Source organism: Podarcis tiliguerta, assembly GCF_965153285.1.
Source record: "Podarcis tiliguerta genome assembly, chromosome: 6".
NCBI classification, from domain to species: domain Eukaryota; kingdom Metazoa; phylum Chordata; class Lepidosauria; order Squamata; family Lacertidae; genus Podarcis; species Podarcis tiliguerta.
In genome coordinates this window covers 95,299,189-96,452,621 of record NC_139539.1, presented here as the reverse complement: position 1 = coordinate 96,452,621, position 1,153,433 = coordinate 95,299,189, and the positions used below count along the sequence as shown (strand labels likewise).

The 1,153,433-nt window shown below is 44.3% G+C and overlaps 18 protein-coding genes and 6 long non-coding RNA genes across 54 annotated transcripts; 10 read left to right on the top strand and 14 right to left on the bottom strand.

Moving 5' to 3' along the window:
- Window positions 1-44,339: 44,339 nt before the first annotated feature.
- Window positions 44,340-48,613, bottom strand: FASLG (Fas ligand). Its single transcript, XM_083446588.1, has 4 exons — window positions 47,978-48,613; window positions 47,760-47,805; window positions 46,514-46,567; window positions 44,340-45,627 (listed from the first exon to the last, which is right to left on the bottom strand). The coding sequence occupies exons 1-4, from the start codon at window positions 48,284-48,286 to the stop codon at window positions 45,233-45,235; spliced, it is 804 nt and encodes a 267-aa protein (XP_083302714.1). The 5' UTR covers window positions 48,287-48,613; the 3' UTR covers window positions 44,340-45,232.
- Window positions 48,614-56,064: 7,451 nt separating this feature from the next.
- On the bottom strand, window positions 56,065-97,473 carry SUCO (SUN domain containing ossification factor). 2 transcript variants are annotated; one of them, XM_083446477.1, is made up of 24 exons: window positions 97,217-97,367; window positions 95,204-95,312; window positions 93,790-93,894; window positions 90,770-90,915; window positions 89,270-89,410; window positions 88,140-88,284; window positions 86,260-86,371; window positions 81,247-81,371; window positions 79,702-79,769; window positions 78,652-78,759; window positions 78,110-78,215; window positions 72,069-72,089; window positions 71,802-71,857; window positions 71,336-71,427; window positions 69,779-69,844; window positions 67,758-67,832; window positions 65,951-66,035; window positions 64,249-65,382; window positions 63,010-63,097; window positions 61,690-61,794; window positions 60,961-61,115; window positions 58,961-59,052; window positions 58,127-58,182; window positions 56,065-57,909 (listed from the first exon to the last, which is right to left on the bottom strand). In XM_083446477.1, the coding sequence occupies exons 1-24, from the start codon at window positions 97,282-97,284 to the stop codon at window positions 57,463-57,465; spliced, it is 3,705 nt and encodes a 1,234-aa protein (XP_083302603.1). In that variant the 5' UTR covers window positions 97,285-97,367; the 3' UTR covers window positions 56,065-57,462. The 2 variants fall into 2 exon arrangements, with proteins under 2 accessions (XP_083302603.1, XP_083302602.1); XM_083446476.1 differs by lacking the exon at window positions 72,069-72,089 and having other exon boundaries at window positions 97,217-97,473.
- A 2,007-nt stretch (window positions 97,474-99,480) lies between these two features.
- Window positions 99,481-101,235, bottom strand: LOC310680219. The gene is made up of 2 exons (XR_014512700.1): window positions 101,178-101,235; window positions 99,481-99,850 (listed from the first exon to the last, which is right to left on the bottom strand). It is a non-coding gene; the product is annotated as an uncharacterized lncRNA (long non-coding RNA).
- PIGC (phosphatidylinositol glycan anchor biosynthesis class C) lies at window positions 100,410-103,919 on the top strand. 2 transcript variants are annotated; one of them, XM_083446545.1, is made up of 2 exons: window positions 100,410-100,566; window positions 102,140-103,919. In XM_083446545.1, exon 2 carries the CDS (start codon window positions 102,243-102,245, stop codon window positions 103,134-103,136), a length of 894 nt encoding a protein of 297 aa, XP_083302671.1. In that variant the 5' UTR covers window positions 100,410-100,566; window positions 102,140-102,242; the 3' UTR covers window positions 103,137-103,919. The 2 variants fall into 2 exon arrangements, with proteins under 2 accessions (XP_083302671.1, XP_083302672.1); XM_083446546.1 differs by lacking the exon at window positions 100,410-100,566 and adding an exon at window positions 101,324-101,718.
- Window positions 103,920-155,214: 51,295 nt separating this feature from the next.
- On the bottom strand, window positions 155,215-163,222 carry LOC310680214. Its single transcript, XR_014512696.1, has 2 exons — window positions 159,606-163,222; window positions 155,215-155,464 (listed from the first exon to the last, which is right to left on the bottom strand). It is a non-coding gene; the product is annotated as an uncharacterized lncRNA (long non-coding RNA).
- Window positions 163,223-164,254: 1,032 nt separating this feature from the next.
- UHMK1 (U2AF homology motif kinase 1) lies at window positions 164,255-192,439 on the bottom strand. Of its 3 annotated transcripts, none has more exons than XR_014512668.1 (9): window positions 192,189-192,439; window positions 189,762-190,054; window positions 183,241-183,432; window positions 181,272-181,366; window positions 176,826-176,902; window positions 176,208-176,306; window positions 168,346-168,434; window positions 165,559-167,655; window positions 164,255-165,197 (listed from the first exon to the last, which is right to left on the bottom strand). XR_014512668.1 is itself a non-coding variant. In XM_083446538.1 (8 exons), the coding sequence occupies exons 1-8, from the start codon at window positions 192,427-192,429 to the stop codon at window positions 167,509-167,511; spliced, it is 1,233 nt and encodes a 410-aa protein (XP_083302664.1). In that variant the 5' UTR covers window positions 192,430-192,439; the 3' UTR covers window positions 164,255-167,508. The 3 variants fall into 3 exon arrangements, 1 of the variants encoding a protein (XP_083302664.1); XR_014512669.1 differs by having other exon boundaries at window positions 164,255-166,574; window positions 166,606-167,655; XM_083446538.1 differs by having other exon boundaries at window positions 164,255-167,655.
- Window positions 192,440-209,360: 16,921 nt separating this feature from the next.
- Window positions 209,361-223,357, bottom strand: LOC310680218. The gene is made up of 2 exons (XR_014512699.1): window positions 219,467-223,357; window positions 209,361-209,553 (listed from the first exon to the last, which is right to left on the bottom strand). It is a non-coding gene; the product is annotated as an uncharacterized lncRNA (long non-coding RNA).
- Window positions 223,358-228,419: 5,062 nt separating this feature from the next.
- LOC310680196 (uncharacterized protein C1orf21) lies at window positions 228,420-372,635 on the bottom strand. The gene is made up of 6 exons (XM_083446579.1): window positions 372,054-372,635; window positions 314,633-314,853; window positions 296,637-296,731; window positions 247,743-247,819; window positions 241,270-241,330; window positions 228,420-231,207 (listed from the first exon to the last, which is right to left on the bottom strand). The coding sequence occupies exons 2-6, from the start codon at window positions 314,724-314,726 to the stop codon at window positions 231,169-231,171; spliced, it is 366 nt and encodes a 121-aa protein (XP_083302705.1). The 5' UTR covers window positions 314,727-314,853; window positions 372,054-372,635; the 3' UTR covers window positions 228,420-231,168.
- A 69,761-nt stretch (window positions 372,636-442,396) lies between these two features.
- LOC310680202 lies at window positions 442,397-468,335 on the top strand. 4 transcript variants are annotated; one of them, XR_014512677.1, is made up of 4 exons: window positions 442,397-442,577; window positions 444,057-444,195; window positions 458,958-459,005; window positions 461,886-468,335. It is a non-coding gene; the product is annotated as an uncharacterized lncRNA (long non-coding RNA). The 4 variants fall into 4 exon arrangements; XR_014512678.1 differs by having other exon boundaries at window positions 458,958-468,335; XR_014512679.1 differs by lacking the exons at window positions 442,397-442,577; window positions 444,057-444,195 and adding an exon at window positions 449,980-450,461.
- Window positions 462,975-493,562, bottom strand: TSEN15 (tRNA splicing endonuclease subunit 15). 5 transcript variants are annotated; one of them, XM_083446573.1, is made up of 8 exons: window positions 493,398-493,542; window positions 489,576-489,657; window positions 487,893-488,028; window positions 480,893-481,687; window positions 479,461-479,587; window positions 478,764-478,871; window positions 478,163-478,663; window positions 462,975-468,309 (listed from the first exon to the last, which is right to left on the bottom strand). In XM_083446573.1, the coding sequence occupies exons 1-4, from the start codon at window positions 493,497-493,499 to the stop codon at window positions 481,480-481,482; spliced, it is 528 nt and encodes a 175-aa protein (XP_083302699.1). In that variant the 5' UTR covers window positions 493,500-493,542; the 3' UTR covers window positions 462,975-468,309; window positions 478,163-478,663; window positions 478,764-478,871; window positions 479,461-479,587; window positions 480,893-481,479. The 5 variants fall into 5 exon arrangements, with proteins under 5 accessions (XP_083302699.1, XP_083302696.1, XP_083302698.1 ...); XM_083446570.1 differs by lacking the exon at window positions 479,461-479,587 and having other exon boundaries at window positions 493,398-493,562; XM_083446572.1 differs by lacking the exon at window positions 479,461-479,587 and having other exon boundaries at window positions 478,163-478,277; window positions 493,398-493,543.
- A 3,299-nt stretch (window positions 493,563-496,861) lies between these two features.
- Window positions 496,862-555,972, top strand: COLGALT2 (collagen beta(1-O)galactosyltransferase 2). Of its 3 annotated transcripts, none has more exons than XM_083446488.1 (12): window positions 496,862-497,381; window positions 529,268-529,378; window positions 529,911-530,028; window positions 531,421-531,555; window positions 536,025-536,229; window positions 541,433-541,552; window positions 543,030-543,106; window positions 547,426-547,532; window positions 548,792-548,924; window positions 549,395-549,522; window positions 551,110-551,316; window positions 553,952-555,972. In XM_083446488.1, the coding sequence occupies exons 1-12, from the start codon at window positions 497,125-497,127 to the stop codon at window positions 554,226-554,228; spliced, it is 1,875 nt and encodes a 624-aa protein (XP_083302614.1). In that variant the 5' UTR covers window positions 496,862-497,124; the 3' UTR covers window positions 554,229-555,972. The 3 variants fall into 3 exon arrangements, with proteins under 3 accessions (XP_083302614.1, XP_083302615.1, XP_083302616.1); XM_083446489.1 differs by having other exon boundaries at window positions 497,026-497,720; XM_083446490.1 differs by lacking the exon at window positions 496,862-497,381 and adding an exon at window positions 522,373-522,502.
- A 2,870-nt stretch (window positions 555,973-558,842) lies between these two features.
- On the bottom strand, window positions 558,843-699,452 carry RGL1 (ral guanine nucleotide dissociation stimulator like 1). 8 transcript variants are annotated; one of them, XM_083446508.1, is made up of 21 exons: window positions 697,772-699,452; window positions 694,069-694,932; window positions 670,389-671,106; window positions 669,359-670,340; window positions 652,947-653,057; window positions 607,058-607,266; window positions 599,262-599,339; window positions 588,498-588,682; window positions 584,502-584,614; window positions 581,140-581,355; window positions 580,207-580,310; window positions 579,356-579,440; window positions 577,058-577,147; window positions 575,960-576,046; window positions 574,313-574,345; window positions 573,200-573,321; window positions 571,745-571,834; window positions 569,768-569,954; window positions 567,074-567,328; window positions 562,938-563,052; window positions 558,843-561,586 (listed from the first exon to the last, which is right to left on the bottom strand). In XM_083446508.1, exons 4-21 carry the CDS (start codon window positions 669,407-669,409, stop codon window positions 561,399-561,401), a joined length of 2,319 nt encoding a protein of 772 aa, XP_083302634.1. In that variant the 5' UTR covers window positions 669,410-670,340; window positions 670,389-671,106; window positions 694,069-694,932; window positions 697,772-699,452; the 3' UTR covers window positions 558,843-561,398. The 8 variants fall into 8 exon arrangements, with proteins under 8 accessions (XP_083302634.1, XP_083302635.1, XP_083302636.1 ...); XM_083446509.1 differs by lacking the exons at window positions 670,389-671,106; window positions 694,069-694,932; window positions 697,772-699,452 and adding an exon at window positions 683,277-683,444 and having other exon boundaries at window positions 669,359-669,519; XM_083446510.1 differs by lacking the exons at window positions 669,359-670,340; window positions 670,389-671,106; window positions 694,069-694,932; window positions 697,772-699,452 and adding an exon at window positions 654,017-654,360.
- Window positions 600,356-602,564, top strand: LOC310680217. Its single transcript, XR_014512698.1, has 2 exons — window positions 600,356-600,941; window positions 601,053-602,564. It is a non-coding gene; the product is annotated as an uncharacterized lncRNA (long non-coding RNA).
- APOBEC4 (apolipoprotein B mRNA editing enzyme catalytic polypeptide like 4) lies at window positions 692,475-697,602 on the top strand. The gene is made up of 2 exons (XM_083446542.1): window positions 692,475-693,222; window positions 696,068-697,602. The coding sequence occupies exon 2, from the start codon at window positions 696,105-696,107 to the stop codon at window positions 697,152-697,154; it is 1,050 nt and encodes a 349-aa protein (XP_083302668.1). The 5' UTR covers window positions 692,475-693,222; window positions 696,068-696,104; the 3' UTR covers window positions 697,155-697,602.
- A 109-nt stretch (window positions 699,453-699,561) lies between the features above and the next one.
- On the top strand, window positions 699,562-707,857 carry ARPC5 (actin related protein 2/3 complex subunit 5). 2 transcript variants are annotated; one of them, XM_083446557.1, is made up of 4 exons: window positions 699,562-700,094; window positions 702,769-702,841; window positions 704,730-704,906; window positions 706,505-707,857. In XM_083446557.1, exons 1-4 carry the CDS (start codon window positions 699,817-699,819, stop codon window positions 706,565-706,567), a joined length of 591 nt encoding a protein of 196 aa, XP_083302683.1. In that variant the 5' UTR covers window positions 699,562-699,816; the 3' UTR covers window positions 706,568-707,857. The 2 variants fall into 2 exon arrangements, with proteins under 2 accessions (XP_083302683.1, XP_083302684.1); XM_083446558.1 differs by lacking the exon at window positions 702,769-702,841 and having other exon boundaries at window positions 699,702-700,053.
- Window positions 707,858-714,798: 6,941 nt separating this feature from the next.
- Window positions 714,799-735,221, top strand: NCF2 (neutrophil cytosolic factor 2). Of its 2 annotated transcripts, XM_083446526.1 has the most exons (15): window positions 714,799-715,363; window positions 716,589-716,671; window positions 719,369-719,477; window positions 720,266-720,400; window positions 721,023-721,130; window positions 722,349-722,408; window positions 723,042-723,085; window positions 723,894-724,035; window positions 725,167-725,226; window positions 726,256-726,334; window positions 726,678-726,697; window positions 728,666-728,811; window positions 728,909-729,023; window positions 731,577-731,739; window positions 734,326-735,221. In XM_083446526.1, exons 1-15 carry the CDS (start codon window positions 715,190-715,192, stop codon window positions 734,433-734,435), a joined length of 1,548 nt encoding a protein of 515 aa, XP_083302652.1. In that variant the 5' UTR covers window positions 714,799-715,189; the 3' UTR covers window positions 734,436-735,221. The 2 variants fall into 2 exon arrangements, with proteins under 2 accessions (XP_083302652.1, XP_083302651.1); XM_083446525.1 differs by lacking the exons at window positions 714,799-715,363; window positions 716,589-716,671 and adding an exon at window positions 716,696-717,353.
- Window positions 735,222-735,634: 413 nt separating this feature from the next.
- Window positions 735,635-794,772, bottom strand: SMG7 (SMG7 nonsense mediated mRNA decay factor). 2 transcript variants are annotated; one of them, XM_083446478.1, is made up of 23 exons: window positions 794,587-794,772; window positions 777,479-777,510; window positions 776,636-776,753; window positions 776,092-776,224; window positions 775,104-775,275; window positions 774,765-774,836; window positions 773,908-774,058; window positions 771,694-771,829; window positions 769,868-770,030; window positions 768,172-768,328; window positions 763,398-763,468; window positions 759,862-759,922; window positions 758,420-758,539; window positions 756,827-757,259; window positions 752,753-752,897; window positions 751,513-751,910; window positions 750,018-750,392; window positions 747,347-747,496; window positions 742,982-743,062; window positions 740,939-741,098; window positions 739,477-739,647; window positions 739,249-739,397; window positions 735,635-737,884 (listed from the first exon to the last, which is right to left on the bottom strand). In XM_083446478.1, exons 1-23 carry the CDS (start codon window positions 794,613-794,615, stop codon window positions 737,771-737,773), a joined length of 3,591 nt encoding a protein of 1,196 aa, XP_083302604.1. In that variant the 5' UTR covers window positions 794,616-794,772; the 3' UTR covers window positions 735,635-737,770. The 2 variants fall into 2 exon arrangements, with proteins under 2 accessions (XP_083302604.1, XP_083302605.1); XM_083446479.1 differs by lacking the exon at window positions 747,347-747,496.
- Window positions 794,773-795,195: 423 nt separating this feature from the next.
- Window positions 795,196-809,184, top strand: LOC310680207. 3 transcript variants are annotated; one of them, XR_014512685.1, is made up of 4 exons: window positions 795,196-795,392; window positions 798,657-798,877; window positions 807,711-807,838; window positions 808,285-809,184. It is a non-coding gene; the product is annotated as an uncharacterized lncRNA (long non-coding RNA). The 3 variants fall into 3 exon arrangements; XR_014512686.1 differs by lacking the exons at window positions 795,196-795,392; window positions 798,657-798,877 and adding an exon at window positions 806,736-807,630; XR_014512687.1 differs by lacking the exons at window positions 795,196-795,392; window positions 798,657-798,877 and having other exon boundaries at window positions 806,736-807,838.
- A 7,319-nt stretch (window positions 809,185-816,503) lies between these two features.
- NMNAT2 (nicotinamide nucleotide adenylyltransferase 2) lies at window positions 816,504-883,463 on the top strand. Its single transcript, XM_083446544.1, has 11 exons — window positions 816,504-816,654; window positions 855,119-855,207; window positions 856,600-856,667; window positions 864,072-864,150; window positions 867,009-867,135; window positions 868,875-868,955; window positions 871,551-871,595; window positions 873,230-873,306; window positions 877,059-877,160; window positions 877,649-877,716; window positions 880,034-883,463. The coding sequence occupies exons 1-11, from the start codon at window positions 816,570-816,572 to the stop codon at window positions 880,134-880,136; spliced, it is 924 nt and encodes a 307-aa protein (XP_083302670.1). The 5' UTR covers window positions 816,504-816,569; the 3' UTR covers window positions 880,137-883,463.
- Window positions 883,464-884,335: 872 nt separating this feature from the next.
- Window positions 884,336-930,101, bottom strand: LAMC2 (laminin subunit gamma 2). The gene is made up of 23 exons (XM_083446480.1): window positions 929,784-930,101; window positions 920,101-920,289; window positions 917,649-917,784; window positions 917,454-917,546; window positions 915,042-915,178; window positions 913,740-913,859; window positions 909,620-909,809; window positions 907,622-907,731; window positions 906,991-907,212; window positions 905,231-905,401; window positions 903,584-903,787; window positions 902,638-902,774; window positions 901,449-901,605; window positions 899,643-899,848; window positions 899,173-899,252; window positions 898,279-898,416; window positions 895,362-895,506; window positions 894,918-895,067; window positions 894,209-894,323; window positions 890,775-890,974; window positions 889,374-889,532; window positions 889,171-889,270; window positions 884,336-885,987 (listed from the first exon to the last, which is right to left on the bottom strand). The coding sequence occupies exons 1-23, from the start codon at window positions 929,866-929,868 to the stop codon at window positions 885,737-885,739; spliced, it is 3,495 nt and encodes a 1,164-aa protein (XP_083302606.1). The 5' UTR covers window positions 929,869-930,101; the 3' UTR covers window positions 884,336-885,736.
- Window positions 930,102-936,079: 5,978 nt separating this feature from the next.
- Window positions 936,080-1,056,356, bottom strand: LAMC1 (laminin subunit gamma 1). Of its 2 annotated transcripts, XR_014512667.1 has the most exons (29): window positions 1,055,775-1,056,353; window positions 987,069-987,373; window positions 981,906-982,036; window positions 979,631-979,797; window positions 974,892-975,080; window positions 971,631-971,748; window positions 971,265-971,363; window positions 970,154-970,290; window positions 969,783-969,905; window positions 969,484-969,673; window positions 967,419-967,531; window positions 964,305-964,526; window positions 963,331-963,519; window positions 958,761-959,006; window positions 958,183-958,336; window positions 957,344-957,486; window positions 955,040-955,218; window positions 953,596-953,752; window positions 952,097-952,302; window positions 951,670-951,749; window positions 949,042-949,179; window positions 946,982-947,126; window positions 945,968-946,117; window positions 944,621-944,735; window positions 943,594-943,793; window positions 942,349-942,507; window positions 940,854-940,953; window positions 938,075-939,413; window positions 936,080-938,034 (listed from the first exon to the last, which is right to left on the bottom strand). XR_014512667.1 is itself a non-coding variant. In XM_083446470.1 (28 exons), the coding sequence occupies exons 1-28, from the start codon at window positions 1,056,172-1,056,174 to the stop codon at window positions 939,157-939,159; spliced, it is 4,812 nt and encodes a 1,603-aa protein (XP_083302596.1). In that variant the 5' UTR covers window positions 1,056,175-1,056,356; the 3' UTR covers window positions 936,080-939,156. The 2 variants fall into 2 exon arrangements, 1 of the variants encoding a protein (XP_083302596.1); XM_083446470.1 differs by having other exon boundaries at window positions 936,080-939,413; window positions 1,055,775-1,056,356.
- A 20,001-nt stretch (window positions 1,056,357-1,076,357) lies between these two features.
- On the top strand, window positions 1,076,358-1,093,781 carry SHCBP1L (SHC binding and spindle associated 1 like). Its single transcript, XM_083446522.1, has 10 exons — window positions 1,076,358-1,076,617; window positions 1,077,614-1,077,763; window positions 1,083,310-1,083,524; window positions 1,086,287-1,086,373; window positions 1,086,944-1,087,162; window positions 1,089,522-1,089,627; window positions 1,090,549-1,090,702; window positions 1,092,017-1,092,267; window positions 1,092,694-1,092,816; window positions 1,092,950-1,093,781. The coding sequence occupies exons 1-10, from the start codon at window positions 1,076,387-1,076,389 to the stop codon at window positions 1,093,184-1,093,186; spliced, it is 1,773 nt and encodes a 590-aa protein (XP_083302648.1). The 5' UTR covers window positions 1,076,358-1,076,386; the 3' UTR covers window positions 1,093,187-1,093,781.
- An 849-nt stretch (window positions 1,093,782-1,094,630) lies between these two features.
- On the bottom strand, window positions 1,094,631-1,124,200 carry DHX9 (DExH-box helicase 9). 3 transcript variants are annotated; one of them, XM_083446471.1, is made up of 28 exons: window positions 1,124,077-1,124,200; window positions 1,122,352-1,122,493; window positions 1,121,717-1,121,857; window positions 1,120,874-1,120,991; window positions 1,120,598-1,120,710; window positions 1,119,959-1,120,107; window positions 1,115,911-1,115,957; window positions 1,114,209-1,114,345; window positions 1,113,612-1,113,701; window positions 1,113,347-1,113,508; window positions 1,113,121-1,113,198; window positions 1,112,308-1,112,499; window positions 1,109,077-1,109,218; window positions 1,108,581-1,108,663; window positions 1,107,371-1,107,527; window positions 1,106,579-1,106,679; window positions 1,104,983-1,105,196; window positions 1,104,674-1,104,768; window positions 1,104,509-1,104,582; window positions 1,103,124-1,103,276; window positions 1,102,385-1,102,545; window positions 1,100,756-1,100,867; window positions 1,100,221-1,100,382; window positions 1,099,938-1,100,065; window positions 1,099,005-1,099,234; window positions 1,097,977-1,098,092; window positions 1,097,305-1,097,505; window positions 1,094,631-1,095,098 (listed from the first exon to the last, which is right to left on the bottom strand). In XM_083446471.1, the coding sequence occupies exons 2-28, from the start codon at window positions 1,122,460-1,122,462 to the stop codon at window positions 1,094,837-1,094,839; spliced, it is 3,729 nt and encodes a 1,242-aa protein (XP_083302597.1). In that variant the 5' UTR covers window positions 1,122,463-1,122,493; window positions 1,124,077-1,124,200; the 3' UTR covers window positions 1,094,631-1,094,836. The 3 variants fall into 3 exon arrangements, with proteins under 3 accessions (XP_083302597.1, XP_083302598.1, XP_083302599.1); XM_083446472.1 differs by having other exon boundaries at window positions 1,122,352-1,122,490; window positions 1,124,077-1,124,182; XM_083446473.1 differs by lacking the exons at window positions 1,119,959-1,120,107; window positions 1,120,598-1,120,710; window positions 1,120,874-1,120,991; ... (1 more) ...; window positions 1,122,352-1,122,493; window positions 1,124,077-1,124,200 and adding an exon at window positions 1,117,015-1,117,151.
- Window positions 1,124,201-1,130,990: 6,790 nt separating this feature from the next.
- NPL (N-acetylneuraminate pyruvate lyase) lies at window positions 1,130,991-1,152,896 on the bottom strand. Of its 3 annotated transcripts, XM_083446539.1 has the most exons (14): window positions 1,152,742-1,152,896; window positions 1,150,953-1,151,150; window positions 1,150,577-1,150,716; window positions 1,148,162-1,148,235; window positions 1,145,861-1,145,948; window positions 1,143,667-1,143,724; window positions 1,142,684-1,142,759; window positions 1,141,390-1,141,482; window positions 1,139,419-1,139,567; window positions 1,138,238-1,138,284; window positions 1,136,665-1,136,749; window positions 1,135,896-1,135,935; window positions 1,132,942-1,134,155; window positions 1,130,991-1,131,175 (listed from the first exon to the last, which is right to left on the bottom strand). In XM_083446539.1, the coding sequence occupies exons 2-13, from the start codon at window positions 1,151,085-1,151,087 to the stop codon at window positions 1,134,004-1,134,006; spliced, it is 1,137 nt and encodes a 378-aa protein (XP_083302665.1). In that variant the 5' UTR covers window positions 1,151,088-1,151,150; window positions 1,152,742-1,152,896; the 3' UTR covers window positions 1,130,991-1,131,175; window positions 1,132,942-1,134,003. The 3 variants fall into 3 exon arrangements, with proteins under 3 accessions (XP_083302665.1, XP_083302666.1, XP_083302667.1); XM_083446540.1 differs by lacking the exon at window positions 1,150,953-1,151,150 and having other exon boundaries at window positions 1,150,615-1,150,716; window positions 1,152,742-1,152,895; XM_083446541.1 differs by lacking the exons at window positions 1,148,162-1,148,235; window positions 1,150,577-1,150,716; window positions 1,150,953-1,151,150; window positions 1,152,742-1,152,896 and adding an exon at window positions 1,146,960-1,147,113.
- Between the last annotated feature and the right edge of the window lie 537 nt (window positions 1,152,897-1,153,433).

Sequence of the window (1,153,433 nt, the reverse complement as noted above, 5' to 3'; positions counted from 1 at the left end):
TTCCTGAGTGAAAACTATCTACAGTATCCCTGCTGGCCCAGGGTGAGAACTTCAGTACATAACACTATCAATCCTAGTAAGAAAGTTTCTGGGTTTTTAACAAAAGTTATTTTAAACATTTTCTTCAACTCATTATAGAACATTTCCCAGAAGCTTTTAATAACCTTGCTGTAATGGTTCTAGGGGTTGCTCGTGCTTAAGTTGCCATTACTCCTAGCTAGGTTGCCTGGTTGAACCCTTTCTGTCTGGACAGCCTCAAGTTCCCTGGCTGCCTCAGTCACTGGCAGAATCCGTCAGTGGGCGTTTCTTGAACCTCTTCCAGCATAGAAGCTGTTTGACGCCCAGTCTCCTCCTACTTTGCCTGCGCGGAAGTCTTCTGCGCAAAGTGGGTGTGGGCAACGGAGTACTCGTGCCCTCTCTGCTGGTCTCCGGCGAAGAATCCTGGAGACACCTCTCCGATTCCCCCATCTGCCCCCCCCTTCTCCACTGGTGTTACGCTGATTTCCTTCCCCAGCGGATGGGCTACCTCTCTCCCTACAGGGACCCTCTCCGCCATCCCTCTGGAGCCTCCTCTCCGCCTCCAGCTCCGATGGCAGTTCCCTGACATCCACCTCCCCCCCCCAGGACCCCCTCCACCCCCGGCCTGACCTTCTGACCCAACCTCGTCCCTATCCTCGGCTGACGATGCGGGGAATCCCGTGAAGGAGCTGTCGCCATCCTCCGAGGATTCAAAACCCGCTTCCCACCCACTCCGATACCTTCCCGCGGGGTGAGCCTCCCAGTCTGCGTCTTCTTCCTCAGACACCTCCTCTCCCTCCTCTTCGGAGGCAGGAAAACCCACGAAGTCCTCTTCGTCGTCTGTGGTACCAAACTCTTCCTCCCAGAATCCCACTAGTGGTTTTGGTTTACCTGGGAACAGGCTGTGGAATTCTTCCACTAGATACCCGTCCTTGACCGCCTCAGCAGGGACCCACGTGTTTTCTGACTCGGGTTCTCCCTCCCAAGCTACCAAGTACTCCACCTGGTGCCCTCGCCACCTTGAATCGAGTATTTCCGTGGCTTGGTTGTGGTGTTCCCTCTCCTCTACCTGCGGGTGGGTGGTGACTCCTCCCTCCCGCTCCGGAAACTCCCGCCCCTCCCTGTACGGTGAGAGTAGGGACCTATGGAACACCAGATGTATCTTCATGCTGTTAGGCAATTTGAGCTTGAATGCCACAGGGTTCACCTGCTGTGTTACCTCAAAAGGTCCCAGCCTCCTCTGGTTGAGTACTCGCGCGGTCCTCCAGTATTCTAAGTTCTTATGATCAGTACAAACCTGGATCTTGTGCTGCGCCCCTATTAACAGATGTTTCCATTGGTGAAACGCCGCATAGATCGCAAGCAGTTCACGGTCATACACGGTATAGTTTTGCTCCGACTTGCTCAGCTTCCTCGAGAAAAAGGCACACGGCCTCCAACCCTGCTTGGCTCCTGCCTGCAAAAGAAGCACAGCCCCAATGGCTCGGTCGGACGCGTATGAGCCAGCTCATCCCCAATATTATTGGAGGTCCTGCCAGTGTGGCCACGTGAAAGGCAATGGTCTCCGTGTGCCTGGAAACCCTCATTCGCATTGGCGGGGTCTGGTGTGTCACTTCCCCTCCCAGAAGTTCCCTGCCATCTATGGTGGTCACTTGCAAGGGAAAATCCAGGGGTAGTAGGTGGAGTTGGTGCTCCAGAGCGAAGTCCCTGCTGAAGAAATTGCAGGAGCTGCCTGAGTCCAGCAGCCCCTCAACCTTGACTGGGTGCCCATTCGGGAGTTCTAGCACCACTTCTATGGCTATAGCTGCCCTGGGAGGATCAGGCTGGGACACTTTTATTGGTGGCTGGCCTGGCTGCTGACCCCGCTGGTTGGCAGCCAGGCATTCTCGTTTCCCTGCGCCTGTCCTTCCTCCCCCTTGTCCTCACAGCCGGCAGCCCCCACCATCCCTTGCCAGTCCTTTCTTTGAAGGCAGACCTGGCAAAATGTCCTGGCCGTTGGCAGAGGAAACACTTCTTGGTTGTTTTCCAATCCTTCCCCTCCCTCTTGCGACCTTCACTGGACTTTGAAACCCCGCTGGCGCACGCACCATCAACTTCCATTGGTTCAGCCGCCTGGGAAAGCTGTTTTGGTATTTCAGGAATGCTGTAGTCAAGGCAACGTTCCCCTCTCCCCTCGCGTTTCTCCTGAGCCCGCGCTTCCTGCCGTACTCCAATCGCAAGCACAGCCTTGGTCAGCTGATCCATCGACTGTGGGCGCGGTGCGCGGGACAGCTCGTCCTTCACAGTAGGGGACAATCCCTCCTCAAACAGCATTTGAATCGGTTCAGAGTCCAGATCCCACCCGAGCCGGTGGACCAACATGGCAAAGCGTAACCAGTAGTCTCTAACTGATTGGCTCCCCTGCTTGCACCCCATCAGCTCTCGTCGAGTCACACTTTGTGCCACTTCACTGGAATACATCGCATCCATTGCCTGGAAGAATTTCTTAAGGTCCTTCAGGGCAGTATTCTGCGTCGCCATGAGGGGCCTGATCCATTCACGTGCCCCCCCCTGCAGATGCCCCACCACGTAGGCTACCCTTTCCCCATCGTTCTCAAAGTCATTATGCTGCAGTTCCAAAGTGTACTCTATTTCCGTTCGGAACGCACTGTCGTCCTGGGGTTCCCCCCCAAACTTGTGTACCAGCCCTGGTACTTTCCTTGCGATGGGGGTGGGTCTGACCTGTGCATCCTGAGCCCGCCTTTCATCCAGCTGCGCCGTCAGTAGAGCTACATGCTGTTCCAAGTCTCGGTTTCTCTCTACCAGACTTTGCCCTCCAGCTGCTTGCTCCTCCTTTTCTCCGGCTCCCCTGGTATGGCTCATGGTGCTGCCTCTCCGAAGCTGCGCACAAGCAACGTAGGTGACCAACGGATTGCTGTAATGGTTCTAGGGGTTGCTCGTGCGTAAGTTGCCATTACTCCTGGCTAGGTTGCCTGGTTGAACCCTTTCTGTCTGGACAGCCTCAAGTTCCCTGGCTGCCTCAGTCACTGGCAGAATCCGTCAGTGGGCGTTTCTTGAACCTCTTCCAGCATAGAAGCTGTTTGACGCCCAGTCTCCTCCTACTTTGCCTGCGCGGAAGTCTTCTGCGCAAAGTGGGTGTGGGCAACGGAGTACTCGTGCCCTCTCCGCTGGTCTCCTGCGAAGAGTCCTGGAGACCCCTCTCCGATTCCCCCATCTGCCCCCCCTTCTCCACTGGTGTTACGCTGATTTCCTTCCCCAGCGGATGGGCTACCTCTCTCCTTACTGGGACCCTCTCCGCCATCCCTCTGGAGCCTCCTCTCCGCCTCCAGCTCCGATGGCAGTTCCCTGACACTTACATTCCCACCACATATGATAGAACGTACTGTTGGGATACTGCCAGGGAGACAAAGGCCATCATGCCCCCACACCGTCTCTGGATGATCCATCAACCTCCCGTAGAAACACAGTATCAGTCAATTAGCGACACAAGCCTCAGAAACATCTTTCCACATTCCAAGGACTGTGCACGCCCTTTGCAGAGTTCACACAACGAAAGATGCACTCAGGAGAGCATTATTTACAACTTTATTCAGCATTGGTCAGAACAAAGAAAAAAACATGACTGCCTGCTTCGATGTCCAGGCACAGAGAGAGGAAACAAAAGCTATATACAAAAACAGAAACATCCTGTGAACAGGAAATATGCAGGCTGTGACACAACAACCTGCTCCCTTCTTAAGGTGGAACGGAAATATCCTAACATCCTCCCCCTTTCCGTGTAACCTGTAGTACCTGTGGTTCAACCCAATTGCAACCTCTGTACGTAAACCTTAAGTTGTTCTCTGTTAACAACCTTAGACAACAGATCAGCAGGAATTTCATTTCCTGGCATGTAGGACACCTGAATGAGTCCTTTCTGAATACACTCTCTTGCACGATGTAGCTTAATCTGCAAGTACTTGGTTCTTTGCTTGCAACTCTCTGAGTTCAGCAATGTCAAACAGGATCTATTGTCTTGATACACTTGTATAGGACAGTTCACAGAAACTCTGATGTCCTTAAACAGTTCCATCAACCATTCACAATCCATGAGTGAAAATGACAGAGCATTGAGTTCTGCTTCACAGGAACTTAGGCTTACTGTCGTTTGCTTCTTGCACAGCCAGTCAAACAGACAGTGGTTGTACATGTAGCATACTCCAGAAGTACTTGTACCATCCGTGGTGTCACTTCCAAAACTAGCATCTGCAAAGATTTCAAGACCTCCAGTCTTCTGACTGGTGAATCTCAGCCTGTAGTGCAAAGTCCCTTTCAAACAGCAGGCTATGCGCTTCAGAGCTTTCCAATCCTGAACAGTAGGATTGTTAGCATGTCTGCTAAGCAGGTTAGTGCTTACAGCTATGTCAGGTCTTGAACATCTAGCAATGAAATTCAGCTTGCCTAGAATGCATCTGTACAGCGTAGTGTCAGAAAAACGCTTTAGCAGTACTATCTACCTGGTAACCTGTCACCATCGGTGTGTCTGCTGGATTTGCATCAACCAAATTCAACCTGGTTAATACATCAGCAATTTTATGTGTTTGGTGTACCAGAAAATTACCTGCTTGGTCCCTCTCCACCTGCAGAGAAAGATAGTTGGATACCTCACCAAGATCCTTCATGTCAAAGTGCTCCTTCAGCTGAGCTAGGGTGCTTTGGTACAAAGCCTGATTCTTCCAAAACATCAGAAGATCATCAACAAAACATAAACAATACAGTTTGTTTTGCCCCTCCTCCTTGACAAACACACATGGATCAGCTTTGCCCTGGTGAAAACCTAGAGAAAGCAATGTCTCAGTGAGTTTTGTGTTCCAACACCTGGCACTCTGCTTGAGACCATATAAGGATTTCCGAAGTTTACAGACCATTCCCTTCTGTATCTGCATCCCGTCAGGTGGAAGCATATACAGCTCCTCCCCCAAAACCCCGTACAAAAAAGCTGTATTAATGTCATGATGGGAAACGTGCAGTTTCTCCTCTGCAGCAATCTTGAGCATTAGCCGAATGCTCTCATACTCGACGGTGGGTGAGTAGGTCTCGTGGTAATCCTGTCCTGGTATCTGTGAAAAACCTCTGGTAACCAATCTGGCTTTGTGTCTGACAACCTTGCCATTCTGGTCTGTCTTGGCCTTGAAGACCCATTTGCTGCCAACCAGTATCATTCCTGGGACTACCGGTACCAGCTCCCAAGTTTGGTTCCTATGCAAGGAATCAACTTCAGCCTTCATGGCATTAAGCCAAGGCTCAGCATCTTTAGAGGTTAACTCCTGAACCTCTTTGAAGCTTGAAGGTTCCCATACCTTCTCTGAGCTACTAAGAACAGCAGTTGCCATCTTAGCAAACTCATCAGCAAATCTCTTTGGAGGTTTGCCTTTGGTGGCCCTTTCAGATCTGCGTACTATACACAAGTCTTCTTCACTCATCTCCTCCTTCTTAGGAGAAAAGTGACCAATGGTGAACAGTGGTTATTCCAGTTCATTGTCAGACGCATCAGATGGTCTGACTGAGGCCTTTGCACTCTTGTAGTCTGCTGAGTCATCACTGTCGCTGACACCAGCAGCAGCGCCGCCCACTGAGCTGGAATCCGAACTCTGATCATCATCATTATCATCATCATCATCCTCAGCTTCCTCTTCTACCTGAACATCATCTGCTTTTTTCTTTTTTAAAATAATATTTATTACTTTTCCAACAATTTAAACACTACGCAAAAAAGAAAAAAGAAACAATACAAAAAGCAAAAAATAAAAAGAATGCAATACAATACAAAGACACTACATAACACTAACACATTAAACTAACAAAACCAAACAAAGACAATTTAAAACACCTCAAACATTTTCAATATCTTATCTTTCATTCACTTATTTCAATGACCTCCTCACACCTCCCTGTTTGTATTCCACTTCTTTTAATTGTTTCAGCAATTCCTTTCCATCTTCCTCTGTTTTCTATCCTATAATTATCTTAACACACTCTAACCTTATTTCCCCCCTTTAATATTCTATTAATCTATTTATACTTAATTCCTTATAACATTTCTACTAAAGCCATATAACTTCATTCCAACATTTTTCTAACATTCATTAATTTTACAGTATTTCTGTAAATAATCTTTAAACTTTTTCCAGTTTTCTACCACCAACTCTTCTCCCCGGTCTCGGATTCTGCCAGTCATTTCTGCCAGTTCCATATAATCCATCAACTTCATCTGCCATTCTTCCCGGGTGGGTAAAATCTTCTGTCCGATGCTCTTTGCTCTAGTCCTCTATCTGATGATCTTCTATCCGGTGCTCTTAGCTCTTCTAGGTTCTTCTGATAATGCCAACCCAAAATTCTCTCTCTCTCTTCTTTAGTTCGAAGGGTGATCAAGTAATCTCTTATTCTATTCTTCTCTTTTTCCCCTCCTCTTCCAAATCTGAAGGCCCTCACAATTCTAAACTCTTCTTGACCCAAGTCCAAGTTCCATAAGTCAGCAAATTCCTGTATAGGAAAGTCTATCAAACTTTCCTTCTCCAATTCAGGTAGGGCTCTAATCCTCGAATTCTTCTGTTTTTCTTTAAGTTCAATCATGGCAAGCGTCAACTTATGTTCATCATATTGCCTCTGTAGGACTGGGACTCTCCTCTCCAGTTGTGTTACTTTGCATTCAGCAGCAACGGTTTTCTCCCTAGCTTCCTCCACAGTTTGCCGTATCAAAGTAGATTCCTGTATCGATTTCTGGATGGTTTCTGTATTGGTATTTACCTTTTGTCCCAAATTATTTATACTTTCTGTAATTAAGTCGATTTTAATAGTTGTAGCATCAACTTTCGCATTTATCACGTCTATTTTCTTGTTAAGCTGTTCCAGTGAATCATTTATCTTCTTTAGTGCAAACACTAAGGCCTCTTCTGTCGACATTCCTCTTGGTTTTGAGTGTACTGGTGCAGAAGCAGCAGCAGAAGAAGCAGGGGGCCCTGATGTTGAGCGTCTCCTGGATTGCTGCCAAGTCCTCCCAAACCTTAGTGTTTTTTCAGCAGTTGACTGGTCTGTTTTTTCCTTTCCATTTACCATAACACCTAAAAGATTCAAGGTCAATCCCAACGTCTCACAGTCTTTTATCTTGGAAATTCCCCTAGCCCAGCTCAGTAAAGCAACCAGTTTCAAAGTTTCAAAGGCTTCCACTAGGGGGAAACAGTTTCTATTTATCTTAGTCAGTAATGTCCTCTTTTAAACACAGTTCAAACGATACAAAGTTAGTTTCAATTTTCAGTTACTTTTACTCCTTTTTAAAAGCATCCGGAGACAGTAGAAACAATGTATTTCTCTTATTTAGCTAGCTGTCAATGAACGTTCTAAACACTGTCAATAAGCATTCCAAAAGACGTCAGTCCTGCTAGCAGTCCTTTTCCAGGGTCAGAGCGGCAGTATTTTAGCTCTCTTCACTCTCTCCTGCAGGCATACTCAATCCACAACTTTCCCCCCTCTTCTCCTGCCTCCAAGGGGTGTTTAATGTTCTTTACCGATGGAGATTTAGTCTTTTACAAAAGGCTTTCCGACTTCAGCTTGCAGCCTCATTGCTTCAATCTATTTACAAAAGGGGAAGGCGGACTTCCTGTATTGAACCTCCCCCGTTTCGATGCCAAATTAAATGTTTAAAAATCCAATTCTCCCGATTCAGCTCTACTCACGAGTAGTTACTTTGAAGTCAAATTGTCCACAGGAAAAAGTCAGTGCTCTCCGGCAACAGCTATGCGGCTTCGCTCCGTGGAAGAAGCAGACGATTCGAAGCACCGCGCCGCTCACCCCACGTCGCTCCGGACCCCCGAAACTGGGTTTCCCCGTGAGTAGGGGAGGCGCAAAAGGTGCCCGCCGAATCCCACGCTCCCAGGCTTCTCCCGCCTGTAATTTTTTGCGGGTCTCCGTCTTCGCCGTGGCGGCCAGACCCAAATTCCCACGGGGCAAATTCCTCCCAATCAGAGGAATTCAGCCATTACCAGAGGCACCAACCCGGAAGTCCATCAACTGCTTTTTTCACATCACCTTGATCTTCCTCTGGGTAACTGGAAAATTCCCACATTCCCCCCCCCCACTTAGGATTGTACTCAACACTCTTTGTGAACTTAATGGACTTAGAGTCAGTCATCCATACCCTGTATGCATCTTTTTCCTACCCCATGAACAAACCATGTGCCCCACGCTTCCCAAGCTTGTTGCTCTGTGGGGTGTGTACCCACATGTCAGAACCAAAGATTTTCATGTGCTTGACGTAAGCTTTCTTACCAATCATCTTCTCATAGGGAGTACAACCAATAGGTGATGACAGTCTCCTGTTAAAAGTATAAACAAATGTGTTCAAAGCCTCCCCCCAAAACTTCTCAGGGAGATTGGCATCATGCAACAAGGTTTTTAGGCCTTGAAGCAAAGTCTGGTTTGCTCGCTCAGCAAGTCCATTCATCCATGGCGATCTAGGCGTTGAGAGGTCATGCTGGATTCCCTTCTCAGTCAGGAAAGCTTCAAACTGCTGAGAAGTGAACTCCCCACCCCGATCAGTAAAGAGACAGCTGATACGTTTACTGGGAGCATTCTCCAACCAAGCACAGAATGCCTTGAACCTAGGAAATGCTTGCAATTTCTGCTCGAGCATAAACACATGAATGTACCTGGAAAAAGAATCAATAAGAACCATGAAGTACCTTGCTCCACCCAAAGAGGGTGCAAGTGGACCAACCAGGTCTGTGTGGACTAGCTGGTAGGGTTTGGAAGCCTGCCTGCTAGGCTCCTTGCCTTTTGGAGCAACCTTCACCTTGTTCTCTGCACAAGATACACATTTCATGTGAAACTTACAGGGCTTGATGTTCAAACCCTGAACCAATCCAGGCATCTTGGCCAGCGCCTGCCGAGACATGTGACCAAATCTTCGGTGCGCCTCATGAATACACCCTGCATGAAGAACTTTGTTAGTTTGTGCAACACAACAAGAATCAACATTAGACACAGTTGCACCATTGTCATCATAAGTTATACAGAACAAACCATCTATAAACTTTGCATGCAAAATGTCCTCTTTGCCTTTCCTGATGACACAGACGCTCTTCTTGAAGGAAATCTCAAAGCCACGTCCAGTCAGCTGTGGGACACTGAGCAAATTGTCTGCAGAATCTGGAACATACAGTACATCTCTGATGGTAGTGTGCAGACTTGCCAGTCTCACATTCCCGACTCCTGCAATTCGCAACGTCTTTCCATCAGCCTGGTGGATCTCTCCATCTTGAGGCATGAAGGAGATAAATAGATGTTTATCTTTTGCCAAATGGCGGGTAGCTCCAGAGTCAACAATAAATCTGGCTTTGGCCTTTGGAGCAGCAGTGCCAGCTAACAGAACCTTGTTTTCCACTGGCTTGGGCTCCTGCTTCTTGCCCCCCTGCTCCTGGCCATCAAACTTGCCTTTAGCCTTTGGTGAAGCTGTGCCAGCAAACAAAACCTTGTTTTCCACCGGCATGGGCTTTCCACCCCCCCTTTCTGCTTTGGGCCATCTGCTGGTTTCTGTCTCTGTTTACTTCTGGCCTTCCGGCCTATGCAAAGATGACCATGGCTCTTATGGGAATCAGAGCTCTCAGCTGCCGACTCCTTGGCTCCCCCTGGAGGCTGGAATGCTGCCTGGGATGACATTACAGTCAACTCCCCCTGCAGCTTGCAACCGGTGCCCTCGGCATCCCTGCAATCACTCTCATTCTGGGAAACAGCCAGGACCTCCGATGCAGTCAAACTCTGGGCTGGGATGACCGGCAGATGGGCTACTTTCAAAGCATTCCACATCTGACGTGCTGTCATGTTGCCAGCCAGTGTTGATATTTCCTCCAGAGAGACGGATAAGACTATTACGTCTATGGCCCGTGAATCTTGGGCCCTCCATCTATCTGTCAGACGAACTGGAGGGGCTTCACACACAGTGTGCCACACTCCAAACTGTCGTAGTAGACTCTCACACCATCTTGCCCAGGTCTCATAATTGTGCCGATTTAACTTTGGGCACTGAGTGCCATCATCTGAGGCTTGTAAAAACTCCATTCCAGGGTTTTACTTGAGCCGTGAGCCTTTATGCCTTCAAAAACTCCTTATCTCGGCAGCTCATAAATCATAGAATCATAGAATCATAGAGTTGGAATAGGCCACAAGGGCCATCGAGTCCAACCCCCTGCCAAGCAGGAAACACCATCAGAGCACTCCTGACATATGGTTGTCAAGCCTCTGCTTAAAGACCTCCAAAGAAGGAGACTCCACCACACTCCTTGGCTTCCTAATGTTTAGGTGGAATCTTCTTTCTTGTAGTTTGGATCCATTGCTCCGTGTCCGCTTCTCTGGAGCAGCAGAAAACAACCTTTCTCCCTCCTCTATGTGACATCCTTTTATATATTTGAACATGGCTATCATATCACCCCTTAACCTCCTCTTCTCCAGGCTAAACATGCCCAGCTCCCTTAGCCGTTCCTCATAAGGCATCGTTTCCAGGCCTTTGACCATTTGGGTTGCCCTCCTCTGGACACCTTCCAGTTTGTCAGTGTCCTTCTTGAACTGTGGTGCCCAGAACTGGACACAGTACTCCAGGTGAGGTCTGACCAGAGCAGAATACAGTGGCACTATTACTTCCCTTGATCTAGATGCTATACTCCTATTGATGCAGCCCAGAATTGCATTGGCTTTTTTAACTGCCGCGTCACACTGTTGGCTCATGTCAAGTTTGTGGTCAACCAAGACTCCTAGATCCTTTTCACATGTACTGCTCTCAAGCCAGGTGTCAGCCATCTTGTATTTGTGCCTCTCATTTCTTTTGCCCAAGTGCAATACTTTACATTTCTCCCTGTTAAAGTTCATCTTGTTTGTTTTGGCCCAGTTCTCTAATTTGTCAAGGTCGTTTTGAAGTGTGATACTGTCCTCTGGGGTGTTAGCCACCCCTCCCAGCTTGGTATCATCTGCAAATTTGATCAGGATGCCCTTGAGTCCATCATCCAAGTCGTTGATAAAGATGTTGAATAAGACAGAACCCTGTGGCACCCCACTAGTCACTCTTCTCCAGGATGAAGAGGAACCATTGATGAGCACCCTTTGGGTTTGGTCAGTCAGCCAGTTACAAATCCACTGAGTGGTAGCATAGTCAAGACCGCATTTTATCAGCTTCTTTACAAGAATATCATGGGGCACCTTGTCAAATGCCTTGCTGAAATCAAGGTAGGCTACATCCACTGCGTTCCCTTCATCTACCAGGCTTGTAATTCTGTCAAAAAACGAGATCAGGTTCGTCTGACATGACTTATTTTTCAGAAATCCATGCTGACTATTGGTGATCACAGCATTCCTTTCTAGGTGCTCACAGACTGTTTGCTTAATGATCTGCTCCAGAATCTTCCCTGGTATTGATGTCAGACTGACTGGGCGATAATTATTTGGGTCCTCTCTTTCCCCCTTTTTGAAAATAGGGACAACATTTGCCCTCCTCCAGTCTGCCGGGACTTCGCCTGTTCTCCAGGAATTCTCAAAGATGACTGTCAGTGGTTCTGAGATCACATCTGCCAGTTCTTTTAATACTCTTGGATGCAGTTCATCTGGCCCTGGAGACTTGAATACATCTAAACTAGCCAAGTATTCTTGTACTATCTCCTTAGTTATTCTGGGCTCTGTTTCCTCTGCTGAATCATTTGCTCCAAATTCTTCAGGTCGGGCATTATTTTCTTTATCGGAGAAGACTGAGGCAAAGAAGGCACTGAGGAGTTTAGCCCTTTCTGTGTCCCCTGTTTGCATTTCACCATCTTCTCCTCTGAGTGACCCCACTGTTTCTTTGTTCTTCCTTTTGCTACGGACATACCCATAAAAGCCTTTTTTGTTGCTTTTAACCTCTGTAGCAAGCCTGAATTCATTCTGTGCTTTAGCTTTTCTGACTTTGTGTCTACATGTGCTGGCTATTTGTTTGAATTCCTCTTTGGTGGTTTTCCCCCCCTTTCCATTTTTTGTACACATCCTTTTTTAATCTTAACTCAGTTAAAAGTTCTTTAGATAGTCACCCTGGCTTCTTTAGGCACCTTCCATGTTTCAGTCTCATTGGTATTGCCTGAAGTTGTGCTTTTACTATCTCCCTCTTAACAAGCTCCCAGCCATCATGAACTCCCTTTCCTTTTAGTGTTACTGTCCATGGGATCTCACCCAGCACTTCCCTAAGTTTTATGAAGTCGGCTTTCCTAAAGTCAAGAAATTGAGTTCTAGTATGCTTGGCCCATTACCCCTTCATGGATCACTGCCTTGCCGTGGCGAAGGGGCTTGAAGAACTCAGAGAAGCTATGAACTATGCCGAGCAGGGCACCGAAGATGAACAGGTCATAGTGGAGAGTTTTGACCAAACGTGATCCACCTGGAGGAGGAACTGGCAAGCCACTCCAGTATCCCTGCCAAGAAAACTCCATGGACAAAGACAACAGGCATATAAAAGTTATGACGCAGGAAGATGAGCCCCTCAGGTCAGAAGGCATCCAACATGCTACTGAGGAAGAGCGGAGGATAAGTACAAGTAGATTCAGAGCTGATGAAGCGGCTGGGCCAAAGCCGAAAGGTCGCTCAGTTGCAGATATGCCTGGAAGCGAAAGGAAAGTCCAATGCTGTAAAGAAAAATATTGCATAGGAACCTGGAATGTAAGAACCATGAACCTGGGTAAGTTGGATGTGGTCAAAAATGAGATGGCAAGAATAAATATTGACATCCTGGGCATCAGTGAACTAAAATGGACGGGAATGGGTGAATTCAGTTCAGATGACCATCATATCTACTACTGTGGGCAAGAAACCCGTAAAAGAAATGGAGTGGTCCTCATAGTCAACAAAAGAGTGGCGAAAGCTGTACTGGGATGCAATCTCAAAAATGATAGAATGATCTCGATACAAATCCAAGGCAGACCTTTTAACATCACAGTAATCCAAGTTTATGCACCAACCACTGGTGCTGAAGAAACTGAAATTGACCAATTCTATGAAGACTTACAAGACCTTATAGATGTGACACCAAAGAAGGATGTTCTTCTCATTATAGGGGATTGGAATGCTAAAGTAGGGAGTCAAGAGATAAAAGGAACAACTGGCAAGTTTGGCCTTGGAGATCAAAATGAAGCAGGGCAAAGGCTAATAGAGTTCTGTCAAGAGAACAAGCTGGTCATCACAAATACTCTTTTCCAACAACACAAGAGACGACTCTACACATGGACATCACCAGATGGGCAGCATCGAAATCAGATTGATTATATTCTCTGCAGCCAAAGATGGAGAAGCTCTATACAGTCAGCAAAAACAAGACCTGGAGCTGACTGTGGATCAGATCATCAGCTTCTTATAGCAAAATTCAAGCTTAAACTGAAGAAAGTAGGAAAAACCACTGGGCTGGTAAGATACAATCTAAGTCAAATCCCTTATGAATACACAGTGGAAGTGAGGAACAGGTTTAAGTGTTTAGATTTGGTGGACAGAGTGCCTGAAGTACTATGGATGGAGGCTCGTAACATTATACAGGAGGCAGCAACGAAAACCATCCCAATGAAAAGGAAATGCAAGAAAGCAAAGTGGCTGTCCAATGAGGCCTTACAAATAGCAGGGGAGAGAAGGCAAGCAAAATGCGAGGGAGATAGTGAAAGATATAGGAAATTGAATGCAGATTTCCAAAGAATAGCAAGGAGAGACAAGAAAACCTTCTTAAACAAGCAATGCAAAGAAATAGAGGAAAGCAATAGGATGGGAAGAACCAGTGATCTGTTCAAGAAAATTGGAGATATGAAAGGGACATTTCATACAAAGATTTTCATAATAAAGGACAAAAGTGGAAAGGACCTAACAGAAGCAGAAGACATCAAGAAGAGGTGGCAAGAATACACAGAGGAATTATACCAGAAAGAAATGGATGTCTCGTATACCTCAGGTAGTGTGGTTGCTGACCTTGAGCCAGACATCCTGGAGAGTGAAATCAAATGGGCCTTAGAAAGCACTGCAAATAACAAGGCCAGTGGAAGTGATGGTATTCCAGCTGAACTATTTAAAATTTTAAAAGATGATGCTGTTAAGGTGCTACACTCAATAAGCCAGCATGTTTGGAAAACTCAGCAGTGGCCAGAAGATTGGAGAAGATCAGTCTACATCCCAATCCCAAAGAAGGGCAGTGCCAAAGAATGCTCCAACTACCACACAATTGCTCTCATTTCATACGCTATCAAGGTTATGCTTAAAATTCTACAAGGAAGGCTCAAGCAGTATGTGGACCGAGAACTCCCAGAAGTTCAAGCTGGATTTAGAAGAGGCAGAGGAACCAGAGACCAAATTGCAAACATGCGCTGGATTATGGAGAAAGCTAGAGAGTTCCAGAAAGACATCTACTTCTGCTTCATTGAATATGCAAAAGCCTTTGACTGTGTCGACCACAGCAAACTATGGCAAGTTCTTAAAGAAATGGGAGTGCCTGATCACCTCATCTGTCTCCTGAGAAATCTCCATTTGGGACAAGAAGCTACAGTTAGAACAACTGATTGGTTCAAAATTGGGAAAGGAGTACGGCAAGGCTGTATTTTGTCTCCCTGCTTATTTAACTTATATGCAGAATTCATCATGCGAAAGGCTGGGCTGTATGAATCCCAAGACGGAATTAAGATTGCCGGAAGAAATATCAACTTCAGATATGCAGATGACACAACCTTGATGGCAGAAAGTGAGGAGGAATTAAAAAACCTTTTAATAAGGGTGAAAGAGGAGAGCGCAAAATGTGGTCTGAAGCTCAACATCAAAAAAACGAAGGTCGTGGCCACTGGGCCCATCACCTCCTGGCAAATAGAAGGGGAAGAAATGGAGGCAGTGAGAGATTTTACTTTCTTGGGCTCCATGATCACTGCAGATGGTGACAGCAGCCACGAAATTAAAAGACGCCTGCTTCTTGGGAGAAGGGCAATGACAGGCCTAGACAGCATCTTGAGAAGTAGAGACATCACCTTGCCAACAAAAGTTCATATAGTTAAAGCTATGGTTTTCCCAGTAGTGATGTATGGAAGTGAGAGCTGGACCATAAAGAAGGCTGATCGCCGAAGAATTGATGCTTTTGAATTATGGTGCTGGAGGAGACTCTTGAGAGTCCCATGGACTGCAAGAAGATCAAACCTCTCCATTCTGAAGGAAATCAGCCCTGAGTGCTCACTGGAAGGACAGATCGTGAAGCTGAGGCTCCAGTACTTTGGCCACCTCATGAGAAAAGAAGACTCCCTGGAGAAGACCCTGATGTTGGGAAAGATGGAGGGCACAAGGAGAAGGGGGTGACAGAGGACAAGATGGTTGGATAGTGTTTTCGAGGTTACCAGCATGAGTTTGACCAAACTGAGGGAGGCAGTGGAGGACAGAGGTGCCTGGCGTTCTCTGGTCCATGGGGTCATGAAGAGTCGGACACGACTAAAAGACTAAACAACAACAACAATAATACTTGGCTGCTCCTTTCCGCTGTATAGTAAACTTCAGAAGAGCATGATCACTCGCGCCTAATGATCCTTCCACTTCTACCCCACTAACCAGGTCATCAACATTGGTTAGGACCAGATCTAAAATGGCTGTTCCTCTTGTTGCTTCTCCCACTTTCTGGACAATGAAGTTGTCTGCAAGGCCAGTGAGGAATCTGTTTGACCTTATGCTCTTGACTGAGTTTGACATCCAACAAATATCCGGGTAATTGAAGTCCCCCATTACTACTATCTCCCTTCCTTTTGCATGCTTGGCCATCTGTTCCAGGAAGGCATCATCTATGTCCTCCGTTTGGCTTGGGGATCTATAGTAAACTCCCACAATGAGGTCTCTGTTATTCTTCTCTCCGAAGCCTCTGGCGTGGCTCCCAGGCTAATTAGCCAGCCGGACATCAAAGTCTCTGCCGCGGCAACAGAAAAGCCTTACTTTCGCTTTTCCCCACATACCTCACAGCAGTCTGTTGCAGTCTTACTCTCCTGTAAGTGCCGTGAATCTGGGCCCGAAACCTGTTGTTGGGATACTGCCAGGGAGACAAAGGCCATCATGCCCCCACGCCGTCTCCGGACGATCCATCAACCTCCCGTAGAAACGCAGTATCAGTCAATTAGCGACACAAGCCTCAGAAACATCTTTCCACATTCCAAGGACTGTGCACGCCCTTTGCAGAGTTCGCACAATGAAAGATGCACTCAGGAGAGCATTATTTACAACTTTATTCAGTGTTGGTCAGAACAAAGAAAAAAACATGACTGCCTGCTTCGATGTCCAGGCACAGAGAGAGGAAACAAAAGCTATATACAAAAACAGAAACATCCTGTGAACAGGAAATATGCAGGCTGTGACACAACAACCTGCTCCCTTCTTAAGGTGGAACGGAAATATCCTAACATGTACCCTCCTTTTCTCTACATTTCCAGCACTTATTAGAACTTGTTCTGTACATTTTAGCAAGTTTTACTGGAGTTAGGTACCATTGGTACATCATTTTCATATGGTTCTTTTTAAGTGTGAAACATGCAGTAAATTTCAAATCCGTCCTCCAAAGCCTTTCTCAGTCACTCATGTCCCACATCCTTTGCCCATTTTATCATTACACACTTAACACCTTCCCCTTTGGTTTCCCATTCCAACAGGAATTTATACATTTTTGACAGTAATTTTGTATTATCTTCTACAATTTCTCTTTGAAATCTTGATATTGTGTGGCTAAATCCTTTCTTTTTATCATTTTATTTTTTTTCTTTGTTTGAAAATAATGTAACCAATTTATTGCCTTCTCTCTAATTTCCTCAGATTCTTTTAACTTTAATTGGTTGTCCACTTCTGTTAACAGCTCTCTATATGTTGGCCATTTAGTCCTCATATTTACCTTTTTTAAAGATACTGCTTCTACTAGGGATATCCACCATGGCGTTTTTTGTTCTATTAAATCTTTATATCTCTCCCATACCTTAAAAACCACATTTCTTATTATATGGTTATGAAATCCTTTGTGGACTTTTGCCTTCTGATACCATAAATACACATGGCAACCAAATATATTATCATGCCCTTCCAAGTCTAACAGGTCTGTATTCTCTAATTTAATCCAATCCCGAATCCAGAAAATGCCTACTGCTTCAAAGTATAATTTTAAATCTGGTAAAGAGAAACCTCATCTATCTTTGGCATCAGTAAGAAGTTTATATTTTATTTTCAGTTTCTTCCCTTTCCAGATAGATCTTGTAATATCCTTTTGCTATTCCTTGAACCATGTGCTTAAATGGTCTGTGTGTTATGTACTGAAGCTCTCACCCTGGGCCTGCAGGGGGATACTGTAGATAGTTCAGGTCCACATATGCTAATAAGGGATCAAAAGTGACATTCAGTGATTAGATAGTTACAGAAAGTTGTTACAATTACGTTGTACTGGAGCTCTGTATATGAGGAGATTTCACCCCTCCCATACCCAAGAATCTCCTGAGCAGTCTGCTGATTCTGCAGAGAGAGAGAGAGTCGGTCAGTGAGTGAGTCGGTCAGTGAGAGAGTCAGTGAGTGAGTCAGTCAGGGAGAGAAAAAGACTGAGTGTTATCTCTGTGTAGATAAGGTCGCTGCCGAAAGCAGCTGTAAGACTCAGTGCAGTCCAGCATCTCCATTTGTATATAGTTTGTATAGTACTGTAGCTGTTAGTGAATAAAAGAAGATATTCTTCAGCGCTGTCGTCCGAGTGATTTATGCTCTGCTGTACTCTGCTGTACAACGACTGTCTTCTTGTTGGAGTGAGTTGCGGTGCTCACAGCTCTGAGTTGTGAGTCCACGGCACTTGGACCTGTTCCTGTGAGGAAGGTGGTCTCTGGAAGTGCTATCCAGCTCGCCTAGCCCAGTCGGGGCTGAGGTGGATGAGTCCAGTTGGTGACACTGGCTCAAGGGCGATGCTGACAGTATAAGCAGGCTGGCTGAACCCTTGAGTTCAGTTCTGTTCTGGCCTGTGAATAAACAAGAGCTGTTTGAAGAATTGCTGTGTTGTCTGATATGTTCACCCACAACTTAACACTGTGTCTGAGCATTCCCAACCCCCACAAATTCCCCCCATGAAAACCTGTTCTTTAAAGCTGAATCAGAGGAAATGTCCATTCAGTTTTCTGCACATTGACATTTGCTCCGATTGAGCTTTAAAGAGCAGGAATGCTCTGGAGGAGAAAGGGGGGGGGCTTTAAATTGCAGACATGTCTGTAAAGATATGTGTAGATAAGCCCTTAGTTAAACGCACAAGGCACTTTAATGTCTACAAAGTGCTTTGCACAAATATTTCAGTAATCATAACATCGTCTTTGCAAAACAGATGACAATTATAATTCCCCTATATAAGAGTAAAAATGTATATTAGTCATTCAAAAATCCTTTCTATTCTTTTTAAAAAAATCAAAAATCAAAGCACAAATGCCATTAATAAATTTAGTTCAAAATTCCAGATATCAAAGAAGACAGAGGGACGAAAAATCAGTACATTACAAAATACTGATCAAATGTTTCACATCGGTTGAAGAGTATGTTTGTTTTGCCAGAAAGCAACTAAATATTTCAGAAAATGTTATTAGGCTTTGTCTTCCTTTCTTTAGCTTTATGGATTTTGGGAAATAACAGTAGACAACAGACAGACAGACAGACAGACAGACAGACAGAGGGTTTATCTTGTCACTCAATGAAAGAGGGTCTGATCATTGCTTGTTTTCAGTGTAGTGCTAAGTAAGCGTCTCATCAGCACAAGGATTTCTCTTTGCCCAAGGGATGCCTCCTTGTGCCTCCTAAATGTGTTGGGGGGGGGGGCTTAACCCTCCAGAGCAGATTTGGGGTGGGTGTGGGGCACACGGGGGAGGAGAGGGGATGAAGTCCTCTTGCACAAGCAGAAGTTCTTCAGCTGATGAATGGAGGGCATTGGATGCTCCCCAGTGATTTCTAATATTTTGTGGAATATAAACTCATAACAATGATAATTTCACATTGATTTAGAGGCAGTTTTGAAGTATATCTTAACCAAATCTAGTCTTTCATGAGCAAGTTTTTCTGTTGTCTCTCCCTCTCCCCCCCCATCTCCAATTACTAAAATCCAATATAAACCACATTTTATCAATCTCAAATTACAATTCAAATTCAAATATATCTCAATTTTATATATTTGAGCCAATTATACATTTTGTGTGGCCTCCCGTGTGGGTTGGGTGGCGATGTTTCTATTATGCTTAATGTATGTAGAGTTTGGTGCCAGCGTTGCTTGTGCTGTTCACTTGTGTTCCTTTGGTGGTGAACGAGGTTGGGATTGACCTAGGGTGTGATTGTTTGTTTGTGATTGGCTGTGATGATCTTTGTTTTCGTGTGTGAGTGAGGTGGGTGGGTGTTTTGGATCAGGTTAGCCATATTGATTTGTATGCTGTTGGTGGATTATTGTCATTGTCTTGTTGGGCTGTGTATGTGATAAAGGGGAGCCACACCGGGGTGAAGGCGTCTTCTGTTTGTCCCCGTGTCAGTTTCAGTTTATTAGTTAATTTTTCTAGTAGGGCTGTTTCCCATACTATTTGGTACCATTGGTCCATGCTTACTCCTGACAGGTCTCTCCAGTGTCTGGTTATGGTGTTTCTGGCTGCTGAAAGTAGGTGGGTTATGAGTGCTCTGTGGTGTAAATGGGCACTGTGGTCTTGGAAGATGTTTAGCTGCAATTCAGAGTGACAGAGGACAAAACCAGAGGGATGTATTTCATCTTCTGAGGAGAAGTAGTCTATACAGATTTGGATACACTTCACAGGAACGGTCACTCAGCTCATGATAATAGACTTGATCAATTGCTAATGGATCAGCTGGGGAAAATTAAAGCAGTTATAAATGCAGAGACATGGGGCAATGAAACAACTGCTGGGGGAAGAGCTCTCTGGCATTAGATAGCAGCTAGACATTAGCCTAATACAATTTTCATCTGCATTTGCACTTAAAGAAAAAATATTACCAGATGTTCAATAAAAATATTACCACACATTAAATGTTGTAGGCAGTTCTAGATCTAGATCTCACCCCCAACTTAACATGCATTTTTTCCTCCTCCACCTCTTCACAGTGAAACTTTAATAATATTTAGTACTAGCTTGATGCTGCCTGGGAATTTTTGAAACAAAAAAAAATTGTGATTTTTAAATGGATAGTTGACCCATCATACCCAAAATTGGGTGAAGTCACTCCAAAGTCATGTCGTGGTCCTCCACATTGATTTAAAATGGCACTTAGAATCATAGAATCATAGAATAGAATCATAGAGTTGGAAGAGACCACAAGGGCCATCGAGTCCAACCCCCTGCCAAGCAGGAAACACCATCAGAGCACTCCTGACATATGGTTGTCAAGCCTCTGCTTAAAGACCTCCAAAGAAGGAGACTCCACCACACTCCTTGGCAGCAAATTCCACTGTCGAACAGCTCTTACTGTCAGGAAGTTCTTCCTAATGTTTAGGTGGAATCTTCTTTCTTGTAGTTTGGATCCATTGCTCCGTGTCCGCTTCTCTGGAGCAGCAGAAAACAACCTTTCTCCCTCCTCTATGTGACATCCTTTTATATATTTGAACATGGCTATCATATCACCCCTTAACCTCCTCTTCTCCAGGCTAAACATGCCCAGCTCCCTTAGCCGTTCCTCATAAGGCATCGTTTCCAGGCCTTTGACCATTTGGGTTGCCCTCCTCTGGACACGTTCCAGTTTGTCAGTGTCCTTCTTGAACTGTGGTGCCCAGAACTGGACGCAGTACTCCAGGTGAGGTCTGACCAGAGCAGAATACAGTGGCACTATAACTTCCCTTGATCTAGATGCTATACTCCTATTGATGCAGCCCAGAATTGCATTGGCTTTTTTAGCTGCCGCATCACACTGTTGGCTCATGTCAAGTTTGTGGTCAACCAAGACTCCTAGATCCTTTTCACATGTACTGCTCTCAAGCCAGGTGTCACCCATCTTGTATTTGTGCCTCTCATTTTTTTTGCCCAAGTGCAATACTTTACATTTCTCCCTGTTAAAATTCATCTTGTTTGTTTTGGCCCAGTTCTCTAATCTGTCAAGGTCATTTTGAAGTGTGATCCTGTCCTCTGGGGTGTTAGCCACCCCTCCCAGTTTGGTGTCATCTGCAAATTTGATCAGGATGCCCATGAGTCCATCATCCAAGTCGTTGATAAAGATGTTGAATAAGACTGGGCCCAAGACAGAACCCTGCGGCACCCCACTAGTCACTCTTCTCCAGGATGAAGAGGAACCATTGATGAGCACCCTTTGGGTCCGGTCAGTCAGCCAGTTACAAATCCACTGAGTGGTAGCAGAGTCAAGACCGCATTTTACCAGCTTCTTTACAAGAATATCATGGGGCACCTTGTCAAATGCCTTGCTGAAATCAAGGTAGACTACATCCACTGCGTTCCCTTCATCTACCAGGCTTGTAATTCTGTCAAAAAATGAGATCAGGTTCGTCTGACATGACTTATTTTTCAGAAATCCATGCTGACTATTGGTGATCACAGCATTCCTTTCTAGGTGCTCACAGACTGTTTGCTTAATGATCTGCTCCAGAATCTTCCCTGGTATTGATGTCAGACTGACTGGGCGATAATTATTTGGGTCCTCTCTTTCCCCCTTTTTGAAAATAGGGACAACATTTGCCCTCCTCCAGTCTGCCGGGACTTCGCCTGTTCTCCAGGAATTCTCAAAGATGACTGTCAGTGGTTCTGAGATCACATCTGCCAGTTCTTTTAATACTCTTGGATGCAGTTCATCTGGCCCTGGAGACTTGAATACATCTAAACTAGCCAAGTATTCTTGTACTATCTCCTTAGTTATTCTGGGCTGTGTTTTCTCTGCTGAATCATTTGCTCCAAATTCTTCAGGTCGGGCATTGTTTTCTTTATCGGAGAAGACTGAGGCAAAGAAGGCATTGAGGAGTTCAGCCCTTTCTGTGTCCCCTGTTTGCATTTCACCATCTTCTCCTCTGAGTGACCCCACTGTTTCTTTGTTCTTCCTTTTGCTACGAACATACCCATAGAAGCCTTTTTTGTTGCTTTTAACCTCTCTAGCAAGCCTGAGTTCATTCTGTGCTTTAGCTTTTCTGACTTTGTGTCTACACGTGCTGGCTATTTGTTTGAATTCCTCTTTGGTGGTTTCCCCCCTTTTCCATCCAGACATCAACCAAGACTGCAGGCCCCCTCCCCCAGGAAACCTCATGCTGAGTTTGGCCAGTATACTTCAAGAGGAAACAACCCATGCCAAAAATGGGCAAAATTATGCCAAAATCATGTTTTGGTCCACCATCTTGAATCAAAATGGTGTTCAGCAACCAAACATCTACCCCCACCTCAGAAACCCTTGTGCCAAGTTTGCAATGATATCTCAAGAGGCGGCCAAACCTATGCCAAATAATTGGTAAAGTCATGCCAAAGTGACGTTTTGGTCTGCCATCTTGATTCAAAATAGGAGTTGCATCCAAACATAAACAGAAATCGCCACCCCCACCTTTGTGCTGAGTTTGGTGGTGATATTTTGAGAGGCATCTGAAAGCATAAAAAGGAAATAAAAGGGGCAAACCATTTTACAAAATATGTAGTAGACATTTCCTGTTCTTTGTATTGGTAAGATGAAGGCTCGGTGACTAAGAGGTTCACACCAAATACTAGCTGCAATTTTCACTAGAAGATTTCCAACCAAGTGAGCTTAGATGCAACTCAGCATCACTCATTTCCCTCCAATATTAAACCAAGAGAAGAGCAAAAGCCACACTGACAGGAGTTTCCATCTGACTCAGGCGACCCTCTTTCTGAGGCTAGACACTTTCTGTTCTCTCTACTGCCTCCCACCCCAGTCTAAGTAAATCTGTTTTTTCCCTTCTTTCCTTCCTTCCTTCCTTCTTTCCTTCCTTCCTTCCTTCCTTCCTTCCTTCCTTCCTTTGTTTCTTTCCCCCTTTCACTACCTTTTCTTCTTTCCAAACAATGTGTATCCATGTGGCCCCACCTACACCTGGAATGCTGCCTTTAGCAGCTTTCCACCCAAGCCATCTGGTCCTCAGAAAGGTTCCATACCCGTTTGAGGAGAAATGATTACCATCTCTGGTGGCATTTATTATCTCATTGCAGATGCAGCAAATAATCTCCACCATAATCTAGAAAGGAGAAAGTATGGATTTTCAGAATGATTGAAACTCCTTGGTATTTTGAGACTGAGCCATATTAGTCAGAGGGGTCACCACAGCACTGAAACTGGAAGAAATGGTTTCTGAGCCACACAAATGAAATAGAGTCCAAAATCTTTGGACTTCCCACCTTCCCCTCCATAGGTTCTGTTGTTAAACCTTTTCTACTGCATCTATATCTTTAACCCATCTTTTTATTATTCCATTGTCTCCACAGTTCTCATTACATTACAAGTGTTATTGCAATCCTGCTAACGTTTTCAACTGCTTACAGTTATAATTTTTTCCCATTCCTTATTGAAGTTTGGTCTTCTTGGTTCCTGAGCTTTCCAGTCAATTTTTTTCCAATTCATTATATATCATTTCCCAGAATTCTTTTATTACCTTGCAAGACCACCACATGTGATAAAAGTTGCCTTTTTTATATTTACATTTCCAGCAGCTATTTGTACCTGTCTTATACATTTTTCCTAACTTGCTAGGAGTCAGATACCAACGGTCCATAATTTTCATATAGTTTTCTTTCAATGTACAGCATGCCAAAAATTTCAAATCAGTTTTCCAAAACCTTTCCCAAGATGAAAGTTGAATATTATTGTCAGGGGTTCAGGAGCAGAGGCACAGGAGAGGGAGGAAATGGAGAGCGAAGGGGAGGAGTCCGAAGGAAATGTCAGCGATGACAGCGATCCGAGGTCTCTGAGTCTGTCCAGTGAATCAGAGGATTCACAAAAAGGGGCTCCCATGGTCAGGGCAAGGGGAGTACCCAGGGGGGCACTTCAGGGAGAAGGGGCCAGAGGGGACTCAGAGAGCAGCAGCTGGAAATCTGGACCAGCGTCCACACCAGAGGGAAGTAGGGGGGAGGAGTCCCAGGCATCGGGATCAGGCGGCGCGCTACCAGCGGGAGAACATGAGGCAGGATTGACCACGCCTCCGTCAGGGAGCGAGGAAACGGTTAAGAGGAAGGTTAAACGCGCGCGAGCGCCAAGTTCAAATGTACAGGAAGGCGGCACAGTTGGCAGCCCGGGTAGGGAGCCAAGTCCTAAAGCCCGCCGAAGAGAGCGGGAGGAGTCAGGAGGGTCAACGTCTGCGTCAGAGGAGTCCAGGAGGGAGGAGACCCCGGGGGGCAGCAGGACCCAGAGGAGAAAGGAGAGAAGGGAGAGGTGGAGTAAGATTAGAGTCTTAAACTGGTGTACAGGGGGCGGAGATTCAGACGGAGCTTCGCCGGTCTAGACTCTAGACGTAGAGCTGGGACGCTGAGGCTTGGAAATGGAAACTATTCTTCAATAAAGACTTTGATACTTTACTACCGGCTAGCGTTGGTCCTTTGTGAGCTGGGACCAGGAGCCAGCTCTGACAATTATGTTCCAAATCCCCTGCCCAGTGTATCATTACAGATTTAACCTGTTCATCCTTTGTATGCCACTCCAAAACTAATCTATACATTTCCGAGAGTAATTTTACATTATTTTCTAACAAATATTTTTCAAACCTTGAGATTTCATGGCTGAAACCCCTCTTTTAAAAATGTCATTTAATTGATGAAATTGTAACCAATCAGTTAATAAGTCCCTTATTTCCTCAAAATCCTTCAGTTTCAACTGATGTTCTCAAACCCTGATACTATAACAAAACCCCAGAGTGATGTACAACACCTCAGTCCCCCCCCCCTGCCCCCACCTCAGCACAACAGACAATGCAGGGAGCGGCTAAGGAGGAAATCCATGTATGCTCTCTGTAGTCCCATAGGCGAAACATTGCACTGAGGCTCATCAGCCGGGCTCCTTGGTGCAGGCTAGCAGGTTATGGCACTCTTCCAGAATCAGCGACTTCAGCATGCACACGAAGAGCTGCTTAAGGAGAGCAGGGAATGCCTTTCAGGTTCCAATTAGAGCAATGAAAGTGTCCCAGAATATATCTGTGCTGCTGGCGTATGGGTCATGCAGTTGGATCAGCAATGTCACAACACAAATTGTGTTGGCCTAGAACTTAATCTACCTGCACCCACATTTGGCCCAAATCCATATGGGAATGGGAAAAGGTATCTGGGACCAGTAGACATTGTCCTCGCTCTGTATTGCCTTATGAAGCATTTGTGCCTCATTGTATTTTGAGAGAAATCATCCTGTGAGTTCACCTTCTTTGCTGCCTGTCTTGCTCTGCACATGTTTTAGTCTTGCTGTCTCTCTGTCAAAACACTAGAGAGCCCCACTGCAGTTGTGCAGCTGGGAGAAGGCACTTCTCGCCACTCAGGCGGCCTGAGCTTCCACGGAGAAGCTGCTCCTCCGCCCGCCCTCTGAGCCATCCTCTGCCACACCAGCACCCGCTTGGGAAGGCAGGACGATCCAGGGTAAATAACTTAAAATGTCATCTTCAGAATTTTAAACTTTCTGTACCTGTGACAATATTTATTGGCTCAGTATGAAATTTGGCACCTTATCAAATGGTTCATGCATGCCGAAGTTCAAGCTATTAGCCCAGTATATGTCTGTTTGGATGTTTGTTTATTATTGCCCTGAGACCTGTGGGTACAGAGCGGTATATAAATTCAATAAAATAAAATAAATAATAATAATAATAATAATAATAATAATAATAATAAATGTTGTGGGTACCTTACAAGTTTTTTATTGCATTTTATTTTTGTTGGAAGCTGTGCTTCTATTTTTATTTTAGCCTCTTCTGAGAAAACATTGTATTTGCGGTAAGGAGCCTTCCATATTTATTAATTCAGTGTCCCAACTACAAGGAGGTAAACACAAACCATTTTCCTTTTAACTTTCATCTCTGGTCTAAATAAATTAAAATGTTGAATATTTTTTACTGTCAAACATGAAGAGATAAAATACTAAACATGCACAAAACTGATGTGTGGCGGGACCCTGGCCAGGGGTGCCCTGCGGGGAGCCAGCCAAGGGAGTCGTGGAGTGAATTGCAGGCGCCCAGCAACCTGGTTAGGCAGGGGGAGGAGAGGGGGCTCTGGCACTCAGGTTCTGCTTGTGGGCTCCCCCTAGGGGCTTGTTGGAGCACTGCATTTGACAGGCCAATGGTCTGATCCTTCACGGCTGTTCTCATGCTCACATAGTCCTGTGGGTGAGAGCTAGCAAGGCGGTTCTTAAAGGTTAATGTTAAGGTGAGAATTTGCAGAACCAGATGGTGAACCCCCAAGCCAAGCAGCAAACACACTCCTATGCAAATGCAAACTAGCCAAGCATAGAGAAGAACCCTCCTTGCTGAAGCAGAAGCAGTCCTGGAATAAGAATCATAGAATCATAGAGTTGGAAGAGACCACAAGGGCCATCGAGTCCAACCCCCTGCCAAGCAGGAAACATCATCAGACCACTCCTGACATATGGTTGTCAAGCCTCTGCTTAAAGACCTCCAAAGAAGGAGACTCCACCACACTCCTTGGCAGCAAATTCCACTGTCGAACAGCTCTTACTGTCAGGAAGTTCTTCCTAATGTTGAGGTGGAATCTTCTTTCTTGTAGTTTGGATCCATTGCTCCGTGTCCGCTTCTCTGGAGCAGCAGAAAACAACCTTTCTCCCTCCTCTATGTGACATCCTTTTATATATTTGAACATGGCTATCATATCACCCCTTAACCTCCTCTTCTCCAGGCTAAACATGCCCAGCTCCCTTAGCCGTTCCTCATAAGGCATCATTTCCAGGCCTTTGACCATTTTACTATTACTTCCCTTGATCTAGATGCTATACTCCTATTGATGTAGCCCAGAATTGCATTGGCTTTTTTAGCTGCCGCGTCACACTGTTGGCTCATGTCACCCATCTTGTATTTGTGCCTCTCATTTTTTTTGCCCAAGTGCAATACTTTACATTTCTCCCTGTTAAAATTCATCTTGTTTGTTTTGGCCCAGTTCTCTAATCTGTCAAGGTCGTTTTGAAGTGTGATCGTGTCCTCTGGGGTGTTAGCCACCCCTCCCAGTTTGGTGTCATCTGCAAATTTGATCAGGATGCCCTTGAGTCCATCATCCAAGTCGTTGATAAAGATGTTGAATAAGACAGAACTCTGTGGCACCCCACTAGTCACTCTTCTCCAGGATGAAGAGGAACCATTGATGAGCACCCTTTGGGTCCGGTCAGTCAGCCAGTTACAAATCCACTGAGTGGTAGCATAGTCAAGACCGCATTTTACCAGCTTCTTTACAAGAATATCATGGGGCACCTTGTCAAATGCCTTGCTGAAATCAAGGTAGGCTACATCCACTGCGTTCCCTTCATCTACCAGGCTTGTAATTCTGTCAAAAAACGAGATCAGGTTCGTCTGACATGACTTATTTTTCAGAAATCCATGCTGACTATTGGTGATCACAGCATTCCTTTCTAGGTGCTCACAGACTGTTTGCTTAATGATCTGCTCCAGAATCTTCCCTGGTATTGATGTCAGACTGACTGGGCGATAATTATTTGGGTCCTCTCTTTCCCCCTTTTTGAAAATAGGGACAACATTTGCCCTCCTCCAGTCTGCCGGGACTTCGCCTGTTCTCCAGGAATTCTCAAAGATGACTGCCAGTGGTTCTGAGATCACACCTGCCAGTTCTTTTAATACTCTTGGATGCAGTTAGATGCAGTTAGAGGCGTGGTCCTCTTGTGGATCAGGAACTGGTTAAGAAGCAGGAAGCAGAGGGTGGGAATAAGTGGAAAGTTCTCCAAAGGGAGAGATGGGGAGTCCCCCCAGGGTCAGTTTGGGGACCTGTGCTTTTAAACCTGCTCATTAATGATCTAGAGCTGGGGTGAGCTTTGAGGTGGCCAGGTTTGCTGCTGATACTAAATTGTTCAGGGTGTTTAAACCAAAAAGGGATTGCAAAGAGCTCCAAAAGACCTCTCCAAACTTACTGAATGGGAAGTTAAATTGCAAATGCAGTTTAATTTAAAATGTGCAAAGTGATGCACAATGGGGCAAAAAAATCTTAATTTCATATACAGTGGTACCTCGGGTTACATACGCTTCAGGTTACATACGCTTCAGGTTACAGACTCCGCTAACCCAGAAATATTGCTTCAGGTTAATAACTTTGCTTCAGGATAAGAACAGAAATTGTGCTCCGGCGGCGCAGCAGCAGCAGGAGGCTCCATTAGTTAAAGTGGTGCTTCAGGTTAAGAACAGTTTCAGGCTAAGTACAGACCTCCAAACGAATTAAGTACTTAACCCGAGGTACCACTGTATTCATAGGATATGAAGTGGCAATGACTGACCAGGAATGAGACCTTCAGTTCCTAGCTGATAGCTTGAAGAAGAAGTCAAATCAGTGAGTAGCACCTGTTAAAAGGGCAAATTCTGTGCTAGGGATCTTCAGGAAAGGAATTGAAAATAAAACTGCCCATCTCAAAATGCCATTATACAAATCTATGATGTGGGCACACTGGGGAAACTCTGGTGGCCCAACCTCAGAAAGGAGAAAACAGAGCTGGAAGAGTTTCAGAAAAGGGCAATCCTGTTGGGATACTGCCGGGAAGGCGGGGGCATCAGGCAGGCATCGGGCAGCCCCCCAGCTGGCTCCAGCCACCGGCCGGCAGCCAGTCTCACTTGGAACAGCATCAAACAGTGACACGAGCCTCAGCTACATTTAGAGACCCGTGCACGCTCTGTCAGCAGAATGTGTAAATCAAAACACAGCAGATTAGGCAGACAGAGAGATGTGCAAGCATAATGTACAACATTTTATTCAGCATAGTTCAGGAACAAAGGAAAACATGTCTGCTTTCCTTTGTCTCCAGCAAAACAGCAGTGTAGCAAAAGCAACATACAACGGAAGTTCCCAGCAAGTGCTGGAAGTAATCAGGCATGTGACACACAATGGCCTGTTCCCTTTTAAGGTGGAACAGAACTATATCCTAACAAATCCAAGTGACCAGAGGGTGGAGCAACTTCCCCATGACAAAAGCTTACAGCATTTGGGGATCTTTTGTTTAGAGAAAAAGCAAATAATAAGAGGCAACATGATCAAAGTTTGTGGAAAAATTATGCACGGTGCAGAGAAAAGTGGATGGAGTTTCTTATTGCAGTAGACATCCTGAGCATCCACGAAAGCTGAATGTTGGAAGACGCAGAGCAGACAAAAGCCATTCAGCTCCCACATGACGAAGGCCTTCAGCTGGAATGGCTTCGAAAGATGGCTGTCAGCATCCACTAACCCCCATGGTTCTGCTCTTAGCTCCACTGTCGGAGGCAGGAAGCTTCCAAATACCCTCTTGCGCTCTGGTCCTGCTTGCAGGCTTCTCAGGCCTCTGGCTGGCCACTGCTGGACTCGAGGGGCTGCTCATCTCATCCACAGGCTCATCTCGTGCTCTTATGCTTCGGGAAGTTCAATCAGTTTCAAAATCAAAAGCCATTTGCCATGGGATTTAGGTTGGGGGCAGGGCAGAACCCAGCTATCTGTGATGCATTTGATCATTTGACCTAAACATTAGGAAGAACTTCCTGACAGTAAGAGCTGTTTGACAGTGGAATTTGCTGCCAAGGAGTGTGGTGGAGTCTCCTTCTTTGGAGGTCTTTAAGCAGAGGCTTGACAACCATATGTCAGGAGTGCTCTGATGGTGTTTCCTGCTTGGCAGGGGGTTGGACTCGATGGCCCCTGTGGTCTCTTCCAACTCTATGATTCTATGATTTATTTATTCATTGACTTGATGGGGGGCAGCCACTGCCTCCCCTGTACCCCCCCCCCCCGGCTACGTCCATGGGAGGGCTGATGTTCAAGAGGCGCAGGCTTCTTTGGGAACATGGAACAAATAATGTGGTTCTTTAGATTCCACCTTGTACTTCTACTGTAATTATGACCTATAATGACTTTGATCATGATGCTGATGGTAATCTAGACTTCTCTCCCACTTAATTTCATTTGTGAAATTTTTGTATGTTCAGGCAGCAAGAAAAGAGGGGGGAATTCCATTCTCCTAATGCCTGTGATATCAGATCAAGGTCTGCCGTGTGGTTTCTGTAAGGGCCCTCACTGATTATTTTAGAAACTCATCAGTGTTCTAGTTATTACTCACTTAAATTCTAGCCAGCAAAGGCTTCTGTTTGATGCAGCAGCGGTTTGAAACGGCCAAACCGGAGAGCTCAGGAATTCTCTAGAACATGGACACTCAGCTTAGAGGGTCCAGGGTGTCCTAATCGCAATTTGTATTTCTTTGGCAGTGTTCTGTGAAGGTGGTTCTGAAAGCATCACATTGTCTTCATCATCTCACACTTTGATCCAAAAAATCCTTTCTGCAATGGCATCAGTGGCATAGGAATTCCTCACCAATGAAAACCTTGGCTCTCAGAGCGCTACCAGTTGCGATGCCTTTTAAACTAAGCAAAGCTGTATGCAGTTCACTGAAGGACCATGAGAAAGACGGAGTTCAAACTCACTTCTGTTGAAAACTAAAAAGAAGGGGCTATGTGGAGCCTGGTAATAAGCATGAAGATCAGAGAAGATGATCCATATTTCTGTTTTCGAAACCATTTTTGTCCTCTGAGATATTTGTCCTCTGAACTATTCATTAAGACACACTAAGGGGGAAGAGTCGTCGTCGTCCCCCGCCCCCCCGCTGCTGTTATGCTAGGGTTGCCATGTGTCTGGAATTTCCCGGACATAGCTGGCAATTGGCCATCAGAACCGTGTCCAGGCGGAATTCGATGAAACATCCAGGAAAATCCGGTCATATGGCAACCCATGTTGACAGTGTCGTTTTTGGTGATTTCCCTCAAAATTAGCTCATAATTATATCCAGGGCATTTTTTTCAGCCGGAACTCACTGCAACTCAATTATATTGTATAATCTCATGTAACAATGTCATTATATAGTTGTCATTACATCACAGTAATTCCTGTTTGAGAAAGACAATAATGTTCACATTTTCATGGGGACTTAATTCACACTTACGCCAACAGCTATCTGTCAAAATGTACGTTTCTCTGAATTTTGTGATGTAATCTTTTGACCAAATAAGATGTACAGTGGTACCTCGGGTTACATATGCTTCAGGTTACAGATGCTTCAGGTTACAGACTCCGCTAACCCAGAAATAGTACCTCAGGTTAAGAACTTTGCTTCAGGATGAGAACAGAAATCGTGCTCCGGTGGTGCAGCAGCAGCAGGAGGCCCCATTAGCTAAAGTGGTGCTTCAGGTTAAGAACAGTTTCAGGTTAAGAACGGACCTCCGGAACGAATTAAGTACTTAACCTGAGGTACCACTGTATATTTCAGAAAATGTGTGTATATATTTGGTAAAATGACATAAAATCTCTAGAAAGAAATGTGCATATTGGGAAAGAGTCACACTAAGATGCTGATGAACTTTCATGAGGACTTTATTATTTTTAAAGTCACAAATGGATGTGGAAATGTGAAGGATCAAATCTGAGCTTAGAAAACCAGGAAACACCAGGGTGGATGGATTCATCCATCCCTAGACGAGAGAACATATGTATCAGGCAGGGCAGGTGTGCAGGGGCGATATTTTCAGATGGAAGCAGTTGGGCTCCCGTGCGTGGCAGCCCCCCAGCACTTTGCCCAGGGTCAGTGCCCTGCTGTGCCATTGCATGCTGGTGGATTTTGTGGCACGGGCAGCCAATGTGCCTGGAGTGTGGGAGCTGAGTTCCTTTTATTCACAGCCCCAGCTGATGGTGCAAAATACCTGCCGGCTGAGGAAGCGCCCGAGGCCCGCAAGCCAGGGCAAAGCGATTCAAGCAGCAGCAGTCAGCAGAGACAGCAGAGACAAGCACAGGTCTACAGCACAGATCAATTCAGTTCCAATAATAGTCAGAAGATTTTAATTATTGTTTTTTAAATTAAAAAGTTTGCATCATTTGGACTTCAGCCTTTGCTTTAGGGGATATGTGTTGTTCTTGGTACTCTTGAATGGGGTGAGTAAACAGCCTTAGAAATGGTTGCAAAAAGAAGTGATCTTTTGTGTAAAAAAATAACAACCCTACAAGCTCCATTCATTCCTGGTACTCAGAACAAATATCCCTGGGTTTAGCATTCCTTAACTCTAAGTAAAAACAGCAAAGAGTCAGTCACGTGGCACTTTAAAAACTAAGCAATTTATTACTGCATAAATTTTCATAGGCTCAAGCCCATTTTGTTAGATATATGGGGGCAATTCTAAGTGTGTGTCATTTTGCTTTGGTTGGTGGATTCTGGGGTTCTAGCTGGTTGGTGAGTTCTAGTGAAAAACAGTAAATTCTTCAAACCTGCCGTCTGTCCACTCCTGCATCAAGCGGTGGCAGTTCAGATCCAATTGTTCCATGTTGGGAATAAGTTCAATGGAGGAGGACAGGTTAGCTGTTAGGCACTTTGCAGGTAGAAGAACTTTGCAGGTAACCAGCATGGCAAATGCAGGCAACTTGGGTTTGGACTTGGTTTGTTGTGACTGGGACTGTGGCATGAGACTAAGTTACACTGCTCAGTTTTGTACTGTTCACAGATCTCTTTTAAAAGGTAATTATTGAAATTCAAATGTTTATATTTTTCTTTGCCAGTGGTGGGGTTGCTATGTCAGTCAACATTTGTTTTAGTTTGAAGGAATGGGCCAGGAGGGGGGAGGGGGCCACCAAAACCTGGCCCTGGCCCTGGCAGCAATAATGTTGAAAAGGGCCAGCTCATCCGTCTTGCATCTGAAAAGCTGCCCCCCCCCCAGTGTGAAAAAGTTCGCAATGTCAGAGCAGTTTGTTCAGCTGGGGGAGCACATTGCAAGTAGTCCTCAAAAACACAGCGTTTTGCTCTCAGTTGTCATGCCAAGGTGGTGCAAGAAGTGATCTCAGCATAGGCTCCATATCTTCCTGGAAAATAAAAATAATTGTTTAATATTAATATTAATATTAATATTAATAATAATAATAATAATAATAATAATTTATTTATACCCCGCCCTCCCCAGCCAAGGCTGGGCTCAGAGCGGCTTACAAGCAATAATAAAAACAAGATGAATGATTACAACTTAAAAGTAAAATACAACATTAAAATAATGGAACATTAAAATATTAAAATGTAGCCTCATCGCAGGAGGAGAAGGAAAAGAAAAAAGAAAGAAAGGGAGGGAGGGAATCAAATTGGCTCCAAGCCAAAGGCCAGGCGGAACAACTCTGTCTTACAGGCCCTGCGGAAAGAAATCAGATCCTGCAGGGCCCTGGTCTCATGAGGCAGAGCATTCCACCAGACCGGAGCCAGAGTTGAAAAGGCCCTGGCTCTGGTTGAAGCCAGTCTAACTTCCTTAGGGCCTGGGACCACTAGGGTGTTGTTATTTATGGACCTTGAGGCTCTCCGTGGGGCATACCAGGAGAGGCGGTCCCGTAGGTACGAGGGTCCTAGGCCGTGAAGGGCTTTAAAGGTCAAAAGCAGCACCTTAAACCTGACCCTGTACTCCACCGGGAGCCAGTGCAGCTTGAAAAGCACTGGGTGAATATGCTCCCATGGCAGAGACCCCGTGAGGAGCCTCGCTGCAGCATTCTGTACCCGCTGGAGTTTCTGGGACAGCTTCAAGGGCAGCCCCGCGTAGAGCGAATTACAGTAGTCAAGCCTGGAGATGACCGTCGCATGGATCACTGTGGCCAGGTCGGGGCGGGAAAGGTAAGGGACCAACTGCTTGATGCGGCGAAGGTGGAAAAATGTCGCCTTGGCTGTTGCTGTAACTTGCGCCTCCATGGAAAGGGAGGCGTCAAGGATTACACCCAAACTCTTAACAGAAGGCAATGGCGCTAATTGGGCCCCCGCAAGAGAAGGGAGTTGGTCCCTCATCCCCATGCCATCCCGACCCAGCCATAGGACCTCTGTCTTCGAAGGATTTAGTTTCAATCGGCTCCCACGAAACCATCCAGCCACAGCTTCCAAACATCTGGTCAGTGTGTTCGGGGCCGAGTCAGTGTGGCCATCCATCAACAGATAGAGCTGAGTGTCATCAGCATATTGGTGACAGCCCAGCCCAAAGCTCCGGATAATCTGGGCAAGGGGGCGCGTAAAGATGTTAAAAAGCACCGGGGAGAGAATTGCGCCCTGCTGCACTCCCCACACCAAGGAGTGGCGCGACGACATTTCCCTCCCCAGTGCCACCCTCTGTCCCCGACCAGTGATAAAAGAGCACAGCCATTTACGGGCTATGCCCTGTATCCCCACGTCTGCGAGGCGGTGGTCCAGAAGATCATGATCGACCATGTCAAAGGCTGCTGACAAATCTAAAAGGATCAGCAGCCCTGACCCGCCTCGATCTAGTTGTCTACGGAGATCATCTGTTAGGGCAACCAGAGCAGTCTCCGTCCCAAAACCAGACTGAAATGGATCTAATGCAGATGTTTCCTCCAGAAACCTATCAAGCTGTTCAGCAACCGCTCTCTCAATTACCTTACCCAGGTATGGAAGATTTGAAACTGGGCGGTAATTGGATAGCTCTAAGGGATCTAATGAATCAGTTCCCCTGGGTCAACTGTTAATTTCAATAGTTCCATAGCAAATGCCACCGGAATTTCAACAGTTTTACACAGAGTTCCATTGCTGCCTTCCAGTCTTTCTAAGTTAGAAACCAGAGTGTCTGGAGGCCCTGTGTATATTGTTTTGAAGACCTGATACCACCACACAAAATCCCACACTCCCACATCCTCCATGTTCATTGAAATTATTGTGGAGATCCCCTCCAGAATATCTCAAATGACCTCTGCATGGTGTCTGGGTGTTCAACTGCATGCAAATCAGCACCTCACCACAAGAAAAACAGAGTTTCGAATCTCAAGGAGAGAGTTGTACATGTCTGGACATGCAGACACCCAACTGAATACATCTGTCTGTACCTGAAGGCAGAGCTAAGACCATAAAAATGTAAGAAGTGCCCCTGGAACAGTCCAAGGCTCCATGCAGTCCAGCTTCCGACTTCTCCCAGCGGGCAGCCCAACAACCAGCATGTGAGGCAACCATTCTCTTTTGTCTGTCTCCAGAAATAGTACAGTGGTGCCTCGGGTTACATATGCTTCAGGTTACAGACTCCGCTAACCCAGAAATAGTGCTTCAGGTTAAGCACTTTGCTTCAGGATGAGAACAGAAATTGTGCTCCGGTGGCGTGGCAGCAGCGGGAGGCCCCATTAGCTAAAGTGGTGCTTCAGGTTAAGCACAGTTTCAGGTTAAGAACGGACCTCCAGAACGAATTAAGTACTTAACCCGAGGTACCACTGTAGTTCAGAGAATCAGAGTTATTCTGTGCCTGAGTTAGCATTTCCATTAGCTGTTATGGCTAAGAGCACCCTTGACAGTCCTCTGCACCGTGAGCGCGGCTAATCCCCTCTCTAAGGCAGTGGGCACCACATCTATAGAAGTTCCAGAAGACAACAATAAGCGTTGGTGATTGATGTGAAGAACTTTGGATATTTGAAGCTGTCTTCTAAGGAGCCAGAACTTCTCATGATCTGGTTACATCCTAAATAATGACATTATCCTACACAATAATACACTTTAAGCAGATTGTAGAACATTTTTTATTTTTTTAGCAAAAAGCAGCAGTACCCCTGGGCTTTCTGGCTTTTGTCATAAACAGACTTAACATTTGAAAAGGTCCCATGACACCACAAACCCACATCACAGCAAGTTGCTTCCCTTGTCAGGAGTGACAAGCTGCAGAAACCCTTCTTAAAATACAGCTATAGTTGGGGGAAATATCAGATAAAGCCTCTCTGATGCAAAGGCTCTGATGCAAACAATGCCTTGTTTACCGAGGCTGTCGTCCGTTGAGACACCGCTGAAATATCTCAGGGCTCTTTGCTTCTAAGCTTAGATACTTTCACATGGAACCGAGAGCATGGAGTCAAATTTTCCTTCCACCCAAAGGACTTTGGAGTGCTGATCCCCCACACCTTGGTTTGGGCTCCCATCTCATGCCAGCTGTTGCCACATCTGTACACCCTTACTTCACTGTCATCTACTGGCTCCTTGGTGAAAATGAAAATAAATAAATCCTTAATCTGAAAAAATTAAAATATGGGATTCAGCAAACTCCTAAACAAGGATGTTTATAATAAAACCTACAGAGAAGCTGGGAGGCTGCAGTTGTAAACATATTTAGCAAGAGTAAACAACATTGAACATAATGGGATTTACTTCTGAGTAAGCGCCATATTGACCTGAATACAGGCAGCCCCCAAATACAGGCCACACTGCTAAAATGAGATTTCTTTGAAAGGAAAAAATATATAGGCATATACTGAAAAATAATTACAGGAACACACAAACACACTTGTGAGAGTTTTTCAATTCCCAAAGAGATGTTTTATTCATTTTAATAATCACTGCTCCCCCTCCATTTCTTTCAGTTCAAAGAAAGATGCTTTAGCCAGTTTAGTCATCACGGCGTTCTTCATCTTTGTCACTTTCATTGTTGTTCTCTTCTTCCTGATCTTACCACAATATGTCATCTTCATTACCACCCGTTGCAATGGGAAGGCAGCATTTTCTGAAGTCACTGGCAACAGATTCAGATTATATTCTTTCTCTTTCCATTGAAAACAACTTACAGCAGGTCCAGTAGCTTCTTAATTTTTTGGCTTGGTGAGAGGACATATTTTCTGAGCAAAAGTCAATCAGGGAACTGCATTTGGAGGTTGTCCTGGAAGGGCTTGTTCACAACTCCCTTGAGGACTTGTAGCTGTAATGTCATTCCACCAGAGACAAAGCTGGATCTGGAAGCCCCCCCCCCTCCCCGAATGCACACCTGTTCCCTTGGGGATGGGCAGTTGGCCAAACTCTTGGATGTGGGAAGCATGTACCCAACATGCCTCCATCTGGCTGGGATTCAAGTTCCTCACCCATCCCACCACCACACCCAAGAATCATAACAGGAAGGTAGACCCTGATAGCCCCCATATGCATGTTGGCGTGCTGTGGAAATACGAAATGCTGCTCTCTTGAGGGATGGCTCTTGTCCAGGTCCAGGAAGCCTCACTGCAGCTGCATCTTCAGCACTGACATCAGGATGCACATCTGTCATCAAAGGGGGGAGGGAGGATGGGGCAAGTTTCCTTGGAGCCTCTGCAACTTGCACAAGGTCCTACTGGCTCACATTCACAAAGATGCTTCGTCAGCAGCAATGCCCCTTGACTGCAAAAGGTGCCTATCAGGGAACATTAAAATGAAAACAGCATTCCTCTCCCCATTCTGTCGGTCAGAGGCACTCTCCTGAGATTTCTGGATTACTGAAAGTCACAACACAAGGGACACCATCTTTTTGTTTTTTGCAGAGATGTATGCCAGCGATAGCCATGACAACACCTGCCTGTTTCCAAATGACCCGCAGCCTTACTGCCTGGCCTTCTCAGAAGTTTTCCAAAGCTGCTTCATTGTATCACAATATAGTGGGGTACCAGCATCCCTAGCAGGCAACACTCCTATCTCATAATGATTTGAATTAAAATAATTATCTATTTATTAAATGTGTCTATCTCAGGGTGGTCCACAGCATAAAGATACAAGAAAAAAAACACCAAAAGACATAAAAACCCAAGAACAACAAAACACACACCCCAATTTTAAAAGCAGAATAGTAAGTTCCATCTGCTCAGAAATGCTAACCTGGTTCATTTGGGCAGCATTTTCCCTGCTGTGCTTCATTGAGAGCAGCACTGGATTTCTTCTAGATGCAAAGAAAATGGGTGGCTCATGCAGATGCAGAGATATCTTTGAGCCAAGATCTGGTGGCCAATTGTTCAAAACCAAGTGCCTTCTTTTGTGGCACTCTTACTATGATAAACCGCTAATTATCTTTATGATTGTGGAGAAAGGCACATTAGGGGGCTGGAGACATTTCACACAGAGAGAAAGAGACAGAGGCAGAGAGAAAGCAGACTCTCCAGGACAGGTGGGGGCCCGTGGACTCCAGAGGTTGTTGGACTCCAACTCCCATCAGCCTCAGAAAGCCTAGTCAATGGTGAGGGATGAGAAGACTTGAGAGCCCCCATTCCGGCTCTAAGAAAAGACAGGTCTTGTTTTGCATCCCCCACCTAGAAACGCACAAACAGGGAGGGAAGGAGGAAGGAGCTGAAAAAGGATCTTTCACATGCATTTGTGGCCTTTGCACATTGCTGACTGCAAAAAAACAAACTGTGGGTCATTTTCTTTGAAAAGTTAGTTAACAGTCCCTTTCCTATTGAAATTTGTATGAAATTTTCTCAGGGTGAAAAAATGTGCCATGTTTGCCCAGTGTCAAAAATGTGTCACTGCTGCCATCCAGTGGCTGCACACAGGAACTGCTGGGCCTTTTTCCTGGCAGTAGGCTGTGAGGTTTCTAGGGCACAGAGAAGAATTTCAAGTTAGCCTGGAGTCAGGTCTGTGGTGGGAAGACTCATTCAAACTCCGTCATGCAACCCTTTTGCCAAGGAAGGAACTAGAAAAAGCAAGAGAGAAGGTAGCTGCAAGGTGCTCTTGCTGACAGTTCCCTGCCTAGAGCACCAGGATGGCAAGTCAGTCTAGCAGGATGGAGCCTCACCAAGGAATGGCAGAACTGAGGCCTCCGTCTTTGGGGGAAAGAGGTGTGGCTGCAGGCAGAAGCTCCCAGGTACAATCCTTGACATCTCCAACTAGGCCGGGGGGAGGGGGGAGTCCTTTATGAAACCCCAGAGAGCCACTCAGGGAAGGCAGTACTGAGCCAGAGGGAGCAACGGTTGGACTCTGTATTAGGCAAACAAACAGAGGCAGTCTCTCTCTCTCCCTCTCTCTCTCTCAGAAGTAAGAAAAGGACCAAGTCACAGGAGCCCAATTAAGAGAGCGATTCAACCATGCACATGAACCTACCTACATTCTGATCAACATAATGGCCACTTATACCACCATCTTGATAACAGATTGTCTCTCTCTTGTAGAGCCTCTTGCCATGGAATCTTAGAATCATAGAGTTGGAAGGGACCCCCAAGGGTCATCTAGTCCAACCCCCTGCAATGCGGGAATCTCAACTGAAGCATCCATGGCAGATGGTCACCCAACCTCCGCTTACAAACTTCCAGTGAAGGAGAGTCCACAAGCTCCCAAGGGAAACCGTTCCACTGCTGAACAGCTCTTACTGTCAGTAAGTGTTTCCAAACGTTTAGTCGGAATCTCCTTTCTCGTACTTTGAAGCCATTACCTCGAGTCCTACCCTCTGGAGCAGGAGAAAACAAGCTTGCTCCGTCTTCCAAGCCTTTTTGTCTGGGTTCCTGTGACTTTTCTCAGCTGAATGCAAGGCACCTTTTTAAATGCCCATGAAAGACCACATGGGGCGGGAGGCCAGGGCACAGGCCGGCTGTGTTGCTGCAACCCCTCATGCATTTCTCAAGTAGGAAAGCAGGGAGGGGTAAATTCACACACACACACACACACACACACACACACACACACACACACCCATCATCAAGAGGCCAAGACAGGCATCCTCTTCACTCCCCCTTCTCCAGCTCAGGGATGGGGAACTTGTGGCGCTTCAGAGTTTACAGATTTTCCATCACTGGAAAACTTTTGCTGCGGCTGAGGAGAGTCCAGAAACCTCTGGAGAACCACAGCTGCCCCTTCCTTGCGCCAGTGAGGGTTTACTTCCAATAAGAGAAAAATGGACCTTGAAAGAGAAAGAAAGAAAGAAAGAAAGAAAGAAAGAAAGAAAGAAAGAAAGAAAGAAAGAGAATTGGAGAGGCTGTCTGTGTGTTTGAGTGAAGCACGGCTTAACGTGTAAAAACAAGGACCAGGCTTTGTGTTTTTGCAGGGTCCAGGTGATGTCTTGGCACAGGCGACGGGTTCCGCCCATTGCAGCTGCGGAATATTGAGGGGGCCTGGACCCTCCTTGAAAATTTTGGGGTCCTCAGCCCCCTGGCCCCCCTAGATGGCGCCCCTGCCTCTTGGAATCAAAATGCCAGGCTTTACCCCTCGTTTCCATGTAATCCAGATTTTCCCTTTCTGGGGAAAATCCAGTAAGTATGCAAAGCTGTTTCCAACGTGGCTTTCAAAATCCCAGTGACCCGTTTGCCGTATTAAGTCCCTACCTGGAAGCCCAGAGCAAACCTACCAGCCCATGGCAGCCCACTTCCCGGCTTGCGCCCTGACTTTTCGTTTTATGCTGTGCAGCGGCTGAAGCACGACTCGCTTCCATGGAGCAGAGCTGGCTGGAGCTGGGAGCAGCTGGGCCTGGGACAACTTAGCAAGAGCCATGTCTGCTGAAACCTGGCAATTCAGGTTGGGTTTGCTGTTGATGTAAATCTGAAGCAGATGCTGGCAGACAGTGAGCAGGAGGGTGTTGCGGACAAAGTGGGGAGGGGTCCCCCATTCGAATCACAGGAGCCTGAGTGGGTCAAGCTGAGCGTTAAGCTGCAGGGACTGGCAGCAGAGCAGTGCTGAAGCGAAAAGGCAAACAAGAACGGGCCCACACCACGGCAGCAACTACTGACATCAATATCCCCAAACACCTGCCAGAATACGGCAGGAAACCTCCATTTTCCTTTGTTTGAAGGAACCATCCTGTTTGACAGCAAGCCTGTTAACCTTCAAATCCCGCTTAGGAAAGAGCAGCCCCTCCAGGGGACATGGAGTAGGAGCAGGCAGGATGCGCACCACCCAGGCAGAGCTTGCTGCAAAGAGCTCAGTATCGCCTCTCTCTAAGGCACACCCGCCCCAAGGGAAACCTCCACTTCAGCCTGTTCTGCATGCGGAAGGGCACGGGAATTCGCATTTTTTAAAAAAGACAATTGCTTTTACTGGGCTCCAACGAAAAAAAGTTATTATACAGTGAGATAGGGGAGGGGACCTGAGTCGTGACATGGGCAGAACAGAGGAGACATAATCCCTGGACTGTAGCCCCCTACACAGGACCACCATCCTGGCAGCCATCTTGAACAAGAGTGCACATCTTATGCACCCTTGACATTTCCTTTCATTACCCGACCTTCTTGTATTGTAGTGATCGGCTCTGTTGCGGCATGGATATCAATAATTTATTGGGTTACTTTACAGACATCCTGCTATAAGAGCCATAGCAGTACTCTCTCGTTTTTAACTGACGTGTAGGATAGTATCACAAATGCCACTTCCTGGGCAGCTTGTGAGATGAGTGCAGGGTGCGGCCCTCCAGCTCTGCCCTTCGAGGCTCCTCCGTGGGGTGATCCACAGTCTCCCCACTTTGGGGGTAGGTTTGCAGAATCTTCCAGCAACTGGGAAATTCATTCTCTGGTGCCAAAAGAGAGATGCAAGGGGCTTGATAAATAGCACATGAAGGATGTAATTCTGTTTCTGACTTCTTTTGCCCGCAAGTATGAAAGCAGGGGCTCTTTCCCCCACAGAGGAGCGTAACAAGATCTATTTGATGTGGCAGAGTTTCCTATCGAGAGGTGTGAAGTGTGTCATGCAGGCCACAAAGCTCCCTCTGGCTTAGACTTGCCTACTTAGGGTGTGAGGCAGTTTCCGGAAGTGCAAACTGCAGCGGGGGGGGGGGTGTGCTTAACCCTTTCTTTTCTGGGGCAAAGAGTTCCTGCACAAAACATGGGGCAGAAGGCTTCCCTCCTGCTTGCAACATTAGGGTGGGACTTGGGCATGAGAGGGTGGAAATCCTTGCCTTGGTTGCATCTCATCTCAGATCTTCCTCCTTGTCAGTCTAGAGCTGTAGAGTCAGTCTCAAAGTCTGGTGGCTCCTCAAAGTCTTGTCGGCTGCCTGCGTTTGTATAAGAGACCAGTGCGCTAGCTAAATGTGATCTCCCATCCTCTAATAAAGGGCTCCAGACCCAACTCTCTGAAATGCTAGGCAAGGGATGCTGTGCAATGCCTTGTTTTCTTTTTGGGGAGGCAGATGTGCTTCCTGGAAAAGCATCCCATAAGCTATAAAGATATTGTTGTGAGTTTGGGGTGTGCCGGAGTCCCTTCTAATCCCTGGATCCAGCAAGGATTCAATTGCTGGAATAGCCAGGCCAGCTTCTTGGTATTGACCCTCTAACTATATGTCATTAAGCTAACAAAGGAAGTGGCTCTGTGCCAGAGATCAAGTAGGTGCCCTGCCCCCCAACTAGCTTATAGTTAGAAGGACAAAACGCCAGAGTTGTGTGCGAGAGCTAGAAGCAGGCTGCAGACTGAGGCCTAAGAGGGAGAGACAGGCTTGATTTCTGCCTGAATCCAAGGCTGTGGCTATGGGAAAAGCACAGCCTTCTGGGGTGTTAATGCTGTGAGCCCCTCCATCATAGGCCCAGCTTGTGGATATGTATAAATAAATTGTATATCCTAAAGACACCACAGTCTCCGCTGTCCCTTATTTCAGGGAAACCAATCCTTGGGAAAGCACCTGCAACCCCCGGCATCTGGCTCCACTCAGATATTTTTCTTTTTGTGTGGGGGCAAAAATATATTCACCCCAGACTGCAGCCACAGGTGAAATGTTCAAGGGCTAGTTGACATGGCTAACAGAATGAGGTGATGTGATGCCGCTTCAGGCCACAGGGGAAAGTTGCAGCCCCCCCCCCAGCAACTCTTTCCTAGTGCAAGTCAAAGCAGAAGAAAAGTCTAGCACATCAGGCACAGAGGTCAGCCTTTTCCTTTCCCTTAGAGGGAGGTAGTCGTGGCAGACTGAAATGGTGCAGCTCAGTCTGCCGTCAGCTCTGCTTCCCCAGATGCTTGAAGGGGCTGCAAAGTGGTGGTGGCGTGTTTTCTCTCTCTCTCTCTCTCTCTCTCTCAGCATTCGGAACTACTCTTTTGACTAAAATTAGCCCTTTCAAGTCAGATTCTCATTGACACTAAGGTTACATCATGTCTTTTGCCACATCAAAAGATACTACTTGTAATGGTTTGTACTTTAACAAATTTGGGCTTAGGTGTTTGAAACAGCCGACTTGGCATCAGAAAGTGAGCTGGCCGTGCTCAGTCAGAGAGTTAATTTCTCTCTCAATAATTTCACAGCCTGGTTAAGGGTTGTCCTGTTGTGACCGATTCATAATTAAAGTTTACCTCACACAGCACCAAAGTCTACAAGGAAGATCTGGCTAAAATGCTTACATATTCCAAGAAGAGCTGCTTTTACTAAATGGGCAAGAAAGCCAAATTTAGAAGAGAAACATTTAATCTCCAGGTCCAAGGCTATAGTCCAACCGCCAGATTTCCTTCAAACCAGCTCGAGAATAAGTCCCAGCCAGGGCTTTCAAGTGGGCATTTCTTTCTTATTAATGCTTCCAATCCACCTAGACCAGACGATGAAATGCAAATACAGTGGTACCTCAGGTTAAGAACTTAATTTGTTCCGGAGGTCTGCTCTTAACCCGAAACTGTTCTTAACCCAAAGCAGCACTTTAGCTAATGGGGCCTCCTGCTGCCGCCGTGCCGCTGCTGCATGATTTCTGTTCTCATCCTGAAGCAAAGTTCTTAACCCGAGGTAATATTTCTGAGTTAGCTGAGTCTGTAACCTGAAGCGTATGTAACCTGAAGCGTCTGTAACCCAAGGTACCACTGTATGTACAGCGTTGTGGTGCACTTCTCAGCAGACGGAAAGTTCTGCAACAGAAGGAAAGGTCTCCTGACCAAAGGCCCCATTTCCTGAGAAACCAAGCTTACTGAGAAACTAAACCAGAGTGAGCCGATTCTTGCAGACTGAGGTCAGAAACTGGCATCTCTCTGCTGTCATTCAAAGAAATGCAATTCCCAGAAGCAAGCAAAAGGCTAGTTCCTGCACAGTGAAGCCCTGGGCCCTCGCCTGGGTGGTGTCCACAGTTTTCCATTCATGAGCCAGGCCTTGCAGAGGCACAGCCCTCCCCTCCCTTTCCCAGACACAGTTGGCTATTAAATGAGCCTTCAGTCCAATTTGTTTGTGGGGAGGCTAGATGATATTGCATCAAAACAATTGTTATTCCACACATTCCACTACATTTGCTTGTCACTCTGCTTAATGTGCGCCATAATTTAAAATATTTTGAGGAAGCAGGGTTGTTGTGCAAGAGCTCCTAATCAACTATAGCTGTGCAACCTGAATTTGCCAGTATGTGACTGAATCCCAGCCAAAAACAGTGATAGTCTCAAACTACCCCAAGTTCCCCACATATTCATCTCCATGTTACTTTCTGGGTTGTGAAGAATGCCCCCCTCCAGCCTGAAGAGATCCCAAAACATTGAGAGTATTCACCTGCCAGAATATTTTAACTTCTTTAATTTCTCTCCAAACAAAAATCATTCTAAATTTTCCCACAGTTGAAGAAAATGCATAGGAATTAGTCTCATTTGAAGTTTCATGACCACGCTCATCTGAAAGTGCTTCATCTTACATCACATTCACAAGACTGTCGGAACTGCTCAGGCGGTGCTGGGAATCGGGGATGCTGAGGATGGTGCCAGTGATCCACAGGGCTTTGTGGGGCTCAAGGAGCTGCCTCTTCGCCGGCCTCCGAGCACAGAGAGAGAGAAGTGGGAAAGTGGGTTTTGTTTTTTCGTTGAGAGTTGGCTACCTCTAGAGCCAAAGAGGTAGGCTGAAAAAGAGTGGCTTACATTTCTGGCACTGGGGCAGTTTTAAAAGTGTGACTGATGAATGACAGCCACCCAATAGGCCTCCACTGGGAAGCTGCAGCACAGGACATAAACGCTGGATGGAACCAGACTAGCAGCTAGGCGGTCACACACTAGGAACTAACAGGAAACATTTCTGCTCCCTTCACACCAAAGAACATCTCTTTAAATATGGATCCAAATTTGGCTGTTACATTTGGTCAATAGGGACAGGTTTTTATGCGGCAAAATCCCTCCTTTTCCCCAAATGGAGGATTTCCTGGCACTCTTTGGCAAGTCGTGTGTGGTTCAAGGCTGTTTGTCTCTGAAGGAATCCAGCAGGAAAAGTCGACCCTCAGTTTAAATCTGTGGAGATCCACTTCAGGCCTTTTTTGAACTTCTCAGTGTAAAAAGTGAAATCATGGAGTCTGATGGGCTTTCTAGGGAAGCAACCTTTGCAGTCCATCAGCTGTCCCAGACCATTTTCATGTTGCTCAGAATTTTCACATAGCCTGTATGATGAATGCTAATCTTCCACCCACCCCTAAAGCATATATAAGCCAAAGAAGGTTTTTGACTCCTCAGGATTCACCAGTGTGACTTCTGAGACACTCACATACAGGCTGTCCTGCCTGGAAAGGTTGAACAAAGCACCCAAATAGCTGCTTCTGCCCCACATGTGCCGGGCCACACAGTAGCTCATCTTTCGGTCCTCCATCAGCACCTGGATATCAGGATAAGATGGGTTTCTTTTGAAAACCACATGATCAAGAGGCTGGGGGGTGCAGGCCCCACCCCGGAAGAACACTTTGGAGTACACGAAGTAGAGACCAGCTTCATCGATCACCAAACCCCTGTTTTCATACTGAACACCAGAAATGAAGGCGTGTCCATAGGTACTCTCCCATTCCAGTGGGAGCGATCGCTGGTTTGCTTTGCCTAGAAACATGGAATGTCATGGTGAAAATAAGACAACAAGCAGTTTCTCAGACCCCACTATATTGCAAGGTTTCCTAATATTTTTGAACACAGCAAAATCTGAAGAGCACTGAAGGATGCTACTCCATACCATTTGCTGGTTTGCTCTTTGCAGTGTGGACGTCAGTTGTTCTCACTGCTGACTGAGAACCTGGAACCTGGAACCATTGCTGCTCATCTTCTCTGCTCAAGGCAACGCCACACACCGGAAGCAATGGGGCAGGCAGGGTGTTGCCTCTCGTGCTTCTGCCACCTGAGGTGGTTGCTTCACGCTGCCTCATGACTGGGCTGGCTCTCTTCCAATGCTACAAACAGGCGACGGCAGCAGGAGAGCAGCAAATGGAAGATTGCAACTACCCACCCCAGTTAAAGAATGACCAATGTCATGCTTGGTAAAACTTGTGCTTCTGTGCAGCTCTTAAGAGTACAGGATATGTAGCTTGAGGGCCGAGTGCTCTCATCTGGATGAGGACATCAGCCCAGAGCCAGAGAATCTTATCTCTTCCAAACATCGCAAAAGCAGTGGGAGAGAAATGTGTGATTTGGTGCAAAGAGAAATGCTTAAGCATCTCCCAGTCTTCCACTTCTCCCCCTGTAGTCCCTTTTCCAGACATTTTGCCCAGTCCAAGATGGGAGAAAAATTCTGGGGGAGAAGGGGCAGAGAGGGTTAAGTCAGGCACTTTCCTTGACCTGTTCCCATTAGTTTTGAGAGACAGCAAAGTATCTGATTTGGTTATGAAAACCAGTTTCCCAAGTACAATTCAGCCAGTTCCTTAGTTTCCTCAGCTACAGCTCTTTTTTGCCCTCGCTGTTTGCAGGATCATTTGCTATGCGCTTTGCTGCCCACCTGTCAAGTGTGCTCTCCTCTTGACTTCCTTTTCCGCTGTTCCATTCAGAAATCCTACATTGCAATAGAGAATAAGGCAAGTAACGCGTTATACCTTTCCAACAGAGAGAAGAAATGGAAAGGGGAAGCAATGAGGTCAGCTCTGAAGAAATTGAGAGGTGTGATCCAGCCAAAGTTAAGCACATTTTGGTCACATCCATTTCAATGAGAATTATGCCACCGTGTGCCATAGTAGGCTTTACCCCCCAGGCCTTTGGCACTGAAATCAATGGGATCGCAAGTGCTAAACTTGCCTCTTTCAGAGGCAATTGTGCTTTAGGGGGGGCAGCCCTTGAGGGGAGGGATGAGCGCCTTAACATTTCATTTCCCTCAGCAGACCAGTTTATGGACTGGATTCTGTTTCCCACACAGCCACCTATGACTGAACTTATTCCTGAGTCCCCTCCCATGAGGGCACAGAAGCAACATTTTCCATTGATCATGCCCAATGTTTTTCTCAAACTTCTCAGCTCTCTGGTTTTCAGATTGGTTTGGGACAATGGCACATCTCCAAATCCACTGTGGATCCCCGAGGGCTTTCTTGCAGTGCTTTTAAATGCACCCACCTGCAGGTCTTAGCTGGTTGGAAGAAGAAGTCCCCATCTCCCTAGAGCTGAATGCTCTCCACCTCCCACACAAGAGCTGGACTTCAAACACAGGCCGATGGCGCCCAGCACCACCAGCAGACCACATATTTTTCTGATGAAACCATTTTGAAATCAATACATTTCTGTTTAAAAGCTTGTGAACAGCAACAAACAGTTCTGTATCAAAATATTCTATGCCAGACAGTAAGAGAAATGGCTCTCACGTGTGCTATAATCACTCTCTGTATCATCTGCCCGATGCAGATGAAACAGACCTGTCCAGAAATCCCCAAAGCAGCAAAAGCTCTGGGGATACAGAAATAACAGAAAGAGAGAAGTCCATCTGCAACTAGCATGGACTGGGACTTCAATGCAGCCATTTCATTCAACATTTCACTGTTCAGGTAATGAGCCAAGATATCCAAAGTGGCCCAAGTTTCTTTAAGTCAGTGGCAAGAACAATAAGCTCTAGAAATAGGCAATTGTGATTCCAGATGAAAGAAACTTTATAAGAACTGCAAATGCAGGCAGGGCAGCCCAGGCACAACCACTCATTTGGCTCTGCTCTCTCTCCCCCCCCCCCCCCGCCCCCCAGCCATCCCTGGACAAGGACTTCTCACCTTTGAGCATCTCAGGAGATTGAGGCACCTGCCCGGAGCAGGAAAGCTGTGGAGGTAAAAGGCAGACGTTCACACTTGGGAATAAAAATCACCCTGTGCCCCTTTCAGTGGAGGGCCCCATCTTCAGGAGCTGCCAATCCAGGGACCCAGGGTGCCCTTCCCCCAGGTGGCGTGTGCCACTTGCAGGTCTCCTCTGGTATTTCTGTGCCTCCATTTACCTCTCTCAGAGCATCTAGTTCCTGCTGCAGATGGAAGATCTGAAACATTGCAAGCCCAACCCCAGCGAGGGCCAGAAGGGTCAGCAGAGAAACCACCAGGAAACACAGGCATGTGCCATCCTTTTTGTTCTGCTTTTTCCTTTTGGTCTCTGGCACAGGCAGAGCAGGGCGAATGTCCTGGTGGGGCGCAAACCTGATGGGACACAGTCCTGAAGGGGCACACTCAGAGTTGGAAACTCCACTGCTGCTTGTCCAGAAGACCTGGGGATAAATGCAGTGCTGGTTCTGCTGCATGGCGGGGAGAGCCATGTCTCTGGAGTCCTCACTTGCTCCCGCCAGCCAAGCTCAGATGCTGCGTCAGAGAAGGGTTCTCTTCCTGTGCTGTGTCCCCAGACGTCACCTGCGCCCACCACTGAAAAGCCTCTTGGGCTGACACCAGAAAACCTCAGAGAGCTTCCACCCACTGCTTAGATGCAAGATACCTGACGCCTGCCTGCCTGCACAGAGCAGAGCAGGGAGCAGAAGCAGTTCTCATGCAAAATGTACCCAAACATGATATGAGACAAACACTGTAAACATGGACCTTTGGAGCAAAAAGCAAAATACAGTTTTGCTTCCTATTCATTTTTTGTTCAAATTCTGTCTCTTACTTGGTAGACCTTTGTTTTCGGTTTCCCACCTTAAAACTTGAATGTTTCTTCAGACTTCTGCTGCCTGCATTTTCCTCCTAGCTTTTCCTGGCAGACTGATTTATTTATTTTGGAAGCCCAGACTGCAATCCTTCCCATCCTCTTTGCTCCTTCTGGGTTCTCCTCCTCTTTATTTACTTCTGACCTCCAAAGTGCAAATATGAAATGCGCTTCCTCTTGCAATTTGTTTGCTTCTACTCACTCTTATTACAAACCAAACCACATCTAGGCCTTTCTCGTCTCTTTGATGTCTCCTAGATAAGGGAACACCCCCTGACTTTTGTATTGCATGATGATTCATGGGAGAGGCAACAACTTTTGTCCTATCCAGCTGTTTTCTTATTTGCTCTAGTGAGAGCCTAAATGCTTTTGAAATTTTTGCTGAAGTGCCTAATACATGGGCAGAGATATCCTTTGCTGCTGCAGACATTGCTTATCTTAGTGTAACGCCAGCACACTCTTGTTGGGATCCTCTGCACTTCTAGCAACAAAGATGTCAGAAAAACAATACCACTGTAAAGTGGAAATAACACGGTAAACGATCAAGTGTACCCCCAGCACTGATGGCAACACTGATGGCCACTCCAACAATCATGGCAGCGCAATGCAGAGTGTGACGACCATCCACATTTATAGCAGAACACTTCCATGACACAAAACACCACCATATACAGAAAGCACTGCCTCTTAGACACAAGCATCATGGACTCCCACCTGGGGCAGCCTCCCCACAGCCAGCACAAGTTCCAGGAATCCCCTGAATGGGTGTTCGCGTCTCCATCTACCCCCAGCTATGCCCCCCCCCCCTTGACAGGCAACCTCAGCATTGCGCCTCTGCCAGGCATGACTCCCTTGAGGCAGGGAACATGCATGAAGAGGCTGTGGCCTCCCTGGAAAAGGGTTCAAGCTCTACTGGGAGAACACTTTTTACAATGGGGAGTTTGCACAAAGCAGGCTGTGAGGCTCCCAATAAGTCAGCATGCTGAGATAGCAAACTGGAGAGAGGTGCTTGAGTGAGCAAAGGCTGGCCAGCAACCATCACATCGGAGGCACGGAAGGGAGCAGGCAGGACCAGGCCACGTTCCATAGAGCAGGTCTCTCACTATACAGCCACAAGAGGAGTGGGCAGGAAAAGCAGACCTCGTGGGGCATCGGAAATCATCCAGAGCACAGGCTGCCAGCCACCTCTCAGGACCAAGCGGGGTGGTAATCTGAGCTCTAGTCTGGCAGCACAGCACAGATTCATGTAGCTGCAGGTCCTAGCTTTGAACCCTGGGTGTGGTCTCCTGGCTCAAAGGGCAGGGAGGGGACACCCTGTCCCAGCAGCACACACACAGGGTGGTGCCAGAGCCAGGAGGACTGGGGAGTGGACTAAGGGCCCCACGAGCTCCGGGCCTGTCTCTAGATGCCTCAGGAGGACTCAGCTGAGCCCTCTGCAAGGAGGCTACCTGCACCCCCCCCCCAATAATCCAGTGCTTGTTAGCCACTTGAAGTCTTTTAGCAAAAAAGCAACCAATTAATTAAAAAGTAGCTACAAAATAAAATCTCTTGTGCCTGTTGCTTATTGTGCCAGAAGGACTTAATTTGCTACTCGTCTTGCTGCATAGCTTAGTATGGCATGAGCAACCAGGAAAGCTCGTGAGGTGTGAGGATCCAGCTATTCTGCCCATGCTGGAACTCAGGTGGAAGGGCAATAGCTAAGATGCATGGGAGCCCAAACTCTATGGAAGTAGCACCAAGGCCCTCTTCCTGGGGATGGTTGCCATCTTGAACACAAGATGAGCACCAAGGAGGACGGCGGGTGCTGCCCAAACGTTTATTGAACAGTATCAGCAAAAGGGCAATTCTTAAACATCTGTTGATGGATGGCCACCCTGACTCGGCCCCAGACACACTGACCAGATGCTTGGAAGCTGTGGCTGGATGGTTACGTGGGAGCCGGTTGAAGTTAAATCCTTCGAAGACAGAGGTCCTCTGGCTGGGACGGGACGATATGGGATTGAGGGGGCAACTCCCATCTCTAGCGGGGGTGCAATTAGTGCCAGCACCGTCCGTTAAGAGTTTGGGTGTAATCTTCGACACCTCCCTCTCCATGGAGGCGCAGATTGCAGCTATAACAAAGGCGGCATTTTTTCATCTCCGCCAAGCTAAGCAGTTGGCTCCTTACCTCTCTCGCCCTGACCTAGCCACTGTGATCCATGCGACGGTCACCTCCAGACTGGATTATTGTAACTCGCTCTACGTGGGGCTGCCCTTGAGACTGACCCAGAAACTCCAGAGGGTGCAGAATGCCGCAGCGAGACTCCTTACAGGGTCTTCACTGCGAGATCACATTCATCCGGTGCTATACCAGCTGCACTGGCTCCCGGTGGAGTACAGGATCAGGTTTAAGGTGCTGGTTTTAACCTTTAAAGCCCTATACGGCCTAGGACCCTCGTACCTACGGGACCGCCTCTCCTGGTATGCCCCACAGAGAAACCTACGCTCGTCAAATAAAAACATCCTGAAGGTTCCAGGCCTCAGAGAGGTTAGGCTGGCCTCAACTAGAGCCAGGGCTTTCTCAGCTGCGGCTCCAATCTGGTGGAACGCTCTGTCACAAGAGACTAGGGCCCTGCGGGACCTGACATCTTTCCGCAGAGCCTGCAAGACAGAGTTGTTCCACCAGGCCTTTGGTCAGGTCCCAGCCTGACTCCCTCCTCTGGCAACCTGCACAGAATTTTGCTCAACGGTTGCCATTAATTTGACTTTAATTAATTTTTATAATGGAATGTTTTTAGAATGTTTGATTATTTGATTGTTTGATTATTTAATTGTTGTTAGCCGCCCTGAGCCCGGCTTCGGCTGGGGAGGGCGGGATATAAATAAAATTTATTATTATTATTATTATTATTATTAAAATAGGAGCTGGTAGGATGGCAGGATAGGCATTCAGAGCTCTGAGAAGATGTTGGCTATTTTGACTTGGTTTTCCACCACCAAGTCCCTCCCCCACTTGCAGGCTCTGCCTTCTCTACGGAGGAGACTCGTGTCACCACATGCTGCAAAGCCTGAGATGCATGTTTCCTGCCTGTGGTTTACATGCTGCTGGAGAGCCTCTCTTGCTATAGGTTTCCTGCCAGGGCTCTGTGAATAGCAGGAACCCATGGGCTGCTTTGAGGCTGGGCTGGGCCAGGCCTTGGACTGGAGAAGAGTGCTGACAGCCGAATGATGTGTTTCCATAAGGCAGTAATGCAGTGGACCTTCGTAAACCACCCTGAGACCTGCAGGTATAGGGTGGTATACAAATGTAATAAATGAATGAATGAATGAATGAAAAGAACTGAAAGGAGCTGTTGGCCCCAACCACCACTGATGTGTGGTCTTGGAAGGTTTCTCAGAAAGGAATGCTGAATAAAGTTCCCCACTTCTGCATTAGCAGAACATCTTTGCAGGCTCAGAGATCAGGGGTGGGACAAGGTGGCCTGGGCCTGTTCCCTGCTCTAACAGTGGCTTATGCCGGACTCTGTCCTCCCTTGTGGCTGTGCAGGCAAAGCAGAAATAGATGGGAGGCCGTGTTGCTTTGGCTCTCCATGGGCTTCTTTTAAAAATATAATCAAACAATGTTACACCATTGCTGGAGTGAGCTCCGAGGGAATGTATAGTGGCTCAGTGATGCCCTGCTGACGCCTAACACTCTGCCAGTGCAGTTTGCTGTTTTTGGTCCTTGAGTTAGAGAAGATGCCCCAATGCTGAGTTTATGACAGCATAATCATGGTGCTATACAAGCAGAGATCCCCATCAAAATCTGGTGCATGATTTACCATCCTTTATCCATCCAGCCAGAATGGTGCAGCGAGTGCAGGATCATTACAAGGTTTGTAGGGTATATAAAAATAATTCCCTCCTTTTCTCTCTCAACATATTGACTAGGACTAGAGTCAGGCCTGCAGTTGTCGCTGGAAGTGGACAGAGAAAGGCAACCACAATATCTGTCATCTCTGATCAAGGATGATAGCAGAGCATGCAAATGTTATTTTCGCAGAGGCAACCGTGGGATGAGCGGCAATCCCTTTCAAACCACCTCTCTCGAAAACATGGTCTGTCTCAAACCCAATGAGTGAGGCATATGCCTTCCACAAAGGCAAGTTACGCCCACCAGTGACATGCCAAACACACTAAGCTGAGCAAGGCTGATTGCCATCTGGAAAGACTGAGTTTCTTCTGCCTACGGCACTTTGTGGTTGGGTCTGTGTGCTTCAGGAGTTCCATGAGAAGTGGAACAATTTGACCATTCATCTAAAGTTATTCCATAGCATTCTGCCTTCAAGTACCTTCCGTTTACTACTAGAATTTTCATATAGAACTATGATGTTCTCTCCCATCAGATATACTGTGTCTTTAAAGCTTTAACGAAAACGAGCTAGTAGAAGCCTTCTGCCAACATTTTGGTTGGCACATACTCTGGTCTCTCCTTTTCCTCCCCTGCAAGCTGACTGTTCCTCGCCCCTTCCTGTTCCCACAATCCTCTGTGGCACACCTGTCTGTCTTCCTGTTTATCAGTGTCTCCCCTCTCCCTGCAGGCGGAAGGGCACAGAGACCAGTTCACAGGGCTAGTAACCCTCTGGGTGCCATGGCTGCTGCTTTTCCCCCTTGGGGTGCAGGCTTTGGGCTGTCAGTCAAGCCCAGAAGATGCTCCAGTGTCTGCTGCCTCCAAACCCATACAGACACCCAGGCCGGTTGGACACTCGGACACTGTTTTGCCAGCTTTGCCCAACAGCAGGCCAAGCAGTAATAAAAAATAATAATAATTTTTTATTTATACCCCGCCCTCCATGGCCAAGACCGGGCTCAGGGCTGCTAACACTGAATATAAATACAGTAAAAACATTTTTTTAAAACAAAAAAACCCCAGTTGATTAAAATATGTTAGAATACAGTTTAAAATGCAGCTTAAAATGCAGCCTCGTTTTAGTGGTAGCCTATAGATCAAAGCCATAAGGGGAGAAAACGTAAAATATTCACCAGGGCTGGATGGTTCCCATTGCCGCGGCAAGCAAAAGCGGAAGTAAAAGTTCATGAGAGATCTTAGACTCTGTCGAAGGCTGCACCCCAATGCCCAAGACCATCCCAAAGTGGGGATCAAGTCTTCCGTGTGATGAAATTGTTAGATTTGACCCTGCTGATAGCTAACAGCCTGTGTCAAGAAGAAAGAATATGTGAAACCAAATGTGGAACTTTTCTCAGCAGCAATAGCAGCCTTAAACAAAATATCTCCGCCGCCCCCCCCGCCCCCGCCCATGGAAGTATATTCAGTGTTGCCTCTACATCCAGACAAGCCTTCTCCACAGACTTTGGATTAGTTAGTCTAGATACGGGCAGAGATTTGCTGTCTGCGCTGGGCTATTACAATCACACACTTTGGTGATAACTTTTTCTCAGATAAAGAGCCCAGCACACAAGGTACTTAAAAGAGCTCAAATTTGTTTAGAATTCTTTAGGTGCCAGAGATTTGAATGTGCTTTGCACCTCTATCTTTCTTGGGAACAAGGAAAACCATGGATCAGAGTCCTTCATCAACCTTGGGGCAGGAGAGACTCTGACTTAACCCTTGGTTTGCCCTTTGGGGATACAGCCAGAACTTGGCAGCCTATGAAAACAATTCCCCCGTGAGACTGAAGCTTGTGAACCTTCCTCCCACTGGACCCTGTGGGAGGGACATGAGTCATCCCCACTTTCTATATGCAGGTGGCACTTAGAACTGCTGATAAAGGAGTGCTTTGGGTTCTAATCCCCTTGCGACGAGACACACAGCATTGGACTATCACACTGAGCAGTGAAGCAGAACCCGGTCATTTGGAGCAGCTTGGCAGAGAAGCCTCCTGCAGTTGGAGTCTCTTAAGAGCAACAAAGGAAAACTGCCCTGGATTGCCAGGCCTCAGGTGGAGAGTCCACCTCGACAGGCAGGGGCTCTCCCCTAGATAAGACACAGACAACCTTCCAGTCCTGCTGTCTGAAATTCTTTAACTGCAGATGCTGGGGGTTGACTCTGTACCACTAAGGTATTTCTCACAAATCTCCAGCGTTAGAATTGGGAGCTAGGGAAAGAGGGTAACATCAGCAGCATCTGATTCCACCAGGACAAAGTTAAAAACTGGTTCACCCCTGTCCTTGATGATCATAAATTAGGGCTTCAAAAGGTTCATATATTTGGACTGTCACAAAATATCCAGAGGATGTGTAGATAAAACTTGCTGATACTCTAGGAGTCAAATCAATATTGTATTCCATTCCTGGAAGAAACAAGGCAGATACTTAGATGCAGGTCAGCATGAATGCGCCTCCAAGGGAAAGGACTCCGATTTGGGAATCAGAAGCAAGAGGTTAAAAAAGGAACCTGGGATATGAAGCTTCACCAGCTGTTGAAGCTTATTTTCCTACATGTTACTAGCTAAAAAAATTATGCATGGCTTAAATCCAGTAATTTTAATCTTAAAATTTCTGCCAGCTCGTAGTGTCTGTGATTCTAAGCAGAGCATTTTCACTACTTCCAGGTTTAGTGGTTTGCATAATTAGGTATGACCACCACCTGCCTTTCCTAGGACTTGTCCAAAGTCCTGTGGACCTGATCTTGCCCTACTAACTGACCTGCACTCCCTTATTGCGAGACAAGTCTCACTTCAAGTCAGTTACATCTAAGGCCTCCTTAGTGTGCTGTTTCTTCAGGCCAAAATGGATGCAGTGATCATGCCCAGAATTTGATCCTAGTTTGATGCAATGGTTTGGATGGAATTCAGTATCATAGCCAGAATTTCCTGGTTTGGACACAGTAGGAAACTTTGATTTAAAGCAACTATGATATGAGGAGAGCTGGTGCAAACGGTGAGCCCGGACAAGTGTGAGCCCCGATGCTTGTTCCTGACTTAGTAAGCCATGGTTCTGCATGGATCGCCTATTCTTTCCAAGCCCTCTGGGATCCTCTTGTCCTTGGGCCCTCTCTATCTCCCTCATTTGCCATTCCTTTCTTTTGTTTTTAAATTGTTCCATCAGTCTAAAAAAAGTATGTTTATATCTATCTATCTATCTATCTATCTATCTATCTTGTGATGCCAAAAGGTTTGACACACAAACAAACCTGGCGTGTAATTCATCCTTTAGAAAAATAAAATAAAACTGACCACAAGCAAGTTTCCTTCCCCCACAGCCAAGTTGCCGTTGTGGCTGTGGAGGACCGAACAGGGTCCGTGTAGCCCTTGGCCCCAAGAGCCCTCCCCACCCCAAAGCTCCTAGAATGCTGCTTGGTGATGCCTGGGTGGGGAGACAGGGCATCGCAAGGTCTCATCAACAGAATGGCTGAAACCAAGATTACCCAGTGAAGAAGCTCAACTGCAGAATAATTAGTGAAAAGAAAAATACATAATGTATTTTAAAGACAAGTGTTCAGATTTATTTGGAAATTCACAGTTTCTACTGGCACTACAAATCCGTAGTTACTTATTACAAGTTCTAGTGCCTCAACTTTGTATTCTTCACGCAAACAGTATCACCGTTATGATTGCCATTCTGGTTTGGACCCATTTCTTAATCCTTGTTATTAAACAAACAAACAAACAAACAAACAAACAAACCCAAACCCAAAACCAGGTCCACTTCTTTGACTGGCTAGCTGTGCATACTTAAGTTCATCACTGTAAAAAAGTACTCAAACATGGAATTTTCAAAACAGGCTTTAAATAAGTCACATTACGAATGATATTTGGGAAAAGACGTTAGCTCTTTCAAGAAAAGAAAACAAAGGAGGATCTACTAAAAGTGCTTAATAAGTTAACTTATACAACAACCTCTAAACTCTCAAAATGGACCTTCTATCACATTCACTCTCATGTACTCACATTCCAAATATGAATTTTTTTAAAAAAAACAAAACCCCCACAAGAGAAAGTACAAATGCACACTGGCACACACACAAAGAACATATGGTCATTCAATACAAAAAGCAAACTTTATAAACATACTTTCTGAAACAGAAAATAGAACGTGAAGCTTGACAAACTCACTGGTGCATTTCTACTGATTGGCAGTGTGCATAAATGGTGCATAAACTGGCATAGATGGTTCTTTCCTCCCAATTTATTAGCGCAGGAAGACAACTAAAGGTCATAATGTTAATTATCTCTGTTAATCAAGTCAGTTGGGCTACAAAACATGTTTTGAGTAATACATCCAAGCAGGGATACTGTACCATCAAAGATGTATCAGCCACAAGTGAGTTTGCAAAGTGGATCTCAAAGAGAAAGTCCACCCGGCGGCATTTCCACAGTATCCCAGTCACATTACTTAACCTCACTGGAAGCCAGCATCTTCTTCCCTAGCACTGTAGTGTTGTATTTCCATAAAATTTGAAGGTACAAATAAAATAGTTCTCCCTTCCAGTGGTATTATAAATAGACAAAAAGGCACATAAATATGGGAAGGTGCTAGAAACAGGGGGACGGCAATATGGGAAACATTTATGCTTTAACTCTGCTCCACCCAAAATGAGTTTCAAGACCTCACCGTCAGCAATTGTGAAAAACACTGTATAAAATGAGTCCCCACCCTGCCATCTCCACCCATCCCAAAGTCATCCACATAGAAAATCAGCCTTGAAAAAGCGGAGGCTTGAAAAAGGGTGGTTGCTGCCACGGTCCTATCTATTTGCAAAAGAACCAACGTACCTTCTAAATGTTTCCCAATTAGCCAACCCCTCCTTCCCTGTCAACCCAAATACTACAAGATTTGTCGTACAAAAAGCTCCCATTAGGAAGAGTTCAATTAGTTTTAAAGGTGCCCAGAAACAGCTGTGACACCGAGTGTTCCCACGGTTAAATCCTTGTTTCCTTTGATGATATCGTGCAGACTTGGCAAGGATCCCGTCTTAGTCTGTATTAATGTTTTTAGGAGCTTCTCCTGCTCTGGGGCTTTAGACCGCCTTCGTTTGAGAGCCCTCTTCTCAGTTTTTGTCTTTTGGATTTGTCCGTTACACAAACCTGCACACGCCGAAATGCCACAGAAGTAGGACTCCTCAGACTGTGATGAGGTTTCTGAACTCCCTTCCGACGGGGGACCTTTGTATGAAGAGTGATACACATCGCCAATATTAGAGAAGTCTCTCTGATTGGTAAAGGGCTTCTTGCTTTTTATTTCGCCATTAGCTACCTGCTGCACTGGTTCTGCTACTGGCCTGACGGTTTCGATCTTTTCACTTTTATATTTACAACGTTTCTTCTAAAAAAAGAAAAACAGAATTGGTAAGTAAAGGCCCTCAGTTCAGAGGCAGGATTTTCCAGGTCCACTTCCAATACTTTCTGAAAATTCTTTTATGTGCAATGTAGCAGCAGCAGCAGCGCACTCTAGCCATTTCTTTAAAAAGCATGATTCACTTTAAATGCAGACATGCACGCACACACAGTGAGTTTAGAACAAATGCCTTTCTACGATGTACCTTTTTTTCTGGGGAAAACTTCAGTGGTTCTACAATGTACAAGTCCTCTGGATCCACTAAAAGATAAGGGACAAAAATCAGACTATAAAGGGACACCACCAGCCTCACACAGAACTGTTATTCTCCCTTTATTAATACAAGGTTGAATAGAGCCAAAATATTTTTGAAGGTCCAGCAAAGGGCTCTGAGAGGAAATCAAGAGACCAAGAAAACAAGCTCCTCCTATTCCCGATACAGAAGTCAAAGTCGGCCTTCCCAGCCCTGGCAGAGGGGTCTTCCTCCATCTCAGAGGGAAAACTCCTGCTACCTGCTTTCTCCTGGGCAATCTGAATTTAAATCAGCTTTGGTGGATGAGAGAACTCCTTTGAATTAGAGAGAACTCATAGCATTAGGTTGTGCAATTTGGAATTGCAAAAGCAGTGGGGGGAGGATACATGTACCAATAGACAGGGCCTTCTCGGTGGTGGTGCCCTCCTGGTGGAACACCCCGCCCCCCTTCAGATGTCAAGGAGATAAAGAACTTTACAACTTTGAGAAGACATCTGAACGCAGCCCTGTATCAGGAGGTTTTTAATGTTTGACGTTTTATTATGCTTTTATATGTGTTGGAAACCGCCCGGAGTGGCTGAGGAAACCCAGTCAAATGGGTCGGGTATAAATAATGAAATCTAGTGGAGGGAGGGCTTTAACTGCCCATACTTTTACCAAGTTGCTTCTAAATTAAACCAACATGAGATCTTTCTCCATTACAAAACAGATATTGTTCTGTATTTGACACTGCACAGATTTTACAATACACCCAGAGACAGGTAGTTGAACCTGTGACATTCCTACCTTCCTTACTATTCAGCTGAAAAGACTGAGACCTGGTGAGTGGAAAGGAAGTTCTTCTTTTCAAACTCATATCATCATAGGAAGAAACACATCTGTGGATGAAAATACACAGCAACTTCAGATCCAGATGGGAAATAATTATTTCATTTCTTTCTGTCATTCCTTAGGAGTTCCTTGTCCGAAACCCAACTTCAAGACTTCCAACCCAGAGAATTCCCAGAACTCTGTCCTTTCAACTTCAAGTTGAAAGAGCTTAAAGAGCTTAAAAGCTACCAAGAGCACAGGTTCCATGAAGCATCAGTACTGGGGAAAACTGATGTGGATTAAATAGCCATCAGCATATTTGTAGCTTTATGGTAAGCTAGTCATTGAATCTGGAATATCTATCAAGCATGCCTTTCCAAATAATCTTCGCTGGACATAATATGCAAATCACACCACGGATGGCATTTTCACAGGCATTATCTGTGAAAGGAAATTTTCTTGCCATAAGTTCTTATTGGCCGACTCCCAGAGGGAGGGTTCAATCAAGAGGTAAATGAACCAAATAATATTTTAAAAAGTGCAAAAAACAAAAGATCCAAATGTCATTCTAACCAGTGCCTCCCGCCCACTGCCCCTGCATGGCAAAGCCTGTCTCCCTAGAGGGGTGGTGGTCAGGAATTTTGCCTGTCCCATCCGAAGGCAGGAGCCACCCCAGACTAAGGACAGCCCTCCAGGAACCTCTGGGTAATAAAAACATTTTTTTAAAAGGTGCAACTGGTGCCAAACATGAAGAAAACCTTCCATGCCTTCCTGCTCGCAGGAGACAGGCAGGAGTCAAGCTGACAGTCCACGACTACCACCCCAGGCGAATAGTGAGGCGAAGGCCTGCGAAGAGGACCGTGGTCCACCAAAGTACAAAGAATGTGAACTGGCAGTAAGAAAGGCCCCTTTTCTCATGTGGCTCCAGGAGAAAATTCCAGAAACTTTGGGATATATAAAGCAGTGCCTTTCCTGGATGGGCCTACCAGAATCAAGGCACTTAGACCCTTTGCTCCATCCATCTGCAGTGTCTGCAGAAGATAAAACATCAACGTTGTTGTATTTTGCAAAGTATGCTGGGAGGCCAAGGAGCCACCTTGCAAATTTCCTCCAAGGAAATATTGTCCTGAAAGGCTGCCGTGGTGGCTGCCCCTTGCAGAGAGAATATCTGGTCATCCCTGCAGGAGATGATCTTCCAGGACACAGGGAAGCAAGAATTAGGCACCCTCTCCGCCACTCTCTTTTCAAGGTCAACCTTAACCAGTGTGCACACAGAAGTCCTGGAGCCCAAGTCTCCCATCCATATATAAAATCACACATGCGAAAACAGAATAAGTGGCAGAAGCCCAAGAGGCAACTGCATCCGTCTCAAAACTATGGTGTAAGGACCCTTCTACCCTCACAGGACAGACACAGCTTATGGTAGCAAATGCTGAGAAAACAGATGATTGGGGAGGGTCAAGAAATGAAAGGTCACTACCCCCCTTCTTTCTCCTCAACCTCACAGTGTCTATGACAACAGGGTCTCACACCAAATGTAACTGACTTATAGAAAGGGCTCTGGGCATTGAAAGCCCACATTGTGTGTATCCTTGTGGTCTATGAAAACCAAAAGAAAATAGAAAGGTGGGGGGGGGACATTAAAAACAATCAAACATTGATAGAATTAAAGCTATATAAACGAACAGCAACACAAAATCTATTAAAACCATAAAAATAATTACAATAAAGCAGCATGGCTCCAGCCCTTTCCCGAAAAGCAGCCAGTTCCCAACAGCCTGTTGGAACAAGGTGGTCCCTCACCTGCTGATGGAAGGACCACAAGGAGGGAGCCAGTCTGGCTTCCCGAGGGAAAAAGTTTCCAAAGCTGTCTGGCAGCAGACACCACCAAGAAGACTGACAGTGTCAAATAACACTCTCATATCCACGTTCTTCCTTAGAATTAAAAAGTCAAAAGTAAAGTGGAAACATGTTACCTTTTCGGACTAGGATAGTGATTACTTTTGGGAACTTTTGAGAAGTAGTCATAATTTAACTCTGATTTATTTTTGCAACGCTGAAGAAAGAGCATCAAACCCAAGATGGCACAGAGTATCAAGGAAATCACAAGATAGCTGTGGCGATCAGAGACCTAAACAAGGACAGATTTTAAAGGGTTAAATGTGAAATACATACATGTAGCTGAGCGGCTGAAGCAGGCATGATATGCTGGCCTGGATGAAGTGCTAGCACATTTCTATCAACAAAAGTATGAGATCCATAGAGCAACTGCTGAGAAAGGCCTACCACCTCCACAAATTTCTCATTATCTGGAAATATACTGGGGTCTCTCAATATTCTAAGGCCTTTGGGCATTACTTTGTTTTTACAACAGTCTCCAAGAGGTCCAGTCTTGTGGTCTTAGTGCTCAAGGCAACCAACCTTCCCCAAACGCTTAGATCTGAACCCCTGAGTGACCATCCCAGGGCTTCTGGAACCAGCACACCACCTCCAGGAGCCCCGGAATGCTCTCACGAGGCCACCGGAGTCCCTGTGAGCATCCCAGCACCCGGGGAGAGGAGAGCTTAAAAACTCTTTTTGCTTCAAATTTATCTGTAAGCAATCTGTTTTACTCAAATACAGAACTATTTACACGGCAATCTACAGTTGGAGTTCTAGGTTTAGCATTCCATTTGCAAAACATTGTTCCACATTCAGATTTTTACCTGTCTTTTTAGCTCAGTCACAGTTAGCGACAGATTGGAGACTAGCTGTGTCATGTTGGTCAGCTGAGCCTGCAGCAGCTGGATGGCCTCAGTCTGCTTCAAATCCTAGGCAAAGAAGAGAAGTCAAGCATTCTTTCCTTTCATTCTAGCTTTCCATACAAGATAAGGCACGCCCTTGTTTAAAATACTAATGAGGACACAAGTCCAAGGCTTAAAGAACAAGATGAGGGAATAAGAAATACCTAGAACATGTGAACAAATAAACTAGGGGTTCCTTCTTCACAGTCTTTAGATTGCCCTTAATTTTTTGCTTAGCAGACCAAATGTCTGGTGCATAGGAAAATTCTGCACTGAGAACAATGTTCAAGATCTCAGCTCTATTCCCCACCTTTGTGGGGTTCTTTAAAGCTTCTCTGTTGTTATAGCACTCAGGTCACTCCAGTTCACAAGATGCTGCAGACAGAAAATGTAGTTTGACCCAAAGTGTGTCTTTGGCTTCATGAGCTAAGCAGCAGTTCTGAATATTCTGCTTCAGAAGAAGTCCACTAAGTGGAAGGGGAAAGCATCAACTACAGGAAATACAGAAAAAATGGCCTTAGCTACAAACTAAAACCAAATAAAGCTGTTTACTCCGCAGCCACCATTTAAAATTACAGAAGGGTACTAACAGGAATCCATCTACAAAAAACATGACCTGTCAGCTTTTTAAAACTTGCACATACACACAGGGCCGACTTTCTGAAGGCTCGCTATGTGAAAATTCACTTATCCGAAAGTAAGGACATAGTACTATGCACACTGCAGATTCAAAACAAGAGAACATTTTTTCACTTCCTCGTTTGCCTTTTGCAGTTTGGTTGAGAAGCTGTAGTGATGAGCCAGCTCAGCCCAGCGGTTCCATCGACCAAAGCATTGCTTAGATCCCCTAATTGCTTCCAGCGGTTTGAGACCCGTGGGCGCTGCCTGGCTTTTTTTTTTTTTTAAAAAAAAAAAGAAGAAGCTGTAGTGATCCGTACTTTAGTAAAGCCCCAGAGGGTTGTCCTTGGCTTTTTCATCATTTTGGAGGCAAACTTCCGTAGTTTAGAAAATTTCCCATAGGAACCAATGGCAAGAGTCAATTCACTATGCGGACCTTCAACTAATGGACTATTTCCAGGAAAAATGAGACCCACGAGTACTTAAGAGGCAAATAAAGTGAAACCTGAGTCTGCTCTGCACATTTTAATAATAATAAATATTACTTTATTTCGCTTTTATTTCATGGTTAGGCCCCTTTTTGCGCTACTACAAGAGAAACAAGGGTGCACCCAGTAGACATACCTGCTGTTCGGCTATGTGTGAAGTATTCTGAAGTTTTATTATAGTTTTATTAAAAGCCTTCTGCATTTCTTCCATTTGTTTGCGATATCTACAAAGTGAGTTAAACAGAAAGGTTAACCTTTTGAATTAGTACTTTTCTGTGTATAAGACTAGGTTTTTTCCCTTAAAATTCATGCTAAAAAGTGGGGGTCATCTTATACATGGGTAGTGCATAGGGTGGACATTTGATTGGTTGCTGCTGCGGCTGTCAGCAGCTATTGTGTGTGTTATTGGTTGTTGTGTCAATGGGTGGTATTGATTGGCCAACGCTGTGGCAATTGGGCAGCGATTGGCAGCTTCTGCCGGCAAGGTGACAGACGGGAGACGGATTTTGCGACGTGTGCAGGTGAGCGATTTTTGGCATCCCCCCCCCCCAAAGAAGCTCAACAACTTTTTGCCGTCTCCCCCCATGTTCTGAAATTTCAGTCCCCCCAAATAGGAGGTGTCTTATGGACGGAAAAGTACGGTAGTTGCTTATGTTGCTGCTGCACCCTGACACTTACAATGATATTCAGTGTTACCTCGGGTTACATACGCTTCAGGTTACATACGCTTCAGGTTACGGACTCCGTTAACCCAGAAATAGTACCTCAGGTTAAGAACTTTGCTTCAGGATGAGAACAGAAATTGTGCTCTGGCGGCGCGGAGGCAGCAGGAGGCCCCATTAGCTAAAGTGGTGCTTCAGGTTAAGAACAGTTTCAGGTTAAGAACAGAACTCCAGAACGAATTAAGTACTTAACCCGAGGTACCACTGTATACAGTTTTCTCTATACCCCTTGAAAGGATACTTTCGTAAGCATCTAGTTTAAATCATTTTTCTAAATGTGCACAAGGGCCCTTTGCACCTTGAAGCAAAATGTGACGTTTGGGACACGCAGAAGAAATCTTGCCCTGTGCAGTTAAGCTGCACTTCCTGGCCCTCATGCTTCCCTAAGAACACTTGATGTGTATCACTCTTAAACCACTGAACGTACTTTAGCTAACAGAAAGTTCCTCAACTGTCTTAGTAAGGAAACAGGAGCACCCCTCAAAAGAAGCTTAGAGAACCACCTCCCTAGGAACGTGAGTGATCTCGAGCTTTTGGAGCTGCTCAGCTCATACTCAGGGTGCAAGCAGTTAATTTAGTCCCACCGATTTTCTTCATCAACTTTTAAAACGTCTCAGAAGTGAAAATACAAGGCTATGGAGAGCTAGACCCACCTTTGACTCAGTTCTTCCAAGTAGCGGCTGCTGAGAGACATATTCACTTCCAGGGCTTTAATGCGGTTATTGAGCCTCATAAACACAGACTCTTTTTGATTTGATCCGTGAACAAGATTCCCATTTCCATAACCCAAGTCTGTGGAATTCTGCAATTCGGCATAAAAATCTGTAGCTGTCCGTGGCAATCCAGAAACAGGAATAGCAAGAAATGCTTCCTCAGCTGTCTGCTCATCGTCCTTTATTTCTAAAGATGATGTTTCCACAAGAGACACCACTTGCTTTTCCGCATCTGAAGAACTAATTTTTGCTTCGCCCTCATAGCTTTCTGCAGCTACTGTACATTCAGACTGTGGAATAGTCTCTGTCGGTTTTGAAATAATTTCAGTTGAGGTTTTTTCATCTGTGTTCATGTCACTGAATTCAATTACAATGCTGGTTGCAGATGGATTCTCTGCAGCAGACCCAACAACTCCGTCTTCTTCAGTAGGACTTTCCTCTTGTGAAGGGGCCTCTGGGGTTTCAGATACGGCTTCAAGTTTTGTAGGTTCCAAGGATGCCTCAACTGTGGGCAGGGACTCAGCTCCTGTGGTAGCATCCAAGAGAATGGACTGAGACACAGTTTGTGGGTGACTGGGCTCCAGTTCAAAAGTGCCCTCCGTCTGATTGATCACGGCCCCATTCAAGATGCTACTTAAGACACTGACAACAGTTTCAGATGGCTCTGCAATTAAGGTGTCCAATTTCTCTGAAGGATGTTCATGCACCAAAACTGGCAACGATTTGGTTGGAACCAGCTGGGCCTGCCAAGTAGCAGCTGAGTAGTATTTTTCCCAACTGGTGTCACTTTTGCTACGGTAACGGTGAAGTGTCGCTACCACTGAACACCACTTGTACAGATACTCTGAGAAACTGGAAATGCAACAGACTGTCAATAGTTCGTAGCAATAGATTTGTGTTTCAGACTCAAACCATGGTATGTCTTCTTCCTGCTCATCACTGGGCAGTAAGGTCACTGTGGACTGAATTGCTTCCTCTTCATATTCATGGACTAACTGAACAATCGGGCTCTCTCTTGTTGCATCTAAGACTAGCAGCTCTTTATCCATTTGTAGGATCTCTGAAGTAACAAGCCTATAAACAGAAGTTCAGAAGTACACATCAAGATGCAGTTTAGCAGATCCCTAAAACCTCTGCCAACTCGAAAGTTACTGCCATTCTCCTAACCTACCCCTAAAGAGTCTGGCTTCAGAGATCTGCCCTGCAATTCCATATATGGCCAGAGTTTCATATCAAGGTCTTGTATACTACAGGATCACTGAGGGTCAGGAAGTTATTTTTGGACCAAATACATTTTAAATGTGACTGCAACTGTTCTGGGAAATGGGTCGAGAGTTGAGAGAGAATGGAGCTCCCCCTCCATACAAGGCACTAGGTGAAGATTTAAACTATTCCAAGGCAGAGCTGGATTGCAGGGCCCAGGAAAGGCTGACTAAGGGCTGAGGTCATGTTGGGAATACAAGCCAGGGAAGGATGATCAAGCCAAGAGTAATGGACGTGGGTGAGGACAGAGATGGGGAAGCATGGGGGCTCTGATCTTAATGGTACTTTGGATTGTACAGTACTTATATTATTTGCAATCTGCTAAAAAAGACTCTGGGTCTGGGCAGCTTCAAGTCCAACACATAAGCAAATCACTTACTCTAAGGAGGGAATGGTAGTGGGCTCCGGCAGTTTAGGTTCTGGCCAGGAAGTGGCAGTTGTATTTTCAGAGACACTTTTATTTCCTATCAAAGAGACATGCAGATTTATAAGACACCACATTCCATATAAGACTGTTAAATACAGAGAATAAAAATAAAAACTAATGGCCTGTGAAATGGACTTGTGATTTTTTTAAAAAAATCCTCCTCTGTAACCAGGCAGGGCTGTTGGTTGAAAGTTTAATGCAAAGGGACAGCCATCCTCCTTTACCTCCCAAAACCAAGCCCAGAATCTTGAAAGGAAATGCCCCATTCCTAACTATAATAAGAACCATAGCAGAAAAACAGAAGAACAAGGACAGGGAAGGAGGGCCTTGAAATACACTTCCAAACCAGTGTGTTTATACAGCCCTCAAGTCTAGTCTCTGCTGCCCCTACATTGCCGTTGGCTGCCAGGTCAAACACTCCCTGTGAGCAAGGTCATAATGCAGAGATGCAGCATACGCTTTTATCATCTAATGGTCAGGGGCTCAATCCCAACATCTTCAGGCAGGTCTGGGATTGAAAGACTCTTCTCTGCAAACTCAGACAGCCACTGTTGGTTTGACCAGGCAATACTGAACTAGACAGCTAGCCCTGGAACAAATGGACCCAGCCGTAAACCTATGGAAAGAACAACATTTCTCAAACTCTGAGAAAACTGCATTTCCATGTAGAAGGCTGTTTTCAGCAGGCAACTCGTAAGAGTATACAGAGCCATAGCTGAGAAATGGAGTTTTGAGAGAGCATTCAGAGCAGTGTTCAGATCCCATGTAGAGAACTGGAGAACTATGGAGAGGACTGAGAAAAGCTGCTTGCCTTAGAAGTCTCCATCCATACAGATGTAGTTAGGCATTTCTCTAGCATCAGCCCGGACAGTGAGGTCCAGCTCCGAGGCTCTTCTGGTGGTTCCCTCACTGCGAGAAGTGAGGTTACAGGGAACCAGGCAGAGGTTTTAGAAGACATCTGAAGGCAGCCCTATATCAGGAAGTTTTTGATGTCTGACATCTTATTACGTTTTTATATGTGTTGGAAGCCGCCCAGAGTGGCTGACACAACCCACTCAAGATGGGCAGTATATAAATATTAAATTGCTGCTGCTGCTGCTGCTGCTATCATTATGTCATCCAGGTTAGGGTAGTCCGGCACCCTAGACACAGGTGTGCTAAAACAAACCATGACAATTACAAACAAAATGGGACTGTGTAGTACTGAAAGGGTCTGCCTGCGAAACTGAAGCATAAGAAGCTCCTCTGCCTCTGCAACTGGCAGATTGGTAGCCCACTAATGGCAGAAGTTCTCATCAGCAGTGCACTAACGGGGGTCTTAGAGATGCCATCCAAGAGTGACATCTGATGAGGGGACGTAGGATTGCGCACACATTTCAGATTTTTTGGGAGGAGTCTGTTTAAGCAGCCACAGACCAGGCTCCCTGAGGGGTCCCCAAAAAAACGACACAACAACCCCACCCTGAGGAGACTCAGCTTGTGGGTAAGTAGATCAACCAATAAAATGGTGCATTGGCCATAGGAGGACACAGCGCAGAAGGAAAGTGGTTTGCATGCTGCATGGATCTCTGGAAGGCTACTGCCATCCAGAGCCAGAACTGCTTAGCACAGCTACTGGTGCATCTACCAGTGGCTTAGATAACCGGGGGAAAGTCTTCACGATGGAGAAGTGGAAAGAAAATCCAGCTGGAGCCGGAAAAAACCAACCCCACATCTATTTAAAAAGGTCACTTCACTTTAACAAGTTGCAATAATTTACCTTGGTCAGTTGAGTCTTCTTCAGTTTTTGCTCCAAGTATATTAGCAGCAATATTCACCATATTCAAAATGGCATCTAAAAAAATAAAAGGATCTGTCAGGGGTTCAGGAGCAGAGGCACAGGAGAGGGAGGAAATAGAGAGCGAGGGGGAGGAGTCCGAAGGAAATGTCAGCGATGACAGCAGTCCGAGGTCTCTGAGTCTTTCCAGTGAATCGGAAGATTCACAGAAAGAGGCCCCCATGGTCAGGGCAAGGGGGGTGCCGAGGGGGACACCCCAGGAAGAAGGGGCCAGGGGGGACTCAGAGAGCAGCAGTTGGAAATCCGGACCAGCGTCCACACCAGAGTGCAGTAGAGGGGAGGAGTCCCAGGCATCGGGATCAGGCAGCGCGCTGCCAGCGGGAGGACATGAGGCAGGAGTGGCCACGCCTCCATCGGAGAGCGAGGAAACGGTCGAGAGGAAGGTGGAAGGCTGCGCGCGCGCGCCAAGTTCAAATGTACAGGAGGGTGCAGCAGTTGGCAGCCCGGATAGGGAGCCAGGTCCTAAAGCCCGCCGAAGAGAGAGGGAGGAGTCAGGGGGGTCCACGTCTGCGTCGGAGGAATCCAGGAAGGAAGGGACCCCGGGGGGTAGCAGGACCCAGAGGAGAAAGGAGAGACGGAAGAGGTGGAGTAAGGCGAGAGTCTTAAACTGGTGTACAGGGGGCGGGGATTCAGATGGAGCTTCGCCGGTCTAGACCCTAGACGTAGAGCTGGGGCGCTGAGGCTTGGAAATGGAAACTATACTTCAATAAAGACTTTGATACATTACTACCGGCTAGCGTTGGTCCTCTGTGAGCTGGGACTAGGAGCCAGCTCTGACAGGATCAAATAGACAAATTTTAAAAATCACAAGAAAGCCTACAGAAAACCAGTCTTTTCAAAGCTGCTCCTTCCCACATGCGTTTCACTGTCTGGTGTGTTGGTGCAGTTTCTGGGTAGCACAACTGCGCACCCCAAATGTAGTGCTGAGTCCCCCAGGTGTGGCCAAGGCTCAGTTCACCCAAGCACAGCCTCCGTGGCTGAGCAGCATCCGCCCTGCAGAGAAAAGTGCTGGGGGAAGGTCCATGTACTTGCATTTAACAGCCCATGTCAAGCAAGATCACCCTTCAAACAAACCATTTGCCTGTGTTTCTCAGAACTGAGAAAGTAGTTATCTTTGGACTCAGCTATTCAGTGGTACCTCAAGTTAGAGATGTTTCAGGTTACAGACTCCGCTAACCCAGAAATAGTACCTCAGGTACTATTTTTGCTTCAGGATGAGAACAGAAATCGTGCTCCAGCGGCACAGCAGCAGTGGGAGGCCCCATTAGCTAAAGTAGGTAAGAACAGTTTCAGGTTAAGAATGGACCTCCAGAACGAATTAAATTCTTAACCCGAGGTACCACTGTATTAGTAAAAATAAAACATTATAAATGCATTATAACACTGTGACACCAGATGGCGCTTTAGAGCTGAAATCGGAATGAAATTTTCCACTGTGAGCTTTAAAACGGTTTTTCCCAAGCATTTTCAGAGTGTTCTAAATAGCTGTGTAGATGTAGCCTTTGTTAGACAGCAGGAAACTCTTGCTGCACTGAGTTCCAGAGAGTCAACCCAAACCAAAACTGAACCAAGTTGCTTGATTGGTCTTAGCCACTTGCCCCATTGTTAGTATCTGAGGGGAGGGGGAAGAGGAAGGAATTCTTCCATCTGCCCAAACAGATGGTTACACAAGTCCAGCTCTCAGCCTAAGGTGAGCCAGGTCTCCCCAGCCCCAGACCAGCCACTACACAACGAGATAACGCGCAAGTGGAAATCACGGAAATCTTTACAAGCAATGCTGCTTCTGTTAGAGAAATTGCCAACTTTTCCATACAGCTGGCAAATGTCTGTCTCTGCCCTTTATGCATTTCAAGCTAAATTTCTGGACTCTTTCCTACATGGATTCTAAGAATGTGTAGAGTACCTTAGCTCCCCCTCAAAAACACATCCCTGTAATTACTCACTTGTGGCAGAGCCAAGAAGATTTTTTGAAGATTTCTCTTCTCCTGCATTGTAGTCCAAAGGATAATCTGTTTACAATAGAAGAAAACACTTAATTGCAAATCGCACACCTTTTTACCTCAAGAGCACTTCATAAAGTGACTAGAATAGATGGTGCTAAAATTTTGGTATGCCATCTTTCTATTAAAATACTCCCAAGACAAAATATTAACTTCTTCATGTCAAATCCAGGTCAAAAGCTCTCTGCCCCTTGAGAGCCCTTGGGCAGGAAGGCTGTGCGCTTGCCTCTTCTTAGCCCATCTCTCTCCCCTGCCCTCTGCCACCCCAAGGAAAGCCGCCTGCCACTGCAAAGGGAAACAGACAAAGGGGAAGCTGCGGCCGGACGCAGGAGCCCATCCAGAGGTGTCCAGCTGAGGATGTCTCTCCCTGCAATTTGTAAAATGAAGCCGACCCCCCCCCCCCACCTTCCCCAGTGCCTTGTGGGTCTCACCCTGACCTCATCAAGTTCCGGCTGAGACTCAAAAACTGCCCCTAGGTATGGCTTTTGCCATCATAGAGTTGTGGTGATGGGAAAATCTGCATTGGGCTAAACTGCCTTTTTAACGAAACTTATGGAGACAAGGTTCTAGACACAAGGAGGCATAGTTCTGTCAAAATATATTCCAGCCTCCTAGCCAAATTTTCATGTCTCCAGTCATCTTACTTGTGGGGGCAGAGGGAAAAACATGCAATCAGTATTCTGCCCAACTGACTGTGAAACTAAATCTCTTGCCTTAAAATGCTATGAACAATGAATGCAAACATGAGGCGGCTAACTTACAAGGAACAAGAGCCTTCTTTTTAATTTTGATTCAATTTTATTAATATTTAGTAAAACTGAAGCACTTTAACAAATCTAGCAATTTACAATCTTGCGGCTCTGCCACTGTTTGCTGGACTTTGGGCCCCTTTGAAAAATGTTCCTGGATATGGGTCTTTTTAAAGGTGTAGACCTTTGAAGGGAAAGCCCATGGCTCATGGAAGGATACTAAAAAAAAAAAATCAGGAATTGTAAGCCTAGGGAAGGTGAATCTGACAGAATCTGTGCAATTTGCACCATTTATTCTGCATAATTAATTCCATTTCTGCGTGATCTTTCAAGAAATTAAAGGTTTTTGTAAGGCATTAAATCCCGTTCTCTGACTGCAGTCTTATTCAGCCACTTCTCTTACTGAAATTTCACCAGGTTTAGGAAATGCACTTTCTGGCCCTTATAGTTTGCAAAGGTCTGCTTGAAATTTGCTTCAATTAATCCCTCAGCCCGAGTTTTCACAGCTATAGTTTTAGATCAATATCACAATGATCTCACAGGTAATTGCAATATAGAAAAAGCTCACCTCACCATTTCTAATCCTTCACCATGGCTGGTCTTTGTCAGGCTCCCTCCCTGCCCAACTTAGTCTCCTCAGTACTTCTTTTAGCCCCCTTGCCTGCCCAGCATTCTGGGTTCGCTTATTATTTAGAAATGATTAGCAAAAAATTCAAGCTAATCTTAAATTGTGACCAGCCTGCTTCCTTACCATAGTCTTCATCAAAAAGCTCTTGCCTTTCAGACTGGTACTGTGAATCAGCTATTTCTTCATATTCTTCAACCATGCTAGTTCCAAACACCCTGTAAAAAAACGTGTTTAATTAAAATGGAAACGGAGGCAGTTTTCATCTCCTCAGAGGGAGTTTGTCTACCTGGTATCCTGTGTAAAACTGAGATGCATAGCAGATGAAAGCTCCCACTGTTTCAAGACTTCACATGTTTCACAACTTTATAGATAAAGCCAATTAGTTCTCAAGATATCTGTTACAATGAGTGTTATCAAGTCTTTCTATATAAATGGCTTTTGCAAACACCAATGTGTTTTTGAAACTCAGTGGCTGGGGGTATTAGTTATTTGGGGAGTGGAGTGGAGTGGGGGGAGGGGCAGCACCAGAAAAATATGTTTCACGGTGACAGGAGACTAGAAGCATCTGCTCAATTTCATCAACTATTACCTTATAAGGCTTAAAGGACAAAAGTGTTCTGATCCAAAATGTGATACCAACTCCACCTAAAGAATAATAAAAAAGCATTTAATAATGAATGGCCTGCAGGTGCACCAAGTAACAGTTTTCATAATGAAACAGAAAAAGAATGTTTATATTAGCCATGCGGTAACAGAAAAGATCTTGCCCGACTCTAATTCTTGCCATGCATTAGTGTGCTGAGCCACAGAATACACTCGTGTTCTAGGCACCCAACGTTACGAAGAGGTTGCTAACCTTTAAGTACTTGATGAACATCTGAAGCAAGAGAAAAGGGGGAAAAGAAGTGTCAATAGACTGTATGCATGCCACAGGCAACAATATTAGCGACTTAAGGAATTACGGAACATGACCACTGTGTGCTACCCTTCCTTCCCTCTTTGCCTCCCGCCCCAAATAATCGCTACAAAGGATACATTTGCAAAGGAAGGGAAGATGCACATTAATGTCTACAATAACATGCAGAGTAAAATTGCAGCTTCTTGTTATATGATCAAAACTTTGACATGCATAAAAATTACAGTACCGACTGTATACCAAGGAAAAAAACACTGCTATCAGATGTTTTCATTTGTTAACTGTGTAATATAAAATTAGTTTCTACTTCCTAAATCTGTTACTTTTGGATTTCTTCTAACTGCACTACAGCAGAAGAAATAAACCTACAGGTAGTTTTTGGAAGACAACTAAAAAAAACCTAAGGTTGCCTCTTGCAAATATCAGTTACTGATCTGCCAAAATATAATGGCTTCTCTATTTTAAGATATTAGGTTAGAACAGAGCTTTCCAAACTTGTCATCTTAGCGACACCCTTTTTAGAAATGGATTATTTCGTGACACATTAATTCAGTTTTTCTAGCAAACCGGAAGTTAAACTAACCCCTTTCCAGCCCCGGGAGGAGCACGCGGAGCATTCACACACTGCAGCTGACACACTAACGTGTTGCTACATAGTTTGCATAGCTCTGGCTTAAAAAATCAAACATAAATCACGTTACGTACAGTCCCATTAAGGTAAAAATTATGAATATGAATGAAGAAGCTTCGCAGTTTTATGTTTCATTCCTACCTTTGTGTATATTTTTTAAAAATCTAACCAAGGCAGGAACACAGCACATACTATTTTACTTGGGGTATTATATTTACTTTTAAAAGGCTGGCTGTTCATGTTCAGGAATTGTTAAACTCCTATGTTTGCATGCAAATCCAAAGATTTTGTTTATGTTCCTATAATCTGTATTTTAATTCTCCTTATCTGATGTTTTGATGACTAGGAGTGGCCGAGATCACATAGCACTGGTCCTGAAGGATCTTCACTGGAAACACTGGTATGTTTCCGAGCACAATTCAAAGTGTTGGTGCTGACCTTTAAAGCCCTAAACGGCCTCGGTCCTGTATACCTGAAGGAGTGCCTCCACCCCCATCGTTCAGCCTGGACACTGAGATCCAGCACCGAGGGCCTTCTGGCGGTTCCCTCACTGTGAGAAGCCAAGTTACAGGGAACCAGGCAGAGGGCCTTCTCGGTAGTGGCGCCCGCCCTGTGGAACGCCCTCCCACCAGATGTCAAGGAGATAAAGAATTACACAACTTTTGGAAGACATGTGAAGGCAGCCCTGTATAGGGAAGCTTTTTAAACCCTATACTGGTTTTCTTATTTCAAATGATCCCAATTCTGGCGGCCTCAAAAAATGGTAACAAGAAATATCTAAATTTATATGGGAGGGCAGGAGACCCAGGATTAAACATCAAATTTTAATAGATATAAAAGATAGAGGTGGCTTTGCCCTGCCCGATTTGAAATTGTATTATGAGGCAGCCTGCCTCATGTGGATGAAGGATTGGTGCAATTTGAAAGATATGGATATGCTGAACTTGGAGGGACATAATAACTGTTGGGGTTGGCACGCTTATTTAATATATGGAAAGGCAAAAATACACAGAGATTTCTCAAATCACATCATAAGGACATCACTTCTTAAAGTTTGGGAGAAATATAAAGACCGGTTGGATCTTTGGGAGGGGTGGCTAACACCCCAGAGGACAGGATCACACTTCAAAACGACCTTGACAGATTAGAGAACTGGGCCAAAACAGACAAGATGAATTTTAACAGGGAGAAATGTAAAGTATTGCACTTGGGCAAAAAAAATGAGAGGCACAAATACAAGATGGGTGACACCTGGCTTGAGAGCAGTACATGTGAAAAGGATCTAGGAGTCTTGGTTGACCACAAACTTGACATGAGCCAACAGTGTGACGCAGCAGCTAAAAAAGCCAGTGCAATTCTGGGCTGCATCAATAGGAGTATAGCATCTAGATCAAGGGAAGTTATAGTGCCACTGTATTCTGCTCTGGTCAGACCTCACCTGGAGTACTGTGTCCAGTTCTGGGCACCACAGTTCAATAAGGACACTGACAAACTGGAACGTGTCCAGGCAACCAAAATGGCCAAAGGCCTGGAAACGATGCCTTATGAGGAACGGCTAAGGGAGCTGGGCATGTTTAGCCTGGAGAAGAGGAGGTTAAGGGGGGATATGATAGCCATGTTCAAATATATAAAAGGATGTCACATAGAGGAGGGAGAAAGGTTGTTTTCTGCTGCTCCAGAGAAGCAGACACGGAGCAATGGATCCAAACTACAAGAAAGAAGATACCTCAACATTAGGAAGAACTTCCTGACAGTAAGAGCTGTTCGACAGTGGAATTTGCTGCCAAGGAGTGTGGTGGAGTCTCCTTCTTTGGAGGTCTTTAAGCAGAGGCTTGACAACCATATGTCAGGAGTGCTCTGATGGTGTTTCCTGCTTGGCAGGGGGTTGGACTCGATGGCCCTTGTGGTCTCTTTCAACTCTATGATTCTATGATTCTATGATTCAAAATCCCGTGGTGGGCCTCTCCAGTAGAGGCCACAGTGATGAAGAAAAAAAAATGTTGGAAAATTGGTCTACCTATAAAACACTTTTGAAAGAAGAAGAGAAGCAACTGAAACTTAAGAGCTTTGAGGAATTAAGAGATGTCATTACAGATTGGTTCCAATATTATCAAATATTCGAAAGATTTAAAGTAGATAAACAAAAAGGATTTGCCAAGGAAACCTTGAGATTTGAATCTGACGTAATAAATTCAAAAAGTAAAACCCTCTCTAAAGCTTATCGCCTCCTCCTTGACTGGGAAGTTGAGGAGGAGGAAGTTACATCAGCCATGATAAAGTGGTCTCAAGACTTTGGGTATGTTATAACAATTTACCAATGAGAAAACCTATGGAAGAATAGTTGGAAATTTACTACGTGATATGCCATAAAGGAAAACTTGTTAAAAATGCAACACCGGTGGTATTTAACTCAATGGAAATTAGCCAAAATATAGTAAGGAGCAAAAATTAATTGTTGGAGATGTGGAGACCAAACAGGCTCACTGTACCATACATGGTGGTAATGTAGCAAAATAAAGAAATATTGGGAGGAAATCCACTTTGAACTAGAAAAAATGTTAAGAATCTCATTTATTAGGAAACCAGAGGCATATCTGTTGGGCATTACTGATTCAGATATTCCTAAAAAAATTAAAGACCTTTTTTGTATTCAACAGTGGCAGCGAGAGTTCTTACAGCTACAAGGTGGAAGAGCGACATAATTCCTTCTAGACAATAGTGGATACAAAAATTGATTGAATATGCTGAATTAGATAGTCTATCTGAAAAAATAAAAAATAAACCGAGAATTGAATCTGTATCAAAATGAGAGGCCTTCAGAACATATCTTAAACAAAATTATACCTTGTTAAAATCTGTAGCAGTTTTTGAGTGATGCCAGCAGTTTTCATTAATTGCTTATATAAACATTTATAAATTGTAAAAATATTAATATGAAAATAGTATTTTGATATGGCATTAAATTTATGTAAAATGAATTAAGGAATAAATGGGAGGTCGGGTATAAATGATAATGAGATTTTTATTTTTATTGTAACATGAAATTGTGTAAATTTCATTTTCTTTCCTTTTCCCTCCCCTCTTAAGTTGTAGCCCTTTTCGGTATTGTCCCCCCCCCCCCCCCCCGTACGTAATAAGCATGGAAATAAGCAGGGGGGGGGCGGGGAAGAATTACACAACTTTTAGAAGACATGTGAAGGCAGCCCTATACAGGGAAGCTTTTTAAGGTTTAATGTTTTACTGTGTTTTTATATATGCTGGAATATATATGCAGTGTCATTGGTTCCCAAATGAACCAAGAGGAAGGGGTATTTGTCAGTGGGTTTTATGATTCCTTGCAGTCGTTCAGTTACGTCTTGGATCTTAGCCCCGGGGAGACAGCACACTTCCCGAGACATCTTGTCAGGCCCACAGATCACTGCTTCTGTTCCCCTCAGTAGGGAATCCCCTATCACCACTACACGCCTCCTCTTAGGTTTGGTCGGGGTTCTTCCGTGAGCGGTCCGTTCCAAGGTCGCCTGCACATTCCCTGAGGACTGACTTTGCTGCTCATCTTCATATACCTGATCGACTGTAATGAGGGAGAGATCCTCAAATGGAGTCTGCTCTTCGTCTTCCATGCTAGGGGAGAGGACCTGAAAGCGATTGTGTATTTCTAAACAATCAGAGCGAACCCTGGGCCTCCTACTTCTTTGAGTCACGTTTCTCCACATATCGGGCTCCTGTGTTGGTGAACTAGCCTCCTTCTCAGGGGAGTCCCCTGTCTCCTCCTTGGTGGAGACGGTGTGCTCTGCTGCTTCCAAGAAGAGCTCCAGCTCTCTAATTCTTTGGAGCGTAGCTACACGTTCCTCCAGTTGCTGGACTTTGTCTTTTAGGAGGGCAATCAACATGCAATTGCTGCAGGTAAAGCTGCCTGCAACCTTTGGCAAGATGGCAAACATTGCGCAGGAACCGCAGGCGACTGCAGCTGTTCCCTCCCCCTCCATCTTGAGAACGTGTCGTTGCATCATAAAAAGCGTGAAGACAGGACAAATAACTCCCCCCCCCAAAAAAAACCTAGGTCTCCCCCAACAAACGTTTGAGACTAGCTCCCCTAAATCTAAAGATGGATCAAACTGCGCGCGCCACAAAGAATCACACACAGGAGAAAACCCTTTTGGCTCCTTCTTCAGCCGCTGGCCTGCAAGCTCTGATAAGCTCCTCCCACAGCTAATCACCTGCCTCAACAGAAACCCTGCCCCCTCTGACCTTTGCACAGGGAGAGCAGCTAATCAGCCACAAAGAATCACACACAGGAGAAAACCCTTTTGGCTCCTTCTTCAGCCGCTGCCCTGCAAGCTCTGATAAGCTCCTCCCACAGCTAATCACCTGCCTCAACAGAAACCCTGCCCCCTCTGACCTTTGCACAGGGAGAGCAGCTAATCAGCCACAAAGAATCACACACAAGAAAACCTTGAGTACAAACTTGAGTACAAACTTGAATAAAATACTGAGGGCCCAGACAAGACCCACCCTGCATAATGACGCGGCCACCCCACCCCCATTTGAATGGCAATGCCAATCTACTTTGAAGTGACCCAGCCCCGTCAAATATTTTATGGGGGGGGGGCAAAGCCCCCTTAGACCCTAGGAGTTGGCTCCTATGGTTGTACTCACTTTTAAAAGGACAAACACCCATTTTCCTTCCCCTTGAGGGGCAGCATTTAAGTTGCCCAGCAGTTCTATTTCATTCTCTATTTATTTCTACTTTTTAAAAATGGATTTGGACTGAACACAATAATGAGAGTTAGTGAAGAGCATATTCTGTCTTGAAACAAGGGCGGCCAACTTGTAGCTCATCTTTGGGGGTGGGGCACAACATGCTGGCTGGGGCTGGTGGTAGTTAAGAGTACAACAACATCTGACGGGGCACATACAAAGTGCCCTACCAGTATTCCTTGCTTGTTTTCACCTGCAGTTGAAGCTGCAAATGCGAAAGTGTAGAGAACAGGCAGCAGCAGGGAGCATTCTCTCTTTGCCAACAGCACCGGCCAAGAGAGGACTTAAAGGAGGTCCTCCAGCTGCAGGTATCTGTCATGACTGTCCAAACTTGCAGTTGTCCAAGATTAGGTACTGAGAAGTATTCACATACACTTGTGATTCATACAGACTTGGTTGGATCCTCCTATGGCACTGCTGGCATGGAATCACAGAACTGTAGGGTTGGACTGGACAACAAAGGCCAGGCACTTTGAGGGGTCTTTGCAATCAAGCAGTGTATACATCGCCATACACTCTGGTAGGTATGTGAAGTGGCATGACAACAATCAACGGAACAAGTGAGAAACTTGTAGTAACTGCAGAATCTTACCTTTACATATTTGGCATACATCTGTTCATCCAAAGGGAAGCTCTGGACATTTCTCTCATCTCTGGCATGGAAAGTGCCTAGCTTGACCCACTTATTTGTTGGATACCTAGAACACAACACCCACCAAAAAGATGTTACACACACAGTAACCTCTCAGAAACCAACGAATTCAGAACCGCCCTTATAATACACAAAAATCACTGTTACTGCAATGGGCATCACAAATACTCTATTGCAGGTACAAGGTTACGATGGACAACGCTTAAGCCACCTAGTGCAGATGACGAGTAAAGGATTTCAGTGGTAACCTCAGTACATTTTGGCTTTAAATGCTGGCCATTTTAAAGCTGTGGACTATCAAGACCATATTCTGCTTACCAATTTGCCCACCTGCCCACCCCCCGGCTGGCATGACAGACTGACAAATCAAATAGGTGTCCCAACGGCTGGTAATGATGTGCCCATCCCAAATAATGAAACTTAAGCAGCTGTTGCAGTGAAAGAAAGAAACCTTACATTCACCTTCATGTCCCGAGACATACCTGTCGCTGATAGACACCAGGAAATCCTTGGGAGTAGATGAGAATAACTCGTGGTTGGCAATGTCCAGCTGCTTCACTTGAATTGGCTCACACAGTTCAACGACAAACCTGGCAGGAGGGGAGAAAGTCCAGCTGAACTGAGTAGGGAGAATTCACCATGGAAACATGCTTCAAAGGGCCCTTCATGTGCATTTTCACATATAGATAGCATCAGCAATCCGTAAAAGTCCCTTCCTGCTCAGGCAAGTGCTGAGTGAGGCACAGACTTTATGCAGAGCAGGGCTGCAGATTTCCTTCCATTTCTTTGATGAATTCCTAGCACAGTTTATTAGAAGTTTACATTTGAAAACCAAGTTGGAAATGGTTAATAATTCTGTGTAAGAATTTAGTTGATCTTTAGAAAACCAAAGGTGCATTACAGTGGGCAGACAAGCCTTCCTTAAGCCAAAGCCTAGCGAGGGGTCAATTTCCAGTCAGAGGCAGTTGGAAGTTAGTCAAATTAAAACCTTTTGAACCATTCTGAAGATAGGATTTTACATGCAGAAAATCAGGTTTTATTATGAGTACTGGGCGGGGGGTATAGGTTTTCATGATGCTACAGGACTGCTTCTTAAAAGTTCTTGAAAAATGTTTGTAAGAAACATTCTTAGGAATAAAAATAGGTACTTCACTGGCCAAACTCCATGTTTTCCCTACATTTTGGATTTTGTTATGATTTTGTTTGATATGAAAATATTTGGACCTTAACAAAATTATTTACTTGCATATGGAAAAAAACTAGAAAGAAAAACCATGAAGCTGTGCAATTAATATATTTAAAAGTCAAAGCCATTTTATATCTTTAATAATTATTTCTTATGTATAACTTCCCTCTGATGAAACCAGTATCTTCTTTGAAAATGCTTTATAAATTTTTGCAATAACTTGATGCAATCACATTTCACACGAGGCTAGTAGCATACAATGCTTGGCTACCAAGGCCTGCCAGAAACTGTAGACAATTCAGTGGCATAACAGATATTTATTTCACTTAGCTGTATAACTACTTACCAGATTTTAGTACTGCATGGATTCAGCATGTAGAGATCCATATTCTCCATTAGTATTGCTGATGTACTCTATAAAGAAGGAAAATAACACTTCAGTAAGTGTTAATAACACTTAAAAGAATCCTGGCCTCTTTTTTACTGCTGGTATTTTTAGAAATCTCAACATGCCTTTGGTTTAATTTACAGTATTATTTGTGTGTCCCTTTTCAGTTAAAACACGGACAACAACCCTGAAGACAGGTCATGTTGTCTGAAAGTATTTAACTGCAACACAGCAATTTGGAAGGGACATAGCTCAACGGCAGGAGACCACCTTTTGTGTGCAGAAGGTCCCAGATTTGAAATACAGTATCTCCAGGTAAGGCCTGGAAAGACTTGTCTGAAACCCTAGAGAGCCACAGCCAGCAAGACAGACGGGACCAAGGCTTGATTCAGCAGAGAAAGCATCTTCTTATGTTCGTAACACTGTGTTACTCTGCTAATCCTGGAGAAGAAAGTGTTGGCTTTCTAAAGAAGTGTTAACAGAAATACTCAGGCACATTTTGAACAAGACAATTTATGCTCCAATATGAAGACCAAGATGATCAATAAACAGTGCAGGCATTAATTTGTGGAGAGCTAAGTTTAAGAAACATCTCATCCAAAGATTCACAGCTAGATCTCTAAGGCTGGGTTAGATGACATCCCATGCACTTTTAAAATGTGTTTGAGGGGTACTGGGTTGTTTTTGTTTTGATTATGTTTTTTGTGGTTTTATATTGTGATTTTGTCTTGTGAACCGCCCTGAGACCTGTGGGTATAGGGTGGTATACATTAATAATAATACGTTACCTAGCCTGACAAGATTCTAGAGCACTTAAGGAGTGCTGCTTAAGTTATGTAAAAATTAGAGCTGAAACTTCAGTTCATCAACGCTATCATAAGAACCTTAGTCTCCCACTGAACTTTACTTCCCCAATACCAATTCATTGGTGGGGCCATTTGGAGTGGGACTTTTGAAGAGCCCCTTGCCATCTAGGCTGCCATTAAATGCTGCCGTCTTTTCTTTCTTTCTTGAGATGAAGTGCTATGGTACCTTAAAGATAAACAAGTTTATTCTAGCATAAATTTATGGAATAGAGTTGTTCTAGCTCATCCTTCTCCAACCTGTAGCCCTCCAGATGTTCTGGACTACAACTCCCAGCCCCCCTAAACCTTGGCCACACTGCCTGCAGCTGGCGGGAATTGTAGTCCAAAACGTCTGGAACTTCACCTTCATGGGCTGGCATGGCCACTTCTCGTTGGTGCCAACACTGCCAGTTGTCTCTTCAGCTCTTTCCCTCTCAAGGGGCCAGCTGACTGGCAGAAAGAGTTTTCCATCCAAGCCAGCAGCAGTGGGAATCCTCTCAGTGTATTCTCTGGGGAGAACTGAACCAAGAAGGCTCCAGCTTTGAAACAGTGTCACAAGAAACCAATTTATTTGTTATATTTGTTATATTTAACTGTTATATTTATATCAATATTATTGCCACGTCCACCAACATGGCCTTTGAGGTGGTATACTTACCTTTGCTTCTGGGTTAGCTGCCAGTATTTTGGCACCACACTCAACTGAAGCATAATTATTCCTATTTTTCTGGACCTTTTTTGTGAGATGCTGACCTCCATTGGAGGATGGGTGCATTGACTGACCTGCATACGAAAGGAAGCATACCAACGAAAGATCACTATGCCGTTACTTCCAAGCTTCTAAGCTAAAGTGATTTATATACAAGGCAGCAGTATTTAATACTTACATGAAGTTAACAGTAATATTTGTAATTGCTCAGATTTAGAATACACTGGTACCTCGGGATGCGAACGCGATCCGTTCCAGAGCCCCATTCGCATCCTGAACGAAACGTAAGACGCAAAAGCACATCTGCGCGTGCCGCCGCTTCCACGTATGACGTCATTTTGACCGTCTGCGCATGCGCGAGTGGCGAAACCCGGAAGTACTGTGCTCCGTTACTTCTTGGTCGCGGTGGAGTGCAACCCAAAAGCGCTCAACCTGAAGCATATTTATCTTGAGGTATGACTGTACTTGCATTTAACAAATAATCTGCCCTGCTCTTTAGCCAAAACAACCTGCTTCCAGAGAAGACTATATACCATTGTAAACAACACAGTCCCCTACCCTCAGGCTTACAATTTAAAAATATACATCACAATGGGGAAACGGATTGGGAGGAGTAACCAACACATTAATTTATTAACCTGCTGAGCTGGAAAGGTTTAAGGATGAGGAGTCCAAAGCTACTGGTCTCTTGGCTGATAAGCGCAGCTGTGCATCCCTTCTCTCCCCAAATGTAAAAGTAATCATTTTTCTTACACAAGTGGAGATGCGGGGGGGGGGGGGGGGAATCATTAAGATGTGGTAGCCCAATGCAAAAATCCTGAGAATCCATGTGGATCTGTGCTTTGTAACCACATTTTTGAGCCATTGTGGCCCCAGGCAACAGTGGGTGCGTGATTTTTTTGGTGCAGGCTGTAGCCATGGACAGGCTATGTGATCTGATGGTGAATTTGGGGTGACCCAATGCAAAGATCCTGAGGATTCATGTGGATCTGTGCTTTGTAACCACGTTTTAAGTGGGGAGGGAATGAAAATCACTGAAGGGACAAAGAGCACACATGGGGTGTGTGGAGAAGGAGGCTGCTAACAATGCAGGAGAGGGGTTTAAGGGGAGGGAAGGAAAAACACTGAAGGAACAGAGTTCCCCCTCTTCATGCTGTTGAAAAGCTAGTGAGCAGGCAGACACGCTGCGCAGCGCTTGCTTTAAAGAGAGCTGAGGAGAGTGTCAGCAGCTGTTGCCGGCTTTCCAGGGAGCCGGAAGAAGAGGGGTTCCTTTCCTTCTCCCCCCTCGCCAAAAAGCCAGCAAGAGCAGCTTCTCCCGCCTGCATTCGCTCCATAAGACGCACACACAGTTCCCTTTTAGGAGGAAAAAAGGGCGGTAAGTATTAGGAATCTCTTGGGACGCAAAAAATATTTTAATCACTCAAAATGTCTAGTAAGAAGGAAGAAGGAAAAGTAATTCCTGTCTATTCCACAGATTAAGGCATTTTAATCCCATACAGTTACCAGGAAGCAAGCTCCCATTAAACAGAGTGGTTCTTACGTCTGACTAAACAAAGAAGTACTCTGTAAATTTCATAAATATGGCAAATAGTATGCGTTAAGTGACTCCTTTTATGTTGTTGAAGCAGCAAATAAGTTTAGGTTTGATGTGTACTCCATATATTTTTAACCCCCCCCCCCCAAAAAAACCAGGCAAAATTCTATGTTATACTTTCTCTTATAAATCTGACTAAAAAAACCAAACGCATTAACACGGGAAGCAGAATCCCTCTAAATCAAGACAGATAGGCTCACACAAATAATAAACCTACTGCCTTAGTTAAAGAACATAAATTCCTGGTCTATATATGAATCAGGACGTGACAGAATGGATAGTACAACTTCAGACAATACAGTGGTGCCCCGCAAGACGAATGCCTCGCAAGACGGAAAACCCGCTAGACGAAAGGGTTTTCCGTTTTGGAGGTGCTTCGCAGGACGAATTTGATATGGGCTTGCTTCGCAAGACGAAAATGCCTTGCGATTCCTGGGGGTTTTTTTTCGCTCCCCACCCACTTTTCCTAAGGCACTAAGCTGCTAATAGCCTTTTAGCAGCTAATCCGCTAATCCCTTAAGCCTTTAATAGCCGCTAAACCACTAATAGCGCTAATCCGCTAATGGGCTTGCTTTGCAAGACGAAAAAACCGCTAGACGAAGAGACTCACGGAACGGATTCTTTTCGTCTTGTGAGGCACCACTGTATATGGATAAACATTTTCATTGCTTCCCTTGGTAAAAATGCTCCCACCAAGTTGGTGCTAGAAACTCAAACAGTGCTTTTTTTCTAAAAAAAAGTTTAGAGGTGCAGTCATACCTTGGGCTGAAGTAGCTTCGGCTTGAGCGTTTTCGGGTTGCGCTCCACGGCGACCCGGAAGTAACGGATCGTGTTACTTCTGGCTTTTGCCGCTCGCGCATATGCTCAAAATGACGTGACGCGCATGCACAGAAGTGACGAATCACAACCTGTGCACGCAGAGACATGGGTTGCGTTCACTTCAGGATGTGAACGGGGCTCTGGAATGGATGCCGTTTGCATCCAGAGGTACCACTGTACTCTCATTTTGACTCAAGAAAATCACCATTTTATAGTTCAAATCGGGGGGAATAAATACAGTAAATTAACAAAAGTACAAACGTTTACAAAATGTTTAGGGGTATCTGTACCCCTGCATCCCCCAGAAAAAAAAGCATTGAACTCAGGTATGTAAGCTAGGTGCCAAACAACACACTGAAATCTAGGTTGTGGTCGCCACAACAGAATGTCTGTTCACCAGTGGGTTGGACTAAATGACCCCTGGGGTCCCTTCCAATGCTACAATTCCATGGTTTCAGCTACACTGCTTGACTGTGGCTTGCTCTTACAGCAATTCACTTGTCCCAGTAGGCTAGGAGAAACACACACAGTTGAAACTGAAATGGTTACAGTGGTACCTCGGGTTACATAGGCTTCATGTTACAGACTCCGCTAACCCAGAAATATTGCTTCAGGTTAAGAACTTTGCTTCAGGTTGAGAACAGAAATTGTGCTCTGGCGGCGCAGCAGCAGCAGGAGGCCCCATTAGCTAAAGTGGTGCTTCAGGTTAAGAACAGTTTCAGGTTAAGTACGGACCTCCAGAATGAATTACGTACTTAACCCGAGGTACCACTGTATTAACTATGGACTAAGACAGAGGTTTGCCAACTGTGATCGCCAACTTAGCGCCCAGAGATCTCCACATGCTCGCAGTTGGAGCCCTGCCAGTAGCAAAATGTGCATGGTTAATTTTGAACACTGCACCAAGTAGAAACTAGAAGATTAGGGAGATGAGTCAAGTGGGGTTTTAATCTCAAGCAGGTGTGCGTATGAGAAAATTCACAGCAAAGTACAAAAGAGAACTAAGAATACGTGATTCGGTTACTTGCACTAATGCTGGAATAGGGGATTGTGTCAAAGGCAGCACGGAGAAGGTGGGCTTGGGTCAGTGATTTGGGGAGGAAGAGAGGCAGCACCCCATGAGCCAAGGTGGCCTGGACGCAGCACAGGAGCATGGCTTGCACCCGGCCTGCACACCCCACCCAGTTCAGCCTGTCCCATTAGACAGCCACAGGCTGGCTCTGCAGCCCTTCCACATGGGAAGCCCAATTTCTGTAGGCCAGAATGTCCTAGTTTTATTCAACAAAGTAAATAACTAAAGGGGGTGCCCAAATTCTTATTTCTGATATCGCAATGTGGGAAAATGAAACAAGGGTCCTTAAAAAACAAATTAGGGAACACGTCTGTCATATCAAAAATAAAAACTGGGCACCCTTTGGTTTGTTCTTTTACGGTACAAAATACTTAATCAGTTGCATTTAGACAACCATTTCAGCCCTTGCTTAATGGGAGATCTATCTAACAGAAACTGCTATGACTAAAGGCTGTGTTGTAAAAACAGAGCACCCCTTACATCTCCCTTCTGTAGGGCTGGGATACTTATGATGTCTTAGTGAGCTGGTTATTATGCCAGCAGACCAAGGACACGGAAGGCAAGACCACAGTTCCAGGGGGGGAACTGATCTCTGCACAGCTGATTACACTACAGCCGTATGTTTATCTAGATCAGGGGTTCTCTATCTTTCTTCCCATGGACTGAAAATTACTGGCCACCCCTGACCCCAGTCACAAAACGGTGGTGAAAAAGTTCCTTAGCTCAGTGCTCCTCAAGCTAAGTACAGGACCTGGCTCAGGAAACACCGTGGCTCAGTCTCTCCATTGGAGGCAGAATTTCCTGATCCAGAGTCTCTACGTGGAAAAGACTTTTTATAAATATATTTCCCCTCGCCATGCCTCTCATCCTGGCATTTCTTCTCCCATTCTCCTTTCACTTGCACCTTAATCCTCCACTCACCCACAACATGCCAGTTTCCTTCCTCCCTGGTCCTTTAACATTCACTTTTTCCTCCTCTCTTCCCCGCTTCACAATCTTTTATCTTGCTTTCCGATTTCCTTCCTCTCAAAGCAGAGAGGCTTTCCTTTTCCTGCTGCTTCCCAGCCACCTTCACTCAGCACGCAAGGAGTGGATGGAGCTGGCCCTGGTCCAGCCCAAAGGCTACAGCTGGGCTAGCAGGAAGAGGAGGCAGGTGAAGAGGCCCTGCGCAGGCTGGGGCACTGCAGCCCACGGCCCCCAAGTGGTGTTGGGCCCCTGATTAAAATAGACTGGTTAGAGAAAGACAAGCGCTGCATCGCAAAAGGACATTTGTTAACAAAACTCGTGAACAAAACAAAAAATACAGTTATACATAAAACCAGAGTCTCTCCCCCTCTTTGGGAAGGGTTTTGAAAGTTTCTTTTTAAATAAAAAAAGAGTCAGTGCTAAATACTTGATTTTTAAGGGATAAGTCTGTTCAAAGTTTTCAAGAACAACCCAACAACCTCCCCCCCCCAAAAAAAACCCCTGAACTCACTCTTTTCTTTTTCCACTTCCATAACCTGCTTTTTCCATTCATCAAAAGTGGGAATATCTCCTGGATCCTTTGGGCTTATTACAGAAGTTGGGTCAATTTCTCCTACTTTTCTCTGCAAGGTTTTCAGATATTAACAAAAAACAACAAGACAGGCAATAAGGCAAGCAATCAAAACAGTGCAAGGCTTCAAGAACCAAACATTAAAAGGCAAGTTATGCCCAGCAGGCTGCATGATAAGCTGACCATTCTATTGCATAGCAGTGCTTTTACAATTTTTCTTATTGTTATTTTGCAAAACATAGCTTGTGTTTGGGGGGAATGTGATGTGGAAAATGTGCTGGTTAGAGAAAGGAATGAAATGTGTGCCCTACTATACTTTTGAGACCTTAAGGCACTCAGTAGTACTCAGGCTATCATGAAGGGAATAAATAACCCAATCACTTACAAGGTTGTAGATACCAAAACAGAGAATCTAGTACAGCCTTCCCCAGCCCGTTGCCTCTAGATGTTCTGGATTGCAAATCCTATCAGAACCAGCTGAGATGGTCAGAGCTTATGGGAGCTGTAATCTAAAACATTTAGAAAGCACCAGTTTGCTGAAAGCTACTACATATTTACAGTAAGAAAGGAGTGGAGTTTTATGCTTTTCGCAATGCCATTGACTTTTCTGCTTTTTCTGTTTTTCCTTTAAAATCATAAAAAGGATAAGCCATGAACTCTGTATGTTTCAGAGTGAATTTCTGTAATGCCTGCATTGTTCATCTTCAACTGAGAAGAAATATGTTGATTTAACAATGGTTTTCTATGTTCACTCAAGTTCCAAAATGCTGGGAAACTACAGTTGTTAAGGACCAACCTTTTACAAATGTTTTATTTAGGTCGTTTTTTAAAAAAATGGTATGGTATCCTATCTTGTGGTTAGTTTCAGTTTTGCCACCACTTTGCAGCTAGATGACTGTCCAAGCAGAGCAGTGGAGCCAAGTTCCAGGTGGGTCTGTTGACCGGAACAGTCACACAAGAACCTGTCCATGCAACTGTAGCTCTTCCTGTATACAACCAAATCTGGAAGGAGTCTGCCCTCCAGTTCCAAGGTAGGGATGAAGATGGAACGAAGCAGCTGATTCCAACAAGCATTTCAAGTTTAGTGTCTGGGGTGGTGCATTTTATCTGCTGGTCTCAGCACTGTTTTTGCTGTAGTTACTGTATTTTGAATGTGCTTTCACATGAAAGCAGGAGAGTAATGTTAAAATAAAATCAACAGTAAGGTAAAGGGACCCCTGACCATTAGGTCCAGTCGTGGCCGACTCTGGGGTTGCGGCGCTCATCTCGCTTTATTGGCCAAGGGAGCCGGTGTACAGCTTCCGGGTCATGTGGCCAGCATGACTAAGCCGCTTCTGGCGAACCAGAGAAGAACACGGAAACGCTGTTTACCTTCCCGCCGAAGCGCTGCCTATTTATCTATTTGCACTTTGAGGTGCTTTCAAACTGCTATGTTGGCAGGAGCAGGGAGTGAGCAACGGGAGCTCACCCCGTTGAAGGGATTCAAACCGCCGACTTTCTGATCGGCAAGTCCTAGGCTCTGTGGTTTAACCCACAGCGCCAGCTGCGTCCCATAAAATCAATAGTAGTGCTTGGCATTTTCCACATTTGAAATATGAGCATCATCTGCTAGTGGACGAAAGTAAGCTGCAACAGAAGCAGCGCGTTAAGTACCTGCCCATTTAAAGTAAGCACTGAGAAGCAATACTGTAGAAAGTATAAAGCTGAGAAATGTCAAACCACAAAGGGAGCAAAATGTTCTTTGAGATTTAGTGTGAGAGATAAACATTTACTTGAACCATTTGTATCCCTACAGGGTGTTTGGGGTTATTATCACCTACCTCCCCTCTTATGTTACCCGAAGCATTCAGTGCAGATTTTGGAGTGGTCTTTTGCTCAGTTGCAGGAACTTTGGGTTCGAATTCTGATTTAGTTATCTTTCCCTTTCCATGTGAAGATATATTTTCTATATGTTGACCTACAAGGCTGAAAATACAGCAACATCAGAAACATCTGACTCAAAATATTTTTACATATCAATACATAGAATACAGACAGCACAGAATTCTCACCGAGAACCAGTCAGTTGCTATTGAACTTGATAAAGTAAGTGTTTTAGTGAAGAGCAGCAATATTCCAAGTATGGTCTCAACTGTGAAAAAAGTCTGTCCTCCAACACGGACAGGCAATGCAAGCCAGAGGAAGCCTGCTTAGCCAAGGATGCTGGTAAAACTTTTGCTTCTGACATGTGGTCAGAAGTATTTCAAGTACAGTAATGCTGCCCCTCATTAACCTTATTGAAGGGGCAGAAAAAGAAAATCAAACCTGCAAGGTCAGGCAATAAAAAGCTGTTCTGAGTCACTGACTTTGATTATCTAGAAATACATTGTTAGTCAAGGATAGCGTTAGATTATTTACTTGAGCATATACTGGGGGGGGGGGTCTTTAAGGACTAGGTTTGTTTTTATTTTTTATCTATTACTATCTGTTAGTCACAGGGCCGGATTTACGTTTGATGAGGCCCTAAGCTACTGAAGGTAATGGGGCCCTTTATATGTCCAGCTGTCCTTTGTCAACAACAAATTGTTGCTGGTTTTTTTGTGTTGAATATATGCTATATGGTAATTTACGGACCTAATAGGTATCTCAAGCCATTTGCACATAACAAAATATGTATTTTATCAAAGTAATTGTTGAACTGAAATACAATTAAGAAGCATATAAATAGTGAGATAATTACTATTACATCCAGGGTTTTTCCCCCCTTTAAGTTTTTTGGGGGCCCCCAAGAGAGTGGGGCCTTACGCTACAGCTTGCTTAGCTTACACATAAATCCGCCACTGGTTGGTCACCTTGCATCTCTTTGAATAGACATGAAAATTAAAAGAAGAAGAAGAAGAAGAAGAAGAAGAAGAAGAAGAAGAATGAAATCAATGGAACAGCCTATGGCAGCAGTTATTTTAATACTCACCCCTCTGGAGAAGTATCAAGAGACGAAGAGTCACCCTGAGGCTGGCCCTCAAGTGCCCCACCCAGGTCACAGTCAGGCTCTGAGTGCTCTGCTTCAGCAGAGCTAGCTACAGGGATATCAGCACTGGAGTTTTCTATTGCACTGAAGGAAAAGAAAACAAACATGCTTTTTACTCCTATGAAATAACTAATATTTTTGCTAGAATTTCTAATACCTTGACACATCAAAGCACCCTTGTATTAAAGCAGTTGCCTGGTAACCACAGAAGACAAAGAACTGCATATAGCCCAATATATGAAACGAGGCAGTGAGGGAACATCTTTTATACGTTTTTACATTTTTGCATATATTTGTATATACTGCCTTGAGTCCCAGTCTGCGAGAAAGGAGGGATAATAATATTAATAAATAATGCATCCAACCCTCAATTAGTCTGTTGAGAGGAAGAGTACTCTTCTACTCAAATGACTTATTCTATTATTTCTTGCAGAAAGTGTGCAATTGTAGGGAATTTGTTTAGGGAAGCTTTTAATGTTTAATAGGTTATTGTATTTTAGTGTTCTGTTGGAAGCCGCCCAGAGTGGGTGGGGTATAAATAAATTATTATTATTATTATTATTATTATTATTATTATTATTATTATTTCACTGGCATTATTAGAAATGTCAATAGTGAATCTTTAGCTATGGAGCAATACTACCCCTGTCAATATAATTCAACTTAAAACAAATGCAGTTTCCTAACTTTAATGTGGTATCAGTTGCTGCCATGAATGAATCAAGTCAGAGAGTCAACAGTTGATAACCTCGTGTAGTTTCCTTAAAGTGCATATATATAATACATAATGCAGTGTGTTGGCTACCTATGTCAGGCTTCGAGGAATAGGATCCCTCCCCTGGTGGCAGTAAATAAGCAGATCAAATGAAAGGAGAATTCTTACCATTTGTTTCTTTAATAATCACAGCGAGAGACAAAGGAATGCATATCTCTCTAGGAATGGCATTGCTCCCAGTAAAGGTTCACCCCCTCCGTACCCATTAATCTACATCACTCCTACGTCAGGTAATCTGAGCTTGTTGCCACTGTGCTTTCTGTTCTATCACTCTCAAAGCCAGTCTAGTCTTAGGCAAAGGGGGGTCAGGAATGCTTTCTAAAGACAGTGAATCTGCCAGCTGTCTCTCTCCTGGTATTTCCTCTTCTAGCTGTTCCTCACTCACTATTTCCCAGCTTTCCCCCTCAGCACTAGGCCCCTCTGCAAACCACTGTTCTAAATCAATGGGAAGGTTGCGGGGGGGGGGGGGGGCTGCCACCATTTCTCAATCCAGTCCCTGACAATATCTTACAGGTTCACACTTCTTTCAGTTTCTGTTTAGAACAGATGAAAGGTTAATTTTTTAATAGAAAAATTATAAACTGCTTGATCAGAAAGTATCTCCAGCAGGTGAAATGCCTCTTGATGTAATACTATGCAGAAATAGCCAAAAAAATTGAATAGCTTACTTGGGCTGAGAGACTGGTGAGATCTCCGAGGTAGATATGCTGAAAGTACTATCAGGGATATCAGCTACACTAAAAGAACCTTCATTGGAATCCACTGAAGACTGTGCCTCAACTTCAGGTGTCCTCAATTCCTCCATCTCCATGTTCTGTTCAAAAATGTCAATATACACTTTAGAATCAGTTCCAACATCTGCCCAATTTGCAGAATTTATTTTAACTACTCAAAGCATAAAAAGAATAGTGAAGCCTACAAGGCTGCTATTTCACAGGGTAAGCCAACCACAAGCAAGCTGGGACAAGTAAAAACTAACCTTTGAGCCTTAATACAATTCACCATGATAGTCAAGTGGTTCTTCTTACTAAAACTACATATATGAAATGCTGCTATCAGGACCTATTTGTTGGGACGGGGGCAGCACTCAACTGCATTAGCCTAGCAAATACTTAAGGTTCCTTGTGGAAAATTCAAGTGCTTCTTATTCTCATAGTGCCAGTAGACTTGGCAGCGCAGTCCACAAAGGAAATGAGCATTCCTCAAATCTTTACATCCCATCTAGAAATCTGCATTTCCCTAACTAATTTTACACTTGGACTGCAAGCAGATTAAAGACATTTGAAGCCATCAATTTACATGTGACAGATAAGCGACTTCTTCATATTGCCAGTAAGGGTTGTTGTTTTTTTAATAGCATCAGTATCGCTTGCCTGTGACCATAGGTCTTTCAACTGTCATTGCTCACAGGTTCTGAAACCTGCATAGAGCAATGTTCAGAACCTTCTAGAGGTGGGTGAGAAAATGCTTTTTGGCAAGAGGATTACCCCCAGTCCTCCAGGAGGGGTGTGGCCCCTGCCTATTCACTCGGTTGCTAATAAGACTGCTGCAGCACGTAAGAAGAAAGCTAGAGAAAGAGAAAGCAGCTCAGAGGATACAAGGACTGTGGGGAAGGAGGACCACTTAAGCTACAGGAGAGCAAGCTACCTTTCTTCTCCAAGGTCCCTGTGCAGGAGCACGTAAGGGAGAAGAGCAAGTTCTCCTGCTGAGAGCCGGGGCAAGTGGCTTAGGGAACCAGAGAGCTCAGGCAGCCCAAAGGAGGCACCTGTTCACACCCAAACATCCTGTGCCCGGTGCTAAACAAAGGCAGCCCTGCAGCTCAGCAACCGTACTGCACTTAGTACTCTCAACAAGAATAAAAATCATGTTATAATTTATACCCCACCCATCTGGCTGGGTTCCCCAGTCACTCCTTGAGAAAAGCCTCTATACAACGACTGCCCTAAACAGGATTAGCAGCCAAACCAGCTCTACCTAGTTCAATGGTGGAAAAGACCCACTGCAGAAATGTTGCTGATGCTGACTTTCCCTTGAGGGCTCTCACAGCAGAGAGATGCCAGGGTTGGAGCTGAGCAGCCACAAAGGCCAGTTGGTCAAAGGGCTTTGCTGGTATTTATTGTTTAATTCCTTTTTAAACCTCTGTGAGGGCACTCATTTGATATACCCATTTTATGAAGTAAATAACGGGGTGAAAACAGTATACAGTGGTACCTCAGGTTAAATACTTAATTCATTCCGGAGGTCCGTACTTAACCTAAAACACCACTTTAGCTAATGGGGGCCTCCTGCTGCTGCTGCGTGCCGGAGCCCGATTTCTGTTCTTATCCTGAAGCAAAGTTCTTAGCCTGAAGCACTATTTCTGGGTTAGCAGAGCCTGTAACCTGAAGCGTCTGTAACCTGTATGTAACCACTGTAGCTTCCACAGAGGTGGTGCCCGAAAGGAAGATAAAAGGCTAAATAAATCCTTCAAACCCTTCAGCCAATAGGAGCAAAACAACCTTTAAACTGTATGATGAATCAGCCTCCTTCCCACCTCCCACAGTGGCAGCTCCTTCACACCCGACACTCAGACAGGCTCTCTGAGGTGCAGATTTACTCCAGAATAAAAACCTTTCACACACACCCCATGGCTCCCTCTCCCCTTTGCTCTTTCTCAGTCTCCTCCCTCGTGTAGAGAAGCACAAGCACAGCTGAGCCACAGAGACACACACACACCAGTCTCTTCAGCACCCCAACCCCACAACATTCCCTCCAGCCTCTCTCCCCTCATCCCTGGTGGTGGAAAGGACCCTCTGTGTGGATCTTCCCCTCCCCCCATGCAATGGGGGGAGGGAAGGGGAGAGGGGAGAGAGAGTGGGAGGGAGGGAGAAGTCAAAAAATGTAAAGGACCCCTGGACGGTTAAGTCCAGTCAAAGGTGACTATGGAGCTGAGGTGCTCATCTCACTTTTTAGGCCAAAGGAGTCGGCATTTGACCACAGACAGCTTTTCCAGGTCATGTGGCCAGCATTACTAAACAGCTTCTGCCGCAACTGAACACTGTGACGAGTGCCAGAGTGCACGAAAACGCCGTTTACCTTCCTGTCACAGCGGGACTTATTTATCTACTTGCACTGGTATGCTTCCAAATTGCTAGGTTGGCAGGAGCTGGGACAGAGCAACAGGAGCTCACCCCAGCATGTGGATTCAAGTCACCGACCTTCCGATCAGCAAGCCCAAGGGGCTCAGTGGTTTAGACCACACATGTGAGGCACTTTTCCAATAGCTACCTAGGGGAAAGTTCCCCCCAAATCCCGTCCTCCCTCCCTCCCTCTCACAGCAGCAGATGAAGGAGAGAAGGAAGCCCAGCTGAAGCAAACCAGGTAGGGCAGGCGCAGCCACATGGAGGAGGGGAAGCATCTAGAGTCATGCAGGGAGGCATTCAACTTCTGTGACTGCAGGGCCTACCAGCTGACCCACACAGCAGAGCAAGCAGTGGCAGATCACTCAGGCAGCAGGCAGAAAATTGTATCTCAAGTTTTATCAGACACAGCACAGCGCGACAAGACTTCTGAAACTGCTTGCCCACGGGCCATTCCCTATAGCGGAACATGTCTAGCGCCAGGGGAGTTTCAAGCGCTGCTATGACCGCTCCAAAGCTCAGAGGCATGGATCATGGCTGAAAGAATAGGCATATCCCCAAAGACTTGCCTCTTTTTGCTTTGTGCAGTCAACTAAACATTCCTCAGGATGGGTGTTTATACTGGAGTCAATGTGTTCCAAAGACAATGTTCCAATGGATCCATGGGTCTCCTCCTAGTGGAAAGATACAGAAATATATTTAGATAGATGCAGCTGCCAAGCTTTGCTGGGAAACTTCGGCTCTGAGGAGGTACTTTTAATCCTAAAAGACATTTTTTAGTCTAATCTTTCACCATTTTGCATGCACCAAAGAGTGTCTTCAATTGTTTAAGACCTTACAATGACTGACATTTAGCAAACACAAAGAGACCTCTGGCATCTTAAAAAACAAAAACATTATGGCCAAAGTTGATGCAGACTGATGCCATAGGCCAGGTGTCAGCAACCTTTTTCAGCAGGGGGCCGGTCCACTGTTCCTCAGACAGTTCCTATGCCCCACAAATAACCCAGAGATGCATTTTAAATAAAAACACATATTCCACTCATGTAAAAACACCAGGCAGGCCCCACAAATAACCCAGAGATGCACATTCTACTCATGTGAAAATACGCTGATTCCCAGGCCATCCGCGGGCCAGATTTAGAAGGCAATTGGGCCGGATCTGTCCCCCAGGCCTTAGTTTGCCTACCCATGCAATAGGCAGTGTTTCTCAAACTTGGGTCCCCAGCTGTTGTTGGGAGTACAACTCCCATCAGGGAACTGTAGTCCAGCAACAGCTGGAGACCCAAGTTTGAGAAACACTGTCATAGGGTGACATCTAATGGAGTTAGCTGGCCTACAGGGTTATTCCTGCTGCATGAGGAGGACTTCTCTTCCTCTTCTACCCCATTCAGTTCCTACCAAATTCACTCTGGAGAGTCCAATCGCATGACATTGGATAACATACATAATATATGTAATTAAAATAGTTATTCTTCAAGGGGTCACAAGGCCTGTTGCAACAAAAACAATCAAGGCCACCCTTGTGTAAATCTTTAACAACGGCTGCACCTGCAGAAGAAGAATTCCCAACTACCCACAGTGGTGACATCAAATCCATTCTGAGAGATGCTCGAAAGGCCTAGCCTGGGGGATTGTCTGATTTTATCTTCTCAGATACACGTGGCAAAGATCCTGCTGTCACCACCAGAAGAGGCTTTTGGGAGGGCCATTTCACAGAAGCTACTTTGGATGTAACTCAAGAGAGATGGCCAAGGAACCTTAAGACACAGATAAGCTTGTTTTAGAAAATCATTAGGTTTCAATAATTTAGGTTCCATGATGTATAGAAAAAGAAAGCCATTCTGAGTTGTTGTTTCAAATTTAAACATTTCCTCTCAATTTAAAGCAGCATATAAATAATCCTGCAAGGACGACATTTTTCATGTCATATTCTGCATGCAAGTCCCCAATAAAGCTGTTCAGTTTCTTCCAGGCAGTTACCTTTTCCTGCATGTTCTTGTCCATGTCTGCCAAGGGACAGTTCTCATTTGGTAAATGCAAAGAGCCAGAGGAAGGACTCTCTTTACAAAAGACATGCCAGCTGGGTAATCTGTTAAAAGAACAAAACCACACTTACACAGACAGTACAGTTACATCATAGCTGATGCCAGGAGAAGGCGAGGCAAGGATGATGAAATATGCCCTAGCCGCAAAAAAAAAAAAAAAAAAGTTACCTACTCAACTCCTGTTTTGCCCCAAAAGGGCATTGGATGCACCCTCACAAATACAGCCTGAAAAGTGAGGGGTCAGAGTATGAGCATTCCTGGAGAATGGCCTGCATGCGAGGACGAGACAAGCAAATGTTGTACTAATCTTCAAAATGGTGAAAGAGGAAGACCCAAAAAACCTAAATACTGGATAGTCTAACTCTGACATAAGGGAATAAACTAGAACATATTATAAACGAGTCAATCTGCAAATATCTTTATAATATAGTGATTTGTAGGAGTTAGCATGGATTTGTGAAGAATAAATCCTACTAGACTCCAAGCTTAAAGAATTGCTGCCAGAATACATGCTTAAATCAAGTTGGAAGGGCCCTGAGGGTCATCTAGTCCAACCCCCTGCAATGCAGGAATCTCAACTAAAGCATCTATGACATATGGCTACCCAACCTCTGCTTAAAAACCTCCAATGAAAGTTTTCACTTCCCAAGGGAGACTGTTCCACTGTCGAAGAAGCTTACTGTCAGAAAGTTATTCCTAATATTTAGTCACAAACTCCTTTGTTGTAACTTGAATCCATGGGTATTAAGTCTCACCCTCCAGGCGAAAACATTCCTCTTCAACAAGGCCCTTTTAAATGTTTGGGGGGGGATTATTGGTTTATGGGCTTTTTGTTGTTCTTTTTATTATGTATTTTGTGTTTTTATCTTGTATTTTTATGTTGTGAACTGCCCTGAGATCCATGGATGAAGGGTGGTATACAAATGTAATTAATTAATCAGTTATTCATAAATAATGAAAGGATTAAGCCCCCAAATATCTGCTGAATAAGCTGCTTATGTGAGCAGATTATCTGGAAGCAAAGGGGGATTCAGATTGGCGCAAGTCATAATGAATCATAAGAATACATACTTGTATCCAGCCTTGCCAATAAAATAAATATACGCCAGCCTACAAACATACTGTTAGTGCATATGGTTGTATGTACCTAAGTGTCACAGAACAGCTTTTGTAGCATATCTGGCTTGCTACTCTCCTCCTGAAGATGGAGATCTGTGACTTCATGTTGAAGCTCCACTTATTTCCATCAGAAATTGCCAGTGTTGTGCTTTAGCTACATCTTTGCTCTGCTTTCAAAGCACTCTTACATGCCCGTGGGAGAAAACACATTGATAACAAAGAAGAGCACGTTATTTTTCAAGGCCCACTTCCCCCTCTGACTTTTCTTGTTTAGAATGGTAGTTTAACTAGTTAACATCTATTGCAGGAATGCAGTCCCTCGACAGAAAGCACAATCCTACATGCTAGTTGTTCACTACATTTACAGGGTTATTATGCCAAACACAGATTAACAGCCCCCAAGGTGTACCGCAGGGAAGCCTCCCAGGCTGAAGCAGAACTGGGGAGCAGAAGCTCAAGGGAGTGCCGTGACCCAACATCCCTGCTATGGAGCACGAAGAACCCCAGTCTGTCCTTGCCTGACCCACCGGGCTGAGCTCGCCAAACCCGCTCAGGGGGCTCCTCTGCTCCCCCCGCCAGGAACCCGGGGACCCAGGAACCAGAACTCTTTCCCCGACTCCGCTCCTGCTCTCCCAGGAGCGAACCACGACGGGAAGCCCACGAGCGGAAGCGGAGCAGGATGAGTCCCGCCTCCCGGACCGGCCCAGGCTTTTCCAGCGACTGATCTCAGCTGACAGCCCGCGAAGGCGGAGGAGCCCCAGCAGCGGCCCTCTGGCCTGAGCCCCTGGCCCGGCTGGGACCCCCGTCCCCGGGCGCCGAGGAGACTCACCCGGCCAGGCAGCCCAGGAGGAAGCAGGAGGAAGCCAGGAGCAGCAGCCGGCGGGGAGGCTCCTTCATGGTCTCCGCCGTCTGCCTCGTGGGGGGGCCCGCGGCCGGCGGCGCATCCTCCCGAGGGCCGGGGCGGGCGAGGGGTCCGGCAGCCGCGTCCGCCGCCCGCGCTGGATCCGCGACGCGCTGAGCTGGAATGTGACGCGTCACCGCGAGCGGAGCGGGGGGGGGGGCCGCGCCTGCGCACCAGGACGCTTCCCCTCCGGTTCGAAAGACAACGGCCCAGAGAGGCCGCCGCCAGCCAATCGACAGCGCCCTTTTCTCCAAGGCGGCCGCTGATTGGGCAGCTTTCCCTTTCCCCTCTCCGCCCGCGGACGGGCTGCGCGCTCCCCCGCCCTAAAGCCATGGCGGGGAGGGATAGGCGTCCTGCGGGAACGCCGGAGCGCTCGTGGTTCGCTCTGAAACTGCCTCGGATGTTGCAGGCGGGGTGGGGATGGGGGTGTAGTAGCCAAGGCGCTGCTTTCCTTAAGAGAACTTACGCGCCGTGACCACGAACCGACAAGAGCCTTAAATCGCTTTCGTCGATCAGGCATTCTCTTCGGCAGCTTGCAGCAAGGGCCGCGCGGGGGCGGGGGCTTTTTATAGTCTTCGAGGCCCCCGGCGGCGATGTGACGCAGAGCCTCAAGATCAGGTTATAGAGGCGCACTGAGCGCCCAATTGGCGGGTTCCTCTTGCACTAGGACGCGGGTGGCGCTGTGGGTTAAACCACAGAGCCTAGGACTTGCCGATCAGAAGGACGCCCGTTCGAATCCCGGCGATGACGGGGTGAGCTCCCGTTGCTCGGTCCCTGCTCCTGCCAACCTAGCAGTTCGACAGCACGTCAAAGTGCAAGTAGATACAGTAAATAGGTACCACTCCGGCGGGAAGGTAAACGGCGTTTCCGTGCACTGCTCTGGTTCGCCAGAAGCGGCTTAGTCATGCTGGCCACATGACCGGGAAGCTGGACGCCGGCTCCCTCGGCCAATAAAGCGAGATGAGCGCCGCAACCCCAGAGTCGGTCACGACTGGACCTAATGGTCAGGGGTCCCTTGACCTTTACCTTGTACGATTCTTGGGACTGGGCCCCAGCCTTTACCTGCGGTTGTGACATTGCAAGGGCTGCCCTAGGCTGGTCCTTGGCCAGCACACCTGAGCTCACCGCGTCGGGATGATGGACAGCACTGCTCTATACCTTTTCACAGAAATGCACGCAAAGGCCATACTCACTCACTCATTCATTTCATAAAATCTATACACCGTTTGATTGCAAAAAAATCCACAACCCAACCACATGTAACAACCACATAATCATGAAGGAGACGCTCCATATTTTAATCATTTTAAAAATCAATTGTAACAACTTGAACTAAAGCATTTTTAGTTGCATAATCGTTTTACCATTTTTTTAAAAAGTAGGCTAAAAAGATCAACCCAATATTAAGATGCCAAATGGACAGGCAGTCCATGTTTTTTAAAAGTAAATGTTAACATTTTTATTTTTTAAAAAAATCATTTAAACACAGTATAAGATTGCTAGTTTCCTTCCTCATGGGTCCCAAGTGCCCTCAAAGCCCCAGCAGGTCTTTCATGTTCAGAGTCACAGATCTTTAAAAAACAAAACAAAATAAAAGAGTTCCTTCTAAGGCTACTTAGAAGGAAGATTTCACCAATGTTTCATTCTTTCTCTAAAAAGAGGGTTGCATTTTGAAAAAAGATTGAAGAATTGTAGATGGGGGAAACAGGAGAACAAATTTGATCATGATGTCACATAACAAGTGAACAAAATGCAGTTATTGCATAAACACTTAGTACATAAACACCCACTGTTTTGATGTTTTTGTTATTTGTACTTTCAAAACCTGATCCCATGGTTCTATGAAAATTAACCAAAAATGGCTTCCAGAATAAATAATTTAAATTTTGGAACTAGAAGCTTTAATTTTGAAATTTTGCATTTCAAATTGTGTGAATTCATTACCCATTCCCTTCTATCGCCTTCTGTTGACTTGTCCCTGTTTTCTTTTGTTTTCCACAATCTAGCTCTGTGTATGAAGAAATTCACTTCATCTCCTATCACAAATTCTCACAATGGAAATTTCCCAGTTGGCAGACTTTGGGAATTAAGCTGCATGGATCCTGAGTGTATATATATGTCTTCTCACTCAGGAAGGGAGCATTCCGTGCTGCTAACACAGTGACTGACTTCACGCCTAGAGGCGCACTCCATTGTCTCTCAAGACAGACGGATGCCAACCAACAAGCTGAAGGGACTCCAGCAAGTTCAGTCTCTCTCCACTTCCCTCACTTAGGCCACTGCATGGCAAGACTTTGGAGCCTGCACTTTGGGCACATGGGCCTTCTCAGCTTTGAGGCAAGGGGGCTTGTTTTGTTACCTACAAGCCAGCCTGTTTTGATTCCAATTTGCTATATGAAACATTTTTATGGCCCTGGGAGAGAAATCTGGAAAGGCATCAGAAGCTATTGCAAGATGGGAGGCGGAGCAACCTAAAATCCCAAATGTCCCATAGGGTCTCCAGCTAGGAATCTCTAGTTTTGAAATCAGAGACCACTATTGCCACGCTGTCCCCAGCTACACCTGCATCATCATCATGTGATCATCATGTGAGGTGCAGGTAGTGGACCTTATCCAGCAAGAACAGGAGTTACCTAAGCGTCATTCAAAACCAGTTTGCTGAGTGGGCTTCATTTACTATCACCAAAATGACCTTTGCACGTATACTTGTGCTGCTGACGCTGCAATCTTACATATGCTTCCTAGAACGTGAACCACACTGAACTTTGGGAGAGCTTAATTATGAGTAAATATATTTAGTACAAGCCTGATTATATCTGATGCTTCTGTCTGTTGAGAAAATCGGGTTCAGTAGCATCATATGGAACCTTTTTCATCAATTTGCCCACTCCCACTGCCTGTGTGTTCTGGGAGCCCTATTCCTCCCACAGCCATTTTTAGGAGGCCCACTCATCACCCTCACAAGATACTTGGAAGGAAAAGCTGACACTTCTTAGCACTTTCCCAGACGGATGTGCACACCAAGAACACTGGGTTCCCCTGCTCTTCTCAGCGGATCTGAATGCATTGATCAGAACCTTTTCTCCTGCGGGATTTCCTGTAATCTGAGGTTACTGAGGATAAGGGCTGGTTTGAATTTGATTTAACTTCCACTGAAAACATCAGCACTGACAAAAAAAGATTATTGCCAAAAGGTGCCCTGCTGGAGGGTGACAGCTTACAGGCACACAGGCCACCTGGTGACAACGATGCCAAAGTCCGTTTGCTCTAGCTAGCAGGTAAAGCTACTGAATCAGATGATGGCAGCATATTTGACCCATGACATAATACAATTGGTAGCCAACAGAGGCGTATGTCATAGGACAGAACCCTGCCCTATGTCCGGTGGTCATGCTTGACCCAGAAACCTATGCACAGGTGAAAGGACTTTTTTTCTCTGAGCATGCAAATGTGTCAAATTGAGTCAAAATGTCCATTTAGTACATGCACAAGGCTTCACCCCCCCCCCCCAATATTTTACCCCAAAATGCCAACCACTTGAAACTTGAGTTTGCAGGTGTCTGAATTTATGGCAGGAATTCCTCCTAGGGTTAGGCAGGTACTATCTGTCTTTACACCTGAGCCAAGTGGGATGAATGGGCACTATCCCCGGGTCAATAAACCTATTTACAACAAATATAAACCCCGGGACACGCGGTCTGATCCTATATTTACTTATAGCACTGCATTCCAGGGGGCTCACTCCCTAGTGTGTGTTCAGTGAGTTCTCTTATGTCGCTGAAAATCTGGGGGGGGGGGATTATTATTTTAAAGTTCCACAATATTTTAGCCATTCTTACTTAAGAAACGGGTTTCCTGGATGTGAACCTAAACCAGCCAGTAAACGTACCAACTTCTCACCGGGGCCGACCAGATGCGTCGGTGGGAACCCCTTCCTTGAGCCCGGCCCAGCCCGGCTGTCCTGTGGGAGGGAGTTCCCCAGCTCCCCTGGACCAGCGCCTGCCCGGGAGAAGCCTCGCCTCTCCTTCCCGGGGCGCCTGCGCGTCCGGATGCGCTGCTCGCCCGGGAGGGGAGAGGAGCCGCCTTGGCGCACGAGAAAGGGAGGCGGGGAGCCGCCACCGGCCTCCTTCTCGGCCTCCCCCGCCAGGCACCCGGGCGTCCCTCCTCCCCGCCCCGGGCGCGCGCCTGCCAGCCCGCGCTCTCGCCGGCTTGGGCTGCCAGCTGCGTTGTGCGCCGATCCGGGAGCCGCCGCCGCCGCCGCGGCCTGGCCGGCTGGGGCCCCGAGGGATCGGCGGCCCGTGGGAATCCCGGGGATCCCTGGCTTGGGAAACGGAGGGATCTCCAGCCCCGCAAGTCGGTTCCAGGCAGCTGGCGGAGGGACGCTGGCACTGGATCAAGAGGCGGAAGTGAACGGAAATGGCACCATAAAGGTATTTTCATGCTGGGAGCTAAACACACACACGTGTAAGGTACCTCCTCCCCCTTTCGGTTTCCCCCGAACAACTTTCACGTGTGTGCCCAGCTTGCACAAGAGGAGGCCAGAGATTTTGGGGTGCTATATATGAAAGAACACATGGAGCCTAAATACCAAATCCTTGGCGTGTTTGCTCCCAAGTAAAGCCAACAGATTTTGTTGACTTCTGGTTACTGATGATAATGAAGGGCAGGAGGAAGGAGAAGCCAAGCAATGTGACTGCCTAGGAGGAGCCAAGATAGTGGGCCCTGTTTCCGAAACAGTCGGGTGGTGGGGTCCCCAAGTGTTGTAGTACAGCTTCTCTCTGTGGCCATGGGAACTGACTGCTGTGCTTTTAACCTGCAGATCTTGGCTTGATGGACTTGTTTTCTTTCTAGGTGCCAGCAGTGACCTAGAAAACCAGGGACAAGTCTGGGCATGGGTTTCATCATCCATTGATGTTGTAAGGAAGAGCCGTGAGACAGGGACTTGGCCGGAATCATGCTGCCTGCTCAGCTGGGACCAAACACACGGCCGCGCTGGCAGAAAGTGTTGTATAAAAGGCAGCCCTTTCCTGATAACTATGTGGACCAGAGTTTCCTAGAGAAGCTACGCAAGAACATCCATGCCCGCAAGTACCAGTACTGGGCGGTGGTGTTTGAGTCCGGAGTGGTCATACAGCAGCTGTGCAGCGTCTGCGTCTTTGTCGTCATCTGGCGGTACATGGATGTGGGGCTGCTGGCTCCCCAGTGGTTATTTGGCGCTGGCTTGGTGACTTCCTTGATAGGTTACGTCCTTTTTGATGTATTGGACTCGGGAATGGGGAGAAACCAGAGCGGCCAGACGCGTTGGGCAGATCTGAAAAACACGGTGGTGTTTGTGGCCTTCACCTACGGCTTCTCCCCAGTGTTGAAAACACTGACTGAGTCCATCAGCACAGACACAATTTATGCCATGTCTTCTCTCATGCTCCTAGGACATCTGATCTTCTATGACTACGGCGCCAATGCTGCCATTGTGTCCAGCACTCTGTCCCTTAACATGGCCATCTTTGCCTCGGTCTGCTTGGCCTCGCGGTTGCCTCGCTCCTTGCACGCCTTCGTCATGGTGACATTCGCTATCCAGATCTTTGCCCTGTGGCCCATGCTGCAAAAGAAGCTCAAAGCCCGGACTCCCCGCTGCTATGTGGTCGCCACTTTGCTCTTTGCTCTGTCTGCCTTGGTGGGCCTGCTGACCATCTCCAGCGTTGGCATGGTTCTCTTTGCCCTTCTTCTCGTCTCCATCTCCTGCCTGTGTCCTTACTGCCTCATCAAGCTGCAGCTCTTCAAAGACAACATCCACGGGCCTTGGGATGAAGCTGAAATCAAGGAAGACCTCTCCAAGTTCCTCATGTGAAGCAGGCGAGGCCCTAAGAAAGGCAGCTGCTGATGCCAAAACAAAAATAAAACTGCATCTCCGCTGAGATACCGGGGCCTTGTGAGTAGGTGTGGGTCAATCTGAACTTCATTCTATCATTTATTACTGCAGATCATGGCAGAAGTATCAAAGGTTGACATAGCCTAAAAGGACAAGAGTGACCCTGCTACCAGTCTGATCCCAGCCTTGTGTCCTGAAAGGCATTCAGGTCTATGCTGACTTCCTCACACCCTGCATAAAGGCCAGCACATGCTGATTTCGTTACCAGGTACAGTCTGTTCATCCCCTGAATGGAGACCATCAAAATAATGTCAGGGTAATTTGAAGGCAGAGACAAGAGGGAACCAGCTCAGTCACAGCCAGCTAGAAGGAGAGTCTTCCAAGCTCTTAATTTGCAAGATGGTGAGGTGATAAATGGGCATGAACTCTGGGGGAAATACCTTGGGAACTCTGGGAGTTGCTCACCTCAAAGCCTCCTCCCTTCTCCATGAAGGAAAAGGGTAGAAAGGAACCCTAAAATGTGTAGCCAGTGGCTCTCCTAGCTCCCACAAGGACCTTCATTCAGCACCCAAGGAACCAACATGCACGTGCTGAAGGACAGATATACTCTTCCTCCCCGACTCTCCATTTCATCTCTCTTTAGATCAAGGTGTGTGCATTGCAGGATTTGCTGCCTGCTTACATTGCAATTTTGCTGTCTGAAGCAGCACTTATATATAATGCATGTCTCTTCCATGTCATATAATAAGCCAACTTTCTCTATTCCTTTGGTGTGAAAACTTAACATTTCTAAGAGAGCAAAGAAGTTTTGTCTCCTATCAAGCATAACTTTTTTGCCCAGATGTGGGAGGAAAATACCAAAAGTATCCACTTCCTTTTGAAAAGAGATGTCTTTCTACTGAGTTTGTTTACTTGTGAGTAAATAAAATAGCAAGAGGTGTGCATGCATGCCATGAGACCAGTGCGATGTAGCCGCAAGCCCTTTCTTCTGAGTTGTGGTCTCCCTGGTCAGAGCTTAGACACAGCAGCACAAAACCTACAGGAACTGCAAAGACCTTCTGCTCTGTTGAGTTCCCGGCCAATCTGAACCATCCAAGGCACACCTGAAATACTCTAGAGACCCTGATGGAAGAAGCTCAGCATCTGAGGTCTGCCCCCACAGGAGTCCCATTAGTGCTTAGCAGCATCCCTCAAGGATTAGGACCCCCCCCCCCCAATCCTGTACACAGGACCCCCCCCCCCTTTTGCACTCATCTCATATTAAGGGAAACATAATCACCTAGAGTGGGAAAGTTAGATCCCATGGTATGCACTTTTAGATTCCTATGTAAACCCCTCCTCAAGGCGTCCAAACTAAGGGATATGAATATATTTGGGTTCAAATTCTGTGGGGAGGACAGGGAAGATCATACATGTCAGAGAACGGCCGGTGGCGTTATCGCCATGTTCCTTATTTCTCCTACCACCCAATGTTCTATTTTAGATAATGTTTTTTCAAAAAGAAAGAAAGAAACATAACCACAATTGGAGGCAAAGTCACATTCCAATGTTATTTCTTGATTTAAATTCTCTTTCAAAAATGTATATAATGCCCATTGGGATCTGATAGTTTATCCATGGTTTTCACAAGAATTTTATGTCTAACCTTACGTGATAGGCTTGGGGACTGCTAGGGTCTGCTAGACTCGTCTGTTCAAAAAAGAATTTATAAAGAATTTTCCTATTTTCTTAGCTGTGTTTCTTGTATAATTTCATTATTGGTTATGTTGCTCCAAGTGTCCAAGTGGAAGAATTTAGTATAAATCTTGAACAACATTACCAGTTCCTGAATGGCTGAGCTGAAGGGTTTTAATCACTTCTTAATTGCTTTTTTCCTTAAAAAAGATTGCAAAGATTATGTTTTTTTTAAAAAGCCCAATAATGTTCCTGCAGAACAATTCACATTGGGGCTGCTCTGCAATCCACCATCCAAGAATTTGGATGGACCATGAACTAGATGAGGTTATTTTTAGGATTACTGTTAAGAACAGGTAGCTGTACAGTGGATATATGAGCAGCTCTGGAGGGTGGGAGTGTGTGTGTGTGTGTGAGAGAGAGAGAGAGAGAGAGAGAGAGAGAGAGAGAGAGAGAAAGGCCCCACTTTTGTAGTAACTGTTCCTTCAACTTCCAATGCACTGAAGTAACAGCAGCAGGGGGAGCTCCAATATCCTTCAAAGTGACTGGCTGAATGAAATGGAAATAAAGCTGGAGTGGAATGTGCCTGTTTTGGCAAGAGACAGCCCCCTCCCCAATTCACGAGCCTCCGGCCATTTATCAGGGAGAAGAGAGAGCGGCTCTCTCTTGAGACCTTGAAACCCTCTGAAAAATTACTTGGAGGGCACGGAAAACTTCCAGGCACATCTAGCAACCAGAGGGAAACTCGGAAGTTTTCCTGAGACTAGTTCTCTGATGGGTCTGCTGGACTTTTACTTCAGAAGCAAAGACCAGAACATTTGTAACGTTTCCACACAAGTTGGCCGTTTGTGTGAAACTGCCACCCTTTGTTCATTCATTAATAGCAGAGAATCCGAGGGACTTTGCTGCCGGTCCTCTGCATTGCAGAGTTTAATGTGTTGTCTTCTTTACACATGGCATAGTGTATTTAAAATACAGAAATTCAGTTGTATGCCAGCATATCCAATGTGGACGGGCAAAGGGCTTTTGAGGCTGAGGGGACGGGACACCATGTCTTTTAACTGGCAGCCTTCTCCCTGTAGCTGTCACCCTTGGTTCTCATCCCTGTTGAGCATGGCAGCAACATTACTAATAAATAGTCTCTCAGTTATTTCCCAATTGATCAGTTCCTTTTCCTTGCTGGGCAGCTTCAGTAGTTTATTTCCTTGTTATTATTTGTCCTTTATATTTATTAATTAAAAATAATGTCACATTTTCTTTCCATTTTTTCCCAAAACGAGGCCCATAGTGGTGACATAAAATGTATTAAACAGCCATAAAATTTGTAATAATTTGTGCAATTTGTAATCACCTTGCTGGGACGTGGGTGGCGCTGTGGGTTAAACCACAGAGCCTAGGGCTCGCCGATCAGAAGGTCGGCGGTTCGAATCCTTGCCACAGGGTGACCTCCCGTTGCTCGGTCCCTGCTCCTGCCAACCTAGCAGTTTGAAAGCACGTCAAAGTGCAAGTAGATAAATAGGTACCACTCCGGCGGGAAGGTAAACGGCGTTTCCGTGCGCTGCTCTGGTTCGCCAAAAGCGGCTTAGTCATGCTGGCCACATGCTGGCTGTATTCCGGCTCCCGCGGCCAATAAAGCGAGATGAGCGCCGCAACCCCAGAGTCAGCCACGACTGGACCTAATAGTCAGGGGTCCCTTTACCTTTAAACACCTTGCTTAAAAAAAAATAGTGGTAGTATGAGGGATGAAGACAACAACTGTTTTGGGGGTGGTTTTTTTTGTAATATAGCTTTGTCAGAACTTTAGCAAGAGAAAACTCCTTCAAGTAATTGTTGGTCTGGGGACAGACGTCCTCCAAAATTTCATTCCACATCAGCAAGGTAATTCCTCCCAACTAAGGCATGGGCAGGAATACTTGAAGACGCAGCAGCTGCAAAGTGCAGCACATAAGCACAGGTTCTGGTCCACAAGCAGCTGTCCTTGGCAGATGGCGAGGGGAGGCCCTCCCCAGGTGAGTGGCGCCCCCTGTGGGCAGAGGCAGGGTAACCTGGGAGCCTGGCTGCTGCCTGCCCATCTTTTGTGCCTCTGTTCTCACTCCCTGGGCTGCGAGGGCAGCATGACAGGACCCCAAACAGGTTTTGCAAACAGATGTGGCAATGTGGAGAACTGAACATAAGGCAGGGACCCTGTGGCACCATCGGTCAGTGCGCCTTGTTGTGGACCAGAATGTTGGTTCGAGTCCAGTGAGGGATGGCTTTGGGCAGGATTCCTTCCCTGCAGCAGGGTGGTCCCTTCCAACTCTATGAAGGGAGAAATGGAACTGGACGGATTTGCCATCCCTCTCTCCAAGCAGGGCTATTTGGCCAAGGGGAACGCGCATGCTTCACTCATGCTCTGGGGTCACAAGCAGCACCAGTACGCCCAGGAGGGGCCACAGCCTGTGGAAGAGCCCGGCGACCTCGGAAGCCTAGCCCAGAGCAGGGCTTTTTGTGTGGCTGCCCCTGTTCTGTGAAACAGCCATGCTGTCAAGATATGGCCATTCCGGAAACAGGTGAAGAAGCCTCCCCAGCTAGAGAAACGGGTCTTTAGTAGGATCCTATGCAATCATAGGACTTTTCTCATTCCAGCAATGAGAAATTATGTTCTCCCTGTGTGGCTTCTGAAAGTACGTGGAAAAAAACAATAAAAAATAGGTGTCAGAAGGAAAACACGCCACCAAACCCAAACAGAGCGCTGCAGAAACGTTTAAAAAACGAAGGAAAAAGCAGTTTCAGAAAGAGTGGGAGATAAGATGGTCCTGTTCCAATTCTAACCAACTAAAGGAAAGTTTATATAAAAACAACCACTTGGTTAGTGACTCATAAGGAAAGAATTTATCCTTTTTCTTAAGGGAAGCCCTTGGAAATAACATGACTAATAAGAGGATTGATCTTGTCTAACTGGCCACAAGTTAAATTTGACAGCAATTTCATCTTAAAATATATACATAATATGCCTGATAAAAGCTAGCTGTAACCCAAAAGTTCAGGTCAATAAATAAGCCAGGAACGAACTGCTTGTTACATGCAAATATGTGTAACAGAGCCCCAGTGCCTTGGGAAAAAATAGCTTGGGGAAGGAGACATTAACTCTCAACCTGCTGTTTCTCTGCTCAAATCACACCCCAAGTCTCAACAGAGAAAAATGGGAAGGCAAAATGATATACATATGCTTCTATGATCTACATTATGTTCATTCAAACCTTTCCTTTTAAAAAAAATACACCCTTGCATTTAATATGTAGTTAAGCAGTTCATAGAATTACAGAATTCTAGAGTTGGAAGGGACCCCAAGGGTCATCTAGTCCACCCCCTGCAATGCAGGGATTATAGCAAAATCATCCATGACGGAGGGCCATTTAACCTCTGCTTAGAAACCTCCAAGGAAGGAGAGTCCACAACCTCTCCAGGGAAACTCTTCCACTGCTGAGCAGCCCTTACTGTCAGAAAGTTCTTCCTGATTTCAGTGGAATCTCCTTTCTTGTAACTTGAAGCCACTGGTTCAAGTCCTACCCCATGGAGCCGAAAACAAGCCTTGCTCCATCTTCCAAAGTTCAAAATCTAAATACAATATTGCAATAAAGAATACATATAATATCACTGCAACACAAGGCTAAACAATTAACAGTTCATGTAACATACACCAACATTTAAATAAGCCCACAGCTTGTCATTTGTAGACTACTATTTCGAATTAAGATGGCAAGCAAAAACGCCGCTTTGGGATGTGAACAGATTGTGCTTCACTCAGTGTTTTGCCCCTGCACCAGGAAACATCAGAGGGACTTCTTGGTGCTTTAAAAAAAAATGCTTGTCACCCATCCCAGAGTGTTTCATGAAACATTTTTGCATTAGTTCAACCAAGTATTAGTTTTGCAGTAGTTTGTTTGACTATCCGACATCTGTAAACTGCAATGCAGAAAACATTCTCCAAACAGATCATCCTTTAACACATCAGCTTTTTAAAAAAAATTGAAATCATTACAGAGCATTTGCTCATATTTAGTCTGAGTGATATTAGAAATAAATACAATGTTTTGGGATTGGATATTATAATGGTCTAAAAGTAAGGATACTTCACAGAAAACTTTAACTACAATGCAATGAAACTTACTATGGTAGGGTTTTGTTTTTTTACTGTACATCAAAGCTAATATAAATGAAGAGCTATAAAAACCCAGCACTGAAGTTTTAAATAAGAATTGCCAACCTTGCAGGCACCAAGTTGAATTAGATCAGCCTGCTGGCTTTGAAGGTGCATTCAATTAGATGGTGGAGGGCGGGGCCACCATTTGCCTTGGCCTCTGCATCCGTTCTGTGTTCCAGCTGGACTGCAGAAGACGGGTGTGGGCTGAAGAGGGGGAGAACTGAAACACACAGTGGAAGCGGAGGGAACTCATGAGCAAACTCCAAAAGAGGACTCTTACAAGTGTGGAGCTTGATAAACGGGAAGTTGGTGGGTTCTAGGAGTCAGGCCGCAAACGCTTCCTCAGGTACCCCAACAGAAGAACTTCCGCTGGGCTTTTTTCAACCTAGTGCCTGAACACTGTCATGTGCATTTGATGTTTCGTCCACTTCCACCATATTTTCTCAAAATGTGGAGGACCCCAAGACACAGCAGAAGGAGATGGATGGGAGAGCTCTCTGGCCGGAGTTGGCTTCTCAATCAGCTCCTTTGGGAGCAGAATAGTGGGATATATGTATTTGTATCATCCCACTTTTTACAACACATTTGCTTGAGGGCAAACACAATAGTAAATCAAAGACCCGCATTAAGGACACCCAAGGATGGCTCTCCAGGCAGCTCCTCCTCCATCCTCCTCCAGCTCTTTCAGCTGCTCTGCACAGGACTTGGTCTCCAGACCCCACAACATCCTGGGGGCTGGTGGGGTGAGGCAGAATGGATAGAGGGGGTGGGGGTGAGGACTCTTCCCTGCTGGCCAGGATGAACCCCTGACACCAGATCCTCTCATTCCCCCTCACCCTTCCATGAGATGAAGGTGTTTTCAAGGTGAGGCAATATTGGTCACTTCCATTCTTGGCAGAATTAGACTTTCAGTGGACAGCAGGACAGCTGGCGTCCCCCATTCCTCCTAGGGCTTGTCTCTGTGGAAGTTTTGCAATCTGTTCAGGAAAGTACCATCACTGACAAGTGTGGACTACCAAGCACACAGCAAGCAATTGTCCCTCCCAAGAAGGTAGGCTGCATTTAATTACACTTACATTTGGCTGCAATATTTAATTTGCTTACTCTGCTATCCCTCATGAGCTCAGGTGGTTGAGCATTGCAACTTCTGCCTTACCAATGTTTATAAAGATGTTAGCAAAGCTCAGAGTTAACACTCAGTTGATAAGATGTGATTAAACCCCAATTTTCAGGGAAAGAATCAGCTCTCAGCACCATGGGACGAGTGCGGAGGTACACCTCCGTCTCAGCCAGCCTCTCTCCCTGGGCTGCACCCGTCTCACCTGCTCTACTGGGGCAAACACCCCTTCCCCACCTGGAACGTGCCCTTGAACGCGGACAAGGTCTCTCCCGTCCCCAGATGGAGCACAGAGAGGGGGTGTGCAGAAACAAGCCTAGTACACAAAGGTAAAATTCACATTCGTGGCTCAGCCTGTTGTAGTCCCTGGCCATGCGCAGCACTCAGAATTATGTCCACAAGGGAATGTGGCCTTCAATTGGGGGGAAAGGCTGCCCCCCGCCGGGCTGTATGCCAGCATGAATGAGGGCATCTCTTGTTTGGCTTTGTTTTCTCTCAATGATATCACCGCATAGCCAAATCTGGTTAGCTTTATGACAACACTACAGTACCTTAAGAAGCAGCACACCCATTTTAGAAAAGAAAGCATCTGCCCAAGACTCTAAAGAGGCTCTGCTATGGCGCTGCCTGAGCAGCAGAGATGGAAAAGGCAACATAAGCCTAGGTTGAAGGTGCATTGGAGAAGCCCGAACGATCTGCTGCACTGCCAATACTTTCACCCTTTTTCAAATACATTTCCTAGGAGTCAGATATGTTCATGAAAAACATGTTCTTCCCTTCACATTTTGGCCCAGTCCTAGCTGTTACGACTGAATAACATTTGTGCATAAAACCCCAAATCCTCATGATGCACGCATATTTTGAATGCACCCCTCTGTAAATGATCAGAGCACCTTATGGAGCCGAGATTATTGTGTGCTCCTGACTTGTGTAGACACCTTGCATGAGGCAGCGAGTCATTCTGGTGGTCCAAGGAGGAAAAGAGCCTTCAGACAGTCCTACAATTAAAAAGAAGAATTAAAAAGAGGTTGATCACAGCAGCTTCTCCTGCACATCTGAAAAAGGGCTTATACTTCTGAGCTGCTTTTGACCACTGCCACAGTAATCCAGTTCATAATACTTTTTGCAGCAATGTCTGTCACACTGGAACTGACTGCTGTCCAAGAGCTCTTAAAGGAGAACGCAGGACAATAGATGGGGCCTGAGACTGGCTTGTGGGCAGGTCAACCAGGAGCAGCTCAAGGTATTGTTACACGCTGCCCCAATGCCGAGATGAAGCAAGATTCCAGGGGCTGGTGCTCCTTTGGCGTGAGGCCCAGTGGAGATGGCAGTGCCTCTAAGAAATAGGATTTAGTCACACATATTTCCTCCTGGCTTTGATGGGGAGGCTGCCTCTTGCTGCTCATAGCTTCAGCAAGCTTGGGTCGAGAACAGAATCCAGCCATGCTTCCCCGTCTCTGGGTGCAGCCTCTCCCAGCCAGCCCTGCATGTAAAAGGGGCATCTTCCTCTGCTCCCCCCATCATGACACCCCTGTAACCCTGGCAACCTCCCCTTCCCAACTCTGCTAGGGTCTTTTGCTAACTCACACCTGGGGGAGAAACTCTGCCCCCTTCTTACCTTTGGTCAGGGCAACTCTGCCGCCACCTGTCTTGCTCTGTGATAGCACCTCTCTAAGCCAGGCTCCTGAGGAACTTCACATTTAGCAATTTCAGAAATTACGGGGAGAACCTGGAACCCAGGAATTTCAGGGGACCCTTGCCCCCTGCAAACCCATAACAACATTTTCCTGTCTGAAGCAGGGCAGCAAATGTGCTCCCTTCCCCAAGCCAGGATGCACAGCACGCAAGAGCGGCCAAAAGTTACTGTGACAGCTGAGGCAGAAAATCCCACAGGCACCTTTCCTCTCTGCCCTTAAGAGCACAACAGCACCACCACAAGAAATTACAATTTCCTACCCTTTCATGACACATAAAAGCAGCCGCCTGAGGCAGCCCCCTCCCTCTGGCTAAATGGCAGGACCAAGGCTGAAATCATTGCTGTAGCTTGAGGAGGAGGGAGGAAAATACTTTTGCTTCCACACTTTCTAAACCTCCCTTTTTGGTGCTTTGAGTTTCCATCTCATTTGTTACACATGAAAATGTATTCCTGTGCACATTTACTCTGAAAAAGTCCTCCTGAATTCATGAGCTTACTCCAGGGAAGAGTGTACAGGTTTGCAGTCTACCATTTTCTGGTTAACTGTCGTTATTTTTATCCTTCTAGTATTCACATTTGTTTTTTTCAGTTAATCAACAATCTATTATTATGTAGATCAATTAAATGAAAAGCAAGGATCAAATACGTCCATGGATCAGATCATTTCAAGTCTCCTTCTCAAGCACGCAATAAATCCCAGTTTGAAATGTTTAGTCAGTTCAAGGCCTGGTGCTCAGGGAGCCTCTTTCTTCAAATGTCCGTGCAAGGCCTTCATTTTCCTTTTATATCTCATTCACATTCTCAATTCCCCAGCACCACCACCTATATGACTTGCAGAGTCTCTTTTTCTTTTCTTTTTCCAAATAACTACTTGCAAACTCAAATCCTTGGCATGGCTTTTGGAATCTTATTCAATCCTTGAAGCTCCACTTCCTATGTCCTTACCGTTTTCACAGCTATTTCTATTAAACCAACAGTCTCAAACTGTGTTATTCAGAAACGCACAAAAATACATTGCGAAGTCCCATTATTCCATAGTACTACCATGTTTGATTCCCTGTCTCAGACACACGCACAGCGGTGTACATCCCAATAGTCAGTCCCCTTTGTGTGCCATGCCAAGCACTTTTGCCACGTATACACTAAGCACATGGACTGGATGTGGCTGTGAGACCCGTTGCTCTGATACTGAAGGAGCAGAACCAGATCTCCCTCCGAATTTCTCTGGCCGTGAGCTGTGAGCCTGTCTTGGTCCTGTGTTACTCCAGGATGCCCTGACCTTGTCGGAAGACATGGGGGGGGGGCAGGGCTGGGAAGAGTCCTGCCACTTCACCTGGTCACCTTCTATGCTTAATCTGCTGGAGTTAGTGTGTTTCAGGAGGGCTGTCTAGTGGTAGTAATAAAGGTACCATTTTAAAAATAAAATGTTCTGAAAACGGAAGGAATGGCACTGGTGAGTGCCACTGCTTGTCATCTGTGATGCCACAAGCACTATCTAGAAAGAACTTGAGGCACTCCTAATGGACAAATATTGCAGTTGGACTGCTTGGGGTGTGCAGTTTGTATGCAACGTGTTACCTCAAGGAAAATTACCAGGATCCCACAGCATAACAATGTAACACACTAGCTCACAGCAACAGCCCAATGCATTTTGCTTGAAGCAAGGAATCCATCTTGTTTTACCCATGGTGTTAAACATGCAATAATAATTTCAGTAACTGACCATTTGCTGCCCTTCAATGAGGCTTAATGGACAGGCTCAGTTAACTGACTGCTCAGTTGTTGTGCAAAGCATCCAAATTCAGCACCAGACTTTTGAGGATAACCTGTCCAAGACTAGCTGAGTGGAGCCTAAGGCTCATGAACAACACAGACAACAAGCAAGGGCTCATGGAAAACAGATCATGGGACAGGTAGTCTATTCCAGCAGTTCCCAAACTGAGAACCAAGGAAAAGGTTGACAAGACAAAGGAAATTCCTGCCTATTCTCTGCCAGTTCAGCCTAGTTTATTTTTTGCACAGAAAATGATTTCTTTAAAAAATGATACAGAGGAGGAGCCTTGGGGTGATGTTTTACACATGCATATTTGGATCTGGTCCCGTTTTTCCCTTTACATATTCCTCTAGCTGTTTTCATTTGTTCCACATGTTCATATGTTTGTGAAATTAATTGTGTGCATTTGCAGCCCTGGAACAAATCTCTGCCCCAGCGCAGCACCAAAAGAACATTGTAGAAGTTATCAGATAGTTTGCAAATATGTTTCTCTTTTGACGTTAGAAAGAATAAGCACAGCTATTGTCACTGAGACTAATGCAATCTATAATAAACAGAGCAAGAGTGCTCACAGGAGAATTGTACAAAGCATGTAAGATGCTAAATCTTGTTCAGCTGAAAAAAACAGAAGCAAACAGAAGTGCAAGCAAGCGCAGACAGCCCACATTCTTTGGCACTCTAGAAATAATTTCTAACACTGTAGCAGTAGAATACAGACATATATTATCCACTGCCTTGTGATTATCTATGACAGCCATTCTTAAGCCATTTATAGGACAATCTGGAAAGAGTATTGCTGAAGAAAACAAAATGTCTTAGGAAAACAGAGGCCACTTCCCGCTTTTGAGGCCCCCACAGAAGGCAGACCTCCCCCTATTCAACAATCCAAGATTGCTTCCTTGCTTGCTTCACACTTAGAGCAAGAAATAAAAATGATCCACATGAAAGCAAGTCTGAAAACTAAGCACACCTATGGAAGAGGAGAAATGTGCACAATGGAAACTCCTTGGATTCTCAGAGATTTAGGCTGCAATTGTAATCACACTTATCTGGAAGTAAGCTCTGAATGTGAATTCAATAGAGCGTATGTCTGAACAGACATGGTTAGGCTTGCACTGCAAACTGCTGTGCAAATTGTATTTTTAAAGTATGGTTTTTGGAGGCAGGGCTTTTATTTAAAAGGAAAACTAAAGGTAATACAACTACCTACCTGTATGTAATAATAATTCACATGCAAAGTACACACTTCTCTAACACACCTCTGCATTTTTCTTGTACATGCATCCAATCCTACGCAGAGTGAGATACAATCCTTAGGACCAGGACTTTTAACAGAGCCAATGCACAGCAGTGCTATAGTCAAGCTTCAAGTAAGAGGCATCTCCTGAAATAGGCTAACTATATTTGCAAGGGAAGTTGGGAAGAAGAAGAAGAAGAAGAAGAAGAAGAAGAAGAAGAAGAAGAAGAAGAAGAAGCCACAGAAGCTCAAACATTGTACAATGTGTCTCTGCTCAAACCCTTCTTAGTACACACAGAGACTACAACAGTTTGTGAAACAACCCCTGGTTACACCACTGAAAGAAATCATGGTCCAACATAGAATGACTGTCATCTCCAACAGAGCGGGAAAAGAAAAGAGGCCAGTATATGAAATGGTACAAATAATGACATTCCACCCCCGTGGTATCATTAGCAACAGTAATGAGGATGTAAATTGTTATGTACTGAAGTTCTCACCCTGGGCCAGCAGGGGGATACTGTAAATAGTTATGCAAATAAGGGATTGAAAGTGACGTTCAGTGATTGGATAGTTTTAGAAAATTGTTACATTTACATTGTACTGGAGCTCTATATAAGCAGGCTGGCTGAACCCTTCAGTTCAGTTCAGTTCTGGCCTGTGAATAAACAAGAGCTGTTTGAAGAATCGCTGTGTCGTCTGATATGTTCACCCACAACTTAACATAAATAATGAGGGTTTAAGCCTGCACCTCAACAACTTGGGATCAGTCCCTGGACCCTGCTGTGGGGCAAGCAGCTGGAAAAATCCTGGTGAGAATGATGCTTCTGCACTGGACTTCCCACCCCAAAACAGTACCTGCTGTAGGCCAGGGAGCAAGCACCTCCTCCCTTTCCACAGGAACACACATTCGACTGAGGCCCACCTCAAGCAGCTGTTTCTTCCCTTCCAAAAAGGCCAGCCACCACATAAGCATATTCAAGATGTCCTTCAAGCAGCTGCCTGCTGCTTCACATGGCTGGCAGGCAGCAATGCAAATTCAAGAGCCCCTGAGCTTGCTTTTCAAGGGGATGCTTGATGTGGCCAGCAGGCAGCAAAACAAATACATCAACACACCAGTTGATTCCCTGTACTTCTTCTTCCCACTGCATTTCCCAAACACTCATCCATGGCCAGACCAGCTGCCACCACAACAAGCCAAAGGTGCCTGGCCCCAGCACTTCTCCTCCCTCCTCTCGCAATTTCAAAAAGCCCTTACATATGCAGCAAACCTTCTCTCCCAATTCCCCCTGCCCTGAGTTTCTTCAACCCTCATGCAATCAAAGCAGTAGGACTAAGTTTCTGTTTACCAAGAAAATGATTTTCACTGAGAACCATGTCAGCATTTCTGGTTTCTATTCTGCTGGGTTAGTTTGGTTTCCATTCTTGGTCACTGCCCCTACCTGGTCCTCAAAAGGACATCCAGGTCCAGCAGCATTCCCAGGCTTCTCATCTGACCACAGAAGGCACCACAAGTCCTTTCCTTATATTATCATTGCACTTCTAGCACTTCCAAATCTTTGTACATTTGCAGAAGCAGCATTTGATCACAGGAAGCAGCATTCATCTGAGCTGCCTCCAAAAAAGCTCAGAGAGTCGGAATCTGGCAGCCATTCTCGATAGGAGAAGACTTGGAGATCTCTTTAAACCTCTTGCTGACTAGCTGGATGTGCACATGTCTGTGTACATTAAAATAAATAAATGCATTTACGACATCTGAGGTGGGTCTGAGATGGGTCAACCATGCTTGACATTGTTTCTCAGTGAAGGAATTTGCTTCTCTTGAAGACTTGCCAAAGGCTGCTCGTGGCCTTCCTGAAGTGCTGTGAAATTGGCTCCCCTGAGTGGACAACCTACTGTATGTCTGGACTGAACCATTTCTGACCACAGAGGGGGCTTTGCATAGCTTATCTGGTACTGAGAAGTGAACAAGTCCCTGTTGGTTCACTCCATCGTGGTTTTCATTGCTTGTTGTAGCATAAGAGCTACAGATGTTGAGAGTGAGCTAGAACTTTTGAAAATGGCACATATATATTATAATATACAGTGGCACCTTGGTTGTCGAACTTAATCCATTTCGGAAGTCCTTTCAACTCCCGGAACCATTCAAAAACCAAGGCATGGCTTCCAATTGGCTGCAGGAGCTTCCTGTACTCAATCGGAAGCCGCGGAAGCCATGTCGGACGTTCGGCTTCCAAACAACGTTCGCAAACCAGAACACTCAGTTCCAGGTTTGCAGTGTTCAGGAGCCGATTTGTTTGGGAGCCAAGCCATTCGAGAACCAAGGTACCACTGTATCAAACAAATTTAAGTTTGTAAATGTGCATCCACATAACAGGTTCTGCTTGTAGGAAGCTCCTGCAGCCAATCAGAAGCTGCGGAAGCCCCGTCGAATGTTCAGGTTCCAAAAGAACGTTCACAGACCAGAGCAACCACTCCCAGGTTTGTGCCGTTCGGGAGCCAAAACATCCGCGTTCCAGGGCATTCAGGATCCAAGGTATGTGAAATATACTCAGAGTCGCAAAGTGATTTCATGCTCTTTATTCAGCTGATAGTGGTGAGGAGGAATGAATGAATGTCCCCTCAAAGTATCTGCCTTATATACATTATTTACACAATGGGCTGCACATGATTGGCTAATTCCGGAATTCTACTGTAAGCCAATCAGGTTGTGGATTCACTTCTATCTGGAGCATGATTGGGTGGTTCCTGCCAACCAATCATACTGCTGCATTGTTTTAGGACCAATCAGACTGCTGCATTCTGAATCCTATTGTTCTAGGACCAATCAGACTGCTGCCTTTTGGATCCTATTGTTCTAGGACCAATCAGACTGCTGCAGTTTGGATCCTATTCAACTCAGTACATAACACCCCTCCCCTCTAAGTTCCAGTCCTGCCCGGGAGGTCGCATTCATAGTCCTCAAAGTACGCCGGCGGCCTACGTGTGCGTTGTGGCCTGGGGTGTTCCCTGATCCGGGGTTCTGGTTCTGGCTCGTGTTCCAAGGATGCTGGCTGTGATGGGGCTGTTTGGTCTGGCGCAACCGGCTCGCTCAGTCGTGGTTCTGGTGTCCTTTCGGCCTCACGGGTCCTCTCTGTATTTACTGATTCTGCCTCTCCTGCTGGCCCCTGCTGCTCTATGGGCCTCACTGCCCCACTGTTCCCTTGGGACTCCTCTGACCTGTCCGCCTCCTCCTGGTTTTCTCCCGGAAATCGTCGCCGTATCTGGTCGCAGTGGCGGCGCCAGCATTGCCCCCCATCTGTTAGCACCTCGTACGACACGCGGCCAGTGACCCTGGTGACTGTGGCGGGTACCCATGCAGGGCCTGCCCCAAAATTCTTTGCGTACACTGGGTCCTGGGCCTCGAAGGTCCGGGGGTTCCTGCCTTCCCCCACCACTACCTCATCCTGAGCTCTATCGGGGTGAAGGCGGTCCAATCTGATTGCAAGGCACCGACCCACTAGTAGTTCAGCGGGGCTCCGGCCAGTCGTTGAGCTGGGGGTGCTGTGCTGTGCTAGAAGGAATGTGGCAAGGCGGTACTCCCAATCCCCTTGCGTCATGCGGCGAAGGGTGTCCTTGGTGGTCCGCACCATGCGTTCTGCTTGGCCGTTGGTGGCAGGGTGGAATGGCGCCGAACGGATGTGGCAGATGGCGTTCTGCGCTGTGAAGGTTTGGAATTCTCCTGACATAAATGCAGTCCCGTTGTCTGAGACAAGAGTGTCAGGGAGCCCGTGGGTTGCAAACAGCCTGCGTAGTATCCGGATGGCTGCGGACGTGGAAGTGGATGGTACCAATGCGACTTCCAGCCATTTGGTGTAGGAGTCCAGCACTATGAAGAATGTTTTCCCCTGAAAGGGGCCAGCGAAGTCCACATGCAGGCGTGACCATGGTGCTCGGGCGGACTCCCAGGACTGGACTGGGGCCGTTGGGGGATCTGGGTGGGATTCTTGGCAGGCCTGGCAGTGTTTGACCCAGGCCTCTATCTCTCTGTCGATCCCCGGCCACCACACATAACTCCTGGCAAGGGCCTTCATTCTTACTACCCCTGGGTGTGTCTCATGTAGGGCTGTGAGGACCCTTTTGCGGAGGGGCTGGGGAACAACGACCCTGCTTCCCCATAACAGGCACCCCTTGTGGGCTGACAGTTCATGTTTGCGGGTTGTGTATCCGGCAAATTCTGGCCCGGGGCTGCTGCTGGGCCATCCCCTCCACACCCAGTCCAGGACCCGGGAGATGACCCTATCTTTCTTGGAATGGTGTGCAACTTCTTGTGCCTGAATGGGGCGGTCGGGAAGCAACTCCAGGCTCATAACCTCTTGTGCAGGTGCTGGGTCGGGGCCTGTTTCCGGTAGTGGTAGCCTGCTGAGGGCGTCCGCATGGCCCATCGCCTTCCCAGGGCGGTGAATCAGTGCATACTGGTAGCTGGCAAGGAAAATTGACCACCTGAGGACACGAGGAGACAGCACTTGGGGGGTCTGCTTTTCGGGGGCAAACAAGCCAAGCAACAGCTTGTGGTCAGTCACCACGGTGAAGGGCCGCCTGTACAAGAAATCATGGAATTTTTTTACTCCCTTCACGATTGCCAGACCCTCCTTGTCGATTTGCGAGTAGTTCCGCTCGGTTGCGTTGAGTGTCTGGGAAAAGTATGCCACCGGTACCTCTCTTCCATCCGGGAGTTGGTGTCCCAGGACAGCGCCAATGCCATAGGGCGAGGCGTCGCATGCTAGCACCACCGGCAGCCTCTCGTCGAAGTGTGCCAAGACCGAGTTTGAGACAAGCAAGTCCTTGACTGCCTGGAATGCGGCCTCCTGGCACTGGCCCCACACCCAAGGGGCCCGCTTGTCCAGGAGTCTGTGTAGGGGCTCTGCTACCGCTGCCTTTTGGGGAAGGAAGGAATGGTAAAAGTTCAATAGTCCCAAGAAGGCCTGAAGTTCAGTCTTGTTCTTGGGCGCTGGGGCATCACAAATGGCCCGTACCTTGTCCCCAGTTGGGTGGACCCCTTCTGCGTCCACCATAAATCCCAGAAAGTCCACCTGAGGCACTCCTAGTAGACATTTTTCCCGTTTCACCTTGAGACCCGCCGTCTGGAAACGGTGCAGAACGGTGCGGAGGCGGTCCTCAAACTCCTCTGGTGTGGGCCCAGCAATCAACACATCATCGAAGAAGGGGGTGACGCCAGGAATTCCTTTAAGGAATTCCTGGCGTCACCCCCTAATTCCACTAATTCCATTAGATTCTGGAATATGCCTGGTGCCACGCTGACACCGAATTGCAGCCACTTTACCCTGAACGCTCCTCTGTGCGTCACAATCGTCTGTGCCTCTGCTGTGGCCTCATCTACTGGTAGCTGTTGATATGCTTGGGCCAAGTCCAGCTTGCCAAAATTTTTCGACCCAGCCAGGGTGGCAAGGACATGGCTGACCACTGGCACTGGGTATGCATGGGCCGTGAGGGCCTTGTTTATGGTACATTTGTAGTCTGCGCAGATGCGGACTGAACCATTAGGCTTGACGGGTGTGACGATTGGGGTTTCCCAGGGGGCATTAGGCACCGGCTCCAGCACTCCTTGCTCCACGAGCCGGTCCAATTCCTCGTCTATACGGGGTTTCAGGGCGAACGGGACCCGGCGGGCCTTGAGCCTGACTGGTCGTACTGCAGGGTCCAGCTGTAGAGCAATGGGGGGGGGGGCGTATACTGTCCCAATTTCCCATCAAAACCCCCCGGAAATTCCTTGCATATGGCGTCCACGTCCACTTGTAAGCTAGTGTGGTTCACCCCGGTGACGGCTAGCCCCAGTGGTCCAAACCATGCCAATCCCAGTAAGCTAATGTAGGGGCCCTTGACCACAAGCAAGTCCAGTTGCCACGGCCGCCCTCGGTATTGCACCCTGAAGGTCCCCACCCCCATTGTGGGGACCTTACGTTTCTGGAAGTCCCGGAGGGTGAATGGGGCCGGCCTGAGTTTGGGACCCCCAGTAGGACACAGTTTCCTTAAGGTCCTTGCCGAGATTATGGATAGAGTTGAACCCGTGTCAAGCTCCATGCGGCATGGGGCCCCCTCTATCTGTACCTCTACATAAATTTTCTCTACGTTGGGGTGGGGCAACTGGTATACCTGGAAGTCTGTGAGCTCCGTTGAGTTGCCTTGGTGCGTTGGGCCCCGGGACCTGGGGCTCTTGGATTGGTCATCTGATGCCTGGCGTCGGGTGGGCCGAGCCCGACACACCCAGGCGATGTGTCCCGATTTTCTGCACTGCCTGCACTCTGCGTTGCGGAAACGGCAGGTCCTCCTCTCATGACTTTCTCCACAGCTTGCGCAGTTCCCTCCTTCTCATCGAGGCAGCTGTGGTATGTGGGCTGCTTGAGTGCGCTGCTGTACTCGGTGCACCTCCTCCCTGTTGGATCCTGAGTCGTCGGTGAGGTCTTCGTGGTGGACCCTCGGTTGGGACGGCTGGCTCGACCGTGCCTCTTGCGTCGACCTCTCGGCAGCTTCCGTTGCCAGGGCCTCCTCCAGAGCGACCTGGAACGTTAGGTTCTTCTTGGCATAGAGGCGTCGTTGCAGCTTCTCATCCCTCAGGCCACCGACGAGGTGGTCACGAAGCATGTTCTCCAGCTCTGAGAAGTTGCAGAACCGGGCGGCTTGGCGGAGAGAGGTCACAAACCCAGTTATGGTTTCCCCAGGGGCTTGCTGCTTTGCGTAGAAGGCATTTCGACGAGCCACCACTGAGGGCTGTGGCGAAAAGTGCCCCTTCAGCTGTTCCATTATTGTTTTGTATGGAACTGTAGCAACGTCTTCAGGCACAAGGAGAGCCCGGGCGATTTCAAACGTCTCCTCTCTGCAGACGCTGAAGAATATTGCCCTCTTCTTGGCGTCTTCTTCATCGGTGACCCCTTTGGCTTCTAGGAGGAAGGTGAAACGGGAGGCGTACGCTTCCCAGTCTCCAGATGCTGGGTTGAATGGCGAGAAGCTGCTGTTGGTTGCCATTCTGAGTTCCTTGTGTCCCGGAGCTGAAGCCTGGATACACGGTGCGAGGCAGCGGTGCGGCAGGTGGCGGTGCTGCGGTGCTGTGTGTGGCAGTCAGTTCAGCGGGATCCCATCCTTGTCGCCAGTGAAATATACTCAGAGTCGCAAAGTGATTTCATGCTCTTTATTCAGCTCATAGTGGTGAGGAGGAATGAATGAATGTCCCCTCAAAGTATCTGCCTTATATACATTATTTACACAATGGGCTGCACATGATTGGCTAATTCCGGAATTCTACTGTAAGCCAATCAGGTTGTGGATTCACTTCTATCTGGAGCATGATTGGGTGGTTCCTGCCAACCAATCATACTGCTGCATTGTTCTAGGACCAATCAGACTGCTGCATTCTGAATCCTATTGTTCTAGGACCAATCAGACTGCTGCCTTTTGGATCCTATTGTTCTAGGACCAATCAGACTGCTGCAGTTTGGATCCTATTCAACTCAGTACATAACAGTATGACTGTACATTCTTATGCCCAACTGGGAGCACTGAAAACATCCCTAAGATAGAAGTCACTTTCCCCACTGGATCTTCCCAAATACAAACCCAACCTGCCAGATCACCTCTCTCCTCTCCCCTCCATCACTGATCTGCAGTGGCCCCTATCAACTAGATAAACCAGCAGAGGAATAGAACAGCCTGAAGACCAGGGCCCAGCTGGATTCTTCTCATTTTGGGGGCGTTTTTATCTGCTAAATCAAATTCCTCCAGTGCTTCCAGTACACAGGTAAGCTTGAAGGGTGGGAATAACCTATAGGCTGGTGCTTTGGGAAGAGAAGTAGAAAGAGATACGCGAGGCCCTCTCTTCACCCTCCCTTAGTAAGCAATGGCTGGAAGGGGGGGCACACACAAAAGGAGGGTCCTTTGTTGCTCGCCTTGAGCAGGTGCGGGTGCGGGTCCTCTTTAATCTTACCCCGATAAGAATGACATTTCTGTCACTAAATGTGCTTTAAAAGAGATCAAACTCAGTGGTTTTATGCATTTAAAATATTATTTTTAATCATTATTTAAAATGTCTATACCACTTTTCTATAAAAATGCAATAGAAAAAGCTGAGAAGGCAAGTGTGCTGTATTTCTGCTGGAAATCGTTATTATTAATTATTATTATTATTATTATTATTAAAAAACCAATTGCATTATTTATTCTCTTGCCCTTGACTAAAGGGATGTGAGAATTATTTCATGCCCTTTTACCTTCAGTTTGCAATACAGTCCCTGACATGAAGTGAGTCCCGACGAGGTCAGTGATGATTTCAGCCAGATAAGTGATTACAGGGTTTTTGGTGGGTGGTGTGCCCCTGGGCCCTGGGAGGGCCCCCTGGCATGGCTCTTCCCTTGCCGCTTCTGCTGTCAGAGGTGGGGCTGCAAGGCAAGAGCAAAACCCTCTCTCAGGGCCTTCCTCTCCACTGTTACCAGCTCCTCTGATGCCCTGGCCGAAAATGGCCGGCCAGGGAAGGTGGCTGTCAGGGGCATTTGGGGAAGTGGCTTGGATAGTTGTCCAGGTCCCCAGACGCACGGCTCAAACTGCGCTCTTGAGCACAGCCATATCTCCATCCCTTTCCCCTCCCACTGTTTCCAAACCAGCCTCAGAACAGACTGAGGAATGCAGAGTGTTTCTCCGCTCGGCTTCCATGCTGCTGGCCTGAGCCCAGGAGAGCCCAGAGGAGCCCAGCAGAAGGCGGTTCAACACAGGCACTCGAGGGTCTGAAAGAAGGAATCTCTCTCTGGAATACAATTTTGAGAGTCATTATCATGAACACGTTTGCTGGCATAATTAAAATCCACTGTATTCTTATGTTCAATCTCCATAAATAATTTGTCTTCCTCCTTTGCAGCAGCTCACAATATAATACAGGAAAAGCAGAATGAAAAACAGATGTTGCATAGCAAAATGGATGGGGCAGGGTCTGCAAGTGTTTTCCTTATTTATGCAATATTTCATAGCAAGCCACTAAAAATCTCTTAACACAAGTCATGAGTAAGGGCAAGGCTTAATTTTCAGAGTTTTATCAAGAGAATGCCTTGGGAAAATGCTTATTTTTTATTAACATCTATTGAATTTTCCTGAAATAGTTAAAACATTTCCCCCTCTGCTCAGTCAACTCCCTGAGTAGCCAATCCCTGAACCCCTGCAATCCCAAACAAGGAGACAATAGGAGACAAGTCAAAAGATAGAGAAGAAAATAAAAAAGGGGCGAGTGTAGGTGAATCACTTGCTCAGCCAGTCTGTAACAGAGTGCACCACAGACCGAGCCTTAATGTGTCATGAGACTGGCACCTTCCAGTTAAGAACAACCAAGTGCTTATTCCGTGTGGCTGCCCTCAGAAGCCAAAGTCAGTCTCCCCAGATTGCCCCAGCATCAGACAAAGGGCTGCAAAGTTTATGTCTCACAACTACAGACCCAATTCTATTGAACAATTATTCTGCTGTAGCTCACCAGTTGCGAGAAATAAAGCTGTGCAAAACTGGGAGCATAAAAGCTATGTGCTGCATGCGCAACTCTATTTCCAAAGCATCAGGGCAATGTCAGGATTGGAAATATGGCCAGAAAGCTGGTGTGGGAAATTCCCCAATGGTATACTGAGAACTGAAATTGTTTTGCGATCCCTGCTCTACTCCAGGAATTCCAATGAAATGACTAATTACCAGTTCCAGTACCTGGATTCTTCCATACCCTCCTTGTAGCCATAATCATAGAATCATAGAATCATAGAGTTGGAAGAGACCACAAGGGTCATCGAGTCCAACCCCCTGCCAAGCAGGAAACACCATCAGAGCACTCCTGACATATGGTTGTCAAGCCTCTGCTTAAAGACCTCCAAAGAAGGAGACTCCACCACACTCCTTGGCAGCAAATTCCACTGTCGAACAGCTCTTACTGTCAGGAAGTTCTTCCTAATGTTTAGGTGGAATCTTCTTTCTTGTAGTTTGTATCCATTGCTCCGTGTCCGCTTCTCTGGAGCAGCAGAAAACAACCTTTCTCCCTCCTCTATGTGACATCCTTTTATATATTTGAACATGGCTATCATATCACCCCTTAACCTCCTCTTCTCCAGGCTAAACATGCCCAGCTCCCTTAGCCGTTCCTCATAAGGCATTGTTTCCAGGCCTTTGACCATTTTGGTTGCCCTCCTCTGTACACGTTCTAGTTTGTCAGTGTCCTTCTTGAACTGTGGTGCCCAGAACTGGACACAGTACTCCAGGTGAGGTCTGACCAGAGCAGAATACAGTGGCACTATAACTTCCCTTGATCTAGATGCTATACTCCTATTGATGCAGCCCAGAATTGCATTGGCTTTTTTAGCTGCCGCGTCACACTGTTGGCTCATGTTAAGTTTGTGGTCAACCAAGACTCCTAGATCCTTTTCACATGTACTGCTCTCAAGCCAGGTGTCACCCATCTTGTATTTGTGCCTCTCATTTTTTTTGCCCAAGTGCAATACTTTACATTTCTCCCTGTTAAAATTCATCTTGTTTGTTTTGGCCCAGTTCTCTAATCTGTCAAGGTCGTTTTGAAGTGTGATCCTGTCTTCTGGGGTGTTAGCCACCCCTCCCAGTTTGGTGTCATCTGCAAATTTGATCAGGATGCCCTTGAGTCCATCATCCAAGTCGTTGATAAAGATGTTGAATAAGACCGGGCCCAAGACAGAACCCTGTGGCACCCCACTAGTCACTCTTCTCCAGGATGAAGAGGAACCATTGATGAGCACCCTTTGGGTCCGGTCAGTCAGCCAGTTACAAATCCACTGAGTGGTAGCATAGTCAAGACCACATTTTACCAGCTTCTTTACAAGAATATCATGGGGCACCTTGTCAAATGCCTTGCTGAAATCAAGGTAGGCTACATCCACTGCGTTCCCTTCATCTACCAGGCTTGTAATTCTGTCAAAAAACGAGATCAGGTTAGTCTGACATGACTTATTTTTCAGAAATCCATGCTGACTATTGGTGATCACAGCATTCCTTTCTAGGTGCTCACAGATTGTTTGCTTAATGATCTGCTCCAGAATCTTCCCTGGTATTGATGTTAGACTGACTGGGCGGTAATTATTTGGGTCCTCTCTTTTCCCCTTTTTGAAAATAGGGACAACATTTGCCCTCCTCCAGTCTGCCGGGACTTCGCCTGTTCTCCAGGAATTCTCAAAGATGACTGCCAGTGGTTCTGAGATCACATCTGCCAGTTCTTTTAATACTCTTGGATGCAGTTCATCTGGCCCTGGAGACTTGAATACATCTAAACTAGCCAAGTATTCTTGTACTATCTCCTTAGTTATTCTGGGCTGTGTTTCCTCTGCTGAATCATTTCCTCCAAATTCTTCAGGTCGGGCATTGTTTTCTTTATCGGAGAAGACTGAGGCAAAGAAGGCATTGAGGAGTTCAGCCCTTTCTGTGTCCCCTGTTTGCATTTCACCATCTTCTCCTCTGAGTGACCCCACTGTTTCTTTGTTCTTCCTTTTGCTACGAACATACCCATAGAAGCCTTTTTTGTTGCTTTTAACCTCTCTAGCAAGCCTGAGTTCATTCTGTGCTTTAGCTTTTCTGACTTTGTGTCTACACGTGCTGGCTATTTGTTTGAATTCCTCTTTGGTGGTTTCCCCCCTTTTCCATTTTTTGTACACATCCTTTTTTAATCTTAACTCAGTTAAAAGTTCTTTAGATAGCCACCCTGGCTTCTTTAGGCACCTTCCATGTTTCCGTCTCATTGGTATTGCCTGAAGTTGTGCTTTTACTATCTCCCTCTTAACAAACTCCCAGCCATCATGAACTCCCTTTCCTTTTAGTATTACTGTCCATGGGATCTCACCCAGCACTTCCCTAAGTTTTATGAAGTCGGCTTTCTTAAAGTCAAGAAATTGAGTCCTAGTATGCTTGGCTGCTCCTTTCCGTTGTATAGTAAACTTCAGAAGAGCATGATCACTTGCGCCTAATGATCCTTCCACTTCTACCCCATTAACCAGGTCATCGACATTGGTTAGGACCAGATCTAAAATGGCTGTTCCTCTTGTTGCTTCTCCCACTTTCTGGACAATGAAGTTGTCTGCAAGGCCAGTGAGGAATCTGTTTGACCTTATGCTCTTGGCTGAGTTTGACATCCAACAAATATCCGGGTAATTGAAGTCCCCCATTACTACTATCTCCCTTCCTTTTGCATGCTTGGCCATCTGTTCCAGGAAGGCATCATCTATGTCCTCCGTTTGGCTTGGGGATCTATAGTAAACTCCCACAATGAGGTCACTATTATTCTTCTCTCCCTTAATTTTGACCCAAATGCTCTCACTTTGGCTTTGAGGTTCTAAATCTTGGATCTCTTCACAGGTATACACATCCCTGACATATAACGCCACTCCTCCTCCTTTCTTGTCTGGTCTGTTTCTCTGAAATAGATTGTATCCCTCCATTTTTACATTCCAATCGTGGGACTTATCCCACCAGGTTTCAGTGATGCCTATTATGTCATATTTAGATGACCCTCGGGGTCCCTACAGCTCAATGATTCTACACTGAGTTATGCATTCCATAGTTGTGGCATCCCATTTTTTTGTACCACCTATCCTGTGACAATTCTGCAACATTCTTCCAGAACCCTTTGAATGTCCCACAAAAATGCACAAACATGAATCTGTTGCTATATAAACTCTCCAGCAGGTGGCTAATTTGAGTGCATTGTGAATATTTCATGCAACTAGAGGCAGCAGGAACAGTGTATTCCAGCCACTTGGGTAGCTGCAGAAACGGCAGACCCACACAATCCCCTTAAAACATATTCAAGGTACATTTAAAGCACACTACAGTAAGCTGCCCCTTCATGGATCACTGGCTTGCCGTGGCGAAGGGGCTTGAATAACTCAGAGAAGCTATGAACTATGCCATGCAGGGCCACCCAAGATGGACAGGTCATAGTGGAGAGTTTTGACCAAACGTGATCCCCCTGGAGGAGGAACCGGCAAGCCACTCCAGTATCCCTGCCAAGAAAACTCCATGGACAAAGGCAACAGGCATATAGAAGTTATGACGCTGGAAGATGAGCCCCTCAGGTCGGAAGGCGTCCAACATGCTACTGGGGAAGAGCGGAGGACAAGGACAAGTAGATTCAGAGCTGATGAAGCGGCTGGGCTAAAGCCGAAAGGACGTTCAGTTGCGGATATGCCTGGAAGCGAAAGGAAAGTCCAATGCTGTAAAGAAAAATATTGCATAGGAACCTGGAATGTAAGAACCATGAACCTTGGTAAGTTGGATGTGGTCAAAAATGAGATGGCAAGAATAAATATTGGCATCCTGGGCATCAGTGAACTAAAACGTATGGGAATGGGCGAATTCAGTTCAGATGACCATCATATCTACTACTGTGGGCAAGAAACCCGCAAAAGAAATGGAGTGGCCCTCATAGTCAACAAAACAGTGGCGAAAGCTGTACTGGGATGCAATCTCAAAAATGATAGAATGATCTCGATACGATTCCAAGGCAGACCTTTTAACATCACAGTAATCCAAGTTTATGCACCAACCACTGGTGCTCAAGAAACTGAAATTGACCAATTCTATGAAGATTTACAACACCTTATAGAAATGACACCAAAGAAGGATGTTCTTCTCATTATAGGGGATTGGAATGCTAAAGTAGGGAATCAAGAGATAAAAGGAACAACTGGCAAGTTTGGCCTTGGAATTCAAAATGAAGCAGGGCAAAGGCTAATAGAGTTCTGCCAAGAGAACAAGCTGGTCATCACAAATACTCTTTTCCAACAACACAAGAGATGACTCTACACATGGACATCACCAGATGGGCAGCATCAAAATCAGATTGATTATATTCTCTGCAGCCAAAGATGGAGAAGCTCTATACAGTCAGCAAAAACAAAACCTGGAGCTGACTATGGCTCAGATCTTCTTATAGCAAAATTCAAGCTTAAACTGAAGGAAGTAGGAAAAACCACTGGGCTGGTAAGATACAATCTAAACCAAATTCCTTATGAATACACAGTGGAAGTGAGGAACAGGTTTAAGGATTTAGGTTTGCTGGACAGAGTGCCTGAAGAACTATGGATGGAGGCTCGTAACATTATACAGGATCATAGAATCATAGAATCATAGAATCATAGAGTTGGAAGAGACCACAAGGGTCATCGAGTCCAACCCCCTGCCAAGCAGGAAACACCATCAGAGCACTCCTGACATATGGTTGTCAAGCCTCTGCTTAAAGACCTCCAAAGAAGGAGACTCCACCACACTCCTTGGCAGCAAATTCCACTGTCGAACAGCTCTTACTGTCAGGAAGTTCTTCCTAATGTTTAGGTGGAATCTTCTTTCTTGTAGTTTGTATCCATTGCTCCGTGTCCGCTTCTCTGGAGCAGCAGAAAACAACCTTTCTCCCTCCTCTATGTGACATCCTTTTATATATTTGAACATGGCTATCATATCACCCCTTAACCTCCTCTTCTCCAGGCTAAACATGCCCAGCTCCCTTAGCCGATCCTCATAAGGCATTGTTTCCAGGCCTTTGACCATTTTGGTTGCCCTCCTCTGTACACGTTCTAGTTTGTCAGTGTCCTTCTTGAACTGTGGTGCCCAGAACTGGACACAGTACTCCAGGTGAGGTCTGACCAGAGCAGAATACAGTGGCACTATAACTTCCCTTGATCTAGATGCTATACTCCTATTGATGCAGCCCAGAATTGCATTGGCTTTTTTAGCTGCCGCGTCACACTGTTGGCTCATGTTAAGTTTGTGGTCAACCAAGACTCCTAGATCCTTTTCACATGTACTGCTCTCAAGCCAGGTGTCACCCATCTTGTATTTGTGCCTCTCATTTTTTTTGCCCAAGTGCAATACTTTACATTTCTCCCTGTTAAAATTCATCTTGTTTGTTTTGGCCCAGTTCTCTAATCTGTCAAGGTCGTTTTGAAGTGTGATCCTGTCTTCTGGGGTGTTAGCCACCCCTCCCAGTTTGGTGTCATCTGCAAATTTGATCAGGATGCCCTTGAGTCCATCCTCCAAGTCGTTGAGGAGGCAGCAACTAAAACCATCCCAATGAAAAGGAAATGCAAGAAAGCAAAGTGGCTGTCCAATGAGGCCTTACAAATAGTGGGGGAGAGAAGGCAAGCAAAATGCAAGGGAGATAGTCAAAGATACAGGAAATTGAATGCAGATTTCCAAAAAATAGCAAGGAGAGACAAGAAGGTCTTCTTAAACGAGCAATGCAAAGAAATAGAGGAAAACAACAGAATGGGAAGAACCAGAGATCTGTTCAAGAAATTGGAGATATGAAAGGAACATTTCACAAGAAGATTACCACAATAAAAGACAAGAGTGGTAAGGACCTAACAGAAGCAGAAGACATCAAGAAGAGGTGGCAAGAATACACATAGGAATTATACCAGAAAGAAATGGATGGCTCGTACACCCCAGGTAGTGTGGTTGCTGACCTTGAGCCAGACATCCTGGAGAGTGAAGTCAAATGGGCCTTAGAAAGCATTGCTAATAAAAAGGCCAGTGGAAGTGATGATATTCCAGCTGAACTATTTAAAATTTTAAACGATGATGCTGTTAAGGTGCTACACTCAATATGCCAGCAAATTTGGAAAACTCAGCAGTGGCCAGAGGATTGGAGAAGATCAGTCTACATCCCAAACCCAAAGAAAGGCAGTGCCAAAGAGTGCTCCAACTACCGCACAATTGCACTCATTTCACACGCTAGCAAGGTTATGCTTAAAATTCTGCAAGGCAGGCTTAAGCAGTATGTGGACCAAGAACTCCCAGAAGTGCAAGCTGGATTTCGAAGGGGCAGAGGAACCAGGGTTCAAGAAAGACATGTGCTGGATTATGGAGAAAGCTAGAGAGTTCCAGAAAGACATCTACTTCTGCTTCATTGACTATGCAGAAGCCTTTGACTGTGTCAACCACAGCAAACTATGGCAAGTTCTTAAAGAAATGGGAGTGCCTGATCACCTCATCTGTCTCCTGAGAAATCTCTATGTGGGACAAGAATCTACAGTTAGAACTGGATATGGAAGAACTGATTGGTTCAAAATTGGGAAAGGAGTACGGCAAGGCTGTATTTTGTCTCACTGCTTATTTAATTTATATGCAGAATTCATCATGTGAAAGGCTGGGCTGGATGAATCCCTAGCCGGAATTAAGATTGCCGTAAGAAATATCAACAACCTCAGATATGCAGATGACACAACCTTGATGGCAGAAAGTGAGGAGGAATTAAAGAACCTTTTAATAAGGGTGAAAGAGGAGAGCGCAAAATATGGTCTGAAGCTCAACATCAAAAAAATGAAGGTTGTGGCCACTGGGCCCATCACCTCCTGGCAAATAGAAGGGAAAGAAATGGAGGCAGTGAGAGATTTTACTTTCTTGGGCTCCATGATCACTGCAGATGGTGACAGCAGTCACGAAATTAAAAGACACCTGCTCCTTGGGAGAAAGGCGATGACAAACCTAGACAGCATCTTCAAAAGCAGAGACATCACCTTGCCAACAAAGATCCGTATAGTTAAAGCTATGGTTTTCCCAGTAGTGATGTATGGAAGTGAAAGCTGGACAATAAGAAGGCTGATCGCTGAAGAATTGATGCTTTTGAATTACGGTGCTGGAGGAGACTCTTGAGAGTCCCATGGACTGCAAGAAGATCAAACGTATCCATTCTTCAGGAAATCAGCCCTGGAAGGACAGATCGTGAAGCTGAGGCTCCAATACTTTGGCCACCTCAGGAGAAGAGAAGACTCCCTGGAAAACACTCTGATGCTGGGAAAGATGGAGGGCACAAGGAGAAGGGGACGACAGAGGATGAGATGTTTGGACAGTGTTCTCGAAGCTACCAGCATGAGTTTGACCAAACTGCGGGAGGCAGTGGAAGACAGGAGTGCCTGGCGTGCTCTGGTCCATGGGGTCACGAAGAGTCGGACACGACTAAATGACTAAACAACAACAACACAGTAAGCTGGCCACTTGCTAAAGCCAAAATGGCCTATAGTCAAAACACACTGAGTTCAATGGTGGGTAGGATTGCCAAGATCTTTTTTCTGGACATCCACCTGCTCTCTATCTAGCCAAGCGCATAAAGCTGAATGTGCACAAGTTAAATGTGCATCAGTTGCGGGCTTTCTGTATTTCTCCCAAAGTATCTTGGGAACTTTAGGCAGATCAGGGGTTGGTCTAAAAAGCTCAGCCGGTCCCTATTCTCAATGCTCTCCTCCTTGGTTTTGCTGTGTTGCAGTCTTCTCTGACTAGACGAAGAGTCCCAGTATTGTCATCACCTTTTGCAGGCTCTCGAGAGGGAAAGAGGAGCTGGTCGCCCAGCTGCAGACCTTACAGGCTTCCTTATGCTTCTTCATTACTTGCTGCAACCTTCCAGTTTGCTCTAGAGCTGCCCAAAGTCCTTTCAGAGCTAAGGAAGAGAAGGAAGCATGGGCCTTTCCCTTAGAGATTCTGGTGGAATTCCTGTGTGCTTGTTAAGAGAAATATCAAAACTAAAAACAGATTGTGCAAATAAATGCAAATGTATGTTCAAACTATTTCAAATACTTAGGCTTTGGGGAAAACCAAACCCTGAAAGCAAAATCTTTTCTGATCGACTTCTTGAAGTTTACAAAGAATTTCTCTAACTTAGAAATATTAATTACTGCCTGGCAGGAAATACCATCTCCAAGAGGAACTAAATCTTGTCAAACCTTCATGGCAACAGCAGAACTCTTGGCACCGGTTCAGAATTCATGGAACTTCTACATGCCAGTTTGTAGCATACAGTGCATGCAAATATAATGCCCCGGGTATCCCTGGGCAGTAATAATAAGCATGGAACCAAATGGTAATTTACTTCTTGCATGAACTTATGGGAATTTATTTATGAACACTTATTGGTATAGATAATATTTTTTTTTCAACAAAATCGCATTATTTCAGACATTTCAGACATTGTTCCAAAAATAACCCATGTTCATGTGTCCATTTACACACTTTATCCCCTATCTTTGTATAACAGCCTTACAGAAGGAAGGAAGGAAGGCTGCCCTTGCTGAAGAGTGTTGGGAACTTTAGCTGGTTCAGAATATGGGAGCAGTTCCTACCAGGCACATTGTCACTGAGTGGAATGGACTATGCTGGTTTCTTCTCCTTTTTGTCCCCCACTCCTAAGGGCTGCATTTGACTTAAGCCCTTAAACCAGGAGCAGATAACCTGCGGCCTTCAAGTCCCCTTAGCTCCAGGCCAAGGGACAGAGATGGTGGGAGCTGTCCTCTGGCAGCATCTGGAGGGCACCGCTCAGCCATCCCTGCCTGGCATGATCTGGCCCCTGGGGAACTGCAGGGCACTCCTTGGCCAATGCAAAGCTGCACCATCACTTAGATTGGGGGTGGGGGGAATTGGGGGCCTGGCAGGCAATGGGATGATTGACATGTGGCTTGCCCATGTCAGTTGCCCAGCCCTTCCCAAGGGTCCCACAGCAAGCTGGTTGTGGGACCCTTGGAAACCACAGTTCAAGGGACCTTGACAGCCCCTGCTGCTCAAACTGTCAAGCACAGGACTGGCAAAGCGACTGTCTGCAGGAGGCGGCTGTGCATTTCAGTTCCCCATGGGGAACTTGGCTACACAGCTAAACTGGCAGGACTACGCTCAAGGCCGGCTGGTGATGGGTAGTGCTTTCTGCAGGGCTCAGCTGCATGACCGAGTTCCCCGCAGGGAATGCAGCAGCCCAGCTGCTCCAGGTGTGGGGCAGGGGGGCATTCTTTGGGGGAAACAGCCTCACAATCCAAACTGGGACTTGTGCTGCGCCAGATTCAGCCCACAGGCCAGAGGTCTCCTGCTCCCCAACTTGGGTCCTCACTTTGCTCTGCGCCTTGGGTGGGTGGCAGCCAGAGACAAGACTCTTTCTGTCGGTGGGGCTGCACCTTTGGAACAGCCTCTTTGGAGATCTTGGCTTAGCACCCATATAGCTGTAGCCTAGGTGCCACATGAAAACTATTTCATGCTCTTGGGTGTTTATTTCATTTTTGCTCACCTATATTTTCTGCTGCTGCTTTTAGTATTTGTAATTAAAATGGTTTTGCCTAATTTTGTTTTCATGTTAAGGTTGAATCTTTGTCAACAAGTTAAGGTTGAATCTTAAAATTACAGAGCAGGAAGTAGAAGGGGCCATACAGAATATGCAGTTGGGCAAATCTCCAGGACCGGATGGACTGACTTCAAGATATTATAGAACTTTGAAAGAATGGTTAATACAACCTTTAAAAGAAGTGTGTAATGAAATATTGGACAGGAAAAAGGCGCCGGAGTCGTGGAAAGAGGCTTATATCACACTTATACCAAAAACAGAGACTGAAAAGACACAACTTAAGAACTACCGCCCCATATCACTGCTTAATGTGGATTACAAAATATTTGCAGACATATTGGCTAAAAGACTAAAAAAGGTACTAGCAGAGGTAATTCATCAAGATCAAGTGGGCTTTCTCCCAGGCAGACATTTGAAGGACAACACGAGGAACATAATTAACACTATTGAAAAATTACAGGAGAATATAAATACTAAAGCAGTTCTGATATTTGTGGATGCGGAGAAAGCCTTTGACAATATTTCTTGGAGTTTTATGAAAAAGAACTTACAGGGGATGGGGGTTGGTGAAAGTTTTGGAAATGGTATAGCTGCAATTTATACAGAACAGAAGGCCAAATTAATTGTGAACAATGTGGTGACGGAAGAATTTAAGATTGAGAAAGGAACGCGACAAGGGTGCCCAATCTCTCCATTGCTCTTTATATTGGTCCTGGAGGTTTTGCTGAATAGGATAAGAAGGGACCAGCAGGTTGAAGGGATACAGGTGGGGGCTAAACAGTACAAATTGAAAGCATTTGCTGATGACTTGGTATTAACTTTACAGGAGCCTGAGACTAGTACTAAAAGAGCACTGAAATTAATCCAAGATTTTGGTCAGGTAGCAGGTTTTAAGTTAAATAAAATGAAAACAAAAGTGCTGGGGGAAAAATTAACTGCAATGGAGAGAGATAAGTTCCAGAAGGAGACAGGACTATCATTGGTTAAGAAAGTGAAATATTTGGGGGTTAACATGACTTCTAAGAATGTGAACTTATTTAAAGGTAACTATGAAAAATGCTGGTCTGAAGTGAAAAAGGATTTAGAAATATGGTCAAATTTGAAACTATCATTGCTAGGCTGAATCGCTGTTATAAAGATGAATGTATTGCCAAGGATGCTGTTTTTGTTCCAAACATTGCAAATTTTGGACAAAATGGACTGTTTCGAGAAGTGGCAGAGAGATATCTCTAAATTCGTCTGGCAGGGCAAGAAGCCTCGAATAAAATTTAAGATATTAACAGATGCTAAAGAAAGAGGTGGATTTGCCCTGCCAGACCTTAAACTTTATTATGAATCAGCCGCCTTTTGCTGGCTGAAAGAATGGATGCTTCTTGAAAACACTGATGTTCTGGATTTGGAAGGTTTCAATAATGTATTTGGTTGGCATGCATATCTGTGGTATGATAAGGTCAAGGTCCATAGGGCCTTCAAGAACCATATTGTTAGGAAAGCACTGTTTAATGTTTGGATAAGGTACAAGGATCTGCTAGAAAGTAAAACCCCAAGATGGTTGTCACCAATGGAAGCGAAAGCATTGAAAAAACTCAATATGGAGGCCAAGTGGCCTAAATATTGGGAAATCTTGGAGCAAGAGGGATACAGGCTAAAACTGCAGAGTTTTGAAAAATTAAAAAATAGAGTGAGAGATTGGCTCCATTATTATCAAATAATGGAGGCATATAAATTGGACAAAAAATTAGGCTTCCAGGTGGAAAAATCAAAGCTGGAAACAGAATTGTTAGAACCCAAAGTTAAAAATTTGTCAAGAATGTATAACTTGCTGTTGAAATGGAATACTCAAGATGAAATGGTGAAATCTGCTATGATTAAATGGGCACAGGATGTCGGACACAACATTATGATGGTTGACTGGGAACAGTTATGGACCACCAGTATGAAATTTACGGCATGGGGGCTTCTGGGTTGAGCGCGCCTGGCAATGGCAGATTTCCTCCGTCTCGGAGGGAACCGCTCACCGAAAGAAGGGTCTGACCGCCTACGGCGAGGCGGAGACCCGCAAAAAAACACGGTCGGAGGAAGACCGTGGGCTTGGGATCCGGCCTGTGCCATTAGCGCCTCCCCTACTCGTGGGGAGACCCGGTTTCGGGGCTCCGGAGCGACGTGGGGTGAGTGGCGCGGCACTTTGGATCGATCGCTGTTTTCGGGGAGCGAAGCCACATAGCTGCTGTCAGGAAGCGCCAACTTTTCCTGTGGACATTTGGACAAAAAGAAACTTTTGTAAGTAACGGAAATTGGATTACAAATTACTGGAATTTGGTAGTAGATGGAAGGTTAAAACAGGAAGCCCACCTTCCACTTTGTAGAAAGATCAAGGCAAAAGTGAGAAAACTGGAGCCTCTAAAAAGTACTTTGTAAAGAAATAAATCTGTCATCTAAGCCCTTTAAACCCCCCCTCAGAAGCAGGGGAAGAGGGAGAGATTGTTTCAACAGTTTATAGCCCTGCAGAGCAGGGTAATTTGACTTTATTTTCTACCGTCTCGAGCCCGGGACCGGGCTGCCAAAAGGAGAAAAAGAATTCTTATAACTAGAAAACAACTATCAAGAAGGAACGGATTAAGGGAGAATTGAATTTTTTTTGTCCCTCTTTTTTTGGAAAGGAAAAAGGGAGGTGAACTATATGTTATTGAAAGGTGGATGAAAAACAACTAAAGGAAACTGTAACAGACTGTTGTGGACTGCTACAGAAACGCATATTGGATTGTTATATTGTTAATACTTTTGGATGGAAATCCCCACACAGGCTGCAATCCTGCAGACGGAATACAACTAACTGACCTTGACAACAAGATAACATTGAAAGAACAGTCTTGGGAACATGGCAGAAAAAATAACAGCTCTGTTTGAACAATTTCAAAAAAAACCTGTCTATTCTGGAATTTGGTATCTCCGATTTGAAGGAAAACGTACACAGCTTGGCTCAACAAGCAAAAAAATTAGTAAACCCGGCTCAAGAAACGGAATTAACTCAACAAGGATGGATATCTGAGAAGAATATGGATCAAACAGAACAGGCTCTGTCTCTGCAAGAGAAACCATCTGTGGAAATTACAGTAATAGAGCCTCAAATTGATGGACAAAAAATGGACTATGAGAGTAAAGAGCTTAAAGGACAGATTTGGAAAAGTAGTGCCACATATGGACTGAGTGATTCAGGTTGGATAAGGTACATTTTGGAGAATGGCACTTTGAGAAAGTTTGAAGAAGTGAAATTTAGTAACTTCAAAGAGAGTGTGGAGCAAGCTTTGGACAATTTTCTGGTCTACAAGAGGAATTATAGAGTCTGGACAAGCTTGTCCAAGAAGGTTAAAGGAGACGTTGAGGGGAAAGTGTTTTGGGACTTAATTTTAGGCTTGAAAAAGACTCTGCAGACAGGCCAGGAAGATGATTTAAAGGCCTCGGATATAAGACAACTTGGCTGATTGATTGACTTTATGGATTGGAAAGACTCTAAAAATTGTAAAAAGGACTGGCAGTACCCGAAACCGGGGGGAAGAGATGGTGGGATAAATTGGAATTTTTTTAAGTAAATTTAATGTAACATGGTTTGAATAAGTATTTTTGGGGGATGATGGAAGGAATCTATTTGGTTCCAGGGATTAAGATAAGGAAGAGGAAACATTAGGATTTAAGGGTATATTATTATAGGGTATAAGATTAGAAGATTTAAGGTTAATTTTCTTTTTCTATTATTATTTCTCTTTTTAAAAGGGTGAAAAATAAGTAAATAAGTGAAAAAGCAGTAAAAGCTGGAGGGAATTTGCCGACTAGATTAAAAACTGGTATACAAAGAGGGAGGTGGGAGGAGGTCGAGGAAACAAGTCAAAAAAGAAGAAATTTGAAACTTTGTGCTGTTTGGGTGTTTTTGTGTTTGTTTTTTGGGAAAGGGGGAGGAGGGTCTCTTCTTTGTTGGTTTTTTTGTTCTTTTTTTTCTTTTTTATTCTTTTTTTCTTTCTCTTTTTTGTGGATTTGCTCTTGTTTTGGTGTTATGTTATTGGAAAATCAATAAATATTATTTTTTAAAAAAAATATATGAAATTTACGGCATGTAATGCCTTAAAGGAGAATTTAATGAAAATGATGTACAGGTGGTACTTAACACCAGTCAAGCTTGCAAAAATCTATCATTTGCCCGACAATAAATGCTGGAAATGTAAAGAAGTGGAAGGTACTTTCTTTCATCTTTGGTGGACGTGCCCAAGGATTAAGACCTTCTGGGAAATGATATATAACGAAATGAAAAAGGTATTTAAATATACCTTTCTGAAGAAACCAGAGGCCTTTCTTCTGGGCATGGTCGGCCAATTGGTGTTAAAGAAAGATAGAACCTTTTTCATGTATGCTACAACAGCAGCAGGAATACTTATTGCAAAGTACTGGAAGACACAAGAACTACCCACTCGGGAAGAATGGCAGATGAAATTGATGGACTACATGGAAATGGCGGAAATGACCGGCAGAATCCGAGACCAGGGAGAAGAGTCGATGGAAGAAGATTGGAAAAAATTTAAAGTATATTTACAGAAATACTGCAAAATTAATGAATGCTAGAAGTATATTGGAATGAAGTTATATGGTTTTAGCAGAAGGGTTATTAAGAATTATATGAACATTAAGTGTTAATGTGTTAAATTGGGAAATTGAAAGTTAAATTGTGTTTGATAAATTACAGACCAAATTGAAGAAGAGGGAAAGGATTTGTTGAACCAGATAATTTGAACCAGAATACAAAGAAGGGAGGTGCGAGGAAGTCGAGGAAATAAGCTAATGAAAGATTTGGATACAAAAATTTGGATTTGTGTTTTTGTATTTTTTTTTCTTATGTTGTATTGTATTTTCTTCTTTTTTTATTTATTTTTGTTGTTGATGTATTGTTTGTTGAATTTGTGTACTGTTTTTCTTCTACTGTTTTTCTTTTATAAGTATAAAATATCTAATAAATTTTATTAAAACAAAAACAAAAACAAAGCACCGCCAAAGGACGGGTGCGGTTGCAATTCCACCTCTGAAAAAAACAATTTGTTTTCATGCTTTATTTTAAATATTATAAGCTACTTTGAACATCACCATGGAAAAGTTTTTATCTTGTAAGCTGTTTTTGAGAGGGTTTTACTTTTAAGGTGGCCTATAAATAAAAATTAATGATGACATTGTTAAATATTTTAAATGAGTGAAGGTTATTTTGAATCTTTTGGGGGGCTTCTAGGCCCTTAAACTTGCCCAGCTAATTTTAATAATCCGTATTCTTTCAGCAACTACTAATTGTACTATACATGAAATGGTGGAAGAAATTGCTCTGTAGCCATTCATGATCATCTTTCTTGTACAAATTCTCCTCTGTCTTTATGAAGTTTTCAAAAAATGCATCTGGGAATTACAAATCCCAGCCTTGTTGGATAGGAAAGAAAAGAAAATGTGTTGACAAGAGGTCACATGTTGCTGAATCACCACTAGCCTGTCCACTTCCCCCCACCCCCACCCCAGCCCCGCATGCTAATACATCGGAAGAGGTTTATTGTGATTCAACATGACATATTCAGAACAAGAAAGGCACTCCCCTTACTGGGACTGCTAAGGGTTGGGAGTGAACTTCCAAGTTACACAAAACTTTTCCCCAAGCTTAATACTTGAGGATGAGATTAGCAACAGGTTGACTTTTTCAAGCCAAGATGCAAACGCTGCTTAAAGGTTGATTCACACAGGATGTGGGAGGCCGTCTCCCTGCCCAATCCACAGCAAAGGCATGGCCCAAGGGGTGTGGATCCAAGGAAGACGTTTCTGCACTGCAGGGGGTTGGACTAGAGGACCTTGCGGGCCCTTCCAACATGTCCCTTCTGTCATGCTGCATTGCTGGTGGGTCACATGCTTAGGGCCTTAGGAGGACAGACTAAGCACAGCTGCCTCCACGCAACCAGGGGCAACCAGGAATCTGAGCCCAGGCCTAGAGATCAGCTGAATGCCAGGGGAGGTGGGCAGTTGGCCTCACTCTGCTCCACTGAATCAGCTCCAGCCACTTTTGCAGGCTGGCCCAGTGCCTCCCCAGCTGCTGGTGAGCTTGGCAAGAGGTTTGAAACACTGCTGCAGGTGTGCCCGCATTGGGAGTCTGCAACAAGGTAAGAGAATCCTGTTCCAGGGACTATATGTCACTTGCTGCTTCTGTTACAGTGGTACCTCAGGTTACAGACGCTTCAGGTTACAGATGCTTCAGGTTATGTATGCTTCAGGTTACAGACACTTCAGGTTACAGACTCCGCTAACCCAGAAATAGTACCTAGGGTTAAGAACTTTGCTTCATGATGAGAACAGAAATCATGCTGCAGCAGCGCTGCGGCAGCGGGAGGCCCCATTAGCTAAAGTAGTGCTTCAGGTTAAGAACAGTTTCAGGTTAAAAACAGACCTCCGGAACAAATTAAGTTCTTAACCCAAGGTACCACTGTATAGTACTGCTTCCGATTTGCTCCAGCAAATCTTGCAAGAGCTGGGCAATCCCTCAAGATGTAGGGCAGTAAGACCGCGCAAGAATCCTCAAAGAATAATCTACAAAATAGCCTCGTCCTCATCCCCTCCTGTGCTAATAGGCTGGCATCCTATGGAGTCTCCATCCTCCCACCCAGGGCTTGGCCTTTGATCTCCATTTCCTTAACAGTTGTTCCTTTTTTTTTTTAATATATTTTTATTCCATTTTTTCCCATAAATATTAACAATCTGCATATTTCCGATTAACATATTTACAATTTTACAGACTTCCCTCAGCTTCTCTGACAATCATCCGTTTTTAAAATTTTTCTTCGCATTTCTCAATTATCATATCACCTTTAAATAAGCAAATATATAAGAAAGTAAGTAGCTAAATAAATAATAAAATTAAATAGATAAATAGATATCTTAGCTAATTTGTTTACATTTTTGCAATATTCCTTATTTTTTTCACAAAGCTTCTTTAAAGCCCACTAGCGTTGTTTGTTCATCACATACGCTCTTCAAATATTCCGAAAAATTTTCCCAGTCCTCAATGAATTTATGATCTTTCTGATGTCTGATTTTCCCTGTTAACTTGTCCAGTTCTGTGTAATCCGTTAACTTCAATCTCCACTCCTCTACAGTCGGTAGATCTTCTTGTTTCCATTTTTGGGCCACTAAAGTTCGCGCTGCTGGTATTGCATATTGGAAGAATTTGCGATCTTTTTTATTAATTTCATTTCTCGTTATACCTAGAAGGAAAGTTTCTGGTCTTTTCACAAAACTGTATTTTAATATCTTTTTTAACTCATTATAAATCAACTCCCAGAACCCCTTCATTTTTTTGCATTCCCACCACATGTGAATAAAGGATCCTTCTTTCTCTTTGCATTTCCAACATTTGTTATTGGTTTTAAACATTTTTGCTAATTTAACTGGTGTAATATACCACCTATATACCATTTTCATCGTGTTTTCTTTTAATGTGGTGCATGCTGTAAACTTCAAGTTATCATTCCATATTTTCGCCCATTCTTCCAAATATATATTGTACCCAAAATCCTTAGCCCAGTGAATCATTACCGACTTGACTTCCTCGTCCATCGTACACCATTCCAATAACATTTTATACATTTTTGAAATAATTTTGCTGTCATTATTTATTATTTCCTTTTGAAATCTTGAATCTTTTTCTGTAAAGCCTTTCTCTTTCAAATCTTTTTTAAACATTTCGTTTATTTGGTAATAGTTAAACCAATCATATACGTATTCCTTTACTTGTTCGTATGGCTTCAATTTCCATTTACCTTCATCTTTAACCACTAAATCTCCATAAGTAATCCAACTGCCTTTCATATTGATTTTTTTAACACACGTAACCTCCAATGGTGACAACCAATGTGGGACCCCTGATTCCAGCAAATTTTTATACCTCTCCCATACTTCCTTTAGTGATTTCCGGACGATGTGGTCTTCAAAACTTTTGTGGCCCTTCTTATTCTCCCACCAAAGATACGCGTGCCACCCAAATCTGTTATCGAATCCCTCCAGATCTAACAATTTGGTGTTCTTTAATTTTATCCAGTCTTTTATCCAACAGAGGCACGAGGCCTCGTAATATAATTTCAAATCTGGCAAAGCAAAACCTCCCCTTTCTTTCGCATCCGTTAGCAATTTATATTGAATCCTCGGCTTTTTGCCTTGCCAGATGTATCTTGAGATACATCTCTGCCACTCTTTAAATATCCTCGTCCCTCTCAGTATTGGGATCATTTGGAATAAAAATAACATCTTTGGGAGCACATACATCTTGATCGATGAGATTCTGCCCCAAAATGATAGATTCAATCTACCCCACCCCTCCAGATCTTTTTTAATTCCGTTCCACACTGGTATATAATTATTCTGAAACAAAGCAATATTTTTGGGGGTTATCCATATTCCCAGATACTTTACTTTTTTCACGACTTCAATGCCAGTTTGTTGTTGCAAACCTTCTATCCGTGTTTGCTCCATATTTTTTGCTATAATTTTAGTTTTTTTCTTATTTAGTATGAAACCTGCCACTTTGCCGAATTGTTCAATTTCTTCTATCACTTCGGTTGCACTCTCCATCGGGTCCTCCATCATTAATACCAGATCATCCGCAAAAGCCTTCACTTTATATTCATTTTGCCCCACTGACACCCCTTTTATCACCTCATTTTTCCTAATTGAGTTTAAAAAGACCTCCAGAACCGTTATAAACAACAAAGGCGAGAGCGGACATCCCTGCCTTGTACCTTTCGATATTTTTACCTCCTCCGTCATTACATTATTCACCATCAATTTTGCTCTTTGTTCCGTGTAAATTGCCTTTATTCCGTTGAAAAAATCCTTCCCAATCTCCATATATTCTAAGTTTTTTAACATAAAGTCCCATGAAATATTATCGAATGCCTTTTCGGCATCCACAAACATCATAATTGCCTGCTTCTCATTCCTGGCTGTCAGATACTCTAGAATATTAATTAGGTTCCTTACATTATCCCTCATCTGCCTGCCTGGAAGAAAGCCTGCTTGGTCATCATGGATAACTTCTTGTAGTAACTTTTTCAACCTGCTCGCCAATACTCCCGCAAATATTTTATAATCTGTATTCAGCAAGGAAATTGGCCTATAGTTCTTTACTTGTGTTGGGTCTGCCTCTTGTTTAGGAATAAAAGTTATAAAGGCTTCTTTCCACGTCTCCGGTATTTCTTTTTCTTTCAAAATATTATTCATTACTTCTTTCAATGGTGTCAACAGGGTCTGTCTTAGCTCTTTATAATAGCTTGCTGTAAATCCATCTGGTCCTGGGGCTTTCCCTTTTTTCAACTCTTTTATAATCTCTGCTATTTCCTCATTTTCTATTGGGGTGTTCAGCTTGTCTTTCATATCTGTCGGGATCTTTTGCACCTCTTTTTCTCTTAAGTATCTCTCTATTTTCCTCATGTTATTTTTTTCGTTGCTTTTGTACAGTTGTCTGTAAAAGTCCAAGAATCCTTTTCTAATTCCTTTCGGGTTGGTTATCTCTTCCCCATCTACTATAATTTTAGTTATTGTACTTTGTTCTTTCCTTTTCTTAATTTGCCAAGCAAGCCACTTTCCAGATTTATTAGCAAATTCAAAATTTCTCTGTCTTAACCTTTTGATGTTCCACTCCACTTCTTTGTTTATTATCATGGCAAATTGTGTTTGGAGCACCTTTATACTTTGCTTAATCTTGGAGTTATTTGGTTTTTTAATTAATTTTTGCTCATTGTCCATTATTTGTTTTAGGATTTCTCTCTTTTCTTTCTCTCTATTTTTCTTTTTGATTGAATTCTGTTGTAAAAAGAACCCTCTCATCACTGCCTTGCTTGCGTCCCACACTGTATTCAGTTGTTCCTTGGGTGGTTTGAGAGTGCAGAAGAGATGTCTTGGACATATGGAACACGAGACCATGTTGAAGCATCAAAGCAGGAATATCTGAGAGGTGGGGGGGGGGGGACACGAGAGTGAAAGGACTGGGCTTCAGAGGGAGAGCTGGGTGGCACCAGCACGCAGAAGGTACTGAAAGCTAAAGGAGGTGATGAGGCAACCCAGGAGCAGAGGAAACAGTCCTAGGACAGAGCTTGGAGGAGACCCTCAGGGACGGAAAGCAGAGATGGCAAGATGGAGTGTCCCGCTCTTGAGACACTCGGCAGCAGCAGCAGCAGAGGACAGACTCACAAAGACATAGGGCAGGGGTCAGCAAACCTTTTCAGCAGGGGACCGGTCTGCTGCCCTCAGACCTTGTGGGGGGCCAGACTATATTTTGAAGGGGGAAATGCCCCACAAATAACCCAGAGATACATTTTAAATAAAAGCACACATTCTACTCATGTAAAAACACGCTGATTCCCGGACTCTTGGCGGGCTGGATTGAGAAGGCGACTGGGCCAGATCCGGCCCCTAGGCCTTAGTTTGCCTACCCGTGGCATAGGGCATAAAGGGAACTGAGCAGCAGAGAGATCAAGGAAGACAAAGACTGAGCAGAGAGCCGCAGGTGGGGCAGCCCCCGCCCTGGAAATGCAACAAGTTTTGAGCTGGCTTAACTCCCACAAGGTCCTCCATTAAACATAGAAACATGGAATTGTAGAGTTGGAAGGGACCCCAAAGGTCATCTAGCAAAGAAGACGAAGACGAAGAAGAAGAAGAGGTGCGGCAGTGGTAAATAAAGCATGATTAGCTCAGTTGGTAAAGCATTAGACTCTTAATCTCAGGGTCCTGGGCAAAAGATTCCTGTAGTGTAGAGGGTTGGACTGTGCCCCAGTTTGAGTCTGCAGAATAAGCTCTGTGCCAGGCTACTTGCTATTTTTTGTAGCACTGACTTCAGTCTCCTTTTGTGTGCACCTTGAAGAATGCATTCAACTAGGGAAGTATAAATGTGCACATGAAAGACCCCTGGAGGTTACTGTTATTGGACCAAACTCATGAGCCACACAGAATGAAATGCTGCCTTGCCATTATGGGAAAGCTTGCAGAATAAAATATATGGAAGGCAGCTGATATAATGAAAGCAGTGTGTAGGTTGTCAGTATTTAATTGGAAAAACCTTTCACACACTTGGAGGCACTGCCAAGAACAACCTTCTGTGAAAGGCATCTGCTTTCTTAGCAACAGCTAAGCTGGACCCAGCCAGGGAGGTGATGCTCCCAAAACTCCTCTGGCATGGCAAAGACATGCATGCAGGTACTTCCCACACAGAGTGGGTGCTCATGGCAGAGGCAGCGAGAAGAATGGGAACGGTGATTCACCCAAATGCTAAAGAAGAACACAAGGGCAGTGGAGAGTTCAGAAGGGAATGGCCTGGTTTGCACCTAATGCCAAACCATGGTCTGAATGTGCAAACCCAGCCCAGGAGATTTACCATGCATTGTTATCTCCCAACAAACCACAATGGGAAGACATGGTTGGTTGCTGGCTTACAAACCATGGTTTGTTCTAACTATGATTTGATATTGTTTCCAAAACCAACAGTCTTGCTGAACCATGGTTTCTTTGTCCACCTGACCCCAGACATTTGCTAAGCTACAAAGGCAGAAGGCAAGAACAGTCGGAAAGCAAAACAAACATGGGTTGTGGTTTGTTGAAGAAGCCATGGCTTCTGGATGAGCACAGGCCATGTGGGGTAGGGGAAGCATGGTATCCTAATAGCAGGGGTGGCTAACCTTTTTCAGTCCAAGGGGTAAGTTGATGATTGGCTGCACCTCCAAGACCTCATGGCCAACATGCGCTTGCAGATGCCCACAGAAATACCACGCCTATGGCACACATGCACAGACGGACAGGCATGGGACACATTCAGCAGAAGTGGGATGCACAGGCAAGCAGGCAGACCCTTGTCAGATGAGCAGGGGGAGGGGGAAGTCAGCTCCCCATCATCCTGCTGGTCTGACAGAGAGGTGGACACCTCTCTGCTTACTCCACTTACACCAGCATGACAAGGGGAGTCAGCAGCATCAGCTACTGCTTAGAAATTACAATTTATTTAACAAAACAAAGCAAAACCCAACACAGCAGCCAAATTGTTGAGGGGCTCAGTGCTGGATATGAGTTTGCCTCCCCTGCTTTCCACTGGGCTGGGGATAATAACCCCCTTAAGGTCACTGTGACTCAGCGGCTCCAAAGCTTAGGCTTGCAGTTCCGAGACGAGTCTTCATTCAGTCTCCCTCCTAGCTTCATAAGGTGGCAAACTAAGGTGCCTTGGGACTCAGCTAAGTAAAGGTAAAGGTACCCCTGCCCGTATGGGCCAGTCTTGCCAGACTCTAGGGTTGTGTGCCCATCTCACTCAAGAGGCCGGGGGCCAGGGCTGTCCGAAGACATTTCCGGGTCACGTGGCCAGCGTGACATCGCTGCTCTGGCGAGCCAGAGCCACACACGGAAACGCCGTTTACCTTCCCGCTAGTAAGCGATCCCTATTTATCTACTTGCACCCGGGAATGCTTTCGAACTGCTAGGTTGGCAGGCGCTGGGACCGAACAACGGGAGCGCACCCCGCCGCAGGGATTCGAACCGCCGACCTTTCGATCGGAAAGCCCCAGGCACTGAGGCTTTTACCCACAGCGCCACCCGCGTCCCTTGGGACTCAGCTACATTAGTTTTAAAAAAGAAGCAGCATTTTGAATGTGTTATAAACATGCAACACCAGATGGCACTGGAGAGCAAAAAATAATAATTCTTAGTGATTTTCTATAGTGGTTTTTTTCTTTTGTTATAATGATTTAATTTCTGACTTATTTATAGCGTGTTTTTTCCTGTGTGTAGATCCACCCTTGGTATGAATTCCCCCCTGGAAAGGGAGAGTTGGGTGGGGCCGAGCAACTGGAGCGGAATCAGGCTTTGACAGAGGTAAGTCTGTCTTTGCAAATGGAAAGCCAACATTGGGCCTTCCCACTGGCGGAGGAAGAGGAGTGCAGGGGGAGTGCACTGCCCCCGACAGTGTGATCCTGGTGGCTGCCCCCCCCCCCCCGTGCTGGGCACCACGCCCCTGCAGGTGGCGCGCCATGCCCCTGGGATGCGTGCCAGCCCCGCCCCCGCCTGCTCTCCGCCCCCCGGCATTAAGCTCCGCCACTGGGCCTTCCCATGTTGTTGAGCTGCAGCTCCCATCAGCCTCACTGTGGCCAGCAGGGGCAATGGTTAGGGATTACTCTCCCCAATGCCACTGTTGGTTTCTAACCCCAGTTGGACTAGCTCATATTTGGCTCCCCCTGCCGCTGGCGGGGGTCATAAGGGGTGAGGGACATACTGGAAGCAGGTTGCAATGGAGGCTGGCATTACTGTAGGCAGGTCACCTTGGACACCAAGCCATGTCTCTTATTGATTTTTAATGGAGCCAATGCTGACCTTACTTCTCCAAAATTAATTCTGTATCTGTTGGTTGCCGCTCATCTAGTGATCTCTCAAGGGTGGAAGCCTGCATCCTATTAGTCTATGGATCTAGGGTTTAAAAAAGTCATATTCATTGCCATTTCTGAAATAATGACTCATAAAATATGTTCCACCACGGTGATGCTGACACCTCCAACTTTGCTTCTGCTTGGGGGCTTGTTTGTGATTTATATGACCAAACCATCTCATGGTTGGCACATTCTCTAAAGATGACATTATTTGGCAACAATCATGAAGATTTGGTATGTTTGGGACAAATGTGAGCCTTGTATTCAACCTTGTAATGTATATTTACCCATTTTTTTAAAGCTTTCTATGATGATGATGATGATGATGATTTTATTATCTTGTAATTTTATTCTTCCAATGTTTATGACTGTATTTAGTACAGATAGGATGAACCTACAGAATCAACCTCTTGCCGCAATCAACCCTTTGGAACTTTCTACTCCATTAGGGTTGGTGCTGTGATGCTTTTATGGTAATGATCTCTGTGTGATCTTTTGTTTGTATACATTTTAATTCTACTAATGCTTAATTGTGTTTGTGTGTTTTTCTGTGTATACGTCATCGTGAAAATTCATCAGCATTTTATTATGCATTTCCCCTAATATACAAAGATGTGCATGTAATTTTGCCTAATACACACATTTTTGCAATCACCCCCCCCCCATAATACATTTTTTATCTTATTTTCACTAATATATGCATTATTATCCACCTTTTGGGGTTAGGGGACTGAATCACAAAATTCAGAAAAGTGTGAATTTGGAAGAATAGCTGTGTTTCAGTTTGCCTATTGTACATTATCATTAAAATCAGAACCAAACTGAACTTCTGCCTGTTCTCAGGCAGCTCCAAACTAAGTTAGGGTTGCCATATTTCAGAACACCAAAGTTGTTGAGCTTTATTTGGCAATCCCAGACATACAGCGATTTTGCACCCGGACGCTGTTTACAAGGGGCGAATACCAGCTATATCTGGGAAATTCCAGACATATGGCAACCCTTAACCAAGTACCAATTGAATTATGAGTGTCACTCTGACCTCCCGGTATTCTGTGTGGATCACATAGTGAGGCAAACAAGGACATGATCCATGGCAAGGCATTTTCCAAGCCGGCTTAGAACCTCCTGTGTGCTAAAAGCAAAACAGAGAAGGTTGACTCTTGAATGACCAGTCCAAACGCCACATGGGGAGAAAACTCTCCGTTTTACCCAGAGTGCACGGGGGGCCTCTATACAAGGACCAGGGAAGAGCACTTCCTCTCTTGCTAAACTCTGGGTTGACATTTTTGCTGAGCATGTTGATTTGTTATATGGTTATAGTTACCCTCTTTTCTTTTTAAAAAAATGTTGCTGTCGTTCTGTAGTTGCTTTTGATGCACACATTGACAGATATGGTGACTCAGTAATAATTTTGTTAACCTGAAAACGGAATACCTACCTTTGTCACAGGATGGTTCAGGATAAAAATTCAAACTGATTTTTTTGCCGTCTGTCTATCAACTATATTTATGATGCAAAGGTCTTTTAATTAATTATGCAGCTAATAGTGAGTTTATAATTATGTATTATTATTTTTAGCTGTTATGAATGTAATTATAGCATCAATAATGTTTATTTGCGATACTGATTGCAACACTGATTAATTATTGTTGTGTTTTACATCACCCAGACACACTGACCAGGTGTTTGGAAGCTGTGGCTGGATGGTTATGTGGGAGCCGGTTGAAGTTAAATCCTTTGAAGACAGAGGTCCTCTGGCTGGGACGGGACAATATGGGATTGGGGGGGGGGCAACTCCCATCTCTTGCAGGGGTGCAATTAGTGCCAGCATCGTCCGTTAAGAGTTTAGGTGTAATCTTCGATACCTCCCTCTCTATGGAGGCGCAGATTACAGCTATAACAAAGGCGGCATTTTTTCATCTCCGCCAAGCTAAGCAGTTGGCCCCTTATCTCTCTCGCCCTGACCTAGCCACTGTGATCCACGCGACGGTCACCTCCAGACTGGATTATTGTAACTCGCTCTACGTGGGGCTGCCCTTGAGTCTGACCCAGAAACTCCAGCGGGTGCAGAATGCCACGGCGAGACTCCTTATGGGGTCTTCGCTGCGAGATCACATTCATCCAGTACTATACCAGCCGCACTGGCTCCCAGTGGCGTACAGGATCAGGTTTAAGGTGCTAGTTTTAACCTTTAAAGCCCTATACGGCCTAGGACCCTCGTACCTACGGGACCGCCTCTCCTGGTATGCCCCACAGAGGAACCTACGGTCTGCAAATAAAAACATCCTGAAGGTCCCAGGCCACAGAGAGGTTAGGCTGGCCTCAACTAGAGCCAGGGCTTTTTCGGCTGCGCTCCAATCAGCTCTGTCACAAGAGACTAGGGCCCTGCGGGACCTGACATCTTTCCGCAGGGCCTGCAAGACAGAGTTGTTCCACCAGGCCTTTGGTCAGGGCGCAGCCTGACTCCCTCCTCTGGCAACCTGCACAGAATTTTGCTTAATGGTTGCCATCAATTTGATTTTAATTAATTTTTATAATGAAATGTTTTTAGAATGTTTGATTATTTGATTGTTGTTAGCCGCCCTGAGCCCGGCTTCGGCTGGGGAGGGCGGGATATAAATAAAATTTTTATTATTATTATTATTATTATTAATAAAGGCATTGTTATTTATTTTGAGATCGTTTTATCACTGTGACTTTTTTAATTTTTACATTATTTTTGTAATTGGTCTCCTCCCTGCCCTATTTTCTTTTTTGTGTCCCTGTTGCTAAACAGGCAGCCCACTAAATGTTTGTAATTTCTTGACATTATTTAAATGTTCTAACCAAATGCCTGTGAAATCTTATCAGATGCAGTCCACTTGTTTGTTAAAGAGGTGGGTTTTTTTTGGGGGGGGGTTATGTTGGTGTTGTATTTTGCAGAACGTGGGATTCACCTAAAATCAGTTTGGAGTCTGGGTGTGATTTGTTTGTTTTTAAGTTTGTTCAAAACTTTCAGGAAGAAGGGCAGGATATAAACAGAATGACTTAAAGGTATGTATGAATAAAATAAGTTAGTAATTGCATTTAAAGACAATTGCTGTCCCAAAGCAGCACAAGAACCAACACGCCCCCCCCCCGGGCCCTCCAGGCTCTTCCCATCAGCAAGGAGAATTGTCTGATGCCCACAAGGGCAGAGAAGAACAGGAAAGAGAAAGCAAGGGGACGTTCACGGGGGGGGGGGGGGGGGAATGAAAAGGACAGCTCCAAGAAGCACCAATAAAAACAAAATGGGTTCTGAAGGGCGGCTGGCAAAAAACTGATACCCAGGCTGATGGCACTGATAGCACCAAGAAAATTAATTTTGACACCATAAATTGTTGCTGGGCAAACGCTTGGAGTGAAAAGCTTAGAGCTAGGCTTGAGCTCCAGCAATGTCTCAAGTCAGCCCAAATAGCTGGAGGAAAATATGAAGAGCACATGTGGAACTAATTACTTATGTAGACTCTCTGACAAAGAACATTTCTGCAGACTTTTCATGGGGGCTTCACTTTCAGGAAGTGGCTGTAATTACTGTGCTAGTCCAAAGCAGCCTGTTTGTGACTTGACTGTTCCAAGAGAGAGAGAGAAAACCAGATCCTTTTCTGAGTCCAAAAGACCAACAAGTAAAATAAAAGGAAGCTCAGCTGAAAGAATCAGAAAGTTTAGATTATTATTTCCCTTAATGACCAGTTCGTGAAAGTGAGTTTTGTTTTGTTTTTTAGATTTATTTTAATTCACTCTGAACTGAACTTGCTGCAGCAAAACTGTACTTCTCGAGTTTTTACAGCTTTTCCATAGTGGGGCCCATTTCCTGCCCAGTTGAAGAAAAAAACCTGGCCTCAAGATGAAATGACTGCTTAACATTACACTAAAACATCTGGTACCATTTTATACACAGACCCATGTCTGAGAGCAGGCAATTCCAGCGGTCTCACCATCGGCACAGTGCATACCCAAACCTCCCTAGGGTGACATCATCCCATATATGGATGCTCAGACCCGGCCCTCCCCCTTCTCCTGGTCCTAAATTCATTGCCAGATCCAGAGTCTACTGCAAATGTGCCACGTCAAGGCTAGAAATCGCAGCACTTCAGCGCATTTCAAGGAGTGTTGCAGGGCTTGGAGCAAAGAGGAGAACAGAGCCTGATGCGGGAAGGGGATTTCCCCCCCACAGACTAAAGGAGGATTATTGTTAATCTCACCCTATCCTGCTCCGTCGCCCCAGTGTTCAGACTACCTGTTCAGGACAATGCTGTTGTACAGTAGTCTGCACATTGGTTAGACTGGGCAAGGGAACGCAGCGGCCTGGACACCCGAGAACATCGCGCACAGAAGAGCAGGACGGCTCCTTTCAGAACTGACCTAGAGTCTTTTTCTTCACAGGTTTTGCATGCTAGGAAATAGGGACACTGTCCAGGCACACGGGAAGAGGACTTGTCTGAGTAATGCACGGAAGACATTCCGGTAAGGCCACTTCAGAAGAGCGTCCGACCTACGATCTGGAAATAGGGGACACTCCGTACCCTGCTGTGTCAGGCAAGAAAACTGGACCTCTCCTGGTGAGCTAGTACACAAGCAAGAAAAACAAAAGGTATAGCTTGGACCCATAAGGGGCATAGGAGAATGAATGCTGCCATTGCCACTGGCAAAAGTACGGCAATTTTAAAATGCCATATTTTTTTAAAAAATTACTAATACCATTTATGCATTACCTGCAGAATACTAATAATAATTAAATTGTGGAAGTGTGGAAAAAAATTGAGTAGGTGTCTTCAGCACTACTGGTATTATTTAATATTTATACATTTCAGATTTTAAATTCAGTTTAAGAATATTATTTCTATTTATACAAATGAAATTATTGATTATCTTAACCCCAAATCTGAAAAATACTTGTTTACAAAGAGCCCGATACACTTCTTTCCTGATCCTGTACACAATATGTGGACAAATATTCCTCCGAAATCAATGGAGCCTATTCCCACCTAATAGCCCCCTTCCCCCAGTCAAGCGACGCTCATCTACACAAAAGTGCTGGAGTGTCTGAGTATTTTGCGTGTAGGAGCTGCGAGAGGCAGAAACACAGATCATGCCCTAGTGCTGAAGCAAAGACCCACACATTGCGGAGGTCAGAGCTAACTGCTTGCCTGAATTGTCTTCCGTTCCCTGTGCATTTTGAGGCACAGCAGCCAGTTGTTTCTCCCCATCTCCCCACACAGTGCTCTGCCTTTCCCCTTGCAGCCCATTTCTCCCTGGGATTTGCTCCCACCCCTGCATGGGCCACCCAGCGGCCTCTCCACGTGGAATAAGGAATCACTTGCATTCAAATTATTGTGTTTAGGATCAGAATGCCAAATCAGAAACATCTTTAAAGACATCTGTTAAAATAGTGGACCTGTGCAATTCATTATCACAAAGAAGAGCAATCAAAACTAGGTGCAATCACAGATGATTTGCAACAGGTAGCCAAGGCAGACCTCTTCATCAAAATCAATAAAGATCTTGTGGCACAGGTATCATGCCACAAGTTTTCACCAGATGCAGGAAGTTTTATTCTGAAGATAACTTTTGTTCCTCTAAACGTCTATGCCTTGCTGATGGAAGCCCAGGATTCCTTAAGACTTCGAGGCCACAGAGCCTACAGACTAAGTTCCTGGACCATGAATCCCACTGATAAAAGTGGAATTTGTAAAAAGATGAAAATGTTTCCTTTGGTGCATTTTCAACTATCCTATTACGGTGGTGGGGAAGGGGTAGAACTTGGTACTGAATGAAAGTCTTCATGGAAGGAACGGCAGGGGGGGGGGGATGGAAATCTGTGCTGTAATTCGATACCCTCTTAACTTCAAAGGACATTTCTTTAAGCTTTAAGCTTGGTATTGGTTAAAAAAGAATATTCTCAAGCTTTGAATGAAGATTTTAAGTTAAATACACTGCAAGCACAGATACGTGTGTTATAATTGCAAACAAAATTATATATGCACATTATTATAATTTACATTCCTGCACCCCCTCTCCTCACCCCACCCCTCTTGCAGTCTCAAAGAATTCACTACAAGTTTCACTGTGGGCTAAACTAGACAGTATATTAAATGTGCATATATCTTTAAAATGTCTTACAAATAGCAGACACAGGAGGGGAGGGAATCAGGATGGTGGGGGGGGCAGCAATTATTTCACTCTGTGCTACAATCCTGGTAAAAAAAAAATACCCGCCACCCCCACCCCCCTCCAAAAAAAACCAAGAAGCTGATACCCCACTCAGGAGAGAAGCTGCCATCAAGTGCCAAGGACAGCTGCCCTCCTGGGGCAAAGAGCAACCTTTGTGCTTGGAGAAAGGATGGGCATTTTTTTTGCCAGGAGAGCAATGCAACAAATTTAGGGTAGAAAAACAACCCCCCTCCCCCACCACACGCCAGGTTCCCAAGTGGGCATAGACCAACTCTTATTTTTAAATTAAAAAGTGGATGTATTAAATGGATACATGCACATAGTAAGTGGTCTCATATGACCCTCTCTCTGGTCCCCAAAATGCTCCAAGTGTCCGTAGGTCTTGCAATCCTCGTGCCAGGGACATAGGACTGGGTGTCAGTCATCCCCTCTGCTGCCGCCTCATTCTACACATAGTTACTCTGCTTTTATGGACTTACTCTCAGGTTAACAGGACTGCAGTCTTAGACTTGTTTCAAGCCATCGTATCTATGTTTGTACCAGACTTTTATCATGTTAAAGCCTGTCATTTGTTGCTGTTGTTTTAACAAATAGCAAGCACAAAGTTGCAGCTGCAAATTCAAAGGAGCCGAATGTCATGAAAAGAGAAACGTAAAATGTTAACAATTTTTAAATTATTGCTTTGATCTTTCACTTGATTTTATAACTAGACAGCACAGTGGCAAACTTTTGTGGCATATAAGGAGGGGTCAATTAAGGTGGAGGGACCAAAAATATTTTCAAAGGATGGGTGAACAGGCTGGCTATCATGCAAGTAGCAATACAGATTTGGGGTCAGTACGTTTAAAAAATATTAATTTGTTTCCTGTATTTTATTAATAAGAATCAAGACAAAAAAGGAAATATTCTAGTTCTAAATGTCTTCTTACTGTACAACTACAACAACTGGAGTGAAATCCCCCTGGAATTCACATTCTGCTGTCTAGGAACAAGCCGTGGGTAGAAATTGTCTGCATTTCCTCTCACGTGTATCTCTCATTTTCATTTGCCAGACGGTAGAGGGGAAACGGCAAAAGTGCAGACAAAGAGAGGGAGAACCAGCAAAGGCCAGAGAAAGAAAAAATCTACATGGCTAGGCAAGGATCTTAAATACTGTCTTTGGGGAACACTGATTTGTAGGAAGTCAACAAACACAAAGATCCAATAATGTTTTTGTGTGTCTCTTGATTTGAGATTTGTAGGAATTTGGTGATAAAACCAAGGGTTTGAAGATGCAGTTCAACATGTTATTCTTAATTTATAAAGCTTATTCAAGAATGAGGCTGAAATGAGAAAGTTTGTTTAGTGGAAAATGCAAAGCAGAATTAGGTCCCGTAGTTCATTGCTACATGGTCACTACATGTTGTGGTGAATGAGGAAGATAGTATTCTTGCAGAGCCAGCATATGAAACTCTTTAAAATCCTTAAAGTATTAAGCAATCCCATTTTTTTTATGCTGTGCTTGCAGCATGCTCTGTTTTTCCATTTTACCACATAGAGCAAAACCCGAGGAAAAAGCTCTCTAAATTAAGTAGTTGCAGTTTGAGATTAGAAAGAAAAAGTTTAAGACAGCCACCATTTCCTTTAGTGAGGCAGAAAATACAGCTGAGGTGAAGGATGATTTCAGTTATCTACAGAATGATTTCCAGCAGCCATCCCAATCGAGACAATGCAGCTGATGACAAGATTTACTCCCTACATTTCTGCTTCTTTCCACCCCCATGTTAGGCAACCCTTGCATTTCGAGAATCTCTTCCTCTCTAACAAAGAAATGTCTGCAGACCACCCAAGGATCCTTGTCCTGAGGAAATTCTGTAAACAAAATTAAACTCCATTAGCCAAGCATTTTTAACAATGATAAAAGAAATAAAAATTGACCAATCAGGTTTATACAGGACTATAGGTGCAATAAAACTTTACATTACCTGCAGTATCTAAAATAGTTTCTCATACTTGCACATCCCCATATTTCTATGTTTGCTTTTACTTTCACAAAACTAAAATAAAAACTGGCAAGGGATGGGGTCAAACAGGAAATGGGAGAAATAGTCGTCTATCATCATCATCCATCATCATTTCTATACCACTTTATTTTTTTTGGGGGGGGGGGTGTCTCAAAGCGGGTTAGACCAAAGGAAGGAGATAAGAGAAGTATTTTTACATAGCATCTAACAGCACCTCCCCAAAAAAAAACAAAGCAGCATTTGCAGAAGGTAAATTTGCATTTGCAAAAATTACGAAACAACATTTCAACACAACTCTGCATTTTCTATAAGAGCCAGTGTGGTGTAGTGATTAAGAGTGGTAGTCTCGTAATCTGGGGAACCGGGTTCGCGTCTCCGCTCCTCCACATGCAGCTGCTGGGTGACCTTGGGCTAGTCACACTTCTTTGAAGTCTCTCAGCCCCACTCACCTCACAGAGTGTTTGTTGTGGGGGAGGAAGGGAAAGGAGAATGTTAGCCGCTTTGAGACTCCTGAAGGGGAGTGAAAGGCGGGATATCAAATCCAAACTCTTCTTCTTCTTCTATAAAATCTTAAATCTTGGGGAGAACTAGCTGTGAATGCTGTATCTGAGTATGTTTTGGCTATTAGTTGTATCTTTTTCAAAATCAATACAATCGGGACAATGGAATTCTAATAATGTGCTGAAAGTAGAGTCTTCAACATTTTAAAATATATGTCTTGAATATTACTAACCTGTAGCAGCAGCATGTGAGAGACACAGTTATAGAGTGAATGTAAAACATACATTTCCCCATATGACTAGAAAGCATTTAAATAGCGTGACACGTCTTGTAACAGCCCCCGCAGCCTTCAAGCTTTCAGTTCAGCCAGTGCTTTATTGTTAGTTGTCAATATTCCTTTATTGCACACTTACTGTTCTTTGAAGATTGAATTTTGGCAAACCACAACATACTTCACACCAAATTAAAAGAGCAAAGTATATCACGAACTTTTAATGGAGTTTTCTAAAAAAAATATTATATGCATATCATAATAAGATTCTCTCCCCCCCCCCCCAGCCACCAAAATGAAATACTAATTAAACTCTCCTTCCTTGGAGGTTTTTAAAGAGAGGTTGGATGGTCATCTGTCATGGCTGCTTAAGTTGAGATTCCTGCAGGAAGTTGGACTGGATGACCCTTGGAGTCTCTTCCAACTCTAAGACTCTGTGATTCTATGAATATGGTGGTGTATTCTGTTTCCATGTAACACTGCTGGGGTGCAGGAGGACAAATTGCTATTCTGAAGTATCAAGTTCATAAGGATCTGACGCGTGTTCTGTTTCTGCATTTTTGATGCACAAATCACACTTTTGAGAACTGACTTTATACTGGCGTTTATAACATTGCTTTTTAAAAAAAAATTGGGTGCAATATAATTCATGTGGCAAATCAAATGTGAATTGTGTATAAAAGTTCTTACACACTGTGAGCTTTTAGGCCAACAGCCGTCAGCTGGACCATTTTGGAAATGGCAATTTCCACCAACAGGACAATGTTTTATGCATATTTTGAAAACCCAAACACATATTGGGTAAATACTGTATTTTTCGCTCTATAAGACACACCAGACCACAAGACGCACCTAGTTTTTGGAGGAGGAAAACAAGAAGAAAAAAATCTGAATCTCAGAAGCCGGAACAGCAAGAGGGATCACTGCAGAGCGAAAGCAGCAATTCCTCTTGCTGTTCTGGCTTCTGTGATAGCTGTGCAGTCTGCATTCGCTCCAAAAGACGCACACACATTTCCCCTTACTTTTTAGGAGGGAAAAAGTGAGTCTTATAGAGCAAAAAATATGGTATATCCTTAATTTTAAAACCCAGTAATGCTTTCTTTGCACATATTTTTACATCCACCCACCCACCATGAATGCAGACTTTTTGAAATGAATTAAGATTTGTTCTGGGCGCATGTCTTGCTTCAATCTCCGTCTTGTGTATGTCAAGAAAAAAAAACAATAATGTAAAGAACAGCGCAAGTTTTCTAAATAAAGTAAACGTCTTCTTTGTTTGAGAGCTCCCCAATGTGTAAAGTTTGCTTGTGTACCGTGCCTTCGCCCTCCTTCTGCCGTGAAGTCAGGCTGCTAAGCCCAGAGCAGAGCATCCCTGCTGGAGCAATGGGCTGGCCGGCCAGAGTTGCCATGTGTCTGCCTGTCTACACTTGCTGTGCAGAACATGCACTCACCTGTACAGCAGGCACAGACAGGCAGTCACATGACAACCCAGCCTGAAAGACAACCAGCCAATGAGAGAGCCTCTCTGGCGAGAGCATCTTCACCACGTCACTTCTGGATCTCATTCTGTTGGTTCAAGAACTAAAATCATGTATACAGTTTATTGCCAGTTTGTACAAAACTTTTGAAGGAAGCCAACGATTAACAGTACCTACAAAATGCAATAAAACCCACTGCTGAAATTTTTTTTTTACTGTGCTTTTTATAGTCCTCTTTTCCTACTGATTCTGACTAGCTCACTCTGAAATGCAGCACACACGGCAGAAGGGGATGGCTGTCATTTTTAGGACTGTCTCCTCCCATTACTGGAACTGCAGCAGTGCAACACCAACAATACTCTGTTGTTTCTTTTCACCATTTGAGGTACAAATTTAGTGGGCACAACAAACATGCAAGTTGAGCTGGAAAATATTTGCAAATTGCAATCCTATCTGCATCAGCTCAGAAGTAAGTCACATTGAGTTCAAAGGGACTTACATCCCACGTAAGTGAGCACAGAGTAGCTGTCTTTTAAGCTGCCTTTAAGTAGGGAGAATGCAGTTGACTACCTTGCCTGTTTTCTCATTTGTGGAACACACAAAAATAATCTGGGAATGCAGTTTAAACAGGATTTGCCTAGATAAAATGCCATTATTTCTCCTATTGTTAGAATTAAAATGATTCCCAATTGCACTTTAGGGTGCAAAAGGTTAACGTACCAATTCCAACTGCATAGAGTTTTATATAGGGCAAACTAGTAAGCTTTTATGCAAGAGTCTAAATAGACACAGGTCCAACATTAAAAAGAAACTGGTGTGCAGAATCCTCTGAAAAGCTCTAGTATACCTTAAAGCTGCCGTATTGAGTCAAGGGAGGAGATTAAAAAATTTAAAAGGTGAGTCCAAGAGGAAGCTATGGACGTAATGAAACTTGGATTCAGTCCACCACAGAAAATAGTTGTCCCTCTTTAGCTGTTTGTTCTCCAGTGGCCGCCCCTCAGGAGGTGTTCTGTCAGGGGCCTCACTGGCATATTTGGAAATCTGAGGAGGTTTTGTGGACACCATCCCAGAATGGCTGCCATGGGAGTGTGGACAGCCACAAAATGGTGGCCTTAGGGTGTAGCCATTTCAAAATTTACTACTGCAATTAGACATCCATTTCACAAAAAGCAAAATGGTGAGGTTAAAAGATGAGCAACTTGCCAAAGAATCTGCATTTGAGGCAAAAGGTGGGGTCTGATTCTCAGGGCACAAAACCACTTCTTTGAACTACAACAGAATGCCCATTTAAGCTGGCGGCTAATTAATTTCCTCCAAATCACCTTGAATTAAATCCCTCTAATATTATTTCTCCAAATTAGTTCAGAAATCACTCCAAATCAATTTATCCCACATTCATCACCCATATCTATCGTGTCCAATTAACTCTCAGGCCACTCGTTTCCCCTCTGCAACCCCCCAATATTTCTTGTCACAGAGCCATCGCATTAGTCGGGCAGGAAATGGAAGAAATAGCAAAAAAAGAAGGGAAGGGGGAAAGCCCCTTGCACCTCTCTCTTCCCTAGGAGCTCCATCCAAAACACACACACACACACACTTTTATATTATATATGTGTCTGCTGCCCATAATGCAGAGTTCTCTGGGAGGCTTAGAATTAAACAAAAAACTTCTGGTGAAATAAAGCTTAAGGCCCCCACACCAAAACTGAACAGAACAAAAACAGCTATCAAAATCTCACCCCTTAAATTTAACACGCAAGATTCGCACCGGAGATGCCCAGGAAGCTGTTTTGAAGAACTCCGGGAAGAGAAAGGTCCCCCCGGCAGGAGCACCAGGAGCACCACAAGGGGACCTGGGGAGAAGCCTCTCCTGGGGGGTCCTCTCTTCTGCTGCCCCCTCAGGAGTTAAACAAAATGTACCCCCCCCCCGTGCCACCCTCCAGGTTTCTCTGTCTCTCTTTGAGCTCCACTCTCTCACACCAGGGTCAGCTCACTTTCTTTCTTTTCCTTCCTTCCTTCCTTCCTTCCTTCCTTCCTTCCTTCTCTCCCTCTCGTTTGCTTGCACCCTTTCCCTGCAGCTCTTGCCTGGAGCCTCTTCCCGCTCTCTGCTCTGCTCTCCCAGAGGTCACAACAGCAGCAAGCCCTTTCCCTCCCATGCTCTTGCAACGGAGCCATGCTCGCAGCAGCAGCAGGCGCCAAGGAGCACAGAGCCACTCGGTGGCGCACACTGCTGGGGCCGGAGAGGAAGCAGCAGCGAAGAAGCCCCAGAGGATCTTTCCGCCTGCCCTCCATAGAAAGTTCCTTGGTGGTTGGTTTTTCAAAAAAACAAAACAAAACTTTAGTGTTTCCTCTCCTTGACAGACGGGGCTGGGATCTACTGTCAGTGGATTTTATGGCTGGCTAAGAAGAAAAGATGGACTGAGGTTTCTCAGGCATTGCATACCCTACAACATTTTTCAGATGAAAACAGGGATGTCCTATTCAATAATGATAGTAGTAGTAGCAGCGGTGGTGGTAGTAGTAGTAGTAGTAATAATAATAATAATAATAATATTTTTATAAACATGAAACATTAAAAAACTTCCCTATACAGAGCTGCCTTCAGACGGCTTGGGGGTTCTCATAACTCCATACCCTCCAACATTTCTCCAATGAAAATAGGGATGTCCTAAGGAAAAGCAGGATGTTCCAGGATCAAATCAGAAACCAGGAGGGCTTCTGTAAATCCGGGACACTTGGAGGGTCTGTCATTGGAAATGTGTCCTTGTGGGTGACAGGAGAAAATGGAGTGTGGCTTGGGATATTTGGGGGCTTCAGAATCTTGGCAGGGCTACAAGAGGGGCTCATAAGCAACTACAAAGGGCAGAGCCACACTCACCTGACTTTTAAGGCTGCTTTTGTTCCGCCTCCAAACACCCCCCCCCCCGCCATTGCTTCTCTGTTCTCTCCCACCCCATCCCTCTTTGCTTTCTCTCCCCTGATATGCAAGCCTTCCCTGGGCCTTCTGCTCCCAGCAGTTCTTTTCTCTGGGGCGTCCACCGCCTTCCCTCCCTGTTTCCCACACTCCTCTTAGGTCAGATCCTTTTGGTCTCACCCTCATGATGACCAGGATAATCCTTTGAATGCTTCCAGTCTCCCTCCCGCAACTCATCTTGAACTTGGCAGAAGATCTTTCCCTGCGGTTTTATCTTTTTAAAGTTTTGGCAAATTGGTAAATATATATATATATATTTCAGCAAGTCTATATGATGGGTTTCAATCTGACACCTACTCAGTCTTTACTGTCATAGCGAGGACCCACAAATGGCTTCCCCACAGATCCATGGTTCGCAGTATCATATTTTCCAAAACTCCATTATTGTATTGTTCTTTGGCTGTGCCATAAAAATGGACAAATAAACATTGATCAATATTTAAATCTTAACATATTATTTCGGGCAAGGTAGGAGAACCATCACCTGAAACACCACAGAAAGGCAATAGCTTTATGAAAACCAACAAAAATGTCACAAAATAGTAAACTCGTTTCTAAATTCTTAAGTTCAGGAACTCTGAAGAGCTCAACACCTGGCTCATTATTTCCTGACATATCACCTGGCTCTTCTTGTGGATCTCCCTGCTCCCTGCCTTGCTTTTTGACAATGGTGAGCAGCCTCGTAACCACAGAGGAGGAACCCGCAGAACTTGCTCACTTTAGAAGCATCTCAGCTGCAGGGCATGAAGAGGAAGTTCCAGGCTGGGGGGGGGGGGGGGAGTCTGTGCCCCGGCTCATGACATTGAGAGGCAGCACCCTGTTTTGCTCATCTGATGGAGGAGGCCAACCGGAGCATCCTCTGGAATGTGCTTGGAAAAATCTGTCCTTTTGTAAAGAACGAGTTTGTTTGTTTTTTAGCTGCAGCAACTCTGTCAGAAAGCAAGTTTGGAATCAGAAGCAAAAGGCAAAGAGAGAGAGTGCTAGCCTGAGAGTTTGTTGAAAGAGAGAGCCACGAAGGACTTCCTTAACTTCTGAAATTAGCTTCAGGCCTGGACAGCAAGCGACTACCGACCGACCGGCTTTGGCCCAGCCGCATTAGATTTCCATCTAGTGATCACCTATAGAATGGTCTAGAGCATCCTAGGTAAATAAAGTCAGTGAAACCCAAATGGTACACTATTACCTAATGGTTGGAGAAGAATCAACCGTCTAAATGCAAAGTCTACCTTCAGCTGGTGAGAAAGCATCTTTCTCTGGTTGTAGATCCTGCTTCAGATAACTAGATTCAGTATTGTTTCATAAGCATACAAAGCAATACAATGCAAAGATAGTCATGATAGTCCTTTAGGGGGAAACCTCCCAAACCCACCACTGGGCAATACACTTATAAGGGCCAACCAGACCATCACTCAAATGTGGCAAGTTTGTCCAGAAGTCCTAATCACACAGGGGGGCGGGGGATAGAAGAGGGAGAATCTAGCTTATGCTGGCCTCTTCCACACACTCAGCTCCAAGGCAGCAGAGATTGCAGGTTGTTGCTCCTTTATCCCAACATCTTAAGTGTGTAATCTGATATTTGCCTAGCAGCAGGGAGGGACTTGCTGAGATATTCATGGAACTAGAAAATGTGTATGTTTAACTTATGAAATAGTGGCTTGTAATTTTATTGAAAACTTTGGAGTATTTGATTTGATTTTGTATATTTTATGATTAAAAGAACAACCTTGAAACCAATGCCAGACCAGACACCATAACTCCCGTTAAAATATTCTAGCAGACCCACTGAAATCAGTGGGTGTCAGTCAGTCCCGGGGCTGCCAAGAGTGTGATAGAAGCTGAAAGGGGTACCAGTTCTTACCCACCCAGGCTGCCTGTAGCTTGAAATCTGAACATCAGAGGCTGTGTGAGCAGTGCACCCCGCCCCGGTCAAGACAATATTCACATTGTTTCCAGAAAGCAATATGGGGAGGGGGCTGAATTCTTTAGAAAAAGCCATTCTTAGGTGCAAATTCTAAACTTTTCTGGAAGCTCCATTGCCAGTTAAAGGCATTCCCCCCCCCCCAAAAAATAAATACATTCTACCCCCCAGTTTGATGGAACTTCACTGTGCTGGTTGATCTAGTCACCTACATGCAGTGCTGAATACATCACTTGAATCCATCTTTATTTTTAGCAGGTGTGTGATTCCCTGATGGAGATCAGTGGGGAAGCTCAAAGGCCAAACAAAACGTGAAAGAGCAGCTCTTCCCTTCTGTGTTTTCCACAGTGGATGTGGGAACACAAGGAAGAGCTAATGCCCATGTCTCACAATTCTGATCAGATATCCAAGTGGTTGCTATTTAATGCTAAAGAAATGAGGGGGAAAACCAGAAACTGCAAGTGACTAATAATAATAATAATAATAATAATAATATCTTTATTGTCATTGCCCCCTTCGGGGACAACGAAATTACTTGACTGCTCCATAAAAACACTAATTAAACAATACAGTATACTACAGCAAGGGAGATTAGATGACTTTCAAAGTCCGGGCTTCCCATTCAGGGCCAAGATCGCTCTGGAGAAGAAGCTGTTCTTAAGACGGCTCGTTCTTGTCTTCATCGTCCTGTATCTCCGTCCCGACGGCAAAAGCTCGAAGAGACAGTGACCAGGATGCGATGGATCTTTTACTATGTCCAGTGCCTTCCTATGGCACCTTGTGGCATACATCTGCTCTAAGGTGGAGAGTGGGCAGCCAACAATGCTCTCTGCTGCCTTAACAACCCTGCACAACCCCATCCTGTCCTGGGTAGTACAGCTTCCGTACCACACACATAAGCCATAAGTGAGCACGCTCTCAATGGCACAGTGATAGAAGGCAAGCAGCAGTTTCTGTGGAATATGTTTTTTCCTTAGTATTCTCAAAAAGTACAGTCTCTGCTGCGCCTTCTTCACAAGCCCCCTTGTGTTGACACTCCAGGACAGATCCTCTTGTAATTCAATGCCCAAAAATCTGAACGTTGTTACCCTCTCCACACAGACCCCATCAATCAAAAGTGGCTGGACGTTGCTCTTCTGTCCACCACAACTTCCTTTGTCTTCCTTGTATTTATGAGCAAGTTGTTAGCTCTGCACTATTAACAGCACTATAGTTTTGCCCCCAATGAAGCTTTATCCAGAGCATCCAAGTCGGGGGAATGAACTCACAGATTCTGTCACCAACAGATGCTGGACAGCAAGACTCTGGTTTCCGCTGCATGTTCACATATGCGAAGTGATTTGAATACTTAAAAGCACAACATACATGCTAGGATCATTTTTGAAAAACTGTGGGGCACAGATTAGGGCCTGGGTTCCCTCTACCAATAATCTCCAATGCAGTTTGGAAGTCCAATTTCCCTCTCACAAATCAGCCCGTAATAAAAGGTAGCTTGGTTAACATCAGAACAAATCTACTTTATTTTTCAATTAAATTTGTACATTCATCTTTTGAGCTGCTGAGCAATGGTGCATAGAGCACATGATCTCCTTAAATAATCTGAGTAGAAGACGTATGTTTACAGAACAGTTTGCAAAGGAATCATGTCAACGCTCTTGAACAGTCAAGTCCAGCCAGACAGGCAGTGCTATTGTCTTTCTTGGGGCAGAGAGATGGAGGCAGGCCAGAACCAAAAATGGACTCCAGGTCAGATGTGTTGAAAGCTACGAACGGGTCTTTGGACAGAGCCCCTGTCCTTGCCCACAAGCCCCATGACCTTCAAGTTCTCGTGCAGTTCTGGCTTAAAATGTGCTCAAAATAGATGCCCCCTCAGCTAAGAGAGGAGCAGCTCAGCAACATTTCCCTGCCAAGCCCAAGCTCAGGCAGTAAAGCATGGGGGGGGGGGTGACAGTAGACATTTTGGACATTCATTCTACTTAACCAAGTCACGAAGACTGAAAGGACCACTGAAACCCAGGTGAATTATGGAGGTGAGAGGACAAGACTGCAGAAACTCTTCATAGAAGACTTGAGGTACTTGGAGGCTGTGGGTGCAGTTCGCTTCCCCACCCAGAATCAGGAATGTCACTCTCCCAAAATCTATATCAGATACACTACATAGGACAAACAAACTCAACAATATCAGTATAATTGTCAGTGCAGACAATATCCCGTCTTAAATAATTCATAGCTCAGAAAGGCAAGGAGGCAAACCCAGGAATAAATTTGCCACGAGAGAATCCTAATTATTTATGCATACACCCCCACCCCCTTCTAAAATGCTAGCTTCTGAAGACATTACAAAAAAATTCAAGTATTTTCTAAAAGGAGTGGGTGAGACGTTTAAAACGTCTCTTTCTTGTTTTCCTACCATTGCCCAAGTCAACTCTGTCAGAAATGCTGCATAACTTTTGAGAAACCAAGAAGTGAAGGATCCTCATGCAGGGAAGAGAGGCTGCCGGGGTCAAGGTGGACTAAGAGCAAGGCAAACTGGGGTGCCCTCCATTCTCGGTAGCAGCAGTGAAAGCTGAGGGAAGCATGCATAAGATGCTGGGAATTGGGAAGCCTCGAGAGGGCAGGACCAGTAGTCAAATTTCAGAAGTTTCAAGCATTTCTAGCAGAACAAAGACTCTTCTCTTAAAAACATGTTTAAAACTGGCTCAGGAAAGTAACTCTACAGAAAGCCTCCCAGGAAGAATCTGGTTGGACAACACCCCATAATATCATTATGCGAGCAGAATTAAATCCTTTCTGTAGGCACCTGCCTAAGTATTAGCAGATGATGCTGGGAAGACACAAACAGGCAATTTCTCAGAGACTGTAAAACAAAACAAACCCACCTCCCCACAAGTCTCTTACTAGATAGAGAGAAGGCTCATAGCTCAACGAGCCCTATCACAGGAGCTGAAATTGATCAGGACCTGAAATATCCACTTGAGTGTACACAAACCAGGATTTACTTGAAAATGAGGGCTCTTTCTAATGCAGCATTTTAGAGATAATGTCTACTTTTCTATTTGGACTTACACGTAGGGAGCCAAAAGGTGCCTTCACTGGTTCTCGCCTTCTTCCGGAGAGAAAGGCTTCATTGTATTACAAAGGAATGGCTAGATGCCACAAGTGCAACCTTCCTGTCTATTGTCTAGCTTCAACTTCTATATAGCCAAATCATCTGGGTGACCCTACCTTGCCTCAGATCCCCTATTTTTAGGGCAGCAATCCTGTTCTGTGGCTGAGGATGTTCCTTTAAGTCTCTGCAGATACAGCCTAACATGTTCAGTCCTAGGGTGTGAAGGCTTTGAAAGCTGGCTGGGATTTTGTGTTTTGGGTGCTCCCATTGTGGTTCTTCCATTATAAGATACAAGTGACATTGCAGTTGGCCAGTTGACATTGCAGTTGACACTAGATGTGTCAGGCTTTGTGCTCTTTTGGGTGTGTAGATCTTGTTATGTTCCATCCCGAGGGCGGGCGGTGTTGTTCCTTTGCCTTTCCCTGTCCTCACCAGTGGCCACCAACCCTTCTCCTAACATTCTGAGGTGCTTGCATCTCTGTGCCATTTTAGCACATCACTTTCTGTGGGTTTTTTCTACCGTTTTCTAAATAGCACAATTGCAAAGTTTTTGAAAAAGTAGTTGCTTTTAAAAAGAGTTCCTGTAGCACAGGGCAAGAGGTTTGCAGCTAAGCTTACTTCTGAATAAACACAGCTACAGATTGGACTGAAAGTCCTGTGGACTTTGCTTGAAAATGCCCCCTCTGCAGATTAACCAGTTTCACAATCTGATCTTTATCAAACAGCCAGTTTCACAACCAGGCTAGAGAGCTTGCCAGCTTGATTTCTCCTGCTTGTTACTTTCACTATTTGGCCATAGTAAAATTGTGAAAAGAAGAGCAGCGCTTGCAGCACACAGCTAGAAGGTGGCAGCCTTACAGGACTATAGCTAGAAACATTTCTACATTAAAGCAAGTGCTACTGTTTCCAGTGTAACTTATTGATTAAATAGCCAACTGAAGGGTTTGGGTTGGGAAAACCTCTTTCCAAGAAGCAATTAATTAAGGTGGAGAGCCCTCAGATCAAGGGAAGGGACTCGGAAAGTCTCTGAAACTGGAAACAATAGAGAAAGGAGGAACGCCTCAAAATGGCACCCATTGCCGCCTCCACTCCTGTTCCACTTTCCCCTCCTTCACAGACTTTCTGAGGTAAGAAGACAAGGAGGAGAAAGTGCTGGGGAAACACGGGAGGAGTACAATGGGCTGACAATGTTCTCTGTTCTCCCCATAAAATTGTTTGAAGGCAGATTAAAAGCCTCATCTGGATGCATGTCCTCCATGGCACATTCTGCTGCTTCTCTGCTTGTGGCACAAGGCACTCCGGAGTTGCTTCACGGACTCTTTCAGACACCATTCAATGCTTGGCATCTCTCAGTTCGGTGCCATAACCCCCAGCGCTGGCTTGTGCCTCTATTTCTTTCCCACTGAATTCTTCTTCACCTTCAATCTCCAACATCCATTTCACAGCATTTTGGTTACTGTAGAGTAAATCAAAGGCAAGAAGGAGGCTGATTTCATTGCAACAAAACAGAAACACCTGGGCCTTTTTCTTGCCAACCACAGAATGAGAAAGGAGGAGTACAGATGGAGTTCGTCTCTGGAAAATACTTTGGCAAAGCAAGGCAGCTTTGGATACGTGCGTCTCTCCTGACCGCTGCGCAGACTAAAGCATGGTTTGGTAAAGATACCCTCGCTTATAGGCACTCAGTGGGTAAAATGTCGCCACAACAAACTTGCCGTCAAAACTCTTCCCAGTCAGGGCTCGTTGGGCAGCTTTTGAATCCGCAGCATTTGCATACTCAACAAAGACCTGAAAAGAAGCAGGAGGAATGTCAATCTCCTTTGCCCCTTTGCGCTCTTCCTTTCCAGGACAGGCAAGACACCTCCCAGAAACTGGTAGATTACCTTTGTTAAATACTGAGAAAAATACATTAAAATGGTATACATTTATTTGATAAGAAAAGATTGTAAAATGATTTAATTCTGCAAAATGTAAGTGTGGTACACTACAGTAGTGTGATTTTTAAAAGACAAAATATAACTCTAGAAGATGTTACCAGAATCTCTGGATAAAGTATAGAAGGTAATATTGAAAAACTTAAATGGAGGTGCATTTCTATTGTTTTATAGTCTTAATAGTGTGGCATTTCAGAGGCATACTGCATTAATAGATAATGCTATTAAAATCCTGTCTCCAAGTCTGAAATGCAATAGTATACAATTTTATTTTAGAGATATATACAAGCAGTAAAGTATTCCAAGATTCCCAGAGAGACAAATGCAAACACACACACAAAATCTGATTTTTTTTTAAAAAAAATTCTGCTTCCATTTATAAGAGAATCATTCTCTCTATGCAAGATAGAAGACAGGAGTTGTATCAGGAAGCCTCCGCATGTGCCTCACTCAGCTGTCATTGTAAAAGGAGAGGTCAGTGCAGCCTTAGACCAGAATCTCAAAGATGAAACATACACACAAATCTTGACTGCCAAGTACTTACATGGCCTTTGCCTGGATTTTCCTTCGGAACAAACAGGGACACGACCCGTCCATATTTGCAACATTCTTCTCTTATGTCATCCACGATATCTGTGGAATTGAGAAGACAACTGAAAATAAATAGCAAAGACCCAGCGTAGCATATTGGATAGACTGGCACAGAAGGACCCAGGAATCCTGTTTGCAGAATGCCTGCTTGCCTCCAGAGCAACTGCTGCACAAGGTTCTTGCAAGACTAAGCCACTTACCTAAGCTGCTTGAAGGAAGGGGAATAAACAAACAAACAAACATAATCAATAACATATTTTTTTGCCACAAATTGCATGTTTCATAACATATAGGGGTCAACAAGTTATGTCCAGGCTTGACATAGAACACAAGGAAATAGATAAAGCAAATGATCCAGCATTGTGCACAAAAAAATGGACACCTGAGATCGCAATTGCAGTTGAGAATAGATTGAATTCAGAAACTGCAATTAAGATCAATTATAATAAACAATTTATCAATAGACTCCTCCCTGACGGCTTACAAAAATCTCATTGAGTCCTTGCAGGATGTGGTCTCTGTCAACATAAACTCATCTGGCAAGCCCCGCACTGCTAAAGGGCGCTGTTGGTTTGACCAAGAGTGCCATACAAAGAAGGAAGCCTTAAGGAACACTTATTTGGCCTATAGAAATGCTGGACTAAATTACTTACCTCCATCTTATTTCAAAATTAAAAAAGAGTATAAAGCCCTTTTGGCCTCAAAAAAAGGCAGTCCAAACAAAATTCCTGGTCCCTGCTATTGTGAATGCCTCACTAAACAATGAAACTAGACTCTTTTGGCAACTGGTCTCCGACTCAATGAAAAATAGTTCTTCAGCCCCCAGCTGTGCCATTCCAGCTCAGGTTTGGGAGAACCACTTCAGAAATATATTTATGGAAAATCCAAACCTCCCTTCCAGCTTCCAGGATGATGACAGGGCAGAATTGTCACTGCTCCCTCAGCGGAGGCCGGTTACTGTGCAGGAAGTCTATACATTAATTGGGAATCTAAAGAGCAGAAAGACTCCAGGGAAAGTCTTTATCCCCGGAATTGATCACATCAAACCAACACTGGTGGGCTCCGCTTCTGGCAGCACTTTTTACAGTAGTAAATCACTCGGGTAAGGTACCATATAGCCAGAAACATGCTATAGTAGTCCCAATCTTTAAGAGAGGCCACCCAACGTACCCTCAAATTATAGGCCAATTAGCCTGCTTTCAATAATTGGGAAGCTGTATGCCCAATTTCTCAGTAACAAACTGACAACTTTTCTAAATGAACACAATATACTATCTGAAGCCCAGGCAGCCTTTCGTGAGAACCATTCAACAACAGACCACTTTCTAATGCTGTCCTTCCTAGCCGAGAAGTATACCAGGCCTCTACAGGGTAAGCTCTTTGTGGCCTTTATGGATCTGAAATCAGCGTTTGACTCCGTTCCCAGATCCCAGCTATGGTCCAAATTAAGTCTGATTTTGCAGGACAAATGACTCCTCTTTCTTATAAAAGCCCTGTACAATGGAATCAACCTGCAGGTCCGATGTGGTCGGCAGGGACAGTTATCAAACAGTATTGAGATGACATGGGGGGGTTGAGACAGGGATGCATTTTGGCCCCCACACTAGGAGAGGGCTTAATGGACCCAGATGGACACCTTCCAAAAATAGGAATGAGAAGGACCCCCTTTGTTGTTATATGTGGATGACACAACCATCATCTCACGTTCCAGAGCAGGGTTGAAGTATCTGCTGAGGAAGTTTTCTTATTACTGTTCTTGAAATGGTTTATCCATTAATTATGAAAAATCTAAAATTTTAGTATTCAAAAGAAGCTTCTCCCGGTCTAAATGGGTGCTGGATGGCCATAACCTTGAACAGATTAAATACTTCAGTTATCTAGGGCTCACATTCCATCATACAGGATCTTGGAAGCACCACTGGCAAACCTCCCTTCAAAAGGCGGAGATCACAAAGCTAGCCATACTCAGATTCTTTTTCACAAAGGGCGGCAAATATGTTCCAGCAGCCTTAAGGGTTTTCAATGCAAAATCCGTTTCCCAACTCCTGTATGCAGCAAATGTCTGGCATAATGGGGACCTGCCAAAGCTAGATGGCTTTCAGGCAAATTTTCTATGATCTCTGCTGTAGGTACCCAACTGTGCCCCCAACTCCATACTTCTGTTAGACGCTGGTGAATGCCCAATTTCAACTAAAGCATGGTGGGCTGCCCTAAAACATTGGCTCAGGATTTCAGTATTTGATCTAGGGAAAGGGTTTGTACCAACACCTGACCAATGAGGAGTTTCTCAGCAAATGGCAGAAAGCCATGCATAGAAAAGCCACCTCTATTGGTCTGTCACCCGCCCCCAACTTTATTACCTGGGTTATGAAGGCACCCTAAAGATGCTAAAGCTTCTTGGCCTTTTGGCTAAGATCAAGTGTAGTGTAAAGATGCTAAAGCAAAGATTATGGGATAATGCACATAGTGACTTGCAATCTCGATCACACGTACTCTGTAGTCTGCTGGCAGTAGTACAATATGGGCATGTCTTTAAGTTAACGCCTTACATTAAAAACCTGACAGTACCAAATTATCGAAGGTTATTCACCAAAGCCAGAATAAACGTCTTTCCTTCTGCAGTGTTGGATGGCAGGTGGAGGAGCTCCCTACCAGGACAGACTTTGCTCATGTGCCCAAGACATTGATTCTATAAAACATATTTTGCTGCACTGTGCGAAATATGAGCAAGCCAGGGCTGAACTGATATTACCCTTGCTGGTACCTTTCCCAGGAAAATCAGAGGCTCATTATGTCAGGTTCCTATTGGAAGACCGGACAAATGCTAGAACATTAGCAGTGGCAAAGTTTTTATCGGTGGTTGCAAGAACCAATGATCCCTATCTTTAAGTCTGAGCAAAATGCTTGTTTAACCTGGAGGTAGGCTGTCTGAATTGTGCATTGCTTTGTAACGATTTGTTGGGTCTCAGGACCGTAATAAAGATTGATCGATTGAACTATCTATGTGAGTCAGCCAGAATATCATTAAACTGCCCAAGTCCATATTCTAAGCAAGTACAACCTGCTCTTCCATGCAGCATGGAGGAGAAGGGCTTATTGCACTAGTGGGGTAAGCCTGAGTGCCTGGATATCTGTCTTAAATGCTACCCCAGCACCTAGTAAGTATTCTAGACCTTAGGGCAGGCAGACCTCAGCTTTGTGCTTTTACTAGAATCCAGAGATCCATCCACCAGAGTAAGGCCCCAAATGGTGGCACAGGCGGCCAATTGCCATGAGCTGCACACTCGAGAAACTTACTACAAGACAAGCAGAAATCTAACCAGGAAATCTGAGGCTGACACCACCACCCTGCCCACAATGGCCAGCAGAGCTGGACAAAGACCTAATCAAGGACAGGCAATTAAAACTCTTATTTCCTGGCTTCTGGTTCTGGTCTGCCTTAATGAAGAAAGCTCCCACGACAGCAAGCGATCGTTGGCGAAGAAAAAACAAGGATGATTGAGGTTAATTATCCCTTGCAAATTCTCCCCAGGGACTGGGGGGGGATGGGCTTCACTCACAGTTCGTCTTGGTACCTGGCTCTCGCTCCAGCATGGATTGTGGGAGGCAGGAGGTGCTGAGTGCAAAAGCACTTTGCCTACTGATAACCCCCCTACGCTGCCATTAAGAAGCAGAGGTTGTCCTGTTAATCAGAGTTTAATCTGGACTAATGTAGAGATGTGTGCTAGAAGAAATGAGATAATAAACTGTGGAATCGAAGCAGCTGCAAGGTTGTTAAAGTTTGAACTCGAAAGAAGACTTCATTTGGTATAAAAGACGGTGTGGGGGGAGGGAAGCCCGTGGTTTCTTTATATAAAGTGTTATTCTCTACATACAGTGGTACCTCGCAAGACAAATGCCTCGGAAGACGCAAAACTCGCAAGACGAAAGAGTTTTCCGTTTTCTGAGTTGCTTTGCAAGACGGATTTCCCTATGGGCTTGCTTCGCAAGACGGAACGTCTTGCGCCTTTTTTTTAAAGCCGCCAATGCATTCCTATGGGAAACCGTCAATACACAGCGGTGCTTCGCAAGACAAAAAAACTCGTAGAACGAAAAAACTCGCAGAACGAATTAATTTCGTCTTGCGAGGCACCACTGTATATGATTTGGCAACCCTCCCTTGAAATGGTAGTTTAAATTATGGATATTCAGATGATGAGGGTGAAAAATGGATTGCAGATATGGAATATAACATCAAATGGAATTGTGTGTGTAAAACAAAAACGAAAAATTGGGAAAAGGGAGAGTTCTATTTTGCAAAAGGTTTATGATGGAAACTCAGAGCTGATTCTTCCCAACTCCCTATTATCCTTAGACTGTACTGAATAATGCTAAAGGGGCTTGGAATTAAATTTACCGTATTTTTCGCTCTATAGGACGCACTTTTTCCCCTTCAAAAATGAAGGGAAAATGTGTGTGCGTCCTATGGAGCGAAGACGCTATAGCCCCATGACCCTCTCCCGGCTGGAGAGGTGACACGCAGCTATGGCAGGAGCCTCTATAGTCGCGTGTCACCTCTCCAGCCGGGAGAGCACTCGCGGGGCTAAAGCAGCCCCCCCCCCCGCAACCCTCTCCCGGCTGGAGAAGTGACGTGTGCCTATGGCAGGAGCCTCTATAGCTGCGCGTCACCTCTCCAGTTGGGAGAGCGCGCGCGGGGCTAAAGCGGGCTTTTGCGAGAGGTGAGGGAATTCCCCCACCTCCCAGGAAAGCCAAGAGAAGCCGTGCAGCCCTTTTAAAGTGCGCGCGGCTTCTGCCGGTTTTGCGGGAGGTGGGGGAATTCCCCCACCTCCCAGGAAAGCCAAGAGAAGCCGTGCAGCCCTTTTAAAGTGCGCGCGGCTTCTGCCGGTTTTGCGAGAGGTGGGGGAATTCCCCCACTTCCCAGGAAAGCCAGGAGAAGCCGCGATCTCTTTAAAGGGGTTGCGCGGCTTCTGCGGGCTTTTGGGAGAGTTGAGGGAATCCCCCCACCTCCCAGTAAAGCCAGGAAAGCCCTGCGCAGCGTCTCCCGGCAAGGAGGGGTTGCGCTGGGCTAAAGAGGAAGCCAAAACAGCGAGCGGGATCCATCCTGCTCTCTGCCTTGGCTTCCTCCATAGCCGCGCGCAGCCCCTCCGGCAGGGAGAGGTTGTGCGCAGCCTGTACGCTGCTCTTTGGGGCTGTTGGGGGGGAAATATTTTTTTTCTTGATTTCCCCCCCTAAAAACTGGGTGCGCCCTATGGTCCGGTGCGCCCTATGGTGTGAAAAATACGGTTACTGGAAGCGTAATCGCTTATCTTCTGCTGGACGGAGGGATGAGAGAAAACTGCAAGCTTGCCAAGGGTTGAAAAGGTTCATTACTGAGTTATTTGAAGTTTGACAGCTTGCTCTCCTTCCCAGCCTTAGAGAAATTTATTGGGAAAGTGTGACTTTTGTAGCTGCAAAACAATGAACCAGGGACAGAACAATGGAGAACTTCTGAAACAACAATGGGACATTAGCGCCACCCAAGGCATGCTGGAGAACAGCAACGATTGACAAAAGATAGACCTAATATATTACAAGGACAAGAAGAAGCACTCTGGACAGAATAATTGCCACACACAGGAAGGATGCTTCACCTGTAGGTGTAGAAATCATTTAATGTGTCAATACGAATGGAAGCTGTTAAAACTGCAGTTGCGATATAAGGGATTGGTATTTTGACTGGAGTGTAACTGAAATTTATAAAATTTTGGAATGAAGAAACAAAATAAACCATCAAACCATCAATTCTAGTATGCAGGAGGCAGGGGGGCACCTAAATTGTATAATTTGGCATCTCAATGACTGGTATTATTAATTGTATTATAATTTGGCATTGTTATAATGAGGCTATTATTGGATAGTTGAAACTGAAAACTAATAAAAATTATTATTGAAAAATACTCTTATTTCCCAAGCGAGGTCCATGGCGCCGCAGAGAGAAGCTCCAAGTTAGTCACTGGGTCAATCAGTTCCGGGTTCAGTGGCAATTTTTAAGGGGCAGCATGCTGTGTCAGCATTCCTGATCAGCATCCTGGTCCCACTTTAGAGCTAGGGAACCCTGAGGCACCAAGGAAAACACTTTTTCAAGGCCAAGAATTGTGCCTAGGCTTGCTTTTGAGCATTCTCAGGCTTGCCACTTCAGGATGAAAACTCAGATGAGCAGCTCCCTCCTATGCATTTTTGCTCAGTTGCTCAAGTGACCGGAACATAATGGTGGTCTTAGAAGTTAAACAAAACAAACAGAGTCACTGTGTGGGGCCTAGACGCTGTCACAAGCACCACATGTCCCCTTCCCTTATTCTGCTGAAAATGACTAGCTGTGGAGACTTTTAAAAAAACCGCACAAACAGCAGTTGGTTTAGTCTTCAAAATGGTTTAGGGGAGGGGCAGGGAACCTTCTGGACTCTGTGCACCAGGTCCTTATCAGGGCCAAATTGTGATGCCACATGACTGACATGCGCATGGGGCCCCCTGCCTGTCAAAGTCCCTTGCATTTTGCAAGTCTCCCTGCACTGGCATTTAAGTCCCCAACCTTGAAGGTTTTAAAAAGGGAGCACAAGGAGAAAGCGCTTCCAGCTCTCCCCATGCTTCCCCTTTAAGCTTCCAATATCAAGATCACAGGAACCGTTTGAAAGCCTCTGCAAAAGCCTCTCTGAAGCAGCCTGCAGGTGCAAGCTATTGCACAGCCTGCTTTTGCACAGGGCTTCAGTCCCTGCTCTGCTGACACACAGGGATTAAATCCTGCTGCCTTGGCTGCATGATCGTGTGCACTGCTGGGTACAGGATCACAGAGTGACATCAGCTGGTGGGTGGGGGAAAGGACCTTGCAGGTCACACTGGAACTCCAAGACTGTCCCACATGCCAGAGGTTCTCCGCTCTTTCTGTAACAGAAGTCAGTAATATGTAGAGCGGATCACGCCCCCCCCCCCCAATAAATGTAGACAACACAGAAGGGTTATGGGAACCAACGGTAGTTATCTCTCTTTCAGTTTGTCTCTTGTACTCAGTATTTTCTGCTACTGACACAAAAGGAGCCACAATTTTTCCAAGCACAACAGTGGTTTGGGTGGGAGTAGGAAGGTGCTTAGCCTTCTGGCATCTACTGATTCTCCCTTACAAGCCCCCTTCAAGGTAATTCATCCTTCACCCGCTTCCTCAGGCTCCAGAGCTACAGAGGGGAGAATCTGCAGGTGGGGAGGATGTCAGTACACACAGGGCTCCCTCTCTTCCGTGCAACTGCAGGAAACCAGGCAGAGGGCCTTCTCGGTAGTGGTACCCGCCCTGTGGAAAGCCTTCCCATCAGATGTCAAACAGAGAAGTATCAGGAAGTTTTTAATGTGGAATGTTTTTCTGTGTTGTTTTTATGTTGGAAGCCACCCAGAGTGGCTGGGGCAACCATGTCAGACAGGCAGGGTATAAGTAAGTAAGTAAGTAAGTAAGTAAGTAAGTAAGTAAATAATAACAACAACAAGGTGGGGTGGGAATCTGTAACATCAACCTGCAAGCGCTGCTCTTCTAGAGATCATTTTATTCAAAATATTGCACACATATTTACTTTTGTTATGCAATAATTCTTTAAACATTTTTGCTTGGAGGTTACTGGCTCTGCCTAAATTTGGATCACGCCTAGCTTGAAGCAGGATAATTTTCTTCCTCTCTCTGCCCAGGGCAGCTATCGGAAATAGTTGCCTTTCCCAGTTCCAGTGCATCTCAAGCCATCCCCCTTCCTAGTAGGTTCTGTAGCTGAAGGATAAGGAGCTACATCAAGATGTACCAACCTTCAAATTCTTCTTCATTTTGGAGAGAGGTATCGCTCAAAATATTTAGCAGTCTTAGCACTGGAGTTGGAAGCATCACCAGATCTTCAATATGGGGGGCTGTTAAAGCAATGTAAGGTAATCATTATATCAAAGAGAAATTAGAAATGGTTGGATGCAAGTTGCTACAACCTACTCAATCCTATTCTCAAAGAGAGTTAAAAAGTTTATCTTTCTTTACCTTGCCTTATCACATACAATGCCTCTTTACCTTGTATTTTTACCTTGTGAACCGCTCTGAGATCCTGAAGGGCAACATATAAATCTAATAAATAAAAATGATTAAAAAAACCCTCCTTGTAATGTTGGGTTCAGACATCCGTGAAATGGGGCTAAGCCCGATTCAGACATTTAAAATGGCACACGCGAGAAGTGTGAAAGGAGGAAAACATACCCTTAGGAGTCCACAAGATGCCCAGAGGGTCCCTCTTAAGGACAAATGTTGTTTTTAAGATGTTAACCAGCTTAAACTTGATGCAGAGAATGGATAGAAATTCTCAAAAGGAAATGAACAGAGTCAGGGCCAGTTAGGCAAGCGTTATTTGTGGCCAGAGAAATGAAATACGTTATACACCCTACCAAAGGGAATGCTGAAGAAGGGGCTGCACAAGGCCTTTGCTGCAGTGGCTCTTTCCCGTGGGTCCTCGCGAAGCATGCTGGAAAGCAAAAAGGAGTCTTTGTTGTACAAGCAAGTTCCAGAGATGCTCCCCAAGCTGCATCCAAGCTGGTTTCTAGAAGAATAGCAAAAGCCCACCAGGTTCTGGAGAAAGCATGACACCACAGCTTTCATTGTTCCAATTCTATGGCTTTATGGTGATGCTGATTTTATAAACCTTATTACGTATTTCAGTGGTCATTTGCTAGTAATTTTATTTTGGCTGCACTGCAGGTTCCCTTGAGTGCCATTCTGTGGAAGTGTGCTACTGGAACAAAAAACAACATATACATTTCTCCTGCCTCTTTCTTTTGAAGATGAATGGCCATGCCACTGGTTCTCCCCAGGACGTGGATTCTCCATACTGAGTTATGCCAAGGAGAATGAATAATCATGATCTCCCCCACCTGCAAATTAGGTAACTTACTACATGTTGCTGGAAAGAAAGCTCATCTTTAGTATTTTATTTCCCATAAATATTATTACCAAAATAGTCTCAAAAAACCAAACAAGCAGACTGCAAATTCACAGCTCCACCAAACACAATTTGGTCTCATTAATCAATCTACTGGTGAAACCTTCTAGCTAGTCCTATTCACACAAGGATGACTGTTCCATGAATCTATTGCACAATTTCCTGATTTGTGTGGGGCTTTTACCCCTGGTTACTTTTTTAAACCTTCATCTTACTTATTTAGAGGGAGGAATGGCGGTGGGGCTACATATCTCTATCGGCGAAGGGTTTCGAGATGCAGTGATCTTCGAACCCCTTCCAATCTACGCCCCATCCCAAGGGATGAGGGTAGGGAGAGCAAGGATTACCCACCTCCATCATTGGTGCTGTGCAATGCCAGGTCCATAGGGAACAAAACCGCCACCATGCGTGACTTTTTTGTCTCGAAGGGGACTGACCTGGCTTGCGTGACGGAGACCTGGGTACGGGAAGGCGAAGTAGTCTCCCTACATGAGATAACACCCCCAGATTTCTCTGTCCTCCATCAATCGCGGACTGTGGGTCGGGGGGGGAGGAGTAGCGTTGTTAATCCGGGAGGATTGCTCTTTCAGAGCTCTGCCATCACCAGCGATCTCTGGCATTGAATGTGTTGGTCTCGTGTGGGGCACCAAGGAGAGCTTGGCTGTCTGGCTGGTGTACCGACTACCCAGCACACCTGCAGCCACCCTGTCAGACCTGCTGGAGGTGGTGGCAGGCTGGGCCTTGGAGTTCCCAAACCTACTGGTTTTGGGAGACTTCAATGTCCATGCCGATGCCGCTCCCTCCTCACAGGCTCTGGACCTAGTGACTTCCATGGCAACACTAGGGGTCTCCCAGTTTATTTTGGGCCCCACTCATCAAGCAGGCCACACGCTGGATCTGATCTTTGGGGCTGGCATAGATGTGATCATGCTCCCCCCTGTGGAAGTGCCATGGTCTGATCACTACGCTCTGAAAGCCAAGATTGACTTCCCGCTCCTCCCTGGCTCGTGTGGCGAACCTATTTGGGCTCGTCCTCGAAAACTGATGGATCCTGATAGATTCCGACAAGCCTTGCGGGACCCTGCTCCTCCTGGCGACTCATTAGATGACCTTGTTGAGGACTGGAATAACCGGCTCTTGGCAGCCATTGATGAGATCGTGCCTAAGCGCCCTCTGCGACCCCGTCGAAACCTGGCCCCTTGGTTTACTGAGGAGCTCCGGAAAATGAAGCGGGATCTCAGACGGCTAGAGCGAGTATGGCGACGGACTCGTGACAGAGCCTCAAGAACATCTTATAGGACACTTATGAAAGCCTATGAGATGGCTATGAAAGCTGCTAAGAAATCTTACTTTGCAGCTTCCATTGCATCCCCTAGCTCACCCGGCACAACTTTTTAGAATAATTAGGTCAATAACGTCCTTAGGAGGACAACCAAATTTAAGCACAAATTCGACCCACAGCTGTGAGGCATTCACGAGCTTTTTTGCGGAGAAAGTCCTGTTGCTCCGCCGTGACCTCCTTGCCAATTTAGATACAGTGACTGAACTGGAGGCCCCTCGACTGACTTCAGGTCCAGTGCTGGACCATTTCGATCAAATACTCCCTGCTGATGTGGATAGATTCCTCCAAGTTAGTAGGCCCACCACCTGCCTCCTTGATCCGTGCCCGTCTTGGCTGATTAGGAAGTGTCCAGATGTTGCGCGGACCCCCCTGGTTGAAATTATCAATTTGTCCCTTGACACAGGGACATTCCCAGGGGAACTGAAGGAAGCAGTAGTGTGTCCACTCTTAAAGAAAACTTCATTAGATCCCTTAGACCTATCCAATTACCGCCCAGTTTCAAATCTTCCATATCTGGGTAAGGTAATCAAGAGAGCGGTTGCTGAAGAGCTTGGTAGGTTTCTGGAGGAAACATCGGCTTTAGATGCATTTCAGTCTGGTTTCCGTCCTGGTTTTGGGACCGAGACAGCTCTGGTTGCCCTCACAGATGATCTCCGTAGACAACTGGATCGAGGCGGGTCAAGACTGCTGATCCTTTTAGATTTGTCAGCAGCCTTTGACATGGTCGATCATGATCTTCTGGACCACCGCCTCGCAGACGTGGGGATACAGGGCATAGCCCTTAACTGGCTGTGCTCTTTTATCTCTGATCGGGGACAGAGGGTGGCACTAGGGAGGGAAATGTCGTCGCGCCACTCCTTGGTGTGTGGAGTGCCACAGGGCGCAATTCTCTCCCTGATGCTTTTTAACATCTTTAGGCGCCCCCTTGCCCAGATTATCCAGAGCTTTGGGCTGGGCTGTCACCAATATGCTGATGACACTCAGCTCTATCTGTTGATGGATGGCCACACCGACTCGGCCCCGAACACACTGACCAGATGTTTGGAAGCTGTGGCTGGATGGTTTCGTGGGAGCCGATTGAAACTAAATCCTTCGAAGACAGAGGTCCTATGGCTGGGTCGGGATGGCATGGGGATGAGGGACCAACTCCCTTCTCTTGCGGGGGCCCAGTTAGTGCCATTGCCTTCCGTTAAGAGTTTGGGTGTAATCCTTGACGCCTCCCTTTCCATGGAGGCGCAAGTTACAGCAACAGCCAAGGCGACATTTTTCCACCTTCGCTGCATCAAGCAGTTGGTCCCTTACCTTTCCCGCCCCGACCTGGCCACAGTGATCCATGCGACGGTCATCTCCAGGCTTGACTACTGTAATTTGCTCTACGCGGGGCTGCCCTTGAAGCTGACCCAGAAACTCCAGAGGGTGCAGAATGCTGCAGCGAGGCTCCTCACGGGGTCTCTGCCATGGGAGCATATTCACCCAGTGCTTTTCAAGCTGCACTGGCTCCCGGTGGAGTACAGGGTCAGGTTTAAGGTGCTGCTTTTGACCTTTAAAGCCCTTCACGGCCTAGGACCCTCGTACCTACGGGACCGCCTCTCCCGGTATGCCCCACGGAGAGCCTCAAGGTCCATAAATAGCAACACCCTAGTGGTCCCAGGCCCTAAGGAAGTTAGATTGGCTTCAACCAGAGCCAGGGCCTTTTCAGCTCTGGCTCCGGCCTGGTGGAACGCTCTGCCTCATGAGACCAGGGCCCTGCAGGATCTGATTTCTTTCCGCAGGGCCTGTAAGACAGAGTTGTTCCGCCTGGCCTTTGGCTTGGAGCCAATTTGATTCCCTCCCTCCCTTTCTTTCTTTTTTCCTTTCCTTCTCCTCCTGCGATGAGGCTACATTTTAATATTTTAATGTTTCCATATTTTAATGTTGTATTTTAATTTTGTTTTTAAGTTGTAATCATTCAATTTGTTTTTATTATTGCTTGTAAGCCGCTCTGAGCCCGGCCTTGGCTGGGGAGGGCGGGGTATAAATAAAAATTATTATTATTATTTAAAAGACTTGACTGAAAGGGGAAAGTTGCAAACTGAAAAGCGTTAAGTAAACTGTAGGTGAATGACAAAAAATGAGGGCCGATATGATACAAAATAAATTATATGGTATTTTGGCATACCTAAGCCTGGTTACTATCTACTATCTCTCCCACATCCCGAGCAAGACTTTGCCCAGCCGCTGCCTTTTAACAACCATTTTCCATTCACATAAGCGGTAGTGATTTTAGCATCCATTAAGTGATGAAACACTTAAGGGCCCTTATGGGAGGCAAATGCTGGTTTTGTATCTGCCATATTAAGGAAGCCCAAGAGAGGAGAAGCTGGGGCTGGGACCTAACAATCCTATTTATTATGTGAAGCATTGCTGAGGTTGAGGGAGAGTCACCAGAGGCAGCAAGTCCCTCTTGTTCAAAAGCCTTCATAGATAACAATGGAACTCCCCCTTTGTTTGACTAAATCCAGAGGCTGAGCTAGAGCGGCAGGGCAAAACCCCAGAAGCTAACAGGCAACATACCTTTTGAGGAGGTCTCTGAGGTGATAGGCAGGGATGGCAGAATTCACTACACTTTTGCTGGCGAAAATGTGCTCAATAATGGCAGAACTATTTGCCTAGGAAGAAGAGGTGGGAAGAAAATCTCTTAGAAGGAAAAAAACCCCAACCCATCTTGTATTTACTCTGAACAATCTGAACAGAGTTCCCTGAGGTTGTAGCAGAGCCAGCTACTGCTGTAAGCCCCCCCCCCCTTAAGCCTGCCGCAGTAAATTGCTCCATAACACCTATTCCATGGTGAGTTCAGTATTGACACAAAGCAAACCAGGGCAATTCTACCCATTCCTAAAATTAGTTGATGCTCCTCCCGTCTCTTCAGCGATCTGCACCAGGGATTAGAGCCCCCCTTGTGCTTGTACTCGGCCACCAACACCACATGCCCTGGGCTGTTCCAAGTTGGGAGAGTGTAGAAGTATGTTTCATCTGCTGACTTTAGAGGCAGATCAGGTACCCTGCTGGGTTGGACTTTTCTTCCTTTCTTCCACTAAAGCTCACATCACTTGCTAACACCACCCAGGTGCCTTTGAGGCGGCTCCCATTCTTCACTCCGGCTCTCTGGGAGAGATGCACTGGGATCTGCGTTGTGGGGATGGAGGCCTGAGGATGCTCCAGACCTATGATTGTGCTAGTGGGTAGGGATAGCCTATCTCTCCCCTGAAAGAAGGTACAACACACCTGGCTGAGGACTGTGAGAAGCTGCAGTCGCCGTGCTGGGAGACTGCAAAGGTACCCATGGAAGGGACAAAGGGTTGTGCAAACAGTAACTTTATAGCAAGGCAATTATATAAACCCTACATTACAGGAAAAGCTCATGGCTCGGAGGTGCAGCTCCCACTCCGCATGCCGCATTCCAGCTCTGGCATCGCCAGGGAGGGCCGGGGAAGAAGGCTGCCTTAAATCCCAGAAAGCAGCTGCCTGTCCGTGACGACAATATTGAATCTGAAGGATCTGCGGCCTCAGCTGGCAGCTTATTCATTCCTATGACATGCGCTGATGTCAGCTCGTGTCACCTCCGCTCCTCCCCAAGCAAATGATTGCTTATTTCACAGACGGTTAAGGTATTGGCTCCCATCAGGAAAGCTGCAACATTCAGTATTTTATCTATCCAGCAAGGCAAATTCAAGCCATGTAAGGTGTTGTCTTCTTCAAAGAGGAGTTTCAAAACTCCCAAAGAGAAATTGCCATCAAAGATGAGGTGTGATCTGATCAAGGCAGAATTGAGTGGTACTATTATTTCCCTTGATCTGGGCACTCGACTTCTGTTGATGCAGCCTAGAATAGTGTTAGCTTTCTTTGCTGCTGCATCACACTGTTGACTCATGTTAAGCTTATGGTTTACTAAGAGGGGCTGGGGAAACCAGCCAGATGGGTGAGGGATAAATAATAAATTATTTTTATAGATGACCCCTAGATTCCTTTCGCATGTACTGCTAGTAAGCCAGGTGTCCCCCATCCTATACTGGTGCATCTGGTTCTTCCTGCCTAAGTGCAGAACCTGACATTTGTCCCTTTTGAAAATCATTCTGTTAGTTTAGGTCCAGTTTTCCAATCTGTTATGGTCATTTTGAATTCTGATCCTGTCTTCTGCACCCCTTTCAGTTTGGTGTCCTCTTCAAATTTGACACACATGCCTTCCATTCTTTCATCCAACTCATTTATAAAGGTGTTGAACAACAATGGGCCCAGGGCAGAATCCTGCAGCACTCTGCTTATCCCTTATTTCCAGGATGACAAGGAACCATTAATGTGTACTCTTTGGGCTTGCTCAACCAGCTACAAATCCACCTGACAGTTACCTCATTCAACTCACGTTTTACCAGCTCCCTTGCAAGAATATCCTGGGGGACTTTGTCAAAAGCCTTACTGATCCACCAAGCCTGCAAATCTCAAAAGCTAACTGATATCTCTGCAACATTACTGCAAAGCTCCTCACCCTCCACTCCTGAGACTGGACAGTATGTTTTAGTTTCATTCCTGAAAACATCTCCAGTAATACTATTCCAAGACTCCAGAGATCGATAGCAGAAGTGCATTCCGTCCCGCCTTGCACTCCCGCCTTGGAGAGGCAGTTCTGCAGCTCAGCCTCAGGAGCGCGGTATCCGTCCGTCTGAATGTACTTCACATCCTGGGGAGAAAGAAGCATTTGCTTAAAAGTCTAAAATCATAACAAAGCACTGCAGTGGATTTGAAACCTTATACTAGTTTGTTTTATGGTGGTCCAGAGAAATCGCCCACCTAGGCTGCTTCATGCAGAGCCAAAGGATACCACAAGGAAATGCTTAACTTTTGCTAGTCCAAGAATTTGTCAAGAAACTTTTTTATAGAAGCAAAATATAAAAATTCACAAGCAAAAATTCAGCAGCTGCATAGGAAATCTGTTTTGTGATTTAAGTTTAAAATGTTTCAAGGGGTTCTGAAAAGAAACTCACTGGAAAACCACCTCAGTGTATGTTTAAATGTTGATTTGTGCCATTTCCAGGCGGAAATATCCAAGCACTACAGAAGTTTTGCTCTTCCACTACCAGAGGAATTGGTAGGCACTTTTCACACACTCAGGGGGCGGAGCAGTTTGTTCTACCCACGCTAACTGGGGGCTCGTCCAAACCTCTGGAGCACTCCTCCTGCACATTTCTGAAAGCAGCAAGAGCTTGGTCCCCCCCCCCCCCGCGGCCCTGAGGTCTCAGTCTTCCATTAGCCCTGATGCTTTCCCCCGGGGAAACTCACCATTTAGTGCTGAACCAGAACAAACAGCCATTAGGTTTTCCGAGGGCTGCTGTTTGTTCTGATGTAATAATAATAATAATAATAATAATAATTTATTATTTATACCCCGCCCATCTGGCTGAGTTTCCCCAGCCACTCTGGGTGGCTTCCAAAAGAATATTAAAATACTGTGATACACCAAACATTAAAAGCTTCCCTAAACAGGGCTGCCTTCAGATGTCTTCTAAAAGTCTGGTAGTTGTTGTTCTCTTTGACATCTGGTGGGAGGGCGTTCCACAGGGAGGGCGCCTCTACCGAGAAGGCCCTCTGCCTGGTTCCCTGTAACTTGGCTTCTCGCAGTGAGGGAACCGCCAGAAGGCTCTCGGTGCTGGACCTCAGTGTCCGGGTAGAGCGATGGGGGTGGAGACGCTCCTTCAGGTATACTGGACCGAGGCCGTTTAGGGCTTTAAAGGTCAGCACCAACACTTTGAATTGTGCTCGGAAACGTACTGGGAGCCAATGTAGGTCTTTCAAGACCGGTGTTATATGGTCTCGGCGGCTGCTCCCAGTCACCAGTCTGGCCGCTGCATTCTGGATTAGTTGTAGTTTCCGGGTCACCTTCAAAGGTAGCCCCACGTAGAGCGCATTGCAGTAGTCCAAGCGGGAGATAACCAGAGCATGCACCACTCTGGCAAGGCAGTCCGCGGGCAGATAGGGTCTCAGCCTACGTACCAGATGGAGCTGGTACACAGCTGCCCTGGACACGGATTTAACCTGTGCCTCCATGGACAGCTGTGAGTCCAAAATGACTCCCAGGCTGCGCACCTGGTCCTTCAGGGGCACTGTTACCCCTTTCAGGACCAGGGAATCCTCCACACCTGCCCGCCTCCTGTCCCCCAGAAACAGTACTTCTGTCAGGATTCAATCTCAATCTGTTTGCCGCCATCCATCCTCCAACCGCCTCCAGACACTCACACAGGACCGTCACCGCCTTCACTGGTTCTGATTTGAAAGAGAGGTAGAGCTGGGTATCATCTGCATACTGATGAACACCCAGCCCAAACCTCCTGATGATCTCTCCCAGCGGCTGCATATAGATGTTAAAAAGCATGGGGGAGAGGACAGAACCCTGAGGCACCCCACAAGTGAGAGCCCAGGGGTCTGAACACTCATCCCCCACCACAACTTTCTGAACACGGCCCAGGAGGAAGGAGCGGAACCACTGTATGACAGTACCCCCAGCTCCCAGCCCCTCAAGACGGTCCAGAAGGATGTTATGGTCGATGGTATCAAACGCCGCTGAGAGATCCAGCAGAACTAGGAAACAGCTCTCACCTTTGTCCCTAGCCCGCCGGAGATCATCAACCAGTGCGACCAAGGCAGTTTCAGTCCCGTGATGAGGCCTGAATCCCGACTGGAAGGGATCCAAATGGTCCGCTTCTTCCAGGCGTGCCTGGAGTTGTTCAGCCACCACTCGCTCAATCACCTTGCCCAAGAATGGAAGATTTGAGACTGGGCGATAGTTGGCCATCGTGGCCGCATCTAAAGATGGTTTTTTAAGAAGCGGTTTAATAACCGCCTCTTTCAGCGGGTCTGGGAAGACTCCCTCACGGAGGGAAGCATTCACCACCCCACGAAGCCCATCGCCCAGCCCTTCCCAGCTAGCTTTTATAAGCCAGGATGGGCAAGGATCAAGGAGACAGGTGGTTGGTTTCACTCGTCCAAGCAGCCTGCCCACATCCTCGGAGGTAACAGATTGGAATTGATCCCACGCAATTTGACTAGACAGGACTCTAGCACTCTCCCGCCCCGGCCCTGCTCCCACAGTGGCATCGACCTCTTCCCGAATCTGAGCGACTTTATCTGCAAAAAACTTTGCAAAATCATTGCAGGAGATCATGTGGCCCGTACTGGGCCCCGATGTAGCAGGTGGTTCCGCTAGATTGCGGACCACCTGAAAAAGTCTCCTGCTGCTGTTTTCTGCAGATGCAATAGAGGCGGTGAAGAAAGTCTTCTTCGCCGTCGCTACTGCCACTTGGTAGGCTCGACATTGAGCTCTAACCTGTGTCCGGTCAGCTTCAGAATGGGTCCTCCGCCACCGGCGCTCGAGCCGTCTCAACGATTGTTTCATTGCCCTCAGATCCGTGGAAAACCACGGGGCTGTCCGGGCTCCATGCAATCGGAGAGGGCGCTTCGGAGCCAAACAGTCAATAGCCCTGGTTAACTCCACATTCCAGCGGGCCACCAGGGAATCAGCTGAAAGGCCATCAACATGGGATAAAGCATCCCCTACCACTCTCTGGAAACCATTTGGATCCATTAAGTGGCGGGGGCGGACCATCTGAATCGGTCCCACCTCCCTGCAGAGGGGAAGGGTTGCGGAGAAGTCAAGTTGCACCAGGAAGTGGTCTGTAGCGCCAAGAGCAGATTTTTGTAGGGAAAAGCGACAGGCTCAGACCCCTGCCTAGAAAGCATGGGAGAATCAGAAATGCGGACGAGTCCCATGTGCATCTGAGACTGCTTGGGAGAAAGGAATTCACCTCACGTGCGGCAAACCCGTGTCTTCCTACACATGCGTAGGAACTGCAAGGGATGGACTGGATGACCCTCGGGGTCCCTTCTAACTCTACCATTCTATGATTCTGTGTGAAACAGGAAACCTCAGGGCCACACCGCTTAGAGGAGTGTTTCCCAAACTTGGATCTCCAGCTGTTTTGGGACTGGAACTCCAATCAACGCTAGCTAGCAAGACTAGTAGTCAGGGATGATGGGAATTGTAGTCCATAAGCAGCTGGCGACCAAAGTTTGGGAAGCAGTTCCTTTGAGCAATAAGCAGCCTAGAGCATTCTTTTAAATGTGTACAAAGTACTCAAGCAATTCTGCAACAATGCTCACAGAGCAGAATAGTAGCAATCCCTTCCGTAAAGATTTCAGGATACGTTTTAATAAAAGCACTGCATGTACCCCCCTCCACCACCCCCCACGGGCACACACACATACACAGGGTGAAGTTTTTAACCAAAGAGAATTTGGAACCATTTCCTGGTCATAGACAAAGATATCTTTACAGCTGAAAGTGTTTTCTTTCTTTTTTTTTTCTTTCTTTTTTTTTTGCTTCCGGGTTGGCGCGCCTGAGCAATGGCGGATTTCCTCCGTCTCAGAAAGAAGGGTCTCCGGAAAGAAGGGTCTGACCGCCACGCCGAGGCGGAGACCCGCAAAAAAGCACGGTCGGAGGAAGACCGTGGGCTTAGGATTCGGCACGTGCCTTCAGTGCCTCCCCTACTCGCGGGGAGACCCAGTGTGGTGTAGTGGTTAAGAGCGGTAGTCGCGTAATCTGGGTAACCGGGTTCGCGTCTCCGCTCCTCCACATGCAGCTGCTGAGAGTCACAGTCTCTCAGCCCCACTCACCTCACAGAGTGTTTGTTGTGGGGGAGGAAGGGAAAGGAGAATGTTAGCCGCTTTGAGACTCCTTAAAGGGAGTGAAAGGCGGGATATCAAATCCAAACTCTTCTTCTTCTTCTTCTTCTTCTCCAGAGTGACGTGGGGTGAGTGGCGCGGCACATCGAATCAATCGCTGTTTTTGGGGAGTGAAGCCGCACAGCTGTTGCCAGAAAGCGCCAACCTTTCCTGTGGACATTCGGACTTAAATAAACTTCGTAAGTAACGGAATTGGATTATAAATTTATTGGAATTCGGCACTTGAATGGAAGGTTTAAACAGGAAGCCCACCTTGCGCTTTGTAGAAAGATCAAAGCAAAATCGATATAAGCTGGAGCCTTTGAAAAGCGCTTTGTAAAGTAAAAATCTTCGTCATCTAAGTTTTTTGAACCCCCCCCCCCTCGGAAGCAGGGGAAGAGGGGGAGATTTCTTTGATGGACAGCAGGACAGTAAAAATCGACCTAATTTACTACCGTCTCGAGCCCGGGACCGGGCTGTCAAAAGGAAAAAAAAGTTTTTATAATTAAAAAATAATAACAACGGAGGAATGGACTATATCTTTATGGAAGAAGGGTCAGAGATATATTTTTAGATATTGATCTGTGGTTTTTGGAAAGGGAAAAGGAGCGGAACTGTAACTGTAACTGAAATCTGAATGGAAAATAACTAAAGGAAACTGTGGCAGAGTGTTGCAGAAAGGTGTTTGTGACTGTTACATTTTTGGATGGAAAATTCCATGCAGACTGCAGACTGCAGACAAGAGGCTGAGACCTTGAAGAGTAAGATAACACTGGGAAAAACAAGCCTGGGAATATGGATGAAAAAATAACAGCTCTGCTGGAACAAGTTTTTAAAAAAGCGAGCATTCTTGAACTGGGCATCTCTGAATTGAAAAAAAATGCATATATCTTGGCACAGAAAGGTAAATCAACAGATGTGGTTTGAGAAGCGGAATCAATTTCGCAAGGACGTGTATTGGAGAAGAGGATGGAACAAATAGAACCGGTTCTGTTTCTGCAAGAGAAATCTTATGTGGAAGTTTCAGCAACAGTGCCTCAAATTGATGGACACAAATTTAATTCTGAGATCAAGACTGAAGGACAGACTTGGAGAGGCAGTGCCCCATGTGGATGGAGTGATGCAGAATTGATGAGTTACGTTTTGGAGGGGGGCTCTGAGGGAAAGTTTGGAAAAATGAACTTCAGTAATTCTAAAGAGAGTGTGGAGTACGCTTTGGATCACTTTCTGGCCTATAAGTTGAAATATGGAGTCTGGGCAAGCGTGCTGAAGAGGAATAAAGGGGACGTTGGGGAAAAAGCTCTTTGGGGCTCAATTTCAGGCTGGAAAAAGAACTTGCAGACAGCCCAGGGAGATGATTTGAAAGCCTCGGACATAAGAGAACCGGGATGAGAGAACTATCTTGTTGACAGGAAAGACTCTAGAATTTGTAAAAAGGATTGGCAGAACCCGGAACCGGGGGGAAGAGATGGTGGGATAAATTGGGAATCTTTTATGTAATATTTTACCATAACACTGTTTGATTAAGAACCTTTGGGAGATGATGGAGGGATGTTAACTGGTTCTAGTGAAATAAGATAAAGAATTAAGACACTAGGATATAAGGGTATATGATATTAGGATTTAAGAGTATAAGATTTAAGGTTATTTCTTTCCTTTTCTCTGTTATCTAGTGAATTAGGGTTTGGATAATCTCATTTTTTAGATGTTTATCTACTTGGTGATGTTGATGAGGAAATAAGGTTTAAAGGGACTAAGGTAAATAAGTATAAGCAGTGAAAGTTGGAAGGAATTTGCTGACTCGATTAACAACTGGAATACAAAGAGGGAGGTGGGAGGAAGCCGAGAAAGTAAGTTATGAAAGATGGATTTGGAAAGGTGGAATTTTTCTTTGTTTTGTTTTGAATGTTCTTGTTTTTTGTCTAATTTTTGTGTTGGTGGGGTGGAGGAGGGGGTTTCTATTATGTATTTGGGGGTATTTGCTTTTTGCTTTTTTTCTTTCTTTTCATCATTTCTACCTTTTTGTTTTTGCAGTTTGGCTTTTGTATCTGTGGAAAACTTAATAAATATTATTAAAAATAAACAAGAAAGTGTTTTCTTTTGCTACAGTGCACACACGCCTTTTGTCTGGCATTTTTTGCCGGTTTCTGAAAGTGTGTCACCTCCTTTAGAAAAGGCAAAAGCGGGGTGAGTGTGCACAGCACAAGGGCCCCAAAGCCATTCAGCATTTTCTGCAGTCATCTCACCTCTCTGATTACCTTTTTGCCTAAAAGGTTCCAATGGCACTTGACCAACCTGAATTCCCTCCTTGAAGCTGAGTCCGAAGTCAATGAGCTTGAAGCCCTCCTCCTCTGCACTCCACAGGATGTTGCGCGGCTTCAGGTCTGCATGCACATAGCCTCTGTGGTGGAGGAAGGCAAGGCCTTCCAGGACGTCTCGCGCACAGTGCTGGGTGATCCACATGGAGCAGCCATGCAGGCTGGAGTGCGCCAGCAGCTCTGACACGCTGATGTCCAGCAACTCCAACAAGAGGCAGCACAACGGGCCTTGGGCAGAAGGGTAGTCGGTGAACACACCGTACAAAGTCACTGCAGGTAGAAAAACACCCCAAAAGGATCAGCAGGGGTTACTTGGTGGGGCACCACTGGTGCCTAGAAGCTGTTCTGCGCTAAGGCAGTGATTCCCACAAAAAGCCACATTTGGAACATACAAGATTCAGTTGTTTCCAGCACTTTTCCTAGAGCATCTGGGCCTGGGTATAATTTAATCCAGAGCTAGGCAAGTGCCGCTTGTTTCTTTTGGGGGATTAATCTTCTAACCTTCAAGAGAATCCTTACCCCAACTCTGTGACCATTGAAGAAAAATGGATGCAGCACAAATAAGGTCAACAACAAAACAGTCTTTAGGTAGCACCAAATAAAATTCTAGTCTGGATCCATGCAGAGTTCTACTGCAATGGAAGTCACTGCCAACATGGTTGGCAATATGGGTACAGAACTGAATTCAAACACCCTGGATACTCTGCATGGGTCCAATATGGCATCATTTGAGAAGGAAATCCGTCTGGCTGAACTCCTGTCCGCGGCCCAATTTTCCGGATCTTTCCCCCTGTAGCACAGCAACAAGACTTGGTTCACTCATTGCAGTTGTTGGCCAAAGTATGATATGCCAAGCTGCAGCATTTCCAGTGGGTGCCTGAATGCGCTTCATGGATTGCCTAGTTGTGATTCTTCTCGCCTTTGGAATTTTAGATGGAAACATTGGTTGTTCCTCAGGACCAGTTCCCAGAAACAAGTCAGTTTCCTTCTGCTCCAAGCCCCATTGTAAATTACCACCAGCCATGCTCTGTGCTGTACAGGGGCTACACTTGACCATTTGGTGTAGATTTATGCTGTTATGCGCAGAGCCAACCATCCGTCACATAGTTCCCATCAGTATGTCTGGCGGTGTGGGGGCAAGAAGGGCTGGGACTGGCCTGGTAGTAAACATCTATGTCTCTCAACAAAGACAGCCATAGGGTTGCATGCTCATTGCAAGAGGTTAAGAAGCAGTTACCGTAAGGTGATGGTAATGTGCAGCTGACCTCTGGCAGCAGCTGTGAGAAGCCAAATCAGATGAAAGCACCGTTGCCTTGAGATGCAGTGGTAAGTCTCACATTTATTATTTGTTGGGAAGTTTTAAGCATCACTCTTCAGCAAAGCAACAAGGCATGTTACACAAAAGAGTCTTAGAATCACAGACTCGCAGCACTGGAAGGGAGCCTGAGGTTCATCTAGTCCAACCCCCTGCGAGGCTGTCCCAGAGGGGGATCGAACCTGCCGCCTTGGCGTCTTAGCACACCATGCTCTAAGCCACTGAGCATGTCTGTTTCCCACTCAGGCTTCAGACAAAATGAACACACTCAACAAGACTTGTGCCAGCCTTCCCCAGCCTCTTGACCTCCCAGTGACTTGGACTGCAACTCTCACAGGCCACTGGCCAGGGATGATGAAGGGCAACAGGTTGGGGGCTGCTTACAGACATCACCCTCAGTACCATGTTGTGTTTGGGACATCCTTTCCCCTCTCAGCTGGCCAAGTGATTCCTCATGCTGAGCACATGTACCCATATTATTTAGTGAACCGATTTATATGCTGCATTTCTTCCACAATGCATCTCAAGATCATGTCCGGGGGGGGGGGGTCTCCCCTGGGACAAGGGTCAGATTCAGATCTGCTTAACTTTAGCACGGGGGCTGCTCCCTTGCAAATGGGATGCACTGAATCGGAGCTTTCTGGCCCTGGAGATGGGCAGGGCAAAGCAGATATTTCCTGTCAAAGGATCAATCACTAATACCATCATCAGGCACTGGATGAAGCCCCCCTGGCTGGTTCCCCATCTGTGGGACGGCGGAATCCCTAAACAACCGCCGGAGCCGGGGGCTCTGGAGTTTGGTCCCAGCACATGGCGGGCGATGCCGTAGAGCAGGTGGCTCCAGGGCGAGGATGTGCCCCAGACAGGGGCCGGAGAGCGCGCCGGGCTGCGGGAGACCCGGGCTGGGGTTCTCCTTGGGCAAAGCCCCCCCCCCCGCGAGGCCCCTGCGGGGGGGGGGGTCCCAGGGGTCATTTAGTCCACCCCCGCCCCGCACAGACGGGGAGCGTCTGCCAGGGAAGCCCCTTTTCGCCTCCGCTCCTGCTCTCTGCACAAGCCCCGGAACCCGCCCCCCCCCGCGCGCGCTCTCACCGATGCTGCGGTGGCCGCGCAGCTCCTCCAGCGCCGCGCGCTCCTTGCGGAAGCCGTAGCCGCCTCCCTCCGCCTCCGCCTCCGCCTCCTCCCCGCGGGCGGGGGGCAGAAAGGCCTTGAGGGCGGCCGGCGGGGCGCGAGGGTCTCCCAGGCAGCGCGCCCGGTACACGGCGGCCGACGAGCCCCGGCCCAGCGGAGCCTCCGCCCGCCACAGCCCCGCCGCCGCCGCCGCCGCCGCCATGGCGCGCCCGGAAGGGAGGAGGAGGAGGAGGAGGAGGAGGGCCCGGCGCCGGGGGGGGGGCGGAGACAGGAGGACCGGGGCACTGGCCGGGGGGGGGGCAGGATGACGACCTCACAGGGGGAAAGGCCCCTTGGAAATGGCGGAACTGCGGGGGGGGGGGGGGCTGTGGAGGGGGGAGGCGGAGACAGGTGTCGGGGGAGACACTTCTCCCCCCAGAGCCGGGGGGAAGCCCCCCAGAAGCCCCCCCTGCGCCCCTGGCAAGGGAAGGCTGAGGGAAAGAGGGAAGAGAGCAGGCGAGGAGTCCGGCCCAAGCCCAGCCTTCTCCTCCGCACACTGGCCTCTCTAAGCCCCCTTCAGGCTCAGTTATGGGGGCTGCATAAATCTCCCACAGTCCCATGGGGAGAATTTCAGTGATTAAGAGGCATGGATGGCCAAGAATGCTTTTTTTATTTCAATCAATCCCAGAGACAAGCCGTGCTGGATGCTTCAAAGAATGGCAAAAATATATTTCCAGATTCATCTGACAAGGGAAGAAACCAAGAATAAAATATCCATTTTTGTATGCCACCACTGCAGCAAGAATTTTGTTAGCTAAGAATTGGAAAACGCAAGAAGTACCAACAGTGGAGGAATGGCAGATGAAGATGGTGGATTTTTCGGAGCTGGCCGACCAGACTGGAAGAGTCCCTGACCAGAAGGAGGAGGAGTATCAGGAGGAATGGACGAAATTTAATGACTATTTAGTTAAATATGTTAAGTTAAATTAATTGGAAAAAGCTTGCATATAGCGGATAGGCTTAGGATTTAAATATATAATATGTGATGAATTAATATGTTTAATACTGAACTGGGAAGTAAGAAAGATGTTAAGTGATTAAGTTAATTTTATAAGAATATTGATTTGGAAAACCGTTAAAATGATATGCACTGAAATCCAACCAGGGGGATACGAGGAAGTCACTTAACAAATGTTAATTAGATTAGTCTTAATAAGGTTATGATTTATGTTTGTTTGTCTATTTGTGTGTTTAATTTTTTGTGAAAAAAACAATAAAAAAATTTTTGTGGAAAAGAGAACACTACATTTCCCAGCACCCCACAAAATGAGCCCTCAGTGCCCTAACCTGCTGGGTTAAGATATCACCAAAAATCCAGGGTCAGCCAAATCATTACAAAGGGTGCTAAGCAGCGGGGGAAAGCCTCTGCAACGTTTGTCGAGAAAACACTATGTTTCGCCAAATGCTTGGAGAAGGCCCCATGTGACATTTGGCAGTGAAAAAACTACGTTTCATGGCGCCCCACAATATGAGCCCTCGACACCCTTGCCTGCAGCGTAAAGATTTCGCCAAAAATATGACATTATCCGATTAACTCCAAAGCGGTGCCAAACTCCAGGAAGAGCCCCTGTAAAAATACGTTTCACAGCTCCCCCCCCCCCAAATGAGCCATCAGCACACTAAACTGTAGTTTCAAGATTTCGCCCAAAATCGGGGGTTGTCCGACTAACTCGAAAGCAGAGCCATATGCCCCATGCAACATTTGGCAGTGAAAACACTATGTTTTCCTGCACCCCACAAAATCAGCCCTCGGCACCCTAACTCTCAGGATCAAGATTTTGCCAAATATCACAACTGGAGAGAGACCTGTTGCATAATGTAAAAGTGCTGTCTAAAATGTATAAGATATTATGGGAAAGGGATTCCTGCACCGAGCACTGGCAAAATGGCCCGTGCAATGTGTAGCAGGGAAAACCGCACGTTTCTCAGCACCCCACAAAATGATCCTTTGGCGCTCTGACCGAAAACCTGACATCATCTGATTAAAGCAGCGCCAAGCTGCGGAAAATGGCCCCCTGCAACATTTGGCAGTGAAAATAGATATATAAAAGTCAGTGCTTTATACGGTGTAGCAATGCACAAAGATTAAAGCCACGATAGCCAGCTCTGAAAAGCTGGGGTGGTTTGTGTTTTCTGAGGCATGGCCATGAGGCTTGGAGTTAATGACTTGTAACACATCACAGTCATGTTGACACCATGAATCATGTTGACACGATTTAGCGCTTCTACGCATGCGCGAGTGGCAAAACACGGAAGTAACCCTTTCCGGTACTTCCGGGTCGCCGCAGGACCCAACCTGAAAAAAGGTAACATGAAGCAAACGTAACATGAGGTATGACTGTACTGGAAGAAGCAAAGATCACCCGTGTCGAAGCAATGATTCTTCAGCATCAACTTCAGTGGACTGGTCATGTTGTTCAGATGCCTGATTCTTGTCTATTTCAAACTTGAAAATGGAAAGCGTAATGCTAGTGGTCAACAAAAGAGGTTTAAAGACTCTCTCAAGGCAAATCTTTAAAAATGTAGTATAAACACCGACAACTGGGAAACACTAGCCTGCGAGTGCCCCAATTGGAGAACAGCTTTTACCAAAGGTGTCATGTGCTTTGAAGACGCTCGAACTCAGGACGAAAGGAAGTCATGTGCTAAGAGGAAGGCACGCTTGGCAAACCCTCACAGTGATCAACTCCCTCCCGGAATCCAATGTCCCCACTGTGGAAGGACGTGTGGATCCAGAATTGGCCTCCACAGTCACTTACGGACTCACTGTTAAGACCGGGTTCGCGGAAGGCAGTATTACTCGGCTCCAAATGATCACCAAAGAAGAACAGTATTTGAAAGAATGGATTCCATATACAGTGGTACCTCAGGTTAAGAACTGAATTCGTTCTGGAGGTCTGTTCTTAACCTGAAACTGTTCTTAACCTGAAGCCCCACTTTAGCAAAGGGGCCTCCCGCTGCTGCCACGCCGCCAGAGCACGATTTCCGTTCTCATCCTGAAGCAACGATCTTAACCCGAGGTATTATTTCTGGGTTAGCATGAAGGAGGTGAGGACAGGTGACCCCACCTAGACCCGAAGTCACCCCCCCCCCAAAGCAGGCTCAAAGCTTTTCAAAACCATTTTCTCAGCAGCTAAAAGGCATTAGCTAAGCATCAGAAGCATTTCGCTCTGCTGTAACAAAGGTCGCTTCTCAGGCTAGCTGACCTTGCCAAAAGGTACATTCAACTTGCAACTTTTCTTTCCGGGAACTGTGCCAATAGAGCAAGAGAAAAGAAACATATCTTGGGCATGCTGAACGCAAGGCTTCTCATCCCCCTTTCCTGGGAAGGGCGCCAAGAGTCCAAAAGAGTCCCAAGGTAGGAGCTTTCTGTTCATGCTCAGGAAACTCGTCATGGGGCAGGACTCTTGAGGAGGAGGAGAAAGGGAACTGGAAGGGGAATATAAACTCTGTGCAAATGACTGTGAACTCGTGCTTGTTTTGTGAATCTATCACACTTGCTCCTTCTGCCACCCCGGATGGCAGAATAAAGCTTTTTCTCTGAAACTATTCCTTGAGTGTCTGTTGACTCCCATTTCCCCGTCCCGGGCGCAAAGCTCTTCTCACCCGAGGCTAAAAAGGCTACAAGCAGAGTCTGTAACCTGAAGTGTATGTTAACCCGAGGTACCACTGTATCATTGAATTTGTCCATGGCAAGTCTGCGTTTATCTGCAGGTTGTTCATATGTGGTGAGTTTGTAGAAGTCTTCAGTCCAATCATAGAAGGGAGACACATTTTTATTTTTCCAACTCACCAGTATCAGTCTTTTTGCTGTGGTAAGGGCACAGGGAGTCCACTCGTATTGCCCCTTTGTCAGGTTACCTGTGCTGGGTGTAGAATTCGAAAGGATATTTTGCTTGGTAAAGGTACATTTGGCCTCAGCGATGGGAGTCCAGCAATGAATCATTTAGCCAATGCAATGGAGGAGGAAGAGGTTGAAAATGCGAGACTTACTGGCACCTGTAGCAGCAGCAGCAGCTGGAGCGTGGCCTGCAGTGCCATCTGGTGGCCCACCTTGGAACTTCCATGCCCACCCCAGATTTAAAGCTTTAGGCATGCGTTACACACACACACACACACACCAATAATCCACAAGCAGGAAATATCCCAAACAGCTCTTCCCCTGAAATATATTCAGAGTCAAGAGTGGATTTCATGCACTATATTCAGCTGATAGTAGCGAGGAATGAAAGTTCCCCCACAATATCTGCTTTATATACATTATTTACACAATGGGCTGCACGTGACTGGCTAATTCTGGGATTCTCCTGTAGGCCAATCAGGTTGTGGATTCACTTCCACCTGGAGCTGGATTGGGTGGCTCCTGCAGAGCAATCAGACTACTGCATTGTTCTAGAACCAATCAGACTGCTGCATGTTGGATCCTATTCAACGCAGTACATAACATCCCCACAAACCACCCCCAAATTTCCCAACATAGGAATAGTGTGAGTGGATGCTGGGTGCACCACATTGGAGACCCCAGGTGGAGTAGTAGGGGACTCTCATCCTTTACTTCCACACAAGGGTGACAGGCCAAATCATCTGTCAGGAAAGCTATGGTGGCCACGATTTCGCTGAAAACCCGATGTCTTAGGATTCACAACAAAGCAACGGCAAACACCTGCTAAAGACCCCAAGATCTCTCCCAAATCTCAATACGTATTTTGCTCTCCTAGACATCTTGCAAGACTTCAATGAGATCTTGCAGGAAATCTCCAATCTGTTTACCTGCAAGCACACACACTTTAATTTTCCCCCTTATTTAATACAAATTTCTCAATCTGACAGATTTGCACATAGGATTCTGTATCACATGAAATGGCACATTTGTTTTGTTCTATTGTTACATTATTTGTGGCCTTCTAACACTTTGGGCCCCTTCATGGATCACTGCCTTGCCGTGGCGAAGGGGCTTGAAGAACTCAGAGAAGCTATGAACTATGCCGAGCAGGGCACCCAAGATGAACAGGTCATAGTGGAGAGTTTTGACCAAACGTGATCCACCTGGAGCAGGAATCGGCAAGCCACTCCAGTATCCCTGCCAAGAAAACTCCATGGACAAAGACAACAGGCATATAAAAGTTATGACGCTGGAAGATGAGCCCCTCAGGTCGGAAGGCGTCCAACATGCTACTGGGGAAGAGCGGAGGACAAGTACAAGTAGATCCAGAGCTGATGAAGCGGCTGGGCCAAAGCCGAAAGGACGCTCAGTTGTGGATATGCATGGAAGCGAAAGGAAAGTCCAATGCTGTAAAGAAAAATATTGCATAGGAACCTGGAATGTAAGAACCATGAACCTGGGTAAGTTGGATGTGGTCAAAAATGAGATGGCAAGAATAAATATTGACATCCTGGGCATCAGTGAACTAAAATGGATGGGAATGGGCGAATTCAGTTCGGATGACCATCATATCTACTACTGTGGGCAAGAAACCCGCAAAAGAAATGGAGTGGCCCTCATAGTCAACAAAAGAGTGGCGAAAGCTGTACTGGGATACAATCTCAAAAATGATAGAATGATCTCGATACGAATCCAAGGCAGACCTTTTAACATAACAATAATCCAAGTTTATGCACCAACTACTGGTGCTGAAGAAACTGAAATTGACCAATTCTATGAAGACTTACAAGACCTTATAGAAGTGACACCAAAGAAGGATGTTCTTCTCATTATAGGGGATTGGAATGCTAAAGTAGGGAATCAAGAGATAAAAGGAACAACTGGCAAATTTGGTCTTGGAATTCAAAACAAAGCAGGGCAAAGGCTAATAGAGTTCTGTCAAGAGAACAAGCTGGTCATCACAAACACTCTTTTCCAACAACACAAGAGACGACTCTACACATGGACATCACCAGATGGTCAGCATCGAAATCAGATTGATTATATTCTCTGCAGCCAAAGATGGAGAAGCTCTATACAGTCAGCAAAAACAAGACCTGCAGCTGACTGTGGCTCAGATCATCAGCTTCTTATAGCAAAATTCAAGCTTAAACTGAAGAAAGTAGGAAAAACCACTGGGCTGGTAAGATACAATCTAAACCAAATCCCTTATGAATACACAGTGGAAGTGAGGAACAGGTTTAAGGATTTAGGTTTGCTGGACAGAGTGCCTGAAGAACTATGGATGAAGGCTCATAACATTATACAGGAGGCAGCAACGAAAACCATCCCAATGAAAAGGAAATGCAAGAAAGCAAAGTGGCTGTCCAATGAGGCCTTACAAATAGCGGGGGAGAGAAGGCAAGCAAAATGCAAGGGAGATAGAGAAAGATACAGGAAATTGAATGCAGAATTCCAAAAAATAGCAAGGAGAGAAAAGAAGGCCTTCTTAAATCAGCAATGCAAAGAAATAGAGGAAAACAACAGAATGGGAAGAACCAGAGATCTGTTCAAGAAAATTGGAGATATGAAAGGAACATTTCGTTCAAGGATTACCATAATAAAGGACAAAAGTGGTAAGGACCTAACAGAAGCAGAAGACATCAAGAAGAGGTGGCAAGAATACACAGAGGAATTATACCAGAAAGATATGGATGTCTCACACATCCCAGGTAGTGGGGTTGCTGACCTTGAGCCAGACATCCTGGAGAGTGAAGTCAAATGGGCCTTAGAAAGCATTGCAAATAACAAGGCCAGTGGAAGTGATAGTATTCCAGCTGAACTATTTAAAATTTTAAAAGATGATGCTGTTAAGGTGCTACACTCAATATGCCAGCAAGTTTGGAAAACTCAGCAGTGGCCAGAGGATTGGAGAAGGTCAGTCTACATCCCAATCCCAAAGAAGGGCAGTGCTAAAGAATGCTCCAACTACCGCACAATTGCACTCATTTCACACGCTAGAAAGGTTATGCTTAAAATTCTTCAAGGAAGGCTCAAGCAGTATGTGGACCGAGAACTCCCAGAAGTGCAAGCTGGATTTAGAAGAGGCAGAGGAACCAGAGACCAAATTGCAAACATGCGCTGGATTATGGAGAAAGCTAGAGAGTTCCAGAAAGACATCTACTTCTGCTTCATTGACTATGCAAAAGCCTTTGACTGTGTCGACCACAGCAAACTATGGCAAGTCCTTAAAGAAATGGGAGTGCCTGATCACCTCATCTGTCTCCTGAGAAATCTCTATGTGGGACAAGAAGCTACAGTTAGAACTGGATATGGAACAACTGATTGGTTCAAAATTGGGAAAGGAATACGACAAGGCTGTATTTTGTCTCCCTGCTTATTTAACTTATATGCAGAATTCATCATGCGAAAGGCTGGGCTGGATGAATCCCTAGCCGGAATTAAGATTGCTGGAAGAAATATCAACAACCTCAGATATGCAGATGACACAACCTTGATGGCAGAAAGTGAGGAGGAATTAAAAAACCTTTTATTGAGGGTGAAAGAGGAGAGCGCAAAATATGGTCTGAAGCTCAACATCAAAAAAACAAAGATCATGGCCACTGGTCCCATCACTTCCTGGCAAATAGAAGGGGAGGAAATGGAGGCAGTGAGAGATTTTACTTTCTTGGGCTCCATGATCACTGCAGATGGTGACAGCAGCCACGAAATTAAGAGACGCCTGCTTCTTGGGAGGAAAGCAATGACAAACGTAGACAGCATTTTAAAAAGTAGAGACATCACCTTGCCAACAAAGGTCCGTATAGTAAAAGCTATGGTTTTCCCAGTAGTGATGTATGGAAGTGAGAGCTGGACCATAAAGAAGGCTGATCGCCGAAGAATGGACGCTTTTGAATTATGGTGCTGGAGGAGACTCTTGAGAGTCCCGTGGACTGCAAGAAGATCAAACGCATCCATTCTTAAGGAAATCAGCCCTGAGTGCTCACTGGAAGGACAGAGGCTCCAATACTTTGGCCACCTGATGAGAAGAGAAGACTCCCTGGAAAAGACCCTGTTGTTGGGAAAGATGTGAGAAGGGTGCGACAGAGGACGAGATGGTAGGACAGTGTTCTCAAAGCTACAAACATGAGTCTGACCAAACTGCGGGAGGCAGAGGAAGACAGGAGTGCCTGGCGTGCTCTGGTCCATGGGGTCACGAAGAGTCGGACACGACTGAACGACTAAACAACAACAAACACTTTGGGAGAAGCCTTCTCTCCCTTTTCCCTTTAAAAATGCTTTACACTCAGCAGGAAGGTCCATTTAAAAGGAAACATGTAGTTGTTGTTGCTGCTGCTTTTTTTTGTTCTCAGGTGTCCAAGTTAGCCTCCTGGCCCTGCTCCTCCAATATACCACAGCAACATCCCCCACTAGGAATCCCTACTTGGGCTTTCATTGGCCATCAGCAATATCCGGTGGAGCCAGGTGGAGAGAAATGCCCCATCTTGCCCATCTTTGGGGTTTCATGCCTCTGTGCATGTACAGAATTCATGATTCAGCAAATCTATTAAACCATCGAAAGAGTTATTTCCTCTGATTAATTATCAAAGGAAGAAAGCAGGATTGGCTTTTCTCACCAGGGACACAAGGAAGGGGAAGGTGTATGTTTAAGAAATCAAATTCCCCAAGGGCTGAAACTCTGTTCAGCCAATTAAAAACCCCAAATTCTCTCAGGAGAGTGCTTCATATCTGGCGGGCAGGGCTTGTGTGCTTCGCTCATGACCCCTTGGATGTCCTGAGGCTGTTAGAGCAGCAGCCGTAAGTATTGGGGCTCTGGGAGTGAGACATTGTCCTCAGAAGGCAAATAGTAACTGAGGCTCCCTTTTCTCTCCCTTGGAGGCCCTGAACAAGGAGCTGGCCAGTTCAGGGCCTCCATGGGAGAGAAAAGGGGGGCCAGCACTTGTGCTAAAATGAGCTTTCATACGCGGTCAACCTGCCCCACACGCACATTCCAAAATATCTGAATGCTCACCTATCCAAGAGGTGGTTGGTGTTGGGCTGGGGGGTCCCAGAAGGCAAAATAAGTTGAGAAGCAAAGCCCAAGAAGTTTCAGGCATCCTCTTCGCATCCACCCAAACCCAATCTAAACAGCTTTGCTCCAGAACCAGCCCCTCCCTTCAGTTCTGTTCAGTTAAGAATGTCAGGTAAGAGGGACCACCCGTATTTTCTTGATTCTTGCCTGAGGTTATAATGGGCATGCACACTGGTATCTGTTTGCCTGTAAGCACACACCTTTAGTTTATCTTTTTTAAAATAAAAATAAAATACAAGTTTCTCAATCTACCAGATTTGCACAAAACAGCAGCCGTTTTGTGATCCATAGCAGTGAAAACCCCACGTTTTATGGTGCCTCCCCCCCAAAAAATGAGGCTTCAGTGCCCTAACCCACAGGGTCACGAATTCTCCAAAGGTCCAATGTCATCTGATTCACTCCAAAGCAGCACCAAACACCCAGAGAATGCCCCCTGCAACATTGGGTGTGTGTGTGTGTGAAAACACTGCATTTCCCATTGTTAGAGTGGCATACAAAGGATGAACAAGTTAAATCAGTGATGATAGATTGAGCAAGACATGTAGGACATAACATAATGTTTGAGGATTGGGAAAGATTGTGGAAGAAAGGGGTCAAGTTCACTACACTATGTTGTACTAAAGGAAAACATAATGAAAATGATGTATAGATGGTATCTGACCCCTGTTAAATTAGCAAAGATTTATCATAACTGTGATAACCATTGCTGGAAATGTAAAGAAAACGAAGGTACCTTCTATCATATGTGGTGGACCTGCCCCAAGGTGAAAGACTTCTGGGAAAAGTTTTATAATGAATTGGAAAAAATGTTGAAATATATATTTATAAAGAAACCAGAGGCCTTTCTTCTTGGAATAACAGGTTTGGAATTGCCCCCCAAAGATGTTAAATTACACTGGGCAATAATTTTTTACCTTTTGAATGTTGTCTAGATTTCTACAATTGATTTAGGGTATTTTTGCACTGCTGAATCAGGAAATGGCATCCATTTCTCTCCACCAGGTCAGGTTTTTGTGCTATGTTGATTTGTAAAAATTCAGATCTTGTGACAAAATCGATTACATTTTTGTGGTATTATCAGCTGATTTTTGTCAACACATATCACCCTAAATATGTTTTTAAGAGAAAAACAAGTTTTTCCAACAACATGTATTGATTACCTGATAGAAACATCGATTATTGTAAACTGAATAGTGGGCATTGATAAAGTACACGTAAATTGCATGTTGCTTCACCATTTTTCAAACTTCAGGGCTTGAACTTCCTTTTCTTGGAACTCCTGGAATGCTCAGCGGCAGGGAGGTCTCTCTTCAAAGTCCAACAGTAGTCAGCCATCATGACAGCGTCCCAGCGACCCTGATACCTGGTCTCCATCTCTTTCATGTCCTGATGGAATCTCTCTCCCTGCTCATCACTCATTGAACCCACGTTCTCAGGAAACCGGTCCAGGTGTGAAAATAGGTAGTGCATCTTGACGCTCATGTTGCAGCCCAGGTTTCTGAAAGCAGTCAGCATGTTGTTGACAAGTTCTGCATAGTTTCTGGCCATATTGTTGCCAAGAAAGTTCTTTTTCTTTTAACAATATTTATTACTTTTTGAACAATTTAAACACTACAAAACCAAACAAAAACAAAAACAAAAAAGAGCAATACAATACAACACAAGAACACTACATAACACTAACACATTAAACTAACAAAACCAAACAAAAACAATTTAAAACACTCAAACAGTTTCAATATCTTATCTTTCATTCACTTATTTCACTGACCTCCTCACACTTCCCTTTTTGTATTCCACTTCTATCAATTATTTCAGCAATTCCTTTCCATCTTCCTCTGTTTTCTGTCCTATAATTATCTTAACACATTCTAACCTTATTTTACCTATAATATTCTATTAATCTATTTATTCTTAAATCCTTATAACATTTCTACTAAAGCCATATAACTTCATTCCACCATTCTTTTAACATTCATTAATTTTGCAGTATTTCTGTAAATAGTCTTTAAACTTTTTCCAGTCTTCTTCCACCGACTCTTCTCCCTGGTCTCGGATTCTGCCAGTCATTTCCGCCAATTCCATGTAGTCCATCAACTTCATCTGCCATTCTTCCCGGGTGGGTAGATCTTGTGTCTTCCAATACTTCGCAATAAGTATTCTTGCTGCTGTTGTTGCATACATAAAAAAACTTCTATCCTTCTTTAGCACCAACTGGCCGACCATGCCCAGGAGAAAGGCCTCTGGTTTCTTCAGAAAGATATATTTGAATACCTTTTTCATTTCATTATAACTCATCTCCCAGAATGTCTTAATCCTTGGGCATGTCCACCAAAGGTGAAAGAATGTACCTTCAGTCTCTTTACATTTCCAACATTTATTGTCGGGCAAATGATAATTTTTTTCAAGCTTGACTGGTGTCATGTACCACCTATAAATCATTTTCATTAAGTTTTCTCTTAAGGCATTACATGCTGTAAATTTCATACCTGTGGTCCATAACTGTTCCCAGTCAGCCATCATTATATTATGTCCAACATCTTGTGCCCATTTAATCATAGCTGATTTCACCATTTCATCCTGAGTGTTCCATTTCAACAGCAAGTTATACATTCTTGACAAATTCTTAATCTTTGGATCTAACAATTCTGTTTCCAATTTTGATTTTTCCACCTGGAAACCAACTTTTTTGTCCAAATTGTATGCCTCCATTATTTGATAATAATGGAGCCAATCTCGCACTTTGTTTTTCAATTTTTCAAAGCTCTGCAATTTTATTCTGTCTCCATCCTGTTCCAGATTTCCCAATATTTCGGCCATTTGGCCTCCATATTGAGTTTTTTCTGTTGCCAAGAAAGTTCTTCACTACCAGAACAAATGCCTTCCACACTTCCAGTTCCACTTCGTTCATTGAGTTTCCGAACGCTGAATCTCTGATGAGCTGACAGATCTGAGGACCGTCAAAGATGCCAGCTTTGAACTTCTCCATGGTCAATCCTGGAAAAGCCTGGCACAAGTAAGTGAAGCAGTCACCATCCTTGTCCAGAGCCTTGGTGAACTGCTTCATAGAATCATAGAATCATAGAGTTGGAAGAGACCACAAGGGTCATCGAGTCCAACCCCCTGCCAAGCAGGAAACACCATCAGAGCACTCCTGACATATGGTCGTCAAGCCTCTGCTTAAAGACCTCCAAGGAAGGAGACTCCACCACACTCCTTGGCAGCAAATTCCACTGTCGAACAGCTCTTACTGTCAGGAAGTTCTTCCTAATGTTGAGGTGGAATCTTCTTTCTTGTAGTTTGGATCCATTGCTCCGTGTCCGCTTCTCTGGAGCAGCAGAAAACTGCTTGATTAAGCCAAGCTTGATGTGCAGCGGTGGGAAGAGTATTCTGTCTCTGTCCACCGGAGGGTCGTTGATGACGTTCCTTTCTTTGCAAGGCACCAATTCTTCCCGCACAGGCCAGTCCTTCTTCGTGTAATGCTGAGCACGGTCCCTACTATCCCACATGCACAGAAAACATGGGTACTTGGTGAAGCCAGACTGTTGTCCCAACAAAAAGTTCACCATCTTCAGGTCAACACAAATAAACCACTTATGCTGATCATAACCAATTTTCTCCAGCACATACTTCACCGCTTCATAGTTCTCCTTCAGTGTAGCCGAGTGAGCCAGGGGTATAGAGGCAAACTGGTTGCCGTTGTGTAGCAGAACACATTTCAGTGATCGCTTGCTGCTGTCAATGAACAGTCTCCAATCTTTGGGTTCGTACTGTGGCACTCCAAGCTTGAGCAGAAGCTGCGCAATATCTGCACAGTACACCAAGTCCTTCTCTTCCGAGAAAAAATGGAGGTACTCTTGATGCCTGTTGCAGAAGAAGCTGATGTCAGAGAGGAGTTTTCCCCCCCTTCAATCTGGATGCCAACAGTTCGGCAGAGTCCTTTGACAAGCTGAGGTGTGAACTAGATCAGTGTTTCCCAACCTTGGGTCTCCAGCTGTTTTCAGACTACAGTTCTCATCATCCCTGACCACTAGTCTTGCTAGCTAGGAATGATGGGAGTTGTAGTCCCAAAACAGCTGGAGACCCAAGGTTGGGAAACACTGAACTAGATCATTCAACTCCTTTTGGGAAAATGGATGTGGAACATCATCTTCAAGAACCACTTCTTCTTCATGCCCTTCAACACTGGAGGCATCTTCGCCACTAATGTCAGGAAGTTCTCCGAAGACAGGCACTGGAATTTCATCACAATGAGCTACAGAACGATTGAAGATCAGGATACTTGAGGCTGCTCCGATTCTTTCTGTTGATCCCAGTCACATTGTGCTGGTCTGGGGGGGAGGTTACCGTGGGGCGAGGTCCAGGACCTGAGTCAAGGGTCGGCAGACAGTCCTCCATGGGCGAAGCGGGGTCCACAGCGAGGAGCCGGTCAAGGACTGGTAAAATGCGGTCTATGCTACCACTCAGTGGATTTGTAACTGGCTGACTGACCGAACCCAAAGGTTGCTCATCAATGGTTCCTCTTCATCCTGGAGAAGAGTGACTAGTGGGGTGCCACAGGGTTCTGTCTTGGGCCCGGTCTTATTCAACATCTTTATCAACGACTTGGATGATGGACTCAAGGGCATCCTGATCAAATTTGCAGATGACACCAAACTGGGAGGGGTGGCTAACACCCCAGAGGACAGGATCACACTTCAAAACGACCTTGACAGATTAGAGAACTGGGCCAAAACAAACAAGATGAATTTTAACAGGGAGAAATGTAAAGTATTGCACTTGGGCAAAAAAAATGAGAAGCACAAATACAAGATGGGTGACACCTGGCTTGAGAGCAGTACATGTGAAAAGTATCTAGGAGTCTTGGTTGACCACAAACTTGACATGAGCCAACAGTGTGACGTGGCAGCTAAAAAAGCCAATGCAATTCTGGGCTGCATCAATAGGAGTATAGCATCTAGATCAAGGGAAGTAATAGTGCCACTGTATTCTGCTCTGGTCAGACCTCACCTGGAGTACTGTGTCCAGTTCCGGGCACCACAGTTCAAGAAGGACACTGACAAACTGGAACGTGTCCAGAGGAGGGCAACCAAAATGGTCAAAGGCCTGGAAACGATGCCTTATGAGGAACGGCTAAGGGAGCTGGGCATGTTTAGCCTGGAGAAGAGGAGGTTAAGGGGTGATATGATAGCCATGTTCAAATATATAAAAGGATGTGACATAGAGGAGGGAGAAAGGTTGTTTTCTGCTGCTCCAGAGAAGCGGACACGGAGCAATGGATCCAAACTACAAGAAAGAAGATTCCACCTAAACATTAGGAAGAACTTCCTGACAGTAAGAGCTGTTGGACAGTGGAATTTGCTGCCAAGGAGTGTGGTGGAGTCTCCTTCTTTGGAGGTCTTTAAGCAGAGGCTTGACAACCATATGTCAGGAGTGCTCTGATGGTGTTTCCTGCTTGGCAGGGGGTTGGACTCGATGGCCCTTGTGGTCTCTTCCAACTCTATGATTCTATGATTCTATGACAGGAACTCTGGGGGAACAGGACTGGATGCTGGCCGAAACAGCTCTTCAACGACGTTGCTCCCGCAACCTGGGACCGGGCTGACTGGCCTTTATCTTCTCTGAGGCCAGGGGCGGTCCCGGCCACCCGCCTCTCCTGGCCACCCGCCTCTCCTGGCCTTAAGGCAAGCACTCCTCCTGGGAGAAACCAGTTCCCTCCACCTCTCTGCTCTGAGCCTCTGCAGCTCAGGAGAGGCCGGTGGGTTACTGGACCCAGGGGGAGTCGCACTTTCCCCTGACAGGGCTGGGAGAGGCGCACCTGTAGGCAATGCGTCCTCAATCGCCTCCGGAGCCAGAGTGGATTCACCTGGTGCTTGCTCCTGAGGATCCGGCACAGGTGCAGTCGCTTCAGAATCAAGGCCCTGCCCCATCTCAGCTGGCCCTGGAGGCGGGGACTCCTGTGCAGGCTGGGATTCCTCCAGTTCAGCCTCTGAATTGGATTCCCAGGCCATCACACACATCAACAGCGCAGAAGTAGCAGTCGGTGACATGGTTTGTCAGCTCCCTCCAAACCATGGAAATTCCAAAGTTCAGACTCCTCTTGCCATTGGTCCACCCATGTAGAGTCTCGGTGCATGCCTTGCACACCATGTGTGGCACCCAAGCTTTATCCTGGTCACCAAGTTTAATACCAAAATAACTTTATGCTTTGCCGCACCAATTTATGGAAGATTTCGAGGTTTTATGACTTCAAACTGATCCCTTTTTGACATAACCACCCAGAACTATCGGACCTGAATACTTCTTGCCATTAAAATAATCATTTCCAATCAAAACAATTATTCGACATGGCATTTTACCCCCACCAACTTCTCCTAAAATGCTCCACACAAGCGTACATGTGAACAAAAACGTAAAAAAGCGACATGTGGCCATAGCTCAAAAACTTGACCTGATTGAGCAAAACCAATGTGATTTTTGGGTTCAGCGCATCAGATTCGTCCTAAATCAACTGAAAAAATGCAGACAACAAATTTGTTGTTGACCAGTGATCAGATACTAAACAGAGAGCCGGATTTGAGATTATATTATGAGGCATCTTGCATCTGTTGGATTCAGGAATGGATAATATTGAAAAATGGAGACGTGTTAGCCTTAGAAGGACATGATAATAGATTTGGATGGCATGCATATTTATGGTATGATAAGGTGAAAGTTAGGGATGCAGGTGGCGCTGTGGATTAAATCACAGAGCCTAGGGCTTGCCGATCAGAAGGTCGGCAGTTCGAACCCCCGCAACGGGGTGAGCTCCTGTTGTTCGATCCCTGCTCCTGCCAACCTAGCTGTTGAAAAGCACGTCAAAGTGCAAGTAGATAAATAGGTACCGCTCCGGCGGCAAGGTAAACGGCGTTTCCATGCACTGCTCTGGTTCACCAGAAGCAGTTTAGTCATGCTGGCCACATGACCCGGAAGCTGTACGCCGGCTCCCTCAGCCAATAAAGCGAGATGAGCACCGCAACCCCAGAGTCGGCCACGACTGGACCCCTTTACATTTACCTTTAAGGTGAAAGTACACAAAGGCTTAGGGACGCGGGTGGCGCTGTGGGTAAAACCTCAGCGCCTAGGACTTGCCGATCGTATGGTGGGCGGTTCGAATCCCCACGGCGGGGTGAGCTCCCGTCGTTCAGTCCCAGCTCTTGCCCACCTAGCAGTTCGAAAGCACTCTTAAGTGCAAGTAGATAAATAGGTTTAGAGCGGGAAGGTAAACAGCGTTTCCGTGTGCTGCACTGGTGCTGGCTCACCAGAGCAGCTTCATCACGCTGGCCATGTGACCCGGAAGTGTCTCCGGACAGCGCTGGCCCCTGGCCTCTTAAGTGAGATGGGCGAGCAACCCTAGAGTTGGACATGACTGGCCCGTATGGGCAGGGGTACCTTTACCTTTTTACACAAAGGCTTTCAGAATAATATAATAAGAAAATCAATTTTTAAAGTATGGGAGAAGTATAAAGACTTATTAGAACAAAAAACGCCATGGTGGCTTTCCCTGTTAGAAACAATATCTTTCAAGGAAGTGAATATGAGGAACAATTGGCCAACATATTGAGAGTTGTTAACTGAGGTAGAAAACCAGGTAAAATTAAAAGATTTTGAAGGGGTGGTAACAGTTTGGCTACAATAGCATCAATTAAACGATTATTTTTTAAAAATTGATAAAAAGAAAGGTTTCAGTTATGAGTTATCAAGATTTCAAAGAGAGATTTTAGGAGATAATATTAAATTGTCAAAAATGTATAATTTGCTCCTGGAATGGGAAACAAAAGATGAACAGGTCAAATCTGTGATGATACAATGAGTGAAAGATGTGGGACATAATATACAAATGACAGACTGGGAGAGGCTATGGAAAATAGATGTGAAATTTACGGCATGTTCTTTATTGAAAGGAAATTATATGAAAATGATGTACCAGTGGTATTTGACCCCAGTAAAACTAGCAAAAATGTACAGAACAAGTACCCAATATATGCTGGAAATGTAAAGAAAAAGACGGTACCTTTTATCGTATGTGGTGGACCTGTAATATAACTAAAAAAATATGGAAAATGATATATAATGAAATGAAAAAAATGTTCAAAATAACTCTTGTTAAAAAACCAGAAGCCTTTATATTAGGAATTATAGGTACCAAATCCCAAAGGACCAGAGGAAATTGTTCATGTATGCTACAACGGCCACCTGGATGTTACTAGTCCAGAGATGGAAGGAAGAGACAGTCCCGTCCAGAGAAGAATGGCAAATCAAGCTGATGGACTATGCCAAAATGGCAAAATTATCTGGGAATCAAGAAGACAAGAAATTTTTAAAAGAATGAGAATTGTTTATAATGTATATACAAAATCACTGTATACAGGTCAAAACATTAGCAGGATTTTAAATACACTTGCAACAGAAAATATAGATAATGTTGTTGTTGTTTAGTCGTTTAGTCGTGTCTGACTCTTTGTGACCCCCTGGACCAGAGCACGCCATAGATAACTTAGGAAGATGAAAAATTGGAGAAGTACTGATATGCAGTTGAAAATAGAACCAAAAGGGCCCATGGAAGGAGGGAAGTCAGGAGATTCAGAGTAATCTTGATATCTGGATTTTGTACTGTTTTATGCTTTTGCTTATATTTTTGGGGGGGAAAAGATTAAATATGTGTGTGTATACACACACACACACATACACACATATACTCCCACAGTCCCAACAACATGTGGAGACCCAAGTTAGAGAACGGCTGGGCTACATGACAGGCAGCCATTCTGCAGGGTTTCAGGAGGGAGTGGGAATTGAACTCAGGACCTTCTGCATTCAAGGCAGGTGATGCAGGGGGTGGGGGTGGTTTCTAGAACCATAAGATCTACCTGGTCAGCTGCAAATAATATCTCCCGCTTTAGAAAAACATTTGTAGTTATTAAAACACACAGACACAAGCACGCGTGGAGCAGGCCAGCCCCATCTCTGAAGAGGCGCTGCTTCCACCTGGCTGCCAGGAAGTCCAGTCTGCTGGAGAAGGTTCTTCAAATGCAGCTAGAAGCCAAGCCGGCCACTGGGCTCACGGACACGCTTGTTTGCTTGGCCCGTGCTTTCCAGGCATGGCTCTGAGAGGATTTGCTTTTCCCTGGGAAAACCTGCCACTGAATGGGAACAAGCTGGGTACTGACCCCCACAATCCTACTCTTTACTAATCCCCAAAGGTGGGACAATATTTTAAAAACCAAACATCATGTCCTTGGAAGAGTTGCAAGGACATTGTTGAACAATTCTGCCCTGAGGACTAAGGACTCAGCTGTGCAGCTGCAAATAAAACATTTTAAGTGCAATATACAGTGTGACACTAGATGACGATGGTGAGCCTTATGGAAAATTAAATGTTTTTTAAAACACAAAAAATGCATGTTCAGAACAGTTTTTATACATGTGTAGGTTCCACGTAAGATAAAACTGTGGGAAACTGAGGAAGCTGAGCTGGGTGCTAGGAAGGCGGCTGGAGTTTGGAGGAACATAGGAAGCAGTCCTATATCAACTCCGACACCCTTTGGTCTTTGCTGGCCCCGTGTGGCTGTGCCAAGAATTGCACCCAGGAACTTCTGCATGGAATAAAGCTTTGCAGCAGAGCTGCGCCTTGTGTTGTCCCAGAGAACTCTCATCCTCCTTCAAGGGTCTCCATGTTGCTCTGGGTTCTGCTAGGAGTATCTAACAGGGTATGTATAAAAGGATAGGTAACAATGCACTGCATGGCCACACACACACGTGAAAAGGCCTCAAACATGCACATGAAAGAAGATGGAATTAAAAACTCTGAAAAAGAAGTAGCCATGGAATTAACCAACAAGGTTCTCTGTCTCCATTTCTTCTCCACAGTGGCTAGGAAAGCAGTTTATGGAAAGACAGTTTCCTCTTTGCTTAGCAAATAGCCAGAATTCTGTCTGTTGAATGGAAGGAATGACTTCCATTCCTGTCAGAGATCTAGAAGGTTCCAACCTGTGCACACTGCTGTTCTTAACACCCTGCAGTTCTGCCCAGGATTGGCTGGCTTAAAGGCCAGGACCCCATCCTCAGGAGGCAGCTGAGGGATGATGGAGCAGCAATATTGGTTCTGTGGTAATTGGTGTAAATAGTTGCAAAGCAACGTAATGCCAACCAGTCAAGAAGGGTCCATAGCTGTGTGGTACCCAAGCAGAAGGCTCCAGGTGCCTTGGAGAGTTGTTGGCCACCACCACCAACAATATCAGGCTAGATGGACCAAATATGTGGATTTGTGTTGGGCATCTTCATACATTCCTGCCTTCATCACCTACCCACACAACAAGGACCATGAAAAATACTTAGTTCTTCCTAGAAGTCTTCCTAAGATCAGTAAGAAATAATGAAGGTATAAAAGGTGTGACAGTTGGATGTAATGAATATAAAGTAAAAGCATTTGCCGATGACTTGGTTATAACGATGGAAGATCCCATAAAAAGTGTTAAAGAGGTGCTGGATGAGACAGAACAATTTGGACAGGTGGCTGGTTTTAAGTTAAATAAGAAAAAAACCAAGATAATTGTAAAGAATATTGATTATGACACAACTGAAAAAATACAACAACAGACAGAGATCGAGGTGGTTAAGAAAGTGAAATATTTAGGAATTATATTAACCCCCAGGAGTATTGATCTATTTCAGAATAATTATGTACCAATATGGAATAAGATTAAGAGAGATCTGGAGGTGTGGGGGAGAATGAAATTATCATTTTGGGGAAGAATTGCAACGATGAAGATGAGCGTGTTACCGAAAATGTTGTTTCTATTCCAAACAATTCCAATAATTAGGGGAGTGGCAATATTTAAAGAATGGCAAAGAATAATATCAAGATATATTTGGCAGGGGAAGAAGCCGAGAATTAAATTTAAGATATTAATAGATGCAAGAGATAGAGGAGGCTTTGCTCTGCCAGATTTAAGATTATACTATGAGGCATCATGTATTTGTTGGTTGAAAGAATGGATGAAGTTAGAACATACAGAATTGTTGGATTTAGAAGGTTATGATAATAGATTCGGGTGGCACGCATATTTATGGCATGATAAAAAAAGAGTACATAAAGGTTTTGAAAACCACATTATCAGGGGATCTCTAATTGAAGTATGGAGTAGGTACAAAAACCTACTGGAGCCCAAAACTCCATATTGGGTATCGCCATTGGAAGTAATGAGTGTTAAAAAGATCGATATGACAGGGAAATGGATAACGTATGGAAATTTAATAAGTAAAGAAGGAAATAAATGGAAGTTGAAACCATATGAAGAAGTGAAAGTATGTGTGTGTGAATGATTGGTTGCATTATTTTCAGTTGAATGAAATGTTTAAAAAAGAGCTATTGGAAAGAGGTTTTTCTGGAAAGGAATCTAGGTTTCAACAAGAAATATTGAATAATGAGGTTAAAATTTTATCCAAAATGTACAAACTATTATTAGAGTGGTATACAAAGGATGAAGAGGTTAAATCGGCTATGAAACACTGGGCCAAAGATTTTGGACATAATATTCAATTTGATGATTGGATAAAGTTGTGGAAGGAAGGAATGAAGTTTACTGCATGTACTACAATAAAAGAAAATGTTATGAAACTGATATATAGATGGTACGTAACACAGGTAAAACTTGGTAAGATGTATAAAATGAGTAATAAATGTTGGAAATGTAAGGAAAAAGAAGGAACATTTTATCATATGTGGTGGGAATGTAAAAAAGTAAAGCGCTTCTGGGAAATGATTTATAATGAGTTAAAGAAAATGTTGAAATATACATTTTGCTAAGAAGCCAGAAGCATTTTTACTAGGAATGTTAGGCTATGAGATTAAAAAGAAGGATGAGAAAATATTTTTATATGCGGTAACAGCAGCTAGAATTCTGATGGCCCAGAAGTGGAAGCAAGAAGAATTGCCTACGATTGAAGAATGGAGAATGAAACTGATGGAATACGCAGAAATGGACAAATTAACAGGGAGGATTCGGACTAGACGAGATCAGAGATTCACTGAGGACTGGAATAAATTTACAGAATATATTAAACATATTTGTGATGAACAGTTAACGTTTGTAAGCTTTCAAGAAAGTTTGTGAGAAATAACGGTAGAAATATTGTATAAATAATATGATATGGTAAGGAATGTTATAATGCAACATTAAATTGTGAAATGTGAGAAAAGGTGATACTACGGAGAATTGTCAGACATGCTGATGGAAGTTCAAAAGAAAAAGTTGGTGAAAACTGGATGTTAAAACTTATATAAATTTGTATTAGAAAATTAATAAAAATTATTTGCAAAAAAAGAAAGAAAAATACTTAGTTCTTTTCTTGGTACTCAAGTCTCACCATTTCTTTATTTTTTAAAAAAAGGGTACGTATATAATTGACTATTCATACATTTGTTACCTTTTCCATGTCAAAAGGGTGTTTTAAAAACACGAAACCTTATCACACGAGACAAGATGTGGAGTCAATACAGTGTGTGTCCCCGCACTGCACCCACAGGCAGTCTGAGCTCTGGTATGATTTTTAGACTGGGTCTCATAGGAAATACACTATTGAACACAAAAATGTAATTTGTGTCTGCTTCCCTTACCCTTGTGCAGTCTAAATGAGTATTGCAAAAGCAACTCAATTACAATTTATAAATGTTTCTATTCATACACACTGTAAACATCTTATAATTACGTCCAATTAGTCATCTACTTGCAGCACACAAGCCCTCCTATATTCATATTCCTTATTCCCAGCTGCAGCCACAGTGTGGCAGTATTTTAATGCCAATGAAAGTGATAGTCCAAAATAGATTAATTTGGATGATGGGTTTTTACGTCTTTGGTGTATCCTCGGGGAAATTAAAATTAAAGTGAAAGAACTTTGGTGTTTGCTTACTTAGTTTCAAAGTTTTGGGTCCTAGATTGTTGTGCTCATGTGCTTTCTGGTTGCTGGATGTGGTTTTAAGCATCATTATAAGTTAACTAACTCAAACAGCTGTTAATTCCTCTCAACACTTTCTTCCTTTCCAGCACTGCAATGGGCAATGCAATTTCTCTCTCCTCCCCCACCCCAATTCACCTTTATTGGGGGGTTTTTACAACAGAAATGCTTTCTTATGCAGTTTCAATTTCTTGTTGATGTACTAATGCTTCTAAATCATAAAAAAGTGTTCTGTATCATTCAACTTACTGATGTTCTAATTACCTCTGACTTCCCTCCCCTTCTTAGTTGGTTCCTTTTGAGTTCTTGGTTGAATGCATATCATTGTGAATCTAGATTGTTGGTAACCAGCTTAACCGCTACTTTTTGATGTTTCTAATTACAAGAGTATACTAAAAGCTATGGTTTTCCCAGTAGTGATGTATGGAAGTGAGAGCTGGACCATAAAGAAGGCTGATCGCCGAAGAATTGATGCTTTTGAATAATGGTGCTGGAGGAGACTCTTGAGAGTCCCATGGACTGCAAGAAGATCAAACCTCTCCATTCTGAAGGAAATCAGCCCTGAGTGCTCACTGGAAGGACAGATCCTGAAGCTAAGGCTCCAATACTTTGGCCACCTCATGAGAAGAGAAGACTCCCTGGAAAAGACCCTGATGTTGGGAAAGATGGAGGGCACAAGGAGAAGGAGACGACAGAGGATGGTTGGATGGTTGGATGGTGTTCTTGAAGCTACCAGCATGAATTTGATCAAACTGTGGGAGGCAGTGGAGGACAGAAGTGCCTGGCGTGCTCTGGTCCAGGGGGTCACGAAGAGTCAGACACGACTAAACGACTAAACAACAACAACAACAAAATTACAAGAGTTAATCTAAACCAGTCAAAAATTTTAATTCTCTGCAGTGGTATTTCAGGAATTGTTTTAATGTATTCCAATCTTTGCTAAATTTTTGTTTCACTTGGTCCCTTATCTTGCCCTGTCAATGAATCCATCTCAGCATATTCAATCTTTTATTGATGGTATTGTCTCGCTTTTCCAGTTTTGTGCAATCAAAACTCTTGCTGCCGTGGTGGCATACATAAATAATTTCTTTAGCTCTCTTGGGATCTCCCTCCCAATAATCCCTAAAAGAAATGCCTCAGGTTTTGGGGGGAATGAGATTTTAAACATCTTTTTCAACTCATTATAAATTGAGTCCCAAAATTCCTTCATTCTTTTACAGGTCCAACATACATGATACATTGATCCCTCCTTACATTTCCAGCAACGATTTGAATTATTTTTGTACATTATCGCTAATTTCCTCGGTGTGATATACCAGCGATAGAAGACCTTCATGTAGTTTTCCTTAATAGAAAAACAAGCTGTAAACTTAAGATCTTCCCTCCACAGTCTTTGCCAATCTGAGAGTTGTATGTTATGACCTAAATCTCTTGCCCACTTTACCATGGCAGATCCTCCCTCCTCATCCTTCACCAACCATTCTAATAAGATTTTATACATTTTGGACGGTGTTTTATCATCAATGTATATCAAGTCTCTTTCAAACCTTGAAAGTTCTTTGTTAAAGCCCCTTTTTTATCTTGTTCGAATAGGTCATGTATTTGGTGGTACTATAACCAATTAGTCACTCTACTTTTTATTTCTTCAAAATTACTGAGTTTTAATTGGTTACCTTCTTCACAGAGAATTTCTTTATATGTAACCTTTTTTTACTGTCATAGCTTCCGTCAGCGACAACCGCCAGGGTGTCTTTTGTTCCAAGATACCCTTGTTTTTTTAACCAGACTGCGTATAGGGACCTTCTTATTACATGATTCGTAAAATCTCTGTGGACTCTCGCCTTGTTATAACATAAGTAAGCATGCCAACCAAAACAATTGTTAAAGCCCTGTAGGTCTAGTATGTCAGTGTTCTTCAGTACTAGCCATTCCTTAATCCAAGATAGGCATGCGGCTTCATGATACAATTCTAAATTTGTCAGTGCAAAACCTCCTCTTTCTCTGCCATCTGTCAATAATTTATAACTTATTCTCGACCTCTTGCGCTCCCAAACAAATCTTGTTATATCTTTCTGCCAGGTCTTAAATTGTTTTACACTGTCCACTACTGGGATGGCTTGAAACAGAAAAAGCATTTTAGGCAACACATATTTATTGTGGAGAGCCTACACCAGAATGATAATCTTAACCTGTCCCATATTTTCAAGCTTCTTTTTATCTTCTTCCAAATTGGTATATAGTTGTCTTTATATAGATTTATGTTCTTTGCCGATATCCAGATTACTATATATTTGATTCTTTTACAAATTGTTAGTCCTGTAAGTTGTTGCAGTTCTCTTCTATCCTCTTCTCTCATATTTTTTATTAACATTTTTGTTTTTTCTTTATTGAGTTTGAAGCCTGTGACTAACCCAAATTCTGTAATCTTCTCTATCACTATTGGCACGCCTTCTTTTGGGTTTTCCGTTGTTATAGTCAGGTCGTCGGCAAAGGTTTTTACTTTAAAAGTCTTATTTTCGACAACTATACCCCTTATGTTCTTTTCTTTTCTGATGTTCGTATTCAGAATTTCCAACACCAAAATAAGGACACACCTGTCTTGTACCTCTCTTTATATCACAGTTTTCCGTTAGATTTGTTATTTATAACTACTTTAGCTATTTGTGGTGAATATATTGCATTTATAGGTAAAGGGACCCCTGACCATTAGGTCCAGTCATGGCCGACTCCGGGGTTGCGGCGCTCATCTCGCTTTATTGGCCGAGGGAGCCAGCATACAGCTTCCGGGTCATGTGGCCAGCATGACTAAGCCACTTCTGGCAAACCAGAGCAGCGCACGGAAACATCATTTACCTTCCCGCCGGAGTGGCACCTATTTATCCAATTGCACTTTGACGTGCTTTTGAACTGCTAGGTTGGCAGGAGCAGGGACCGAGCAAGGGGAGCTCACCCCATCGCGGGGATTTGAACCGCCGACCTTCTGATCGGCAAATCCTAGGCTCTGTGATTTAACCCACAGCGCCACCCGCATCCCTATTTATACCTTTATAGAAAGTCTCTCCCACTTCTATCATATTCATTCCCCCCCCCCATTAACCTCCAGGAGACGTTGTCGAATGCCTTCTCGGCATCGATGAACAACAATGCCACCTGCTTTTCATTTCTAACTAGAGCAGTGGTATCCAAACTTTATTCAAAGAGGGCCAGATTTGATGAAGTGAATATGCGTGAGGGCTGACCATTTTGCCTGATGTTCTTTGAACCATTAAAATTAAATGCAAATTAATTTAAATGCAAATTAGCTATTTTATGCAAAGTTTATTGCAAATGGCATACTTTCATTTCATCACATGGATGACAAATCTAAACAGGTGTTAAATCTCTCTGCCTTTCATATCTGAAGGCTAGATGGGGGGGAAAAACCCAGGAAGCTGAAATATATGTCAGAAACATTGTAAAGTACATTACATATTATTGGTAATAAAGGTTGTCTGTCAACTTTTAAGTTCAAAAAATATGAACAGGAACATAACACCAAGTTGGCACAAACCTCTTGATGAGGGTAGTAAACAAAACAGCAAAAAATGTTAAAGGAAGTGTTTTTGTGTGTTTGTCTCCCCCTTTTTCTTCCCTCTCTCCTTAAAAGCGCTCTCCTCTCCATTGCTGGGGGATAGACAGTATATATGTGTCTGCATGTGCATGCCACCCACCCACCCACCCACACATATGGCATGTGCACACACACATAGTGCCAGACCCGATGGGGGAGGAGAGAAAATGCAGGGAGGAGAAGAGTAAGTGATGAGATTAAACGAGAAGGCTGGTGGTGGGGGAAGAGAGAAGAGAAAACATTGCGCTCCACAAGATTCCAGAGACCGTGAAAAAAATCCCTATATGGAAAGTGAGGGGGGGCTGTTCCACCTTTCCCACCACAACCCCTGCCCAATCCCCTTTAGAGTTGCTGCAATGGGATGGGGAGCGCAGGGTGGAGACAGCTGGGAGAGGGTGGCAGATAAAGAGAGGGAGAGAGGTGCTTCTGGGCAGAGGCTGCTCCAGGCCTCTTCCTGCGACCCACCTCTCCTCTGGCATCTCCTGCGTCTTTGGGCCCAGCCCCTCAGCCAGCAGCTGCAGCCGGCGGTTCTGGCGAGCAAATCCCGCGACCAATCATGCAGCGCCGCCACCAGAGATGCACCAATCACAGCCCAGCCCGCCTCCCTCTAACCTTCCTTCAAGCAGAGCAGCAGGCAGGCGCTCAGGGGCCGCAACACATCAATTTTTCAAAATGGGGGGGGGGGGGGGCATTTTAAACCAGGCATCAGGCTGGACTTTGGACATGCCTGCTCTAGAGTATCTATCACATATCTTATATTATTTTTCATGTGGCGCATTTCAATCTATTTGCTAGTATGTCTGTGAATATTTTGTAATCCTTATTAAGGAGAGATATAGGTCGGTAATTCTTAACTGATGTTGGATCTGTTCCCTTAGGGGAACAAATGATGCTGGTAGTTTCTCTGTATTTAAGATGTTGTTCACTACTCTTTATACGGTAGTGACAGTAGATCTTCTAATTTTTTAATAGTATTTGGCTGGTAATCCATCTGGCCCTGGAGTCTTTCCTGCTTTCATCCTTTTCATGGCTTGTTGAATTTCCATCATACTAATTGGGGCATTCAGTTGGGTTGTCTCTTCTTTTGTAATCTTCCATAATTTATTCTGGTTCAAAAACTCAACTATTCTTTCTTGTTTCTCTTAGACTTCTTTATATAACTCTCTATAATATTCTAAGAAACTATTACTTCTCTATTTTGGTTCCTCAATTGTTTTACTATCCACAATCAATTTGTTTATCAGTTTTTCGCTTTGTTTCTTCCTTAATTGCCAAGCCAACAGCTTTCCAGGTTTATTTGCCAATTCAAAGTTTTTTTGTTTTAACATTTTTATCTTTGATTCTATTTCTTGATTCAAAATCATTGATAGTTGTACTTGCAGCATTTTAATATTTTGATTTAGCTTCTCATTTTTTGGATTCTTTGCTAATTCTTTTTCATTCTTTTTAATATCCTCTAATATTTCCATTAGGGACGTGGGTGGTGCTGTGGGTTAAACCACAGAGCCTAGGGCTTGCCGATCAGAAGGTCGGCGGTTCGAATCCCCGCAATGGGGTGAGCTCCTGTTGCTCGGTCCCTGCTCCTGCCAACCTAGCAGTTCGAAAGCATGTCAAAGTGCAAGTAGATAAATAGGTACCTGTGGCGATCACACAGCACCCCCGGACATTTCACGGTCTATTGACCTTGTGCCACCACTGCGGTTGATTTCTTCGCTGCCGCCACCCCGCTTCTCACGGGGACACACGGAGTCCAGACAGTTGTTAACATAAACAAATAATCAAGTTTATTTTTAAGTGCAGGAATAAGCATATGGTTTCGGTTTATTTTTCTCTTGTCAGTTTCCTAACCTTAGTTCCTAACAACTTCAAACTGAATTATTCCCAACTATCTATCTAACTCCCTAACAATTCCTCTCACTTTCTCACAATACAACTCGACCAACCCACTGCCTATTCCACCCTCTTCCTTCTCCAACACCCAAGCCTCCACTCCCAACTGACAAACCTCAACTGTCTTTTTCAAAACCTCCCCTCTAACGTCTATTCCCCCCTTGCATTCTCACTGGCCAATCACATCACCCCCATTTTAACCCTTTCCTTGACAAATCCTAGGAGGCAAACGCCACAGTACCACTCCAGCGGGAAGGTAAACGGCATTTCCGTGCGCTGCTCTGGTTCGCCAGAAGCGGCTTAGTCATACTGGCCACATGACCTGGAAGCTGTACGCCGGCTCCCTCGGCCAATAAAGCGAGATGAGTGCCGCAACCCCAGAGTCGGCCACGACTGGACCTAATGGTCAGGGATCCCTTTACTTTTACCTAATATTTCCATTGTTTCTTTTTCTTTCTGTTTTCTCTGGATCCCGTTCTACTGCATGAAGAAACTTCTCATTACCGCTTTTCCTGCCTCCCATATGATCTTGATGTCAGTTCCCTTATTCAGATTAAATTCAAAGTATTCTTTTAAAGATTTCTTAGCTTTTTGTACTATTTCTTCATTGTTAAGTAATGCTTCATTTAGCCTCTTTCTTTTCCCTTCAGAGATAAAAACACTGGGATATGATCTGATAGCAACTTTGGTTGGATTTCTATTTTTCCTACTCTTAATGTTAAATCTTTTGTGATCCAAAGTCCATCTAGCCTACTGGCTGACTGATTTGGCTCTGAAAAATAAGTGAACTCCCTTGGATGTTTACATCTCCAAGCATCCAACTTGAAGGTTTCTATTAAATGGAAGAATGATTGTGGTGATTTTCCTGTTTTATTATCTACACTTCTTTGTGTTCTATCATTTTCTAAGGAGAAAACTCCATTAAAATCTCCTCCATATACTCTAGCATTTTTTCCTCCAATTTTTTTTTGGGTAGAATTCTGCTTTATTATCGTTTGGTGCGAATATTCCTATCACCAGCAATTTCTCTCCTAGTTCCATTACTTGAATTATTACAATCCTTCCCTCTTCATCTTTAAAAAGCATCTTTGGTTCTAATCTAGGTTTTACATAAATAACCACCCCTCTTTTCTTACACTTGTATGAGGAGATGAATTCTGTTCCTAAATTCTTATTAGTCAACACCCTCCTGTGTTTCCTGGATACATGTGTCTTTTGGAGGCATATTATGTCCAATTTGTGTTTCATTAAAATATGTCCCACTCTATTACTTTTTAATTTATTCTTCAAACCATTCACATTCCATGTTGTGATTCCTAAGTCCATTCTTTCTTTCAACTTAAATACTACGATAAAAAGTAAAGACAAAGAAAATAAAGAAAACATAGTGTGTTGCCCTAGTTACTCTTGGTCGTCTTCCTGGTTGTTCTCTTCTTCTTCCTGGCTATTCTCTCTAGTTTCCTCCAGTTCCTCATATCCCTCCTCCCCAGTCAACTGCCCTTTTATTCCTAAATTCTTTCTGTAACTTCTCACAAATCTTTCTGCTTTTTCCACTGACTTGAATCTCCATCTTTTCTCTTTATATGTGAAAGTGATTCCCTCTGAGAACTCCCACCTATATGGGATGTTTTTCTTTTTGAATGGGTCTATCATAAATGTAGGCACTGTGGTTTAAATCACTGTGCCACTTGTGCTTGCCGATTGGAAGGTCACGGTTCGAGGCCCCATGACAGGGCAAGCTCCCATTGTTCGGTCCCAGCTCCTGCCAACCTAACAGTGTGAAAGCACGCAGTGCAAGTGGATAAACAGGTACCTCTCCGGCAGGAAGGTAAACAGCATTTTCATGTGCTGCTCTGGTTTCGCAAGAAGCGGCTTAGTCATGCTGGCCACATGACCCAGAAAAACTGTCTGCGAAAGCAGACAAATGCCGGCTCCCTTGGCCTGTAGAGCAAGATGAGCGCTGCAACCCAAAGTCGTTTGCAACTGCACTTAACTGTCAGGGGTACCTTTACCTTTACCTGTCAGAAATTTATAATTTTGTCTTTTCTTTAGCAACCTACTTGGGACCTCTCAAGATAATTATATTTTTCTCCTCAATAATTAGTCTTTTTTTAAAGTTTGTTTGTAATATTCTATCCCTGAGAGCTAAGAGTTAAAACACACTAAACAATCACCTGGCTATTTGTTTGCCTTTAAATTTTTTATCAACCACACAAACTATATCTTCTTCCTCAAGCTCTAATCACTTTGTCAGTTCTCTTATCAATTTCTCTGTTATGTTCTCATTCTGCTCCACCGGTATCCCTCTAAAACGTAAGGTCATCTGTCTTTGCTGGAATTCCTGGATTGCTACCGAATCTAGATCTGCTTCCTGTATCTCTCTTTGTTCCCCACTTTCTTCCTTATTTTTTTCTTGCTTCCTTAATTCCTTACAATGATTTTGTGTGTTTTTAACCCCTTCCTCAAGCTTCAAAGATTTTTTTTGAGAGATTCTGTACTGCTTTCCCAAGTTCCTGGTTCTTGAATGTCAGTTTCTTAATTTGTCCGGTTAGTGCAACAATTAAGCTAGAGTTTTGATCTATTTTCTCCATCTCATCTAGTTTGGTCCCTATCATTTTAGTATTTTCATTCATATCTTTTTCAGGCCCAGTATCACATCTCTGATGTGTATTCCTAGATCTTCCTCCACTACTGATTGCCTTCTTCCTAAATTTGCTCCTGCCACAGGATGTTATAAGCGTTTGCTGCTTCTTAGTAGTCATCTCTAGTTGTGTGTTGCTTTCAATTACTTTCAATTGTGACAGGTGCACCCTTTCCTCAAACTTTCTCAATCTCTCTCAAACCTCCCAGGTCTTTTAAGACTTCGCTCTTCTCACTCCCTCCCTTCCCCCCTTTTAGGCCCCTCCTCCTATTTCCTGTTCAGCTTCCCCAGTTACTGTGGGATTCTGGGATGTATACTCTGCTGAATCATCTACCATCCACTTCCGTATCTCATAGACTGCAGAGTACTCCTCTCCTATTACTTTCCTCCCCAAATTTGTAATCGGAGAGCATACCATGCAGTACACAATATACAAAATATACAAAGTCAACGCACCATAAAAGTCCAAAGAGTCAGTTTTTAGTCTACCTTAAATTCTTCTCGCCATCTTCTATCTTCTTCAACCCCTTCTTTATTATTCTGTTAAGTTATTATATAGTTTGTATTTTGCTTTTTAAGGGGAAGGGTCAGGCCTGCCTGGGAGTGGGCCTCAGCCAATAGAATGGCTGGGGCAGGTTCCACAGAGGGGGATGTATTGGGACACCTGATCTCAGTGATCACGGGCAGGAGGAGGAGTTATGCTAAGACCAGACCATGTCATTACCGAGGAGGCAGGTTTAGTCGTTGTCTGAGGACTATCCCTGCCTCCAGGTCTGGTCTTGACCGGAAGGACACTGGAATCAGCAAGGGAAACCCACATGACCTGAAAGTGTTGCTGTGCAATGCCAAGTCAATGATGAATAAAACCACTGCCATCCACGACCTGATTGTGGATGGAGGATTTGACCTGGCATGTGTGACAGAGACCTGGTTGGATGAAGCAGATGGGCTTGTCCTTGCCACTGCTTGCCCACCAGGTTTCTCTTACACACAGCAACCCAGGCCTTGTGGGCGGGGAAGGGGGCTTCCAGTGATTTTTAGGAAGTAATTAGTTTGCACCAGGCGTCCTATTGGGAAGACTCAGTTCTCTGAGTGCGTGTTCTGGAAGTTGGGCAATAGGGGCAGTACAGGATTCTTTTTGGTGTGCCGACCTCCCCACTACACCAAGGATTCCCTGCCCAAGCTGCTTCAGGTCGTGGTGAATATGCTCCTGGAGACACCTAGTTTGGTTGTCGTGGAAAGCATGGCCTCCATGGAGCTGTCCCTGAATAAGTTTGGCCCAACTCATAGCTGTGGACATGCCTTAGATTTGGTGTTTATCTCTACGGATGTTGGTGATCTGACACTAACTAAAAGCGAAACAAAAGAAGTGCCATGGTCAGATCACTTCCTGGTGCAACTGGACTTCTCCGCGACCCTTCCCCTCTGCAGGGAGGTGGGACTGATTCGGATGGCCCACCCCCGCTACTTAATGGATCCAACTGGCTTCCAGAGAGTGGTTGTTGTTGTGTGCCTCAGGGTTCCATCCTTTCCCCCATGCTTTTTAATATCTATATGAAGCTGCTGGGAGAGATCATCAGGGGGCTTGGGCTGGGTGTTCATCAGTATGCAGATGACACCCAGCTCTCCCTCTCACAGAATCATAGAATCATAGAGTTGGAAGAGACCACAAGGGCCATCGAGTCCAACCCCCTGCCAAGAAGGAAACACCATCAGAGCACTCCTGACATATGGTTGTCAAGCCTCTGCTTAAAGACCTCCAAAGAAGGAGACTCCACCACACTCCTTGGCAGCAAATTCCATTGTCGAACAGCTCTTACTGTCAGGAAGTTCTTCCTAATGTTTAGGTGGAATCTTCTTTCTTGTAGTTTGGATCCATTGCTCCGTGTCCTACTTCCCTTGATCTAGATGCTATACTCCTATTGATGCAGCCCAGAATTGCATTGGCTTTTTTAGCTGCCGCGTCACACTGTTGGCTCATGTCAAGTTTGTGGTCAACCAAGACTCCTAGATCCTTTTCACATGTACTGCTCTCAAGCCAGGTGTCACCCATCTTGTATTTGTGCCTCTCATTTTTTTTGCCCAAGTGCAATACTTTACATTTCTCCCTGTTAAAGTTTGTCTTGTTTGTTTTGGCCCAGTTCTCTAATCTGCCAAGGTCGTTTTGAAGTGTGATCCTGTCCTCTGGGGTGTTAGCCACCCCTCCCAGTTTGGTGTCATCTGCAAATTTGATCAGGATGCCCTTGAGTCCATCCTCCAAGTCGTTGATAAAGATGTTGAATAAGACCGGGCCCAAGACAGAACCCTGTGGCACCCCACTCGTCACTCTTCTCCAGGATGAAGAGGATCCATTGATGAGCACTCTTTGGGTCCGGTTAGTCAGCCAGTTACAAATCCACTGAGTGGTAGCATAGTCAAGACCGCATTTTACCAGCTTCTTTACAAGAATATCATGGGGCACCTTGTCAAATGCCTTGCTTAAATCAAGGTAGGCTACATCCACTGCGTTCCCTTCATCTACTAGGCTTGTAATTCTGTCATAAAACGAGATCAGGTTAGTCTGACATGACTTATTTTTCAGAAATCCATGATGACTATTGGTGATCATAGCATTCCTTTCTAGGTGCTCACAGACTGTTTGCTTAATGATCTGCTCCAGAATCTTCCCTGGTATTGATGTCAGACTGACTGGGCGGTAATTATTTGGGTCCTCTCTTTTCCCCTTTTTGAAAATAGGGACAACATTTGCCCTCCTCCAGTCTGCCGGGACTTCGCCTGTTCTCCAGGAATTCTCAAAGATGACTGCCAGTGGTTCTGAGATCACATCTGCCAGTTCTTTTAATACTCTTGGATGCAGTTCATCTGGCCCTGGAGACTTGAATACATCTAAACTAGCCAAGTATTCTTGTACTATCTCCTTAGTTATTCTGGTCTGTGTTTTCTCTGCTGAATCATTTGCTCCAGATTCTTCAGGTTGGGCATTGTTTTCTTTATCGGAGAAGACTGAGGCAAAGACTGGTGCATGCTCTAGTTATCTCCCGCTTGGACTACTGCCATGCGCTCTACGTGGGGCTACCTTTGAAGGTGACCTGGAAACTGCAATTAATCCAGAATGCGGCAGCTAGACTGGTGACTGGGAGTGGCTGCCGGGACCACATAACACCAGTCCTGAGAGATCTGCATTGGCTCCCAGTATATTTCCCTAAATGGCCTCGGTCCAGTATACCTGAAGGAGCGTCTCCACCCCCTTCGTTCAGCCTGGAGACTGAGATCCAGCGCCGAGGGCCTTCTGGCGATTCCTTTGCTGGGAGAAGTAAGGTTACAGGGAACCAGACAGAGGGCCTTCTCAGTAGTGGCGCCCACCCTGTGGAACACCCTCCCACCAGATGTGAAAGAAATAAGCAGCTATCCTATCTTTAAAAGACATCTGAAGGCATCCCTGTTCAGGGAAGTTTTTAATATTTAATGCTGTACTGTTTTTAACACTTGATTAGGAGCCGCCCAGAGTGGCTGGGGAAACTCAGTCAGACGGGCGGGATATAAATAAATTATTATTATTATTATTATTATTATTATTATTATTATTATTATTCTAGAGACTAGTCCAAATATCGGTGCTTTTTTCTCCCTTCAAACCCCTCTTCTCCCAATCGCTGCTTCTCAAGTCCGCTCCCAAACCGTTCTTCTCCTTCTGTCTTTGTTGTCCGTTGCCGTCTTGTCATTCTAGTCTCTCCCTTCCCCTACTGTTGCTTTCTCGATATTTCTACACTCAGATATTTCTCCACGTGCTTGCAAGTAAAGATACAAACATGCAAGCTGGATTATAATGTCCATAAAATTTAGGAAATTCTATTCCTTACTGGCACGGTTAAGGAGAACTATAATAGAAAAATTCCCCATGCTATTTCAGTATACCCAACCACCACTCAAGCTTCTTTACATTTCTTACCTGTTTAACTCCAGATAAAAATAACAGCTGGAGTCATTTCCACCGAGCTGAAAGCAATTTGAAAGTGAGGTCATTGCTGACAGTGTGTATACACTCAGCCCACCTTGTGGTAAATAAGTTTTGTATTTTTTTTGTGTTTGACCAGAGGAGACAGAAGGTAAAAGATTGGTATGACCACATTGTCACACATGTAGGGGTTCTTTTTTTATTATTAATTGCTTAAATCTGCTATAAAGACTTCGTTTTAAATAAAAAGTCCACTTTTAAAATAAAATAAGCCCACACCTATGTACACCATGTTTCAATTTTACTATAATTTTAAAAAGAATTGTAAACCACACTGTTGAAAGGTGGGATATAAACCAATTAATATAAATAAATAAAGCCTCTTTCCAAAACACCTTCAAGTCTTTTAAAAAAAAACATGTCTCTAGTCTCAGCAGTATAATCACTCCTCCTATTAAAAAACAGCTTACCAGTTTGGAAGTGAAACAGCCCCATCCTGAAAAATAAGGTTGTAGTTTTTATCTACTTACGGGATGCAATATTATCACCTAAATTCCTATGACTGTCCAGGACTGAACAGTGGCCGTTGAGTCTATAGACATAAGAATGACAAAGTAGCTCAGTCTAGTGTCCAGAAGTGGAACGTCCTGGTTCCTAGCAATGAGCAACGGCCATGTTCAGCCTCCATGGTCCTAAGGCAGACTCGCAATACCAGTTGCTAAGATTCACTGGGGCTGGGGGGAGGATGCCGCTGTGCCCAGGTCCTTCTCGCAGGCTTCCCACTGCCATCTGGTTGGTCGCTGTGAGAACAGGAAGCTGGGTCACTGGCTTGATGCAACAGGGTTCTGGAATTTAGTGAGAATTGCCCAAAGAAGGAGAAATTTAGTGCTGCTGTAATGAGAAGCAGCATGTCTGTCCAGAAAGAGCAAATGGTGGACGCTGGATTTTTCAATATGAAAAATGATTTTTGCTTTGGTTTTTTGGAACACTGAAAAATGCAACTTGGCTGCATGGAAGTCAATGGAACCCATGTTTCTGCATTCAGCAGCAGCTGTTGATGTGCCTCTGTCTCTGGCACTCAGGACTCTGCCCAGGCCTGGCCCTCCTCTGTTCCCCAAGTGCTTTTCATCTGGCTAGAATGTTTCCCTGAACCTGGATAATGCTTCTTTATCTGGATGCAGGATGGAGATAGGGGTGGGAGTGAGTGTACCCAGTTAACATTTACATGGGTGGCTCAGTCCACTTTTTCTTCCAGTTACACCCACTGCTGGCATGTGGTCCTCCAAAGGGTGCTACATTGCAATAAGTGATCATGAGGAGGGCTGGCAGAGAGCACCAGACGTGGGCCTTTGGGGGGAACTTTCAGGAGGACGAGAAAGAAAAAATGGGGAAGGAGAATGTCTCCTTTTGCGAACCTTGAATAGCACTGCAAGATCCCTCTTTCGGGTTGGGGAACACACTGCAACTCTTTGGTGTGTGTCACCACTTACTCTGATGTATGTTAAGGTAAAGGTAAAGGTACCCCTCCCCTTACGGGCCAGTCTTGACAGACTCTAGGGTTGTGCGCCCATCTCACTCAAAGAGGCCGAGGGCCAGCGCTGTCCGAAGACACTTCCGGGTCACGTGGCCAGCGTGACATCGCTGCTCTGGCGAGCCAGCACCAGCGCAGCACACAGAAACGCCGTTTACCACCCCGCTAGTAAGCGGTCCCTATTTATCTACTTGCACCCGAGAGTGCTTTCGAACTGCTAGGTTGGCAGGTGCTGGGACCGAACAACAGGAGCGCACCCCGCCGCGGGGATTCGAACCGCCGACCTTTCGATCGGCAAGCCCTAGGCGCTGAGGCTTTAACCCACAGCGCCACCCGCGTCCCCTGATGTATGTTACTCAACTCTTAAATGATGCAGATAAATACTATACTCACATGTGGAATCCTACAGTTCTTCGGGTTAAGGGGGATGGACTCACCAGGCTTAAGATTCCTTAGAATGCAGAATCTGTCACACATTATTTTTTCCAAAGGGAAAAAAAATACCCCTTCTAATGGGAAGCTGCTTCATTTTTTAAAAAATGGCATCACTTGTGAAATAAAATCAACACCAGATAGGAGAACAGAAGCCTCTCTTTTAATTCTAGAGAAAAATCAGGATAAATTAGACTTTGATCAAACAAGACACAGGGAACCCGGAAAAGCAACTTCCAGTAAACTTGGAGAAAGTGGTACTGATATGAGACTATACAAATATTCAGTAATGTATAGTATATTCCATGTGAATTTATTTCACACCCAGTTATCTTTCCTCTTTAGGGCACCCCCCTCCCCACAAAAACTGGAGAAAATAGGAGCTGAAAGAAGTCTGAACAAGTTGGTTATGGCATTCAACATTTCTGCAGCCAGAATGTGACTTCCAAGGGTAAATTTTGCTTCCCTCTATTTGCATACTGGCTTCTTATAGCAGGGAATTACTTCACATCATTATCAAGTCCCCCAAAGTATTTGGCTCTGAACAAGGTATGGTCTCCTCCATTGGGCACCATTGCAGATAGCAGGGGCTGGGGACACCATCTAGCACAAATCTACCCTTTACCTAGTCCCATATTCTGACACCCTTTTTCTGGAAATGCTAAAACAGAAGGGAAAAAGGGTTTTGGATCCACACCACCCCTTATAAATTGTAACCAATGCCTATGTCACATAGTCTCAGGGGGGGAATTATACCTGTAGGTTTACAATCTGAGGTAGACATGATAGACAGGGGAAGGGAAAGAGAGGAATGGGTAAGGGAAATTAAAAACAAGGTACCAAGGAAAGGGGGAAACCAGAAAAAGAGAAAAGGTAAATTGTAAGCAGTTTAAAATGTTGTATAGAGGTGAAGCAATAATGTGAGTATCAAAGGGGACAGGATTCTTCTAGAAAGAAGGTGCCAGCAACAGGAAAAGGAGAGGCATGGAAATGAACTGGAATAATATACCTTGGAAGAAGATGACTAGAAACAGTGGAATCGAGAGAGCAGGAAGGAGTGCCGAGACAGAGGACACCAGCGAGAACATTTAAAAGTTAGACCAATGAGCTTACGGTGAATATGGAAAAAATCAAGACAGTTCACAAAAGGGCAATTGGTAAATCAATCTCATTGTAAACATTTATGCTTAAGAACACAGTTATCTCTTATCTTAAGCAGAAGCTGTTGTTGCCCTTTCCTGTGAACCACTCAACTGATTCGCACCCAGTTACCACCACACAAAAGCCCACGGCATGTAGACAATGTTTCCATGCTTAGCTCCACCTTCTGGCTGGGGCTGATGGGGGTTCTGGTCCAAAACATCTAGAGAGCACCAGGGTGGAAAAAGTGGCTTCCGTTTTATAAAGGCTGGGCACCTACTTCAGAATCAAATGCCCAAGGCCCCTCTGTGACATCTACCAAGTCATAGCAGTTTACCCGATGGCAACCAGAGGAATGGGATCTACATACCTAGTCACTGTGACATATCTCATCAAGATGGAGACAAAAGACATCCAGAGAGGCTGGATGGTGCTCATGGTCCATTATACTGATACTAGCTAAGCAAGGACGTAATTCAACTAGTTGGACTCGGGGGCGGGTAGAATCCTATGTGCAATATCTATCTTGATCCAGGGTAAAATCTTCACTTCAACTGTATTACAATTTCCACAGACTAATCTAAAATGTGCTTTTTCAATTTGTACACTTTTCTTGACAGACGGCCATCTTGAAACCCTGATAAGGCAAAGGAGGGATATAAACCCCAGCTTCTATTGCTGCAAGAAGCATTTTTTAATGGTTATACCCCCTCAAAGACATAGAAGAAAAATGCTGAACTTCTTTAAAGAATAAATGCAAAAGTGTTTTTGTTTTTTAAACCTTAGGCTTATTTTTACTCATGACAATATTTGTTAAAAATATTACATCTGCCTTTGAGAAGAGAGAGTATCATATTTTTATAATGTGGAAAAATAAACTCTACAGACATCCCAAATTGGCACACAGGTGCTTTAAAATAACATCCTCTCACAGGATCATTCCAAAGGGGTGCTTTGCTCCCACCCTGTTCACCCAATTATTCTTTAAACACACTGGACTGCATGAATGGGTATAAGACGAGAATACCTAAAAACAGTAAAATGTTTATTTTCTTAGAAAAAAAGAGAGGGATTCAAACTGATTGTGGTCACAACTTCCATCTGTGGTCAGCAAAGCCAATACTGCAAGCTTATTCCTCGATTGAAATACTTAGTTAAAGAAACTTCTTTAAAAATACAGATTTCTGCTCCTGCATCACCATATCCAGTATTTGTGTGACAACATGCTTTCCAATTGGTAACTTCTTCCTAGCAGAGAAACGAGGACGGTCAGGGCAAAGCATCCCACCTCCAAAGCTCTAAATTGTCCATATTAATAAGAACTCTGCAACCCGGGGGGGGGGGGGTTGACAAACAGAGTGAACCTGAAGGTTCAGCTGCTCAGTTATGGTAGGTGTTGTATAATACTACTTCAGCCAATAGAAAATAGGCCAGCAGCCCAAGTGAAATCTACAGTGTCACTTAAGATTTTATGCTGAAATATTTGCTGTGTTCCTGGACACAGATAAGTGAAAAATCTGCAACATGTTTCAGCCAGCATCAGCCAAGGCAGTTCCACACAAGCTGTTCTTCGTTCCTTTCGTAACGTTCATTGTATGGTCATTAAGAAACACTGCAACTGAATGGAGCATACAATGTGGAAATGATCTTTTGTTATGTAGTGCTGTTCACTTGAGAAGACTTCCAAAAAGGATCTTGACCGTAATCTATTTACACAGTAGTATTCCCGTTTTGATCAGCAGAAATGGCACTATGTGATATCCTCCTCTTCTGAACAGTAATCACGACCCTTCAAAGGGAAAAACAGAGAGAGAGAGAGAGAAGTATATACACATTTAACACAGGAAAAACAGAACTAGCTACATTGATTCCAGCTCTTTGGCAGCCACATTGAATCCTTCTGTGTTTGGTCCTATAGTGTTTTCAGTAGGAAACCTCTTCGTCATATGTGGTTAGGGCAGAGTGTTACCCTAGGCATTACTGGATGTCACAAGGGAGCAATCATAAAATAGCAAATGTACTGCCCTCCTATTGTTCTGTGAGCATCAAACAGGACCACCAAGACCACCTTAGTGCCAACCCAGGCTTGAACCCAGAATGAAACAGATCTAGATAATGGGTGTCATCCAAGAATGCCCAGAGTTGCGCATGAATCACTAGTTCAACTCCTGAAGGGGTGTGTGTTTGCAACCAGCTAAGATTTGCACAATCCTGGGGGTCCAGAAGAGCCTTCCTTAGAAATGTAATAATTACTACTTCCCGGAGCCACTTCCTCTAGGAAGTAGGAAGAGGCAACAGACAGGTCCCATAGATGGCAGAACCTACGAGAGGAGGAGAAACCTGCTCCCCATCTTCTCCAGCAACCCTGGCACCAGGGGACTTTTGCGCCTCTGGCAATTATTATTCCTCGGTTTGGAATTTAGCTGAAGCACTTGCTCTATTTTTTAAGCATCTTGTCAAGCTTTCTGATCACTTTGCGTAGGCAGCAGCAGCAGCACTTGAAAAAAGGGAGAGGCGAGAACAAGAACATACACACTGGTTAAGAAATGAGGGATACAGCCCATGTCTTCCTGAAGTGTGACAAGTAGTTCTTCAGCATAGTCAATCTCTGAAAGCGACTACCATGGAAAGAGGAGAAAGGGGATCATGGCTAAAAGTATTAATCAAATTAAGAAGCCAGTATCATGTCACATTTGAAAACAGCTCCTTTGAATATAGCATGCAAGCTTCATACTGATCAGTTTCACTTTGAAGTTTTCCAAGCTGCAATATGGATTCATTTTTCTTACTTTCACGTCACAACACGGGCAACACTATCACACTTAACCCAAATCACCAGAAAGGGTAAAGAGGGTAACTCAAGAAGATTTATGCATGTGGGTTTACCAATCATGATTTCCAACATCTTGAGGGAAGGGAGTAAAACCTCCCTTTGCATTACATGTTTGAAACGCCAGTAGAGGAGGCTGTAAAAGAGAAGTTGGCTGTGGTAGAGGGGGCTTGAAGTGAGAGGAGGCTATGGATGAGAAGGTCTAGCTCAGGGGTGGGGACTTTCTGGTCTGTAGGCCAAATCTGGCCCACCAGCTTCTCCATTTGATCTGCAAGGTCCTTCCACCAAAGCACACCCACCAGCCCCACATCTGGTGTCCTATGGGATGGGATGGATGCCTCATACCCTGCAGCAAGCAAGACTTTTCACCTTCCCACGCATCAACTGATGCACAGAGAGTCCAATCCTGCTTGGTGAAGTGTGCAAGCAAGCTCCCCAGGGGAACTCTGTCGTGCACCCAAACCCTGCAGAAGCCAGGATGGAACCAAAAGCTTCCAGATGGAGCCAAAGCATTTAATGCAAATCATTTCAGGATAGGAACATTGTAAACCAGTGAAAGACAAGTCATCAACTGTAGTTTAGCTCTGGCCTAGTCCATGAAAGTGATGCCCACATTAAGTCAGTTACATAAGACTGAATTGCAAATAAGATTTGAGCTGGGCAACTGCAAGCAAGTCATGATGTTTTTCCTAAATAATCCTAAGCAGGGCTTTCTTTCAGCTGGAACCCAGTTCTGGCAGCTCCCAGGTGGGCACCACTGCCATTCTAAGAGAACGAGGGAGGTGTTCATGGAGAGTTCTGGTACCTCTTTTTCTAGAAAAATAGCACTGATCCTAAGCAGCATATGAATAATACAAAGGAATGACATACGTTTCAGGCAGGATCAGACAAGCACTTTTTAGAGTACCATTTGCGCATCTTCCCCATCTATATCTTAAAAAATATTTTGTGAGCACATGTATCAGAAGTGTCTTCTAATTTGCCATTCCATTACAACAAACAAAGTCCAACTTTCAATAAAGTTATTTTCCTGCTTGCTGCCCCCCGCTCTAATAATTGCTCACTTCGTCATGAATGACATGGAGCAGCCAGTGTGGCGATGTGGCCGGAGTGCTGGACTGTGATGAGAGACACCCAAGTTCAAAGCCCTACTCATCCATAGAATCATAGAGTTGGAAAAGACCACAAGGGCCATCGAGTCCAACCCCCTGCCAAGCAGGAAAAACCATCAGACCACTCCTGACATATGGTTGTCAAGCCTCTGCTTAAAGACCTCCAAAGAAGGAGACTCCACCACACTCCTTGGCAGCAAATTCCAGTGTCAAACAGCTCTTACTGTCAGGAAGACATGAAGCTCTTGGGATGACCTTGGGCGAGTCAGGATCCCTCAGCCTAAACTGCTTCGCAGGGTTGCTGGGAAGAACCTGGTAAGCTACTCTGAGGCCAAACAGTCCACATTCTCCTACCCATTCTGAAAATACACATGCATTTTTAAAATTTACCCAAAGAAGAAAGCATGCAGATAATTTCTAATACAAAAATTTCCAACTGTGTAGTCCTTAAAAATGGGATTGCCAAATTTCAAGCAGGAAAAATCCAGATAGGAAAGTTGTTGAGCTATTTTTAAAGTAAATTGCCAAAAACGACACTGCCAACATGGGTTGCCATACATCCGGATTTTCCCGGACATTTTAGCAATTTTCACCCAGACACCGCTTCCAACTGCAATATTCTGGATATGTCCAGGAAATTCCGGATGTATGGCAACCCTATTAACTGTTCCTAATTCTAAATACTGTATTTTGCAAGTTCAGAAAAATCCCCTCTCACAAAAAGAAACTATGCATGCACTTTGTTGCACAATTGTGGCATATTTTCTCCTCAACAGAAGAAGCACAGACCCCAGGATCAATTTGAATTGAAAAACTGCAGGCTCCTCCCAGTTCCAACAGTTTTAAAAAGTACAATCAGTCTCATGTTCTTATTGGGATACTGTGGTCCCCCCCCCCCCAATATCCGTTTATTAATTGCTTTCTTTTCTTTTTTTAAACAACAGGCTGGCATCGCAGGATCTCAGAATTCCTCTAAGCTAAACGTATCTTCCACAGTGTGGGGTTGGGGAGAGCGGTCTGTGTCGAAGGCAGCACAGCCTCTCCTCTTGCTCCTGCATTGAACTAGGCGACGCTGCTTCTCTAGCTGGCATACAAAGCAAGCAAAGGAAGAGGTTGGGTGGGCCGCTGCTGCTGCTGCTGTGGTGAAAGAAACTGTGCCAAACAGCCTCTCCTTTAGCTGTCGCTAAGAAAGCTGGCAAGGCACAGAGGCCTTTTTCATGAATAGCACCCCAAAGCAATAAAGAAATAGCTCACTGCTACAGGAACTCCCATTTTTCAAAAACTGCCTTCTCAGAAAGGATGCAACAAAAAAGGCCTGCGCGTTTGCATGCACACATGTACATGGCATTTACTTTTTGCAAATAAATGAATGGATGCGTCCACAGTACTCCCATTTTAACCAATAACTTTTGTAGCGTAAGAGAGCCTGCCCTGGCAGTAAAAACCATGTATCATAGAACCACTTGTATACTGCACAAAAAAGCTCCATTGTACATCCCAATAACACACCCCATTCATGATTTCACAAATAAAGTGGTTTACTGTGGCACTGCCATGAAATGGCTTATGGTGTCAGATGTGTGTGTATGTAGGAAAAATTAATTTGTTACGTACATTATGAATGGCAATCCAGCCTACAAGACGTACACACACACCTCCTGTAATAGATGTCCTTGTTTTGATCTTCAATTTTAAAGCGATGTCTCACTACCCTTTGGAAAGAGCTAAATTCAGTGCACTTTCATTGTCTCTCCTGGATTTCACTGCAGCCAAGTCTGAAAGGAAGCCCTCTACATGCAAAAGAAGCAGCCTTTAAGCTGGGGCCTTCTGCTTCCTCCCAGAAGGCTGGGAGAGCCTGGCTGTTGTCAGGGCTGAGCCACAGCAGGGCAGCACTAATGGTAACTGCTCTTTTCTTTCCTCCAGACTTATAGCCACCAGCTCCAAGGAAATGGGGAGTCTGAGATGGGACTGTGCTGGTCAGACTTTTGTTCATCAAAGGGCTGCTCCCTTGCATTGGCATGAAAATAAAAATATTCAAATGCTGGATTCACAGAGCTCATGAGTGCAGACATGTCCAGCTGGTCGTCAGTATGACAGCTACCAGAAACAGGTTCAATGTCTGAATCAATTCCTGTATTTTGTTGTGAAACTCTGGGGAAAGGGGAAACATTTTTCATCCTGCCAAAATAAAGTATTGGTGACTATAAAAAATATAGAGAGCTGAAGTTTAACAAGTGCACGGCATACCAGATATTGCCACAACCTACCATTTTACTTAGCGCCAAACTGGGCAAGAGAGCAGCCCAGAGGGTGGCGTGAGATGCACAGCACAACTTGGGCAAGAAGGAGAGGAGAGCTGTACTCTTCTTCCATTCACAAGATCTCCTCCCTCTGCTGCCCCCAATTGGCTCCTGTGCAAGTTCTCTGACCTCCCACCCACCTATTAGAACTATGTGACTGTGGTGCAGGCAGGGAACACACACAGGGCCACAGCAATGACTTTGGGGGAAAGCACTGGGGAAGTCAAGATCTCACTTTCCCCCGATGCTCAAGATCACCCACGCAAAACTTTCAAACTCCAGCACTCCGTGCTTTACAAAAAATCTCTACAATCCAAATTGAATCATGCTGCTATCACATCTAGTAGTCACACTCTTAGAGATTAGCAACTGTGGAGCCAAATGGGCCCCAAATCTTTCCCATCATGTCGTCAGTGTTGTTAGGGCACCCTCTCCCCCCATACATTACAAAAAATCACTTTATCCAGTTATGTGGGGAACTCAATTACGCAAGCAATCCATTCAGAAAGCAGCTCTGTCAGCCCTATGCTTGGCAGTTCCTAAGCACTGTGAAAAGGACCATGACAAGTGGGTGGGACAAGCTACTTGCCAATCATCTGATGGCTGGAGGTGATTGACAGGTGGTCTGTCCCATCTACGTTTCAAATTTGGCAAGTAGGGGTAGGAACCAATAAGGATTTGGTCCACTGGGTCAAAACAGTAACGCAGCCTTAATCCATGCATTACCCCTTCAATTCACTTGAAAATTAGCTGTCAGTCAGGAATTTAGAATTTGTCTGTAAGTTGGTATTGCTCCATTTCCACTGTTCAACTTAAAACTTTTCTGAAAGGTTCTTTTATAGAAGTGGCCCAAGACATTTTGGTGCCAGAGGCAGAAAATCCACACGGCACACCCATAGTTTAATGTGGGACACAGCCCATCCTGGGGATTTCCTATGCTAGCCTCATTGAAACAAACAAGCGCTAGGCTCCAATGAATTTCAACAGGGCTTGCATGGAAAACTTCCCTGTGGGCTGTACTCTATTTTGTTAAGCCTCTCTCCAATCTTGCCACCTTGAGTGACAGCAAAAATCTGACCTCGTGGTCAGGGCTGCCTCGGTTGTCCAATATCAAAGAGCAAGTTTCAGGCGCTGCCTCAATTCAGCAACATTGCTTCTGAGGCTAATTAACTTGTTTGAGAGAACTGTCGCCTGTAGTGAATCTCCTAAGAATCATCAGTATTTGATTTTCACTGTTTTGTTGCAACTCATACTCATGGCTTCTGAAGATAATATTCATGTCTTGATTTCTAAGGTCAAGCTAATTACTTGTCCTACTGACCCAATCCCCTCTAATTTACGCCTGGGACTCATTCTTCAGGCCTAATTGATTCTATCACAAATTCTCTGCTGCAAAGCTTCCCTTGTGATTTTGGCTACGCTTTGGTGAGTCCTATTTAAAATAAATCTTTAAGCTTATCAAACTTTCCCTAAATATCTACCTCCTCCATTAGCTTGGCTTCTCATTTATGCAGCCCTGTTGCTTGTTCTGGACTATATATTAACAGCAGGATTGCACTGGCATGTGAAGCCCAGGACTCCAATCACTGTAGCAGGATATTGGGTCCAACTTCCAGTGTCCCACAAAGAGGAGGAGGAGGAGGAGAGGGAAAAGAGAGTGCAAGGGGCATCTGGCAATGGCCAATGGTGGCACAGGAAAGGCTGATGGTTTGAGAAGCTAAATTGGGAGATGATAATTTCAACCAAGACCTTTGCCAGGAGTCAGAGAGAGACAGAATGACCCTCTTAACTCTTCTTGATATCTGAGTGATCTTTGATACTATCTTCCACGGTATCCTTTTGGAATGGCTGGCTGAGTTGGCTGCGGTGCTTTGTGGTGTTTCCAGTCCTACCTGCAAATTATCATCTGCCAATCACTGGCTTTAAATATAGGAATGGGTATCCCAAGCTTATGGCAGATAAAATGGAAATGTTAACCTTGCTAAACAATATCTGACTTTGGGGAGGAAATGTGTGTACAACCACCAAAAAGGTTATATGCAGCCAAGAGAGAACAAAAGATTCCTTTTCTAATAAGGAAACAGAGAGCATGTATATCTACTTTGTCAACGAACATGTCACATATTTTGTCACGGAAATATTATTATTCCATACAGGTACACTGTGGGACGCGGGTGGCGCTGTGGGTTAAACCACAGAGGACTTGCCGATCAGAAAGTCGGCGGTTTGAATCCCCGCGACGGGGTGAGCTCCCATTGCTCGGTCCCTCCTGCCAACCTAGCAGTTCGAAAGAACATCAAAGTGCAAGTACCGTATTTATTTTTCGCCCTATAGGACGCACTTTTTCCTCTCCAAAAATGAAGGGGAAATGTGTGTGCGTCCTATGGGGCGAATGCAGGCTTTCGCTGAAGCCTGGAGAGCGAGAGGGGTTGGTGCGCACCGACCCCTCTCGCTCTCCAGGCTTCAGGATGATATCCGCAAGCCAGGGGACCCCGCAGGAGTTCCCGCAGGACTCCCTAGGCTTGCGGATAGCAGCCTGCTGCCCGGAGCCCGGGGCTCGCTGAGCAGCCTGTTCTGGGGGCTGGGGTCGGGGGAAGCTCCCCAGCCCCACGCCTGGGTGGGAAATAATTTTTTTCCCTTTATTTCCCCCCCCAAAAAACTATGTGCGCCCTATGGGTCGGTGCGCCCTATGGGGCGAAAAATACGGTAGATAAATAGGTACCGCTCAGGCGGGAAGGTAAAAGGCGTTTCTGTGTGCTGCTCTCGTTTGCCACATGACCCGGAAGCTGTACGCCGGCTCCCTTGGCCAATAAAGCAAGATGAGCGCCGCAACCCCAGAGTCGGTCACGACTGGACTTAATGGTCAGGGGTCCCTTTACCTTTACACTTACACTGTGGAGAGTTATGGGCAAAAATCTCCTCTGCCACATAACCATATCACATAAAAGTATCAAAGCACACTTTTTTCTTATTTGTTTGGTAGAGGGCAACTTCAATTTGCAAGGGCAAATTTTAGTTGGCAAGGCTGAAAGTTAAGGGCACGCTTCCTCTCCCCCCCCCCCAATGTGGTTATGGTGTGCTTTGGTCTGTTTTCTGCAGTGGACTGACCTGATTCAGCCACTACCAGCAAGGCCAGTGGTAGGAATTAGGTATGCCCTCCTTGTATCTGAGCAGCTCAGCCAATGGCAGCTGGAGACACTACTGCTTACTCCACATTTCTGTGACAGTAAAATAGCCAATCATTGCCTGGAGCTTTATTACCATGACAAAATACTTAAATGTACTGTAATCAACTTTGCACCACTGCAGAGATAGGAATGAAATAAAAACAAGTGTGCTCAGATATTTTATTTAGCTACTGTGATTATTTTCAGTACAGGCACCTGAAATATCAACTGTCTGAATGATCTGAAACGCCCACTGAAATCTGTGACTAGATATCAAAGGTGAACATAAAAGTAGAGTCCTTCATGAATTATTGGTAAAAAAAGTATCCATTAGGAGTTTTTTCTCAAATGCTGGTTCTTATTCAAGAACCAAAGCAGAAAAACAGCCAGTTTTAATGCACTGCATTAAAAGGCTTTCCAAACCAAGGTAGGCAGACATTGGGTTGGTTTAAATGTAATTCTAACCAAAGCGTAGTTAAGCATTAATGGAATGCGCCTAATCTTCCCCCCGGTTTGCGCCCGTCCTGCTCTTCCTGCCGTGTGCCATGAGGAGGTGTGTGGAAGCGCCTGCTTCTCTTTTACATGAGCTACAGCTCTCTTGTCATCTGAACCCAGACAAACTGTGGTCAATCTTAACTAAGGTTAATGGGAACAAGCCAACTTCAAATCATGGTTTATGATGTTACTGTATTTTTCGCCCTATAGGACACACTCCCCCCCCCCAAATGAAGGGGAAATGTGTATGCGTCCTATGGGGCGAATGCAAGCTTTCGCTGAAGCCTGGAGGGGGGTTGGTGCGCACCAAGCCCTCTCGCTCTCCAGGCTTCAGGAAGCTATCCACTAGCTGTGGGAGAAGCAGCTCTCCCACGGCTAGCGGAGACCTTGCCAGCACCCAGAAGCTTGGGGTGCGCTGAGCTCAGCACGCCCCAAGCTTTGTGCAGCGCTCCGCTAGCCGTGGGAGAGCCGCGCAAAGTCACGCGGCTCTCCCACGGCTAGCGGATAGCAGCCTGTTCTGGGGGCTGGGGTCGGGGGAAGCTCGGGCTTCCCCCACCCCAGCCCCGCACCTGGGGGGGAAATATTTTTTTTCTTTATCCCCCCCCCAAAAAAAACCCGAGGTGCATCCTATGGGGCAAAAAACACGGTAGCTTGTTTTCACTAACTATCATTAAGATCAACCATAATTCAGGGTTGAGATGACACACTAAACTGTAGTTAACCTAAAATGGAAGATGAAGCTTCTGATCCCATGCCAAGGGAGGAGAAGGGAGTGGGCAGACCTGGAAGGAGCCCCTGGTTAGCAGGCTGGGCTCCTTCTCTAGATCGGTACAGTCACTGAGATGAAACACTTGGATGAAAGGGTACGTACACAATACTCTTTCTTTCATAATGCTTAATTTAGCCCCTCTGACAACCACTCTCTTGCATTTTCTGATATCACAGAATGACTTATTTGACATTATTACTGTGCTCCACTAAAGGGTAGAAGTGATTTTGTTATTTGGGATAATAACAATACTTCTCACCTAGGATGAACATGGGATGTGCTCAGAACATTTTTTTTAAATCACAATGTGATTTTTTAAAACTATGGACAAGGAGAATCAAGAGTGACTGAGAAGCCTCCTTACACAAATATGCCAGGTCAAGTCAGACGATATCCCCTTAACTCATATCTAGGGTCAGAGCTGATTGCTGCCCTGAGCAACTAGGACAGGGGTCAGCAAACGTTTTCAGCAGGGGGCTGGTCCACTGTCCCTCAGACCTTGTGGGGGCCAGACTATATTTTGGAAGGGGGATGAATGAATTCCTATGCCCCACAAATAACCCAAGGATGCATTTTAAATAAAAGGACACATTCTACTCATGTAAAAGCATGTTAATTCCCGAACTGTCCATGGGCCAGATCTAGAAGGGGATTGGGCCGGATCCGGCCCCTGGGCCTTAGTTTGCCTACCCATGAACTTGGATAACTGATCTCACTGGTGATAAACTGGCCAGTGTCCTGACTTGGCATCTGCCACCGCATCTGATACCAAGAGGCATCCAATGCAGGGACATCAAAGGCTGCTCTGACTAGAACAGAATGCTCCCTTCCTCCAAAGTAAATCCTTCCCCCTTGAGCTGCTTCACTGCTAAATACTCACCTTAGCCCTTGTCTGTTCCCACGTACAAGGTGGTAACATGCATGAGCTTTCACATCCCATTCAAAATAATGGCCACCCAACAAAAGGTTGGTTTAGTATTCACAAGCTTGTTGTCACTTTCGCAATAAATCTTTGAAGACTGACATCATGACAACCTGAATGGATGTAACTGCAATTATTTAGAATGGAAACATCATCAACATGAGAAACCGCCCTAGATTAAGCCCCCTAATAGATTCTTGTGTCTAGGTCAAATTCCATAATTGCCATGCAGAAACATATTCTAATTTATGCTTACCTTTTCAATTTTCTCATCTAGCATTCTGAAGAATTCTTGTTGGCTTTCAGAGATGTGCATGCTGAAACACACAAAAAGAACAGATTCATTCCCCTTTTTGTTTGTATTCAGTCAGCAATTGAGAGCACTCCTTTTTAAATAAAAAATTTGATTCTCCTGCTGCTTAAGGAATTGAACACAAGTGCTGTTCTTTGTGCTTTGTTTTTGCTGCTGCCTTTGGTCTGACAACTTGTGCTCTAATTGTTGAATGACTGCTGTTTGCATTTCTGTCTGTGAGTCACCTTGAGCAACTCCTTTGGCGGAGGGGGAAAGCAGGGAGTAGGATTCAAGTACCGTAGATTCCAGCGTATTAGGCGACTGGGGGTATAAGGTGACCCCCAACTTTTGCTGTTCAATTTTAGAGTTTTGGAGTTATAGAGTTTGAGCGCCGCCAGGGGCAGAGCGGGCGTTTGGGCGCCGTGCTCGGAAGGACTTTCCACGTCCCCTTCTGTGGGGAGGGAGGAGGAGAGATGGCAGAAGGGGCAACTCTGCTCACAGGCTTCCTCTCCTCCTTCCCAACGCGTATACCCAACGTGTAAGACGACCCCGACTTTTGGGGTGATTTTCCAGCGATAAAAAGTCGTCTTGTATGCTGGAACATACGGTAAGATTTCCTTGAAGTAGACCCACTGAAATTAATGAACACAACTATGTTAAGTCTATTAATTTCAGTGGGTATTACTCTACTTACCGTAGTTAAACACCACTGAGGATATCAATTTTCAAAATAAAATATTTGAGAGGCCCAGTGAGATCAATAAATGGACCCAATCTGCTGTACACAGACACTGTGTACAGTACTGTGTCACTCTTAAGGCTGCCACATTCAAACTAGAGAGGAAAGCACGGGCCCCAATCCACTGCCATTTCTGTTCCGCTGGGATCCTGCTTTTAGGTTTCCCATTGGTATCTGGCTGACCAATGTGAGAAATAAGGCATTAGGTTGAATCCTTGGTCTATTTCCTGGTAGAGGATGAATTGGTGCATTACCCTCTTCTTCTAGCAGGTGTAGTATCTCAGGGTACCCTCATAAAGGGGTCTGGGTGTAAGATTCTGTCCAGAAGTCAAGAGGGGAGCGGAAGGACCATAGAACTTCCAATGGTGGCCTTGGGGGCCGTTTTAGTTGACCTGCATCTTGGGGTGGCCTGTAACCCAGGCATGATCCTATCTAAACGTCAGCCTTCAGGCAGGAGGCTGATTCAGGATACACACCCAGGGGTATAAGCCAAAGCCTACTCTCATCTGTAATCAATAAAGTTGTGGCCATTTTCAATTCCAGAATGTTGTTGTGTCAATTTTTTACCTGTTACCACCTCGTCCGTTCCTGTCCCAGGGCACACTGTGTGTGGGCTTCTGTCAGAAGTCAGCCAGCAATAAAATCACATGGAATAAGTGAATTTTACTCTTTATTAGAAGAAACTGGATTTGCTCACTCTGGCCTAGTGAGCACCACAACTTTTCTTTGGTAAGTCTTGCCCAGTGCCAGATTTATGGATAATCTAAACAAGCTATAGTTTAGGGCCTCACTCTCTTGGGGGTCCCCAAAAAAATTAAAAGAAGAAAAAACCTGGATGTACATTTCCAAAATATAAGATAAAAAACAAATAAAATAAAACCTACATACAGCAGCAGTGTTTTGTGTTGTGTAGGCTCCTATGATGTAAGTAATGGGCCCTGCCTGCTAGCCTGCTCCCTAAATTATCACATACAAAGGGCCCCATTACCTTCAGAAGCTTAGTGCCTCATCAAACCTAAATCTGGCCCTGGTCTTGCCCCTCCTTCCCACAGCTGCCTAAGTCTCCTCTTCTCCTCTCCCAAGCAATCTGAGACTATGACAGCGTGCCTACCTTTACTCCTCCCGCTTCATGTCTCTCCTGTCGCAGCAGGAAGGGGAGACACCCTTGCTTCTTCACCAGCCTGGCTCATCTCTGCCTCTGGGCCTCCCTCATCCCACTCTCCTGCTTCCACTTCTGCCTTTGGACTTGCCTATGAGAGCATCAGATGCCCACTGCCAATTTGCTCCAGCTGAGAAGATTAAAGGCAAATCCACCCTGAGGCACAGGCAGGATGCAAATATAGACTGTAAAATGGCACTCTCTCCTGTTGTATACTGAACTGTGCCACCCCTGTCACTCACACTCACCAACATATTCTAGATGGAAATAAGGACTTCTGTGTTCTTTAAAGCAGCTGCCTGTGACGTCCCCATCCATTCATACACTGAATGCTGAAGGCAGGCAGTATGTTGTATTTATTTACCTTAAGGTTAACTGTCCTGCGCGGATTTGAAAGCAAACATGGTGTCTGTCCTTTCAGTTAAAAGTACATTAGAAAAACAGCAATCCTGTAATTCTTCAAAATCAACTGTGCCAGCTGCAGCATGCGAAATGGCAGGCTGCACACTACACAGGGCACTTTTGCCTTCACTTGCCTTTATTTACTGGCATGCATGCAGCACCCAAAATGCACTGGACACAAACAAAATTTCAGAGGTTTTTACTCTGAGAACTGCTGGAGGGAAGCTGAGAATGGCACCCCCCAGAAACTTGCACAAACAAAATTCTTAAAAGGCACCACCCCTCCCAAGAACAGGGAAAACGTGATTCACTAAAGATGGGTACCAGGAAAACAGCATCCTGGATCCAACCAAATGCCTATCTAGCTTAGCATCTGAGTCTCACAGGGGCGCCTATGGGAAGCTTGCATGCAGGACCCAGATTTTGAGTCCCCAAAACTGGCATACAGGGGCATAATGACGGACAGTGGAAGTAAGGTCAGTAATGTCAATAAGGCTACCCGTGGCTTCTAGCCAACTGTCCCTGTTGCACAAGGGTCATTAAAGCACACATCGAGAGCTGCAGCCTGGCAGATCTGAGTACAACGTAAAAGAGCCCTGCGTATATCACTGCCTTGGATGAGAGGGAGCAAATTCAGAAGACAGATCACTACTGAGGGCTTGAATTACAGGGGAGACAGACGGTGCCTGGCCTCCTTATTTATTTTTGCAAAGGCTACTGAAGGCATGGTGTGGATAAACTTTGGTTGAGCTGGGGGGCGAGAGCTTGTTGCTTCCATTGAGCCCTCTCCCCAAATAATGTGAGCATTACAAGCACCAACGTTGAAAGGGAGGGTTTTGCAGGGCTGCCCATAGAACCAATCAGTCATGATTTATAGCTTTCCCCTGAAAGGTCTTTCTGTAAAGTTCAGATGTAGCACAGTCACTCTTTAACACTAAACTCACTGAAAATCTCTAGTACACATTGACATTTCCCAGGCCAGGTTCTCTCTCCCTCCCCACCCCCCAAAATCACTTCTCTCCAGGCAGAAGGTCAGATAATTTACTTCCATTAACCTCGCAGAACCATGAGGCCCAGGTCAGCGGGACCATGTTTCACAGCAGTGTGCAGGATTGGAAAAATACTATTATTAGTCGCCAGCAAAGTGCTGTCAGTGCATTTGTGTGGTACAGGACAGAAGCCGACAGACCCTGCCCCAAGGGAGAATAAAAGCTGAACACACAGAGTAAGGTCAGATGCTCTCACACAGCCAGAGGACACGGGGTGGGGGCTGCTCAGGGGGTGAGCTGGGAGCATTTTGAGCATGTTCAGTAGAAGAGGTGGCCCAGATATGAAATTCACAGAAAGATTTAGGTTGAGGGTGTAGGAAAACGTTAAATGGCACAGGGTCAATTTACGGGATCACACTCCCCCCCCCCAAACCATCATTTAGACATAACATCACCACCCCTCTAAATTTTTCACTTATTAAACAAGCACACATTTGTGTTACCAGGACTATGCCGCAACTTTATAAGTTTATTTTATTAAGGAGGGGGCTTTATCCCCTGACTACTTTTTTTGGCGCTTCTGCAAATCTTGGATTCACTCTTGGAAGTGAATCAGGTTAACAAGCTCATTTGACAGTGTATACTCTGCTTACGTTGTAACAAACCAAAGGCAGACCGCTGCTTCAATGAGATAAAAGGGGCAGCAAGGGAAAGGGTGGGGGACAAAACAGTAACATCGGTTGACTGTGAGTTACTGAAGTTGTATATTCTTAGGCTCTCTCTTCCAAAATCCAACCACTTACCTACTCAAGGAGGGAGAATGGTTAGTATGAATGAGTGAGATTATTCATGCCTTGAACCAGGAAGCTCTCTCCGTGGTAACAGCCACACTTTCATCATTTGCTGCAGTTAGCCTCTGTCCAAGACGGACCGATGCAGAAAAATTCAGCAGTACTTTCAACTAGTCCTCACGCAGCTTACCCCTTTAAAAGGCAAGCCCTTTTTAGCAAAGAGCAGCATGCCAGGGTGAGCAAACCCCAGCCATGAAGCCACATATACCCCAACTTCTCCCTCTCAGGATCAAGTCATGTGCAGAGACATAGTTCTGCTATGTCATTTATAAAAGGTGACAAGGAAATGTCAGGGCAGCTGATGACCTGCTTGACATGCAGAGCATGACAGACACAGCCTGTTTACTCTACAGTGCCATCCAAAATAACAATAGTAGATCATTTGAAATTCAAGCTTTGCTTCTGTAACTCTCTAGGTGCCAACACAGTTAAGTTTTGTTTGTTCACAAAACAAAGGTTTTATTTTTAGAATGATTACGGGATGGCACTTGTAATTACTAACAAGGGATGTATGTTTGAAAAAGTTAAATGATTCGCTTGTAATACTAAATATCCCTAAAGCACTGCTACTGCAGCCCATTAGGTAAGGAATTTCATTTTTACAACAATCTGAACAGGTGGACTGTGAAAACAGAAATGTTGCCATGTATCTGCGCTAGCATTCCCCAACCTAGCACCCCACAAATGCTTTGGGCGCCCATACCCATCAGCCCCAGGCAGCATAATTCAAACTATCTGGCAGGCAGCAGGTTGAGGAAGGCTCACCTGGACCTGCCAGCCTGCCCTTCTGCCTCTGTTCCATCCGCCCTCCCCTGGTTTCCGTTTTTATTTTCTATCTGACACTCAAAATGCTATAGCTATAGCACATGCTCAGTCCTCATCTGGCTGGGGATCTTTTTGGTATTGGGGTTGGTGGAAGGGGTGTTTCATTAGGGTGTCTTTTTTTTTTAAGTATTCATTTACTTCTGCTAACCTCAGGTTTCCTTCAAGCATACAAATATCTCCCTCTTGTTTCTCGCTGGCTCTGCTTTGGCTCCATTTCTTTTGGCATTCTCCCCACTGCCATTACTCTGCTCAGAAGAAAAAACCTTCTCCTCCATGCAAGTTGGCAGAAAGCAAAAGGTAGGTAGCATAAGTGAGAAAGTACATAGACAAAGAAGCACAGCTGGGATGAGATGCTCAAGGTGTGTCACGCTTCCCATCCTAGTTCTGCTCACCAAAAGCCAGAAGATCCGTTTGCTTATTCCAGCAACCCAACTTGATTTCTCACGACACCCGAAGAGAACTCTGTGTTCAAGTATGAAACCACTGCAAAGAGCTTCAGGTACAAGTCACAGGAGTTCAGCAACAAAGCTGTTTTTAATTGGCAGTGTTTATATCTGAAAGCGGAAAAGCAAGACCACCCAAATTCTCATGGGCATTCCCTTGTCTTTGTGCAGATACCATGCCGCCTACTGCTAGGTACAGAGGCTGGCTGTGGCAGCCTCCAACTTTCCTCTAGTTCTATGGATGTACCAACACAGATTTTCAACCTCTGTACAAGATATTCTGATTCTGGGGCCTGAAACTATATTTTAATCCAGATTTCAGGACCCAATGCTATAGCTCAGATTTAGATATTGTGTGGCTTGAACTAACCACAGTTCAAAATCCAAACTACAGCCTGAGCCATTGACAAACCAGAACTGAGAGCTGATTCTCTGCTTTGTTTCCCATCTGCTCAGCACTCCAGTGCAGTAGCTAGTTCGCACAATCCAAGGTCTTCAAGTCTGCTTAAACAAAGGCTACCAGCTTGGATTTGCTGTTTTCTCCCCTCTCTCAAAATACAGTGTCCTGCTTTTTAATTTTTTAAAAATAGTTAAAATGGCAACACCTTGATCACAGTACAAAGCTGGAGTAGTCAATGTGGTTCCCTCCAGAAGTTGATGGGCTCCAACTCCCATCCACCCCAGTAAGCAAGGCGGATGGAAATTGAAGTCCAAAGGACATCTATCTGGAGGGCACCATGTTAGCTTTCCCAGATATAATAATAATAATAATAATAATAATAATAATAATAATAATAATATAAAGTAACAAGCCAACTATTTAAAATATTAAGCAGCCAATCCAGAATGAAATAAAATAGGAAGACAATGTTTCAGCACGTCAAATAGACAGATGGAATCAGATAAGCCATGAGCTCTTCTGGGGAGGGAAAAGGAAAGTGGGGACAGAAATATCTCCCTTGGGTAAAACGTTTCATAGAAATTTCACTTTAATTCATCAGTGGGGAAAAAACCCAACGTAAGACTTACTTTGCTCTAGGTTGGTGTACTAATCCTGGAAGCTCTTTGTTAGGCTTAAGCCTTACATGTGAAGTGGCACTTTTTTCCTGAAAGAGAGAAGAGAGACAGACCGACCTGTTAGGGTTAAAAATAAGCAACAGTTATTTGCCATCAGATTGCAACTGAATGATAAAAGAGGCCACATATAATAAACACAGCGGTGCAAAAAATACAGGAGGAGAGGCCAAATGTTACGACGCTGAGCTATGAGAAACCAGCTCACAGATCAACACCCCGTTCGAAAATATTGTTTGAACACCCTGTTCTACGTGTTACGTTAAGCTTGTTCTCTCTCCTCCACAGGGCCTAAAAGTGTTATATCCCCCGGTCTTGCAACAGATGCCAATCTCATTTTCTTACATGATCACATATGGACACGCAGGGAATATATTCTAGAACTCACAAGGCGGGTGGGTGGATAATGGAAGCAGAGAGAGAGAGAGAGAGAGAGAGAGAGAGAGAGAGAGAGAGAGAGAGAGAGGTGGGTGGGGGAGGGAGTCAGAGCTATGAAAAGTTTGGGATGTCGCAATGGAAAAGCAACTTTAGGCATAAAATCAGCCTATAGAGTCTATGGAGCGAATTTGGAGGATGAGCCAAGGAGCTGATGAGAAAAAGCAACAAGGTGGCTAGGCTAGTGAGAAAACGTGGCTGTAAGTGTTACAGGCCATTTCTTAGAACACAGAGAAGATAGGATTCACTAGGATACAGTCATATACTCATTTTGGGTTACCCTGAAAAGCCAAATACCACAGTGAAAACACTCCAAATGAGGTAATCAAACCGTCAGGATTTTCTCTAGGAAACAGGAACCTCAGTGTATTTCCGGTGCAGTTTATTATTCGCTCACTGTCTTTTACAGCCTTAGGAGCATCTCAATGGCCTTCCACGGAAGCAGTGGCAAAAAGGCCAAACCCCATAACAGGGGTGGGGAACCTTTGGCTCTCCACAGGTTTCTGAACTACAACTCCCATTATCCCAAGCAAGCCCAGCCATTGGCCAGGGGGGATGAGAGTTGTGGTTCAGCAACACCCAGAGGGCCAAAGGCTCCCCACACCTCCTCTAGAATGAAGCTGGGACCCTCCTCAGACGGAGGCAACAGATCTGATTCTCAGTTTTAACTCTGCAGCTGGCAATGTGGCTGCTTGAATGATGGGATGCTTCTTCATGAAAACGAATACAGTGGTACCTCAGGTTAAGTACTTAATTTGTTCTGGAGGTCCGTTCTTAACCTGAAACTGTTCTTAACCTGAAGCACCACTTTAGCTAATGGGGCCTCCCGCTGCTGCCGTGTCGCCGGAGCACGATTTCTGTTCTCATCCTGAAGCAAAGTTCTTATCCCGAGGTAATATTTCTGGGTTAGCGGAGTCTGTAACCTGAAGCGTATGTAACCTGAAGCATATGCAACCCGAGGTATCACTGTACCCCAACACAGAAAAACAGCAGCATCCGGGAGAAACCGGAAAGCTTCTTTCTGATATTTTATTTTCTAAAGTGCTAGGAACTGTTTTTGCATGGATGGACATTCAGCTTTTGCCAGCCCTTATCTGCAGCCTGCTTGCTAAAGTCCCGACATAGATTTGCCACCTCAACGAGAACTAGGCCATCCTCTCATCTGTTCAGACCACTTAAGAGCTTAGTGCTTTTCACTTAAAAAGAAGAAGAGCTTTTGAATTTGTGAATTTAGAAGCTCAGTGCAGCTAATGGATGATTTTGCAACAACAGCTATCACTATAAGATTCTTGCTGGTGCCTGACACCTTCTAGGGATGCAAAATTACAGGCTGAAAATAAGAGACTAAGATTCAGATAAGCAATATTCTATGGCCTGGCTTTTGCTCAAAGCTATCAGTCTTGCCAGACCTTTCCACCCATTCTTTGGTAGTACAATATAGAGCCTCAGAATAAAGAGCACAGCCCATCTGCTGAGTTCTCTCGACCCCATGGGACAACTTTTAATCTTGCCTTGTCATAGCTATTTCAAGATATATTATTTGCCTGCATGCATGGAAAACAGAGACTGCCGTCAGACTGAAGGGAGGGAGGAGAAGGGAGGGGAGCAGAGAGTGCTACTGAGATCAGAACTAGGGGGAAGAAGCTACATTGGGAATGGGGAAGGCCAGAGGAACAAAGTCAGCATCCAGACACGTGTAGGCATATGGTACCATTGTCACAGACTGATCATGTGTTTTTTAAAAAACTTACTATAACAATGATTTGAAATTAACTTCCCACCGTTCTCAAGCTGGCTTACAAATGCTAGAAAAAAATACATGGTTAGGGCTGGACTATAAATGGTTTTCAACATTGTGATATATCACCAGCTAAACATTTGATATGCTGATATATCACAATACCAAAAATAAGGATGGAGCTATGCAGAGGCATTGGCTGGCTTCATGTTTTTCCCCACAATATGATTTTTGCGTGCGCGCACACACACACATCAAGATTCGTGAGATATTGCCAGGTAAAAAATTATGAAAATGATTATCACAATATGGACTTCAAACCAATTTTGGATAATATATTGATATATCACCCAGCCCTATAATGGTAATAGAAAATTTGATGTAAATTTGCATTTGATTGTATGGTTACACAATTGAGAGTCAACATGCTACTTTCTGGATCGTGAATCTCCTTCGCTGGCTGTAACAGCAAGTAACTGGAGCCACAGTTAAGAGCCAACTGTGGTTTCCGTTTAAGACAGGATTTGAAACCGTGGTTTACTCCTTGTTTCAGATCCTGGGTTACAGAATTAACACCACTGCAGATGGAACACTTAATCATGATTAGACCCAGCAATGAGGGGGAATTTACATGCAAGAAGAGATGCTCATGATTCTATAATGGAAACACTGCACCAAGGAATTTGGGATGGCTTACAAGGCACTCTCTCATTTTATCTTCACAACAACCCTGTGGGGTTAAACCGAAAGAGGTCAATGAGTTGCTCGAAGCTCCCCCCTATGTTTTAATCCAGATCTCCCTTGCAAACGGCCAGAATGAACGAAGAGGAGCCAAGAGGGCGCAGTCTTCTCTCCTGGGGCGCACACATTCCCACTAAGCCATGGTTCTGCCCAGTGTGTCTATCAGGGCAGTACAAGGCAGTTCCTATGTTTCTGATGTTCCTATCTAGAGGCTTGCCGTGGGCAGACTGAAAGAAAACACATTAGTAGCTAAGTGCATCTAAATTTATCTAGTAACTTAAATTTGTTGTCTAGTAGGGAAACAGCCAACCTTCTCATTTATTTGCCATCTGTTGCTCAGCAAGATTAATAGGCAGCAGGAAAGGAATTTAACAGCACAAATAAAACTGGGCCCAATTCAGACTTGGGCCACTCATTTTTAACTTGGCAGGTCACACTGTTTATTTAAAATGTCTATTCACAGAAATCCCAGATTTCTCACCCCCAGAAAGTATTATTCTTAAGTATCAACAAATTAAGGGCAGGTTAATTACAAATGCTCTCTCAGCAGTAGCCACAGTGGTGTTACCTCCAGACATAAGGACTACAACTCCCATCACTGGCCATTGTGGTTGGGGCTGATGGAATTGGAGTCCACAAAACCCACAAGGCTACCCTTGTTCTATCTGGCCTCTGATCCAAAACGGTATTTACACTCTGCTTAAAATGTTATTAGTGATTTGGAAAACACAACCAAGAGCTATTCCCAGGGCTGCTGACTTTCAAGATTTCAAGTCTTGTGGTATAAGAGATTTCTGCAATGGTTAAAATTAAAATGCTTAGCGATAAAACAAAACAGATTAAAAACCATGATAATGTAATCTCACTCTTGATAGCTCTATCATACAAACTGGGGGGTGGGGAGAGGAAGAGCATAATGCTTACATTCCAAAAATGAAAATAAAAAGACAAATTGTTGAATTTATTCAACTCTTTTCACTGATGCTGGACTTCAGTGACAACTGTGACCTTTGTTGGCCTGACTTTTAAGTTTGATAAACATAACTTCAGAGACTTTGACTTACTTCCCAGTTTACCTTTTACGAAGCCTATCTGAAGTGGGGAGGTGCAGGGATGATCTTCACAGATTTTGCAGTTGGGGAGGAAAAAGTTAATGCTTCCCTACCCAGCTGTGACAACCTTGAAAGTGCTCCACAATTAGATTAGAAAAACAGCCTTCCCTTGACTCCCGGGGGGGGGGGGGGCTATTTTCAAGACTAATATCCATGCAAAGGAAGGGGGAGAAATGAGACATGGGGCCAGATGGGGAAATCCCAAGGGCCACATCTGTCCCATGGACTGGCAATTTATTGAACATGTAATTTTAAAACAAAAAGCAGATATAATTTGTTTGCAGGAGACACACGTGGCAAAAAACCACAAGAGTCCTGATTAATAAAAAGATTGGAATGGAATTTATAACTGTGGATAAAAAGAAGAAAAGAGGAGTTTTGCTGTATATTAATTCAAAACTTGAGCCCAAACAATTATTTAAAGACAAACAAGGAAGAGTGAGAGCAGTACAGATCATCTCGGAAAGTGAAAAAGTGTTAAAAACTGGGATTTATGCCCCTAATGAAAAGAAAGCAGAATTTTATAAAAAGAGACAGACCTCTTAGAATATGCAGACCAAAAAATGATATTAATGGGGGATTTGAATGGGGTAGTATCCTTAGAAATGGACAGAACAATTAGGAAAACAGATACAAAGAAAGGGAGACTCCCAATAACATTTTTCAATTTGGTGGAAAATTTAATTTAATTGATGCTTGGAGATCAAAACATATTTTGGATAGGGAATATACATTTTTCTCACATGCCGTATTTTTCGCTCTATAGGATGCACCGGATGATAAGACGTACCTAGTTTGGGGGGGAGGAAACAAGAAAAAAAAAATGAACCCCAGAAGCCAGAACAGCAAGAGGGATCTGGCTTCTGGGATAGTCTCTCGCTGTTCTGGCTTTGGGGACAGCCTTTGAAGCCTCCGCAGGGCAGCGGGGTGCCTTCACCCCACTGCCCTGCGGAGGTTTTGCGCAGCTAACCCCAAGCTAGAACAGCGAGACGGAGCGCTGCACAGCGCTCCATCTCCCTGTTCTGGCTTTGGGCTTAGCCGTGCAGCCTGCATTTGCTCCATAAGACACACACACATTTTCCCTTACTTTTTAGAGGGGAAAAAGTGCGTCCTATAGAGCGAAAAATACGGTGTATGAAAGTAGTGGAAGAACAGACGTGATATGGGTCTCTAAAAAATTTATGGAAGGAAATTTGAAAACAGTAAAATTTGATGGCATGCAATTGGGATAAAACAATAAGGTTAAGAAAAAGGAGGTTTAAGTAAATTATGCAGAAAAGGTATATATTAAATGAACCAGGAAAGGAAATGGAGGGAAGTCTGGAGGTTAAAGAGAACCTCTGAAAAGATATTTTCTTTCTTTTCCTTTCTTTTCCTTCTCTTCTTTCTTTTTCTTTGCTTCTCTTTACTTTTATTTCACTTTTTATTTTTTATGTTGGATATTTTGTCTCTTTAATTCTACTTGATGGAAAATACTAATTGTTGAAGTTGAAATTGTAAAACCAATAGCATTTATTTACAAAAAAATTCCTTGTGAGCTCTTGTCAGCATCTATGTACTGATGGTAGCTACCAGTGCTATTTTCCTATAAAAAGAAAAAGAGGTGCCTTGTTCTCTTATAACGGCAATGGCACCCACCTGAGAGGTGCTAGAATTGAGTTCCGGCTGAAAATAAAACCCCGGTTGCTGCACAGATTCCACTGGAACTCTGGCAAATGACATCATTCCTGTGTTATCCTTCACAACCATTTCCTTTTATTGGAAGCTGCCCAGAGTGGCTGGGGTAACCCGGTCAGATGGGCAGCAGCTCAAGAAATAAATGGTTGTTGTTGCCTTTCTGAGGACTTGCTGGCTACCCACTGGCTGGCACTGTCAGAGGAGGGGGCACCTTTGGCCAGGAGGGACAGTTCCCCTCGGAGGAAAGGTAGGATTCAAGCCTCCAGGCAAATTAAATTCCACCAAGTTGGAGGTCTATTCTTGATACTCAGGTAAAAATGGGTGGGGGTTGCCTGGAACCCAGCAGATTCTACTTTGAAAAGGCTAGAAAACAAAAAGACTCTCTGAACAATCTCATTGTTTGGGGGACCTGCCCAAAATCCTGCATTTACCAGGCAACGCTGAAAAGCATTTGCCCACGAAATGTTGCATTTTTATATTTTTATATTTTTATGTATTCTAGACAGATTTGCTACAACTTCTTTTGGTATATGCTGTGTGATCTCTGACCTTCTCTACAATAAAGTCACTTTCTGTTTAACTGTGATATGATGCCTTTTGAATTTCTGCTCTCAAGCTCACTTTATTTAACAGAATTTGTGTGCCACTTAATTGTAAAAGAACCTCTACATGGTTTACATACAACAGACATTAAAATGGTCAATACAAAGCTAGAATTCAAAAACAAGTAAACAAATAAAATCTAGATACCATCTTGCTTCATATTTTGCTGGCTTTATACATCATAAATCAGTCCTGGGAACTACTCTTGATACAGCAGAGCTTGATTTATAGCACAGAACACAACTACCTTGTGGGTGACACCTGGCTTGAGAGCAGTACATGTGAAAAGGATCTAGGAGTCTTGGTTGACCACAAACTTGACATGAGCCAACAGTGTGACGCGGCAGCTAAAAAAGCCAGTGCAATTCTGGGCTGCATCAATAGGAGTATAGCATCTAGATCAAGGGAAGTAATAGTGCCACTGTCTTCTGCTCTGGTCAGACCTCACCTGGAGTACTGTGTCCAGTTCTGGGCACCACAGTTCAAGAAGGACACTGACAAACTGGAACGTGTCCAGAGGAGGGCAACCAAAATGGTCAAAGGCCTGGAAACGATGCCTTATGAGGAACGGCTAAGGGAGCTGGGCATGTTTAGCCTGGAGAAGAGGAGGTTAAGGGGTGATATGATAGCCATGTTCAAATATATAAAAGGATGTCACATAGAGGAGGGAGAAAGGTTGTTTTCTGCTGCTCCAGAGAAGCGGACACGGAGCAATGGATCCAAACTACAAGAAAGAAGATTCCACCTAAACATTAGGAAGAACTTCCTGACAGTAAGAGCTGTTCGACAGTGGAATTTGCTGCCAAGGAGTGTGGTGGAGTCTCCTTCTTTGGAGGTCTTTAAGCAGAGGCTTGACAACCATATGTCAGGAGTGCTCTGATGGTGTTTCCTGCTTGGCAGGGGGTTGGACTCGATGGCCCTTGTGGTCTCTTCCAACTCTATGATTCTATGATTCTACCTTATAATATGATCATAGCACATCCAGAAAACACAAAACAACACAGTTCAAGAAGAACACAAATCATTCCCAAAACATAATTATAAACGGGCCTCTTACGTATGCACCTTAAGCATGTATACAAACTCAGTTAAAGGTGTGAACTTGCTTTTGCCAGATAATCTCATTTCTATTAGGTGTAACTGGAGACTAACAAACTCTCATCTCCTCACCAACACAATGAAGCCTTCCCTTTTCTGATCTTCCATATTGAAAATCCCTGTTCACAACAATATGTTGTGGGGAACTGTAGAAGGATAGCCAATGCTGTTGACGAGAGGCATGCCTACTTTTCCTGGTTGCATATCCACACACACACAAACACGGACTGTACTGTAATTTCAACTGTTGAATGGCACCACACCCTTGGAGAGCCACTGTTCTGGGGGGACGAGACAGGTAATGAGTGGAACAAAGGATGCAACTTTGACCTTACTATATCAGGCTAGATTGCAGCCACACCAATTCCTAAGCAGATCAAGAGACATATCCACCCAGGAAAGCAAGAGGCATCATCACTGCTGAAGGGCGCATTCCAGCCAGGCGAAGGCACCTGAGTGGGGTGCAGAGCAGAGGTAGTTAAGGACTGGAATCGAATTCCAAGGGCTGGCTATAGAGGTCCGGAGGCTGTATTTGCCCCCCGCCCCGGCTCGAGTTTATCAATCTCTGATTTAGGGAAACAAACTAGGATAACTAACCACCATTTACGGAAAAAAAATACCCCATCTCCTCCTTGTGGTCACAGTGGATGAAGTGGGAGGAGTGCTTGAGTCTGAGACTCACTGCTATTTTAGTGTTATGTGTGATTGCAGCCATTAGTATTCCAATCCTAACCAGGTTTACTCAGAAACAAGATGCAGTGCATTCTAGGGCACCAAATTCCTAGCAAACATGGCAAGGGTTGCAGGCACAGCCATAAAAGGTAACACAGTACACGGAAGATAATATGTTCTCAATGTAACTTTTATTCTCAGAACAATGAAAACAACAGCAGCAGCTTTGCTGACTTTTTAGGGAGGAGAAAAGTTCTAGAAAAGTTCCCTAGAGATGAATTCTGGCCTCTTAAGAATGCGTGTTTCCTTGTAGATTTGGAGCAATGCTCATCTAGTCCAGAATTCTGCTTCCAACAGTTACCAGTCAGATGCCACTAAAACATCACAAACAATGCATAAAAGTTATGGGTCCCTGCTTCTTTCCAGCATCAGACAATTAGAGATATATTACCTCTAATAGCCTTTCCTTAGAACTGCACCAAATGTTCTCATATTGCAATACAGTGGTACCTCAGGTTAAGTACTTAATTCGTTCCAGAGGTCCGTTCTTAACCTGAAACTGTTTTTAACCTGAAGCACCACTTTAGCTAATGGGGCCTCCTGCTGCTGCTGCACCACCGGAGCATGATTTCTGTTCTCATCCTGAAGCAAAGTTCTGAACCTGAAGCACTATTTCTGGGTTAGCAGAGTACATACCTGAAGCATATGTAACCTGAAGCGTATGTAACCTGAAGCGTATGTAACCTGAGGTACCACTGTATTCAGGTTGAAAGTAAAGATTCTGGATAGATATATTTCCCTAAAAATCCTCATGAGCACGTTCTCCTTTTTAAAAACAAAAATCTGCCTGTCATCATTTCCCCTCTCTGCTGCTCCTTCTGCGCCATCTTAATTTGTTAATTAACCTACCCCCTTGAATTTTTCCCCTCTGACTTCAGCAGTTGTAGACAAATCGGGGATCATAGAGTAAAAAAGAAGGTATCATAGAGCTACACGTACAAATTAGATTTTCCATGTGACATTGTTAAGCACAAAGATCAACGAAAGCAACACCAGTGCTTTCTAGCTGCCACCATGGTGATCCCAACACAGTGATCACATAGTGAACGAGCTGACGACACAACACCACGCAGCCAATCGGATTTAGTTGTCTTTCATACATCATGATGGGTAAATGGAGTCATTTGGGAGTGACAGCAATGCTTCCTGCAAAGCACTTTCAAAACAATTCTTGAAAAACTGCCGGTGCCTTTTGACATTGCTGAAAATGTTCACGAAAAGAAGTGCATATTTTTTGCTTCATCCCACCACAGGCTAACCGATGCGTCCTGAATTTGTTTAATTCTTCAGTGGATTTTGAAACCACCACCCTATCTTGGCAGTGAATTCCATAGCTAATTATGCATTGCGCCAAGTACTTTCTTTCGCTTGCCCTGAATGCACTGCCAATCAGCTCCAGTGGATGACTCAAGATCCTTCATAGCAACTACCACCACCTCCCACACGGATGATTTTTCGCTTTAAACATGTTACTGTGCAGCTTAAAGAGACTTAGTTAAGTTCTGATACATGCTGTTCCAGAGAAGATAGAATTCTGAGCTTAGTATTTCGATATTCCATTTGCCTGTTTGATGAAATAAATAGTTCCTACGATCATTTCTGATCACTTTACCACACATGCGCCTCAGTTATTTGAAGATTATTAGTGTATAGGCTCAATCCGACATCAAAGCCAAAGTGATTATATTTGCTACACGGGTTAATTATCTTTTCACTGCAGTAGGGTAAGCTTTACTCTACAGGAATTTCAGGGTATTAACAGGCAACAGCAACTGTGCAACCAGGTGCCATTAGTAGGGTAGCAATCACTAGCATCACAATAATGAAGTGCCTGTCACCGTTTTCACTACAAACCAATTTCAAAGAAGCTTAGGAACTCCATTTAAAATAATTCTCTCCCTAGAGTTACTTTGGAGGATTTCAGGCCATGAGATGCTGTCTTCCGTTCCTTCTTTGCTATCAGCTCACACATAATGGGCCAGCCCAGACATAAGTATCTTTGCTATAGTATAAACCAAACCTTGCTCTCATCACTGATTTCCCACAAGAAAGGTCTTTATGCAGGAAACTTCACTATAGATCACCACATTCAATGGTCCTACATGAGGATTATCTGCTGCTTGAAGGCATCTGGGACAGCTGCCAACTGCTATGTCTTCCAAATGCATGCAGTGAGCGACCTGAGAGTAAGACTCTAACATTTGGTATTATGCATGGAGAGGTTTTGTGTTAATTGTAGGAATTCCTTGACTTGCAAAGGAATCCTAGGATTCTCTGTATGGTATTCAAGGCTCTCACTCCCAAGAAAGCACAGCTATTTCCTACAGAGCCCTTTCTCGTGTCCCAGCTTTTGTGTGACTCTGCAATGCCCATAATTCCTGTTCCCTGGCTATGCTGGATGGAGATGATCGAAGCTGGAATCCAGCAACCAACCATACTGACAATCTTGGATGGCAGCTATAGTATTAGACCTATTGTGACTGCAACTGTCTTGCCAGAAGAGTGATGGTCTATCAAGTGTTGTTGTTGACATCTGTCTGTCCTAAGAGGCAATGGAGCATGCTTCTGGGGGTGAAGTGAAAGCGCTGTGTTACAAGCATCACAGTGACCTCCCTGGGCTGCAAGCCTGGGCAGTGTGTATGAAGGTCCTGGGTTGCGCAGTCGAAAAGACTCCCCTCTCATTGGCACCAGCTGAGCTGCAGGAGTTGCCGGAAGGAGGCATACAAGGTGCCATCCAACTGTCTTAGGGACTCCACGCTGGATTTGTGTAGGGTTTACTCCTTAGCCTTTTCTTCTCCCAAAGATATCCCCCAAAGTAGCAGAGGTTTAGGATCAGAGTTTCCATCTCCTAGATGGGCTCCCTTTCCAGGTTGAAAAGCCCCATCTTCCCCTTAAGTGTAACTTATAAATATTCCAACAGCTACAACAGTATTGTTGTGATGGTTCTCTTCACACATTACACCAGGGAATTTTGTTGACTCTGAAAATACAGCCACTGTAGAAAATTAGCTCCCCTCACATTCACCAGCACTGATCAATGTAAAGAACATATAAATTTGTCTTATAGCAGCTCAGATCATTAGCTCATCTTGCAGAGTGCTGTTCTACATTGAGTGGCAGCAGTTCTCCCTAACATTCAAGCACAGATCTTTCCTAGACCTGCTTCCCCAAATTCTTTTTGCTGGAAATGCCGGAGATAAGGGCCTAAACACAAAGCACCTGCTCTTTTGCCAATCTCTGACCCCTCAATCATAAATGAAAAAAAATGTTATCAGACAAACTCCTAACAGTCCCTAAGTCATTTTCTTTGCAGCTTTTGCATTACATAAAAACTAGTGACAACAGGATGATCTAAATATAGATTTCTGGTCTTATTAGATTCCATTCACACTTCCTTCTCTTAGTGTTTACGCAGGCAATTATTTTGTTCTAGTAATTAAGTTGTCAGCCTGCCAGAAACATATTCATGTTATGCGGGGCCACATCCTTCATTTCCTACAATCACCAGCAGCACAAAACAGCTGGAGACCATCGATTATGCTGTAAACTTACAACAAAGTGGTATTTAGAGGCATTGGGTGGTGGGAGAATAAATTCAGGTTATCATGTTATTCACTACAATCTAATGCCGGAACTGCACAATCTCCCAAATTGGCAGGCACATAGATACATGCGCACATACCCAGGGCCACAATTAAAATATTCAAATGTCCTTCGATCAACACAGACAAAGCCACTGGAAAAGCATGGCACACCAACAAGGAGTCCAAGCACCCTTTCAACACAATTGTGATAAGTAATGATTATTTTACAGTTTGGACAGCGTCACGTAGACGCCTGTACAAACACAACCGTGACATGAGTCAATAGATTCTGGCACTGCTCCATTATTGATGCACATTTTGCCCTGGGCTCCTAGAAAATACATTTCATGATCTGCCACTGGAGTGAGGTGCTTTTTTTATATAAAAAAACACAATACCTCGTAATTGAGGCACTTCAGGCAATAATGGAGGCTGGCCCGTTCATTTTACTAGATGTTGCTCAGCTATTGCCTGGAGCATCTCAGCCCTGCAAAACACAAAAAGCACTTTGAAATATGGCTTATGGTTGCATTCTATATACTGGAGAAACAAACAATTCCCCCAACTCCCCTTTCCACTTGTGCTAGACCAGGGTTTCCATTACAAGCAAAACAAAGAACCGCTTTCAGATTTCAAAAACCGGAAACAGATTGGTAATGTTTGTGAGACTGAGGCCTTGTGCGTCTTTTATGAACCTAAAATATCAAAATGCCTGAAAGGGAAAACATAACAAAAATAGAAGCACTTCTGAGTCAAGAAGTCAGAAAATCCCTATTTTAAGAAGAAGAATGGGAATATCTGCTGTTATTTGCAGATTGCAAAGCATTACTCAAACCCCATCTTCCAAATTAATCTTTAAAGCTACTTAATATTTATCAGATCCTCTGGGAGAATAACAGATGATGACGAGAGGCCAAATCATTTGTGTCCTTGAAGAATCATTTTATCTTCAGTGGTAGAAAGTCAAGAGATAGCTGGGTCCCACAGGGAATTTCCCAGAGCAGGGAGTGAACAATGTGTGTTCCACAACACTTTGCACTTCATTAGCACATTTTCTCCCACTGGTCTCTTCAATGAATTCCAAAACAGTAATGAATCCAGCCTCTTAGTTGCAGGAAGTTTTACGTTATAATTGTTCACCAGCTATGGCTGGCACTGACGGCAGTCCAGAGCTGTTAATAGGTTGGTGGCAACTTTCTGGAATAGCACAATCTGGCAACTGGGGCTATTTCTGGGGTCACAAAGCAGAGATGGAGATGCATTTCCTAATACAACCATTGCAAGGATGAGCTTAAGGAGGACATATACACCAGGCTCCACAACTTACGCGCATTTAACTCAGCTTTATGCCACCCGCCATTGAACCCATTGTGTTTTGACAATACGCAATTTTGGCTTTAGGCATGATCCCCAGAATGTAACCCCCATGTAAGCTGCGAGTCTACAAGTACAATGGTACCTCTAGATGCGAACATGCTACCTTCACGCATCTGCCCCAAACCCTCCCAAAGCATGACCTAATGGAGATGGGGGGGGGGCTGTAGGAAGAGTTGCAACACACCCCTGTTAGGAGTTCATATTGTGGTTTTGCTCCTGGCAGGAGGTCCTGGGTTGATTTCCTGAGAGTTACATTTGAACATACTTAAGACTTCAGCTTGAAACTTCTAGCCACACCAGAAATACACGCAGGAAAAAGCAGCTTCAACCAATTGTCCTAGACTTCGCAGCAGGCACTATGTAAAATGCTGAGGCCAGAGTCCTGCCCTTGGCCCACCAGGCAAGGCCCCCTCAAATTAACCTGGTGCACTTTCCAATTAACAGGTTCTCCCATAAAGCCTTCCCTTCACTTTCAGAATTGCAGTTTACATTTAATACCTTGTTTGTTATTTACAGCTTTCATATGGCAAGCTGCCACCTCAGCAAATCTCAAGCAAGCGCTTCACAGACACCTCTGCTGCTTCCTTAGCGCCCATCCAAGTATTTCACAGATGAAAAAGGCACCTATAAATTTGTAACACTTAATGTCACACCAAAGGTCATTACAGTGCAGAAGGCTCTCCTGCCTGCCACATACAGTGGTACCTCGGGTTACATACGCTTCAGGTTACATACACTTCAGGTTACAGACTCCGCTAACCCAGAAATAATACCTCGGGTTAAGAACTTTGCTTCAGGATGAGAACAGAAATCGTGCAGCGGTGGCAGCAGGAGGCCCCATTAGCTAAAGTGGTGCTTCAGGTTAAGAACAGTTTCAGGTTAAGAACGGACCTCCAGAACGAATTAAGTACTTAACCCGAGGTACCACTGTATTGCATTCACTTAATGAGCAACAGCCTGATCTGCACAGGCTTCTGCAGTTGGGGCATTGAAAAACTTTCCAAAACAATGTACTTAAAACAAACAAAGAACAACAGGAGAATGTTTAATATCACAATGGATCTTGAATATCACTTGTACAGATCAAAGCAGGCATTTTTGAAGGGTTGTTTTGTTCTTGTTTTTAGTATGTATTTGGTGATTTTATTTTGTATTTTTATGCTGTGAACCACCCTGAGATTGATAAAGGGCAGGATACAAATTTAATAAATAAAATAAATAAATAAATAAATAAATAAATATAGATAAGGCAATTGTCTAAAAATTAGGGTTGCCATATTTCAAAAAGTGAAAATCTGGACACAACAGTTGTTGACCTTATTTGAGATTTTGCAAAATAAATAAATAAAGTTTTTGAGCTAAAATTTACACTTCCGACATACGTCTGGATTTCCCTGGACATTTCAGCAATTTCCAGGCGTATGGCAAACCCCACTATACCTTCTGTTGCCAACGTGTGATGTGTCCAGTTCTGTGGGGGCACCAGGAGAAAAGTGGAAAGCTCCTTATGCTGTACTGGAGCAGATCTTCTTTCAATATTGTTAACAAACCCAGATTTGGATTACATTATACATGCTGATATGAATTACTGCTTATTTCCATAAATGCTCTTTCCCAGAATGGCTGTTTTGTCTATGTAACTATATTGTAAAGGTGTTAAAGGCAATCTATAAATAAAATAATTTTCTCTTTCACAGGTCTCTTTCTTAAGAGTCGGCATTAGATCCATTTCAGTCCGGTTTTCGTCCTGGTTTTGGGACCGAGACGGCTCTGGTTGCCCTAACAGATGATCTCCGTAGACAACTAGATCGAGGCGGGTCAGGACTGCTGATCCTTTTAGATTTGTCAGCAGCCTTTGACATGGTCGATCATGATCTTCTGGACCACCGCCTCGCAGACGTGGGGATACAGGGCATAGCCCGTAACTGGCTGTGCTCTTTTATCTCTGGTCGGGGACAGAGGGTGGCACTAGGGAGGGAAATGTCGTCGCGCCACTCCTTGGTGTGTGGAGTGCCGCAGGGCGCAATTCTCTCCCCGATGCTTTTTAACATCTTTAGGCGCCCCCTTGCCCAGATTATCCGGAGCTTTGGGCTGGGCTGTCACCAATATGCTGATGACACTCAGCTCTATCTGTTGATGGATGGCCACACCGACTTGGCCCCGAACACACTGACCAGATGCTTGGAAGCTGTGGTTGGATGGTTTCGTGGGAGCCGATTGAAACTAAATCCTTCAAAGACAGAGGTCCTATGGCTAGGTCGGGATGGCATGGGGATGAGGGACCAACTCCCTTCTCTTGCGGGGGCCCAATTAGTGCCATTGCCTTCCGTTATGAGTTTGACGCCTTCCTTTCCATGGAGGCGCAAGTTACAGCAACAGCCAAGGCGACATTTTTCCACCTTCGCCGCATCAAGCAGTTGGTCCCTTACCTTTCCCGCCCCGACCTGGCCACAGTGATCCATGCGACGGTCATCTCCAGGCTTGACTACTGTAATTCGCTCTACGCGGGGCTGCCCTTGAAGCTGACCCAGAAACTCCAGCGGGTACAGAATGCTGCAGCGAGGCTCCTCACGGGGTCTCTGCCATGGGAGCATATTCACCCAGTGCTTTTCAAGCTGCACTGGCTCCCGGTGGAGTACAGGGTCAGGTTTAAGGTGCTGCTTTTGACCTTTAAAGCCCTTCGCGGCCTAGGACCCTCGTACCTACGGGACCACCTCTCCTGGTATGCCCCACAGAGAGCCTCAAGGTCCATAAATAGCAACACCCTAGTGGTCCCGGGCCCTAAGGAAGTTAGATTGGCTTCAACCAGAGCCAGGGCCTTTTCAACTCTGGCCCCGGCCTGGTGGAACGCTCTGCCTCATGAGACCAGGGCCCTGCAGGATCTGATTTCTTTCCGCAGGGCCTGTAAGACAGAGTTGTTCCGCCTGGCCTTTGCCTTGGAGCCAATTTGATTCCCTCCCTCCCTCTCTTTCTTTTTTCCTTTCCTTCTCCTCCTGCGATGAGGCTACATTTTAATATTTTAATGTTCCATTATTTTAATGTTGTATTTTACTTTTGTTTTTAAGTTGTAATCATTCATCTTGTTTTTATTATTGCTTGTAAGCCGCTCTGAGCCCGGCCTTGGCTGGGGAGGGTGGGGTATAAATAAAAAAATATTATTATTATTATTATTATTATTATTATTATTATTATTATTATTATTATTAAAGGCTTTTCTGCCCACAAACTGTTCCAGTCATCTGCCCTATAATCATTTTAACAACAACAACAACAATAATAATTTACTTATACCCCGCCCATCTGAATCCAGCCCTGGTTTCCCCAGCCACTCTGGGCGGCTTCCAACAAAATATTAAAATACAATAATGTATTTGCACCCTCAGCATCTGTAAAAGACAAAATAGAGATAATGGCCTGGGGTGGCGACAGGGAGAGCCTTTGCAAAACAGGGAGAACTGGAACTTCTGCAGCCGTTGGGCTACTAACTCTCAAAAGCCTTAGCTCTCTAGTATTAGGAGTTATAGCACACCTATGAATAGCTGAACTACAATCATATGCATATTCACATTTCATGCTATCCATTCCAAATCTTGTTTTCTTTGGTTTTACCAGGCACCAGCTGCACTGATCAGACAGTGGCCAAGTATACAAAGGCTCCCTCCTCTTCCCAGCTCTCACGCAATTTGGAGAAAATGAAGCAGTTCACATCTGAGCCCCACTCCCCACGGCTCTCTGAACTACCCCCCCCCAGCCCAATTAAAATGGGCAGCACCTATTTCTCTTTTCCTGTATTTGAGAGCTTCCCACCTACAGGAGCCCACCCTCTGCATATGGAGTCATTGCCCTGGGCATTCCCTCCAGCTACTTCCCTTTCCCTAATGATGCTGCTGCTGCAGCAGCAGAAACCACTGGCCACATCACTCCTGCTGCTGCTGCCACTGGCTGGGGACTGTCCCCCCCCCTAACCCTCTGCAGCAGGAGGAGGAGCCAGCCACTGAAGCCAAGCCATCCCATGCAAATTGGAGTTAACGCTCTATTAGCAAAAAAAAATAAAAATCTGCACAGACGTGTTGGAGTGTCAGACCTAACATCCCTGGGAGAGACGGCTACTGAGACTGAAGGTCCTCTCCCCTTCACAGCTGCCTAAGTCCCCTCCTCTCCCCCAAGCAGTCAGAGACTGCAACTCTGCACAGCCAATCTCTCCTCTGCCCTTTTCATGCCTCCTCTGGCTCTGGGAGACAGGCAGGGAGCGGAAGAGGGACACCCATGACTCTTCACCAGCCGGACTCCTTTCCACCTCTTGGCCTCCCTCACCCGCCTCTCCCGCTTCAGCTTCTGCCTCTGATTCTGGACTTCTTTCTGCCACAGACTCTCAGAGAATCATAGAGTTGGAAGAGACCACCTGGGCCATCGAGTCCAACCCCCTGCCAAGCAGGAAACACCATCAGAGCACTCCTGACATATGGTTGTCAAGCCTCTGCTTAAAGACCTCCAAAGAAGGAGACTCCACCACACTCCTTGGCAGCAAATTCCACTGTCAAACAGCTCTTACTGTCAGGAAGTTCTTCCTAATGTTTAGGTGGAATCTTCTTTCTTGTAGTTTGGATCCATTGCTCCGTGTCCGCTTCTCTGGAGCAGCAGAAAACAACCTTTCTCCCTCCTCCATGTGACATCCCTTCATATATTTGAACATGGCTATCATATCACCCCTTAACCTCCTCTTCTCCAGGCTAAACATGCCCAGCTCCCTTAGCCGTTCCTCATAAGGCATCGTTTCCAGGCCTTTGACCATTTTGGTTGCCCTCCTCTGGACATGTTCCAGTTTGTCAGTGTCCTTCTTGAACTGTGGTGCCCAGAACTGGACACAGTACTCCAGGTGAGGTCTGACCAGAGCAGAATACAGTGGCACTATTATTTCCCTAGATCTAGATGCTATACTCCTATTGATGCAGCCCAGAATTGCATTGGCTTTTTTAGCTGCCGCATCACACTGTTGGCTCATGTCAAGTTTGTGGTTAACCAAGACTCCTAGATCCTTTTCACATGTACTGCTCTCAAGCCAGGTGTCACCCATCTTGTATTTGTGCCTCTCATATTTTTTTTTTTTTTGCCCAAGTACAATACTTTACATTTCTCCCTGTTAAAATTCATCTTGCTTGTTTTGGCCCAGTTCTCTAATCTGTCAAGGTCGTTTTGAAGTGTGATCCTGTCCTCTGGGGTGTTAGCCACCCCTCCCAGTTTCGTGCCATCTGCAAATTTGATCAGGATGCCCTTGAGTCCATCATCCAAGTCGTTGATGAAGATGTTGAATAAGACTGGGCCCAAGACAGAACCCTGTGGCACCCCACTAGTCACTCTTCTCCAGGATGAAGAGGAACCATTGATGAGCACCCTTTGGGTTCGGTCAGTCAGCCAGTTACAAATCCACTGAGTGGTGGCATAGTCAAGACCGCATTTTACCAGCTTCTTTACAAGGATATCATGGGGCACCTTGTCAAATGCCTTGCTGAAATCAAGGTAGGCTACATCCACTGCGTTCCCTTCATCTACCAGGCTTGTAATTCTGTCAAAAAACGAGATCAGGTTAGTCTGACATGACTTATTTCTCAGAAATCCATGCTGACTATTGGTGATCACAGCATTCCTTTCTAGGTGCTCACAGACTGTTCGCTTAATGATCTGCTCCAGAATCTTCCCTGGTATTGATGTCAGACTGACTGGGCGGTAATTATTTGGGTCTTCTCTTTCCCCCCTTTTGAAAATAGGGAGAACATTTGCCCTCCTCCAGTCTGCCGGGACTTCGCCTGTTCTCCAGGAATTCTCAAATATGATTGCCAGTGGTTCTGAGATCACATCTGCCAGTTCTTTTAATACTCTTGGATGCAGTTCATCTGGCCCTGGAGACTTGAATACATCTAAACTAGCCAAGTATTCTTGTACTATCTCCTTAGTTATTCTGGGTTGTGTTTTCTCTACTGAATCATTTGCTCCAAATTCTTCAGGTCGGGCATTGTTTTCTTTATCGGAGAAGACTGAGGCAAAGAAGGCATTGAGGAGTTCAGCCCTTTCTGTGTCCCCTGTTTGCATTTCACCATCTTCTCCTCTGAGTGACCCCACTGTTTCTTTGTTCTTCCTTTTGCTACGAACATACCCATAAAAGCCTTTTTTGTTGCTTTCAACCTCTCTAGCAAGCCTGAGTTCATTCTGTGCTTTAGCTTTTCTGACTTTGTGTCTACACATGCTGGCTATTTGTTTGAATTCCTCTTTGGTGGTTTCCCCCCTTTTCCATTTTTTTGTACACATCCTTTTTTAATCTTAACTCAGTTAAAAGTCCTTTAGATAGCCACCCTGGCTTCTTTAGGCACCTTCCATGTTTCCGTCTCATTGGTATTGCCTGAAGTTGTGCTTTTACTATCTCCCTCTTAACAAACTCCCAGCCATCATGAACTCCCTTTCCTTTTAGTAATACTGTCCATGGGATCTCACCCAGCACTTCCCTAAGTTTTATGAAGTCGGCTTTCTTAAAGTCAAGAAATTGAGTCCTAGTATGCTTGGCTGCTCCTTTCCACTGCATAGTAAACTTCAGAAGAGCATGATCACTCGCGCCTAATGATCGTTCCACTTCTACCCCACTAACCAGGTCATCAACATTGGTTAGGACCAGATCTAAAATGGCTGTTCCTCTTGTTGCTTCTCCCACTTTCTGAACAATGAAGTTGTCTGCAAGGCCAGTGAGGAATCTGTTTGACCTTATGCTCTTGGCTGAGTTTGACATCCAACAAATATCCGGGTAATTGAAGTCCCCCATTACTACTATCTCCCTTCCTTTTGCATGCTTGGCCATCTGTTCCAGGAAGGCATCATCTATGTCCTCCGTTTGGCTTGGGGATCTATAGTAAACTCCCACAATGAGGTCTCTGTTATTCTTCTCCACCTTAATTTTGACCCAAATGCTCTCACTTTGGCTTTCAGGTTCTAAATCTTTGATCTCTTCACAGGTATACACATCCCTGACATATAACGCCACTCCTCCTCCTTTCTGGTCTGGTCTGTTTCTCTGAAATAGATTGTATCCCTCCATTATTACATTCCAATCGTGGGACTTATCCCACCAGGTTTCAGTGATGCCTATTATGTCATATTTAGTTTGCTGTACCAAGAGCTCAAGCTCATCTTGTTTATTTCCCATGCTTTGCGCATTAGTGTACAGACATTGAAGTCCATTAATCATTCCCCCGTGTCTCTTATTTAAGGATTTTCTCCCAGCTCACTAAGCTGTTGCCCCTTCAGCTTCCAACACCTCCTCTTCCCAGTCTTCTCCCTCTTCTCCCTGTGACCAGTCATTGTCATCCCATCACTACTTCCGGAGCTCTGATCCTTCTTCCCTTGGCTATTTCCCAGCTCATTCCTCCCACCATTTCTTTGCATCTAACCACTCTGTAAACAGTAAGCGGAATTCACAGTAAAAAAAAGATTTTACAAATTCATGGGGAACAGATTTAACCCAAACTGTCAAGCATGATAGCTAAATGGAACCCCCATGTTCAGAACCAGAGTATCTCTGATGACTAGAGGAGAATGAAAGTCAACAGGGGAGCTGCTGCTACCAAGGTGCCCTGACTGTGAGCTTCTTTTAAGAGGTATCTGCTTAGCTGCTATTGGAAAGAAAGAAAAGACTAACTAGATGAACCTTGCTCTGATCCAGAAATGCAGTTTCTATTTTATGTAGGTGCTATGGGAACATGATGGATTCATTAGCGCAAATGTTTTAAGTTGAGAACCAGAAAAAGTAGAAAGGAAAATCTGAGCAAACATTTATCACGTTCCCTAAATCACATCAATATACCAGACTCTATATGGTCTATGAATGTCAACACACTCAAATGATTTATCTGGCAAATTATATACACATTTGGATGGGCAAAGATTGAAGACTGCATCACCTGCAGGTCTATAAATGCTAGAGTGATTCTTGGAGTAAATGTTATTTCTGCAAAACCCTTAGAAGGAAGCTGATGAACTCAAAACTTAACATCTTATTTCTAATGAATCACTTCGACTTTTCATTCTTTGCACATTTGAAGATAATTAGTGTGTTTGCCTTTCATGCTAGATTTGATCTCTTCTCTCCACCCCACACCCCATCTTCCAGACCAAACTGGCAAATATAATACTTAGATTACTTTTGAATGCCTCGTAAAACAAAAATCAGCCTCACACAAAAATCTAGTAACCTGTTTGACAGGTTAGTAACAAAACCTCCAAGACAGACTGAAGACGTGGATGTTGCCCTCCTACAACAAATTACCAAACATCAAAAATATCAATTTAAAATATCTTATACATCTTATACATCTCTTTAAAAAAATGGCCGTTGTTATTGCCTCACCTCTCAGTATTACAGAGTTTTGATTCTGGGAATTTGCCCATAAGGACTTTGTGCTGCCTCTTACTTGCTGCTGCCCATATGGACATGGGCAGACATCGGAAAACTTGCCCTAGATGTACAGTTCAATGATGATACACTAAAGCTTGGCAAACAGCATGTTCAGAAATATTGATTCATCACAGTAAATTAGTCAGAAAGTTGTTGAATTTCAATTTAAAGAACTCTGATTTCTTCCCCTTTTAAAGGCCAATTTAAAGAACTCTGATTTCTTCCCCTTTTAAAGGCCAATTTAAAGAACTCTGATTTCTTCCCCTAACATACACGCCTGAAGGAAATTCAGTCTTCAGACACTGATGTTAGAATCATTTTTTTAAAAAACGGGCTAATCTAGTTATAGTAGCATTTAATGCATAGCAGACCCTTTCCCATCTTTGATCAGTACACAAGAAATTATCACTCAGACTGCCAGCATGTTTACTGGCTCCATCTTGCAATATGAACCCTCCTGTTTTGGCTGTTTGGATCCTGATCAATCTCCTCATATAACCTGGCTGAATGTGACTTTCAACTCAGACAGTGCCCAGGAAGAAGGCAGAAACTGCATGAATCAGAAAATGCACCACACAATTTTGGAAACATCTCTTTGAATAGCCAAGCAGAATATAAAAGCAAAGCAAAGCTGCCAAGACATTTTTTGCTCAGGAAAATCATAAACAGCCGCGAAAGGGGCGGCGAGGAGTCAGAAGAAGCTGGCAGTATTTTATGCATCAGCATGCATCCCATCATGCTCTGGGAAGCTTGGGTCCTTAATTGCCCAAGGGCATAAACATCAAATGTGTAAAAACAATGACAGCGACAAAATGGCAAAAGTGATTGTGGGAAGATCTGAAGCAGATAATGGGATGTGCTTTCTTGCAATTGGGAACTGCCTGAACAATGTGCTCACGGTTCTAAAGTGTTTTCTTCATAGGGATTGTTCAATATGGAGGATGCAACGGTTTTAATAGTTGCTTCCTTATGAGGGTTTTGATCTCTCAAATCTCTCCGCTAGCAGCTAAATGGATGCAAGAAAATCAATCAATTTTTTGTTAAGCACCAGACCGGCCATTCAAGAACGATTCTATTTTAGATTAAAGCTTTTAACTCAATTTATCTAAATTCTATTCTGTATACTCATTATCCAAAGGAGATGCCACTGCAGTTACAGAATATAACTTGGTTTAAAGATAATCTGGCTTCTTTTCCACCTTTGTTGCATTAATTTATTTAGTCACACTGCTTATGCCTACCCTTTACAAATCATTCTTACTAAGAAAGCCCTGCCTTCAGGCCTACAATTTAAAAAGAAATGTGCTGGCATCTGTCTGTCTTGAAAGATAATGGAGTGTGTTTCTGGGAGTGAAGTCAAACCGCTAGAGAATCACAGCACTTGCTGTGGCTGCAGAGACCAGTAATTCGTAAGTGCTGCGTTTGGAACGCTGAAGTGATCTCCCCAGGGCGCAAGCCTGGGCAGTGTGTATGGAGGTCCGGGGCTGTCCAGACAACGACCCTCCCCCAGCCTTGGTCCAAAGGAAAGTAGAGCAACGCACATCTGGCACCAGCCTGGCAGCAGGTCTTGCCAGGCGGAGGCGTACATGACATGCAAGGAAACAAAGAATGGGAGTGAGGAGGGGATAACCAGCTCAAACTCAAGTTTTTAAAGTTACTTGAAGTGGCATCCAATATCAGCGGCAGTTCTGGCTGCCTTGCCCTTGATAAACGGCAGTCTCCCCGCATCAGATTCAGGAGCACAACTGATGAGTCTCCAGGCCAAGGGGGAGAGCAGCTCCTGTCACACAGTCCTTTCCTCAGACAACAGGTTGTTTGTGCTAGCTAAATTCCTGGCATGGCAATAGGCACAAGAGTACAGCGCAGGGCCCCTGGCACCCACATCTGGCTCAGTAGCCAGGGAATGTTTCTGTCCTCTCTCTGACTGCACCCCAGAAGGGACTTGGACGCCTTGTGCCACTGAAGGCTGGTCCTGCCCCTCCTGGGCACCCCGGTACCTCCTGTTCTTCTCTTGGTCCCACTCATGAGCGTGCAAGGTGTGGGGAGGAGAGAACTGAGGGAAGGACTATGGGTATAAACATGTTATCGGCCTAAAACAGCATTTGCCAAATGGTGCTTATATTTCTTTATACTAGATTGAAGGTCAAGATCTGGGATGTGCAAAAACTATTTTCTATCTTAGTGCACAGGAGATCTGACAGATTCCAAGGTCAAAAGTAACCATCCGCATCAGCCTGCCCACGTTCTTGTTGTGGTCATGCCTGGTGACCTAGTGATATTGAAGAAAGCTATTTTATTATTTCTGGCATACCAAGGCCAAGATTTTTCAAAGTGGGATAGACACCAGGAACCTTGAAAGGGAAGGAGTGTTTTTCAGGGGGGTGAGTGGGTGCACACCTGTCTCAGTAATCTTCACTGGAACACCCCCCTTTAATCTTCTATGGCATAATGCTGCTTTTTTGCAGGACAGACTCCAAATGCAAACACACACACAACAAAATTAACATTTTGCTGCAGAATGACAAATGAAAGTCCACGGCAGCTGGAACTAAAGCAGAAAACAGAAAGTACCTTACAAAAAATAAAGGGCTGTCTCTATTGGAGGGGAATCCAATTTACACATGGATCAACATGTGAATGAATCCAAAAAGATTAGGGGATTATCTGAAGAGTTAAAGCTACCCTGAGGCTTATAACTAAATATCAGAAACTCCAAGTCTCTTCTGGATCCAATTCTCCCGCTCGCCTCCCTGCACAGTTTTCCCTTCCAAGAGGAGCACATCCTTAAGTACTGGGATTTGTGTCAGATGTGAAGAACCAGATTAAATCAGGCACACTCAAGACCAGCAAAGACCCACCGTTTGGATCATCCAGCTCTTGCCTGTTCATGTTCTTGTCTTCCAGGGAGAAACTTTTTCCTCTGTGGAAAGTGACTGCCTGTACTTGTTGCATACCATGAAACACTGTTAGCAGCCAAGGCTATGGGAAAGGGGGAATGCCTTCCGCATGGCTGAAGCAAGAAGAACTCTAAAAATACTGAATTGAAACTTTTTTATGGCATAAAGCAGTTTGGAGTGGGAATACCAGGATCAAGAAAGTATCCAGTTTGCACATGCGGAGGAGGGGAGAGAATGCTGGACCGCGGCAATCTGGGTTCAAATCTCAGCACTTGCCACGGGCTTAAGCTATGAGCCAAACTTAAACATTTCACATAGTACTGTGCGTGGGTGCATTCTTATTTTCCGAAACCATGTCCAAGACTATGCACTTTAAGAAAAACGAATCAAAAGCATTCTCCAAGAGAAAAGAAAGTTAAGGAAATCAAGAATAACTCAGAGGTTAACACATTTCACCCCATCACATTCAACAGCCTCCTTTCCTTTATGGAGTAAACCATATTTAGCATTATGTCCACTCTGGCCCTGCTAACCAAGGGAAGCTCCAAACCACACTTTGCAAGCCTGCTGCTAATGGCAGCTGCAAACTGGTTTAGGGGCAATGATTGTTACTGAAAATATCAGTGCAGATGTGGTCAGCTTTGAAAATGAAAGGGAGCAGGGGATTTGCATGTGAGAAGGTGCACATATGCCTGCAGGGCGCTATGGATCTTCTAAGTATGGCTAGGGTGGAGAAATCAGGTTGACCATTATGCCTGCTCTGATCTAGAGACTGTAGCAATCATCCTCCAGGCACCCCAAATGTTGGGTAGATGGAAGAGTCATATTGGGGTAGGGGGAGAAATTGTAGTCTCATTTTATTTTCTGGTTAATTAACATGTTAAGACAGTGCTTAGAAATATACAAGTATGAAAAAACTATGAAAAAACACACACACAAAATGACTTGTTTAGACACATGTGTTATGAGGGGTTTTTTTTTTGGGGGGGGGGTTCCTGATGAGGTGATAGCCTGGGTGACAGGCCATTAAGACAGCAAAGGAAAGGGCTCTGCGTGAGATGTAAAATGGGCAGGGCCCCTCTCCCAGCTCCAGGTTGGTTAGGAGCAGAGTTTGGCAGCGGTGTGACCTTGAGGTAAAGCAGCAAGCTGGAGAGAGTCAGAGTAATAGTTGATTTTTGTTCAAATCCAAAGCTGCGGCTATGGGAGAAACAAGACCCTTTGGGCATGTGAGTGCTGTGAAGCCCTCCATCGCAGGCTCAGGTTGTATATATGTATAAATAAACCATATATTGTAAAGACATCTCAGTCTCCACTGTGCCTCATTTCCAAAAGGAAACACAAACCATGGGTAAGTGCCTGGAACCCCTGGAATCTTGCACTGCTCAGGGATTGGCATGGCATGCATCAGTATTATCGGAGGTAAAAGGTAAACACTGTTTCCGTGCGCTCTGGTTTCCGTCATGATGTTTTGTTGTGCCAGAAGCAGTTTAGTCATGCTGGTCATATGACCTGAAAAGCTGTCTGTGGACAAACGCTGTCTCCCTCGGCCTGAATGTGAGATGAGCACCACAACCCCATAGTGGCCTTTGACTGGACTTTACCGTCCAGGGGTCCTTTACCTTTACCTATCGGAGCAAAGAGCACTTCTGTGCATATCAGAGTCAAAGTGACTCTCTTGTTCAAATGTTAGTTCATCCAGAAACTCACTGGGTGAGTTTGGACATGCCACTTTCACTTTGCCTCAGCTTCCCACCTGCAAAAATGACAGCTGTGAATTGCTTAGATGCATTTTAGCTATCCTGACAAGAATTCAGGAGCAAGATGTATTATATATTTCTAATAAACCATAATTAATGATTCAGAGGAAAGCAGTACATCAAGGCTGCGAAAGGAAGAAATCCAATCAAAATCTTTCACAATTTCTTGCTACTGTTGTTGGAAACTGCAGCCACTCATTCTAGTTGCAATTAAAGGCCAGGCACAAAAAACATTTCTGTAATTCCAAATATTTTAACATATTTGAAAGGCAAAAGGCAGGGTGGGGTGGATGAGATCCTCTCATGCCACATAATGCCCGGGTACCCAAAAGGAGCACAACTATTTAGGACTGCATGACTGTATTAATAATTTATGCAGACACCTGCCCTAATACATACACATGGATTTTGGCCTAGTATCGTGGTTTGTGATGGGATAGTGACACAGCAGCTGCTTTGTGCTGCCTTGTAAGCATTTAAATACAGGTAGAGGTCTTGGGACAAGCTGTTTTTTATAGGGCTTATAGACAATTTTTCTATGGAACACCACAGATTATATTTTCCTTTTATCACCACTGAAGACTGGAACTGGGAGCTTGAAAAGCGTTGGAAATTGGAAGGAGAGAGGGCTAAGATGGTGGAAGGAGAGAGGGCTGTGATGGTGGAAAGAACCCGTTTGCTCTTTTTTGCTAATTGCAGTCTCATAATCCATTGCAAGTCAGTGGGGAAACTGACTAAACCGGCTCACAAGCAACTTCTGCTCGTCACCACCCCCAGTCAGCTGAGATCTGGGCACTGCAGGGGGTTGGACGAGGGCCCTTCCAACTCTATAGTTTTATGCTTCTAAGTGTCTTCTCTGGTACTGCCCTTTAGTCTCTGCCTACGAGGAAACAGTTCCCTCTGATCGTCTGATGTGGGAAGGGAACAAGACTGATAAACTAAAATCTGTCAGTCCAGAATGGAGGAAGCCCTTCACTTTCAGGAGCTAGGTCAAAACCTGTTTGCCTTAGCTTTTTTATGAACATGTGATTTTAATTTTAATTGGCTGAGAACTTCTATACAGGGTTTACTACTCACTGTTTATTCAACTTTTTATTGCTCTTCTTGCTCTTAAATGTTGTTTTGCTTCTTAGCTGTTATGACTTTGATACGATGCTTTAACCATGTTTTGTTTTTCCTTGTACACTGATTTGGAAACTTATATAAGGCCCCCTTCATGGATCACTGCCTTGCCGTGGCAAAGGGGCTTGAAGAACTCAGAGAAGCTATGAGCTATGCCGAGCAGGGTTAGGGTTAGGGTTAGGGTTAGGGTTAGGGTTAAGATGAACAGGTCATAGTGGAGAGTTTTGACCAAACGTGATCCACCTGGAGCAGGAATCAGCAAGCCAATCCAGTATCTCTGCCAAGAAAACTCCATGGACAAAGACAACAAGTCATGACGCTGGAAGATGAGCCCCTCAGGTCGGAAGGCGTCCAACATGCTACTGGGGAAGAGCGGAGGACAAGTACAAGTAGATCCAGAGCTGATGAAGCGGCTGGGCCAAAGCCGAAAGGACGCTCAGTTGCGGATATGCATGGAAGCGAAAGGAAAGTCCAATGCTGTAAAGAAAAATATTGCATAGGAACCTGGAATGTAAGAACCATGAACCTGGGTAAGTTGGATGTGGTCAAAAATGAGATGGCAAGAATAAATATTGACATTCTGGGCATCAGTGAACTAAAATGGACGGGAATGGGCAAATTCAGTTCGGATGACCATCATATCTACTACTGTGGGCAAGAAACCCGCAAAAGAAATGGAGTGGCCCTCATAGTCAACAAAAGAGTGGTGAAAGCTGTACTGGGATGCAATCTCAAAAATGATAGAATGATCTCGATACGAATCCAAGGTAGACCTTTTAACATAACAATAATCCAAGTTTATGCACCAACTACTGGTGCTGAAGAAACTGAAATTGACCAATTCTATGAAGACTTACAACACCTTATAGAAGTGACACCAAAGAAGGATGTTCTTCTCATTATAGGGGATTGGAATGCTAAAGTAGGGAATCAAGAGATAAAAGGAACAACTGGCAAATTTGGTCTTGGAATTCAAAACGAAGCAGGGCAAAGGCTAATAGAGTTCTGTCAAGAGAACAAGCTGGTCCTCACAAACACTCTTTTCCAACAACACAAGAGACGACTCTACACATGGACATCACCAGATGGGCAGCATCGAAATCAGATTGATTATATTCTCTGCAGCCAAAGATGGAGAAGCTCTATACAGTCAGCAAAAACAAGATCTGGAGCTGACTGTGGTTCAGATCATCAGCTTCTTATAGCAAAATTCAAGCTTAAACTGAAGAAAGTAGGAAAAACCACTGGGCCAGTAAGATACAATCTAAACCAAATCCCTTATGAATACACAGTGGAAGTGAGGAACAGGTTTAAGGATTTAGATTTGCTGGACAGAGTGCCTGAAGAACTATGGATGGAGGCTCGCAACATTATACAGGAGGCAGCAACGAAAACCATCCCAATGAAAAGGAAATGCAAGAAAGCAAAGTGGCTGTCCAATGAGGCCTTACAAATAGCGGGGGAGAGAAGGCAAGCAAAATGCAAGGGAGATAGAGAAAGATACAAGAAATTGAATGCAGAATTCCAAAAAATAGCAAGGAGAGACAAGAAGGCCTTCTTAAATGAGCAATGCAAAGAAATAGAGGAAAACAACAGAATGGGAAGAACCAGAGATCTGTTCAAGAAAATTGGAGATATGAAAGGAACATTTCGTTCAAAGATTACCATAATAAAGGACAAAAGTGGTAAGGACCTAACAGAAGCAGAAGACATTAAGAAGAGGTGGCAAGAATACACAGAGGAATTATACCAGAAAGATATGGATGCCTCGTACACCCCAGGTAGTGTGGTTGCTGACCTTGAGCCAGACATCCTGGAGAGTGAAGTCAAATGGGCCTTAGAAAGCATTTTGTAACAAGGCCAGTGGAAGTGATGGTATTCCAGCTGAACTATTTAAAATTTTAAAAGATGATGCTGTTAAGGTGCTACTCTCAATATGCCAGCAAGTTTGGAAAACTCAGCAGTGGCCAGAGGATTGGAGAAGGTCAGTCTACATCCCAATCCCAAAGAAGGGCAGTGCTAAAGAATGCTCCAACTACCACACAATTGCACTCATTTCACATGCTAGCAAGGTTATGCTTAAAATTCTTCAAGGAAGGCTCAAGCAGTATGTGGACCGAGAACTCCCAGAAGTGCAAGCTGGATTTAGAAGAGGCAGAGGAACCAGAGACCAAATTGCAAACATGCGCTGGATTATGGAGAAAGCTAGAGAGTTCCAGAAAGACATCTACTTCTGCTTCATTGACTATGCAAAAGCCTTTGACTGTGTCGACCACAGCAAACTGTGGCAAGTTCTTAAAGAAATGGGAGTGCCTGATCACCTCATCTGTCTCCTGAGAAATCTCTATGTGGGACAAGAAGCTACAGTTAGAACTGGATACGGAACAACTGATTGGTTCAAAATTGGGAAAGGAGTACGACAAGGCTGTATTTTGTCTCCCTGCTTATTTAACTTATATGCAGAATTCATCATGCGAAAGGCTGGGCTGGATGAATCCCTAGCCGGAATTAAGATTGCCGTAAGAAATATCAACAACCTCAGATATGCAGATGACACAACCTTGATGGCAGAAAGTGAGGAGGAATTAAAAAACCTTTTATTGAGGGTGAAAGAGGAGAGCGCAAAACATGGTCTGAAGCTCAACATCAAAAAAACGAAGATCATGGCCACTGGTCCCATCACCTCCTGGCAAATAGAAGGGGAGGAAATGGAGGCAGTGAGAGATTTTACTTTCTTGGGCTCCATGATCACTGCAGATGGTGACAGCAGCCACGAAATTAAGAGACGCCTGCTTCTTGGGAGGAAAGCAATGACAAACCTAGACAGCATTTTAAAAAGTAGAGACATCACCTTGCCAACAAAGGTCCGTATAGTAAAAGCTATGGTTTTCCCAGTAGTGATGTATGGAAGTGAGAGCTGGACCATAAAGAAGGCTGATCGCCGAAGAATTGACGCTTTTGAATTATGGTGCTGGAGGAGACTCTTGAGAGTCCCATGGACTGCAAGAAGATCAAACGCATCCATTCTTAAGGAAATCAGCCCTGAGTGCTCACTGGAAGGACAGATCGTGAAGCTGAGGCTCCAATACTTTGGCCACTTCATGAGAAGAGAAAACTCCCTGGAAAAGACCCTGATGTTGGGAAAGATGGAGGGCACAAGGAGAAGGGGATGACAGAGGACGAGATGGTTGGACAGTGTTCTCGTAGCTACCAGCATGAGTTTGAGCAAACTGCGGGAGGCAGAGGAAGACAGGAGTGCCTGGCGTGCTCTGGTCCATGGGGTCACGAAGAGTCGGACACGACTGAAAGACTAAACAACAACAACAACAACAACATAAGGCTAGGATTGAGACTAACTTTGAAGACTAAAAACTGAGGCCAGGATCCACCTAACCAGCCTATGTCAGGATACAAGTTCCTGCTTTCCCACCATTTCAGAAACTAATGAAACTGACTTGATCAGAGACTAGGGCAGGAGTGAAGTGAATAGAAGGTGCTTCTACTGTATCAATAGGAGAGCCACAGAAACACCTATTGTCTGTAGGCAGCCTAAAACAACTGCAGGAAAGAGACTCAACAGGGAAGTACAGCAAGCAAGTCTCATGGTGCTAAAATACAGGAAGACTGAATGATTCAGTCTAAATGATGATCATGAATAGCCATTCTTAGCAAGTATAACCTTCTCCTCACTATTTCCTTGATCAGGGGTTGTCCACCTGGTCCCTACCACCCACTAGTGGGCGTTTCAGGATTCTAGGTGGGTGGTGTGGGGTTCTATGGCAAAGATGAATCCTCCTTCCATCAAGCACTGGGGGGCAGTAAGGAAATTTTACCATCAAGAAAGATTCCTTAGTGGGCGGTAGGTATAAAAAGGTTGGCTATCCCTGTCCTAGATGAACTGGAAGGACTAGATTTGTCATACTGTGTTTATAGCTGCACAGCAATCTGAGGTAACATCTATTTTTAATTCTCCCATGGCTTTCTCCTTCTCAAAGAATATTTTTCTTCTTTATTCTAGGTGCCCTTTTACTTACAGATACACTGGGCACAAGGAAAACCACACACATGGGGCTCACTGCGAGAAGTTCCTCCATGGACAACAGGCCACACATCTCTTGTTTCTCACTATAAACTTGGGAATATGGCTTCTCACTGGCTAAGGCAATCTTCTGTTAACCAGAACTTGAAGGTTTGATCCTTGGAGGTACTATCAGTCTTCACTGTGTTTCCCATTCATGGAGATCAGCACAAATTACTTCTTAGGACGACTTTATGCAGAAGGGGAAGAGTTTCCAACCCTTGAGCAGAACCAAAAGAGAGCACTGTTGTGATGTTAGAAAAAACTCCACCTGCTCAGTGGTGCCCTGCCTTGGATTTATTTTTTTTAAGGCACACAACTCCTGCCCTTTTGGGGAAGAGGACTGCTCTAAACTTCATGTTGATCAAGGCAGGGGCCAGGATGTTGGCTGCCATGTTTACCCACACAATGCAGTATTAGTAGCTATGTCAATGCAATGTGGAGAAAGTAGAGAGAACTCCACAGGACCAATTAATGGTGGAACCAAGCCTCAAGTTACACAGAGGTTTCCCCTAAAGGTAAAGGTACCCCTGCCCGTACGGGCCAGTCTTGACAGACTCTAGGGTTGTGCGCCCACCTCACTCAAGAGGCCGGGGGCCAGCGCTGTCCAGAGACACTTCCGGGTCACGTGGCCAGCATGACATCGCTGCTCTGGCGAGCCAGAGCCGCACACGGAAACGCTGTTTACCTTCCCGCTAGTAAGCGGTCCCTATTTATCTACTTGCACCCGAGAGTGCTTTCGAACTGCTAGGTTGGCAGGCGCTGGGACCGAACGGCGGGAGCACACCCCGCCGCGGGGATTCGAACCGCCGACCTTTCGATCAGCAAGCCCTAGGCGCTGAGGCTTTTACCCACAGCGCCACCCGCGTCCCTGATGTTTCCCCTAGAAGTGTTCAAAAAAGGGATAAAATTGCCTATCTCATATAAGTTTCACTGAACCAACAATGACATTTACAAGTTCTAAATTTCCAAGGTCTTTACGAATTCCTATACAGAGATGACCTACACATTTGGGGGGGGGGGGGGGCGAGAGAGAGAGAGAAGGAATTTTGTGATACATTGAATTTTTTGGTTCTAGAGGCACAAAGTTCTATGCAAATGTTACATCCAACACAGGAATATCTGCCAGTCTCAGAGGCAGGGCAGGAATTGTTACCAAAATCCTTCTCTTGCACTGCTGATCTCAAGTGAGGAATGTTAAGCTGCTTAGGGAATGTTGGCAGACTTTTGATTTCCTAGTTTAACTTTAGAACAAAAGAGGAAAAGAAAAACCAAGCTCCAGGTCAACCAGTTCCAGGTAAGATGGATTTGGCATTTTTTAAAAAATAAACAAACATTATTTTTTGTTATTATAAAAACAAATGATTATCATCTAATCCTTAGCTAAACAAAGGCTTGCCAAAAAGCCCATCAAACTTCAATAAAGCAAGAAGTCTTGTTGAAGAGGAAAAGTGTTATGCCTCAAGACTTATGATTCCAAGAAAATAAGAAGCTGTTTACTAATCTAGAAAAATAAGGCAATGAAAATAATAAAAAACCACATATACTATATAAGAGGGAAGACATAACAATAGAAGGGGCGGAAATCTGCTCCCCAAAATAACGAATTGTGATGTCTATTCAATCGCCAGCTGTTCACTCAATATCTGATACTGGACACCCTGTGACATTTGATTTCAATATTTGATATTTGCCAAGATTTCATAGGGGGCATGCAATGGTCATGCGACTCTTCCATCTCCAGAGCTTTAGATCAGCAGGGAAAACGAAGGTCTATTTTACAAAAGTGAGGACCGCAAAAATGTGGGGCAGATTGGAACCCACACAAATTGGTGTCACAGCAGCCCCTTCCATTGACTGTTTTAATTTTAAAAAAACTGTTTTCATAAAACCTTTACTGCAGGCTTTGTTCAATTTTAAAAGGCTTCTTTGCTTTAATAAACAAATGGATGGTTCACAGCTGTTTTATTGTGTATTTGCCGTTGTTTTTACTGAGATGTGCTTAATGGATTTGTTTGTTGGGGCTGTCTGGTACTTTCTGCAGGCTGCTTTGCATTCCATTTAATGGCAGAGAATTTGAAATATACATTTAAAAAATGATGCAATGATTTCCCCCACCCCATTGTCAGCTTGCCACCCAATAGCACTCTACTTTCACACGGCTCATCAACTTTATTTTGGATTCACCCAATTGATTATCTGCATGTTTATGGCTGCAACATCATCATATAGTATGATAGTGCCGACTTGCCTCAAATCAATATTTGCTGTTTATTTTTAAGCATTTCTCTAACGTAGAAAAAAAGTATACACCCTGTGTTTGTGTGTGTAGATGGCAAACTAAAAGAACTGAAGATCCATACATTGGCATCATTGTTCACACACACACACACACACACACACACACCTTTTAATTGCCTGGCCTTCACAAAAGAGCTCACAGCTACACAAGAGTTCTGATTTTAACCAGACCACTTAAGAAAATAATCAAGAGAAATCATGATAGGGTTGAAACCAAAACCTGCAATACCGTGCAATGTGCACGTCACATTTTCCTCCTTTAATGCGCAGCTAAAGAAAGACAACATGCAACATCATTATGTTAGAATGGACACCTTTTATTAATTATATTTTAGGGGCAGGGCTTTTTTTCACCCAGAACTCACCAGAACTCAGCTCCGGCACCTCTTAGGTGGGCGCCATTCCCATTGTAAGAAAATAAGGGAGGCATTCATGGTGAGTTCCGGCACCTTTTTCTATAAAAATAGCACTGTTTAGCTGGGTAGTAAGGGAAAAGTGACACAAAGCTGATGTCCATATTCTGTCAATAACGCTAGTGACTTCCACCATGCCTATCCAGATATGGATTAAGTAGATGGCTTATGCAAGACATGATTAAACATGGCCAAAGTTAGTACATTTGTTCTAAACCCACCTAAAAATTAGTTCCAACAAAATCCCAATAAAACTACTAGCTGAAAGTTAAGCAGGGCCCAGCATGGTTTCAAATGGGTTGGGGGGCAGCGTGTTCCGATTCCTGCATTGCAGGAGGTTAGACTAGATGACCTGGGGTCCCTTCCACCTCTATGATTCTATGTGTTCTGCTCTATACAGATACGTACACTCCTAAACTTGTTGCAATCCTGACAGTGATCATGGCAAGGTAGGTTAGTCATATCCTCATTTTGCAGATGGGTGGGGCCTGAGATTGAGGAGGGAGCTCTGCCTAAAGTTGGTACCTCAGACAGAAATCTAAACCATCCAATTTGCAGCTCAGTCTCAGCCTCTGCCATATTCCAGCCCCCACGCCCTACATACCAAAACTTATCAGCTGGCCCAAACATAGACTCTCAGGGTGGCTTAGCACAATAAAACATAGGTGCAATAAATCATGTTTAAAACAATGGACAATAAAAAAGCCTAACAGTGATAGACAAACTCCAAAATTATCAGCAGCCACCAGACAATAGAAATTCCATTCTATTTTTTTAAAAAAGAAAGTCTGCACTAAAGTTTTTGCCGAACAAAACTTCTGTAGGCAGGGATTCCCCCCCCCCCCAAAGGGTGCCACAATCCAGAGATCCTTGCTCCTTGTCCCCACTTGTCTTGCCTGACTGTGGCAGCACCCAGAGCAAGGCTTAATCTGAAGATCTTGGCATCCGGGGAGGCAGGTGTGTGGTTTACTAATAAGCATTCTGTATTGGGAAACATCAAGGCAATCAAGCCAGGAGGAATACTTCTGCCTACATATATCAAATTATTACTTCATCTCTAGCACTATTCCAAACATTTCCTAACAAAGTTGCCTGTCTGCATGTGTGTTCCTGCCCTGTACAAGGAACTGATAGCCACCCTGCAACGCAGGCCTGCATTAGCCCCATTAAAGATGCCAGTTTTTCAGGACTAGAAGAAAATCTGTAGTATGCAACTAAGACAGCAAGTCACCCTAACCCTAAGGATTCTGTTAATGAATTAACACATTTTTTCTACACTTTTATCACCATCATTATGAAGTCCTCAATTGCGGATGGCTTTCTTTAATGCCATAGAAAACAGATATTATTAAATATTTTTTCCTGCTGCAAGGAAGTACAAAGAACCATATGGACAGTCACTAGACTTGCAAATCTTTCTCTGTGAAAAGATGTAAGATCAATGTATTATTCTCCTCTTCATAATGTTTACACTTCAGTATCATAGCCCTGAACTCCCAAGCTGGAATTTCACTAGCCTTTATATTTACATCTTGATGAAAACTATGAGAGATACAAAAGGTTTCCCAGGCACCCCAACCACAAGTCTTGTTAACAAGGCTGCCTAACAAGGGTTCATTCTCAGGATTCAGCCAACGACCCATATACCGTACTTTTTGCTCTATAAGACTCACTTTTTGCCTCCTAAAAAGTAAGCGGAAATGTGTGTGCAGCTATCACAGAAGCCAGAACAGCAAAAGGGATTGCTGCTTTCACTGTGCAGCGATCCCTCTTGCTGTTCTGGCTTCTGAGATTCAGATTTTTTTTTTCCTGTTTTCCTCCTCCGAAAACTAGGTGCGTCTTGTGGTCTGGTGCATCTTATAGAGCGAAAAATACGGTGCATACATTCAGACTGATTCTGATTCCTGTATCATATTCTCTAAATCGTCTTCACTGCTCCCCTGATGCTTCCAAGGAGGGGGTGAGTATGCGTGCAATGGGGCCACGCTGAAGATATTCTCTACTGAGAGGCTGGTGAAGTCACGGTCTTCCTTTCCATCCCTTTTCCCTTTCAGATTATACCTTTTAGGCTGTAAGCATAGGGGGAAGAAGCTGCCTTGTTTTTACTAATCATATGCAAGCTCCTCTGGGAGCTTTTTCAGCTTAGCTGCAGAGCAAAATGCTATAAATAAAGAAAATAAATATTGGCTCTGACTCCATGCTTTATTGTGGTTAAGGAAGGGAATTTTCTCCTGAGAAGCAAGGGGTTGGGGAAGGACATGCAGGAACAAGCAGTCCAGCCATGACCTCTTAAAATACGGCTTAAGACATGTCTGCATTGAAAGTGGTTTTCTGAGCTAGACTTTGACGTTTTGACGTTAAGATGATGCAGGGCAGTGTTAGAAACTCAGATATATATGCTAATCCCCAAACTGCACTTTAAACCTACGCTCTAGCCCCCCCCCCCCCCGGTGAGGTTTATCATTATCATTATTATTCATTTCATTTCTGTACCACTTTATATTTTAAGGGGGGAAATCACAAAGCGGTTTACAACACATTAAAACATCAAATAAAACAATCCAGAATACAACAAATTCAGGCTACAAGGAAAATATTTCAGATCATTCTCTAAGTGAAATTTTGCTTTATCCTTACATATTTATTTACCTACCCAATATATATACACAAGGGTATATATACAGTGGCCACGGAGCGTAACCTGAAAATGCTCAACCTGAAGCGACTTTAACCCGAGGTATGACTGTAGCTGTCTCAAGTATGTTAGGAAGCCCGCGTGGTGTAGTGGTCAGAGTGTCAGACTGGGATCTGGGAGACCAGAGTTCAAATCCCCACTCCACCATGAAGCTCACTGGGTGACCTTGGGCCAGTCACAGCCTCTTGACTTACATCACAGGGTTGTTATAGGGATTAACTGAGCAGGGGTGAACCATGTACTCCTCCGAGGAAAAGGTGGGATACAGATGCAATAAACAAGTTCTTCTGATAACCTGCTTAAGAAAGCTGCTTGGTGGGGCAGCCAGATGGAGATGTTGGTGGCCAACCTGGCCTCCACAGATCTCCACGGGGTCACAACTGGACCTGCGCCAGTAGCAAAACACGCCTGGCTAATTTCTAACACTGATACAGCAGAGGATGAGGAAGCCAGGAACTAATCACTCCCCAGCATGTGGGCAAAGGAAGCTGCTTTATAGTGAGTCAGACTACAGGTCTATCCAGCTTAGACTAGCAGCAGCTCTGCAGGGTTTCAGACGGGGTCTCTCCCAGCCCAACCTGGAGATGCCAGGGATTGAAGTTGGGATCTTTTGCATGCAAGGCAGATGCTCTTCCACTGAGCAATGGCCCTTGCAGCATCTCTCTCTCTCTCTCTCTCTCTCTCTCTCTCTCTCACACACACACACACACACATACAGAGAGAGAATGAGAAAGAAGAGAGAAAAAGAGAAAGAGTGGCTTATTCATCCCCTTCTCTCCCATTTTGGGAACATCTGAAAAGGAGTGATGATGTTAAAAGTCTTTTATCACCACTGAACATTCTCATCTGTGACTAAATTTGAGGATCCAGAGAGGGCACACAGAAATTGGTTCTGTCAGGGTAATAAAAGCCCATTATCTTCTCTAATATCAATCTGATTTGCAAGTCCTGATTAAACATTAGAAATCTCATCAGCTAGCTGGACAGGGTTAATGTTTGCTTTGTAAGTGTAAAGGAATAGAAATTACTCTTCATTGATTTTGCTTTAAACAAGGTGAACATGTTAAAATATTTACCTTGAAATAAACCTGCTTGTATAAGGAATCTATACAAAATTCACCCTGCTGAATTCCTACTATTGCTTTGCAGCACAAATGGTTCTCTGTTAGGGATCGCCACCCGCAATTTCGCAGCACAGAGAGACTTTTTCCATTACTAGGCCTGTTTGGGAAAGGTGCTGTGATATATGGAGCTGGTAAAATATGTTTATAACACTTGGAAATATACCTTGCTTATATCAGCATGAAATTCAAAGACTGGGGACTCTGTTTACATAACGCCAGCTCTTGACATGACTGATCGTTAAAGACCCTTTCTTCACATTTCACTTGGGGAACCCCTGATTCATGTAAATCATTGAGGCAAACAACTTCTACAACTCAGAAGGGAAAAAGAGGCCAATTCAATTCAACAAGTTGCGACAAAAAATACTGTCGAGTCGCAAGAGGCTACACTTTGCATAGAAAATATGTGCCCTTCAGTAACAAGTCACAGGAAAAGAAATTTGCTAATTCAATGAATTTTTTGATCCATAGTATATCAAAAGGTATCTGTCAGCATCCTGGGGGGAAAATCAACTCTGGTTATAAACACAGTATATTATTCTCCATATAATCTCTCTTCCCCCATTCTTGGCTTCTGCAAACACTTCTACCAAAGTGGGGAGGGGGAAAGAGGGGGGAGTTATTTGTCCCGTCTTCACGCTTTTTATGATGGAGGACCGCTGTAGCCACCCCCAACGACACGTTCTCAAGATGGAGGGTGAGGGAACAGTTGCAGTCACCTGCGGTTCCTGCGCAATGTTTGCTATCTTGCCAAAGGTTGCAGGCAGCTTTACCTGCAGCAATTGCATGTTGATTGCCCTCCTAAAATACAAAGTCCAGCAACTGGAGGAACGTGTAGCTGCGCTCCAAAGAATTAGAGAGCTGGAGCTCTTCTTGGAAGCAACAGAGAACACCGTCTCCACCAAGGAGGAGACAGGGGACTCCCCTGAGAAGGAGGCTACTTCACCAACACAGGAGCCAGATATATGGAGAAACGTGACTCAAAGAAGTAGGAGGCCCAGGGTTCGCTCTGATTGTTTAGAAATACACAATTGCTTTGAAGTCCTCTCCCCTAGCATGGAAGACGAAGAACAGACTCCATTTGAGGATCTCTCCCTCATTACAGTCGATCAGGTATATGAAGACGAGCAGCAAAGTCAATCCTCAGGGAATGTGCAGGCAACCTTGGAACGGACAGCTCACGGAAGAACCCCGACCAAACCTAAGAGGAGGCGTGTAGTGGTGATAGGGGATTCCCTACTGAGGGGAACAGAAGCAGTGATCTGTGGGCCTGACAAGATGTCTCGGGAAGTGTGCTGTCTCCCCGGGGCTAAGATCCAAGATGTAACAGAACGACTGCAAGGAATCATAAAACCCACTGACAAATACCCCTTCCTCTTGGTTCATGTGGGAACCAATGACACTGCAAGCAATAGCCTCCAGAAGATCAAAAGAGACTACGAGGCTCTGGGCAGGAAATTGAAGCAATTAAATGCACAAATCGTAATCTCATCTGTCCTCCCAGTTGAACGACGTGGCCCAGGGAGAGAGGGCAAAATAGTGGAAGTAAACAGCTGGCTTCGCAAATGGTGTAAACAGGAACGGTTTGGATTCTTAGATCACGGACTGCAGTTTCTTGAAGATGGACTTCTGGCAAGCGATGGGCTGCACCTCACAACGGTTGGGAGGAATGTTTTTGCCAAAAATCTCAGAAACCTCATCAGGAGGGCTTTAAACTGACTAATGTGGGGGAGGGAGACAGTGCTCCTGAAGGTAGGAGTCTATCAACTGATGAAGATGATCATCCAAATGTCATAGACCAAATGGAGCAAACAGCACGCAGACCTAGTGGTGGGAGGAAAAAATCCTTAAATAAGAGACACAGGGGAATGATTAATGGACTTCAATGTCTGTACACTAATGCGCAAAGCATGGGAAATAAACAAGATGAGCTTGAGCTCTTGGTACAGCAACCTAAATACAGTGGTGTCCCGCAAGACGAATGCCTCGCAAGACGGAAAACCCGCTAGACGAAAGGGTTTTCCGTTTTGGAGGTGCTTCGCAAAACGAATTTGCTATGGGCTTGCTTCGCAAGATGAAAATGTCTTGCGAGTTCTGCGGGTTTTTTTTCCCTCCCCTTTTCCCCCAGCCCCTAAGCCGCTTCACAGCTGTTGCTAAGCCGCTTCACAGCTGATCTAAGCTACCTAACAGCTGATCTAAGCCGCTTATCAGCTGATCCACAAAGCCGCTAATAGCCTTTTAGCAGCTAATCCGCTAATCCCTTAATAGCCGCTAATCCCTTAATAGCCGCTAATCCCTTAATAGCTGCTAATAGCCCTTAAACCGCTAATAGCGCTAATAGCGCTAATCCGCTAATGGGCTTGCTTCGCAAGACGAAAAAAACCGCAAGACGAAGAGACTCACGGAACGGATTCTTTTCATCTTGCGAAGCAAGCCCATTAGCGGATTAGCGCTATTAGCGGTTTAAGGGCTATTAGCAGCTATTAAGGGAAAGGAGAAAGGAGGAGGAGTGGCGTTATATGTCAGGGATGTGTATACCTGTGAAGAGATCCAAGATTTAGAACCTCAAAGCCAAAGTGAGAGCATTTGGGTCAAAATTAAGGTGGAGAAGAATAACAGAGACCTCATTGTGGGAGTTTACTATAGATCCCCAAGCCAAACGGAGGACATAGATGATGCCTTCCTGGAACAGATGGCCAAGCATGCAAAAGGAAGGGAGATAGTAGTAATGGGGGACTTCAATTACCCGGATATTAATTGGATGTCAAACTCAGCCAAGAGCATAAGGTCAAACAGATTCCTCACTGGCCTTGCAGACTTCATTGTCCAGAAAGTGGGAGAAGCAACAAGAGGAACAGCCATTTTAGATCTGGTCCTAACCAATGTTGATGACCTGGTTAGTGGGGTAGGATCATTAGGCGCGAGTGATCATGCTCTTCTGAAGTTTACTATACAGCGGAAAGGAGCAGCCAAGCATACTAGGACTCAATTTCTTGACTTTAAGAAAGCCGACTTCATAAAACTTAGGGAAGTGCTGGGTGAGATCCCATGGACAGTAATACTAAAAGGAAAGGGAGTTCATGATGGCTGGGAGTTTGTTAAGAGGGAGATAGTAAAAGCACAACTTCAGGCAATACCAATGAGACGGAAACATGGAAGGTGCCTAAAGAAGCCAGAGTGGCTATCTAAAGAACTTTTAAATGAGTTAAGATTAAAAAAGGATGTGTACAAAAAAATGGAAAAGGGGGGAAACCACCAAAGAGGAATTCAAACAAATAGCCAGCACGTGTTGTCATTATTTTCAAAAAGGGGGAAAGAGAGGACCCAAATAATTACCGCCCAGTCAGTCTGACATCAATACCAGGGAAGATTCTGGAGCAGATCATTAAGCAAACAGTCTGTGAGCACCTAGAAAGGAATGCTGTGATCACCAATAGTCAGCATGGATTTCTGAAAAATAAGTCATGTCAGACTAACCTGATCTCGTTTTTGGACCGAATTACAAGCCTGGTAGATGAAGGGAACGCAGTGGATGTAGCCTACCTTGATTTCAGCAAGGCATTTGACAAGGTGCCCCATGATATTCTTGTAAAGAAGCTGGTAAAATGCGGTCTTGACTATGCTACCACTCAGTGGATTTGTAACTGGCTGACTGACCGAACACAAAGGGTGCTCCTCAATGAGTCTTGGTTGACCACAAACTTGACATGAGCCAACAGTGTGACGCAGCAGCTAAAAAAGCCAATGCAATTCTGGGCTGCATCAATAGGAGTATGGCATCTAAATCAAGGGAAGTAATAGTGCCACTGTATTCTGCTCTGGTCAGACCTCACCTGGAGTACTGTGTCCAGTTCTGGGCACCACAGTTCAAGAAGGACACTGACAAACTGGAACGTGTCCAGAGGAGGGCAACCAAAATGGTCAAAGGCCTGGAAACAATGCCTTATGAGGATCGGCTAAGGGAGCTGGGCATGTTTAGCCTGGAGAAGAGGAGGTTAAGGGGTGATATGATAGCCATGTTCAAATATATAAAAGGATGTCACATAGAGGAGGGAGAAAGGTTGTTTTCTGCTGCTCCAGAGAAGCGGACACGGAGCAATGGATCCAAACTACAAGAAAGAAGATTCCACCTAAACATTAGGAAGAACTTCCTGACGGTAAGAGCTGTTCAACAGTGGAATTTGCTGCCAAGGAGTGTGGTGGAGTCTCCTTGTTTGGAGGTCTTTAAGCAGAGGCTTGACAACCATATGTCAGGAGTGCTCTGATGGTGTTTCCTGCTTGGCAGGGGGTTGGACTCGATGGCCCTTGTGGTCTCTTCCAACTCTATGATTCTATGATTCTATTAAGTACATTGCTTGAGAAAGGGGGGGGGATCAGTGTCAGATTACAGTACATGGTTATGAGTTTGTGGGTTCCAGACACCTATAATCCTATAATGTTAAAATGTAAGACAGGCTAGCTGCCGATGTTGAGGCAATCGCCTGAGTGATGAGCCATTAAGAGAACAAAGAAAAGGTGATGAGCCATTAGAAAGCAAAGGAGGGGGTGCTCTGTGTGAGACAGCAAATGGGTGGGCCGCTTCCCCCATGTTGAAAGTGTGTGTAATGTGACCTAGAGGCTAGAAAGCCAGAGAGGCAGACCACAATGTTTGATTTCTGCTTAAATCCAAGGCTGCAGCTATGGAAGAAACAAGGCCTTTTTGTGGTGTTAATGAGCTGAACCCCTCCATCATAGGCTCAGGTTGTGTATGTGTGTTAATAAACCGTATAACCTAAAGACACCACAGTCTCCACTGTGCCTCATTTCCAAAAGGAGACTTAGAATCTTGCAGCACTCGTAGATTAGGGTGGCATGCAACAATATTATCCTGGGATAACAATCCCCAAGGCAAAATCCATCTTTATTGCATAGCAGTATTTTTTAAAAATCACATTAGACCCCATAATGAATATCAAATGCACAAGAATTATATATCATGCATCCAGGATCACATAGTATTGTCTCTGTCTCTGAAATATGCAATTCAGAATAAAGCAGGCTAGTAACTTTACACTCCCTTAGGTAAGTAAGAGCTGCTTCCAGATGAACAAAGTAGGGACAGTTTAGTAAAATGGATAATTTATTTTTCAGGATGCCGATGAGCTGTAAATGACCTATAACGGTTTGTGTAAGTAGGTGGACTAGATGTGTGCCAATGTGAGCCAATAACTTATGTGGATGTGTTTGCAAGACTAGAATAAAAATAGCAAATTCCCTAATGTGTTGGTTGTTGTTGTTTTTTAAATACAATTACCAAACATTTTACTAAAAAAATTCTCATGAAGAATTCCTACTATGAGATCCATCTGTTGGACCCAATTGTGGCCATCAACACAGTCACATGGTATTAACAGTTAAGAGGGTTGGACTAAGAGTGAGGAGATCCCCACTAAGCCATGAGGCTTCCTGGGTGGCCTTGAGCCAGCCACCATATCTCAGCTAACCTTAACACACGAGGGGGCTGCCAGGATAAAATGGGGAGGGCCATGCACCTTGAGTTGGTTAGAGGAAGGGAAGGACGAAAAGTATTGACTGCAAAAGCCACACACAATCCCTCCTGCGGCACTTTCTCTTACTGTCCACTGACCACAGTCTCACAGTCCAGTGACATCACAGCCATAACCTCACCGCTGTTTCCTAGGAAGAGTGAAACAATAATGACAGACCATTATGGAAATGTTGCAAATTTTGGGGGGAATTCTACAGCAGCACTCTATTTTCTATGGGGTTTTGAAATAACTATTTAAATACTTCCTAACTTTGCAGTAAGTGATCAACAAACTAAAGTGGCTAATGCTAATGGTTTTGGGGCTAATTCTGTGGTGGGAGGGACAAAGGACTATAGAGTGAAGAATAAGAGGTTTCCTCACTTGAGGATTTAAAAACCTGCCAGAACACCTGATGTAAGAGAAAGAGGTTACAAGAGTAAGCCCTTGAGTCCAATATGCCACATTCTGACAAGGCAGAGAAGAAATGCCTTCAAACCTTCTCTTCTGTTCTCTTCTTCCAACTCAATCTCCTCTCTGGCAGTTGAATTTTGGAGTATTCCAATAGTTCAGTGCTTTACAGTTCAGCAGATGGACCACAGAAAGAGGAGGAGAGAGCACAACTGCAATCATGGAGGAAACTCTCGGCTCACTTTGAGTACAGTCCACTTCACACTGTCCTGTACCCACCTAAGCAATCTTACTGAGAAATTATGCAGTGTGAGCCAGACCAAAGGAACCCTGTGGCATCTTATGCCATCGGATGCACTAAAAATAGCATTGGACAGAAGTACTACAGTTGAGTTGCATCCTCCTTAGGAAAGGGGACTAGCACACAAATGCTTAGCAAAATTCCACCAGCTGAGCATTTTGTGTCCATGGCCTTTTCTGCTGGTGATGATGCAGTTGCAGCTGGTGGGAGCTAAGTTCAACTCCCGAGGTTGCAGATGGAAAATAACACTGCATCACTGCAACATGCTGCAGAAATTTTGTCTGATTTACAAACAGTGCATGGGAAAGAGTACTTGAGAAGGAGTCCCTGCTGTAGCCCAACCCCCAGGCACGGCAATCCCCCATCCCACTTGGAGAATACGCTAAGCTGGCAAGGGGAGAATCAAGCATATTTGACGCTGAGAGGCAAATACAGCACAATCGAGAGAACGCACAGATCTGACCATCAAGAATGACCAAAGCACAAGACTCTACAGCTTCACAAGCAAGAAAAGTAAGTGGGGCTTCACCTGATCAGGTAAGAAATGTCACATTTTACCTTCTCAGAAACAAGAACTATACACAGAACCTGCACAAGCGACACTGACACAAAACCCCACATATATTAAGTATAATAGAAACATCACCACCCGACCCCACCCCCACCCATCTTCCCCCACCCTTTTCCCTTCTTCTTCCTAATGTCTCAACAAATAAAACTGATCTGAAAAAAATGTTACTTGGAGAAAGAGAGAGAGAGAGAGAGAGAGAGAGAGAGAGAGATTGCACATACTTTTGTAAACTAAGAAAATCTTTAATAAAAATACATTAAAAGAAAAACAAACAAGAACTATAGCAAGAACAGAAGGGCAACGTGTTGGGCCAAGCACAAACTGGAAACAACCCTAAGTTTTATCCAAAGTGAAGAAAATAGGAAGTGGTACAGCTGCAAAGCAGCACAACATTATCAAGTCGAAAATCCCAATGGATGGAAAGGGAACAACACTGCAGTGAAACTTACAAATCAGACATCAAGACCTTCATGCCTCTCAGAGGCCTATCCTTCATACATGCAAGGTCATGTCCCTGAACTCAATCTTTTTGGCTTCCCTCGCCCTCATTTTCACTTATCCAAAGAAGTCAGGGGAGTCTCTCCAGAAAGGCATGCAGTTGTCTCATCTGCATGGCTCATGACCCTTCCCTCCCTTGAAAACATCACAAAATTGGTGCCTCAGGCCAACAGCCATTGCCCACAGACCTGGACATCAGAGCACCACGGATCAGCCCTTTTCACTGTTAATGGCTTCACCTTCCTATTGCCTAACTGCCCTCAGCCATCACCATACAACCCCACTCAGTACACAAAAGGAAAAGCGACATGGTGTGGTTGCATGGTCATCCCAGGAAGGAGAAGAGCTGCCCAGCTGCAGGCCAGCTGTAAAGAGCTCTATGGTGGAGCTTTCCAAAAGGCTTTGAAGTTGAAGAAGGGCTCCCCCACACCTTGGTCCAAGGTAAATGTAGCCCTTCCCCATCAGATCCTTCAAAATAAATCTTTTCCCTGATAAACCGTGCCTGCCCTTTTCAGTGCGTTCTTCACTTTGTCCCCACATCCCCTCAAATGAATGGTCAAGAACATGCTTTGTGAAGGTTTGGCCCAGCACTAGAAATTGCAGCATTGCCCATGTGCAGCCATGTGAAGAACTGGCTAGCTCTGAACCCATCTTGCCTTAAGAGAGCCGGAGTTCCATGCTCAAGCACTTAGCTGTAGGCTAGGCAGCTGCACAAGACATTCTGCAATGCCCTTAAGATCCATCTGCCGTTCTGCCTAGTCCTGGATGCATGCAGCTCGAAAAGGGTGCCAGGATGCTGTCTAGCAAGCGGTACAGCAGCTGGTGTAAAGGAAACCTCTCTCTTACCCCCAACCCCAGTACTGAGCCCTGAGCGATTCCTTCTGCTACTGAACGGAAAAGTATAATTAGTAACACTGTCAGTTTGTGACAATCAAACATCACAGGAAAAAAACCAAACTATGAGAAATATAGGCATATGGACGTCAGGGAATGTCAAAAGCAACAGACGCCTCAACTCATAAACAGATGCCCACCACACATTTTATTCTTTTAAACAAAGATGCTTAAATTGGGGAGAATTAGGAGCTCTAGTCACTCTGCACTACCTTGCCCTCTTTGCTCCTACTTTCCCTTCACTAGAACATTTCTCTTCTATATGTTTCCCATTCACTGATAGCTTATCAGAAAAAGGGGATTAAATTGCTAAAAACAGAAGCTTCTTTGGGTTATTGGTCCATTGCACCATTCCCTATGGCAAGCAAAAGCAACACCAAGGAGAGGAGGGCCAGGAGAACATCCTTCTTGATACCATCAATCCACCTTGAGGTGCACGTTCAATCCTGCACACATTCCTGCCATGAGAGGGCTCTTTCCCCTCAGCAGTCCTGAGACACTTGGAAGAATCCAAAAATCGCAGGAAACAACATTAGCCACTTAAAGCAAATACCTTAGAAACCAAATGCCTGAATCAAGCTGACATCTCACTAACAAGTGTACACTTTTGTGATCCTAACTGTTTAGAGTAGGGTTGTGGAAACCTGTGACCCTCCATAAATCCCAACAGCCAAAACCAGCATGACCAATGCAAGAGATGATGGGCGATGTTGGTTCAGAGTTGAGACACATCCTCTTCTAACCGTTTGTGCTGGTGTGCGCGTGAGACACTAAATCAAATGCATAACCCCTATCCTGAACGAAGCACAATTACTGGAAAAACAAAAGGCTGGACTATATACACAGTTTTGAGGTCTTAGAATCCATATGGTAATACAAACAGCACACCATCCACCGATATGGCTTTCGTGGGAAAGACAAATGCCAAATGACATGATTATACATCCACCTCATCTTGTCTTTCTCAGAGATAACATTTTACACAGAAGTGCCATTAATGCTCCATTCAATTTTATATATATATATATATATATATATATATATATATATATATATATATATATTTTAGAGAATTTTTTTAAATTTTGTTTTTTATTGTTTTTTTTAAAAAATTATTATTTTTATATTACTATTATCATCTCCATCTTCTATTTTACAATACATACATTTTCCCCTTTCATATATTTTAACACTCTTTTTTTAAAAAAAATCAACAACCCCTCCCCCCCTTTTCCTAAGACTTCAGCCCTTCTACTAAATTTCTATTACTACCATTTTAAAAGTACATCAATATATTACTTAAAACACACTATCCACCTCGCAAGCGGGGGGGGGGGGGCTGTCCTCTTTCCTTCCAACTTCTTATATTTCATCTTTATTTTACTTCCTCCTTCTCAACATATAAATATTCTCCTTAAATCCCTTCCGAGACACTCAGCTCCTTTTTATTTATTTTTTCCTTTGTGTTTCAAATGTATAAGATGTGTGTTTCAATATAAGATAATGTGCTTCAAATGTATAAGATGTCTACAGCTTTCAACTGGTTTAACAGTTTAAACCAGAGGATCATGGAGAACTACAGTTATTTTGTGGGACCTCGAACCAAGAATTCCTCGCATACTCACTAAACTATAATTCCCAGGGTTCTTTGGGGGTTGCAAGGACAGACTGGCATAAAACCAGTATAAATTTATAGCAAAGCTATGTCCCAAGAAACATCACCATGGAAAAACAGAAGGAAGCCATGCTGAATACATATGTAAAGGTGTTTGCACTTCATGCCTTTTTTAAAAAGGTTCTGTGCAACCCAAATTCTGCACCAATGAAACATGAACTCTGTGGCTTGCATGACTCATGCAAACTGGCATGTCTTCCCTAATGCTGCATAATTTATTCTGTTTTTCACTGAGCCACTGAGCAAGGGGCAAGAAACTACAGTGGGCACTTGAATTTCCACTCCCAACTATGGGAAATATGTTTCAACCACCTCTCTGGCTTCTGAGATTTCAGAAAATGTTACACACACCTCTTAGCGGCTATAAGGACTAGTGATGTTAAAATAAATAAATAAACAAATGTATAAATGTGAATGCAGTGATGCTCAGGAAGCTGAATTATGCACTCTTTCTCTACTTCTACAGAACTGTAGCATACATCCGAGCCCCAGAGGTATGCCACTGAGGATAAAACAAGTGGATAACACATAATGCAAAGCTGGAAACAAGAAATTAACTCTTATCTGCAGCAAATTACTAAACACTGATCCTTGCAAGTTCTCTGGTTGTAAGCACATTATATATCTTTTAAGTGTCTGAGTTGGCACTCTTTAAAATTCAGGGTGGGAATGCAGAGAGTAAATAATGACAGACATCTACTTAAAAGTAGGTAGTTTCCTTCTCAAAAGGCAGTAAATTCCTGTGTTGGTAACAGCTCCTTTGCACACAAACACATTCATCACGAGCCAAACAGTATAACCACTTGCAAAGCGGCTGAATACAAATGCCCATTCTACTGGAGCACACTTCACCGAATTAAGGGCAAGATAATTCATAAAGACAAGCAGAGGAAGGTAGCATTTTGCAGCTTTCCTCTGAGCTATAAATAGTTATGGCATTTTCAAGAAAGCTCTCCCCTTCAGTACACTAAGTGTTCTACATACTCTATATTTCATTACAGAGCTAGAGCCTGTGTCAAACCCTTTTAATAAGTAATAATGTTCAACCCTTACCAAGTTTTCCTGGTTTCTGGCAGCTATTTTCTGGTCGTCTTCTCCTCCATTTTTCATGTATTTGACTTCTTCCACAGGTTTGATCCTATACTCATCTGAGGAGCAAGAGGAGAAAACACACACATGTAAGAACAGTTATAGAACCTGTGCAGCTCAGCAGATGGTTTTCACAAGCAATGATCCTGTGAACACTTCATAACTCCAAATAGCCGTCTAATGAAGAAGGCTCCTCTTGGGTCTTCTTTATGGACTTACTTTATGGACTTACTGCAATTAACCCAAAACAAGTCTGTTAAGAGCACTGCGAGATGCCTCTAAGGACCACTTTGCAGATGATAATGGAACGGGTACCTTACGGCTCCAAACCAGTGTGCTTCAAACATGTACAAGCTGCAACTGACAATGCAGGTGTACAGCACATCTATTCCTGCGGCAATATGTGAAGCAACTCTGGTGGACATTCTCACCAGAATCTGTCCACGTTATTATGAACCTTAGGAAAGCAACTAGAGTGGTTAAGAAAGCAACATGCAGCATGAATTAGGGAATTGAAATAGCTATCAAACTCAACTGTTGCTTAGAGGGAGAAAGTGGAATTGGAAATCAAGCAAACTAGAACAATATTAATGTGAGAGTGTCAGGATATATTACTAGCATAACATGAGATTACAGTATTACTGCAGTGCTGATTAAAAAAACTTGGCACTTAAATTTTTAATCTTCCATGTGCTTTAACATATATAGCTCAATAATCCTTACAACAACCATGTAAGGTAGAACAGGAAGATTCCCATATTATAGGTGCAGCGGGGAAAACAGAGAGATACAAGGCATACTCCTTTACACATTGCTTGGTGGGATTTAAAAAACCATACTGCCCTTCAAAGTTTGTACTAGGAATATACATTCCACAACAGATGCACAGTTCAAATATCTTCCAGGCTTAGACCTCCTCCAGGCAGTCCTCAGGAAATTGAGAGGATGTGCAGTGAAGAGAATGCTCTTGGTGGACCACGGCAAGGACAAGAGATAGGAAGGAAGCCGTGGCCTCCAAAGGGAATTTGGGAGAAGAGGAGGAGCACAGATGTTCCTCAGTCTCAACAACGACTCATGTGCTTTGGAATTTGGATGCACAGTCACTCTTTCCCCATCTTTATTTATTATTTCCTTATTTTTTTAAGACGTGAGCACTGCTTTCCCACTTAATATAATTCCTACACTGGCACAGAATGATCTGGTTCTATCCACAGGGCCTAGTTTCAAAAGCCCTCTGCAAACAATTTGTTTAGACCTTTGGCAGGAAGGGAGGGGAGAGAAGCAGGGAAGAGAGAGGGAGGGAGATGGGAGAGGTTTTCTCCACTTTTGGCTCCAGCCACGGCGCCCTCTGGCACTGCCAACAATGGGCACGCATCCTCTAACAGAGGGGTGGCCAACCGGTTGACAGCGACCAACCGGTTGATCCCCGGATCCATATCGCTCGCATTGTTTAGAATCATGTCTCCACCCCTCGGTCCTTTCCTACATCACGTTTAGTGTTTGTTCCTTTGTCGTCTGCTGTAGCGCTGTGTCCGTCTGTTAGTGGCTGCGTTTTTGGTGAGTGATTTAAATTAATTCTGCACATTTACTGTTTAAAAAAAGGTCAACAACTTTGCGAAGCCCCCCTTAAAAAAAGCACAACAACTTTGACCTGCCCCCCTAATAACTTTGGCCTGCCCCCCCAATGGGTAGGTCACTGCCAGCCCCCCCCCCCCCCGGAGTAGATCGCAGTCTCTTGGGAGTTGGATGTCCCTCTCTAACCTCTAAGTCAGAGGGAGAGGAGTCCTTCCCTAATAGTTGGCTAAGCAGGCACCACACTTTCCACACCCTGCTCTCCACGCAATACTGTAAGCTTGCAGCTTATACACATTTAAATTGTGCTCATTCAGCTTTATGTATGTGGAAAACTGTTTTTTTTTTAATAGAAAGGGAGGAGGATTCCAGGGCAAATGACCTTGGCAATCCCACCCACCACTGAACCCAATGTGTTTCAACTACAGTGGTACCTCGGGTTACACACACTTTGGGTCACAGACTCCACTAACCCAGAAGGAGTACCTCAGGTTAAGAACTGTGACCCAGGATGAGAACAGAAATCGGGTGGCGGCAGCATGCAGCAGGCCCCATTAGCTAAAGTGGTACCTCAGGTTAAGAACGGATCTCCGGAACGAATTACCGTATATACTCGAGTATAAGCCACCCCGAATATAAGCCGAGGCACCTAGTTTTAGCACAAAAAACTGGGGAAATGTATTGACTCGAGTATAAGCTAGTTCACCACACCACAAACCTGGTGGTGGTGGTAGCAGCAGAGGAAGAACAAGCAGCCTGAAAGGGCTCCTTTCGGGCCGCTTGTCCCTCCACTGCTGCCTCTGCCGCTCACAAGAGCAGGCATGGGAGCCGCGGTTGGGAGAGGCACAGCGCAGCGCCTCCCCCAGCCATGGCTCCTGTGCCTGCCCTTGTGAGAGGCGGGCGGTGGGACCAGTGGCGAGAAAGGGCTCCTTTCGGGCCGCTTGTCCCTCTGTCACCGTCGCCCGCCTCACTCAAGTATAAGCCATGGGGGGCTTTTTCAGCATTAAAAATGTGCTGAAAAAGTCAGCTTATACTCGAGTATATACAGTAAGTTCATAACCAGAGGTAACACAGTATACACTATTTTGGCTTTAGGCGCAATCCCTGGAACATCACCCCTGTGTTAGTTGCAGGCCTATGGTACTGAACCGCGTTGTTCAGAAATGCTGAGTTTCAAATGCCTACCGATAATTGTGTTTAGCAGGGCTAAGATACGACAGACATGATTCCAAGAGGATCAGGTGGAATTTGTGCAAGAAAGGGAGGGAGGGAGGGAAAGCATCTACTCCCACAACTTGGTCCCTTAACCAGCATTATATTATGATTACACTCCCCCTTTTCTCCCCGAAATGCTGAACATTAATGACACATATCCTCTCATAACTTTGAGTTCTGTCACACTGAAAGGATTTCTGTTTGTCATTTTATGAAAAAGAAGACGTTCAAAACATGTGTTGTCAAGATGAAAAATCACTTGCCAGAGGTAGGTTGAAAATATTTCAGTTTCCTCCTGAGAAGTGTCTTCTAGGTAATTTGACTGTCAGTGTTAAGAGAAATATTGGACTAATTATGACCCTAGAGCAGCGCAAGATGAATCATAGCAAGGCTAAAATATCCATCTTGGACTCGGCCCACTACCCTTTAGATGCAAGCGCTAGGCCTTTCGAAGCCCAAGAAGTATGGTTTTAGCTTAAACGTTGACATTCACAATCGCTGCCTGCTCTTGTAATTCAACTAAATGTCAGTGAGCTCAACATCAAGTAATGAAAGGTCCATGTTCACCAAGCAACGTAGCCTTGGCACCAGTTCAAGGTATTAGCTGACATGGCACATCCCTTAGGAAACTGACACCTTCTAATGCCACCTCAGGTAGGTATCTTTGTGGGTTTCTCCCCCTCGCCAGTTTGAAAGTGCCCCAATATATATGTTACAAGCAAGATGTGATGTACAAGGCCTTCTTACAAGGTACAGTGGTACCTCAGGTTACATACGCTTCAGGTTACATACTCCGCTAACCCAGAAATAGTGCTTCAGGTTAAGAACTTTGCTTCAGGTTGAGAACAGAAATCGTGTTCCGGCGGCGCGGCGGCAGCAGGAGGCCCCATTAGCTAAAGTGGTGCCTCAGGTTAAGAACAGTTTCAGGTTAAGAACGGACCTCCGGAACGAATTAAGTACTTAACCCGAGGTACCACTGTACATGGTTCTTGAGTACAAAAGAGAATTAGTGGCCCCTTTAAAAGACCAACCAATTCATGATAACATAAGTTTCCATGGACTAGAGGCAACTTTAACCAGATGAATGAAGTTTTATCCTGAGTTATATATAAAATAATATACTTGGGGGGAGCGGATTGTAAAAAGTGGCCAGAAGGAAATTAAGTGCAGAAAAATTATGTTATTACTAGTGGTTAACAATCATTAGTTAACTACCGTTATTAACTGTTATTAACAAAATTGTTATTAAGGAGATATTTGCATTTTTAAATAAGTTTTCTCCTAGTGTCAAACAAATTACATCTCTGGAATGAAATTTCCCCCATCTCTTCCATTTATAAATAAAATATTGTCATTTAATTCAAGGAGTACCTTATATATCACACTTAGTGCTCATCTTATAACCAATTATTCAAATGTTGTCAAAAATCTTGCTGAATCTGCAAAAAGTCTTACTACTTGTATTCCGGCATTAACTACTTCGAAAATATTGAAACCATAACAAATGTTCACCATCCATCTTCATAATCATATCATATAATAATTGGGATTTAGAGCAGCTGCAGAATGTAGAGTATTGGGGGCAATTTCGAATGCAAAATTCTCCGCGGCTGCAAGGCAGCGTGGAACAGCTACATCTGTTTTCCAAGTGGCATTATCAAGGGAAAAGGAGATGTTGGTAAGGGGTTCCTTGCTAGATCAGACCAAATGTCATTTTAGTTCCTATACTTCCCCCTACAATGGCTAGCCTTGGGCAACTCATAGGGAGCACATGACGTGGTTATGTTTGAAGTTATACGCTGAACAATCCCCAGTTAAAATCTCAGTTCTGACACAAACTCACTGGGAAGCCTTGGGGCAGAACTGCTCCTTAGTTTAGCAAAAAAGCGAGTAAGAGACAACATGATAAAAGTGTATAAAACTATCCCTGGCATGGAGAAAGTGGGTGGAGGAAAACTTTCTCCTAACGCTAGAACTTGCAGACATCCAAAGAAGCTTGATGATTCAGGATAGATAAAAGAAAGTTTTTCTTCATACAGCGCATAGCAAAACTATGGGATTCACTCACACAATAAGTAGTGATGGCTGCTTTAAACAAGGATCTGACAATTTCATGGAGGATAAGGCTATCAGTGACTACTAATCCTGATGGTTATGTTCAAAGAAGTTTGTTCTTGGCATCCGTCTATCTTGAGAGACAAGGGAGTGGGCCTCCAAGGCTGAAGCAAACCGCTGGAGAATCACAGTGCCTGCTGTGGCTGCAGACACAGGTAACTTTTAACTGCATTGTTAATTCTGAAGATACCACAACTGGGAGCCAGGCAGTGCAGCATAAAGCACAGGATTTGCTGTAAAGCATTGATATGTGCCAACCCCCTTCCCGTATTTATTATAAAAACCAAAGAGCTTCATGTAAGCTAATGAAACTGAGCAAAAAAGGGGGGGGGTTGGAGTTAGAAGTCCCTGGTTCCAATCTCTCTTCAGCTGAGACCTACTAGGTCGTTCTGTATACTCTTAGCTCCTTTCTGCCAAAATAAGGGGAATACTTATAATGCCCTATCTATCTGATGAAGTTTCTGTAAGACTTACAGTGCTAATCTGTGAGTGCTTTGAACACTCAAAAGTGCTACACAAATGTTGTTTTAGTATTTCTTCACTTTGTGCAAATGTTCTTGGTTTTAAAACAAGCAACTATTTTCTGCTCTACTTAAAATCAATTTTTAAAGAAACTATTTTCTGCTCTACTTAAAATCGATTGATGAGCAAAGCATACAGTATTTTCCCATAACTCTAGACTTTGCATGCAAAGAAAGACCAATAATAGTGTTTAAAACAGGAAATAGAGGGAGAGTTATGTAGAAAGAATGTGCTTTGTCACCACCACAAAACAAGTTACAAGGTGAGACAAATAGACAAAAGCACAGAATAGAATAAAGATGCTGAGAAAAGGTAGAAATGATTATGGCAGTATACAATACACCTCTTTGAATCCATGGCATAGAACAGCTGGCTATGCTAACCTTAAACAGTGATTAGGCAGGTAGAGTATAGAGGAAAGAGATGCATTACCAACATCATGTATAGACACCTATGTATGTGTGCCCATGTGCTTTAGAGAAACGCTCAGCCACCAGTATGGCAAATAAAGATTTCCACCTGGAAACAGATAATTCCCCCACACCAAGCTACCATGGCAACATAATGAAGAAGCACGACATTCATTAATAATGGTCTCAGTGATAAATGAGCATATCAGCATGTACTACTGAAACAATTACGAGGGAAGGGGGGAAATGGCAAAGGAAGCAATGAAAGGAATGGTTACAACACAATGTGGATTCCAACAGTGATACATTAGAAAGAAGACAATGAAAACCACCACCGTGTCTCAAGAACCGTATCGAAAGTGCCTGGAATGTAATAGGATTTTTAGACAGACAGACTTCATCAACTGAAAGGTCATTTAAAAAAATAATTACTTTCTTTTTATTAGAACTAGTACTAATCACAAATACTACAGTCTTCAGAGAGAACTTCAGAGTCTGGGCCCTCTCAGAAGTTTTGCAGTTTTCTTAGGGTCCTCTTAGGCTACATGATAGTCTTGATTCCTCTTCCCATTTGGAATATGTCACAGTGGTGACTTTCTATGTTTGTCTGTTTCTCTATTTCTAAGGCACTTGCAGGTACAACACAACCAATATGAGAAGTTAGGTAACAATAAACTAGGGTTTATCTTTGTGTGTATGAGCATTGGAACAGCTGCACGGATATCTGACACGTTCACTCCCATTTTCAATTAACCACCATTTAACATTAGGACCATACCCTAAACTGTGATTAATCTTAACGATGGTTTATTGAAACAAAGCAGCTTCATAACCCAAGTTTGGCTTGTTTCAGTAAACCATAATAAAAAATAAACACAGTTTGTCTGGCAATGAGCGTAATGCTAAACTGCAGTCAGAAACTACATTGAATCTCCTCCTTGTGGCTGTGCTGGAGGAGGAACTACGCTAGCCTGAGCCCCATTCACACAACAATAAACCATAGTTTACTATTTCATCTCAGTGCTGCAAGTGTGTGTCCCTAAATAAGGGGTCTGCACTTGTGTAACCTGAACTCCTGCAAGTCTGGGAAACAAGCAGTTCTCTTATCTTTTCTCTGTTATCATACGATCACATATTCCAATAAAAAGATACGAAGCTTATGGAAAGTTGACGATATGCAACCTGCTAATAGGCAATATTTGATAGGATCAATCCAACACTACTTAGTCATAAAATGAAAATCCAGGATTTGTTAAGGCACACAGAAGTTCTAACAATTGCACCCATTCTCCAGGGTGTCAAGTACACTTCAAAGTCAGAAAATATCAAATAAACAATCATGGTACCAATCTAATATTCTAAGTAGCCTACAGGGCTGGTCTGCCTTTCTGTGCACATCAAGAATGGGAAACACATTATGAAACGTGTAGCAGCTTGTGTTACTCTTTATTAATGCTGAATGAATGCAACTTTGGGGGCTATTTCATTATTTATTAAACACCAATAAAGAGCAGCACAAGCTGCTGCACACATTAAGGTACATTTCCATTCTAGACATGTACAGAATAGTCAAAAAGATATTGGCAGGGAATAAGGGTTTCTCCCCATTTAGTCATGCACTGCAGAATATACCAGGAGCGAGGAAACCATATTACAGAGTAATAAGCCTTGGCAAGCAGCTTTCAATGATTTTGGCAACCTACATTTATGGTGTTTACCATTCCATGCTCCCTCTTCTTCCTGCTGACGCACATGTCAGCTCAGTAAAGTACAGGCCAGACAAATTGCACTGTTATTCTTTCTATGGCGGAGCACAAGAACAGCTGCTCCTTAATTTACAGCAGAAAAGGGAGACTTCCTTAGCTAGTTTGGGATCACCTTTCATACCAGAGGACCAGTAGGAACGACTGCCTTGCCTTTCACCTGCCTCTGCTGATTTCTGCGGTGAGCCACTGATGAGTCCTAGAAAAGAATGAAGCTGGAAACCACAAATAGGTGGAGCCAGAGAAATATACACACACTTAACAGATGCTCTGTGGGCTTAAAAAAAAAAATCAAGAAGTTAGAAACAACCATCAGCCCTACCTTCCAAAATATATTTTTTTAAAGTATTATAATTGTGACTGTTTCTGTGGCTATGATTCTCTCTCTCTCTCTATATATATATATATATGGTGTGGTAGTAGCCATAATATTGCAACCCTTCTTATAAGTCCTTCCTCCTCCACTTAGCAGAGAACACTCCTTCTTTACACTGAAAGTAAGCACTAAGAGTGTTTCTACAATAACCTATCTGCTCTTTCCTCAAATCCTGAATTGTGTGTGTGGGGGGGTGCATGTGTGCATGTCTAAGTAGCAAGTATTAGGAAGATTCTGTTAGCATCCAAGCATAGCAACTCACTGAGGGGGAGGGGAGCCCATGCCTGTTAGAAAGCCAAAACAGTGACTAACTTCTGAGAAATACATATATACTTCTGCAGTTTGCATTAAACTTTTTGGTAATGTACTATAAGCGGCCTTGTGGACCCAAACGGGTCTAGAGGCAAAATATATTATTTTAAATCAATAAAAAAAATCAAAAAGTATGACAACAAGTCTCCACAAACAAATGTTCTCAATTGTCAGGGACAAATTAATTTGTCCCCCTAGTTTGTGTGTAAAGCACAAGCAATTCTTAAATGGTGTCCTTCTGTTGTGACATCTGGTCAATCCAAGAGGAAACATAGCAACTGACCTTCCAAACCCCACATGCTATTCTGTGTAACTGAGGTGCAAATGAATCTTACAGATCATGTAAATGATAAGCTTTCTGGGTCCAGTTACACTTGCGTCAAGGAATAACTGTAAAAGGTGGCTAGTCCTATAAAGGCATGACCACCACTGGGACACTGCCAACAGCAGAAAATCAACAACAAAGAGGAGATCTGAAGTGATCCAGACTGCCCATCTCTGCCTAAAGAAAAAGAAGGTATAAAAAGGCCATATCTGGCTGATCCAAAGAATACCTCTAAAATAAGTAATTGCGGGGGGGGGGGGGGTGCCAACCATGGCAATCCCTTAGTTTGGACTGTTTTACTTGGAGTGAAATTATTTATACTATCTACAACTCCAGTATTTTAAAGATTGTTTTAGATTTTTTTTAAATCTGGTGTTTTAATTTTAAATTGTTAATGCATTTTTTTTGGTTCAATGTGCCCACTGCTATAATCCACTTTGGTATCGTAGACTCAATGAAGGGTGGTATAGAAATTGAAATAATAAACTAAGAGCTAGATTGAGATCCCTGAGAGGTATGAGTGTTGCAGGCTCTGAATCTGCCCAGGGAGGGAACTCTGCAACACTGGAAGGCAAAGAGGTGGTGTTATTACCTTTTAAATCTAGGACTGGCTGCTCAAACCTTTCAGAGGAACTCAGGGATGTTTATATCCCAAGATGTCTCTGCTGGAGAAGACAGGTGGCACAACCAGAGATCCAGGAATGGTGCAATAAAGCACACGCTCCAACCCAGAGTGTCTTCCCTTTGAAATGCCTGGAACTTCACCTGAAGGGGAGGAGCACTGCCACACCTGGCTCTGCTTCCAGAACAGGACTTAGGTGAGCTTTGGGCTTTATTAGGTGAACTCCTGCCACCCCGGGTGCTCTTTCAGATCCTGTAGTACCTACTTCTGAACTCCCAAACCAGTCCTTATGTGACCTGCTCCTTGCTACTGCATCCTTCCTAGTTCTAGTTGCTCTGTTCCCCAGCCTTCGTTTACATACAGTGGTACCTCTGGTTACGAACTTAATTCGTTCCGGAGGTCCATTCTTAAGCTGAAACCATTCTTATCATGAGGCACACTTTCGCTAATGGAGCCTCTCACGGTGCGTGTGTCTCTGGCTCGCAATTTCCTTTCACATCCTGGGGCAAAGTTCGCAACCAGGAGCAGCTGCTTCCAGGTTAGTGGAGATCTGAAGCATTTGTAACCAAAGGTACCACTGTACAGTGTTGGGCATGAGCTCCTTGAATGGTGCAAGCTACAAATATCTCATTTCATCTTGACATAGCTCTGCTTTCTCTTGGAGAGTTTTATGCATCTAACATTCTACATTTTGCTGTAACTGAACAGCTATTTTCCAAGGTTAAATCATTAAAAACCGAAATAATAATAATAATAATAATAATAATAGGGTAGCCATGCTTGTAAAGCAGTCTCAAATGTTATGCTAAGTTCTTCTACGAACTCAGGCAACGCAGCTAAATAACAGTCAGGGCCTTATATAGCTGCCTTCATCTCACCTTTTCCACAACTTATTTTGAGAGCTATTTTTGGTACCAAATACAAGAGTGCCAAGTAAAACAATTCAGAGTAGAAAGGGTTGTTTCAGCTGCACGCAGTGAAAGTGGGTTAGAGTTCTCTTTTCAAAAAGCTGTTTCTCTACATCACAAACACTCGGAGATGGTTGTCCTTTGACAACATTATGGACTTCCAGCCTTTCATTTAAAGAAAAAAATCAGTTCTGCACTCACAAGACATGTCTCTCCCTTGGATTATGTGAGCCCAACTCCTTAAAGAATCCCACAAGAAGAGAACCACACCTGGCCAATTTAAAGAAGGATAGTGGCTGTATCCCCTTCATGGATCACTGCCTTGCTGTGGCGAAGGGGCTTGAATAACTCAGAGAAGCTATGAGCTATGCCGTGCAGGGCCACCCAAGATGGACAGGTCATAGTGGAGAGTTTTGACCAAACGTGATCCCCCTGGAGGAGGAACCGGCAAGCCACTCCAGTATCCCTGCCAAGAAAACTCCATGGACAAAGACAACAGGCATATAAAAGTTATGACGCTGGAAGATGAGCCCCTCAGGTCGGAAGGCGTCCAACATGCTACTGGGGAAGAGCGGAGGACAAGTACAGGTAGATCCAGAGCTGATGAAGCAGCTGGGCCAAAGCCGAAAGGACGCTCAGTTGCGGATATGCATGGAAGCGAAAGGAAAGTCCAATGCTGTAAAGAAAAATATTGCATAGGAACCTGGAATGTAAGAACCATGAACCTGGGTAAGTTGGATGTGGTCAAAAATGAGATGGCAAGAATAAATATTGACATCCTGGGCATCAGTGAACTAAAATGGACGGGAATGGGCGAATTCAGTTCAGATGACAATCATATCTACTACTGTGGGCAAGAAACCCGCAAAAGAAATGGAGTGGCCCTCATAGTCAACAAAAGAGTGGCGAAAGCTGTACTGGGATACAATCTCAAAAATGATAGAATGATCTCGATACGAATCCAAGGCAGACCTTTTAACATTGCAGTAATCCAAGTTTATGCACCAACCACTGGTGCTGAAGAAACTGAAATTGACCAATTCTATGAAGACTTACAAGACCTTATAGAAATGACACCAAAGAAGGATGTTCTTCTCATTATAGGGGATTGGAATGCTAAAGTAGGGAGTCAAGAGATAAAAGGAACAACTGGCAAGTTTGGCCTTGGAGATCAAAACGAAGCAGGGCAAAGGCTAATAGAGTTCTGTCAAGAGAACAAGCTGGTCATCACAAACACGCTTTTCCAACAACACAAGAGACGACTCTACACATGGACATCACCAGATGGGCAACATCGAAATCAGATTGATTATATTCTCTGCAGCCAAAGATGGAGAAGCTCTATACAGTCAGCAAAAACAAGACCTGGAGCTGACTGTGGCTCAGATCATCAGCTTCTTATAGCAAAATTCAAGCTTAAACGGAAGAAAGTAGGAAAAACCACTGGGCCGGTAAGATACAATCTAAACCAAATTCCTTATGAATACACAGTGAAAGTGAGGAACAGGTTTAAGGATTTAGGTTTGCTGGACAGAGTGCCTGAAGAACTATGGATGGAGGCTCGAAACATTATACAGGAGGCAGCAACTAAAACCATCCCAATGAAAAGGAAATGCAAGAAAGCAAAGTGGCTGTCCAACGAGGCCTTACAAATAGCAGGGGAGAGAAGGCAAGCAAAATGCGAGGGAGATAGTGAAAGATACAGGAAACTGACTGCAGATTTCCAAAGAATAGCAAGGAGAGACAAGAAGGCCTTCTTAAACAAGCAATGCAAAGAAATAGAGGAAAACAACAGAATGGGAAGAACCAGAGATCTGTTCAAGAAAATTGGAGATATGAAAGGAACATTTCGTTCAAAGATTACCATAATAAAGGACAAAAGTGGTAAGGACCTAACAGAAGTAGAGGTGGCAAGAATACACAGAGGAACTATACCAGAAAGATATGGATGTCTCGTACACCCCAGGTAGTGTGGTTGCTGACCTTGAGCCAGACATCCTGGAGAGTGAAGTCAAATGGGCCTTAGAAAGCACTGCTAATAACAAGGCCAGTGGAAGTGATGGTATTCCAGCTGAACTATTTAAAATTTTAAACGATGATGCTGTTAAGGTGCTACACTCAATATGCTAGCAAGTTTGGAAAACTCAGCAGTGGCCAGAGGATTGGAGAAGATCAGTCTACATCCCAATCCCAAAGAAGGGCAGTGCCAAAGAATGCTCCAACTACCGCACAGTTGAGCTCATTTCACATGCTAGCAAGGTTATGCTTAAAATTCTACAAGGCAGGCTTAAGCAGTATGTGGACCAAGAACTCCCAGAAGTGCAAGCTGGATTTTGAAGGGACAGAGGAACCAGAGACCAAATTGCAAACATGCGCTGGATTATGGAGAAAGCTAGAGAGTTCCAGAAAGACATCTACTTCTGCTTCATTGACTATGCAAAAGTCTTTGACTGTGTCGACCACAGCAAACTATGGCAAGTTCTTAAAGAAATGGGAGTTCCTGATCACCTCATCTGTCTCCTCATCAGAAAGTGAGGAGGAATTAAAGAATCTTTTAATGAGGGTGAAAGAGGAGAGCGCAAAATATGGTCTGAAGCTCAACATCAAAAAAACGAAGATCATGGCCACTGGGCCCATCACCTCCTGGCAAACAGAAGGGCAAGAAATGGAGGCAGTGAGAGATTTTACTTTCTTGGGCTCCATGATCACTGCAGATGGTGACAGCAGTCACGAAATTAAAAGACGCCTGGTCCTTGGGAGAAAGGCGATGACAAACCTAGACAGCATCTTAAAAAGCAGAGACATTACCTTGCCAACAAAGGTCCGTATAGTTAAAGCTATGGTTTTCCCAGTAGTGATGTATGGAAGTGAGAGCTGGACCATAAAGAAGGCTGATCGCCGAAGAATTGACGCTTTTGAATTATGGTGTTGGAGAAGACTCTTGAGAGTCCCATGGACTGCAAGAAGATCAAACCTCTCCATTCTTAAGGAAATCAGCCCTGAGTGCTGACTGGAAGGACAGATCCTGAAGCTGAGGCTCCAATACTTTGGCCACCTCATGAGAAGACAAGACTCCCTGGAAAAGACCCTGAGGTTGGGAAAGATGGAGGGCACAAGGAGAAGGGGACGACAGAGGACGAGATGGAGGGACAGTGTTCTCGAAGCTACCAGCATGAGTTTGACCAAACTGCGGGAGGCAGTGGAAGACAGGAGTGCCTGGCGTGCTCTGGTCCATGGGGTCACGAAGAGTCGGACACGACTAAACAACTAAACAACAACAACAACAGGTAGTCTATTCTGCATATTACTAAGGGTGCATCCAGATTTCCTTTTGTACCTGCTTTCCAGGCACAGGCCTGTGCTTTAAATTTCTGTGTCCAAGTTTTTCCCCTTTGCAGGAAAAGAATACCACCTGTTGCTGGAATACTGTTGCTGTTCAGCTGCAATACTATCTGTTGCTGAGCCTTTATTTCTTCTCTGCCTCAATAAATGTATCTTCCTTACTCTCAAGTAAGAGCCTCTGTCACCATAGTCTTGGTGGGGCCAGGACAGCAACCTGGTTTGTACTCATCATAGTTCAGGAGGAAAATTCTAGTGAATCTCCCTATTCACTAGAAACAAAAATGATGGGAATTTAATTAAAACAACCCCTTCAGACTGGAGGTGAACCTCGTAACATCCTGCTGCAAGCAGAAAGCCAGCATAGCAGGGAGAGCCTGCAAGGCCACCGCCTCTCTTTCCCCATTGTGCTCACTTAAGGTAAAGGTAAAGGTACCCCTGCCCGTACAGGCCAGTCTTGACAGACTCTGGGGTTGCGCACTCATCTCACTCTATAGGCCGGGAGCCAGCGCTGTCCGCAGACACTTCCGGGTCACGTGGCCAGCATGACAAGCTGCATCTGGCGAGCCAGCGCACCACAGGGAACACCGTTTACCTTCCCGGTGGTAAGCAGTCCCTATTTATCTACTTGCACCCGGGGGTGCTTTCGAACTGCTAGGTTGGCAGGCGCTGGGACCGAACGACGGGAGCTCACCCCGCCGCGGGGATTTGAACGGCCGACCACGCGATCGGCAAGTCCTAGGCGCTGAGGTTTTACTCACAGCGCCACCCGCGTCCCACTTGTACTATGTGCTCACTTGTACTATGCTAAAAATGATATTCCCCAAACTGCTACTGGACGTGGAACAATCCGCTCCATCAGCTCCCTTGTTCCACGGCTCATGCAGGACAGATGGCTGCCCTCTATCCTGTGTGAGAAAGCCAGGATAAGAAGCAGACGAAGTCACCAACACATCATGGGTTGCTAACCTTCCCTATAATTCAGGGCTAGTAAGTGCTTCGTTATGTGGTTTTGGAGATTTTGTACTGACTTTCTTTTGAAAAGAATGCACCGCCACCCTGCTCCATTTCTCTGCTCCACTCTTTCCTCCTCAGTCCATTTATGTTCTCTACCTTTGTGTAATGGTGGTGAGCACAACTTTCCAACTCTGAGGTCAAGAGGAAAGTTGGCTGCTTGTTATGCTCCACACAGGGTGGTGCTACTCTGGGCACAGTGAATGTAGGTGCAGAAGACTATCAATATAGGAGCAGGAGCAGCAGCAGCACTACTCCAAAGCATTATTCTGGAGCCCCCAAAGTCTCCCTTTTCCAGCCATCTCCATAACTGAAGCCTATTTCCTTTGCCACACCAGAACTCAAACTTTCTCGAGTCTCCTTCTGAGTAAGCAGAGTGTCTCCTGCCATCAAGGTTCAATGCTCACTGAAGACCCATGTTCTGGCCATCAAGTCTGCATTTGCAGCTAACTCTAGAAACGGACGGCTGGTGCTCAATAGCAAGCAGTCAAGTTAAACAAAAGATAATAATCGCTTCGCTTGGCACACAGCAACATCTCCACTGAAATGCCATCGAAAGTGAACAGCTTGGTTAGGCCACTAAAGGTGTGAATACAATGAACTGTGCAGACAAAGGAATTCCAGTACACAAGCAGTTCCAAGGTGCTCCATTGCAGCACTAAAATAAATAAATTCAAAAGAAACAGCTTCAAGGAGGCACTGTATATTCTACAAAGAAAGCAAAGGGCCCAAAATTAGAGCCTTGAGTTTTGATTATTTGTAAATCAATTAAAACCTAATTGGTAAATGATGGGGGAGTTATTTTAATTTTGAAGGGCAAATTCTAATGAGTGGTGCTAGGGAACAATGGTACACATTTTGATATTGGTGTGTTAACGTAACAGGGAATGCAAAACAACAACAGCAATAGAGATTTAAGATGCCCTCTCTGTCTAGCAAAAAACCATAGCATTTTAAGTTCCCTGTACTTCAACATCTGAAAATGTGACTACACTGAAGTTTGGTAAAATGCAATTTTATGGAAATGTAATCTATTAATGTTGCTTAAAAGGCAGCAGATTGCTCTGTGGGTAGCTGCCCTAATCCCAGTACCAGAAGCACTTAATTCAAGGTGTGTGTGTTCCTATGTCACGTTGGATGGTGTGCCTCTAGACAGATTGATGAAGGAGAGCTCTATATCCCGCAGACCAACAATATGCAATCAGCATATGCTTCAATTGTTGTTGGTACTCTCACATTTCAGTGTTCTCGAAGCTCAGTGTTCTCAAAGCTACCAACATGAGTTTGACCAAACTGAGGGAGGCAGTAGAAGACAGGAGTGCCTGGCGTGATCTGGTCCAGGGGGTCACGAGGAGTCGGACACGACTAAACAACAACAACAACTCTCACATTTGACTTAAGCCTTATTTGCTAATAGTTTGCAACTAACATCCTGAATTAAGGCCTTAAGGTACCAGACAGGAAGATTGGGGGGGTGCTATTTGTTGTTATGCCTCAGGCAACAAAACGTTTACAATGCCAGCTAGCATTGCCCACCAACAAGGCAGAGGGCTTCCTGTTTTCCTTAAAACTTTTCCTAATTATTTCTACAAATGTGTAATACACTATTTTGTTCAGCATTAAACATTCTGGGAGTTCAATAGCAACTTTTAAGAACCTTGTAATGTTACAGATCTTATTCACATCATGCAATGTACCTCCGTAATGTGGTTCAAGCAATTTTAGAGCAAAGAAAGGAGAATGAGAGTGGCCAGGTTAAACTGTACCCTAAAATAAGCTGCAGATTAACAGGCACAAGTGATTTGTTCCTCTGTTCCACATGAGAAAACTAGTCAGAGTCTGGCTCATCATGATGTGTGAATCTGGGCTTGTCATCTGCTTCATCCAAACAAACCATGAGTGGTAAGCCGCCAGTGCTTTGCCTGGAGAAAACCAAGCCACAATCCTGAAGTAGGTAGACATTTGATGACTAGCCAGACTCTGAATTTTTTTCTTCCTCTTAACAGCACAGTCAGGAGAGGGGAGGGAAAAAAGCACCTGTGCATCTTAAACCATCCTTTATTTTAAACTATGGTTTTTAATGTTGGATATAAGTGAGGACAATATGTGCATTGTTATTCTAAATATAAGCACCATTTCAATATCCACAATAGATCTGTCTGCTTATTATTCAGATTATCTATGTGAGGACACAAGAATGAATGACAAAAGACAGACAAAGCCAGGCTCTTTTTCAACAAGGCATCAATGTTCTTAAAATTCTTGTACCTTACCTTTCCCAAATGTGTCAAGGCTTTCCAAAGCCTTGCATTAGTGAGAAGCCAACTGAAACTAACAGGAATACAGAAGGAGGGCTTTGGGAAGGTGATATCCTACAAAAACTGCCCCACAAATGATATGAGATTAAGGTATCATACAGGTGTTAGAGGTATGCCTGTTGGGATTTTGCTTTCCATGTGTCATCTATGCATGTGCTGGACTGTGGCATTTGAATAGGAGAGCATGTACATAGTTCCAACCATACAATCTGTACATTTCGATTTTGCAATATTCAGACCGCATAGTTGCAGACCACAGGCCTTCCTGTACTAGAGACTGAGAACTGTCTCTTTATCCTCCCAGGAGCCAGAGACACAGGTTATATTCTCTTCCAAATTTAAATCACCTTTAACATATATTTCTCCAGTCTCCTCTTTAAAAACTTTCAAGAAAAATCATGACTAGCCTAATGCAGCATTACAAATAAAGAGATTTGGCCTTTCACAACTCACACTCTTAGCTAATCTGCTGGACCACAATAATTCCACAGCTCGCCTGCTGCATATAACTTGGGTTCACCTAAATCCACTGACTTCAGTAACACGAAAAGAGCCCAATTCCAAAAGAAATTAAATATGCCACACATGAATGCTGCTGCAAAGGCTGCCAAAAGATAGCACACATTTTGTGATTTATAACATTTAACATCTTTTCCTTAATTTCCAGTAAGTAAGGTGGCGATCTCCTTTGAAAAGTTTATCTTTTTCTAATGTATCAGTGTTTATAACACACAGCTTATTACCTTGAGAATTTATTCTCGGTAAGAATTTAAGACACAGCAGAAACTTGAACAAACATCATTCAACAGCCTCCATCATTCAACAGTAACAGAGACTTTCAAGAAGCTTTATTTTGCAACACTCTGTTGCTTTTCTGTGCTCATGGGGAATCAAGGTACATTGACTCCCCCCCCCCCCCCCCCCCAGTTTTTCACAAAGTACATTGACTTGAATATCATGAACATCTATTAAACGAACACTTGTGTCCCAAAATATCGCATCCCAAGAATAAGTCCTTGAGCAAATCTTAAAGAACAGGAGAACTGTTCAGAAATGACAAAAAGAGCAGAGTTTGAACAGGGAAATAAGGGTTCAGTAAAGCAAGGACTATCAACAAAATGGTCAAGAGCCACAAATGAGGACACTCACCCCCAAATACATCTCCGTTCTGGTAGTTTTTCCCCTTCTGAGCTTCCTCTTCATTTTGTACAGCAGAAACATGCTTGGCTGACGCACAGCCCATAGTTTCATTTAGTTAGCTCCAGCTTGACTGAGCCGCAAACCATTTCTACAGATGTGCACACATGGCCTTTATTATTTTGGGGAGTAATCCACCTTCCAGTTTTGTTGTCAGGACACTTTTTTTTAACCTGTTGACATAATACAAGAGAAACAGGACAAAAAGTCAGCAGTTGTTGAGTCCAATAGCTATTGCCGATGCTCTCCATGGTGGAATGCCTAAAGAGGAGGACTAGCAAGAAGCCAAGACCCATTTTACATAATAAAATATATCTCCTCTCCCAAAGTCACGCCTGGGAAACCACAGACATCTACAGCACTTGTTACTCATGAGCACCCATGAATTATGAGAGGGAAGGTGATACTTTCATTTGGATAAAAGGTTTTTTTAAAAAAATATATCAATAAAATTTGTCATCACAAAGACAGCAGTAAATTTAATTCGACTTTTCCGACTTTCATACATGGTACTTATGGTACTTTCTGGTAGCACATTTTGAACACCTTCTAAAAAGCTCTTAGCAGTTCACAGAGTTGGCTTCAGTCCTACAAAAAACAAGTATCATGTGCAAATGACAAACTTTCACCCTTGGGCAGTCACAACACACTTGGCTATAGGGGGGTGGGGTGGGGGGAGGAGATGGCTACGACAAACAAACAAACCGCCAGCAAACAACTCCCATGAATTTTTGAATCTACAAAGCAGGCAAACCATTATTACTTTCAACGTGACTTCTGAATTCACGGAGGTGGGGACGCCCAAGTCTTGCTGCAGATTGCTCCCATAACACTAACCATATTTTACTGTTATGCTTGAATGCAGTCATTACGTACCAAAATATATTTAATGGGATCTAGGTCACAGACTGAACACTAACCAACTATAGTGCTGACATGGAATAAAATACTGCACCTTTTACCTGGTATGTTTGCCAGGTATAAAAAAGGTGGATTCCATGTTAACTTCCCTATGAGGAAGTTTCATCAATTGGTATCTTTTTAGTCTGGAGAAAAAGTAAGGTGCAAATACAACTGAAGTGTGCAAGATGACGCATGATATGGAAAAAGAGAAGATATTTCCCCTCTCTCCTAATACTAGAACCAGGAGTCTAGTTTGAACTATGAACTCCAAAACTTTGAGTGCAGATATGGCCCCCATACAAATGTTCACAGAGGTGAATTTAGGAAAGCACAACGGGTTCAGTTGCACTGGGTGCAAAGCCTTGGGGGAGACGCTGCAACTATGCTTTAGAATGGAGAGAGGGTGGGGGGTGCAAATGTTTTGTATCACAAAGGGTTCTGCTGAAATTTGAGGGCACAAGGTCTGCCGCTGATGTCCACCACCATCTATCCACTCCTTTTACACACAGCTACAGGGGCGTGTTAGGTGTGTTCTAGCATGCGCTGTCTGTTCACACAGAGATCGGGAAGGCCAAGAGATCTTGTCAATGTCTTGTGTGACTGGGAGCGGCTGCCGAGACCATATAACACCGGTCTTGAAAAATCTACATTGGCTCCCAGTACGTTTCCGAGCACAATTCAAAGTGTTGGTGCTGACCTTTAAAGCCCTAAACGGCCTCATATACCTGAAGGAGCGTCTCCACCCCCATCGTTCTGCCCGGACACTGAGGTCTAGCCCCGAGGGCCTTCTGGCGGTTCCCTCACTGCGAGAGGCCAAGTTACAGGGAACCAGGCAGAGGGTCTTCTCGGTAGTGGCACCCGCCCTGTGGAACGCCCTCCCATCAGATGTCAAAGCGATAAACAACTACCTGACATTCAGAAGACATCTGAAGGCAGCCCTGTTCAGGGAAGTTTTTAATATGTGACATTTTAGTGCATTTTTCATCTTTGTTGGAAGCCACCCAGAGTGGCTGGGGAAACCCAGCCAGATGGGCGGGGTACAAATAATAAATTATTATTACTATATTGTGTGAAACTGTATACTGTACCACAGCTCCCAGAATCCTCTGCAGTAACTGTGCAGGGGTTCCTTAGTAGTAAATATAAACATGGGCATAGCCAGGATTTTTGTGGGAGGGGGGCAGAACCTCCATTTGCTATGTATTTTTATTGATTTGGGGGGCAGCTGTCCCTCCTTGCCCCCCTGGCTAGGCCCATGGATATCAATGTGAAAAGAATTTTATCACTTTGCAAAATTAGAAATGTGGTGATTCAGTGGATCACCCCAGAATATTGGTACACATGGAGGCGCTGGGGGAAAGAATGCCTGGCGTTTGGATGACTGAATGAATCCCGGGTATTCAACAAAAGCCTACAGTTTCCAAGCATAAACTCTGGCAGATAACAGCACAGCTTTTCAGTGAAAACAGTCCAGCAGCAATAAACCGAAGCAATGCTAAATAGGCCATTGTTTCAATAATCAACTCCACTTTCCAGACTCCTAGTTCACATCTAACCACTGATGTAAAAATGGCTGATTGGATGCCAGATGGGACATCTAAATAGACTAACACACAAAAAGCCTCACATGCACTCTTACATAGACACTCGATTTGCACATTTGAAGCAAGGGACTCTTTAGGAAGGAGTCAGAAAAAGCCACAAAACATGTACAAATTGAATACAGTGGTACCTCGGGTTACAGACACTTCAGGTTACAAACTCCGCTAACCAGGAAGTGGTTGCTCCAGGTTAGGAACTTTGCCCCAGGATAAGAACGGAAATTGCGCGCTAGCAGTGCAGCGGCAGTGGGAGACGCCATTAGCGAAAGCACACTAAGAACCGTTTCAGGTTAAGAACAGACCTCTGGAACAAATTAAATTCTTAACCCAAGGTACCACTGTACAGCAGAAAACTCATCCAAATATAAACAGTTAACTTATTAAACATCACAATAATTTCATAATTATCCGCCTATGTATTTCTAATAGTATAACCACATCAGAAATTTTTGATATAACTGTAAAAACTACTCTGGAAATTTATTGTTCCAAAAATGAAACTATCATCTGCTTGTAAATATTAAGATTATACCAACAAGAATGAGTCTTTCTGTAAAAAAAATGATTTTAATCAAGTCTTACTGACTAGTGATTTAAATCAAGTCTTACTGACTAGTGATTTCAATCTTAATTTCAATCGATTTGATTTAAATCAAATCCACCCTGGAGGGGTGTAAAAGTCATCTGTTTTGAGGAAGCATTGCCTTAAGGTAGAAAGACAGGAAATAGTAAATTGGGAAGTGTTGTTGTTGTTGTTGTTGTTGCTGCTGCTGCTGCTGTTTTCCCTGCCCATCCGACTGGGTTGCCAACAGAATATACAAAAACACAACTGAACATCACACATGGAAAGCTTCCCAATATAGGGCTGCCTTCAGATGTCTACAGAAGATGTTTCTAGCTGGTATTTTTTTGCTTCTGTCAGTGGGTCACAAGTGACTTGTACAGGTCTCTGTGTTAGAGAGAAGCTAATGCTTTCCTTTCTTTTTAGTGGGTTAATTGCAACCATGTGGGAGAGGGAAGGGTAATGTGCCGTGTGGTGTGGGCAGGCGCTTGGGCTTGTAGTCTGCTTTGGATTTTACTGGATAGATTGTTATTTGGCCAATCACTGTCACTCACCCTAAAGCAACTTCAAAGGGAGATGGGGATTAGATATTCCACTCCGGGGTTTTCAGAGAATTAAATCTTCTGAATATTATCTAATTTGAATGAATTCTCCAGTGTTCTCCTCTTGGGGGCAGGGGGTGTCTTCAGACGTCGTTGGATCCGGTAGGCTTAGATATATTGACATAAGAAATGCAGCAAACTGTCCTACCCAGTTAGACCACTTCCTCTGAAGAATACAAAGAACTCTTCTTTCTGCTTATGAGTTAGGTTGAGATTGCCAACCTGATCTGCTCTCAGCACCTGGTACTTAAAGAACATGATGTCCTAACAAGAATCCAGGGAGTAAAAAAGTCAGCAAATAATGCCTTCTGAGTTTATTTTAATTTTGTGTGATAGCACGGCAGTTTGAGTTCTCCGCTGGGTTTTCACTCATACCTTAAATTAAGAAGAAGCTGCTGCAGTGAAATAACAAATGGAAAAATCAATTGAGCTGCTTGTTAAAATTCCCTACCATGTAACTCAACATTGTACAGTGGTACCTCAGATTAAGTACTTAATTTGTTCCGGAGGTCTGTACTTAACCTGAAACTGTTCTTAACCTGAAGCACCACTTAAGCTAATGGGGCCTCCCACTGCTGCTGCGCCACCTGCTGCGGAGCACAATTTCTGTTCTCATCCTGAAGCAAAGTTCTTAACCCGAGGTACTATTTCTGGGTTAGCAGAGTCTGTAACCTGAAGCGTATGTAACCCGAGGTACCACTGTACTACTACGTACTACAACAAAAGAGAGACTTCCATGTAAACAAAAACTATTTATCTGTGCAATATTTTAATTTCCCCTTACGAAGCGAAAGGAAAGGAAGGGAAAGTCCAATTTTGACCAATTTGAAAGCCTAAGCAAACAGCTTTCCATTTTTTCACCTGCAGCGAAAACGTCCACCTTGACTGAGATCAGCCTTGTTGTCTACTATGGATTCCTGTCAATTGCCAAGGATTCTGGGGTGAGATCTAGAGTCCACACAGTCAGGTCTTTGGGGCCTCAGGGTCACCCCACACAAACCCAGCATGTCCCTCTGCAGCTGAATGTTGAAGGAGGCTAAGAGCAGAGGGAAATCTGTTTCTCAGCAAATTTCATCTGCTGTCACCAGTATTCACGCCAAAGATTCCCTGAAAAAACTAGAAGGAACTCCTGGGTTCCTCAGAACAAGATTTGAAGATTATTGGCATGAGTAGTATGAGATACCCATTACCACAATAAATTTAGAAATAAAATAATTTTTAATGTGAAAGTCTAAGAAATCCCATCTTCATCTATTTAATGAAAAGAAATAATTTTATCTTTGGTTTTTATGCCCAGTTATGAAAACCAGCTTTTAAAAAATGACTGCATCTATTTATTTTTACAAGAAATTCTTCTTTTTCAAATAGCACTCTTAACTACCTATGTATAAAGAAATATTCATTTAAACTCCAGACTAAAGAATCATTCTGAGACATGCTAACATGTTTCTATAACGAAATAATGGATCATATAGTATTTAAACAGAAATATTTGGGGACGCGGGTGGCGCTGTGGGTAAAACCTCAGTGCCTAGGACTTGCCGATCGTATGGTCGGTGGTTCGAATCCCCGCGGCGGGGTGAGCTCCCGTCGTTCGGTCCCAGCGCCTGCCCACCTAGCAGTTCGAAAACACCCCTAAGTGCAAGTAGATAAATAGGGACCGCTTTATAGCGGGGTGGTAAACGGCGTTTCTGTGTGCTACGCTGGTGCTGGCTCGCCAGAGCAGCTTCGTCACACTGGCCACGTGACCCGGAAGTGTCTCCGGACAGTGCTGGCCCCCGGCCTCTTAAGTGAGATGGGCGCACAACCCTAGAGTCAGACACGACTGGCCCGTACAGGCAGGGGTACCTTTACCTTTACCTATCTGGGGTCCCACTGCCCAACAAGTTCATGTAGACACTACACCAAAGGTGAAATGAATCCACATAATGCAACACAACAAATGTAAAGGCAGGTATGTTTTCTGGTTCCCTATATAGGTCCACAACAAATGCTAACCCTCCCCTGCTGTGCTAAGTAACTAAAAATACAAAGCCATATGCAATTGTTCCGTGTGCACAATCTATGACAGCAGCTCATTGAGAAGAAGAATGCAGAAGAACATCAATATATGCATTGTGCACCAATTTTCCATCTATTGTTTGTACAAGATTTATGGTTCACATATATGTTAATATCCCTGAAATGAGGAGTCTCTCTTCTATGAAGCTGGTGCCCTCATTATGAGTTTTGATTTCCTGTGCCTATCACCATATTGCATTTTTTATGGCTTGTCTTGATGAATCCAGGCAGATAATCAAGTAGAGTAATAACAACATCATAAAGGATAGGAGGAGTGCCACTAGAGAAACACATAGACTAGTAGTAGAAGATAGCAGGAAAATTCACATTTCAGGAAATGATTTCCCAGGAAATAAACATGCTAGTCTGCAGTAGCAAAAACAATCTCACAGCGCAAATGCTATGTCATGGTGAGCTATCTATGACCGCTTACATTTTTCACTCTACATACTAAGACACACTCACACTCACATATAGTGTGTGTTTATTTCATCACTTCTTCTGTCAAAGTAGACTCCAGTGCATAAAAGGTTATGCCACAATACAAGTTAGTCTTTCAAATGTTTTGAGGCAATTTGGGGTACTAATTCTTCAATTAAAGGTAAAGGGACCCCTGACCATTAGGTCCAGTCGTGGCCGACTCTGGGGTTGCGGCGCTCATCTCGCTTTATTGGCCAAGGGAGCCGGCGTACAGCTTCTGGGTCATGTGGCCAGCATGACGAAGCCGTTTCTGGCGAACCAGAGCAGCACACGGAAACGCCGTTTACCTTCCTGCCGGAGCGGTACCTATTTATCTACTTGCACTTTGACGTGCTTTCGAATTGCTAGGTTGGCAGGAGCAGGGACCGAGCAACGGGAGCTCACCCCGTCGCGGGGATTCAAACCGCCGACCTTTCGATCGGCAAGCCCAAGAGGCTCAGTGGTTTAGACCACAGCGCCACCCACGTCAATTAGCTTATTGCAAACATACAACCTTGGGGAGGGTAGAGAATTGATTGACACATGCTCATTGTGTCCCTAAAGTTAGGTCTTTTAGAGGTTCGTTTGACAACATCCTCCAAGAACATAATAAAGTTAATAATAATAATGTATTAAAAGATATTACTCATGTCTTGTCTGTGTTAGAAGAGGATGACTGACTTAATTTAATACCGACAACCAGGACACTTCTAACAGTGACTGTGTATTCTGTGGGCCCATTTGCACTGTACTCCCACCAAGACCTGTCATGGCCACCTCCTCCACTGCAGAGCCACACATCCTACAATATAAGCACAACAACGTCACAGCAACAACAATCCAGTAGGGTCATTCCATATCAAGTGATCCAACTTTTTTACCTCATGTCATCCCATTCTGTTATTTTGTACAATTGTTGAATGATCAAAGCTAAACTTAAATCTAAAATGTTAATTATTTATCTCATCCTGTTTGTGAGTTGTGGGAGTTTGAAATTTCAAAAAATTGACAATTTTGGCATTGCCTGACTACACTATAATACAGTCAAACATCGGTTGTCGAACATAATCCGTTCTGAAAGCCCATTCAACTTCCAAAACATTCGACAACCGAGGCATGGCTTCCAAACTGATTGCAAGAGCTTCTTGCACTGAAGCAGAAGCTGCACCGGACACCCAGGGTCTGAAAAGCCTTCGAAAACTGGAGCATTTACTTCTGGGTTTTTGGCGTTTGGGAGCTGAAAAGTTCAAAAATGGAGCCATTTGAGAACCGAGGTTTGACTGTACAGTGGTACCTCCGGTTGCAAACGGGATCCATTCCGAAGTCCCATTTGCAACATGAAAATCCCGCAACTTGAAGCGCTATATCTGCGCATGCACGAAGCGCAAAACCTGGAAGTAGCCCTTTCCGGCACTTCCGGGTTGCCGCGGGACCCAACCTGAAAAAACATAACATGAGGCGGACATAACATGAGGTATGACTGTAATAGTAATAATCATAATACCGCACCCCATATTTTGTATAGTAAAGGCTATATGTTGTTGGTTTTCTTTTCTTCTAATGGGGTTACATTATGTTCAAAATAGGGCATAGCTAACAGAAAGGTTAGGAGAAAGGAGAAAACGAGGGGGTGCCACAAATGAATTGTTCAATATCAAAATCTAACATTTGTCACAGCAATGTGCGCCACACAAACATCTAAATGGCTGAGAAAGCAGCTGGATGCTCAGAATGGAAAGCAGACCAACATGCAGCTGAGTCAGAGAGATGAAGCAAAACCCTGTACACAAAATTATATATTGTCATGTGCACAAACCTCACCTTCTCTATTTTTAGCTCCTTCACAGGAAATGAGTCAAAGATGACAGAAGTACCTTTCAGTCTCAGACCATGTATGAAACAGCATATTAAGCATGCCTTGTACTGGTGGTTTTCAAAGTTTTTGCCTTCAAGAAACATTTTTGACTTGTCTTGAGGAAGTGTCTTTGTCTACTTGAGGCTACCTTTGAAGGTGATCTGGAAACTGCAACTAATCCAGAATGCGGCAGCTAGACTGGTGACTGGGAGTCACCTGAAAGACCTACATTGGCTCCCAGTACGTTTCTGAGCACAATTCAAAGTGTTGGTGCTGACCTTTCAAGCCCTAAATGGCCTTGGTCAAGTATACCTCAAGGAGCATCTCCACCCCCATTGTTCATCCCGAACTCTGAGGTCCAGCGCCGAGGGCCTTCTGGAAGTTCCCTCACTGTGAGAAGCAAAGTTATAGGGAACCAGGCAGAGGGCCTTCTTGGTAGTGGCACCCTCCCTATGGAATGCCCTCCCTTTAGATGTCAAGGAAATAAGCAACTATCTGACTTTTAGGAGACTTTTAGGAAAGCAGTCTTGTATCAGGAAGTTTTTAATGTTTGATGTTTTAGTACGGGGGTTGGCAAGGTTTACCTTGCCTGGGCCAGATCAGTCCCGCGGAGCCCCCTCCCTGGGCCAGACAGCGAGCGCGCATGAGCGATTTCTGGTGTCTGCACGTGTCTGCACACACACAGACGTGATTTCCAACTCTGCAAAAGCGGGGACTCGCCAAGCGGGCAGCTCGGTTCTGGGGCAGCTCATGGGCCGGTTAAATGGCCCCCGAGGCCGCTTCCAGCCCATAGGCCGCAGGTTGCCAACACCTGTTTTAGTATGTTCTGATATATGCTGTGAGCCGCTCAGAGTGGCTGGGGAAACCCAGCTAGATGGGTGGGGTATAAATAATAATTTGATGATGATGATGATGATGTAACTCCATACAAATTGCACAAGTTTCCCGGGCATATTGCAGAGGTCACAGGGTGACAGCAGGGTGAACAGGGAGGGTGATATGCGGCTGCCCACTGCAAGGAAGACTAGTCGTGGTGGGCCCAGTAGGAGGTTTCATGGGAGCTTGTCCACCATCACAGATCTCCCCTGATGAGTTTTGAAGAAGTCGCAGTACAATTATGCAATCCATTGCTCTGGCCTAAACATTGTTTTAATACTTATGAGAACACCTGTTGATGGCAATTATATTTTATAGTGTGCGGACACATGAGGAAAGGACCCAGAGGGAAGGCACTCACCACCGCGGTACATGACCAAGTCAGAGAGCCAGGGAGGGGGGGCGCGTGCTCTGGCAGTCATCAGATGCTGCTAGCAGATACAGTCATACACACCTGGATTTTGGTTTTCATTATTTAATATTTTTTCACCCCATGTTTTCATAAATCCTCTACACAATGCAGCTTTCATGTGTCTAAAACTGATTTACAAAGAGTGCAAAATGTAGAAGGGAAAAAAGTCCACAAATTAATCAAATGAATAAAATAATGAAGTAACATTAAAAACCAAGAATTGACTGCACAAAATACCCTACATTACTCCTTCCACTAAACACCTTTGAAACATTACAAGGGATGAGGACTTCCCTGGGAGTTCCCAAAGATCTGCAGAGGCTGGTCCCACTTTTGCCAACGGGAATTTTTATTCTGGACCTATTACTTGGAAGGTGATACTAAATCTGTACCCATCATATCTAGCTTAATTTCTGCAGGTTTATGAAACAGGATACTCTCTTCAGTCAGCATCACCTTTCTTCCAGATATTAGTAGTGTTCTTTTGCCCAGGTCTGGGAAATATTCAGCGATCTTTGCAACCCATGAAAACAAGGATCACACTTCTGCAACAGCCATGAAGGTTGTTCAATGTCTGGACAAGGTGACATGTGCAACTGCAATGACACTCCCTAACCTGCCACCTGCCTGGCTGCTATGTAGAATCATAGAATCCTAGAGTTGGAAGAGACCACAAGGGTCATCGAGTCCAACCCCCTGCCAAGCAGGAAACACCATCAGAGCACTCCTGACATATGGTTGTCAAGCCTCTGCTTAAAGACCTCCAAAGAAGGAGACTCCACCACACTCCTTGGCAGCAAATTCCACTGTCAAACAGCTCTTACTGTCAGGAAGTTCTTCCTAATGTTTAGGTGGAATCTTCTTTCTTGTAGTTTGGATCCATTGCTCCGGGTCCGCTTCTCTGGAGCAGCAGAAAACAACCTTTCTCCCTCCTCTATGTGACATCCTTTTATATATTTGAACATGGCTATCATATCCCCCCTTAACCTCCTCTTCTCCAGGCTAAACATGCCCAGCTCCCTTAGCCGTTCCTCATAAGGCATCGTTTCCAGGCCTTTGACCATTTTGGTTGCCCTCCTCTGGACACGTTCTAGTTTGTCAGTGTCCTTCTTGAACTGTGGTGCCCAGAACTGGACACAGTACTCCAGGTGAGGTCTGACCAGAGCAGAATACAGTGGCACTATAACTTCCCTTGATCTAGATGCTATACTCCTATTGATGCAGCCCAGAATTGCATTGGCTTTTTTAGCTGCCGTGTCACACTGTTGGCTCATGTCAAGTTTGTGGTCAACCAAGACTCCTAACCTGAGAAGCGTTAGTTTTAAAAAAGAGGCACAAACTTCAAATGGATGGCTACACCCACGCAAGCGAGTGTGTGCACAAAGCCCCCACAGAGGGAGCCCCCACAGAGGCACCTCTGATGCCTGGGATTGGCAGAGGAAGTAGTAAGCAAGTATACAGAATATACACTTATATGCAGCCTACTCTCTACTTCTGCAAGTGTCCCCATCAGTTTCTGCTGCTGCCCCATTTGAGGTTTTTTTATTAATACACATGACAGTCACTGGGCACTTTACACTGAATGGGCATCTTTCTTTAATTTTTTTTTAACCCAAGCTAAAACCAAGGAAACCCACCTTGTCATACCAAAAAATTCAAAAACCAAGTACAGTTAAATGTTTTTGTTTTCTGTTACCCAACGCTCATACAACTCTGTACTGGCCTTCTAGGGATTTTTTGGCAAGGAGGGAAGAGGAAGATGCCATCTGTCAAATGTGCCCTTTCTGCCCCCCCCCCCCGCCAGGATAAAGAAGGTCAAAAGAGCTGCTCCCCCCCCCCCCCGAAACTACTGCAGCTTGCTTACCTGCTCTCTCCCAGAAGAGTGGGCAGGCAAATGAGGTGAGCAGCTGGCCGCAGTCGAGGAAGAAAAGTAAGAGCAGCAAGCAGGAGAGCAGCAAGTGGGCAAGAGAGCTAAGCAGGTGGTGACCATCAGGGGAAGCAACAGGGCCTTCAGATCCTGGCTGAATCAGGAATTCAGTTGGTAACTGGTTTCTATATATTGAACATATTATATGGATATATTGTCCAAAACCTGTTCGAGGTCCATATCGTCATATCAGTTTCATAATTTTTTACTTGGCAGTATTTCACGAATCATGATGTGTATGCGCTATGCAAAAATCACAATGTGGGGGAAACAGTGAAGCCAGCCAATGATTCTCTTGATTCCAGCAGCTCCTGTTAACTCTGCCAGCTCAGCTCTCTGCTGCCTCATGTAGTAGGCTGGAAATCACAAGAGTAAGAACCAGCAAAAATCACAATGCAGGAAAAACCATAAAGCCAACCAGAGCCTCTACACAGCTCCATCCTTATTTCAGACGTTGTTATATATCGGTATATCACAACGTTTAGCTGGCGATATCACGATGCTGAAAACCAGAAATCGCCCAACCCTACTGCCTTCCTATATAAAGATGTCTTCAGCAAATGATACTAAAATCCAGTAGAAGATTGAAGAAATCCAAGCAGGGCATCTGAAAGTAAACACAATTGCCAATCTCCTGGCCATGCCAGATGCCAAACATTACAACCCCTTAAGAGAGCCCCAAATACAGTGGAACCTCAGCTTATATTACCCTTGGGTAATGTAAACTTTGGGTTACGAAAGCAGCAAACCTGGAAGTATTTTTCCGGGTTTCGCCACTTGTGCATGTGCACCACACACACATGTGCTCTATCGCACCACATGTATGCACAGAACAAGCACCTCTGGTTGCGGAAACCTCAGGATCTGACCAGAGCTCCAGAACAGATCCCGTCTGCAACCAGAGGTACCACTGTAATCTGGTCCCATCCTGATTTGCCCCCTCTCTTCATCAGAGGTTGGTGGATGTAGGACTATTAGCTATGGCAACTAAACAGAATCTTTTTGCAAAAGAAGTACACTGCCAGTCACCACAATCTAGAGGCACACAAAAAGGAACCACCAGGGCTTTTTTTCAGCTGGAACTCGCCAGAACTCAGTTCCGACACCACTGGGCACCACTGCCATTTTAAGAGAACAAGGGAGGTGTTCCTGATGAGTTCTGGTACCTCTTTTTAGAAAAACAGAACTGAGAACAACTGTACCCTTTATTACTTTGTGTAGACACAAAGTCAGAAAAGCTAAAGCACAGAATGAACTCAGGCTTGCTAGAGAGGTTAAAAGCAACAAAAAAGGCTTTTATGGGTATGTTCGTAGCAAAAGGAAGAACAAAGAAACAGTGGGGTCACTCAGAGGAGAAGATGGTGAAATGCAAACAGGGGACACAGAAAGGGCTGAACTCCTCAATGCCTTCTTTGCCTCAGTCTTCTCCGATAAAGAAAACAATGCCCGACCTGAAGAATTTGGAGCAAATGATTCAGTAGAGAAAACACAGCCCAGAATAACTAAGGAGATAGTACAAGAATACTTGGCTAGTTTAGATGTATTCAAGTCTCCAGGGCCAGATGAACTGCATCCAAGAGTATTAAAAGAACTGGCAGATGTGATCTCAGAACCACTGGCAATCCTCTTTGAGAATTCCTGGAGAACAGGCGAAGTCCCGGCAGACTGGAGGAGGGCAAATGTTGTCCCTATTTTCAAAAAGGGGAAAAGAGAGGACCCAAATAATTACCGCCCAGTCAGTCTGACATCAATACCAGGGAAGATTCTGGAGCAGATCATTAAGCAAACAGTCTGTGAGCACCTAGAAAGGAATGCTGTGATCACCAATAGTCAGCATGGATTTCTGAAAAATAAGTCATGTCAGACTAACCTGATCTCATTTTTTGACAGAATTACAAGCCTGGTAGATGAAGGGAACGCAGTGGATGTAGCCTACCTTGATTTCAGCAAGGCATTTGACAAGGTGCCCCATGATATTCTTGTAAAGAAGCTGGTAAAATGCGGTCTTGACTATGCTACCACTCAGTGGATTTGTAACTGGCTGACTGACCGGACCCAAAGGGTGCTCATCAATGGTTCCTCTTCATCCTGGAGAAGAGTGACTAGTGGGGTGCCACAGGGTTCTGTCTTGGGCCCGGTCTTATTCAACATCTTTATCAACGACTTGGATGATGGACTCAAGGGCATCCTGATCAAATTTGCAGATGACACCAAACTGGGAGGGGTGGCTAACACCCCAGAGGACAGGATCACACTTCAAAACGACCTTGACAGATTAGAGAACTGGCCAAAACAAACAAGATGAATTTTAACAGGGAGAAATGTAAAGTATTGCACTTGGGCAAAAAAAATGAGAGGCACAAATACAAGATGGGTGACACCTGGCCTGAGAGCAGTACATGTGAAAAGGATCTAGGAGTCTTGGTTGACCACAAACTTGACATGAGCCAACAGTGTGACGCGGCAGCTAAAAAAGCCAATGCAATTCTGGGCTGCATCAATAGGAGTATAGCATCTAGATCAAGGGAAGTTATAGTGCCACTGTATTCTGCTCTGGTCAGACCTCACCTGGAGTACTGTGTCCAGTTCTGGGCACCACAGTTCAAGAAGGACACTGACAAACTGGAACGTGTCCAGAGGAGGGCAACCAAAATGGTCAAAGGCCTGGAAACGATGCCTTATGAGGAACGGCTAAGGGAGCTGGGCATGTTTAGCCTGGAGAAGAGGAGGTTAAGGGGGGATATGATAGCCATGTTCAAATATATAAAAGGATGTCACATAGAGGAGGGAGAAAGGTTGTTTTCTGCTGCTCCAGAGAAGCGGACACGGAGCAATGGATCCAAACTACAAGAAAGAAGATTCCACCTAAACATTAGGAAGAACTTCCTGACAGTAAGAGCTGTTCGACAGTGGAATTTGCTGCCAAGGAGTGTGGTGGAGTCTCCTTCTTTGGAGGTCTTTAAGCAGAGGCTTGACAACCATATGTCAGGAGTGCTCTGATGGTGTTTCCTGCTTGGCAGGGGGTTGGACTCGATGGCCCTTGTGGTCTCTTCCAACTCTATGATTCTATGATTCTATTCTATGATTACTTCACTAGATAGCCTCTCCAGGCATCTGGCTAGCGGCTGCTTCAGACAGAAGCAATGGATTAGATAAGAAATTGGTTCTGTTCCAGCAAGCCAGTTTGCCCTGCGTTACCATGTGCAAAGTAACTTGCAATTAGCTGCTTAGGCAGGATTCTACCCCCAGTAGCTTTATTTATCTCAGGAGTGGAGTGCCGAGAGAGAGAGAGAGAGAGAGAAAGAGACGCACACACCTAAAAGTAGTTCAAGGCCGTGTGGGCTTGCACAACCTATTGAAATAGGTCAACTTAATAGATGCTGCATGTCTATAAACAGATCAATAAGAGGATGGTGGCCAGAGGAGCTTAGCTCCCAAATATTGGCTGACCGATTGCCTCAGATTTAAAGAGAAACAAAATGTCTCCTAGCCACAAGGTCTGAACATTGCAAACTCTGCTCATCAATCAAAGAGACATGGCATTTGGAGGAGCAGCACTGATTAATGAATACCTCAGCTGGGCAGTGAAGCAGGCTGGCTAAATACAGCGACTCCTCCCATATGCTGTTTCCCTCATACTATGTGTGCTCTTCAATTATTCCGAGCTCTGTTCTAACTGCCAAACGCAGGCATTGGGGGGGGGGGGTTGCAATGAAGAATTTCAAGGTTGGCACAAATCACTATTACTCTCAGAGATAACTCAGTTCAGTACAAAGCATTTTCAGGGCAAACATGCTGGTGGCAAGGTAGGACCAGGCCTTTCCTACTTACAGAAATTTAAACATATGCTGCTAAAGACTTTCACATTATCAACAACACAAAACAAAAAGCAGGCCAGCCTGCCATTGCCAAATGCAGCCCATTGACAGAAATAAACCAAGTGCCAAGATTGAAATTGCAGGTCCCCCTCTGGATTCAACAGATGTTAAGTTTTCTATTCTTTAATGCTTTGATGCTTAAAACATGTTGGCAAGGTCTACCAAGTACCAGACAAGGAAAATGAAAATTACATGAAGCAGATTCTTAAAATAAAAAAACCAACAGGGTCTATGCAGCATTGTAAAGGTATCAGATATTCAGATCTCGCACTGGAAAAGAAAAAAGTTTAAGCCTCAGATATAGATTCAGATATAAATTCTGCAACCTTTAGTGTAGAAAATTATTACAGCCATGCTGCTGCTACTGCAACTGAAAAATGACAGGCTTCCATGCCCAAGTAGATTTCCACAATGTTTATAATGAGCTGCATTTTGAATGTCTGCAGCCTTGAGAATGACTAGGAAATACCTATCAAAGCATTTATCTAAGGCGGGGCTGCAGGAACAGCAGATCATAAATGTCAGGCCAGGCCACTGAACACGTCAAGCAGGAGTTCCCTCAAAAATGAAAACACCAGAGGCAGGAGATGCCAGCTTTCGATGCTGCAATCTGCAAGGATGTCATAAACACAAGTGGGCCGGTTCAGATGCGAAAGGGAACTGGCAGATTGCCTACGTCAGCACTCCCACGGCCGATGCATCTCCTAGGGCTAAAATGGCGCTGGAAGAATATAGAGACTAGCAATTGCAAGCCACCTTGTCGGAAGGGCTCTTTCACATGCACTCACACACACAAACCTGCCTCACAACACACTGATAAATGTCCTTGCTTTATTTTGTCTCTGGGTCTGCTGATCAGAGCACCTGTGATTCGCCCACCCTGTTCTAATAACAGTCTTTTCACATGTTTATTTGGAAATAAGCCTACTGCATATAATGGAAAGAAGTACAATTGCAGCATAAAATCTATTACTTTCAGTTGCACAAACCCTTCCTGCTCTCCCCAATGTCTTGTTGCTCTTTGTACCTGAACCCTCTTCCCGAATACCCACCTTTGCCATGAAGCTTTTGGTTAAAGATCTTATCCCCATCCCCAACTGAAATGAAGTCTAAGTATATGTACATACATTGTTCACAGTGATTCTTTCGGGTCCATTCCTCCTCCCCCTTGTTGCTTCCTTCACCGTTGGAAGCTGTCTTCCCCCCTTATGCTATTCCATTAAGTACAGAGATGGTGGCACAAGAACTATAAAAATGAATACAGCTCCAGGATACACATACTCAGAATGCAACCACACACACAGGACTCCTAATTTTCACATTCAGAGTTAAAGCTTTTAAAGATGAGAATGCTCTCTGCATTTGTAGGAACTAACTCACAGTGGTGAGGGGTGATCTGAATTAATACAAGGGTTGCCTCAAAAGGTGTGGCTGGCGTTTGCAGTGTGTTGTTTCCCCACTCCCTTCTCGGTCTGGGTGTGCGCACAAAGATGTAACAGAGAGGCTTCCCCACCCCCACCCCAAAAATCCCTACCAAAGCCAAACACCAAATTTGCACGTCCATTAACCTTCTGGGATATTCTTTTCCAGATACTTTTACTAACATTTGAAACTGAACCGAATTGCCTGATCTTCTGGACAAAGACCTTACTCTACACAACACCTAGATCATGGCTGCTCCTGGAAAAATATCAGCAGGTAGCAGAAAGGCAGTGCCAGGGGAGTCAACGTATGTATTGCCTACAGACAGATAATAATCAAAACACCACTGACACCACGCTCATTGCAATTCCATTTTATATCAGATGTTTGCTAAGAACCACAAGAGCTAATAACAATGTCAGCAATGGTACCATTTACAATATCTGAATGATGCAACTTCAGACAGGCTGGTAAACAAAACCTAATGAAAACCAGGTTGAAGAACAAGTTCCACCCACAATTCTTCAGCTAAGGGTTAACCGAGAATATTAAACCTTTACTTCCGCCTCAGTGCTATACTTGTGTGAGGGTAAGCCTTGTTGCAGAAATGAGAAACTTGCAGTGGGGTTGAAGGAGAAGGGACAAAACCATCCTAGTGGTGCAGCAATAAAATTTGCAAGCACGTCTGCCAAGCTAAGCAGTGTCCAGTATGGTTCAAACTGGATGGAGGACCGCGTGTTGAGATTCCTGCATTGCCTGGGTTGGACTAGATGACCCTGGGTGTCCCTTCCAGCTCCACAGTTCTATGATTCTATTACTATTCACTGCTCCAGGCAAACACACACACCCCAAAGAGATTAAAAATAAAAGTATTAATTCAGAAAACAAGTTCACCATGGTGAAGTTAAGACCTGCTTGCATGTCTCATTCCTTAAAATCTCACTGAATACATAAATGTAAATAGTGGCCTTAGGCAAGCTCTCCCTGCACCCCAGCTTCAATTTAAGACTCGCTTACTTTATAGTGTTTGTTGTGAAGGTCATGGATCTTTCATGGAAGACTTTGAACCCTCCTGAAGCGTTATGTAACACCCTGAGAATTTCTAGTGAAGGGAAATAAAGAAATTTCTATAACGCTGTTGCACACTGCCCAACCTCCAAGTGGTGCAGGATTCCAGGGGTCCCAGGCTCTTAGCCAGGGTTCACATTTCCTTTTGGAAATGAGACATATATTGTTTGTTTACACACATATATACAACCTATGATGGAAAGCAGGGTTTGAAAATAGCAGGGCACCAGTTGCATTCTGAGCCTAAAAATTCCCCATCTGCCAGCACCTCAAAAAGCCTGGGTGCCTTTTTTTGCACCTGGCTGACACTCAAGGAGGACTACGGAAATGTATGTGCTTTGAAGCCTCGAAGTATGTGTTAAAGACAGGCAACATGTTAAGGAGTTTAACAATAATGAGTAGAGTGTTTCAAAAACTGAAGTATGGTATCAGTATTTTTAGTGTAAAGACCAAATTAAACGTGGATTAGCAATTTCTGACAAAAACGTGATATTAACAATGTGTCTCTTATGTGAATTGTGTGTTCGTTCATGTTTATCAATATAAAAAATAAAAATTGTTGCTGCCCCCCCCCCCCCCGATGGCGACTAGACTGTTTTGGCGCCCACAACCTAGGTCACAGGAGCCATTTGGCTCCTAGCTTTTCTATCCCAGTTTCTAACACTGATGGAAAGGTTCACAGCATTAACACCCCAAGAGGGTCTTGCTTCCCCTATAGCAGCCTTTCTCAACCTGTGAGTCCCCAGATGTTGTTGAACTACAACTCCCATCACCCCTAGCTAGCAAGGCCAGAGCTAAGGGATGATGGGAGTTGTAGTCCAACAACATCCAGGGACCCACAGGTTGAGAACCGCTGCCCTATAGCCTTGGATTCACAGAAGTCAGGCGTCTCTCTCTCTCTCTCTCTCTCTCGCCTGCAGCCTGCCAGCTTCTAGCTCTTAACTCTCCACCCTTGCCTCTGTCATTCCAGCTACCAGTGTGCCGAGGGAGGAGGGGGCCCATTTATCATCTGATATAGAACCACTTCCTTTGTTATCTTAATGTTTCATATTTAGAGGGCCATCACCTCACCAGGAAGCTGACTTGGCTATTCCAGGAATTGAATCCATGCTGAATCCAGGAATTAGAAGGGATCTCAGACATACAGCCCACCCCCGCCCCAAACTCAGAGCAATATAATAAGTGGTCTTCCTACTGAGAAAAGGGGTACCCTTGGAAGAATTTGTTTGGGGAAGACTTCAGGCTGCGGCTTAACGTATTTGTCAATGCAGTACACTGTGGTTTAATAAAGTGCCCAACTGGAATAGACAACAATACAAAAGGTCCAAATTAAATAAGCAATGTACTTCTCATCACTTCTTTGCTTTTAACTGCTGATTTGGAGGCAGGAGAGGAAACCTTGCTTTAAAATGACTTCTCTCCGTGAAAGAGAAATGTTTTGATTTGGATAAGCTTTCCAGCAAACTCCAAACAATTGAAGATTAGCAGTGACCAACTGTAATGCAGCTACACAAAGAGCAGAGAGGTTCCTCACAGTTTTTAGGATGGCAAAAGAAGGTTGCACCAGTACCAACACAGAAGGATGGGAAGAAGTACCATGGCAACAAGGAGAGAGGCAGGGGACATGTTGCCTAGCAACTATATGCAACTGGCAGCAGTTTGGCAGGACACCTTTATTTTAAAGGAAGGAGGAAATGATAAACACCCTTTCTATGCATATCAGAGCTCAGAATGGCATATGCAGTTCCTCCCTTTTTCTCACAACAACCCTGTGAAGGAAGTTAGGTTGAGACAGAGTGACTGGCCCAAGGTCACCCAGCACATTTCGCAAATGAGGAAGGAAATAAACTCAGGTCCCTTCAGTCCAAACTTCAACAACCTAACCTAAGACTGCTTTTCTCTTTGTCTACTCTAAACTCACACGCTAATTTACATTAAAAATCTCACATATACTGTGATTCTTAAAATGCACAGGACTTAGAAGTACAGGGTGACAGGTCCCTGTCCCAAGGGCCTTTGTCAAATGCACTTGGTATTTAAACATGTGGCTTTAAACATTCGTGGACTGGGAGAGCTTGACCACAGTAGTTCAGAGATTGGTGACTTTAAGATTAGATTACTGCAATGTACTCTATGCAAGGCTTCCCTTTCATTTGACCCAGAAACTACACATGGCACAGAATGCTGCAGCATGGTTGCTGACAGCAGTGGGATCACGGCAGCACCTGGGATCTCTGTTCAGAGATCTGCACTGGTTGCCAAGCTAAAGAGTTACTAAAACCTTTAATGGCTTGGGAACAGCTGAATTGTGCAATCGTCTTACCACATACAGTGGTACCTCAGATTAAGTACTTAATTTGTTCCGGAGGTCTGTACTTAACCTGAAACTGTTCTTAACCTGAAGCACCACTTAAGCTAATGGGGCCTCCCGCTGCTGCTGCGCCACCTGCTGCGGAGCACAATTTCTGTTCTCATCCTGAAGCAAAGTTCTTAACCCAAGGTACTATTTCTGGGTTAGCAGAGTCTGAAGCGTATGTAACCCGAGGTACCACTGTATATGGTCTCTTGACAGAACTTGTACAGTTACAGAGGCTGCAAAACACTCATTTTACACTTGTGAAAAATCAGTATTTTAGTATGGCAACATCTGCATTTTGGAAGTCCCTGCCTACTGAGATCAAGCAAGTATCTTCCCCATACTCTTTTCAGCGCCTGCTTAAAGCATTTTTGTTTAGACAAGCCTGTACAGACACATAGATGTTGATCATCATCATCGTCGTCATTTTTAATTTGTATACCGTCTTTCTATCTTACAATATGTGTTTAAATTTTTTCAACTGCTTAATTATTTTATGCTTTTAAATTTTTTTAACTGTTTTTGCTTATAATTATAAACCACTTAGATGTTCTGCTACAATCAATTAACATATATCTTGTTAAATAATATATATATATAAATGCAATCTTAAATTTAAGATAATGGAGCCACACAGAGGCAGGAACAAATTTTATTCCAGCTCAATATGCTTAGTCTTAGTTAGAATACTAAGCTTGCACTCCTCCAGATGTTTCTGACTACAGCTCCCATCATCGCTGACCACAGACCATGCTGGCTGGGGCTGATGGGTGTTGTAGTCCAAAACATCTGGAGGATTGGCAACGGCTTTGCAGAAGGAGAGATCTGAAGGAAGTGAGAGGTAGCATCATGCAGGTATGCCAAGAGGTAGTTCCACATATAAGCAGCAGCAAGGCAGAAACGATGGGGTCCTTTGAGGGTGCAGAAACCTATTGAATGATTGAGTGAAAGATGGAGTGTAAAAAAACCTGACTGGGTTTTTTGGGGGGGAGGGGTGGATAGTGCCATCATATATTTTAGACAGGTGGCAACACTGAGCTTGCTTGTATCTGGGTGGAGCCAGATTCCTGTTTCCTGTTGATGTTCTGTTCCTCTTATGGACACAATAAAAGCTCTTGTCTAGCTTCCTGACTGCTGTGTCCTCAGAACCCATCAAACAGGGGGCAAGGCCATGGTGGACTCAGGAGGTACAAATAAGGAGTGTGTTCTGGATCCAGAAGTGGACAGGAAGCAAGTAGAGGAATTTAAGGAGAAAGCATTGCCATGGACAGAAGTATGAGAGAGGGAAGTAATTCTGGCCTCAGCATTCTAGACAGAGATGAGGAACACCCTTCTGGTAGTTGGGTCAACAGTGTTAGAGCTACCTTGTCCCTTCATTCTTAGCAGCCCTTCCTGCTATCCTCAAGACCTACATGCTTTTACAAACTTCTTAGCATTTGGAATATTAGTCTTAAAAAAATTGTAACAGTGGTACAGCCAGTGGCTAAAATGTGCTAATTTCAGTCAATGAGCTTTTAAATCTTACCCAATAGCTAAGGGGCTTGCATAAACAGCAACTTGCATTTCTCTCAGGTTTTAATCATTTGCCTTATGGTATTCTGTTCAATCTACACATTCAGGGCTTTAATCTGATCCATCAGTCATCCATATCTATGGTCCATGCTTGCTTTGTAAACAAATATGCAGCTATTTTTCTAAGCAGATGACACTGTCTCCATCAGCCACTAGACACACCTACCTCTCTGACTTTTTCTTCTTCGGGTTCATGCACAAGATGATGCTAGCTTTGGTGCCCAGTTTGGGATGGGCCATGCACATTATGGCTGACTAATGCATCAGACTGTTGGGAGTGAAGCAAAATCCAAATTGGTTCTTCCTATCTCTGCCTCTTGCAATTCTATTGAAAGTCAATAACTGTGGAATATGTTGGCCAACAAAGCAGCCATTAGTAACCAACTGATTATTGTGAAGTGCTTTAAAATCACTGAAGTGCAACAGGCACTCAGTGAAAATCAATTCTATTTTACCAATCCCAAAGCATCAAAAAATTAAGCTCAGCAGCATCTGGATTTGAAAGGAGTGGCTTGGGAAGGGGGCAGGAAATCCACTCATTTATAGTAACAACTCCGCAAAATATGATGCAAACTGTTAAACCTCATTTATCACATGACTTGTAGATCCTCTTTACTTACGGGTTCTACTTAGGCAGTGCAAGAAACTCTTATATATAAGCTGGGTACCAAATGGCTCCTTAAACCAAGGTTGCAGTCACCAAAATGGAATGTTTAGTTGCCATTTTGGGGCAAAACAGCTCTACGGTCTTATTTTTCAAATGATGGACTGACTGTGATTGATTATCAGTTAAACATCTGACTAGTTCAGATGGCAACCTTGAGCTAGCTTAAGAGCTTTGAGAACTTGAAGAAGAAAAGTCAATTGATCCTGGGACAGACTACATATATATTTGCCTATTCCAACTTCTTTTTCTGAATGGTGACTGCTCCTGCTCAGGCTGCCCAGAAAAAGCAATTTGGCTCCAGAAATTCATTCCAGTTGTGCAGATAAAATATAACTGATAGAATACCACAGGGTGTGGTGTTGGTGTGTGAAAACAGTCCAGATCCAATGATCCCGAGATGGTGGACATGTCAGGCACTATCTTGGTGCCCAGGGAAGCCAGGTGCAAAATGCGCCTAGTGCCTGGCTAATTTTGAACATTGCACTTAGGCATCCTGGCCAAGGCTCATCCATAGATGCATTCATAGGGGGATGCCTCATTCACTTATATTCACGGTCATCCCTACATATGGTAGTAGCTAATTTAGTCTGTCCCCAACTCCACCAAGGTCACAAGTAGCCAAGCATCATGGATTTCAAACTCTGCTTCCAGAAGAACATGCACAAGAACTTCACTTCTTGTGCCACCTTAACAACTTTTATATTCAAGCTACATTGACTCTCAAGAAGGGCTGCTTCAAATTGTTATTAGAGGTCACTAATGTCAGCAAGGTAAACTAGAATAAGCTCTCTCTTCTACCGTATAGCAACAGAGGGAAAGGAAACTTCAGCACTTGACCCCAATGAGGTCTGACAGATACGACAAAACAACATTAATGCTCAGGAAAAGAAAGAGTTATCTGGATGCAAGACTGCCTGTTGTAAAATGAGAACAGCATTCTGAAAATAGAGAAAAGCAGTTCAAACTTTTCAGGGGTCTTTTCTTTTTTTTAAATTCTCAGAAATATTTCCAAGTGCTTGAAGTATGTAAGGGCTCCCAAAGTTGCCATCTTACCCCTAGTCATCTTAATGGATTTGTAATTTTTATAGTTTTTTATTAGTATTGCTTTTTGTTTTCTGGGTTTTTTTGTTTTATTGTTTTATTGTTTTAAGGTCTTATTTTGTTCTTGGGGGGGGGGGGTCAGGGCTGCCGGGGAGTGGGTCCCAGCCAACAAAATGACAAACTGGAACGTGTCCAGAGGAGGGCAACCAAAATGGTCAAAGGCCTGGAAACGATGCCTTATGAGGAACGGCTAAGGGAGCTGGTCATGTTTAGCCTGGAGAAGAGGAGGTTAAGGGGTGATATGATAGCCATGTTCAAATATATAAAAGGATGTCACATAGAGGAGGGAGAAAGGTTGTTTTCTGCTGCTCCAGAGAAGCGGACACAGAGCAATGGATCCAAACTACAAGAAAGAAGATTCCACCTAAACATTAGGAAGAACTTCCTGACAGTAAGAGCTATTCAACAGTGGAATTTGCTGCCAAGGAGTGTGGTGGAGTCTCCTTCTTTGGAGGTCTTTAAGCAGAGGCTTGACAACCATATGTCAGGAGTGCTCTGATGGTGTTTCCTGCTTGGCAGGGGGTTGGACTCGATGGCCCTTGTGGTCTCTTCCAACTCTATGATTCTATGTTCCACAGGGGGGGATGCACTGGGACAACCGATCTCAGTGATCACGGGCAGGAGGAGGAGTTACGCTAAGACCAGACCATGTCATTACAGAGGAGGCAGGTTTAGTCATTGTTTGAAGACTATCCCTGCCTCCGGGTCTGGTCTTGACCGGACGGATACTAGAATCAGCAAGGGATACCCACATGACCTGAAGGTGCTGCTGTACAATGCCAGGTCAATGATTCATAAAGCCACTGCCATCCATGACTTGATCATGGATGGAGGATTTGACCTGGCATGTGTAACAGAGACTTGGTTGGATGAAGCAGATGGGCCTGTCCTTGCCGCTGCTTGCCCACCAGGTTTCTCTTACGCACAGCAACCCAGGTCATGTGGGCAGGGAGGGGGGGTTGCAGGGATTTTTAGGAAGTCATTAGTTTGCACCAGGCGTCCTATTGGGAAGACCCAGTTCTCTGAGTGCATGTTCTGGAAGTTGGGCAATAGGGGCAGTACAGGATTCCTTTTGGTGTACCGACCTCCCCACTGCACCAAGGATTCCCTGCCCAGCTGCTTCAGGTTGTGGCGGATGTTCTCCTGGAGACACCTAGCTTGGTTGTCCTAGGGGATTTTAATATCCATGCCGACACGACCTTACAAGGGGCCGCTTGGGACTTCGTGGAAAGCATGGCCTCCATGGGGCTGTCCCTGAATAAGTTTGGCCCAGCCGCAGACATGCCTTGGACCTGGTGTTTACCTCCATGGATGTTGGTGATCTGACACTAAGTAAAATCGAAACGAAAGAAGTGCCATGGTCAGATCACTTCCTGGTGCAACTTGACTTCTCCGCGACCCTTCCCCTCTGCAGGGAGGTGGGACCGATTCGGATGTCCCGCCCCCGCCACTTAATGGATCCGAATGGTTTCCAGAGAGTGGTAGGGGATGCTTTATCCCATGTTGATGGCCTTTCAGCTGATTCCCTGGTGGCCCGCTGGAATGTGGAGTTAACCAGGGCTATTGACTGTTTGGCTCCGAAGCGCCCTCTCCGATTGCATGGAGCCCGGACAGCCCCGTGGTTTTCCACGGATCTGAGGGCAATGAAACAATTCATTCCCGTTGAGACGGCGGTGGCGGATGACCCATTCTGAAGCTGACCGGACACAGGTTAGAGCTCAATGTCGAGCCTACCAAGTGGCGGTAGCGACGGCGAAGAAGACTTTCTTCACCGCCTCTATTGCATCTGCAGAAAACAGCAGCAGGAGACTTTTTCAGGTGGTCCGCAATTTAGCGGAACCACCTGCTACATCGGGGCCCAGTACAGGCCACATGATCTCCTGCAATGATTTTGCAAAGTTTTCTGCAGATAAAGTCGCTCAGATTCGGGAAGAGGTAGACGCCACCGTGGGAGCAGGGCCGGGGCGGGAGAGTGCTAGAGTCCTGTCTAATCAAATTGCGTGGGATCAATTCCAATCTTTTACCTCCGAGGATGTGGACAGGCTGCTTGGACGAGTGAAACCTGTCTCCTTGATCCTTGCCCATCCTGGCTTATAAAAGCTAGCCGGGAAGGGCTGGGCGATGGGCTTGGTGGGGTGGGGTGATGAATGCTTCCCTCCGTGAGGGAGCCTTCCCAGACCCGCTGAAAGAGGCGGTTATTAAACCGCTTCTTAAAAAACCATCTTTAGATGCGGCCACGATGGCCAACTATCGCCCAGTCTCAAATCTTCCATTCTTGGTCAAGGTGATTGAGCGAGTAGTTGCTGAACAACTCCTGGCACGCCTGGAAGAAGCGGACCATTTGGATCCCTTCCAGTCGGGATTCAGGCCGCATCACGGGACTGAAACTGCCTTGGTCACACTGGTTGATGATCTCTGGTGGGCTAGGGACAAAGGTGAGAGCTGTTTCCTAGTTCTGCTGGATCTCTCAGCGGCGTTCGATACCATCAACCATAACATCCTTCTGGACCGTCTTGAGGGTCTGGGAGCTGGAAGCTGGGGGCACTGTCATACAGTGGTTCCGCTCCTTCCTCCTGGGCCGTGTTCAGAAAGTGGTGGTGGTGGTGGACTAGTGTTCAGACCCCTGGGCTCTCACTTGTGGGGTGCTTCAGGGTTCTGTCCTCTCCCCCATGCTTTTCAGCATCTACATGCAGCCGCTGGGAGAGATCATCAGGCGGTTTGGGCTGGGTGTTCATCAGTATGCGGATGATACCCAGCTCTACCTCTCTTTCAAATCAGAACCAGTGAAGGCAGTGACAGTCCTGTGTGAGTGTCTGGAGGCGGTTGGAGGATGGATGGCGGCAAACAGATTGAGATTGAATCCTGACAGAAGTACTGTTTCTGGGGGACAGGAGGCGGGCAGGTGTGGAGGATTCCCTGGTCCTGAATGGGGTAACTGTGCCCCTGAAGGACCAGGTGCACAGCCTGGGAGTCATTCTGGACTCACAGCTGTCCATGGAGGCGCAGGTTAAATCCGTGTCCAGGGCAGCTGTGTACCAGCTCCATCTGGTACGCAGGCTGAGACCCTATCTGCCTGCGGACTGCCTCGCCAGAGTGGTGCATGCTCTGGTTATCTCCTGCTTGAACTACTGCAATGCGCTCTACGTGGGACTACCTTTGAAGGTGACCCAGAAACTACAACTAATCCAGAATGCAGCAGCCAGACTGGTGACTGGGAGAGGCCGCCGAGACCATATAACACCGGTCTTGAAAGACCTACATTGGCTCCCAGTACGTTTCCGAGCACAATTCAAAGTGTTGGTGCTGACCTTTAAAGCCCTAAACGGCCTCGGTCCAGTATACCTGAAGGAGCGTCTCCACCCCCATCGCTCTACCCGGACACTGAGGTCCAGCACCGAGAGCCTTCTGGCGGTTCCCTCACTGCGAGAAGCCAAGTTACAGGGAACCAGGCAGAGGGCCATCTCGGTAGTGGCGCCCTCCCTGTGGAACGCCCTCCCACCAGATGTCAAAGAGAACAACTACTACCAAACTTTTAGAAGACATCTGAAGGCAGCCCTGTTTAGGGAAGCTTTTAATGTCTGATGTATCACAGTATTTTAATATTCTTTTGGAAGCCGCCCAGAGTGGCTGGGGAAACCCAGCCAGATGGGCAGGGTATAAATAATAAATTATTATTATTATTATTATTATTATTATTATTATTATTATTATTATAGCTAATATCAACTGTACTCTATAAACCAGCATCTTCCTTTTTGACAAACAGAATTGCCATTCCCAAACTTTTGATGGCTGTTTTGTTTTGTTTTTAGCATCTGGGGTCTGTTTTGTGCCACTGACTAATATCCTGCTGTGAAAAATGCTAGCCAGGGACACCAGTGAGGGTGTGAAAAATTGTTGTGACTCTCTCACTCCCTTTCTTGTGGGTGCATTTTTTACTTTAAAAAAAAACCTTCCCACTGAACAGGAAATCCTTGGTCAAGGCAGTATTCAATGCTCTGGTTTCTCAGTCCCACGCCTGAGCAATATCAAAATACTGCTATGGCATAGCCAAGACATAATTTGAGACTCAGATGAGTCCAAAAAGGGAATACAATTAATAGAGCTCATTCATTCTGAATTACAAGGACTATGCTTTCTACCTTTATAAAGGTCTTAAGGGCCAAAACAACTTCACAGGATAAAGCAAGATTTGGACCACCTGGGGATGCATTAAGGGACACAGGTGGTGCTCTGGGTTAAACCACAGAGCCTAGGGCTTGCCGATCAGAAGGTCGGTGTTTCAAATCCCCCCGACGGGGTGAGCTCCTGTTGTTCGGTCCCAGCTCCTGCCAAACTAGGAATTCGAAAGCACAAATTGCAAGTAGATAAATAGGTATCACTCCAGTGGGAAGGTAAACAGTGTTTCCATGTGCTGCTCTGGTTCACCAGAAGTGGCTTAGTCATGTTGGCCACATGACCCGGAAGCTGTACACCAGCTCCCTCGGCCAATAAAGCGAGATGAGCGCCGCAACCCAGAGTTGTCTGCGACTGGACCTAATGGTCAGGGGTCCCTTTACCTTTAAGGAAGCATTATTGTATGAGAGGAGCACCATAACCCCGTGACACATTTCCTGCTCCTTCTTCACCTCTGGTGCACTGATCCAGAAATATGAAGACATGGGAGTGATTTCAGAGACAGCAGATTAATGCTTGAGAACATCTACATTTAAATTTAGGTCCCAAAATAAGACACAATCAATCGAATAGAACTAAATCCTTTCTAGTTTTACAAGAGTTTCTTTGCCTGACTGCCTGGAGGCACCCAGGGAACTGGCTATTTACTAGCCTGATCAAAGGCAGTAGTCTATACTGCAGGCCCCACACCTTTCTTCCATTCATGCATCTTCAACAACACACAACCACTAAGACAAACTGCTTGCTCTACAGCCAGAATCCCTGGCACTGAAGGAAAGATGAGGGAAGTTAAGCAGACAAAAATCAGTTCTTCTGGGCTTGGTTATCATTACAGCACTTTTGGTGAGCTGTCTCTTTCGTTCCAAGTGCCCACAGCAAAATGTCAGTCTCATTACTGTCCACAAATGAAACAAATTTGTCACGAAATGCCAAAGGTTACAGGGGAAAACAGAGGAAGCCGGATGAAAAAACCCTGAAATATAACCCATTTATTAGCTCTTCAAAATGTTTCTCTGGCAACACTCTGCACCAGAAAAGCCAATGGGGTGGGGAGTGAGATCTATAAATAGCAGCTCCAATACCTCAGTTCAACTGATCAAAGGATAACCTTCATTTCCCTCCATGAATACCATCATAAATATACTCATACACACACACACACACACACACACACACACACACACACAAGATTTCCTGTCCATCTTGGGGGGGAAATCACCCTGGGGTTTTTTAATGATAGCACAGAAAAACAAAACCTTGTTTTCACAGCAACAAAGTACCTTAATTATTCTATTCCCATCGCAAAACATTTAAGTGAGCTATTTTGATAATAAAAAATCTGCTTGCTGTTGTTTCTTTGCCCAAAACAAAAAACACACCAAATAGTCCACTATTCAGAAAGGGGACAGAGGTAGTTAAGGGGACAGAGGTAGTTAAGTCCCGGCAGACTGGAGGAGGGCAAATGTTGTCCCTATTTTCAAAAAGGGGGAAAGAGAGGACCCAAATAATTACCGCCCAGTCAGTCTGACATCAATACCAGGGAAGATTCTGGAGCAGATCATTAAGCAAACATTCTGTGAGCACCTAGAAAGGAATGCTGTGATCACCAATAGTCAGCATGGATTTCTGAAAAATAAGTCATGTCAGACTAACCTGATCTCATTTTCTGACAGAATTACAAGCCTGGTAGATGAAGGGAACGCAGTGGATGTAGTCTACCTTGATTTCAGCAAGGCATTTGACAAGGTGCCCCATGATATTCTTGTAAAGAAGCTGGTAAAATGCGGACTTGACTATGCTACCACTCAGTGGATTTGTAACTGGCTGACTGACCGAACCCAAAGGGTGCTCATCAATGGTTCCTCTTCATCCTGGAGAAGAGTGACTAGTGGGGTGCCACAGGGTTCTGTCTTGGGCCCGGTCTTATTCAACATCTTTATCAACGACTTGGATGATGGACTCAAGGGCATCCTGATCAAATTTGTGGATGACACCAAACTGGGAGGGGTGGCTAACACCCCAGAGGACAGGATCACACTTCAAAACGACCTTGACAGATTAGAGAACTGGGCCAAAACAAACAAGGTGAATTTTAACAGGGAGAAATGTAAAGTATTGCACTTGGGCAAAAAAAAGGAGAGGCACAAATACAAGATGGGTGACACCTGGCTTGAGAGCAGTACATGTGAAAAGGATCTAGGAGTCTTGGTAGACCACAAACTTGACATGAGCCAACAGTGTGACGCGGCAGCTCAAAAAGCCAATTCAATTCTGGGATGCATCAATAGGAGTATAGCATCTAGATCAAGGGAAGTAATAGTGCCACTGTATTCTGCTCTGGTCAGACCTCACCTGGAGTACTGTGTCCAGTTCTGGGCACCACAGTTCAAGAAGGACACTGACAAACTGGAACGTGTCCAGAGGAGGGCAACCAAAATGGTCAAAGGCCTGGAAACGATGCCTTATGAGGAACGGCTAAGGGAGCTGGGCATGTTTAGCCTGGAGAAGAGGAGGTTAAGGGGGGATATGATAGCCATGTTCAAATATATAAAAGGATGTCACATAGAGGAGGGAGAAAGGTTGTTTTCTGCTGCTCCAGAGAAGCGGACACGGAGCAATGGATCCAAACTACAAGAAAGAAGATTCCACCTAAACATTAGGAAGAACTTCCTGACAGTAAGAGCTGTTCGACAGTGGAATTTGCTGCCGAGGAGTGTGGTGGAGTCTCCTTCTTTGGAGGTCTTTAAGCAGAGGCTTGACAACCATATGTCAGAAGTGCTCTGATGGTGTTTCCTGCTTGGCCGGGGGTTGGACTCGATGGCCCTTGTGGTCTCTTCCAACTCTATGATTCTATGATTCTATGATTCTAAGACAATTCCAAACCACCACAGTTAGTTACAACAACTTTTCTGAGCAAAGGAAGAGAGGTGGGGATCATTAATGAAGAAACTAGATTATAGTCATTTTTAGGGCAAAAGAACTGGGTACTTCTTTTTTATATATATAATATACAGTGAATAAGAGTACTGGACTTGGACCAGGTGGGGAATCTTTGGCCCTCCAGATGTTGTTGAACTTCAGCTTCTATCAGTCCCAGCCAGAACTGGCAAATTATGAGAGACTAGGGGTGTCCCTACTGGAAAAGATTGTAGTCTAGGTGGCTCTGGGTCAGCCACACTGTCTTAAGGCAGGGAAATACCCTCCAGGCATTGAACTCCTGTCAGCCCCAGACAACCTGCCAAACGGTCAGGGATAGTGGGAGTCATAATTCAAACATCTGGGGGACACTACATTGGCCACACAGTCTAACGCTAACCTATTTCCTAGGTCTGTTGTAAGGATAAAATGGGATAACCCCAATTTATGCCAGCCTGAGCTCCTTGGAGGCAATGTGAGCTATAAATGTCATAACAAGAACTATTTCAGAGAGAGTATTTTTAGGAGGTTATAGTACAGAATATCCAGTGCAAACCAAACTCTCTCCATGGACCACATTCTCCGGATTACAGAGGTTTGCAGAATGAAGAAAGCAGAATGCACTGACATGGCATCAAGAAGGTGGGGGAGCTGTGCAGAAATTAGGTAGAAGCTGTATCAAAAGTACTGGGCTAGATTTAGTTTTTCCAAGAGAATGAAGCACTGAGCTCCTACACAAGCCTTCCATGTAATACAACAATTATGATTTGACTTTTCAAGAGACAGCAGCTCAATAAATCAACGGGAAAGGTAAAGAGCAGAGTTGTGCAAGTCAATACTGCAATTTCAACATCCCATTGAAAGGAGACTGCGCCACAGTCGATCACCACTGATGTTGCTCCACCTGTGATATGGTATTATTCAGGTTCCTGGTTCTCTGAAGATTTTGGTATGTAGCTTGGAGGCTTATGAAACAAATAAGGCAACACTGAAAAGCCAAGCTATTGCACAGAGATGCCCACCATACAAGTAAATGCTTTTTTCCCTTCAGTCTCTGTGAATCCTAAAATGTTCCTAGAAGATTAGACTAAACAACAGTGCCTGAATATTTACAAAAAATATTGCAATGTGGGGTCTATGTTGCCTAGAATTACAGAATTGATATAAGGCACACTAACTACTTAAGCTTGTTTAGTCTACAGATTTTCCCCATTTTAAAGAGGCAGGCAAACTGAAAAAGTAGACAAATCTGCCTAGAAAACGAACAAGGAAAATGAATTTTGAGTAGCTAAGAAATTCCAGTCATAGCACTGTGATGGGCATAGCATTCCTTAATTGGAGAAAATGTGAATGAATTAGTTCAGGGCAGCAATGCATTAAAAAAAATAATTACTACTGTGTTACAAAATTTTAAAAAATCCTTCCAGTAGCACCTTAGAGACCAACTAAGTAAGACCAACTGGTATGAGCTTTCGTGTGCATGCACACTAATTCAGATACACTGAAACAGAAGTCACCAGACTAGAGAGAGAGGATGGGGAGGGGTATTACCGTATTTTTTGCTCTATAAGACTCACTTTTCCTCTCCTAAAAAGTAAGGGGAAATGTGTGTGCGTCTTATGGAGCGAATGCAGGCTGCGCAGCTATCCCAGAAGCCAGAACAGCAGGAGGGATCGCTGCTTTCACTGCGCAGCGATCCCTCTTGCTGTTCTGGCTTCTGAGATTCAGAATATTTTTTTTTCTTGTTTTCTTCCTCCCAAAGATAAGTGTGTTTTATGGTCTGGTGCGTCTTATAGAGCGAAAAATACGGTACTCAGAAGGGTAGTGGGAATGGGTCATATATAAGGGTCTGGTGACTTCTGTTTCAGTGTATCTGTTAGCTGGCCTGAGCCCGGCTCTGGCTGGGGAGGGCAGTCTATAAATAAAAATTATTTTATTATTATTATTATATTTTATTTTGATTCGACTACAGCAGACCAACACGGCTACTTATCTGTAACTAGTACTGTGTTACAGATATGTTACAGGACTGCAGGCACACCTCTTCAAGTGGAAGCACACAACATACTTAACAACCTCACCATTTGCCATCTAGGATTCTCTAATAAAACACCAGAGTAACTGAGATCAGAAAACATTTGAGAAAATCAATAACTCAGCATTTCAAATTAGGATCACAAATTAAAACAAATGCAATAATTGAGATCACAGGCTCAGGATCACGTTTCAAAACGACCTTGACAGATTAGAGAACTGGGCAAAAACAAACAAGATGAATTTTAACAGGGAGAAATGTAAAGTATTGCACTTGGGCAAAAAAAAGGAGAGGCACAAATACAAGATGGGTGACACCTGGCTTGAGAGCAGTACATGTGAAAAGGATCTAGGAGTCTTGGTTGACCACAAACTTGACATGAGCCAACAGTGTGACGTGGCAGCTAAAAAAGCCAATGCAATTCTGGGCTGCATCAATAGGAGTATAGCATCTAGATCAAGGGAAGTTATAGTGCCACTGTATTCTGCTCTGGTCAGACCTCACCTGGAGTACTGTGTCCAGTTCTGGGCACCACAGTTCAAGAAGGACACTGACAAACTGGAACGTGTCCAGAGGAGGGCAACCAAAATGGTCAAAGGCCTGGAAACGATGCCTTATGAGGAACGGCTAAGGGAGCTGGGCATGTTTAGCCTGGAGAAGAGGAGGTTAAGGGGTGATATGATAGCCATGTTCAAATATATAAAAGGATGTCACATAGAGGAGGGAGAAAGGTTGTTTTCTGCTGCTCCACAGAAGCGGACACGGAGCAATGGATCCAAACTACAAGAAAGAAGATTCCACCTAAACATTAGGAAGAACTTGCTGACAGTAAGAGCTGTTCGACAGTGGAATTTGCTGCCAAGGAGTGTGGTGGAGTCTCCTTCTTTGGAGGTCTTTAAGCAGAGGCTTGACAACCATATGTCAGAAGTGCTCTGATGGTGTTTCCTGCTTGGCCGGGGGTTGGACTCGATGGCCCTTGTGGTCTCTTCCAACTCTATGATTCTATGATTCTATGATCTAGTCGGTTCGATGCCAAATAGGAAAAGACTTCTGGCTGGCAACCAAACAGGAAGGCTTTTAGAATGTGAACAGGATTGTTTTTAATGCTAGCTTACTTCTAGATTATCTATCTGCCACAGAAAATAGATATGGTATTGGGGTGGGGAGGCACACCACTTAAAAATAATATGTGAACTAATCAATCTTATGAGATTATTTTGCAATGCTAGTACAACAATGGCCTGAAACCCAACTAATCCCACTCCCAGCCCTCAGGAAGAGAAACTGCCATCTCATTAGAGATTGTAAGAGCCAATTAATAAGATACATTCTCCTCCCCCTGCTCTGCAGCACCTCTCCTTTTCGGGCCAGCTTTCCCAGGTGCCAGGCCAGCAGACGCGTCAAGCTCCAGCCCACAGGGCGGCCATGGGGAGAGGCTGGTGGGCGGGTGGCAAGGCTTCCTATCAAAGCCCAGCCCCCTTCCTCCGCAGGGCAGGGAGAAGCCAGGAGGAGGGAGGCAGGAGGGAAACGCCCCCACGGTGTGGGAGGGAGGGGAAAAAATCAGGGGAAATGGCGCCCCCCCCCCCAATGGCGATTGCAGAACTGTTCATGGGCCGGAGCTAGAGGGCAATTGGGCCGGATCCGGTCCGCAGACCTTAGTTTGCCGGCCCCTGGTCTAAAACTTTGGCCAATGCAACAAAGTGCAGATCTCTGGGGACAGGGTGAATCCAGATATAATGCTGTGTCCTGTTTAACCACCGTTAAAAAGATAGCCAGCCAGCTGCAGGATCACAAACAATCTCATGCCTCAACCACAGTTAGGGGATGTCAGAGCTCATGTTAAATTTGTGGGGTAATTACACGTGATCCTGCAACCTGGCTTCTGATTTTAAAAAGGACTCAGTGGCACAACTGAATCAGCCCTGGTACCACCAGAAAGAAAAGTCTGCACTTTCAAGACTTCTAGCTTGATGTCATAGGAACACCATTCTTCCATCTACTAGTCAGGGAAGAAAGTTCAATGTTGGGAGAAGAAGATGGCCTTAACCCCCTAATCTTATCTTGGCTGCTCATTCCCTAGACATCACTAAGACAGAGCATCAACAACTGCCCATCTAAACTGCCAAGGCCTGGTGGACCAGGCCAGCCCTGTCCCTCTGCCAGAGCTTCAACAGCAGCTGCCCCCACCCACATCCCCCAATGCAAGCAGAACCACCTCTATCTTGTGTCAACAACAGGTGCCATGTGGGTGGAATACCCACACAAGCCTCTCTTGAAGGAACCAAAACAGCAGCAAACAAAGGTGATAGCAGCAGGGCTGTGCTGAACAACCCTGGATGGGAAGATGTGATGAACATCCACTAAAGTTTGCTGATATTCAAAGTATAGCAGAAACATTTAACTCTGTAGTGTCCCATATTCCTTAAGCCACTTTGAGACTCTGGAAAGAACACTGGCTAAACACACATTAAAGAGTGTTTAGAATACAGACGGTAGATGACACAGGCAAAAGCAGCTCTCTGCATCACTATTCCATCATGCTTGCTCTGCAGCAATGGGTGGTCAAGCACTCCCAATTATGAAGGGAAGTGGGATCAGTTTTGCAGCATGCAATGCTCCTGTCTAGGGCCCCAGAAAGACATCTCCTCCTCCAAGATATTCCATTTCATCCCACCCAGTTTCCCCTGCACCCAAAAGTCCACCTTCCTCCTGCCAACCTAGCAGTTCGAAAGCATACCAGTGCAAGTAAATGAATAGGTGCCACTGTGGCGGGAAGGTAAACAGCGTTTCTGTGTGCTGCTCTGGTTCGCCAGAAGTGGCTTAGTCATGCTGGCCACATGACCCAGAAGCTGTCTGCGGACAAACGCCGGCTCCCTTGGCCTATAGAGAAAGATGAGCACACAACTCCAGAGTCATCCGTGACTGGACCTAACGGTCAGGGGTACCTTTACCTTTACCCTTAGATTCCTCCCAGTCACACATCTCACACAGATTAGTTTGTTTACCAGATACTACAAACTATAGGCAAGAAATGGAGTAAAGGCAGTGAAACAGTCAGCTAGCTGGCAAACTTACCTTATTTTTCCATGTATAAGATGCCCCCATGTATAAGACGACCCCTATTTTTTTGAACCCAAAATTAAGAAAATGAAACCCTAAAATAGAAGCGAAAATCTGGATTAATGGTGGCAGCAAGTTGTTGATCTTTTTGGGGGCGTTTGCCCTCAAAGTTTCCAGCCTGAGAAGCATGCAGTGCACCGTGGTGCAGAAGCAAAGGCAGCGACTGGGGGGGGGGGCACCTCACGCTCCCCCTCGGTGGCAGCTGCTGCTGCGGGGAGGCAGGCTCCCAAGCAGGATGCCAAGGAAGAGCCGGGCAAAGGCAGCGGCCGCTCTGTTCTGGGCCATGCCGCCCCGCAAACTCAGCTGAGGAAGGTGGTGAGCGGGGTGGGGGCAGGGTGGGAGTCTGAGAGGGGAAGGGGGGGGAGGAAAAAAGGCAAGGAGAGGCAGCTGAGGGAGCTCTCAGTGGCGGCAGCTGCTCTCAATCCGGTGGTTGAGCCAGCGGGGGCTTCAGGCGAGCCAGTCGCCAGCATGCAGCCCGGAGGGGGGAAGGGAGAAAGGGGGGGCAGCAGCAGGAGGGACTGCCTCAGCCCGCCCAAGCCAAAATCCCAGACATATGATTAAATATTTTAAAAATTCCCCCAGATGCCCATGTTCCATGTACAAGACAACCCCCAATGTATTTATTTTTTGCAAAAACCCTCGTCTTATACACAGAAAAATATGGTACTTGAGCTAAAACAAATTAATACCCCCTAGAGTTGGCAGATAAGCCTCCCTGGCTTGGGAGCCATGGCTGCCTCTCTCTCTCTCACACACACACACACACACGGAGGATTTTATTTAAATCAAATTGATTTAAATCTTTCTTTTTTACAGAAAGACACATTCTTGCTGGTATAATCTTAATATTTACAACTAGATGAAGGTTTCATTTTTGGAATAATGAATTTTCAGAGTAGTTTTTACAGGTATATAAAAAATTACTGATTTGGTTATATTATTAGAAGTAGACACAGACAATTATGAAATTATTGTGAGGTTTAATAAGTTAACTGTTTATATTTGGACAACTTTTCTGTTATACTTTATTGGAAGGAGAAAAATAATCATTTCCTTAAAAACAACTTAAACAATTTATTTAACCAAAACAATAACATTATAGCATATGCATCCATGTTTGTTAACTGATATGGTTAAACAATTAAAAAAAACCCACGTAGACTGAGTTTAGCACACATGAAAAAGTGCACACAAACAAACACCCAGTAACAATTCAAACATCTTAGAAGGAAACAATGTTGCCTAAATTCATAATTTCCTGGTTTGGGATAAAAACAAAACCTGCCAGGCTTGTGCAGCATTGAATATAGTTTTCTTGAGGTGTTCTCCAGCAGCTCAGAAGGGAATCCGCAGGCGGTGCAGGATAGATTAATTTTCTCACATTATAGTCACTGCTTACTTAATTCCTAATCAAACTGAATTTGCCCATCACTAAGCAGAAGTCCAGGGTTCTGTTGTATTCATGATACAGCTCCTTCTCTACCCGTCTCATCTCTCTGATGGAGGGAAAATGCAGCAAAGGCTCTCATGCCACTAGGGCAACACCCCCCCCCGGGGGGGGGGGAATGAATCACAGAAGATTACCATACAACTTGCAAAATGGCCACGCTCCTAGTTCCTGTGGCAAGTGAGAACTGCTCCCAGTCAACCACACACAGAAATGTTCATGAACAGGCAGAGAGTGAATCCTTTCTTGTGGGTCTCCGACGTACTCAAAAGATTAATAACAGGCATGTGAAGGCCGGAGGGTAGAGAACTTTTGTACTGTTGTTTAGAAGACTGGTTACCTTAAGACAACCGTCTGGACCAGGCATCCCTAACCTCTGGCCCTCCAGATGTTTTGGACTACAATTCCTATGATCCCTGACCACTGGTCCTGTTAGCTAGGGGTCATGGGAGTTGTAGGCCAAAACATCTGGAGGGCCGCAGGTTGGGGGTGGCTGGTCTGGACCGTCTAGAGGGGCTGGGAGCTGGGGGCACTGTTACAGTGGCAGAGCTTCATGCTCCGGCATCGGGGGCGGGGCTGGCGGGCGTTCTGGGGGTGTAGTGTGCCTCTGGAGGGGGCGTGGGGCCAGCACAGGCGGGGGTGCAGCCGCAATGGCACCTCACCGAGATCGTGCTGCCAGGGGCGGTGCGCTGCCCCTGCACTCATCCTCCTCCACCAGTGCAGTGTCATACAGTGGTTCCGCTCCTTCCTCCTGGGCCATGTCCAGAAAGTGGTGTTGGGGGATGAGTGTTCAGACCCCTGGGCTCTCACTTGTGGGGTGCCTCAGGGTTCTGTCCTCTCCCCCATGCTTTTCAACATCTACATGAAGCCTCTGGAAGAGATCATCAGGGCATTTGGGCTGGGTGTTCATCAGTATGTGGATGAAACCCAGCTCTACCTCTCTTTTAAATCAGAACCAGTGAAGGCAGTGAAGGTCCTGTGTGAGTGTCTGGAGGCGGTTGGAGGATGGATGGTGGCTAACAGATTGAGGTTGAATCCTGACAAGACAGAAGTACTGTTTTTTGGGGGGGACAGGGGGCAGCCGGATGTGGGGGACTCCCTGGTCCAGGTGTGCAGCCTGGGAGTTATTCTGGACTCACAGCTCTCCTTGGAGGCGCAGTTCAATTCTGTGCCCAGGACAGCTGTTTATCCCCAGCCGATGTGGACAGACTCCTCCGAGCTGGAAAGCCCACTACTTGTCCTCTCGACCCGTGCCCGTCCTGGCTGATTAGAGCATGTCCAGACGAGGTGCGGGCCCCCCTGGGGGATATCATCAATTTGTCCCTTGGCACCGGGACATTCCCAGGGGAACTGAAGGAGGCAGTGGTGCGCCCGCTCTTAAAGAAAACATCATTAGATCCCTTAGATCTATCCAATTACCGCCCGGTTTCGAATCTTCCATTCCTGGGTAAGGTGATTGAGAGAGCGGTTGCTGAACAGCTTGGTAGGTTTCTGGATGAAACATCGGCTCTGGATCCATTCCAGTCCGGCTTCCGCGCTGGTCATGGGACCGAGACGGCTCTGGTCGCCCTAACAGATGATCTCCACAGGCAGCTGGATCGAGGCGGGTCGGGGCTGCTGATTCTTCTAGACCTGTCAGCAGCCTTCGACATGGTTGATCACGAACTCCTGGACCACCGCCTTGCCGACGTGGGGATCCAGGGCACAGTCCTTCAATGGCTGCGCTCGTTTCTCTCCGGTGGGGGACAGAGGGTGGCGCTTGGGGGGGAATTGTCATCCCGCCACTCCTTGGTGTGTGGAGTGCCCCAGGGTGCGATACTCTCCCCGATGCTTTTTAACATCTTTATGCGCCCCCTCGCCCAGCTTGTCCGGAGTTTTGGGCTGGGCTGCCATCAGTATGCTGATGACACCCAACTCTATCTGTTGATGGATGGCCACCCTGACTCGGCCCCAGACACACTGATCAGATGCTTGGAAGCTGTGGCTGGATGGTTACGTGGGAGCCGGTTGAAGTTAAATCCTTCGAAGACAGAGGTCCTCTGGCTGGGACGGGACGATATGCGATTGAGGGGGCAACTCCCATCTCTAGCGGGGGTGCAATTAGTGCCAGCACCGTCCGTTAAGAGTTTGGGTGTAATCTTCGACACCTCCCTCTCCATGGAGGCGCAGATTGCAGCTATAACAAAGGCGGCATTTTTTCATCTCCGCCAAGCTAAGCAGTTGGCTCCTTACCTCTCTCGCCCTGACCTAGCCACTGTGATCCATGCGACGGTCACCTCCAGACTGGATTATTGTAACTCGCTCTACGTGGGGCTGCCCTTGAGACTGACCCAGAAACTCCAGAGGGTGCAGAATGCCGCAGCGAGACTCCTTACAGGGTCTTCACTGCGAGATCACATTCATCCGGTGCTATACCAGCTGCACTGGCTCCCGGTGGAGTACAGGATCAGGTTTAAGGTGCTGGTTTTAACCTTTAAAGCCCTATACGGCTTAGGACCCTCGTACCTACGGGACCGCCTCTCCTGGTATGCCCCACAGAGAAACCTACGCTCGTCAAATAAAAACATCCTGAAGGTCCCAGGCCTCAGAGAGGTTAGGCTGGCCTCAACTAGAGCCAGGGCTTTCTCGGCTGCGGCTCCAATCTGGTGGAACGCTCTGTCACAAGAGACTAGGGCCCTGCGGGGCCTGACATCTTTCCGCAGAGCCTGCAAGACAGAGTTGTTCCACCAGGCCTTTGGTCAGGTCCCAGCCTGACTCCCTCCTCTGGCAACCTGCACAGAATTTTGCTCAACGGTTGCCATTAATTTTACTTTAATTAATTTTTATAATGGAATGTTTTTAGAATGTTTGATTATTTGATTGTTTGATTATTTAATTGTTGTTAGCCGCCCTGAGCCCGGCTTCGGCTGGGGAGGGCGGGATATAAATAAAATTTATTATTATTATTATTATTATTATTATCAGCTCCATCTGGTACGCAGGCTCAGACTCTCCCTGCCCGCAGACTGTCTCACCAGAGTGGTGCATGCTCTGGTTATCTCTCGCTTGGACTACTGCAATGCCCTCTCCATGGGGCTACCTTTGAAGGTGACCCGGAAACTACAACTAATCCAGAATGCAGCAGCTAGACCGGTAACTGGGAGAGGCCACCGGGACCATATAACGCCGGTCCTGAAGGATCTTCATTGGCTCCTGATACATTTCCAAGCACAATTCAAAGTGCTAGTGCTGGCCTTTAAAGCCCTAAACAGCTCAGTATCCCTGAAGGAGCATCTCCACCCCCACTGTTCAGCCCAGACACTGAGGTCCAGCTCCGAGGGTCTTCAGGCGGTTCCCTCACTGCAAGAAGTGAGGTTACAGGGAACCAGCCAGAGGGCCTTCTCAGTACAGTCATACCTTGGGTATGACATTTTCGGGTTGCGCTGCACGGTGACCCGGAAGTAACGGAGCGTGTTACTTCTGGGTTTCACTGCTCGCACATCTGCAGACACTCAAAATGACGTCACACACATGCACGGAAGCGGCAAATCGCGACCTGCGCGCGTGCAGATGCAGGTTGCATTCGCTTCAGGATGCAAACGGGGCTCCGGAACAGATCCCGTTCGCATCCAGAGGTACCACTGTAGTGGCACCCGCCCTGAGGAACACCCTCCCATCAGGTGCCAAGGAAATAAACAACTATCTGACTTTTAGAAGACACCTGAAGGCAGCCCTGTTTAGGGAAGTTTTTAATGTCTGATGTTTTATCATGTTTTTAATATTCTGTTGGGAGCCGCCCAGAGTGGCTGGGGAAACCCAGCCAGATGGGTGGGGTATAAGTAATAAATAAAATTATCATCATCATTTTAAAACCAACCAACCCTTCATCTATGAATGTTCCTAAATTTGATGTACTGAAACATTTACCTTATTTAAAAGGAAATTAAAGTCTCACGTGCACACATTTACGTAAACTGCACAAGCAACCAAGAGTATGAAGCTTCACAACTGAGTCTTAGCTTTCCGTATGTTTTCATATGCACACACTCTTGGTGGACTGCGCAAAAATAAGATGGCTAAAGGCATAGGAAATAAATTTAGTGTATCCCGTATCCTGCCATCCCCCAGCGACAGGTCCTGCCCAACACACTCTGTGCCAAACTGAGAAACTCGGCAAACATTCCAGGATATTTTTGCAATGAAGCAACTGCAGAAGAGCGGCAGGAGAAATTATGAAATAGGTTTAACACAGGGGGTAGCAGCAAAGTAAACAAAGAGGTAAACAAAGAACTGGAAAGCTCGTCTTTCTTTCCTCACAAAAAAGAGGGGGAAGAGTTTTTTATTTTTATTTTCTAGTGGTTTATGTTATTGGTTCCACCTAAATACCGGTAGCTTTCCTCCATATAAAAAAGGAAGGGTCTCAATATTTAAAGAAGACTATCTTTTTGCTTGCTTGCTTCTGATAAAAAGGGAGAGATTGGTGGGCTTTGCAGGGGTGGAGGGGAGAAGATTTAGCTGGCTGCCTTATGCCAAAATGGGAGGTTGAGTACTATGTGAAATGATGGGAAGGTGTTTTTCGGTAAGCAGTGCTAGCAAATGCGTGTCTACTCACAAGCAAGCCCTACTGAATTCAATGAGGCTTACTCCCAGGAAAGTAGAAGTTTAGTTGAACTCAGAGGGGCTTATACATGCATAGATTCCACTTAGACCTCTGAGTGGGGAAGTAGTTGCAACTTGACTAGTAAATCACATAAACTACTCTTAAATTAGTTGAAAATATAAATATATATATTATTTTTATTAAACCTACTACTTTACATTTTAAGGCCCTCCACTGCTGCAGCGAGGCACAGCAAGGCCCTCCGCCACTGTAGATATATATTGTGATATTTAGCTGGTGATATATCGTGATGTTGAAAATCAGATATCGTCCAGCCCTCGAGTACATCTCATTTGACTCCTCTCAATAACAAAGCAGCTCCATTGAACAAACACACCCTCTTTTCTCCCTTGGATTTGCAAACAAGACTTGCTAGCTCATTTGCCAACATGCTAGTCACAGGCAGCATAAGTTAACAGCCTGAAATAAAAATAAATTGCTTGTCTAATTGCTTGGAAATGATTTTATTCATCATAGGCAATACAAATTGGATTCAGAGTGGCTGTGAGGAACAGTTTGGGCCAAAAAGAGAGAAAGAGAGGGAGAGAGGGAACACACACAGTGGTGAAAAGAAAAATTCATTACACCCAATTATTTCTAGCCTGTGAAATTTCACTATTCTAGTCAAAGGTACCATGAGAAGATCAGGAATGTCTCAGTGAGGGCCATTCAGAACAAACCCTTTCCCTCAGTAGCATGGAAATTGCAACATGGACCCAAACTTTTTTGCAGGATCCTTTGCCACACACCTAAACTGTCCAGCAGGCAGTGAATAACTGAGTGAGAAAATAAGAGGAGGAAAAGGTAAGGAGCAAGACAGAAGAATACCCTATAACAGGGGCCAACAAGGTTTACCTCGCATGGGCAGCGAGAGGCCCCATTAGCGGTACCTCAGATTAAGAACAGTGTCAGGTTAAGAACGGACCTCCAGAACTAATTAAATTCTTAACCCGAGGTACCACTGTACCTTGGTTTTCGAACAGCCTAGTTCTCGAACGTTTTGGCTCCTGAATGCCGCAAACTCGAAAGTGATTGTTCCAGTTTGCGAATGTTCTTTTCGAACCTGAACATCCGACTGGGCTTCCGCAGCTTCAGATTGGCTTCAGGATCTTCCTGCAGCCAATCAGAAGCTGAACTTTGGTTTTCTAACGCTTTGGAAGTTGAACAGACTTCCGGAACAGATTCTGTTCAACTTCCAAGGCACGACTGTCATCCAAAGGGAGGAACTACCTGCAACTTCAGGTGAATGGGGTAGTTAGGAAACAGTTAATTCAGCAACACAAGGGACTCACAACTTTAAAGCAGGATTTAAAAAATAAATACCAACATAGAGTTTATCTGTGTGGTGCTTACTCAAGCAATTTATTAAACGTACAGTGGTACCTCAGGTTACATACGCTTCAGGTTACATACGCTTCAGGTTACACACTCCGCTAATCCAGAAATAGTGCTTCAGGTTAAGAACTTTGCTTCAGGATAAGAACAGAAATCGGGGTCCGACGGTGTGCGGCAGCAGGAAGCCCCATTAGCTAAAGTGGTACTTCAGGTTAAGAACAGTTTCAGGCTAAGAACGGACCTCCGGGACGAATTAAGTACTTAACCTGAGGTACCACTGTACTAGCAAACAACCAGGGATGCTACAGTTGGTAACCCTGGCATAAGAACTGAGGAAACTTTGACACCTGACTAAGAGCAAGCAGTAACTTCCCTGGGGGTGAAAGTAATGCTTTCCCCCAAGTTATCCACCCCCACACCCACCTCTGAACCACCAGCCTAATCAACATTTTGAGATGCAAACCCTGCAGCACATCCACCACAGTCACCAAAGGCCCTTTCTCCAAAGCTCCTATCCTGTTTTATTTTTGTAAGTCTTCCTCCCAAGATTATGAGATTCATTCAGAGAGAATGAATGAAAACATGGCACTGATTTTCCCCAACGTATTTGCAGCATGTCAACTTGTGTTGATACATATTCTGTCGTGTAGTCTTTGACTCAACTGACACCGAGAAAAGAAAACCACAGAACAGTCTGCAGGTTCACACCCCAGTTTGAAGAGCTTAGATTTATGATGAGTACAAAGCTCTCTTCATGTGACTTCATGGGCTTCTGGAGGGAGAGAGGGAATTTGGGGAAGCAACAAAATAAAGGAATGGAGAAACCACAAAGAAGAACCAACACTCAAAAGCAGAGCATAGGGGTTTGCTTCCAATTGACACTTCCAAGGAATTCAGTAGGACTAAATTCCAAATCAGCACGTTTAAGAGAATTGCTGAATTGCAGCAGATCTACTGAAATGCAACACAAGAGAATTTGCCAAAAGAAAATTATCTGGAGCTATCACAGTGGTTCTAATCCCCTTGTACACATTTTACAGACTGGTGAACTGCGGCACACTGATCCACAGCTACTGGGATTCACATTTGAGCTGGAATTTGAATGCCCTTCCCTCTGCCACACAGACACACATACCCCATCAGTTGCTCCAAATGTCTTGAGAGACATATCATTTTGCACAGGCTTTTCCTGCCTCACAGGCTCAGACTTCCTGCTTTTATTTGTATGAATTCCCTGAAATCCAATTTTTATATGCTTTTATACTACTGTTTTACTGGTTTTAGGCTGTATTTTTGTATTGATGATCTTGGTTACTGGTTTTATGTTGTACACCACTTAAGAATTTAACTGTTCAGCAGTTTATAAATATTTTAAATGAATAAATAAAACTGAACAAATCCCACACTAAAGACTATATGCTATACACAATCCAGCCATTTTATTTATTTTATGTATTTGTTTCATAAAATGTATATACCACTTGATTGTAAAAACTAACAAATCTCAAAGTGGCTTACAAGAAGTCTAAAACAATAAGATCATCAGTTAAAAACAACTATTTAAAACATTCAAAATATAATTAAGAGTTGACAATAAGCTAAAAGTAGATTGAAACACAATGTTCTACAAATCTGGGTGCATTCTACATTATCCACGCTGTTCTCCCACCAGGGAATTTTTCAGTCACTCTGACATTATACTATATTACTAATTCAGTTAAGCAAAGAAGAAAATCCTCTGCTTGACAGAAATGAGAAGAAAGTTATAGGCGAACTGCAAGGCAGCTCATTTTTTTCAGGCAAGTCATTGAAACCCAACCATTACTATGCTTGGTCATGAGGACACTTGCTGATCATTCTGCATTCAGTGACCCCATCATTGCCTACTAGATGTGTGAATATTGCTACATTGCTGATCTCTCTAATAAAGTACATTCTATTTGAATATAAAGATAGGATTTCTCACTATATGACTGAACCACAAGACTTTCTAATCTTTTAAATCAATAAAAAATATGTTTAAGGTAGCAGGCACCATAACACCCTGTGCCAATAAACTCTACTGATTCAACATGTGCTGCGAGAGCCAGTGTTGCAAAATGGTGAAAGCCACAATCCTACACACACTTTTGTGGCTGTCAAAGCCCTTAAAAGTCCGTGGGGTTTCTGTCTTAGTCAATATCCAGAGGACTGCAGTTTAAGAGCTGTGGACCAAGACGCTTCTGGCTCTGCTATGAACTTAATGCAGCCTGGTTCACATTAGTGCAAATGCACAAGATCTGGGCAACGAGATCACAGTCACTTTGCTCCTCCCCGCCACTCTGCTGCTGTGCTGCACTGAGCCAAGTCATAGCGCGACTTTGCATGCCATCCAAACCCAGTCTTGTGCTTTAGCTCTCCTAGACAAAAAATGAACTGCAAACCACAGGACAAACCTTGGTTAGCACTCACTATCAGTCTGGAGAGAGCCACGCTACAGTACAAGCCAAGGTTTGGAAGCCATTATATAGCTTAGTGAAGTGCAACTGAAGAGGCGAAGAGAAGCAATGAGGATACACAGGCAGAGGTAGAGGGGGCGGGGGGGAGTGCACCGCCCCGGCACCACGATCCCAGTGGGGTGCCATCGTGGCTGCCCCCCCCCCCGGCTGGGTCTCGTGCCCCCGCAGGCGGCGCACCATGCTCCCAGGACGCACACCATGCCCCTGCGGGTGGCACGCCACGCCCCCCAGGACGCACACCAGCCACACCCCCAAGTGCTCTCCGCCCCCAGTGCTGGAGCATGAAGCTGTGTTCATGCTAAGACACAGTTTATGATTAGTATGGTTGTTAATTAAATTTCTACCCTGCCCTTCATTCAAAGATCACAGGGTAGTTTACAATATAAAAGCACACAAATGCATACCATAATAACAAACAAAAACAATAAGACAACCCCCCCCCACACACACACAGTTTATAAGGCCAGACACTGTTTAATTAGCCAAAGGTCTGGGAGAAAAGGGGCACTTTTTCCTGGTGCCTAAAGATATGCAACAAGGGTGCCAAGCAAGCCTCCCTGGAGAAAGCATTCACAAATGGGGGGCCACTGCAGAAAAGGCCCGTTCTCATGTTGCCACCCTCTGGACCTCTTACGGGGGAGGCACACAAAGAAGGTACTCAGATGATGGTCACAGGGTCCGGGTAGGTTTATACTGAGAGAGTATTGTGGTCCTGAGCTGTTCAAGGCTTTAGAAGTCAAAACCAACACTTTGAATTCAGCCCAGAAACTGATTGGCAGCCAGTGCAGTTGACCAGGATCGGTGAAATATCCTCACACTGTCCTGCCCCAGTGAGCAACCTGGCCGCTGAATTTTGCACCAGCTGAAGTTTCCAAACTACCAAACTACCATCAGAGGCAGCCTTTTTAGGCAACACACTTCTCTTCGGTATCAGCTCCATCTCCCTGTCTGCAAAACAGGTGGTGATACTTGCAGGGTTCTTATAAGGATTACTGAAACAGACTCTTCTGAAACGCTCTAAACACTTGAAAAGTTTTATACAATTTGTAATGATTAAATCCTTTTTGTTTTATATTTGCTGCCTCTCAGTGTATGGATAACAGCTCAACCCCATCACGAATACATCCCACCAATTTCAGTGTGGTTTGATCCCAAGTAAATTTGCAGAGAACTGCAGCCCAACTTTCATATTTGGACAGAGAATAATTCTTCGTTCTCTTCACAAAGCTTGTGGTGTTACAATAATCTTGGGCCTACAGTTAGCCTCTTCTTTTCTACACCAAAAAGCCCAGAACAGTAGGCCTTTCTCAAAAGATGATCCACACCCATATAGTTTTAATTATCCAGTTTCTCTGTTTGTCTTGGAGGTGTTTAAATGCAACCACATTCTTTGCAATAAATGGAGACACCTTAAACAGCAGCGCATGAGGTTATGCCAACAATTTAAGTATCACCTGGACTATTTGATTTAACAGATTAGTTTGTTTACACAATGCAACCACACCAACTAAGATGTAATGTTTTCTGACCTTTATACAAGGTAGTCATTTGCAACAGCCAAAGAGGTACAACAACACACACATGTGCATTCATGTTATGTGAAGTAAGGATTCCACAAATCACCAGCGCAGATCTTTCCATCAACTTTTTTTTTTTACAAACTGAACATTTAATAAAGCAAGCTACATTCATCAGCAGGTTGAAAGCCTTGATACTTTTGTAAGCATCTCTAGATCAGAAATTAACTCAATGGCTTACAGAGTCTTTTTCAGTAAGCCCTTCTCTACTCCCAAATTGCTTGGCTTTCCGTTTGTCTGCAGAACTCTCTCTGTTGCAGTTGTTGTTGTTTAGTCGTTTAGTCGTGTCCGACTCTTCATGACCCCATGGACCAGAGCACGCCAGGCACTCCTGTCTTCCACTGCCTCCCGCAGTTTGGTCAGACTCATGTTTGTGGCTTCGAGAACACTGTCCAACCATCTCGTCCTCTGTCATCCCCTTCTCCTTGTGCCCTCCATCTTTCCCAACACCAGGGTCTTTTCCAGGGAGTCTGTTGCAGTTACAACTTACTAATATAAGCCAGTGCAATGGGGCTTACACAAAGCAATGGTGTAGGGCCGTAACTCCTACTGCAAGTCAAACTCTAGTTTAGCGAAACCCAGAGAGAACCAGACCAATATACAGTCGTAAATCTCTTGCAGCCAATCAGAAGCCGCGAAAGCCCCATTGGACGTTCGGGTTCAAAAAGAATGTTCGCAAACCAGAACAATCACTTCCAAGTTTGCAGCATTCAGGAACCAAAACGTCTGAGTTCCAGGGCATTCAACAACCAAGGTACGACTGTATTAGAGTCAAATCTTATTTCAATTTAGCAATATGGTATTTGCAAATAAAAAAAACAAATTAAGCAATGCAGAATTTGTGTCTGCTCAAAGCGCAAATTCTCGTATTTATTTTCCTGAAACCTGTAATTGATAGCTACATAACTGATAGCATTAATATCACACTGATTCCTCCCTCCCCCCCCCCTTTGCCAAACACTTGTCTGCAAGAAGTAAAAACAGACAGAACACCAAATAGTTCACTGCGCAGTGAAGGGCATGTCCAAGGCTATTGAAGTGCCTCTGCCCTGGCAAGTTAAACTATTGACAAGCTCATGTGGCCCAAGGAGACACCACCAGAATAATCTGCCGCCTTTTCTGTTTCAGGCAAAGTGAGTTTTATAGTCTCACCTCAATTCGCTTCAAAATAACCCCATAGATGGTCAAGTGTTGCATTACTGAAAGCAGTGTTAGAAACTCAAATATATAAGCTAATCACTAAATGGCACCTTAAACCTAGGTTACAGCTGCCACAACAGAATGTCTAGATGCCTTTTTGCCATGAAATTATTACAATTACTATTACTTCATATCTATACCACTCTCTATTTTTTTAGAAAAATCTCAAAGTGATTTACAGTACATTGAAACATCAAATAAAACAATCCAGAATAAGACAAATGCAAGCTGCAAGGAAAATATTTCAGATCCTCCTCTAAGTGACATTTTGCTTACACCATATTTATTTACCTACTCATAGCAGATGTGCACCAGGAGGCCAGCGTGGTGTAGTGGTCAGAGTGTCAAACTGGGATCTGGGAGACCAGCGTTCAAATCCCCACTCCACCATGAAGCTCACTGGGTGACCTTGGGCCAGTCACAGCCTCTTAACTTACATCACAGGGTTGTTATAGGGATTAACTGAGAAGGGGTGAACCATGTACTCCTCCGAGGAAAAGGTGGGATAAAGGTAAAGGTAAAGGGACCCCTGACCATTAGGTCCAGTCGTGGCCGACTCTGGGGTTGTGGCGCTCATCTTGCTTTATTGGCCGAGGGAGCCGGCGTACAGCTTCCGGGTCATGTGGCCAGCATGACGAAGCCACTTCGGCGAACCAGAGCAGCACACGGAAACGCCATTTACCTTCCTGCCGGAGCGGTACCTATTTATCTACTTGCACTTTGACGTGCTTTCGAACTGCCAGGTTGGCAGGAGCGGGGACCGAGGAACGGGAGCTCACCCCGTTGCGGGGATTCGAACCACCGACCTTCTGATCGGCAAGTCCTAGGCTCTGTGGTTTAATCCACAGCGCCACCCGTGTCCCTTATTATGCTTTTTACTCAGAAGTAAAGTCCTGGTCTGGGAGGGTTGGGCAAGGCAGGTGGAAAAGTTGTTGCCAGCTGAAGAACAGAAAGTCTCTCTTTTCAAGAGGACTTCCTCTCTGGTATGTGCCTAATGATTTTCACAATCTCTATTATTATTATATTTATATCTTGGTGCTGAGGAGAGCCTTTCCTGTGGCAGGTGCATGACATGCAGAGCTCCTGGATGTGGGGAGAAGTGGCGGCTGCTTTCCTTTGCAATATGTGAAGGGGGGGGGGGGAGAAACCCACACATGAGATTGACTGATCCTGGGTCAGGCCACTTGGTCTCCCCAGCTCAATGGTGCTACAGAAAAATGTGAAGTAAAAGTCTTGCTTTACTGGCCAAGGGAGCCGGCGTACAGCTTCTGGGTCGTGTGGCCAGCATGACTAAGCTGCTTCTGGCGAACCAGAGCAGCACACGGAAACGCCGTTTACCTTCCCGCCGGAGCGGTACCTATTTATCTACTTGCACTGCGTGCTTTCGAACTGCTAGGTTGGCAGGAGCAGGGACCGAGCAACGGGAGCTCACCACTTTGCAGGGATTCAAACCACCGACCTTCTGATCAGCAAGTCCTAGGCTCTGTGGTTTAACCCACAGCGCCACCGGCATCCCTAAAAGGTGGGATATAAAGGCAATAAATAAAATAAAATAAAAATTCCTTCCAGTAGCACCTTAGAGACCAACTAAGTTTGTTACTGGTATGAGCTTTCATGCTAGCAATAACAAACTTAGTTGGTCTCTATGGTGCTACTGGAAGGATTTTTAAAATTTTGTTTTGACTACAGCAGACCAACACGGCTACCTACCTATAACTGGCAATAAATAAGTTGTTCTGATTACCTGCTTAAGAAAGCTGGTGTGTAGGGCAGCCAGGTGGAGTTGTCAGTTGCCAACCTGGCATCCACAGATCTCCACATGGTCACAACTGGACAGAACCAGTTGCAGAACACACCTGATGTCTGGGGGATTTTGAACACTGATTGAAAGGCACTCAAATCCTCAGGTTCTACAACCAATGTTGGTGGTAGACACAAGCCAGGAGCAGATGAGCCCAAGCATCACCCTCCAAACCCAAGCAGAGATTTTTTTATCATTCAGGTCGTCTGGCGGTCGGTCAGTTTCTATGCATTCAAAGATCCACAATGACTCAGCTACAGGGCTATGTACTAGATGCCACATCACATCATCATCGTTGTTGTATTCACAGTGGCCTTAAGTAAAAATAATTGTGGAAATCTCATCCTTCAGTAAATCCTGCTACAGATCGTAAGATGCCAAGGCACAGAAGATACTCTGAAGGACTGGTTGGCTATATGTCAATACATATAGTGCTGTTATATATGGCTCTATAAACTAGCAAATTGATGGGGAAGGGTCGACTGGAACAGGGGAAAGGGTTTCCTGGTAGAATAATGCATACTTCTTTCCTAAATGAAGGTTTCTTTTCCCTCTCAGAATGCTTAAACTTTATTTCACCTGCTGCTTCCTCGCCCACAACATACATCTTCTTTCCACTCACAGCATGACCAAAACACATCAGGAAAGCATATGGGATGACTTGCGCAGGAAACCAACAGGCAAGAGAAAGCCAAGCCCTTTCCTTCCATGCCACCCCTTCCCCACTGCAAAACACAAGTCTCCCTCCACTGCTTTGCAGCTGTTCATTGGCAATCCAGGTTCCAAGCCCAGGTCTGCTGCCAAAACTTCTTAAGCACAGACCTAATTCAGAAAAGAGATCATGTATTTCCAACACCAAAAGTAATACCCACTACAACAACTTTTCTTACTTCCAAACTTGTGGTGTTTCCAAGATATCTACAGAGTACTTCAAAAAGTGGGTTTGCATGAGGAACCCATTTCAACAATACACTGAATAACTACATTATCCCAAGAAACAGTACCATGGGAAAATAAAACCCATCTGTACAATGGCATGACCAAAGATTAAACTAGACACCCTCAAACAATGAAACAAGCCTTTTTTCTGAGGAAAAGCAGCAAATAAGCTGGCAAATAAAATCCCCCCCCCCAAAAAAAAACACTATTAAAGCAAATACTCTTCCTGAGCAATTTGTTTTCTTCTTGTACAGAAATAGTGTTTACTTTCCATGACATTATTCAGCTTTCAACAGGTCTGTCTTGATCGCTGATAATTAAAGGGTCATTGGCTCCCAAGAATTAAACGGTCTGGATATACTGCATCCCAATATCCAACTGTACAATGAAATTCATTCTGCTACAGGACACGGTTTAAAAGCAGAGTTATAGGCAAAATCTGTAGTATGGCATTGGAGGTCAGTGTGCATTAATTCCTGCTCTGCAATCCCTGACAAAGAAACAAATTACAAGGATGCATTTGCTAACAAAAATGGAAATGCGATGAAACCCACAATTGTTCTAGCAGAACAATTTGAACCTGAACCAGAAGCACAATTTTTAAAGAACTGTACAGTTGTCTGTGATAAGGAAGCTCTCTCAGCAACTGATTTCCTGGTGTTTAATATATGAAGTGCCTAAATCCTCTTTGCATCCCCAGGTGTTGCACTAGGTATTCTAAAGGGGAGCTGTTTTACTTTTTTGGCAGAAATGACTGTTATGAATGCGTAAGTGACTCAAGCAGAAATTTATGTAAATCCTGAACAGTTTTGGTTACTAGTGGGTGGAAAGGGAGAGAGAGAACAGCTGTATTCTGCCTTGTACCTGCATGGCTCTAATTAGAAATATTCATATGAAATGCTCCTATCTAAGGAATGCAGGGAAATTTGGCTTTGTTCACATCTGAATGCAAGCCTGCCGAATATAAACTTCTCCAAACAATGTAAGAACCAAACTACAGCAACCCTTTGAAATTCACACTTCTCCAGATGTTGCAGTGCACTTCTTTAATCCAAATCTGGGTACACAAATGCCTGTATTAGGGGAAGGTGTGCAAAAAAAAAAGAAGCATATAATGGTAAAAGCAACTAACAAAATGCTTATGGGATTATGAGAAATTGCTTGCATTATACATGGGGTTTCTTCCCCATCTCTGGCTTGCAGAGAAGTCCAAACACATAAAAAGTTGAAACCTTTGCTCCTGCTTGGGAAGTGAAGGTACCGGTACTTAAAGAAATCAGAATGAGTTTCAGAGAAGACATAATCCTACAGCCCAAAGGTCTGCCATTTAAGGTTTCCGCAGGGGAAAGAGCAAGCTGTATCAGAAGTTCACCTCAGTTTTTACCTGTGTTAACCAAAGTCAGCACAAACTCCATCAGCAAAGGGCAGCCAATTGGATGCACTGGGCAGCCAAATAATGTGTCTTTAAACAGTCACTAAAATACATCTGCCATTATAGGCTGTCCCGCAGCACAAGAAATAGCAGTATCTGTCAGCTGCTTATCTCCCAGTTTTTCAGTGGCCTTAGCAAACAATGCTGTCCTGCAAATTATGAAAGCATCCATGCTGGCAAAAAGGTAACAGGTTTACTCAGCCTCTGCAAATTCCAGATTATTTGCTAATGAGATTTGGGCAGGGGCAGGGATAAGCCCCTTCATTCTTTGTACAACGGACAATAAAGAAGTGAGAGCACCAAAATACACAAAAGCGAGAGCCATATACACAAAAACACTTACTAGATGTGGAATATAAGGCAGAGCAATATTCACCAACATTTTAAGCCTTTTCGTGGATAGGTTTTAAGCTTAAAATGTGAAAATGCAGTACATTTTGAAAATGTTTATTACTATTTTCTATATAGTAAACATATAAATTAAATATAGAAAATACATAAACTATATAGTTTATTACTATTTTTTTATATTTTAGCGACACAAACTTTTTTATTAGGCCCAGTGCATTTATACCAACAGATGTAAATGCCACAGATATGTAAATTCCTCAGACATAACCAAATCACAGGAGGAGCAACTGGCCATCCCCCCCCCCCACACACACACAGACACAAATGGCAGCCTTGCTTTGACCTTGCTTTGACCCTATCCACAGCCATGCCAAGGACCACAAGTGAGGTTTTCTGCAAGCTGATGTGATCCCATCCACTTTCAGCACCAACCTCCTGAGACACTGAACGATCCAACTATATCGCAAAGTTACGTTGGCATAGCAACCCACAGGCCCATCATGGCACTATTTTTACCAGAGGCCTCCACTCCCATATAGAAAAGCATTATTTGCTAAACACAGAAGCAAAGACTCGAGCATACCTTACTTGCTCCCCAAGTTCCTGTGCCACAACCCTAAATGCCGGCATAGGTGACCATAACACAGGCGTTTTATGACCTGGCGCCGCAGACTCCATTCTGAAGCAGTTTGGTCCTGTTGGTGCTCCTGCATTGACCTCCCCGCCATCTTGCTCCCCTGTCTCCCCGTAAGAGGCAATGCACACCTGCTGAGAAGAAAGCGTTGTGGCTCTGACCGCAGCAGGTGAGCAGATGTTACCCTTTCCTGCCCTCACACATACCCTCCCCCACCCACCAAAAAATAGTGCAGTGGTCACAGTGGGAGAGATCTGCTAGGCAATAGAAAGAGATCTCTGCAGAAAAGCAAAGTTTGAGAGCATCGGCTTCAGTGCTGATGTTGCAAGATGGCACTATGCGCAGATGCCACCAAGCACCAAACCACAGAGTCTGTTGCAATGCACAAAGTGAAAAGGAATAGCTTTCCGTCACTGAATATTATTGCACAATAAAACATAAACCCTGCTGTGCTTTGCTGCCACCATAACATGGACTATTAAACCAAAAGCATTACATGAGTTTTCAAAACAAATAATTGCATGGAGAAAAACAGAAATCATAATCTTTGTGTCATGTCATTCAGCAGCCTGCTATTCAGACACTTGGTAATATACCTGTAAATTACAACTTTTAAAATTTAATCTTCCTTCCTGCCAACCTCACAATACAATTTCAGACAACTTGCCCAGGTCTTTAATCTTTGCCAAAAACGAATCACAGTAATTAACACACCTTCCAAAGGTACACACCCTCAGAATGCAGAGTGCAAGGGAAACAATGTGTCAACTTTATTTATATTACTACTAAATATATGTCACAACTAAATCTTTTTAAAAGATGAAAGCCAGACCACATGCAAGCTCTGCCATAAGAGAAAAGAGTAAGGCGAGGACTACATATGACCACAGTGACTTGCGTAGGTGAGTCTGGAGCACATATATCCTTCAATTAATGGTTAGACCTTTCTTTTTATAATGAAAGAATCATCTGGCCACTTACTCCGTATGTTATTAAAGCCCGTGTTTTTGTGTTCTTTACATGGAAATACTATTAATTATACCCTTGAAGAGCTGCAAAAAAAATTGCTATTGCTTCCAAAAGCAGACTTGTAAATAGCTACTTGTCTGGTTGTCTGTGGTGGGTAGGATTCTTCCCAAGGCAAGCAGGCAGGATAGCTTTCCAAAAATTGTGTGTGTGATTTGTTTACCATTTTAGTCCACTGGGACAAGTTACCTAACAGAGGTTGTAAAATCTCGGGGGGGGGGGAGTGGACAAACATGTGCTGGCTATTATTTAGATGTAACTGGGCTGACAATTTACGGCAGTGGTGAGGCTTGCGTGCAACCAGCCGTGATTGCGCCGAGTGGGCAAGTTTGCTTTTGGCAGCTAGCGTGCAGACTACTGGTGGCCGCGGTGATGTATTGGTGGGCAGGCTGTAGAGCGATTGGCATTGGTGACCCCCCACAAAAAAAATAGGGGTCATATTATACATGGGGGGTGTTATACACAGAAAAATACAGTAAGTTCATTCTTCACATGGTCGAGTCTTTCCCCTGCCCACCCACCCAAATATTCTGAAGAGGGTCTCTTCTCCATTCTTCAGAGAGTGGTTGGAAGTGGTGCAGTACTACGCCCAGAGCTCAGAAACAGCTCATGCTAATGAAATTCCCTGTCGCAAATGGGAGCAATGGGAGTTTCAAGCACTGCTTCACCCCCCAGGACCTTGATGAATCAACTGAAGTCTAGTGTCCTAGTCAGGGGAAGTAACAGTCCCACTCTATTCTACCTTGATCAGAAAACACCTGGAGTACTGTATAATAATAATAATGATGATAATAATAATTTATTTATACCCCGCCCATCTGGCTGGGTTTCTCCAGCCACTCTGGGCAGCTTACAACAGAACACTAAAAACAGCATAAAACTTCAAACATTAAAAACTTCCCTAAACAGTGCTGCCTTCAGATGTCTTCTAAAAGTCAGAGAGTTGTCTATTCCCTTGACATCTGACAGGAGGGCGTTCCAAGGGCGGGTGCTACTACTGAGAAGGCCCTCTGCCTGGTTCCCTGTAACTTCGTTTCTCGCAGTGAGAAAACCACCAGAAGGCCCTCAGAGCTGGACCTCAGGTTGAACTATGGGGGTGGAGATGCTCCTTCAGGTATACTGGACCGAGGCCATTTAGGGCTTTCAAGGTCAACACCAACACTTTGAATTGTGCCCGAAAACATACTGTATCCAGTCATGGACATCACAGTTTATGAAGGATATTAGCAAGCTGGAATGTGTGTAGAGAAGGGAAATGAAGATGTTCAAAAGTCTGGAAACCAAGCCTTATGAGGATCAGTTGAGGGAGTTGTGGATGTTTAGCCTGGAGAAGAGGAAACCAAAAGGAGAGATGACAGCCATCTACCAATATCTAAAGGGCTGTCACATGGAAGTTGGAGCAAGCTTGCTACTCCAGTGGCTAGGACCCAAATCAATGGATTCAAGTTACAAGAAAGGAGATTCCAACGAAATCTCAGGAAGAACTTTCTGACAGCTCTTCAATAGTAGAATGGACTCCCATGAGAGGTGGTGGTTTTTAAGCAGGTTGAGACTAGATGACCCTTCTAGCCCTACAACTCTAAGATCCTATGAGGTCACGTCAGTGTCAAGCAATATGAAGGTTCTGTCTGCACTGCGTAGTCCATAATCACGCATTTACATTCATGTCACTGAACAACAAAAACATTTCTGCAAACCAGACCTACAAATTCCATACAGGAGTTGTGTGTGGTGGTTTGACACTGGCCTCTGAAGAAGAAGGGTCAGCACAGCAGCCTGAGTCTCTGAAGAAAGCCTGGGGGGGGGGGGATCAGGGAGGAGAAGCAACCTCAGATACACACTCACGTATTTCAATTCTCCATCCAGTGCCATAGACAAAAACAAAAGCCTACACTCTTTGCAGCCTACAGCAACCCACCAAAAATACTGGCAGTCCCTAAAGGAACAGAATGTGTATCCCATTAAATCTGAGAGGTGGAGGGGAAGAGGCCTGCATTACTACTTCAGACGGGAGTAAATGCATTCTGTAAACAAACAGGAAAGCCTCATCTGGCCTCTTTGGGAGAGTAAAAATTCATCCCGGTAGTGTAAATCCAGCCAACAGGGCAAGCAGAGTCTGACATCTACAGTTAAGTCAGCGATGGTGTAAATGCTGGCAGTCTGACAGCTGCTGCATGTTGAAATGCGTTTTCTATTGGGGGGGGGCATTTCCTAAGATCACCATGGAAGTTCTCATCTCCAGCCAGATTCCCAATGAGAATCCTCCCCAGACCATTATTCCTGTTGTTTTCACTTCCACAAGCAGAAGACAGCCCTGCATTAATTTCTAACTCTGCTTTTGGTTACTCACACACACACACACACACACAACCCTTACACTACCGCCAGAAGCTACATGACTGGAATATTTCAGTTAATTTAGTCACCATGATTAGAAGATTCCTCCTATGTGGATTCCAAAGCAGAAAACAAAAACAAACAAAAAATTAGAAATGTCCTTCCTTTCTGTTCCCTGTGAAATAAACAGGGACTGAAGAGAAGCGCTTCGCTGACTGCTCCCTCCCCAGCCAAGCCGGGCAGCCGGGGCTCACCTGGCCAGGAGGGAGGCCTTGGCGAGGCCGGGCGGGGGCACCAGAGCCGGCAAGGGAGAGAGGAGAAAGCGGCGGCCCAATCTCCGAGCCCCCCCGCGAAGCTGCCAAGATGACCGCCCTGGAAACTTGGCAGGGGAGAGCGGGGGGGGGGGGCTTTGCTGGGCTCCCGCGACCCTAAGCCAAGGCCCCTGTCGGGCTGCAAGAGGCGGCAACTGCCCCCCCCCCCGGCATCAGCTGCGGCGGAGCCCGACCCCCCCCCCGCCCGCCCTCGCAGGCCTCCATTGCGCGCCCCGCGCCCCGCGCCGCCTCCCTCCCTCCCTCGCCCGGGGCTCACCTTGAAGTCCCCCCCCCGGCGCGCTCTCCCTTCCTCGGCGCTCCAGCGGCGCTCCGGCTCCGGGGGGCGGAGGAAGCAGGTCCCGGGCGAGCGCCACTCGAGAGCCGCGACGCGGGTGCTGCGGACGGAGGCGCTGCCCGCCGAGCTCGCAGGCAGCCAGGCAGACGCGAGAGCCCCGCGCTGGGCGGCCTCTCCGGGGAGCGAGAGGCGGGGCGGCGGCGGCGGCGGCGAGGAAGGGGCGGGCCTGGAAGAGGCGAGGCCGGGAGACGCTGCCCGACTCGCCCGCCTCTCGCCGGGGACGGCGCCCCAGTGCCGCTCTTCTCCGCGCAGGGAGCCTCCGCGAAGGCGGCCCGGGAGCGACTCCGGCGCCTCTAGGCCGAGGCGCGGCGCTGGGGATCCTGCGGGCGGCGGGCGCGACGGGCCCTTCCCGAAATACCAAATGAAGGCTCTCCGGGGTCTCTCATCCTGGGCGAGAGGCTTCGTTCACGCTCAGCTTCTCCCGCAGCTGCTCCGGGATTCTCTCCGTCCTCGGTCAAGCGGGGCGCGGCCAAGTGCGCGCTCTCCCTGGCGGCGCCTGCTTGAGCCGCGGACGAGAGGGGAAGCGCTGCCCGCCCGCCCGCCGGCCTCCTCCCGGGTCCCCGCCCAGGAAAGGCTGGGCTCTTGGTGACCGGAGCCTCGGCGGAGCTCAAGGCATCCTATAGAAAGACTGCCCAAGAATCCTCTTCTTAAAAGAAGGCTCTAAGCAGACACAACAAACATATAACTGAGGTGAAGGGAGGGGAGGCGGACGGGGCCCTGAGCTGCCAGCCGTGCGCCTTCATGGCACCAACAGGAATGGCGCAGAACCGCCTCTCAAAAAGAAAGAGTTGGTTTCCTTCTAGAGATCTTTTAAAACTACAATGACTGATAATATATATATATTTAAAAAACCTGGGGCTTAAGAGGCCTTCTCTAGACTCATCAGTCTGGCAAGGCTTAATGGGCAATAGCCTCCTGGATGGTTCACAGCTTCATGTGGCAGCAGGAAGGTCTCTTCCTGCTTCCTGATTGCATCTGGGATGTTGGTGTGGCCAGGAAGGCTTGCTCATGCAGAGGCACCAGACAGGCCTCTCTGAGCATATGGGCCTCAGTATCACTTGCCCACTTGGCATATCTTGTCAGGGATATGCCCCTTCTCCGCCATAGGGAGAGGCTAAACGGCAAGATCATGACGTGAGGCAGTTTTCATGGAGATGGAGCCTAGTGTGTTTCAACACACCACCCACGGTACTCTAAAGCTGCTGGTCGAAGCCTTGCTGCCTTTTGAGACAGTTCTGCAGACAACCTTCACAAGTGGTGCCATAGTCCTGCTCCCAACCAAGACATCAGGAAGCCCGGCATCCACTGCTGGGTGAAATCCTGGCTCTATTTGGTTCATTAACCAAAGGCAAAACAAGGCATTTTTTCTGCCCAGTCAAAGACTCGGCTTGGAGCACACACACCCCACGTGTTTGCATACACAGGCATGTGTTATCTGAATGCAAAGTTTTATGTAATATTTTTATTCATTCCTTGTGTTTTCTTTCAGTCCCCTTCCTCTTACGTTACAAAGGCAGGGGCGGGGATATGCACCGAGCCAATACCACCTCTGCCCCAAAGAAAAGGAGCAGGCCAACTCGCCAAGTTCCTCTGAGCCTCTGAAGTGACTTTTACTTCACATTTTTCTGTAGCACCATTGAGCTGGGGAGACCAAGTGGCCTGACCCAGGATCAGTCAATCTCATGTGTGGGTTTCTCCCCCCCCCCCTTCACATATTGCAAAGGAAAGCAGCCGCCACTTCTCCCCACATCCAGGAGCTCTGCATGTCATGCACCTGCCACAGGAAAGGCTCTCCTCAGCACCAAGATATAAATATAATAATAATAGAGATTGTGAAAATCATTAGGCACATACCAGAGAGGAAGTCCTCTTGAAAAGAGAGACTTTCTGTTCTTCAGCTGGCAACAACTTTTCCACCTGCCTTGCCCAACCCTCCCAGACCAGGACTTTACTTCTGAGTAAAAAGCATAATAAGGGACACGGGTGGCGCTGTGGATTAAACCACAGAGCCTAGGACTTGCCGATCAGAAGGTCGGTGGTTCGAATCCCCGCAACGGGGTGAGCTCCCGTTCCTCGGTCCCCGCTCCTGCCAACCTGGCAGTTCGAAAGCACGTCAAAGTGCAAGTAGATAAATAGGTACCGCTCCGGCAGGAAGGTAAATGGCGTTTCCGTGTGCTGCTCTGGTTCGCCGAAGTGGCTTCGTCATGCTGGCCACATGACCCAGAAGCTGTACGCCGGCTCCCTCGGCCAATAAAGCAAGATGAGCGCCACAACCCCAGAGTCGGCCACGACTGGACCTAATGGTCAGGGGTCCCTTTACCTTTACTTTAAAAAGCATAAAAATTTGCTGGCTGCTGAACCATTTAAAGAATTTAAAGTGGACTGGAGGGGGAAGTCTGATCTCTCCACCTCTTTTAATTGATCTCTGAGATGGAGAGGGGAGGGGAGAGGAAAAGAAGGCAAAGGATGGCCCAAGCCCTTCCTAATACCCACAACACTCCAGGCATGGAAGGGAGAGGTCTGGTTCATTCACAAGATCAGGAGACAATCTGGTGCGTATCTGATGTAAACTTCTATCATGTCACTTCTTCTTCCTTGCCTAAACCAAAAAGTCCCTAATGCTGCAACCTGTCCTCAGAGGGGAGTCACGGAACCTTTTCCAACTCTATAACATTTTTGAGGTGAGGCAATCAGAACAATACATAGTATTCCAAATGCAGTCGCACTATAGATCTGTAGAACAGCATTATGATACCAGCAGTTTCATTTTCAGTTCCTTTTCTAATGATCCCTAGCATGGAATTTGCTCTTTTTTAAGGTACTGGGATCTGCCCTACAAAGTCTGCTGTTAAGACTCTGCAAAGAATTAATTTGGCTTCTCTGCAATAAGGAGATTGCAGAGAAGCTACCTGTTAAAAAAGCAACAGCACTTGATTAGTTGTTACAAAGAATCTGGCTGCCACAGAGGGCCTTTCACCAGCTCAGCACCAAACAGGGAAAAGGAACATTCTCTTCTGGACTCTCATTGAAACTAACCAGCCTGGAACACTGCGCTTCCGAATGCAGCTCTGCGATAATGGGGTTTCCTTGCCATTGTTCGGCATGAAAACGCCAACTTGAGCGTTTTTTAAAAAGCCAATTACCCAAACATTACGCTCCTAGGAAATACACACAGTGCAGTGGGGAAATTAATATAGTTGCATGGCCCCTTACAATACACAGTGACTAACAGCACCATCCTGCACATTGCATACAAATAAACGAGGAAATTCATGGTTGAACTCTCACCTATCATAAACTTGCTAGGTGATCTTTGGGGCAGGGGGAACATTACTCCCCCCCCCCTGCCTCTGCCTCCACATTTGCAATATGAAGAGATTTATATGGATTAAGGGCCTTAGCGTACTGTCCATTGTGTGTCAACCTGGCAGCCTGCCCAGTGTTGCCTCCTCCTCACCTGCCCACAACTGTACCAGCTCCCCACAGGTACATTGCAAAGATAGGTGGGAAGGTGGGTATTAGAGAGCAAGGCAAAGGGGCAGGGGAGAAGGAAATGGCAGAAACAGATGACAGACAGTGGCGGAGCTTCATGCACCGGGGGGGGGCTGGTGCACATCCCGGGGGCGTGACGCAGCGCCCACAGGGGCACGACAAGCATCCTGCGGGGGCGTGGCGCCCAGTGCGGGAGGGCGGGCAGCCGCGATGGCACCCCACCGGGATGGCGCTGCTGGGGGCGGTGCGCTCCCCCCGCACTCCTCTCCCTCCGCCAGTGCAGACAGAGTGACTGAGGCTGAGTGTGAGGGAAGCAGGTTTGGACAAAGCTGTCAATTTTGATTTCTCATTTTGATTTTTCCCTTCTTAAGTTCATTTCACTACAGTTCTCTATCAACTGGCAATTCTTTCTCTTTCCTTTTAAGTCCTCAAAAATTCATCAGGATTTTAGTGCTGCAGTTCCCCTAACAAACACATTTTAATGCAATTAGAAGGTTGCTGCAAGGATTACGGAAATAATATATGTGAAGCAATTTGAGCATTCTAGAAACAGTTTGTGAATGCTAATTGTTAAAAGTATTAATTGCCATTTCTTCTAATCATTTGGTGGAAGAAGTTGATACTATTTTGTTGCTTTAATTGAGCATGTTCCAGATAAGCACTTTATAGTGCAATTCCGTGCAGGTTTCTGTTTGGAAGCAATTCGCGCTGAGTTCAATGGGAAGAAGACACAGCTACTAAACCAAAATCATAAGAGTATGTTTTAAAAAAACGAGAGATGCGCACTGAAGAAGGTTAACTAACGTGTTTAAAGTGAGTCTGCTTGTCCTTATTATAGAATAACTGCAGGACAAACAAACACAGCCATTTTTACCCTCAGGATCCATTTATGCTTATGGTGGTGGAGATGGAAGGAGGAGAGAGAGGGAGCCGGCAGCTTATATCAGGTGAGTGGTCTGGCATGGACTAAACCCAAGATGCAGCCTCACACTACTCAGGCATATTTAGCATCTCTGAAATCCTGGGATTGGGGCTGAGTAAAAACTTTGGTGCACATCCTAACTTTCTCTTTTTTAATATGGCATTTTATTTTATTTTTATATTTACTGAGGAATATTTATACACTGCCCACTAACCAAAGTTTTCAAGGCTGCTTATAGGGTGTATTCAAATAACAATTAAAATAGATGGCAATACAGTAGTCACTGCTGAGGAGTGCAGGTCCCTGCTCTTCTTATTCCATGGCATCTCAGCAAATGCCCTAGCAGCTCCCTGTAAGCCAAAATAAGGGTTATGTTTTTTACCTTGGACCAGTATCAGAAAATGACTGTCACTACTGTTAAATAGGGGAAGTTGGGATCTGAGCCCCACATTGGAGGGGGTTGGACTAGATGACCCCTGTGGTCCCTTCCAATTTTATGATTCTATGATGATGCTACTACAGTGGTATCTCAGGTTACATACGCTTCAGGTTACAGACTCCGCTAACCCAGAAATATTGCTTCAGGTTAAGAACTTTGCTTCAGGTTGAGAACAGAAATCGTGTTCCGGCGGCGCGGCGGCAGCAGGAGGCCCCATTAGCTAAAGTGGTGCCTCAGGTTAAGAACAGTTTCAGGTTAAGAACGGACCTCCAGAACTAATTAAGTACTTAACCCGAGGTACCACTGTATTATAAATCTTAGAATAGAAGAAAAGAGGAGACAGTGGAGAGGATGATGGAAGGAGCAAGGAAGAGAGAGACCACCATTCACCCTGTCTTTCGAGGGGCAGAGAATTAATATAACTGGCTGGTGTCTCCCTATAAAGACAGATTGTGGCTGGAAAAGCACCAATTGTGTCATTGTGGAGCTTGGAGGGAGGGCTTAGGATGAGACAAAGCAGGCTGCTTGATTTTGGCAAGCTGGACCCAACCTGAATAATGGGCAGCAAAGCCGCAGCTGTGTTTCTGGAGGTGCCTCTGGCCATTGACCAGGCAGCACAAACAAGCGTCCTCCCCCACCCAAACCAGCCTGCAGAATGAATGAATGAATCGCCTAGAAAGAGAAGAGAAGGCAGAAGACAATAATATCCTCAGCCAATGCAAGGCAGGGCGAGTGTGGACAGTAAGAATCTGTGTGTAAGAATAAGCAAATTCTCATTCGACAACAGCCCTTAAAATCTGCAGAGATTTGTTGCAAGTAGGCAGAGGATAGATAAACCCTCTAACCACTTCTATAAACTATTTGTCATCCAGCCATGGCTGTTTGCTGACATGCAGCCCCCCCCCCTCAATCTTTTCCCCCTGGGGGAAGTATTGCCCCTGACCCGCTTTCACTACATTCTATGCTTCACGTTAGCATTGGCTAAATATATTATGACACTTTATTTATCCTGGTCCACAGCTTTGAAGCATCTTCTATTCCCGTTCCTCCTCCCCTGGGAACTATACACGTATATCATAGATGATGGCTCTTAGTTACATGACATACTAATACTAATCCTAATAATATGTTTTATTTTCCAATTCCTTTTCCCCTAGAGGCATATGTTATGAGTAGCACACACAACGTTCTGCTTGTATAATAATCAAAAAGGCACATCAGTCATGACACTGCAAGAGACACTTTAATTGCAAATATATTTTCAATTAATAATGAAAAGCTTCGCTAAATCTCCATTAAACAGCAGTAAACATGTCTTAAAAGGTTGAGTTTCATACTGCTTTGTTCTGTGCAGAAGTAATTTTTAAAGGATAATGTCAAGTAATGTGTTTAGTCTTTTCATAATGCCTCCTGAAAGGTTGAGGGGCTGCATCCTTGAAGCTCTGCTCCGCTTCTCCTTGCAACCCTTGCAGCTGCAAATATGGGGCCAGCCCCCATCCAAAAGGGGGAAAATTGGGCCCTAAAGACTCAGAGAGACTCTTGTATGTCACCAAACATGGCACATGAGAGATAGTTCACAGAGGTAAGAAAGGACTCCTCTGTCCGTTCTCTATTTGCAGTGATGGGCTTACTAGGGCCGGAGAGACCAACCTGTGGCCTTGCAGATGTTGTTGGACCAACACCCATCAGTCCCAGCCACCATGACCAACAGTCAAGGAGGGCTACCACCTGGTGGTGAGCCAAAAGCTTAGCCACCCCTGCACTAAAGTATGTGGTGGAGTCTCCTTCTTTGGAGGTCTTCAAGCAGAGGCTTGACAACCATATGTCAGGAGTGCTTTGATGGTGTTTCCTGCTTGGCAGGGGGTTGGACTCGATGGCCCTTGTGGTCTCTTCCAACTCTATGATTCTATGATTCTATGTGCATCCTTGGAGCCAAACCTTCCACATGCAGGCCACACAGTGCCCTTTCCCTGCATGGACAGGTGCTGAAGTAGCCCTTTCAGATTATTCTATCTTGATGGTCAAAAGGTATCCAAACAGATGGAGAATAGAGATTTGACTATGTATGCCCCACATTTTGCTCCCACCTGCAAAGATCCATTATGTTTTAAAAGGGGGGACACTTAGCCCATCCTTGCCACCAGAGGAATCTGTGGGAGCAGGAATGGTCTCCAAGAAGGTGTGCTGTTGGGTGCATGTGTGTGCACAGAGGCCAATTCCTCCCCTGGGAAGATTATTTAAGGCACAAAGACATCGGCCTCCTTTTCCATAATCAGGAATATCTCAGGGGCAAATTAGTAGTGAAGTGTCAAAGTAGGCCTCTCCAGGTTTTAATTATTGCAAATTAAGTAAACACATGAAGAGGATGTGTTTACTATCCACAAGTGGGAGAGGAAACTTGTGAAGCAGGGAGCATTCTGTCCTTGCAGATACGATCCCTGTCTTTTGGAATGCTGAATTTTCAGGGCTCTGTGTCACACAGAGAGCCTCCATGAGCGCAGGAGGGCCCCCACTTCTCAAGTTCAACCTCCAACTTGTGGAGGGCAATTGGGGGGCTGGGCCTGAATGTGAAAACAATTAACATGGATGTTTTTTGTTATGTACATACAGTGAGGGGGGGGGGAGTATTTGATCCCCTGCTAAATTTGCCCGTTTGCCCTCTGACGAAGAAATGGCCAGTCCATAATTTTAATGGTAGGTTTATTGTAGCTGTGAGAGACAGAATAACAACAGGAAAGCCCTCAGAAACCCAGAAGACAAGAGTCAGAGATTGATGTGCATTATAATGAGTCAAATAAGTATTTGATCCCCTATCAACCAGCCAGATGTCAGGCTAGCTGGTATCTTCACTGTATGTAAGGAGCTGAGATTAGAAGCACCTGCTGTCATAGAATCATAGAATCATAGAGTTGGAAGAGACCACAAGGGCCATCGAGTCCAACCCCCTGCCAAGCAGGAAACACCATCAGAGCACTCCTGACATATGGTTGTCAAGCCTCTGCTTAAAGACCCCCAAAGAAGGAGACTCCACCACACTCCTTGGCAGCAAATTCCACTGTCGAACAGCTCTTACTGTCAGGAAGTTCTTCCTAATGTTTAGGTGGAATCTTCTTTCTTGTAGTTTGGATCCATTGCTCCGTGTCCGCTTCTCTGGAGCAGCAGAAAACAACCTTTCTCCCTCCTCTATGTCACATCCTTTTATATATTTGAACATGGCTATCATATCACCCCTTAACCTCCTCTTCTCCAGGCTAAACATGCCCAGCTCCCTTAGCCGTTCCTCATAAGGCATCGTTTCCAGGCCTTTGACCATTTTGGTTGCCCTCCTCTGGACACCTTCCAGTTTGTCAGTGTCCTTCTTGAACTGTGGTGCCCAGAACTGGACACAGTACTCCAGGTGAGGTCTGACCAGAGCAGAATACAGTGGCACTATTACTTCCCTTGATCTAGATGCTATACTCCTATTGATGCAGCCCAGAATTGCATTGGCTTTTTTAGCTGCTGCGTCACACTGTTGGCTCATGTCAAGTTTGTGGTCTGAATGACCCAGAGGAGAAGTGGGTGAAAGTGTTGTGGTCAGATGAGACCAAAATCGAGCTCTTTGGTATCAACTCAACTTGCCGTGTTTGGAGGAGGAGGAATGCTGCCTATGACCCCAAGAACACCATCCCCACCGTCAAACATGGAGGGGGACATATTATGCTTTGGGGGCGTTTTTCTGCTAAGGGGACAGGACACCTTCACCGCATCTAAGGGACGATGGATGGGTCCATGTATTGCCAAATCTTGGGTGAGCACCTCCTTCCCTCAGCCAGGGCATTGAAAATGGGTCGAGGATGGGCATTCCAGCATGACAATGACTCAAAACACATGGCCAAGGCAACAAAGGAGAGGCTCAAGAAGAAGCACATTAAGGTCCTGGAGTGGCCTAGCCAGTCTCCAGACCTTAATCCCATCAAAAATCCGTGGAGGGAGCTACACATCAGCCTCAGAATCTTACTGACTTGGAGGGGATCTGCAAAGAGGAGTGGGACAAAATATCTCCTGAGATGTGTGCAAACCTGGTGGCCACCTACAAGAAACATCTGACCTGTGTAATTGCCAACAAGGGTTTTGCCATCAATTACTAAGTCATCTTATGCAAAGGGATCAAATACTTATTTCACTCATTATAATGCACATCAATATCTGACTCTTGTCTTCTGGGTTTCTGGGGGTTTTCCCTGTTGTTACTCTGTTTTTCACTGCTACAGTAAACCTACCATTAAAATTATGGACTGGTCATTTATTCGTCAGAGGGCAAACGGGCAAATTTAGCAGGGGATCAAATACTTTCCCCCTCTCACTGTAGATTGTCTCCAATAGTGTAGTGAGAATTTGCCTTAAAGTGAGAATTGTGGCTTCAGAGAGGAAGTTTTTGATGGCAGAGAGAGAAATAATAAAACACCCCGTCACCCAAGTCCTGGGGCAGCTCAGATTTTCCCAAAGTTGCCACTTACATAAGAAATTGGCACATCAACAGATTGTCTCTCTTAACAGCACTTCAAAGTTTGGCTACTTCCCATTTTCTGGCCTTAAATTCAATTCTGCAAAGTTCTGCAGCAATTTGCTTTAAAAAACAATCTTACTGGATACTCTTAATTGGTTTTAATGTGAGTTGATCTGGATTCCTATATGAGAAAGCAATTAATAAATATAATTAATCAATTTAAAAAAAAAAAAACCCTCATGAAAATTTGTAATAAATTTGGCACATATTTAGTACATACGGTAATTTTGGTACATATTTCTCACAAATAAAAAGGCAGTTTTTGTACACATTGGTTGGAAAAATGACACCGCAAAATTCAGAGAAGTGTGAATTTCAAAAGAAATTTGGTTTCAGTTCTCATAGTGGTTTGAGAATTGTAAATTAGGTGGTTTCTCAGAAAACATACAATCAAAGTGGAATTTCTCCCCCGTTCCTACATTCTGATTGAGAGCGGTGCAGGCAGTTGACGCTGCCCGGGGCGCACAGCACAGAGATCCACAATTGAGAAGATCCTTTTGGGGGCACCAAATTTTGGGCTCACACAGGGCACCATATTACAAAAGATTACCAAAGTCTGCGCCTACATACCGTATTTTTTGCTCTATAAGACTCACTTTTTCCCTCCTAAAAAGTAAGGGGAAATGTGTGTGCGTCTTATGGAGAGAATGCAGGCTGTGCAGCTATCCCAGAAGCTAGAACAGCAAGAGGGGTTGCTGCTTTCACTGCGCAGCGATCCCTCTTGCTGTTCTGGCTTCTGAGATTCAGAATATTTTTTTTCTTGTTTTCCGCCTCCAAAAACTAGGCGCGTCTTGTGGTCTGGTGCGTCTTATAGAACGAAAAATACGGTACATTGTAAGTGGAGCAGGCAGTCTATTGCAAGGCTGCCTGGGTTCTCTCTCACAGATTTTCTCTGCAGAATTATAACTAAAGATGCTGGCTCTTTTCTCCTTTCCTTTTACAAGAGCAAACTCCTAAAATGCCCTGTATGTGCTAAACCAGTAACCACTCTTGTGAGTCACAGAATGGAATGCGAACGTAATTGTTTCTGGAATTGGCTCCTTGCTTTCTAATGTTTGAAAGATCACTGGGTGTTTGGCTGCTTTATACACCGTGGCCCCGTTTGTTCCCTTCACATTAATTGTAACTATTAAAATATTGTGATCTGCAATTTAAAATATTTCACTGGAAACTGTTGCCATGTGCATTACAGCTAAATCATTAGTTATATTAAGGCCTTATGCTTCCCTGGGGTGACTGAATAGACCAGTCGCGATGAGAACAGCATATCCTCAAATGCAAGTACATTTACAGTTGAATGGGTCAAAACCTACCTATATGGATAATTGGAACGAATAATTTTCTCATCAGTTAATGGAAGTGGATTGAAAAGAATATATGGATTGTGGGAGAATTTGTGATCTGCAAAGCCAACTGCAGCCCACCAGTCATGCATTGCAGCTCACCAGGTGATCATTAAGCTGTCCATGTTACCTGCCTGGGATGGCAAAAGCTCTGTGTCCATGAGTGGTGGGTTGTGCTAATCATGGTAGGTGACAAGCTTTGAGGCCAATGATAAAGTCATCTGAATTGTCAAGGGACTGTCAAAGGAATGTGCAAGGCATATAGTTAACTCTTTATTGTCAAAGTCAACACTTATAGTAGTTTCCATGGATCCAAATACCATCCATACCCATTTAGTGTCTCAGCAACTATTCCCAGGTCTATGGAGCAGTTGCAGCAAGAGGGGACCATGCCTCCTCCACCGGCTTATGCGTCTTCCCCCAATGGACTATGCGCACACAACCAGAGACTACACCTGCGTTGAAGCTTCTTCTTCCTCTTTCAGTTCTCTCCTGGTTCTAGGAGATAGTGGTGCAGGAGAGAATGGATGTCATGGACTGGCTGATGCAGAGGAATGGTGGGAAGAACCAGCTGGGGAACCCCCAAGGCACAAGGGAAGAAGGTTCAGAGCCTGGGGACTGGTGGTGGAACAACAATGAATGATCACAGGGACCATACCTGATGACATAGGTTTGCTGGCTGGAGCTGATATTTGGAGAGCACCAGAGAGTCAGACACGACTAAACAACAACAACAGGTTGGGCAAGGCTGACCTAGAATAATGGGACGGCTACCAAGACTGCAACAGATCTCTTTATGTTTAGAAGCTATATAGCCATGAGCAGACTTTAAAAAGTCAAAATCCTGTAGCTGACCAGAAACTGAGCCACTTACTTTCTGTGGATGTCCCATCATGGATCCACTGCCATTCGCCATCTTAGCTGAAATAACAGCAATCTATCCAATGAAACCATAGGCAGAAAACCACAGAAAAACTGGCTGAGATGTTACCTATCCCGCTACATTGTCAGTCCATGCCCTATATTGCCTCAGGCCTCCTTGTTATATCACTGCTTGCTTCTCCCCACTCTGAGCAGGCCATCTCTGAGTCACAAGGAAACGGTCACTGTGACATCAACAAGGTTGGTAGGGTAAGCTAGCATATCTCGTCTCTTCCTATGAATTTGCAGCATTAGACAGAAGAGGCTCTTCCCAGGCAGGAATTGCTTGGAGTTGCCAGGGTAGGCTAGAGCTGCCAGATCCAAAATACTGTGTGTACCTTTTAAAGTGCCAAGTAAACAGAATACAACACTGTCATAGCTTTTGGGTCATTTAAGCATTTTAATATTTTGTTTATTTTATCTTATGAAACAGGATTTATATACTGATTAATCATCAAAATCCCTAAGCAGTTTACATGAAACGCATATTGATTATGTTAGGGGAGAGTGGGATGCAAATGCTCTCCCTTTGGAGTCACAATCATTCATCACTCAATTTGCTTTCGGTGAAGTGTCGATACACTTTTTCTTAATTGCGGCCTCTTAATTTTTTTATTTTAGTACTTGTAATATTTAGTGCTTGTAATATTTTTTAATGATGTTTTAGTTTTAATTTTTTATGATGCTGTTGCTTCAAGTTGTTGAACAGAGCCTTGGTTTCTTTACAGAAAGTCGGTATAAAATATTAACCATTAATAAATCTCCTGTGGGAGTCAGTAAGACTAAAATGTGGCAGTAGTTGTCTAGGATGGACAAGTCCAAAGAGGGTCTCCCCCTCTTTTCCTCCCTTGACAGATGCTATGGGGATTCTGTTATTGTTCCAGCCAACTCACTGCCTTTAGTTTTTCTACCTGAGTCAAGGGAGATGGTGGTGTGGCGCTCCCCAGGAGAGTGGTTCCAGGAGACCTGAACATTCATGCTGAGGCCACTTTGTCTAGTGTGCCTCATGTAGAGGTGGAAAACAGATCTGACTCACATGTAGGTAAATTAACAAAAGAATTGGCTGGGAACTTAGATTCAAAACATGGGACTTTGTACACTTTCCAGAGGAAGGGAGCTCCCAGCAGAGTTAGAAACACACTCAGAGTTCACCAGCAGCATAGTGTGAAATATAGGTTGCTAAACCCTTTTGCATATTTTGTTTAGTCTGCCTTAAAATGCTTGCCCCCTCTCTCTACCCCTGTAGCAATGAACTGATCACACACTGTTACGTAAGTTTAAAAGCTTTGCTTACTAAATCCAAAGGTCTGATTCCTGCATTGTTCCATGCAGCAGCAAGGAGAACACAGGTTGACTACTCTTAGGTGCAAATACACAATATAGTTTCAAACCTGCAATCTTAACTTTGAGCAAATTCAAACGCATCTGTCCTGGTGGATTATTTGGCAAGAAGAGAGTAAGAAGAAGGAAGAGAAGCAGCTTCACGGTATGATAAGGTAAAAGCACATAAAGCGTTTAAAAATCATATTCTTAGAAAAGCATTGCTCAATGTTTGGACAAGATATAAGGATTTACTAGAAAAGAAAACCCCAAGATGGTTGTCACCAATGGAAGCGAAGGCACAGAAAAAAATATGGAGGCCAAATGGCCGAAATATTGGGAAATTTTGGAACAGGATGGAGACAGAATAAAAATGCAGAGTTTTGAAAAATTGAAAAACAAAGTGCGAGATTGGCTCCATTATTACCAAATAATGGAGGCATACAATTTGGACAAAAAAGTTGGTTTCCAGGTGGAAAAATCAAAATTGGAAACAGAATTGTTAGATCCAAAGACTAAGAATTTGTCAAGAATGTATAACTTGCTGTTGAAATGGAACACTCAGGATGAAATGGTGAAATCAGCTATGATTAAATGGGCACAAGATGTTGGACATAACATAATGATGGCTGACTGGGAACAGTTATGGACCACAGGTATGAAATTTACGGCATGTAATGCCCTAAGAGAAAACCTAATGAAAATGATTTATAGGTGGTACATGACACCAGTCAAGCTTGAAAAAATTTATCATTTGCCCGACAATAAATGTTGGAAATGTAAAGAGACTGAAGGTACATTCTTTCACCTTTGGTGGACATGCCCAAGGATTAAGACATTCTGGGAGATGATTTATAATGAAATGAAAAAGGTATTCAAATATACCTTTCCGAAGAAACCAGAGGCCTTTTTCCTGCGCATGGTTGGCCAATTGGTGCTAAAGAAGGATAGAAGTTTTTTTATGTATGCAACAACAGCAGCAAGAATACTTATTGCGAAGTATTGGAAGACACAATATTTACCCACCCGGGAAGAATGGCAGATGAAGCTGATGGACTACATGGAACTGGCGGAAATGACTGGCAGAATCCGAGACCAGGGAGAGGAGTCGGTGGAAGATGACTGGAAAAAGTTTAAAGATTATTTACAGAAATATTGTAAAATTAATGAATGTTAAAAGATTTTTGGAATGAAGTTATATGGCTTTAGTAGAAATGTTATAAGGATTTAAGTATAAATAGATTAATAGAATATTATAGGTAAAATAAGGTTAGAATGTGTTAAGATAATTATAGGACAGAAAACAGAGGAAGATGGAAAGGAATTGCTGAAACATTTGACAGAAGTGGAATACAAAAAGGGAGGTGTGAGGAGGTCGGTGAAATAAGTGAATGAAAGATAAGATATTGAAATTGTTTGAGTGTTTTAAATTCTTTTTGTTTGGTTTTGTTAGTTTAATGTGTCTAGTGGTATGTAGTGTTTTTATATGGTATTGTATTGTTCTTTTTTCTGTTTTTATTTGGTTTTGTAGTGTGTAAATTGTTCAAAAAGCAATAAATATTATTTAAAAAAGAGAGAGAAGCAGCTTCACTTCCTCTCTCGTGGACGTGATGGAACATGACCTAGCTGAGTCTAAGAGCAGAACTTTGCTGTCTTAACCCCTTAATGCACTAACTAGCACTCATGCATAGCTATGTATGACAGGGTACTGCACAAAGACAGACTCTGCACATGTGGTACATCACTTCTTAGTGATGTAAACGCTGAAGTGACTCATAAAGTCGCCCTTTTTGCTTTGCTTTGGAACAAATATTGAAGCGATAAGACGGATGGTGGTGGGAAGTGTGGGGAGGAGAGAGGGGTGGGAAAATATTGTTAAAAAAGGTGTAGTCATAGGTATAACAGTGTATTCAAATCTGAATTGTCAAATTGTGTTATTATTGTTATTATGGTTTTTGTTGTATGTGTCTTTTGCGGTTGGTGTTTGTATTGAAAAAATGATTAAATAATTCTTTTAAAGAAAGAGGTTGACTAGCTGAGTCCAGAAAATGACAAATGCTTCTTTACAGGAGGAAGTTGTCTCAGTTGCCTTAAAAGAGGCCACTTCTGAAGATGACTTCCCTGGTTGGTCAACCACAAATACCCCTTTCTTGGGCAAAGTGCTCAAGTGGGTGCTATCCATGCCAAACCTTACCTAGATACATTGCGATCTGGTTTTGCACCCAATCTGAGGTGCTGCTGTTCACCTTTAAAGCTCTGCATATCTGGTTCTTCACCAACTGCCCATGCATAGTTGTCATCTTTGCAGGCCTTTATCTAGATGCCCTTCATCATTGGAGGTGAACTGTGAGGCAGCCAAGGAGAAGGAGCTCTCAGCCCTGTAGCTGCTCCACATGGCCCTGGGTGTGAGCTCTGTGAAGCCTTCAACCTGCACAGGTAGGCCTTTGTGCAGTGGGAACTGGTTTTCCATGGCTTCATCAAACACCATTTAGACTCAGCTGCCCCCCTGCCTCCCCTTGCCTATTTTTATTGGGGGGGGGGCACAGAAAGGAAACAAAGTCAGAAGGGAACCGTGGGAAGCTTGGGGAAAACTGATTTAGAGTACACCTTAAGTTGCAAAAGGAATGGGGGACTTTTGCTCTGAGAGATAAAAGCCTTACCAAAAGTCATGGCGGGGGGGGGGGGTCAGAAGCTGCTGATCAGCTGCTAGACGACCACATCCATGTGAGCAGATCTCCAGGGGCAACCACCCCATGTACAGGCAAGAAAAGAGAACGAAAAGATCCCCTGAGGTAGCCTCTGCCTTAGGAATCTCAGAACGACAAACCAGACTAAACACTGACCTCCCCACTTCCCCCCACCCTAGTAATATAAGCAATGACACGACAGGAAAACTTGGTATTTTGCCAAGCCTGCTAATGGGTTTCTCTGCAATTTAGAAACAAATGGCCTGGGTGCAACTGAAAACCAAATTGGGAAGATGTTAAGCTTGGCGCAGCAGCTGCGCTCAGCTCTGCTCCCTCACATCAAGCCTGTTTCTTCCCGCAGGGTGCTTTGCCTCTCCTTAGCCAAAGAACCATCTAGAAGCAGCAGTATCTCATCAGCTCTCCTGAATGCTGAAAACTTGCAGTCAATGGACACAGGAAGAGACAGAGAGAAGGGTATAGAGCAGGGGTGGGAATCGTTTTTTGATTCAGAGGGTCACTTTCCTTCTGAAGGAATTGATCAGGAGTTGCATACTGGCAGTGAGTAAGTGAGTGAGTGAGTGGGAGGGTCAAAGCCTAGCAGAGTAGCATGGGGGGGGCACAGGGGTGGTTGCCCCCAGCGCAATTGTTAGGGGAGGCAAAGCTTCAACTCCTGGTGCTGCCTCAGTACAGCTGTGCACTTCTGTGGCTCCATTTGAAAAAGGCTTCTCCGTGTGAACCAGGAGTGACGTTTGCAGGCAACAGAATGACTTTTTTCCTTTGCAGCTGCAATCTCCTGGGTGACTCGGACACCATGAAGCAGTTGAATGCGTACTCCCACCCTGTTTCCTTGCTGCACCGGGCACTGGCAACCCACACTACACCACTGGCCTAATGCAGGCGGGTCCAGAGCCCAGAGTGGCCAGGCCCAAAACAGACATGCACACATCACATTCCACCTCTCTCTCTCTCTCTCTCTCTCTCTCTCTCTCTCTCACACACACACACACACACACACAGCTTCCATGCTGTGCACTCAGAAAGAGGCTTATTCTTCAGAGCTCAGCATGAAGAAAACACAGCAAACTGTCCATGGAGGAAGAGAACTATTTCATCTTCCATGGCCAGCTGTGTCAGAATGATGAAGCAGAACACTCTGTCAGCCTGTCTGGCTTCTGTCCCAGCTGAGGAAGTGTCCCTTTATAGGACGGAAGCAGTTCAGGCTGCTAAGGCAGGGGTGGGGAAGCTGGTGCCTGACGCTCTGCTTCGCCAGCCAGATCACAGGTCATCTATGGAGCAAAATCTCTGAGGGGTGTGGCCTGTGGAGCCAGGAGGGGGCCTGGGGAGAGTCCTGGCTTCTGCATTCAGCTCTCCTGACAGGGGCCCCTGTGTTCACCCCGGGATTACACTGTAGTTAGGAATGGACCCCTCTCTCAGTTTCAGGGCTCCCGACCCAGTTTCTCACTTCCCAATCTTAAATTCAGTTATCAACATTTCTACAGTAGTTTGTGGGTTTTCATTAGAAAAAAATACGTATGAAAATTAGCCAACCTTTTAGTGCAAACCTCTCCTAATGAACACATCTGTGTATGCAGTTTTGACTGAAATCCATATTTTTGCAAGCAATATCAGCTAATATACTGCATTTTTTGCATGTTATTCTCACTAACAAATGAAATGCACATTTTCCCCACCCCACCCCAACATATGCATTTTCCTACATACTGGTTGGCTGGATAACTGCACTGCAACATTCGAAGAAGTGCAATTTTGGGACGCTGGCTGCATTTGGGTAGTTTCTCATTCAAATGCAAACAAAATGCAAACAAAATCAAATTTATCTCCCCCTCCTCCCTAATTGTAGTACATAACACTCTTTGTCCTTGTTTGTGACATCAGCTAGGTGGATCTGCTCGATTCCTAAGATTCTAGATTGTATGGCACAGAATGATGTTGTATTTGTCATGGGGAAAGAGACACAGATACAGATATGATTTTTCACCAGAGCTGCTCTCAGTGTTTGAAAGCAAGCAAGGGAAATGTAAGTATTCGAGCCACATAGAGGCCCTTAATCTTCCAGGAAGATAGTGGGCAGAACAAAATTAAAAAGCAGTTTGAGGATTCTTCTTGTTTTTCACATTCCAGGCAGATGATCTATTATTTGGCTGCTCTAAGTTTCTAATAAGTTTCTGGGTAGATTGATGTTAATTGAATCACAGTTCAATTCTCTTTGTCCAGGGAAGCAATCTGTCTAGAACAGTTGTGTAAGGATTATAGATTGTGGCTTCAAGCTTTAATTGTTTTAGTCCAGGCATGAAAATAGCCGCTCACTTGGCCCCATGTGGCAAGTGAGAATTTCCTCCTGGCAACTTGGCTGGGAAACTTTTTGCAAAAAGGAGGTGCTTCCTTCAGGCCATTGATGTGCCTCAAATGAATATCGCCATTTATTCTGGACGGGGAGACTAAGAAAAATATAGAGAGACAGTAGCTTTTTTGGGCTAACATGCAAAGCAGTTTTACTTGGTTTTACAGATTTAGCTGATTAATTAAAGAGCTGGCCCTAACCAATTACATAGCTGGAAATTCCAGCCATAGTCATTCATTTCTTAGGCTATTTTTATTCTGGGGTGTTACTCTAAAAGTGCCCATCATCACAGGGCCATAAAGTCGCTGCAGAGCAAGAATGAGAGCCAAGGGCTACCCCACTTTATATGTTATTATCTGTGTTTTTAATGAACAAGGTGGCGGCAGAGCCTTGAGAAGAGGCCCCACAACTTCAGGTGCATCTGCAAAAGACTCTGTTTAGAAGCTATTTTTGCATGCTAGCTGTATATCAATTAACTAATAATATTCAATGGACATTCATCAGTTGTGAGGGTCAGTGCCAGATTTATGTATAGGCTAAGTAGGCTGAAGCTTAGGGCCTCTGGATCTAGGGGGCCTCCCCCGCCCCCCAGCGGGCAGTCTCCCCTCTCCCAAAATTGCAAAGCCAAGACTTCATGCCAGGATATTAAATTTACATTATGTTACAATCTTAGAGAAAATGTCATTAAAATGCAATATAGATGGCACCTTACCCCGGCCAAATTGGCCAAAATGTATAAGAACAGATCAGAGATGTGCTGGAGATGTAAAAAGGGGGTGGGCTCATATATGCACATGTGGTGGGAATGCAAGAAAATAAGAGAGTTTTAGAATATTATATATAATGAATCTTGAAAGATGTTCAAATTCCCATTTACAAAAAAACCCAGAAGCCTTCCTTCTAGGAATTATGTCAATAGAAATTAAGGAAAATGCTAGACCACTCTTCATGTATGCAACAGCAGCAGCCAGAATATTAGTGGCGAAGAACTGGAAAAGTGAGATTACCCCCACAAAGACCGAATGGCAGGTACAAATGATAGAATACATACAATTGGCAAAAATGACAGGGAGAGTTAGAGGGCATACGATACAGAAGATGAACAAAGAATGGATAGTATTTAAAGAGTATTTGAGAAACTATTGTGATAACAAAAATCTCCTGGCAGATCTAGAATAATTCTTGTAAGTTACTGGTGATAAAAATATTTTTTTAAAAAAGAATTGGAAAAACATAAAACAACAAGAAAGTACAATGTGTAAAAAAACAAATTCAGATATAGTACAATGAGAACAATCGGAAGTTTATTTTAATAATTTCATTTATTTATCTTTTATCTTTTCTTTTCTTTCTTTTTTAAGCAAAGGTTGTGTATGTAGACTGAATATATGTAATATTACGCATATTGTGTATGTAAGTGTTGTTGTAAGTTCAAAACGAAGCAGGGCAAAGGCTAATAGAGTTCTGCCAAGAGAACAGGCTGGTTATTACAAACACTCTTTTCCAACAACACAAGAGACGACTCTACACATGGACATCACCAGATGGGCAGCATTGAAATCAGATTGATTATATTCTCTGCAGCCAAAGATGGAGAAGCTCTATACAGTCAGCAAAAACAAGACCTGGAGCTGACTGTGGCTCAGATCATCAGCTTCTTATAGCAAAATTCAAGCTTAAACTGAAGAAAGTAGGAAAAACCACTGGGCCGGTAAGATACAATCTAAACCAAATCCCTTATGAATACACAGTGGAAGTGAGGAACAGGTTTAAGGATGTAGGTTTGGTGGACAGAGTGCCTGAAGAACTATGGATGGAGGCTCATAACATTATACAGGAGGCAGCAACTAAAACCATCCCAATGAAAAGGAAATGCAAGAAAGCAAAGCGGCTGTCCAACGAGGCCTTACAAATAGCGGGGGAGAGAAGGCAAGCAAAGTGCAAGGGAGATAGTGAAAGATACAAGAAATTGAATGCAGATTTCCAAAGAATAGCAAGGAGAGACAAGAAGGCCTTCTTAAACGAGCAATGCAAAGAAATAGAGGAAAACAATAGAATGGGAAAAACCAGAGATCTGTTCAAGAAAATTGGAGATATGAAAGGAACATTTTGTACAAAGATTACCATAATAAAGGACAAAAGTGGTAAGGACCTAACAGAAGCAGAAGACATCAATAAGAGGTGGCAAGAATACACAGAGGAATTATACCAGAAAGATATGGATGTCTCGTACACCCCAGGTAGTGGGGTTGCTGACCTTGAGCCAGACATCCTGGAGAGTCAAATGGGCCTTAGAAAGCACTGCTAATAACAAGGCCAGTGGAAGTGATGATATTCCATCTGAACTATTTTAAATTTTAAAAGATGATGCTGTTAAGGTGCTACACTCAATATGCCAGCAAGTTTGGAAAACTCAGCAGTGGCCAGAGGATTGGAGAAGATCAGTCTACATCCCAATCCCAAAGAAGGGCAGTGCCAAAGAATGCTCCAACTATCGCACAATTGCACTCATTTCACACACTACCAAGATTATGCTTAAAATTCTACAAGGCAGGCTTAAGCAGTATGTGTACCGAGAACTCCCAGAAGTGCAAGCTGGATTTTGAAAGGACAGAGGAACCAGAGACCAAATTGCAAACATGCGTTGGATTATGGAGAAAGCTAGAGAGTTCCAGAAAGACATCTACTTCTGCTTCATTGACTATGCAAAAGCCTTTGACTGTGTCGACCACAGCAAACTATGGCAAGTTCTTAAAGAAATGGGAGTGCCTGATCACCTCATCTGACTCCTGAGAAATCTCTATGTGGGACAAGAAGCTACAGTTAGAACTGGATATGGAACAACTGATTGGTTCAAAATTGGGAAAGGAGTATGACAAGGCTGTATATTGTCTCCCTGCTTATTTAACTTATATGCAGAATTCATCATGAGAAAGGCTGGGCTGGATGAATCCCAAGCCGGAATTAAGATTGCCGGAAGAAATATCAACAACCTCAGATATGCAGATGACACAACCTTGATGGCAGAAAGTGGGGAGGAATTAAATAACCTTTTAATGAGGGTGAAAGAGGAGAGCGCAAAATATGGTCTGAAGCTCAACATCAAAAAAACGAAGATCATGGCCACTGGGCCCATCACCTCCTGGCAAATAGAAGGGGAGGAAATGGAGGCAGTGAGAGATTTTACTTTCTTGGGCTCCATGATCACTGCAGATGGTGACAGCAGCCACGAAATTAAAAGACTCCTGATTCTTGGGAGAAAAGCGATGACAAACCTAGACAGCATCTTAAAAAGCAGAGACATTACCTTGCTGACAAAGGTCCATATAGTTAAAGCCATGGTTTTCCCAGTAGTTATGTATGGAAGTGAGAGCTGGACCATAATGAAGGCTGATCGCCGAAGAATTGACGCTTTTGAATTATGGTGCTGGAGGAGACTCTTGAGAGTCCCATGGACTGCAAGAAGATCAAACCTCTCCATTCTTAAGGAAATCAGCCCTGAGTGCTCACTGGAAGGACAGATCGTGAAGCTGAGACTCCAGTACTTTGGCCACTTCATGAGAAGAGAAGACTCCCTGGAAAAGACCCTGACGCTGGGAAAGATGGAGGGCACAAGGAGAAGGGGACGACAGAGGACGAGATGGTTGGACAGTGTTCTCGAAGCTACCAGCATGAGTTTGACTAAACTGCAGGAGGCAGTGGAAGGCAGGAGTCCCTGGTGTGCTCTGGTCCATGGGGTCACGAAGAGTCGGACACGACTAAACGACTAAACAACAACAACAGCAGTGAATATACCATAGTTGTCCAGGGAAAGTTGCAGGCTGACCTGGAATTGTTCTACAATTGTTACATGGGCAGGGAGCCAATTCGCATCCATAGGTGGTGGTTTACTTATAGGTAATGTGTCAAGTCACTACAACCTCTTTACCCTTTTCCAATCCCCCCTCCACCACATTCAATCATGAGAGATACACATTTTCCCTTTGTAAGGTTTAGTTCCACTCAAAAGTGATGTGTATACACGCACACACGCACACACACAAACACACACCTCTGCCAGGAAGTAAGATGTTGTAGGAGCCAGTGTGGTGTAGTGGTTAAGAGCGGTAGATTAGTAATCTTAGGAACCGGGTTTGTGTCTCCGCTCCTCCACCTGCAGCTGCTGGGTGACCTTGGGCCAGTCACACTTCTCTGAAGTCTCTCAGCCCCACTCACCTCACAGAGTGTTTGTTGTGGGGGAGGAAGGGAAAGGAGAATGTTAGCTGCTTTGAGACTTCCAAAGGGGAGTGATAAAGTGGGATATCAAATCCAAACTCTTCTTCTTCTTCTTCTTCTTCTTGTTAGATGTGCTTTTCTGATGGATTTGGGGTCCTGCTGATCATGGTGATCAGAAGCTGAGAATGGCTTTGTTTGAAAGGCAATTGTGGACCCAGCCCTGGTAGACAATGATAGAAGGATTCATTAATAAAATGAAAGAGAGCCAATGTGTCAGTATTTCAGGTCTCTGGATAGCTACGGAAAATTACAAGTTTGAATTACTTCACACCACGCCAGTTTTTAAAAATGTCTTCATTTAAATATTGCTTTCCCCTGCTAGACAACCTTGAATTAAGTGAAGCTCTCGTGTTTTGATTTGGTTTAGAATATACATTCCTTAAGACAAATCTCAAGGGATTGTTTCTGAAGTTATTCCCTGTGTATCCTTACAACAATTATGCTTCCCTGAATGCTGGGAGCTGCCTGGCCTGAGAATATAGGGAGTGCCTTGCTAGATCAGACCAAGCAGATACCTGTGGGAAGCTCAAAAGCAATCTCTGCAGGGAATGCTAAAAACATGCATTCTGAATTAGGTGGCGTAAGGCTGGGGCAGCCCACCCAGGGCTTCAGATTATTATTACTATTATATTTGTATTTATATTTAGTATTATGAATTTATCTACCACTTTTATGGCCAAAGGTCGTGTTGTTCCCCTCAACTCCTATGCAGGAGGAGGAGGACTTGGTCAGGTTAGACTGTCAAATAATTTGTTTGTCATCTGTTCAAACAGGAATCGTGTCTTGCAGGGGTGAAACTAGGCTTCATTTCACTCAGGTTAAAGACCCAGTTTGGCACACACCCCACATGCATTTGCACACACAGAACCTGGGAGCCTCTGGAGCAGGGGCGGCAAGGTTCACCTCGCCTGGGCCGGTTCACTCCAGCGGAGATCCCTCCGTGGGTCGGGTCGTGTGCGCGGCTGTGATTTCCAGCGTCTGCGCAGAAATGATTTTCGGTGCCTGTGTCGGCACAGATGTGATTTTCGGCATCTGAGCATGTGCAGACATGATTTCCGGCGCCACAGAAGCGAGTCCCCGCGCTGCACTGCGCCGGTTTAGCACAGTGTGTGGGGACTCGGCGAGTGGGCGGCTCGGTTGAGGGGTGGCTCGTGGGCTGGTTAAAGGCCCCCCGTGGGCTTTAGGTTGCCTACTCCTGCTCTGTAGGCTTCACCAGGGGCAAAAAACATGGCCCCTCCCTGCCAGCTAGGGCTCTGTGGCTTCTAACAAACTCTGGTAAGTTTCAAACCAAGTCAGCTTATAGAAATCTGAAAGAAGTGTGTGCAGTGGCATCCTGGATCTATCTACAGTCTCGATGCCACATGGACCAAGCCAGAGAAGGATGTCAGAGTTTCAGCCATAAATCAGGAGGAGTGGTGTGTGTGCAAAAAGGAGTGGGAAGGAGGCAAAGGAGAAATGGTTTGTACATTCATTAAAAAATATTAAGAAAAGGTTAAAAAGAAAAAAGAAAACTTTATTGTTTTTGTTCAAATAGCCATTTATCAAAGCATGTCCCACGAGAGTAAGATACCCAAGGGAATCACCATTGAAAGAAAACACTATTAGTTCCTATTTTCCCCAGAATGATTTCCTATGGAAAAACATCGGCCACTCGGTGACTTTTATTTGGGCAGTCTAAAATGTTCGTTTACCAAGCAGCCATGCCTTGCTTCTTTTGAAAGGCATTTATATACAGTACCATCATTAAACAATCGGACCAGTCCATTCTGTCAGAACCATGACAAAACATTTTGGAATATCAAAAGCCATCACTGTTGAGGCAGAGGTGATAATGGCAAAGGCATCATTGTTATTGTTGTTACATTATTTCCAGGGGTATTTTTAAAAATGCCCAAGGGTCGCAGAATTCTAGATAATCGGACCCAGCCGGATGGAATTATCCAAAAGGAATTTTTCAGGTTGCAGCTCTGATGAGCTTCTCCTTGCTCCAGGAATCACTGGGGCAGAAGCAATTGGCACCAGCAAAGCAGGCTTCTTCCTCTGCATCCTTCCTCCAAAGATGCACAGTGTGACTTGAAACGTCCTTAGACAGAGCAATGTTACACATCAAGAACATTCTTTTAAAAAATTACTTGACTCTATGGTTCGCCTCCCTAGTGGTTTCCTTTTATAAGCCCTTATCTATTTTGGACACTTGTTCATTTTCTCATTAAGCGCAAGTTTGAATCAGCTTCATAGGAAATTCGCCTTCAGAAAAGAGTGAACAGCGGAGTGAAAATCAGGTAGAGCTTTCACATGACAGACCAATTTGGACAAGAGAAATGTTAATCACAGGACTTTACGCCCTGGGAAATCTTGAACTTGTTCTCACCCCTGCCAATGGCGGCATGCCAACAAAAGGCCTGACAGCGCTCTATAATTCTGCCTATTGGAATTTCCAGTGATGATAGTATCAGCTACTTAGGTAAGGGCCAGTCTGCCTTACCAATAAATCTGTTCAATGGCAGCCAGAGAAATCCAGAGATTCGGGTATGTACGCCAACAGCCAGTTTGTGACGGCACAATATCAGCATAGCTTAATCAAGTGCCAGTGTGGTCCAAGCAAAAAAGAAAACAGCCTCATATTACATATTACGGTAGTTTATCTTCATAGGTAATACGAGACTGCGGTTCAAAGGAAAGAACAGATATAGTAAATGAGAATACTTGGAAGTCTTTTTTAGTTTATTTATAGAAACCTTTTCTGTTCTTTTTGTGAGTGTGCATTAGTATACATTTAAGTGTTAATATGTTAATATGTTATTGTACTTACATACAATACATTTCTTCCTTTCCCTTCTTCTCTTCTTGTACTAAACGTTGTTATGTATTTATGTTTTTAATTTAAATCAATAAAGATTATTTTAAAAAAGAAAGAAAAAGAAAACAACAGCTGTGCAAACCACAGAGAACTTTGGGACCCCAGCAGCCATTTTCCCAGTATCCAAGGCATCAGTATCATAGGGCAGCATGCTGATAATGCCCCCCCCCCATCAGGCAGACATGGGAAAGGGTCCATTGGGGGATGAGCAAACACGCCTAAGACAATCCCCCCAAGCACAAGGATGCCGTTGTTCTCGCACAAGCCTCTGGCACTGTGGCATGTGCAGGCAGGCAGCAGGTGTGTAGCAACCAAGAGATCCTTGCAGGCAGGGATCTGAATCCCATCAGAGTCAGGCTTCAGGGAAGCAGTGAATACAAGAAGAGTTCTTACTAATGAGTTAAGGGGCTATTGTCTCTGAGTCCTTTGCTCTTGCACTCTCAATAAACGCCGAGTTCTGGGAGATGGGGGTCAGAAATACGCTCCAATGATAACGTGTCAGCTGGCTGCTCTGCCTCTGCTTCCCTCTCCCTTCTCCCAACACGTCCCAACTCTTCTGCTCACCTGTCTCTGAGCTGTGACCTTCCCCAAACCACTGCTGTAACCGTCATCACGCCACTCCTTGGTGTGTGGAGTGCCGCAGCGTGCGATACTCTCCCCGATGCTTTTCAACATCTTTATGCGCCCCCTCGCCCAGCTTGTCCGGAGTTTTGGGCTGGGCTGCCATCAGTATGCTGATGCCACCCAGCTCTATCTGTTGATGGATGGCCATCCTGACTCGGCCCCAGACACACTGATCAGATGTTTGGAAGCTGTGGCTGGATGGTTACGTGGGAGCCGGTTGAAGTTAAATCCTTTGAAGACAGAGGTCCTTTGGCTGGGACGGGACGATATGGGACTGAGGGGGGCAACTCCCATCTCTTGCGGGGGTGCAATTAGTGCCAGCACCGTCCGTTAAAGAGTTTGGGTGTAATCTTCAACACCTCCCTTTCCATGGAGGCGCAGATTGCAGCTATAACAAAGGCGGCATTTTTTCATCTCCGCCATGCTAAGCAGTTGGCTCCTTACCTCTCTCGCCCTGACCTAGCCACTGTGATCCACGCGACGGTCACCTCCAGACTGGATTATTGTAACTCGCTCTACTGCCCTTGAGATTGACCCAGAAACTCCAGCAGGTGCAGAATGCCGTGGCGAGACTCCTTACGGGGTCTTCACCGCAGGATCACATTCACCCCATGCTATACCAGCTGCACTGATGCCCAGTGGAGTACAGGATAAGGTTTAAGGTGCTTGTTTTAACCTTTAAAGCCCTATACAGCATAGGACCCTCATACCTATGGAACCACCTCTCCTGGTATGTCCCATGGAAGACTTTACGGTCTGCAAATAACAGCACCCTGAAGATTCCGGGCCCCAGGGAGATTAGACTGGACTTGACCAGAGCCAGGGCTTTTTGGGCCGTGGCCCCGATGTAGTGGGACGCTCTGTCACAAGAGACTAGGGCCCTGCGGGACTTGACGTCTTTCTGCAGGGCCTGCAAGACAGAGCTGTTCCACCAGTCCTTTGGCCAAGGCACAGCCTGACCCCCTCCTTTGGTAATTCTTCACAGAACTCTAGCCCAATGGTTGCCATCAATTTGATTTGAACTGATTTTATAATGAATTGCTTTTAGAATGCTGTATGATTTTACAGGGACGCGGGTGGCGCTGTGGGTTAAAGCCTCAGCGCCTAGGGCTTGCCGATCGAAAGGTCGGCGGTTCGAATCCCCGCGGCGGGGTGCGCTCCCGTTGTTCGGTCCCAGCGCCTGCCAACCTAGCAGTTCGAAAGCATTCCCGGGTGCAAGTAGATAAATAGGGACCGCTTACTAGCGGGAAGGTAAACGGCGTTTCCGTGTGCAGCTCTGGCTCACCAGAGCAGCGATGTCACGCTGGCCACGTGACCCGGAAGTGTCTTCGGACAGCGCTGGCCCCTGGCCTCTTTGAGTGAGATGGGCGCACAACCCTAGAGTCTGTCAAGACTGGCCCGTACGGGCAGGGGTACCTTTACCTTTACCTTTATGATTTTACTGTTGTTAGCCGCTATGAGCCCAGCTTCGGCTGGGGAGGGCGGGATAATATATATATATATATATATATATATATATATATATATATATAAAATATACTGCCTTCCTCTTCTCTAGAAGCTTCAGGAGAAGGGGGGAGCAATCTCCACCATTCCTCCTCCATCTTGTCCCCTTCAGTCCATCTCTGCCAATCAGAGATGGAAGAAATTCTGGAAGCAGGACCAATGAATAGGATTGCCAAGATACTGAAAGGAGAGAGATTTGTGGCAGTTACACTTTAAGGCACAGCTTCTTCCCGCTTTCCTTGCTATAGACTCCATTTGCACAATATATTTAAAGCAGTATCATACCACTTTAAACAGTCCTGGCTTCTCCTACAGAGTCCTGGGACAATAGAGTGGTTTAGCAACCATCCCTCATTCCAGGGAACTCTGGGAATTGTAGCTCCGTGAGGTGAATAAGGGTCTTCTAAGAATGCTCAGCACACAGCAAACTACAGTTCCCAGAATTCTTTGGGGGAACCTAAGGCTGCGGTAGATGCATAGCATTGATGAGGCCACAGTCCTGTGCGAACACACTGCCATGTGAGTAAGGAGTTTCCTGGCCATCTGACAAGGAATGTACAACTACTAAACTTACGTAGTGACCTTGGACCAGTTGTTATCACTCAACGTAACCTACCTCACAAGGAGACCATGTACGCTGCCTTGAGCAGGAGGAAAGGGGCGACACAACTGTAGTAAATGAAGGAATAGATAATTCTGCCGTGGAGATAAGCTAGAAAGAGAGGCTTGGCCAGTGCCGGATTTATGTATAAGCTGAACAAGCTATAGCTTAGGGCCCCACTTTCTTGGAGGGGCCCCAAAATCACTATTAATATACTTCTTAATTGTATTTCAGTTCAATGATTACTTCGATAAACTACATATTTTGTTATGTGCAAATGGCTTTAGATACCTATTAGGTCCGTAAATTACCATATAGCATATATTCAACACACAAAAAAACAGTGGCAATTTGTTGTTGACAAAGGATAGCTAGACATATAAAGGGCCCCATGACCTTCAGGAGCTTAGGGCCTCATCCAGCCTAAATCCTGTCCTGGGCTTGGGATCTCACCACGGTCTTCAGGCTCTGCCTCCTGTTCTTAGAAGGGCTCAGGCTGTGGCCCTTCACTCCCCCCCAAGTCTGAGCTTCAGGAGATTTTGCAGCTGTAGTGTAAGACAGATTGCACTGACACAGAAAGTGAGTGGCAAGGCAGATGACAATGCAGTTCCAGACAGGTCTACTCAGAAGTAAGCCCCACTGGGACTCCCTCCCAAGTAAGCACATATAGGACTGCTGCCTCAGAAAAAATCATGGCTGGACCAGAACTTGAGCCTCAAAATGGTCTGAATAGGAAATTTCTGAAAATGATTAATTCCTATTTCAAGTTTTTAGATTATATGCATAAGTCCGCAGGCAGGGCCCTATGTTATTTAATTTAACAGGGACTATTTCCTGAACTGTTGATAATATTAAAGAAGCTGGCTAGACAAACTCTTTGAACAAAATGATGATTTATTACTGTTTGTAAAATATAAAAATCTAATACATAGGGTATGTGCTTCATGCTCCACCGAAGTCAGTAGGACTTAAAATGTGTTTAACTCTGAATAAAACTCATTGTGTGTGAATGTGTGTGTGTGTTCACCATCATTAAAGAAATGTGTTACTTTAACTACTGATCTTCTGGAAGAGAAGCTCCAGAGACACATTAAAACTGCTTTGAGGGACCAGAACAACAAAATAAACTGTTTCTGTACAAATTAAATTAAGATTATCTAAACAGGGAATAACATTGCCTTTATAAGCAAAAGGTTTGCTTACCTGATTTAGAATGGAAGATTTTTGTGGATGTCAATTTCATGGGTAACTTAACACAAAAGCTACATTGGCAGAAGCATGGGTGACATGTGAAAGGAAAGAGAAATAAACAGAGGAATATCATGTCTGCACTGGGTGGAGAGGATAATGCTAGGCTGGCTTGCACTTCATGGGAAGCCAAAGCAATGCTTATTGGGACTGCGCAAACATGCTGGCTCCAGGGGAGGAGCTCGTACCCACAGGGCTCCTCCCTGGCTCTTTTAGCTTCTTAGCACAGCATGGCAGACAAGTCAAAGTGCCATCCAAATTCAGGGTCATGGGTAAGCTGTCTCCTCCTTATCTGCAACCAGGGCTGGCTGCCTCTTGGATGGAGGAGGCGGCACTGCTGGTCTCCTCTCACCCTTGTTCTCAATGTACAGTGGTACCTCTAGATACGAAAGGGATCCATTCTGGAGCCCCGTTCGCATCTAGAGGTAAATGTATCTAGCGACGGCATGTCTGCGCACGCTTGCGCCGCTTTTTGCCGCTTCTGCACATGTGCGTGACGTCATTTTGAGGGTCTGCGCATGTGCAAGCGGCAAAACCCAGAAGTAACATGCTCCTTTACTTCCAGGTTGCTGCGGAGCGCAACTCGAACGTGTTCAGCTTGAAGCAAATTTAACCCGAGGTTGTTTTTTCTCCCCTGGTTCTGATGTAGATTTTCACTAGCCCCTTCTTTCCTGGCCGGGGTGGGCACCATTTTGTGGTTTGTCGCAGGTTCTAAAGTGTCTTGGGCCAGCTGGTCTATTATCTATTGCTAAAAACAAGCCTTGGCCTACAGATTATGATTAAGAAGAACAGATCTTAACCAAGATCCCAATTTTTGATGACATGCTAAGCCAAACCTTGTCTTTGCTGCCACACCACACTGAACCACAGAGGAGCAAAGCAGTGGCCTGTGAGCTAGCATGTGTGGGTATTCACACTAAACCGTGGTTTGCCTTAGCTATACTGTACAGACAAGGACAGCAGTACAAGAAATTACAGCTTTATCCTCTTAGTCCTTATTCTCACTTGGTGGCCTCAGGTGAGCAATTCTCTCTCAGCCTCAACCCTCTCATCTGCAAACTGCAAAATGTGAGATAATAACACTGACTTGCCTTGTAAAGATTACAACTAGATAATGCATGTGAATCAATTTGAAAGCACTATAAAAATGTTAAGTATTTATATCTAGTAGTATCATCATAGATCATTCTTAAAACTCCCAGTACAGTACTGTATTTTTTAACATGAGAACATCAGTACCCCATTCATGTTCTTTAATCCGTATTTATGTATGGATGTTTCCAGTAGCAATATGCACTCACCCTGTTGTTGTTGTTTTAATCAATCAGATTTCAAAAATAAAACATGAAGGAATGGAATTGGCCCCATGAAACTCACTTCCTCTTAGATGGAAGGCCAACACTCCACTAATTGATTTATACCACAGTCAGAGAACAATATTACCACATTGGCCCGAATATAAGCCACACTTTTTTCCCTTCAAATTCTGATTGTGAAAAGTTAAAGTGCAGCTTATATTTGCAACCTTACGGTATCACTGCTGAAACAGCTGCCCAGGAGGGTCATTGGGGGTGCGGGACAATGGCGTGCTGCCACCCGCAACTCCCAAGCCGGCTTGGGGAGGGAGTGCCAGGAGTGCCGGGAGGCGGTAGAGCCAGGAGGTGGGCATGCAGCACGCTCAGAGCCGAGCACCGGCCGTCCCCCGTCCAGAGCGGTAGTGCCCGGAGGCAGGCCGCACCCGCAAATAAGCCTTGAATTTTAAAAGTGCAGCTTGTTTTGGGGCCAATACAGTTTTTCGCTGATAGATGAGATTCATCCCGTTATGGGCTATTACAAGCGCTGCAAATAAGCATATCTTTAAAAATCATTATTCTAATTCCTAGTGCAAACGAAACAAAACCAACTCCTGTCAGGACTATTATGCATCCCTCGTAGTATTATGCAAGTAGTTTTTAAGCAAAGCACAATAGGTTTTCTAGCCAGGGAAGCCTAACCTATTGTTTCTCCCCTTGCACGTCTGGTTGGTTGGTTTGAAAAAGGGAAATAATAAAGAAAACAGCTCCTCTGTAGGATGAACCAAATTTAACACACTTCAGGGTGTTCAGGGTGCTGAGAGTTGCTAGGAGACCTGTGGTCTCCCAACTGCGCTACGATTCCCAGAGTCCCCCTGGAAAGAGGGATTGGTTGTTAAATCACTCTGGAACTGTAGTGATGCCAGGGGAATAGGGGTCTCCTAACGACTCTCAGCACACTTCAGAAACTACAGTTCACAGAATTCTTTGGGGATAACCATGACTGTTTAAAGTGGCTTTAAATGTATACTGCAAATGAGGCCTGAGCCTCAGCAAAAGTTCTTTTGGACGTGTCCTGATTGGGGGAGAAAAGAGAAGCCTTGTGTGGATATTTATTCAGCTATGCTGACAGTTGAATCCATTTTTAAATACTACTGTAACTGGAATTTTCCTTCTCTGACTGTGTGCCTCTTGGATAACAAAGCTGGAATAGTTTTGCCACTGTGGGAACAAAGGAACATTTAGAAATTGCTCAAAACCCTTGAGGATCCAAAAGGAATCTTGAAGACTTTCTGAGGTTTTGATGTTTAATGCTGTCTAGAGCTGGCGCATAGGGCCCCACTATGATGGAAAATGTGAATTGAGCTATGCACTTTTGCATGTTCTTATCACAGTGCGATTCCCGCACTGCGAGGGGTTGGACTAGATGACATTTGAGGTCCCTTCAAACTCTACAACTCTATGATTCTATCATTAACCCCTGCCCTTCCTTCCTTCCTTCCTTCCTTCCTGTCCTCCCTCCTGTTTTCTTCTTGAATATTCTGGAAGCAACAGAATAAACTGCACGTATCGGCATACAAGAAGCAACTGGTGCTGAGAGAGAAGTATTTCAAAATGAGAAAACTTCACAAGTATAAAAACACTTTTGCATGGGTCTGTACTGATTTGAAATAAAAAAGAGGGACTGACAATAAAACACAGGACAGCTTAGCTAGTTGGCAGATGATGGACAAGGTTGGCGAGGCTTTGAGACTGTTTTTAGAATAAACTGTACCTTGAGCACTTACAGTCCAGGAAAGGGTGCTGCCAAGAGAAATTTCTAGCAATAAATGAACTATGGCATCTTACAGAGTTCTTTCTAGTGACATGGATCTCTTGGCGCTTCACAAAGTCATATCTTTTTTATATTCCAAAAAATATCAGAAGATGTTTTGAATGTAGACCAGGCAGCACAAAAAGCTCTCATAAAACAGCAGTATGGTAGTAGTTTGCTGCTATCCTCAATTCCCCCTTAACTCAGTGCTACTTTGGGAAGGAGTCCATCTCTGTCTGAAATTCCTTTGGGCCCTGCATAGTGTTTCCATTTCTATTTACAGCCTAGAAGAGTTCAGTGAGATGCGTGAACCATACTTGTTGGGTTTTTCCACTGACCCAAGATGCCTGAGGCATTACAGAAAAGGTCTAGATATTGTCATTGTGGCATGCTTTTCACCCCAGCCAAGAAGTGTTGTTGCTTTCTCAATTTTTTACAAACCTAGATGGACACTCACAGCTTTTCCTTATGGGTGGTGAGGGTCCAGAAGAAGTAGAGGGTGAAGTGGACAAAACATATTTTGCTAGACTATAAGGGCGTTCCATTAGTAAAGAGAAATCACATTCTGAATGACTGCAGAATGCAGTGTCCTAGTAAACGGATACTATAAAGCATGTGTGCAAGATGCAGCCATGACCTCCTGGCAGCAGCGTGAAGCCTCGGTTAGAAAACACCCATCTTGAAATCAGGTACAGCCATGGATTGAAGAAAAATGGATAGCTGTACTTATTCAAAATTGACTAAAGTAACGAGGTCAAATGTGACATTTACCATCTGAATTCTGAATGTGAGATTTTACCGCAGGATTCATCTCTAATGGCTTTGCTATGCGTTTCCTGACATCTCTTAATTGTTTTGCTTCTGGCAGGTGTCAAATATCAATTGTCACAGGCTATCAAATGCTGTCAAATGTGCATGTCAAACAGTGCAAAACAGTAAACATTAACAAAAAAAGCCCCAAATATGAATGTGAAGGGCCTTGGGTTGATGTGGGCGGTGTGGAGCTGTGAATTTGGGTTTCCAGCTTAAAGTCTAGGCTTTTGGCCTCCTGAGCAGAATCTGAGTGTTCTCACTGGGGTGGCCCCAGGCAGGCTTGAGGAAATAAATAGGTTTCTGACTTTGTCAGAGATTTCACTTACCCCAGCACACACTCCAAAGCTGCTACTGAATCCCAGGGTTATATGCAACAAGCATCAAAATTAAATGTACTGACATTTTAAGAAAAGGGGGGGGAAATATTGGTGTCTGGCTGGACATTGAGAAGTGGGGGCTAGGCACTGAGGAGTGGGCATAAGGAGAGGGGGGGTGGAGACTGACTTGGAAGAAGGGATCCGTGATCTGGGGGAGCCTGTAACAACCAGGAGACAAGAGGCAGAGGCAGCAGAAGCTGCAGGATCAGAGCGTGAAGAAGAGGTAGCTGAAAGCCTTTCCCTGTCTTGTAAGTGTACCTTTGACAATAAAGACTGAATTCCTCACTCTGGACCTTCCGTGCTGCACAGCGCCGTTACAGCTGGTCCCCTAAACAGGGCAAGGGCTTGGAAGGAACACCCAGAAGAAATCAAAACCAACACAAACTGGGAGGAGCAGAGCATGAAAAGTCAACATCAACATAAGGGCAGATCCTGGAAAGAGGGTCATAGGGAGGAGAGCCTGTACGAATCTGACAGGCAATGTACAGAACCACAGTGAACCACAGGTGGCTTGAAAACAACAGTGGGGTCTGCCCCTGTAGTTGAACAGTTTTTCAAACCCAGATCCTGTTTACCTGTTTGAACACTATTTCACAGGATATAAAACCACAGGCAGTTGATTAGCAACCCTAATCAAAACATATCAGAGGGAGAATCCCCACTCTGGAACACTCAAAGCACCCACTAGGGTTCCAAATAGACACCGCAATCGCAAATTGGCTGAGTAGATCCCATTATAGGTGAAACAAATTATAGTTCACATGCAAGTTAACAGTGCCAAATTAGATATTTTGAAAACGTGCCAAGGACTGGCTTCTAGAAGAGTCTCTGACTCACTTCCTGGTTTCACTGCTTTTCCCAAGAGATTTCCGAAATGCTGGAAATTTTGGTTTCCTGCCCTGCCACCCCCAGCCCACCCCGCCCCCAACCTCCTTTCTGATGCCTTCAACTTTCACATGCCAGAGTGGCGGCACAGCAGATTCTGAGTCCTTAATATAGAGAAAATTGTCTGCAAGATGATGGAGAGATATTTCACAAACATAATTTCCTAGCCTACTCAGCCCAGTGTTTTGAAATCATACTTCTGCCAACATTTTAATGGTGAGTCTTTTAAAAGAGGCCCTGTGGAACATGTGTACTCTGTATCCACGGGGCCTCTTTTAAAGGACTCACCCTGTATATATGTTCTTTCCTGTTAAGTTGCTGATAAACGTTACCAAGGACAATGGCCTCTTGCTTCCATGGAAGACTACATCAGAAGAGGAAATTAGCACAATATGGGATGTGATACTTTTCAAAACAAATTTTCAGGGGCTTTGCTTCCCTCAACTAAGGATGGGGGCGGGGAGTGACAGAGATATTGTGTTTGGTTCATTTCGGATTTTAATATGAATTTTTCTACTTTGCAGTTCCTGGAACAATACACAAACTGAAACGCAGCTATGTTTCAAAATCTGGACTTCTTTGAATTTTTGCAAAGCAGATTTCCAGCCAAACCATGTGTACCACGTGGCTGCTAGTCTTCTTGCAGGACAAAGAAGGAACTATCAAAATTTTGGGGATTTCCCCCCTGAAGTACATGCGTTTGCCATGGTGATGTATGATCTCGTCCGAGCATTTAGAAAGTTGTGTTTTCAAAGGGTGAAGAAGTAGCACAGAGCAAGCAGGCTGCATCCCTAGATGCTCACTGAAATGAAGGGCCACAACATTGTTTCACTTCATTACGGATATTATACCCTGAAGTGTGACTCGTTTCACAGCAAAATGGAACAGGATTAGTTCTAACAGTAGAAATAAGAAGGCACCAGCAAAGCAAGGGCAGCAACTACTACAAAGTAATATCTTTTTTATAATAAAAGAGAGAGAGAATATGACATTTTTTAAAAAAAAACCAGACACTCTTCCCCCTCATCTCTGTTCTCTTTTTATTCCTTATCTCCAGCAAAACCAGGTGGTGTCCTCCCATATTCTGCACATTCTCTCAATCTTGTTGGCCCCATTGCTGCTGATGGTTCCCTCAGCCAGTCAGTTACTTTAGACATCTCTCTGGCTCAAGCCTTAAAAGCCTATTTGGGCAATGAATGATCGGGTGTTGAAATCTGTTTCCAGTATTCACTGGGAGGCACATGCAGTGGCAACAAATGCAGTTCTGGAGTACTATTCAAAGAATGTGGATAACTTAGAAAGTACAACTGAAGATGAATCACAGAAGGCAAAAAATATTGCAAACAAGATGAAAGAACTAGAGAGTCTATCCATGTTGACAATGCTGAATGAAGTTTTACAGTGCTTTCACCACACAAGTTAAGCTCTCCAAGAAACAGCAATGAATTTTAGGAACAAGTCTTGTGCATCTATTTGCTAAGCTCTAATTAATGCACTTGAAGCTAATGTGAAGAGGAGAGGTGAAGTGTACAAACAAGTATCAAGTAGATTTTATTTTCTAAATGATATGGACATCTGATGAGCAGTATCCACAAGGTTCCCAAAAGCTAGTTGGCTCAGTTGACGTGAGCATGACTCTCTGTGGAGCAGTTCCACTGTTATATGTGTGCAAAGCTTAATGAAATGAGGAAAGTGAAATTCAGTCACATCAATCTTCATGACCCAGTCATGGAAGACAGAATACAATGTGTATTTCCAAATGCAGAGATTCCACCAGAGGCACCAACTTGTGAGGAAGATGTGGGGGGGGGGGCAACGTTGTGCATGGCATTGCATGTGCGACATCCTGGCTTTGCGTCAGCACATCAGAGGAGCCAGGGAGCAGAGCCGCTTTCTGCCTCCTTCCCCTCTGCGGCAGGAGGAGGGAAGCTGTGTTGATGGCTCCTGGGTTTTTTGTTAACATTGGGGGGGCCAAAAGGTTTGGGCATCTGGGAGTTGGCACCCCTGGATCGCATCTTGTGTTTTTCTAATATTGATGATTACTAACTGCTCCACAGAATGTATTTTTCTCAGCTGAAAAGGATGATTTAAAAAATAACTCAGAGAACAACAATCATCATCATCATCATTTTTATTTGTATGCCGCCTTTCCACAGTTAAAAAAACAATGCTCAAGGCGGCTTGCAGCATAACAAGATTTACATAATTACAAAAGTCATAAGCAATAAATAAACCACATCAAAAAAATACAATGTATCTGGACAGACTTGATTCACTTTCTCTATTGTGTATGGAAGTGAACATGCTTTCATGTTCAGCTGATCCAGAATTTATCCAGAATGTAGCAATTGCTACATGCTTTCATGAGTCAGCTGATCCAGAATTTATCCAGAATGTAGCAATTGGAAAATATAGAAAAAAGCTATTTTAATTTCAGCATACATGCAAGTTTTGTGTCATTTCAAAAAAATATTTTTTTAAGTTTGTTGTTGTTTAGTCGTTTAGTCAGGTCCGATTCTTTGTGACCCCACGGACCAGACAGGGCACTCCTGTCTTCCACTGCCTCCCACAGTTTGGTCAAACTCATGCTGGTCGCTTCAAGAACACTGTCCCACCCTCTCGTCCTCTGTGCCCTCCATCTTTCCCAGCATCAGGGTCTTTTCCAGGGAGTCTTCTCTTCTCATGAGGTGGCCAAAGTCTTGGAGCCTCAGCTTCAGGTTCTGTCCTTCCAGTGAGCACTCAGGGCTGATTTCCTTAAGAATTGAGAGGTTTGGTCTTCTTGCAATAGAGTTTAGTATTTTTTCTATTTTGAATTGTGTATAGGAGACACAGGGACGCGGGTGGCGTTGTGGGTTAAAGCCTCAGTGCCTAGGGCTTGCCGATCAAAAGGTCGGCGGTTCGAATCCCCGCGGCGGGGTGCGCTCCCGCTGTTCGGTCCCAGCGCCTGCCAACCTAGCAGTTCGAAAGCACCCCCGGGTGCAAGTAGATAAATAGGGACCGCTTACTAGCGGGAAGGTAAACGGCGTTTCCGTGTGCGGCTCTGGCTCGCCAGAGCAGCGATGTCACGCTGGCCACGTGACCCGGAAGTGTCTCCGGACAGCGCTGGCCCCCGGCCTCTTGAGTGAGATGGGCGCACAACCCTAGAGTCTGTCAAGACTGGCCCGTACGGGCAGGGGTACCTTTACCTTTATAGGAGACACCCTAATCTTTTTGGTGCTTAAGGTCTCTAAAAGTCTTAATCCAGCCATGCCCGTTGCTCTTCAGAAATCATAGAATCATAAAATCATAGAATTGTAGAGTTGGAAGGGACCCCAGGGGTCATCTAGATCAACTCCCACAACAATTATGTGTATTGAAAGGTATTCAACACGCAGCTCTTCTCCCCATTGCATTTTCATTACTTTTGCAATCCTGATCAGAAATTAATGTGTGAACTGGTCCTTAGAAGTGGCACATTGAATGTACAAATAACGGAAGCTGGTACTTCATTACTGCAAGCTGTTTCCTTAACTTTTGGTACACTGATAGAATAAACATGGTTATGTAAATTGTCAGAGCATATAAATAGCCACAGAACCCTGGACTGGCTGACCAGGTAGTTATTTTGAGATGACTGCCAAATGCCAGATCAGATCTAGAAACGGCAGATGATGTAACATAACAGGATGTGTGCCTGAGCTGCCTGCTTTCTAAAACAGAGAGATGGGGAAGGTGGGAGACAGGCTGGATCATGGACAGTCTTTTGACAAGCTGTAGAACTTTATGGTGGGGGGGGGCAAAGTTCCCTTTTTGCGATGGAAAAAATTATTTTCCTAAATTTGTACTGCTGTAAAATTAGTTGTTATATCAATTGTAGACTTACTGAGCATATTAAATTATCAAGCAGGGTTCAATACATATTTCTCATTGAAAACTGTTTGCTATGCTGCTCTGTATGCATTTACTTAACAATTTCCCCCCAACCTTCTTCAAGGTGCTCTCCACCGATGCCCTTAGAGCTGCTCCAAATGAGGAGCCATAGCGCAGTTTCTCACGTGGAGGAATTTGATGCACACCTATTGCTACCCACATAGAGCCTGTTCCGATATGCTCTGAATGTGTGGATGGTGGAAAGTGAGACTAGCCCAGAACCCACAATCCTCTAAACGATTTTCATTTCAAGGATTGTGACTTGCCTGAGCTTTAATAAGCAGCAGCTTGCCTTTGAAATAAAATCCAGGTGGGAAGGCAGAAATGGAGCAAGCCTTTAATTCTCATTTTCAACATGTTATTAAGAGAATTGATAACAGCAGCAGTTGCTTTACTATAAGACTGAACAACAATGTTTTTCTGATCTATTCTTTGCAGGGTGGAGGGATACAGGATTATAATCAAGGTAGATACAGTACTGACATTGCATGTGAGGCATATTATCCAAGATGTATCACTTATGCTGGGAGAGCAGAACAAAGTTATGCCAAGATGGCATTGGAATTTAAATCACTGTGAGTCCATTTCAATAGCTTTATTTACTTTTGGTTGTTATGAAATGCATTCCATCCCGTCAACATGCACAAAATGTAAGCAGTTTCTATGGGGGGGGAGCCACCCTTTCTCCCTCAGAGCAAGGCAGTGACACCGCTCACCCACAAGCTGCTATTAGCCATGGGAGGAAAGCCTTTATTAGTGGCAATGGACAGATTTAGCCCCCATGTTCAGGGTGCCAATGTGAATAAAATATTGGGGGGGCAGGTAAGCCCCACCCTGCATAATCAATCAAATGACATGGCACATGCACACCATTTTAATAACAATGTCCATCACCTGGGGGGGGGTGAATACCCCTTGGCCCCTGAAAGTTGGCTCCTATGCCTATGTAAATGGTATCCCCAGGTGTATCCTTTAAGTGACAGCATTTGGGTCAAAATTAAGGGAGAGAAGAATAACAGTGACCTCATTGTGGGAGTTTACTATAGATCCCCAAGCCAAACAGAGGACATAGATGATGCCTTCCTGGAACAGATGGCCAAGCATGCAAAGGGAAGGGAGATAGTAGTAATGGGGGACTTCAATTACCCGGATATTTGTTGGATGTCAAACTCAGCCAAGAGCATAAGGTCAAACCGATTCCTCACTGGCCTTGCAGACAACTTCATTGTCCAGAAAGTAGGAGAAGCAACAAGAGGAACAGCCATTTTAGATCTGGTCCTAACCAATGCTGATGACCTGGTTAGTGGGGTAGAAGTGGAAGGATCATTAGGCGCAAGTGATCATGCTCTTCTGAAGTTTACTATACAGCGGAAAGAAGCAGCCAAGCATACTAGGACTCAAGTTCTTGACTTTAAGAAGAAGAAGAAGAAGAAGAAGAAGAAGAAGAAGAAGAAGAGTTTGGACTTGATATCCCGCCTTTCACTCGCCTTCAGGAGTCTCAAAGCGGCTAACATTCTCCTTTCCCTTCCTCCCCCCCAACAAACACTGGCCCAAGGTCACCCAGCAGCTGCATGTGGAGGAGCGGAGACGCGAACCCGGTTCCCCAGATTACGTGACTACCGCTCTTAACCACTACACCACACTGGCTCTTTAAGAAAGCCGACTTCATAAAACTTAGGGAAGTGCTGGGTGAGATCCCATGGACAGTAATACTAAAAGGAAAGGGAGTTCATGATGGCTGGGAGTTTGTTAAGAGGGAGATAGTAAAAGCACAACTTCAGGCAATACCAATGAGACGGAAACATGGAAGGTGCCTAAAGAAGCCAGGGTGGCTATCTAAAGAACTTTTAACTGAGTTAAGATTTAAAAAGGATGTGTACAAAAAATGGAAAAGGGGGGAAACCACCAAAGAGGAATTCAAACAAATAGCCAGCACGTGTAGACACAAAGTCAGAAAAGCTAAAGCACAGAATGAACTCAGGCTTGCTAGAGAGGTTAAAAGCAACAAAAAAGGCTTTTATGGGTATGTTCGTAGCAAAAGGAAGAACAAAGAAGCAGTGGGGTCACTCAGAGGAGAAGATGGTGAAATGCAAACAGGGGACACAGAAAGGGCTGAGCTCCTCAATGCCTTCTTTGCCTCAGTCTTCTCCGATAAAGAAAACAATGCCCGACCTGAAGAATTTGGAGCAAATGATTCAGCAGAGGAAACACAGCCCAGAATAACTAAGGAGATAGTACAAGAATACTTGGCTAGTTTAGATGTATTCAAGTCTCCAGGGCCAGATGAACTGCATCCAAGAGTATTAAAAGAACTGGCAGATGTGATCTCAGAACCACTGGCAGTCATCTTTGAGAATTCCTGGAGAACAGGCGAAGTCCCGGCAGACTGGAGGAGGGCAAATGTTGTCCCTGTTTTCAAAAAGGGGAAAAGAGAGGACCCAAATAATTACCGCCCAGTCATTCTGACATCAATACCAGGGAAGATTCTGGAGCAGATCATTAAGCAAACAGTCTGTGAGCACCTAGAAAGGAATGCTGTGATCACCAATAGTCAGCATGGATTTCTGAAAAATAAGTCATGTCAGACGAACCTGATCTCGTTTTTTGACAGAATTACAAGCCTGGTAGATGAAGGGAACACAGTGGATGTAGCCTACCTTGATTTCAGCAAGGCATTTGACAAGGTGCCCCATGATATTCTTGTAAAGAAGCTGGTAAAATGCGGTCTTGACTATGCTACCACTCAGTGGTTTTGTAACTGGCTGACTGACTGAACCCAAAGGGTGCTCATCAATGGTTCCTCTTCATCCTGGAGAAGAGTGACTAGTGGGGTGCCACAGGGTTCTGTCTTGGGCCCGGTCTTATTCAACATCTTTATCAACGACTTGGATGATGGACTCAAGGGCATCCTGATCAAATTTGCAGATGACACCAAACTGGGAGGGGTGGCTAACACCCCAGAAGACAGGATCACACTTCAAAACGACCTTGACAGATTAGAGAACTGGGCCAAAACAAACAAGATGAATTTTAACAGGGAGAAATGTAAAGTATTGCACTTGGGCAAAAAAAAATGAGAGGCACAAATACAAGATGGGTGACACCTGGCTTGAGAGCAGTGCATGTGAAAAGGATCTAGGAGTCTTGGTTGACCACAAACTTGACATGAGCCAACAGTGTGACGCGGCAGCTAAAAAAGCCAATGCAATTCTGGGCTGCATCAATAGGAGTATAGCATCTAGATCAAGGGAAGTTATAGTGCCACTGTATTCTGCTCTGGTCAGACCTCACCTGGAGTACTGTGTCCAGTTCTGGGCACCACAGTTCAAGAAGGACACTGACAAACTGGAAGGTGTCCAGAGGAGGGCAACCAAAATGGTCAAAGGCCTGGCAACGATGCCTTATGAGGAACGGCTAAGGGAGCTGGGCATGTTTAGCCTGGAGAAGAGGAGGTTAAGGGGTGATATGATAGCCATGTTCAAATATATAAAAGGATGTCACATAGAGGAGGGAGAAAGGTTGTTTTCTGCTGCTCCAGAGAAGCGGACATGCAGCAATGGATCCAAACTACAAGAAAGAAGATTCCACCTAAACATTAGGAAGAACTTCCTGACAGTAAGAGCTGTTCGACAGTGGAATTTGCTGCCAAGGTGTGTGGTGGAGTCTCCTTCTTTGGAGGTCTTTAAGCAGAGGCTTGACAACCGTATGTCAGGAGTGCTCTGATGGTGTTTCCTGCTTGGCAGGGGGTTGGACTTGATGGCCCTTGTGGTCTCTTCCAACTCTATGATTCTATGATTTTCCCTACAAATGAAGAACTGTCATTCATTCCAGGGTGGGATGGAGGAGTAAAGCTCTCAGAGGAATTAAGACAGTCTTCTTTTTGTGGTGTGTCTGTGTGTGTCTGTGTAGAGGACTAAGAAAAGGAGGTGATATTTATCTACTTCTCCCCTCTCCTCTTCCCAAAATAATGGCAGACCCTTGGCTTTTTCTGCAATGTAATTTGCTAGCTGGGTTTCCTGCTATGTATGCAGAGGGGATTTTGTGTTTGGCAACATGGATCTCAACATGACACTTTTTATCTTACCTAGAATCATAGAATCAATCATAGAACCTATGCAAAGTCTCTCTCCCTCCCTCCCCTGAAAGGAATGTGTAACTAATTTGTGGCTTTGACTGAATCTTTGGTGGAAAAGTGTCATCGTGAATGGAAGACTGGTAACCTCTGTTTTTCTCACCACATCAACTGAATGCATTGAAAAGCCAAAGAAGAGGCGTTAGATGTGGGAGGGCAGATCCACACCCAGCACACAGTTAAAGTACACGGGGCATAACTTCCCCCTAAGAATCTTGGGAACTGTAGTTTCCCCCTCATTTCCCAGCACCCTTAGCTAACCACAGAGAATTAAGCATGAGTTTTGAAACATGGCACCATTAATTGGTCAGAGTTTATCTGACACCCCAGTATAAACCATAGGCCTGTCCAGTTGACTGGCTGTACTTCTCCCAGTTGGTACCAAGCCTTTTCTCGCAGCAAGGTGGGCCAGGAATTGGTAAAATTGGGCCACCTATCAACAAATAGTGAAGGAGATGGATAACCAATGGAAATTAAAACCTTATGAGGAAGTTAAAGGTTTCGTGAATGAGTGGTTGCATTATTGTCAAATTAACGAAATGTTTAAAAATGATAAAAAGAAAAATGGATTTGGATATACATAATTGAGATTTGAATTAGAACTGGGTTTTTTATTTATTGGGTTTTATAAACAAGAATAATGTTGTACAAACAAGTATACCAAGTTTTCTCGTGTCATTTGTATATCACAAAAACTAGCCTTTATGAGACAGAAAGCAACTCTCCACAAGCATAGACAGTCTCTTTCTCACTCACCAGCATACCCAAGAAATGGAGCCCAGGGTGTCACTATACCAAAACCCTCAATTGTCCCATTTACATCAGGGCATCCTGTTTTTTCATGTGAGAGCACAGCACCCATTTTGGGCATCATTATCTTGTCCCAGAAAAAGGGGTTTGGGGGGTCTGTGATCCCCCCCATTTTTTGGTGCCAACGTGACCCTGAAAAGGCACATCTTTCTGGGAGTTGCCCCGGCACTGGACATGTGTTCCAGTTTTTCACCTTGACATGTTGGAAGGTATGGTATACAGGGTCCAACCTAGCAGTTCGAAAGCACGCCTGTGCAAGTAGATAAATAGGTACCGCTGCGGTGGGAAGGTAAACGGCATTTCCGTGCGCTCTGGTTTCCAACATGGTGTCCCAATGTGCCAGAAGCTGTTTGGTCCTGCTGGCCACATGAGCTGGAAAGCTGTCTTTGGACAAACGATGTCTCCCTCGGCCTGAAAGTGAGATAAGCGCTGCAACCCCATAGTCACCTTTGACTCGACTTAACCATTCAGGGGTCCTTTTACCTTTTTTATCTAGACATAGATGGAAACTGCCTAATAAAGATTCTTCTGTTCTATGTTTTCCAGAGGGTGTAGTGATATATATCTGACCAATATGAGGTAAGAGATACCATCTTCTGTGGATACAGATGAGTATAAACTGCTTTGAGACCCTTGGGATAGTAAGTGGTATATGAATGAATGAATGAATGAATGAATGAATGAAATGATGAGGCATCACAGCTTTTTTCATTAGTATTTCTTCTTCCCTGGGATGTTTTGTTTCAACTGTGCTAAGATTGTTGGCCACTGAATGGGCCATGTTGGTTTTCTAGCCTCAAAATTCTGTGACAGATAATTGCATTGTGAGGTTGTGGCTGCAAAAGGATTTTGGTGGTGGCTTTAAATAAATAATTGGAATCTTTCAAGGGGACTGAGTGCTGCCTAACAGATAAATCTTTCACTAGATAAAGTGTTACATTATTTGAAGCCTCCCATTTGGCCTAGAATGCCTGCGTTTTTAAAGAGTTTGCTTTCTGGTAGAGATCAAGCAGTTTGATTTTTTTTTCTTTCTGACTCCAGTGTTGGAGTGATGTGTCACAGTGCTCATACCAAAAGTCCTGGGTTGTGGCTCCTTTCATTTTGATCATATTTTGCTCAGAGGTGAAACTCAGTGAATTCAGAATTGCAGCTGTTTCTCCCTGCAGTGGAATATACAAGAACCCCACACTTGTTGGCAAGGTGGCAATTATGTACGTAGGTAATTTGTTTTAGCCTTCAACAAGTCTTTTAGCAAGGATGTTGATAGACCAACAGCTTGGCATAGCTCTTATTGTTTATGTTTAGTACAGCCTAAGTAGGAATAAAGCTTTTAAGCTGTGACCTTTTGAGATGACCTCCATAATTTAATTACTGTGTTTGGCCACTTGTGAACAATTTGGTAAAGTGTGGCTGTGGAGAAAATCCGCATAGTATGGATCACTGAGTAACTTGTAAACATGCATTACTACTCCTAGCAAACCCATGATTCTTGCCAAGTGGGTCATAGGGTGTTTATTTCTACAGTGGTACCTCTGGTTCCAAACTTTATTCATTCTGGAGGTCCGTTTTTAAGCTGAAACCATTCTTATCCTAAGGCGCACTTTCGCTAATGGGGCCTCCTGCTGTACATGCACCTCTGGTGCGCGATTTCCGTTCACATCCTGGGGCAAAATTTGAAACCAGGAGCAGCTACTTCAGGTTTGCGGAGCTCGTAACCTGAAGCGTTCATAACCTGATGCGTTTGTAACCAGAAGCATTCATAACCAGAGGTACCACTGTAATTCCTAGTTGTTTAAACAAAGTGGGCTGGGTGTTGGAATTGAAATCACAGAGTGGATAGCAGTCTGCATGTTCTGTAATTTGAATGCCTAGTCTATCAGCATTTATGCAGAATGGAGATCCATTTGGACATTATATCTGCTGCACTTGCATTGACCACCATAGCTAGGCCACAAATCCTGTTTGCACCTGCAAACATTTTGAGGCGATCACAATTTTGGGGATTAAATAAATGGAGAGTGGGCTTCCTCTGCTCTCCATTTATTTATTCTCCACCAACCCACGCAAAGCTGCGATCATCTAGAATCTAAAATAAGTGCACAATGTGAGTTACCTGTATTTTAAAATAATCAGGGTAATCCTATTGAAATTAATGGACATGAGTTTCTTAGATCCTTCGATTTTAATGGGTTACCTGTTAGTAGAACATTGTCAGATGTAACACTCAGATTTTTATGTACTTTGTAGGAAAATGTAAGCATAAATAAAACGAATGTACCGTTGCACACCAGCCCCATCTCTGAGTGCTGTGAGATTCCGGGGGTTCCAGGTCCTTACTCAGGGGATGTGTTTCCTTTTGGAAATGAGGCACAGCTGAGACTGTGGTGTCTTTGAAATATGGTTTACTAACACATATATACAACCTGAGCATGTGATGGAAGGGCTTGAAGCATTGCACTCTTTCTTAGCCCAGACAAAAATCTACTATCGTGTTCTGGCCCTTTCCCCAGCTTTCTTGTCTTTAGCAGCCTGCAACCCTGTCCCCCGCCCCCTTCTAGGTCACACCATGGCCAACCATAAAACTCTCCTTCAAATTGTACCTTGGTCTTCTAAGTGAGTTGAGGGAGGAACCCGGATCCCCCTCTTTTCGGCTTCCCTAATGGCTCGTCACCTTTTGTTCTCCTATCACTCCAGGTGATTTCCTCATCACAAAACTGGCCTGGCATATATTTTAACATTTGCTGAATCCAGGGTTCGGTGGCTGGCAACCAGAAACTCATGACACAGTTGAGTCTGAAATGAATTGGACAGGGGAGTCTGGCACCCACAAACTCATAATATTTCACTTTCTTGCAGCCTAAAGAAAGCTGTTTGTCTAGATATTTTCTAAATAAATGGAATAAAACCACCTAACTCACTGACAGATATATTTGAAAAATGAATATTAAGGGGAACAATGCCCATTGTTAAGCCAGGTAGGTAAAGTAACGGTGTCATGTTCTCCATTGTGACACGTCCCCCTGCTGAGTGACTTGGCTGAGGACTTTGGGAAGAGCAACCATTTGAGGAGAGCAAGTGAGGGAGAGCAGAGCAAGATGTTGCGGGAGAGAATTCAGAGACTCTCTTCGTCTCAAGTGTAAGTAGGATTCCTAGTTCCTTCTGCATTCTGCTTCTTTCACCATCCCTCAAGATTTAGAAACATGGGGAACTATGTCATGGTTAGATTAATTTTCAAAGATTGTCCTCAGGACCACCACAGATGCTTTGAGGGAAATGGCTTGCTTCTCCCTTGTTGGCATCATCACAAGAAGAGCATCTCCCAGTATTGGAAGGTCTTTTGACAAGATGCCCCCCTCCATTAGAGTTCTGACAGCAAATTCAGCTGCCAGGTGCCCCAAATTCAGTGCAGAGATAGAGAGCATGAAGGATGTAACTAGAATCCATTTTATGACCGTCTCCCTGTTCTTCCTCAGGTTTCAGAAGCTGCGCAGGCTTCTGGCCTCCTGTTGTCACACCCTCAAAATCCATCCCCTGGTCTACAAGAAGGAGAGAGAGGCAGTGGAAGTGATGGTTATGAAGGATGAGAAGGTAATACCAGTGAAATTAAGAGTCATCTATGTTCATCCCATCGACCAGGAGATGGTTGCCACCCGCCGTGATTTGCAAGGTGAGAGATGACCTGTTTTCATGAGGAACTGTGAGGCCAGAGAGAATCTGGCTCTCAGGGGAGGGAGGATTCAAGAAGGGTTCAGGGACATCCGTTTTGAAGGAGAGAACAATTTCTGTTTACTTCTGTGCTTTTTCGTTATGGTGTAGTGCCCACTGTAGTCTCTCAGGTTTGCAGGTGTGCCTATCGGTTCAAAAGGGTTGGCAACCCAAGCTAGACTGCTGGACTAGGACTGGGGGGCCAGGGTTCAAATCCCCCCATGGAATTTAATGGGCAATCTTGGGCACTCACTGCCTCTTGGCCTAACCTACCTCACAGATCTGTTGTGAGGATGGGATGAGGAGGGGAGAATAGCATAAGCCACCTTAAGACCCTTACAGGAAAGATGGGTTATCAATGTGATAATGCATGAATAATAAATGAAAAAATAAGAATATTTTTTCTTTTCTATTCCAGGCAGCGACAGCAGTGAGGCCAGCAGCTCCAGCACAGCTACCCCACCCCAAGGCCCAGTTCCATGGGATCTGAATTCCCCAACAGTTGCAGCCCTTTTTAGGGAAGGACTGAATAATGAGATTTTAGACCAATTGGCCCACATGCCAGAACCTAGTTCCTTGGACTCTCTGGTCCGAATGTGCCTGCAATTGAGCCTATGCGTGGAACGGAGGGCTAGTGAAAAGAAGGAACAATGGAGACCACGGTGGCGCGAAAACAATATTATCGAAAGTACAGAGAGCAGAGCGGGCAATGTGCCAGGACGAGAGCGGCCAGAGCCCATGGAATTGGGAGCAGCCAGACCCCTCCCAGTTACTACCTCTTCCATGGGAAGAGGAAATGCAGGGAGAGGAAGAGACATGAGACGTTGCTTCATCTGCATCTAGCACGACAATGTCACAATCGTAAAGGATGGGAATCTCTGTCTGGAGTAGACATGGGAGGAGACGATGGCCCAAAGGAATTGCATCAGGGAAACGAATGTCCCCGGCTGGAAATGGGAGCTTGCAGCCGGGTGGAGAAGCAATAGAAGGCTCTCACGCGGAACCACCTATCCCAGGGCTAACGGTGAAGGTGCAACTACAACTACCCAATGGACACGGGGTCCAGGTAGAGGCGCTGTTAGACTCAGGAGCGTCAGCAGATTTCATAGACCAGAAATTGGTACAGGAACACAAAATCGCTTTGTTACCTTTGAATTTCCCACTGCGAGTGAAAACAATCGACGGCAGACCGCTACTGTCAGGAGAAGTGACTTACGAGACTCCACCAATGAGAATGGATATTGGTCATCACTCAGAGACCAGGGCATTTCATGTGACCAAACTAGCTGGGCACCCGATGGTGCTGGGCATGAGTTGGCTCAATTGTCACAATCCGGTGATTGCCTGGCATCAAAGGTCTTTGGTTTTTGGTTCGATCTATTGTATAACACATTGTTTGGGGCAAAACGGAAAAATCTCGGTGGAAGTAATGGGAACAGAGGTGGAAGGGAAGTTGATGGGGAATGAAAGTGAGATTCCGTCACAATATATTGCTTATCGGGATGTTTTTTGTGAAAAAGAAGCAGATAAACTTCCACCACATAGGCCCTATGATTGCAAGATAGATCTAGTCCCTGGGGCACAGTTGCCACCAAGCAAGATATATGCCATGTCGGAAGTTGAATCTGCAGCATTGAGGGAGTTCCTGCAAAAGAATTTGCAGAGAGGTTTTATTAGAGAGTCCACAGCATCGGAGGGTCTCCCGTCTTTTTTGTCAAAAAGAAAGGGGAGGAAGGGGCACCGAGATTAGTATGTGACTTCAGAATCTTTAACAGCCAAATGAAGCCTCGTGTGTGCCCACTGCCACGTATAGATGACCTCTTAGAGAGAGTAAGGTCAGCCAACGTCTTTACCAAGCTTGAGCTACATGGAGCATGTAATCTGATAAGGGTCAGAGATGAGTGGAAAACCAGTTTTTGTACTAAGTATGGTGCGTTTGAATTCTTGGTAATGCCTTGCAAAATGGCTCAGGGGTATTTCAAACTTTCATCAATCACGTCTTAGCAGGTATACTGGATCAGTTCTGTGTCTCTTATTTAGATGACCTCTTAATATATAGTGAAAGTATGGAGGAACACGTAAAACATGTCACACAGGTGTTAGAGAGATTGAGGACCAACAGGTTATATGTGAAGTTAGAGAAGTGTAAGTTCCACACACAAAAGGTGGAGTTCCTGGGATATTGCATTTCCCACAAAGGGGTGCACATGGACCCCAGTAAAGTTCAGGCAGTGGTGGAATGGGAGGCACCTAAAACTAAGAAAGATCTACAGAGGTTTTTAGGATTTGCTAATTTCTATTGTAAATTCATAGGTAATTACTCCAAAATCACAACGCCACTGACTGATTGTCCAAGAGGCAAGGTCAAACTGCAGGAGTATATGGTTTGCCTCCTTCCCTTGTGGTGTTGTTGTTCCTAGATGGAAGGAAGTATGCAAGTGTGAAGACAAGACAGAGTTTGGGGTGGTAGGGGAGAAATTGCATTCAGTTTGTTCATTTAAAAGTGAACCTATCTCATACACACATTTTGGAACAGTATAGTGATAGGCCACCCCAATGTATGTTGAGGGGTGCATATTTCAAGGGTCTTGGCACTTGGCCAGGGTTTGTGCTTCCTTGGAATGAGGCACAACAGAGACTGCAGTGTCTTTTTGATGTGTAGTACATTCAGATATGTATACAACCTAGGTTTTGGGTGCAGGGGTGCGCAGCATTACAGCACACAAGGGGCTTGTTCCCTACAGCAAAGCAGCATCTGATTGCAAGACATCTTCATGTTAGGTATCATGGAAGACGGAACAGGGAAAGGGTGCAGATAGCTTTAAGGATGTTTTCTATGAGTTCTAGGTGCGGTCTTCCAGGCTAATTAGCCATAGGTGGTGATGTGTATAAAGAGAGAAAAAGTTGCAGTTTGCAACTGCCTGCAGAAAGAGAACACCCACATGCTTTGTGTTTGTTGTTTGTATAGTCGTAATAAAATTCTTGTTTGAGTATTTTACATCAGTCTCGTGGTTCTGTCGTCTGCCACCAGGAAAAATTCGCCTCTGATACTTCTGATGCTACTGCCCTAGCCTGCCTTCGGCAAGCAGCCCAATAAGGTGGTTCTGACCTTCAGACTCCATAAGGAGTTATTCTAATTTCTGCCTCCTTTTTCCCATAACACTGTGCCAAAAACCTCTGTGTAAAAGACACCTTTTTTCTTGTATGACATCACACCCATGTTGCCTTGGCAACCTCCCCCTCAGTTACCCTGTTGTCTTGTAAATGGCTTTTGTCATAGGCTAGAGGCAGGACCATCATCTCCCTCTGTCCTGTCAGTTCACCTAAATTCTCAAAGCTCTGATGAAACCCCAGCACACAAGGGGGAAATTTGGCACCCAGGAATCTGGGGGATCCCTGTTCTCCCACTAAACCATCACACAATGCAATCAAAACTCAGCTGAACACAGGAATAAACTTCTCCAGGCAAGTCATATGCACAAATATATATATAGTAGATATCTTGTGCATATATTTGTGAAAATAACATACAAAAATGAATTGTGTTAGAGAAAATTGCTAAAATGTGTACATTAGACAAAATCGCACCAGCCCATCTGATTGGATGGTACTTCCAAAACAACAACAAGAGAATAGTTAATATAAGAAATCATCATTAAGAATTTGGATTTGAAAGCACTCCCGTTAATATTGTCAAATTATTCTTTGGGAGCGAAATTGGCATTGTTCAAGGTTGCTGCTGCTCACATGGGAAGTTGCATAGTAAGCAAACGAGGAAGCTATTGCAGAGCTGGGTACCAAGAATGACCACAGGCATCTCGCCATTTACAAGGGGTTTATGTTCTGAGGGGCCATGCATTTAAGTGAAATGACTTATATTTGAAACTACATTGGAAACCCTTGCAAATGCCCTGCCCCTTTTCGTAAAGTTTTGTGATGTGACTTTTTAGCTCACTTCCAAGTTTGGCATGATGTGCACGTGTGGTTACACACATATTGGATGCACCTAAAATGGTCGCTGCCTGTATTGAAAAATTCTCTATCATCTCTAGTCTTTAATGCCACATGCACAAGATTACACCGTGTAAATTGATCTCGATTAATTAAACCCACTAGTTCCATAATCAAAATTGCTTCCCACACCACCCCCTTATTGATTAATGTATTATTTAAATATAGTAATGGACAGATAATAACTTCCAAATAAGGATCAATACAATGTCACTCATTGACCAGAAACCTTTCTCATAATCACATGTCAGATTGTCTTTTGTGAATGAAATAAAACTGTTTCAAATAGTTTTTAATAACCAAAAATGTAGCGCCTGGGGTACATTTAAACAAGGTTTAGATCAACCCTCCAGGCGTTGCCAGATTACAACTCCCACCATCCCTTTGGCTGTGCTGGCTGGACTTGATGGGAAATGGAGTCCAACAACTTTCAGGTTTCCCATGTCTGCTTCATAAATTCTTAATTTCAGATTAGTAGTTGCCCAGACCTTTCGTCACTGTCATTTAACATGGTTTCCCAACATTTTGCAAAAACTAGTGTTGCCTCATTCATTGGATTAAAAGTGACTTCACGGTGATATTTTGGTATACCATCTTTGATATAGTATTCCTCCTTTATCCATAAAATCCACCAAGGATGAGAAAGCCACTGTCAATTACAGCAACAGAATGGTTAAGGCATACAAAGGAGTAACGTATCAATAACAGATCTTGAGTATATATCTTAACAGGCAAGTGTGCTCCTAAACAAGATTGAGGTTACCATGAATATGAGCCCCAGAGGAGGTGTGTTCAGGCATTTGCCTGAGTGCACAAATGCTCAAACAGCGTCCAGGGCAGGGGAGTACACGAAAGCTTGCCTCCAGTGTACTGGTGTGTGCCACCCCATCTGCTCAGTCTCCAAGTTGAGAGGGGAAGATCTCATGAGAGCTTTTACTCACATTTGCTTACACATGAGTAGAACCCTGATAAAGCAGGTTCCCCAATTGCATGGAGGGTTCTACAGATGTTGCTGTACTACAACTCCCAGCTGCCCCAGCCAGCATGGCCAATTGTCAGGGATGTTGCAGTCCAGCAACATCTAGAGGGCCATAGGTTCCTCATCCTGAACTAAAGTAACTGAGAAATAACTAAGTATGTCTCTAAGCTGAACTGAGGTCTTCATCATTCATCATTCTGATTTTAATGTTCATCATTTATTGTTGAGCTTTTGACCTCTCCCACAGAGCTAAGGGATGAGGGATCATAGCATTGCTTCCAAAACAGGGGATGGGAAAATGCTGGATTCCAGCTACCATCATAGCTTACCATTCCATGCTGGCTGGGGCTGATGGAAGTTGGACTCCAACAATATTTAGAGGGCAATCACTTCCCTACACCTGTTGCAAAAGGTCCCAGGTTCAGTCTTCTAGGCATGTCTATTTAAAAGATCGCAGATGATAGAGGGGCAAGAGAGATTTCTTGCCTGAGCCTTTGGTGCATTGCTGCAAGCCAGAGCAGTGTTGGGTTAGAGTCCCACAAGTCTTTTTACATTTTGCATTTGGTGTTTGCATGCAGGGCTCAGAGAATATCAGGAGACTTTGACAGCCATCTAAATCCAACAATTAGAGCTCTAAACTGGCTGGATGCAACTTGTCGTTCCTCTTTCATGAGTGCAACAATGCTAGTTCCATGGTCAGTAAACATTGCCATTGTATTTAGCACTATGCCACTAATCCCGGCTAGCTTGCTTGGTAAACAATCTATCCTTTCATAAGCCAAGCTGTCAGAGTGGAAAGGGGTTTATAAGCTGCGGTTGTAAAATGAGATGCCATGTGCATTCATCTGCAAAGAAAATGCTAATAAAAGTTTCCAATCAGTTCATAATCTTTACTCCTAACTTCAGGTCACATTTCACCTTATCCGATGCTCCTGCAAACTTTAACATCAAGACTCTGAGGTTGTGTGGAATGACACACCATCTTTGTACTATTAGCAGGCTGCCTAGACTTGGCCACTAGTGCCATTGTGTGCCTGTTGAATATTGACTACTCTATCTTGACAGTGGAATCATTCCAGGGTCAAGAAAATAATTATATAGATGTCATCCTGTTTTGCTCCATGAACAGCTCATGCAGTAACAATTCATTCTTATGCCACATTCTCTGCAAACAGCATAATTAGGAAACAACAGAGGAATTTAGGCTTTTCAGCAGCAGGTTGACAAAACGCCTCATGGTCTGTGTGCAATTTATAACAAGTTAGAAGCATAACAGTGAAAGAATGCATTTTTATTTGTTTCCTAATAACATATTATTTTAGATCCTTTTTTCTGACAGGTGTTTTGTGCATTTAATGGTGATGAGCGGATAAATGTGATTCAGTTCACATTTAAGGGCAAACCTACCAAACTTGTACTTTTTGGGGAAATGTGTGGAACAAAACACAACCATCTTCTGAAATCTGCAATGCTGTTCTCCAGGCAAGTAATTGTGCAAAAATGCAAATTTTAGTGCATTTTCATAATGCAGATATGCATTATATCAGAGGAAATTATTTTTACTATTGCAATTTATTGCCTGGTCTTCATCCCAAGATCCCAGGGCAGGTCCTAACAATTAAAACACAGCATTAAAAACAGTCTAAGACAAATTACAATAACAGAAATAAGGAGGGCCCTAAAATATATATCTCTGAACTATCAAAAGCCGGGGTAAAGAGGTGCATCTTCAGTGTTCACTGAAAAATGCATAATGAAAGTGCCAGACCCAAAGCTCTGTGAGGAGGGAATTCTAGGGGCTGTCCCAGAGAAGGCCTCTCCCAGCTTCGGGGGGGGGGGGGCAGTGAAATAGCCAAGTGGGCCCTCAGCCCCCAAGCAGGGCTGCAGGGAAGGAGGCAGTCTTCCAGGTATTTAAGGCCTGAACCACTGAGGTTTTCAAACACTAACGTTAACACTTGACTTGGGCCCAGAAATGAACTGGCAACCAGTGCAGCTGTTATAAAACAGGGGTTATGTGAGATCTAAAGGGAGCCCCAGCCAATAACCTGGCAGTTGCATTCTGGACCTATGGAAGTTTCTGCGTTGTCTTCACGGCAGCCCCACATGGTGCGCATTGGAAGCTCCCAGAGCATGAAATGCGATGGCCAAGTCATTTCTGTCCAAAAGGGCCTGTAGCTGGTGAATCGCTCCCGCCCACGAGGCCCCTGAGCCTCCACTGGCAGAGCCGACACTTTCCGGGGTCGGCAACTCCCCACTGCTTACACATGAGAATGGGGGGCACAGAAGAACTTTGTCTTTTCAGGATTCAGCTTCAGTTTATTTGCCCATATCCAACCCATCACTGCCTCCAGATTAAGCAAAATTTGTACACTAAATTCTGAGGAATTTTGATGGGGACTGTGGCAAACCCGCTCTATCTTTTATAACTACCAAGGGTTATCCTATGTTTTTTGTGTGAGGAAAAACTTTGATACTTGGACAATAAGGCAAAGTTGAAGAAAGAAGAAAGGATTTATGTTACAGAACAAAACTGGTGAAACAAAAGATGCGTCAGGAGAGAAAACTCTTTCAGGAAACAGTTAACTTGTGAGTTATTTCACTTCAGTTCCTTAACTCAGGTGTAGCCTAGGTGTTTCAGCTTAATATTTTGGTTCTTAAACAAGGTGGCACTTTCTGCCAGTTTCCCAACTCCTGAAGCCGCACTCCTGAGGTATTTCTAATGGTATAACAGACCCAGGGGGTCCCCACACCCCTCCGAACTGGTTTGGGACTTTTCTCTTTCCTGACTGAAATGAGTGTTCCCTCACGGCTCCGTGCTCAGCCTCAGCCTCCCAGGGGTTTCTTGTCTGAACATGCTCCCAAGACACTAAACACTCTATTTCAATCCGAGCTCAGAGACTCCCTTCTCTCAGAGCCAGCCCTCCATCTCCCCTCAGAACAACCTCCTTCTCTCCCTCTCTAAAGCTCCTCACTTTTCCCTCCCCAAGTGCTGGCTCCGCCCTCCTCTGGCTGGCCAATCAGAGAGAGGTCCCAGCCCCCTGGTGGAATTCTGGGGCACTGCACCACCAGACTCTGGTCTAGCTCAGCTGTCCATCACTTGCAGACGGGCAGAAATGCAGAGAGGAGAAATGAGAAGCAGAGAGAAACCGAAAGTGACAGATCTCAAGCAGAAATTCAACAGGGGTAACAACTTCCTTGCAGGAAGGGAGGAACTGCCCCTGTTGGATTTCTAGTGCAGAGCCTATCTTTGGAGAATAGGTGGCAAGCCTAATTCTAATCAGAAGTCCTCAGCTCAAATATTAAGTCAATCATTAATTTACTGGGTGGTTTTAGACAACCAACTAAATAAATTGCCAAAATTCCAAAAGGAAAAAAATATTATATTAAATGCACCAATTAACACCTCAGAAGTTTCAGATGCCACCAAACAAGCAAAAATAGGTAAATCACCAGGCCCAGGTGGATTAACAGGAAAATATTACAAAAAATTACAAAGTTATTTAAATCAGTTGTTACAAAATGTAATGAATGAAATATTAAACGCAGGGAAAATACCAAAGTCCTGGAAAGAGGCTTTTATTACTTTGATTCCAAAGCAAGAGACAGATACACTGGAAGTTAAAATTTTTAGACCAATTTCATTATTAAATAGTGATTATAAATTGTTCACAAATATATTAGCTAATAGAATAAAGGGCATATTGTTAGAAACAATTAATCAGGATCAAACAGGATTTCTCCCAGGGAGACAGAAGAAGGATAATATAAGGAATGTGATAGATATTATTTGGAGGTAATGAATGAAAAACGGGCAGCTATGATGTTTATTGATGCTGAAAAAGCATCAATTCATGGGTTTCATGGGCTTTGATGTTGAAGGTCCTGGACAAGATGAATTTGGGAGAGGAATAGAAGCCATTTATTCGAAGAAACAAGCAAGGTTAATAATTAATAATATTACTACAAAAGAATGTAAAATAATGAAAGGGGAAAGACAAGGATGTCCCCTGTCACTGTCACTGTTTATTTTAGTATTAGAAATCCTGGTGAGGAATATAAGGGCAGATGAAACCATTAGAGGAATAACAGTAGAATATAAGGTATTTGCAGATGATCTAGTGATTACAGTGGAAGATCCTATAAATTCATTATTGCAAGTATTAGAAAAAATACAGGAATTTGGACAAGTATCAGGTTTCAAATTGAACAAAAATAAAAAACTCTTAGTAAAAAATATCTCAGAACAAGATAAAAAAGAGAGGACCAAAATACATATACATACAAAAGTGAAATATCTGGGGATATGGTTAACAGCAAAGAACATTAATATATTTAAAGATAATTATGAAAAAATATGGAAAGAAATAAAAAAGAATTTAGAGATATGGGCAAGAATGAATTTGTCACTACAGTGGCACCTCTACTTATGAACACCTCTGGTTATGTATCCTTTGGGATAGACACATGGCAAACCCGGAAGTATTTTCCTGGGTTTTGCCATGTGCGCATGCGCAGAAGCACTCCATTGTGCCGCATGCATGCGCAGAACAAGCACCTCTTGTGAAAACCTCAGGATCTGACCAGAGCTCCAGAATGGAACCTGTCTGCAACTGGAGGTACCACTGTATTAGGAAGAATATTGGTAATTAAGATGAATGTATTGCCAAAAATGTTCTTTTTATTTCAAATAATCCCAGTGATAAGCAATGCGAGTTGCTTCAAAGAGTGGCAGAAATATATTTTGAGATTTATCTGGCGAGGAAAGAAGCCAAGAATAAAATATAAATTATTAACAGATCTTAAAGACAGAGGTGGCTTCTCCTTACCAGATTTAAAATTATATTACGAAGCTTCTTGCATATGCTGGATCCAGGATTGGATAGTATTAAAAAATACAGATTTATTAGACCTAGAAGGACATGATAATAGATTTGGTTGGCATGTGTATTTGTGGTATCAGAAGGCAAAAGTACACAAAAGCTTCAACAATCATATAATAAGAAATATGATTTTAAAGTTTGGGGAAAATATAAAGATTTGCTAGAACAAAAAACACCACCACTTTCCTCACTGGAAGCAACATCCGTAAAAAAATTAAATATGAAACCTAATTGGGTAACATATAGAGACTTGTTAACGGAAATGGATAACCAATTAAAATTGAAGGATTTTCAAGAGGTAAGAGGAAATGTAACAGATTGGCTACAATATTTCCAGTTAAATGAAGTATTCAAAAATGATAAAAAGAAAGGATTCACCTACAAAATCTCAAATTTCAAGAGAGAAATAATAGAAAATGGTACTAAATTATTATAAAAAATGTACAGTGGTACCTCGGGTTACATACACTTCAGGTTACATACGCTTCAGGTTACAGACTCCACTAACCCAGAAATAGTGCTTCAGGTTAAGAACTTTGCTTCAGGATGAGAACAGAAATCGGGCTCCGGCGGCGCGGCAGCAGCAGGAGGCCCCATTAGCTAAAGTGGTGCCTCAGGAACAGTTTCAGGTTCAGAACGGATCTCTGGATCGAATTAAATACTTAACCCGAGGTACCACTGTATAACTTGTTGTTGGAATGGGAAACTAAAGGTGAAGAAGTTATGTGTGTTATGATAAAGTGGGCAAAAGATGTGGGATATAATATTCAGATGACAGCTTGTGAAAGACTATGGAAAAATGATATAGTCCTTACTTAAAGAGAATTATATGAAAATGAGTGGCTGGGGAAACTCAGCCAGATGGGCAGGATATAAATAAATTATTATTATTATATTATTATTATACTGTAGGTGGTGTTTAATACTGGTTAAATTGGGTGGCGCTGTGGTCTAAACCACTGAGCCTCTTGGGCTTGCCGATCGGAAGGTTGGTGGTTCAAATCCCCGCGACAGGGTGAGCTCCCGTTGCTCGGTCCCTGCTCCTGCCAACCTAGCAGTTCGAAAGCAGGTCAAAGTGCAAGTAGATAAATAGGTACCGCTCCGGCGGGAAGGGAAACGGTGTTTCCGTGCGCTGCTCTGGTTTGCCAGAAGCGGCTTAGTCATGCTGGCCACATGACCCGGAAAAACTGCCAGTGGACAAACGCCGGCTCCCTCAGCCTGAAAGCGAGATGTGCACCGCACCCCACTGTTGCCTTTGGCTGGACTTAACCGTCCAGGGGTCCTTTACCTTTACCTTTTTAAATTTTCAAAAATGTACAAAACAAGAGAAAATAAGTGCTGGAAATGTAAAGAAGGTATGTTTTATCATATGTGGTAGCAATGTAAGGTTATTTAAAAATTCTGGGAAATGATATATAATGAATTGAAAAAAATGTTTAAAATAACCTTTGTTTAAAAACCAGAAGTCTTTTTATTAGGTATTACAGGAATGGACCTACCTAAAGAATATAAGAATTTGTTTATGTATGCAACAACGGCCGTCCGGATATTGCTAGCCCAACATTGGAAAGCAAAAAAGTCCCCACCAAGGAAGATCGGCAAATTAAGTTAATGGAGTATGCTGAAATGGCTAAATTAACTGGGAAACTTAGAAATCAAAATGACAACAAATATTTTAAAAAATGGGAAATGTTTGTTGCATATTTACAAAAGCAATGTACTCAAGTTAAGACATTAGCAGGATTTAAAAAAACCACTTGTAATGTTATAGACAATGTTTAAAATTGGAAGCTTTTAATGTTTAATAGACTATTGTATTTTAATATTCTGTTGACAGCCGCCTAGAGTGTCTGGGGAAACCCAGCCAGATGGGCGGGGTATAAATAATAAATTATTATTATTATAAGTTATTATAAGTAATCAGAGATACTTTATTGACATGCATGAATGAAAAGGATACACAGGCACCAGGGGAGGGGGGGGGGAAGTAATTCCACAAGGTAATTCCATAATGTGGATTCAATACTGACAATGTATATAGTTGTTTTATTTTATGCTTCTTACTTTAATGCAAGGTTTTTGGTTTTGTGAAAATTAATAAAAACATTATATATATATAAAAATAAAAAACAGACAACTAACTATTTCTCTACCTCAGCCTCTTCCCCTCTCTTCTGCAATAGGGGAGTCATATAGTCACCTAACATGCAGGGTTCTGTAAGGATTACTTGCACACGATACACTCTGAACCCTCCAAAGAGTGCCTATAATTTCCCCCCCATCATTCTATCTAGTCCAGACTTTCTTAACCTAAGGGCCCCAGGTGTTCTTAAACTACAACTCCCATCACCCTTGATCACTGGCCATGCTGACTAGGAATGATGGAAGTTGTAGTCTAACAACATCTGAGGACCCAAGACAAACTGTTACCTAGGAATCAGCCACAGAATTAAGAAGTAATTTTGATAGTGGTCAGATGGGATATTCAACCGTGTAACTGTTTTCTATTAATGGACCATTTAAAGTATGCACCACACCAGCAGTTTTAGGAGGACAATTGATTTAATGCTTATCACCTTTTAATTCATAAATGCCTCACTGAAGCCAATCTCTCAAATCCATTTTTGCATGAGTGCAAAAACTTAGCAATCCAGGAATAAAAAATTGCATATTGGCAAATGTGAGGCTGGGGGAGAGAAAATATTGCTGCATTGCTGTAAGAAATGTTTCATTTTCCTTCTCACATGTCCTACTGCCCTTACACCTTATTCTTTTAGAAGTATTCTTACAAGAGTTCATTAATTTTGGGCCTTACAATTGCCATAAGATTCAGAAGAGGGACTTGAGCAAAACCATTGTGATCACACACAACCATTGTGATCACACACAACTGTAGAGTTGTTCATGTTTTCAAGAGAATTTCTTTGGCTCTTGGTTTCTCTGCTATTGGTTCAGTTCAGTTTTAACTTCTTGTTAAATATGTTCATATTTTTTTACTCTTAAGTTGGGTTTCATTGATTCTCTTTTCATACCCTTGACTGTGAGTAGCATTGACTACCATTATTAGAAAAGCCTGACACTCTACTAAATCAACGTATCTGAAGTTTATCACAAAGAGAGAGGTGCTTTGCTATAAGTAGCTGTGAGGATTCTGCGTAATGCACAGCGCCAGTGTAACTCCAGGCCCTTTCCCTGAGTCCAGGGGTACCCAACATGGTGCCCTCCACAGATGTTGTTGAACTTCAACTCCCAAGAGCCCTAGCCAGCAAGACCAATGGTCTGGGATAATGGAAGTTTCTGCCCAGCAGCATCTTAGTTCCGTGGAGTATATTTGTTGTCTGTGGAAGCGGATCATGGTCCCCCAAGGGTCAGTCTCAAAGAGGGCTGAGTTTGGGGTTCAGAGGAAGATGCTGTTAGTTTGGGACCCTACCTGCCTGTGCCCAGTCTTGCCAGAGTGGGACATGCTCTGTATAGGGAAGTTTTTTAAGTGTGGTGTTTTACTTTGGTTTTATAATTTGTTGAAAGCTGCTCAGAGTGGCTGGGGCAACCCAGTCAGGTGGACTATATATATATATAAATCCTGGGATAGATGATGATAGATAGATAGATAGATAGATAGACAGATAGATAAAAACTTTGTAACTTCTGAATCTTAATTATAGAAATAGCATGTGCCAGTTTTCTTCCTTTAGGGGGCAGCTGCTGCTTTAAAGTGATTCTTTCTGCAGCAGGCTGGAGAGGAGGTTGAGCAGTGGGAGAAGAGAGGCCTGGGGAGCCACGGGGGGGGGGGGGGGCTCCGTACCCCACGTGCTTCAGCGCTAGAAACAAGCACAATCTCCAGACTGGGTGCTGGCAGCCTTTCACTGATGCATTTCACTACTGCATTGCTTGATTTCTGTTTGTCACCTTTGGTGGAGATGGTCCAGAAAGGTGGCTTACATAAAATAAGCTTTCAAAGAAGAATGACCATTTTTCTACAGCAAATGCTTCAGTATCATCAGCAGTAAGGGCCCAAACTACCGGTAACTATTGTACCAAATGCACGAGGTCACCAAGGACAGTGGCTGCACCTCTGGTGACATCTAGCACAACTTGCCTGTATCACAATGACATTGTGTCATTCCACCAGAGGGCTGAGGAAATCTGGATCACTGTGACATCGGGACATGGCAGTTTTGCTAGACATTATGGGGGGGGGGCGGGGGGGGAGAGAGAGCTGGATTCATGGCTGCTGATTTAGTTTTGTGTCATGGCTTTGCTAAATTAAGACTGTTGTACAGATTGCTCTTCTACGTAGCTTGCTTTTAGCACCTGCACATTTACCAGCTGTTGCAAATTCCATCACTGTTTCCTTTACGGAAGCAATTAGCTCACCCAGGAGGGATGATCACACTGCATTTCTGCTTGCTCTCCCAGGAGCACCTCCTCTCTCCCTCCCTCCTCTGCTCCAGTACTCTCTGTGATAGTTTTGTGGGGTGGTCAATATACTACACTAGTGATATGGAGGGGGGAGCCATTTATTTTCTTCAAATCAAGCAAACAATAAAAAGTATGAAGGAGTCATGCTTGTGCAGCCGGATTTCTTTTTAGCCTCATCACAGCTACCTCGTTGTAGACCTAAAAGTAATCCTTCTGCATATTGGAGCAATTAGACAATTGCTTGGCCAACAGCCATGTTAGTCAGCAGCAATGAACAAAACTGAGACCACTTTTGGGTCATGAGAAAGTAGTTGTCTCTCTGTCCTGGGCATCAGTTAGATCTGCAGCTGCTAGAATTCTCTCCCATGCCTTGGGAAACTTCATATCCTAGTGATGTACAGTCATACCTTGGTTGCCAAATGCCTTGGAACTCGTACATTTCGGCTCCCGAACTATCAAAAACTAGAAGTGAGCATTCCATTTTTTTGAACGATTTTTGGAAGCCGGACATCCAGCGTGGCTTCCGCAGGATGCTCCTGCAGCCAATCAGAACACATTCTGTTCGAGAACCAAGCTATGACTGTATGCAGATCAAAGCGTTGTTAAAGGCACAGAAGGGGAATGCATTCTTTGGATAGATGCTGAGCAGCTTTAGTATAACTACACTTTGGGAACCTAAGCTATCTAATGATGGAAGATTTACACAACCTTGATCCCAAACCAAGGTTTAAAATGTTATAGGTCAAAATCAGGGCTTGGAACAGAACCTGGAAAGAAACTGAGCAAGATATGTTCCATTCAACACACACCACTTAGCAACCTGACCCATATTTGGGAGAAGCTGCAGTTGCTGCACTGTTTTCAAAGGCAATCCCAGTTGTGCTGAAGATTTTAGTAATCCAGTCTGGATGTTATCAGAGCATGGATGTCTCCTAGAAGATCAGTCTCTACCCAGCAGGTGTCCGCAGCTGGTCAAAAGGTGTTTCGCCATGTGATACATGAGTGGGGTTAAACCTCTACTGAAACATCTGCTCTGGCTGCCCACATGCCACCAGGCAAAGTTTAAGCTTCTTTTAGTTTTGCCAACCCCATGCTGTGGAATACCTTGCCACCAACTTTCAGATGTCTCTTGAATAATTATTTATGCCAGCATGTACTTCCAGTTGCTTAACCACTGCTCCCAATATGAGCTAGTCATTTTAATTATTATCTTGTATCACTTTATTCTATTCTAAGTTTTATTGCATTTGACTATACTGTTGTACATTACCTTGATATTTTATATGAATGGGAGGTACATAATTTTTAAATATAGATAAGACCACCCTGATCCTTCAGGGAAACTTCAACCCCAGAGCAGGTTGAACATTTCCATATTCAGTTAAAGTACCAGCCAACTCCTCCTGAGAAATCTCTATGTGGGACAAGAAGCTACAGTTAGAACTGGATATGGAACAACTGATTGGTTCAAAATTGGGAAGGGGGTCCGGCAAGGCTGTATATTGTCTACCTGCTTATTTAACTTATATGCAGAATTCATCATGCAAAAGGCTGGGCTGGATGTATCCCAAGCCAGAATTAAGATCACCGGAAGAAAAATCAACAACCTCAGATATGTAGATGACACAACCTTGATGGCAGAAAGTGAGGAGGAATTAAAGAACCTTTTAATGAGGGTGAAAGAGGAGAGCACAAAATATGGTCTGAAGCTCAACATCAAAAAAATGAAGATCATGGCCACTGGGCCCATCACCTCCTGGCAAATAGAAGGGGAAGAAATGGAGGCAGTGAGAGATTTTACTTTCTTGGGTTCCATGATCACTGCAGATGGTGACAGCAGCCACGAAATTAAAAGACGCCTGCTCCTTGGGAGAAAGGCGATGGCAAACCTAGACAGCATCTTAAAAAGCAGAGACATTACCTTGCCATCAAAGGTCCCTATAGTTAAAGCCATGGTTTTCCCAGTAGTGATGTATGGAAGTGAGAGCTGGACCATCAAGAAGGCTGATTGCTGAAGAATTGATGCTTTGAATTATGGTGCTGGAGGAGACTCTTGAGAGTCCCATGGACTGCAAGAAGATCAAACCTCTCCATTCTTAAGGAAATCAGCCCTGAGTGCTCACTGGAAGGACAGATCGTGAAGCTGAGGCTCCAATACTTTGGCCACCTCATGAGAAGAGAAAACTCCCTGGAAAAGACCCTGATGTTGGGAACGATGGAGGGCACAAGAAGAAGAGGACGACAGAGGACGAGATGGTTGGACAGTGTTCTCGAAGCTACAAACATGAGTCTGACCAAACTGCAGGAGGCAGTGGAAGACAGGAGGGCCTGGCGTGCTCTGGTCCATGGAGTCACAAAGAGTCGGACACAACTAAACGACTAAACAACAACACCAGCCAACAGCTTGCCTCCCAATCAAGCAACAAGACCATATTCAGGAAACTGTTGATGGGGCCTAAAAGTGTATTGGGGGGACACTGGTTGCCAGTATGGTCTGGAAATTCCTAGTGCTGTACTGTTGCTGAATTTGTGGACTTGATTAGCATTTAGGTCAGAGAGAATCCCATTCAAGCACCATATAAAGCACTCTGAGCTTGCAAAATAAGAGTGTGGTTTAACTCTGAAGATAAATCACAGAATAGGAATAAATAAGAAGACAATCATAGTATAATATGGAGTTGGAAGGGACCCAAAAGGTCACCAAGTCCAACCCCCTCCAATGCAGGAATCACAGCTAAAGGATCCCAACAGACGGCCATCCAACCTCCGTTTGAAAACTTCCAATGAAGGAGAGCCCACCATCTTCATTTGCCCAACAAGAAAGCAGTAAATATGAGTAGTTAATAAATAATGAGAGGCTTAATGCAATTTTAAAAAGTGCCCAAATACTTCTGACAATCACTAGCTAGAACTCTGGAAGCAAGCTGACGTCCTCCTGAGCAGGTGGGCAGAACGCTGCCTGCAGCACTTCTTTGTATCTCTGCAATGAAAACAGCCAATGGCTCGCATTGTGATATAGTCACTTCTGTACCCAGAGCAAACATCCAGTACTATATGCCTGCAGGACACAGCACCACACAAGTTAAAACACACTCACACATGTATCCAGGACACTATATGTCGTGGGCAGAGAAGCTTGCACTCCAATCCAGCAAAGGAGGTCAGTGCAGATAACCAGTATGGATGCTTTTTGTCCTCATTGCATTGTTTTCAAGCTGTGTGTCTGTATTATAATAGATTATGGTGCACTGGCAAGCTTATTCTGATGCAACTCATCACATGTAAAAGACCTTTTGAAAGGGCAGCTAGATTAGGGTGTAAAAGTCAAAAAAGAGAAAATATCCCTTTTTTGGGGATTCCTTTGGAAAGCGACTGATCAAATAAATTCATTTAAGAATAAGAAAGAATGGTAGTGGACATTCAAACCTATGGCTCCTGAATTTCAGTCTCCTGTAGACTATTTCTGCTCTTCCAGCATGAATCAGCTCACTAGCTGAAATGCTGCCATCTGGTCAGCAGCAGGTAAGCAATAAATCACATGGTGTCAGTAAAGTTAACTCTTAATTCAAGGAAACCATGTTGACTCAGGCCAGGCCTAGTGAGCACAGCAACTCGTCCTGGTAGATCTTGCCCCTATAAGGCAGTTGTGGGGACTGAGGGTCCGTGCCTTCCCACAGTTCCTTAAGTCATCTCCTCCCTTGGGACCTTCCCAAGCAATCCGAGACTCCATTGCTGTGTCTATCTTTGCTCCGCTCTCTTCATAACTCTTCTGGTTCTGGGAGATATGGGGGGAGCTGGTCACAGCAGGAGGCGGAGACACCTGAGAAGCTTCCCTAGTCAGGTTCATCTCTGCCTCTTGCCCCCCCCCACCTGCTTCCACTTCAGCTTCTGCCTCTGATTACGGACTTCTCTCTGCCACAGTCTATTCCTGCTCACTGAACCCTGTTGCCCCCACAGCTTCCAATACCTCCCCTTCCCATTCTTTTCTCTCTTCTTCCTCTGACCACTCATTGTGATCCCACCACCAATTCTTGGGCTCTGAGCCTTCTTCACTTGGGGGTTCCCCGGCTGGTGCCTCCCACCATTCCTCTGCACCCAGCCAGTCCATGACGCTGCCCAGTCAGGACCAGTTGTGCACCACCTCAGCTTCAGGTTCCTCCTCCTCCTCCTCAGTATTCCATGGTTGGCTTGGCTTTTCTGTGCTGCCTTTGGCAACAAGGCAATGGCCAGTTAAGTTGCTCCATCTGATACCCTCACTAAGTCTCTACATGCTTTTCTTCTACTACCGCTTCAAAGGCAGGCCTTCCTATTCCCAAAATCAAAACTTTACACATTTAATGGTATCTTAATAATTCTAAATACGTTGCACAGTCTTTAATGCCTATTCTGTTCTTTGTCCAGGATGCATCCAGATGTCCTATTACTATTACTTCACTATTTTTAATGGAAGCTGAAAATTCAGGGATAGAACTATAGTCAGTATGATGATGTAACAGAGGAGACATAATGCTTATAGAATCGTAGAACCATATAACTGTTTTGCACAGAAGCACTTTAAAATGGACTGGATTTTATTTCTCTGTGGTGCAACTGAAGCTACCAAGAGAGACCTGTCTAATAAGCATCCATTGTACTCAGGCCGATGCAATTTTGTAGCAGCCTATTTCTCACTGGAGAAGAAATTGGATTTGAGACGGTTGGCTCTTTAATTCCTTGCCTGTAATTCTCTGGCTCTCTTTTCTTCCTTGAGGCATTAGCTGTAAGCACAGCAACATCTCCTGGCAAGGACTGGCCATGGCAGCTCTATTTCAATGTGTTCTCAAAAGGCAGATTTAGCAGGCTGGTTTGCAACAACAGATATCCGAATGCTGCTAGCTGTCAACGTCAATATGCGAATGCTGACAATACCCAAACAATTTTGTGAATACCTACAAAAATGTTTTTCACTTCCCTTTCACTCAAAGGCTTAGTTGGCAAATGCACTGAGGTCGTGACCACTAATATTCAGAGGTGCATATATTGAGATTTCAGTCATTTGCAACTTTCATCTGGGATGTAAATGCCAGCAGTCGCCAAATGCCACTCATATATTGTGATGCATACCCCAGACTTCATCCAAAAAGATGTGCAGCTGAATGCTCATAAAGGAATGAGCAATAAAGAATAAGAGAGCTGTGCACATGACTACCATCAAAATGGGAGTTAGTGCAGCATATTGTTAAGAGAAGAGTCTGACGTGGAATCAAGGAAAGCCTTGACACTCTGTCTTCAGGATCTCACTAGAGGCCCTTCTCCCCTGATGACCACAGGGACATGGGAGTGCCTGATATGTGCATCCATGCAGCACTCTGTGCTCCCACCACAGGAACTCTTCCTTGCCCTGGGGAGAGGGGAGAAGCAATAGAGAGGGATGGATAATCCGCCACAATCCAGCTTTCAATGTTGCCTCCTGTCCCCAACTGCTACCACAAAGACTTCTGAAAAACCATTGTGTCCTGAGGTAAGAAGAACAAGCTTTCAAGGGGGCTTTCTTTCTCCTGCTTGTATCATTGTTATTGATGCTTATTGTTTTAGAAATTTAATGTAAACTGCTTTGTGAGGTCCACCTGAGATATACTTTTTTTTTAAAGGTAACTATCACCACCCACTTGCTCATAGCTGTAACATCAGAAGCCCCAGGTCCCCTGGGAGGCATCTAGGATGCAGTTCCTTCTAAGGCCAGAACTGCCCCACCTATCAGGAAGCGGGTACTGTAGTTGGCATAGGAAGAAGCCATATTGTAGGGCTCCTGTCATGTCAGCTGGTACTTCTACTGTTACCACGGCAGTGATGTAGGGAATATACATGCAGAAGTGGTTCCTGTGTCTCTGTGCTTATGGTAGACAAAGCACTAGGTGGACTTAAGCAAGACCTTGGTCTCTTAGTTGCCTTAAGATGTTAACCATCTTGGTTTACCTTGCAGGGATTTTGTAAGGATTTGGAATCTCCATAAAGCATTTTTTAACACTGAAATATGCTATATAAATATTAAGCATTCTTAATGCCCATTACCATGACAACCTTGAGCTGGTTATAGCTGGAATTCATGGGGACAAGGCAACACAATCCTTTGCTTCTTTTTGTTTTCATTTTCCTTGTGATACAAATCAGTGAAGGGTACACTGATTCCTTAATTAACATGAATATTTGAGACTCGTTTTTTAAAAAGCAGCTTTTCAATAATTTTCCCTTATGTTGCAAAATGCTATCTCCAGAAAAGCTAAAAAGCAACAGTTTGCACAATGTCATGTGCAGTGATAAAAGGGAGACAACATGAATTGCTTGAGCTGCACACCAACCGCCCTTTCAGCAACCGAAATTCACTTGTCTACAGTTTACTATTGCAAGTGCTAAAGGAATAGGAGCTGATGTCTTGTATCTCATAGCAGCTTGAAACAGATGCCTTTGAGACATTGGTTCACCCTTTGTATTACAAATAAGATTCTACATAAATCTGGGTCTCCAGGTAAAAAAGGTAAAGGTACCCCTGCCCGTACGGGCCAGTCTTGACAGACTCTAGGGTTGTGCGCCCATCTCACTCAAGAGGCCAGGGGCCAGCGCTGTCCGGAGACACTTCCGGGTCACGTGGCCAGCGTGACATCGCTGCTCTGGCGAGCCAGAGCCGCACACGGAACGCCGTTTACCTTCCCGGTGGTAAGCGGTCCCTATTTATCTACTTGCCCCCGGGGGTGCTTTCAAACTGTTAGGTTGGCAGGCGCTGGGACCGAGCAACGGGAGCGCACCCCGCTGCAGGGATTCGAACCGCCGACCTTTCGATCGGCAAGCCCTAGGCACTGAGGCTTTTACCCACAGCGCCACCTGCGTCCCATGGGTCTCCAGGTACTAGACCTCAATAGCGAGACCTATATAGTAAGGAGAGAAAATGAGGTATCCCCCTCCCCTCCAGTTCATGTTAGGATCTCTTTCAAAGTTTGTGCTCCTATGTGGAAGCTGGCTAGTGAATATATATCAGGGCAGGAGGAGGAGGAGGAGATGCTGCCCATCTGATTGAGCTGCCCCAGCCGCTCTGGGCAGCTCCTAGCAAAATAGTAAGACCTCAAACATTGAGTAAGACCTCAAAGATAAAAAAAACTTCCCTGTACAGATGTCTTCTCAAAGTCAGGTAGATGTTTCTTTCCTTGACATCTAATGGGAGGGCATTCCACAGGGCAGGTGTGACTCCCAATAAGGCCCTCTGCCTGGTTCCCTGTCAGGGAGGATGTTAAGGAGAAGCAGCTGGGTGTTGCACATTATTTATGCCACACGTTTGTGGAGGGAGGGGGTGTGCTTGTCTTAGGGCGTTGCTCAGCATAGAATGAGTACGTGGTAGGGTCTATAAGATGCCAAGGGGGGCCATGAGCTAGGCCTTCAGCAGCCAGCCTCCAGTAGCACCTTACTTCCTCTGTCCCAAGTACTTGGTGTCCTCAGAGATGAGGCAGGCTAGACCTTACAGAAAAAGATGTCCTTTCTGTGCTGCACTTCCAGCAGCTGACCTTGCCAGCTTCGATAAAGCCAGCTTCGATAATAAAGTCAGCTGACCTTGCCAGCTTCGATATTGTCAGCTGATTATCCAAGTCAGTTAGGACACACCAGGCTTCCTTATTGCTTCTCGGTCTAATTTTTGTTTGAAGGATATTGTGTTATTTTATTATTTGTTTTATTATTATTTATTATTACTCTGAGCTGACCTGGCATTCAACAACAAATGGCAAAGACCTGAGGGCTGGCTAAGAGGACAACTGCAATTCCCCAGGGTGGAGGAAGGGTTGGCACATGGCCTGCCCCAACTCCCACCCCATATCTGCCCCTACCCTGAACCACTGTGATTGGGGCACTCACTGCTCTCTCCCACTCCCCTCTTCCCTGGCACACCCCACAACGAATCTTGAATTTAAACACATACCAGTTACAACAGTTTAAAACAATTCAAAATAATTAAAATCAGATTAAAGCAGTTTAAAACATCTTTGACAGGTGGGGCGATGACAACAGAACTGGGACAGCATCCCAACTCAACTTCCAAAGTTTCAATCTGTTGGTCAGTCAGTCAGGCCCCGCCCACCCCAGGCCAGGTGGAAGAGGCCTGCCTGCCAGGCCAGGACTCACAGCTGAGATGGAGGGGTTCACAGCATTACATTTCTGAGAGGGTCTTGCTTCACAGCAGCCGTGGATTCAGGAAGAAATCTACCACCATGTTCTGACCCTCTCCCCAGCTTTCTTGCCTTTAACAGCCTGCAACCCTGTTTTTCCCCCTTTAGTTCACACAACGGCCAACCCTAAAACTCTCCTTCAAATTCTTTGTCTTCTAAGTGAGTTGAGGGAGGGGCATGGAGCTCCCTCTTTTTGGCTTTCCTAGTGGCTCCTCTAAGGTCTAAGGGTGAAGTCTTGCTCCTGTCCATCATAATACTGGACAGACCAATACAGGGGTTTGAGAGAGGTTAATTTTAACTATTAATTGAGAAACAGCAGCCATAGTGCAGGCCCGGAGTGTTTTCCCTTGGTGACCCCGCCATGTTGAAAAGTGTGTGTGTATGCATGGTGTTTCCTGTCCTGTCCAGAAATGCACTTTGCTAGACGAAGCAGGGTCTAGAACTTTTCTAAATAAATTGAATAAAACTGCTTAACCCACTGAAATATATACAGTGGTGCATCGCAAGATGAAAAGAATCCGTTCCGTGAGTCTCTTCGTCTAGCGGTTTTTTCGTCTTGCAAAGCAAGCCCATTAGCGGATTAGCGGATTAGCGCTATTAGTGGTTTAGCGGCTATTAGCGGCTATTAAAGGCTTAAGGGATTAGCGGATTAGCTGCTAAAAGGCTACTAGCAGCTTAGTGCCTTGGAAAAGGGGGTGGGGAGCGGGAAAAAACCCCAGGAATCGCAAGACATTTTCATCTTGCGAAGCAAGCCCATAGAGAAATTCGTCCTGCGAAGCACCTCCAAAACGGAAAACCCTTTCGTCTAGTGGGTTTTCCGTCTTGCGAGGCATTCGTCTTGCGGGGCACCACTGTATTTGAAAAGTGAATATTAAGGGGAACAATGCCATTGTTAAGCCAGGTAGGTAAAGTAACGGAGCCATGTCCTCCATTGTGACACGTCCCCCTGCTGAGTGACTTGGCTGAGCACTTTGGGAAGAGCAACCATTTGAGGATAGCTAGTCCAGGCAAGAGGAGCTAGTTTGTGACAAAACAAATAAGTTTTCCAGTGCATTGAAGAGATTCTTTTCATCTCAAGTATAAGTGGGATTTCTAATTCTTTCTACATTCCGCTTCTTTCACTTTTCCTTCCACGAAAATCCATCACTATATGGATCTGCATGGGCTGCTGTCCTGGTCTTGTGGACAAGTGTGTTGGAAGGGCAGAAGATAAACAATGAAATTTGCTACCATAACATCTTAGAGACAGCCACAAACTTGGATGGTTTTCTAGGAGAATTAAACACATTTGTGGAGTATCCATGGCTACTAGCCAGGATGACTTATGTATGGCCCTGAATGCCAGTTGCTAAAGAGCTCAAGTAGGGAGAGTGTTACCTGCTTCCAGGCTTTGCGTGGGCATCTGGTTGGCTACTGTGAGAACAGGATGCTGGACTAGATGCAATTTGGGTCTGATCTGGCACACTCTGCTTCCATTCCCACGTAGTCTCAGTCTTCCTGCAAGCACTGAACTCCATTGATCTGACTTTAGCTGAGGTTTGCAGAATGCAAATTTGCACAGGCTTCTAAAGATGTGCAATAATTATAGGAGGAGAGTACCTTAAGGACAAAAAGTCAACTCCTTGACGCTGGTGGACGTGCCAGTCTGCTTTATGGCAGCTTTAGTGACAGGCTGTATCACTTGGCTGTCCTGGGTCTCACCAAAAAAGATTAGCCTGCTAAAAAAGACGATGAACTCAAACACTTAGTATCTGCTTGTTTCTTTTGGAAAAATAACAAAACAAACAAGAAAATCTTTTGTAGGTCTTTCCATACCAATTACTTGTGAATTATGTATGCCTCATGTCTTCTGAATCTCATCTATGCCTATCCTTCAAAGAAATAAGAAAAGGATGAATATCAAAAAAGGGATATTATCTTGGTGTCAGAACCAGTTCCTTCTGATGGGAGACAGAAATTTTAAGTAAGCAACCTGTCCTGTGAGCAAGCCTGACCTGGAAGTTTCAATAAGGGTCGGGCTGTGCCACACAACCCGGCTCTTTTTTCGTATTGCTGTGGAGAAGCTTCCTTTTTGATTTTAGGAAAAACAAAGCCCGTTTTGCATAGTGCATCACTCAGTCTCACAAGATGTAGAGATAGCCACCAGCCAGGATGGCTTTTAAAAGAGGATTCCACAAATTCATGGAGGATAAAGCTAAAAATGGCTAACTAGTCATGGTGACTATGTTCTACCCAGTGGCTCCGGCACCGGGGGCTGGCGCGCGTCCCGGGGGGCATGGCGCGCATCCTGGGGGGGGGGGCGTGGTGCCCAGCACGGGGGGCAGCCATGATGGCACCCCACTGGGATTGTGGTGCCGGGGGCGGTGTGCTCCCCCGCCCCCCTCTTCCTCCGCCAGTGGCAGAATAGCTCTGAATCAGAGGTGGGGAGAGTGCTGCTGTGCTGGGGTCCTGCTTTGGGGCTTTGCCTGGGCATCTGACTGGCACTGTGAGAACAGGGCGCTGGACTAGATGAGCCCCTGGCCTGATCCCACAGGCTCTTCTTTTGTCCTCTCCTTCGGTCAGAGTTCAGCGGCAGAACTGACATCTCCATTGTCCAAGGTTCAGGAGAGTGACGGACTTTCATCATGATATCTGGATGTTTTACAGCCATCTGTGGGGAGGTGTAGACCCTTGCAGCCGAGCCGCAACAGAAAACTTCCTGGTGAATATATTTAGGATTACAACTTCCACCTTTATTCACATCTGTGTAAGCCATCTTTCCTTCCTAGAAATGTCCAATAACATTTAAGGACATCATACCTCATTTCCTCACTCTTATCTATTTATTTATGTTGCCCGGAGCTGTGGCTAAATTTAATCCAGGCTATCAGACACACTGGCCTATAAATATGATTTCATTTGTAAATATTTTCCTTCTTAAGGCATCTAGGAATTATTACACCAGCCACTAGCTCACAGTCTAATATACTGTTTTAAAAGAACAGTGTTTTAATCCTTGGATAGGTGAGAGGAGCAACTCTCAAGCAGGTGGTGTGGTTGTTTGCTAGGAAATAAATAATCCCTCCCAGTGATTTATCATTATGTGAGTAAATAACTTTTTGAAGCCTCCACATCAAGTCTTACTTTTATTGACTGCCTTCTTTAAAGATGAATTGTTAAACACAAGTTACTCTCTGCTGCTGCCATTCCTTGGGCAACTGTTTATTACCTCTAACTTGAAATAAATAGCATGCAAGGAGATCTATTTCTCCCTGCTTGAACAATTGGCTCTTTCCTAGTGCTGGCAATCAATAGTAATCTTTCTGGACAGAACTGCCATTAAAAATTAAATGCTAGCTGAAGTTACTACCCCTCTAACCTCATTGCTCCCCTAGCTATGACAGTAAGCAAAAGGAGCAGAATATAAACCATCCAGGCTATACATAATAAATTTTTAAATATATTGCACAAGCCTGTAATTTCCCCCTAGATTGAAATCCATCCATGTGTTTAGAACTGCTCATGTGGATGTTTCTGGTCTTATATGCAGCCAGATTTATAACTTTCATAAACATCCTATACAAAGCTGGAAAGCTGGAAGCAAAGATTGTTGTGCCTGTAGCCACTGTTAGTCTACCAGTTGGTGGTGGGGGTGGGAATCAAAGATCACACATGGTACAACTTGTTCAAAAACAAATATACATGCATATGCATCCATGATTTATGATCATTCAGAATGTTTATGAATTATTCTGATTTAGAGAGCTGTCCATCGTAATTAAAAAATATCTTAGGAACAGATCTTGTATGCGTCAGGACAATAAAAAATGTGTTTTGATTATTTGTTTGTTTGTTTGTTTGTTTGTTTATTCGCATGGACTGAATATGCCCCCTCAAACGGCTTATGCCCCTTATAGAGATATAATGTGTAGTGTTTTACTTGTCATATTCACTTTGAAAACTTAAACTGAAGAGTTGGAATATATGGCCTCTAATGAGACATTAAAAGGTTATACGTGTCATTTAATAATATAAATTTCCATGCTGAATCTGTCTTATCCCAGTGGTTTAGGAGGAAACTTTCATCACATCTATACCAACATAAGCCAAACTAGACATGGTACTAAAAGTGTGGCCGCTACTAATTTGACATTTAGCTCCCTCTTCCCCTGTTTAGTTGATCATTCCTGTGTCCTGAAGTCATTCTTATCATTCTAGTGTGGAGCAGGAAAATACACAAAACTAAAGTTTCAGGAAACAGGTAAATTTTACTAGCGTATGAAGAGGCTTTGTGGGGATAGAGACATAGCAGTCATTATTCAGGGACAACTGCATGTTTAGCATCATTGCAGTTCTCAACTGTAGAGGTTGTTGGAGCAAGTTATCTACCCAGGAGCTGTCCTCAGTCCTGAAGGACATGTCCCTTACTTTCACTGTTGCATCAATTCCTAGTCAATATCTTTAGCTTCCTGTCACGTCTGCCTTTTGCCTCCATTTTATTTCTACCCAGCTTTATCCAACCCGTTATATGTGTGACTTGCCATGTGGGTCACAGCTAAGACAGAAAAGGGAAGAGAAGAGGCACATGAGCTCCCCACCTTCTCTCAGTGGGCGGGAAGGCAGTGAGGACCCTCAGAGTACAACATTTGACTCCTGATGTTTTGATTGAAGAACATATTCTAGAAAGATGACTCACCATCCAAACTCAAAATACATTTTATCCTCTTCAGTATCTTTTTGCAATGGTTACATAATAAAGTCAAGTCAATCGAAAATTCATGGGTTTTTCAGCTTGGCAAATTCTTCAAAACAGAAATGACAGCAAACTTCCCAGTAGGCTTATCAGTGGCATAAACTCTTGACAAACCTTTTGCCAAGAAGCATTGGCTTCCATGCACCTCATGCAGCCTTGCTTCCTTGGACTTTAGTTATCACCTGAAGAAAGAGCACCATTCTGGGATAATGGGCCCACTGATTATCATATGGACATTCAGATAATAATTCATTACACACACACAGACAGACTTAAGTTACCCAGAAGACATTGCCACCAAACACAGACACACACATCTAGAAATGTTTTTCTTAGATAAAGAACAGTGGTTGAATCAAAGCCAGAGATTATACCACACTTCTGAACTGATCAGTGTGCCAAAGAGAGAGAGAGAGAGATTCAATAAGGACTAGAATATTATATTGTGAATTTCCCTGGATACAACTATTCACTTCTGTAATGCATGTACAAGAGAACTGGTGAGTAGGTAAGGAGAACCATTTCAAACATTCTACTCCAAAGTGAAAATTGGATCCAAACAAAGAGAATGCGTGAGATAGATGAAAGCAGCATCTGAGACGGCTTCTTCAGTGAGTGGGTAAATTAATGCAAAAGGGTGTGATACTGATATCCAGGGAAATCAGGATCACAGCAAATGAAGCAAACATCAGTCATGGAAAATCCAAACAAGAGAGTGCCTGGGGATATGACGCTCGTCTGATTTTCTTATACAGTTTGCCCAAATAATTATAGGATTTAATCCTTGGAAATGAACAGAATTTGATAGGCAGAAGGGAAAGAATTGAACCGTATATGTAGTTCATACACTGTCAAGGATTACCAAAGAAGTGAGCAGAATAGCTAATTGTAAATACAGGATTACAGAAGGGGGAAAGCATCAAGTGAAGAACAATACCAGGCCATGAGCTGCAGGGAGGGCAAACCATGGAACACCATTTTAGATATCAGGAGGTGTGGGAGAGGGGCAAAGCAGTTACAGGGTATGGGAGGGCAAGATTCGGCATGGTCCAAAGTCCTATTCTTGGGCACATTCAAGGTTAAATTGCCGGAAAGCATCACATTTTCAGAATATTAACTGCAATTGTTTTCTTTCTTTATAGCTCCTGGCAATAATGATAATATCATTGAACTATTCATTTCTCTAAAGCAAAGGGATTTGTGCCTTTGACATGCATATATAGTATATAGGCCCTTGTAAATGTGTTGAGCGATTTTTGTTTTTCTCTTTAAGCCATCTTACATTCTACCAGGGAAAAAGGCAGGGTCTAAATACTAATACTAATGATAATGATAATTTGAAGTTAATAGTCAGAGTGTTGAGCCATCTAGCTGTCCAGAAACACAGGCGCATCAGGGAAATAATCACGTTACAATTATTCCTTTTTGTTTATGAAGTGCTAAAACCCTTGGCGCCAAACAGTGATTTAAAAAATAAAACGGGTCCCATCCAGAGGCTTATAATCCAATTAAACAGGTCATAACTGGGAAGGGAAATAAAGAGGGGTCAGTCAGGAAAGGCCAAAGTGAAGGCAGGGATGTGTCTAAAAATCAAACCAGAAGTGACAGCAGCAGACACATACTGTAGTCACACGTCTGTTCTATTTTTGCAAAAAGCAGGAGATGGAGAGATGGCCTCACATGGTAAGGCTAGACTTCAGTCAAGCTCAGACACAGGCTGCTCTTCGGGTTCAACTTCCACCCCTGGTGGTCCGCGATCCAAAAGGGTCAGAGGTAGTTCATCTGGGCAAAGGTGGACATGTTCCAGAGCGGGCAGACTGGCGGAAGAGCTGGCTTAGATGCTTGGCCGTCATATGGCCAAACATAGTGGGTACTGATTGGCTTGTGGGATCAGCTGACAGTATTCAGGCTACATCTGAACCTGTAAAGGTGGTGTTTCCCCTTCGCAGTGACACTCCAGCACAGTAACACTACCACAGCGCGGTATTTACAGTCTTTATTACATATATACAAGAACAGCTACAGTTCAGAATTACGCCTCCAAACCCGTTGAGTCAGATTCAGGGAGTGGCTTCCTACGATTCTCATGCCAACAAAGTAGGCATGGGAATAGCACGAGACGTCTTTGATCCTTACGTTTCATTTCCCTCCTTGCCTGTGCTGATTTGAAAGCCAGCTTCCTTCCCCAGCCTCTGGGTGGTTGCAGGGCTCTCCCTGACTGCTCTCCGCTCCCTGTTCTGCCTCTTCTGGCCATTGCTCCTCAGAATCCTCCCTGACAGAACCTGAGACACACAATGAGTGTGGTCTTCTTTGTGTGGGAGGATTCTTCTTCTCTGGCGATCACTCATAGCTCAGTAAGATTGTCTTCCATTAATGCGGTCTTAATGGTGTGACCGTAGGTGACTGTGGAGGCCAATTCTGGATCCACATGTCCTTTCACATTGGGGACATAGGTTTCTGGGTGGGAGTTGATCACACTGAGGATCTGCCACACCTGTCTTCCTCTTAGCTCATTTCTCCCTTTTGTCTTGAGTTTGGGCCTCTTCAAAGTCCATGACGCCTTTAGTAAAGGCTGTTTGCCAATTGGAGCACTCACAGGCCAGTGTTTTCTAGTTGTCAGTGTTTATACTACATTTTTTAATATTCGCCTTGAGAACATCTTTAAACCTCTTTTGTTGTCGACCAGCATTACACTTACCATTTTGAAGCTGGGAATAGAGTAGTTGCTTTGGAAGATGATAATCAGGCATCTGAACAACATGACCAGTCCAACAAAGTTGAAGAATCAGTGCTTCACTAGTGGTGATCTTTGCTTCTTCCGGTACACTGGCAATAGTTCGCCTGCCTTCCTAAGTGACATGTAATTTTTTTGAAGACACCGTTGATGGAATCTTTTGAGGAGTTGGAGATGGCATTTATAAGTGGTACATGTTTCACAAATGTAGAGTAAAGTTGGTACTACAATAGCTTTGTAAACAAGCAATTTGGTTTTCCTGCGAATGTCCCAGTCCTCAAACACTCGAGGCTCCAATCAGGAGAAAGCTGCATTCACAGAGCTCAGGCTTGTGGAAAGATAACTGCCTAAGTAAGAAAAACGATTGATATTTTCTAATGTTGCACTATTAAGTTGGATTTGTGGCGCTGCAGAGGGATTGTTTTGTGTCTGTTGGTGCAGCACTTTGGTTTTTTTAATGTTGAGCGATAGGCCAAGCTCTTCGTAAGCTTCGGCAAATATATTTAGGATGGTTTGGAGATCATCCTCCGAGTGTGCGCACACAATGTTGTCATCAGCATATTGAAGATGTATGACAATATATAGGACATAGCTGCTGGAGGCAAGACAGTTGGTGTCAGGGACTGGTCTGAAGAGGAGGAGGATGGGGAAGAGGAAGAAGGCCGTCTCCAGTTACAGCAGGACTGGGAGGAGGAGGATTACAGCTCAGATACAAACAACAGCAGAGTTATGCAGTTAGGAGGAGGGGGAGGGGAGAGGCGGCAGGCAGCTGATCCATCTCTGGACAGAGTCACTGACCCCCCTTCTCCTAAAACGTGGCGTTCGTTAAGAGTCCAAGAACAAAGGGCTCAACAGCAATTGTCCCCTGACAGGCGCCGTAGAGGGAAATGCTGTTGCCAGAGGGAGAAGGGGGAGGAGCTCAGTGCAAGCGGAATTATGAGGAATGACTGGAATTCTTTGTCTGTTACCAGGGTGACGTAAGAACTTTCTTCTTTCCTCCCTGCCTGTGTGCCAGTTGAGGGAGGGAGAGGATTCCTCAGCCTGACAGTTGGAGGCCTCTCAGCTCCCCAGCCAGCACTGTGCAGGAGGTAGGGGGCTCTCGCCGTAAGGAGAGCAGGCTGAGTCCCCACACTACTTTCCTGTGCTCTGCTGCTCCAGGCACATAAAAGTGATTTTTCTGTCAATTTTCAGTTTCTTTTGGGTTCTACTTTTTCCAGTTCTAAGTCTGGTTCTCCACATTTCCACATCAGCTTGTGTGTTTTTTAAAGAATCCTTATGGAAAGTCTTAAGAATTTTAGACTGAGTTCTTCCCAATATATACAGTTATGTATGCAGCTTTACCATATGTGTGTAAATGCACATGCAAATCAGTTCCCTGTAATATAAAGCATTTTTGTTACGTTATTATCAAAAATATATGTGTATTTTTATGCACATTTTTGGTGCAAAAAAAGAAAAGAAAAGAAGAAAGAATTCTTTGATGCCAAGATCCAAGTTTGGGGTAAGTACTCTGGTGAGAGAACGCCCAACAGAGATTTAAAGTCACAAAGTACTTTAAAGCAAAGTGTGGAAATATAGGCTGTTGGACCTTCCAAATATGCCCTTTGAAGTGGGTCCCAAAGTTTCCCACTTCCCCCAACATTTTGGGTAAGTTAAAATTGGGTTACCTACAAACTCTCCAAAGGTCAGTTTCATGTGTTTCAAAAAGTTGAATTATTGTTAACAACAACAACAACAACAACAACAACAACAATAACAATAACAACAATAATAATTTATTTATACCCCGCCCATCTGGCTGGGTTTCCCCAGCCACTCTGGGCGGTTTCCAACACAATATTAAAATACAGTAATGCATCAAACATTAAAAGCTTCCCTAAACAGGGCTGCCTTCAGATGTCGTCTAAAAGTCTGGTAGTTGTTGTTCTCTCTGACATCTGGTGGGAGGGCGTTCTACAGGGTGGGCGCCACTACCGAGAAGGCCCTCTGCCTGGTTCCCTGTAATTTCTGAGAAGGCCCTCTGCCTGGTTCCCTATAATTTGGCTTTTAAGTGAGGGAACCTTCAGAAGGCCCTCAGTGCTGGACCACAGTGTCCGGGTAGAACGATGGGGGTGGAGACAGTTCCTACATTATTGGTATAGGAACTCAAGAGTGGCTGGTGAGAGCCATGCAGTTGAGCTGGAGCAACCAGCTCAAACCCCTTCACATGCACTGCAAAATTCAAAGAAGTGCAAATTTCAAAGGATGTCTGCATTTCAGTTCATGTATTGTTTCAGACACTAGAGAGGTTTGCCTTAAAATGAAAACCAAATCAAAGGTGTCCCTCATCCTGAATAAGGACATGCTAACCTGGATCTTCAAGTAAGATGTACTTGAAAAATGCATACGATACAGTGTCAAAATATTAGCAGTTCCTACGCCGGCTCCCTCGGCCAATAAAGTGAGATGAGTGTGGCAAGCCCAGAGTCGGCCACGACTAATGGTCAGGGGTCCCTCTACCCACCTCAAGTGGCAGCCACTAAACTGGAGCAGAGGAGCGGGGAAATAACATGATGATATCAAGCTTCACTTCAACTACATGTTACCAAAGAGATGCAGCGCAAGGCACAGGTTGGTGGAGCCCACAGTTCTTCCCATAGCATGCAGTGTGTGCCTTAGTTTGAACCTTGCTCAAATGCAACATTAGGGTCCAATATCTTGATTCTCTGTTTAGTTACCAGACATAAAAACACCCCCCAACTGGAAACCATCTACATAATAAGGCTGAAACAAGGACCTAAGAAAGAGGACATCTTTAAGGGAAAGGGTTGACCTGCCCTTTACATCTAACCCATCTCCTTGTTTTGTCAATTTAGTTCACTTTGCCTCTCCATTAAAAAAAAATGCCTAGCTGTCTTTTAAATTCTGTCACTTATGCTACTCGCTTCAGTGGCTTTTCACTTGCCAAGTTATTCCATAGGTTTATTGCTCTTTCAGGGGGATTATTTCAACTTACATTAAATAGTAATATTCCGAGACAGGAGGCAGGTTTTCAGCAGCTTCTAATTCCCTCTCTTCTCATCCTGAAATGGGACACCACTAACGCCTCTGAACAGATTTGACTCCTGCACATGAGGGTATATTCCTCCTGGTTGCAGCTATTCCTGCTTTCCCCAGACCTATCCAGTCTTGTATACATCTCACGCAGGCCAGGCTGACAATGAAGGGTCTGTGCTCTGGGCGACAGTCGTCCCATTTATTATTTCTACCTAGTGCTGCAGTTGAACATGGCATTTTACAGCGCAAGTGGTCTAGACTCTGTCCCAAGAGCGCAGCAGCCGAGTCAGAAAAAGTGAGCTACAGATTGAGCATTTTGCATGCTGAGCATATATTATAATGAAAATTTAAGTATTTTAAAGCAGCAGATTATATGGTAAAAGGAAGGGTTACAACTATGTGCCGCTTCAGACTGCCATGGGAGACTGAGAATACTTTCCCAAAGGGGGTGGAGGGATGAACATTGAGAAGGCTAAGGTTAGAATCCTGAGCCCTGACTTCTAGTTTTCTACTAGCAGGGAGGTATTTCTATATTCACACTGTGATTTCCCCATCTGCGGTCTGGAGTGGTACACTCCAGAACACTATACTATCCTCATAGGATTCTGGACTATACGACTTCAGACTGCAGGTGGAGGCTTATATTTCTGAATGCTCCCCTGCAGCAAAAAAGCACTTGCTATATATAGTACACTACCACATTAGAGACAAAGATTTAACATAGCTCTCCTCTCCTTTCTACACTAGTCCAGGAAGTTTTGTTGACTTGTGAAAGTGTTCAGAAATATCCCCTTGTCACCTGCAATGGGGGGTGGGGGGCAGCCCAGAACACCAGCTCCTCCTGCATAAGGTGTAGACCTGCTCTCAGCTGGAGGTGGGAGACCTATTCAGGACCTTTCCCCTCAAAATTTCAGCTTTCGTTAAAAACCATGAAAAAGTAAATCTCTAGTCTAGTCTGTTTACGAGGGAAAATCTGAACAGTAGATGGAAGACAAGATACTTTCCAATTGCCCAGTAGGACAGCCCTTGCCTGTGTGTGTCTCTTCAGAAGAAGGCCCCACTTACTCCAATGGAGACCACTCCCCGGAAACTGCACAAAGTCAAGGAGGCATGTCTAGGATTGCACTGTGTGCTAGGCTAAGGCTTCTTTTTAAAATATTTTGCAAACTGCACCGTGATCATTGAGATAACATTTTTAATGATTAAATGTTAAATCTAATCCAGGGGTCAGCAACCTTTTTCAGCCGTGGGCTGGTCCACTGTCCCTCCCTTGTCAGGGGCCAGACTATATTTTGAAAAAAACAACAACGAACAAATTCCTATGCCCCACAAATAACCCAGAAATGCATTTTAAATAAAAGGACACATTCTACTCATGTAAAAACACGCTGATGGCCGGATTAAGAAGGCAATTGGGCCGCATCCGGCCCCCAGGCCTTAGGTTGCCTACCCCTGATCTAATCTAAAGGTTTGTTAAACATTTAATCAAGGTGATCAAAGGTCTGGAAACCAAGCTTTATAGGAACTCAGACATTTTTTTAAAATGCTGTTTTCCTTTTGACTTCTCTGTTGTCATAGCTACACTTTCCAAGAGGAAAAATGACCTGCTTAAGGCAAAATGGGCTTTGGTGAGTAGTGAGAGGGTAGCTTGAGGCTATGCAGAGGTGTTGCCCTCCGAAAGACCTCACCTCCAGACCTCACCTGGAGTACTGTGTCCAGTTCTGGGCACCACAGTTCAAGAAGGACACTGACAAACTGGAACGTGTCCAGAGGAGGGCAACCAAAATGGTCAAAGGCCTGGAAACGATGCCTTATGAGGAACGGCTAAGGGAGCTGGGCATGTTTAGCCTGGAGAAGAGGAGGTTAAGGGGGGATATGATAGCCATGTTCAAATATGTAAAAGGATGTCACATAGAGGAGGGAGAAAGGTTGTTTTCTGCTGCTCCAGAGAAGCGGACACGGAGCAATGGATCCAAACTACAAGAAAGAAGATTCCACCTAAACATTAGGAAGAACTTCCTGACAGTAAGAGCTGTTCGACAGTGGAATTTGCTGCCAGGGAGTGTGGTGGAGTCTCCTTCTTTGGAGGTCTTTAAGCAGAGGCTTGACAACCATATGTCAGAAGTGCTCTGATGGTGTTTCCTGCTTGGCAGGGGGTTGGACTCGATGGCCCTTGTGGTCTCTTCCAACTCTATGATTCTATGATTCTATGAAAGAGGTTTTTGCAGAGTGCAGTATTGTTATAGCTATATTTCTTTTATATAAATACTCTGTGTCCCTCAGGGGAACCCAAGGCTGTAATCATAGGTGTTTTCAATATGGCCCATATTTAAGTTCTTCCTCTCTCTGCAGAAGTCCTCATTGCTACTGTGGAATAATATTTGTAATTATTTGCAATGGTACTGCAATTACAGAATATTTTACCCTGGGAGGCTTGCCAGTCAGCAAATGAAAACATTTTGATTTACTCAGAATTGTGGTGTGTTGTTGCCCCTTCCACCCCGTGGCTGAAGCTCTAACTTTGCTTGGATCTTTTAAATGTTCCTTTCTGGAATGGCCAACCCCTCCCTTCTTGGAGGGAGTTGTATTCTTCAGGCAACACTTTGCTCAACAACCCCAAAAGGTAGTCAAGCTCTATGGTAAAGACAGCAGCAGCAGCAGCAGCAGCAGCAGCAGCAGCAGCAGCAGCAGCAGCAGCAGAGTTTTATAATTTATCTAGCTCACACAAGGCCCAAACATCATTTTCTTAGGCCCAGAGCAAACTTGTAACATGGCTCACCACATCCTATTCCACACTGACTCATGAGTCATGAGAAAAAAGTTCCTCTTTTATTCTGTTGCTGTTGCTCATCTTTTCTTCTACGAAATTTTGATACCCTTGACACACCATTACAGCATTGTAGAATGAAACATCGAATTGTAATGATACAAGCTGAAAAACACACAACTACAGTGGTACCTTGGTTTACAAACTTAATCTGTTCCGGAAGTCCGTTCTTAAACCAAAGCTGTTCTCAAACTGAGGTGCGCTTTCCCTAATGAGGCCTCCCGCTGCCGGTGCCCTTCCACCATTTGGCTTCTGTTCATAGACCAAGGTAAAGTTTGCAAACCAGAACATTACTTCCGGTTTTGCAGAGTTCGTATACCGAATAGTTCGTAAACAGGGCTGCTCTTAAACCGAGGTACCACTGTAATAGCAAAGGAAAACATGCCAACTTAGGTGAGGGTATTACTTATAATAATTAATAATGTGTTGTTTGCCTTTTCTGGTAAAAGAAATAAGCCATCATTAGTGCTTCCCAGATATAGAATAGCATGGTAATATGCCATTTGATTACATGTGCATGGTTGTTTTCGGGGTAGAAGAAGGAATGCCCTTTTGCATCCCTTGCCCTAAATCTCCTAGTTCCATCACCACAATTATCTGTCGCAAATCTGAAGAGATGCTGCCCTTTACAATGATTAAAGGCAAAGGGACCCCTGTCCATTAGGTCCAGTCGCGAACAATTTTGGGGTTGCGGCGCTCATCTCACTTTACTGGCCGAGGGAGCCGGCGTACAGCTTCCGGGTCATGTGGCCAGCATGACTAAGCCGCTTCTGGCGAACCAGAGCAGCGCACGAAAACGCCGTTTACCTTCCCGCCGGAGCGGCACCTATTGATCTACTTGCACTTTGACGTGCTTTTGAACTGCTAGGTGGGCAGGAGCAGGGACCGAGCAAGGGGAGCTCACCCCATCGCGGGGATTCGAACCGCCGACCTTCTGATTGGCAAGTCCTAGGCTCTGTGGTTTAACCCACAGCGCCACCCACATCCCTTTAATCACAATGATTAAAGTTGCACAAACCCACTGTGCACGGTAGAAAGTGTGTGTGTATGGGGTGTGTGTGTAATTCTGCTACTCATCTCTCGCTTCTTTGTCAAACAGCCAACTGACAGGATTTTCAGCTGGACCCACCCCTACCCCATTGACTCCCAGGTCCCAGTCCCAAACCCTGCCCCTTATGCAACACTGACTATTCTGAAGGGCCATGGTGTGGGAGGGCCCATTGTCCAGCCTTTATCGAAATCCTTTGCTCTGGCTGTAGCAGACAAGGCTCCCCAAACCTGCCACTGAAGAACAGCTGCTGCCTTGTCCCTCAGTTCAGCACTTTGCAGCTGCCACCAGATCCAAGCTGTATATCCAAAGTTGTATGCGACTTCTCAGCTGACTTCTTCCAGAGCTAGCTTTGTTTTGTCTTCCTTGTCTCTTCCTCCTTCAGGTTTTCCCGCTCAAATCTGTTTTCTACAGTCTCTCAACCTCTCTTTTTTCAGCTATATTGGAATGAGCTTTGGCTTCTCCCAAAGCTGGCCTTCCCATCAGCTCAGGTGAAGTGCCAATCTATTGCCTGGACTAGACGAAGGCAATGGACTATTACCTGTTTTCCATACATATATACACAGTCTTCACAGGCCCCAATAGCTCATTTGCATGGACAAACCGAACTGTGTGAATCAGACAGCCCCATAATTACACAGCTTATGTGCTTTTGTGTATTTTATGCCCTTAAAAGCTGGATTTAGCACCATCTCATTAGCATGAAATGCGACTTATTAAAACAAACCATGCTAAATATAGGAGCAGAGACAGACTGGCATTGTTAAGAGGCAGGTGTGGGGTTGGCTTTTTAGACAGGTCAATCCATTTGCACATTGTTTTTCAAAAAGGGGATGTTGTGGTCAAAGATAGCTGTGAGGATGGAGGGTGCTATTCCCTGAAACATTCCAGCTGCTTTAACCAGCTTCAGCTGGTAGGACCACTACAGTTTTCTCTTGACCAGGACAGCCAGACACGGTTGTCCATGCACTGGTAGCCTCCAGATTGGACTGCCGCAGTGCGCTTTGTGTGGGGCTGTCCTGGAAGTTGGCCCAGAAGCTGCAGCTAGTGCAAAATGCAACAAGGGCATTCATGAGGGCAAGATATCATCATGTTATGCCGGTGCTGAAAGACTTGTGCCAATTGGCCACTGGGCTAAGTTCAAGGTGCTGGTGCTGGTGTGTAAAGTCCTCTACAGCTTGGAAACAGGATAACCAAAAGATTATCACACTTCTTGCCTACCCAAACAATCACTGCACTTTGTCAATTCCATCTCCTCAGAAGGTCCATTGATGAGGTCCATTGATGTGGCAGCACCTAGCCTTTGGAATGCCCTTTGCTACGTATCAGACAAACACCTTCTATTTTCTCTATTGAACACTTCCCTTTTCCAACAAGCCTTTGAAGTGGAGACTCTTATCCCATCTTTAGTGTAATGGATTTGAAATTGTTTAACTTTTTATTGTTAATTGCATGGGGGTGTTTCATGGCAAATGACTAATAAATTAAGCAAGAAACAGAAAGCCAAACCCACAATCCTTTCCAATTCATAGAACCATGGAACTGTAGAGTTGGAAGAGACCCCGAGGGTCATATAGTCTAGGACCGCCCCCCCCCCCAATGCAGGAATCTCTGCTAAAGCATCCATGCCAGATGAGATGACCACCCAACCTCTGCTTCGAAGCCTCCAAGTAGAGAGAGTCCACAACCTCTGGAGGGATTGTGTTCCACTGTCAAACAGCTTTTACCATCAGAAAGTTTTCCCTGATGTTGAGTCAGAATCTCTTTCCTTGAGGGTCCAGCCCTGTTTCTGTACATTGGACTAGCCTGGCCCTAGCTAGCAGCACCAGTGGTCAGGGATGATGGGAGTTGTAGTCCAACAACATGTGGGGACCCAACGTGGAGAAAGGCTGCTCTAATACAATAAGCCCACAATTTATGCAGAGGTCATGTTCCAGGAAGTACAATGACTAGAGTTTATTGGAAAGAGAAATTGAATGTTAATCCATTCTGGAACTGGAACTTTGTGAGGGCAATAAGTGTCTCCAAATAACTCCCAACTTCCTTAGCAAACTACAGTTCCCAGGATCCTGTGGGGGAAGCCAGGATTGTTTAAACTGGTATGATATTGCTTTAAAATGTTGGCGCCACCGTCTGCCCAACCTGGTCTCCCTTCCTTTCACGCCACCAGTCCCGCTGGACAGCAGACACCTCAGCATCGGGGGCACTTTAGGGGTGCTTGGTGTCAGCGCCACATCTTATGGTACTGAATTCCCAAAATTTATTGGGTGCAAGACACAGGGAATCTCTTCCCATCCTAATGAAAGAGGTAATTGTGCCCGTATAACATATTGCAATTTTCTTTAAAAAACACAACAACGACACTATTATAATCCTGATACTGAGCTTTGAATCTACTTCTTTTGGTATTATCTTCACAGGTTTTGGACTTTATCTTTAGATCTGTATTAGCATCATGTTCCAAGAAATCTGCAATTCCAATGTATCACTAAGCTTTTTATAGCTCCACTGAGAAGTCTTAGCTCCTTTAATCTTCTCGTCTATCAGACCTTGCCAATGTTATATTATGTTATTGTACATGCAGCACTCCGAGAAGAGGAAATAAATATGTACGTGGGGGGGGGGCATGTTGTCAGATAACAATTTTCTGAACCTGCCCACCTGTGTGGAGACTGCCTCCGAGTTCTGATGCCAAACTTGAGATTCAAAGGAATATTTACATATTAGAGTTGCAAACTTTATGGCACGTTCCTGTGCTTGTTTACTGGGAAGGGAGCCCCACTTATTTCAATGCAGCAAACCCTTTAGTTCTGGGGTTGCCAATGTAGGATCTGTCAGATGTGGTTGGATTGCAACTCCCATCATCCAGAACCACTGGCCTAAGATTTATTTAAATGAGCTAAAAACAGCAACTCTATAAATCCAGCATCCAAATAAAACAGATCAACTACAAGAAAATAAAAACGTATATGCCCTTTGGCAGGGAAAGATATCAGAGTCGGGGCCAAGGGATTCACTATATTTACAGTGGATAATTGCTCTTTCTTTTGTAGTCCCAAAATACCTCTATTGTTTCCATTTTGCAGGGGATGAATTGAGGCTGGAGGTCTAAACAACTTGCTCAAGGATGCACAGTGAGTCAGTGTCCAGTGTGGTAGAGTAAATACAATGTTAAACTTTAAGCAGGAAACTCTGACTGCTTTTCTTTTTTAATTTACTGATTGACTGATTTTTGCTGATGCAAAATATACAAATACACTTCTCCTCTATCTGGGGCAGCCAAACCATGCAAGATGGGTGTTGTTGGAAACAATGGGGCCATGATAACCCATCTGAACTGGGAATGGTAAATGCTTTTTGCAAAAGGCTCCATGCACAGTGGCGAAGCTGCATGTTCTGCTACTGGGGGCGGAGAGCAGGAGGGGGCGTGGCTGGTGCCCCCTGGAGGCGTGATGCGCGCCCCAGGGGGCATGATGCGCATCACAGGGGCATGGTGCGCGTTCTGGGGCGTGACACGCTGCCTGTGGGGGCATGGCGCCCGGCACATGCACAACACCCATTGACTGCACACACAGTTTGTCACCCAGCTAGAGATACATATGCAGAAATCTGGCTCGTTGGTGTTTAGCCCCATAGACTTTCAGTGGAAGAGGTGTGCATAGGAACATAGGGAGCTACTTTAAATCAAGTCAGACCACTGGTCCATCTAGCTCAGAACTGGCAGGAGCTCTGCAGGATTTCAGGCAGGAGCCTCCTCCAGGGATTGAATTTGGGACCTTCTGCACGCAAAGCAGATGCCTTACCACTGAGTTATGGCCCTTTGTTGTTGTTTAGTCGTTTAGTCATGTCCGCCTCTTCATGACCCCCTGGACCAGAGCACGCCAGGCACTCCTGTCTTCCACTGCCTCCCGCAATTTAGTCAAACTCATGCTGGTAGCTTCGAGAACACTGTCCAACCATCTCGTCCTCTGTCTTCCCCTTCTCCTTGTGCCCTCCATCCTTCCCAGCATCAGGGTCTTTTCCAGGGAGTCTTCTCTTCTCATGAGGTGGCCAAAGTATCGGAGCCTCAGCTTCAGAATCTGTCCTTCCAGTGAGCACTCAGGGCTGATTTCCTTCAGAATGGATAGTTTGATCTTCTTGCAGTCCATGGGACTCTCAAGAGTCTCCTCCAGCACCATAATTCAAAAGCATCAATTCTTCGGCGATCAGCCTTCATTATGGTCCAGCTCTCACTTCCATACATCACTACTGGGAAAACCATAGCTTTAACTATACGGACCTTTGTTGGCAAGGTGATGTCTCTGCTTTTTAAGATGCTGAGTTATGACTCTATCTCATCTTATTTGGATCTTATTAATGTTTTCTCAGCAGCCACAGAAGTAAGTTCCATCAAATTCCTTGGTACTTTCTTATTTAGTGGGCTCAGGATTAAGTATGTGCTCAACTCTCCTGAATAAATCTATGGGATTAAGAGCAGTTCACTTGCCTGGATAATGCCCATTGTATCTTCACTCTCATTTCATATGCAGCATGAACTCAAAATCTTGACTGTACCTCAGCAATGCAATTAGGCCACTTGGGTTAATTACTTTTTTAAAAAAAGAGCTCAAAATCTATATGAGGCTCTTTAAAATTTCATCCCTGCAGTATTAGAAATGTAATTTTCTTTGATGTTGATTCTGATTCGGTACCTCCTACATCACCACGCTGCTTCTTTTCCAAATGTCTCCAGATGGTGCTCGAGCCTTTAGGGACCGTGCTGTGAATTATTTTTAGAAGATTTCCCTTCACGTCTGCCCAAATTGGCATGTTGCAGCATCTTCCTATTTTTTACTATACACACACATATATTTTCTAAAATTAATATACATAAGCCACAGATTGTCCGAAAGCTAATGAAAAAGAAAACGAGATATGCTTAACTGATTGCAGTATTAGCCCTGTACCCATTTGCTGGGGTGTAAACTCCATTCATCTCAATGCAACTTGCTTCTAAGTCGGCGAGTGTAACATTGCAGTGCAAGCCTCAAAAAACATGCAAGATGGGTTAAAGTGCATAAGAATGCACTTTAATCTGCCCTGGAGAACAAGGCAAGGGCTCAGAATGGGATTGGGGGAGGTTCTTGGGGGCCCAGGTGAGCCATCACTGAGATGGGGCTCTTCAGGTTCCCTTTGGACCACTGTGGGTTCCTTTAGGGTTCCTTCACCTGGAGCACAGTTCTCCCTGGCAGCCCAAGCATCTTTCTCCAAAGTCAAGTCCCCTGGGTTCAGGCTAGATGGGATCCTGACACAAAGGCTAGTCAAATTCTTTTAGGAGCCCACAGGCAGGGCACAAACAGCTTCCCCTTGCATCAAGCAACTGGAATTCATATTATTTTGGACTATGGAGCATCAATTTTGTTATTCTTGGGCACACTGTTGATACATAGACCCATCCTCAATACAATTTTCTAACTCCCTTTCATCTGCACTACTGCTTGTCATTTTATTTGGCTGACCCCGAGTTCTAAACAGTACACCCCTGGCCACATCAATTCAGCATTCCACTTTCCAACGTAGTTGCTTTCCTAAAAGCATCAGAAGTGTTTACTTCTCTGGAAGTGCTCCGACTCTCCACTTGGATCAGGGCTGGCCCTGACAGGCCAGGTGAGTTTTGCTTTAGGTGGTGAATGGGATGGGCAGGGGATTGTGTGCACTCCACTACCTTCTGCGACTCCCAGACCCAGATTTCATTCCGTCTGCCTGCTGGGTATCGTGCAGCCATAGGTGGCTGGATGCCTTTCTCTTGGATTATAAGGACAAACATTAATATACATGAGATCCAGATTGGTCAAAGTGCCAAGAGAGAGGCTGGCAGCTGTTGGCATTCATACAAAGTGTTCTAATTATCAAGCAGTTGACACTCTGCATTAGGTAGGTATGCTGACTAGATATGTATGAGTCAGCATCTCAAGTGGTGGGGAGTTGACTAATATGTCCATAGTTCTTAGAGGTATAACTGACCTTCCTCCCAGGCTTCCCCTCTGTATGTGATTCCTCTTGCGTGAACTGGTGTGCTCGTGATTCCTGGATACTGGTATTGTAAGAGGACTGCATTATGTACCATCCAAGACTGCAACAGGAATTGGAACAAGGTTGGACTCCTGAGAGCTTCATGGGGGTACATTCCATTGCCCACAATCATCTACATCAGCCACCAGCAGCTGCTGCCCAGGAGTGCTGCTGCTTTGCCTTGTGCGACAAAAAGTGAACCAGTTTTAAGTTTTTGCCATGACAGCACTGGTATGGTGGAATCTTGCTCAGTTGCTCTACAATGGTAGTTTTGTAGGGTGCCTTATTTTGAGGTGTGGTGTGATGAATGGAAGAGGAGGAATAGTGAGTGTCAGCCTAATTGGAGAAATTGCAGCGGTGTGTGTTGGGGACAGGAAGAAGTCTGGGCAGCAGAGGGAGCTGAGGGCACAATTTGCTGGCCTACATTGGATGTCTTGGGCTGGCTCTACCTTTGATCTGTTTTGGGTCCCTTTTCTCCACCTGTTTCACCTCTATTGAAAATCTAGGGTTTAAGTATCGTTTGAAGCCAACTAAAACTCTATGGAGGTGAGAGGGACCCTCCTGAGTGAGTGAATAAGGTAACACTAAAGTCCTTTGAACTGTTGTTTATTCCTCCAAGTTTACCATTTTGTGTTTGGCCAGATAGGTTTGAAGTAAAGACATGAACTTAGTTTTGTTAAGTCCACATCATTATCTATACCTTTAAAGGAAGTTAATTATCCGTGCCAAGTCTGGTTCCTGCTTATTGGAGAGTGATAATTAAATTTTGCTGGGAAACACACAGATTAGCATGCTGATCTTTTCTGCAACTATCAGAGTCGGGATGCTAAGGTCATGTCTTAAATAGGAGCTTGCATCAGGGTCATAGATAGTTCATAAGGGGTATACTTTATGTTAAATTTATGCCAGCTTCAATGAAGCCATGCTCCACAGAAATAAACCCTACAAAAGAATTTCAAGAAATGTATTGGGCAAAACATTCTCAAAAGTTGCACATTCTGAACTGTTGTGAACAAAAGTTCAGACCCGTTGCATGTGATAAAACACAATGGTTTTTGTAAATATTTTTTATTGAGAATTTTCCAGAAAATATAAAATGTATAACACTAAACAAAACATACATTAAAGAACCTGTTAGTGAACTATTTAGTCATACACATTTGTGTCGGCTGCAAGCTATAGCAAAGGAAACAAATACAAATAACAAGTACAGATATAACTAAGTGGTTGCCTATACAAAATACATTCTAAGAATTTACAACTATACAAATGAAAGAGTTAATGGCCCTATCACACCCTTGACCACAAGTAAAACATATGAGGGAATGGGCTTTCTTTGCTGGGCATGAATAAAGGTTAGTAAGATGGCAGAACTTATTCTGATTCTTCTTATTCTCAGAAAAGGAGCAGAGATAGGTGGAGAACAGAGGATGGGCATACTACTGAAAACCATTTGGGGGGGAAAGATAAGGGTCTGAAGTACTGAAAGATCTCTTTAACTGTTCTCAAGGTGCATCTTTGCCCTGCACATCCCTTTCACAAAGGAAAGGCAGCTAGGGGGGAGAGGAGTTGGCCTGGCCAGGTGGGGGCATGATGCCCCCTGCAATGTTGGGTGAAATTTGGCGCCACTTATCCCATGATGTGCCTCCACTATGGTGAGGGTTTCCATTTGCGAAACAGAACTCCCCCCCCCCCCCCGTATGCCTCCTGCGTCCTCCCCAAATCCGCTCTGGAGGGTTTGGGGAACTTTTATGGATACTCCTCACTGTCTCCAGTCTGTAAATAAATAGGATAACTGAGATCTCTGCACTATCAGAGAGAAGGGTGTGCTGCAGTTTTCTAACAAAATTACAGAAGAAGACAATGTATTAAATAATTGTGGGGAGGAAGTATTAATTGCAGAAAAATGCAAAAAAGAAAAACACAAAAAGAAAAAGTATGAATTGACACATGCCCAGTGTTTCTAAGGTGAATGATCTTAACCCTGTATCTTTCTTTGGCTTCACTGAGCCATTTATGTCAGCCTCCGTTTAACCAAAACTGCAATATAGCAAGACTGGATAGTTTGTTTATTATTATTTTTCCTGCTATTAGAAGTACTACGATAGTCAGCTCTTATGTAAAAGCGCCCTCTAGTGTGTGCATTGAGGATCAGCCTCAAAGGGGCTTATTTTTTGCCACCAGGAATTCCCTATGGTTCTGATGGCCTCCTGCTGTCACACACCCAAAATCCATCCCCTGGTCTACAAGAAGGCGAAAGAGGCAGAGGAAGTGATGGTTATGAAGGATGAGAAGGTAACACTAGTGAAATTAAGAGTCATCTATGTTCTTTTTTTAAAAAAATACTTTGTTCTTTATTATCAACAAATCTCAATAATCTTATGCAAACAAAAACGATCTTATGTAATTGATCTTGTGTAGATATACAAATAAAACTTAATTCAATTTTATAAAATCCCTTTCACCATACATTCTTGCTAAAATAAAAAAGTTTTCCCGTCAACTCCCACAGAGTCATCTGTGTTTGACACATCGACCAAGGGATGGTTGCCACCCGCCGTGATTCGCAAGGTGAGAGATGACCTGTTTTCATGAGGAACTGCGAGGGGGAGGAAGGAGGCAGCTCCCCGATTCAAGAAGAGTTCAGGGACAGCCCTTCTGAGGAAGAGAGAGAATTTCTCTTTTCTTCTGTGCTTTTCCATTATGAAGGACCCACCTCAATTTCTCAGGTTTGCAGATGTGCTCATGGGCCCCAAAGTGTTTGCAACGTGAGTTTGACGGCTGGCCCAGGAGTGGGACACACAGGTTCAAATCCCAGGGGTGACCTGGGGTGCTCACTGCCTCGTGGCTTAGCCTACCTCACAGAGCTGTTGTGAGGATGGGATGAGGAGGGGAGAATAACGTAAACCACTCTTGAGAGCCTTACAGGAAAAATGGGGTGTCAATGTAATAACAAATGAAAAGCAAATGAAACAATAAGTAAGATGGGGGTGGAGATGTTCCTTCTCCTTATTCTGCCCTAGGTTGAAAAGGTTATGCAAGCTGCTGGCCTTCTGCTGCCGAGTGCCCAAAACCCATCCCCTACTCTGCAAGAAAGAGGACTCCCAAAAGTCCTTTCTCTCCGCCATCACTGATCCTTTCCCTCTCCCAGGTGAGTGCCTAAGTCGTGCAGAAGGAGGCGCCAGGAGAACATTTAGGGGGCCAGTCTAGTCCCCCTCGTCCCACTGGGCCAGGGCAAGTACCTTTAGGTGGGGGAGAAGCTTACACTTTGATGAGGCAACTGGGTGGTGTCTTCCTGCTTACACCCCCCCCTGCCCCTTTAAAACTTTAAACCAAGGCAAGCTACTGACTTTAAAAATCTCTTAAGAAAGGTCCTGGGAAATACTCTAGGTGGTGATTTTGAGGTGCCCAGTGACACTGACTGCAGGGGAAAGATTTTAACTGGAATTTTTGATAAGCAGGTAAATGTTCCTTGGAAAAAACCACCACATTTCTGCATTTGTTATGGGGGCCCCTGATTTTGAAAGTGGAGCGGCTTAAGCAGGGTTTGTTTCCAGCCAGAACTCACCACCTGACACCTCTCAGGTGGGTGCCATTGCCATCAAGAAAAATAGCCCTGGGCTTAAGTATTTAAAGGCACACCTCATTTCTTGCTTTGAGGGAGAGATTTATAACCTCCCTTTTCAGATGTTTCCAGGAATTGAGGTGTCTTGGGATACAAATGTACCACACCTTATTCTTTTCTTGCTTTAACCACTTGGGGACCCCCCATTTAAGCAGAGAGGCTACCAGGCTGTGGGATGCGCCCTCCTCCTTGTGTCTGAGCCCATCATTGTGTGCATGTTGTGGGTTAGCCAAGGCGCATCTTTTTGCACATGCCTTGGGGTGGAAGGTGAGTCCAATGCACCACTCCCTCTGCAGGGTTGTCTGCTGGTTTTGCCTGCTGTTTGACACAGTTTGGTGTTGCTACACACTGTGAGTTGCTTGTTATTTAAAACTGTATGTCACCTGCCTGAAGACTTTGTGGTGACTATAAATGCATATAAATAAACTTCCTGCTTTTAGACTCTTCTACTAATATGGCTGCCTTGCATTCCATGTGGGCACCAAATGTTGCCATGCTCTACACACATGCGCGCACACACACACATCCACAGTGGCATAATAAAACACTAGAGTTGGCTTTGTGGGAGGCTTAGTGTGGGCAGCTGGTCAAGAGGAAGGACTCTCTTCCACTGCAATCCATACCTCAGTTCTCTGTACTGCTGTTACTATGATTTATACCACTCTTACTTCAGGGAACCCATGGTCTTATTTTTCCTTTTAATAATTTCAGGGGGGGGGGGAGACAAGATTTTTTTCTGCACCAGGTACCACCTGACCTTGCTATGCCACTGAGTGCGCCCCTCTCCTGAACATATATATTTCAAGTTTGCTCTTCACTTTTCGCTTGTGGGCTTAATCATAAGAAGGGAACCTCTAAGTTTTGGAGGGTCGTTTGACAAGCTGTCCTCCTCGGTGGGTCCATCTTCATGAGATAGCCATGGCAGCTAATTCAGTTGTCAGCACCCCCAAATTCACGGCAGCTCTACAGAGCATAAAAGCACTGCAACCCAGTTACTTAGTCTCCTTATTCTGCCCTAGCGTGAAAAGGCTACATGAGCTGCTTGTTTCCTGCTGCGGAACTCCTAAAATCCATCCCCTGGTCTGCAAGGAAGAGAAGGTGGGGCTAAGCGACGAGGTGGAGAAGGTAGTGAAATTCCACTGCATATATGTTTGGCCCAGGAAGCAAGAGACGGATGAGACCAGCTCTCTTTCAACAGGGGAGAATTGTTCTGGATTCAAAAGAACCTAGCTCATTGGGTAGGAAGGAGGCAGGTCTCTGATTCAAGGAACCTCATGAGCAGTGCAGTTGTCAGGATAAGATGGGGGGGGGTGGCCCCCTTGAGTATTCTTGGAGAAAAGTATGTGCATGTTTGGCACAGACAGCAGGGGATGTATGACACCGGATCCGTGCTGCTGGGGAATTGTTGTGAGGCCAGAGAACACCTGGCTAGCTACTGGGCAGGAAGAAGGCTGGTTTCTGATTCAAAGAAGACTTCAGCAGCACCCCTTTTGAAAAGAGAGAACCATTTCTCTTCTCTTTTCTCCTTGTTTCATTAATCGGCTCACCTGGTCCTGTGATTAAATTCCCAGTTAAGAAACCAAACCAGCCTTCAAAGCCAGGACAAGAAGATAACCAGTCCTCAAAATCTCCCTGAAGCCTGATGACAATGGTACCACCTTCCTCACTGCGTCTGAAGTGAAAGCCTAGGACTGAGAGTCGGGGGGGGGGGGCAATAGCTGCAGCTGGCCTCTCTCAAATTATATTTTTATAACTGAATAATGTACTGGATGAGGGGTGGCCTAGAACTTTTAAAAATAAATAAAAACAAAACTGCTCAAACCGTTTAAAGTTATGAACATGTATATTAAGAGGAACAATGCCCCTGACGGAGGAAGGCTGCCAAAGTAAATGTGACCTGTCCTCCATTGTGACTCTTTCCCCTGCTGGATAAGAGAACTTTGGTAAGAGCAACTATTTGAGGATTGCTAGTAAAGGTGGAAGGAGGGAGTTGTGGAAGAATGAAATATGTTTGCAGCAGCATTAAGGACAATTTCTTCTTCTGAAGTGAAGCTAGGATTTCTAATTCTTTCTGCATTCTGCTTCTATCGCTATCTGCCAAGATTTAGCAGGGAAATGGTTTGCATCATCACAAGAGGGGAATCACCCAGTTTTGTAGGGTCTTCTGATAAGATGCCCCCCTCAATGGATCCAACTCCTTGCTGCCCTCTCCATTAGAGATTCCTGGTGGCAAATTCAGAGTATCAAGAAAGTGACTATAATCCCTTTTCTGATCTCCTCCTTGTTCTTTCTTAGGTTTCTGAGGCTGCAGAAGCTGCTGGCCTCCTGCTGTCATGCCCCCCAAATCCATCCCCTGGTCTACAAGAAGGAAGGGGAGGCGGAGGACGTGATGGTTATGAAGGACAGGAAGCCAGCACCAGTAAAAGTCAGAGACATCTATGTGTGCTCCAGTGATCAGGGGATGGATGCCACCAACCCTGATTTGTAAGGCGAGAGATGACCTGTGTTCATGAGAAACTGTGAGGCCAGAGGCAGGTCTCTGATTCAAGAAGAGTTTAGGGACATCCTTTGTGAGTAAGAGAGAGCATCATTTATTTTCTTCTGTATTTTCTCATTGGTTCATTGATTTATCCTGTGAATATGTTCCAGGTTAAGAAACCACTCCAACATTCAAAGCCAACTTGGGGGAGGGGAAGCTTTAAAATATTCCAGCATCCTGAAGCCTGATGAAAATACCGTATTTTTTGCTCCATAAGGCGTACCTAGTTTTCAGAGGAGGAAAACAGGGGGGAAATATTCCGAATCAAATGTCGTTCTAAACTACTGGTATATCAGAGTGAGACTGAGAGGGAAAGGAGCTGTATGTTTGTTTAGTGTGCACGCTCAAGGAGCCGGTGGATCAGCTGAGACGCTGGGGAATTTGTGTCATTTCCCCCTCTCCCTCATCCCCTGCCCTCCAGTCCCCGGCAGCCTTCCTATTTTACCTCCTGGTTTTCACTGCACTTGTGGCTCAGAGCTCGAGGTTGGGGTTTTTTTGCTCTGTAAAAGCGCTCCTCCTTGCAGCCTTCTACTTTGTTTGTACACGTGGCTACTGGTATCAGGTTCAGTTTGAGTGATAAGCAGCCACTGGCAGCAACAGAATGGAGCACCAAAAAGGGGCAGGGGCACTAGGACCCAGACAATGCTCAAATCTATCCTGCCTCAAAACAAGCTGCAGAAGTAAAAGGCAGTCTCTTGTCCCCAGAGGATCAGCTGAGACGCTGGGGGATTTGCATAATTTCCCAGTGGCTCAGTGCTCGAGGTTGGGGTTTTTTTTTTTTGCTGCTGGTTGCTTACATTTTATCCTTCCCGATCCAACCCCCCTGTGCCCTGCCGTCCCTCTGCAGCCTCACTGCTCCGTTTAGGGAGCGCGCAGACCTTTGCTAGCTGAGGCTGCTGCTGCTGTTGCTGGCTACGCACTGCTTCTAAAAAGCACCTGCTGGCTTTGAATCGCCTCCCTCCTCCCTCCTCCCTGTAAAGCAACGGGAGAGCTGCGCAAAGCGGGACGGAAGCCCTGTAAGCGGCTCCCGCTTTGCTTGACTGACGGGAGCCATGGCTCCGGTCCAGTGCATTCGCTCCATAGGACACACAGGCATTTTCCCTTTCTTTTTAGAAGGAAAAAAGTGTGTCTTATAGAGCGAAAAATACGGTACTTATGTCTCTCAGAGAACTTTGGTAAGAATAACTCCTTGAGGATAATGAAGTGAAGGTCAAAGAAGGTGGACAAGAGTGTCGTTAACTATGGCACTGTCATGGTATTGACAGAGAATGAAGGGGAGGAGGAGAGACAGGCAGAGGGAGGGGGCAGGAAGTAGCGGTGGAGAAAAGAAGGGAAAGTCAGGAGGAGGGACGGCTCACAGATGTTGGACCAGAGCCTCAACACCGCACAGGAGGTTCTGGCACAGACAGTGAAACAATGCCTGTTCCGTCTGCCCAGGAAAGGAGAGTGTTAAAGAGGAGGGGGCAGAGACATCACAGGAAAATTCCACGTCTTTTCTGCTGGAAGAGGGGCGGACATAAGGCACTCCAAGAATCTGAGCCGGAGGATTCGGATGCATGATTGTAACATGCTGCTTGTACATATGTAAAATAAAGACTGTATATATGTATCTCTGAGTGAGCAGAGGCATTTCTTGCGTTCACAAGCCATCACAGGTACTCAGCAGAATAATTTCCTCTTGTAAAGTGTAAGGAGAATTTCTCGTTTTTTCTGTATTCTGGTTCTATCACTATCCATCAAGACTTAGAAACATAGGAAGCCATGCATGGTTAGATTATTTTAAAAAGATGGTCCTTCGAACCAGTTTAGATGCTTTCAGGGTTAATGGCTTGTCTTTTTGCTTGTGGGCATAATCCAACAAAGAGCACAATCCCAAGATGTTTTGGACAAGCTGTCCTCCTCAGTGGAGCAATATTTTTTGCTGCACTCTACGTGAGATATGCATGACAGCAAATTCATTTGTCAACACCCCCAATTCACTGAAGCTTTGCAAAGCACGAAGGTGTTTTTATTATGTTTTTATATATGTTGTAAGCAGCCCAGAGTGGCTGGGGAAACCCAGCCAGATGGATGGGGTATAAATAATAAAAAATAAAATTATTACTACTACAACAACAACCCAGTTCCTCACCATCTCCTTATTCTGCCCTAGATTGAAAAGGCTACATGAACTGCTTGTCTGCTGCTGCTGAAATTCTAAAATTCATCCCCTGGTCTGCGAGAAAGAGGAGGAATTAGATGAAAATGTGGCCTTAATGAATCTGGCTGACTGGGCAGGAAAGAGGCAGGTCTTAGGGACATCCCATTCAAAGAAGAGATAACCATTTCTCTTTTCTTCTGTCCTTTCCTATTGTTTAACAGGGTCACTTGACCCTGTGATTAAGTTGGCTACATACAATTTCTATGTTCATTCCACAATTGCATGGAGTTATATGCCCTTCATCATGTGAACACATGTTCACATGCAATTCTATCCTATGCATGCTCATTCAAAAGTAGTTCCCATTGCACAAAGAGGAAGAAATGTCTACTTTCTTTCACAATATACCGTATTTTTCGCTCCATAAGACGCACCTTTTTCCTCCTAAAAAGCAAGGGGAAATGTGTGTGCGTCTTACGGAGCAAATGCAGGCGGGAGAAGGGACTGACGGGCTGCCCTCTGTCCCTCATTCCGGCTCATTGGAAAGCCAGCAAGAGCCGCTGCCAGGCTCTGCCCAGCTCTCTCTTTAAAGAGCTGCGCCGAGCGTGTCTGCGGCTCTTGCTGGCTTTTCCGCGAGGTGGGGGAAGGGACTGACGAGCTGACTGTAATTCAAGCAAAGGGAAAGCCGCTGACAGGCTTGCTTTACAATGAGCCAGAAGGAGGGACAGAGGGCAGCCCCTTCCGCCCCGCCCCCCAGATGACTGTACCGGTAATTCAAGCAAAGGGAGAGCCGCTTACAGGGCTCCTGCCCCGGGGTCTCCTCCTCCTCCTCTTTTTGCTCCGGTTCCAGCGAGGCAAGGCAGCTGCCCGCCACAGGCACCTGGCACAAATGTGACCTCTCCCTCTCCCTTCCCTCCCCCTTCCAACTTGAATAAAATATTGGGGGGGGGGCAGGTAAGCCCGACCTTATATACTGCAATTCAGCCTTTCTCAACCTGTGGGTCCCCAGATGTTGTTGAACTACAACTTCCATCGCCCCTAGGTATCAAGGCCAGAGCTCAGGGAAGATGGGAGTTGTAGTCCAACATCATCTGGGGACCCACAGGTTGAGAATTGCTGTGATCTCGAGACAAAGTGCGTGCACACTATATGAATGACAATGCCCATCAACATATGGGGGACACGACTCCCTCAAATATTTAATGGGGGGGGTGAAGGCACCTAGGCCTCTAGGAGTTGGCTGCTATGCCTAGGACAATTCAAGAAAGCAAAATGATGCATATGCTATAATATCAATAAACTTTTAGGGTGATACCGTAATTCTTTTTTTTATAGCCTGTATGTTGGCTATGTTTACTATGATGCCATCAGTTAAAGGTCAGCACTCAGTGGTAAACACTGGAGATACCGTACATTACTGACGATTCCTTCATCACTGTATTTTCTTGCAGAAAACCTCCCCCATTCTGATAAGGATGATAAAGCAGAGAAGATTAGCATATAAGATTCCTTTTAAACTAGAGGTAGTAAAATATGCTAAGGAAAATGGAAACAGAGCAGCGGAGAGACATTTTAGGCCACCTCCAACTGAAAAAAATGGTAAGAAAGTGGAGGAAACAGGAGGATCAGCTGCAAAAAGCAGATAAAAGTAAGCACATTTTTCGTGGAAATGCTGCAAAGTGGCCACAGTTGGACGTGGCCATGAAAGAATGGATCACATATCACCGGAATAATGGCTTCACAGTCTCTACAAAAATGATAATATATGAAGTCAAACGCATTGCTGTAGAGAAAGGCATTCACAATTTTACTGGATTACCATCGTGGTGCTACAGATTTATGAAGCAATAAGGCCTTGCTATGCGCACCAAAACTAGAATTGCACAAAAAATGCCAGAAGAATATGAATCTAAGATTCTGTCTTTTCATAAATTTGTAATTGATGCTAGGAAGAGAAATGGATTTGAAATTGGCCAGATTAGGAATATGGATGAAGTCCCACTAACCTTTGATGTGCCATCTAATAGGTTGATCTGAAAGGTGCCAAAACCATCATCGTGAAAACCTCCAGACATGAGAAAACCCATTACACAATTGTGTTGTCATGCTGTGCAGATGGCACCAAATTGCCACCCGTGTTAATTTTCAAAAGAAAAACATTTCCAAAAGAAATGATTTCACGAGGAATTGTTGTACATGTTCATGAGAAAGGATGGATCTGAAGTCCAGGCAGGTTTCCAAAGAGGGAAATCCACATTGGACCAGTGCTTTGTGATGAACTTTCTGCTATGTAAATACAAACTTTCTGCTATGTAAATACATACATAATTTGAAGCAAAAATTATATGTCGCTTTTATCGACCTAAAGTCAGCTTTCGATACGGTCCCAAGACACGCATTGTGGCAAAAATTGGAAAAGACAAATATAGACCTGCGTCTATTATTTCTCATCAAAACATTACACACTGACACATCGATACAAGTAAAGGTGGATCTGGCTGGTCATCTTACTACTAGATATAAGACCAATACTAGAGTCAAACAGGGATGCATTTTGGTGTCTTTCTTGTTTAATTTTTATATTAATGACATGGTTAAAGAACTGGAGGGCCTACAGTTTGCCCCTGTCACAATTCTCGACCAAAAACTCTTAGTCTTAATGTATGCTGATGACCTAGCACTTGTATCTAGAACCCAGTTAGGCCTGAGACGGCTCCTTGCGAAATTAAGTTCATATTGCTTGGGGAATGCTTTATCTATAAACTACGATAAGACGCAGGTCATTGTATTTGGGAAGCATGTTTGGCACCTGGATGAACACATCATAAACCAAGTAAATACGTTTAAATGTTTGGGATTGGTTTATTCAGAAACGGCATCCTGGAATATACAGCTATCCAATATTAAATTAAGGGACGTGGGTGGTGCTGTGGGTTAAACCACAGAGCCTAGGACTTGCCGATCAGAAGGTCAGCGGTTCGAATCCCCATGACGGGGTGAGCTCCCGTTGCTCAGTCCCAGCTCCTGCCAACCTAGCAGTTTGAAAGCACGTCAAAGTGCAAGTAGATACAGTGGTACCTTGGGTTAAATACTTAATTCGTTCCGGAGGTACGTACTTAACCTGAAACTGTTCTTAACCTGAAGCACCACTTTAGCTAATGGGGCCTTCTCCTGCTGCCATACCGCCGGAGCACGATTTCTGTTCTCATCCTGAAGCAAAGTTCTTAACCTGAAGCACTATTTCTGGGTTAGCGGAGTTTGTAACCTGAAGCGTATGTAACCTGAGGTACCACTGTAAATAGGTACCGCTCTAGCGGGAAGGTAAACAGCGTTTCCGTGCGCTGCTCTGGTTCGCCAGTCATGCTGGTCACGTGACCCGGAAGCTGTACACCGGCTCCCTCGGCCAATAAAGCGAGATGAGCGCCGCAACCCCAGAGTCAGTCACGACTGGACCCAATGGTCAGGGGTCCCTTTACCTTTAATATTAAATTGCAAGCCTTTAAATCAGCAAAAGCTATTTTGAAATTTGATGCTTGTAAAGGTGGAAATCTGGTTAACCCAGCTCTGTGTAAAGCAAAAACAATGGCCCAGATTTTATATGGTGCAGAGGTTTAGGGTACCTCAAAGGTCTCCGGTCTGGAACCCCCACAGAATTGTTTTTTAAGAGTTCTTTTAGGTTTACCCAAAGATGTACAATCTGCTATGGTCAGGTTGCAAACTCACATATTGAGCATAGAGAGCCAAATAGATAAAGTAATCTTTTGTTACTCGTTTAGAGTTCAACAGATGGACAACACTAGGCTACCCAAAAAATGCCTGATTGAGCTCTTGAATGGATTACCCTTTAAAAACTGGGTACACCATGCTGCCCAACTGATGGACAAATATGACCTCTCAGTGACTGAGATCAAAGAACTTCCCTTATATTCCCACCAAGAAAAATATAAACGAACCATAAGGGCAGTGGCAACTAAAAACGATCTAAACTCTATGTACACATCCACATGCACCCCATTGTATTTTAAACTTAGAGAGGCCTAGGAACACACATCTTATTTTAATGAATTGACTTTTGTGCAAATTCGGAAAGCTTTCAGTGTTACGATTAAATACAATAAACTCTGCTTATAGAGATGGGAGACACAGAGGCATATCAACAAATGAACGTGTCTGCATTAGATGATGTCCTGAAGTAGAAGACCTTATGCATTATACCTTGCGCTGCCCCTTATATAATGAAGCAAGAGAAAGATTTTTAGCACCTATAATGACAAGGTCCCCTGGTCAGAACCCCTCTGACATGATTTTACCGTATTTTCCCCTCTATAACACGCATATTTTTTCTCCTAAAAAGTAAGGGGAAATGTGTGTGCGTGTTATTGAGCGAATGTGTGGTCCCTGGAGCCGACTGTCCCGAGTGCAGGGGCAAAAATCAGGCAAAAATCATATCGCACGTCAAGGAGCAGGGAAGCCTGAAAAGAGGAAGCTGCTGCTTTCCTGCATTCTGCCTCAGGGTCTTATTGCCCACCCTGTTCTGTTTCGGTTGCTGTTTGCTCAAACGGAACAAAGAGCAGGAAATCCCCTCCTCTCCCAGCAAGCAGAGGCAAAAGGAAAGGATCACGTCCTTCCGTCTAATTCCTCTCCGTGCTCCGGTGCTGCTGCTGCTGCGTCCAGGGAAGCATTCCAGGCAGCCGGAAAACATGCAGGTGGGGGAGAGAAAGAGAGAGAAGAGGGGGGGGGCTGGCTTGGGGGGGGGACTTTTGCCTTCCTTTCCTCTCTCCCGTTAAACCCCTCTCCTGCATTCTTAGCCAGCTGCTTCTCCGCACACCCCTCTCGTGCTCCTTGTCCCTTCTATGTTTTTCCTTCCCTCCCCACTTAAAACGTGGTTACAAAGCATGGATCCACATGGATCCTCAGGATCTTTGCATTGGGTCACCCCAAATTCACCATCAGATCACATAGCATGTCCATGGCTACATCTTGCACCAAAAAAATCACGTACCCACTGTTGCCTGGGGCTGCAATGGGGCAAAAACGTGGTTACAAAGTACAGATCCACATGGATTCTCAGGATTTTTGCATTGGGCTACCCCAAACTCACTGTCAGATCACATGTCTGTGGCCACAGCATGAAGCACAAAAATGATACATCCACTGTTTCATTCAGAATTTTTTTTTCTTGTTTTCCTCCTCTAAAAACTATGTGCGTGTTATGGTCAGGTGCGTGTTATCGAGCGAAAAATACAGTATATCTCCTCACAGACAGAGATAAGTATGTGACCTGGCATGTAGGACTCTTTGCAACTGCCGCTGGGAAAATTAGAGCAAATTATATAGCCAAGGTAGCCACCAACTGTAAAGGAGATGAATTTATTTGACCCTATCTACATCAAGCTATATTCAATCTTTATCACCAAACTCTTTTTGACCCTATCTACATCAAGCTATATTCAATCTTTTATCGCCAAACTTAATTAACATTATTTTTTAATATATTAGTGGCCATGTGATAATGTTAGCTTATAAATTTTATTGTTTAATGTCTAAACTTGTACATTAAGGTACTTTTATAGCTCTGTTTAGAGTAGGTAATGTCTTGACAATATAAATGTTTTAAGTTTTTTTTATCAATCTAGTATATTTTCTGTTAATTGTTGAATGATTCTGTGTACATTGCGGCAGCCTTTGGCTATGTGCAATAAAACTGACTGACTGAGTAATCATAGCAATTAGGCAATCAGGGACCCAAATGAAACAGCACACAGATAATTAAAAATTGCACAGGTAATCAGCTAACCCACAACAGGATAAATGCAACAAATAAATTGTGATTTGATTTTGCTGAAGGTGTATGTTTGCCTCCTGGCTTGGGACTGCTAAAGAGAATCTAGAGAAAATGGGATTGTCCATGAATCATAGACACTTATTCGGCTACTCTAGTGTAGCTGTCATTGGGGGGTTCTGAAGCTCCCCCATTCCAGCACAATTAAGATCCCTTTTCGCTTGGCTATTTGATGTTTGAACCTGTGGCTCATGAGAAACACTTGATAAACTTCAGCTATAGGCTGAAATGCTACAGAAATATTGCCTGAAGCAAAATGTGGAGCACAGTTGAGAAGTTCCTCCTTAATCTGGGGTGAGGGACCCTGAGAAATGTTCAGGGAAGCCAAAAGAATTCTGAAAAGACCAGTGAAGGAGTTTCACACAATCCTAATAATAATAATAATAATAATAATAATAATAATAATAAATTATTTATACCCCGCCCTCCCCAGCCAAGACCGGACTCAGGGCGGCTAAAAACTAGTAATAAAAAAAAGTTGATTAAAATACAATTTTTAAAAAAGATTAAAATACAACATTAAAACATTAGGATGCAGCCTCTTCACAGGAGGAGAAAGGAAAAAGAAAGAGGGGGAGGGAATCAAACTGATTCTAAGCCAAAGGCCAGGTGGAACAACTCTGTCTTACAGGCCCTGCATGGAGAAATCAGATCCCGCAGGGCCCTGGTCTCAGGAGACAGAGCGTTCCACCAGGCCGGAGCCAGTGTTGAAAAGGCCCTGGCTCTGGTTGAAGCTAATCTACCGTAACTTCCTTAGAGCCCGGGACCGCTAGGGTGTTGCTATTTATGGACCTTGAGGCTCTCCGTGGGGCAGACCAGGAGAGGTGGTCCCGTAGGTACGAGGGTCCTAGGCCGTGAAGGGCTTTAAAGGTCAAAAGCAGCACCTTAAATCTGACCCTGTACTCCACCGGGAGCCAGTGCAGCTTGAAAAGCACTGGGTGAATATGCTCCCATGGCAGAGACCCCGTGAGGAGCCTCGCTGCAGCATTCTGCACCCGCTGGAGTTTCTGGGACAGCTTCAAGGGCAGCCCCACGTAGAGTGAATTACAGTAGTCAAGCCTGGAGGTGACCGTCACATAGATCAATCCTGCTCTAACCTCTCCATGAGCCTCTTTCCTTCACAATGTCCCATTGTGAAGAGAAGCAGGGATCGAGGGAAAACACTACAGCAGACAGGATGATGGGAGATCAAAATATTGCAACTTCAGTTACTTAATTTGCCACAAAGTCAATATATTAGGCAAAACTAATGTCTTAGGTGTACCAAGATAAAACAAAATTTGATCTCTAATATGGTTGCTTCAAGTGTTAAAGCATGAAGCCATTTTTAGACAAGTGAGATTTGGAGTAGTTGTTCTGCAGTTGTTTAAGAAGCAGGAACCCTGAACTAACCAGTTTAAACTGTCTTGAAAATCTGTATTTGTGCATAATGGAGATCAGTGCTACATGCAGAAGATGCTATTTCCCTGGGAAAATTTAAGCTTCTCCTACCTGCTTCTTTTTAATTTTTAATTTTCATGTACCACAATCCCTACCCCATTAGCTGAAATGACATATTTTATTGCTGCAACTCTCAATTACCAAATGATGCATTAAATGTAGACTCACATCTACCAGCGAGTCTCTGGGCATATTTTGGGGGGGTGGGGGTGGGGGAGGGGAGGAAGTACCTAGTCCCCAGTATTTTGGACTAGGTGGACCTCAGTCTGATTCATCAAGATTAGATCTAAATTTTAAGCAACAGTGCATGCTTACAGCAATAGAAAATGTCTATCAAGTCAGGCCATTGGTCCATCGAAGGGAGTGTTGTCAACACTATCTGGCAGATGCCTTTCCAGGGCTTCCTAGGAGACGTCCGGGATGGAATCTGGGACCTTTCATGGGCAAAGCAAGTGCTTCTGCCACTGAGCACCAGCCCTTCCTGTTGATCACTCAACACACTTTTTAACTGCTATGACATCCTGAGAGTGCGCGCATGCTTGAATATGTTGGTCAACTATGGAGGTGCTGTTAAAAAGTGCAAAAAAAGAACTGAAGGCAACCCACCACTACTTTAAAGCAGCGGTCTAAATTAATTTCAGACCCAAGGCCCACCTTGCAACATGGGACCCCAATTTCTCTTTGTTCTTTTCTTTCAGTAAGCATGCCCATCTTTCTACTTTCTTACTTCCTCCTCTTTTCTTCATTTTCTTAAGGGGGAAATAAAACACTAAACCAAAAGGAGACAGAGAAGAAAATGTGACAGCAAAGTCAAAGTGATTCACTTTAGACATGGGTACATTCCTGATCTTTAAGTCCTGAACCATTGCTTGAAGACGAGTGATATAAAACACATTCAAGCATAACTATTAGATATTAAGAGATCTTGAAGCTTTCTAGGTAGTTGCAACAAAAGCACACAAATCAAAGCCTGAAAAGAATCCATATTTGCCACGATCACTGTTTTCTCTCTGCCTTTGTAGTGTTTTGGATGTCCAAAGTCTCCACTTGTAGTGAATATTGTGTGCATGTTGCTTCATATGGCATAGGAAGTTCCAAGGTGCATTGTGGTAATACAGATGTCTACATTTAGCTCCAGGTGTTTTCTGTTTTTCTCTGTATGCATGAGATCAAAAAATTACTTTAAAATAACTAAATTATCCAGATTTTTAAACAACCCAATGAGCTTAACAAAGAGACTTCTGCAAATACTTACTGTAACTTGCCAACTCCTGAAAGGCTTCTTGTTGTAGCCTAGTAGACCGCACTAAGCTTGAATTCACACAGCCGAGAAATGGTGTATTCCAGTTCCTTAGTTCCAAATCTGAAATCATAACATAAGCAGTCTTTGTGCTTGAAAACATGCCTGTGTGGTCCTTGGCCACATGAGAAATGTTAACGGATTTAAAAACACATACAATTTGCATGAGTTGTTTCAACCCAAACTTACAAAAGAACAAGAAGAAACTCTAGTGATCAAAAAGAAAGATCTGACACCATCAGATTTCTCAGAAGACAGGGAAGCAACTGACTCCTTCCCCAATCCAGGGTGCTCTGGATTTTTTGGCCTACAACTCCCATCATCCTTGATCACTGGACATGTAGGCTGGAGCTGATGGGAAGTATAGCCCAAAACATCTGGAGGGTACCAGCTGGGGGAAGACGACTCTACTTGTTAGATAGGGACTGACATGCCTGCTATTAGAATATGTCAGGGGCAAGAACGCGTCCTAGAGCCAGGTGAGTAAACCAGGAATTTAAATCATACAGTTGACAGAATCATTAAATATAATAGCTTGATCAAAGAAAAAGCACACAAACTATGGACCCTTCCAGACTGGTGGGGTTTTCTGTGGGTACATCCGCAATGTGTCATTGGCACAACAGTGCATTAGTGGTAGATTCATACTGACCCATCCATACCCCCGTCTGCTTTGTCAGATGTTCTGTGATGCTTCCCCAGCATGACTGCTACCTGGAGGGGCACACTTCCACTGTAGTGCAGCAAAAGTGACGTGAAATAACCACATCCTGGAAGATCTGTGGTATAAAAGCAGGAAGGTACAGGACACTTACCAATTGGAAATGAAGCAGTGCATCTGCCCAAACCTTTTGAGGCACAAATAGTATTGAAAGCAGGGCTGCATGCAGCTGTCCCAATACCATCACAGGCACAAATTATTGTGAATGCACAATAAAAGGATGTCTGGAGGGGTCCTAGGATAAAAACTTAGGATAGGCTGAGGTAACTGGAGGTCCCTGACCCTAAGGACACATCCTATTATTATGCATCTTAACTCTTTCTTGAAAGCCGTGGGCAAATACCAACCCTGGGGGCTATATTCTACCTCCACCTGCTGTGCTCAGGAGCTTGGGGGCTTCCCATAAGCACCTGGTTGGCCACTGTGAGAACAAGATATTGGACTTGATGGGCCCTTGGCCTGATCCAGCAGCCACGCTCTTACGTAAAGAGCTACTGAGGCCAGTTCCCCCAGCACCAACAGCAACAGAGTCTCTGTCAGATTTTGCCCCTTATTTGCCTCTCAGGCTTACAGAAGGGGGGGGGGGAGAGACAGCAACTGATATTCAGAAACATTACTGCCTCCAACTATAGATTATTTTAAAAACTGGCAACACATCCTACTGTTAGCCACTTGTTCAATGTGTAGATGATGTTTTGTAGATAAAATAAAGTGCCTCCAACAATAAACGAACTATTTCAGTCACTACTAAACCAAGAGGTGCTGGGGGGGGGGGAGTCCAAACTGAAGGGTCACCATTTGAACTATTGCAAGGGGGGGAGGGTGCAGGGTTGGTAGGAGATAAAAGCTGGGGAAATGTCCACTCAGCCCCACCACTTTGCAGCTGTTGAACAAACTGACAGGAAGCAGTACCATACATGCATGGATGTGCAATTTATAGGGCACTTCCAGACCGGGCTGTTTATGTAGCATTCTTGCTGATGTTTGCCCAAAACGTACAGAGAACATATGGTGATGTTTGTTTGTTGAGAATTTGTCCTGCTACTTGTACACTAAGCCTATAGGACAGTGTCAGCTAGTGGCCATTACCCCATGTTTTTAGCCACTTTTCTCACTGGACTTCTTGTTAAAAACTTCAGGATAAAAGAAAAAGCCAGGAAATTCCTGCTCTAACTGTCTTACCTTATTCATTAAGTTAGCAGCTGACCTTAAACAAGCCACTTTCATTCAGTCCCCCTGAATGCAACATGGGGCTAACAATATGGACCTATGTTACAGGGTTGTTGTAAAAAAAAACATCAAGATAATGCATAAAGTGCTTTGAGCGCATAAAAACCTCTACATAATCAAGTGCTAAACTCACCTTCAGTTCACTGGACTGGACCGTGCCTTCCAAAGTTTTGGCAGTAGCAACAGTCAGCAGTGAAGTCATCTTTTTCCAGCTGCGGCACATTTCGACCCAAAGGGTGGGCGGGAGTGTGCGCCACCTTCTTATGAGCATGAACTATAGCAAACTTTGCGGAGGATTGCTTCACTCAGCAAGGGACCTACAATCAAGTAATTTAATATAGCAGGTGCTGTGAATACTTTAATAGGGACACGCACAAAGGAATTTGCTAGAGAAAGTCAATGATTTATAAAACTAAGTACTCTTAGGTGCCTTTGGGACAATGACTGAATCAGGAACAAAGGGTGGGAAATGGTTTTGTTACCAAAAAAAATTGTATTTTCAAGTAGTCTACTAGCTTGAACCTTCTGATGAGGAGAGGACATATTCTTGAATTGGTCCATGGCACCTTTGATGTTCCCATTTATTACAATTCTCAGACCTAATTAAGGATTTTCAAAGCAGATGTTCAGCTCCCAATTGCACCTTTTAATTCACATATACAGTTCCAGATTGGTTTAGAGATTTGATGTAGTCCAGAGCTAACACAGTAGTCTATTTTCCTATCGTCTCATAAACCTCTTTCTTTTCTTCCTCCACTGCTTGTCATCCATGTATTCAGTATCGTCAGGAGGGTCTGGGGTTACAAAGCCGTGTGTCAGTTTATAGTAGACTATTGTGGAGTCTGATTCAACTATGGCCAGTGTGATAGAGAGCGGAGAATCAGGTTCATCCTTCAGAGTATATGATCTCTTCATGATCTGTCTCAACCTGAAAGAAAGAAAAAAAGACTCCAGCAATTCTGCTTACTTTGTTTAAATTTCACAGTCAATCTACAAACAGATCAAGTTAATAATAGTTCTTCTTTAAGTATCTAAAAAAGAACTCCGAGTAAATCAAATATCCTCGGAGTAAATCTTGCATGCTTCTGCTATCAAAGAAACCCAACAGTGCCTGCCAGCCTTTTTGACAAATTTATCAATAGGATTGCCACCTATTTTCTTTTCTTTTTTGTGATGGGGCTCCCATGCCTCTAAAAGATGGATGACTGAGAGCGGTGCAACAAAAGCAGCTTTCCCCGTCACCGTGGGAATAGCTAGGGAGGGGTATAAATAAAAATTTGTTGTTATTATTATTATTATTATTATTACTACACTGGAGCCCTTCCAGAGGAAAAGGTTTTCAATGCTGACATGCCACAAATCTCAAGTTATTAGGTGGGGCTACCGTGCACTAAAGGGCCAACGCAGCTTCCTTTGGGTATAATTGTGGTGGCCACTGGCTTAGATAAGATTCCAGAGTTATGGAATACGATTAGCTTAATAATAATAGAATAGAAGGTTGAACAGATAGCAGCCATGATTGCAGAATCATCGTCATATAAGAAAGTTAGGTAAATTACACAACATGAATGTATCTGTATAATTAAAATACTTCAGATTCACTCAAACCCCACCCCTGTTACTCTAAAGCAGTTTACCACACTTGGGTCTCCGGCTTATTACATCCTGGCACAGTGTAGAATATGGTTCCCTGCGCTGTTTGCAGGTTCCCTGTACTTTTTTCTCCTCTGCTCATTATCACCTTCCCATGAGGACTCCTGGCAGCTGAAGAACCTGCCACTTTGCAGAACGCAGCACCCTTCAGAAGGGTGGCAGGCAGCAGATGAGCGTTACTTCTCTCCTGCGATGACTGCCAATTAGCCTTCATAATGGAAATCGCCCGCTAGCTGAGGCAGCTTCACACTATGAAGTCAAAGGGCAGCAGTTGGTATGCTGATGCCAAGCAAGGGTCAACACAGAGGTGGGGGGCAGGGGGATTTCTCAGCCTCCCCTCCTCTTCTCTAAGCGTTTAGGGATTGTGAAAGCCGTTTTTGTTGAATTCCAGAGAGGAATACAAATGAGAAAGTAGATGCTTCTTTGAAGAAGGGCTGCGGCCCAGTGGTAGAGCAAATGCTTTGCATGTACTAAGTCCCAGATTCAGCTCAGGAGACAGCTCAGACTCCCTGCAGGCTGCCTCTCCAACAGCCCCGGGGGGGGGGGGGGGGAGACAGGATTCCCAGACCCAAAAGCCACCTGTCTCTACCGTGTTATGAAGACCAAATTTAAAAACTCAGCTCCTTCTGCATTCCAGAGCAGCAGTACTCAAGGCACAGAGTGAAGGCAAAAAACTGAAAGATACCAAGTAAGTTCTAGAGGTCATATCCTTGGTAACTGGATTTTCCTAATTGAGGCCAGCTCAAAAATGCCAGGAGTTGGCATCAAAAACGCAATGGCTACTTCATCTGACATACAACCATGTGTGTCCACTCTGTGCTGGATATGATTTAGAGAATAAATCTCTGGAAATAAGGAAGTCAGCACTTCCACTGCCTCAAGGCAGCACTGTTGGGGCCCACATACGGAATTCCTGATAAGCCGTACTTCTACAGAAGTTATTTGTTATAGAAACAGGGAAGGAACTCTTACTGAAGCTCTTCATCTCCAGTTACACTGAAGGCATTGTATAGCACATCTGTCATGAACGGGGATGGGGATAAGATATGTCTCAGGTTGATAGAATAACACACAAATTTGCCAGAAGCATTTTCTACTTCAAAAGCACTGCGGGACAAAATATAGAAATTCCAGTGGGTGAGGCGCAGATGGAAACAGTGACTCTTTCCATAGAACTCACACTGACCCTTTTCAACCCCTTTACTCCTGAAATTCTTAAGGTCAGCTTAAGTCACTATACAGTGACTAGCACAATCCCAAATGAAACAAAATTGCTGCAATTTACTAAAAAAAAATACTAAAATATTACTACAATAATCAATCACTTACAGGACGTGTCAACTGGGAAGTCCCACTGATTTCAATAGGACTTACTTCCTAGCACATGTGTGTTTCAGCCCTAAATTCTGATTTAATTGCTGAGGCTGGGCACCAACGTAAGAGAAAGCCCCAAATAAGGGTGCAAAGTAAAATGATGGCTTTTGGCAAAAAAAACCCAGCCCCTTAAGGAAGGTTAAAGACTGTATTCATTAAGAGCCAAAGATAGTCTGAAATGCTCAAATTACTAGTATGAGTATTTCAAAGCTTCCTCTTGATGGCTACTGGGGAGCTGGAGTAATGAGCTCATTAATTTAAGCATTGCCAAAACAAGATGTCAGTGTTACTGTAACTTTTATTTCCTCTCTGCTGAAATAGTATTTGAAATTAGACACATTTTGAATGTTAATCATTCAGGCAGGCCATGTGTGGCAATTACGAGGCTTTGGTTCACTTCTGAACACAGAGGCTGAGGATTCAGCCCAAGCTGAAAAGCACTAGAGCAAAATCTCCCATTACTAGGTGTGATCTCCAGCCCAGGAAATGCTTACAAAAAAGTCTTCCTGTGGATGCTTTCAGAATGCCCCATCATTCTTATTGTAATGTTCCTCAGTCTCCCAGTTTTGAGTGCCCACTGAAAGATTTCTAATTTCCTTCTGTATTTTGTAGCCTATGACAAAAGTCTGACCCAGGATAGCTGGTTTGTTATCATGGCTTGTCCTGTCTCTGAAGCACGAAGAATTGCCACGAAGATCACCATTGTAGGTGCAGAACACAGCATTGAAACTGAGCAGGCAGATACAAAATATTACCCATGTAAGCTACAGAATTAACACACGTATTATATGGACAAACATGAGAACTGTCCCACCACATTAGCCCTATTCAAGTATTCATTTCTGAATGTATGAAGGAACCAGTGGGAATATGTAGGCCTCTTGGAGCCCAGGAATGATAAGCAAGCAGTACTAATGTTCACAGATGCAGAGAGGGCCTTTGATAATATGTCCTGGATGTTTATGAAAAAATTATAGAGATGATGAATTTTGGAGAATCATTTCAGAGGGGAATAGATGCAATCTATTCAGAACAACAGGCTATGTTGATAGTGAATAATGTGACAACAGAAAAATGTAAAATTGCAAAACGGACAAGTCAGGGATGTTCCCTGTCACCATTGCTGTTTATATTAGTCTTAGAAACACTGGCAAGATGTATAAACTCAGATGATGAAATAAAAAGTATTACCATACTTTTCGCCCTATAGGACGCACCTTTTCCCCTCCAAAAATGAAGGGGAAATGTGTGTGCGTCCTATGGGGCAAATGCAGGCTTCAGGAAGCTCTCCACAAGCCTTGGGAGCCCGCGGGAGTTCCCGTCGGGCTCCCTAGGCTTGCAGATAGCAGCCTGCATCTCAAAGCCTGGGGTGCGCTGCACAGCGCGCCCTGGGCTTCGGTTCCCCGACCTGGTTTGGAGGCTGGCGGCGGGGAGAAGCGCGCTTCTCCCTGCCGCCAGCCCCACAAGCTCGGGGGATAGCGGGGAGGCGCAGCACGCCTTCCTGCTGTTCCCCGACCTGGTTTGGGCTTCAGGCAGATTTCCGCAAGGCGTGGGAGCCCGGCGGGAAGTCACGCCGGTCTCCCAAGGCTTGCGGAAAGTTGCCTGTTCTGGGGGCTGGGGTCGGGGGAAGCTCGGGCTTCCCCCGCCCCAGCCCTGTGCCTGGGGGGGGGGGATATTTTTTTCCCCTTTATTCCCCCCCAAAAAAAAACCTATGGGCGTCCTATGGGCCGGTGCGCCTTATGGGGCGAAAAATACGGTACGTTTGGTTGCAAAGCATACAAACTGAAAGCCTTTGTGGATGATTTGGTGATAACAGTAGAAGACCCGTCAAAAAGTTTACCAAGGGTCTTGGATAGAATTTTGGGGTTTGGCTGGGTAGCAGGATTTAAGCTAAACAAACAAACAAACAAAAACCAAATTGTTGGTACAAAATATGACAGAACAACAACAACAAAAGGAATTACAAAAACACCCTGGAATTATCAATAGGACAAAATGTGAAATATTTGGGGATATGAAACTTTCCCAAAGATGGAAGGAGGACAATCTATCTACAAAAGAAGAATGGCAGCTAAAGATGATGGACTATGCCGAATTTGCGAAAATGACCGGGAAAATCAGAGATCAAAAGGACAATAAATTTAATAAAGATTGGGGGAATTTTTAAAGTTATTTCAAAGAACACTGTAAACAATTGAAAACATTGGCAGGATTTTGACAACACTTGCAATGAAGAGAGAACTATGATAAAAACTGAGTTTCAAGAAAATACGGAGAATACGATACGATGCAGTTTGAAAAAGATTATCTGGGGAAACCATGGAGGGCTAGAGGGAAGTTCCAGGATTCCGAGAATCCTATTTGTAAAACGATTTTAATTTATGTATGATGATAAATGTTAAAAGTGAAAATGAATTTTAAAATGTCAAAAAAGAAGCCCTGTGTCCCCATTGCCATCATGTGCAACGCCATCTTCCAGCTGATGTGTGATTGGCTCAGTCCAAAGACTCACATGATTCAATGTTTGGGGAGGATTCAAATGCTTCCCTGAATTATGAAGCAATACACTCCCATGCAAGTTATTCAAAATAGTGAGTCATTGGATCCTCATGAATCCAAATTTTAAGCAAGATGACAAACCCTGGTTTGAGGAATGAGGTAAGCCAAGTTGGACTTGCCACAAAATTAGCACTGCGGAGCACTGATGTTCCAGATTCTGACCAGTCAACCATGGATATTCCATTTCCAGGATATTCCATTCCATTCTGTTCCACCACCACCAATCCACCAAGACAGTCAGTATTCTGTGTCCATTATGTATGCTGAGCCCTCACTGAGCTGCTTTTGGATTTCCACACCCCACCCCAAACACTTTGTGTTCTTTACAAATACTGGGCTTCTCCAAAACTGCTGCTATCGCCCACTTCTGCACAGCCGAGACTGTTTGGATTGCATAAGGATCTACACATGGCAAACTAATTCACTGTTAGTATTTATGATGGTGTGCACAACTGCAGCCACATAGGAGAACTGGGCACAAGTTCTTAAGTGGAGTCATTTGGCAGCTGAGAATGAAACAGACAGAGCAGGCTTGAGAGAAATCACACATTCAATGTTTGCCCTATTAGAAAGACTGGTTGCCAAGTGGACCTTCAATCAATGTAATTCATTCACCCTTTGCCATCCCAAGAATGTCATCTTTTAGCAGAATGCCAAAGGCAGAGCAAACAGCATCACCACCACACAAATTTATAGAAACTCTACATGAATGAAAAGCTTAATGAAATAGTCAAAGATGCATTGGTGATATTGTAACTCCAGTAACTAAAAACATGTTTCAACAGATTTGTGGGTGCCGACCAACACATAAGGAACCAGGAATTGGTATTCTTTTCCCATGTCACTGACAAAAGCCAACAGTGATCTGGAAACCATCTGATCCTGGGGTACAAGAAGGAAATTTTCTAAACTGCGCAAGTCCACAATTCTGCCACTGTTTTATACAGATACAGTGGTACCTCGGGTTAAGTACTTAATTCGTTCTGGAGGCCCGTTCTTAACCTGAAACTGTTCTTAACCTGAAGCACCATTTTAGCTAATGGGGCCTCCTGCTGCCGCTGCGCCGCCAGAGCACAATTTCTGTTCTCATCCTGAAGCAAAGTTCTTAACCTGAAGCACTATTTCTGGGTTAGCGGAGTCTGTAACCTGAAGCGTATGTAACCTGAGGTACCACTGAATTGGCCCTGGATCTAGAAATTAGCATCTGGAATTTTTAAAATTTTTATTAATGCCCACTTGAGACCCAGTCCTTTAAACCTCCCAGGAAGGCAGGAGATGAGATTTACATTTATATCTGAAATGTGCTCAGAAACAAGCTAGCAGCTGGTGAAGATTTTTTTTGCAAGTTGTGTTCCATTGAGTGAGTCCTGCTTGTTATATTCTGAACCAGCCAAAGTTTTAAAACAATCTTCAAAGGCAGCTTCTATGGTTTCACCAAGCTTTGCCAAGCAAAACTGCAGGAGCAAAACAGCCTTGAGCATTGCCAACCTATGTTTGGTTTGGCTAAAATAAACTCAAAACCAAAGCCTCTGTGGGTCCTTGCTCACCTCTCATGGCTAATTGACACGTGGACAGGAGTTGGCACCACCACTTGAAAACCATCCGCTTCTCTCTCTCGTCCACAGAGACACACAAGCTGGAATTCCGCAAGGCCAATGTAGGACACCTCATGCCAGTTCCTAGCTGAAGGAACAGCAGCAAAATGAGAATGAACTAAATAAAAAATAGCATTCAGTTTGGTTCACTGGATTTCTTAAACACCTTTTTCTAAAGGAAGACTCAAGGCGTCTTGCAGTAAGAGACAGAAAAGTCTGAAACCAACCACAGAACAAGTGACACACCTAGAGTATATTTAGATACTGTATTAGATTTCTCTCTTCCTTCAAGAGTTCTTGGGGAAGAACACAGACCAGGGTCAGGGCATCTGCTCTGCATGCAGAAGATCTCAGCTTGAGTCCCCAGTACCTCCAGCTATGGCTGGCAATGACTCGCTGCCTGAAACCATAGAGTTGCTGCCAGTCGGAGCAGACAATCCTCAGCTAGATGGACCAGGGATCTGACAGGCACCATCCTATGTTCCTATCCTTATTCACTCTCACAACCATATTCTGAGAGAGAGCCATGAAGCTCATTTAGTGACCTTGGGTAAGTCGTTCAAGTAGGGATGTGTGTCAGGTTCATTTTGGTCCAGTTCCAGTAATTTATCCACACCACCACAATGGCCATGATTGTGCAGGTGGCTGTACGAGGGATCTTGCGTGTACCCAGGACACATAGTGCTAGTCATATCTGACGTGAAGTTACAAGGGGTGGGTGGGAGGTGGAGACTCACCTGGGTGACTATCAGCTATCTAACTGATCTATTTTCTCTAACAGCTTGCAAGGGGGAATCATCAGTGTGCGACTACTGCTGTAGGTTTTAATGAAACCAACAAGAATCCTATGAAGATGTGAATCTAACTATATCAAGCCCATGTGTGACACCACCTCCGCCTGATGGGGAGAGGACAGTCACTACAGGTATGTTGGGCTCTGTGGGGCTGGGCATTGTAACACTGATATGCAGAGTCGAGGGGAGAGAGACTTTGCACTGGCCACCAGGCAATGGCTTTTTCCACCTGCCTTGCCCCAACCTCCAGCCCTAGGAGCCTTTCCCAGACGATGAACAGCAGAAACAGCTGGCAAGCGAGAAGATGAGTTCAGGGATTTTCTTTTTAAATAATTTTGTAAGTTGTATGTCTTTTGTTTCTCAGTTTGATCCTTTTACATGTGGTATTTTATGCATTGTGACTTGCTGTTGTTTTTATTGATTATATTTAGTTATTATGTATTGTAAAGTGTGAATTTCTGTTTATTAGTTGCTGACATTTCATTTTACTGTGCACTATTATATTCCAAGGGATTATTAAATATTACTTTATTTTATATAAGTTGTTTATTTGAAAGTTATGTTTTTATTATCACTTGTGCACAGTAATATAGAAAGGCTGTATACAAATCAAAAGTGAAATTAATTGAAAATGAAACATCCAATGCGTGGAGGTTAGGTGGGTTCAAGATGGGACAATTCAGAAGTGCAGACAGGCTCAAGTGATGTCTGCAAAAGTCCAAGGTATTCTAAGAGTACACAAAGGGCGTTATTGGCACTCTTTTTAAACCAAATGATATGCCTTAGCAGCTTGGGTTTTTTATTCCTCAGTCTGCCTTTGAAGCTGCCTCCATTAACTTACCTTCTAAGAGGTCTAAGTAAACTAAGAAAGCAGCATGCACACAACTGCTGTCAGCCACATCCAACGACATCATCCCTGTGAGCTGAAAGACACAATAGTAAGCAATAGATGTAAAAGCTACTGCAATGCAACAAAATTCAAGCAGTTTTATCCACAATATTTGAAAGTTTTTCCCATCAACTCTAGAGACGTTTGGAAGAACCCCCCCAAAAAGCACAGCACACACAGTTTTTTTCAGGCCTGTTAATGGATTTACTGCTAGATAGTCTGTTAAAAGACTTGCAGGTCATGTTTTGAAAATGCCAATAAAACTGTCTTCCAAAAGGTGCAGTTTAGTGTTTTGGAAGGGGAGGGGCATGATTTAGCAACACTGATTGTTCATAAAACAGGGCCGGTTCTGTCCCAAGCCTACTGTCCCAAGCAGGGACTGCTTTAAATCTGTTTTGGCAAGCCCCTGAGACAGGAAGCGGGCAGCAAGCAGCTGTATCTGAAACTGAACTTGGAATATCCATTGCTAGAACTGCTATTTATAAATAACTGCCACAGCGATGTATTTACTTGCTGCATTTATATCTCATCTTTCTGCCAAGGAGCTTGAGGCAGCAAATGTGGTTCTTTCTCACCTCTATGTTAACCTCACAATAACCCTGTGAGGTAGGTTAGGCTGAGAGATGGGGACAGTCACCTGGCATTCCTCATGTCTTCCTAGGGATGTGAATCTGGATTTCCCAGGGTCTAGCAAAGCACTCTAACCACTATATCACACGGGTTCAGCTGGAGCCAGAAGGTACTTTTCTGTTGACTAGCCAGGGCCAGAAGGTGAGGCTCCTGGTCCTTTTGCCAGGGCTGGCTAATACAGAGCGGGGGGGGGGGGTTCTGTGGCACCTGCATATGATCTTGGACTTCAACTCCTTTGAGCCTCAGCCAGCAAAGTCAGGGCTGATGGGCGTTGTGTGGGCCACAGGCTCCTTGTCCCTGATGCAGCGCCTTCCTGCTGCCTGCCAGTTACAGAGGACAATGTTGCACAACCCTGTTTGTCAAATTAGGAACCGGCTTCCACACATGAGGTTCCCTGTTTAAGCGCTGGTGCTGTGCAAATGTAAAATCGCAGCACTGCTAGGGACATGCTGCAAGCTTCACCTGCACCCGGCACAGTATAATCATATTATAATGCCTTGATCACTATAGAGAGCTTGATTCCTTCTTCATATCAAAAAAGCAAAATATCTGAGTTGTAAAGTTTGCATTTTATAAGCTTGAACAAGCTAATACTTTCTTAAACCTCTGGTGGCTTGTGTTACACAACCATCAAAATAAGCTCTCTTTTAATATGCCAAACTCATAAGAGGGTTATTTCAGTAAAGATCACATCAGATCATGGAGTTCTGCATTGTGATGCGGGGGGAGGAGATTGTTGACCCAGCTCAGGCAGAGAACTATTGCAGAGGGTCCTGTAAAACTTCTTACACTTGAATAGAAAGTTAAGTGTATTAAACGTTATTGCTCTTACAAATATTTGAGCTGAACACGAAGCTTTCTGATTCTTTACAGACTCTTTGTGCTCCAATCCTGAATACTGTTTTCATACTTAAAGACTCACTGAAATCAGAAGGGTTTTATAAGAAGAGTTGGAGCCTGAATCTAAGAAGGCATTTGCAAGATGAGATTCAGATTAGTTAAGAACATGAACAGAGCTCTTTGGGGTCAGACCGAAGTCCTATCTTATCCTACATCCTGTTTCCCAGCCAGACGCCTGTCAGAAGCCCAGAAGCAGGAGATGAGCACAGCAGCCCTTTCCTGCTGTTGTTCCCCAGTAACTGGTGGTACTCAATGGGGTACCTTCTCTGAGACTCTGAGGTTGTATACAGCTACTATAGAAATTTGTCTAATTCTCTTTTACAGCCACTCAATCTGGTGGCCATCTCTACATCTTGCAGTAGCAAATTCCATATTGAGTAAGCATGAACTATGTGAAGAAGTGCTTCCTTTCATCTGTCCTAGATCTCCCACCTTCTTTGGAGGGCTCTGGGTCGCAGTATGATAAAAACATTTCTCTATCCCCTTTCTTGACATCACGCACCTCTATCATGTCCCATCCTACTTATCTTCTTTCTAAACTAAAAAATGGTTTTAAATGCCTCAGCCATAAACACAGTATATTCCTTTTAGCAGGACACTACTCCTCTTGGCTTGTCATCTGCAGTATGCAAATATGTTGACCTTTCTTACAGGATCATTCTTAGATTCTTGAGTTCAGTATAACTGCTATTTCATCTCTAGTCCAGAGATGAACCTGCACCAGGGCATGACAGAATTTGAGGTCAGTCAGTCAAGGGTGCAAAGCTACTTGTCCAGTAAACTTGGCTGCTTGAGAGGCTTCTCTATAAAACTACAGAGCTGGGTCACATATACATGTTACTTCACTCTAGTTCAGGGTTTCCCAAACTTGGGTCTCCAGCTGTTTTTGAACTACAGCTCCCTTCATCCCTAGTTAGCAGGACCAGTCGTCAGGGATGATGGGAATTGTAGTCCAAAACAGCTGGAGATCCAAGCTTGGGAAACCCTGCTCCATTGCTTATTCATCCTGAACATTTTTTTGTTCATTTTATTTGTTGATTTTATCTTGCTGCTCCACATGTCCAAATTGCTCTTTATCCCTTCACGTAATACCTAAGAAGCTATTGCACACATATATTTTACTTTTACTCACTGATATGTGGCACACTTCCCTTTGGATTCTTTTCCTTATGTGTCACGTGCAACTAAACTGCAAGTCTGTGCCATCTCCCTCTTAATTCATGTATGGCACCTGGCATGGCGATAGGCACTGCAAATAGAGACATGTACCTGTGACAAGTGCCTACATAATGCTGTGCCAACTTTATCGTTCCTTTGCTCTTCCTTGGACCAGGTGTATAGCCCTTAATACACAACCATTCACCCATCAGTGGATGCAGTTTCACATGGCAAAGGATAGTATAGTAAGATCATAACGAGCAGAAAGCATGGTCAGAGACACTCTCCCTCCAACTTCCATTAATAAGCTGTTCTATTAACAACTGCAAGTGAGGAAGGGAATGATTTTCGCTTTGTTCTGCAGGTTGAAAAACACTTAAAGCTAGCACTGCACTTTGCACATAGCCAGAGGTGCCACTGACAATACCCCCCTTTCCTTTTTTCTTGTGTCTATTTACACTGTAAGCCTGGAGGCAGGCTTCTGCTGTTTTTGATTCTAATTGCTTATTTAAAGGCATTTATACACCACTCCTCATAATATTTATTCCTCACTGGGGCAGGGTGGGGGAGGGAAATGTTTTTACATTACATTGTGCAGTGTGTAACATGCATTAAAAGCACAATTTATACACTACAAGGCACTAAGCCAATTGGGCACATAATAATAATAATAATAATAAGGCATTAAAAGGCAACTATTCCAGAAGGAATTATTGTGAAAAGAAGATTACGGGGGGGGGGGAGTCAAATTTTGTCCTCCCGGGGTGCTATATTACCAAGGTCCATTCCTGATTCCAGGATGGGGACGATGTTTTCATAACTTTCTTCTTGTTGTTTGTTTTTCTTGCGTATTTTATGGTTTTGTTAATCTTGCATTTTTATGTTATGACCCACCCAGAGATCTACGGATGAAGGGCGGGATACGAGCTTAATCTTTTCAATAACTAATCAGGATAGTTATTTCGAAGGCAGAAAGAACTGCCTTACGCGTCAGCGCCCCTGCAAGGGCAGCCCCGAGCCCCGCGCGCGCCTCTTCGGCGGAGGGCAAGGCGGAGCGAGCGCGGGCTGTTCCCCGGCTATACCGACCGCAGGGTGATCCTCCCGCCGGCTCCCGCGGAGCGTCCTCGCCGCCTCCTCCGGAAAAGAACTTGGGCCGCCCGACGCGCCGCTTTCCGCCTCGCCCGCCATGGCCTCTCGCGCGCCACGCGGCTTCGCTCCGCGCGGTGTCTCGGCGCTCAGGGTCCCCCGCGGAACACGCGGCCCGCCTCTAAGGTTCCCCCTCCCGACGCGGCGGCTCCGTCGCCCGAAGTATCCAAGGCCGCCTGAATAGATCCTAACTGAAATTGAGTTTCAAAGGAGGGGGGGGTGTGATCCTTTTATGAGGGAGGAGCAGGGTAGTCATTTAGGGGGAGAAAATTACATTTTGCCAATTTTTTCAGCGAGTGGTCTTAAAAATATGTTTTGAGTGTGAAGAATCAAAATCTACTATTATTTTTGTGAGTGGACAACATTTAGCTTTGTAAATCTACATTTGATGAAGAAGCACATAAACTACTTTTGGAAAACCTTTTTTTAAATTTTACATTCTGAAAATGTAAAGAATAATAAATACTGATAACAATGACAATATATAATATAACTGGAAGTACTTGGCAAATCATTTTTAATGATTTCTATGCATTTTTACCATACTTTAACTTAACAAGCAAAGCTAAATTATATTAATTTAACCAAAATTTCTTTTGAGTTCTCAGGTCACATTACAGCTTTTCAGCACCCCACATTTGGGGAATTTGAAAGTTGAAAACCTTCCCCCAGCAGGGAAGCAGAAGCAGCCCCCCCCCCCCCGGCATCATTTCTTAACTAATACTTATTTCTCCCTAATGTTTCTGTAAAATGGTGAGCTGCCACTTTAGGATTGCCTGCTAACCAGACAAGCAGCCCTTTGGTCTGCCCAAGTCGGCCGGTGATATTTTTGATGGTGTGACCCATGAGGTAAAGCCATGCTTCTTATGCTGCGTCTTCCTTGCGAAGCATGCTCCTCGCTCTGCAGAGATCCTTGCATGTGGCGTGCAGTTGTGGTCTACGCGTCAGGGCACAAATCCAATGCAAGGAAAAGGAAAATGGAACAAGATTATCTCCCAAGTTTGGCCCCTCCAAAACCAACACACAGGGAAGCATCGTGCAAGCAGCAGCTCTTCCCAATCCGCGCTGGCAGGGCCAGCTCTGCCGCAAGACAAGAGAGGCAGTGGCCTCAGGCGCTGACTGGGGGCTTCATGGGAAGGAGGCAAGCGGCTTGCTTTTTAGTTTATTGTTGTGGTTTTACTCCCAGGGAGAGGTGCTTGTGGGCTAGTCTGGCTCAGATGCCAAAGCAAGTTGGGCATTCTTTCGAACTATTCCCTTTGAGTGGGGCGGGGGGGGGGTGTATATGTGCTCAAGGTACTTGAGCAAAATGTCTAAGTCATGAGTGGCCTTTTGAACTAACTCAAAACATTCTGAAGGCATACTTTGAAGGCATACAGTTTGGTAGACAAGCTTCTCAGCAATAGCACAGTTTCTGCTAGTATTTTTTTGGAGTGATAAGTCTAATACCAATGTGAGAAGCCGGTGTATTTGATTTTTACAAACATAAAACAGCAGCACTTAAAACATCTGTAGCTTCACCAGTCCCCCATCCCAAATCTGTGCTATGCCTAAAAAAAATAACTGACAGATTATATGCTTAACTCTTTAACAGATTATATACACTTAATATACTTAACCGTTAGGTTGAGACCTAGTGGGCTGCAGCCTGATCTAAGGTGGCTCACAACAGAAGCAATACCACCATGCAAATATATGGTAAAATATTCAGAAACAGGTCTCCAAATGCATGCTTGGGTTAAAAGTGAAGATTGTTTAGTTCACTCAGTTTTGTGTTTCATGAAAGAAATTCTGGAAGTGTGATCTTATTAAGTGCCTCCTAAAAATAATCCCACAAATTGGCAACTCTGAAAAGGCTCCTTTTTGGCTTCTGAGGGACATTTATTGAAAGCATAGTGAGAAGAATGAAAACATGCTACTGTTTCTTGAAGGAACTGTCCCATACATCTGCTTCCTGTTGCAAGGACTGCCAAATATTTTAGTGGTTCCACAGAAATCTGAATCTTAGTCTGCAATCCTATACAGGCTTAACTGGGAGCCTCCTGGAACTCAGTGGGTGGTGGTGGGGAGATGCTTCCTTCTTAATCAAAATTCTCTGGTCATTTGCTTGAGTTATCCAGCTGCACTTACGTTGCAGTCCTAATTACATTTGTTTCGGTGAATGCATTGGGTATGCATGCATAGGATTGGGCTATAAAATCTAGATCGGTGCTTTCCAAACTGTGTGTTGCGACACATTAGTGTGTTGGCTGCAGTGTGTAGGTGTGTTGCACAAACACTCCCCGCACAGGGCTAGAAAGGGATTACTTTAACCTCTGGTTTGCTAGTGAAACTGAATTACTGTGTTGTGAAATGATGCATGTCTAAAAAGTGTGTCACCAACATGAAAAGTTTGGAAAACTCTGCTCTAGATTATGATTGCTTTCTAGCAGGGAGTAGACTGGGAAGGTGGCTTAGCTAGACAAGTACTGTAGGCCAATGCTATGCATGCTTCCTGGAAGCAGTGATTCCCAACAACCAAACACAAAATCTCTACAAACAAATTAAGAGTGAATGCTCATTAAACAGCCAACCACTGTCTAGTTTCCCCACGAACGTATCAGGATGTATGTTCAATAAAGAGGTTGTTGGGAAGCATCCGTAATCACATCCTTACAGAACCATGTGTTCATTGGGGCTTGCAATGTGCATGGGGTTGCAACCTCAATGCCAGGAAAGTATATTATAATCCTTAGCCATAAATGTGCAGATAGAGCAACTGAAGTCAATACAAAGCAGGAAAACCTCAGTGCCAGTCCAATCTGTTATTTCATTTATTAAGGCAGAGGCTTCACAGAAGGTTGGCTCCGCGTAGGGGTATGCGTATGCAGGATTCAGCCACCATGGCCTTTCTAGGCATTCTACCTAATGAGGTCGTTGAGTCCGCAGTGTCTCAGTCACTCTTGCAGTCCTAGACCCCTAGACCTGTGGGAGTAAATTCTGTGGAAGTCAGTGAGACTTCCATGCAAGTGCACGTGCAGAAAGAGGATTGTGCTAGAAGGGGCAGAATTCTGGATCACAACTTCTGACCCGTGTGTCATTTTAAAAATTATTTCCCCTGGTAAAAAGCTCCCTACATGTAGTACACTAGCTCATGAGTGAAAGGACGGTGTGGGGACCTCTTTTCTCCGACATGCATGGAGCTCTTGGTCGTGAGAATCTAAAAAGAACACAGCCACTGAGCCACCGGTCGCGTGAAATTCCACCACCACATTGTGCTCCCGTGTCCACTAGCATTAATTCGAAGTGTGCCCGGTGCAATCCGAGCCCAATAGGGATCAGAAGAAAAAGATCATCTGAAAGGTTTGTACGGACCTATCCCTTCTTAGCGTTACTTATGATTAGTTTTGCAAAAAGCTCTCTGTCGTTCAGGAGGTCGGCAGAGGAGGGACTATGGACAGAGAGGAGCACGCGTGTTTTGTTTTTGCTTGCTCCACGAGCGGAGAGCTTTGCCCCCGCCAAGCCGCCTTTCGCCGAGAAGGCACAGCCCCCCCCCCTCCTCCTCCTCCGAGCAAATAAAAAGGCGAGGCGGGGGCGCGCGGCAGCAGCCCGGTCTCCTCTCCCTCCCTTCCCGCCTGCTCTCCAGGTAGGCGCCTCCCGGCCGCCACTGTCAGCAGAGGCTCCCCGAAAGATGGCTGCGACCCTCGCGCTCCCTCGCCGCCCTGCCCGGATCCTGCTGCTGCTGCTGCCCCTCGCCTGGCTCTTGCGGCTCCCCGGGGGCAGCTGCTCAGCCCCGGAGCAGCTCGGTCCGGATCCCCTGCCGGAATCCGCCTTGCAGAAGCCCACCGTCCTCCTCGCCGTCCTCGCCAGGAACGCTGCCCACTCCCTGCCCCACTTCCTCGGCTGCGTGGAGAGGCTGCGGTACCCCAAGAACAGGATCGCCCTCTGGTAAGTTGGCCGAAGGCGCCGCCGGAGAGACGGGCGGCGGGGGGGGGGGGAGACCTCAGTGACCTCATCCCGACGGAGGCTGGGCGAGAGAAAAGTTTCCAGGTAGCTGCATCAAGGAGATGGATGGAGGAAAACGTGGGAGTTGGTGGGAGTTTGCAGGCAAGGTTGCCAACTGATCAAGGGGCCAGAGTTCTACCAGGTCTGCTCCGGTGCCATTAGCTGAAGCTGGGTCTTCAGAAATCCATAGATGAAAATTTTCACCCTGTGATGGAAGCAATATTTTTGTCATCTTTGATGTTGCCTGCATAGGATGTTGAGGTTAAAGATCCGGAGGCGGGGGTGAGTAAAAGACTGGAAACACCTGGTGTGATGAATGGAAGGTTGAAGGAGGTGAGATGGGAGAGGCACAACCAAGCAGGGTGGGAAAAGTTGCAATTTGTAATCCTATGTATTTGAGAGCTAACCCCCTGAACTCACCGGGACTTGCTTCTGAGTAAATTTGCTCAGGTTCACAATGGTTTACTGGCATATGCGAGTAGTGTAACAGAACGTGCAGGAGTCTAAAATTGGGACTTAATCTTGCCGTCTGCAGCAGGGACTGCACACAGGAAGCACAAGACAGATGAGGAGAATCTTTGTGGCTCAGAAGCCCATTGAGATTCAAGATCTTCTGCAAAAGGAAGGGGGAAGGCAGACGTCAGCGCTCAGCCAGGCTGTGGGCTTCTGGAATTGGTTTGACAAGCTGTTGCTACTAAGCAGGTTTCAATTGAATGAGATGGAAAAATTATAACCCTTTTTTGCATGCTCTAACTGCAATACCTGGTTGTCCCCAAGCAATTTATTAATAACTAGGCTTTTGCAGCTGTTGCTTTTGCATAGGGAGAGATTTCTTGGAAGCAGCTAGTTTGTGTGTGTTTTCTGTCCCTGTGTCTATTTCTGAGTACCACTTCATCATTCAGTTACGTCTGTCACAGAAACCCCACTGAACACCACCTTGGCTTGTTCTGTTGGGTTTCTGTGGGAGACTGAAATCACAGCAGTTCCCCTCTCTCCTTGCCCCCAAGGGGAATACAGTAGCTGTTCAACTGTCTCCAGAAGCATTAAGTGCAAGAGGTAACTCGATCTCCCAGCCATGTGTTTGGGAGGGTAGGGCACATGTGGTAGAAGGAAGGGCCGGCCCGTGGCTAACTGTAAGGGAGCGAAGAAGGAGGAGCATAGTTTCCAAACAAAAGCTGCAGAGGCTGTCACTCTTCAAAACAGCTTAGTGGGGTTTATTGCAGGGGGCTCTGTTCACACCTGTGCTTTAAATGGTTTCCCAAATGAAAAAAACACATGTTCCAGTACGATTCCCCCTCCCACTGTACATAGATAAGGACCTCTGTGTATGGTTACAGACTGGCAACTTGCCAAAAGCCAGACCATAATATCCAGCTCCATCATAAGTGGAGTGATTTAAGTTGTGCATCTCGTAATCCCCGCCCCCGCCTGTCTCATGACAAGTTTGTTACAATGTGCTAAATAGCCTCGAAAGGCCGTCATGGTTCCAAAGGACCTTCTTTCTTTCCGTAGTCTCAGTCTATCGCAGAGGTGGGCCGGAGGGGATTGGGGTCTGCTGGTGGATATCTGGGTGGTTTTCAGGAAATAACCAAGGGTTTTTTACTCCCAGTTGTTAAACAATAGAAAATGCTAGCCCCCTTCCTCCTGCAACTAGGCTGCTGAAATGAGGAGAGCTTTGGGAACTAGGAGGGGGAACCAGAATGGGATTTTTGTGTGAAATGCATGTACGTAATCTTGGTTCTCAGCACAGGTTCCTGGGCTGTCTGGACCCTTGAAGATGTCTGGTTCTACCCTGTATACACACTATACCTTTAAGCACATTTGAAACACTTTATTTCCCTCAAAGAATTCTGGCCACTGTATTTTGTTAAGGGTTGTTGGGAACTATAAAACTATGATCCTCAGAATTATTTGAGGGTGAGAAAGCATTGAGAATGTGCTTTAAAGGTACAGTGTATAAAAAAACCTACTAAGTGTCTGTCTGCCGGCCTCGCTTTCTAAGCCACTATTTTTCACATGGTTTCAGCTAGTAGTGGGTCTTGAGGTTCTAGGAAGAAAATAAAGTAGATTTCACAAGCTTGAAGTCTGCACGCCCCAGATGTCTTGTACTGATTTGTTGGTGAAACTGCCAAGGTGGGGACACCCAAAGGATAAAAGGAACATTATGCCACAATGGTAGGCCAGGATACAGATTATCATCTTTTATCATATTCCACAGTGAATATGTGTGCTAGAGGCATTCATCTTTTCATATGGCTAAGTGTTGTAGAAAAAGGGCTTGCCATGTGGTTGCAGGTTTCCTGTACCGTGGCACCACATCGGAAATGGTCCTTTTATTATTTTTATTAGGTGAATTAATTAGAGCAGTGAAAGTTCCTAGATCAGGATGTCATTTAGATGAAAAAATTAAAACAATAGCTCTCAGGCTGTGGATGAAGCTATAAAGGGTTCACATGATGGACTGTAAGGACCCACCCAAACAGAACTGCATCTCCTGTAATTCATGGGACTAAACTTGATGGCCATATCTGTGAGGGTAGCGGACAGGGTTTTCTGAGCTCAGCATGCAATTTTAATTTAGGCTTCCTCTTCATGCTGAGAGCAGCTTTCATTAGCAAATAGGTTCACCAGCCTATGACTCTGGTGGTCAGATCGAAAATCCTCTGTGTGCGTAAGTGAGTCACCATGAAAAATCCTACACTAGAAACCAGTAATGTGCAGTAATGTGTTATTGAGAAAATTATAATACTTGGGTTTGATGATTTTTTGGTGCACAGTCCTTCACGTAGTTTAATAAAGATATTTATGTTACTTGGTGTTGTAGAACTTCCTTTATCACTACAGTCTCTGTTCTGGGACATTACAACCAAAGATGCCATGTCTTTCTTTTCTGAACAGAACCAGCACTAGTCATCCCCAAATTTTCTCACAGTTTGACTTTTCTAGTGCCATTGCATGGCCATCTTGAAACAGTTTACAGTTTGCACTGAAAAAAAATTTGGATTCCCTAGATAACATGGAATAAATATATTACAAATGTTGTTAAAAGTGTGGTATGGATTTATCCTTACCTTTTGCTTCATACAGAGGGACGCGGGTGGCGCTATGGGTGAAACCTCAGTGCCTAGGACTTGCGGATCGTATGGTCGGCGGTTCAAATCCCCGTGGTGGGGTGAGCTCCTGTCGTTCAGTCCCAGCTCCTGCCCACCTAGCAGTTCAAAAGCACCCTTAAGTGCAAGTAGATAAATAGGGACCGCTTTATAGCGGGAAGGTAAACGGCGTTTCCGTGTGCTGCGCTGGTGCTGGCTCGCCAGCTGCAGCTTCGTCACGCTGGCCACGTGACCCAGAAGTGTCTTCGGACGGCGCCGGCTCACGGCCTCTAGAGCGAGATGAGCACGCAACCCTAGAGTCGGACACAACTGGCCCGTATGGGCAGGGGTACCTTTACCTGTACCTTTGCTTCATACAAAAGGAGTCTCAAAGTGATTTTAAATGGATAGCGATGTCCAATAAAAATACAATTAAAACTAAACAAATTTGGGTATTAGCCTCTAGGTGAGGAAGCATTCTTTTAAAAAGAAACCTGGACATGCTCAAGTCTATTCGGCCTCCGATGTTAGAATTCTTGTAAAAGTAACAACCGTGTTTGATTGCTGCACCAAGAAGTTCATTGGGAGCACCTAAAACACAGTGGAAGAGCACTTGTTTTGCGTGCAAAAGGCAAGTGTAATGATGACAGTGCATTATTAATTAGGAACTTGGAAATGTTCCCTTGGAGATGAATGTGAAGTATGCAAGGTCACAACAGTAAAATATAAACAGAAAGAGCATTCATGTGCTTAGTTGTTCTTTTTTTAAAACAGGACTATCACATTAAGAAGGAAAGATGCTCATTGATCATAGTGAGCTTCGAAGTTGGAGAGAGCAAAGCTTTTTCTTGTACCATTGGTCCTCAAAATAAATTTGCATTGATGTATTTTCTAAAAATGCAAGCAGAATATTTCTTTCCCCATTACCTGCAGTTTTAGGAGTATGAAGGTTGCTGTTAAAGGTTCTGTGGCTTTAAAAAATCACCTGGATGACTTCTTTAAATTTTCCACTGACATCTTATAGACCATTAATATGCCCATGAGAGTAGTGTATTCTGAACACTTGGATAAAGTACAGCTATAGCATTAGAACCATAAAGACAATGTCGACAGAAGTCCAGGTGGTATGTAATTCCATATTGGGACGAGGTGTTCTTAATAGAACTATAAAAAGAATAAGATAAATATATTATTAAGCCATTCACATGTTTTGCTGAATTATAGTTTTGGCGGAGTTCAAACAGCATCACTATTTATTTTCCCTTTATGCCTGAGAAAGCAGCATGGCAGAAGGGGGAGCAGGTGCAGATGTCTCTATCACTACCTATGTCAATGCTAGGTCCTGTTGCACCTTTTACTGTTTGCCTTGCACTCTGAGAAGACCACAGGAACCCCAGGAGAGAACAGGTGGCAGCTTTGTAGAAAACAGCTGGCTTCCCGCTAGTCTCTACTGTTGTAGGAGAGATTGGGTTGAGAGATACATCTTTGCTTCTCTGAAGGTTGAACAACTCTTTGCTTGTGGAGAGAAAAGAGGGAGACAAGAATGGATAATGGGTAGTAGCTGCAGTGTACAATTCCTGTGACTCGGTGCAGAGAAAAGGAATAAAAAAGAACATATTCAGACTGGCCTTTTGTAGCTTTGGTTTTGTTTGCTCAAGTAACTCTCCAACTGCAGAACTTGTTTTTAATTACTTTGCAATTTGGTACCTCAGTTTTCGAACGTAATCTGTTCTGGAAGACCATTCGAGTTACGAAACGTTCAAAAACTGAAACTCAGTAGCCGACAGCTAGGCTTCAGGGTTTTGCACTCAGTGGAAGTCGCGTTTCCTGTTCTACCTCCAAGGCGTGTTCGAAAACCAAAGCATTAACTTCCGGGTTTACGGCGTTCGAGTTCCGAAACGTTCGTCAATGGAGACATTCAAAAACCAAGGTACCCCTGTATCACTTGTTTTACCAGTCTCATTGAAGTGTTAGCATTATCTGTACCAGTCTTCCTTTGTAGTTTTCAGGAGCTAATTGGATTTGCCCAAATTCATTGTACACAGTTCTGCCATGGAGTACAGCCCAGACCAAAGCCAGGAGAGTCAGTGGAGAAGACAGTGGTTGTGCCATAGGGCATGGGAAGCCTACAGTCAATTGCTTAGTATTTTGAGAGGGTTCAGCTGCAATTTCCGTCCTTTGCAGTGATGCTTTTTAAAAAAATAATAATGTTTGCATTTAATTTCCTCTCTGAGTCAGTGAATATTGATGATGTTCCCTATTCAGGGGTCAGTTAAAGGCTAAATGTGGTCGTTTTCCATAGCTAAATATGTATGGCTTTTTAGTGGCCCTCTTTCCTCAAGGCACATATGGACGGTCTTCCTGTTGATTTTGCCTTTTTGCTCTTACCATGTTTTATCAAGTGGCAGGCAGCCTTCTCAGTATCCTGCATTTCAGTTTTGAAGTACTATGTGAAGACTTCCTTGTCCTGGTGACCATCTTCATGTTCAAATAGGAACGGCTTTCCCCCCCTTTTTTTTTTTTGTATTCTCAGGGGGCTGTTTTGTTTTCCAGGTAGATATATCCTGTGGGCCAGAATTGCCACAGAAACCTGCCTCCTCACAAGAGAAGGAGTTACAATAAAATGCAGTATGTCACAAACTGAATTCTGTGAAATTCAAATTGTAATACAGTGCAATAAAGTTGAATATATGAAGAAGCAATAATAATACAATTAAAGACCATACAGAATCTAGCACAGCACATTACTGTTGTTGCTGCAACAACACCAAGTTGTCCACCAGGACCCTCAATAATTTTCACATGGTTAATGGGGGAAAGTTTGGGAACCATTGCTAGATGATACTGCTTCACACGGTGGTGGAATTGGCAGAGCATAAGCATGGTCACCAGCGGCTCACCCCTTCTTGTGGCAGCACGTGGGGCAGTGGGGGGCTGCCTGCCTGTGCTGTGCTTTTGCAGAAGGTGGAAACACCACTTTTCCGATGCCGTTATCTCCTGCAGAATCACAAAGGAGAAGGAGAAGAAAAAACATCTACAGAGAATGAGGGTGGTTTTCTCTCCCGATAGTTAGGCTGAATTCTACAATTAAGTCCACTGGTGCATTTGCACCTAGCCCTAATTATGATTTGGTCCCCCCCCCCCAAAGTATAGGAAGGGTCTATTCATCTCATCCATGCACCCCAAAAAGAAAAGTGATATATGATATATTTTGTATGTATGATAACCCAGATACTATCTTTTCCCTCTCTGGCTAAACTTTGGCACTAAAGGAATGTTTTTGACTCCCTTGTCCTCTTTTGGCATCTCAGCAAGCAAAAGTTGCTCCTGGCAGCAATCTGTTCTTAATTTAATGCATAGTGGCCAAACAATAGCTTGCAACACCAAAAAGCATAGAAGCCCCTGCTGCGCCACCACGGACAGATGATTAGCACTTGAGCAGAGGATCAAAGGTCCTGGTGACTCCGCTTGCCCAGTAGCCACCTACTAACAGAAAGCAGGCAGGAAGGCAGGTAGAAAACAGATGTGTTTTGTAGTATTGTTGATTCAGTGTAAAATGACACTTTTGGAAGGTTATATGCCTGGGAACCTGCACATCCCTTGCGCCGCTGCTTTTAACCCTTCTTTCTCCCCCACCAGTCACATATCTGGATGTGTATTTGTCCGGTTGAAAGAGAAAGTGTCTGAGGAAGAGGGTTGCAGGGAGAATGGTGAGGCAGGATCTCTGCCAAACATGTTGCTTTAGCCCCAGTTTCAGAGAGAGAGAAGCAGTCCATAAATGGCAGTACAGTATTTAATTGTTAAGATTTTAGACTGGGTGTTAATATTCTTCCAAAAGTCAATATTGGTTGGCCTCTCTCTGCAGTTTCCTCTCTTTCCCCCACCCCTCTAGTTGATTTGAGTCCATGAATTATTCACTGCTGAGCTCCTGGAAAAAGTAAACTGTTGCGTCCCAAAGGTAATGGTAGTGGACATGTGGATGGGTTCCATGAACTGTGAAGGTATAAATCAGACTTGATGGAAGGAGCTGAATGTGACTCCCAGCAAGAGCTGAAAGAGGAGTCGATGCAGGCGAAGGACACACGGAGGAGCCTAGCAAGGAGTTACGGGGCCTTCCTGGGCCCCTTAGATCACACATCACAGCTTGGATTGGGACGCCCATCATCTTGAAGTGGCTGGGAGCAGGAGAGCTTGCAAAGTATTTAAATTTAATCAGACCCTCAATATAGAAAGGTTAAAGGTAAAGGAAAAGGACCCCTGGGTGGCTTAAGTCCACTCAAATTCAACTCTGCTTTCAGGCCGAGGGAGCCGGCATTTGGTCTGCAGTCATCATGGCCAGCATGACTCAACCGCTTCTGGCGCAATGGGACACCGTGACGGAAGCCAGAGCGCACGGAAACAGCATTTGTGTGTTTTCCAAAGCACATATATAGTCTCAAAATACTGCCTCCCTCCATATGACCCCACTGGGCCTGCAATCATCCTCTGAGGCTGTTTTTTGTGTGTCCCTCCCCAAGAGAGGTCCAGAGGGTGGACCTTTTCTGCAGTGGCTCCCACTTGTGGAATGGTCTGCCCAGGTTGGTGCCTTCATTATACACCTTTAGGCGCCAGGTGAAAATGTTCCTCTTCAACCAGGCTTTGGGCATACTGACTGTTATGTACACTACACACACTACACTTGATCTTAGCCAAAAGGCCGAGAAGCGATATGTACTGTTATGTACTGAAGTTCTCACCCTGGGTCAGGAGGGGGATACTCTAGATAGTTATGCAAATAAGGGATTGAAAGTGACGTTCACTGATTGGATAGTTTTAGAAAGTTGCTACAGTTACGTTGTACTGGAGCTCTATATAAGGAGGCTGACTGAACCCTTCAGCTCAGTTCCGTTCTGGCCTGTGAATAAACAAGAGCTGTTTGAAGAATCGCTGTGTCGTCTGATATGTTCACCCACAACTTAACACTAACATCCTATAGCCTTTTAAATGTCTTTGTGGGAGGGGAAGGAAGGTTGTTTTGATTTGTTCTATTCTTCTTATTATGTTTTTTGCGTTTTTATCTTGTATTTTTGTGCTGTGAGCCATCCTGAGATCTATAGATGAAGGGTAGAATACAAATATGTAATAAATAATGAAATTAACCGTGTTAGATAAGGCCAGTGTTGTGCCCATGTCGAGCTGAGAGATGCTGGCTTGCTGACCAGCACCCAGATGCATTGCCCACTTCTCAGGTAGGCTGTGTTTTCTTTCAGCGGTGCTGAAAGTGGTCAGGAACACAGGTGGATACGAAGCAAAACTGGCACTGCAAGTTTAAACTGGCTTAACAGCAATTTCCCCTCACTTTTAGGTGAGGGAGGGTGTCCTGCCTGATTGTAGGCTGAGGTACAACTTATTTTTATTACTTATATAAGTTATAGACTCAGGGGTGGGATGTGGATGTCTTTCTGAATTTGTGCTGTACCTGTTGAAGCTCTTGCAAAGTAGCAAGGAGCCCTGGCGCTTTCTGAATGGCTGCACACCCAAAAAAGGTCAAAGAGGGAGATTCCCACCCACCCCATCTTTCCCTCAAACCTGGTGAAAAGTAGGAGCTTGTCCCTGATGCGGCCTGCACCTGTGAAGACCAAATAGTTGCACCTGCCCCTAACAGGCTGTTGAATATGTTTATTTACCATGTTGCATTTGTCTACTATTGAAGAATTGTCAAAGTCTCTGAGCTGCCTTGAAAATGGGATATGGAATTTCACTGCACACTGCGGTAGAGGAGTCTCTGACCTTGTCAGTGGAATGCTGGAAGTGAACTGGAGGCTTGTCCACGCTCAATATGTCTCCATCTGTTTCACAATGCAGAACAAGCAAATAAAGTCCACATAAGAGGCATCTAAGGGTCAGTATGATGCTCCCCTTTTTGTACAGCATTTTGAATTGTCTGTTTACAATATGACTTGTGTAGATCTGTGTTTCCCAAACTTCTGAGAGCTGAGGCATGCTTAGTGGGGTTTTTTAAATTTTAAATAAAACTGGTGGCATGATTCACTCTTACACTCAAAAGATTTGCTTTCAGAATGTCTAAGACCAAAATCTATCATTCCATAGAGGTGCCCTCATCTCTGAATGGGCTGTTTGGATAGGTGTGTCTTGATTCAAAGGAGGTGAGCTCAGAACAGTGACTTGTGCAGAAGAGACACCTGTGGCCCCTTCTAGGAACAGAAAACTAGTACAGCTTTTAATTCAGAGAGATTGGCCCATCCTATCACACCAGATGTTGAGATGTAGCAGAATTAACCACCTTCAGTGAAGGCCAATTGAAATGAAATAAGGCTGGAGTCATTAATCATGCAGAGACACCCTGGGTAGCCTCCTTGTAGGAGTATAGTTCAGGCTTGCAAGAACTTTTAATTGCACAAATTGGGAATGACTATTGCAGGGTATGACAGCAGGAGTTCTTTGGATTTGTTTAATCCCCTAACTAAGTCTGTCGTTACATTTATGAACACTTTTATAATGGGCTGTGTGAGCCTTGAGCAATAAATTCTTTCAGACAGCTTTTTTATTATGATTTTTTTATAAACAGTATCAGGTTACTGGAACAACCTGGCAAAGGTCATTTTCTGTAGCTCACACGAGGGTAATAATTGCCCTAATACGCTTTGTTGAACATTTTTTTCCTGGAACCGGAGACCATCAAATTACTCATCTCAAAGTACAAAATCTGGTTCAGAAATGGTCTGACTACATGAAAATCTTAGCTGTATTGAGCACTTTACATTCACTTGCCATGTATTTTCCTTAATAAAGTCCAGGCTAATCTGGAGATTATACTGATAAGAATGGAAGGTGTATATAGGGTGATTCCGTTTTGGCGTTGATGTGGCTGGTTGTTGTGCTCATAAAGCAGAACGATCTTCCCAGTGAGTTGGTATTTAAGGCCAATGAAGTCACAGCTGTCTGCCTGGCAGTCTCCAGCCTGGAATCATTCATGCAAAATAAAGTTATTGCCAGAATTTCTCTTCACATACCTGCATTTGACGGAGGGCTCCTTGGACAGGTCAAGAGAGGTTTTGTTTGGTCAGTGGCATTTTCTTGTAATGGGAATCTTCCTAAGACAGATCTGTCCTAAACTGCAAGCAAGAGAGCATACATGAGGCCCATTTCACAATCCATGTAGCACCAGGGCCATGACACTTAAATCTGGCTCAGTTCTAGAAATCAGACTAAACAAGCTAGAGGCAAAGCTAGATAGTAAGTACAGCAGTTTTGGGGTGAAGGATGAGTCATAGCAGATCAAATAGCCACAAACAGGTTGTAGTACAGGGATAGGCAACCTAAGGCCCAGGGGCTGGATGCAGCCCAATTGCCTTCTCAGTCCAGCCCACGGACAGTCTGGGAATCAGCGTGTTTTGACATGAGTAGAATGTGTCTTTTTATTTCAAATGAGTAGCATGTGTCTGGGTTATTTGTGGGGCATAGGAATTCGTTCATTCCCCCCCCCCAAAAAAAAATATATAGTCCGGCCCACCACATGGTCTGAGGGACGGTGGACCAGCCCATGGCTGAAAAAGGCTGCTGACCCATTGTATTAGCTCATCTACAACAATATAAAAATCACAAAGTTTGGGAAAAGTTGGGGACATTTGAGCTTGGTAGTTGCCAGATTATAAGGAAGTGGTGTTTACCAGACAGTCAGCAGACCTTGCTAAAACTCAGTACAGGCAACTAACTGCAAGAAACCACTACCACCACCTTGGGGAAGACTTTGGCATACTTTCACAAACATTTCATTATAACCAGAAAAGTCAGAAACTACATCTGAGAATGTCAAACATTTGACAGGAGTCTAAATACTGTATTGGATTCACTATTGGTGAAACTAACTAGCTAGATATTTTTATTAGAAGATGTCTGATTCCAAATCTTAGATAAAAGAAACCATCCCAAAGGAAGTCTTGGCCATAACATGAGCTTCATTTCCTCAAAGCTTTGTGATTTTGATTGATACATGATGAACCTGTCAGAGAATGGAATGCTGGTTCAGCCATTCATCCTTTGCTTGCCTCCATGCTTTAGAAAGTTCCCCACCTTTTAAAACTTAAAAAAGGTACGATTAATTTACTTGTTCATTTGTTTACTTTTTAATACACTCTGCCTCCCGGAGCGTAAAACTGCTCTGAGAATTGGGAAGGGGGAGGTTTCTTAGTGACACCACAATCGGTGCTTCCCACAGCTGGCATCTCCTTGCACATTAGTACTTCTGACCCCAGGCCACGGAGAGAGAAAATTGATGTGGATTTAATGTGGTTAAAGAAATGTAAAGTATTGCACTTGGGCAAAAAAAATGAGAGGCACAAATACAAGATGGGTGACACCTGGCTTGAGAGCAGTACATGTGAAAAGGATCTAGGAGTCTTGGTTGACCACAAACTTAACATGAGCCAACAGTGTGACGCGGCAGCTAAAAAAGCCAATGCAATTCTGGGCTGCATCAATAGGAGTATAGCATCTAGATCAAGGGAAGTTATCGTGCCACTGTATTCTGCTCTGGTCAGACCTCACCTGGAGTACTGTGTCCAGTTCTGGGCACCACAGTTCAAGAAGGACACTGACAAACTAGAACGTGTACAGAGGAGGGCAACCAAAATGGTCAAAGGCCTGGAAACAATGCCTTATGAGGATCGGCTAAGGGAGCTGGGCATGTTTAGCCTGGAGAAGAGGAGGTTAAGGGGTGATATGATAGCCATGTTCAAATATATAAAAGGATGTCACATAGAGGAGGGAGAAAGGTTGTTTTCTGCTGCTCCAGAGAAGCGGACACGGAGCAATGGATCCAAACTACAAGAAAGAAGATTCCACCTAAACATTAGGAAGAACTTCCTGACAGTAAGAGCTGTTCGACAGTGGAATTTGCTGCCAAGGAGTGTGGTGGAGTCTCCTTCTTTGGAGGTCTTTAAGCAGAGGCTTGACAACCATATGTCAGGAGTGCTCTGATGGTGTTTCCTGCTTGGCAGGGGGTTGGACTCGATGGCCCCTGTGGTCTCTTCCAACTCTATGATTCTATGATTCTATGATTCTATGGTTGCTTCCATATGTCAGCCTTTGCTGAAATGATGCTCTCCAGGTGTTTTGGACTACAACTGCCATGAGCCACAGCTAGCATGGCTAATGATCAGGGATAATGGGGCCAGAGGAGTGGATGCTGCCATTTGTCATGTTGAGAAAGCATTGCAGGAGGGCAACCATTTTGGGTAAAAGAAGGAAAATGTTTAAAAGAGTAAAGGGAATTGTGTGTTCTCTGGACACTCTCCAAGATGCACAGTTGGTTTGCCCCTACTACATATGATTCAAATTCAAAATGAATTTATTCTATTTTCCACCCTGTAACTGCCAACAGAAGTAACTGTTTACCAGTCACCGATTGAGAGAATGAGCCAAACAGGTTGCCACAGACATGTCTCGTGCGCACGCCTGTGGCTTGAAACTCTTGAGGCAGACAAAAAGAAAACTGACAAAATCCATTATCCTGCATACTACATAACTGTCAACTCATTCTCCCAGGCAGGCCCTTTCGTATCCAAAGTAGCACCAGGAATGCACAAGAGGGAGTTCTTAGAAATCCAAAAAAAATAGTGGGGGAAACCCTAAAAGGCAAGGGGGGGTCAGAAGCAGCCCAAAGTGGGCGTTCCTTTCATAACCGAGAAACACAAAGATATTCCGTGAGAGTTTTTGCTACCAACATTCATGCTGTGGTTAACAAATTGCACACCAGCTCCTTATAACTGGAACCAATTTGGTCACTTAGATAGTTTAACAAAATTGTCCTAGGAGCTAGTGGCATTTTGATTATTTTAAGGCTATTGCTTCTGTTGACTTCAGTTGGTGCCGAATCATTTTGAAGCCATAGTCAAAGGGTAGGGAATTCAATCAGACTAGCAGGCTGTATCTTACCCAACTTACCCAAGGGCCAAGTTTGACAGATGGGTGGGGCTACTGACCTTTGACTCACCTGGTGTCACGATGGCCTCAGGTGCCCTATTTTCGCTCACACAGTTTGAAATTAAACACTGCAGGCAGAGGCACAGTGTTTTGCACACCCTGGTGATCAGCTTTGCAGGGATTTTGCAAACTTCCATTTGGGCCAAACATTTATTTACCTGCCCTGTGCATATGGTGTCATTTATGATGTCAGGTATAGAGCAACTGGGTGGCTTGACCAGAATGGCTTTTGGGCCCAAATAGGAAGTCCTGACAGGCTTCATTAGTCTCACTATAGCTAGACGAAAGCTTACAAACTCTGGTATGAGTTAACTATCATTTAATTTGCCATAAAAGTTAGTGCAGATGTGAATGGTTATTTTGTGGCTGTATCCCAAGAGAGTTATCCCAAGAGTTATCCCAAGAGAGAGAGGAAATACCCAAACAAATGGGGGAAAGAGGTGCTGCGCAGTATGTGTGCTCCTGATGGCCAACTCACGATTTGGCTGTGAGACATTACAGTGGTGCCTCGCAAGACAAAAAGAATCCGTTCCGCAAGTCTCTTCGTCTTGCGAAGCAAGCCCATTAGCGGATTAGCGCTATTAGCGCTATTAGCAGTTTAAGGGCTATTAACGGCTATTAAAGGCTTAAGGGATTAGCGGATTAGCTGCTAAAAGACTATTAGCAGCTTAGCGCTTTAGAAAAAGGGGTTGGGGAGCGAAAAAAACCCTCAAGAATCGCAAGACATTTTCGTCTTGCAAAGCAAGCCCATAGAGAAATTCGTCCTGCGAAGCACCTCTGAAAACGGAAAACCCTTTCGTCTTGCGGGTTTTCCGTCTTGCGAGGCATTCGTCTTGCGGGGCACCACTGTATATCCATTCTTGGTTTCTAGTCCAAATTCACCCATTGCGCTTCATGGCTGAGTGGAAATTTGAACCAAAGTGTCTCCTGTCCAGATCTGGCACAGTGTCCACTAAATTCTTGGCTCTCGTGACTCTAATGCAGAAGTGCAAGTCACAGTGTCCCTGTGTGCACAACCCTTGAGACCGAGAACCCAGTCACTCTAGGACACATGTTGCACTCTTGCTAAGTGCTTGTTGAGACGGATTTCATAAAATCTTTTTTACAAGCCTGCCTTCAGGCCATGCTCATTGTTCCCCAAAATTTATGAACTTCATTGCATGCTGCCGGATCTGTAAAAACATGTCGGGAGCAACCTGTAGTCCCCCGCCCCGGTGTGTGTGTGTGTGGGTGTGTGTGGGTGTTTAAAGTGTCTAAGGTGGAAATTTTCTTTGATGGGATGTTTGCTGGTTAGAATTTACCAAACCAGGCTGATATCTGTGGTTGGGTGGGTCTGAGGACGCAAAGCACGGCTAACCTTACCTTCTCTAAAAACATCTTACTTGTCTCTCCCACAAACCCACTTTCTGTGTTGATTTTTTTCAGTTGTTGATCACTGAAAGTAAAAAAAAAAAAAAAGGTCCTACCGGGGTTGCAAACTTTAACCATTGACTGAAAATGGATCTTGCATATGAAAGCTGACCCCACCGCGACTCAGGGCAGGCAGCAGATTGTTGAAGGCTATTCTATGTTATCTATATCATTTCTGCCACTGTTCTTCTGCCATGTTTCCTCTCCATTCTTTCAGAATATATGAACTCTTATCTGTGAGCTTGTAGATTTGCATGCTCCCAGTGAGTATAGTTTGGCTTATCATATCAGGCCAATCAGGCCAATCCTGCTACATGGCTAGTATTGAACTTAAGATCCCACTTGGAAAATAACATCATTTTTATATTACTATTATTTTTAAACAGGCCTGTTTAGTTCACGAGGTGCAGAGTTACAGAGATGCTATCTGAAATCTGCAATGGCCCTAGTTTTTATTCCTGTAGGTTCCCTCTGTTCCCTGGTACCTTTACCGCGCAGTCCTCCCATGAGCTCAAACCTCCTAGGCTAAAAATGTATTAAATTGTTAGCATATCTAAGTTGATGTGTCAGCACAAAGTAGCTATTTTGGTGTAAAAGCTCAGCTATCAGAAAATAAATATGTCCCCATAAAAATAGAAGTAACTAAGCCTGAAGCATTCCACTATGTCACTTTTTATAAATAAAGCTGTTAACAATTGATATGGATCAGTGTGTAATCTTGCTTTTTATTTGACCTAGTATCTCTGTGCTATGTGAACAGTACACTTAATCCTTTACACGTTTTTCCTCCCCTGTTCTCAAAGATCAATGTTTCTGAGCAATGAAAAATAAATCAAAACTCGCAACTGATGCCAGAAATAAACACTGACCTTAAACAATGCTTGTGTAAATACTGGTTGGGTAGAAAATATATGAAAATAGGCTCTCTTCTAAAACTTCTTTGAGTGAATTTCATCAATGGTTTCCTTCTACATTTTTTTGGGGGGGGGAGGAGGTGGGGCAGTGGAATTGTTTTAATACCGCATCTGCATCGTTTTCATCCTCTGCATCATTTGCCCATGTGCCATTTAATCAGAATGGGTGTAGTGGCCAATATGATCTGCCCATAATGCCTCAATGCAACGCCATGCATGAAGACTCAAGGATGTCCTTAAATAAAATCAGATGGGTGAACACACTATGTGAGGGCAAAGAAGATTAGAAATTTTGTTTGAGAATCATTCATTGAAAGGTAGTTCTTTTAAAATGAGATTCAGAAGTAATAGAAAACGCAAGTGAGTGAGAAGATTAAAGATTTTATTCTAAACAGGGAGCAATACAGTGGTACCTCTGGTTGTGAACGGGATCCATTCCAGAGCTCCGTTCACAACCTGAAAGGAACGCAACCCGCATCCGCTTACGTGGGTCGCGATTCGTCGCTTCTGCACATGTGCGGGACATCATTTTGCACGTCTGTGCATGCGCGAGCGGCAAAACCTGGAAGTAATCCTTTCCGGTACTTCCGGGTCGCCGTGGGACGCAACCTGAAAAGACGTAACCTGAATCGAATGTAACAAGAGGTATGACTGTATATACAGACCAAGCAAGCGCTTCAACCTGCCACTGCCAAGAAGCAGTGAAGTGACTCGCCCAGGAAGCCTCAGTTGGCATGGCCCCTCGACCCAGGCTTCTCTCTATTCTGCCCCAAACCATATGATTTATAGATAGCTAGATAGCTAGCCTGTGTAGCATGCAAATTATTCATTCGCCACCCCCTCCCAATGCCTCACTTTCTCGAAACAATTTCCAGCATCAAAGAAGGTACTCATCACTATCTCTTCCTCCTGATTAGGACACTATAGGCTGTTCTCATGCCGTCTAAGAATTCAAGAGACAAGGAGAGGGGGAGGGAACAGAGGCAGGAAGAAGGCAAACAAGTCAGAGCACTAACTCTGGATAGGTTGCCCATGCAAAGGTGGGGTATCAAAATTGAAAGACTAAGATGATGATGCTGCCAGAACAAAAGGGAATTTGGCTACAATGGAAATGCTGGGCACCCCTCCCCAAATTTTGCCTATGCTGAGTGTGCTACTTTCAAGGGGAGTATCAAAACTGGAGACTACACAGTACTGCCCAGAATTCAACCCACAAAAACATAGCAGGCACACACAGAGCTCTATAAATTGCATGACTTTGCTTTTAATTAAATACAAAGGGAGAATTCTACTTTGTACTAACATAAATCTCACTTCCCTCCCCTATGCCCTGTTCTGGAGGTAGGAGAACCTCCAAAGGTAATGGGGGGGTGGCTGCAGGAGGTGGGGGGGGGGGGCTGTCGCAGTAGCAGGAGTGCTTGTGCTGCCTCCTGCTAGTGCAACTACTTAGTTGGATCTGTCCCCAAGCAAGGATTACTAGCAGTTACTGGTATGGAAATATACTTGAAAGCCTGTGACCAATGCTTAGTGAAATCCTGAGGCAGAAAAGGGATTGCTTAATTATTTAGTGGAAGACTGTGGGCTTTTCAATGCCTCATAGAATCATAAAACTGTAAAGTTGGAAGGGACCCTGAGGGTCATCTAGTCCAACCCCCCTGCAATGCAGGAAACTCAGCTCAAGCATCCATGACAGATGACCATCCCACCTCTGCCTAAAACCTTCCAGTGAAGGAGGGTCCACCACCTTCCAAGGAAGTCCACTGTTGAACCGCTTTTACCATTAGAAAGTTCTTCCTGGTGTTTAGTTGGACTCTCCTTTCTTGTAACTTGAATCCTTTGGTTCAGTTCTTGCCCTCTGGAGCAGGAGTTACTTTATAGTTCTTGCCTCATGCACTTCTTGCTTTCCCTTATGAATAAATTATGTAGAAGCAAAAGAGGGTTTGCAGATTTAGCAAAATTTAGACTAGGCCGTTGAGTTCAGCCTTTTCTGAATGCAATATTTGGTCACCTTAGCAAAGCATTTGCAGTATGTATGTATGCATGTCTATGTAAGCAGCGTTCAAAACTCCCATTGTTCTAGGCACATTTTGAGATACAGAATTTCATCAGCGCAAGCAGTTTCTGATCTCTGGGCACAATACTGCGCCTAAGATTTCAGATTCAAACTGCAGAGTGGAAGGAAAGAATGACCTTTTTCTGTCTCCCCACTTTCAGCTACTCTCTGAAGACTGGAGAAGAGACCCTCTTAAGAATATCAGGGGGGTGGGCAGGGGAAGGACTAGGCCATATGAAAAATGAACATAATATTTTAGCTGCAGTTCATTCATTTTCAGCTTTGTACTATTGTTATGAGAAAGTGAACCTAGACATTCCGTTGTTGTGCCCATAACCTTGGTTTAAGGTGCCCTTTAGCTCCTAGCTTTCATATATCAATTTCTAACACTGATACTAAGGCAAGAGAACTCGTAGCCTATCATGTGACTTTCTGATGGTCAGAAGTAATCACGCACTCTTTGTCCTTCCAAATTATAGTGCTCCGCGCACATGGCTGTCAAGTGTCCCTTATTTGAAGGGACAGTCCCTTATTCCAGCGCCATGTCCAGCTGCTGTCCCTTATTGATGGATGTCCCTTAAATGTCCCTTAAATAATGTCCCTCAAATTTCAAAGGAAGCAGCTCCTCTCCCTCCCTCCCTGCCGGCTAGGTTTTGAATGCTGGACGCCATTTTGTTGCACGTGCTGCTGCAAACTTTGCAGTGCAAAGCCAGGCCGGGGAGCCATCTTAAGTTGAGGCTGCATAGGCCTTGTGGTGCATGTGATTCAGATTCTATTCAGTTGAACCTCTGGTTACAAAGTTGGTTGGACAGTGTTCTCGAAACTACCAGCATGAGTGTGACCAGACTGCAGGAGGACAGGAAGACTGGAGTGCCTGGAACAGGTGAGGCTGCAGGCCCCTTATTCTGGCTGCTGGTCCCTTATTTTCAAGGCTGCTGGTCCCTTATTTTCAAATCTGAAAGTTGACAGCTATGTCCATGTACCCTGCTATAAACCTCCTCTTCTGTCTGGTTGCCCTTTTGTGAACAGAGCTGCAGCTTGACTTGCAGGATATGGCAGACATTCCTCCCCAGAGCAAAAGTACTGTAACAACTTGACTCTTGTATTAACTTGAAACACATCCGATTAGTTGGACCTGCTGCCCCTCTTTTTCCTGCTCCTTTTTTATCTCACTGAAGCACCACAGTTCAAGAAGGACACTGACAAACTGGAACGTGTCCAGAGGAGGGCAACCAAAATGGTCAAAGGCCTGGAAACGATGCCTTATGAGGAACGGCTAAGGGAGCTGGGCATGTTTAGCCTGGAGAAGAGGAGGTTAAGGGGTGATATGATAGCCATGTTCAAATATATGAAGGGATGTCACATGGAGGAGGGAGAAAGGTTGTTTTCTGCTGCTCCAGAGAAGTGGACACGGAGCAATGGATCCAAACTACAAGAAAGAAGATTCCACCTAAACATTAGGAAGAACTTCCTGACAGTAAGAGCTGCTTGATAGTGGAATTTGCTGCCAAGGAGTGTGGTGGAGTCTCCTTCTTTGGAGGTCTTTAAGCAGAGGCTTGACAACCATATGTCAGGGGTGCTCTGATGGTGTTTCCTGCTTGGCAGGGGGTTGGACTCGATGGCCCTTGTGGTCTCTTCCAACTCTATGATTCTATGATTCTATGATTTAAAAAGTTTTTAAAAACATGGCAAAATAGGCTAACTATTGCCGAACATAAAAAGGGTAAGTACAGTGGCACCTTGGTTTACAACCATAATCCATTTGTAAACCAAAACAGGTTGTAACCCAAGGCACACTTTCGCCAATGGGGCCTCCAAAAAGATTTGTTTGTAATCCAAAAAAAGTTTGAAAACCGGGACACGCACTTCCGGGTTTGACGGGTTTGTCATCCAAAACGTATGCAAACCAGACTTTTTGCAAACCAGGGTACCACTGTAAGATTTTTTTCAATACATGCTTGTGCATGTATCAAGGCTTCTGTCCTGACACACACTTTGGGAATTTCTGGTACAGTGGTACCTCGGGTTACGTACACTTCAGGTTACATACGCTTCAGGTTACAGACTCCGCTAACCGAGAAATAGTACCTCGGGTTAAGAACTTTGCTTCAGGATGAGAACAGAAATTGTGCTCCGGCGGCACGGCGGCAGTGGGAGGCCCCATTAGCTAAAGTGGTGCTTCAGGTTAAGAACAGTTCCAGGTTAAGAACGAACCTCTGGAACGAATTAAGTACTTAACCCGAGGTACCACTGTATATGTGCCAACCTTTCATCTTCCCCCGATGCAATTTTTAGGAGATCATTACAGTTCAGTAACTTGAATCCATCACATGCTCACATTCTGGCTGCCCCTCACATAATTATACTGAATTTCTGCAGTAGGCTGGAAAGAAGGCTTTTTTAAAAAAAGGCAAATTGCTTGGGAATATAGCAAGTGCCTTAATCTCTTCCATTCCTTTCTTGTGTGGTGCTTTAGTTTCCCATGAAGAAGAAGAAGAAATGTCCAGTTTGGATCTCCTTTTCATAGAATCATAGAATCATAGAGTTGGAAGAGACCACTAGGGTCATCGAGTCCAACCCCCTGCCAAGCAGGAAACACCATCAGAGCACTCCTGACATATGGTTGTCAAGCCTCTGCTTAAAGACCTCCAAAGAAGGAGACTCCACCACACTCCTTGGCAGCAAATTCCACTGTCGAACAGCTCTTACTGTCAGGAAGTTCTTCCTAATGTTTAGGTGGAATCTTCTTTCTTGTAGTTTGGATCCATTGCTCCGTGTCCGCTTCTCTGGAGCAGCAGAAAACAACCTTTCTCCCTCCTCTATGTGACATCCTTTTATATATTTGAACATGGCTATCATATCACCCCTTAACCTCCTCTTCTCCAGGCTAAACATGCCCAGCTCCCTTAGCCGATCCTCATAAGGCATTGTTTCCAGGCCTTTGACCATTTTGGTTGCCTTAACTTAAAAGTGAGATGTATATCAGAGAGTGATTTCAAGATGGTTGTGGCTGCATTTCACATTCACTGCTGCATGGTTGTGACATGGGCGTAGCCAACGGGGGACGGGGGCATCTCCCCCCCATCAAGTAAAACAATAGAAATACTTAACTAACTGACCAGTCATGGTGGTTCAGCTCCCACTAACAAAAGTCCTGTCCCCCCTAACAAAAATCCTGGCTACGCCCATGCGCTGTGATATTTGGCAAGTAGTTGCTAAAGCACAGTAGGTAACAGTGGGATACACCATTGCATTTAGGGCAGAAATCACCCCCACCCACCCACACACAGAAAGTAAGCCGCCTTGAACTCAGTGTGACTTCCATTTGGGAAGATGTGTATAAGATTGCACTGTCAATCTGTTACACCTGGGAATCTTCTTTCATTCATACTATCCTACTACTTTAATCGTTGTCATTTTAGATAGTGCTATGTGTGACAGCAGATTTCCATCAGAAGAGACAAAGGGATCCATTCAGCATGTAATTTATCTTTTTTTAAAGAAAGGGAACAGCGAGGAACATTTGACAAACTCAGGTTTCTTGAAAACAGATTGCAACTTAATTTACTCCTGTGGAGTGCCACCTGCTTAAGATATGAACCAGGAAAAGTTGAGCCTGGTTCAATTACAGCAAACAATGCTGTTCTTTTGTATGACACTTGAGAGCAGTTGCTGTTCTCTTTTTTAATCTGGGGAGCTGCATAGAAACCTGTGCAACTAGATCTCTGGACTCCACAGCAAGAAATCTCCCCAAGGACCAGATGTTCTCTCTTAAAAGCTGCCCGACAGCCGTTTCTTACTCGGGTTTTCTTGATTTGATGCCACTGACTCTCAAGTCTGCATACTAGGTTTAGTTTTACCTCTTGATTATCTTGGGAGCATTCAAGCAACCCCATTATCACAGTAAGAAGTGCAAAGCCACCAGCCTGACCTGGCTATGGATACCCAGTGAGGTTGGAGGCTGATCTGGGCTGTTCTTCACTTTAGTCACTCTTTCTCCATCAACAATTCCTACCGTATTGGCCTGGATATAAGCCGCACTCGAATATAAGCTGCACTTTTAAATTGGAGGTGTGTGGGGGGGGGGAAATACCTGCATATAAGCTGCTCCCTTCCTCACTGTTCCTGGCTGCATACTGGGGGGGGGGGGCTGCGCTGTGTTGCCGGCTCTCTCCCTTCCCGGCCTTGGGGGAGAGCATGGGGAACTATGCACGGGGTGGGTGGCGCTTTGCCACGCTCCTGGCACTGTTTGCCCTGCGCTCCTGGCTGCATACCTTAAGGTCGCGAATATAAGCCACACTTTAATTTTTCACGGTTGGAATTTGGAGGAAAAGTGAGGCTTATATTCAGGCCAATATGGTATTTTATGTGTAGAGCTATATATAAATAGTCTGTGTGCCTGCTCCATGTGCCTTGCTAGGAATATGCATTGTACAGAGACTTGGTGTGCGTGTCTCCTGGAAGCTGGCTGGAGGGAGCTCTCAGCCATTTTCCTACTCTACCCCCATTAACTTCAGAAGATTACTAGTGGGACTTGGCCTCACTTGCATTCCAGCATTGTTTATCCTCATATTGCAGTTTGCTAATCTGAGGCAGTGTACAATAACCCTGCAATATAGCTCACTGTTAATAGTGCTATGAGTTTGTGGGTGCTAGACCCCTCTTCTCCCTGGATCAATAGTGTTAAAAAAATCTAATCAAGCCTTCTGATCCCTGGATCCAGCAAGTGCTAAAAGCTAATCAAGCCAGGCTAGCTTCCTGAACCCCTGGAGTCAGCAAGATATAAGCCAGGCTAGCTTCCTGATGAGGCAATCGCCTGGGTGACAGGCCATTAAGAGAACAAAGGAAGGGAGCTCTGTGTGAGATAGCAAGTGGGTCAAAACACAGATAGTGAGAAGGACGAAACTCAGAGTCTGAAGGAGAGCTGTGGTGCGACCTAGAAGCAAAGCAGAGAGAGAGAGAGACAGAGAGAGAGCGCACCAGGCCGAATCTCTGCTTGAATCCAAGGCTGTGGCTACAGGAGAAACAAGACCCTTTTGAAGTGTTAATGCTGGGAACCCCTCCATCACAGGCTCGGGTTACATATTGTTGTTGTTGTTGTTGTTTAGTCGTTCAGTCGTGTCCGACTCTTCGTGACCCCATGGACCAGAGCATGCCAGGCACTCCTGTCTTCCACTGCCACCCGCAGTTTGGTCGGATTCATGCTGGTAGCTTCGAGAACACTGTCTAACCATCTCGTCCTCTGTCGTCCCCTTCTCCTTGTGCCCTCCATCTTTCCCAACATCAGGGTCTTTTCCAGTGAGTCTTCTCTTCTCATGAGGTGACCAAAGTATTGGAGCCTCAGCTTCACGATCTGTCCTCCAGTGAGCACTCAGGGCTGATTTCCTTAAGAATGGGTGCGTTTGATCTTCTTGCAGTCCATGGGACTCTCAAGAGTCTCCTCCAGCACCATAATTCAAAAGTGTCAATTCTTCGGCGATCAGCCTTCTTTATGGTCCAGCTCTCACTTCCATACATCACTACTGGGAAAACCATAGCTTTTACTATACGGACCTTTGTTGGCAAGGTGATGTCTCTACTTTTTAAAATGCTGTCTAGGTTTGTCATTGCTTTCCTCCCAAGAAGCAGACGTCTCTTAATTTCGTGGCTGCTGTCACCATCTGCAGTGATCATAGAGCCCAAGAAAGTAAAATCTCTCACTGCCTCCATTTCCTCCCCTTCTATTTGCCAGGAGGTGATGGGACCAGTGGCCATGATCTTCGTTTTTTTGATGTTGAGCTTCAGACCATATTTTGCGCTCTCCTCTTTCACCCTCAATAAAAGGTTTTTTTAATTCCTCCTCACTTTCTGCCATCAAGGTTGTGTCATCTGCATATCTGAGGTTGTTGATATTTCTTCCAGCAATCTTAATTCCCGCTAGGGATTCATCCAGCCCAGCCTTTCGCATGATGAATTCTGCATATAAGTTAAATAAGCAGGGAGACAAAATACAGCCTTTTCGTACTCCTTTCCCAATTTTGAACCAATCAGTTGTTCCATATCCAGTTCTAACTGTAGCTTCTTGTCCCACATAGAGATTTCTCAGGAGACAGATGAGGTGGTCAGGCACTCCCATTTCTTTAAGAACTTGCCATAGTTTGCTGTGGTCGACACAGTCAAAGGCTTTTGCATAGTCAATGAAGCAGAAGTAGATGTCTTTCTGGAACTCTCTAGCTTTCTCCATAATCCAGCGCATGTTTGCAATTTGGTCTCTGGTTCCCCTGCCTCTTCTAAATCCAGCTTGCACTTCTGGGAGTTCTCGGTCCACATACTGCTTGAGCCTTCCTTGAAGAATTTTAAGCATAACCTTGCTTAACCTGGAGCAGGAACCGGCAAGCCACTCCAGTATCCCTGCCAAGAAAACTCCATGGACAAAGACAACGGGTTACATATATGTTTAAATAAACCATATATCATAAAAACACCGCAGTCTCCACTGCGTCACATTTCCAAAAGAAAACACAAAACCTGGGTAAGTGTCTTGAATCCCTGGAATCTCGCACTGCTCAGATGTTGGGGTGACCTGCAACAACATTATAGGTTAAAGGTGGGGCTGATGCTAATTTGGATCCCCGTTACAAATTCTCCACTGACTTATATGAGCAGCTCTCACCTCCCCCCAGGAAGGGTGGAAAAGCTCTACTGAAACAGTAAACTGGTGCTGGGTATTTGTCTAGTTATAATAAATATGTAGTGTGAAGGCTGAGAATTCTGCTTGAGATTATGAGGGAGGAATTGAATGTAGTTCTAAGCAGTTTGCTCCACCCTGCGCGGCACGCCTCCCTCTGGGGGCTGTTCTGAGGGGTCTCCTGACCCTCCCCAGAGCCAGCTCAGGGGACAGGAGGGCATGTGGGGAGGGGAGAGGGCTCCTCCTGCTGTGCTGGTGGCATTCCTCGTGTGGGCTTCTGCTGGCGGGGCTCCTTGGGTGAATTGCACTCTGAACTCCCCTTGTACGATTCTCGGAGAGAGGAAGTCTGTAGAGTACAACTCTACAACTCTTCATTACCTTTTCCCACATTCCCAAATCAGCAGATCACTCCTAGATAAATTAGGTGGTGTTTGAATTCTCCTGTTCACCAAGTAGAAAGCATTTTCATTCTCTCTTCTGAAGCCACAATATTCCTGACAGGTTTTGCTTTCTGCAAATGCAACCTGTTTCTACAGGAATGTCAGGATCCTGAGGTAAAAAAGCTCCTTAAAGCCACAATGTAGTCACAACATTCTCTGTTCCTCAGCAGGCATAGTATATTAAAGTTCTTTCTCCTCTTCCATCTCCTAACTGTGGCCTCAGCCAGTGCAAACTCATACAGATCTCTCTCTTTCTCTCTCTGTGTGTGTCATTCCATTCACCAAACAGGAGTATCTTTCATAAGAGGAAAATGCAGAGTCATGTTTAGGAATGCAGATGGGCAAAAGAGAACTCACTGTGCTTTGTCCACTCCCTAGGTAATTTTCCAATAAGCTCCACCACAGGAATATAGCTGACATCAGAAGAGAGGAGACTAACTGAATTTGTGAACAGTCCCCCCAAATCCACGATGCAGGGACCCTGAGGCCCCACCACCTGCAGTCTTGGTATACATATGTCCAACACTTTAAAATTGCATGTCTAGGTAACCCTTACTTCTGCATGATTTGCACGGTTCACAGATTTGTAAAATTCTGTAACTTTTACTGTTTTGAATTATCTTTACCCCCTTGCTAGTCATGATGTGGTATAAGGAGCCAAGCAGGGAACTGGGAGCCCTGGCGCTCAACTGTTGCTCCTCTGTGTACACAGGCTAATGATATATAGTTCTACACGTAAAATAGGGACAGTTAATGGAGGAAGAGACTTAGCATACATTTTCCTAGTAGCAGCTGGACTGGTAATAGTTGCTTATTATATTATCTCTGTTGCACTGATGCAAATGACTGTCACTAGGAACCTTTGACCTATTAGCACATGTTAGTTTTCAAGCTGCTCTGCAAACTATGGTTGAAAGATGGGATATCCTATTTCGAATACTTTTTGTCATGGGTATTTTATTGAAATATCAACATAGTATTTTAGAAAATCTTCACTGACACTTCACATACCTGAAGACTGATTTGATGGGCCGGAAAATGCCCAGTGGGGATTCTCCCTCCTCCCAGAATACTCTTTGCAAGCTACACTTTGAAAAGGACCCAGCACACCTGGCTCTGAAGGCATATAGCAGCATGCTATTTTTCTAGACTGTAATTGTCCAGCTGCCAGCCGTTTTAAAAGGTATCTGGTAGAGAAGGTGGAATTGGAGCAGATCTGTTGCAGGGGGCTATCACAGCAAGAGTCTGTTCACCGCGATTGCCCTGTTCCTGCATGGGGGAGGTCTGATAATTTAATATGTTGTTACAATTATATTCCACTTGTTCCTCAAGGAACTCAAAGTGGTGTACATAGCAATTTTAACTTTCATTGCTATCAATCTCCAAGTAATTCTGGGAATTGCAATATCCAGTGTTCTTTGTAGCGCCCAGAATTCTTTGAGTAAAAGCCTGTGTTTTAAAGGTCTAGTATGTACACAGCCAGAGACCCATATGTTTAGTCTTGCTCATTATTCACCCCACCCTGAAGTGGGTCTCACACTATGGGGCACAATAGTTAGGGAGAACATTGTGAGACTTCTCTGTTGGATTAGTAGCCCCACCCTAACCCAAAACTACTGTTCCCTTGGGGAGAGGGAACAACTATTTAAATAAATTTATGTTGTCTAGATATGTACACTTGCTCCTTTCTTACCTTTTCTCTCTATCTAGAATACGGGGTGTGGGGATTTTTACCTGAGTCCATCCCTCAACCCTTCCAACCTACATGAGTGATGATTAATGACTATTAAGTTGGGAGAACACACTGGTGTTTGTGTTAGGGGGAGTGTTTCTCTGCTTCTGCTCCGTGGACCACACTGTGGCAGAAGGCACACGGTGTTCCCTTTAGTAGGAAGTTTTGGTAATTTTCCTTCAAGGATGAAAACTGGCAAAATAGACTGCTCTTCCCTCCCCTGACACCAGGGTCAAAGTAAATAAACAGCAATGAAGTAGAAGCTCAAAACAGGAATATAAAAGGGGAGAAAGTTGATGGAACTTTTTAGTTAACTTTCTGGCTGGGTTGCTAAGAATTATCTAGATCTAAACTCTGTTGAATACACAACCGTTAGTTCTTTGGTCGAAGAGGCAGATAGCCATGTTTGCTGCACCAGAATGTTCTGGTTCTGATAGCTTAAACGTTTTGGCTAGATGTCTAAATCTCGGTTGTCAGTTGCAGCATGTAAGGCTTCGTATAAACTGTACATTTAAAACACGCTCTTCCCTCTCAAAGAATTTTGGGCGCCATCATTTACCCCTCACAGAATTCCCAGCCCCTCTTAACAGACCACAGGGCCCAGAACTCTTTGGAGGTGGAAAGAGGCTTCAGATGTGCTTTTTGATTTGGTTTGATGTGTGTATCTCTCAGACATAGACTCTCTGATCCTTGTAACTTGTGTGTGTGGGGGGGTGTTTTGTTAAGGAGAAGGGTAGCAGTTCAACGAGTAAATGTGGAATAGCGCAACTGTGTGTATGGGCAGCAAAACCCATTTGGTGTTGCAAGAGTTTTAAAAATGTTTGTGTGGCTATATACATCTTATGCTCAGGGAAGCTTTTAATATTTGATGAATTATTGTATTTTAATATTTTGCTGGAAGCCACCCAGAGTGGCTGGTAAAACCCAGCCAGATGGGCGGGGTATAAAATATATTATTATTATTATTATTATTATTATTATTATTATTATTATTCACATAGTGCATTTCAACAAAGAGTTTTCAAAAGAGTTTTGAGATTGCCACATGAGGCAATTTAACCCATGGACACTGAATCCATTGTTCACATGTATCTTTACAGTAACGAGCAGTGCTTTTTCCTGGTGGTGCTCAATGGTGCGCAGTACGGGCACTTCTTTCTCTTTTCAAATCCAGCGGTAAGCTAAGTGGAGGGTGGGGAGAGCAAGAAATCCACCGTGGCAAAAAGAGGGGCTGTGAACAGCAGGAGGCTGAAGTGGTGAGGAGAAGGAGGCCCTCTCAGTCCGAAGGTTGCATCGTCCCTTCCGGCTCTCCCCATGGATGTGGGGCTATGTCGCTGCCTCACGGTGCTGAGCATGAGCGCCACTTCCCTTTTGTCTCTGCTCACTCTTTCCATGTCTGTGGGGAGAGAGGGAAAGGGGGGAGGAAGCAGCAGCCCCATTCTGTGGCTGGGGAAGCCTTAGAGGTGAGCGCAGGTGTGGCTGGAGGGACGAGGAGGGACGGGTGGGATTCTGGGTGGGTGTGAAAAGCAGACAAGGCAAGGTGGGGAGAGGTTGAAGAAGAGGAGGGGAACGCAGAGTGGGGGCAGGACAAGAGAGAGAGAGAAAGGGAGGAAGAGGATCTTGGTGAGTTCTGGCACTTTTTTCTAGAAAAAAGCACCGGTAATGAGGATCCAAAACATGAATTGAAACAAAAAAATGCTGTTTTTTTCTCAGTTTTAAAAGCCCTTTGGGGGCTAAAATCTTGTGCCTACTCGTTCTCTTGTGTGGCATGCTTCCAGTTGTTGTTGTTTGGTTGTCTAGTCATGTCCGACTTCGTGACCCCATGGACCAGAGCACGCCAGGCACTCCTGTCTTCCGCATTTGAAGCCCCACTAGAAGAACCCGTATTAGTGGGGTGTGGATAGTGGAAAAATGAAGAGCTTTATACCCATTTTCCAGTTATGAGCCAATGCTGAGTCACTGGTTCAGAATGTGTTCATCTCTCCCTGATAACGCATGTGATTCGAAACTCTAAACATGCTGCTGTCAGATGGGCAAGGTTAGAGAAAGCCCACACAGCGCATCATTCTTTGCACCCCGCTCCAGGGCGCTTGTCGGCCAAGCCTGGCTATCTGCCGGCCACCTGGGGTGCAAATACACAACAGGAACATTCTTGTCACGCTGGCCATGTCACCCATCCTCGCATTTTCACATAACATCAGAAATGACCTCTGCTCAGTCTGACTCTCCATGAAGAGACTATTTGTGTACGCCTTGCGTTCATTTTGGGTAACCCATTCAGTGAAAATGGTTCTTGTAAGCTGTTTCCTTTCATTATGTCTCATCCAGTCAAATAAGGAAGCCTTCTCCGCTCTGTTGGGTGTTTAACTGGGAGAAGCAAGTTCTATTGTCTCAAAGCTCCTTCATTGTTATGTTTGGTTTCCCATACAGTAAAGTGAGGCAACACAGAAAACCCTTTGTTTTATAAATTCAATACATAAAGAATAGAGCTAGCTTGGCTAATGTAACAAACTTGAATGGGGTGATAGATATTTTTGAAATTGATTGCTACTGGCTAAATAGTTTTGTCATTCTCCCGAGTATGAGAGTTTGAGGCATACTTTCCTAGAGTCTCATTCAATGAGACTCACTTGCAAATAAGGATAGGTGAATCTGCCAGTTTTGATTTCTTTTTGTTTCTTATATTTCCCAGTCTTACACTCAGTTCTCCGCATTACTTTGTGAATTACTTTACCCTGCATGTGCATTTAAAAAAATGTAGCTTGACTAGAAAACTGCATTGCAAAATTCAAAGGTGTGTGACTTGAAGGCTAACCGAATTTTGGTTTGCATATTGTTCTGGAAAGTGTGAATTGGGTAATCTCACCTTTAAATGTGAATTGTATCAAATTTTCCCCCTAAGTAAATATATACAGGATTGTGCCATGAATAACTTATTTTGATAAGCATGTAGTGAACTGAGGGTTGTATCCAGCATTAGTCATACTTAGAGCATGACCGAAAGTACTCCACTGAAATTAATGGACAATACTAAATTCTGTCCATTAATCTGTGTGGATTTACCATTAGTGGAATTTAGGTGGGTACAGTGACCAGAGTGTACCAGATTTTAGCCATCTGTCTGCTGTGAAAGTAGCTTAATAATTTTGAAGGATCTCCCTCCTCCTTTTCATCACTGAGTGAGTTTTGGCTCAAGCACCTATCTGTATATATAATGGCCTCATCCTGGTGCCATTAAAAGTGCATGCATTCACTGCCATGCAGGAGGAAATGCCCAAATGTGTTTGTGCCAAGCTATCCAAAGTCAATGACAAAATTTTTATGGGTTGTAAATAATTTGGTGTAGAGTTCTCTGTGTTTAGTTTAATTTGAAATTTCTATACCACTCCAGGTATCATAAACTGTCTGATGGGCTAACAAGATTTAAAGCATCAAACAACAATCAACACACAAGAGCAGCGTAAAATGGTAGCAGGGCAAAACAAAAAAGATATAAGTAGCATTAAAAACTCCATCTAAATGCTTGCCTTTTTTTTTTTTTTTTTTAAGAGAGGTTTTCACCTGGCACCCAAATGACGACAGCCTCCATGCCAGATAAAACACTCTAGGGAGTGTTTTAGAGTTTGGGGATTCAGTCAATTATGTAGGCCTATTGGACAATGAATTTAAGTTAGTCATGTTTATTAACTCCTTTACTCTGAGTAGGGCTGGAATGGAATATTCCCCAAGGTGCTGTAACTGAAAAGGTGGCTTCAGAGTATATGGACAATGGAAAAGGTCAGGGACTCTTCTTGAGGGGACCATCTTGCTTCGTAGAAGTACGGGAGTATTTGTTTGTTTAGTTGCGCAGATGCGTAGTTTCCAGATATATGCACATGGAGCAAAGTGACTGCAGGCAAACACTTGTCTCCTCTGTCATTTCAGACAGTGAAATTACAGTGAGTCGTGGTCTATTCACAACCCTCTCTCCCCTTGCAGTGCATACAGACATTGCCCAGCAGCAATGACAGGCCTGGATGTGTGTCAGCCTGTCTTCTAATGAAGAAGCTGCAAAAAATGCTGCCTTGTGAGGTTTAGAAAATCACTCACATTCCGTATTCTTTCTGAATCTCACAGATGGACATTATCAATGCAGCCCACACAGTCTTTGTAGCACAAAGTAATATATATAGAAGGACCTATTAGAATAATTGCATTTGGAAGTATCTTTGCAGCCTGTTTAGCTAAAGCAGGCATAGGCAAACTCAGCCCTCCAGATGTTTTGGGACTACAACTCCCATAATCCCCAGCTAACAGGACCAGTGGTCAGGGATGATGGGAGTTGTAGTCCCAAAACGTCTGAAGGGCCGAGTTTGCCTATGCCTGAGTTAAAGCTTAGCCTCCTTTGTTCTGATTTTTGTCGTATTTTGATTAAGCTTGAATGTGTGCCCATGGCTACATAGTAGTATAGTGGCAAATTCAGAAGTGTGGGGTCCCTTAAGGAAAGTCAGAACCATTTAAGATTATACAATAATAACAATGAGGAATGCATTGCAGTAATCAATGCAGATCTTCTTTTTCTGCTTTTCAGCTAGATCTCTTTCCCATGATGTAGATGGGCAAATTATCCACTGCCTTATGGGACATCTTTGGGAGAAGAAAAGACTGAGGAGGAAATCCTACATTAAGTGGAGTCCCGAAGATGATGGTGCCTTGTACACCTCCCTCCGGCAAGCTGGTGCCAAATGGCCACTTACCTGCTTTCCTTTGGACAAAATTAGTCTTGTCATCTGAGCAGCCCAGGACCTCCATACACATTGCCCAGGCTTGTGCCCCGGGAAAGTCACTTTGGTGAAGCTAACACAGCAAAAACTATGTGGGAAACAGCAGTTACGAGTTACTGGTCACAGCAGGCACTGTGATTCTCATGCCGTTTGACTTCACCCCTAGGGATGCACTCCATTGTCTCTTGAGACAGACAGATGCCAACAACATGGTCAAATCTTTTCTTGAAGTTCCATTGTGCATAACAGAACGTGCGCACCATTCTCTTGAAAGTGAGCTTTGGAACATACAGAACAACTCATCATCTGTGTTTTTCACATGCCCCTTCTCCAGAATGACCATAGGAGTCAATCCTCAGTGGTTGTCATCTCTTTTCATTCTGATTGGCTCCTAAGAGTAAAAAGACTTCTAATTGGCTAAAACACTCCCCTTTTCGAGCTGAGAGGCTGGGGGCTTGGGACCTTGCTGCAGAAGTAGTAATAGGTCTTTAAGCCCCCTGCAATCCCACTCCATCTCTGTTGCTGAAGTTGACCTGACGAACAATATCACTCAGTGCCTATTCAATATCACTCAGTGCCTATTGTTTTAAGATGCCAATGGTGGGAATTTGTGTGAATGTTTCAGACCCAAAATGGAGTCTGTTCTCTGTTTGAACGTGCATCTATGAAGCATTGGCAAGGAGGCTGTTGTTACCTGTGAACTCTTCAAGATTTTGTTTGACCGAAAGGTGGTGAATGTTTAGTAATCCCTCTGCACATTCACTGTTCCTCCTTTAGGGTAGCTACTGACCACAATGTTGACAACACAACAGAAATCCTGAGGGAGTGGCTGAAGAATGTACAGAAACTGTATCACTATGTGGAGTGGAGGCCCATGGGGGACCCTCAGTAAGTATTCGAATGCTGAGTAAAATCACGTGTAACAAAGTTAAGCATATTCAGGGAAACAGCATGAAATGTTCTAATCCTTTCTAAAGCTATTTAAAAGGCTTCTTCACATACTTGTGATAGCAAATTCCAGAAGCAATTTAATTTGGCTAAATGCTATCTTTTTCAAAGCTGGGGTGGGAAAAGAGCTGTTGGGTGTGCCCCCCCCCCACGTCCAAGTTTTATTTAATTCACAGCACTCATGTTGGGCAGGAAGCGCAGTGGTGGTGTATGTTCCCCTGTGTCTTGGGTACACACTCCAGGAATAAATTTGGAGAGTGTTTTCTTTGCTCTGAAACGTCCTTTCTTTACCCTTACATTTTTGGAGCACTTGAGGTGACTTAGTAAATTTGCTTCTCCCCCCGCCTTTCAGTTTTTAATTAAAACACCAAAGTCAGGAGAGAAATAATACCCAGCAATTCTGCAGGAGCTGCGCAGCATTTAACATGACAAGAGGGCTGCATGTTTTCCCTTTTTGTTCTTTGTTTTGTAGGTCTTACCCGGAGGAAATTGGGCCCAAACACTGGCCAAACTCCAGGTTTACCCATGTGATGAAACTGAGGCAGACTGCTCTGAGAACTGCCAGGGAAAAGTGGTCTGATTACATCATGGTAAAATAAGAATTAAAGTTCTGGCTGGTTAGGCTTCCTTCCTTCCCTTGATTTGCATGCTGGGCATTTCAGAGACGCATTCTGTTTCTGAGCTTTGTAAAGAAGGAAACTGGAAAAGTAAAATTGGTTGTCTTACAGTGCTACATAATTTCCTCCCCAGATGTGCTGGGCTGACTCCTGTACTGGTCACCTCTAAACACAGCTTTGTAGGACTGGGAAAGGATAAATAACTTTGGCCCAGATTCCTGCACCTATTTCCACAAGTATTTGTGTGATCAGGAACATCTGCTAGGTGATGGACTACAACTCCCATTATCTCTAACCACTGGCCATGCTCACTGGGGCTCATGGGAGTTAAAGTCCCAACAACATCTGGAGGACCCAAAGTCCCACATGTGATGTAGTTGATGAGTGGATTCTCAGAACTTGTTTTGCCACACACCGCCAGAGCACTGTGTTACTTTGTTCATACATATGCAACAAAATTACCGGTAATTCTTGTCTAACCATATTTGCCTCATGTTAATGAATGCTCTTGACACCTCAATGGTTGACATGCTGAGGCACCCAGGAATGACTCCAGGGTGTTTCACATATTTGAACGCTGCCACTGTAGCCGAAAAACCACCATGCTGATTTATACACCTCCCACTTTTCCAGGGGTTAAGCTTTGCCATGCAGTCAAGCTGGTGCCAAACGTATTGCTGTGCTTTCCTTTGGGCCCCATCAGTGAGGCCAAGAGAGGGGTCTTGTCATCTGGGCAGCCCTAGACCCCCATACACGCTGCCCGGGCTTGCACACCATGGAAGGTCACCGGTGCTGCTAACACAGCAGTTTGACTTCACCCCAGAGGTGCACTTGGGTGTCTGCTGAGATAAATGGATGCCAACCAAACAGCCATTCCGCCTGCAAGCCCCCTTGCCTCTCCTTCCAAATGTGAGGTGGTTTGTTCTAGTTAAGCCCTTTCCCTCTAATGGGTTACAAATTTCTGATCCCTGCTCTAATGTCTCCATTGTGGACTACTTTGCTGGGCCCACTATGAAGTGCTTGTGGGTTTCTGTTCTTGTTGATTGTGTCTCACACGTCCAGAGGCTTCATTTCAATTCAGCAATGCAAGTGCCTTACTAAATATCACCACTTTTGGGCATGTGCAAAGTAGTAGTTACAAAGTTGACCAATATTTGCTGTTGGCTTCAGTACAAGGTAAATGTTAGCTTAATGCTGATGGATATGTGATGGAAGTCTGCTTATTTTGTTCATTTTGCAGCATTGCAAGAACTCAAGATAGGTAATGCTCTTAACCAAGTCTTGTTTGTGGACATTAGAGACACTCTTCAGATCCAGTCACACAAAACCTCACATGCTTTTTTTTTTTTTAATCCCTATTCCTAGTTCATAGATGCTGATAATTTTCTGACAAACCCAGAAGTTCTGAATCTCATGATAGCAGAAAACAAGACCATTGTGGCGCCAATGCTTGAATCTCGTGCTCTCTACTCTAACTTCTGGTGTGGAATGACCCCTCAGGCAAGAGATCTTTCTTTACTGTTACTTACTTATACACCATCCAAACAGACAGATCCCTGTCCCAGGGCTTGAAAGCAAGTATATAAGAATGGCAAGGATACACGGGATGAATTAATAAATGTGTAAGATATGTATCACGTGTATTATTGTATTGTGTGCCTTCTTTGCTCTCTGCAGCTGGTATCAAGATGAGGGTGCTGTTAAGAGACAAATATCCCATGCAATGGTTGTTGAAACCCCTTTCCAGCCTCCATGTCTTTGATGGACACGACTTAGATGTTCCTATCTCCCTTGGGACCTAGAAGTTTGTATTTGCATAAATGGCAAATTTGGATTTTTTGGGTTTCTGGCAGAAGCCTTCCATGCACCAGGTGGCTGGTTAGCATAGTAATTTATGATAGAGTTATTGTCATTAAAGTGTATCTTTGCAGTCCCTTTATGGCAAAAGATTTTGCCAAAATCAATCTGGTATCCAATATATTCGGTGGAGAAATGAAGCCTTTGAAAGAAAGATTCTCGAAAAGGAATTGCATCTTGCAGGCTTCTTAAAATGAAACAAAACACTGTTTTCCCTCTGCTACTCCTCGTTTGTCTTTTTTCTTTTTTCTTTTTTTGTAATGCAGTTAGAGTCCAATGATTTCACTCATGCCTTTTCCCCTCTGGGATTAATTGCTCACAGTCTGAGATCTGTGTGCAGCTGGAGCAGCCTGGTAGCTGCAGTTCTCTGGAGCTGATTACTGTTCAGTGTTAGGTTTGTCAGCTAGCCTTGGTTTGCAGACCATTTGGGGTCCATATTTCTGACAAGTGGAAACAACTCCCAGCAAATCCACAAGGAATTGTTGATAATAGTGAAAACCAAGGCAACAAAATAGCATGCACACCTCTGCATGAGAAGCTACTCTCTCAATGTGATTGTTTTAGCAACTTGGTGTTTGGAATGACCTTCAGATCTGCCTCTGTCTGTGTCACACTGTTCTCATAACTTGGCAGTGGGCTCTGGAGAGTAGTTTTTTCAGGGTGGACTCTTAGGCAGTTGTTTCCATTGCTGGCAGTTCTGGTAGCGTGATTTGTGCAAAAACCCTCACCAAACCCCAATCTGTCTGAGCATGCTAAGAATTGCCCAGTTTGGGAGAATGTTTACTAGGCATGAGACTATGCCATGATTTCAGGTGCCTTGTCCCAGCCAAAAGCCCAAGGAGAGTTCTAGGGAGCTGTAAAAAGTTATTTAAAGATGTTCCATCTGTGGTATTCCTTCCTGAGTGATAAAAAGCTTTCAGATTCCCTTCACCTTGTGTCCAGATGTTGAACACACTGCCATAACAAAAATAATCCAGTAAATTTCCCATAGGCCAGTGACATAGAAGAAGCTTAGATTGTAAAAAATCATATTTTAAATATGCTCCTTAATTATGCTAAATGTGTTTTTGTTCGGCCTACTAGTGGACAATTGGACAACAGCTAGTCTAAGCTGATGCTCTTTCTGGATGGGTTTTGCACTGGAGCTTTCTGCAAACAAAGAAGTTTTTTCTGTCTTGAATGTGGGGTGGGGGAAAAAGAGCTTGCCAATATATGTTTCTGACTGGAAGGAACAGCTTGTCAGAATACTGGTGTCCTAGGACCTAATGCTTGCTTCCTATCTGCTCATCATATACATCTGTTAAATAAACAGCCTGTTTCAAAGGCACCGTACGTCGTCCAGTACACTCTCCTTTCTCAAAAATTGACATTTAATACTTGCTGGTCCAAGTATTTCCTGCAGAGTGTTCAGTCTCAGGTAATCCTACTGTGTACAATGGACATGTTATTGATGTTGAGCTTGTTCAGTGGTTATCATTTATTTGTTCTGTCTGGGTGATGGCATTGGGCCTCTTTTGGGTGGGCTTATATCCCCCTCTTTAAAGGAATAGGTGTGTTCTCTGGGGTGCTTGTCTTTGGAGGCCCAAGTAGTATTGGTGGCATGAAGAACCAGCTTAGGCCAATGCATCATAATGCATTAATGCCCTTGTAACTTTATGTTCAAAGCGTTGAAGTGTGCAGTATCCTAGGCTGTTTTCTGAAGGCAGTTTGGAAATTACAAGGGAGTACAAAATACTGGAGCTAAGGACTGGATAGGGGGACGCGGGTGGCGCTGTGGTCTAAACCACTGAGCCTCTTGGGCTTGCTGATCAGAAGGTTGGCGGTTTGAATCCCTGCAGTGGGGTGAGCCCCTGTTGCTCTGCCCCAGCTCCTACCAACCTAGCAGTTTGAAAGCACACCAGTGCAAGTAGATAAGTAGGTACTGCTGCAGTGGGAAGGTAAACTGTGTTTCCATGCACTCTGGTTTCCGTCATGGTGTTCCATTGTGCCAGTTGTGGTTTAGTCATGCTGACCACATTACCCGGATACCTGTCTGTGGACAAACGCTGGCTCCCTTGGCCTGAAGGCAAGATGAGCAGAACAACCCCAGAGTCGTCTGCGACTGGACTTAACTGTCAGGGGTCCTTTACCTTTACCTTTTAAGGACTGGATATATTTTAAGCTTCGGTCTAGCCTTGAAACCACCTGCAGTGGCTCCCAGTCTTGTTTCTAGTCCTAATTAATGTTGTTGGTTTTTACTTTATAACACTTTAAATGGCTTAGGACCTGGATACCTCAAGGGCTACCTCCTCCAGCACAAACCTGCCTAGGTATTAAAATTATCAACCAAACTTAGGGTTGCCACCTGTCCTGTATGATACAAGATTGTCCCATTTTCCAGTGGAAAATGCTATGTCCTGTATTGATACAGTTTTGTCCTGTATTTCAGGTTCTCTCTCTCTCTCTCTCTCTCTCTCTCTCTCTCTCTCTCTCTCTCCCCCAAGTTTAGGGATCCTCTCCAAATGCCTGTGTTTGAAAGGGTGTGTGAAAGGTCATATATTTAAGCTCTAGGTAGCCAAGCAAAGACAGATTTGGAAATTCGTTTGTGTGTGTGCGCGTGCAGGACAAATTCTAGAGGGGCCATCCTATTAGGCTGCAACAGATTGTAATGGATTGTTTTGAAGTCACTTCAGTGCCAGATGGGGAAAAAATGATCCCAACCCTGTCATGCATTTTGCCAGAAATCGTGTCCTCCCTCAAAGAGGGAGACCTGTTGCGTTGAGACCTGGTGTTGTGGGTGGGTAAGATTGTTCAGCCACAATACCTGATTAGTAGGTCCCTCGATGTTGAGTCCCATCTGGCCAATGGGGCGCAGTCCAAACGGATCGAGGGACCTATACATACCCACGCACGTGACCCAGAGCTTCCTCTTTTGGCGCGTGCATTCGGAACACCTGCCCACCTCTCCTTACTTTTAGGGCTTGCGTGCTTGACCTTGCTATGCCATCGTGTGTCATTGGGACAGGGGCATGGCAGGAATTTCCCCCACTTGGCTGATTGGCTGTTGCCATTTGGGTTTCACCTGCCGCGTAGCAAATCGTCACAACTTGTAAGGTTGCGGATAGGCTCTGGTTCATGTGATAGGGATGGGAGAATGCTCTCGCCATCCCTATGTGAAGGGTATTCTGTTAAAGGAATCCAGGGACTTGATGGTTTGGTCAACCCCTGTGAGTGGGTTGTGCCCGTGCCTGAGTCCAGGGGGACATCTGTGCCTGAGTCCAGGTGGTCATAGCCTGTTCCCAGCTTTCCGCTTATCCAGATGTTCACCTTTGGCTGACCTATGCTGGTGCCCTGGGTCAGCGCTACCTGCATGGCAGGGAGCTAGTCAAACCAGAGCCTATGCAACCAGTCACTTTCTGTAATCAATAAAGTTGTGGCCTAAATTCTGCCAAAAACCAAACTAAAATTTGAGTCAAGTGTGAATTTATTTAGGGGGAGGTTTCTGGGTCTGAACATTGCAATATTGCAACCCTAACCAAACTCCCTCTGTTACATTTTTTTACCATGTGAGGTGGAAATCTAAAGAGGTCTGGCATTATTGTACTCTCACCACCACATTGGAACAGGCTACCAAAGATGCCAACTCTAATCTTTATCAGTGTCATGTGAGGGCTGTTTTATTCTCTGGGGCTGTAGAAATTGGTTTGGTTGGCTGACTGAGGTTTTTGTTTTTTTGTTTGTTTTTTGAGTGGGTTGTTTTAAGGTGGCCAAGAATTATTTTAAATGGGGTAAAATAAAACAGATAGTATGTGCTTAGCCTTTCTGTAATCTAGCTAGTTCCTTTTATCTGACTTTTAGTGCTCTTTCTTTTTTATTGAATTCCTTTATTGATTCCTTTATTGATGTTTCTGTTTTTATATTTCTGCAGGCTGCTTTGGGGCATGGATTGTTTACACCTGAAAAGTGTTGCATAAAACAAGTTAACATAAACAGGTGCTGCAAGGCTTTTGTTAGGCGATTGGATTTCTAGATCTGGACAGTCCTACAGATTGTGTACCTTCAGATTGTGGGCTTTTGCTGCTAGCTGAAATGATTCTCGTTTTAATGAGCTTTGTACTATCATTTTATTCTAGGGCTACTACAAGAGAACACCAGATTATGCCCTGATCAGGGAGTGGAAGAGGACTGGTTGCTTTGCAGTCCCAATGGTTCACTCCACATTCCTGATTGACCTGAGAAAAGAAGCGTCAGATAAACTGGTGTTTTATCCCCCACATCAGGATTATACCTGGACCTTTGATGACATCATTGTCTTTGCCTTCTCAAGTCGACAAGCAGGTAGACTTCTGAACTAGCTATGGAATAACGGATTGGAGAATGCAGTGAATCCAGGGAAGGTTTAAATTACCTATTTGTGACAACTCGAAGAGAAACAATTTACGGTATTACTATTTTAAAAACAAAAACCCTGAACTCTAAGAGTGTTTAGTGACAACGGCAGTATACATGTGGCGTCTTTTGTACTCGTGCATGAACACTAAGGGACCATGTGGTGATCAGCCAATCCTTTCACAAGTTGTAGCTAGTGGGTTTCACTTTGAACCGTTAAGCAGGAGCATAATTGTCCTGTGTTAATTATGTGATCCTTAAACAAAGGAGCAAACAACCTGCCATATTTTCCCATGTATGACTGATAAGGAAGCAAAACAACTCAAGGGCAATCTTCCCCTTAGTGGTTACAGTAGAGAATGCGGGACCCCCCTTGGAGGAGTGGTGTGGCCCTAGCTGGGTGTCGGACAGAAGCCACTCCTCCCGGATCCTTTTAATAGGATACCCTTTTCCTAAAGGAGGGGCAGGCAGAGGCTGCAACCTCCTCTTCACCAAAGATCTAGGTTAACCCAGTGCCTTACCACCTAACAAAGTTGTAACAAAACCAGGCAAAAACCAGATGGCCAGTGCCAGTTTGCCAAATGGAAAAATTCCTGCCCACCCCTGTTAATACTGTGGCCGACTTGGTCCATAGCAAGGCCAAAGCACAAGAAGAAGCAAACAGATTGAGGGAGGGTCTGCCGGAGATCAACAAAAAAGGCAGGAAAGACTTCTAGCCAGGCCACAATTCAGCGACCCCTGGGAGCGGGTCCAAGCGTCCCCATTGGCAGTTTGGGCTCACTGCCAGCAGAACACCAGTCCAAGAGCTTCCGGCATTGGCCAATAGCTGGCAGCCTGGTGATCTGGCCTGCCATTTGTCAGGTCACTTGTGTGCCTGAGGCGTGGCCACAACACCGCCCACCAATGAGGGTGAGCAGACTTATAAAAGGTCTAACATGTTATTGAATACCCTACAGAGATTAAAAGCAAGATGCTGCACACGGGCTTATGATCAAGGCACAAGGGAAAAGGTAGAGAGGGAAAAGGAAAACAAAGCAAATGACTTGAAAGGAGATGCTACTACTAAAGAGGACGAAAAGTATTGCTTTGAAATGATTGTGGAAATAGTTTTACACAGGAAAGCAGGCCTGGGGCTGGGGAATGAGAGAGCCGGATGTGCAAGTAATGGATTAAATCACTGCCCAATCCCTTCACATCAAGATATATTTTCACCCATTCCCCCTAATGATACCTGGCAGTTGAACTGTGGTTTGGCAAGAATCGTAGTCAGCTGGTTGCCTTAGAAAATAGAGTTCATAATGGGGCCAATGCACAACAGCCCTTTCCACAGGCAACCCCACACTTCTAAAAACAATACCTGGGGGTTCTGCTGTTAATAATCTGTGCCGCTGTAGCTGTCTCAGCAGATTGTGTCTGCATGGAAATGTTCAGTTCTTGAGCTTGGATTCCCCTCTCCTGGAAAATCAAAACAAAGGGACTACTGGTGCAAGCAGGGGTGGGAAGGGCCGGTAAGAGCTGGAATTATCTGTTTTGAACTTCACATTGGAAGTCAGCTTTTGCGTAGCCTGAATTTCTGCTTCCTATTAGGGCTTCTATTCCTGATCTACAGCAGGCTCAAATGCCAACTAAAGAACATGTTCAGGAGAGAATCACATGTGCGCACACAATGGTTTCACTGTCTAACTGGTGTGGCAAAAATAGCAATACAGTGGTACCTCAGGTTAAGTACTTAATTCGTTCCGGAGGTCCGTTCTTAACCTGAAACTGTTCTTAACCTGAAACTGTTCTTAACCTGAAGCACCACTTTAGCTAATGGGGCCTCCCGCTGCTGCCACGCCGCCAGAGCACGATTTCTGTTCTCACCCTGAAGCAAAGTTCTTAACCTGAGGTACTATTTCTGGGTTAGCGGAGTCTGTAACCTGAAGCGTATGTAACCTGAAGCGTATGTAATGCAAGGTACCACTGTACAAGCTTCAGCTGTCTCTTCTTTTGGGTCTCATCCCAAGTGTCTCTGTCAAGGGGCCTGTGTTCCAGTGATGTGCTGAGCTGGGTCTGTTGCCTAATGGGTAGCTAATGACATTGGGCTGAGTCCTGCACCTGGTTATGACATTCTTCATGGAGCCTGGTGTGCTTTGGTAGCACAGCAGTTTCACATCTTGTTCTATTGAAGCACAAATGTGAAGGCTGAACAACGAGTGAAGGCAAACTTGGGTTTTCAAACATGTGCATTGCACAAGGAACCAGTATTAGCTATTGCTTCCTCCTCAGTACGCTTTCAGTTGCAATCCTGAATTTGCCATGGGCAGAATTCTTGGTCTGAAGTCACAGGACACCAACACTTTGCTGAAGCTAATCAAGTCTGCTGACATCACTCTGCAGGTGGCTGGAGCCACCAGAAACCAGCAGGGATGGTTCGAGATACACCTTTACCCAGTCCAAATTACCCCCAGGCCAATGGGTGGCTCTGCCTGCCATTCCAGCTACACACCAAATATTATCCATCTATTCTCATTCTGTTGGAACTATTGGATTATACCATTTGGCTGCTGTCAGTACAGTACTTTGGCCACAGTTTTAAAAAGCCCAACTAAATTTCAGTGTCATAATCTCACCCAATAGAAGACTTATTAGTAGCAGATTCATATGTATATGATATCCTTTCATTTCTTGTATATATGCCTAGTGGTATTTTCCTAAGTATTCTTAATCTTCTCACATATCCACCAGACAGGAATACAGTCTGCAATTTCTCCTCACATTTCCAACATATTCCACTGACATCTGGGGTATAACTTTGCTAGACAGTGTGAAGATGACGCTATATAACATCTTATTAAAATTTTCTTTTTCCACAAGGTGAGAAAGCTGTGTAGGAAGTAAATATTTCTTTCCACAATTCATCTGAGATGCTTTTTTCTAATCTTCTAAAGTTACTCATGTAACTTTGCTTGCTCTTTCCCTCTTAATCTGCTTTCTCCTTGGGGCCAGGGTCAAGTTGGCAAGGCCACACAAGCCTCCTTGGAGCCCCCTTGTTCTCCTCTAATAAGTGATTAAAACTCTCCTCCTCCTCCTCTTTAATGGTGTCCTTTTCATAATAATCTTTTCTTTTTTTCTTTTTTTATTATTAAGTTTTACAACATATTACAACATATCTGATCATCAAAATGCAAAAAGGAGAAAACATTCCCCCACCCCGCCTTGGACTTCCCTCAACTTCCTCTTCTGGTTTTCCCCAATAATGGCTTCCCCTGCTTTCTTTTTTACACTTCCATAGGAATTCTCTATATAAATTATGTATTAATTATTGTTATCTTTTATTACTTAAACATCACCTTCATAGCTTTTATACTTATTTTTGTCAATTGTAAATGTTTACTCAAACCCTGCTGGTGAGTCTATTTCTTTACATTGTTTCTGTAGATACAACATAAATGATTCTCATTCTTTTTAAAATTCGCTATTATCTTTATCTCTGAGTCTTTCTGTTAATTTCGCCATTTCAGCGTATTCCATTAGTTTTTGTATCCATTCTTCCCTGGCTGATATTTCTTCACTTTTCCATCTTTGGGCTAGTACACAGGTAGGCAAACTAAGGCCCGGGGGGCGGATGCGGCCCCCCAGGCTCATAAATCTGGCCTGTGGAGCCTGCTGCCCACAGGAGTCAGTCCCTGCCCACTGCGGATGCCTCGCCACATTGGGACTGACTTCCGTGATGCTGGCACAGGTTCTGGGCAGGCGGCGACGCTGGCATGGTTTTGGATTGGCTTCTGGAAGTTCCTGCAGCCAACCCAAATCCTCGCCCCCTGTGGCTGAGGTAAACTCCGCCATGGACGGAGAGGCCAGTGGATGGGCGGCGGGTCTGGGCCGCGCCATGGGCATTGTGATGGGCACATCGCAGGGCTTCAGCTGGAGCTTGGCGCGCCTGCTGGCCTGGTGCCCGGCTCGGCGGCCGCACTAGAGCAGCTGGAGGTTGAGCTGTGTGCCGCCTGCTAGGCGCTCCGCATGCGCAGCCTGCCCGCCAACCTGGCCTTGGACGATGGGCTGCAGTGCATGGTGAGCACCACCTGGGAGCTCCGCAGGGACAGGCCGATGGAGCGGCTGCAGTTCATCAACAACGCCAGTGAGCGGGCAGCTTGTGCAGAGTGCGTTCCTCCTCCAGGTCCGGAGGCAGCTGTGGGACCGGCTTGCAGGGTATTTATATTTTTCAAAATATAGGCCGGCCCCCCACAAGGTCTGAGGGACAGCGGACCGGCCCCCTGCTGAAAAAGCAGTCGCCATTTTGCCTTATGATGCTGCTGAAAAAGTTTGCTGACCCCAGGCTTTTAGCATCCTAGCCGCAGTCGTAGCGTACATAAATAATTTCTTCTTTTCTGTTGGCAGTTCTTGTCCTGAAATGCCTAATAAAAAAAGCTTCTGGTCTTTTAATAAAAGTCAATTTAAACATTTTCTTGATTTCATTATAAATTGTATCCCAATAATTTCTGGTCAATTTACAGTTCCATCACATATGAAAAAGTGCCTTCTTTTTCTTTACATTTCCAACATTTGTTGGAACCTGTTTTATACATTTTTGCTGTTTTTTTCAGGTGTAATATAGCATCTGTACATCATTTTCATATAATTCTCTTTTAATAATATACAATCAGTAAATTTCAAATTCACACTCCACAATTTTCCCCATTCTTCCATTTGTATATTTTCATAATGATCTTTTCAATCATTTAATTCTTTTCAGCATTATTCCTGTAAAGACATTGCTATAACTCCTTTTTAGTTCATTTTAGTTCTTCCCATCAAATGCAAAGCTGCTTCTACCCCCCCCCCTTAACTCACTTTTTAAATCTAAATTATAGCTGATAGGTAGGAGCCTGCTTTGGAATTAATGTGCAGTGCCTAGTATATATTAGATGCTTGAGAAAACAATAGATACTGCTGGCTCCCTTCCCCCATGACTCTCTGTCCTGTCAATTGACTAAATGGGATGGGACATGCAGCCTCCTGTATTGTACTGATTAGGAGGGATTAATTGGAGTCAGGCTGTCGCTCTGCCTGCAGGACCAATCCAAAATACAATCTGAAAGAGGTGAGGGAGAACAGCCCCCCCTGCCCACCTCCTCCTGTCTCATGTCTTCCCCTCTCTCGCTATCCCTAGACATTCAGATGTACATCTGCAACAGAGAACACTATGGCTTCCTGCCTGTGCCCTTGAAACCTCACCAGACGCTGGAGGAAGAGGCTGACAATGTTGTTCATGTTCTGACTGAGGCAATGAGTAAGTAAAAGCCCACTTCGCAGCACTGTCAAGAGAGGCTTCCCACCAGCAGTTGCCATTTTGCCTTAGGATGCTGCCGCCGTGGGGCAGCTGGACTAACCTGTGAGCCTCCACTGCCAAGAAAGGGCTGTGAGGCCAAGCACTGAGAGTTGATTAGATAATGATGATAAGATCACAACAGAGTCTGTCTTCCTTAATTATGAAGAGGAAGGATTTTTCTTTTTTTAAAAAGTTAGGATTTTAATTGCTGTCTTTGTTTTCAAAATACTTACATTCCAGATACAAATGAAGTAAATAAAATAAAATATTGATGTACCTAATCTGAGTTCTTACAACGTTGACTAAGGAATTGCAAATTATTAACATTGTTATTTATTTCAGTTGTGGCATTCCAAAGTGAATTATAATATAACAACATATATAAAATAATTAAAACAAGATTTAAAAACTGTTAGAAATGTAGGACAGTTTTAGAGAGTGAGCTCATGTGTACAATCAAATCAAATATAAGACAGGTACCAACTGGGATAATTTTTTATAAGACTTTTGGAAAAGAGGAAACCCTTTAGCAGGCACCAAAGAGACAACAAGGAAGCCCCTACCTGTCTGATATGCAATGCGAGGGAGTTGCAAAAGGATGCTGCAGCCAACTAAAGGCCTGGTTCAGGCTTCGGGCCCCTAATAGGACGGCCTCTCTCCTGCAGGGGGCAATGGGCTGTTGGGGATGAAGCAATCTTTTCTGTATCCTTCTTCCAGCTTTGTACACCATTATCAGTACCCTGAACCTAGTCTGGTAAGTAACTGGCTTTCTGACGTGGGCCCAGTGCTGTGGACTTAGGTGCTCCCCCGGCACAGGTTTCCCCCGCCCTCACTTCCAAATAGTCTTGAACCAAAAAGTAAAGTCTACATCAGTGCTAACCATGGTTAATGCTACTTAGGGCTGGTGCCACAACTAAAACCAAAATTTTGAAGTGTATATGCAAATCCCAGTTACGAGGGAATTCCATTAGTATTAACTAGCAGTGCTGCCAAATTTTAGAATTAGGGCTTTGATCTTCCAGGGGATGTCCCTCAGAATAGCAAGATGTGCCACACTGACATGATACCAAATTGTATCAGATTCATTTTTAGGATACCAGAACTAGGAATCTGCCCAGCCAGAATATCCTTCAAAAGTAGTTCAGATGCTCCATCTGCATTGCAGATACAGTCCAGATTTGGAACAAGATATTCCGATGCAGAGAGAACCAAGTGGTACTTTGCTTTTGTAACAAAGCACACCTGTGTTTTATTATTGGTAAGCTTTTGATCTTTTAAATATATGTAATAAGCAGTAGCATACTATGACTGTCACCCGAAAGCCACTTAAATAGAGGAGCAAGACTAAATAAGTGAGTTGCCCCCCCCCCCAATGAGAAGTGAGCAAGCCTCAAGGGTCTCTTCCTTCACCTGTTCTGATGGTTCTCATCCCTTCCAGTTGACCGTCCTCCAGTTGAGCCTTCAGAGCAGCTCACAGTTCCTCCAAAGCACCCAGACAAGATGGGATTTGATGAGGTAACGGGAAAATGTCTGCTTTAGCATGCCTACTTCTGTGGGAGTGAAAAGGGACAGGGCAAAATCCAATAAGCGGTTATGGCAGACTTAAGCTAAATGGCTTGAAAAAGTCAGCTATAGTCTGATCTGTATTATTATATTTATTTATTTATACTCCTCCTTTTTCCCTGATGGATCTCAAGGAGGCTTACAAATAAAAACAAGGATTGCTAAAAACATAGGCAAGGAAATAATTAAAACCAATTAAACATTGATTTTTTTGCATATTTCTATGGTATTATATTTGTTCTTCAATCTGTCATTACTGTGCAACATTTTAGTTGGTCCTAATAAAACTTTTCCCCTACTGGGGTTTCAGGACTTTTTTATAGTGGACCATTGCTGCTACTTAAGCTTTTTGTATGTTTTTTCTTTGGTTGTGTGTTTGTGTGTGTGTGTTTTAAAGCACAGTGCATATTCTTTCAACTATGGCCTGGGGTACTCCATGTGAAAATAAGATGTTGAATGTCTTTTTCTTTCTCCTTGGGAAGATGGCAATTAATACCGAATACAGTGGTACCTCTGGTTACGTACTTAATTTGTTCTGGAGGTCCATTCTTAACCTGAAACTGTTCTTAACCTGAGGTAACACTTTAGCTAATGGAGCCTCCCACTGCCACCGTGCCGCCGCTGCACGATTTCTGTTCTCATCCTGAAGCAAAGTTCTTAACCCGAGGTACTATTTCTGGGTTAGTGGAGTCTGTAACCTGAAGCGTCTGTAACCTAAAGCGTACGTAATCCGAGGTACCACTGTACAGTTTTCTAGAGGATAGAGCTACATTTTACCAGTGGCGTAGCGTGGGGGGTGCAGGGGGGGCCGGCCGCACCGGGCGCAAATCCGGGGGTTAGGGTTAGGGGGCAAAAATCCACCGGTTAGGGGGCGCAAATCCACGGGTTAGGGGGTGCAAATTACTTGCCTTGCCCCGGGTGCTGACAACCCACGCTACACCACTGCATTTTACAAGAGCACAGTGCAGCTCCCAAATCCATGTTTCCGTCATGCACACTAATATATGGGGAGCTGTGAGCGATGGCTCTTTCTGCTTCTTTAATCCAGCCACTCTCCTTTACAAATACGGTACCCACCAGACGTTTTTGTGGTGTTCTCTCCACCCCATCCCCACCTGGGCCCAGATGTGGTTGGGGATAAGGACAGCTTAGAATTCGTAGACAATAATTGGTGGGTGCAAGAGAGGTTAAACAAAGTTCCCTCCTATCCACCACACAAACCTGTGTGAGTAGCTTCTGTTAGCACTATCTCTAGTTATATTGGCACAGTTATCAGCAAAGCTGTGTGTGTATCCCACAGTTCTGCTGAAAACAGAGATCACGGCATTGGGTTGGGAACACAGTTTTGATCAGGCTCCAAGCCACCATGGCTGTAACAACAGGCTTCAAAGTGTGGTTGAAGCTAGGTGGGTTTACCTGGGGTTTGGAAACTCATAATGTGATGATATCACATTAAATGTTTAAATCAGGGTTTTGTGAATCTGTGACTCTCCAGATGTTTCTGGACTCCACCTCCCACCCCCCCCTTGCCAGTGTGGGGGGTGGGGGGAGTTGTCACTAGCAATATCTGGAAAGTCACAGTTTACATCACGCAATACTACTGAGAGTATGCTTTTCTTAGCTTGCATAATAGATACAAAGCAAGCACATCCCTGGGGCCACAATGGTGATTCTCAGGCTCTTTTATTCAGGTTCTTCCCACACCATCTTAATGTCACCTTCTGGGACCCACAACCCAGACTCACTCCTCCATTCCACAGGTGAATCTGCAGAGATCTGTCTCTGTAAATTGTAGCCATCCTGTATTGGCATTAAGAATGGAACAGCACAAGGCATCTCTAGCTCCCTCCTAAAGTCATACAAGGAGATTATCATAAGAACTAAGCAGTGGCTCTTTCTGAACTGCCTTCTTAACAAATCCTGTTGTGCTTATGAGGCATTAAGCATGATATGGCATCTGTAAATATGGTGTGGAACATTGAGAGTTCATTGGCTTGGGTGAAGGTAAGTTTGTTTTTTAGTCTATTCAGGTGATAGTTGATTAGAGGATGGCGGGGAGAATGCACCTCCTGCCTGCAGGAGTTTTCCCCTCATAGGGTCTTCGTGCCACACCCCTAACCAGACCCACTGACACAGAAGAACTCTGTCTACAAGGAGGTGGGTTAAAGAAAGTTCAGAGATCTTCTGTGCATTGAATAACAGCACCCCCACAGGACCATTGAATTCTGTTGAGCAGTTGGGGAGGGACTGATGCAAATCTGCCTCTTGGCACTTGTCCTCAACCCTGAAGGAGCTGTGCCCAGTTTCTCCAGCCTTGATGGCTCTCTGTTTACATGGCTTGTATAATTCAATGTAGAGACAGTGCCTGGTTTTGTGACAGATAGACCATGTTTGGAGCCAATCCTGCCTGCCTGACCTGTGTTTTAAAATACGTTGTTGATTTGTGGCTGCATTATTTGCCAGCCTTATTTATCTGTGTCCTGTTTGAAGGAAGAGCTGGAGCACAAGCTGGTTTTATTTTTGTCTGCTTGTTTCTGCGCCCAATACTTGAAGGCTGCACTTGTTCTTTCTTGCCTTTAGCAAGGAGGGCATCCCAAGGACCTGCACACACGTGCTCAGGAATCATTTTGCCTTAAAAGGCAGTGTTTGCTTGGGCTAGGTGGGAAACTTTTCCCACCCACTGTTTACTAGTGGTGGTGGTGTGTGTGTATGTGTTTAAAAAATAGTAGGATAAACCTTGAGTTCGGACAAAGTAGGTGCCAATGTGTTCTTAGTCCCAGCAGAAGACCGGAATAACTAAAATGCATGCGCATCTTGCGGAAGGGCCATGCCTCATAAGTACAGCATGTGCTTTGTATTCAGAAGGTCTCAGTTTTAATCGCTGGCATCTCCAGGTTGAACTTCCTGAAATCTTGGACAGCTGCTGCCAGACATTTACCTGATTGACGTAATGCTGAGTCAGAGCTAATTTAGTCTTGGCGGTTGGTCTTTGCTTTGTTTGAACATGCAAACCCATCCAGGCAGACTAACCCTTGCTTGATTTCTGTCAGCAAACTAAAGTGAAGCCAGGATTTGTTGCGGGTTTACAAACCTTGGCTTTTTAAAACTATGGTTTAGTGCAGGAGTAAGGCCCATGGGCCAGATGCGGCCCAATTGCCTCCTCAATCCGGTCCGCAGGCGGTCCGGGAATCAGCGTGCTTTTACATGAGTAGAATGTGTGCTTTTATTTCAAATGCATCTATGGGTTATTTGTGGGGCATAGGAATTTGTTCATTCCCCTCCCCCTCCAAAAAAAATATAGTCCGGCCCGCCACATGGTCTAAGGGACAGTGCACCGGCCCACAGCTGAAAAGGGTTGCTGACCCCTGGTTTAGTGTTAAGCAAACTATGGCTTGTTTTCCTAGACCACACACTCATCAAGCCAGAAAGTCATGAGGAAAGAACAGCTGGAAAACAAAACCAAGCTGTGGGGAAACATGCTATAATTTGTTTTCTTGCTTGTCTGTAAGGTGATGTTATTCGTTGAGCAAACCATGATTACAACATGGCTTAGCACTATGTGGGAATGCAGCCACAGTGTAGATAATAGTGAGGTAGGAGTCAGTTAAGGCAGTGTCTTATGCTCATATGTACAAGTGTAGAATTATCAACTCTTCTCCCAATTTATTTGAGTTCTTATCAGTTTTTTCCATTTCAAATTTACTTTTACACTTGTTTGAACAATCTTTTTTTTTTTACTTCTTAGGTGGTGATTATACAGTGGTGCCTCGCAAGACGAAAAGAATCCGTTCCGTGAGTCTCTTCGTCTTGCGGTTTTTTTCGTCTTGCGAAGCAAGCCCATTAGCGGATTAGCGCTATTAGCGGTTTAGCGGCTATTAGCGGCTATTAAAGGCTTAAGGGATTAGCGGATTAGCTGCTAAAAGGCTATTAGCGGCTTAGTGGGCTTAGTGGATCAGCTGATAAGCGGCTTAGCGATCAGCTGTTAAGCGGCTTTGTGGCTTGGGAAAGGGGGGGAGGGGAAAAAACCCCGCAGGAACTTTCCCCGCAGGAATTTGCAAGCCCATAGCAAATTCGTTTTGCGAAGCACCTCCAAAACGGAAAACCCTTTCGTCTAGCGGGTTTTCCGTCTTGCGAGGCATTCGTCTTGCGGGGCACCACTGTATTTTGATTATGTTGATAAAAAACACCCATAAACAATTCCGTTCTGCCACACAAATGTCCCATTGCCTTGTTCAGATTTGCACTGAAACCCCTGGCTTCTTTCTCTGTAGATTTTTATGATCAACCTCAAGCGCCGGATAGACAGGCGGGACAGAATGCTGCGAACTTTGTACGAGCAGGAAATTGCAGTCAAACTAGTGGAAGCTGTGGATGGAAAGTGAGTAGATGGTATTTTGTCTTTTTTATTAACGTGCTGCCATTTGTGAATTATAAACAATGGATGGTGCAAAGTTTGAACATTCTGTCTTGACAACCCCACTAGATTGTTTTCAGTGCAGTGAATTAGATGGCTAGCGGAAATGGGGTGTGTGATTTGCCAGTGAGTACTAGTGTGCTATTAGAAAGGAAGGCTTCTCTGAGCCACAGATGAGGGTCTCTGCATGAAGTCTCTGCATGAGTCAGCTGCTCTGGCCTTTCAACTAGCCTCTGCTGAGTGTGGTCAGTTTTGGTGCATGTCTCTGAACTGGGAAATTGGAGCAGCTGGTCACTGAGAGACAGAGCAGAATTCCTGGTTTTCAGAAGAAGCCACTCATGGTCTCCCTACATCCAGTCTGATCAGTGGTTCATACAGATGCACAGAGGAGAGGACAGGTTATTCTGACTCTTATCTAAACTGTTTAGGGGTTGTAAGAGCAGAGGCTCTCAGAGATCTGTAGTATATTTTGATGCACAAAAAATTCTCAAGTTGGCCTTTTCTTTGATACTGCTGTATAGCTTGTGAACTAGAATATTGTAGAACCAAATTTTAATGAGTTCAATCCCCTGGAGAAATGGAGCGCTGTCGGGCTGTTTGCATAGTCCATATTTTCCTGGGAGCCTCCATGGGAAATATTTGCTGTTAGATTCCTGTACCTGTTGTATTTAAATCCACCTCTCTTAACCGAAATGCAGTTGTTAAGTAGAATTGTCAAGACAGTTTCATATACCCAAAGCTTTCTATAGTTGCACAAGAGACCATTGTTCTAAAGAGGATGTTGATAGCAGGGTTTCTTGCCGTTGGCTCCAAGTCAAGCAGCAGATACCTTCTCATATGCTAAGATTTGCTCTCCTTTCACACACAGTCCTCTTGATTAGCAAATCCAAGGCCATGTCAACAGCAGATTAATCTTGTTAAAGCTCTCAGACTAGAAAGGAAGAAATGACTGGGCGGGAGGTGGTGGGGTAACTACTTGTTCATCCAGGTAAAAAAATATCCTGCAAATAGAAGACTAGCATTATCTGGAAGAAAAGTTATTGCCACTTGGTGCTGGTTTTCTATTGGCAGAGAGTTTTTAACAGAAGAGAGAATTTAAATGATGTTATCCTTGGAGTCTAAACTGGTGCAGTCCATTCCACCACTTCATTCTTCTGCATGCATTGACTTTCTTCATATCCTGAAAACCTATCCTTAGGTGACTTAACCCTTATTCCTTGCAGAGCATTGAATGCAACCCAGCTGAAAGCACTCAACATAGAGATGCTTCCTGGCTACCAGGATCCTTACTCCTCAAGGGTGCTGACTAGAGGAGAGATTGGCTGTTTTCTTAGCCACTACTATATCTGGAAGGAGGTGAAGTCTATTAACTGCTTGTCTTGATTGTAATTATCCTGGGATGTATGGGGAAGTCTTTTGAGAGCACTGAAAATTAGATGCCTGTCAGTAACAAAATGGTGGCAGATGGAGGCAGGGTTTGGCATAATCAGCTGACAACTATTAACATGTTATGTTGACATCTAATCTTACTTTTGAAATTGCTGAATTATTTGCAAAAGCAATTTACTTCTGGCACAGAGTCACCTGCTTTGAAAGTTCCACCCCCTTGGCCCTTTATGTCACTTTCAGAGCCTCAAAATAATCAATAAGAATTATAATGTTGCAACAGGTAGATGGATGTGTAGCACAGATGCAGCTTAAAAGAATTTGGTCTTGGTTCTGCATCTGGGACAGTTTCAAGCTGCCCCACAGCAGACAATACAGCTCCAGGTACCATAAGCAGAGTCAACTTCAGTTCCTTTCCTCCCACAAACTATTCCTTGAAGGTGGAAGACAAGGAGCTGGATAAAGTCCTGGTCATTGAAGATGACGTGCGCTTTGAGCACCAGTTCAAGAAGAAGCTCACAAAGTTAATGGATGATATCGAAAGAGCCCAGCTTGACTGGGAGCTCATGTAAGTAGTGGTCTTCTCTGATTTTGCCTGTGAAAGGTCTTCTCTTCCTTCCATGGAGCTTGGAAATGATCCATAGGTGTATCTATAAAAGGACCTAACACTGAAATAGGAGAGAAGAATGCCTAAGATTATGGCTTTTGGAGGGTGGCTTTTAGGAGGTTTCATTGACATGATTCCAGCATGACTACCACGTGCAGATGTTTCCCCAAAGTCTGGAAATTAAGGCACACTTTTCATGAAGTTTGGCCTTTTACTTAAACGGTCCCTTAATTAGAATCATAGAGTTGGAAGAGACCACAAGGGTCATCGAGTCCAACCCCCTGCCAAGCAGGAAACACCATCAGAGCACTCCTGACAAATGGTTGTCAAGCCTCTGCTTAAAGACCCCCAAAGAAGGAGACTCCACCACACTCCTTGGCAGCAAATTCCACTGTCGAACAGCTCTTACTGTCAGGAAGTTCTTCCTAATGTTTAGGTGGAATCTTCTTTCTTGTCGTTTGGATCCATTGCTCCGTGTCCGCTTCTCTGGAGCAGCAGAAAACAACCTTTCTCCCTCCTCTATGGGACATCCTTTTATATATTTGAACATGGCTATCATATCACCCCTTAACCTCCTCTTCTCCAGGTTAAACATGCCCAGCTCCCTTAGCCGTTCCTCATAAGGCATCGTTTCCAGGCCTTTGACCATTTTGGTTGCCCTCCTCTGGACACGTTCCAGTTTGTCAGTGTCCTTCTTGAACTGTGGTGCCCAGAACTGGACACAGTACTCCAGGTGCGGTCTGACCAGAGCAGAATACAGTGGCACTATTACATCCCTTGATCTAGATGCTATACTCCTATTGATGCAGCCCAGAATTGCATTGGCTTTTTTAGCTGCCGCGTCACACTGTTGGCTCATGTCAAGTTTGTGGTTAACCAAGACTCCTAGATCCTTTTCACATGTACTGCTCTCAAGCCAGGTGTCACCCATCTTGTATTTGTGCCTCTCATTTTTTTTGCCCAAGTGCAATACTTTACATTTCTCCCTGTTAAAATTCATCTTGTTTGTTTTGGCCCAGTTCTCTAATCTGTCAAGGTCGTTTTGAAGTGTGATCCTGTCCTCTGGGGTGTTAGCCACCCCTCCCAGTTTGGTGTCATCTGCAAATTTGCTTACTACCAGTGAAAACTGATTGGAAAGTGTCTGATTGGTTTTGGCCAATGTCTCATACAGAACTGCACCAGGCAACCTCTGCTAAATAGGAACGTTGGTCTCTCATTTGCTGGGGCTTTATAGCCCCACTGGGCTTCCCTGTCTGGAGATGCAAAACTCATTTTTAAGACAATTTAACTTGGGTTTTGAGTTTTCTTTCTAATATTTATAGCTGAACATGAACTTACTGTCATGAACTGTGTGTGACTGGCTGTTTATTTCTTAGATCTCCATGTTTCTTTGATAAAGCTAAAACAGCTTCCATGGAGCTCCCAGTGGTTTTCTACCCAGGCAGTGATGAGGTCCACACATGCTTGGGTTCAGCTTCATGAACATGTGACATGTATGTGAACGGAATGTCAATTCCATGGCAGAACCACCTGTCTTTTTCTTTCTAGATACATTGGCCGGAAACGGATGCAGGTGGAGCGTCCAGAAAAGGCTGTTCCCAATGTCATGAACCTTGTGGAAGCTGATTACTCTTACTGGACGCTGGGCTATGCCCTCTCCTTGCAAGGAGCTCGGAAGCTGATAGGAGCCGAACCTTTCAGCAAGATGTTGCCTGTTGATGAATTCCTTCCAATCATGTACAACAAGCACCCAGTGTAAGTTTAGTTGTGCTGGTTGAGTTGTATTGGGCTAGTTAGCTAGGTTTGCACCATACTGCATAGCACTGTGGTAAGCAAGCATCTGCCTCCTATTGGAACCTGGGCTACTCAACCAAATTCTGATTGCGTTTATTAGGTTACCTGCTCAAATAGTCATTGCGGAAACTGCCGCTACAACTACTTTGGGAATGACTTTGTAGATGCAGAGAAGGACTGTTTGTGAGAAAGGGACAACGAGGAGATGAATGGAAAGACAGGGGATAAGGCGCGTCTATCAAGCAGGCATATTTCCAGTGAGAGTAAGGGATTAGGTCACAAAGGAGTTGATTTGAGTCAAGACCAAGAAACAGGTAGTGTAGATAGCAACAGAACTTCAGACAAATAAGTGCGTCTGTGTGTGTGTGTGTGTAATGTGATCCTCTTGATACCTTTTGTTGGTCAGTTAAATTTTTAAAATTAAAATATGACATGAGGCAAGTGCCCTGTGATAAATGTGATAAATGGTGGTGTGTTCTTTTGGTTTATTTAACACACACCTCTTTGCCCAGGCGTCCCCAAACAGCAATTCTGTACTGTCCACATGACATTTTATTGTATTGATTTGTTTTAGCATGGCTGTATTAATCAATGGTTATTAACCACTTTTAGGATTTTTAAAAATGAAATGCAGTCTAGAAATGGTTTTAACAAAAATTAAAGTATGATGGGACAGTGGGAGGGGTATTATTTCCCCAGAGAAGCACACTTGGTGCCATTTCACTTTGGTGTGTTTTTTGGCACCAGGTGCAGACTTTTTATTTTCTCCAGTGTTTTTAAGAAATGCTACTTTTTCATTTTCTTTGTATGTTACTTTTACCTGTTGCTCAGTTTTCATTTTCGATTCTGTACATCATTTTTTAAAAATATTGGAAATATTTTATTATGTTGAAATGTGGCATATAATACATAAAAAGTCATAACCTTGGTAAGTTATGCCCACAGAACCTGGAAGGAGCAGGTTCACAGCTTCAGAGGCTCCTACATTCAGCAGTGTCACTGGAGGCTCAGGCCGCCTCGGTGGGGAGGAAGCACAAATCAAATTTCTGAGCACAATTCAAAGTGTTGGTGTTGACCTTTAAAGCCCTAAATGGCCTTGGCCCAATATACCTGAAGGAGCGTCTCCACTCCCATCGTCCAGCCCAGACACTGAGGTCCAGCGCCGAGGGCCTTCTGGCGGTTCCCTCACTTGTGAGAAGTGCAGTTACAGGGAACCAGGTAGAGGGCCTTCTCGGTAGTGGCGCCCACCCTGTGGAACGCTCTCCTACCAGATGTCAAGGAAATAAACAACTATCTGACGTTTAGAAGACATTTTTAATGAATGATGTTTTAATGTATTTTTAATCTCTGTTGGAAGTTGCCCAACAGATGGGCGGGGTACAAATAAAAAAATATTATTAAAAAAATTAATAATAGGGGGTTGGATGGCCCTTGTGGTCTCTTCCAACTCTATGATTCTATGATTATTATCATTAGTAGTATTAGTATTTTCCCATCTCTGGCTGATTTGCCAGCTGTGTCCCCTTTTGGACAGAGAAGACTTGACCACTGTACTCCATAGTCTGATAATTTTGAGTTTGGATTATTGCAATATGATCTACGTGGGGCTGCCCTTTAAGACGATTTGGAAACGTCAACTGATCTGAAATGCAGTGCCCAGATTGCTGGCTGGGTTTTTGTTTATATCTCATATGTTTTAAAATAGTTGCACTGGTTGCCAATTTGCTTTCAGGCCCAATTTAAGGTGCTCATGTTAGTGGTAAAGCCTCAAACAGCTCAGGCCCCAGGCACCGGAAAGGCCATTTCCTTCCCTACAGATCTTCTTTGGTGCTGAAATGGTCAGGGTGGCCCGCTGGGGGCTCTCCCACCCCCCTCAGAGGCTTGGGGGGCTGATGGCTCAGGAGAGGGCATTCTTTTTGGCAGTGGAAAAGTTATGGAACTGCCTCCCAACAGAGGCACATGTGGCACTTTCATTATGCAGCTTTTGACAAATGCTGAAGATGCTCCTCTTTATTCTGGCTTCTGATAGTGGAGATGTATATTTTTAGGACCCACCTCATTTCTGTGATGGTTAAGTTGTTTTAAACTGTTTTTAATATTGTGTTTTAATCGTGGTAGCCTGCCCTGAGACCTTAGGGTGAAGGGTGGGTAATAATAATAATAGTAATACTACTACTTCTGCTTCTACTACTAATAGATTGAGCCAGAGTTCACTGAAGAAGTGATTTTCTACTGAACAGCTCTGACCTATCTGTTATGAAATATGAAAGACAAAAAAAATCTCCATGGCTTTAAAGTGTAGTGCTAAAATACAGTGGTACTTTGGGTTACATACGCTTTAGGTTACATACACTTCAGGTTACAGACTCCGCTAACCCAGAAATATTACCTTGGGTTAAGAACTTTGCTTCAGGATGAGAACAGAAATCATGTGGCGGCAGCGGGAAGCCCCATTAGCTAAAGTGGTGCTTCAGATTAAGAACAGTTTCAGGTTAAGAACGGACCTCCGGAACGAATTAAGTACTTAACCCGAGGTCCCACTGTCCTCCCTTTTGTATCTGTGGCCCTGCTGACATTGTTGTTTTCTCCGCTTTAGTGCCAAGTACATGGAATACTATGAACCTAGAGACTTGAAAGCCTTCTCTGCTGAGCCTCTGCTGGTCTATCCGACACACTACACTGGGCAGCCAGGATACCTTAGCGACACAGAGACATCCACCATCTGGGACAATGAGACCGTAGCCACTGACTGGGACAGAAGCCTCTCTCGGAAATCCCGGCAGCAGGGCCAGATCCACACAGATGCCCAGAACAAGGATGCTCTGCCCCCTCAGCCCTCTCTTGACGCAGCATCTGGAAGGGATGAGCTATGACTGTTCACTGGCCAAGGAACCCCGACAACATTGGCAACAGCTGGAGTTGCCTCATGCACCATCTTTTGACCTAGAACCTTTCAGAGATATTAACGTTTTGTCTTAACTGGCAGATGCAGTCATTTTGAGCTGACTGGTTTTAACTGAACAAGAGTCTCCTGTTTTGTAGGAGGAGCAGCTGAGCCTGACTGAGTCAGGTTGGCAGACATCTGAGAAATACTGTATTGACAGTAGGCCATTTTCCCCCATGTCTGGGTTTGTGCCATGGGACCTCTGCTGAGCTGCAGGACTCCAGAGAGCAGCAAGTTGACACTCTGAAAGGACAAAGCTTTCATAAACAATGTCTTTCTACACTTTGTGTAGAATTACTGTATTTATAAAGATTAATATATACAGAGGAGAGGTTTACAGGCCCTTCCATGTTAATTATTGGATTGCTGCTGGGCTTTGTCAACCACATTCTCAGAGAGAAATCGTATAGGGAGGGGGAGACTGTCAAAGAGTTGCTGCCAAAAATTATCCTGTGGCTTTAGCTATCTGCATTACAAGTGGATCTTTATTTTGTCTATTGTGAGTCCTCAAAGCAACTTCCAACCTGCAAAATTATTTGCAGTCCTTGATCTACAAAGTCCCCCTCATGGGAGCGAAGATGTTAAATGCTAGATCACACAGCTTCAGCAATCAGCGTCAGTGGGTGGTTTCCTTGTGTAAGTGAGCCTTTATAGATTAAATCCTACAGGGAAAATCTAAATCCTACAGAGAGAATTTAAATATTGCCTCACACATGATGCTTGTTCACACATTCAGGTCACACATTCAGCAGCAGCACAAGAAATCCCCTCCTGGCATATGTGAGTAAGTGTCTCTCTGACTTCTGCTGCACTTGTGACCCAGCAGGAATTTGAACCCAGATCTTCAGATCCATGCTGAGCACTTATATACAAATGAGGCAATCTCAGCTCTGGTTAAGATCCTGTGGTATTCCCTTCACAACTTACAGCAGATGTCTCTGCCTCCCAAACATTGCAACCTCCGGCCTCGGGCAGAGATACCTTTTTAAAAACTGAAATACTGTCTGGAATAGTTGTCAAGCAGTTGATCATCAGAACAGAACCCTGCCTCTCCCATTTTATATGGATGGAAGGGTGAATGGTGAATGTAAACTGAGATGACTATAACACAATGTCTTGGGGTTTTTTTGAGAGTGAGTAGTCTTAAATATCTCTTGACTGCTAATTCATTTTTAAAATAGACAGACATTATTTCTTTCAAAGACAACACGAGGGCTCCCTTTCAACATTGTACCAAAGAGAAATCTCTGGTTGTATCAAGCTTGCTGATCTCTGTTTTGTTAAGATGATTTAAACTGTTTGCATACTCAATTCTTGTCTTTGTCACCCCCATCATGAAAATCACGCTTGTCCATTTTGGGATGAGCTGATACCCTCCCTGTTGGGCAGTGTCTCAACACACTAACATCACATCTTTATAAATGCACCAGAAGTCAAGTGGCCATTTAATTTTGTAATGTAGACTTCAGAGTTCGAAGGGAAAATCATTACTGAAACAAAACTTTTTAAATAAAAAACTAAGGGAAGAAACTATATGTGCTTAACCTGCTGTAGATGCTGAACACAGGAATTGTTGTTCTTAGATGGAATAACTGTAGTATCCTATTACACTCTTTCCTAAAGGGATGATGTTGCTGCTTATCAGCTGGTCTGATAATATATAGCAAGTCAAATTGTCTGTTGTCATGTCTTTTATTTCTGACTTTAAATATTGGCAGTATGGTGTGATGTGATCTGATTGGGCACTCCACATTCCAGCTGGAGTTTGTCATCTCTGCTTTGAAAGATTAATGACACCTGGTAAAACTCCTTTGGTCTTGAAATGGCTTGGAGGGAGCAGAATCTTCTTGCAGGAGCCAGCTGGATAGTTCTTACTCAGAACTCCAAGCCTGTATACCTGGATATCTCTGACGATGTCCCATCCAGGCACTGAGCCTCAGATGTGCTTAAGATTCAGCAAGGTTGCTTTGGTAGGTGTCTCCAGCCCTGGTGTGGTGGGGCTGCTACAATTGGCCACTTGACTTACAGAGTTCTTCCTGGGAGGAAAGAGTATATTGCAATGATACAGGTAAGCATGGTGTGCCCCTGCCATATCTTTCTCAGTGGTGGAAAGAAGAAGATGCATAAGCTAATTGATATCTGAGCACCAGGGGTTTTGATCCTTGCATTACCTCAGCAGTGAATCTGCTATTCCTGTGCAATCTCATCTTACGATTCTCACCGTGGATGCATGCACTTCCTGTTGGTTTGGAATTGAACTATGTTGTCTCGTTTGAACCATTTAGTACTCTGGGTACAGACGCTCTGGAGAAACGAAAACTGATTGTTGAAAAGTGCAACCACACTATGGAAGTAATTTACCAATTGGCCCTAAATTGTCTGCTTACAGCAGGGACACGGAATTGACAAACTATTGGCCAGACCCAGCCCATGAAGCTTTTCCAACCAGCACACAGTCACCCACTCTCTTCTCAGCCCCACCCCTATCTTCATAGTGGCAGTGATCAAAAACACCCCCCATACAAATGCAGTGAACTGCTCATGGAGGAGATTGGTCCCTTTCTGCATGGGCAAGGTGTATGCATTGTGTTGTGTGATGAGAACGGGGCTCTCCTTCCTCACCATACAGCAGAGAAATGATGTAAACTGTGCTCATACAGAATGAGAGCAGGAATGCCTTGATGCATGCAATTTAAGTTTCATGATACCCAGCTGCTATGTTGTAGCCTACCCTGGCTCTAGTTAGGACACTCTGCAGTGTTTCCTAAAAATGAAGTCACAAAGCTGTAGCAAGTTGGCATTCCTGCTACACCACAGTGTCCAAAGTAGGACAAAGAAGTTCAGAATATAGCTGGGAAGACTTAAAACTGCAGTAAAGAAGGAAGGCTAGTTTTGCGTTTCCTGGCGCATATTTAGGGAGCCATGAACCTTGTTCTTGGAAAAACAAGTCAGTTTCACTTCATTTTTTTGTGGTTTTCCTCCCCCTTCCTCAAATCCCATTACAATTATCCATAACATTGATGGATGGGAGTGGTGGTAAAATAGTTTTTTTCTGGTATAGCCCAGGATTGTTTAAATGCAGGACAGGAGTTTGGAAAGGGTACAAATAAAATGGGAGCGAATAGGATCATGGCCGTCCAGGGTCTCTTAGGGGTAGGGCAGGCATTCTGTATTATACTCTCATCCCTAGGAGAGTTCTTCAAAGAAAGCAAAGTTTTGTTTTCCTTAACAACGGATGTTTCTAAAATCTTAGCGCAATGTGTTTTCACTCAAGTGAATTGCTAGGAAGTGAGGCAGGGATTTTCATGGCCAGCTTCTTGGGGGCAGAGTAAAGTTCCATGCAGGTCCATGCAAACACAGACATAATTTAAGGAAATAGTGGGCGGCTTTCATTTGGTAGTATTCAGTGTTTCCCAGATTGAAAACAGCACATTTCCTTCTTAATTGAAGAAAATAAAAGGAATCTTGTGAAATCATGGAAATGATTATGAGATGAGGGACAGCGCTCATCAAAAAGCCAGCAAAGCTTAGGAATGTATAAAGGGGTGGGAATCAGAGGGAAAATTAAGAGCTTAGAGAGTGTCCGTGAACATGAACTGCTGTGAATGGGATATATTACTCTAGCAAAAATTATCTGAACTCTCTTAAGGACAGCTTGATTGATTACACAAATGAATTGCAAAATTTACTCAGACTGCCTAATAATATGTGGTCACTTGCAAGCCACCAATTTGTTCACACCAACTGTACAGCCTCATGAGCAAGTCAACAAATTTTGATGTGCCTAGTTCTTTTACATAATTGGGAGAAAGAACTTCTCCTTGTAACATGTAAGGTTGCAATGTCTGAGCTGGATTGTGGCTCAGGTAATTCATTCTGAATGTCCTGATTTCATTAACATTATTGTTAATAACATTACTGTTTCAGTAAGCTGGAATTAATTCACTCTCAAAAACTCAACCCTATGAATGTGATGTCTGATATACACCAGCTATTTCTGAATATTTGCTGTTGGTCTGCTATCCAATGATACTTCATTTCAGCAGGTGATACTTTAGTCTGATGTATAAGATCATACTTTGGCTCAGTGGTAGTGAATCCGTTTTGCATGCAGAAACTCCTGGGCATCTTTAGGTGGGGCTGAGAGACTCCCCCCCCCCCCCGGCTGAAACCCTGGAGAGCTCCTGTAAGTCAGTGTGGACAATGCTGAGTTAAATGCACTTCTGTGTAGAAGACAGCTTCCTTTGCTCCTGTGGTTCTAATGCTCAGTGTGTGCTGGAATCATGCTGAATTGCTCTTATTGCCAAAATCAAAACTCTTGAGATTCTAGAAAGTCCAAAGCACTTGAATTATGAGGTGGTTTCATATTCAAATCTCAATTTGAAATTCCACATCTAAAACCTGGATTGTGAAATAGTTGTGAATTCTAAGTATCTTCAAGGATAGGTTGCTGATGAAAATCCAACAGTGAACTAGTTTAAATAGCTTAAGCAAAAAGGGTGTGCATTAGCACCAAAATAAATGAAACTCTTTACACAGCAGCTGTTAATAATTCTCGCCTTTGTTTAGAAAGACACTTTATCATCACAAGCTTAACAATATAAAAATCTAGCTGATTCTACAGATATATACAGTCTTGAGTATGTGCATATACTTACACACATAACACATTTGTTGCATTGCTTCTTTCACCAGAAAACAAAGAAAATGGATCTTGATTTTTGAAAATCCATCTTAACTCTGGACACTTTTAAGGCTCAGTTTTGAAATAACCCTTCTCTCCTCTAGACAATAACACTGTGCAGGGATTTAAACTAAGTAAGCCAGGAAAGAGTGTGTCTTGAAACAGAAAGAAGTTTCGCATAGTGCAAAATGCATTATCTGATAAGACCAGATGGTTTTTCAAACGCTTGACTGGTGAGCTGTTAGCAGCAGCTGTGTATATTCTTCTAAAATAAAGTTCAGTGCCAGAGCAGACCAGGTCCTGCATTCTGTGATCCATATTAAATGGATGTGCATGACTGCTCTTACTGCATAGAACTGCTGGAGCATATTTAGTCATCTCTCGGGCACCTGAAATCTTACTAGGCATTACCCATACACTTTTTCAAGTACATCTCTTGTGGCAGTAATGGCCAGAAACTTGCTTTTTTATTCTTAAAATGAAAGGTGAGATGTTTTAGGAAGCTGAATTCTGCCCCCAGGGTACTTCTTCTTTGCTTCTGCTGAAGTGCATTGTATATACGGCTCTGATTATGATCCTGTGGTATGGCTTAATACATAGGCAAGGGTCCAAAGAACTGTGAAAGCACTGCCATGATCCCAAGGAAACATAGGATTTGTTCTTCTCAAACAGCAACACTCCTATCCCCTACTGCATGGCAAACCATATTTAGCTTCTAAATAAATTTATGGTACATATTGGAGGGCAGAGCAGAAGAGAGAATGAGAGACAAACGCTTTGCATCAGGTCTTTGGATCCAGGCCATATATTTTAAAATTAGTGCTACAAATGAAGCAAAATCCCTCCTTCCATGTGTAACTAAGGCTGTATCGTAAGCATTCTTACAAGGAGGTAAGTCCTATTCACCCTGGTGCAACTTTCTGCCGAGCAATCGCTTGGAGAGCTGCCGTTCTAGTTTGCTTTTGGAAAGAGGCATTGGGGGGGGGGGCACCCCACAGTCTGTTCTTGTATAGGAAAAGGTTGTTCCAGCAAGCAGCCAATGAGGTAGCAGGGGCAGATGAACAGGTAGGAGGCCAAGAGGCCACAGCTGCTGAAAGGTAACCAAGGAGGGGAAGGAGCCTTATCCCCAACCAAGAAGAAGTGGGAAGGCTGTCATGAGGCCTCCTCCAATCTCTCTTTCACTGCCTTGCCAGCCACCTATCTCCACTATGGCTTTGATTTCAATCTTTCCTGTGATCATACATCGGCTTAGCATGTGCTCTGAAAGGTGTCGTCACTGAACATGTGGCCAAAATAAAATAGCAATGTGGTGCTCTAAAGGTGGCTACCTTATTTATTCCTTTAAGGATATGCCACATCAGGAAATTACTCAGTTAAAGGATGTCGTCTAAGAGAAGGGAGCTCCTTTAATCATTAACAAATTCCATGAGGCTGTGGTATCCTCAAATGCTGGCTACTAGTTACATTTGGCTTTTTTGTTTTGTTTTTTAGACTGACTATAAAAACGTGGTTAAATGGTTTGCTACAATGCCAATATGGCTGAATACAGGTAAACAGCTCCACACCTGGAAGGGAGTCAAAGCTGCACACTCCAAAGAAATAGACTTTGACATTCTTTCGATAAATAGGTTAGCAAAGCATAGGAAAATTAAGTAGTGGCATTAAGAAAAGTAGTATGCATTTATATTGTCTTTCCCGCCTTCTCTCTCCCACACAAGAGAACAAGGCCTTCAACTGGATAGTATTTGCTTAATGTTCTGGAGGAAGAAGGGGGTCCATTTTTCCAGCTTAGATCACAGAGTTGGAAAACCAGCACAATTTGAAGCTGCATTGCGTGGGGCTAATACCATTCTGGGAGAACGGTAATCTCTCCTGGTTTCAGCAGCTCTGTTCCTTTCCCTAAAGTTAGCAGCCCAGCAGGTAGGAAAGAAACCATCAGTCCATCCACACGAGCTTTCTATCAGTGCCATCATTTGGCCAATGGTCAAAATGATGCTCCTCCACTTCCTCCTCCTGTAAATACAGGTGGAACTGGTGGAAGAGCTTTCTTCCGCTTGTTAAAAAAGAAAGAAGGAAAAGAAAGTATTCCCAATTAATACTGGCATAACAGAGGCTGGAGAGTCGTTGAAGAGGATTGTGAAGTTTAGGTGTACTGTACTTTTCATTCCTGGTAGAAAGTGGCCATCTGTTCTTGGAGGCTGTGCAAAAAAAGAGGGGGGGGGGGTCAGGGAGTGCCTGTAGGCTGTTTTCCACTCAGGTCCATTGTGTATCAAGGCATGCCTGTTAATAACAAGTGTTAGCTTTGTATTCCCAAAGCTGAATACTGACAAAATCATTTGTGAAGATTGTTGCAATAATGGATGGCGGCAACGGTTGCTTTGAAACCCCATCTGCCTTGCGTTGACTTATCCATCCTCAAAGTGTGATTTTGCTGTTTCTGTGGCTCCAGCAGCCCTTCTTGTTGGTCCTAGGGAGAGTCAAGCTGGAGCGGCTCCTCAGTTTCACTTCCCTGTCGAGGGAGGTTTTTTTCCGCAGGATGAAGTCAAAGTTCACCTGGCTGTTCATGGCGTAAAAGACATTCGCGCTGTCCGGGATGACTAATTCTGCAATTCAAGGAAATAACAGATGGTAAAACACTCCTCTATTTTTTAGTACAGGAAGCCCACAACTTACCTACTTTTAACTTTTGCGTATTCAGCTTTATGCACTTGGAAAAAACATTAATGCAGGGGGAGGGAGGACTTTGGCAATCCCACGCACCATTGTTAGCTGCTTGAGCATGTTCATTTTTGTAGTAAAGTGGGATACAAATAAAATGAATGAATGAATGAATGTGTGTTGACTACACACAATTTTGCCTTTAGGCACAATCCCTGGAACATAACCCCTGTGTAAGTTGCAGGCTTAGCACTGTCTCCTCGTGGTCTGGGTTTGTAACAAAGAAAATTTAACAAAGAGCATGGGTGAGTCTTGCAGGAGTCTCTGCACTATGAAGCTAATAGGAAAATGTCCAGCATAATGAGAGGCAGGGCGACCTGTGAATGGCCCCTATAGTGCAGGGACCAGCCCTCTATGATCCCTTACTACATGAGCACTTCCTTTTTTGCCCTCGTAGCAGGTAGGCGTGAGAGTGTGATATTTTGATTGCTCGAATTACACACAGAAGGGTCTGTGGGCCTCTCTTCCAGCATCGCAGCCCTGGTGCAAGTTGCCTCCTTTCCCAGGCTTTGAACCTCTGAACAAAAGATGCCAGGAGATCCCATTGTGGTCAGAACTCTTGCAGCTTATCTAGCTTCAACCCTCACCCTGGTGGCTCCTCTTTTCTTTGAATGAGCAAGCTGTGCCCTCCATCAATGCCAATGGCAACCCATTCATTTTGTCTTGCAGAACCTGCCCATTGTGAAAAGGGCACCTGTGAAATCATTGCTCCTGCTCTCAACCCCTAGACATTGCTAGCTGGTGACTTAAGAGGTATCACAAGCAGTGAGAAGCAAGAGACTGAATGAGAAGAGCTCCTGCTTTCCTTAGTGTCTGTCTCTGATTCTCCCCCCACCCCACCTTCTCTTGCTGTTTCTAGGGAAGGGAGCTTCACAATTCTCCAGTCAAGGCTACACCTACTTTTGAGGTGATGGAGTAGAACATGTAGGCAAACCCTTTGCCTCTTCTCACCTGCATAATCTGTAATTAGCCATGTTTCTTGGGGCACAGCACAATCTTTTACATTGATTGATCAGCTCTGGAGCTCTCCTTGATAAGAAACCTTGAGCAAGTATTAGATGCACCATAAAAAGAACATTCATCCTATCAAGGATATAAGTACAGAGTGGATAAGTGCATCATTTTAGAGCAGGGGCAACACATTCTGGTGTGCATCTGTCATGTAGGAGTGGTGTAGTGCAGGCCCTCCTCTACCTTCAGAATAAGGCAGCACCCACAAGGTGCTGTTCTCCTTACCTTTGTCCTCGGAGATGACCTGCACCAGTTCATAATCCTCTGCAGGATCAGACTCCAGATTGTGTTTCAGCATCGCTCTCTGGATGACAGCAGGGGTCTTGTCTTGGCTAGTCAACTGGGGAAAAGTTTACATTAAGGCCGGCATACTCTCAGAAGCAGAATTTAAGTATCTGTTCCCTATTATCAGCACACAAGGTATTAAAATGACTGTTTCTGAAATGAAATATCAGCTATGGCTTAAACCTTCAGATGGCAGTGACCTGTGACAACACTTTGTTGAGAAGACAAGATTGCATCCCAGTGTAGATGCTCTCGTCCCCACAAACAAGTCTGTTTCCGGAGCCAATGCTTATGGAAGGATATGACATCAATCTAGCTCTTCACTGTTCAAACAAATGCTTACCAAACTATGGCAGGAAAGTGTGGTTTGGGAAATTAAGTCACCTTGTTGGAGGTGGGGGGAACCTTCGGCCCACAGACCAAATGTGGCCCATCAAGTCTCCCCATTTAGTTCACAAGGTCATTTCCCCCCTAATCACACCTATTATATGTGACAACACATACAGAGCAGGCAGGGATGTCATTGGGTCCTATGACTGAAAAGCAGGCTTGAACTCCCTGCACATCAGCTGATGAGTTCAAGCCTGCTTGCATACCATGCCCCGCCCCTGTTCACTCACCTGTCCATCACCTGATATCATTATGGTGGGTGCTCCCACCCACCTGTCACAGCTAGCCTGTGGGGTGGGGAGAGGCAAAATTCTGGCCCACAAGGCCAAAACAGTTCCCGATCCCTGCTGTACATTATCCATTCCCCCTATATTCTGTTGTTTTGTGGACCCTGGTGTAATCCCATGCAGCAGGATTTCCCAGCAGCATGGCCACTCCCTGGACAGCACAGTCCCAGCCCTGAGCCCTGACTGGGAGAGCAAAGGGCAAGGCCAGCTGCTGGCAGGCAATGCTGAGTGGGATATTCTGCAACTGCCCCCAAGATCTCTTGTGTTGGGGGGTGGCTATGGGTACATGTGAGGCTTCCAGTTTCACTCTAGGGAAAACACAGCATCCAAGGTCTCTGAAAAACTGGCCCAGGCCAGTTTCTGACTAATCAGAAAACACTAATGATCTCTTAGATTTTTATCTACCCTCTCTTCTGTTAAGTGGCTTTGCTCAGCAAGGAGAGCTTGGTTCTGTGCACAGAAGAGGGAATGCCTTCCTTAGTGGCTGCTGTGGAAACTCCTTTTAAGATGCAGCTTTCTATGTACTCCAGACTGCTGGGTCACCATTTTTTGGGATGATGAGGATGTAGTAATAGTAGCAGTAGCAGCAGTAGTTTCCTGGCCTTCATCAATTCAGAAGCAACAAGAGGAACAGCCATTTTAGATCTGGTCCTAACCAATGTCGATGACCTGGTTAATGGGGTAGAAGTGGAAGGATCATTAGGCGCAAGTGATCATGCTCTTCTGAAGTTTACTATACAACGGAAAGGAGCAGCCAAGCACACTAGGACTCAATTTCTTGACTTTAAGAAAGCCGACTTCATAAAACTTAGGGAAGTGCTGGGTGAGATCCCATGGACAGTAATACTAAAAGGAAAGGGCGTTCATGATGGCTGGGAGTTTGTTAAGAGGGAGATAGTAAAAGCACAACTTCAGGCAATACCAATGAGACGGAAACATGGAAGGTGCCTAAAGAAGCCAGGGTGGCTATCTAAAGAACTTTTAACTGAGTTAAGATTAAAAAAGGATGTGTACAAAAAATGGAAAAGGGGGGAAACCACCAAAGAGGAATTCAAACAAATAGCCAGCACGTGTAGACACAAAGTCAGAAAAGCAAAAGCACAGAATGAACTCAGGCTTGCTAGAGAGGTTAAAAGCAACAAAAAAGGCTTCTATGGGTATGTTCGTAGCAAAAGGAAGAACAAAGAAACAGTGGGGTCACTCAGAGGAGAAGACGGTGAAATGCAAACAGGGGACACAGAAAGGGCTGAACTCCTCAATGCCTTCTTTGCCTCAGTCTTCTCCGATAAAGAAAACAATGCCCGACCTGAAGAATTTGGAGGAAATGATTCAGCAGAGGAAACACAGCCCAGAATAACTAAGGAGATAGTACAAGAATACTTGGCTAGTTTAGATGTATTCAAGTCTCCAGGGCCAGATGAACTGCATCCAAGAGTATTAAAAGAACTGGCAGATGTGATCTCAGAACCACTGGCAGTCATCTTTGAGAATTCCTGGAGAACAGGCGAAGTCCCGGCAGACTGGAGGAGGGCAAATGTTGTCCCTATTTTCAAAAAGGGGAAAAGAGAGGACCCAAATAATTACCGCCCAGTCAGTCTAACATCAATACCAGGGAAGATTCTGGAGCAGATCATTAAGCAAACAATCTGTGAGCACCTAGAAAGGAATGCTGTGATCACCAATAGTCAGCATGGATTTCTGAAAAATAAGTCATGTCAGACTAACCTGATCTCGTTTTTTGACAGAATTACAAGCCTGGTAGATGAAGGGAACGCAGTGGATGTAGTCTACCTTGATTTCAGCAAGGCATTTGACAAGGTGCCCCATGATATTCTTGTAAAGAAGCTGGTAAAATGCGGTCTTGACTATGCTACCACTCAGTGGATTTGTAACTGGCTGACTGACCGGACCCAAAGGGTGCTCATCAATGGTTCCTCTTCATCCTGGAGAAGAGTGACTAGTGGGGTGCCACAGGGTTCTGTCTTGGGCCCGGTCTTATTCAACATCTTTATCAACGACTTGGATGATGGACTCAAGGGCATCCTGATCAAATTTGCAGATGACACCAAACTGGGAGGGGTGGCTAACACCCCAGAAGACAGGATCACACTTCAAAACGACCTTGACAGATTAGAGAACTGGGCCAAAACAAACAAGATGAATTTTAACAGGGAGAAATGTAAAGTATTGCACTTGGGCAAAAAAAATGAGAGGCACAAATACAAGATGGGTGACACCTGGCTTGAGAGCAGTACATGTGAAAAGGATCTAGGAGTCTTGGTTGACCACAAACTTAACATGAGCCAACAGTGTGACGCGGCAGCTAAAAAAGCCAATGCAATTCTGGGCTGCATCAATAGGAGTATAGCATCTAGATCAAGGGAGGTAATAGTGCCACTGTATTCTGCTCTGGTCAGACCTCACCTGGAGTACTGTGTCCAGTTCTGGGCACCACAGTTCAAGAAGGACACTGACAAACTAGAACGTGTACAGAGGAGGGCAACCAAAATGGTCAAAGGCCTGGAAACGATGCCTTATGAGGAACGGCTAAGGGAGCTGGGCATGTTTAGCCTGGAGAAGAGGAGGTTAAGGGGTGATATGATAGCCATGTTCAAATATATAAAAGGATGTCACCTAGAGGAGGGAGAAAGGTTGTTTTCTGCTGCTCCAGAGAAGCGGACACGGAGCAATGGATACAAACTACAAGAAAGAAGATTCCACCTAAACATTAGGAAGAACTTCCTGACAGTAAGAGCTGTTCGACAGTGGAATTTGCTGCCAAGGAGTGTGGTGGAGTCTCCTTCTTTGGAGGTCTTTAAGCAGAGGCTTGACAACCATATGTCAGGAGTGCTCTGATGGTGTTTCCTGCTTGGCAGGGGGTTGGACTCGATGACCCTTGTGGTCTCTTCCAACTCTATGATTCTATGATTCTATGATCTTAGGTCGGTTCACAGCACAATCACAAAATGTTTGTTAAAAGAGCTTGAAAATACACATAGCAACTTTGCTCCTCAAGGGGAGAGAGAAAAAGATTTGACTTTTTTGCTTTCTCAGTCCTGGTGTGGCTGCGTTCTGTTGCCACCAATCAGCTGGAGCTGGCACCAGGCAAGGAGACTTTTTTTAATGGAACGTGCAGCAAAGTTATACCTAATCAACAAATGCAGACAGAACGTCTTAGTTTAAGTTAAGCACAGAATGTAGGGACATAAGGAGCTGCCTTTTACAGAGCCAGACTGCTGGTCCATCCAGTTCTCCAAGGTTTTGGAAGGGAGTCTTATTCAGCCCTACCTAGAGATGCCAGGAATTGAACTGGGGCTATTTGCATGAAAAGCACATGCTCCACCACTGACTGGACGGAAAGCGACCCGGAAGGAAGCCACCCCAACATTCAGTACCTACCACGATGCTCTTGTACATGTTGCCATTATTGTCTTCTACACTGATGCGAATGATGCAGGTGTCTTCGTTCTGCTGATTGTAAACGGGAGGAGAGACTGTTGAGGTAATGGAGGTGACTGAGATGGAGCGCTTGTGCATTCTGGGGTTGCTGGCCAGTAAAGGAGGAGACGAGAGGGCATTGGTGAAGGAGGACAACCCAGATGAAGACGTGTCCATCGAGTGGATAGAGGAACAAGAGGAGGAGGATTCAGAGAGCTAAGGGGGAAATCACAAAATAAGAATATTCATTTTACTAATGTTTGATGTTAAGGACCTGTTCAAAAACCACAACTTGCTAACTGTGGAGCGGTGAAAAAAAATGAAGAACAGATCTGCGGTTCCTGCCCTTTGCTTCGCACTGAATGTCAGAGGTAATGACTACCACTGGAAAATCCATGTACTTTGGAAAGCAGGATCTCCCTCCTTGTATGTGCAGTGAAAGGGGACAGAGCATAAGTCTGGGATCCACTCCAGTTCAGGGCAGAAGTATCATCTGAAAAAGGGCATGGGTTTCCAGAAATACAGAAAATGGGTGGTGCCACATATTAGAGACCCCATCTCATTGTGGTCCCATAATATACTGCATGAGACGTTCTGTGTACCATGTTGTGGTGTACAGCACAAAAATGGCAAGCAGAAATGAGAGAGCACTATTTTCATGGTGTTCCTTGATCATTCCAGGTTTGTTGTGGGGTTTTTTTCTTTTTCTTTCAACTGAGGCAGCTGTGGTCAACCTGTGGGCCCTCCAGATGCTGCTGGACTATTGGATTTGTAGCTGGTTGACTGACTAAACCCAAAGAGCGCTCACAACTGGTTCTTCACCATCCTGGGGGGAAAGTGACAAGTGCTGCAGGTTCTGTCATGGGCCCATTGTTCAACATCTTTATAAACAACTTGGATGAAGGAATTCAGGGGTGCTCATCAAATTTACAGAAGAGACCAAACTGGGAGAGGTAGCTAATGCCACAGAAGACAGAATCGGGATTCAAGGTGACCTTAACAGATTGGAGAACTGGGCCCAAACGAACAGAATGAATTTCAATAGGACAAGTGTCAGGTTCTGCACTTAGGCAGGAAGAACCAGATACACAAATATAAGATGTGGGACACTTGGCTTATTAGCAATACATATGAAAAGGATCTAGGGGTCTGAATAGACCACAAACTTAACATCGGTCAACAGTGTGATGCAGCAGAAAAAAAAGCTACTGCTATTCTAGACTGCATCACCATAAGTCTATGTCCAGATGAAGGGACATGTTAGTCCTGCTGCCTTCACACCTGGAGTCCCGTGTCCAGCTCTGGGCACCACAGTTTAAGAAGAACTTGTGCAGAGGAGGGTGACCAAGATGATCCAGGGTCTGGAAACCAAGTCTTATAAAGAATGCTGGAGGGAGTTGGGTATGTTTAGCCTGGAGGAGAGGAGATATGATAGACATCATCCAATATCTGAAGGGCTGCCACAGGGAAGATGGGGAGCCAGGGTAGGACTTGAACCAATGGCTTCACATTACACGAAAGACGATTCCAAGTAATCTTCAGGAAGAACTTGATGATGGTAGGAGTTTTTCAACAGAGGACTCTCCCATGAGAAGTGGGCTTTCCTTCCTTCTATTTTAAAAATGTCACTGCTCTTACCAACAAGTTTATGGGAATTTAGTAGGCTCTGTAAAAATGCTTTCCTGCCAACCCATCTAATGAGTGAATATCACCATTTTCTTTGGTAGATGGAAAGTTTACACTGACCTTCTGTTCTTCTAAGATGAAGGGAGCCCTTTAGACCTATATCTCTAATTACCATTCATATTAAACTTTTGCCTGGAGAAGAGCCATTACAGAAGCTAAGACGGCTTTTTGATTTATATAATTATCCAATAATTACAAACTATCAAAACTGTATGTACCCATTAAAGGGCACTGCAAATTTCTTTCCTGCATTTAGAAGAGCAGGCCAGCAGATGGCAGCAGATTCAAAGATGTTTTGGAAGAATGTATTTATCTTGCAAAGGAGCTCTCCCACCTGCAGGAGAGCATCTTGCACAGGTCTTTAGGGGTTTCAGTAGGCATGGCTTTGTATATAGCTAGAAACTTAACCATTGTCCAAAAAAACAGAAGCCTTAGAGTTTCCCCGGGGCTCAACTATTTGAGGCTCTTTCATAAATTTTACAATGCCACAAGGTGCGCAGGAAAAAAAGTTGGGGTGGGATTGAGACAAGGAGGAAGATGATGGAAGCAAGAGAAAACAGGGGAATTCAGCACTGTCCGTTCAGTTACGCAAAGAGTGGCCTACACACCATGCCTTTGATGAGTCCCAAGAAACGTCTTCCAAATTAGGGGTGGCTGAAGCATTTTGGCTTGGGGGACACATGCACACACAAAGGCCCACCCTTGAAGAGCCACATGCAGGCAGAGGGCATGGGCAAAACATAAAGCAGCATCCTATCACAGTCGGTGTGGCCTCTCTGCAGTTCCTTCAACCACACACTGACTGCCAAACATAAACAGACACCGCTCTCACGCATGCAGCAGAGATTTAAACCTCTCCCCTCAGCCCAGTGCTGTTTTGAGGGGGAAGGCAGGAGCTGGCAGGCCCACAGGCTCACCACCCCACTAGAAATTAAGAGCGGTCTTCTCTGGACATTGGCAAATACATACTTTCTTCTGGGGCTCATCAGGAGTGTCTGTGGGAGAGATGCAGATGTCCTCAGTCTCTGAATGGTTGGAATCACAAGACGATACACTGACGGAATCCATGCTTTCACCGGAGCTCCCGCTTGGCGTGGACTTGGGCTGCTCTTTGGTCGGGGTGCTGTTGGCAATTAGGTCAGATCCCAGAAATAACCTGGCGAAAAGCAAGTGAGGAAATGAAAGGGCACCAAGTGCTGGTGGGAAGTAGAGATGCTGAACACGTCTAAAGTATCCTCAGATAACTCCACCCATAAAGCAGATACTGCTATTATGCACAATCTCCAAACAGTACATTCAGAAGTGAGATTTAATATGGTGTGAACTGAAGCCCTATAGAACAGGCCTGTACAACTGGTGGCCTACTAGGCCAGAGACATTCTCCTCAACAAACCATCAGTATCACACTCAACGGGGAAAAAACTTATTTTTAGGTGACACTGAACTCCAGCTAGACTTAATCATATCTGTTAAGATTCAAACTGTGTCTGTTGGTGATGTAAAGTTATGAATACATATATTCTGGTCATCCCCTAAAATGAGATTGTTCTGGAGTGTTGTATTAGGTGAAACTGACTGCATTGCAGGATATACTCTGCCCATAAATCCACTACTGAGTTTTGTAAAAGATCATGTCCTCTTAGAACACAGAGAAATGATAACATGCCCATATGGCAATTGGTTATAATAATTGCAGGAAAATCAATGCTCCTGCACTAGATGATTGCATTATTGTGGTCTAGAAAGGTGTCCAAATGATAAGACTAACATAGATTATGAGATTATGAGAAGTTTAAAAAACTGAGTGTAATGAAACAAGGAAATACAGACCCATTACTGGGAACACTGTAGAATAAGCTAAATCCCAGACTCTTCACCAAACAGAGAAAATCTGTAAAAATGGCTATTTTCCTCACCTCCCGTAATTAAACATAGGCACTATGCATCTTCAGTTTATTCTTCATTTGCTACAACCATTTTTGTAAAAGAAATAACAACTTATGGCCTACCGGGCAAAATGCAGTCCAGCCCTGCCAGCTGTACATGGTGCCTCGCCAAGAAGCCCTTGACAACCATCCTGGTTTCTCTGCAGTTCCCAGCAGGTAGAAAACAGGAGTTTTACTGAGCCCCTGAAGGGCTGTGGGAGGCTTGGTGAGTCACAAAGCATGTCATATGTTCACTGAGAAAATGGCAAAAGACGTCTGTGGGTGTTTACACAACTGGGCCTCAAAACGCCAAGATTCCCAAAAGGTTTTTAACTCAAGGTTTCCTCTTCTTCAAGCAAATTTTGTGCATCAGGACATTGCCTTTTGGATCAATCAAGTGAGAGCACAAGCCAGCTACAGTTATGCACCTTTATGGAAGGCTGTTGTTTCAGCAAAGACATTTTAGTCACATCATCACCACCATCATTTGAGATGATTAATCAATTACAATGCTCAATTAAAGCTGCATATGCAGCAAGGTGCAGCACAGGTGAGGGAAATTCCTGATTACCATAATTGGGGGACATTTTTGATCCCTTAATTCAATGAATTGATGTTGCAGTTCTATTTTTTAAAGCCCCCTTATGTGAAGGGAGAGTTAAACACAGGCTTAAAGCAGTGGGATTTTAAAGTGCTGAAACTTGGATGCAGGTCCTTCCTAGCCTCAGATGCATGGGTGAAGGCTTGTTTTTTAAATGGAATTAGGTAAATGTGAGTAACTTGCATGATTCTATAAGGTAAACCATAGTTTAGCACAGATGCACAAGGTTTGTTCTTTGGCTACAGGCTGTGGTTAAGGAGGAAGGAGCTTAACCATGATCCCAGAAACCAAACCTTGGCTTAGCTGCCACATCACCCCAGGCTAAAGGAAGGTGTGAGTGAGCTCCTCTCTGGAGGTGAGGGGGGTTATTCATAGTGCTGTTCGCCCAAGCCCACGCCAACGCCCTCAAGCCGTACTCACAGGCTAAGCCGCTTCACCATGCTCTTCCGAGGTTTTGGTGATGTGGTCGTTGTGTCAACAGCTGCCTCCACCTCACAGGAGAGGGCATAGCTGCAAAAGGGAGGTCACTTTGGAGTTAGGACTACATTAAAATCTTGCTAAACGTGAAATCAAGTACCTGAATCAAAGCAACGTTTTGGCTATGCATGATTATTATTTAATAATTTTGTATACTGCCTGTCATCCATAGATCTCAGGATGGTTTACAGCATAAAAATGCAAGATAAAAACTCAAATTATATAATAAAAACAAAAACAAAACAATTACTCTTATTAAAATTACTTAAGGCAAATGGCATCAATACTGAGTTGCATTTTTTTGCTGCACAGTAATTCCTTTTATTATGCACTTCATCTGAACAAAATAGGACATGTTCTCACATGTAACCATGTGATCCATCATAACCCCATGGGGAGCAGATATCAATGTGACCAGGGCAGAGTGGGAGCAGCTATGTAGCTGATCAAGATAACATGTGAATGAGCACAGGCAGAGATCAGGAAGAGATCAGGACCAGCCATGTTGGTCTGATGCAGTCGAAATAAATAAAAAAAATAAATTAAAAAATTGTCCAGTAGCATCTTAGAGACCAACTAAGTTTGTTCTTGGTGTCAGCTTTCATGTGCATGATACACTGAAACAGAAGTCACCAGACCCTTATATACAGTGGGAGGGCGGGGTGGGGTTTTTATCAGAAGGGTAGTAGGAGATGGGTATGGTAAACCTGTTGACGACTGTTATACAAGGGTCTGGTGACTTCTGTTTCAGTGTATCTGAAGAAGTGTGCATGCACCTGAAAGCTTATACCCAGAACAAACTTAGTTGGTCTCTAAGGTGCTACTGGACAATTTTTTAATTTATTTTAAAAAAATTATTTCAACTACAATCGGATCTGTGTGTTGGTCTGGGAGGTATGAATATGGTTAGTTCACTTTAAAATGCAGCGTGAACAAAACCGTCCTCCATCACTACTTTGAATAAGTTTTGTTTGCTTGCTTGCAAATAAAACAAATTACAAAGCCACTATAAGGCTCTAGTGCTCTTTCATCCAGACTAAACCCAGTAGTGCTACCCCTGGAACATTTCCACTTGGTGAAATGGGAGCACAATACACTCCTCTTACCAATATAAGGTAAAAAAGGTAAAGGTAAAAGACCCCTGGACAGTTAAGTCCTGTTGTATTTCACTATGAGGTTGCGGCGCTCATCTCGCTAGTGTTTGTCCGCAGACAGCTTTCCGGGTCATGTGGCCAGCATGACTAAACCGCTTCTGGTGCAACGGAACACCGTAATGGAAACCAGAGCGCATGGAAACACTGTTTACCTTCCTGCCACAGTGGTACCTATTTATCTACTTGCACAGGCGTGCTTTCAAGAGGGGAGAGGAATCTACCATATAGAAATGTTTCACCTCACCTTTCTTCCTCTGTTAAATGCCGCTGTTTCTTGAACCACTGAATGAATTTTCTGTCTGAAGTCATGCAATAACTATTGCAGGAAGATTGTAAGAGCTTAATCTGAGCAATCACTTCAAACTCCTGAAAAAGGAAATAAAATAATTAGACTATTAATAAGGGAACAAAGTTAAACACAGAGTTGCTAACAGATCAGAGTGGCAGAAAACTACAGGACAATCAGAGAAGTTAAAGATGGCACGACACAGATTCACCTGCAAGAGCATTAAGCCTGGTTTTGAAATAATAATAATAATAATAATAATAATTTATTATTTGTACCCTGCCCATCTGGCTGGGTTTCCCCAGCCACTCTGGGCGGCTTCCATAGAAACAAAAAATACGGTAAAATATCACAGATTAAAAACTTCACTGAACAGAGCTGCCTTAAGATGTCTTCTAAATGAAATAAGATGTCTTCTAAATGAAAGGTGCCCAAACTCTGCTGCTTCAACAAAATGAATGGGCCTAAGGGGCCATCCGTGCTGCACAGGCTATGCTGAAGTGCTGCACAGTGTATGTGGGGCTTGACGAGAGGTCAGCCAGGCTCTGGCAAGCAATACAAGCTTCCTCCAGGGCTTTCCCCCAACACTGAAGCTATAAAGCAAGAGGGGTGACCCTTAGCTCCAAGCATGGGCAGAAGCGAGGTGAAAGCAGAGAGCCAAAACTAATTTAAATACAATAATCCAAAATCCACTTTAAGCATTGGAACACACACACCCCTCCAAACACTGTTTTTTGTTTTGTTTTGTTTTAATGTTACGTGTGCCCTGAATATCTTCAGTGATGTCTTCCTAACACAGCAAAACTTAATTTATAGGAAGCATCTGAAGAGATTTTTCCTTGTGTAACTAATCAGAAGAGAATGGAGGTGGGGGTAGGGAAGCACTCAAGTGCTTTCAGAGGTTTGGATTAGGAGGAAGTTTCCCAGCTGTGTCTGATGTCCCCTGAAGGCTGCCTTGCAGTTCCATTTGCAAGTTTATCTAGTTGTGTCACCTCCTGCCTGCCTCTGAAGCCAAAAAGAGGATGAGGGGCAGATCAGCCAGGGAACACAGTCAAGAAAAAGCAAACTTACCCGCCTTCTCTTTTCAAAATTTATTAGCCCTCCCTGCAAGAAACAGAGAGAGGAAGGATTAGTTTCAAAATCCATTTATGTTCTCAATTTAATAATTATAGAGTTTTTAACAGTAAAATAGCTGCTTTCAAATGTATTTTGCTATAGGATCACATTTTTTCCTTGCTTTTCAAAAGGACTAATCTTTCAAGCCCTCCAGATATGGTTGGACTACAACTCCCATCATCCCTGGGGCTGCAGGAGGAGGGCACCATACTGGCTACTCCAATCTGCCACCAACTGAAAGTCTTGTCGTCACCTTCTTCAGTCGCTTGACCCTGAGCTAACCTGGTGGTTCTGTGGACAATACCATAGTCCCTGCTCTGAAGAAAAGTCCTGGAGCTGCATCCTCCCTCCATTACACTACTGGTAAAGCCCCTATGTCAGGGCGGTTCAACAGGAGGCCCACCATTTGACCCACACAGCCCTTGCTCTGCCTTCCCAAAGCTGGGGAGGGAGGCATGAGGGCTGTGACAGGGTCCTGGAGTCCTCCCTCCTTCTTCCCAAAGCCTAATTAGTGCTTTCCCAGCTTTGGGAAGGAGGTGGGAGACCTCTGCGATCCTTCCAGAGCATCACACCTCCTTCCCAAAGCCTGGTGCCTACTTAGTAGGCTTTGGGGAGGCAGCATGAGGGCTGGGGAGGAGCCATTAAATGTGGGGCTCACTCCACTGCACCCTCATGTGACATGGCAGTGTGTGACCTACGGGTTGCAGCCCACTTGGTAGGAATAGTTGGGCCGCCGTGCTCTGTGTGGAGATGCTGGTTCTCATGAAAACCGCCTTCATATGAACGGAGACTGGCTGCAGGATTCCAGGTGGAATCCAACAGCCTGCAATGCTCAGGTGAGGACAATTATCCACGTGAATTGGCTCCTGAGTAAAGGTAAAGGTAAAGGTACTCCGTACGGGCCAGTCGTGTCCGACTCTAGGGTTGCGTGCTCATCTCGCTCTAGAGGCCATGAGCCGGCGCCGTCTGAAGACACTTCCGGGTCACGTGGCCAGTGTGACGAAGCTGCTCTGGTGAGCCAGCACCAGCGCAGCACACGGAAACGCCGTTTACCTTCCCGCTATAAAGCGGTACCTATTTATCTACTTGCACTTAAGAGTGCTTTCGAACTGCTAGGTGGGCAGGAGCTGGGACCGAACGACGGGAGCTCACCCCGCCACGGGGATTCGAACCGCTGACCACACGATCGGCAAGTCCTAGGCACTGAGGTTTTACCCACAGCGCCACCCGCGTCCTGAGTATTTCTACCTTAATGTGGATACTATTAATCTGTAGATTTCAGAATAACTCAGCTTTCAGAATAATATTTCACAAGAGTATTCCAACTAAGTAATTTACATATAATCCAGGACACCCATATTCCTTCCCACCTGTTTTGAAAACAAACTGCATTTTTGATGTAGTTGGGAGAACTCCCCACTTTAAATTCCATTTGATAGCAATCTCCAATTATTTCCTAATAAAGATTCCACTTGCCCCTGCTTCTGGCATCCCCCCCCCCCCGTGATTGTTATAATTGTTATGATGAAACCCACACAGCTATTAGGAATGGCTACCAATCACGTTCAGAAAGCAGGCTCGTGGGTCTGTTGTGTAACCTACCTCCACGTAGTCCTGAAGAGCTGTGTCAAGCATTGTCAGGTCAGTCAGAAAAGTACCAAGATAAGGAACAGTGCCTTGCATCACACCCTGCACAGGATGAGAGCAGAAACAAGTCACCCCTCTTTCCTCAGCCTCAACAGCTACCAATTGGTTTGTGGGTCCAGTTCAAAGCCCTTCAAGGCTTTGAGTGCCTACTCATAGGAACCTCATAGGAACCTTCCTGCCCTCTAAGAACGTGGCTCACATTACAAGCTTTTCCCTTTACTTCTACCCAAGACAGCAGTGGGGAATCTATGGCCATTCAGATACTGTTGGACTCCAACTCCGAACAGCTCCAGCCAATGGCCGGGGTAATGACTGGAGTGTAGTGGTTGAAAAGCTCTATTCCAAGGAAGCTTGTCAACCATTCTACATCTTTTCATGAAGATCACCTGATAAGCTTTGCAGGAACCCAGGGCTGCACAGATTATAGGTTGAGAAACTCTGCAATACAGTAAAATACCAACTGCCTGAAGACTTAAAAGGCAAGAGATGAGTTTCCAAATAGTGTCTGGTGTCATTTCAACATAAGCTGACTGTGATCAATGCCTCCTCCCACATCAGATTTTAAATGTACTGTACTATAAAATAATCTTGGTCCCAGAGTATATGTTTTAACTTCTGAGGTTTATCTTAATTTATTTGTTTTAAACAAAATACTAGTTCTGACTTGTTTCCCAAGGGGATGGTTTCCGATCCTGGCTTGCTCTCAAATTGCAGCTTAAATCAACCACATTTCCTTGAGTTCTGATGTCACAGGGAGCTGTGGTTTAAAAGCAGGAGGTTTCAATCTTCTCCCAGGCATGGAAGAGGAAGAAACAGGACAGAATGCATGTGAGCCCAAGGATTGGGAAGGCTCATTCATGAAATGAAAACACGGGTTTTTCAATTTCATCTAAACCCAAACCATTATATTCGCATCAGGACTAGGAGATTTCCAAGCCTGTTTTGCAATCGCTCTATTTTTATACTCTTCAGAAAAGGGCACCTTCTGCTCTAAATCTTAATTTCTTAATATTATGATTATCTCATAGATAAAAAGAAAGGGAGAAGTCTCACCATATCTTTCTGCAGTTGAAGCCTCCTCTGAGTTCTCTTCTGGTTCTCTTTCACGCTGCTGTCCAAATTTGCAAATTTAGACGTTCCTTCCTGTAGTGTGAAAAGGGCAAGGAATGAAAGAGGCTACTAACAGGCTTGCAAACATTTCTCATGCCAATTGCAAACTTATGTACTGTTCTCTCAAGTCCAGAAAACATTGCTTACTGCCGGAAAAAAAGTGAAAGAAAGAGGTTCAAAAATCTTTGTTTCCTGGCATTGTGAAGGAAAATGTTCCAAAACGCCATAAGCTTGTTTGCAAAATATTTATAGGCCAGTTCATGAGTCCTGCCAATCCCCCATCTTCTCCAAGTCAAACACATCTGGACTACAACTTTCTCACTTCTAAACACTTAACATTTTCTCTCTTCTTAAACATCTTGTTCCTAACTTACTTTAAAATATGTTCTAATAAACATCTCCCCTATTATATAATGCTGTATTAAGAAAAAGCACCAGTTTCTTGTACACTTGCACTGGGATATGATGACTAATATCTCTGGTCTGCTGACTAACAAGGAGACAGTCAGGAAATGAAAATGCTTGCTTTTACATTCCAGCAACTGCAGCCCTGGAGAGCACTTTCCCAATAACTGTATGAATGGAAGCCATATTTCACAACACTTTTTGAACTTCTGGCACAGGCTGATTAACCTATTGCCATTGTCCCCTAGGCTGCTTTGATGTGCAATTGCAGGGGTCAGCAACCTGACACTGCTTCTCAGATGCCCTCCCTGAAAACAAAGGTTCAGATGTGGGTCTTTCTCCAACATCTCCCACAATGGATATTGGAGCAAATAATTCATTTAGCTTCTCTACTTCATTCACAATGGAGCTCTTCTAACTCACCCAGTTTTCATTATATGATAAGCTTGCATACATTAGTTTTGCTTTTAGCAGATCCTTGTCTGTAGCATTTTTTTAACATCCAATTTAACATCCAAAGTACCACTAAGTGCTTCAGGCCCCTGCTTTAGTTCAGGGTGCCTTGAACAAGCCCAGAACCCCTTAAAAATGCCCCATTTTGTTTCATGATTCATCTGAATTCACCGCACACCACAATTTTTATGGCTTCCTTCACACTATTATTTAACTATGTTGTTATCCTTTGGATGGTTCCACACCTTCTCTAATCCATGGTATAAATTAAAGTTTAAATAACTTACAAACATGTCATAGAATCCTAGTATTGTGGCGTTGGAAGGGACCCTGAGGGTCATCTAGTCCAACCCCTCTCTCCTTCAACTTTATTTTAATGAAGCCTCTCATTTTTGTGAATTTTCTTCCACTGAAATTAAATGAAACTTTGCTGGCCTTCCTTGGAAATTTTCTATTCATTATAAATTGAATTTCAGAGTACTGTGATCACTATTTCCAAGCATTCTGGTGACACTTAACATTTCCAGATTCTGGGCACAACTCAATATTAATTTATGGATCCCCACTTCTATTATAAGCGCTATAGCTAACTGTTGCAAGGTATAATTATCATATCAAAAAAAGCTGTCTCTTTGCCATGATCTGAATGAACATTTACCTAGTTAATATTTTCACATTCTGCCTCCACATCAAGCTCAAAATTGTTCTCAGAGCTTGGGCTGTGTATGTGTGCATGTTTTAAGTACTCAATTTCTTATTTGAATAGGTATTTCTAGACACAGTGATTTTGCAATTAGTTTTGTTCCTCCTAAAGTTTTTAATTTATTGTACTCAATACTCTCGTTGACATGTAGAGTAACACTTCTGCCAATGCAGCTTTTTCTCCATAGATTTCCCATCCATCTAATTGATTATTGTCTTTCCAACAGGTTTCTGATATTAAAAGAAAAAACATAGTCATAAAATAGCTCACTAAGGCTTCCAAGCATTAGTTTACACATCCATATTTTGTCAACCTTTGCATATGAGTTTTCCTATGGTACATATCTCTGAATATTCCACGGGCTTCCCATGGTTTCTGGGTGCTTGTCAATATCTTCCATCCCATCTCAGTTGAATAGAATAGAAAACTCAAACCATCCCCCTTAAGGGATTAGTTATCCCAAATCAGTCACATTTCAGATTTTGTCGTTGGCTTTCCCCATGGTCACAGATTAACAGCCACTCTATGACCTTTATGATGGTAACTATCAGAGGTCTGGCTCCATTTTGATCCAAGTGGAGCCCATCACATTTGTACATTTTAGCTGGCTGAGAGCAGTGCTCACAAGGTTTTAAAAAGCAATGTTTTAATGCACCACTGAGATATCCACTACTTCTCACCCGCATTAGCAACTCCCGGCTTGTCAAATAGTTGTCGTGATCCGAGAAAATTTCTGACAGTTCCTCAAACATCAACATCCTGTCCCTGTGAGAAAAGAAAATGATTGAAAACTGAGGTTTTCAGATATCCCAAAACAAATTAAAAGCTAAACGTGTTGAGATCAGACTGTGGTGCTACTGTTGTCTTGTCAGAACCTGAGCCCGTGGCTGGACTTGGGACACAAAAGGAGATGGCTGTGAAAGATTTGTGACCACAGATTGTCTCCTGTTTTCTTAAAAGTTTGTAATAGTACCCACTGGGGATGGGCTCCAATTCATAGCCCACTGTTGCGTGCAGGGTGTGTGGGTTAATCCTGCTCTCCATGAACTTTTCCTGATGAAGATCCTCAACCATTACAGCTGCTATGTGACCACAGGGGGAAACTTACAGGTACCAGCCACAGATATTTGAAGGTCTTGCCTATTCGCTTTCTCAAGCTGGGGACTGGAGGGATGTCAGATCGGGGTTCAGCTTGCATGCCACCATCTCCCAACTCTGGTCAGGGGAAGGAACTGCAGGAAGCCGACCACATTATGCAAGGGAGCTTCCTTGTCCTAATTGGCCAGCCTGCAGCTGGCAATATTCTCCCTATAGAGATTTCTAGGCTAGGCATGTTCACTAATCTGCATAATTAGGAGGACTGTTCTTGAGGCTATTGGCCAACTTTGCCTCTCACACCCTGTCGCCTCCTCCCAGACCCTCTAATCAACTGTGGAGGAACTGGGCATGAGACCCGCACACTGGAGCAGCAAGATCAACAACAGTTAACAAGGTCGCTCTCCATTGCAAAGAAGAGGTGGGAAAGTCTTACTTTGCGACACATGCCCAGCTCTTCTTTAACCGATAGATGGAATTGGATTGTAGTGCTGAAACAATGGCTCTCAAGGAGGAAAAATTCTTCAGGATCCTACATTCCTGCAGAAGAGGTGGTTAAGAAACAGAAGAGGGTTAAATATCAATTATTACACACCGATGGGTGATTTCCTGTTTTAGGGTATGGCAGCTGCTGTAAATTCTTACTGCTAAAACCACCTGAACAAATATTGAGCACTTTAAAGAGAGAGAGTGTGTCTCCCTGGCCCTTTCCAGCATCTAAAAATAAGCTTTAATGTAGATTTTGGCACCTTGTTCTTGTTTTCTTCACTTTTAACTTTTGGTGTGTGTGTGGCAATGGTGTTGATGCAGTTTAATAGTTTCCAGCTCTTCCAGTTATAAGATTAGTAAAAGTGGGCCTCTATGACCAAGCTGAAGAGAACTAAAGAGCATTTATTCAAAAACATATTCACATCACTGTCTCCTGTGGAAGCTTTCGTGTTACTTTTAAGTCACACAACACTCTTCATCATCAAATAGAAGATTCTAGGCATGGAAAAGCATGGAACCCAAAAAGCAAATTTGGCTGACAAATGCTAATTCAGCGTACTTCCCTTGATGGCTAGCATACTGCCACTTATAGTCTCGCCATATAGACTTAGGTGGTGGCTTTGGGAATAACATGGGGTAACCATATGGGATGCCTTTGATGAATGGGGAGAGGATGGACAAACAGAAATGTGATTATTAACTACTATTACTACTACTACAACTTCCAAAGCTACCCTAGAGTAGAAGAACAAAACAAAAAAATTGCTTAGCGTTAATGAAAATATTAAAGCATAAGATGCATGGCACATAATGTTTCCCATAATGAAGACAGATTATTTCCTTTTCCCAGGGAGACAGTTTGTACAAAATGCATATTTACATGTGCAATATTGATCCATTTCTCTATGATCTTGGCTCGCTGTTGTGTTTTCAACTCTTTTCCATTCAAGATGGTCCTGACAACACATTTGGTCACCGAATTGAACTGGGCAATGGTGGCTCTGATGGTGGGGGCCAAGTGCTTGTTCTCTTTCTTGTCCCTCTGAGACCAGATGCAGCCCAGGCAGTGATGGGGCACCACTCTTTTAAACAGTTTCTACAACAACACAAAATTCATATTATCAGCACAATATTATTCATAATCCCCACTGAAATGCACATCTGCGAAGCTGAACACAGGGTTTAGTGAGCAGGGAGAGGCTGTGGCAGAGAGAAGTCCAGAATCAAAGGCAGAGGCAGGAGAGGAGGGAGGCCAGGAGGCAGAGAGGAGTCAGGCTGGTGAAGAGGCCAGGGGGTCTCCCCATCCTGCGGCAACAAGCTCCCCCCCCCCCCGGTCTCCCAGGACCAGAAGAGGTATGAAGAGGGAGGAGCAGAGACAGGTGCGTTGGCTAGTCTCAGGCTGCTTGGGAAGGACCCGCAGGAGGAGCAGATTTAGGCAGCTGTGGGAAGGCTGCCTCATAGGGGCAAGACCTACAGAGAAGACTCTGGCGTTCTTGAGTTGACCTTGTTTCTTCTAATAAATAACTTCACTCTGTGTGATTTATTCCTGACAAACACTCTTGACAGGAGGAAAGGATCACATCCACTGCTCCACCCACTTTTTGCATCTGGTTCCACCCATCACCACCATGTGTCCCCACACAAAAAAAGTTGCGCACAATAGAATGTAGTAGCTCTGTGACTGAAAGAGGTTCACCTCCCTGGCTTTAAACAGATTTTCTGCCATGGCAAAGTGACAATGGGGGTTCAATTATGCAATTCCAGGAATTATGTATACACCCAAACCTTTGTTTGGAGCAGCATTTCCCACTAATGGAGAGATAAGACACTGTTCAGTTTAGAAAGAAGTTTGACTCTTTAGCAGTGGGAAAATCAGTTTGCCACATTCAGTCTTATTTTTTTTTTTTTTTCAGGCATTTTTGTCTGAATTACTCCATTATTAGGGAAACAAGCTACATTTTCTAAACATTCCAAAAAGTAAATCTGGAATCTAAATGCCAAGCTGGGTCCTATCTGATATCAATTAAACAATAGTTCGACAGCTGGAATTCCATGTACCATTTTCATTCCGTCCACCAGCACTGAGAAGTGGATGGCCAAATTGCTTTGGTATGGAATCAGATAAGTATTTCGAACCTGCAGAAGCAGACCAGACGTCTACCAGTCTGCTTTCATAAACATTTTGATACTTTCAATTGGTCATACATGAGTAGAATTAGGTCATCTATTGAGTGTGGCCATCTATTGAGGGCTCATTCATTAGTCAGAAGTACAACAGTACCAAAGGAAGGAAGCAAACATCTATTTCCAGGTGACAAGCAGCTCTAAATTGTGGTCTGCTGCTTTGGAAGCTCAAACTATGGTTTTATATTATGTTTGAATTTAGCTATCATCTGTTAATATGCTGTGGCATACCTGTATTGGCCCAAATATAAGCCACCCTTCCCCCCCAAAAAATTTCCGACAGTGAAAAGTTAAAGTGCAGTTTAAATTAGCGACCTCACTTATGGTATCACTGCTGAAACAGACATATGGTAAAACGGGTGTGAGTGCCTGCAGAATTTTAAGGGAGCAGCTTATATTCGGGTATTGCCTTTTTTTTCTTCCCCCCCCCCCCGAATTTTAAAGGTGCGGCTTATATTCGGGTGCAGCTTATATTTGGGCCAATATGGTATTTTGCAGCTATTTCGATTACAGTGGTACCTCGGGTTACATACGCTTCAGGTTACATACGCTTCCGGTTATAGACTCCGCTAACCCAAAAATAGTGCTTCAGGTTAAGAACTTTGTTTCAGGATGAGAACAGAAATCGTGCTCCAGCAGCAGGAGGCCCCATTAGCTAAAGTGGTGCTTTAGGTTAAGAACAGTTTTAGGTTAAGTACGGACCTCCGGAACGAGGTACCACTGTACTTTTTTGCTTCCAGTTCATGGGCAACTTGTAACCCACAGGAGCTGGCAGGGCAGAAGTCAGGAAGGCCACCAAAGGCGTAGCCAGAGCCAATGTGTTCATTTTGTCCCCATTCTCCTCCCAGCTAAGTGCTATGATGGAAGCACTGAGACCAAGGAGGAGGAATATGGCAGCCAGTGCCGGGGCCCCTGGAGTGGCTGCAAAGGAGAAGGCAGGCTGGCAGGGGCTGGCTGAGGGCAGACTGAGGATGGGGGGATAATGGACTAATGCCCTCCACTGCTAGTAACCTAGTACAACTTTATGTCGACGAACACGATGCAAGATGAATATCACAAAGTCATAGAATCATAGACCTGTAAGAGTTGGGAGAGACCATGAGGGTCATCTAGTCCAACCCTCTAAAATTCAGGACTCTTTTGCCCAACGTGAGGCTTGTACCGACAATCTGTGAGATTAAGAATCTCATGCTCTACCAGCTAAGCTGCCCCATTTACAGCTTTACCATTTAACTAGAAAAATAGAACAAAAATGAACTTTTGCAAAAAAATAAAGAAATAAAATTGACACCCTGCCTATTTTCAGTTACAGAAAGTTAGATTTTTTTTATGTTGAAATTTTAATATAGAAGATAGATATCTGAAGACTAGAATCAAAATTTGACATTGAAATTTACCTATAGCATGCCAGTTACACTTGTCCTGATGGATCCTGACAGGTGTTGACTGCTACTGCAAAAAATGTGAATGTCTAATGCTGTTGCTGAGCTTTTTTCTTTTAAATGTGCCAAATAATAGTCAGACATTCGGAGAGTATTCACCAACAAAACTCACAGAGGACCCTGAGGATAATTTGGAGGGCAAAGTTGTTTAGGCTCTGACAATTGCAAACAATGAAGCCATCTCAGCACACACAAAACAACATGGCAGACATGTCATTGGAAGTAATCTAAGAGCCCACTTCCCCATGAGGTCAAGTTCACTAAGGACCAATTCTACCTGCATTTTAGTAAGCAAGTGGAGGGCTCAGAATTGTCTTCAGTCCAAAGAGGGAAGGAAAATGGCCAGTGCTTGCAATTAGGTCTAAGGGGTCAAAGGCTACAAGAAAAGGAACCATCAGATGGTAAAAGCCTTTGATGATTGAGGAATTGACCTTATTGGGTCCCACCCACCAACACAAGACAACACAATGAGAAAGCACAACTGTCCCAAGTTGTGGGAACAGATTAGGAACCGTCTCCTTCCTGATCTAACAGTGTAGCCTGGGATGAGTCCAGCAGGAATCTGTGCCTTCTCACACATTTCAGAATCACGTTCTGAAGCATATGCTATACTTACCGCGTCCATGTAGGTTAGCTGCTCTGCCACAAGGTCTTCTGGGAAAGAAGAGAACTCTTCTGATCCACTCATCTCCATTTTATCTTCAAGGGCAAAGGCGTCATGAATCCCATCTGTCCAGAATATAATAATACTGTGAGATACAGCAAAACATCACCTACTAAACCTCTTTTATGGAGGCCAGAGGAAGCTGGGACCCTGTTACGCTGAGTATATACGGAGACAAAAAGCAAGCATAAGGTTTCAGTAACTGAAAGAGAGAATGGGAAAGAAAAGTCCAGAACCAATTGTAGGCAAAGGATTCTGCTTTAATGATATTTGGAAAGAATGCATGAAAAGTCCACAGTTAAATTGTTCACAATTTGTATGCACTTTTACATAAAATACTCATTTTTCCAGGCTTCTTTCTGGAAAATACACATTTTCAATGTAAAATATATTTTTTGTGAACACTTTCCTGCACATCAAAAGGTGCACTGCAAAATTGAGAGAAGGCCACAGTCCAACTGGGATTTGTGTTCTAATTTGTAAATCCATTTGGGAACGTGGATTGTATTGGTCTGCAGTAAAAAGTGAACCAAACATAGCCTCTTACATCCCCAGCATAGCCCTGAGCCCTTTGGCACAGTATGCTACAAAATAATGATGATGACCTCCACCTTATGTTGAAGCAGGAGAATCTCATGGGGAGCCTGAACGTCAGAAGGGCAGATAAAAGATTGTGACAGAAGGGCTAGGAATCTCCTGCACTAAGGACACATTATCTTAATAAAATGGACTTGGGCCAGAAGAAAACAGACTTTCTTCTGTTAAGTCCAAAAATCATTTCAAAGAGGGTGGAGATTCAGCAAATCCTTGCTTCTAAGCCATATATTTCAGAAGAGGTTAACTATAGGAACTGATTATGTTATTTATTTATCACATTTTGATCCCACTCTTCTTTCAACCGATATTACTATTATTATTAATTTACCCACCCTAAGGTCCTAAGAACAGGTCACAACACTTTAAAACACAACATTTTAAAAGTCTGAAACAAGTGTAAAGCAACATGAACTTTTCTGATTTTATATTCATAATAACGCTGTGAGTCTTTTTTTATACTACAAATGTTCCAAGGTTATTTTTGTCCCACTTTTTGTTGCACTACAGTGCAAGAGTGTCCTTCTAGACAGCCATGAGATGTATTGCAGAACTAATAAAGCGGAATGATGTGTGGATGGTTTACTACAGTACAGGCATAGGCAAACTCGGCCCTTCAGATGTTTTTTGGGACTACAACTCCCATCATCCCTGACCACTGGTCCTGTTAGCTAGGGATGGTGGGAGTTGTAGTCCCAAAACATCTGGAGGGCCGAGTTTGCCTATGCCTGATTTAGTATTAATCTATCAGTAATCCACTATTATTGTATCACTGACATGTTGCAGAATACACCTGCAAATGTGTGAAAATGGTAAAGGACAAAAAGGCTCTTAGTGTAATTCTTTATTGTGGGATAGGAACATCTATCCCTCAGCACCCCACCTCCTCTCACAGAAGCACCCCCCCCCCCCGTCTCCAAACAATTTCCATCGCGGTTGGTTCTATGCTTCAGAGTTGAGTAAACCTTGTTCAGGTGGGTCAGTGTGCAGAATGTCTTACTTGAAGTACCAGTCCTGAAGTTCCAGGGCAAGAGGCAAAACAGATCCTAAAAAGGTCCAACCATGAGAACTGTTGGAGCCCAGGACCGGCATCAAGCAAGCTATTTGGCCCAACACTTGCCCAAACCCAGTGGAATTTAAAACTTTCTCCCCTCCCTCTTTTGAATAGCTTTAACCATCACCCCCCTCCATCTACACCCACATCCCATCACCAGCTGCTTGGGAAACTCCCCTCAATCTCAGAAGCAGCACATCATGTGGCGAGGGACTGGGGGCCGCTGTTCAAGAAAAACTAAAATTTTGAAAGGCCCCCACCCCAAGAATTAGTTGCGCAGAGATTTGGAGCCTGGCCTGTGTTGCATAGACTGCCTAAGCTGACAGTCTCTTCTAATATTTTAGAAACGTGTATCATTAAACAAACGAGTTCCAGTTATGCAGAATGGTGGGAGGGAGGGTGCCATTGCCTCTGCTTTGTGATAGAAGCACAACCATCTAATAAAAACAACAACAACACAAGCAGCTTCAATCTTTCCCCCAAACTATCGGCGCTCATATTTTATTGTTACTTTTCTAACAATATTATTCCTTTAAGTGTTCAATATCTGGATGGATTGTCCTCCCTGAAACATCTGCAGCTCAGCTGAGAAATGCTTAAATCTTTTCATGGGGAAATTAGAGGCAAGGCTTCTGTACCTAGGAGGTTCTGTGGGAACCATTGCTCAGCCTGTGAATATCTAATTATAGACCTTGGTATTTAGACTTCCTTTGTTTGATCCGCTGGAACCAAATCCAGAAAAGAACATAATTAGACACAAATTAGCAACACTTGTAGGCTCTGGAATTTCTGATGAGAAGAACCATTTAGGTATGATGCAGTCAGCCTTAAAAAAATAAAAATAAAAAGGATAATAAATGGATAATAGCAATTTGGCGCCACAGCTGATTAACAGCGTAATTTGGTCATAATTTCTGGAACATTCAAGTAGGTGAGGTTTAAAGGGGCTCAGAAGAGCTGATCCTTATTGTATTGTTTTCTTATCTTGCATTGTCGCTTCCTGTCCACTTCCTGCCGCCTTTCTGCGAAAGCCGGTCACTGAAATGGTTACGTTCATTGCACAGGTTTCAATAGCCTTCTAGCAATGCTAATTTTTGCCCATAGGAAACCTTCTGTCTCGGGAGATGGGGAAGGCTATTTGTCAGGCTTGTCACAGTGCATAGCATTCCAGTGTCACTACTATTCACAATTGTTCCAGTGGGCCCTTTGACCTGGTAACATAAATTTTCCCTTTGTCCTTGGCTGTTACCAATGCACCACTCAGATAGGAAAAAACAACCACTGACACTTCCTTTGTCATGACAGCAGCTAAGGAAAGACGTTTCATGACACAAATGCCGTCGCTGAAAAAAGCTGGCTTGATCACAGGAAAGTAACATTAGAAGGCTCTTTCAGAAGTGAAAAATCTGTGCATTGAGTCAACGGTCGCTGTGGTCTAAACCACTGAGCCTCTTGGGCCTGCCGCATCGGAAGGTTGGCAGTTTGAATCCCCATGATGGGGTGAGCTCCCGTTGCTCTGTCCCAGTTCCTGCTAGTTTGAAAGCAAGTAGATAGGTACCCACTGCAGCGGGAAGGTAAACGGCATTTCTGTACACTCTGGCACTCACCACAGTGTCCTGTTGCCAGAAGTGCTTTAGTCCTGCTGGCCACATGACCTGGAAAGCTGTCTGTGAACAAACGCTGGCTTCCTCAGCCTGAAGTGAGATGAGCACCGCACCCCACAGTTACCTTTGACTAGACTTAACCATCCAGGGGTCCTTTACCTTACCTTTACCTACATGCCAACATCTCCAGCATGGAATTTTGAACTGGCGTTTATAATTTTCAGTGATGTAGGAAAACAAGGCAAATGACTTGGTGGTGAATGCTTGAGTTCCTTCTTCTTTGGTGACACTTGTGGCAGAGTAAGGTTGTTGTACATTAACACAGTCTTAGCAGTGAGTCCGTAAGTGACCGTGGAGTCCAATTCTGGATCCACACATCCTTCCACAGCGGGGACATTGGTTTCCAGGTGGGAGTTGCTCATGGTGAGGATTTGCCAAACGTGCCTTCCTCTTTGCTCATTTCTCCCTTTTGTCCTGAGTTTGTGCTGCTTCAAAATCCATGATGCCTTGGGTAGAGGGCTATTCTCCAGTTGAGTTCCTACCTCTCATTGAACAGCAGCAGATAACTTAGATTCACTAAGCATATAGTGCAAAGTATACAATCCTCTTGGCCACTGTAATCCTATTGATCCCAAAGCTGTTCAAACATATGCAGCATGTAATTATTTATTTGTAACATTCCAGGATAATACTTACTGTTTTTCACCAGCTCTTGCTTCTGAAACTGCTCCAACAGGTGCCGTGCCCTTCTTTCTGGGTCTGAGCCCGGCATGACCCGAGTCAGATAATCCAAAAGTTTTCTCAAACAAACGTAATGGGGTGGCTCTTGGAAGTCTTCAGAGCACTGGTCCAACCAGGCTCTCAAGATGGAGGCTATGGCACTGGAAAGAAGCACATTGTACAAGGTTTGATTCACCATCAGGCTTCTCGGGCTGTATCCCAATAAACTTGCACAAGAACAGTAATAACAGTGCATCCGTAGCTCTGATAAATTACCGGGGAGCAGGTGGTGGCAAGCTGCCAGCTAGGCCCTCAGGCAATGAGTACTGCACTTCCCATTTCCATCAGTGGAACAATTTGACTAAAGATTTGTTCTCTCTTTTTTCCGCAACTGGCCACTAAAAAAATAATACAGTAATGTAAATCTAACTGACTGACAGTGGTACCCAGCAGCCCCTCAGAGTTTGCCCCACAATGGCTAAAATGAGTTTTAAAACTAAAGACACCCCTATGCAAATATGAGGGAATGTGTCCTTGAATTCTGATGATGCTTCTTGCTTGCCTGGATGGAGAGGTGCCGAGATGCCTACATCTTACTTCTGTGTGACTTGAAGGTAAAAAGGTGAGAGTCACATCCATTGCTCTGCAGGCTGGCATATGACCCCCAGAATGCTGCCCCAGACTGAAAAAGACTCCCTGCAACTGCAAGCTGTAATGAAAGTCATGACATTTAAATCGTAACAAAACTGTTTGCAGTTTACACAGGCCCCTACAGGCACTTTCCAATGAAAATGAATAAGGGAGGTGCTGAAAAAACTTCTCATTCTCTTCTCATGCAACACTAATCGTTTAAGCTCAACTGTCACACTATACAGCATTTTTTCTTCAGTATCTTCATGCTATATAATTCCCAAAAATTTAGACTAAATATCATTCTGGATATCAAGGAAAGGCTTGCCCAAAGTTTCCCATCAGAACTAAGGTTTAAATCCCTTGTGTAACTATCCATAATAATAGAAGCATTCAATGTACAGGTATACTTATAGTAAGCAAGCAGAACTAAACTCAAAAGGCTGGCATTTCTTGTTATTTTCAGAACAAGGACCACGGTACAAAAGCAAGAGCCTTACAAAACACATAGCTTTAAATATTTTAAACTCAAGAGCTCTCCCTTGCAAGGGAAAGGGAAAAAGCAGTAGTCAAACCAGGAGCACATCAGCAAGACGATGGGGAGTGTTTCATACATGTCCCCTTTCTGAATGGGGGTATATTCCTGGGCAGGAAATGATCTGTAGGAGGGGCTCAGCTTTTGCTCTCTGGCAGTAAGCCCTCATGAGCCTGGGATCCATCAGATCCCATTCTGAAGACATTATGTCAGAAGGAGGGTTTCTGACAGAATTCCAGCTTCCCCAACTTACAGTGAGAGGGGGCTAAATTTAAAGGGAGGGGTATTCAAGGCTACATCCTTGAGGGTTTTTTAAATTTTCATTTAGAAAATGGAATAGATAGCCTCCAGACCTTTTACTTACTGTGATACCAGTCAGTCAAATTTTTTACTGTTTGTAATCAATGGCCATTATGATATAAATAACACAAAAACAAGCAAGAGAAGCCAAGAATAAGTTAAAACATACCAGCTTTCAGGACTGCAAATTTTCAAAACTAAAATTCCCCAACTCAATTAGATTTTGAAAATCACCTTGGCAGTCAACACTGTTTTGGTTCAAAAAAGTAGCCCAGGCAGAGGATAGATCTTCCCAGTTGCTGGAAACAACACCAGCCCTGGCTCCTTGGTCCTGCTGCTCCCCTTTGCGGAACAATCTGAGACCTTGACCTTGAAAGTGTTTCCTCAACTTGTTTTGGACTCAGAATGATTATCTGTGTGTGACCTTGGCTTGCACCTGGAGCCAGGCTTTCCTGGCTAAGTGTTTTGGTAAGAGGTTGAACTTCCTTGGATACAGGAAGGCACCCTTGAAACCTGGCATAACCGTGTGGCAGACTCATGCCAAAATGCATGTGCTGTGCATGTATCTCATGTGTTTTACTCATGTGATTTTCTTGTGATTTATCCTGAAGTGTGGGAAAGTGTAGAAGTCACTATTTTATTTTATTTCTGCATGAAGTACACAGCGGCACTCACAGAGGAGTTGAAATGAAAGTTATCATAGACTGATTTCACCAACAAAATAATGTCAGTCAGTAAGGACTTAAAAAGACAAGCTATGCGGACAGTGCTTGTAGCACACTGACCTCCTATCAGCTGACTATTTAATCAGTGTATTAGGAAGGAACACTTTCTGGAAAAAGTTTGGACAAGCACCCAAACCTTGCAGCAGCTTGAATGGTCCCTGCGAAGAAACTCCATGTTCTTGACAAGTCAAAGACACAGATACAGCTAGGAGGCTTATTCTCAGACAAAAAAACACTGCCATAATTGACTCCATTATTCACAATGAGAGATGGCTCTCTGCAAAGTTTTTAATAAACCTCACTTCTATGAACCATGCATTTGTTTAAAGTTTTGCTTATAGTAATTGTCTTGGCCACAACACACTATTGATCCTTGGCTGTGCTTTTGAGGGCGACAGCTTGCAGATGCAGGCTGAGAGTTTTGTGCTTCACAAATACAGTGGTGCCTCGCAAGACGAAATTAATTCGTTCCGCGAGTTTTTTCGTAGAGCGAGTTTTTTTCGTCTTGCGAAGCACCACGGCGGGGAGGGGTGGGGAGAAGCAGGGCAGCTGCCGCAGCCGGTCCTTGGACTCACCGCGCCTTGTGGACACCGCACGACGCAGCTGCTGCCCTCTCGCTCCCCTCTTCCCCTCCTGCAGAATCCTCTCTCTCTCTCTCGCGCGCGCGCTCTCTGGTTTGGTCTCTCCAGCTCGGAGTTCCTTGGCTGCCGACTCTAATGAGAACCACATGGGCTGGGAAGAACCCACCTCGCTTAGACTAGAGGAGCCCTCCTCCTCCTCCTCGCCTGCCCCAACAACCCCACCCTGCAAGGAGATCTCAGCTCCGGGATCCTTTCTCTCCCTTGCAGACGCAGGCCTGCGCTTTCCAAGAACGCGTGCATGTCCAGGCGCACGCAGGCAACACCCTGGTCCCCGTGGGGCTCAGGAGCGCGACTCCGGCTGCAGCGCTGGCTGCTGGCGGCAACGGCTCCTGAGGGGAGCGCGCGAGGGCGGTGGGCAGCGGCGCGAGGCAGCCGGAAGGTCAGCCATCAGCCGGAAGGTGGGAGGGAGCCGGAGGAGCGGGGAAGCGAGCGTGCGACCGTCGCCATGACAGGAGAGGCAGGGCTGTTTCGTCTAGCGAAGCAAGCCCTTTGGAAAATCCGTCTTACGAAGCACCTCAGAAAATGAAAAACCCTTTCGTCTAGCGGGTTTTTCGTCTTCCGAGGCATTCGTCTTGCGGGGCACCACTGTACTTCCACCCTTTAGTAAGCTCTTGATAATGCCCTCTACAGAGAATAACAAACAAGGCTGGGAAAGGGGGAGGAAGAAGAGGCCAGCTTCCAAAAGCTTGAAGCTCAACTAGTTTTAGCCCTTATTTTGTTTGATATTTGGTGCTTTGATGAGACCAGACTATGGCAGCCTCATTTTGTGAGGCGAGACGGGACAATAAGATCAACTTGGGAAGTCATATACTTTGGCACCCACTGGATCAAGGATCGGTTCATATGTGCACTTTGTATCTTGCAGAAAGACATGTACCTTGCCTTGCCAATGAACTACCACAACCTCTGCTTCAGTTTTTGTCCATCAAACACTGAGGAGGGTGGTTATTCCATTGTGCATGCCCACCCAGAGAGATGGGAGTTTCCTCCCTTGCGCAGATACGGAAGGGTAGGGAGGCTGAAATGCAGCCAGTACTGGGGGCAAAACTCAGCCCACATACCGCCAGGTGGCCATCAACTAGTCTAAATGGCTATGAACATTTAACAAATATTCACACCCTATTACAGATAGTAGTTTTGTCATCTTCCAAGACACATTCCTAAAATAATCTAAGAAGTTTCTCCCTATGGAGCCTGCTGCTGCAGTACCAAATCCCACACCTGCATTGCTGGGAGAACCTCTGGATTCAATCTGTAACATATACACACAAAGTATGTGGTCTCCTCTAGAATGGTGGTCCTTGGTTTCTATGTGGGCATGCATGAAAACTAAAGATCCATGGAATATCTGGTTTCCCCATAATTGCAACTGACAGTACACTTAGGTCCCCAGGGTGCACTGCTGAATGTTGTGCCAGGCCTCTACATTTTAATGATATTTGCTTTTAAATTGACCATGCCTCAACCACTGTTGCCATTACTCACTTTTCCTCCTTTCCCCATTGTGCAAATAATCTGGCTTGTTTTTATAACCTTCCCCATTTTCTCGTTCTCTTAATTGCCACCATTTGGCCCTTTGTCTCCTCATTTCAGCCACATTGGTTTCTTTTGTTATTTTACTCTTTGCAAGAATGAAAGTTGATTGCATTCAACAGCATAAACAAAACTTTAAACATATCCCTCTGCAGGTTTCCCAGGCTCTGGAGGCCTTCAGCCAATATGCTTTCACTCATCTCACATTCATTCAGTGGCTGCTTCTCTTAAGTCCATTCCTTTGGTGCAATTATTTATGTAACACTGAAACAGGACACCGTGCTTTACTGGATGAATAATAAACCCAAGAGGAGACAAAGGGCAAAAAAGATCCTGCCCACAAAGAATCCATGAGCTGAAAAGTGCATCATCATCATCAACATCATTTTAAAAAACAACTGTAGTTAGTATTGCCACTTACACAATGCCAAGAGAGAATACATTCCCAAAACAGAACAGAGTTTACATTAAGTTTGCATATGTGAATGTATGTATCTAGGTGCTACAGTAGGAATGATTACTATAATTTAAATAGAATGAAATACATCTAATCTGCGTAGAGACTGTTACTAGATATGTGATCCAGTTCTTGGTACCAGTTTGGATTAAGATTCTACAGTCTCAATGCCATTTCACTTCAGTTTGCACCCTGTTATTTTTAACTCTTCCTGATCTGGTCTTTTAGTGTTACAATAATAATGCTACTGCCAGTAAGCCGGTAATTGCCTACTGAAGTATGCTTCTTGCTTCAGAGGTATTGTCTGACACCCCCAAGCAAAGCCTGCCCCTGTAATGTCCTCTTTTTGATATCCCCCAAAATGCTCAACAACTTGGGGGGAATCTCCTAAAAAAGCTCAGCCACTTTGATGGTTTCCGTAAAAAAAGTTCAGCTGACCCCCCCTCCAAACAAAAACCCTTGCTACACCCAAGCAGCAGTGAGCAGGAGGATGCTATGGACCGCTGCCCTCACCCTCAGTTACTGTTCTCTGTCATTTTTGCCTTGTCAGCTAGTTAGTATATTGCCAAGCCAATGGGGTAGCCCACCTCACCCCCTCCAGTTCAGATTGCTCAAGGCATAGCCTGCAGGGCGTGCTTTAGAGTCCCACACAAACTCAAACACTTTGCCAAGAAAAAAGGAACAAAAAACACAATTTGTATTTTTGCATGGATTAATAATAAAAAATAAGCAGCATAAACAGGATGATAGGAAAATTAACCATCTATTATGTTTTAGGAAATAATGTAATTACCGGTATTTCGTTAAAAGAGTCCCAAGGCTGCATTAAAGCCATTGCTATTGCAGGTTCTAATATTCTGCAATATGATAAATGCACCCAAGAGCCAGGCCCCTGGGTGCTGCCTTTTTGCAACATGCAAATATGATTCTTTATCTTTGTTTTATCTACACAGCACCATCAATGCGCTTTGGAGCTTGCCAGAATTTTAAAAGGAAAAGCTTCTGCTCTGAGGAGTCTACAATCTACACATACTCATTTACATATACTCAAGGCCGAAAACCATTTCGTATCTTGTATTGCACTCTGCAGCAAGTCCATATCACCAAGTTTCATATCTGCAGCAACTAATTTTCCCATGAAACCTAGCAAAACATATCCATTGTGTCTGAGAAAGGGGGGGACCCATCTGCAGCAATTTAGTTCAATATTATAGCTGGACTGACCAAAACATACGAAGGTCAAGAGACTTGCCCAGAGTCAGACAGGAATCAGTGGCTCAGTCTGGAGTCATGCCCAGGCCCCTTTTGGCTATCAGCCAGTTTATGTACCCGCAATATTATGCTAAAGTCTCCTAGGCATATCTGACAAGGTTTAAATTGTCTCGTGTGATACAAAGTACTTCATAACAAAAGGACAGAGGGAGAAGAGGAGGAGGAGCCTGGAGGAGGGCAAATGTTGTCCCTGTTTTCAAAAAGGGGAAAAGAGAGGACCCAAATAATTACCGCCCAGTCATTCTGACATCAATACCAGGGAAGATTCTGGAGCAGATCATTAAGCAAACAATCTGTGAGCACCTAGAAAGGAATGCTGTGATCACCAATAGTCAGCATGGATTTCTGAAAAATAAGTCATGTCAGACTAACCTGATCTCGTTTTTTGACAGAATTACAAGCCTGGTAGATGAAGGGAACGCAGTGGATGTAGTCTACCTTGATTTCAGCAAGGCATTTGACAAGGTGCCCCATGATATTCTTGTAAAGAAGCTGGTAAAATGCGGTCTTGACTATGCTACCACTCAGTGGATTTGTAACTGGCTGACTGACCGGACCCAAAGGGTGCTCATCAATGGTTCCTCTTCATCCTGGAGAAGAGTGACTAGTGGGGTGCCACAGGGTTCTGTCTTGGGCCCGGTCTTATTCAACATCTTTATCAACGACTTGGATGATGGACTCAAGGGCATCCTGATCAAATTTGCAGATGACACCAAACTGGGAGGGGTGGCTAACACCCCAGAGGACAGGATCACACTTCAAAACGACCTTGACAGATTAGAGAACTGGGCCAAAACAAACAAGATGAATTTTAACAGGGAGAAATGTAAAGTATTGCACTTGGGCAAAAAAAATGAGAGGCACAAATACAAGATGGGTGACACCTGGCTTGAGAGCAGTACATGTGAAAAGGATCTAGGAGTCTTGGTTGACCACAAACTTGACATGAGACAACAGTGTGACGCGGCAGCTAAAAAAGCCAATGCAATTCTGGGCTGCATCAATAGGAGTATAGCGTCTAGATCAAGGGAAGTTATAGTGCCACTGTATTCTGCTCTGGTCAGACCTCACCTGGAGTACTGTGTCCAGTTCTGGGCACCACAGTTCAAGAAGGACACTGACAAACTGGAACGTGTCCAGAGGAGGGCAACCAAAATGGTCAAAGGCCTGGAAACGATGCCTTATGAGGAACGGCTAAGGGAGCTGGGCATGTTTAACCTGGAGAAGAGGAGGTTAAGGGGGGATATGATAGCCATGTTCAAATATATAAAAGGATGTCACATAGAGGAGGGAGAAAGGTTGTTTTCTGCTGCTCCAGAGAAGCGGACACGGAGCAATGGATCCAAACTACAAGAAAGAAGATTCCACCTAAACATTAGGAAGAACTTCCTGACAGTAAGAGCTGTTCGACAGTGGAATTTGCTGCCAAGGAGTGTGGTGGAGTCTCCTTCTTTGGAGGTCTTTAAGCAGAGGCTTGACAACCATATGTCAGGAGTGCTCTGATGGTGTTTCCTGCTTGGCAGGGGGTTGGACTCGATGACCCTTGTGGTCTCTTCCAACTCTATGATTCTATGATTCTATGAGAAGAACAGAGCTAGTCAGATCTACACAGGAAAACACAGTGTACCGGTATATGCCAAGATGGTACATTTCTCAAGGCCTGAAAGGTTAATCCATTTGCCCGAAGCCATACTATTCTTTCTGGAAAGGTGAGAAAGACAGACTATAAGCATCTTCAGATCCTGAAATAGACACGCCCACCCCTAGTTTTATTCTTACTGCCAGGATTTTAAGTTTTAGAGTCAGTGTGGTATAGTGTATTTTGTGGTCTCATTTTGTATTTTTTGTTGTGAACTGCCCTGTGATGTTCGAATGAAGGGCGGTATACACATTTAATGAATAAATAAAATAACCACATTCTAGAATTATGACTAAACTTTAAACTGTGGTTAATTTTAACTGTGGTTATTTAAACAAGCCTTGGTTTTAAGTTGCCTTGTTTCAAGCAAACAGTAGCTAAGACTAACTGCAGTTAGTTGGGTTTGAACAATATGAAAAACCAGCGTTAACAGAAAGCAAAAGGAAAAGCTTCCCAATTCCTTCCTTGTGGCTGTTGAGCAGGAGAGGGGAGAGGAGAGCACATGAGTTAAGAAGAGTAGGCTCACTCCAGTCATGATAAGACAGTTTATCATGATATGCAAATGCAGCCCTTGGGGACGGTAGTCTCAACATTTAGCATGACTATCTGAAGGTGAAAACATGGGCTCAAAACAGTAGTGCTCACTTGCTGGTGCAAATCGGCAAACAATTTTATTTTATTTTATTTTATTTTGCTTGCAAAGCAGATTGGTGGCAAGAGTCATGGTTGCAGCCAGTCCTTCCACCTTTGGATTGACAACGGGAGACCCAATCTGGTCCCGGCTTCCAAGCAGCAGAACCCTGTGAGCCAAGCAGAACATGCCAAACAGCCAAACAATGACTCTGCTGCACTGGCTCCCAGGACCAAACCTCCCCAAAACAAATGAGGCACCACAATTACACATGTAACCCCCCACATTTTCAGCATGGAGATCCTGAGTCTCTCTCCCAACCCAAACATGCAACAATAAATAGAAATAGGATTCCAATATTGGCAGTTGCCAGAAACAAAATGGTTAGATTGTAAGGCACAAACAAGTGTGGCAATAGAGGACACCCACCAGACGCATGACATGCCACCAATCCTGCAAAATGTGCCAACATGCCTCTGTATCAGCAGTGACTACAGATGTATAATTGGTTATACAGGGCAGTAGCTCAGTGGTGAGAGTGTCTGTTTTGAATGCAGGAGGCCCCAAGTTCAGTACCTGTCTGAATCCGGAGAGCCACTGCCGGTCAGGGCTGCTCAGAGTGGTGGTCCACAGCCCAGTGCTGGTCCCTGACTCCACTACAGCCCAGGTTGGGTGGGACACTTCCGTGACCAAATCCAGTCCAGGGCCCACTAGAGAAAATAAACTGCTTGTCCTCGCAGCAGACAGTCTGAGAAGCACGGGTGCCCTGGGTCAGAAGGGCCAAATACCTGACTCTGTATGAGACAGCTTGCTATGTTCCTATGTACCTATTGGATTTTCCTTGGTAAGGGGAAATCTGGATTAAATGTTTAAAGAGGAAGTCATTTCTGTTGGCACTTTGATGATCACAGCCTTGTTTAAATACTGCAAAACAAAAACAAAACTAAAGACCTGTGGACATAAGCACCACCGATTCCATAATAAACTCCCATCTGGAAGCATCCGTATTTTCATGTACCATTAGATGAAGTGGAACTCCCAAGAGAATTATAAGGGTCTCAATAAGACATAGGTCTGAGCAGACATGCATAAGCTTGTGCTCTTGACCTTTAGTAGCATCAGTAATGCTATCTTGCTTTTCATAAACCTCTTCACGTATTGGTCCCTGCATTTGGCTTCCTTTGTGGCAATCAGCGCTTCTGGTGTTTACTCCTTTGCACAGTTGCAACAAAGTTGCGGCCTTCCTTTATGTAATGGCTGCTTAATGTACCTCCTCGATGAGCGGTGGTTGTGGCCCGACGTGGTGCCTCTCTTGCTGCATCTGTCTCCCTACCTGCCATGCTCCCTTTTCTTCACTTGTATCGTGATAAAAGCGGCCATAGAATAACTGGTAAAAGGTTTTAGCAAGGGCTTCCGTATGCCAGCTGCAGGTGTCCTCCTCCCACTAACTCATCTATTCAAAAATCGGTCAGGGAAATGCCAGAGGTGGCATGGTGTAAGATTCTAAAGGGGGGGAAATTAGGCAGAATAGTGGGCCCGTTCTCTCATGCTCCATTCGATAACCTCAATGTATCACCTTTGGCCATTGCTCCCAAGAAGACGCCCAGTGAGTTCCACATGATTAACAATCTGTCCCATCCAAAACAGGGCTCAGTAAATGACGTCATCCCTCAGGAATTGTGTACTGTGTGTTATGCCTCCTTTGACCATGTGATGAAGCTGATCAAGGAGGGTGGATGTGGGGCATTGCTCGCAAAGTGTAACATGGAGTTGGCCTTTCGCCTGCTTCCTGTTCATCCTAGTGACTTTCACCTGCTAGGCTTCAAATTCCAGGATCAATGGCACTTGGATAAGGCAATGCCTATGGGGTGCTCTATCACACGCGCAGCCTTTGAAACCTTCAGCACATTTGTAAAATGGGCCACTAAGCTGAAGTCCTGTTCCGGGCATATCACACCTTATTTAGATGATTATTGGCCCAACAGGTTCAGATTCCTGTCAGGATGTGTTGTGTTTATTCCAACAGATGGCTGCTGATTTGGGCATTCCGTTAGCAGCGGAAAAAACAGAAGGTCCTGCCACTTCCCTGTCTTACCTGGGCAACAAACACCCCGCCTGCCCCAAGCCAAGCTGGATGCCCTTAGACAGCTTCTCATGTCCTTACTCTCCTTAAAAAACAGCTACTCTGCACAAAATCCCTGTTAGGCCACCTAAACTTTGCATGCAGAGCCATTGCCCCAGGGTGGTGGAGGCTCTGCAGCTGAGCACGCAATAAGCCGATTGATGTAAAGTTTACCAAGGACTAGCTGACCACATCCTTTTCTCAGTATTCCATTCTGGCTGTGATTTTTGCTGTTCAGAGAAATGCGACACTTACTTCCTGAGCAGTGTTTTGGTCTCAGCAGAGTTCTGGCTCCCATCTTCTTCACAGTTTGAGATCTCCAGGTTTCCATATCTAAATGCAACAGGAAAATATAAACTGTAGGCAGTGGTTAAAAATAAAAGGCTGGGTGGAGGGGAGAGCCATGTTTAAGGAATCCGATATTAAGAGCTGATTAAAAACTCCCCTGGTCTCTAACTAGCAAATAACAGGAAGTTTAACACCACTGGAAGGCTGCTTCCACAGGACCAGCTAAGGAGCTGAAAGGCAGGAAAAAAGTGAAACGCAGCCTTTCCTCTTTCTCTTGTCCCCCCCCCCCCCCAGCTGCTTCTTGGCCATCAGTATCTCATGAGGGTTACTAAGCCAGGTAGATAGTTCAGCAGTTCCAAATGTGAACTCTTTTTTACATAAATATTTTGTTTAAAAGACCTGATTACACAAACTCTCCATCAGGAATATGAAAACATCCATGCTTTCTAGAGCTCCTCTTACAGGACTGTAAATATTCATTTATATATTATTTCTGACCGTTCCAAGGGCTCCAGGGAAGTATCAATGCATAAAATAAGTGCTTAAAAGTCTTCCACAAACAGCAGGCAAACTTCTAAAAGCTAATGTAGCAAATCAATTATATACATAAGGAATGAAGAGCTTGGTACTAACTTTCCTGACCAATGCAGAATTTGAATTAACATTAACATACTTTCACTACAGTTTATGTATCTTTATTATTACATGCTTACATATGCCATATATCTGAGATGGGGAACCTGTGGCTCTCCAAATGGTCATAGAATCATAGAATCATAGAGTTGGAAGAGACCACAAGGGCCATCAAGTCCAACCCCCTGCCAAGCAGGAAACACCATCAGAGCACTCCTGACATATGGTTGTCAAGCCTCTGCTTAAAGACCTCCAAAGAAGGAGACTCCACCACACTCCTTGGCAGCAAATTCCACTGTCGAACAGCTCTTACTGTCAGGAAGTTCTTCCTAATGTTTAGGTGGAATCTTCTTTCTTGTAGTTTGGATCCATTGCTCCGTGTCCGCTTCTCTGGAGCAGCAGAAAACAACCTTTCTCCCTCCTGGTGTCAGACTCCAACTCCCATAAGCCCCAGCCAGCATGACCAATGGCCAAGGATGATGGGAGTTGTTCATCAACATCAGGCTGTGTGTGGCTGCAGGTTCCCCATCCATGTTTCATATAGTTATGCATTCTGTATCAAGTAAGCAATGTGTGTCTGACAATGATTCAACTCTGAACATTTTTTTATCCCTTTTCTGCAGCATCACTTTCTTCTGTTGTAAAGTGCATTGGGTATGAATCAGTACTAAATTTTTATGGTGTTATCTATGGAATTGCAGAACAAGCACATGACCACTGCGTTGGACACACTTAATGCCTGTTTAGTGTGATCCGGTGCCTCCCGCTGTGAGAAGACTGTGTGCTATGAACTTAAGGTATTGAGGCACTCTCTGCTGGCAGCAGGACCTGAGCCTTCCATGTCACACTGAGGAGAAATAGAAGGGAAACAGCATGCCTTGCTTGCGCCCACTGAGCTACTGGGTCCCCCCTCCCCACTCACACACATCTTCCCACATTTGTATATGAATCAAAGAATGCAGCATGCAATTAGAGAATAACTTGTTCTCAAAACTACTACATGGTAAAGAACCTGTGGCTCTCCAAATGGTCATAGAATCATAGAATCATAGAGTTGGAAGAGACCACAAGGGCCATCAAGTCCAACCCCCTGCCAAGCAGGAAACACCATCAGAACACCATCAGAACATACTGACAAACCAGAACATTTTCTTTATTAAGGGTTGCTTCAGGCTGTGGGGATTAGCCGTGGTTCCCTGCCAAGGGTTCTTTGTCTAGTGCACAGTCAGTGGCATACCAAGGCTGCTACGTCATGTCATGAAGCACCCCTAAATTTGCAGAGGGATATGTAAGAGAAAACATGAGCTAGAATGAAATGAAATAGAATTATTTTAGGTTGAGAGCAAATGAAACACTATTGAGAAGTGAGACAACTATAGACGCACACCATGGGTGCGGCCAGGACTTTTGTTGGGGGGGCAGGACTTTTGTTAGTGGGGGCAGAACCATTGTGATTGGTCAGTTAAGTATTCCTTCTGTTTTACTTGATGGGGGTGGCAGCTGCCCCTCCCTGCCTCCCTTTGGCTATACCCAGGAAGCACACTGCAATAAAGACAAATTTTCCCCAAGTTCAAATTAGGGTGATATCAGTTTCCAGTTTGCATCAGATTCTGTCTGTGCACAACTTTGACTGGCTGGCACCTGTGACATAATGAATCTACTTTCATCAGGCAATTTGGCCACTTTGTTTTAAAGAGTGAGTTTTAAAACTGCAGGACATGGGTGGCGCTGTGGGTTAAACCACAGAGCCTAGGACTTGCCGATCAGAAGGTCAGCGGTTCGAATCCCCATGACGGGGTGAGCTCCCGTTGCTCAGTCCCTGCTCCTGCCAACCTAGCAGTTCAAAAGCACGTCAAAGTGCAAGTAGATAAATAGGTACCACTCCGGTGGGAAGATAGACGGCGTTTCCGTGCGCTGCTCTGGTTCACCAGAAGCGGCTTAGTTATGCTAGCCACATGACCCGGAAGCTGTATGCCAGCTCCCTCGGCCAATAAAGCGAGATGAGCGCCACAACCCCAGAGTCATTCATGACTGGACCTAATGGTCAGGGGTTCCTTTACCTTTACTTTAGAACTGTATGAACATATAAGTGGCACTTTCAGGAAACATATTTTAAAAACTTGATAGCCCACCTGAAGTACCAGGAGGACAGGTAAGGCGGATGACCAAATCATCATTTGAAGCTGCATCAACTCCTGCTTTTATGCCCCATTTGTGTATAATAGAAAGAGAAATGCTAACAAGTTGCTCCCTAAAGCCTGTTCTACCAATTAAAGTCTCATGACTGAGGCAATTTTGATTTTCAGATTAGGAAGTGTATCAAGAGGAACAAAGCAGGACTGTAGTACAAAATTCTATAGTGAAAGAACTTCCAGGTGTGCAGATGGGCCTTTATAACTCAATGTGGGATAGCAAAAAAATTAAATATGTCTGATATGGTTAAAATTACTTAGAATGGAATCTTATACAAGACTAACCAGAAGTAAACCTCCTTGGGGACTTGCTTCCTCATACTGTGAGTAGAGGATTGGAGTTTTAGAAATTCAACTTTGACAAGAGTTTAAGCAGATAAATGGATTCTGGGGCAAGCTTCAGATCCAGCCTTCTTTCCCACTTTCCCTCTCCATCCACCAAGAGCCAATAGAAAAACAGAAACCCTGCTTGCACATTTCCCTGTAGCTGTGCTGTGCTGACTCATTAAAAAAACAAATTCCACAATAGGGAAATTCCATTAGTAGGACTAACAAAAATATTGCACAACAGGGAGCAAGCTTTTCAGTTCTCCAGTACTCTTGTATCTGGCAGAAACTTCACCATTTCAGCATTCAGTGTCCTCCAAACACTAGATAACGGTACCCAGTTTTTGTTCCAGCTGACTTTTACCTGGCACACCACTTAAAAAATAATATCCAGCTTTGCTAATACAAAGACTGCCACACACCCCTTTACTTGTGCCCTCTGGCTCCCCAAAGACCTTAAGGCTGGAGGCAGAACTGAATGGCTACTAGATTTTAATTTTAAAAATGTGTCCTGTCCTGAAAACATCTGACAATCTGCCTTGCATCTTGAGAAACGAAACAAATTATGCCTACAAAAAAGCCCTGCATTTTAGCTCAAGAGCTTCAGGCTTGGGGAGTGACTACAGCACTCCCAGCGCCCCCTCCTTTCCCCACTAAAACATCTTGCTTGATGAAGAATTCTGGAGAACTTGAAAGATTGCTCACTGTTTTGTGACATTTTAGTTGATCCTAATACAGATATGGTCCTACTGCGAATTTTGGATTTCTCCATATATCTCTGCAGATAAAGGGGCTAGAGAAAAAGCTGGAAATTTAGAGAAGATGGTGGTGCTGTTTCACTCCGCTAAAAGCACAATGCTTTACAAGTTCTATGGCGGCAACAAAGGGTATTCCGTTCCTTCACAGTCAACATCCATCTGCCTCTGATGGAGACATACTTCTTATGATGACACAATCAGAGGAAACCCAGCTGACCAGGGTCCTGCTCTTTCCACGCCCCCTGATGCCACATGGCTCTTCCTGGCCATTCAATAGGATTCACTCACAGGTAAATGTGTATGCAGCCTTTTCTTTCAAACTGATACTATATTCTGCTTAATTCTCACAATCAGCCTATACCACCTGATCCTTGCAATGCTCTGAAAGATGGTCTTTCCTATCCTTACCGTCAACCTGATTTCTCCTCAATTTTAAACTTCTGAAAGTCCCTTCCTTCCTCCTCCTCCTCTTCCTATTAACCTCATGCTTTCCCTCTCCTTACTGCTCTACACTGAGTTGATTTCCCAATAGGGTTTAATAAACTTCTTTTAACTTAGAAATGTCTGCAAGTTCTGGCTCCTTATCTTTTTGCTCTCTTTATACTTCCCTCTCTAAAGGTACTTGACTTCTTGTCAAACCCAAAATCTCATCTTGTTTCTGACCCTCCTCCCTTGTTTTAACCTTATCTCTGGAATGCCTTGCTTCCTGAGATTAGAACTTGTCCCCATCAGTTTTTGGTTTTTAGCCTGAATTTGAAGGAACATGTTGTCTTTAGCTTTTACCCATTAGTTAATTTCTCTTCATTTCATTTCCTATGGTGACTCTCACCATTTTTTTTACTCTTTTTTGCCTGTCTGCCCATAAAGCCTGTGGGAAGGGCCTCTTTTCCGACTGCATTTATATGGCAGAATGCTTTGGAAGTTATATGATTCTTACTGTTGGCCATTTATCACAGGTTGGTTAACATTACTTAGGGCCCTAAGGAGCCCCATTAAATGGAATGATCCACCCTCTTCTCCTGCCTTGCGCTGTTCTGTTCCATGGGTTCTCCTGGCCCCCACCGGCCAATTTCAGGGGGGTGGGGAGAGGGGTGTTGCAACAGTGGAAGTCCTTGTGCAGGCTTCTGTTGTGGGGCTCACTAACTGAACCTGCTCACAGTCTCTTCTCTGCCAAGAGTCTCACAGAGAAACTTCGTAAAACAGATGTTTTGTTTTGGTATCCCTGAACCACTTAATATGAGACTGTTTGAATATTATTGGTTTCCAATAATCATTCCAGTGCATCATTTTTAGAAGAAAAAGCTGCATATAAATAAAAAGGTGGGACTTCTTTTTCTTTAAAATCCATTGTGGTAGCATTTAACCCCAGAGCTATTAAGGACATTTTATGGAGCTGGTTCAAATTATGACTAAAGAGAATATAAATTAAGGGATTTTCTACTTCATATGGTTCAGGGATATTTGTTAAGTGCTATAAAATAACTTACTGTGCAAACCTATATACATTTATGCAGAAGAAAGTCCCACTGAGTTCAATAAAACTTATTCCGAAGTAAGTGCGTTTAAGATTCCAGAGAGATTTAATTTTAAATTCACAGAAGGAATTATTATTTAAAGGGACACATATTTTACACCTAGAAACAGAAGTGGGGTCATTATTGTTTATTAGTGGGATCATAGAATCAAAGAATTGTAGAGTTGGGAGGGACCATGAGGGTCATCTAGTCCAACCCCTTGCAAAGCAGGAAGATTTCATCCAATGTGGGGCTCAAACCCACAACCCTGAGATTAAGAGTCTCATGCTCTACCGGATGTCTAAGGGAAGGCTCTGAAGATTAAGAAATATTCTAATATTAACAACAACCAACAAACTCACCCAGCCTCTTGCTATAAAAGATTAAATATATTTTAAACAGAGCCATTACTGACTTTGTAGAATGATTCAATTCTATTTAAAATGTTGATTTAATAATTATGATTTGGTATGTGTTGAGACATTATTTTGCTTTTTCACTATTTCATTTTTTTAAAAAAGTTTTTTTCTGGGTTTGTAGTATACTGTTATGCTGCTTTAAAAATGGAGGAAACAAAGCAAAACAGCAGGTCCCAGAAAGACCCTCCCCATAAACCCACCGCCAGAGGCAAGCTGGTGACCCTCCTCAACTGGGGTCATGAATTAATCTTTAGTTCTGCTAACAGAAGCCGTGTATCTGCAACCCCACTCGAAACATACAACCCCTTGCATTTTGTTAATTATAAAGAAAACCCCAACATGTTACGACTTTGAATTTGGACCTAAAGCTACCAAGCCCACAATTGCTGGGTGGTTGCTTAGGTCCAGTCACTGTAAAAGTACTTCTCTTTTCATCTTTCCACCGCCAGTCAAACCCGTTTGAAGGGAGTGCTCATACTATATATAGCCTTGCGTTTTATGAAAGTGCTCGATTGGCAGTCTGCAAACTGATGTTCTTTGTTAAACTACAAAGTAGGAACAACAATGAACAGCTGCACTACAAGCTTCCCTCAGCCACCCCCAATTCTGTGCCTCAGCCAGCCAACCATGACTAAAGCAGACCTCCCCGCAGGAAGCCCAGCCTTGCTCAGGAGAACAGCATACAAATCACCCCCTTGCCTTGCAATGCAAGGTGTCCCTCAAAAGGAAACTGAAAGCCATGGCTTGCAATGAAAATTCATCCTTAACAGTGGCCCCTTGTACAGAATCTGTAAGGGATTGGTTCCTGGTGTTTTGTTTTTAAAATCTTGTTCACTTTCAACTCTGGATTTACAGCACAAACCACAGGAAATCACATGGATTTTGTGAAGCTGGCAAAGCAGGCTGTACGAAGAGGCAAGTTTAGTTGTCCTCCTGACTGTGTGACCGAAGTGTGCCTGCCTGCAAAGGAGAATGTGAACAGAAGCATACAGCTTGCACTGTCAGAGCAGTGCCCTGCAAATTGAAGAACAGGAGACAGAAACCCTAACTGCAGCTCAAAATTATATTGGTTTCACACCACTTTAAGTGTTGTAACTGCACCCAAGGAATCCTGAGGATTTCCATTTGGTGAGTTGCTAGGCATTCTGTGTTAGAGATCGCACACACACAAACACACATCTTGGTTTCTTGGAAAGGCGAAACTGTGTGACTATTCCCAGTAACTTTATTTCTCTGCTTAAGCATGCTTCACTTTTCTTTCTGTAAAAGACAAATGACAGATGTACACTATTTATTTCCCATCTTGTCATCAGTGCCACCATGACCATCAGACTAGCAGGCAATAGGTCCAAGGCCCCCAAATAATTGTCAGCAGCTAGCAAGCAGCACTGTGCTAGAAAACGCTGCTCCTACTACCTGAAGCAGTAGCAGGGGGCCTTTTGGATGAGCTGCTTCCAGGAGGCCCCTCAAGCCTGGCAGCACCTCGGACTGTATGAGTGATTCCTCCAAAGCAGCGACCTGCACTCCAAAAGTGATAGGGAGGCGGGAAAATGCAGCTATTTGAGGACTAAGTCAGGCATAAATACACCACACTAACACTCCGCCCCAGAAGCAAATTTATTTTTCCATTTTCCCTTACTAGCATGAGGGCTAAAAGCCTGTACTTTCTCTTCAGAATAAAAAATGAAGTGACATGAAGGCACAAAGTAGTTCCAGTGCTAATTGTTGAACTGAAGCAGTAGGTGGTAGTAGACCCTTACTTTAAAATACATCTTAAAAGTCACTCAAGTTAACAATAATTCAAAAATCAAACTTCACCTCATTTCATGCATCTCCAATCTGTTGTGGTTAATCCCTTGTGACAGTTTGTATGGCATGATTTAAAACTATTTTTGACTGAAAATAGCCTTTCAATCTTACCGATCAAGGAGAAGTTCCAGAACTTCTTTTGTAGATGCAAAGCCCCTGTATGTGGACAGAAATATACTGATGTAGGTGAAGTCATTGTCCCCAAAGGCTGTTAGAAGGTTCTCCACAAGCTTCTCCAGAGTGCCAGCTTTTATTGTCCTGATCTTGCATGTCTCATATTGGCTGACTGTATGCCCTGGGGGCAGTTGGTCCCCTTCAACCTAGGCAAAAGGCAAGAAACAAGGGGAAATTAATCAAACACCCCTACCAAGAGGAGAACGATCATAGTGAAACCAAATACGGTATACTTTTTAATAGGGGCTGCCCAGGAATGGTCTGAAGGTACATGGCGTAGGTCTGGTACTTCAAGGTGCCGGATGTGAGATCATCTGGGAACCATACGAAAGCTACTCTGAGCCCATAAGAGCAAACAAATGGGAAAACAGTAGGGTTGGGGGACGCTATTAAACTCCAGAAGATCTGTTAACCCAGCTCCAAGTTTTATGGACAAAATGCCCTCAGGTCCCTCTCCTCTCACCACTGGCTGTTTTCTTGCTCTCCCTCTCAGCCCAGTCTGTGCCACTGTCTGATGTTCTGTTTTACCTGTTGCTCTCGCTTGCTTGGAGAGGGCAGGTGAACAGCCAGCAATATCCAAAAGGGGAAGCAGTAGTACAATGGGTGCTCTGGGAGTTGGCAGTAGGCATCTTGCTGGAGTGCAGTCCTCCTCTAGTGCATGACACGGCTGACCCTTGAAGTCAGCCCAGATTTGAGCTAGCAGAGGCTACGCGCCCTGAGAGTCAAGGAGACGAGATAAGCCTGGAGTGTAAAGCGGAGGAAGGGCAGCCGAGCTGCAGTAGAAACCTAATCTCTGTGTACAATGGTACTTCGGGTTAAGAACATAATTCATTCTGGAGATTCGTTCTTAACCTGAAACTGTTCTTAACCTGAAGCACCACTTTAGCTAATGGGGCCTCCTGCTGCCGCCGCGCAATTTCTGTTCTCATCCTGTAGCAAAGTTCTTAACCTGAGGTACTATTTCTGGGTTAGCAGAGTCTGTAACCTGAAGCAAAGAGCAGGAAGGGGGGAGTCCAAGGGGGGAAACACAAACTGTCAGTTCCGGTTCAGGCTCAGCAGCAGGGGCACCAGAAGTAGCCTGTCCAAAAATGCACAGACTCACGAGAATATGCAAGAGGCGGGAAAAAGAAAGTGGGGGTTCCGTTGCTGGGGGAGGAAGAGACGGAGCTCAGACTTGGCAACAGCAAACTTGGGAGAAGACGCCGAGGACTGAGCTCCGCAGTGATTTACGTGTTTAAGCAATAAATCTGAGATAATTACTGCCAGAGTTGTCTCACTTCTGTGGGAGAGACCCACGCCATTACAGCTATATGCTATCAAAACACAGGATAGCTACTGAAAATAGCAACCCCATGCCTGATGTCTCTTGTTCTCTGAAATATGTAGTCGTGAAATGTGTGCTATGACATCATCATTCCATATGTTTCCCATGTTGCAATGAAGTGGCACAGGAGTGGGAAACGTGGCCCTCCAGATGTGGCTGGAATACAAGTCCCATCATCACGATTGGCCATGCTGGCTGAGGCTGATGGGAGTTGGAGCCCAACAACACCAGTTCCTACCCCTGATGCTGAACACTCACGACACTGTAACGTCACATCACATAGTTCACATTATGGAGAAACTAGACACGGGTTGCTTTTCTTGGCAATGGTCTCGTGTTTTTAGTAACCTTGTAGTTTATGGGTTTAGTTCCGCCTAAAGACTACACATTATTTTATCTTCACAACAGGAGGATTGGAAGAAAGCTCCCCCCGCATATCCTCCAAAAATGAAACTAAACTTAGGAAGGAAAGAAGCAAGAATTGGCTGCGCTGATTAAAATGAAGCCAAAATCAACACAAACAACAAAAGCTTGATATAACATGTGTCTAAAACAGAGAAGTCTTGAAAACACCCAACTGAAAAGCTAAGCAAGTATGAACCTGGACAGTTTTTGGATGGGAGACCACCCAAAAAACTGAGATACCAATGTAACAAGCCAAGTATTTTTATTAAGACATTTTGGAATTTTGAAGTATGATGTTCAAGTCAAGATGTCCCATTTGTATAATAACTATTAATTAAACTCCTTGGTTCACACATCTCACAAGGAACAGATGCCATATCTTGCAATTCATGTCCTATTTTTATTGCTAAGCTATTTGCCGTCATGAAAACTCATTCTTTTAACTTCTTGAAGTTTTTCAAACTGTGTTAGTCTGTTTAGATCCTCATCCAAAAGTTGCTGAAGTCAAAGAACATCATGTGTTTTAGTAGCGTTTGGAACCCTGTGCAAAGCTGACTAAAACAGAGAAAATGAACCAGGTGACAAAGGCCCACAAACAACGGTAAATGTGCAGGGGAATGATGTTATTGTTCTGCAGGAATCTGGAACTCCAAATAGCCGTATAGGTAAGAATCTGCTCTCGGGTACCAGCCATGGAAGCTTTTAAACAGTTGCTTTCCCCATTTTATTGGCTAACACAGGGATCTAAAGGCAGGTGGATTGGTAAAAAAAAGGAAAAGGCAATGAGTACTTTTTTGGTAAGGCTGTGGAAGCCAGTCTGCCAAACAAAAGCACCTGCCAATAGGCACGCAAAATCTTGCAGGAGAACAGAGGTAACAGAGTTTTCTGAAAATCTCAAGGTCAAACTTCTCTGCACATTTTCTTAAAAATCCCTTTTGTCTCCCTTTATCTTAGTGAAAAGGGTTTTTATTTTTGCAAGTTATGTTAAAACTATGATTCTTGCTTATCATATGCATGCACATTTCAGGTTTCCTAAAATCAGCAGCATATAAACAGATACATACAACAATGCATATGACTGTGTAAAAAACGTATTTTTCACTCCATAAGATGCAGCTGACCATAACATGCACCTAGTATTTAGAGAAGGAAAACAAGAAAAAAAAGATTCTGAATGAAACAGTGGATGTATGATTTTTGTGGTTCATGCTGTGGCCACAGACATGTGATTTGACTGTGAGCTTGGGGTGTTGTTGTTGTTTAGCTGTTTAGTTGTTTAGTCGTGTCCGACTCTTCGTGACCCCATAGACTAGAGCACACCAGAGTTTGGGGTAGCCCAATGCAAAAATCCTGAGAATCCACGTGGACCTGTGCTTTGTAACCATGTTTTTGCACCATTGCGGCCCCACGAAACAGTGGATGCGTTATTTTTTTGGTGCAGGCTGTAGCCATGGACATGCTATGTGATCTGATGGTGAATTTGGGATGACCCAATGCAAAAATCCTGAGGATCCACGGGCTTTTACCTCCCCCCTCCCAGGCAGCCTCCTTTATCGCTTATCTCCCTCCTATCAGCTGCTTCCTTTCAACACTCCTTTCCCTCGTTTGCCTTAGTGTCTTTTCCTTAGCTGGAGCAGTTTTTTGCTCCTCCTTTTCTTCTAATTTCTCTCCTCATTGCTTGTTTTAGTATTCCTGTCTCCTCGCCTTGCAAGTTCACTATCTTTACCTCCCCACCTCCCACAGCAGCCTTATCTCCCTCCCAATCGCTTGCCAATCAGCGGCTTTGTTTCCACACCTACTTCCCTCTTTCAAAAAAAGAAAAGAAAAAAGCACGATCTGCTTTTCGCACCTGGGCAATTCGGCTCCAGGGATTATACATTCACTCCATAAGACACACAGACATTTCCCCTTACTTTTTAGGAAGAAAAAAAGTGCGTCTTATGGAGTGAAAAATTCGGTACATTATTAACACTAATAAAATTATACGGCAAAAATATACTACCACATGGGGCTTGACTCTACATATTTTTGTGCATAATTTTACATATGATTATCTGGGATTTTTTAAAAAGGAAATGCATAAAAAGCTTGAACAGAAGGGGGCACTTGATACGAGAGGCAGTGTGATGCAAGCAAATCAGAACTGGCTCCTGATTAGATAGGCAGCCTCCTTGCTGAACCTGATGCATAGGAAAAAAGTTTTCTTACTCCAGCAGGCATTTTAAGGTAGTATTTGGTTTGATGAATTTTTAGGCCAGGGGCCTAAAAAGACTGCATAGAAACACTAATGATTAAGTGGTATGCAAATGCCTTAATAAGCAAAGTCCCATTGGTTCAGAAGTGCCAAATTCAGCGTATACGTCTGTTAGAAGTCGATGCCTCCTCCACTCCAGAACAGGGCTGGGGCATGTATGATCTGGCCTAGTCGTGAAGAAAAGTCACTGCAGCATCAGAGGTCAGTGGCATCACAGCTGCAGGCGCCTATCCTCCTCCTCCGTGCGTATGTGCATGCATGTGTGTATGTATGTGTTACAGAGAATCCAAGTATGCAAGAGAGGCAAGTATGCAAGCGAGAATGTGTTTGTACAATTGTAGCAGAGGGAAAGACTCCAAGTGGGCCTACAGGCCAATGCATAGAGAAGCGGACCTGACAAAGTTATCATGTGGGGCAGACATTTAAATCAGCAGCTAAGCATGTGGCAGGGACTCCGTGCAACTCAGTTTCCCAGCAGTGTGGTTTCCACAGTGATAATGAACAAAACAGCCCTCTGTGTGGGAGTGGGAAGCTGAAAACAGAAAAGGGGAAGAGTGGCGGGGGGGTAGGATGGATAGCTACTCAGAAGGTATGGGGGTGATATATGCAACTTTTTGCAGGTCTCCACTTGCTAACGTATCAAGTTACAACAGAGTTGATTATTCAAAATGTACTATTTAGAAAAGGAGTCATATATCCATCTTTCTTATCGGTAAAAAGTTTACACAAAGGGAAACATAATCAGGCAACATCTTTTAGCAATGAAGTCTACAAGACACTAGGAGTCTGGTCTCCCAAGAGGAGCTTCATCACTTGCATTTAGACTACAAAAAACATCAATGATATGTTATAGAAAGGATAAACCACCTGAGGATGGCTCAATGACCTCATTGTTGTTTATTCTTCTCCTATTCTTGTTACAGGTTCAAGATGGAACGGGAGGTGGCTGGGCATATCTCATAGCTGTGGAAGACAGATACTGCACAGAACTTTCTCCGTCAATGGAGAGCTGCCGCCTCACCAGCTGGGGCAGAGGGTCCTGCGCGGGTCCTTTCTCTTTTCCATTTCACTCATTTGTACCCAGCCTCCGCAGTTGTTAACTGTAATATTGACAGTGCCCACCGTTCTTTCCCTGGCCATCTTCTTTCTGACTGAGATTTTGCTGCCCTTTGCAAAATACATTTTTATTTCTGTGGCTCTCTCTGCGTAAAAAATGAAACCCAGGAAAAAGCACTCCACACTTTTACTATGGAAGGCGTCCAAAGACAATCATCTCTCAGCTTAACGGGGAGGGGGGGAATCAAAGACATTTTAAATGTTATGACCCACCACCACTACCAAACACACACCACCACACCAAAAAGCCCTTCCTCGTGGCAGAGCATAGGTGGAAGCCATCCGTGTGCCAGATGGCCATGAGGTGTCAGTGGGACACTGAAAAGCCCCTTTCTTTAAGTGCCTCTTAGAGTAAGGTTACCAGACGTCCCCGTTTCCCAGGGACAGTCCCCAGATTTACAAATCAGTCCCCATACAAAACCCATTGAAGTTGAAAAGTGTCCCCGGATTCATTGAAAAAAAATTCTGGTAACCTTATCTTAGTCTCTGGGCTTATGCTGTGCTACACTGTGCTCAGAGAGATCCATTGAATGTAGGCACCTTAGCAGGTCTCTTTGGGTGAAAATGGACCACCCATTGTCAAGGAAGGAGGAAAGGTTTTCTCCCTATTGCTTTATTATCCAAGGGAGAATAAAGTTAGGGATGGGTTAATCTCTCAATTTTTGCTTCTCTCTGTTTCCTGTTTTTTTCCACTTTTATGTTCAACAATTTTTTAAAAGTCCTCAATATTGCATTTCAATGCTAATTTTGCCTAATACACACATTTGTATGCCGTTTTCTCTAATGTACACACTTTTTTGCTCAATTTTCACCCACATATTTTCAGCAATGTATGTGTGTGTGTATGTGTGTGTGTGTGTTTGGCGCTGTGGGTTAAACCACAGAGCCTAGGACTTGCCGATCAGAAGGTCGGCGGTTCGAATCCCCGTGACGGGGTGAGCTCCCATTGCTCGGTCCCTGCTCCTGCCAACCTAGGAGTTCAAAAGCACGTCAAGGTGCAAGTAGATAAATAGGTACCGCTCCAGCGGGAAGGTAAACGGCGTTTCCGTGCGCTGCTCTGGTTCGCCAGAAGCGGCTTAGTCATGCTGGCCACATGACCCGGAAGCTGTATGCCGGCTCCCTCGGCCAGTAAAGCGAGATGGGCGCCGCAACCCCAGAGTCGGCCACGATTGGACCTAATGGTCAGGGGTCCCTTTACCTTTACCTTACTGTAGTATATTCATTTCTGGGTGCATTGCTTGGCTGGAGAATGGCACTGCAAGATTCAGAGAAGTCTGAATTTCAAGGGATTGTTGTGATTCAGTTTGTGTAGGGTTTTAGAAACTGCAAAATATATAGGTTCACTTCTAAATCTGAATCGGAATTCTCCCCATCCATATGTGTAATATTTAATTTTCCCTTCCCCTAGCACGAGTGAATGAATGTCATGGCACAGCTGTCAACTTTTCCCTTTAGTTAAGGGAAATTCCCTTATTCCAAATAGGATTCCTTGCAAGAAAAGGGAAAAGTTGACAGCTATGTGTCATGCTCTCATACAAAGGAAAGAGTCACTCTCACCTGAACCCATCCCCCCCCCCCTGCATATATCCCTCCGTTTGCTTAGCCCCCCTACAGGTTCTGGATTTTAATATGACAAATCCTGAAATGCTATATATGGATGTTTTTAAGGAAGGACTTCCTCCTTAGATGCATGATTCCACAGAGCACAACCTTGAGGTACGTTGGCAGTTTACAAGCCATTATGAATGGGGGAAGGATTGGTTCATATTTTTCAACTACAGGATCATTTCAGTTTAAAACAATAGGAAGACATGGTTTAATTAAGGACTAAAAAAAAAAGTTTCCTGGTTTTACAGCAATAAAACTAGAAGCCCAATTTGTCAGCCCTCCTTATATGTTTTCATAAAACGGGAAATATAGTGTCTACACAGTTATGGCTTCTCAATAATTAGCAGGATGCAACTGCATGCTGCTGAATCAGCCCAGCGTCACTCTCTCCATGCCAGAGGGGGAGCAACAAATCAGAAGTCTTGGTTTACCATGACATACGATTCATTGCTTGTGTCTTGAGCAATTAAAATGGATTAAAGTATTCTGTCACCCTAGCACAACAAATCCACATTAAAAAAGACCCACCCACCCCAGTTAGGAAAGTGTGGTGAAAAGTGTGGAATGAATGACTAGCAGGAAGACACGTAAAGCTCAGTTGGTAGAGCATGAGACTATTAATCTCAGGGTTGTGGTTCAAGCCCCACCTTGAGCAAAGGATGCCTCGACTAAATGACCCTCGCAGTCCCTTCCAACTTGACAATTATATGATTCTATATAAACACCCAGCAAGCAAATCAGACTGAATGCTTGTTGTCATATAATCTCCCTGCAAACAAATCAAAACAAATGCTCAACAAAAACCAAATATAAACTAACCTCCACATACCTGTTATGCAAGAAAAGCAGGAAGAATAGTCAGTAAATACTGGAAGAGCCATAACTGTATTAGTTCAGTTTTTATTTTCCCTCTTCCCAGGGACTCTTGGTGAATAGGAACAATCAGAAACAAAACTACACACACATGCAGTATCTGATTAAATTATGATTACGCTGGACTTCCGGCGCTCCCGCCATGGCGAACAGTGGATCCCAAGATAGCGGATGCCAGCCGTGCAGTTAATTAAGGATAATCTGGGAGTAATTATCCTTGCAAGCCCCCCTGCCAGGGTCGGGGGGGGGGGAGCTTTCACTCACGGATCGTCTGATAACTGCCTCTGGCTCTGATGGAACGCGAGGGCAGGGACATAGAGTGCATAGCACTGTGCGTATTGGAAACTCCCCAATGCAGTCACTATGAGTGGAGGTACTTCTGTTTTTTTAAAGATGGATCTGAGTTTGGGATTAAGAAACAGACATGTTGTGGATGAAGGAGAAAGATAACCTGCTAAATGACCCAGCCACTGAGTGCCAAGGTGATCTGGAGAGGACTCTCGCTATCATAATTGGAATGCTACCTAAGTGAAGGGGAGCCTTTGTTCTCTTTTTACATTAAATTTACATTATATTTGCTGTGCTATGATTCGGGAGCGCCGGAAGTCCAGCGTAATCTTAATTTAATCAGATACTGCACTGAATGGACTACAACTATATATGAAATGCAAGAGGGATTCAACAAGAACCTATAATTTTCTTTACAGAATACTTCAAATAATAGACTGTGTGAAATACTATGATGATTTGTGACATTGCCTACTAGGACCCCTGACAGTTAAGTCCAGTCGCGAACGACTCTGGGGTTGCAGCGCTTATCTCGCTTTACTGGCCGAGGGAGCTGACGTTTGTCCATAGGCAGTTTTTCTGGGCCATGTGGCCAGCATGACTAAGCCGCTTTTGGCAAAACCAGAGCAGCGCATGGAAACGCTATTTACCTTCCCACCAGAGTGGTACCTATTTATCTACTTACACTTTGATGTGCTTTCAAACTACTAGGTTGGCAGGAGCTGGGACCAAACAATGGGAGCTCAGCCTGTCGCAGGGATTCGAACCACTGACCTTCTGATTGGCAAGCCTAAGGCTCAGTGGTTTACATCACAGCGCCACCCGCATCCCTTTGCCTACTAAAGAGAACTCTAATTTTGATTTATTATGGTTTTGGCGAGACACCAGCTTGTTAGAAGGTTGGAAAGGAGTAAAGGAGATAAGTGCTGGAAATAAGCCAGGAGTTGCGGCCCGACGCTGGAGTGCTTTCAGATTTGGAGTGGCAAAATGAAGTTGTGGCGTATTTAGAAATGAGTTTTTGAAGGAGGGGCGATGTTGAAGAAAACTGATTGATTACAACATCAAGGAAAAGAAAAGGTAAACAAATATTTCACAAAGGAACTACAGGATATAAATTCCCTCTGCAAATTAATGGATATGGATTTATTAAATACGAATGAAAGTCATCACACCATTGGCTGTTAAAACAAAGGATTAAGATCAGAATTGTGGAATTTGGACTAATTAAATTGGAGCAGGACCAAGAATTAACATCAACTCCAGATAACCAGAACACGGGAAGTCATCCAAAAACATTGAATTCGGAACTGATTAATTGGCTTTATTGATTGTATTGTGATTTGGCATGATTTGGCATTGTATTAATGTGGCCTCCATTGGATTGTTATTAATGAAAAATTAATAAAAATTAATGTGAAAAAAGAAAAGAAAATTAAGATTATGCCACACCAGGCTGTTCAATGCCGGGTCAGACAAGAATGTTGCACTGCTCTTTCAGGAAATGTTCAGGCTTGGACTCTGATAGATCTCTAGGAGAAGAGAGTTCCAAAACTGTGGGGCAGCCAACAATAATGCCTCTCTACATGTGTGCATATAAAAAATAATAAGCATTTATCAGCAACCAACTTCTGAGGCATAATTTTGTTTGTATTCTCCCAGCAATTCTGCCTTCCAGTCTTTAAAGGGACTTGGCAGGCAACCATTCAATAACACTGACTTATGGAATAAAACACTGCCGGCTGAGTTAGCACGCTAACAGGAAATAGCTAAATCTGGATTCAATCACAGACAGTCTCTTTTCTAACATGATCAAGATTCCTGAAAAGAAAGAAGAGGTTTTGGGTTTTGCCTTCTGGCCAGCTGTCCGCCTAAAACAAACGAACCATATTGACTTCTTTTCAAAGAGTTTTTCTATAGCTGATGGGAAATTTTGCATATGATATCTATAAAGGTCAGGGGAGGTCATGTGCACTTAAGGACTGCCTCTCCCCATACAAACTAACCCAGACCCTGCACTTGCCATCCAAGGACCTTCTGAAGTTCCCCATCTGTGGAACAATAATAATAATAATAATAATATTTTTTATTTATACCCCACCCTCCCCGGCCAGAACCGTAATAGGAAGGAAGAAAACAACAACAACAACAACAACAACAACAACAACAACAGTTAATTAAAATACGGGTTAAAATACAGGTTAAAATACAATTTAAAATGCAGTCTCATTTTAGTAGTAGCGGCCCATAAATCAAAACCGTAAGGGGAGGGAAACATAAGGGTCAGACTGATTCCAAACCAAAGGCCAGGCGGAACAGCTCTGTCTTGCAGGCCCTGCGGAAAGATGTCAAATCCCACAGGGCCCTGGTCTCTTGTGACAGAGTTTTCCACCAAGTTGGGGCCAGTACTGAAAAGGCCCTGGCCCTAGTTGAGACCAATCTAACTACCTTGGGGCTCGGGACCTCCAAAATATTGTCATTTGTGGACCTTAAGGTCCTCCGTGGGGCATACCAGGAGAGGCGGTCCTGTAGGTACGAGGGTCCTAGGCCGCATGCTCTCCCTGGATTCAGAGCTCAGCTGGGGGGTGGGAAAACAACTTCAGGAAGATTTGTGGGGAAGAATTAGCAAGTTGTTCCCTTACCACCGACTGATTCTCCCCTGCAAATGCCCCCAGCCTCTGCATTCACATTATCTTGGCAAACATGGGTTTAGGAGCCCATATTTGCAGAGAATGTGCCATTTGGCCTTTACTTCTTCCTATCAAACTAACCTGATATTATGCTATTTATTCAAATGTACTTGAGCAAATAACTTCCCGGTAGATCATAACACTCTCTTTAAAAGACACCTGAAAGTACCAAGAAACAAATAAATAAATTAAATATCATAAACAGAGGCAGACAATTGTAACTGAGAAGCTAGAAGGTCCTATTCACCCCAGTGCACTCAGAAGGACTGTACCATTTTAAAAACTGAAATCTTGACTGATTTAGAAGGAGTTTCACACAGGTGTTCAGAGAGATTCAACTTTTCATTTTTTGCACCTGGTATTAACATTCTTAATGTGCCTACCCAAAATCACTATATGTAGACAAATTACCTTATGATGCCATTACCCACCCTACTGTACCCTCAAAGTAGATGAGGAAATGAGAGATGGAAATGTCAGGCAAAAACTGAAGGAATGCTTGATGGCATATCAAGGTGCCATCATAATTACAACCTTTTCCATTGTGAGCTTAATGAATATAAAAAGGGATTGAAAAGAAAATTTAAGTTAGCTGCATGCTTATCAAGTTTTTAAAAAACTGGCCAATACGATTACAAGTTATAGACAAGAACATGCTTCTCAGAATTGCAAAATCTGCAAACCTTATCTTTCCAACCCATAGTTTTAACTGCTTTCCAGAGGTAAAGAATCACTCTAGGATTTTATTCTCCTGGAAGCTCTCACAGTTTGGGTGGGAATCCCTTGAGAGCCTTCTGTATACATTTCCTGTGTTCACGAGGTTCTTAGGGACCATATGCCCACACTTGACGAAAGTGGCCACTGGCATCTAATCTACTTTGACCCTTGTTCCGATTTTCCAGAGTCATAACAAATCCAGGGAAGGCTTCCAAGGTCTGGCTCTTTCCAAGACAAGAACAAAAGTAGTTTTATGGGTTTATTTATATCCTAAGAAACGTGGGTTCTCCACTGGTAGGAGCTTCTTTGCTTTTGATTTGCCTTTGTGTTACAATATACTTAAACTACACCTACAAGGCTTTATTAATGCTTTTCTATTTGTGACCAAAGGAATTTAATGGCTACTGTAATTTACATCTGCAGAGTTGAAAGAAGCCCAATATATGCTGGGACAAATAATGTACAGGGAGGGCATTTTCTTACCCTTCATTTTATGTTATAGCCACTTAAGCTTTCTTTAGAGCCAACATAGGAGAGTCCAAGAGTCACAAACATTCAATTTTCTTTTGTAAACCAAAGGGATATAAAAGTGTGTAAAGAGGTTACCCAGTTTTTTTAAAATAAAAAAACCCAACAACAATAGGAATGGGGCATCTAAACCTTCTACTCGGCTCTGAAAAACATAGTGGTGCTTCTGTACTGAAAATGCAGTGCCCCAAACATTTGCAGAAAAATACAGAAGCCTTTTGATGTGGTTGTAAGTGTCTGGCCTGCTGCACCTCAGACCTTTATCTCACTAGCTTTATCCTGCTTCTCAATGATATGAAGCTTCAAATGGGAGGAAAGCAAAATCTCCAACCACGCTGAAGTATGAAATCAGAGAGTAACGATGAATGCTAAACTATAAATGTATGATGTTAGAAATGGCCTAACTAAAATCAGGCTTGTTGGGCCAAGCACCTTTGGAATATAATAGTAACACCAATTTGAGTTGTTAAAAGTTCAGTCCCCTCTGCTGAGGAAAAGTTGCAATATTTTCCCTCTATCCCTCAAAGATTCAGCTGTTAAGCTCATCAGTTACCATAAAGTCCACCGAAATAGAGAAAGCAATGCCTGAAAGAAAGAAAGAAAGCTGGACAACTTAAGGTGGACTTTAAAAGATGCTGCCCATATTAATTCCATTGCATAACAAGAGCACAAAACTCATATTATATAAATCTCTGTAGCTTTGGTCAGCCAGATTGCAAAAATGGCTCTGGTTTGAGATTATAAAACTTATTTTAACAGTACATAGCATTGTAAGGCACAGGCTGAAAAATTAAAAGGCAAGTGGGGGAGATATTTACTCAGTAAACAGCTACTCTATCCAAAATAAACAACCTAAGAGACAGATAAGAGATTTCCTTTGAATTTAGAAGATGAGGAAGTGGGGGTAGCCAGAACAGATTTTGCACCAAGCGTTACATGTTCATTCAACAAAAATATTTCTCATTTCTATTGACATAAAACTGACCAGTGAAATACATTTACTTAACTGAGAAAAATGCAAAGTAAACACATTCCTACTACCACACAGGGTTTCCCAAAGTGGTTGATATTGACTCCTGAGGGAAAGTCAGTGAGAATGTGAATAGGGATGAATTAAAAAACCTGGAGGTCAAAAAGGGGTATGCGGAAAATTTATAGTGCAAACCGTGAGTCGTGGAAATAAAGGGGATGGGCACGAGCAACGGCCAACGAGGAACCTCCACAATACAATTTAAAATTTTTATTATTCCTAGTAATGATGACTGGTGAGTAATAATTGTATATTGATATTTCTTTGCTTGTTTCATTTACATTCCTAATAATTTGGGTTGGGGTTGATGACAGTTTTATATGCTCATCAAAGGGTGAATTTACTCAGAAATTTGGGGAATCCTACTTTAACAAAACATTATAATGGGAATTTTTTTTTTCAACTTAAGAAACTACATCACAACTAAAGAATGTTAGCCAGCATTGGAATAAATTGAATGTTTTATGAATGTCCTTACTGAGAAGTGTATTTTGTTAAGTGACCTGGTGCAAGGGATTGCACCCATACCCAATCCTTCTCCTCCCACCGACCGCATCCTCTTTGCCACTGTGGCCCTGTCCTCCTCATGATCACTTGCTCCCAGTGAGGTCAAGGAAATGTGGGGTGTAGGGACATTGCAAAGCAAGATAAATTTTTGACAGCAGCCACCCATTCACAGTAGCATGAAGTCTGGCCCTATGTGCCACATTGATCCGAAAGGAAATTAACCCACATAATCAGTACTAATAATGGGACATTAATATGCCTGGATATGAAGGAGGGTGAGTGCAGGCTTAACAGAAAGACAACGGTTAAAATTTAAAAAGTTTGGAGGCATGCCACACTCTCTCTCCTACCAGATTCTCCTCTTATTTACTATTTACTAGTGATGTCAACCACATCCTCAGGAAGGTTTACATTACAAAATTCCCTCTTGCAGTTAACTCAACCAGACCAACCCAAGACACTGTGGTGCTTGACATGGAAAATGCAAATACAAAGACACACACAAGAGTAGAAGTGATAAGAAAGTTAATAACTGATCAGTTGTTGAGCAACAATTCCTCCAAGGGCCTCTGTCTTCTTCATGATAAGGGAAGGCCACTCAGGTAAGCAGCACTCAGGTAAACAAACATAGCCCTATGTAGTCCTTCCTCTGAGAGGGATGGGCGGAAGGAGCATTTCGTTCCCAGAGGTACTTCTGTGTGGTCTGCAGGCTCCTCTTAGAAGTTGGAGAATCGAATTCCAGCTTTCATTTATAATCCAACATAAATACAATATATGTGCATTTTCCCAGAGCTTGATACTGGGAGTGGCTGTGACCTTGTCATGATTATTATAAAGATTAAAACTCAAAAGGCAAATGAAAGCAAGGGGGGAAACAGGATTTAAATTATGGCTTGTTTACATTACAGAAAGATACTAATTTGCATCAAAGCTTTGAAAGAGGTTTGGGGTAAATTCTGCAGAGTGGGAACTGCAGAAGTGATCTGCAGCTAGCATATCTATGGTACTAAATAAATCAGAGATGTCCAATGCATCGATCACGATCGACTGGTCGATCACTGGATTTCTGTTGATCACAGGCCGCGAAAGAAAAGCCTTCTCCCACCCCCACCCCCACGAGCCCAGCTCCTCTCCGAGGCAGCCCAGCAGCCCAAGAGAGCACAGCACGCACCTTGACAGTCAGAAAGGCAACGGCTCCAAAGTCGGGTGCGAAAGACGCATGCGCACAACAAAGGCAGAAGGAGAAGCAAGCGGGTGGGAAGCGGGAGAGGCCGGGCGAGAAAGAGAGAAGCCCTGTGCACTGGCTCCTTGGAGAAAGGGCTGGTTTAGGTTTACTCAAAAGGAAGGGGGGGTTGGATCCAGGGGAAAGGGCTTCTACAGGTTCTGTCCAGTTCTTAAGGTGGTGCTTGAAGGCTGTCAAACTCTGAAGTTGAGTTTACCCAATTTCTATTTCGAACTATGGGGGAAACCACTGTAATTGACATGTGCCCCTGACTCATTTGAAAAACAGCAAGAGTCCTGGGGTACTTTAAAGACTTCAAACATTTATTATGGCATGAACTTTTGTGAACCACAGTCCATGCATCATGTTCTGATTATGGAGGACCCTGCCCTCATTGTCATTTTGTACCCCACAGGCACAATATAAATAGTTGATTTATTTTTTGGAAATAAAATTTGGGAATATGTATTGGTAATCCTCTAAGAATGTATAAAAGCTTTGGAACAACATTCATTTTGAGGACATTAACCTTTCCCCAAAGGGAGAGGTTTAGAGGTCCCCACCTTTCAATATCAAAAGAAATCTCATTTATAATTTGATTCAAATTTAAATTTTACAATTTGGTCTATATCTGATGAAATCATTATACCCAAGTATTTAATAAAGTCTTTGCACATCCGAAATTGATGGTTTCTATACAATGTAGCCCCTGGCCCAATTGGTAAAATATCTGATTTTGTCCAATTCATAGAATATCCCAATATTCTGCCAAAGGTTTTTATTTTCTCCATAATTTTTGGAATTGTATCATCCACAAATAATACAATTTTGTAATTATCTTTCTTGTGTTTTACACCCCAAATATAATATGTTTAAGTTGAAGAATCTCAATGGGAGAGTGTGGTAGATCACTGCCAGTTTTTGTTACTGGATAATATCACAGCCTACTTGAAGCTGGACGTACTTGAAATAAAGGAAGGCACAGTTGGCATCCCACTGACATTGCGGGTGGTGGAAGGTATGAATCTTATTGCCCCTCCCCTGCAAGAGGGAGACTGTCTTCAAAAAGTAAAATATTACTTCCTCCATGGTTTTCCAGCTGGTATCAGCAGGGTGGACATCAAGGTGCAACGAAAACACAGGACAAAAGATGACACCATTTTGCATGAAATTTGCACCGTTAACTTTTATACCTCCCCGCGACGGGGTGAGCTCCTGTTGCTCGGTCCCAGCTCCTGCCAACCTAGCAGTTCAAAAGCACGTCAAAGTGCAAGTAGATGAACAGGTACTGCTCCGGCGGGAAGGTAAACGGTGTTTCCATGCGCTGCTCTGGTTCGCCAGAAGCGGCTTAGTCATGCTGGCCACATGACCCGGAAGCTGTACGCCGGCTCTCTCTGTCAGTAAAGCGAGATGAGCGCCGCAACCCCAGAGTCGGTCACGACTGGACCTAATGGTCAGGGGTCCCTTTACCTTTTTAACTTGTATACCATAATTTAAATACAAGGTATGACCGGAAAGTTCAGTGGATGGTCACAGAAACTGGACAGTGAGAAATATTTGAACATACGGTATATACCTTACAGGCCTTCAAAGTAGGCCTCCTCTGATACCATGCACTGTTGACAATGTTTGTTGGAACTGTTGGAAACTTCTGGAGAAATCCTCTTTTTGTAGTGCTTTCAGTTCCCTCGTCACAGCAGCTTGGATGTGTGAAATGTTGGGAAATCTGTGCCTGTCAGGCTTAGCACTTCTCCCACACAAGACACTGAACGCTGGCAGTTTAAGTAGCTGAGGTTTATTTCTCAATAACAGTCCAAGCTTCCACAACACATCCTTCGCCATAGGAGTCAGTTGACTTGACTGGCTTCTGACAATTCTCAAGGCCAGATATACAGTGGTACCTCGGGTTAAGTACTTAATTCGTTCCGGAGGTCCATTCTTAACCTGAAACTGTTCTTAACCTGAAGCACCACTTAAGCTAATGGGGCCTGCCGCTGGAGCACGATTTCTGTTCTCATCCTGAAGCAAAGTTCTTAACCCAAGATAATATTTCTGGGTTAGCTGAGTCTGTAACCTGAAGTGTCTGTAACCTGAAGTGTCTGTAACCTGAAGCGTATGTAACCAGAGGTACCACTGTATGCCATGTCCTTCCCCACCTCTGCTCTAGTTGCTTGCTTCGCCCCCACTTCTTGGCGACTCCGGTGCAGCCAATTCCTCCTCCTCTGGAGATTCCTCTCCGCTGGGTGTGTCCCTGACAGTGCCCTTTCAGTGCAGATTTCAGTTTTAGAAAAAGAAAGAGATCCGGTGGGACCAGATCGGGAGAATATGGAGGGTGGGACGACTCAGTAACCTCAGTAACGATTTCACACAGAACATGCCATTCTTCTGCCATCATTCGGATGGACAAATGCCGATCTCGCATCAATAACTCACGAACTCTGTCGACATTGGCCGCCGTTCTGCTTGTTGATGGTCTGCCAGACGGAGAGTCATCTTTGATGGTTTACCACCCTTCACGGAAATGCTTAAACCACTCATACACTGTCCTGCAAGTTACAGCTTCATATTCGTATGCAACTGTGAGCATTTTGTGGGTTTCCGATGCCGATTCTATGTTCGAATATTTATCACTGTCTGATTTCTGTGACCATTCACCGAACTTTCCGATCACACCTTGTAGAAATACACTACACCTCACCACAGTAAGGAAGACACTAGGTGGCTTATGAGTCTGTTGAGTCTGCTGGCCAGGTGCTGCTTATTGCTGGTGGGCAACTTCAAGGCTCTTGCTCTTCCTTCTTTATGGCTTCTTATCTTTAAACCAGAATTGGACTGGACAGCCCTCAAATGAGGGACACCTTCAAACAGATTGTTGCTCTCTGACAGCCCTTCAAAACAGAGGACTGTCCCTCTGCGGAGCAGGCCACCCTAAGTGTCAGGGGTAACAAGCAGGATCTGTAGCCATTGTAGTGTCAGCACCAAGTCCAGAGTTGTATTTATCCACAGGAGTGAATGACAAGCATTCACTTGCTGTATTACCTCCCCACAAACCATCAGAATGAATGCTCAGTGAAGACCAGATTCTGGCTGTGTATACATTACAGTTGAGTCTGACTCCAGTGTGCTCCCACTGCTGGTGCCTGAAGCTGTGTTCACATGATGTTAGCCATAATCCCTACCTACTCTGTAGTTTCTTGAGCGAAAACTATTGCTTGGTGCAATTTGAAAGCATTCACTTCGCAGTTAAGCTGAGGGGTGTACATTTAAAACTGTCACGGCACGTGTGCAGATGAAAGCGCATGGCCATAGTTTAACATCTGCATAAGCTTTATATGAGCAAATCAGGATGCACACTCAATAAATAGGTTGTTTGGCAGAGCCTTAAGTGGCTACATTTGCTACAAGTTCTATATTATTATTATTATTATTATTATTATTATTATTATTATTATTATTATTTTAAATATGTATACCACTCAGGGTGGTTCACAACATAAAATCACAATATAAAAAAAGAGAAAATACATAATAAAAACAAAGACAAAGAAAACCCAGTAATGCAAGGAATACTGCTACTGCTAGATGTTTTGGTAACCTGAACATAGGGTTAACTTATGCACATAACCCTCGCTGTATACAAATTAAAATCAAGCAGAACAAAAACAAAAACCTCCCTTTAAAAAATCCTCAAAAATGTGCAGTTCAGCTTTTGGTAGATCTGACAGAAAAGGCTATAGGGGATTTCCAACCTCTGGACAAGAAACTGTAAGAGCTCACACATATCCTGGATGTCCAAAGATGGGGGAAATGTGGGGAGTGAGGAGGGAACCTCACAGCAGACTGTGTCTACTTGCCAAGGACTGCCTTACTCGATTGCTGTAATGCCTGAACATACACGGTGCTTCTGAAAGGGAGAAATAGATGCTGGATCCCCCTGTAGAGTATATGAAGCAGAAGGAGGAACTGACTATATGAAACAGAAATAAAAGGGAAACAGCTGTATTAAGCATATGAGAAAGTAAGAAGTAGAACCTAAGAGTAAACCTGCCCTCTGTTCAAGCAAAATAGAAGAAACCAAGGATAATAATATTATTCAAAGGAAGTGCTTGAAACACCCACACTTAATTAAAATAACTACAGTTCAATAGGTAGCCGTCTTGGCACTGGACCGCTCAGCTATGGGTTCAAATATTCTGCCAGCACTTTGATCTCATCCCAGTTGCTGACACTGCTGCTCCTGTTTCTCAGAAAATATGTTTTTGCCAGAGAAACCAAGTTTTGCTGTTTTGATTGATTTTGGGGCAGGGAGGGGGTGTCTGGCTTGGTGGAAAAAGAAAACACAATTCAAACTACAATGGATCTTTATGTGTGGTTTTTAGTGGGTGTGGGATACAGATAAGGATGAAGTGCAGATGCAGAACATTGTGAACTGTTGCAATTCAGCAAGATCTTGGATTCCTTAAAGATGTTTCAGTTGTGGGAGGGATTCCCAGACGTTAGAACATATTAGCCTGCTGCATCAAAAGCAACATCTTGCATATGATGTAGCAGATGCAAATGCAATCCATTGTTAGGCTCTCCATCCCTGTGTGTGTGTGGGGGGGGGGGTATTGTGGCTGAGGAAGCGTGAGTTACTTCATCCCTGCAAAGTTGACCAGTGTGTTGTGGGATGGGGGACTGAGAAAGAATAGCGTGTGGCAACCCTGCAGTGGTGTCAAGTCTCACAATACACTGTACACTGTATTATTATTTTTTTACAGAAATGCAGCTGGGGGTGTTGATTATAGCAGCAATGGGGGAAGCGTTTGTTTCTCACTCGAGGAGGAGAGGAAAGGAGGAATTATTGGGGATGGATACATTTATGTCATATTATTTTTGCTAAAAGGGGGGCCGTTGGTCCTGCACTGATAATATTGCTGCAGTTACTATGAAGTATAAATAACAAGTACGGTAACAACAACAAATGCTCTTAGAATCAACTGCTTGCTTTTTAACAATTTAATTTTGAATTTATCCAAGCAAGGGCATCTGAACCTTGGTTACTCTCCATCTCCTCACCCCATTATCTGAGATACTACACCCGCTCTTTCACTCTGAACATAGTATTGCCAGCCTTAGAGTACTTCCAGTCTGTTGTCGCTCTGGGGTGGCAAATACAGGTTATGTTGATTTGGAGCTTTTGCCAACAATCCTGCTTTCTCCCCAAGTCAGACATTATGTGATAAGGAAAATGATGGAGAAATGCTCTGGATATTGTGGGGTAACATTTGCTTCATGCAACTTCCTTGTAAGCAAATCAGAATGAATGCCTATTAAATAGCCAGTGCCATCTAACTACCCTGCAAACTTTATGCAAAAAGCTCAGGGCGAATGCTGGATAAACAGGTCATCTGGAAGCAACCTCAGATCAATGTGGCCTTCAGTAACATTGCTGGTTTACAACTCATGAAACTTGAGTTCTTTGCCTGGTTTTGGGTTGGCACTGGGGGACAGCAGGGATCTCTGTGGCAGGAGGAAATTCAACAAGTTATGCCCAAACTAGTATGGAAATACAATCATGGGGAAAGTATCACCTGTCAACATCTTATTACTTGCATCTATTTTGGACCCTCTACCCCACTTGCAAAAAGAGAATAAAAAATTGCATGAAAGACAAAACATGTGCAAATATTATGCAAACTTGTTCCCCCTTTTGGAAGCGGGAAAGAGAACCCAATCCATTTACAAAGTGCAGAGCCCAGAAAATCCTGTTGGAGGAATATTTAGCTGAGGAGGAATATGAACCTACATGCCCCTACCCGAAGTCCAACACTTTATCTGCTAACCATACTGGATCCCTAATAAAATCTAATGCAGCAATCAAGAAGGCAAGCAGCAAAGGAGATGATATAAAATAGAGTAAATAGGGACTGAGTCATAATGCTCATAATTTTCATTTTTAAAAAATTGCCAGGAGCGAAGTGATTATGTGAGGGTCCCATGGCAGACGCCTATCACAGTAAAGTGTGTCATCACGCAAGGCATTCATTTTAAAACTGGAGGTGCATGTTATCAGTTCAGAAATAGCTCACAGACTATGAATAGGAAACAGCTACTTCCTTTCTCATATAATAGGAGGGCACAAGGAAAGGTAAGAAGTTAGCAGGAAGCAGGTTTATAAAAAAAAACAAACAAAAGGAAATACAGTTGCACAAACTGTATAATCGCCCCAAGGGACTCCATGGCTGATGGCTGCCAGCTCTGAGCATTTCAGGGCGGAGAATCAGGTTGTCAAATATCTGTCATTGAGCAACAGCCCCTGCTCAAAAACCTGGGTGAGGATTCCCTGGCAATGACCAATGATAAAACCAGTGTATTAAACAACAGAAATACTGTGTGTTTGACATGAAAGAGAGAGAGGTATGTAAAGATAACACCAGACACAGCTGGAATGTCTCCATCTTCACCATAAGCTCATCTGCCCCGTGGGAAAGTCAGAGAAACATCAGACACCTGCTCCTCTCCCTAATACAGCCATGGATACAGTGGTGCAGCCAGTCGCTCAGGTGCCAGGGATGGTGCACCAGTCCTGCACCTGGGGGCGAGGCAAGCCTCCCATGGGGGTGGGGCACGCTGCATGGAGCCTCTCTGCCACCCCCCCCCTCAGCTGTAAGGCGGCTGAGGAAGAGGAAGTGGCAGAGGGCAGACACAAGTCCCACGCTGCCGTTTCAGGCAGCAAGGAGCCTGCAGGTGCCCAAGCCACCACGTCACGTGGGCATGCTGCAGGCCCCGCAGTAAGTGCCAGCCCCCACGGTTTGGTGCCCAGTGACAGCCGCGTTTCGTTACGCTTGTTGACTGAACTAAAAAGTTTCGTGAGCCCAATTATTATTTTTTTAAAGTCATATTTTTGTCATTTTGTCACCCCCCCCCCCCAGTGATGACACCCGGGGCGGCCCGCAACCCCCTTCCTCCGCCACAGCATGGATAACCAACTTCCCTGTGGCTGCACTGCAAGATATAACTCTACTACTAAAATATAAGGATGGAAAGTCCTGGATCTTCTACAACATATTCTTTGAATCACTGGTACCAATTCAAATATTACTTTCCACAGCTTGTTCCCAGGGGTGTGCCCAGGGCTTGGCCACCAAGGGCACAGGCTGGGTTTTTCCTGCAAAAATTGACATCCACTCTGGCTGGAGTGACCAGGAACCAACCTGCTCATCCGCATGCTCAAACAGATGGACTGGTGGCAGGGGTGGACTCTGGTATTTCAAATTTCAGCACTGCTCTGTGCGAGGCCAAAATACACTGCCCCCCCCCCCCCCGCTCTCGTTCTGCTGAATTCACTACATCATAGCCCCTAGCATTGGCACCCGGTGTAACAGAACCGATCACGCGGCCCCAGATCTGCCTTTGCCAACGGAGGAGTAGGAGAGGCGGAGCAGAGGAGACCCAACCCCAATGGCCAGGGAGGAAGTCACTGGTGGAGCGTGAAAGGCAATGAAAAGCAAACCTTTTGAGTTTCTGTTGCATGGTCTCCCCCGGTTCCAGAGATGCCGATACAGCTCTTTGCCAAGAGTGCAAGGAGCCTTAAATGAACTGCATGTTATGCTGTGAGAATCAATTAAAATGAATCGAGAAATGAAATCATCAAAAGGCTTCTGCAAGTCCAGAGGACACATCCATAAAAGGAGGCTGCCCCTTGCTACAGTCTGTTTGGAAGGCCAGAACAATCTATTTCCACAGAATTAGGTAATTTTGCCACATCTCTGGATTGGGCACGGCTGGACCATTCACTCACTCAGTGTACTGCCCACCGGAACAGGAGGCTGCCAGTGACCTCTCTGCAGGCTCAAGTCACAGGCTGGACAGAAAAGGCTCACTGGCTGCTCATATGGCTTGTCCAGACTTTTTTTTTTGTTTAGGTCGTATTCTGCAACCTCTCATTGATATAATAATAGTGCTTTAGTGGTAGATTTATATTGGACCATCAACACATGCCTCACACCACACGTTGGAAATGTTAGTCTAATGCTGTAATGTGTCAGCTAGGAAATTACAGGTGCTCCACCACAGCTACTTCCATTATCCAGGGGAAAGGGAAGCAGAAGTTATTAGCAGCCAGAATAATTCATAATATTACAAGCCCCTGTAAACTTTTAAGCTAAGCACAACATTTCCTATTCAGTGAATTAATTAACACTAATAAGAACAAGCTGTTTAGTTATTTGCTAGTATATGCACTTCTGATGATGAAACTGTAACGATCCAAGGCAACGGAGACAAAACGGGGACAGGATTTGGAATGGGAGCTTTGCTTTACACACTGAGGCCAGAAAGGTCCGCGGGATGTTGGCATGGAAGGCTCAAGACTGAGGAGGAGACCAAGCAGACAGAGCAGGTGCTGTTCCACCTATCACCGCTACAGCAAACACGTTCATACCTTAGTGGCAACTGCTGAATTTCCCACATTTCACTTTGGTTTGTGGAGGGGAGAACAAGCATCAAAGTCGAAAGGGCAGTCACATTCTAATAGGCTGACAGAAAGAGCAACAGATGGGTTTAACATTTAAATGCAGAGAACTGCAAGGGGTTAGAGGGAAGCCTGTTAAATAGAAAAAGGAAAAGTGTCACCCTCAGAAGGTTAAGCGCTACTGAACACATGAAGGCAAGGAAAAGATCTTAGAGGTTAGGAGAGGCATCGCTTTAAATCTTGTAGCACAATGCTTCACGACAGAACAGAAACAATACAAATGCAGCCCCATAAAGTACAAAAGAGAGGGCACTGAACACAAGTCAAAATGGACATGATTTGGTTGCATGAAGAACTGGTGATGTGACATGTAAAAGGCATTGCTCAATTCCAGCTACTTCTATATTAGTTCTTCTATTTATATACTGCTTTTCAGCCAGGTTTTGTTCCCTAAGTTGTGTGTGAAAGAGAATAATATATCATACTGAAGAATTATATATAAAAAATAAAAATAAAAAAATTGTCCAGTAGCACCTTAGAAACCAACTACCATATTTTTCGCTCTATAAGACGCACCAGACCACAGGACGCACCTAGTTTTTGGAGGAGGAAAACAAGAAAAATAATATTCTGAATCTCGAAAGCCAGAACAGCAAAAGGGATCGCTGCGCAGTGAAAGCAGCAATCCCTCTTGCTGTTCTGGCTTCTGGGATAGCTGCGCAGCCTGCATTCACTCCATAAGACGCACACACATTTCCCCTCACTTTTTAGGAGTGAAAAAGTGAACCTTATAGAGCAAAAAATACGGTTAGTTTGTTCTTGGTATGAGCTTCCATGTGCATGTACACTTCTTCAGATACACTGAAACAGAAGTCACCAGACCTTTACTGTATATATAGTGAGAGGGTGGGGAGGGGTATTACTCAGAAGGATGGTGGGAATGGGTGATTGGCTGATAGGTGTGGTAGACCTGTTGAGACTGTTAACGACTGCAATTGGTCTTACAGGAAAAAGCAAGGGATGAGATTCGGAAGATCAGTTAATAATAATAATAATAATAATAATAATAATAATTTTTATTTATACCCCGCCCTCCCCAGCCAAGGCCGGGCTCAGAGCGGCTTACAAGCAATAATAAAAACAAGTTAAATGATTACAACTTAAAAACAAAATTAAAAATACAACATTAAAATATTGAAACATTAAAATATTAAAATGTAGCCTCATCACAGGAGGAGAAGGAAAAGAAAAAAGAAAGAGAGGGAGGGAATCAAATTGGCTCCAAGCCAAAGGGCAGGCGGAGCAATTCTGTCTTACAGGCCCTGCGGAAAGAAATCAGATCCTGCAGGGCCCTGGTCTCATGAGGCAGAGCGTTCCACCAGGCCGGAGCCAGAGTTGAAAAGGCCCTGGCTCTGGTTGAAGCCAATCTAACTTCCTTAGGGCCCGGGACCACTAGGGTGTTGTTATTTATGGACCTTGAGGCTCTCCGTGGGGCAGACCGGGAGAGGCGGTCCCGTAGGTACGAGGGTCCTAGGCCGTGAAGGGCTTTAAAGGTCAAAAGCAGCACCTTAAATCTGACCCTGTTCTCCACCGGGAGCCAGTGCAGCTTGAAAAGCACTGGGTGAATATGCTCCCATGGCAGAGACACCATGAGGAGCCTCGCTGCAGCATTCTGCACCCACTGGAGTTTCTGGGACAGCTTCAAGGGCAGCCCCACGTAGAGCGAATTACAGTAGTCAAGCCTGGAGATGACCGTCGCATGGATCACTGTGGCCAGGTTGGGGCGGGAAAGGTAAGGGACCAACTGCTTGATGCGGCGAAGGTGGAAAAATGTCGCCTTGGCTGTTGCTGTAACTTGTGCCTCCATGGAAAGGGAGGCGTCAAGGATTACACCCAAACTCTTAACGGAAGGCAATGGCACTAACTGGGCCCCCGCAAGAGAAGGGAGTTGGTCCCTCATCCCCATGCCATCCCGACCTAGCCATAGGACCTCTGTCTTCGAAGGATTTAGTTTCAATCGGCTCCCACGAAACCATCCAGCCACAGCTTCCAAGCATCTGGTCAGTGTATTCAGGGCCGAGTCGGTGTGGCCATCCATCAGCAGATAGAGCTGAGTGTCATCAGCATATTGGTGACAACCCAGCCCAAAGCTCCGGATAATCTGGGCAAGGGGGCGCATAAAGATGTTAAAAAGTATTGGGGAGAGGATTGCGCCCTGCGGCACTCCACACACCAAGGAGTGGCGCGACGACATTTCCCTCCCTAGTGCCACCCTCTGTCCCCGATCAGAGATAAAAGAGCACAGCCAGTCTGTGAGGCGGTGGTCCAGAAGATCATGATCGACCATGTCAAAGGCTGCTGACAAATCTAAAAGGATCAGCAGTCCTGACCCGCCTCGATCCAGCTGTCTACGGAGATCATCTGTTAGGGCAACCAGAGCCGTCTCAGTCCCAAAACCAGGACAGAAACCGGACTGAAATGGATCTAAAGCCGATGCTTCCTTCAGAAACCTACCAAGCTGTTCAGCAACCGCTCTCTCAATTACCTTACCCAGATATGGAAGATTTGAAACTGGGCGGTAATTGGATAGGTCTAAGGGATCTAATGAAGTTTTCTTTAAGAGTGGACATACCACTGCTTCCTTCAGTTCCCCTGGGAATGTCCCCGTGTCAAGGGACAAATTGCTAATTTCAACCAGGGGGGGTCCGCGCAACATCTGGACACTCCCTAATCAGCCAAGACGGGCACAGATCAAGGAGGCAGGTGGTGGGCCTACCAACTTGGAGGAATCTATCCACATCAGCAGGGAGTATTTGATCGAAATGGTCCAACACTGGACCTGAAGTCAGTCGAGGGGCCTCCAGTTCAGTCACTGTATCTAAATTGGCAGGGAGGTCACGGCGGAGCAACAGGACTTTCTCTGCAAAAAAGCTCGCAAATGCCTCACAGCTGTGGGTCGAATTTGTGCTTAAATTTGGTTGTCCTCCTAAGGACGTTATTGATCTAATTATTCTAAAAAGTTGTGCTGGGCGAGAGCTAGCGGATGCAATGGAAGCTGCAAAGTAAGATTTCTTAGCAGCTTTCATAGCCATCTCATAGGCTTTCATAAGCGTCCTATAAGATGTTCTTGAGGCTCCGTCACGAGTCCATCGCCATACTCGCTCTAGCCGTCTGAGATCCCGCTTCATTTTCCGGAGCTCCTCGGTAAACCAAGGTGCCCGGTTTCGACGGGGTCGCCGAGGGCGCTTAGGCGCGATCTCATCAATGGCTGCCAAGAGCCGGTTATTCCAGTCCTCAACAAGTTCATCTAATGAGTCGCCAGGAGGAGCAGGGTCCCGCAAGGCTTGTCAGAATCTATCAGGATCCATCAGTTTTCGCGGACGAGCCCAGTTAAGACAAAGCAATGGGTGCCCTACATGGTTATGAAGACTCTCAGAACTTTGGAAGAAGCCACAGCTCAATGGAAGAGCATAATATGCTTTGCATGCAGAACTTGGGTCTCTCAGGTTCAAGCTCCTGCCTTTCTGGTGAGATAGTACCCAATGTTAGTCAGAGGAGACTCACTTACCATAAAGAACATGCCTTATTTATGACTATTAATTTTAACGGGTGTAAATTCTGTGGAGAATTTAGTTGTAAGTCAAGGAAAAGCCTCTGCACTAAACAGATTTCAAGTATCAGGGCTGAAAAGCCTTTGCCTGAAATCGACAGCTGCTGCAAGTCAGAACAGATCATACAGGCTTAGAGGCAGCAGTGGTCTGACTCAGTATAAGCTTGATTGAAATCCACTTGGAGCAACCTAACACTTCCATTAAAAATATAGCTATAGTGGGAAAACAAGAATATCTTGAGTAGATCAGACAAGACTGGAGTTATTTTATGTGTGAACTAAACAACAACTCACACACACATCTGTTGGAACAAGAGTTTGGGACAGGGAAAGTAAGGATTTGCAGGGCATTCAAACAGTGGACTAATTTTATGATATATTTACAAAAACTGAAAAACGATAAATAAAGTTGCTTAATTAAAAATAAAGCAAGGAAATTCAAGCCTGGCTTTTGGAGGCACTATTAAACAAAAAACTGACATTTTAAAAAAGTGATGGCAGTTCAGCATAAGTGCAGAAAATCAGATCCATAATAAAATGGCACAAACAAGCACACACAAAAAGACTGCATCTTCTGATCATTAAAACCCCTCTGGCTTTTGATACAAGTGTGGGAGACATCAGCTGCAGCATCCTCAGTAGAAATAAATTCTTCTCAGCTAAATTCCCAACATACAAAAAAATAGAGAAGCAGAGGACAGATTTTAAATGTTTCAAAAGAAGATTCAGGGATTCCCATGACAAGTAATTACAGCTTCATTCGAGAACAAAAGATGTTTCTAAATGGAGAAGTGGAGCAATTAAGCATGATGAAGGGCTAAAAAGCCACAACAGCAATTGTTGCAGAAGAATCCTGGAGCTTGCTGCCTTCTACCATGGAAAGGCACTCTGCTTTTTATTGCAACAGCACTCGGCTGTTGATAAAACATGGTGAGAACTTCAGCTCTGGATCCTTGGCTACCAGCAGCCCACCAGTAAGATTCTGTGGCATCCCAATCCTCTGCTAGCCAGGAAGCAGGCTTGCATGGGTGAAGGTCAACAGAGACCAGCTTCACAGGCACTGCATTCCTCAACTCCTGTCCAAAGTCCAGTCTGAGGAAAAGCATAACCATAGCCTACCTTGAAGAAGAGGACTTGATGACCGACTGTCCCTGTGGCTGGACAGCAGGGCGGTTAGATTCAAGAGAAGAACCTGTATCCATGACCTTGCCACCTCAACCAACCTCTCAGGTCCATATAAACTTCAGGAAGATGCATGTGGAGGCCACCAGTACACACAACTTTAAGTTAAGGCTCCTCCCCATTAAATTATTTCAAATTATTTCAACTTTCAACTAAGAGGTAGGCTTGGACCATCAGCAGGTCTGCTTCACTCTTGCAGTCTAACCACATTTTGAGTAACGTCCCTATTCCACCGGAATCTGAAGCCAGAATCCTGATGCCTGCCTTCTGTGTCTCTCTGCGTTAGCCCCTCTCAACAGAGCATAGGAAAAACCCTGGTGGCATGGCCCAAGGCCCGTTGGCAGACCAACCCTGTGTTACAAAGATGTCTGAGATTGTGACATGAAGGCTGGCAAAATTAACCCCGCCGTGTGGGAATCCCTTGCAGACAATCGCAGTACCTGGAGACCATCAATCAGGTCATGTATCCACAGCAGTGACCAGAGAAGGAATGACCGCTGGGAGGAACACAGAGAGAAGAAACACCATGGTGCATCTGCATCAGCACAACGAGACAACTTCGTCTGCCCCATGTCTTCCCCATATACAGTAGGTCTCTACAGCCACTGTAGGTACTGTAACTTTCCATCGGTTAACTTCACCCGCGAAGGCATACTTTTCCATTGCTTTCTGCGACAAATGGATGCCAACCAGGACAAATTCTATGTATTTGGATCTGGGTGGGGATTCTGTGGTCCTCCAAATGTGGTTGAATGCCGGCTCCCATCAGTTCCCACCAACAGTGATGGGAGCTGCAGTTCAGCAACACCTGGAGGGCCACAGCTTCCCCAGCCCACATTTCGATTAACTCTTTCCCCAGGGACAGGGTGTACTGTAGATCAGCCTTGCAAATCAGTTCACAAAGGTTAATAGCCCACTAAACGTTTTTACTGGCCTTGCTGCTCACCAGCTCTTTACGTTAATAATTTATGGCTCAAAGCGGGGGGGGGGGGGGGACACCAGCTGTCGCATCGCCTCCCTGCCCTGTCAAGGTACTTACGTTGGGAAACTAAGCCAGCATTTGCTTACACGCTAGCTATAAATCTAAATGAAACAAGCATTACTCTCAGTGTGTTCCTGCTAGACCTCTTTCATTTTTAATGAGGGAACAGAACCAAAACAAAAGGCTGAAACCAAAGGCTCTCACTCAGTTTGCACAATTGCACTACATTTCCAGCTATATTATTTGCTATATTCTTTCTACTAGCATTTCTGCTTGTTTGCTTGAATGATTATAGGATAGCTCACTTGGTAGAGAAGGAAACTCGTAATCTCAGGGTTGCGGTTCAAGCCCCAAGTTGGGGAAAAGATTCCTACATTGCAAGGGGTTGGGCTAGATGACTCGTGGTCCCTCCCAACTCTACAATTCTAAGATCTGTGCTTCATTAATGAAATTTAGATTGGCTGTAATCCTATACTGACTTACCAGGATGGAAGCCCCATTGAACTCAGTGGGACTTATTTCTGAGTAGACTGAGGATGGACAGATCGGTCTATTTCTAGTACAGGGTAGATTTTTTAATGTCTTGAAATTCGAATTAGGTATGCAGATTTAAATTTTTTTTAATCTCAACATACCCATTTTTAAACTTATTTTATTATACAGTGCTACCTCGGGTGAAGAACTTAATTCATTCCAGAGGTCTGTTCTTAACCCGAAACCGTTCTTAACCTGTGGCGCACTTTCGCTAATGGGGCCTCCTGTTGCCGCCGCCACGCGGGTTCCGTTCTCATCCTAGGGCAAAGTACTACTACTACCCAAGGTACTACTTCTGGTACCATTGTAAAACACATCATTTTTAATGTGGTTTTGGTACTGAGAATGGCACTGTAAAATTCAGAGAAGGTTGAAACCCAAAGGATAATTATATCCTGATCCACATATTAGGGAGATATAAATTTGGTCCCTTCACTTAAAAAGTCAGACTGAACAAAATTCCATCCTTAAAGTTGATGTATACAGGATAGAACTGCTAGGCTCCATTTATGATCTAGCTTCAAGAAACCAAGTGGTCAGAAAGAAAGCAATTATTTCTAAGTTAAATCATTTTATCCACCAGCCTCTCCCAAGATATATTTTTTGGTTAGGCCCTCAAGAGGGATGTCACTGACAGGGTATGTGCGTGGGTTTTGGATACAGAACAACACCTGAACTGAAAACTTCAACTCGTGTTTTTGTTACGATTTTCCAAGCAGATTACCCAATACAAACTTGCTGCCAACATATGTGTCTGCAGCTGTATTCAACAGCCAAACAAGCTGTCATATCCAGTATTGCACACGAGGACATTATTAATCATCTTGAATGGAAAAAATGCAAGATTCCCAAAAGAAAAATAATCTCCTAACCAAATATGGTGATGGTCAATATTGCTTGAGTTTTTGCATACAAACCACCATGACAGTATATACAGAAAGATCTTTACTTATCACCCTCACTTTTTAGTGGTTTGACGTTGCTCTCATTTACACATTTGTACCTCTCTCACCACCAAAGGAATACAAGCGAATGGCAGAGAACTCGCACAAGCCACGCTGACACAAAACCCCACACATACACTACGTAGAATAGAACCATTGCCACCTCACCCCACCCCACTCACCGGGCCCCCTCCACCTCTGTCCCCCGCCTCTCAACAAATGAAACCGATCTGTAGAAAATGTAACTTGAAAAAAGAGACATTGCACATACTTTTGTAAACCAAGAAATATGTTTGTTTGTTTGTTTGCTTTTGTTTAAAAAAAAGATTGCCAAACACTAGAACATGAAGTGGGAGGGAAAACTGGGCAAGGTGTAAAGGGAGATAAAAAAGGTAGCACAGTGGTAAATGAGGGGGGAATGAGGGGACAAGCAAATAAAGATGTATGTAAGAAGGCGGGGGAATAAATGGAAAACATACGGTGCCCTTCAAGACAACATGTTTATTGTGTGTTCATGATTATTTCTGCTCACAGTCGTATCACAGCAGTCCCAATTTGAAGACTGTTTGCACCTGCAAAGGTTTTGGGGTGGACATACTACTTTGCTTTCAACCGGAGCATGCCCAGAACATCCTGTCATTTTTCATATCACAAATGCTCCAGGTTTTTCCTTTCTGCTTTAGTGTGTGCTGTGGGGCACGAGTGCCCTTCTAGACAGAAATAATGCAGAAATAATAAAGGCAGTAATATCAGGGAACACCACAGAACGAATAACATGGGGTGGTGTGCGGACAGTCAACTACATAGCTGTCAACGTTTCCCTTTTTTAAAGGGAAATTCCCTTATTCCGAATAGGATTCCTCGCAAGAAAAGGGAAAAGTTGACAGCTATGGTCAACTATCCGCCACTAATACACTATTATTGGGTTGATGACATGCTGCATAATACATCTGCCAAAACAAAAAACCAAAAAAACCCACACCAAAAAAGCCAGTCTGTGAAAAAGTGATTTATTTGGGGAGGGGGGACAGGACAGTGTGGAAAATAGCATAGAGGACAGCAGGGGAGACGGAATCAGGAAGAGGCCTCCCTCCTTGTTCCACTGATGAACAATTTTACTGGATCAAGGTGTCTTATTTCATCAGGGGAATATCACTGGATACATGCTCCACATCTGAGACTTTAAAAGCTTTCAACATACAATTTCCCAAATTTTGCCCATGGGAGTGGAGGAAGTGATAAGGTTTCTGACAGCAGGGAAGATGAGAATTTGCTGGTGTCCCTAAGACCAAAAAAGGGCCCACTACAGCAGCCCCACTGCCACTCTCAGGACATAAGAAGGTCAGAGGCAGCAGAAGAAAATTCTTAGTTTTGATGTGTCATTTTTTGCTGGTTAAGCGGTTCCCCTCAAGGTTGCCTTGACCCAAAGTCCCAAAATCCTGAAACTAGCACTAGGTGCAAGCCAAAAGCAAAGTACTGTTACTTATTGTTTTACCATTTACTATTTAGGGGTTAATGTTAACAGTGTACTGAAATGCTATAACCTGCTTTGGGGGGGGTAGACACCCTAAAAGGTGGGCTAAAACCCCATTACATTTGTGGAGAGGTTCCCTTACAACACACTTTACTTGTCATAGCATGTTGCTGATGGTGCTGGGTCTTGGGGACAGAGCAGTGCAGTTGCACAAATAAATAAATATTGCACATCATTAGAGAGGCATGCACAACGTTGCTCAGGATTTCAGCTCATGGCATGATCCAGACTTTGGCCCCATGGACAAAGAGCAGGGTGTGGAAGCCTCCCTCTGTTAAAATGGACTGTGGGGGCTGGCAAAGTAGCGCTGCTGGCTGCTGTGTCCAGCTTCTATGAGATGCACAGACCGCAACTGCATCTGGCTCATGCCAGCACAGCAACGTCCTGCCTCTCTCTCCTTCCAGCAGAGCCTTTGCTGGCCTGCCTGAACCACCACAAAGGAGCTCTGAATGGGGCCAAGTTGGGGGTGGGACATGCTGTGGAGGCAGCCAATACCAGAGCAGCAGATATGTTGCAGGCCTTACTGCAATTCACTGAATCCTCAATCATCCTAAGAACTAGAAAGGGGCTCCTGTGTCCCATAAGCATGTGCTGGTTGCTTCATCTGGATAGCCCAGGCACACCGGTCTCCTCCCTTCCCGCTTCTTTCCCATCCCTCCAGAGCAGGCCCTGGCCAATTGGGGGCTTCTGGTCAATGCAAGTGCACACATCACCCTCTCCCCTTTTGAGTATAGGGACTGTGCACAAGACCCCACAATCATGCCACTGATGCTTTTTACATAGAAGTGTCTTAGCACAACTTACAGGATAAAAAGAGAAATAACAAGAAACATTAAAACCAAATATTAAAAATCTGCAATAAAACAAGACCTAATGTGTTCATCTATCCACCCACCCACAACACCACACATAACAAATACTATCCAACCCATTTAAAAAGGATGAGCACAAAAAAAATAAAGTGTCCACAGACACAAATTGTTACCGACTAATGGCTTGGGTAAGGACTAATGGCTTGGGTAAATAAAAATGTTTTTTGCCTGGTGCTTAACAAAAACAACAGTGGCACCAGTCGTGCTTCCCTGGGGAAAGCATTCCACAAGCAGGGAGCCACCACTGAAAAGGCTTGTTCTCATGATGCCACCTCCATTCCTCACTCAGGTCCCCAGATGATCAACAGAGTGTGCATGTGGGTTCATGAAGAGAGAGGGTGGTACAAACTAATTGGCAGTCAGTGCTCTGCTGCAAAATTTGGCACTATCTGCTCAGACCATCTTGTCCTGGTTGGCAATTAGGATGTCTACCCTCACAAGGGAGATTACAGCATATCAGTATGCACTAATATTAACCCCAAAATGTCAAAGAAGTAAAAAATGACAAGTAGCATTTTGCCTCCTATGCACCGAGGCATTTTTTGTTCCAGTGCAAAAACTGAGCATATGCACTTCATGGCCCAAAAAGGGATGGGCTGGATAATGCCCCACAAGTCCCACTGAGATGGCCATGCTTGGAAATGTGGACTTGTACTAGTCTAAATTCCTTTCCAAAATGTATTTTTTAAAATAAAAAAAAAGTTGCACCATAAATTGGATTAAGCAGTGTGCTCATTTAACAATTGATCTTACCAGCTATAAGAAGCCAATCACCAGCCTTCTTAAAACGAAGACATTTAAAAAGCAGAGATACACAGTAAATTAGATTGCATCTGCCCTCAAGAAATGAAGCGAAGTGTGACCTGAAGTCATCCTCCTTAAAAGTTGCTCATCAATTATAGGAAGGGAGAAAATGAGTATCTATGCTGTTCTCTATTTCCAGAGAAAAAGAGAAACAAACTTCTACAATACAAAATGTTACACAACAAACAAAAAGAAGAACAAAAGGAAAGGATTCTACACAGAATAAAACCAGAAATATGGCTGAAACAACAGCTCAGGAATCTGGATTTATGTATCAACTCATTTATTGGGGGAGAGGGGAATGCTATAACTTGCAAGCATTTTTGCTCTTGGCAGGCCTTACAATGTTCATGACCTCAGCTAAAGAGTCTTCTAATAACCACCAGGAAGGAAAAATATTGCTTCACTTGCATGTATGGCAGAAGTGTTTAAGATGGTTCTGTTTTTGCATATCCTTTTCCCATAATGAGACCACTGGGACATATCTCTTTGGATGCTTTCTGAAGGCGAGGAACTGCATGGAAGAAAGAAAACATCTCTAGCCAAGAGCCAAAAGAAAAAGCTGGCCAAATTCATCCATGGACATTACAGTACAAATATGTGTGCTCTCATCCAGGGACAAAACAGCTCACAACTACAAGCTTTTCAATACTCAAGCGAACACGCTCTGCCAGAATTAAAATGGAGCATTGTGCTGTATGAAAAGTCAGTTCTCAACATTCCATCACATTCGAGTGTGAACAAGAAACAGAACCCGGAATACAAGGAACAAGCCTAGTCTCTACTCCAGTGTCCTTCTCTCTGTGTTTTCCCATGTGAGTGAGTGACTGCCATTAATTATGGGGCCTGGGGGAGATGGGGAGTGAAGAGAAAATAATTTTTATGATGGTAGAGTTTGAGAGAAGCGGGACAGGAAACTGAGCACTAAAGGGATGTTGGTGGGTTGAGTGAGAGCCAGGGAGTGGCCCCCCCTACAGGGGGGAGGCCACTTAGGTGTCATCCAAAAAAGAGGCACTGCAGATGACAAAAGAGGACACAGACCTGCATTATATCTGTAATTCATATGTATAGATACAAAATTTAGAAAATCATTGCTAGAATATAAATAGCATTACAATACACCTCACTGTGATGGGGATGAGTGTGAGCTGGTGACCTGTGTGCCCAACTGGTCATTTCGCCACGTAGATGCTAACTGCTGAGCAGAGGCATCCCTCACTCCCTTGGTATCAGTGCCTCTGAAACTGGGGGAGACCACAGATCAGAAACTCAAAACGTTTGCTGTTCATTGCCTTTTGTTTTCCACCAGTGACTTCCTCCATGGCTGCTCTGCTCTGCTCGGCCTCTCCTCCTCCACTGGTCTACCTGTCTGCTGGCTTTCTTCTGTTCACTTCTTTCCCTTCTGCCTCCTCCCTCCTGTTTCCTCCTCCTACAACTCTTGCCCACTCCCTCCATCTTTCTTCCCTCAGAGGCCGGCTGGGCATTCCATTCACACTCTTAATAGTCCCCACAGGGCTGCTGAGACACCAACACCAGTGACTGGAGTCTTCCGCCAAGACACCCAGAGGGGCCTGTGCACCTTGCCAGCTGCCCAGAGCAGTGGAGGTGCAGCCCAGCGAGCACAGGGGTGGGCAGGCAGACTCATAGCCACTCTGAGCCAGAGTGGAGAGGCACAATTTTTGCACCTCGCTGGGGATGTGGCAATCTATCCAACCCCTAGGTAAGCCCTTGTGGCTGATGGATCATTTCAAGGCCCTTCCTGCTTTCCCTTCTAACCATTATTTAATACTGACCTTGGACCAGGCAGCCCTTCAGGCAGAGGAATGCCCTCTGCAAAGTAGGATGCATGTCCACCCATACTCTGCAGTAAAGAATGGGAGTGAAAAGTTGGTTCCTAGTTCCAAGCCCCTTCTTTATTCACGCAAAAGCCTGAAAGAGAATGGAATGAGCAGCACCTGGGAACTAGTAAGCAGCACCAGTCTCATCAGGAAAGAGAGGATAAGGCAACTGAAGGGGGATTAGGTAAGAAGGGACGGTAAAGGGATGGATGGGACAAGGAGGCTGGACGCTCCTTTTAGTTATTTATTCATAGCTGCAAAGGAAAGCTACCACTTGCTACGAAGTGTCAACGTCAAAATGCAAGAAAATGAAATAGCCTGCCTCAGCAGAAATCAAGGCTGAGTCAACCCTTAACAGAGATTTAAATGGTGTCTCCAGGAAGTTTGGAAAAACACAGCACACTAAGTTACAAAAGGGCAAATCTGGTTGCTATTCTCACGACCAGTGTGCACTCAAGGGGGCCATGAGGGTCTGTGGTGGGAAGCAATGCCCTCCAATATCTTTTCAGAGATGAAAATGGAATACAATATACAAATGTATTTATATACTTTGAAAACACACCTATCCACAAAATGATGTGCTCCCCTGCTCATTACAGGCTCCCTCCTCTGCCTTGCATTCATTTAGTCCAGGTGTCCTCAAACTTTTTAAACAGGGGGCCAGTTCACTGGCACTCAGACACTGTTGGGGGCCGGACTATAGTTTTTTTAAAAAAGGGTGCCTTCATTATACACCTTTAGGCACCAGGCAAAAATGTTCCATTTTAGCCAGGCTTTGAGTTGATTTGATTGGCATCCTATGCCCTTTTTAAATGTGGTTCTTTTTTGGGGGGGGGGGGAGATGTTATTGGGTTGTTGTCTTTATTTTGATTATATACATATTGTGGTTTTAGATTTTGATTTTGTTCTGTGAACCACCCTGAGACCTCCAAGTATAGGGCGGTATATAAATCCAATTACAAATAAATAAATAAATAAATACTCAGCAGCAGTCCCAAATTCAACCCCTGGCATCCCCAGGTGGCACTGGGAGAGCCTCCTGCATGAAACTCTGGAGTGCTGCTGCCCGCCTGGGTAGGCAATACCGAGCAATGGTCTGGCTCAGTATAAGGCAGGTCCCCGTGCCTCTTTCTCCTCCTCCTGTTGCAAGAGCTGGCTGCTTGTCGGGAGAGGCTGCCCGTTCTCTCCGCCCGGGGCCTCCGCCTCCAGCCCATGGGATCCCGCCCTGTGGGGAGGCGAGCTCCCTTGAGCTGCCATGGTGATCCAGGCACCACGCAGCCCCTGCCTCTCTGCAGGAGGCGCCCGTGGGCCGAGGGGGCTCTGAGGACTAAGCGGCGTGGCTGCACCTACGACAAGTCCAGAGCCAAAGGGTTTGTAGTGCCACACCTCGGCTGGCGCCTCTGCCTTAGCGAGGAGCAGGCAACTACGGGAAGGCGGAGGGGTCAAAGTTCAGCAGAACGCTCAAAACACAGGAGGAGGGAGGGACCCCTCTGCCTTAGCAGGAAAATATGAATCCCAGCATGCAATGCGGCCGCAGAGATTATGATTAGGCCGGGCGCGGAGTTGTTGCTGAATGCTTTTGTTGCATTCAGTCAGAACGCTTCGCCGCCACTTTGCCGCTCGCTGTCGGTTGCCCCCTGCCCCCTCTTTGTTCGCCCTTGCAGGACAGGCTGGATTTAGCCCGTGGGCCGTAGTTTGAGGACCCCTGATTTAGTCTATTCATTTAGGAGGGGATCCAATCTGGAAGGGCTGCTATGCCTACAAATTTTATCAACTTTTGTGGAAAGGGGGAAAGGTATAACTATTTTTCAGTTCCTCATTTTACTAAATTGGGATAAAACAGAACTTTGTTTTTAAATGATCTATTGTTAAAATAACAGTCCCAAATAATAAGTGGAAAGACACAGAACTCCTCCAAAACAGATTAAACAGCTTCTCAAAGCTACAGAAACAAGTCGAATCTCATAGCTGATGCACACCCCCTTCTGGAAAGCAGCTAATACCCAATTATACATACACTATTTTTTTGTTACTGTAGGACCATCTGCCTTAAGTTACCAATGTAGCAGCATTAAACAATTAATTTTGCTGTTCTGCAGCAGTGAGAAGTCATGAACCCATTTCCATTACGTATCGACACAGATCAGTGCAATAAAGCAGATTCCCATAGATATTCTGTATATACAATGCAGGGGGAGGGGAGTATCTAACAATCTATAATCACAGAAGGCACCTTATGACCAAATTATTTAGGCTGAAAGATTTCCGGGGTCTCTCAAAACTACATCAATGGACATTAAAAGGGCAAATGTGGTTCAGCGTAAGCAAGTGCAAAGTGACGCACACTGGGGCAAATAGATCCTTATTTAATATATATGCTGATTGGACATGAGCTGACAGTGACTGAACAGGAAAGCGATCTGATGAAAAGGGCAAATTTCAAGTTTGGGATCATTACGAAAGGGATCAAAATTAAAACTGTGAATGCCATAATGCCCTTCTACAAATCTACAGTGCAACTACACTTAGAATACTGTGTACAGTTCTATTCAAAGCAGCTCAAAAAGGATAAAATAGAGCTGGAAAAGGTGCCAAAAAGAAAACAACATGACCAAGTGGCTGGAGCAACAGAGGTAATGTTCTATTTGGAGTTTTTTTGTTTTGAAAAAAGGTGAGTAATAGGGGACATGGCAGAAGTGCATGAAATTACACGTGGTGTGGAGAAAGTGGATAGGAAGAGGTTTCTCTCTCTCTCTCTCATAATCTCATAATCTCTCTCATTGGGTTCGTCCAATGAGACTGAACGAGGGGAGGTTCAGGGCAGGTGAAAAGAAATACTTCATTGAACAACATATACCGTAGTTCAGCTATGGAATTTGCTACTAAGAAGCGCAGCTTTAAAAGTGGCTTTCAGAATTCATGGAGTATAAAGCTGCCAGTAGCTACTCGTCACAATGGCTCTCTCTCTATTGCCTCCAGTGCTAGAGGCAATATGCCTCAAAGGCTCATCCACAGTTCTGCTTGGCTGTGCCTAGAAGGTCCGAGAGGTTTCTGTTCGCCCTGCCGCTTCGCCCAGGAAAACCCACTCTTTAGTGCTGAATTGGAGCAAATGTCCATCAGCGGAAAACTCAACGGACGTTTGCTCCAGTTCAGTGGTAAAATAGGGTTTTCCTGGGGGAAAGCAGCAGGACACGTGGAAGTCTGGATGAGCTGTGGCTCCCAAGAGGGAGGCGGCTCCTCCTGTGCTCTGTCTTTCTGACAGGATTTCAATATACATCTCGTTGGCCACTGGAGGAACAAGCATATGGGCCGCCAGGATTTCAATATGCATCTCGTTGGCCACTGGAGGAACAAGCATATAGGCCGCCGGGGTGCAAAGATCCACCCAGCGCCCACAAATTTAGTTTAGTCGCCCACAATTTTTTTTGGGGGGGGGGGACAAACTCAAAGTTGTTGACCTTTTTTGGGGGAGGTAAATCGCTCACCTGTAACAACGGTACAGCCAAAATAACTGCTTTGGTTCCTGACTCGTCAGGAATATTTGACGCTACCAAGTAACAGAGCGATGGGGGGGGGGACACTTTGCTTTCACTGCCGCCAATCAAGAGGGTCCAGTATAAAGTAGGTATACATTGGGGGGGCAGAATACATTTGGCACCCCTCAGAATTCAGCGCCTGGGTGCCCCGCACCCCTTGCACCCTCCAGGTAAAGATGGCCCTGAGGAACAAAATGCTAAACCCGATGAGCATTTGGCCTGAGGAAGCAGGGCCATTGGTTGATAGATTGAGTGTGAGAACAATTGTTCAAATCAGTCAGTCAGCCCCCAAAGGCTGCCAGAGTGGCTTATGGATCACTATGAGCAAGGCTTACACTCTAGAACAGGGCTGCCCAATATGTCGATCGGGATCGACTGGTTGATCCCCGGAAGGTTCCGGTTGATCACTGTCGATTGCGGGCTCCTTTTCCTTTGCCTCATAGCAGCCAGCCCCTCTCCCCGCCCTGCAGGATCGCTGGAACAGAAGGCGGAGTTTTCACTGTGAGGCAGATTGTTTTCATAGCGATCGTTTGTTTTCATGGCGATCCCCTTTCCCCTTTAGTCTAGCCTGACATTTCCCCTTTAATAATGGGGCTTTCTTCCCCCAAAAAAGCTCAAAAACCTTTGCCTGAACCCCCCCAAAATGCAACTTTCCTCCCTTAAAAAAGCTCAACAACTTTGACCTGAACCCTGCCAGTTTTATTTTCTGTTTTCTGTGAGTAGATCGCAGTCTCTTGGGAGTTGGACATCCCAGCTCTAGAAGAACAAGACACAAAGGAAAACTGATTGGGAGATGCGGGAGGAGAATAAGCCAACTCAAGTATAGGTTCTTAGTTACAAATGTTATGGCAATTGTTTACTGGGTCTTTCTTGAAGATCTTGGAGACCTAAAAAGTGAAACATTGCAAAGAACCAACATTAAGCTTCCAAGTGCAGAAAAATATTCCTGCTGACCCATGTAAAAAGTAATAGTTCCCATTTTTAAGCTAGATTTGCTGACAGCATAGAAGCATTAAGTGCTAGAGCTATCCAAACCAGCAACATGCCTTTAACTGCAACACTTGTCCGCAACTCATTTTACTGGAAGGCTGCTTTGAGATGGGTGTGGAGTGGGCCAGGTCTGCAGAAAGACTTTCCTCTGAGTTGGCCGCTGGGGTCTAGGTCACACTTTTCAGGGTGATGGATATTGCTGAGGGACTATAGGTTGCTGATCCCATCAGTCACCATCCTAGACTTTGTGTTTCTCCTATTATTCTGAACTGTGGGAGAAAAGGAGCTGGGTTTTCTATACCAACAGCAGAGGGGTTCTGCCTTCCTAGAAGCAGCTGCTGCCTCAGAAATTTATTATTCTCTTCTTCACTCCCATCTCTTTCTCAGTCAGCATCATCCTGACATGCCGTGCTCTTATTCCCACCACTTTCATCGCCCCTTTTTGCTCCCCCTGCCCCAAGCTGTCCTGACTTCTGAAATTTAAGCTCCTATGCTCCACCTCACCAGGGAAAGGGACTGGTTGAATTTGGTGCATTGTGCAGAAAGATGGCAGTATTTTTATGTGGTATGTGTAAACTCTTAACTGCTCCACGCAGGGCGAGTAGAAGTATATGAGGAAATAAAAGAATTAGTGATCAATTGGTTGCATTATCATCAAATAAATGAAGTGTATATATTACACTGGTCAACAACAAATTTGTTGTCTGCATTTTTTCAGTTGATTTAGGATGAATCTGATGCGCTGAATCCAAAAATCACATTGGTTTTGCTCAATCAGGTCAAGTTTTTGAGCTATGGCCACATGTCATTTTTTATGTTTTTGTTCACATATACACTAGTGTGGAGCATTTTAGAAGAAGTTGGTGGGGGTAAAATGCCATGTCGAATAATTGTTTTGATTGGGAATGATTATTTTAATGACAAGAAGTATTCAGGTCCGATAGTTCTGGGTGATTATGTCGAAAAGGGATCAGTTTGAAGTCATAAAACCTCAAAATCTTCCATAAATTGGTGCGGCAAAGCATAAAGTTGGGGGATCAAAACTAAGTTAATGGGGCAGCCGCCCCACGAAGAATTGTCAAAGGACTCTGCCGAACTGTTGGCATCCAGATTGAAGGGAAAAAAACCTCCTCTCTGACAGTGCTCGCATCAGCTTCTTCCGCAACAGGCATCAAGAGTACCTCCGTTTTTTCTCGGAAGAGAAGGACTTGGTGTACTGTGCAGATATTGCGCAGCTTCTGCTCAAGCTTGGAGTGCCACAGTACGAACCCAAAGATTGGAGACTGTTCATTGACAGCAGCAAGCGATCACTGAAATGTGTTCTGCTACACAACAGCAACCAGTTTGCCTCTATACCCCTGGCTCACTCGACTACACTGAAGGAGAACTATGAAGTGGTGAAGTATGAAAATGATGTATAGTTGGTATTTAATACCAGTTAAACTAGCCAAAATGTATAGAACATTCATTGGCTTCAATGCATGTTGGAAATGTAGGGAAAAGGAAGGTACTTTTTACCATATGTGGTGGACATGTAAAGAGGTAAAAACTTTTCGGGAAATTATATATAATGAGCTAAAGAAAATGTTTACAAACACTTTTGTTAAAAAACCAGAAGCATTTTTATTGGGTATTGTGGGTAGAGAGATACCGAGACAAGATAAAAAAATGTTCTTATATGCAACCACTGTGGCAAGAATTTTGTTAGCCAAAAGATGGAAACAAAAGGAGTTACCAATGAAAGAAGAGTGGAAGATGAGGCTGATGCAGAACTGGCAAAACTGATGGGAAGAATCCGGAACCAGCGAGACCAAGCATTCCAAAAGGACTGGAACAAATTTATATTATATTTGAAAGACAACTGTAAGCAATTAACATCATTAGCAGGGTTATCTGAAGATTTGTAAGATGAAATTGCTACCTATTCAGGTTGAGTAATATAATATTTTAGATAATGATATTAGAAGGATAGGAAACGAAGCGAACTGTAAGGGAAGTTGTTAGGCTTAGTTGAGCCAAGGAGATAAAATAAGAGGATATGGTGCTATGTAATGTGATTATATGTAAAACCAATAAAAATCATTTAAAAAAAGAAGTATAGCCAAGCTCTGAGAGAGGGAGGGCACATCCATAGTCTCTTCCCCTGTCCACAGTCCAAAAGCAGGGGTAGCCAGCAGGGCACCTTTCAAATATTGCTGGACTACAACTCCCATAAGCCCTGACCATTGGCTCTGCAAGTTGGGGCTAGTGAGGACTGGAGTCCACTCACACGAGAAGGTGCCACACTGGCTAGCCTAATTAAAGGATTTGATCAGGCTGCCAGTGCCCAGCTTTTCATTTTCCATCCCTCAGCACCAGAATTGTTTTGGGTAAAACTAGCCTATTGGCACTGACTACCTTTCCAAGCCCATAAAGTCTGCTGCTGCTGCTGCTGCTGCTGCACCCCACTGCTAGTTCTCCAATGCCTTAGAGGTTTCTTTTTTTTCCCCTGGGCATGTTTTTCATGTCCTTTTAATTGTGCAAGTTCATCACTATGACAATTAAACTGGCTCCAAAATAAAACAACAAACTAGCATTCCGCCTGCTTTCTGTTTAGGGCTTGCTAATTTTTGAAGAAAGCAAACAGTTTCTTCTCCACAAAGCAGAATCATATATACATTGCAAAGCCAACTGGGCTTCCCTTTTCTGTCATGGTTCCAGTTCTGTCGTTGTCACTGCCAGGACCATGAAATAGAACCCACATGAGCAAATGCATCTCTGCTTAGAAAGAGTGCACTATGTAGAGCAACTCCTGCTGCTAACTAAGAGTATTGCTGCCACAGCTGAAAAGAAAACATTATATCCCCCCCCAGCCCCCCCCCCCCAGTTCACAAGTGTGTTGGCCATGCTGAGCTCCTTTCTCTCCTTTAGCAAACACTGGGAGGGTCGTAGCTCAGTGGCAGAGCACATGCTTTGCATGCAAAATGTCCCTGGCATCTCCATGCAGCGTTAGAAAGACAAACTGGGAAGCCCTGCCACTCAGTGTTGGCAATGCAAAGCTAGGTGAACCAATGGTTTGACCTGGTTTAAGGCAGCTTCCCGTGTTCCTATGAAATCCTGTCACCGTGAAAGCAGGAGAAATGCAACTTATCTCATTCTGACTGTATGCAAGGAGCAGAGGTGATTCCACACCCCACCACGTTTTGTCATCCACTCTCTCCTTCTTCCACAGAACTGAACAGTAGCTATCAACATCTATCAGATATGTTGTTGAGCCTAGTTTGGAAGCCTACTGGGGTGGATGGCTTCAATCCTCCAACACACCCAAAAAGCTGGATTCAAGGCTCAGTCTCAAGACTAGATTTATCTACTGTCTGTGATATACAATGTCCATGCCAATTCTATTGTTCAATAATTGGAATGTAAATTAGCTACCACCCTTTGCTTCAAGATGCCTTTCCAGCATGGCCCTTGATGCTGAACCAGATCCACAATCCTGTGCTCCGAGACTCCGAATTAAAGCAGACAAAAGCAGTCTTTAAAAATTCCCTCCTTTGTATTTTTTTTTTTAATTCTGCTACAGGACAGAGTGCCACTCTCAATGGCCTTTTACCCCAGCAAAAGCTGTCATCTGTGACAAATATTCAAATATTTTATCCCCCCGCCCAACCAATCCCTCTTAAAAGCAGGAGGCAAAGATGGGAAACCTGCCACTGCAAAGGAAGCAGATTTGAAGTCATCTGTTCATCTGAGAACGCTGTGTACTTCTTAGGAATATGAAAAGAGAGGGACATTCCCAGCACTATCTTAGATGCACTGGAGGGAACTTGGTAATATTGCCTGGCCATGTTGCTTCATAACGTAGTCCACCTGACAAGAAGTGTATTTAAGTTCCAATGTTCCTTAAAATATCTATCAGTTAGAGATGTTAAAAAGGAGAGAGAAAGATGCACAGAACTGAAAATCCAAGCTAACTTTTGTTGAGCTTTCCCATAGAAGGCATTTTTTATATTCACAATAAACAAATGCTTGAAAATAAGATCTTTATTTTCAGAATTTCTAAACCGACTTTATGCTATACTGCACTCAAGGCAACTTCCAAGTGATTAAATATGTATTATTGCATTTATTCATTGCCTGCCTTTTTTTGAAATGGACACTTGAGATAGCTTAAAGCAACCAAGCTTCTTAAACCCTTACAAGACAAGACAATAAAAATACCAAAGAAACCAAAATTGCATTTCAACAAACAACAAAACATACCAAGATGGAAATAATTCAAGCCTCACTGTAAAATATAACATAAGCCATATCTAGACAAGGTGCCTCTATATAGCCTATCACTCTGTGGCAGGAAGGAATGCAGGACCTGTGGCCCTTAGGATGTTGTTGGACTAAGCCTCACATTAGATACCTTTCTCATATGGGCACTACATGCACATATTGCACAAGGTTGCCTCTCTGTAAGTCTTACACACCCTTACTTGAGCATGGACATCCAACATGTCTGGTGGGTACAGGGGTGGAGCACTTGGGGCATGGCCCAAGTAGTAATCATTCCAAAGCAACCGATCCCATTGGGAAGATTCTCAGTTTCTATAAAATCATCAGGATAACTGAAGAGTAGCAATATGCAGTGGCTGCCTTGTTAATACCAAAGGGTAAGAAACATTAAGAAAGATCATACATTTTACCAGAACAACGGTTGGTGTTGGCAGTGGCGGAACTTCATGCTCTGACACCGGGGGGCGGAGAGAAGGAGGGGTGGGACTAGCACACATCCCGGGGATGTGGCGCACGTCCGGGGGCGTAGTGTGCCGCCTGTGGGGGCGTGGCGCCCAGCATGGGCGGGGGGGCAGCCACGATGGCACCCCACCAGGATCATGCTGCCAGGGGCAGTGCGCTCCCCCCGCACACCTCTTCCTCTGCCAGTGGGTGTTGGAAAGCTGTCATTTAATACAAGCTCTCACCAAGTCCAGCAGAGCAGAGATTGAAAACCTAAGGGGAAGCCGGCATGGTGCTCTTCCAGATGTCACTGAATTCCAACCCCCATCCTCCCTGACCATTAGTGATACCAGCTGAGACTGATGGGAACTGGAGTCCCCACCCCTGCCATATAAGGCTTAGCACAATGTAGTTGTACATTTTTACGGGCTTGAAACTTCTGCAGAAGAGTAGCCTTTTCTACACATCAGATGTGTAAGCACAAATAAAAATGCCCAACTCTGCAATATGGAAAGAACAGAGGAAGTTAGACATATATCCACTCTTCTTTGGGGTTGCATGGTGGGGGGAGCTCAGAAGTTCCCCGTATAAATACTGGCAAGGCCAAAGTCTGCCTGGCTTTATCAGTGTGTTCTCAATATCATTATCTGGAGGAATATTATATTCCAGTCTTCACTGGCAGGGGCAGATGGAAGTTGTAGTACAAAACAGCTAGAGAGCACCAGGTTGGCGAATGCTGCAGTATCCAGTTCAAAACAAATGGGAACTTTTTTATATCTGGCACTTGGTCTACCTAGCCCAGAATAGTGTCCTTGGATTGGCAACAGCTCTCTAAAGTCTCTGGCACAGCTTTGTCCCAGCCCTGCCATCAGAAAATCGTCCAACTCGACATGCCAGGGTTTGAATGTGGGACCTTCTGCAAAGCCTGTACACAACCACTGAGCTATTCCCCCCTCTCTAAAAAAAACACACACAAGAGAAACCCAAATTTAAATCCCTATATGCATTACAACGGTGGTGATTTTGTGTGTGTGTGTGTGTGTGTGTGTAAAAGCTGCATCGATGCTACAGTTCACCCAGATTCTTAAATTTCACGTCTTGTGCTCAGAGATGAAGAACCAAATGCAAAAGGAAACCAGCAAGAATTTTAATGTTAAAATCAGGCTTTGGCACCATTTCAGAGTACACTTGGACTTCAGCTCTTTCAACCAGGACTCCAAAGTCCACCAAGCATTTGTACAAGATGCCAATCTGACATTTTTTCAAAAAATTTTTTACTCACCCCTAGCCATCTTGCTCCTTTATTAGCAGCCTGTTGAATCTGCACTCTTTTGAGGGTGACATGGTAAACTGCGCCTTCCTCAACCTCTTCACCCCAATCCTGAATTGAGCTCTGCCGCAGGAAGAAAACAAACGCTTGACTTAAAACAACAACAACAGGTTGTTTCCACCAACAGCTGCAGAACTTGTTGCTGAGGGCTGACTGCGCAGCCCAAGGGGTACAAAGCAAAATACAACTATCACAGACAAAGACAAGACACTTGCCAAGGGAGGCTGATCCCTGGGAGATACTTGGCAAGCTCTTCTCGCCTGTGGTATCAGGAGACCATGAGTTTCCACTTAGCTTTCCCCCGTCCCCACCACACACAATCGGCTAGGACTGCACATATTTCAAATAGTTTTGCCATGTCTTTTCATAAGGAAATGCTCCCGACTTACCACCAACTAGCATTATCATTACTTTTGCCATTGCAGAGATAGCTGCACGTTTAAAGTAATTAATTACTCAGAAAGACAGATAGTCCTCTAACAGGCATGTAAATTACAGTAAATCTTCATTTTAATATTTTTTCAGGATGTGCAAGGGTTAGTGATGTCCACCAAAGTTTGTTTGTTTTTTAAGTCACACATGCCAGAAAGCTGAGAGGAAAAACTATCATAACATCTCTTAAACTGGATTGGAAATCTGTTCTGCAACAAACCTCTGGGTTTGTTGATTAATATAGATTTAAGCAGCTCTTTGTGGCTGACCAAGGAAGAAAATATCCCCCGTTTATCAAAAAGTTTGTCCAGCTAGCTTCCTTTCCTACTGTTTCCCGCCGCCCCCGGTTCCTTCCCACACCAAGCGCATGGACAGAAAAGTTCATTAGTTTGCAGAGAAGCATCGCTTTAACAATAGCGAGTCACACGAAGCAGCAGCAGCAGCAGGAAAGGTTCTAAAAAGACACTTGAAGTTACTCCCCGAAGAGCCAGCGAGGGGGAGAGAGGGAAGGAAATGTCCGCTCCCCCTCGGAACAAGTCCCTGCCTAAAAGAGCAGCCTCGGGAAAGGGGAAAGGCGGCGAGTTCGTTACCATTTTAGCTCTCCCGAGCAGTTTCATCCTGAGCCTTCTCCTCCGCGGCCCTTGGAAGGGGCATGGCGCTCCGGCCCGCGGCTCTTCCCGGCGCTGCTCTGCGCTCGCTCCGCGGCCCGCCAGCCAGAAACACCCCGAGGCAGCGCGGCGCGCAGGCTCCGCCCCGACACCGAGCGAGGGAGGTCGGGCTTTCCTGTTGATGCTCGCGCGCAGACAGGCTTCTCTTGCGGGGCTTCCAAGCCAGAAAGACTCTCTCGGCCGCCGCGACTCCGGGCCGGAGCTCGGCCTCTCCTGCCAGGCGCCCCAAGAGCAGCGGGGGGGCAGCTCCACTTCTCTTCTCTGGACACGTCAGAGAATTCAGTCTGAACGGCCCCCGCGAGGGGCTCGCAAGGGGAAGAGGAGGAAGAAGCCCATCTCCCAAGGCAACGGGAAGTGGTACTTCCAGCTCCCCAAAGTCACCAGGGCTAGAAATGCACCTGGCGAAGGAGGCGCTAGTCGGCAAAAGCCACAGCCAAAGGAACGCGCCAGTCTCGAGACTAGTTCACCCAATTCCTCTTGAGCCCTGACTTTATCCACATGATCACCGGGGTTCGTAGCTGAAGGGATGGAAAGGGGGAGGGAAAGAGCATTTCCACAACTTCCGAAGTTGAAAGTGCCATCCAACTTTTTCACACTGACTGTGAGACACACAAATATGGTTCATGTGCAACGGAACAGAGATCAAACATACACTGCAGACATTACACATGAAGGCTTCACATCTGCATTAAGGAAGTCTCACATGGGAAAATGCTGTTAGACCCATGAATATATAAGGAAACAAGCTTCCCAAAAAGTAACGCAGGAAATGCAAAAGTAGCAGGAGGGAAATACCTTCATTAGGACCAGCTGAAATGTCACACAAGGGTAGTAAGCCTTTTGAGTTCTCCAGTCTGGATGATAACCTTCCCCATGGAAGAAAAGAAAAAAGATGTTCCTGGCAATGCTGGAAAAGCCCAAAGGCTGATCCATATTGGCATTTAATATGGATTTGAAACAGTTTGTGTTTTTTTGATTGTTTGATCGATTGCAAGCACCCACACAATGTCCTCCTCATCCAAGTGGGAGTCTGTACTTTCCCCTTGCTAAATTCAGATTTTCCCAATTTGTGGATAATCCAAAAAGGGGAGAAAAACCAATATAAAATCACACATTACACGACAGTGGATACACTGAAGTGTATTGTGTGGGTGGACTTTTTGTGCAGTGACATTTTGCTGAGTGCCATCTATTGTCGCACCCACAATTTTCACTTTCTTTCTATAAGCTCAAAGCAAAGGATGATGCCTGCTTTTTTCCACCAGTTGCTGCTGAAGGCAGGTTCACAGTATTTTTATTTTAAAACAGCTCTTATGCGCAGAGCTGTTTTTGCACAAAACAGATGTATTAAAAAGAAAACATAATTAATTAAATCAATAAATTTCTATGCTGCCCTTCATCCAAATATCTCAGGGCAGTTTACAATATAAAATTTGTCCTTGCAGGTACAGGAATCAGGAAAGTAAAACTCAGTGTGGCTGACTTTTGAGGAGATTTTTGGAAGACTGCAGTGGAAATGATTAGATAATGGCCCAACAATTTGTTTCTAATAAATAAAATATCTGGAGGCGGGGAAAGTGTTCTACTTTGAAAAAACACATCCAAAGTCAGTAGCTCAGTTATAGCCAGTAGCCTTGCTGTTTACAATAGGGCACCACAAATCAAGATGGTACTAGACTGCACAGTAAAGTTGCATCCAAGTTGAAAAAACATGAATTTTCTTTTCTTTCAAGCATTAAAAGCCTGGAGGTCATCACATGAAGATTATTAAATAAAGTATGTCAGAATTAAGAAAAAGGACAAGAGTTTGTACACACTCTGTGAACACCAAAAATTTAGGTGTTCCCACAACATGAGCAGCACTGGCCTGTTGCACTTTTTAAAAAAAATCTACAGTATAATTTATTTGAGGAAAACCCCATCAGACCTGAGACTGACTTCTGAGCAGATTTCCACAGAATTGGGAATTACAATGTGACATAGCCATGGTGAAAATTGAGACAGGGTGCTCTTTATTCTGGATTAGTTAATCCAAAATACTTTTGTCTCTGGCTCCACCCACCATTGGTTCTTGGTCTGCTCACTGCTGGCAATGCAGCCCCTAGCAGAAAATAAGGCTGTCCACTCGGCCTCATCGAGTAAAAATGGAATTAACAAATACCACAATGTAGCATTTGGAGCACCAGTTATTACCTCTGCTAAATTGATTTAACAGACATACTAGGTATTCATTAGGGAACCTGAGCTTACTCAGATAAATTTCTTTTGGCTCTAAAATCACACACAACCTCAAATTAATCAAATAACTGAATCAGTATTCTTGTCTATATTTTATCAAGATTTAACCCTATGCCAAAATTTTATGAACACTTGCCAGAATTTAAACAGATGACCATTTCCCCTTTTAAAATGCATTAATTTATCTATCTATATTATTTTGGCTATACTTAATATTTTGGCTATACAGGATCATCCATCCTTAACTATTTGTAGGCACTAATTTACTCAAATTTATAAAAGGTATTTTCTGGTCTAATGGAGTTCCAAGAAACTTCTGAAGGCAAGGGAAACAGGGAACAGGACATTTCATTTCTTTGTTCTCAAATGCCCTTGGTCAGCTGGAGGTAAAGGAAGTGTCTGAATTGGCTTGTAGGAAGAGCTTAGAATGAGTCTATGATCATAGCTATTGCACTGTAGAGAGAGCAAGTTCAGAGCAAGATAAAAAAACATAATAGTCTTATCTGGTAATCTGAAATGTTTACTTGATTAGAACTGGGATTTTCAATATCTCTGGTTTATCCATTTCCTAGAACTACTTTTAATGATTCTTTGAAATAGCCTTGGGGAAAACAGTAACAATAAGTACATACATGTCTCACAAAATTGCTAGACCCAAAGCCAACTGTGTAATTACCACAGCAGTTGAGAGCAAGGAAATCACGGAGCTTCTTTCCCTATTCTGAAAGGAAAGTCAGAAGGATACATTTACCAGCATCTAAGTAGGAATACAAGGGACGCGGGTGGCGCTGTGGGTAAAACCTCAGTGCCTAGGACTTGCCGATCGTATGGTCGGTGGTTCGAATCCCTGCGGCGGGGTGAGCTCCCGTTGTTCGGTCCCAGCGCCTGCCAACCTAGCAGTTCGAAAGCACTCCCGGGTGCAAGTAGATAAATAGGGACCGCTTTATAGTGGGAAGGTAAACGGCGTTTCCGTGTGCTGCACTGGTGCTGGCTCACCAGAGCAGCTTCGTCACGCTGGCCACGTGACCCGGAAGTGTCTTCGGACGGCGCTGGCCCCCGGCCTCTAGAGCGAGATGAGCACGCAACCCTAGAGTCGGACATGACTGGCCCGTACGGGCAGGGGTACCTTTACCTTTAAGTAGGAATACAATTTGAAGGTCTCTGAGCTCAGGCATGAGATGTCACGTGTCATGACCTCAATATTATAGGACCACCACTCCAGGGAGGCTGGCCGTAGTCCAACTTTACAAGTTTTCAATTTTTAAAAAAACAAATAAGGGCTTTTATTTTCAAAGATTTTCTATAATCCATGATAATGTTCAATTTGGAATAAATAAATGGTTTCTGGTACTTTGATATTGAACAAATGTTCAGGATCCATATTCCAGAAGACAGTGTTAGAATCCTTTGTAACTATTTGAAGGACACTGTATAAAAACTAGAGCAAGAAATGATGATCTGATTAGTTTTCTATTATCTTTAATGCAGCAGTAAAGGATGACATTTGCACGTGTGTGTGTGTGTGTGTGTGGTGTGTGTCTTTGTCTCTGTGTGTGAAACAAAGGTACAATACTCCATTTGGAAGCATAAATTTAGCATTAACGTAAGCCCATTAGTGTTTTTCTCTTTGATTCTGAAGTGGTTTTGTAACAGATTTAAAAAAGTAAGGAACTAGAGTATTCATACAGAATGCTTGCTCTGAAACCAGCTAGGAAAGTCAGCTAGGTGTTCTTTGCTGGATCTATTTAGTAAAGCAATGACAAACCTAGACAGCATCTTAAAAAGCAGAGACATCACCTTGCCAACAAAGGCCCGTATAGTTAAAGCTATGGTTTTCCCAGTAGTGATGTATGGAAGTGAGAGCTGGACCATAAAGAAGGCTTTTCGCCAAAGAATTGATGCTTTTGAATTATGGTGCTGAAGGAGACTCTTGAGAGTCCCATGGACTGCAAGAAGATCAGACCTCTCCATTCTTAAGGAAATCAGCCCTGAGTGCTCACTGGAAGGACAGAGACTGAAACTGAGGCTCCAATACTTTGGCCACCTCATGAGAAGAGAAGACTCCCTGGAAAAGACCCTGATGTTGGGAAAGATGGAGGACACAAGAAGAAGGGGACAACAGAGGACAAGATGGTTGGACAGTGTTCTCGAAGCTACCAGCATGAGGGAGGTAGTGGAAGACAGGAGTGCCTGGTGTGCTCTGGTCCATGGGGTGACGAAGAGTCGGACACGACTAAGCAACTAAACAACAACAACTATTAGTAAAGCTGCATTCTGGCAAGTCTTGGGGCCTGAAATGCCAATATACATTAAAGCCATCCTAGTTCTACCAGTCTTATCCACTTACCTGCCGACTTGAATCCGAAGCACCGCTGCACGAGAAGTAATAGCTAATGCTTCTGAAAGAGGGCAACCTATGTCCCATCTACCCACCCAAACGTTTCCATGGCTCCACTTTCATAAAACGCAGCCAGCCAATAAAACCCGCTCCTATCAGATACAATAGTAAAAAGAACTTCCTTGTTCAGAGGTAAAGGTAAAGGACCCCTGACCATTAGGTCCAGTCATGACTGACTCTGGGGTTGCGGTGCTCATCTCACGGCATACAGCTTCCGGGTCATGTGGCCAGAATGACTAAGCTGCTTCTGGCGAACCAGAGCAGCGCACGAAAACACTGTTTACCTTCCCGCCGGAGCAATACCTATTTATCTACTTGCACTTTGACGTGCTTTTGAACTGCTAGGTTGGCAGGAGCAGGGACCGAGCAACAGGAGCTCACCCCATCGCGGGGATTTGAACCGCCGACCTTCTGATCAGCAATGTTCAGAGGTAGTACATCTCTAAATAGGTAAAGGTAGCTGAACGGTTAAGTCCAGTCAAAGACGACTATGTGGTTGCGGCGCTCATCTTGCTTTCAGGCTGAGGGAGCTGGCGTTTGTCCACAGCTTTCTGGGTCATGTGGCCAGCAGGACTAAGCCACTTCTGGCACAACAAGACACCATTATGAGTGCCAGAGCGCACAGAAACGCCCATTACCTTCCCGCCACAGTGGTACCTATTTATTGTTTTCTGCTGCTCCAGAGAAGCGGACACGGAGCAATGGATCCAAACTACAAGAAAGAAGATTCCACCTAAACATTAGGAAGAACTTCCTGACAGTAAGAGCTGTTCGACAGTGGAATTTGCTGCCAAGGAGTGTGGTGGAGTCTCCTTCTTTGGAGGTCTTTAAGCAGAGGCTTGACAACCATATGTCAGGAGTGCTCTGATGGTGTTTCCTGCTTGGCAGGGGGTTGGACTCGATGGCCCTTGTGGTCTCTTCCAACTCTATGATTCTATGCTTCTATGATCTACTTGCACTGGTGTGCTTTTGAACTGCCATCCCAGGGATGTGGGTGGTACTGTGGTCTAAACCACTGAGCCTCTTGGGCTTGTTGATTGTAAGGTTGGCCGTTTGAATCCCCACGATGGGGTGAGTTCCTGTTTCTCTGTCCTAGCTCCTGCCAACCTAGCAGTTCCCTCAGCCCCATAGTCGCCTTTGTCTGGACGTAACCATCCAGGGCTCCTTTACCTTACCTTTACCTCTAAATACCAGTTGTTAGGAACAAAGAATAGACTAGCAAGGGCATCACTTTTATGCCTTGCTTGTGAGTTTCCAGAGAGGCTGGCTGCTGTTAAACAGAATGGTGGACAGAGAGGGACTTTGGTCTGACCCAGCAGGGATCTTCTTAGGTCTTTATGCAATAAACAAACCCAATTAGCATTCCTCTACCCCAACGCCATGCACTGAAACTATTTCCTCTTTACACATCAATTTCCTTCCCAGATTCCCCCTCAAATTGTTCCCCCTTCCAAAAATTCACTGATCAGATTTCCAGTTACAAAAATTATTATCCCTAGATTCTCCCCAGTTGTGCCCACTACTGCTCTCATCCAAAGAAACAAACATTTTAAGTGTGACCCACTGCAAAAAGTCAGCTTGCTACATCTCCCCTCCTCTGCTTACATGTCTCCAAAATGACAGGAAGGGAGGCCAGGGACCCAAAGCCATTTGTGCACACCTGGGCCAAAAAGTGGAAATGGAATCAGCACCACCCAGTCACCCAAACTGGCACATTTATTTACCTGTTTAATGCACGCCAATATGTAGAAATTTATTTCTACTAATTTATTTAGATTACATACATTCACACTGATTCTTGATTGGGTTTGGCATGCTGTGACTCTCCATGAGAAGCCATGGCTGCAGTGCGGACTGGCAACTCCACCTCCATACTTGCCGTTGGTGCAGGCATAGGGACGTGGTATTGCCTTCTACATTGCTGGAGGGTGGAATTGGAAAGCTTGACTGCAGCTTTCTAGGGCAGAGGTGGGCAACCTGTTGCCCTCCAGATGTTGCTCCTACATCTCCCATCACCCCTGACTCTTGACCATGCCAGCATCTGGAGCATCTGAAGTCCAACAGCATCTGGAGGGCCACAGGTATCAGTCCTTCTTTCCATAATTTGCACTGGAGAATAAGGTTAGCTATGCATGCATGCACAACTTAAATCGTACAGTTGACAAGCTCTGTGGATAAAGTCTAAATTGCATTCCCAGTACAGGATTTTCCAAGGCTCATAACTTGTTTAATTCAAAGCCAAAACTCTAAGCACTTCCCAGCGAGAGCAGTTTCCATGCCAAATTTCAGAATGCACCCCCACCACCACTCTGGCAAAAATAAGACAGCTAAAGAAATGCTGTGAAGTGGGTAAGGGAGGCTTCCCCCACCCCACTCTTTCCATATTAGTTTTTGGGCTCAAGCGTTCCAAAAACTTAATGACCAAAAAGCAATATACAGGCATGGTACTGCTCACAGCAAATGTTTCTCTTTTCAAATTTAGGTGACTGCTACAGCCTTGGGGGACACAACAAAACGTACTAGCCTATCCACTGAACATACACCTCCTACATTTAATGCCACCCTGGCTTGCCATCTCCCTGGCACCCTGTGGCCCCATCCCACATTATCACGGGAGCAGCCAAAGGACAGCTCCATCTTCTTCTTCTTTGGTGATCACTCGTAGCCAAGTAAGATTGTCTTCCATAAACACGGTTTTAACAGTGAGTCCGTAAGTGACTGTGGAGGCCAATTCTGGATCCACACGTCCTTCCACAGTGGGGACATTGGTTTCCGGGCGGGAGTTGAGCAAGGTATGGGTTTCCCAAGCGTGTCTTCCTCTTAGCATGTTTCTCCCTTGCGTCCTGAGGTCAAGTGTCTTCAAAGCCCATGACACCTTTAGTAAAGGCTGTTCTCCAACTGGAGTGCTTGCAGGCCAGTGTTTCCCAGTTGTCAGTGTTTATACTACATTTTTTTTAGATTTGCCCTGAGACAGTCTTTAAACCTCTTTTGTTGACTGTAATGTGCGCACACTCAGAGGATGACCTCCAAACCATCCTGAATATCTTTGAAGAAGCTTATGAAAAGCTTGGCCTATCACTCAACATCCAAAAAATCAAAGTGCTGCACCAACAAGTACAAAATAACCCCTCTGCAGCACCACAAATCCAACTCAATGATGTAACGTTGGAAAATACTGATCACTTCTCCTACCTAGGCAGTTATCGTTCCACAAGGGCCAACATTGATGCCGAAATCCAGCATTGCCTGAGCTCTGCAAGTGCGGCTTTCTCCTATTTGAAGTGCAGAGTGTTTGAGGACCGAGACAATCACAGGGAAACCAAAATGCTTGTTTACAAAGCTATTGTACTAGCAACCTTACTATATGCTTGTGAAACATGGACCACTTATAAACGCCATCTCCAGCTCCTCAAAAGTTTCCATCAACGGTGTCTCCGAAAAATTTTACACATCACTTGGGAAGACAGGTGAACTAATATCAGTGTACTGGAAGAAGCAATGATTCTTCAACATCAACTTCGTTGGACTGGTCATGTTGTGCGGATGCCTGATGATCGTCTTCCAAAGCAACTACTCTATTCCAAACAGCTCCATCACACACCATTTAAAGTAACATCAGATGCTCAAGTCACATGAGAGAAACCCACAACATGGCTCCACCCTATGCTAGCACTGCTCCAGTCTAGAAGTGGTGAGACTAGCATGGCAGTAAAGCACAACATAGGCTCCTTCCACACACCCTGGAGTATTCAATTTTAAGTCTCCATTTCACAGTCATTGTTCAGCAGGTTCTTATAGAAAGCAGGTCCCCCACTGGACCTACTCCTGTGCCTTTATCAGCAGTCTGATACACATAAATATAACAGGTGGAGATAAATGAATGGGAAAGATTAGAGCACAATCCTCTACATGTCTATTTAAAAGTAACCTCATTGTTTTCAAAGGAAGCTTAATGCATTGGACTGCAGCCTTAGCTCGCAGTGGGAGCTTACTACCGTAGGGACATTCATTTTTTGCAAACAGGTAATTGTCAAGGCTTTTTGAAACTTACTGGATTTCCCCCAGAAAGGGTAAAACAGGATTCAATGGGGAGGGATATGGGCTGGTATTTTGATAGTTTTAGCATGTTGAGATTACTATTAAAGGTATGGGTTCAAGGCCAATGCTTTTCTTAAATAATGGGTTAGTTTTAATCAAGCAAGAGTATATTTTTCATTAATATGTGATACAAGACTGAATGATTTACAGGTTTCTATGTAGCTGTACATAAATATATTTGCACATGTACAGAGCAGTCATCTATGCTATGCAGTGCTGGAAAATGTCTGTATCTATGTGGAATTGGATGTGTCTCTGAGGTCTATCTGGCCACCTGCATTTTTCAGTACTTGCAGTCTTCATCCCTACCAGTCTATGCTACAAACAGGGGCCTAAGGGCGGTAGGGATAGTCTTTACTGATGTGGAGATCTCGTGCTACAAAGCCTTCCCTGTTTTTGCTTTGCTCCCTTATTTTCTTGAAAGACCTAGAGATTGATTTATCTCTCAATTTCAGCTTCTCTCAGTTTCTCATTTTTTCAGTCTTAAGTTCATCTCCACATTTCTGATCATGGTGATTTTTTTTTAAAGTCCTCATTAAAATTTAGTGTGGATTCCTCCCAATATTTTTGTATGCAATTTTGCCTGATATATGCACTTTTGCAAGCAATTTCCCCTAAAATAGTATATTTTGTATGTTATGGTATTTTCTTGAATAGCTGCATTTTAATACACATATAATATACAATTTTTAAACACATATACTGTTACGTAATATACACATTTTTGGTACACATTATTTGGTTGGAGAATAGTGTTACAAAATTTGGAGAACTGTGACTTTTCACAGAGAGATGTGACCTGGCTGACTTGGCTATGATTTAGAAAGTGCAGATTTGGTGGGTTCACATTAAATTCAAAACCAAACTTAATTTCTCCCTCATCCTCATTCTGGACTAACAGTAAAGCTAGAGAAAGAGAATTGAAGATGGCATGATGCACTATGGTTACTTGTGACCGGTACATAAAACATGTAAAACCTGTCTGACCGGAGACAATAATGAGACAGAAGAAGTGACTGTACATCATGGGCTGTGATGGCTCCATCAGACTACCTAATCCTCTTAAAGGACTATTGTCAGCTTTATAAATTTATGAACAGCAGTTGCCACAGGCCCTCCCAACCACTGTAACAAGCCACACCCTTTGAGTTAATGCAGCAAAGTGACAGGTCACAGGTCACAGGCATAATCTATGCTGCTCTACTATGCAGGCCACACTTTCCCTCAAGAAGCCTGGACATCATTGTAAGTTAATGTTTAGCAGCTTTTCTGCTGTCAACCCTTTTCTTGCCTTCCCTCTCTGCTCAAGAATTGGATACTTGCCCACATTTCTTATATTTAACTAGTTCAAAGCCCAAGGACTTTGTCCCTTCCCATCCATGCAGGTGCAATAACTCGGCTTAAGTTTGACTCACTCAGTTCCAGTAATCACTTATTTCAAAGGTGCCAGCTATGTAGCTTTATTACTTCCAAAAAGGTCAGTCCATTCAAAAGATTAGTTTTATACATGCTGTAGAGGAGGCAAAGCCCTACAGGCTTGTTGAATGCCTAGGCCAGTTTTTGTGGCTTAAATGCTAAAATTAACTTTGTGCTCTTGGAGTAGACATCCGAATTAAAACTTATACAATAACAACATTCTCAGGTGTGGGGATCGATAAAAATGACACCAACCAAGATTCATAAAACAATACCCCTTTTGACATCCCTATCCACTTGCCTTTTACATTCCATGGGAACATATTTGAGCTTTAAAAAAACCAACCCTCGAACTGCCTCCTCCCCTCCCTTCAAAATGGCATAAAACTGTTTCCTACTCAACGTCATTTGAAGGTTCTTTCGGCTGAGCCCCTCCAAAGAATCAGCGCCCCACCCTCACAAAACTAACTTCCTCTGTATTAAGACTTGACCCCATAACAGTCTTTAAGCCAAGGGACATCAGGCAGGGATTCAACTTGTGTGTCACCACCTAGTAGTAAAGGCAGAAGCAGAAGAAACCAACCAAGGAAGGCTTTTCCCATCAATAGGCGAGTGCAGGTTAAGTGACATTTTCCAATCCCTAGAAGAATTTCTGGGTCGGGATTTAGCAAAAGGCCTATTCTTGCTGCTTGCAGATTGCCTTTCTCTCTGCCTTAGCTTAGCTGAAGGAGAGATAAACCTAGGGGTCAAACTACAGTAGACACTAAATGTTGGCAACTACATCTGGGTTGGGGCTGCTGCTGTTAGCAAGTACTAAGCCTGGGGAGTGGATGATTTCCATCAGGACTGCGGTGCACAGGGAGGAAAGTTTAACTCATCCTTTCCCAACCTAGTGCCCTCCCAATGTTTTGGATCACAATTCCCAGCATCTCTGACCACGGATCATACTGGCTGCGGCTTACAGGAGCAGTACTCAGTTCAGTTCAGTAAGCTTATTATCCTAGCCAAAGGCCATGACATAATCATACAACACAGGCAATATAGAATATAAAACAAAACATCTACTTAAACAAACAAAACCATGTATTGTAAGCAAAACTAGTTGTGGGAAGCCTCCACAACTACAAACAGTATATTTCAATTTAGACCTCCAAATTTCCCTTACAATTTACTGATGTTTTGTCCAACTCCTTCTTCCTAATCTTTCCAGCGCAAAAAGGGCCACTATGAGTCACAAAGGCATTAGTCACTCAACAAACCACAGAACCCTCACTGCCAAGGAGAGACTGCTTTCTTGAACAACTGTAGGGCACAAGGTTGGGGAAGGATGGTTTAATCTCTTCCCACACCCCAGCCACAATCTCTGTGATACAACTGGCCTTAGGGGAAAAAGCTCCCCAATATGCAACTCCCGATGGCGTATGTAGTGTTGTCTACTGTCCTGCAGCTCTAGATGCACCTTCTGGCATCACGGCACTGAAACATCTCCTTCTTTCTTCCATCTCTGAGCTATAAACTCTCCTTTCCCATCTGTGACATCCCTGCCTTCTCATCCCTTGCTCTCCACCCACCACCAGTCTGTTAATTCACCCAGGCAGAAGCTCTGGCCAGATGGGCCGCAAGCCACTTCTTCCCCTTCAGGGTCCTTCCTGCTGCAGCCTGGTATGAGAGACAGCAGAGTTCTCAGGAGAAAACTCTGCAGAATCCAGTTGCGCAATCCCAGCTTTCTGGCCCCCTGTACGCCTATGATATTGCACTGTGTTCTCAGTGGCTTCAGTATAAAACCACTGGTGTCAAAGGAGTTAATCTTATTACAGGAACAGGGAGTTTAGAGTTCAACCCAGACCAACATTGGTTGAAGTCAGCAGAAAACGACTTGCAGTCTCCAGTGGAAAATTGGCAAGACATCCCTAGCCCTTTCCCATTCCAAACTATTCAGCTAACTAAACCAGCCCAGCAATGAGTTGTATTTTTGCTGCATCCCAATTAAACTCAATGGGTTGTATCTAACACTGTTGTTCAGCTTCTGTCAATGAAACAGAGGGACAAAATACAGTGATTTCCCTTGCGGGCGCCCACACTCCTTAACCTGCCCCCAGAGGGTTGAAGACTCCAGGAACATAGGAATCTGCCTTATCCACCATTGGTCCATTTAGCTCAGTATTTTCAACACAGACTGGCAGCGACTCACCAGGATTTATTCCCAACCTCACCTGAAGACATCAGGGATTGAACCTTTTGCATACAAAACATTGTACTCTGTTATTGAGCTACGGCTGTTCCACAAAGTGTCAGGGCAGGCATGGGGTGGGTGGAAATCACTGAAAATTGCTTCCCTCCCACTGATACAAGCCTTACTGTTGGCTGAACAACACTGCTGGGTGCCCCACAAAGTGGTTAAAATCCATTCCTCATCTGGATGTATTTTTCAGTACTGAATCAACTTCAATTTTGCTTCATTTCTCTTGAGCCTTATCACTCCCATACAGCTGAGTCCAATCATTTAATTCCAGAACATTGTTTGAGTATTTGTGGGTTTGTTTGATAAACAACAAAAAGCCACTTGGCTAAATCAGCTGCACCTCAGCTTAGTACTGATAACTCCATCCACAATCACACACTAGCTCACAGGTTACAAGTTTAAAAGCCAATGAAATGCATTTGATTATCATGACCATTTGCTATAAAAAGACAAAAAATCATTCAGGATTGTTGCCGCTACCAACAAAATTATACTGCTGAAATGAAGAAGAAAGCTTGGTGTAACCAGGCTGGGATTTCTGTGTGGGAGGACTGTGAGCTTTGGTTATTTCTAGTATTCAAAGAACATTCCTGGGCTCTAAGTTCTTTAATGCTTAGTTTATCTTTTGCATCAGGCACTGGTTGGTGGTTCTTGGGGTTGTAGTAGAAAAGAAAATAGATCCTGCAAGCCTGAAGTCTGTCTATTCCTAATTTGGATAAGAAATAGTCCATCACCCCCCCACACACCATTTCACTTTAATTGGGGCCCAACTCTAATAACCACTTTGTGAGTCTCATGTTTTGTTTAAAAAAAAAGTGTATAGAAAGGCACAAAGCAATTAATATTCCTATTGTAAGAGAACAGAGGGATATGTAGTAGCACATTTCAGAGGGACAACTTTACACCAGGGGTAGGCAACCTAAGGTCCGTGGGCCGGATATGGCCCAATCACCTGAATCCGGCTCGCGATCGGTCTGGGAATCAGCATGTTTTTACATGAGTAGAATGTATGCTTTTATTTAAAATGCATCTCTGGGTTATTTGTGGGGCCTGCCTGGTGTTTTTACATGAGTAGAACGTATGCTTTTATTTAAAATGCATCTCTGGGTTATTTGTGGGGCATAGGAATTTGTTCATCCCCCCCCCCCAAATATAGTCCACCCCGCCCGCCCCCCCCAAGGACTGAGGGACGGTGGAGCGGCCCACAGCTGAAAAAAGTTGCTGACCCCTGCTTTACACATTGGATTCAGCCAGGACTCAAAAGCAAGCAAGGATTAGGTCTGCCATCCTATACCCATTTACTTTAAAATAAGCACCACTGAGCTCAATGGGGTTTACTTCCTAGTAGTCATTATAGGATGGTGCTGTAAGACATGGTTCTTTGCTCCTGTTTTCAGTCCCAAGCAAAGGAACAGTGTTTCTTTAAAACAGATTTCCCAACTACATAAATTTCCCAAAAGAAACTGTGTGTGAACCTCCATATTCCCCAAAGACAGGAACACCCTGTGTGCTTTGGTCCTTGCTTACCCCCTGATCAGTGGTGGTTTCTCCATAGGAATCAGTGGTTCTTATCTACCACAATTCATTTATGAATCTATCTTGGTTTGGCAACATCACTTGCTGAAAGATGAAGGTGAAGAAGAGCAGGTTCTGACTAAGAACAATGTGGTCTAACATGGTTTGGGCAGTTTGTTGTAAGGATAGGGAAAAGGGCATTCTGCCCTTATATAATTTGGCTCCATGCTGTGGCTGCCATTGTCTGCCATTTAAGTGCTTAACAGACAGATACACTTACAACATGGTCAGTTTCCCCACCCCACCCCCCATTTTTACAGCTGTTTATTATCAGCTTTCCAAATGCACAATATCACCCCAATTGCATGTTTTGTGTCCACCTGTACACTTTAAAACCCCCACACACTTGCAAATGAATCGTGAGTCTACATTAAGTATTATTATCCTCTACCAGTGCTTTCTCTGGGGGGACGCAGGGGGACAAAAACCCCTAAACATTTTGTGAATCTTTGTACTTTTGTCCATTTACTGTTTTTATTTTTCCCGATTTGAACTATAAAATGGTGATTTTATTGAGTCAAAATGAGAATACCCCTAAAAAAAATTTAGGGAAAAAAGCACTGTCCTTCTAGGCTGGAGCAGAGGCGTAGGAAGGTCAGGTTTCCTTACAAAGGAATGTGGATTCTGAGCCTCTGATAACAAGTAGGCGACTGTGGACGGATACTTAAATCTACAGGATGGATTGTGTTTTGGCTTGTGTTATTGTATTTATATTTATTGTTTATTTATTTAATAAAATTTATTTTAAAAACCTGCAAAGTGGTTTACCAAAACAAAAAACACAACAACAGTAAAATCAAGAAAAATTAACAGTACTACTTTAAAACATACAAAAGCCAAAATATTAAGATTAAAATTACTTCAACTTCCTAAGTATCTAGGTATGCTTGCCTAAAGAAGAATGCTTTTAGCAGGTGCCCAAAAAGAGTCTAGCAAAGGCACATGCTTTGTTGAAATTTCAGCCTTCACGACATAAGAAAACGGCCAAATAAACAGCTATTTTCATGGAGGAGGGTCAAGATAGTAACGGATATACATGAAATTTCATATGTAGCTATATAATCCCTAGTGTAGTAAGATAAGACCTTTGAAGCAGGAATTTTTTTAAAAAAAGTTTTTTTATGAACCGCCCTAGTAGGGCAGTAATTGTCCCTTGATAATTTGTCACCCCCCTCCATGATGGCACCTGGGTCGGCCCCCCCCCCCTTTCTTACGCCCCTGGGCTGGAGTACATATGCTGCTGGTTTGCTATCCACGAACTCTCATGTTAATAACTAATCACGTGCAGTCAGCTTACCTCCCGCATCACTAATACACGCCATACTGAAATGTGATCATCCATATACATCAGGACCTTGTGGATCTCTTTAGTTTCAGATGCTTCAGGAACAGGGTGCCAGATGGCCTCCAAGGAAAGCTTCAGAAAACCAGATAGTTGTAGGAATCATTATATGCTTCCTGTACCAAATGAAGAGTCATAGTGTCAGAAGTGACCCATTTATTTTCACATCTCTATATATTCACTTTATTTAGAAGCATACCCAAGCCTTGCAAAAAAGCCCACAAAAATTTACTAGTCCACCAAATTTTCAATAGTCTGCCTGTCCACACAGTCCTTTAAGCATACATCAAATGATTTGGAAATTATTTTCTTTCACATATTGCAGAAGTGGAAATCATTTGTTCATAATATGCAAATTTCAGGTACATGTCATCTTTGTGCCTGCATAGATATGCCCATGCAGCTGATTTGTATATTATAAATCCATAGCACTTTAGTGCAAGTTATTATCATATGTGTTAGTCCCACAATGAAATAGTACCCAACTGGCCCTGAAAGTTATAGTCTGACAATCTCAGTGTAATCAAGGGGGACAATTAAGAGCTAAGTTCTGTCTAACTAACCTTTTGGAGTTCAGTTAGTGTCTCAGCAGGCATACAGGTAGGGGTGACCAAGTAGCCATCATGTGCTTACCTTTGAAAAGGCTTTCAGTAAAGCCCTCCCCCTCAAGATGGAATTCTGAATTGAAAAAAATCAACTCATTTGACATTTAATAATGATTCTACCGCATCTGCACATTGCAAAACAACATGTGGACCAAAACAGAGCCATCCTTCCAGATATCTGCTTCTTCGAATTTTGAAATGCAGATCAATGGCATGGAACAACTCCCCTGACATGATAGAGGAGTATAGAATTATGCCTGGTGTAGAGAAAGTGGATAGGGATAAATTTATATCCTTCTCATAATACTAGAACTCACAGCCATCCAATTAATCTGAATGTTGGAAGGTTCAGACAGACAAAAGGGTGTGCTTCTTCATACGCTGAATAGTTAAACTATGGAATTCATAACCACGAGAGGGAGTGAGAGCCACCAATTGGCTGGCTTTCAAAGAGGATTTGACAAATTCAACGAGGAGGAGACTCCTTGGTTTCTTCAGCTTCTGACTCTGCACTGCTTTCTCCCATAACCTCTTCCTGCTCGCTACAACACCTCAGTCCGCTCCCTCTTCTTCCTCTGACCACTCATTGTGGTCCTATTATCACAGTGTAAAGCACAGTGTAAAGTTTTATATATACCTATATACTCTTTTTTCATTTTTTTTTATTAATTTCCCCCAAAAAATTAAACAAACAAACAAACATAAATCTCAACTGTATTTAAACCAATCTTAGTAACATTGTTAAGTGGCTTCCTCAAATCCCCCTAGTTGAATTTCAGTCTATATCATTATAACAGTTTTCCAAAACCAATTTTCTCGTAAAAATAACTTAATCACTTAACATCTTTCCTTCTTTCTATTTTAACTTTAAACATATTAAACTCTAACATTACATGTTTAAATCCTAAGCCTATCTGGTATTTGCAAGCTTTTCCAATTAAATTATCTTAACATATTTAACTAAATGGTCTTTGAATTTCATCCATTCCTCCTGGTAATCCTCCTCCTTCTGGTCGCAGACTCTTCCAGTCAGGTCAGCTAGCTCTGAAAAATCCATCATCTTCATCTGCCATTCCTCCACTGTAAGGACTTATTGTGCTTTCCAATTCTTAGCTAACAAAATTCTTGCTGCAGTTGTGGCATACAAAAACAGTTTAACATCTTTCTTGGGCAATTCCAAACCTGTTATTCCAAGAAGAAAGGCCTCTGGTTTCTTAATACATGTATATTTCAACATTTTTTTCAATTCATTATAAATCTTCTCCCAGAAGTCTTTCACCTTGGGGCAGGTCCACCACATATGATAAAAGGTACCCTCCTTTTCTTTACATTTCCAGCATAGATTATCACTGTTGTGATAAATCTTTGCTAATTTTACAGGGGTTAAGTACCATCTATACATCATTTACATATTTTCGTTTAACACCATGCATGCAGTGAACTTGACCCCTTTCCTCCACAATCTTTTCCAGTCTTCAAACGTTATATTGTGTCCCACGTCTCTTGCCCAATCTATCATCACTGATTTAACTTGATCATCTTTTGTCTGCCATTCCAACAATAAATTATACATTTAAGACAAATTTTTAACTTTAGAGTCCAACAACTCCGTTTCCAACTTAGTTTTTTCCGAAGCAAAACCATAGAGGAGGGAGAAAGGTTGTTTTCTGCTGCTCCAGAGAAGCGGACACGGAGCAATGGATCCAAACTACAAGAAAGAAGATTCCACCTAAACATTAGGAAGAACTTCCTGACAGTAAGAGCTGTTCGACTGTGGAATTTGCTGCCCAGGAGTGTGGTGGAGTCTCCTTCTTTGGAGGTCTTTAAGCAGAGGCTTGACAACCATATGTCAGGAGTGCTCTGATGGTGTTTCCTGCTTGGCAGGGGGTTGGACTCGATGGCCCTTGCCGTCTCTTCCAACTCTATGATTCTATGATTTTTCTTATCTAATTTATACAATTCATTGATCTGGTGATAATGTAACCAATTTATTTTATCTTTAATTTGATCAAATGGTTTTAATTTAAATCCTTCTTTATCTTCCAATAACAAGTCTGAATATCTCAACCACTTGATTTCCGTATTTAATTTTTTCTGGGCCTTTGCCTCCATTGGCGAAAGCCAACTGGGTGTCTTCCTTTCCAGAAGATCTTTGTATTTTATCCAAACATCATATAGAGATTTTCTGATTACATGGTTTTTAAAACCATACCATAAATATGCATGCCATCCAAACACATTATCAAATCCCTCCAAATCTAAAACATCTGTATCCTCTAGTTGTATCCATTCCTTAATACAGCAGAGCGCTGCTGCTTCATAATAGATCTTCAAATCTGGCAGGGAGAATCCCCCTCTTTCTTTTGAATCCGTTAGTAGTTTATACTTAATTCTGGGTTTTTTCCCCTGCCAGATAAATCTAGATAAAACTTTCTGCCATTCTTTAAAACATTTCACACTGTCAATAATTGGGAGGGCTTGAAACAAAAACAACATCTTTGGCAATACATTCATTGACCACCAAAATTAATGACAATTTAATGACCACCCATTAATGACAATCTTAAATTCGACCTAATCTCCAGATCTCTCTTAATTTCCTTTCATAATTTCTCATAGTTATCTTTATATAAGTTCAAAATTTCCCCCGACAACTTAACTCCCAGATATTTAACTTTTTTCACAAGGACTAGGCCCGTCTTTTCTTGTAGTAATTTTCTTTCCTCATTGTCTAGATTGTTCTCTAATACCTTGGTTTTGCTCTTGTTTATTATATTTCCATTGCTATTATCAACTTAACATTTCAGGGACACAAAATCCCACAAACGTGAGATATAGAGAAATCTGGAAAGGACTCTCTTCTGAGTTTTAGACATTTGTTTTGAAAAATAAAATAATCAATTCCCTCACTTCCAGGGACCAATTTTTTATTTAAAAAAGAAAAATGTTTCTACCATTTTCTGTGATCTTATGCATGTTATAACAGCAGAGACAAAGCACCAATTTAAAACCCTCAAACCTATTCTGAGACCAAATGACTTTTATAACCATGTAAAATCCAAGTCTGTACCCAGATGCCTATGTCTGTCTCTTTTTCCTTCCTTTCAAAAAGACTTTACTGAGATAAAATTTCTATAAAACAATAAAGCTACAATCTTAGCCGATTATTTTTTTTAAAGGGATAATTGGATTTTAAAATGAGATAACAAAAACAGTCATGATCACATTACAATAGGACACAGTTTCTTTTTGAAAGGGCAAAAATCTTTTTTCAGGGAATAAGCAGATTAGCAAAGGACCAATTCTGATGTAATGTTTGGCTCACATGTCATGACTTATTGAAGTGATCATGAACACAAACGATACATAGCTAACTAACTTGCCAGAAGAATCCTCAAGAAAATTATAACCTATTTGTGAGCAATGGGTCCCAGTGATAAAATCTATAAATGCAATATTTACTAAGAGTAATATTTACTTTTAATTTATGGTTTCCCCAGTAGTGATGTATGGAAGTGAGAGCTGGACCATAAAGAAGGCTGATCGCCGAAGAATGGATGCTTTTGAATTATGGTGCTGGAGGAGACTCTTGAGAGTCCCATGGACTGCAAGAAGATCAAACCTCTCCATTCTGAAGGAAGTCAGCCCTGAGTACTCACTGGAAGGACAGATCCTGAAGCTTAGACTCCAAGACTTTGGCCACCTCATGAGAAGAGAAGACTCCCTGGAAAAGATCCTCATGTTGGGAAAGATGGAGGGCACAAGGAGAAGGGGAAGACAGAGGACGAGATGGTTGGACAGTGTTCTCGAAGCTACCAGCATGAGTTTGGCCAAACTGCGGGAGGCAGTGGAAGACAGAAGTGCCTGGCGTGCTCTGGTCCAGGGGGTCACGAAGAGGCGGACACGACTAAACGACTAAACAACAACAACAACAATATTTACTATCTCAGGTCTGACTGAAGGCTGATTTACTCATTACAAAATCTTTACCAAGAAAGGACTTTGTTGCATAAATTAATGGGTGATCTGTTTGAAGTCTGTTGCACATGGGTTTGTTAAATTTGTTATGTGAATAAGTTTCAACATATGCATTCAAGAAGAATGTGAAGAAATCGTCAAAGTAAGAGTTCAGTGGTAGAGTCCTCACTCTCTGAGACTTCAGTTTTGAATTTAATCCCACAGCAAGGCATTGCACTGAAAGAATACCCCTATGTGATTTGAAAAACAGATTCTATATATTAGTAGTATGAAATAATTCATTTCACACTATCAACATAACAGCTGCCAGTACATCAGGCACTAGCCTGCTTTAGATCAATAATATATTCACCTGTTACTTTTTTCTCCAGCTGCAAAGTTAAAGTTGGATGCACATGTACTTTTAGCATTTGAATAGCGGCCTTTTCTGGAACAGACACACAGATTGGGAAGCTGATAAAGCTAAGAAAACATCACTCCCTGCCATTCAACTATTGTACAACATTGTGTAAATGTTTACAACACTCTTATATATACTCTGTGCAAGTATTATTTTAGAGGGGGAGTGTTATATCTGTAGTGGAAGGATACCAAGGAGTGAGGAACCCTAATACTAAACCTCTGAGTTGTTAATTTGTTAGGATGTCACAGTTCCCTCACGAGGGTGGAGATATGGGAGGGAAGATAATGGGTTGTATCTAATGTTTGTCCTAGTCAGAGTAAACCCACTGAAATTAAGGAACATGACTAACAATTCCATTAATTTCAATGGGCTTACTCTGAGTAAAACTTACGTTGTACACGACCCATTGTAAAGTGGGCCTGCACATAACCAGGCTTTTGTAGGAAGAACCCAGCAGATACCAAGGAAACCAGAGGGTGAGAGGAGATCGCTTACTATTCTGCTGCACAAGACTGACTAGCTCCTATGATCAGATGCAACGACTTCAGAGAGCAAAGCAGAATAAAGCATAGCTTGGCCTGATGTAGAAAATGGCCAGTTTGGCAACTATTTTAGAGAAGGAATTCAGCTTATTGTTTTGTTCCACCAGCTGCTCCAAAACCATTTACAAAGTTGCATGATCCATGTCCAACTCCGTCTCCGTTGAGAAGTAAAAGTCAGACAAAAATCTCTTTTTGCTTGCTGACACGCACACACAAGCCTTTTTCTGACTTTGTTATAAAATACTGAAAAGCATGAGTTTGGAATGAGTGGAATATTTCATTCCACTGCTTTCTAAGATAACATTCTTCTCTTCCAATGGGACTCCATGTATTTATTCACTCCAGTCCACTCTCTAAATAATAGTATTTGTTACTGGGATTTAATTTAAAAAAATAGAAACCAGGCTATGTTTGCATTATCCTAGTGAATCTCTCTTGGGAAATAATGTTCACTGCTGAGCAATTCCTACTCAGCACTGAGTTGCAAAACTAAATAAATCAGCTGTGATGATTTCTCTTTTACCATTCAGGCTTGGTGGCTCAGTTCTTCAGAGCCAAGACATACTTCCCCACCCTCCTGAGCAGAGTGGAATAAATGGCACCCTTAGCCCCAATTATTATATACCAGGACAGTGTCTACAGCAGGCTGGGAAACATGTCCAGCTCCCACCAGCCCCAGGAAGCATGGCCAATGGTGAGGGATGGTGGGGACTCAGGTCCAAAAGCCTCGGCAGTAGTTTCCCCACCCTGCCTCAGAGTGTAACTTTAGCACGAGACAAGGAGATAAAGTGCCGAAATCCAACTACTTTTATAGATTGTTGCATTCGCCCATTCCTTGGAGAAGTTCCATGGTCCAGAACATACTCAGGTTTGGTTCCCTCCAGAAGGAGCTCACTGGGTGCTAACTGGCCTTTTGCAATTTCTGTGTCTATTTGCAGATACAGGCTGAGTATAGGAACATGGAACTGCAGCTTAAAAGAGAGCTGAAAGCCCACTGCCCTCACATCAGATCTCCAGGAAGATAGCCAGCACCCTAAGAAGCGTACAGAGCCAAAGCTCAGTGATCCATGTATTTTTACTACTGATGCACGCCACCCTAATCTCCAAGTGGTGCAAGATTACAGGGGTTCCAGCGCTTACACAGGGTTCGTGTTTCCTACTGGAAATGAGGCACAGTGGAGACTGTGGTGTCTTCGTGATACATGGTTTATTTACACATATATGTGCTCCAACCCTCTCTCCAGCTTGCTGCCTTTATCAGCCTGCAACATTTTTTCTTCTAGGTCACATCACAGCCAACCCTAAAAAAAACTCTATCTCAAACTCTGCCTTTGTCTTCTAACTCTGAGTCTGGCCCAGAACCTGTACTTTCTTAATGGCTGATTACCTTTCCTTTGTTCTCTTAATGGCCCATCTCCTAGGCCATCTCCTGAGCATGGTAAACTGGGTCCAGGGATTAAGGGTCTGGCATCCAGTTTAACTCTCTAAGCCTTGTTTCAATTCTGACACCTACCGGACACAGGAATGTAGGGGAGTCTGGGACCCACCAACACTATGTATCTAACTAAAGACTTATACACGTGATATTTTTGCATTTTACTAGCTCCTGGTCCTCCAGAACCTCAGTCCCAAGATACTCTACCAAAGCTATACTCCTCTCCTCAAGCCACACCCCATCCCAATCCTACTCCATTCTTTTGCCTGACTACAAAGTGTCCTTGAACTGCAGTCATGTCTCTTGCTGGCCTTGAGAGATAGGGCTTTGTGGAAGCCTCTGGCTTTTGCATGGCTGGAATGTACTTACTACAAGTGGTGGCCATTTTAGGTGCATTCAAATGACACACAAACACGGACATACAGGTCCTTTTGGAACTGGAAAAGGGCAGAACGGGGGCAGAACAGGGTGAGGTAACATGTTCCACCAACATGCACAGGGGCCAGGAACGGAACCCCCATGCAAAATGGTGGTCATTTGTATACTAAAGTGTTACATTTCTTGTTCCACTCAGTTTTGCTTCTCCCACCTAAAAGTTGCTTGTGACAGAATGTGGCCCTTGAGGTGAAACCCGTTCCCTGTCACTGCTTTAGAGCTATTTTTGGATATTAATTGGCCTGTTGGTAAGCTTTTGTGATAATTTTTTTGAAAAATTATATCTTTAATTCATGCTGGCTAAGGAGAACATTTTATTACATTGCTGGCATCATTTAAGCACCACTGCACTATATACACAGGAGTATATAGCCAAAATATGAACTCATGATATTCTGATTGAGGCAGACCATGATGAGGCCTTGGTTTGGAATGTGTGAGGTACTTTTCTTTCTCCTTTCTTTTAAGTCTTTTTTTTTTAAGAATAATTTTTTATTAACTGACCAATCACATCAAATCAAACCAAATTACATAAATTCCAAATTACACAGCCGAATTTTAAATTTTTGTTGGGGGTACCCATATTTCAAGTTCCGAAGGGGATCCAATCAACTTCTTGCTTCTTACTGCTGTTTTAATGTCCACAAATCTAACCTTATGATGTTCACAGTACTATCCAGTCCTTATTGTTTTTCCACATCTCTTGTTGTTATTTTCATATATTTTTCCTTTCTCTTTGTGACCTCTGATAGTCTCCGCAAGCTGGTTAGAACAGTTTGTGATCCTGCGTGGATATTATTATTTTTTATCCAGTAGCCATATCCAGACGTTTTCCATATAACATCACTTCCATACATCAAAACAGGCTTAGCGTCATTAATCTTCACCAATCTGCCTCCTTTCTCAAAACCTCTGAGATTCACTAGGAATGCAGTCTAAAAACAAGTCCGTTCTTCCTCCGGGCTATAAATCCTTTGGCAAGATGGCGACTCCAAATTAATTGCTGTGCCATTCCCAAAAGCTCTTATTGCTTCTCGATCTCCATAAAGCATACTTTTGGTTAAAGGTTATCTCCACACAGACCTTAATCATCCTGCTTGGCTCAGTTCAACCGACGGTTCTAATGAGGAGGGGTTCTTGTAAATCACATAGAAGGAAAGTAAAAAAGGTCCCCCCCCCCATTCAGTCCCATTGTCAACATACCCAGCCTTTGGTGTATCTTCATCGTAAAATATTCCTGTTTCTCCAACCCGTCGTCTTCTTTCGCAGAGGTCACTTAAATTAGCAGACTTCACTCCCCTTCTTCACTTGAAATATGTGCATTTGCTTCTTTTGTAATTAATTATTCCAAATTGCTGCAGCTAGTGCTTGATCAGAGACAGCGTCCAGGAGAGCCGAGGTCCACACGGGGGCATTCTGCCTAGGGCCCTCACCCCCTTCTTTCGAATTAGGGGGTGATTTATGGGCACAGCAGGCAAGGGCAATGTTCCCCATTTCCTTGGGGCAACAAGGGAGGCTGCCAACTCCCATAACAGCCTCTTAATTACCCTGTGTGGGTCGGAGAGATGGTATTGTCGGCCATCTTCCAATGCGCCCCCTAGTGGCCCCCCTTTCTTTTAAGTCTTGACGGATAAAATAACCCAGCAACTACTAAATGTGTCCTGGGAAAATCTGGCATAGCTAATAATAATTGGGTTCATACAAGGATAAAATAAATCATATTTTGCTTACGACATTCTTAGCTGTCCAAAACTCCAAGTTCTACATCTGTCACTATTCTTTTTATTTAAGTTTTCCCTTCACAGCAGCCTCATTCATTGCATGTCCCATCCTAACTCCAACACACAGGCACACACAGTCTGGCAAGGCCATGGCAAATGGGAGGAGATATAAGACTTTCAAGATTGGGCCCAAAGGTGCAGGCCTACAGTCCTTGTTGCCACACATAAGTCATGTGTGAAAAGGTCTCCTGCAACTTGAGAAGCCAGAAGGCAGGAGAATATTCCATCCGCCACATTCCACAGCAATGCAGACAGGGAGACACTGTTACCAGTTCTGCTACCAAGTTTGTGCATGCACGCTTATGCTTAGATATACATGAGAGATAAAAGGAGCCAGTTAGATGGTGGCAACATCTGTCAAAATCTTAGCTGAGGATCAAACAGCGACAGACAACAGACATACAGCAGGCATCCCAAGCTACCTTTGAAACTGCCTTTCTGAATCACAAGGTATTCCTAATAGCTGATGAGAAATCCAGAGCCTGTCTTTTTAAAAGTATTTCACATACAGCAATTAGGCTCTTCTTAAAAAGAAAAGAAAAAAAGGGGCGGGGACTTTCTCTTGTACAACCCAAGCGAAGCATTTACGTTCTGTTCTTTTTTTAAGAAGCAAATCTGCATTCATTTCATTTATAACAGCATATGTTTTTGCACTGTGCTTTTTCCATTGGCGTTCCTTCAGATACTTTAGACAGAGCAACAACTGCATCCAGATGTCTTTGGCTTCTTGCACACAACAAGCCATGTCAACAGCCCCACCCTATGCATCTGCCCAGACCTGGAAGTTACTGACTGAACTGTTAGCACTTCTTGCACCTCTTTGGCACTCTTTATCAAAGAAACAGAAAGCTACATCAGAAAATAAACTAGGCTTTCCATACATCCAGAAACTTCCGGACATGCCAGGAAACTGGACTCCTAAAATGGCGCCCTGAGGGAAAATTTGAATTTTAAGAGATGTAAGACATTTCCTGTATGTATTTTCTGCTGAGCAGTGAAAGGAATGCCACCCTCCTTACGTGGGAGACCCAAAGTGCACTAGCGCCCCCCACCTCCCCCCCGCGCTGCAGCCCCAACTGAGGGGGAGGGGAGTGTGGAGGACAGTGGAAAGAGGGTGAGAGCAGGCCCACGTGCCTGCCAGCCACCTGGAGAGGAAAATAAAGACAACTCGGTTATCCTCCCCCACCGTCCTCCCCCCTTGAGAGCCGCTGCGTTACCTTCTCAAAGAAGGACAATAGCTCCCCTTTCCAGGACGCAGAGCCTGTGGCCACTTGCTCAGGAGCAGGTCCAAAGGAACTTATCTCCTCAGTCCCACCCCCTCCCCCCTGGTGGGAAAGAATGGAAATAATATTTAAAAATTAAATAAATAAATAAATAAAATAAGTTGAAGTTGAAAAATTTCAGGTTCAACAATTTTGGGGGTGTCAGGAATGTTACTTTTTGAAATATGGCAAGCCTAAATAAACCTCTGAAACAGAACAATGAGATGGGGGGGGGGGTGGAGACAGCAAAACTGACTCTCTACAAGACATGGGTTAGCTTGTGACTCTCCCATTGATATGTATTGCACAAGCCCACGTCCACCTTGGTGCAACCATCTTTCCTTAATGCAAAAACAAAACAAAAAATTGAAAAATAAATGAAAGAAACAATTACCAGTAAATGCTTCCATGAGCTCATAGTACCTATCAACAGAGGGTGGCTGTTACATCCACCACAATTCCCTGCTTTGGCATTCCTTCCTTCTAACTGGACTCTGTGAGCACATATAATTTTGTTGCATCTATGTATGAGATGTGATGGAATCCTTTGACTACTCTCCAACAAGAGAAACAAGGAACTGTTAGCTCTAAAAGGAGGCTGCTTGTTGTTTCTCTGGAAGAGTGACTACAGTGGTACCTCAGGTTAAGAATTTAATTCATTCTGGAGGCTCGTTCTTAACCTGAAAGTAACCTGAGGTACCACTTTAGCTAATGGGGCCTCCCGCTGCCGCTGTGCCGTCAGAGCACGATTTCTGTTCTCATCCTGAAGCAACACTCTTAACCCGAGGGACTATTTCTGGGTTAGCGGAGTCTGTAACCTGAAGCGTCTGTAGCCTGAAGCATATGTAACCCGTGGTACCACTGTATTCTAGGATTTTCTGCTTCCGTTGGAATGCACAACCAGAACTGTGAATTGCAGGGACAGGAAGTGAGCTATTCTCAAGGAAGGTCAGGCTTATACTTTTAACCTCTAAAACTGTTTGGGTGTAAGAGTAAAACGTGGCTCAAATTTTAAGAAAATAAAATTTCTTCAGCTATTTGGAAATTTTGGGACACACTGCTCACAGTGCAATCCTATCATCAGCTTATGTCAGCTGGATAAGGCTAGGATTCAGGGATAAGGCTAGGATTCAGGGATAAGGCTAGGATCCATTAGCCAGAAAGAAGCACCTGCCTTAAGCAGCATTTGCTGTGGAGGCAGAAAGCAACGGCAAGGGATTGGAGGACAAAGCTCTGTGTTTCGTGGTCTATTTCATCTAAGCTAGCCTGCTGTCCTCAGATGCAGTGGAAGATGGGTGTCTGGTTACCCAGATTCAACTGCCAGTCCAATCGGCTTTTGTTCATAAAATGGGTGGGAGGGAGCGCACCATCTTGTCTTCTCAGTTAGCAAAATGTCTTCAGCCAGCCCAGATAGGATTGCAACTAAATCTGATCCACTGGCATAGCTCAAAACCATGGTGGTGATAATATTACCCTAGCATCGGTTTATGATGGCACGAGTACTACACCGATCATAATTAGGTAGGGAAAAAAGGCAAGTAGAGGGCCAAACTAAAGGAATTGTGGGGAGAGACTGAGCTGGATTGAGACCTTGGCAGGCAAAGGAGTAAGGTTTTAAACCTATGCCCCTTACTGTGACCCCAGTCTATTTGTCCTGGAAGGAAAGCTTCCATTGGGGAAGGATCATGAATCTCACCATAGGCTACATCGGCAACTTGGTGATAGCAAACCTTGGTGAAAGGTCACTCAGCAATTTGTACTTTCCACCAACAGCCAAGGATGAAAAGGAAGATGGATAACACCTGTGTACTGAAGCAGTGTACCTGTCTGCAGAGTCCCAAGACACAGGAGGAACTTAAGCTTCACTCCTGCAAATGGGGTTGCACAGATAAGTCACCCTACACAGGTAAGTGGGAGGGAGAAGGCTCCTGAGCATCTTTCAACCCTCCCCCCTAAGCATCCCAAGAAAATAAATGGGTATACACAGCACTCAATCCATTGCCAAAGCATGTCTCATCCTCCCCTTGCATTTGGGGAACCATGTGTGCTAGCTAAGCAACTCTTGCTTGCTCAGCAGGTAGGAGCGGTGTCTTCTACAAAGGGGGTTTAGAGTAATTATGTGGTTTGCCAGCATCTAAACCCAAGCAAACCCTTACTACGCACTTGGATCTAAGGCTGAAACAGCCAGAAGTGCCGCTGACAGTGGCAAGTGAGAGCAACAACTCAACGCAAGACCATTCCTACGAGGACTCGATCTGCCATCAAACCTCGAATTATGATCCTTAGACGAAGGGTGGTACATAAATTTAATAAATAATTAAATAAATAATGAGTGAGCCAGCCTTTCTAATTTCCTAGCCCTGGTTAGAAGGGTTTGACAGCTGCACAAGCAAAAAACAAAACAAAACAAAATGCAGTGCTGTGAGGAATATGTTGAGGAGCATATAATGTGTTTCATAGCCAGTTTAATCTTAAAGGAAAGTTAATAAAACATAATTAGGAAATAATAGTACTCATATATGAACTGCAGAAGTCTCCTATACCAGGCACTCTATTTGTCCCATCTGAACTCCAACAGACTGGGGAGGTTTTGGTTTGGAATTTCATTGGAAGGTGGCATCTCTTGAGGAGGTAAACTAAGAACTTCATGCCCCTTCCCAGCCTTCTGCTGCAATACCAGCTCGGGGAGGAGCCCAAACATCCTGAAGCAGCAAAGCAAGTGCAGTTTGTGTGAACAGGGAATGCATTATTATTGGGTGGTAAATAATTTCACTGGGTCTACTCTGAGTAAAATTTAGATGACTGCCTATTTGTTGTTGTTGTTGTTAAGAAGGAATTTCACAAATAAAGCCAGCAGCAAAATAACTAGATTTCAGCACCAAACCAAGCACTTCACAGTGTAACAAGCCAGACATATCTGTGATGAGGAGAATATCAAGGTCCTCATGAGAAAATATAAGCCAACTGGGTAGGATCTCTCAGAGCAGAGTGAACTTTGATGCACCCTGAATGAAACAAATACATGCCTGTCCACCCCGTGTGATGCAAGCACACATTTGCACACAAAAGGATTAAGATGTATTCCCTGCAGACGCAAACCGTGGAAAGCATCCAGCTATCTAATTATGCTTTTCCTTTCCTTATCTCCTGAGCTGTCAGGAACCCACGGCTCTGCAGCATATCCTTTGTGTCTCTACCCCATCCATCCTCTTTATGCAGTTCAGCATATTGGTCTGTGCATGCAACAAAACAAAAACTATGCATCTTTTAAAATAATCATCAGAATGCACTGCATTGCAAACGGAGCCATGTCTCTCCACACTATAACAGCCTGGAAGGAATTAAAACTGCATATTTGGTAGATTATTGCAACAAGAATGTTATCTCTATATAGTTATACAAACACACAGAAAATGGAATCAAGCTACTCACAGAGAGAACCACAGGGAAGGTCTCCATTTCCTCGATTTCATCTGACTGCATTCAAAGCCAGGGCTGCAGCAAGCAGGATCAGCAAGCTAGCAACACTTAAGACTCACATCCGCAGTACCTTAGCTAGGAGGAAGAGGGGAAGGACTGGGGATCCTCTTGCCTTGGGGGCATCAACTGACCAGGTAGAGCCCTGTACAGATCAGAGATTTATCAAGGATAACAGTAGGATAACTGAAGCATTTGACATTGGGTCTACCAGCAAATAGCCAAGGAAGAAATCAGACACAGGTTACTGATCTGTTCTTGGAGACTCAAGGGAAGAAATCTATGCCACACAGAGCATGAAAGAAACAGCATAAAATTCTGTTCTTCGTATAAATCCAGCTTTATGACATTTAGAGAACTTGCATGAAGAGATCCTAGTTCATGTGCCCGGGTTTTGTGGATTTTTTGGGTGGTGATGGAATGGTTCGATTTTTTTACCCTTCTGGTTTTTAAATAAATCCTTTAGATTTTTTTTTAATGAAAGGAATAGAAATTTAAAATTATAAACACTGACAAATAAAAAAAAACCATGAATAATAAATGAAACATGATAACATCAAGAAACAATTCAAAGAGCAAAGCAGACAAAAAGCATATTTTCAGAAAAACCTGCTGGAAAAGAAGGCACTCACCTGCTCACCAAAAGGTGAGCAGTAGTAGGGATGAGTAGGGCATTCAACTGTCCTAGTGCCACCACAGAAAAATAAAATATTGTCCCTTATGTGAATGACAAAGACTATGGCTTTCAGAAATGATATCAGTCAATCGTATTCATATGGATACAGATGATTGTTGAGATACTCTGATCCAGGCCATCTAGGGTTCTAACACTTTCAGTTAAGCCTGGAAATGAACTAACAAACATTGCAGATGGTATAATACTGCAATTATACATTTAAACCTGCCAGACTGAGTTAGCATTCTGTCAGTCACACTCTGGTCCAACTCAAGCTTCCAAACGATTTTCAGAGGCATCCCCACACAGAGAGCATTTCAGCAATCCAACACGGAAATTATTATTCCAGTCTGAAAGTCAGCTCCACATCAGTTTTTGATTTATTTCTAAAAAGTGCATGAAAATGTGAAAGCAGTTTTGTGTGCATTTCACCTAATATACATATTTCTGCAAGTTTCTCCCTGATGTAATGCATTTTTGTACTCTTTTCACAAAGAGAAGTCTTTTAACATGTGCGCTTTCCCTGCATGCATGCTTTTACATATGCTTTTTTTTTTTTTTTGGCTTGAGAACTGCACTCCAAATTTTGGAGAAGTGAGAATCTATAAAAGGCAGCTGCATACTGGTTTGACAGGTATGAATTAGGTAGGTTCACAGTCAAATATAAGCTGAATAAATCCCACATCTCCATTTCTAGCTGAATGTTTCCTCTTCCTGGTTCTGCTGCAGGTGGACCAGGTAAGGACAAACAGTCAGTTGCCTCTGGGTATGCACCTACTCAACTGGTTAACAGACAGAGACAGAGGCATGGCCTGGCAAGGAAACCAGGTCATTTAAAAAGCTTGTCGAGAGAGAAAATGAGGAAGGCAGAAAAGGAGAAGTAGAAGCCATACAGAAGGGAGGAGAGCAGATGCCTGGCCAGGGCTCCATGCTGCTAGGCTCAGTATGAAGCCAAGAGAAGCAAGGAAGCAGCGTCACTCCACGGGGGCTTCTCTCTCAATTGTCACAACAGCAGTAGGAGAGGAAAGGCACTTTCTACTCTGCTGAAGGGCCATTTCTGTTGGGCTCCTCCTCTCCCTAAACTGTTTCCATTCCAAAAAGTCATTATAAAATGGCTACGAACTGGTGCCTGGGTTTGTTTGTTTGCCTCTTCCCTGCTCATCCTTTTTGGCTTTTGCACCATGTCTTTTAGATTGTAAGTGTTGGCTTTATTGAACTTAATATAAGCCACTGCAAGGAAGCTATTGCTGTGGCTCCACCCGCAAAGCCAAACTTCTCCTGCTTAATCCTGGTCCTCCCTCTGGACAAGGGCAATCTAGTAGCCCCAGAAATACATTCTATGGCCTAGATAAGAATATGACTTGTAGCTGTTTAAACAGTCCTTACTTCATTTGCAAATCAAGCAAACAGGCCAGGAAATTTTTATTAATTCTGGCTTCCCATTTCATCCAAATGAGGAACCTACAAGTTAAATACTTCAGAACAAAGCAGGATATGAAGCCACAGTTTGGCTTAATAGCATGTCTTGTTCCAAAGCTGTTAACCATTGTTTCTCAGTCCAGATAAAATAGGGAACAATAGTTAACTTAAGACTTCCTGGCTTGTTTGTTGGCTTGGAGAAAGGTAACGTGAGCAAAAGGTGTAGCACCCTGCTTGTGGTTAACGCTTAGCTGGAATGAAATATTCAACGCAGCAATAGAGAAATTAAAATAATAATTTATTTTTCAGACAAATAAATGATAGGCACAGTGGTATATGGTTACCAAAGCTCTGCCCACTCCAGCCCTGATGGCCAGCACTTATATTTCCTCAGCCCAGCCCCCTTGCTCCTCCTTTGGCTGCCTCTGTCCAATCAGCCTGGTTGAAATTCCTATTGGCTGTTTGCTAGAACCAATCATAAAAGATACACCCATTTCCTATTACCTTTTATGGGAGACAAAGAGCTATATTTCCTTCTATCCATAAATGGCAGACAAGTAGCCATATATCTTACATTTGCCTCGACAAGGCACCTTAATTACCAGATCACCTTTTGCCCCTGCTGCCCCTTCAAAACAAATGGCTAAAACAGATGGCTCATGGTATTAAATTCTATCTAAACAGAGATCTTGGGTTCACATTCTCACACACCATCAATGAAATAAGAATCTAACATAAGAATCTAACATTTCTTACTTTCTAAATCCTTTGCATAATTACATTAAGTCAACAAATCTCATACATAACATAGATAGCTTTATAGAAGAAAAGGCCTTTGCAAAGTAAAAAAGGAACTCAGTAAAAACAGCTTCAAAAGAAGCCTCTTCAGTTTACACCCCCCTTTCCCAGCCAGCTGCTTTTCCCATTAGCTCTTCCCAATATTTATTGCCCTTTAACTCTCTCAGTATACCTTAAACCTTAGGAAAATATGGCTGGAGTCTGATGGGAGGCACATGGTATTATTTTCTGTTAAACAATAAATCTTACTATTTACAAACTCTTAGTGTTTTTGCAGCTTGATTGTATTCTGTAATATGTAGGGTCAGTGTAACATTTGCTCCCAGCCTGTAATTCCCTTTTACAACTTTGAGAAACTTGTCTCCTGCTACTGCTATAAATCCGGGGGGGGGGGGGGGGGGCTTGTTCAGGAGAGTAGGAAGAAAAACAACTGCCAGAGTACTTAGCCAGCTGGTTTCTGCCTGGCATGAAACATACAAACATTTGCAAATATATCTTTAAGCTCCTTTTAAAATACAGGCCTTGATCAGATGCCTCAAAGGCTCAATCATATTTCAGTTTAATAAACCATTATATGGCTGTCCAAATCACTTCCACATGAAGTTTCCTTTGAAGTATTTGAAAATTACAACAAGGGCAGAGTTTTGACCTACATTAAAGTCCAGACTGGATTATTGTAACTCGCTTTACGTAGGGCTGCCCTTGAGACTGACCCAGAAACTCCAGTGGGTGCACAAATGCCATGGCGAGACTCCTTACGGGGTCCTCACCGCGGGATCACATTCACCCGGTGCTATACTTAGCTGCACTGGCTCCCAGTGGCGTACAGGATCAGGTTTAAGGTGCTGGTTTTAACCTTTAAAGCCCTGTACAGCCTAGGACCCTTGTACCTATGGGACCGCCTCTCTTGGTATGCCCCACGGAGGACCTTACGGTCTGCAAACAAAAACATCTTGGAGGTCCCGGGCCACAGAAAGGTTAAGCTGGCCTCAACCAGAGCCAGGGCTTTTTCAGCTGTGGCTGCGATCTGGTGGAACGCTCTGTCACAAGAGACTAGGGCCCTGCGGGACTTGACATCTTTCCGCAGGGCCTGCAAGACAGAGCTGTTCCAGCAGGCCTTTGGCAAACCTCACAGAACTCTACCCCAATGGTTGCCATTAATCTGATTTGAACTGATTTTATAATGAAATGATTTTAGAATGTTGTATCATTTTACTGTATTTAGCCGCTCTGAGCCCAGCTTCGGCTGGGGAGGGCGGGATATAAATTATTATTATTATTATTATTATTATTATTATTATTATCATCATCATCATCATTATCATCATATCCTGCTTCCGACACTGGCCATTCAGATGACTCTAGAAAACCCACACATAGAGCCTCAAGGCAACAGCTTTCTCACCTGCTGCTGCTCCCCAGCAACTGGTATGGAACTTCCATATAACCAACAAAATCAAAATATCTACCCTCCATGAATTAATTTGCCTTTTAAAGGCACATAAACTCATAGCTGTTATATCATAGAGTGGCAGTGGATTTCATAAATCATGCATTGTAAACTTGAATTTATAGTTTTATTTGTTACCACCTTGCACACTATGGTTGAATGTTCAGCTGGGTATCATCAACATATTGATAGTAGCCCCACTCCAAATCTCCAGATAACATTTCTGGGCTTTTTATTATTGTTTTTGTATTACTGGTATATTTTTGTTTCTAGGTATTATATTGATATTTACTTAAATGTTTTGGTGGGGTTTTTTGTTCTCTTGTTATGATTTGAGCTCAGTTTTGCTGCTTGAAAAGCAGGATACCAATATGAAATTAAATAAAAATAAATAAAATGAAAGCTATCGTTACAAATGCTGGGAAAATGACGTTGGAATTCGCAAACTCTCTCACAAAATCCAGAGTAAAGAGCTTTGTGCTGCACGATTTATGATGCCTTAGTCTTCCAAGAACCAAGTTGTTACATTTGGCCTGAAAGTAGGACACTGACAAATTATGTAACAAATAACCAATCATCCCAACAATAACATGTTTATGCTCTGCAATTCCTATTGTAAACAGGCATGAAGGAGTCCAGTAAAAACGCTGTAGATGAATTAGGAAACTACCAAATTCAAAACTGATTTTTCATCATGTAAACTAGCTTATATGGATCCCAATATTTATAGTCTTAAGTAACAGTAAACTATTATACTTACAATTCCAGATACTGCTGCTTGGTACTGTAGAGGAAAAAGAGGCATATTGTGTACAGAATGAAGCAAGGCCAGCTGTACTTAAACTATGATCCAAGGACCACCAGGATGAAAATAACAGTAAAATGCTGGTGTGTCCCAGGTTAACAATCTACCTAGCAGAAATCCCACTGAACTCAGTGAAACTTACTTCTGAGCAGGCGTGTTAAAGTGACATGCCTCTGTCTTCAGCACCACGAGAATCTCTAACTGTAATGTCAAAGGAACCCCCAGCTGCTTGCACTCACAGAGAAGCATCCATTACTCCCCCAGTGCCCACCCCCTAATATTCTGAAGAGGGTCTCTTCTCCAGTCTTCAGGGTAGCTGGAAGTAGGAAGGCAGAAAAAATCCTCTTTTCCTTCCTTTCTGCAGTTTTAATCTGAAATCTTAGGCGCAGCACTGCACCCAGAGCTCAGAAACTGCTTGCGCTAATGAAATTCCCTGTTGCAAAATGTGCCTAGAACAACACTGTTTTGAACACTGAACTCCCTGGATCCATCCAGTCATTCCATCCTGGCTAGAGCTTATAAGCCATCAGGAGCAATGATCAAGAACATGTGGTGAGCACCCTGCAAGCACCCTGTTGTATCCCCAGGCAGCAAAAGCAAAAAAATAAATAAAAAATGATTCCACAAGATGTTACTAGATGGTAACCTTAACAGGAGGGGTGGGGCAGGCACTTGTCTATCCCCCTCCATAACTGGTCCCAGAGCCAGCAAGACTTGGGTAGAATCATACAATAGTAGAATTGGAAGGGATCCCAAGAGTCGTCTAGTCCAACCCCCTGCAATGCAGGAATCTCAGCTAAAGCATCCATGACAGATGGCCATCCAAGCTCTGGTTAAAAACCTCCAAGGAAGGAGAGCCCACAACCTCCCGAGAGAGACAGTTCCACTGTCAAACAACTCCTACTGTCAGAAAGTTCTTCCTGATGTTTAGTCAGAATCTCCTTTCTTGTAACTTGAAGCCATTGGTTCAGTCCTACCCTCCAGAGCAGAAGAAAACAAGCTTGCTCCATCTTCCATGTGACAGCCCTTCAGATATTTGAAGATGGCTATCATATCTCCTCTCAGTCTCTTGTCCAAGCTAAACATACCCAGCCCCTTCAACCGCTCCAAATAAGGTCTGGTTTTCAGACCCTGGATCACCTTGGTTGCCCCACTATGCACATGTTCCAGCGTGTCAACATCCTTCTTAAATCATGCTAGATTTTCCTCCAGCCTGGCGTTGTTGTTGATGAGGGTCATGTCAGTCCAGAATAAAACATCACTCTTCCATGATTTGATCATAGATCAGGGGACCAATCTGGAATGCATCAGCAAGACCGGGGGGGGGGGGGGGGGATGAGTTGGAGCAGTGGCCTAACACAGGCCACTGGCCTAACACAGATTTGTCCATCCAGATACTTGAACACCATCACACCTTGGAGAGCCAAACCCAAAATTTGAAAAAAGAAACTAAAGCATCCAGGCAAAAGAACCTAACAAAAACACCATACTTCTTTCTTTCTTCCTTCATTTACATACCTTACAATCAAATAGGCATATTACAAAGAAACATGAAGCCTTGGATTGTTTGAAGACCATGTGATACTCCTGGACTTTGAACTTTTAATTACTAGATGAAGCCACGTACAAATCCACTGAAGCACATTTGAATACTATGACATTTCAGTACTTAAATTTCAGAACTAAAAGGAGGCCTTTTTCACAGAATGTGTTACCAGAAGCAACAGAACCAGTTTTCTGCCCCCAACATCTCTTTCTATCTCTGTGTGTATCAGTGCCTTATTTAGTGACAATAAATAGTCTCTCATATAACTAATAGAAGAATGGTGTTACTTTCATGCTTCCAGGGACCAAAATTATGCATCACATGAACTTTCACCTAGTTCTATATAAATCCCTAATCTAATTATGTTCTTGCACTGAAAAACAGATTTTCATAAGCCACATTACCCGAGTACAACAGGACACCTTCTTCCATGACAATGACAAAGATTTTAATTGTTGTTAAAATAGCTGTCTCTCTTAGTCTAGTGCTCTTCTAACAGTAGTCAAACAGATGTCCATGAGAAATTCATAATCAATCCATATTTGAAGTGTCAAATGAGGACATTAAAATGAAGGACTTATTGACTGTAATGGCAGCAGGGCTATATGCTGCTTTAAAATAGGAACTGCAGAATTTGGATATTTAACTTTGGTATAAAAATGCCTGGCATATAACCATAGTGGAAAAGCTTAACACATAAAATAGAAATATTAAAAGGAACTCAAAAACCCACAAGTGTTTTATGACATATTGTGGAAATTCATGGTATATAACAAGGGCTGAAAAACACTCAGTCACCTGCATCTTCAAAAATATTATCTTCATGATATTTTGTATCTTAATTGTACTGCTGACCATCTGTACAGTCAAATTGGAGGACTATTGGATACCCCTAGCCTGTACCTATGTGATGGATTTAATTACATGCTGGGGGGGTGGGGAGGATAATGTCACAATTATCACTTTAATAGCAGGAATTGGTTGTAAGTGGGTGGGGGAGATGTTTATTGGTTGCAGTTTTGTGTTGTATATTTTAAAACTAATTTAAAAAATCAAAATATCATAATCAGAGCAGTCATATTTTGTTGTATACTCCCATCAGCTGATAGTCAGAGATACTTTTGATAATCAAAGCATTTAAACAGCAGGTAGTGAAATGAAAATTAAGAATACTATATAAAAGTTCTGGATTATTGACTTTGGTGACTTTAGTCACCAAAGTCAATAATCCAGAACTTTTATATAGTATTCATGAAAATAATCCAGGTCAAGTATACATCAAATGTTTATATTGGTGCAAATGAAACAAACCTGCTTTTTGCTTTAGAACTGTTTAAAATAAAAAGGCTGAAGCCCTCGAAATTCATGAACAATCGGTTGTGTTTCATTGTGCTCCACACTTTTCTTGCTAGTTTTTTTCCTTTGATACATACAGTTCCTTGTTCTGAGAGTAGAGTATGTGGCAAGAGAAAAACAGATTCTTTCACTTCTACTCTTGGATTCTGCTCCCCTGCAGACTTCATGCTTAAAAGCTGGCAGGGGATTTGATGAGAATGCTTAATTCTGAGGGGCTGGAGCATAGGATCCTTGTCAGTTTCAACTCCTGCTGGCTTGCAAGGATGGAACTGGCAGAGGAGCAAAGGGTTCGCACAGCAGGCCTGATACAAAACTTAGGTCACATGCACACTGAAATGCAACACCCCAGATGCGTCTCTCTTTAACTTCCCATTCAACAGTTAACATACTGCATACCTAAGAGGCAACCTGTTACGTTGCACCAGAAGATAAAACACACACATGTCAAATTTAAGGTCTTTTAAAATATGGGCAAATAAAGCACACACAGTTCTCATGCCCAAGTGTATAAAACAGAGTACTGTATCTTGATTATACTGCCATCCTGTGGCTGCTTTGGCTCATATGCTAAGCCTCGTCTCCTTGTTACACTTCTGTTTCTGCCATTTTTCTCCAGCTTGTTCAGATGCTCTTCAATTACCAACTTTGGATAAATCTTTTACATTGTCATTCTTACTTCATTATTAGAAGAATTTCCTTTAAGTAAAAGAAAGCAAGTACACACACCCATTTGCTGCATACACTGTTCATTGCTTCTTTGGAAGTGATGGGAAAAGTGCATTCTTCCCTTGCAAAACCTAGCTACCCTGGTGTAGCACAGTGGCAACAAAGTCACTATCATGAACTCACTAGGTGGTTTCAGGCAAGCCACTCTCTTATTCTTCCCTCTGCAATGTGGAAGAATAAAGACAACTTACAGCAGTGCTACTCAAAGTAGTGGTCCACTGGCTTCTGGTCCACACCAACTTCACTGCAGCACTTCAAGGACAAAGTATGGCACCAGTCCCTGGCACATAGGTGGGGTGGGGAATTGCTGGTCCACCACAGAGTTTGAGAAGCATTGCTGCACAGGCTGTTGCGAGGATTACAAGCGCTGTAGGACATGAACATGAAGTGTTAAAACACTTGAAACTGCTCTGCAAACATTGAGCATTATTACAGCATGATCCTATACAGTTCTAATTAAAAAGTAAGTCTCAATGAGTTCAGTGTGCCTTACCTCCAAGGAAGGTGGGTAAAGGAATGCAGCTTATTATATCATATCCCCCCCTTCCCCCCCTTAAAAATAAGAACCTCTGCTGGTTTTGTGGAAAGGTTTGTTGTACATTTGCCAGCAGTCATTCCCCGCACATTTGGCTCTTTCATGCATGCCTCTTTCTTTCCTTTCCTGTCATCCCTGGTACTGTCATGTTTGAGATTGTAAAATCTTTAAAGCGGACACCTATACTTTTGTTGTTCCTTATTTTACTATGTAAGCATACTATGTACATTGATCTCACTGCATACATTAATGACAATTGTAATCAGGCACAAGAGCTGAACTGGCCACTCATTCAAAAAATAAAGGTAAGGCTCATGTTTACAGCTAGGTATCTTAGCACTTGAAACTGACAGTACAACCATGTTCCTTTGCGGAGCAACTGAAACTCCTACACTGCAACAATATAAAAGTGATCAAACGGCAATCGTATGTACCAGAAGCAAATGAGGAAGAAAAATAGCTTATTTTCTTTCAAAGTGAAAGGTTGATCATAGGGAAACATTTTTTACATTATTTACAATAGAAAACAGCAGAACAATTCAAGTAAGGCTGTGCTTATTACTGGCATTTGGGACTTGAGAACACTGACGGTAAGTACAGCTCAGTTATTAAATCTTAAGAATGTAACAGATTATGCTAAGCTTCTGCAATGCAAAGCATATCTTATCTCATTTCTGGGAAGGAAGCAATGCTTTTATTGCATGATTTTACCATTTTGTGGCTATTTCTGAAGAGCAGGATGTGGCTAATCCCATGTTTGCATTTTAAAAAGAAGGGAAAAAATAGTTGGGTGGTTTCAGGTTGCACAGAGTGGAATAGGCTATTTAATCCTTTGTCGCTCAAAATCAGCAGCCCAGCCTTTCTCACACAAGAGGGGGTGGGGGAAGGATACAATATCCCCCATATTTTCCCTGATGAATCCCACAAACATAAGCAAATGTTACCTGTCTTGCCTCAAAAGGCACAATCTGGCAAGTCAAATTGCTTGAAAGAACTCATTTCTCTGCCAAAGAAGCTACAAACTGCTTTTTACCACTTATTAGAGCAAAAATATGTGCACACTAGTGTGAAGCAAGGACAGAGGTACACATTGAAAACTAATCCACCATTTCGGATGCTCCTGCTATTCTATGTCTGTCGGAGCAGAGGCCCCAAGCATCACTAATCCCTTTCTTCTCACCAAGATGGGCAACAATGTCACCTCCATTTAGGGAATAAGGATGCACTGGACCCCATGATAAAACAAGAACTTTAGCTGAAAATATAGCACAAATGATTCTTAAGAAGCATCAGCACTGCCAGAAAGCACAGCCCCACCCCAGAGCCCCAAAACTGGGTGGGGAAAGGTAGGAAATTTTAACTGCAGCTCCACCAGTATGGAGTATACCTGCCTGCAGATTTACCTGCCTACCTTACCTTTAATATAAAATACCTACCTATTATTGCAGAATGAATTTAAGAATTTTAGATGCTGAAAAAGTGTGCCTCAGATATAAAATATCTGGAAGAGCTGCTGCACTATGAATAACTCTGGCATTTAAAGCTGAGTTTCGTTGAATATATGCAGAGTTCTTTTTCCTTCATTGGAAGACAATTTTTCAAATAAGAACTGAGTAACAACGTTTCCCTGAATGCCCTTCCTTTAGGAAATAAGTGCTTCATTTATCCGAAGACTATCTGGATATACCATCAAATCTGTACTTCAGTGCTTCACCATAAGCCACCCTACCAAAGGTGACAGTGGCTCCACACCAGCTCAGAGAGTGACATTCCGGGGCGTGAGCGGCAAGAGTCCTGGGCAGGAACGCTAAGACGGGTACGGGTGCTGGTGCCGGTAGCAGAGGCAGTCCGAGTAGTCAAAGTGAAGTCCAACGGAGGGAGCAGGGGCAAGAGGCAGTCCAGTTGGTGGGCCCATGGTCAGGAAGCAGCAGCAAGTCAAACAAGGGTCAGAGGCAAGAGGAAGTCCAGAAGCGCACCAGAGTCAAGGTGGGTAAGAAGTCCAGCCAGGCAAGGTCACGATGCAGGGTCACGGGAGCTCAACAAAAGACCAAGTTGCTGTGGCAAAGACCAAAAGTGAAATGCAGGCCTGATCTAGCTCTCCTGGGCTTGCTCCCAGCTGCAGTGCATCTTGTCACCTGACCCTGCTTGCTGGCCTGCGCCTGATTCATATAAGGTTGGCACAGCCAGGGTCTGGCTCCCACAAATCCTCAGAGTACTCAGGGCCTGCTTCCTGCAAAACCTCAGTGCTCATTACAGGCAGTGAGAGGCCCAAGTATTAATTGGCCTTGTTAGGAGATCTGCTGGGAAGATGACAAAAACATGCAGGTTGTTGCACTGAATGCCCCTTGAAAATGATGCCACATACCTCTGTGGTCTTCTATGAGATAGCACAGTGTGCATACACTGATATTCATAAAAATGCACAGTCTTTACATGTTTGTGCATTGCACTAAATATGTGGCTACCATCTTCCATATCATATTTTAGTATTACATGAGAAAGAAAGCTCAAAAATACACTATACCAGACAAAAGAACAGCTCAGCTGCCATTTTTCTGGCACCATAGCCAATTCTAGCAACTAGCCCAGAGGGTAAAATTCTGGTCCAGGGGTCAGCAAACTTTTTTTGTCCCCCAGACCTTGTGGCGTGCCAGACAGCGCACACACGCGAGTGCGCACGGCGGAGGGGGCTTCTCTCTCTCCCCCTCTCCCCCCAGCCCCTCCCCCTGCCTACCTATGCTGCTGTCCGTGCTGCGCTCTCCCAACTGTGGCTCCTGTGCCCTTGCGAGGGCTGCTTTCAGGCTGCTCGTCCCGCTGCCGCCGCCGCTCGCAAGGACAGGCACAGGAGCCGCAGTTGGGAGAGACGCTGCGTTGTGCTCTGCCAACCGCTGCTCCTGTGCCTGCCCTTGCAAGCGGCAGAGGCTGTCGGCGGCGGCGGAGGGATGAGCAGCCCAAAAGGGCTAGCTGGCTCTAGAGAGGTGCTGCCCTAAATGGCGCTCAGCCAGCTCAGCTCAGCCCACTTCCTCCACTACGCAGGGCGGGGAGAAGGGTGCGGAGAAGCCAGGTGCAGGGAGAGAGGAGGCGCCGCGGTGGGTGGGTGGGTGTGGGGGGGAATGGCGCCCGAAAAAAGGGTGGCGCCCCAAAAAAAACTGAACGGGGGGGGGAATGAACAAACAGAACCGCCAATCCACGGAACGTCCGCAGGCCGGATCCTGAGGGCAATTGGGCCAGATCTGGCCCGCGGACCGTAGTTTGCCGACCCCTGTTCTGGTCAGTCTCGCTGGGTGGCAACCCTAGAGGCTTTCTTAGGATATACGTATATTACAAATGTAAATTACTTCGCCTTCCACGGCTTCCAACCATGGAACTTAACTTCAAAGATTCCAAATAAGGGGGGAAATAACTAACTAGGAATTTATTTTTTGTGTGTTTCAGGATTGTCCAACTTACAGGAGCAATATTTCCATACACTATGAACCTAGAAACAGAAACATTTTGCCAAGAATACCTAGCACATAAAGGTACAGTAGTAAAACCATATTACTGGCTAACCATGAGCCAAAGCTGTGTCAAGTGCCCTTATCACATAAAAACAGGTGAAGAAGCAAGAGTTCCTTATGTAGAATTTCATAATGCCTTTGGATTCCCATACAGATCAATGCCTTCTCATAATAAACACCTTCTATTTTATGAATTGAGGCATTCATCAGGGAAATTAATTCAAAAAGGCCATGCTACAAATTGCACAGAGTACAACATTCATCCAGAATCAATGTTATTTGAAATAGGCGGTTATCTAGATTCAGTTGTGCACAATTATGAGAATGCTGGATACATAATTATTTATTCAAACTACTCACCTTGTAACGAGGCAGAGCATGGCTGCATAAGCAAAATGTACAACTTCCTGATGAAGTATCAAGACATTACACTCTGCATTTATTTTGCACAGCTGTACCACACAGAGGAGGATTTCCCAGTATCCCCATGGAACTGTGAAGCTCTGCAAAGCCTGGCTAGCATGTGGCCTCAGGTGACATTGAGCGCACTGTGTGGCGGACTTTGGCATTCCCTCCTAAACAGTTTTGTGACTAATATACCACACCCAAGTCTCCATCCTCCAATTTTGCCTGCAAGAGTATGGGCTGACAGACAAAATGCACAACAAATTAGCAGCATTACAGGAATGAAATTTCCTTTTATGAAGACCCTGCCTCAGCCAGGCTATGGACACTCAACTGCTCTGCCATCTCTGCAAAAGTACTTTTTGCCCAGTTCAGACTCTCAGCATCCAGCACCAATGATGAATGGTAGATTGCTCCCTCTGAGGATACCACCCCCCCATTCAACACCTCCCATTGATGTTTTTTCCAGTTTTAGAAAGCAGCCACTATACCCCCAACCTAAAAATATTGTCAGACACTTAAAAATGCCAGATAAGTCATTAAGCAAAGCTAAACGTTTGCAAGTAATTCCAAACGGAAGATCTGTTTACACGGAAAGAATTACTGAACGGGTTTAAAGTATCAAGACTAAAGAGCATGAACTGCACAGAAAGAGGATCCAATTCACCTCATTCAAAAACTGAATACAGGGCTGATAATTCACTCAGCGTGTAAGCAGCTCAAATGCTTATACGCATGTTTTCCATATGTACTGTGGCTATTATGCCAGCATAGGAAACACCAACTTCGAGCAGCTGAATGAAGAGACTAAGGCAATCCTGCTAGTCAGTGTGGCTACTGGACAGCGTCATCCTCCATTTTCTGTTAGTGTATTAAGACAACTTTTCATCTTAAGGATATTTCCTTTATAATAATTATTTTGTACTGATTTGTTGTCATTGTTCTATGCAGTTTTGGCTGTAAACTTGTACCTGCCAACAGAAAGCTGAGATATAAATGTAATAAAATAAATCCAATCATTAAAAATGCTGCATGTAAAAGACTAATATTCAATTCTTCTATCGTCTCCAGAAAATACCTTAAAGTCAGCCCAGACATCATCAGAGTTATTTGGAAATTCAATATCTTTTTGCTACGCCTTGCTTTTTAGTGGATATCATAGGTAGCTCTTCAAACTTCCCTTTGAAATTATTAAAAGTACTTGCAAGCATAATGGTTCAAAGTGGGTGGATACCTATTCCTGGGATAAACTTGCATCTGATGAAGTTCAATCAAGTCCAGAGGTCGGCAAACTAGGCTCCGTGGGCCAAATCAGGCCCACGAGGGTCGTTAACCTGGCCTGGCCGCTGTCTGAGCTCCCTGGAAAAAAATACAAAAAAGAGGGAAGCCGCTGCACGTTCTTGCGTGAAGACCTCCTTCAGGAGGTGCAGGAGGAAAAGGAGGAGGCAGAGGTGCCACTGGCAGGAAAAGAGGCACCATCCAGGGCAGGGGAGGGGGCGAGCGATTTACAGGAGGAGGGAAAAGAGTGAGGGTGGGGAGAACAGGTAGGAGCTCTCCCCACTGGCTGCACAGCGGCGCTCTGGCCTCTGCTGCTGGGGGGGGGCATCCCACCCCTGAAGCATGGAAGAGGTGCCAGCAGCAGGAGGCCCAGCAGGCCACAATGCAGCACCAAACCCAGGTGAGGAGCCCCCCATCCAAACAATGACTATCATCAGTGCAGGTAAGAATTTTTGTAAAAAATTTTTTATCATGTACAATACTGTCTGGCCTGCCTGGTGCTCTTGCATGGAATGGGTTCTTTTAAAATGCACCTGTGGGTTATTTGTGGGGCCTGCCTGATGTGCATAGGAATTCATCCATTTTCCCCCGCTCAAAATATAGTCCGGCCCCCCACAAGGTCTGAGGGAAAGAGGACCGGCCCCCTGCTGAAAGTTTGCCGACCCCTGATCCAGTCCATGAAAGTGTATGCTGCAACAAATCTGCTGCACACAATCCCGAAGGTTTTTAATGTTTGATGTTTTATTATGCTTTTATATATGTCATAAGCTGCCCAGAGTGGCTGGGGCAACCCAATCAGGTGGGCAGGGTACAAAATATAAAATTATTATTATTATACATATCTATTCAGAAGTCCTCAAAGATATAAATGAGGCCTAAAGGTAAAGGCAAAGGGACCCCTGACCATTAGGTCCAATCATGGCCGACTCTGGGGTTGTGGCGCTCATCTCGCTTTATTGGCCGCGGGAGCCGGAATACAGCTTCCGGGTCATGTGGCCAGCAGGACTAAGCCGCTTCTGGCGAACCAGAGCAGCGCACGGAAACGCCTTTTACCTTCCCGCCGGAGAAGGTACCTATTTATCTACTTGCACTTTGACGTGCTTTCGAACTGCTAGGTTGGCAGGAGCAGGGACCGAGCAACGGGAGCTCACCCCGTCGCGGGGATTCGAACCGCCGACCTTCTGATCGGCAAGCCCTAGGCTCTGTGGTTTAACCCACAGCACCATCCGAGTCCCCAAATGAGGCCTACTTCCAGGCAAACAGGTATATCCTATCGCTGGCTTGATTATTCTCTTACTGCACTACATAATTTTTTGCTGTTCCTACTTTGATAAAGAACTTAAACTTGGGGGTATGCACTGGCTGCTGTTTTTAAAAGCGATGCGTCCACCTCATAACCTTGGGGATGAGGTGGAAATCCGAATTAGAAGGGAAAAGTTGTACCACAAAAAACCCGTCAGAAGATACAAAAGTCTAACAATTTTGTTTTACGAGCACTGAGCAAAAATCAGAGCCAACCGCCCTCTGGTTCCGAGCAGCCGTGGGGCTTCTTTCAGGCCTAACAGCCAGGCGACATTTGGGCCCCCGGCTGGAATTAGGAGGCCGCGATCCCAGGCCCATCCGTTGCTATAGGAACCTGCCCAAGATCACGTGCCAGCCAACTTCTCAATGCCTCCCGCAGCCCGTCGCCCCACCCCGCCGCGCGCGCACTTCTGCGAACGTGCTCGTTCCCGGGGTGACGGGGGGGGGCGAGAGGGAAATGGCTGCTTGACGCATGCTCATTAGAATGGGTGGCGCGCGCATGCGCAACGCTAGCGAGCGTAAAAGACTTAAAACCCGGCGCTTGTTGGGGGCTTTTAATCAGAAGGCCTAGAAATGGTCGCTCTCTCGCAGAAGCTTAAAAAAGACGCGCAGGAGGAGAAATGACGTCATGGCGGTTAACCCGGTGCGGATTGTCCGCATGCGCAGAGCGGAGGAGAGGTGGGGCGAAACCACTCGCGCATGCGTGGTGTCGGTGTTGGCTGCCGCTCCCTCCGTGACGCGAGTCCTTCCGCCGCCTGGAAGGGGCGGAGTCCCGCCTCTCGCCGCCGCCGCCGCCGCCTTCCTTTGCCCGAGCGAGTCAGGCGGGGCGCAGCCATGGCCAAGCACACGGTCTCCTCCGCGCGCTTCCGCCGGGTGGACGTGGACGAGTACGACGAGAACAAGTTCGTGGACGAGGAGGACGGCGGCGACGGGCAGGTGGGCCCCGACGAGGGCGAGGTGGACTCGTGCCTGAGGCAATATCCTGAGGGAAACAGAAGCGAGTCGCGGGGATCGGGGGGGGGGTCTCTCTCCCTTCCCATGGAGGGCGGGCGGGCGGGCTGAGGAGGTGCCTCGCTCCCCCCCCCCTTGGGCGCCGGGACAGGCGCTGCGCCTCCCCTGCCATCTCCGGTCCTGCTGGAAGGGACCTCGGGGGTCATCTAGCCCAACCCCCAGCAGTGCTGGGATCTTGTCGCCCAACCCCCGGCCCTGAGGAGCAGGGTCGCCCTGCCTGCCGAGGCCCTTGGCTTCTCCATCTTCCATCTCTTCCGCAAAGGAGGAGGTGGGGCGGGGCGGAGAGAAAGGATGACAGGAGCCCGGAACGTGGGCTGTGCTCCCCACACCCCAGTATGGATACCGGTTTTGGGGAGGGGGCTTCTGCTACACCCGCAGCCGGTGCCTGCTCGATGGGAGCAGATCCTCCCTCGAATTCCTCCCTCGTCCCGTCTGACTCCCTAAGTGGGGTTTGCGAACCCTTCTCCCTTTCACCGAATTGTAAAGGGGCCCCAAGGGGTCATTAACTCCCTGCAATGCAGGAGTCTCAACGGAAGCATCCAGGGCAGATGGCCGGCCAACCTCTGCTTAAAATCCTCCATGGAAGGAGATTCCACCACCACCTGATTGAATCCTCCACTGTTGAACAGCTCTTACTGTTCAGGTTAGGCTGAGAGACAATCTTGCTTGTTGGAAGAAAACCTTACTGTTTTCCGTGGGGCTTTCTCTTGTGTAACAGCACACAAGACTGCATCTTGGTTTTTAATCATGTTTGTTTACTTGGAAGGCCCACAGTTATGGGCTGGTTGTATTTTTCACCCACATTTCACACAGATGCTTTGTAGGCGGAGTATAAAGGGAACCTAGCTGACATTTGAACTTTTTAACATTTCAGACCCATTCTGTACAACTGCAAACAATTAAGATATCTGTATATGCTTTAATCTGACAAAGGAGCATTGAGAGACCATTTTAAACCACACTGGCTCTGAGCATGAAGGCATCTCAATGTAGCCATTGTTTCAGCAGACTGTAATGTTGAGGTTCACAGTCATGCTGTCCTGTAGTTCATGCTATTCCTCACAACATTTCTATGGAAGAAAAAAGAACTGTGGTGTAAAACAGAGAGTGGTTTATGCAAGAACAAGTCAGTAAAGGCACTAACAGCTTTGGTTGAACATATATTTTAACTTTCCTCCACCTTTAATACACAAAGCTTTATCTTGCTTTCCTGCTGAACACACACACACTTCTCTGCTCCTCCTTCAGGGTTCATTGTTCTTTTTTTCCACAGGTCAAAAGTTAGGTCTGGAACTTTTTCTTGATTGACACTCTATAATCATTTAATCACTTCGTGGATTTTTTTAATTCAAAAGTGTGTGAAAGAGATTCATGGTTGACAGCATTGTTGAAAACACACCTCTTCAATAATGTTAAAATTACTTGATCTGTTTTCCAAGCTGTGAATTCATGTGTCTGCATAGCATAGTTGAATGTCATTTTTTAACATTCTCAAAAATACCCCACATCATGATACTGTAGTGTAGTACAATTTAATATTGAAAAATCAGATTGTTAATCAGCTAAAAATGTTTAGCCATATTCAGTGGGTCTACTTGTAAGAATTGCATTAGTCTGTGGATAGCTTTAGTAAGAGATAAGTGTTCATGGGGCAGATGTTCTATTTTCATTAGAACTTATTTTGTAATAAGCTTCAGGCATATCTGAAAAGGAAAAAATAGCTTAATATAGTATAATCTGAATGGCTTAACATGGTAGCAGCTTTGCACATCTACTTTTATAAGTGTCTTTTCTCACTGTTTGCCTGCACAGTCCTAAAGCATGCATTTGACAGTATTACATCAAATTGAAGAACATGGGAGGAGGAGTCTGCAAAGCATTACAGCCTTCTAACTTCCTCCTGTCAGACTAAAACAGTAGAGGAAGTACATGAATTCAGTAGGGTCTTTCCTTTTATGGAAACAGTTGCATCTAGTCAGTGATAGTGCAACTGGTATTCAGTTCCGTTTTGTAATCCTAAGTACACTCACTTGAGAACACAGTACAACTTATTTCTGGGTGAATTTTCATAGGATCAGGAAATTAGTGATTTGTCTCATTTATAGAAGAAACAGTTTCTAAGAATTACACTGTTTAAATGGGTTCCAGGAAGTAATCAAGAAAGGACCCCCCCCCCATTTCCAAAACCAAATTGGGTCTAATTAAAATACTGTTCTGCATTGTCAACAGGCTGGCTGTTTTTTTTATATATCTCTTGAGATGTGTTAATTTTTCTTTGCTTATTAGATATAGCATTCTCTAATCAACCACTAAGATTTTTCAACCTGCTTAAGGCTTCTCTAAGCTCTGTGCTATGTAGTGGGAAAGAGTAAGGTTTGAGTCAGAAAGTCCTCTCTTCAAATTCAACTTCAGCCATTTGTGAAGTGTCGTTATACAAACTAGTCAGCTTTAGTGATTCTCTCTTCACCCCCAGCTGCATAAGATACTACATAAGATACTGAAAAACTTTACGGGGCTATTTTAAGGTTCCTGTGAATGTATCTGAAGCATTTTGAACTCTTGAAATGTGTTCTATAACTATTACTAGTTTTTGAACCCTCGAAGCTTGGCAAAATTGTCTTTTCCTTAACTGCTGCTTACGGGGAACATGATGGCTGCATTACAGGCAGCTCTGAAAAATCCTCCAATCAACACCAAGAGTCAAGCCGTAAAGGTAAGGTAACAGGAGAATTATGGTATAATAGTGATTGAAGACTGCTCTTCTTTTTCAGAATATTTTAGCCACATCTAAAAACACTGCTGAATTGCTGCATCACTGCTGTAACTCTCAAAACTTAGTGGACGTGTTTAAGTGTTATTGCATTGGTGACTTCAGGATTGGATAGCTGCAATTAATGTAGAATGCTGCAGCACAGCTGCTGTCAAAGAAGACTCTGTTGTCATACAACACCTCTATTCAGATATCTGCACTGGTTGCTGATTTGTTATTGGGCTGAGTTCAGGGTATTAGTATTGGAGTGGAAAGCCCTTAATGGCTTGAGACGAGCCTTACCCCACTGGTGCTCACTTGACTGCTTTGATCTGTGCACCTGACACTGTTACAGGTGCCACATAATACTCTTTCTGCAATTGTAAGAAATCAATATTTTAGTATAGCAGTACTTATACTTTGGATCTGTCTGTCTATTGACATCAGGCCATGTATTGTGTCTTAATTGATTGCTTTCAGATCATCCTATTTTTTTCAGTCCTGAACAGGCTGATGAAGCAAAACGAATGAAGCCCTAGTCTGCATTCAGTGGTTCAAACATTGTGCAGATGGCTATAATGTTTAAAGTTCTTTTTAGAAGACAAAAGAGAAAATTAATTATAAAAGTAGAAATCCATTGTGTTCCTGTTGCTTTTTAAGTAAGGCATGGGAGACAGTTCTGCAATGATAAATATATATTTGTTTACATTTTTAATCCTACTTCTATTTAATTCAAAACAATGATTTAGCATTCTATGAACAAGCAAGCCTTGGGCTCATCAGCTCTCCATCTCCAGTGCAGCTGTGTGGAGGAGATTGAAAGCTTTTGCTTCCAGTTTTAACTATCTGTAGTTTGTTGTTATGTCCAAAGTGTGGTTACTCTAATCTAGGTTTAGGGTGGGGAAAAACAACACCAAACAATGGATTTGGAAGTTGTATTGTTTCCCTAAACTTTAGTTAAATTCAACCATGGTTTCAGATTTGGACATAACAATAAACTGTGGTTCATTGAAAAATACAGAGAAAGTGTCTGATTACATAACTGTGCTGGACTTTGGGTAGTGCACAGTAGTTTAGTGTTATGTCCAAACCAGGTCACTCTAATAAGAACTTGCTGAACTGTTTTTGCCAAAGCAAGACAAAAGCATAAAGTGAGAAATGCAACTTGGACCCTGCAGAATGATCTGGGTCTGGTGTACCAATGAAGGGAACTGGGTAGGAAATGGCATAGAACAGGAGTGTCCAACTGGTCAGACGTGATCTACCAGTCGATCACGGGGTGCCCCAGTCAATCCTGGTCGATCGTAGGACCCCCCCCCCCCCAAAAAAAGAGCTCAACAACTTTGGCTAATTGGCTAATGTTTCCCCCTAAAAAGCTCAACCACATTGGCTCATCCTCCCTGCAAAAAAGCTTAACTACTTTGATGCTAGTTTTTTATAGTGGGAGTAGATCACAGTCTCTTGGAAGTTGGACACCCCGGGCATAGAACTTTTATTTGAGTTTGCCTCTTTTGAAAATTGCTATCTGCAGCCTAGTTAATCTTTTGCCATTTCAGATAAAACAGAAGTATTCATAAGGTCTTATTAATTCTATATTAGAACTAATTTATTTATGCAACACAGTTGCAGACACAGTCATAATAGTCATGTAAGTCTAGTAGCTTAGTACTTGTTGAATTTTCATGGTAATTAGAACCTTTCTTAATAGTATAAACTGCAGTGGTCAAACCAAGTGCATGTTTGCTCAGAAGAAAATCAGCTGAGTTCAGTTGGACATGCTTCCAAGTAAGCGAGCACAGGATTGCAGTGTTCATGGTTCTTTTTCTGTTTGTCTTTTTCAATTTTTCTCTAGGATCGTGCAGAAAGTATTGTCCTGAAGGTTCTCATCTCTTTCAAAGCCAATGATATTGAAAAGGCAGTACAGTCTTTGGATAAGAGTGGAGTTGATCTCTTAATGAAATACATCTACAAGGGCTTTGAGAGCCCATCTGACAACAGCAGTGCTGTTTTACTACAGTGGCATGAAAAGGTATGATGGCTTGGAATCATTCCTTTCTGGGGTCTCTGAGTTGTGTGCTATTTTTTCTCCCTTCTCAATAAAGCATAGGCAAGAAGGGAGGAAAAGGTAACAGAGCCACATGCATCCCAAAGAATATAGCATACCTGAAAGAGTTATTTAGATAAACTAAAAAAACTGGAACTTTATCTTAGAAAAGAAGTGTCAGGTGAATTGGGGAACACAGCAGAAGTAAAATGATGAACAGGCTGGAAATACTAGAATTAACCCAATGGAATGAGCATACACATATTTTAATATTAGCAAACAAATCATTTTCCAAACTTACTACACAATTTAACTCACTGAATAATGTTGTTTTTTTCTAAAAAAAACTTGACTGTTTTGTCTTTGGCAATGAGGGAGAGATTAATCATGAAAGATAGGAATTGCCTGTGACAATCCTGTTGCTTAAGGCATGCATCCTTTTACCTTAATTACTTAACTGCTGGAAACCAACAGAACCAAATATATTTCCTTAGAGTTTATTCTCACTTCCATATTTATCACTTGATGATCACAAGATCTAGGGATGACTTGTGTGTGAATGTAAGCCCTTGTACAGATGGAGAGAAACATCCAACTGTATGATGGGACTTCTTCCATCCCTGCTAGAGCTCTCTACACTCCTCCAAATCTGCTCTGGAAGGTTTCCCAGTTTTTTGGAGTAGTTATTGGGGGTGCATTAGGAGTTGCAAGGGAAAGGGAGAATCTGTTCTGCTGGAGGACGACACCATTGGATTTCCCCCAGAGCTTCCACATCTCCTGATGCTTCATTATTTATTATTTATTCAACTTATACACTGCCCTGTAGACAGAGATCTCGGTGGTTCACAACAAGATGGCAACATATAAAACCAAACCAAAAGCATCTCAGACTTGAAAAGTTTGCCGTGGCGTTGGTTGACACATTCAGCTATCAGTCATCAGTATTTGAGTAATGAAATGAAATGAAGTGAGGTGTATGCATATTTAAAAAGCTGAGGGTGGTATTTAGCTAAGCCTTGCTTGGAGTAGACCCACTGAAATTGGTGGATCTGCTCTGAGTAAAACTTCGTTGAATACTAAATACATTGTACTTTTTCATGTGTTGCTAGACACCTAATAGAAACACTACTTTTATGCTTCTGTGGACCATAGTAATGATTTGGATTGGAGTAACGTTCCTCGGAGAGAAATAAGACCCACCTATGACATCCTCAGTAAAGCAAAATAAATATTTCTGTTCACTTACTGAGTATGATTGTGTGCCATAGAAATAATGCCTGTTGTCATCAAAATTTGTAATTGCCCAGTGAACTGAGATAATTTAATATACATTAAAATGAGTTTTAGTTGAGGAAATATATGTGAATATGATTCTGTGAATGGTTTGTATCTTAATTCAAGCTAGTGTGTTTATGGAGTGTACTCCCCTTGTCTTTTTTGTGTTGCCAGTTCAATAAACTGATGTTTCTGATTTCTTGTGCCTCTTTGAGATAGCCATATAAAACATGCTAGTAGATGTCGGCTTAGTTAGAGTTGTCTTCAGTGAGTGCTTTAACTTCCTCTTCCTTGTTGTCTATTTTCAGGCTCTTGCTGCTGGAGGTGTAGGATCCATTGTCCGTGTCTTAACTGCCAGGAAAACAGTTTAAGTCCAGCACAAATTGCCCCTTCTGCCATGGGTGTGGGAAATGCTCATACAAAGACCAAAACAACCAAATGCCATCCCCGCCCTGTGGGTAGCATCTCTCTTTCTTTCAGCTTGCCTTCTTGCTTTTTCATATCTGTGGCATAATATGCATATCAGACTTCTTTTGTGAAATGTTGGATAATTATATAAGTGCAATTTTATTTCTAAAATGAGTATCTGGTACTCGCAAAGCATTTCAGTGACACATGTACAAGTGTTTGCATAGGATGATTTCAAAAAATCACGACAATGTACAACCTTCCTTCCCCATTTTTGGCCAGAAGGTCTGAGCAGATGGTGGGGATTGAGGTCAGTTTTAAATTCTTTAGCTGGTTGGGCAGCATTCCATGTAAACTGCGTTGATATGGGACAGCTTACAAATAACAAACTGGACTAGTCAAGGTCTAACCTTACAGCAATCGGCAAGGATCTGTCGAGTCAAGTTGCTCATTGCTTGGTTTTCCTAAGTGTCCCACACTTTTCTTTGCAAACCTTTTTACATGAAGAATCCACAAGCGGAGAATGTCATTGTTTCTGTGATAATCCATCAAGCAAAGGGAAAACAGGGAAAACATTTTGGAACTCTGCATAATAGCAGCTGCCTCTGAATAACCTAACAAGTGTACACTGAAGTAAGGGCAGAATTACACATTGCACTTGACGTGGGACTGCTGCCAAAAATAAGGTCTTAATGTCAAGTTTCCTTCTCCCCGTAACTTTTAGAGTCTCTTGACACATGCCCTGATGTCATGTGTTTCCCTGTCTTCATCACATCATTGCCTACTGTTGGCATAAGTTCAGGACATGGGAAAAGTATCCTATACTGCAGAGGTCGGGGGGGGGGGGACAAAACATGAGAGTGCCTATTTTGGTGTTAGCCTCATATCAAATCTAATGTATAGTTTTATTCTAAGTTGCAAGCGTTTCTTGATCAGTGTTCAACTAGTGGGACCTATAAAATCTTAACCTCTATTCCTAATATGGTTATGTTCCATGTATTAAGGGAGAAAGTACTGACCAATAAAAAAGTGCTTAAAAAAAAAAAGACTTTCTAGGAGATCATTTGCATTCCAGACCTGGAAACAGCTTGAATGTGAATGACATAGGAGGAAAGTTGACCAATGTGTTTAGTTTATACTTAATGCCAGTTTTGTATCACAAAACTGGAAAGGAATTATAAAATGCTGCTCATTTTTATACCTGCTTCTTTTGTAAAATGAGAAATCGAAAATAAAATGGTCACTGCTAAATATTTTAATATTCAAGTGTAATTTTGTTGTCTGTTGTTAATCCACATTTAGATGGTGATAATAAATGAGCATCTAAGAGTAAAGTTGTTTATCAACTCCAAAAACAAGCACTATATAAATGCTTTTAAAGAAGTACAGTTGCTGAGCAATCCTGTGATCAAGCCTTAGGCTACAATCCTATGCACGCTTAACTGGAAGTCAGCCACACTGAACACAGTGGGACTTCCTTCCATATAAAAATGCATAGGACCACCTTAATGTCTTAAGTAGGACCTCTAGAATGTCACTTATCTTAAAGCTTTCTAGGACTTTAATTTATTCATCTACAGTTTTAAAAAAGTTTTTCCTAGTCCTCTGTGCTGCAAAAAAAAGAAAATCCCTTAGTAAATGAGATTTTAAAAAGCATACAGAAGATCAGAAGTAGCTCCCCAAAGAACATCTTAAGAATTCACCATTCCATTTCCAGTAGGAACACCTCCAGGGGTGAAGTCAAAACAGTTGCATTAGCAGCACTGAAGTGCCCTCCCTGGGATGCAAGCCTGGGCCATGTGTTTGGAGGTTGTGGGCTGCCCAGATGACAAGAGTCATCTTGTCTCAGCCTCACTAATGTGGTCCAAGGGAAAGCAGAGCAATACGTTTGGCACCAACTTGGCTGCAGAAGTTGCCGGAAGAAGACGTACAAGGCGCCATCTAACCATCTTTGGGACTCCATTCCAGATTTGTGTAGAGTTTGCTCCTTAGTCTTGTCTTTTCCCAAAGATATTCCGCAAAGCAGAAGAGGTTTAGGGTCAGTGTTTTCCTTCTAGATGGGCTACCTTCCCAGGTTGACAAGCCCCATCTGCCCCTCACTTTCCTCTACAGCACCTGCAGAAACCACCTTCATGACCATTGGACCCACTATTGGACTTGCCAGTTTAATCCACTGGAGCCTGTCTTCTCACACAGGTGAAGTCCCTAAACCCCAAAGGTTTGAAACCCATCAGCTACCCTCACCTTGTTAGTTGAAGTGGTTTCTGGGGTGTGGCTGTTGCATGCTTACAACTTGGGAGCCACAGGTGAGAATTGAGTGCAAAGGTAGACAAACTACTCCAAAGGAGCACAACAAGTCCTGCACCAGAGGTAGTATCCTTCCCCTAACACCCCATACATCCTAAAACTGACTACTAACTTAGTTGCGTTTTTAAAGGATTGACAACTATATAGATCCATCAGTGACATTCGCCAAGACAGCTAAATGAAACTTCCATGTTTAGATACGGTGTCCCTCTGATGTCCTCTGGCTCTGTCTGATCAGCTGCTGTTAGAAATAGAACTCTGGTTTAGATTTACTATGGTCTGAACCAGCCAACACAACCTGGGTAAGGTGATTGAGAGAGCAGATGCTGAACAGTTTGGCGGATTTCTTGATGAAACATCGGCTTTGGATCCATTCCAGTCCAGTTTTCGCTCTGGTCATGGGACCAAGATGGCTCTGGTCACCCTAACAGATGACTTCCATAGGCAGCTGAATTGAGGCAGGTTGGGGCTGTTGATTCTTCTAGATCTCTCAGCAGCCTTCAACATGGTTGACCACAAACGTCTAGACCACTGCCTTGCCAACGTGGGGATTCGGGGCGCAGTCCTTCAATGGCTGCGCTTGTTCCTCTCTGGTCGGGGACAGAGGGTGTGATGGGGGAGGGGAGTTGTCATACTATTCCTTGGTGTGTGGCATACCGCAGGGCGCAATTCTCTCCCCGATGCTTTTTAACATCTATATGCGCCCCCTCACCCAGCTCGTCCAGAATTTTGGTTTGGGCTGTCATCAGTATGCTGATGACACCCAGCTTTATCTGTTGATGGATGGCCACCCTGACTCGGCCCCTAACACACTGTTCAGATGTTTGGAAGCCGTGACTGGATGGCTATGTGGGAGCCGGTTCAAGATAAATCCTTCCAAGACAGAGGTCCTTTGGCTGGGTCGGGACAATATGGGGTTGGGGGGCCAACTCCCATCCCTTGCAGGCACGCAACTAGTACCAGCACCTTCCATCAAGAGTTTGGGTATAATATTCAACGCCTCCTTTTCTATGGAGGTGCAGGTTACAGCTATAACAAAGGCAGCATTTTTTCATCTCCGCCAAACTAAGCAGTTGGTCCTTTACTTCTCTCGCCCGGACTTCGCCACTGTGATCCATGTGACAGTCACCTCCAGGCTTGATTATTGTAACTCGCTCTACTTGGGGCTGCCCTGGAAACTGACTCAGAAACTCCCGCAGGTGCAGAATGCTGCGGCAAGACTCCTTACGGGGTCTTCACCGAGGGATCACATTCACCCCATACTATACCAGCTGCACTGGCGCCCAGTGGAGTACAGGATCAGGTTTAAGGTGCTGGTTTTAACCTTTAAAGCCCTATACGGCATAGGACCCTCGTACCTACGGGACCGCCTCTCCTGGTACGTCCCTTACGGTCTGCAAATAACAACACCCTGAAGATTCCAGGCCCCAGGGAGATTAGACTGGCCTTGACCAGAGCCAGGGCTAATTTTGGGGCCGTAGCTCTGGCCTGGTGGAACGCTCTCTCAGAAGAGACTAGGGCCCTGCGAGATTTGACGTCCTTCCGCAGGGCCTACAAGACGGAGCTGTTCCGCCAGGCCTTTGGTCAGGGTTCAGTCTGACTCATTTTCTCTTTGTATAAGAACAAGCACAAAGGAGGTTTCCCAGCCCACTCACAGGTCCTTATAATATCAGTGGAAACAGTTGGTCCTGGTGAGAATTAACCGCTTTCAATTTTAACCTGAGGATTGTCATTTGTCTAGTTTTAACTTTAATTTTAATTTATTTGAATTAATTTTGGGATGCATTTTAATCAATTGATTGCTTGTTTTTATGCATATTGTATTATTTATATGATGTTAGCTGCTCTGAGCCCGGCTCCAGCCGTGGAGGGTGGGGTACAAATAAAAAATTATTATTATTATTTTACATTGTGCCCAACTAGATATATTTTGGGCATTCTTGTGTTTCTAGATCTCTGTGATTTTTATTCTGAAGTAACTTGAATAAAAAAAAGTAATACTCTGGATAAGCCTTGTAGCATAACATATTGGATAAAAAAATACTATTGTATTTGCAATGTTGCTTTTTTAAAACTTCCTCCTCAGTTTTGAGAAGTAACATAGTAGGAAAACAAGGTCCCCTAAATGTCTGAGACTATGACATTGGAAAGATGACTTGGAAGCCAATATAAAATGATATATGCAAGATGAATAGAATACATCATTTGCTTTTATTGTAAAATAATACCAAGGAGTTCTGGCAAAGGTAGATGTTCATACGCACAAGACTTTGCTTCTGTTCAAGTTGCCTGAAGATTCTACTTTGCTTTTGGTATCCAAGGAAAGTTACAACCACACAATCACCCCTGGGTTGCACAAGGTTGCTATAGCAATCTTGGAGAAGCCAGATTGTGACTCATTAAGAATGCTTGCAGGACTCCCTGCTTGTGATGAGAGAATGAAATATTAGTCATTGCATCTCTTCCAACCTCTGCTTCCATTTTTGAACAGAAATCAAATCAAGGATGCACCCACAATGAAAAGATTTATGAAGATTTATTCAGCTTGTGAATAAGACAATGCTGCTCTAAGGATGGGTGAATCTGAATTTTGATTCCTCACAGATTCTCATTTTTCTAATCATTATTATTATTTACCAGCCCTTCACTCTAAAGCTCCAGGATGGGTCACAACATTTAGAAACACAATATTAAAACAGTTTGACATAACTTGTAGTCACAGAAATAAGGTGGGTCCTAAAAATATACGTGCACCTCAGCTGCCAAAAGCCAGGCTAAAGAGATGCATCTCCAGCATTCACCGGAAAGTACAGTAAAGGTGCCAGAGGCACCTCTGTGGGGAGGGCACCCCACAACTTGGGGGCTGTTCAAGAAAATGCCCTCTCTTAGACCACCAGCAACTGAGCTTCTGAGGGCAGAGGAACTACCAAGAGGCCCCTTCCTTCACTTCTCCACATTTCTGCATCAGTTGGTGCTTTGTTGTTTTTTTTAACGTTATGTTCACCAACATATGCATTTCTATGCACAATTTACCCTCGTATATTCATTTCTGTACACATTACTGGAGAACCGCAGAGCAAAATTTGGAGAAATGTGAATTTCAAAGGACGTTTGTACATAGTTCATGTACTACAGGGATAAGCAATTTGAAGCTCTGCAAATATTACTGAACTACAACTCCTGTTGTTAAAACTTGTATACTGTTCTTCAACTGGAGATCCCTGAACAGTTCACAACAGAAAAATACAAAATGAGAATACAAAATACGTAATAAAACCAAAACAAACCAATATCCCTGCTCCCACAAACACATTTAAAAAGCCTTAGAATGTTAACTAGCCAAACTTCCGGTTGAATAGAAACATTTTCGCCTGGCACCTAAAGATACGTAATGGAAGGCACCCAGCAAGCCTCCTTTAGGAGAGCATTCCACAATGGGAGACGCTGCAGAAAAGGTCCTTTTCCCATGTTGCCACCCTCTGGACCTCTTCTGGAGGATACACATGGAGTAGGGCCTCAGATGATGATCACGGGGTCTCGGCTGGTTCACATGGGAAGAGGTAGTCCTTGAGGTGCAGTGGAACCTTGGGTTACGCACCATCCTCCTTATGAACGCTTCGGGTAAGATGCTCCTGGTTACAAACTTTGCCGCGGAATGCAAGGGGAAGTCGCCTGGCGGCAGCGGGAGGTCCCATTAGCGAAAGCTCGCCTAATGTTAAGAACGGTTTCCGGTTAAAAATGGGCCTACGGAACGAATTAAGTTTGTAACCGGAGGTACCAGTGTATTGTGGTCCTAATCTATTTATGTCTTTATAGGCCCATCAGGCCCAGCCAGCGTGGCCAATGATCAGGGAAGATGGGGATTGCAGTCCAGAAAAAGTGGAGGGCACCACATTGTCTACTTCTGGTGCCTTGTTTCAGCAAATGCAAATAATAAGTTTGGCCTTAAATGTGAATTGTATCAAATTTCTGTCCTATCCCTAGTTAGAGAACAGTATGGTCAGGAAAATGACTTGTAATTAAATGTTAGAACAGAACAGTTAGATTAAGGAGTATGGAGATGCAATGTAAAACTTAAAGAAATGAAGGAGGAACGGTGAAATGAGATTTAGTGGGCTTCTAAGAAAAACAGTTAAAACAATTTCCTGTATTAGGAAAAGGAATTGAAACTGCTTACAGAATAAATTCCACATTTGCAGTCTATAAATAAAACCAAACCTCTGCTGTGATGTATTTATTAACTTTATTAGTTTACGAGTTAAGAAAGCTATTCAAAATAAAATATGACCTATTGAATACTGCTGGTAATGAAGTTCCAGTTCTCTTAGACTTGCACCAGGAGATGTCAAAAAAGAAGAAAAGCTTGAGATTTTAAACAATTTGTCTATAGCAAAAAAAGGAATGTATTGCTACTGGGATACCACTTTTAAATTAAATGTTTGGGTGGGTGGGAATAGGTAATTGTCCAGTCAGCTGATTCCACCAAGCAACTTCTTGAAATTAAAAAGGACACACTGTCTTGTTCTTCAGGAGGGGTTAAGTGGCATTTATCTTGGTGAGTGGGAAATCACCAAATATATCTGTTTAACCCTAAAGCTGAAAGCTTTCTACAGTGGTACCTTAGGTTACATACGCTTCAGGTTACATACACTTCAGATTACAGACTCCGCTAACCCGGAAATATTACCTCAGGTTAAGAACTTTGCTTCAGGATGAGAACAGAAATCGTGCTCCGGCGACACGGCAGCAGCGGGAGGCCCCGTTAGCTAAAGTGCTACCTCAGGTTAAGAAGAGTTTCAGGTTAAGAACGGACCTCCAGAACGAATTAAGTTCTTAACCCGAGGTACCACTGTATTTCTATTTTCTATTTTATTCTATTTCTTAAGAAATGAATAAATGAATAAACTGCTGTTGCTGGAAACCTCAAGCGGTGGTTTCCCAAGGGCATCTGACTGGCCCTTGGATGAGTCCCTCATCTAAGAACAGGATGAGGAACTAGACCCACCATTGGTCTGATCCAGCAGCCTCTTCTAATGTAAAATCATATATTTAAATGTAGAAGGATTGAATCGTCCTATTAAAAGAAAGAAATCAGCACAATTGTTGAAAAAAAGGACAAAAGCGAGCCTAACTTTATTTCAAGAAACACATCTAGACAACCTGACAGCCTTCTCCTCCCAAATGATAAATTGTACTATGTGGGCAGGAAACTCCAGTATCTCCTAAACCTATTGCAGTTTTAAGCAGAAGTCAGGAAAATAGTTTTGGAGAAAGTAACATTATTCAACTATGCATAAGTATCTCTTCATCCTTTCCCCAGCAAGGCTGAACTGAAATGATGGGGTGGATCACTCATAAATGGCTGTGACTGGATCTTGGGCATCTGATTCTTCTTTGCCGACTCCTGACAGATTTCTATTTCCATTAGCATCATGATTTTTAGAAGGAAGTGTGTCTATGCTGCACAGGACTTTTATAGTGTGAAAAAGCCCACGAGGGAGGAAAAGGAGAAGGAACAGTCCTTGCCTCATATAGGAAAAGATTGCCTCAGGTTGAGAAACTGTAAAACTCTTCCTTACTGTTGGGGGAGGGAGACATCATCTCCAACATTTATCTGATGAAAATAGGGACATAACCATAATTTTATTATTTATTCCCCACCCATCTCACTGGGTTGCCCCAGCCACTCTAGGCATCTTTCAACATATTTTAATAACAAACATTTTTTTAAAAAAAACTTCCCTATACAGGGCTGCCTTCTAAGGCTGCATAGTTCTTTATCTCCTTGGCTCGGGGCCACATAAGTCCATTCCCTCTGATGCCCAGTGGCAAAGAGTGTGTGCCCTGGGTGCAAATGTCACCTCAGCTGTGAGCTCAGCACAGATGTGCAAAGCGGAGGTAGTGCTGCTCAGTACAAACAGAGGCAGGAGGGGAATCTGCAGAGGCAACGTCTGTTTCTTCTTCTTCTTAAGATCTTAGGAAAGTGAAATTCAGAAAAAGGAAGGCATCACTGTGGCTGGAAGGGGAGGAGTCGCTCTCGCCAAGTGCACCATGCCCAAGCCGACCTGCACAGAGAGAGCTCTGTTTAGAAAGCTGCTGTGCTTCGCCTCAGAGAGCCGGTTGGTATTACATCACCTCAGGCCCATTTCAGTTATTAGCTGAGTGCAGACACTTCCTGGTCTGTTTGCAACACACACCGAAGGGCTTTGCAGAGCGGGCAGAAAGTCAGGGGGCCTGAGGAACACCGCCTGCCCCTTCCAGGCCGCAGCAGCTTGGCCATGGCCCTGGTGGAGACCATCCGCCTCTGGAGCGAGGGTGTCTCTGCGGCAGATCGCAAGGACTGGGCCGGCGCCCTGGCCGCCTTCACTGCCGTTCAGAAGCCTTCTTCCAAAATCTGCTTCAACATCGGCTGCATCCACCTGATCATGGGGAATTTGGAGGAGGCCCAGCAGGTAAAGTGGACAAGTCTTAATATTGTGCAGGGTTTTTTTAAAAAACCCTAACTAACTGGTGGGTGGCTGCTGTAGCTGAGGACGTATTGGAAGAAGTTTCAGGGAGAGGGATTTGCACAAAGCCAGCAAAGAACAAAGTAAAGTTTCACATTTTTTATTACAGCAGTTCTGAGTTGCCGATGATTTAACTGGCAAGTGACGACTTTCTGTGCTAAAAACAGCTGGGTATTCTTCTACGTAATTACACCAAATAAGAATTTAGGATTGCACTGGTTTTGGCTGTAGGTTTTTCAAAACAAACGAGCAAATAAACAAACCTCCTCTGCATGTAGTAAGCTAGCAGATCAGGGGCGAAGGTTTAGTGTAGCTGTCTCCTTGATTTGTTAATTTTCTACTCGCAGGGATGGGTGACCTGGGGCTAGTCATTTTATCTCAGCCTAACCTATGTCACAGGGTTGTTGCAAAAACTAAATCGTGGGAGGTGGTGGTAAAGATAGAATCCTGTACACTTTGAGCAAAGGGCACAATATAAATATAATTATAATTATTATGATGCATATTAATTATGAAACACTACATTGTGATATGAACAGTGAAAGAGTACTATATAAAGATGATTGATTAAATATTATATTATTATGAGCCAAACTGTTACACCATTCAACCACTTTGCCAGAAGTTCCTAGAACTAGCGACAGGCTCAGGCCCAGCATGGCGGTCAGAGGAATTGTACAGGGCCAGTGAAACCACAAAAGCTGCAGTTGTAAAGTTCACCAATTGTTCAGAAGCTGAAGAGTGGAGCAGTGCGTAATAATAGCCTTGCACCCACCAGCCAGTGCTGTAAAAATGAGCTGCAGTAGATATTTCAAATCTAATAGTGAAATAGGAAATTGCATAAAAGGGTGTACATTGCAGGGTCATGTCACAGGTTTGACTCAGGATGACTGGCTAGTTCAGGTCATCAGTGCATTTTTGAACTGCCTACCCAAACAGCCAACACTCTTGCAGAGTTGCTTGGTTTTTGATTTCCAAAGCAATCCTGCCCTGCTGGGGGCCGAGCAATAACAGGGAGAGCTAGAAACTTGAGGGTCCCGGTGGAACCTGGCAGGTTGTGAGTAGAGGCTGCAGGTCACTGATCTTGCTGACTCCAGTGTTGGAATCCCGTCGGGAACACTTTGTGTGACAGAAGTCATGCCTATGTCTCCATAACGTCTGCTTCCTTCAGGCTCTTACCAGAAGCATTAACAATGACAAACACTTAGCAGTGGCCTACTTCCACCGAGGATCTGTGGCGTACCAGATGGAAATGTGAGTTGTTATTTTCTATCCTGGCTCTTCCTCTCAAAGGAGCCCTGGGCACCAAAAAACAAAGCAGAAGCAAAGCGAAAGAAACCAAATACAGTTAAAAACAAAAACATTTTAATAGTTAAAAAAAATTAAAACTAGGGGATGGTGACTCTGCTTGCTGCACTCGCCAACCTCACCTGCCCCATTGCCAACTGCCCTTCCCCCACAAATGACCAAATCTCCCTCACAGCTCAGCCCCAACTCCCAAATCCGTCTACCTTTAAAGCTCGCTGCAGGTGTGTTCAGTGGAGGGGGTGCCCTTCACAGCACCTGCCTCCTCAGTTCACACCTCACCTGGTCTGCTTGCTCCCTGGCTGCCGTTCCTCATGCTGGAGTTATTGTGACCACCGACTGGCAGCCACATGAACTGCCGCACAACAACAGCCTTACCCAGGAGTCGGCAAAATGTTTCAGCCGTGCGCTGGTCCACTGTCCCTCAGACCTTGTGGCGGGCTATGGAAGCAGCATCGGGGGGCGGGGGTGGGCAGCTGGAAGAAGAGGCAAGGGGGCAAGTAGTCCCCCCCCCCCAGCCGCTGCGCTTACCTTCCCAGGCGCTGCCACCACCGCTGCTTCTGCTTCTCGTCCGCTCCGCTCTCTGGCCCACAGAAGCACCAGGGCGGCAGCGGCGGAGGGAAGATGAGCGGTGCGAAAGGGCTGGCTCCGGAGAGGGGCTGCTTAAAATGGCGTTTAGCCCAGCCCCCTTCCTCCTCTAGGCAGGGCGGGGAGAAGCCAGGAGGAGGGAGGGAGGAGGTGCCGCCATGGTGTGTAAATGGCGCAGGAAAAAAAGGTGCAGCCTGATTGAACAGAATCCCCACACCGATCCACAGTCTGCGGGCCAGATCCTGAAGGCAATTGGACCAGATCTGGCCCGTGGGCCTTAGTTTGCCGACCCTTGGCATTACCCTTTTATGTACATAGGAAGACATAATGTAATATAATATCCTACAAGAGAGCTTTCCAAATTGGGTGTTGCGACACATTAGTGTGTCGACTGCAGTGTGTAGGGGTGTCGCATGAACACTCCCCACGCTCCTCACAGGACTAGAAAGGGGTTAGTTTAACCTCCAGTTTGCTAGTAAAACTGAATTACTGTGTTGCAAAATGATCCATATTTAAAAAGTGTGTCACCAACATGAAACGTTTGGAAAGCTCTGCCCTACAAGGTTAATGGGACAGTTTATGGTTTGTTTTTTTACATATCATCTTTATTAAATTTTCTTTTTAATATACATCATAATTGCCATTTTCCATCCAAAATATACATAAACCAATAAAAAATACTTGAGCGTTGGAAATTACATGAATTTATATAATAAAGTAAGTTAGTAAGACTTCCCTCCCCACAGACATGATGTTCATCAGTTCAGACAGTTCCCACGAGTCACATCCACGCCACACATTTAAAGCACTCTTAGACCATCTAAACAGTCATGGCTTCTCCCAAAGTATCCTGGGAATTGCAGTTTGTTAAGGATGGTGACCTTTGGAGCTATAATTCCCAGCACCCTTGGCAAACTACCGTTCCCAGAATTCTCCATGACTCTTAAAGTGATATAATAATAAAAATAAATGGGTTGCAATAACCCAAAATCTGGACCAAGAGAACCTGCATAAATTATGTGACTCAGACACATTTGCCTATATATTCTTATTTTGTGTAATTTATTCTTTTCCCTGTCAGATTTACATAAATTCTACTTTATATGAATAGATAATAATACTTATGTAGTAGAAGTAGTAGTAGTAGTAATAATTTAGTGCCATTGATGTACATGGTGACTTACGAAGTATGGAAGGGAAGATCTCCCCTTAGGAATTTATAATCTAAAATTTGACACAAGGAAAAGAACAGTAGAAGAGGAAGGAGGCTGGGGAATAAATATAATTATTTCAGTTATTTGTAGTTGCCAGACATTGCTCACACGCTTTTAAATCTGCCTTCCCTTCTGTGAGGGCTAGAAACTTCCTGTGACTTTTTAAAGAAAAAATGGGAGTGGGAGTGGGGAGGAAGAAAACTTAGATTCTCACTTTTCTGATTGGTTCTAAGCTCTGAGTTTTCTGTGCTTGCATGAAGTTGGTGAAGACTCACACAGTTACATTTGACAGATTTCCTGGCAGTGCTCTCAGTTCCTGAGGATGGCTCCAAAATGCAAGAAAGTGGATCAAAGACACTTTCTGTAGAGAAAAACCCTGGAAGAAAAAAGAGAGAGCTGTTTAACTAGAAATGCTTCCCAACATGTTTCGATGAAGCTCTTTATCAAGGGAAATCTGTAACATACAAACCAAAACAAAATTATGCACTATAAAAAGATGCTAAGTTTCATTCTCTGAAAAGACAGCAGCCCAGAATACAAAACCATACCCAGAAAATTCAGAGGGCATACAGCTTCAGCACTATACTGTGTCGTTGTTTAAATATTAACTATATACAAAAAATTGATTCATAAAAACCTTTAATACTCGAGATCACAATCACAGAAAAACTGTAACTTGCAAAAATACATAGAAACCTCCTTTAGAGCACGCCCTACGATGTGAATAAAAAGGAATGATTAGAACAATTGTCTTCGAATGGACGAAAGCACGTCTGAGGATCGTCAAAATATCCTGCCATTTTGTTTGCCCCTGAAGTACTTACTCTCCTTCCTTGCTTTCCAGGTATGAGTCAGCCATTAATGACTTGAAAGAGGCATTTGCTCAGCTGCGAGGGAACAACCTAATAGACTACAAGATCCTAGGCCTGCAGTTTAGGTTGTTTGCCTGTGAGGTAAGTTTGGGGTTTGAGGAATACCACGGGAAGCAGCCAACTGGCTCAGTGGGCGATGCCTCAATTTTAGCATATTGCCATCTAAGCTTACTTGCTTTTTTAAATCAGTTATTTTATTTGTGCCTTGCCTTCTTCCAATGAGCTCAACCCTGCGAAGGTCCCAGCCCAAAGACAAGCGTTTGGAAGCTTATTTCTTCACTGGCAAAGCACTAGGTCACATCCGCTCCCAAAGGCTCTCACACACAACCTGCCATCTAGCTGCTTAGGCAATCCACCTCTCTGTGCTCTGATCCAGACAATTGGAGCAACAGCGTGACAACACCCCTTTCAGCTTACTTAAATGGACTTTTCTGCTGCGGTGCGCTCAAGCACACGACAACAACTCCTGAGCGGCAGCTCTAGTTACCCCTTCTTTGTGCATGGAGACAGCGGAGGGGAGGATGGGGAGAGATTCCAAAGGCGTGATTCTCTGTGACCAACTTCCGCCACTGAGACTCCCTCACACCTCCTTTCCCCTCATCTCTGGCTACCCTGTCTCTCCCCCTGGACTCTCCTCTACCACTGCCCCTGGCACCTGCTTCACAGGTGGCTCAGAACCCCACAAATTGCTCATCTCTTCCCCTGGATCATGCCTCCTCTGCCTGCACATCCCCCACTCCTCAGGCATCTTGTTAGCTTCAGGAATTTGAACCCAGGTCCTCTCAGCAGTCTACCTGCTGCCCCATCCAAGGAAATGTGATTAGGTTCAGACCGTTATTCTCTGGCTCTCCTGCCCCTTTTCCCAACAGGTGTTATACAACACAGCCCTTGCCCATTCCAAGCTGGAGGACTGGAAGAAGGCAGAGGAGCATCTGGCTAGGGCAATGAAACTGAAGAGCGAACCCCGTCACAACAAAATCGACAGGGCCATGGAATCCATCCTGGTAAGAAAATGAAGGAAACGGCAATCAATTGGCCTAGGCTCAAAATACAAAGGCTTTGTAACTTTAGAGGTGGTGCATTGTGTGACCGTTCTATTTAAGAATGTAGCAATGCATCGCTTTGCTCTGGAGATCAAGAAACAGCTTCTGAAACTTGCATTTGAACCCTGAGACCTGGCAATCCCATCAAGATATGTATATGCACGTTGTTGGGGGAAATAGGTGTGCAGAAGTGAGGAAAAGCTGTGTTTTGAATTTTGTCTACTGTACTATTGTTTAAAGTTGCATAGGAATCCAGTCTTCCTTTGCATTTGGTTGTTAGAATAATGACTATAACAGTGTTCCTCAATCTAGTACCTTCCAGATTTTGCAGCAACTCCTACTGCCTTCAGCTTCAGCCAGCGTGGGCAATTGTCAGGGAAGATGAGAATTGTAGTTCAACCACATCTGGAGAGCGCCAGGTTGGGGAAGGCTGGGCTGTGGTGTGGCCCTCATTATCCTATGTGTAACAAGCATGGTACACAAATATCGGACAACGCATGCTGGATTATTATGCCATGTTTTTTAGCAGATAGCCTTGGAAAATGGTTGGTGATTGACTTTTGTGTGTGTGTGTGTGTTGCAGAAGCAAAGATTCTTTCAGCCCTTTGTGATTCCTGAAGGGAAGTTGTTTCGGCCAAATGAGAAGCAAGTGGCACAGCTGGAGAAGAAAGATTACTTAGGGAAATCTATGGTAGGAAGTTAATCTATGGCAGAAGTGGAATTACCCAGCAAATTTCACTTGTATTCCTAAAAGGTCATTCATGATAGACAGTAATAGAGTTGCAGCTGTCTAGAAAAACACAACCCGGCCTGCTCTGGTACCTTTAACCCTAGTTTGATATGCAGCAAGCGAAGCTTCTCGTAGCATGGAGAGAGCCACAACCAAGTCCCTGTGAAAGAAACAGCCACAGAGGCTGCCTGAAACGTCAGCAACTAACTGGCGCTATAATTTTATAATACAATATTTTAAAAAAGCACACCACAATAATAAAAAATAACACTTTCAGATAAGAATCCTCCTTTTACTATTCAATTCAAAGAGCGTGTGCAAGTTTTTATTGTGTTGTTCAAATAAGCAGACCTCCACTTGCCCCATGGGATTTCCCTCTCCTCTCCTTCCTGATAGTGTCCAGATCAAGGTACGTAATTGCACCTCTCTATTGTGCCTTGCTCAGGCCACACCTGGAGTTCTGTGCCAGTTTTGGGCACCACAAATCAAGGAGGATATTGGCAAGCTGGAATGTGTGCAGAGGAGGGCAACCAAGATGATTAAGGGTTTGGAAACCAAACCTTATGAGGAACAGCTGAGGAAGCTGGGTATGTCTAGCCTGGAAAAGAGGAAATTGAGAGGAGATATGAAAGCTTCCTTCAAATATCTCAAGGGCTGTCATATGGAGAATGGAGCAGGCTTGTTTTCTCCTGCTGTGGAGGTTAGGCCTCAACCAATGGCTTCAAGATACAAGAAAGAAGATTCCGACTAAGAACTTTCTAACAGTAAGAGCTGTTTGACTGTGGAACAGACGCCCTCAGAAGGTGGTGGACTCTCCTTCACTGGAAGTTTTTAAGCAGAGGTTGGGTGACTATCTGGCATAGATGCTTTAGTTGAAATTCCTGCATGGCAGGGGGTTGGACTAGGTGACCCTCGGGGTCCCTTCCAACCCTACAATTCTATGAATTCAGCTTATTGGCAAGGAATGCCAGGATCAAATAAAACTTCAGTGAGTCCCTAACAAAGGAGAGAAATAGAGAACCCTGCCAATAATTACTTTTATCTATATAGTGCTGAAGATGTAGCACTCAGAAGGTTAATATGAGCAGCCTAGCAGAAACCTAGATTAAGAGAGCATAAACCACTTGACATTACCAGTGTGAATAACGCTATTAATCATGTTCCTCCTTCTAACTCCAGGTTGTGGCTTCTGTGGTTGACAATGATGAGTTTTCAGGCTTTGCGCCTCTTCAGCCTCAGGTAAGACAGAGGACTTTTCTATGACAGAACATTTTGATGCACTTCCCCCCCAACCAGCTACAATCTGAATTGAGAAAAAGAATGACCTGGATGTGATTTAAGCTGTAATGTATCCTCAGGCTTGCCGTCAATGAATGCCGCCCTGGGAAAGATCCCTGATCAAGTTTTCAGGCAGAGAGGCAGGCAGCGCAGGCCACACACACTCCAGCAAGCATTGGGTGTGTGCCTGTGTTGCTCAGCTGTGCTGCTCTGTGGTGCATGCAAGCACTGCTGCTCTGCAGCATTGGTCTGCGTGGGCAGAAAGTGGTTGCCAGGCAGAGTAGTAAGTGTCAATGCACCACCTAAACTACTAGCCTGTTGCCCTTGAGATGCAGTGGGAGGTGCCGTCCTGCTGCCAGTGTTGAAGTAAGATTCAGCTGCCAGTCCAGCCAGCTTCTGTACAAGGAATGGGAGGATGCCCTCTTGCCTCAGGCAGCAGAACGTCTTGGGCTGGCCTTGGTAGCCATGACAAGACTCCCAACCCCCCTCTAGTCTGAAACACTTGCATCTCTCTTCAGGCCAGATAGATTCTGAACACAGGGCCTGACTTCAAAGTATAGAGGAGAGGTTAATGCTAAAATATGTTGCTTGCAGACATCAGAACCACCTCCCAGACCAAAATCACCAGAAGCCCTCAGGTAAGATCAATAAACTGCAGAGAACCCCAGCATTCAGTAGCTCCCATTGGTCTAGAAAGTGATTCGTAGGAGATTCTGCTCTCCTATGACTAGATAAGGAATAGAGAAATAAACCCAAAAATCTGTTTAGAACTGAGTACAGCACCATGAAGTCTGGATGTCTTCATTATGAGTATATGGGTGGTATCTGACAAAATACTTTTGTTAGCACAAGGATTTCCACTTCTGCAATGGAACTTCCTTTCCCTCTCCTCTTCCTGTGTCCCCCCCACACCCTTCCCAACTCTGCTCCAGAGGGTGGATTGAACCCCCATAATCAGTTTAGGGGGCACATGGGAGATGCATGGGGAAAAAAGAGGGAGGGGAAGTTCTGTTGCACAGCCAAAAGTTATTGTTCTCAGACAACTACTTGATTGGATACTGACCTATGAACCTACACCATCTTAACAGAAACACATTTATCCCCCCACCATTTTTTGCTTCATTAGGAAAAAAAAGGAAATAAAACATTTCAAACGAGCAAACACGTAGTGATATGAAATACAACTTTTGAAATACAATAGTCTGTGCTTGGGATGTTTGCACAAACTATTCCACTTAGGATTTGCTGTTTCAACAATATAAATAGGTGACCTCTGGGCCCATGTGCATAATAAAAGAAAGCAGCCACCGGACTATTTCCCCACACATCTAGCTCACTGGTGGGGTGGTTTTTGCACTCATTCCATTGCGTTCCCAGTGACTTGGATGTGCACTAAAGCAATCAGTTGATGATGATGATGAAACTGTCAGCTGATTTGTCACGCAGGGCCCTGCAAGGAGAACCTCACAGAGTCCTGTACGAATTCATACCAGAAACAGCAGCGGAACTTGAAGTCCTTCCTGGAAACATTGTTTTTGTCTTGAAGAAAGCGAAAGACAACTGGGCTACTGTTGTCTTTAATGGGAAGGTATAAGGCCAGCAAGGGTAATTCTACAGAGAACACCTGCACTGTTGTTCCACTGGCATGAACCATTTTGGGGTTGCATTCTAGTTGTCTTGAACTAAACAGTAGATAGCGGTCTACTCAGGATTTACTGCAGGGGGTGAAAAACCACATGTGCACTAGGTGGCACTGTTGAGCTACATCAGATATAGGGGCTCAGCACAGTGACACGTAGTCTAAAGTGCTTGAAGTTCAGAATGTGCTGTGGGCTTGAGTTCTGATGTGGACTAATTCTTCTGAGACAGAATAGTACCATCCCATAGGGTTGTCTCCTGCCCAGCTCTGCTCCTGGACCCCATGTAAAGGAGACATACCTTATTGGATCCAATATATGGTAGCATAGTTGCAGGTGGGTTTGCATGTTCATATTTGGGCTGTTTTCTGCTGTGCAGTACAACAGTTGATCAAGGGTCTGGAAACCAAGCCTTATGAGGAACAGTTGAGAGAACTGGGTATGTTTAGCCTGCTAAAGAGACCAAGCGGAGATATGATAGCCATAATATCTGAAGGGCTGTCACATGGAAGATGGAGCAAGCTTGTTTTCTCTTGCTCCAGAGGCTAGGACCTGAATCAGTGGATTTAAGTTACAAGAAAGGTGATTCCGACTAAACATCAGGAAGAGCTGTTCAACAGTGGAACAGACTGTCATGAGAGGTGGTGGACTCTCCTTCCTTGGAGGTTTTTAAGGTGGAATCGTCATCTGTCATGGATGCTTTAGTTGAGATTTCTGAATCTAGATGTCCCTCAGGATCTCTTCCAACTATACAATTCTTTGATTCCCCACAGTAGGGAAGCACTACACAAAAATTAGGTAAAATATCAGAAGGGAGTATGAGAAGTTGCCCTGAGATGAAAGAAACTGAGACCAGCCACCTCTCAGCACCTGCAGGCAACTTTTCAAGTAAAGCAACCTGCTTAGGCCTGATGGAGTGAATCAGTGAAGTTAAAATGCTGCCATTCAAAATCTGGAGATTGAACTCTGGAGGGGTGACAGAGCCCCCTGTGTGCAGTCTTGGAGTCTTTTCTTTGCCCACAATGTACAACTCTGACACCATCCTGCCTCCGAGCAATATCTTGGTTTTGCTTTTCATACAGCAAGGGATCATACCCTGCAACTTCCTAGAGCCAATGGGAATGAAATTCTCTTCAGGCCAGGTAAGACAATAAACATTGATTCTTAGGGCAAAACTTGACACGATAATTTATACAAGGCTGCTTGCCAAAAATGAGAGTGTGTGTTGGTTCCCCTCTCCCCCTCCGTAGCCCTCGCCCTACTCACCCATGTGCCAACATCACCAACATTCTGTGTTTCCCTGCCAAAGATGTCTGGTAGGGAAATGGCTCCTCTTGTAACATTAGTGGATGGGTAAGCTGTCTTGAATATTATGGATGGAGATGCACACCACTCATTTTCACTTATCCTATGTCTAGTTCCACTTTTGCTGTTACAACCAGGACACTTTGCTTTACGGTCCATATATTGTTTGGTTTAGTCTCTTGTTATTATTCTGGATAGAAAAGTAAGTCTTGGAATATAGACATTTAATTTCACATTTAAAAAACAACCTATGCATCTTAAATTATAAAACACTAAAGAAATAAGGCGATATACAAAATCATCACAGGAGCCAATATAAAGTACAAGGAACAGATAATCCTGGATAATGCTACAGAGGAAATATTCTGAATTGTCAATAATAAGACCATTATATTTAATATTTTTCTTTCCCTGTTTGCAAAACCCACAGGCAAAGGAAAGCATCTGGGAAGACAATAACTTGCCCAGGAACAGCTGAGATTTGAACTCAGCCCTCCCTGCACAGTGAGGGTCAAATGATCGCCTTCTCACATGGGCTCTTTTTGAGGGAATGGCATGAGTACAATGTGTGTGACTGGATTATGCATGTAAAATTGCTTCTCAGAATCCAATAGGCAGGATCTAATATAAGCTCATTTGCAGGCTCCTGGAATAGTTAACGGGATAACTTGTTGGTGAACGATTAGGCAAGGTTTCAAGTTTAAAACTCTTCCATCAAGTTAAACACTTTCTGTCTGTGGAATATTACAGAGTTACTCCAAATCTTACCTGTTCTTTCGCTTCCAACAAAGAGGGGCTGCCTTGCGTATTTTGGATTGCTTATTTCTGCGATGCATGACAGTCATGCTTGTTTCCATTTCATACAGCAAGGAGTTGGTGCAGATGTTGACATCCCTCCTCCACCCAGCTTTGCTGCCCCAGATTGCCCTGAGAGGTGTCCCTCAGGTAAGTAAGAGTGACAGACAGTGAATCCTTTCTAAGGTCCAATGCATATATGACAGTAGCTCTACTTGGCATGCTGCACAAGTATAAAGACTACACAGAAAGAGGGGAAGCAGGGACAAGTGTACTAAGCTCTTCCCTCTCTCCCCGTCACTTTGCCCATCACTCTTTATGAGTTGGAGTGAAAGTGAAGTTTCTGAAGTGAGGAGCCTTCTCTGCATGATTCAGAACACCAATTTTGTACGGTTCTAAATCACACTGAGAGCAACAGCCACTGCCTGTGTACCACCCAAGAACATTTTTTGGTTATTCCCTGCTCACAAAACTGCTCTTCTTTTTCTTCCAGATGAGGAAAGAGCACCACAGGTAAAGGACCACCTTGCAGTGTGAGCTTCTGGACATGGGACACAAGCCTAAGACTTGGTGTGATGTATTGACGCATAACTGAACCAAAACAAATTGAGGCAGGGCTGGGGCTGGGAAGTCCTCGCACTCTGCATTTGAACATGGCCAACTGGAAACCTAAGGGCCCCAGAGTTTTGATTTCAATTTTGATAGTTCAGTGTCCACATGTAATAAACAACAACAATAAATTATATGCCACCCATCTGATTGGGTTGCTCAGCCATTCTGGGCATTTCCAACAAATTATAAAACCATCATAAAATATCAAAAGTAAAAAACCCCCTATACAAGGCTGCCTTCAGAAGTCTTCAAAAAATCAGATAGTTGTTTACTTGTTTGACATCTGATGGGAGGACATTCCAGAGGGCAGGCGCCACTACTGAGAAGGCCCTCTTGCCTGGTTCCTGTAACCACACTTCTTGCAATGAAGGCCCTTGGAGCTGGACCTCAGTGTCCGGGTTGAACGATGGGGGTAGAGACACTCCTTCAGGTATACTGGGCCAAAGCTTTTGTATTGATAAACAAATGGCATACAAAGAAATAGCTCTTGCGGTTACCCTTGGTTTTGTAGCCCAGCTACTCATCCTTTAACCATGCCAATTTTCCTTGAAGTCAAAATTTAAAATAAAAACCTTAGGGATTACCAGTCAACTAACTTTGATTTCACTGATGTTCGAGATCCATTTAAGTTGGCTTTCAAGCCTGATTTGCCATCCTGTGGGATGATCGTTGCCATGAGAGAGAGTGGGAAAGACAAGCCTGTAGATTCTCCCGGACCTCTCCATGGCTTGTCATACCAGGATATCCCTCTGGACTGTAATATTCATGTTGGAGGCAACTTTCTGCAGTGGTTCTGCTCCTTGGAGGACCAGCTACAGAAGGTATAGCTGTGGGCTTGGTGATCAACAAGTCCCTCCCCATCCAGTAATTATGCTTTGGGGTCCTACAGGGTCCTTTAACAGCTACCTGAAACCACTGGAAGAGGTAATCCAGAGTTCGACTGAGATGTCACCAAGATGCGAGTGACACCAAGTGTTCTCTCTCTTTCATCAAACTCAGGTGTGGCACAGGGTGTGCTAAATCAGTACCTAGGCACAGTAACGGACTGGTTGAGGCTCACTAAACTGTGGCTCAGCCCAGACTAGATGGATGTTTGTGGGTGGTATTCAATTTGTTCTAATGGGGTTTGTTACTCCCCCAGCCCCCAAAAGCAGGGATAGGGCGCCTGTGTTCCTCCAGATGTTGCTGGGACTACAGTTCCATTACCCCTGACTGAGGCCGAAGGGATTTGCGGGGGTCGTAGGTTCTCCAGTCTTGCAGTAAAGGGTCATGTTTGCCACCCAGAGGTGCTTTTTAACCCAGCAGTGTGATTAGAGGCCCCAGTGACCTCTGAACACATTTAGCAGCTTAGACTGATATGCGACCTACCTGGACAGAGAGAGTCTTGTTTCCATTATCCATGTTCTGGTGATCTTTGCTGTGTGTCTATGAGGCAGAAGGCCTTTTTTGGTAGGAACACACTGACTGTGAGATGCTCCTCTGGTGCCTACCTCCTGGTTTTTTGGGCAGAGGTGAGAAGCTTTTTGCTTTTACTGGCCCTTAGTTATACTGATTTTGCTACTTCCTTTTTGAGTCTTTGCTTTTATGGGCTATCATTGTAACAGCATGAGCTCTCCATAGAATTTTGCAATTGGATGGTGTTGTAAAGATTGTAAATAAATAACAAGTTGCCTCTGAGCATATACAAACTTTAGATTTTTAAAGGACAAGGATTCCATCTCATGGCAGAGTTCCCAGTACATCACCATTTGCTTCAGAAATTAAGCACTCTTTCCCTTCTGCTGAACAGGATCCTGAGCACACATTTCAACTTATTTTTGAAAAATTAAAAGACCAAGGCACTCCTGTACCATTTCCCTCCTCCTACAGTTCATTGGCCTGGAGACCCTCTACATTGTCAAAGTGCATTACAAGTACACCATCGCCCTGCAAGGGAGCCCTGAGATGTCCTACTGCAGCCTCTTGGAGAAAGTGTGCCTGAAGCTGGGACTCTCACCCCAGCACACGAAACTGAGGTAGGAGATGCGCCCTGGCCTCCCTTTGCCAAATCCACCTCGACCGAGGAGAGAGGGATGCTTCTGTATTCACTTGTTTCTGCTGTCTCTTCTTCAGCTACCGACCTACAGACAGCAAGGAACTGGTGCTGCTCAGTGAGGAGAGCAGGATGGAGACCGTGTGGACTCAGGCCAGGGACAAGTGCTTGACATTGTGGTGCAGCAGTGAGCAGGTAGGCAATACTGGAGCAGCAGAAGGCATTCTGTCACCCATCTCCGCCCACTTCCCCAAAATATTTCAGAGCCCTTTGCTGAAAGTCCAGCTTCTATTTATTAACCCTTGTTAACCAGAACAGCAAAATGTGCAGGTGTTTTCCTGCTCAGTCACTCAGGAAGAAGCCCTGTTTCCTCCTTTCTTCCTGCAATCTGGCCCACGAGAACACTGGCAATGGGATAATTGACAAGCACTTTAATATTTATTATTGGTTTTTTTATTTTAAAAAAACCCATTCACTTTAATTAAACATTGCTTATCTTCAGCTTTTTATAGTTTTGAATTGACTTGATGGCATCATTGATGTTGGTGGATAAATATTTGAAAATATCCCAGTCTATTGATTGGAAGAGACAGAACGGCAGCCTAGCTTTCATTTTTGTCCCCCAACTGTGCCCACAGTGGAGTGTGCACCAAGTGTAATCTTGGAAACCTGGGTTCAAATCAAACTAAGTTCACTTCATGGCCATGGCCAACTTGATTCTCAGTCTAACCTTTGTGGGCAAAGCAAAAAAAGAAGAAGAAAAAAAGTGTGTGTGGGAAAATAAACCTGTGTATACCACCTGCAAAAGTACTAACAATCACCTTTGCCTTACCTCTTCTGCTTGCCCTCACCCTGCCTTCACTGAATAAAACACGCGCAGTTCAGGGTGGAAAAAGCATCCAAAGTACATGCATGAAAACTACACACAGATCCAAAATTGCTGAATGGGCATGTCCAGTTGAACTTTTGATTTCTACTGAACTGCAGGCATTTTGGAAAGAAGTTGCCATCTGGCATGGCAGGAAGTTTCTATTTAATACAAGCCTAAAACTGCTGCCTTGGTCTTGCACAATTAGCTGCACAGTTCTTTGGATCCCAGTCATTAGGCAAAAGCATACAACACTTTAAAGCACAAGATTTATTTTCTTCATATGACATTTGTATTTCCAAGGGGCAGAATAGTCCTGGATATAAATCTCAAGAGATTTCCAAAGCCATCAGTAAAAATTAGCTCCTATCTGGTGGCCAGCATTCCAGGAATATTCTGGAATCTACAGCTTGTGTGTGGAAGAAATTGAAAACAGGTCATTCCCTCAATAAGCTGGCCTCAATAAGTGTGAACCTATAGAGGTTTGGTGCACATTTTGCACAGCAAGGGACCAGGAGATGATGGCAAGGTTGGTAGAAGTGTTGTGCTGAGCTGTTTGCTGGCCTCTTAGCAACTCTCACCTCTTTCCCAGTACACAACTCATCTTTTCCCTTGCCCATACAATTGTGACTAAGGTGGGATACATGGAAGTGGGATGAGGCTTGCCCATAAAATATATAAAATTAAGAGTGGAATTGTATTTGAATAGCATATTCATAAGTGGGCTTGAGGTTTTGGAGTTCTCTTCTAAGCTCTGATCTGCATTGTAAAATTAGGGAATCTTAGGGCAGGGAGTCTTAGAACTGGCTCATATCATAGTTACAAACAACCCCAAGAAAACAAATACTCCATCTTATTTGTTCCAGTAATTCCCAAACTCCTAGAAGCTGTCAGCATATGACAGTGGCCATACCCCAGGGAACAGCTTTGACCGGCTGGCTAAACCAGATGAGGGTGGCCTATGAGTTTCAAACCCTCGGCAAGTTAGGGACTTCACTTGCATGCCATTTCTGCGTGTGCTGTAGAGGGAAATGAGAGGCAGATGGGGCTCATTCACCTGCGAAGGTAGTCCATCAGATCCTCACCTCTGCTGCCTTGTGGGACATCTTTGGGAGAAAGAGTATCTAAGATGGATATTGCTCTGCTTTTCTTTGGACCACGTCAGCAAGGCCAAGAGAGTGGTCTTGTCGTCTGGACAGCCCAGGATCTCCATACACACTGCCCAGGCTTGCACCCTGGAGAGGTCACTTTGCTGCTGCTAACTCAGCAGTTTGACTTCACCCTTGGAGACACAATCCATTGTTTCTCAAGACAGATGGATTTTTCTGCACAGTTCATTGCTCTGGACTTGGGACCTTTCCTGTCAGATGCCCCTGCAGGTGGGTAAATCCGCTGCACACAACTTGATATTTTGATCACCCCCAACACGGCGTTACCTGAATGCCCAGAACAGAGTGTCATACAGAAACATAGTGGGCAGGCTCCTCTGATAGGAGGTAGCGCTCTCTTGCCCATTGTAAACACAGCCCTTCCTGCTTTGAAGGGATGGAATTGTGCCTCAGACACCTGATGTTTCCAAACCATTTGCCCCAACCCTTCTAAAAAAAGTTCGGGACTCTGCTGAACTTCAGCATACAAACATGATATCCACGTGAAAACATGAGAGAGGAGGCCTAATACTGGCTCTGTGAATGACTTAATTTCTGTTAATCCTGATGAAGATTTTCCAGTTGCAGGTGCAAGATTAACTGAAAATCTTGCATTTTTACAGCAGTATTAGATAGATATGAAGAACGTGGGAGGCTTGCTTGTTTTTTAAATGTACTGCTAATTAAGGAAATGGCTAAAGAGATGTTTGAACTGGCTGTTTCTTACACCAGGCAGACAAAGACAATCTAAATATGGAAGATGGAAAGGAGGCTGAGCAGAAGATAACAAAACAGACAGGTGCCAAACAGGTTGTAGCACGGTATACCTATGAAGCCAGCCAGCCAGAGGACTTGGAGTTCCAACAGGGGGAGACAATACTTGTTCTGGCTAAAGGTAAACTAACCCTAAATCAGAGAACCTTACTAACCATACATGGGGGATCTACCACCCTACACAATTTTGGGACATTACGCAAAAGTTGCCATAACTCGCATCTATTGAGAGAACTTCAAGGATGCAAATTCATTTTCTTGACAAATCAATTCTAACCTATAATTTGCTATATTCACTGTGTTTTCTTCAAGAGTGTGAACATGCAGTACTTGAAGGCCATGACCTGTATCAGGCATGTGTATCGAGGTTTCTAAGCCCAAGAACCATGCAGAAGACCTCTTCCTTAGGGTCAAGAGCTCTTTCAGAAAGTGGTGCTGGTACCACTTGCTCATCCTTCTGCCCTCCATTTTGGACCCCACCATCATCAGGAGAGCACCAGGCTGCTTAAGTCAATAACTGGCAACTATGGGCCCCTTGCATCTTCTACAGCTGCCCTTCTCTTCTGGGCTCCTTCTCCTTTTTAGCTCCCATGGACCAAGAGATGCAGAACTGCCAGACTGCAACCTGGAGGTCCTGCTTCTAGCTTTAAACCATCTGATGCAGGAGGATTCTAGACATCCTGCTCTAATTCCCCCACTGGTCATCTCACTCACCTATGCTATGGAGTAGTCCCAATGCTCATGCTCGTTCCAGCAAGTACTGGAAAAAGGGCAGACACAAAGATCAGCGAAGGAATGGGGCAGGAGGTGTTGAGCTGCATTCTCTCTCGCTACCTCATGACCTTTAAAGAAGTGGTGTAAAACCTGTGGCCCTACAGGAGTTGGTAGATTAAACTCCCATCGGCTACATCCAGCCTGGCTATTGGCCAAGGATGGTGGGAGTTATAGTTCAGCTATGCTGCTCATGTGTTTTAAAGTAGCAAACATGATTGCTAGGCTGTAATCTGACAATTTAAGGCTGGGCATGCATGGCAGAAAAGCCAGCTGCCTCTTGCTGGGAATCAAGCTTGAACTTCTAACATTTATTAGAGAATTCACGACCATCACTGTATAACACTTTCCCACACTTCTCAATTCAATTGCATTTTGTAGGTTGGGAAACAATCACTGATTCAATCAGCAGTCACCTGAAAGCAAATTGGCTTCCACTGGTAGGAAACCAATTCCTGCTGTCACTAAACTCCATATTCTGTTTTGGCCATTGCCATCTTATCACACAAACTATGCTGGTCAAGAGAGCTTGAGGAACCATCAAGAACACATTTAGTGGCTTGAAGCCATGAGGGTTGCTCCATGTAGAGGGGAAGAATAGCTTCACAGGCCAATGGGAAGGGGAAATTGCATCTTGTTGTGGAATATATCCTATATGAAAGTTCAACCATCTTATGCTCATCTTTGCATGTCAGGAAATGGCAGAATAGAGCTCAGGACAAAACTATTATACAAGTAAGAAAATAACCATATACCTGTACATAGCAATTTGTTGCTCAGTATACTTCCTGTTCCATATGAAATTACTTATGCTAAACAGACATCCTAGTTTCACAATACCAAAGTAAATGGGTGAGTGTGCTTTTGAAAATTCTAACAGTACTTGTCTGCCTCCACCTGGATAATTCTGTGTCTCATCATATTCTCCATCCGCAGATAAAATAAGAAGGGCAGTTCAAACACTACCCACTGTTTTGATAAGGCTGTTAAGGGAACCCACTGTAAGATAGCAAAGTACCAAAGAAGCCAAGGTACTCTTCCTCAGATGCTTCCCCAAACATCTCATTGAAGGGACTCTCTGTTCTGAAAGACATCTGAAAGCCGTTGCTGTAGAACGTCCTTATTTTTCTGGTGTATCAGCTATGACTTCTCAGCAAGACTTGCAGGGGAAACAGCCTGTGGTTGGTTTATGTTTACGTGTATCTGGACCTTAGACTTCGTAATGATCCAATAATTCTCCAAGTTATTTCTGCAACCTCATTCTTTGAGTTTTCACCTGCCATTTATGCTGCAAGTGGTTTTCTTCTAACAAGACCCCATTATTTTAATTTCAGTTTCTCTAAAGGTAGACTATATTGGCACTGGAAGAGCCAAAGAGCTCAACTCAGTCCACTCAGTGCAGCCTTGAATGGCATTTTCAGCAACACAGCTTGAGGGAGGCAAAAAGCTTCCCCTCTCAAAATACTGCCGAGAGGCAGTATTTCAGATGTTAACAGATGTAGCAATCTTAACAGATGAAGATGGTTAGTCTGTTCCTACTTAACTGTACAAAAACACACACAATTATAATTCTTAGTCCTTTATGAGTATCAAGTACTGATCAGATGATCTGGCTCTCCATTATTCCCAGTCCTTGTTCTGACATGAAAGGTATCTAGCAACAAGAGGGGTCACGGCCTCTGTACCTTCAGGAGTTGTGAAGCAACTGGTAAGTGCAACTTGTCATGTTGGGATAAGAGAAGTCGTACCTTCAAAAATTCCCTCTGCTGCAAAACTATGAGAGGCACAAGGAGATCCATTCTCCTTTACATCTTGGTTGCATTTCTCGAAGGCACTGCAGGTTCTGGTTGGATTCTTTACATTCCACCTCTTCCTGATTCTTGCCCATTAATGGATTAAGTTTGTGACTCTAACACAATGTTATTTCATCTTCTAGTGAATGATGATTGGCTGGAAGGGGAGTGCAATGGAAAAGTTGGCATTTTCCCCAAAGCCTTTGTTGAAGAAGACAGCAGCCAAGATCCCAAATCTCTTTCTACAGTGTAACAAGCTCAAAACCCTACAAAGAACCGAGAGGACCCCGGTGCGTTTTCCTCTGAAGGCAACTCATCCCATTATAAGACATTTAATCCATGTTCGCTGATCTTCTAGGGATTGATTTATCTTATTTTTTGAATTTTATATTCTGCTTAAATGAATATCCATTGAGGTCTGCAGTGGGTTTTTAAAAACTCATCTCCTAGCTAAAGCATGAGCCAAATTGGTTATATGAAAAAACTGTTGGGTTGATCCTTCTATGTCCAGTCATAATAGTTACAGCAACAGCAGATATCATGGTTGTCCATTTCAATTTCTGGTAGGGGTTCCCAGGTCACAGTCTATAGAGGACATGCACACAGCTTTAAATTCTCTAAGATGAATCACCCTTGGCTTCTGCATCCTCTTGCTGCTATAAGGGTAACACCTTATTTATCAATCAGGGCACCTTATTCAAGATGAAACAAAAGATGCAGGAGAAGCTACAAGGCCTCTCATGTCCTGCAGCCAAAGAGTTTTGGTTGTTTCTCTTAACTGCATGTGTGTCTCTGGGATACAACCTGGGAATCCTAGTTAACAGTCATGAAAAGTTGGTTTACAAGAATTCAGCTTCCAGGTGATTAATAATCAGCGGTTTAGTTACTCTGCAATGCCTTTCCAGAATGACAGCTACATTTTGAAATGCTTAATAAATCCTTGAAAGCCAGTAAAGCTCTCAGTAACTTTTAGATGTTTGAAGTTTCCACAAAAAGCTGCAGTTCTGTCCTTTTATCAATAAAACTGCATTGTTGTTTAGTGTGTGTCTCTGTATTACCACTCAGACTTAAAGAAATCATGAAATGACCCCTTAGTAAAAAGGGCTGGCATTTTCACTCCAGTTACAAAGAGTTAACATTAGATATTTATAGTATCCAAGTTCTGGAAAACTATTTAGTAATGTGTATGTCTCTAGCATTTTGTCATCACCAACTGAAATCAAACAGGAGATAATATTTTGCTTGGCATCGAAGCTGCAACCTCGTCTGCTCTGGACTTGTCCCCACCTAGATGCTTAAGTGCAGTCAAAGCTTTCACTGCACTATAAACCCCTTTCACTACTGAACAGAGTAAGATGTCATAATTTAGCACTTCCTCTTTGGGGGGGGCGGAGAAACAATACAGTTTTCAATTGCAGCTCAGTGATGAAAGAAGATGTAACTACACAAGGCTGGCTGTAGAGAACATGGTTTAATTAAAGGCAAAGCTGAGTTCAGCAGCTGCAGGTCTCGCACAGACAGACAAAAACACAAAAGAAGCTTACGACACAAACCAGTTTTCTCTGCTGGGGGGGGGAGGAGGATCTTCCCTTCCCTTGAGGCTCCTGACAGCAGGGTGTGTGGGTGTGTGTGTGTGTAAGGGGGAGGAGAATAGGGAGCCCTGCTCAAAAGATCAAGAAAAACATTCTAAACACCAGACTTCTCATGCAGAAATAGGAGCCTATGGGCTGGGACTCTGGCGCTGCTGAGAGAGTCAGATGATGAACCTGGTTAGGTTGCCTAGGGTGCAAGAATCGGTGGTGGTTCAAACGCTGGAATGTTGCAGCTGCCTCGATGCACAGCTCAAATACACAAACTGGAAGAAAGGTGGGCTGGAAGCAGGGACAGGGCATCAAATAAGCACAGAGGGTCTCAGCTGAAGATTACAACCAGGGCAGGAACTTAATCCTTGAGACTTTTGCTTCGGAGGAACATCGTTTAGAGATGTGATGCAGAGCAGCAACACTGCTAGCATGGGGAGGCAAAGGGGGTCCAATTCCTATCCTAGACAGAGCACTATGCATACATCTTCCCTTTTATATCAAGTCTCTATGGGGCTGCTCCCCGACTCCACAACGTCCCTTGTGGACCCTGGATGTGCTTTGCTCTGCAGCCATTTCCCAGCTTGCAGATCCTGAACTGACAGACGCGCGCGCACACACACACACACTCCTGCGACTGCAGCAGTTTCTTGTATTTAGGTTGCTTCCGTAACTACGCTGGGAAACAAAAATAAATGCTGTCCTTTTATCCTATGCAAGAAGATTTGCAGTCTTCCTTCTGCACAAATAAATATATCCAGTGGAACCCTTTGTCCCCATTGTGCACCCTTGTAGGGGCAAGTAGGACAGTTTGCTTCTGTGCGCGGGTTCCATGTGATGTGTCCTCTGCTGCCTTGAACTTCCGTTCCAAAAACCTTGTGGCTACAGGTGTGTGCAGGCCTGTGGAGTGGGCATACACCTATAGGGAGAGGGATTGCACACATCATCCTGTCCAGACTAGCTCTTTTACTCCCCATTATCCTGCTATGACTGTGGGATGCTGTATATGAAGAACAAAACTACAAGCAACCAGCATGGAAAGGGGAAGGAGGGGAAGGGAGAAGGGGGGTGGGGTAGGGTGGGGGGAAGACACAAAGCTTTTTATCTACCTACATAAAAAGGGAGTCAGGCTGTGAATGCACAGACCAGCTTGCCATTTCATGAGGCTGGTCACTACACTATCATAAAATGTACAGGAATCTGAACCATTTAACTTAAAACCCCGTAGCAGTGGTTTGCTTGCCCTAACGGAGAGCCCTGCAGTGACCACTGCACTTCAGTACTGGAATCTCTCCCGCTTGGGGTTATTCCAGGGACAACCTCTGAGAAAAAGGTGGAAGTGGTACTGGAGGGGGCAGATTCTCCTTCACGAAACTCCTTACCTAACTTGGGAGACGGACGCTAGCACCCCCACCCAATCTACCCCCACCCACCTCGGGCTGGACCAGCGACTGGAGGGGTTGCTACACACTGACTACAAAGCACATCTGTGTATGGAAGAATTCAGTGTGGCCTTACAACTGAGAGAGTAGTAATTGGAAATTCAGATGTTGAGGAATAAATTTCAACTACATTCTCAGTCAGCAAAGCTATCGGTAATAGACTCCTATTGGTTTCCCCAGAACTGAGGAGGAGGATCGAGAAGTTCTCAGTGGCTTCTCCCATCTGCTCTTCATTCTCAGCATTTTATTTTCCCACATGGCTGGGGACATGCACGATGGAGAAGGTGAGAGGCGGTGATATCGGGTTACCGTGAGACAAACAGCAGTCCCTCTCTCCCTCCAGAGGGCCCCGGAGGGATGGGAGAGTTCCTGGTGTTGGTTTTCCGTTGCACTGCAGACATTTCCGTGCACACTCAGTGGGTTGGTGGAGCACTTACGCCCTCCTGACGGCAAGGAACAGAAGAGAGGGCTGCCACGCGCACAGGGCCGTGTGAGACAGTCCTGCAAACCCAACATGCCATGATGTATGGAGCTTTTCGGTTGCAAAGGTTGCCACCCTTTCGTTCTCAGTGCGGTGGATTCATGGCACCTTGCCCACGTTGCTGCTTCTGCTTCTGCTGCATCAGCAGCTGCTCCAGGGCAGAAGGTCCAGGGTGCATCATCGAACTGGACCAGATAGACTAAAAAGAAGCACACACCAAACATCCGCTAACGTGAAAGCGAAAGTAGCAAGAGAAAATGCCAAAACGGTCAAAATAAGTGAACTTTCTTCCATGCTCTCGCCACCTCCTCTCATTTCTACAGTACTGCAACAGTAGGCAACCAGCTTCCCCCCACCCCAGTGTAGTCTCCCATCCCAATTCCTCGCCTACTTTGCAGCACCCTCAACTGCTTTCATGAGGCAAGGTACAGGCAAACAGGCCTTTAACTGCATCATCCCCAGTGTAAACAGAAATAAGCACTTCAACCTTTGTTTCTGGCCACACTGGCTAAAGCTGATGGGAGTTGAAGTTCAACAACTTTGGGGTGGGGTGGAGAGGTTCCTCATCCCTGCTCTACCAGGGTAAACAGCAAAGGAGACTTTGGCAGCACCTCTGTCCAGCCTTTTGCCTTAGTCTGAGTGAGTGACTCAGTTGAATAATTAGGAGAGGGCTCTTCCTCAATTTCCTTTTGCTGTATACTCTCCAGGGAAGTGATTTAAGGAGCCCACTGATGTCTCAGTTCAAATGGGAGCACATTAGTGGACAGAGCAAATGCTGTTGGCCTTTCAGCTCTTGCTAAACTCAAAACACGGCCCCTTAAGAATCAGGTATCAACCAGGACAATAATTCTATTTCAGATGTTCAGGTTGTGAATGGAAGTGTTGTTGTAGTCAAAATGCAGCGCTTATGCACAAGGGGGAAGGTATCAGCAGACTTGCAGGAGTACATTTTAAAATAAAACCTTGAGGAGGGGGAATCCTCAATTCAAACTGAGCATGCTCAGTGGCCATGAAATGTGGGCTGGTGTTGAAGGAAGAGAAGAGGAATACAGCAGCTAAAATCTTGAACAGGCAATAGCGCCCCACTAACTTACTATTTTAAAAAGCAGTTAAAAAGAATTAGCCATCACAGAATAATTTAAATTCTTTGTCAGAATAGCTTATCCATATAAAAATGATCAGGAAAGCAATAAAATATGTTGATACCTAAAAGAGGAGTCTAAATCTGTAATTAAGGCTTGACTACCCAAGTTTTAATCAACAACCAGTCCAGAATATAGTTATTGTGGAAGAATGCAAGATGCCCACGGAATACCAGTCACTGGGAAATAACATTGGAGAGCGCTGTTGCCCTCTCCTTTCTTGCTTGTGGGCTTCCCATCGATATGTGGGTGGCCACTGTGGAATAAAGGAAGCTGGAACAGGTGGCTCTTCTTATGTTCTCAAGATGTTGTCAGCAGAAGGAACCCTTGTATTATTTTGTAGTAAGAAGCAAAACCACCAGCTCAACCTTCCAAGTGACTCTTGCAATGTTTTGTCCTGGCACCCCAATATATAACCTACCTTCAGGCTTTCCATAAGCACAGCTGACGAATCCTCTACAGACGGGCCATGGGCTGACCAGGTACCACTGGGAGTGCTGGCTGGGTGCCAGCTGCTCTCTGATGAGGAAGATGTTGCTGGGAGATAGTCCAGGCCAAATCCTCCCATTGCTGAAAGGGAGAAAGGTTAACAAGCAAGTGATCCAACAAACCACTGAAATGATACCTCTTGCTAGAACCTCCTGCTCACCTGGCTTGTCAGTCTTCCATCGATCTGCGACCCTCCGATCCCTGTTGTCTGGAGTCCCAATGGGCCCAAAGTTGGAAAACGGAACAGAATTGTGGTTGTGAGTTGGAGGAGAGCTTGGCAAGCTGCTTGGGTTAGAGGAATGAGGAGACTGGCTGGCTGGTGTTGAATGATCTATTAGAACAGAAGGTTAGAGAAGAAAGTCAACACAATACCCCCAAAAGTACAGATTGCTGTTTTTTGAGTCTACACACACATCTTTGAACTTTTTATATTAAACTGCAGTAGTTCCATCTGGGCCTGGTGCTTTATCCATCTTCATTCAACTTATCTCCAACTGCAGTTCCAACATTGATATGGATGCATTTAACGTTCTCAAATCCTCTTTAGAAACTTTAGGTATATTACAGCCGTTTACATAAGATTCAATTTTCTCAGGATCTTCCTTCGCACACCGATATAATGCTGTGTAAAATTTTACAAATACCTTTCTTATCTCTTTCAGGCTTATCAAATGTTTCCCTTCATCAGTAATTTTATTTATTATCTTATTTCTCCTTTCCTTTTTAAGTTGCCAAGCCAACAATTTACCTGGCTTATTTGCAGATTCAAAGTTTTTTTTTTTCATTAATTTTTTTTTCATTTCAATCTCTTGCTTCATCAACATTGAGAATTTTGCTTGTAATAATTCAGTAGTCTGCAGTTTCTTTATTCTCTGGTTTTATATTTAATTCCTTCTGTTTGATAATTAATGTGTTCAAAATCTCTTGTCGTCCCCCCCCCCTTTTTGGTATTTGTTTGATTAAAAAACCTCTTATTACTGCCTCACTAGTATCCCATACTATATTTAAATCTGTTTCTTTGTTAAGGTTGAGGTAAAAAAACTCTTGCAGGGAGCGTTGCCCCTTATTTACAATTTCTGTGTTGTGTAATATCATGTCATTTAACTGCCATCTAAAAGAAGAACACTTCTCACTGCTGTCTTTTGAGTCTTTGCCTGGCTTTGTTTCCTCATTGCAGCATTCTTACATATAGGATCAAGCAGACTAACAAAACTGAAATTGTAGCAATTTGGGAAATGGGTTTATAGCAATTTGGGAAATGGGTTTACATGACAAAACAAGTAGCTGACATGACCAATCTTTGAGGGGGAAACTCTTTGGTCAAGGCATAATTGTTCCACACCTTTGGAACTTTCTAGAGCTAAACCTTCCTTACAAATTGGTACTTATTGCTTGTCCTTTCAAGTAAAAAATTTGCCAATGCTAGGCCATGCGGAGTGGGGGAAATGGCTTTCTGCTCAGTTCACTTCCCAGAAAATACAGCAAGTGATAAAATGGACATGGGCAGCAGGGAAAGAGGGTGGGTTGTGTGACTGCACAGAAGAAAGTCAAACCACGCTTGGGTTCTGAACTAGTCTGTGAAAACTCTTAATATATGTTATACGTATATGAGAGTGTATTACCTGAACTGGCTGGAAGAGATGGAGACCACGGAGTACCTTCAAAGAGGGAGTAGAGCGAAGTCTCCTGGTGAGCCCCTGATGGAGCGACCTCTGGCTTTGTGCTGCTGGCATTGAGGTTTTTCCCATAAACCTCATTGAACATGCTGTTTGGGTATCTTTCCTGCAAGAGCAAGAGATGAAAATTAAACCTGCTCCCTAGACCTATCCAATACATTATTGCATTTGGGCAATGAAGTAAGTTTTTCTGTCAGAATCAGGAAAGATATACCTAAGCTGGCAAGCAAATGTTACAGCTCTCACAGCTCGAGAAACATGCCATTTAAAAAAGGATTTTTACTGTTATTAAAGACAGAGCTATTTTTGCATTTCACTACATTTTTTAAAGAAAATCTTTTTAAAAAGAATCAAGGAATTCTGGGTGATAAGACATAGTTATCACAACTTCATGTGTCCTGAATCACACATTATAACCACACTGGAGATTATAGCACAGCACATGGATATAACACAACCTTGTACCTTTAATCATTTTAATTATTTGGGGGTATTAGAAAAACAACAACACCCAAGTCCCCAATTTTTAAAAAGAGGATTTTTAAAAAATAATAATAATACAGAAACAAAATGGTGGTGAACATGTGGTTTGTGGTTTGAAATGGCAAATGCAATGTTTACAGATGTTTTGCTTCATCTGAAATAGTTCTGCTTTGGGAAAATGAAATTCTCTGGAAGGTGTGATTGGCTCAAGCAATCACTCCCAATGCAGATGAGCTGGGGAATTACCTGCTCCTTAGAAACTCAATCAGAACAGTGACTCACACAGAGAAGTGCAGGGAACAGGCTCCCGAGTACGGCTAGGCGCTATCAGCATTTCAACACTGCGGTGTATCGCCAGCCAGACATCATGGTCTGATGATATACTGCAATGTTGAAAAAACAAGAAGCATTGGCCTCTGCCCACGAGACACCAGGGGAAACTGCCCAGCTCTCACCTCAAGAGCTGAGAGAGTTTCACGCAGGCTGGGACAATGCAGCTTGTTTGCGCCACTCAGCTGGGGGGGGGGGGAGGGTTTCCCCCACCCAGCGCTCTTGCCCGTCGGCAACCCTGCTCCCCTCAGCTGAGCAGTTTCACAGATGGGCCAGCTCCGGGCTGGGGTGTCTCTTAACTGCTTGCCTGAGGCAAGGCCAGCTGCACACTCCTCAGCCGAGCATTTAAAGATGCAGAAGGAGGAACAAGCTGGATGGGCACCTCGCCAAAGGAGCTCTTGACTCCCTCCAGAGGCGCCGCTAGCGGTGGCGGTTTCACCAGCGATATACCGCTGAGGGAAGCCGACGTTGTAGTCTGCTCCTCATACCGGTCCTGGGCAATATATCAATATATTGCCCAGGCCTACTCCTGAGAGCACGTAGGGCTTTTTCCTCCCTTATTTCTTAAATCTTTTCCTTGAACAATTAGCCAATGAGCCAATTGCAAATTGCAGAATAAAAAAAACAAAAAATGTAACATGAACATATTAGACTGAAGTTAAAGCATCAAATTGCAATTCTTTGTATTATTATGTATTTTAATTTACTCATTATATTTGTTATTAACTTTTTCTTGTCCAAGGAAACTCAAAGTGACTTACAACCATACATTAAAACCAAGGAAAAAATACATTTAAAAAATCAGCAATTGAAATACCACATGACTCAGGTTGTGAAGATTTCTTCAAAATTGTATTAAAAGTTGTGAGAGATTAATACCCAGTACATGAGGTGATAAGCCTGTGTTTGCAGTGCAGCACTTCAGGTTGTAGAATGGTGTGCATGTCACACAACAGAGTTCTCCAAATGTTAGGAAATTAAAGAAGCAGCCTATCAGAAAAAAACGCCCTAACCCAGAACTGTCAGCACTAGGCAAGGATTTATATTGAAATTCTTCCCCTCCTCCAACATGAGATTCCCATCTGAAAAAGCTTAGTCCAGACTCCTACAAAAATTAACACGTGAACTCATGGCACTGTCCAAAAAGAGAGAGAAGCAATCTCTATAGTTAATTACCTGATTAAGAGAGAAGCCCGTGAGCGACAGAAAAGAAGATGACTGAGACATTAGATCTGATGGTTTCTCCAGCAGCGATTTCTTCAGAAAACCAAAGGAAAAAACATTATGCATTATTGACTGAAAACATGGGTCACATTTCTGGATAAAAACAGATGGTTCTAGCAACCATCATAAGAGTGCTCAAACAATTGTGTGAGAAAAGGAAATGCAGCGAAGACTTTTGCCCAGTTCTTTTGTTACACAACAGAGATGCTTAGACCATACTGTGCAAAATAAATACAGAAGAGTTATTTTGCAAGTGGGAAGCAAGGACGTATTTGCAAATTTGCGAAGGAACTCAGTAAATTGACTAGAAAAATAAAAAGGAAAACACCTGGGGAACGTCATTTTAAAAATAGGGTTTGTCCCAGCACCTCAATAACACATCATTCAGTGCTTGAAGGCACTTAGACTGTAGTTTGTTAATTAAAATGCTATACTAGTAGTGTGGGCCCTCATGCAAACGTGATTACTTACTGACTGAATTAGCCGTGTTTTCCCAATAATTCCTGAAAGTGTCTTGTTCGTTAGAGCACAAAGCACAAAATATTTTACTGGGTGCAGAATCCTTCATGAGAAATCCAGCTTTCCTTTTTTAAAAAAACCTAGCAAGTTTCTGCCCTGTTTGTCTTTAAAGGAACAACCAATACTATGTGACAAATGCCTGCTGAAATATCAGAAACCCAGAGGGATGGCTGATATTTGAAATCATTGGCAGCAAAGCTTCATTGCCCTTATAGTTCTTTGCTCAATGATAAATTATGCAAAAGAATTATGCAAAGCTGCTCAACTTGCATAATTCATACAAATCATAATTCAGTCTTGCCTATCAGAAATTTGGGAACTTCCAAATTTTTAATGCCCGGGGAAGATAATCAATTATTTTCCAGCACTGAACACATATTATCCCACCTTCTATGGTGTGTTCCAGTGCAATATCATGTGCTGCCTTGAACTGATATTGACTAGTGCTAGATCTGCAGCAAAGAAAGATGCTCTTCACTGATTTAATCATGCAAGTTTCTAATCATAGGTGAATGGTAACCGTGTGCCTTTGCTTACACAAATAAAGCCAGCTACGTAATTCAGGACATCGGACCTAAACTGTGATGAGCAGACGAAGGATACTCTAAAATTATCTGGTAGCAAACCAATGCAAACATTTGCTGGCATGTGTACCTTGTGATGGCTTATGTAGCTTGGAACCCAGAACAGACTGAGAATTTTGCTAATGAACTAGATTTATACATTGACTTTGACAGTCACTCTGGTCAGTTAGTAGTAGTAGTAGTAGTAATAATAATAATAATAATAATAATAAAATTTTATTTATACCCTGCCCTCCCCAGCCAAGACCGGGCTCAGGGCGGCTAACAACCAATAATAAAAACAAGTTGATTAAAATACAATTTAAAAAACAAGATTAAAATACAACATTAAAACATTAGGATGCAGCTTCTTCACAGGAGGAGAAAGGAAAAAGAAAGAGGGGGAGGGAATCAAATTAACTCCAAGCCAAAGGCCAGGCGGACAACTTTGTCTTACAGGCCCTATGGAAAGAAATCAGATCCCGCAGGGCCCCGGTCTCATGAGGCAGAGCGTTCCACCAGGCCGGGGCCAGTGTTGAAAAGGCCCTGGCCCTGGTTGGGGCTAATCTGACTTCCTTCGGGCCCGGGACCTCAAGGGTGTTGCTATATATGGACCTTAAGGTCCTCCGTGGGACATACCGGGAGAGGCGGTCCCGTAGGTACGAGGGTCCTAGGCCGTGAAGGGCTTTAAAGGTCAAAACCAGCACCGTAAATCTGACCCTGTACTCCACCGGGAGCCAGTGCAGCTGGAAAAGCACTGGGTGAATGTGCTCCCATGGCAGAGACCCCGTGAGGAGCCTCGCTGCAGCATTCTGCACCCGCTGGAGTTTCTGGGACAGCTTCAAGGGCAGCCCCGCGTAGAGCGAATTACAGTAGTCAAGAGTTAGGCACTCTTTCTACACCTCGTAGGCAAAAATCACCTTGGCTTGTGGAGGGTTCAGCTCAGGTCATTGAAGGAACTGGGGAGGTAGCTGAAGTAATACCAAAACTAAATGAATGCTACATGGAGAACTATTCACTAAGTTGAACAATTCAATATTACTCATCCAAGCTGGTACCTTGCTGGTGTAATGTACCAGTACCTGAAGCTTCAGAAGACACCACCATACCTTAACACTAAAGACAGAGTAGGAATGTGTGGGTTTATGTGGCAGAATCTCTATAGGCAGTATATTTTGTGTAGGTAGAAATAAAGGATCAAGTATATCATCCAAACAGAGATGACTTCCCTTTTATAACTTCAGTTAAACAAATGTCCTGGACTAATACATTTGGTGCTTATGAATGTTAGAAACCTGTTTTTAGTTCAAATCAAGCATTTTATACATGGACCACCTCACCTTCCCAGAAATCAAAAGCCTTGAGCCACACTTGAAATACAGTTTATTCACCCACAGTATCCCCACTCAAATGTTCAGGTTCTTTGTAGCCCTCATTGTGCTAATCCACACAACCACCTTGTGTGGAAGGATAACCCCATTTTAGAGGGTAGGAACCAATGCTGAAAGACAACAACCTGCTCAAGTGATGAATGCCAATTAGATGTAACGTTCCCTCACACCCCTTCAAGTACTAGAGAGTAATTCCTTGTTAGTGATGTTTCGTGTGGCAGAAATAACGCTGACAACATCTCTGTGCTGGCCCAAACATGGGCAGCATTGCACACTGGTACCACATCCCCAAGTGCTGGATGCTGTGGAAAAGACTGGCTCAGGCCAATCCATGAAGATGAGGAGCATAGCTTGGGACTTATTTTGGCATAGGAGCTGTAATGTTTCAACTGGCCTACAGTCCATGGCCACAGATATTTGGTCGATGTCTTCAAGAATCCTCTGGGCTACAACAGCACTTGACAAAAATCCCATTTGGCACCTTGGAGAAGCATTTCAACAGACCAATGAACAGGAAAAGAGAAATTTCATCAAGTGCCTATCCTCCTAGTTATAGAGAACAAAGTGGATTCTTCCCAGATGTGATCAAAATAGTCTTATTCCCTTGGTTTCCATAATGCATGGGTGAGAAACCTGAGGACCTCCAGATTTTGTTGGACTACAATCAGGCCCAGTCAAGTGACTGCGATGGTTGGGCCTGAGGGGAGCTGTAGCTCAACAACATCTAAAGAGCCACAGCCCGCTCATCCCCACCATAACACAAGCAACCCTACCTTTGTATTATGTTTGTGCCCGCGGCTTTTTTATATATATAGAAAAACAAGCTTTAGAATTTCACCCAAGGTAAAAAAAGATAAAAGCTCCTAAAACCCATGATCTTTTTCCTCAGAAGGATACTATATTGAACATGTTACTATCTTATCATACATTCAATAATACATTCAACTCCTCCTGTCAGACAAGTGTGTGGATACCATATGGTACATTAACATTTATATTTTGACACTTGACAACAAGGCCTCTAGAGGTTAGGCTACACGGATACTTGATTTTATGCTTATATAGGCAGAGGTAACTTGCACAGACCTAGACACCACCAATGGGCTCAATGAATGTGTGGGCCCCATAAGTTAATTGCTGGAGTTGCCTGGGGATCCTTCAAACAAGGGATTAATGGTCCACATGCAACCTGTGGCGTATATTTTTGCACAGGTGTGCAGGGTAATGTAGTCCAGTATCAAAACCCACCAAGCCCCTGCAAAACTGAAAATTTGTTTCTCAGTTTCAGTCTCCAACCTCCCATATTGATAATAAAAGAGAAATGATACAGTTTTGTACAAGATAGTAACTCAACCTGGAATTTCTCAGGAAGGCAAGAGATCAGGATTTGGGTCATCTAGAGTTACCGCTTTTTGATTCTGAGACTGTGCCTGCTTAAGAGCTCTGGAACAGGAGTCAAGTCAACTGGAGCAGCTTCTCCTGCTCCCTCACAGAGGAGTAGGCCTAGAAAGTCAAGGTAATTCCAAACAAGAAGTACCACAAGGGAGAAGTTACTAACAGCCCCTCTCTCTTCCAGAGCTTTTAAGGTCTCAGTTGCTGGGTCAGAAAATAGCAATCCTAGGATTGATAAAAGTATTACAGCTATGTTAAAGCTACTTCCTCTTAGCTGATATCTATGATCCTGAGCATATGAGCTCTGCTTATTTAAATTTCCCCTTAACAGCTATTTCAGGAAGGGACATGGATTTCATGTGTCCTACTGACCTTTCAGGGAAACGGAATATAAATAAAAAAGATATGCCAAAATTAGAATGAGAAGCAGCAGAATTAAGTCAAATACATACAAAGAGGCTTCGTCCAGGAAGAGAGGCGAGAGGGCCCAGCAGAGCTGGGTAAAGATCAGGAGGATTAGAGAAAATCAGCTCTTCCTCCTCCTCCAAGGCAGCCAGACTCTTTAACAGGTCCGGAGGAAGCAGAGGGGAGCTCTTGGGGTCCTAGTGACAGAAAGGAGCACAGTGAGATGCAGCAAGGAAAGAAGCGAAAGCAAGACTAGCAGCAGGTAGGCAAGGAGTCTACAGGAATAGAAGGGGGCCCAGCAGTGACGCAAAGCAGAGGAAGGGAATGCAAGGAAAGATATGCCAGCATGCAAAAGCAGCTTAAAGAGAGAACAGAGCAGGAGCACAAGAAAACCAAGGGGAGAAAGAGAAAAACTGAGTCAAACAAGTCTGTGTGTGTTTGTTTTAGGAGCAGCTCTGCTACCCACTAAGTTTGAATCTGCATACAGCAAAAATTACTGGGATCTTCTTTGGGAGAATGTGATCTCCACTACTGCAGCAATAAATATGTGGAGAATTAATGCATTTTGTTCTTCAATGTTCCAATATCTCAGTAGCTTCGTTAACTGTAGTTAGAACCAAAATGTGCCTGTATGCAGTTCCTGATCATGTGCTCATGATCAGAGCCGGATGAACTACAAGCAGGTTTCATCATCTACACCATGGAATCTGGGCTTTAAAAATTATTACACAAGCAAGTTTCAAGAATTTGTTGGAAGTTGTGCAGAATGACAGCATGTTCAGGGATCAGGTCTTTTGCTCCTTTTTGTGGATAACTACTACTTCTATCTTGGCCTGTCTCCATCAGTACTATTTTCTCCATGAATCACCCATTGCTCAACATTGCTCCTTGCCAAATGCCTCAAATGTGGCATGAGGTTCACACTGAAGGATAGTGAGGCTAACCTAAAATTACAGAATTAGATACCCAGGCATATAAAATGCTATTGTTTGGGCCACCTTCTTCAAGACAGCCACGGGGCTCTGTGGTGGCCTTGTAAAGTGTTCCCAGTGAGCTCTCATAGAGTTCTGTTTTATTCTTTGAAATCTGGGCTTCCTGCCTCTGCGTCTTTGCACATACAACCTGAACTCCAGGTTCGTTCTACAGGATGAAATTATAGGCAAAGATTAGCTATAATGGCATTTGCTTAGCTGAAGGCACAATCAGGGCAACAAATATCAAAAGATGACACAAAAAGGAGGCTCTTTGTCTTCTAACCTTTGGTAGCATTGTAGCACACCACACCAGGGCTTTCTTACAGCCAGCATCTATCAGGATTACGTTATCAGTGTACTCAGAGATGCAATTGGTCTGCTCAAACAGAACATTGTCTCAATAGATCTGTGGTGGACCACTGCTGCTAAAGGCGATTTTATTAAAAAAAAGAGGGAGGGGGTTTGTGCAGTGATCATTCCATGAATGTGAGAAACAATGTCAAAGCAAGAGCAAGAGCTGCTGCTTGCTTCAGAGTTGCCAAAGATTAAGTCAAGGCCATTTCTAAAAGCAAATAGGGTATTTATACTGTCATTTGGTTTCTGCTCTGCAGAGAAGCCTGCATATAGGGGTGCAGACAACTGGCAAGAAAAGTGTAAATTCCTCTATCCAACACTTTTAATACAGGTCTTGTTTGGAAGGACCAAGGGCCCCATCAACACAGGCCAAGTGCTGCTGGGCCTGGTCCACCTCTTCACAAGTTTCAGCTTTCTGGCAGCATCTGCTTTGCCACCTTAAGTGACACTTGTGCTTCTTCTTCCATCTCCTTCCTCCCAGACTGTGCCAAAAGCCAGCACTGCCAGAGGGAATTACTGTATTTGCTTTTCTCTAGCTATACTTGGGTGATATCTAACAATTCAAATCATGCAGGTTCTCTGTGATAAAATTTGAAAAGCCTCAACAAATTGTGTTGATTTGTAATGTTCTGGCAGAAATCCATCCTCAAACCAGACTTGACAGCTTTCCCAAGTTAATATTCAAGTGCATATCCCTTGCCAAGGTGACTTCCCCGGGGTTCCATCCTAGTGGGTGTGTGGGAGATTATGAGCTTTACATGGGTTATTTGATATTAGTTTCAGCAGCATCTTAAAAAAAATGTACTGTGGTTCTTATTTTGTACCTCACAATATAAAAACATGTGTACATTATATGCCCTTGATCTTGACGGCTGGGAAGAGGATGATTGAAGCTGCACTCTTCTTGGGGGAGGAAGGAGCCATTGCAGTCACTACCAGCTGTCTACTGCCTAGATAGGGCAGGGGGGTTCTTGCTTGCGGCTCCTGCCCCACGCACCATCCCTCGCTCGGTGTGTGTGTGTGCACATGTGTAGATAGCTTGAAAAGTTGAGTAGGTTGTTTTGGTTTGTCAGTGTTATCTTAAAAATGATGCTAAACCAAGTTAGTTGATTTTTTTAAAAAGTGCTTTTGGAATGCATTTAGGTTTTTTTAAAACGCACGCGCACCCCCCCCCCCCCCCAGAATCAACAACCTAGAGATTAATCTGTTTTTACTCATTGGTAATCCTGTGAATCACCACAAACTGCTGCACTGAAAGCAACTTCCTCTGAAGTTACAGTGTTTCTTGCCTTTGAGTGATAGGAGGAGCTAAACCCACTTGGAGACATCTATCACTCAAAGGAGAACCGCTTTCCTTTTCCTGAAGATCATCAATCAATCACACATTTACCTCAAAACCCATCCTAGGCACTGGATCCTGCTCTGGGCGGAAGACTCCTGGCTGGCGTTTCCCTCTGCGGTCCATGTTAGCTTGCTGCTGCGCCATCATGATGCGGTTATCAGCCATGCCATAGGAGTCCCAGTAAAATTCTGGCCCCTTCACCTCTGAGGGATTCTGGTTATATGGCTCCATGGGGAAAGGCTTCATCTTCTTCTCCAGAGGCTGCTGCTGTTGCAGGAGGGGAGGCTGCATGGACTGCTCAAACAGTTTTAGGGGGTCTTGGCCCTGAAGATAGTAGGGCTGCTTCACAGGCATGATCTTCCCCAACGGGCCTTGGACCTGAGGAGGATTCCAGAGCTGCTTGGAGGAGTCTGCCTGGGAATACTGAAGTACAAGCGCCTCTGTGTTCAGCACAATTCATTATGCAAAACTGAAGAGCATCTGACTAATTTAGGTTTTTAGCTACTAAGAGACCAACCGTGGCAAGCTGCATATTCTCTTTCTGCCAAAAACAGCCTGCAATTTTGTTTCTCTGCTTTGGAGTTGATTAGCTGATTGAACCCCTTGACTTGATGAAGTAGATTCCACAAGCAACATTGCACAAAAAAAATACTATTGGTTCCTCACTGTCCAAAAAGGCCTGCTACACTCTCTAATCTGCACCACCTGATCTGAGAGCACGACATGCCACCACCTGATCATGTGCAATGTACTTGAGCAAGGCTGCACATTCTGTGCCACTCAGCTGCAAAGCTTATGGCTTTCATTTTGAGACCTCGTGTTCCAGAGAAAATCCAAGGAAATGTTTCAGAACCCACACAACAGGGGAACCTTCCAACATGAGGCTTCACCTGCTATTAAAGGGAAAGGATTTCATGCAGGCACTTGGCCATGTGAAAATTCCGTGGTTTGAAGGGCTGTACCTACCAAAATTCCCTCCCAGATGCAAGGGGCATAATACTAGATAAATAATATAAGTACTTTTAATTAATAATTCTAATGATATAACAATAATCATATATGATAAAAACAACAGTACAGTGCTTTCAAGTGCTCACATGTGATCTACAGTTGCAAACCTTATAGAAACTCTATAAGGTTATTAAAGCTATAGGAACCCTAATATTCAAACGGCTAGCCACCCCAAATTTAAAAGGAGCTTCAGGGAAAGCTTTGGTCAAGCTTAAAAGGATTAAAAGCTGTTATTCTCTCAGGCACTTTTGGGCAGAGAGGGGGAGCCTTCAAAGTAGTAACACAGTAAGTCCACAGGCTCCTGCACTGCTCCCCTGTCCCCACAATGCAGTTAGGCTTCTGCTTTATTTGTACTCTCTCCCCATCTACTTGCCCATTCCTTCTCTCCATCCTTGCTTGCACCTTTCCATCAGAGCTACTCTTATCTGAGCAAAGAACCTGCACTTCCCTGACCAAAAACCAGATTTGCACCTACAGGTGCACTCTAGCCCAGATTGGGTCCCTCTGGCACTTTCTTCTCCTTAAAGCTCACCTGCTGGAATCCGGAGTGGTGTGGAGGACTCTTCCCTAAGGCCTGAACAGCTTTTGTAGGGGACTGTTGTTGCTGCTGCTGTTGCTGCTGCTGGGCCAGAGCCTGGACCTGCAACTGGCTTGCAGACTGTGCTGTTGCCTGAGCTGGTAAGGATGCAAGGGACTGTTGAGAAGGGGATGGTGCCTGAGGTCCCTGGTTCATTGGGCCTGGTCCAGAGGGCCGCTGCTGGCTGTAAGGAATGTGGGATTGTTTCCCAGCTTGCACCTGGTTTCCTGCAGGTGAATGAGCTGCAGACTGAAGAAAGGTTCCTGGGACAGAAACGCCACCTGGGAAAGTATATCCTGAGCCCATAGGGAAAGCCACAGGAGGGGGGATAACATAGGTGGGAGGTGGGAAGCCTGGGAAAAAGAAAAGAAAGAAAGACAAACAGAGATATTTTTAAAAAAGGAAACTACTTTTTCACGCATGGAATGCTTAGGGGGCTCTTCAAATGTTACTTCCTGTCTCCTATTCCTGTCTCCTCCCCTGTGAATGGGCCTTTGGCTCCTCCCCGGTCCCCCTCTTTCCAGATTTAAGGAGACCCACATTCAAAATCAGCATCTGATTCAGCTCTTTATTAAGCCATTCATCTCTGCAGTAAGAGGAGTGGGGGGGGGCATGTATACAAGCAAGCCTTCAGCTCCAGTTCCAACCCCTTTTGGGGAAGGATTCCAGGATGGTGTGGGGTGCCACATCCTCTCAGACCCACAGTGATGGCTTTCATCTTCGCAGCTGTATACTACACACAAAGCAAACACTTTGTCACATTATGGGCTGCCTGTTCTGCACATTACTTTTTCAAACACCAAGATTAATATCTGTGACAAAAAGGTAAGCTTTTTGTGACAGCAGAATTGTCTTTTCCACCATAGGTATGCACATTGAGAAAATTATGTGTGAGGTGGCTTTCCACTCTGTGCACCTGTGGCAGAAAACACACATGTGCTATTATCTAGACATTGCAGAGAGATCATTACTATGCACCTGGGTGTAGATCACGCAATATAGTACAGTGCTAGGCATCTATCATGCCCACACCCACTTGTGTTCCAGTTAAAGGAAGTCAGAGCATTTTTACAAAGAAACCTTTTCTGTTTTATTTTCCTACATAGAAAAAGGTAGGTGGAAGGCATCAGCACACAACATCATGAGTTTTAAACAAGGATAGATATGATTTTAATACAAAGCACATGGCTTTTACCTGGCCGGCTAGGAAGAGGAGGGAAAGCTCCTGGGTGATGGATGGGTATGAACTGGGAGTTGCTGGCCTGGTTGGGAGACTGAGTGACTGGCGTTTTCCTAGCTTCAGACACGGGAGTCTTCCTCAACTCAGTCTGGGATTTTACCTAGGAAGGCAAGCCATTTAAGCATTAATATTACCTGTCCACACCTTCTTATGGTAAAACTAAAGCATGATTACAAGGCATTGATTCTTTCCAAGTAATTCTAGTTCCCCAATTGCTATACAGAAGGGACCCAAAATTGCTGGGTTTCCCTGATAGTCAAGCCAAAATTTGTGGCTACCTTCACAACTCAGTATGAGGTCCAGGCCAATCCCCCTCCCCTCTCCCGCTTAGAGCTAGGGTTGCAAGGCAATGCTGGGAATCCAGCCCTGGCCCTTCTCTCCACAGTGGAGATGCAGAGGACTAGGACCTTCCTTCAGATCTGCACTCCCAAGGCACTAGGAGGGCCTCAGAAACAGAGTCAAAACAAACCCCTGGCTTCCTTCCAATCCTGGGAAGGGGAACATGATAGGGGAAGGGTTTGTCCCAGTAGTTTTGCTCACGGCTACAGAGCATGTGAAACTAGAAGGACAAAACTCACCTCCACTCCCTACTGACAGATAGTCTGGGTTCCATGAATGTAAACTCCAGCCTATTTGTCTGAGAAACAGGAGATAAGCTCAGCTTTCAAAAGATAGCTAAAACACCCTTACTTTCCTGCTCTGGCACAAACTGACCTGTGTGTCGTGTGCATTTTACATATAAATCTATTATGCAAGGATTTTTAAAAGATCACTTTAGATTGCAACCCTACACTCACTTACTTGGGAGTAAGCTCCACTGAACACAATAGGGACATTTCTCATTGAAATACATTTTTATTACAGAATTAGTGCTAACTGTTTCTGTACACCGAAAACAAATGACAAGGAGTATTTTGTAGCAGTTTCAGCATGCTAGAGGCCATATAAAATAATATACCACCACTGAATGTGCATGAAGAGGAGTATTAAAATGCAAAGGTAGTGTGAGCCAACAATTAACAAGATTTTTTTAAGAAAAGGTTTTTCAGCATTCATCCAACCACTGGATTTTTTTCCTTTTTTACTCTACTTCCAATGAAGTGTAACAAATCCCTAACTAGAAACATCATGTCTCTGCAAGGAATGTAAGCTTCTATCAGGCTTGGCTTAGGTATCCCCAAACTTTTCAGACCTAGGACTCACTTTTGACTCAAAGATGCATTTGGGGACCCATTTCCTTTTTTACCATATATTTGCATGATAGCAGAGTCTCTGTTGTGAACCGCCTTGGATCAGGCCACAATCCACTAGTGGGTCTCAACTCACCAGTTGAAGAACGGTTGTTTATACAATACTGTGGGTGTAGAAGTGCTGACCTTAAGGGGGGAATTGCACTCATCTGCCACATCTGCTAGGCATGTCAGATGTTTACATGCTAGGTGCAATTTTTTGTACATTATGCATGTTGGGATTTTATGCCTGCAAGCTCCATATAAATGTTACAATAGGGACACGGGTGGTGCTGTGGTCTAAACCACAGAGCCTCTTGAGCTTGCAGGTCGCAATTTGAGTCCGCGCGACGGGGTGAGCTCCTGTTGCTTTGGCCTAGCTCCTGCCAACCTAGCAGTTTGAAAACATAGCGATGCGAGTAGATACATAGGTACGACTGCAGAGGTAAGATAAATGGTATTTCTGTGTGCTTTGGCACGTGTCACGGTGTTCCATGTGCCACGGTGGTTTAATCATGCTTGCCACAAGACCCAGAAAGCAGTCTGCAGACAAACACTGGCTCCCTCAGCCTGAAAGCGGAGATGAGCACTGCATCCTATAGTCAAATTCGACTGGACTTAACCATCCAGGGGTCCTTTACCTATAAATGTTACATCTAATATGGGCTTTCTCAAACTTGGGTCCCCAGATGTTGTTGGACTACAACTCCCATCATACCTAGGTTAGCAGGTCCAGTGGTAAAGGATGATGGATGTTGTAGTTCTCATCATCTGGGGAAAGGCTGATCTAAGACAAGGAAGCCTGGCAGGCCCACCCGCAGGACAGGTGGGTTCTGGGTTTGAGCATGATCCTGCTTCCGCACTGAACACAGCCTCTACAGTACAAATGGCACGGGCCATAGAATGAAGTTAGTGTCTGATCCTCACTGCCTTGTATTAATACAAACTCCATTTCTTTCACCATCAGCTGCAGGCTCAAAAGTGACAGATCTGTTATATTGAGACTGAGGGAAAGTCCTTAATGTTACTTTTTTATAAGCCACTTAGCCAATAAATAGCAGAATCAAGTGGCTGAACAGGAGAATTTGAAGATTAAGGAGGAATCATCAGGGTTCTTAGCTAGAGATTAAATAAAATACTCAGATACCAAAGGATTGCTAAATGGTTTAAGATTAATGCTAAGCTTACATCTCCCTGCATTACACGTCCTGTACCTTGCTAAGAATATTATTTCCTTGAGGACATAGGTATGTTGCAGTGTTCCTTTTATGGCAATACTTTGATTGTGGTCCTTTCACCTCTTGCCTCAAATGTTGGCCTATGACTCAGCCCTTTCAAGTGGTGCTACTCCCGGTGCACCCAGAAAAAAGGGAGGTACTGACCCACCTGAGTTTCCCTTCTTCTTGTAAAAATGTTTGAAGGAGCAGGTGAGTCAGTACCACTTTTTCTGGGTGCAAGGAAAAAAATCACCCGAAAAGTACCACAGGCCAGCATTTGAGAAAAGAGATGAAAGGAAAAAACTCCTCAAAATACATTTAAGAGGTTCTAGTTTCAGCCTGACAAGTAATTCCCCAAATTTACTAGCCCACAGTATTTTTTATTCACCTGTTAATCATTCTTTTATTTCACAAATTTATTGTACACAATAAGGAAAGAAAAAAGAGGAATTGTCTTCCAGTTGACGAAGTCTTCACGTGAGCAGGCAAGAGGCCATTTACAAGCCGCCTTAATTCCTATATGCTTTCCTTTGAATAACCAACTCATTAAAAAAACCCAGGGAGAACAAGACTAGACAAGTTTCCACCTCTGTCCTTCTCTAGGACACTGAAAGAACTGTCTTAACCTAACCCTGTTTAAATATGGAAGTTAAAACACTTCCTCAATTGTCAGAAAAGTGATGAAAAGGTACAAACAAATATAACTGGTGCCGAAGCAATTTACTGTTGAAAAGGTCAAAAATATTTTTGGAAACTAAGAGGGCAGTTGAAGACTAACTCTTCAATAGCTACAGCTACAGCAATAGCTACAGTTTCAGCATTAACAAAGCATCATGGAGGACTAAAACTGAAAACTGATTAAAGCTATTCTTTTGTTGGTGTGGGAAGGAGAAGAATATACCAAAGAACAAATACCAAAAGAATTCATGTCTATCAGCCTTATCAGTCAATGAATGCCAAAGAACATCAACAGTGATGCTGAATGATGAAAGAAGCTGGCAGTGGTTAAAGTAAGAATAAAATAAAATCCCACTGTAATATAGTACAATTCACAAATTACCCTCCTAATGAGGGACCACACTTGCAGAAGCCTCTCTATGCCTGTAGCGTCTACTGCCAGTACAGACAGTCAAGGTAGAAGAGCCTCATTCTAATTCTATCCCCAGCTTCTGTTAAGGAAAGAACTGCAGTGCACTTACTAGCTCCCCCTCCCAAATGAAACAAGAGCAGCCAACTTCAGAAAGAACCAAAGCAGCTATTTCCTTTGGTCCCTTCTGTCAATATGTGAGGTGGTGTTTTAAGGGTAAGTGGGCAGCAAGTATTTCCCTGGCAGAAGTGAAGAGCAAGGTGAAGGGTGAGGGGGGTCCGGTTGTCTGAAATTGTGGTAACCAAATGATGGCTCAGGGACACCTTCCTTCCATCCTCACTGAGAGTGTAACATGTGAATCACCTTGTTTAATCTCCAAATAAAGGCCATCGATCTTGCTATAGCATGAAGAGGCCTGCACAGATTTGCAAGACCAACTAATTCAAATGACCACATGACAAATTTCACTGGGATGATACCATGCAAAAAGTCTCACCTGCACCGCTACATTCTGCTTCCCTGCTTCCTGCATCTTTTCCATTCCACATTTCTTGATCTCATTCTTCCTCTTGTTGTTGTTGTCCTTCTTCCCATCATTTTTATTGGCTGTTATTCCTTTACTATAATCCCTTCTTTCCCTACCCACTTCCTTAGTCAGATAGCTTCGGCCTTGCTCCCTGTTTACCTCTCGAGGTTTAATGTTCTCTTTGAACGTCACCATTGGCTTATCTCCTGCATCACAGCTGCTGCTCAGGTTTCGACCTGTTGACAGCACTGACTTAAGTCCTGGGCTCCCGTCTGCAAACTGTGGCTCTGCTGCTTCCTGCAGAATGTGACTCTGTTTCAATTCACTATAGTCATCAAGCAGCAATTCTGGGATCTCTGTCAAAAACAGAAGTTTCCCAATCTCATTTTCACATTGGATCAGCCTTTAACAGAAAGACAAAAGGAATTGACACATTAGTGATTAAATCTTCAGGTACAAGCCAACAATCTCATGCACAAAATTAAATAGAAATTACCGTATTTTTCACCCTATAGGACGCACCTAGATTTGGGGGGGGGGGGGGAATAAAGGGGGAAAAAATTATCCCCCCCCCCCCCGGCACGGGGCTGGGGAAGTCCGAGCTTCCCCCACCCCAGCCCCCAGAACAGGCAGCTCTCCGCAAGCCGTTGGAGGACAGCGCGAAGTTGCGCCGGGCTCCCACAGCTTGCGGAGAGCTGCGTGAAGCCCGCTCTGGGAGCTTGCAGGGCTGGGGGCGGGGGAAGCTCGAGTTTTCCCCTCCCCCAGAACGGGTCCCAGAGCGATGCCGAAGCTGCGCGCAGCTTCACGATCGCTCTGGGAGCTTGCGGGGCTGGGGGTGGGGGAAGCCTGCCCCCAACCTCCAAACCACGTCGGGAGACAGCGGGATGGTACGCTGCGCCTCCCTGCTGTTCCCCGAGCTTGCAGAATCTCATCCAATTTTAATGCTCAAGCCTGTGTCACTGTTCCCACCCCACCCCCAAACCTAATTTTCCTAAGCCTCCACAAAACAGAGAAAAGATGAGTGAGGTTAAATCAAGTCTAAAAAACTTAATACAGAGCACAAAATCTCAGTTTTCACCTTGGTGAAAAAGCATTTAAAATGTATAGCAAAAAGTCAACAATGAAACTAGCCTAGGTCAGAGAGGACCTAGCTTACAATTCTCTGACCAATCAACCCCAAGCTAGATGGAGTAACACTCTGATTCAGCACCATTAATCCAGGTCTGCCACTTCTGTGTGTATGAAAGTTATGCATTACTGACTTCAAATTAAAACATATAACTTAAGTTCTGCCCTAGTGATTCAATGTAGATTTCCAGCACTGTATTAAGTGCCAAGCAAGCTGCCCACACCTTTAAAAATTGGTGTGTTTAAAATTATGTACATTTTTAGTAACTACCATGTTGCCACACATTCCTTAAACTGTGTTAAAAATAGTGTCAGACCGCACATCTTCATTTAAGCTCCAATAATGTTCAACTCATGTCAATAGGAACAAGCAGCAGCAGAGAAGAATATGATGCACAGAAGAGTGAGGGGTGATGCCAGCAGCTGTGCAGATACCTTGGCTGGTTGTCAGCAATCCATTTGCCTGTGAAGATCAGACGCTGTTGCCGTATTCGCCGGTGCTGCCCTTCTTTGTCTCCTGAAATCCCCTGATGGCCTTTCGAGAAATCCAAGTTCCTAGTTGTTGCCATAAACAAAGAATAGAAGTCGGATTGAAATGGAAAGGCAGGCAACAAGGAGATGTATGCAAGACCAAACTAAGTTGGTGGAGCTTAAATGAGACTTCTGATAGATTTATTTTCAGTCTGTATACCAACCTGAGAAGGTTAGAATGCTATTTAAAGGTAGTTTGTGACAGATAAATATCAACACAATATGTTTCTATGTTTCACAGCAGAGGGCAAAATCTCCAGCTATATATAAAACCTTGTCTCTTCTTTTAAGACTGCAAGTCTGTTGGAGCCTGTGGGCCTGTGAAATCTGCCCTTTGTAAAGGATCATGTATACAGATGGCGCTAGAGAAACAAAGAAAACAATTCACTTCCCTTAAAAAGGTAAGATCTCTTACACCCGATTCCTAAATCTGTTTACTTCCAGGTGGGTAAGCTTAGCATTGCAGTATAAAGGCCTGGCCAGATGTTACCATCCCCCAGAGGGCCATGGTAACACAAGGGCAGATCAGGAGTGGACTTTGGGTCCTTGTATTTCTTATCCCTCAATTAACTAGAGAAATCTGCTGTTTATTTGAACACAGACTATTCCTGGTACTGCACTGCAGAAGAGAAATCACCCCAAGTTCACTTGGTGCTTCCTCCTATTAGGACAGGAGCAAGGGAGAGGGCATGATCCCAATATTTGCTTCTAACCTGCCCTTGGAAAACTCTGAGGGCAAAGAAGTGTCTGAAAGCCCCCAACGTCTGAGCTGGCAACAGAGAGGGCCAGATTTGCCCCAAAGGCCACCAATTGTGAATCCCCACTTTTCAGTTAACTTTCAGACTCTTGTCGCATCAAAGTTCCAGTGTCTCATCCTTGTTCCTGTCCTCCATGTCTTCTCCATGCTAACAATAAATATCAAAACATGAAAATACACGAGACTGGATTTGGGAATTTTTCCTAAGATATAATCCAAAATAAAAAGCTGTCATGCGTGCATTTAAATGCACACTTGGATATCTCAAGCTATTATAGTGACTCTCCTAGACTAATGATAATAATGCCTTTATTGTCAATGTACAACCTGTGTACAATGAAATTAACCGAGCCTCCCCCCCCCTCCCCACAAACACTCATGCAGGGGAGACCTGCAGCTATTGAAGTGACTGTGGGAACTGCATTGCCAAACCAAAGTCTCTATTGGGCTGGAAGAGAGGTATCTTTCTATGACAAATGGAATCACACTGCCTAAATTCTCCTCCTTTTCTCACATTTGCTTCCAAACAGCAAGATTATCAATGTAACCCGTCACAAACAAAAAGTTGCAACCTCCAGCAGTGACTCACCTGAAAGAGGGTCTCAAAGCTAAGAATCCTTGCAGCTCAAACTCTTCTGGGAGAGGGGTGGCTAGTGAACAATCAGAGAAAAAAGAAGAAGAACTATACAGGACTGCATTCCTCACCAGGTCTAACCCCCTATTAAATTAGGATCCAACACAGTGAAAGTCAAGCACTTTCAAGGCTCATGAATTTCTATTGAAGAGAATCACAGAAACATAGAAACACTGAGTGCAACCCTTTACAATGCATTCTCAGATAAATTAAATATATAAAAATGCTTAACTTTGCTAGGATTGTACCCTCATATTTTGGCCTCAGTTAAAGTTTAGTATAAGATGAATGTGGTTATTAGTTATTAATTTATATACTATTTAATGCTGGAGTAGGCTTCCAAAAGTTTACAAAAGAATAAAAATAAAGATACACAAAGCCGTTAACATTGCTAATATACACACTATAACAGAAATGTTAAAGCAATACAACAAGTAAGAGAGTTAAGTCAAGAAAACTGTTTATTTGCTGCAATTTCAGCCAACAGGTTGAAAAAAGTTTTAAGTGAGTTAGCGACCAAGAATGTTTTCTACCAGGTTGACAAAGGAAAGACAACATAAGAAATGTAATTAATTTAATTGAGTACCCGGAAGTAAAAAATGAAAAACAAGCAGCTTTACTTTTCTTGGATGCTGAGAAAGCTTTTGATAATATCTCTTGGTCATTTATGATCAAAGTGTTAGAGACGATGGAGATAGGTAATAATTTCTCAGCAGGAATTAAAGCAATTTATACTGATCAATGCAAAGAAATAGAGGAAAACAATAAAATGGGAAAAACCAGAGATCTGTTCAAGAAAATTAGAGATATGAAAGGAATCTTTGTGCAAAGATTACCATAATAAAGAACAAAAGTGGTAAGGACCTAACAGAAGCATAAGACATCAAGAAGAGGTGGCAAGAATACACAGAGGAATTATACCAGAAAGATATGGATGTCTCATACATGCCAGGTAGTGTGGGTTGCTGACCTTGAGCCAGACCTTGAGTGAAGTCAAATGGGCCTTACAAAGCACTGCTAATAACAAGGCCAGTGGAAGTGATGACATCCCAGCTGAACTATTTAAAATTTTAAAAGATGGTGCTGTTAAGGGGCTACACTCAATATGCCACCAAGTTTGCTTAAAATTCTACAAGGCAGGCCTAAGCAGTATGTGGACCGAGAACTCCCAGAAGTGCAAACTGGATTTTGAAGGGGCAGAGGAACCAGAGACCAAATTGCAAACATGCGCTGGATTACAGAGAAAGCTAGAGAGTTCCAGAAAGACATCTACTTCTGCTTCATTGACTATGCAAAAGCCTTTGACTGTGTCGACCACAGCAAACTATGGCAAGTTCTTAAAGAAATGGGAGTGCTTGATCACCTCATCTGTCTCCTGAGAAATCTCTATGTGGGACAAGAAGCTACAGTTAGAACTGGATATGGAACAACTGACTGGTTCAAAATTGGGAAAGGAGTACAGCAAGGCTGTATATTGTCTCCCTGCTTATTTAACCTTTATGCAGAATTCATCATGCGAAAGACTGGATTGGATGAATCACAAGCCGGAATTAAGATTGCCGGAAGAAACTGTTAGGATATAGTTCCGTTCCACCTTAAAAGGGAACAGGCATGACTGTTGTGTGTCACATGCCTGTTTACCTCCAGCACAGGCTTGCTGGGAACTTCCATTTGTATATTGCTTTTGTGTTGCTGCTGTTGTGCTTGGACACAAAGGGAAGCAGACATGTTTCTCCTTTGTTCCTGAACTATGCTGAATAAACACCTGTCAATAATGCTTACACATGTCTCTGTCTGCCTCTTCCACTGTGAGAAGATTTATTCACTCTGCTGATAAGAGCATGCCGAGTCTCTAAACGTATTTGAGGCTCGTGTCGCTGATTGATGCTGTACTGGAGATCTCCCGGCTGCTAGCCAGGGCTGGAGCCAGCTGGGGGCCTGCCTGATGCCCCCATCTCCCCAGCCGTATCCCAACAGAAATATCAACAACCTCTGATATGCAGATGACACAACTTTGATAGCAGAAACTGAGGAGGAATTAAAGAACCTCTTAATAAAGTTGAAAAAAGAGACAGCAAAATATGGTCTGAAGCTCAACATCAAAAGAACGAAGATCATGGGCACTGGGCCCATCACCTCCTGGCAAATAGAAGGGGAAGAAATGGAGGCAGTGAGAGATTTTACTTTCCTGGGCTCCATGATCACTGCAGATGGTGACAGCGGTCACGAAATTAAGAGACACCTGGCTCCTTGGGGAGAAAAGCGATAACAAACCTAGACAGCATCTTAAAAAGCAGAGACATCTCCTTGCTGACAAAGGTCCGTATAGTTAAAGCTATGGTTTTCCCAGTAGTGATGTATGGAAGTGAGAGCTGGACCATAAAGAAGGCTGATCGCCGAAGAATTGATGCTTTTGAATTATGGTGCTGGAGGAGACTCTTGAGAGTCCCATGGACTGCAAGAAGATCAAACCTATCCATTCTTAAGGAAATCAGCCCTGAATGCTAACTGGAAGGACAGATCGTGAAGCTGAGGCTCCAATACTTTGGCCACCTCATGAGAAGAGAAGACTCACTGGAAAAGACCCTGATGCTGGGAAAGATGGAGGGCACAAGGAGAAGGGGATGACAGAGGACGAGATGGTGGGACAGTGTTCTCGAAGCTACCAGCATGAGGGAGGCAGTGGAAGACAGGAGTGCCTGGTGTGCTCTGGTCCATGGGGTCACGAAGAATCGGACACGACTAAACAACTAAACAAAAACAATACTGATCAATCTGCACTGGTTTCAAAATATATACAGATAAAACAAAAATGTTGGTTAAAAGCATGGATGAGCAGTCAAAAAAGACCCTAGAAAAGATACGCCTAAAAATAGGTTAAAAAGTAAAATATATGGGGATTTGGCTGACAGTGAGGTATCTCAATTTATTTCAAGATAATTATATTAAACTATGGAAAGAGATCAAGAAAGAATTGGAGATTTGGGGTTGGATGAAGCTTTCACTGTTGGGCAGAATCTCAACCATTAAAATGAATGTACTACCTAAGGTGCTGTTTTTACTCTAATCAATTATTATTATTTTTTAAAAAAGAAAATTGTGTGTGTAATCAGGGGCATCTTCAAAAGACTGTAGAATGTCAATACAGATTCTATAGCGCCAGTGCTACCAGTGAATAAACCTACCTCTGCATTACCACAAGCTGATAATTTATTTCAGCATTTATTTCAATTATTTGCACACTGATCAACCACAGTGTACATCAGGCTGCAATCATCAGGCTATGGACAAATAAGACAGAGTTGGAAACTGCCTCAAGGATCATCTATTTCCAACCCCTGCAATGTAGGAATCCCAGCTACAGCATCCATGACAGATGGCCACCCAACCTCTGCTTAAAAACCTCCAAGGAAAGGGAGTTCACTGCCTCCCTAGGGAGACTGTTCTTGGTCTTATTTACCAACACAGTAATTTAAACCTGAATACCTTACCATTAGGGCAGGAGATGTCTTCTTCGTGAGGCTGAAAACTATTTAGCAGGGAAATCAGCCAAGGCCAAATACTGCAAGGCAAGAAGAGCAATTTTAAATTTGTGTAATATGCCGATGGTTGCTTTCACAGCTCTCCCACTCCTTCCTTTGATGCACTTCCCTCTGTGCCTCAACAGTCTCTGCGACCTCCACTTCCGGTCTATCAGGTCTTCTCCAAATGCACATTTTATCTGCAATACCCACAGTGCCCTTGTTGTTACATATTACATCTCCTCTTTCTAAGAACAGCCTTTGCAAATTTCCTTTTCTGGATTGTGCCAGCTCACTATTTGCCCTAAACATTAACACACTAGTAGAATTTTATGGAATGCCCAAACACTGGCAACCACATGGAACCCTTGAACAAAAACAACCAAAGATTGTTACATGCAGGCGTCAAGTGGAAGGATTCTGTTTTACAGTGCTGAATGAAATGTAATTGCTGCCAGACCTCATGACTGTACATAATGTAGCATCTTGTAATGGGAAGGCTTTGTGACTCTCTTTTGCAGAATATCAATTTGACTTTGGAAGGTTTATAGCTTTGTTTACTTGCAAGTTACACAGTCAAAAAGTACTGAAAGCTGTTTCAAAAGCCAGGTTTAATGAAGATCCTGTTGGAAGCAAGATGTGGACAGCATCAAACCAATTGAGTTTGTTTCATTTAAGAATATGACTGGTAATGCATAGTTAGTCATGTCACAAATTATGCAGACACATACCTCTGCTTGCCATTGCTCCCTGACAACTGTATGATGCATGTATCTACAAACATGCACTGCATTCACATTCTACATTTTAAGGTATACACCTAAATATTTTAACTATGTAGCTCTGGCACCTATGTTTATGGCATTTTGATATCAAGCTTTTAAAATTCTTGATTGTTTTAGCTTGATCATTGCTTTATAATGCTGATTTGGAATGGCGATGTTTGTGGTTGTATCTTTTAATCTTGTTATTTTATCTTTAACTTTGCAAAGCATGTCCCGAACCTCATGTTTACAAAGCATACTGCACCCTCAGAGCGGGATGAAGAGTGAAGCTGAATGATAAGGCCTTCCAGAATTCTCCACACTGTATGTGGGCACTAGTGGAAATGGCAGTGGGGTAGGGCATCCAATACTTGTGTGCACACATGGGAAATTCTAAAACAGTTGTTCTCAGAAAACTCAGAGATTTCAGGTTAATTAATGTATGAAACTCTACTGTTTGTACTGGTGGATGAAGGAAGCGATGGGCTAGGAGCAGAGGGCTGGAAGGAGGAGGCGCCAATCCCATTGCTTCCTTCAATGACATTAAAAGATTACAACTGGATGCACAGTGGCACCCAAATTTTGCACATGGCAAAATTGGGGAGGCCATTTCACCAAATATCCTCCAGAGGACGACTGAAATTCTACAACAGTTCAGAGGGCACTTGAAAAGAAAATAATCAAAAGTTTGTCAGAAATTGCCTGTAAGTAGTGTTTAAATGGGACGCGGGTGGCACTGTGGGTTAAACCACAGAGCCTAGGACTTGCCGATCAGAAGGTCAGCGGTTCAAATCCCCGCGATGGGGTGAGCTCCCGTTGCACGGTCCCAGCTTCTGCCAACCTAGCAGTTCAAAAGCATGCAGTGCAAGTAGATAAATAGGTACTGCTCTGGCGGGAAGGTAAACGGTGTTTCCATGCGCTGCTCTGGTTCGCCAGAAGCGGCTTAGTCATGCTGGCCATATGAGCCGGAAGCTGGACGCTGGCTCCCTCGGCCAATAAAGCGAGATGAGTGCCGCAACCCCAGAGTCGGTCACGACTGGACCTAATGGTCAGGGGTCCCTTTACCTTTAGTGTTTAAATGAGCATTAACAGCCAGTCAGAATGTGGAAAGCAAGGGCCATGCCTCTCTTATCTCCCCGTCATACAGTCTAAAATGCTATAGCTTCAGGATTATGTTTCTGCACAAATCCAATTCTATGCTAAATTTTGCAATACGGCAGGCTAGAGGATTCAAAATTATGCACATTTACAAAAAAGGGGGGAGGGGAGGGGAGGGTTACTTTACTTTAGGAGTAACTGTAGGTTCAGCTGTTAGCATTAGCATGGATAGTCTTGGGAAGCAGTGGAGAGACGAGCACTACAGCTTCCACTAACACTTCTGAAGCAGAAGTAGCATGACAATGAGCTTGCAACCAGGCGCAGAAACCCTGGTTTTATTTTCTATCCTCTCCTTTTATACTTTTGTATCTACTTTACCTGCTTTTCTCACAACCTTCAAGAGTCACAGTGAACTTCCCCTACTGAGTAAGGCTACATACACTTCTGCAACACATTATAATCTAGCCATCAACATTTCCCTTTAAACTTCCATCTGTACATACTAAGTACTACCACCAGTGCTGAAACACACACACTCAGAGTAAAACAAATCAAACGTAATTGCTGTAATTGAGGAAGCCAGCTTATTAGGAAACATCCAGAGTGTAAACAAAGTATGTAATTTGTGCTTTATATAGAACGTAAAGTGTGGTGCACCACAAGATGTCACCTACAGTGATGCATGCTCTTCAGGTCAGGTTTCAGAACCACATAGTGGAATAAGCAGTGTTGATTAAGGTGCTATCACCCAGTCTTTAGCAAATTGCTGCCCCGCTGCCCCCACCCCCAGCCGTATCTATTTAATAAGCATCTTCTTGAATGAGTACAGCCAGCCAGAATATCCTCAAAAAGACTACACAATTGCCAACAACTTCTGGACCAGGGGATGATTATTATAGCACATATATCAAGTACAGGAAGTCTCCCACACTGGCACAAGGCACTGTGGATGTGCCTCTAGACATTTAGAGTCGATTACAGTGGGGAAGCATCAGAACTGCCCACCTTAATTATTGGGCATGCACTCACAGATAAGCGTATAACATTGCCATTGGAGCTACGTACAAGGGCAGTTGTTTTCCATATTTATGGACCCTAACAAGGGGCAGTTGGGGCTCATCAACCTGGGAAGGTAGCCCCTCTAGGAGATGGAACACACTGATCCTAAAACTATCCTGCCTTGTGAGGTATCTTCAGGCTATCCAGAGTGGAGTCTCTAAGACAGTTGGATGTTTCCGTTTCTGGTGAGGCTGAGAGGGGGATCTTGTTGTCTGGGCAGCCCAGGACCTCCACACACACGGGTCAGGCTTGCTCCCTGGGGAGGTCACTTCAGTGCTGTAAACACAGCAGTTTGACTTCACCCCCAGAGGCGCACTCCATTCTCTCTCTCGAGACAGACAGATGCCAACAACATCCTAACAACTGCATGCTTTAAGCCTAAGAATACAGGACCTTATGTGAATAGGCCTCAGCCCAAGGTTACATTTAATGTGAAAATATTCAACACAGGTGTGGAAACCAAACAAACACACACTCTGGGTAGGTCTAACGTGATGTAGGCTTTACATACTTGTCAGAGAATAAGCCGTAAACATTTAAAATGAAGGCATAACAATGTCCCAACCTGTTGAAGCTAAGCAGGTCTGCTTAGCACCAGGATGGGAGATTGCTGGGAAACACTATTTAAACCAAACTGAATGCCATCATGGAACGAAGGTGGCATATAAGTCAAACAACTACTACTGCACACATATGATAGTCACCATCTCCATTCAGGGAGAGCAAGTGCCACATTGGTGGCTGGAAATTCTGACTCAGGAAAACACTTTAGAAAACTACTTTCCCAGCCTAGGTCAAACTCACAGTATCACTCAGGCAAGTAATCACTGTAGTGGCTGCCTAGAATAAATAGCATATTTTAGGAGAGGTATAGAAAAACAGTGAGTATTGAAGAACCTTGGAAGCAAGTGGAAGAATGTATCCTGCTTCTGGAACTGACTGGGTTATTTATCCTGCTGGAACAGGATAAACTTATCTGTGCTGCTGGGTCCAAAACACATTGCTAGCAAATGGGTATGACGCTGGAGACCATGGGTGGGGATGCTTCTGAAAAGCAGGTAAGATTCAGGGAGCGGTTAGCTCACATAGAACTGAAGGTTGCAGTGATCCCCACCCTTACTGACAACTTCTGTTATAGGCCCAGTTAGCACTGGGAAGCAGTTACAGAGGAAGTAAGGTAAAGGTAAAGGGACCCCTGACCATTAGGTCCAGTCGTGACCGACTCTGGGGTTGCGGCGCTCATCTCGCTTTATTGGCCAAGGGAGCCGGCGTACAGATTCCGGGTCATGTGGCCAGCATGACTAAGCCGCTTCTGGCGAACCAGAGCAGCGCACGGAAACGCCTTTTACCTTCCCGCAGGAGTGGTACCTATTTATCTACTTGCACTTTGACGTGCTTTTGAACTGCTAGGTTGGCAGGAGCAGGGACCGAGCAACGGGAGCTCACCCCATTGCAGGGATTGGAACCGCCGACCTTCTGATCGGCAAGTCCTAGGCTCTGTGGTTTGACCCTACAAAGGAAATATGTTTCTACTATAAACCTGTGTATTCATTGGCTCAGTAATCCTTACCACCACCCTGAAATGTTTTGCAGATACAGGGTTGCAAGTAAAATGTGGTGGCTTGCCTAGGACCACCGGAGAATGTTCATAGCGGAGACAAGATATGTACCAGGGACTTCCAGTTCAAAACTCATGTCAGTTTGCTATACTAGCACCTATTCAAATGTCCAACTTCTATCACAAATTCTTCACTGGTACACCATTTCATCCAAATGACAAACGGGGGGGGGGGGGGGGACACCCATGAAAACACAAGACTCACTATTGTCTTTCATCAACCACAGCTTCCTGAAATACGCTGGGTCTAAGTTTCAGCCAGTCCATGGAGACTTTAAGTGCAGGAAGGGGATAAGAACCCCAAGACTCTTCCTGGTAATCATTCTGGAGAGGACACTTGCACAGGATTCCAAGAAAAGACACTGCAAGAAAAGATATATGCTCTTATGATGATCAGCAAGCATTATACAGTTGGGTATGCTACCTCACTTTGCTACTTTATCCAACCCCAGTTCTCAAGGGGCAGAGTTGGATTAGGTTTCCCTGTGAAAAACACTTTAAAAAGACAATATGCAAGCAGCAGATAGCAAAAAATTAGGTCCTCATCAACAGAAGGCAAAGATGACTGCAGAAATGTTTCAGACATATAGAATTTAGTGGGTTACAGTCCTTTCACTCACTAGTTAATACTATACAGTGGTACCTCGGGTTACAGACACTTCAGATTACAGACTCCACTAACCCAGAAATAGTACCTCAGGGTATGAACTTTGCTTCATGATGGGAACAGAAATTGTGTGGTGGCAGCGGGAGGCCCGATTAGCTAAAGTGGTACCTCAGGTTAAGAACGGACCTCCAGAACGAATTAAGTTCTTAACCCGAGGTACCACTGTACAATGTGGTTTCAATTTACTTTTTACCAAGTACACCATACAGGTTAAAGGGGGAGGGGTTATTGTTTTTATTATGTATTTTTTGTTTTTATCTTGCATCTTATATTTGTATGCTGTGAATCCCTGAGATGTACAGATGAAGTACGGTATACAGTGGTACCTCGGGTTAAGTACTTAATTCGTTCCGGAGGTCCGTTCTTAACCTGAAACTGTTCTTAATCTGAAGCACCACCTTAGCTAATGGGGCCTACTGCTGCTCCCGCACCGCTGGAGCACGATTTCTGTTCTCATCCTGAAGTAAAGTTCTTAACCCGAGGTACTATTTCTGGGTTAGCGGAGTCTGTAACCTGAAGTGTATGTAACCCGAGGTACCACTGTACAAATAACTAATAATAATAATAATGTTACAAACCAAACTTTAATTTATCAAAATCTGGACAGCAGCTATTGCCGCTGTGTCGTAGAGTTATACGTGTGCAACCCAGTATATGTGGCACCTGGGAAGAACTTGAGTCTACAAGCTGATTTCATGGGTACACAGTTAGACTATAACACATTGATTTGGACATGAATACATTTAAAGCGTTCTCTGATAGTAAGAGAGCTATGGACAGCTGATGGGTGTTCCGATACTGCTGCATTCAGGATCCCCACTAAGCTAGGGCAGGGATGGGCAGACTTCAGGTTGTGTGATCACCCTGCTTCTCTTCCTAACAGGCTAAGGAGGTGGGGAGGTATTAAGAGTTGTTGATGCTATTCCAGCCACCACAGAAGCAGCTCAGAAACAGTTAACATCACTAGGAGCAACAGGATGCTTCTAATTTACTATTTCCCATCCTGTCCCATAAAACAGTAACTATTTGAATCACCTGGCTGGACAGTTATCTTGCAAGCGCAGCATCTCCTCCTCCTCCTCCTCGTGTGGCTCAAGAGACTAGTAGTCAACAAGTGAACTAATTAATCTCATATCTAGTTTCCAGCAGACTTGACTATGTAACAATCATCCTTACAGCCTTGCAGCACAACAGGATAGGTTTTGCTCCAAGATCTGTCAGCTTTAGTACTTACTGAATAGAGCCAGCAACTGTGTCCAGCAGAGCTGTTCATCCTGATTGTAACTGTGCTGCTCAGTCTCATTGCTAAAGTCTCGTAAGTGATGCAACTGAAACAGGTTGATGACGGTAATGTGGACTAACTGCTGAGAATTAAAGGTTTTTTGGAACAGCAGCCTCTGTAACAAAAAAGGAAGAACATACACCTCAGAATGGGACAATGCATATAGGAACAGGCTTGACTGCTGGTGAGTAAGGACACTGACTATGGGTGTAGCCTTGCCCTAAGGGTGTCTTTTGAGGCACCTCTTTGCTTTTTCTCACAGAAGTGCATGGCTGCCACATGCTTTTATGGGAGGAGCATTGTGCAAAAAGGGCGAAACCTGCTGCCTACCTCTGGGTGGTCTTCAGACAGGAATCAACACAGGTGGATGCAATATATATCTGAGCAGTGCAGGGAATTATTTTATTCCCTGGCTCCCTAATTCCTTGCAATGTATGACTCTCCCTTCCACTCACACCTTTAACAGTTGCAACAATGGGCATGTTGCTAGTTTCTGATGTTTCACACTTTCCACTTTCTCCTGCTGACAAATGATACTAGGGATGAGGGAACCTTTACCACTCCAGGACCACATTGGCTACTCCTGGACTATAGGTACTACTCCCATCATTCATGACTACTCGCTATGCTGGCTGATAGGAGTCCAACAACACCTAAGGGCCAAAGATGTTCTGTCCCTGGTCTGGACATGCAGAAATGTCAGGCTCATCTAGCTCAACTCTTTGCTCCATATTTAACAGCTTTGCCTGGGGTCTGGAGAACAGAGGTGCATGCATGCCATATCAAGCCAGACTAATTGCCACGGTGCACTTTCTGGCTAAGGCTTCAAATTCCAGCTGGAATAATCACTGCTGTAATTGTCAAACTTATGCAGACTGTTCTCCTGTGTGCAGGTATGGTAGAATTGCAGTGCCTTTCCTAGTATCTAGCCCAGGCTGGACAAAGCACTGCTGCTGCATTAATGCACTTAGACCATGAATTCAACATGTGGAAATGGCATTTTGTTATCCTATTCGATCTGCACTTCACTCGCCTTCCAAGCTGCATAGGGACAACAATCATAAACCTTAGCACAAAGTCTCAATGTGTGACCTAGTACTCCTGCATGCACTTCAATTTTGAATACAAAAGCATTTTTTCCCTTGGGCTTGTGTGCTTAATATTTATAATTATTGTTATTGAAGTTTAATAATATTCTTTCTACAAGAAACCTGTATTCAAGGCAACGTGCACTACCACAACAAAACAGAACCCTAAGCACTTTTAACACTAATAAAAAGCTAAGAAGAAAGAACCAGTAGGCCAGACCCAAAATCAGGAGGAGGAGTACAATTTCAGTTCAATCAGCCAATGGGAGGGAAAAAATACAAGAATTAGTCTTTCACTTATGATTTCTTACTACTGATAGACACTCCATAAGTGGGACACTCCACAAGGCTTATGGTTCAAGCCCTTATTAATCTTATTTCAGTCACAAAAGAACATGGATCAATGCATTCTTACCAGATTTTTAAGAAGCATGGGGTGGGCGATAAATAAAAGGAGCATCTGTGTTCCTTCAGAGCAAGGGAACAAAGTACCAGTCCCCACACGAGCTGCTGGATAGCTCAGTTGGTGGAGCATGAGACTCTTAAGCTCTGGGTTGTGGGTTCCAGCCCCACCTTGGGCAAAAGATTCCTGCATTGCAGGGGGCTGGGCTTGATGACCCTCGTGGTTCCTGCCAACTGTATAGTTCTATGATTCAGCATGAAAAGCAGGGCACATCTTGTGAAACCAACCTTGAACTGCTCCTCTAATTTCTCACGGAGAGGGTTCAATTTCTCCAGGTTCTTACTCAGATACACATGGCCATGGAATTTTATAAATGCCTTAATGAAATCAGACACTCCCCATTGAGTCTTCACCTCATCACGACTGCAATTAAGGAGATAAAAAACACACGTATTTTAGTCTTTGTAAAGCTAACCTTGGCACAAAAACAAATGCATACTGCTGACTAGCACACTCTTTTAAGAAAGTTGGCTTCTTTGAAACAGGAGAGGCTGTAGCTGTGATTGATAGTTTTTCCCAAGACAACTGCACTGAAGATAAAAAGCAGTATTAACATTTAGAAACTCTCAAATTAAAAGAATTCAGTCATTTGTGTAGACCACAGACAGCCACTCTGTGTAACCTGAGGGCATGTTGTGTTCTCCAGACAACAATCCAGAAGCAGTAATAATAAAAGTTGCCTCCATCCAGCAGAAAACACTTCACTGTTGGGAATTAACCACTCCAGCAGGCATTATAAGGTAGCATTTGGTTTACTGTAAGCCGCCCAGTGTGGCTGGGGAAACCCAGCCAGATGGGCAGGGTATAAATAATAAAATTGTTGTTGTTTGTTCCATTTTCTGTGGATTGTATTTATGTACACCACTTGGAAATGCAAGTAAGTAGGTGGAAATATATTCATATAGACAAGTTTGTGCATTTACCAATCTTCCTATAGACATAAAAATATAAAGCTGTCATTGTGCCATCCCCTTTGGAGGATTTGGATTTGCATGAAGTCAGGGTAGTGGAGGGGAAGCAAAAGATAAGGCAGGTTTTAAAATGGCAGCAGAGGTTTGGATAAAGCAAGACCCTGAGAATATGGGAGGGGAATGAAGGAGCTGTGAGGATATACCCATCCACCCAAATATTCCATAGTACCTTCCCACACATTTTTCACTCCTGGTATCATGTGTTGTCTTCATACATGAAGTTCCAGATTCAATGAAGTAATTTAGAAGATAGAGCTTGTGACCCAAAGAGGTCACTTTGGTGCTGCTAACACACCAAAAACAATGTGGGAGCAAGCAGTTACAAGAAGAGGAAGAAGAAGAGTTTGGATTTGATATCCCGCTTTATCACTACCCGAAGGCGTCTTAAAGCGGCTAACATTCTCCTTTCCCTCCCTCCCCGACAACAAACACTCTGTGAGGTGAGTGGGGCTGAGAGACTTCAAAGATGTGTGACTGGCCCAAGGTCACCCAGCAGCTGCAGGTGGAGGAGCGGAGACACGAACCCGGTTCCCCAGATTGCGAGTCTGTCGCTCTTAACTGCTACACCACACTGGCTCTGGTCTCCGCAGGTTACTGGTCTCCGCAGCTACAAAAGATGCTGTGATTCTCCAGCAGTTTGACTTCACCCCTGGAAGTGCACTCCATTGTCCCTCAAGACAGATGAATGCCAACATCAGCTGCACTTAACCTTTTCTAAATGAACAAGCTAATATTCTATTAATCTTAAGGATACAGTGACATATGCCAGTATGCATATGTGTGCATGCATGAAGGAGGCTGCACAGAAGGGAACAGGAAGAGGTATGGAAATGGGGGTGCCAGGGACAGTTAAGAAAGGAGGAAGGAAGAAATAGAAGAGGTTGAGTGTGTGTTTTTTAGGGAGACAAAGTTGTTGAGGTTTTTTAGGAGGTCTATGTTGGTATCAAAAGCTGTTGAGAAATCCAGAACCAGGGAACAACTTTCATCTCTGTCCCTGGCCCATGGGAGATCACTGGCCAGCACAACCAAGGTGGTTTCAGTCACATGATAAAGAACTCTGAGAGGAGTCTGGGGTGGGGGCACTGGCGGCAGAGCTTGTATGCACTCCTGCAACTCTATTTTTAACCACTGTGTGTTCAGGCAAATACCTGTAGCCCATTTTGCAAAAACGTAAGTATACTGACACATCAAAATCTTGCCCTGTGTGTAACTAAATTGTGTGAAAATTCAATGGCACTGTCATATCAAATTTACAAACACAGGGGCAGAATAAATGTTTTGTTGCTACTATTAACCTGTAGAAGGCACAGAGGAAAAGAAATTACTTACTTGTAACTTGATGTTCTTTGAGAACTACTTATAAAAGACACATATATAAGTATTGCAGCATCTTGGAGAAAAGATTTATATTGTAGCAATAGCCTGAAGCTTATAAATGATATCTCACTACCTAGAAAATATTAGCCTTACCTTTCCAGTGCTTTAGAAAGTGCTTTTTGTAGGTTAGTAGAGGCAGCTGGGAAAGGGAACTTCACAGCAATGCTTCTGCAGTAGTAGAAAATTGTGGTCAGGTGATCTCCTTTGGAGGATGCTAAAATAGCCAGCTGATTGTAAGGCTGACCTAAAGTTTTTTTTAAAAAGGGAAGAAAAGTTTCTGATAAAGTAAAGGACTCACTCTGTAAGCACAACCCAATTATTTTACCATATTCTAGGCAGCAGCTATTGTTGGAGTAACAGTTTTTGACCATGGTCAATAATAAGCAGGTCGGTCCTAATGTAGCAATGAGGATTGCTTCAAAAACTGGCTTGCTAACATTCGTGTTATAACTTACTGAAGCAAAGGGACATGTAGTTAGCAGGTTGTGCCATGGGACACATCTCCAGCTGCAATGCAAGTTTTTTCCTGATTCAAGAAAGGGTTCACTTAGGGGGTGGAGGAACAGAAAGGAAGAGTCTGAGCAGGGGACTGGACATGTTTGGAAGCAATGGAATGGCAGAGCTTTCCTGAAGAGGGAGGAAATATGTAGGTGGTTTTAATAGATAATAAAATACAATTAAACTATTTAATGGAAGCCACTATGGAGATCCCTCTGGATTAAACACAGAGAAAAATTGAAAGAATGATAATGAAATAAATATCCAGTTGATATGAGGTATGAACATTTTAGCTCTATTATCTATTGCCAATCCCATAGAATTAATGTGGTATATGGACATCCTTCTTCCATGGAGTTCAGTGTTGAAGTAGAGTATGAAGATGGAAACTAAGCTTCACAGAACCAGTGGGATTATGCTGCAAACAACTGATCAAGAATTGGCAAACTCACCATTGGATGGGACAAGCTGAGCTGCATGCCTGTAGTAGGACTCAGCCTGGCTGGTCTGATTTCTGTAGCGAGCTGAAAAATCAAGAAGAATTGCTGAAACAGAACATTCTGCACTACTAGTCAATGTGCTACACCCCACCGTTTCTAAAATAAATAGGTTTTGTGGACAATTATTCTCCATAGTACTGGACTAGGAGCCCTGGTTTGCTCCAACCTGGCAGGTGCTCCTATTACATATTGCTATTAATACTTGACATAAACTCTATTTTTCACTGTCACTGCACAGCTTATGTATACCTTCCTCCTGCAGATTCTACTGTCCGTGTTCATGGTACTCACCAATGTCTCCAAGGTGGACAAGGCAGTGCTGGCATATATATGAGCAGGAGCTAGATTGTGGCTTCACAATGGCGCTGGTGTGCGTCTGTTTATTGCTGATAATTCCCAGTTGGGAGGACTTCACACGACAGGGCAAATCTACATTGAACACTGTGCACAGCTCCTGCAGTAGCTAAAATTAGAAACAAATCAATTTTAATAGTTATAGCAAAACTAGCAACCAGATAGAAAAGCCTGAAGGAATTGGTCAACTTTGAGTGTTATCCTTAACCCCACCTTCACTTCCTTCACTTCTATATAAGATTTAGAAGTTCATGAAAATCTAAAGGACACAGAGGTCATGTTGTATCATTCTAAACTCATTTCACTTCTCCTCAGCTAATATTATGGGAAAGGCCTTACGTCAGTGGCTAAACACATGCTTTGAATGCAGAAGGTCTGATTCAATTCATGGCATTTCCAGTGAAATGACTCTCTGACTGCAGGGCCGAGGCAGACCTTGAAGAGCTGCAAGCAGTTATGAGGAGACAATGTCAAACAAGGCAGACCAATGGTCTAACTCAGTATCAGTTATGTCCATAGGGCACCTAATGTTTCTATAAAAGAGAGATATTGCAAAAGCAAAATAGAATACATGCATGTATGAACGAAAGGCAAGTGCTTCTGGATTGGACCAAAGGCCAGCATCCTGTTTTGCAGTAGCTAGCCAGGTGCCTATGGGAAGACTCAAGCAGCCCCTCTCCCACTGCTGTTCCACAGCAACTGAATTTTAAGATGGATGCCTCTGAAACTGTGGGGTCACATACAACCATCATGACTAAGCACCAACTGACAGCTTGGTGAATTTGTCTATTCCCCTTTTAAAGGTGTTTAGGTTGGTAGTCTTTACCACATCTTGCGGGGGCAAGAAACATACAAAACCTATTTGGTGCCATGGAAGTTATGCCATTTCCATGCCCCATGCTCATACTGCAATCCCTCAACTCACCTGTGTGTAGAAGCCACTAGCTGCCTCTAAGAACAGAGAGAGGTTAGCCTGAACTTCACTCCGATTTGGATTTGATCGGTTTTTTGCTTGACCCTGTAGAGTTGTGATCTGATTCTTAAAGGCATGATTCCACCTATAGGAAGAAAGAGAAGTTTAGTGTCCAATGTGGGACACTCTGCAGGCCTCACTCTTTACAACCCTGCCTCCTATTTAATAAAACAGCTTCACATGTGAACAATACATACTTTTAGTTCAATACTATATTACACATTTGTCCCATGTTACTACCAGCCACATGCAATATAAAAAATGAAATAAAATAATCACTGAATTATTTATGGTTTATATCAAACCACATTTCCAGTCAAACTTCACCTTTTCAAAATAATTTCCCAAGTGATACCTTGAAAGTTCTGTTAAGACCAGTTAAACTTTTTAAGCTGACACACTCAAAGATAAAAGAATATCTTCTGAATATTAATTCTGCCCAAAATTTTAGGGATCTCTTTGGCAAACAGGACATGCCCAAGTTTAAGATACTTACAGATCTTGTTCCACTTTTTTGTCCAATGCATACTCCAAATCTGTTACCAGCATTTTCTGGTATAAGTCCTGCAAAGCCTGTCTGGATGTCCAGGCCTCAGCTGGACCCAGCTTTGAATCTGAGGAGGAAGAAGATCAAGGTTTTATTATGATAGCACAACAACTGCATTTTCTTTTCCATTTCCTCAAAAGAGGATTCACCGAGATACAACACTTTCCTTTCTACATCAGCAAAGGCTGCAGCTGAAAACACCCTGCAATGCAAGATTTGGTCTGAAACTTCTCAGGGTGAAGGAAATGTGGAAAATGTATTAATTTGCCAGTGTATTAATTTGCTTACTCTGAAATAATGATGGCACATTATCCTAGCTCTGAATTTCTTGAACACCATTTTGCGAGTTATGCTAGTGCATCTCTTGTGTTCTGGGTGCAGAAAAGGGGGCAGATATCAAAGTTGTCAGAAGCATTGTCAGAAGTAGAGGGCACACATTAAAAGGAAAAACACAGTTTACTGATTGTAGTTCATGTATTTTACAGTCATACCTAGGGTTGAAGTAGCTGCGGGTTGAGCGTTTTCGGGTTGCGTTCTGCGGCGACCCAGAAGTAATGGAATGCGTTACTTCCGGGTTTCGCTGCTCGCGCAGACACTCAAAATGACATCACACGCATGCGCAGAAGCGGTGAATTGTGACCCACGCAGACGCGGGTTGTGTTCACTTCAGGATGCAAACAGGGCTCTGGAACGGGTCCCATTCGCATCCAGAGGTACCACTGTACTAGCAATTGTGGAAAGCAGACCACCCAAGTTTCTGGCTGATTTGAAATGAAAAGCAAAGCTCATTACCCGTCATGTCAGCCTTCAGGACTTCTGCCTGCCTGCAAATGAAATACAAAATAATAATTGTCAGAACCAGAAAGGGCTGATGAAAGTAAAAATCCAGCACATTCACATCTTAGGTGCCCCATTTTTATGGGCACAGTACAACCGATCTGAATTTCAATCTGGAAGACTCAAGGGTGTCAAAAAAGCATTTCCTATAATACATTAAGTGGGAGTAATTAGATGCTCAGTATCACATATCCAAAATTATCATTAGAAGAGGATGCATTTAACCATTTTACTGAGATACCAAACAATGGAAAAGTAGTGATTCTCTTTCTCAAAAAAAAGAAAAGGAAGCCCACACTATAATATTTCCTCTAGGTCAGGTTTAGTGACTTTTACATTTACTTCTATCCTATTAAATGCCCTATTAAATGCCTGAACACAAGATTTGTAATTCTGAAACAATATGTTCAGCAAGACTCTTACCACCCCACTCCCCATGCCATCCCTCAAAAAGTATTACCATAATGCAGAACCAAGATATTGAACTCATTTCAGTTCTGTTGAGAGACTTTGCATTGGAATAAGCATATGTAAACTGCCAAAAATATAGAAAAAATAAAAGCAGTGGCGGAGAAAGGGGGGTGGGCCGGGTGCCATCCTGAGGGGGGTGACGGCTGAACGCACCCGCTCCCTGAAAGAAAGCAGCGGCTTTGGGCAAACAACATTGCCACGCTCCTTCTGCCCCCGCTGCTGGCGGGAAAGGAGAAGTGGGCAGGGTGGGGGTGGAGGCTGAGGGTGGGGAGAGGTTCAGCCCGAGCCCAAACCTCCAGGATCCCGACCCTGGAGCCCAGCCTCTGCCTCCTCCTCCTCTCCTTCTCAGGGAGCCCGGCTGTGCACGTGTCACCTTGAACCAGGAATGCATTCAGCAGATTCCCTGGTTTTCCAGAAGTGGAAATGGTGGGTTGGGGAGAAGCCTTGAGGGGTCCATTACCCCCATGGTGGATTCAGCTCTAACTGTTTACATTGTGTTACTTTGGTATTTCATAACATTTATCTTATTGTAACTAGTATTTAAGACGGTTCTGCAGTAAAACTTTGAAACTCGTTCTTCCGGTGAAGAAAATTCATTTCTACACAAGATCCAGATGAGGGATTCCTCTGAACTCCAACAATCGGATATCTTGGAATCCATATAGAGGCACAAACCCTAGAGCTTATCATCCCATTTCTTAGTGTTTAAACAACTTTCTTTCTTTCTTTTTAAAAATGCCCCTTAAACAAATGGTGCATTTCAAAACGAAGCTTCTCTCTCACCCGCTGCTCCCCCCCCCCCCGGCGTCTTTCTCCTTCATTTCTTTCTAGCACAAGCCTCTCAGCATTTGTTTCAGTTTCTTTGCAATTCTCCCCTTCCGCCTGCCTGGCAGCAAGGAGTCCTGTCCCCAGAAAAGAGAGAAGTGGGGCGAGAGGCCCCAATCCTGGCACAGTGTCATGTGAAAAGGGGCTTTTAAAAAGAAGTCACACACCATGCAAGCATCAAAGAAGGCGTTCTGCCCTTTTTCTTCTTGGGGTTCATGGTGAGAGGAGCCCCCATCACCCTTTGAGAGACAGAAGATTACTCCCAGCAGCCCTGCAGGGTGGGCCTCCTTAGGGTCTGGGCGGGGAGTGGGGGAGGCATACCAGCAAAGGTAAGCGAGGCAGAAAGGATGGGCGGACGAAGGCAGCAGAGGCAACTTTCTCACTCACTCCCCCCCCCAACCCCTATGGGGTGTTGGGGCCTGGGATTGTGGTCTGTATATGCTCAGAGGCATGCCTTCCCTGCATGGAATTCCAGTTACAGAGCTGTGAAAAGAGCTCTCCTGTGGGGAGAAAGTGTGGCCTGCCCTGCAGGGTTGATGTGAGCCCCCTACCGCCACCCCACCTCTCAGCCACATGCACCAAGCTGCCTTGGGGCAAAATGAGAGTGGCTGTTGCAAACCCTTCTCAGCCACGATCCTCCTCCAAGCCGCAATAGAGCATAATAATACAAGTGGTCTACACAACAGCATTGTTTTATGTTACTCCCTCAGGCTGCCCACTGTGCAGTGTAGAAAGCAGACTACATGGCCGGGCTGCTGTAGTCCACTGTCACCCTCTGCACCTTAAAAAAAAAGTTGAATAAAGAAATACAAAGTAAAAGGCAACTTAGGAAGAAAGGCAGGGTTTGATTTGATTTAATATTTGTATTTCGCTTGTCCAAAAACAAATGTTGAGCTCAAAGTGTTTCACAATAATCACAAACAGCATTATTGCAATCTCTAACATAAAACACAGCATCATATAAATATAAATAAGACAAACAATGACAAATTCATTTTTTAAAAAATACTGTCCTCCCTTTGGTGCTGCCTTTTTGTTCCCAGCGGGGGTGAACACGACAGCCAGTTGCCCAGCTGGTCCAGTTTCACAGGTGGGGAAAACTGAGGCTGCTCAGAGCCTGCCACACTTTCCCCAGGCAACCTGTGATGGCTCTGGCCAAGACCCTCCCGGCCCCCCTGGCCTCCGGCTCCTGCTCCCCCTCCTCTCTGGTCTTGAGCCCCACCAGCCTCCCTGGTCCCCTCTGCTTCTTCCTCATCTCCCAATGATTTCAGTTTCCTCCAGAGATTCTATCTGGTGCTGATGTTTTAAGAACACCTTTCAGAAAATCAACAGACCAGTATAATCCAAGAAGCAGTCCCCAGTCTGGGGCCAGCGTTCGAAACTCCCATTGTTCTAGGCGCATTTTGCAACAGGGAATTTCATTAGCGCAAGCAGTTTCTGAGCTCTGGGCGCAGTACTGCGCCTAAGATTTCAGATTAAAACTGCAGAGTGGAAGGAAAGGCGGACCTTTTTCTGCCTCCCCACTTCCAGCCACTCTCTGAAGAATGGAGAAGAGACGCTTTTCAGAATATTAGTGGAGTGGGCAGGGGAAGGACTAGAGCATGTGAAAAACAAACATAAGATTTTAGCTGCAGTTCATTCATTTTCAGCTTTGTATTCTTGTTATAAAAAAGTACGCCTAGACATTCTGTTGTTGCGCCCATAACCTAGGTTTAAGGTGCCATTTAGCTCCTAGCTTCCCTATCTGATGTGCCTCTGCTCAGAAGGTCCTGGGAAGCTCCTTACGACAGAGCAAGACTGAAGCAGATTCCTCTTTTCCCAGCTGGGTTTTGCTCTTCTGCCCCCCTACTCTAGCACCTGAAGCAGCCTCGTCTCCCTGCCTAACAGGAAGGCCACCCTTTCTCTCTTTCTTTGGCCTTCGCTATATCACAGGCCTAGATGCATAGCAAACGTTTTCAGGGAGCGGAGGCAGGAAGAGAAAGACTGGAAGCAGAATCAGAAAGGGCATCAGGTTGAGATCGGCAAAGCTGTCTGGCTTAGCCATCTTGTCAATTGAAAACAAAGTAGCAAAAGAAATTGATAATGTGATTTCAAAATTTGCAGAGAACAAAGTTAGGAAAAAACGGTTTTAAGTGCTTATGCTCACAATGTTAAGTAAATAAACCCGAAAATTACACTTTCCAATGTGAGTATCTTATTTTTCCTTCTTTTAAGAATTTCAATGCGGGGGGGGGGGGGGGGAGAAATTTTCCGCACCAGGTACCATCTGACCTTGCTATGCCACTGTTCAAAAGTACTACATAATATTACATTTCGGAACTCCCCTCATATTGACATCAAGCAGGCACCTTTGCTGTAATCTGTTCAGCACCTGCTTAAAACATTTTTGTTTAGGCAAGCCTATCCAGACATGTAGAAGTTAAATGCGTTTAATCTCTTTTGTTCATTTTAATAATCTTGTTGATGCTTTTAAATACCTGCTTCTAACTGTTTTTAATGGGAAATTTAATGTTTAGTATTTTTGCAAACAGCTTAGAGGTTGCTGTTTCTCTATAATCAAACGGTATATAAATTTTGTTAAATAAATTAATAAATAGATCCTATGGATTGATTGAGCCTATTATGCTTCCCATCTTTATTCACATACATGAAGTTTGCCCATCATGCTAAACCACAACATGAATAAGCCAGAACACTATTCACCAATCCCCTTTCCCTTCCCTTCCCTTCCCTTCCCTATGGGAGGAGTTTTGCTTTATCAAAATCAAAAGTTCCGATTCCCATCCCCTTCATTTACTGTAACAACAAATGAGCTATGGAGTGATGACAACTTTTTCTTGCACAGATCTTGACAACTGCAAGTACCACCTCCTTAAACTTCACCAGATCTAGGAAACTAGATCACCAAATCCCAACACCCCTTCCCCTTTCAGCTGCTCCCCATGTCTGCTTTGCCAATTTTGAAAGGAATGCTAAGCGTACCCGATAGTCTAATTCAGGGGTCGGCAAACTAAGGTCCACGGGCCGGATCAGGCCCAATTGCCTTCTAGATCCGGCCGCGGACGGTCCGGGAATCCAGGCAGCCGGCATAGCGCACACACGTGATGGTTTCTGCGACTCAGCCAGGCTTGGGGGTCAAAAGTGAGGCGGGCGGCTGCTTGAGACAAGCCCCTTCTCCGTCCGTTGTGCATGCAGCAATATTTTATTCTGGGGGAGGGGTGGGGAAGAGGGAAAAAGAGCCACAGTTCGGATTTCCACCATGGAGCTGCCGGCAACTGACCTCAGGAAGGGCACTTGCGACAGCAGGGGCTCGGAGGCGCCTCGGGAGCGACGCCCGCTGGTGTCTGTGGCAGCGGTGCTCCCTGCCAGAGGAAGTGGGGAGCACCTGGGCAGCTGCGCTCCGAAGCAGTTCTGCTGGGGAGGCCGCTTGTTAGCTACACAGTGCAAGCCATGGAAAGGTAAATAGCTGCAACCGCCTTGTCCTCCCTCACACAGGGAAAAGAACGTTTTTGCTTGAGCGGCACTGGCCTGACTTAGCTTGGCCAATGGTTTTTCCCTTCACCCACCCATGCGCACACACTCTCAAGGGCTGACAGAAATGGTACGCTTACCTTAGCCCCCCACTCACGAGAGAAATAATAACTGTCAACGTGGGTTTTTGCCAAAAATGCGGGTCATAATCATGGCAACATATAGTCCGGCCCCCCACAAGGTCTGAGGGACAGTGGAACAGCCCCCTGCTGAAAGAGTTTGCTGACTCCTGGTTTCAATGTCGTACAGCAACAAGCGGTTGTGTAACATGCAAACATGATTTGATGCAGAAGTCCAACTAGTGGAAAGGAGTTTCAAACTAGTAGAGAACTATGCATAACTTTTAGTTATTGACACTACTATTTAACCATATTTTGAGACAATATTTCACAACACTTTTTATGGGTAAATTTAAAGCCTTAAGAGAAATTATCAGGCAGACTTCAAATGAAGGTGATCTACAGTCTCATTTCTATCAAGAAATGATGCACTGTCAAGTAGTTAATTATCTGGTTCTACTAAATATAACAGAACTGGTCTAGTCTTATCTTACCAAGTACTGTGTTAACTACCTGCTTATTGTCCGTCCTGAATCTTGGACAGATTCTAGTATTACAAGGAAGAAAACTACTAACCATCCACTTTTGCCACACCATGCAGTTTGCAGTTTCTATCTGAATTAAGTACACTAAATTCTAGAGCCAGAGGAAACCAAATATCAGTAGCTTCAGTTTTATTCAACTGATTTATAAACCATCATCACTCTTCAGAATTATTCAGCTATACTGTAGTACCTTAGAAAAAAACCTAATGAACTTACAATGTGACCCTCCCTTCTAAAACACTAATGCTGCAACTCAGGATGTTGAAAAACCTGCATTTTCTAAGACTCTCAGAAAATATATCAGATAAAATATGTTCTAGAGTTTTTGTCATTTGAACTATAGAAGAAGAAGAGAAGCGTTTGGATTTGATACCCCGCTTTATCACGACCCGAAGGAGTCTCAAAGCGGCTAACAATCTCCTTTCCCTTCCTCCCCCACCAAAAACGCTCTGTGAGGTGAGTGGGGCTGAGAGACTTCAGAGAAGTGTGACTGGCCCAAGGTCACCCAGCAGCTGCAGGTGGAGGAGCGGAGACGCAAACCCGGTTCCCCAGATTACGAGACTACTGCTCTTAACCACTACACCACACTGGCTCTCATCCTCATCCCATCTTCTCTTTGTCCTGTGTTTAGAGAAAACATTTTGTTGTAGATAAAAAGTGCAGTTATGTTTTAACCAATGTATAAAAACAAAGATTTCAGATACATTTGAGTTATTGTGGTAAGGTCTAAATATTGCTTTGCTTCATCAACTGCAATCTATATTTTACATATAGCTTTTGCAAAGGCGGTTTCAAAACAAACAGACTGCCATGCCATGCTATGTTTGTATACTTTTCCCTAAAAATAGTCCTAACCTTGACGCTCTAACACCTGCTGTCAAGGCTCCCGTCTCAGGGCCTGCTTCCTGGCAGCTGGTACTTTCACCCCCAACGTATGCACCTTTCAATTCCTGCTCTTCCCTTTAGCAGTTTCTCCCACATTAAAATTACTTTAACTGACAAGGTCTCACAATTGTCCAATGGAGAATCTGTGTGAGATGATCATTTAGAATAGTAGGTGCAAGACTAAAAAGGGTTCCCTACAGTCACTCATCTAGTTCAAGAAAACCAACAGCTCCTTAGGGGTCAAAGGGAGTAAGTCCTCAATGATCCATGCTTTGAAAAGGTTCTATGTTTCTTCATAATGCACAAATAAACTAAACTGGCATGCCAAATGGGTAGGAAGGTTTAACTTTGCAAGCAATGCATCAACACCTGTCCAGAATGTGGGACACTCTGGATGCAGAAGGTCCCAGCCTCAATTTCTGAGACAGCTTGTTTTTGGGTTTGTTTGGGTTTTTTTTAAAAAAAGAGACTAGGCAGATGGTGATGGAAAAATGTCTACATATGACTCTGGAAAACCACTGCCAGTCAGAGTAGGCAATCCTGAGATAGAGAGACAAGCAGCCTGATCTAGTTTATAACAGCTTCCAGTGTTGCAATGAGTTTGCCGGCAACTAGGGGTCCTTGTAGTAAATAGGTTTGCCCTTCACGCTACAATGCTGGGCATTCTGCTAGTTTGAAATAAAAGATGGCTCCCAGTGGAAGCAACCCTGCTTTGTGAATGGTCCCCACTAAGATCAGCCATTTTACAAAGTATGACCAAAGTAAAGGTCTGAAACAAACAATGAGTACAGCTCAAGAACATGTAGAACATCACATTTAAATAACCTGACCGTATGCACCAGCCTATTTGCTCTGAGCACTACCACCACAGTACCACACCTGCCTAGGCTGACATGCTAACACACACAATATTGTTGGACTTGGCCGTTTTCTCACCATTTCATATTATGCTTGTAAAACAGCTCTAGAAACTGTCATTAAAGGTGCACAATATATATTTATTAATTAGATAAACAAGCACACACATTCATCAATGGATTGGTGCACATGCTAAGAACATTTACACATGATAATGTGAAAAAGCAAATTATTTGGCCTGTGTTTTAAGATATTGTTAATAGTGCTGCTATTGTAAATTGGTTATGTTGTGTTTTTATGCTGAGTACGCTGTCTTGAGTAAGCTACGCCTAAAAAGATAGCTTGTAAGTGATTTTATATGTGTGTTGTACCAATGGCTGTTATGCCTCAGATTCCAAATACTAGAAATGCTGGAGGAGAGAGGAAGAGAATGTGATTGCACTCTTATGTTCTCCCCTACCCACACAGTGAGGTCTTGCCAATGAGTTGCCTTCACAAGCAAGAAAGAACATCCTGCATGAGAGAACAAAAGCTACAATGAGAAAATTTCTTCAAAGATGAAAGAAATACAGTGGTACCTTGGTTGCTGAACTTAATTCATTCCGGAAGTCTGTTCGACTCTCGGAACAGTTCGAAAACCAAGGTGTGGCTTCCGATTGGCTGCAAGAGCTTCCTGCACTCAATCAGAAGCTGCATAAGCCACGTTGGATGTTTGGCTCCCAAAAAATGTTCACAAACCAGAACACTCACTTCCGGGTTTGCGGCGTTTGGGAGTCAATTTGTTCAACAATTAAGCCGTTCGACAACCAAGGTACCACTATATATTTGAAGAAACATGAAGAAAGCTAAAGAAATGTGAGGAAACAGTATCTTCAGAAAAGCTGATACAAGTTTTACTGCAGAAAGCATATCTTCAAAAAGCTACCTATCTATAAGACAGATCTGTTTATCTTTTATGGTTACATTGGTTCAAATGTTTGAAGACTACAGAAATACATTTAGGACCATGTCAGGGGTTCAGGAGCAGAGTCACAGGAGAGGGAGGAAGTGGAGAGCGAGGGGGAGGAGTCTGAAGGAAATGTCAGCGGGGACAGCAGTCCGAGGTCTCTGAGTCTCTCCAGTGACTCGGAAGATTCACAGAAAGGGGCCCCCATAGTCAGGGCAAGGGGAGTGCCCGGGGGGGCACCTCGAGAAGAAGGGGCCAGAGGGGACTCAGAGAGTAGCAGCTGGAAATCCGGACCAGCGTCCCCCCCAGAGCGCAGTAGGGGGGAGGAGTCCCAGGCATCGGGATCAGGGGGCGCGCGGGCAGCGGGAGAACGTGAGGCAGGAGGGACCACACCCTCGTCAGGGAGCGAGGAAACGGTCATCAGGAAAGTTAAACGCGCGCGCGCGCCAAGTTCAAATGTACAGGAGGGCGGCAAGGTGGGCAGCCCGGGTAGGGAGCCAGGTCCTAAAGCCCGCCGAAGAGAGGGGGAGGAGTCAGAGGGGTCAACGTCTGCCTCAGAAGAGTCCAGGAGGGAGGAGACCCCAGGGGGTAGTAGGACCCAGAGGAAGAGAGAGAGAAGGAAGAGGTGGAGTAAGATTAGAGTCTTAAACTGGTGCGCAGGGGGGGAAGACTCAGACGGAGCTTCGCCGGTCTAGAGTCCAGATGTAGAGCTGGGACGCTGAGGCTTTGAAATGGAAACTATTCTTTAATAAAGACTTTGATATGTTACTACCGGCTAGCGTTGGTCCTTGGTGAGCTGGGACCCGGAGCCAGCCCTGACAGACCAATATAAAGTTTGCAGGCAAACCAATCCCACTGACTTTGCTGTGGTGTAAACCACTGAGTCTCTTGGGCTTGCCGATCAGAAGGTAAGTGGTTTGAATCCATGCGATGGGGTGATTTCCCATTGCTCTGTCCCAGCTCCTGCCAACTTAGCAGTTCGAAAGCCTACCAGTGCAAATAGATAAATAGGTACCACTTAAACTGCTAATAGCGCTAATAGCGCTAATCTGCTAATGGGCTTGCTTCGCAAGACGAAAAAACCGCAAGACGAAGAGACTCGCGGAACGGATTCTTTTCGTCTTGCGAGGCACCACTGTATATGATTCTGGTACTATAGTCATTCGATCAATGCCGTACTTTCCACCTTTATCTAATTTATGCTTCCAACCTAAAGTAAGCCAATGATCAATCAAGTTGGTAAGATGTAATAAAAGACAAAAAAAAATGTATGTACCTAATCTACAACCACAATACCCTTTCTCAAAGAATAGTGTGCTTTTTGATATTTTAAAAATTCATATTCTGCGGTAAAATCTTATCAAGGAAAATACTGCACAACCACCTTTTGAAGACCACTGGGATAGCAGCAGGACTCCGCCACAGAACTTCCACAATCTGCAGCAGTCCCCTATTAATTAGAACTACCTTCCTATACCAAATGCCTGGGGATAGCCAACATGCTATGAGGCCTTCAATTCACAGCGTACCTTTTCTAAAGCTTCAGGACTCTTTGACTACTGGTCTTGAACTCAGGAAGAGACAAAACTGGCAGAAAGCCATCTCTGTCAGATCTACAGCAATCAATCTATGGAAGCTACAAGACACCCCCATTTCTCTCATCTCCCTGAAACAGTCCCATAAAGCATGCACTGGCAAAGAAAGCCAAAAAAGTAATTTGTTGGGATGGGACTATGTAGATAGATCCTCGAGTTCTCAAAAGGGTGCACTTTGTGAAACTCCCTCTGATAATTACTCTGCAACAATGGTTACCACCAAAGTCAGACTGCATCCAAGCTGTAGCAGGAGACTGTAAAACAGACTGTAGTTGTAAGGTGTTAATGTAGTCCAAGAATCCAGACTGTTACCATGTATATCATATAACTTAGAACAAGAGGTGTTTCCGCAGAGTGCCCTTCAAATGTTGTTGAACTCCAGTTCCCAAGAGTCTAAGCCAGCATGGCCAATGGACAGGGGTGGTGAGAATTGTAGTCCAATGGCACACAAAGAACATCATGTTGGCTACTCCTGATTTAGAAAGTAGCATGCCTGGCTATCTGGATCAAGGAAAAAGTTTAGCTAGGTATGTTAAAACTGGCACAAGTAAGCAAATACTACCATTGCTGTTATTCTCCAGCTTTCTTTGACAACAGAACTTAGTATGAATAAGAATGCAAAAACACAGAGGGCCAGAAGTCTAAAAAAGCGGGAGAGGAAAGAAATGCTGAGTAGTTGCAGCTCTCAGGGAAGGTGACGACCGGGCATTACCAAAAGAGATCTGAAAGAAAACAGAAGGATAAAACACTGGTTTCCAAACTCTATTCAGTGAACCCCAAGGTGAAGCTTATCAGGGATTCTTCTCACTTAATAGCAGTAATAGAAGTCCAACTTCCCCAAAAGACAGCTTGTCAAACAGCAAGTGTTCCAGATGCACTGGACAAAAATGAGGCTCATGTTCTGTATGAAATGACTAACCCAAGAGCATGTCTCAGAATTATCTTCTACCCCACACAGGTTATTTGGAAGACAAATCAATGAGAAAGAGTTCCCTAAGAGGAGAAAGTTTAAAACCACCGTCACTGAGCAAGGTAAGGAAAAAACACTATTCAATTAACTCATATGCCTTTACATGATTTTTAAAAACTGAATTTGTGCAAAGACTAAAGCAGAGGTAGGGAACCTGTGGCCCTGCAGACACTGGACTCCAACTCCATTAAGCCCAGACAATAGTCAGGGAATCTACAGTATTTACCCAAGATTTATCTAATTATAATACCAATCTCGATATTCATCAAGCCTTCCAGCTCTTGATACATTTCCAACACAATACCCAAAGACAAACAGATTTCCAACCCCAGGGCTATGGCAACAGTGACTTCTGGGTAACATAGGTTGGTACAGTTTGAAACCTATGTCAAACTTGAAATTTTGACCCCATGAATTCGAAACCAAGCACATCATCAATAGCATATATTAATGTTTTAATATATTAATGTTTTAATATATTAATGTTTTTCTCCCCAAAATATAATTTCTTTTACAGTTTATTTTTATTTTCAACAAAAGTAACAAAAATAAAAACAAACAACAATGAAAGAAAGAAAAGTATACACAAAAACATTATCAAATCCATAAAATGGGATTCTCCGAATCCTTGCCTTCCCTCCCCCCTGCCCCTAGTTCCATAAAATTTCTTTTCAATTTCTTTTACAGTTTAAACGAAGTCCTATTTTGTGTTTTAATCTAATCTGATCTGTTTTATAGGCCAAACAACTCAGTAGGAACAAACCCTGTACAGACTGATAAGTTCATAAACACTACTTCAGAGTTGAACTAGGGCTTAGAGGAGGAGAATAGTGCAAAGTTAAAGTAACAGAAAATTATTTTTTCTTCCTTCTGTACAATTTACTCCCCCCCCCCCGCCCACAACTCTATAGGAAAATACTTTTAAAAGATAAAATACTGTGCAGAAAACATGTTGGAAACAGAAGACATTTTGTAAAACAACCCAGATCGATGTTCCCCATTTCTGGCTCTTGATTTTCCCTAGATTAGGAGGTCAATAATTGATACTCAAATACAGTTGTACCTTGGTTTTCAAACAGCTTAGTTCTTGAACCTTTTGGCTCCTGAACGCCACAAACCCAGAAGTGACCGTTTTGGTTTACAAACTATTTTTGGGAGCCGAATATCTGATGGGGCTCCTGCAGCCAATCATAAGTCTTGATTTGGTTTCCGAACGTTTTGGGAGTTGAACAGATTTCCGGAATGGATTCCGTTCAATTTCCAAGGTACGACTGCACTTGCAGATTTACATGTGCAAAGTTAAGTCACCTTGAGGTGAAAACAGAGAGTGTAAGATCAAAATGGCTTTGATTCACAAGGTATAGCAATTTCACATCAATGGGGAGTTGGTACAATTTGGAACTCCTGTAAGGCTATTAATGAAGACTTTGAAAAATGTTAAAAAATCAACTGTAATACAGTTTCAATTTCATTCACTAGACTTCAAATACAGTAGATACTACTTGACGTTCTGAATTAATACTGGATTTCACTTTGAAACAGGCTCAAAGACAACCCCACATTGATAATGAATGTAGTGGTAAACTGAAATTTCCAATTCTGCTCAACAGGTGAATATGAGAAGCAAACAAGGTTTTCAAAGACATTTTTTTGCCCCCCCCCCGAACCCTTATGATGCATAATTGACAGAACTAAAGACACATTAGCCAGATAAGGATTCTTCTCATTCCTTGGAAACAAATATATTTTGGATTTCATAGGAAACTGGTTTAGTTTATGTTGTGAATGTCCACAGGGCCTGAAGGAATGTTGGGCTTCTTTTTAAAAATACAGTGCAATCCTATGCAAGTTAACTTAGAAGTAAATCCACTACAGTATGGGGCTTACTTCTTCATTCCCTTCTCATTACTCCTGCTTTGCCTCTTACAACTACCACCAATGATTTCACATAGTTCTCCACTTCACTTTTCATTGTAGCATGTGCAATCATGTTTGCCCCGCAACCTTACCACTATGACTAACAGGGGCTAACGACTATTAGAATGGCACCAATCACTGCAGAAGCCATACTTCTCCAATTGTACCCATTTATTAGCAGATCTTTATTGTGGACATATCCAGCAGTGGCTAGTTCTGTTTCCAGCTGACTTTGCACATAGCAGCAGAGGTGATATAAAGGGCCTAGAATATTTGTCCTGTCCCAATTCATCTTCTCCTCATTCTTTCCCCAAGAAAGGGATATTAGTCCATTATTTTTTGAAAACACAAACAAAACCAGATGTTTTGGAACTGCTATAAAGGGCTTATGAAGTACAATCCAAACAGAATTGTTACCACAGAATCTAAATATGTAACCTCTCTAGGAATATAAGCAGATGCAACATAAACACACAAGGTATCTAGAGAAAAGAAAGCATTTTCAGAACTTTATGGAGAGCCTGTTGTCCATAACACATATGCTGAGCTACCATTGATGACTGTTCAGAAGCTTCAACAGATATAGAACTCTGCAGCCCATTTTCTGACAAAGCAAGTGTCAAGAGCAAAATTGCCAGCTTCAGGTTATAAAACTATGCACTGTCAGGGCCATAAGGGCATCCAGAAAGGAACTGTCAGTGGATTCCCTGCAGTTACTTCAAATATTTATATGCTGCTTTTTCAACATTTTTCACTAAGTGGCTTACAAAGGAAAGATAAAACCATAAATAATGCAATATGGCATTTAACAAAACACATGAAGTCCAGAATAAAGTGTATTAAATCAATCAAGCATGGAAATTTGAAAAGTAGGGGTCCTGTTGGACAAGGTCTCTCCCCTTCAAAAGCGAGTGCAGATTCTGCAGCAGATGGACTGATACTTCAGGCAGGGGAACCTTTGGACTCCAAATGTTGTTGAACTACAACTCCCATCATCCCTGGTCACTGGCTATGCTTGCTGGGTCTGAAGGCAGCTGTAGTACAGTCACATCTGGAGGACCAAAGTCCATATCTGGACTACAGCAATCTGCTTCTCACCAGCATTATCTCTGATTTGCCTGAATTCCGCTTATCGGCTCAATAATTTTTTTCTGAACACAGCTGCAAAACCTGGTTAAAAAGAGAAATGTTAGCTCCTGGATACTTACTTAATAAGATACAGAACTGGGCACCAGTGTACTGATGACACCCAAAGGTGATACTCCAAAAGTCTGGAGGAACTTGCACAATGATTTCATACAGATGTTAAACAGCAGTAAAACCCTGAGCCCTGTGAAATGCAACACAGCAGTTGTCATGGGGCTAAAAGCCTCTCCAATGGTCTCCCTCATGGTACATTCAAACTACAAGGAATGAAACCACTGAAGAGCATACCTCAAAATGCTCTAACAGGTGCTGGAGACTGACAAGGTCCACAGTATCAAAAGCTGCGAAGAGCTCCAAGAAGGGAGGGTGAAACGGATTATAGAGATGAGGTGGAGCGGCTGACAGAGTGGTGCAGAGCTAACAACTTGCTCATAAATACAAGGAAGACAAAGGAACTTGTGGTGGACTTCAGGAGACAGAAGAGCAACGTCCAGCTACTTTTGATTGATGGGGTCTGTGTGGAGAGGGTAACAACGTTCAGATTTTGGGGCATTGAATTACAAGAGGATTTGTCCTGGAGTGTCAACACAAGGGGGCTTGTGAAGAAGGCGCAGCAGAGACTGTACTTTTTGAGAATACTAAGGAAAAACCATCTTCCGCAGAAACTGCTGCTTGCCTTCTATCACTGTGCCATTGAGAGCGTGCTCACTTATGGCTTATGTGTGTGGTACGGAAGCTGTACTACCCAGGACAGGATGGGGTTGTGCAGGGTTGTTAAGGCAGCAGAGAGCATTGTTGGCTGCCCACTCTCCACCTTAGAGCAGATTTATGCCACAAGGTGCCATAGGAAGGCACTGGACATAGTAAAAGATCCATCGCATCCTGGTCACCGTCTCTTCGAGCTCTTGCCGTCGGGATGGAGATACAGGACGATGAAGACAAGAATGAGCCATCTTAAGAACAGCTTCTTCTCCAGAGCGATCTCGGCCCTGAATGGGAAGCCCAGACTTTGAAAGTCATCTAATCTCCCTTGCTGTATTATACTGTATTGTTTATTTAGTGTTTTTATGGAGCAGTCAAGTAATTTCGTTGTCCCCGAAGGGGGCAATGACAATAAAGATATTATTATTATTATTATTAAGAAGGTCAGCAAGGACAGTGCTTCCCATGCTGATCTCCAGGCACAGATCTACCACGGCCACTTCTGAAGGCAGACTGAAAAGGTATCAAGGAAGAATGCAGCATCAAATAACACCTGGAATCTCTCTGCTATCATCTGTTCCAACAACTTCCCTGAGGAGGGAAGGGCGGACACAGGTCTGTATCTGGCTAGGTCTTCCTTATTCAGAGATACTTCTTTTGGGAGAAAGCAGATGACAGCTTCTTTTACAACAGAAAGAGCAAAAAAGAGCATCCTCTGTATCCTGAAGGCTCACTAAGGACACCTGCGCAATTCAGATAACCGTATCTCAGCTTCCTTTGCCTGTTTCTTCTGAAGGTAAAAAAAAATCATTTAGAGCTCTCATTTCTGTGCTTCTGTGCTATAAACAAGGAAGGAAGCACACTTTTGTTTGTGACAATCTTCACTGCTAGGACAAGACACCAGGATGTGTCAATCTAATGTGTTATCATGCAGAGCAACCATATGACCTACATATATTATAATAGATGAAAAGCATTTAGCAATGGTCACATTCTAAAACCATCTAGACTAATATAAAGTTGATCAAGATGGTAGAAGGATGTATTCTTTGAAGCATAACTGACTGAAAACCTTGAGGGGACGCATTCTCTTTGTCCATGGTTATGTTCTGCAACTTCATGATATAAAGTAGAGTATACACACCTTACAGCAACAAATGCCTCCTGGATTATCTCTGCTCTCTAATCTGCTCCCCCATAACTGCTAAAATGTTTACAGTGGTACCTCGGGTTAAGAACTTAATTCATTCTGGAGGTCCGTTCTTAACCTGAAACTGTTCTTAACCTGAAGCACCACTTTAGCTAATGGGGCCTCCCACTGCCACTGTGTGATTTCTGTTCTCATCCTGAAGCAAAGTTCTTAACCCGAGGTACTATTTCTGGGTTAGTGGAGTCTGTAACCTGAAGAGTCTGTAACCCGAGGTACCACTGTACTACTATAAGCTTACAAGAAGAGGATTTGAGGCTACCAGCAGACAGACTGCTGTTCATTTTGCTATAGCATCTTACACAGAGGAGCTCTAGATGCTTAACCTATTGCAGTTACAGGCTTCGCTTTACACATGAAGTCAAGTGCTGGTGCCAAAAGAAGCAGGACTGTTTAGCATGAATGGGGCACACCTATCCAATACTGCAGAACTCATGCAGAAAGGCAAGAGAGCTATGGCAGCAAAGTTGTCATGCTCAGCTTCTTATCCGCCACTACACAGCAGCTTTAAGTGATCAAGGGTCCCTCACTTCACTTCCTTAACAGCCTATTCCTCTCAACCATGCAGTCTTCTCATTTGCTCATCCAACCATCACCTCTCCCATCAGCCATGAAACATCACCACCCTCCTGCACATTCTCATTTCTCACCAAATCTCCCTTCTCAGAAAGAGCCCTTGAGCAGTTCCTCCACCATAATACAGCAGCCTAATTCCACACCCTTTCCTTTGACGCCTTGCCATTTTTAATTGCTCCTAATATATAGATACCCCACTTCCCACCCCCAAAACTGCTCTTCCATGCAGAATGCCTTTTTTAAAACTCCTCTCACATTCCTTGGCATGTTTCTGGAGGCGAGTGAAGCTGGTGCGAGCACACCAGTGTGGCTGGCAGGACAGGGAGGCAGATGGTAAGGAGTCCACCTCCCACTTCTCACCTTTTCCTAACCGAATCTTCGTTTCGGGAGGGCATTGTGGAAAAATCCCAAGCAGGTGCAGTTAACGTTGTGTGTGTGTGATCATGTTCACCTTGTATATAGACCCATTACATAGGCCGGCAAGACGATTTCCTTTCCTTTCTTTTTCAAACCTACATGCCCTTTTTGTTGCATGGGCACCTGGCCGCCGAGACTGGCCAAAGCCGGGATGGCACAATGTGGGGAAAGCTCCTCGGCCAGAGGCCATGTTCTTCCGCCCCCTCCTGTGTGGCACAGCATCCCCGGCACATGCCCGCCGGCCTCCCCGGGCCTGTGCACGGGCAGGGGAGGCGCGCCTGCGGAAAGATGCCGAGGCCCCGCACCCGCCCTTCCCAAGAGGTGCCAGCAGCGTGGCCCCTCGCGAAGGCCCTGCCCGGAGCTGCCCCCTCGCCCCCCTGCCCACCCCCGGCGTCGCCCGCCGCCCTCCTCACCGGAGATACTGAGCGCAAAGCAAGCTCATCCTCCGCCGCCGCCGCCGCCGCCGCTTGCCCGTTCACGCCGGCCCTGCCTTGGGTCTCACAGCTCGGGCCCGCCTGCCGCCCGGGAGCCGCCGCAGCCCGCGCTGCCGCTGCCGCCGCCTCCGGCCGCCGCCATCTTCCCGCGTCGGGCCCAGGCGCTTCCTGGAGGGGGAGGGGGCGAGGGGAGGGGAAACGGCGCCGCTCTCCGCCTCCCGCCCGGGAGGGAACTCTCGCGAGACCCGCTCGAGACGCCCGCAAACGCCTCGCCCGCCCGCGCGCGCGTCGGGGAGCCCAGCAGGCAGGCGCTGCCAGGAGGGTCGGGCCAGCTCCGCCGCCGCCGCCGCCAAGTCCTGCCCCCCCGCCCGCACCCCCGCACCCTCTCGCCCTCAGCCCACACTTCCGGGCGCGGCCCAGGCTCGGCCCGGCCCACTTCCGCCTCCAGTGCGCCGCGGAAAGCCTTCCCCGTTCGCCCTCGCGCCCGGAGTGGCGGCGCGGGGGGAAGAGGGACAGCAAGCCCCCCGTCCCGCCTTCCTATTGGTCGAGGCAGCGCCATGGCAACGGAGGGTGCGTGGCGGGGGGAGGAGGGGTGTGCGCGAATAGCGGCGTGAGCCGTCGCCATGGCAACCGCAAGCGCTGCTCCGGCCTGGCCCGCGGGGGCGCGCGCGCGGGATCCTGTTCGGCTGCCTCCGCCCTCCCGCCTGCAGGAGAGACCCCGATGGCCCCTCAAGAGGTGTCGCTGAGCTCCCACGGGGATCTGCTCGCAGTCATCGAATCACCAGGTAGCGCACGAGGGACTCTTCACCGCAGGGTCGCGGGTTCGAGCCCCATGGTGGGCAAAAGATTCCTGCATTGCAGGGGGTTGGACTAGATGACCCTCGGGACCCTTCCAACCCTAGGATTCTATGTGCGGGCAGTTGCTGCTGCAAATCTTAAGAGAATCTGAGGGAGGACACTTGGAAAATTCTGTAGAACTGTTGAGTTGGAAGGGGCCTATGAGGGTCATCTAGTCCGACCCCCTGCAGGGCAGGAATCTTTGGTCCAACCTGGGGCTTGAACCCAGGACCCTGAGATTAAGAGTGTCTCCTGCTCTACGGACTGAGCGCCTTTGAGCAAGAGGTTGCTGGGGCATCTCCTTTGCCCGCCTGTTTCAGAAGCCTTGGAATCTTAATGTTCCCATTCTAACAATTGGAGGCTGTTGGTTCATATATGTCACTATGCAACTCTGGAGCCACCAAACAATGCAACTGTTTGGTTTTTCTTGGTGTTGATAACCAATATTGGCAGTAAATTCTAGAGTCTGCCAAGCTCTTTTGTGGACCCTGGAAGCTGCACATCCATAATCTGCCAGGTTTCACCACAACTCTTTTCCTAAATTACCAAATTCCACCTTTACTCAAAACCCCAGGACCACCACCTTAGGAACGGCTAAGGGAGCTGGGCATGTTTAGCCTGGAGAAGAGGAGGTTAAGGGGTGATATGATAGCCATGTTCCAATATATAAAAGGATGTCACATAGAGGAGGGAGGAAGGTTGTTTTCTGCTGCTCCAGAGAAACGGACACGGAGCAATGGATCCAAACTACAAGAAAGAAGATTCCACCTAAACATTAGGAAGAACTTCCTGACAGTAAGAATCATAGAATAGAATCATAGAATCATAGAGTTGGAAGAGACCACAAGGGCCATCAAGTCCAACCCCCTGCCAAGCAGGAAACACCATCAGAGCACTCCTGACATATGGTTGTCAAGCCTCTGCTTAAAGACCTCCAAAGAAGGAGACTCCACCACACTCCTTGGCAGCAAATTCCACTGTCGAACAGCTCTTACTGTCAGGAAGTTCTTCCTAATGTTTAGGTGGAATCTTCTTCCTTGTAGTTTGTATCCATTGCTCCGTGTCCGCTTCTCTGGAGCAGCAGAAAACAACCTTTCTCCCTCCTCTATGTGACATCCTTTTATATATTTGAACATGGCTATCATATCACCCCTTAACCTCCTCTTCTCCAGGCTAAACATGCCCAGCTCCCTTAGCTGATCCTCATAAGGCATTGTTTCCAGGCCTTTGACCATTTTGGTTGCCCTCCTCTGTACACGTTCTAGTTTGTCAGTGTCCTTCTTGAACTGTGGTGCCCAGAACTGGACACAGTACTCCAGGTGAGAGCTGTTCGACAGTGGAATTTGCTGCCAAGGAGTGTGGTGGAGTCTCCTTCTTTGGAGGTCTTTAAGCAAAGGCTTGACAACCATATGTCAGGAGTGCTCTGATGGTGTTTCCTGCTTGGCAGGGGGTTGGACTCGATGGCCCTTGTGGTCTCTTCCAACTCTCTGATTCTACTAAAGATAACAACAACAAACATAACCCAACCACCAACCCATCCCCCAGGGTGATGAGAGAGCTAGGTGCTGCTCCTTATATACTATACCCAATTGCTGACACAGCTTAATTAACTCAACTTAGCAGCACCTGCTATGTTTCACAGCTGCAAGACTGGGTCTCGTTATTTGCCCTGGCCCTTAAAGACATACACAACTTGTGAAACAATAATGAACCTTCACATTTTAAAGTGACCATTCAACAGGGATGCTTGGTCTGGCCTTCTATATCCAATATCCCAGAAACAGATTTCTGTAAGGGGAATAGGGGCCTCTCAGCATCCTTAGCAAATGACCCTTCCCAGGATTTCTTGGGGGAAGCCATGACTGTTAAGCATTTATACTGCTTTAAATGTATAGTGCAGATGGAGCCTTATTCTGACTAAGCATGTATAAGGTGGAACAAGAAGAGTCATACTAGGGTTGCCATCCCTTCTATTAAGTAGTGGGTGGAGATGGCAGACGACACAGAGATTTCTCCAAGTGGTTCTTTAGAGTAAGCTGGAACTGAACTGTACTGAACAGCTCAGACAGCCTGCTTTTATAGGCAGCCGGCTGTCATCATTGTAACAAGAACACCCCAGGGTTTCCCACCTAAATTAACTGACGTGGACCTGAGTGGCCAGTGTCCAGGACAACACCCCTGGTGGCCATGGTGAGAACTTCAGCACATAACACCTTCCTCCGAGGGACTGTAGCCTGGCAGGTGGAAATTCAATATGTGCACATTTCTCTATAGCTGCATTTCAGCAGGGAGCAGTCTGTTCCTAATTAACATTTAAGTCTCCATTGGAGGGAGAACTCTGCCAACCCAAGGCACATTTTGCATGCACCCTTTTCTACTCAGGGCCAAGCAAAACGCAGTGCTAATTTGGAAGTCCATCCCCCCCCCCTCTAAATAGCTGTGGGGTGTATGTGGCATGATCAGAATCTGGGCTCAGGTGCAGAAGGAGGGGGCCAGATGGCCATGTCTATTAAACCAATTGTTTAGCACACAATTAACATTCCCCCCCCCCATTCCATGCTTTACAACTGCTTCTGTACTCCTAATATAGCTGTAATTAAAAAGAAAGTTCTATTATAGTTTACACAATATCACATAATCCTGTATGAAGACAGCTTTAATTACTTCTGGTGAAAATTCATAAGATGGCATAAGAATTTGCTGATCAGGCATCAGTTGCTGAACATGGGCAATATCAGTACAGAGGTTTATTATTGCTAGTTGTTCTCAAACCCTTAAGTAATCTAGAAAGCTAGTTAAATTCTAGCTGTGATTTTGGAAGTTAGTTGTGCCACTAAAAAGGGCAGAATTCCTGAAATGTTGAAATATGCTATACCATTCCCTGAAGTCAGATCTTCAGAAGGACTGTGAGTTTGCATGAGAGAAAATGTAAACTCAGGGCCACTGAACTTTGGAGCATCGTGCCATAAAAATTCCCCCATCAATGCACTCTAAATGTTTCTATCACCAGTTGAACTCCAGCGGTCTACACTCAAGTGCGAGATGGGGATCCATGCCCACTGGAATGTGTTTTATGACCCAGTAGCAATTTACTGAGCAACAGTGCATAGTTTAGAGTCCTTTAGCTTCTGTTTTGCTATGGAGATTGGTCCCAGTTTGAAGCCTGCCTCCACACCAGGGGAATAATAATGACTCCCATTTACATTTTGCAGGGTGGTCCTGTACCATACTTTACAGATGACAAACCTTTTTAAAGGGCTGTAAGAGTGGAGTCTCTATTCTTCCAATCTTATTCTCAGTTTGAAGAGCTGCCTGGTCAAAGTCCTGTTTAAAGATAAATGGGCATCAGAAGGGAGAGCAGGGTCATTGAAGTGCCCATCAGCAGTGAGCACTTGGACTGAGCAGGCACACAGGTCACAGTCTTCCCCACTTGGTAAGATGTGTTGTATTTCTATTTAGTATTCCCCCCCCCCCAAAAAAAAATTAGATTATGCAAATTTTAAGCAAATATTTCCACCCAATTTATTTGTTGGCACTCTGTAGGTTGTTGTTGTTTAGTCGTTCAGTCGTGTCCGACTCTTTGTGACCCCATGGACCAGAGCACGCCAGGCACTCCTGTCTTCACTCTGTAGGTGGCCACCCTAAAATTCAGCTAAGATAAATCAATTAAATCTGGATGATGCATTGCAGTTTCAGGTCCTGGTGCCACACCAGGCTAGATCAATGGGATAGCATGGATAAACTATTTAGGGAATGCATGCAAGGAATCCATCCAAGTACAGATTTTGCATGATCAGAAACTAGGTTTGCTTTGCAACCATAACAAGAAGAGGGATCAAACCTTTCTAAAATGTTTGCAAGGATAACAACCACCACCACAACAACAGTAGCTGTATAAAAAGAGTGTATTCTTTATTCCCAATGTAGTTTATGGCTAATCTTTTTCAAAGGATGTGAACTCTACAATTCTGAAATGAACAAAATAAAATTAATGTTTAAAAACCAATGTTAGTATTTTTCAGTAGCATCTCCCATAATAGATTCAGGTAGGTAGCAGTATTGGTCTGATGCAGTCGAAATAAATAAAAAATTAAAAAATTCTCCAGTAGCACCTTAAAGGTAAAGGTAAAGGTACCCCTGCCCGTACGGGCCAGTCTTGCCAGACTCTAGGGTTGTGCGCCCATCTCACTCAAAGAGGCCAAGGGCCAGCACTGTCCGAAGACACTTCCGGGTCACGTGGCCAGCGTGACATCGCTGCTCTGGCGAGCCAGAGCCGCACACGGAAACGCCGTTTACCTTCCCGCTCGTAAGCGGTCCCTATTTATCTACTTGCACCCGAGAGTGCTTTCGAACTGCTAGGTTGGCAGGCCCTGGGACCGAACAACAGGAGCGCACCCCGCCGCGGGGATTCGAACTGCCGACCTTTCAATCGGCAAGCCCTAGGCGCTGAGGCTTTTACCCACAGCGCCACCCGCGTCCTGCACCTTAGCTTAGTAGCACCTTAGAGGCCAACTAAGTTTGTTCTGGGTATAAGCTTTCATCTGCATGCACACTTCTTCAGATACACTGAAACAGAAATCACCAGACCCTTGTATAAATGTCATCAACAGGTTTACCATACCCATCTCCTACTACCCTTCTGATAAAAACCCCACCCCGCCCTCCCACTGTATATAAGGGTCTGGTGACTTCTGTTTCAGTCTGTCATGCACACGAAAGCTGACACCAAGAACAAACTTAGTTGGTCTCTAAGATGCTACTGGACAATTTTTTAATTTCTTAATTTATCTCCCATAATATGAGTCCCAGTCACTTAATACATATGATTTCAAATAGGCTCTGGTATGGTAAAAATAACGTACTTCACACAACACAATTAACTCAAAGAATTCAGAATGTGTGTTGCTTTAAAATAAAATATTTTAAAAGAATTCAATACATTAATTGACCATAAGCATATCAATGGCTATTAGCTGTGATAGCTATATGGAATCTCATGTTCAAAGCTGTATACATCTGAACATTAAATGTTGGGACCAAAGAACAGGAGCCTTTGTCTCACCATTGATGAAAATACTGGACTAGTTCCTGTTGGAATATTATTATACTGGCACAAGCCTGTAGAGATAGTCTCCCTAGCATCAAATTAATCAGCCAAGGGCAGAACCTGGAAGCATTCCTAAAGTCAAAACAATAATTTTAGCTCATATTTAATGTTTGCCCTTTCACTCAATGACAAATAAGTAAAAGTGGATATTAGTAATAATTAGTGCTTTGGGATTTTCTCCTATAATGATGAAACACACACATTTCCCCCCTAATTCAAAGGTTGGTGGAGAAGCTCACCACCTATTACAGGTTTAGCATCAGGTGTTAAATGGAAGAGAGGTTGGAAAACAGCAGCCCACTGCTTGAAGCTAAAGTCATGAGTCAGTGGAGCTTTGTTCAAAAAAGTCTGATAACAGTACTTCTGACTCACAGTCAGGGAGACCATACGTGAATGTGTCCAGGGATTTTTACTTTCTGACTCCACTGTTATAGCTTGGAAATGTCAGGAAAGTAGGAGGGTGGTAGGATTCCCAAGAAGAAATGGGCAAGAACAAAGGTCAGTTTCCACAAACCACTATGTAGCAGCTGAAAATGACATGACTCATTCTCCCCATCTTTCCAGAATCATAGAATCATAGAATCATAGAGTTGGAAGAGACCACAAGGGTCATCGAGTCCAACCCCCTGCCAAGCAGGAAACACCATCAGAGCACTCCTGACATATGGTTGTCAAGCCTCTGCTTAAAGACCTCCAAAGAAGGAGACTCCACCACACTCCTTGGCAGCAAATTCCACTGTCGAACAGCTCTTACTGTCAGGAAGTTCTTCCTAATGTTTAGGTGGAATCTTCTTTCTTGTAGTTTGGATCCATTGCTCCGTGTCCGCTTCTCTGGAGCAGCAGAAAACAACCTTTCTCCCTCCTCTATGTGACATCCTTTTATATATTTGAACATGGCTATCATATCACCCCTTAACCTCCTCTTCTCCAGGCTAAACATGCCCAGCTCCCTTAGCCGATCCTCATAAGGCATTGTTTCCAGGCCTTTGACCATTTTGGTTGCCCTCCTCTGTACACGTTCTAGTTTGTCAGTGTCCTTCTTGAACTGTGGTGCCCAGAACTGGACACAGTACTCCAGGTGAGGTCTGACCAGAGCAGAATACAGTGGCACTATAACTTCCCTTGATCTAGATGCTATACTCCTATTGATGCAGCCCAGAATTGCATTGGCTTTTTTAGCTGCCGCGTCACACTGTTGGCTCATGTCAAGTTTGTGGTCAACCAAGACTCCTAGATCCTTTTCACATGTACTGCTCTCAAGCCAGGTGTCACCCATCTTGTATTTGTGCCTCTCATTTTTTTTGCCCAAGTGCAATACTTTACATTTCTCCCTGTTAAAATTCATCTTGTTTGTTTTGGCCCAGTTCTCTAATCTGTCAAGGTCGTTTTGAAGTGTGATCCTGTCTTCTGGGGTGTTAGCCACCCCTCCCAGTTTGGTGTCATCTGCAAATTTGATCAGGATGCCCTTGAGTCCATCATCCAAGTCGTTGATAAAGATGTTGAATAAGACCGGGCCCAAGACAGAACCCTGTGGCACCCCACTAGTCACTCTTCTCCAGGATGAAGAGGAACCATTGATGAGCACCCTTTGGGTCCGGTCAGTCAGCCAGTTACAAATCCACTGAGTGGTAGCATAGTCAAGACCGCATTTTACCAGCTTCTTTACAAGAATATCATGGGGCACCTTGTCAAATGCCTTGCTGAAATCAAGGTAGGCTACATCCACTGCGTTCCCTTCATCTACCAGGCTTGTAATTCTGTCAAAAAATGAGATCAGGTTAGTCTGACATGACTTATTTTTCAGAAATCCATGCTGACTATTGGTGATCACAGCATTCCTTTCTAGGTGCTCACTGATTGTTTGCTTAATGATCTGCTCCAGAATCTTCCCTGGTATTGATGTTAGACTGACTGGGCGGTAATTATTTGGGTCCTCTCTTTTCCCCTTTTTGAAAATAGGGACAACATTTGCCCTCCTCCAGTCTGCCGGGACTTCGCCTGTTCTCCAGGAATTCTCAAAGATGACTGCCAGTGGTTCTGAGATCACATCTGCCAGTTCTTTTAATACTCTTGGATGCAGTTCATCTGGCCCTGGAGACTTGAATACATCTAAACTAGCCAAGTATTCTTGTACTATCTCCTTAGTTATTCTGGGCTGTGTTTCCTCTGCTGAATCATTTCCTCCAAATTCTTCAGGTCGGGCATTGTTTTCTTTATCGGAGAAGACTGAGGCAAAGAAGGCATTGAGGAGTTCAGCCCTTTCTGTGTCCCCTGTTTGCATTTCACCATCTTCTCCTCTGAGTGACCCCACTGTTTCTTTGTTCTTCCTTTTGCTACGAACATACCCATAAAAGCCTTTTTTGTTGCTTGTTGCTAGCAAGCCTGAGTTCATTCTGTGCTTTAGCTTTTCTGACTTTCTGTCTACATGTGCTGGCTATTTGTTTGAATTCCTCTTTAGTGGTTTCCCCCCTTTTCCATTTGTTGTACACATCCTTTTTTAATCTTAACTCAGTTAAAAGTTCTTTAGATAGCCACCCTGGCTTCTTTAGGCACCTTCCATGTTTCCGTCTCATTGGTATTGCCTGAAGTTGTGCTTTTACTATCTCCCTCTTAACAAACTCCCAGCCATCATGAACTCCCTTTCCTTTTAGTATTACTGTCCATGGGATTTCACCCAGCACTTTCCTAAGTTTTATGAAGTCGGCTTTCTTAAAGTCAAGAAATTGAGTCCTAGTATGCTTGGCTGCTCCTTTCCGCTATATAGTAAACTTCAGAAGAGCATGATCACTCGCGCCTAATGATCCTTCCACTTCTACCCCACTAACCAGGTCATCAGCATTGGTTAGGACCAGATCTAAAATGGCTGTTCCTCTTGTTGCTTCTCCCACTTTCTGGAGAATGAAGTTGTCTGCAAGGCCAGTGAGGAATCTGTTTGACCTTATGCTCTTGGCTGAGTTTGACATCCAACAAATATCCGGGTAATTGAAGTCCCCCATTACTACTATCTCCCTTCCTTTTGCATGCTTGGCCATCTGTTCCAGGAAGGCATCATCTATGTCCTCCGTTTGGCTTGGGGATCTATAGAAAAGTTTAGGATCATTCACTCCATGTTGTAATATCCAGGGTTCTACAAATTCACTCATCAGGTAGACAGTAGAGCAACTGTCCTTCCCCTAAGTTTTCTGTGAATTGAAGAGAATGGACGAAGGAGAGGAGACTGCCATATTTCACACTGTCTTTGGCTGACAAAGGTTGAGGTTGAGCAGGACCCTGCTTTTCCTACAAATCTCCTGCATGTTCCAAAGGGTTTCCTGTTGGGATAACCAGTCTCATATAACCTACATGCTTAAGTCTAATGCATGAAGGGGTTAATGCCATGGAGTAAGCTGTTCTGCCAGGCTTGGCTACCTCACTCCCCTTCACCTTGGGGGGAAGGTAACCAAGTCTATTGTTGTTGCTCCAGCTCAGACCGCATAGCTCTTACAAGCCACTTTTGACTTCCACCAGTGTAACTAAGCTAAGTTTTACTACCTATGCAACTTTTGCAGAATGGAAAAGCACACAATTCTGACCTTTGGTAGGTTTGTAAGCGTTATGTCTGGAGTTTGGATCCTAGAATAATAGGCTGGGAGGGTTTTAGAATGTAGCATCTGATTGGCCATTGGAGTTGTCCAATCAGGCTCCAGAGGGAAAGTTTGAATTAGCCTATCAGATGTGACCTAGGGTGTGATTACAGGATATATAGCCTGGGTCTGGGAGGGGCTCACAAAATTGGTGGACTCCTAGTGGCTTCAATATTTTGTGTATTTCCCTGACAATATCAGCCAACATTGTGGAGCGAACATTGGGAAACTCACAAAAGGATGGCACAAGGTACATTGATAAATAAGTAAACATTTGTCTTTCACCTGCTTTTCAGTTACCCACCCACCCCTGCCAAGTGATTTGTAGGAATTAAAACACAGAAGCAAGTTTTTTTTCTTAAAATGAACAGGAAGATAAAACACCACCATATCAAAAGTAATCAGTTATCCTAAAAAGGCCAAAGGAAGAAGATGGTTTTCACTATTCACTGAGAAGAGGAAAAGAACAGGCCAACTAACTTCTGTTACTGCTGGTACACGGATCAGACCTCCTACGAAGATCTCAACTGGTGGGCCGTGTCTGCAAAATATATTGGGCTGACTAGTGGTGTGCTGTCAGTGGACTAGGTGACTAGGCTACTCTTCTAAACATTCCCGGTAAATTAAAGTATTAAAGCCTGGAGCCTCCTCCCCAAAGCCCTGGAAGCTTCTGCCTGGCTTAGGGAGGCGCAATGCTCATGGGCACAATGTTGTGACGTCATGACACTGGCCCTAACTATTTCCTATGAAAAAATTCACCACACGCCACTGGGGCCGACTCTGAAAAGGGGAAGAGTGGCCACCAAGAGTCTCCTATTCTGTAAAACCTGAACAGGCACTGCCTGGGAGATGGTCAGGTGAGCCACAGCAGGTGCCTTCTCACACACCAAGTTATTTGTGTCTACAAATCTGTGGCCAGGTTTTATTTTGTGCTTTTGGGTGCGTTGTGTAAGAAGAGCTAACCTTTCTTTAAAAAATAAATAAATTGGGGCCATTTGGCAATCGTATGCAGCACCACATGTGTGTGAATCTGAAAGAGCAAACTAAGCATGTGATTGTTGTCTTCTGATTGTAGCCCTGCAGGTGGCCCCAGTACCTAAGGGCAGCTCGGGTTTCTTCCTGTTTCACCCCCCAAATGCATATGGCTGGGTTTGAGTTTCTGTTTCCTGGCTTGGGGAAAATAGGAAGGATGTTGGTGGGCAAAATTGCAGTGGCAGATCTAAGACCTAGATTTATGCTATGTGTCTGTATTTGTGCATGTGCTTGCCAGAAAGTCAAGAAAGTTCAGCTGTGATCGAATACAAGCAGGCTACTGTACCAGCATTCTGTCAACATGTTGCAAGGGAACATGTTTGTATGGAAACAGTATACTGCCTGGGCATAATTAGAAGAAGAAGAGGAAGAGTTTGGATTTGATATCCCGCTTTATCACTCCCCTTCAGGAGTCTCAAAGCGGCTAACATTCTCCTTTCCCTTCCTCCCCCACAACAAACACTCTGTGAGGTGAGTGGGGCTGAGAGACTTCAGAGAAGTGTGACTGGCCCAAGGTCACCCAGCAGCTGCATGTGGAGGAGCGGAGATGCGAACCTGGTTCCCCAGATTACGAGTCTACCACTCTTAACCACTACACCACACTGTAATTAAAGTTACAGTATACTCAACGAAGTATACTGGGGAAAAGGGCCATTGGGATATTGTCCCTCCTGTATCTCCCAGGAAAACGACCGTCCTAAGGCATCTTGCCTTAGATGACACAACCTTGATGGCAGAAAGTGAGGAGGAATTAAAGAACCTATTAATGAGTGTGAAAGAGAAGAGCGCAAAATATGGTCTGAAGCTCAACATCAAAAAAACGAAGATCATGGCCACTGGGCCCATCACCTCCTGGCAAATAGAAGGGGAAGAAATGGAGGCAGTGAGAGATTTTACTTTCTTGGGCTCCATGATCACTGCAGATGGTGACAGCGGTCACGAAATTAAGAGACGCCTGCTTCCTGGGAGAAAGGCGATGGCAAACCTAGACAGCTTCTTAAAAAGCAGAGACATCACCTTACCAACAAAGGTCCGTACAGTGAAAGCTATGGTTTCCCCAGGAGTGATGTATGGAAGTGAGAGCTGGACCATAAAGAAGGCTGATTGCCGAAGAATTGATGCTTTTGAATTATGGTGCTGGAGGAGACTCTTGACAGTCCCATGGACTGCAAGAAGATCAAACCTCTCCATTCTTAAGGAAATCAGCCCTGTGTGCTCACTGGAAGGACAGATCCTGAGGCTGAGGCTCCAATACTTTGGCCACCTCATGAGAAGAGAAGACTCCCTGGAAAAGACCCTGATGCTGGGAAAGATGGAGGGCACAAGGAGAAGGGGACGACAGAGGACGAGATGGAGGGACAGTGTTCTCGAAGCTACAAACATGAGTCTGACCAAACTGTGGGAGGCAGTGGAAGACAGGAGTGCCTGGTGTGCTCTAGTCCATGGGGTCATGAAGAGTCGGTCACGACTAAACGACAAAACAACAACAACAACAACAACAACAACAACAACAACAACAACAACAAGGCATCTTGCATCAGGGGGAGTTTCCTTGGAGTGGTGAGTGGTGAGCCACCACAGAAAAGACCCTTTGTAATGTTGTCTCCCTCTGGACTCCTCATGGAGGGGGTACACATAGATTGGCCTCGGATGTTGATTGCAGGGTCTGGGTCAATTCATTTGGGGAGAGGTTGGTGCTTGAGGTATTTCGGTCCTGAGCCATTTAAGGCTTTATAGGTGAAAACCCTCACTTTGAATTGCTTCTCTTCCTTGGCCACAATGGATGGGTAGCTGTATGCTGGGAACTAGCTTTGGCTGGCATAGCTAGATCGAATGGCCATTGTTTTCACAGCCTCATTCAGCAGGGATTGGGGTGGCTGGCAGCATTTCCTAATTTGTGAAATAAATAAACTATCTCTACTTTACTCCTGACAGTGATGTAGAGTGTTGTTCACCAGTACTACAGAGGTCCAGGCCTTGTTTTTAAAGATTAAATTGGAAAAAGTAATTAGATGACCTACATAGTATTAGACTGTGAACTTCAGATCCCCTTTTCAGGTTACAAGACCATCACGAGGTATCATTTCTTTCTGTTTCATTGCTTTTGGTCTCATTTGCCCTTTGCTCCTATTCAATTTGCTATTTGTGCCACAGCCGACTTGGGCTGAAAGTCCTGGGCTCATTTGAGTACAAATAACAGCTGAGCTCACAATAATGTTCGGGGCAATTATTTTCCTTATGTGGTCATTATTTTTAGCAGGGGCTGAATGTGCAAGATGGCTGAAATGGCTGAACACCACGCCATACTTGGGCATTCATATCACCGCAACAAACGGAGAACTGAGCTTGTGGTGGAACTCTCAGAGAACCATTTCGCAATGTACATGTTCGGTTGTTGCTCAGAAGAAGCTCGTATGGAATATGGTATGTGTGAATTATATTTTAAAACGAAGATGCATATGAATGGTGTGTTAAACAATCACATGGTTCCATTTTCTCTGCAGGGAAGAGAGCAACATGGCCAGTAGTTAGGAATTGTTAGTTAGGATCCTTTCGCTGGTGAAAACAGAGCTCACCATCATCAACACGTTGATAGCAGCCAACTCAAAAAGAAGAGATGACCTTTATAAAGGTACATTTATAACTATGGAGCAAGTTGTTTTTTGTCAGCTTTTGAAATGAAAATGCACCAGAAAATGTTTGGCCTCTTGAAATGCACAAAATATTATCGTGATCTCATGTTTTCGACTTTGAATATGTACGCTTTCAGCATTTAGTGTTTGAATGTGCTTCTTTGTGTGCCTTGCAGCATTTGTCTTTGCCTATGGATCCATGCCCCCCCCCCATGAGAGACCAACAGATATTTATAACCCTAATATCACTGCTGTTCCTGAGAGCGTTTTGTAAATTCCCCTCCAATCAAGCTTAGCTTAAATGCCGCATTTATAAGAGGCCTGGCTGATGCTTACAAACAGCTTGCTGTGCTTTGCATGTACAAGAGCGTTGTGCATCATTTCCCATCTTTTAATTTTGTTAAATTTGAAATATGCAAAGTCTTTCACAACTCTCTGTCAACAGCCTTCAGCCTACAGAGTTTATTCAAGCAAGGCTTGGGAACCATCAGACACCCTAAGTTTTCTGAAGAAGCTTGTCAAGGAAGACAAAAGAGATGCTATGAATCCCAGCTCGTAAAGGGCCCCTATTCTTCAGTATTTTCTATACTGCAGAAGAATGAGTCTGGAAGCAAAGAAAGAAAACTTGTACATATTTCCCCCCTCTGACAACTGAATGAGGACAGGATAGAGCTAAATAGTCATAGGTGGCATACAGAGACGGAATAGAGAATGTTATTTACCCATTTAAATTTTTTTGAAGATTGATTTGAATTGTTTTTTAATTTATTTATTAAATTTGTCAGTCACTTTTTATTGCCCAGGGCAACCAAAAGCAATTTACAACTAAACAAATAGACATTAAACCCCACATAGATAACAATAAAACCAAAAGAGAAATACATTAAAAATATCCCGCTCACTTCTAAAAGGCCACAGATAGTCAAAGGTCAAAGGCCTGGTTATAGAGGAAAATTTTTGCCTGGTGCCTAAAGATATATAATGATGGCTCCAAGCAAGCCTCCCGGGGGAGAGTATTTCACAAACAGGGAGCCCCCTCAGAAAAGGCCCATTCTCGTGTTGCTGCCCTCTAGACCTCTCATGGAGTTTTCCCCCTTTGTGCTTTCTGAAAGAATAAAAGCAGGAGTCATGTGGCTTTGGCTCCCAGCTCTGCTGATCCTGCAAGTGAACTAAATCTCTTTAAAAATGGAGATTTTACAACCTGCATCTGTAAAAGATTGCCTGATCGTTTTGTAAGAAAACCAAGTACTTTACTTTTTAAGCCATTTGGAACATTTTTCTTCTTCATTTTATTTATAGTAAATGGAGACTTGTTTGCTGTGAATAAAACATTCACTTATTTGTAAAGCTAGGTGTCTGTGATTTATTCCAGCCTAAGTATTTTAGTGGGGAACATTTATTTAAAGGTGGACTAGGGCAGATGCAAATCTACTCAAGTTTAAATGTGCTTGGAGCAATTGCCATTGTGCTTAACTCTGCTGCTTGTTAGTATGAATCTCTCTTTCAACTCTCTCCTCCCTCCAACCATTTTTAGTATATATGATTGATGCATTTTTTGAATAATTGCTTTGATCAATTAATTTTTTTCTTGATAATTTAGATGACACCTTTAGATTTTGTAATTATTTAAGTTATTGTTATTTAGTGATAGTATTACAGATGGACTGTAAGCCTGTTTGTGCATGTGTTTGCTCTCTAAACACACACACACACACGTTTGTGTGTCTGTACTTTCCAATACCAGAGTTCATGCAGACTACAGATTCTGCCTGGCAGTATGCTATGGTGTCAACTCAGTTATTTGGCAGTATCTTCAGTGAAGCTGTTGATGAGGGTCAACCAGGGTGAAGCTGTAGTTTGGGATAAGCTGGCTTGAGGCAGCAAAATCACAATGCTGCAGCAGGTGCTGTAATCAGTAGCGCGAACAGCTCCAATTGCAGCTGCAGTATTGCTTCAACAAGGGTAGGCCTCTGATGTTATTTCAGCTGAGCAAGTACGATGATTTGCAAAGGTCCACTCCTGAAACTGAAGATGCAAGGGTTTGGAGGAGGTGTTTCATTTGCAATTGCATGTTGTGAGGCTGTTAGATAGCCACACATTGCACCTATTGCTAGTGAGCAGACAGGCTTCGATGGACTGGCCATGCAGCTGGGTCTCCAGACTGATGGAAGGATCTCAACCACAACCAGTAACCTGTCCCCTTCCTCTGAGGGAACTTCAGGTGTGGTTCAAGTGCTGTAAGCTTTCTTGAAGGAAAATGCTTCTTTCCTGAAATAGCCATGCAATCAAACATAGATTGCCCCATATTGGCCGACAAACATACCTGTAGCCAAAGAGCTACATTTTTGCAATTAATGCACACAGTTGTAAAACGTATCAGGCAAACAATGGACAGATAATAGGGAGGAAAGGGTGGAACTCTGCAATGAATAAAACATGACTAGTTTAGGACATTTACATTGGTTTCCAGAAGAAGGGGTCGTCTTATGTTTGTTCCCCATGGCCAACAGAACTGCCTCCAGAAAAGAGGGTGGATTTGGAGCATGCACTGTTTACAGGATCCTGAGAGAGGATATATAATATGATGATGTTTTCCAAAGTCTTATTGTCACTGCCCTCCTGTTTTAATTATTGCTATTGTTCCATTCTTGCAAGGATTGCTGCTTCTGTGATGGAATTCCCCTTTCTCTCCCTCCAGTTTGTGCCCTCCAAATCTGTCCTGGGGTTTCCCTGACTCTACAGAGCAGGTTTGGGGAGAGTGCAGAGAGGAGGATGGTAAGTTCAGTTGCAGAAGTCTTGCGTTTGTTGGCTATGCAACCCTAGAATTTTATCATTTTGCTTTGCTATATTGTAATCAATCCATTAATCAAAAGCATTTCCAAATGTCTAATTTTAGTAAGTCCCTAAATGGTATGCAAAAATATGCTAGTTTATGTAGTTGTTGTTGTTGTTTAGTTGTGTCCGACTCTTCGTGACCCCGTGACCCCATAGACCAGAGCACGCCAGGCACTCCTGTCTTCCTCTGCCTCCTGCAGTTTGGTCAAACTCATGTTGGTAGCTTCGAGAACACTGTCCAATCATCTCATCCTCTTCTCCTTGTGCCCTCAATCTTTCCCAACATCAGGATCTTTTCCAGGGTGTCTTCTCTTCTCATGAGGTGGCCAAAGTATTGGAGCCTCAGCTTCAGGATCTGACCTTCCAGTGAGCACTCAGGGCTGATTTCCTTCAGAATGGATAGGTTTGATCTTCTTGCAGTCCATGGGACTCTTAAGAGTCTCCCCCAGCACCATCATTCAAAAGCAGTACGTAGTATGTAGTACTTGATTGCAATCTGCGTTGGTTATTATTCTACTAGAAAAGTTGGGGGTTGGACTAATGATCCTCAGGAATCCCTTCCATCTCTACAGTTCTAGAATCATAGAATCATAGAATCATAGAGTTGGAAGAGACCACCAGGGCCATCGAGTCCAACCCTCTGCCAAGCAGGAAACACCATCAGAGCACTCCTGACATATGGTTGTCAAGCCTCTGCTTAAAGACCTCCAAAGAAGGAGACTCCACCACACTCCTTGGCAGCAAATTCCACTGTCGAACAGCTCTTACTATCAGAAAGTTCTTCCTAATGTTTAGATGGAATCTTCTTTCTTGTAGTTTGGATCCATTGCTCCGTGTCCGCTTCTCTGGAGCAGCAGAAAACAACCTTTCTCCCTCCTCTATGGGACATCCTTTTCTATATTTGAACATGGCTATCATATCACCCCTTAACCTCCTCTTCTCCAGGCTAAACATGCCCAGCTCCCTTAGCCGTTCCTCATAAGGCATCGTTTCCAGGCCTTTGACCATTTTGGTTGCCCTCCTCTGTACACGTTCCAGTTTGTCAGTGTCCTCCTTGAACTGTGGTGCCCAGAACTGGACACAGTACTCCAGGTGAGGTCTGACCAGAGCAGAATACAGTGGCACTATAACTTCCCTTGATCTAGATGCTATACTCCTATTGATGCAGCCCAGAATTGCATTGGCTTTTTTAGCTGCCGCGTCACACTGTTGGCTCATGTCAAGTTTGTGGTCAACCAAGACTCCTAGATCCTTTTCACATGTACTGCTCTCAAGCCAGGTGTCACCCATCTTGTATTTGTGCCTCTCATTTTTTTTGCCCAAGTGCAATACTTTACATTTCTCCCTGTTAAAGTTCATCTTGTTTGTTTTCGCCCAGTTCTCTAATCTGTCAAGGTCGTTTTGAAGTGTGATCCTGTCCTCTGGGGTGTTAGCCACCCCTCCCAGTTTGGTGTCATCTGCAAATTTGATCAGGATGCCCTTGAGTCCATCCTCCAAGTCGTTGATAAAGATGTTGAATAAGACCGGGCCCAAGACAGAACCCTGTGGCACCCCACTAGTCACTCTTCTCCAGGATGAAGAGGAACCATTGATGAGCACCCTTTGGGTTCGGTCAGTCAGCCAGTTACAAATCCACTGAGTGGTAGCATAGTCAAGGCCACATTTTACCAGCTTCTTTACAAGAATATCATGGGGCACCTTGTCAAATGCCTTGCTGAAATCAAGGTAGGCTACATCCACTGCGTTCCCTTCATCTACAAGGCTTGTAATTCTGTCAAAAAATATATTAGCTCTGTAATTGTGTCAAAAAATATATTCTATATATTAGCTAAACTACATAGCACTGTATTATATGGAAGCCCATATAATAGCTGCCACTTTCTAGAACCTGTCAGACGCAGCTGCTGTGATGAGTGGGACTAAACTGGACAGTCTGTAACAGGGAATAGTAAAGTCCTGTGTTGTTCAGACCAGGGAGCAAGCTTCACAAATAGATTTTTAGGGGTTAAGCAGAGCCCTGTGCCCTGTAGCTCTTGAGAACCTTCATTGGTAAGTCTGGCTGTTATTCTGGTAGGTCTCTTCTCAGACCAGAGAGCTTGGTGGTGGAACACAGGATAAATCCCTGCATGGAGCACCTTGGATTCAGGATCTGCTAAGCTTGCTCGAACCCTGATACAATCTGGAAATAAAAACCATGTTGGTGGATGTCTTCCTTCATCTCTGAGGCTTTGAAGGAACTTCAAAATGAACAAGAAAATCTGAAAACATTTTGCCTGCCCTGTGCATGCTTGCAGTCTCCATTCAGTGAAAGCTCATCACGAGCATTTTAAAACAGAACTTTTTTCTTTTCAGCTTTAATAGCTATGGAAATACTGGTTTAGAAGAAGAAAGCAGAATTCCTCTGATGCAGTGCCGAGGGTTTAATAACACTCTCTGGCTTGGGCAAATGATCTTGACTTTCTGTTTCCTGACGCTGATCTGTTGCCCCTAAGGAAAGCTTATAAAATAACAGGATGGAGAAGAAGAAAACCCCAACCCCAGCCTTTCCAATAAGCAAAAAGGGATGTTGCTGATTTGGAATGAGAGCCATAAAGGGGGAACGATAGATCAATAGCTCCATGTAGATCTTTATTGTTCACAGAGATGAAAAACCTGCATTTTTTATTGTTATTGTTTTTAAAGAATAGAGCAATGCTAGGATTGGTGGAGGAGGAGTTGCTGCTGCTTACAGCATAAACATTATAGGCTCTATGCTTGGAAATTTGAAGGAAGAGATACCGGTACTTGCAATTCTTGTTTGAACACCCCCCCCCCCAATGCTAAAGAGGGATCTGTATGACAAATCAGTCTTTGGCTGTGGTTGAGAGAGCTTCATCCAGCAGATGGGAGATCACATTGCCACCAAAGACAGGAAATCCAAAGTTATACTTTTGTGTCAAAAGGTTGGAGAGGGGGGCAAAGACTCTGATTTGGCATACACAGATTGCAGAACACCTCTTAGGTTTTGCTCTGAGAAGGCATGCAAAATTGTTGCTATTATTATCATTGGATTTCTAGCCTGCTTTTTAGAGGGGAAGTAAGGTAAAGGGACGCGGGTGGCACTGTAGGTTAAACCACAGAGCCTAGGACTTGCCGATCAGAAGGTCGGCGGTTCGAATCCCCGTGACGGGGTGAGCTCCCGTTGCTCGGTCCCTGCTCCTGCCAACGAAAGCACGTCAAAGTCCAAGTAGATAAATAGGTACCGCTCCGGCGGGAAGGTAAACGGCATTTCCGTGCGCTGCTCCGGTTTGCCAGAAGCGGCTTAGTCATGCTGGGCACATGACCTGGAAGCTGTACGCCGGCTCCCTCGGCCAATAAAGCGAGATGAGCGCCGCAACCCCAGAGTCGTGTGCGACTGGACCTAACAGTCGGGGTCTCTTTACCGCACGACTCTGGGGTTGCGGCGCTCATGTCTCTTTACTGGCCGAGGGAGCTGGCGTACAGCTTCCTGGTCAAGCCCTAGGTTCTGTGGTTTAGACTGCAGCGCCACCCGCATCCCTTAGAGGGGAGGTATACCCCCACAATCTGAAGGCAGGTTACAACAGACCAATGCAAAACAGCATGGAAGTTCCAAAGTGTAAATCTTTATCTCTCTCTCTCTAAAATAGCAGCAGATTTAAAAGTTCTTAAATAGCATAACAATAACCAATCAAAAGCAAGCTGGGATAATAAAAAGTTTCTGGAGATTTTCCAGGGCTTTCTTGGGTGTGTCTGTACCGACAGCACCACTTCTTTTGCAGTCCGCAGTAGCTTTTTTATGCTGGCACTTTTACCAATGTATGAGTACCAGCACCTCATTGTGGGCACCACAATATGTCCATTTCACAGGAAAAAAGCTGGTGATGCTCAAATACCTGCCCCCCCAGCAAGGTCAAAGTACAGATGAAAAAGCAGGCAACACTACCCCTCAAAATAAACAAAGCCTCCCACCAAACAACCCCCAATAGCAAAACCACCTCAATTAAAAAACAACCACACCAATTGGGAGGATTAGTGGGCCTAGACAAGTGCCAAGGTGTGTGTCTGAGGGAGTTGTGGTGACTATGGACACAGCATTGGGGAACTCAGGATTAAATGCTAAATCACACAAGTGTGCATGCAGATGTGGGTGGCAAATGGGGAGGGAGGGGGAGAGAGAAAGGGAGGTGTATGAAAGAGAGACATTTTTGACTCTGGAACCACCCACCACCAGCTTCAGTCCAACGAAGCTACCAAGATGTGGTCCTCAACAGTTCTCAGAATTTCTCAGACATGGTTCTCTAGCTGCTGGATTACAACTCCCATCATCCCTCACTGCTGGTCCCATGAGCTATGGATGATGGGAGTTGTAGGCCAGCAACAGCTGGGGACCCAAGTTTGAGAAATACCGAAAGGGACTGCGGCCCTTGGCAGAAGAAGGGTTCCCCATCCCTGGCCTAGACTAAGGGTGTCAGGAAGTGACAACAAAAGGGGAAGTTATTAATATGCAACAGGCTACAGTGGTGTGTAGGGATTTGGGTTTTTGAGCAGAGGCAGAAGTACCCATTTCAAATCTTCCCTCTGCTGTGACTCACTAGCTGCCCCCTCCCCCTGTCTCAGCCTCAACTGCTTATCTGCAAAACAAAGGAGTTCCTCTTTCAGAATCCAATCCAAGATCCCCCCCCCTTAATTTTAAGACCAGTACTCTCTGAGGAGAGGAACCTGTGTGTGTGTTACAGGTAAGAATTTGCATGGCAGAATGCTGCCCCCCCAAAAGGAAAAAAAGAATTAATTCCACAAAGAAAACTCAGCACCAGCCATCCCTATCTCATCATCTCCATGACGGGCTTGTTTTCTATGTGTAGAGATTTTCATAGAATCATACAATCGTAGAGTTGGAAGGGACCCTGAGGAACATCTAGTCCAACCCCCTGAAATGCAGGGATATTCAGCCATACAAAGATTGAACCTGCAACCTTGCCATTATGAGCACCACACGCTAGCCAACTGAGCTGATGATTATTGCTGATGTTAAGAACATTAAAAGAATATGAGTCTGCACCAGCAGTTTAAAGTGATACAGCCTGAACAAATCACCTGATTGAGGTATAACCCGACAATAGTGTAATGAAGGTTGTTGTTGATTGGCTTAAATTCGTGCCCATCTCCTCTTCTCTTGTCTTCCATCACCACTAGATCTTATAGGTAAGATACACACAGAGAGAGACACAGCACCTCTAGAACTGTGTGCTTCTGTAGTGTCTAAAATATGACACTTGACAAGCCATTGGTGCAGCAATAAAACTGCTAGCACATTGGCAAAGCTGAGCAGGGTGCAGTCTGGTTTCAGACGGAATGGGGACCACGTTAGTGCCAGGTTAAACCCTGTTGAGGCCCCTAGGCAGTCAAACTCTCGAGGTGGGGGTGAGGCAGGGCTTGCAAATGATCTCCTAATATGTTTTTGATTTTACCAACCAACCATTTTAATAAAGCAAATTTATTTCAAGATCAATTTTATTTTGATCCGTTGTCACAGGGCCCCGAAAAGGCTTGGGGCCCATAGGCCTACTCTGCCTGTTTGGTAATCCGGCACGCAACCCTGTGTTGAGATTGCTGTGTTGCAGGGGTTGGACTAGATGACCCTCGGGGTCCCTTCCACCTCGATGCTGCTATGAAAAGAAAGTAAGTTAAGAGGGCTGCTTCAGGCAGCGGTGCTGCCTCTCCCAGAGCTCCGGCTTCCTCTGAGAGGCCTGGGGAAGCGAGCAACTCCCGCCTGGCGCGCAATGCGTTAAGCGCAGAGGGGAGGGGCGCTGCTTGCGTCGGGGAGCGCGCAGCCTTCCTCCCTCTGCAGACCCATTGAGACACACAAGAAAGGAGAGCGAGCGAGGCGGCGGCACCATGACCGAGACCACCAAGACTCACGTTATCCTCCTGGCCTGCGGCAGCTTCAACCCCATCACCAAAGGGCACATTCAGATGTTTGGTGAGTCCTTCCTCGGTGCGCCCTCGCCAGGCTCCCAGCTCTGCCGGCTGGCGGGGCTCCTGCCTTTCTTCCAGGGTGGCGTTGCTTGATTTGCTGGCTCTGGTCCAGGAGTGGGGTGGAGGATGCTGGCCGGACCTCTTTCCGGGCTTGGCAGATCTGGCGGAGGAGGAGGAGGAGAGGTTTTCTTGCTAGGACCAAGCTGCTGCAGAGCCGGGCAGGAGAGCTGTTTTGCGCCCCGGGGCCATCCCAGGGACGGCCGAGGCAAGGGAGGGGCAGCGGCTCTTCTGGACCCAAGGGAGGGGGCACAGGAAAGCTGAGGGGCTTCTTGGCTTGCGGGTGCGTGCGTGGGAAACAGGATAGGGAGCGTTTAGTAGCGGCGTCAGGAGAGAGACAATGTGGGGCTCTTTCGACCGGGAGTGCCAGAGCTCCCCGAGGAAGGGGCGTGAGAGAGGGGATGGATGTATTGGTGGTTGGGTTCTTCTGGAGGAGGTTTTCTAGGGGTTGGAGCAGCCGAGAGCGGAGGTGGGGGGGGGGGAGCAGGCTTGGGAGGAGGAGGGTGGGGTGTGTGCGGCGGCGCTGGTGGGGGAAGATGAGATGATGGCTGATGGATATGCAGGAGGATGGATGGATGAATGAGAGGTTTGCCTGGTAGCTAAGGGAGGGCGGTTGGTGTCAGCAAAAGGGAAGGCGTTTGCAGAGCTTCTTGTTTGCGGGTGGGGAAGCTCTTCTCCTTGGGAAATATCAGCCTAGTCACCTGCCACTGAATAAGTGAATGAAGAGCCCGGGATATGAGATCTCCAGCTTCCTCCCCCTGATCTGGTTACCTCTCTTAGTGGGGTAGCGCCTTTATTAGCCACTGTGCTGGCAGAGAATGCCACCCAGTACAATCACACAGAGAGCCAGATTTGCCATGGGATGTACATTCTGCAGGCAAGAGCTGAACGCTGAAAAGCCTACTGGAGTGACAGTGTGTGTTTGTAAACATGTACTTGTTGCTTTACATGTTTAGAGATATACTTCACATCTTTGGCATACCCAAGAACAGCCCCATACTGTGCGAAATGGCCCTGCCCCCTCTTGTATATGTGCACATTGAATTAAACTGGAGTATGCAAACTAGGAGATACGATGCGTTTTTGTTGGGGGAGACTATCTGATATCTTGGATCACCACCTCAAGAGGGAGTTTCATGCCAATGGCTACCTCTAGCCTCAGGCTGGAGTGTCAGCTGTTGGTCGCTGTATCGACAGTGGCATGATGTTGCATGCGTGTTTGTATGTATGTGTCAATCCTGTGTATACACAATGGCTGCTTCAGTTTTGGAGGCCATACTAAAGAGAATTAAAGGATGATAATGAGGGTGTGGGTGTGGTGTTGCCTCCCCTCTTTTAAAAAGCATTTGTGTAGATGTGGTGTGCTGAATCTAATCAATTATAGCTATTTTGCATATAGAACCAGGGTCAGTGAGTGTCATCTGGCATGTGTGTCTTTGAGGTCTGTATAAAAGAAGAGGCTTTTTAAAATGGGGTTTGTATGCATGGGCAGGAAGGTGAAGAGCTGTTTGCTGTCCACGACTGTAGGTGCTGAAATTACTTCACAGTTGAGAACAGGAAACACCAGCCTTTTTTTCATCACTAGAAGTCTAGAGAGATTGTTGTTAAGAGATTGACCGGCCTTGGAAATACTGAAGGATATTGATGATAAGGTGCACCTGCTTGGCACAAGCTAAGCAGCTGACTCATTGAGAAATGAGTGAGGTCAAAGTGGGAATTGCGATAACAACTCACTTCTCAGGAAAAACCTGTGCCTATAATCACAACAGAAACACACAGAGTGGTGGTAAAATTCACCCTATTCTCATTTGGTTTGTAAATACAGCTCAAGTCTCAAAAAAGCTGCCTATGCGATAGAAATTCACTAGACTCTTTCAATGCAGCCAGAGGAGAAGACTTTCCACCAATTCACACCAGAAGGGGAAAATGCACAGAATTATAAATAATGCACATGTTGTGCATGTTAAAAATTGATTTGTGCCTGCTCTGAAAACCACTCTTCTCCTTTCTTTTCAAGAGAAGGCCTGGTCATGTGTTTACAACACTGGGAACATTCTGTGATCCACCCCCCCCCCAAAAAAAATCAATCAGATTTTTGGCGAAGGTGAGGTCAGGGTTGAATTTAAGACACAGCCCAACATTTAAAGCAGCTTCAAGAAGAGCCACTGCTCAGAGACAGGAGGATTTTGGCTTTGTACATCAGCATATGCTAATACTGTTATGCAGATGAAATAAATCTGAATGAATGCAATAATACGTTCCCTGATTGTAAAATGGCGCATAATGAGAACCAGGAAGTCATTCCCCCCCTGCCAGGTGCCTGCTGGCTTACAGATGCTCTTATTTCCATTTAATATGAGCTCTCACAAAGCTTCTCACATCTGCATAGGTTCCCTTTAAGAGCACATGGCACTGCTGTGAAATGCCAGGACCTGCGTCCTGGGAAGTGAAGGAACATCCTGTCCGCGTAGCCCTTTCATTTCCCCTGTGTCAGCAAAGAGGATGAGAGGCCCAGGCCAGATCTCTTGCACAGAGGCCTGCATTGCCCACTTGCTCATTTCCAGCAGAGTCCTGATCTGTTCTGGCAGACTTAAACCCAGGCTGAGGGATGCTGGGTATCTTACTGAGATAAGCCAGGGAAGACTTCCAAATAATTCAGGGCTAGGCAAGATCTGAGGACCAGATAGGGATGGGAACGGAGAGATGGCATATCATAATGTCTGAGATGCAACTAGGCAATTCCTCAGTTCATATATATATAATCCCACATGGTTTTCCTACTTGCCTTTTTATATCTCAGGAGCCAATTTTACCTCTTCCACCCTTTCCTAGCTCAAGATTTGGGAATGCCTAATTCTCCAGCAAGCTTGAGGTTCTTTTAAAAAGCCATATAGTAAATAACATCTGTCATTAAAGATTACTTTATTATATTTGTATACCACCCGTCATCTGAAGATCCAAGACAACAGAAAGCCATGTGTATTTTAAGCTGGAAGCTTAAATTGTGGATTTCAGGGTGCTGAAGTGGGGAGAGAGAACAATTGTGAACTATGAGCTTGTAAAGTAAAATGTGGGAAATAGAACCTTGTCTCTATTCTTGTCCTCTTTTGATTTGTGTATGTTGCAGGGAAGCAGCCAGGAGCCACCCACTTGTGGTGAACTTCACAAGCCCCATCTTCCCATGCAGCTATTCCCTCGCTCTTAGCTTGTCTCCTTTTGTAGTTTCCACTCTTGTGAAAATGTACTCTTTGTAGGATCCTTAGGGCAGGTAGGGGGAACCTTTGGCTCTCCATATGGTGCTGAACTACAATTTTCATCATACCATGCTTGCCAGGGCTGATGGGAGTTGTAGTTCAGCAACACCTGGTGGGTCAAAGGTTCCCTGCACTATATAAGTAATACCATTGGCATAACGAACAATAGAGGGGGAAATGTCTGCATGTGGAGGATAGTTACATTGACTTACCATGCAGGATTACACACAATTTACAATTAATATAGGGGCAGATGGGACTCGTCAATCTGAGAAGGTAGCCCATCTAGGAGAAGGAAAACTTTGATCCTAAACCTCTGCTGCCTTGTGGGGTTATCTTCGGGAAAACAAAAGGTTCAGGAGTAAACCCTACAGAAGTCTGGAGTGGAGTCCCTAGGTGGCTGGATTGCGCCTTGCGTGCTTCCTGGGGGCAACTCCTGTAGCCAAATGGTGCTAGGCATCTTGCTCTGCTTTCCTCCAGACCCCATTAGCGAGGCCAAGAAGGGGGTCTTGCTGCCTGGGCAGCCCAAGACCTCCAACCCACTGCCCAGGCTTGCGCCCCAGGGAGGTCACTTCGGTGCTTCTAACACGGCAGTTTGACTTCACCCCCAGAGGCGCATGCTATTGTCTCTCAAGACAGACAGATGCCAACAACCAAACGATAACAACATAAAGAACAAAAGCAGGTATAAAAAAGATGCACTGAGAAGAGAACCATAAAATAATTCCTAATCCAACATTCCAAGTAAAACCAATAAACAGTTACATGATTTAAAACCAGCTCATCATTTAACCTAAGGGAAAATAATTCTTTTGAAAAGCAAAACAGGGCAGAAACTGGCCACACCTAGGTTGGGAGGAAGTCCCACTGACATGGCATGAGACATGGGTGGCGCTGTGGTCTAAACCACTGAGCCTCTTGGGCTTGCAGATTGGAAGGTCAGTGGTTCAAATCCTGCTGCTCTGTCCCAGCTTCTGCCAATCTAGCAGTTCGAAAGCACACCAGTGCAAGTTGATAAACAGGTACTGTTGCGGCAGGAAGGTAAACAGTGTTTTCATGGACTCTGGCTTACATTACTTGGTTGTAGAGGTGTGTGTGTGTTGTGTTTCAATGTGCGTGTAAGAATTTGCCTGCTACTCTCAGTAAAACTTCAACATTTGATGTTTTATTATGTTTTATATTCAGCTGGAAGCCGTCTGGAGTGGGTGGGGTATTAATAATAATAATAATAATAATAATAATAATAATAATAGAATCATAGAATCATAGAGTTGGAAGAGACCACAAGGGCCATCGAGTCCAACCCCCTGCCAAGCAGGAAACACCATCAGAGCACTCCTGACATATGGTTGTCAAGCCTCTGCTTAAAGACCTCCAAAGAAGGAGACTCCACCACACTCCTTGGCAGCAAATTCCACTGTCGAACAGCTCTTACTGTCAGGAAGTTCTTCCTAATGTTTAGGTGGAATCTTCTTTCTTGTAGTTTGGATCCATTGCTCCGTGTCCGCTTCTCTGGAGCAGCAGAAAACAACCTTTCTCCCTCCTCTATGTGACATCCTTTTATATATTTGAACATGGCTATCATATCACCCCTTAACCTCCTCTTCTCCAGGCTAAACATGCCCAGCTCCCTTAGCCGTTCCTCATAAGGCATTGTTTCCAGGCCTTTGACCATTTTGGTTGCCCTCCTCTGGACACGTTCCAGTTTGTCAGTGTCCTTCTTGAACTGTGGTGCCCAGAACTGGACACAGTACTCCAGGTGAGGTCTGACCAGAGCAGAATACAGTGGCACTATTACTTCCCTTGATCTAGATGCTATACTCCTATTGATGCAGCCCAGAATTGCATTGGCTTTTTTAGCTGCCGCGTCACACTGTTGGCTCATGTCAAGTTTGTGGTCAACCAAGACTCCTAGATCCTTTTCACATGTACTGCTCTCAAGCCAGGTGTCACCCATCTTGTATTTGTGCCTCTCATTTTTTTTCCCCAAGTGCAATACTTTACATTTCTCCCTGTTAAAGTTCATCTTGTTTGTTTTGGCCCAGTTCTCTAATCTGTCAAGGTCATTTTGAAGTGTGATCCTGTCCTCTGGGGTGTTAGCCACCCCTCCCAGTTTGGTGTCATCTGCAAATTTGATCAGGATGCCCTTGAGTCCATCCTCCAAGTCGTTGATAAAGATGTTAGAATAGAATCATAGAATCATAGAGTTGGAAGAGACCACAAGGGCCATCGAGTCCAACCCCCTGCCAAGCAGGAAACACCATCAGAGAACTCCTGACATATGGTTGTCAAGCCTCTGCTTAAAGACCTCCAAAGAAGGAGACTCCACCACACTCCTTGGCAGCAAATTCCACTGTCGAACAGCTCTTACTGTCAGGAAGTTCTTCCTAATGTTTAGGTGGAATCTTCTTTCTTGTAGTTTGGATCCATTGCTCCGTGTCCGCTTCTCTGGAGCAGCAGAAAACAACCTTTCTCCCTTGAATAAGACCGGGCCCAAGACAGAACCCTGTGGCACCCCACTAGTCACTCTTCTCCAGGATGAAGAGGAACCATTGATGAGCACCCTTTGGGTCCGGTCAGTCAGCCAGTTACAAATCCACTGAGTGGTAGCATAGTCAAGACCGCATTTTACCAGCTTCTTTACAAGAATATCATGGGGCACCTTGTCAAATGTCTTGCTGAAATCAAGGTAGACTACATCCACTGCGTTCCCTTCATCTACCAGGCTTGTAATTCTGTCATAAAACGAAATCAGGTTAGTCTGACATGACTTATTTTTCAGAAATCCATTCTGACTATTGGTGATCACAGCATTCCTTTCTAGGTGCTCACAGACTGTTTGCTTAATGATCTGCTCCAGAATCTTCCCTGGTATTGATGTCAGACTGACTGGGCGGTAATTATTTGGGTCCTCTCTTTTCCCCTTTTTGAAAATAGGGACAACATTTGCCCTCCTCCAGTCTGCCGGGACTTCACCTGTTCTCCAGGAATTCTCAAAGATGACTGCCAGTGGTTCTGAGATCACATCTGCCAGTTCTTTTAATACTCTTGGATGCAGTTCATCTGGCCCTGGAGACTTGAATACATCTAAACTAGCCAAGTATTCTTGTACTATCTCCTTAGTTATTCTGGGCTGTGTTTCCTCTGCTGAATCATTTCCTCCAAATTCTTCAGGTCGGGCATTGTTTTCTTTATCGGAGAAGACTGAGGCAAAGAAGGCATTGAGGAGTTCAGCCCTTTCTGTGTCCCCTGTTTGCATTTCTCCATCTTCTCCTCTGAGTGACCCCACTGTTTCTTTGTTCTTCCTTTTGCTACGAACATACCCATAAAAGCCTTTTTTGTTGCTTTTAACCTTTCTAGCAAGCCTGAGTTCATTCTGTGCCTTAGCTTTTCTGACTTTGTGTCTACATGTGCTGGCTATTTGTTTGAATTCCTCTTTGGTGGTTTCCCCCCTTTTCCATTTTTTGTACACATCCTTTTTTAATCTTAACTCGGTTAGAAGTTCTTTAGATAGCCACCCTGGCTTCTTTAGGCACCTTCCATGTTTCCGTCTCATTGGTATTGCCTGAAGTTGTGCTTTTACTATCTCCCTCTTAACAAACTCCCAGCCATCATGAACTCCCTTTCCTTTTAGTATTACTGTCCATGGGATCTCACCCAGCACTTCCCTAAGTTTTATGAAGTCGGCTTTCTTAAAGTCAAGAAATTGAGTCCTAGTATGCTTGGCTGCTCCTTTCCGCTGTATAGTAAACTTCAGAAGAGCATGATCACTCGCGCCTAATGATCCTTCCACTTCTACCCCACTAACCAGGTCATCAGCATTGGTTAGGACCAGATCTAAAATGGCTGTTCCTCTTGTTGCTTCTCCCACTTTCTGGAGAATGAAGTTGTCTGCAAGGCCAGTGAGGAATCTGTTTGACCTTATGCTCTTGGCTGAGTTTGACATCCAACAAATATCCGGGTAATTGAAGTCCCCCATTACTACTATCTCCCTTCCTTTTGCATGCTTGGCCATCTGTTCCAGGAAGGCATCATCTATGTCCTCCGTTTGGCTTGGGGATCTATAGTAAACTCCCACAATGAGGTCACTGTTATTCTTCTCTCCCTTAATTTTGACCCAAATGCTCTCACTTTGGCTTTCAGGTTCTAAATCTTGGATCTCTTCACAGGTATACACATCCCTGACATATAATAATTTTATTGCAAGGTTGCATCCATGACAAATGCTTCTGTTGCTCATCTCTACCTATACTGCTGAATCCCCAAAAAGCATTAGTTCTGATCCCAGAAATGCAGATTTATGCTATTTTTTAAATGCCTTCCAAACATTAAACTAGCACAACAACATTTTTCAGAGACTGGCCCAACAATTTCTGGAGGGGCTTTGTCTTTAACAAAGACCCACCCAAAGCATATTTTGAAGACATAATTGTCACCACCAAGGACAAAAATGTGAAAACTTGTCAACAGAGACTATAGCCTGCTCAGCTCTGCTGCCCAAAGAGTACCAATGCTGGCAGAGTGCCCTGTGCCACGTTCCAGGTTTTGAACCTTAAATAATCCTTCCCCTCTTACAGCCGGTTCACCCCATGTCATCTTATTCTGCTATTGCAAGAGAAACTGGAGGTGAATTTAATTTGAAACCAGAAATACTGCTCCGGCACTGGCCCATTCTGTTTCATTCAGTGCTTATCTGGAAATGGTGAAAAGTCATTTAGATTTTTACAGTCTTGTGGAATCAGTTAGTAGCAGCAGAACAGTCTGATCACATGCTGCAATACTATTACATTAAGAGCTGGTTTGTGCATTCATGTTACAACACTTGATTACTATTCACTTGGGGCTGTTTCACACACATTCATATTTTGATTTTTCTGTTCTTAATTATTTAAGCTGTAGTCGTATTTCTGCTAACTGGGAGTAAGTTCCATTGAAAACATACCTTTTTAGGCAAGCATTCTCCAGATATGAACTTCTGATTTTATTGTTTTAGAAGGTTTTTTTTACCTGTTTTGTTATGCTTTTTATTGTTTGCTTTATTGTATATTTTACTTACTAATTGAATTTGTATAGTGTATCACAGGGAGGTTTACAGTATAAAAATACAAAAATATGTAACACAAACAATAATGCCCCCCAAGTGTTAAGGATGTTTTAATGCCCAATGGATTTCTTATTGTGTATTTTAATTATGTATTGATTTTATATTTGTAAACTATTTTGAAGCCATTTTTGAATATAAGCAGTGTATAAAAAAAGTAATACTATAGTAATATTAACAACCACAACTTAATAGGTTCTGTTTCAGAGGAAACCTGTAAAGCATTCCACTTTTTCATTTATGCAGATGTATACTCTTTGCTTCTACAATAGGGGAGCAAGGCATAAATCTGCTGAAATAAATAAGCGACTACATGACCAGCAGCTGACCGAATTGCCTCCACCAAAAGGCACTGTACTTAGAGGCAATGCCAAGTGAATCAAATGCTCTGTTTGTGGTATTAGATCTATCTATATGGGCTAGTTGTTGCTCAATGATACAGTCATCAAGGGATGAACATGGATTCCTGAACCAGCCTTTGATGACTGTGACTGCCAGATGAATCAGTTTACAATTGATGTGTGCGCTGTTCCCACTGCTGTATTCTGCTGCGATTAAAAGTGATTTTATTTTGTTTTAGATTGAGTGTTGTGGTTGAAACTGGTTTTATTGTATCGTATGGTGTCTGATTGTGAGCTGGCCTGGGTCAAAAGACAGGGTGTAAATTAAATAACTCAATGGTGAGTCAGCATATAGTCTAGTATTGTGGACTGGAAGGGCACCCTGCAGTCTCAGGCAGATAGGGAGACTGGAGGTCCTAGCATAGAACCCAGGGTCCTGTCCATGCCGAGCATCAGATGTGGTAGAGTAGATGCTTTGCATCTGTCGGGTCCGGCACCTGGGGCTGCTCTCCAAAGAAGTCCTTGGGTGTGATTCCAATGGAAGCATGGCAGTGCTGGACACAGTCAAAGCTCCCTGTCTGGTGGTGTTTATTTGGGGTGAAGTGGGCTGAGACCAGAGGCACTTGCAAGCTGCTTTTCTAACCATTATAGGGGTGAGGGAAAGGAGAAGGAAAACTTTCTGGCAGGCTGCAGCCAGGATCTTACTCTAGCAGGACAGTCAAAGGTGAAATAGGCTGGAGGTCAGGCACAGGATCAGGTAAACAAGGCCCAAGGGATGGAGGAGGAAGAGGTAAGATCAGAAGATGGGATGGTGGTCAGGTAATGGCTGGCCATATAAGAACCAAGGCAGGAACGTAGGCAAGGTGATGCATTTTGATGGACAAGTTGCTTCAAATGAGAAGTATAGGTTGGAACAGAAGTTGTATACAGGAACTGAGGTCCCTGTTGGTTCATCAAGTCACAAGATCCTGACTTGACTGAGGAGCTGCACAGCAAGATTCTTTCACATCAGGGATACGGCATGTCTGTCCCTCCAGATATTGTTGGACTGCAGTTCCCACCATCGCCCATGGTACCTGAGGCTGATGGGGATTGCAGTGCAGCAGCATCTGTAGAGTGGTAGCTTTTCCACCCCTGTTTTAGAATGACCTTGCTATGTGATTATCAGGTTTAGCCAACTGGTCACATTTTGTGGCAGCTGCTCAGCTTCATGTATTCTCTCTCGTTTGAATGCAAAGTGAAAAACAAAACCAAACAAGAGCAGTCAGCACTGAGAAAGAAATACCAGTATGGAGCAATGCCACCATAAGCAGTGATCAAGAACTATTCTTGCCGGGGGGGGGGTGTGTGCTTTTTGGGGGACGCAAAGATCCCTGCCCTGCCTCCCCAGTGGTGAGCTCTGTTGGCATCGGAAGCTGCCTTATGCTGGCTGAGTCAGGCCACTGGGTCCAGCTACTCAGTTCTGTCTGTCCTGGCCAGCAGGGGCTCTTTGGGGCTTCAGAGAGGAAATATTCCCAGCCTGGAGATGCTGGGAGTTGGCCATGATGATTGTAAGATCAATTGTTCAGATGCCAACTGGGGTTAACAGGGAATTTCAATGCCCCCTCTTGCTCCCCCCATCTTTTGGCACTTTATCTTTAAACTGGATTTGGACAGGACAGGACTGTCCTCTGTAAAACTGCACATGCAGTCGCCCTTACTGAAAATAAAATAGCCATTCTAGCCCTTTCTTCTAGACAAGGTTTAAATTTCCGTGACTGTGTATATATGTGTGTATATATATATATATGTATATATCTGTGTGCTCCATCAATGTCTTTCCAGTCTGCTTCCCACCCCCAAATAGCCAAGCTGAAGACTTCCTTTGTTTTTTGAATGGCAGATTAAGCCAGCAGCTATCCATCTGAATCTACAACAGACTGTGCTGTTTACTCTGTATGCCTAGATGAAAGTTGTGTAAGCTCGAAAGCTTGCAGCATTTCACATGGAAAGATGGTCCAGTGAAACAGAACATTTTACCTATTTCCTGACCCTACTCTGTCAGCCTAGCACTGGGAGGAAAATTGATGTACCTTCAAATTAATCATCTTTTCTGTCAGCCTAGAGTTGTTTTTTATATAATATAATAAATATAAAAAGGAGCTGCATGTATATACTGTAATCTGAGATAGCTGCTTTCTGGCAGAGGTAAATGCAGTGTAGCCTCTTTGTCCTTCACACTGGGGGGAGTTTCATCCTCTCCTAGCAAAGAGGTCGGTGCTTCCTCAGCCTCGTTCAGACCATAGAGCGGATGACAGATTATTTCCGACCGACTTGCAAATAAGAGCACCAAGTTATTAAGACACAAAAAATAAGTAAATTGGTTGCCAGCCTGCCTATGTATGACCAAATAATAGTGCGAGCCTATGCATATTTACTCAGATGTAAACCCCATTCAAGCTAAACAGGTCTTACTCCCAAGTAAGTATATATTGGATTGCATATATAGTGAAATGTAGCCTAAAGGAAAAGAGTTTGTTTCTTGTAATGCATTGCTATTCGGTCGCCTGGCAACAAAGCTGGCCACAGGAGACCACCAGCCCAGCGGCTATTTACAAGCCTGCATTTAGTTCTTCCAGCCAGGGCTGTTCTGCTGATATCTGAATTGCCAAGCACTGAAAATGATGGTGGAATTTCACAAGAGCACACTTCATAAGGCCAGAAACCAGTGCTGGCTTCTGGAGGGTTTTGGGGGAGGGGCTCTTGGGAAAGGCACCCTCAGTGGTCCCCTAGTGAGTCTACTCCATTGCTGCCATGGTTGCCAGCTGCTGCTGCTCCTCTGCTTCATCTCTCTGTTACTGCCTTCTTGCCTGGCAGAGGCAAAGAGTGGGCGGGCAGCGGATACCTCCTTCATTGCTTGCTTGCCCATCACCTCTGGGCCAGAGCAAAAGACAGGTGACAATGCAGGGTGCCATTGTCCAGGGCTTGTTCTCAGTGGGAATCCTCCTGAGTTGGGGGTCTTCGGCACTGACTCTGCCAGAAGCTCAAGTTTGCAAGCAATAAATAAATCTGAACTCTGCAACCCAAAAATCCAAATTATGTAAGTGAGGTAAATAGTGCAAATAGATCAGCTTGCATAAATTACCAAGTGAGCTTTAATTTGGTTTGGGGTGGGTGGGTGGGTGGGAATCAGACTTGTTTTGTCCCTTAAGGAGGATGGAAATGTAGGGAAATGAGGCATCTCCAACTAACAGAGTTGGGAATAGAGGTCTATAAAAATTACAAATCATTATCCCGTCCCCCTCAGTCATCTTGTTTTTCTAAAACTTCAAGAGAATTATACAGTGCAATTGCCGCAGCAAAACAAAACAAAACAAAAAACTTATAGTTCAGAGAGCTGCCATAAAGTATATGGATGGCAATGTAAATTTAACATCCATATGCTTTGCAATTTTTCCAGTGGTTTTTTTTTTAAAAAAATTCACATCCCAAATTTGTATCATCTTTACAAGTGTCAACAAGGGGATTAAACTCTGCCACTAGCTATTTCAGAGGATCTTTGAAAAAAATGTACATATGGTTAAATATTTATTTAGCAGTCTTTATTGCATTCTGTGAAATATTGTCTCTAACCTTAGCATTCAAAAAGTAATCCCATCTTTCTGTTTCATTTACATATTCAAAGAAACCAACGGTAATATTTTTTTAAAGGGCAATACTGTAAATATTAAGATTGACAATATTTCCTGTTTAGACAGAGTATTACATGGTTACACCCCACAAGCAAAAACAAAACTTCCTGCACAAAGAAAAGTAGCTCATTATAGAAAAAGCAAGGATGACTTGTTCTGGTGCTAGTCGTCTTGTTTTGTGTTTTGTTTTTACCTTGTATGGTAGAGTGTTAAGGCATGCCAACCCCTCCCCCCTCCCAATCTATAGCTTCAGGAGGCACAGTCCAAGATACGCTTTATCATGTGATTCTGCTGAAGATACACACAGCCCATTGTTGTGGAACGTGGACAGTATGCTTTGCAGTGGAGGCTGATCAAAATCAGCAAATGGGGCATTGCCCCACCAACTTGAGACTGCCATCAGCCAGCCCCCAACTGCTTCCCTCCTTACTTACAAAGAAGCAAATGGCTCTGTCTGTCATTGGCTCCAGCTCCCCCTACTATTGACCTCTCTTCCTGCTGCCCTACCAGTCCCAGTGGCCACAATCCCCAACTGATGCAGGTCAACTGTAAAATAAAAACAATATTCTTTGCACTCTGCCCTAAAAAAAGAAAACAACATTTCTGTACCAAGAAAAACTTAATTCTTTAACCTGTATAAATTATGCACAAGTGCATTTGCATAATATCTCCTATTTCACATAAATGCATTCTGCAGTGTTTACAAAACTGTCTCATTAATCCTGGGTCTGCTCGTCATTGGAAGGGAGGCTCAGCAGTGCAGCAGTGCAGCAGCACTGAAGCTCTCTGTTCCCAGCCAGGCATGATCTTACTCAGGTATCCCACCAACTTTCAGTAAACATGGCCAGGTCATGTGATTTCATGCCTCTTGGTAACTACAGGGGTGAATAACTTGCAGTCTTCAGTGTGTTTGATCACAAGTTCCAGTGAATTCAATAGGACTTCCAGGTAAGTACCAGGACTGAGCCTTGCTTGCGTTCTCTCTCTCTCTCTCTCTCTCTCTCTCTCTCTCTCTCAAAAATAAAAATAAAAATAAAAATGGGAAGCTTTGCTTCTCAGGAATCCTAGCCATACTTACTCTTGTGCTTGTGTAGTATCTCAGAAACCCAGGCCTAGTTCAGAGGGTGTGTTCCAGTGGCAACCTCAGTTGTGGAGGGAATTTTCAGCAGAGATCATTTGCATCAAGGTTTCCCTTGCTGAACACCCCCTTTCTTACCCCACTTCTAAAGGTGTCCAGGCCCAGTGCTCTGTTGCAGCTGAAGGATGGATAATGCAGAAAACCCCTGCAAAGATGTGTGATTACTCTTTCTGTGCAGAATTATGCTTCATTCTGAAATTGCTCAGCATCTTAAGCAGGCCAATACTATGCTTCTGACTGAAGCCCTGCTACCTACAAATACATTCAAAGTCTTCTTTAAGAGCTGCACTTTATATCATTGCCTCTTCCCATTAGAAGAAATTCAATTTTTTAATTACAAGCTTCTGTAGATTATCAGAGCCTGTAATTCTTAAAATCTCTATCTCTTTCCATTATTCTTGACAAAAACAATGATCAGCCAAACCATGGTTTACCAAGGTGACTCAAATATGCTTGCACTTACACTCTTCCTCTCTGGTCTTTTTAGCTCAGAGTGGTGTAGCAGCTAAACCAAGGTTTGCTTTAGTGTTATCTGAATCCTGGTTTATGGTTAAGGTCTCCCCTTGGATCTCATAATTTTTTTTCCTTTACGCATCACCAGGATTTTCAAGCAGAATACTTCAAAAGGAAAATCAGGACACAGAAAGATGAGTACTCTGCTAGGATTTCTTTTCTAATTTGAAAAGCAGCAAAGTTGCTGACATCATTTAAAAACCAAGAGATTGGCTGTGATGCAAGCCAGAGCCTCTTGGGGGACAAGACGCAATAATTCTGCCCTCTTTCAGTTGCACACATGGGCTTTTTATGTTAAGCAGAAAAGACTGCCAGAAGGGTGGTAAGAGGAATGCAGTGTGTGTGTTTTGCATTTACTATTTCTGCATACTTTTCTGCTCAAGAAAAATCAAACACATTTCCAAAACGGAAACCAGCTGGGATTTGCATAAGCCCTTTTCCATAGGAGTCAGTAAGTTATTTTGTCACTGATTTGCCTCCTTTAATGGAGAAAATCTCATATATCACATAGAACAGATAGTGCCTAGACGGACCATTGGTCGATCTAAACCAGGATTTCAGGCAAGGGTCCCTCCCAGCCTTACTGGGGGATGCTGGGAATTGAGCTCGGGATCTTCTGCATGCAAAATTCAGGTTGCACAATGAATAGTGGATTGCAAGGTCTTGCGCAATAAACCCACTTCCCCAAAAGATCAGGCTTCTTGCAATGAAGAAAGTGAGGGAGAAATGTGTTGGAACATAGGAGACACCACTTGTTTTGACAAAAAATCATCTAGCCTGTCTGCAAACAAATTGGAACGAATGCTCATTAAATAGCCAATTATCTTAACCTCCCTGCAAACAATGAATGTTCAATAAATGGGTCACCTGGAAACACCATAGTTCTCTGCTACCAAAATAATTTATCCCATGACTTCCTTCTTTATATGCCTACAATATCTTCATGTTTGCTTACATAGCAAGCACATAATCCTTCTTTCCTTTCCAAGCTCCCCTCTCCATGGCCTTCCCTCCTTTATCTCTCTGCGATCCTATCCTGCTCTATTTTGGCCCATGAAATTTATTTCTCCCAGTCTTGATCAACCCCCATCACCCAGAGGTTTCCTTCTCCCTTGCTCCTCTTTCTGCCTGGAATCCCCCCCCCCCTTGAACACCTCTGTGAGATCACTTCTCTTTCCCTCCTTCCAATTAAGGATGGACAAATCAGTCAGTTTCTCCTTCTCACTTTTCCATCTTATTATTTTGAAGTCCTCATAAAAAGTACATATTGTGTGCATTTAGCATGAAATAGAGCACTGGATAGTTACAGGTTTAGTGCCACTTTCTAACACAAAATTTGGAAGCTGATTGCAAAAATGCTACCCCTGTGGATCTACCACTGTGAGTCCTTGTTACAGATAAACAAAGTGCTTTCCCACACCAAGTAATTTGCTCCCTGCTTCCAAAATCTCTTGCAGAAGCCATGCCACTCCAGGGTCAAATAAGTAAATCTACTCTCAATATATTAGAAGCAATCAGTAGCTAACATCTGATGCTTATAAGGATTTTATTAGTCAATCACTATTTCCAAGTCTTTCCAATTCATCAAGTGTAACACATGGCCAACTCAACTGTTACCTTATTTTGGGAGTATGTTTAATACAAAAATACAGTAAATGCAAAACCAAACAGAAAGAAGCAATTTACATTTCAAAAATTGCAAAAGCATCAGCAGTTACATGATTGTGTGATGATTTTGCTGGTTACAACCCAAAACCTTTTCATGGATATATCAGTGGTGAAATATTGATCCAGATGTTCAATTCATGTACCTTTAATAGTTGTCTAGCATAGTGAATTTCAGCAAGTGCAATTTGTCCTGCAGGGGTGGGGAAAAACTGCATTCGTTGAAATTCCCTTTGCGTGGAATAAATACTCTTGAAGTTCCTTGGCTGGAAGCTGTTGCTCTTAAACAGGCTTGGAAACTGGTTTGAATGTGTAGTGTGGAGATGTTCTCGTATGAAGAAGGCAACTGCTCAGAGAAGCGGTGGTCCAGCTTAGAGTTTGCATCCTTACAATAGTCTGTCGAACATTAAAAGCTTCCCTAAGTAGGGCTGTCTTCATATGTCTTTTAAAAGTCTGGTAGTTGTTTTTCTCTTTGACACCTGATGGGAGGGCGTTCCACAGGGCGGGCGCCACTACCGAGAAGGCCCTCTACCTGGTTCCCTGTAACTTGGCTTCTCGCAGTGAGGGAACCGCCAGAAGGCCCTTGGGGCTGGACCTCAGTGTCCGGGCAGAACGATGGAGGTGGTATTTCTCCAAAGCCTCCAAAATGTATAAGGACAATCATCATGTCATGTCTGTTTGACATCATTTGAAGGGCAGCCATTTTGGGGGTTTTCCCCATTGCTTTGCTGGAAATGTTAAGGTCTTTATTACTCTAAGAAGCTGCACAAATAAATTCATCGTAGCATAATGTGCTCAGAAGCACATGACAGGCCAATATTATATATGGACTGTAATAGCGGGAAATAATTCTTCAGCGCAATTAATTTTGACATGAAAATTATTACCTGTTGTGGTTTACAGGACATCTTCATTTAATCAGGGCATCCCTGAGCAAGATTAATTGGACGACTGAGGGCAGGATTTAGCAGTGCAGCAAGTTTTTAGCCATTACTCCTGTGGGAACAGGATCTGGCTCCTTAAATATTTTCACCAGCAATGTATTATTGGTATGAAATGAAAGGTTTACACTGTGCTCTCTAATCTGTAAATCAGATTGCACGACAGAGGTTGGAGCATCCCATCTCCTCTGCCTGTATAAATGCCAGTTCCCAGTGTTCCATCCAACTCTTCCAATATTCCATTACATTTTGGTGTGTCCAAGGCTTAGATCTCACTCAGGTGGGGAATCTGTGACTACCGATGCCCCACGTGATGGAATGCTCCTCTACATCACGTCTTGATGAATTCCTGTAACTTTCCAAATAACAAATGTTCCAGAGCAGGGTGGGGTTGGGGTTGTGCAAGAGCTCCTCTCTAGATGGCAATAATGTGATACCATTGGGGAATCACTGCAGAATAACTAACACAGTGGAATGATGTGTGGACAGCCCAGTATAAATCCACAACAAGCGCACTCTTATTGTGCCAAGGGTATGTTGCAGAATGCACCTGCAAAAAACCCCCAGTCTGGAGGGGTCCTGAAATCATCGTAGTATCACTCCTTTAAAGAGAGCTTGTGAAGAGGAGCTTCACCCCCATGGGTTATATAGGACTGTCTGTTCTGCTTTACTGATTGTACGAGCACCCAAATCCACTGCCTGAGGCAATCTTGCCTCATGTTAGGGTCTACCTCATATACTTCTTCAACTTTAGCCCCTAAATGATGTGAGTTGACACTATAGAAAAATTGCACACAATCCTCTGAACTCATTGGAAAGCAGTGCCATAATTTAAAACTGTCCTCATCTAAGCTCCCACCCAAGGCTGTAATTTAACTGGAAAGCAGTGCTGATTCGATAAACTGAGATCAAAATCTGCATCCATGATGGAGAGAATCAAAGCCCCTGAAGCAAATTTGAAGTTTGGGTCCCCTCCATTAAATATTTCCTAAAGAAAAAGCATGAAAACCATTTAACTTATACGTTGGGACAAGTGTGGCTTTCACTAGAAGCTGGGAAAGTTGAGGAAGGGAGCAGTTTTGCTAACTGGGAAATAATAATTTTAAACATTGTTTTCACTGTGGTTGTGTGGCTAGATTCTCTAATTCCGGGGTCGGCAAGGTTTGCCTCGCCTGGGCCGGTGCACTCCAGCGGAGATCCCTCCATGGGCCGGATCACGTGCACACATCAGTGTGTGCACCCGTGATTTCTGCCGTCTGCGCAGACGCAATTTCCAGTGCCGCAGAAGTGAGTCCCCGTGCCACACTGCGCCGGTTTAGCACAGCACACAGGGACTCACCGAGTGGGCGGCTTGGTTCGGGGGTGGCTCGTGGGCTGGTTAAACGACCCCCTGGGGCGATTGTGGCCCAGTGGCCTTAGGTTGCCGCCCGCTGCTCTAATTAAAGGACATTGAAAAATCTCAAAAGGAGCAGTGAAGTCCATTTGGTTCAGAATGATTCCTAATCATTAAAACATCGAACTTGGTACTAAGAACTAAAGAGCATAATCACCTCATCAGTGCCAGCCAAGATCAGATCTTACCAGGAGGACATACAACTCAGTGACCAGAAGGCAGATCAAGTCAGAACACAATTAAAGCCTGCCCTATAGAACAGAGTGGGCTGTGTTTCAGCATTGCTAATCCCACTGAAACCCCATTAAGAGAACATAAAATATTGAACGATAATGAGATTGGCTTGGAGCCATGGTTCTGAAATGGTGGAACAGGCCTCCTCAAGAGGCACAAGCAGTTTTAAGACGGGGTGTGTGTGCTTGTTTTTACCCTCAGTAGTAGCACAAGGTCAGTTTATGTGTTCAGGTAAATCACATGCTACAAATATGTAAAACTCCCCTATTCAACAGTGTACCTGGGGGAAAGGAATGTTTAAGTGACACTCGTGAGAAAATTTCCCTTCCTATGGAAAGCTGTCATGCCTCTGAGCGGAAGCTCAGGCCAAGCCTACGACCCTCCAAATGGCAGGGATGGACTTGGGGCTTTCAGATTTCAGCAGCACCCTGTGTAAGGCCAAAATTTGGTGCCCCCTCATCTCTTGCCACCCGTTCTGCTATATTCACTGTGGGCGGATCTACACTCATGGTTTTTAATGTTAAGGAAGGGTTAGGGAATGGTTTTGATAACGTAGATGGGCACATGACATTCTACTTTTTACGTTCACAATGCGTTATTACCTTGTCTTTTTATTGCTTAATTTTTAATTGCTCTATGCTGATATATTGGTGGGACCCTGCTCATATGCCCCTATGTGGTGTTTTACCATTTCCCCCCTGCATTCTAACACCGACTCCCCTCCAGTGGTATTCAAGGGGCAGATAGCAAAGGACACAGAGGGAGGGAGGGATGGAGGAAGCATTAGATGGAGGCCCCTCGACTGACCGGATCCAGTGTTGGACCATTTCGATCGGATACTCCCTACTGATGTGGATAGATTCCTCCAAGTTAGTAGGCCCACCACCTGCCTCCTTGATCCGTGCCCGTCTTGGCTGATTAGGGAGTGTCCAGATGTTGCGCGGACCCCCCTGGTTGAAATTATCAATTTGTCCCTCGACACGGGGACATTCCCAGGGGAACTGAAGGAAGCAGTGGTGTGTCCACTCTTAAAGAAAACTTCATTAGATCCCTTAGACCTATCCAATTACCGCCCAGTTTCAAATCTTCCATATCTGGGTAAGGTAATTGAGAGATCAGTTGCTGAACAGCTTGGTAGGTTTCTGGAGGAAACATCGGCTTTAGATCCATTTCAGTCCGGTTTTCGTCCTGGTTTTTGGGACGGAGACGGCTCTGGTTGCCCTAACAGATGATCTCCGTAGACAACTAGATCGAGGCGGGTCAGGACTGCTGATCCTTTTAGATTTGTCAGCAGCCTTTGACATGGTCGATCATGATCTTCTGGACCACCGCCTCGCAGACGTGGGGATACAGGGCATAGCCCGTAACTGGTTGTGCTCTTTTATCTCTGGTCGGGGACAGAGGGTGGCACTAGGGAGGGAAATGTCGTCGCGCCACTCCTTGGTGTGTGGAGTGCCGCAGGGCGCAATCCTCTCCCCGATGCTTTTTAACATCTTTAGGCGCCCCCTTGCCCAGATTATCCGGAGCTTTGGGCTGGGCTGTCACCAATATGCTGATGACACTCAGCTCTATCTGTTGATGGATGGCCACACCGACTCGGCCCCGAACACACTGACCAGATGTTTGGAAGCTGTGGCTGGATGGTTTCGTGGGAGCCGATTGAAACTAAATCCTTCGAAGACAGAGGTCCTATGGCTAGGTCGGGATGGCATGGGGATGAGGGACCAACTCCCTTCTCTTGCGGGGGCCCAGTTAGTGCCATTGCCTTCCGTTAAGAGTTTGGGTGTAATCCTTGACGCCTCCCTTTCCATGGAGGCGCAAGTTACAGCAATAGCCAAGGCGACATTTTTCCACCTTCGCCGCATCAAGCAGTTGGTCCTTTACCTTTCCTGCCCCAATCTGGCCACAGTGATCCATGCGACGGTCATCTCCAGGCTTGACTACTGTAATTCGCTCTACGCAGGGCTGCCCTTGAAGCTGTCCCAGAAACTCCAGCGGGTGCAGAATGCTGCAGCGAGGCTCCTCACAGGGTCTCTGCCATGGGAGCATATTCACCCAGTGCTTTTCAAGCTGCACTGGCTCCCGGTGGAGAACAGGGTCAGATTTAAGGTGCTGCTTTTGACCTTTAAAGCCCTTCACGGCCTAGGACCCTCATACCTACGGGACCGCCTCTCCTGGTATGCCCCACGGAGAGCCTCAAGGTCCATAAATAGCAACACCCTAGTGGTCCCAGGCCCTAAGGAAGTTAGATTGGCTTCAACCAGAGCCAGGGCCTTTTCAACTTTGGCTCCGGTCTGGTGGAACGCTCTGCCTCATGAGACCAGGGCTCTGCAGGATCTGATTTCTTTCCGCAGGGCCTGTAAGACAGAGTTGTTCCGCCTGGCCTTTGGCTTGGAGCCAATTTGATTCCCTCCCTCCCTCTCTTTCTTTTTTCTTTTCCTTCTCCTCCTACGATGAGGCTACATTTTAATATTTTAATGTTCCATTATTTTAATGTTGTATTTTACTTTTGTTTTTAAGTTGTAATCATTCATCTTGTTTTTATTATTGCTTGTAAGCCGCTCTGAGCCCGGCCTTGGCTGGGGAGGGCGGGGTATAAATAAAAATTATTATTATTATTATTATTATTATTATTATTAAAATGTGACACCAGAGGGCAGAGCAGAGCAACCAGCAACCAGTATCAGGGAAAGAAATACTGCCGTGTTTTGGAAATTGGGGTGGCCAGGTATTCCTTACATTTGACAAAAAAGACCAAAGTAAAAAAAATTTTTAAATAACAAGTATGCCCTGTGACGTTTTGGAATGACCCATCTAATATTGTTCTAATAGGGGACAATAACGTTAAATAGGTCAGTGTGGATCCAACCTATGTCCTAGTTGCGGTGCCCTAGGTTTGGTGCCCACACTTTTGTGGAACCAGTTATGCTGCTCTAAATCTGCCTCTACAGGTCTCACCAGACTCAAATGTTGGTATATGAGCCCCTGCAGTTTGGTCAATAGTGGTCAGGGATGATGGGAGTTGTTGTCCAGAAATCTGGAGGGCCGCAGATTCCCATACAAGCTGTAGCTTGTCTTCACCTCTGGGTTTCATGAGCCATGCATGTTATAGAATCCTCCACTCTCGCTTTGTAAATCAAGCCCGATGCTCCGTAGACATGGGGGGCTGGCAGAGGGGGCTATAAAGGAAAACCAAGGAGGAGGTGGAATTGAACGGAGTGACCAGAAACCTGAACAGGAACATTTGTCATATTTTGCTGCAAGTTCCTCTTGTAATAATCATAGTTCAGCGTCTTCCTGATGCACTGGTTTGTTGCATAATCACATGTTTTATCTGCCCTCTCACTTCCAGTCTGAAACAGTCCAGTCCCCCAGGAAGCCTCTCCTCCTCTGAGCCATCTGCATGGGCATATCAGGTCCAAGGCAAGTGCAAAAACCTGAGGAGCGGAAGCAGCTGATCCTCTTCCAGTCTCTGTGCTGGGGAGCCCCTGGGCCTTCCGCCATGTTGAGTTGATTGGGAATGCTGGGAGCAGCCTGTAGTACAAGCTACAGACAAAGAAATTGAGTGGGGGATCATATGGGGAGAGGAGGAAACACCAGGATTGTTTAAATATCTCCAAGTCAAATGTTTGTCTGAAGCACTGTCCCTTTTCTCAAAACAACTGTGGCAAAAAACCCTGCTTTATTATTTGTTTTTAAAATGCATGTCCTGTTTTCCCACCAAGATGGCTAACAATATAACTACAAAAAACACAATAAAACAGCACTTTTAAAAAAGATAGTTAGGTAATGCTTCAATCAAAACAAGCAGTTGAACCCAATTTTTTTTTGTCCTGCTTTTTCTATATTGTATTTATTTTTATTTGTCTAATGATAGCTTCTTATTTTTAAATAAGAAACTTCAACTTATTTTCAGCCTGCTGTGTGTGGTTAAGCAGTGGTTTGGGTCAAAAGGTCCACCGCCCTCCCCAACCTTCACTGGTGGTGAGGCAGGATAGTTGCTGAGAAGCGACCTGCCACTGCAGATGGCATCAGCAGCTAGCCTTTTCCAGAGAGACAGGCGGGCATTTCTCTAACACCTCAGCTGACACACTGCTGTCACCCTAAAGCCATCAGAGAGCAGGAAATTCCGGCGTTATAACCCAGAATGAGGACCCTCAGGTCTGTTCTGACAGCTTAGCGATTAAGTGTCCTCAAAGGAGGCTTTCCTCCGGCTGCCAGGGCAGCTACTTCACATTCGTAGTGGCTATACAGTGGTACCTCGGGTTATGTACTTAATTCGTTCCGGAGGTCTGTTCTTAACCTGAAACTGTTCTTAACCTGAGTTACCACTTTAGTTAATGGGGCCTGCCACTGCTGCCGCGCAATTTCTGTTCTCATCCTGAAGGTAACCCGAGGTACTACTTCTGGGTTAGTGGAGTCTGTAACCTGAAGCGTCTGTAACCTGAGGTACTACTGTAGTTCTAAAATCTGACTACTTGTCCATCTATTAAATTATCCTTGTCTCTACTTTCTGCTGTGCTGTCTCCAGAGCTGGGATCAAAACCACTGTACCTGCCCAGTGGAATTTTTTCTTTGAAGAGCTGCTTCATTCATGCCATACTACAGATTGCTTTTGAAAGTTGTAGTTCACACTATGCAACATGGTGGTGGGCTGATCTTCAATAAAATACGCCTAGCATTCCCATGGAACCTCTGGGCAAAGGAGATAAGTAACCACACAACCTTTAAGGTAAAGGTAAAGGTACCCCTGCCCGTACGGGCCAGTCTTGACAGACTCTAGGGTTGTGCGCCCATCTCACTCGAGAGGCCGGGGGCCAGCGCTGTCCGGAGACACTTCCGGGTCACGTGGCCAGCGTGACATCGCTGCTCTGGCGAGCCAGAGCCGCACACGGAAACGCCGTTTACCTTCCCGCTAGTAAGCGGTCCCTATTTATCTACTTGCACCCGGGAGTGCTTTCGAATTGCTAGGTTGGCAGGCGCTGGGACCGAACAACGGGAGCGCACCCCGCCGCGGGGATTCGAACCGCCGACCTTTTGATCGGCAAGCCCTAGGCACTGAGGCTTTTACCCACAGCACCAGCCGCGTCCCACACAACCTTTAGAAGACACCTAAAGGCATCCCTGTATAGGGAAGTTTTTTTAATGTTTTATTATCTTTTTATATATGTTGAAACTTGCCAAGAGTGGCTGGGGCAACCCAGTCAGATGGGTGGGGTATAAATAATGAAAATAATATTATTGTTATGGAATAGGATGTCCTTATTTTCATCAGAGAAATGATGGAGGGTATGGGGATATCAGGTAATGGGGCCTCCCACTGCTGCCGTGCAATTTCTGTTCTCATCCTGAAGCAAAGTTCTTAACCCGAGGTACTACTTCTGGGTTAGTGGAGTCTGTAACCTGAAGTGCCTGTAACCCGAGGTACCACTGTACTGACATTTGCATGTGGTCGTACTCTTTCTTTAGTATGATATTGCATACCCATGTGTTGTGAGTTTCGCTATTTCGAGTCTTTTTGGATTGAGAGCCTTTGGGGGGCATTTAGAATGTAACTGGAATCTGGATTTGTATACCGTATTTGGTTTTGATGGAGGAAGGTCCTGGATTCAGAAACAGTGAGGAATTCATATTGATTTCAGTGAGTAACACTTACGGTAGTTGCGTCGTTATGATACCACCCCACGGTTGTCTTAGAAACAAGGCAAGAGTGAATTCTAAAATGATCTATTGTGCACCTAATTTAGGCTCCTGTGGACTAATTCTCCTGATTCACGCTTGCATTCCACATTGCAATCAAGGCTTAAATTATGCACATGAACAGTTGGAAAGACAAATTTAGAGAAGGGGAACGTATTGAGAAGAGTAAGGAAGCCTATTCAAAACACAGAGAATTTTTAGCAGAAAGAAGAAATAAATAAAATGGTGGGATGAAGTGAGATTTATTGGGTGCTGGGGGGATTTTAGAAGCCAGTGTATCAGTGGGAAAGTATGGTGTTTAGTGGCACACCAAAAACCTAAATGCAGAAACCTGTAAAGTGTGATTCTAACTCGAATTAAGTCTAGGACCATGATCCACATCTTCTTGGGAGATCCAGCAAACTCAGTAGGGCTTACATTCAAGTAAGAATTGAGCTGTACATGTATTTAAATGCTCCAGTCGAGGCCTACTTCACATGTGTGCATGTACACACATGCCAGATGAAAGTGTACAGTTTCCTGAATTGTTCCCATTCAGACGTCAGGTAGAAGAAATCATATGACTAAATGCGTCATCAGGAGAAATATTCCCTGCACATGTAAAGTTGGCATGTTGGAGAGATAAACCAAATCCTTTCCCTGGCATATTGTTTGCATACCCTTTGAGTATACAGTTGAACATGCCACCTCTCTCCTGTAGTCAAAAATGGTATTGTCCAGGGACAATCTTAGCATTTCTTCTGCTGTTTATGTGAACTCAGACCTCAGTAATTGATTCGTATTTATAGATTAACAGATGGGAACCCCGGCATGTGAGATTGACCCCACCTTTGTGACACAGATGTGCACACGCCTAGTGCTGCGTTGCTTTCCAGCTTTGGGTAGCATGCTGGCCAAATGACAAAGAGGGCAGGGTTTCTGCACAACTGTACAAGAGAAGAGATTACAGCTGGTACAGTTTGCACCAGAAGCTATACGGATGCAGATTTCTGCAGGCTTTACCTGACTTCTGCAATGCAGGGCAAGGCCTTTTTTGGGGTGAGAGGCAATTTATTGCCAGGGAACAGGTTTTTTTGGTTTGGTGATGGCATCTTGACTTTGCCAGGTTGTGAATGAATCCCATCCAAAGAAAGCATCATTTACAAGCGCCTTCTCTCTTAGGAAGGTCTGTGATGTATAATGTTTCAGATGTTTGAAACATGCTAAGCAAAGACAACGAGGGTTTCAGGAGAACGGAGGTTTTCCAATCCTACCTTATTCCAACTCTACAATTCTACGATGTTATGATTCTAGGAACCCTTTCCATATCATCTCACCTGCTTAGCACCCCCCTGTGTCTTCCATGGCACTAGGGAATTGTAGAACATTCTGAGATACTCCAGAGGGACATGCAGCTCACATGGGGCTCTGATGAAGTCTGTGGTCTCAACATAATTGTGTGCGTGCTGAAAGTGTGGTCTAAAACACACCTAACCCTCCCCACAAAGGAGATTAGTAATGATGAGTGAATAGGGATGGGGAAAGTCTATCAACTTATTGACTCTTATTTTTTTCTGTCTTAATTTCACCTCTCCACATTTTTACATCAATTTGCATTTTTAAAAGACATTATGAAAATTCCTCAGCATTTGCACATAAATTTCTCACAATGCATTCTTGCAAAGCATATTCCCAATATATGCTATATGTTATGATTCTAATATAACACGTTTGTATATTATTTTCACTAACATATGCATTTCTGTGCACATTTTGGTACATGGATTTTTTGTACACATTTGCAGTAGTGTGAACTTCAAAGGCTGGCTCTGTTCTGTTCACGTATTGTATTGGAAAGTGCAAACTGTGGCACACCACCCCAATCTCTGAGTTTTGGAAAGAAGGCACAGCAGAGACTGTGGTGTATTTAGGATAGATGGTTTATTTACACATATATACAACCTGAGCGTATGACGGAGGGGGCTCACAGCATGAACACAGCATAAACAAGAGGGTCTTGTTTCTCCCATAGATGCAGCCTTGGATTCAAAGAGACATCAGGCATGGTGCTCTGCATCTCTGACTTTTTAGCTTGCTGTCTTTCTTCTCAGTGACATCACACACATACACAAACCTGTACTCATAAACTCTGGCTTTATATGTTGAGGGTGGGAGTCCTACCCATTTGCTGTCTCGCAGCAAGTCCTTTGTTCTTTTAATGGCCCATTGCCCAGGGCTTATCACCTCTAGAGGAAGCTAGCCTGACTTAATTTAGCTTTTAACACTTGCTAAATCCAGCGATTAGAAGAGTCCAGCACCCATCTCAACACCCAAGGCTTGAATCTGGGGGTTATAGGAGTCTGGCACCCACAAATTCCTAACAGTGCTAACTTTTCTCCATTATTCCAAACTGCAGGCCAGTCTAGAAGCTCCTGTTGGGTTAGGAAATCACAGAGCTGCAGTCAGCTCAAGATGGCTGGGCATTATATCTATTTCATGTTGATCTGGACAGTGAGCCACGAGAAAGGGGTTCTGTTTATTTGGCAATGTCTGTTCCTTGACTTATAACTAACTTCATTTTTCTCTTTGATTCTAAAGAAATCTGAGACTGAAATGCAGCAAGGCCTTATTATCTGGAGGTGTCAAAATGCCAGGAGTGATCTATTGCTTTTGTTCCAACAATGTGAATTAATTTCCATGGCAACTGCAGTCCTCTTCCTCTTCTGTGTTGAGTGTCCATCCAAAGCAAGAGCTCTAACTCTGTTATAAAAAGTGCTTTTAAAAAGGCCATGCTGACAGCTTCCCAGTTGGACCTGTGCCGGGTTGGGTCGCTGTAATAGATTTTAAGATTCAGGGCCCTTGCATCCCATCATCAATCTCAACAGAAATGGTGAAATTAGTTTGACTTTTAAGTGACCTACTGCGCTGCATCTGGTAACTCCTGCACACAAGAGTTTTATGTTAAAGGCTAAGCTTCTTCCCCTTCACTGCAGTATTATGGGGTGGAGGGTGAGTTTCTGCCCATTAAATCCTATCCTGATGTCATCAGCTGCAGACCTGACAATTCTCGGCGGCCAGAGAAGCTTCCGTCTGTGAAAAGGAAAACATAACTCCTGTCTGTTATTTCGTACTGCTAATGTTACAATAGGAGGGACGCGGGTGGCGCTGTGGGTTAAAGCCTCAGCGCCTAGGACTTGCCGATCGCATGGCCGGCTGTTCGAATCCCCGCGGCGGGGTGCGCTCCCGCTGTTTGGTCCCAGCGCCTGCCAACCTAGCAGTTCGAAAGCACGTCAAAGTGCAAGTAGATAAATAGGGACCGCTTACCAGCGGGAAGGTAAACGGCGTTCCGTGTGCTGCGCTGGCTCGCCAGATGCAGCTTGCCACGCTGGCCACGTGACCCGGAAGTGTCTGCGGACAGCACTGGCTCTCGGCCTATAGAGTGAGATGAGCGCACAACCCTAGAGTCTGGCAAGACTGGCCCGAACGGGCAGGGGTACCTTTACCTTTAATGTTACAATGAATCCTCTGACTTCCAAATGAACTGTGCCACCTTTGCACCAGTGACAATACTTGTCTGTTTTCTACTCTGCCCACATTCCTCCCTGACCCCGTGCTCTGGGTCACTTTCTGACAGCCCAAAGCAGGGGATAGATATAACCCACAGCATCCTTTTTCTAGGGCACACAAAACTTAGAAGGAAGGCTGTCCAGGGGTGAGGACCAAGATGGGGAAACTGCACCTACCTGGCCTTGCTGATCTAGCAGAAAAAAATGAAATAGATGGATGGGAGCTGTGATGATGTCAGGTGTGTCCAAGTTCAGGGCTGGAGTAGTGCTCCTCTCCCAGACTGAGTGTCCTGTGGGTTCCATGTGCATGGAAAGAACAAGTTGGGATGACATCTTCCTCTGCCAACATTGTGTTCCTAAACCCATTGTCAGGGAACTGCCATCGGCAGGACAGGAGGTGCCAAGGCTCTCTGAGGTAGAGAGAGACGTGACACCTGAAGAGGGAACCAGTAGGGGGCGAACAGGAACGTCAAGGGAAGGAGAGTCGGAGGAATGGCTCAGAGATGCTGCCAGCGAAAACAGTGGGGAGGTTTCAGGACCTCCTATAGGGACACCCGTTCCTCGCCGGAAACTGTCACGCAGAGAGTCCAGAAGACGTGTTTCCGTTAAGGAGCTTTTATGTTGGAAACGTTTCCGAAAGCAACCACTTTCGGATTCTGCTAGCGATTGACGCAGCCATGCTGGAGGGGCTCCGTCAAAGGCAGAGGTTTGAGAACCTGTTCAAACTCTGAGGGACTTGCAGTTTACACACAAGCAGCTCTTCATCCCATCACAGCAATCCGAAAGTCACCGAAAGCTAGCTTGTGCCAGGGAGAGGCATCATGAGCGAACCAGCAGGTACCGGAGAAGCAGGGGCAGCTGGAGGAGGTCCAAGCCTGGAGGAAAGGTACAGGACGTTGGAAATCCAGCTTGCCTTGCAGACGGCGAGGCTGGAAGAGAGGAGGGCTCAGGATGCAGAGAGGGGGAAGGAGAAAGCCACCCCGCTCACCAGAAAGATGCCAGGATTGGTGCAGAAATTTGGGGGGGACCCCAGAAATTATCATGCCTTTAGGACAGAGATGCAATACGCTCTCAATCTGCAATTTGATGACTTCCCTGATGAGGAATCGCGAGTGGCTTTTGTAATTAGCCATCTCGAATCAGGGGCGAAGGACTGGGTTAGACCCTTGATGGCAGCAAATAATGAGATCCTAAAGGACACAAGGAAGTTTTTCCGTGCCATGGACCTGATGTTTTCCAGCGACATTGAGCAGGGAGGGGTGCGAAGGCAGTTAATGGCTTGCAAACAGGGGAACCGGACTGTCCGTGAGTACTGGACTGAGTTCACTATGTTGATTCATAGATTGGGGTGGGACCTGTCTGCGGAGCCCATTCAGATGCTTTTCGAAGAAGGACTGTCTTCGTCCTTAAAAGATGAGCTTTCCCGGACCCCCAGAGCGGAGTCTATGGACCAGCTGACTAAATCCGCGCTGGCCATAGGAGCGCGCCAGGAAGCGAGGGCTTTGGAGAAGCGGGAGGGGAAAGGAGAACGTTGGAGGGAGCTCCGCATTCCAGACATTCCAGAGCAGCCTTTCCCGCCGGCAGAGCCGATGGAAGTGGGAACAGCGCGGGCGCGCGCAGTTTCAAACATCGGTGAAGGGCGGAAGAAGGAGGGAAAGAGCGCCAAGAAATGTTATCTCTGCCAACAGCCAGGACACTTTGCCAGAGTCTGTCCACGGAGAAAGGAATGGCAAGGCATGGCAGGAGCTGTTGGGGGAGAGGAGGAGGAAAGCAAGGAGCAAGTAAAAGCCAACGCCTGGCTGCCGTCGGGGCACAGCAGCCAGGCTCAAAAGCAGTGAAAGTGCCCTCACCAGAACCTCCCAGACCTGCTCTAGTGATAGAGGTGTTGCTAGAGCTGCCAAACGGACACCCCCTACAGATCAAGGCCCTTCTGGACTCAGGCAGCTCCTGTAATTTCATGAGTAAGGAGTTCGCAGCTGAGCACCAAATACAAACCCTCCCCTTAAGTAAACCCCTGCAGGTGACCACGATTGACGGCAGAGAGTTGTTGGGAGGAGAAGTGAACCAACAGACAGTCCCCATGATAATGAGGGTGGCAAGGCACACCGAGAGGATAGCGTTTAATGTGGCCACCTTGGGAGGAGCTCCCATCATTTTGGGGATGAGCTGGCTGGCACTACACGATCCTCTAGTGGGCTGGCATCAGAGGGTGGTCTCCTTTGGGTCAGCGCATTGCCTAGAACACTGCAAGCAGGGGAAGGATCCAGGGGGAGCCAGGCTCACCCTAGCTGGGATGGAGGTAATGAATAAAGGGGAGGTGCCTCCGCAATATGCAGATCTGAGCAACGTATTTAGCGAAAGGGAAGCGGACAAACTGCCGCCGCATAGACCCTTTGACTGTCAAATCAACCTACTCCCTGGGGCTCAACTCCCAGTGGGCAAGCTGTACGCCATGTCAGACAGGGAGATGCAGGAGCTGAGGGAGTTCATTGACAAAAACCTGAAGCGAGGTTTCATCAGAGAGTCCCGAGCGGTGGGGGGCAGCCCAGTGTTTTTTGTGGACAAAAAAAACACAGATAAGCCGAGGCTTGTAGTTGACTTCAGGGCCCTAAATGCCGTGTCGGAACCCCTGGCTTTTCCTATGCCCCGAATTGATGACATTCTGACCAGGGTGAGGAAGGGGAAGATTTTTACAAAACTGGACCTGCGGGGGGCGTACAATCTGATACGCATAAGGAAGGGGGATGAATGGAAGACCACCATGTTCACCCCTTTGGGAGCATTTGAATACCTCGTAATGCCCTTCGGTCTCCAAGCCGGCTCCGCATGCTTTCAAAGTTTTATCAACCACGTCTTGGGACCGTTACTTTACAAGAATTGTGTGGCCTTTTTGGATGACGTGTTGGTGTATTCGGAAGATGAAGAGCAGCATGTGAGGGACGTGAGAGAAGTGTTGGGCCGGCTGCAAGCCAATCAGCTGTGGGTGAAACTGGAGAAGTGCCAGTTTCATGCCAAGGAGGTGGAATTCCTGGGGTACCGCTTGTCAGACAAAGGATTGGCCATGGATCCAGGCAAGGTCCAGGCGGTGCTGGAATGGAAGACACCGAAGACCAAGAAGGATGTGCAAAGATTCCTGGGGTTTGGGAACTTTTATCGGAAGTTCATTAAGAACTTTGCACACTTGACGACGCCCATCACCGACTGCCTCAGTAGCAAGAAGAAATTTGTTTGGACGGCGGAGGCAGAGCGAGCTTTTGAAGAACTGAAAAGGGCTTTCGCCTCGGAAGAACAACTTCTGCATGTGGACCTACAGAAGCCCATGAGAGTGGAAACAGACGCGTCAGACAGAGCGGTAGGGGCGGTACTTCTTCAGCCGGGAAGAAATACGGCGGAGTGGAGACCGTGTGCCTTTTTCTCGAGGAAGCTGAATAAGTCCGAGCGGAACTACACGGTGTATGACAGGGAACTACTAGCCATTCACGAAGCGTTCCGGAGGTGGAGACATTTATTGATTGGGGCACGACACAAGGTGCAAGTGTGCACCGACCACAAGAATTTGGAGTATTGGAGAACAGCTCGAGTACTCAACCAACGACAAGTGAGATGGGCACAGGAATTTTCCAAATTCCACTTCGAGATTTGTTATGTACCAGGCCCGGAGAACGTCAGGGCGGACGCTCTCTCACGCAAACCAGAGTATTTGGAGGGGGAGGGGGCAATCGAAGAAAGACATGTCATTCCTGAGGACCGCTGGGTGTGTGGGGCGGCGCTGGTGGGGAGACGAGAATTGGTGGAGGAAACGGAAAATGACGAATATGCCCGAAATAAGCTCAGAGGTCTCAGGGGAGAGGGTGAGAGCCCAGAGGGTTTTGAGGAAAGAAACGGGGCATTGTATTACAAAGGGGCACTGTATATACCAGAAGGTGAATTGAGAGGGAGGGTACTCAAGCAGTTGCATGATAGTCCCACGGCGGGACATTTTGGACAACACAAGACCATGTGGATGGTCACCAGGGAATTTTGGTGGCCCAAGGTGAGGGAAGATGTAAAGGAGTATGTAAGAGGGTGTGACCAATGCCAGAGGGCCAAGGGAGAAAGAAGGGCGCCGGCAGGGTTACTAGAACCATTACCCACGCCCGAACGGCCTTGGGAGGCGGTATCAATAGATTTTATGACGGATCTGCCCAAATCCAAGGGGAAAACAGCCATCATGGTAGTAGTGGACCTGTTAACTAAGATGTGCCACTTTGTAGCATGTTCGCATGCAGTCACAGCGGAAGAAACAGCGAAGTTGTTTGTAGAACACATCTTCTGGCTGCACGGCGCCCCCTTGAGGGTGATCTCAGACCGCGGCAAACAATTTACTTCCAGGTTCTGGAGGAAGCTCATGAGCTTGCTGCACGTGGAAGTCAATTTTTCGACTGCCCGGCACCCTGAAACCAACGGGCAGGCGGAAAGAGCAAATGGCATCCTCCAACAATATCTGAGGTGTTATGTCAATGACAGAGAGAATGATTGGGTCGAAAAGCTGGCGCTGGCAGAATTTGCCTACAACAATGCGGAGCATGTGTCCACAGGAATGAGCCCCTTTTTGGCCAATTACGGGTGTCACCCCAGGGCATTCCCAGGGGAGGGAGGCGAGAGATGGAGCGTCCCAGCGGCCGAACATTTTGTAGAAGAGATGGAAGCGATCCATCGTCAGCTTCAGCTCAACTTAGAAAGGGCCAAGGCACAATATAAGAAGCAGGCAGACAAGAACAGAAGGGAAGGTGAAACAATAAGGGTGGGGAATCAGGTGTGGCTGTCCACCCAAGGGTTGCCGTTCAAAGGGGGTTGTAAAAAATTAAGACCCAAGAGATTGGGACCCTTTGAGGTCATTCAGCAGGTCAACCCAGTGGCTTTCAAACTCCGGTTACCCAGCCACATGAAATTGCACCCAGTGTTCCACAGGTCGTTACTGTCACCGTACAAGGGGGGAGGTGAAGGGGAGCACACCAGGGGACCGGTCTTGGAAGAGAGGGAAAGCAGTAACCATGTAGCGGAAATCCTCGATTCCAGGTGGAAGGGCAATCAGGTGGAGTATTTAGTGGCGTGGGAAGGGGAACCGGAGTCAGAAAACACCTGGGTGACTGCAGAGGAGGTCAATGACGAGGTTTTAACAGAAACGTTCCACCAAAGATTCCCGAGGAAACCACAGCCGGTAGCAAGGTTTAGGAGGGAGTATTTCGGCACCACAGACGAGGAAGAGGAACTGGAAGGATTCGCGGAGTCGGAGTTGGAAGAAGGAACGGACTCAGATGACGAGGAGTACCGAGAGACTAGGAACCACAACAAGTGGAGAAAGGTGTTCGAAACTTCAGACGATGAGGAAGGTTCTTTCCGGGGTTTTACCTCCTCCCAACCCGTAGGGGAGGAGACGGGAGGGGGTGAAGGGGGCCCTGGAGGGGAGGTGGATGTCAGGGAACTGCCATCGGCAGGACAGGAGGTGCCAAGGCTCTCTGAGGTAGAGAGAGACGTGACACCTGAAGAGGGAACCAGTAGGGGGCGAACAGGAACGTCAAGGGAAGGAGAGTCGGAGGAATGGCTCAGAGATGCTGCCAGCGAAAACAGTGGGGAGGTTTCAGGACCTCCTATAGGGACACCCGTTCCTCGCCGGAAACTGTCACGCAGAGAGTCCAGAAGACGTGTTTCCGTTAAGGAGCTTTTATGTTGGAAACGTTTCCGAAAGCAACCACTTTCGGATTCTGCTAGCGATTGACGCAGCCATGCTGGAGGGGCTCCGTCAAAGGCAGAGGTTTGAGAACCTGTTCAAACTCTGAGGGACTTGCAGTTTACACACAAGCAGCTCTTCATCCCATCACACCCATGTTTGCTAAGGTCAGGGCTTTTTTCAGGGGGAACTCACCAGAACTCAGTTCTGGCACCTCTCAGGTGGGTGCCATTGGCATTCTAAGAGAAAGAGGGAGGTGTTCATGGTGAGTTCTGGCACCTCTTTTTCTAGTAAAAGAGCACTGGCTAAGGTTACAAAGATGTGGGGGCAGAGGGGGTTTATGTTGGGGGGAATTGGGAGTAGGGAGAAAGAGTGCTTAATCCTTCCTACCAGCCCTTTCTCTCCCCTACAAATTCTTGTTTTCTCTTCAGTCCAACTAAAAATAAAAATAAAAGTCCTCAAAAATTTTTTGTTAGGATCTCATTGTAAATTTAACTGGATAGACCCATTTTTGTATGAAATTTTGCTTAATAGACACATCCTTGAAAGTAGATCCCCCTAATTTAATGGATTAAAAAAAATACCAATATATGCATTTTTCACTCTGAAGTCCCAAGATGGGTTACAACATTAAGATGTTACAAACAGTTTGAAACAACTTACAACTTGTATGCACATCTTGATATAAATGTTCATATACATATTTGTGTATGTTTGTGCACACATAGCTCTGTATTGTGAAAATTTAGAGAAGCAGGAACTTTGGAAAAATAGCTGCCTTTCAGTTTGCATGTTGTTTTCAGAAGTGCAAATAAGGTAACGTACTTGCTCCCCCATCGTTACCTCCCACCCCAGACCCAATATTATATTGGAATTACCTGCCTTCCTTGTAATGTGTATAGTTTCTCCCTTTATGATTATAGATAGTTCCACAACCCATGAGCTCAATGAGCTTAGTAGGGCCTGCAAACAGATAATTATTTGATGCTGCCTCCGAACTTCTTGGCTGCTGTTTCTGCAAATTAAGAATGTCAGTGCTGTTGGGGTGGGACCCTTGGCCACTCATTCTTGGCACCTCCAAAAAGGCACTTGACCTTGCCACTCTCTAAAACTAGCCTGCCTTATGAGTTGTAGTCAGACACTGTTGTGCTGTGTTATGCATTACAGCGAGCAATTCCTAGCTGCTGGCTGGTGAATGTCCATCTGGACCAGGGGTCAGCAATCTCAGGCCCATGGGCCACAAGCAGCCCACAGGGGTCGTTTAACTGACCCCCGAGCCGAGCCGCCTGCTTGGTGAGCCCCGCACACTGCACTAAACCGGTGAAGCAGCGCAGCGCGGGGACTCGCTTCTGCAGCACCGGAAATTGCATCTGTGCAGACATTGGAAATTGTGGGCACGTTCGCGATCCAGCCCACGGAGGGATCTCCGCTGGAGTGAACCAGCCCAGGCAGGGTAAACCTTGCCGACCCCTGATCTGGACAAAGGACAAAGTGGGTAGAATTTAGCGTCATGCTGTTCTGGTTGTTCCATCTGCACAAGCATTGCAGCTTGGCAGATGGATTGACCCCCCCCCCCATCCACCCTGACTTCTCCTCTAAGCCAGTGGTGGGGGTGGGAATGTGGGGCAAGCCCTGTTGTGCAAGCAGAGGTCCTTGTGCAGGGCTTCTGCTTAGGGGGCTGGTTAGGTGAACCCTTCCCCTCCAACACTTCTGAGATGAAAATTGGGATGAACATCTTTGGTTGCCGCGCTGCTGCGTGAGCCAGCAGGCTGGTGGGTGAAGCACCGATGGGAGCCGTGACATTCCCTCCCTGGAGGTCAGAGGCAAGGGAGAGAGGGAAGCAAACGCCCCCCAGGACTCTTGCTCCCGCATGGCGAGGTGCCGGGGGCCAGTAGCTACTTGAGGCACGGCTGCGCCTGGGAATTGTAGTTTCTCCCTAGCTACTCACTTACTGAGGGAGGAGGAGGGCAAAATTTTCCCTGCCCCACCCCGCCTCCTCTTTCCATTGCTTGAGGTCAAGGGGAGGCTGGTGGGAGTGAGCAGGTGGGGGGCGTGTGGGGCAGGGGAAGCCCAGAGCCTTCTCCTTGGCCTCCCTCCCTTCTGGCAGCAGCAGGGGCACTGACATGGCGACCACAGCAGCCCAGCCGGCTTCACACTCAGGAGCCACAGCAAGCCCAGCGCTGGCTGCAAGGGCCAGCGCTGCCTCCTCCTCCTCGCCCCCCTCGAGCCCGGTGCTGCTGCTGCTGCTGGAGGGGGGTCAAATCAGAAGCCGGGGTGCCTTCTGTAATTCCAGAACCACTCCAGAAAAATCGGGATACTTGAAGGGTAGGAGTGAACCCCACCCAGAGACTGTAAGGCCTAGTTAACTATCTTTCCCTGCCAACCATTTGCAAGCATTTAATCACCAAGAATCAGGGCCAGCCTGAGAAAGTTTGCTGCCTGAGGTGTGGGATGAGAGGACAAGCAGCTCCCATTCCCAATATAGAAGCCAACTGGACTGACAGTTGAGTCTTACTTTGCCAGCTGTGATGAGATGGCCTCTGCCCCTGCACCTGAATGGAGACCCTTTAAGAACACACAGGTTTTGCCCAAGGCTTTGCCACTGATTCCCGTCCCGGCCCACCCCCAAGAATCTGCTGCCTGAGCCAGTTGCCTCACTCTGCCAAATGGAAAGGTCCGCCTCGCTACTGCCTGCTTTAGCCACGAGTTGTGAGATTTGGCTGATAGTTATTGTGACAGGGTAAAAGAAAGGAGTCCTTTTTTTCAGAATCTCTAATCCCAGGATGTTTAGGATATGAAGTTAAGAACAGCTGGGGAACAATTGCAGGTGTTTTTTGCTAACCCCCAGAGTGCAGAGGGTGGTTTCTCTCTATCTCTTTCTATTTGTGGATATATATATTAACTGGGAGGCCAATGACAGCCAGAATTAAGAGCAGAGATCCAACTTTGTGTGAAGGTTTTGACAAGGGAACGCACAAAGCTACAATACTGAGATCTAAGGCTGACAGTCTGACTGGCTTGCAGTGCCTGTACTGGAGTTTTGGCAAGGACAGCCGGGATAAAATTAAGGCAGAGTGACGGCCTGAGCTTTCTGAATTCAAAAGCTTTAGAAGATTTAACGTACAACCCTTTTGTTATGTACTAGGCAGCATTTTTGTTTGACTGAATTCCAAGTTCTCTCTGTCACAGAGTCTCTCATCAGAAATGTACCATGTTTGGGTTTGTTGATTTGTTTGTGTGTTTTTTTTGCTGTAGTTTCAAGGCCTCAGCCATTATCCAGATACTGTAGTCTTGCTTTTGAAATAGCTTGCGTGCAGCTGCTAAAAATACTGACTGCTTATCTAGTGCTTTGCTCTTCAAAGCACTTTGCATACACTATCTCAGTCATCCTTGCAATAACCCTGCAAGGTAGGTCTGCACTATCATCTGTAGATTGCAAGGCTGAGGCTAAGAGGGAGCAGTTGGTGTAAGGTGACCTAGGAAGGTGAAGGAAGATTTGGACTGGAGATTTCCCAATCACTCTCTTAGCTACTGGTTAGTTAGTTAGTTTGTTTGTTTAGATTAGGGCCATCACCTGATCAAATAAAACATTTTTATTAAAAAAAGATCCGCCCAATTTAATCAAGGGCAGTCTTTTGTTGTTGAAGAATTTTTAATTAAACTGCTTTGAGGTTTATTCATTTTTTACTATCAAGCGGTATATAACTTTTATGAAAAAGATGAGTAACATTGATTAACCAATTAATCAACTAACCAGTTAATCAACTAAAGAATCCTTTTGACTCCCATGAAGCTTCCCCTGGCTTTCCCCTGCAGCTTCAGTTGTTCTTGTCCTTTTGGTTTGAAAATTACCACCATATATTGCTGCTTCTTGAATATTTGCAAACCAAAGTGTATTATGCAGGTTTGTCCCATCATAGTTGTCATGCCTGGCCTATATTTGCTACTAAGCAAACTGTGTCAGTAGGATAAGGCTTTGTGGTTTGGTTTTGTTTTAAAGTGTGCAGACGTTCCTTTAATGTGATAATTGAGTCAACAGACGAATGCAAAGGAATGTCTGGCATGATTTTGCCAACTGGACAATACGTCACTCAGTTGCTATTTACTAATTTATATATAACATACATTTAAATTAAAACTGATGTTTTAATGTATTTTTAATCTTTTGTTGGAAGCTGCCCAGAGTGGCTGGGGAAACCCAGCCAGTTGGGTGGGGTATAAATAAATTATTATTATTATTGTTATTATTGTTATTATTTATTTATTTATTTGCAAAGTTGGTAGAAATGCTGTACTCCCTGAAGGCGTAGGGCTAGATATAATCACAGGGTACTTAGTTATACTGCAACAGAGAGAGAGATGGGAAAAAGGGCCACTCCATAAACTTAAATATGCTATTAATTTTGTGACTGGACACTTAACTTGGCAAGTCTGTGTTTGAGGAAGAAGCACATAAACTGCTTTTGGGAAACCAAATAATTTTATTTTTACCCTTTGAAAAAGTTAAGTAATGTGAACTAATAATAATTAATAATAGCAACAACAATTGCAAGTACTTGGCAATCTTTTAAAAATATTTCTATGCAATTTTACACACCTTTTACTTACCAAGCAAAACTAAATTTTATTAATTTAATCACAATATTTTTTGAATTCCAAAGTCATGTTTCAAATTCCAAAAATGAGGAGTTGCAAGTTTAAAAATTCAACATGGCTGCCATTGCAATGGGTACAATGACTTTAGAGCTACCAATATTGCCTTGCTTAATTGGGGAAATTAAGAATAAAACAATGAACAGGGTGGTGATACAATGACTACTGCAGTCGATACAAGATAATATCATTATGGCAACTATCTGTAAACAAGCAGGAAATGTCCATAAAAATGGCAAAAGATAATAGGTTTTATCTTAAACAACTGCAAACACAGTAAATAAAGAGTTTCCTCGATTTAAATAATTTATCTTACAGAGATAAAGATGGGCAGAGAGATTCCTCAAGGCAGGGGCAGGTGGGTCCTAGGGAACAAGGCAGAATTCATTGATGGCTTTTGTACAGATTTTGAGATCCATTGTTTTTGAAAAGCGTTGCAGTCCTCTGTGCGCACATATTTGGACTGGTTTGGCCTGCTTTTTCATATTTGGTGAAAAGAATTTAAATACTCATTTGTTTCTCTCTTCCCTGTCGCCCTTTCCTTTCTACTAGAAAGAGCCCGGGATTATCTGCACAAGACAGGAAGGTTCATTGTCATTGGTGGAATTGTCTCACCTGTACATGACTCCTACGGGAAGCAGGTGGGTCAGCCCTTTTATTCTTTCCAATGTTTGTGATGCTGCCAATATAATATCCATTCATGATGAATGCGGGTGGCACCCAGAAGCAGTTCCTAAGGCTTCTAGCTGAATAGGTGCCACTTTTTTCCTTTTTCAATGGTGGTAAAACAGGCAGAAATTCCCAACAGGTGCAACACTTTTTGTCACGGAGATGCAGCTGTGAAATGCTGTACCTGCTGAACATCGGCCTGTCATGAGGCTGTTAAAGGTACAGATTCCCTGTGAGGTAAAATAGGGCTGTCCTTGCGCAGAAGTGATGTTGTGATAAGGCTATGAACAGAGTGGGAAAGAGCCGATCACAGCTGATTCTAGAACCCTCTAGAGTGAGACAGAGTGAAGGCGGCAGCTTTATGGACCAGATAATCCTGTTATCAGTTGCTCATGTGCATTTTTGTTTGTTTTATGGCCATCCTTTAAAGCAGAATTTGGCATACTACCATATTAGTATGCAGGATTCATACAAACACCCTGCAGTAGCCCTAGCTATACCGTAGAAAAATGTGTAAGTAGTGACTCAGTATAAGGCAACTTCATATTTTTGAAATATAGTTCATTGCTAAATTTAAATGTAGCTACAGATGGGGCTCGTCAACCTGGGAAAGTAGCCCATCTAGGAGAAGGAAAACTCTGATCCTAAACCTCTGTGCCTATACTCATTCATGAGAAAGTCTTTCAGAGTAAACCCTGAGGAAAAATCTGTACCTGCTGCCTTGAGGGACATTTTCGGGAGAAGAAAAGGCTAAGGAGTAGCCCCTACACAAATCCAGAGTGGAGTCTCTAAGATGGTTGGATGGTGTCCTGTACACCTCCTTCAAGCAATTCCTGCAGCCAAGCTCTGCTCTGTATTGCTCTGGTTTCCTTGGGACCACATCAGCGAGCCTGAGTGGGGGACGGGTCTTGTTGGCTGGGCAGCCCAGGACCTCCATACACAAAGCCCAGACTTTGTGAGGAGGCAAAAACGCAGGAGGCAGCAGCTTTAAGTTACCAGTCTCTGGCCACAGCAGGCACAGTGATTTTCCAGCAGTTTGACTTCACCCTTGGAGGTGCACTCCTTTGTTTCTCAAGGCAGACAGATACCACCAAAGTAATACCCTACAGAAGATCTAGGAGCTGTTTGTGTGGAACAATTCTGCGAAGTAGGTCTGTCTATGAATTGGTGACCAATTATGACTAATGGGAACTTAATGGCTAATCCAGGTTTCCCCAGTCCAACTCTTACCCATTAATGCTGCAATGGCTTCCAGGCCCAAGTCTAGTGAACCACTTAAGTGAAGACATATTTAACTTTCGAAAAGTCCAGTGCTGTGGAATCTCCCTCCATTTCTTCTGCTGACAACCTTATGTTCTTTACAGGGTCTGGTCTCCAGCCGACATCGCCTGACAATGTGCCAGCTGGCTGTTCAGTCCTCTGACTGGATAAGGTATGATAGGGTACCACATAAAGCATGCTATCTGCAATGTCTGAGTGGTTGGAGCACAGGAACATGTTCCCTCCATGATCTAACAGGTCTTTCTGACTTGGCACTACATTTCCTCCTAATGGAAGCAGAAACATGCAGACAGGCATGCAAGCAGCGACTTCAGATGCAACAAACGATGAGGGGTCAACTTTATTCAGAGAAGTATTCTGTGCAAGAGGCAGTGCACATGTCACCATCACCAAGTTTCTGGCCTGAGCTTATCATTAGAGCATGTGAATCAGCTTTTACACTACAATTTAAAATTATACACACAAACATGCAGGAAAGACGTTTTTCAGCAATGTACTGAGCAAGCCTCATTGGTGTTCAGAAGTAACTGTGAAGCTAATTGGACCCATCCTTTCAGAGTACAGGAAATGTTTTTTTACATATTCTTCAACCAGGAGTTTGAGGCAACTGCCCTGAACACAGTTATTAGGGAGAAATCCTCACGGAACATAGTGGGGCTTACTTCTGAGAAACCATGCATAGGCTTGCTCTGTAAACAAGGCTTGACATATTAAGGGCTCATCCAGACTTCCTTTAGTGCTGTGTTTCTAGGCACAGGACCATGCTTCAAACCTGAATTTCTGTTTGTTCCAATGCAGCGTTAAAGAGCAGGTTTTCATGGGGATAGCGCCAGGGCAAAAGGTAAGGGTCGATGAGCCCTAACTTGAGGATGTAATGAAAGAGTACTGAATTCCTTAACTACCTGAAATATTTGACTTAGAAGAACCTTCAGGTTTCATGTTACCTTTTCTCAAATATATGTTTGATTTGTACATGAGCTAAGGAAAGTGGCAACGTAAGCCTGCCTGAGTATTATGATAATTAACAGAAGCCCTTCTGCCCGCCCTTTAAATTCATGCCTCAGTAGCAGTGGCGTAGCGTGGGGGGTGGTGCAGGGGGGGCCGGCCACACCGGGCGCAACATCTGGGGGGGCGCGCTCACACTCACAGCTCTCTGCCCCTACCGGGTTAGGGGGCGCAAATTACTTGCCTTGCCCCGGGTGCTGACAACCCATGCTACGCCACTGCTCAGTAGGGGCAACAGAGAGGTCATTTTCCCAGTGGTGGCAGCACCCAAGTTCTGGAACTTGCAGCCTAGAGAGGTCTGCCTCACTTCTTCCTTGGCAGGTCTTCTGCTGCAGTGCAAAGACCTTTCTTTTTGGGAATCCTTCTGTTCTTCCTGCCTACATTGAGGCTGCTTGGTTGCTTTTCACCAATGTTCGTAATTGTTTTATCTGCTGGTCTTCTCCTGTTTTATCATTTGTCATTTGTATTATTGTTGTATTTGTATATTCCTTTCTCAGCTGCTTTGAGCTCTTTAGGAAAAGGGATATAAAGGTTTTCAGTAAAATAACACCTTAAGGAACAGCTAGAACTACAGTAACTCTTTAGCAGGCAGTTTTCTCATTAATAGTAGATTTACCCAGAGAGTAAATCTTTGTGTAACAGATGATCTCAATTCATCATTCTGCAAGCATTTTCTGGCAGGCAAATCAAAAACTTTTGGCTTTAGGTTAGACTTGGGATGGCCAGAGCAAGAGATCACAGATCTATAAGGATCAAATAGAATATGAAGATATACATTCAGATCCATGTTCCTACATCAAGGCCAGCAGGGGAGACAAAGCATCTGTAGCTGTTGGCAAGCACTTATTAGCTTGTATGGAAAACACAATTGCCACTCATTTTTTTATTTTCTTGCTTAAAAACATACACACAAAAGTAAAAATTAACATAAAAGATAAAATAATAACAGAAGAAGAAACAAAAACATGTATACAAATTCCCCCTGAGGCTTCCCTCCCCCAGAGATCAACATTCTTTATTTTTTACAGTCTTTTTAATATTGCATCTTTCATATCTTACCCCTGATATTCCTAATATATTAAGTCTATCTATTTTAGCTTTACATACTTAATCTATGCATATTAGCATGTTATCTTTTGACCAGTGTTTTTTCATATAGTCTTCAAAACATTGCCATTCACTCCTTAGTTTCTGATTTGTCTGGTGTCTTATGGCAGCTGTTAACTTTGCCAATTCTATATAATCACATAATTTATTTAACCAATCTTCTTTTGTGGGATAGTACCTCCTTTCCAATTTTTTGCCAGTACAGTGGAACCTGAGTTTAATGCAGGTGGTCTGCAGCATGTCTGTAGATTTGTGGTTGAAGGGAGATAGCACATCCACTGTATTTAATTTTTATGTTGATATTTTAATTGCATTTTTAGTGCTTTTATTTATTTTATTTTATTCTAAATTCTATATAATTCAAGTTGTGATGCAATACAATACAATATATAAAAAGAGGGGGGTGGGGAGGAAATACAATTAAGAATCATACAACACCTGGCACAGCACACGACAATTGCGCAGCAGGCAAAAAAACCATTAAGTGGTCCATCGAGACCCCCAAAGATTCTCAAGTGGTTTGTGGTGAAATGCTTTTGGGAACCACTCACCTCTAAGCTCTCCAGGAACTGGAGCAGCCCATCTAGTAAAGGTCAATTCAGATTAAGCCCACTAAATGTTGAGCCACTAGCTCCGTGGTGGGCAAGCTATGGCCCTGCAAATGCTGCTGGATTCAAACTCCCAGAAGCTCTGGCAAGCGTGGCCAGTGCTGAGGGAGGACAAGATTCGCAGTCTTGCAACTTCCAGGCAGGTTTTTCATCCCTGCACTATCTAAGCCAGTAAGGACCAAATTTCCCTGGGATAGTCCGGTTCCTTCAGGAGCATTTACAGATAATTAAGTACTTTCTTTATACAGTGGTACCTTGGGTTAAGAACTTAATTCGTTCCAGAGGTCTGTTCTTAACCTGAAACTTTCTTAACCTGAAGCACCACTTTAGCTAATGAGGCCTCCCGCTGCTGCCGCACTGCCGGAGCACGATTTCTATCCTCATCCTGAAGCAAAGTTCTTAACCCGAGGTACTATTTCTGGGTTGGCAGTGTCTGTAACCTGAAGCGTATGGAACCTGAGGCACCACTGTATTTCACTGTTCTTTAATTTTACATTGTTAAGAAAATCTAGTGCTGCATTTCCCACCTTGTGGTTCACCCAGTGCTCCTCACCACCATGACCTGCTCGGTGCTTTGCTTCCCCATCTCCTGTGTTGCCGTTGTTGGTAGGTAGCAAAGCTAGGAGATCTATTGAGTCCTTGGCAGTCTGTGATCTATGACTGGTCAGCAGCAGAGTTTGGCTTGTTTAGTTGCAATTTCTGCAAACCTAACCCAGTTGCTTTATTATGCAGTAATGAAAGTGCCCCAGGACCTCACCTGGGGTGAGTTAACCTGGGCTAACCTCTTTTCCAGCCCTTCTGTTACCTTGAGATAGCCTACTCTGCATGAATGAACCTTTACAGTATTATTAGTGAGAGTGTCTTAATTAGCAAGTTCACAACTCTGAAAACCTCAGGTGGAGAGTATAAGAAAAGAAGTTCAGCTGCTAAGAAAATGTTTGAGAAACAGCCCAGTTTAGTAGCTCATTAAGTTTTCAATTAGGACCTTTATGCTGCTGGCTCAGCCTGTGAGATTTTGATGCTTCCTTCCTTCCTTTCCAATCTGAGTTGGATGTAGAGGATCCTAGGAATTTTGGCATTCTTTTGCAATGAGCTCCCACATTCTGAAAAAGCCCAGGCCCTGAGATATGTCAGTGAGGAAACATCCTGGGTTTCAGGTAGAGTGGGGCTGGAACTGGCGTTTTGCCACTTTAGGGGTCTGCTGCAACTGCCTTTTAGGGTCAAGCTAGATGGGATGCTTGTGCCTGTATGTTTTCCACTGTGGGACAAACAGCAGGTTTGGGGGTAAGATTGAGATGATATAGGAGATGATATAGGACGAAAGGGTTAAACTCTCCTCCTGTAATGTTGCCTCCTCATTATAATTTCTCTCCTGCTTCAAACCAGGGGTTACAATAAATACATATTTGGTATTGGGAAGGGAGGGTATAAGAAGAAGAAGAGTTTGGATTTGATATCCCGCCTTTCACTCCCTTTAAGGAGTCTCAAAGCGGCTAACATTCTCCTTTCCCTTCCTCCCCCACAACAAACACTCTGTGAGGTGAGTGGGGCTGAGAGACTGTGACTGGCCCAAGGTCACCCAGCAGCTGCATGTGGAGGAGCGGAGACGCGAACCCGGTTACCCAGATTACGTGACTACCGCTCTTAACCACTACACTACACCACACTGGCTCTAAGAGAGGAAGGCTGTTGTTGGAGGAAGAGGAAAATGTAAAATGAACAGGTTGGAATAATGAAAGAAATACGCGATTTGCAGGAGAATAGGATACTGTGAAAGGAGGGGGAGAAGCAATTACAGGAGATGAGTAAATGTACTTTGAGAGGCACAGGGAAATATAAAATAAAAGGCGAGGGCAGGGGGTGGCTAACTTGCGACCCTCCAGGTGCCAATGAACTTTTACCACCCTGAACCATTTAGTGACATCCACATACTTGGCCAACCTGCTGTTTGCTCCTAATTCCAGGTCTTTCAAGAACAAGTTAAGCAGCACACGTCTCAAGGCTTCTCCTTGGGGGAACCCCCTTCTTACACCCCTCCAGTGGGAGAACTGACCATTCTCTTATTCTCACCTCCTTGCTTTATCCAGTTACTGACCCATAAGAGGATTTGTCTGTCCGCTTATCCCATGACTGCTATGCCTAGCCTTTGGTGTGGCACTTTATGGAAAGATTTCGGAAAGACATGAGTGTAAAAGGTAAAGGTAAAGGTACCCCTGCCCGTACGGGCCAGTCTTGACAGACTCTAGGGTTGTGCGCCCATCTCACTCAAGAGGCCGGGGGCCAGCGCTGTCCAGAGACACTTCTGGGTCACGTGGCCAGCGTGACATCGCTGCTCTGGCGAGCCAGAGCCGCACACGGAAACGCTGTTTACCTTCCCGCTAGTAAGCGGTCCCTATTTATCTACTTGCCCCCGGGGGTGCTTTCGAACTGCTAGGTTGGCAGGCGCTGGGACCGAATGACGGGAGCGCACCCCGCCGCGGGGATTCGAACCGCCGACCTTTCGATCAGCAAGCCCTAGGCGCTGAGGCTTTTACCCACAGCGCCACCCGCGTCCCTGACATGAGTGTAGTGCCATATAAAAAGAGGATGCAAAATAGAATATTGACATTTTGGTTTCCATCTAAGATAGTGGGCATCAGCACTTTTTTTTGGTCATGAATTCTGTAAGTCAGTCTTGATTGCGTGAAGTCATTTGCATTGTTGGTGCAAGTGAATTTCATTGGGTGATCCTGGGTCCTATCAGAGAGAAATCCAAATCATAATCTCTCTTAATTCATTCAGTTGCATAAACTTTTGCCATATCCCCACTTTGCAGTTTCCCCACCCCAGACTATAAATCCCCACCTGCTTTAGCCTTTTCTTGTATGGCAAATACCCCAGTGCCATCCCTTTTGTTACCTTTTACAGGTGCAACCCAACATAGCCAGCTAGGAAGACATGATGTCATAGAATCATAGAATCATAGAGTTGGAATAGACCACAAGGGCCATCGAGTCCAACCCTCCTGTCATTCCCTCTCCATTCTTCTCTTTTGCCTCTGAGTTCAGTTGCCTCCTCCCTGAAGTGGGAACATGTAGCATCTCTCTGGTGGTCTGGTTTGGTCCAAGGGCTTCCAGTTGCTGAACCCAGTTTTAGAGTATTCTTTGTGCCTTGCTATTTCATTCTGTAAGAAGCTGGCTTTGGTTGACAGATATTACTCTTGTCAAGTAGCCTGTTAGCAGAACAGTCCTGTGCAGAGTCCTTCTGCGTTCCAGCTTGCTGTCAGGTTTGCTCATCCACTTAGGAGTTGTCTTTCTGGAATGCAGTGCACCCACAGGAAGCATTTTATTCACACCATTGGCTAATGAGCCTGGCATGATGATGGGCAGAACTGCAGTTACAAGCCCCAAGTCATCTGCCCTTATTCATCTCTGAGCTGCAATCTAATCTCTGGCATTATCCGTTGAGGGAGGGAGCTGCCCCATCCATTTGCCATCTCAGGAGCAGTCCCTTGATCCTTTGTTCTTCTTAATGGCCCATCACCTCACCAGGAAGTTAAAGTTAAAGGTAAAGGTACCCCTGACCGTTAGGTCCAGTCTGGACGGCTCTGGGGTTGCGGTGCTCATCTCGCTTTACTGGCCGAGGGAGCCGGCTTACAGCTTCCGGGTCATGTGGCCAGCATGACTAAGTCACTTTTGGCGAACCAGAGCAGCACATGGAAATGCCGTTTACCTTCCCACTGGAGCGGTACCTATTTATCTACTTGCACTTTGACATGCTTTCGAACTGCTAGGTTGGCAGGAGCAGGGACTGAGCAACGGGAGCTCACCCTGTTGCGGGGATTCGAACTGCCGACCTTCTGATCGGCAAGCCCAAGAGGCTCAGTGGTTTAGACCACAGCACTACCCATGTCTCAGTACCAGGAAGTTAGCCTGGCTTAAATAGCTGTTAACACTTGCCTTAATTAAAGGGTTAGAAGTGTTTAGCACACAGCTTAATAAACATGGGTCTGTCTTAATTCATGTTGGCATAATAAACACAGGTCTGGCATCCAGTCTAACATCTACTGGAACCAGGAATTTAAGGAAGTCTGGCACCCACAAACTCATACAATATAAAAATGAACCCCTCGTTTGAGCAAGTTGGAAATGAACATGATTTAATTACATTCATATAATTATTTCAGTGAAAAGAGAAAGAGAAAAGGTTCCTATAGCAGGAGAGATCAGCCTTCCCTAAACTGGTGACCTCCAGATATTTTGGCCCAGATGATCATTGGGTTGAACCTGGAAGGGTTGAATGCTGCATGTCTAAGTAACTGGGAAATATATATATTTCACAAAAGTGAAAGTTAAGGAATTTGAAAGCCAGGGCAGTAAACCCCAAATCAAAGGCATAGATTCCTTCTAAGACTCCTGGGACTGTCACCCTCTGATTAATTATCTGACGGGAGTAGAGATGACCCCTGAAATTTATGCTGTATTTAATAATCAGCAATAAACTGGAGAGTAGAGACAACAATACAGCTGATTGATATATCCCTGTCTCCCCTGATAAGGTTTTTAAAATTAGTACTGCTGTGTGTGCATCAGATGAATAAGAAGCATTTTAACCACCGTGGAGCCTTGCAGAAGTGGCCAAGCATTTCAGAAACTCCCGAAGCTGCCTGAGTGTGGACCTAATCAGTAATCTGGGTGGAAGACCAGCAGGAATCTCTCAGTCCAACTATAATAAATGAATATTTGCAAATGGACAAGCAGTTTATGTATTCGCACTGTGGTATATTAAATTAAAATAACCAATTATCATGATTCGTGATTGTCAAGGCAGACTTTTTTTTCCTTTTCTCACTGTAGGGTGGACCCCTGGGAATGTTATCAGGATACTTGGCAGACCACCTGCAGTGTACTGGAACATCACCGGGATCTGATGAAAGTGAGTTGATTGCTAAGAAAGATAGTGGAGGCTGGGGGAACCGGGGCAGGTAGCTGAAGAGGTGAAGGGATTTGTTTTAAATATAGACTTAGGTATCGTTGCTTCACTTTCCATTTTTACTTTAATCACAAATTATTGGTACATTGAGGTGTTTTTTGTCTGATGTACATATCTAATTTAATTTCATTGCTGCTGCTACTGCTGCAAGTTGAATGGATTCCTAGGCAATGTTCCATAACTCTGCATAAACACAGACTGTTTCATTAGAAATAAAAGTTCAGTATCCAGAGAATTTTAGCTTTCTTGTAAAAGAAAGAACTAAAGAGAAAGAAGGAAAGTTTGTAGCCCTTGGGCTTGAAAGTACTTGGGAATGCCTGGTGAAATTGTAGTATATTCAGTACTGGCCAAACAAACAAGCCCCAAAACCTTAGTACTTTGCTATATGTATTCCCTATAAGCATTCAGCTGACATAAATGCAGCTATATTGTATTGCAATGGTGGCAGTGAAGCCTCTGATCCTGAGTGGTTGAGCCAGCAGAGTTCCACACGTTCAGTTTGGAAAGCAGTTTTAGCAAGTGAAGGAACAGTTGCCGTGTGGCTGGGATTAAGATGTTTACACAAAGGAGTTCTCAGTACTGGGAAGAAATGCCCGGCATGCTGAAGTACAGGGAACCCAGAGGTAAGGAAGTTGTACAGAGGATAAAGAGCAGAAAATGAAGTGACAAAAAAGAGCCCGGAGGAAGGGGAGCTGGTGGCTAAATTTCACACACATTTTTTGCTAGACTGCTCTTACTGTCACTCGCAAAATGTCAGTGCTTAGGATTTTATTACTTGGCATGCACTAGCAAAGTTGTGAGAGGCAGTTCCCAAAATTACCTTGTTCCAGCCAAATTGGGACACTTTGCAGGAACGCTTCATTACTGGGGGAAACCCAGCTCATATTAACAGTTTGGACGTAATGCCAATCCAATCCATGACTTAGCACAAACCAGCCGGTGAACAGGTTCCCAGACTGGCTTCGTTCAGCATCCTCCCCTTGTTGGCTGCTGCCGTGCTACCTGGGGCTGCACCACGGTTTGGCTTGGTATTATGTCCGTACCTCACACAGTGAGCAGTAAATCAGGAGCAAACCTTGGTTACAGAGAGCTCATGGTTTGTCTGGCATGAGATAAACCACAAGCTCAGGTGTGGATAGAAAGTAAGGCTAAATCTTGTCTTAGCTCTGGGTAGCATGGCAGCAGCAGGACTGGGGAAGGACTATTGCGGCACTACATCAATAGCCTGGGAACCTGCTCATGTGCACAATAAATCTCTCTCCCTCTTCTGGAAGTTGTAGCTGTGTGAGGGAAATAGGTGTCTCCCAACAGCTCTCAGCACCATTACCAAATTACAACTGCACGACTAAAGTGGTATGATACTCCTCCTTAAAATACCCATGCCAACCTCCCAATGCCATGTCACGTTTCCAACCATTCATTAATGACAAAGGCTCTGCTCCGGTGTGCTGATTCAGCTCTTAGAATTCATGCTCAAGAAAATAATTCTAAACACCTTTATTCTGTTCATCGATCTAGTCCTGGCAAGGAAGTGGGGGAACGGGAGCAGGCAGCCCAGAGTGCCAAGCCTAATGGCATTGGGGAATGCGTCAGAGAGGGAGAGAGGCACCCAATCCAATGCTTCACCTGCCAGGAATCATTTATAAGGGTGCTTTGGGCCATTTTCAAAATGGTCATCTGCTGCACTTGAGGCCTGTGCACCCATATATAAACAAATGCATTTGCTGTGTAATCTTTGAGCACTTAGAGATTGAGCAGTGCATTGGGGGAAGGCAGTCCAGCACAAAAGGTTTTGTTGCATTCAGATCACAGGTGAAATTTCCAAAAGCCAATTTCAAGTTAGCATTTTGCCCCAAATTGTTGACTTTTTAAAATTGACTTCCTTTCCTTCTTATCCTTCTTTCCATCCCCCCCCCCACGCCTGTGAGCGGCAGCCTAGCTTAGGGGGCACAGGAGAGGCCGTGCCTGGGGCACATAGCTCTGTCTTTCAGCACCTCACCTCACCCCCCAACACCCTCCATCTGCTGCCTGAGATGACCACCTCACTCTGCCTAATGGTTGCATCAGTCTTCTGTTTGGAGAGCTGTGGTTTAGTCCTGAGATTCTGTCACACTGCAGTAGTGATTCATGCTCACTCTGCATGATGCTCAGGTGCCATGCTGATCTTTGCATATGGTTTCTCTGTGAAGTTTTTACATTGTGTGACAGGTTTTTCAACACCACTGATGTTGGCAATTCATTTCTAAAGCAGTAGATTCACCTACCATTTTATATGCACAATGCATTGTATCTTCTGTTTCCTCAACTACAAAAAGAAGGAAAGAAAGAATTGAGTACCCTCTGGTGGCCAAAAGAAAGACTGCTTACTTCAGAATGCATTTTTTTTTAAAAAAAAAATCATTTGGTTTAAGGATTTATTTATTAATTTTTTTTGCAGAGTAGGTGTGCTGACTTCAGTCATGAGTGATCAATGCTCCTTCCTTCCCCCTTTTCCCCTTTCCCTTGAATCTTCAGGGCCCATCAATGGGTCATTGATTGCATACAAGCCAGATTGCATACTCGAGATCTCCTAGCAGTGAAGGCTTAACTAGTCTGTGTTAAGTGGTCTTGAATGTGGACTCTTGCTTAAGAAATGCCTTGATGTATCAAATCAACATCCATTTTGTTCAATGCTCTTTTTAAGAATACCAGAACTATGTTAATTGTGCTTTACCACGCCTTCCTTGGAGAGGATGTCAAAGATTGCCGACGTATAAGCAATGAATGCATAAATACCAACTAACACTCACCATTTCTTCTAGCGAGTGACTGGTTGCATCCTCTCCAACGTGAACACACCTTCCTTGACCCCAGTGATTGGGCAGCCTCAGAACGAGTCCCCACAGCCTATCTATCAGAACAGCAACCTCTCGAACAAGCCCACCGCAGGTAGGTTCCAACAGAAGGCACCCAAGTTCTCTAAAGGTGCTCCGATTTCTGGGGGAAACAGCAAGGCAAATGGGAAACTGCTCAGACTAATGCCTAGAAAGCCCTTGGCTCTCTGCTTCTTAGGCATGGGACAGGCAAAGTGTGGACGAGCTTCTCTTGGGTCACCTGCAGTTGCTCAATACTAGTTGCATGCAGCTTTGAATCTGGGTCTAAAATTAGATTATTAATTCAAATGATGTCTATACAAAATAAACGAAGGCTACAATGCTACACACACTTAGTGAGAAGTTAATCCTGTTGAATTTAGGACTTACCTATGAGTAAACATGCATAGGATAAGACTCTACATTGCTTGCAAATGTATGTAGAAAAGTCCCAGCATATTTTTTTAATGAAACAGGAGGCATGGGAGATTGGGGTTTTGAGCAAATGAGCAACAAGCTGGAGGGATGCTTAGCTATTTCCCACCAGCCATTTTCCTGCTCCCCAGCTGCTTTCCACCCTGCAGAGCTCCAAATGCACAATCATCCATGTAGGCTTGTAGCTGGGATCCCAGGAACTTCGGAGAGGAATTTCTGAGAGCAATTTTGTTCAGGAAAAGGACTGGTGGAGAAAGGTGCATGAAAATGTGTCCTTTCGGTGGCTGGGCACCAGAGAAGAGGCACACTTGGAGGAGAAAACAATTTATTGCGTGCTCAGGTGGGATGCAAGTAGCACAAACCATACAAATACTTGAGAAAGCAAACAATTATAACTTCATAAACCCACAGAAAGATTCAGAACATCCAGTCATAGCATTCTCTCTCATAGCACGCATGATAAGGCACTTTGTATATATCACCCCAACTCTGGGCATGCGCCCTGTGATCAGGCAGTCTTCAGCATACTTCCTACATGACCAATGCATGGAGAGTTGCCCATATCTCAATCCATGTCTGACATTCCCTTCTTGTAAATGGGCATTTCCCATCGATAAGTTAATTGCCATTGTTTATGCTTCTCATTTTGCCTCAAGAGCTAGATATTTGTTTTGCTCAGCCAGCTCATCCTGTAGCCGAAACTACATCATTAGCCTGTCATTTTCTGCTGTCTCTACAATTCAAGCCAAGAGGGCAATTCTCAATTAAAGGTATTTTGTTTTGTTTTATTTTATTTTCAATATAGATCTTTTCTTCAGCTACATATACACATGCAGCCATTCCTTAGCTTATGAAGGTTGTTCTTCATTCTTTATTTAAAAAAGAAAAACACCTACTAGGTTTTAGTTCTATATATGTGAATGTGTGTGTGTGTGTGTGAAGTATGTAGTTTCTTCAGCCTGCAATCTAATGTGGAATTTATGTAGAAGTAACTTCTGCTTAAATCAGTGTAACTTGCTTTCAAGAAGAGGACTGGGTTGCAAAGCAGCAACATTGCATATCTGCAGTTACTCAGGCTTAAATCTCATTCTGCTCTATTTTACTCAAATATTATAAGCATTTTTCACTCTATGATACAGTACAAGGAAAGAAATGTGGTGGTGAAAAAAACTAAGTTTGGCTAAAACCCTCAGAGACAAACAATGATTTCAAAGTTTAGAAAATGTGCAAAAAAACCTGGTTGTTTCCAAAGGTGATAAAGCCGTTGAATTGAGGCAAATATTGTTTCCTTTTGAATCACAAGGCTGCTGTCGCCCTGTATTAGCTGCTGAGCTCTCTCTCTCTCTCTTTCTGTCTGCTTTCCCTCCTTGCCTTTTTCAGCAAAGTTTTTGGGGAAGGTGGGAGAAAGCCTGAGCAGGATTTGCTGTGTTCGTCCACCGATGGAGCGTTTCACCTTTGTGGGTATGTTCCAGAAATGCCACTGCTTGCAGCCAGTTAGAAGTTGTGACCTGTTATTGAATGAATAAAACTTTATTTGCATAGCCAACAGGCCATAGCATCAAAGGACAAACACCAACAGGAGTACATTACAAATATAGTTAAAATCTTGTGACCTATTAAAACCCTAGGTAAATTAATAATCTCAGTACTTAAAACTTGGCAGAAGTAATAAAATAATAGTAATAAAACATAATGATAATAATCATAAAAACCCAGGCGAGGAATCCGGGTGACCACACTGATATCATTCAGATACCAGCTCTCAGTCTCATTGCTCTCTCGATAAATTTGGCAACCTTCTCTGTTGTCGAGCTGTTCTGATCGGCTAGAAGTGAGCACAATTTGGCTTCGCAAGAGCGGCCGGGGATGGCAGATAGGAGCGGCGTAATGGTCTCGTCCCTAAGATCTTTATATAGGGAGCAAGACAAGAGAACGTGTGACGCCGTCTCTACATAGCCAGCTCCACAGGGGCAGAGCCGGTTCTCAAATGGAATTTTTTGATATCTACCTTCAAGAACAGCTGACGGTAACATATTTAGTCTGGCCAGTGTAAAGGCCCGCCTAAGTTTTGGAATGGTTAAGGTAGACAAATAAGGTGCCCGAAAATCAAAATGGGAGGGGGGCAGATAAGCGTACCAAGCACTAAATTTCTTAATATAGGCCAGATTATTCTGCTGCTCAATATCCTTCAAGCGCTGATCGATAATGGTTTTTGCCTTGGGGAGACCCACTTTCAGGAGATGCTGTGCTTGTAGGCCACATGTAAGTAGTTTTTGATGCACTACTTTGGACCACCGACTTCTATGAGCGTCTCGTGCTACTAGAGGTAATAGTCCGGATGGGTTTAAATTTAAACGAAGCCAATAGTTGAATGTTCTTATCCAGGTCCGGGTCTCGACGGAGAGGAGGCCGGTCTCCAGCCGTAGGGCCGCATTTGGTACGCATGATGGAACGGCTAGAATCTGTCTTAGGAATTTAGACTGGACCGTTTCGAGTGTGCGGCAATGATTTCCCGTCCAGATTTGGGCCCCGTAGAGTAGTTGTGCCAAGGGTTTTGCTTGAAAGACCTCCAAAGCTGCTGGGATATGTCTGCCCCCCTTCGTAAAGTAAAAGCGAGACAGTATTTTGACGCTTTGAGATGCTTTTTCCCTAGCATATTTATGGTGGGCCTCCCAGGCCCCTGTTGACTGGAAAACTACTCCAAGGTATTTGAAAATTTTGACCTGTTCTATTGGCTGATTGTCCATCTCCCATCTATGATGTCTGTGTCTCCTAGCGAAGACCATGACTTTAGTTTTTTGGTGATTGACCACCAATTGATCTCTCCTGCAGTGAGCTGAGAATTCTCTTAGTAGCCTTTTGAGGCCTACTTTAGTTCGTGATAAGAGAACCGCGTCGTCCGCATAGAGGAGCACTGAAATTGGTTTTTCGGCCAGTTTGGGGGCATGGAACTCTGGGGATGTTAGGTGTTTGACCATGTCACTGATATATAAGTTAAATAAGGCTGGGGCTAGAATGCAACCCTGCTTGACTCCTTTGGTGGCTGGTACAGGGCCAATTAGTTGCCCATTTACTGAGGCTCTTACATATAACTTGGAGTCTTTATATAGGCTTTTTATCAAGAATAGTAATCTTTTGTCAATGTTGGTAGCATTGAGTTTCGCCCAAAGTTTGACTCGTGAAATCGAGTCAAAGGCCGCCTTTAGGTCAATAAATGCTGCGTATAGAATCCCACGTGTTTTATTGACATATTTGTCAATGAGATGTGCTAATACGAAGCAATGGTCTATTGTTGTTCTGCCCTGTCTGAAGCCGGCTTGCTCCTCTGCCAGAACTGCCTCAGTTTCCATCCAGTCAATTAGTTTAATGTGGAGGTGTTTGGCGTACAATTTGCTGGGAATGGGGAGGAGGCTGATGGGTCTGTAGCTCGCTGGATCTGCCATAGGACCCTTTTTATAGATTGGGATGATTACTGCCTCTGTCCAGCAACCAGTTATTGAGAAATATATTATTCTTGCCTGGTTCTCATTTCACCCAGCTCTGTTCTTCATCCTGCCCCCCCCCCAATCAACATAGCAGTGAGCGGCTTTGCTCCAAAGTGCAGCAGATGATAAGAGCCTTTTGTGGTAATGGCAGGACCTGTCACAGCACATTTTAGACTAGAGATCTTTCCTGGAAGTCACACAACCTGGCCTGGTGCTTGAGCATCTGGCTGAACATCTACACACTGGTTGAAATTTTGCTCAAGATAGATGAAATTCCCTTTATTTGCTTCAGAAACATTCAAACAAATCAGAATAGTTACTCTAAACAACCTTGCTTTAATTAAGGTTGTTCTAAACAAACTTGCTTGAGTTGAGATTCCTGCATTGCAGGAGGTTGGACTAGATGACCCTCAGGTCCCTTCCAGCTCTGTGGGTCTATGATTCTAATCAGTGTTCTGAATTCATGGACAGAATCTCTCTTTCCGGCAGGGGCCTCCCTTCTTGCTGGTCTTCTGTGAAATCTTCACCCTGACACATATTTTTTTCTTCTCTTTTGTTTGTGTTTCTCTAGATGAAAATGCAAATTTGGGAACAGTGATGAGATATGAAGAGATTGGTAAGTAAACATTATCCATGGGCAAAAATGGGTACCATTTCCAAGTGGTGGGGCTGCTCTCTTCCCCAGCAGGGTTTCTCACAGGCAAACCAAGTGTGACGCGGCAGCTAAAAAGGCCAATGCAATTCTGGCCTGCATCAATAGGAGTATAGCATCTAGATCAAGGGAAGTTATAGTGCCACTGTATTCTGCTCTGGTCAGACCTCACCTGGAGTACTGTGTCCAGTTCTGGGCACCACAGTTCAAGAAGGACACTGACAAACTGGAACGTGTCCAGAGGAGGGCAACCAAAATGGTCAAAGGCCTAGAAACGATGGGAAACTAAGGGAGCTGGGCATGTTTAGCCTGGAGAAGAGGAGGTTAAGGGGCGATAGGATAGCCATGTTCAAATATATAAAAGGAGGTCACATAGAGGAGGGAGAAAGGTTGTTTTCGGCTACTCCAGAGAAGTGGACACGGAGCAATGGATCCAAACTACAAGAAAGAAGATTCCACCTAAACATTAGGAAGAACTTCCTGACAGTAAGAGCTGTTTGATAGTGGAATTTGCTGCCAAGGAGTGTGGTGGAGTCTCCTTGTTTGGAGGTCTTTAAGCAGAGGCTTGACAACCATATGTCAGGAGTGCTCTGATGGTGTTTCCTGCTTGGCAGGGGGTTGGACTCGATGGCCCTTGTGGTCTCTTCCAACTCTTCTATGATTCTATGACCCAGAGTGACAGGAGTCTTAAGTCTTATTGTTTTGCTCTGGTGGCTAAACTGGCAGCGTGGAGGGAGAAATTTCTGTTCTCATCAAGCCCTGGAAGAGCAAGGGTTGCATTTGCTTTAAATTCCAAAGATTGTTTTTCCACGATCGTGCAGTTCAGGGCCTGGGAACAGATATAATCAGATTCATGCAGATTTAGTCAGAGAAGCGAAAACTCATTATTAAGTACTAGATACTTTGTGCAAAAATAAAACGAAATTGGATGTGGCTTGCATTATAGGACATTCCCACAGGAGTCCCTGATTAAGTAGTGACTAATTTTGATTCTTCATTATTTTCTGAGAATGGATATGGTAGTTTCAAGAACTCATGATCTCAAAGCAGTTTGTAAACAGTTATCCTTTAGTTTTAAATAATGTTAGTATACACTTATACAAAATGGATACTGCAGTTTTTAACAGCATAGAATGCTACACAAAAGAACTCTTGCATGTTTTATTAATTTGAAGCTGTAGGGAACGTTTCAGGAAATATCTTTCTCTCTTGAGCTGAGGCGAACTTTCAGTAGGAATACTTCTTTTGTTCCATAAATGGACCTGGAAGTAATTTCTGTCTAAGCAAAATACATCCTTCCTGAAGTGGGCCATATGCACAACCGGCTTTGCCAAAGACTTGCTCCCTCCATCGCTCCAGAAGTAGTTCACAAATTGGTCCAAGAGACAGATATGGCAGCACTGTGTTCATACAAGACATTTTTACATGTGTGCATGAGTAGTAGATAACTTGCAAGCAGTAGCCCACTTCTGAAAACAGAATCCAAGCCACAGCTTTGTGTCGAAGCCTCTTTTTTGCTCCCTTCTTCAGGCCCCTCTCTCTCCCTTTCCAGGCCTTTGAGTCTGTGTATCTGAATATCTGTGTACCTTTTTCTCCAGAGCTCCGAATCTTGCTGCTGTGTGGAAGCGACTTGCTGGAGTCCTTCTGCATTCCAGGCCTATGGAATGAAGCTGATGTGAGTTGTTACTGGAACATGGGTGAAGCTGTGCTCTGCCTCCTGATCATTCACTCGCTCCATTTTCACACATACCAGTGGCCATTCATTCATCATCATGTTCTCACCAAGGATTCTTGCTTTTAGTTTCTTAGGCGGTGGGAAATCACAGACCATCTGTTTGCTTCTACCTTTCACTCCAGTGTGCATGGCATCTCCACGGCTAGCTCCAACGAAGGCAGGGGGGTGCGAATGCAAGGGGGGGGTACTCCTCTTGGACAGCTTGTCTTGCAAACAAGGGTGCCACTTCAAATCTCACTGGAGTTGTGCAGATGCACAGCAAGGTCATGAATCTCATTAAATGGCAAGCACACAGCACCTGCTGCCTCATAGCACAGGAAGCCATCTTTACTCAGATTTATTGTTCATTCTGATCTATCTCCAAGCATGGGCATGTGATGTCCCAGTCCCAGGAAGGTTGCAGTCTAAGTATAATCAGTTTTGCTTTATGCACCATTCTGAGGACTCTTCTCTCTTCATCTTGGAGTTCTTTCCGTGCCTCTTTCACAGTGTGAGACTAGGTGGTTCTGCCATTCAGCAAGGCTGTTGATCACAAGAGTGTACATGTGGGTGATTTTGAAAGACTCCATCCCAAACTGCTGCATTGAAAAAGAGAGATTCACATAATTTTAGCCCTAAGTTTAGCCTATGGGCCAAGAGAGCCTTACAGACCCTAATATGGCTAGAAATGTTTCTGTGACACTGCAAGAAATAAGGATTATTTAAAAACTGAAGTCAGCCTGTTGCTGCAAGCTTAATAATATCCACAGCAGAACCCTTGTGTTTCACAGGGAGGGTTACTCAACCCCTGCCAGTCTGAAAGGAGCCCGGAATACCTCTGAGATCCACATTCAGGGCCCTCATGAGGGTATTCTGCCACATGTTCCTGGCACAATAATGGTGAATTTATTCTGTTTTAGTTTGTTCTGCAATGCTTCCCCAATGCTTCCACATTATTACTATCTGAAGGGACCACCCTGCAACAAAGGCAGAACAAAACTAAACCAGAATGTATGTGGTATTATAAAGTTACAGGATTTCAACAATATGTTACAAGCTATGCACTAATTAAAATGTTTTTTGGGGGGGGCTATTGGGTTGTTGTTTTATTTTTATTAGGTATTTTGTGGTTTTATATCTTGATTTTATTCTGTGAACCGCCCTGAGACCCTCGGGTATAGGGTGGTATATAAATTCTATAATAATAATAATAATAATAATAATAATAATAATAATAATAATACAATAATCAAGCTGTGTGAGAGCCCCAAAACTTTTGCAGGCACAAAAGTGGGGTCTCCTGTGACCACCCAAATAGCATCATGAGCATAAATACACAATAAAAAGGGAGTACGGAGGAGTGCTCAGTTGCACAGGCCAACCCAACACATCTAGCTAGGACAGCAAATGCTGTCATTCCCCACCCCTCAGTCAAAATGCATAATACGCAAAGTTGCCAAATTGTTAGGGGCATCAGCCATGAAATCTGTAAGCCCCTCTCACTGGCAATAGCAATGCTGTTGGCATCCGTTTGTGCGCCTCCAGGGGTGAAGTGTCCACCTGCTGCATTAGCAGCACCCAAGTGACCTGCCTGGGGTGCAAGCGTGGGCAGTGTGTGTGGTGGTCCTGGGCTGCCCAAATGACGAGACCACTCTCTTGGCCTTGCTGATGTGGGCCAAAGGAAAGCGGAGCAAGACGTTTGGCACCTGTTTGGCTGACAGGAGTTGCCAGAAGGAGGCGCACAAGCCTGTCACCCCCACCTGCCCCTCACTTCCCTCTGCAGCACTGCAGAAACCCCCTTCTTGACTGTTGGACCCCCACTTGCTTAATCTGCCGCAGCCTGTCTTCACATGCCGGGGAAGTTGCTAACACACCGAGGGTGTGGGGTGGGTTTGAGACCCATCCTCTACCCTCAGCTGTGTCCCCAGTTGCATGCTGACAGCTTCTAGGAGCCACACAGGTGCGAGCTGAGTGCTGGGTGAACAAACAACCCCAGAAGGAGCACCATGTGTCCCCCACCACAGGTACTACCCCTCCCCCAACACCCCAAACAATTTTGACACCTAAAATCAGATGCTGCTTGGAAGGACAAATAAGAAGAACAAGAGAGGATCTGTGAAAAGTCACAGGAGACCATAGTTAGTGTGCCAACTTCAAAGCTGGAGTGAAAGAGAGAGAGAGAGAAAAATCCCTATTTCCTTTTAAGTTATTTCGCCTTTCATTACACTTCTATTGATAAGCAAAGAGCAAGGCTGCTTCCCAAAGTTGTGGGGGTAGTAGAGGACGTTGGACCCAGAGGATGGATGCATTCCAGGCCCTTCCCATCTTGATTCCCTTCACTGCCCCAGTGAGATAACGGCCTGGAGTGGCTTGAGGGCATTGAGCAGGCAGGCTCCAGGCAGCTGGAGCACAAGGCTTTGGGCTGTGGTGACTTGCTGGGGAGGGGGGAGGGGGCTGTCCCCTGCACATTTCTTCTTTACGAGGGAATGGGGGTTTTCATCATTGGCAACCCCCCCTTTCCTTTCCAATCCTGACTGAGCCCCCAATTTTCGCCCCTTCCCTTTGCATGCAAACACCCTACGAGATGGACAGACAGAGAGATGCCACTGCTTTTTTTCTTCTTAGGTTTCCCCCTCCCTTTCGCACATGTATTCACAGCCTGCTATGCTAGGAAGAAGGAGGCTTGTATCCGTGGAGGACAGAGGTTTCCCAGGATTGGAAGACAAACAGAGCAAGGATAAAAACCCTGAGGCAAAGCAGGCCTGGTTTCTCTTAGAGGAGTGTCTGAAGACAGAAAGCAAGATTAAAGCTCAGGGATAAGCCTGTTAGAGTGATAAGGGGAAAGAGCCAGTGTGGTGTAGTGGTTAAGAGTGGTGGACTCGTAATCTGGGGAACCGGGTTCGTGTCTCCGCTCCTCCACCTGCAGCTGCTGGGTGACCTTGGGCCAGTCACACTTCTTTGAAGTCTCTCAGCCTCACTCACCTCTTTCTGCCTTTCCTGATCCAGCAGAACCTGAATAAATAAAGCTGAACCTGAATTTGGGCTGCATCCACTCAGTGCTTTTTTTCTTTAAAAAAATGTTTAGGAGTACTTTCATTTTCCTACTCATATTGAAATACTGCCCCTCAATGAGGCCACACTTAGATTCACAAAATGTTTAGGGGCGTGCGTCCCCCCAGAGAAAAGCACTTCACCCACTGCACATATTGCCTGTCACCCACGGCTGCCTGTAATCCCACACATGCTCAGCATGCAGTGTCCGTTGTTGAGTAGTGTAACACCAGTGCTTTCTCTTCTGAGTGCTGCCTTTGGTATATCAAAGCCAGGATTTTTCACACTGACATCTCACACGCCCCTGGCAAGGGATGGGTGGAGGTTATGCTGATTAATTTCATTTATGAATCACTTCCTATGAAGCATCCCAAAGTGATTTCAAAATACAATAAAAACACATTTAAAACAGTTGCATATATAAAAGCAATTTCAAATCCAGTACAGATACTGACTGGAATAAAACAACAACAACAAATTAGAAGGCTTGTTGAAAGAGGGAAGTCTTCCACAGGTGCTGAAAATGCAATAGAGATGGTGCTTGTCTCTAGTTGCAAATCAGGAACCCAAGAGATTATCCAAGTTTTCAGGAATATAAACATGATTCCCCACCCCCCACTCACTCCACAGTTGTAATGCATGTTCCTTTTGCTTCACAACAGATGGAGGTGATAGTTGGGGACTTTGGCATTGTTGTTGTGCCACGAGATGGAACTGACACAGACCGGATCATGAACCACTCCTCAATACTCCGGAAGTACAAAGTAAGTCCTTTTGCAAAAATGCATTGATAAATCAATGTTTTTCAAGGAGTTCATAATACCTCTCCTGGAGTATTCATTTTTTACTTGCCTTCATTGACTGAAGCCTGCTGGCCTTTCTGTCTCATCTGGGACATCTCTTGAGTCTGATTAAGCATGTGAGCTCCCTTCAGCCATGCCAATTCCTGGAAGCACCTCTACTTTTAACAATCAAGTGTGAGAATTGCCCGTCCTGAGTTAGCCCAGCAAGAAGAACTAAAGTCAATTTGCTAAGGATACCGTTTAACTTTTGTCTCCTGCCTCAGCGCAATTTGCTTCTTAATTAAAATTGTGTTTATTTAAAATAATTTCTACTGTGAGGATGCCAAAATGGAAAAGGTCTTGCCTTCGTGCTCACCTCAGACAGAGATGAACATTTTAGGGCAGAGCATCACCTGATCATCTTGTGGGAAGGGGCTCCTGTCAATGTTCTTTCTATGGTTCCTCCACAGAACAATATCCTGGTTGTGAAAGATGACGTGAACCACCCCATGGCCATTGTCAGTTCAACTAAGAGCAGGTGCGTCACGAAAGGGACTGTGGGCGGGGGAAGGGCAAAAATGTTGGTTAGACTGTTGGGAGCCTTTTGGTTTTTGCCAACAAATATTTCTGCAGGTGTTTGATTGCAGAGCCAACAATGTTTACTAGCAGTTCAGAAAATGGTGGCAAAGGATTGGTTTTCCCTCTTCCTCGCCTCCTCCATTCCTCAACGGGGACTGCAGTCTTTGATGTAAAGTACCCCATTGACCATTACTGTTCCTGAGCAGTCCATTCCTCCTCTTTCTCGGCTGCTATGTCAGTTGCTAACATGACAATCCATATTACACACACAGAGAGAGGTCAGTGTGAAGGTTTACCAGGGTTATGTAGTTAAGGTAATCAGAAAATAGAATCTAGACCACATGAGATAAAGATATAACTCAATTATATTAATTACAAGGGCAATACAAATGATCCAAGACTACCACACAATTCAAAACAAATGCCTGCAAGACTTCAAAGGTAAAAAAGGTAAAGGACCCATGGTTAAGTCCAGTCAAAGGCGACTATGGGGTTGCAGCGCTCGTCTCGCTTTCAGGCGGAGGGAGCCAGCATTTGTCCACAGACAGCATTCCGAGTCATGACTAAACCGCTTCTGGTGCAATTGGACACTGTGACGGAAGCCAAAGCGCATGGAAACGCTGTTTACCTTCCCGCCACAGTGACACACCTATTCATTTACTCGCACTGGTATTCTTTTGAACTGCTAGGCTGGCAGGAGCTGGGACAGAGCAATGGGAGCTCACCCCGTAGCGGGAATTCAAACCACCGACCTTCTGATCGGCAAGTCCAAGAAGCTCAGTGGTTTAGACCACAGCGCCGCAAGACTTCAACTACAACTACAACAATTATCAGTCAACAATGGCTTTCTGCACCTGAGCTTCATACTTTCTTTAAAAGGGGATGACCAATCCTGTAATCTTCAGATGGAAGTGAGTCTTGGACCTTTTCCAGTCAGTCCAAGTCAAAGCTTTCACAGTGGAACACCAATGGAAAACCATCTTTCCATCTGATGTCCAGGGAGTTCTTCAAAGCAATGGACAGATCTGGAGCTAATTGTGCTGGATTGTTGTCTCTCACATTAGTGACCCTTGCATTATTTCTTTAGATATATGCTATATGCTATCAAACGTATTTGTAAGCATCTGGGTGAAAAGAGTAAAGATATGGAACAAAGTAACAATCTTTAACTTATTTCTTTTGCACACTTCACCATACAACTTGAATACTCCCTATCCCACATTGTATTCTTGAACTTTACCTTATGTATATAGGACTTCATTTTAAGATTTCACCCAGATAATGACAACTCTCTCTTAGTTTAGCTCAAATTCTGACTTGCTGACATGTGATCAAGACATGACCTGCATGTCCCATATTTTGTTAGCTGCAATGGAGTATGAAGCTTCACACAGATTCAGAGCAAATCATGACAGACCAGTTTGACCAGGCTTATATAACCCTGAGATTGTGATTCTTTAACCTGAGATTTTTTAACCTTCTTCACTTTGCTCTTCTTACAATCCTATCCTCACCCCCTCTCTAGCTTGCTGCAAACCCACAGGAGCTCTGTTTGCTCCAGCAGGCAAAGCAGGAGAGTGGGTGACACTATCCAGGTAGGAGAGGCTGTGGAGCCATGAAGAGAAAAGTCACGCTCTTCAGTTTGCAACCTTAACTGCCCTAGAATATGCAGCCAAACCAATTAGCAGGTTACAGAATTGAAAGTTCTGTTGAGAAATCCAGCATGGTAATTTTTGCAGAACTCTACAGCCCTTTCAATGGCACGGGCAAATGAAATAATTTGTCAGAACTCTAGTGGTAAAATATTATCTGACTTTTCCTTGTTTATTTCCATGAGTGTCAAAGAAATCTTAGCAGACCGTTTTGTAAACTGTTCTGAGACTTAAGATTGCATAGTGTTGGGCTGTGTGTTCGAATGCAGTTTAACCTTGGAACTGCTGTTTGTATAGACCAGCTCTTATTTGTGTAAAGAAAAGAAAATGGGCCTTGAAAACTCCCCTTTCCTTTTCTGTTCAGTGGAAGACATCTGTCTGGGGTTAGTTCAAGAGACACCTTGGATATAATAAGCAGGGTGGCTGAGATAAGGGGACAGATCTGCTTTCTCTCCTACCTACCACTCCTCCAGTCCCATTCCCCACATTAGTGGTCTCACCGGCAAAGTCTGCAAGCCCCCAGCCTCAGGAACTATGCTCCATCCAACCAAATAGGCAGGTTAGCCTGTGCAGCTGTCCATCTTCTGAACTGACTGTCTCCCTCTGCTTCTGTTTCTCCCACAGACTGGCTCTTCAGCATGGTGATGGTCATGTGGTGGATTACTTGTGTCAGCCAGTCATTGATTACATCCTCAAGAGTCAGCTGTACCTGAATGCCTCTGGCTAAAGCTGCCTCGGAGTTGCACCATGGCAGCCCTATTACTCCACTCTCCTATGGTTGCTCATCACAATTCTCTCTTTCTCACTCTCTCATTTCTTTCTCATTGCCTCTTGTGTGCATCTGCCTGTTTCACTCTGATGTCCCACCACCACTACCAAATGCTGGGAAGTGCTGCATACAACAACCAGCCGAGTGCACACTCCATCGAGTAATCTTCCCCCTTCTAGTTAGGAGAGAAAATGGAAGAGAGGATCAGATGCTACGTGCCTCAGGGGGACAGCTTTGGTGTCTACCTTCCCAGCATGCATTATTAGGGGATGGAACATTGCATACCTTTCTAGCACACCTTGGAAGCCAGGAAGGTGTTTTCATAATACATCAGCTAAATAAATTTCAGTGGGCCTTTTTATTTTTAATGCAGGGTTTTCCCCTCTCCCTCTATTTTTGGCTTTCTAAAAAATTGCTGTGATCCATTCAAATTAGAATGTGGTTGGCAGAAGGAGATTCTGACCCACTTGGTACAAAGCCCAGACTTTTTAGGTCAAGCATGGAAGATTTAGCTTGAAAAAGAAAGAAAAAGAAAAGAAACTTCCCAAATTCTGGATTGTGTTATCTGAAGGAGGGGAATTGCTGGGGAAAGGATGAAAGAATGGCAGGGAGGCAGAATTTCCCTTTGTAAATAGATGCTTCTTTCTAAGGGCAGGGGATTTAAATGGGTTTCCTGTTGTGCTTTAATCCCTTTTTAAAAAGGAGCCCTCCCTAGAGTAGAGTAGCGACACAGAGCACACCTGCCTGGGATGCTGCAAGTAAGTAACCCACCTTGCTTGCTCATGGAATGCCTTCAATCATTTGTCCCAGGTTGGCTGTGTCCTCTTGGTTTAAAGTGTTTAATTTTCTGCAGAAACTCATTTGGCTTTTTATCAAGTGGACAGTGGTGTCCACTGCAGCCTTGCTAGTGTGATTAGTTCAGGCTCGTTCATTCGCAGCTGTTTCCCTCTGTCAACATGCCTGCCTCTTTCAGCCTTGTGGGGCAACTGCAGTTAGTTCTCCCCCTCACTCAGGCAATGCCCTCCCCTAAACCTCAAGGAAAGGCCAGCAGCTGCACTCCATTTAGTTCTCAAAACAGGTAGCCAGTTGTGATTGTGTTATAGCTAGTGAGAGGAATCAGTGAATGTCTGTCAGAGAGGAAGAAATAATAAAACCATGAGTTGCACTTCCTCACTTGGCCCCACTAAACAGAGTTAGAGGATGGAGAAATGTGCCAAATGCCTGAGGGGTTGTGTGTATTTGCTTGATGTGGGGAAGTATTCGCCTGTGTGATCCTCCATCAGCGACTCTAGAGTGGTATAGCCTCAGCCAGGCTGTTCCATGTGAGATTTCTACAAGCGTAGATCAGCTATTCTTGGCTGGAGTGAAAGCAATGCATACTTCATTCTGAGCTCTTGCTTGGCTACATGTTTCTCACTGGACTTAGAGGTGACCATCTGCACTGAATACAGGGTGTGTCTCTGGAAAAATCAGTATTTAGAATCTCTGGCTGCTTCCACGTTGGTGTCCTTGAGTGCTAATGCAAACTACAACCAGAATTGTAATTGTCTTTCCACACTATTGGGGATATTTTGCTTTTCTTTTGTTTGTTCTGCTGTGTGACATAGCTGCTCTGGATGAGGAAGAAGGTCCAAATAACCTGTGCAGTTATTTGAGAGGGGGAAATCCAGTTGTTGTTGTTGTTTTAAACAAAGAGTCATTTATTTAGTACTAAGCACTTACTCATTTGAGTGTGATTGTCCATTATTACTAACAAAATGTCAAACAACCAAGTATTTAATGTTTCCTTTGTATTGAAAGTGTTGAACCAGGGGGGAAAGTCCTTGTGGTGGTGAGTGGAAAGGTTTCTGTCTTCTTTTCCTTTAGTAATTTATTGTTAGAGTACTAAAACTTTTTTTTTTAATTTAAGCAGTATTTTGCTACTATTTTAATATTATATATCCAGAAAAGCATTTTAGTGCTATTTTAAATATTGATGAAAAATACTGTCTGATTTATAAAATGGTGCCCACCACAAAGGTTATCATGAATGATAAACATGCTTGCTCAATATGTCACTGCCCGCATCAAAGCCACATATCATTTTTTTAAAAAGAGGATAAGAATAGTGCTAAGGGCATCCATGTATGTGAGGCTTGCACAACCCTTTTCAAGAAGATAAAACTTTCTGCTATTAGAAAAAAAGATGAAGGAAACACTGAGAAAACAAAGAAGGGTTATAAATGGAAGATGTCATGTGGACTCGTAAAATGTGAGTGAATGGGGCATGGGGATTCCACCCTAAATACCTCCCTCATTTTCTGTTGTGCGTTCTTAGGCAGCTGCTACCCCTAAAAGCATTTGGCAACCAGAGAGGATAGTGGCACACAGGGACGAGATTTGTGTCGCAACCTGGCATTATAGGACCACACCACATAGCATTCACTACCCCTTAGACACTCACTGCTGTCACAGGCAGATGTACAGAAGAGACCGTCTCTTTGATGAGAATTTTTCTACTCACAGAAGGCTTAGAAATCCTACATGACTCTAGATGAGTAGCTATTGCTGTCCTGTTCCGCGTTACCAACTACTATTTCCAAAGCACTCTCTTTCACATGCCTCCGTTTTAAGAGCAGCCACAACCTCTTGCTGGAACCCACGATACATCTCAATGCTAAGCTGCAGAGTGCAAAGCCAAGAACGTATCTGACAGTCTGTATATGTCTCTGTGTGTGAGAGAGTGAAAGGCAGAAACTGTGGCCTTCCAAAAAGTTTTGAAGGACACTTTTGTGGGGAGGATTTAAAAAATGAGGTTAGCAAAGAAAATAGAGGGATGAATTCTCCATACTCTGGAACAAAAGATGGGTTATTCAGGCTACTTTCCTGTTTCATCCAGTTTAGGACAGCATGCCTTAGGAACATAGCATTGTGGTTCAGATGATGTATATAATGTCTTATTTGTCTTATCTTTGCCTTCATGTGCTCAGTTATGCTTATGATTAGGGGGGAGGGGGAGAGAGAGCAGGGCGTAGCATAAATCTGGATGATGCTGATGGGATTGGTTTGGAAAGAGTTGGCAAAAGTGTCAGGCTTTGACCCACACATCAAAGGAGTGGGTTTTCATTGCAGGGTGGGGATGGGGGGGGGAGAGGGAGGGAAGGTGACTGTTTTACATTACTTGCAATTTTAAACCGTAAAATTTGCTTTGTTTAAAAAAAAGTTTTAAAAGGAAAAAAAAAGATTTGAATATGCTAGAGTTAGGTCATTGTTGCTAAAATGGTCATGGCCAAAAACAAAACAAAATGTTTAAAAGGATGTAATAAAAAGAAAATTACAGTAATGAAATTTGTGTTGACCTTCACTACTGTTTCCGTTTACTAGGTAAATTTCTGTGGTTTGCAGCATAGCAACTAGTTAATGGGACTTTAGAGAATAGTTTGCTGGAAACAAGCACAGTTTAACAACCTTATTTTATTTTCACTTAGCAATTATATTAAAATAGAATTCTGCCGTTCTTGCTTCATTTGTTGTAGCAAAGGTTGATAGATGGCTGGTTATATCTTGTTAAAGTAGCATGCTGACACCATCTGCTGCTGCCTCTCCCGGTGACAAACAGGCTTATTCGCAGCACAGAATCCCATGTGAAAGGTCTGGGGAACAGGGAGAGGCAGATTAGTCCTAATGCAGAGAAGTAAGACTTCCATGTGCACCTGGGTTTTTATTGTACTTTTATATCTGTAGCACAAGAACTCTCCCATGTAGCATCAGAAGCTGATTTCAAACTCTGGTGGGAGAGCAGTTGCTAGAGCAGGGCCTTTGTGTGTAAAAAGCAAGAAGAGAAGCTTCGACCTCTTCTGGACTGAAAGTGATTGTCATGGTTGTCTGGCAACTACAAGGTACTGTCTTTCATCTGTTTTGTGGACTGAGCAAAGAAGCTGGCCAGGCTGATGCCAGGACTAATCACTAGGTAGCAGTGGTAGAATGGTTGAGGGATGATCTCAGAATCAAGGCATTGACCAGGATCCCTCAGTCGCTGGGGCCTGCTGCAACTACCTTTATCCAAAGTTAAAGTCGATTTCGCCTCCACTAAAATGTTCACACTGTACGGGGGGGGGGGGGGAGAAGTTTCCAGAATGAGAAACACAATTAAGGAAATAAGCAGCCTTCTCAAACCATGGGGATTCATTATTTATTTTGCCCTTTTCACCCAACCACAACAGAATACTTGATATTTAGCACCATTATACACGTGTATGAAGTACTGTTTGAAGCAAGGGCATAGGTCATGTTTCTTTTTCCAACTACAGCCTTGAACGATAATTTAAAAACAGAGTTATAAAATGGACACCAACAGAATTATCCAGAGGGATTTTGTCTGTCTCCCACAAGAAAGTCTCTCCCTCCTTTGACTGTGATGGTGATTCAAAACAAGAAGCTTAGGCTGCCATCCTAGACCCAGTTACCTGGGGGTAAGTTCTATTGCATTCAGTGGGACTTTCTTATGAGTATATATAGGTTTGCACTGCTAGGCAATTTTACTAAGCTATAGCCTAAGGCCAGGTAGGTGGTTCTCACTATATAGCCACACGAGGTTAACCAAAGACTCTTGAGCTTGTTGTAGATAATCTACCAGAGACATCCCCATTTTCATTGTAAAAAAAGGGAGGAGAAATGAAGCAAGAACATCTTAAATCACCATTGCTGCCACAGGCTTCTACAAACCTATATTTATTTTCTACAAGTAACTCTCAAGGCTTCCCCTGTCCCCCCCCCCCACTCTGAGGGACTCTGGGAACTGTAGTTTGATTAGAGTATTGAGAATATGCTGTTTGATATCACCGATTTCCCAGAATTCCTGTGGTGAGGCAATGCTACTGAACCAGTTTTAGGCCTATGCAAGCTTTCAGTGGCCCACACTTATCCAATCCTTGAGGTTAAGAAACATTAGATGCTAAGAAAGATTTTCAGAAGGAAAAGCAGCCTGCGAGATTCTAAGTGGGAGAGTGAGAGTTAAGAGTAATTCATGGTAATAAAAAGGTTTTAATGTAGCATAAGTTAATTTAGCTGGGTTTAACTTCCATCTTATTACATTAGATCAGGCTGGGAGAAAGGAAGGCTAGGATGGCGGACACATAGTAGGGAGTTCAGATTCAGCTGCTGGCTCCGAGCTTTGCACTGCAGCCACACACTAACCCAGGGCACATACCTTCTAATATATTCAGCAATAATCATGTCTCTCAGCACACCAGTTTCTTTAAATTCAGCTGCTTTATCGTGCAGCCTGCAGGTTTCCCTCTTGCTTCCCAGGAGTGGGGCAACTAGGATAAACTTTATGTCTCCATGCTTGATGCACCAAAGTGGAACAGCTGCAACATAAACCAGAATGATGCACCTGCTCTTCCAGCCTGATGAACGGAACTTAAAAAAGACCTATTCAGCAGTCACATGTGGCTTTTTGAATCCTGAGAGGCTTGGGTTTTTTGAAGCACTCAAAACCGTTTGCCTAACTCTGATGCTTTGTGTATCCGAGATCTGGCAGAGTACACGGAAGTCTTCTGTCCCAGCTTCCAAAGGCTTCAGGGTTTCTCAATGGGTGGTATGTTGTAGCAACTTGGGGGAAGACTATCCCGGATTTCCTCCAGGTTCTTGATATCATCAAGGATCTCAGTAATGCTCCATTCCAGTGTCTGAATCCGAAGTTTCTGACGCCTGGCAGTTTCCTCCAGTTGCGCCATCAGTTCTTTCAACTGGTTGTTTCTTGTTCTGACTTTACTTAGGTTCGTTTCAAGCATGATCACACCTTGCTCATCCACAAACTCAGGTTGGTCTATACGAGGAGGTAAAACAAAAGGAGAACTCAATAGCAAAACCTTCTGAGCAGGCATCTCTCAATCTAGTTGGTTGTTGAAGGAGCTGTCCCATAATCCACAAACCCAAGACTTTATAATAGTGTTGCCTAAACTTCTGATAGCCAAAGCCCACTTTTGTCTGAATTAAATTTAGAGGCAGATTCACTCTACCTTCAAAACACTGACTTTTAGAGGCTGAAGGCAGCAGGTACCTCCTACACCTTCAGAGGACTCTGTGTGAGAAACTGTTCAGAGTATGACCCCTGGTTGGAAGAAGGCACATCCAGAGCAAAGATTCCTGGAGGGATGCAATAGACAGTTTCCTCTGAAGGGAGGTGATCCAGCCAACAGGTAATGCAGAGATGCTGTGTAAGTTTCCAGAGAATGACTGGGAAGTAGCCAATTTAGGGATCAGAGAAGCATTCACTTAATTCCAGCTTCATTCACAAATCCCAGTTTGACACAATCAGTTACAGTAATGAAGCCTATTGTCCATTGATAAAACTGCCACTGGAATGTTATTTATTCACTTATGGATCCCGGATTCTAGAAGAAGAAGATCATCAGCTTGCACATTGTGATTCAGAAGTGGTCAATAACCCTGGATTCTCTGCTACCCCTTGCTGAAAACTGACCCTAAATTAGAAGATCTTAGAAAGGCTTTCATTAAGGTAAGTTTCCAAACAATAGTCTCCATTGTATGTGGAACATTTTTAATGATACTAAGCAATCTGTGATTTTGCATTTGTGGATAGATTTTGAATTGTAGACCGTTATTTGTTTAATCAACAAAAACAGTCTTCTTGTAGTAAATAAATATGCAACCGTAGACAACAAACAATGTTGTCATAAAATTGCGAGAAATTCGTAACCCATACTGTCTCTCTGTTTGCAGTTGCAGCCAAGAAAATCCAATCAAAGCTTCTCCAAAAGGCTTAAATTTATTTTGATGGCAATCGTGTAGTATGAGTGGTAAAATTTATGATAGGAATTTCCCTATCAGTCACCCAAGCTATTTATAAATCTAGTCCATGAGCTACGCTGTGATGTTTAATTCGGTAATTTTATGCTCATAAAATTTCTAACAGACTGCAATTTGTGATGACTAATGTTGTTTAAAAAACTTGATACAATCTTATTTATTTAGTGACATTTGCATCCCACTCTGCTCCTCACTTGCTGGCAACAGTGCATTAACTTTACAGAAATAGACAAGCTAAATGATGCTAAGCAACTTCTCCACAAGCACCTGCATTTTCCCCATAGGATGCCCCCTGTCCAAGTGCTGTGTGGCGCCTCTATGCAATTTGAGAACGTTATGACTCTACATGTGCTTGCCCCACTTTACATCCACACAGCCTGGATGGGATACCTTAATTTGGCACACGTGCGCAGAGTCCAGTGCACACACTGCCAGTGTTACATGGCAGTTCCCCCTGCCATGCATATTGGGCCTGCAGACGTTGAGCTCTGCATACAAAGCCTTTCAAAAGGCTCTGTGTGTGATACCTGGGTGTCAGACAGGACAGGTATGCATAACTCCTCCCATGCAAATTCATACTTACCTGAGGGGACAGGTGTGTGATCATGGGTGTGATTCTTATAACTGAAATAAGCTAGGTCTGATTAAGGACTTTGCATGAACCAGCAGCCTCAAAAGAGTGCAATTTATCACACAACAGTATTCAGGCCTGCAGCTTCATGAACTGGTCCTGGTGCAGGTAATGTGTTAGAAATGAAAAGATCTTGGATCTGAAGTCCTAACATTGGTAACGAGTTAAAACCACAATATGCTTTGACACACCGCAAAATGCTGCACATGTTGAAGAGCAGCTGGTATGTGGAAAAATATAAGGCCACTCCTACGGCACAGAAATAGGTTCCCACAGCAAACGTAGGTTTGCAATCCCACATTTGCCAAGATAATGTGAATGTGGAGAGGGTAGAGGATCCACAGGGATTCAGCACTCCAGTCTCCTGCTTGCCTATTCTCCCCGCATACAGCCTGGCCTCTCATTAGTCTTTCAAGACCACCACTGGGTTAGGGACTCTCTCATGATGTGTAGTTCACAGATCCCATGGTTTCATCATACAAGGGGAATAAAAAGCTATCAGTTAAATTTTATGTCTTTATTCGAACCCATAATGTTTTGTCCAGTTGTGTTTTATACTTCTTCATCCTATGTAGCGGCCTCTAGATTTCTCTCTGCAACAGAGGGGGCATCTGTACAGGACCCGGCACTACAGGGATTTTCATTGTGGGACAGTTGCATGTGATGCCTCAATCTAGGCTGTCAGCACCCAGCTAATCCTTAAATACAGTGGTACCTTGGTTCTCAAACTTAATCTGTTCTGGCAAGTCCGTTCGACTCCCGAAACCATTTGAAAACCAAGGCTTCTGATTGGCTGCAGGAGTTTCCTGCACTCAAGCGGAAGCAGCATTGGATGTTCAGCTTCTGAAAAAGATCCACAAACCGGAACACTTATTTCCAGGTTTGTGGCATTCGGGAGCCAATTTGTTTGGCAACTAAGCCATTCGAGAACCAAGGTACCACTATACTATATATTTCAATCAATCAATCAATCTCATATGATTAAGCTATCAATAGAGTAAATATTTTTTAGTCAACTACCTTTCACCAATAAATTGATTATTTTTGTGTATCATCAGAACTTCAGCAGAGATATTGAAGAAAGTGTGACATAGCATATGAATGCCACCTTTATTTCTTTTTGATCCCTTCTCACTAGAACCAAAATGGCCTCCAAAAGTGAACAAGTCTGCCCTTAATGGTCTTTTTAAAAAAATAATAATTTTTATTTGATTTTACAAACCTAAAGTTATAACAATACCAAGTACATGTACACCTTTAGAGATTTATCTGAATCTCCAGACTTCCCAACCTTCCCTCCATTGTTAACATTTTCAGCTGCATATTATTTCATGATCTATATTTTGAATCTCTCCATATTGCCCATAGTAATTGTTACAGTGCAAGTGTTATTAAAATTCTGCTAATGTTTAAGTCTGCCCGTAATATTCAGCTGCACCAGCAAACATTTGCTCCCGCCTACTCTAACTGGTTCCTGCTTATTTCTTCCAACGATTCTGTGCTGGAATAATGTTTCCAGACTTAACAGGAAATAGAACTGCTTCTTACCCATCATGCGCAAAACATCATCCAAGGCACGGAGGACTTCTTGGACTGTGCTCCCAGCATCCCTGGCATCCGCCCGGGCACCCTGTGACGCCTGACCAACCTGAAGAAGCCACAACAATCAAACGTATTATTAGCCGGCTTTCCTCCCTTAGGAGGTTCCTTTAAAACCCCTTTTAATAAAAAGGCAAAAGCTGCACACTCACTTCCTGAGCTCTGGTTGTATCCATGCCAACCTCCAGCTCCTTCCTCTGTAACTCGCTCTCCACACGCCTAGCCTCATCCCGCAAAGAAATGATTCCTTTCTCCAGGACTAATACTCCATCTGCTGTCCTGTTTGCTTCCATGGCCAGCCTTCCTATCTCCTGCAAAACAAAGTCAGCCAACAGCACAATTATAAGGTCAGAATCAGTGGCAATGCAAAGAAGACGAAGACAGGAGTTGTGGGCAGGTGAAGGAAAAGCCTTGGTGGCTTGAGGTGCAGATACAATGAGCAACTGCATTAGGTAGATGGTAAAAGACCGCAGGTGTCTGTGTATACAACCAGTACTGGGGAATGAGGGGCATGTCATGTATGATCACATTTCATTACATTCTGGTGCAGATGTAGCCACGTGGCTCCTTCCATCAGCTCCAGCTAGCTTGGTCAGGGATGATAGGATTGGCAGTCCAAAAACATATAGAAAGCACTACATTGGCTCACCCTGTTGTAGTCTGTGTAATGTTTATATTTTACTTCTCTGTAAATTGTATTGAGACATATTGAGTAGTAGTAACAATAATAATGCTACAGAGTATCAGGGTCAAGCTCCTGCAAACCACCTCTAGCTGGGCTACAGCTAAGGAGAAGTCCTCTGTTCACAAGTCCTCTGCCAGCAACTGACTAGCTGGTCCCCATCATAGTAACCTACCTCACAGGGATGTTGTAAGAATCACTACATAACAGTGTACATGCAGCAATTTGAATTCTCCAAGTGCTGTGGAAATGCCATGGTGTACAGCTAGGGTTGCCATATTTCAAAAAGTGAAAATCCAGACAGAAAAATTGTTGAGCTATTTTTATGGGAAATCGGCTATCATACGTCTGAATTTTCCCAGACATTTTTCCGATTTCCATAAGGACACTGCTGCTGACTACAGTATTTCAGATATGTCTGGGAGACTCGGGACATGTGGCAACCCTATGCACAGCATATCTCCCTGCATTTTAGTTTACGTAGTTTTGAATAACAATATGTTATCCAACCTAGCAGTTCGACAGCACGTCAAAGTGCAAGTAGATAAATAGGTACCGCTCCAGCGGGAAGGTAAATGGCGTTTGCCAGAGTCATGCTGGCCACATGACCCGGAAGCTGTACACCAGCTCCCTCGGCCAGTAAAGCAAGATGAGCGCCGCAACCCCAGAGTTGGTCACTATTGGACCTAATGGTCAGGGGCCCCTTTACCTTTACCTTTTATCCAACCTGAGCTTCCAGCAAACGTTGGATACAAGTCTGAATGAACAATTCCAAACCAGGCTGCTGCCAGCCAGGTATCCTTGATCCCACCCCTATATCCTCACTGTAGTTCTCTGGCACTAACATACTTTCAGCCCCCCCCCCCCATACCTGGTCGATGTCCCCCGCAATCTCCTTTGCTTCCCCAGCCATTCTCAGGGCTGCCTCTGCTTCTGTAGTTGCAGTGCCCAGGGCTGCTTCTGCGATGCTTGTCTTTTCACTGGCTCTGGTGACCATGTTGCTGATGAAGGGGAGCCTTTGCATGGCATCTTCAGCTTCTTTTCGCTTGTTCCCCACTTGAAGATCGAACCCTGCAAGCAGAAAGGGTGGGAGGGAACCCAACTGAATAAGGAGCCGTATTAGTGCAGAGAGGAGAAGTCTGAGCCAAAAGAACTGAGCTGGGTACTGACCAGCTTCCAACAGCTTATGGTTAAAGTACCAGGCAGAGAATTAGGGAGCAAGAACAGGGCAAGGCAGAGAACATGGAGGCTTTTCAAGCAGAGGCTGGGCAGCTCTAGCTCTGAAATTCCTGCATCAAATTTGGGATTAGACTATGTGGCCAATGAGACCCTCTTCTTCTGTGATTTAGTGTAGGTGACCCTCTAACAGGGATGGGCAAATTTGTCAATTTTAGTTTCTCATTTTTCCAATCCTAAGGTCAGCTCTCCACATTTCCACAGCAATTTGCAAATCCTTGTGAACATTCACCAGCCTTTTAGGACAATTTCTCCTAATAAACTTTTTTTAGTATTTTAGAAAAGCATTTTTGTATGTTATTTTCACAAATATATGCACTTGAATCAACACTTTCCTTACTCATTTTTGTACACAGTGGTTGGTTGCAGAACTGCATTGCAAAATTCAAACAAGTGCAATTTTGGGGGACTTGCTGAGTTTCAGTCTGTGTACTGGTTTGAGAAGTAAGAATTAAGTGGCTTTTCATTAAAATGCAAACAAAATCAAATATCTCCCTCATCCCTCCCCGGGAGTTTATTCATTATATTTACACCTTGCAAATGGCCCAAGGACCTTCAGGGCAGCTTACAAAAAATAAAAAAGACCCAAACAAAACCCATGAAGCCTCTGAAAAAATCTGCAATTAAATCTAAAATTAAAATCCAACATTTAAGGGCAGCAAGCTGCAGCAGATTAAAGGTTTCCTTAAATCTGTTAACAATCAACAATCAGCCTCACCTTTACTACTGAAATAAAACAGCTTTTCATGGGTGAAATTCAATGTTGCACTACGATGATTGTTCTGTCAATCCTTGCCATATGGAACAATTTCCTCTCTCCTCCCCCACCCTCCACAGTTCTGGGGGTTCTCTCAACCATCCAGAGTAGATTTGGGGAAGCCACATTATCTCAGGGAAGAAATTCCAAATCATGAATTTGAGAATGTGCAGGAACAGCCAGCAAAAGAAGATCAGTATGTCACATCTTTATATTGGAAGTCTCACCTTCATGGCCTCTAACCAAGTCAGTGGCAGACTTTGGGCTTTAAAACTTCGGTGGTGTCCTATGTGGTGCCAATTCCGGCCCCTCTGCCGCTCACCTTCCATTTTCGTCATTGTTGTGGTGCCCTCTTGGCTCAGTGCGCAACCTGGTCACACTCCCCTAAATCCGCTTCTGACCAAGTTCTCCTACCTACAGAACCTGCCTGCCCCTTGATTGCCTATACTTTGCTATCTGACACTACACCAGCCTTTTCCAAAAGACCCAAACTGCCAAAATGACGGGGAAAAACTATTGGATTCTCTTTGTTTACACTATTTACATGCAAAACCGTTTTGATGCAAATTTCATCATCATCATCATCAATCTTTATTACGGTCCAGAGACCCAACAAATAATTACAAATCAATACACAATTCATACAGCCTACCTCCAGGTTAAACAAGCATTTTGTTTAGAATATAGGGCTCATTTGTTCTTGCAACCACCGATAAAAACTTTGCCACTGCTAACATTCTAGCATTTGTCCGGTCTTCCAGTAGGAACCTGACATAGTGAGCCTCTGATTTTCCCAGGAAAGGTACCAGCAAGGGTAGTATCAGTTCAGCCCTGGCTTGCTCATATTTTGCACAATGTAACAAAATATGTTTTATGGAATCGATGTCTTGAGCACACGAGCAAAGTCTGTCCTGGTAGGGAACTCCTCTCAACCTACCATCCAGCACTGCAGAGGGGAAGACATTCAGTCTGGCTTTGGTGAAAAGCCTTCGATACTTGGGTACTGTCAGGTTTTTGATGTAAGATGTTAACTCAAAGACATGCCCATATTGAACTCCTGCTGCCAGCGGACTACAGACCGTGTGTGATCGAGATCGCAAGTCACTGTGTGCATTATCCCATAATCTTTGCTTTAAAATCTTTTGGGCGCCTTCATAACCCAGGTAATACAGTTGGGGGGGGGGGAGACAGACCAAACGAGGTGGCTTTTTTAGCCATGGTTTTCTGCCATTTGCTGACAAATTCCTCATTGGTCAGGTGTTGGTACAAACCCTTCCCTAGATTAAAAACTGAAATCCTGAGCCAATGTTTTAGGGCAGCCCACCACGCTTTAGTTGAAATTGGGCATTCACCAGCTTCTAACAGAAGTACGGAGTTGGAGACGCAGTTAGGTACCTGCAGCAGAGATCGTAGAAATTTTGCCTGAAAGCCATCTAGCTTTGGCAGGTCCCCATTATGCCAGACATTTGCTGCATACAGGAGTTGGGAAACGGGCTTTGCGTTGAAAACCCTTAAGGCTGCTGGAACATATTTGCCGCCCAAGGTTATGGCCATCCAGCACCCATTTAGACCGGGAGAATCTTCTTTCGAAGTCTAAAATTTTAGATTTTTCATAATTAATGGATAAACCATTTCCAGAACAGTAATCAGAAAATTTTCTCAACAGATAATTCAAACCCGGTCTGGAACGTGAGATGATGGCTGTGTCATCAGCATATAACAACAAGGGGGTCCTTCTCATTCCTATTTTTGGAATGTGTCCACCTGGGTCCATTAAGTTCTCTTCTAGGTCATTTAAGAATAGACAAAACAATGTGGGGGCCAAAATAGAACCCTGTCTCACCCCCCTAGTCATCTTGATGCTGTTCGATAGCTGTCCCTGTCGACCGCATCAGACCTGCAGTTTGGTTCCATTGTACAGGGCTTTTATGAGAAAGAGAAGTCGTTTGTCCTGCAAAATCAGACTTAATTTGGACCATAGCTGGGATCTGGGGATGGAGTCAAACGCTGATTTCAGATCTATGAAGGCCACAAAGAGTTTACCCTGTAGAGGCCTGGTATACTTCTCGGCTAGGAAGGACAGCATTAGACAGTGGTCTGTTGTTGAATGGTTCTCACGAAAAGCTGCCTGGGCTTCAGATAGTATATTGTGTTCATTTAGAACACAATTTTATTTATGTTGAACTCTGGACATGGATGTCATTGCTTCTTCTGGCCTCCTCCTCAATGAACTCGCCACCCATTACTCAGAAAACCCGCCACCACAACACACCTGCAAATGGTCTAGACCCAGCAGTTGCCAAGCAACTCACCCTTGAGATTCTTCAAGATGCTCTCCACTTCATCAAATGTGGCATTGCCAGCACTCAGTGCCTGCTGAGCTTTACTCTTGGCAAGGTTGGCACGAGACAGCAGTTGGACAGACACCTGCCACAAGCAAACAAAATAAATAGCATGAAAATACAGCCCCACTCCCAGATCTATAAAAATGCCCTCTATTGGAGAATTCAAAGACACTACAGTGGTGCCCCGCAAGACAAATGCCTCGCAAGATGGAAAACCCGCTAGACGAAAGGGTTTTCCGTTTTGGAGGTGCTTCGCAAAACGAATTTGCTATGGGCTTGCTTCGCAAGACAAAAATGTCTTGCGAGTTCCTGCGGGGTTTTTTTGCTCCCCACCCCCTTTTTCTAAGGCACTAAGCTGCAAATAGCCTTTTAGCAGCTAATCCGCTAATCCCTTAAGCCTTTAATAGCCGCTAAACCGCTAATAGCGCTAATCTGCTAATGGGGTTGCTTTGCAAGACGAAAAAACCACTAGACGAAGAGACTCGCGGAACGGATTTTTTTCGTCTTGCAAGGCACCACTGTAATTAAAAACCAGTTTGTTTCTATTCCTTAAGTGAAATAGACATGCCGTAAAAAATATGCCCATAACACTTGCCTAGAAACCCATAAATGGCTAGGAATGAATTAAAGATTTCAGGGATCCCAGAGCCCTTTACCCAATATGGATGTACTTTACCAGTCTGTCGTTCTGTCCTTTTTGCAAGAGCTCTTTGATCTCTTCCTCCCAACGCTCCGTGTTGCCTTGGAGCTGCTTGTATTCTGCAATGTACATTCCCGCTAAGCCAGTTAAAGAATCTGCTTTCTTCCGGAGCTGACCGGCTTCCTCCTGAGAAAAGCATCACTTGGTTCAGAGCCCTTCACAGCTGTCACAAAAAGCAGCCTCTCTCCACCTCTAGCAAGACCACCCATATCTAAGAAGTGCAAGCAACTGTTGACGAAATAAGGGATGGGGAACTGGTGGCCTTTCCAGTGTTGTTGGCACTACAGCTGCCATCATCCCTGATCACTGGCCACACAGCCTGGGGCTGATGGGAGTTGAAGTCCAACATCTGAAGGGTCACATGTTGTTGAGAGAGAGCGCGCACACGCACACGCACACACACACACACACACACCTCACCTGAAAGAAGCTTGTGTCGACCTTTGGTAAGCGAGCCAGAGAGTCAAGCACCATCTGACTACTCTGGTAGACCCTGTCAGCATCAGATGCAGCTTTGCCAGCATCAGCCTCCAGTTTGCTTGAGAGCAACTTGACCTCATCATATCTGAAATGGGAAGATAACTTTTGAGCCTAGGAGTGTGAAACTCCTTTTTTCCAAGGGGTATACCACATCACCAAGTTAATGTATGATTCTGCTTTTGGGCTCTCCTATCTTCCATGATTATTTGTGGCCAAGACATAAACCAGGACAGGCAATGACCGATTAACATGTATCCAAAAGAGCTGTGAACATGCATGCACCAAACCCGGAAGTGACAACTCAATGCATCACAAAAAGGACAGAATGGGGGCAGGGTGGAAGGGGGTGGGGTGCATTTATCTGCTCTCCTGACGCACATGGGGGCCAGGAGCCCGTCACTGACTGTCTTCTAATTCTGAGAGCCCCACTAAGCCAGAGGGGAACCTCCATGATCTCTTTTGCTGTTCGAAGGAGAGACTCTTGTGCAATGCAAGGTTAGTCCACTGTAAGATACTACTTGAATCTTTTCTGCATCTGATAGTTTATTCTTCCTCATAATTCAGCACAAATCACTTGGTTCAAATCTCAACTCAGTCATGAATTCACAAAGTGGCCTCAAATGCCTCAGCTCCTTGCAAAGTTGTTGTAAAGAATTATCGAAAAATATGTCTGTGAGGAGCTTTGAATATTAAAAACACACTATATAAATAGCAAGTGTTACTATAATTATATATTATTATGAAAAGTATAGTAAATGAAATAATATGTTATTTTATTTAACATCAGTCTTCAACACAGTCTTTCCTGTGACATGAATTATTCAGTTGACTTCATCAGATCTAGTTTGTTAGTTTTTGCCAACTCTGAAAATTTCCATCACATTTTCTTGGAGTTTTTTTTTCCTGGGAAAGGAGGGTTCTAATACCCTGCTATATTCAGCTTAACAACATATAAAAGGTTGATAACGAACACAGTACCCTTAGTTCACACAACATAACCAGTAATATGTCCCATGGGGAGCTCATAATCATGCCTCATGGTCATATTCTTTCTATAAAAGCCATAACATTCCCTCACATTTCAGCATCTGTAAGAAGCAGAACTTTGGGCAGGACACGGCATATATGGAAAGAGCAAACCTGAGTCCCAATTAAAGCTGGGCTCCCCAGAAGCTTCACCATTATAGCTTCACCAACCACACTACAGAACTTTCTCCCATAAAAGTCAATCGCTGCCATTTACTCTGACAGAGAAAAAGGCCAATGCTGGGCCTGGGAATCAGTTAAGATGAAGGGAAAACCTGTTCTCACCTAGCCACTTTTCACCAGATCCAGGTGTGGGGGGGGCAAGGAGGGGCTTGGGCAAGCTGCCTCCAAAAGCAGCCCCTCATCTGTTGCTACCCCTGCCCATTCACCTGCCCTCTCTATCCTGGTTCCTGCCCCTCACACTTATCACTGTTTTCTCACTCAGAGGAGGTGAACAGGAAGTGAAAGCAGCCTATGAATGTTTTCATAAATTACATGAAAAAAATAGGTTCCCAGGGCTTTGCTTGGCTTAGTGTAGATTAAAATCCCACTGGCAATTAGAATGCTCCCCACAGACTTATTAATTGAACAGATATCAAGAAGTAATGAATTATTAGGAACCATTTAAGGGAGGCGGGAAGTCAAGTTACAAATCAGGGAGACGAGCCAAAGGGCGTAAAGATGTATAACTGAAAATGTTTGTTTTTTATTTTTATTTTGCTTTTTTTTCTCTTTTCTCTAGTTTTCTTTTGAATATGCAATATGTATATGTATTTGTAATATGGAATATGTAATCAAAATAAAATATATGCATAAAAAAAGAAGTGAAAGCAACCAAGCAGAGGCAGCCAGGAGGTCGTGGCCAACCTGATGCCCTCCAGAGGGCACCCCCAGTTTGGGGAAGACTGCTTGGGAGTTGGACGTGGGCTCAGCAGATGTACAGTGATAGGCATCCTTCATGCTGAACCTGCCTGATACCCGGTAGCTCAATCATCATGATGAGAGGCCTCCCTCAGAGGGATGCAATCTGTCTCTGTGTCAGGGGTGGGGAACATGTGGCCTTGCGGACGTTGCCAGGCTCCAACTCCCATCTGCAATCTTGTGGGCCTTTATTTTAAGACGTGCATCCTGGTAGTAAACATATTTTGCACCTTGCGATAAACATTATTGTGGTAAGCAGCTCTGAATTTGGAACTGCATTACATCTGCATCACATGCACCAAACAGGATTTGGAGCCCCTGTTAACTAACCTCTCGCTCCCTTGTCTTCAATGTTTTCTTTGTTTCGCCTATTCTTTTCACGTAAGTGCTTTTCTTAATCTACTAAGCATTTTTCCTGTTGGGATTCCCCTTTTGGATCTTAATCAAGCCGGGAATTGGGGACTTTCCAAGCTTGTCATTTAAACCCTCTTGTCCCTTATGTGTTACTAACAACAATGGTCAATTTATGGTAAGAATTGCACCCCAGTCAGAGAACAATGGACTAGGAGATGCTTAAGGCCTCATCAATACTGTCGCTTAACGTCAACAGTACACTTCCTGTAACACTATTAATTCTCCATTAACTTTCACCCTCAATCCAGATTTTCTCATGTGCTCCTTTTTGGAGAACCACGGAGAATTAAAAGAGGTACAGGAAGCTTATTATCCATATTAAATGACCTGGTTTTTCCTTATCCCAGGAAAAGCTCCAGTCCTATTTCAAAATGCTTTTAGCAATCATAATAATAATATCGTGAAATAATGATGATGGGACATGAAGTCAACCGAGAAGAGAAAGGGAACATTCCCTGCACTGAGAAAGCATTCAAAGCAGCACAGTTGGACATACTTTTTGTGGAGCCCTGGCACAGAGTTCACCAGGATGTCTCCTCCGCTCGCAGATGACTGCAGCAATCCCAGTGCCTGCTCTGAGGCTTCTGCCGCTGCCCTGGCTGCTAGCTCGATAGTATCTGCCAGCTGCATGTGCCTAGAAGGCAAAAAGAGAACATATGGGAAAGCGGGGAGAGGATGACTCACAGCCAGCACCCCACCTTGTCTCTAACCTAAGTAACATGATACAGCATTATAGTTAGCTACTTGGAGAAGTTTTTATAGCCTGCTCAATCCCAGGAGCAGGGTTCAAGGGCTTGGATCCCCAAGACCCACAAGCAGAGTTGTGGGTGTGAAATCAGCTTCCCAAATCCTCTTCACAACTGCAGCTACCTGTGTTTCCTACTATGTAAACGACAGGAAGCTTTGGCTTTGCACACTCCCTCTTCCCTCCTTCTCTTTCATGCTTGCACACTTTTGCTTCCAGTCTTAAACAAACCACCATTTCCTGTGACACATAACCTGGGAAACTGTAGTTTGTTTTCTTATGTCTGAATCAGGCTCATGTCCTATGTGTGCTGTGGTCATAGAAATTGGCAGTTGCTGATTAACATATGTTAAAACAATGCCACTTCCATCAGAAAGTCAAGGTCTGGCATTCGAGAGCCATCACCAATGGGAATGAACTGGCAGCTACAAGGACCCTAAAACTACCTTCACAGGAGACCCCTGGAAATTGGAGTACTTTCCTTGTCTAAAGGCAAGGCAAGGCAAGTTAGTAACTGTATCTGCACTTCACTGTTATAGAATTACCGCTCCTTTTTAAAAATGTTAGGTGTTGATGTTTTCAACACAAAGCCCAGTGACAGAAAGTATGTTAGGAGCAGCCTAGTGAAGATTATTATCAACTCACCTGTTTGCCAACTTCATGGCTTCTTGTGCCAGGATTAAAAATTGGTTTGACCCTCCAGGGAGGTCTAAAGATGGAATAATCTGCATGGGGGAGAGAGAAATATCAATGTGTGCTTCCAAGAAGCAGAGGATCCTATGCAGCTCAGCATAAGTACACTATAATTACACTATAGCCCATGGGTTCTTAGGCTTTCCACCCTCAGGGCCCACCAGAGAGCTAAAAGCCTCTCAGCTCCACCAGTCACAAAACAGTGCATCTCAAAGTGTTTTTACTCATTCTCTGTAATTTCTTCTCTCTGTCTCCAAACCCTTGGCATTGGGCAGGCCAGAGCAGCACTGGCAGGAATTCAAAAGGGGTATGCAGCGTGCCCCATAGACATATGATACATTGCACCACACACCCTTTGCTAGGCATTTCACTAGCAAATGAAGATAATGCACAAGGCCGTATTTCAGAACGCAGATACTTGCCATGCTTCCCATCTTTGCCTTGCTCTGCTCCAAATCCAAGCGAGCTCTTGCAACAAGCTTCCTGGCATTTTCTGCCTGGCTCTGGTACTGACCACCCAAAGACTGCAACCTGTTGGCAGTCTCCGTGATCTCCTCCAACCGGGTCCGGTAGGTGGACTCTTGAACTTTCATCTTGGACAGGCGGCTCCCCAAGGACCTGTCAGAAGCTTGGACATGAAGAAAGGATAACGTTTGACATTAGGCTGGAGAATGCAACATAAATGGGTGCATGGTTGGTGGTGGACAAACAGAGAAACAATTCATACAATCTGGGAGAGATCCCCACTGAGAAGAGGAGAGTTCCTCTGAATATTCTCAGTTCTGCCACACTAGGTAGTCAGAAGCAGGGGAGAGAATGGACACAGACATGGAAAACTGCTTAACGTTATGACATGAATCATGAATTGAGGGGAAAGACCAAGGCTGCGTACATATGGCTGGCTTAAGATGCAGCAAAGTAGCCTGCTCCCGGCTAGACTGCAACACACACGAGCCAGTCATTGTATGCATCAGTATGGCTGGATGTGTTTTCAAGCTGCTGTCTGCCTATACCACTGGGCAGAGAGGGGGCATATACGGTATGTCTTTACAAGGCTAACATTTTTAAATTGGATCAATGTTGGGGGTTTTGGGGGGGAGGGGATGTATCAAAATGCTGTATTTCTCAATAAACTACAGGCGGGTGTGGATTGTGACTAACATATGTACATGCCTTCACAAACAAGAAGAGGGAGTGCCCTGGTTGCAGAGTCCGTGGGGGGGGGGGGGACACAGCTCAGTGGCATCGCATGTGCTCTGAATGCAGGAGGTCTCTGGTTGAAAGCCTAGCACCACCAATTAAAAGGGCTGGGGAATACACACATTCACAAAATCATCACATTTTAGAACACTTTTATACCACTGGCAGTCCTCCTTTTTCTGCCTTCTAAAAGAATTAAGTCCCAGGAGATAGAAAAATAAGGCTTTCATATATTGTGTGTTCAAGAGGGTTGTGTGTTAACATTTTGCTTTTAAGAACTTTTTCTAGATACAGTGGTACCTCAGGCTACAAACACTTCGGATTACAGACTCTGCTAACCCAGAAGTAGTACCTCGGGTTAAGAACTTTGCCCCAGGATGAGAACAGAAATTGTGCGGTGGCGGCGCAGCAGCAGTGGGAGGCCCCATTAGTGGTACCTCAGGTTAAGAACGGTTTCAGGTTAAGAATGGACCTCCAGAACGAATTAAGTTCATAACTAGAGGTACCACTGTACAGATGTTTTTGTGTGTGGACATGATTGAACCAAAATTACGCATTGTCAAATCCCATTGATTCAAATGGGGGGAAATAAACATTTAAACCTCTGTGGCTGCACTCAGCCACTTTTCCCCCTGAGTTCTCTTATAATTGCATCAGATCCTCCAAGTGTCCCTATTTCCCAGGGACGTCCCTGATTTAGAGAAGCCATTCCAGTTTCCGATTTGATCCTGGAATGTCCCACTTTTCCTTAGGATGTTCCTATTTTCACTGGAGAAATGTTGGAGGGTATGGAGTTATCCCACGGCCGAGGCGACTGAAGGCAGCCCTGTATAGGGGAGTTTTTTAATGTTTAATGTTTTATTATATTTTTATATATGTTGGAAGCTGCCCAGACTGGGCAACCCAGTAAGATGTGTGGGGTATAAATAGTAAAATTCTCATTATGGAATGGGACGTTCCTATTTTCATCAGAGAAACGTTGGAGGGTATGTCACACTCCAAAGGGATCTCGAAAGACTTCAAGTTACCTTGTAAGCTCTGGGCCTCCCTCAGGACTTGCTGGAGCATCTCCTCTGCCTCTCTCATTTTCCTCTCCAGCTCTGCATTATCTCTTGACTCTCCACCAGTATGAACCTGAGAGACCAACACTTCAAGGCCCTGCAGTTGCTGGAGGTACTGGTCTACCTGGAAACAAGGTAGGAGAACTCTGTGAGCGAGGAACGGAAAGACATGAATACAAGGCATGCAAAGACTTGGCCAGCAGCTCCAGAGTCTTCAGAAATATGCAGTCTGGAAGATTCAAAACAGGTGCCTAAGAAGCTTCCAGTTCTAAATAATTAATATTTTAATGTTATCAGGTTATAATAATGATAATTTAAAAGAAGGTACTGCCTAGATGTTGTCTTAAATATTTTTTATTGCATTTGTGCTCTGCTGTTCCTCCAAAGGGTTGAAATAATTTACAATTTACAATTCCTAGGAGAATCCCATCCAAGACGTTTACTGGGACAGACCTGCTTGTTTGCTGGCTGGCTGATTTATATATTTATATTTATGTTTGACCAAACTGCAGGAGGCATTGGAAGACAGGAGTGCCTGGCATGCTCTGGTCCAGGGGGTCACAAAGAGTTGGACACGACTAAACAATAACAAATTTATATTTATTGATTAAATTAATTTATATACCACTCTATACCCAGAGGTCTCAGGGCGTTTAGCATTTGTGCTTTCAGACCATTCTCCAGGAAGAAAATAGAATGAGCTTTATTTATTTTTTTAACCTTTTTGAGATTCATTAGTTCCAGTAAAACATGTCACGATTCATTGCAGATGCCCTCAATTAATCAGGCAGCAGATTACACGGTTTGCAAGGCCCCCATTTTAAAAGTTATTTTCACTAATTATGCAGTTTTATGCACACTTCCCCATACGCATATTTTTGGTTGGAAAACTGCATTGAGAAATTCGGAGCAGTGTGAATTTCAAAGCATAGCTTTGTTTTGGTTTGCATATTGTTTTGGAATTAGATAGGCTTACATTAAAATGTGAACCAAACTAAATTTCTCCCCCATCTCCAGTGGGAGGTTTTGCATTAACAATCCTAGTTGTTCTGCACCCAAATAACAAAGCAGAGAGCAGGGTGCTGGGTAGGGACATTTCATACACAATTGATAGCTGTAGCCTTTGGTAACGAAAGTCCAAGAGGGAAAAGCCAACCTGAGTCTTCACTTGGTTGTAGCAGGCTGGACAACGGCTGTGTTCGCAGCTCCGCCCTTCGAACCCTGGCTTGCAAATGCAGCTCCCATCACTGTGGCACCGGGATGGCTCAGAACTCGCAGAATTGCAATTGCAAGCTGCGAGGGGAAGACAAAGCATAAGGTCAGGAGGGGATAAACATAATGCATCTCAAAATGCATATCATCTCTCATATTTTCAAACATTAATTTGAAAAGTGTGGGATCAAGTCAGAGGGTGGGATTTGCCTAACAAGGCCACATGCTACAACCTCCCAATAGAATTAGTAGTTTCTGTGTCTTGCCCTAACAGACAGAGTGTTTGACTGACTTGCCAACAGATGCAGAAACTTCAACCATCTAGAGCAGGAGTTGGAAACCTACAGATGTTGCTGTACTCCAGTTCCCATCAGGAGTCAGTCAAGGATCAGAAATGATGAGAGTTGGATTCTAACTGCATCTGAAAGATCACATTCTCCGCATCCCTGACCAGCACTGGATTTAGGGCAGTGCACATGGTTCCCATGCACAGGGTGCTGAGCTGAGGTGGCACAAAACTAAGAAGATTAATAATTGAGAGGATCCATTTTGGGGCGCCCAATTTTGACCTCACACAGGGCACCATATTAAGAGAGATTACAAAGTCTGTCCCTGCCCTGATCTAAAGGCAGCTCCGCAGGTCACAGCTTTGTTAGAGAGTTACATTACCCACCCAGGTAAGGCATTTGGATGTGACAGTAGGAGTGATTTGTGTGAGCCGTTTTATCCCTGGAAGGGAAAGGTTTGCAAGCAGCCCTTTGACTCCCCCGATTGTTCCAAACCCAGTTTGGTTCAAATTCTTATAAAATTATTTGGGTGTGCATTGCTGGTAACAATGATGCCCTTGAAGCCAGCACTGACTTGCATGAGATGATGGTGGCGGTGCATACCTCGGCATTTCTCTGCTGGGTTGATGGATAAAGGATTTCCAAAGAATCCGTCCTTGCACTTGCACTCTCCCGTCAAGTGGTTGCAAATCCCAGAGGCATTTGGGTCAACGCTGCTACACTGGCATGGTTGGCAGGGACGTGCCTGGCCGCTCTGACCCAAGGGGTCGCCAAAATAGCCATCGGTACAAAGCTCACAGTGAGAGCCTGAGAAGAAAGGGAAGAAGGAAGGACAAGCAAATGATGCCTCTGAACACGATGCTGGCAATCCTGAGCACAGGGTGCCTACAGTCCTGCTCCACCCCTAATTTCCACAATCCACTTATGAACTGTCCACAAAAATTGTTGCAAGTACCACAAATGGCACCGGGGGGCGGGGAGAGGTTTCTCCCGGTTTAGTTGTGCTATAATGCAAGAGTGGCCCTCCAGGCAGCTATGATGCAGTTACATTAAGCACCACATACCAACTTATAAAGTTGAATAATGTGCGGATGCTCCAGTACAAAGCTTCCTCGTGTGTACTTTTATTGCATCCATGTGATGCCACATTCAAAAATGCACCAGTCTGGAGGAGCCCTAACTCTCTGGGCCTGACTTCTGACTTTATCCCTTGACTACAGTACCCTGGTGCAAATCCTGGTTCATCTCCAGTCTAGCTGCCTAGAGCTCAGGCCCACTGACAATGACTAAATTTGATGAGAATCAGGAGGTAGGGAATGTGGATTTCATTATGGTCCTTCTCTTTCCCTGCCTGAGTCAAGGTCTGCCTGTGTTGGTGCACAGAGACTACAGATAGTGAGTTCACATGGCTAATGTGCCTACATGCAAAAGCATTCCTTCCACGCTGAAAAACAGATGTCAGGGCAAACGTTATAATCTAGTCTTCTCCCTTCAATGCTAGTTTTATATGTGAATGGATAGTATATGGGTGCATTCCACCCCCATTTTGGCAAAAACTCTTCCCTCTGTTCTCCATTATTTTTCTTTATTGCAGTGCATTTAATCACGATCCCCTACATCAGGCTTCCTCAACCTCGGCCCTCCAGATGTTTTGAGACTACAATTCCCAGCATCCCTGACCACTGGTCCTGCTAGCTAGGGATCATGGGAGGTGTAGGCCAAAAACATCTGGAGGGCCGAGGTTGAGGAAGTCTGCCCTACTTGTTCTCTGAAACGGTACAGCACAGGCATAGCGAGGACCTGGGCCCAGAAATCCAAGTCTCCACAGAATATTGAAAAAGTGGTGGTGGGAAGTACAATTTGAAGGAAAGAAGTGGTGGGTGGTGGGGTAAAGGAAGCTTAACGATTATCCCGCACATAGCTCTTCCCCTGCAATCTCAGCACCCAGCCGAACGCTTTTCTTCAAGCATGCAGCTGGGAATCCCGATGGGGAGGGGCTGGGTGGACAAGGGGAGTGCAGAAAAGAGTTAGATGCCCCTCTCCCACATCCCATCTTACCCCTGCATATTTTTGCACAAGTGGTGGAGATTCAGGTTCACAAATCTGTGTCTGTCACGAACGTCTAGCCCTGGGACACACAGTGCACACAACACAGCTTTTGCTGTGCTCCTGTCCTTCCTTAGGGAAAGAAAAGCTGGCCTCAGAAAGAAGAACATGCAGTCTGGTTAACCATCTGAATATGGGCATTACCTCCGGCTCCTGGAAGGCAATGACTGCAGATGACTTCCTGTGTCCCTGGCAGCACCGAACAGCCTTGGCCACCTTGGCACGGGCATGGCTGGCAGCTCTGTGGGCTCCAGGGGAAGCTGTAAAAACCCGTTGGGCAGGTGGCACTGCTTTCATCTCCAGAATAGCATTCTCCTGGATGGAGGCAGAAAGAGAAAAGAGCTGATTAGAGTGGAGCTTTACAATATATGCTTCACATTGCCTGAGGCTCTTTGCACACCTTGCCTTAGACCCCTGAGAGTCCTGGCTTTAAGGTTTGTTTCATTTGCATAGATAAATGTTTGAAAATATGACAGTAAAGTAAAGATTTTGTGCGGAAAAGGGGAACATTAAAGTAGAAGTTGGTGTGCAAGATCTGTCAATTTCAATTCCCCAAGTTCCTCATTCCTCCAACCTTAAATTCAGTTCTTTGCATTATGCCCTATAGACCTTACAGCAAGAGCAGGGAATATTTCTGTGAGAGAGAGAGCTCACCCCACAGCAGTTCAATAATGGATAAAGGCCCCCGGGGGGGGACACACACACAATTATGGGGGATGAGGGCTCATCATGAAATCATTGGACAATCGCCAATCATTGGACAGCCTTATGAGGAATGGTTGAAGGAGCTGGGTATGTTTAGCTTGGAAAAGAGGAGACTGGGAGGAGATATGAGAGCCATCTTCAGATATTTCAAGGGCTCTCACATGGAAGATGGAGCAGGCTTGTTTTCCCCTATTCTGGAGGGTAGGACTCGAGGCAATGGCTTCGAGTTACAAGAAAGGAGATTCTGACTAAACATCAGGAACTTTCTGGCGGTAAGAGCTGTTCAGCAGTGGAATGGTCTCCCTTGGAAGGTTGTGGACTCTCCTTCCTTGGAGGTGTCTAAGCAGAGGTTGGATGGCCATCTGTCAGGGATGCATTAGCCGAGTTTCCTACATTGCAGGGGTTGGACTAGGTGACCCCTGAGACCCCTCCCAACTGTACAATTCTATGATTTGTCAGTATGGGAGCTATTGAAATAAATGGCCTGCTGGTTTCAATGGGTCTAAGTGTGATTAACACTAAATATGACCCACTGCATTCAATCTGGGCCAGGCAGTGATAGAGAGGCAGAGAGCTGTATCTCTGTGGCCCTCCTCCTTGGCGGTGGGCCTTTAGACATTTCAGCAGCAGCACGGGATGTAACCCTGGGAAAGCATTTCCCATGCTGTGTTGCTCCAATGCCTGAAGGGTACCTCCATCCCAACAAATATCAACCCAAATCCCCTCCAGGACTATGTCTGCTGAGATTTTACCAGGAACTCTCAATGCAGAGTCAACTTCAAGACACGATGGACTGAATTTCCTTTCTGAAATCTTTAGAAGTCAACTGAGATTCTCAGGACTCAGAGGGTTTTCTCATACACCATCCTGGTGGGGATCCTACCCATGCAACACAATCCATCGCACACCTCCCCATGTGCACACGAGTTAGCGACAACATAGGCACCACGTACATCCTGAATGACTGCATGCATATCCACATGTGCCATCCCAGCAAAACATTACTTTGTACATGAAGTGGGAGCTTCTCATGCCCATTCTTCCATCACATGAACAAGATCCCTAGCTGGATCACCGTGCAAAATGGCCCTAAGTGAGCTACTTGGTTTTTATATTAGAGACCTGCTTATTGCCCAAACAAATAAATGAACACTCTGTCTGTCCACAATAATAGGCTCTGTGACTGTGGTTGATCCTACCAGTATCTGGGTCACAGATTCCTCCTCCCTGGCAGTTGCAGAGCACACAGTTGCTGAGAGCACCGAGTCTAGCAGGATCCTCTCTCTTGTACCCTGGGGCACATTTCTCACAGAACTGTCCCTGGTAGCCAACTGGACAGACACATTGCTCCACCCAGGATGCTGGAGTGCCAGAGGTTGGCTGTGCCGAATCCAAAAGGACATTACTGAGGTACCCTGTGCCTGAGCAAAAAGAAAAAAGGAAGAACATTATAGTGAATATCCCCAAGAACACAACATAATAAAATACCACATATCCCAGTATCTCAGCTGGATCATGTCTAAATCAGAACAGAGCTGACATTTGGGAGCGGATGTGGGGCACATCTACGCTACCATGGTGAGAGGCTCCAAGCGCAGGAGAAGCTTGCCCCCCCCCCCACGTGTGGATTGCCCCACCCCTGGCTGCAGGACAGCCCCCCACACCAGGCACCTTTGATCCTTCACAGAAATGCAATTTACCTGCAGAGAGGAAACAACTATAAAGTAGGGTTTATAAGAGAAGACAGAAACAGTAAAGTAATAAATAATCAGGAGAAATGTATATGACCCATTCTTTAGCCCAGATTTCACTATCCTACGCCCAACTCACTGTCTCCATAAGTGGCTCTGATCCGAAGAGCTGTCAGGTTCCCAATTAACTGGCGATACTCTTTGCCACTCAGCCTGGGGCTCCAGTTGCTGCTTGGGTGCTCATCCAACCTGAGTGTAGGAGGTGATGAAAGACACGAGAAGTTATGTGAGCAGTCTCTGCATCACCATACTTGGGTACAAAATGCAACTAGGAGTGAGTTTTAGACCCATGGAAGATTGCAGCACACGGCTGTTGAACTGCTGCTCAAAGGGAAAGGCCAGAACTGCAAATCAGATGGAAAAACAAGAACACTCTGTGACCAAGGAAACACAGAATGTGGAAAGGAGCATAAAATTCAGTTTACTCCAAGATTCAGTGAAATCAAAAACAAATACAAAATCCAGCATTTAGATCTTCACAAACAGTGCTTTCTTCAGTAATCCTAGGGTGCAACTTGCGTTTCCTTAATGATATTTTTTACCATCAGAACATGTTGCAACGTGAGCAACAATGGCTGGAATTCAACATCACACTCTTCCAATCCTGTCTGCGCAAGTATTCCAGTTTGCCAGACAGAAGAATGTTGTTCTGGGGGTTCTCCTGACCACCCCTTGAGCTAATTTCAGGGGGTGCAGGGGGCACAAGGGGGAGAAGCACTGTTGTGCAAGCAAGAGTCCTTGTGCAAGGCTTCCACTGAGAGGGCTCATTAGGTGAATCCATCGCAATAAAAGTGATTAAAGACAACTTAAGTTAAAAAGAAATAAAGTGGCCTTATGGACCAGGAATTGATGTAGGCAACTTCTCTGATTCAGGTAGCTTAAATGAGAACTGGGCAAAAACAAACAAGATGAATTTTAACAGGGAGAAATGTAAAGTATTGCACTTGGGCAAAAAAAATGGGAGGCACAAATACAAGATGGGTGACACCTGGCTTGAGAGCAGTACATGTGAAAAGGATCTAGGAGTCTTGGTTGACCACAAACTTGACATGAGCCAACAGTGTGACGCGGCAGCTAAAAAAGCCAATGCAATTCTGGGCTGCATCATAGGAGTATAGCATCTAGATCAAGGGAAGTAATAGTGCCACTGTATTCTGCTCTGGTCAGACCTCACCTGGAGTACTGTGTCCAGTTCTGGGCACCACAGTTCAAGAAGGACACTGACAAACTGGAACGTGTCCAGAGGAGGGCAACCAAAATGGTCAAAGGCCTGGAAACGATGCCTTATGAGGAACGGCTAAGGGAGCTGGGCATGTTTAGCCTGGAGAAGAGGAGGTTAAGGGGGGATATGATAGCCATGTTCAAATATATAAAAGGATGTCACATAGAGGAGGGAGAAAGGTTGTTTTCTGCTGCTCCAGAGAAGCGGACACGGAGCAATGGATCCAAACTACAAGAAAGAAGATTCCACCTAAACATTAGGAAGAACTTCCTGACAGTAAGAGCTGTTCAACAGTGGAATTTGCTGCCAAGGAGTGTGGTGGAGTCTCCTTCTTTGGAGGTCTTTAAGCAGAGGCTTGACAACCATATGTCAGGAGTGCTCTGATGGTGTTTCCTGCTTGGCAGGGGGTTGGACTCGATGGCCCTTGTGGTCTCTTCCAACTCTATGATTCTATGATTCTAAATAGGCTTTGCTAATGTTATTTTCATGACTTGAAGGACAGCAACTAGATCCTCCTGGGTAAGCAATAGCCAAAGCCAGCAGTTTTCAAACTTTCCATCTTCTTGGAACACTTTCTGTGCTGACAACTTGCTGCCCATCGAAGAGGATTCTGGGACGTGTACAAGGCACACTTTCAGTTCATGTCAGACAGTGGTTAGGAATTGAGGGCCTCAACTCTACTTTGTGTGAACTGAGAGCATGATCTAAGGATGCATGTGCAAATCTCCAGAAGTTGCACGTTGCAGATTGGTAGCAGAGGGCAAGCTACTTTTGAGGGAAACTTGTCTATCATTGCTTTGAGTGGCACTGGAGTGTTTGACATATGAGTGTTCTCTTAAGTCCTAAGCATTTTACCTGAATGTATAGGTCCTGCTGGCTTTACAAGGCAACATCCTTCCATTAGGCATGAGTGGGGCAGTGATTCTTAAACCAGCTCCTTCCAGTATTACATCATGCTGTGAAGGGTGACGTCCAGGTCGGTTCACACGATAATCAAAAGACAGCTTCTGACCGTAACTCAGTTGATGGTTCCCAAGGAACCTGGCTACAAAATACACACAAAAGAAACACAAGGTCAAAATGTGGCATTTGCAAGTAAAATGCAAATGTGACCTGTACCACTGTAGACCTTGATTTGACAGGACTAGCCTTCGGTATAACAGGAAGGAGAATTTCAAAGGACCCCATCAATACCTATGACCTAAATCCCATTGATATCAGCCTGCTTGAACATGAAGACTAACAATGGAATGCTTCAAAATTTGCTCTCAACTAAGGTCATTGTGGATGACATAAGTGGAAGGGCCTTTTCTATGGTGGCCCCACAGCTCTGGAACTCATTCTCATCTGACTACCAGAAGGCTAACACACTCCAATTCTTTCCAAAAGCTTTGAAGACTATATTTTTTTTGGGGGGGGGGGATGAACAAATTCCTATGTCCCACAAATAACACAGAGATGCATTTTAAATAAAAGGACACGTTCTACTCATGCAAAAACATGCTGATTCCTGGACCGTCTGCAGGCCAGATTAAGAAGGCGATTGGGCCACATCTGGCCCACAGGCCTTAGGTTGCCTACCTCTGATCTGTTGTCATAAAACCATGCCATGTTTTCTGGAAATTCAACCTAGTCTTGTAAGCACACTTTCAACACACATTTAAAATGGGGCAGAAGGAAATTATCCAGAATTAAGAGCAATTCCTGTTCTGACTTGAGTGTTAGAATTGTCTGCAAGCCAGCAAGAATCTGTACTAGGATTTCTGCATGCAAGTGGACCAACAGGCGTCAATATGTGAGACATATGTGAGCTAAGATGGCGGCGCGTGTAGATGCTGCGGCTGGTTGCTCCTCAGCTCAGAATTTGGCTTTTTTGTCTTGCCAAAATAGACTTGTTTATAGTCGGCAGGACATGTTATCTATTCGACTACGGAGTGAGTGCTGCACAAATTGTGAGTGTCTCCGCGTCTGCAAGGGAGATTTTTTGACTTCAAAGACCTGGGGATCAAAGAGACACAGGAGAGACCGTAAACAGAAGAGAGGCTGTAGAGGAGGAAGGCGATTAAGGCAATTAAAGCTGAAGACACCGCTTCCCAGCATTTTCTATGCGAATGTGAGATCTTTGGTGAATAAGCTGGAGGAGTGGAAATTGTGGATAGCAACGGAGAAAACTGTGAGTGAATGCTGTCTTCTGCTGCTTACAGAAACTTGGCTGACACCAATTATTCCTGACTCAGCCATAGAACTAACAGGCTATACAGTGTTCCGCCATGATAGAACAGAGGACTCTGGTAAAAGAAGGGGGGGAGGTTTGTGTGCATACGTGAATAACAGCTGGTGCATAAACCACGCCGTGATAGCTAGCTATTGCTCTCCAACTGTGGAATTTATGACGCTTAAATGCAGACCTATATATATCCCCCGAGAATTTACAGCAGTACTGATAACTATAGTATACATTGCACCTGATGCGAACATCAATGAGGCAATGGGTCTTCTGCATGATGCCATTAGCAGGCAACAAGGCAAGTACCCCGAGGCTGCATTTCTTGTATGCGGAGATTTCAACCAGGCAGATTTGAAAGTGGTTCTACCTAAATTCTATCAACACATAAAGTGTGCAACCAGGGGAGAAAAGACTCTGGACAGGCTGTATACAAATGTCAAACAGGCCTATAAGGCCGAACCATTGGCACATTTAGGCCAATCTGATCATGTGTCCCTGCTCCTGACTCCTGAATATATCCCATTGAGAAAACGGACTCCAGCTATAAAGAGGGACATTACAATATGGCCAGCTGAAGCATCCCAACAACTACAAGACTGTTTTCATGACACCGATTGGGAGGTATTCGCCCAACAGGATGTAGAGACTCACATTGAGCAAGTGTTGGACTATATTAGGTTCTGCACTGACAATGTAACACGAAGGCGCCGGATAAAGATCTACCCAAACAGGAAGCCCTGGATGACAAGGGAGGTCCAGGGGTTGCTAAAGGCAAGAAATACTGCCTTCAGAAGTGGAAATAAGCCGCTGTACAGCTCAGCTAGAGCCGATCTAAAGAGAGGTATCCGTGTAGCAAAGGAGGCGTATAGACAGCGGCTGGAGAATCATCTACAAAGTAACAACACCAGGCAGGTGTGGCAAGGTGTACAAGAATTAACAGGGTATAAATCCAAGGACTCCCTGGCAGACGAGGGAGGGGCATCCCTCGCTGAGGATTTGAATGCCTTTTTTGCCCGTTTTGAAGTAACATCTGCAGCAACACCTGCTGAGGCTTTACCAACACCACCACCACTCCCTGTGAAGGCTTTGCCATCATCACCACCATTACCATCATCAGTACAAAGGAATGTAGTAGTCTCTGTGGAAAAAGAAGAGATGAGGAAGGTGTTGAAGGGAATCAACCCAAGGAAGGCCACAGGGCCAGATGGGGTAGCTGGAAGGGTATTGAGAGACTGTGCAGATCAACTAGCAGGAGTTTTCACTGGGATTTTAAATCAATCCCTAGCCCAGGCTATTGTTCCATCCTGCCTAAAGTCCTCTATTATCGTTCCAATAGCAAAAAAACCTAACCCGGAAGATCTGAACGATTTTCGTCCAGTAGCACTCACACCTATAATCATGAAGTGCTTTGAAAAGCTGGTACGAAATTATGTCATCGCCTGCCTACCAGAGGGACTGGACACATTCCAATTTGCTTATAAAACGAAAAGATCGACAGAGGACGCTGTGGCGATTGCCCTCCATGCCGTCCTTGCACATTTGGAGCAGCGGGGGGGTTATGCCAGACTGCTTTTTTTAGATTTTAGCTCGGCATTTAATACCATTCTACCACAACGTCTGATGTCTAAACTGGAAGATCTGGGGCTTCCGTTATCACTTTGTGGGTGGATATTGGACTTTTTGTCAGACCGCCCCCAGAGGGTTCGGTTGGGCCCTTATACCTCTAATATGCTTAAGACTAACATAGGAACACCACAGGGATGCGTACTCAGTCCGCTCCTTTATATTCTTTACACGTACGATTGTGTCGCTACTCACCCTAGTAATAGGGTTGTCAAATTTGCAGATGACACAACCGTGATTGGGCTCATCTCTGAAAGGGAGGGTGAAATGGATTATAGAGATGAGGTGGAGCGGCTGACAGAGTGGTGCAGAGCTAACAACTTGCTCATAAATACAAGGAAGACGAAGGAACTTGTGGTGGACTTCAGGAGACAGAAGAGCAATGTCCAGCCACTTTTGATTGATGGGGTCTGTGTGGAGAGGGTAACAACGTTCAGATTTTTGGGCATTGAATTACAAGAGGATCTGTCCTGGAGTGTCAACACAAGGGGGCTTGTGAAGAAGGCGCAGCAGAGACTGTATTTTTTGAGAATACTAAGGAAAAACCATCTTCCGCAGAAACTGCTGCTTGCCTTCTATCACTGTGCCATTGAGAGCGTGCTTACTTATGGCCTATGTGTGTGGTACGGAAGCTGTACTACCCAGGACAGGATGGGGTTGCGCAGGGTTGTGAAGGCAGCAGAGAGCATTGTTGGCTGCCCACTTTCCACCTTAGAGCAGATTTATGCCACAAGGTGCCATAGGAAGGCACTGGACATAGTAAAAGATCCATCGCATCCTGGTCACTGTCTCTTCGAGCTCTTGCCGTCGGGACGGAGATACAGGACGATGAAGACTAGAACGAGCCGTCTTAAGAACAGCTTCTTCCCCAGAGCAATCTCGGCCCTGAATGGGAAGACCGGACTTTGAAAGTCATCAAATCTCCTTTGCCGTATTTTATTATATTTTTTAATTAGTGTTTTTATGGAGTAACCAAGTAATTTCGTTGTCCCCGAAGGGGGCAATGACAATAAAGATATTATTATTATTATTATTATTATCATTTGATAATAGTGGCAAATGAATAGTGAAGTTCAATAGTCCTTGTGGCTGCTCCTGTTCAGCATGGGATATGGAAACACACACCTGGAGCCATGAAATAGACAGGATCTGGCCTTCTTGCTGCCACATAAACTTCTTTATAATGTGAAGACCACTGGAGCTGCAAAGGAGACCCATTTCCTTGAGCTTGCCATCCGTCATCACCTGGAATACAAGGAGACCAGCAGCTAATTAAAATGAGCTGGAAATCCAACCATACCCAACGATTCAGGAAATATGACTGGAGGAAAGAAGCAACAAACAGCTCTTTTCATATTACACAGTCCAAAGGAAAGATATGCCATGTCTCCAAGCTCATGGCATACTAGTGATGCCATATGCTTAGGAAAGCACTGTATCACAAGAGGTCACAGGACCCATTTTTACAGTAAGTAGAATCAGGCAGTAAAGCTTTCTGGACTGTAGCAAGTACTTCAAGTTGCTGGTGAGAGTGCTGAGCACTTGAATATTGACCCATGAAAAGAAACCTTCCCCACACCTAGAAAACTAGCAACTAGGGGGTGGGGGTGGAGAATCAACCTAGTCTTCTCCCCAATATGCTCCTTTTCTATCTGCAATACTTTGGGGGTGGGGCATTTCTGACATGCACTCTACAGCTGCAATGTGCATTCCAGAGCTGGAGAAACACAACAGTTTTCTAGAGAGATGAAGGTAGTGTGCCAGAGCCAGCATTGTCCATTATGTGCAAACACTGATTATCATCTGTGCCAACATGTTTCTATACTGCATCAGAAACCTCCACAACCTGTTTGACCAAAGATGGCCATGGGAGGACAAGAGAAAGCTGTGCAGCCACCAGGCTAAATAATGTTTCTGTCATTCCAGCTGCATCTCCTTAAAACTCTTCCGATCCTAGAAAAGCTATTCTAAACTTTCTGATTGTATAAACTGGAACAAAGTTAGCAATTTTGACCCAAGGCCAGTGCTAAGTATTTTTGCATTCCACACAAAGACTCAGATCCATTTGTCTTCTTCCTTTACATTATGACTTCATCACTGATTCAGCTCCTTTGCCATTTCCCAGCTGCTTTGCTGGTTCAGAAAGAATATAAGTGGAACCACTTTCTTAGGCATTTTGCATAAAGATCACCCAAGTCTTCCCAGATCATGTTACTGACATAATATTATGCTGCTGATTTTAAGAAATAAAGCGATTGTTTAGTCCTATCACTCTGCTTTTCCGTTTGGCAAACCTCACCACCAGCAAACAAACTTCAGCTAATGTTTCCCTGCATCAATAGAAAATGTAAAATTGAAAGTTCAGTGTAACACCAAGTGTATTGATCATGAAAAAGAGAAAAGGCAAACCCCAGCGAAGTTTTTTACCTTGCTCGAAGTTGGAGAGGATTTTATGGATGCTATAATTTTCTGCGCTGGAACATGTTGTTGAGTGCCCATGACAGAAGCATCGCGAACAGCCCTCTGGGTTTCCTGCATCTAGGTTGTAATAGCCCTGCTTGCAACTGGGCAAGAGATAAATTAACACACCACACAATTATTCTCTTGTGCATTCATATTCACACACAGAAAGCTGACATACTGAATTTCCAACCCGGAAATGCTTTATCTGCTGTGACAGGATAGCTGCATCCTCCAGCCAATAAAAACTTGATGGCTCTGATGTCAGCCATTACTACAAATCCTGTGCTACCATTCTTGTTCAAGTGATGACCTCATGACAGAATGACTGGCACTCACCACACACACAAAGGCACCGAGGTAACTGCTCCAGAAGGTACAGAAACAGGATTCTAGCCTGTGCTATAATCTGGTGAAAATGTGGATTTGAGAGTAGATACACACTATTCATTTAAAGCACATCAAACACACAGTTAAAGTAAAAAAGGTTAAGGTCCCCTGGTTGGTTAAATCCAGTCAAAGGCGACTATGGGGTTGTAGCGCTCATCTTGCTTTCAGGCTGAGAGAGCCAATGTTTATCCACAGACAGTTTTCTGGGTCATGACTTAAACCACTTCTGGTGCAACAGAACATCATGACAGAAATAAGAGCACACGGAAACGCCTTTACCTTCCCATCGCAGCGGTACCTATTTATCTACTTGCACTTTGACGTGCTTTCGAACTGCTAGGTTGACAGGAGCAGGGACTGAGCAACGGGAGCTCACCCCGTCGCAGGGATTTGAACCGCCGACCTTCTGATCAGCAAGCCCAAGAGGCTCAGTGGTTTAGACCACAGCGCCACCCACACTGCTACATTACTTCCCCAAACGCACCCGAGGAACTGTAGTTTCCCACACAGAGCTATAATTCTCAGCAACAAACTGCAGTTCACAGAATTCTTTGTGGGGTGTCATGAGATTTAAATGTGTGCTGGATGTGCTTTTTAATGTAAGGTGTGGATCTGTGATGTGCTGAGCTCAGTGCAACTTGTGCACATGCCATTTTGGCCTCAGCATGGACTCAAACAGTGACGTGAGTCAGGGCTGCCATTAAATCAGAAATAAAAGTGTTACGCTTTTTTACTTTCCATTAATTATTTGTCAGTGGCCCATTGTGGGGTACCACTACGACAGACCCTTCAAGTGTCCCAATGTTCCAGGGATGTCCCTGATTTAGAGAAGCTGTCTTAGTTTCTGATTTGATCCTGGAATGTCCCTATTTTCATTGGGGAAATGTTGGAGGGTATGGAATTATCCGACCCCTGAGCTTCATAAAGGCAATCCTGTATAGGGAAGTTTTTTTAACATTTAATGTTTTTTATATATTGAAAGCTGCCCAGAATGTCTGGGGCAACCCCGTAAGATGTGTGGGGTATAAATATTAAAATGATCATTATGGAATGGAACGTCCCTATTTTCATCAAAGAAATGTTGGAGGGTATGCTATGCTGCTATCCAGATTAGCACAGAAAAATCCAGTCATCATCAGTACCACAACTAATGACATAGCAGTGCCCACATTGCAAAGTCAGTCTGTTTTACTAGCCCATCATGCACTGAACTGGCTATGTAATAGGCTTAGATTGGGTTTGCTGTCAACTAGCTTTTCCCTCTGGTCAGCATGTCTAGTGCCTGTGGTTTTGGTATGAGCAGGACCAAACCTACCCTCACCTGGTTTAGCTGGTCAGTCAAAGTTGTTCCTGACACATGCTGATAGCTTCTAGAAGCCACAGGTGAGAGGTGAGTGCAGGCTGGGAATCACAGGGGGACCAAGTATCCCAGAAGGAGTGTGACGTATCCTCCACCAGAGGTACTACCCCTCCCTTAACACCCCATACACGCCAAAGCAACTAATACAAATGCAAAAAATATATAAAAAAGGATGTTTGAACCAGCACACAGCAAAAGGCGAGAATGAAATGGAAGGAATAATACGAATGGAATGGAGATTGGGGTTAAGTGGGCAGAAGAGGAAGTGCAAGGATGAAGGCTGAAAGTTGTATAGCTGTGCATTGACTGAAAGCCCCCTTCCTGGCTTCTGAAGCTCTGTTCTGGCCAACCGGACACCACAGACCTACATTTCCAAATATTACAGAAGACACATTGCTTTCTCAGCGGAAACTAAAGTTCTCAGTATCCAAAACACTGGCACTAGATTCCACATTCCATGCTTGCACGCTGAACTCAATCCACATAGCCTCCATTCAGAGAGAAAGCTACATTTCTGTTGGGTTTGTATGCTAAGTGAAAGAGCAACTTGAGCTACCAAGTGGATTCCTTGATCATGACAACTCTGAGCACCATGAAAACATTTAGCCACGCAATCTTTGTGCACGCACCTGCTACATCGCTCTCCTTCAACAGCTGCCTTGCAGATGCAACGTCCTGAAACACACTGGCCCGTGCTGCCAGCTGGATCACAATCACAATTCCTGAGAAAATCAAAGGACCATTTTCAAATGAAGCTCCACCACATTCCTCATTGGAGCACATTAGCCAGCAACAAACAGCTCCACCGCCCCGACAGCACTTACTGTATTTGCCCAGCAGCTCTGCAGCCAGATTCTGAGAAGGAATGGAAATTGTGCTGGCATCGGTCACATTTATCACCTGTCACACCAGGTTTGCAGTGGCACCGTCCCTGGTTATCACACTGTACACTGAAAGAACCTGTGAAGAAGGAGTAGCAGAGACAGCAATCGGGTCAATATTTATGATTCTCATCAGGTTTATAGCAATTCCAAGGAAACTCAAGGAGAGTTGCTGCAGTAGTCATTCAGTTCCATTGTGCAAAGTTCCTCTCCTGCTTGGTTTGTCACGACTGGCACATTGCTGAACTACTCAGGCACACTTCGTCTAAAAAGTTGCTTTGGCATGTACAAATATGATGCTCTTCTGCAGTATGAGATAGGCTGAAACCTGGTTTTGTGGAATATTGCCAGAAAAGTGGCAATGGTTCAGGTTTGAATTGGTAGACTCTATTGCTTGGAGGTTCTTCAAGAGAAGCAGTTTGTTCCTCTGCCCCCAAAATATCTACCCAATCTATAAATTTGTAAATAAACTGATTATTACAAAGGCAAAGCAAGGGCCAAACTAGAAATGATGCTAAACTTGTAATCAAATCAGTTTTTAGAACAAAATTAATAATTTTTTGTTGGGGATTTTTGTTGGGACTGGTATGTGGGGAGGAGATGGGTAACACTTTCCTCCTTTGCTTCAGGTCTGATGAAAATCACTCCCCACAACTCACTCTCTCTCTTTCTGTCACGCACGCACGAGCACACACACACACACACACACACACACACACAGAGACACACCATGAGCCCCTGGGGGGAAGTATCCACTGGTGCCAATGAAGGCTTCTTTCCCAGAGGTAATAGCAGGACCAGACTACTTTTGTCAGGACCACAGGAGGAGAGGAAAGGACTAAATGTCCCTGCATGCTGTGGTCTTGAGAAAAATCAACTGACATGCCTGCAAGTGGCATGATCAGCATCACAATTACTTTGGCCCTAAATCTCCATTGCTTTCTTCCAGAAGGGAAAAGGACCTAGAAAGGCTGTCCTAAAGTTCATACAGCTCAAATAAGGGGAAGCACAAAGCAGCAATCTTCTATTTGCACAGACAAAACCTGTTAAGTATAATTATTTAATTGTACGTTGAACTATCAAGTAACTCTGTATATGTCTGGATGTGTACTGCTAAAAGCTCAATTCCTCTGAAGCTAAACATTGGAGCTGCAGAGAGCCTAATAGCCAAGGGTTTAAGTAGGGCTGTATCTCCGCTGGATCTGTCACGAGGTATTTAACTTAGATCACATGAGAAATAATTGTATTACAGGCCTCCATTTTGGGTGTATTACTAGCTCTTTGCTCTAAAGCAGCTGAGGAGAAAAGAGGTGCTAATGATTCCCTCTAGGAAAACAGCTAGGCTGGAATGGAGGAGAGGCAGAGCTTTGTTCTTTAGATAGAAGAAATTCATATTTCTAAGATATGCTAAACCTGTGCTGGGATCAGCACATTATATTATGCAAACCTCTAGATGTAACACTTTAGCAGATGTACATCACTGGCGCCATTTTTGCCTCACAGCTGACCAAAGATATCCAGTGCTATTTCTGCTCCACATGAACAATCAATGCACAAAGTGACTACATAGTAAACTTCGCCAAAAGGGAGACTGATGTTGCCTATTTTTCCTTCTGGCCCAAATAACCAAGAAAATTCAAGCTACGTAGGCTCTGTACGCATTACCAGCTTAGAACACAGCTAGGTTGTTTTGTTTTGCTTCACATTCAGATTGAAGCTGGTTTTGGGAAAAACACATCAGAATGTGGTATCTAATTAAAAACAACAATAGGATAGAAGTGCATTGTGGTTAGCATTATAAACCTCACTGAGGCCTTGAGGCGTACCTTCGGGTCCCCATTCCACAATAACAAAAACAAGTTTTTGGAGTCCTACAGACCTGGCATGCTTCCAAACAGGTAATGTATTGAGCATTCATCTTCACTTATTTGCAGGGTGGTTAGATGATGTTATGGCAAAGCAAGTGTCACTCCACATTTCCCAGTGGATTCCACCTTCACTTTCCTTATTGCAGAAAGTCCAATCTTTCAGGCAAGCAGTTTGTTGCACAAGACTTCTTAGCCAACTATGATTGTGCAAGCTGGATTTCCACCTGAAAATAGTAACAGTCTGGAAGTGCCCCTTGATTGTGTTCAGGAGAACAGCTGCTTTTGGCTTCTCCTCTCCCTGATCTCATTCAGAGGAACCCAACTCAGGGTACGCACTGGAACCCCAATTCTCCACGTAGTGAGTGGCTTTAAGGGTGCCAGAACATTTGTGACAACTGGCTTATTTTGCCAACATATTTGGGTTGAGTGTAGACAGAGATATGCAGCAGTAGAACCTCAACAGACATGGCAGTCCCATAAGATTGGGGGTGAGGGGCTTTCCCACCTGCCCCTCAGTCCTTGCATACCTTTGGGGTTGCAGCCGCAGGATACACAACGTCCTCGAGGTTCCTGGCGGTAGAAGCCCTCCTTACACCGCTCACAATTATCTCCCTCTGTGTTTTCGGCACAGTTGAGGCACCGGTATCCATTTCCTGTTTGTCTGAGCAGCTCCATGTCAAACATGCACTGCCTGGATTTCCCATTGCAATGGCAGGCTGAAAGCAAAGAGAAGAGTTCGCACCATTCAAGAGCAACAACCCGTTTGGCAGTGCCAGAAATTGGCTCGCCATTTTTACTTGATGATATACATTCAAAGGCCACCCTGTTGATAAGCTCAGATCCAAGCTACGCAAGCTGCAGTGACTAGTCATGCAACATTAGCCTGATTCCCTCATCACAGAAAACTGGCTGGTCCATTGGTTCCAGTGTTGACAGGCCAGCTTCCTCAGCATGCTAGTTTTCTATATTTGGGTTTTTAAAAGCAAACCACTGCAACCTAAGATGCTTTAGTTAATGTGAATGCTTTGGCTGAGATTCCTGTCTTGCAGGGGGTTGGACTAGATGGCCCTCAGGATCCCTTTCCAACTCTACCATTCTATAAGAACTGTGCCCTGTGGTTATTTCAAATGGAGTAGGTTGTGCTTAAGGCACTGCCATGCCTTCTCTTAGTCTTCATTTCTCTCACTCTACTCCATTGCCCTTTCAATTTAACACCAGCAATTCAACTCCCTTTCAGCCAAATGAAACGGGAGCTAAAACAGCAAGAATATTAGTGATGGAAGGAAAGAAACACAGATGAGGAATTAATATGGAACCAGGAAACTCTTGTCACTCTTATTATCAATATCATTAATCCCACTTCACAGCATATGCATAAGCAAAACCAACAACTCATAACTCAAGGTTAGAGTCATGAACAAGATCAGCAGAGAACAAATCCCTCTTTCCATCTCTTCCTATACATTTTGTTTATTATAAAAATGTCTATACCATATTTTACAATAACAGCCTATCATAAAATTTAAAAATAAAAATAGCAAGTTGGTGCTGATATCCAAAAGCAGTGTTGGCATTGCATCCCACAAAGGGGACTCTGTCCCAATAAATATGCTAGTCTTTAAAGTGTCTTGGCCTAAAAGCAGAAAGAGAAAGTAGCTGATGAGGAAAAAACAGAAGCAGCTGTGCCACCAGGAGAGGGGTCTGCAGCCTGCTCTGGTACTTTGAAAAGTGCGCCAGTGGACCGATGGGGTCATTCTCCATAGCTGTTGCAGCAGGACTACGTTCTAAAATACTGTAATCTATATGAACTAATCAATCTGGGTTAAAATAAAACAGAACATGAATTTTATATTTATACTGTATTTAAAAAGATTCTCATGCTGAAACAACAGGGGAGGTGTTCCCTCAGTCCCCTATCAAAAGCCTCCCTGTTTCTATGGCAAGCAACTTGTTTCCCAGCTTCTTCCGTTGACAGGACTTATCTAAGAAAGGAGAGTGAGCCCCATGACCTGCTCTGAAACAAGGAAAATATGGCTCCCCTAGGAGAGACTCCCAGGCACGATGGATATTCTATCTTTAGACCTCGGAGAATTCACGGGCTTGAATGTCTCTCTCTTCCTACACTCAGGACCCTCGAGAATAACATCTGAACCCCAGGAACAAAACAGCAGCAAACCCAGAGAGAAGCAACCATTGGAAAGCAAAGTACCTGAAAGGATTTCCTTCCCCAAGCTATCCCTGGGCTGGCTTTTCATGTACCAGGAAAGGCGGAGCTGCAACGCCTGCTAGAAGGCTGCAGGCCGGCCAAACTACGTTTCCCAGAGTTATTTGGGAGAAGCCATGAAACATGAACAAGTATAAACCAGTACAGGTTGGCAGTGTAGCTTTGCCCTAAGGCCTTAAGGTGAATTTTATGGATCTACCAACATTTTATTAATGCGGTTTATTTTTAGTACTGAATTTCTGTTTTCCAAGCACGGGATTTAGATTGCCCCCCCCCCCCCCATGTTTGTGTGCAGAGTACCAACAAGCCCAGAAGAAAGCACAGGGCAATTTTCCTCTTTGTAATGAATACTACGGAGAACCATATACTTAAGAATCACATCTCCGTCACCTACAAAGTTTGCAGAATTACCAAGGGTGTTACAGTGCTTTTGCTCTGAAACAGCAAGAGCTGCTCTCCGCAGCTGCTCCTGCTAATCCTCAGCTTGGCTGCCAAGACATACGATCAGGTTCAGGCACGACACTTGCATTCCGAGCACCTGAGAGGCTCCAACGCATCAGCCGGATCCTGGGCCTGCCAAGGCTGCCAAGCCAAGTAGAGCTGATCTCATACCCTTCAACGCTCACTCAGCAGCACCTGGAATGTAATCAGCAGCCCCTGCCCCCCAGGCAGAGCCTCAGCCCATGTGCCCGTCAACAGCCTCCTTTGCTTTCCCAGGCTCCTTCAATGCCCCATCTAGCCACGCCTGAAGGTAGCTTGTGTGGGAGCCCTCCCATTACCGCAGAAGTGGGTCATTCCTTGCTTTCCCAGTATCTCAGGCTCAGATAGCATGCTGCAAGGAATTCTGGGTGTGTGTGCCTCCACATTTTATTTTTAAAAAACAAATCATCTCAGCATGTCTCAAAATGACTCAGAGGACAGGAAGACGTGGTGCGGCTTCTTAAACCTTAAACCCAAGTAGGGCATTGCCTTTTTAGGCATACACTGAAAACTGTGGTGTGTGATTGGGACAAGTGTCTACGTTACACAGGTTACTGAGGGCCAAACTAGATGTTTCCTTAATTATGGAGCATATAGCTATGTATTCCTGGAGTGTGAGCGCTGCTGCATGCTGAGAGCGGCAAGGAGCCACAGGTGAGAGCTGAGCGCAGGCTGGAGACTATAGGTGGATAAACTACCCCAGAAAGAGCATGACATGTATCCCACCAGAGGTGATACCCCTTGTGAGAGCAGCTGATGGGTCTCAAACCCTCAGTGAGTTAGGGACCTTCCCCTGCAGGCAAAGTGGATTGGGAGGGTGAGACCAATGGGTCTAACAGTCAAGAAGGCAGCTTCTAAATGTGCTGTGTAGAGGGAAGTGAGGAGCAGGTGAGGCTCATCCACCTGGGAAGGTAGCCCATCCAGGAGAAAGAAAACTCTGACCTTAAACCTCTGCTGCTTTGCGGGATATTTTTGGGAGAAGAAAAGGTTAAGGAGTAAACCCTACACAAATCTGGAATGGAGTCCCCAAGTCAGCTGGATGGCATCTTGTATGCCTCCTTCCAGGAACTCCTGCAGCCAGGCTGGTGTGAAATGTATTGCTCTGCTTTCCTTTGGACTGCATCAGGGGGGTCTTGTCATCTGGGTGGAGCAGGACCTCTAGACACACTGCCCAGGCTTATGCCCCGGGGAGGTCACCAGGGCTGGTAACACAGTGGTATGATTTCACCCCCAGAAGCATACTCCATTGTCTCTTGAGACAGACAGATGCCAACAGGCTACGCATTTTGTTTTCTTAAATAATGACTGGCAGGGGTGAGACAGTTCTTACTGGGAAGGCAGCAAGTGAGAGTGGGAAAACTTCTCCTCATTCTTCCACCCTGACTGGACCAGAGATTCTCTCCCTTCTTAGGAGCTTGGGGGGGGGTGTGAAGAAGAGGTTTGCAACTTAATCACAAAGGCTACTTCTGTTAGGGAAAAGCAGTGTTTGGAGCGAGGGACTTTCAGTGGTGGACTAGTACAGGACAGAGAAACTAGACTCCCCCTCCCCACATCAATACCTGCTGCAGCTCTCTAGGTGGTTATTTGGTGTGGGGAGAGGGGGACTTTGGCTTCAAAGCTTATGCCTAAGGCAAAAGTAATGATAACTGAATCTAAACGAATACCAAGAAAGAACACTGGTCTTTGTCTTCCTTCTGTTTAAGGGAGGTGGGTATTTACACAAGATGAAGAAATTGACTAAGTTCACAGATAGCATTCTAAACTATGGTTTGCAGTGCACTAATCACAGATTAATCTGTTCAGCATTAGTCCATTCAGACATCACACCAAGCCATAAATAAGAAAATCATGGTTTGCAATGCCAGCTCAAAACCAGTTTTCTGATTTGCCAGCCAATCACAAACCACATTTCGTAAATGTAACTGTCAGGCTAAACCATAGCAAAGCTTGCTTTGTTAAATTCTGTGTCATATCTAAATTAACTGACTCTCATGTTGTGTCTCAGTTGCTATTTTATATAAAGACCACTTTAAACCACAGCATCTTAGTTCTCACTGAGGGGGTGGTAAATATATTGTGGGGGGAAAGAGTTGCACCAATTCAGCCTGCAGATGCGGAGAATCCCATGACTGAAGGCTTCTTTACACTTATCTAGTACCGTCTGTTATTTTCCTGTGTAGAAGGAATTCTTTTGTATGAAAGAGCATTTAGTCCTGTGAGTCTTCCCTTTTCTTCCGGAGTGGTGAAATTCAGACACAGGTTTACCCTCCCAGTGAGAGAAAGACTTGACACTCTTTGCACATTTATTTTTCCTAACTTAAAAAAGCCTAATATGGCAATGACTGCTGATTAGATTGACCAACACATATAATTAGCACCGCATAGCAATTTTCATAGCCAATAGCTCAACTTGCTTACAGATTACATCATCCAGTCTTGCCTTGATTCTGCTGCTGCTGCTGTTGTTTTCTCAATGCTTTGTGTCTGTCAATAGGCTCTTTGGAGGCAATTACATCACGATAAGCGTGTCTATAACTGCATGTGTTTACACAAGGTAATGTCACACTTCTTCCCAGTCTGATGCCTGTGAAGTTTCTTCACGTAGTTTTTCTGAATGAGATCCTCAGTGCTGAGATGGGCTTTCACAATAAAACTTTAGATATGTCCGGGACGGGTTGGACACAGAGGAACCAGCTGGGGAACCCAAAGGGAAGGAAGGCTCAGAGCCCGGGGAGTGGTGGTGGGACAACAATGAGCAGTCACATGGAGAAGAAAGAGAAGAAAGACTGGGGGGGAGGTGTCAGAAACTGGAGGGGTAACAGGGCTTAGTGAGCAAGAAGAGTCTGTGGTGGAGGGAATTTCAGACTCAGAATGTGGAGCAGGAGAGAAGGGAGGCCGAGAGGCAGAGAGGAGTCGGGCTGGTGAAGAGACACGTGTCTCCCCCTGCTGCTGCGACAGACTCCCCTCCCCGCTGGTCTCTCAGAATGAGGTGAATATAAACTGATGGATTTGAGAGAAATTGCATAAAGGAAGAATTGGGGACCAAATTAATCCTGGAAGGGTAGGCAAGATACAGGTGCTGGGAGGGGACAGGTCAGCAGCAATGTGTTGGAGGACAGAGCAGGATGTGACCTGCACCTCCTCAGCCAGCCCTCTGCCCTCAGGTGCAGCAGATGACCCTGTCCTGCCTCCAGTGCTGAACTAAGAACTAAGACTGAAGTAAGATGCAACTGCCAGCATGCTGGCTTCTGTATGTGGAATGAGGGAGCACCATTTTGTTCTCAGGCCTTGCAGCCAAGCTCCAAAAGAAGGGGATCAGCCGTGCCTGCTCTGCCGCTATGGGAAAAGAGCCGTCTGAAGTAAGATGTAAAGGAACTTGCCTTATTCCCCCCCCCCCCTTTTTTGGGATAATGTGGAAAGATGAATTGGGTACTACACCGTCAGCTTCCCACACTGCTACTAAGGCACTAAACTTCTTGGCAGGCAAGTGGGAATGCTGCCTTTTTTACCTTCCATTTTTTAATGTGGGGCAGTGTTCTGGGGTCAGTGCTGTCCCTTCTGCTCATTCAGTGAGAAGGACTGATGCATTTATAGACCTGAAGCTGTCAAAGCCAAAGATGTCAGGCACAAGCAGGCTGTTATTTAGTGCTGCTTCCACCTCAGTGCACCTGGAACATCCGAACTTAAACCAACTGAATTTTGATGTAGTAAAACAACTGAAGGTGGTCACAAGCTCCTTTGTTTGTGTTGGGTGGGCAAAAAGAAAAGGTAACTCCTGTCATTTCAAGGTTCTTTCCTAGTGCATAAATATACATAACGGGTTTAGATAATATTAAGCGTTAAGCCCCTTATTCTGTCCCCTTTTCCACTCCTTCCTATTCAGACCTACTTTCCCTGCCTCTTGGTTCAAGAGCTTGCTCCCATTATCTCCAAAATTTCTCTGATGAAAATAGGGACATGCAACCATACAAAATGGCCATACCTTGTCATTTTTACCCCGCTCATCTGATGGGGGTGCCCCAGCCACTCTTGGCGGCTTCCAACATGTATATAAAAACATAGTAAAACTATAGAGGGCTGCTTCAGATGTCTTCTAAAGGTTGTATAGTTATCTCCTTGGCTCAGGGGTTACATAACTCCATACCCTCTGATGAAAACAGGGACATCCTACCATACCCTCCAACATTTCTCTGATGAAAATAGTGATGTCCTAAGAAAAAGCAGGACATTCCAGGACCAAAGCAGAAACCAGGATGGCTTCTCTAAATCCAGGACTGTCTCTGGAAAATAGGGACACAAAGGGTCTGTGTTCCCTGTCCAGACTGGTCATCTTAGACCTCCCATTTGCAAACATCCCAACTCTAGAACACAAAAGAAGTCAGTGTTCTGTAACTGCACAGAAAATTCACTCTTCCCTGGGTTGGATTGTACTCCCTGCTCACATTACCATTGCTAAATATATTAGTTTTCCCCCTAAATATTTTTTGCACTTCTGCAAACCTTGAGGTCTTCCCAAGGCTGATACTTCCCTCTTTACCATGGATGGTGGCATGTGGGCTAGATAAACATCTACATTTGGGATAATAAGTTCACTACTGGCATCTATGATTCCTCATGCTCTACGAGTTCAGTGTTGGTTATAATTCCCTCTCCCCTGAGATCTATTTTTTCCTGTGGCAGCTGTGTATGGATGTGTGTGTGTAGATTTGCACATGTATGTGCCATGTATGTTGTTAGCATCTCGCTATCTCAAAAGATAATGGAGTGTGCCTCTGGGGGTGACGACAAACCACTGAGTTACCAGCACTGAAGTGACTTCCCCAGGATGCAAGCCTGGGTAGTGTGTATGGAGGTCTTGGGCTGCCCAGATGACAAGACCCCCTCTCAGCCTCACTGATGTGGTCCGAAGGAAAGCAGAGCAAGATGTTTGACTCCAGGAGTTGCTGGAAGGAGGGGTGCAAGGTGCCAGCCAACCATCTTAGGGACTTCTCTCCAGATTTGTGGAGGGTTTACTCTAAGGTTACCAGATTTTTTTTCAAATAATCTGGGGACAAAAGTTTTAAATTTTTTTTTTAAACAAAAAAAAAAACTTTTTTTTTTAATTAAGAAGTAATATCTTCTCTTCTGGGTCTCCTCTGTCACGTGGCCTTCCTCTGGGCCCCGGCATGATCTCTTGGAGCGCTACCTGCCATGGAGTAGGCTCGGTCAGGCCTGGGCTCGGCCATGTGTCCTTGCCCTCCCGGTGCTCTGCTACCTCTCTTCCTCAGTGGTGGTGGCGGCAGCAGCATGGCAAGGTCTGGGCTCCCCTCTTTTTTTCTCCTTCCTCTCTCTCTCTCTCCCTTCTCTTTCTCCTTCTCGCTGTGTCAGCTCCAGAGCGCCGCTGGGCAGTCGGCCAGGTGGCCGGACACTCTCGCTCCCAGCTCGATTTGGGTCATGGGGGTGTGTGTGTCAGCGGTTCCCCCAGTTGACATGCCGGGCATCCCCGGTTCCCCCTCGGCAGCGGCAGTCTTAGCAGCCCGGAGCCAGCCTGATAGTGCAGTTGGCTCTGGCTGGCTTCAGAAGCTGCTCGCTGCCATGGCACCCGCCATTTTGCCTTGCTGGAAGTCCCTATATGTTGTGTCTTGTGCCGTTGAACCAATCATGTAACATTCATTCCCTACTAATAAATCTACAACACTTAAAATATAAATCTGGGGACATTATATGAAATCCGGGGACATTCCAGGGACGTATTTTGTCCAGGGACAGATATGTAAATCTGGGGACTGTCCCCAGGAAACGGGGACATCTGGTAACCATAGTTTACTCCTTAGCCTTTTCTTCTCCCAAAAATATCCCGCAAAGCAGCAGAGGTTGAAGGTCAGAGTTTTCTTTCTCCTAGGTGGATGCGCCCCATTTGCTCACTTCCCTCTACACAGCACATGCAGAAACCACCTTCTTGACTGTTGGACGAGCTATTAGTCTTGTCCACTCAATCCACCGGAGCCTGTCTTTGCATGCAGGGGAAGTCCCTAACTCACTGGGGATTTGAGACCCCTTGGCTACTCTCACCTGGTTTAGCAGGCCTGCTGAAGCCATTCCCAGGGTGTTGAAAAGAGGTATACAAATAAAATGAATGAGTGAGACAGAAAGTGAATGAATAGAGCGTGGCAGTCCCACACTGAAACATCTAGTGTGGAATCACCCCTTGTCTATAAACAATTGTTATATATAACAAATTGTAGTTGTCTTCATTCTTGTTCTCTACGTGGCTATATATGAATGTTTAGGGATTTATAAGACAATTCTCATCATTCTCATCAAACTACAATTCACAGGATTCCTTAAGGGAAGGCACCATAGGAACACTGGTGTAAAACTGATATAAATGTGTGGCCAAACATATGAGTGGTACTAAATCCAAGTTAAGAACTCTGACATGTGAGCCCACAGTGAGTTTATGAAAAGTGTCAAATGCATAGAATAAATTTTGAAGACGCTGGTAGATATGCTGAGAGAATTACATCCCACTAATGTTAAAAAGCGAAGAATTAACACACCAACACTGTTGATCAAGTGCACACAGGAACCGTATATACTTGCATGATACACTGTATATACTTTGAAAGCTGAATTTCTGTTTCTAGCTCAATATCTAAAACAATTTAGTAAAACAATTATTTTAAAAATGACCATCCCCACCCTCAGTTTCTTCCACTGCAACAGCTGCCTTATATAGAGTAAGACCGTTGCTCTATCTAGCTCTTTTCACTCTTCAGGATTTTAGACTGGAGACATTCCCAATCATGCCTGGAGATGCTAAGGAATGAAACTCAATATCTTCTGTATGCAAAGCAGATGTTCTACTACTGAACCAAAGCCCCTCCCCATTGCCTTAGGAAGCATATAAAAAGTATTGGAATAAACATCTCTCATTTGAATGTATATTCCATCTGGAGATTGAAGTAAAACTCTAAGGACAGCATTTTCAAAAGTCCCTGAATGAATCTAAATTTACTGGGGATCAACATTCATCCACTTGTCACCTTCTTACTAAAAGACCTATAGTGGACTTATCCCCTAGACTGATAGGACATTTGTCCCCATCACTGACCAATGACTGGGTGTGACCATATCTCAGCCCAGACACCCAATCAGGATACAGATAATACATGAGCAAGCTTGCAGTTGCTAGGCGACCCCAGTGTGCGTTTCACCATCTACCTCTAACTAGAAGGTTTTGGAGGAGAAACGTGGGCCAGACCTAAGGAAGGAAGCTTAGATGATGAAGATCTGGTCCCATCCTCCATTATCGCCCACATGCTGAAAACGTTACTGCCCAGTTCCCAAGACATTCCACATGCTCATCAAGAGAGTCTTCAGCTTAGCTACTTCTCTCACACAACAAGGGGTTGCTCAGCAGCTGGCCCACGGTGCACCTGACACCAAAACAAGAGTCAGGGAGAGACAAAATGAAGCCCACTTCCAAAAACTAAAGTGGAAAGATTTCATGCTCGTTTGCCTCACCTTCTCTTCTTTGAATGCCAACAGCTGACGGGAGGAGGAGAGTGATTGCAAGGCAGCTGACAGTCACCAGCCAGTGCCGAGGCATTCCAGGGAAGTTCGGAGGGCTGTGTTGTCCAGAAAGTGCTCAGATCCAACTCTTCCAAGCAAAAGCCTCAAGATCAAGGGACAAAGCTGTGTGGTGGTGGACGTGCAGCTGCGGACAATTCCACCTGGGCCTCCGTTTCTTGTTCCAGGTGCTTTTTATCACCTCCTCTGCCTGAATCACTCTAGACAGGAATAAGAGAACTTGCCTTCAGTCTGACTCACCTTGCAAATAAAAAAAAAAGAGGGCCCAGCCCATGTACGGTTCAGGGAGACACTTAACAGTTTCTTCTTAGCCATTCGTAGGGGCGGATCTCTGCAGAACACAGCAGCCAAAGCCCCTGGCAGCAGGCCAAGAAGGAGTGGGATGGGTGGCAGGAGGACAGAAAGAACAATTTAATTATTGATCTTCCGCATTAAAATCGCTTACAGGGCAAGCCCAAGGCCAGACTCACCGCAGGGCTTGTTCTGTAAACTCATTAATGTAAAACACAACTTCATTAAGTAGCTGGTTTTACCCTCAGGTAACACCACTTTTGTTAAACCTGTGCCACGTTCCGGAATGAAATGGGCATGTTCCCACTCACCTTAGCCCAATTAGAATACTTGCAAAGAATTTGTTAGCATTATAATTATTACTATTACCTTAGCAACACCCAGAAAACACACCTCACCAGCTGTTATCCAATCAAAACAGCTTGAGAGGGACTCCTTTATGTCTGACATATTTCGAATCTATGATGAAAAAGAAGATGAGCTAAGACTTCATCCTGATTAAAGTCTTCTGGAATGTACATGTTTAAATTCAGGTTAACTGAATTTACTATACTCACAACTCTATACCCAACACCAGCCTTATACAAACAAAGCAGCTCATATTTTGCACCAAACTCAAGCAGACAAAACAATACCGTTCAGGAGGTGTTATTTGCTTTAGCTCAGTGGTCTTCCCACTTCCTGCTTTCCATATAAAAAGTGATTTATCCTACTGAGCTTTGTGTGCTGCAGAGAATTCTGGAGCTTTTCCTGTAGACCACAAGCAGTTTTTCACACAGGGCACAGCTGACTAGGAACAGTGCGCCTCACCATTCATTGTGCATAAGCTGAGGGTGCCGTGTTGAACACACCAAACATTCTCCTATGGCTGTGTAGTCTTGGGGAAGACCAAGTGTGGTACAGAAGCTTATCCACTATTCTTGGTTTTCTAATAAAAGCCATCCTGGTAAGCTTCTGAGAAACTCTGCGGCCCCACTGAATAAGTCTGAAAACCTCTACTGTTAATCAGATCAACTGACTCTCACCTGCCATTTTTCTTATCCATTCACCCATTTTAGAGAAATCAGTTAGGATCTCTTCAAAGTTTGCTTTGAGATGCACCATCCTGAGTAGTTTTGATGTCCTCTGCAAACATTCAGTGACATGTGTTCAAGATCTCCCATAGCTTCTAGTTAATTGCTCACACTTGGCACCACTCTCCAGGTATTTGTGAAAAAATTATGGTCCCTGCTTCCAGTAAAAGTCCTCTGTTGTAAAAACTGTGCACCGTCCCTCTTAACCACTGCTTCCTGTTCTTTAATTAGTTACCCACTCAGAAGAGGAACGGTCTACTTTTCCCATGGCTGCAAAGTTTGTTTGGCAATGGACTTTGGCAATGGACATTGTCAAAGTTTTATGCCAGTTTCAGTACATCATGTCTATCAGAGCACCTCTATCCACATACATTGATAACTATGCTATTTAAGAGGTTGAGGAAGCAGGGCACTTTGTTGCCTTTCTGTTTGGCTCATCCTTAACAGGAACTCCTTCCTAAGCTGCTTGTTTGGTGATAAAACATGGGGGGGACGGGACCCACAGTCTATACATATGCATATAGGGATATGGAGTTCTGAACTTACTTAAAAGTGACATATGTACAAGGCCTTTCTTATCTCCTAGCTTACTGCCTCTGATTCCAAACTCTAATTGTAGGTAATTAAAGCTCAGGTGCTTCTCATAATCTCTTGAGCTGTCTGGCAGCTTCCTCGGCCTTAAGCTGATGATGCTGGTTCAGACAGCGTAATGTTCTGTGGTTGCTCACTGCTGGGAGGCTCAGAAAAAGCATGGGGTGAGATCATCACCATGCTTTGCTATAGTTTGTCAGGTCCTTTGCCTCCAGGTCATGGCAATACCAGGCAGTAGAAGACTGAGGCAGTAGAGATGGGCAAACAGTTTCAGGTTTCTGGGCAAACACAAAAGTAGAACAATGGTCCCATAGACAGGTGTCTGTTGAAGAGCTAAACATGTTCAGAACAATGTTTGATGAGGATGAAGATAATGATGGCAATAATAAGCTAGAGGAGAAACAGGCTTATGAAGTTAAAAATGGAAATGAAGCATGCACAGAGACTCCAGAACAAACTGATGAAAAGTTGGCAGGACTGGAAAAAGAAATAAGCAAACTGCAGGAATCAGATGGCTATGTGGAAATGGAATTGGAAATGATCTATATTCAAGGATTTGGAGGAGAAGTAGAAGATAAGATTACAAATGATGATTTGGAGATATATCTGGATAGGGTGTTGATAGAGCTGAAAGGGAAAAAAGCTTTGGGATTTCAGTCGTGGCCTTTCTTTAGCTTTAGCAGACAGAAAGGATTCTGCTTACAATCTGGAACGTACTCAAAGAACGTTGCTACTAAAGCTATGGTATTTCCTCTGGTAGGGATGCGGGTGGCACTGTGGTCTAAACCACTGAGCCTAGAGCTTGCCGATCAGAAGGTCGGCGGTTCAAATCCCCACAATGGGGTGAGCTCCCGTTGCTCGGTCTCAGCTCCTGCCATCCTAGCAGTTCGAAAGCACATCAAAATGCAAGTAGATAAATAGGTACCGCTCCGGCGGGAAGGTAAATGATGTTTCTGTGCACTGCTCTGGTTCGCCAGAAGCAGCTTAGTCATGCTGGCCACATGACACGGAAGCTGTATGTTGGCTCTCTCAGTCAGTAAAGCAAGATGAGCGCCGCAACCCCAGAGTCATTCACGACTGGACTTAACTGTCAGGGGTCCTTTACCTTTACCTTATTTCCTCTAGAAATAGATGGGGGGAAATGAAAGTGGAAGAGATCAGGATACCATTGTAAAAAAAAGAGGAAATGGGATGCAACAGGATATGGAACTGGATATGCAGAACTGAACATGAACTTATGGATATGTAATGGAAAATCAAAATGGAATACTCCAACAGGAAGTGGAATACAGTAAGAAATGGAATCAAATAGATGGACTGGATATGAACAAATGGGATATTGGTCTAATATGTGATCATAGTAGAGACTTTAATATGGACACAGATGGAAAAATATAACTTTTAAAAGAAAAATAACCCCTACAACATTGATAAATGTAATCATAAATTGCATTAAGCCTTCAGCTCAAACACAGGCTTCACAAAAGCATACGCCCAAAAGAACCCATGTGTATGCCGTCTGAAATAGATGGGCCTTCAAGATCTTTTGGGGGAAAATTGGTGTGAGGTAACTTTTTGGAGGTCAGCTGACAATGAGTTCCAGAGTCGTGGGGCTACCAGAAAGACAAGTTCAGCTAATCACTGTTTCCTCCCCCCCCCCCCGATTTTCCACAACAACAAAAAAGCTCGACAACTTTGGCAAAAAAAACCAACAACAAACTATAATTTCATAGAATGTACATTACTTTCCTGCCCTGGAAAGCTGCAGCTAAGTGTGGGTTCTCCCAACATGACATGCAAACCACTGTGTCATCTTCTCCTATTCCCAAAATCTGCAACATTGGATGATAATACGAATCTACTTTACAAGGCCATTGTAAGGCCTACTAGGATGACATACATACAAGCTGATAAGTGCTTTGACTGTTTGAATGATCAAAAAGGATTCTTGCAGGATTAATGTGTTCTTCTGAAGTGGAAATACTCTCCATGTAATAACTTGTCCCTTGCCAGATGTTGGTGCCCTACAATTCTGCAACAGTCCACCAGCCAGCATGGCCAAGAGTTGAAGGTGAAACAAATGGCAGGCAGTCCAACACTATGTGGAGGGCCACAGCTTAGCTACTGCTGATGCAGGAAATGCCTAACAGATAAAGAAGGTGCATGGCAGTATTAAAAAGTGTAAATACTGTTGCTGTGGGACCAAAGAGGCAGTAGAAGCAGATTACAAACTGTGGCTAAAAATACTTTTGCCTGGAAGCTATCACTACCTAGTCGGTGACTACCTCTCCACTCAGATAAAGTTGTCTCAAGCACTCCTTCCCTGAAGCTTAGGTTAAAATAAAATTCCACACCCTCCAGGGCTGCGGCAGATCAGTGAAGGGCCACACCCTGCTGCTCAGTTCCGTTGAGCAAGCTAGGTGATGCATACCTGGCGAGACTGTGGCTGAGGTGTCAGCAGGGCAGGGAAGTAGAGTCACATCTGGCCTTGTCCGGTCTGCGGCCCCTTCCTGCAGAACGGAGCCCTCCTTCCTTCCCTCTCAAGATTAAAGAATTGATTTGCCCCTCTGCATACACATTCAATTTTCTTTTCTTCTACTCGGCCCTTTTAGCCTCTTTGTTGTAACTGTCAGGAAGGGAGCGTCAATGGAATTCCTTGATGACATTCCTAGCATTTCCTGATTAATACGGAGAGGGATTTTGTCAACTCCTGAGCTGCCGAATGAGCTTTTAACCAAGAGTGCATTATACAGACACCATTTTCACAACACACTCCAGCAGGTCTAGACAAAGGTTTTGTGGTTGTGGGTGAGAATGAAGTTCTTTCTGGGGTGATACTACCCCATCATCTGCTCATGTAAAGCAAGCAAGATAATCATCGCTAAAATTAATTCTCCAGCAGACACAAATGTTTTCAGTAAGGCCATAGAGCTTCGTCAGTTCAATTAATCTAAGGAACACATTTTGATTATAATGATGCTGTTAACTGGGCAACAGCTTGGGAAGGGGAGCTGAAATTCTTCAACAGCTTTTTCCTCAGAAAAAAATATTTTAAGAGAAATTTTGGCTCATGTCATGTTGAATAACACTCTGTTGGAAAATGAAAGGAGCAACGGGCTAAGAGAAGGGAACTGTAAGGAAGAAAAACCAACAGCATTAAACTAGACTCACAATTGCATTCATAGACGGCAAAATTGGGGAGGCTAATTTTCTAAATATTCCCCAGGGGAGGACTGAAATTCTAACAGTTTAGGAGGGGCTCAAAAAAGTGTAAAAGAATAATTGGCAATTTCTCAACATGGCTGCAACTTTGAAAAGCCTAGTTCTGCTTGGATCCATATTGTTCAGCTGTTGTGCCCAATCCTGTCCAAGTAAGAATTTGACGGGAAGTACTCTTATTGGACTTGTTAAGTAAATTTAGCAGCCACAGAATAAGAGGACATTGCCTTTCACAAAAGTAATGGGTAGGGCTAAGTGACCAACTTTTGACAAGTGGAGGGAAGAAAATAGTGGGATTTCTCAAGGATCTGTATTGCAACTTATTCATAAACCCGGTGTTAGAGGTAAGGAATGAGTTCTTAGATAATTTGGAGTTATTTAGGATGACACATTCGAAAGAAGACTGTGAACAGATCCAAAATGATCTTAGCTAAGTGAATAGCCAATGACAGATGAGATTCAGTGTTAAGAACTGCACAATGATCTGAACACTGTGGTAAAAAATTCCTATCAAATATATGCTGGTGGGGTCTGAGCTAGTTATGGTTACCCAGTATTGTTTCTTTTTAAAATTCTCACCCACTTTTTTCTTTTTCTTTTTTCTCAATCTTATCTTCTTATAAATGAAATTTTCTTAATAAAATATAAATGATACCCAGGAAAAAGTTTTAGAAGTCATGGTGAATCAGTCACTGAAATCTCCAGTTATTCGAGAAGTCTCTAGAATTCAAAGTGAGCATTTTAGCCGCTACAGAGGGGGATATTTTCAAAATGTGAAATTAAATCTTGAAGCCATTTAGAAATTGGTTGAAGTTCCATGCTAAAATCCTTTTTAGCTCAGGTTTCCTTCCACAAAAAGATGGTAAGGTAAAATGAGACCGTTCCACCCCCATATTCAAATCCGACAGGAAAAGCAAATATATTTGGACAGCTGGTGCAAGTGCTCTCTCTCTCTCTCTCTCCCTCCCTCTCTCTCTCTCCCTCCCTCTCTCTCTCCCCCCTCTCTCTCCCTCTCTCTCTCTCACACACAAAGTAAATACTCAAGAACCCAGCATATGAGGGGTTACAAATATTCAGTCTTTATTATAAATAAGAAATACTGTTTTATACATAAAACTGCCAAGTGTTGCATTTTTGTTGTTTTTGTTCACTGCCCCCAGACAGCAAGACCACAGATTTAAGTCTAAAACTGGAGTGAAGGCACTTTTTGAGGTGCTCACAGTTGAGAAAAAAAAATAAAATGAAGGGAACTCTTCAGCAGGCGTCTCCCGTGAACAGCTGTTGCATCGTTTTGTTATGCAAAGAAATAACTTGGACCTATACAAACGTGATAATAGCTGTTAACGCAATATTTGTAAATTCTTATAAAGGCCTTTTTATTTATTTATTTAAAAATAAAAAAATCTGTTAAAACCTGTTTAAGAGAAAAGGGGGGAAATACTAGAAAGGCAAGGAAAGGACTAGAAGCGCACTGCGAACTGTAATCATCCCCTTCTAGTCAAGTGCGAGAGGCCACAGCAAAAAGCCATTTCCAGTTCATGGCTTTCGGTTCTGTTTGCCTGTATGCATGCAAGTCGGCTTTATGTAAACTGTTGAAGACGTTGCTTGGATAAAATTAAGATCTGGCTGGAGCTTCTCTCTCCGGCCCTGGAGGTGCTGTAAAAACCAAGGCCAAAGGGATTCTGCCTGCCTGCCTGTATTCACAGAGACCTGCCACTGAATCTACAGTAATGGTCCAGCGCTTACTGTGGTGGAAAGCATGTGGCCGGCTGGCGCCCCTTCAGCAAATGGCTCCCATGACTGAATGTTCCTTAATTTCCCTACATGTAGACAACTAGCCATGCCTGAGAGAAAAGTTTTTCTCTTGAAAAACAAAAACCAAACTGCATAGAGAAATGGTACCAGCTCAGACCTAGGTTGAACCACCTGAGTAAGAAGTAAGCCCAAGTTGCATTTCCTCTTCAAAGCCAGCAGGAAGCCTATAACCATTCATAATATCAAGACCACAAACAAAGGGCCAGTTTGGGTGATGCCTTCACCCCCCAAGCAGGAGGCCTCAGGCCTGTGGGTCTCCTTCCTGTCCCCTGAGAGAACTCTGGATCTGCCGGAATGGGTGATATTCCGGTTCTCCCATTTCTGCTCACAGTGGAGGAAGGAGGTGTGGGGCAGAGGAGGTGCTCCCCATTTCAGCCCAGAGAGAGTCTCCCAGGGCAAAGCATCACCCGAAATGGCCTAAGGCATCGTGAGCTACACCCCTCTGACTCCTTTAGGTGTCACGTGGCTTTAGAAGAGGAGGAGGGCAACTTGCCTCTCAGCTGGCATTGCAGATATGGAACACTATTAACTACCACCTGCAGAGGTGTGGATGGGCAGAGAAAATACCTGACCCTCACTGCCAGAGGAATAATAACCAGGAGGAGAGGATGATGTGGGCAGTGTGGCGGTGAAGAGGAAGCAGTGAGAGAACAGGGCCACTCGGGATGCAAGGCCAAGCATATTTACAGGGGGGAAGGCTGGAGAGGGGCAAGAGAGAGAGAGAAACAGACTTTTCCTCACACTATAATCATGATAAAAAAAGACACAAAATCCCACATTCACACAAAAATATAAATTTGAAATAATTAATAGCACCAGTGTGTGTGTCAGATAATAAATTTCTTCCCCTCTACGCAAACGTACAAAGTTGCATAGTGTTTCAGGGTGGGTATATGCAGATCTCAAAGGCAGGGGGTGGAAGCATCAGAGCTCTCTCTTGAGGAAACTGCGGAGGCAGATAATTTCCTCCAGTTCAGGATTAAAAGGGAGAGGGGGGTGGAGAAGAGAGACAACATGGAAGGAGGTATCTTCTCCCCACAAGGAAGCGTAATCAAAGTGGGAGAGGGGCATTCTGGGCGGGGCAGAAATTCATACCAAGGAACCACCAGCTCAGTTAGTAAATACTGTGAACTCTTGGAGTTATTTACCCCTAGAATTAGGCCTGACCAATTATTTTTCCTAGAAAGATGGGTCAGCTATATTTTGTGATTACTCCCCTTTACACAAGAGGTAAACCTACCATGGCAAAGTGATATGATTCAACCTGCAGAAAGAGAACTCTGCAAACATTCTACCAGAGAGGATTATGTTGACTTCCAGGCAAGTCTAGCAAAAAAAAGTACTCTCTGGATGGTGGATGCTTCTTTCAAAAAAGGGAACAAAAGAAAGAGTCTGATTCAGGGGTTTCCTCTGCCCCCAAGAGAGAAAGACAGAATCTGTTGATATTAAATGATCTGTCCCTGGAAGATACCTCTTGAATATTACTAGTGACTGGCTGGTGACAGGAACAATTCTGATCACGAGTAGATTCTTCCATCTTGAAGAATTAAAATTTCTGCCTGTGTTCTCAGAAGTCGAAGGCAGGCCAAGGTGTAGCACCATGGAGACCTAACACACCCCTCCTTCCTCATGACTCCCCAAAAGCATTTCTGAGAAACTGTTTCTCAGAATCAAGATATACATATACATATTGCACTCTAGAAAGTTTCTTTAAAATTGGCAGCTGGCTACCAAAGCCACTAATATATGAATTAAGTTGACCTTTTCTTCTTTTCTGATTCTGAAGGCCATCAGCGTTTCTTACAAACTGTAGCTATGCTGGCCGTTACAATTTAATACTTTGGTAGCCAAACCTTTTCCTTCATAGAAACAAAAAGAACAGAGAAATTGTGAGATGGGGTACGGGAGAGAGAGACGGGGGATGAAAAAAGGAGAAGCCTGCGACTGCCCCCACTATGTATCAGTTCTCATAGCCCTTTCTGTAATTCAGCACAACAGTCCATAATATTTCACATCATTATGCAAATCAAAGGGGAGCCTTTTCTGGGAGAAGAGGGGGAAATGGAGTGTTTTGAGGAAGGAAGTGTATACATTTCATATCTTTAAACCCTTCTGAAGCCCAAAGGCTGGATATTTAATTTGCGCTCATTCAGAAACTTGCAATTTTCTCCCTTGAATTGGGAAAGAAAGAACTGATAGCTGTGTGGGAGATGAGGTGGGGGTCCTGAAGAAGGTAACCTAGGAATTAAGGCACTCCACAGCCAAAAGAACTGCTCCACCAGTCATTGAGGGAACGCCCCCCTGCCTTTAGCACATCCTTAGGGTTTTTCAATGGACGGGGTGTTGAAACAGCCGGTTGGTAAGGTCTTCTTGATGTCCTCTAAATTGCTAATGTCTTTCCTAATGGTGTTAATGTCCCTGTCATATTCATTGATGGCACTGGCTTGCTTTTCAGCTGCCTTCTCCAGATCGGAGACTTTCCGGTCCAAATCGTTGTCCCTCATCTGGTTTTTGGCAGTGTTCAAAGTATCCTCAATCTCATTCAGTTTGCTCAAGTCCACAGGTTCCACACGCCCTGTAATGGGAGCAACATACAAAATTAGAATTTTTAAAAAATTAAGGCCCACTTCATTCTGATACAGAAATAATTTCCACTGGTCAAATGCAAAAGAGAAAGAGGTTAAAAAAGCAAAATAATTCAAAAACCTGATCTTCCTAGCTTGCCAAATCATCTCTAAAATTCCTCTAACTATTGCATTCAAATTGTTTAAATTTGAGAGATAAGTTGTGTATCAAAACTCAGAAATGTGTAGCACTGAGTTCAATGTCTCTTAAACTGCACACCCAGAAATTCTCATTATGTACAAATATTTTACATTGTGAAATTTAAATGTTATTTGAACTTTATTTCCGCTGTTTGAGAAAAAGTTCTCTATACATATCCATCCTTAACTATTTTTTCCCTCCTTTTTACAATGCCAAGATTAAACAACATAAACGACTGATTGCTCATTCTCTGCATTTAATCATTCAGCCCACCCGTTCTTTTTTTACAGGCCAAGTCTATGGACTTCTGAAGCAGTAAACTGTACAAGAAATTATTGTTGTGAAAACCGATGCAAAATGTGGCTGCAAAAAGAAGGGAGAAGCTGGGATAGTCCTTGACTGGGCAGCCAATTCAGCAAATAAAGTGTCTTGTGGACGGGTTGGTGAGTAGGGCTTGTGGGGGTCGGCGAGTGGAGCAAACGGGGACAGAGCCACCCTAGTGCTATATGCACCCACTACGGTAATCTAGCTATCAGTGAACCCGTTAACCAGGCAAGCATGTCGATTTGCAGAGTGAAGTCTTGCATACTGCAAGGGCTCCTAAGGGGGTGCTGTACAACTTTCTGTGATTTGGACACAAAAACATCACTACCCTGCATGGAATCCCTGAGAGTGGAGGCCTGGACACCCATTGTCAGGGTTAGCTGGCAGGTTTTGCCCTCACAACAACATGCCACTAAGAGTAAAACAACAATGTGGTGTGCAGTCAATAGACAGTGCTGGGAGTGGGAGTCAATCATTGCACATTCATAGATTTGTCCATCTAGGTTTTGTTTTAGAAAGCCAGATTGTATTGAATACAGGGAATGGACTTTCTGACAGATGCCAGACAGATACATATCTTAATATGTAAAATAAATATATGTGCAGTTTTACATTAAGCCCCACTTGCTTATCATAATTTCAGCTTTGTCAACTCAAGTCACTGTACACTATTGTTGATAAGCATTTTATTGAAGTCCTTTGAGTACGTCCACAAAAATTATTAGACTAGGTGCCCAGCTACACAAACTTATGTTAGCCAGGTATAGCAATGACTTGAAAGAACAAACAAACAAACAAACAAACAAACAAACAAACAAACAAACAGGAAAGGGGTATTCACATCGCAAGGCAATACCCCAAATGCCACACTATTCAGGGTGAGAAGGTCAATCTCTCTAGCAGTTTACCAGCTGAAGATACATACCCAGCTTCTCAAGGAGGTCATTAATCATGCTCAGCAAGCTGCTAACAGAGGTCTTTGCTTTCCTTGCATTGGCTTCTGCTTCCTGAGCTGCCTCTGAAGCCTGGGGAATTAAAAAATAAATTCAAATGGATATTACAACTGAATTCACATATGCATGTGTGTAATTCCATATCAATTACTTGTAGCTGACCACATGAGCCAGCTAATAAGACACTACCTGTGGTGTTTAATTTGCAGTGAGTAACTCTACACACCTAAGTCCCTGAGTAATGAGCATGCATGCGTCAACTCTGTCTCAAACACTGCAGCATCATGCAATGTCATTTCTGCTGGAAGACAAGGGAGTCGCCCAGGAAGACAAAGGTGAGAGGATGGGAAAGAGAAAAGGAGGAAATGATTTTCCAAATGGCATGAGACTTCTTTGAAGGGCAGGCACCCATGAATGGGTTTTGTAAAGTCTCTTTTAAAAAACCAACACACAGTGGTGCCTCTGGTTACAAACGCCTCGAGTTATGTTTTTTCGGGTTACAAATGTTTTTAACCCGGAAGTGAGTGTTCTGAGCTCTCGGAGGCCTCGCCACTGCCCAGAGCCAAGCCTGGACATCCGCAGGGCCTACGGAGGCTCCGCGACTGGGCTCAAGTAGCGGGAGCTCTCTGAGACCTCTGCGAATGCCAGGAGCCAGGCCCCGACATCCGCAGGGTGCCCAGCAGGTCACATCCCAGCCCCAAAGTTAGGTAAGGAACATTTCCCTAACGAAGACCAAGAGCAGTGAAGCTATTAAGAAAACAAAGGTGAGCCTGGGCCGAAAAGCCCTTGACCAACCCTTGCCCCACCCCCCAGCCGTAGCAAGATGGGTGGCACCTAGCCGGGTAAGCCCACCTACCCTGTGGGGGGGGGGGGGGGAGGGAAAATTTTGGGATTCTGCAAGGGATTTTGGATTTGTTTATGTGAGTCTGCCCTGTGCCTTTGTCTTTGCTTTGCTCCTTCATTTGGGGGACTTCTGGGGGACTCTGCCTTCTGCCATTGTTTTGGGGATCGTGTGGAACCCAGTTCAGCTACTGGTTGATTGTGTGACTGCAGAAATGGATAAAAGCTCCCCATTCAAACAATGACGATCATCAGTGCAGGTAAGGAAAAAAAATGTTATTTTTTTTCCATCTACAATACTGTCTTATTTATTTTATAGTACATTGATTATTGCCTTCATTTTATGGATCAATGGTCTCGTTAGAGAGTAAAATTTGTGTTAAATTGCTGTTTTAGGGGGTATTTTTCATTGTCTGGAACAGATCAATCCACTTTTCCATTACTTTCATTGGGAAAGCGTGCTTCAGATTAAGAACGGTTCAGGTTAAGAACGGACTTCCGGAACCAATTAAGTACTTAACCTGAGGTTCCACTGTATGTGCTGATATTGCAGATTAACAATATGCCAATCTAACCCCCCAAAATTAATGTTTTTTTGGTTTTTTGGAAGCAGACAAAGTAACTCACCATTCCTGCCATCATCATATCTTGATCAGCGCTTTCCTGTTTGGCCTTTAGCTCTTTCTCTGCTGCATCCAGCTGCTGCAACATGTCGCCCACTTCTTTGTCCAGCTCAGCAACAGTGGAGAAGGTCTTGTCAGCATCAGCTTTTGTTGAAGCAGCATTCTAGAACGGGCAGAGACCAAAACCGTATAAAAAATAAATAAAAATACCTGAACAAAGCAAGTATATATGAAAGGATGAAGAGCCTGCACAGCTGGTCCAAACATACATGCAGTTTGTTCCTGAGTCCCAATCAACACCAGCACTGGGCTGTGCCTAATGAAGTCAACGCAGATTCGTACGTGTTTCCCCTCCAGTTAATTCCTTCACTGCTCTTAAAGCCTCATCGTAAAACTTCATTTGAAGTACTAATATTGATTGTATGTGTCTATATGAGGTTGCCCCATACAGTTAGACTAATTGGTGGGTCCACACAGTCTAGTACTTGTCCCAATGTGCCAGGGTGCACCTTTCTAGTGACTCATGCAGGGATCATTCCCAGCCTTCATAACCATCTTTACCTGGAGCCACAACGGATTAATACCAGGGGTTTTCCACATGCAAATTGTGTGCTCTGCCACTGAGCTGTGTTTCTCCACAGGGTACGAAAGAACACCCTGCCATGGTATTTGGTCCTTTAATGTTATAGGAAAGCTCTCTCTGTTCTGGGCAGCGTTAAGAGCAAGACAACTGAGCCGGCTTCTTTACCAACTGCTTGCCAGGAGAGAAATGTCAGCTTTTGACTTCCACTAATGCTAAAACAGCCATTGGTCTCATAGAAGACAGCTTCTTGTCTATTACATATTGCCAAGATCTGATCTATTTATGCAGAATAATTATGTGGATGACTATGCGCTGTTGCCACTTCAGGCTGTGGGCAGGAGGCATGATGTGTTTGGAAAATGGAGAAAGTAAATTCCACACACATGAAAACCAGCAAGTTGGGAACTTTTGTCCTGACATGCTAGTATTCTGTGTCCCGAGAGTTCATTTCATGAACTGCTCAGACATGTTATTCACATCTGTGGTCTGAAGACAGATAATTCAGGAAAAACTGTACCACACAAAAAAATAAAATACTTTTGAACAAATGAAGTTCCTCAATATGTTGCTTCAGACCAATGGTCCAGCTAGCCCAGTATTTACTAGAGATTGAAGATGGAGCCGGCATACAAAGGATGTCCTCTACCACTGATGCACAAGACTCACCTTCTGCACAGAATTAGCAATTCTCTCAGAATCAGCAGCTTTGTTCTTGGCTTCTCTGGCATCCGCAGCAGCGTTGCCCAGTGCCAGTTCCGCTTGCCGTGTCTTATTGTTGGCCTCCAAGATGGTCTGGGTAATGGCAGGAATTCTCCTTAGAGCCTCCTGAGCTGCAGTCTTGTTATCATTCACTCTCTTGTCGAAGTCTGGGGGGGGGGATGTAAGGAAGCCCCACTGGATCAAACAAAAATCCATCTAACTCAGCCTTCTATTTCTAACTGTGGTCTATCAGATGGGAAGCCCATAGGCAAGACATGAAAGCAACAGCCCCCCCCCCCCGGCTTGTCCCTAGGACCTGATATTCAGAGGTATATTGCTTCCAAACAGGCAAGGTCCAAATAGCAGCTGTCGCTAACAGCCACTGACAGACAGATCCGCCATGAAACACTGTTTTGTATCAAAGGTCTTCGAAACCCACTGGAATGCAAGTGGGTGAGAAGAAACTGGTGTCTCTCCCCCCCCCCCAATATTTATAATAAGCTGTTGACCCTGAGAAGCTTTCAGAGGGGCTTACAAAAGATCCTCACAAGTGATTATCTTATCCTTTTCTGTCTTGTCACGTAAACGGCTACAGTAAATTTGTCAGAAGGAAACATGTACAAGGGCTGAGATGTACTGCACCTTGGGAATCCTGCTACAGCGGTTGGCGCTTTTGACTGAGACCAAAGTTCGAATCTGTGCCCAGTTATGAAGCTTGACCTCCAGGTTTTCATGCATATGCTCACACCATTGACATATGCCCCCCCCCCCAGGAAATCAGGGCGTAAGCTCAGTCCTGAACATACACTTTTCACTGGGATAATACTGACGTGATTACAGCAGTACAGTCGGTAGTAATAGGAAAAACGCGTCCTGTGGAACAATATTCTGATTCTGGCCCACTCCCCCCCCCCCAAGAGAGGGCTGAGTCACTCAGGGAGGTCAGCCTGCCATTCTGCAAAATGACTCATCAGAAAGTCATGGTGCCGCCTACCTTTCAAGTTGCTGAGAATGTCATTGGCCTCCTGGAGGGTGTTGCTCCCCTTCTTGGCGGCTTCTTCAGCCAGAGCCTTGGCAGCATCTGCTCGAGCCAAGAGCTGGTCGGCAGTCTGTGCAAGCACACACAACACAGCAGGTCAGCCCCACGCTCTCTGCCTCTCTCTACAGTGCCTTCATACAATGCCTGTGTATTATGCACAGACTGTTTCTATTGAATTTCAATTTATTATTATTATTTTAAAAAATACTGCTTTTATTTATCTTCATGGTACAGAAGACAAATTCTGAGAAAACAATTGTAACAACAGTAAACAACAAGTAACTTGTCCTAATAAAATTACAGACTTTTATCTTGCCATGTGTTAAAAGTTTCACTTGATTACTCTAAGAGATCACACCACATTTTCCCACGAGTGCTGGGTGGATTCCTGCCACAGTCTGAGCGTTGTTGTTCTTCTATTTGTACCCCTCCCACTCTGGGCAGCTTCAATGTTTCCCCAAAGGTGCAGGGGCAGGAGTCAAGTCCCTAGCAGAGCAGTGAAATTTTCCTAAGCTTTCCCCACCTTAATTCTAGCCCCACAAGGCAGCTCAATACTTATGGCTTTGCAATGCTTCTGAAATACACTCAGGCCTGGATTTCGTGAGTCTTCAGTGGGAGTGAGTTCCACAGCAGAGAGGACAATGCTGACAATGCTTCTTTCTTCAGTGGATTTCAAGGAGGATGTAATCAGACACAATGGAGGAAGTGGCCTCTAAACCATACTGACCCTAGGAGTCTCTGATTATTATGTGACTAAAGCAGCTTACAAGGAAGTTAAACAGTATAGGAAAGTACATTTGCACAGTCACAAGAACAAAATCTAAACCTTTTAAAACAGTTCATATATTTTAAGGACAAAGATGCTAAAGAATTGGAAAGGCCCTTCATCCTCCCCAACTCTGTTTTTGACTGCTGATTCTGCTTTAGGTGTGTATTCACACCACTATGGTCTCTTTTGGCTTGGACACGAAAACCTTCTCTTGCCTTTTACAGCAAATTGTTTCTCCCTTACTGCCTACTCTCTCTCCACCCGTCCTTTCCTCGTCTCCAGGCCACTTTCCCCAGGCTCTGGGGCCCATGCTGTCTCTCCATGAACACTTTGCACCTAGCTCTGTCCTGCGCATGGGGCAGCCATTCTACAGAACACATGGTCAAAAAAAGCCCTAAACACATGTCCAGCATACCTCTCCATGAATTGGTTAACACAAGTTTTCAAAGGTTGAGAGGAGTTAAGCCACCCCTGTTTTAACCTGCATTGATGGCTTTTGTCAGGGCAAGAGCTTACATACAAGTAGAACTGACCTGCTGTTCAGTCTTGCCCTTCTCCAAAAGGTTCTGTACTTCCAGCTCTTTCCCTTTCATGTCTTCTCTTAGGTCCTCATAATCCTTCAGCTTCCTGTTAATGAGTTGATCAAGTTCTCTGGCTTCCTTCTTGATCTTATTTGCCTCATTCTGCACATGGAGAAAACAGGAAGAGAAATGGCTTTTGTGAATGAAGCAATTGTGTATTATACATTTTATGGCACATTTCCAAGGGGCTGAATTTACAAACATGGTATCCGATGAGCTGGATCAAAACCACCCTTTAAAAGACCTCAAACCAGGATCAGATACAGCAGTGCTATCTGCAGCACATCTTGAAGTACCCAGAAGTGCCTCAACAGCATATTATACGTATTTCAAAAAGCATTAAACAAATAATCTCTTAGCTGACATCAAGGGCTTGAACCATTTATCTCTGGTGTCACCTACAAAAGCTAAACAAGTTTCAGTTTTATTGGTGCTTTAAAGCTCTTCCAACAAACTCTACACAAAGCCCAACTCAGCATATCTCCAGCTTGGAAAGAGATGCAACCTGTCTCCTTTTATTAGGTGTTTTAGATTACTCTTAATCAACACAAGCTATAAAGTGATGCTGATTCTACTGATTATGGCAGCATGTTTGGAGACAGCCACATGCTGCCACACCACAACTAGCTTATCAAGACTCCAAGAAGACACAAGAATAGTCAGTTGCACTTGTAGAAAAGTTGACTTGCCAAATAGGGGTGGCCAGAGGCAAACTGGATCCTATGCCACCTGGCAGCTGTTCATTTCTTACATGCAATGGGATAACCAAGCATGTCACCCACCTTGAACGCATTATAACTTGTAGAAACACTTACTGGATTGAAGAACTTTAAAAATGAATATACATGTCCTATTGCACCTTTGAAATCTACCCCCCTTTGGGATCAGCCATGGTATTGCTAGTGTTGACTATGTTTGGATGTTGCATATATTTCAAAAACAGTAAGATGACAATAAAAAACATACCTCTAGCTCCTCCGAGTCTATAGATGGCAGACTGGTGAGGTTGGCATAGATCTGCAGGGCCTTATTCCCAGCCTCCTCAGCATCTGCATGGACTTTGTTTGCCTGCTTTTCTAGATCTCGGGAAATGTCTTTTGCCTGGTTATACCTAGGAACCAAAGATAACCTTACTATTGTTTCTCTTTGGCCTGTTGGCTCAAGGTACTATTTCTGCTTTGGATGCAACAGGTCTTGTGCTCAAGGAGTGGGTAGGTGGGTATGGCTGCACCAGGTGGAAAGGGCCTGCAGCTCGGTAGCCAGCAAAACAAACTTTTGCACGCAAGGAGCTCCTCATTTAATCTCTGACATCTTTTAAACTTAGATCTTAGGGAGCAGAGCTGGGAAAGACTGGTGCCTGGAGCAGTCTAAAAAGACTTAAAAGAGCTGGTGCCAGTCAGAACAAATCATACTGAGCTTGATGGATCAATGGTTTGGCAGTATAGGGCAGCCTTTCTAATAAAGTTAATCAGAGATGCTTTCAGTTAGAGGTAGGTAGCTGTGTTGGTCTGCCATAGTCGAAACAAAATTAAAAAATTCCTTCCAGTAGCACCTTACAGACCAACTACCGTATTTTTTGCACCATAACACTCACTTTTTTCCTCCTAGAAAGTAAGGGGAAATGTCTGTGCGTGTTATAGAGGGAATGCCTACAGGTGGCATGCCTACGGATTTTCCTCCTCTAAAAACTACGTGTGTGTTATGGTCGGGTGCGTGTTATAGAGCGGAAAAATACGGTAAGTTAGTTATTGGTATGAGTTTCCGTGTGCATGCACGCTTCTTCAGATACCAATGGTTTCAGATAAACAATTTCAGAGATGCTTTCAGATAAACAATTAAACAGTTCAATGCAAATACACACAAATCACTGAATTAAATATGGAAACTGGCCGGGAATACACTGCACCTGTGGATGGACAGCTGAACAAGCAACCAGTCAGCTTCCATTTAAAAGGTACAGGTCATTTTAAGTATCCCCAAGTGGCCTGACCCTGGCCCATGCTTTAAAATTGATCTTTGGGGTGGTGGCGGAGTGTGGAGAGGGTATCTGGACCAGGACTCCAGTTATGAGAACTAAAATCTGAGTTTCTCTTCCCTAGGAGTACAGGTCAGTTTCCTCAAAAGAAGCATATCTGATAACTGAACTTTGCCATTTCCAGCACCAAGTTAAAACTGCTGTATTCAGCCAAACTTTTAAGTTCTTTAATGCCACCTTGTTTTAATCCTTTAGCTTTTATTTTTTTTAATATAATTTTTATTAAGTTTTCCATATTTCATTACATTTCAGAATCAAAAATCAAAGAATTTATAACTTAAAGCATTACTTAAATAATCCATAACTTAAAGCATTACTTAAATAAAGCATCACTTTATCAATTTCTTCACATTCCTATGTTTCACTTTTTTACCTTATATCATTCTTAAAGCAATCACCTTCTTCTAAGTAAATCAGCTTCTTAATTTCCCATTACCAAACATTTCAACTTAAACCTACAAACGTTTTCAACTGTGTGCAATTTTCTTTCATATAAAGTATAAATTTGCCCCAGTCCTTTTGGAACAGTTCATCATGCCGATTCCGAATCGTCCCCGTCAGCTTTGCCAGCTCCACATCCTTTAGCTTTTAACCCTGCACCTTTGTTGCTAGTTCTGCATCTAGTGAGGCCATTCCACACAAATAGCAGTAGCAAATCCAGGTATGCCACAAGCTGTACACTGAATGGGGAGCTACTGTAAATCCTGGGAATGTATGTGACTGAACCATATTTCCTTAGAGACACTTTTGTCTCATTCACACTTTACAATTGTAGATATACACTTCGTACGTGCACATAAAAACTTCCCTAAGCCTAATACTGATAAAGGTTTTATGCCTTAGGCTCCTGGATATAAATTCCTGTCATCTGTTTTTGCATAAACAGTAACTATTTTAGCTATTCTGCTTCTTATGATCACTGCAGCATGTTGGACAGTTGAAACATTTTAAAAATAAAGCATCTCAATTTGTGTCTTCACTTCATACTTACTTCCTATTAAGGTCACCGATGTCATTCATGGTCTGATTCTCCCCTGCCAGTGTCTCCAAGAGCAGCTTATATGCTTCTGTCGACGTATCATTTGCTTCTTTAGCTACACGAACAATGTCATCTGCTTCTTGCTTGTGCCTGAGCAGTATTAGGAGAGCAAAACGAAATGGTTAGAGAACCACCATTGTTTTCTCTCCAAACATTATAGTCGGAGTTAGACCCTAGGCATCATTTTCAAGGAGAATTAAAACATGCCATAAATCTTCAATTTCAGGAACACTGCCTGAATGGTCCCTGAGAATGTAGCCAACACAGCCTATCCCTAAAACAGCAACAGCCAGCCTCTTTGTCAAGGGCACCTCACGTGTGCTGCTGCATAAAGACAATACTCCATGTTTTCTCCTGGTGTATTCTCTAGCCAGGTAGCAGCACAACACCGGAGAGGCAGGCAGGAGTAGAGGCTGGACTCCTGGATCCTCCTGTTCCTCTTCAGAAGTGTCAAAGATCCATGCTGGCCATTCACCATAGCTAGAGGTGGCTGCCTCTCTACTTCTTGCAAAGGACTGACACAATATAGTTCTCTTCCAAAAGCTTGTAGAAACCCACTGTTTTCCAGCTAGTATTTTTTTTCCTTTAAGGGGTGGGTGGGAGGGAAAGATTCACAGAACCCAGGTTAAAATTAAAAAGGGAGGAACTTAAAGAAGCGGTTGAAGCACTCCAGCTTTTCATGGGCTTGTGGTGGATGAAGGACTTCCATTGTTTTGTGAGTTGCTTGACCAACAGTTTCTGTTCATGTGAGGGGATTCAGATCCCGGTCTCTCCCAAACACAGTGGTACCTCGGGTTAAGTACTTAATTCGTTCCGGAGCTCCGTTCTTAACCTGAAACTGTTCTTAACCTGAAGCACCACTTTAGCTAATGGGGCCTCCTGCTGCCGCCATGCCGCTGGAGCGCAATTTCTGTTCTCATCCTGAAGCAAAGTTCTTAACCAGAGGTACTATTTCTGGGTTAGCGGAGTCTGTAACCTGAAGCGTATGTACCCTGAGGCACCACTGTAATTGCCTGTTTTCCCATTATTCAACAAGACTGTTCAGACAGGAAGTGACTAATATAAAAGCGGGAACGGGGTGGGGAGGGGAAGGAAAGAGACATACAACAGACTGAACTAGCAGATACTTGCCAGTGTTATCAGAACAGAAGGTGGGGGAAGAGGACAAACTGATGACATTCTCGCTTTGAGCAGAAAGGCAATATACTCGCTTATCTGGCTGAGACTGCACCCTTCAGGGCCAGTTCTTACAAAGCATTTTGAATTTACGTACAGATATAAAGGTAAAGGTACCCCTGCCCGTACGGGCCAGGCGTGTCTGACTCTAGGGTTGTGTGCCCATCTCACTCAAGAGGCCGGGGGCCAGCGCTGTCCGAAGACACTTCCGGGTCACGTGGCCAGCGTGACGAAGCTGCTCTGGCAAGCCAGCACCAGCGCAGCACATGGAAACGCCATTTACTTTCCTGCTATAAAGCGGTACCTATTTATCTACTTGCACTTAAGGGTGCTTTCGAACTGCTAGGTGGGGAGCTGGGACCGAACGACGGGAGCTTACCCCACCGCGGGGATTCGAACCGCCGACCATACGATCGGCAAGTCCTAGGCGCTGAGGTTTTACCCACAGCGCCACCCGCGTCCCTCAAGCTAGTTGAGGGGGCACCCGGATATACCTGATATATACAGATATATATATCTGATATATACAGATATACCTGAGCACAAAATATATATGTAACACATTAGTTATGCTTTCATGTATGCTTTTTGTAGGTTTTTCTTCTCCTGAAAAGAAGCACAATGAGAAACTGCACACCATGCATTTCAGAAGTGGAATCTGCATGCAAACACCCCTTTGTAACCTAAACAGTGCTTAAGTATGCACTGTGCATTCAGTACTGTGGAAAAAATAAATATGCCTTGTTAAGGTGCAATCAGAAGCAGCACCATTCAAGCAGTTTATGGCTATGCTGAGACTGCTCCATTATGGGCCTCCCTTGTTCTATTCACCTTAGGGCAAAATGGAAAGGTAAGAGCAAATGGAGGACAGAATGGGAGCAGGGAGGAACCAGTTCCCCCAAAGGAGAGAGGGGCTGGGCTGGTGGTTCAAGTGTGAAGAACAGTAAAAGGGAGGGTGGTAGGTGTGATCTTAAGGTATGCTGCAAGAGGGAAAGATGAAAGTGACTTGAGGAGGGGCAGCCTTGTGTTTCTTGACAATGTGTTGCTATATTATTTATTACATTTATACAACTGCCCTTTCCATGCTCAGAACAAATGGAGAAAACAAGGAAAACAGGCTAAAATGCAGCACCATCACAAAGCAGCTAATCCATCAGGCCAAAAGTACAACCAGCAGCTGTCCTAAAAATTCTCAATTTCTACTCAAGCTCCTTTCCCAAATACCAGTGTAAAGAAAGTGGTCTTCACCTGCTGGCAAAAATAAATCATGGAGTGGGACGACGGAACCTCCATGAGGAGGTGGTTCCATCACGTGGGATCCTTCACGAAGGAAGCGCATGGTATTCACCAACACCAAGAGGGTTAAAAGTGCAGAAGGTATGCTAAAGATGCCATGGGCCTTACCGAGCAGCTAGCTGGCGGGCTTCTTCTGCCAGGCGAGTCATGTTGTTGGGGTCGCTGGTTGATTCTGGTGGAGTAATAGACTGGAGAAGAACCAAACAGACTTTTAAGGTCTTTTATATTTTTAAACAAATGAGCAGCAGCTATTTGCCTTCTCAGATTACGACTGGGTCTAAAGTACGGACTGGAGCTAGACACTGTGAGAAATATGGGGCCCTTGCTGATACAGGCAAGTCTTGTGTGGTTCTCCCTCTTCCCCTGGTCAGTGTTGGTATGGAAATACGCAGTGAGGCCCAAGAAAACACTTATTCATGACTCAACATATGAGAGAGAGAGGAACTCAGCACAAGGTTGCCAATATCTCAAATATTCAAGGCACTCAAATTCAGTAATTTTAGCTCTTTCAAAAAGGAACACAAGAACCACTCACCACATTAGCAACTGCCACCCTTGCTCTCTGTAGCATATCTGAAGCTGTTTCAATCAGTTCCTGCGTGCTGTCCACCCGGGCCTGGGCCCGCTCAGCCAGATTCTCTGTCTCTTCCACTGTGTTCTGGATGTTCCTCAACCGACCAAGTTGGCCGGACAGAGTTCTGTTGATCTCCTGCAAGCGATCCATCAAGCCCTGGTCTACATCTGGAACAGACCAAGCCAAGCAACACGGACAGACTGAACTAATTGCACAAAAAGATGAGGCATGAACAAGAATAAGGCATTGTGCCCACATGCTTTTACTGATAATTCCTTTTACTAAAAAAAAAGGAAAAAAGTGTGAACAGGAATGTAAAGAAAGGTGGATGCAAAAACTCCCAAGACTTTGGCAGCATTTAGGCATTTCCCAAGGATATGGAAATGGTCAAACTGAAAGATTCTTGGGCAGAGGATTTTAGAGAGGAACTTCATGGAGGTGAACTTTAAAATCAATAAAAGGTGTTCTTAAGAGGGCAGCACTTCTCTGTTAGGACCACACACAGCAAAAGCAGAGGGAGTCCACCAGAATCTCATCAAGTTCTTCCTCTGAACTCATCTCTTCTCCCTTGGTTTTTCCTAATCCCTGATTGACACAAAGTTTTAACTGTAGTTGCTTATATTCATCCCTTGTTACCCTTTCCTTTCTCCCCAGCTGTCTCTTTCACTATCAAAGTTCAGATTAAATATTCCTTTGGGCAGGGACAAAACACTTGCAAATAACACATTAAGATAGGAACCACGGTACGGCTTCTTTCTACTGCACACAGGGTGGGGATAAAAAAACAAAAAAACCCCACCAAGACCCCTGGAAACCCCTACTTCAAGTTACAAAATTCTTTCACAATTGCCCGTTGAACAAATTAAGCTATTTTCTGATTTGGGAAATCCAGAAAAAGAACCTGTACACTTTGGATCAAACTATTAGGAAAGAGACTTTTAAATTTGGTTTCCATTTATAATCACAAAATAATACACCACTGCTATCGCCATCAAACACTAAAACCTAATTACTTCAATGTTATTACTTTCAGAAGATCACATCTCTTCTGAAATATTTATTTATAATTTATTTGTAAGAGAATTTCTAGCCCACCTCATCATATGATCCCAGCGTGGCAAAATCACAGAACTAGAGAATTGCAGAGTTGGAAGGGACCGTGAAGGTCATCTAGTCCAACCCCCTGCAATGCAGGAAACTATTGCCCAATGTGGGGCTCGAACCCATGAACCTGAGATTAACAGTCTCATGCTCTATCAGCTGAGCTATCCCAATGGAACGTAATTTATAGAAGCAGATACAAATGCAGCACACCTTGGGAGAACAGTGACAATCTCAGCTCCTCAGTTGCTGCAGTGACAGAATTACTAAACCCCCCACCCCAAATAAAAAAGCCTAATCAATAACATGCAACAATCCTGGGGAAACAAGGGTATTCAGAAAGAAATCTGTGCCCCCACCTTTGCTGTTTTGGGCATCCTGAAGCAAGTCCATGACATCCCGTTCGGCTTCTTTCAGCCTGTCTTCAAAAGCCTGATCAGTTATGGTTTCTTCACCTGTTCCTATGTTGGCTATAAGATTTTCAAGCTCCTGCAATCTCTCCCGCTGTTCTGCCACCTAAAGAGAAATGACAGAAAGGAGGGATGAGGAAAGATGTTTCCGCTTGCCAAGTGTTTGAGATTCCAGTGGGAATCACTCAGTCCTCACCTAGAGATCTCTCTCTACAATTAAGTACAGGACTTCACATGGCGACAATTAGCACATGTTTCCAAATAAGCTGGAGAAGCCTAAGGTCGTCGTATTTGCCAGTTTTTAGTACTCATGCTTGTGTGGGAAATAATCTGCAAAGGTTTCGACAGTGTTCCTAACATATTGAAGAACATATTAAAAGAACAAGCAGTTAAACTCAACTGGATGGATAACAATTTGGCAGACTTCTCCAAATGCCTGGGTGATATAACTGGTTTCTTCCAACAACTTCTGAAGCTGCATTGTAAACCAGGAAACACTTTGCAATAAAAGTTATGGGTCCGCTGTAGACTTTTTTTGAGGAAGCGGGGTGGGGGGATTGTCACTGCCTTTTTAAGGGCAGAAAACCCCACCCCCTGCACAACGGTGTGATGCACTCGCCACACACTGGACCCAACTAGTCAATCTCCTCTGGACAGGTCAAAGCAGTCCAGAAGGGCAAGGGGTTGAGAGGTCTGCCCCACCCTTCAGCGCTATTTCTCCCCTTGCCTTGCAGTTAGGACTATTTGGAGAACTCGCTTTTTGAAAATTCTAACATAAATAGACCTTATCCACACATCCCAGACTATGTACAAATTGGTACATTATCATCCTCTGGATCCTAGACATTTGGAAGTGTGTATTTTAAGAGACTTTCAAAGCCAACTCAATCCAGCTGACTTAACCATGGTTTGCTTTCTATGAACAAACCACTATGTGAAGCCATGGCTTAAAACAATGGTTTGGCGTTACTTCCAAATCCAACAGCCCTTCTTAAGCATTGTTTGTTCAGCTACCCCACCCCACATGCTTGCCAAAATAGAGGCACAAGGCAAAGCAGCTGGAAAACAAACCAAGTTTGGAGAAGCAAGCCATGGCTTTTTTGCTCATCTGTGCAATGACTCCATGATGAGAAAAAACCATGGCTCAGCATAATGTACAAATGAAGCCGGTGCAGATCAACACGCTGTAAATCTGGAGCCAGCCTTGAGAATGGGCTTTCCTCCCACTACCCTCCCCTCTCTTGAGCAATGTCCCCCTCTCTCTTCATTTCTCCAGGTTAATAATTACATGACCACCCAAACAAAATATGATTATTACAACCAAAGGTCATTTACAACCATGATTTGCAAACCTAGTTGAACTGACAAAGACACGCAGTTTTACAAGCCTGACCTTATCTTTCACCAATCTGTAACATGCAGGGCACTCTTGACAGCCTGGCCAAGATCGATTGTAGAAATAGTTCTCTTCACACTGGTCACAGCGGTTCCCAACAAAACCTTCTTTGCACTCACAGCGGCCATCCTCTTTGCACTGAAGCGATCGAGAACCTTCAGGGTCACAGTCACAAGCTGCAGAAAGACAAGATTTAAAAATAATTATGAGGAAGAGGGAAATGAGAAAAGGGGATTTGGATGAATATATTTCAGGACACATTTAAACGGTTTTGTTATGCCTTGAAGACCAACGAACATCTTTAAAGTGCCACAGGATTAACAAAACTAACATTTGTTGGTCTTTAAGGCATAAAGGAATGTTTGCTGTCTAGTGTGATGTGGAAACTGTACATTTATGACTACAGCTGACTGGATCTGTGAGTCGTATGCATATGAAAGTTTGCAATCACTTTCATGATAGCTCAGCTTGAGCAAGTTAAGACTCACTGAAGCCTAAGGGATCACTTGTGAGTAAATCTGCTAGTTTGCACCTTTTGTGAAAGACCCATCCAACCAATTATTGGTGTCCTTATTTTCACATGAATTATGTTGTATGGCATTGTGGCTATTCCTTCAAGTGTAAGCACAACCTTCCAAGTCAACTTTGTCCTCGACACAAAGCAAAGAAAGCAACAAACTGTTTCTTTCAGCCTGCTTCTCATTATGTAGATGCCTCCAAGTCTGGTTTTCGTTGGGACCAAGAAAAACCAGTGTGCATGTCAGTACTCTATGCTAATCCAAATAAACACACACTTTCATCCCGCCTAAGGGCAAAAGTGGGCCAAAAGGTGGAGGTTTGAAAGGGGTGCCCACTCTGTGAAAATACCAGTGATGATGGGATTTGTCTGGTCTGCGAAGCAAAGACTTTTTGGAAAGGTATTGGGTGAATATCCCATATCTGATATGTCTTTTAATATCAATATCAAGATGCAATTGTGCAAACCTACATATAAACTCTCCCCATGGACCTCAGTGAGCCTTACTTGCTCCATCTGGGCTGTGAGAGAGTATTTCTGGGTGATCTACAAATGTACATATTATACAACATACACCTGCAAGATGAAAATGGTAGGCAAAACCACATAATTTTGCATCTTCCAATGCACTTAGACATTGAGCTACTAGCAAAACTAAAACAGCTACTCATTTAGTAAGCATTACATTCTTACGAACACAGACTTACCACCTCATCTGCTGTTGGCAAGAACAAGACCCTACGAAGGAGCTTTGAGGTCTGCTTCTCATGTCACACCTTAATAATATGAAATCCATTCATGCAAGGCCACATTCATGCTTAACTATATAAAAAGCTTGGCATAAATTCTCTACTCTTGTAGATGTAGTCACACTTCAAATGACACTTGCCAGCACAGCTGTGCACACGTACTGGGTCAAATGCTGGCTCCCCAGAAATCATGGCTTGCAAACCGAAATGGAGGCTTCCTTGTCCTCCTTCCTTCCCTATTCTCCAACCTCTCCTTGCCAGGGGGAATCAGGGCTTAGCATTATATGCTCACCAACACAAATACTGGGTCCCAAGCACTTTCCAAACAATGATTTCCATCCTCAATCAGATGTTTACTTATTCAACATAAAACTATGGATAATGCTGCAAAGGGAAGACAGCTCTGTAGAGGGAAGGTGGGAACACAGCAATATTCCTGAGGCCAGCTTCCAATCTGCAAGCCACGGTTTGCAGGGAACCACAGATGTATGTTCATTGGGGCACTGTATCAAACCAACACTTAGATTCACTTTACTCTTGAGATATTAGGGAACCAGAGATGGGAGGGTTTAGAGAAGTAGGAATGTATGTCCCAATCTGACACACTTTGCATGTTCTCAAGCCCGAGTTAGCAGCTAAAGGCCACATTCCAGAGTAGAGGCGTAGGAGTGAAACAGCCAGAAAGCAGGTCAGTTCTGGGACAAAACTCAGAGCAAGTGTTTATGACAACGAGCAGCAGATGGTCTACAAGTATATGCAATCATAATGCCCTAGAGGGAGAAAGTTAAGACTCACACAACTGCAAAAACATCCTCAATAGACTTGAAACTCACACAACATGCAGGAAGCAGACAGACAAAAGAAAAAAAATGGGGAGGGTGACGCAAAGAGCCTCTTGTGATGTCCAAGTCCATAAACACACTAATAGCGGTGAGCAATGAAACACATTTTCAACAGAGAAGAAAAAATGGTGATAAACAAATGTAAGCGAAAATGATGGGAAAGAAAAACCATGTTCCCTGCCCCCTTGCTTACGTTTGCAGCCTTCAGGACCAAATCCAAAATGGTTTGCCTCACATCTCTCGCAACGCTGCCCAGTAATGCCTGGCTGGCATTCACATTGCCCTGTCTGTATTTCACAGTGGCCATTAGTGGAACCCAATGGATGGCAGTTACACCTACCAGAGGAGGAGGAGGAGGAGGAAGAAGAAAAAGAAGAACACATTTTTTTTAGCATTAAGGCACATAGTTAAAGCAGTAAGACTGCACAAGACCATCATGTTTGATTTGGGTACAGTGCAATGCAGGTCACATTCGCCATGAGAGGTCTGAAATAATGCTGCATCAAAAAGTGCCAATATGAAATACAAGTTAAAGTGCATTTGCCTGCTTTCCATAAAAATATAAGCCTTAAACACAAAGTGGAAGACTGCTAGCTCAATAAGGCAGCCTTCTAAATGCTAGTCTACTATTTGAGGAGCAACTTCTTCCCTCCTAAGAACTGGATTGAGATCCACCTCAGGGTCACAGAAACAGACCTACAATGCAGTTACAGTCACCTGCAATAGTAATTAGCAATGTCCCAAAATTTCAGCCGGTTATTATTATCAGCCTAGGGAAAAGCAAAGGAAGGGAGGAACTGGCCAAAGTGTAGCTGTAGCTATTAAGGCAGTTTCTGAAGGGAAGAGGGACTAAAAGTTTAAGTAATGTCTTCAAAGAAAAGGTGGGATTTTAAGTTGGTATATGAAGGGAGGGGTGCCACCATATTGATCTTCTGGGAAGGAGTTATAGGCACCATTTTTGCCACCACTGCTCTCCTAACCTTCTCCCAAAGAGTTCCTGTGACAAGTTGAGAGCAGTGGGACGCAGCTCACCTCTCGCAGCCCTGTCTGCTCTGCAGGTTGTAGAAGCCGGGCTGACAAGAGCTGCAGTCCCTTTCTGTGACGTGCGGAAGGCACTCACACTGCCCCGTTACTTGATTGCAGTTGGTCTGTAAGTTCACCGTGCCGTAAGGATTACAGTTGCAAGCTGCAGGAGCAAAAGGGGACTCATCAACACGTATTTTCTAATAAGAAAGGGTTCAGAGAACAGCTGTGGACTAGTTGAAGTCGCAGGAAGCCCAAGACACTTTTTGTTCTTAGCGCTTCTGTACCATGTTGGAAACAGAAGTCTCACCATCTCCCCTTAGTGGGGTGTGTGAAGGGTGCCTTCTCAATGGGGGAGTGCAAAAGTACTGTTTTGTATTTCAGGTGTTTTATTATTCAAAATGCTGCAATACATAAATCCGGGGATGCCTCCCTGCAAAGGGCAAGCAACTATTCTTTACAAGTTCAAGACGAAAGATTATGTTCAGTTTCACCACAATGATTACAAGTGCCTAGGGGATGGGGAGCGTCTTGTGTTCTAACCTAGACCACTGGATTGTAACAAAGAACGTATTACCGACACATACCTTTGCACTTGTCCTCTGTATTCTGAGCCAAGGGATTCCCATAGAATCCATCTTTGCACCGGTCACAGTAGAAACCAGCCGTATTATAGATGCACTTCAGACATTCGCCCGTCAAGCGGTTGCAATTCCCAACAGCATTGGGGTCGATGTTGTCACTGCACTGGCAGAGGCGGCAAAGCCTGGCGGGGCCATTCTCACCAAGAGGATCTCCAAAATAGCCATCATCGCACAATTCACACCGTTTGCCTACAAGGGCAAAGCACATTAGAAAGCAAAATGAATTTTCTTGGATGCTGTTCTTTTGTAGCCTAAAAAATATCAGGATGAGTGAAACCAAACGTTTATAATTTCAGAACTCTAATCCACACAAACACCAACATGCAATTCAGTCAAGTAATGAAAATTGATCTTGCATTTATCACTTAATCCAGGCATGGCCAAACTTGGTCCTCCAGCTGTTTTGGGACTACAACTCCCATCATCCCTAGCTAACAGGACCAGTGGTAAGGGGGGATGGGAATTGTAGTCCCCAAACAGCTGGAGGGCCAAGTTTGGTTGGAAACTCAGGTGATGAATACTAACAGAACTGTAGCCAAAATGGAGCCACTGAAACAAGAGGGATGCTGGGAGAATCCCAAGATTTTAAGAAATGCATTTCCAAAAGAAAGTCTCCAGGGGTCAAACCACCTCCCAACAGTCCTATGAGCTCTAAGCGTGTTCAGTAGCAACAGCATGTGAAGTGAGACAAACGGAAGAGTGTGAAATGCCATGCCTGGACAGAATGCTTGGCTGGAACCTTGAACAGAAATACTTCCTTTAGGCCACACTGCAAAATTTTGTTGCTGGTCCCATTTGTCTATTATACCTGCATGTTGTTTCTTCCTCTAAAGAGCTCAGAGTAGTACTTTAGCTTCACAACAGTGCTGGGAGAAAGTAAAGCACTGTGGATATGAAAATGTGTATTTCGTGTCCAAATCCAACAATCAAACCATTGTGTCATACTGGAGTTATTCAATTGACATGATAAGCTGTAGTTCACTGGGAAGGAAATGAGCCTGTGGTAGCCTTGGGTTCATGCCTCCACTCTGGTGTAACCACAAGGTTTGAAGGCTTTCACTTCCATTTTTTATAAATCGTAGCTTGCTTTGACATCTGATTATTATTATTATTTAAAAAAACTTACTTTGTTTAAAAAAACCTAGTTGCAAACCATGGTTACAACCAGTGTTTTTTCCTAGAAAAAGAGGTTAAGGGACTCCCAAAACGTTGTTGAGCTTTTTTGATGGACAACCCTAAGAGAACCTTTGGGGGGGCGCTTCTCTGCCCAATTGTCCCACTGTGGCCGCATTACAACGTCGCCTCCGACACTGTGCCACAGCCATGAGGGGCATACAGCCCAAAGCCTCCGACACGCAGCTCTGGGCAATGTGCTGCTAGACAGCTGCCAGTGCGCTACAATGAGGTGCCGCAATGCACCAAAGAGGTTGCGGAACTCAGTTCCGGTGACTTCCGGATGAAAAAAAGCCCTGGTTAAGACTGAACACAGTTTAGCGTTCAGTAGCAATTTTTATGGTTTGGCTGAATCCGGTTAACCAAAAATGGAAATGACAGCTTCCCTGTGGCTTCTTCACTAGCGCTGGGAAGCAAGAGAGAACTTGAGACTTGCACAGGCTCATTCCCATCTCAATAAACCACGCTTCCAAATTCAGCCACCAACTCTCTGAATAAAATACTACTATTAAATAGTATACTATTAAGACAAGCCAACTTGTAAAGAACTGAAAACAGAGAAGGCATTGTTCCGAGATTTAAGCACAAGGTCCTTCTTGAAGGCTTATAAAAGAGTGAAGGTAATATGGGGAAGGCAGGAGGAATAAAAGAGAAAAACCAAAAGGGAAAGGAGGAAGAAAGGAATTTTTAGGGGAAATCCAATGTGTGCGTAAACTAAATGTAAGCTAAAAACATCTTTCTTGGTCATTTTCTTACAAAAGGAAAAAGCAACAGCAGACTGATGTCAAAGAATGGTTGCAAATGGCACAAAGAAGACAGCTCTGTGGGCAGACTTAGATGCTTTTTGAAAAGGGGAAGAAATTTAAGTTGAATCGACTATGGCTGGCAACAAATTCCAAAGTTAAGAGCTATAAAGGGGTTGGGCAAAATACAAGATGAGAAGGAAGAAATATGCCATCTTGACAAGGGGGAAGCCCTCCCCCATGACTGGAAAAATCAAGGAGTTAAAAGAAAGAAAGCAGAGTTGAAAAGTGAAGCAACAGTAAAAACCTTAAACTGAAAAGGAATTTGCTGAAACATGATGGAGAGCAAACAGGTATAATCAAATTTATAATCCATACAAAGACCAAAAGAGTGCAAAACAGGAAATGCTAAGGAGAAATAAACAGCCGAGCATTTGGGTAGATGAGTGTCAGTATGATACTGGGACAGGTTCACTTTTAGTTTCATATTTGTATTATAGGGCACAATAGACTAGGAGTTTTATCATTGGCGTAACCAGGATGTTTGTTAAGGGGGCAGAACCTCAGATTTGTATTGATTTGTATTGATTTGGGGGGCAGCTGCCCTGCCCCCCGCCGCTCCTGGCTACACCCTTGAGTTTTATGTTTGCATGTTTTAGTTCTTGTGTTGACAGAAAATGTATTTCAGTTGGGAGAATCTTTAGAAAGGGATGGGAGACGGCTCTCTCCTCTCAAGCACATTCAGACAGATGGCTTCTCGCAACTGCCACAGACACCGCACAGAAAGCTATCGTTATTTTCATCTATCCATTAATTGATATGGTAGAACTAAAGATTAACGGGGAGGGGACGACTTGAACTTCAAAGAAACAGGACTCCAGGTGCATCATGGCTGTTAGGGCTGATAAGAAATACAAAGGAGCCGCCAACACTAAGATGTAAAAGTTTTTTTGTGTTGGCTTGCACAACTCTTACAAGCTCATTCATGGAATGCAGACAAGTTGCACAATTTTTGGGGGGCTGCCTTCTCCTCAGGTGAATCAGCCAATAGTTCATCTGGGGGCCAAATCTAAACTGCCTTGCAATTCACTAGGACAGGAAGGAGAGGTGTGTGTGTGTGTGTGTGTGTGTGTGTGTGTGTGTGTGAAGTCTTCTACTTGCTGTAATGGTCAATGAGGCCAGTGACCAAATGGGACAGTTCCTCTTTTGTGTTTGCTGGTCTTCAGCTTTCCTGGATACCTATTATCCACAGTTCTTAAGCAAAGGTATCACCCTCTGATGGGCTGCAAAGTCCATTTCCCCAGTCAAACAATACCCAGGCAGGAAGAACCAGATGCACAAATATAGGATGGGGGACACTTGGCTTACTAGCAGTACACATGAAAAGGATCTAGGGGTGAACCACAAGCTTAACATGAGTCAAGAGTGTGATGCAGCAGCAAAAAAAGCGAATGCTATTCTAGACTGCATCATCAGAAATCTAGAGTCCAGATCAAGGGAAGTAATAGTACCACTCGATTCTGTCTTGGTCAGATCACATCTGGAATACTGTGTCCAATTCTGGGCACCACAGTTTAAGAAGGATGCTGACAAGCTGGAACATGTGCAGAGGAGGGTGACCAAGATGACCGAGGGTCTGGAAACCAAGCCTTATGAGGAATGGTTGAAGGAGTTGGGGATATTTAGCCTGGAAAAGAGGAGCCATCTTAAAATATCTGAAGGACTGTCAAACAGAAGAGGGAGCATGCTTGTTTTCTCCTGCTCCTGAGGGCAGGACTCGAGGCAATGGCTTCAAGTTGCAAGAAAGGAGATTCCGACTAAACATTCAGAAAAGCTTGCTGATAGTAAGAGGAGTTCAGCAGTGGAACAGACTCCCACGAGAGGTGGTGGACTCTCCTTCCTTGGAGGTTTAAGCAGAGGCTGGATGGCCATCTGCCATGGATGCTTTAGCTGAGATTCCCGCATTGCAGGGGGTTGGACTAGATGACCCTTCCAATTCTAAGATTCTATGATTTTATGTACAAAAGCAAGAGCATGTGCTTGTCATTGGAGGTCCTTGTCAATATCCCCCTCCCTGAGGGGTTCAGAGGGTGGCAAAATGAAAATGGGCCTTTTTGGTGGTGACTTGCCTGACATCATCATTACATGCCTGAGGCGCCAGACGAAAACAATCCTTTCACCCAGGTCTTTGGCCATTATATAGTCTATGGTCTGTTAAAGGGGTGGGGGGACCTTTTATTATGATTATTTCATTATCATAAACATAGCTTTGTCTATGTTTTTATTTTTATGTCCTGTAAAATGTGTTTTTAATGTTATATACTGGCCTGGGATCTTTTGATAAAGAGCAGCATATAAATCAAATAAATCATCATCATCATCTATTGCTCCATTCACATTCTGGACCCTGCCAACCCCCCAGGTAGTTGTCAATGAAGGTATGTGGAACTTGAGCTGTAAAAAGTTCCCCACCCCTGTATTAAAAAAAGTAATAAAGTGTATGGAACATCATTCAACCATTTCCACCCCCCCTTAAGAGACCTCTGACAAGTAGCATGTGAACATGCATAACTGAAGCTTCATGTATGGCAGCATACCTGTGGTACCCGCTGGGCAACTGGTGCACACCACCTCCTTGGTTTTGGGCACTATGGCACAGCTTGATCCCCCTGGACACGGACACGGCTGGCAGTCGGAAGAGCTGCCTGTGGTTGCATCTCCATAATAGCCATCGCTGCACTTCTCACAGTGAGGACCTGCTGTGTTGTCCCTGCAGTCACAGGCTCCTGTTTTAGGTGGGAGAAAGAGGGCGGTTTGTTCCCCAAGTCTATGCAGCCAGTTAATCTCTCCTGGCCCAGACTAATTTCTCAGCACATGGCCTTTTCCGGAAACATTATGTGCTTAAGCTTTAGGATGTGGACAAGGCACAGGGCTGGATTTATCTTTTCGCTTATGGCTTTGTCTTTCCATTGACTGCTTGCCATTGACTGTATTACCAAAGGGGGGGGGGGAGAGAGAACTGAAAAGTAAAACTAAATGAGGAAGAGGGGAATGTCCTCTGAGAACACTTTCAACTCCGGCTGCTTGGCTTCAATCTATGTAAAGTGCCACAGGCCTCAAATTAGAGACTGAGAAACAGATACAGGCAGCTTGCCAGAAGAGGGAGCTACTGGCTTGTTCTTTGCTGTGATCAGGTACTACCAATGCACCTGGGAAAGCAGTTGTCGGGTGGCATGAATATTCAAACTCATAAGAACGTAAGAGCCTGGCTGCTGGATCTCCCAGTGGCCAACCAGAAGCTTGCGCGAAGCCCACAAACAGCTCCTGGGTCCCCATGTGCAGCTCCTAGGAACCAACATTCCAGGCTGGTGGGCATCGCTCCCTCTTGTGGGAGAAACTGCCATAGGACAACTACATGCTGTGTGAATAAGTACTTTTTTCAATCTCAGGTCAACTGCCAATGCTATCAATTCAATGAGACTTCCTGGGCTAATATCATATTCTAGGTCTAATGGCAAAGCTCAAAAATAAAAAGTTAAAACCCCAACACCATCTGAGCACTCTCTCTTACCCGATTCAGGGTTGCACGTTTCACTGTGCCCATTGCAGAAGCAAGGCACACACGGACTATAGGGCCCAAGACTAGGGGTCTCCCTCCTGTAGCCCTGGGCACATCGTTCACAGAACTGCCCCAGGTATCCTGTGGGACACGTACAGCTCTCCACCCACGTTGCTGGTGCTCCAGACCCGGGCCGAGCGCTCACAATAGTGACATCATCCAAGTATCCAGCACCTGGAAGAAAAGATGTGGTTCATACATGCAAATGTGACTATCATTAACTATTAGAAGTGTAGAAGCTTAGAACACCTTTGGAAGCAAAGAACCTGAATCCTGTCCAAGACAAAACACATGTTCACATGTTCAAGATTTCCAGCTGTGGGCCTGACAGATGTGACCCTCTAGGTGACCTTCTCCCTAAGGCCCTGGTCAGGACGCGTGTGGGATGAGAGTGAGGAGGGCAGGAACCAGCTCCATCCTTTCAACTTCCCCACCAGCAAATTCTGTGGCTACTTTCACCACACTTTCCACTCCCGTAGTCAATTCTTAATTCCTTGGTTGTTTTACAAACCTTCCTATGAGGGATTAGAAATGACCATAACTATTGGCAGCACTGTTGCACTAGGTGAACGTATGGTTTAAATGTCAACAAAATTATCTTCCATGTGTTTCTGCTTAGAAGATAGCATAAAAATAAATCAAAGTATTAGGTTTTGGTTTAAAAAAACCTTTCTAATTCATCCATGTCAAATTATACATTTTGTGCACTGCAAGGCTGGTTCTAGACCAGGCATAGACAAAGTTGGCCCTCCAGATGATTGGGGACTACAACTTCCATCATCCCTGACCACTGATCCTGTTAGCTAGGGATGATGGGAGTTGTAGTCCCAAAACATCTAGAGAGCCGAGTTTGCCTAATGCCTGTTCTAGACACATCAAAAAAGTGTTTCAGGAAAACACATTGTAAACTTTATTATGGGAAATCACGTTGGTGAAAGACAGGACTCTACAGTGTCATCTGGTGTCACAGTGTTATAACGCATATAAAACGCTTTTCCTTTACTAAAGTAGCCAAATCCCAAGTTGAACTATAAACCTTATGTTTTTTACTGATGCTCTGTGTGTGTGTGTGTGTGTGTGTGTGTGTGTGTGTGTATAACATTTTTTTAAAAAAATCTGATTTTGAGAGTTCTCTGTGGGTGGAGTTTTAGCTCATTCTGGGAGAGTCTAAATGCCGACCATATTTAAGGCCGGGAACTATTTTTCTCCCGGGTGAATCTGACTAGCAGCCATAAGAATGTGGCCTACACAGCATGATGGTGATGGTGATGATAACAACACCCCACCCATCTGGCTGGGTTTCCCTGGCCATTCTGGGCAGCCTACAACAAAGCTTTATTTACTTCCACCAGCTGAATTATATGTGTCTGCAGTGCACAGTCCCTTGCACTCTCTTTGTGCCACTCAAATGCATTAGTCTGCATAGGCTCTTGACTGAGGAAAGGGAACTGGACTAGATCCCTCTTCAATACCATTCAGGCTCTGTGATACGAATTTGTTCCTGATACAGTCTACAAGGTTGGTAAATCTTATGAGCACAAGGGACCCATTATGTAATGCGCAGAAAAAAGAACTTCTTTGCTACCAACTGCACCAGGGGCCAGGAACAAACACTCCATCCCACTTCCTCCTGCCCTCCCTAGACCAGGCCTGCCTCCTCTCCTGCTTTGTGTGAATTATCATTTTGCATGAGATGTGAAGCAAAGATCCCTCATATCTACGCTTCACAAATCTGCTCAAAACCATAGCTTTTATTCTCTAGTCCCTGATTTGCATGCAGGCACATGCAACATGAAACCACAGTTAGTGCTGGCAAGTGGAACTGCTCCAGAGATGGCAGGAGGGAAGGTGCATCTCTGCGGCTGGCTCCTGATCTGCAAGTGCTACATCTGCCCTGGGCCTCCATGTGATGCTGAGAGACCAAAGCAGGGAGAGGCCTTTGCACAGCAGAGCTAACAGGCAAGCAGAGGTGGCAACTTGCCAAAAAACCCTCCTTGTAAAAGCATGGGAGTGGGTAAAGAATGCAGCTTTCACTACCATAAAATGTATTTGCACACACCATTCCTTCGGCTTATATGGTCAGGAAAGAGCCCCCACAGCTACCGCCCCTTCGCAGATGGACTGGCTGATCTCTTGGCCCAGCCTAACTTTTTAACTCATCCTTTATAAACATTTGTTGTGAGAGCTCCCAGCAAAACTCTAGAGCTCCTCTAACTGGCTCGTTGCTGAAAGTCATGCCCTAGAAATCGCCCTTAGGAAGGGCTCTGCTTCGCGTATAAAACAATTTTATGGGACTATATTTTGATGGAAGGATGTTTACATTTTGGGTAGCGAACTCTGACTACAGCCACAGCCCTAGGTGTCCCTGCATGTTTGCAATGAAAGGAATGTTAATTACACCACAATTTTCCTGCATTTCTCCCTCCCCCCCCTTTCAGCAAAGCTATTCACCAAAGCATGCGTAACTTACCAATGCTTCTGCAAATTCCATACATTTTAGACATATTTAACAGATGCTTTCTGCATTGTATCAGAATAGCTTTACATTATGGGCAACTTCTGAACATAATTCAGAAAGTTCTGCGATTTACATGGGAAAGCAGGGAGGTGTTGGCAAAATCAAGATGATCTGTTAAATTCTCAGGAAAATGTTATTTGCTGGTCAATGACAACAGCATTTCGACATTTATTATAAGTGCTCGTTCAGCTCTGAGATTTACTGAAAAATGTTAAGAATTTTCCTCTGGCCCTCTTCTAAACTTAAACATTACTGGAAAATATCCGCAATTTAGCAAATCTACAACATTTACCATCATCCAACAATAGCTGAATGACAATATTCCAGGGATGAGGAACTTGTGTCCCATCAGATGCAGCTGGACTCAAACTCCCGTCCGCCCCAGTCAGCCGGCCCAGTTCTCAGGGACGGTAGAAGCTGCAGTCCAACAAGATCTGGAAGGCTTGCAGTTCCCAGGCTCTGGCCTATTTCCTCTCCTTCTTGATGCAAAGAGGCTAACGTGCTTGACACCCATGCAGCCTGATCATCCAACTACTGTGGCAACTTACTCCTCTCACTGTAGGTCCCACGGATCTTGATGGCTGTTAAGTTGTGCAGCAGCTTCTGGAACTCAAACGGGGTAAGAGAAGGTCTCCATGGATAATCTGCAGCTTCATGGAGTCTAACAGGGAAGAAACATGCATCACTTTTAAACCTCTAAAGCATTCACTTGTGAGATTAGTCATTCCCCTCCTACAGGACAACTCAAGAAACTGTGCAATGTTACTGTATTATTATTGGGGGGGGGGGGGCACTTGCCTCTACTCAGGGATTAGTCCAAAGGGTTAGGCACTTTTATTTGTTTCTTCCTTTCCATCCCACCAGGCTAAGAGCTTCTGGAGCAACTTCCCATTCTTTGCCCCCCACCTGGCAGTGGCGTGCCAGCAGTGCTTGAAGGAGGTCACACTCACTCTAGCCTGCCCAGCCATCAGCTGGTTAGCCAAGATTTCCAGAGCCATTAACACCCAAAAGTCCCACACAGCAGCTGCCATGCAGCCCACTATCCCTCCATCATCCCATTTGAATAGGCACCACTGTCAAGTTGTAACAGCTATGTTTAAAAAGCTATTAGAGTGTGTAAAGGTAAAGGTAAAGGTAAAGGGACCCCTGACCATTAGGTCCAGTTGTGGATGACTCTGGGATTGCGGCGCTCATCTTGCTTTATTGGCCGAGGGAGACGGCATACAGCTTCCAGGTCATGTGGCCAGTATGACTAAGCCGCTTCTGGAGAACCAGAGCAGCGCACGGAAACGCTGTTTACCTTCATGCTATAAAGCGGTACCTATTTATCTACTTGCACTTTGTGCTTTCAAACTGCTAGGTGGGCAGGAGCAGGGACCGAGCAACGGGAGCTCACCCCGCCGTGGGGATTCGAACCGCCAACCTTCTGATCGGCAAGCCCTAGCACAGCAAATGGTTCAACCTGAGGGGGAACGATGCACACAAGACAGGTCTATTTTGCATGCTTTGTTCCAGTTGCATTTTTAACATTATATTGGCAGTGAAGAGAAAGAAAGGTGGCAGCCCTGAAGAGCTGGGGACAAAATGCATCCATAAATAGGACAAGAAACTATCCACATTGAGAAAGTCAGAGAAGGTGGTCTGAAGACCCAGGGGGCTGGTTCTGTTGAATCAAAGCTGGGTCTAAAACATAAGCTGCCCTGAGCTATTCAGAGGAAGGACAGGAAAAACAACAAACCAATACAGGATGAAGCTATAATGTTTTAAAGAATGTTTTTAGAGTACAGTCTGAATTAGCCCTTTATTAATAACCATGTGGGATAAAACACTCAGTCCATTTTAAGCTGAAAATATGTATGTGTGTCCTCAAACAAAATTTAGACATGATCCCACAAAAGTGAAGCAAGCACCTGCAGACACACTGGTTGAAAGGGAAAAGTTGGGTGCACTCTTAACTCTCCCCAATTAATACTAACAGGACTTCAAAAGTGCTCAACTCTGGCTGGATCATAACCCCTCCTTTCCCCCCCAAAATCAGAGCTTCACACTTTTTAGCCTCGAAAGCGTAGCTCTCTTAAGTGATGCTGCCATATTGTTTGGGCTACAAACATCAGACAATTGGTTAAGGTAATCAGTTAAAAATCTACTGCATAATTAAATTGGCAGCAGACATTTTTAAAGTAGCATTATTTTTAATACAAATTACTTTTTAAAAAACGCTGCATAGAGCTGTGTTAAAAGAGGTATTCTTCATCCACTCGATACAAGGAAAACCCCCCTCTTAATATGCAGGATACTGTCTGCCAAGTGGCATTGGGAATAACATGCCTACATCTTAGAACAGAGACATGCATGCACAATAATTATGAGCCAACTTCAAATTGTTGAAAAAAACCACAATCTCATTGTTCCCAGAGTTTTTGTAGGCGGCTTTTATCAATGATTCAAGCTAAGTAATTCATAGCTGGCCACAGCTAGAATTCCAATCCAAAACTGCACTCTCTTTAAAGAAACATTTTGTGCTGCGTTAGATTCTGGTTAAAGCCATTTGCTGCTCCTTCAATCAACCCTGAACTTCCCCAGATTAGAAAAACACAATATACATGCCCTCACCTGAAGGCATACTTCAGGGTGCTCTCACTGGGATAGGAGTTGCCTTGAGCAATCAGAGGTACGGATACTCTCAGGCCAGCACCTTCAAGCACTATGTCCTCCGCAGAAAGGCGTGTGTCCCGCCTATCGACCCGAAAAGAGAATGTCACGTTTTGGCCGTAACTCAAGATTTGATTCCCAAGGAACTTGCCTGAAAGGGAAGTAACAAAGTCCACATCCAAGGAATGGTAAAGAGTTTAGTTGTAAATATTAGCACGCTACCGGTCCATGCAAATAACCATGCCACTCTTGTTATATACCTGGAGCAATGAAGTAGATGGGAAAGGGAGTTTCTGAGATCACAGATATTTCTTGAGTCTCACTAATCCACTGAACTGAGATTTCAGAGCCATCTCGCTGTTCTGCGTGCCAGTCCTCCTTTCCTGAAAGCCACAAAAAGAAGCTGCAACTTAAGCACTGCCAAACTAATTTGCTGCATAGCCTGTGCTTTTCTTGATGTAACCTTATCATTTTATAATTTAATTTAATTTATATTTTCTGCAACACAAACCATGTTCTACTGCAGTGCAGCTGGAATCAGGCAGCAGTCTCTATCTTGTGAAAAGAAAATGTTAAAGCTTTTAAGGTATAGGGCAGGAGTTGTTCAAGTTAGATTGAAACTTGCACTTACCATACTGAAAGCTGGAGGTAATTCGGTAGATGCTGTATCCAACAGCATTGGTACAGACAGATGAGTGCCCAAAACAAAAGCAGGGAGTGCATCCCCTTGGGTTGGCGGGATCCAGGTTAAAAAAGCCAGGTTTACACCTAAAATAAAGTAAAAAACCACTAAGCACTTCTAATCCATCTCCCACATTGATCTTCTGCCTTCACTTCTTTAAGAGTTTCATTTAACTGGGCCACAGAGCTGCATCCACAATATTTCTTACAGTCAAGCTAGACCACTTTGTGGCAGAATTTCACACTAAATCTGAGGAAGTCTTCCATTCTGGTAAAATAACAGCCAGCATCCTGAAAAAGTATTGCTAGAGATTGTCTTTCTTCTGTTGTGCAGCAGATAGATGCTGGTCTTTGACCCGGAAAAGCTGGACTCTAATTCCTACTCAGAACCATTCCTCACTTTATAAGGCAATTGTTATTTCCATGGCTATATCCATGTTCTGTTGGAGAGCTGCGACCCAACCTCTGCACAAGGATACAAGGGGGTGTCTAAAGACATCCACCTGTCACAGATAATCAAATTCACCCTGTGCTTTTGCTAGGATAACAACAGCGCGTTCCACAACAAACGTTACTGAGCCCTAAAGGGCTTGTTCTCACTAACAGCAGAAGAACTGCTGCAAGTTGAGAAGGGGGGGGGGGGGAGAGCCACTGCTGCCAAGTGAATCTCTACCAATTTAATTCTCAATTGGCAAAATGGCCTCATTTCAGTGGCCCAAATTTCTCTTCCATCTCCCCAACAAAAACTGAGCCCAACATTCTCAAGTGAAATCTTTTCACTCAATCCCAGCACAGGTGCCAATTTATTACCCCACCTGCTCTTTGTGAGAAATGGACTGAAACGTCAGGAGCTGCTCTCAACCATCAGAGTCATTAAGAAGCCTTTCAAAAAGCAGCCATCTCTTAAGCTTGATCTGCATCATGGATTTTTTGTAAGGATAAAAAAGGGATCATCCCTCTTGTACACTGCTCTGAGCCCTGCAAAGCGCAGAAAGGCAAAGAGCAACAAATGGGTCAAGTCCCACATTCAAAATCCTGCGACGTAATGCAAACCCCACTACCTTTCACAGTTGAAGCCCTCAGCGTTGTCTTTGCAGGTACAACGCCCCGTGTCCATGTTGCACTCGTCCATACTGCCAGCAGGATTGCAAGAGCACCGCCTGGAAGAGAAGCAAAGAAGTCCAGTCAGAGCACTGAGGAGAAGAAGGAAACCAAGTTTCCAGGCAATATATCAGGAAGGGGACCTGAGGCCCTGCAGGTATGGATGGGCCACAACTCTCACCAGCCCCCAGCCATCATGGCCAGCGGTCAGGAATGATGAGAGCTGCAGCCCAGCAACACCAGGAGGTTCCTCATCCCTGTTGCACATTCTCCGTCACAGCCACTACTTTCATCTATATATTGATCTAGGGTCAGTCAACGTTTACCTGCAACCGGCCTCTGTGAGAGAGTGGAAGCCGGGCTGACATCTATCACATTTGTCGCCCATCACACCAGGCTTACAACTGCACCGCCCATAGTTGTCACACTGAGTGCTGAGGGAGCCTGTGTGTACAAAATGAGATCAAGGTACTATTAAAAAGCAAATCAACACAAAAACTGCACTATTTGTTCTTCAAACTAGGCCCTTAAATAGGGAGGGACCAGGATCCTAGAATAGGCAAAGGCAGTCACAATAGTATATCATTTCTATAGTCCCTCCACCCCAGACTAAAACAATGTTATCTAGATGAAGTAATCTGAAGTAAAATATGCAAGATGTGTTAACCATCTAACGGTTTCCAACCTACACACTCAAATCAGGACTTATCCTATATTGAAGCTGCAATCATCCATAATTTAATACTTGGCAGTTATATGGTGTGTGTTCCCCCCCCCCCCCCAGTGTGCATATACTTAGCAAGAACAACCTTTTGCCCCAATACAATGTAAAACAAACTATTTTGATTCTTGTTGGCACAGCTCAGAATAGGCTAAGCCCATGCACACAAAAATCCTGAACATTCTGTGAGGCAAAAGAGCATGAACTGCGCTGCTAGTTATTTAGTTATATGGTGTTTTTGAGAAGTTCAATATCCAACTTTCTGTCCACTGCAATTGAGGGAGTTTAAAAAGCAGCTTATGATTGGCTTGTCAATTGTAGGAAGCAGCAGACTCCACCCCCCCACCCCGCTCTCTTTTGCTGATCTGAGTTATAACCTGGGCTTTGTGTACATAATTTCATTTATTTAAAAGCAGTGTTACCATATCTCTCTATGGGCTGCGGGTTGTAGAACGTTCAGCTTCTACATAAATCAGACCAGCAAAGCCACAAGACCCTGGTGTCCTATTAAATACATAAAGCAAAAGTCTAGCTTTCACTGAGGTGGCAACTTGAGTCTGGACTGCAGCACTTCCAGTGGCAGGTGGCGGTTCGAGTGATGAAATGCTCCATGAATAAGATTCCTCAAATAAAGGACAGCAGATGGCAGGAAGAAGAATTCTAGCACAGCCCTTTTCCTTTAAGGTGGCCCTTGTCTATTGGCAGGGACTGTTTCTGTACAGAGGTGCATTCTGTCAAAGAGTTTCCACCTGGGCTCTGACGCAGTGCAGACTCAGATATCCTGGGCCTGTGGCAGCCAGACCAAATGCCACCAGACTCAGCAATCTAAAAAGCTTTCACAGAAGACTTGGCACTCCCCCCTCTGCCCCAAAGGTGAGGAGAGATGCCCACTCTCAGACCTCACCTGGAAGGTCATTCCAGAACTGCAGGGCACACTGACTTCACCCCCAACCATTTTAAGTTCTTATACTGAAAGAATACAGAACCAAACTATATAGGCTTTGGGGTTTCATAAGCAGGAGGCTTTATCTGAAATAATATAGGTCACAATCCATTAAAGCAAGGATCAACAATCAGCTTCCCAAGAAGCCCACTTCGATAACACACTCTAAATAATCCTGCTGGCAAGTTCTCTTGAAGCATGGGCTGTGTCTCCACATATCTTTTCCCTCTAGATTGGTGACTGGTAGCACAGGAAGCAGCCTAGCTGCTGCCTCTTACATTAAAGCAGAGGTCGACAACCTAAGGCACATGGGCCAAATGCGCTCATGAGGGTCACTTAACTGGCCCATGAGCTGCCCCTGAACTGAGCTGCCCGCTCAGCGAGTCCCTAAACCGGCGCAGTGCGGCGTGGGGACTCTCTCCTGTGGGTCCGGAAATTGCTTCTGTGCAGGCACACTTTTCAGCGTCTGGGCATGCGCAGAAGCGATTTCCGGCACCACGGACATGCGCAGACCCGGCCCATGGAGGATCTCCGTGGGAGTGATCTGGCCCATGCCCGGTAAGCCTTGCTGACCCCCGCATTAAAGGCTTTGAATGGCAAGGCTTGCTGAACTGGGCCTAGAAGTTAACTGGCATCTCAAAGCATTTAACTTCCAAACTAGGATGCACTGAGATCATTTGTGTTGTTTTTCAGTGGGTCAAGTATCAGTAGTTTAAAGAGACAAGGATGACATTAAGCAGCTAACTTCTCATTAGTATTGCAAGAGGTTACTTCATCTTTAGGCTAGAAAAAGATTGACACAAAAAAAACATTAAGAGGATTAAAACAAAACAGATTGATTTAGCAACAAGAAGCTCACAAAGACCTTTACCATATACAGTCAACAGTCTTCCTTCAAGCCAGCAATTATTTAGGAACAATTACTCAGGCAAAAATGCCATCTTAAATCAACACACACACACTTTAAATATACACTGGCTGCCTGTTGTGTCATGGAATATACTACAAGGTTTTAATGCTCCTTATCAGGCCTTCTAAATTTGCCGTTGACTGAAAAACCACTCTTCAATGTTGCAACCCCACTTGGCATTTACACTTGGCACAATAGCAAAATAAGAGTCTGATCACAGCGTTAGCCTGACAGGGAAACACATAAACACAGCTTAGATCAGTGCCTGAGTTGGACACCTCAGCTGTATTACATTCTGTACAGATTTTATTGAATATGTGAATCTGGATAACCACTGTTTAACATTTTAAACACTATTCTACTAATGCCCAAGTACAGATCTCTGTTTGCACATCATCTGTTCTAGAACCATAGAACTGTAGAGTTGGACGGGACCATGAGGGTCATCCAGCCCATTCCCCTGCAATGCAGGGATTTGTTGCCCAACACAGGGCTCAAACTTGCGACCCTGAGATTAAGAGTCTCATGCTCTACCAGCTGAGCTGTGACCAAGAAAGAGAATTCTAGGCACACCAGAAGAGGGTTATAACCTCATCAGTCACGCCAGATAACTTGAATCAAGGAGGCTTAACTCTCCACTCCTGTTGGAAGAAGCACGTGGGGACATCACTGCCTCTTCCATAATGGGCCCCTCCAGCGCTGATATTGGGTGGCCATGCCCCATGGGCAGTGCAACCCACTGGCCCCTTCCATGTGATCCTTGCAAGAGACAGCCTCTTCTCCATCTCACATACATCCCACCCATTAGGACTACAACCATTTTGGTAGGCCCCCTACCTTTTAAAATATAAAGCTGATTTATGAGCTGACTTCACACAAAATGTTATTCTAGTTGTCACAATTCAAACCCACAAAGGGTAACCTTTTAAAATTGTCAGCATGCCAAGAACTCTCTCCCTTTGGAAGCTTAACAACTGAAAAACCCAAAGAGATTCACCATCTCTGCCACTCACCAACAGGGTTGCAGTTACACGGCAGGCACGCTTCCTCGCTCCCAAGGCGGTAGAAATTCTCCCGACATCTCTCGCAGTTTGGTCCGTCAGTATTACCAAAGCAGCTTGTGCAGTGGCCCCCGTGGCCCGTGGAGCGGTAGAGCTCAGGATCAAAGTAGCACTCCTGTGACCGGCCATTGCAGTTGCAAGCTAGAGGTAAGGAAGAAACATGTGCTTGTTTGGTAGGCCACTAAGCACATCTCCCTGCTAAACCCTTTTCCATCTGCCCAACCCTCCAGGCAACAAAACCAGAAGTAAACGCTACCAAGTCTATAAAGTTGTAAAAGAAGATGCTCAGTCCAAAAGAAAAACGTAGCTTAACTGAAACACCAAATGGCTCATAATGAAAAGAGGTTGGGGAGAAGTCAAGAGATGAGAAAATTAAGCAATTGTTTCTACCTGTTTGGAGATGATGCAGTAGGAGTTTGGGACCTCAGATAACATTCCATGCTTACCATACAGAATATAAAAGCTCAACAAGTTCAGTGATTTTCAGAAAGCTAGTTCACTGTGGTTTACTTTATATTAGTTTAAGGGGGACACCAAAGCTAGCAGAGGCTGAGATGGCTGGTGAAGCTTCTGAACTGAAGCCAAAAATCCCACAGGTTGGGATGTAGTAGAGCTTAGTTTCCTGCTGTTCTTGTTTTTTTAAAAAAGAACACCAAGCCATATAGTGGTACCTCGGGTTACATACGCTTCTGGTTACAGACTCCGCTAACCCAGAAATAGTGTTTCAGGTTAAGAACTTTGCTTCAGGATGAGAACAGAAATTGTGCAGCAGCAGCAGGAGGCTCCATTAGCTAAAGTGGTGCTTCAGGTTAAGAACAGTTTCAGGTTAAGAACGGACCTCCGGAACGAATTAAGTACTTAACCTGAGGTACCACTGTATTTTGAACTAAAAAAGAAATGACGGCCAGCAACATGGGCTCTACCCTTCAATTTCCATGTAAGCTAGAACACAGGCAACATGCTCTTTTACACACACACACACACACACACACACAGGAGGAGTGCTCTGCTTATGAACTTTGTGCTACACATACCCATTTCTGGTGCACAAGTCAAGGCAGGTGGGAACGTCGGGAGGGAAATCTGCTTAGGTTCATACACTGTGTTCCAGACTCCCTTTTGCCTGGGTCTTGGCTTACATGAGGGCAATAGCTAGAGTGACTAAGGGTGCGGGTGCAATTCCTTAGACTTGGGGGCGGGGGGAGGGGGCCCAAATGGAAAGCCTGGGTTGAGCTCCCAGGCCACTAGCTGCCAATCCAGAGCAGAGTCAAGCTGACACACCTTGCCTGCATCTGCAGTGTTGAGCTGCTGCCTGATCCTCAGCTTTAGGGTAAAACCATCCCAAGGCAGAGGAACCGCAGGGAGCTGCATAGGTACCATGGTGCAAACCAGAATAGCACTATCCTTATGGTTCACCTGCTCTTGCCCGAGGCTCCAGGAGGTGGAGGCAATTAGCCTTTGTCCATGAGCATGCCTTCCCCACCCCCTCACCCCCAAAGGGCTGGAGTCGCGATATGTTGCTGAGTGTACTAGATTTTCCACCCGGCTGTCTCTCCAGCTGTGCTACAGTTTCTAGCCTTCCCACAGCCCTCCCACACAGTTTACGCTGCTCTCTGGCATGCAAACTGCAGGGAAAGATAGCAGCGAGACCAGCCTGCCCCAGCTGCATCCTGTGTGTCTGTGCATGTGAATGAGAGAGAACAAACTTTCTGCTTTCCTTAGCACAGACAGGCCTAATTGCTCATGTCTAGGACATGGAGCAGAACAAGAGCCCATCAGACACCAGTTTCGTCAGGCTTTCAACTCAAGTCACAGACTCACATATACAGCTGGGAACTTTCAGCATACATATGAAGCAAGTTAGGAAGAAATGTTGTCTTCCCTCTCCATGCAGGAAGCTAGCGATTCTAATGCTGGAGGCCAGAGCACACTAGCGTGCAATGAAGCAGGCTAAGCTGTGCCTTCAAAAATTAAGCCATTGTGTTGGGTGCTCACCAGAGTGCAGAGTCCCCATGCAGCACAGATGCTATACCCCACCCATCAATGTATGGGAAGGAACAAAGAAGCACCATACAGCCTGTGCTACAGCTAACAAGCGTGGGGGAATTCCAGAAGCATCACCATAACTCAAAAACATTCTTTCTTTCTCTTTTCTTTGCATTCAATGATATAAATTATTTTGCATGACCTGCAGCTGTTTGAAGTGATACGTTCTACCTGTCCTGGTGCTTTGAAGGTAGCTATATCTATGGAATACGTACAGGTGATACAGCACTTAGAATTACAAGGATAAGACCCAGGATTGCTTACGTAAAGCTCTCACTAACAGTTTGAAGAATGGAATGGAAGGCTGGCAAACTGCAGTAACAGGAGGCTTGCTGATAGCAAACTCTGAATGGTTTGCTAAACCTAAGAACAAGTAGCTTTCTCTGATTGCCAAGTGATAGCTAGGAGATGGTGGGTGGAGGTCTCCCACATGTGGGATATGTTGCTCTTTGTCAGGTGGCCCCTCACTTTGATGGAGGTGCTTTTCTCTAGGCAGGATGGGAGCCCAATGGATGTTGCAATCAATAACACGTGGAGGATATTCTTTTTTGCAGGAGACATTGTTTATTTTCAGTGATCCTTTGGTGTTTTATCTTTGTTGCAAATGCATTTGATTCTAAGAGCCGGTCTGTAAACAATTCTTTATATGTTTTGGATGTCTGGATTTCCAGCACAGATGCGTGTGAGCATCACTGGCTTATGTTGTAAAGACTGGTGGCTATTTTGTTATTTCAACAGTGAGGAGAACATTCCATCCAATGACACAGTGAGAAACGCACAGCTCAGTGATGTGCTGCCCATTATGGAAGGGGATGGGGAACTTGATATGAGGCTGCTCTTCTTATAACATGCACTTATATCCAAAGATGGGACTCAGGGGGTCACTTGAGAGTCTTCACCTGAGTTTCAGCTAAATTCATGGTGCTGGATCATACCTTGAAGGAACGAGGGTTCCAGGGAAATAATTTTCACAAAAACAAACATTTCTCAGTTTCTTCAGGAGAGATCATTTGCATCTATAATCAGAACTCTATTGTATTGCAAACCTGGGTCCATTTGAAAAATCTCTGAAGGCCAGAAATACTTTGCAACTCCAGAATCAAGAAGATATAGTAAGTATCAGATCAAGCACTTAAAATAAACTGCTTTTATCAATACTTTTCTCCTCCTTTAAAAAAAATACCTCTTTCTATGATCACTTCAATTGATTCCCAAGGATGTCACAGAACAACTAATAATTGCACACATAAGCCTTACAACAGTTTCCCCCACTTCACTGTCATCCTATTCTACTGTACATTCCAGACAGAAGATAAATCTGCCTGCCACACACTGCAGTCCTCCCAAACACCACCCGGGTACCATATGTAAGCACTTTTCCCACAAGAAAAGCAGTCACTATGGAAACAACTGTAAGGTGCCTTGCCCAGAATAAAGCTCTGGGCACCAGGTTAATTCTGATGGACACATCTCACACAGACGGTTTCTTGAAGCACCTAACCCACTCTATGACCAGGGTATTTTTTAAGCCTGAGGGTTACAGCAGTTTCGAGGAAGACAGCAGTCCCTTGTACTGGTTTAAGCTCAAGTCCCATGACCTTTCTCCCCATCAGAACTTTGCACCCAGAATGAAAGACAAGAAATCCATTTTTTCTCCCTTTTCTCCCCCTAAGGTTTGGGGTTTTTCCCTTTCAAAAAAGAAAGGACTGCCTGCATACCACAAACTCCACAGTAACTCAGAAAAACAATAGGTCTTGGGTAGCATCCAGAACAGAGTTCCCAGATTATTATTATTATTATTTGTTTAAACAACCCAACCACCAAACACTTTCTAGTACTAATGGCTACAATGATGTGCTTTAAAGTATGTGGGCAACACCTGGGAGAAGTCTCAAAAGCCAAAGGGATTGCTGAACAGGATTTCTACTAGTTAGAGGGCAAGGCTTCTGTGGGGTTGGACTGGGTGACCCTTGGGGTTTGTTTCCACCTCAACAATTCTATGATCCTTGCCCTCTTCCCAGGACCAGGAGAAGCAGAGCAATGTCTGCAAAGGGAGAGTCCGGCATATCAGCTTGTATATTTCATGCATATTATAGAATTCCTTTCTTGTGACTGCGGAATCTGGGTCATCCTGGCACAGATTATCTATTTATTTTCAGCCATAGAACACAATTCCTGGTGATAATTAGTTAACTCCAGAGGACTATGCTGAATCAACAATGCAGAAATGAGAAATACATTTTTTATCTTGCAGTTGGGTAAATAGATCAGTGTGCCAACAATAACCACAGATAACAAGCTGCACAGCACCTAGTGTGGTCTGAATCTTGAGATACGAGACAAAGAATTACCCAACACTCTGCAGGTTCCAAGGGATTTCTACCACACAACACACGCCAACTGATAAGAGGAAACAAAGGCGTTTGAGGTAGGGTTTAAAATAAGCCAAGCTCCTGAATTAATCCAGGATGACAAGAGACAGGAAGGGACTGATCTTGCCAGGAGGAAAAAGGAAGAGAACACTCCAAAGAGCTTTAAAATTGGCTACCTCCCACATGACAGTAGGAGGTGATGAAATAATTGGCAGGAAGATTTTGCTTCTTAGACAAAGCCAGATTATTTAAGAACAACCCCAACACACTTACGCAAACATTCGTTGGCACTCTCTGCCGTTGCTCTTCTCCAAGGCCGGTCGTTGTAAAAAGGGAGGCACTTTTCACAGTCCACCCCAAAGGTATTGTGCTTGCAATTGCAGGACAGCTTTCCATATTCATTCTTCACACACTCGCTTGCGTGGCCGTTGCATTTACACCTGCACGGTAGGAGCAAGACTTCAGGAAGAAATGTACATCTTGTGCCCCACAAGAGTCCAAACCTCCTACACAAGCAGACTGACTCACATCAAAGGAACTCCTGGGGTCTGTCTGTTCCTTCCCGCCTCCACCCCAAGGAAAGTGATTCTCAGGGCAGTGGAAATTTCTTAACATACAATGAACCAATACAGTCACCCGACCGCTCTCAAGTGACGGCTAAAGCAAAGTAGCAGGTGAGAAAGCAATTTCTAAACGTTTTTTTTCTTTAAAAGAAAGAAACCGAGCCCAATGTGCTTCCATATTCCTTGAGGAATCACCTTTTATATTGCCAATGAAAAGCGTGCAGTATAGACAGGCAAACAGGGACCTGTTGTAACATTTCTACCTTTGCTGCCCTGGGCTTCTTTGGGAGAAAGAGCAGGGTAGAAGTAGCAATAATTATTCCAATATAGCTTTCAGGTGCCCCTCTCACATCCGCTCCACCATGTTATTATACAGTTGATTTCTCCAGAGTTAGCCCAAACCAGTGGCTCTCAAATGGTGTGACACACCACACTAGTGTGGCAGGAGAGAACGGCAAGTGTGGCAGGAAAATTCAAGGACAATCAGTATTATATTTTAGGAATGATTCATGCTCTTACGTAGCTGCATTGTTTTATACCTTCTGGGTGTCCCACGATCATATGATAAAGTAGTTGTGTTCTATGTTATAAATCAAGCACTGTTAGGAGTTGTGTCTTTTTGTTTTCCAACACATTTCTCATCAATAAAAACATTTGGTGTGGTGCAAGCAAGTTTTAATTCTGACAGTGTGGCCCAGAGAATTTTTTTTGAGAAGCACTGATTTAGACACAACCCAAGTGTTATCAAAACTCAACTGGGTTTACCCTTATGACTCTGACAGAAGTGTTATTGTTTTACAGACTGAAGAGTACTGACACATCTAAGTGAATCAAAGGCAGATAAGGGATGCTGATATTATTGAAAATGAAACAAAAATGCTACTAGCTCCCACTATGCCAGAGCACATAACTTACTGGGAGAGCAAACATGATGAAGTTGTGGAAAGCAAGTTCAAAGTTTACAAATGATACGTACTCTGCGTACCTACTCTAGCAGCCAGAGTTTAGTGGCTAGAAGTTCAAAGCGTGCATTGTGAGCCAAGAAGCCCAACTTCTACCTTATTTGCCTTATGCAAACCAGCTCTTCAGCATCCCTTGTCTCCTTCTTCCACATCTTTGAACATGGGGGTAAATATACTGGCTTAACTGAGAAAGCTGTTGTGAAAGTTACTGATGTAATATATACAAAGTGCTCTGAGCAAGTTGGAAAAGTTAAGTATTTGTATGGAAAGCTTTTATAGACAACTGTTAGCTTAAACAAAGTCAGGGATAAGGCAGAGCTGCAATTAACACACAAGCATTAGAAATATTTTCCCCTGCTTCTCCTCTGAACTGTTGAACAATTATTAACCAGTGAAAAGGGTTTTCAGCAGGGGGCTGGTCTACTGTCCCTCAGACCTTGTGTGGGGCTGGACTATATTTTGGGGGGGAAATAAAAATGAACAAATTCCCATGCCCCACAAATAACCCAGAGATGCATTTTAAATAAAAGCACACATTCTACTCATGTAAAAACACACTGATGTAAAAACACACCATCTGTGGGCCGGATTGAGAGGACTATTGGGCCGGATCCGGCCCCCGGGCCTTAGGTTGCCTACCCATGGGTTAAATTCTCATGTTTGGGTTTTACTTTATGACAACCTCTTTTATCATGGACAGAGACTTTTCATAAAATGTAAACAATGCCAAGTAATTATGAGAAGTACTACTGAACTTTATAAGCTTGACCTGGTTACATGAATCTAGTCCAAATGAACTTGAAGAATGCACCATAGATACTGGAATAGTCCTTGAGCCTGTTAAATACCAGTACACAAGTTCAGTAACAGATGTTTTATTAAGTCATCATTTTTAAATGAAAAATCACTTTAACTGTGTGTACATACAAATAAAAAATGGGGGGGGGGGGTTGCAGTCAGAAGCCCCAAGCAAACATTTATTTAAGATATTAAATATATAATTGGATGTGGTTTGCTACTTACCTGCCACCCACAGCAAAGTCAGAAATGGCATAGTAATAAGACTTGAGAACTTTGGGATCATTAAAAACTTCATCTCCAAAGGTGTTCAGGCGATTAAGGCTGACTCTGATATCGGTAGCAGTTACCCATTCCTAAAAGGGGAAATTGAAATGAAGCCACAATACACGTATGAACAAGCCACAGCAACACTCAATGTATAGCATATATTCTATGTGACTCTAGCCAAGGTTTGTTTTGGGCTTATTGCTTGTGGTTTGCTTGGGGAAAACAAACCTAGAGGCAAGGTTCAGGTGTCATGCTAAGCCACACACAGCAGCAGGAGGCGGACGGGGAGCAGAACACCCAACACTTTGTTCTGCTGCAGGTTCTGCTTCGAACCAGAGTCACCTGTAACTATAGTTTAAAGTGACATGCAAATGAGGCCACTGCCAGTAGGCCTGTTGGGCCTTGGAGTTCCACATTATTCATTATTTCCTTGAGAACACAACTCATCCATTATCAAAACTCGTTATATATTTTTTAAAATCCCTTTATAACCTCACACGAGAGCTTAAGAAGCCTCTATGAACAGCATTTTAAAAATTCTGTACCAACTGTGCATTCATTCTCCAATCACCCATCTGGTTACTGCTCTGTGCTGTGACAACCATAAAGTCACAAACGGAGCATTTGGATTGCCAGGTTGTGCAAAACCTGCAGTCTCTGGACACATTTATTATTATTATTATTATTATTATTATTATTATTATTATTATTTATATACCGCCCTATACCTGGGGGTCTCAGGGCAGTTCACAGAATAAAATCAAGATGTAAAACCACAAAATATATAATTAAAAAGAAAAACAACAACCAAATACCCCCCCCCCCCACAAAAAAGCACATTTTAAAAGGCATAGGATGTAAATCAGATCAACCAAAGGCCTGGTCAAAAAGGAACGTTTTTGCCTGGCGCCTAAAGGTGTATAATGAAGGTGTCAGGCGAACTTCCCTGGGGAAAGCATTCCACAGATGGGGAGCCACTACAGAGAAGGCCCTGCTATCGTGTTGCCACCCTCAGAAGGGCCTCAGAAGATGATCTCAGGGTCCGGGTAGGTTCATGTGGAAAGAAGCAGTCCTTGAGGTATTGTGGTCCTGAGCTATCTAAGGCTTTATAGGTCAAAGCCAGCACTTTGAATTGGGCCTGGAAACTAATTGGTAGTCAGTGCAGTCTGACCAGAATCAGTGAAATATTCTCAAACCGTCTTGCTCCAGTGAGCAACCTGGCCGCTGAATTCTGCACTAGCTGAAGTTTTTGAACAATATTCAGAGGCAGCCCTACGTAGAACGCATTGCAGTAATCTAACCTTGAGGTTACCAGAGCATGGACAACAGTAGTTAGGCTATCCCTGTCCAGATAAGGACGTTGCTGGGCCACAAGCCAAAGCTGGTGGAAGGCACTCCAGGCCACTGAGGCCACCTGAGCCTCCAGCGACAGCAAAGGATCCAGGTGTACCCCCAAGCTATGTACCTGCCCCTTCAGAGGAAGTGTAACCCCATCAAGAGCAGGCAGCCTTCCAGCCCATCCGGTCTAGGGAACCACCCACTAACCCTGCCTCAGCCTGATCTGGATTGAGTTTAAGTTTGTTGGCTCTCATCCTGTCCATTATCAAGGCATTTCCACTGCCTCACCTGCAGATGTAAAGGAGAAATAGAGCTGAGTGTCATCAGCATACTGCTGACAACGTACTCCAAAGCTCTGAATAACCCCACCCAGCGGTTTCATGTAGATGTTGAACAACATGGGAGATAGGATTGAGCCCTGCGGAAGCCCACACTGAAGGTTCCACAGGGCTGAAAAGCATTCCCCAAAGAACAGCCTCTGGGAAAGACCATCTGAGTAGGACTGGAACCACCGCAAAGCGGTGCCACCCACCCCTAGTTCGGAGAGTCGCTCCAGTAGGATAACATGGTCAATGGTATTGAAAGCTGCTGAGAGGTCGAGAAGAATTAACAGGGACATGTTTCCCTTATCTTTGTCTCGACAGAGGTCATCATACAGGGCGACCAAAGCAGTTTCTGTGCCAAAACTGGGCCTAAACCCCAATTGAAATAGATCTAGAAAATCAGTTTCTTCCAAAAGTGCCTGGATCTGGTCTGCGACTACTCACTCCAGAACCTTGCCTAGGAAAGGGAGATTAGCAACTGGCCAGTAGTTAGTTGGATTTTCCGAGTCCAGGGAAGGTTTCTTAAGGAGTGGTTTTACCACTGCCTCCTTCAAACAGGCAGGGACCACCCCTCTTGTAAAGAGGCATTGATCACCTCCCTGGCCCAGCCAGCTGTTCCTTCCCTGCTGGCTTTTATCAGCCAAGAGAGGCAAGGGTCTGGAGTGCCAGTGGTCGCTCTGACTGATCCAAGCACCTTGTCCATATCGTTGAGCCTTACCAACTGAAACTCATCCACCACAACAGGACTAGACTGTGCTCTGGACATCCCATAGGATTCATCTGCTATAACAGCAGAGTCAAGGTCTTGGTGGATATAAGCGATGTTATCCTCAAAATGCTTTGCAGACAAGTCACAGAGAGCTACCGTTGGTTCTACCATCTCCCTTGGGCCAGCCTGGAAAAGGCCCTGTACAACCTGGAAAGGCTCTACCGGACGACATAATGAGGATGCCATGGAGGCAGTAAAGTAGGCCTTTTTTGCTGTCTTCACTGCCACTAGGGAGGCTCAATAATGAGCCCTTACCAGTGTTTGGTTGCATTCATTTGAATCTTTCCTCCATTGTTCAAGCCATCTCCCAGCTTGTTGCCTTGCCCTTATCTCCAGAGTATACCAGGGGGCCAATCGGCCCCCACGAAGTGGGAGAGGGCACTCAGTGGCATTTGGATGTTCCAGAAGTCAACCAGGGCTTCAACAGGCGCACCAGTCATATCAGACAGAAAACCCCCCAGAGCATTTGGAATCCCACTGGATTCATCAGCCGCCAAGGGTGGACCTTCCTAATAGGTCCCCCATCTCTGCAGAGGGGGAAACGGTGCTGAAATTCTAAATCTAAACAGGAAGTGACCACAACAAGGGACTGATGTCAATGTTCCGCACATTCAAATCACCATCTTCCTGCCTAGTTGAAAAGACAAGGTCTAGAGTGTGGCCTTCCATGTGCATTGGGCCGATGACATGTTGGGACACCCTCATGGTTGTCATGGCAGCCATGAAGTCCTGAGCCACCCCAGAGCCAGCTGCCTTGGCATGGATGTTGAAGTTTCCCAGAATCAGCAGTCTGAGAGTCCTCAACACCACCTCCAAGACCAGCTCTGTCAGCTCAGGAAGGGAGACTGCTGGGCAGCGAGGCAGGTGGTAAACCAGCAGAATCCCTAATCTGTCCCGATTGGCCAATGCCAGGAACACACACTCTAGACCCCCCCCCCAACTGGACAGAGACCCTAGGGATAGAGAGAGAATCTCTATAGACTACAACAACTCCCCCTCCCCGACCCTCAAGTCTGGCCTGAAGGTGCACTGAGTACCTCGGTGGGCACAGTTGGGTGTGACCAACTCCACCCTGTTCACCCACCCAAGTTTCAGTGATACATGCCAGATCAGCCTCCTCATCCATAATCAGATCATGGGTGGTCCTTCCCTTCCCCTCATATGAAGCAATTCCCTACATCTTACCCTGGTTAATGGAAAATGGCCAGTGATGATTTGCCTCAAGACCAACTGTCACACACAAGGGGAAGATGGAGCCAGGTTCAGGTACATAATGCCAAAATATGGCTTAGTGTTACATCTGAACCACCCCAACAGCTCAACTCAGCTAAGCAGTAGAGTCCTCAGGGATGCTAGTCTATCTTGGGATTTATTTCTATCCCATATCCTTCTTTCTAAATTTGCTTGCCAGGAAGTAGGGGAGAAATTAAAAAAAAAGTAACCAAAGATATGTACATGTATTTGGTTTGCTGGAAGTTTTCCAGTCTCAGAACCAAGTACCCATGTATAATACACACAATGAATCATACTTACACGAATGCTTTTGTTTTAAATTCTCAGCTTCCGCTTTCCCATAGACTCACCACAACCCAAGGGAAACCAGCATAATTGCTCCAGAACAGATACCTGCCCCAAGGCTCTTAGGCTCAAGTCTGTCTTTTCTTGGGAGCCTGAATTCCAGCACATACTGAAAAATCATCAGCGAGGCTTTCATGTTCACAGCAACCAGTATTTTTCCTGTTCATTTCATAGCTTTAAGATATGCTGATGCCAATTTGAAAAGGAAGCAGGCGGATCCCACGGAAAAACAAATACAACAGCGATGCAACACAACAGTTCTGTTTCCCTTAAAAGGAAGATGCCTGGTTTCCTTGTTAGGAGGTGTGACAGGATGTAGATTTAAATGGATCAGTTAAAAAAGAGGCAATGATGGCCCCCAACTTAGATCGTTTTTGAAGAATATTAGACAAATTCAGAGATATTAAGGCTATCCAATGGCACTGTACTTCTGAATAATGCTGCTGGAAACTGCAGGCGAGGAGAGTGCTGTTGCTCTCAGGTCCTGCTTGTGGTCTTCCCACGGCCAGTGTGACAACAGGATACTGGACTAGATGGCCCACGGACCTGATCCAGCAGGCTCTTCTTACGTTCTTATAAAAATCTGCACCAGTTTTTCCCTGCAATGAACCACTGGACCTACATGGTGGACCACAGAAACAGCCAAATTCCCAAGCTCTCCCATTACCGTTTTACTAATTATTCTTCATCACACATGTATACCAGTCTCCTTCAAAGGAGCAGACAGGTTGCTCTGTGGTTCCCATTCCTTTCAATAGAGATTGTGCCAGAGAATGTGTGAGGAATCGCACCCTGAGGCTCAGATCTGTCCATTCCCACTGTGCTGTACTCAGGCGCAAAGCTGCTTCACGCCTCACGCCAGGGGTCTCCCTGACCAGCTGCTAAACAGCAAGATACAGAACACACCTGAAGAAGCAGGACCATAGATAACCTCGTTAACTAATGAAAACTGGAGCATGCTGTGGGCCTACACTGGGGTTATCCATAAGAAGTAGAGAGGAGCTGCCTAGTGTCTTCTTCTGGTTGTACCCAGGAGAGACTTAGATATGAAGAACTGAGATGTGCCTCAACCACAGCCTCTGATCCAGATCCAATCCCCATTCTCCTTACCTGTAAGACAGGGCTGTTGTCAAAGTTGTAAGCGCTGGGCCTGCCCTCCAGTGTTGAAAAGGCTACGTTGCCTCCCGTGAGCGGAGAGATGTCACTGAACTCGTCTGTGCAAAGGGCCTGCTGTTCATCCTCCCCGGTCCTGATGAAGGCACGGCTGGATTTGCGGTAGGTGTTCTCGCATGAGCCACTGTAGTACTGGTAAGGCACCCAAGGACCATCTTCCCGGGTGCGTTTGTAGATGGCAAAGCTCTCTGGCCGGCTGGTGTGAAATTTCAGGCGTACGTATGTAATATCAAAGGCCTTTCCTGTAAAAGAAGAAAAAGTGTTGAGAGTTTGAGACTAAAACACAAGAGCAGGAAGAGAGAGAAATGTCTCTTCGTTCTTTTCAAAGTCTGCAGGGTTGACTTGCTATAAATGTTTGTGTGAAAAATCAGAATGAGAAGCTATGTTTATAATATCAAAACAAAACGAAAAGACTGTGTTTGTCATACTGTAAACTTGTAAATGGTCGCTCTCCTGGTTACTTGTGGCAAGAAAAGACATTAGGCAATAGGTTAGAGGGAGTTTTAGCACACTAGATGAGAATGGACACTTCTTCACAGCTGAAAATGTGCCACAAATGTTTTAGAGTGGTGTGCATACACAGCTTTGTCATTTTACCTGCAAGGAGCGCAACTGGTATTTATTTTAAATTTTTCATAACAGCACAACTGCCCACTCTGTCATTTTACTAAAGGAACAATTAATCAATAGCAATTGTATCCAGCCCGTCCTCTGCATGAGCTCAGTGCAGAATGCATGGAACTTATCCTTTATTTGCCAAAGCAAGGTAGGCAAGTGATATATTGACCTGTCCAAGGTCCTCAGTGAATGTCATGGGGTGGACAGAGATTTTAACTCTGATCTACTGTGCCTAAGTACCATACTCTACCCGTGTCAACTCATGGGATGCAACTGTGGTGGTCCTTTCCAAGGACACAAAAAGTAATGTGCAAATTCACTTTTTGGACTCTGACATGCAACAAAACACTTGTGTGTATCTTCTTCCCCTATGCCGACAATGCCCAAGCAACTGAGGCTGAGGAGGATGAAAGAATCACACTCCAAAAGTTAGCACTGAAGAGAGGAGTCCTTGCTCCAACATAGGTCTCACTACCTCATGCGCATATGAAATGTGCATGCAAGTCAATGAAACATGAGGCTTCTCCATGCAGTTAATGCTTGATTTGGCCTGAAAGGAAATCTGAGGGTGCAATGTTAGTAGTCACTGGATTACACTGTAGGGTTGCACACTACTCACCCAGCACAACGTGTAATATGGAGATAAAAGGAACAGGTAACACAGCACCGTCCTAGGCCAAAGTCCCACTTCTCCAGCACCCCATTCTCACAGTCTCCAACCAAATGCCTATGGGAAATCTGCAAGCAGAACCCCAGTGCAACAGCACTCTCCGCATCCGATTCCCAGAAACTGGTAGTCTCCACCACATGGCCGTTGTTGCTAGTATCCCCTGATAACGATAAGCCCCAGGCATCTGCCTAATCCCCTTTTAAAGCCATCCATGCTGGTGGCCATCACTACATGTTATGGGGACAAAGTCCTGGTTAATTTTGTGCTGTGTGAAGAGGTTCACTGGATGACACTGAGCATCTACATTTTCCACATCATGCACAGTTTTGTACATGTCCCCCCTCTTACTCGCCCTTTTTTCCCTAAAAAGTCCCAAACGTCACAACTTTTCCCCTAGAGCAATTGTGCCCTATAAGCTTCTCTCTGTTTCAGACCAAACCCCAACCTGCTATGAGGGGCTGATACATCTGGACAACACAGCACAGTTGCTGCGCAAACCACTTAGAAGCTGAACTACACTGCGGGGTTGTCACTCTCTGGAGAGCCCTTGCCAGGCAGTGCAGCGCTAGAAAGACCATAAGGCAGCTTCCTAAGCAAAATATCTGGAACACTTGAAAGTCTATATAAACGCTAAATAAATAAATGCTAAAAAACACACACCCCATTGCTTTGTTTTAAAAAGGTACTCGCATATTCTTGAGCCTCACATAATCTTAAGAACTCCAAGGCAGAAGACATGTTTCTGTGTATGACAGAAGTGCAATATCGTTTCCCACAAGGATGATGGGCTCATACTTTCACTTTCCCTACAGTTGACACAGCAAAGAGGAAATGCTGGAGCCAAGCCAGAGAAGTGGGATAGTCGGGCCTCTTGTTGTGACAATCAGAGCCTTTGTTAGCTCCTCACTTCGTGCCATTATGGTTAGGATCAAGGAACTGTTTTCGACTCAACTTAACCATCCCAGGAAGGAAGAAAAGGGGAATCCCCCTTTGATACTAATTCTTTGGAGGCAATCAAATGAAGAATAGCTTCAGGATTTATCAGCTTTAGCAAAAAGCAAACACAAAACCCACTCTCTTCCACCCCACCCCCCACCCCCTGCCCACCTACATACATTTCCCACCCAGTTTGTGAAAAGAGGCCTCTCCATTATAGATTCTTTCCATTTGCTGGCATATCCCCAAACAGGCTCAATAAATGTCAAATAAACCAGCCATGGTCATCTTTGCATCCTAGGAACGTCCGGCACTCCAGCATTTCACTCCCTTTAGCTCAGCGGTTTTACAAAGTATCTCCCTACAGGGAACTCTTTCTTCATCAAGTTATCTGAAAAGGAACCCCAACCCACAGGAAGGTGGTTTTGGGGCACGCTGGGGGGCAGCCTTGCAAATACAGGCGCAAATGCTGCTACCCCCAGAAACTTTTACCGCTTATACATTGATGGTCTGGAAACAGAACAGACGTTGGGGCACAGCCCAGGGAAAGGGAAGCACTTTTAAGGTCAACTGTTTTCAATGGGAAAATCCACTTTGCCTCCATTTGTCACCTCTCTTCTAGTTACGAAAGCTTCCCTGTCTGGTCAGCTGGATGCAAGTCATAGCTTGCCACAGCCAGCCAAATGAACAGCTCTTTTCAACGGCTGGAACACATGCCATTCACATGGGTTAGGGATGGGGCTCCCTATCACCAAGGCCAGGGATAGGAACCTTTGGCTCTCCAGATGTTGCGGAACTACAACTCCCATCATCCCCAGAAAGCATGGCTAGTAGCTAGAGGTGATGGGAGTTGTAATTCAGCAACATCTGGAGGGCCAAAGGTTTCCCAAGTGAACTGTAAATGTACTTTGGAGCACACTTTGTACTCTCACATGGTTGTGCATTGCAGGGCCAGTGATGAAGGGTGGAGGGCAAGATGTCTCCAGCATTTTGGGTGTTTATTCCTCAGCAAGACCATCGGTAGTAGAGGACAGTTTGAAAGGAATTGATCTATTACAGCACTGTATCAGCATTATAATAGCCTAACTGTTAGTTGGGGGATTTGTGGCCCAGTGGGAAACATGCTGCTCTTGGCCTAATTTCATGAAAACCTCAGCATCCTCTGGCTCTTTGAAAGCCACATGCCTATAGTCCTTGCTTGAAATCACTTCTGCTTCGTATTTGTGTGGGTGTGCATAGAAATGCATGGGGTGTTAGAGGAGGGGTAGTGCCTCTGGTGGGGGACATGCTCCTTCTGGGTAGTCCATCCACCACTGGTCCCCACTCTGCACTCAGCTCTCAACTGTGACTCGTAGAAACTGTCAGCATTCAATAGCAGCCACATGCCAGGAACGGCTTGGACTAGGCTAACCAGGTGAGGGTAGCAAATGAGTTTCAAATCCTTGGTGATTTAGGGACTGCATGTGAAGATAGACTCCAGCCAATTGAGTGGACGAGACCAGTAGTGGGTCTAACAGTCAAGAAGGCGGTTTCTGCAGATGCTGTAGAGGGAAGTGAGGGGCAGGTGAGGCCCGTCAACCTAGGAAGGTAGCCCACCTAGGAGAAGGAAAACACTGATCCTAAACGCTTGCTGCCTTGCAGCTACACCCATTTGTAAGAGTGGCTTCGTGAGTAAACCCTGAGGAACAATCTGTACCCGCCGACTTGTGGGACATCTTTAAGAGAAGAAAGTGGAGTCTCTAAGGCAGTTGGATGGTGTCTTGTAGGTCTCCTTCTGGCAACTCCTGAAAAGAATAGGAGCCGGGGCCATGGGGACTTTGCCCCCCCCCCCCCTAAAATATCTGAGGGGGCTGGAGCCCTCCAAAGCTGATGGGCATTGCCATTCAAATGGTGTGCATGCATCACATCATGTGATCAATTATGTGGGGCAGGGCTCACCTTACTCAAGTTGGCACCCCTGCAACCACACTGGTGCCAAACATCTTGCTCTGCTGTCCTCACATCCGTGAGGATGAGAGGGACGTCTCATCATCTAGGCAGCCCAGGACCTCCAAACATTCTGCCCAGGCTTGTCCCCTTTGGTGCTGCTAATGCAGCATGAATGTGATAAAGAAAGAAACAGGGAAAACACACGTGTAATCCTGAAACAATATACTCTCTACCCACGCTGGCTGCAGCCTCCCCTCCCAAACTTTTCCTTTGGGGCAAAGTTCCTTAAGTGGGGAAAAGGTTCTCCCCAGCAAAAAGGCAATGGTGCAAAATATTTAAAATTATGAGGCATGTTCTCTACCGTATCAGCTGGGCAGTGCGGAAGGCACATTTTTGAAGGGGTGGTGCTGAGAAAGTGACAGAAGGAAAGAAGCTTTCATTTATGCATTTATAATGGACATGGAGAATCCATTATAAGAGCTTCAAGAGTTACATGTGGGGGTGTAAAAAAAAAAACCCACCCTCCTTTTTGAATTGGGAATGAAATGAGCATTCTTAAGCTTCACTGTTCAAGAACACTGGCACTTCTGTTAAGAGACGCTTCAAGGAATTTTTTTTAGTAAGAGCTTGCTAGACAGCCTTCCACCATAGTTGTAGCAACAGGGGATGGTGCTTATTGTTTTCAGATTTTACAGTGGAGCACACTGGCTGCCATTCCTCAGCCTGGGTGCATAACTAGGAATTATTTTTATTTTTTGTCAATGGCCTCCTGAAAAGCTCAAGACAAATGACTCCTGTGCTACTCCCAGTCCACGAGGCAGCCAAATGCACTGTGGGCTCCCGTTGCTCTTATGTCCTGGTGGCATCAGAAAGAATAAACCTGCGGAAGAAGAACTAGAGAGCTGCCCCTGGGGTGCCTGAAGCAGTTAACAAGAGTTATAACTGTGGGAAGAGCCTATAAATAAATAAATAAATCTCCCACCCCCACCTTCCTCTCAGGGCTTCTTGGCTGTGAGAAAAGTTCCCAGAGTGAGGTGTACAGCTGCACACCAGCTGTTATTGTTTCACCTCAGTGGCCAGGACTGTATGCACACTCTCTCACCATAATAAATGCATTCTGCAACCAAGCAACAAAATCAGATACGACAGAATGCCCTTTGCCCAACACTGCAACAGAGATGAGGATAGTTTGTGAGTGCATCTGTGCAAGCGCAAGTGTGTGTGTGTGTGTGTGTGTGTGTGTGTACACACACACACACACACACACACACAATTCAAGGTCAAAAGAACACACAGCCATTTATGACTGGCTAACATCTCAAGGTGCATAGATTTCTTAAACTTTGAACAACTTCAGTTATCCCACTGATCACACCTGTTGCCATAACAAGTCACCGAGATTCCTTTCCCCACGAAAAACTGTCATGTTTGCTGTGGCACCTTAAAGTCTAACAAATTTACTGTGACACAAGTGCTTTCACATATAAGACCCTATTTCGCATGCTCAATGTGGCTTGTGAGAGGTTGTCAATGTTACACACATGTGGGTTTGCAGGGTGTGTGCAGTCACCTGTGCACTTCTTAGTCATGCGAGGAGACTGGTGTGTAACAACGCAATAACTGCAATAAGATGCACTCGCGTATTCACAGTTTCATTGGGTCCCTCAGATTGTCCCTGTTGTTGTTGGCACCTGTCAACAACAGGAGTGAAGTCAAATCGCTGTGTTAGCAGCACTGAAGTGACCTCCTCAGGGTGAAGCCTGTATGGAGGTCCTGGGCTGCCCAGACGACAAGACCTCTCTCTCAGTCTCGCTGATGTGGTCCAGAGGAAAGCACAGCAATCTATGTGGCTGCAAGCATTCCCAGGAGGAGGCGTACAAGGTGCCAGGCAACTCTCTTAGGAAGGAATCTACTCTGGATTTTTTTACTCCTTAGTCTTTTCTTCTTCCAAAGATATCCTGCAAGGCAGTGGAGGTTTCGGAACAGAGTTTTCCTTCCCAGGTTGAGGAACCCATCTACTCCCGACTTCCTTCTACAGCACAGGCAGAAATTGCCTTGACAGTTGGACCCATTTAATGGTCTTGCTCCCTCAGTGCTATAATTTATGCGTGTACTCATCAGTACATCTCTGCAGCGGGTGGCGCTGTGGGTTAAACCACAGAGCCTAGGACTTGCCAATCAGAAGGTTGGTGGTTTGAATCCCCGCGACGGGGTGAGTTCCCGTTGCTCGGTCCCTGCTCCTGCCAACCTAGCAATTCGAAATCATGAAATGCAAGTAGATAAATAGTTACCACTCCGGCGGGAAGGTAAATGGTGTTTCCATGCGCTGCTCTGGTTCACCAGAAGCGGCTTAGTCATGCTGGCCACATGACCCGGAAGCTGTACGCCGGCTCCCGCGGCCAGTAAAGCGAGATGAACGCCGCAACCCCAGAGTCGATCACGACTGGACCTAATGGTCAGGGGTCCCTTAACCTTTACCTTTAAGATAGCAGTAGAAGATGCTGCCGCTGTAGTGATAATTACATATAAGCAGGTATGCAAAGAATTTCAGCTCACATGATACTTCTTCCATGCAAATGCATGTAAACATCAGCCCGTCTTTGGGAATTTGATAACAATGTATAAATTGACCCACAGTTGAAGAAATAAGGAGTTCCTTTCTCCTCTGGAGTGCTTAAGCTTAGACTGGAAACTGAAGTCTTTGTACTGTGTCACGAAGCAGCAAAGCTTGCACTAAGAACAGAAGGACCACAAGGGGCACAGATTTTAATAGCAAGTGCCAAAGCCAATATATATTTTTAAAAACCTCCTGGCACACAACCTCACATTTCCTAGGTTTTGTTTCTTCCATTTCAACCCAAGCTAAAACACCAATAACCTGGATTTGCAAAAGCAAGTTTCTGGAGAGGCCCTAAATGTGGGCTCCTTCCCTCAATGCTGTCCATGGGAAAGTCTAGCATGCAGGATCTAGAGAGGCAACAAGCCTTAAGCAAAGGCAACTAGAGGTTTTGCTTGCAGGTGTCGTATTATAAAACAGTTCAAAAACAGACCACTGTGCTAATGCAACAGAACAAAACCCACAATGGGTCAATAAAATACTAAAGCTTGGGTTTCAAAAGGCTGGGGTGTGTGCATGTGGCTTTTCAGTCTTCCTTCTTCAGCAACCACCCCGGCCCCAAATGTTGGTTGGCCTTCCAGAAGTGCTCCTCTGAAGCCATCTCTCTTGCTTCCTTCTCAAAACCCACCTTTTCCATGAAGCGTGTAGAACAGTCAACTAGTCCACATAACCAGCTGCTGTAACTAAGCTGAAGTATGTGTAACCGAAAACAATAAAATATTATGTATGGTTTCCTCCTGCTCCCATTTCCCTCTTTTTTCTCTGCTGTCTCAATTTTGATGTTATAAGCCCCTCAAAGCAGGGGCTGCCCTTCCTGAATTTGTAAGCATCTTGGATAACATTACAATGCAGGCAATACTTCCCATTTGTGCATGTTTGGCACACGCATGACCGCTGACACACATGCCGTTTTTGGCACTGGAAGGGGGTAGGGGCAGAACGGGCTTACACGCGTCCCACTGACATGCGCGGTGCCTTGGAAGACAGCCCCTGAGTAAATGGGGAGTTGCCTGTGTATAATTTTAATAGATAACCAAGGTGTCCCTCAAAAACTTCACCTTGCGAGATTATTATTCCTAACATGGAATTCAAAACATGGTCCCATTACAGCACAGAGGATTCCAATGAATAACAAGTAAGAACAGAAAAATCTCCAGACTAACATAAAAATCACACTGGGGTATTATTGTTTCACGCTTGAACCACGAAAGTTGGGTAATCCCAAAAGGTCCAGACCTTGCTCTACTGCTTAGTGGCTGCTGAGAAAGTCATTCAAATCAATTGTTTTTCCTCTCCTATATGCACCACAGGACATGGGGGGGGGGGGGGAGCATAATAAATTAAAGTTGCTAGAACGCTTTGTAGTTTGCTGTTCAGCAATTAGGTACCCCTGCCCATACGGGCCAGTCTTGACAGACTCTAGGGTTGTGCGCTCATCTCACTCTAGAGGCCGGGAGCCGGCGCCGTCCGCAGACACTTCCGGGTCACGTGGCCAGTGTGACATCGCTGCTCTGGCGAGCCAGCACCAGAGCAGCACACGGAACGCCGCTTACCTTCCCGCTATAAAGCGGTACCTATTTATCTACTTGCACTTAAGGGTGCTTTCGGACTGCTAGGGGGGCAGGAGCTGGGACCGAGCAACGGGAGCTCACCCCGCCGCGGGGATTCGAACCGCCGACCATACGATCGGCAAGTCCTAGGCACTGTGGTTTTACCCAGAGCGCCACCCGTGTCCACGTTCAGCAATTACTGGAAAGAATAAATAAGCAAGCCTTTTTCTCCCAAAAATCCGGCTCGGAGGAAAGGCCACAAAATTGGGAGTGTTTGCCTGTTTTAGAAATAACTGTTTCTGAGACAAAAAGGTTTACAACACAGATTACCACCAAACTTTCTGGTGTTGAGGGATAAAAATTTTTTATCACTTGCTTTTATTTTAGAAGTTATTTCTAAACCATTTTTGGGGGGAAGACGGGCGGAGAAACTAAAGAGTGATGAGATAAGCATGCTTTTATTTTTAATAACAAAAAAACCCCTCACTACAATTAGACTCTTAAGGGGCTTGCCAATTGGCAGTTTGAATCCACACAATGGGGTGAGCTCCCTTTGCTCTGTCCCAGCATCTGCCAACCTAGCAGTTAAAAAGCCTACCAGTGCAAGTACTGTATTTTTCGCCCTATAGGATGCACTTTTCCCCCTCCAAAAATGAAGGGGAAATGTATGTGCGTCCTATGGGGCGAATGCAGGCTTTCGCTGAAGCCTGGAGAGCGAGAGGGGTCGGTGCGCACTGACCCCTCTCGCTCTCCAGGCTTCAGGAAGCTATCCGCAAGCCTTGGGAGCCCGCGGGAGTTCCCCCTGGGCTCCCCCAGCTTGCGCAGAGCTGCCTGCACCTCGAAGGCCCGGTGCGCTGTGCAGTTGCGCCGGAGCTTCAGGTAGCTCTCTGCAAGGCACAGGAGCCCGGCGATGGGCTCCCGTGGCTTGTGGAAAGTTGCCTGCATGCTGAAGCCTGCGCGCGCTGAGATCAGCGTGCCCAGGCTTGGCGCAGCTCTCCGCAAGGCGCGGGAGCCCGGCACTGGGCTCCTGCATCTTGCGGAGAGTTGCCTGTTCTGGGGGCTGGGGTCGGGGGAAGCTCAGGCTTCCCCCGCCCCAGCCCCGTGCCTGGGGGGAAAATAAATTTCCCTCCCCAAAAAACTAGGTGTGCCTTATGGGACGGTGCGTCCTATAGGGCGAAAAATACGGTAGATAAACAGGTACCGTTGTGGTGGGAAGGTAAACAGCATTTTCGTGCACACTGGCACTCATCACGGTGTCCCGTTGTCAGTTTAGTCCTACTGACCACATGACCAGGAAAGCTGTCTGTGGACAAAAACCGGCTCCCTCGACCTGAAGCGAGATGAGTGCCTTTGACTGGAATTAACAGTCCAGGTCATTTACCTGTTTACCTTTTTATTATTTAGGAGAAGCTGGGAGGGGGAAGGGATTTGGAGCCAAGAATCAGTAGGTGGGAAAAGGTAATGCTATTCTAGGCTGCACAGAATCACAGAACAATAGAATGGTCAAGTTGGAAGGTACCCCTGAAGGTCATCTAGTCCAACCCACTGCAATGCATGGAAATGTCAACCAAAGCATCCATGACAGATGGCAATCCAACCTCTGTTGAAAAACCTCCAAAGGAGGAGAGTCCACAACTTTCTGAAGGAGTCCATTCCACTGTCAACAGGGTGCAATAGTATGTTACTTCAAGGGAAGTAACAGTACCGCTCTACTCTGCCTTGGTCAGTCCACACCTAGAGTACCGTGTCCAGTTCTGGGCACCACAAATCAAGGAGGATATTGACAAGCTAGAGTTGTGTGTGGAGGAGGGATACCAAGATGATTAAGGGTCTGGAAACCAAACCTTATGAGTAATGGTTGAGAGAGGAGGGTTTGTTTATCCTGGAAAAGAGGAGACTGGGAGGAGATATGATAGCTATCTTCCAATATTCAAAGAGCTGTCACATGGAGAATGAAGAAAGCTTGCTTTCTTCTTTTCTCTGGCGGGTAGGACCAGAACCAATGGATTCATATTACAGTGGTACCTCGGTTTAAGAACAGCCATTTATGAACTATTCGGTATTCCGGAAAAACAGTGTTCCAGTTAGTGAACTTAACCTCAGTCTATGAATGGAAGCTGAATGGTAGAAGGGCACCAGCAGTGGGAGGCCTCATTAGGGAAAGTGCGCCTTGGTTTAAGAATGGCTTTGGTTTAAGAACGGACTTCCAGAACGGATTAAGTTCAAAAACCGAGGTACCGCTGTACAAGAGAGGAGATTCCAACTCAACATCACAAAGAATTTCTGACAGCATGGGCTGTCTGACAGTGGAACAGACTCCCACAGGAGGTGGTAGACTCTCCTTCCATGGAGGTTTTCAAACACAGGTTGGGTAGCCATCTGTCATGGATGATTTGACTGAGACTCCTGCATTGCAGTGGGTTGGACTAGATGACCTTCAGTCCTTTCCAACTTTACAATTTTGTACTCCTCTGCTGAAACTACCTCCCTCTTGAACAGTTTATCCTGGGGGAATATGGCTATCAGGGTTCAGCTACACATGTTTATATGTAACATGTACTTAGGCCCTATGGGTTAAATTGCACATTTACACCAGCAAACAAGTGTGCATGCTTAACTCTTCCAACACTATTTTTCTTTGCAGCCAGGCTTCTAGTTGATGTCCAGAACCAAACCAGCATATTTTAAATAGAAAACAAAAACAAAACCCAAGCCCAGTCATTTCAGCATGCCAGTGTCAGAAAGCCTTTAAAGAAATGGCTTATTTATTCCAAAGAAGAGCAGAAGGTCAACTTTTGCCTTTCTTCAGATGCCAAAAATATTAGGGTTGGCTTAAAGGATGGGCTTCATGCTACAAAACTAGCTTCATTATTTTTGCTTTATACTACCAAAAGGGATGGGCTTTGTGCTACAAAAGTGGATTTTAAGTTTTATATTAACCTTGTGCTGAGTTACTCTGCACAAAAGGTGCATGCAGGTCTAAACAGAATGGATAGAAAATGCATTTAAAATGTTTTCTTCAGAGAGGAGGTGTGTTAGAAAGTACAGCAGCAATATATTTTCCTCTTGCAGAAAGGGGAGAGCAACTTCAATAATCTTGAAGAAAGATAACCCTTTCGAAATTACTTCCATACCTGTTCCAGCTTCATTCTTTGAAAATTCTCCGATCTGCTGGAACGCTCTGTCACAAGAGACTAGGGCCCTGCGGGACTTTTTTCCGCAGGGCCTGCAAAACAGAGTTGTTCCACCAGGCCTTTGGCCAGGACACAGCCTGACTCCCTCCTTCGGCAATCTTCGCGGAGCTCTGGCCCAATGGTTGCCATTGGTTTGATTTGAATTAATTTTATAATGAATGATTTTAGAGTGTTGTGTTGTGTTGTACTGTGGTACTGTTTTATTGTTGTTAGCCACCCTGAGCCCGGCTTCGGCTGGGGAGGGCGGGATATAAATAAAATTTTTTATTATTTTTATTATTATTATTATTATTAGCCACACCACTGACTCTCTACTGGACTGTCCACACATCATTAGTTGTTCCATTATGCTTCTCCAGTCCTATCACACTCTTCACTATACTGCAACAAAAGCAGGACAAAAACCCCAGAGTATCTGTGTCAGGAAAGGTATGGGATTCAGCAGGAAACCGCAGGGCATGCACCTACTGCAAATGAAAAATAATGATTTCCCGCAAACCTACTGGATGTACAATGCCACTGAAAGTGTACTGTACAGTACTGTATATAACTGCCCTGATAACAATCATGAGCACAAATAATAAGGAATGCTCAGTTAAAAGGGTGTCTGGGAGAGTGAGGGGAGATGTGCAAGTTGCTCAGGCTTCACCTCTCACCTGAAGTGCTCCCAAGGTTGCAAGCATCCCTAGTGCCACAGGGAGCGTTCACATGTTCTGTATGTATGGAGCTTCTAGCCTTGCCATTTTAAAAGAAAGGCCTTAAGTACCAAGGATGCTAAAGTCACAGCCCAAAATCAAGAGACGAATGAATACTTTGCTAGATTAATGATTGTTTTAACATAGTTCAAGCCATATTACCTGTATACCAGTATAAGCAAAGTTGTGCACAGGGGGCACTCCCCTCCCCAGTCCCTCCAGCCTCCAGGCCATTGAGAAATGGAAGACCAGCCACCAGCAGCCCACTAAGGAGAGGAACCAGGCCATCAAATCTCAAACTAGGAGACCAGGAAGGTGCTGTGGCTATAATCATTTTGACTTGGGGGCAGGCTGTTTGGGCCTATGCCACCCCCCCCCCCAAAAAAAAGCGTTCCTCTAGTTAAACTAGGTGTTGGCTGAGGCAATAAATGTTCTGCTGTCACACTGCAGCAAAGGAGTAAGACACAAAAATAGGGCACTGAGGAATGGGTGGTCCGACTCAAAAGCTGCAAGCCAGCACTACCTCATGACTCTATCCTGAAGATTTCATCTGCTTTGCTGAGAAGTGGTTTTTTAAAGTTCCTGTCAGCAGCAGCAGCAGCAAAGGAAGCTGGACTGAAATGACTTTGGGGGGCAGGAGGACGTTCTCGCCTCCTTGATCTCTTTGCATGAATACCAACAATGCTAAGGAAGTGCTACAGCCTTGAATCTATAAATAGAGAGAGAAGGAAAAGTATGGCCATGAAGGCCCCCCTCTTGTTCTCAGAGCACAAAAGCCCCACTGTCTTTGTGCTCTTCAGAACGGATGGATAATTTATATCATAAAACATCCCTGCCAGCTGACGCTCCTCATAAAAGTGCCAGATTGTGAGAAGATTGCCTTCATGAGATAAGCATGGGCTGAAATCCTCCCGCTCTTGATCCCTGCTCGGGAGCTCAGCCTTTGGAGAGCCCTTCTCAATAGCCAGTGCATTTAACTTAACAAAACAAGCAATTCTTGTGGAGTAAACAATGTTCATCCAGGGACATATGGGCAAAGGTGGCAGTGGGGACAGAGAATGCTACCTGATCAACTCAATCGCCACACAGAAGCTTCCTATTTCCTCGCAGGAGTGGGTTCGCTGCAACCAGAAGCAAGGCAAGAGTCTCCAGCAAAGACGCTTCCCTCCCTTCCACCGCAAAGACTGCTACGCAGGTTCCACAATGGGCACGATTCCTGGAGCCACTTCCTTCAGGCACAGTATTAATGGGGGAATGCTGCAAACACACCTGACTCCTAGAACATGCAGTGTCTCCCTGAGGCACAAAAAGTAATGCCTCAAAGTAAACACCCTCTGTTAAGTCTAAGACACAAACAGCAAGAAAAATATTCCTTCAGGGGAGTTCCTCCTCACACGCCCTCCATGGATATGCACTTTTAACATTTACAGAACACTCCCCCATGCAATGTGCAGAAAACAATGCACCCTTAAAAGGAACAGAAATCAAAAGGTAGAAATTTACAGTAAAACAGTCAGAGAGTTAAAAAACAAAACAAATAGATGCTAAATCGCCTTGTTGTTGTTTTTGTGTGTGTTTTTTTTTGATGCCTTCTCTCATTGATGCTGACCACAACCAGGCCTTGCTGCAAGGTCTCGCCCATTTCTTATCTCAAGCCTCTTTCACCTGCGCCACTAATGTCACTTCTCTAGCACATCCCTTTGGGTCATCTTGAGCTATGGCACACCTCACACTAGGCCTGGGCAATATATCAATATATCGCCCAGGACCAGTATGAGGAGCAGACCACGATGTCGGCTTCACTCTGCAGCATATCGCTGGTGAAGCCACTACCGCCCTGAGTCCCTCTGCTCACAGACTCTTGACTCCCTCCAGCAAAATACCGCTGAGTGAAACCGACATTGCACTCTGCCCTCACACTGCGCAGCAGGAGAAAGAAGCTGCATTGGTGAGGCTCTGGTACATCTCTAAACTGCTCGGCTGAGGAGTGTGCGGTTGCCGCTCCCCTCAGCCTAGCGATTAAAGGGTCCCCCAGCTTGGTGCTGGCTTCCACGCAAGTGGAGGGGGGGAGCACTGGGGATGGCTCTGCTGGGGAGGGCTCCCGATCCCCAGCAGAGCCACACGAAGGAGCCCTGAAGCTCCCCCCGCTCATCCAGGAGCAGTGAGAGGACAGGGGATGGAGAAGGCCCCCCATCCCCCGCAGAGCCGTGCAAACAAGCTGTGTTGCCCCAGCCCACTAGGCGCTGGGGTGAAACCGCCTCAGCTGCTGCGGTGAGAGCTGCAGCAATTTCACCCGGCGCCTTGCAGGCCGAGGCCAGTGCAGATTATTTTTTCAACATTGTGGTGTATCGCCATGTTGAAAAGCTGATATCGCCCAGCTTTAGTTTCCACTATGTTCAATTCATTCAGTTCATGCTGTTCCTACATGCCTCTGAATTTTACCCTCTCCCTTAATTCATCCTATTTATCTTTGTCTTCCTTCTCATCCCCCCTGGGGCTCATGAGACAATTTTTTAAAAAAGATAAATATTTCTACCTCTTCCCAACGTCTGTGTGCATTCCCTTAGCTGCCCCATATCACTGCCCCCCTCAACATCTGCCTTCCTCCATCCATTATCATTTTCAAGAACAGATTAAAGCCCACCAGACTCCCAGATAATATTAGCATCCTCCATCTCTTCCCTCATATATTGAGTATCTCTTTAGATGGACCGCCTACAAATACACAGGAAATCTCTGTTGAAAATCTGTCTTCCATGGGCCGTGTAATTCAGGCCCCTGTTGACTAACTAGACAAGACGGAACACCCAAATTGTATTTTTCAATTAGAACTGTCACTTGATCACAGAAAACTCAGCAGACTACTTTTATGAGTCTTCATAAATGCAATCAGCCTGTGAATAAAAGAGGGGAACCCACTTTGTAAAAAATTATGCATGTCACAGCACACACACTTTCAGAAGACCATCTCCTCACCCCTTCACCAGAGGAGAAGATGGTGCCTGCCACCCAAGGATTTGTTAGTGCCCTTACTGATGGTGCAGGTGAATTAGTGAAAGCACCAGGTGAGCTTCTCTAGCGAGAACATTCCATAACCACCACTGGAAAAGTTCTCCACTCTATGAAATTCAGACTGAAAGAAAGCTTAAGTAAGGGCTGCTTATTGTTAATATATTTTTCTGTCTCCCATAAGTTAATTGGATGAAAACTGGGGGTATAAAGGGGTATAAATTAATTAATATATTGATTCAATGGTGCCCCTGATGTAGTTTCACCCATTTTCTGCATGAAGCTGTGTGTGTAACCACCCCATCACAGAACAGGGAGGGCAGGGCTAGCGGTTGCACAATGAACAGGCAGAGTTTTATTGGGGGAGTGGGGGGTGGGAGAGGGAGGGAGGAAGCCACATGCATCTAGACAAGGGAGTCTTATCATTCAGAGCAGGATTTGTACTATCTACAAAGCTCGACCCGTCAGCAGGCAAGGCTTCAGGAAATACTAGGTCCCTCTGGGAAATTTAGCAAGGCCTCTGTAACTAAGCTTAAACTCCCACTACCCCCATTAGCTCACACATTCTTCCAGTGCGCCAGGAACAAAGGCCCCATTGACTTGGGCATGTAGGCGGCAGAGACAGTAAAAGGCTGTCTAACACATTATTCCGTGACAATGTGGTGCAGGGCTGAGCTCCTGATTCAAGCCACTTTTTCTTACAAGAGCCTCTCACTGCAATACAGCTGCCTTCTGCCTCACGCCATTCACAAAAAACCTGGTGACATTTCCCCTTCTTTTTCCACCAGCCTCCTCCTGCACAGCCAAACACACACACACACACACACACACACACACTTACATACATACAGAGAGTGAAGCAACAGCAACGCCTAAAAGCCAGAAAGTTGCCACCAACTCTGTGAACCGCCCTGAGACCTCTGGGTATAGGGCAGGATATAAATTCAATAAATAAAATGATAAATAGTAAATAGTAAAAAAATCACATTACATAACAGATTTCCTAGATCTTGCAAGGCAGAGTGTAGGTAGCATGGGTAGTCTGCCATATACAGTGATACCTCGGGTTACATACGCTTCAGGTTACAGACTCCGCTAACCCAGAAATAGTAGCTCGGGTTAAGAACTTTGCTTCAGGATGAGAACAGAAACTGTGCTCCGGCGGCACGGCAACAGAGGGAGGCCCCATTAGCTAAAGTGGTACCTCAGGTTAAGAAGTTTCAGGTTAAGAACGGACCTCTGGAACGAATTAAGTACTTAACCCAAGGTACCACTGTATACAGCTTGAACAGCAGAATGTGCTCAGAAATAAATCCCGCTGGCTGCCTAGAAACAAAACGTTGCAATTCTCTTAGTATTCAAGGATACGAGGTCCCATTTTACTGCAACCATACTGCTGATATTTTTAAATACATTAACCTTTTTCCAGAAAGATAAAGCAAGTGATTGTGCAAGTTCACTGCGCATGCAGAGAGATTCAGTTGCAAGAGGCACTGTGGTGCTTGAGGCTAGCAGCCACACATGTAGCATGACTGATCACACCCTAAGTTAAACAGTGTGTGGTTGCAAAGGATGAGGTCACCAATGCCAGAGGCTAAAACACACCCCAGGGCCCCCAAACTGAATTAAAGCGGGAGAGATAGGTAGCCTTCCCACAGTCACCTTCACTCTCCAAACACACACTCACTCTCCTGGGTGCAAGCCCCATTGGATTCAATGCAGTTTCTCAGTAGATATGCATGAGGGTGCACACTCAGAGAGAAACCTTAAGCCTGGTCTTCCAGAAGGCCTGCCTGCCTGAAAACAGCATCTCCACCCTGCATTTTACACACCCCAGGAGCTGACACGATTGTTGGGATGGCAGCCAAGAAGCGGTGCACTGAAATAACCCTGTTCTGATACCTGGGGAAAGTCCACAACCATTGCAGAGTCTATTTCTGTCTTTGATGAGAAACCAACTAAACGGGTTTGGGTGGCTCCCTAGAAAACCTATGGGCTACACTATGGGCTACTCACTAACAATTAGTTTCACAATCATCTTGCAAACCCCAATAGTTTGGTAAAAATAAAACACTTTTCCTTTAAAATAAAATATCCGTTTCCAGAGTTTTGTAAAATTCAAAATGCATGAAAGACTTCTCTTGAGTCGCTGATCTCACCACAAAGTATCTAAAGCAAACAAGCTGCTATCACTAAGCAGGCTGAAGCACAAGACCTGGCAGGTGTCACACATGGGGAATTCCATTTCCAAAGCTAATAATGAGTTGCACTAACACAATGCCAATGCCTTCATTTCCATCTCATTTTTGCAGACCAATGAAACTTGCACTCTAATTGTATGGAAGAAGGGGAAGTGGATGGTGAGAAGTAGGCACCTGGGCAAAGGAGGAGGGCTGCATGGATTGCTAGGGCAGTGGGCAGGAGAGGAGTGTTGGTCTGTACACACTTATCATACCTTCTGGACTGCTCACCAGCCAATGGAAGTTGGAAGAGCATGTCAGCCATCCCCCTGATTTGGCACACTGGAAAAACCAATGGCACTACAATTCCTCTCAAGTGAATTCATGACCACAGAATGGGACTAGGGAATTAGCAATATGTTTTGCTGCATGTACTGCAGGCATAGGCAAACTTGGCCCTCCAGATGTTTTGGGATTACAATTCCCATAATCCCTGACCACTGGTCCTCTTAGCTAGGGATCATGGGAGTTTTAGTCCCAAAACATCTGGAGGGCCGAGTTTGCCTATGCTTGATGTACTGCAAAGTGGATGATGCTGAAATTGCACAGTGATCGGCACCACAATGTATGGCAGTAGTGTTACAAAGTCGTGGCCTCTTGTACATTTGGATAAAAAGAAAGCAGTGCATGTTTGTGAGTGTTTGCAGGGCAGCGGCTGAAGAAGGAGCCAAAAGGGTTTTCTTGTGTGTGTGATTCTTGTGGCTGATTAGCTGCTTTCCCTGGTCAAAGGTCAGAGGGGGCAGGGTTTCTGTTGAGGCAGGTGATTAGCTGTGGGAGGAGCCTATCGGCGCGCGCAGTTTGAACCATCTTTTAGATTTAGGGGAGCTACTCTCAAGCCCAACGACACATTCTCAAGATGGAGGGGGAGGGAACAGCTGCAGTCGCCTGCGGTTCCTGCGCAATGTTTGCCATCTTGCCAAAGGTTGCAGGCAGCTTTACGTGCAGCAATTGCATGTTGATTGCCCTCCTAAAAGACAAAGTCCAGCAACTGGAGGAACGTGTAGCTACGCTCCAAAGAATTAGAGAGCTGGAGCTCTTCTTAGAAGCAACAGAGCACACCGTCTCCACCAAGGAGGAGACAGGGGACTCCCCTGAGGAGGCGGCTAGTTCACCAACACAGGAGCCCGATATGTGGAGAAACGTGACTCAAAGAAGTAGGAGGCCCAGGGTTCGCTCTGATTGTCTAGAAATACACAATCGCTTTGAGGTCCTCTCCCCTAGCATGGAAGACGAAGAGCAGACTCCATTTGAGGATCTCTCCCTCATTACAGTCGATCACGTATATGAAGATGAGCAGCAAAGTCAGTCCTCAGGGAATGTGCAGGCGACCTTGGAACGGACCGCTCACGGAAGAACCCTGACCAAACCTAAGAGAAGGCGTGTAGTGGTGATAGGGGATTCCTTACTGAGGGGAACAGAAGCAGTGATCTGTGGGCCTGACAAGATGTCTCGGGAAGTGTGCTGTCTCCCCGGGGCCAAGATCCAAGATGTACTGAACGACTGCAAGGAATCATAAAACCCACTGACAAATACCCCTTCCTCTTGGTTCATGTGGGAACCAATGACACTGCAAGCAATAGCCTCCAGAAGATCAAAAGAGACTACGAGGCTCTGGGCAGGAAATTGAAGCAATTAAATGCACAAATCGTCATCTCATCTGTCCTCCCAGTTGAACGACGGGGCCCAGGGAGAGAGAGGAAAATAGTGGAAGTAAACAGCTGGCTTCGCAAATGGTGTAAACAGGAACGGTTTGGATTCTTAGATCACGGACTGCAGTTTCTTGAGGATGGACTTCTGGCAAGCGATGGGCTGCACCTCACAACGGTTGGGAGGAATGTTTTTGCCAAAAAACTAAGAAACCTCATCAGGAGGGCTTTAAACTGACTAATGCGGGGGAGGGAGACAGTGCTCCTGAAGGTAGGAGTCTATTAATTGATGAAGATGATCATCCAAATGTCATAGACCAAATGGAGCAAACAGCAAGCAGACCTAGTGGTGGGAGGAAAAAATCCTTAAATAAGAGACACGGGGGAATGACTAATGGACTTCAATGTCTGTACACTAATGCACAAAGCATGGGAAATAAACAAGATGAGCTTGAGCTCTTGGTACAGCAAACTAAATATGACATAATAGGCATCACTGAAACCTGGTGGGATAAGTCCCACGATTGGAATGTAAAAATGGAGGGATACAATCTATTTCAGAGAAACAGACCAGACAAGAAAGGAGGAGGAGTGGCGTTATATGTCAGGGATGTGTATACCTGTGAAGAGATCCAAGATTTAGAACCTCAAAGCCAAAGTGAGAGCATTTGGGTCAAAATTAAGGGAGAGAAGAATAATAGTGACCTCATTGTGGGAGTTTACTATAGATCCCCAAGCCAAACGGAGGACATAGATGATGCCTTCCTGGAACAGATGGCCAAGCATGAAAAAGGAAGGGAGATAGTAGTAATGGGGGACTTCAATTACCCAGATATTTGTTGGATGTCGAACTCAGCCAAGAGCATAAGGTCAAACAGATTCCTCACTGGCCTTGCAGACAACTTCATTGTCCAGAAAGTGGGAGAAGCAACAAGAGGAACAGCCATTTTAGATCTGGTCCTAACCAATGTCGATGACCTGGTTAATGGGGTAGAAGTGGAAGGATCATTAGGCGCAAGTGATCATGCTCTTCTGAAGTTTACTATACAACGGAAAGGAGCAGCCAAGCATACTAGGACTCAATTTCTTGACTTTAAGAAAGCCGACTTCATAAAACTTAGGGAAGTGCTGGGTGAGATCCCATGGACAGTAATACTAAAAGGAAAGGGAGTTCATGATGGCTGGGAGTTTGTTAAGAGGGAGATAGTAAAAGCACAACTTCAGGCAATACCAATGAGACGGAAACATGGAAGGTGCCTAAAGAAGCCAGGGTGGCTATCTAAAGAACTTTTAACTGAGTTAAGATTAAAAAAGGATGTGTACAAAAAATGGAAAAGGGGGGAAACCACCAAAGAGGAATTCAAACAAATAGCCAGCACGTGTAGACACAAAGTCAGAAAAGCTAAAGCACAGAATGAACTCAGGCTTGCTAGAGAGGTTAAAAGCAACAAAAAAGGCTTCTATGGGTATGTTCGTAGCAAAAGGAAGAACAAAGAAACAGTGGGGTCACTCAGAGGAGAAGATGGTGAAATGCAAACAGGGGACACAGAAAGGGCTGAACTCCTCAATGCCTTCTTTGCCTCAGTCTTCTCCGATAAAGAAAACAATGCCCGACCTGAAGAATTTGGAGGAAATGATTCAGCAGAGGAAACACAGCCCAGAATAACTAAGGAGATAGTACAAGAATACTTGGCTAGTTTAGATGTATTCAAGTCTCCAGGGCCAGATGAACTGCATCCAAGAGTATTAAAAGAACTGGCAGATGTGATCTCAGAACCACTGGCAGTCATCTTTGAGAATTCCTGGAGAACAGGCGAAGTCCCGGCAGACTGGAGGAGGGCAAATGTTGTCCCTATTTTCAAAAAAGGGGAAAAGAGAGGACCCAAATAATTACCGCCCAGTCAGTCTAACATCAATACCAGGGAAGATTCTGGAGCAGATCATTAAGCAAACAATCTGTGAGCACCTAGAAAGGAATGCTGTGATCACCAATAGTCAGCATGGATTTCTGAAAAATAAGTCATGTCAGACTAACCTGATCTCATTTTTTGACAGAATTACAAGCCTGGTAGATGAAGGGAACGCAGTGGATGTAGTCTACCTTGATTTCAGCAAGGCATTTGACAAGGTGCCCCATGATATTCTTGTAAAGAAGCTGGTAAAATGCGGTCTTGACTATGCTACCACTCAGTGGATTTGTAACTGGCTGACTGACCGGACCCAAAGGGTGCTCATCAATGGTTCCTCTTCATCCTGGAGAAGAGTGACTAGTGGGGTGCCACAGGGTTCTGTCTTGGGCCCGGTCTTATTCAACATCTTTATCAACGACTTGGATGATGGACTCAAGGGCATCCTGATCAAATTTGCAGATGACACCAAACTGGGAGGGGTGGCTAACACCCCAGAAGACAGGATCACACTTCAAAACGACCTTGACAGATTAGAGAACTGGGCCAAAACAAACAAGATGAATTTTAACAGGGAGAAATGTAAAGTATTGCACTTGGGCAAAAAAAATGAGAGGCACAAATACAAGATGGGTGACACCTGGCTTGAGAGCAGTACATGTGAAAAGGATCTAGGAGTCTTGGTTGACCACAAACTTAACATGAGCCAACAGTGTGACGCGGCAGCTAAAAAAGCCAATGCAATTCTGGGCTGCATCAATAGGAGTATAGCATCTAGATCAAGGGAAGTTATAGTGCCACTGTATTCTGCTCTGGTCAGACCTCACCTGGAGTACTGTGTCCAGTTCTGGGCACCACAGTTCAAGAAGGACACTGACAAACTAGAACGTGTACAGAGGAGGGCAACCAAAATGGTCAAAGGCCTGGAAACAATGCCTTATGAGGATCGGCTAAGGGAGCTGGGCATGTTTAGCCTGGAGAAGAGGAGGTTAAGGGGGGATATGATAGCCATGTTCAAATATATAAAAGGATGTCACATAGAGGAGGGAGAAAGGTTGTTTTCTGCTGCTCCAGAGAAGCGGACACGGAGCAATGGATACAAACTACAAGAAAGAAGATTCCACCTAAACATTAGGAAGAACTTCCTGACAGTAAGAGCTGTTCGACAGTGGAATTTGCTGCCAAGGAGTGTGGTGGAGTCTCCTTCTTTGGAGGTCTTTAAGCAGAGGCTTGACAACCATATGTCAGGAGTGCTCTGATGGTGTTTCCTGCTTGGCAGGGGGTTGGACTCGATGACCCTTGTGGTCTCTTCCAACTCTATGATTCTATGATTCTATGATTCTATGTTTCAGTGAATATCCACACTGACAAAAAGTAACATTCACACATGAATGTTGATAACGTTAGATGAACAGTATGAGGGACCCAGGAACACAGATAACTGTTGCCAGTCATCTAAACAGATTAGTCAACATTCATTGGTACACATCTGGAAAGTAGGCAAATGTGTGCCTATTTTTGGACATTCAATAACTTCACCTAGAATTTACAACATTCACATGCTTTTATCAAAATTTAATTTTAGTGCTCAATGCAGCAGTTTACAGAAGATCATAAAACCATCGGTAATATAAAAACAGCCACCACCACCCCCCAATATGCAGTCAGCAATTAAATATTCATCTTCCTTCCATGGTTGATCGTATTGAAAGCTACTGAGCAGGCCAGTAGAACTAACAGTATCACACCATCGCCCATCTCAACTATTATCTGGAACTATATAAAATCATGGACCATAAACCAAATTGAAATAGTCCCTGATAATCCACATTCTCCTTAAGTGTTTGAAGTCAAGGCATCACCACCTGCCTGAGCACCTTTGCTCATGGTTGTGACTGGTTAATAGTTGATAGTCATCTGCGTATATGGGCTTCTTCAGGCGCATCCTAACAAAAGCTTGCTTCAAGTCAGCTGTGACTGCAACTTCTCTCAGTGAAGCATTTACAAACCCTGTTCCTGCCGCTCCTCTCTTGCAATATGGGCCAAGGGACAAACAGAGGCCCACACACCACTCCAAGAACATTCATTCTAAAATACTTTCTTTTTAAAGGACATACATTAGAGTAGCTACTTCCAGCATCTCTTGGGTGAAATGTGTAGACTGCCACTCAGTTCACCATGGCAAAGGCAGAACTTACCTTATGCTTTGGCTAGCGCTGGCATGGGTAGGGGGAGAGGAGTGACAATGTGATGTTCAGAGAATTTTGCAGCATGGCCCTCTGTCTACGGAAGTCCTCAAATTTCACCTACTTTCAATTTTGTATATCCCCACAGAAAAGAAGGCCTTAGCAAGGATTACGTTCTCAGAGTGTGCTCATTTGTGCAATGAAATCATATGACATTTGGAAACCAAAGTTATCATGATTTATTAACAAAGGAGTGCCAGTGCTGAGAAACCATGACGTATCTCTAGAGATAACCACAGCTACTGCTGCCACAAGCACGCCAAAACTGATTTTACAAGGCATAGTCAAAAGTCTAGGGAAAGACTAAGGTTGCAATTATATTCTGGTGCATTCTTTGTAGAGTACCACAACTCAGCATGACTCCTTGCAAAGTAACATAAGCAGAGAGAGATGACCCCTTGTTATCTTTATAACCCAAATTCTGACAACAGGCAAAGAGAGGAAGACTTAAGGATAAGCACATTTAAGGGGATAAGGCTGAAGATGAGGTCTAAGAATGGACTTCAAGGGAAAAGAGTGGTTTAGATATGGATTTACAGGAAGAGGTGGAAACTCTCGTCAAAGACAGGGTGGCTGACATCCGAGGCGCTACAACTACCTGGTTTGTTTCAGTGTTGCTTTGGTAACACATGAAACTCTTGAATCATGTGGGGTCAGGTTAAATCATGTTACTCTTTTCCATACCAGCACTGCCATCCTCCCAGCCATCTGCTGGCCTCGAAACTCAGCTCAGTCCCATGTGGGTCAGAACTCTATTTGGTACCAAGATGATGAGATTGAAACTTTGGAGGTGGGGAGGGAAGAGCATCTTCCACACAAGCTTGGCAATGTAAGAATTGGGTCTTTATCCTCTAAACCCGAGGTGGAGGACACAAAAAGATTCTTCCCAGCATGCAAGGCAACACCCTGTTCAGCACTCTCTTCGCGGAAGAGATGGATAGATGGCGGCTAACAGATTGAGGTTGAATCCTGACAAGACAGAAGTACTGTTTTGGGGGGACAGGAGGCGGGCAGGTGTGGAGGACTCCCTGGTCCTGAATGGGGTAACTGTGCCCCTGAAGGACCAGGTGCACAGCCTGGGAGTCATTCTGGACTCACAGCTGTCCATGGAGGCGCAGGTCAATTCTGTCTCTAGGGCAGCTCCATCTGGTACGCAGGATGAGACCCTCCCTGCCTGCAGACTGTCTCGCCAGAGTGGTGCATGCGCTGGTTATCTCCCGCTTGGACTACTGCAACGCGCTCTATGTGGGGCTACCTTTGAAGGTGACCCGGAAACTACAATTAATCCAGAATGCGGCAGCTAGACTGGTGACTGGGAGCGGCCACTGAGACCATATAATACTAGTCTTGAACACTGGCTCCCAGTACGTTTCCGAGCACAATTCAAAGTGTTGGTGCTGACCTTTAAAGCCCTAAATGGCCTCGGTCCAGTATACCTGAAGGAGCGTCTCCACCTCCATCGTTCTGCCCGGACACTGAGGTCCAGCTCCGAGGGCCTTCTGGCGGTTCCCTCACTGCAAGAAGCCAAGTTACAGGGAACCAGGCAAAGGGCCTTCTCAGTAGTGGCGCCCACCCTGTGGGACGCCGTCCCACCAGATGTCAATGAGAAAAATAACTACCAAACTTTTAGAAGACATCTGAAGGCAGCCCTGTTTAGGGAAGCTTTTAATGTCTAATAGATTACTGTATTTTAGTGTTTTGTTGGAAGCCACCCAGAGTGGCTGGGGGGACCCAGCTAGATGAGCGGGGTATAAATAATAAATTATTATATTATTATTATAAGATGCACAGATCATCAGTTAATTTACATAATTCACTAATTTCTTATAAATACAGATTCCTCACAAGTTGAAAAAAGCTAAGACATCAGGCAGGAAAAAAAACTAGCCTTGTCTGTTGTTGTTTTTACTCTCAAGGATAGTATGATATTTTCTTTAATAAAAAAAACAAGTAGAGGAACATTAAATGATACCCCTACTTAAACCCTGAAGTTGTTCATTCAATCACCTCCTTCTTTTGTGTAGATAGTGCCTCAGAAATGTATGCTGCTAAGAAGGAGAAATCAGAGCTTATGTTTTAATTTATGGTTTCAAAAGAACAAGAATCAGCAAACACTTTTTCTAAAAGCACAAGCAAAACAAAACCCCCTACTGTAAAGGGATGTGCAATGATTTCCTCAGGAATCCCTTCCCAAGTGTCCAGTACGAAAGCAAACTTAAAACTGATATTCAAACCAGGAACACTCCACTCTTCAAACCCTTTCAAAACAGCAAAGCCTTAGCTAGCCAGGAGCATCCCATATACATTGCTCAAAAAACCCACTGCATTCAACACCATGAGCAAAGATCCTAAATTTTCCCCCACTTAAGTGATCCAGTTTACAGAATTATGAGTGTATTCCTTTGGCCTTTACCTCAAATCAGAAGGTAGAAGAACTACCCTGGTATAGAAGCAGATCTAAAGCAAAACAGCAGCAAGGAGTGGAATATGAGATGCCCTTGTTTCAATGGTCACCTTAGCCACAAACAAACTACGAAAAGCTGCTCTTTCTTTCATCTCTCCAATCCATCATATGGGGATAGTAATAGCCAACTACCTTGCAGGGTCATCGATGAGGCTAACTGATATAATGTATGTGAAGCACTATGAGCACTAACAAAACAATTTAAAATAGAACAATCCATTGAAACTAACAACTCTCTGCAGCTCAATGTTTATTCCTCCAAGCCATAGTAAGTATTTTCTACAGCTTAACAATATCGAACTGACAGATATTTAAGTTCAGGCTATAAAAGCAGCTGCAAAAGCACTTAATGGAAAGCCACGCATGATATAAAACCCAATTCATTAGCTTTAGTTAGACTTTTATTATAAAGTATTCCCACTGACTTGGCTGAAGTACAGGACCCCCTGTAGCCTTGCTTCCTTCTCCCTTCAGCCCCACAAATGCTAACAGGGACTTTAGCAGCAAGCTAAAGAAACCCTGACATCCGGATTAAGTTCAAGAGGTTTCCAATGCTTCAGCTTACCCCACTAGTCTTTCTTTGCAAGTGCTTCCTACAAAGAGGCGAAGGAAGCAAATGCACTGAATAGTATGATATGTCTTACACCAGATCAACTTCTGTAACCACAGAGGCCATTCTATACGTAGTGCAGGCAGCGGTCAATGGGTCTGTCAAAGCAATTAACCACAAAACAAATCCCTCATAAGTTACCAGTCTCCACTGAGCAGTAAGGGCTTTGCTGTTATAGAGCACATGCACTCAGGCATAAGGAACACTATATCAAAAATTGATCCAAGAGACTGTGATCTAAAAGCATGAAATCTCTCAAAATCTTACAATGTATAAACATTTGTTTTCTTTGAAAGTGAACCTAATGACAATCTGATTCACATTTGATAGACCCAACAGGGTGGGTGAGACTCCTTTAGAGTCCAGATCCAGTCTACAGGCCACTGCTTTACACTCTGTGCCTTATAATGTATGTTGCTGCAATGTGATAATTTGTGTTGCACTAAGGTGGAGGCGGGACGCAGGTGGCGCTGTGGGTTAAACCACAGAGCCTAGGACTTGCCTATCAGAAGGTTGGCGGTTCGAATCCCCGGGACGGGGTGAGCTCCTGTTGCTCAGTCCCTGCTCCTGCCAACCTAGCAGTTCAAAAGCACGTCAAAGTGCAAGTAGATAAATAGGTCCCGCTCCGGTGGGAAGGTAAACAGCGTTTCCGTGCGCTGCTCTGGTTCGCCAGAAGCGGCTTAGTCATGCTGGCCACATGACCCGGAAGCTGTAAGCCGGCTCCCTCGGCCAGTAAAGCGAGATGAGCGCCGCAACCCCAGAGTCGGTCATGACTGGACCTAATGGTCAGGGGTCCCTTTACCTTTTTAAGGTGGAGGCACCTGGTAAGTTTTACTAGGAAATACAGCCTGAGCGCATTCATGCTTCCAGTAACAGCTTGCAAGGTTACAGTGGGTTTCTTTCACACTTTTCTTGGTCACAAGATTAGCTGTGGATTAGTTACAGGTTTGAATCATTTTACCCTGCTTTTAAGTGGGAAAGGCTCCCCCAGTGCCCTTAAAGATCAATGTAAACCAAGACAACCCCTGCCTTCATGCTTACAATCTATAAGACAAAAGCGGATGCGTCAGGAGGAGGAAACAAGAGCAAACTTAGACAGTACTTCCTCCTCTTCTTGGGTTTTCAGGGTGTGAAGGCAACGGGGAGGCCATATTATCACCATGTATATTCCTATATTCCCATTGTTCATAAAGTGTAGTATCTCATAAGAACTTCCACAAAATCGTCAGCATTTGATCCCAAATATTTTTGTCCTTTAACAGCCCCCCAAGGTTAAGTTACAATGCTTAAGTTGTTCAGCTTGCGGAGGAGGCTCCCTCTCAAACAGTCCTATACTACATGATCAGCTGTTTCTTCCAGTTCACAAACTACACAAAACCCAGCATCAATCTGTCCGGCATTAAATAAATTACTCTAAAGAGCACAGTGCCCTGCCAAAATACTAAATAAAGCAACTTGTTTCTTCTGGTGATTAAAGATCTAAAAGTCTCTCAAAGCTGGTCAAAAAAATAAAAATAAAAATACCTTCCTCCTACTCATGAGACTTGTTTCCCAATATTTCTGCCATTCACCCATAATCTTCTGCTTAACCCAACATTTTACTTCCATGGAGCTGAAAACAACATTAATGCTGAGTTGCTTGTGTCTCAAATCATTCTTGGCTACCAGATCTTCCATTTCCCATGTTGGCCAGAAGTCAACTAAAACTGACCAAATACCTATTAACAGTGGTTCTGAATTCAAGAACCAGATTTCATTTACCAAGTTATATATCCCATATCTCCATTCTGAACAGCTAACAACCCCAAGAAGCAGTCGGTTAGCAACATCCCCCTATCAGGCCCTGCATCCCTAACCCACTCCAAAAACCAAAATTATAGTCACCAACTTGGCCACTGTTATAGAAACCTAATTGGATTAATGATAGCTCTTTTGAACTCTACATGTTGCTGTACCAGTTGATATAGGAAGAAAGTTCTTGTAAGGACCAGCTGTGGTGGAAACAGTTGGTGAAGAGGAGCCAAGTGGAGCTGGTCTCTCAGCAGAGTCAACGGCATGGTGCTACCTCCAATGCCTCTTTGGCTCTTGCAGTTGCTGCCAGGTGAAAACTGAGGAACAGAGGAGTCAGTTGGAGCTGGTTCAGTGGCTCCATCAATTAGATTATTAAGTGGTCAATGACTCATTCCCTGGTCAGCATTAACAGGAAAATGCTCTGAATGAATGCCAGATATTCTTCACTTTAAAAAGGAACAGCCCTAGTGGTGCAGCCTTTATTTTGCAAACCTTTCATAGGATAGTTCTTACTATAATGGGAAGAGGTTGCAATATTGAATGCAGTGAACAAAAAGGCATGGGACTGACAGTGCCTAAGTTTTAACCAGTTATTGTTATTCTTGCTCTCATTATTACTACTACTAGTAGTGCTATCACCACCACTACTACTTATTCAACAGAGCAGCTTTACCAGTACTCCAGTCTGAAATCTGCCAATGAAACATCATATTCTGCTGCAAAAGAAGTTCCAAAGCTATTGCAGAAAGCTAGTTTCTTTAAAAAGGTGTGGTGAATAGAATTTAACACAAGAAAATATAACTCTATTCATCATGGATAAAATTACTTCATTCATCAAAGATAACATCAGGAGTGATAGCAATCTAGGTATGAGGCAAAAAGTCTAAGACTGGAGATCACTTTCTCAAAATTGTGAAGCTGCAGGGAAGGGTGTTGGGTTTAGGATTCTTAAAAATAGCTTGCATTCTGAACAATGGAGAAAGTTGGAGGTATATAAAAGCAAGAACAAGGCCAGGCAACATGATTTGAGCAAAATATTTATTTGCATGTTAAGAGGGAGCTTGATTCTACAACTGAGGTATGGCCTCATCCAGATAGTATTAAGTGAGTCAACACTAAGGACCATTTTCTGACTTACATAGGGGTCTTGTCAGTCTTACTTGCCTTCTGACAGAGAGAGGCAAAACTGATAAGGATCCCCCCCCCCTTTTATGTTCAGGGGAGATCATACTGAAGGGTTGGGAGAAGGAGCTCAGAGAAGTATTAATACATTTTTTCTTCTTTTCAAAAATACGTGTCAAAGAGATATGGGCACATCTGTAGAGAAAGCAATTGGTTTACTGGTGTTAAATGAGATTACAGGAAAGTACTCACTTTTTTAAAAAAAATTACTAGTTAGTAAAATATTATACATTAGTTATTGCTTAGTATCAGAAAAAAATTGTGTGCTTCATAATGTAAATCACAGTTCATCAGCTACACACACCATCTAATGGTTTCAATCTCAGGGTTCAATCCAATTCCATTATTTCTTTCCCAGGACTGAAAAAATCTCATTCTTCATGTTTCCCATGCATTTCATTCTGCCTTCTCTATATTGCAGTGGGTGTGCCAAGTTAAGAATTTTAAGAAATAGCATGTCATCTCCCATTGACAGAACTTCTGCTTCCCCAGCTCCATTGTGTGGCCTCATTTTCTAAACATCAAAACACAAAAGTAGTATTTCCTGCCAATGGAAACACAACTTTGTTGAAAAGCATTAGGATCTTCTGCATCAATGATGAAATAAATGGGCATTCCTTGCAGAAGAACCTCAAGGGGTGCCTTGCTAGTAATCTCAAGTGACAAAATTAGGGGACAGCAGCAAATTTGCAAGAAGAATGTTGACCGGATGCCATCATCACTACTACACATTGGTTTGGTGCCAACATGAGGCTGGAGTGTTCTATTTTCATTTTGTAATCACTGCTGCAACAAGACGGACTGGGCATATCCATTTCAACTGTACAAGAGCAGGACAGAATGCATCCCAGCCCCTTCTAGTTTCTCGGTAAAACCATTTCAGTTCATGAACATGTTCAACAAAACCGCACAGCAACACAGCACATGTAATCACCAAATGCTAGTGAAAAATCATACCCATTTGTGCGCAGGTTCAGAGAGCAAAGCTGCACACAGCACATCTGTGGTGGCTGCTACCAGTTTGGGAAGTTTTGTCACAGAACATCCACCATTTTGAAATGCCCCATTTTGTAAACCAGCACTGTGATAGTCATGATAAGTAGATTCTACTACTTTACTGTTTCATCTCATTTTCGATTATTTATCCTTTACTGGGTTTGCAGCCCACCGGCAGACTTCAGTTAACAGCTGAAACAGAACTGAAACTCTCCCCAATTAAATTTGACTCCCTGCTTTGAATACATATTGAAATAAGTGAATCCTATGTTCAAGAAGTATTCTTAAGCTAAGCTTCCATTTAACTCAAACTTTAGTTAAACAAGCTGATGATGTTCTTTTGTAAAGCTTTATGCCAACTTTAAGGAAAGCATTATATTCATTCTCTGGTCCATATGCTATCCACCAGACCAGATAACAAGACGTGTCAATCTTAAAACCACAAATAATTCCCTGACCAAAGCCTCTCTAACTATTTCATGTTTAAAAAGCGCACTTCCTCCAAAAGTTCTCACGCAGCTCATCTTCTTTAAACAAACATATGGGAGTGCAACCCAATCCTCTTCCCAGACACCTTTCCATGAAAACAAGGAATTCTGGAAGGGGGGGGGGAGTGCCTCTGCCTTGGAATTTACTACTAAATCCCAATCCATTTCCCAACAAGTAACTTAAAAGGTTTAAAGAGCTAAACAAACACTCTAGAAACTCATTAGGTATACACTTCCACATACAATGTGTAATTAACCTACAGGATTCATGGTCAGAAGATGTTGCAGCTGCTACTTTTAAAAGTGTTTTTTTAAAAAACAACTGACGTTTACCTGATGGTTAATGCCGAGAGAGTCAATCACAATTTCAAGGCTACCTATCCACCCTCTGTTGCCTTTGTATCTCTGCCCACGACCTCCTCTCCACCATTCTGCTGCCACTCCTACCAAGTTGTCTGTTGTAACAGTTCTGACCATTTTTTCCCCTTACTACCTTTTATGCCTAGAGCACCTTCCCAGAACATAGATCTGTGAGCTCCTTTCCATTTCAGAAGCACTGGCAGCGGGAGGCTCTCTCACTGGCTGCCCAAGGCTTTGTGGGCTGAGCAATTACCCTGATATCTAACCTTTCCTCCAAAGAGCTCAAGGTGACAATGCATAGTGCTCTCCCCTTTCCCTCCTATTTTATCATTACAATCACCCCGTGAGGTATGTTAGGCTGAGAGATAGCAAGTGGCCCAACCTGGTCTCCAAGATCCTAATCAGATACACTAACCACTGCACCACACTGGCTTGCCATCCTAACTTCTCCCAGGAAAATTTAGTTGTCCTCCCTGTTAGTATTTGGGCTCTTCAGCCCAGAGCTTGGGTAATAGGATAATAATGTGAGTAGACTCATTCACTGGATAGTATAGGCTTCTGATTTTAATGTTATTATGACATGGTTTTGTTTTAGTTTACCTTTTACATGCAAGTATGGTAAGCAAGCTGGGTCAAGTCCAGAAAGCCAGATCGAAATATTTCTTAAAACAAAAAAGTATGTGGTACTCTTTATTCACTCAGAACCCTCAAGATCTGGCTTTACCCATTTTAATTCATGCACAATAACACAAGTACAACATACACACCAGCAGCAGCAGCAAATTGGCTCAACTACAGCAGAATTCAAGCAAACAGGAACTTCTTCAGTTCTCCTCACCAGTGAGACCCTTTACACCAGGGATGGCTAATGTGGTACCCAACCGTCCCCCAAATTCCTGTTGAGCTACACCCCCATTTCCCCTGATCATATTGGCCTTGCTGCTGAGGCCAACATGAGTTGGGGTCTGAGAACATATGAACAGCATCACTTTGGCTATCCTGGCTTTACCCCAATTCTGCTAGTAAAAGCCTGCAAAGTCCAAACTTAGTTTTAGTTTCTGTTAAAGAGTAAAACCTTCCATATGGTCAGGAGAAAAGAAAAAGCAGCAGGATCTATATAAATCCTCAATTTAAGGTCACTAAAAGAGCTCTAGCCTCAATCTTCGCAGGTGCACTAACCATGGGTGGGACTGTTCCACTGAAGGATGGCCAAGTTTACACTCTTAGCGGCAGATCCACTACATCTGCTTGTTGGCCTACCGTCTGAATATTTGATAAAGCACAGGCTGTCCTGTTATTTTACTACTCTCTCTCTCTCTCTCTCATTTTGGTGTGGTTTATTTTCCCGTTTTTAGAATACACAGCTGCAGCTAGGAAATGCTCTCTCACTGTAGAAATCCCAGTGGGCAGTGGGCTACAGAACAGCATGGAAAGTACATATCACTCCCCACCTCAAACAGTCACATGTGCATCTTACAAAACACTCCTTATCCTTGCCCATGAACTCAAAAACTCTCAAGCTAAGCCCCTACTACTTCCAGGGGTGGGGGTGAGGAGAGGGAAAAGGACACTGCTTCTTGGCATGGAAATTTTAATTGTGATTTCAAATGCAGCAAGTCAGTTGTAGGGAAAGAAAAACATGTTTTCATCATATTTATACCTAGCAAACCTAAGAAATACTTAGCATCTGCACAGTGCATTTTACTTGATAATAATTTTTATTAATTTTTCAATTACAATAATCCAATAATAGCCTCATTGTAACAATGCCAAATTATAATACAATTCCTAATACAAATCATTCAAATACCAAATTATGTAATTTAGGTGCCCCCCACATGCTAGATTGATGGTTTGGTGATTTACTTTGTTTCTGTGTTCCAAAATCTTATTGATTTCAATCACATTCCCGTCATAACAGTAATCCCTGATACAACAGCTGCAATATTTATAACTTCTATTCATATTGACACATTAAATAATTTATAAGACTACAAGTGAAAATCTCAATCTGCATCATTGTTCTTCCTGTGAGTGACATTTATTCTGGCCATGATGTTTCTTCCTGTCCTTGTATGTCAATCTTTCCCCGGTTGTTGCTGCAATCCGTCATGCCTTGAACAGAGCTGATATTCCAATGTTGTTCCAAAAATTTCTCCCCCACTCAGTCCCATGCTCTTTGTTTTTGCAACTTTAACAGTAGCTGCAAAAGCCACTCTATCCTAGTCAGTAACCTGTTTTCGCCATTTTTATTTCCCAGCTTCAGAAGAAGTGATCTGTTATACTGCCAGTGCCCTTGGCAAGTTTCCAGGCACCTTTCCTTTCTCCGTTCAGCCAAAGATACAACAGCATACCTTCCAGATTCCATACCCACCAATTGATAATTAACACAGTCCAATTAAGTTAAAATTTAAGTCCTTTTAATGTTATTCAGTTGTTGTTGTTTTTTGCCCACATAGTTCAGTTTGATGTTGTATTCCATATCTGCAATCCAGTTTCCTCTTTCTTCACTTGCTCTTTACAGAAATTGATTTAACATTCTAGGGAGGGTTGCTGAATCATAAATGTAAAAAACAAAACTTTATATAAAGAAGCCGTGGGCTCCCCCCACACCTGTCTTTTACACCAAATGAAGTCTTCTTTCACGTTCAAACCTTAACGACTTTGTAGTTGCTTCAATTCCACAGTTTATCATCTCATCTTTTCTAGCACATGCCTGTACATGAGAATCTCTGCTTCTTAATGGCAGCGTAGGGGGGTTATCAGCAGGCAAAGTGCTTTTGCACTCAGCACCTCCTGCCTCCTACAATCCATGCCAGGTACCAAAACAAACTGCCAGTGAAGCCCGTTCCCCCCTGTCCCTGGGGGGAATTTGAAAGGATAATTAACCTCAATCATCCTTGTTTTTTCTTCGCCAACGATCTCCCGCTGTCGTGGGAGCTGCCTCCATTAAGGCACCAGATCCAGAAGCCTACACAGTGCATTTCAGGTGCTTAAACCACAAATTCCCCAAGTAATCAGCCACGTCAGGTAGATCGTTGTAATCCCTACCAGTGTTTCTAAAACCCGGGTCTCCAGCAGTTTTTGGACTACAACACCCATCATTCCTGACCACTGGTCCTGCTAGCTAGGGAAGATAGAAGTTGTAATCCAACTACAGCTGGAGACCCAAGTTTGAGAAACACTGTTTATACTATATTACACAACACAGCAGGAAAAAATGATGAAAACCAGCACAACTAGATTAGCATTTCTAACAACAACATGATTGCATGCCTCTGCCTGTATGGTGGTGGGCTATACAGTGGTACCTCCGGATACGAACCGGATCCGTTCTGGATCCCCATTCGCATCCTGAAGTGAACGTAACCCGCGCCTGTGGATTGCGATTCGCCGCTTCCGTGCATGCATGTGGTGTCATTTTGACCGTCTGCGCATGAGTGAGTGGCAAAACCCAGAAGTAACGTGTTCCATTACTTCTGGGTCACCGCGGAGCGCAACCCGAAAGCACTCAACCTGAAGCATATTTAACCCGAGGTATGACTGCAAGGTGAAACTGTGTTTCAAGAAAATTCTCCTTCGGATTACTACAACTAGATTTCAAACCAGGCTGAACCCTGGGACGACCCCTTTCCAATCCTCGCCTATTACAGTTCAAGCACCACTTCCACGGTCAGAGGCAGAGTACCACTGAATACCAACTGCTGAGAACTGCAGGTGGGCAGAGTGTGCAGGCTTCCCACAGGCACCTGGCTGGCCACTGTGAGGCCACTGGCCTGATTCCGCAGGCTCTTCTGTTCTGCTCTGAAGGGACTTTTGTGCATGCATGTCTGAAACAAGCCAAGGAGTTTCATTGGGCGAATACAATCCAACTGATGCACAAGTTGCATTACTGAAAGCAGCAGCTATGGGCCTTGCTATTTTCCTTGAGCACAAAATATAACAAGAAAGACTGGAGAAATGAAACCAGCAATTTAATAAAATAGCAATGCAAAATATAAGAGATGTGAAAGCACATCTCTAGCTGGGTGTCCATTTTTCATGCATTTAGCAAGTGGAAAAGCTGTGGGTGACCACAGATAAAAGCAGACGTGGGTTGTGCTCCAAGCCCAGTCTTTAAAAAAAGGCATGAGTAGATGTTTAGCTTACATGCCAGCAATCCTCTGAGAACCAGTCCAAATGTTAAGATTGATTCTGCCCTCAGGAATGAGCAATGTCACTACAGCTGACTCAACTTCTCCTTGTACCTTGGCAGCCCGACATGATGTTTACTTTTTAAAAAGACAAATGAGAGCTGCTTCTCCTTGCAGCTATCCATAACCAGAGAACAAAGTATTCAGTCACTGAGCTTTCTAAGGGTCCCCTGGGAGTGTGGAACTGATGCAGTTCTGCGCCCTCCTTGCAGCACAGCGGGAACGTCCCACCAGTGCTGTCCCTGTTCCTAAGGAGGACAGTGGCAGTTCCCATCATGCTTCTCACATTATCTCAGTCCTCCAGCACTGCCTCAGGCAGCTGTGCTACAGCAACCCCCATTTCCCAAGGAGAATACTGTAAGGATTCCCTAGAAATATGAGTAGCATTGGGTTTCCAGAATCTCAGGCAAAAGACTTTCCCAACTCCTGTTATCAATACTTTTACCTGGAGATGTACCTTGAACTTTTTACGTTTGTGGAAAGACAGCAGCTCAGTGATGGGCATCTGCTTTGTGTGAGGAAGGTCCCGAATTCAAACCTTGGCATTTCTAAATAGAGCGGGAAATGTTCCCTGCCTGAAATCCTGACATACTGCTGAGGATCAGTGTTGGCAATACTGAGATAGATGAGCCAGTGGTCTGACTCCCTATAAAGCAACTTTCTAGGTTCATATACTTTTCAGTTAAGTTGTGGCCTCTCCCTTGCTCCATCTGCTTTCTTCCAAAACCACCAACACTTATTATGCAGCCCACAAAACCACAAGGCAGTGTTCAGCAGACAGTATAACACAGCTTACGCACCACATAATGAAGGCTACCAGTCTAACACAAGCAAACCTACATTTTTTAACAAAAAAACATGGGTTTTAGCAGACATCTGCCTGTGGATGCAGATGGTGTACCTGTAAAGTAGGCCTCACAAATGCAATTAAGCCTCCTGTTTTTTGTTTAATTGTATATAGTTATAATTGCTGTATGGGAACAAGCAATTATGTTCTGAGCTCTCCTGAAGCTCTAAAACAGAATGATCCACTTCATCAGGTACTACCTGTTAAGTGAACAATTTGAACGAACACCATTCTGCATTCCTCAGAACAGGGCTTCTGAAACTTGAGTCTGCTTTTGGACTACAGTTCCCAGCTTCCCTGGCCACTGGTCCTGCTAGCTCCAGATGATGGGAGTTGTAGTTCAACAACAGCTGGAAACCAGTTTAGGAAACCTGCCTTAGAAGCATCAGCAGAAATATTCCCAGCCTGCTCTTTTAAAGTTGGATGAGTAACATCTTATTAAAGACCTATTTCCCACACCTGAATAACCTTCTTGGTATTTATTACCAAATGCTACACTTACGGTACTTTGGATGGGATGCTGATACCTGGAGAAGGTACAGTCACTACTTAGGGAAAACCATAATAAGAGATGGTTAACAGGGGAGGGTAATAATAAATTCAAGATTCCAAAAAAATGACAGAAGAAGCTAAGCAGCAGTATTTCATAGTCTTGTACTTTCATACACTAGCATAGCCAAAAATATTGGAATATCAACAAACTGGCCACCTATCTGTCTGTGAGTAAAGCTTATCAAATACCCTTTGAAGCTATAAGAGCTTTTGTGGTTTTCCACTCTACCTTCCAGTGCAAGCATATTGGCTTTTCACCACAGGGATGTCAGTGAGAGAAATAAGCTCTTCTGCATCAAAAGAGAATCCTGACCAGCAGAAGTTTCAGTCTGTATTCATTTTCATGCTGCATGGAACCCCCATCTTTTTCTGACTGTGCTCATAATAGTCCAGGTCAACATTGCCCACGAGTTAGGCTGCCAGCCAGGGCGTTAATTTTCTGTAAGGAGAAGGAGCCTTTGTGTGATCTGGCACTATACTTTGCAAAGGTTTTCGAGAGGGGCTGAACTGTAGATAACTTTGAAGTTGATTCTCTCAGCTGCTATTCAGATCAGTACTTTAAATATTTTACTTATTGCACCAATATCTGAGTAAGGTGTGTGGGGTGGGGCAGGGTGGGGCAGGGCAGGGGAATCCAGTCAAAGCCCAACACTGCCAAGGGTCTTTAATTCTTTGCTTAAATACACACTCAAATTCCATAATCACAAATTATTCTGTAGCTAGAACATTCTGCGCAATTAGTTCAAATTCAAGAAATGTATCTAACTGGCAACATGTGCAGTAAGTACTGATGAGAGAGCATTGAATCACTTCGTGTGCACTGCTCTTTTCAACTGGAAAGTGAGTTTTAAGACCTGTAATAATATTTCACTTAATTGCCAAGTAAGATCAAGTCAAAGGGACAAGAAAATATGAAAAGAAATGGAGATCAGGGCAAATAAAACACTATCATTTGTTTCACAGATCCTACACAACAACCCCACAACCAAGAGACTAAAACTTAATACATCTATTTTTACATCATCTACACAATACAGATAATTAATCTCTCATTATAAATGTGTGTGAGAGCCGTTGCCACTGAACAGCTTGCTGAAAACAGACATTGTGGTGTGGCAAAGCAGGACAAAATTAGCAAGCAGTTTTTAGACGGACTACGGTATGTTTCTAATACTGTATTTACAAAGTTAATGACGTAGCTCCTGTAATGCCACACCAAGGTATTCCAAGCTGCTGCTTCAGATGTAGATTCAGCGGCAGCCTCACACTGCCAAGCATGCAACCCATAACTGGAAGCCCAGTAGCGGAGAGCAAGGAAATGCATGCTGAATGCTGTATTTGAACAGTCATTAGGTTACAAAGGAAGTGCACTCCCAAAGGAAATGCCCTTCTAGAGGTAACCCCATCTACCCCTCTGTTTACAGGATACTCAAGTTCAAAAGAACTGACACAACCCTGCTTGCTAGTGCTGCAGAGGAAACAGTTCTGCAAGTATAATCAGCCATAAACAGCTACACAAAGGTGAGGGTAAATTGCTTTCCATTTGTGCTGCATCAACGGACCCATCTACTAATCCTACTCAGACGTGAGTTAGGCATCCTCAGCTCCTCTGCTCTACAGCACTACTTTAACGGAGCACAGACAGTTCAATGCCTTATTATAGAACCATGTACTTCATTGAAGATAATGATATGTTCAAGTTTCAGGTTTCCTTGACACATTGGGGAGGAATGATTACATGCAGGGGCTGTTTCTAATTTGTGTGGCTGGGCAGCACCAAGCAAGCCTGGAAGGGTATCTAGGGGAATTTCACCAATTTAAATGCATGATTTATACTATGCAACTCTCTCTGGTGTGCTAATTTACTGCATAAAGGAGTTTGTTTTAGGGTTAGGGTTCAAATTTTGTATTGTTTGCCTCCAATCTGTAGTGGTAAAGCCCATAATTATTTTTCAGATCTATCAGCAGATGCAAGAGGCTATTTTCTGCCACAACCAAAGCCATCAACTTGAAATACAAGCTATTGACACATCATGATGATGATGATGATGATGATGATGATGTCTAAACCTTCAAATCCAAAGAGGTATCATTTTAGTGTGCTTCGTTTCATTTGGATTTTGGATTTTTTCCAGGAAAACAAGACATCCCCTGGCTGTCTACCATCCAAGTAGTGACCAGGTCCAGGTCCATTTCACTTTAGGAGTGCTTCTTTATGCATGTGTGCATGTCCACCACTTGATTTCTCATCACCTCTCAACTTCCAACCACGTGTGAACCCCTGGAAAGCAACAGCTTTCTAAGGAGAAATCAGGAGTTCCATTTTTGAAGGCCACCTCAATATTCTCATAAACTGATGAGCATCTGTGTGTGAATCGTTTGTTGTTGTAGGCAGGAAACGTGAAACCTTTGGATTGGATCGGCCAAATATATATTTTAGAAGCCTGGACACCTGCCTGCTGCTCTTTAAGCTCAAGCCTTCTGGGGTCTGGTTTATGGATCTGTTCTTCTCCCTCGCTGGCCCTGTCATTTGTATATGGATGCTGTCAAGGAACAAGTTAAAAGTGCATCTTCATTTCAACTAGATGGGGAGCAGGATGATAGATTTAAAAAACAATTCATACTCATGTTGCTTAAAATAGAGTAAAATGAATCATAGCTAAACTTTTCTATCCACAGAATAGTCTGAGGACACCTGATGTGTATTGCCAGCTTAAGACTGATTCACTCCACACTCTTGTGCGTCTGAGGAGGGCTTTAAGGCCCACAGAAGCATCATTTCTGGATCTCAGCTCCCAGGCTCCTTGCACCAGGTTCTCTGGTGTTCCTGACAACATACTTCCCCTTCCCCTTCCCTCAAGACTTCCATTCAAATCCTGGCAACCCATAAATTCTGCAGGCCCAACAAGCGACTATAAGTAACTGTTTCCAGATGCTTGTAACCCAACAAACCATTTCGCAATTTTTCAGTTCAGCTGCTGGCCCAAAATGGACAGCAGCACAGGTAGAATAATGAAACTGTGTATTTGTGAGTTGAGAATCAACTTCTCTAATGCTCTTCAAATGGATGTGTCTAACAAATAGAAGTGGACGCTTTTATCCCAGTATGGCTCCCCTTTATCACATACACAGCCCAGGAAGACAACAAGAACCCACCGACAGCATACAAATCAATATGGCTAACCTGACCCAACAATCCCCCCCCCCAACAATCTCACTGTAACCAACTAAAGACAATGAACCATGTCCTGGGCCTCCTCCAACCTCTCACTACCAAGGAAATACAATAAATGAACAGAAAGAGAACCTACCAAGCGAAGCTGATGTAAAAATGCCACATACACACCAATTACTACCCCCTCTCCCCTCCTCTCTCCTTCTGCTCAAACTTTATTCTGTATACAACATTATCGTCTCACTTCCAGTGTAAAAAGGACTCTACAACCTGGAAAGAAAAAAATCTTGAATATAAATTGTTTTTTTAAAAATAGATGTGTCTTTTTTCAAGTCTGCTATAGGGTGTTGGTTACTGAGGTAAATTATTTCATTCAGTCCTAGAGGGAGAGCTTGATTTGGAAGGCAGGTCTTGGCAAGCAAGACAACTGGGATCCCACAGGGGGAGAAAAATGGATTGGACTTCTTTTATTAATGTTGATGCCAATAAAGTTCCCCTGACCCCCCCCCTATTTTGTTACACCGCCCCACATCCAAGTGGTCATTATTTAGAGTGGTGGTTTTAAACGTGTGTTCTCGGAAACTCCAAGGCTCCTAAAAGGTTCCGCAGTGAAATCGGCAATAGCAGACAAGTTTGCCTTGGTTAGCGCACGACCACAGGAGGGTACACTCCACCAAGTCACTCACCATACTTGCCAACCCACCAGGGCATTCTCTGGATCCCCACATCCAACCCCAACGTTTTAACCACTATGCCCCATTTCTGTCATTTGGCAGATTTTGGAAATCCCCCCTCCCTGCACCAAAGAAAATCATGGGCTGGCAAGAGAAGGAGGTCCATGTTCAAATTTCCCCTAACAAACTTATTCTTCTTTATAAGCATCTGTGGGAGACCCAAATCAGAGCAAGTCATCAGTGGGAGTACCTTTTCCTCTCTTGTTTCTAATCTAAACTCCCCTCTTCCAAATTTACAAATACACATTTGTGGGGAGAGGATTTTAGGGCAGGAAGGGGGCATTACTACGCTCCCCCTGCCTCAGATCGGTTGCTCTGGTCCAATTTCACACACACACACGCTTTCAAATTAGAGTATCCCATTTTTCTCCTCTTTAAACTGCCAAGGTTTTCTGTAAATGTGGTTTGTGTGTCCCCCACAACCAACCAAAGGGGTTATAACACTTTTTTAAACACTCGTTTTCAGAGAGATCAAGTATCAAATACAGAATCAGTTATTACACTAGATTGACAAAGACCTAAACTGCAGCAAAGACTAACTGTAGAAGACATGAAAATGAGTGTCTATGGGAAATTAGTCACACCCTTTACTAGCAAGTCAAGTAAAAGGTAAAGGTAAAGGGACCCCTGACCATTAGGTCCAGTCGTGGCCGACTCTGGGGTTGCGGCGCTCATCTCGCTTTACTGGCTGAGGGAGCCGGCGTACAGCTTCTGGGTCATGTGGCCAGCATGACTAAGCCGCTTCTGGCGAACCAGAGCAGCGCATGGAAACGCCTTTACCTTCCCACTGGAGCGGTACCTATTTATCTACTTGCACTTTGACGTGCTTTCAAACTGCTAGGTTGGCAGGAGCAGGGACCGAGCAACGGGAGCTCACCCCGTCGCGGGGATTCAAACCGCTGACCTTCTGATTGGCAAACCCTAGGCAATCATATCTTAATGCCTTCTGTTTAGTTGTAACAAATTCTAGTTTGGAGTGTTGCCAAAGAACGAACTCTGGACTTGTCAGAACTCTCTCTATTACTATTACTATTACTATTACTATTACTATTACTATTACTATTACTGGGTTGCTGTTTTGTTTTTATAGTTTCTCCCAATCTCGTGTGTGTGTGTGTGTGTGTGTGCGCGCGTGTGTGCGCGCGCGCGTGTGTGTGTACACACACACACACACACACACACACAAACCGTTCAGGAAACATTAAAAATCCAAGCAGGAAGACACAGCATGCACGTAACTGAGCAGTTTGGTTGCCCTAGTAACTCCAATGTTTCATATGAAAGAAAACTTTACTTAAACGTCATCCAGGTTTTAGGGGGAGAGGGGAGGACAGGAGAATTAGAATCCTAGCTAAATAATTTGATAAAGACCTTGCTTGCATCCAAACTGCAGCCATTAAATGAAGGAGCAGCCAGGATTATGGCCCCTTGCCCAACAAACAGTATTCCTCCAACTTTACTGCCTGTCCTTTGTGCAAGGAAATGAGACACATGACCATATGACCGGGGGGACGGACGGACTTCACCATTCATCTCAATTTATGTTATGCATTCCCCTCCCGTCCTCAAGAAACCCCTCCCAAAGCAAAGTAACATAAAGGTACATATTGTACCTGCCACCCGCACACGAGTAGCAGCGTTGAGTCACGTAATGAATACTAGCAGACAGGCAGAAATGTTCACTGAAGCACTGGATTCCTTTCATGAACAGAACTTGGGCTGGAATTCCTGCTCTGCAGAAAAAAATGCATAGCTCAGGGCGTTTCTTCTTAATTTCCCATTATTATGCAGAGCACAGTAGGGTGCATTGGGAAGGTTCGATCTGGCAGAGGCTGCCTCAGGTGTTCTCTATCTGCTATTCTATGCCTCAAGGGCAGCCCATAGATTATTCACAACTTCCACAGGACTGCTCATAAAAGAATGCAGAGGAGAGAAATCACATAGCCAAAGAGTGCGCTTCAGAAACTAAGAGCAAACATGATCTCATACCCAAAGTTGCTAATGTTCCCATCAAAAGTTTTATGTTGGTAATTAAAAACAAAAAAATCCCACTCAAAAGGAAGAATTTGCTTGTGTGTTTTCTCCATGGATGAAGTTTGTAGTCCTTATAGGCTGATGTAGTTTGAATAGATGAGTAGGCAAGTGATGATGGTACGCCAGAGCCAGAGCTGGGGGGGGTGGCGGGGGGGTAGCCAGACTTTTGTCCCAGGTGAAGCCTCCAGAGGGGCACCAATTAGGTTCCCAATCTGTGTGCATGCAAATGCGCATGAGGGCCTTTGACCCGGGTCAAACTGGGCCTTTGACCTGGGTCAAATAAAGCCTGATTTTGCCCCTGAGTGAGCCAGTGCATAAATCCCAACTCCCCAAAGTGGTCTTCCGGCAAGCTCTGTTTTCAAAGACACCACTTTCTCCTTTCCTCTTCTACCCACAAGTGGACAGAATTGGCTCAGGGCCCTCCAACTCTAAAGTCTGTATCAATTCCCAGTCACGCCAAGCTAGCTTTGTGGCAACGCTGCCACATGCTAATTTGACTTTTGGCAGTTCAGATACCAAATTAGGTGTGTGGCACAACTGGCTCAGTGTAAGAGACTAATTGAAACTTTGGCTTTTGTTTCTGCTTGTAGCTGCCTCTTGGTTGAAGTGGCCTCTACATCAGTCCATGGTTTCATTTGAAGTCTCACATGGAGCACGTGTGAGCAAAATTTCCAGAGGGTTAGCAGGTTTAGTCTGCTGCAAAAAGAACAAAGAGTCTAGTGGCACCTTAAAGAATAACAAATGTGTTAGCGCCTAAGCCTTTGTGGACTGGAACCCACTTCATGAAGTGTTATGCGGAGAAAAAGGTATATAGCGCCGCTGGCCATATTCCTCTGGCTACACTGCTTGCGATTTTTTTCATAACAATATGGAGATACACCTGTGACTCAGGATAGGAAATGACAATCTCCTCCACGTGGGAATAACTCTCTTGTGCCTCGAGATCAAACTCACACTCAGTGGAGGGGGGGGGGAGGTCAAAATTACTTCCTACAGAAGGAATAGGAGGTCTTCCCAATAGAGAGGGATTATAGGATTTGTAGTCCAACAACGGCTGGAGTGCCACAGGTTCGCTATCCCTGTCCGACAGCCTGAATGGAATAAAGTCAAAGACAGAGCAGTGATTCATGCAGAGATTGTGAGTGTCCTCTAAGAGTGGATACCTTGGGCTCACCTCGTGGTATGTGAACAGATATCTCATGACAGTTTGGGCTTTCTGCCCTAGGAAGGAGGTCAGATAGATTTTAACTATGCAGCCTCCATGGGTAGCAAATCCCTCAAGACTTCTTCTTTGCCTGTTTTTAGCACAAAGCTATAAGAAAATAGCTGAGCAGGCACCATTACAATAAGGTCTCTGTGCTAATCCACTGTGTTAACTATCAAGGCTTCAGAATCCTTCTGTTTAACTCTTATGCAAAAGATGCTACACAGGCCAGTTTTCTGCTGGTACATATCTCACTCATCACTACAGCGGGAGAAAACATCCAAATCCATTAAGAAAACTTGGAGCCTAGTTTTTCAAAGCAGATGATGAAAGCAGATCACCCACATACACTACGCATGACCCTTGGAAGAACCTCCCTTTAATTTGAATTTTAGAAGTTGAGATGGGGTTGGAACTTTGCCTGAGTGCACCTTCCACCCTGGCCACACACACACCACACAGAACAAGCAATAATTCTTTCAAGCTATCGTTCGGCTTTGGAACACATTTTTAAAAGAAAAGCCTGACTAGCTTTTCAGATACCTTTTAATTGAATAACTTTCTAAAGAAATGCATGAAGTAGTTTATAGTTACATTATAGTTTGAAGTCTCATTTATTCTGTTATATTTAACTCTAAGAAAACCCATTCAGCCTAAACAGAATCCAGTAAGGCAGAAATGTATGTACAAAATACTTTTCTTTTAATGTGATCCCATTGAGATCCCAAGATGAAATTTTGCAGGTAACTCTTAGAAATATTCAAGAATCAGTAACATTTTGGAATTTTAAAATCATTTTTATCACTTTTTAAAATTTTTAATTTTGTAACTTACATTTTAAATTTAAAGTCAGTCCATCATGTGACATATAATATTAAAGTCCATTACGTTATGAAGAGATTGGTGGTTTTAGCTTGGACGTATCTCAATTCTGGACTGAGCTTTTAAGGTTTTTGTGTAGTTCGGCAAGGCCAAAATAGTCAATTTTTTGACATTTCAAACTCAGGTCATAACTCACAAATGGGATGAGATAAAAAATTAAAATTTTAGATTTAAACTTAGTTTTGATCATTCAACAAGTGTACAAAATATTAAGAATATTGGACGGCATGAGGTAAAAAGGTTGGCTCACTTGAAAAGGAATGACCCCTGTGGAGTGTGAACACAACCATAACGCTCAGATGGCAGAGACAGAAGGGCAGGTGTGGATGGGTCCATGCTCGGCAGTCGTGTAAGGAGGATACAGAAAAGGGGACCCCAGCCCTGAGAACTGGGGCAGGGCTGACAGCTAGTAAGGCGAACCTACTTACATCATGTTTTCTTTTCCATACGGAACAATTAAACAGATTTACATGATGAAAACGGTCAGGTATCAGCTTGCTCAGAAGCCTGGAGAGGGCAAGGCAAGGCAAAGCGGCAGCATCTTGCTGGCTCTGTGCCTGCAGTCAGATTACATGCAGCCCCGGAATACTGTTTACTGGGAAAGAGAAAATCTGAGAAGCAACTCTCAGTGGGCAGCAGCAAACAGCCTCTTTCAAACAGTTTCTGAGCAGGAGCCAGTGATATGGGTTTTCCAGAAAACTTTAAATCAGAAACATTTCCTCTGTCGTCAAGCAGAGATTAATCCAACCTGCTTTATTTTAACCACATGTTTTATTTTAAAAAAATTCAACAGTATACATTCCCCTTACATTGCTTAGATTTTAAGTAAAACATACGATACGATATACGATATCTTTATTGTCATTGTCCCATACAGAACAATGAAATTGAAAAACTACATAAAACATTCAAAAACCCCTAAAAACTCTGAAACCCCATTTTAAAATACACTATACTATACTATAAAAACCCCTAAAAACTCTGAAACCCCATTTTAAAATACACTATACTATACCATAAAATACACTATACCAGGGGTCTGCAACCCACGGCTCCGGAGCCACATGTGGCTCTTTTACACCTTTGCCGCGGCTCCGGGGCGGATACTAGCGAAGGGAGGAGGCGCATTGTGCGCCCCGACACTCCCCACTGTGGCGGGCGCTGTACTGGCTGTGACGTCGCATGGGGGCGGTGCGTGCGTTAGTCACGCACCATCCCGACGTCATCTTCCCGCCCGCTGTCAGATCGGAGGGCAGCGGCGCGCATGCTTTAAATGTCGCAATGGTTTTGCGGCTCCCAGGTTTTTTTTCTTCAGAAACGGGTCCAAGTGGCTCTTTTTGTCTTAAAGGTCGCAGACCCCTGCACTATACCATAAAATACACTATACTGTAGAAACCCCTTATGCTGCGCTTAGAACCAGAATTGCATTTGCGTAGAAACTGTTTCTCAGGCGGCTAGTCCTGGCCTTTATAACCCTATACCTTCTTCCAGAAGGCAGAAGCTGAAAGAGATAATTTCCGGGGTGCGCACTATCCTGTGCTATCTCTACCGCTTTCTTATGGCACCTAGCAGCATAGATTTGATCTAAGGTGAGAAGAGTGCACCCAATTATTCTCTCTACAACCCTGGATAGCATTGGTTTTTCCCTGGCCGGGCAGCTCCCAAACCACACACACAGACCATAGGTTAGTACGCTCTCCACAGTGCAATGGTAAAATGCCATCAACAGGTCCTTTGAGAAATTGTTTTTCCGGAGGATTCTCAGAAAATATAACCTCTGCTGTGCTCTCTTCACGAGGTCTTTGCTGTTTTCTCCCCAGGTTAGGTCGTCTCTCAACTCCATTCCCAGAAATCGAAACACCGAGACCAGTTCCACGTACTTCCCCTCAATAATAAGTGTCTGAATATTCAATTTACATTTCCTAAAGTCCACAATGATCTCTTTTGTTTTCTTTAAGTTAAGGAGTAAGTTGTTTTTCCTGCACCACTCCCCCAACTGCTCAACTTCCTTCCTATAGGCCGCCTCCCCCTCTCCAGCCGTGATTAAACCAACCACCGTTGTATCATCTGCGAACTTAATGATCTTATTACATGAATGCACTAAGACTATTAATGCACTAATTTTTGTATTTCTGAATACCTGTTCTTCTAAATATACATGCGCTTCCTAGGTACAGTCACCCAGAAAAACTTAAGTACAGTGGTACCTCGGGTTAAGAACTTAATTCATTCTGGGGGTCTGTTCTTAACCTGAAGCACCACTTCAGTGTGTGTAGTGTGGTGTAGTGGTTAAGAGCGGTAGTCTCGTAATCTGGGGAACCGGGTTCGTGTCTCCGCTCCTCCACATGCAGCTGCTGGGTGACCTTGGGCCAGTCACACTTCTCTGAAGTCTCTCAGCCCCACTCACCTCACAGAGTGTTTGTTGTGGGGGAGGAAGGGGAAGGAGAATGTTAGCCGCTTTGAGACTCCTGAAGGGGAGTGAAAGGCGGGATATCAAATCCAAACTCTCTCTCTCTCTCTCTCTCTTTAGCTAATGGGGCCTCCCGCTGCTGTACTGTTGCTGCTGCGCCTCCGCACGATTTCTGTTCTCATCCTGAAGCAAAGTTCTTAACCCAAGGTAATATTTCTGGGTTAGCGGAGTCTGTAACCTGAAGCGTATGTAACTTGAAGCGTATGTAACCCGAGGTACCACTGGACAACTTTGATTTTTAGATTTGACAGTTACCAAAACCATTCCAATTTCCCAGTATGAGTGGTACTGTGTCCTTTCATTAAGAGAATGCATTTTTCAAAATGGAAGACTTTTCATGGATGAATATAGCAAAGAGGGAATAGTTCAATCCAAGTGGATTGTACAAGTACATAATGTCAATGTCCTCTTGCAAACTATTTCAAATCTACACCAGAGGACCAGCAACAACTTGCAAAATAGTTCTGCAAGGCTTGTAAACAAACATTAAGCTTCCAAAAACAATTGGAATACAATGAACTAATATTCCTGCAGCTGCAGCACAGCTTTTAGATTTCACTGTCAGGTGCTATGATTAAAACAGGAATACAGACCTTCACAAAACTGAATGCTAAATACCACAATGCAGGTAGCCCTAACCTCCTTGCCGCTCATCTGTTTTTAATTGACCCATCATTGAACCACAACATGTGCCGGAAGCAGGGTTCCTTTTCAAAGTGAGATGAGAAAGGGGCACAGCAGTTCAGGGAACTGAAAGGGACTATCACTGTGCAATGGTGGCAAATTACTATGTTTGGGGGGCAGGGAGAGAGGACTCTTAAATTACAAATGTAAGATGTTGCTTATAACAATGCTATCTGTATTTTGCAAAACGGGAAAAACTCTGCTACTTCCTGGAATTTTGTAATCTCTTGAAATAACACAGATGTCAGCCGCTGAAAAAGCAGACAGATATGCGCTTTGAAAATAATTATTTGTGCAACTTGCGATCCAACTCTCAACACACCACTAATATGAAATAATCTTTTCGTGGTCTTGCATATTTCACCAACGGAATATTCTCATCAGCCAGGGACAGGGGGCATGTTTTACAAGATGACAACAACTTGTTCAAGGGCCTATTTGTGTATTCTGCACCCGGGCAATCCTGGCATTGCAGGGGGTTGGACTAGATGACCAGGGTTCCCTTCCAACTCTTAAGTTTCTATGATTCTATAATGAAGAATTCTGCAACCTGTATAAATCACATATAGATATACATATTTATCTACACACACACACTCATTTGCATAACTTATTCTCGGTTTGTTAGCCATACAACATTTGAGAACACCCGACTGTGGCTACAAACACAAAAAATGTTTACACACACTATTTTAAACACAGTACCAGTTAGCATCATATTTACTCGAGTGTTACTGCTCTATACTATTTGCCAAGATAGTTGTTTGTAGAAGTCTGCTTTTCTCCCAGACTTCACTGACGTGGTAAACCTGTGTCTGAACTTGCAGGATGGAATGCACACACACACACACACACACACACACACACAATTATGTGCACACACAAAGTTAGATAAAAGTAGCAATGGAGGCACCAAGTGTTCCAGCCTAGATTTACTCCTCACCATCTATTTTCTAAATCGAAGGAATTATTTTTGTATGCAATCCCAGACAGAAGCATTACAGCAGACCCAGGTCCACCATTCCAATGAGAACGAGGCCTCTGAGGAAACAGTTGCCTACTCCCTTGCAAACAGCTTATTTGAAAACACCACAACCACTCATTTGTCTCCTGGGTGGGCAAACTTTGTCTCTTAATGTAGAATTACGCCTTCCATTTTTTCACCATGCAAGCTCTCCAAGACACCCTCAGCCACTGCTCTAGAAGGCTGCTTGAATGCTCACGCAGGATCAATTCCATGTTTGTCTAGGAAGCGCACCCAGGTGACTTTGACCAGTCATGACGAGTTTGCTTGTTTTATTGCTCTTTGTCACATTTTGATTTTGCCCTTACTCCAAGGAGCTCAGAGTAGCACATGCAGTCAGCGCTTGCTATCCCCATTTGATCACCACAAACACCAAGCACCCCTTCCCAGCAAGAAGAGTGCATCAACTGTTAACTGCATGAAATTATGGCACCTGCCAGAAGACCAGGGGTCTCAGAGCAGTCACTTCCACTCCAGCGTGGCAAGATCAGTCTAGGTAGAAGGGGATGCAACACACCTGTTTAACAACTCACCTCTTTATTCTGGCACTTTTGAACAGGCTTCTCTCTCAACTCCCAATTACACAACATGTTTAAGTGTCCAAAACACTCCATATGAATTCCTTTGCTGTAAAATCTACAACAGCCCTGCACAGAAGCATAATGATATTCATATTGCAGACTGCTGACTTCATGGCAAAGGTGAGGCTGAACTGGGTACTGTCGGATTTGCAACACTACATTAGTTCAAATAAACAAACACATGAAGAATGTGCTGGAGCTACACTGGAAACAAGCTCCAATGTTTGTCTGCCTAAAGGGACATTTTCCCCATTACCCAATTTTATTCTATACAAATCAGACATTTTGCTTTGGGTCTGGTAAACATTCATAGACAAGAATTAGCATTTGGTTGTCACTGCTGCATATATGCCACAATTTCATAAATATGCTTTTGGATTTGGGGGGCTGTTTTTTTAAAAAAATAATAATCATATTTGTCTTAGCTTGGAACATCAGCACATCTACTTTTATCTCTGCGTGCTTCCGATACCATAGTGGACTTTAGGTGTGTTTCCTTAATCAATAAAAAGTCATGCTCTTTAGTCACCTTGTAACCAGCCTCTAACCTATTGCCATACTAAGGCCATGTACACCTCCTGCTTACTCTGCATCCAGTGCCCCCCCCCCATCCAGTTAGAGCATGGAGCTGATAATACCAAGGTTGCAGGTTCAATCCCCATATGGGACAGCTGCATATTCCCGCAGGGGGCTAGACTAGATGATCCTCAGGGTCCCTTCCAACTCTACAATTCTAGGATTCCCACCACCAGTTTGGGAGGCTGCGTACAATCTATATCTATCCTCCACCCTGTTGTTTCCTATGAAATACTGTGCTTTGATGTCTTTTCCCACAAACCTCCTTCTATGTGCAGTGAGAAAAATAAGGAGCTAGTTGCATTTTAATCCAGTAATGTGTGCACAGTCTTAGCTGAAGAATATCTCAGGACCTCCTTCCTGGAAGAGGATGCAAGCAAGGAAACGGAGAGAGAGAGCATGTGAGAGAGAAAGGCCACTTAGGGTGTGAGAAAATAGGCCTATCTCCAGATGTATGTATAACCAGCCTGCTTAAAAAGCAGAGAAGCAGTGATTCGTGTAATGTAATTTAATCAGTTAACTCATGCCTGCAGAGTCTCAGTGGGCGGAGGAGGCGGCGGCAGCAGCAGGAAAAAGAGAAACTATTCCAGAGCTCTGGGCCCCATGGGTGAACCAATGGCCACTCTGCAGAAAACAGCCCTGAGCAGGCATGACTTTGTCCCTGGGTGGTTATACAGAGTTGTGTGTGTGTGTGTTTTAAGAACAAAAACCTTCCTTCTCCTAACAAATATTATAAAGTTGCAACCAAATGAGTGGGCAGCAGATCTTTTAATAAAATTGTTTTCACATACATTAAGTGTTCACAAAAAGTGTGGGAAGCAGCATCTGTCTTTACACGAAGGCATTTGTTCCAATTCCTGCACATGTCACATCAGGCATTAACTAAAAAACAAAGAGCACACACTGTTCCTTCAAAAGTATTTAATCCTATGTAAACCCAAGTACATATATACTCTTAATTATTAATATTTTTAAAAGCAAATAGTTTTAAGTGATTGTGATTTCTTTAATTGGAAAAGACCTTAATGTAACTGCAAATGTTAGCTGCAGACCATAGTTGTCACGCCTACATTTTTCTGCAGAGTGAAATTAGTTGCCCAGGAGCCACAGCTATAATTGTCAGATTAAAATAGCAACATCAATTAGATGCTCACATTTAAAATCTCAGAACTGCTACTGATGCTCTAATTAGCTCTTTCTTCTTACATTAGTATCTTAATTAGAAAGTAATTTATATTTGCTTTGGTGTATGCTAGGAATCTGAAGACATCAAATCAGAGATCAGAAATCAATAATGGCTGATACTGTGGTATACTGTTATCAGCTATTGGCAAATGACCCTTTTTACCCAAAGAGAATCAACTTCCCACCCCAGAAAGAGTTGTATAAATGTGTGCAAAGACTGCTGCAGGCCACAGAGGCCTCTGCCCGGCTATAAACACTCTCCCTTTACAACAGTGATTTTAGACTACAACTCCCATCCTCCCTAGCTAGGAGGACCAGTGGATAAGGATGATGGGAACTGTAGTCCAACAGCAGCTGCAGACCCAAGTTTGGTATACTGTATGCAACTTTGCAGGAATAACAGTGAGGTGGGGATTGCTGGGTTTTTCTATTTTCACTTTAGATCTTCTTTTGATTTATGTGGAAGTTGTTGAGCTTGGTTGTTTATTTTTTACTGTTTTATTTACGGTTTACAACTACTTTTGTATATTGTACTTATGTTTTTTTCATGTTGTAAGCCACTTTGAGCATGGTCTGAACTGTGAAAAGGCAGCATACAAATAAAATTATGTATGTACCCTATTTTTCCATGTATAAGACTAGGTTTTTTTCCTAAAAAATAATGTCAAAAATTAGGAGGCATCTTATACACCGGGCCATCTCCCCCCATTTTCTTAAACATGAGTCCCCCAAAATAGGAGGCGTCTTATACATAGGGGCATCTTATAGACGGAAAAATACGGTACGTTTTCTCCCGCTCTGGAGGAGAGTATCTGAACCAATGGCTTCGGGTTGCAAGAAAGGTGTTTCTGACTAAGCATCAGGAAGAGCTTTCTGGCAGGAAGAGCGGTTTGACAGTGGAACTGTCTCCCCCGGGAGCTTGTGAAGCAGAGGTTGGATGGCCATCTGTCACGGACGCTTCAGCCCAGATTCTTGCATTGCAGGGGGCGGGACTAATGATCCTGGGGATCCCTTTCTACGTGTGCCTTATACAGAGTCAGATCATCGAGCTCAGAACTGTCTACCTTGACGGGCGGCAACTTTTCAGGGTTTCAGGCTGGGCTCTCTGCCAGCCCTGCCTGGAGATGCTGCTCCAGGGACTGTATACAGAGCTAGCATATGGCAGGATCAGGCCTAAGAACACGCCAGGGTGGGCAGGCCTTACAGAAACAAATAATGCTCACACCAGGCATTTACTCACATTAACATTGAATTGCGGGAACCATTGATTTGCAGGAGCAAATCCCCAAAGTCTGTCACCAGGCATAGCAGTGGAACTGACTCATGGCGGCTCTTAGAGTGGGAACTGGAAAACCCCTGATTCAGGATTAGCTTCAGCTCACATGTTACGTTCGGGCAGATGTCTGCTACAAGAATTTGGCCACTCTCCATTTAAGTGTATGAACGGACCCGAAGTTCTGCTACCATACTGAAGTTACTACAAAGTCAAAATGCTACTCCAGTCAAATGATGGGGCAGGGGAAGAAAGGGAGAGAGAGAGAATGAGAGAGAGAGAGAGAGTTGCTGCAGCAATAGAGCAACCTCATAAATTGCTCTCCAATTTAAACGATGCATTCCAAACACTGACAAGCTAAAGTAAGCAGAGGCACAGAGACCCATTTACACGACATACCAAAGAGATAAAGAAAACTGAACTGACTTTCCAGAGATTAATATCATGTTTAATACTGTGGAATGAGCTTCCATGCACATCGGGAAAAATATGGGGAGGAGAGCAAGCGCACCCACAGAAAGGGGGAGATTTTTGGCTCCATGGGCCAGATCCTTCTCAGGATCTGCCTTGACAGTGCTGCCAATCGCCTGACAGTTGCTGAAGGACCAGGACAGGACAGCCCTCCCTTTGCATCAGCCAAATGGGGGAGGGGGAAGATCCTGCTTAGGGCTGGGTACCTGCTGGTGGTTGCCAGGTGATTTGGAGGCTGTTTCTGCCCTTAACTGTGTAATGCCAAGTGCAGCATAGACATGTCTTTCCCCAAAGGGCCTTGCAGGCCAAATGGGAAGCGTGGCAAGCCAAGATTCGCCTATGAATCAAGGGTTTCCTCACTCCTGACCTATAGCTTTCTTTCACTCCTGTCCACCTCTGCCCTCACCCTGCCTTGTACTTGACATCTTCTGCAGCCAAAAGAGCTGGCTCACAGCTTCTGAAATCTGGCCAGAGGTGAAGGACCACAGCTCAGTGTTAGAGCATGTAAAAAAGATCAGGCGCTAGGAAAGGCCTGATCCCAGGTCCCAAGTCCCAGGGAAGCCATGGCCAAAGGGGGAAATACTGGCCCTGGTGGACAAATCTCTGGGCTCCACCCCTACATAGTATCTGCACTATAGGGTCTCCCTGCAGCCTGAAACAAGGCCACTGCTTCCCTACTATGTAAAGAATGTCCTAAACAGCAGGAGATGTTTAAAAAAACTGGCAAAGAGAAGATGATGGGAGCACACTCATATTACAAACCTCCCTTTTAATTAAGACTCACCAGGGGCTCTGCTTTGAAGTTAACGTAGCTTAATTAGAAAAGGTCCACAACAAAGATTTATGCTGCAGTCTAGCAGCCTATTCACCAACATCTGTATGAGAAAAGCAGCCACCTACTTACTATTTCACTTGCTGATCGTCCCCCAGCAATAGATTTAGCAAACAGACCTCCCTGCAACTTTGAACAGTGCTTAGCCATAGGTAGGACTATGTGCACGCCTCAGTTCTTGGAAGATGAGAACAAGCAGGAGATGAGGTACTGGGTGCTGTTTCTAGCCCTCATGACTCCAGAGACAGACTTTAGAGAGCTGGGACAGAAAGGCCTTGTGAATCTCTCAAATCAAAGCAGCAGCTGAACAAGAGTTACAGCTACCACACTCGAGAGACAATGGAGTGCGCCTCCAGGGGTGAAGTCAAAGTGCTGCATTAGAAGCACCATCAATAATAATATGAGAGTTAATATAGGAGAAGTGCATTGACCAAACTACCACTACTGCTGCTATTTATTCTCTTCCATCTGTAGTGTAGAATTATGCAGAAAATGGAACCTGGGCTATAGCAGCAAATAGACCAAGGTCTTTGAAACTCGGCCGAACAAAAACCACACTACAGCAATCCCACAATTTTATTACTTTCAGCAAACCACATTTACGGGAGACGCTTGTCGTAACTTACTTAGAATGTACAAAGTCGGTCAACTCCTTGGTGGCACGCTGGCAGCAGACAGAGCCCAGGCAGATTTGTACGACTGGGTGTTCTGTTGCCTTCAATGGGAGAACAATGCTCCAAATCACAAGAGCAAGGCTCTTCTATGCTCTTCCCATGCTGAGCTGCGGTGACTAGCAACCCTCTCCAAGCAACCAGAGAGGGAAGCCTCAGCCACCGACAACAGGGATGGGGAAGATGTGGTCCTTCCGCTGCTGTTGGCCATGCTGGCTGAGGCTGAATGGAGTCCAGCAACATCTTTAGACCACAGATTCCCATCCCTGGCTCAGGTGTGCTCCTCTGCACCTCCTCATTTATGGCATTGATATAACGCAAATGACTGACATAGGAATGTGTGAGAAAGCCAGTTAATAAAAATGACTGAGGTTGGGACTTATATGTAAGACTGATTTGGAAATGCTCCTCAAGGACTGTGGTTGTCATAAGCCATGGGTAGGCAAACTAAGGCCCAGGGGCCGAATCCGGCCCAATAGTCTTCTAAATCCGGCCCTTGGACAGTCGGAGAATCAGTGTGTTTTTACATGAGTAGAATGTGTGCTTTTATTTAAAATGCACCTCTGGGTGATTTGTGGGGCATAGGAATTTGTTCATATTTTTTTTCTTCAAAATACAGTCCAGCCCCCTACAAAGTCTGAGGGACCAGTGGACCAGCCCCCTGCTGAAAAAGTTTGCTGACCCCTGCCGTAAGAATTGTGAGGGCTCTTGCCAACATCTTAACTATAGGGAAAGAAAACACAACCCAGCCCTCAGCCACTTTTAAGGATCCACCTCTGCAGTTCAATTTAAATATCTCCACTGGTTTGGCATGATGTCTAAACTGACAAACCATGGTTTACCAACCAGAATCAACACACATTATTTGAAGTCAATTTGCACACTGCTCCATAGAAACACAAGTGCTGAGCAGCCAGAGAAATAAAAGGAATCAAGCTGCTATAAACCATAGTTTCTCTACATGTTTAGAAGGTCAAACCACTGCAGAGATTCTGAACTAGGGTTAGCACAAGCCACGGTTTGGTGTGGTGTCCAAATTGAGTCCTTTTTGTTTGCATCAGTCCAGTGTCGCATTTATTATATTTACACCTGTAACAAGCTTCATTCTTCAGAAACCTTCCATATGATTACAGAAGCATTAAAAGCAGACAGTAAGTTAATAATACTAAAAATTGCGGATGACTGCTAGAAAGCCTCTGCTCCAGAGACAGACCCCTCCATGGCAAGTCTGTCCAAGACCACAAATAGCAGCTATTTTGTACAGCAAAATGCCACACGGTCCCCAACTCCTTCTATCCCTTAAAATAAATGCTTGGCCATGTATAGTATTCCCAAGCGATTCCTACTGTGGCACCAGTACTGCAGGGAGAAAGGAATTAAAGAAAAACCAGAGAGTTTAAAGGGTGCGGGGTGGAGAGATGAAGAGCTTTGCAGCGACTTTATATAACTGTACTGAACAACTGCTAGCCATTAAAAAAGAGATCTCTTCGCTACTCAAGTTGAAACCTGCAAAATGTAAATCAAGCCTTTGTGAGACTAACTAAAATAGAGTTCCCTCAGGGCTCCACAAATACCACAGTGAAGTCACTGAAGTGCTCAACAAGCTATTCCCAGACCTTGGTTTAACAAAGTCTCCAAAGGATTTCCTGACAAATTGCACAGTTAGAGACAGTTTTCAGCAATGAGCTTTCTTCCAGGTTATTTAATCTTAATTTCTTGGATATATAAAAAAAGAAACTGCTCAAAGAGAGATTACAAATCTTGCCTGCTAAAACACAAAAGCCAGTATTACATCTAACACTGCAATCCTATGCATGTCTACTCAGAAGCAGGTCCCAATTAGTATAACATCCCAGGTTATAACTGTACGGAATTGCAGCCAGGTGTCTCGTGTGACGTTGAGCTGCCCAACCTAATCTAATATGGAAGGTTACCCCATTCCCCATCACCCCTGAACATTAGTCAAGCTGGCTATGACCAAAATGAGTTGTAGTCCACAACATCTAGAGTAGGACCCACTTCTATCCCAAACATGCATCTGGGGACCCCTTTCTTAATCCTTTACCATATACATGCATGGCAGTAGTGCTCCAATAATGGGTCTCAATCTCCAGCCAAAGTCCAGTGATGTAGAGGCACCACATTGGCAAACATAGTTTGTTGGAAACATAGTTTTAAATACATTGAGAAACCACAGCTTTATATGGAATGGCAAATTCCTAAACACCATATTTATGGACATAGAATCATAGAGTTGGAAGAGACCACAAGGGCCATCGAGTCCAACCCCCCGCCAAGCAGGAAACACCATCAGAGCACTCCTGACATATGGTTGTCAAGCCTCTGCTTAAAGACCTCCAAAGAAGGAGACTCCACCACACTCCTTGGCAGCAAATTCCACTGTCGAACAGCTCTTACTGTCAGGAAGTTCTTCCTAATGTTTAGGTGGAATCTTCTTTCTTGTAGTTTGGATCCATTGCTCCATGTCCGCTTCTCTGGAGCAGCAGAAAACAACCTTTCTCCCTCCTCTATGTGACATCCTTTTATATATTTGAACATGGCTATCATATCACCCCTTAACCTCCTCTTCTCCAGGCTAAACATGCCCAGCTAAACATGCATGAATCGACTGTATGGCATGCCAGGTTTCAAGGACAAATAAAATATTTTGGCTGACTAACATCCTATATCCTGTTAAATGTGTTTCTGGGAGGGGTGGGGTTACTGGTTTGTTTTATTCTTGTTTTTATTATGTATTTTGTGTTTTCCTTTTGTATTTTTATGCTGTGAACCACCCTGAGATCTACAGAGGAAAGGCAGTATACCTATTTAATAAATTAAATAAAAATAAATAAGTGACTTAAGTGGCTAGTTCCACTTAAGTTCCACTCGGGAACACTGACAATATTGTCTCTCTCTGCCCAGCAAGCCTATTTTTTTCTTTATTATTTTATTCTGCAACACAACAGCCCAAGAAGCCCATTTTCCCTCTTTCCTACTCTACACTTTGACACCTGGCAAATTGCATTTTGGGAAGGGAACTGAGCAAGCTTTATATGAGAGAATGCAGCCAGTAGCTGACCTGTTTCAGACCATCATAAAGCTAGGCAGATGAGCCTAGGAAAGTATCGGCCTCTCCATCAGTTTGACTTTGCCTTGAAAGGTGCACTCTACCACTGTCTCCCGAGACGGATGGATGCCAGCAAAAAACAACAAGGCACTGGTGGAGAGACCCTTGTGAGCTGCCACGTGATCCCAGGTGGATCACAACAGGAACACTCCTACATATGGTAAAAGCTTCAGAAAGAGGTTCCCAAATGCATTCCCAAATATTCGGGTCCTGCGTCTGAAAAGGTAGAAGATGTTGGCCGAAAGGAAAGGAGAAGAGGAAAGAACCCGAGAAAGGAACAAGCCAAGGCAAGACCCAAGAAACAAGGGTTAGAACAGAGAGTGGTCCAGAGAAATTGGGGAAGGGGAGAGAGGTAGGACAGGAGGGATGCAAAACAGAGAGAGAGCATGAAAGAAGGAGTCGAGGGCGGGGGGGACGACTGCAGAGGTGAGCAGAGCTGAAGTTCACAAACTGATTTGAAAGAACCAACCCAAATATTGGCTGTATGCCTGTGGTTTATTTTCAGTGCCAAAAAAAAAATTTGAAAAGAGTTCCCATGGATTTTTTTTTAAAAGAGAGTCACACTACAGATAGTAACTCAGAATCCAGAGTTAACAATAATTTTTAACCCGTTTCCATATCTTACAATAAATTCATTTATTTGTAGAAGAAGAAAAATTGGCATTTTACTTAAGCCGTTACATTTTAAGATTCCTACCCCAACGTTTTTTGAAAGACACTTAAAAAACAGGACAGCCATAAAAGGTTAACTTAAAACTGACAGCTCCTCAAGCTGAACAACACAAGCAAAGAATTCAAGAATTAAAATTGCCAATTTTAAGTACTGAAGTTTCTCATGTAGCATAAACTTTACATAGGATGCTTAGCTTTTTATTTGGTAATGATTACCGAACAGCAGCTACAATGCTATTTGTAACCCCCTCCCAAACAATTCTAATAGGGGTGGGAAAATATTTGAATAGGCTACATATTTTAAGAGATACAAATTAGAAAAGGGATCCAATAATATATAATAATGACACTCAGTATATACAAATCAGTTTTAAAAGGTTTTTTTTAAAAAATTAACATAATCTTTACAACAACACATCCAAGTTAGTAATTATCCACAAACTGCATATGAGGAATGGGGAGATGGACTAGTATGAGGATACCTAACCAATTCCTGATCAAGACTAAATCTGGACTGGAGACTTCATGGTTCATAGCTCAATCTCTTCACCAGTACACTACAATAGGCCTTATGCATTCAGATTTCTTACACTACTCAAAATAGGGCAGATCATTTCATTTCATTTCTATACCGCCTATACCTGAAGGTCTCAGGGCGGTTCACAAGGATCACATACATAAAATCAAAATACAAACAGCAACCCAACAGAACCCCCCTAAAAAGAGCCAGCATTTTAAAAAGGGTATAGGATGTAGATCAGGTCAGGCAAAGGCCTGGTTGAAAAGGAAAGTTTTGGCCTGGTGCCTAAAGGTGTGTCGTGAAGGCACCAGACGAACCTCCCTGGGGAGAGCATTCCACAGATGGCAATACAACTACAGATCAATCAGATTTATATCTATCTATTTATAATTCCTCAAGGAGACCCAAGTCACTGCTTGGGCAGGATCCAGTTCTTTCTTCTAAGTAGCCACTCATAGCAACCTGACTGCCTATGGTAAGAAAGATGTCCAAACAGGGAAGTTTTACTGAAGTTGTCCTTTTATAAGTTATGCTGGTGAGTTAGCAAAAAAGCAAGCTAGCATCAGGTGACTTATTCACTGGGTTGTTTTAATTATTCCACGCCAGCGTTAGCAACTCAGATATATAAACTAGGCACCAATTGGCTCCCTAAACCAAGATTACAGCCACAAAAATGGACCATCTAGTTGCCATTTTGGGGTAAGACAGCTCCATAGTCAAATGATGGACTGACTGTTAAACTTCTGGCTAGTTCAGATGTCTACCTTGAGCTAGGTTAAGAACTTTGAGAACTTAAAGAAGAAAAGCCACTTTATCCTGGGCCATCCACATATATATTGGCCTCTTCCTACCTGTTTTTCTTAATGGTGACACGGACCATTCATAGTGTAAGAATATTCATCACACCTGTGAGCAGAGCAGAGGGCTGGGGTAAGCAAAGACAAGCGACAATTAACTATAGCATTGTTCACTGCTCCAGCTAAGGCTGCACAGAAAAAGCATTTGGGTTCCAGAAATTCATTATGATTGTGCATATAAAATATAACGGACCAAGTTCTACAGGATGGGGCATTAGTGTGTGAAAACAGTCCAGATCCCCAAACATGCACCTCCAGATGGTGGAGACAGCCAGTGCAAAATGCAGCTGGCATCTGGCTAATTGTGACACTGCTTTCCTTATGAAACAGCTGTGCTCCTGCTGCTGTACTGTATTAATGCTATTACTCCTGGCAGAATCAGTCTATTCCCCCATCTAGCACCCTAAAGAAAACCATGCTCTCCCTTCATTCAGCTGCATGGCTCACACCTGGGCCAGCTCTCATCTTTGATTCCGGTTCAGACCATGAAGGAAACAACAGCACAGCCTTCTCCAGCTCCTCGACTCTGAAACCAGACTCCCCCCCCCCTCACCTTGCCTAGATTGGGTCTTCTCTGCAGCCGATGCCTGGAAGGTTGCTTTCAGGTGGTGCACATGGGATGATGCTTTGGACTCAGACCCATTACTTGTGTCTGGCCCTGATTCGTCTTTAACATATTTGCCGCTCTGAGCCCAGCTTTGGCTGGGGAGGGCAGGATATAAATAATTTGTTGTTGTTGTTGTTGTTGTTGTTGTTGTTGTTGTTGTTGTTGTTATATCATCCTGCCACTGTCTGGCAATCTTATGTGACTCTATAGATTGTGGCTATAAACTTCCACCCACTGGCTGGAGTAAAAGCAGTTGCAGTTTTGCCTGCTGAGCAGCTGGCCAGAGGCACACCAGTCTTTCTGGAACACGCTGCCACTGCCAAGTCCAGGCGTCCACCAAGGTCCGGCCCCCTTCCCTCCGCCTTGATTCTTCAGCGCAATTAAGCAACATAACAAGTCCATTCAGAGACATCAGCTACAGAGGTGTGACACCCTTTATTTGGGGTCCTGGGAAGTCCAGCAATGGGGTATGAGTTCAAGAGGTTTGAGAAACAACTTAAACATCACATATTTTACACATTTCATTATTCAGGTGGCTCATAGCAACACTGTTGTCAAAGAGCAGGAACTTGCCCCCGAGAGTTTTCACACACAAAGAGGAAACATAACATTAAGTCTCACTTCCAAAAGTTGTGCTATCAGTGAATATTGTTAATGTAGAAGCTAAGTTTGGCAACCCGTGTACTTTTAAAGAGAAGCTGAACTAAGCTTCACACATGAAAACACCCCTTCAGTGTAACCTGACCCAGTGAAAAAGATTTATTTTTTCTTTCTCTTGTTAACCGGAGAACTAACAGGCCACTCATTCTATTTTGTAGTAAATTCACACAAGAGACACACCATGTGTGAAAATGCTGTAAGACCACCAACACCTCCAGATCTCCAGTTTTGTGTCGGTTTCCAAAGCGCCTTTTCTGTCATGGAGAGCGTGAACCCCGCAGAGCCCCAAGGAAGGCTGTGTGTTCAACTTCGAATACCAGAACCCCACAGTGAACTGCTTCCTCCTGAGTCCTCAAAACAAAGAAGAGTCAACCAAACTGAAACAAAGCGGGTCAACAGCAGTCATGTGAAAGATTTAGCCTTGTGAGCACTGGGGTGAAATATGCAGTCTGAGCTATCTGAAATTTCTTCAGTTCTAACCTGGCACAATAATCACACTAGCAGAAAGCGGTTTCCAGGCAACACTAAGTCCATTCAGGACAGATCTGCCTCCACTGCTCATTGGTTACCATGCAAAAGATTGATTTGTCAACATATCAAGTAGTTATTATCAATTCCCTTAAGATCCCTTCACAAAATATTTAGGGTACATAACATAACATTGTCTTAAGTTACATTTTGAACACCTTGATACAGATTTGTTAACATTCCATAAGAATTAGCACAAAAAACACTATGTTTCATAAATATAGCTTGTTTAGCATACAAGGCAACAACATAGATCCCACATATCTGAATGTTTCAGAGATAAACAGTATTCTAAAAAGCAAAAGTGAGTTTTAATTACTTATTAAAACCTACGGTAATTTGTTTTCCCAACAATGGAACTCAAGGCCAAAAGGATAAGTCTTCTAAAAATCATTACAGAAAATGTATATGCATAACCGTACAACAATGAACACAGCCTGACACACTCCAAATCCAACAAATGAATTTGAGAACAAAGGTGTTTTAATACCAGCAGAAGAGAAACATTGCCTGATGAGAAGGGATTCCAAAAGGTGAACACAGGAACAGAAGAGGCCTGCTCTGCATCCTTCCACTCTAATTGCAGTAAATGACAGAATGCAGAGAAATATCTCTCCTGCTTCTTTTAAAGAGTGAGGAGACACATATGGGAGAAGGCACCCCAAAAAAGTATTCAAGACCTTGGCTACTCAGAAATTTAAAATCCAAGAATCAGTCACCTGCTTTGGGACACAAAGCTAAAATGCAACACTACAATTGTGCCAGGACTGGACCGATATCGTCTTGCTTTTAGCACCAGGAAAAGCTCTCATTTCAGGTAAATCAGGTTCAAAAAGCAACTATTCCCTATAAGTAACACACTTTATCTATGTAAAGCTGTTTTTTGGGGTTACATCGTCAGAAAGCAAAATGCATAACCGAGAGAAGAAAAGATGCGATGCAACCATATTAGAAAAGTATATAAATGACTATATAGAGCATGGCTCTCTGAAATTCACAGGTATGCACAGTTAAAGCCAACAGTGAAGAGTTTTCAAGGCCTACTGAATGGTGGGATAATGAACAAATAAAGTTTAAGTCACTTGGATGGAAGTTACACAGCTACCAAATCTTGCACGTACAGTGGTACCTTAGGTTAAGAACTTAATTCGTTCTGAAAGTCTGTTCTTAACCTGAAGCACCACTTTAGCTAATGGGGCCTCCTGCTGCCGCTGTGCCACCGCTGCACGATTTCTGTTCTCACCCCGAAGCAAAGGTCTTAACCCAAGGTACTATTTCTGGGTTAGAGGAGTCTGTAACCTGAAGTGTATGTACCACTGTACATCAACTTAACCAATCTTAAGGGCAAGCTCTCCTGACCCCTCAAGCAGTTTGTAGAGTAGAAGTACAATTTTAATACCTTTTGGCCCTCCAGATGTTGTTGAACTACAATTCCCATCAGCCGCAGCAAGCATGGCCAATGGTCAGGAATGATGGGCACAGAAGTTCTGCAACATATCCTACCAAAAGCTACCCACATCTGAGCAAAAGTGGACAAAAAGCACTCCTGGCTCCTGCTGCAACCTGCTCCTCTCCCAAAGCACCACCAGGTTATACAACAGGTTCTTCAAGGGAAGTACAATCCCTTCCAAGACCACTATCCAAATCAGTCAACTTCCTAACTAAAAAAACCCCTCCATCTTTCTGGATTGAGTTTCAGCCTGCTCTCTCTCATCTACCAGAACACGACCGCCAGACACCTGCTCAAGAGTTCTACTGCCTTCTTGGAGTCTTAGGGAGAAGCAGAACTGCTTGTCAACTACATATTGGTGACACTGGAGCCCAAATCTCCCAAACGATTTCTTATAGTAGCTCACTTGAAGTAAAGGACTCCTGCCTGCATTTTAAGGCCACTCTCCATCTTCAAAGTATATCATACATGTACAAAAGAGAGGGCCTTTTCTGCAATGGCACCATGACTGTGAAATGCCCTCCTGAAGGAGGTATACCTGGCACAAACGCAGTCTTCATTCTGGTATCAGGTTTTTGTTTCCCAAGGCATTTTGGTTTAACTGTCTAAACATTTTTATTCCTCCTACTTTTACTTTACTGTTGGTTTGTCTTCTAATGTTTTTGTAATTGTAACTGTCTATGCAACAGTGATACCAACATCTGGATGAAGGATGCCTTACACCTTTTTAAAATTAAGTATGTTGACAGAAGCTGAAGCTCTGGAAGACACACAGCTTATGGCTTATACTGAAGCTTCTAAGGGAAGGCATTGTGATTTATGCAAACGTTCTGTATGGTAAGTAAAATTATCTCTCTTCAGCAGATAATGAGGCTCTTGTCTATTTGATGCATCTTCTCGTATCCTGTACGCCTTTTATAGCAAGCAGATTAGAAATTTCAGGTTTGGGTCAGACACAGGCCAGTCTAGTCAAACTATCACAGAAAACTTTACTTTCAAAATAGTGTGGGTGTGTAGCAATAGATGTATATCCAGATCCATGCACCTTCAAAATGTAAGTTTGTGAGAATCATAAAGTACTTTAAAAAAACAAATGACCAAACAGGGTGCATAGAAAGAATCAGCATATTAAATCCACATTTTAACACGGGTTAGTGCCTCTCTCCCACAAACACCAAACAGCTCCACACCTGAGAAACACCTCCGCCCATTTACACACAGAAAGTCCTTGCCTTCTTATGCAACTCAAGCAAATGACTGACCATTCGCAGAACTTTAAACACAACACTGCTATCAAAAGCAGCTGGTGGGTTTTTGTTGTAGTTGCTGGGTTGTTGTCTTTTAGACAATGGCAAAGTGGCAACACTGGCAAGCTACCACAATTATAAATTCAGTTCAAACAGCTGAACAACTGACAAGTGGAAAGTTATTTCTGTATGTTCCTTCCAGCAGTGGATAGTGATAATTCTTGTTCAAAGCAAATACCCCATGTACTGACAGAGCTTTTGGTGTAACCACAGCATTTTTCCTAGCATCCTCTTATGGTCCAAATTCTATACATAAACATCAACCAGCAAAGAGTCAGTGAATTGAGAGGCACCACCGTGTTTTATGTTTCCCATTTTCCCTTTCAAACAAGCCAGGCTCCTCCGCTGTGACACATCTCCCAGCTTCAGCATTTTTCTGTTTTACAATCACAGCAGACGCTCACACATTCTTTTCCCAAACCTGAAGCATTTGCTCCAAATGCCTAGACAAAAAAAGTGTATATCTACAAAGGAAGTGCTGAATAAGCACATTATTCATTCATTCCTGCACTAATCGTCATTTACTGTGTTATACAAAAAAACCCCTCCAAATTTACACTTACTGCATCACAGGTGTGCAAACATTCAATTGTTTGCAGCCAGAAAGTGTCAAAAGCTTTCCCCACAAATTACTTTGTCATTACAGATACCAGCTCATTTTTTCTTTTAAGTTTGCATTCAGGCTTCAAAATCCCAGCTCCACCACACACATTGTTCAAAGCAAACCAAAGAAAAGCTAAATTCAGTGAGGAATAACCTGCTAAAATGTTGCCGAAATCAGCCTCCTACAATTTATTACCACTTGGAGACAGCCCATTTCCTTTTTGCATTGCGTGTGATGAGATTTAACTGTGGAACTGCTTTGTGACCTATTTAAATTATGTTTGACCACCACAAAGCAACAATTTAACCCTGAGACAGAACACTCCTTTGAAGTGTTTATTGGATATATGGATATATGGAAGGCAACATGGAACTCTATACTGGGCACATTCCTCACTCCCCCTTTTCCACTCTGGGAAGCCCTTGTTTTAATTTTCCTACATTCATTATGCACTAGCCTGTCAAGTGGACCAAGTCAGTCAATATTTAACCTGAAAAAACCCTAACAAGCAAACCGCTTCTCCCCTGGAAGAGGAAGCATGAAGGTGAAGATGATCCTTACTAGCACTGACACAAGTAAATGAGAAGGTTGGGTGGGATTAAGCTGAGGGATAAGGAAATAATAATAATAATTTATTATTATTATTATTTATATCCCACCCATCTGGCTGGGTTTCCCCAGCCACTCTGGGTGGCTTAGTATATATAAAAACATAATAAAACTTCAAACATTAAAAAACAAAATATCTTATATAGACTATAAATCAATGATAATAATAATAATAATAATAATAATAATAATAAACACTTTACAGTTATAGCCAAATTAAAATAACCACCAACCCCAACCCAACAAAAACAAAACAGAGGAACCAAAATTAAAACCGTTTAAAACATTTTGAAACATTTTAGCCAGTTGACCCAACCCAAGAGTTGTTCCAGCAATGTCCCTCTGGCCTCCCAGGAGCCTGGAAAAAATTCATTCCACATTTATAAAGGGCTGGGACAGGAAGTATAAGAAGAGGGAAGGGTACTCCTTGTTTGGAAAAAGGGAAATGCTCAGTTCCACTAGTACAGGAAGCAGCAGGAGGAGGAAATTATTACATTATAGAAAACAACCTGAAAAGTGATGAAATCTGCTCCAAGAATAAAGCACTGAGGCCAGAAATGCAAGAAATTGCTAATGGATGATCATAAAAGGAAGCAGGTAATGAAGTTTCTTGTCTAGTCAAGGAAATCCACTTTGCCAGTTCAGGCACAAAGTTCCAATTAGCCATAAATGCAAGCAGGTGGCAAAAGAACCTTGCCTGCAGGTGTTCCCTTAAGCAGAAAAGGATAAAAGGCAGGTGATGCGAACTTTAAAGACTCCTCTCCCCGCCAGCGCCCTGTCTGTAAGCAGAGAAGGTTCTGCAAGATTCAGGGAACAGACTGGTATTAAGTTTGCACCACACTTCCACCCAGCGCAGTGAACATAACTTCTGAGAAAGCAAGCATGGAAGTGGGCTGAAAATGTTGCAAAAGTTGCCTCTCTGCGCTCACCATACTGAAGATTAAGCTCATAGCAGTTTATGGAACGTGCCCCCCCCCCCGCCTTTTCTTCAATGTACTGGTGCTTCTGAAAAGCTCTGAAACACATTAAATGTGCAAGAGGATGCAACTCATGCAAGCTCCTGTGTTCTTAGATATGCCATTGTGGGGGGCAGGCAGGTGGGGGGGGGACACCAAGCCACTGTAGGATACAAGAAGAATGTCCGTTTGGAATGAGTATGTGACAAAAGGAAGGGAGTGACAGGATAGGCTGCAGCTGCGTCACCACAGCTGCAAAGACAAGATTCCCACATGCCCTTTATCAAATCCAGTGTTTCTCAAACTTGGGTCTGCAGCTGTTGTTGGACTACAACTACCATCATCCCTAGCTAGCAATACCAGTGACCATGGATGATGGGAGTTGTAGTCCCACCCAAGAAACAATGGTAATCCAAGGCTAGGAGTAATAATTGGAGACTAGTAGTGCCTAGGATTTGCAAGGCAAGACGCAGCTCACTTCATTGCCATCTCTCACACTCAACTCTGCTATTCATTTGTAAAAACAGAGGAGAATGCAACTCACCTCTTATTGGTGGGAAGATGAATGTAAAGGAAGTACAGTGTTGATATCTGCCTTGAGCCTTAGGTACACGACGCATGTGCCTTATCCGATAAAGGAGAGGCCAGCTGCTGATATTGGGCAATCTTTCCATTACTGCCCAGGCCTGGCAATGACTAATGCTACCATTTACACCAGTAATCTCTTCCAATGGACAAAACGAGTTAAGACATGCCCAGGTGCCTCTCTTAACCAGGGGAGAGAGGCTGCTGTTTCAGTGCTTCCTTAAAAATAGTATTTTTTATTATTTATTCCCCACCCATCTGGCTGGCTCTCCCCAGCCACTCTGGGCGGCTTACAGCATATACAAAACTTAGTGGAATATCGAACATTTCTACAGTGTGGTGACACTTTGGGCTGTACCGGCTGCTGTACACCTGCAGCGGGAGGTTTTTTAAAAAAGCAATGGAGAACAATACCCAACCAGCAGTCTATACAATTAACTCTAGTTCAATAAATAGAAAAAATAAAACTTGGGGAGCTTGGGGAATGGGAGAGAGAATGTCACTACAACAAATTAAAATCATAGCAAGTTGCTGCAGCATGGACACCCCCTTAGCTCCAACAGATTCAGTTTAAAGGGTACACCAAATAAAACAATGTCTGCACAGGACTTTAGACAGCACAACTGCAGCACATCCCTTATTTGTTAGAAATCCAACTGTTTGACTTGCGGGGAGGGAGGTGATGGAGCCAAGTTATTAAGCAAGGGGGGAGAGGCAAAGTGTCCGGCTACACGAAATAATGTCCGCAATGAAAGTTCAGAAGCAAGGAACACCTAACAGACTTGCCCTCTGGTCAGGAGGGAGGATTCTCACAAGGGCCAAATGTGGTAAAGGCACTCTGCACATGTTCTTGACTATGAGTGTGCATGTTCCTTCACTTGAACCCCAGCATGGAAAACATGCCCTCCTGAGCTCTGCCCCAGACCTCAGGAATCCTCTCATCTCCCCAATGGGAGAGGCAGAGCAAAAGGAGGCATTCCCGCCCCCCCTGCAAACTACAGGGGACACCCAAGTCTTTGTCGAGGCCTCGCCCGGAAACTTATTTTCACGCTATACAATGTGCTGAGAGCATCCACAAAGCAACCTCTCCCTCTGTGCTGAAAAATCGCTCTGGGAATCTGGACTTGGCGAGCAACACTCCCAGGCAAGGACATACTTTGCCCTGCCAAAGATGCAATGGTAGTCCTTATCAATGACAACACGTGTGTGTGTGTGTGTGTGTTTAAACAAATCTGCAGAACTCTCAACCGCAATCTGCCTTAATAAGGAAACAAACTCTCCTATTTTGGAGACAGTACTTCTAAACCAGTTTCCCAAACTTGGGTCTTCAGCTGCTTTTGGACTACAAATCCCTTCATCCCTAACCACAGTCTTGCTAGCTAGGGATGATGGGAGTTGTAGTCCCAAAACAGCTGAAGACTCAAGTTTGGAAAGCACTGCTCTAAGGCATAAACCGCAGGCTGCAGCCCTCGCCTGCCCACGCCGGCAGCAACCTTCGAAAAGCATTAAGTTAATCACTGCTACTACAATGGATGGAGCCCGACCCGCACCAGGCGCTGGAAACTTCCATTGCCCCGAGGCCCCCCGAGGCCATCCAGCCCTTCCCTCCCTCGCTCACTCACCGAGGTGCAGGGTGAGGTTGACGGTGTTGGGGTACTGGACGCCGGCCAGCATGGTGCGGCTCTGCCACCAGGTGGTGTCGGCCTGGTTGTTGTAGTCGGTGAGGAAGGCGGCGCCGTGGCTCAGGTGAGGCTGCTGCGCGTCGCACAGGTGGCACGACTTGGTGACCCCGGTGACGCCCGTCTGCACGCAGTACTCCTCGGCCGGGCTGCCGCACGTGTCGGTGGCCGCCACCGTGGCGTTGAAGGCGGCGTTGACGAACTCGGGCATGCAGCGCTGCGCCCGCCCGCTCGCCTCGTCCGCGCACTCGTCCATGGCGCCGCCGCACAGACCCGCCAGAAGACCCAGCCCCAGACCCAGCCCCAGGAGTCCCAGCAGCGCCCGCCCCGGACCCCGCTCCATCCCGCTCCTCGCAAAGCCCACGGCCCTCCTCGCTCGCAAAGCCCTCGTCGCCTCGCAGCCGCGCACCGAAAGCGGGCGGCCCGGCCGGGAGCGAGAGGAGGAGGAGGAGGAGGAGGAGCCCCGGGAGGCGCAGGCAGCGACTTCGCCCGCGACGCGCCCTCCGCCCTCCTCGCTCGCTCGCTCGCGCTGCACGCCGGGACGGGGAGGGGGCTGCTGCGCGGGGTCCCGCTTCGGCCTCCTCCGGCCGCGGCTCGGAATGCTGGGCCGGGGGAGGAGGAGGAGGAGGAGGAGGCGGAGGCTGCCAATCCTCAACTTCCTGCGGGATTGGAAAGCGCAAAAAAAAGCACCCCACAAACTTCTCGCAGTTCACCCAAAACTTTCCCAGAGCGGAGTTTTAACCCGCTTCTTCCCCTCCTCCTCCGCGCCCCGATTTTTGCGGGGAAATAAACTGGCCGCCGCCTTGCAAGGGCCGTTCTCCCGGGCTTGGCCAGCCGTGCTGGGAAGCAGAGTCCGCTTTCTTGGCGAAATAAAGAGACGCGCGTGGCGGGCCAGCCTGCCGTGAGAATTTCTGCCTTTCGGGTTAGCAGGGGCAGGCGAGTCCTTGAAAGCCATTAAATTCATCTTTCCTTCTCGCAACAAACCTGAGCAAAAGGGCTCCGGGCTGCCCAAGGCGCTGCACCGCCGAGGGGAGAGCCGAATCGGGGTTCGGTTAGTTTCTCAGAAGGAAAGGGGATGCTTGAATGTTGCTGCGTGAAAGCTCTGCTCTTCCTCAGGTCTTTGGGCATATGTAGAGTGCCTTTTTCTCCTGACCATGTGATTTATGAACATGAATTTATGAACATGTAGGTGCATGAAGTTATGTCTGGTGTTGAGAAAGTAGACAGGGAGACAGGTCTGGAGACCAAGGCTGAAGTCGCTGGGTATGTTTAGCCTGGAAAAGAGGAGACTGAGAGGAGATGGACAGCCCTCATCAAATACCTTAAGGGCTGTCACATGGAAGATGGAGCAGGCTTGTTTTCTTCTGCTCCAGAGGGTAGGACCCAAACCAATGGCTTGAAGTTACCAGAAAGGAGATTCCAACTAAAAATTGGGAATAATTTTCTGATGGTAAGAGCCATTTGACGGTGGAACAGGCTCCCACGAGAGGCGGGTGGTGGACACTCCTTCCTTGGAGGCTTTAAGCAGAGGTTGAGATTCCTGCATTGCAGGGGGTTGGACTAGATGACCCCTTGGGGTCCCTTCCCCCTCTACGATTCTATGATTCTACTGGAACCTGAGGTCACCCCATGAAACCGGAAGGTGGGAGGCTCAGGACAAAATGAAGTTCTTCACACAGGGCAGAGTTAAACTACGGATTTGCTGCCATAAGATGCAATTGTAGCCACCAGTGTGGATTAGGCTATGAATAAACCACCAGGCATAAGTATCATAGGCACTGTGTGCTTGGATCCCAGTCGCTGGGGATTACAAGTGGGGAGAGTGCTGTGGCATCATGCCCTGCTTGAGGGCTCCCCATGGGCACCTGCTTGGCTGCTGGGGAAACAAGGCTGGGCTAGATAGGCCTCCAGATGTGCAACACAGGCCTTCCTAGGTTTTTATTCAGAGGTGAGCGAAAGGTATTGCTCACCATTCCTCTTCTCGAGTGCTCTTTATATTCCAAGCTGCACCCAATAGTGAAACAGATCCAGTGGCTGAGTGCTAGCACATGCTAGGTTTGGTGCGCCACCAAAGTAAAATGCTTGTAATGGAAGCAGATGGAGGGGAGAAGCGAGTCCCACTGACTTGCGTGAGACAGACAAAAGGCTGGGGCCAGAAAGATACAGCTAAGGGTCTCCAATCATGTTTCAAACATGTCAGCCCATTGATAAATCCACCTGAGATAAATCATTAAATTGAATCACTTAGGAAATGATACCCACTTGACTAATGTCATGTAAACAGGTTTCTATCCCCTCCTATTTCCATATTGATTATTATATGCTAATAACTACCAATTAGGACTTTTTGTTGTATTTTTATTCTGGGAGATGCATTTTTCTTTCATGTGCCGTGAGTGCTTTGTATTTCTCATCCATGTGTACTACATATACATTCTTTGATTTGCTAGAGATTCTTGAGAGGTTTGACGATTCTGGAACTGAATTCAGCCTGCATTGAAGATAGTCAAATGGCACTGTTTCCATCCATCTGCTCCCACTTACATTAGGCCTAGTTCTGGACCAGAGTATTTTCTGCTGGACCAGAATAAATACGTTTCTGTGTTGCCTCCCTGTATTGTTTGCTTTTTACCTCAGCCACTTTCAATACTACTCACTGTTTAAGAAAGATACTAGCTATGTGTGTACGGTTTCAAGAAGCTTCTATGAAGGGGCTTTAATGTGATTTTAAATAAGTTTTATACTCAATAAAAGTCAAAACTTCCAACAATCCAGAAGGATTAAGCTGCTTTCAAATCCATCTGAGCTATTTCCTGCAATTAACTTCTCAGTACTTTAGGAGTAGACTTCTAAGATATGAAGTAATGAGGCATCTGAAAATAAAAACATGACTTTAACTGCACATTATTATGTGTTACATATTATTTTATAATTCATAGTAACGATCAGAAGCATATGGCCAGAATCACTATATTCCCTTTATAGCCATACAGCACTATTTCATACAGCACTATTGTTTATATTAATTGCAACATACTAGTTTCACTTACAGAACACCATCATATATTGGAAAACAAAATGGATGCCTGCCACCAGTAGGGTACTATCTGAATTTCGGCTGTAGGGGAGATACAGAAGAAAGGAAAGGGGGTGGAATAGAGTGAAAGGTCCAAGAAAACAAGGAATGATAATGAAGAAATACAACCACTCCTTGTACTGTACTTAGAATGCAATCCTATACATGTCAACCCAAGTCCCGCTGAGTTGAACGGAGCCTGCTCTCGTGTAGACAATTGCAGCCTTGGAGACTTAATTTCGGCTAGGTTGAGGAATAAGGGAAATTCCACATGCTGCTCAGGAAAAAAAGTCAAAGTTTGCGGCATCCAAGTGTACATTTGTCAGGGAACCTCAGCCAGTTTTGGTTCTCTGACTAGAAGACTGGCTTGATCCAAGTGCTTCCAAACACCCATTTGTTGCATCCGCACTTCACTTTTTTACGCAAACCCTTTTTCCGTAATCCCTGATCTGTTCAACTTCCTGGTCATGCACTGGTCTGAATCATGTCATTCTCAGTGCTGTCATGGATCAGTTCTGCCAGACATGGCTAGGGACCAGCTGTGATTTATTGTCCCTAAGAATGAGACTGTTATCACCATGGGATCTCCCCAGGCCTTTTTGAGATTCAGGAATGCAAACAAAGATAGGGCTTGCTCTTGTGCAAGGCCTGGTTGCCTTTTAAAGAAGGCAGGGTGGGTTGGAAAGGCAAGCACATTTCTATACATGTCTTTGTTCAACCAAGAATTGCTGAGGTACAAATTGATGTGGGAACTAAAGGCAATTTGTCAGCTCCTTTCAACTATGTCACAGGATGCAAAACTTCCAGCTGACACTAAATTAAATCATAGATGAAATGACAAATCACTGCTAAATATATGGCATAGGTTTGCATGTCTACTTTTAAGTATTTTTTATTACTAAATTTTAGAAGATTACAAGTGCAGATGGTTGCAAAATACTAGAGAGATTTTAGCTAATGGTTGGTGAATACTGGCAGCTCTACAGTTTCTGAGGGAACTATGATTGCTGCAGGTATATATTTGTTGCACTGGTGTTTCCTTCAGCAAACATATAAACAGCAGCGTTTCCAGGAGCACCCACATGCATGCACCTGGGAGTTACAATTAGAGGTTCCAGGCATTTAAGGACATAGATCGGTCATTCACATTTTGGTCCAAAACCATCAAGACATGACAACAGCACAGGTCACATAGTTGGCAATAGGTGAGGGAAACTCACATTGCCACCTTAGAGCTCAGTTGTTTCCCCCAGGTGTGTTTCACAGCTCTTTCCCCTCTAGCTATTCACATCCGCAAAGGCTTCCTTAGTGTCAGATTCATTTCTGTTTTGTGTACACCACCAGGAGGTGTTGATGGGATGGGAGTGTCTGCACATTACGCAAAGGTGTTCACAGTGTGGAACGGCTAATCATTGTGAAGCTTGTTTGAGGGGACATGCACCAAAGAGTAGTATTTTATCACAAAGTACAGGATACGTATTTATTTTGGATAACGTGGTGTGAACAAAGATTAAAAAGCCAGCACTGGAAATGCAGTGTGTGTACAGTAAACAGAAGTGCCAGCAGAGCCTAAATCCAGCCACCCACCCCCAGCCTTCCCTTTCAAACAGCTAATTGGCATTGCCAGATTTTTGTCTTCTTCACTTGAGCTACACACAAGCCTAATAGCTGGATTAGTGCGAGACATTAAACACCCCCTGCCCATTTGCGTGTTCCCTGTCTATGCATGGAAGCAGACTTTCACACATGTGCACCCCTTATGTGGGTCAGCATGCCTTTTGAACATGTAATCGTCTGTTGGGAGCTGCCCAGAGTGGCTGGGGCAACCCAGTCAGGTGGAATAAAATAATAAAATTATTGTTAGGATTAGGATTATTACCATCATCATTTTGTGTTTGCTGAAACGTGGAGCAAACTGCCTACCATGAGCAGGGTGAATATGCTCTCATATCCTATAAGAATGAAGCCTATCAAGACAAAGGGTTGTATCCAATGCCAGTCCTACTCAGAGTAGACCCATTGCAATTAATGACACTAAGGTTGTCATAGTCATTAACTAAGTGCATAAGGAGCTTTCGACTGTGACAAAATGAGAGGCTACCGTGCTTTTAAAACTCTTTTCCATATACTGGTTTTTGTAAGCATTGCCGCTATGTGTTTGGGGACAACCATTCCATCACACTATAGCAGAGGAAGAGATGGGGCTGCAGGGCCTTTCCACTGAGTCTGTGGAGACACCAGCTCCAAGAAGGTCCTCCCTCAAGTGTCATCGGAAGGAGCCATTCTCCATCAGGCAATAGCAGAGAAAACGATGAGGCTAGACTCTCCAATGGCTCAGCAGAGATGCCACCGGTTCGGTTCATTCTCTCCTTGAATCTGTTCCCATTGCAGCTGGACATTACAGAAGTCTGCATCTATTTTTTCCTCATTCTCAATTCCTTTTTCCTTCTGTGTCATGTAAAAGCCTTTTTTCACTCTATTTGTAATCCACTCTAGAAGCCTAAGGAAAACATTATTTTAATAAATAACAATAGAAGTAAAAACTTGTAAACAGTGACAATAAACCTATTCATTCAGATAAAAATGGAAGAATCACAGATCTGCACTGTTCAGTGTTTAAAGTTTAGCAAATCTCCTTTGTGAAGCCTTTATGCCAGTTATTTTAAATATTATCCTACTCTTGCCAAATATATTACCTAGGGATTTTGCTTTGGAGGAAGTTTGGAGAGCATCTTGTCTCAAAAGATGATTTCCATGCTCTAGCAACCCCTTTAGGTGGAAGGTAATCCAGCACAGGAGTGAATTCCCCTTCTACCTTTTTTCTTTAACGAGACATGTCCTTTCAGCTCACTAATATTTCTAGCCTAAAGTATCTTTGATACTGCATTAGCTGCTGCTTCCTGAGAGAGTATGAACTGGTGGTCCTGTTCCAAGGGATTTTCGTGTAATACCAATGCATAAAGCTTTAATCCTTCCAGAAAGGCACTGACAACATCCCTACCACAGAGACATTCCTCACATTCTTCTGTATACATCAAGGCAGCTGAGATTCTGACTGTAAAGTACTGATTGCACCATTTACACAGATTGAATTTCAAGATTATGGACTTTCATTTGCACTCATATATCTTTGGCAACCACTCGTAGCCGAGTAAGATTGTCTTCCACGAACACGGTCTTTAGAGTGAGACCGTAAGTGACTGTAGAGGCCAATTCTGGATCCACATGTCCTTCCACAGTGGAGGCTAGGTTTCCTAGCAGGAGTTGATCACGGTGAGAGTTTCCCAAGCGTACCTGCCTCTTGCACACTTCTCCCTTTCGTCCTGAGTTTGAGTGTCTTCAAAGTCCACGACACCTTTGGTAAAGGCTGTTCTCCAATTGGAGCACTCAAAGGCCAGTGTTTCCCAGTTGTCCGTGTTTATGCTACATTTTTTAAGATTTGCCTTGAGAGAGTCTTTAAACCTCTTTTGTTGCCCACCAGCATTACACTTTCCATTTTTAAGTTTGGAATATGTAGTTGCTCTGGAAGACAAGAATCAGCATCCGCACAACATGACCAGCCCAACAAAGATGGTGTTGAAGAATCATTGCTTCGACAATGGTGATCTTTGCTTCTTCCAGTACACTGACATTAGTTCACCCTTGTTCCCAAATGATATGTAAAAATTTTCAGAGACACCGTTCATGGGATCTTTAAAGGAGTTGGAGATGACATTTATAAGTGGTCCATGTTGCACAAGCATACAGTAAGGTTGGTAGTACAATAGCTTTGTAAACAAGCATTTTGGTTTCCTTGCGAATGTCCCAATCCTCAAACACTCTGCACTTCAACTGGGAGAAAGCCGCACTCGCAGAGCTCAGGCGATGCTGGATTTCAGCATCAATGTCGACCCTTGTATAAAGATAATAGAATCATAGAATAGAATCATAGAATCAGAGAGTTGGAATAGACCACAAGGGCCATCGAGTCCAACCCCCTGCCAAGCAGGAAACACCATCAGAGCACTCCTGACATATGGTTGTCAAGCCTCTGCTTAAAGACCTCCAAAGAAGGAGACTCCACCACACTCCTTGGCAGCAAATTCCACTGTTGAACAGCTCTTACTGTCAGGAAGTTCTTCCTAATGTTTAGGTGGAATCTTCTTTCTTGTAGTTTGGATCCATTGCTCCGTGTCCGCTTCTCTGGAGCAGCAGAAAACAACCTTTCTCCCTCCTCTATGTGACATCCTTTTATATATTTGAACATGGCTATCATATCACCCCTTAACCTCCTCTTCTCCAGGCTAAACATGCCCAGCTCCCTTAGCCGTTCCTCATAAGGCATCGTTTCCAGGCCTTTGACCATTTTGGTTGCCCTCCCCTGGACACGTTCCAGTTTGTCAGTGTCCTTCTTGAACTGTGGTGCCCAGAACTGGACACAGTACTCCAGGTGAGGTCTGACCAGAGCAGAATACAGTGGCACTATTACTTCCCTTGATCTAGATGCTATACTCCTATTGATGCAGCCCAGAATTGCATTGGCTTTTTTAGCTGCCGCGTCACACTGTTGGCTCATGTCAAGTTTGTGGTCAACCAAGACTCCTAGATCCTTTTCACATGTACTGCTCTCAAGCCAGGTGTCACCCATCTTGTGCCTCTCATTTTTTTGTGCCTCTCATTTTTTTTGCCCAAGTGCAATACTTTACATTTCTCCCTGTTAAAATTCATCTTGTTTGTTTTGGCCCAGTTCTCTAATCTGTCAAGGTCGTTTTGAAGTGTGATCCTGTCCTCTGGGGTGTTAGCCACCCCTCCCAGTTTGGTGTCATCTGCAAATTTGATCAGGATGCCCTTGAGTCCATCATCCAAGTCGTTGATAAAGATGTTGAATAAGACCAGGCCCAAGACAGAACCCTGTGGCACCCCACTAGTCACTCTTCTCCAGGATGAAGAGGAACCATTGATGAGCACCCTTTGGGTCCGGTCAGCCAGCCAGTTACAAATCCACTAAGTGGTAGCATAGTCAAGACCGCATTTTACCAACTTCTTTACAAGAATATCATGGGGCACCTTGTCAAATGCCTTGCTGAAATCAAGGTAGACTACATCCACTGCGTTCTCTTCATCTACCAGGCTTGTAATTCTGTCAAAAAATGATATCAGGTCTAATTTGAAACTCTCTCTAATGGGTCGTATTGCTGTGATAAAGATGAATGTATTGCCAAGAATGTTGTTTTTATTCCAGACATTACAGATCATTGATAAAATTGACTGTTTCAAGAAGTGGCAGAAAGACATATCTAGATTTGTCTGACAGGGCAAAAAGCCAAGGATAAAATTTAAAATATTAACAGATGCAAAGGAAAGAGGAAGCTTTGCCCTGCCAGACTTGAAACTTTACTATGAAGCAGCAGCTTTTTGCTGGCTGAAAGAATGGCTACTTCTTGAAAATACAGATATACTGGATTTAGAAGGATTCAATAATGTGTTTGGTTGGCATGCATATCTATGGTATGACAAGGTCAAAGTGCATAGAATGTTCAAAATTCACATTGTCAGGAAAGCATTGTTTAATGTTTGGATTAGATATAAAGACTTTTTTGAAAATAAGACTCCAAGGTGGTTGTCTCCGATGGAAGCAAAAGCATTAAAAAAACTCAATATGGAGGCCAATTGGCCAAAATATTGGGAGATTCTAGAACAAGACGGAGATAATTTGAAACTGCAGAGTTTTGACAAATTAAAAAGCAAAGTCCATGATTGGCTTCATTACCATCAGATAATGGAGGCATACAAATTGGATAGAAAAATTGGTTTCCAGGTGGAAAAATCAAAATTGGAAACAGAACTGTTAGAACCCAAAACTAAGATATTGTCAAGAATGTATAATTTGCTGCTGAAATGGAATACACAGGATGAGGAAGTGAAATCAGTAATGATTAAGTGGGCACAAGATGTTGGTCATAATATAATGCTAGCTGACTGGGAACGGTTATGGACCACTGGTATGAAATTTACGGCATGTAATGCCTTAAGAGAGAATATTATGAAAATGATATACAGATGGTACATGACACCAGTCAAACTAGCAAAAATCTATCACTTGCCCGATAACAAATGTTGGAAATGCAAAGAAACTGAAGGTACATTCTTTCACCTTTGGTGGACGTGCCCAAGGATTAAGATCTTCTGGGAGATGATCTATAATGAACTGAAAAAAGTGTTTAGATACACATTCCCGAAGAATCATAGAATCATAGAATCATAGAGTTGGAAGAGACCACAAGGGTCATCGAGTCCAACCCCCTGCCAAGCAGGAAACACCATCAGAGCACTCCTGACATATGGTTGTCAAGCCTCTGCTTAAAGACCTCCAAAGAAGGAGACTCCACCACACTCCTTGGCAGCAAATTCCACTGTCGAACAGCTCTTACTGTCAGGAAGTTCTTCCTAATGTTTAGGTGGAATCTTCTTTCTTGTAGTTTGTATCCATTGCTCCGTGTCCGCTTCTCTGGAGCAGCAGAAAACAACCTTTCTCCCTCCTCTATGTGACATCCTTTTATATATTTGAACATGGCTATCATATCACCCCTTAACCTCCTCTTCTCCAGGCTAAACATGCCCAGCTCCCTTAGCCGTTCCTCATAAGGCATTGTTTCCAGGCCTTTGACCATTTTGGTTGCCCTCCTCTGTACACGTTCTAGTTTGTCAGTGTCCTTCTTGAACTGTGGTGCCCAGAACTGGACACAGTACTCCAGGTGAGGTCTGACCAGAGCAGAATACAGTGGCACTATAACTTCCCTTGATCTAGATGCTATACTCCTATTGATGCAGCCCAGAATTGCATTGGCTTTTTTAGCTGCCGCGTCACACTGTTGGCTCATGTTAAGTTTGTGGTCAACCAAGACTCCTAGATCCTTTTCACATGTACTGCTCTCAAGCCAGGTGTCACCCATCTTGTATTTGTGCCTCTCATTTTTTTTGCCCAAGTGCAATACTTTACATTTCTCCCTGTTAAAATTCATCTTGTTTGTTTTGGCCCAGTTCTCTAATCTGTCAAGGTCGTTTTGAAGTGTGATCCTGTCTTCTGGGGTGTTAGCCGCCCCTCCCAGTTTGGTGTCATCTGCAAATTTGATCAGGATGCCCTTGAGTCCATCATCCAAGTCGTTGATAAAGATGTTGAATAAGACCGGGCCCAAGACAGAACCCTGTGGCACCCCACTAGTCACTCTTCTCCAGGATGAAGAGGAACCATTGATGAGCACCCTTTGGGTCCGGTCAGTCAGCCAGTTACAAATCCACTGAGTGGTAGCATAGTCAAGACCGCATTTTACCAGCTTCTTTACAAGAATATCATGGGGCACCTTGTCAAATGCCTTGCTGAAATCAAGGTAGACTACATCCACTGCGTTCCCTTCATCTACCAGGCTTGTAATTCTGTCAAAAAATGAGATCAGGTTAGTCTGACATGACTTATTTTTCAGAAATCCATGCTGACTATTGGTGATCACAGCATTCCTTTCTAGGTGCTCACAGATTGTTTGCTTAATGATCTGCTCCAGAATCTTCCCTGGTATTGATGTTAGACTGACTGGGCGGTAATTATTTGGGTCCTCTCTTTTCCCCTTTTTGAAAATAGGGACAACATTTGCCCTCCTCCAGTCTGCCGGGACTTCGCCTGTTCTCCAGGAATTCTCAAAGATGACTGCCAGTGGTTCTGAGATCACATCTGCCAGTTCTTTTAATACTCTTGGATGCAGTTCATCTGGCCCTGGAGACTTGAATACATCTAAACTAGCCAAGTATTCTTGTACTATCTCCTTAGTTATTCTGGGCTGTGTTTCCTCTGCTGAATCATTTCCTCCAAATTCTTCAGGTCGGGCATTGTTTTCTTTATCGGAGAAGACTGAGGCAAAGAAGGCATTGAGGAGTTCAGCCCTTTCTGTGTCCCCTGTTTGCATTTCACCATCTTCTCCTCTGAGTGACCCCACTGTTTCTTTGTTCTTCCTTTTGCTACGAACATACCCATAAAAGCCTTTTTTGTTGCTTTTAACCTCTCTAGCAAGCCTGAGTTCATTCTGTGCTTTAGCTTTTCTGACTTTGTGTCTACACGTGCTGGCTATTTGTTTGAATTCCTCTTTGGTGGTTTCCCCCCTTTTCCATTTTTTGTACACATCCTTTTTTAATCTTAACTCAGTTAAAAGTTCTTTAGATAGCCACCCTGGCTTCTTTAGGCACCTTCCATGTTTCCGTCTCATTGGTATTGCCTGAAGTTGTGCTTTTACTATCTCCCTCTTAACAAACTCCCAGCCATCATGAACTCCCTTTCCTTTTAGTATTACTGTCCATGGGATCTCACCCAGCACTTCCCTAAGTTTTATGAAGTCGGCTTTCTTAAAGTCAAGAAATTGAGTCCTAGTATGCTTGGCTGCTCCTTTCCGTTGTATAGTAAACTTCAGAAGAGCATGATCACTTGCGCCTAATGATCCTTCCACTTCTACCCCATTAACCAGGTCATCGACATTGGTTAGGACCAGATCTAAAATGGCTGTTCCTCTTGTTGCTTCTCCCACTTTCTGGACAATGAAGTTGTCTGCAAGGCCAGTGAGGAATCTGTTTGACCTTATGCTCTTGGCTGAGTTTGACATCCAACAAATATCTGGGTAATTGAAGTCCCCCATTACTACTATCTCCCTTCCTTTTGCATGCTTGGCCATCTGTTCCAGGAAGGCATCATCTATGTCCTCCGTTTGGCTTGGGGATCTATAGTAAACTCCCACAATGAGGTCACTATTATTCTTCTCTCCCTTAATTTTGACCCAAATGCTCTCACTTTGGCTTTGAGGTTCTAAATCTTGGATCTCTTCACAGGTATACACATCCCTGACATATAACGCCACTCCTCCTCCTTTCTTGTCTGGTCTGTTTCTCTGAAATAGATTGTATCCCTCCATTTTTACATTCCAATCGTGGGACTTATCCCACCAGGTTTCAGTGATGCCTATTATGTCATATTTAGTTTGCTGTACCAAGAGCTCAAGCTCATCTTGTTTATTTCCCATGCTTTGTGCATTAGTGTACAGACATTGAAGTCCATTAGTCATTCCCCCGTGTCTCTTATTTAAGGATTTTTTCCTCCCACCACTCGGTCTGCTTGCTGTTTGCTCCATTTGGTCTATGACATTTGGATGATCATCTTCATCAATTAATAGACTCCTACCTTCAGGAGCACTGTCTCCCTTCCCCACATTAGTCAGTTTAAAGCCCTCCTGATGAGGTTTCTTAGTTTTTTGGCAAAAACATTCCTCCCAACTGTTGTGAGGTGCAGCCCATCGCTTGCCAGAAGTCCATCCTCAAGAAACTGCAGTCCGTGATCTAAGAATCCAAACCGTTCCTGTTTACACCATTTGCGAAGCCAGCTGTTTACTTCCACTATTTTCCTCTCTCTCCCTGGGCCACGTCGTTCAACTGGGAGGACAGATGAGATGACGATTTGTGCATTTAATTGCTTCAATTTCCTGCCCAGAGCCTCGTAGTCTCTTTTGATCTTCTGGAGGCTATTGCTTGCAGTGTCATTGGTTCCCACATGAACCAAGAGGAAGGGGTATTTGTCAGTGGGTTTTATGATTCCTTGCAGTCGTTCAGTTACATCTTGGATCTTAGCCCCGGGGAGACAGCACACTTCCCGAGACATCTTGTCAGGCCCACAGATCACTGCTTCTGTTCCCCTCAGTAAGGAATCCCCTATCACCACTACACGCCTTCTCTTAGGTTTGGTCAGGGTTCTTCCGTGAGCGGTCCGTTCCAAGGTCGCCTGCACATTCCCTGAGGACTGACTTTGCTGCTCATCTTCATATACGTGATCGACTGTAATGAGGGAGAGATCCTCAAATGGAGTCTGCTCTTCGTCTTCCATGCTAGGGGAGAGGACCTCAAAGCGATTGTGTATTTCTAGACAATCAGAGCGAACCCTGGGCCTCCTACTTCTTTGAGTCACGTTTCTCCACATATCGGGCTCCTGTGTTGGTGAACTAGCCTCCTTCTCAGGGGAGTCCCCTGTCTCCTCCTTGGTGGAGACGGTGTGCTCTGTTGCTTCCAAGAAGAGCTCCAGCTCTCTAATTCTTTGGAGCGTAGCTACACGTTCCTCCAGTTGCTGGACTTTGTCTTTTAGGAGGGCAATCAACATGCAATTGCTGCACGTAAAGCTGCCTGCAACCTTTGGCAAGATGGCAAACATTGCGCAGGAACCGCAGGCGACTGCAGCTGTTCCCTCCCCCTCCATCTTGAGAATGTGTTGTTGGGCTTGAGACTAGCTCCCCTAAATCTAAAAGATGGTTCAAACTGCGCGCGCCTATCGGCGCGCGCCGCTGCCCTGCAAACACTGATAAGCTCCTCCCACAGCTAATCACCTGCCTCAACAGAAACCCTGCCCCCTCTGACCTTTGACCAGGGAAAGCAGCTAATCAGCCACAAGAATCACACACACAAGAAACCCCTTTTGGCTCCTTCTTCAGCCGCTGCCCTGCAAACACTGATAAGCTCCTCCCACAGCTAATCACCTGCCTCAACAGAAACCCTGCCCCCTCTGACCTTAAACCCTGCCCCCTCTGACCAGAGGCCTTTCTCCTGGGCATGGTCAACCAACAGGTACATACGAAGGATAGGACATTCTTTATGTACGCCACAACAGCAGCAAGAATACTCATCGCACAGTATTGGAAGACACAAGAATTACCCACGCTGGAAGAATGGCAGATGAAAGTCATCGACTACATGGAATTAGCAGAAATGACTGGCAGAATCAGAGACCAGGGAGAAGAGACGGTGAAGGAAGATTGGAGGAAGTTCAAAGACTATCTACAGAAACACTATAAGATAATGAATGTTTGATGACACCAGATTGAATGCAAAAGGTTATTAGTAAAAAATGTAAAGTTTAAGAAAGGGGCAGTATTTCAATATGAGTAGGAAAATGAGAGTACCCCTAAACTTTTTTTTATAAAAAAAAGCACTGGAGAGCACCCAGAATCCTTCTGAGAGAGTTTTACAGGCAGCTAGCCCCAAATGAAGCACTCTCTATGTTGTCTCGAAGGTGAGACTGGACCAGCTGGCTGGCCTTTAAAGGGCCCTCCTTGCTTTTGGGTTGGGAAGACAGGAGCACCATGGGAGGGGCTGCTTCTTTATCACAAGAGGACGACAAGGCTGTGTCTGCCAGTCAGGAGAGCCTTGAAGATAATCCAGGCAATTTCCCCTCACCCCCCAAGTCTCGCTCACACAGTGTGTGCTTTCTGGATTGTATTTTTTTTATATAATAATACTTATTAAAGGTTTTATAGTTACAGGGGAAAAAAGTAAGAGAGACAAAAAGACAATAAAAGATTAACAAACAATGCATCAAAAAGAAAAAGAAAAAACAATACATCAAGACAAGAAAAAACAAAAACATTTAAAAACACATCCAATTTCCATATCTTTATCTTTCATTTACTTGTTTCCTCGACTTCCTCACACCTCCCTTTTTTGTATTCTAGTTCAAATTAGCTAATTCAGCAAATCCTTTCCCTCTCTCTCAACTTTTTGTTCTATAATTAATCTTGACACAATCTAACTTTAAATTTTCCACTTTAACCCATTAACAATCAGTTTTTGCTTAATTCTTTATAACATTTCTGCTAAAACCATATAACCTCATTCCAGTATTCTTCTAACATTCATTAATTTTGCAGTGTTTCTGTAAATATACTTTAATTTTTTTCCAGTCTTCTTCCATCGACTCTTCTCCCTGGTCTCGGATTCTACCAGTCATTTCCACCATTGCCATATAGTCCATCAGCTTCATCTGCCATTCTTCCCGGGTGGGTAGATCTTGTGTCTTCCAATACTTTGCGATGAGTATTCTTGCTGCTGTTGTGGCATACATAAAAAAGGTTCTATCCTTCCTTGGCAACAATTGGCCGACCATGCCCAGGAGAAAGGCCTCTGGTTTCTTCAAGAAGGTATATTTAAATATCTTTTTCATTTCATTATATATCATTTCCCAGAAGGTCTTAATCCTTGGGCACGTCCACCAAAGGTGAAAGAAAGTACCTTCCGTCTCATTACATTTCCAGCATTTATTATTGGGCAAATGATAGATTTTTGCAAGCTTGACTGGTGTTATGTACCACCTGTAAATCATTTTCATTAAATTCTCTTTTAAGGCATTACATGCCGTAAACTTCATACCTGTGGTCCATAACTGTTCCCAGTCAGCCATCATAATGTTATGGTGTGCTTTCTGGATTGTAGGTCACGTCATCATGTGTGTAAAATAGCTTTGTGATTTAGTATGAAGATTAAAGATGCAAATCATTATGGCAGTATATAAGAAATAACTTCAAACGTCTGTGAATTCAGTATCTTGATATTAATCTGTATGTGCAAGTAGGTTTTGCTTCATGTTGGAACATAGCGGATCCTAGTCATTTTTGTGTATGTTCCAAAAATACATATCCTATTTTAATAACTTGAAAACCCTTTGAAGATGTATAAGCATGAAATGTTGTTATAGGTAAGAGAGCCACTTTGTTATTTTTACATGTGACAAGATTATGAAGGAAGGAAATGTTATTTTTAAACCCTGGAGTGGGCACTGCTAGCAACAATGGAAACAACCATACAATTGTATTAAAAATAGAGAGTTTCCATTTTAACGTATCAAGATCAGCCTGCCTGCTTTTCAAGTGCCAGCCAAAAAATAGTTTTTAAAAGTAGGGAACAGATACTGTGCTGAACTCTTCTTGTATACAATGAAATATAAAATTAAAAAATCACAAGTGGTGATTTTCTGTTCTCAGACCTTGTCACATTTAAAATTAAATGCACCAATCCCAAAATACAGGCATTGGGGGTTGGACTAGTTGACCCTTGGGGTCCCTTCCACCTCTACAATTCTATGGTTCTAGAATGCATCAGTTCTTTGGGGGATGAGCTATTTGTTCAGACAGGATATGGAAAAGTCAGGGGCTGCTTGCTTCAGCCTATCAGTCAATATTATGTACCCACTGGGCAAGCTCAGTTCTCAATAGGCTATTGGGTTGGGGTTCTGTACAGATTTTCCTCTCAATATCTTCTGCACTTCTGCAAACCTTGGGGTTCCCCTGGACCTGACGGCTATGTGTGTGTGTGTGTGTGCGCGCACACGCGCGCTGCCATTTTGGCTATAAAAGCACCAGCACTATCTCCTGATCGGGACGCAGGTGGCGCTGTGGGTTAAAGCCTCAGCGCCTAGGGCTTGCCAATCGAAAGGTTGGCGGTTCGAATCCCTGCGGCGGGGTGCGCTCCCGCTGTTCGGTCCCAGCGCCTGCCAACCTAGCAGTTCGAAAGCACCCCTGGGTGCAAGTAGATAAATAGGGACCGCTTACTAGCGGGAAGGTAAACGGCGTTTCCGTGTGTGGCTCTGGCTCGCCAGAGCAGCGATGTCATGCTGGCCACGTGACCCGGAAGTGTCTGCGGACAGCGCTGGCCCTTGGCCTCTTTCAGTGAGATGGGCGCACAACCCTAGAGTCTGTCAAGACTGGCCCGTACAGGCAGGGGTACCTTTACCTTTACCTTACTATCTCCTGAAGAATGGAAACAGAATATAAGTTTGACTTTGATATCTTTTATATTCTCTGTGTAAATCTTTGTAATAAGTACAACCATAGCAGTTGCAGTTGTGTTTGGATATACATACAGTGAAGTCGCAATGGACTGCTGCTACAGCTGTAACAAGGCATTCTGCCCATAATTCATTGCTGAAACCCTAGAAACACAAATCCCTTCTTCTTTTAACAGTTGTTAATATGTTATAGCTTACAGTGCAGAATATTTGGTTTCAGAAGAAGTGATTTCATTTAGCAGGTTTTAATCTAAGCAGATCTACAGAAGGGATCAAATAAGCAGTTTGACCTTGAGCTCACTTTTCCAAAACTTGCCACAGACATAAATGGATATCAATTACTGCAGATGCATCTTGGACCAAAATAGAAGATGTGTTTACATGAATAATTTGCACCTTCTTCTGCCCTTGCAAATATTTTTTACCCACTCAAACAAGAACTGAAGCCATTATCTTCAAACGCTCATGCTGGAGAGATGATGTCTTGCAGCCAGAATATGTGGCTATAGGAATCCCTGCAGCCATTGCTGAGTTAGCTAGACTTGTCTGTCTCTGTCCGGCCATCCAGGAATTAGTACAAGGGCTCGGCCAACATCTGGGCTGATCTCGCTTAACACCCTGAGCCTAAGCACATTATGTGAAAAGAAGTATCCTTCATTTCAGCTGAGTTTATTTCCATATAAGTGGCTTTGGATCACAGTGCCAAGGTTGGCGCAAGGCTTCTGGCTCACAGAGAGGCAACAAGTAAAAGGTGGGAAGGGAAAGGTAGCTGTGCCAAAGGCTTTCTGCTTCACTAACTGGCACCAAGACTTGTTGTCTTCAAGGAAGGAAGATTCATTCCACTCCACTTAACTAAAACTGCAATAACTAGACTGTATGTTGTCTTTCAAGAGGTTCACTTCACACAAACCGTTCCTTGGACATTTCCAGGTTATTTATGTATGCTGCCATAAAGCAGTTGATAAGAAAATCAGATTGTTGGACTGATGGTTGCTTAGACTGTACACACTCATGTGTTGTTTGGAATGCCAGGTGCTGCTGAGGCTACAAAATGAAGCAGGGCTGAAGTTGTCCAGCTGCCATAACTCCCTTTGTGGCAGACCTGAGGGGAGGGACGGGTGTGCTTTAGAGTCCTGTCTCCAGTCCATCATGTGCCCCTGCTGCTGCTACTACTATTTGTTTTCAAACCATTTTCTGAAGCGCCTAGAGGTTCCTCAAAAGCTTATCAACTGTTCCTCTATGAGAAGATTGATAATGACAAACTTCCCTAAAAAGCAGCTTGACTTGGTATTTATACTGCTTGTTTTTAATGGGTTTTGATGGTCCTCTGTTTTACAGATGGGTTGATTCTATTGACCTGTTTATATCTGTTCTTTATCATATTTATATGTGATGAGTATTTATATGTTCATTTTGTTAGTTGTATTCATTGTTGTTGGCTAGCTTGAGCAGGATATGATGGAAAGGAAGGATGCCAATTTATTTGCTACTATTCACAATACTCTAAATTGTCAGTAGATGCAGACTAGACAGAAGAGCAGGTGTGGCTAGCTGCTCTGGCTTTAAGGGCCACATTGCCTCATGACAAAACTTTAGGGGGGCTGCATGCTGAACTGGGCAGGCCGCCACACACCTGTACACACAGATGTATACATTCAGGCACATGGACACACAGGCACACATGGTCCAATGCTGATCTGTGCAGACCAGCATAGGGTGAGGAGTGTGATCATGGCACTGGAATGCGAAGAGAATAAAGCATTTCTTCCCAAAATGCTAGTTTCAAAGGGAAAGGGTTAGCAAGGCCACCCACTTCCTCTCACATTACTCTCACAATACTCCACCATTTTATTTTATTTGTAAAACTTCTGTTCGTTATGAGTTTCCTCCTTCTTCCGCCAAGTCAGCTCTGGAGCGTTCATCCTGCCCTCTTTTTAAGAACTGTGAACACCAGCAAGACTAGTCTCTACTTAAGTCAGATTAGGTCTGCTGTTATTCTAGAATAAAATCTGGTGGGTTTTTTATCACCTGGAAAGGCCCACAGAGTCCAGTCTGATTAAACTCTTTTTGGACACAATTCTACTGAGCTGCAGAACAATAGTAGCTGTTTGTTCTTGCTTTAAAGGGAACAGATCCAGCTGGCTTTTAGCAACATCTGAGTTTTCAATTATAAGGGCTGGAATGAGTAAGAAGGGGCAAAAACATGATTGACGGCTCCCATGAGGTGCATTACTGCAATACACAGCTAATACTTTTCTCTCACTGAATCTAAATACTCAGTGTCTCAAGGATTCCCTCTAGATGAAATATGGGATGGCAGGTGTTCGCCTGTTTTGTTGTCCTGTTTCTCAGAACATTGTGACCCAAGCACAAATGTATTTGGAGTCAATAATATCAATAAGAATGTGTCCAACTGTGAAATTTCTAGTCAAACAGGAAAATGCAACCAGATTGCTCTGGACAGTGTTTATACAAACATAAGAACAGCAGTCCCATGTCCCATATTGTGCACAATTTCAATATTATATCCAAACTACCAAAACTTTAGTAGTTCTGCTGTGAAAATAAGACACTGTACCAGATTTGCCAGAAATATTATCTTTTTTAAAAAAATATTTATTAAATGTTTAATAGTTACAGAAAGAAAAAGAATAAAAAAGAGAAAAAGAAACAATAAAAGTTTAACAAACAATACATCAAAAAGAAAAAGAAAAAACAATACCACAAAACAACAAGAAAAAACTAAAACATTTAAAAACACATCCAAATTTCATTTCATTATCTTTCATATGCTTGTTTCCTCGACTTCCTCGCACCTCCCTTTTTTGTATTCTAGTTCAAATTAGCTAGTTCAACAAATCCTTTCCCTCTTTCTCAATTTTTGTTCTATAGTTTATCCTAACACAGTTTAACTTTAAATTTTCCACTTTAGCGCATTAACAATTAATATTCATATAATTCTTAATAACATTTCTGCTAACTTCATTCCAATATTCTTCTAACATTCATCAGATTTGCCAGAAATATTATCAAGGACTAGCTACTACTATGTAAGAATGTAAGGCTTGAATTATTGTGAAAGTCCCAGGCTCAAATCTACACTCCAGTAGGAAGGTTCTGCTCCCTAGACTTCTGGTTGGCTACTGTGAGAACAGGATGCTGGACTAGAAGAGCCACTGGCCTGATCCAGCAGACGCTGCTTATTTGAAGCTCACAAAGCAGCACTGGGCAGGTAACTATTTCTCCATCTAGCATACGTCACATGTGGGGTTTTCACTGTACAGGGAAATCCAGCTGGGGAAGACAAGACTCCACAGGGCCATCTGGTGTCACAGTACTTTATTACATACACAATGCCTATAAATCGCTTCCCCCCAAATTTTTTTAAAGAAAAGGCATTTTATATGCGTTGTATATGCGATATAACACTGTGGAGTCCCCCCTTCGCGTATACAAGGCGCTTCACGGTGTCGCCTCCCTGAGGTTTCAATGTTTGCGCCAACAGCAGCCACCCCTCCCCCCTTAGAGTCCGCCTTGAGGGAGCAACAAGGGGGAAGGCGGCCCGGGCAGCCCCGCTCATCCTCCTCAGCAGGGCTTCTCTTGCGTGGGCCCCTGCCAGGCCCAGACCCGGCGACAGGGCGGCACTCCTTCCGACTCCTGCGCGCGGCGCGCGGAAGAAGACCGCGCGCCGGCTCTGTGCTCTGTCCCCCAACGGTCCCTTTGTGACCGCGCGGAACTCCGCCCCGCCGCCGCCTCTCCCATTGGCTGCCCGCGCCAGGGAAAGTAGTTCCCGCTTATAAAGGCCCTGTCGGGGAGCCGGGGGGGGGGGCGCGCAGGGGCGGCGGCGCGGCAGCGAGAGGGGCGATGGCGTCGGGCGCCGCTGAGCAGCCGGGGGAGGGAGCGGGAGCGGCCTCGGGGGCGGCGAAAAGCCCGCCTCTCAGCGCGAGGGAGCGCCGCCTGGCCGTCCCCGTGGGCGGCGCGGGGGCGGAGGAGGAGGCCGGTCCGCTGCCGGCGCAGTTTCCCTCTCACCTGGGAGCTCTGAGCGGCAGCGGGAAGGCGGCGCTGTACTGCGACGACCTCCTGAAGGGCTGCAAGGTGACCGGGAGGGAGAGGAGCCCAGGCCAGAGCCCGCCCGAAAACCCGCCCCCTCGACGGATGTGCAAAGCCCGCCTTTTCCCCTGACAGGGACTCAAGGCGGCTTCCAGATATGTCTTGTACAAATCAGTATCATATGCATAGGCTACACTCGCTTTACATGTGAATAACTACAAGTGTACAGCTCAACTATCTGTTAACAAGGAGACAGATTGCACACTTGTTGAATGTAATGTGTGCACCGCTGGGCAGGAAAACAAGTGTATTAGACTGTATGCATGTATTTACTTAGCTAGAGAATTTGTGCACAAATCTCGGCTTGCATAGCATCTATGGCAAGTAACAATAGTAAGAAAATAGAAGCAAATAAAATGTTAAAAATAAGTTGTTGGCATCTGTCTGTCTCCCGAGTGCACCTCTGAGGGTGATGTCAAACTGTCAGCAGCAATGAAGTGACCCCCCCCCCCAGGCACCAGCCTTGGCGTGGATGAAGGTTCTGGGCTGCCCAGACGGCAAGAAACACCCCCCCCCCCCGCTGATGTTGTCCAAAGGAAAACAGCAACACATTTGGTACCAGCTTGGCTGCCGGTGTTGCTAGGCAGGGGCATACAAGGCCCTGTCCAACTGTCTTAGGGACTCCTCTCCGGATTGTACTTTTATAAGAAGCAGCTGGGGACACCTACATCCAGAGAGCAAATTATGTTACAGGATAGGCATTTGTGTGCTGAGAAAAACAGTCTGAGGAATTCCCTCAATTTTCACAACCCACAACTTCATAATTAAAGATGGCTTCATTCAGCTAAATCCTACTCGTAGATGCACTGACATATTGTGTGTGTGGTTGGCTGCACCCTGCAGAGAAAGGGATTTGGCTAGCTGGGCAGAAAGGGAAAGGATCAATTTTGTATTACAGATTAACTTGCAAGGTTATGTTTTGTTTGTTTCTGAAAATATCCAAATACATTTCTGACATTTCTTTCTCCTTTTACATGAAAGGCAGAAGATGCCAATGAAGCCATTAGCAAATACCTTTTGGAAAAGTTGAAGATGAAGGAAAAATGGCTTGGAATCTGGAAGACCAATCCAGAACTTTTTTTTGTTAATTCTGAAGAAATTCCCATACCATATGTTGGTGTGCTTGTTGAGGTAACTACATTTCTCTTTAGAATGTTAATTTAAAAAAAAAAATGGTGGCAATTAGTACTTTCAGTTCAGTGAATATTAATTTGAAGATAGCCACAATTTGAATACTTTGTTGTGGCAGGAAACATTACAGTCTCTTTCAGAAAGTTTTTGAATACTTGGTCATTTTATCACTGGGTCTGAGACATCGTACGATGAAAGTGAAGCTCCCACCAGTTCAGCTATGCCGTTGGGAATGTTCTCTCAAGTGTCTTACTTACATCCAGCCATCTGAAAGCAGTGAGGCCTTACCTTTATCATGTTTCTTTCATAGTTCTGTAATAGTTCTATACAGGTAATCCTTTTGTGCGAGGGTTACGTTCTGGACCCTCACATGCGTCAGTGGAATGCACATAAGCCTGCTCCATCCCATTCCATCCCATTTTGGGGCTACTTCCAGGTTTGGCACTGTGTGGTCGCATGTTGTTTGGACGTGCCTAAATCAGTCATTGCCTGTATTCCCTTTAAAGCACCAAATGGCCTGGCCCCTGTATAACTTAGGAAATGCCCTATTCTGTTAATTTTCCCTGTCCTGAATGTTCCATTCCTTTTTTCTTTCAGTGTACTATAGTGAAACCAGGACTTTTGCAGGTCACTTCCAGAAGACATGTTTGTTGATGATTCATATATATCAAATAAAAACATGAACTAAAAACAGAAAACAATACATATATCCCCTTTGACTTCCCTCCCCCCCCCTTATGTGGATCCTTATGTTAGAATTCCCACCCCACCCCCGCATCTCCTTTATAACTCCAGTCCTTAATAAAACCTTAAATATTCCTTAGTTCAAATTTTTACTACAAGTTTCAAATCAATCCTGCTAATGAATTTAATTGTTTACAATAATTTTTCAAATTTATTGTTTCCCCCATTCTTCCTGGTTTATTCTTCCTGGTTTCTAATTCTTCCCATTTTTTTACCATTTGGGCAAAGTCCATTAATTTTATCTTTCATTCTTCCTTGATCAGGGCCATATCTTCCTTCTATCTCTGGGCTAGCAGCATCCGAGCAGCTGTGGTCACATACATGAAGTTTTTTTCCGGTCATTTGATATCTAATATTCCTAAAAGAAAAGCTTCGTTTCTTTGAAAAAGTTATCTTTAACATTTTTTTTCAACTCATCTTCTCCCAGAAGGTTTTTTTTATTACCTTATATGACGACCACATGTGGTAAAAGGTGCCCTCTTTTTATTGAATTTCCAGCATACATTTGATTTTGATTTATACATTTTAGCTAGGGTAAAGGTAAAGGTACCCCTGACTGTTAGGTTCAGTCGTGGACAACTCTGGGGTTGCGGCACTCATCTTGCTCTATAGGCCGAGGGACTGGCATTTGTCTGCAGACAGCTTCCAGGTCATGTGGCCAGCATGACTAAGCCGCTTCTGGAGTTAAATACCATTTGTACATCATTTTCATGTAGTTTTCTTTCAAAATATAGCATGTTGTAAATTTTAAGTCTACATTCCATAACCTCTCCCATGCTGCTGTTTCAATATTATAACCAAAGTCCCTTGCCCAACGTATCATCACTTATTCAACCTGCTCATCTTTTTTTAGCTGTATTAGTTAGTATCAAACTTTATTTCCGTCACAGACCAGCATAAGATAAAACAGGTAAGGAATAAAAACTAGCAATTAAAAGGTGCTCATCTTTTGTTTGCCATTCCAATTGAACATTTTGGAAATTAATTTACTTTTGTTTTCTATCAACTCTTTTTCAAATTGAGAGGTTTTAGTTGAAAAACCATTTTTAAAATCCCAGTTAAATACAGTTGTACCTTGGTTGCGGACGGGATCCATTCTGAAGCTCTGGTCGGATCCCGAGGTTTCTGCAACTGGAGGGACCACGTATGTGCGTGCAGACCACTTCTGCACATGTACATGGTGCAGTAGAGCGCTTCTGCACATGTGCACATGGCGAAACACTTCCGGGTTTGCCGCTTTTGCAACCCAAAGTTTACATTACCCGAGGGTCACGTAAGCTGAGGTGCTACTGTACTTCATTAAGCTGATGATACTGCAACCAGTTGGATACTAAACCTCGTATATCTTCAAACCTCCTTAAATTTATCTCTTGATCTACTTCTATTAATAGGTCTTTATAAGTTACCCAATCATTTCATATATTTCTTATTTTCACAGATATTGCCTCTATTGGGAAAGTCACCACAGTGTTTTTTGTTCTAATTGTTTATATTTTATGTTTGTTCATAATTCATCCTGTTGTTTGCAGAGAAATTAGATAACATTGGTTCTTTGATGAGCATTCATTCTGATTTGTTTGTGGGGAGTCTAGACGACGTTGTGTCAAAGCTAGTGTCATCCTACACTTTCCAGTGCATTTCCCCATCACTTTCCTTGTTGCAAGAAGTCTGAACTTTTAAGGGGAGGTGGGTTTCTTGCACAAAGCCTTCCAATCAAGTATTGTGCCACCTAAATTTGCCTGCATGTCCTTGAATCCCACCGCAAAATAGTAGTAGTCTGGAAGCTCCCCCAGTGATGGTTGCTATTCTTTGTAACCTCCTTGCAGGAACGTCTGCCTGGCAACCTCTGCCAGGAGGTGAAGTCCTTTTGGTATGAGGCCTTCCCCAAGTATTTACTTGTTGAATTTTGATTGTGCTCCTTAAATAAGGTATTTTTAGGATTGCATTCTAGAGGGTGAGAGACACAGTGACCATATTACACACAAGGGAGCATAGTATATAGTGTAAACATGGCACTATTTTTATTGTATTTTTAGGTTTGAAAAAAAGTATAATAATGTCACCAAGATAAAACTTTGCCATCTCCTCCTGCGATGAGGCTACATTTTAATATTTTAATGTTCCATTATTTTAATGTTGTATTTTACTTTTGTTTTTAAGTTGTAATCATTCATCTTGTTTTTATTATTGCTTGTAAGCCGCTCCGAGCCCGGCCTTGGCTGGGGAGGGCGGGGTATAAATAAAAAATTATTATTATTATTATTATTATTATTATTATTATTATTATTATTATTAAAACTTTGCCAGACCAAGTTCAGATACCTAGGGGTACAAATAACCAGAAACCTCAATAAATTACAGCTCCGCAACTACAACCCCTTGTGGTGACAAATTAACAAAGACCTAAAGAGATGGAACAACATGAACTTCACTCTCTCAGACAAAATAACCACGATCAAAATGATCCCCTCCCAGAACTAACCTACCTATTCCTAACCCTCCCAGTCTGGATTCCCCCAACCCAACTCTGTAAACGGCAGAAAAAAACCTACACTTATTTATTTCTCACACAAAAAACCCCAAAATAAGCTCCAAATACCTGCACCTCCCCCCCCCCCCAGAGGGAGAATGGGGAATCCCCAACATAGAACTATACTACATTGCCAACCAAGTACGCCACATAATCCCATATATACTAAAAGATGAGACAAAACAATGGATACACCTAGAAAGGGACACAGTTGAAAATACCTGCACCACAGCATACCCATTCCTCCCAAACAAACTAAGGAAAATTCCCACAACACTTAACAGGTACACACAGACCATGCTTAAAGCATGGAAAGCAGAAATAGGCAAACTGTCCCCAACCCCATCCCAACTAATTCCCCTGGCATAACACCCATTATTCCACCACACAGCACAAAACCTCCAAATAAAAACCTGGCAAACCAAAGACCTATATCTCCTAACAGATTTCTATAAAAATAACAAACCCTTATCAACACAAGAAATAGAAGACAAGCTAGAAGACACCCAGATTCCCTGGTTAACACACCACCAATTACCGTACAGTCCCTCTTAAACAATCCAGTGGTAAAAGCAGCAACTAGTCCCCTGACAACCTTCAAAAACCTCCTCCTAACAACAAAGGGTCATGGAAAAGGGATGGTATCTGCAGTATACAAAATGCTACTCCAAAACCCCACGAACCCCCTAGACGTAATCAAAAAACAATGGGAGGACGACATAGGCTATGAGATTAACCCCACTCAGTGGACCAGAATGTGGTCTAAAGTTAAACCCCCCTTCAAATCCATATCAACGAAACGGAAAGAACTCACTCTGAAACTCACCTACAGGTGGTACCTAACACCAAGGGAATTAGTGCTAATACGCCCAGGAACCTCACCAAAATGCTGGAGAGGATGCACCTCCACAGGCACATACTTCCACATGTGGTGGGAATGCCCCAAAATCCATTTATTCTGGACAACAGCCATAAAAGAAATATGCAAAATAACTAAGCAAGTATTAGAAATAACCTCAGAACTGGCCCTACTAAACATCTTCCAAGACAATAATGCCCACTCATATCACAAAGAACTCATAACCCACCTACTCTCAGCAGCCAGAAGCATCATAGCCAGACACTGGAGAGACCTGTCAGGAGTAAGCATGGACCAATGGTACCAAATAGTATGGGAAACAGTCTTACTAGAAAAATTAACCAATACTATAAACGGAAACTGACACAGGGACAAATAGAAGACGCCCTCACCCCGGTATGGCTCCTTTATCACATACACAGCCCAACAAAACAATGACAAGAATCCACCAACTTCATACGAATCAATATGGCTAACCGGTCCAAAACATCCACCCACCCCACTCACACATGAAAACAAAGTTCACCACAGCCAAACACAAATGAACAATCACACCCTAGGCCAACCCCCAACCTCTCAACACCAAAGAGAATCTGCATAAGCGTTGCTGACGCAAAACCCCACACATACGTCACCCCCCTCCCCATTCCCCCCTCCACTCTCCCTTTTTCTTCCTAATGTAACACTAATGTCTCAACAAATGAAACTGATCTGTAAGAAATGTAACTTGAAAAATGAGACATTGCACATACTTTTGTAAACCAAGAAATCTTTAATAAAAATACATTTAAAAACAGAAAAAAGTATAATAATATAACTTCTTCTGTATGAAAATTATACTATTTTCAGTAATAATAATTATTATATAATAGCCAAACCTTCTTTGGGAGTTCTGTTATACTGGGGCTAAGAGTTCCAGCTCTGACCCAGGAAAACTTGCTTACTGACAAGAATTCCCTTTGGAGGGTATGATGAAATATATATATATATATATGGGACAGCAGTGTGCAATGAAACATGTACAAGTTTAGGTGAGATTCCTTATTTCCTTCCCACTTCCTTTTTAAATTGACCTAATTCTATCTTTGCTATCTACTCTCTTGTTTTCTGCGCGGCAGCTGATCGGGGACATTTTTCAGTCTTTGTGCATTCAATAATCTGGTGTTTAGAAAACCTACCATTTCAGTGTTCTTTAAGCATAATGGACTGGGCAATCTTATACTCCCATGTGGGTGGGGGGACTTAAATTGCTGCAATGTCAGCATAACTTGTGTCATATCCAAGAACCTCTCAGTTGACCTATCTTGAGAACAGGATTGTAGCCATAAATTGTATAACAAAAGTCAAAAGAGTTGAGAAATCTATATATAAATCTTAATCTATTTTAACCTTGTAATTGTTTCTTTGTTACAGGTTACTTGCAAACTGCCCCAGAATCCCTCTGCTAACTTCAAAGTTTCTGTATCTGTAGCTGAACCCTTTTCCTCTAATATTGCAAATATTCCAAGACAGTTAGTTGATGAAGTTCTGGAGGAAATGGATCATTGTGTGCCTCTTTTGGAAGTCTATCCTGTAGAGGGGCAGGACAGCGCAGTGTATGATATAGCCAAGGCTTTGGAAATTGTGAGGTATGTTTTTCTAGAGTTTGGGATTTAACAGCATATTAAAGAAGGTGTGACAAAATAGAAATAACTAATAGAAAAAGAATTTAAGAATATTAGACTGAGGGTAGAAGCTAATTTTTGAAGTTAGGGAGGTAGAGTACACACTTTAGGTGATGGTTCCTGGCATTCCAGGTAACAGGTGATGTGAAAGATCTCTGCCTGATAGGTTTGCAAGCTGCTACCAGTCAAAGTGGAGAATAATAGGATTGATGGAGAAATAATCTGATCTGATAAAAGGCAGCTTCCTTTATTTCATTTTAAGTTACAGAACCCTGAAATATTAAAACCTTACAAGACTTACTAGTGGTCAGTTAATGTGTCCTTCAGTACCTTACTTTCTCCCCATTATTAACAGCTCTTGGGTAACAGAAACGCATGATCAGTGGATGCATCAAAATGCAGCGAAATTTGGAAAGCACTTTACGAAGGATGAACTGCTGGCATTCTTTTAATGGTTCTTAGCCATTCGGGGCTGCTAATTTGTAGCATTGACATTATGAATCTGTGGTTTCCAGAAGTTATGTGCCTATTGCTTTGATTGCATATTCTTGTAGTATTTTATCTCAGCTCCTTGTTGACTTACCGGTCTGTCATCTGGAGCCATGGCTGATGTAGGAACATTATTTCCCTGGGGCCTTGTTTTGATTCTTATCTTTAATTTGATTCTTCTTGGTTTGGAGCTGTAAGTTCCTGCCATATGTCAGCCGCTTTGACTAATGTGGCCATCCCACTTATTATGCTTTAAAATACTACTTCCAGGAGATTTTCAACAGATGTTATTCAGCCATTGTATCTAATTAGTGACTACAGTTTATTCAGGGTTTGTTGTAAATAACTAGGCAATTTCATCCAAACTTTGAGTTTAAAGAAGTTTAGCCAAAAATAAGCAGAACCTAACCAATATTTGGTCCCACCTTTGGGGGACGTGTGAGTTCATGTCAGTTCTGTATTTTGTTTTAATCTTTCTATTTTTTTTATATAAAGGAAGCCTGTGTTGCTTCCTCACCTGCGACTCTTTTACAATATTCTGGGCTTAATGTGGTCAATCTGTCACACGGCTAAACATAAAGAAGCTTTTATTTCTTTAGGCTGCAGAAAGAAAGGAGAGCATAAAAGACTTTATAGAAATATGAGGACATTTAAAAATATCCCAAAACAGAACATCAATATTTTGAACCAAAGTAAGGCACCTATTCAAGCAAAGCCAGGCAGATAGGTGTTTAGACATAAGAGAAGACAATACATTTTAGCTGACACAGCTCTCCCAGAAATGAAGTAAAAAAGGATTCTTTTATTGATAAAAAGATGGAATACATTACAGTGGTACCTTGGGTTAAGTACTTAATTCGTTCCGGAGGTCCGTTCTTAACCTGAACCTGTTCTTAACCTGAAGCACCACTTTAGCTAATGGGGCCGGAGCCCCATTAGCCACGCCGCCGGAGCATGATTTCTGTTCTCATCCTGAAACAAAGTTCTTAACCCGAGGTACTATTTCTGGGTTAGTGGAGTCTGTAACCTGAAGCGTCTGTAACCTGAAGCGTATGTAACCCGAGGTACCACTGTATTGTGTACCAATAATACGGTAAAGTTGACATAATATAGACAGCTTGTACATTACAGTTTTTCTGTACTGTATAGGAAGAGGTATAGCAAGATTAACAAAATTAATTTTGTAAACTTTTATTTTGCTTTTCCCTCTTTTCCCTTCTGAATTTTATTATTTCTGCTATGTATTTTTGCTAGATACATTCTGGCAATGAATGTCCTTTTTTAGCTTATTTACATGTCCATTTTCTACAGTAAAATATACCCAAAGCATCTCTCAACAAAAATCAACTTATTAGCAAAATGCATAACTTCTGAAAAATAGTATGTCACAAAACATATAAAAAATTCAAGTAAGATAAAAATGATTAAAGAAAGGATGAGATCCAACACTGTGTTAGTTCAAAACGATTGACAGTTGATGTTATTCTGTGTTAGCACACAAGCTTAAGTGCCACAGAGTACAGTGGCACCTCCGGTTGCAAACGGGATCTGTTCTGGAGCTCCGGTCAGATCCCGAGGATTCCACAATTGGAGGGACCGCTTCTGTGCATGTGCGCGGGGCGGTGGAGCGCTTCTGCGCATGCGCACATGGCAAAAAGCCAGAAATATACTTCCGGGTTTGCTACTTATGTATCCTGAAGTTTACAGAACCAGAGGGATACGTAAGCAGAGGTACGACTGTATAACAGTAGCAGTTGTGCTGGCAATCGGGTGACATCTTTCACAAGGGGAGGACATCCATTGGATTTGGTGGCTGTGCTGTTGTAAGGTGAGGCTGTTGTAGTGGTTGTTGCATTAACAAGCTGCTACAACTGGATATAACCCATAAGGAATTGAGTATCACAATTCAGTAATCTAGACTTAATAGATAACTAATACAGAGCAAATATGAAAATTAGAGTTCAAAGCAAAATAAACAAAAATAACACTGAACCATCCTAAAACTGGGTTCATGGCACTCCTTGGGGCCACAGTAGCTTGGCTTAAATGCAGTTCAGAACAGGCAAGGTCTCACAAGGCCAAATGGTGCCCTTGTCTCTGCTCAAGTACTAGGGAGTGCCAAAGATGGTAGTCCTCTTTCTTCAGTCTCCCAAGTGCCTCCTAAACTTTGTAGCTGTATATACTTAGATACTTTTTATAATAATTATCAATGCAATGCAACTATGGGTTTTATTTAGGTTCTTCTATGACTTCCTTTGGAGAGACTGGGATGATGATGAAAAGAGCGAGACCTATGCTGCACTGATAGAAGAGAGAATTAAGATGTAAGTATGCTGCTCAGGTGAGCTTCCGTTGCTCAGTCCTTGCTCCTGCCAACCTAGCAGTTTGAAAGCACGTCAGAGTGCAAGTAGATAAATAGGTACCACTCCGGCAGGAAGGTAAACGGCATTTCCGTGCGCTGCGCTGGTTCTCCAGAAGCGGCTTAGTCATGCTGGCCACATGACCCGGAAGCTGTCAATAAAGCGAGATGAGCGCCGCAACCCCAGAGTCAGCCACGACTGGACCTAATGGTCAGGGGTCCCTTTACCTTTACCTTATGCTGCTCAGGAATAGTTCTCACAAACAGCAGATGAGGAAGTACTTCAGATTTTTGGTGAAGGCTGGATGGAGAGGGCTAGGTTAGAAGCCATTAATTTCCGTAACATAAATTGGATTTTATTTTTTTTAATATATAGAGGGAAATCCTGTCATGAGAGCAACTTCACCTGCAGTTTGAAGTGATGCAATTCTTATTCAAGTTAACCTCCTGACCTGCTGTTTGAGAGAACTAGCAGAGCTTAGTTTTTGCATAAAGTTTCAAAAGGAGAAGCTCTAATTTTCTTAAATCTTCATAGTTGGTGTGATATTCAGAATGGGACTATCCCTGCTCCGATTGCTCATCGTTTTAGAAGAAATCTTGAAAAGTACAAAAGTCTGCATTTGGAGTTGATTCATTACCAAAGTAATATTAAAGAAGAACCCACAGCAGAAGAAGCAGTTGAATGTTGGAAAAAGTATTATGAATTGGTAATGCTATGTGGATTGTTGAAAATATGGGAAGATTTACGCCTGAGGTAATTTAAGTTGTCATTGATTTTAAAAAATGGTTCAATTATTTTACTTGTTGTCCAAATAGCTTGTTTTAATTACCTATTGCTTTATTAATTGTAAGTACAATTCATTTGTTAGTGAATTAGATGTTACTACAGTGGTACCTTGGTTTTCGAACGTAATCTGTTCTGGAAGACAGTTCGAGTTTCGAAACGTTCGAAAACTGAAAACTCAGTACGGAAGCCTCAAAACGATAAACTCGAATACGGAAGCCGCATTTCCAGTTTGACTTCCAAGGCGCGTTTGAAAACAACAGCATTTACTTCTGGGCTTACAGCATTTGAAAACCAAAATATTAGTCAACGGAGACGTTAAAAAACCGAGGTACCACTGTATATGTTTAATTACATTGACCATAATTTGTGTAGATGTACACTCAGATTGGCGTGTCCTGGTGTAGTTATATTGTGTATTCCCATTATAAAAGATTGCTAGGAGATATCTGATGAAATGATGTCACCTTAACTGTCTGTCCTGTTGTGCCTAAAGTGCCTTCATAAGATCATATATGATAAATGAAATACTCCTGACACTACAGCAGTGGCCTGGACATTTCTCCTCGTATGTTTTCAGATTGTACCATTAAGGCAGAGACTTGAAATTACAGGATTGGACATTTGGGTATACACCTGTTTACTCGTTTTTGCATTTCTGTTTTTTATTCTGTTTGGTGTAACAGTTGAATAAATATTAAACTGGGAAACTCTGCCATAGCATTAAATTTGGTTCCTTTAAGTGTATGTACATACTTTTATTAAGAAATGTTTGCAGTAGTAAATAACAGAAAATACTTAATTTTCATACCATTTTTGTCATCAATGGGAAGAACTAAAGCAGCTCTTCTGAATACGCTTAAAAGAAAGCAAATTCCATTGAAATTGGTGGGAATGGCATGAGAGCCACATATGCTACATAACTAATTATTTATTTATTAGTTAAGATAATCATCATAATGCCAGTAGATTTATCCAGATCAACAATTTGCAGAGATTTGTAATGGATTTCTTCATTTTTTGAAAGGCAGGAGCCAACGATAGGTTACATGTCTGCATGAGTAATTATGCTCCTAGTTTCAGTGTCTGGCAACTCAGAAGAATGGGGAAATTCCTATCTGAGAACTTGTAGAGCTGCTAGCTGTGTTTTGTATAATCATAAAGAAACTTTCTGAACTTACATAGCTGTCAACATTTCCCTTTTTTTAAGGGAAATTCCCTTATTCCGAATAGGATTCCTCACAAGAAAACGGAAAAGTTGACAGCTATGAACTTAGTAACAATGTGTTCTTCCCACAATTGTACATATTTCCATAAGTAATTAGGGCCATGGTGGTAAGTGACGTTCCACCAAATAGAAAACCTATTACAGTGCATTTTAGGTACTTTTCCCTTCATATTAATCTAGACAATGAAGGAAAAAGTACCTAAAACCCAGAGTAATAGGTTTTCTATTTGGTGGAACTTCACTTACCACAAACTCTTATTTTAGAGTTAGAAAGGATTAGTTGCAGAAAAGCAGGACTCCTCCTTGTTACCATGTCTACTGAGTTTTATTAAATTCCACGGGGCTCACTTTGTTCTGCAGTTCCCTGTGATATCAAAGCTGCCAGTTCAGCTGGTCTTTTATACTTAAGACTATGTAAGTTTATTTAAATATGTATATTATTTTGTAATAATTATTATATTCTATGCTTCAATTTCATTAAAATATTTAATAGAGCAAAAGTTCAAAAATTGAATGAATTATTTAGAAAACACTGGGGGGCAGAGCACATGGAGCATGAAAACGTTTAAAAAAATTTTTTCTTATACTAGCAAATACTAACTTTGTAATACTAATGATCTGTGAATATATTGGTTTCTGCTTTTAAAGATTAATCTCCCCTCCAAAATGGTTGATAAAAATGCTTTCAAATAGCTTTGACGCAGCACCCTTTAGTTCTTTTTAATTAGCTGCCTTGAATACTCTTTATACTTTAAGTAGTTGAAGTTCAAATTTTATTCACTTTAAGCCAGTATTCATAGTAAATATTTCTAGGGCCTACAGAGCTATTACATCAGTTGTAAATTAAGTTGTCTGGCAAAGAGTAAAACTACTGAATGCTTCATATTTTTTCGCTTTGCATTTTCAAGGCTTTGTCATGCCAGACATTTCTGGTATGCTCATTTTCTGTAGGGATATTGTTTAGGTTTAAATGTCTGTATCTGTTTAAAGCTGAAACAAATACAATGCTAAGCATACTTGAAGCCAGTTTTATTTAAATACATCTACAGAATGCTTTGCCTAAGGCATTATTGATAGTACAAAGTTCATTTTAAATTTTAGGGCTCATGGACCTCTGACCCCAAGAATTTTGAAACGTAGGAAAGGACACAGAGATGATGGAAAAACTGTAACTTACATTGTTGCAAAAACAGCAGCAGCAGAAATGGTAAGGAGTTCATTTGAATAAATATCCAAGTAGCTGAGACTGCTGCTTCTCCTTCAGCAAACTTTCCTTGATATCCCTTCTTCTCTCCAACCCTACCCAAACAGCTTTTCCATTATTGCTCCCTTTGTAGAACTCTAAGGTGCAGGATTCTTTTATTTTGAAATACTGTAGACTTAGCTGTTGCCTTCTGCTCTCTTCATGATTCTCCCGAAAGCAGTCTGGCTGGAAGGGGATTGAATTCAGCAGTCTTTTAATTTAATTTCAGTTTTGCTTGGTTAAAAACTGTCCTAATAAGCTGCTGTTTGTTTTAGTGCTAGCAAAGTAGATGAAGACTAGCATTTTTGCACTGGCAAGGTGTTTTTGGAAACACTATTATCATTTCAGAGTGCCTGTCATCTTGGTGCTGGTCACATCCAATATGGCACTTACACACATAACCCATAAAGGAACTTTGCCCAAATTGTTTTTTGTTTTGTTTTTTAGAGAAATGCTAACAACACTTGTGCACTTAATACAGAAGGAAACTAATGTGTACAGTGGTACTTCTAGTTACGAACTTAATTCGTTCCAGAGGTCTGTTCTTAACCTGAAACTGTTCTTAACCAGAGGCATGCTTTCGCTAATGGGGCCTCTTGCTGCTGCTGCTGCTGCGCCGCCGGCACACGATTTCCGTTCTCATCCTGGGGCAAAATTCTCAACTCGAGGTAACTCTTCCAGGTTAGCGGAGTTTGTAACCGGAGGCATTTGTAACTTGAGGTACCACTGTACTGTAGGTAGGGAACAGCATGTAAAGTTCAGAGAGTTCCTAGAAGTATGCTGCATAGAAGCAACAGTGAAAGGATAGGCTAAAAAACCACATTAACCTTTAAAACAAGACCGGCTAATCCCCGATTTTACTTTGTATCTGTCTCATCTGCCCAGGTTAAAGAATTAGCCCCAGACACACTTCTTCAGCAGCATGATAACTTAAACCTGGCTTTGGACAGCTGTTACAGTGGAGATAATGTGCTTATTTTCCCAGGAGAATATAAAGCAGCAAACCTTTCCATGTTAACTGAAGATATTGTTATTAAAGGTCAGTAGTGTGCCTGCTGTGATTTTTATCGAATAGATTAAGAAAACTAAAACCAACTATTAGAATAAAGATTGGTTAAATGTGAGGCTCTTTCAGGTGTTCAGAATTTGGAGTGAATCACTTAAGGTTTTATATAAAAACATTTCTTGTTTGTGTCTTTTATTATAGGCATTACAGCTTCTTAATAAAAGTTCTGAAGCAACTGCAAACATGTGCAACACTGGTCATATTATCTGCAATAGGTTGAGCGTTTTCGGGTTGTGCTCTGCGGCGACCCGGAAGTAACGGAATGCGTTACTTCCGGGTTTTGCCGCTTGCGTATGCACAGATGCTCAAAATGACGTCATGCGCAGAAGCGGCGAATCACGACACGTGTAGACACACAGATTCAGGTTCTGGGGCTCCAGAACGGATCCCGTTTGCATCCAGAGGTACCACTGTACACGGGTGCAGCCATCAGTTTTGGATCACATTAGGAACTATACAGTGCAATCGGCATAGAAAGTTTTGTGTCCTGCTAAATTCCAAGTTGGCTCAGAATTGGCTCCAGATTGTAGCAAATGCAAGGCATGGTCAGCTCTCTGTTTTTCTGACAGCCATCAGCCAACCACCAAACTGTGCCACCAATGTGCATCAGTCCTCTGAAGCAGATTTTGCAGGTGGCGTGGGGGCACAGAAGAGAGGAAAGGAAAACTGCATTCTGGTTGAACAAGGACAGCATTGAATAGCATCCATTTTTTTTTTTTTAAGTACAGTGGTACCTCGGGTTACATATGCTTCAGGTTAGACTCTGCTAACCCAGAAATAGTACCTTGGGTTAAGAACTTTGCTTCAGGATGAGAACAGAAATCGTGCTCCGGTGGCGCGGCAGCAGCAACTATGAGAAGGGTCCGTAGCTCAGTGGCAAAGTATGAATGAGTAATTTTTGTTTGTGCTTTGTGGCAAAGCATATTCGTTGTACAGTGGTACCTCGGGTTACAGACGCTTCAGGTTACAGACACTTCAGGTTACAGACTCTGCTAACCCAGAAATAGTGTTTCAGGTTAAGAACTTTGCTTCAGGATGAGAACAGAAATCGTGCTCCGGTGGCGTGGCAGCAACGGGAGGCCCCATTAGCTAAAGTGGTGCTTCAGGTTAAGAACAGTTTCAGGTTAAGAATGGACCTCCGGAACGAATTAAGTACTTAACCCGAGGTACCACTGTACTTAAAGCTGCTTGGTCAAATGTACATTTCCTCCCTACTCCCACTGTCCAATTTCTGTGCACTTCTGCATTTAATTGATTTTAATAATTCCATTTCTCCATTTTGTTTAGGAGTTGGAAGACGAGAGGAAATTGTGATTGTTTCAGATCCTGTCTATGACAGTTTTATAGTGTCCAGGGCTCAAAATCTGAAGATAATGAATATTACTGTGCAGCAGCAAGGGACTCTCGATGGTATTATAGTAGTTGAATCTGGACACACATTTTTGGAGAACTGTGTTTTGAAGTGTGAAGGAACTGGTGTCTGTGTACTTGTTGGGGCTTCTCTGACAATTATAAACAGTGAGATTACTGGAGCTCAGGTACTCTATTTCAGTTCAAAACAAGATACAATACGCATATGAGAATGTAAGATGCTTTCATTCAGCGAATACACAAAAACCTGGTTTAATGCAGAAGGGGAACGAATAATGAAAAGACTTGATGTCAGTGATAGATAGCATAAATTTCAATATTACAGTTGCCGGTCCACAGGAAAGAGGTGTGAGTGGACGGGATGGTAGATGTGACAAGAAGACTTGATTCCAATCAGTTTTGCAGCATGCAAGTGGGGTTCTGGTCCAGTACTATATGCACTCCTCAGTACTGCGCAGCTGCTAGTACCAGAACTCTAAATGATCTGCATCAGTTAACTTGTATTCACACACAAAAATTGATTTTGTTCTGATAACATGATCAGTAGGAACAGCTAGTTGCATGTCAATCCAAATTTTGGTTTTTGCACTCAGGGGGCTGGAGTCGAGTTATACCCAGGAAGCACAGCTACTCTGGAGGGTAACAAAATTCACCACTGCAATAACTTCCGAACCTGTGACTCCTCACATGGTAGTTTTGGTGGAATTAACATTAAGGTAAATTTTTGTTGACAATGGAATGCTACTGTAACAACCTAAATTATTTGAAAAGATTTCCATGTTTAAGAAGATAATTTGACTAAGATGCTACCGAGGGTTTATGAATAAACTTTTGATTCCTTCTTAACAGGTTCTTCCTGCTCCTAAACTAAGGATGAAAAACAATCATATTTACAGTAACAATGGATATGGAGTGACCATTATTAAGCCTTCTGAGCAGCTGTGTGCTACAGCTGAAGGAACAGTGGAATGTGCTGCTGCAGGAGATGGCGAAGATTCTGTTTCCAAACTAATGCAGGAATTGAGCCTTGAGATGAGCACAAACATACTAGAAGACAACACCAAAGGCATCAGCATAGTTAACTGAAGCTACAGGTTTCAGCTACAAAGGAAAACTTGTTGTATTAAAAGATATTAATAAGAGTTATTATGGATACTGATGAAACATGAAATAGCTCCGTAATTTCTATTTCTTAGTAAACAGAAAGCTCTTCATAGCTTGGCAAGAATTTAAGCTTAATTTCCATTTAAGTCTTTGGCACCAGAAGCCATAGCTTATAGCTCAAAATATAACCCCTTGGAAGCTATCAGTTTGAATTCTGTACTCACTATTCCAACTCGGAAATATATTTTTTAAAAGCCTGTACAGCAGTAAGTAACCTTCAGACTTACTGAAAAGTAGTTAAACCTGCTGATTTATTACTGCAAGTTTGCCTTGTTGAGTTAATTTTTACTGTATTATAAACAGGTCTTACGAATGAAGTAGGATATTTTGAACGCCAGTCCCATAAAATTTAGCATACTTCTGGCAGGTCAAGGATAGAAGTCAGGGGACAGTATGACTGAGGAGCTAGAGCTAAACTTGACTTACTTAAAATTGATTATGTGAGAAATAAGGAATTCTGGACTTGGAAGTGGAGTTAGTCCTTTTCAATTCAACATTAAAGGTTAACTGTCAGTTTTTTCTGGCCCTTTTATTATCCTTCCACACCTAGTGTTAACACGAATGCATCATTAATAATTTACCATATTTTCCCGTGTATAAGACGATGGTTTTTGCTTTTAAAAAAAAGTCAAAAATTGGGGGTTGTCTTATACATGGATGGTGAATGCACAGGGGTTCTGGTATGGGCAGCCCAGGCTGTTCAGGTTCTGGCTAGATTTCTTAATTTTGGGTAAAAGAAATATAGGTGTTGTCTTATACATGAGGGCATCTTACATACTGAAAAATACTTAGTTTCAGCATAACTATTACCATAGTTTTATTCCCCAACAAGATGTCAAAAAGAATGATGAGGAACAAACATAGCTGTCTTAAGAGGCCTAGGATAGTACTCCTTCAAAGCTGTGCATGCCATGGAAATGTACCTGTGCAGGCCCAGACGTAGAAACTGATGGACTCTATTGAATTTTCAAGTTCTTTAGAGAATGAGGTAAGAGATTAGTGCTATTGCTCTGATCTACCTCCCCAGCATCCTCTCCCATTTCCTAGGACTCCAGTTCCTTGAGAAGCTGGAGGCTATGAAGCAAGTGAAGACGTTTTGAGCCCTGGTGGAAGACTTGGACCAAATATGGCCAACTACACCAGGGGCAGGCAATGTAGTGCTGTCCAGATGTTGCTGAGCAACTCCTCCCATAATCCCAAGTGGGTGGGAGTTCACCCTGTTTGCTATCCCTGAACTACATCATAGAGACTATGTGCAAAACCTATGAAATGGCATTCTCCACTGTTTTTGCAGTTAAATTATATCCAACAGAGCACTTCTGGGTGGCAGGAGACGGCCTCTAAAAATATGACGCGTATGAATCTATTTAAAAACAAGTAACTTGTTTTATTAAGATCAAAATGAACACATCATGAAAGTATCATAGCAATCTGATTATTTATTATATCAAATTAAAGTTTCAATCCTTTGTGAACTCTAGGACTACAAACACTTCTGCATTACAAGCAAAGGAACATGGGGAAAAACAAGATCATGCATCATTATTTTTGGGTGGTACTATTGTTCCACCCCTACCACCCCCACCTGCCTCTAAACCCACCCCCTCTGTTTCCTCCACTTTGGTATCCTTGAAAGCCTCCACCACCTCGAAAGCCACCTCCTCCAGCACCACTGGAATATCCCCTTCCCCCAGAACCACCAGGGTAAGAAGAGTAACCACTTCCATATCCACCCCTGTAGCCGCCACCACCACCTCTGTAACCACTGCCACCTCTGTAGCCACCTCCATTGTCATATCGAGCCATTTTGGGGGGGCGAGGTCCATCCCCATACCTGGGAAACAAAAATAAGAGCTGTTATTTTTGACTGTAAAAATGCAGTCCTAAACAGGATTATGGTGCTCATACTAGGAAATCCATCTCACATTGATAACAGGTAATTTCTTTTCCACATTTCAAGTATTTAATGATATGTTTCAAAATGAAAAATTAAGGATTACATTTTCCCTCAAACTACTTAGGATTTTACATTCTTCTACCCCTCCATTATATTCCCTAAGAAGCCTCAGTGATTTACCGTATTTTTCACTCTATTGGACACAGTTTTTCCCCTCCAAAAATTGAGGGGAAATGTGTGTGCGTCCTATGGAGCGAATGCAGGCTTGTGCCATAGCCGTGCGCAACCCCTCCGGCAGGGAGAGGCTGCACGGGATATGGCTTCTTTAGCTCCACGCAGCCTCTCCCGGCAGGGAGAGATTGCGTGGGGCTAAAGAGGAAGCCAAAGCAGCGAGCGGGATCCATCCTGCTCGCTGCCTTGGCTTGTGCCAGAGCCGCGCGCAACCCCTCCGGCAGGGAGAGGTTGTGTGCAGCCTGCTCTTTGGGGCGGGGGGGGGGGGGGAAGATTTTTTAAATTGATTTCCCCGTCTAAAAACTAGGTGCGCCCTATGGTGCGAAAAATACGGTAAGTCTTTCCTAATATCTTGCCATTCTTTTTGTAACTTGTCCAGCTGCAACCGTGTTCTAAATGTGAACTTAATGGAATAATGACATTGCTGTCTTATTTTTCTCTTTCATTCTTAAGGCTTTTACTTTTTACACACGCTTCTTATTAACCCTTGTTTTAATTCAGAAGTATCTTCTTGGGGATTTTTTAATTCATTTCAGAATGGCTGTACACCTTGGTCATCCTGTGGTGGCTTAACAACCACCTTAATAAAACCACATATTAATAAATAATAAAGTACCACAATAACATAGCTGTCAACGTTTCCCTTTTTTGAAAGGGAAATTCCCTCATTCCAAATAGGATTCCTTGCAAGAAAAGGGAAAAGTTGACAGCTATGCAATAAAGAGAGCAAGAGAATCTGGCATCTGAAAGTTATCAATGATGATGATAATAAGTGCACATTCTTAAGGAATTCCATAATTTATGTGCCACCACTCCAAAGACCTATTTGGTAGCCACCCACGTAACTTAAGGTTGGGGGGGGGTCCTCACATGTCCTTCAAAAATAACACTAAGCTACTCAGCAGGCTCATGTGGATCAGAAACCAAGGTCTTGGGCTATTAAGGGATTTAAAGGTCAAAACCAACACCTTGAACTAGGCCAGGAAAAGATCTGATTGCCATAAGAATGTTTCTAAAACAAATAACGGGGGCCAGATCATCTTTCCCCATGAAGGGGTTACAGCTGCATCACCAGCCAAAGCTGGTGAAAGGCACAGAAAGCTACTACTAATGTAGCTTGGGTATTCCTAGCAGTCCTGGATCAGACCTTATTTCCAAGCTGCAAGCTTAAGGGGGAGTGCAGCCCCATCCAGAATATGTGAAATATGTCTTCCTCAACTGTTCGATCGCTCTTCATAATCTGTCTTTCTTTGATTGAATTGCTTGTAATTATTGGTAAACTTATAGTCAATCAATCAAAAATTCACACCCCCCCCATGCATTATTTGCACTTACTAAAGTTTTCATGTAGCATTTTCTTGCCTTATCATCCTATCTAATAATATCCCCTTTGAAGCCTACATGATTTCCTTTCTTATTTTATTATCCTGAAACTTTGGTATCATTCTACATACTATTTAGGAGTTAAAAATTTTCCCAACATGGATCCCTGTGAAGACTGCCCATTTATCCCAAATATCATTTTTTGTAATAACTATTTTCTGATAAGCAGGATCCATTCCTTTTAGGATTTTTGTAATCTCTGGTTAGAAGAAAACAGGAAGCTTAAACAAGTGGCAAGGTTTCACTCTTGAGACGGGTGGGCAACCTTTTTCTATTGAGGGCTACACTCCCTGTCAGGGATCACATTAGTCATAGATTAACTAATCTGGAGTAAAGATAATCCTGCTCCTATCTTCACCATAGTTTATTTTCCCTTAAGCCCTACAACCAAGGAAAAAAAGCCTAACACATCAAACAAAATACTAACTACATAGAAAGGAGGAGGGAACGCCAAGAAAAAAGGAGGGGGGCGGGAACTAGATGGTAGGACATCGAATGGACTAAAGTTCTAAAATAGCTTGGAGCTAACCTCATAGTGCCTGCTGCGAGGTTGATGCCAGCAGCTGATGGTTTGGAGATTTCCCAAATTACATCCAGCATGTTTTTGTTCAGTGGGTCTAGGTCGCTGATGATTTCTGGATTCTTAGTTACTTCCACCACAAGGGCTTCCATTGCTGCACGCAAGGCAGCGATACAGGCAGCTGCGTTGTGAGGCATACGCAGTTTGATCCTACAGGAGAGAAACAGTTTAGCAAATGAATATACTGTATCCATCCCTGGGACCCAACATGTGTCCTCCCATTTAATCATCCAAAGTGTTCAATCAGCTGTGCTGTTAGGGTTTGAGGCACATCAACTCAGTATTATAATTTCCCCCAGTAAAGGCTGTTAAGTGAAATTCTCTAAGAATACTGAGAACTTAAAAAAGCAAACCCACAAGAATTTTGATAGGGCCATCTAGACAGGAATGGGCATCAACTGCATTTTTTTTTTCATGCGTTCAAAACTCCCTTCCCTCACTTCCACATCTGATGCATCAACACTCAACAGGATCCTAAAAATTCTGTGAAGAATTTCTGTCTACATTCAGTGTTCTTACACTTCCTTTCTTATACAGCCTTTTAAAGCTATGAAACCAGCTGTTGTACCTCACAGTCGTTCCCCATGCATTTAGTATCCAGAGCCAATCAAAAGTTCATACCAGTCATCCAACATAATAATCTCCCCATCTGATACAACTTTCTTAGAGCCAAAGAGAAGCAGCTGCAAAGGGCTCACTAAGGTCATTGCTTTGGCAGAGATGGCTCGGGTCCGGATCTGTAAATAGAGAAACATACAGATGTCTTTGTGGATCATACCATATGGAATCTGGGGCATAATATGAAATTACGATAGCATCCTAGCACACAAAGGAAAAGTTTCCAGGTGTCATAGTTACAGTGATGAGCAACACTGCCTAAATAATTAGAAATCAGCAGAGAGCAAAATTTATAGCTGCCAGAGGACTGCCATTCTGTCCTCCTTCACCTCTAAGTAGCCTTTATCTTCTTCCCTGTTTGCCCTAAAAGCTTCAAATACTGGAATCACACCTATTCAAACTGACATTTCTAGAAATGTACAAAATTCACTCCAAACCAGAGTATATATTGCACTATATTTTCAGTGGCTATAAGGACACGAGATACTTTGCAACACAGAAGTACTAAGAAGTTATATGGCTTTAGCCATCTAACTTCAAGAATACAATAAAACTAACTTTGATATAGGCCTATAATGCTTCGAAAGCTTAAGAACATTGTGCTGATTATTCTAAACAAGAACACATAAACACATTATTTATTAATTTATATACTGTTTTATGCCAAAATAAGCAGCGTATCAGTATAGTCTTCTCCTTTTTCAGAAACCCAGGGACCCACCTTTAACCCAAACATGCTTTTGGGAACCCATTTCTTCTCCTCCCTCCTCTTGTTACGTGGTGGTAGTGCTGCAACTGCAACCCACCTTAGATCAGGCCACGACACAGTGGTGGGGGTCCTGAACTACTAGCTGAAAGCCAAGGTGTTACAACCACGACAAGAGATCTTCTATAGACTCCAGACCGGCAAATTTTTACATTTCAACCAGAGGATTTTAATTAAAAGCAAACATACAATGCCTAAGATCAAAAATTGTACTCAAACATGCATGGCAACTTGGTAGCCTGGCACATCTTTCACATTTGCCTACCTTTTCTCCGAAGACAAAAAATGGACAAGGATACTTCATGTCCTGACTGCTAAATGGACAGTTAACGGAAGACTTGTGGATAAGTGCATTGCGGCCTTCGGTGGTCAGAATCTTCCTCTTCTCCTTGTGGAAACAGACATTGGGATACAAGCCAAAGGCCAGCAGAGAGATGACAACGTCTAGGCTGTTATCCGGTCCAGTGTTGTTAAATACCTGGGTCATCAAACACTCTGGAAAAGAGAACAGGAACTGGCTTTCCAAGTAGTACTTCATTTTATAAGCAAAACTTTAAAAAAGGATTTGATTTCCTCATTTGAAACATATTTTACATTTGTAGAATGAGTGTTTTGAGTTTACAAATATAAACAGGTCCCTACAAGGAGGAGGCAGAAACTAGGGCAAAGACAGGGCCTCCCTGATGTAGCAACAAGATTCAGCAATTGCACATCTAGAAGTCTCACATGTTAAAATCCATTCTGTCCAAAAATGGGATTAAGATTACTGCAGAACACAGCTAGGACAAAAATGATGGAATTTCTTTCTGGAGGGAAATCAAGATACTTTGGACCAAGTTTTACAGTACAGGTTGTACCTTGGTTCTCGAACAGAATGCGTTCCACGAATCTGTTCGAAAATTGTCAGCTTCTGAAAATCGTTCGAAAACCAGAACACTCACTTCCAGGTTTCGATCATTCAGGAGCTGATTTGTGACCCAAGGCGTTTGAGTTCCGAGGTACAACTGTACTTTCTATACATACTGCATCCCCTGCCAACGACCACTGCCATACATGGAGGGGGCTCCCTGTATCTAAAATGTTTTTATTATTAAATAACCTTTGACCAAATCGTGTGACATAAAAATGAGTCTACAGAGCCATGTATTTGTTTACTGTGCCACACTCCCTATACTTGAAATTACTTCATGCATATTACCTTCTGGGAATCCAGAGTTGACAAGAATATCTTTCAACTGCACTTTGGCTTCCCAAGTCATTCTCAGAGTAGCCATGTTGAGTCTCTTGTGTTCACAGAAATGTATCTCTGCATTTTCCCCACCCAGTCTGCAAAAGGAAAATGGACAAGACAAACTGATTTGCAACCAACCTGTACAGATGCTCCACAGTAATTTTCCATATACTGAACTGACTATATAAAGCAGGATGCCTTATAAGGTCATGCAGCTGCTCACAGTTTTAGTTGTCCTGAATAAATTTACCTGGCATTATCCCAGGCTTGGAAAACTGACAGGAGGGCCACGTGATCAGAAAACCGATTTCCAGCAAAATTTCTGTGAACGTAACCCAGCCTCTTTCCCTCGCTAATGAATGGTTCAGGGAAGCAGGTGGCTGCAGAGATGGTACAAACAGCATCTCCCACACTGAAACAGAAACCACAGAATGATTTTTCTCATGGTCTTGCACCTAACAGCTGGAGATCAACTTCAATAAACTTGATATCTAACTATGTTATTAACAGAATATACAGCAGAATTTACTGGTGTGAATGTTAGAGGCTGGGGAGGAGGTGGGATGACGCCTAGCCTCTGTCTCAAACAATTCAAGTTCACAAGTTTGAATAAAAACAGAACGAGTGTACTTCTGGCTCTGAAATAATCTCTCAAGTTAAAATTTGGTTTCATGGTTTTTAAAACTCATTTCCAAAAGAACCCACAACACTCCATTTAGAGACCAATCATAATCAGTCACCCAATCAATTCACATACACTTCTAACCTTATTAAATGGCACTTACTAGAAAATGCATCCCATTATCATCATCTTCCCAAGGCGAGGTTCAATGGGCAGTCTAGCTAAAATTCGCCCAAGAGGTGTCAGTTCGTCATTGGAGTCCAAGGCATCAAGCTCTGTGAGGGGAGGAAAAACGCACTGGCAAAATCTGATAGGGTTTAATTTAACTGTTCATTCAGCTTCACAATTAGTGAAGCATCTACTGTACTATATATTTTGGAAAGTTAGTTGTTTGCTATGCATTTGGACATTTCTTAAGATACCACAATCAAGTTTTTCACGATGATTCCCATATTGAAGCAGCAGATGTTTGTTCTGTCTGGATACAATTGGGCACCACTTTGAATCAAGATGGCAGCCCGAAAGTTTCAAAGCCACAATGAATTCTTGGTTTCTTAGAAATACTGAGCAATGCTTGGTACAAGGCTGTTAGATAAATCAGAAAGGTGGCAGCAAAATGAAAAGCTGTTGCTTTCTGATCTTGCTTGTTAGCATCCCTAAAGCATCAGGGCTGGCTATTGTTGTAAACAGAATACTGGACTACATGGAACTTTGGTTGGACTGACCAAGGCATCACAATGGCAAACACAAAAGACATAAATTACACCACCATTCTATAGTGACTGGAGGCTCCACTACAGAAGAGGCCTCTTCTCCAGTATCCATGCTGAAAGTGGGAGCAAGCAGGGAAGGGCCTTGTATAACCTCAATTGGCAAACAGGATTGTGTTGGAGAAAGCAGTTGTGTAAATGCTTTTGGGAAATGATTTATAATGAGATGAAGAAAATGTTGAAATATACATTTATCAAGAAACCAGAAGCATTTCTACTTGGGATAGTAGGGAATGAAATTAGTAAGAAAGATGTGAAACTGTTTAGATACGCAGTGACAGCAGCAAGAATTTTGATGGCCCAGAAATGGAAGCAGGAAGAAATGCCGACCAAGGAAGAATGGAGAATGAAATTGATGGAGTATGCAGAGATGGACAAATTGACTGGAAAAATAAGGAACCAACGTGATCAGAGATTTTCCGAGGACTGGAGTAAATTTACAGAATATATCAAAACTGAATGTGAGGAGCAACTAACGCTTGTTGGCTTTCAGGAGGCTTTGTGAAAAAGACTGATAGAAATGTTGTTTAAAAAGAAAGGTTAAGATTAAGAGATATAATGTGCAATATAAATGTAAGAAATGTGAGACGTAGTGAGAGTATGGAGAATTCTCAGATAGGCTGATGGAAGTCAAAAAAGATGTTTATGTCAAAACAAATGTTAAATCTGGAAAAAATGTTTATTGGAAAGTGAATAAAAAATATTTACCAAAAAAAAGAGAAAGCAGTTGTGGACTACCATGGACTAGCTTTGTAGGTTAAAACGAGCACTTCTTCTCATAAATAAATTGAGAGTAATTTTTTTTTTTAAACACACTAGGGAAATACATTCACTCCAGTGGTTTTGTTAATGATCTGGCTGTTGCATTGTGGACCAAGTTTTTCAAAGATGAGAGCCAGGCATAAACATCGAGTCATGAAAAGAGCAACTGAATATCTACTGCTTGTGTGTGAAAATGTATGACACAGAGTTTGAAAACAGACCACATCTATGCTTACAGACTGGAAGTATCAGTCTAGTACCTCTGAGTGTGTGCTCTGCTTCAATCACGGCGTCCAAAGGAGGTGGCTCTATAGCTTTGGCCAGGAACTGGCCAATCCCTCCCAGTCGTAGCAGTTTGATGCTCAAAGCAATTTCATGTAGGGGTGTTCGGAACATTTCTGGAGTCATATGAGTCTCAAGTCTGGAGACAAAATGGAGAGAGAGAGAAAAATATTTAGGGTATGTTCCATTTCAAGTGGTACTACCAATAGCTCTACTCTGCTTCGGCCAACACTGCTCCCTAAGTCCCCTTACACACATAGCGGAGAGCTTATTGTCTTAACAGTGTCACAACCCTTCTCAGTCTCCACCAAAAAAGAGGTGTAAGGATGAGATACTGATTTGTGAAAGGGATAACCTGGCAATCTGTTGTTGATGCAGAACCTTTAGGACAGAAAGGGGAACCTTTGGCTATGCTTGCTGGGGTGAGACTTGGGCACTCAAAAACTCCCTGTCTCGGAGCCAAACCAGGTGACTGTGTTAACCACACATTCACTGACAGGCTTTTAAAGCTAATCCATACCCACTTCACAGTCCTATCGGGGTGTTAGGGGCATGGGAGCAAAACCCCTTCCCGCTTCCACCTCAGCTCTGCATCCTAAGGGGGGGGGAATCCATACCCATTACCTAGTCTCTGAGGTTGGGTTCATCTGGCTTTTCTAGTTCAGTTAACTATTTATTCAGGAATTTACTCTAAGAATAAGCAGAGTGCACACCTACCGTTCAAAGCGAGCTCTGCTGCAAAGGTGGAAACAGAAGCCAGGACGGACACGACCAGCTCGTCCTTTCCGCTGTTCCAGGTTAGTTTTTGAAGCCCACACAGTGGCATAGTTGGTCATGTTGTTGTGAGCAGTGAAGAGCTTCACCTTTTGCCTGTGAAGTTTAGTTAGAAGAAAATGCATTATCAATTAACTTCCAAGTTCTTAAATATTGAAAACAAAGCAAATTATGATGTGATGCACAGAACCTTAAGGGATTTAGCACTTAAGAGGAAGTTTGCAGCACAAGGCAGGATTCTCAAAGTCTAAGATGACTTTGTGAACATATTAGAAACAGGAGGGCTTGTGATGTGCTAAGAGACAGACACAGTTGTAGAACAGCTACTATGGTGGCAGCTGTCACAGTATAAACAAACCAGGATGAGGAGATCAAATTTTAACAAAAATGAAACATACATAACTGATCATGTGGGACAGAAGGAATGGGAAAAGAGTAAGACCTAAATAGGAGAGGAGCTCTTTATGCACTTCCCCCTCAGTAGAGGATACAATTGACCAAAACTGATTCCTGTCTCTTAGCAGGGGAGTTACCAGTGCGGACTGACCATATATCTATCCCAAAGGCCGATAGATCTTAAGAGCACAATTGTTAAAAACCCTATCTAGAGAAGAGAAGGAGCTCCTGGTTTGCCATAACACTGCCAAGGTGCTCTAGCTGCCTCAGCAACACAGCAGCCCAATCTCTCCCGGCTTTCTTTTCACCTCTGGGCAAGGGAGGGACATAGAGAGGGCTCATGTGCAACTGCCAGGACAATCCCCACTTGCTAGAAGGCTGGTTCCACATCATGCTCACCAGAGGGTGATGATACACTTTCCACGATGAGCACATATGTAGAAGCCTGGCAAAATCTGCAGAATTAGCTTCACAGGTCCAGTATATCTTCACTTTTCTGAACATGTACCATTGATACATGACTTTAAGAGCCACATTAATCAAACAGATGAACCCAATCCTGTCCTGACCATGTTTATAAAGTGTAATTTCAAAATGTGTTAAGTCTTACCTTAGGCATGTTCTAAGAAACCAGTGGAGAAAATCTCCAAATTTTAAGCATTTCCCCAGCCGCTGCTGCCCCATTACATCCACATGGCAAAGAAAGCATCCTACACACACCTGCCCTAAGATGTCTGCTTAAGCATCCGTCTGGCCTGTCAGGAAATACAGATTTCCACCAAGCCCCTGGCTGTGTACTTTAGCCTGGTGGTTCCTAAGTGTAACAAATGAAAAAGGTTCTGCAAGCTTAATCTTAAGCTTTCTGGCAGACAGGACAACATAAAACCCGTTTTGCAGATCAAACCAAAGAAACAAGAGGAACAAAAACTCACTTGCAAGAGTCAATAACATAGACGACATCATTAATGGTAATACTCGTCTCTGCAATGTTGGTAGATAAAATTACCTGGAAAAACAAACATAAATCTATTCTGAATACAATATTACCTGGGACTACCCACTACACTCCTTGCCTAGAGTACAAAAGGAAGGCTCACTTTGGTCATTGCAGGCGGCACTGGGTCAAATACTTTGCGTTGCTCCTCTCGGGGAATCTGGGAGTGCAGGGGAAGTATTCTGTACCTCTGGCTTCCTATAATGAGCACATGAAAGTAAATGTTTTAAAACTCCATACATACAACTGAACATCCCTCTCACCCCCCCCCCTCTATTTTTAAATACTACCATTCACTCTCTTTCAAGCACTCACTCCTTTCACATAAGGGAGACCGAGATCTCTTTCACCTTCATGAACACATCAGATAAGAAGCAACAAAGGCAGGAGGAAAGCTGAAAACTGCTTGTACCAAAGTGTGGATTCATTTCCAGGTATTTCTGCATGGTGTAGATCAGATTCCAGCCAGGCAAGAAGACAAGGACTGCTCCTGGCGCATTCAGGGTCTCGATATACTTCAGCAAGGCCTCAATGAGCTCAAAGGGGGTCTCCTTCTCATTCAGCTGGGCCATGCGGCGCTTCGTTTCTGGGCCATATTCGTCACCACAGATAAGGTTGCAATTGGCCTACAAGAGAGGAGGAAACAGCACTTTGAGAACTATTCCCCTACCAACAGCTCATAAAGAGACACGAATGCCCAGAATAGAAGGGACTGCATTTATTGGTTCAGTTCTCACTGCTCAATAAACCGGAACTTATTCTGGCCCTACTTTCAAAGAAATCTGCTGCCAAAATTGTAACTTTTCCTCCAATAAGAGGTGAGGACTCTTAACTTGGAATTGTCAAGCAAGTTCTAATAAAAGGGGTTGAAGGTGTAAGGTTTTCATTTACCAACTATTTATTTAAACATTTATGATCAGTCTTTCTATTGTTTGATGCCCAGGACAGCTTTTATGAAATCACAAAATGCTGATTAATGCAACAGATATAGGATACAGAAACCAAAAATTCAGTAATATAGCCACTCACACCAGAAAGTAAACCAAAGAAACAGCAGCTAAAAGTCAGCAACCCTCAGGAACACGAGAGGCATAAAAAAAGTTTTGGTTTCTAAATTGAAGCAGAGGGAATACCAACCTATCATACATATTAAACCACTTTACTCATTTCCTAGTGTGAACCTTCTAGCATGCTGGAGTGATGCCTCTGTAAGGCCTGATGTATTTGGTTGCAAAATATATTGACTCCTAAGTGAAGTGCAGTCTTGGTTTATTGTACAGGGCTTTTGTATAATTTAATCTTGCTTCTTATATAAAGTAGAATAAGCCAAAGTTCAAAGTAGTATAAAGAGGTAAAAATATTGCCACCTGCTCAATTCCCTCCCACAGAAGAATAGAACTGTAGAGTTGGAAGGGACCCTGAGGTTCAACTACTCCAGCCGCTTGCAGCACAGGAATCTCAGCTAAAGCATCCCTGACAGATGGCCATCTAACTTCTGATTAAATACCTCCAAATAAGGAGAGTCCACAACCTTCCGTGGGAGACTGTTCCACTGTTGAACAGCTCTTACTGTCAGAAAGTTTTTCTGTACGTTTAAGTTATATGTATGCATGCATTGAGGGATGCAGGTGGTGCTCTGGGTTAAACCACAGAGCCTAGGACTTGCTGATCAGAAGATCGGCAGTTCGAATCCCTGCTCCTGCCCACCTAGCAGTTTGAAAGCATGTCAAAGTGCAAGTAGATAAATAGGTACCGCCCTGGCGGGAAGGTAAACGGCGTTTCCGTGTGCTGCTCTGGTTCGCCAGAAGCGGCTTAGTTATGCTGGCCACATGACCTGGAAGCTGTACGCCGGCTCCCTCAGCCAATAAAGCGAGATGAGCGCCGCAACCCCAGAGTCGGTCATGACTGGACCTAATGGTCAGGGGTCCCTTTACCTTTACGCATGCATTATCATTACTGTTCTTACGAGTGCTGCAGAAATTGTACATGTAAAAAAACCCCAACACACATCGTCATCTTCACCAGCATCTTCATCTTTATCCTTCTTCTTTTTGTCCTTTGGCGGAGGAATGAATTTAGTCATCTGAATGCAGTCTTCCAGAAAATACTCTAAAACAGAGAGAATATTTATTGTAGGGATTATCTTATCAACTAACTATTCATTAGTAGTCCAGCACTAAGGGCCTTCTGGCAGTTCCCTCACTGCAAGAAGTGGGGTTACAGGGAACCAGACACAGGGGCTTCTTGGTAGTGGCACCCGCCCTGTGAAACGCCCTCCCACCAGATGTCAACAAAATAGACAACTACCTGACTTTTAGAAAACATCTGAAGGCAGCCCTGTTTAGGGAAGTTTTTAAAGTTTGATGTTTTATTGTGTTTTTAATATTCTGTTGGAAGCTGCCCAGAGTGGCTGGGGAGACTCAGTTAGATGGGTGGGATATTATTAGGATTCTGCAGCGACCTCCAGTGGGATGACCCAAAAGATTCTGAAGATGAAGGCTCACCTCTATCCTGCTCATCCAAATATTGGCAGAAAAACAGTAAAATGTCCAAATTACTGTTGCTTTTATCTCCCCAGGTAAAAGGTACAATACAGATAAAAGTTCTGTAAGCATTTAAAATACATAATCTGGTAACCGTGTCTGTACTAGAAACAATTTTATTTCTGGCCTTAGCAATTCAATTGTGTCAGCTCTGCAATTCATGCCAGTGTTCTGACACTGTAAGGATATCCCCATGACACCAAATGACAACGTCCTTTATGCCAGCTTTTCTAATATTCCTTTGGGCAGCCATTCACCTTGAACAGGGTAGGTTCTGCCAAAGACCTCAATGATGGGGCAATTAAAGAAGTATTCACAGAACATGGTGGTATCAATGGTGGCAGACATGAGGATCACTCTGATTTCAGGGTAGGTCTGAATGACGTCCCGCAGAACCACCAATAGGAAGTCAGTCTGTAGAGAGAGAGAAAACAACCCTTAAAAAAGAAAATAAACACACCTGAACTCTGAATCAAATTTAAGGCGCCTATGAATTTGACTGCTTATTACATATCATGTTATCGCATCAAGGGATCGCCAGTTGAGGTACTTACCTAAAACAAAACTTAGCATTTATATTTTTCAAAACACTTGACATCACTACCTTGTAACCTTAGAACAGGGCTGGGGAACCTGTGGTCCTTGCGATGCCACTGGGCTCCATCTCCCATCAGCCTCAGTCAGCACGGCTACTGGTCAGGAATGATGGAGGGGCTGTAGCTCAGCAACATCTGCAGGCCCACAGGGTCTGCAGCTATACAAGGGTCGTTATCCCCATATTTATTTATCCATACAAAAAAAATTATATCTTGCTTTTCCCCTTCAAAGTGGCTAGCAAAATATAGAAATAGAAAAAATAAAAACAGTGATTCCATCATTGAAGCTGTTACCAAAGACACCACAAGACAGAAGGCAGAATTAAGAAAAGGAGGGTCAGATAGTGCAGATGGGTGGTTGAGGAAAGGTGGCTTGCACAAGGATTCCTAGTGAATTCATGGCAGAGAGGGCATTCTTCATACTGCAGGCTTCTCAATTCATAGCTCAGTCTCTTAGCAACGATGCGACAACTAAAGTCCACTGCAATCTAAACCCCCAATATAAAGTAGTAACAATGCCCCATTCTAGTTCCCACCATCTGATGTATGCTGGGGTGCTTCGGGGTGCACATTTCACATTTGCTCAAAGTTACAGGACCAATGGGTAATTTTGTAGAGTTATTTTCTATCTACCCGATTTGCCTAAAGGATAGCTCTAGGTACTAGCACATAGATCTCTAGCAGGGGCTAGAGGTGAACAAGAGAGCCACCAGTTTGTAAGCTGAGGACAACTTTGTTTTAATGGTGAGAAACACAGTGCCAGCAGAACCTAACAGAAGCACCTACTCCCTTTCACAACAATAGGCATGCTTACAAAATGTTAAGGGAGCCAGGTGGCAAACAAGCTGTTTGGGTAGAGTTCAAAGCTTACATTAATGTCTCTCTCATGGATTTCATCCACAATAACATGACTGATTCCACGGATGCCAGCCTCCAGCTTTCTCAAGAGGACACCTTGAAGGAGAAAAAAGAAATTCATGTCAATGAAGATAGGTATCAGGTGAAGGTCAGAAATGGGTAGGGGGGGAAATCCCAGCCCCCCCCTCTACAAAAAACAAACAAACAAAAAACCTCCAACCCCTCAGTACAAACACACATCTAAGCCCTTTCTACAGCTCTGTTCCAATTACTATTATGGGTTTGACAGCTACCTCTCTCATGAGGAGGAAATGGCGCCATTTTCATTCTAGTGCAAAGCTTCCAGATAGAGGCTGCATAAAGTAAGTTTCTAAGATTTCAATCATTTTCATGTTCGCTATGACTAAAACCACTGTGAGATGAGGTTCTCCAACTCTGCTTAGCTCCAGATTTTCTATATCACCTGGCTATCCTAGCCTGAAAATGAGAGAATGGAAAGCAGCACACACCTACAGTGCAGAACATCATGCTGGCATGGGGCCGGGGAAGCACCGATTCAAAGCGGACACTATAACCACAGCTATTCCCAGGTTCTTCTCCTCTCTCGTAGGAGACTCGTTCTGCTACAGAAACAGCACTGATCCTCCTGGGCTATAGAATTAAAAGAAATATCTTTCAATTCAAAATATGAAATCTGCACCAACTCATCAACACCAATTCCCTGCAACAAACTCATGAATGAAAATCATAGAACTGGAAACAATACATTCAAACAGCATCTATCAAAAGGTGGAAAAATCACAGGTGTCATGATACCAAGGTACCCAAACATTGGATGGTGGGGATTCAGTGATCTGCAATCTCTCCATCCACCCACATCTGGGCAGGAAGAAAGCCAAAAATTAATGCTAGCATTTCAAAACCTGAAATAGTCAGGGCCAAGACAACTCTGATCCAAAAAAACCTTTATCCAAAAAACCTCAGTCCTCTGATAAACATAAAACTGAAAATAAACGATTGTCTTTTCAGTTGTTGAGCAGGGCAAAAATGCTTTAAATAAATTAAATACAAATTCCAACATGTACATTTTCATACTGGAAAACTTGAGGAGGAAAATGCAGTCTCAATTGACAAAGACAGTTTTTGTAAACTGAGCTGAGATGATGTCACTGTCTGTGCCCTTTTCCTATTAAGAGACATTAATAGGAAGGAATACAAGGTAAAAGCCTTCGCTGATGATTTGGTTATAACAATAGAAGACCCTATTAAAAGTGTTAAGGAAGTCTTAGAAGAGATAGAGTAATTTGGACAAGTTGCCGGTTTCAAATTAAATAAGAACAAAACAAAAATAATGGTTAAAAATATGGACCAAGAGATATTAGAAAGAATTCAGCAACAAACAGAGATGGAAGTGGTGAAAAAAGTTAAATATCTTGGGATTAAATATCCCAAGAGTACTGATCTTTTTCAAAATAATTACAGTGGTGCCTCGCAAGACGAAAAGAATCCGTTCCGCGAGTCTTTTCGTCTTGCGGTTTTTTCGTCTTGCGAAGCAAGCCCATTAGCGGATTAGCGCTATTAGCGCTATTGGCAGTTTAAGGGCTATTAACGGCTATTAAAGGCTTAAGGGATTAGCGGTTTAGCTGCTAAAAGGCTATTAGCAGCTTAGCGCTTCAGAAAAAGGGGTTGGGGAGTGAAAAAAAAACCTCAAAAATTTTCGTCATTTTCGTCTTGCGAAGCAAGCCCATAGGGAAATTCGTCTTGCGAAGCGCCTCTGAAAACGGAAAACCGTTTCGTCTTGCGGATTTTCCGTCTTGTGAGGCATTCGTCTTGCGGGGCACCACTGTATTTACCAATATGGAATAAGATTAGGAAGGACCTGGAAGTGTGGGGGAGAATGAAGTTATCATTTTGGGGAAGAATTGCAATGATAAAAATGAATGTGCTACCAAAAATGTTGTTTTTATTTCAATCAATACCAATAATTAAAGGTGTGACGATATTTAAAGAGTGGCAAAGAGTATTATCAAGATATATCTGGCAGGGCAAGAAGCCCAGAATAAAATTTAAGATTTTAACAGATGCAAAAGATAGAGAAGGCTTTGCCCTGCCAGACTTAAAGTTATATTTTGAGGCTGCATGTCTTTGCTGGGTGAAAGAATGGATAAAGTTAGAAAATTCAGAACTTTTGGACTTAGAAGGTTATGATAATAGATTTGGTTGGCACGCATATTTATGGTATGAGAAAAAAAAAGAGTGCATAAAGGTTTTGAAAATCACATATTCCGAGGTCCGCTGATTGAAGTGTGGAATAGGTACAAAAATATATTAGAGTTTAAAACTCCATTCTGGCTGTCGCCATTGGAGGTAATGAGTGTTAAGAAGATCAATATGACCGGGAGTTGGATTACATATGAGAATTTAATTATAAAAGAAGGAAATAAATGGAAATTGAAACCATACGAAGAAGTTAAAGAATATGTGTATGATTGGTTACATTATTTCCAATTGAATGCGATGTTTAAAAAAGAGATGCTGGAAAGAGGTTTTCAAGAAGAAAAATCTAGATTTCAAAAAGAAATTTTGAATAATGATGTTAAAATTCTATCTAAAATGTATAAATTATTACTTGAGTGGCATACTAAGGATGAAGAGGTTAAAGTTGCAATGATTCAATGGGCCAAAGATTTTGGTTATAATATTCAATTTGATGACTGGATAAGACTGTGGAAAGAAGGAATGAAATTTACTGCATGTACTACAATAAAAGAAAATGTTATGAAAATGTTATATAGATGGTATGTAACACCAGTAAAACTTGGAAAGATGTATAAAGTTAGTAATAAATGTTGGAAATGTCAGGAGAAAGAAGGAACATTTTATCATATGTGGTGGGAATGTAAAAAAATGAAAGGTTTCTGCGAAATGATTTACAATGAGTTGAAAAAAATGTTGAAATATACTTTTGTTAAGAAACCAGAAGCCTTTCTGTTAGGAATACTAAGAAATGATATAAAAAAGAAGAATGAGAAGTTGTTTTTATATGCAGTAACAGCGGCAAGAATTCTGGTGGCACAAAAATGTAAACAGGAAGAAATCCTGACGAAAGAAGAATGGAGAATGAAGTTGATGGAGTACGCAGAATTAGATAAACTAACGGGGAGAATTCGGAACTGGCGAGACCAAAGATTTACCGAGGACTGGAATAAATTTACAGAGTATATTGAAAATATATGCGAAGAACAATTAATGTTGTAGGTTTTCAAGAAGCTCTGTGATAATAATGGAAAGAAATATTGTTTTATAATAATTGCTAAGATTAATATGGTTAAAAAAAACCAAACAATATAGATGGAAGAAATGTGAATAATTGTGATAATACGGAAAATTTCCAGCTAGACTGAGGGAAGTCTGAAAGTGCAAAGATTAGAACTGGATGTAAATTTTGGATGGAATGTTTTTCCTTTATTGTTATATTTGAAAAATGTTATAAATATTTTTTTTAAAAAAAAGATACATTACTCAGTCATTTTCAAGTTAACTACAGCAGTGATGGACAATTAGCAAATTAATCTCACAGGGATGGTTGAGAAGTATGCATTGCATCCACAAGATGACAAATGGGAGCACTAAGGATATATTACGGCTTGGTTTACTAAATTTCGTGGCAACTAATTCTGACGGGTATTATTCCCAAATACTTCACCAATCTTAAGGACTGCTCTGAACAGGCTCTTCACCTGAGTCACAACCACATTACACTCAGCAGCTCTTCCACTGTGAATAAATTCATCCAGGATGTACTGTGGAACTTGTGTGGTTTTGCCACAGCCTGTTGCCCCACGGATGATGACAACAGAATTTTGGTGGATGGCATCCAGAATCTCTCGCTCAAACTTTTTCACAGGCAGGGTTTCCCTCTCTTGAAGAATCTGGGACAGAGAGCAGTTTGTGATTAATATTCAGCAAATAACCTGGCAATTGGCAGTTTCCTGGCTATGTATTAGCAAATAAACCACTGTCTTCCTCACCCCAACTTCTGCACACTTTGAAAGTTTGGAGATCTAAGATCTAACCCTTTGGTTTCTTCCCCATTATATACAACACAAAGATCTTTTCAAGTGTGTGTGTATGTGTGCGTGTGTGCGTGTGTACATATGCGCATCATACTGGTGAATATGCTTTTGCCAGTTCAAAGACCTACAACCTTCTCTGGCAGACTAGGACAAAGGAGGAAGTAGAAGTGATCAGGCACAATACCCGGCCAAATCTTACTCCAAAGAACCTGCCCCCTAGCAGATGGAGAAGAGCCACTGGGAAATGACAGACAGGGACAAGGTATGTGGAAGTAAGATAGCATGTATCTTGGGAGTTGTGCTCCATGTATGTAGAGTTTGGCTTTATACCCCAAACTAACCCAAGTCTATAAGACATTTTGGCTAATACCTGTGGTAATGTAAAGCAAGCACTCCCAAAAATATATCCTTGCAATTTTCTCTAACCTGTGAAAACCTATCACAAGGCTCAAGAACACTAAATGTCAGCTGACTTACTTTTTGCAGTTCCTGATCATTTTCCAGCTGATACATGAGGTTGCTTTTTAGGTCAATGCTTATCTGTTCTGGTGTAGCCTGAGAAAAGATCACAAGATTTGAAGATATATACTGCTTTAAAATAGGTACAACAAAGCCAACTAAGTAAACAGCAAACAAATTTCTGTAAAAAGTAAAAATGAGTCATGCCAGAAATCACAATAAAATATATGAATTGTAGGCTTACGTATGCCAGAGGACCCTCATCAATATTGCAGCTGGTCCACGGATTCCAGTTTGACTGAGGGGGGGACCAGGGCACAACCCCTGTCTGATTCTGTTTCTGGGATGGTTCAAAGTGGGCCAACTTTCCAAGGTTGAGAATAGCAGGGAAGTTGGGATCTTCGGGCTGCCAAGTTAGTTAGAAAAATAACACAGTGCTTAGTGAAAATAGGCAGAATCCCATCTGACTGAGAAAGTGAAAAGAAAGCTGCTCTTGATCACACACTCACCGGTGGAACCGTTTCAAGACACATCTCCTCAACGAGGCCTTGCAAGTGATATTCTAAATCTGAAGAGATGTTGACTTCGTAAGGCTCCACCTATGAAATTGACAGGTGTAAAGATGTTCTCAGATCCAATAAAGAAACCACTCCCTTGAAAGATGTACTTGCACAGTACACTTGCTTACAGAAAAGGAAGTCATAATATTCTTGGCTCAGAACACAAATAGGAAATAGATCACATTCAACCACGAAAACTACTTCTTTCTTTTTAAAAGTACATATATGTGTCGTATCTAAAAACCAAAACATAGCAACTGCACTTAAAAGTGCTTAACTTTGGGAGGGCTCATCCCATGGATGTTTTAGTCTTCTGCCTCATCAAAAAGGGGGAAAAATTTAAAACAGAGCAAGTATCCAAAACCAGCCATTATCAAATCAAGAAAGCCAGTCGATACAGAAAGGCTCCGCAGTGCTACAAAAAGACACTCTAGCCTGGTGACTATTCAACAGACTGAAATCTTTTACAAGTCTGAGGAATGCATTTGTGCCCCTGCACAAACACACGCACACACAACAGCATAGGACATTTGCAAGAGGACTCACTGATTCGCCTTCCTTCTTCTTGGTCTGTCCAGAGTAAGGCTCAATGATGTTCAAGTGATAGAGCTGCCTAACCAAAGACAGAGCACAGGACTGTGCAGCCAGCTTTTTGTTTGAGCCATGCTCACGAGCATAGATTCCTGAAATAGAGCAGTCCAATATTGCCATAGTTTGAAATTTTATTAGTCCAAAGAGAAAATAGAGATGTGTTTCACAGCGCCATCTCCCAACCAGAAGTCACTCAACAACAACAATGAAACTTCTCAAAGATCACAAGCGGGAGCCGTGAAATTTTATCAGTGCAAGTAATCAAATTGCTTTGGTACTTAATTACCATCAGGGAACACAAAGAACCATAGGACACTGGAAGGGACCACAAGGCTCATCTGATCCAACCCCCTGCAAGGCAGGAATATTTTGCCCACATGTTGGAAAGCAGTTACTAAGGTTATCTCAGCCAAGTTTGTGTTAGGGCTTGTTTATAAAATCAATAACCTGTTCAATCTCAGATTTATTTATACATGTGAGGTTGGTCAGCTGCAAGCAACCACCTCTAACAGAGGGCAGAGGGCCTTCTCAGTAGCGGCGCCCACCATGTGGAATGCCTTCCCATCAGCTGTAAAGGAAATGAGTAACTATATAACCTATAGAAGTATAGGAAACTTTTTAAGGTTTAATGTTTTATTATGTTTTTATATATGTTGGAAGTTGCCCAGAGTGGCTGGGGCAACCCAGTCAAATGGGCAGGGTACAAATAATAAATTATTATTATTACTACTAGTACTACTACTACAACAACAGCAAAATCAGAGGCTCTTGACATTTCTGTTTCCCATTCACCCAGCTATCCCGCAGGGTCTTGGTTCTCTAGTTGTGTGCCTTGTTGGCTAACATGCAATAAGAGGGCTGGCATGTGTGGGCATGGAATCAAGGGGACCCAGAGTAGTTTGGGCTATAGGCTACAACATGTCCCCTAGAGAAAAATATACACCAGGAGGCTTAAGTTTGGTCACAATTGATTATACACTTCCAGAGCTAATGCTAAATACATTACTTCTGGTAAATAAGCCATCATAGCTGCTAAAGGGCCGTGTTCTGGGCTTTTTAGACTCATCTACCCATGTACTGTGGGACATGGGTGGCGCTGTGGGTTAAACCACAGAGCCTAGGTCGGCGGTTCGAATGCCCGTGACGGGGTGAGCTCCCATTGCTCGGTCCCAGCTCCTGCCATCCTAGCAGTTTGAAAGCACATCAAAGTGCAAGTAGATAAATAGGTACCGCTCCGGCGGGAAGTTAAAAGGCGTTTCCGTGCGCTGCTCTGGTTCGCCAGAAGCGGCTTAGTCCTGCTGGCCACATGACCCAGAAGCTGTACGCAGGCTCCCTCAGCCAATAAAGCGAGATGAGCGCCGCAACCCCAGAGTCAGTCACGACTGGACCTAATGGTCAGGGGTCCCTTCACCTTTACCCATGTACTATCTGACACCAAAGGGGTGCACTGGTTGCCAGATGTGAAATATATTGGCATTATTTTCAGCTCTCCCACCCCACTAGGAGGGAACTGTACTTCACATACTGATTTCAACTGCAAGTGCCTGAAAGAGTTGAGACTCACTAACACCACCAAAACCAACAGTATATTAAAAAAAACTTCCAATAGGGATTGCACAAAATACAACACTAAATTCACTCCCAATAAGACACTTACTTCTAGCCGGCTTTTTGACATAAATGGTCATTTCTGCAATAAAGCTCCTGCAACACATACAGAAAGCAGAGTATTAGGGCTTTAGTTTTTGGGAAGATCAAACTAGGCACCTCCAACATAGCCAGGCCTTTTCCATTAAGCAAAGCCCAATAAAATTCAAATTTTCACTGTCAACTCCACATGATTAGCACTTTAAAAAAAATTGACTTCACTGTAAATTAACTGTAAAATGAGCAGGTCTTTCCAAGCACACATGTTTTTACAATGTTTTAAAGGTTAAGGTGTTCTTAAGAGAATAATTTATAATCTGTACGTCTTGCTGGTTAAAAAAGAATGGGCAAACAATAAGCTTCCAAATTAATATGAATCCATTGAGAAGAAAAAATTAGACTAAAAAAATTACAGGATTTAATTGCAGAATAGAAGCACACTGTACAAAACCCAAAAAGAACCAGATTTTAAAAACTCCATTTAGGATTTTGTCTATCTCAGCCTCACAGCTGCAACTGCAGGCTTTTGCCCAAAAAGGAGCCAAAATAGGACTAATCTGGCAAAATAGGCAACAGTAAAGGTAGCACCTCCCTCAACAAGCTATCTAGGAAAAATATGGCTGAGGTTGGAACTACCATCTAAGGTAGCAAGATAAATACACAGCTTCACGTGGCTCTATTTTTACCTGCTTTGGAATGCGATCAGTTGGTTTAGTTTCCACAAATATCTTGGTCATTTAAGGTTCGAATGGACAAGGCTATAGTCCTAAATATGTTTATGTTACAACGCATACACCTATTACCAATGAAGTTTGGGCACAGTCCTCAGAAAGTTACTCATTTAACTGAGTGGGATGCATTTTTGAGTAAACATGTGTAAGAACTGTCAGGATTTAAATAAATTGCTTGGGAATGGTAATTAACTCAAACTGGGTTTTAAAATTTGTTGAGGTCTCCTTATACTTTAATAGGTGGAATTGCCCCCAGCATTTCTGCTGTGTTGCAAGAAGATCACATTGCACCTGCAACTAGTTCAAGGTTTTGATATCTCACTGCAAACAAGAGAAGTTATATTACGCTCAGAGGCCTCTTCCTAAACCACCAGTGAACTGACCTTCAGGCACAGCGGCTTCATGAGTCAAAAGGCCACTGGCTCTCAGGGACACAACAGCCACCCTTTCATTAATGACACCGATGCCAGTATGTTTCTCAGCCAGGCTTATATCCAGCACTCAATTCATTCTCCTCCACCTGGGGGGGAACAGCAACACCAGAAATCAATTTACAATAGATCCCCATGTGATTGCTTAGTACAGCCTAAGCAGCAGCACATGTGTGAATGAGCAAAAATCTCTGGTGTTGCAGTTGGCCACCCCTTTCAGCCTGGAGCTTAACCTGCAATGCTGCTATGGAGCCATCTTCCCATCCTGCCATCTGACAGAGCACCCTGTTTGTGCGCAAGGAAAGCATGCTTGTGTTTAGAATTATATACTCCCAAACTAGTTTCTGGAAAGAAACATCCAATCACAAATGAAATGCCAGGAAGACATGGTACCAACTCTCATCTATGATGTGGAATTTAAAAAAAAATTCCCTGCTGTATTTGTCCATGGGAAACTATCCACTTCTTAATTTTCACAAAATGAATCAGTTACATAATGAACAGACACAGTATTAGCCCAAATGGCCAGTTTCAAAGTTGCAATTAGCTTTTTTATGAGACTACCCAAAGGAAGCATATTTATATTTATAAAAATGGGATAGAAATATGTGCACAGCTCCTTTAGAAGAGCAAAAAATAGTATGAACTGTTTCCAGTACCTAAGCTTTTTTTCTTAAAACTTTAAAATAGGTTGGTTTGGGAATCTGCTTCCAGTTTCAAGTCAATCAGAGTTCCATGTTAGATGAGTTTAAAACAAAACTGGTGTTGGGAGGAGGGCTTTTCGATTCGGGACAAGTTAGGTCTGCGCAAAGGGATGGGCTTTACTCAAATCAGGATGGAACCAGGCAGCTGGCACTTTAAAAGATGGGACAGCAGAATTTGATATAATGGGGACCTCTAGTTATTCTAGAACTGGAAGCAGAAGTTTTTGTAACACTAAAAAGGCAACATCAAAACTTACCAATACAACCAAACCATGCTTTCTCAGAATTTTTGTTTGCGTAACTACAGTCATCCACTAGAACAGTGTTTCCCAAACTTGGGTCTCCAGCTACAATTCCCACCATCCCTGACCTCTGGTCTTGCTAGCTAGGGATTATAGGAGTTGTAGCCCAAAAACAGCTGGAGACCCGTTTGGGAAACACTGCACTGCACAGGCTACACAAACTGTGCATCCCCCCACCTTCTCCCTACTGAGAAAGTTTAAGTTTTAGATAAATCTAAACCATTGGATATATCACAGCATGTTTTCGAAAACATCTTTTTGCTTCCCTGCAGACACAAGTGATCCATCCGAGCCTTCCTGGGAGTAACAAGTTCTACACCCTGGAATGCTCTCTGGAAAATAGCAAGCAGGCTGAGAAACGTACTGTCACTCACTGCTCCCATCTTCATCAAGCAAACGGACTGGAAGTCACAATTCAGAGAAGTACAACTTCCACTACAGTTGGGTGGAAAAATATTCTGTAATTAACACCTTCCAAAGCATTCAAAATTAGGCCTGCCACCTTTTTACCAGTACCACTCTTTTGTATTCCAGTCTGTCGTGCAGAAATTAAGCAGGCAAAGTTTTTCCTGGGATACTGAAGCTTTACCAAAGTGATTACTGCATGCCAGGCTGCTGATTTAACACCCAGGAGGAGGGCCAGTAAAAAGATGGCAACCCTGACAATGTTTTGCGTACGCAAAGCAATTATCTCCACTGGAAGCTGGAAGAAAAAAGTAATGTCACAAAGTACACTTAAAGCCAGAAATTAAATCTGATTCTGATTACACAATGGCCCAGTTCAGATGGAACATATTCAGCCCAACCAACTATGGATCACTGGAGCCAGAACGAGAGAGGTCCTTAACCTCCTGGTTCTCCCCTATTGCACTGCCTTTTCTTGCACACCTGGTGGTGTTTTCGAAAGAGACACCAGAAACCCGCAAGTATCGTTGCCGTGAGCACTAGCTATAACTGCAGCATGTGCCCTTTTCCACCCTTGACATAAAAGGAATATTCTCAAAGCAGTTTACACAGCTAAAATTGGACGGCCTTAAAAAAAATAAAAAAATCTTTCACTCTACAGTTTTATCTTCCAATTCCTTCCTTAAAGAGGATACTCCTGGTGTCTCATAGGCTTCACCAAGCAGATGGTATCAGCTGCTCCTGGCTTCTGGAATTTTCAGAGACAGCTGTTGAAGTGATGCAAGAAGTCCTCCCTCCAGATTTCCTGCTGTTGTTTTGCCAGCAAGAAGAGATCACAGGGGAATTGCCTCCTTGCCCTGGAAGTGTGTCACCAGGCCTGTTTCTGTTCTTTAAGGGCAAATATAGGACACTAAAATACACTAAAAGCAGCACTGTAGCCAGAAGACTGGCTGTTATCTGGAAAGCTGAAGTCAAATAATGGTAACAGTTCCTTGAAAGGGAGGAGAGAAATGAAGAGTTTGGATTTGATATCCCGCCTTTCACTCCCTTTAAGGAGTCTCAAAGCGGCTAACATTCTCCTTTCCCTTCCTCCCCCACAACAAACACTCTGTGAGGTGAGTGGGGCTGAGAGACTGTGACTGGCCCAAGGTCACCCAGCAGCTGCATGTGGAGGAGCGGAGACGCGAACCCGGTTACCCAGATTACGTGACTACCGCTCTTAACCACTACACCACACTGGCTCTCCTTGGGGCGGGCAGTTGCCAAAACACAAAACTGTATGTTCTCAGCAGAGGGAATGCAGCTCTATGGAGGCTATGCTCCACTCCTGGCAATGGCTAGATTAGAGAGACTGACAAATAGTTGATTGTACCTTTGTCTACTCAGCGTATCCATTAAGTTAACTAAATTCCCTATTTGAAAGTGCAGAGCAGCCAAGAAGCATTTCGACATTATCAGCAACACAAAGGAGAAAACCTAGCAAACCTGTTGTGATCAGGCCCCACTTGGGTGTATTTATATTCTCCTTGAATCTTCTCTTTTTGGAAAAACTGGTTCAGGCGTGCCTTGGCATTTTCTAAGGTCCAATTCCCATGAAGACTAGCATTTAAGTCTACTTCTTCTGACTCCAAAGTCTGATGGTAAGAAACAAATGTCTTGTAATTAAAGTTTACAAGGGCCACTCTTAACTTTGTTACATGTCAGTATTAGAAGAAACAGGCTTTAAGATTTCTGGATCATCTTGTCTGCAAGCTAAGATAAGCATTTCCACAGTAAATTAAACAACTTTAATACTATGACTAAACCATTAGATCTGTGTATTGGAGACTCCACATGTTCTGATCTGAATCTATTTTGTAATATGCCCAGAATTATTCCACTATCCCCCAAATATAGCCGTAGATTAAAGGAAGCGTAACAGTAACAAAAGTTACTTCACATGCTAACCAAGAAGATAAAAATATCAAATATTTGAGCTTTACCTGCAGAATAATCTCACATAAATTCCACCCCACCAAACAAGCATATGGAAGTATCTTCTATGTATCAGCCGACCTGGAACCATAATGTGTACTGAACTTATCTTAAAGGGGGGGGGGGGGGAGAGAGAGAAACAACCCTTACTGCCTGAGCCTCCTGCTCCTCCTTCCTGGAATAGTAATCCTTCAGATTAGCTCCGCGGTCCCACTGAGCTACCCCATAGCCAGAGCTTCCAACTCCAGAAGAAGGAACACCATCTATCAGGGAAGAGAAAGAAAACGAAGTGTTTCCTAATAGCTGTAAAACACATGCTGTGAGTACATTTTAATAGAATTCCCCAGAGTCTCACCACCTCTGTCTTCCCAACCTCCTGATTTATAAAGCACCAAGAGTGTAACACATATATGTTCAGTACCTTACCTACTTCTGTTTTGAGAGCCAGATGAGGAGGAATCGGCCCTCCCAAAGGTGCAGTAAACCCATCTGCACCTTCTTCTGTTCCAGCCACTTCTCCATCACCAGCGCCCACAGCTCCCGCCTAAGCAAGAACAAGTATTTTGTGAATTACAATGTTGCTTTCCTCAGAGTCCCCAATCCCCAAATGTGACCCAGACTCTGCTAAGTATTTTCCTTTCATAGTCAACTTAAAGAGCTGCAAAACTGGGGTGGGCTTACTTTTAATTTATTTTTTAATCTGCCATCCTTTCCAAAGGAGCCCCAGGCAACAACAAGTGATAAAACAATGGGAAATATTTTAATTTAAAAGGCTTGTACGTTTACATGTCCTCCACACATCGGGCTCTGCATTCCTATGTGCCTCAGCTTTCTTTTCTTTTAAGAACGATTCTAACCCTTAGAAAGTGGGTGGAAAGACAAAACCTCCAATGTTAGTCAGACCCAGAGCAGACTCACTGAAATCAGTTGACATTACTAACTTAGGTTCATTCATTTCAACAGATTTACTCTGAGTAAAACATAGCTGGATACAATCTTCAAATATCATCCACAGTAATAAACTATGCAAGTTGCACAAACATTAGCAACTTCGCACAAGTATTTTGAGAATTCAGTGTATGGCCTTCCTTGCAGCAATTTTTTGGAAAAAAATGCAGCTTACATTTGGTTTCCAGGTAGTCACTCGATCAGACCTAGACACACTTCATATGCTTTCAGACCATATCCTGGTCCTCGACAGTAAACCTAACCTTGATTATAAAATCATGACATACCACATCACATATCCCCCAGAACAGAAACACTTACTCCGAAAGCTGGGATTTCTTCACTTTTGATTTCATTCACTCGAACCAGGTAATTGAGGAAGTCCCTTGCTGCGTTGGTCTGGGCATCTTTCTTGTTGGTGGAATTGCCCATGCCAGTATAGTTGAAGCCTGTCACCCGAACCTGCCATGAGTGGATACACAGGCTCAGGAAGGAAAAACATGGGAAGTCTCAACACCACACCAGCTCATCGCAAATACCATTTCCAAGTGACTTCAAGTTGGAAAACGACTGGGCATACTGCTTTTGAGACTTCTTCAAGTGAGAGGACTGAATGGCAAAACATACAGCAACTTACGTTTACAATGACAACTCCCATTACCTGTTTGCCATAAAAAGTACAATCTAAATGAGGGTGTGGATGTCCAGCTGCAGTTGGCAAGTGGCAATGGGGATGGAGGACAGTTTCGGTGGACGACGCAGGGTGTGGGCTTGGGCTGCTTAATGCAGTCTCTGGAGAGCACCCAAAAGCGCCTGGTGCTAGACAAGAGATGTCACTGGCCCATGCAACATGTTGCCCATCCCAGCTTTAGGAAATATTCTTTTCCAAGCACCCTTGCATGAGCACATGAAGACAAAGCAAAGCTGCTCTGAGCTCCTCAGACACAGGCTCTCACCTCACACATGAACTTCTGTCGGTTTTTGTTGCCCACAGCACGGATTTCGTAAGCTGGGGTGATCTTCCGCTTGCCGCACCAAGCATACAGGAAATTCTTCACGTCCCCCATGGCAAAACTGGGTGGAGTAGTGTAGCCCCTACTGCGGGAGGTTGAAAAACATACTTAAAGCACTAGGACATAGACTAACTTTCTTTCTCCAGAGTAGCCTTCTCCAACTGGCCCTCCAGTATTCTTGAACTATAGCTCCCAGGAGCCCCAGGCAGCACAAGGCGGCAAGACTAGAGGCTAGATGTCCCCCATTAGCTATAATGGCATTTTCCTTTTGTTAAGGTAAAGGTACCCCTGCCCGTACAGGCCAGTCGTGTCCGACTCTAGGGTTGTGCGCCCATCTCACTCAAGAGGCTGGGGGCCAGCACTGTCCGGAGACACTTCCGGGTCACGTGGCCAGCGTGACAAGCTGCATCTGGCGAGCCAGAGCCGCACACGGAAATGCTGTTTACCTTCCCGCTAGTAAGCGGTCCCTATTTATCTACTTGCACCCGGGGGTGCTTTCGAACTGCTAGGTTGGCAGGCGCTGGGACCGAACAACGGGAGCGCACCCCGCCGCGGGGATTCGAACCGCCGACCTTTTGATCGGCAAGCCCTAGGCGCTGAGGCTTTTACCCACAGCGCCACCCGTGTCCCTTTTCCTTTTGTTAGGAGGACACAAATAGAAGCCACTGACACAAAACAAGAGGGAACTCAGGACTCTGAAAGCACTGGCCACACTGAGATATAATGCTCCAATAAAAGAGCTGGAAGGGACCAAGAGGGTCATCTAGTCCAACCCGCTGCAATGCAGAATATTTTTGCTCAATGTGGGACCCATGGCCCTGAGGTTAAGAGTCTCATGCTCTACTGACAGAGCTATCTCACATTTAGCACAGCCTCCCCCAATGTGGTACCCTCCAGATATTTTGGGCTGTGGCTTCTTTATCAGCCCCAGTCAGCACAGTCCACACTATTTCAAGCTCAGCTACACGAGAGAAAAGACAACTTATTTCCATAGCTGTTATCCCACTCTAAATTCTATGTTTCTATCCTTACGTTGCTGACGGCATTAGTTAGGTATTTACTATTTTTTTTTTAATTTTTTATTTGTAATCCGGCTATGTCCCTGACAGGGAGTCAAGGCGGCTTACAGATGAAACAGGAACACCTGAGGCTGCAACACAGGCCGCTCTAGCTTTATTAAAATATAAAGGTGGTACAGAAATGTAATGAATACATAAACAAAATAAAAATAAATTGCCGCCGTCCCGCTTCCAACTCTACAATTCTATGAATCGAGCCCAAGCACTGGCTCGGACGTGGAGGCGATCGCCGCTGCATTCCTGGAGCGCTTGCGTGGTGTCCCCCCCCAACAGCCCCAACTAAACCCGGAAATCAGGGGTGGTTTCACGACTCTGTCCTTCTCGACTCTATGCATGAAACCGGACGCCAACCTAGCAGGGAGCCCAAATGCGCACGCGCGCCCGGCTCCCGCCCACCAACCCAAGCAGCTCTACTGCGCCTGCGGCTTCCCGCTCCATTTCCCCCGCCGCCTCGTCGCGCCTGCGCACTCCCCTCCCTCCCCCGCCCGTTTTTCCCTCCGCGGCGCCCCCGCCCTCAGACCCGCACGGGCCAATTATTATTTTAAATAATGAAATCCTGCTCAATGTAACCTTGTCCTGCGCCGGGTACCTCTGCCTCAGCCCCCGGCCAGCATAGGAGCTTCCTCTGCCCGTCCAGCGGCTCCCGCTTCACCCGCTCCTCCGCCGCTCGCCACAAAGAGGCCAAGATGGCGGCGCCTCTGCGCCTGCGCACTTCGGGGAGGTGACTTCGGGGAGCAGCCGAGCCAGGGAGAGAGCGCCCCAGGCGGAGGGAAGCGGTACGTCAGCCTAGAGCAAAAGCCAAAGCGCGGAGCCGCTGGGAGACGGGGGGGGCGCGCAAGCCTGTTTTTATTTCATTTGCATTTTCATTTCACTTCATTTGCATGTGCATCCTTTGTTTGTTCGAGGACTAACCGAGGGCAGAGTTCTGCGAAACTCTAGAGAAAGCCAATTCGCTTTGCTGCGTTTTCACTTTTAGTTGGCACTAAGGAAGGTGGTCACAGTGTTTATGTTTCAAGCACTCACTCAGGGTTTGTTTCCTTTTGGAAATGGGGCACAGTGGAGACTGTGGTGTTTTTATGATATATGGTTTATTTATTTACATACATGCAACTTGAGCCTGCAGTGGAGGGGTTCACAGCATCAACACCCCCAGTGGCAAAGCTTCATGTTCCGGCACGGGGGGGGGGGGGCGGAGAGCAGGCGAGGGCAGGGCTGGCGCACATCCTGGGGGCATGGCCTGTAGGGGCGTGGCACCCCGCGCGGGTGGCAGCTGCGAAGGCACTCCACCGGGAAAGCGCTGCCAGGGGTGGTGCGCTCCCCCCCCCCCACACCCCTCTTCCTCCGCCAGTGAACACCCCAAGAGGGTCTTGTTTCAACTGTTAACGGAGAAATCCAAGGGCTCCCTTGGACAAGAAAACAAGACCACCAGCCAGGAATACCAGAGCAAAACAGCAGCCAGTAGGCTTGGTCTTGATTGAAGACTGTCGCGACAGGACTCCCACCCCCCTCCAGGTGAAACAAGATGGAAGCCCAGAACAAAAGAAGACCCCAACTTTTATTAGTTACTAATCCCCCAAACTACACCCCTAGAACTGTATCATGACTACATCATTGACACATCACAAAAAGGAGGGGTTGAGGGAGGAGTTGTGGAGGTAACCTGAGTATCTTGTCACCTGGCTGGTTCCTCCTTTCCCCCTCCCCATGAGTCATTTCCAGGGGACAAAGGGGAGCTGGCAGTTTCCTGCCCCCAGAGGGAAGATCTGATCATTGTCCTTTGTTCCAGTCCATGTTGAATCCACTCCCATATGCAAGTCCTTTGTGACCTTGATGGTCTTCTGTCTGGGACCATCAAGGTTGTCATGCCAACTGGGTAGGGCTCCTGTGTAGGTGCTGGTACAGTTAAGGGATTATAGCCGTCCTGTATCAAACCACCCCCCTTTGATAGTCCTTCCTTCATGGAGTAAAATAAAAGTAAATCTGATGTATGGTTGATTTACTATGAATTTTTAACAGAAACGTAGTGTATGTTGTGTGTGTGTGTGTGTGTGTGTCGTGTTTGTACTAACTGAATGATTGCGGGGGGAGGAGGGTTCCTGCAACAGTCCCATCGCCATAGCCTTGGATTTATACAACCACTGTCCAGCTCGCTGCCTTTACCAGCCTGCAACCTTTCCCTCCTCCAGGTCACATAAAAGCCAACTCTAAAACACTAACAATGGGTTTTGTTCAGAGCTGGAGGAGGAGACCCACGCATTGGGAATCTGGCATTTTTCGCTTTCTTAACAGCCCATCACCTTTCCCTTTGTTCTCTCCCAGGCAATTACCTCATGAGTATAGGGAGTGGTGGAAGCTTCAGCTCCCTCAATATTTTGGAGCAAGGGGCTCAGCACCCCCTTTACTGAGGGGGCTGCCCCCTGCCACCACAAGGCCCCATCCCACCACCCTGCCGCCAGGTGAGTGCTAGGCAACCAGGCGGGACACTCAAGGGTCAACATCACACTCTGTGTGCTCAGTCCCTTGTGTGCCACATTCCCTCTCCGCCCTTTGAGTCAGGCTTGACTTGGGGATGAAACTGCCGCAGCCGGGAGCCTCTCTGCTGCGGTGGAGCGGCACGCAGTGCAGCCCAGTTGAGGAGAGGGGTGGCGGCTCTCTGCCACCGATTCTCCACTCCGAGGAAGCTGCCTCGGCTGGAGCCAGGTTCCGATGGGAACCGGAAGTGGGGTGCCCCCACTGGATGGCAAGTTGGGTGGGTCTGGTGGGGTTGGGGGGGGGCGTCATGTGTGTAATGTCATGCACATGTGACACACCCCACCCCAATGTTGGGTGCAACTCAGGACACCTGCTCATGAGGCAGCTAGTCTGGCTTATATTTAACCCGTTACTGGATCCAGGGGTTTGGGAGGGCTTGATTAAATTCTAACACTTACCGAGTTCAGGAATTTAGGGGAGTCTGGCACTCCTGAGCTCTTAACAAAATGCTTGCATGGCAAAATCAGTCAGGGTAAGCTGTGTCAACCTGCTGAAGTAAAAACAAGACACAAATCCATTTTTTAAAAAAGTCTGCATTTTTCAGGAGGGGAAGAGGCTCAAACAATGGTTTCCCTAACACCCTTCTCTCAACCAGTGTCCCAAATTGTGGTACAGTATTGTCTATTTTAGGCTTAACAAGGAATATGAAAGCCTAGCATCACCTGTGCATCCAGTCAAGTGCCATGATAATTTTGCCAGCTCTTAAGGTGCCGCAGGACTTGGAAGATATTTCTTGCTCCACATTTGTCGCAACTTGTTGGACAGAAACACACAGCTGAAGGGTTTTCTTAACCTAATGAAGGGCAGGTGGCCAGGGGGAGGCAGACAAGATTGAGAAGGCCAGACTTGCTATCTGGGAATAATTTATTGCAAGACAGGCTCAGAAGAGAGGCTGACAGGGCAGTGCCACCTTCACCTTCACCACCAATGAACTCTAGCAGGTTCTGGACAATCATAATTTACTTTCATGGTCCTGTCCTTACTTACAAGTGGCCTAAAACAGCTGCTCATCACCAACAGGCCACACAAATTTATTGTGGCACTTTACTTTCTGTTACAATTTGTGTTGAGCAGCAGTTTCAGAACTATAATTAATGGAGACCAACTAGAATCATAGAATCATAGAGTTGGAAGAGACCACAAGGGCCATCGAGTCCAACCCCCTGCCAAGCAGGAAACACCATCAGAGCACTCCTGACATATGGTTGTCAAGCCTCTGCTTAAAGACCTCCAAAGAAGGAGACTCCACCACACTCCTTGGCAGCAAATTCCACTGTCGAACAGCTCTTACTGTCAGGAAGTTCTTCCTAATGTTTAGGTGGAATCTTCTTTCTTGTAGTTTGGATCCATTGCTCCGTGTCCGCTTCTCTGGAGCAGCAGAAAACAACCTTTCTCCCTCCTCTATGTGACATCCTTTTATATATTTGAACATGGCTATCATATCACCCCTTAACCTCCTCTTCTCCAGGCTAAACATGCCCAGCTCCCTTAGCCGATCCTCATAAGGCATTGTTTCCAGGCCTTTGACCATTTTGGTTGCCCTCCTCTGTACACGTTCTAGTTTGTCAGTGTCCTTCTTGAACTGTGGTGCCCAGAACTGGACACAGTACTCCAGGTGAGGTCTGACCAGAGCAGAATACAGTGGCACTATAACTTCCCTTGATCTAGATGCTATACTCCTATTGATGCAGCCCAGAATTGCATTGGCTTTTTTAGCTGCCGCGTCACACTGTTGGCTCATGTTAAGTTTGTGGTCAACCAAGACTCCTAGATCCTTTTCACATGTACTGCTCTCAAGCCAGGTGTCACCCATCTTGTATTTGTGCCTCTCATTTTTTTTGCCCAAGTGCAATACTTTACATTTCTCCCTGTTAAAATTCATCTTGTTTGTTTTGGCCCAGTTCTCTAATCTGTCAAGGTCGTTTTGAAGTGTGATCCTGTCTTCTGGGGTGTTAGCCACCCCTCCCAGTTTGGTGTCATCTGCAAATTTGATCAGGATGCCCTTGAGTCCATCATCCAAGTCGTTGATAAAGATGTTGAATAAGACCGGGCCCAAGACAGAACCCTGTGGCACCCCACTAGTCACTCTTCTCCAGGATGAAGAGGAACCATTGATGAGCACCCTTTGGGTCCGGTCAGTCAGCCAGTTACAAATCCACTGAGTGGTAGCATAGTCAAGACCGCATTTTACCAGCTTCTTTACAAGAATATCATGGGGCACCTTGTCAAATGCCTTGCTGAAATCAAGGTAGACTACATCCACTGCGTTCCCTTCATCTACCAGGCTTGTAATTCTGTCAAAAAATGAGATCAGGTTAGTCTGACATGACTTATTTTTCAGAAATCCATGCTGACTATTGGTGATCACAGCATTCCTTTCTAGGTGCTCACAGATTGTTTGCTTAATGATCTGCTCCAGAATCTTCCCTGGTATTGATGTTAGACTGACTGGGCGGTAATTATTTGGGTCCTCTCTTTTCCCCTTTTTGAAAATAGGGACAACATTTGCCCTCCTCCAGTCTGCCGGGACTTCGCCTGTTCTCCAGGAATTCTCAAAGATGACTGCCAGTGGTTCTGAGATCACATCTGCCAGTTCTTTTAATACTCTTGGATGCAGTTCATCTGGCCCTGGAGACTTGAATACATCTAAACTAGCCAAGTATTCTTGTACTATCTCCTTAGTTATTCTGGGCTGTGTTTCCTCTGCTGAATCATTTCCTCCAAATTCTTCAGGTCGGGCATTGTTTTCTTTATCGGAGAAGACTGAGGCAAAGAAGGCATTGAGGAGTTCAGCCCTTTCTGTGTCCCCTGTTTGCATTTCACCATCTTCTCCTCTGAGTGACCCCACTGTTTCTTTGTTCTTCCTTTTGCTACGAACATACCCATAGAAGCCTTTTTTGTTGCTTTTAACCTCTCTAGCAAGCCTGAGTTCATTCTGTGCTTTAGCTTTTCTGACTTTGTGTCTACACGTGCTGGCTATTTGTTTGAATTCCTCTTTAGTGGTTTCCCCCCTTTTCCATTTTTTGTACACATCCTTTTTTAATCTTAACTCAGTTAAAAGTTCTTTAGATAGCCACCCTGGCTTCTTTAGGCACCTTCCATGTTTCCGTCTCATTGGTATTGCCTGAAGTTGTGCTTTTACTATCTCCCTCTTAACAAACTCCCAGCCATCATGAACTCCCTTTCCTTTTAGTATTACTGTCCATGGGATCTCACCCAGCACTTCCCTAAGTTTTATGAAGTCGGCTTTCTTAAAGTCAAGAAATTGAGTCCTAGTATGCTTGGCTGCTCCTTTCCGTTGTATAGTAAACTTCAGAAGAGCATGATCACTTGCGCCTAATGATCCTTCCACTTCTACCCCATTAACCAGGTCATCGACATTGGTTAGGACCAGATCTAAAATGGCTGTTCCTCTTGTTGCTTCTCCCACTTTCTGGACAATGAAGTTGTCTGCAAGGCCAGTGAGGAATCTGTTTGACCTTATGCTCTTGGCTGAGTTTGACATCCAACAAATATCTGGGTAATTGAAGTCCCCCATTACTACTATCTCCCTTCCTTTTGCATGCTTGGCCATCTGTTCCAGGAAGGCATCATCTATGTCCTCCGTTTGGCTTGGGGATCTATAGTAAACTCCCACAATGAGGTCACTATTATTCTTCTCTCCCTTAATTTTGACCCAAATGCTCTCACTTTGGCTTTGAGGTTCTAAATCTTGGATCTCTTCACAGGTATACACATCCCTGACATATAACGCCACTCCTCCTCCTTTCTTGTCTGGTCTGTTTCTCTGAAATAGATTGTATCCCTCCATTTTTACATTCCAATCGTGGGACTTATCCCACCAGGTTTCAGTGATGCCTATTATGTCATATTTAGTTTGCTGTACCAAGAGCTCAAGCTCATCTTGTTTATTTCCCATGCTTTGTGCATTAGTGTACAGACATTGAAGTCCATTAGTCATTCCCCCGTGTCTCTTATTTAAGGATTTTTTCCTCCCACCACTAGGTCTGCTTGCTGTTTGCTCCATTTGGTCTATGACATTTGGATGATCATCTTCATCAATTAATAGACTCCTACCTTCAGGAGCACTGTCTCCCTCCCCCGCATTAGTCAGTTTAAAGCCCTCCTGATGAGGTTTCTTAGTTTTTTGGCAAAAACATTCCTCCCAACCGTTGTGAGGTGCAGCCCATCGCTTGCCAGAAGTCCATCCTCAAGAAACTGCAGTCCGTGATCTAAGAATCCAAACCGTTCCTGTTTACACCATTTGCGAAGCCAGCTGTTTACTTCCACTATTTTCCTCTCTCTCCCTGGGCCCCGTCGTTCAACTGGGAGGACAGATGAGATGACGATTTGTGCATTTAATTGCTTCAATTTCCTGCCCAGAGCCTCGTAGTCTCTTTTGATCTTCTGGAGGCTATTGCTTGCAGTGTCATTGGTTCCCACATGAACCAAGAGGAAGGGGTATTTGTCAGTGGGTTTTATGATTCCTTGCAGTCGTTCAGTTACATCTTGGATCTTAGCCCCGGGGAGACAGCACACTTCCCGAGACATCTTGTCAGGCCCACAGATCACTGCTTCTGTTCCCCTCAGTAAGGAATCCCCTATCACCACTACACGCCTTCTCTTAGGTTTGGTCAGGGTTCTTCCGTGAGCGGTCCGTTCCAAGGTCGCCTGCACATTCCCTGAGGACTGACTTTGCTGCTCATCTTCATATACGTGATCGACTGTAATGAGGGAGAGATCCTCAAATGGAGTCTACTAAGTTTGTTATACCAATAACAAAAACCAATAACTAACCAGTAACTAACTTAGTTGGTCTCTAAGGTGCTACTGGAAGGAATTTTTAAATTTTGTTTTGACTACGGCAGACCAACACAGCTACCTACCTACCTCTAACTATAATTAATGAAAACCTGTTTAGAGTCATTTCTCAATTAGAAGACTTGTGAGCATTCTACCATGAAAGAAACCTTCTGCCCACGAAAAAGACTTTATTTTTGCAGTTTTGAAAGTAAATTTAACAAAGAAATCTCTTTCCTTCTCCCACAGACATTCCATGCATGTTAATACGTTCCAGTTAGGTAACAGGTAAGTTTATAAAATACTTCACACTGTTCATTTTAATCTCACCAGATCAAGTGTCTCTTGTACATCTTCTCAACAAGTTATTTCGAAGTGTACTATGAGTTGATGGTGGCAACACAGCAATGCTGTCTTTCACAACATGTTGAATAAGCATATACCAAACTCCTTCAAAGTTATCCTAGCTTTTCATTTTCTCCAGTGCTCTGAATTGTTTGTTTTTCCATTAGGACTACATTCTGCATCCTATCCCATCACACCTCAAAATTCAGGATGGTAGCTATTTTCCAATGTTGGGTAATTAGCTGTCTAACAGTGATCAACAAGATTAGCAGGTCTTAGAGCATTAAATCTTTGTTATCAATATACTATTTTTTAAGAGCTTAGGATCAGGTTGTAGTGCCTGCCCTGTAACGAGAAACCTCAGTAAAGTGTTTCCAGAAAGTTTGTACAAACTTGCATTCCCAGCAGATGTGGTAATAGGATCCTGCTTGGTTACAGTCTCTCCAACATAGTGGACCAATTTGAGTTCATTTATTATGTAACATTTCTGATGTCCTCCTTGGCAGTGCAGATTGTTCTTTTGTAGTTTGCCTCAATTGTTGAGGCTGAAAACCTCAGTAGAAAATAAGTTGTGTTTTTTCCTTTGCCTCCACAGAGGGTTTGAGGCATTACCATTCCAATAATCTTGGAACTTGTGCTTCATAGACTGTTTAGGGTCTAGTTGTATGAGTGGGAGCAGCTTGTCTAAACCATTCTCTTTCATCATGAGGTCATCGCCTCCAACCTAGCACACCTGTATTGATATTTTCCCATGCTAAGTGCACATGATATATCATTTGCCCAATGGCTAATTTGTGTGAATGACTTTTAAAAAATAGATTCAGGTAGGGAGCCGTGTTGGTCTGACGCAATCAAAATAAATAAAAATTTTAAAAAATTGTCCAGTAGCACCTTAGACATCAACTATGTTTGTTCTGCGTCTAAGCTTTTGTGTGCATGCACACTTCTTCAGATACACTGAAACAAAAGTCACCCAACCCTTATATATAGTGGGAGGGTGGGATGGGTTTTTTCTCAGAAGGGTAGTAGGAGATGGGTGATTGACTCAATGGGTATGGTAAACTTGTTGACGACTGTAATTAGTCCTACAGGAAAAATCAAAGGATAGTATGCAGATGACCCAAAATAGCTTTAGCATATGTAATGAGACAAGAATCCAATATCTCTATTCAGACCAGGTCTCTCCATAGTTTTCAGTTTAGTTATAGAGATATCGGATTCTTGTCTCATTACATATGCTAAAGCTATTTTTTGGTCATCTGCATACTATCCCTTGCTTTTTCCTGTAGGACTAATTGCAGTCGTTAACAGTCAACAGGTTTACCATGATTGACTCAATGGGTATGGTTGTAAGTGGCTGAATTACAACTTATTACTATACTGAAAACTATGGAGAGACCTGATCTGAATAGAGATATTGTATTCTCATCTCATTACATATGCTAAAGCTATTTTGGGTCATCTGCATACTGTCCCTTGCTTTTTACCATACCCATTGAGTCAATCACCCGTCTCCTACTACCCTTCTGAGAAAAACCCCACCCTCCCACTATATACAAGGGCCTGGTGACTTCTGTTTCAGTGTATCATGCACACAAAAGCTTACACCAAGTACCGGACAATTTTTTAAAAAATAAATAGCAGTGTGTGTGGTTGTGTAGAATAATCCAGAGTGGGTGGGAGATTTTAGGCTATGATCCAGCTCAGTCCCCCAGCTGCTATTTGCATTGGAAGAAAAGCTCCCATTAGATCAACTTTTAAAAGGCCATTCACACACTTAGCAATGGAACAACATTCAGTAAGAACCGTGTGTGTGCTACAGAATGTTCCCCAGAATTCTTTGCCGGGGCACAGGTTACTTGTCAGAAAAGTCCGGGTATCTGACCTCGAAGGTAGTAATCCCTGTGAGATCCTAACTGGTATGGAGAATCTGCTGCAGCCCTGGGGGTACATAGAACAGCTTCCTACTAACCGTGGACAGTCACTGCCAATCAGTGTTAACAATGGTCTGACTCAGGATAAGGCTCCCTGATGTGAGTTGTAAAACAGCCTGATGGGTGGAGAGGCTTCCTGGCCTCATCTCCAGCCGTAGACCTGTTTCCTAGAAAGCACTGATTTTGAAGCAAGAGGCTTGAGTCCCACTATTGGATCTACTCATGAGGAATCACCTCTAGGTGCTTACTAAAGATTGGACCTCCTGGCAGGATAGCTTTAGCTCAGTGTTTTCCAAACTTGGGTCTCCAGCTGTTTTCAGACTACAATTCCCATCATCCCTGACCACTGGCCAAGCTGGCTGAAGCTAATGGGAGTTGGAGTCCAACAATGTCAGCAACTCTACAGGAAGATAGAAAAACAACTTGCAAAAGTTTAGGAACTTCTTGAAATAATGTCGACATTGGAGTTTCCAGAGTCTGGGTTCTGTAAACACAATTCAGGTTTACAAGGTACTAAACCCAGTTATATCACTGTTTGTATTTTGGTTAAGGATATGAAAGTGGCAAGAAAAGCATAAAGGAGTTTGGCAGTCTAAGCTGTGTCTTGATTCCCCAATAGTGCAAAAGAATTGATAGACGTTCTGTCAACAGCATCTTCCTATTTTCAAAATAAGCTATTTTCTTCTTATTGGAGAGGCATCCTATCCTTGCCAAGCAGCAAAGCAGCTACTCTTTTCCATCCTGGCAAGGTACGTAGAGGGCATCAATGCACAGTCCCTGTTAGGAGTCTTTGAGTAATTTCCTTACGGAAGCTGTGCAGTCAGGATGCATCTCAAGTATGCAAGTGAGACCTGTTCACCAAGTGGCATGGCCCATGTTCCTATGCCCACACTGGATACTTAAAGTCAGCTGTAGCAACAGTTCTTCAGGCTCTCCAATTTGGGTTTGACACTGGCAATGAACTCCTCAGAGGCACTTGAGAGTGGAAGTCGTGGGGGACCCATGGGTATCCCTGAAAGCAGAGTCACGATTGCTTTGGTCTCTGCAACGCCAAAGCCTAGCCAAAAGGAAAAAGGACACAAATCATTCCACAGCAAAGTTTCTGCCCCACTCTATAGTAGATGATGGAGGTCACAGCCACACCATACATTTAAAGCACCCATACCAATTCAAAAGCCATGGACAATCTTAGGAACTGTAGTTTGTTAAGGGTGCTGGGAATTGTAGCTATGTGAGACTAGTACCCTTAAACGACAGTTCCCAAGATTTTGAGGGAAAGCCACAACTGTTACAAGAGTGCTTTACAATGTATAGTGGGGATGTGACTAAAATAATTTCTTTTCATAACAGAGCAGGGGGAGAGAAACCCTATGATTTACTGCCTCTCAGGAAGTCTGGCCCTTGCCCCCAACCTTTTAGCCAACTGACTAGTCCCCAACCTTTAATTATTGAATGTTTTTGACAGAAAAGTTAAAACATAATACTGTAATCAGATTTCTTGGGTTTTCCAGTGTTCTAAGCTTTTAATTTGTTGTAATTCTTACTATATGGGACGTGGGTGGCGCTGTGGGTTAAACCACAGAGCCTAGGACTTGCCGATCAGAAGGTCGGCAGTTCGAATCCCCGCGACGGGGTAAGCTCCCATTGCTCGGTCCCAGCTTCTGCCAACCTAGCAGTTCAAAAGCACATCAAAGTGCAAGTAGATTAATAGGTACTGCTCCGGCGGGAAGATAAACGGCGTTTCCGTGCGCTGCTCTGGTTCGCTAGAAGCGGCTTAGTCATGCTGGCCACATGACCCGGAAGCTGTACGCCGGCTCCCTCGACCAATAAAGCAAGGGAGCCACAACCCCAGAGTCAGCCATGACTGGACCGAATGGTCAGGGGTCCCTTTACCTTTAATTCTTACTATAGCCCTGCAAGTCAGACAAAAGAACAACCAAATCATAGAATTTAGAGTTGGAAGGCACCACAAAGGTCATCGAGTGCAATCCCCTGCAATGCAGGAATCTTTTGCCCAATGTGATGTCTTCATATTGCAGCTGGGGCAGCAGAAGGCTTGAAAGACTGGCCTGCCAGTAAGCTCCATGCAGAGGCGAGAGTCCACGTGGAAACTTACTGATTCAACATGACAATGTCATATGAGCTCTCAAAATTCTAGGGCTGACTATACCACACGTGACATGGAGCGTTACTGTTGCTAAAAATTTGGGGAATCTGGCTAAATTCTATGGCAGCGAACAAGATAATATTACAAATAGATACACAATGGAATATATACAGATGAAATCTGAGTCATAGTTCAAATGTACAAGCTGCTAGATGGTTAGCATAGAGTACATGTATTTTAGTGTAAGCACTTGAGTACAAATAATTTGTTACTATAATCTTACAGTAATGTTATATATTTTTAAAGAAATGTATTTGGAAAAGAAATCGAGGTCTGAAAATCAAAGCAGTAGCAGAAAACCCAGGGGCGTAGCCAAGGAGGTGCAGAGGAACCTCTCCCCCAAAATCAATAAAAATAAATAAAAACCAATACAAATCTGAGGTTCTGCCCCCCTCCTAACAAAAATCCTGGCTACACCCAGAAGAAAAGCTGCATTTGAAGAAAGTGCAAGGGGCAATTTGCAAAGGAAAAATGGAGAGAGAGAGAGTTAAATGGAGTCTTTTAGAACATATCTGCGCTTCTTGGGCAATAAAAGCTTTTTTTAAAAAAGGAAATTCAGAAGCATTCAAGCCACGTTGGATAAACCATGTCTGATGGGTAGAAAAGGATTCAGTCTATTGTGGTACCTACCCTGTGCAATGAAAAAGCTGATTACTTCCTGGGTACTGTACTAAGAGACAGAAAATAAGTTTATTAATTTTATTATAGGTAATAAAAAAAGTGTAGGGCAACTGGAGGTGGTATACATAGTGTTATCAGGTAATTAGGGGAGAGGGAACAATGAAGGGTTGGGAAGGGAAGTGCACACAGGATCTGAGGTGGGTGCAATGAAAGTGTTCATTTAAATTTTTGGCAGAGTGCCAGCCTGTTTGCAAATACAGGACAGGTGCTCCTCATTCAGCATGTGATACATGTCAAGAAACCTGTTCCCATTTGCCCATTGTCCCAAGCTGGGTGAAGGGTAATGGGGAGATGCACACTACTTTTAGAGTGTGCTATCTGTACCGTACAACTTACGGGGGGGGGGGGGGTTATACTCCGGGGATAGAGCATAATGCCAAAATTGTGTATAGTCAAAACACAATGGGTTAAATGGTGGGTGGGGGTGTCATCCCCCCCCCTTAATTTTTTTTTGGCCAAGTGCGTAAAGCTGAATAGAGTTGTTGTTGTTGTTGGCATTCATCTGTCTCGAGAGACAATGGAGTGCACCTCCAGGGGTGAAGTCAAACGGCTGCGTTAGCAGCACCCAGGTGACCTCTCTGGGCTGCAAGCCTGGGCAGTGCCTATGGAGGTCCTGGGCTGCCAGTGTAAGTTGGGAGTTACCCGTATACAAAAGGAAGGAGGAATCTGTTATCATACTATGATCCACTGTCACCAGCTTCAGTTAGAAATATCCTACCTGATATTTTTGTGCCAAGGAGAGGTCTCCATTGGCAAAAGCTTCCAGCATTGAGTTATTTGCCTTGCCCAGATAGTTATAGGTGCTGTACAAAGACAAAAGCCAACAGAGCAAAGGCAGAGTTAGTATTAATATGTGCCGCCATAACTAGAATCTATTGAGCAGAATAGCAAATCTGAAGGTATCCTTCCAGTGCAAAACTGGGACTTGCTCCTGCACAGAGTAGCATGTCACGTGTAATAAGCTCTTAAAAGGGAGAAAGTGGGAGGGGAGATGCTCCTGCACAGAGTGTGCCCTCTATGGTTACCATTCTAAATGGGGCAAGGAACTTTTTCAGACTCAGAGACACATTCCCCTCTAGACAAGTTTCCAGGGGCCACAAGACAGTGGTGTCCAGGGCCAAAGGCAAGAAATGCAACATTTGCACAAGAGGCTCCTTTCTTCCTATCCTTCGCCATCCAGGGAAGGAAGAGGCATGATCAGAGTTCAAGGACGCCCTCCCTGCCAGGCCAAAACACTCAAGCAGGGTGCAAAACATAATTGGTAGAGAGTAATCAACCAACGCGTTAGCATGCAGAATATGAATGGGCCCTTAGCCACAATACTGTTTACTCTAATATGGTCAGCAGGAGAGGGCAGAAGGTGCAGATAATAAGAATTTGCAGGCAAAAAGCTAGACAGGTGTTTCCCAAAGTGGGCAGTACCGCTCCCTGGGGGGCGCTGGAATGATCTGGCGGGGGACAGTAGTAGCCTCAGGTGCAACTGGGCATTGAATAAAAATAAGGGGGCGGTGGAAGAGAATAAAATTTTGAAAAACCATTTGTACATGTTTCATCTATTGTGTAATGACGCTTACCGCCAGGTCGGGCGCCGTTGCAGGATGGCAGCAATGCCTCCCCAGATGGCAGTCATCCTGGAGGTGGTGCACTTTCCCAGGCTTGGGTGAACCTTTTTGGCTTCACCTGATCGCAGCTTGCCTCCCTATTTGGCCAATGGCAGGCAGGCTGCTGCACCAGCCCCGCCCCTGAGCCACTCCCTTTAATCCCAGGGACTAGTCCACCTCCTTGTCCAGTTTTGAAAAGCCACATGTTTCATCTGTTGTGAATAAGGTGTCTTATTTACAACATCTTTCTTTACTATGTTGTAGGACATATGTGGAAATATAGATACATAAAAGAATGCAAATTTATCACAGAATCTTTCTGTTTGTTCATTTCCGGGGGGGGGGGGGGGAAGCACTGAGTTTTTTTTCAGAAAAAGAAGCAGTAGGCCAAATAAGTTTGGAAGCTCTGAGCTATACCAATAAAAAGAAGAAAACTGTTTCAGACATGAAAGTTTTCTTACTCATCACTCAGCTGCATAAACAAAAGCTGGTGCAGGGCTAAAAGCAGCCAGAAAAATGAACTGCAAAATGATCCTCTTTGCTTCAAAAGACTCATACTTTCTCATTCATGTAAAGATGACTGAGGCTGCTAGCCTAACCCTCCTTACCTGGGAGTACGTCCTACTGAATTCAATAGGATTTACTTCTGAGTAGACATAGTTAGGTTTGTGCTGTGAAAGAGAGACTGACCTTCCAACTGCCCCAGTCGCTCCCATAGCCAGTGCAGCCAGGAGTTGCTGGTTAGGGAAAGACAAAAAACACATATTTTATTTCCTTGAGAAAACAGTAGGACAACTTGCTGCTGGGAAGACAGTATTGAAAAAGTGGTAAAGGTAAAGGGACCCCTGACCATTAGGTCCAATCGTGACCGACTCTGGGATTGCGGCGCTCATCTCACTTTACTGGCCGAGGGAGCCGGCATACAGCTTCCAGGTCATGTGGCTAGCATGATTCTGGCAAACCAGAGCAGCGCACGGAAACGCCGTTTACCTTCCCGCCGGAGCGATACCTATTTATCTACTTGCACTTTGATGTGCTTTCAAACTGCTAGGTTGGCAGGAGCTGGGACCAAGCAACGGGAGCTCACCCCGTCGCAGGGATTCGATCCGCCAACCTTCTGATCGGCAAGTCCTAGGCTCTGTGGTTTAACCCACAGCGCCACCCGCGTCCCTCAAAAAGTGATAATGGCCCCTAAAAAACCAGACGCATTCCTGCTGGGGATGACCGGAGTGGAAATATTAAAAGCTGACCAGAAATTGTTCATGTTTGCCACTACAGCAGCTACAACTTTATTAGCCTAAAAGTGGAAACAGAAAGAATACCGACAATAGAGGAATGGCAGATGAAGATGATGGACTATGCAGAATTGGCAAAGCTGACGGGGAAAATCCAAAACCAGAGTGACCAAGTGTTCCAGGGAGAATGCAGTAAATTTATTGAATACATAGGCAATCATTGTAAACATATAAAGACACTAGCAGGACTGCGGTAAAGTTCACAATGTTTAAAAGAAGAAACTTTCTACTTGTGCTTTAAGTTCTAAATAATTTAAGTTACATGTAGAAGTTAGACAATATAAATGTGTGGTTCTAAGATGTGTTTGATAAAAACCAGATGACGGAGCGGAGGGAAGTCAAAAGCTCAGTAGAGCTAAAAATATGTAAAAGGTGATACAATGTTATAATATTGTTTTAAAAAATGGATAATTAATTTTAAAAATTACATAAAAAACAAAAACAAGTGATCACGGCAGCTCTTTGGTAGGCAGAAGATGTCCCCAGAGGCACAAAAAGCACTACTTGGTTACATCGCTTTAGGAAGCCATCGTGCCATTCTAGTACACCAGAGTTATTGATATAGAAATGCCTTACCTCATCCACACCATACAGAAGTACAAACTGGCCTCTATCATTTTTCTTCACACACTGCCCAAAATCCAGGAGGTCTTTATCACTGAACTTCACCCCCTTAAAGGTGGGAATCTGCTCTATCATCCCATCTAGCAGTTCTTGGGCAGCAACTGAACAGAGAGCAAAAGAGGAACACCAACAGGTTTTCAAGTCTTACTGGGCAAAGCACATGACCACATCTGGCAAGAAAACATCACAACAGAGGCTGCGAATCTATCCCAAAATACGCTACAAAGAATGTGTTCTTGTGAAAAGGTATAAATCTGGGAAGAATGCCCCCAAAAGTTCCCTCTTCCTTATCTGTGGAAGGCAACAGAAATGGAATTCCATACACTATAATCTTACACTAGATTTTGCCGACGTCCTCTTGCCTCAGAGCAGGAACTCTGGGAATTGTGGGCCAAGAGGGAGGTAAAGCAAGGTTTAACAGACTATTATTGGCACTCTCACAAAGCTACCGTTTCCCTGGCTTTTGGAGGGGAAACCTTGGCCATTACACTGGCTCAAAATTCATATACTTTATAATGAATATAAACAGGGATAATGCCCATAATACATGTCACATGTATGAACAATGGGGCTTAGTCCTGATCCACACCAGACATTCAAAGCGCATCCACTGTGCATTTAAAGCACATGACTTCCCTAAAGAACCATGGGAACTCTGGTTTCTCCTCAAAGAGTTACAGTTCCCAGCATCATTAACAAACAACAGTCCCCAGCTCTATTTGAGGGAAGTCATGTGCTTTAAATGTGTCTTGGGCGCACTTCTGGTTTCTGCAGATGGTGGAAAGGAGCGTGAGTCCGATCGTCTGACAGACTTGAGCCCCGCGGAGAAACGGGGACGCGCCAAGGGGAGGCGCACCCCCCCAAAAAGCCCTGAGAGGGTGCTCAGGGTGTTGAGAGGTGCAGCAGCCTGCAAAAGGGCTCTCCTGCAACCCCCAAACTCCTTTTCTGCTGGAAAGTATGGGGAGGGGGGAGGAAGCGGCAGTGGAGCCTGCGGTCATGGCAGTATCACAGCTCCGCGGGAGTCAAGCCTCAGCTCAGGCCTGAAGCAGAGATCTTCCAAAAATTACTACCAGGCCGATGGAGAGGTAAAGATTTACTTTCGGAATTAATTAATTCCTAATTCCTAATTAATTCCTAATTAATTAATTTGGCGTCAAAAGTCCATTCCTGTCTTATTAGTAACTATCACTGCATGGAAACAATTTGCAAGTGAAAAGGTTACTAAATCTTTCTTTATGGATACTGTCTGCTGAGGGGAAAGTTGGAGTATGCTAAAGTTAGGAAAAATCTTGGGAAATGTTTATTGTTCGATTGCAGGGTATTGCAAGTAGGTTCAAACATCAATAGGCCTTGACTAAACACTTGCAATCAGTAGAAATTTGGATAAATTAAGAGAAATAATGATTGGTTAAGCATGAATATAGAAATGCAGAATAATTTTGTCTATATAAAGAACCAAGAAGAGGGGATGGAGGGAAGTCATGAGGTTTAAAGAACCTCAATGACAAGGTTTTGAAAAAGGTATTTGTGAATTTGGGGATGGGGGGGGGAAGTACTATTGCGATTTAATGTGGAATTCAATTGTGAAAATCAATAAAAAATTATTTACAATAAATGTGTCTTGGGTGTGCTCTAAACGATTTGTGTGGATCTGCTCCTAATCAATCACCAGTACACATCAATGTTCTAGTGAGTTTAGCAATATTATTTCCAAAGATGGAATTAGCTTCTACTATGCTCCTTAGACCATGTCTCTACTAGTACAAGAGATCTGGGGCTATCTTGACCACCACTACATTCTGAAGCGCAATCCTATGCATTTGACATTTGCCTAAATTAGTTTAAACACCAAACATACACAGAAAGAGCTGCTGAGTTTTTCCCTGAGATGTAATTAGGATGGTCTAGATGAGCAACACTTACTTTTTACACCAGTCAGGGGAGGGATGTGGTAATAATAGAATGGGATGCCTGGGGCTTCAGATGCGACATCCCGCAGGAAGGCAACTAGAGCATCTAAATAAGAGAAGACAAGGAAAGCAATTGAAAACCTGGGTAATTTTGAAGAGCACATCTCATGTGCAATGTAGGCCTATGTGACATGCAAGTAGCAACCCCAAACTGCCTGCACAACTATCCCCCCACCATCCAGCACACAGAGAGTTCAAAATCCACTCTTGAAGGGGCGCTGTAGTCGCTAATTCATCTGGGTCTTCATCTTCCAATTGTAAATACGTGGCTGGAGGTGGAGAGACCAAACAGGAGATAAGGATTGTTCCAGGCTTTCATCTGGGATTCCCAAACCGCCAGATCTGATTCATGTCAGTGAGGATAAATGATGGTAGCATCTCAAATCAGCACAGAATATGTATGCAGGAAGATGCAAGAACAAAAAGACTGCAGACCCATATCTTCATTATTTGTGAATTGTGAGATGCAAGTCCAGGCTCTATAAAAGTAGAAAACTTCCCAGGAGATTAACTAAGTATGTTCAAAGCTTAGATGCCTCCTTCCGCATGGTACGCAGAGGTGGACCTACAGCCATTACTTTTATCTTCTTCTATATTCATGGATGGGCATACTCTGCACTAAAGAAAACACACACACCCACACACCCTGCTGAGTAGTTGTCTTTCTGTACATTCCTTTCTCACCACCCTTTGGTGGTGAGAAAGGAATGTACAGAAAGACAACTACTCAGCACTCCCCCAAAACGTTCTGGCTAAAGTAACCTGAAATCTGTATAAAGAAAAATGAGCTTTTGCTGTCTCTGTCAGTCAAGAGGAGAGGCAATGAGCTACGCAAGGCACTAAAGCCTCACCTCCTGGTCACTGGAATTCTTATTCAGCCCCCACTCTGGCTTCTGAGATTCTACAAGGTCCAGTACCTGATCATTTTAATTTGTGTCTTCCAAGCCACAAGGACTGCAAAGTTGGTTTCTTTCCTTTTCAAATGGAAGCAGAGATCCACAGAAAGGTGAACTTGCCCCCAATGCCACATTTTGTGGCTTTTCTACACTCCCACAGAATACAAAGAGGGAATGTAAATTGAAAAGTAACGGCCAAGGCATTGATTATGCAGCAGTTAACAGAAACAGCTCACATCCTCTGGCTTTACCGCTGCACATCCCAACAACATTGTTCTTCACAGTACTGAAGGCCTGCCTGGGATGTGGATGGAAAGAGGGGAAATAATACAGTGGGCCCTGCCTCCTCACCTTTCTTCACCTGTTTGAAGAAAGAGGGGGCGATGACAGCTATGCCATCCGCTCCTATTTCTGCTGCATGCTTAGCCTGAAAAGGAAGGAAAGAAATCCACAGAGATTGGCACCATCACGGAAGTGCTAGAAAAGGAACAGATCACTTGTCTAGTCCTCAATTACACGAGAATTCCCCAGCTAGAGTTATATATACAAATATAACTGGATCTCCTGATGGTATTGTTTCTATAGCCATTCCTGGCTGTTTTCAGGAGACATTCTTATTGCAAAGCAATTCTTTTGGTGGGCTTTATGTGTCTTGATCATCTGCAGTGATCATAGGCTAACAATCAGCTACTCCAAGTATCTGCAATGCAAATAACACTTTTTTTTTTTAAATAGCCGGAACCCACTTAATTTGTTGCAACCATACACTCACCTTATTTTCTTCCTAAAGCTGTTTTCCTGAACCTGGGGCTCTGCAACTGATGTCAGACTCCAACTTCCATCATCTCAAGCCCGTGTGGCCCATGGTCAGGGATGATGGGAGTTGTAGTCCAACAACATCTGGAGAGTACCAGGTTGGGAGAGGCTGCTTTAGAGGGACCAGAAGACCTGCTATCCTTCATAGGAGGCGGAATTTCAGCAAGTGTAGTTTCTCAACACTGCACTGACATGAAGGGAGCCCATGTGGCATAATGGTTAGAGTGCTGGACTAGGATGTGGGAGACCAGGGTTCAAATCCCCACTCAGCCATGAAGCTCACTGCCATTGGGTAGCCTTAAGCCACTCATTCACACTCGGCCTAGCCTACCTCACAGGGCTGTTGTGATGATAAAATGTGCAGGAGGAGAGTTATATATAGCATGCCACCTTGAGCTCCTTGGAGGGAAGGCAGGATATAAGTGCAATGAATAAACAAATGTAGGCTGTCTCCTTGTGCAGCCAAAGTTCATGTAGGATAAAAACAGGGGGGAAATACATTAAAAACACACACTCACCAGTCCCCTTGCTTCTGGTAAACTGAGTGCGCCAACATGAATAATCACGTAATCCAGTCTGCAAAGAAGAAAAGAGGAAAGTGTGTGTGTGTGTAGTCTTATTGCTGAGAGTCTGCAGTGCAAGCATTTCATAATACCTATTTAACTGCAACCTTGTCGAGGACAAACTCATGTATTAAAACCAGGTCCATGTATTTGCACATGTGCGTGTATGTCTCTATATCAGGGTGGGGATACACAGACCCAGAGGTTGAATACGGTCTCAGCCGCGTTGTCTCCAGCTATTTTTGCCAGGGTGGGATGTGCCCCCCAGCCATGACGATGCTGCTTGCTTGCCTGAGTGGAGGATGGAGAGTGTGAGGGAAAGCAGCCTCTCGGCTTGAAAAGGTCCCCCTGATCTAAGATCTTGGAATAGAAAATCTGCTTTGCTGAGTGGCAATTAAGAATTAACAGAAAAGCAGAACAGGACACTTGATTCCTTCCTCAGACATCTCCAGTCCAAACTGCTCCACAGCTTTCCCTCTCCCTTGATAGTCTTTCACTTGCTTTCAAATGATCTGTTCTAAAGCAACTTGAAGAAGAAGAAGAGGAGGAGGAGAGCATTGGGACTTAATGTGCAGTTAGCCTCTCAGTGCACACACATCAGCATACAGACGTGTGTTCATCACATGTGACAACGTGCAACACAGGGATAGAGGCCATTTAGTGCAGTGAAGAGGCATATTTATGCAGAAATGCAGGTATTTCAAAAAGATGAACAGCAAAATAGAACACAGAGCAAAAGTAGAACGCAGTCAAAATCTGTAGGCCATGTTTCAAAAACTTGCAGGGGAAAAGGAGCATATTGAGTCACATTCCCCCCCCCCCTTTCAGGAGTGCCCCAGAAACTCTTCTCTGAAGATTTGTGCCTTCACTTAGCAAGATTTAAAGCCAGCTTAATCAAAAATAAATATCTTAAGTGGTTTACATAAAGTACTATAAATATTCATAAGAGAACACCAATTAAGAAAAAAGAATGTATGATATTCAGTGGGAAAGCCAGGAGTCACAGGACCATGAGAAGAGCTCTGCCGGGTCAGGCACATGGCCCGTCCACGCGGTCCAGCGTCCTGTTCTCACTGCGGCCGGCCAGGTGCCTCACCTGAGCTCCACAGTGCTCTCCCCACTGGGCTTCCCAGCCACTGGCATTCAGAGACACACTCACTCTGGCCGTGGAGGTGGAACATCATCACCATACAAAGCATCACCACTGGCAGATGCTACCTATGCCAGCAAACTTTGGACTGGTAAAAATTATTATTTGGCCCACTCAAGGCCGCTTTACAGATGATATCCCCGTGCTCTTATAGAATCAGAGGATTACAGCTATTTAAAGTTTAAGCAGTAGTCAAGGTAGCAAATTAAAAAGAGAATGAAAGGGGGCTGCATCAAAGCCGTTTGAAATTGTTTTTAGCAACCTTTTTGAAGGGGAGATTAATCTTTAAAAGCAGAAACCAATATATCCACAGACTGTTAGTATTATGAAGTAGAAGGAAAAGGATTTTTAAAAGCTTTCATGCTCTGTGTGCTCTGCCCTCCAGTGATTTCTACATAATTCATACATAGAATCACAAAATTGTAGCATTGGAAGGGACCCCAAGGTCCCAATCTAGTCCAACCCCCTGCAATGGAGGAATCTCAACTAGATTCATGGTCATACAACCTTGCTTTAAAAACCTCCAAGGAAGGAGAGTCCACCACCTTCTGAGGAAATCTGTTCCACTGTCATAAAAGGTAAAGCTATTCTTTCATCTCTGAACCAGCAGCATCGCAGCCCAAGCGTTCTGTCTTAAAGAAACAACACTCTCTCTTTCCCCATATCCCGCCTCGCCATCCTTATTTTCAGCCTGCAAGGAATGGTATAGACAAAAACCAGACAGACAGCTCTCCTCCTACAAATATCCACTTTTATTTTCCTTGTTTTCTTTGAGCAATGAGAAGAAATAAAGAAATCTGCTGGAGATGAGAGACAGACATTAACATTCTGCAGCTTGTTACTTTCAACAGTAGTCTTGAAAAAGTGTTCCCCTCTCCCTGGCCTTTAAAGGGGGGAAAAAAGGAAGGAAACAGAACACAGATTTCACAATCAACTGTCTTTGCTTAGATAGCCAGTGATTTCCATGAAACACACCAATCTGCCCCCGGAGTTACTCACTTATCTTTGCCCTTAGCCACCCACTCTTCGGCCAGCTGCTTCCTCTCCTGAACGCTCAGCGACAGGCCTTCTCCTGTGGTTCCATTTACTGTGACCAAAAAAGGAAAAAATGGAAGTATTTGCACACATAGAAAGAAGAGATTTTTATTTTTAGTTTTTTTGCAGGGGGAATGATTACTTCAGCATGTTTGCAGGAAGCCTTGCTTCACAGCTCATAATAATAATAAATAATAAATTTTTATTTATATCCCGCCCTCCCCAGCCAAGACCGGGCTCAGGGCGGCTAACAACCAATAATAAAAACAAGTTAAATGATTACAACTTAAAAACAACATTAAAAATACAACATTAAAATATTGAAACATTAAAATATTAAAATGTAGCCTCATCGCAGGAGGAGAAGGAAAAGAAAAAAGAAAGAGAGGGAGGGAGGGAGGGAATCAAATTGGCTCCAAGCCAAAGGCCAGGTGGAACAACTCTGTCTTCCAGGCCCTGCAGAAAGAAATCAGATCCTGCAGGGCCCTGGTCTCATGAGGCAGAGCGTTCCACCAGGCCGGAGCCAGAGTAGAAAAGGCCCTGGCTCTGGTTGAAGCCAATCTGACTTCCTTAGGGCCCGGGACCACTAGGGTGTTGCTATTTATGGACCTTGAGGCTCTCTGTGTGGCATACCAGGAGAGGCGGTCCCGTAGGCACGAGGGTCCTAGGTCGTGAAGGGCTTTAAAGGTCAAAAGCAGCACCTTAAATCTGACCCTGTACTACACCGGGAGCCAGTGCAGCTTGAAAAGCACTGGGTGAATATGCTCCCATGGCAGAGACCCCATGAGGAGCCTCGTGGGGTGACTGCAGGAACATAGCAAGCTGCCTTATCAGGGCCGGCCCACTCATGAGGAACGGTGAAGCAACTGCCTCAGGCGGGAGAATCCACAGGGGCAGCAGTTCTGGCCTCCAAGGAATGTATTAGCGGCGGTGGCATCTGCACATCCCATGCCACCTCTACAGTGGCCTCTTGGCCAATAGGAGGCACTGCTGATCTCCTCCCACCATCTTTCTCAATGTAGATCTTTAGTCCCCCCTGTTCCTGATGTAGATCTTTGCTCACCCCTTCTTCCCTGGAGGGGTGGGGTGAGCGCCATTTTGTGGTTTACTGCAGGGGCCAAAATGTCTTGGTCCAGCCTTGTGCCTTATACTGGGCCAGATCTGTTGGCCCATGGTACAAGGGCGAAAGTTCACAGAGAGGTTTAAAAAAACCAATCTCTCTTCCCAGGGAACTCTGGGAATTGTAGCTCTGCGAGGCGGAATAAGGGTTTCCTAACACCTCTCAGCACAGTTAACTACAGTTCCCACAATTCTTTGGGGGAAGCATGGACATGGGACTTATCACAGCAGAAACTTCCATGGAGAAGGCTCTGTTTCAGAAACAAGTACCTACAAAAACCACACACTGCAACAATAAATTAGCCATTTCAGTTGTCATAGGCCTCCCTGGAGTGACTATGGGCAGCCAAGTTATCTACCAGACTGTGCATAGACTCTTTTGATAAGAAGAGCTCTGCTGCATCAAATCAGACCAAGGGCCAGCATCCCATTTCCCATAGCGGACAATCAGATCCCTTCCTACAGTGGAGGGGGCTGGACTAGATGACACTTGGGGTCCCTTTCACCTGTACAATTCTATGCCTCTGGAAAGCCTAGAGTACAATAGCACTCTCCTGCTGTTGCTCCCCAAACTGACACATTCAGAGGCGTGGTACTGTAATCCTGAAGTGCCCCACACAGTGGTGCCCCGCAAGACGAATGCCTCGCAAGACGGAAAACCCGCTAGATGAAAGGGTTTTCCATTTTGGAGGTGCTTCGCAAAACGAATTTGCTATGGGCTTGCTTCGCAAGACGAAAATGTCTTGCGAGTTCCTGTGGGGTTTTTTCCTCTCCCCCCCCTTTTCCCCAAGCCGCTAAGCCGCTTAACAGCTGATCGCTAAGCCGCTTATCAGCTGATCCACTAAGCCCACTAAGCCGCTAATAGCCTTTTAGCAGCTAATCCGCTAATCCCTTAAGCCTTTAATAGCCGCTAAACCGCTAATAGCGCTAATCCGCTAAGCTGCTAATGGGCTTGCTTCACAAGATGAAAAAAACTGCAAGACGAAGAGACTCGCGGAACGGATTCTTTTCGTCTTGCGAGGCACCACTCTATAAAGTTATCACAATATATTGTGTCATCTTAGATGTCTGGGGCTGAAATGATAGCCATTTGTGTGTAGGAGACAGTCCACACAAAAGCAAATGGTCTCATAAGCCATATCTTACCAAAGACATTCTTCACACCTTGCTCATTTATCAGGTAGTCCACATATTGGCCAATCACAGAGAGGTTGATTTCTCTGAAGAAAGGAACACAAGACAGGAAGCATGATCACCTATATCCATAACTGAAAAGAAAAACCCAGAATGTGAAGTGCCAGGCAGGTACACACGAAAACTGAACCTGAACAACCAATCTTCCCTCGCCAGAAAGATCATAGAATCATATGATAAAAGGCACCACTCACTGCAGGACGCTAATGCCATACTAATTTTGCTTCCATTCACAGTTTTTCTGGTGTTTTCACAAATGACACAAAAACAGAAACCAGGAAGCCAAAGAAAGGAGAGCCCAGAGCATGAAAACGTTCAACCATGTTTTGCAGGCTGCAAAAGCTGTTGTCCACTCCTTGTTCCCGTTTCCCCCCTGCTATCTCCGGATAGCTTTCCAACTCCGAATGGGAGCAGCAGGAAAACACCGTCTGTCTGACGTCACCAGGTTTTGCCAAGAGCAGAGGGCTCGGAAACTCTATTCTGTCTAGCTGTCTAGCTGCCGGTTCAAGTGGGGCTTCTGGATACAGAGCAAGCAGGGAAGCCCATCTGTTTTCCCGTTTCCCACCCCGTCCCACTTGGAAGAAGCCCCAGTCCATGGCCCATGAACGTTTATCCTGCCTCTCTGAAAGGCATTTGCATGGCCACAGGAACAGGAGGACGTCCTGGGCCAAGGCATCGTTGCCACAGGGTGTCTGGCTCCAAGGTCACCTCACTTGTTTGTACCAAGGTCAGCGTTGTTAATAAGTGCCTCACCCCTTGCTGACAGAAGCAAATTAGTGATCTGTGAAGATGGGTCACATTCTTGAAGAGAGAATGGTTGACCAACAACACTGTCTGTTTTTCCTTCCTGATAAACTCTGGGTAGTCCTGTTCAGCTCTTGATCTTAAGCTTGCCGGGTTGCGCAGGGCTCCAGGAGCCAGAGAGGCAGCACAGGAATAAGCAAGAGTCTGTTTTTAAAATTTAGTTTTCTTTTGTTAAATGGGGGCGGGCAGGGAGGGGGCTACCATTATGGTTTATTCCAATGGTGGGCCAATTTCACCCTTCTATAGTCCACTTTTTTTCTTCTTACTAGAACTACCACAGTTTTATATTTATATTTATTGCATTTAATCTAGAAGTATTTATAACCTGCTTAATATTTATAAAATCTCTAAGCAATGTACATCATAAAAAGCATATTCATTATGATTTTTTAAATATATATGAAAAATTCATGGATACAATCAAAACCTACATCAAAGGGAGCGGCTGGTCCTTCTGAAATTTAGGTGGAAGTGAGAATTGTGATTTTTCCTTTGATTAAATAGGCAGAAGGTTTCCTGAATTCACCAGGCAGGGAGTGTTTGCTGACTCTGTTGAATGCCTGTCATCTCCCCTATCAGGCAAGAGATCCTAACTATACAATCTTAACAGTCAAGGTTTAACTAATCTGTGTTCAATGACTGCCCAAGCATGCATGGTTGCTTAAGAACGGATGAGAGGATCAGACCAAGGTCTACTCAGTCCAGCACTATTTGCAAGAATTCCAGCAACCAGCATGCATTGGGTTGGCCACTAGAAACTGGATAATGCAGGGATAATGCAGACTGCCCACTCCTAGTCTACTCTACACTAGAATAATATATCTGCAAAGGACTGGATACAAACACCTGCTCCAGATCAGGATCCTCCACATCTTACAAAGGAGCCCGCTTGGGCGAGGAGCTAAAGAGGAACTTCAGGCATCTCCAAGGGACTGTGTGCAACCTTTGGGGTGTTGGGTTCCCTCTCCTCGGAAGAGCAGGTCTCAGGGCCACTTCACAAATTGCTTTAGAAACACCTCTCCATTTCAAAAGTGGCTGCCATAGAGAAATGGTGACTCCTTAGGTCAGCCATCCAAGAGCCCTCAAGGTGTTTCTGAATATAAGTCCCATCAGCCTTAGCCATGCCCTAGTGGAGTGGGTCTTTGAATTCTGGCATCCAGGTACACGGAGCCATACAGAGTAACTTTGTAAGTTATGTATTTCACACACACCAGAGGTCCTTGCTCTGAGGAATTTAAAGAAGGGGAGGCAGCAGTATGGGAAAGGAAGAGATAACAGTCCAGGTGCAAATAAGCAGCACACTGCCTCTGAAGCAGTGCAAACAGATACCTCAAGCAAGTGAGCCAAGCTATCTGCTTAAGAGGGACAAAAACTTAGTATTTTGTAGTTGCAGAGAAGTTGTGCTCTAAAATTTGATGGCAAGACCCAACACACTGGTTAATCATTGCCGTTTTAAATCCAATTTCCCCCTTTCTGTTGCAAGACATGTGCAGATAGGCAATGAAGGATATGATAAAACGAATCATGATCTGTGTCTGTGATTTATTTAAGAGCCCATCAAACCTTACTGCCGTTGCTTTGAAGGCCAAGGAGATAGTTACCCATCCTGAGTCATTGGCGTGACAGTGGCTGCCACAAGACCCTGCAGTTTCTTCTGGGCTGCCATAGAGCGGTTGGGGTGGAGTCCGAGAAAGAGAAGAGCCCTGATTGTGACAGGAAAATAAGCAGATGTTGAGTAGCCCTCTCTTAACCCTTACAGACAGAGTCCAGGACAGAGAGAACTTTCTATTGTTTTTTCAAAAACAATATGCAGTTTTGGCAAACATTCAGCAACAAGGCAAATAAACAGCCACCCAACAGCACATACTGTACCTTGCCTCATGACTGCATTTTTAGTTTTTAAAAGCTCTTATTGCTTTTAATGGCTGTACAGTGGTACCTCTGGTTGTGAACAGGATCCATTCCGGAGGCCCTTTCGCAACATGAAAAGCCCACAACCTGAAGTGCCGTATCTGTGCAGCGTGATTTGGCGCTTGTGTGCATGCGTGAAGCACGATTTAGTGCTTGCGTGCATGCGCAAGCAGCGAAACCCGGAAGTAACCCTTTCCGGTACTTCCGGGTCACCGCGGGACGCAACCTGAAAAAACATAACACGAAGCAAACATAACATGAGGTATGGCTGTATTTGTTTTGCAAGCCACCCTAGAGAGCCTATGCTCTGGGATTTCATGATGCAGTAAGTACTGTATTTTTTCCTCTATAAGACTCACTTTTTCCCTCCTAAAAAGTAAGGGGAAATGTGTGTGCATCTTATGGAGCGAATGCAGGCTGCGCAGCTATCTCAGAAGCCAGAACAGCAAGAGGGATTGCTGCTTTCACTGTGCAGCGATCCCTCTTGCTGTTCTGGCTTCTGAGATTCAGAGTATTTTTTTTCTTGTTTTCCTCCTCCAAAAACTAGGTGCGTCTTATGGTCTGGTGCGCTTTATAGAGCGAAAAATACGGTAAATGCATATGGCATTCACTTCCACAATAATGGAAGCTGCTGGAAGAGGGAAAGGAAAGGAAAAGGCTGTTGCCCTTTATGCTCTGCTTGTGGGCATCTTGGATACATCTGGGTGGTCACTGGATGAAACAGGATCCTGGCCGGAACCAATATTCCTAATTCAGACGTTACAGAGAAATAGAACTGAGTATCATTAATGTACTAATATGACATCTTGTTCAGAATTCCCTCATGGCCACTCTCAATGGCTTCATGTAGATATTAGACAGATATTCAATAAACAGGGGAGAAGATGATACCACCACAGTTATAGGTGGAGCCCAGTCATGTGGTCCCAAATATCTGAAGGAGAGAGGACTCCTTCCATACGCACCTGCCTGGATATTATAATCGGTGCTATTAGCAGTGCTGGCTGCCTTCTAAGGCCTGCAGGATGAACACCCATAACATGACTTTCTCGGTGGTGGTTCCTCCCTGCCAACAAACATCTAGTGCCATCATTGTTCACTGTGGCTTGGCTCAAATACACATCTTTGCCCAGGCAAGAGGGAGATAGTGCTATAAGATCTTGCTGTTACTGAGTTGCAGTAACCTTGAGGTGAAGGGTGGGCTATAAATCCAAATGACTATCTTATCTATCTATCTATCTAAACTGCTGACTTTCACATTTCAAAGGCAGAGTGCCCATTGCTTCTTTGGGTCCCTAAGTGTTTGTGCTTTCAAAGAACTTCATGAAATCACCCTCAAGATTCAACAACTTCTTGCCCAAGGCACTTCTACCACTCCCTTTCCTTCTCCTCTGCCTTTGAAAACCAAACCAAACCAAACCAAACCAAACCACAGCTCTTCAGCCTGAAAAAGAAGTGGGCTTTCACTCCACCAGCCATAACTAAAGGAGGCAATAAGACGGACAGCTGCAGTTTTGCATTTTGCACACAAACTGTCTTCCTGGACTGTCTTGAACCAATATGAAAACACCATTGCTGTTATTTTAAAAAAGAAACACCGTTGCTTCAGGGCATTCCTCCCTCTGCAGGTCATCATGCACTCCTTAGAAGACAGTTCAGGACTGCATTGTTACAGATGACCAGTCCCTCGGACCATGGCATAGCAAAGCAAGAACCTCGCCCTATTCATTGCCCAAGAGCCCTGAACTAGCGTCCTCCTTTGCCAACAAATCTGGCGCCATGCGCCACCCAGCCACACAGGGCACCCGCTCTCTCACCTGGCCCAGCCGAGGAAGCTCTGCTCCGGCTTCGACGAATCCGGCGGCTCTGCTGCTGCTTTAAAAGAAAGAAATAAACATTACTGAGCATGCCCACCGGTTTTGAGCATGCTCAGAACAAAGAGGTGAATTCACTACCCTGCATTAAGCAGCTCAACGCAGCTGCCGGAGTTTGCTGGCTGAGAGTGAAAACAGGGAATTGTAAATGCAGCCTCAGCATTTAAGACACACATCAGGCACAGGGATTCACCCAGTTTTCGGGGATGAGCAGCAACTTTTTGATTTTACAGATATTGCATTATACACGCACATGCACAAAATAGGATTTTTATCCCTCCCAAATTCTAAAATCCATAGGGAAGCCTTGTACAGTATAGGGAAGTTTTTAATGTTTGATATCTTACTGTGTTTTAATTTGTTGGAAGTTGCCCAGAGTCGCTGGGGCAACCCAGTCGGATGGGCAACATATAAATAATAGGTGGTTGTTGTTGTTGTTGTTGTTGTTGTTGTTGTTGTTGTTGTTGTTGTTGTTGTTGTTGTTGTTGTTGTTGTTGTTGTTGTTATATGTTTATTAAAACATAAGTGAGCAAGACCTAGGAGGCAAGGGCTCAAATCCGTCCTGAGCTGTGCAGTTCACTGGGTGACTTTGTGCCAGTCCCAGTCTCTCAGCCTAACCCACCTCACAATTGGGG

Excerpts from the sequence above, each read along its gene's own strand:
- FASLG (XM_083446588.1), bottom strand. The coding sequence starts at position 48,286 with ATGGCTCTCCCCGCCATGCAGCAGAACCAGCACTGCATTTATCCCCAG. Across the intron at positions 46,568-47,759 it reads ATCTCCTGAGATGCTCAAAG|GATTTCTGAATGGAACAGCG; the intron begins GTGAGAAGTCCT and ends ATTGCAATGTAG. Across the intron at positions 45,628-46,513 it reads GAGGAGAGCACACTTGACAG|GCAAAGCAAACCAGCGATCG; the intron begins GTGGGCAGCAAA and ends CCATGTTTCTAG.
- SUCO (XM_083446477.1), bottom strand. The coding sequence starts at position 97,284 with ATGAAGGAGCCTCCCCGCCGGCTGCTGCTCCTGGCTTCCTCCTGCTTC. Across the intron at positions 89,411-90,769 it reads TCACCAGTCTCTCAGCCCAA|TGCAATAGAAAACTCCAGTG; the intron begins GTAAGCTATTCA and ends CTTTTCCTTCAG. Across the intron at positions 79,770-81,246 it reads CAGCTAACCCAGAAGCAAAG|AGTACATCAGCAATACTAAT; the intron begins GTAAGTATACCA and ends CCTTCTTTATAG.
- PIGC (XM_083446545.1), top strand. The coding sequence starts at position 102,243 with ATGCTGCCTGCTCAGCTGGGACCAAACACACGGCCGCGCTGGCAGAAA.
- UHMK1 (XM_083446538.1), bottom strand. The coding sequence starts at position 192,429 with ATGGCGGCGGCGGCGGCGGCGGCGGGGCTGTGGCGGGCGGAGGCTCCG. Across the intron at positions 176,307-176,825 it reads CTTCTTCAGCATTCCCTTTG|CCCCCCATATTGAAGATCTG; the intron begins GTAGGGTGTATA and ends TTGCTTTAACAG. Across the intron at positions 167,656-168,345 it reads AAAATCCAGGCAAAGGCCAT|GTCTTTGTTGAGTATGCAAA; the intron begins GTAAGTACTTGG and ends GCTTCTTTTCAG.
- LOC310680196 (XM_083446579.1), bottom strand. The coding sequence starts at position 314,726 with ATGGGCTGTGCGTCAGCCAAGCATGTTTCTGCTGTACAAAATGAAGAG. Across the intron at positions 296,732-314,632 it reads GAACGGAGATGTATTTGGGG|ATGAGTATAGGATCAAACCT; the intron begins GTGAGTGTCCTC and ends CTTGCTCCTCAG. Across the intron at positions 241,331-247,742 it reads GTACACCAACCTAGAGCAAA|CATGCACATCTCTGAAAGCC; the intron begins GTAAGTCTTACG and ends TGTGTGTTTCAG.
- TSEN15 (XM_083446570.1), bottom strand. The coding sequence starts at position 493,499 with ATGGCGGGCGAGGCGGAAAGCGGCGCGTCGGGCGGCCCAAGTTCTTTT. Across the intron at positions 489,658-493,397 it reads GGCGGGAGGATCACCCTGCG|CTCACAGGGATGATGTCGTT; the intron begins GTCGGTATAGCC and ends TGTGTCTTTCAG. Across the intron at positions 481,688-487,892 it reads GTGTCAATTAGCCATGAGAG|GTTGAGACAGATCATGAAGA; the intron begins GTGAGCAAGGAC and ends TCTTTCTTTCAG.
- COLGALT2 (XM_083446488.1), top strand. The coding sequence starts at position 497,125 with ATGGCTGCGACCCTCGCGCTCCCTCGCCGCCCTGCCCGGATCCTGCTG. Across the intron at positions 529,379-529,910 it reads AGGCCCATGGGGGACCCTCA|GTCTTACCCGGAGGAAATTG; the intron begins GTAAGTATTCGA and ends TTTGTTTTGTAG. Across the intron at positions 536,230-541,432 it reads CTTCTCAAGTCGACAAGCAG|ACATTCAGATGTACATCTGC; the intron begins GTAGACTTCTGA and ends CGCTATCCCTAG.
- RGL1 (XM_083446508.1), bottom strand. The coding sequence starts at position 669,409 with ATGTATATGGATGATCACATTTCAGTATGGCGTGTATTAGTGATGCGG. Across the intron at positions 653,058-669,358 it reads GTGTATTAGTGATGCGGGAG|AGCTCAATTCAGGATTGGGG; the intron begins GTAAGCTGACTG and ends TTCCTGCGGCAG. Across the intron at positions 576,047-577,057 it reads TTCAACTGCAGAAAGATATG|GGTGTGATGCAAGGCACTGT; the intron begins GTGAGACTTCTC and ends CATCCTGTGCAG.
- APOBEC4 (XM_083446542.1), top strand. The coding sequence starts at position 696,105 with ATGAACCTAGAAACAGAAACATTTTGCCAAGAATACCTAGCACATAAA.
- ARPC5 (XM_083446557.1), top strand. The coding sequence starts at position 699,817 with ATGCGTGGTGTCGGTGTTGGCTGCCGCTCCCTCCGTGACGCGAGTCCT. Across the intron at positions 700,095-702,768 it reads GTGGACTCGTGCCTGAGGCA|GGGGAACATGATGGCTGCAT; the intron begins ATATCCTGAGGG and ends ACTGCTGCTTAC. Across the intron at positions 704,907-706,504 it reads TACTACAGTGGCATGAAAAG|GCTCTTGCTGCTGGAGGTGT; the intron begins GTATGATGGCTT and ends GTCTATTTTCAG.
- NCF2 (XM_083446525.1), top strand. The coding sequence starts at position 717,073 with ATGAACTGCCGCACAACAACAGCCTTACCCAGGAGTCGGCAAAATGTT. Across the intron at positions 721,131-722,348 it reads ATTACTTAGGGAAATCTATG|GTTGTGGCTTCTGTGGTTGA; the intron begins GTAGGAAGTTAA and ends TTCTAACTCCAG. Across the intron at positions 731,740-734,325 it reads AATACTTGTTCTGGCTAAAG|TGAATGATGATTGGCTGGAA; the intron begins GTAAACTAACCC and ends TTCATCTTCTAG.
- SMG7 (XM_083446478.1), bottom strand. The coding sequence starts at position 794,615 with ATGAGCTTGCTTTGCGCTCAGTATCTCCG. Across the intron at positions 777,511-794,586 it reads CTTTGCGCTCAGTATCTCCG|GCAGGCAGAAGTCCTGAAGG; the intron begins GTGAGGAGGGCG and ends TTTCATTTGCAG. Across the intron at positions 757,260-758,419 it reads ATTGCTGACAACCAGCCAAG|GCTGATCCAATGTGAAAATG; the intron begins GTATCTGCACAG and ends TTTCTGTTAAAG.
- NMNAT2 (XM_083446544.1), top strand. The coding sequence starts at position 816,570 with ATGACCGAGACCACCAAGACTCACGTTATCCTCCTGGCCTGCGGCAGC. Across the intron at positions 816,655-855,118 it reads AGGGCACATTCAGATGTTTG|AAAGAGCCCGGGATTATCTG; the intron begins GTGAGTCCTTCC and ends CCTTTCTACTAG. Across the intron at positions 868,956-871,550 it reads GGAGCGTTTCACCTTTGTGG|ATGAAAATGCAAATTTGGGA; the intron begins GTATGTTCCAGA and ends GTGTTTCTCTAG.
- LAMC2 (XM_083446480.1), bottom strand. The coding sequence starts at position 929,868 with ATGCCTCGGCACTGGCTGGTGACTGTCAGCTGCCTTGCAATCACTCTC. Across the intron at positions 915,179-917,453 it reads GAAGGAGAGCGATGTAGCAG|TTGCAAGCAGGGCTATTACA; the intron begins GTGCGTGCACAA and ends TCTCTTGCCCAG. Across the intron at positions 901,606-902,637 it reads ACAACCAAGTGAAGACTCAG|GTAGACCAGTACCTCCAGCA; the intron begins GTTGGCTTTTCC and ends CCTTGTTTCCAG.
- LAMC1 (XM_083446470.1), bottom strand. The coding sequence starts at position 1,056,174 with ATGGAGCGGGGTCCGGGGCGGGCGCTGCTGGGACTCCTGGGGCTGGGT. Across the intron at positions 952,303-953,595 it reads GGATGCCCAAAACAGCAAAG|ATGTAGACCAGGGCTTGATG; the intron begins GTGGGGGCACAG and ends GGTCTGTTCCAG. Across the intron at positions 940,954-942,348 it reads ATATGATGATGGCAGGAATG|GCTTCAGAGGCAGCTCAGGA; the intron begins GTGAGTTACTTT and ends TTAATTCCCCAG.
- SHCBP1L (XM_083446522.1), top strand. The coding sequence starts at position 1,076,387 with ATGGCGTCGGGCGCCGCTGAGCAGCCGGGGGAGGGAGCGGGAGCGGCC. Across the intron at positions 1,092,268-1,092,693 it reads GTGAGATTACTGGAGCTCAG|GGGGCTGGAGTCGAGTTATA; the intron begins GTACTCTATTTC and ends TTTTGCACTCAG. Across the intron at positions 1,092,817-1,092,949 it reads TTGGTGGAATTAACATTAAG|GTTCTTCCTGCTCCTAAACT; the intron begins GTAAATTTTTGT and ends CCTTCTTAACAG.
- DHX9 (XM_083446471.1), bottom strand. The coding sequence starts at position 1,122,462 with ATGGGGGACGTGAAGAATTTCCTGTATGCTTGGTGCGGCAAGCGGAAG. Across the intron at positions 1,120,108-1,120,597 it reads AGGAGCAGGAGGCTCAGGCA|ACTTTGGAGTCAGAAGAAGT; the intron begins GTAAGGGTTGTT and ends TCTTACCATCAG. Across the intron at positions 1,105,197-1,106,578 it reads ATGCTGGTGAAGATGACGAT|GCCAATTGCAACCTTATCTG; the intron begins GTGTGTTGGGGT and ends CCTCTCTTGTAG.
- NPL (XM_083446539.1), bottom strand. The coding sequence starts at position 1,151,087 with ATGCACGCAAGCACTAAATCGTGCTTCACGCATGCACACAAGCGCCAA. Across the intron at positions 1,143,725-1,145,860 it reads GTGGCTAAGGGCAAAGATAA|ACTGGATTACGTGATTATTC; the intron begins GTGAGTAACTCC and ends TCTTCTTTGCAG. Across the intron at positions 1,142,760-1,143,666 it reads TACCAGAAGCAAGGGGACTG|GCTAAGCATGCAGCAGAAAT; the intron begins GTGAGTGTGTGT and ends CTTCCTTTTCAG.